The sequence below is a fragment of the Ambystoma mexicanum genome, chromosome 5p (genome assembly GCF_040938575.1).
Source record: "Ambystoma mexicanum isolate Mex_15411 chromosome 5p, UKY_AmexF1_1, whole genome shotgun sequence".
Taxonomy (NCBI): Eukaryota; Metazoa; Chordata; class Amphibia; order Caudata; family Ambystomatidae; genus Ambystoma; species Ambystoma mexicanum.
Window position 1 is genome coordinate 554212593 of NC_090930.1, and position 1153433 is coordinate 555366025.

The 1153433-nt window shown below is 45.5% G+C and overlaps 1 protein-coding gene across 1 annotated transcript; it reads right to left on the reverse strand.

Moving 5' to 3' along the window:
• Positions 1-360047: 360047 nt before the first annotated feature.
• Positions 360048-886883, reverse strand: TNMD (tenomodulin). The gene is made up of 7 exons (XM_069612982.1): positions 886689-886883; positions 886439-886573; positions 754586-754729; positions 629575-629676; positions 583543-583699; positions 514123-514262; positions 360048-360896 (listed from the first exon to the last, which is right to left on the reverse strand). Exons 1-7 carry the CDS (start codon positions 886734-886736, stop codon positions 360687-360689), a joined length of 936 nt encoding a protein of 311 aa, XP_069469083.1. The 5' UTR covers positions 886737-886883; the 3' UTR covers positions 360048-360686.
• Between the last annotated feature and the right edge of the window lie 266550 nt (positions 886884-1153433).

Here is a 1153433-nt window from a genome sequence, read left to right on the forward strand (position 1 = left end):
GCCTTTTAAAACCATTTTGCTTAAAGTTGTACATTGAGCCCAAACTATGCCAAAGAAAGACTTGCTATCAGAAGCCTAAGAGGTGGATACAATTTAAAACTATATTCTGAATAGGCTTGAAGTAAGAAATTGTTTGATGTAGGTGTTAAAAATGAGAATTATATTATAAGAAAAGACAATTTTTAGACATTGGGTTAAGAGTTAACTTTTCCCACACTGTGTTCAAACGAATTCCACACCTTCTCCCTGGACAAAAGAAACTTCCCCCTGCCCTTGGCTAAGAGATTGACAGGCTGGTGTCAAAAGGAACTGGGAGTGGCACCCTGGCCTGTTGCTCACGGTGCAGACAAAGGAATCCTTGGGCTGAATAGAAAATGCTAATTCGGTGTGACTGACAACAAACTGCTAGCAGAAAGGAGAGACATGTGATCTCTGAGTCAGCCCAGACCTTGGAGGCGGAGACAAACCATTTTGTGGATTCAGAAATCACAGCAAATATATGTTTTAGAAAAATGCTTATAACAAATTGCACTGAACTGACAAAAATGTGAAACTTTGAGATTGTTAAAATGAAAAATCTGCTCACAGTTTAAGACTAAGTTGGACTCTGTGCGATGTTCAGAGACCAAACCCCGGAATTATTCATTTTGTAGCCACTGTGTTTATGCTATGAATATAAAAAATTACAGAAATATGCCCAGATGGGGTGTGAATGCATGTCTAAAAATTGGTGGAGAAATAATATTGAGAAACCCACCAAAAGTGCAAAAAAGTTGTCATTTCTGAACCAAAGCTCGTGGGAAGATGAGAGTTAAACAGGAATGCACCTTAGTTAATCTGTCATGTGATTTATGTAGTATTAACAAGTTGTGTATATTATAAATATGTTTTATGAAAAATGAGATACTCTGTACAGAGGCAAAGGGGAGGTTTTTTCCCTAAACCATAAAGATGACACAGGATGACACGCTGATCCTTTCTCCAATCAGGGGACAGGAAATCCTCTGACCTATCACATCCTTAGAGGGTTGGGCATTGTAGAATCAGCCTCCCAACCCACTTTGGAAATACATAAATAGGGATTGCTGAGGACAGATAGGACACACACTTTTCCACTACTCAATTGATTTCTTGGCGAAGCACCCTGCAAGAAGATCTAGACTCCAGACAATATCCAGACCCCAGACAATATCCAGACCCAACTCTAGAACCAACTCTAGAACTCTGAAGCAGAGAGGCCTAACCCAAAAGCTGAACCCTTCTCAGCCGGCCTGCAGAAGCTAGCAACCTGATGCTAAACTTCCAAGGGGCTCTCACATTCAACAGCCGGGCTGGGCTGGTTTGCTATTCTAGCCAGGAACCCTGTGCTAGAACCAGGATCCAGACCCAGAAAGCAGAGCTGTATCCAGAACCCGTCAGATCCAGTCCAAGAGGCCGCGCAGACCTCAGTGCAGTGCTGAGAGCAGAACTGAGACCTGTCCGGTGGTGAGAGAGAATCCCAGCCAAAACTTTGACCAGATGTTTGACAGGGCCCACTCCATTCCCAAGCCATAGGAGTGAGTATCCAGTCTAAAACTGTACATAACCAATCTCTTAGTTTAAAGTAATACTATTCCATCCATTTCAATCTGTCCAGAACTGCATTACAGAACCTCTTTTGTCTATCCTAAAATCTCCTCTCCTCCACATAATTATTGATAAGTTGTAGCGATAATCATCTATGCGCTGATATTTTTCAACTGTCTTGACGCACAACAATCAGAGCGGAAGGCGCCCTGTTTCTTGTGGTTGTCCCGTTGGGTATCTTGTAGTTTCATAGCCCTTAGTATAACTCCATATTGATTTCTAATCTGTAAAGCTCAATCTGTCATTTTTGAAATCTTTACTTTGTTTCTGAAAAATCTACTTTGATTAAAACCTCTGTAACTTTTGAACCGTACGTCCTAGAGACAAAATGTAACTGTCATTTTGTTTTTCCGTAATCGCGTTTCACGCACGCGGAAAAATTGCCCGAATTGCAATTTAGCTCCATTTCACCACATGTCAAAATAGCTGTTTCTTGTTTTCAACTGCTGAAATTCGTTTTCAATCTGATAATCATTTATGAATCATTGCTAGTATTTTTGCCTGTTTTAAAATCATACCTGTTTTCTCTAAGTTTGCTGGGGGAACTGGGATTGAACTGCATTGTTGATTAATATTCCTGAAACCTGTGTGCCCTAATTTCCACCTCTTAATATTGCATATTGGGGGGAGTGAGTAATAACAGGGGAAAAAGTGATTATATTATCTTTTGATCGAAATCATCTCAAGTTTATTTCTGTGTTGCATTCTTTCCCATCATTGCATTTCCTGAACCATATAAAGTATTCTCTGCTCCCTTATCCTTCCTATTCCTACTCCTAAGTGATGAAAGAGATTGTTGATATTGTATTATTACCAATTGCTGCTCACTGTACATATGCATAAGTGGGCTATTCAGATATTATTTTATTCATAAACGTGTGATATATATATTGTGCAATTCTTCAAATAAACCATTTAATTTGTAAAACAAACCTACTTCTTGGCTCAGTGAGGTCGGGGAGATTCAAAGAGAGGGGCGTTATATAAGGGTTCATCATCCAGATTTTAAGAACTTTGACATAAAAATATATAAATAAGGGCTTCCATTGGCATCCCATACTAAGCATTGACTTAGTTGGAGTGCTGGATTGAAGTCACTTACACTGCAGGCAGGATTTTAGCCACAAACTAGGAGATAGGATTGCTGAGTGTTATGCCCTGCTTCCAGATCACCAGAGCGGGAAAAAGTTTCCAGGATCACCCGGACCAGGCTTGAGCACGCAGCAGTGGACCATAGGGGGGAAACCCTATGCTCTCTGGATCATTAGATAGAAGACAGTGCTGGGGGCACCCAGAAAACACGTATGACAGTGGGCACCCTGTTAGCCCGTGGTCACACGGGTTCCTTCATGGCCTGGGAGCACCCAGGCCACCATGGGACATGGCCGGAGTTGCCCAGCAGCAGCGCCGGCATCCTCTAGCAGAGTTGCCCGGCAGGGGCTCTGCTACGGCAGTACAACCTGGGTGATAGCATTGCTCACCAGGTGCGCCATCTCAGTATATGGCCTTTCAGGGTAGGCCATCTGCCTGCTATGCAGCGCCACACTCTGCAAGAATGACACAGCAGGCAGGAGTCAGTTGGTTCCACGACTGACGAGCGGGAAGCCTCTCATTCCTCTTATTGATTGAAAGTCTTGTGGTCACTGCCACGAAACATGAGCACAAGCCCTGGGAGATACCATGCTCCCAGGAGGGGTGACACACCACACTTCTCCTTTTCCATAAGGAACAAACAAAAGACAAGCATCAATGGACATCAAAAGAAATTAAATCACTAACAGCAACACTTGTGATTATGGGTGCAAACAACACTCACATACATTTATGCTCTGATAGGTACACACATAAAACATGCGTTTAGCATATACACATATTTGAGGATGACAGGGTTAGTGGCATGTTGGGGGTTTCACCACATTATCAATGAACCCTTTGTTAACCTGGTTGAGTGAAACTTAAAGCCACTGAAAGACACCAATGTTAGCTCCTGGCATTGTAAAAAGCGTACCAACAATGTGCAGGATCACAGCTGCACAATACATTTGAACTAGGACCTCTTTGAGCATATAAATGACATGCAGATGCATAGCATTACAAAGGCATGTTACTGAGTCCACTTTAAGCACTTGTGGAGTTGCAGGAAACCAGTTCATAGTTGCACAAGTATCAGTTCTGGACAGTCACTACCACAGTTCAGGGACCGGCAAAGCCGCACCTGAAGTCACCAAGGGCCACATTGGCCTTGTCCATAGATGGTGGGGTCAGACACTGGGTCATTTTGCTCTCCCAGGCAGGGGGCTTTTAGTCCTCCTTCTTTACAGCTGTATTCCTCCTCCTTTTCAGCAGCTCCAACCCCAGAGCACACATTCCTCCTTTTTTTCCCATCAAAGATAGCATAAATGAAATGTCAGGAGAGGCAAAACAGATGGCACTCAGTCAGCCCGAGTTGACGTTTGGTCGTTTCTGACAGCAGGACAAAAGGCACTTATTTATTTTATTTTAATCGTATTTGTATAGCGCACAGCAGCCCAAAGACATCATGGCACTTGTTACAGAAACATACGTAGTTGCAGAGTTATCACGTGGCATTATTTACATAGTGAAAGCAAATTTGGATACATATTTGTACATTTGTCAAGTGACTGTTGGATAGAAACAATTTACATAATTACACAGTGTTAAATTACATTTATAATACAATATACATTAGGAGGATGTGTGTTGCTTACTGAGTTAGTTCTAGAAAGTGGTCTTTAGACTTTTCCGGAAAGCATGATACATTTATAATACAATATACATTAGGAGGATCTGTGTTGCATACTGAGCTAGTTCTAGAAAGTGGTCTTTAGACTTTTCTGGAAAGCATGAATGGATGGTTCAGCTCTGAGGAGGGCAGGAAGTGAGTTCCATAGTTTGGGAGCAATGTTTGAGAAGCCTAGCCCTCCGGCATTAGCTCTCTGTACACGGGGGATGTGTAACTGGTTTGTGTACCGAGATCTGGTAGGGCGTGTTGAGGTGGGTCTTGATGTAGCTTCTGATAGGTATGAGGGGGCTGTGTTGTTGAGGCATCTATGCGCAATGGTGAGGACTACGAGTGTAATGCGGTCTTTGACCTGGAGCCACCACACAGCTTGTCTGGCTTGGGATATGTCGTCTCTCCTGTGAATGCTTAGGGCAGCTCGTAGGGCATTGTTTTGTATAATTTGTAGTCTGTGTACGTTTTTGGAGGATGTGCCAGCCAAGAGTGCATTGCAATAATCAAGTTTGGCGCCTATAGTTGCTCTGGCTATTGCAAGGCAGTTAGGTGCAGAAAGGTAGGGTTTAATGGCATTGATAAGTTTGGTTCTATATGCTGCCGCAGAGGCTATAGCGCTAACTTGTTTGTTCATGGATAGGTTAGCATCGATGTGGACACTTAGTGTCTTGACTGAGGAAGATACTGTGATGGCAGAATTATCGATGTTAAAGTTGCTGTATTGGGGACTAAGTTTAGCTATTGTGGCTTTCTGCCCGAGGATAAGGATTTCAGTCTTATCCCTGTTAAGACGCAAGCCATTAACAGCCATCCATGCTTGGATAGTGGGATAGATATCATGTAAGGCAGTGGCGTCTTGGTGGTAGGAGCTCGATAGTGGTAGGAGTACCTGAGTATCATCAGCATAGTTAGTATATGCTATACCCATGGAGTCAAGTAGGTCGAAGAGGGTTTTAGTGAAGAGGTTATAGAGTGTGGGGGATGTGCATGAACCTTGGGGGACTCCACAGTGTATGGTAGTGGGGTCAGCATTTGCTATGTTAGAGAATACCTTCATGGCTCTGCCTTCCAGGAATGACATAATCCACGAAGCTGCTTGTGTGGAAAAGTGGGCTGCCTGGGTGAGATGGGAGGTTAAGGTTTTATGGTCGACCAAATCAAATGCTGCCGAGAGATCGAGCAGGAGGAGTAGGGCAGGTTTACTTTTGTCAATGATCTGTGAGATTTGATTTTTTAGGTCTAGTAGGACGGTTTCTGTACCATGTCCTACGCGGAACCCAGATTGTCTTTTTCCCAATATAGAGTTGGATTCTATGTATATTTGGATCTGGTTGTGAGCTGCCTTGTCCGGGATTTTTAGAAGGAATGGGACTGTCGTTAGCGGTCTGTAGTTGTTGGGCTGAGCTGGGTCTAACATGTTTTTTTTTAGAAGGGGACGTACCCACGCTTCTTTCAGACTGTCAGGTACAGAGCCTGTTCTAAATGAAGCATTAATGAATGCAGTCACAAGAGGTGCTAAGTCCTTGGCACATTCCATAATAAATTTTGGGGGGCATATGTCTCCTTTGCAGAGTGATGGTTTGAAGTGTTTGATGAGATCAAGGACTTCAGATTTGGTGGTGTCTCTGAAGTTGAATTTGGAGTGGTGTGGGTCTCTCTGTTTAGCTTGTGTGCGGCGGTTGTTATTTTGGTTAGGGAGGGCTTTGCAATGGTTATGATTTTTTTTGTGGAGGAGATCAATTTTGTTGAGCATTGCAGATTGTATGCCTGTGCACCAGTTTTTGTCTTTGACTATCTCATCTGTGCTAACCAGAGGTGTGACCATTTCATTGAAGATTGTGAATATCTCTTTGACTTGCGAATTGGATTTGGAGATCCTGTCGTTAAAGGACTTAGCTTTAGCTGTGATAATTGCTTTTTGTATTGGAGAGCTATCTTTTTGAAGATGTTCCTGTTTAAGTCAGTTGGGTCTGCTTGCCAGTTTTTTTGTGCCTGCTGCTTTTGTGAGCGGAGTGCTTGGAGTTCATCTGAGAACCAAGAGTTGTGGTGGAAGGATTTTTTTTCTTTCTTATTCTCAAGACGGGCTATTAAGTTTATAGCGTTGGTAAGTGTGTCGTTAAAGATGTCTGCTAACACTTTAGGATCCTGAGAGCATGGGGGAGCTAGACATGGGTTGTTGAGGTAAGGTCGGAGGTTATCTGCGTTGAGTTTTTTTGAACTTCTAGTTAAGGCTGGTGGCACGTGGGTGAGAACTCTGGAGCTTGGGGTAGTGGGGATGTCAAATTCAATGCAGGTATGGTCTGTCCAAGGATAGGCGGTGTTTGAGGTAATGTTGGATGCACAGTTGTGATCCATGACCCAGTCAAGGGTGTAGCCTTTGGAGTGAGTTGGGGAGATTACTCCTTGAGAAAGCCTAGATCTAGTAGTTCTTTAGCTAGAGCTGAGGCAGGTTCATCTTTGGGGTCATTGTAGCTTAGGTTTAGGTCTCCTAGTAATAGAATTTTGGAAGATTTTTTAATGTTGTTACTGTGTCGGTGGGAGAGGTGGTCCTGGAAGTCTGTGTGGGGGTGTGGGGGCCTGGTCAGGATATGAATGTTGATTGTGTTGTTGGGTGAGAGCGTTAATTTAACTGATAGAATGTCAGCATTACCACACCAGGTGCTAGGGTCTGCTAGTCTAATGGAGAGTGAGTCTCAGTAGATAAGGGCAACTCCACCTCCAGTTCTGTCCAATCTATCCTGTCTCAGGATGGCGTAGCCTGGAGGTAGGGCTAGTGAGATTGCTGGGTAGGAGGCATCATTGAGCCACGTTTCAGTTACGATAAGTAGGTCAAGATTATGGGTGGATAATAGGTCATTTATCTCTAGGGCGTGTGCAGGGAGAGAGGGTACATTCAGTAGTGTGCATTTGAGAGGTGGATATTGTGGCATTTTGGTTATGTTCATTTTGGAGTGTGATGTGGGAGGTTAATGTATTACTGTGCAATACGTATGATATGCAGGATGAGGGTGTATCGGTGTGGGACCCAGAATTGTGGCGGCCATAGTAAATGTAACAAGGCGGAGTGCAGTATTGAGAGAAAGGGTCTGGGGACCTTTGTTGTGCACTGTATGTGGGATCTTAGGTAGCATGGGAGAACAGTGGCATCTAGGCGTGCATCTAATATGTGGCAGGAGTGTGGCACAAGAGCTGGTGGGTAGTTAGTGTGAGGAGAAAAGTGTTGTGCACATTAGGCTACAATCAATGTACACACATTAGGCTAGTGCAGTTATATAATCATGGTGAGCATGGAGGTTATATTGGCGAAAGCAATATATGCATAGCTGGCTGCTATCGGTAAACCCTTTGGATTAAGCAGTGGACTAAAGCACACCACAGGCACAGTAGGCTGAATTAGCTAGAAAAAGAAGAAATACAGGCATGGTAGGCTACAGTTACGGTTGTGTGCTTTAGGCTGGTGTCCAGAGTAGGCGACAGAGATTAAGAGCATGATAAACGCAGGAGGCTGGACGTTTAAGATATGCACTTATGCTACTGCCAAGGCTAAAAGTTACGAGGGCGCAGGCCGCTGCTTTAATTACAGTCTGGATAGTGGAGGTAGTACCGTGTGTGCATATTAGGCTAGTGCATATGATTGAAAACACGAAAGGCAAAGTAGGCAGCAATCAAGGTGAGCAGATTAGGCTAGGTACAAGATGGGCACATTAAGACAGTAAGGTTGAATTGTGCATTGGGTGTAACATGGCAAATCAATATGTTTAGCGCAAAGGCAGGTGTGATATAGCAAATTGGGGCAAGTATTATGGGAAAGTGAGGACCAGTATTAATGGCGGTAAGTAGACAGTGAGAGTGGCAGATATGCACGTAACAGATTGCACGGCACTCAGTATTGCAGCAGTATATTACACACAGAAATAAGAAGAGCACAAGAGTGATGTACAGAGTCAACAGATTGGTGCATACATTTGATCAAGACAGTTGCCACACTTAACGCAATATATGAGCGGTGTAGTGAAGAGTGTCATGAAGAGGTGGTCGATCAGGGCGGCTCGAATATAGTGCTGGCGCTTACAATAAGGGATTCAGCAAAGTTAGGGGTTGAGTTTGAGTAGTTCAGGAGGGTGCAGCAACGTTGGCGATGGGTGGCTAGAATTGGAGGGAGCGGATCACGGAAGTAAAGGGAGGGGAGGCGGGTGGACACTCGTATTGGCCTCAAGCTGCAATAAGACAGGGTGATCTTGAATAGATGGTGCTTACCGTGTGGGGGAAGTACTATGCACAGAGTGATCAGCAGGAAAGCGTTATGGGCCCTGGGCTCTGTTGGCTCCTGACAGGCTCATGACAGGGTCTGAGCCTTAGAAGGTGAGCCTTCATGGGTGGGCCGGCGCTCGCCTGCCGGCGAGGGATAGGCTCCTAAGTATGGCCACGAGCCAATCACGTCGAGTTGTGGCTGATTGAGGAAGTCGGGATCAGGCTGAGAGCACAAAGTGCCGAGCGGCCATTTTTAACTGCCCAAACCTCATGGCAGACAATGGAGGCATGCACAGTTATGGTGCTTTCTGCTAATTTCTCTGAGGCAGAGCTGTGGAAAAGGGCATCAGGCGCACATGGGGCAAATTGTAGAGGTCGTTTTTCTGATTTTCATTGGGGTCCACAGGGCGAGGGCTGGATTCAGGTGTGGCAGCAGTATTAGCACCACGGCCTACCTTTAGGCTGGAAGTTGGCCAGGGGTCTCTCCAGCGGCTACAGACACTGCTTCAGCAGTGATGGAGGGCTCCTGCTTCTCCTGGAGAAAGGGAAACAGTGCAGGCCAGGCTCATAACAGGGTCTGTCTTTGTTTGAGGGTGCAATGTAGACAAAATAGCAGACCTGCATGCTGGGAGGAGAGCAAGCTCTTATTCCATAAGAGTGCAAGATTGTAATCTGAGAAGTGTCTCTTTCTGTTGCAGCTTCCGATAAGCTGGTTCTTGCATTGCCTGCTTCACGGAGGGCGGACCATCCAATGCAGGGTCATACCGCTGTATGCCGGAGGGATCCACGTACGCGCTTTCATCTTTTTTTTCATTTCACTGCTGGGCGGCCCGAGATGTCATCTGTGCAGCCCGCCCTGCACGTTCGAATGCTCCGAAATTGAATGTTATTTTCGTTGCGGCAGAGGCCGCTCGGAACCTTCCTTTCCACACAAGCGTTTCATTTAATTTCACAAGTGGGTGGCCCGGGATCTTTCCTGGGGCTCCGGCCCAGCAGCAGCCTATGGGCTTGCACTAGTGCTGGCGGGCACCAGGACTGGGCCGCACACTCACCTCTCTTCAATCTCCGGTGGGAGATAACTTTATTTTTGCCACTGCCGCTGGCATCGCGCTCCCTCTTTACCGTGGCAGAGGCTGCTCACATCACTCTTCTGCGGCGGGTGACCGACAGCCTGCTGGGGTTCTTCCTCGTCAGGGGGGGCAACACCATGCAGACCGCTTGCAGCGCCCAGCTAAATTCGCTGGACAGCCACGGCAGTCGGGCGGCTCATCCCTCTTTTCTCGTGGCCAACATGCCACTCCACATTACGGGGCACAGGGGCCCTCACTCCTCGTCGCCAATGTTATGTCTCACTTCCGGGTCACAGAAGCAGGATGTAGTTGCCAGGATCACCCGGACCAGGCTGCGAGCACGCAGCAGAGCGGACCATAGGTGGGACACCCAATGCTAGCTGGATCATCAGATAGAAGATAGCGCTGGGGGCACCCAGCCAACACGTATGACAGGGGGCACGCTGTCAGCCCATGGTCACATGGGTTCCTTCACGACCTGGTGGCACTCAGGCCATCATGCGACACGGCCGGAGTTGCCCAGCAGGGGCACCGGCATCTTCTAGCAGAGTTGCTCTGCTACGGGAGTACAACCTGGGGTATAGCGTTGCCCAGCATGGGTGCCGTCCCAGTATATGGCCTTTCAGGGTAGGTCATCTGGCTGCTAGTCAGCGCCATGCGCTGCAAGAACGACACATCAGGCAAGAGTCAATTTGTTCCATGACTGACGAGTGGGAAGGCGCTCATTCCTCTTATTGATTGAAAGTCACATGGTTACTGCCACGAGACATGAGCACAAGCCCTGGGAGATACCATGCTCCCAGGAGGGGTGACACGCCACAGCTGAGCACAGTTTATCATGAAAAAACGATAGAGCACCAAACAGCGTAGAGACTACTGCTGACTGCTATTGCACACTTCCCACACTTCTCTGCACATGCTCTGTGCTGCATACAGGATTTTAGCCACAAACCAGGAGGTAGGATAGCCGAGCACAGATTCTCTAGGCAAACAAAGTAGAGCACCAAACAGCACTGAGGCGATGGCTGACTGCTATTGCACACTTCCCACACTTCTCCATAAACATATGTAGGTGCAGTTGTATCTATATTTATGAAGTGTTAAGTAGCATGTTAAGTAGGGGGAAGTGTAGATTTTGCGGTAAGTGTTAGGGGGAATGTTATGTAGGGTTAAAAGTTAAGTAGGGGTGGGAGATTAATTATTTATAAGAATGCTGAGCAGATAATGGGGTTAGCGGGGAGGTACCCTGGTGTGAGGTAGTGGGATAGAGTGCCGGCCTGCTTGAGGCGTGAGATGGGACCACCCACAGAGGCCATCCTTTGGCCTCACACTCCATGGGGGTGGTACCTGAGTGTAGGTAAGGGGTCTGTTGCATCAGACTCACCTTAAGAGTCCCCATGGAAGGTCGAGCAGACGTAGCAGGTCCCCATTTAGATGGAGCGCACACCAGGGGACTACTAGAGAAAAAAAGGTTTAACAGATAATGTTGGTTTTATAAATAAAGAGGGATTCCTGTTGGAATCCCTATAATAGTCACTCTGGTGTCTGTGTCCATTAGCGATCTAAGAAATCAGGATGTATCTCATCTCCTGTTATCAGCAATTTTATTTTGAGGTGCAGCTCTCCTCTCTACCCAGTGGGCCTTGGGGAAGGGTGGAGGTGGTGGTTCCCATGGGGTCTGTTCCCTGATCCTGGTTCGGGGTGAGAGATGCTCACCCTTGCTTAGACCAGGGTTGGGAAACAGGGTCTGCAACAAAAGCACCCAATAAAAGCCGATACCGGAGGGGGGGTTAGGGGAGCTGGGCATCTCCAAGTAAGGCTGAGGCCTGATAATATCTGAAGGTATAATAGAACCAGCATTCTTCAAGAAGGACATTGTAGGTTGGGTACTGGTGCAAAGGTTTTATCCTCAGGACATCCAAAATCTAAAAGAAATATAGGACAACAATCTGAAAGATTCCTTGGCTGTAGGATGCATTGAGAACTCCTTCCAAGACTTTGAACCTAAATTCGATTGAAATGGTGTGCACTCGATTCAAGAGAACTTTTAGGCAGGTTCATAAACCCAGCAACACGGATGAGCTAATCAATAGCATCAAAATGTTTTGGTTTGAAATACGTTCATGAAAGATTTGCTGCAGAACAATTGCCCATGTAAACAAAGTCTTGCCATTGGTCATTGAAAGAAATGGGGCAGCAACAAATATGTAATGTGCGTTTTTGTTTATCTTTGAGTTAATGTTCTATGGATTTGGTCATGATTTTTAGCCGGCAATGTTGATGAAACAAGACAAATATGTGTTCCTGTAACATCATACTGTAAGTCATTCCCACTTTGCAGCCATTTTGCAAGAAGGGGATGGTGCGGAGGGATGGTGCAAGGGTCTGTGGTGGGTGTTTAGTCATATACATTACACACAAATATATATAAATGTTATATATTTGTGTGCATACCTTACTATGGTTTGTGTACTATGCAAGCCATCTTTTATAAACGTAGAAATAGGTAACATATTTCTACGTTTATAAAAGATGGCTTGCAAAGTACACAAAGCATAGTAAGGTATGCACACAAATATATAACATTTATATATATTTGTGTGCATACCCTACGGTTTGCCTAGTTTTCAGGCCATCTTTTTTAAACATTTGAGGTTTATAAAAGATGGCTTTGAAAGTACACAATTCAAGCCATCTTTTATAAAGCTTTGACTACGGACAAAATTGTCCGTCGGCAAAGCTTTATAAAAGATGGCTTGAAATGTGTACTTTTCCAGCCATCTTTTATAAACCTCGAAATATGTTGAGGAATCCCCAGGTTCGCCGAGGGTTAAAGACACCTCGGCGACCTGGGGAAACAAAGGGACAGTAACTGCCTCTGGTGACCTCTCGCGCGAGGGGTCACCAGATGCAGTTACTATGACTGACGGAAGTGGCAGCCAGTCACAGCGTCGCTGTGGCTGGCTGCCACTTCTGTCAGCTTGCCTGACTTCATTGCAGGCGCATCTCCCGTCGCGGCTGCAGCCGCGGCTGCGACGGGATAATGCATCCCGCCAATGTTGCGGTAGGACGGGGGCCCCGGCAGGGCCCCGGCTCAGTCCCACTTTTTGGAGATTGCCTGGGCCCGGCCCCAGCAGGCCCCGGCAAACTTTAAGCACTGCACATACACCCTATTTTAGGTACATTACCTAATGTTTCCACATAACAGGGTTTTCTAGTTCCATGTATATCAGAGCATACATTGATTGATTGATTATTTATTATGCGTCTATAAACAAGTGTTTCAAGGCACAACAAGGCAAGGGAGGGGGAACAAAGGGAGGACAAGGAAACAATCTTACTAGGCCTTGTGTAATTGAGATTGTGCAATTGTGCAACAAGAAGTGCAGGGGGGGTGTAAAGGGAGAAGTGCACCCAGAGCAGCAGGGCCCTGATTTAAGTGCAAGGAAGGCTGGGACTACATGGGGAAATCCTAATCCGGTAGTTAAGATTAGCCACCTGAAAGTGCAAGTTGGGCCAGGCTGCAAGTGCAGGGGGACTGGTCAGGGAGGGGCTGGTTTCCTGTAATCCTGTAAGACTCAGAGGACGCAAAGCAGCCTGTCAGCAGACAAAGCCAGAGCAAGAAAAGGTTAGTAGGGGAGCAGGGGAGAGGGAGCAAGAAAGAGGGGGAGAAAAGGGAGGTCTTGAGGAGCTTCCAGAACTTAAGGAGATCCGGCTCAAGGTGGACAGAGACAGGGAGGCCATTCCAGAGGGAGGTACCTGCAGAGGAGAGAGATGTACCCCCCATTCTCTGCTTGGAGAAGCGACTTACCTGCAGAGAGTTAGAGGTAGAAGAGTGGAGGAAGGTGCTTAGGAAGAGAGAGTTGGCCCACGGCCCCAGAAAGCCTTGTGGACGATGCAGGGGGTCTTAAACTTTATCCTTGCAGCCACCAGGAGTCAGTGGAGGGATTTTGGTTCTGGAGAGATGTGGTCCCTGGGCTTGAGGACCAGGATAAGTCTTGCAGTACTGTTCTGGATGAGATGAAGAAGGCGAAGAGTACAGAAAGGCAGATTGAGGAAGAGGCTGTTGCAGTAGTCCAGCCTAGAGAGAACCAGGACTCTGGAGACAGAGTGCTTCTGGGAGAAGGTGAGAAAAGGGAGAATACCTCTGAGGTGGAACAGCTGGAAATGAGCCTTCTTGGCAAGGTCTGTGATGTGTGGAGAGAAGGAGAGAGTGAATTCGAAGATGACCCCAAGGTTTTTTGCCTCACACAAGGGTGGGGGCAGAATGCCCAAGGAGGTCGGCCAGAGAGGAAAAGTGGCAGCAAGGGTCCCAATGAGAAGGATCTCAGTCTTACTGGCATTAAGGCGGAGATCATTAGAGGCACAACAAGCCTGAATAGTGGATAGACAGTCAGGGAGGAGCGAGGACAAGGAGGCCAAGGGTAGCCTGAAAGAGTGCTGCATGTCATCCGCATAACACTGAAAGGTAGAGGAAAAGGAAGAGATCAGGAGGGCCAGAGGGGCCAGATAGACATTGAAGCGCCACAGGAATAGGATAGAGCCCTGGGGAACACCACATGTGGAGAGGGAGGTGGTGGAAAGAAAGGACCCAAGCTGAACCTGGGACGGTCGGTCCAGGAGGTAGGTGGTCAGCCACCCCAGAGCCTGATCCGTGGTACCAAGGGTCTCACGGAGAAGAGTAATCAGGATGTTGTGGTTGATTGTGTAAAATGCAGAGGAAAGGTCGAGGAGAATGAGTACAGAGGGAGGGAGAGCTAGAGTCAAGATTAGAAAGCAGATCTTCACTGGTGTTCTTGAGTGTAGGTTCTGTGCCTCTGGATGCTCTGAAGACAGACTGATAGATACTGCAGTAGGATTGGCCAGCTCCTTGCAGATTTTGAAAGGTTCGTCCATGTTGTTAGAGAATGCAAAGATGCAGGCTTGAACATTGACCCTCTTCTTAGAGAAGATGGAGAGTCTGTATTGCCTTTGGAGCAGGCGGCAGGCCAGTTTGTCAGAGGGTGTACCCGAAGCTCCCCACTTCTGTTCAGCTACTCTGCACTTGCATTTCAGAGCAGTGTGCCTAGGATGAACTGGTGGCAGCAGTTTACTTTGATAGTATTTTTACTTCTTTTTAACAAACCATATTGCGCTTATCGCGTTTGGCTCAAGACTGTGGACAGTGCCGAAAATGGCAGTGCCATGAAGTCTTTTGTTCTGTTCGTTGGCTCTTTTGGCCCTTTGCCTTCCACCAGGTCGAACCGACATGGGAATTCCTTATTTGGGCATGCAGCCTCACACGAAAACTGCATCTTTTGCGGGTTCCTGCATTTCACGTGTGCTAGTGCCCAAGAAGATGGTTGCGACTGTCTGGTCCCAATCCACACTACTGGTGCCAATATGTCTGGTATGCCTGAATGACTGGAACCACTGTAGGCCATGATTGGCCTCCCCCTGGCGTGAATTCAAGAGAGTAGATCTTCAATCGGTTATCCCAGATTTGAGCACAAAAAGAATCTCGGATAAGAGAAGGGACTCTACATCATTCCAGTTTGATCACCTGGAGTTCACACCGAACTACAGCAGGAGCCAAGTACTCTGAAACGCTAAAGCATCTATCATTGAAGGCCTGTAAGGGCGCTTTGACCCTTTGGAGTAGTGGGATCAACTAATCTCAGCATCTCTGGATAACCCTCCAATACAGTCTCTTCGGAAATGTTTCTGGGCCATCCAGGGAACTGACCGGCTCAAACCCTGGGTATCGCCTAGGAGTGCCGCGTCCTGAGTTGACACTCGAGACTTAAGAAATCACCTGCTAGTGGTACTGGGCCCTCACCCGCCATATTTTTTAGTCTTAGTGCCTCTGAGTCATGATTTAAGAGAGTCCGCAACACTGCAATCATTTGTGTTCCTGTGACACCCTGCTGTCGTGACGGTCATTGTAGAAGCCTTGCATATCTGTCCCCCGTGCCCTGAGACGTGCCGCACTGTCATCGAGAGCTGATCAAAGGCTACTGTTCCACCACGGACGATCGTCCCATCCCACAGCAGCTCAGAGCCAGAGCGACATGTAGCTGCAGGGGTTGAACCTATAAGCCACCTGGCCTAGACTGGCAAAGTTTGTCCTGGACTGTGTCGAGGGTCGGTGAGTACTTGCATCACTTACCAGTGGCCCCCTGGCACAGCCATTGTTCTTTACGCACGAGAATACCGTAAAAGATACTCACCTTAGCTGGGCTAGACCGCGCTCCCTAGCTATTCCCGAGACTCGAAAGTCACTCTGCCTGCAATGGTATACCCTCCTCGAATAGCAGGATACGGTTCTTCATCACCTCAAGCCCCTTCCTGAACTGCTACAGCTCCCTGAAGAGTGCTCGCTTTCTCTCATATGCACGGCTGCATGTTTTCAACGCACTACTGTACTTTTGGGTACAAGGCTACCCTCTTTGTAGGGCTAGAATGCTCAAGTTAGGGATCGACTCTAAAGAACTGCCTCAACCCTCCTGAGACTTCTGGCTTGTCCAGAAGGTTACCCTGTTCCACTAAACTAGGGTGGCCTCCTAAACTACTGCACACCAGGTCAAAGTTTATAAATCCATCTTAACAGGGGGTTCCACAGATGTGTGAGCAATTTAGAAATGATGAGACTGGTTGTATAGACTCAGTTGGCTGAGGTTCTTTATTTCTTCAATAATGTAACTGCAATATATGCAATGACAATGGGCACATACACAGGGCTTTAAGTGGGGTAAGAAATCAAGGGGGGGCCCTCATTTGGGGGCGTGGCTTGTGGGAGGGGCATGGCCTAAAAAGTACGCAAATCCTAGGGTGTACACACAAATATATATAAATGTTATATATTTGTGTGCATACCTTACTATGGTTTGTGTACTATGCAAGCCATCTTTTATAAAAGTAGAAATAGGTAACATATTTCTACGTTTATAAAAGATGGCTTGCAAAGTACACAAACCATAGTAAGGTACGCACACAAATATATAACATTTATATATATTTGTGTGCATACCCTACTGTTTGCCTAGTTTTCAGGCCATCTTTTTTAAACATTTGAGGTTTATAAAAGATGGCTTTGAAAGTACACAATTCAAGCCATCTTTTATAAAGCTTTGACTACGGACAAAATTGTCCATCGGCAAAGCTTTATAAAAGATGGCTTGAAATGTGTACTTTTCCAGCCATCTTTTATAAACCTCGAAATATGTTGAGGAATCCCCAGGTTCGCCGAGGGTTAAAGACACCTCGGCGACCTCGGGAAACAAAGGGACAGTAACTGCCTCTGGTGACCTCTCGCGCGAGGGGTCACCAGATGCAGTTACTATGACTGACGGAAGTGGCAGCCAGTCACAGCGTCGCTGTGGCTGGCTGCCACTTCTGTCAGCTTGCCTGACTTCATTGCAGGCGCATCTCCCGTCGCGGCTGCAGCCGCGGCTGCGACGGGATAATGCATCCCGCCAATGTTGCGGTAGGACGGGGGCCCCGGCAGGGCCCCGGCTCAGTCCCACTTTTTGGAGATTGCCGGGGCCCGGCCCCGGCAGGCCCCAGCAGGCCCCGGCAAACTTTAAGCACTGCACATACACCCTATTTTAGGTACATTACCTAATGTTTCCACATAACAGGGTTTTCTAGTTCCATGTATATCAGAGCATACATTGATTGATTGATTGATTATTTATTATGCTTCTATACACAAGTGTTTCAAGGCACAATAAGGCAAGGGAGGGGGAACAAAGGGAGGACAAGGAAACAATCTTACTAGGCCTTGTGTAATTGAGATTGTGCAATTGTGCAACAAGAAGTGCAGGGGGGGTGTAAAGGGAGAAGTGCAGCCAGAGCAGCAGGGCCCTGATTTAAGTGCAAGGAAGGCTGGGACTACATGGGGAAATCCTAATCCGGTAGTTAAGATTAGCCACCTGTTGCAAGTTGGGCCAGGCTGCAAGTGCAGGGGGACTGGTCAGGGAGGGGCTGGTTTCCTGTAATCCTGTAAAACTCAGAGGACGCAAAGCAGCCTGTCAGCAGACAAAGCCAGAGCAAGAAAAGGTTAGCAGGGGAGAGGGAGCAAGAAAGAGGAGGAGAAAAGGGAGGTCTTGAGGAGCTTCCAGAACTTAAGGAGATCCGGCTCAATGAGGCCCACATGTATCACAAGCACTCAATAAGCGCGTGGAGTTTTACATGCGATTTCGCTGGCCGAGCGGGGTACAAATATTCGGAGGGCTGGTGGGGAGTTTTACACGCAATTTCGCTGGCTGAGCGGGGTACGTGTATTCTGAGGTGTGCGCGGGGAGTTTAACACGCGATTTCGCTAGCACGAGATGGGTACCTGTATTCTGAGGAGTGTGCGGGGAGTTTTACATGTGAATCCGCTAGCTTGAGAGGGCTACGTGTATTCTGAGGGGTGCGCAGGGAGTTTTACACGTGATTCCACAAGCGCGAGAGGGGTACGTGTATTCGGAGGGGTGCACGGGGAGCTTTAAATGCGTTTTCGCTAAGTGAGCAGGGTACGTGCATTCCTGGGGTGCGCGGGGAGTAGCACACGCAAATTTGCAGTGTGGGTCCTCACAGGTGTGTCCTCTCCCCCCTCCCCAGGCCCTGCAGGCAGCCCGCAACACAGGGGACTAGCCTGCACCCCTGGCCATGCCCCGCAGGCAGCTCATCCACCCTGGCCATGGCCCGCAAGGCAGCCCACACCACAGGGGACTACCCTGCACCCCTGGCCATGCCCCGCAGGCAGCCCATACACCCTGGCCATGGCCCGCAGGCAGCCCACACCGCCGGGGACTACCCTGCACCCCCTGGCCATGCCCCGCAGGCAGCCTATATGCCCTGGGCATGCTCCGCATCCAGCACACATGGCACCATGCACTAGTGAGCCCTGACTCATGTCCCCCTGTCCCCCCACCCGTCCAGCATTGACGGGCACCTGCCAGCAGGCCCCGACTCATATTTTGACAGGCACCTGCCAGCAGGCCCCGACTCATGTCCCCCTGCACCCCCACCCCCCAGCATTGACGGGCACTGGCCAGCAGGCCCTGCCTCATGTACCCCTGCACCCCCACCCACCCAGCATTGACGGGCACCTGCCAGCATGCCCCGACTCATGTCCCCCTGCACCCCCACCCCCCCAGCATTGACGGGCACCTGCCAGCAGGCCCTGACTCATGTCCCCCTGCACCCCCAGCATTGACGGGCACCTGCCAGCAGCCCCCGACTCATGTCCCCCTGCACCCCCACCCCCAGCATTGACGGGCACCTGCCAGCCGGCCCTGACTCATGTCCCTCTGCACCTCCACCACCCCAGCATTGACGGGCACCTGCCAGCGGGCCCCAACTCATGTCCCCCCCAACACGTCATCACGATCCACATTCATGGGCCTTATGGCCACCCAAATCACACCCAACGCCACCCCTGTCCAAACACCCAACCAAGTATTCCATCCACCCCACATAGAAATGCACATTACATGATACAACCCAAATGGCAAGTATGCACATCAACACATGTCTGTCACACACACACACACAATGGGTGCAAGTGAATGAGAAAACCCACATCGTGACATGCATGAAACCAATGACAGAATACCACGCATTGAAGTATGAAAAAAAAATGTATTGAACACAAAAGCAAGGGGATTAAATCAAATCACACAATAATGGAAATAATAAAGAAAAAGCAGGATGTTCCAAAAAAACGAAATAAATAATATGAAAGCAGAATCAAAATAAATCCAAATGAAAATGGGTCCAAAGTGTCCATCCAGCAAACCAAATCCAAAGAAAAAGCCCAACTATTGAAAGGAAACCTAAAAAAAAACCCCTACCTAATAAAGAACTATCTACAAAAAGGTGGGGCACAGTCCAAGCGCCTCAAATGAAAGAAAAACATAAATGAAACATAACACTAATTAACTATATACAATGGCGGCGGGCAAGTCCTACGGCTCACTAGTTGATTTCCCGGGCCAGGGCATCATCGAACTCCTGTTCAACGTCCTGGAGGCGGACCTGTTCCCTGGCCCCGAGGTCTCGCAGGGATAACGCCATGTCCACCTCCAACTCCCTGCAAATTCCCTCGAGGCACTCAGCCCGCCTCAGCACCCTGCTCATGGAGTTCTCCGCCCTGACCATAGTGAGCCGTGCCTCCTCCGCCCGCTGCCGCTCCGCATCTATTCACTGGCCCAACCGCTGCCACATGGAAGACACTCCCATTCCAGGGTCCTCCTGCCCTCTGGCCGATGCCTGCCCCTCTGATGTTGATGGCCCCGAGCTATGATGCCTCCCATGTTGAGCCTGCCGCTGCCTCTGACGCAACTGCCTCTGCCAGCACGACAGCATCCAGGCTGATGGAATCCACCGGCACCATTGTGCACATGCCCTGCCCGATGATGCCGGCACATCCTCCATCTGCTGGGGTCCAGTTGCTGGGGTGCCCACCCCTGCTGGACCTCCGACTCCCGACTGTGGCAGGGATGGGATCTCCACCGAGCTGGCTGCATTGGTCGGGGCAGGTCCACAGGGGGCCCTGTTGGCATCTGGGCCGGAAGACGGCATGGAGAACGACTGGCGTATAGTCTCCACAGAGGAGGAGAGGGTCGCCAGAGTGCCCGACACATGTACGAAACTGCCGAACAAGGCCCCTCCCAACTGGGCCACGTTGGCACGCAGCTCTTCGTGATGACGTGCGTGCTCCCCCCAGGAAGCACGCACGTCATCATGAATGTCACACGTGCGCAACGCGACACCAATCAGGACGGTCTCCATACGGTCACGGGTCCCCTCGTCCGCAGGTAGAGGAGTGTCAGATGACGTGGACCTTCCCCCCTACCTGCGGACGGGCCTGGGATGGGGCATGCCTGCTGGTGCACGGTGGTGCAGTCACAGTGTCAGGGACAGTGACATGTACAGGCCCCTCCACGGCGACCTGTGCTGCCTCCTGCCCCTGGACTGCACCACTTGCACCAGTGGTACCAACCCCACCAGGCCCCATGTGCGGCTCAGTAGTGGCCTCCTCCTCCTCTGTGCAAACAACCAACCTGGATGGCTCCACACCGTCTTCCGCCATTGCAAGACCCTGTGGGGACTCACCCACCCCTTCCGCTGCAGCCGTAGTGGCAGACGCAACACCAGTCCCCTTGCTCCCGGATGATGGTAGTTCCTGGGAGGGTGACTGGGCCTTGCGTCGCCGGCTGGTGGAGGCATCCCCGCCGCTTTGCTCCACAGCGCCGTCTCCGCCCTCTTCTTCACTCGCCGCTGTGTAGAGGGAGACCTAGAACACAAGCATCAGGGTAGGGTACAATAGTCTCCTAGACAGGAAGCAATAGCACATGAGTGGCACTGTCAAACTTCCATCATGTACCTCCACAACATATGGGTAAGTGCAGGCAACGCACATGCAGAAACAGGCATGGCGCATGCGAAGAACATTATCATACATGTCCAAGATACTGTTGAAACATACGATGGTGGTTTGAAACTCACATGCATCATGGGTTATACTGATCACATGCACACACATCACAGTAGTTTCATCCATCTGGCCTCGTACACCCCAGACACAGTGGAGACAAGGATGACTAGGCTGCATCAGTGAATCAGAACGTTGTCACGGACATGTGTCATGCATCCATGGCATTTACAAGTCACACACACGCTACTCAGAAACATAGACATGTACACCATACATATCCTTGACAGCAGCACCCATCTCTCACACCCCATCCATGTCCAACAACAGAGACAGGCATGCATTCATGTGTGCATTCTGCATGTTGCTCCGCATGTTGCATTGTAACACATGCACCATCCATGTGGTTCACGCATGACTGGTCTCACATGCAGCACCATGATGTCCCTGCACACACCCATCCATACACGACCTATGTCACACATACAGGCAAGTAGCTGACTACCAGCACACTGCAACATGCCCTGTTTCACACAGCAATGCATGGCCACTTACCGCCTGACTCCAGACGGGCCTGCATTCTGAGGATCTGGTGGCGGAGCACTGGGCGAATGCGATCCAGGACCCTCATCTGCTGGTTGGTAAGCTGGCCCCGGCACCCCACTGCATCTTCTGCGTCTAAGAGGCGCCGGGCCTTCTTGAGGGTCCTGGACTTGTAGTCCTCCCAGCGCTTCTGGACATGTTTCATGTCGCGGGGAGACACCCCCTCCGCATTGATGGCACCCACTATGTCCGTCCAGATCCTCCTCCGTCCTTCCTTGTCGGCGCGCGATGGTGTGAAGAGGGCATCATACTGCTCCAGGACTTGCTCCACCAAGATGCCAACTTCTTTGGAAGTGAAGCTGGCAGCCCTCTGCCTCTCTGGCTGGGGTTGCCACTGGTGCCGGAAGGTGTTGTGTTGGACATGGCAACCCCCAAGGCAGGTGTGGGTGAGCAACTGGGTCCGGGGGCTGGGCTATGGAGTGATGGAACACCAGTCGGGAGTCTTCTGTTCCAGCAGGGGTGGTCACTGCAACTGGACCCCTGCAGATGGCAGATGTGCAGGCACCAAATGGCAGGGCACGGTGGCAGCAGGCAAGCAGGCAGCAGCAGATGGCTTATGGGAGGCAGGAAAATGGCCTTCTGGGCAGGAGCATGGTCTTCAGTGCGTTGTCGCGTGGCCAGCTTGATACGGAGTGATTTGGCACATGAAAGAACTGCACGTCAGCGTGTAATTCGAGGAAAGGCCCTTAGCGCGCAAGCGCGTCTGTGACGTTACACGTGCAGGCGTTTCCCTCATGATGGGTGCATAGTGAATCAGCACATGAAAAAAATGCACGTCCCCGTGTTAATGCGTGTAATCCGAGGAAAGGGCCTAAGCATGTAAGTGACGTGATGTGCGCGGGCGTTTCCCTCAGCACGGGTTAAAGGTGAGCGGGGCCAGCAGTTCGCTGTACGTGCCTTTCGTGGAGACCGACGTGTGTGTTGCTACTTCGTGTTGTTTGGCGCGCCATCACTACTTCACAGCGGATCAAGGACATATCTCTTCTTTTGGTGGGGTTATTGGCTACCCTTGTTTTTCATTATCATACTAGTCAGACAGTGAGTCGCGCACGCTATTTTTCCCACTGTGGGCCCCCTGTGTATCGCGCACCATTTTCGAGGTCATAGTACCCTGCGTGTCCCAAGCGTATGTGTTTTTCATGTCCCTGGGTGCCACCGCGTACTGCTGGAGGTTAATTCCACACACATGGGCTAGCGGGGGTTGCGTGCACGGTTTTACAGCAGTTTTGGGGTGTCTGAGCGTTGCGTGACCCATCACTTAATCACTGGGGTCACATACAGCCTTGCAGGTGCAGGGGTGCTGTTAACATCTTGTATCCCACCCCCTTCACCCCAATTGCTCAGGACAATTGGCGTGTACACCTCCCATTGGCACTACTACATCTGTGCCGGCACTGTTCCATCTGTGCCATGGGTGGGAGGCCACGAAAGGTGAGCGGCGTCTTAGCTGGGTGTACTCCCCATGGCGGGCATGGTCAGGGACGTGGGCAGGGTGACCAGGCAGTAGGGGGACTCCAGGGTGTCCAGTGTGGCTGCAGAGGGGGAAGAGGCAGGGGTGCGCCAGCTCGACACGATGTTGTGCCGCGTGTTGGTGCAGTCATGCCACCACCCCCTGCGGCTCTGGCAGATGCAGTTCTTGCATCTGGCACTGGCACCCATGTGACCCGGCAGTCCGTTTCATCGACTGCCACGGGCCCAAGGGTAGTGGTAACTGCAGGTGCACCTGTGGACAACACCACCCAGGCTCAGGGTCTGCCAGTGCAGGCTGTGTTGGCACTTGAAGAGTCCAGGGAAGATTTCCAGGAGGTCAGGCGGCACACCGTAGGTGCACGCAGCGCTGCCCTGACCGAGGCACGTGTCCCTGGGGCAGTAATGTCATCTGTTGCCCGACCAGCCGGGTGTTGGCAAATACAGGGGCAGATACAGCCGACACCACCCCGGTTGCAAGTCTACCAACCAGGACAGTCCTGGTCAATGACCCTGGCACAGCGGATGTTGCTGTGCAGGGTCCATTCCAGGGCACCCAGCAGCCACTGACGCAAGTCAGGGCTTCACTCCATGTTCCACAAGCCACTCCCTCGGCTCATTCCACCAGCGCCACTGCCCATACTGATCAGGGCGGCATTTTCCAGCCAGGGTCCGGACCAGCGTCCAACAGGAGGAAGGTTGCACCTGCAGTAGAGGCTGGGACCCCAGACACAGCTACGGCCTGCGGCACGTCGAGGAAGAAGCCTTTCTGCAAGCAGGAACTGGACTTCCTCGTGGACTACGTGCGGGAACACAACCGTGACATGCTAGTGGGGCCGAATTGTCAAACTATGGCTGCCCATCGTGATACCCACTGGAAGCAAGTTGCGGGTCATGTGAGTGCATTCGGACATGAGGTGTGCACAGTGCAAGAGTGCAAAAAGCATTGGAATTACCTCAAACGCAGCACTAAGGCGAAGCATGCTTCTAATTACATGACTCTGGTGACTGGCAGTGGGCCACCACCTGAGGAGGAAGAACTCACTCCGCACGAGTCACTCGTTGCGGAGTTCATACCAACAGGAATGGTCGAAGGAGTGGGAGAGATGCAGGACTTTGATGCCCCGTCCAGTGAGTGTTGTCGCCTGTTCGTCGAGGACATGTGTTTTCTGCTTGTGTGATGTGTTGTGCTTAACTGCACTGCATGTCATGTGTACATGGTTCCCATTTGCAAGTCATGCAATGCTTCACTGATGCGGGCCTGCTGTGCAGGATAGTGGACATGTAGAGCAGACGAGGACTGTCCTCACCACCACACTTGCACCCTACTCACATGCTAGTCACCCAGCTACCCCTACAGTCCATGTTCCAGCTCAAAGGCCCTTCTGCATGTAGTCTGGAGTGTGTTTCCTCTCAGCACTGAGACTATGTCATTCCATGACTGATGTGCATGTGTCCTCTGCATGCATGCGGGTACTCCACGTAGGCATGCTCCCTTGCCCACCACCACCCCTGCACCCCAATTTCAACATTGCACAGGTGTGCATCATGTTGGTGTACTGCAATGGCCCGTTCAAGACTCCTGTGTACATGCAAACTTCCACAAGCCAACCTGCCAGACACATTCAGTGGCGGTACATCCTCTGCACTTCATGCAGGGTGTCTCACTTGGACTGTGCAGATTGCAGATGCTCCGCAGGGACATGAGTTCCCATTCATGCTCCATGTGTATTCCATGCATGCCCCTATGTGTCCTTGACTGGATGATCATTTTAGTACGTGTCCAGGATGACCTACATTTCTTTGCATTTGATCATCCATCCCATGCCCACTCTGGCTCAGTCCTGCATCAGGCAACACGCATCTGTATTAAAGGCTACCAGCAGCCGACAAAAAGACCCAAGACAAGGTCCAGTTGATAAAACCAAACCCAAAGATTACTGTGGTGTGGACTCGAGTCTATTCGTAAACAATATATAGAACAAGGCTGTGGCAGAAGACAGAAGGATAGAGCGAAACAAGAGTACTATCTCTGTCTGCTGTGCACTCTCAGCTAGGTTGCAGTGTTACAACGCCTGTCTAATAGTGACAGAATAAGAATTAAATTACCAACTTCTATGGTGTGTAATACATTCAACCTTGTGAGTCCCAGACCACTCTCCTCCAGATTGACTTGAATCGGAAGAGACTACCAGTAAAAAAGGGAAGAAAAAGAAGCACACCCAGGAGGGTAAAGAGGATCAATTCTTCCTCTTTAGGGGCTCATGTGGCATCTAATGGGATAGACAATTCTTTAATAACCCATTGATTGTCACACTGACCCTTGGTTGCTCGGGTTAAAATGACACAGACAAGAGAAATAGGATGGATTCCTATTCCAACAACAGACAAAGACAATACAGTCACCACTTTCCATATGGAATCGATTTTTTACTAACGGAAAGTGGGACAATGTAAAATAGTTTCCTCAAGCTAAAATATAGGCAAATTGGTGCCTTTTTAGATGTAACAAACACTGTGAAGGTGGCACCAAAAAAAGGCACCAATTTGGCTATATTTTAGCTAGAGCAAACTATTTTACATTGTCCCACTTTCCGTTAGTAAAAAATTGATTCCATATGGAAAGTGGTGACTGTATTGTCTTTGTTGGAATAGGAATCCATCCTATTTCTCTTGTCTGTGTCATTTTAAGCCGAGCAACCTAGGGTCAGTGTGACAATCAATGGGTTATTAAAGAATTGTCTATCCCATTAGATGCCACATGAGCCCCTAAAGAGGAAGAATTGATCCTCTTTACCCTCCTGGGTGTGCTTCTTTTTCTTCCCTTTTTTACTGGTAGTCTCTTCCGATTCAAGTCAATCTGGAGGAGAGTGGTCTGGGACTCACAAGGTTGAAATGTATTACACACCTTAGAAGTTGGTAATTTCATTCTTATTCTGTCACTATTAAACAGGCGTTGTAACACCGCAACCTAGCTGAGAGTGCACAGTATGCAGGGATAGTACTTTTGTTTCGCTCTATCCTTCTGTCTTCTGCCACAGCTCTGTTCAATATATTTTTTATGAATAGACTCGAGTCCACACCACAATAATCTTTGGGTTTGGTTTTATCAACTGGACCTTGTCTTGGGTCTTTTTGTCGACTGCTAGTAGCCTTTAATACAGATGCGTCTTGCCTAATCTTTTTGTGTGAACTTCATCTACTAAGGGCAATACCCTGTCAACTTTGTAGAATCTACCCCATTGTTTGGTTATAATCAGTCCTGCATCACACACATGTTTAGGGTGTCACAGTCTGTGCAGGGCACAGGCCTCCCCCCGTTTCAGGCCCACTGACTCTGTTCAACTGGTGATGCGGCTTCTGCACACATGGCTGTACTACTGAGGGGTCATCATGTGTCCTGCTTTCTGTCCCATCATCATCTGCTGTGTTGTCAGTTGACTCAGATGATGCAATTGATGCTAGCCACCACTGTCTGCCAATATACAGGTCTCTGGTCGCCCTTTCGCTGCCATGCAATGCATCCCTGCATTTTCACTTAGGGGGGTTTGCTTGTGGCCATGCAACACATTGCATGCACATTGCACCTGATGCCTGAACTTGCCCTTGCACTGCCTTCAAGTTAATTGATACACATCATGATGTACTTGTTCATGTAGATAGTGGATAACGTATACATGTTCTGCACTGGATCAACCCACTTCAGAGCCATGTTACACCGTTCTACATGCCTACTCCCTGATGCTATGTCAAAGTGACCTGGCATGCATGCCAGGTTCACATTAGTGTGTGACATGTCTGCTTCATGTGTTGGCTGTCTGTGTGATGTTTATGAGTGTGTGTGTTATGTGCTTCTGACATGTGTACTAATGTACATTTTTCTCCACTTTCCAGATGATGATGCAATGGAGCCAGACGATGGTGTTGTCATGCCAGACACAGGTTTGCTATCACACCAGCAACCCGGCACAAGTGAGGGTTGTGAGGTGGTAGACCACGAGAACCCACATGTGTTACGGACCATCTTGTCTGTGGCTGGCAATGAGTCAAGCCCTGATGATCACTCTGACGACAATGTCGAATTGGATGTGCATCGGATCCATTCGTCAGGGGTGGCTGATTCTGAGGTGGATGCTCCTCTGTCCGCGACACCTGCACTGAGGGGCCAGACAGTGGTGGGACCTCCGCCTGTGGTGGATCGGGACTCAGGGTCACCCTCCACACCAGTTGCTGATGTGCCTGGGGCTTCATGTCAACGAGGGAATGTAGTCCTGCAGCCGCGGGCGGTGCCAACCCAACAAGGACGTTGGCACCTTGGGCCCCGCAGGTGTCAAGCCCAGCAACGCGGTGGCCGCGCGCCACTGGGGTATACTGAGTGGGAGAAAGCCATGGTTGCCAATTCAGATGACCAGGGGGCAGCAATTGATAACATCGCTGAGAGCATGGATCATGTGCCCAAATCCGTGCTACTCGCTGCTAGGTAGGTGGAACTCCAGTAGCGGGCGGCACAGTCCAAGGCACGCTCGCTCAGGCTGGGCATGGCAGCCTCAGACAGGGCACGCCGGGCTGAAATGGTGTCTTTGCATCAAGCAATTGCTGCTCATGCAGTGGCAAACATGGAGGCCCTGAGGGTTGAGTATGAATCCCTCAGATCCACTGTGGGTGTGCTCTTGATGTCCCAGAGGGAGTGGTCAGAGGAGAGGTTTGCGCAGCTTGAGCGTACCATCTCAGCTGAGCGACGTGCTTGCCGGGAGGTGCATTAGTTGTCCAGCCAGGCCACGCAGGAAGAACTCCATGTTACACGTGTTACCTTGCAAGAGGACACGCACGTATCACGGGAGGTTCTGAATGCTGACCTACGTGTCATCACCGCACAGAACCAGGCTCACCCATCCGGCAGACTTGCTGCCGACGAGGGGCAAGCTGTGCCTAGGCGTGGTCAGGCTCCTGTGCCACATCTACCTTTTCAGGAAGAGGCTGACTCGGACGACGAGATATCTCCCACACAGGTCGGGATGTGCAGGCGTTGAGCCCATGGAGGTTTTTTTTTCTCAACATCATCGCATGTGGGTGTTGAGGTGCACCCTGTACCTCCCTCCTCCTCGCTGCCCCCCCCGGGTCGTATGTGGCCATTTTTGATTTTTCATTTTAGTTTAGTTAAAATTGTTTTTGATAGTTAGTTTAATTAGGGGTAATGTAGGTTTTTTATAGTTAGTTTTATTAGTTAATATAGTTTAAAATTGCTTGTCTATTGTGCATTCATGTGACGGTGTGGTGCTTTGTGGCTTTTGAAAGCATCCACTGTCTGTTCCAGCTGGGCCATTCAAGCTTGTCTTGTGTATGTGTTTGCAGCTTGGGGTCCTGACTCACATAGGCCACTCCTGCTTCCCTTATCCATGGGCTCGCAAGGATGGTTTGGTGTTAGTCATTTACACAAGGGCTTTGGACTGTCATATCTGTGGCCTGTCTGCTGCTGTACTACTTGTGTTAACACCCCTAGTGGGGATTGTGGGGGTTTTATCCATGGCATGTCTGTATAAGATTTGGGTGGGTTCATGATTGATCTGTCCATTAATTGATATACATTGTGATGTATGTTTCTTTTCTTTGCTGTACATGTGCTTGATGCACTTCATGCTGTAGACAGTGGCCGGCACCCTTTGCCTGTCAAAGTCACACTGATGTTGGGAAGAATTCTGATGTAGGTCTCTGACATGGCCCAGTCACAACCAGCATCAAGAGACACACACGGGGAACTTTCCAGCGTTAATTATATGTTTGTGCCCTTTCTGCAGGAGAATGAGCCTCCAGACCACCTTTGCCAGCAGATATGGGGCATAGTACTACAGACAGCTGGCCACGTTTGGTGAGGCAGACATGTGCATATGTGCGCAAGCAGTGGCACAGGGCTTGTGCTCAGATGTCCAACAGAAGCAGACGTGTTCCCAGGAGATCCAAGCAAGGTGAGCAGCAAAAGGGGGCCACACCGCAGCCAACCTTCCACCAGGCCACTTGCACATGCATGCTAAGTAGCACCACTGATGGGGAGCTTGGACAGATATTGTTGTTGAAGCGCACAGTAGAGCTAAGATGCGTTGGGGGACAAATGGCAAGTTGCTTTCCAAGTTGTCAGGGGCACATGCAGGGGCTGTCGCACATATCCTCCGGTCCCCCTTGCTCCATAGAAGCAGAGTTATTAGCGCAGTAGCATTCCTAGCCAGATACTTATACAGCGCACAGGGACACCCAGCACGACACAGACTTGTGTGCAGTGCATATCATTGGCATGTGTAAATTGAAACGTGCACTACCTATTGAAGTCTGCAGATGCCAGAACACAACTTGTATTGAAGTCGCACCTCGCTATACGTGTCTAGCTGCTCACCCAGGGACCATTGTATGATGTGTGATTCTTGACGCATTGGGTCTTCCATTTCCCGCGTGCCCACGTGCGCCTGCCTTACTGCATTGACAGTGTATGAACCATCATGGGGGCAAGCTAATGTATGTGTACAAAGCAGCAGACAAGAGTGTTTGTTTGTGGAGGAGTCACTTACTTTGGGGCATGAAGGGTGTTGTGTGTGCGTGTTGTAAACACACACAAATTAGTAACTCACACTCTCTTTGCAGGATTGAACTGCTCCTGTTACCGGACCTGAGAGTGCGCAGGCAGGAGGCCAGCACTCACCCCAGAGATAGGTCTCTCTTTGGCTTGCATTTGACTCATTTGGTACAATAGGCATGATGAACATGTTTTGTCTGATTGAATATGTGTTATTGTCAATTAATGCCCCTCTTTATTGCCCCTCTTTCCGGTTATCCTGAATACCAATGCCTGTCCAGACAACATATCCCTGACCCTCCTTCCCCGTTAGGCCTGTGTAAGTTTGACCTTGCAGGCACCCAGACCACGGAGGAGGTGGTTAGTTTGTGCCACTCCTGCGCCTGGACACTGGAGCTGTGACACTACCCATCAGTTGTTGTATCATCATTGTATATTATGTACCTGTTGTAGCATTGTTGAACTGTGCTAGATTGGTTGTTCTATCATTGTGCTTGGACATGTGCTTGGACATTTTCTGCTACTTCAAGTCATCTACTGGAGACTTTTCCAGGGTTTTTTGGTGCCTACAGGTTTTTTCCCTGGTTTGTGGGTTTGGCTCCTTGGAGTTCTCTGCAATTTGGTATTTTTACCAGTAAAGGTGGCCTCTGAGGGGGCTGGACCCTATTTACATGCAGGGTGGAACATGGAGACCAAGGGGTAGGGTGATCCTGTAGCCAGGTAGACTTGAATGAAGTAGGCTTCATTCCCCAGACACAGTTGTTCAGTAGGTCATGGTGATGTGTAAATGAGGGAGGGCCTTTTGTTGTTGGAAAGTTGGCTTGGGCTACAGTGTTTTGGGGACTCTGACATTGTAATTGTGGGGTACTATGTACATGATGTGTTCTGCTGGTCAATGCCTGTTCCTGTGTTGTCTTTACTTTTCAGGTGTCAGGGGATTGGTGTGGTTTGAAATGCTGGGGTGTACAAATGGGCAATGTTCACATGTGATGTGTACAGGACACTGAGGGTCACTTGATTTCACATGCATGTATTGAGTGCATGTCCCTACTGACACACACAGTTGCCCAATGATCCACCACATGCGCAACCACCCTTCCATGGCCACAGGTGCACACAGTTTGCATTCTGGGGCCCGCTGTGCCCCTGCAGCACATGATCTATGACCATTTGGGGATCCTGTATATGCGTTAATTGGTTATTTATTTAATTATTCCTTTTCATGTGATGCTCAAGGTGTATATGCAACACAATGGCTGCCCACTGTGCTGTGTGCTGAGCAGTGTGTTGCAGGAGACACACACAGCACACGGGTTCTGGAGTAGGGATTTTGCCTTGCCCAATGTGCATGTGAACAGGCCTTCAGTGTTATGTTCATGCTACGACTGGTGGAAAGCATTTGTGTATGACTTGGTATGTGTGGGAGGTTGTTGGTCAGTCATTTCATCTGATTCCATGTCAGGCGTCATTGTCTCGAGCCACTTTCCATTTATCACATTTCACCTCGTATCTTATTGGTCATGTGTTGGGCTTTTGCTATTGCATGCCATGTCATGGTGTGGCAGACAAGGGTGATGTGGGTTGGGAGGGTTTGGGTGAAATACCAGGGATTGTTATGGCCTGTTTTGCGGAGGGGGTGATACACACCTTGCATGTGTTCCTTTTGGTCACACAGGATTGGTTAGGTTTAAGTAGCTAGGGATGCACACAATGTAGCACTTCCATGGCAACATTCTCAGGGTGGTAAGGTTGTGACAGTTGACTGTCTCTTTGTCATCATCGATTGTCACCTGGTATGTGCCAGGCCTATGTGCACTCCGCAGAGGTGGGAGTTTAGGTGAAAAATGTGGCCACAAGCTGGGTCCGGGCTGCCTCGCCACGTGCCCTATCCCCTCCCATGGACAGCGCCTGTGCCTGTGGTTGGGGTTATGGGGGCACCACCATGTCCACCGGTACACCCTGCCGTGTTGCAACATTATGCAGGACACATGCTGCCATAATGATCCTGCACACTACTGGGGGTGCATATAGTAGCTGCCCGCCAGAGCAGTCAAGGGAGCGGAAGCGTGACTTGAGCACTCTGAATGTGCGCTCCACTATGCCCCTGGTTGCAATATGGGAAGCATTGTATCTTACCTGGGGTGGTGTGGGTCCGGATTGGCGTCATCATGTGGTTCCTCAGAGAGTAGGCACTGTCCCCTGGGGAGGTGATAATGGTTGTGATTATTAGGGTTTTTGTATTTGTCTGTGTGTGACATGCATGCAGGTGCACAGGCATTTGTACTCACCTCGGAGCCATGTGTCGCCATGCTGCCCAGCTTCCAGGGCCCGGCTCAGGGTGGACATTCTGTATATAAAACTGTCATGGGTGGAGCCAGGGTAGTTTGCATAGACAGAGGTGATGATTCCCTTTGCATCACATACGACCTGCACGTTGATGGAATGCCAGTGCTTGCGGTTTTCGATAGATGTGCTCAGTGGCCCTAGGTGGATGTGGGGCCACATGGGTGCAATCTATGACACGAGCACTTTGGGGAAGTGTGCCACCCTGTAAAAATCCTGGACCAGGGCCTGCCTTTCTGCGGGTGTTCTGGGCATGTATATGTGCCTGCGGACTGAGGGGCGCACAGTCATGATTGCCGGCACCTGGTGTAGGCAGCGTGACTGCGTGGCCTGGTAGACCCCCCCACTATGGCAGTTGTTCGCTGAAATGACCCAGTGGCCAAAAAATGCAGGACATTGAGCACCTTCTCCAAGGGGCTCAATGCTTGGGAGCACAGGGTGGGGATGTAAGGTCATCTTCCTACTCCCTGACCAGGTCTAGGATGATACGAGGTGGAAACCTATACCTGCCATAGACCTAGTCGTCAGGCATCCCAAAAAGACTAGTCCGGGGGGAAAAAATGCGGGCCCTGGCTATTCTCCTCCTCCTGCGGTGTCCCACGATCAGTGCTGCGACAAATGGGGCATTCATCGTAGCTGTATATACCTGTTTGTTGTTTGCGTGCACTTTTATACTGTGCGCGGGACACTTCCGCCTGCCTTCCTGTGGCGGACGTGTTGACGCCTGTGTGCGTCTTTTAGCGTGCGTGGGTTTCCCGTATTCAATTCCATGAATATGTGTTGTTCGCGTGCGTGTGGGCGTTCCGTGTATTTCCCTGCAGTACTTCCCCTGTTACGCCTTCTTATTCACGTGTTGTTCCCATTCCGCGTGTTACGCCTCGTGTCCCTCCCCCTTTTTGGTGTGTGAGCCGACATTGTGCGCTTTCCCTGTGGGCATCGCGCACGTTGTTCGGGATGTTGCAATGACGTGTGTGCCCGTGTTCGCTACGCATGGATTTGGCGCACATCCAGGGGAAAACACGCGCAGGCCCTTCCTTGAATCCCACGTGTGCGCGTGCGCTTGCCTTTTCACGCTTGCGCAAAGATTTTCAGTGCACATTTGTTCCTTGAATCGGCCCCCAAATCTTATCAGGGCTGCCTTCAGCCAATCGATTTATAAGCCCTTCTCGTGTCCTTCACTGAAGACATGTTAAAAAGGCCAAACTAACCAGGGCTGGAAAAGCATCAGCTTTATGGAATGGATGTAATGTTGGCATGTATGCTGACTAGATGGAGGACGAATGCACAGTGGAAATCTTTTTTCTGCTCTGTGCCCCTCCTCAATATTGCCACTGCTTCAAAATGGGGCAGAGCAATAAATGGAGCTGTAAAATCATTACACATGTGTTTAACCATACATTCCAACATTATTCATTCCATTCGGGAGACAATAGTCCAAGTCCTGGTTTTAACTTTTAATTCTGGGACTTGTAGTTTATAATGGGGAAAGCTAGGACTACAAGCCACAGAATGCAAAGTTTAAACCAGGACTGCATTAAAGTCTCAGGAATGGATTGGAGAATTTTGACATGCATGTTTATTGCGTCGCCCGTATTTAAATTTAGGCAGTATGAGCTTTGAGCCAAGAGTCAAAAAGCGTTGGCAAAGCACTGGCATAAAAGACAGTAGCATATGTCCCTTCCTGCTCTACTATGTTTTAAAGTGGAGTTCTCTGTGATAGCATGTCGTTTTCTGGTGGAAGAGCCACTGTAACGCTGGTGACGAACACTTGTTTTCATGTCGCCCCTCCTTTTGTTATTGCACCAATAGTGACTGTTGTGGAGCACTGTACTTGTGTGCAGCGAGTCCTGAACTTTGGGTTGCTCCAGAGGAAATAGCTGTGTACAAGGCTTCCTTCCCATCATGCTTTTGATGCCCGGTTGTGGGGTTTAATGCAAAGCTAAAGCCCAGACATGGGAAACCCTAATAAAATGTATTTTTTTGTTCGCATTTTGCTGACATCTACACCATCCTGTTCCTGTATGCCCTAATTAGATACTGCAGGCGTTCGAGTTTTGGACATTCAGGTAAGTGTAGGATAGTCTGTGCTGCAGTATCAATTCTTGTATGCAGGACTTTTATACCTTTGGTGTTACTGTAATTTGTGAGCACCCATTTAAACATTGCCCCTTCCATTCAGTAGATGGTAAAGCAGACCTGGTTTTGTTTTTTTAATTCTGAGTGTTGTGGTTCTGGATATGGGGAAATCCGGGACTGCACGTCCTAGAATGCAAAGTGAAAAAAAGACTGGATTTGCATTTCCCAAATCTAAAATGGGATGGGGCATGTAGGATTGTGAGATTAACATCTAGCAATGTTCAGCCTATCTGTCTGGTGTGGTTGGTGGTCTACCTATTTGAGGAAACATCAAGGTACAGAAGAAACCCACCCTAGACCTCCTATGTTTCGTGTGTTGCACACCCTCATTTTGCATTCATTTCTGACTGCAAAAATGACCATAGATTTTACTGAAAAAAATGACCATTTACTTTAGTTGTATCAGCCAGCAAAAGAAAGAATTGTCCTCTGATATGCCTTTTTCATTGGTTATAGTGCCTCAGAGAATCGCCTACTGGGCAGAGAAAACCATATTGTCCTGGATTTGGCCTGATTATCAGATGTGATTGGATGTCCCTCAATATCAGGGACTTTTAAATTGACTCCTGTTCACTCCTGCAAAGCACCGATTGACTGAAGGCACCAAATCACAGTCATGGAGAACTCACAATACTGGTTACTTTGGTATCCTGTGTTTTTCAGAATATGTAAGCTGATTGCCTGCATTCCATTTGGCAGCTGCAATGGTGTCAGTGTCCAGACCCAGTTGTCGGGATGAAACGTGCTCATGCTGCTTTGCATCACCCGCAGCACAGAGGGTGCCATAGAGTTGGTTTATGACCCGATAGAATGCCTGGGGTTGAGAGTTTACGTATGATCAAAGCCGGATCTTACCTGATACATTTTTTCCCACAGTGTCCACCTGGACAAACTCAAGCAAATCTGTAGTATTGGCATAAATGTCAGCATTTCCCAATCTATTCAGGAAACAAATACCTGTTCTGTTTTTTACTTGCCATTATGTGGCTTTTGCAGCCCTGGATTTTCCGATTATAGATGCAGGTCTGCAAAGAATGCAAAGTGAAAATAGGACTGGATTAGCAACTCCCAAACTGCATGAACCAAGTGGACAAGTATGTACTGATTACCAACATCTATGTCCATCTGACACCATTTGCCAGACGTAGGCTTTATAGTCTAAACCACTGGTATTACATCCTTTTGTACAATTTGATCAGATGAACCAAAGCTAAAATTCCCAGGAAGTATTTGTTTAACAAATGTGAAGCCAATAACTAGATGTTTCGTGTCAGGGAGACCTGGAGTCATCTGGTCACCCTTTTCAAAACCATCACTGAAACTATTGGCAAACAGCTCATATGTCATGTTACATGTCATCTATAGAGCACGCAGAAGCCATTGGTAGGGCCTCAAGGTACTAGTCTGTGTATGTCTGTTTGCACAGTTCTGGGTTTCTGAAGGATTGTATGTAGTCTGCCATTGCACAATAAATATCATTCAGTAAGGCATAGTGATACATGTTTGACACTTTTATGTTTTGAAGATATGAACATTGCACTCATAATACTATTGCCTTTCAATAGATCTAGCTGGCTATCCCTTCTTGGTATCTTTCGCCATGCTAGTACTGATGTTGCTTTACGGTTTGCGGTGTGTGATTGACTATGTCAGCTGTTAGTGCCTGGCAGCATTTTATTGTGATTCTATGTAAGTCTGAGTAGCAAAGTGGTTAAAGTGTCAGAAGGTAGTCATAAAGCAGACCCTGGCAATTAATTACAGAATCTGGCCCAGAATACATGCCATGGCATAGTCACTTGAGAAAGCATTACATAGTGTAAAATAGTTTATCATGGTATAACAAGGCGCAGTAAGAAAAAGCACAGTGTGATAGATTGTTGACATCCATGCATGAGCAATGACATTGTTACAGCATAACTTTGCAAGCAGACTGGCATGATGCTTCAACAACAAAGTGGTCTGACCATTGTCAGTATCTCCTAGAATATCAATACCACTGTGCATGGTTGCAGCGTGATGTGTAATTCATAATATGCTAATCAGTGCCTGCCTTGTTGGTCTATATTACAACAAAGTTTTATTCGGCATAGACCTTAAAATCATCATTTACATAAAAACAATTTACAATTATATAAATACAATTCATCTTAATTAATCATAATAAAATACATCAGTAGCAGGGGATAACCCAGGAATCTCAATAAGATCAAATTACAGAGTAAACACAATCAACAAAATATCTGTATATAGGAAGAAAATGCTGTTCCAAGTGCCATTATATATATGTGATTCACTTACCAAATGGTAGCCCCAACTTAGTCTATGGATTTCCAAACCCCTCATGTAGTTGATAATCCTCAAGGAACAATTACTCTGTGCAAAGTGAGCAGAAGGTGCGATGCAAGTGCAGTTATAGTCATTTTTTAATTCAACATACAGATACCATAACTTACGCTACTGGTGTACCTCGGGCCTTGACCAAGCTGTCTCTATGCAGCCAGGCACGATGTATATATTTGCCCACCAGATTCACCCCCAGTATTTCTGTTTTGCTTTTACAGCATTGCAACGTGTCAGCAATACCAACGATGCCCCTTGCACTGAGAATAGGTTTAAAATATTGCACCCTGAAAAATTGCAATTGGTCACAGCAGCTCGAGTGTGTCCATTCTGAACTTTGGAAAGAAGGATCTCTCAAAGCCCCGGGTGATGACATCCAAATGCACCTCGTATCCAAAGTTACCCTTTGCTTTGAGGTAGCATGGTCCCACACTTAGCCCCTGACAGGAGTTCCCCATAGTCCTCCTAGATTCTTGTAGAATGGCCTCTTTGAGCCTTATCCTTGATGTTTTGGTCAAAAGATTTGCTTCGGTCCACATTCCCGGCAGTTGGAGACTCCCGAGGGTTACCTTCACATGTATAGCCTACGGAAGGACCGCCTGTCGTGACTTGCCGCGTAGTGAAGAGTAATGGGCCTCTGTCCACAAATCACCCACAGGGAAGAGGAAAGAAACTCCCTGTGCGAGCTTTGAGGCCACAGGTGGTTTGATGGTTCGCCGGATCTGATGACGCCAAGGACCCCAGAGGCTGTTAAAAGGAAGTTAAGATTAGCACAGGCAAACACAGTACTTTGGTATGGAGAAGTGTGCAATAATCTCTTACCTAAACCCAGCAGGGATGATACTGGGGTAACTTGGGTCTGGTGCGAGGGAGTGCCGTAGATCCGGACAGCCGTGTCCCAGATGGTAGGTACCGGCTGTACCTGTGGCCCTGCCGTGACTTGAAAGGCACTTGAAACTAAACACGTAGAGCCAATGGCCGAAGGTCGTAGAGTCAAAAAGGGGCAATCCGTAAACAATCCGTTAAGCAAAGGAAAGTGTCCAGAGTACCGATATCCGTGTAGTTCCGAGCGACAAGATCGAGGAGTAAGCAGGCCAGTCCTTGATTCATAAGCCAAAGTCCAAATCCGAAGTAACAAAGTAACGTGATTTCTGCAAGCGCCGAACAGAGTCGCGAAACAGCTGTGAAGCGGTGAGAAACTCGAACTTCCCGGCTTTTATGTGCGTCGACTCCCGATCACGTGAGCGGAACTCTGGACATGTGATCTGGAAGTCGTCGCGGAACCAGGAAGTAACCGCGATCGGGTGTTCCAGCCCGAACGCAGTCTCCATGGGAGTTGCCAATGGAAACAAGGCAACAAACCGGGCCAGCCTCTACGCACGACCCGCACTCGCTGGTGATGGCGACTCCCTCGCACCCTAGGTGAGGAAATGTCTCGGGAGGTGGAGGGCAACCCGGGGAAAGTAACAGTGTGTGCTGGGGTGTCAATCAAAGAGGTGCATTGTGGCGAGACTGGGGTGTTGTGCATGACATAGCCCCCCCTCAATGGCCCACGACCACGTGGGCAGGAAGGGAGATCCTGGTGGAAACGAGAAACAAGTCTCGGGGCATGGACATCCCCTGCAGGGACCCAACAACGCTCCTCGGGGCCAAAACCCACCCAGTCCACGAGATACTGGAGTCCACCCCTAATCACACGAGAACCCAATATAGCAGAAACCTCATACTCCACTGAGTCACCCACTGTAATAGGGCCAGGCGTAGACCGGAGACGAGTAGGGGCCGGACAAGGTTTCTACAAAGAGGTGTGGAAGACGGGGTGAATGTGCCAGGAGGCAGGGACTGAGAGGCGATAGGCTACAGGGTTGATCACGGCAGAAATCCTATATGGGCCCACAAAACGGGGAAGCAGCTTGCGACAACCAGGAAGCCTAAGGTGACGAGAAGAGAGCCAAACCCTGTCCCCCACGACATAGGAAGGTGCCACTGCCCTCCTTTGGTCCGCTGCAGCCTTCATTGATTCCCGGGCCTCCTGAAGATGCGTAAGTGTTTGGGCCTGAACGGCCGCCAAGTCGCGGGCACAGGCGACAGCAGCCGGGTTGTCAGAGGGTGCCAGGTCCGGGATAGGTAAGGTGCGGGGGTGTTGACCATACAAAACATAAAAGGGAGAAGAGCCAGTGGAGGAATGTGTGGAGTTGTTGTATGAAAACTCAGCGAGATGAAGCAAGCCCAGCCAGGATTGCTGGTGTTGCAAAATCAGACAACGCAAATACTGTTCCATGGCCTGGTTCACCCTCTCAGTCTGGCCGTCCGTCTCCGGGTGGTAAGCGGAGGAAAAGCGGGAATCGATACCCAGGAGAGCCGTGAGAGCACGCCAGAACCGAGAAGTGAATTGGGGCCCTCTATCCGAGACTATAATCGTGGGTAACCCAAAGAGACCAAAGACCGATTTAAAGAAGAGATCGGCCAAAGCTGGGGCAGAAGGGATACCAGAACAAGGTATGAAGCGAGCCATTTTGGAAAACGAGTCGACCACCACCCATATGGTGTCGAATCCCTTGGTCCGGGGTAGGTCTGTTACAAAATCCATGGAAACCGTGTGCCAGGGTCTGGGGGGTACAGGTAATGGAAGCAGGAGCCCCACCGGACGCCCTCTGCGGTGCTTACACTGGGCGCATATAGCACAGGTGTTAACATACCCTTCTACGTCGTGTTTCATGGAGGGCCACCAACACCAACGTCTGAGAATGTCCAACGTGCGTTTTTGTCCGGGATGGCCATTGATGGCGCTATCGTGGGACCATTCCAGGGCGAGATTGCGAGCGTCGGTCGTAGGTAACCACAATCTGTTTTGGATATACGGCAACCCTTCATGAAACACCGGATCCCACTCGGTGACCTGATCAGGATGGAGCGAAACCCATGTGCGGATCGAGTCTAACAGAGACAAAGGAGGGGTGCAGAGACAAATGACATGTTGGTTTAGTAGGTTTTCTGGGAAAACAGGTAAGGACACCCCACCCGGAGAGCGAGACAAGGCGTCCGCCTTCCCATGGGACAGCCCGGAACGATGTTTGATCTGGAAGTCAAAGGCCGCGAAGAATAAATGCCACCGCACCTGCCGACTGTTAATACACCTTAGCGAGGCCAGATCCTGGAGGTTGCGGTGGTCGGTGAACACCGTGACTGCGTGCCTTGCCCCCAACAAGTGATGCCGCCAGACTAAGAAAGCATCTTTGATGGCCAACAGTTCCTTCTCCGTGACGGTGTAATGCAGTTCCGTAGCAGAGAATTTCCGGGAATGAAACGCCACCGGATGCAACTGACCCGAATGAGGGCATCGTTGGGACAAGACCGCCCCAAGAGCGAAAGAGGAAGCATCAGCCTCCACAATGAACGGGAGTTCTGGGTCGGGATGTTTCAGGACAGGAGCAGTAGTAAATGCAGACTTCAGGGCGTTAAAAGCCACTTGGTGTTCTTCCAACCAGACAAAAGGTGATTTGGGGCTGGTTAGGGCAGTAAGGGGAGCTACCAGAGACGAGAAGTCCTGGATGAAGCGTCTGTAGAAATTCGAGAACCCAAGGAAAGACTGCAAGGACTTGATGTTGCTGGGTTTCGGCATGTTGCTGGGTTTCGGCCAGTCCAAAACCGCACAGACCTTGGACTGGTTCATGGCTAAACCCCCAGGGGTAATATGGAATCCCAGGAATTCAACGCTTTCAGTGTGGAACTGGCACTTCTCGGGTTTGGCGTAGAGCGAGTGTTGGCGGAGGCGGGACAGTACCTCGCGGACGTGCCCTATATGTTCTTTTATGTCCTGCGAGTATATCAGGATGTCGTCAAGGTATACTGCCACACATACGTCCAACAAATCGTGAAACACTTCGTTCATGAAATGTTGGAAGGTAGCAGGGGCGTTACAAAGCCCGAAGGGCATGACTACGTATTCAAATAATCCGTAGCGAGTACAGAAGGCTGTTTTCCACTCGTCTCCGGAGCGGATTCTGACCAGCTTATAGGCCCCGCGGAGATCGAGTTTTGTGAAGATGGTAGCGTGACTTAACCTGTCTAGTAATGGGGTAATCAACGGTATTGGGTATCGATTTTTTATGGTGATTGAATTTAGTCGGCGGTAGTCCACACAAGGACGCAGATCTCCCTCCTTTTTAGGGACAAAGAATATAGGGCTGGCAGCCGGAGAGGTGGAGGGACGTATATGACCGACCTTCAAGGCTACATGGATGTACTCCTTTAATGCCTGTTCCTCCGAAGGGGATAAGGAGTAGATGCGGCCTGAGGGAATCGCGGAATCAGGAACTAGGTCAATGGGGCAGTCGTAGGATCGGTTCGGTGGGAGCACCTCCGAGGAACCCTTGTCAAAGACCTCATGGAAATCACCGTATTCTGTAGGGAAACCAACGGCAACAGCCCCCACTACATGAGGCTCTAGAGCCATAGAGACATCCTCGTGCAGTGTGAGCTGCGCTATGGCCCCTAGGGCTCGTGGAGGTGATTCTGTGTCGTCAGGTGTGGTGAGACAAAAATTCTGACACGTCTCAGATTCAAAATGGACCTGCCCCGACTTCCAGTCAATCAAGGGATTGTGTTGATGCAACCAAGGAAGACCCAGGATGATTCCGAACTGTGGCATCGTAATCAGATCGAATGTGATGATTTCCTGATGCGTGTGTTGTATAGTGAGGGTGATCGGGGCGGTTTGTTGCTTGATAGGGCCTGATATCAATGCTGTACCATCCACCGCTTGTACTGGCTCCGGATGTTGCTTGGTGATCAGAGGTAGGTTTAATGATCCGGCCAAGGTTATGTCAATGTATTTGCTCGTGGCGCCTGAATCGATGTAAATCGAGACAACGTGGGCGGTATCGGGTGTAGGGTTAAGTGTGGCCTGTACCAACACTGGCCTGATCCTGCCAAAGGCGGGGTTCCTGTCCGGGGAAACGGAAGTACTGCTCGAGCCGGTCCCCGGGTCTAGGGTCGAGCACTCGGAAAAACCGGATTCTTGAGTTTAGGGCGTCTGGGACATGACTTTACAAAATGGCCATTTAGGCCGCAGTAGAAACAAGCATGGTCGGTTCTCCTGCGATCCCTTTCTAGTTGCGTGATGGGACTGCGAATGCCACCTATTTGCATGGGTTCGATGCCTGTACCAGAGGAAGAGGAAGGTGAAGTGGCAATGGGGATTCCTGTTTCAAACCGACGCTCGGAACGTCTTGCGTCGATTTGCAATGCGAGGTCCACTAACTCAGTGTGGGTCGTGGGCAAGGATGGGACAACGGCCATAGCATCTTTCATGGTGTTATTGAGCCCCCTATAGAAGATGACTGCCCTTTTTGGTTCAGGCCAGGATGTTTCAGCGGCTAGCTGGTTGAAACGGGCAATGTATTCTAGGAGAGAACCCTTCCCTTGAGTCAGGTCTAACAGCTTGAGGTCCCGAGATTGGGCTTTGTGACGTGTGTCGAACACACAGGACATTTCTGTGACTAGTAGCTCAAAGTCGTACAGGACAGGGTTGTCGTTTTCCAACAAGGGGTTGGCCCATTCCGCCGCGGTGCCGGCCAGATGGGACAAGGTGAATGCCGCTTTAGTGGTGGCGTCAGGAAAAGCCTGGGGTCTACAGATGAAATGTAATTTACACTGATTTATAAAGGTGCGAAACTTTCGGGGGTCACCGTGGAACCTCTCTGGGGCGGCCAAGGGAAAAGGCGTGGGCATGAGTACTGGTAACTGAGGTGCTGCAGGGGCAATAGGAGGCTGGGAAACAATCGGCTGAGCAGTTGGGGGTTGTGCTGCAGCAGCGGCCTCCCCGAACTCGGCATCAGCGGGCAAAGGATATCGTGTGCTTTGGATTAAGTCTAGCCTCTGGTGTATCGTAGCAGTAGCGGCAACCATATCCGCTCTTAGCAGTGTGAGTGCCTGTACCAAGGCAGCCACTGGGTCCTCAGCCGTAGGCTCCATACTCTCCACGACGCAACGGCTTCACAGTCTGTCGTGACTTGCCGCGTAGCGAAGAGTAATGGGCCTCTGTCCACAAATCACCCACAGGGAAGAGTAAAGAAACTCCCTGTGCGAGCTTTGAGGCCACAGGTGGTTTGATGGTTCGCCGGATCTGACGACGCCAAGGACCCCAGAGGCTGTTAAAAGGAAGTTAAGATTAGCACAGGCAAACACAGTACTTTGGTATGGAGAAGTGTGCAATAATCTCTTACCTAAACCCAGCAGGGATGATACTGGGGTAACTTGGGTCTGGTGCGAGGGAGTGCCATAGATCCGGACAGCCGTGTCCCAGATGGTAGGTACCGGCTGTACCTGTGGCCCTGCCGTGACTTGAAAGGCACTTGAAACTAAACACGTAGAGCCAATGGCCGAAGGTCGTAGAGTCAAAAAGGGGCAATCTGTAAACAATCCGTTAAGCAAACAAAGTGTCCAGAGTACCGATATCCGTGCAGTTCCGAGCGACAAGATCGAGGAGTAAGCAGGCCAGTCCTTGATTCATAAGCCAAAGTCCAAATCCGAAGTAACACAGTAACGCGATTTCTGCAAGCGCCGAACAGAGTCGTGAAACAGCTGTGAAGCGGTGAGAAACTCGAACTTCCCGGCTTTTATGTGCGTCGACTCCCGATCACGTGAGCGGAACTCTGGACACGTGATCGGGAAGTCGTCGCGGAACCAGGAAGTAACCGCGATCGGGTGTTCCAGCCCGAACGCAGTCTCCATGGGAGTTGCCAATGGAAACGAGGCAACAAACCGGGCCAGCCTCTACGCACGACCCGCACTCGCTGGTGATGGCGACTCCCTCGCACCCTAGGTGAGGAAATGTCTCGGGAGGTGGACGGCAACCCGGGGAAAGTAACAGTGTGTGCTGGGGTGTCAATCAAAGAGGTGCATTGTGGCGAGACTGGGGTGTTGTGCATGACACCGCCTCTGGGTCCAGCAGCTGGCTCATTGCGTCCCTGTAGCATTCCATGCCCTTTGTTGTCCACATCCTAAACCAGTACAATGCTGGTCTGGTCATGACCTGGTCGGCCATTGGGCGAAAATCTACTTCTAAATGGATAATAGGATTGGGTGAGCCCTCGGGTAGCCTCATTCACTTTTTCAGAAACACATTTTCTGCTACCACAAGTTTGGGAACTTTAACATGACCCCATACATCAGCCCCATATAACGCAGAGGGCATGGCCTGTTTCTTTTACAGCTCAAGGACTGGCAAAACTGCTCCCCCACCACAACGGTTATTAAACACCTTGGCCACACCACTACATTTTTCTAAGTTAACACAGCATTTGTTAGTTGTGCAGACCATAAAAAGTTTTATTCGAATTGCAGCACTAAATAATCAAAGCGTGCAACCTGCTCAAGCCTACGGCTATTTACAATCACATCCAAAAGGCATTTATTTGCTGTTCTTGGTTTAGAAAACGTCCTTTTTGTTTCATTCTGGTTCAGGGTTAGTCCCATTTCATCACATCTCCTCACAAATGATGCCATTGTGCTCTGTATGCCCATTGGCGATGTTGCCAGAAGGACAGCATTGGCAGCGTAGAATAGCACTGGTACCTTGTCCTTGCCTTTCCTTGGCGCATCTAGACATTTGATAAGTAGATCGCTAATGAGCTCAAGAATAAAGAGGGAGAACAACAGTGGGGCGAGGAGGCACCCCTGCCTGACACCATAGGTGATGCCAAAGGAATTTGTAACTTAACCTGCCAGCCCAAAACGTACTAACGCCTCATTTTCATGATACAGCGTTTTCAGTTTCAACTAAATGCTCGGGGTATTTGCCTTTTCCAAAGAACACTCCTTAATAGATCTCGTGGTACTCCATCGAAGGCCGTCTGGAGGTCCACACAGACCGCATAGAGTTTCATTCCCTTCAAGATCACGTACTTCTGGGTTAGGACAAATAATAGTAAACACTGATCGATGGTACTTTTATGTTTCTAAAACCCAGCTTGTAATGAGTATTATGCTGTGTTTTCAAGTCCTGGAGGTGGCCCAATATTGCAAATGTTTTCCCCATGTTGTCAAGCATGGAAATGGACCTATAATTTTCTGGGTCGCCCCTTGCACCCGTCTTATGAATCGGAATGATAATTGCCTTCCGTCACGATTTGGGGACCAGCCCTGTTTTAATGACTGCATTCAAGATTTTCATCAGGACTGGAGCCCATATACTCGCCTCATCTTTATACAAATCTATGGGGATCTTGTCAGGGCCTGCCGCTCCGCCCCCTTTTTGGTGGCAAATTGCTTCTAGCACATCATTTATTTCTAAAGAGAAAGTAGCTACATGGGCATGATGGTTCTCCTCCAGGTAGTTTCCCACATAATTCTCCAAAGAGCCTCTGCTGTGTACTTCTGAAAAGCGGGAACGCCATTCTTCCTGGCTAATCGCACACTGGAGTAAACCCTCCTCCGATGTGGTCCTGCCTGCAACCAACTACCAAAATGTTGTGGTGTCCCCTTTCTCGAATGCTGCCAATAGTTTATTCTATTTGGACCTCTCATGGGAATCTTTCTTGGCCTTCATCAGGCTTTTATAATACCCCCTACAGTTCCTTAGGTGTTTCTTGTCTACTTTTGGACTGCTTGCCAGACTATCCATAAACTTTTGTTTTGCCTCTTGGCACTCATCGTCGTATCATGTCTCCCACTTTAATGCGTACTTTCACACCGTGTTGATGATGTGTGACGTGGGGCAAAATACTCTCTACCATCTCCTTGAAATCGGTCACAAGCAGCCAGTTCAGTACTTCCAGCACTGCAGATATTTTCAATGTGGGGGGATGCAGGCCTCAAATATCTCTGGTTTTTTGTTTCCCTTCATTATTTTGGCCCATTTGAGTGTTTTACAGGCATTTCCCATCACCTCGATTCCCTGAGTCTGTTGTAATTTTTGGTTGGGTTCGGGTGCCCCAATCCCCAAACTGAAAGGTGGCTACCAGAGGTTTGTGATCACTATCTTGCCTATTCAGGACCTCAAAATGGGCGAGCAGACCCCAGTCCCTAGCCAGGATCAGGATATAATCTATGCGTGAGGAGGATTGATGGCCAAAATATGTGTTTCTAGCTGTCCGATTACATGCCCGTATTTCCAGATCCTAAATAGTGCGGGCTATGTCCAATGCAATGCCTGGTCGCTCTATAAGGTTGAGTTGAGATGGGATGTTGTAAGGGGGCCCCTGGCCAGTTGATTGCGAATTGCATGTTCAAAATTCACACTTGCAAATAACTTGTGCCTATATCGTAGCCTGACCTAGCAGAACGGTGCATCATATTACATCACACTGTGGAAAATCAAAATGCATCATATTGCATCGCTTGCACAACAAATTAATGCAATATAGGGCTGTGATGCACGTGGATTGCATGTTGTTTTTTTTATCAAGAAGGTAAAAAAAACTCTGTTCCTGTATAGATGGTTGCTTCATCAGGGTAACTCATTATTTTTGCCTGCTAGTTATCAAGACCACCTGTGACTCTTCCTCTGGCAGTAATGAGGTGACACTGGTTAGTAGAGCGTCATCTTATGAGGCAGGTGTAGAACACCTTTTCGGGAATAGTGAAAGTGACTAATAAGCAACATAGAAAGATACTGTGTCATTTTAGGTCTTTGTAACCCTCACCCATTGCTTATCAATTAACAGCTTTTCTCAGCTGGATAAAATGTAGCCAATGTTTACTTTTGGCTCTTGGTGGGTCTCAAGCGCCACCTTTAAGCTGAAACTATTGCATTAAGAGTACAGGTAGAATGGAGATCATATTTTAGGAGAGACACACAGCTTGTGGATTTTTGGTTATTTACCAACCCATTTACTGCCTATTAACGTGCTAATCCCTATGACCATTCCCAGCCAATCCATCCCACTGAGATCTCTGAGTTAGCTTTACGAAGAAGTAACAACACCCTTTGCCCTTCCTGTGCATTTCTAAGCAGTCTGTTGAGAGTTAATGGTTTAATTTTAGCTGTAAAGGTGCTGCTGGTGTAACGCCAAGTCCAAAATGTACTACTGGTGTAAATAATATCCTAACAAAGTGTACCTTCCGCCACTTCATTTATATCTGTTGCTTGCACTGAAGTCCTGGCCAAAACAAGCATAGATTAAGCCAACAGTTTTGGTTCTGTATAGGTACTGCTCTCCTTTGCCCAAGTAATCGCACCCTTTTCCAGCAGTTGCCATCTTATTTCCAGGTAGTAAGATGATGGTAGTGCTTTGCAAATGCCTATCCCGTGTCTTCACACAAAAAGCCCAAACGATTGGCTTTGCCAATGCTCGTTAATGGCTGTTGTATACAAGACGGTATTCCTCATTTTCTTTCTAATCTGGTCACATTACCAGGCATATGTGCATGGCACAGAAAAACGTAGGCAAACGCTGCACAAGAGACTAACTGCCTGATTCATGGAATTATTTGCGTGAAAAATGCAGAATTGCGCGCCTTTCTGCCCGAAAATCCTCATACTTCAAACAGGGATTTTCTGGCAGAAAGGCGTGCAAATCTGCGTTTTTCACGCAAATAATTCCATGAATTCAGGCAGTTAGGCTGAATGTGTTGTGGTTTCTCAAATGTATTCATGTGAACATTTCAGATAGAAGTGAATGGCAGAAGCGTTGTGATGGACGGGTAGCCCTAAATTTAGCATACTATTATAAACTGTCACTTCCCCATCTTCATTCCTGTCACACAGTAGCGTCACTTTTCTCCCACACTGCATTTGGAGTATCAATCCTGCCATTTGCTTTGACAACTTCTGGTGACGTGACACTCCCCTTCCACCTGAAGATTATTCACCCTTAACGTTACCGCTGCCAATAGTGTCCCAGTGGTCAGTTGACAAAAGAATATTTTGCCCACATTCAACGCCGAGTATCGCTAGTCTGCCAAAAGGCGGCTTTAACGCCCTTTAGAATGCTACCTTTACTGAAGCTTGTCAATTTTGCTCACGCCCGTCTACCCCTGCAGCATGATTTTTTCCGCCGTCCTTTCATTCTCAGTTTCTTCTGCAAAAAAAGGTGGGCGCAGGTTTTGCTTTATGTAACCGTTTCCGCGCGCCGAACGCTTCTGCCTTCCACACTAATTATGGTTTGCAGTTCCAGGAAGGTTTGCAGGCGGGGAGAGCTGGCGCTGAATATGAGAGAGAATAATTGAAGTTCCATCCCCATCGCGCTGTACTCCTCTCAGTCAATGGCATTAAAGGTGAGTGCTGCTGAAGCCCATATAATCTCTGAAAGATCGGGCCATGTTTCAGACACTGCTCAGGTTTTGCAAAAGAGCGTAAAATGTCCGCCAACAAGTGGCAGAAGGGGCATTGGAATGGATACGCTTAGTATTTAAGGAGAAAGAACTGCAAACCCGTGTTGGTTTGTGCAGACTGACATAACATTCCACACTGGGAGTTTTTTTTGAACATTTTTGGCTTTGGGATGTGCAATTAAAATGCATTGTGTCAATGTTACTATCCCTGCAGTGTTTTCTCTTTTGTGACGGTGAGAACTGTGACTTGGCAACAGGATGTAATAGAATCCCATTTAAATATATGCCACTGGATATTTCATTGAATCATAAAAAGCAATAGCTTTGCAGGGTGCATTATCAGTGTACAATGCATTGCATTAACGTGATCGAGAGAGGAATGGAGCAAGCGTGGCGGCTGTTGACGTTTTTAATTGGATGGGAATAAATATGCCAGAGAGACCAAGTGTAGTGAAGGAGCCGGGGGCATAAAACAACATTTGGGGGTGCCCCTGTGAGCTAAGCTCCTCAACAAAGCACGGGACGGGCCACACTCTGTGCTGACCTGACCTACCATGTGTGCCCGATGTCCATGATGCTTATGCCGCTGCAGGCGCACGTGCGCACTGTGCTAGGTGAAAGATGTCAGTACGTTTTTAATCAAAGCTTGAATCTTTCAACTAGTGTATAAACAAATTAGTGGTGCCTCGGCCCTGGCACAAAAATGTATTAAATCTTTTAATTGAGGGGCTTAAGTATTTACCACAAGTATGTGAGAGCGGCCAAGCATAGCAAGGGAGCTTGATCTAACGCCACAGGGCGCAGTGGCTTGGGTACTTCCACTGAGAAAATGTTTTGAATTATGGGTTTTGTGAAAAATGTATAAGAAAGACAGTTTGCAACAGGGTAGCTCATAGAAAAATCCAATACATGCAAGTCACCAGCAGTGCAGAGGAGCATTTCCCAACACATTTTCATAATGTTATGGGTCGACGTTCACCTCGTCCTGTGCGGAAAACCCGGCCACCTGCGTCCCTAGCGCTTCAGTTTCCCAGTGCAGCTACCAGGAAGGTCAGGAGGTTCGTGGCGCTCCCCAAAAGGATACGGCATAATGCTGCTCCATTCTATGCACGATGGCAGCTGCCGTGGAAGTTAGCAACTCGAAACGCAACTACACTTCCCAGATAACCTAGCTCCGTGCGGTAGTTCGGCTGTGGAGCCTCGCGTTGGCTTGCCCCGTCTCCCTCACTGATGTAGTCCGTGGTTGCAGCCAGGACGCCGCTTCTGTTTACAACTACTCCCGGCATTTGGAAGTTCCTCCTTCGAGTGCCAAACCCTTTGTCTCTTTACGGAATCGACTCGGATTGTTTACTGGACCCGCTATTGGAATTCCCTTGTTGACTTGTCTTCCTGTGTACCGAACCTCTGTTTTGCTTCCACGGACTCCGCTATAAAAGGTTTTGTCTTTGTTTTCGCCTGCACGTGTACCGGAACCCTGTTTTCTCCCGGACTTCTCTTCTACACGCTTTTGCCATAGTCGCTGTCCGCTAGTGTGCCAGACCTTGCCTGCCTTCAACTTACCTTACTTTAGAACTGCCATCCCGACTGGTTGTTACCTTCATTCGTGCCAGATCTTGCCTGCCTTCAACTTACCTTACTTTGGAACTGCCATCCCGACTGGTTGTTACCTTCATTCTTCAGTCACCAGTGGTAAGACTTTTCTGCCTTACGAACTGAACTTTTGGATTGAACTTTGTTTTTTCCTGTGCACTTAAGGACGCTCTGCAGCTGTGCACCATCCCCAATACAGTGCGACCCTCGTGCCGCCCGGGTATTAGTATCCTACTAACATTTCCCTTTTTCTTATTTTATCCCTGTCGTTGTGTTCTGAACTCCTCAAATCCTTCAGTCCTTGTTCAATGGTAAGATCCTGCCCACCTCCTGAATTGTGTCATAGCTTAAATCAGTTAGGTTCTAAGTCTTGTTATATTCCTAGGTGATTCCCGGTTTTGTGCCATACTTCCATACAACGGGGGGAACAAGCTCAGGTATTCCATCGATTAGTAAGACTTACAGGGGACAAGTGTTACCTTCGTATTACTTACTTGTTGTTCTTTCATTTACAGCCTGGTTCGTGGCGTTGCGTTCTCCCCGCCCTTCTGGGTGATCAGTCCACTTGCCTGGTTAATTACAGCAAGAGGTCATATCATTTTGAAGGTCTTATTCCCTCACAGAGAGGAGGCTTGGGTGGAGGGTCTACCCAAAGCTCTTCAAGCAACTTCCTGGTTTTTGGATCTACTCCCCGGTTTCACGCACTCATCTCACCGGTGAGTAACACATAAGGCCTTTGCCAACAATATATGTCAGCATAAAAACATTTTCACGCTGGCTGTGCCCATACTGCCAGTAATGATACTATATGAAAACATGTCCATGCAGGTTCTGCAAATATATGGCAGCATCCCCTCATAAGAATATACTCCAGGTGGCTTTGCCATTAAAAATGCAACGCCACAATATCAAAACATTTCCAAACTGGATGCCCAAAAATGCCAGTCTAGACACGTAATAACACATCATGCTTGCTTTATCATAAATGGGCAGTAAAATAGGTCTGCACCCCGGCCAAGCACAAATATATGTGCAGACAGATTCACTTACATTTACTCGGTCATTGACATGCAGCATTCACTTGCTCATTCACACGCGCACCCATACACTATGCACTCATTCATTCACATGCGCATCCATCATGATATGATATGATATGATATGGCATTTGTAACGCGCCTATACACAAGTGTTTCAAGGCGCGACGAGGCAGGGGGGGGGACAAGGGGAGACAGACAACGATCCTACTAGGCCAGGTGTCATTCAGATCGCGCAAGTGCAAGGGTAGGGGGACTGGGAAAAGTACAAGGGGAAGGGATGAGGGGAAGGGGAAGTGCAGTACATGGTTAGTAGAATACAAGATAAATAATAGGGCCAGCTGGTGGCAAATGCAAGGAAAGTGCCAGGAGAAGGGGCTGTAGGATACAGAGACAGTCCCGTAGTACACTCACTCGGTCATTACACATACACACAGAAAATTACACTTTAAATTAAATCTTACCTTCTGCTCTGGTGCTCCTCTCCCCACTCTGACAGGAACATGGAAGCCCATCAGCTCTGGAACAGCATGAGCAGCACTCGTTCCTGGTTCGAGCACATGCGTGCAGGAGCTGTAACGCTTATGATGCAGCATCCTGATCTGTTTGTATGTTCGGGGACGTACAAACAGGGGCGTCACTAGAAATAGGAAATGGGGGCATGGCAAAGCGGGGGCAAAAATACAACATGGTGGGGCAGGGTGGTGGCACACCAAATAAGGTTCAACAGGCCACACTGGTTTAAAAGTATACTTGTATTTTATCTGGTTAAAAAAAAAAAGTGTAATTAAGCATGTTCTCTCACCTCCAGGGTGTGGGGACCCATGAATCTGGGTGCGTCCCAAAGTCTAGAGAAATTGCAAAGGAGGACTTTATCTCCAGGTTATAAAGGTGGCTGCTTAAGTAAATCCTCTGGGCTGCTGACATTGCTTTCCTCGTCGGCATCAGGCTCCCCCTGGAGTCGTCGTATCTGGTGAGAGAATTCCTGACCGAATACATGTGCTGCAATTTCTGCCTCCTTTACTGCCCTAGTGGGAGGAGCCACAGGAAGTTGCATGCGCCGTCCTAGTACCACCTCGTGTGGGGTTAAATGATGGATGGACCCAGGCTTGTTGCGCAATGCGACCAGGGCTAGGGGCAGGCAATGCAAACAATTTCTATTGAGGCACTTTTTAGTTTTGGCTATGGCTTCTTTAAGCAGGCCATTGAGGCGTTCACACTTCCGTTCGCTTGTGGGTGATAAGCACAGGATAATTTGTGTTGGATGCCCAACAAGGTTGTAATATACTGAAACATCTCATTGGTGAAGTGAGACACCCCATCCTGGGAATACTTCCCATACCAGGAATTTCACCGCTCTAAGGGCGTCAGGATGAGAACAAGGACCCGCCTCGATCCAACCGGAAATGGACACAAAACCACTATCATGTAGTGGTACCCTTGGCAGACTTGGCTCATGGCGACATAGTCGACGTGGAGATGTTGTAATGCACCAACTGTACGAGGTATGGCTCCTCTCACTACTCTTAATGTCTGCCCTGCAGTAAACTGTTTACAGGATAAGCTGTTACTCATGAACTCAGCCACGCGTTCCGCCAAGTTAGGACAGAACCATGTTTCTCCAATATGGGCAGCAAGCACCTCCTTCCCTGTATGGGTTGGATAATGTAATTGCGTCAGTGCTGTGTGCTACAATACGAGTGGCATAACTACTTTCCCTGTGTTGTTTTGCCACCATAGGGCATCTGTTGGTGATATTGTACATCCCCTCCTAAGCCACAATTCCTTTTCCTCCCTGGGCGCAGCTCCCTGCGGCTCCATGATTTGTGTTGCTGCCAATATGTCATATCCCTCCTTGAGTATCATTGCTCTTGCATAATCACATGCATGTGACAGTGCCTCCAGTTCTAGAAGTTCCCCAAAATATGCGGCGCATTTTGCTTCCATTTCTGCTGCTTCATTTCTCCTTGAGATAGGGTCTTCCCCTTTTGTGTGTGCTTGGCATTACATAATTGCTAGTTGTTCTGGGAAATGTATGACACCCACTAATCTGCCCAATAGCAGCGCATGCTGTACCGGTGACCCATCAGCATGTCTGAAGCCCCTCGTCATTCACCGTGACAGCCCAGAATGCACTGTGGATGTCACATAGGCTGAATCTGAGTAAATCGTCACTTTCTTCCCCCTGCTGTGCTCCAATGCCAATATTAGGGCCACTCATTCTGCTGCTTTTGCTGAGTAATGTGATGGCAATCGTGCTCTGACGACCACCTCACTTGTCCTGTACTCCTTTAGTCTCACTACTGCTGTCCCAGTATGTCTTACACCATTTATCTGGTCAATTGTCGTAGACCCGTCAATATTGATCACGTGTCCCCCCTCAAGTGCGTCCTCCTGTACCCTGTGAGTGTTACTGAATTCTTTTAAGTTTGCTGTGCAGTCATGTGCGTAGTCACCCTCTTCTACAACGTCAGCGATAATGGTAGCTGGGTTGACAAGTCTGCATTTCACTACCTTGAGAGCTGGATTGGATAGTAACACCTGGTACCTTGATGCTCTTTGTGTTGTCAGTGTGCTCTTTGGTCTTTCCAATATTGCAAAGAGAGCATGCTCCATGTAGAGAGTGGTGCTGCATCCCATGGTAATACTCGCTGACTTGTCCACTGTGAATGCGGCTGCAGCCAAAGCTTGGTTACATGAATAATGTCCTCTCATTACTGGGTCTAACTTCCCACTGTAGTATGCCAGTGGCTTGTGTCCCTAGCTTGTCTTTTGTGTCGGTACTGCCATCATTGCTATTCCATCATAGTGTGAGAACAAACATAATTCCTTTTGATAGTCTGCGATCCCCAACACTGGAGCTGTGCATATCGCTTCCTTCAGCTCATTAAATGCCCCAGTCATCTCTGTTGTCCATCTTATTATATTTTCCCCTTTTTGTGCTTCCTTCAGTGCACTCAATAGAGGCCTGTTGTAGGTGCTGTAGTCAAAGACCCATGCCCTGCAGTAATTACATAACCCCAAGAATTGTTGCATTTCTCTGACCGTTGTGGGTTTTGCTGTCATACGTATTGTCTCTGCCCTCTCTGGCATCACCTGTCGGCCATTTTGGGAGATCATCTGCCCAATGTATAGCACCTTTGTCTGACAATATTGTAATTTGGCCTTGTCCACTTTGTATCCCTTTTCAGCTAACACTGTCAGCATGTGTACTGAGTCTTTTCTACACTGTTCTTCTGGCGTGCTGCAGATCAGTATGTCGTCTACGTACTGTATGACTGTGTTCCCCATCTGTACATGTCCTAGGTTCATCTGGTGGACCCTATTAATATGGAAGGTGATTCACAGTACCCTTGAGGAAGTCTTGTATGTTTCCACTTCTTATTTCTATATAGAAATGAAGTCAAGTCTTGTGATTCTGGTTGTAGTGGTATAGAGAAGAACGCATCCTTCAAATCTATGACTGTGAAGCAGTCGACTTCCATGGGAATGTTACACAAAATTGTCATTGGATCAGGATCTAAAGGATATTCTCCTTCTTCAATATGGTTAAGAGGGCACAAGTCCTTTATAAAATGTCACAACCACCCTGTCTCCTTTTTGACTGGGTACACAGCCGTGCTGCATGGTGATTCTGATGGCACTAGGATGCCTTGCTTCACTAGTGCTGCAATGGTTTTATAGATACCCTCGTCTGCCTCCCTGGAGAGTGGGTATTATTTGACTTGTGGTAAAATTGCTTCTGGCTTTAGCTTCAGCTTCACTGCTCCCATCCCTTTCAGAAGCCCCACATCATAGGGACTCGCAGTCCATAAAATGCTGGTTACCTTTGCCAGATCCTCCTCAAGAAAAGTCGACGGTGCCTTCAGCGCCATCGCCATTCTCTGTGGTATCTCTCTGTAATGTATTTTCACCCAATATGTGATGCTAATTTCGAAGACCATCTTATGGTCTGATCTGTTGTCTCTGAATAGTACTTCATCTGTGACTGTGATGAACCTGTACCCCTCAGCTGTGGCGATCACAGCTCACCATGGTTGCCCCGTGTCATCTGTCCCATGCACTGCTATCCACTCATCTCCCACGATCACTGCCTCTATTTCTAGCGGCACTGTCGTCCCTTCCACCTCGTCTAATGGTATCTCTGGCCTAAATAAGTACTCATTTGGAAGGCGCCACATTTTGCCCTGAATCTCTGGGAGCCATGCTATTACAACCCCAGTCCCATTTTGGAGCAGCTCCTCGTCCACTGGCAACCCCCTCTGTACCCTTTGTCCACAATATGCTTGAATGATTTCCCTCACATTAACAAGGTGTATCCGTGGTGTGGCGCACACTATCCCTTTGTCGGTGAATGAGATTGTCATGCTGAGTCTGCTCATAATGTCTCTCCCTCCCCAGTGTATTTACAGGTGTCTGTCGCGAGTAAAGTAGGGGCAAGGCTAAATCATGCTCCCCAATAGAAGTGCAATATCATCTGTAAAAGGGACCACTTCCGTCACCCCAGAGAATCCTTCAGCATTAGTGGCATCACCTGATATACTATATTTCCCCTCTCGGATGCAGGATTAGTCGCCCCTGTGTCTACAAGAAAGGAAAAGGTTATGTCACCCATCGTCACCCCTATGCATGGTTCCTCTGCAGGGTTGGGTGTAATCGAAAGGATGGAACACATCAAGTCTATCTATGGGCTGTCCTGTTGAGGGTATAGGGACATCACGTTGCCTAGGAATGGATTGGCCCTCACTACAGTGACCGCCCCAGGTTCCTAACGGGAGTCATTGTCATGGGGTCTGTGCTTGCCACTGCCCGTCGTTCTGTTGTGTGCCGTTCTGTATCCGCGGAGTGCTGTGTATGCATGCTATGTATTACCCTACATCTGTGGCATTTGTGGTGCCTGCGAGTACTGCTGCTCCATGGGCACCTGCATTTGTGGTGTCTGGGCCATGGGCTGGTGTGTCTGCAGGTATGTGATAATTGCCTGTCCCTGTGGCGGTGCCTGGTCCTGTGCGTAATTCTAGTCCTGTTCCCCTTGGTATGCTGGCTGATATTGCAATTCCCCACTCCCCCCATACTGTGGTATTCCCCTGCTTCTGCACACTCTCGAGATGTGTCCTACCTGTTCGCACACCCAGCATTGCGATGGCTCCCTCCCCTTGGAACCCCCCAGAAAATTCAACTGGGCCCTGCTCCGTTTGCTGTCCATATCCTCAAAAACCACTGGGAATCCTCCTTGGTTGTGATCTATCTGAGGACCATACCCGCGCCCTCTAGGTGGCCCCCCTTTTCATCAAAACCTGTGCTGCGCGTTCCCCCAATCCCCATGAATCCTCCCCTCATGGGTGGCGGTGCGTACTGCATCTGTGGTGGCCGTTGTCCTCCTGTGCTTGTCAATACTGCCCCTTCCATGGCGTATTTAGATAGCTTTCATCTGTACTACGTTTGCTTCCTCTTGCTTCCTTTCCTTGCACTTTTTCCTCTCTTTTTCTTGCAGTAGCCAACAATGGTGTTCTATCGTGAACTGTATTTTTGGCTTTGCCTCCATTCCCACTAACTTCTTGAGTTGCTTCTGTACCAGCTCTGGCAACCCATGGCATAATATATGGTAGAATAATGCTACTGTCTCATCCCACGGTTCTCGTGTTTCAAGGTGCCAAAGCTCTTGAATTGTCTGGATGCAGGGTAAGGGGCCTTCGTCTTCCCCCATTTTGCATGCCATAATCACACTAATGTCTGACGTGTCTGAGTATTGTGTCTTTAGAGCTTGCCAGGTGGCTGCTCGGCCATCTGCAAATGGTGAACCATCGTGTGCTGTGTCTTGGGTGGTCACTCCTGGGTACCCTACCCTTCTCCATACGTCATCATCGGCCTCCCCGAGCATCACCACTACTAGTCCTCTTATGTCCCCCACAGCTTATTTTTGTCCCACTGTCATCCTTTCCATTTCGTATATCAATTTCCCTGCACCTGCAGTTAACAAGGGTAGCCTACACCTAAAGTTTTCCTTGTCTATGTGTTTATATCGTATATATTGAGGTTGCCTCTTCCCTTTTCCAGAACGGGCAACTGTGTGAACCCGTTCTCCCCATTCGCTCCTCGTGTATATAGGATTTGCCTGTCTGATCCCCCAGTGTCTTTAGTGTCAGTGCACGTTATGACCGTCTCCCCCTTCCTCTGTTCTGGGAGATCCCTAAGTCTCTGCATGTATGAGAGCAAGTTGTCAAAACTGCGTGATGCGTCTCTGGTCCATGGCAATCGTTTGTCCCTGTCACCCTTACATCCCCCTGTTTCTTCTCCCGCTTCCCATGCTATGCTTTTCTCAGCGCTTTTCTCAGCACTGTTCCCCGTTGACCTGCACTTTGGTTGCACTCTTCCCTCGTCCCCACTTCCCTGTATGTCCTCTTCTGAGTCTGTGTCCATTTCACTGCAAAAATTGACCATGAAGCTCAGCCTCCTGGAGGTAATATCATCGCCGGGCTTCTTTGCTAAGTCAATCAAGTCCTGGCTACTCCTTCCCCCAGAGGACCCCATGTTTGTCGTGTCTGATAAAGTGGCGGTCCTGTCCTGTGTGGTTGTGCCACCTGGCTCCATTTGCCTACCTCTTCCCATTCTATCGTCTCTCATGCCTATTGCCCACTTTGTCCTTATGTCTCTAATTGTGAGCTCTTCCTCCTCCTTGTGGTTGTGCTCTCTCATGAGTTGCTCTAGCTGCCACTTTCTCTGTTCCCTCTTTACTAAAACTTGCTTTGCCTTCTCGTCCTCTTCTCTTCATCTTTCGATCTCTTCTAGCTCCCTCTTCCTCCTCTCTCACTGCTCCCCTTCTTTCTCTTCCTTCCTTTGCCTGTCCCTGCGCTCTCTTGTGTCTCTCTTCAGCTTCCTTTTCCCTTTTGTTTACTTCTTCCATTATCTCCGAATAGTCTCTCACCTCGCTGCTCCCCTTAAGGCCCTCCATTTCTTTGATCGCCCCCGCTGCTTGCCCCATTGTCTTCCCATCTAGCTTCAGGAGGATCTGCCCTCCTACTGATTCATTCGAGGCTATGCCCTCTAGCCCCTCCTTGGTGCTATTCTGCACCTTGCTGCGCACTCCTTTTTCGCTGTCTGTCTGCCCAACCCCTTCTGCCCCTCCTCCTTAGTATAGGGTGGAGGTTGGAATACTGGGTTTGTGTACCCCTCCACTGTTTTTAGCCCACGTAGAGGGTATAGCCCCTGCTCCACTTCTGTATCCTCTTCCGTTTCACTTGCAGGAGAAGGTGGGGGAGCCAAGGGCGGGGATGCTGGCCCCTGTGCCTACTGTTGGATTGGCATCCGTTGACACCTTGCTGCTTCGCCTATGTCCTCTGGGAACACTCTCCAAAGCTCGGATTTTGCTATACGGTTGGATAATTTCTTCCCCTTGAAAGTGTCCTATAAGTGTGTCTGTAGTGGTTGCTGTACATTTTTGGAGACATTTCTGCATTGTCGCCAGCACTTAGTCAATTTACCCTCTGTGCTTTTCGTCCACTCCGCGCAATATTTACAAATCTTGTCCTTATAGAGTGGAAGGGTCTTACATAAGTGCTGTAGGGGCGTGTCCCCCCACACTTCCCTTGGTACATTGCTCTTATACTTACTTGACCTCAAGTCGAGGCTTTTGATACTCTGCAGTTATACAAGCACAATTAAATAAAATATTTTTAACAATTATTTTCAAACCGCTCTGGCCCAAAAACAACCTGTCAGGCGGGCTCTGTGCACCGCCCTTCTGCAACTCTCCACCTCCTCAGGCACACCCACCAATCTCGCGCATGCGCCTTCCATGTCAATCTTCTGGACAACCTTCTCTGTCAATCTTAAGTTTCTCAACACTGTTTCTACAACATCTCGTGCTCTCCGAGTCCTATGCACAGACCTAATCGGGGACGTTACCAACTCACTAAACAAGGAAGTGCTAAACATCACTCACAGCATGCACAATGCTAAAATCCTGTTGCACAAACATATACACGACCCCAACATGAACCCACAGCTTTCTTCCTGCCTCCATACAGGGGATACCAATATTTCTCATGTTCAAGCTGTACCTACAGTGTTGCCTTGTAGATAAAACGTCTCAGCGAGACTTAACCAGGCAAACACCTTCCACAATCTAGGCTAGCACTCTTTGCTAAACCTTAAACGGGGGTGATATCATCATCTATGACCCGAGCTAAAACTCGGGTTTTAGCTCCATTCCCTACTATGCTGGACAATGCTCGACAATACTAGACAATTCTCGACAATATTCCAAGGATACTCAACAATACTCAGTACCACCCTCAGACCCCATTTACTTTCCCACTCCCATTAGTTGTTGTGTGGCTGATTCAATACTGTTGAGTGTGAATACCAGATATTTCACAGATTGCACGACTTCAAAGGACTCCACGTCCAGCTTCCAAACAAACATAGGAGGCTTACTTCTTTTTCCATTAAAACACAGAATATTCATTTTTGCAGGATTTGGCTTCAGCCTATTCAGTGTCGTATATTCAGAGAAAATTGTGTAAGAAGCCTCTGAAACACTATTGGCGGTTTTATCTATAAGCAAGACATTCTGCATAGCTCAACCAGAAACACTTCTCTACAAGTAACATTGGAGGGAGAAGGATGCTGATTCTAAAAATTTGCCTAAATCGGATAGACTTAAACTAAATAGGCTGGACCTGAGCACACAACCCTGCCTTAGCCCTCTTGCTGTTCGAAAGGGATCAGTTACCACGCCCTGTGAATTTAATCTCACTTTGACTTGTGTCTCGGTATGGATGTGGATCAAAATATCCAAAATATACTCCAGAAGTTGCCAACTTCTGAGCTTAGCCCACAATCGAGATCTATCGACCATATCAAAAGGGAGGCTTAAATCAATGCAGGCCACGTATAATGGGTCGGCATGCTTTCTACTCGCATGCTCAATTAGTGCATTTATCAGTAGGCCGTTTGCATTATTCTCGACCCCCCTCCTGAAACCTGTTTGGAATTTTGAGAGCCTGTTGTTTGATTAATCCACTTTTCAATTTCTTTCAATATACAAGCAGAAAAGATTTTGCTCTCCACATCCAGGAGGGTGATTGGATGATAACTAAGGGGATTGAAACAATTGCCCCTTTTATGTATTGGTAGAATAAAAGAGGTGTCCCAAGAGCAAGGCAGAGTTTTAGATTTCAAGATGTTTGTAAAATGAATGTATAAAATCAAAGCCCAGATTTTAGTAGCCGACTTCAAGACTAAATTACACAAACCATTCGGCCCCAGAGCATGTAAATTGGAGGCTAGAATAGCTACATTCATTTGTTCAATTGAAATCACATGGTTCGATGGTCCTTTGTAATTATATGCAAAAGAATTAATTACGCTGTCACTGTCAAATTCCCCTAAATGCTTCCCCCAATGGTACTCCGAAATCTGACTTGTTAATGTTACCAAATTCTGTGTTTCTATATTTTGAACAAGGGACCAAAAGTTTGTAGAGGAGGAGCCAAAAGCCTCTACCGGAAGTCCTGCCCCTAAATTGCCTATATGTTGGGAACCGGAATAGTGACAAGCAAGACACCTGTAATGATGCCAATAACACGAGCGAGAGGTGGACGAAAGAGCTGACTGGTGACATCACAGGACGTAAAGTGACACAATGAGAAGAAGATAACAGAAGAGAAAGTAGAGAGAACATATAGAATTTGGTTACAAAGTAAGAATCGAGTAAACGTTCACATGCAAAATGAAGATTACACGTGTGAAGAGCACGGAAGAAAATGCAAACCATTTTATAACTATACAGATGCTGGAAACGCAAGTAGACAAAGTAATCATAAAGTCTGGCTATACGTAGTGAATAGATTGCTGCGATGCGCCAAGGTATATATAGGTATATATATGCATAAGAAATCTGGATGTTTCATATCATGTTTTAGCAAACTCAGACCCCATGAGCAGAGAAGCCGAAAGTGTGGCGCAATTAATAAAAGTATGTGACGAGCAAGAAAGAATTGAAGAGGGCTTGGCTGGCCCAGTATCAAAAGGCCAGTGCAGTCAACAACTGGTTGTGGAGCTTCAAGAGATAAAATGAATTCAAGAGTATGGCTGAGCCCCTGCCAAGGTACAGCAAAAAGACAATCAGTGCCAAGTTTTATTCGTTTTAAAACCATTAAATAAAATACAGAGAAGAAGCTTGAAACGTGGTCTCCAGTCACATGACCTAGATGGAAATAGACTTGGGCAGACAATGTTGAGGCGAGAAGATGAGAGCATGCTCAAACTCCCTTTTTATTCCCAGGAGTTGGGAGGCTTGCAAGGCCATGTTCAAAGGCTAATTGGATGACAGAAAATAAGAGTGATGATAGATGTTGGGCTAATTGCGTGGGGAGGCATGGTCAAGCCCAACCCACTAACACCTGGGGTACCATCTTACGTGCTGCTAGCAAGTGGAATATTCCAGAATAAGTTAATCCGGTCCTCGTTCCCTGTGTTCAATGAACGTGACATCTCCAATGCTATTCAACACCTTAAATCCGCCTCTCCGACTGATCCTATTCCTCTCACCTTGCTTAAAGACATCTCGGGCAAGGTAATTTCCCATATTACAGTGGCTGTTAACATGTTGTTTTCTGAGGGCTTTATTCCTAGTTCTCTGAAACATGCACTGGTTATACCTCTGCTAAAGAAGCCCACTCTGGATCCTGGGATGCTTGAAAACGTTCGCCTAATTTCACTTCTCCCTGTGCTGATGAAGGTCATGGAGGCTTTTGTCTTCCCTCTTCTATCTTCCTTTCTGGAATCTTCCGGATGCTTCGACATCTTCCAATCAGGGTTTCGCCCGTGAAGGGGCACTGAGTCGGTACTCGATGACCTCATTCGCCTGGTTGACCAGGGTGGAGTGGGAGCAGTATTGTTGCTAGATTTATCTGCGACTTTCGACATGGTTGATCATACCATACTTATTTCCCGTTTGTCGGAATTCGGGATATCCGACCAGGTTCTTAACTGGTTTTCTGACTTTCTGGCTGATCGCTCTCAGTCCGTCTCCCTACCCCGCTTCTGTTCTGAACCGGCAGGGCTCAATTATGGGGTGGTTCCGCAAGGATCTGCACTTTCCCCTATACTTTTCAATATATATATCAGATGCCTCCTCTTTCTCATCCATTTCCATGGTTTCAGATTCTACTCCTATGCCGATGACACCCAGCTGTTGGTTCGTCTTGATCTCACTCGTCCCAACACTGCTGCGCGAGTTAGGAGCTGTCTGGAGGATTTGGGAGCATGGATGGCATTAATTTCACTTATGCTTAACAGGAACAAGACAGAGGTTTTGGTGGTGGGCACTAATAGTCCCCTTTCCTTCTGGACCTCAGACTTCTGGCCCTCTTCTCTTGGCCTGTTTCCCCTTCCATCCACCTCTGTGAAAAACCTCGGGTTTAAGCTCCCCTCCTCTCTTTCCATGGCTGATCAAGTTGCCACTGTCAATAAATCTGGCCATTTTAAACTTCGTGTAATGAGGAAAGTTCTCCCTTTTATCCCTGCCCAACTCCACACACTGTGGTTGCAGCCCTAGTTTTGAGCACAGTTGATTACTGCAACTCACTGTACCTGGGCCAACCTGCCTATTTTATAACTAGACTCCAGGGGGGCGTGGCTTGGTGGCCATGTGAGAGTGAGCGAGTCACTGAGAGCTCTCGGGTGATCCGCTAAACGATCCTTATAAACGGCTGAAAAATGGCAGGAGACCCTGAACAAATTGAAGGAACGGCACCCGGAGGGCCCAGGGCACACACGGCGAAAGCTTGAACAAAATCGGAGGTTGGAAAGACCAGAAACGAGGTGAAGCGGAGGCGCGGGGCCACCACACAAAATGACGGCCGCGGCCCACTGAGGACCCGCCTGCACTCCGAAAGGCAGTGGAAGCTGAGTACGCAGACGGCTGGGCACGGGGGCGCGGACAGCTACCCACCGGATACCCACACACCACCCACGGAAGATTGAGAGAGGCGCCAAACCCGACCGCCTAACAGGGATGTGGAACGAGGTGCATACCACCTTTCCACGTGGAGGGGGCGCAGGCAACCGATGATAGTGGCAGAGGAGAGCGGAGGGCTGAGACACAGGAAGAACACAGCGCCTGCTTCCCGAGGCACCGACAGGGCGCCCCCCAGCACACAGAAGCCCTACCGGAGTGCGCCCACACAGCGGCAGCCCGGAGGGGGAGACCCTGACCCTGTCCTGGCCCTCGACAGCAGAAGGCAAGCAGGCTACGGGCCCAGGGCCGCGGCGGCGCAGCGGGCAGCAGCAACCAGCGGAGATGCAACCGGAGCCCCCGGTAAGGACGAGACAGAGGAGGCAGGAAATCGTAACGGCCCCGGCGAGGCTGCAGCTGGATAGAGGGACTTTAGCTGCTGTGCGCCGGGCCCAGGGAGGCGCTGGGGAGTGGCAGGGCCCACGCAGGGAAGGGAGAACACCGACTACAAAGTGGAGGCCACCCAGGGGCACAACACCCCCATCCAAGCACAAACACAAAAGGCCACAAACATCAGCATGCCTGAGAAACAGAAAGGCAGCAGAGGGAGGCAAACAAGCATGGAGACGGCGGCGGCAGACACAGCCACATCATATGCTACGCAAGGGGAGCTCAAACAAGTGGAGGGCAGAATCCTAGAGGCCATAGACGGGCTAATGGCCTGAATAGAGGGCAAGCTGGATGCAGTGTTCGTGGACGTGGGGCTCCTCAAACAGGACACGAGGAACCTAGTAGAGAGAGTGACAACGGTGGAACAACAGGTGCAGAGCAATACACCAAACGTGACCACCTCTCAGTCACAAATGTCGGATGCACTGGAGCAGATTAAAACACTAGAACGCAGGGCCGAAGATGCGGAAGGCCGGGCCAGGTGCAACAATGTGCGCATTGTAGGGCTGCCGGAGGGGGTGAAAGGCAGAGACCCCACAGACTACGTAGAGAACTTACTGCTCCAGGAAGTAGGTGCAGGGACCCTGTCCCAGGGCTTTGTGGTGGAAAGGGCACACAGAGCACTAACGGGAAACCCCGCCCGGGCGCCCCACCGAGACCCATGATCGCGAAGATCTTGAACTTTAAAGACAGGAAGAAAATCCTGACATTCTCAAGGGAAGGCGGGGAGATAACGCGCAACTGAGCCAGGATAACCATCTACCCTGACTATACGGCACTTGTGCAAAGACAGCGGGCCCAGTTCTGGCTGACCAAAGAGCGCCTTCGGGCAGCGGGGGTCAAATTCTTGTTACTTTACCCGTCCAAGCTCAAAATCCTGCACAACGGGAGGACACAGATCTTTGAGACCACGGCAGACGCCCAGGAGTGGATGGACCAGCAGGGGATCCCACAACTAAGAGAGGGGGTCGAGAGGAATTGTGAGGCACCCCGGCGAGGAAGGGAATGAGGGTGTGGACAAAACACTGAGGACACCATGGCAAATCGAGATACGGCAAGAATGAGAACCGAAAGCATAAATTAATTGATCAACCCGGGAGCTCGAGGCCTCCGGCACTGGACCGCCAAGACCCACAGAGGGGACCCCAAATAGCGACAAGTTAGCAGTGTCAGTTTTTAAGCACTACGCCGCGAGGAGTGCACCCACGGATCGAGGGCGGCACCTGGAATGTGGCAGGGCCCGAGCAGGGGGAGGGAGGCTGGGCGTTGGTTTATAGTAGTTGTAGTAGTGTGGTTAAGTTTGTTAAGAGAAGGCACGAGAGGAGGCAATCATCATGAACGAGGAGGTCACGGACACGGCAAAGACAACGCAAGGGCGCAAGTGAGGTGGCACTCAAATGAGGGAATCCGGCGCGGAACACCAAAGAGTGGAGGTGGAGAGAAGCGGATACGGGTGGCAGGGCGGTCCGCCAGGACAGGGGAAGTAAAGAGGGAAGGCGGACCCGCAAGCTACTAGGGGAATAATTGGGAGAAGATGATGGACGGACCTCCCAGGCCAGCAGGCCAGAAAATAAAAACTAAACAGGCCGATGGGAGCGAGCGGGCCGCAGGAAACTGTAAGACACAGGAACCGAGATGAACTAAAAGTGGTGACTTGGAACATCAGGGGGCTAAACACCTACGTGAAGAGACTGAGGGTCTCCGCATGGCTAAACAAAGTGAAAGTCCAAATCGCAATGCTGCAGGAGACCCAGCTGACGGCAGAAAAACAAGCCAAGATGGCCAAGAAATGGGGCGCCCAGACATACAGCTCCACATACTCTAACTACGCGAGAGGGGTAGCGACTTGGATTGCCCCGGGTATCCCATTCCAACTCATCAAACAGGAGAAAGACGCCGAAGGCAGGGTCCTCATCGTACACGGAATGCTGGAGAACCGGGAAGTGTGTCTGGTGAACACCTACGCCCCAAACCACGTTGCAACAGATTTCTTTAAACCACTCACACCCCGTACAGGAACGCCACGACCATCTGGGCCGGAGATCTGAACTGCACACTGGATCCCAGGCTGGACCGGTCGGACGACAAACACAAAAGGGCCGCACCACCAGCGTGAGTGTTCCAGAAGACACTGGACCAGCTCGAGATAGAGGACGTCTGGAGGAAGATACATGGGGGTGAAAGGGGATACAGGCACTATAGCGCCCCACACGGGACATTTACCCGCATTGACTATTTATTCACGGGCAAAGAGACACTAAGCGAATTCACTGGGGCACACATTCACGCATGAACCCTATCTGACCACACCCCACTGGACATGGGCACATACATACAGGAAAGCCCCCATACCCACGTGGAGACTTAGGGCGGAAGCACTCCTAGAGGGGGATTTCCAAGACCATATCCAAACTTCAATAGATGACTACTTCAAGCACAACACGGGTAGGGTAGACAGTACGGGAACGACATGGGAGGCCTTTAAGGTGGTGATCAGGGGGGTGGCAATTGGGAAAACGGGAGGCCTTAGGAGAGAAACCCTGGCTGAACTGGATGAGATAGAAGGGAAGATAGAGAGGGCGGAAGCACAGGCAGCACGAGAGGGGGGGGAAACAGGTGACCTCACCACTCTGAGACAACAGTGTATGGCGGCCTGGGAGAGATTAGGGCAGTTAGACTATGGAAAGTATATACAAAGGCTGCAAGCAGAAGGGGATAAACCTGGTAGACTTCTCGCCTGGCTGACCAAACAGGAGACCAAGCGAGAACCGATAAATGTAATTCGAAATAGTCAGCGGGCGATTGAAAGGCCCCATGAGGGTATAAATACGGTGTTCTCGCAATTCTATGAGGAACTATATACCAGAGTACAGGAAGCAGAAGAGGGAGGCCTTGAGGACGCATTTGCGGAAATCAAACTCCCACGACTGTCAGAAGAGCAGGCCCAGATGTTGGACGCCCCCCTTACTGTGGAGGAACTGACAGAGGTTATTGCCCAGTTGCCGACAGGGAAGTCCCCGGGGCCCGACGGGTTGCCAGGGGAATTCTATAAAAGATACAAAGATAGCTTGGCTCCAAGATTACTAGAGACACTGGAGGAGGCGTACGAGTGCGGACGACTCCCGAGCAGTATGTCAGAATCTGTAATAGTCCCGATACTTAAAGCGGGGAAGCCGCCCCTCAAGTGCGGGTCCTATAGGTCATTCTCTGATAAATCAGGATTCCAAGATACTGACAGCGGCATTGGCCAATCGGCTAAAAAGGGTGATACCCACACTGGTACACACAGACCAGATGGGGTATGTACCAGAACGCAACACGGCATGGAATCTCCGGAGACTCCATCACGTCCTTGACAGGACGAACCAAGAAGAGGGAGAATACGCAGTGGCATCATTAGATGCAATTAAAGCGTTTGATTCAGTGAACTGGGACTGGCTACTGGGGGAGCTCGCCCACTTTGGGATAGGCGGGGGGTTCCTACGTTGGATAAGGGTGCTGTACAACGACCCGAGGGCCAGAGTTAAGACGGGGAGGCATGTCTCGGGGGAGTGGAGCATAGGGCGAGGTACAAAACAGGGGTGTCCGCTGTCCCCGATGCTATATATATTGGCGCTGGAACCGTTCGCGGCCTTCCTAAGGGCGGAGTACGGAGACACCGGCATAGTGATAGATGGGGAAACACACCAGATTTCAATATATGCAGATGACGTGCTGCTTTACGTCCAGGACCCACAAACCCATTTACCAGACCTATTGGAGGCACTGGGAGCGTTTGGCAGGCTATCGGGAATCACCATCAACAAGGGGAAGTCCTCACTGTTCCCCCTGGCGCGCCTGAGGGCGACGACATCAGACCAGCTGCCACATCTGGGCCTGACATGGACCCAAATCACCTTCAGATATTTAGGGGTGGACATATATCACGACACCGCGGAAACACACATGGCCAACACGCAGGCAGCCCTGGACAAAATAGAGAAGCCATGCATTTCTGGAAAACACTACCGCTGGGGATGGTAGGCCGGGTGGCCCTAATGAAGATGATAGTTTTACCCCGACTCCTATATTATTTCACCAATATCCCCTATAACATCCCCAAATCCTTTAACAGATGATTACACTCGATAACACGGACCGTTCTATGGGGGGGAGGGAGGAACAGGGTAGCACTGAGCATGTTACAAAGGGCCTACGAATGGGGAGGGATCAAGCTCCCGGACTGTGAGCGTTACTACTTGGCCGCACAACTTCAATTCGTGGTCTGATGGCTGGAGGAAGACACCTCCATAGATGCAATACTCATTCGACCATCGCTCCAGCGATACTATTTGAAAGAACTACTGTGGATAAACGAGACCCAAGCAAAAACCCTTCCCAGAATAGTCCAACTAGGCTGAGCACTGTGGAAGAGAGCATGGAAAGTGCAGAACATAAGAGACCCCTGTTCAAGGCACATTCCCCTGGCGGGACTGGTAGACACCCGTATAGCAAGAATAGCAACGTTCAGAACACAGTGGGAAGACAAAGGAGTGGCCCAAGTAGGTGACCTGTGGCAAGAAGGACATTGGGTAGACTTTCAGACCCTGGCGGAGGAGCAGGACATACACAGTAGCCAATTCATACTGTATAATAGCATGGTCCAAGGAATAAGGAAGATGTGAGAGACCCTGCCGGAAGAGGAAGACATGGATGGGCCGCTGGATGCCTGGTACAATGTATCGGAGGGGGGACACACCATGTCCAGACTTTACAAACAATTGCTGGGCACCATCAATTCTCGGACACTGAACATCCAGACAAAATGGGAGGAGGAACTGCAGTGACCCCTCAGGGACGAAGAATGGAACAGAGCCCTTCAATATGCGAAGAAAGTTGCCAGAAACGCAAGGTTCAGACAGCTGCAGTTCTACATAGTGCACAGGGCATATTTAATGCCTAAAAGAATGTCAAACATGGGGGACAGTCAAATACAGAGTTGTCCACGCTGCCAGGAAGAACAGGCAGATATGGTGCACATGTTTTGGACATGCCCGGGTGTGACAGCCTTCTGGAATACGATACAGGAAAGGGCGTTGAAGGCAGGAATCCATATGCGAGCTTGGTCACCGGCGTCCTACATACTGGGCCTGTTCCCGAGGGGCGACAAGCAAAGGATCCATATAGCTAAAATGATAGACCTGATGACAATTCTGGCGAAATGCCGCATCGCAATGGCATGGAAACCAAGCGCAGGACCATTGATAGAAGGCTGGTGGGCGGACCTACAAAAATGGGCACTAGCAGAAACTATGGTCTGGACCAGAACCTCGCAGAGGGGAGAAGAGAACAGTGGGGCCAGAATACTAGCGTGGAATACCTTGGTACAAGATTTATTTGGGAGATACAAGGAAGACAGCACAACTGACTCGAGTGAGCCGGGAGGAGAGGAGACTTGACCTGCCCGCACCTATGCGCAGCACGCAGACAGGAACAAGGACAACGCCACGGAGGAGGAGGGTGCCTAACCGTGACCCGAGTGGATAACGTACATTATGAACTTAAACCCGAATGTGCCCGAGCAAATGTTGAGAGTTGTCGTTTATTTGTTTTGTGTTTGTTTGTTGTTAAATGAAAATAAAGAGAATAGTTAAAAAAAAAAAAAACTAGACTCCAGCTGCTTCAAAATGCTGCCGCCAGAGCAGTTTCCCGTCCTCCCCCTCATACTCACATGTCACCTGTGCTCAGAGAACTTCACTGGCTCCCTGTGGAGAAGCGCATTCTGTTTAAATCACTACTAGAAGAGGACTTAGTTGCCCACCTGACAATAGAGACCCAGTCACAACCACACACCCCATAGAAAGAATATGTAGATGTTTCACATAGACCAACCACAATCCAGTTTAAGTTTTACAGTCTTCCACGTAGCGTGACGTCAGTGATGACAACGTTTTACTATAAAAGTGTGCTTTTTATGTAAATCGGAGAGAACTTGCTATGAGACCATTGATATCCATTGTACTCCCTGTTTTAGATATTTTTTAATAAAACAGCAGACCTTTTGACAACTTCCTGAGTCAATTTTTTATTGATGTTTGAGTAACTTCTGCATCCCCATCCATCCCATAAGAGCGCCACCTCGTCTTAGAGGGCCCATACGGGTTCAAGTTCTATCCATTGTGCTTCACCATCGCCCGCAACATGCACTCACCTTACTTTCGCGCTATTATGTATCTATGGGACTTCAACTGTTTTTCTTTTTAATCGTACAGATTTTTTAATTTCTGTCAATGTTCTTGTTCATATTAGGCTCTGTATATAAAAAACAGAGACTGAAATCTATTTTCTTGGTCAATGATAGCCAGCATAGTGCTGCCGTTATGTTTCCCCTATGTCCAACACTCAGTAAAAGATGAGCTGCTGAATTCTGGATTGCTCTTATTTGAATTACATTTAATAATAAACCCAACATTTTAATAATAAACCCTGGAAGAAACACATATGTTCACCATTTCGTCGTAAGGGATAAGTGAAAATCAGCAAAGAATGGTACCTTGTCACCTTACAGTGGAATTCCTTTCACCACTAAACTTTCCACAGGTTTATTACAAAAAGTTACGGAGGTCATGGAGGCCTCCCCATGCACAGGTAGCCAGAAATACAGAGAGGCAGGACAGCAGTCACGAAGTGGACAAAGAGTAGAGGCCATAGCATGCACAGAGGTGCCATGCGACAATACAGATGCAGAGAATGCATCTTAGGGGTTTAGTGGAAAAAAATAGCTCCTAGACATCCTGCTGATTAGTTTTAAACTTAGGTACATAACAGAGAATCTAAAACAGTGCCTAGATTTCTAACTTCGAGTGCATGTGTAGAGGAGGTCCCAAATAAAGCCTGCACTCCAGTCACCCATTTTGAAGTACCAGGAACGTTCACACAAAATATGTGACGTATGATGAGCAGATAAATCAGCAGAGAGCCGCAGTAGGGCTCTGCCCAGTACTATTAAGAGAGCAACACCTATTGAAGTATGGATACCAAGAAAACCATGGACAGTAAGGTATCCATTAAGGAAACCTTACCATCAAATGAGAGGAAATGAAGATTGCCAAAGTACATTCCCAGAAGAAACCAAAAAGGTCTTAATGGAAGACAAATGGTGACGTCACGAGGACCCGGACAGACTCACAGATAGAAGAAATGACGACCCGAGAATGACACACAGAGACGAAACGCCATGAGTAAGGATATTGTGAACCTAAGATAAAAGACGATGTCCAAATGTAAGAGAATGAAGCTGTAAACAGGATGAAGATATTCAACCAGCTAACACCAGTACATATGCTTGGAACCACAAGAAAGCTAAGAAAACAATGCGACTTGCAATGCTGAGTAGAAGAATAGTGCAGCAAGCGTCATTATACATAATCTACCTCAAAACGAGGCACAGTATTATAAGTGCAATTCCACTTTGCAAACAAAGCAGAATCAACCCAGGTTACTAAAGGCCAAATGAGCAGAGATTCATATTCTAGCAAAACGGAAAGAGACGGCTGAATCGAAACTCGGCAGATGCAACTCGGGCCAGGAGAAGCCAAGGTCATACCAATAGAAGGAACGAACAGTAGCTAGATATAATTGAAACTTAAGAACGGAATATCGTGTCTCTGAAAGATCAAGATAGGGAGGCATAGGCAGGTGGCAAACTGAATAAGAATCAAATTAAGAGAAACTAGACAAATTCACAGTGTGGGAAGCATGTGGCCATCCGAGCGAGGAGAAGCACAAGTTCACACCTACGCTTGGCATCCACCCAGGCAGAGATATCAGAACTTTCCCAGACAGAAGATGCAGTTTCGAAACCAACCACAGCAACATAATTGACACATAGTTGCTGAAGCGATGATTGATTGTAACCTCAATTGGAGAAAGGCCGGGTAACTAGGGAGCATCCTGCACCTGGCTGACCATTCTGCATGCTGCTAAGCAAAGTGGAAAAGTATGCATGGGGTTGGTGACAACCCAATCACAGTGGACCAAATAATCTAGGGTCCTATAGTGAGTAGAACCAATGAGACGTCATACTTTTAGTGACGTTTACAGTAGTCATCTTTGAAGGAAGGGCTTAGACGCCCACCTGATAGTGTTTACCCAATCCCTTCACTCGTTACCATATACAGCTATAGTACCTATAATAAAGTTACCTTTTCCTAACCAACAGAATTGCATGTTAACTTTTGAGTGTTATACGTCAATTATGACGAGTTTTCAGTATAAATGCTATGATTTTTATGAAGTTCATTGGAGTTCAAGCGAGAAGGACGATTGCATCACTGCTGATTTCCATGACTCCCTGTTTTTTGTACTTGACTCCCTTTGCCAAACCATTGAGTTGTCCTTATTGATTGGTGTTGGAGTAATGAACCTGCACCCCCATCCATCTCAAGGGTGCAGCTATCTCGTCTTAAAGTACTTTTGGAGCAAACCTCGGCTATACGGGCAAGCCGGGGGTCTCCAGAGTACACTTGGTAGCAGAGGATGGTTTATCGATTATCGATTAGTGATTAGAATAAGACACCCATTGACTGTCGACATAAAGTAACTCTAGATCTTTGGCAATATCACAAGACCTTTGCCATTCGGCCGAGTAGACCGTGAAGCTCCCCGTAGACAGTGGTAGTGTAAGAAAAACTGCAGACCAGGGCCTGAAGGGACCCGTGTTCCCCATGCTTTCCCTTCCCATTCCTATGGGCAGCTGAGCGGGTGAAAAGCCGAAGAAGGCGTTAACAAAGGCGGTGATCCCGGGGGTCCAGAGAGGAACCATGTGAACGGTGAGTGAAAAAGATTGAATGTTTTGGCAAAAATGCATGCCTTAGAACAAGTAAAGGGAAAAGGTAATGGAGGGAGGTGGGAGAAAAAACTAAATATAGTTAGAAGTAGAGAAGAATGTATATATCTAAGAGAATAATGATTCAAGAATAATTAAGTAAATAAAGGTTACCGGGGAGGACACCCGAGAAGAGAGAAGATACCGGGGAAGACACCCGAGAAGTGAGAGGATTCAAACTTGTTCCTAGGCTTTTAATATAAGCGTCTAAAAGAAACCTGTACCCAGAGTCCTAGCTAAAGGGGGAATGATTAGACTACCACAACGGTTAAAGACGTTGTGAAAGGGGTACATTTAGACTCCATGAAGGGGTAATAATTAGAGGCAGAGATATCTGTGACCAGCTGGTGTTCGTCTAGTCTGTTAAGCGCCTGTTTTACATGTTTTTTGTTGTGACATCATACATCGTAAAATTTCCTTGAGAAAACTGATTTAAATTTTGCACAATTGAATAGCTGAGATAATATCGCATATGAATTGATGTTTTTCGAGTAAATTAGAAGGTATCAAATTTTGCAAAAAATTTGGATTGGAGCTTGCAGTGTTTGGTGCTCGCTCATATTGTTGGACCTGTTCAAGCCACACAAAAGTGTTGACAATTGTTAAGAAGAGGAAAGGGAACAGATTTGAGCATGGAGGACATAACTCCATTGACACACTTATGCCAACAGTTGCCGAAACACGCACCCAAACTGAAGACATACAGTACAGAATTGGTTAAAGGAACTGCCCACAAGATGTTTATGCCATGGCCACTGGGTGGGTCCTTATCTAAAGCTGTCTTGCAGCACATGACGACATATTTGCATGCTACATACACGGGCAAAAAGTTAGACAAATGCCTCGCTGTTCTAGAACTTTGAAAAATGTATGAACAGGGAAAGGAAGAGGAACCGCCAATAGATTGGATACTTAATATATGCTCAGAAGGGGGTGAGACGCCTACCACGCCACCCGCCCCTTCCGAAACAAAGGGTGAAGAAAGTAAGGACGAGGGATTATACCCGCTGAGAGAGCTTAAAGCAGCCATGGGGTACAGCAATCCGGCATATGAGTCACCTACGCAAAGTAGTGACGAAAATCAAGAGAAAGATAAGGATAAGAATATTACCTTCATAGTCCCATGGGACAAGGGGAGACTCAATGATGAAAGAAGGGATCAAGCACAGACAAGCGCATCTCTCGACAAAGATAGAGAAGGGAAGAGATGGAAGGGAAACGAAGACAGAACTGATGAGACAGCATTCACAAAAAACAAATGGATGGGAGGAACATTTTTATTGAAACTTGATGGCAAAGGCATTGATGACGCGAAGCAAAAGGAGAGGTTAGATGATGTACAGAAAAAAGGGAAAGAGAAGGAGTTAAGAGACGAAAGAATAAGAGAGAAAGATAGACAAAGGCGAGAACAGCTATATCGCAAAGAGCAAGAAAGACAGCGTGATCGCAAACAAAGAGCAGCAACTGATCATGACAGACAGGCACAGCACAGTTCAGAGGAAGAGCAAAGAATACGAGAGAAAAGAATAAAGAGATGAAGAGATTAAGAGATGAGGAAATTCGAAGGGCAGATGAATGTAGAAATGAAAAGAAAAAGGAAGAAGAAAGAGTAAGAGAAGAGGCGAGGAAGCACAGAGAATTCGATGAAGACTTAGAAAGTAAGCAGAGACAGAGAGCACACATTCTAGAATATCTGGGGAGAGAGGTTAGAAAACCTGCTCCAGTAGTATACTGGGAAGACATTGAAGAATTCTTTCCTGAGTACGATTCAGTACCAGGCACGTCTAGGGCAAATATGGAAAATGACTTCGACACCAGAAGCATCGGTTAAACGATTGATAGAATATATGATGAAATGGGGTTAGAACAAACACCCCGAGGGGAGAGGAAAGACGACCGCCTGGAAAGCACCCAGCTCTATGACACTGAGGATGTCACCTGAAGTAGTGGGAATAGGGAACTATCCCTGGATAGATTAGAAATAAGTAGAAGATACAAGAAGTTGCACGAATTGGGGACAAACAATGTCCACTCAGAAAGGGAGGAGCGTGAAGAAAATGAGTTAGAGAAACGGAGCAAAAGACGACTCCCAAGCGAGAAAGGAATAAGATGGTTAGACACTAGCGAGCCTGCACCGAGGGCATCAGAGTCAGCCACGCAGTCTGACTGACAGGAATAAGAATCTCACGGTCAGAGGGGGGGTGTCTTCACTGCCCTATGTAGACAGGGTCAGGACATTGCCAAGCAGACAGCGATGCGGGAATATTACCCCTGCAATAGACAGGAGAACAATGAGAGAAGAGAGGGCTAAGCATCCCAATTTCCACTACTCGAGAAGGAAGGAGTAAGACCACAATATATTCCATGGCCACACATGGATCGAGAAAATTTGAAAAACAAGCTTCCAATGCTGACATCAGGAGCCAGAAAGTGGATACATGAGTTAGAAAAAATGACAGGAGGGAACACGTTAGCTATAGGGGCTATCAAAGGTCTCCTAATTGCCTTATTTGGTGAGAGCAGTCGATGTGTGGGCACAAGCAGGCTACCCTGGTCTAACCACAATTAATACCTCGCATGACGGAGCTCCTTGTAGAGCCGCAGTATGGAAAGCGATACGAGTTCTATACCCAGATACTTCCGATATGGGAGCTATAATGGCACGAAAAATGAAGGCGTCTGAGGATCCGTTCATTTATATACAGAATTTTCAAGACGCATGGGTACTCAAGACTCATGAATCTTGGACGAAATATATACCTGTGTTCTACCATATATTGTGCCAAGGGCTGCCAGAACCGGTACAGAACCAGCTAAGAAATTAGTAGGAATTGAGGCCAAGCCTTGGGCTGAAATACAGCTGACCATCGCGCACTATTGCAGATTGCTGCAAGAAAAGAATTGCAAAAAGGAAGCTGCACGTAAGGGTGAGGAATTAAATTGGTGCAGAGGAACTTGTCAAAACATGCTCTTGAGGGAGCCATGATAACTAGCACAGCTGAACCAAGCATGCAGCAGGCGACTAATCCACAGCAGAATAATCAGGGCAATGCAGGGTTTTACTCCAGGGGAAGAGGATTTAGGGGAAGGGGATGGCAGAGCAATAAGGGAGGTTTCCAAAATAATCAAGGAGGTTTTCAAAATATGCAAAATGGTAATCAGGATATGTCAAACAGGCAAATGATCCGACCACCGCCAGTATGTTGGTTGTGTGGAATGACAGGGCACTTAGCTTGCACATGCAGAAACCAAGGCATGATGCAGAACAGCCAAGGAACAGGAGCAGGCATGATGAATCCACCTGCAGTTTTACAGCAGGGTAGTGCACAGAATCACGCGGTGCAACACCAAGCACCAGGAGCACAACAAGGTGTGCAACCGCAGAGCATGGGGAATTTTCCACAAGGACAATCCTAACAGACCCCATTGCAACTATCACAGACGATGAGCACAGGGCAGACCACGAACCCTGGAATGGGAAGTAACAATGGGAATGGGGGAAATCCACCAGCACACAGAGGACCGACATTGTATATGGATTAGTACAGCTCACTGGGAACCCTGATGTGTTCTATCCTATCAGTGACACCAGACCCTCATAGGGAACCTAGGGTTGATGTCGTTATAGGGGATAAAGAATATTCCTTCCTAGTTGACACGGGTGCAATACACCTGTGCATACATAAAGGCAAGTTTTCCTTGTCCGGCGAAGCCATAAATACACAGAGTTTTACAGGAGTTACAAATCTTGTTCCGTTCATAAATGCAATTCCTGTCTCCAAAGGAGAATTTGAGATCAATGTGCCTTTACTTTATTCATGTCAGACCCCAATAAACATTTTAGGAAGAGATTTAATGACGAAGATAAACATGTCAATCTCATTCACGGAGGAGGGCATAATATGTTCAACTCCAGGAATGCACTATTCAAATGTATGCAAAATAATCAGAGCTTACGCAGGACACACAGCCATGAGGACTATACCATTAGAGCCAGAAATATTCGCATATAGTATGCGTGTGCTTATGGCAGGATTGCCAGGCCTTGCAGACAGAATCATGAGAACCCCTGATGAATTCCTATTCAGGCCAAGAATACCGATGTACGCGGAAAAGGGACAAGTATTTCCCTTGATGATACACACAGCTGCAATACGAGGGAGGGTGGCCTTGATTGACGGATATGACGATGAGGGTCGACAATGGTGGGCAGTGATTGCCATCGAAGGATATCGATTGACTGATGTCACCGATGATGATCTGTTTGAAGAACAAGCAGATATGGGAGAGACAATGGTGGAAGTGAGCCTCACCTTTTGGGTGAAAATGATCAAAAGAGAAGTACCTCAAAGAATGATGTTGGCACAAAACCGTCCTGAATATTTTGATGGTGACATGGCCCAGGTACCTGTCTCAGTGTGGAACACAGGCCCTTATGACGTAGGCCTACTGAAAGGGGTGGGAGAAGTAAAAATTAAACTGAAACCAGGAGCAGAGCACAACAATATCCCATGTCCAGAGAGGCAGCTGAAGGGATTTTTAAGACAATTTCAGCTATGACGGAGCAGGGCATCTTAGTGACGTCAGAGTCGTCATGCAATACTTCGGTTTATCCGATCAAGAAATCAAAGGGGTGTCTTGGAGGCTAATCCAGGATTTACACCCAATAAATGATATTGTTGAGGCTGAGTCCCCTTTAGTACCTAATCCGGCTACAATTCTATGTAATATACCTGTTGAGGCACAACATTTCATGGTGATTGACTTGAAAAATGCAATTTTCTCAATCCCATTGCACCATGACTCACAAGATCTGACGTCATTCACATTCAGACAGATGCATCTGAAAAGCATGAGACTACCGCTGGGGTATTGTGAATCTCCATCTATTTACAGATGGACTTCAGCAATATTGCACTAAAAAGTGTCGTCCTGCAATACGTAGATGACATCTTAATTTGCAGCACCACAGAAGAGCAATACAGGTACGATTCTGTTCAGCCATTGACTATACAATATTGTCAACAAGAAGTGCTTTACATAGGCCAGCTGATCTCACATGAAGGAGATAGAGTGACCCCAGAAAGGGCTCAAGCCATACTGAACATGGCCAAGCCCCACACGATAAAACAGATACAGAGCTTTCTAGGCCTTTGCAACTACGTTAGGGCATGGATCTTTGACTATAGCTCTTACACTAAGCCTTTACTTCAGGCCCCAAAGAAGGCCCAAGTGACGAAAGAAAAGATTGAATGGTCTGAACTCAAAAGAGCCATTTGCAAAGCACCAGTTCTAGGGATCCCCAATTGTGCAGAGGAATTTTACCTGTTTTCACACATGAATGGCAGCGTTATGACGGCAGTGCTCACACAGAGAACCGCGTTGGGGTACAAGTCCCTGGCACACTACAGTGGGAATTTGGACCCAGTAATGTGAAGTGAAGGGGACAATATACTTATGGGAGGATTAAAGTATGTTTATTTCTCATACTTTTATATATTACTATTAATAACTGTGAATAAGTAATATAGATATGAAAGGGGACATGGAACACAATGTCTCTTCTCTCCTTCTCCTTTCCAACCACCTTTCTTCCGTGTTCTCAGCTGGAATCTCTCTCTTGTCCACCTTGCTCTCGCTCCACGTGCATTCCTCATGTGCTGTGCTATTCACACGTTCTGTATAGTGTGGATTGAAGACACTACACATCCCCTTCCCTTATAGAACAAATATTAAACTTATTTAGTTCACATAGTCTGAAAGATGTCTCGGTCGTCTGTAGCTTCTCCCAGTTCTAGACTTCTTCCTGGCTCCTTCTGGATAATTATCTGAACAGTTTGCCAAGGAAGACACACCACAAGACAACCTGCTTCTCCTATTCTCTCCCCATACACCATCCTCTCTCTGCTTACCTCAATAACTTCATCATAAACATCCTCCAAGCATTCATCCCTTAAAGTCATCACCCACTTGTTGTTCCACACTCTGCCATCCTGGCTTTTTACAACGTGTGAATATACCTCTACCACTCTAACTGGTTTAGACCATTGACAACCCTCTTGTCTCAGGGTTACTGGAAGTTTTGTTCTCACCATACTGCCCACTTGAGGTTCAGGTTTTCTCCTGAAACACTTGTTATCCTGCAGTCTTTTATTATTCAATTGTCTGTGCTCAATATTATTTTTCACACCATCAAGATTTACTCCGTTCCCTGTTACAGCACTCATCCAGCCTGGAAACATTTTTGTATTAGCTTTTCTGGCCCTACTCAGTCAAAGGGAGAAACACCTGTGGTGCTGTGAGGGGTGAATCTGTGAGCTAACAGAGTTTCTTTAACAACTCCTTTCCACTCTCTCCCATTTGCCCATGCCAACTTTATACCGTATTTTATCACTCTGTTAAATCTCTCCACAATACCGTTGGTTTGTGGGTGGTAAATAGCACACAATTTATGATTAATAGACCTTTCACTCAGATATCTTTCCATTTCTTTGGATTTAAACTGTGAACCGTTGTCTGTTAACACTTCTTGGGGATACCCTTCTCTTTCACACAGCTCTTCCATGAATTCAATAACTTTACGTGTGGTAACCTGTGGCATGAAAGATATTTCAACCCATCTAGTTATCATGTCAATGACCACTAAACAAAATGTTGAACAACCATCACTCCTAATTGGGCCAATCACATCTATAGCAATTGTACTCCACGGACTTTCAGGAATATCTCTCATTACCATCGGATAACTGGCACCCATACACACTTTATCACTTTTGGAGCAAAGGATACGCTTTCTGATTTGGTCTTCAATCTGGCGATCACATCCGGGCCACCAATAGGTATTTCTAATCCTCCTCTTTGTCTTTACAATGCCCTGGTGACCTTCGTGACTCATCTGCATTATATTCTCCCTGAGTTTGGTAGGAGGTATCATCTTATCACCCTTCATGAGATATCCGCTTTGTAAGTATAACTATTCTCGTACATCCCAGAATGCTTTGACTTCTGTGCGAACCATCTCATTCTTCCTCCACCTTCCTTCCTTGACATTTTTCACTACATCCATTAATGTCTCATCCTTCTCCATCTCCTCATTCCACTCCCGTTCGGAAATGGACTGGTTTGATACCACACAAACAGACTCTTGTTCTTCAGGATCATCTTCAACATCATCCAGCCCAGTCAGACGCGATAGGCAGTCCGCCGTAATATTCTTTGATCCCGGAATGTGTACAACTTTGAAGCTAAATTCTTGTAATCTAGAGACCCATCTCCTGATTCTGCTAGACACCTTATCAAGACCTTTAGTGTTAAAGATTTCTACTAATGGCTTATGGTCTGTGTGAATACTGAATTGCACCCCCCACACAAAACTTCTGAACTTCTCTGTAGCCCATTTTATTGCTACAGCCTCCTTCTCAATAGTGGCATAGTTCTTTTCTGCTCCTTTTAGGAGTCTGGACGCAAATACAATCATCAATTCGTGCCCATTATGGTATTGTGATAATGATGCACTGAGTCCCACTTCACTCGCATCCGTCGATATTATAGTCTTCCTGCCTCTTACAAAGCTTTGAAGCGCCGGAGCTTTAGCTAAGGCTTCTTTAATGAAACAAAATTCTTTTTCACATCTCTTTTTCCACACAAACTTCTTATTCATTTTCAATAGTTTTCTCAGTTCCACTGTATGATCAGAATACTTTTCTATGAACTTGGCATAGTATTCCACCATACCAAGGAATGTTCTGAGCTGTTCTTTATTATTCGGTACGATCATTGACCTTATGGAGTCCGCTAAATCCTTCTTTGGTTTAATGCCTTCTCCAGATATTATGTGTCCTAAATATTCAATTTCTTTTGTGTCTATCTTAGATTTTTCTTTACTCAACACCATTCTCGCCTGGTGTAGCTTTTGTAATACTCCATTCAATCTCACATCATGTTCATTTTGATCATTCGCGTAAACTAATATATCGTCTTGAAAGACCACCACTCCTTCCATATCTCCTAGAATTCTTTGCATAACTCTCTGAAAAGCTGAGGCCGCAGAGATTAGACCGAAAGGCATTCTTTGAAATTGGTAAAGACCTTCCGGTGTAATGAAGGCCGTTAGACGTTTGCAGTCATCATGCAGTTTGACTTGGTGATACGCAGCCGTGAGATACAAAATAGAAAAAAACTTTCATAGGTCCTAGAGTAGATATTAGTTCCTGTATGTTGGGCAACGGATGCCTATCCGGAATCACGCACTTGTTCAACTCTCTCATATCAACACACAATCTTACTTTTCCTGTGGGCTTCCTTACTATGTCCATCGGTGAGACCCACTCTGCAGCATCGATCCTCTCAATGATGCCTTGCTTTTCCAATTTGTGTAATTCCTCTTTGACCTCAACCCTGACAGCCAATGGTACATTCCTGAGTTTTTGGGCTATGGGTCTCGAACCTGACTTGAGTAATATGCGATGTGAAAATTCTTTAAGACATCCAATCACATCCTCTTTGAATATTTCGTCTTTAATTTTCTGGGCATTCTCAATGTTAGTCCCACTGGCATTTGGGTCTAATCGCACTTTCAGCAATTTCTGATGGGACCAACTAAGCAAAGCTGTTTCCACTCTCTTTGAGACATAAATGCGACCATATGCCTCTCTGTCTTTAAATTCTAATTTGGCTGCAAACCATCCAATTAGATCAATCCTGGCTCTACCATAAGCTTTAGGCTTTACATCCACTTCATGTAGATATTCCGGTCCACATGTTCTCCACATTTCCTCTGGTATAAGTCTATATTTGGCTCCTGAGTCCACCATCATAACTACAGGCAAGCCATTCACAGTAATCTCTGTTCTGGGGCTTTCAATATGTGTGTCTTCATCGGAGACCATGAATACACATTCCTCTTCTCCATCATCATCTCCAATCCAGTTCGAGGTATTATCTTCATTCTGGCTGCTCCTACAACATTTGGCCATATGTCCTTTACCTCCACATCTCCTGCAAATAATCTTAATAGCTGGACACTCTTTGTTATTCGCCCAGTGATTAGGACTGCCACACCTGTAACATCCTCTTTGTCTGGTTCTCCCTCTTCCATTCTGAGAAACCCGTCCCTTGTTCTGACGCTCTCCTCTCAACATAGGCATTCTGGTCATCTCAAATCTATCAGCTCTTCGGATCCCTAGCTTATCAGATCTCTTCCCCATCATTTGGTTCCTGTACATTTCTGAATTCCCAGCATTCCTGTGCTGTGTATTGTTGGCATTTGATGTCAACCCACTGTGATATGGTGATAACTTCTTTTTTCTATTACCTCTTATCACTCCTATTTCTTCATCTTGGTCAGATTGCACAGAACCGATCGATGGCTTAACTGATATGTCTTTCACTCTGTTCTCCAAGGTCGATACACATGTTTCCGTGTGCTCTACTTCTTTGGCTAATCTCAGAACTGTATTCAGTGTGGGAACATCTTCGGACCATAGTCTTTCTCTGACTTTACTGCTCCTACATTCAAGCATAAATTGGTCCCTGATCCGCTCATCAAGCTGTTGATTGAATTTACAATTACGGGCCAATTTCCTTAAAGCAGTGACATATTGTTCTACGGTCTCATCCTTCTCTTGAATGCGTTTGCCAAACTTATATCTTTCAAGAATGGTGCTCATTTCTTATCATAATGTTTATTGGGTTTGGTGATAGCAATTTCATATTCAGTCATGTCCCATATCTCATCATCTACTAAGTCTGGAAGGTCTTCATACTTTTCCTGTCCGGCCGGACCTAAACAATGTAATAATAAAGATTTTTTTCTTTCTGTACTGTAAATTGCTCCACATACTACATGAGCATAATGTTCAAACGCCTTGAGCCAGCGTTTCCATGGCACAATAGGCTCTCCTATTTCAGGTAAAAACATGTGAGGAGGTTGAACCCCTTGCATTGCCATTTTCTTTAATTTAGGATGTGGTTGAATGAGATGAAAAATATTTTTCTCTAAATAATGACTGTGAAGAGGATGAGTGGTGAGAGTTATGAGGATTACCACTTCAGAACTCACGTAATAATGGTGTGATTTTTATTCCTAAATTGTTCATTGATGGCCGGTTATGAAGTGGTAAGTTTATCAATAAATCTAGTAGCGGATTGAACATGAAATAAACAGGATATATATCAATCCGTCCTGCAATTATGTTAAATTCACTGTTTACATCAATTTTATGTGATAATTGAATAGTTCTCCTTCCCATCGTATAATTGTCACATGGAGTGACTACATCCCTTTTTGAGTGTTCACTCAATGAAACTCCTCATAGCACTGACGGCTTGACGATCGACGTTTGATTGCGCTTTTCAACCTAAATTCAACTTCAATGTGAACATGTATCACGCCTCCGTGTTGTTTCTAGCACGTATATCCAATGATAAAGTGACGGCAGGCTATGCCTGCAATCTGTAATGAGAGCTACGTAGTACATGGCTGTAACGTGCCGGTCGCCCCTCTTCTGGTTCATGGAGTACAGAGCGAGAAATCACCCTAGATAATAGGCTACGCCTGCAACCTTTAATGGGAGTTTCGCCCCTCTTCTGATCTGACCCGTTTGATTGGGCAGTGAGCACGTCTTACGTTGTTGCAGCAGGAAGCTTTCCTAAAGTAAACAAAGGATATTATCCCTCGAACAGTTGCAGAGATGCCGGTCCCGAACAAGTGGTCAAACCGGCTGTACTCCGAAAGCCTCCAAAATATTCGTTCTGAGTAGGTGACGGGAGATTGTTGAACGTAACGGCTCCTACCTCGTTCGTGGCCGGAGATCCTTCTCAATGGCCACAATGGATTCAGATCCTCGTCGCCACTGAAGTGAAGAGGACAATATACTTATGGGAGGATTAAAGTATGTTTATTTCTCATACATTTATATATTACTATTAATAACTGTGAATAAGTAATATAGATATGTAAGGGGACATGGAACACAATGGGCCTCATTACGAGTTGGCCGGTAAAATCGGGGTAATTACCGGCATGCCAGTAAGAGCGGGTCCGTGCTCGTATGAACCTGCTAATAGCGGGTGATTATGAGTGCGCGAACATGCGCGAACCCCCATGCCAGTAATGGAAATACCGGCATGCCGCTAAAGGCCCTCCAACACCCCGATAGCGGCATCGCAGGACCCGCCGATACTGGCACCGCCTCAGAGCAACCCCTAAATACCGGCACGGTAATACCACCATGTAAATACCGTGTTCGCAAAAACGGGCCCGGAAATTACATCATCGCGCAGGAACGGGAAATGGGCCGGCGGCTATCTTTAAAAACACAATCCATTGCCATCTCCCCAACCAGCAATCCTTTTGTGTTGTGCTGCATCAGAAAACACTCAGGATGTCCAAGGCAACCAGGAAGATGACCCCCCGGAAGCAGAAACAGCGTTTCTCTGACGCTGAGCTCAATATGCTGGCAGACACTCTGGCCCAGCATGCAGACATCATCAGGTCAAACGACATGAAGCATGCTGCCCAGATGAAAAAGAAGCAAATCTGGCAGGAGGTTGCCCAGAGGCTGTCGGCTGTGGGGACCACCCCACATATAGTGCGCGACTGTCGCAAGCAGTGGGACGACCTCCGCCGTTAGGGTGAGGAACATCCTGGCAGTCAACAGGAGTGCGGTCATGGCGACAGGCAGGGGGCCACACTCACCAGCAAAGCTGATGCCATGGGAGGAGACTGCCAGCTCTTTCATTGATCCAGAGTCAATAGAGGGATTCTGAGAGATGGACATCATCCACAGAAGGAGGTGAGTGACCCAGCACATCCCTGTAGGGGAAACCATGACATGGCACAAGTGACGTGGAAGTGAAACTAGGCAAGGCAATGCATGTCCCAGACCCACATCTACACATCCAGTCAAGAATGCGTGCCACACCCTGCCACACACAAATGCATGCTGAGTGCCAATCCCAATATCAACACACGAGCAACATAACTCGACTGTGCCCATGTAACCCAACACACAGACACCATATCAATGGCATGCCACCTGCCATGCATTTATAGCCTACATGCCCCCTCAGAACACCAAATGCCACACCCCTGTAATAAATGGATGCATGAATGTATGGAGGTTTCACAGCGCAATAGAATGTCGCTGGCATGTGACACCATCACTGATGACCTGCATCTCTTCTATCCCCCAGGCACCAATTAGGAAGATGCCAGGCAGGACAGGGGTGGACGGGCATCAACATCACGGCAAGGGAGAAGGCCCACTGCCACCACCACCCCCAGCCTGAGAAACAGGCCAGACCAACAGGCACTGTACCAGACCGGGCTGAAACCCAGGAAAGTACACCTGCAGCCAGTGTGGGCCACACACATGGAGACCAGCAGCAGCCACCCACAACAGTGGGAGGTGTTCCCCTACCTGTACCGCCAACCACCGCGGACGTTGTGGATGCTAATGTGGACACCCAGGGTGTCACAGTCGTCTCCACTACACCCACCCCAAGCCCCATGAACACCTCCCCACCCCATTTGGAGGCCAACGGCAGTGATGAGACCTGCCTCCACAACTCCAACCTCAGAGATTACGACATGTGCCTCTTCGAGGAGGACAGCACCCTGGATGTGGGTCCCATACAAGCGCCATCAACCACCCCGGCTACCACCACCCCGGCTACCACCACCCCAGCCAACAGCACTCCCGCTACCAACGACACCTTTGAGGCTCACCTGTCGAGGGTGGAGGCATGACAGGAGTCGATGCTAGAACTAATGCAGCAGTATATTGCCGATGGGGAGGACTCCAGGAGGGACATCGCTAATGCCATTGGGGGGACCACAGCAGCCATCGCTGCAAACACTGCGGCCATTAACGCGTCCGCAACTCTCATGAGGGATTGTCTGGGGGCAGTGACGCAAGTCCTGACGTCCATCCTGCTCCAAATGCAGTGGCCACGACTTGGAGCAGGCGCGGGACCAGCCTCTGACACGTCCACTGCTACGACCCCTTCAACCTCTGCCCACTCAAGCCCCGTGGGGATGACATGCCACCCCCAGATGCCAAGAAGGCCAAGAAGTAGGGTGGCCAGACAATGGCCGTTGGACACATGGACGTTGGTGAAGGGAACATTCATCAGAGTTCATTTGGGGACATCTGGGGTTTGTAGGGTGGGTTAGGGAGTTCACTGGGGTTATTTGGGGTTTGTAGGGTGGGTTGGGGAGTTCACTGGGGTTATTTGGGGTTTGTAGGGTGGGTTGGGGAGTCCACTGGGGGTTGGGAGGAGTGTTCACATTGTTGCCTGTTTGAAACATACACCCGTTGTGTGCCAAAAATTAAATGGCCGGACATTCTTCATTTTGTGCATGTACTTTTAATGTGTGATGATGTTCAGTGGCCAACACCAAACAATACAAGTGTGCATGTACACATGGAGCCAGTGTGTCACTGACACATGTCTATCATAGTCCCTGTGTTTCAGAAGTATTCATGAATTAGTGCTTGGCGTACAGCATGGCCATCCCGTGCATCATGTACTGGCAGGGGGGCTACTTCACCTCCATCTCCATTCTCATCATCCTCACCTGGCCCATGCATGCCAATGTCAGGTGGCAGTGGTACATTTCTCCGGACGCACATGTTGTGCAGCATGACACAGGCCATGGTGATCTTTGCCACGTTCTCAGGCCTATATAGGAGTGCCACACCAGACCTGCTGAGGCAGCGGAACTGCGCCTTCACCAGGCCAAAGGTCTGCTCAATCACAACATGGGTACGGGTGTGCACACGATTGTACTCCTCTTCATGGCTGTTCTGCAGGTTCCGCACAGGGGTGAGTAGCCACGGCCTCAAGGGATATCCTCCATCACCTGCAAGCAGCTACAAATAGGTGTGTGTCACTCTGAACTGCCACCTTCAGGGAGCACAGTCATGGCGGCAGCTATTTGGTGTGGGCATGCACATGTCCCTGTACGCATGCAAAAATGTTACCTAGATGCAATCTATACTGTCATGAGGTGTGGTAGTCTGGATGGCGTTCAATAGATGATGCAGGGTGTAGTCATGCATGCTGAGGCAGATGTGCTGTGGTAGTGCAACAATGTTTAGCCTCCAATTCATGCTGTTCATCCCTCGCTATGCATGGTCACACTGGCCACATTGCCACAGTTGGCATCCTGTTCATTCATGCATTGCTTGCAATCAACATGGTGGCCTGGTTGTGCCTCTTACTTGTTGTCATTGATATGCATTGATTGTGATATGTGTCCCAGTGATGTGTCATGTTCCATTTGGCTGGATCAGGTCAGGAGTGTTTAGCTCTGCATGCATTTTCCAATCACCGGCTATTGGCACCCAGGTCCTGTATGCCCCCCCCCTTTCTCACACAGGTGCAGTATGCCCCCCTTTCCCACCCAGGTGCAGTATGCCCCCCCCCTTATGCATCCCCACACATCAGTACTCCAAAGCACTCCCATGGGACAGTTGTGCTACTCACCAAGCAGCCAAGCACGTGGTCCAGCATGTCGCTCTATGTGACGGGGTAGTGTGGAGTTACGTGGGTGTGAAAAGCCATGCAGCTGGCCCCACTGTGTGTTGGTAGGTGCCTGTGGCCAGGAAGTGTAGCACAGACACCACCTTTAGTAGCGGGGGGATGGCAGTGCGTATTTCTATGAGGCTGGCCATGTCGTTCTGTATCATGTCCACTATGGTGGTGATGGTGTCACGGTCCAACCAGTACAGGGTGTGGATCTGCTCAGGGGTTAGGTTAAAAGGGCTGGGTCTGGTGCGAGGGATTGGTGGTTGCCTACGAGGCACTGCTGCCCTCGCTGGTGGTAATTGCTGGGCCTGTCTCACCCTCCTTCTCCTGCTGCATCTCCTCTGTGCTGTAGTAGTTGTAGTTGTTGTTGCTGTTGTTGCTGTAGTTGTAGCACTATGGGCACGTCCTCCAGCGCCATGATTGCAACAGCTAGTGGTAGCATTTTGGTGTTGGAAGGGGTGTGGTGTGTGGGTGTGCTCAGTTTATACTGGCCCAGCCTCCATTGAATCTACCTGTGGGGATTGTGTGCACCTGTGGCAGCTGCCTTGTATCCTGATTGCTGTTTGCGGGTGGTCCGCGATGCCTGTATGGCTGGCATCGTGCAGCCCTTGATTACCGGCTTTGCGATGCCGGTATTTACATGTCCACGTGGGTTGTGATGTCCCCCTATTACCGGCATGCCGGTATTTGCTCCACAAAGGGGCGTGTGTACACGCCTATGCCGCTATTGGCGGCACCGTTGTTTAGGGTGTCGCTTATACCGGGTTTGCGGGTCGGAATACACTGGAGCGGTAATACCAGCATCATTTTTACCTTACCGCCAACCTTGTAATGAGGCCAAATGTCTCCTCCCTCCTTCTCCTTTCCAACCGCCTTTCTTCCGTGTTCTCAGCTGGAATCTCTCTCTTGTCCACCTCGCTCTCGCTCCATGTGCATTCCTCACGTGCTGTGCTATTCACACGTTCTGTATAGTGTGGATTGAAGACACTACATAATGAGAGGTCATTTCCTGTGCGAACAAAGTTTAGCTGCCGCAGCATTCGCCATAAAGAAGGCTACAACCGTTGTGATGGGATGCTTCATGACGTTGTACGTCGAGCACTCACTATTTTCCATTCTAGAGAAACCAAAGGGCACATTGACATCTCAGAGAGCTTCTGCTTATGAAGTGATCATATCAAATCCATCGATTAAGGTAGTCCGATGCAAGATAGTGAACCCAGCTATGTTTATTGCAGAGTCAGTCACTGAAGGAGAGCCAATACATGACTGTGCGAACTATGAAGAATTCTATGATGAAATCCCCAGGGTGAAAGAAAACACCTTGGCAGAAGGAGAGATCGTCTTCATTGACCGTCTTTGAGGATCGATCAAAGTGACGGACAAAGATATACTGGCATTGCTCTGGTGAAGCACACAGCAAATGGAGAATTTCGAGTGCTTATTAGTGAGTGAATACCATCTCATTATTCAGCACAGGCTGCCGAAATATTGGTGTTGCTACTCGCCATTGAGAATCACACAGACCAGGAAGTAACGGTGTACAGTGACTCCGCCTATGTGACATCAACAGTGCACACAGGCTTAGCACGCTGGAAAAGGAGAGGCCACCTCAGAGCGGACTGCACGCCAGTACAGCACGCAGCCTTATTGGACAGGCTGGTCAAGGCACTATAGCTCCCAGTGGGCATAGCGGTCATGAAATGCGCCGCCCACTTGAAGGGGACAGATTTTATCTCACGCGGAAATCAAGAAGCAGACACGGAAGCCAAGCGTATGGCATCCAAAAGTTAAACGATCATGGAAGTGGAAGTTATCCAAGCTAATGAGAGAATGATGTTTACACAAACTGCACCTGAAAGTTACACTAATTTTGGGCAAACACAGCTAATGAAACTCCAAGGGGAGGCACCACAGGAAGAGAAGAATATTTGGAGACATCGAGGGTGTTCTTTGAACCCCTCTGACAACTTGTGGCAACAAGAGAGCACTGGTAAAGCAGTAATGCCTGTAGCCCTATTAAAGATAGCGCTGGAACAGTTACATTATCCAGCACATGTGACAAAAGAGAATTTAGCAGCAATGCTTGCTGAAGACTGGTTCATACCGAATTTAGCTGAGCACGTTGCATTCTTCATAGTGAACTGTATAATCTGCCAGCAATTCACGGCTGGGCACACATTACATTTAATGAGAGGAGTCATCCCAAGGCCAAATAGGCCTTTTCAGCACTTGCATTTTGATTACATCGACATGATTCAAGTATGTAACGGGTACAGGTACTTAATTGTTGTGGTGTTCCATTCTCTAGATGGATTGAGGAAGGTCCATGTACACACCCAGACTCTACCTGTGCGGCCACATTTTTAGTGAGAGAGGTGTTCCCCAGGTGGGGGGTGTGTGAAGTCATGAGATCAGATAACAGAGCTCATTTTGTAAATGAGACATTTGAACAGATTAGCTTGCTGCTTGGCATAAAGCACAAGTTAACGTCGGCGTATCATCCACAAGGTAATGGAATCTGTGAGAAGCTCAACGGTTTGTTAAAGGAAAGGATAGCCAAGTTGAAGCTGACTCCAGGAAAGGGATGGTTGCACTGCCTTCCTTTGGCACTGTATGCACTTCAGAACCAACCCGGTTCTGACCATCATTTTACGTCACACGAGATAGCCACAGGAAGAAGAATGAGAACTCCCTTGACACCCCGAGATAGAGCTAGATGTGATGACCAGTCAACAGGAGAAATTTTAGGGTCTGAGATGCAAAACTATCTGAACTGCATGACATCTTGCCTTACTGTAATTTCAGACCAGCTGCAGCAACGACGAAAGGGGTTCAGGGCACAGCACGGAACACAGAAGGGGATACTAATACAGACACAGCTCAAGGACTTTGTGTACCATCCATCTTCCCTGGAGAGATCATCCTTGTGAGGAATCATACAAGGAAAAAGTGGGACGAGCCAAGATTTAACAGTCCCTTCACGGTGGAGGACTGCACCCCATCCGCAGTGAAACTACAAGCCAGGAGAGCTTGGAATTTTCTATGCAATATCAAACCCTACATCGCAGAAGGCTCCCTGCCTGCACCCCAATGAGAGGAGTCGACGAGCGATGGGGAAGAACCACAGCATGTGCAGACGAGATCCATGACGAGGAAGAAGGACACATGACCAGCCAAACCAAGACAAATAACTTTTTGCAAATTGTGGCTTAAATTGGACACTTTCTCTAAGCAAAAAAAGGGATAAGGACATAAAAACGGACACTCTGTGCATCCTAGTTGCAGGCTGAAGAAGAAAATTGCACGTATGAGCCACAACACAGTCTGTTGACTTTGAATTTTGGACTGAGGCACACTCAAGCCTTGATGAGAAAAGAATATGACACATTTTGACCGAGGACACTTACATTGGAAGCAACTACAATACCCTGACTCATTTCACACCGAGACCCTATTCGGAATCACTTATGGTATCCCGCAGTAGCGACATCGCCAAGGATGTGGTCACCTATTTTGATCTAGTGCTAAGATCATACCCGTCATTGGTAAGGAGGCTCACCAATGTCACCGACTTTCTTCAAGATCCAGAGAACAAAAAGACAATAAGAAGACTGCTTACTGTCATTACCAAACAATTTCCTGAGTACAGTGAGGAGAAACCAAATGTCCCAAACAGAGACGGAAATAAATGAGCTTATCAACACATTGTTCTTTCGCATAATCGAAGATTGTCCAACTCTTGTCGGAAGAACAACACATTCACTCACATTTCTTCGAGACCCAGCAAATACAGAACATTTAAGTCAACTCGTGATCCTAGTCGCATTCCACGTGACCGGACAGTGCAGACATTGTCTACATCAAGGAGAGAACATATAATCCTGAACCTCAGCAAGACAGGACAGATGTCCCTGTCACTAGAAGACAGCAGGTTGCCTCACGATGTCCTTTTTCGCCTATTCACTGACTTTCCAGAACTATTGGGGAGACCGATTGATGTTGACATCCTCACATTCATCAGAGATCCAGCTAATGTTGCACAGATAGGCATGCTCTTGCATGGAATTGTGCTCCAAGTAGAAATCTCTAACCATCAGCAGAATTATCCGAGGAGATTCTAAAAGCCTTCTGCTGAGGGACAGATCGAGGAAGCAGTGTAAAGGACTTTACTTATTGTATTTGTTGTATTTTTCCTTATTTCTTCATACTGATCAGCATATAATATGTCCTCAGGACTGAAGCAAATCCGAGGAGTGGACTGTGAGCTTACCTACTTTGAACATGCACAGTAAAAAGACTTACTGAAGTGTTATTTAATTTGTTTTTTTCAATAGTCTAGCAAAGGAACTGTATCCTGAGGCGGGACACTTGTGGAACACCTGAGACCCTTAACCACAGAGTCCTAAAGACAATATTGTGTAAAAAAATACAATAAAACATTGACCTTTGGTGAATGAACAAGATGGGGATCCAGAGCAGCAATCTGGTCCTACCACAGGAGGAGAGACAACCATGCTTCTCTGGAAGTAAATGCTGCCGCCTGACATACAGGGGCATAATGTATTTATGTACCATATTCATCGTTGGTTTACTATCAGAACTGCATTTTTTATTGGTGCACAAAGCGTTCCAATTCCAGTGCACCCACCTAATGATGCACGCACGAAACACACAAAAGCACCCAGACCTTACATAGTCATTTCAGTCCTAGAAGATCTGATGGTGGAGTGAATGAACTTGAAATGGATGTGATTAATAATGGTACACACACACTTGTGGTAGCAAACAAACAGAAAAGCTGGAGACAGGGTGGGCAAAGAATGAATGAAGAAAGGTTACTGACAACCACACGCATGCAAACACTGAATGCACACAAAACAGGCCTAGTGTCAATGACTACAGAACCACAAGCCAAAACAGTATAAAAGAAGAAAAGAAGAGACTGCTTGCCATAAGAAACTCCACAACAGACATTGTGGAAAGACAAGAGGAATCAGAAAAGAAACCAACAGAAATGATAATGATAAACAACACTGAAGGAGACAAAGACAAACTCAAAGAAGATCTCACAAGCACAGCTAATAGTAGACGCAGTATGGCTGTCGTTAGCTAGAGAAAGGACAAGACTAGAGGAACTGAAGAATAAAACGCCAGAGACAGTAGTCACAAACATATATGTTCCAACACAAGGGACAAGTACAAGTTCTACGACACAACCATACACCGGACCAGCTTCAGGCTGGTTAGAATGGGCATTTGTAACCAGCAGGAGACGGATGTATGAAGAGAGGGAAAGAGCTGCCAGATTCTTATCCACTCAAATGGCGCAGATGAGGAAGGCTGCACCATGGACCGGGATACCTGAAAATCCTCCAGCAAGAAAGAGCCATACAGAAGCATTCGGAGATGCAGTAATATCAAACTACATGAAAACACTAAAAATCAAGAGAAGCATGCATGGAGATGACAATGAACTAAACGACTACCTGGACAGCACAGCACATTTGGAAAACAACATTTGGTACCAGCATATGAAAGAAGTTGGAAGACGAAATTCAGAAGGGGAATGCTTTGTTTGTGCACTCCTACCATACAGCATGGGGAAATCTCAGCTCTTTGTAGATGTAGAAATCGATGTCCAGACAGCACATTGCCTGTCACATGTAGCACTGTGCAAAACCAGAGGCCAGTTCATGGGTAGTGATGCCTCATTAATATGGGCAACTGAAACAGCCTATCTCGACGAAGATGATTATGTTCAAGACATTAAGACAAGAAACAGAGCTCATACTAGGAATCATGTGATCAGGTACGAGAACCCTGGAGTTAAAGGAGCAGAATAAGATGGGAAGTGACCCCGAGACTAAATGTCCAAGGAAAAACTCCAGAGGAAGCTCGAAAGTAGAAGGATAGAGCCCAAATGCTGTTTTGGGTAACAGTGCTTTCACCCATGGGTAACAGTGTTTTCACCAGATGGGTGGCAAAAAGGAGTGGTGATTTGTAGAGCTTGGGTGATCACTGGTCTCTACAAAGAAACTGTTGACATCGTGTAGAATGGCTGCAAGCCATTATGGCCAAATCTTGCAAAACTATTGACATGGGTCGAAGACAGAGGAATACCCCTGCAGATAGTGCCACTAGAAAGCCCAAAATTCTGCTTTAGAAATAATGGCACTAGAAAGATGGGAGAGAATGAGAACTGTGGACGAGTTTTTGACGCTCCAGGAATGGTGCATGGAACTGCAGTAATTTTGGATCATTATTGGGCATGCAGATCCAAGGCATAAATCAGACTGCCAAGATACTGGGGAGGTATATGCACAATAGTGAATGTCCACGTTCCAGCAATAGTGGTCACGAAAAGTGACCTGAATATTGACAGTTTCCCAAAAGCAGATGCTCACCTGAGGAAGACGAGATCTGTGGAACTGATAACTCTAACTCGGATGAAGAGAGAGCATTATTTCTCTGCGAAATCAGAAGAAGCCTTTCATGCAATCCCGAATGAATACAGACTGTTCAGCCTCACCTCATCAGTGTTCACAACGATTTTTTTGCCCAAAAATCCAAATTGGACCAATGACAGTAAGGTATCCATTAAGTAAACCCTACCAGCAAACGAGACGAAATGAAGATTGCCTACATACAGTCCCGGAAGAAACCAAAAAGGTCTTAATGGAAGATGAATGGTGATGTCACAAGGACCTGGACAGACTCACAGATAGAAGAAAAGATGACCCGAGAATGACACACAGAGACGAAATGCCATGAATAAGGATATCGTGAACCTAAGATAAAAGACGATGTCCAAATATAAGAGAATGAAGCTGTAAACAGGATGAAGATATTGAACCAGCTAACACCTGTACATATGCTTGGAACCGCAAGAAAGCTAAGAAAACAATGCGACTTGCAATGCTAAGTAGAAGAATAGTGCGGCAAGTGCCATTATACATAATCTACCTCAAAACGAAACACAGTATTATAAGTGTAATTCCACTTTGCAAACAAAGCAGAATCAACCCAGGTTACTAAAGGCCAAATGAGTAGAGATTCATATTCTAGCAAAACGGAAAGAGACGGCTTAATCGAAACTCGGCAGATGCAACTCGGGCCAGGAGAAATTCACGGTGTGGGAAGCACATGACCCGCCGAGCGAGGAGAAGCATGAGTTCACATCTATGCTTGGCATCCGCCCAGGCAGAGATATCAGAACTTTCCCAGACAGAAGATGCAGTTTCGAGGCCAACCACAGTAACATAATTGTCACATAGTTGCTGAAGCGATGATTGATTGTAACCTCAATTGGAGAAAGGCCGGGTAAATAGGGAGCACCCTGCACCTGGCTCACCATTCTGCGTGCTGCTAAGCAAAGTGGAAATGTATGCATGGGGTTGGTGACAATCACAGTGGACCAAATAATCTAGGGTCCTATAATGAGTAGAACCAATGAGACATCGTACTTTTAGTGATGTCTACAGTAGTCATCTTTGAAGAAAGGGCTTAGATGCCCACCTGACAGTGTTTACCCAATCCCCTCACTCTGTTACCATATACAGATATAGTACCTATATTAAAGTTACCTTTTCCTAACCAATAGAATTGCATGTTAACTTTTGAGTGTTATACGTCAATTATGATGAGCTTTCAGTATAAATGCTATGATTTTTATGAAGTTCATTGGAGTTGAAGCGAGAAGGACAATCACATCACTGCTGATTTCCATGACTCCATGTTTTTTGTACTTGTCATTAAACGGGCTCCCTTTGCCAAACCATTGAGTTGTCCTTATTGATTGGTGTTGGAGTAATACATCTGCACCCCCATCCACCTCAAGGGTGCAGCTATCTCGTCTTAAAGTACTTTCGGAGCAAACCTCGGCTCTATGGGCCGGCTGAGGGTCTCCGGAGTACACATGTATGGGTTATAGCCAGGGGCAAAGATCCCACCTATGAAAGCTGGCACAACCCTTAGGAATATCCTTCACAGAAGAATTGAAGTTTGGAGCCCATCCATGAGCAAAACTCCACCATACAATTACTTCCCTCAGGGTCGGACTGGGACAAGAAATAGGCCCGGTCACCCAAAAAAAGGTCCACCCCTCGCCTCAAAAAAGTGGCCCACCCCTTGCCTCATGACCCTTGACCTCTGATGACATCACCGAAAGTGATGTCATTTTACCCCACCCCAAAGTGACTTCCCGGGAAGCGATGAAACATGACCTTTCACCCCTTGACAAAACAGGAAGTGTCATCAAATAGCATTGTTCCTAAGTACACAAAATTACTGTGAATCCAAGCAGACGTCCAAGGCCAAATTATAATATGTTATTGTATAGCACTTAGGCTTAAGCTCTTTTTTATAGAACAAATATGCATTCAATATCACCCAACCTGTGTTGGTACTCATTTATTGACGTAAGAAGGCTTTTTGAAGAAAAAATAATAATAAAAAAATAAATAAAAATAAATTATTTTTTTTCAAACCGGCCCAGGCATGGCCAGAAACTGGCCCCCAGACCCCAGGGACGATTTCGGCCCGACCACGGGCCAAAAGGCAGAGGGGTCAATCCGACCCTGACTTCACTCACATAATGGAAGAAGAACATAGACATCAGAGAGGACATTGATGGTTCCTGGGGCAGCCACAAAATACATGCATTAGCAAGGATTTAAAATGCACAAGAGCCACTGTTTGACACCTGGCCCGAAAGTAGCCTGTTGGATATTACATCCTGAATGCCTTACTTCTGCAGGTGGCTCAGCAGGATGGTATGGTCAATGGTCTTACAAGCAGGTGGAAGATCTATCAGAATCAGTGCTCTGACACCAGACAAATCTGTCATCCTTCTAATATCACGCAGGATGGAGATTACAATGGCTTTCTTCCCAAGTGTTATTTAGGGTCCTGAGTGAAAAGAGTCTGGGAGCCCCTATTCTCCTACGAACTGGAATTGTTGCTTAGTGGCCACCTTCAGGAGATTTCCTAGAAAAAGTTAGTGAGAAATGGTTCCAAAATGTGCCAGGTGTGATGGCATCCGCCATTACAATTTGCGTCACTGCTGCACCTTTCAGAGCTGCCAACTGACCCCCCGCAAAATAACTATTAATAATGGCCATATGCTCAAGGTCATCCTTGCCAATTTAAGCGTCTTGGGCACTGGTTCAAGTAATGAAAGTGAACATATGAGATATGCGAGGTCATGGGAGGAGGCCATATCATATGCTGCCTTCAGTTACCAAAGATAATGAGTTGAAATGCACTTGAATGATCAAACCATTTAGACTTTGCATTTGAAACGGTTTGATAGATTTTGAAACTCCATTTACCATCTTAACAATTTAAGGGTATTTATTTGGCTCAATCAGGCTTAAATGGAAAACTTAAAACAATGAGACTATATGTAAGTATGGAATTATTAAATATTACTGGTAAATGAATAGGTGTTAAAAGGCAAGGTTTTTTAGTGTGCAGTTTCACACAAAATCTATGGTTGGAAATCTGAAAATGTGAAGTTTTATTAATGTGCAAAATTTCATAAACGCATACAAGCATGGTTATCTTTTTTTTTTAAACATGTTATCGTTTATACAAACCTTTCATGAAAAAGAAACACATTCCCTCACTCCATTCCCACAACACATTCATTGTATAGTTGTACATTGACATGGGCAGTGCTTTCATGTAGAGAGTACTTTCATGTAATAAACCACAAAGCATGGCAGTAGGTTTATGACTTGTATTTTTTTAAAAAATGTATTGATTTAATTGCATAGCAATTTTTACAATGACCATGTTTAAAGTCTATGCTCAAGACCACTTGTCCCTCCATTTCTCCTGGTGTAGACAGTTGAATTGAGTTAAGATCTGTCCATCTCTCCCGATGGATCTTCAGTGTTCAAGTCTAAATATCTTAAAAACTGGGTGACAACAATCACACATCTGGCGTCCTCCCCGCTTGAGAGCAGTGCCCAAAGTTTGTTTTCGTCCGAAGTAGAGTAATTTGTTAAAGCTCTTGCTAGGTATTTTGACCTGGCCTCTTTTATGGAGGTGCATTCCAACAGCAAATGGCGGCTGGTTCCCACCCTGTCTTTCTTGGAACAGAATCGACAGGTTGCAGAGTCAGATTGTTTTTTCATGGCCTGAATTTCCCTTGTTCTCACCTGGTTGAGACGGAATCTTATGTATTGTCTACTCACTTGTTTGTCTGGACATTTCTTTAGGTAGCCTATTACCTCTTGAATGTTCATTGCTGGAGTCGAAATGGAAGAGGTCAGACGATACCTACTAGCAGATTCCAACGTGGAAATCCAGTCATTTTCGTACAGCTTCTTTGCGACTTTATTGGGGTTGTTTACCAGAAGATCTTTTGGACAATCCAAGTCTTGCAGAAGTCGTTGGTTTTCCACCTTCCATTTGTTTAACATTTTGTTGGAGTCGGAATCTAAGTCCTTCTTTATCAGGTCCAGAGCTTTTGGTTTAGAAGTGCACAACAATTTTCTGAAGAATAGTAACAAGGATCTTGCTTTTGTAGTTGCAAGCGATGGTAGACGGAACTCGCGCCTAATTAATGCCATTGATGTTGACTTTGATAGGCCTAATGTTGATCTCCAGAAGTAACTCTCCATCGTCAACCAGATTGCGTCCGGAAGACACGGAATTGCATCTACACCGTAAATTAGGGATGGTACCACCTTCATCTTGAAGAATTTCAACACAGGAACGTGCAAAAAGCGTCCATATTTGCGGTCCATTGTTTTTGCTTGTGCTGTCAGGGACCTCAGGTTTGTCCAGAGTAATTTTATCATAGCTGCTTATTTTTGGTGGTTAGACAGCATAACTCCAAGGTATTTATCTGACCCCCTGCAAAATAACGATTAATAATGGCTATATGCTCAAGGCCATCCCTGCCTATTTAACTGTCTTGGGCACTGGTTCAAGTAATGAAAGTGAACATGTGAGATATGCGAGGTCATGGGAGGAGGCCACATCATATGCTGCCTTCAGTTCCCAAAGATAATGAGTTGAAATGTACTTGAATGATCAAACCATTTAGACTTTGCATTTGAAACGGTTTGATAGATTTTGAAACTCCATTGACCATCTTAACAATTTAAGGGTATTTATTTGGCTCAATGAGGCTTAAATGGAAAACCGGGTATAGCTATTGAGCTGGAGAGACCACTTTTTTGATAGGGGCTTGTGGGATGGGGTCAGGACATCATAGACGAGAGAAGGATTTTCCCAAAGACAAGCTCCCTTTTGGTGTCACACTCTTGGACTCAAGGTCTAGATAAGGATGAGGCCCATGTAGAAAACTACATAGTCTTGTTATATAACCAATCTCACCAGATATGCACAAAAGCTAGTATTTTTACTGAACAAACATAATTTTATTTAACTACATAAAAAGATTGAACATAATAAGTTCAATTATTAAAAAACACCAAGAATGACAAAAATCACAATCCTTTTTGACAGAAAAAATTCATGAAAGAAGTAGTCGGGTGGGTCAACTTCATTCAGTCCAATCATATATCGAGCCTATTTTCTTTTTTTAAATAAAGGTGATGTTAGTAGTTGTATAAGTGACTTTCCAACATAGACATTGAATCATGAAAACATTTATAAAGGCCCCTATTGGTACAGTATATGGGCATAAGCCCATCTGTGAACAGTGTCGACAGGTTAGCTCTGTTTCCAGCCTTATAAGTCAAGACCAGTCTTTTGTAAATGACTGTCGTCCGTTAGATGAATGTAAGACCATATAAGACTTTCGTCAGGACACGTTAGGGCGGTGTTAGTGACCCCAGCATCAAAATCTTCACACTGGGTTTAGAATATCAAATGATGTATCTCTAAAAACAAACAAACACAATAGATTAAAAACTAGCTATGTTCAAAATGACATTCGTAAGCATGCCTCATCAATATTTCCATGACCTGCCCTGTCTTATTTTGATCGGTGTGCAACCAAAGAAAGAAGAACTGCGTGATTAATCACATCTGTCTCGATCAGAATTAGTTAAATAACATGTTTTTTTTAATAAAGTTATCTTGTCACTGATATAAAGAAATATTTTTTGTTTTCTTATTTATGCATTATTCAGAACGTATTGCTCATGTTATTTATATAAAACGATAATGTTTTTTGTAATACCTTGCAGTGGAACTGTGTTACACGTTTTCAATTGAGTGTTACAAGGTCCAAAAGTCCTTTGTACATTTTTTTTCCTTTTTTCCCAAGGGCAAAAAGTGCCGATCAATGGCCTTTAGTGGCTAAAATGAGAAAAGTTGAAAAAAGTGCATATAATGCACATCAGTGTTGTTACAATTGCCTCACAAGGTGTAAAAATACGTTATAGAGGAAATGTATGTAAGTGCTCATACCTTTCATCAACAGTAATGCTGTTGCCATCAGTACGATATTGGTCTGAAGATCAAAAAACGAGCTGCGGTGTTATTTTGATCCGTGTAGGCAGCGTCGGAAAAATGCGTCTCAAATATCACGTGTGTACCCGATCTCGTTCTACAAAGGCAAAACGAACAGAACAGGAAGCTGTAAAGAAGGGGAATTCTAATGCGCTTGGCGGATACGAAGAATCGCTGAGTGCGAAAGTCTTACTTGTGCGTGTGGAGCAGGACTGCGTGTTCTCTGTCCAGACGGTCGCGTACCGTGTAGGATACGTGTCGGTGATCATGTGATTAATCTGACGCCTCTTTACATAGTCACGCGTTCGCGTTGACGCGATGACGTGCTTTCTCAAGGCTAGCCTGATGCAATTCAAAACAAGAAAAGGACAGAAAAAGTCGGCCCTTTTTAAGTGGCTGCCCAAGATCTAAATGGATGGGTATTTGATGTTTGGCCATTCTGAAAAAAACGGCACAAAGCTTGATAGCAAATTGTTACATATATATCTGAGAATGTTTTTTATATATCTTTCAAAAAAAGCTACAAAAAGTATTTTATCGAACCATGTATTTGTGCTGTTAATGGAGAAAACCGCCACAATATACACAACTATGTTATTGCCCCATTGTTACTGTGTGTCTAGTATCCACGATCAAAACACAGCACGGTGGAAGCTATAAAATATAGGCAAAAAGATGCGTATGGTCCATAATTCCGACCAGCATGGATGTAAGCAGCTTGGTCCCAGATATAGAAAGACAATATTAATGGAGATGAACACAATGTCATTTGTGTATAAACAAATTCCATTCAATATATAAATTTAGGCCGCTTTTAACCGAGTCTTGCTTATGGATCCATTTTTGTTCTAGTTTGCGTAGATTGAGGTCCCTATCTCCCCCTCTGGGGTGTGGATCGAGAGTTTGCAAGACAAACCAAGTCAAATCATTAAAGGAGTGTTTCATTTTGTTGTAGTGATCTACTAATGGTTTGTCTATGGTGTTATTCTTGATACATGAACGATGTTCCCCTATTCTTGTTCTGATGGTACCTTTAGATTTTCCAATATACATCAGATTGCATGGACAAATGATGCAATAGATCACCCATTTCGTGGCACAATTGGAAAAAGATTTTAATGTCCAAATACCAGTCTTAAGCTGAATAGTTTTTACATTTCTGGTGAAATTACACATTAGGCATTTGCCACATTTATAGTGGCCTACAATTGGAGGAAGGCTCCATAATGTTGGTTGTGTAGACGGTATGATAGACTGTCTGGGATACGTGTGGACCAATCTATCCCCAATATTTTGTAACCGTTTGAAAGCAAAACGGGGAGGAGGAATAGAGAAGGCCTCTGTATTTATCATTTGCCAATGTTTGAGAATGGTTCTCCTCAAAGCATTGCTGATGGGAGTATAAGTTGTCACACAGGTGATTTTATCCAGTTGCGTACGATCTTGTTTTACTAGGCAGTCCGCTCTAGGGGTGTTTTTAGCCCTTTTATACGATCTTCTAATCGTATGGGGTGGGTAACCCCTTTCTTTCAGATTGTTCTTTAATTTTTCACTGTGGACTAAAAAATCTTGTTTCTCAAAACAATTCCGCCTGATCCTCAAAAACTGTCCGAACGGAAGATTTTCTTTCAGTGATTGAGGATGGAAGCTCTCAAAGTACAGAAGTGTGTTTTTTTGAGTTGGTTTCTTATAGAGACTATAGAGACTGGTTCCAATTCCATTATCAGATGTACGATATATGAGAAGATCTAAAAAAGGAATTTCTTTAATGTTAGCTTCCCACGTGAACTGCAGTGATAGCTCGCGTTGGTTCAGCCAGATGTTGAAACTGGTAAGTTCTTCCTTTGTACCACGCCAGATCATGAAAATATCATCGATATAACGATGCCATGTGTGGATATTTTTTCCAAAAGGGTTCGTGTCATGATATATATGGATGTTCTCAAAATGGTCCATATATAAATTAGCCAAATCCGGGGCGAAAGTAGCCCCCATGCTTGTGCCATTTAGCTGTTGATAAAACGAGTTCTTATGAATAAAGACATTTTTGGTAAGGGCAATGTGTATGCACTCGGCAATGAACGCCGAGGGAGGCTGTTTATCAGACCGTGTTTCCAAAAGTTTGAACATCACGTCAATACATTTTGTTTGAGGTATATTGGTATAAAGTGATGTGATGTCAAGAGTGACAAAGAGATCTTCTGGTTGTATAGTGATAGAATGCAAGATTTTTATCATTGCAGTAGAGTCTTGAATATAAGATCTCATTTTATTGACGAAGGGTCTCAGAAACACGTCTGCATACACTGACAGAGGTTCCAAAAGTGAACCAATGGCAGACACTATAGGCCGTCCCGGGGGACATGTCAAATGCTTGTGTATTTTGGGTAAACAATAGAAAGCCGGGGTGACTGGATTTTTGTTCACCAAAAAAAGTTTTTCGTCATCGTTTATCCACCCTTGGTCAGCTGCATGTGTCATGAGATTGACAATTTCTTCCATGATTTTAGTAGTAGGGTCTGATGGAATAGATTTATAAACCGAGGTGTCAGATAGTTGTTTGTCAACCTCTTCGTCGTAGAGATCCGATCCCCATAATACAATCCCTCCGTCTTTATCAGCCGGTTTTATTATGAATAAAGGATTGGATTCCAAATTCTTCAGTGCCAGTTGTTCTGCTTTTGTAAGATTGTGTATGTGTCTGTTTTTGTTAGTACACAGAAATTTCATATCTCTTAATATTCTGTTTTCAAAGGCCAGAATTTCTGGTGATACCATGGATTGTAAAGGGGTAAAATTAGATGGTGGTTTTTTCCCCGATTTATTATCACTCTCTGGAGCTGGTTGATTTTTATCATGGAAGAAAAAGCGCAATCTTACAGCCCGAAAACAATTTCTCATTTCAATTTCTGTTTGAAACAGGTCTGCTCGTGCTGCCGGAACACAAGATAGGCCTTTGGATAAAAGTTTTATTTCGTCCGGCAGTAATGTGTGTTTGCTTAGATTGACAATCGGGTTTACCATGTTGATGGGGGGATCCATTGACGGGTCCGCATCCCATGGTTGCCCCATTGTCTGTTTCTTCCCCGAGTACCCCTCCTTTGAAAAAACTGCTGTTGTCCTCTTTGAGGTTGAGTGACACCACTTGCGTTCGAAGCATTTGTGGAGCTGTCTGAGTCACTACTATTGGAGGAGTTAGAGAAAGTTACCCACTTTCTGTTTCTTTGAGATCTTGTTTGTGGCTGTCCACTCCAATTGGTCTGATTTGAATTGGGTTGTTGAAAAAAGCCGGGAACTAGATAAGGGTATGTAACTTCTTCTTTGTAATTAGCAATATCCTTCTTTAGTTTCCAGATCTTTTTATCTAGTGTCAGTGTTTGAAATTTCGACATTTCGATGTTCATTTTTTCTAAAGCAGATTTTGCCTCAGGGATACTTGAGTCAGCTATGATCTTTTTTTCTAGGATGTCAATGTCAGCTTGTTGTTTTTTACTCTCTTCTTCTGCTGTCTCAATGATCAAAATTACCCAGTCGCGAGAACATTTGTTGCCTACACCGCTAAATCCTTTCATAAATTTAGGATTATCTAGAAAAACTCTAGGAATGTTTTTTACCTGTAAGCACTCAGGAATGACTCCGGCCTTTAGGTACTCAATCATTAATTGTCCATGAGATTGAGTGCGTATCGATTTTTTTGTTTTTTGCGCAAGAAGGTCCAAATCGTTTGTATTATTTGGTGGGGCAACAGAAGGTCCCGCGACTGGGGTATCTAGAATAGATGGTAATCCAATACATTTTTGGAAGATATCTTCTGTGAATGAAAGGATATGTACAATTTCCATTTTTGTATTTGGAGAAATGCACAACCAACCAAACGGGTTGTCCTAAAACTGGGTATAGCTATTGAGCTGGAGAGACCACTTTTTTGATAGGGGCTTGTGGGATGAGGTCAGGACATCATAGACGAGAGAAGGATTTTCCCAAAGACAAGCTACCTATTGATGTCACACTCTTGGACTCAAGGTCTAGATAAGGATGAGGCCCATGTAGAAAACCACATAGTCTTGTTATAGAACCAATCTCACCAGATATGCACAAAAGCTAGTATTTTTACTGAAAAAACATAATTTTATTTAACTACATAAAAAGATTGAACATAATAAGTTCAATTATTAAAAAACACCAAGAATGACAAAAATCACAATCCTGTTTGACAGAAAAAATTCATGAAAGAAGTAGTCGGGTGGGTCAACTTCATTCAGTCCAATCATATATCGAGCCTATTTTCTTTTTTTAAATAAAGGTGATGTTAGTAGTTGTATAAGTGACTTTCCAACATAGACATTGAATCATGAAAACATTTATAAAGGCCCCTATTGGTACAGTATATGGGCATAAGCCCATCTGTGAACAGTGTCGACAGGTTAGCTCTGTTTCCAGCCTTATAAGTCAAGACCAGTCTTTTGTAAATGACTGTCGTCCGTTAGATGAATGTAAGGCCATATAAGACTTTCGTCAGGACACGTTAGGGCGGTGTTAGTGACCCCAGCATCAAAATCTTCACACTGGGTTTAGAATATCAAATGATGTATCTCTAAAAACAAACAAACACAATAGATTAAAAACTAGCTATGTTCAAAATGACATTCGTAAGCATGCCTCATCAATATTTCCATGACCTGCCCTGTCTTATTTTGATCGGTGTGCAACCAAAGAAAGAAGAACTGCGTGATTAATCACATCTGTCTCGATCAGAATTAGTTAAATAACATGTTTTTTTTAATAAAGTTATCTTGTTACTGATATAAAGAAATATTTTTTGTTTTCTTATTTATGCATTATTCAGAACGTATTGCTCATGTTATTTATATAAAACGATAATGTTTTTTGTAATACCTTGCAGTGGAACTGTGTTGCACGTTTTCAATTGAGTGTTACAAGGTCCAAAAGTCCTTTGTACATTTTTTTTCCTTTTTTCCCAAGGGCAAAAAGTGCCGATCAATGGCCTTTAGTGGCTAAAATGAGAAAAGTTGAAAAAAGTGCATATAATGCACATCAGTGTTGTTACAATTGCCTTACAAGGTGTAAAAATACGTTATAGAGGAAATGTATGTAAGTGCTCATACCTTTCATCAACAGTAATGCTGTTGCCATCAGTACGATATTGGTCTGAAGATCAAAAAACGAGCTGCGGTGTTATTTTGATCCGTGTAGGCAGCGTTGGAAAAATGCGTCTCAAATATCACGTGTGTACCCGATCTCGTTCTACAAAGGCAAAACGCACAGAACAGGAAGCTGTAAAGAAGGGGAATTCTAATGCGCTTGGCGGATACGAAGAATCGCTGAGTGCGAAAGTCTTACTTGTGCGTGTGGAGCAGGACTGCTTGTTCTCTGTCCAGACGGTCGCGTACCGTGTAGGATACGTGTCGGTGATCATGTGATTAATCTGATGCCTCTTTACATAGTCACGCGTTCGCGTTGACGCGATGACGTGCTTTCTCAAGGCTAGCCTGATGCAATTCAAAACAAGAAAAGGACAGAAAAAGTCGGCCCTTTTTAAGTGGCTGCCCAAGATCTAAATGGATGGGTATTTGATGTTTGGCCATTCTGAAAAAAACGGCACAAAGCTTGATAGCAAATTGTTACATATATATCTGAGAATGTTTTTTATATATCTCTCAAAAAAAGCTACAAAAAGTATTTTATCGAACCATGTATTTGTGCTGTTAATGGAGAAAACCGCCACAATATACACAACTATGTTATTGCCCCATTGTTACTGTGTGTCTAGTATCCACGATCAAAACACAGCACGGTGGAAGCTATAAAATATAGGCAAAAAGATGCGTATGGTCCATAATTCCGACCAGCATGGATGTAAGCAGCTTGGTCCCAGATATAGAAAGACAATATTAATGGAGATGAACACAATGTCATTTGTGTATAAACAAATTCCATTCAATATATAAATTTAGGCCGCTTTTAACCGAGTCTTGCTTATGGATCCATTTTTGTTCTAGTTTGCGTAGATTGAGGTCCCTATCTCCCCCTCTGGGGTGTGGATCGAGAGTTTGCAAGACAAACCAAGTCAAATCATTAAAGGAGTGTTTCATTTTGTTGTAGTGATCTACTAATGGTTTGTCTATGGTGTTATTCTTGATACATGAACGATGTTCCCCTATTCTTGTTCTGATGGTACCTTTAGATTTTCCAATATACATCAGATTGCATGGACAAATGATGCAATAGATCACCCATTTCGTGGCACAATTGGAAAAAGATTTTAATGTCCAAATACCAGTCTTAAGCTGAATAGTTTTTACATTTCTGGTGAAATTACACATTAGGCATTTGCCACATTTATAGTGGCCTACAATTGGAGGAAGGCTCCATAATGTTGGTTGTGTAGACGGTATGATAGACTGTCTGGGATACGTGTGGACCAATCTATCCCCAATATTTTGTAACCGTTTGAAAGCAAAACGGGGAGGAGGAATAGAGAAGGCCTCTGTATTTATCATTTGCCAATGTTTGAGAATGGTTCTCCTCAAAGCATTGCTGATGGGAGTATAAGTTGTCACACAGGTGATTTTATCCAGTTGCGTACGATCTTGTTTTACTAGGCAGTCCGCTCTAGGGGTGTTTTTAGCCCTTTTATACGATCTTCTAATCGTATGGGGTGGGTAACCCCTTTCTTTCAGATTGTTCTTTAATTTTTCACTGTGGACTAAAAAATCTTGTTTCTCAAAACAATTCCGCCTGATCCTCAAAAACTGTCCGAACGGAAGATTTTCTTTCAGTGATTGAGGATGGAAGCTCTCAAAGTACAGAAGTGTGTTTTTTTGAGTTGGTTTCTTATAGAGACTATAGAGACTGGTTCCAATTCCATTATCAGATGTACGATATATGAGAAGATCTAAAAAAGGAATTTCTTTAATGTTAGCTTCCCACGTGAACTGCAGTGATAGCTCGCGTTGGTTCAGCCAGATGTTGAAACTGGTAAGTTCTTCCTTTGTACCACGCCAGATCATGAAAAATATCATCGATATAACGATGCCATGTGTGGATATTTTTTCCAAAAGGGTTCGTGTCATGATATATATGGATGTTCTCAAAATGGTCCATATATAAATTAGCCAAATCCGGGGCGAAAGTAGCTCTGTTTCCAGCCTTATAAGTCAAGACCAGTCTTTTGTAAATGACTGTCGTCCGTTAGATGAATGTAAGGCCATATAAGACTTTCGTCAGGACACGTTAGGGCGGTGTTAGTGACCCCAGCATCAAAATCTTCACACTGGGTTTAGAATATCAAATGATGTATCTCTAAAAACAAACAAACACAATAGATTAAAAACTAGCTATGTTCAAAATGACATTCGTAAGCATGCCTCATCAATATTTCCATGACCTGCCCTGTCTTATTTTGATCGGTGTGCAACCAAAGAAAGAAGAACTGCGTGATTAATCACATCTGTCTCGATCAGAATTAGTTAAATAACATGTTTTTTTTAATAAAGTTATCTTGTTACTGATATAAAGAAATATTTTTTGTTTTCTTATTTATGCATTATTCAGAACGTATTGCTCATGTTATTTATATAAAACGATAATGTTTTTTGTAATACCTTGCAGTGGAACTGTGTTGCACGTTTTCAATTGAGTGTTACAAGGTCCAAAAGTCCTTTGTACATTTTTTTTCCTTTTTTCCCAAGGGCAAAAAGTGCCGATCAATGGCCTTTAGTGGCTAAAATGAGAAAAGTTGAAAAAAGTGCATATAATGCACATCAGTGTTGTTACAATTGCCTTACAAGGTGTAAAAATACGTTATAGAGGAAATGTATGTAAGTGCTCATACCTTTCATCAACAGTAATGCTGTTGCCATCAGTACGATATTGGTCTGAAGATCAAAAAACGAGCTGCGGTGTTATTTTGATCCGTGTAGGCAGCGTTGGAAAAATGCGTCTCAAATATCACGTGTGTACCCGATCTCGTTCTACAAAGGCAAAACGCACAGAACAGGAAGCTGTAAAGAAGGGGAATTCTAATGCGCTTGGCGGATACGAAGAATCGCTGAGTGCGAAAGTCTTACTTGTGCGTGTGGAGCAGGACTGCTTGTTCTCTGTCCAGACGGTCGCGTACCGTGTAGGATACGTGTCGGTGATCATGTGATTAATCTGATGCCTCTTTACATAGTCACGCGTTCGCGTTGACGCGATGACGTGCTTTCTCAAGGCTAGCCTGATGCAATTCAAAACAAGAAAAGGACAGAAAAAGTCGGCCCTTTTTAAGTGGCTGCCCAAGATCTAAATGGATGGGTATTTGATGTTTGGCCATTCTGAAAAAAACGGCACAAAGCTTGATAGCAAATTGTTACATATATATCTGAGAATGTTTTTTATATATCTCTCAAAAAAAGCTACAAAAAGTATTTTATCGAACCATGTATTTGTGCTGTTAATGGAGAAAACCGCCACAATATACACAACTATGTTATTGCCCCATTGTTACTGTGTGTCTAGTATCCACGATCAAAACACAGCACGGTGGAAGCTATAAAATATAGGCAAAAAGATGTGTATGGTCCATAATTCCGACCAGCATGGATGTAAGCAGCTTGGTCCCAGATATAGAAAGACAATATTTATGGAGATGAACACAATGTCATTTGTGTATAAACAAATTCCATTCAATATATAAATTTAGGCCGCTTTTAACCGAGTCTTGCTTATGGATCCATTTTTGTTCTAGTTTGCGTAGATTGAGGTCCCTATCTCCCCCTCTGGGGTGTGGATCGAGAGTTTGCAAGACAAACCAAGTCAAATCATTAAAGGAGTGTTTCATTTTGTTGTAGTGATCTACTAATGGTTTGTCTTTGGTGTTATTCTTGATACATGAACGATGTTCCCCTATTCTTGTTCTGATGGTACGTTTAGATTTTCCAATATATATCAGATTGCATGGACAAATGATGCAATAGATCACCCATTTCGTGGCACAATTGGAAAAAGATTTTAATGTCCAAATACCAGTCTTAAGCTCAATAGTTTTTACATTTCTGGTGAAATTACACATTAGGCATTTGCCACATTTATAGTGGCCTACAATTGGAGGAAGGCTCCATAATGTTGGTTGTGTAGACGGTATGATAGACTGTCTGGGATACGTGTGGACCAATCTATCCCCAATATTTTGTAACCGTTTGAAAGCAAAACTGGGAGGAGGAATAGAGAAGGCCTCTGTATGTATCATTTGCCAATGTTTGAGAATGGTTCTTCTCAAAGCATTGCTGATGGGAGTATAAGTTGTCACACAGGTGATTTTATCCAGTTGCGTACGATCTTGTTTTACTAGGCAGTCCGCTCTAGGGGTGTTTTTAGCCCTTTTATACGATCTTCTAATCGTATGGGTTGGGTAACCCCTTTCTTTCAGATTGTTCTTTAATTTTTCACTGTGGACTAAAAAATCTTGTTTCTCAAAACAATTCCGCCTGATCCTCAAAAACTGTCCGAACGGAAGATTTTCTTTCAGTGATTGAGGATGGAAGCTCTCAAAGTGCAGAAGTGTGTTTTTTTGAGTTGGTTTCTTATAGAGACTGGTTCCAATTCCATTATCAGATGTACGATATATGAGAAGATCTAAAAAAGGTATTTCTTTAATGTTAGCTTCCCACGTGAACTGCAGTGATAGCTCGCGTTGGTTCAGCCAGATGTTGAAACTGGTAAGTTCTTCCTTTGTACCACGCCAGATCATGAAAATATCATCGATATAACGATGCCATGTGTGGATGTTTTTTCCAAAAGGGTTCGTGTCATGATATATATGGATGTTCTCAAAATGGTCCATATATAAATTAGCCAAATCCGGGGCGAAAGTAGCCCCCATGCTTGTGCCATTTAGCTGTTGATAAAACGAGTTCTTATGAATAAAGACATTTTTGGTAAGGGCAATGTGTATGCACTGGGCAATGAACGCCGAGGGAGGCTGTTTATCAGACCGTGTTTCCAAAGGTTTGAACATCACGTCAATACATTTTGTTTGAGGTATATTGGTATAAAGTGATGTGATGTCAAGAGTGACAAAGAGATCTTCTGGTTGTATAGTGATAGAATGCAAGATTTTTATCATTGCAGTAGAGTCTTGAATATAAGATCTCATTTTATTGACGAAGGGTCTCAGAAACACGTCTGCGTACACTGACAGAGGTTCCAAAAGTGAACCAATGGCAGACACTATAGGCCGTCCCGGGGGACATGTCAAATGCTTGTGTATTTTGGGTAAACAATAGAAAGCCGGGGTGACTGGATTTTTGTTCACCAAAAAAAGTTTTTCGTCATTGTTTATCCACCCTTGGTCAGCTGCATGTGTCATGAGATTGACAATTTCTTCCATGATTTTAGTAGTAGGGTCTGATGGAATAGATTTATAAACCGAGGTGTCAGATAGTTGTTTGTCAACCTCTTCGTCGTAGAGATCCGATCCCCATAATACAATCCCTCCGCCTTTATCAGCCGGTTTTATTGTGAATAAAGGATTGGATTCCAAATTCTTCAGTGCCAGTTGTTCTGCTTTTGTAAGATTGTGTATGTGTCTGTTTTTGTTAGTACACAGAAATTTCATATCTCTTAATATTCTGTTTTCAAAGGCCAGAATTTCTGGTGATACCATGGATTGTAAAGGGGTAAAATTAGATGGTGGTTTTTTCCCCGATTTATTATCACTCTCTGGAGCTGGTTGATTTTTATCATGGAAGAAAAAGTGCAATCTTACAGCCCGAAAAAAATTTCTCATTTCAATTTCTGTTTGAAACAGGTCTGCTCGTGCTGCCGCATCCCATGGTTGCCCCATTGTCTGTTTCTTCCCCGAGTACCCCTCCTTTGAAAAAACTGCTGTTGTCCTCTTTGAGGTTGAGTGACACCACTTGCGTTCGAAGCATTTGTGGAGCTGTCTGAGTCACTACTATTGGAGGAGTTAGAGAAAGTTACCCACTTTCTGTTTCTTTGGTGTTTTTTAATAATTGAACTTATTATGTTCAATCTTTTTATGTAGTTAAATAAAATTATGTTTTTTCAGTAAAAATACTAGCTTTTGTGCATATCTGGTGAGATTGGTTCTATAACAAGACTATGTGGTTTTCTACATGGGCCTCATCCTTATCTAGACCTTGAGTTCAAGAGTGTGACACCAATAGGTAGCTTGTCTTTGGGAAAATCCTTCTCTGAGATGCGGACCCGTCAATGGATCCCCCCATCAACATGGTAAACCCGATTGTCAATCTAAGCAAACACACATTACTGCCGGACGAAATAAAACTTTTATCCAAAGGCCTATCTTTTGTTCCGCCAGCACGAGCAGACCTGTTTCAAACAGAAATTGAAATGAGAAATTTTTTTCGGGCTGTAAGATTGCGCTTTTTCTTCCATGATAAAAATCAACCAGCTCCAGAGAGTGATAATAAATCGGGGAAAAAACCACCATCTAATTTTACCCCTTTACAATCCATGGTATCACCAGAAATCCTGGCCTTTGAAAACAGAATATTAAGAGATATGAAATTTCTGTGTACTAACAAAAACAAACACATACACAATCTTACAAAAGCAGAACAACTGGCACTGAAGAATTTGGAATCCAATCCTTTATTCATAATAAAACCGGCTGATAAAGGCGGAGGGATTGTATTATGGGGATCGGATCTCTACGACGAAGAGGTTGACAAACAACTATCTGACACCTCGGTTTATAAATCTATTCCATCAGACCCTACTGCTAAAATCATGGAAGAAATTGTCAATCTCATGACACATGCAGCTGACCAAGGGTGGATAAACGATGACGAAAAACTTTTTTTGGTGAACAAAAATCCAGTCACCCCGGCTTTCTATTGTTTACCCAAAATACACAAGCATTTGACATGTCCCCCGGGACGGCCTATAGTGTCTGCCATTGGTTCGCTTTTGGAACCTCTGTCAGTGTATGCAGACGTGTTTCTGAGACCCTTCGTCAATAAAATGAGATCTTATATTCAAGACTCTACTGCAATGATAAAAATCTTGCATTCTATCACTATACAACCAGAAGATCTCTTTGTCACTCTTGACATCACATCACTTTATACCAATATACCTCAAACAAAATGTATTGACGTGATGTTCAAACTTTTGGAAACACGGTCTGATAAACAGCCTCCCTCGGCGTTCATTGCCGAGTGCATACACATTGCCCTTACCAAAAATTTCTTTATTCATAAGAACTCGTTTTATCAACAGCTAAATGGCACAAGCATGGGGGCTACTTTCGCCCCGGATTTGGCTAATTTATATATGGACCATTTTGAAAACATCCATATATATCATGACACGAACCCTTTTGGAAAAAACATCCACACATGGCATCGTTATATCGATGATATTTTCATGATCTGGCGTGGTACAAAGGAAGAACTTACCAGTTTCAACATCTGGCTGAACCAACGCGAGCTATCACTGCAGTTCACGTGGGAAGCTAACATTAAAGAAATACCTTTTTTAGATCTTCTCATATATCGTACATCTGATAATGGAATTGGAACCAGTCTCTATAAGAAACCAACTAAAAAAAACACACTTCTGCACTTTGAGAGCTTCCATCCTCAATCACTGAAAGAAAATCTTCCGTTCGGACAGTTTTTGAGGATCAGGCAGAATTGTTTTGAGAAACAAGATTTTTTAGTCCACAGTGAAAAATTAAAGAACAATCTGAAAGAAAGGGGTTACCCACCCCATACGATTAGAAGATCGTATAAAAGGGCTAAAAACACCCCTAGAGCAGACTGCCTAGTAAAACAAGATCGTACGCAACTGGATAAAATCACCTGTGTGACAACTTATACTCCCATCAGCAATGCTTTGAGGAGAACCATTCTCAAACATTGGCAAATGATAAATACAGAGGCCTTCTCTATTCCTCCTCCCCGTTTTGCTTTCAAACGGTTACAAAATATTGGGGATAGATTGGTCCACACGTATCCCAGACAGTCTATCATACCGTCTACACAACCAACATTATGGAGCCTTCCTCCAATTGTCGGCCACTATAAATGTGGCAAATGCCTAATGTGTAATTTCACCAGAAATGTAAAAACTATTGAGCTTAAGACTGGTATTTGGACATTAAAATCTTTTTCCAATTGTGCCACGAAATGGGTGATCTATTGCATCATTTGTCCATGCAATCTGATGTATATTGGAAAATCTAAACGTACCATCAGAACAAGAATAGGGGAACATCGTTCATGTATCAAGAATAACACCAAAGACAAACCATTAGTAGATCACTACAACAAAATGAAACACTCCTTTAATGATTTGACTTGGTTTGTCTTGCAAACTCTCGATCCACACCCCAGAGGGGGAGATAGGGACCTCAATCTACGCAAACTAGAACAAAAATGGATCCATAAGCAAGACTCGGTTAAAAGCGGCCTAAATTTATATATTGAATGGAATTTGTTTATACACAAATGACATTGTGTTCATCTCCATAAATATTGTCTTTCTATATCTGGGACCAAGCTGCTTACATCCATGCTGGTCGGAATTATGGACCATACACATCTTTTTGCCTATATTTTATAGCTTCCACCGTGCTGTGTTTTGATCGTGGATACTAGACACACAGTAACAATGGGGCAATAACATAGTTGTGTATATTGTGGCGGTTTTCTCCATTAACAGCACAAATACATGGTTCGATAAAATACTTTTTGTAGCTTTTTTTGAGAGATATATAAAAAACATTCTCAGATATATATGTAACAATTTGCTATCAAGCTTTGTGCCGTTTTTTTCAGAATGGCCAAACATCAAATACCCATCCATTTAGATCTTGGGCAGCCACTTAAAAAGGGCCGACTTTTTCTGTCCTTTTCTTGTTTTGAATTGCATCAGGCTAGCCTTGAGAAAGCACGTCATTGCGTCAACGCGAACGCGTGACTATGTAAAGAGGCGTCAGATTAATCACATGATCACCGACACGTATCCTACACGGTACGCGACCGTCTGGACAGAGAACAAGCAGTCCTGCTCCACACGCACAAGTAAGACTTTCGCACTCAGCGATTCTTCGTATCCGCCAAGCGCATTAGAATTCCCCTTCTTTACAGCTTCCTGTTCTGTGCGTTTTGCCTTTGTAGAACGAGATCGGGTACACACGTGATATTTGAGACGCCTTTTTCCGACGCTGCCTACACGGATCAAAATAACACCGCAGCTCGTTTTTTGATCTTCAGACCAATATCGTACTGATGGCAACAGCATTACTGTTGATGAAAGGTATGAGCACTTACATACATTTCCTCTATAACGTATTTTTACACCTTGTGAGGCAATTGTAACAACACTGATGTGCATTATATGCACTTTTTTCAACTTTTCTCATTTTAGCCACTAAAGGCCTTTGATCGGCACTTTTTGCCCTTGGGAAAAAAGGAAAAAAAATGTACAAAGGACTTTTGGACCTTGTAACACTCAATTGAAAACGTGTAACACAGTTCCACTGCAAGGTATTACAAAAAACATTATCGTTTTATATAAATAACATGAGCAATACGTTCTGAATAATGCATAAATAAGAAAACAAAAAATATTTCTTTATATCAGTAACAAGATAACTTTATTCAAAAAAACATGTTATTTAACTAATTCTGATCGAGACAGATGTGATTAATCACGCAGTTCTTCTTTCTTTGGTTGCACACCGATCAAAATAAGACAGGGCAGGTCATGGAAATATTGATGAGGCATGCTTACGAATGTCATTTTGAACATAGCTAGTTTTTAATCTATTGTGTTTGTTTGTTTTTAGAGATACATCATTTGATATTCTAAACCCAGTGTGAAGATTTTGATGCTGGGGTCACTAACACCGCCCTAACGTGTCCTGACGAAAGTCTTATATGGTCTTACATTCATCTAACGGACGACAGTCATTTACAAAAGACTGGTCTTGACTTATAAGGCTGGAAACAGAGCTAACCTGTCGACACTGTTCACAGATGGGCTTATGCCCATATACTGTACCAATAGGGGCCTTTATAAATGTTTTCATGATTCAATGTCTATGTTGGAAAGTCACTTATACAACTACTAACATCACCTTTATTTAAAAAAAGAAAATAGGCTCGATATATGATTGGACTGAATGAAGTTGACCCACCCGACTACTTCTTTCATGAATTTTTTCTGTCAAACAGGATTGTGATTTTTGTCATTCTTGGTGTATTTTAATAATTGAACTTATTATGTTCAATCTTTTTATGTAGTTAAATAAAATTATGTTTTTTCAGTAAAAATACTAGCTTTTGTGCATATCTGGTGAGATTGGTTCTATAACAAGACTATGTGGTTTTCTACATGGGCCTCATCCTTATCTAGTCCTTGAGTCCAAGAGTGTGACACCAATAGGTAGCTTGTCTTTGGGAAAATCCTTCTCTCGTCTATGATGTCCTGACCACATCCCACAAGCCCCTATCAAAAAAGTGGTCTCTCCAGCTCAATAGCTATACCCAGTTTTAGGACAACCCGTTTGGTTGGTTGAGCATTTCTCCAAATACAAAAATGGAAAATGTACATATCCTTTCATTCACAGAAGATATCTTCCAAAAATGTATTGGATTACCATCTATTCTAGATACCCCAGTCGCGGGACCTTCTGTTGCCCCACCAAATAATACAAACGATTTGGACCTTCTTGCGCAAAAAACAAAAAAATTGATACGCACTCAATCTCATGGACAATTAATGATTGAGTACCTAAAGGCCGGAGTCATTCCTGAGGGCTTACAGGTAAAAAACATTCCTAGAGTTTTTCTAGATAATCCTAAATTTATGAAAGGATTTAGCGGTGTAGGCAACAAATGTTCTCGCGACTGGGTAATTTTGATCATTGAGACAGCAGAAGAAGAGAGTAAAAAACAACAAGCTGACATTGACATCCTAGAAAAAAAGATCATAGCTGACTCAAGCATCCCTGAGGCAAAATCTGCTTTAGAAAAAATGAACATCGAAATGTCGAAATTTCAAACACTGACACTAGATAAAAAGATCTGGAAACTAAAGAAGGATATTGCTAATTACAAAGAAGAAGTTACATACCCTTATCTAGTTCCCGGCTTTTTTCAACAACCCAATTCAAATCAGACCAATTGGAGTGGACAGCCACAAACAAGATCTCAAAGAAACAGAAAGTGGGTAACTTTCTCTAACTCCTCCAATAGTAGTGACTCAGACAGCTCCACAAATGCTTCGAACGCAAGTGGTGTCACTCAACCTCAAAGAGGACAACAGCAGTTTTTTCAAAGGAGGGGTACTCGGGGAAGAAACAGACAATGGGGCAACCATGGGATGCGGACCCGTCAATGGATCCCCCTGTCATGAACTCTGCTTCCAAAAGGTCAGGGTTTTCCCAACTCCCTTGGAAGCAGATCCATAACCCAGGTTCCGAGGGCCAACCAGTCCCAATTGGGACCTTTTGGACCCAGTCCTGGCGCCAGTGGCACCAGGCTCATAAATATGCCCAGTCCCAGCGCTGGAAGCGCCGGGCTCATAATACTTGGGTGGACTTACCTGCAGCAGACCATGCTGCTTACTTGCCTGCCAGTTGAGCCTCTGATCCTCTTCTGTTTGGAACTACTTTTCCTGTTGGGTGGGGCAGGAGCCACTCCCTATGTTCAGAACACTGGAACTCTTCTGGAAAGCAGGAACTCTTTTCTTACCTAGGCGTGGCTGTGGAAGGAGACATCTAAGCACTACAGGAGGCTATTTAAACCACACCCGATGGATGAATCTTGCTTTGCGTTATTCTGCATCCTCTGCAGCAGAACGCTCATCGTGTCTTCTGCATCTGATCCTGGGCCTAAGGAAAAAGGCTTACCATCCTGAATCCAGTCTTCAGCAACACCTATAAAGACAAGAAAGAACAGGTTAGCATTACGGTCTTCAGTGACAGCGCTTCACTTACCTGGTCCATCGGCTGTCACCAACGCCTCGCGCTGCATTCCGTCATCTGAAAGACAAAGGCTTACCTACTCTTCGTGCGCTCCGGAGGTCTTTGCACTGCATTCCGGCATCTGAAAGACAAAAGCTTACCAACTCTTCGCACGCTCCGGAGGCCTTAGGCGCTGCATCCCGCATCTGAAAGACAAAACAAGGTGCGTTTAAAGACATTGGGGAACTTTAATACTCACGTGCCATTACTCCTTTCCACATCTAACCCAGTGGGTATTCCGGCACCCTGCAGCCGCTCCGAACTTGTACCTGCAAAATAAAAAGACAGTTAGAGCGCATCGTGAAGCAGGCAACAAGCGCTTACTTACGTGCTTCCAGGCGCTTCTATTCATCACACGGGCTCCATCTTCAACTCACTTCAGCCCGTCATCCGCCATCGCCGGAACCCTGCAATACAAGAGACATCATTACTAAAGACTTTTAAAGACATTAGAATTACTCGAAACTTACCGTTCGTGCAGTAAACAACGGACAGCAGTCCTCTGAAGTCAAGAGGCCTGCTCCCCTTATCCAGTGAAGAAACTGGTTACAGCACCCTGCCCCGAGGCAGATGGAGAGCACGGAGTTCACTTACCTAAGGTGAGAGCGTTAACCTTTGGGGTTCTACAGGAGTAGAGAAAGGGAAGAAGAGAGAGACATTCAATAACCCAGTTCATTAATCCCATATTTTCTATCTGCAGACATCTTACCCTTCGAGTCAGACATACAGTGCACAGAGGTCCAGCCCAAAGAGCCAGCCGTGTGTTACACATCACCTTTGAAGATACGGTATACGCCCAGTCAAGACCGGCGCCTCTACGGGAATCAGGTGAGCGTTACACCCCCCATCAACATGGTAAACCCGATTGTCAATCTAAGCAAACACACATTACTGCCGGACGAAATAAAACTTTTATCCAAAGGCCTATCTTTTGTTCCGGCAGCACGAGCAGACCTGTTTCAAACAGAAATTGAAATGAGAAATTTTTTTTCGGGCTGTAAGATTGCGCTTTTTCTTCCATGATAAAAATCAACCAGCTCCAGAGAGTGATAATAAATCGGGGAAAAAACCACCATCTAATTTTACCCCTTTACAATCCATGGTATCACCAGAAATTCTGGCCTTTGAAAACAGAATATGAAATTTCTGTGTACTAACAAAAACAGACACATACACAATCTTACAAAAGCAGAACAACTGGCACTGAAGAATTTGGAATCCAATCCTTTATTCATAATAAAACCGGCTGATAAAGGCGGAGGGATTGTATTATGGGGATCGGATCTCTACGACGAAGAGGTTGACAAACAACTATCTGACACCTCGGTTTATAAATCTATTCCATCAGACCCTACTACTAAAATCATGGAAGAAATTGTCAATCTCATGACACATGCAGCTGACCAAAGGTGGATAAACGATGACGAAAAACTTTTTTTGGTGAACAAAAATCCAGTCACCCCGGCTTTCTATTGTTTACCCAAAATACACAAGCATTTGACATGTCCCCCGGGACGGCCTATAGTGTCTGCCATTGGTTCACTTTTAGAACCTCTGTCAGTGTATGCAGACGTGTTTCTGAGACCCTTCGTCAATAAAATGAGATCTTATATTCAAGACTCTACTGCAATGATAAAAATCTTGCATTCTATCACTAGACAACCAGAAGATCTCTTTGTCACTCTTGACATCACATCACTTTATACCAATATACCTCAAACAAAATGTATTGACGTGATGTTCAAACTTTTGGAAACACGGTCTGATAAACAGCCTCCCTCGGCGTTCATTGCCGAGTGCATACACATTGCCCTTACCAAAAATTTCTTTATTCATAAGAACTCGTTTTATCAACAGCTAAATGGCACAAGCATGGGGGCTACTTTCGCCCCGGATTTGGCTAATTTATATATGGACCATTTTGAGAACATCCATATATATCATGACACGAACCCTTTTGGAAAAAACATCCACACATGGCATCGTTATATCGATGATATTTTCATGATCTGGCGTGATACAAAGGAAGAACTTACCAGTTTCAACATCTGGCTGAACCAACGCGAGCTATCACTGCAGTTCACGTGGGAAGCTAACATTAAAGAAATACCTTTTTTAGATCTTCTCATATATCGTACATCTGATAATGGAATTGGAACCAGTCTCTATAAGAAACCAACTCAAAAAAACACACTTCTGCACTTTGAGAGCTTCCATCCTCAATCACTGAAAGAAAATCTTCCGTTCGGACAGTTTTTGAGGATCAGGCGGAATTGTTTTGAGAAACAAGATTTTTTAGTCAATCTGAAAGAAAGGGGTTACCCACCCCATACGATTAGAAGATCGTATAAAAGCGCTAAAAACACCCCTAGAGCGGACTGCCTAGTAAAACAAGATCATACACAACTGGATAAAATCACCTGTGTGACAACTTATACTCCCATCAGCAATGCTTTGAGGAGAACCATTCTCAAACATTGGCAAATGATAAATACAGAGGCCTTCTCTATTCCTCCTCCCCGTTTTGCTTTCAAACGGTTACAAACTATTGGGGATAGATTGGTCCACACGTATCCCAGACAGTCTATCATACCGTCTACACAAACAACATTATGGAGCCTTCCTCCAATTGTAGGCCACTATAAATGTGGCAAATGCCTAATGTGTAAATTCACCAGAAATGTAAAAACTTTTGAGCTTAAGACTGGTATTTGGACATTAAAATCTTTTTCCAATTGTGCCACGAAATGGGTGATCTATTGCATCATTTGTCCATGCAATCTGATGTATATTGGAAAATCTAAACGTACCATCAGAACAAGAATAGGGGAACATCGTTCATGTATCAAGAATAACACCAAAGACAAACCATTAGTAGATCACTACAACAAAATGAAACACTCCTTTAATGATTTGACTTGGTTTGTCTTGCAAACTCTCGATCCACACCCCAGAGGGGGAGATAGGGACCTCAATCTACGCAAACTAGAACAAAAATGGATCCATAAGCAAGACTCGGTTAAAAGCGGCCTAAATTTATATATTGAATGGAATTTGTTTATACACAAATGACATTGTGTTCATCTCCATTAATATTGTCTTTCTATATCTGGGACCAAGCTGCTTACATCCATGCTGGTCGGAATTATGGACCATACACATCTTTTTGCCTATATTTTATAGCTTCCGCCGTGCTGTGTTTTGATCGTGGATACTAGACACACAGTAACAATGGGGCAATAACATAGTTGTGTATATTGTGGCGGTTTTCTCCATTAACAGCACAAATACATGGTTCGATAAAATACTTTTTGTAGCTTTTTTTGAGAGATATATAAAAAACATTCTCAGATATATATGTAACAATTTGCTATCAAGCTTTGTGACGTTTTTTTCAGAATGGCCAAACATCAAATACCAATCCATTTAGATCTTGGGCAGCCACTTAAAAAGGGCCGACTTTTTCTGTCCTTTTCTTGTTTTGAATTGCATCAGGCTAGCCTTGAGAAAGCACGTCATCGCGTCAACGCGAACGCGTGACTATGTAAAGAGGCGTCAGATTAATCACATGATCACCGACACGTATCCTACACGGTACGCGACCGTCTGGACAGAGAACAAGCAGTCCTGCTCCACACGCACAAGTAAGACTTTCGCACTCAGCGATTCTTCGTATCCGCCAAGCGCATTAGAATTCCCCTTCTTTACAGCTTCCTTTTCTGTGCGTTTTGCCTTTGTAGAACGAGATCGGGTACACACGTGATATTTGAGACGCATTTTTCCGACGCTGCCTACACGGATCAAAATAACACCGCAGCTCGTTTTTTGATCTTCAGACCAATATCGTACTGATGGCAGCAGCATTACTGTTGATGAAAGGTATGAGCACTTACATACATTTCCTCTATAACGTATTTTTACACCTTGTGAGGCAATTGTAACAACACTGATGTGCATTATATGCACTTTTTTCAACTTTTCTCATTTTAGCCACTAAAGGCCATTGATCGGCACTTTTTGCCCTTGGGAAAAAAGGAAAAAAAATGTACAAAGGACTTTTGGACCTTGTAACACTCAATTGAAAACGTGTAACACAGTTCCACTGCAAGGTATTGCAAAAAACTTTATCGTTTTATATAAATATCATGAGCAATACGTTCTGAATAATGCATAAATAAGAAAACAAAAAATATTTCTTTATATCAGTAACAAGATAACTTTATTAAAAAAAACATGTTATTTAACTAATTCTGATCGAGACAGATGTGATTAATCACGCAGTTCTTCTTCTTTGGTTGCACACCGATCAAAATAAGACAGGGCAGGTCATGGAAATATTGATGAGGCATGCTTACGAATGTCATTTTGAACATAGCTAGTTTTTAATCTATTGTGTTTGTTTGTTTTTAGAGATACATCATTTGATATTCTAAACCCAGTGTGAAGATTTTAATGCTGGGGTCACTAACACCGCCCTAACGTGTCCTGACGAAAGTCTTATATGGTCTTACATTTATCTAACGGACGACAGTCATTTACAAAAGACTGGTCTTGACTTATAAGGCTGGAAACAGAGCTAACCTGTCGACACTGTTCACAGATGGGCTTATGCCCATATACTGTACCAATAGGGACCTTTATAAATGTTTTCATGATTCAATGTCTATGTTGGAAAGTCACTTATACAACTACTAACATCACCTTTATTTAAAAAAAGAAAATAGGCTCGATATATGATTGGACTGAATGAAGTTGACCCACCCGACTACTTCTTTCATGAATTTTTTCTGTCAAACAGGATTGTGATTTTTGTCATTCTTGGTGTTTTTTAATAATTGAACTTATTATGTTCAATCTTTTTATGTAGTTAAATAAAATTATGTTTTTTCAGTAAAAATACTAGCTTTTGTGCATATCTGGTGAGATTGGTTCTATAACAAGACTATGTGGTTTTCTACATGGGCCTCATCCTTATCTAGACCTTGAGTCCAAGAGTGTGACACCAATAGGTAGCTTGTCTTTGGGAAAATCCTTCTCTCGTCTTAAATGGAAAACCTAAAACAATGAGACTATCTATATGTAAGTATGGAATTATTAAGTATTACTGGTAAATTAATAGGTGTTACAAGGCAGGGTTTTTTAGTGTGCAGTGTCACACAAAATCTACGGTTGGAAATCTGAAAATGTGAAGTTTTATTAATCTGCAAAATTACATAAACGCATACAAGCATGGTTAACTTTTTAAAACATGTTATGGTTTATACAAACCTTTCATGAAAAAGAAACACATTCCCTCACTCCATTTCCACAAAACATCCATCTTATAGTTGTACATTGACATGGGCAGTGCTTTCATGTAGACAGTACTTTCATGTAATAAACCACAAATCATGGCAGTAGGTTTATGACTTGTATTTGTTCTGAAACAAAACTATTGCATTCAATCACAGAAAGCATTGACATGTGAGTGCACAGTGTACTTTAAACACACATTGGTACATACGTTTAGCTGAAGCATGTTTCTGTACATGCTGCTTGAAAAAAGTCCAGAACGCACCAGAACGCCATATTCAAAGCATAGTCCAGGAACGATATTAAAATAACCTATTTTTTGGGCACAAACTGCTCTGCAACTTAACCTCTGATTGGTACAGCTTTGTTGTACTATTAAAGAACTCAGTCAATTTGGACATATAACACTGGATGTAAAGAAAGAAGTCTTTTGTTTCCACTGAGTCGATATAAACTTTGATGGCATGCCGACCTGGCTGGTAAAGGCCTGTGGAACAAGTTAAGGCCCGGACAAAGATGTTTAAAGTTCTTACGGAAGCTTACCCCAGTGTCTTTGGAGACGCCGCCATGGCCCTGCAGGAGCAGCGCCATTAGGGGTTGCCTTGTGGGCCATGGTGGGGGTCATTCTTTGTCCTACAGGGGACTTCCGGGGGGACGAGGGGATGCGGCCTGGTAGCACGGGGTAATCACCTTACCTGCATCCAGGGAGAGGGTCAGCATCCTTATAAGGCGGGTCCAGCCAGGAATCCTCCTCTTGCTTCCCCGACGCTGTGTTCCGCACACTCCTGGATTCTTGGGAAGAAGTTTTGTCCCGCTCACCCAGCCCTCTTACTAGGTATTCACAATTGTACCAGAAATGTGGTTATGTGTTTTATGTTGGATTTTATGAGCCCAGCGAGACCCTATGGACGGAGGCCTACACAACAGATGGTCAATGGAGTTTCAAAATCTATCAAACCGTTTCAAATGCGAAGTCTAAATTGTGTATAAATGGAGTATATAAATGTTCGACCATGACCAATATGTTGCAGTAAGAAGAAACATGAATTTGCTACAGAGGTTGTGGGTTGAGGTGTCCACTCATGTCCAATAGGCAAAGCAGGCGAGGATGGCGGGGGTGGCCTCGGGTTGCCCATTGGGTGGATTTTTGAGCCCAGGCTTGGGCCTTTGGACTGTCCGACTGGACTTTGGACTTCCTTCTTATAAGTAACCCTGGGCCAGCTTGCACAGCCAGTAAGCCAAACAGTCATCTGGCGGGTCGGCTGAGCGGCTAGGGATCAAGGTCATGGCAACTGATGAAGACAAGATGTAAATGAACTATTTGGTCCCCATCATAAGTGCTGTGGAAGTTTAATGAAATACGGCCTGTTTACTTCCAAAATGGTGTGGTATCTTATCCGTAATAAAAGTACTGTGTGTATGCTAACATCCGGAAGCCAGGGGTATACTAAGCGTGCACCCCTAAGGCTTATATACCATTCTGCACAGCGTTATGCTTCATGAGTGAAGTCTCTGTTGATACCAGGTTGTGATATTCCAACTGCTCACATTACAGGGGGCCATGACAGCGAAAGAACAGGTAGTGTGACATATTCAGAGGCTCGTGCTGCCCATAAAGCATAGTTATAATCTAATACATTTCATTACTCTGTGATTCTGGTATTTGCTGTTCATTTGTTACCGGAGCAATACTGAGGTCTGTATCTTTACTACCAGGGACGGCCCGTCATCAAATGTTTCAAATATTTCTTGTGGGTAGTGGTCTTAAACTAAGCTGGCAGAGGCGAATCTGCCCGGCGAATTAGCACACACAAAGTTTATTTATAAAACTGCATTTTCTTTTTCAAGTAATGCAGTGTGACTGGGTGGTGTGTATTCAATTGTTATGTTTGCCTTGTGCTATACTAACATTGCAATCCTAATTTGAGCGGACATTTTCTTTCAGGTCTGCTGATCAAGCCTTGCGATTGCTGCCGGTACTTTGACTGAAAGAGGTTGTTATATACATTTTATGATTGTAAACAATGGGCTGGTCACCTACGATACCTGCATACCATGGAATGAGCAACGCTGTTTGAAAAAAGAAAGGAAATGGGGGAGAGCTGGTGGTAGGACAGTCCCAACCTGCGGTAGCTGCCCTGGCTGTGGCAGCAGCTCTGAGGCCTGCCCGTGTGACAGCATCATTCATGTGATAGTTTGAACTGCAAGTGCAGTCTCCCGTTTCCCTCAGCATGGGTGAAGCACTTCTTCATCGGCGAGAGTGGATAAAGCCAAGACCAAGAACGGGGTGTCTCATGCCCTTTTACTGGGAGGATTTGCTTGTAATGAGTAGCTAATATTCCCCATTGGCTGAAGGGCGACGAGCCTGGAGATTTTGGTCCATTGGAGGGCAGCAGTAATGTGCAGGCTTTGAGTGGAGAAAACATCCATGATACTGTGACACCATTCCTCTGCGTTTCCTGAGTACCTTAAGCAATTAGCCCTGATCTAGGAGGCATTACCACTTTAGGTAATGCCCCGGGGCCCATAGTTACAGGCCTGAGTGTAGCCTGTCATCATTTCACAACTGAAAAGAAAAAGAAAAAAAAAAGATTGCCACCATGGAACAGGGAGAAGGGACTAGGTAGTCCCTTCTACATTTCCATGGCGGCCAATCAAAAAAAAAAGAAAAAAGAAAACACAAAAGATGGCCACCATGGAATGGGGATAAGGGATCACACGTAGTACCATCTCCCTTTCCATGGCGGCCATTAAAAATTAATAAAAAGTAATAAAACACCGAAAATGGCTGCCAGGGAACGGGGAGAAGGGACTGCACATAGTCCCTTATCCCTTTCCATTGCAGCCAGACGTGAAGATCAAGGGACGCAGAAAAAGTGCAGGTAAGGCTTTGATGGGCTAGTAACTACCCGGCGAAGACCAATGAGATGGCATGTAATCTCACTGTCCCTCGCCAGGTACTAATAGTTAATATGAATTAAAGATAGATCACTGAGGTTTCACAGGCAGATGAAGGACTGCAGTCCATAATGCTTCAGATAGACAATACAAGCAATGCATAAAAGTAATATAGAAAGAACATCTCAAGGCTGAGCCACAGGAGGTTCACCCATTTACTGACAAGTTCATTGCCAGAACTTTGCAATACATTAATTACAATCCATATTGCATGGGGATCACGATGTAGACCAAATATTTATACAAACGTTTGTTGAAAAGTAATTTGCTGATTTAACGTGGCACCCACCCAAACCAGTTTTATGTGTTTTTTCCTGCCACTTTAGCTTCCCACGTTTTTGGCCACTTTTCTCCTCAGCCACACCACTCGCCTGCTTTTCCTAGCAGGTTGCAGAGTGGCTGAGGGGACAAGACAGCTGTACTCACCAACCATAAAGACCGAGAAGTAGGGCTACCGTTTTTTCTGACTGGAGACAGATCATGACTACCCTACTTTAGGTTCAGAAGCTCATTATCAAGAGACTATGTGCATGAATGACCATCAGCAAAAAAGCTTCTTCATTTCATTTTTAAATGCTTGCACATTCTACAACAAAGGGTGATTCTGTTCAACCTGCAGAGATGACCAGGGTGCGGAATGTCCTCTCAAATATGAAAGGATGAATGCTACCCTTTTTTCTACGACTGGGTAACGCATTAAATGTAACTGCCAATGGTTAATGAAGATTAGAAATGTTTGGGGGTCCCCGAAATACCATCAAGGTAGGGTAATGGAATCTTAACATAAACTGTAGCTTGGAAGATGGACCACTGCTCACTCTGACTCAGACCTGATGGATGACCTCAGGTGGGGCAATTCCCAGGACAGGACTGGATACATACAAAGGGTTTCTAATGGGCAGCGGTTTCAATGGGGCTTATGGATGGCCCATTCATTGGCAGAAGGCATCCAGGGATGCTGCCAACTATAAGGGCAGGATCTGACTCTCTTGTTGACTGGCTCATACTTCAACTCTGCTAACATCTTGGTAGGAGCCTTTAAATATAAACCTGAAGGATCTATGTTGATTGATTGAAGAAGTATATGCAGTGATGCAAAACTGTCAAGATCCTACCTTATCATCACAGGAGCAACAGAAATCCTTCAACCGCCCACCTCCCCAGCAAGCTTACTGACACATCCCTTGTAACCAGTCCTGCTCATCAACTCACTGGGAGAAATTTGGTGTGGAAATGAAGATCTGCTGGTTTAAACTGTTGAAGAAGATGCCTAAGCTGCTTGTGTGGGAGGATGATACTTTCTCCTTGCTCTTCAAGATTCTTGGCTCTTGTTTAACAAGCTGCAATCCACCAAGTCAATCCTATTTGTACCCGAGATCCCTCTGTGCAGTATTCCCCGCCCAGCACCTGGGCACTATCATGTAACTGTTGTCTTGAGATTTGATTGGTATCTGTAGTTCCTTTTTCTTTGGCTAACATTTGATATGCTGCAGGCCTATTCTCAACTAAGGTGTGAGAAATGCCTGTGTTCAACTTCAAAGTTCCATATTAATTGCCTAACACAGTCTATCTTGTGACCGACCTGCTTAGGCTGGATGAGAGCACTTGGTTTTATCAATTGACATAGCTTGTTTCTGCATAACGAGGCTGTACTTGCACAATTGCTTTTGGTAACCAGTATTACATTACAGGAAAACATAAAGAGACAGTAAATGAAGGTAAAAATAACACATTTCAAAGATTAAGAGGGTAGAAAACAATGACAGGTTGAAAGAATAACGAAATGTAGGCAATAATATAGTATTGCAGGTTTGAAAAATAATAGCAAAAAAAGGTACAGTTTAAAAAAGAAAATGTATGAGGAATTAAGGGAGGATTCAGGGGTCAGTGAGAGAAGGGGGGGAGGGTAACCCCCCATAACAAGGTACTCTTTAGGTCAAGTGTCAGAAGAATGAATGTTGGGAAAGGTAAAAGAAAAAAAAAACGACAGTCAAAACATTTGAAAAAATGGATTTGCATTAAAGAAAATTCCACTAGATGACACTGTGAGACCATAGAAGGTCAACGTATTTAGAAAATAGGTGCGTTGTAATGTGACTTGGAATATTTATTACAACTTTATTAGCAGCTCGTTAAAAAGGCATCTCGTGATTTTCTCTGCGAGCAAATCACATATAACCTTGCTATTCTATGGCTCATTTTCCATGATCCCGTACAAAATGCACAAACCTCCCAACCTTATTTATTTATATGTTTATTTATTTATTTATAATGTGCTCACAGCCATCACTGGCTTTACATATACAGACATACTTTTACAAAAAACGTCATTTTATACTCTTCCTTCATCAATTTAAAATTTACATACAATTATACCATCAGATAACTCCTTTAAAATTATTAAAATGATCTCATAAAATGTCATCAAATGGAAAATCAAATTCATATCATTCCCTTCCATCAGTCTTTGCCATATTTTTTCTATATCCTCAGATAGACCTGAATTCATATATCTTAGGCAGTATTTAGCACGCAGTTTCCAAAGACTTTCACAGTGACATATCAAATGTTTGGCAGTTTCAATTTGTTCCATGCCACATAGTCTGCATAGCCTTAAGCTTTTCTCTATGCCCATTTTTGCACCTAAAATCTCCATAGTATCACATCTATTAAACTTGAACATCAGGTACAATCTTACTATTTACTGATTAGGAAAGGCATACTGGTATTTAGGTTTCACAGTTTCCGGGGTCCAATATTCTAAAAATAAGGCACTTGTAGATTTCGTGGCCAGAGCAATCATGTCACGTTCCTTAGCACAGCTGTATATCAAACCTTGTTATAGCTTTTTAATCTTTGCATGCGTAAAAAGTAACCAACTCTTGGCATTACCCTTGGCCCATTTCACATATTCCGTGTACTGCGCATTCAGTGTTTTAAAGTGCTTATTATGTTCTCCATTTTTCATCAGTTCCATCACAAATGTGCTTTTAGTCAGCGTGCTCAACTTCACGTATAACAATGCAGATTTATACTCTAATAAATCTTTAGCATATCTAAAATCGCATTCCAACAAAATGTAATCACAAGAAACTACCGTCGGTAATCTAAATAGCCATTTAAAACTTTTTCCTTCCAACTTACATATTTCATTTACAAACTTACTCGCCCATATCTCTGCTCCATAAAGTAGACTGGAAATTATTTTACTGGAATATAGCAACAGGATTGTGTTCACAGAAAATCCACCTTGTCTGCCAATAAATTGACTAATAGCACCTGTGTTTTTTAAACACTAACAGGCCGATTCATGGAATAATTAGCGCGGCGCAAGTGGGCAAAAACGTGCGAATCGCAGTGGAATAGCGAAAATCGCAGTGAAAGTGCGAAAATCGCACGAAAAGCAGCGCACGTCGATTCATGGAAGTCCGTGCGCGAGAAAACCAGCGGATGTGCGATAAAAAGTGCGCCGCGCACGTTGGCGTACAGGCCATCTAACAGCGTGCGCCAGGTCACAGCGAAAATCGCACAGGCCACAGCGAAATTCGCACATAGCGCGGCGCACGCAACAAAAGTAGGCGGAACACGGGCGTAACACTCGGAATGGGGAACAACTTGCAAAAACGTGGGCGTCACGGGGGAAGTACAGGGCACAAGTGCGCGGAACGCCCACACGCTCGCCTACAACACGTATTCATGGAATAGAATAGGGCAAAAAAGCGCACGCTCAAACCAGCGCACAGGCACAAACACGACCGCCACAAGAAAGCAGGCGGTAGCGTCTCTGCGGCTGTAAGAAATGTGCGCCAAAAAGTGCGCCAATAAATAGCACCCATATACTGCCATGATGAATGTCCTATACTGTGGCCCTCCTGGACAAATGACGTGCAAAGGGGTACCCACAAACACGGACACGCTGACAAAAAATACGTGTGCGTGTATACCGGGGTGCGCGGGAAGTCTCACACGCGATTTGGCCGGGTACGTGGATTTCAGGGGTGCGCGGGAAGTTCCACACGCGATTCCATCAGGGTAGGTGTATTTCAGGGGTGCGCAGGAAGTCCCACACGCGATTACAGCAGGGTACGTGTATTTCAGGGGTGCGCGGGAAGTTCCACACGCGAATAGCCTGGGCGCGTGTATTTCAGGGGTGCGCGGGAAGTTCCACACGCGAATAGCCTGGGCGCGTGTATTTCAGGGGTGCGCGGGAAGTCCCACACGCGATTACAGCAGGGTATGTGTATTTCAGGGGTGCGCGGGAAGTTCCACACGCGAATAGCCTGGGCGCGTGTATTTCAGGGGTGCGCGGGAATTATCACACGCGATTTGGCTTGGTACGTGTATTACAGGGGTGCGTGGCCACGGCCCCTGCAGGCAGCCCACAAAACAGGGAACTACCCTGCACACCTGCTCATGTCTCCCACCACCCCCACCCCCCACCATCCAGGGGCAGCCTCCACCAGGCCCCCACTCATGTCTCCCACCACCCCCACCCCCCACCATCCAGGGGCACCCTCCACCAGGCCCCCACCCATGTCTCCCACGACCCCCACCCCCCAGCATCCAGGGGCACCCTCCACCAGGCCCCCACCCATGTCCCCTATCACCCCCACCCCCCAGCAGTGCAGGGGCACCCTCCACCAGGCCCCCACTCATGTCTCCCACCACCCCCACCCCCCCAGTAACCAGGGGCAGCCTCCACCAGGCCCCCACCCATGTCTCCCACCACCCCCACCCCCCCGCCACCAGGGGCTCCCTCCACCAGGCCCCCACTCATGTCTCCTACCACCCCCACCCCCCACCATCCAGGGGCACCCTCCACCAGGCCCCCACCCATGTCTCCCACCACCCCCACCCCCCAGCATCCAGGGGCACCCTCCACCAGGCCCCCACCCATGTCCCCTATCACCCCCACCCCCCAGCAGTGCATGGGCACCCTCCGCCAGGCCCCCACTCATGTCTCCCACCACCACCACCCCCCCAGTAACCAGGGGCAGCCTCCACCAGGCCCCCACTCATGTCTCCCACCACCCCCACCTCCCCAGTAACCAGGGGCACCCTCCACCAGGCCCCCACTCATGTCTCCCACCACCCCCAACCCCCACCATCCAGGGGCACCCTCCACCAGGCCCCCACCCATGTCTCCCACCACCCCCACCCCCCAGCAGTGCAGGGGCACCCTCCACCAGGCCCCCACTCATGTCTCCCACCACCCCCACCCCCCCGCCACCAGGGGCACCCTCCACCAGGCCCCCACTCATGTCTCCCACCACCCCCACCCCCCCAGTCACCAGGGGCAGCCTCCACCAGGCCCCCACTCATGTCTCCCACCACCCCCACCCCCCAGCATCCAGGGGCACCCTCCACCAGGCACCCACCCATGTCTCCCACCACCCCCACCCCCCAGCATCCAGGGGCACCCTCCACCAGGCCCCCACCCATGTCCCCTATCACCCCCACCCCCCAGCAGTGCAGTGGCACCCTCCACCAGGCCCCCACTCATGTCTCCCACCACCCCCACCCCCCCAGTCACCAGGGGCAGCCTCCACCAGGCCCCCACTCATGTCTCCCACCACCCCCACCCCCCGCCACCAGGGGCACCCTCCACCAGGCCCCCACTCATGTCTCCCACCACCCCCACCCCCTCAGTCACCAGGGGCACCCTCCACCAGGCCCCCACCCATGTCTCCCACCACCCCCACCCCCCAGCATCCAGGGGCACCCTCCACCAGGCCCCCACTCATGTCTCCCACCACCCCCACCCCCCAGTAACCAGGGGCAGCCTCCACCAGGCCCCCACTCATGTCTCCCACCACCCCCACCCCCCCGCCACCAGGGGCACCCTCCACCAGGCCCCCACTCATGTCTCCCACCACCCCCACCCCCCCCAGTCACCAGGGGCACCCTCCACCAGGCACCCACACATGTCCCCCTGCCCCCAGGTCCTGACGATACTCAATCATGGCAGTAATGGGCAGCATACCCAGCACAAACACCCAGGCAAGGATTGCATCCACCCACATAGTGAATGCAATTACATGATACAACCCCAATGGCAAGTATGTAAATGAACACATGTCCGTCACACACACATACACAATGGGTGCAAGTGAATGTCAAAACCCATATCATGACATGTATGAAACCAATGAGAAAATACCACAAGTGAAAGTAAAAAAAAATTGTATTAAAGATGTGAAATAAGTAAACAAATCAAACACACAACAATGGGGATAACAAAAGAAAAGGTCCATGTCCGAGAACAAATGTAAAAAAAAATAAAAACAAAGTAATCCAAAAACAAATTTTGTCCAAAGCAAAATCATGTGGAAGTAAAATAATGAAAAACCATTTCCTCATGGTGAACACAATAATTAATAAAAAAAATGTTTCTTCAATAAGCAAACTATATACACGAAAATTCCAGGGTCCATGAGCCCAACACCATAAATGAAACCTACTACTACCTAATGAAAATAATATATACAAAGAAGTGGCCATTGTCCGAGCGGTCCAAAAATAAAAAAATTAATAAAGGAAACCTAACACTAACTAACTAAATAACTATATACAAAGGCAGCGGGCAAGTCCTGCGGCTCACTCGGTGATGTTGCTGGCCAGGGCATCATCGAACTCCATGTCGATGTCCTGGAGGCGGGACTCTGTCCTGGCCCCGAGGTCTCGCAGGGATAACCCCATGTCCAGCTCAAACTCCCTGCGAGCTTCCTCGAGGCACTCAGCCCGCCTCAACGCCCGACGCATGGAGAACTCCGCCCTGACCATGGTGAGCCGCTCCTCTTCCGCCCGCTGCCCCACACGGAAGACACCACCATCCCAGGGTTGCCCTGCCCTCCGGCCGATGCCTGCCCCTCTGATCTTGAAGGCCCCGGGCCATGATGCCTCCCACGTCGAGCCTGCTGCTGCCTCCGACGCCACTGCCTCTGCCAGCACGACGGCATCCAGGCTGATGGAAACCACCGACGCCGTCGTGTACGTGCCCTGCCCGATGATGCTGTCACATCTTCCATCTGCTGGGGTCCAGTTGCTGTGTTGTCCACCCCTGCTGGACCTCCGACTCCCAACTGTGGCAAGGATGGGATCCCCACCGAGCTGGCTGCATTGGTCGGGGCAGGTCCACAGGGGGCCCTGGTGGCATCTGGGCCGGAAGGCGGCAAGGAGAACGACTGGTGTATAGCCTGCACAGAGGAGGAGAGGGCCGCCAGATTGGACAACACATGCAGGAAACCCCCGAACATGGCCGATCCCAATTGGGGCACGTCGGCACGGTGCACTTCGTGATGACGTGCGTCCTCCTCCCGGGAAGCACGCACGGCATCACGAATCACAGCCGTGCGCATCGCGACCCCAATCAGGACCTTCTCCACACGGCCAGGGGTTCCCACGTCCGCAGGTGGAGTGGAGTCAGGTGACATGGACATCCCCTCTACCTGCGGACGGGCCTGGGACGGGGCATCCCTGCTGGTGCATGGTGGTGCACTCACAGGGTCAGGGACAGCGACATGCACAGGCCCCTCCACGGTAACCTGTGCTGCCTCCTGCCCCTGGCCCTGGACTGCACCACTTGCACCAGCAGGGATGCCCCCACCAGGCCCCATGTGTGCCCCAGTGGCGGCCTCCTCCTCCTCTGTGCAAACCACCAACCTGGATGGCTCCTCACCGTCTCCCACCGTAGCAGGCCCCTGTGGGGGCTCACCCACCCCTTCCGCTGCAGCCGTGGGGGCATCCCCGCCGCCTTGCTCCACAGCGCCGTCTCCGCCCTCTTCTTCACTAGCCGCTGCGTAGAGGGAGACAAAGAACACAAGCATCAGGGCACTGTACAATGGTCCCCTAGACAGGAAGCAATAGCAGATGAGCACCACTGTCAAAGTACACTTCCATCATGTCCCTCCACAACACATGGGTCAGTCCAGGCAAAACACACACAGTAACAGGCATGGTGCATGCCATGGACATTTCCATGCATGTCCAATGGACTCTTGAAACATTCAATGATATGTAACTCACATGCATCATGGCTCATGCCTATCACATGCACACACTTCACCTCAGTCACATCCATCTGGTCCCAAACACACCAAACACAGCGGATACAAGGGTAATTTGGCTGCTTCACTGAATCTGTGCATTGTCACACACATGTGTCATGCATCCATGGCATGCACAAGTCACAGACACGCAGGTCAGGCACACAGACATGGCTACCATATATGTACCTGGCATCAGCACCCATCCCTCACCCCCACCCATGTCCAGGTACAGAGACTGGCATGCTCTCATGTTCAAAATCTGCATAGGGCTCCCCATGCGGCATTTGAACACATGCAACAACCATGTGGGTCACACATCACTGGTCGCACATGCATTACCATGATGTCCCTGCACACATACATGCATACATGGCCTATGGCACACATACAGGCAAGTATCATAGAACCAGCACACCGCAACATGCCCTGTCTCACACAGTAATGCTTGGACACTTACCGCTCAACTCCAGACGGGCCTCCCTCTCAAGGATCTGGGCGTGGAGCGCTGGGCGTACGCGTTCCAGGACCCTCATCTGGATGGAACTCATGCGGCCCCGGCCCCCCTCCACGAGGCGCCGGCCCTTCACAAGGGTCCTGGACCTCAAGTCCTCTCAGCGCTTCTTGATCTTCAGGACGTTGCGGGTTGCCACCCCCTCTGCGTTGATGGCAACCACACAGTCGGCCCAGATCCTCTCCCGTCCTTCCTTGCTGGCGCGGGACGATCCAAAGAGGGCATCATACTGCCCCAGGACATGCTCCACCAGGACACCAACTTCGTTGTCAGTGAAGCTGGTGCCCCTCTGCCCCTCTGGCCTGGGGTTGCCACTGGTGCCAGATGTGGAAGTGCCCGACATGGCAACCCTAGAGGCAGGTGTGGGTGGGCAACTGGGTCCTGGGGCCGGACTGTGTAGCCGTGTCTGGGGCATCAGCCAGTGCCGGACGAGCACTCTTCCTCTTCCGCTTGGAAGGTGGTGGTGATCCTGAGTGTCCTGCGCCGCTCTGGACACTAGGGGCAGGAGTCCTGGTGGACTCTGTATCAGGAGTGTGGGATTGCACACTCAGCATGGGAGTTGGTGCAGGCATTAGCTCTAGTGTGATGGTGTCAGGGGGAATGTCAGCAGCATGGACTAGGACCGACACTGTCCTGGCTGGGTGTGTGAGGGCTGGGGTGGATGGAGCCGCAGCTGCCCCTGCAGCCTCTCCGCCCTGCCTCCTTGGTGCAGCAGATGACCTTGCTGGCCCAGATGGACGTGGCATGGTGACATCAACGTGCACCAGCGCACGTGTCATAGGCCTGCTGACCTGGAAGTCAGCCATGGAGTCAGCCAGATCTGGTGCCACAATGGGCTGGTCCAACAAGGGCTGAGCATGGATGGTGTCAGCCACATCAGCCTCAACGGGAGGGGGGGGATTATGGGTGCCCTTGACTGGTCCTCCACACATGGGGGGACAGGCTCACCCTGCAAGTAACGACCACGTCCCCTACCGGATCCACCACGGCCACTACTTGTGGCTCTTCCACCTTTGCCACCCTTACGGAATCCTCGCCTCCCAGCCATGGCACTGATGTAAATGTGCGTATGGGAGTGGCTGGAAACTATTGTCCTGGGCAATAGGGGGTCAAAGGGGTTGGGTACCAGATGGTAATTGTACCCTAGTGCTCTTGCAAGGCTGATTGTAACCCCTGGGGAAAGATGACGGGTCACGCTACGCACAGGAGCCCCAAAAAAGGGAGATGACGTGCACGCAACCCCTCCTAGACCACGTGTGCAGAAAGTAAAACCTGCACTACGCTGTGGCACCCAGTAACACAAGAATGAACGTATGCGTGTCACACGCAGCCTAGAATGACCTCTGGAGGGGTAGGCTACACACGGGGCAAGCACAGATGTTAGATACATGCGTGACTCACCGTCTGCCTGGTAAACGAGCGTGTAAAAGGAGCACGTTTGGTTGGCAACACCCCCGCCAAAAGAAGATTTGTACGCTGTCTGAGGAGACAGGACAACAGTAGAAGGGAACACTGTTTGAGGGAACAGGCCCAGGTAAACCAGTAAAAGCGAAAAAAGAGAAAAAGCTGTCAGAGGTAACAGGGAATACGAACTTGAAACGCCGTGAAGTAAATCGCGTGTGAAACGACAAGAAGTACAGAATTCACCCACTCGCTCTCCACGAAAAGCACGTACAAGGAAAACGTGTTCTACACATACCTTTTATACAGGGCCACACGTCCAGCGTCACTTACGCGGCGTGTACGCGCTAGGGCCATTTCCACCAATTACACGCTTTGTCACTTCTGCGTGTAGGGACATTTCCACCAATTACATGCTTTGTCACTTCTGCGTGTAGGGACATTTCCACCAATTACACGCTTTGTCACTTCTGCGTGTAGGGCCATTTCCACCAATTACACGCTTTGTCACTTCTGCGTGTAGGGCCATTACCACCAATCACACGCGATGAGACTCTGACGTGCAGTCTTTCCACGTGTGCTCTGTCATCACGTGCTGTGTGGGAAACACGCGTGCGGGTCACGTCACAGACGCGCTTACGCGCTGAGGGCCTTTGGTCCAATAGAATCGCGTATGCGTGCTGACGCGCTTACGCGCTAAGGGCCTTTCCTCGATTTTCACGCTGATGTGCAGGATTTTCACGTGCCAAATCACTCCGTACCAAGCTGGCCACGCGTAAGCACACGGAAGACCACGCTCCTGCCCAGAAGGCCGAACTACTGCCCCCCAGAGCCCCGAGCACGCCCCCACCTACCATCTGCTGCTGCCTGACTGCCTGCTGCCCACGTGCACTGCCATTTGCTGCCTGCACATCAGCCAGGGGTGCTGTTGCTGTGACCACCCCTGCTGGAACCGAAGACTCCCGACTGGGATTCCATCGCTCCACAGCCCAGCCCCAGGACCCAGTTGCCCACCCACTCCTGCCTCTGGGGTTGTCATGTCGGGGCAAACACCATCTGGGACCACTGACAACCCCCGGCCAGAGAGGCAGAGGGGCACCAGCTTCAGTGCCACCGAAGTTGGTGTCCTGGTGGAGCAAGTCCTGGGGCAGTATGATGCCCTCTTCGGAAGTTCCCGCGCCGACAAGGAAGGACGGACTCGGATCTGGACTGACATCGTGACTGCCATCAAGGCGGAGGGGGTGGCAGTCCGGGACTTACAACATGTCAGGAAGCGCTGGGAGGACTTCAGGTCCAGGACCCTGAACAAGGCCCGGCGCCTCTTGAAGGCAGCGGATGCCAAGGGGCGCCGGGGCCACTTGTCGGAAGAACAGATGGGGGTCCTGGAACGCATATCCCCAGCGCTCCACGTCCAGGTCCTGGAGAAGCAGACCCGTCTGGAGTCGAGCGGTGAGTGTACATGCATCCTGATTGTGAGCAGTGCGTGTGGTGATTATTCGGTATTGTGCAGGTTGCACATCTGTTTGTATGGGGTCGAGTATGGGTGGGGGTGTACATGGCCGTGGGGCTGACACATGCGAGGGCTGTAATGTGTGAGACATGGATGGTGCTTGTGTGTGTAGGCTTGCATGGAAAATGCAGTTGTGCGTGCACACATGTTTGTATGTATGTGTATGTAAGTAGACATGTCCGTGATGTCACGCATGTATGTTGTTTTGGGCTGCATGTATGAGCACTGTGTACATGTGCATGTGTGTGTATTTGACAAGGGTGCAACAGTGATGCAACATGGATGCATGTGACTGCGGTATGTGTAAGCCTGATTGGCAGATGTGACATGGATGCCCGTCTGAACAGTGCGACACTTGGCAGAGGTGTACACATGCATGCAAGTGTGGTGGTGTGTGTACACGTGTGGTGCACTTCCTGTGTTGCATGGGATGTCTGGGTCACCTTTGGCTGCTCATGCTGTTGTATGTGTATGGATGGTGGTGGCAGTTGCGATAAGGCTGTGGTATGGCTCATGTGTGCGAGTTGCAATGACATGTGTGTTGGGGATTGTGATGACATGTCTGAGGTTTGCCAATGCCACTCATGTGCAACTGTCATGTGTGTATGTGTCCATTGTACAGTGCCCTGATGCCTGTGTTTTGTTTCTCCCTGTCTGCAGCGTCAACTGATGAAGAGGGCGGAGAAGGTGCTGTGGAGCACAGCGGCGGGGATCCCACCGCCACCCGGAGACGCAAGGCCCGGCTCCCCTCCCGTGTTGTCATCTCGTCGGGGAGTGAGGAGTCCGGTGCCGCGTCCCAGGCCGCAGCTGCCGGGGGGAGGTCCAAGAGGCGGAGGTTGGAGTTGGACTCCTCGGCAGCAGAAGGGGCAGCTGGGACCCCAAAGGGCCCAACAGGGGAAGATGGCACGGAGTCATCCAGGTTGGTGTGGGGTCTGGTGGAGGAGGAGGCCGTGCAAGCACCAGAGACGGGGTCTGGAGGTGGGGATCCCACTGGTGCTAGTGGTGCAGTCCAGGACCAGGGACAGGAGGCAGCACAGGCCGCCGCGGAGGTGCCTGTGTGCAATCCTGTCCCTGATCCTGTCCCTGCATCATCTTGCACCAGCAGGGATGCCTACGTCCAGACCCGTTTCCAGGCAGGGGATGAGCTGACGTCAACTGGCCTTCCTCTGCCTGCGGACGTGGCTATCCAGGTCCGGGTTGAGCCTGTCCTGGCTGGTGTGGCGTTGCGTCAACGGGCCATGCGAGGTGACCTGCAGTCTTTTCATGGAGAGACTGCACGTCATCTCGAATGGCTCGTTGACCACGTCAGCCTGCTGGGACAGGTCACCCAGACCGGATTCCTCCGTCTGATGGGGCTTGTTCCGACCCCCTCCTCAACTGGACCCCCTACGCGCCAGTCGTCCTCTGTGCCATCTTCCCACCCATCAGTCACCTGGGTGCCCTGTGGAGCTGCCTCTGACAGTGCGGCCAGGCTGGTGGAGGAGGCATCCCTGCCACAGTCGGGAGTCGGACGTCCAGCAGGGGTGGCCACATCAACAACTGCACCCCAGCCGGCGGAGGATGTGCAGGCAGCAGGAGGCAGTGCACGGGCAGAGGCAGAGCAGCAGCAGCAACATGGTGGGAGCCATGAAGGCTCGGGGCCTTCGACATCGGAGGGGCAGGCATCGGCCGGAGGGCAGGAGGACCCAGGACAGAGAGTGTCTTCCGTGTGGCAGCGGTTGGGCCACGCCATAGGTGCGGAGCGCGGCGGGCGGAAGAGGCGCGGCTCACAATGGTCAGGGCGGAGAACTCCATGCGGAGGGCCCTGAGGCGGGCCGAGTGCCTCGAGGCAATCCGCAGGGGGTTGGAGGAGGACACAGCGTCGTCCCTGCGGACCCTCGGGGCCATGGAACTGGACCGCCTCCGGGACATCGAACAGGAGTTCGATGATGCCCTGGCCCGGAACACCACGGAGTGAGCCGCTGGACTTGCCCGCCGCCTTTGTATATAGTTCTTTAGTTTTAGGTTTCCTTTGTTTTTTCTTATGATTTGGAGTCGACGGACACTGCTCCACTTTTTGTATATAGTTGATATTTAGGTAGGTTTTTTAGGAGGTTTCCTTAGTTCAGTTGTGATGATGGACCCTTGTTATTTTTGTACATAGTTCTTTGTTGCATGGAGAGTTTTTACATTTCACTTTGGACAACATTTTTTGGATTTGATTTTCTACTTTTGTGTTTTTATGCGGACATGCAGCTTATTTTTTCACATTTACATTGTAGTTAGTTTTCTTTCTTTAGCATTCGTATTTTTGTCCAATACATTTTTTTTTCCATTGTTCACTGTGTGGTTTCATCTCATTGGTTTCATGCATGTCATGTTGTGTGTTTTCCCATTCAATTGGAAAATATGTGTGTGACGGACATGGGTTCATTTGCTTCATGAACATTGGGGGTGTAACATGTGTTTTCATTTCCATGTGGGTGAATGGGTTACTTGGTAGGGCTTTTTGCCTGTGGAGGCTGACCATTACGCACATGATTGGGGATTGTGAGGACCTGGTGGGGGCTGCACATGGTGGCAGGGGGGTGGGGGTGGTGGGAGACATGGGTGTGGGCCTGGTGGAGGCTGCCCCTGCACTGCTGGGGGGTGGGGGTGGTGGGAGACATGGATGGGGGCCTGGTGGAGGGTGCCCCTGGTGGCGGGGAGGTGGGGGTGATAGGGGACATGAGTGGGGGCCTGGTGGAGGCTGCCCCTGCACTGCTGGGGGGTGGGGGTGGTGGGAGACATGGGTGGGGGCCTGGTGGAGGGTGCCCCTGCACTGCTGGGGGGTGGGGGTGGTGGGCGACATGAGTGGGGGCCTGGTGGAGGCTGCCCCTGCACTGCTGGGGGGTGGGGGTGGTGGGAGACATGAGTGGGGGCCTGGTGGAGGGTGCCCCTGCACTGCTGGGGGGTGGTGGGAGACATGGATGGGGGCCAGGTGGAGGGTGCCCCTGGTGGCGGGGGGGTGGGGGTGATAGGGGACATGAGTGGGGGCCTGGTGGAGGCTGCCCCTGCACTGCTGGGGTGTGGGGGTGGTGGGAGACATGGGTGGGGGCCTGGTGGAGGCTGCCCCTGCACTGCTGGGGGGTGGGGGTGGTGGGAGACATGAGTGGGGGCCTGGTGGGGGCTACACATGGTGGCAGGGGGGTGGGGGTGGTGGGAGACATGAGTGGGGGCCTGGTGGAGGGTGACCCTGCACTGCTGGGGGGTGGGGGTGGTGGGAGACATGGGTTTGGGCCTGGTGGAGGGTGCCCCTGCACTGCTGGGGGGTGGTGGGAGACATGGGTGGGTGCCTGGCGGAGGGTGCCCCTGCACTGCTGGGGGGTGGGGGTGGTGGGAGACATGAGTGGGGGCCTGGTGGAGGCTGCCCCTGCACTGCTGGGGGGTGGGGGGGTGGGAGACATGCGTGGGGGCCTGGTGGAGGGTGCCCCTGCACTGCTGGGGGGTGGGGGTGGTGGGAGACATGGATGGGGGCCAGGTGGAGGGTGCCCCTGGTGGCGGGGGGGTGGGGGTGATAGGGGACATGAGTGGGGGCCTTGTGGAGGCTGCCCCTGCAATGCTGGGTGGTGGTGGGAGACATGGATGGGGGCCTGGTGGAGGCTGCCCCTGCACTGCTGGGGGGTGGGGGTGGTGGGAGACATGAGTGGGGGCCTGGTGGGGGCTGCACATGGTGGCAGGGGGGTGGGGGTGGTGGGAGACATGAGTGGGGGCCTGGTGGGGGCTGCCCATGGTGGCAGGGGGGTGGGGGTGGTGGGAGACATGAGTGGGGGCCTGGTGGAGGGTGACCCTGCACTGCTGGGGGGTGGGGGTGGTGGGAGACATGAGTGGGGGCCTGGTGGGGGCTGCCCATGGTGGCAGGGGGGTCGGGGTGGTGGGAGACATGAGTGGGGGCCTGGTGGAGGGTGCCCCTGGTGGCGGGTGGGTGGGGGTGATAGGGGACATGAGTGGGGGCCTGGTGGAGGCTGCCCCTGCACTGCTGGGGGGTGGGGGTGGTGGGAGACATGGGTGGGTGCCTGGTGGAGGGTGCCCCTGCACTGCTGGGGGGTGGGGGTGGTGGGAGACATGAGTGGGGGCCTGGTGGAGGCTGCCCCTGCACTGCTGGGGGGTGGGGGGGTGGGAGACATGAGTGGGGGCCTGGTGGAGGGTGCCCCTGGTGGCGGGGGGGTGGGGGTGATAGGGGACATGAGTGGGGCCTGGTGGAGGCTGCCCCTGCACTGATGGGGGGTGGGGGTGGTGGGAGACATGAGTGGGGGCCTGGTGGAGGGTGCCCCTGGTGGCGGGGGGGTGGGGGTGATAGGGGACATGAGTGGGGGCCTGGTGGAGGCTGCCCCTGCACTGCTGGGGGGTGGGGGTGGTGGGAGACATGGGTGGGGGCCTGGTGGAGGCTGCCCCTGCACTGCTGGGGGGTGGGGGTGGTGGGAGACATGGATGGGGGCCTGGTGGAGGGTGCCCCTGGTGGCGGGGGGGTGGGGGTGATAGGGGACATGAGTGGGGGCCTGGTGGAGGCTGCCCCTGCACTGCTGGGGGGTGGGGGTGGTGGGAGACATGGGTGGGGGCCTGGTGGAGGGTGCCCCTGCACTGCTGGGGGGTGGGGGTGGTGGGAGACATGGGTGGGTGCCTGGTGGAGGGTGCCCCTGCACTGCTGGGGGGTGGGGGTGGTGGGAGACATGAGTGGGGGCCTGGTGGAGGCTGCCCCTGCACTGCTGGGGGGTGGGGGTGGTGGGAGACATGAGTGGGGGCCTGGTGGAGGGTGCCCCTGCACTGCTGGGGGGTGGGGGTGGTGGGAGACATGGATGGGGGCCAGGTGGAGGGTGCGCCTGGTGGCGGGGGGTGGGGGTGATAGGGGACATGAGTGGGGGCCTGGTGGAGGCTGCCCCTGCACTGCTGGGGGGTGGGGGTGGTGGGAGACATGGGCGGGGGCCTGGTGGAGGCTGCCCCTGCACTGCTGGGGGTGGTGGGAGACATGAGTGGGGGCCTGGTGGGGGCTGCACATGGTGGCAGGGGGGTGGGGGTGGTGGGAGACATGAGTGGGGGCCTGGTGGAGGGTGACCCTGCACTGCTGGGGGGTGGGGGTGGTGGGAGACATGAGTGGGGGCCTGGTGGGGGCTGCCCATGGTGGCAGGGGGTGGGGGTGGTGGGAGACATGAGTGGGGGCCTGGTGGAGGCTGCCCCTGCACTGCTGGGGGTTGGGGGTGGTGGAGACATGGGTGGGGGCCTGGTGGAGGGTGCCCCTGCACTGCTGGGGGGTGGGGGTGGTGGGAGACATGGGTGGGTGCCTGGTGGAGGGTGCCCCTGCACTGCTGGGGTGTGGGGGTGGTGGGAGACATGAGTGGGGGCCTGGTGGAGGGTGCCCCTGCACTGCTGGGGTGTGGGGGTGGTGGGAGACATGAGTGGGGGCCTGGTGGAGGGTGCCCCTGCACTGCTGGGGTGTGGGGGTGGTGGGAGACATGGATGGGGGCCTGGTGGAGGGTGCCCCTGGTGGCGGGGGGGTGGGGGTGATAGGGGACATGAGTGGGGGCCTGGTGGAGGCTGCCCCTGCACTGCTGGGGGGTGGGGGTGGTGGGAGACATGAGTGGGGGCCTGGTGGGGGCTGCCCATGGTGGCAGGGGGGTGGGGGTGGTGGGAGACATGAGTGGGGGCCTGGTGGGGGCTGCCCATGGTGGCAGGGGGGTGGGGGTGGTGGGAGACATGAGTGGGGGCCTGGTGGAGGCTGCCCCTGCACTGCTGGGGGGTGGGGGTGCAGGGGGACATGAGCAGGTGTGCAGGGTAGTCCCCTGTTTTGTGGGCTGCCTGCAGGGGCCGTGGAGGGTGTACAGGGAACACCTGTGAGGACCCACCCAGCCTAATTGCGTGTGATAATTCCCGCACACCCCTGTAATACACGTACCTGGCCAAATCGCATGTGAGAATTCCCGCGCACCCCTGTAATACACGTACCCAGCCGAATCGCGTGTAGAACTTCCCGTGTACCCCTGTTATACACGTACCCAGCCAAATCGCGTGTGATAATTCCCACGTACCCCTGTAATACACGTACCCTGGCCAATCGCGTGTAGAACTTCCCACGCACCCCTGTAATACACGTACCAAGCCAAATCGCGTCTGATAATTCCCGCGCACCCCTGTAATACACGTACCTGGCCAAATCGCATGTGAGAATTCCCGCACACCCCTGTAATACACGTACCTGGCCAAATCGCATGTGAGAATTCCCGCGCACCCCTGTAATACACGTACCCAGCCGAATCGCGTGTAGAACTTCCCGTGTACCCCTGTTATACACGTACCCAGCCAAATCGCGTGTGATAATTCCCACGTACCCCTGTAATACACGTACCCTGGCCAATCGCGTGTAGAACTTCCCACGCACCCCTGTAATACACGTACCAAGCCAAATCGCGTCTGATAATTCCCGCGCACCCCTGTAATACACGTACCTGGCCAAATCGCATGTGAGAATTCCCGCGCACCCCTGTAATACACGTACCCAGCCGAATCGCGTGTAGAACTTCCCGTGTACCCCTGTAATACACCTACCCAGCCAAATCGCGTGTGATAATTCCCGCGCACCCCTGTAATACACGTACCCAGCCAAATCGCGTGTGATAATTCCTGCGTACCCCTGTGATACACGTGCCCTGGCTAATCGCGTGTAAAACTTCACGCGTACCCCTGTAATACACGTACCCTGGCTAATCGCGTGTATAACTTCACGCGTACCCCTGATATGCACGTTACCCACTTTGCGTTCCGTGTTTGGCAGCCCTGTGGACTGGTCCAGGGTTAGCGCTGCCCTTTGCGATGATTTAGCGATTTTGATGGCTTTTCCTTGCGCGAGGGCGTTCTTGGGGGCGTTACTGGCGCTGCTGCAGGTTCGCTGCGATACTCTGCGCCACGGCTAGTTTGGGAGCCTAAAATCCATGAATACGCTGTGCGCGGAAATCGGTTTTAGCGCACGTGCCTGGCGCAGACAATCGCACGCGGACACTCTGCGCCAGCTGCTTGCGACACTTTTCTGCGAAATTCTATGAATTACCCTGCAAAGCTTAATCGAACTCCACTGCAGTTTCCACGACAGCTTTGGATCGATTATAGCTCCTAGGTATCTATAGCATTCGACCTTTTCAATCACCTCTGAGTTCACCTTCCATTTAAATTTGTTAAACCGGGATTGTTTCGTGGTGCCTAAAAAGGCCATCACCTTTGTTTTTGCTATATTTATTACTAGCCCATCCTTTTCAGAGAATTGGATCAGACAATGTATATCTATAGCATTCGACCTTTTCAATCACCTCTGAGTTCACCTTCCATTTAAATTTGTTTAACCGGGATTGTTTCGTGGTGCCTAAAAAGGCCATCACCTTTGTTTTTGCTATATTTATTACTAGCCCATTCTTTTCAGAGAATTGGGTCAGACAATTTAGCCTGTTTTGTAGCCCTGTTGGCCTATAATCCAACAGGACCAAATCATCTGCATATCCTAGCCATGGGATATATATTTTGCCCATCTTCGCTGCATCATCCACACTCTTATCCATCTCATTCACGCAGTCGGCCAAATACAGATTAAATAATGTGGCTGCTAGACTACAGCCTTGTTTCACCCCAGATACTGTGGGAATTGCCACTGATAGTCATCCTTCTCCATCCAAACAAACTCTGACAAAGGTATCTGTGTATAACAATTGAATCATGTGTAGTAACTCTGGCGGTATCCCCCCAATTCATAAGTTTGCTCCATAGTTTCTCTCTTACCACAGTGTCAAACGCTGATGATTAATCAATAAGCGCTGCATACACTGGTACATTTCGAACCTCCAAGCTATACTCCACAGCTGACACTAGATTTATTATATCATGAATGGTCAATGATTTTGCACGAAACCCAGCTTGGTAAATTGACAAGATTTTATTCTCCTCTATCCATACATTCAGGTCTTCCAATAAGACTTTCGCAAATAATTTTGCTGGAATGTCCAGCATTGCCAGTATTCTATAATTTTTGGGATCTTTCCATTCACCCTTTTTATGAATTGGCAAAATGATGCTGTCGCGCCACGTTTCTGGGATCATCCCTTATTTCCCTATCCATGCGAATAAGATATTGAGGGCTTTTGGCCATGCTTCAGGTGCCAGACGTAGTAGAGCACTGCATTTCCCATGAGGGGCGGTGGCCCTGGAGGTGTGTAGTTTCTCAATCATGCTTTCTAAGGAGGTCTCGGAAAAGTTCCCTAGCCATTGGGCCTGACAGACTTTCAGTCCTTCCTTTTTGACTGCATCTGACCCCGGTGTGTTTTTTAGATGTGAAATCCAATCCTTTTCAGTCACACTATTAATCGGTAGAGTTCTTTTTTTTACCTCATGTATTGCCTTCCATATCCCCTGATGGTTATTGCTCCTGGCCTGTGCGGCAATATTTAACCATATTTCCCCAGTTTTAATTTTTTTGTGAGTTTGTAGCCACATCCTGTATTGTTTTTTTAACCATGTAATCTGTTTCATGGCATCATTCCTCTTGGAATTTACTATTTGCTTTCCTATGTGCACTTTTGGCTTTATTAATTTCCGCGTCATAGGAATTGTGCTTGCCGTGTGAAAGATTCCATCTTTCACCATTGCTGCAATACTTCTATTTCTGAGTGGAGGCTTCTTTGATCTTATTCACTACATTTTCATATTTCCCAATGATATCACAATAGGTTACATCTTGTCTATTATCAATCAGGGACCTGAACTTTTTTAGTTCTTTTACCGTGATTGCATTTACTTTTTCCAATTTAGTAGGATTCCAAGTAATCTGATTTGCGGCATTATTTACCTCTGTTACCGCCCATGTGATATGCGGCCTCCACTTGCGGGTATTCCAGCATCACATATAGTGTTAGATGGTCACTTTCCTCAAGACAGCCTATCGCCATGTCAATAATCAAACTATTGGCCTTTTCATTTACAATTATGTAGTCTATCGTTGTTAAACTACCCCCTACCACTCGTGTTACACCACGCTTAGCATCACCTTTGGTATAGCCATTTAGCATCGTCAGTTCATGACTCAGAATCAGCTTATCCCAATGTTTGCCATATTTGTTAGAAAATCCCTTTTCAGTTGGTCCAGAGCCTCTCTCCTCAAACATGTTGTCATCTGGGAGAACTATCTTCGCATTGAAGTCTCCAGCTATTATAATAGGGAGCTCTACATTACATTCTTCCAATATTTTAGCTATTCTCTCTACATTTACTTTGTTCTGAATTCCATTAGGGGGGTTAGATATATTTATTAACATTAGACTCGGGAATTGGGGTATGGTGGTTTTTACCGTCACCACTAACATCATCTCATTGGACCAGCTAGATTTAACACCAGTCCATGGATATTTAATAGCTGTTAATAGGCCACCTTTACGGCGTACTCTTGGTCCTTTAGACGCCAAGCTTTGTATACAGCACCATCCATCTATATCACATGATTCATATAACTAGGTCTCCTGCAATGTGACCATGCAGAAACTATCAATATTCGCTAGTAACCCCTCTTCTTTTTCATAGTGCAGATTACCATGGGTATTCCATGATATCATCATGTTTACATCATCAGGAACATTGTTCTGGTCTTGATTTGAATTCTATTGGTAGCCACTGCCAGTAGCTTACCTTCTTAGGTTCACTATTTATCTCAGCTTGCTGCCCAGTAATAGAGTTCTTCGGAATTTTCATTCTATTGTTAGCGGAACATTGTCCCGTGATCTCTCTTTCGCCACTTCTCTGTGATGGTAGTTCAATTTCTGTTTGCCTTCCGCCTGTGCTTACTGTTCTTTGATTATCATTCCTATTGAGCCCTATTGCTAACCTCTGATTCTTCACCTTTCGCATGGAGGTTTCTGTGCATGTGTATCCTAATTTGTTAAAGAGATCATGGCGACTTAATATAAACTCAAGAATTGTGTCGTCAATGCACCACACATTAGTGGTCACCAGTTTAGGGGTCACTAATTGATCAACAATCTTAAAATCACTCGATCTCACCATCCACAACGGGACCAGATTCACACATAACTGAACTATCCGTTGTCTATTTAGGACCTTAATTGTATCTGATTTATTCATCTCTTGAAACTGAAGTGCTCTAACAAAATTTAGCAAGTCTTTGTTATAGGTGGACTCATTATCCTCTTCTCTGGAGTTTTCTCTAAATCACACTGCTTTTATATCAAGTGACCCCTGCTTCTCGCCACCTATGGGCACTCTTGGCTCAATCAGGGGAACTTGCTCGTATTCATTCATGGAGCTCTCTTCATTAAATAGAGTCTTTATGACTTTTACCACCTTAGTCGTAATCCCTGCCATGTGTTTGTCCTATTTTCATTCTTCCCCTTTTTCTTAATACGTACTACCCACTCATCGAGGGTGTGGACTGCTTATTTATGTGGTAGGTCAATTGTCTTTGTCTCCTTTGGCCTTTTTGTCAACTTCTTTGGCTGAATTTTAGTTCTCAACTTTTCTACTGGGGTGTGGATTGCCACTATATGTGTTCCTGAGTAATTAGGTTCTTTAGTCATGTGGATTGATTTAGATCTAACAGTTTCTGCCCTTGCTTCTGTTACTCGCATGGGTACAGACGCTTCTACTATGTTAGACGCAGCATCTTCTCTTATTATACACCCATTTTTACTCTCTCCCCCAATTATCTCTTTAAGTAGTACTCTTTGAAACACTTTTTTGTTTCCCAGTTTCCTAGTCTTTTTCCCTTTTCTCTGCATTTTCCTATGTCTACATACTTCAGCTTCACTTTCAATTTTGTACCCTACTGCCTTATCATTTTGAGTGTAGTCTGTATTAACCGTTGGAAATTCTTGTTCTAAATCCACTGCATCAACCCCATATTGTGTCACTTCAGTATTAGTTCCTACTTTCCTGTAGATCTTATGTCCTTTATTTATGCTATTATGTAGCAGGACAGAATGAACGTCCAACTTTCATTCTATGGTTTCACATCTGTCCACTAACTCTGCTAGTGCTCTCTCCAATGCTTCCCATAGATCTTCATTTTTTAGGGGGGCAAAGCTCTCATTTTCCAACGACTGTGCACTGTTGATTGTGATATTAGTAATGTTCAATCTTGGGTTTAGCACAGACTATTGTGTATTCTTCTCCGCACTGACCTCATCTGTATAGATTATTATTATTATTATTTTTTTATTTTTTTTATTTGTGTGTAATCATTTTAGATTTTTACAAAATGAGTTTTCGTCGTTACGAAGTAGATGAACTCAAGAAAGTTATCACAAGAGCTTTGGTCGTCTAAACTTTGATCGTCTAGACTATGCAGGGAGATCTAGATCATCGTCTAACTCATGGATGCGATTTCACGTTGGCATCAGTGAGGGTTGATCTTTTCCATGGTGATGATTAGAAGTTTAGCCGTTGAAATTAGCCATCTAGTTCGAGCTCCTGTGATTAGACGGTTCCACCACGTATCTTCATCATCTACAAAAGAGTTTATGCGCAGAGGGCCAAAGAAGGCATCCCTTTCTTGTGCAATCGCCGGACAGGCCATCAGGAGGTGTCTTATAGTTTCTATTGTTTGCAGATTTTTGAGAGTCGACAAGTTTTGTCCTTAGTTGCTGCTCTGATAGCTAAGATTTCCTGGGTGGGTAGTAGATTGAGACGAGCTTTTAGTAGAGTTTTCATTAGCAGTTTACTTAGATACTTTATGCAGTACTCCATTGGCTCTCTAAGCTTGTTAGGAGCAGGTGGCAGATGGCTTAGCAGTTTGTTTGATACTGCTTTTTCATTTGTATTTATCCAATCAAGCCATTCCATTTTCGATTTGATTCTCAAGGGGTTTTGGAGTAGTTCTTCTTCTGAACAAGCTATCTCCTGCAATGTTTGTTGTTGAATTTTAACCCAGTGTTTTAGCATCTGGTTGTTTCCTTTGGTAATTTCTTCGTTGATCATGTGGTATATTTGGAGGCTCTCTGGGTGTCGAATCTTTCTAAATAGCTGAATTGTGCTTTGGGCCACTATTGCAGTCAAAGAGAGCAGGCCGAGTTCTCGTCTTATTGCTGCAGACGATGTGGATTTTGGAAGTCCAAGTACTGTTCGCCAGATAAAGCCTTCCAATTTAGTCCAGAGAGTGGACGGGATTGAAGGTGTTGCATCCATACCGTATACCAAGGACGGAATTACTTTTGCCTTGTAAAACTGGATTGCAGGTAACAGGCTAAATTTGCCATGTTTCCTATCAACTGCTCGGAGCTTAGGTGTTTGGTCTTTGTCCATAAAGATTGTTGCATGCTAGATGAGTTCTTAGAGCTGTCGATTTCGACCCCAAGGTATTTAAACGTTGAGATGACTTCGATTTTTGACTTGAAGAGGAACCACTGCAGGCTTTCTTTCTTCTTGTTTCCCTTTTTCTGCATAATCAAGATTTTAGTTTTTGATTTATTTATCTCCAAATTGTTGTCCTTGGTATACTGTGCGAGGTTGTCCAGTTGGCGCTGGAGTCTGACCTGTGTGTGGTCCAAGATTATCAGGTCATCGGCATATAGAAGTCGATTGACCCTTACGTTGCCGACTTTAGGTGGAAATGACCTGATCGTATCTTGAGAATATTTAAAGTCACCTAGGAAAGATATGAAAAGAGCGGGCGCCAGCGGGCAGCCCTGTTTCACTCCACGGTGAGAAGGCATATGATCGGATAGTAGACCTTGGTTGTTCAGACGGACAGACACGCTGGTGTTCGAGTGGAGGGCGATTATGGGAGCCAGGATTTCGTCGGGGCAGTTCCATGTCTTTAGTTTGTTCCATAGTTTAGGCCTGTCAACTCTGTCGAACGCCTGAGATAGGTCGACGAATGCGAGGAAAACTCTTGGTGCTCCTGACAAGAATTTTTCTTTAATGATACTCAGGATCATTATATTGGCTGCAGTGCTTGCGTTTTTCTGGAATCCAGTTTGCAGAGGGTCAGTAGAGGGAGAAAGCTGTGCCCATTTCTGAAAGTAGCTCAGGAGGATTGTGGCGAAGACCTTGCCTATGACATCCAGCAGGGCTATAGGTTGATAGTTGGAGGGGTCCTCTCTGACGCCCTTCTTGAAAATGGGGACGATAACTGCCTGGGTCCAGGAGTCGGGTAGTGTCCTTCGGTTTTTGCAGTCTTTGAAGATCAGACTCAATACTGCTGACCAGTCATCTGGGTGTTCTTTTAGATCAGAGTTTGCTAACCCGTCCGGTCCAGGGGCTCTTGATAGTTTCAGCCTTGTGATGACTTTTTTTATCTCGTCTTCGTCTGAGAGGTCCACCCAATTTCCCTCTAGCGATCTCGTTGGGGGGTCGATAGACATTGAAGGTGAGTCAAAGATTTCTGAGAAGTGTTTGACCCAGTTTTCTTCGGTGACAGAGTTAATCATTAGGGTTTTGGGATGACAGTTTGTTTGGTTGACCATAGACCAGAATTCCCGAGATTTTTTGGTGGCTAAAGCCTTGAGCATGCTCTCTGCATCTGATTGGTAAAGATCACATTTTACATTTCTCAGCCATTGTTTGTAGTTTCTCCTCTCAGTATGGTGGGATTCCCACAAGGTTGCTGTATTCGACACAGCTGCTTCTTTCTTTCATTTCCTTAAGGATCTAGGCTTGATTACCAGGGTAGCATTATACACATGGTTATGATTAGACCTTAGATCATTGGTGAGCTTCCGTGGTTTTTTAAAAGGAAGGAGCAGAGGAATGTAGCTGTCTCTGAAAATTGCATCTTTTGCTTCAATATCAGAAGTTAGGCTTTTGTAGTTATCAGTCAGAGTTTTGATGTCTTTGGAGGACATACACAAACGGGTAGCCTGGGAATTTGTCCTGATCGATGGTTTGTAAAATAGATGGTCGCGCACACTGGTGTTACATTTAAGGTTCAATAGTTTGTGGTCGCTAGCCTTTGTTCTAATTATTTCAAAGGAGGTTATGCGCTGGTAAACCTTTTCAGAGACAAAGATGTAATCGAGGGTGGCTGATGAGCTATCACGTTCCCACGTAGGTATCAGCATTTGGTCGTTCATGACATTGGCTGCGTTGTGGAGGTTCCTAGAGGTCATTAATGCTAGCCATAGTTTTCCCCTTGACTTCGCCAGAGTGTAGGGAGAAGCATTAGTCTTTGGCGCGGTTAGGGCTACACAGTTTGCGTTTAAGTCCCTACAGATGAAAATGTTTGGGGTTTGATATTTAATTCTGATTTCGTCAATGATATTGGCGGCTGCATCGCAGACATTTTCTGATGTTGTTTTTTGAGGGTTCCAATAGGCATTGATGATAGAAAGGGGCTCTCGAGAAGATTTTCTTTCCACTGCGATTTCGTCTGTCCATGTGGCAAGGACAGCCAAGAATCCATAGGTTGCTTCTATTTTCTTGATGACATGTATGCCTGAGCCTATACGGGTAGCTGTTAATAGGCCAGATGACGGCCGACCCAGTGGGCCTTTGTAGGCAGGAGAGATCTCTATGTTGTAACCATCCAATGCCGGTTTGTCCAACAACTAGGTTTCTTGGAGGCAAAGGATGTCGTGTACTCCCAAGTTGTAGCTGTCAAGTTCATTTAGATGCATATGGCCTCTGGTGTTCCATGAGGCTATGGAGTGAAACAAGTTTTCCTGAGCTTCTCGTTTTGGTTGCGGCGGGGGGGGGGGTCGATGAACTGGCGCCCCCTATTTACTGCTATCTTTTGATACCCGGTGTTAGGGCATCCCGTATCCATGACCAGCTGCCCTTTTTTGGCACGACGTCTGAGCTAGTAGTGGGAAGGTCTAATGTTTTTTTTCTACTTTCAACAGAGTGTTCCGGAGAGGATCGATGGTCTTGATGTCGAACTCTTGAGGAGTATCGGGGAGTTTGGTGTCTCCCTTTGTCGTTGTAGTTTTTGGGCTATCTTCTTGTTAGGGTTCTCCCATTTCTGGATGGACCATGTTTCGATTTATCTGGTGTGTTTGTTCGTTCCCAGGCTGATCTGGTATAATTTTGGGTGGTTTCTCTCGACTGAGATGAAGTTTTCCTCCTTCTCGAAGATCCGTATAAGTCCTCCGTTCGTGATTTGAATCTATATTTTTTAATATCTGAGGTCTTACAGCTCTCTTCGTGATTGCTACTTGTGTTCTGAATTGGGACCTTGTTGAGTATAAAGCCCAACTGTTCTAACTCCTTATAGACGCCCTGAGGAATTTCACAAAGTGCCGAGCTCCTGATATGAAGATATGCTTTTGCTTGCTTGGACCTGTGATACGGCTCGATTAAGGTGAAGTCGTTTGAATTCAAGGCCTGTAGCGTGTGTACTTGTTTTAGAATCTTGAGCACTGTTCTTCTGTTTAGAATCATGTAGTGTTCCTCCGTAATTTTTTGTTCTATTTTAAATAGACGGGTAGCTCTTGTTGTGGGAACTTTTGATCTTGAAAGGGTCTCTTTCTGGTTTGCTGACAACGATTTTCGTTGCTTAGAGTAGATCTGCTCGGGAGAAGTTGCCAGGCGACTTGTCATCTCTTTCTGTTGTGGTAAGACGGTTCCCGAGAGCTGCGATGTCGTCATTCTATCCTTGTTCTCAGATTTGTGATTTAAGGATGTTTCCTTGGTTTTGTCGTTCTTAGAACTAGGAGGAGCCTTTGGTGCTTCAGTCTTTGAATTGGTAACACTTTCAGCTTGTGATTCTGAGTTTTCTATTGTGTCCCAGTGCTGTGTTGTCAATCATGGAGCTTCGAATCAGGAAGTCCTCCGTAGTCCTGGGGGAGGGGGTATTGTGAGGCTCTGCGTTGTCATTGTTTTCACTCTGCTATAGAATATCTTGATTTTCCTTCGTCGTTTTTTGTTGTTTTTTTTTTTAGTAGTTTTTCTTGAAACCAGCACTAGATCAAGCGCTGACACTGTTTCCGAGTGGGAAGAGTCTTCTTGGACGCCTGAAGCAAGTTTCAGCACAGGATGATTTCTCGTGGCGGCCGCTGATTTTAGGGAAATGTCACTTAGTGGCATAGGTTTAGGTGCTTTAGTTGGCAAACAAGGATGTTTATCAGTTGTTTTTAAGAACACTGGAGCCAATTCTATAGGCGGAGGTGATGGCGTTGTCTGGGTTTCTTTATCAGCCATGCTTGGTTTGGCTAGAGTAGTAGATTTTAAGGAGTTTAGTTGTTCATCGAGCGAAGCAAGTTTCTGATCCCAAGTGTCTCTGTGTGTCCTGTTCCTTTGCTCCAGGGCTGTAATGAAGTCTTCGACGAAGATCAACTTGGTGTGCATCATTGCTGTGATTGTGATGTGATCTTTTAAAGAGTCACTGATGTTCTCGTAGAGTTTCCCAAAAGGTGCTAGTGCTATTGTTATACCCGACATAATAGTTGGTAGGTCGGGTTTTTTTGAAAATGGTTCCTTGGTGCTTGGTGTAGATATTTCACTTAACCTCCTATTTTTAGGTGGTGATCAATCTCTTGTTGTACAGGGCGATGATGGCACTGTAAATGCAAAGCTTTCGTCTGTCTGGATTGATCTGTTCAAGTGTTTTGGTTGGAGTAAAGGTTGGAGAGTTTCCAGTTGACTCTTCGATGGGCGGCCAGGAACGCTATACTGTCTAGAGAGTGGTGACAGTGCCGACTTTGTTTTAGTAGGTGAGTTTTCTTTTGGTGGGCTCTCAGTGGCTCGTGGTTGTGCGCGCCCGTTTATCTCTTGTTCTGTAGGTGGAATGGGTTTATTGATGTTCTCAACTTGTATTTGCGTTTCTGTTTGGTTTGAGTTTGTTTTGGACAGCCCTGCTGCAGTGATTTTAACTGGAGACTGATTTTTCGCTGTATCACCAGGCGGGTTTGCCGTGGGTAGATTTTGGTCGTCCACAGGGGGTGAGGCGCTATTGGGGTTAGCGCTTCTTTCCAGTGTAGATTTGCCATAAGTTGGTAGCCGGGATGTCTTTTTTGCATTTTCAGTCACTTTCCTTACTTTGGGCACTGGGGGTAGGTCTTGGATAGCCTCCAGAATTTCCGCGTCCGAGAGTTCTTGGTCCTGGTCCAGCTTTCTTTTACATTGTTTTTTGAAGAAGTCTTTAAGAGCGACTGATAGAAGCAGATGCGGAAGGAGTTTTTTTATTGCACCTTTTTTTTTGTGTTTTGACGTTTGAGAGTTTTGTAAGCAAAACCTAGATTCCTTCAACAATTTTTGGCGCAATGGTTTTGGGGCTTTGTCGAGAGGGGTCGGTCTTTTTGACTTTTGGTTTTCCTGTGTTTGGGTATTCTGTAATGTAGAGAGCTCTACTACTGTAGAGTCAAATAGGTCTTTTTCTGCATATTGTTGCTTAGAAGAGGGTGCAGAAGGATTGTTTGTAGTAACAGAGGAGTGGTCTGTGGGGGATTGCACACTTGGAACATTTGTTTCAGTGTTTCCTGGAAGGTCTAGCTCAAAGATTTGAGACTTCCCTATTGGTGGGTTGGAATTAGTTTTTTCTTTTACAGTCTGTCGACTGTCATTGTTCTGTTGTTGGGAGTCCGTGGCAGGGCTCATTGCTGCGTGGATTTGTGCCAGTACCAACGTGGTCACTGGAGTCGCGTTTATTGCATTCGAGGCAGACTCGCCATTACGACGATCTGGAGAGCTTGCTTTCTTGTCCTCTGCTGCTTGTAGCTGATGGGAGGGCTGGGTTCGGTCCCAACAGGGGAAGGGAGATCCTCCTTCCCCGGCGAAACCCACCCACCACGCCCCTCAGCTAGTTCAGGGGTCGGAACCAGTCCTCCGACCGGCGGGAGTCCACCTGCCGGCGAAATGTCTCCTTGCGCCTCCGCTGGCTCTGACAGCACAGGGGCGGGTGCCGGCCGTCCTCCGACAGTCACGGCCTCCGCTCCTCTCGCCAACCCGGGGGTCCGGTGGTGAGGCTGAATGGACGGCGCCGAACGGGGGGAGGAGGAGAAAATCGCCGCCACAGTATGCTGTCCCGGTGAACAAGGCGCAGGAGCTCCCGCGGGGGAGAGGCATTCCTCCAGCTCAACGATCCGCGGCACAGGTGAGACGGGCAAGTTGGGAGGCATAATCCGGTCCTTAGTTGACGATGGCGGTGCAAATGTAAATTTGTTGGTATCTTGAAAGTTAAAGTGGTTTGAGGAGATCCTAGTCTCCGTGAACTCCGCAGGTAGATTTGTTGGGTACAGAAAAGGCAAACGCCGAGTGAATGGGTTTTCGAAGTCAAATCGCGTTTTTGACGTTTTATTTGCAGAAGTGGTTGCGGTAAAGGGTGTGTTTATACTAGTCCTTGTCTCCTTTACTTTTTTGGTTGGAGGCTTCTGTAAATGAACTTCTGGAGCCTTCTAGTTACTTCTAAGCCTTTGCACTTCCAAAGCTGATTCCGACGGTGGTGGCGATTCCGATGGTGTTTGGGGGAGGGAAGGCGCCCCGATTGAGGTTCCGATGGCAGGCTCCATCCGCGAGCAGCTGCAGACTGCTCAAACCTCAGCTCAAAGCTCCGCTCACCGCTCCGCGGTGTCTGCTGAGTATAAGTGGGTCCTCCCACAAACAACACGGTAGAAAGACTGCCGCAGACTGCTCAAACCTCAGCTCAAAGCTCCGCTCACTGCTCCGCGGTGTCTGCTGAGTATAAGTGGGTCCTCCCACAAACAACACGGTAGAAAGACCGCTGCCGACTGCTCAAACCTCAGCTCAAAGCTCCGCTCAACGCTCCGTGGTGTCTGCTGAGCATAAGTGGGTCCTCCCACAAACAACACGGTAGAAAGACTGCCGCTGACTGCTCAAACCTCAGCTCAAAGCTCTGCTTAGATAGATTATTAACCCAGAGACCAGGTCAACTATGACCCTTTCATTAGTTGTGTTATCTGTTTTACTCTGCTGTTCTATGTTGTAGCTATAATCATATGCATCCACACCTTCATTATACGTGGTTTAACTTGCTATTTGAGGCTCTGTGGACTCTGTCTCATGCCAGTTTAACATTTTGCCTTCCTCCTCTGTGAATTTGCACCTTTTATTTATCCTATTGCTGTTAGCTACTATATAGGGATGGATTGCCTCTTTTCCTCTCCAGATAGCAATATCAGTGTGCTCATTATGTGTGTCTTTGGTACTGGTCATCTTTGACTCATTCCTCATATGAACACTACTTGGGACAGCAAACATCGTGGTGAGCAGTTTAGCACCAATACATGGTAATCTCATCATAAGATCTTCTACCAATTCAGATCTAATTTCCTTTGTTAAGCTATCTGACAGTGTTGCCTTGCTAGACTTTAGCGTATCAATTTTGTCCAAAAATTTCGTAATTTTGGCTAAATTAGGCTCTGGTAATAGACCTTGTTTACATATGATCTTGCGTTTACAATATCTATTAGGCCTCTGCGTTCTCTCAAACATCCTCTTCTCTACGTTTTATTTGACCTTAGTTCTTTAGCCTTTCACATCTTAACACAATCTGGTCGCACAACACGCTATGGTGAGCCAGCTCACCGTATCATTCACCCCAGTACTGCTCTAACAAACAGGCTATATTCCAGGCCGTAGCCTGAAATTCTTAGAATTTTGCCTTCCTCACCTTACGTGAGGATCTCTCCTCCCTTTTAGGCTGAAAACAGGTCTCGGAGCTCCCCGCCCGCGCACCGCAAACAGCAAACAGTACTTCCGAGTACTTTGCGGTGCACGCGCAGGGTGCACTGGGACCTGGGTAAATGTAGCTTTCCTCCTGGGCTCCTTGGGCGGGACCACACCCACGTGACCGCTCAGCAGGCCAACTATGGGAGAGACAAAAAATAGGGAAGAAACAAAAGGAGGACTTAAGTTCTCTTACTAAGTGGACACAACCCACAATCCACAATCAGGCGGACTCCTCAATCCATCCCACTGAGCTCTGTCAGATTTCAAATCCACTCGGATAAAATAAAACTTCCTGGAGAGCACATGTATATTTACATTTAAAGGGACATCCACCTCCTGGTGTCACTCCTCTGACTGGGATATTCAATCCATGTTAAGTTCTGAAAATCACAACGCTGATCACCGATCCGGCAGTGTGACAGCAAACAGTACTTCTGACTACTTTGCGGTGCTGCACAGGGTGCGCTGGGAACTGGGTAAATGTAGCTTTCCTCCTGGGCTCCGTGGGCGGGACCACACCCACATGACCGCTCAGCAGGCCAAATTTAAAGGGACATCCACCTCCTGGTGCCACTGCGAAAATGTTCCTCCAGCTGGGATATTCAATCCGTGTTAAGTCCTGAAAATCACACCACTGATCCGGCAGTGTCTCTTACCCTTTGTTTGGATGATGTCAGGTCCAGTCATAGTGATGGAAAATTGTGTGGGGGGCAATAAAAATTCAATATCTGGTTCCAGGAAGCAATTGCATCCTCTCTGAGTTCTCGGCGTGGATTAACTTGCTCTTGTTCCTTTTATTGTGCTTTTCATCCTGTGCCATTTGACGTGTGCTACTGCTCACTTGTGTTCATTTGATGTCCTGTGCTATGAGGTGTTTAGGCAACTTGTCACTGTGGTGTCCTTCTGGGCTTTGCATGTGCGGGCTGGTTTGCTAGTGGTGGAAACAATGAACCATCTTGCCTCTTGGACTTGCTTCAATTCTGCTATCTTTGAAACCGCATAAGGGCCATGACTGATCAATCTTCTAGTCCCTCAGCTCTCCTTGAGGCTCATCATCTGCCTCATCCTGCTCATACACTACTCGCAGGGAACGACTTCTCACATGTCCCAGGGTTTATTCTCAGGCGTAAACAAGTTGCAGTACTCTGCTTTGACTATAAGCTAAGTCACTCAACCATACCCTCAGTTTAAGGGCCATCCTCCACCAACCAGTTTAGACTTTCTACTAGCTGGCACCATTGCAACACGCCTGAATCTTGTGTTGAGCTTGTAAACTGTTTTAAACATCCACTCTGTGGGTAACTTTACTAAAGATGGATTTATGATCTTAGAAAACGCCCAATTAATCTCCACCAAAATCACTGTACTCCTGGGCTCCCCCATGACACATAAAAGGGTTCTACGTTATTTCGCCGAATGATTTTACATCGCAGGACTTTTCATCGCCACCCTTTCATCGCCAAAAACTCTTTTTTTTATTTATGGGGGGCTTCGCCCCTCAAAACCCCACTTACTTAAATAATCATACCCCAAACCGCACCAAACACCCCCCCATAAAAAAGTTAAAAAAAATAAGTTTTTGGCAATGAAAGTGTTGGCGATGAAAAGTCCCATGATGTAAAATCATTCGACGAAATGCGTGTATACCCATAAAAGAAGCCACCTGGCACTTATCACACCTAGGTTTGTGTCTGGAACTGACCTACCTATTTCATGCAATCTTGTAGGGGTGTAGTAATGTATATGTAGAATGTATAATGCATCAGACAGTTAAAGAAAGAGTGATATATTCCTGGACAATTTTGTTGCTTTAGTGCGTAAGGTATGGTTTTTTAGTAAATCATCTTAGAAATTCAAATACACATAGCGGAGCATCTGTACCAGCCTTTAGGGAGGAATTTAGCCTTGGTGGTACAATTTTCCCATTGTACTATCACCATTGCGCCAGCTAATCTGGAAGCCATTGTCTAGCATTAACGCCATACCACGGGCCCTACAGATGGGGAGCTCAGGAGCAAGGATCGTCGATTTGTTTCCAGAGCTCGTGTTCAACTGCATCCAGGCTGCTTGCAGACCTTCTGCTTTTGCACATCACAAGCATATTCAGCAAATTTTCCATTTCCACGCTCAGTGTTATTATCCTAGCACTACATCGCCATATTGGGAAATAAACTTGCCTTTATGCTGCATTTTTACATTTCCTGTACTGCCATGCCACACAGCCCAGGCATTCTGGTCGTCTTCCTTTTTTTGATCCGCACATCAGTTTAAAGTGCACAGATTTCCCATGGTGAACATTTCTCCTGGAAAAGCCTACAATAAGTATATAATTACAGGGAGTAGTACCATCTTCACAACTGCCTTCCTTCCAGCCATTGTCAGCTGGAGCTTTATTCACGTCTCTACTCTTCCCTCGAGCGGTTCCAAGTGCAACCACCTCATGGAATGCTTTCAATGAGGAGCACATCCTAAATCCTAGAAATCTCATCTTCATGGGGCACCACCTGAATCCAGGAAAATTCATAATACAACTTGAGGATGTGAGGAAGAGCACCTCAGATTGTTCCCGGTTTTCATTGAGGCCTGCTTATCCCAATAACCTCCTGCCCCAGGCATATGGATATCTGGTTCCTTAACATAAAATAGCATATCGTTTGCATACAGGAAAATAGTGTAGTGCCAGTGTCTGAGCTTTATTCCTCACTGCATATGTTGCTGCCAAGGCAGTACCGCTCATGTCTCAATGGCAAGGAGAAATAGGACTGTATCCATTGGAACCCCTGTCCTTAGATATGTTTCAATAAAATGTGTTGAGACAGACCCTATGTCTGAGCCTAATGTACAATAGAGTGACCCCTTTAAATATGCTATCACCCAAGCAAAACCTCAATGGTACCTCCCACATATATGTCTACTTGACAGTCAAATGGCTTTGTGCATAAATAAATGCAGTCACCAGGCTCAGCTCCAAGCACATCAAGGACATGACATTAAATAGCCTTCTCAGACTTAACTGTGTAGAACACTCAGAGACAAATCCGGACTGGTTTGGATAATCCAGGGTTGGAACATATTGTAGCACTCTTCTTGCTAGGTCGTGTGTTTGACAGGGTGTGACAAATCAACTTTCGGGACACCATTGGTCCAGGGATGAATATCGGTTTCTAAACCATCAATCAGCCCCACACCTCTAGTACACCAGAACGGATCTGAACAGATTGGAACACAAGTAAATTATAAACCTCCTGGTCCAATTTTTGGTAACATGGACGAACAGCAGGCTTATATCCGCAAGGCCATGGATCGTTGGTAAATTACAGCACAGCGAAAATACAATTATTACCCAATGATAAAAGGGACTGTTCAGTCAAGGTTGTATACAAATATCTACTTTACTTTTATTACAACAGACAGTTCTAGCACACTACAAAATACAACCCACCTTATAAAGGAACACAGAGGACAGACAGTTTCATGAAGGAAAGGGATGCACTCAGGATACTGACAGGAGGGTAGTCGGTAAAGCAATACATCTTAACTGTTCAAGTTTATTTGGTTTCAGCACCAAGGGAGCAAGGGGTCGTAAATGTCACTAGGTGCCTTCGGAGAAGGACCAGGGGGACAGAACCACAATGTACCTGGTGCTTGAGATGATCTTGAAGCAAGACAGTATTGAGTCAGTTGCAGAACGCTTTGCAGCTCCTGCGACAGAGTTCAAGATGGGAGACAGCTGCGGGTTTCTGGCAGCAGGCAGGTACACAAGCGAGGCTGAACAGACGACTGCAGGCTGGCCCACAAGGTGGCTCAGGTTCAAGAATCGTTATCTCTGTGCTGGTTGGCGGATCTGGACGCTGGTCGAGGCATCTCGGATGGCTGTAGTGACTGCATCGTGACAAAATGCCAGTGGCACAGCCGGTCGCGAATCGAGAGCTTGACTGTCTCAAAAATGTCTTTAAAAGATATACGCTGGTTGATGTTTGTTGTGGCTCTCCTCCTAGCTTCTTCGCAGGGCACGTGTCACCATTTAAGGTGGGCGGCCCAAAGCTGAGGATAGTGTTTGCAGGCAACATCCTTGTCCTTTGTTCACGGACTCTCTGGCACTTCCAACCTAAGAAGCTTGCTGGCAGAACCTAGCAGGGCATGCTGTGTGCTGGCTGGGTAACGGTTCTGGAGCTGCTGAACGGGTCCTCTGAGTCCAGTATCTTCCCTTGTTCCCTGGGAGATATTTAGGGGAGGGACCTTGCTTCCCTCTTGAAAATCCTGGCCTTCCTTCACTGGCGGAAGATGTAAGGCAGATTGTACCTTCAGCCAGGGTCCAAATGAGTCTCTCTTCTCACTCCTTTCAAAGTCATTGGATAATCACACTTGCGCAATCTGAATGACACAAGGCCTAGCAAGATTGTGATTTTGTTCTCCTTTTGTTTCCCCCTGCTTGTCTTGTCACGCCTAGAAACACTTGTGTACATGCCTGTTATAAAGGCCACACCATATCATATCATATCTGCTAAGTGGGGAGCTCTGCCCTCTTTTAAAGCAAAATGGGCCCTAGTGATTGGTGCAGATTAAGCCTACCTTGATTAACCAATCCCGGGCCCCTTACCAACAATCTTCTGTTATGTGTGAGGTCAGGACCAGAGTGCTTTGCAACAGGAAAGGTAAGAGGTGACAACATGTACTCCTAAGTGCCACCCATCTTCCTGTCTGTTGTAGATCAAAGTGCCTCTCTGGTTAACTGAGCCCTCTGTGGCTCTTGATCAAAGCGCAAGTGTCCCTTGAAGTTTGTGGTGAGAACAAACTTCTGTCTCCCACAAAATACATACTTCGTCCCTCTGAAAGGGGTCCGCTCTGCATCGGTTGTCTATGGTAAATAATGGACCCAGACATGCCATTCACTGTCCCTCATACAGAGGATTGGGAACTAGCTTCAAGTTGACACATATCCAAGAGGTGTGAGTCCTGCCTTCCTCTTGTCCATTCTGTGATTAAGCCTGATGCAGGCCTGTTCCAATTAACTCCTATTAGTATGCGCTGCCATCAGCAGTTTAGACAATACGAAGGCAGATCCTTGGAGCCCTTGATATTTTTATTTAGCTGCCCATAGCTGAAGAAAGGTGTCACCTTCCCCCTTCTTGAGATGCTGTGATATACCCGTAGCCGTCACATTCCACGCTGAACATGACAGGGGAGAACGGCGCCTGTAGGCTGTTCCCTCCCGGAGTACACTCAACTATGCGTTTGTTGTGTGGTGAGCAGGGAAAATGTATGCGGAATGGCCCCACACATTTTGAGACGCTGATCTCACATCATTCATTTTTATTTCAAAAATCAAAAAAGCCCAGGTGAGCGCACACTCCTTGTGTGGATGGTCGAATTCCTCAAACAGCATCATTAAGCTGATCATGTCAAGAGGGAATGGGGACCCCTCCCAGCCTGTGTGAGGAATCTGGCCATCGGCATGATGGGTGTGGGCTTGCCTGTTTTTTTTTTAAATGTTTCAGTAAATTAATGATGGTAGACCTGCCTCAGGAAAATGTGTGGGGCTAATTCACACACATTTTCCTATGCTCACATTACGTCAAACGCGTAGGCCTGGGTATAAATAAAGGGAACTTCAAACAGCCCTGCAGGGGGCCTGACTGTAGAGGATAACAAAGGAAACAGGAAACCCAAAAACACTTTTATATGTAACTGTGTCAACCTGAAGCCAGCGCCCACCTCTCAGTATCAATAACAGTGAACTAACATGTCTGAGCCTATTGTTTCAGTAGACAATCCCCGCGAGGGGGACTCCATTCATATAATACAATAATGTGGTTTGCAGAAGCCAGAGACTCTGGTCTCTCACATCTCCAAGGGAGATCTGCCATTTTAAAAAGGAACCACACAGGGAGAACCATTAACCAGAGGGACCGCAGGATTGGTTCACTAAGGTAGGTTGAGCCTACATCAATCACTGTGGGCCATTTTGTTTTAGGAGAGGAATGGAGACCCTCTTTTAGGCATACCATCTGAAGACTTCACTTGAAGCTTGAAGAAGAACTCACCCTTGAACCCTGGCTGAAAGTGCAGTCTTCCTTACAGCTTCTGCTAGTGAAGGAAGGCCAGGAGCATCCGAGGGGGGTGTCAGTTTAGAAAAAGTAGACAGCCCTCAATCAGAGGACAATGCACTTTGTTGGCCGAAGACCAACTGCCTTATGTGTTTAGTAGTAGAAATATATAGCCATAAGCTTGACTAAAGTATGGCCATTTTAAGGTGACTGAAATCGCCATTTTGTTTTCTCTAACGTTTGCCTTTTGCTTTCTGTTAAAACTGCTTTGCTGAAAACTTATTCTGCTCCACTAGTACATCATTGTTCATGTAAAGTGCAAGGTCGCGAGAGACTTGTTGAAACATAGCGCAGCAACCCAGACAGAAATGCCCGGTCCCCTCCCTCACAAATCATTGGAAGTAAGCAGCGAGGCATTCTAATCAGTACAGAGGTGCCAGCTAGTCTCATTAATACAGTAGAAATGTTAGAAGCGAACATTAAATGGCTTGAATTATGCTCGTCTTTGCGGCCCCCCTTTCCTGAGCCCTGTAGAGCCCTGGAGAGCAAGTTGACCCCCAGTACACAAATAGAAACTAGGAGATAGCAAGGCCTGGAATGTGTCTCTCCCCTGCACACAGCTTGCTGGCAAAAACAGAAGCATTGTGTTCTTTAAAACAAAGACTTGTGTCTGTAGGCTCGCAAAATTGCAAACTGTTGCTAAATTAATATTTGAAGGTGTCATACTCGTCACAATTGTCAATCATCGGACCCAGTTCAAAGGACATACAATATGGGCGGTGTTGGATGTGTCACTACTGATTGTAAGATGTTCATTTTGTATATATGTAACTGTTGTACGATTCTCTCTTTCTTGCGTCCCCCGGGGTCTGGAAAAACACATCGCGGGGCGTGGGACCCAGTTGGCCAACTGAGACTATTTGCTTTGCAATAAACCCTAGCTTTTGGGAATACAACCTCGTGTCTGGCGTATCAGTTTGTGTGTGGTGATTGTGCCTTGTTTCCATACGCGAGGGTCCCCTAGTGGCCCCTTCAAGATGGCGCCCGAGTAGGGACCCTCCCCCACTTGTTCTATCGTGTACGTTGTAAAATAAGGAAGGCGGAGAGAACGGCGAGGACGGGACGATCGAGCCGGGATCAAGAGGTGTTCGGGGCGCCCCTGTTAAAGTGATGAGAGACTCCTTTGTTGATCTGCACACAACTGATCCCTGATCGACGTGCACGGCCAGAGAACAAAGAGGCGAGTGTCCCGAAATGAGGCAGAGTGAGCCTTGATACGCAGACACAACGTCCTTGGTTGCCTCAGTATACGGACAAATGGCTGCTTGAGAGATGACTTGACTGATCAGCTGAGTCATGCCCCGATTCAAAGTAACCCTGATATTGTTTGAGAGTTGATTTTGCAAAATCAAACACCCAGCGTAAGGTTGATTAGCTGAGGGTAAGGTTAAAACATGCCTGGGGTATTGTCCACTTTAGCGGGATTTTTCTGCTGCGGTAGACAATCTTTGGAAACTGACCAGGTCACGCCACCCGTGGGGTCGCCGGCATATGAAATGTATGTGAAATATGGCGTGGGAGCGATAATTTTTTGTGAGACTTGGCATAGGCAAACCAGAAAAGAGGAAGATCTTCAGTGGCCGAAACATGGGAGTTTTCAGATTACGAGAATAGATAACTTGGAGAAGGTGTTGATGAAAAAGAAAACACGCCCTGCAGCATTTGATATCCTTAGGGACTGAAGAAGGAAGCTATGCTTCGTTGGAGAAGTAGAGAGAAACATGCGCAAATGCATAATTCGAAATCAGAGAGAATGAAAGAAAAGGAGGAGGAGGAGTGGAATGATAGTTTGAGAAAATCAAATAGACGTGATCAGTTGAGTATAGAAAAAATTTACCCACAATGAGAGTTGCATTCATCAGATGAATTGATAAATAAAATATTGACTGATACAAAGCGAGGCCCCAGGGGAGAGACTAAAAAGACTGCGTCAGTGACTATTGCTCAGCCCCCTCCAGTTGCTCAGCCCCTCACTACTGATCAAATCCCAGCACAGCCACAGACAACACAATCAGCGCTTCTCATTAGCCAGCCAGCGCCGCAACAGTCACTTCCCGTTCCCGTTGTCCCATCTGCACCTTCTTCCCAAGAGAGTGTTTCTGTCCCATCTGCCCCTCCTATAATTGAACTTGAACTCATTGAAACGAGAGAGGGGGCCGGACAAAGTGGATGCGCAAGAGTGACCCGTAGTGCGATCAGCAAGGAGAGAAAACGAGAGTTGCAAGAACAGGCAGAGATGTATATAAATGGGAATGATGGGACGTCAACGCTAGCTTCAATGTATGATTTCAGAAGGAGCAATGAAAGACAGGTATTGTTGGAATGCATGGGGGAATATTTAACAGCGAGATGGAAACAGTTAATTGGAAGGCTACCGCAGCAACAGTTGTTGGATTTGAATGCATTAGCACATTGTAGAGAGAGAGATGAAGAAATAAGGGAGCATGTAGACCGACTTTTTGAATTTAAGAATGAACTTGATGATGAATATGCTGAAATGTTTGCCACACCGGGGTATAGGAGTAAAGATATTAGGAGAGATAGGAAGGAAGCGGCGGTGCCATATATACAGCGGCGATTTTTGCCATTGTCAAGACAGACAAGTGATAAACTAAATGTATGTATACAAGAGGCGTTAAAATGGATTTCAGATCCTAGTATCCCCACGATGGAAATACATTAGATATTTGTTGAATACCCCTTGCCAATGAAAAGAAAAGCACTGCAGACAATGGTTGAATATTTGATAGACAAAGATATAGATGAGAAGAAAGCCAGCCCCCCTGAAATGATGGCAGTATACAAGAGAGCATTAGAATGTGGAACAGGAGAAACAGCCTTATCACTTGATTTGGGAATATTATTGCATATGAGAGAAGGGGGAGGAACAGTGAGTGCGGTATTTCCTATGAGAGAAGTCCCACCTACTTTTGTACCAAAGGTAGAGATTCCTGCAACAGGTACCACACCAGCACAGGTAACGGAAGCACATTATACAGCACAATATGTGCACGTCCCCTTCTCCAGACAAGAAGTAAATAGCATAAAAGAGACGATTCCCGATATAAGAAAGAATCCGGCGGGATTCTATAAGGAAATAGAGTCCTATTTGAGATCGTCCATGTTCACTATGGATGATATAGAATTAATATTCCCAGTAGTTCTGCCAGCAGACATATGGAAGCAAATAAGAAAAGTGGATGACGAAACGGCCTATGGCGCCACTTGGGCGAATTTAGTAGTGGAGGATAAGGAGCGAGAAGCGGGAGGAAAACCGGGGGCAAATATGGCAGCGTTACCAGCACGGATAATACAAAGATTGAAAGAAATGATTCCAGAAAAAATAATTCAATGGGACAAATTGACTGCATGCGTTCAGGGCAAGGATGAGTTAGCTACAGATTATTTTAATAGATCTGAGGAAGTATTTACAGATTTTAGTGGACAGGATGTAAGCACAGAAGCAGGAAAAAGACTATCTGTCTATAAGTATGTGAGAGGGTTAATACTTCCAATTCAAAACCTAATAATGACATCAGAAAGTGCATGGCAAGCGAAAACGTTGAGCGAAGTATTACATATGGCCCAATATTATGAGAACAGAGTGAACACGGAGAAAGAGAAAGAGGTGAAGGATAGGACGAATTTGAAAACAAGGGTGCTACTCCAGCAAGTGGCGGGACACAATAGAGGAAGAGGAAATGCATATGGCAGAGGTAATTCGAACATGCATGGAGGGCCTCTGGGACTAAATCAGTGTGCATACTGCAGAGAGGAAGGTCACTGGCGAGCGCAATGTCCACAATTACAAAATAGAAATGGGTATGGCCAGAGAAGACGGCATAGGGGGCATCCAGGAACAAATGGGCAAAATAGAAATAACATGCAGCAGCACCCAAATAGCCAAGGGAATGGTACCCAAAATCAGGACCAAGCTCAGAATCAAACCTCTTTTACCCAGAATCAGAGCCATCACAACACGCAAAATGGGAATAGAGGAAGGGGCGGGAACATTTTTGACACCCAATCAAATGCATACTATAATAACCGGAGCGATTACACATCGGATGATGTGTTGTTTCCTCAATAGGACAGCCCAAGACAGGGGTCGGAACCAGTGCCTATTCCTGTGAATCAAAAAGGACCCTATGTAGAAATGAAATCGGGAATAGAGAGCATAGCTTTCTCGTAGATACGGGGGCACAAAAGTGCTTGATAGATCATCACTTGGTTCCAGAAATACCACTGTCAGGGCAAAGAAATATTTCAGTAGGGTTTTCAGGTACCCCATTGATAATTCCAGTGTCCCAACCAGTAGCAGTGACGTTAGGTCCATTCACTGAATATTGTCCATTTCTCTTAACAGAAAATTGTGGGGAAAATCGTTTGGGATTAAATCTATTGAAAAAACTGAATGCAGTTATCCACTGTACACCAGATGGAGTGTTCTTGACAATTTCGCCACAAAATATACCGGTATCTGAATTTTTGGCCAAGCCTTTGCCAGGAGAATTGAGTGAAGTGCCAACTTGTATTTGGGCGATGAATGACAATGATGTGGGATGGTTGAAGATAGAGCCAGTAAAAATTGTTCTAAAAGAAGGAGTAACATTACCGCGTATTCCACAGTACAAAATTTCAGCAGAAGGAGAGAAAGGATTGAAAAGCATTGTTTCGGATTTGGTAAAATTGGGGGTGATTGAAGAGATTACAGGCAGTACATGTAACCGTCCCATTCTTCTGGTGTATAAGAAAGGAGGTAATGAGGTATCATATCGTTTCATAATTGATCTGCGTGCATTAAACAAAGTAGTAGATCCTCAATTCCCATTGGTTCCAGACGTCACCACAATTTTGAGAATGATTCCTGCCTCCGCAGAGTACTTTAGTGTGATTGATTTGAAAAATGCCTTCTTTAGCATTCCAGTACATAAGGAAAGTAGATATATGTTTGCCTTCACGTTAGGAGGACGATAATTTACATTCACACGCATTCCACAGGGCTACACAGAGAGTCCGAGTATTTACAGCAGAGCATTGAAAGAACAGCTAGATATGCTAGAATTACCGGCAGGTTGTGTATTCTTACAATATATAGATGACCTATTGATCACTGCAGATACAGAAGAGATTTGTAAAAATAGCACTTTTTTACTGTTAACACATTTAGCAGCACATGGCCATAAAGCAAGCTTAAAGAAATTCCAATATTGTTGTAAGGAGGTGGCTTACTTGGGCTACCTACTTTCGAGAGAAGGGAGAAGACTGACGCCAGAGAGGATAGAAAGTATTTCTGGTATGCCTATTCCAAAAACACAAAAAGGAGTCAGAGCTATAATAGGCATGGCTTCCTATTGCCGGCAGTGGATTGCAAACTTTGCATTGATTGTGAAGCCAATGGTGGTATTGACAAAAAAGGATGCTGTGATGCCTTTGCAGTGGAATGAAGAATTTCCGAGAGCATTTGATCTGCTCAAAACTGCATTGTGTTCTGCTCCAGTTTTGGGCACACCAAATTATGAGAACATTTTCAGATTGTTTGTACATGAGAATGAAGGCTGCGCATTGGCTGTTTTGCCACAGGAACAAGGTGGAAGAAATAGGCCATGCATCTATTTTTCTTCCGTGCTGGACCCTGTAGCGCATACCCTACCATGTTGTTTGCGAGCTGTTGCAGCGGCTGCTGCGTCAGTGAAACAAACCGAAGGGATGGTATTGGGGCACACCTTAATATTGATGGTGCCACATGCCATAGACGTTCTATTAAATAGAGCACAGATGCAACACCTCACCTCTGCTAGATTGACTAGATACAAAATTGTCCTTTTTGCGCCACACATCCAAATTATGAGGTGTAGCGCCTTGAATTCTGCTGAATTAATGCCACTGCCCATGGAAGAACTAGGTGAAAATGAATCACCTCCCCATGATTGTTTAATGGTTACTGAGGAAGAAACAAAAGGCACAATTGATTTGACAAATACCCCACAAAAAGAACCCGATGGAGAGTTGTTATGTGACGTCTCCTGTTTTAAACTACCTGATGGCACACCAACTGCTGCCTATGCTATCACCACGTTGAAGAGTATTGTAGAAAGTAAAAGAATCCCCTACAACTGTGCACAAGCAGCGGAGATAATAGCGTTGACTAGAGCCTATGAGATTTCTGAAAATCTGAGTGTAAACATATATACTGACAGCCAATACGCCTTTGGTGTGGTTCATAACTTTGGCCAACTCTGGGCTGAGATGGGTTTCTTGACATCACATGGAGCCAGAATTCAACATGGCCCTTTGATTGTACGATTGCTGTCTGCACTTACGTGACCGAAGCGCCTAGCAATAGTGAAATGAGAGGCGCATAAAACGGTAACATGTAAAGTGGGAGAGGGAAACGCATTTGCAGACAGGACTGCGAAGCAAACTGCCACTGATTTGAATACTAAAATGTTGACAGTCCAGTCCGAGGAAGTGCATGATAGAGAATGGAATTGCTACTGTCAAAGTGATGCAGGCAGAAGCCACTGCTGATGAAATACGAGGGTGGGCTGAGGGCTCTGCTGAATTAGATCTAGAAGGTTGCTGGGTGGACAAGAAGAGTACAAATTGGATGCTGCCCAACTCCTATGTAACTGCAATGGTCACGATGGCCCACAGCCCTACTCATATTTGTGCCAAGAAGATAGTTCAGCATCTAGCTACAGTATGGGAGAACACACACATAAAGAAAAATGCTGAGAGGATGGTCCAGAATTGTATCACGTGCCTACAGCGCAATGTGGGGAAGGGAACGGTGACTCTAACAGGCAGTTTTGGCCCTCCCTATATGCCAGTTGAGGTAATTCATTTTGATTTCATAGAAATGGAGAGATGCCAAAACTTGAAGCATGTCCTAGTGGTTATATGCACATTCAGTAAATGGGTGGAAGCATATCCATTAAAAGACTGTACCGCCATGAGCACAGCGAAAGTAATGTTGGAGTACTTCTCCCATTTTTGTCTGCCCCGTGTCATATGGTCAGATAATGGTCCGCATTTTGTGGGCACAGTGATATTACAGATTTGCGCAGGTCTTCAGATTGACAAGAGATTCCATTGTTCTAGGCACCCCATGAGTGCCGGTCTTATTGAACATCACAACGGCATTTTAAAAGCCAAAATAAGTAAAATTTGTGCAGGGAACAAGTTAAGCTGGGTAGACGCATTACCACTAGCTTTATTGTGCATGCGCACATCTGTGCAGGCAAGAACTGGGCTCTCCCCATATGAAATAGTGATGGGGAGACCGGCGAATGTTTGGAGTGCACCGCAGCCAAAGCGACTAAGGGAGCTTGAATACCCTTTGCTCAGCATTTATTGTAATCTGTTCATTCAAAAATTGCGTTTGATTCATCAGCAGGTGCAGGAGGCATTACCAATCAGATACACTGGTATCCGGGTCATGCACTGGAACCCGGCGAGTGGGTGCTGATCAAGAACTTTGAGAGGAAAGCATTGCTTGCACCAAGGTGGCGTGGACCCTATTTGATACATTTAACAACACAGATCGCCATCCGCGTGGATGGAAGAAAAGCGTGGATACATGCAACACATGCCAAAAATGTCCCGTCACCATCTAAAAAACCGCCTGAAAGACAGCGGTCCCAGAATCGAAAGAAACGGTTGCCAGTTCTTTGCCACAAAATCTGCCTGATCCTGAAACGGTGTATAGTCATTAAATCGAAAGCAATAATGTCGAAAGTCAAAATATAGAAAAAATAATGTGGAGAAAAAAAATCACATTTCTTTTTTATTACTTTTTTTTTTCGAAATGGGGGGGTTCCCCCCATACTCCCTTTTATAGTATTTTTTTTATTTTACCCCTTTTTTTTACTTCCTAAACCCAAAAAATATATATAAAAAAAAATAAAACATTTGACTTTTTTTTCCACATTTTTTTTTGGATATTTTTGACATACGACTTTATTGTTTCAACTTTTTGACTGCACACCTCCTGAAACGAAGCCTGAAAAGATTGCTGTAAAAGAGGAAGGGCAAAGAGTGCCCCAACGTTGTCCAGCAGAACCTGCATCACCGCTGGCTGACACAAAACGTGTACCACTTTGGCGCCCACCCTCTTACATTGCGCCACAGCCTGAAACTAAATCTACATCATCACTTTGGCACCCACCATCATCTTCCATTGCGTCACAGTCTGATTCCGAGCTTGAGTCTGGAAGTGCACCCGCACTATTCATTGATCACACGATACCAGGAGCAAGACGGTATAATTTGCGGAACCGGAAGAAGGAGTGATCAACTCTTCATTTCTTTTGATCTTTTGTTGCCTCTGTTTCCTATCACGGATGAAATAGGAACCGGAGCCCTAGAGGAGAGCGCTTGAGGGTTGTGCAAATCGGACAGCCCAAGAGCGAGGCTCCTCGGTGCTAAAAAAAATCCATGTGCAGATCACCCCTCCCAGACAAGAGGGGCTCACATGGTACGAAGGCAATTGATAACTGCTCTGGAGTTCTTTGAGCAATGTGCAGATGCACAGAGATCTTGCCCAACGTATAGCAAACCAGGCTGCTAAGAACTGGCAGAATAGACTGTTGACATTTACTGAACTTATTGACTTTCGAACAAGTGAAAGGAGGAGAGATATTCACAACGAACATTGTCGGAGATGAAGAAGAAAGCGAGAGAAAAATGCCGGAACAAGCTTTTGCCCCCTCCTGCACCACTGCTGATAATGAGTTAAACATAGAGATTGGAAGAATTGCCGAAAAAATTGTATGCTGATCTTAACAATAGTAATGTGCATAATGAGTATATTAGCCCCAATAATGACCGTATTGGTATTATCGTATTTGGAAGAAATACACCAATTAGAAGTGCTCTTGCCTGTAAGAAACATCTCCACTACTGAAAGCCCGGTCCATGTGATTACTTATACTTTGTCCCCAATAGAAGAAAGACACAGGGAAGGTTATGGGAATAACACATTACTGCTAATAATGAATATGACCCACTCCATATTAAGAAAAAATAATTGCTGGGTATGTGCCCACTGCCGCAGCATGGTGGTAAAGGAATTGGTTGGTATGTGCAGCCCCTGCCATTGAGTTCTGCATGTTACACATCACTGAGTGCATTATATGAAGGAAAATGGAATGAAAGTGAAACTGGTCGACTAGATAGAACAAATATGAATGAATTTGAAGAGATCATTATGAAACCTGTAGGTTGTTCTATATTTCACAATGCACGACCGATCACACCAGTAGTGATGCGACAAGACAGACTATTTGTGCCCTGTAAATCATCTGTAATCATGTTTCAAATTAACCCGGAAGGAAATACAGATACAGTGCCCCCCTCCTATCCAGTAAATTACAGTCCATGCTCTGTCCCCTTTTGCCTGAGAAAGAAGGGTTCCTATTTGGTGGGGACATTCACTAGATGTATGAATATAGCATTCCTTGATAAGGAGGTAGAGCCAGTTTATGTAGGAGATCCTGTTTATTTTAAATGTGGAGAAAAAGCGTATCCCTGGTTACCTAGAAACTGGGGAGGTACTTGTTAGTTAGGATTCCTGTTCCCTGGGGTATTCCTTTCAAAAACAGCAGACATAGCCAAATTGGCCAGGTCAAGACAACAGCAAAATGTGGAAGGAGGTTTAATCGCAGAGGACATAGCAAAATCATTCATACCATTTTGGGGCCAAGCAATAAACTCGTATAATATAAGACAACTGTCCAGGATTTTAGAGAAAATGATAAATGGGACAACAGATATATTATACAATATGACACTAGAGGAAAAAGGAATTAGATTAATTACACTCCAAAATAGAATTGCTCTTGATGTAATCCTGGTTGATCGTGGCGGAGTTTGCAAAATCGTGGGATCAGCGTGTTGCGTATTTGTAAGTGACTCCTCCCCTACGTTTTTCGAAGCGATAAGAAAGTTGCACATTTTAAGCTCTGACCTTCACCCCCCTGAAGGGAGCTGGGAATTAAACATAAGCTCCTGGTTCTGGGAAGTATTACGCTCATGGGGATGGAAATTATTTGCGATCCTAATAGAAGTGCTAGGAATATTCATGACATGTTGTTGTTGAATGCACTGCTTACCCATAATATGTACTGAAATAAGCGAGGAGTGTGTACAGATGGTAGAAAAAAGAGCACTACTAAATCAAGTACGGTAATGATGAATTAAAGACAGTAAAAGAATTAATGTCAATAAATATTGATGACAATAAGGAGGAGACCAGTAGTGTACAAGATTCAGAATTAGAATCAGAATCAGATACTTGGTTGGAAGAGGATGCAATGTACGGATGAGGCGTTTGGCATACGGCCAAAAGGAGGGTTTGTCAGTCCAGAAAAAGTAGACACCCCTCAATCAGAGGCAATGTACTTTGTTGGCCGAAGCCCAACCGCCTCATGTGTTTAGTAGTAAAAATATATAGCCATAGGCTTGACTGAAGTGCAGCCATTTTAAGGTGACTGAAATCGCCATTTTGTTTTCTCTAACGTTTGCCTTTTACTTTCTGTTAAAACTGCTTTGCTGAAAACTTATTCTGCTCCACTAGTACATCATTGTTCATATAAAGTGCAAGGTCGCGAGAGACTTGTTGAAACATAGCGCAGCAACCCAGACAGAAATGCCTGGTCTCCTCCCTCACAATCCTTGAAAGTAAGCAGCGAGGCATTCTAATCAGTACACAGGTGCCAGCTAGTCTCGTTAATACAGTAGAAATGTTAGAAGCGAACATTAAATGGCTTGAATTATGCCCTTCTTTGCGGCCTACCTTTCCTGAGCCGTGTAGAGCCCTGGAGAGCAAGTTGACCCCCAGTACACAAATAGAAACTAGGAGATAGCAAGGCCTGCAATGTGTCTCTCCCAGCACGGAGCTTGCTTGCAAAAACAGAAGCATTGTGTTCTTTAAAACAAAGACTTGTGTCTGTAGGCTTGCAAAATTGCAAACTGTTGCTAAATTAATGTTTGAAGGTGTCATACATGTCACAATTGTCAATCATCTGACCCAGTTCAAAGGACATACAATATGGGCGGTGTTGGATGTGTCACTACTGATTGTAAGATGCTCATTTTGTATATATGTAACTGTTGTACGATTCTCTCTCTCTTGCGTACCCCGGGGTCTGGAAAAACACGTCGTGGGGCATGGCACCCAGTTGGCCAACTGAGACTATTTGCTTTGCAATAAACCCTAGCTTTTGGAAATACAACCTCCTGTCTGGCGTATCAGTTCGTGTGTGGTGATTGTGCCTTGTTTCCATACGCAAGGGTCACCTAGGGGCCCCTTCAGGGGAAGCAAGATCCCTCCCCTTAGCAGGGAACAGAGGGAGAAAAAAACTTAGAAGACCCTCAAGCTGCTTCAGAATCAGTTCCCAGCCAACAAACAGTGTGTTATGCTAGGCTCTGCAGCAAGCTCCCTGGACATGGAGTGTCAGAAGGTCTCTGAACCCGAAACCAAGGACAAGACAGCTGCCTGCAGCACACTCCCTTGCCCTGGGTCATCTGCCTTAAAGAGCAATGCAAGTTCATTGAAGAGGTGGGGAAAAGTGGAAAGACAAGCACTTGCCGCTGTCTGCCTTAAAGAACATTCTCGAGCCAGTCGAGTTCCTCGATCCCTAACTGCCTGCAACGCTGACTGCCATCAAGCCTCGAGCTACCGCCGTCAAGCCCCAGTCACTGCATGAACGCGAGATGTCTTGACCAGCACTTCCGAACTGCTGATCAGCACTGAGATGATTCCTGACCCAGAGTTGCTGTGAAGGCCAGCCGGCAGCCATTCAGCAAGCTTTGCTCACCGACCCATCTTGCCGCCTAATACCCACCGCCGACTCCCATCTCGAACTCTGTAGCAGAAGCCTGAAAAAAGCCCTGAAGCCAACTCAACGCTGTAGAGCACCAAGAACAACTGCAGAAAGAGGTAGTTTGTTGTTCTGTCCTCCTGGCCCTTCGCAGAAGGCCCCTAGAGACATTTTAAGCCCCTTTCTCCCTTTTTTGCTGAAGCCAAGAAGCCTTGTAAAAAAACTATTATTAACCCTACCAACTTCCCTCCTGTTAGTATCCAGCGTGCATCCCTTTTCCTTCTTAGAAAGTGTAGGTTCTCTGCATTCCTTTGCAGGGTGGGTTGTATTTAGTAATGTTAATAGAGTGTCTGTTGTGATAATAATAAAGTATTTATTTTTATACAACCTTGACTGGACACTTCTTTTTATCTTTGTGTAATAATTGTATTTTTTTGCAGTGTTGCAAATAACCAATGATCCACGACCTTTAGAGGGGATAAGCCTGTCTTTCTTTCCACATTACCAAAATTAGACAAGGAGGTTTAGCATTTTATTTTATGGTTGTTTAATCCAATCTATTCGGATACATTCTGGTGTATACGGGATGTGGGAATGATTTATGGTTTAGAATCTGATATTTATCTCTGGACCATTGGTACCCCCAAATTTGATTTGTCACATTGGTGGCAGGCGGTGGGATCTAGTTGGAGCACACAGCTTAGTCACCCAATGGTAGAAGTACTGTTGCAGTCAATGTTTAGAACACTACCAGGCATTTTTTAATAATCATGGATCTTGACATAGAGACTGTGAAAGGCATGAGCAAAGATGTTCTGCGCATCCTTTGTCAATAAAGGGTACTTCCCCACAGCACCAGAATTAATAAACCTGAGATGCTGATCAGCTTCCAAGCTTGGGTAGAAGCTAGGGTGTTTGAAGTGGTGTTTAGGTAGGTTTTGAGGGTCAACTTCTTCGGTCTTGCGCCCTTTAAGTAAAAAGCAAATTGCTGGTGTTGCGTCGGTGTGAAAGTAAGGACGGTGGAACCACTACCTCCCCTACGAGGTTGTTAAATTACTTAGTGCTGAGTTTTCACACATTGACGGCGCCACATAAGTTCAATACTTTAATAATGCGCTGATTCAAAATAATGCTTGTGAGAAAGCATAACTCCTATAGGAGTGTCCTTTTATTGACACGCGTTTCGGCTCTCCTGAGCCTTCCTCAAAACAGTGCAATAATTATATACACAGAAATAATAGCAAGGTTATACAAAACTTAAGAGAACAAAAATGTACACAGTACTAAGGAGTAGCCTCAAAATTTCACAATAATGATATATATATTTTTTGGATATTTATCAAAGAAATATATAACTGTGATCCACGGGAACAACAATTCGTGCATTCACAGACAATGAGCAAGATCATGGATGGTAAGAACTTGCACCGAGCAGTACTTTACTTTATTAATGGCCCTTATTCCATTAAGCTGTATATATGAGGGAAGAACCAACAATTAGCGTTTCAATACGTAATGTGTCCACATGTATGCAATGGTGTGCATGTGCAGAGCAAAATTAAAATGTTCATGCCATCTAAGTTGTCCTATCCACAATAAGATAGTTACATGTGGCCCACAATATGTTGCCATTTGGTTTCCGGCTACTGCACCTTGTTTAATGCTAATTCCCAAACAAAAAACAGTATTCTATCATCTTCAGTGAAATGATTGTTATTATTTGTTGTTTGTAATTGATTCTGTGACACGTCAATTTACCTGTTTTTCCTTTTTCTTTTAATTTCTTGTTGTTTGTTATCATTTTTATCCTCCCCTTGATGTATTGACTGTCAATAGGTTATCTTTTGTGATTATCTCACCTCCCCAACAAAATCCTACCCATTACCCCTCCTTAATCTCTGTCCACCCACTTTGGTTAATGGACTGTGTACATTTTTGTTCTCTTAAGTTATGTATACGCTTGCTATTATTTCAGTGTATATAATTATTGCCTTGTTTTGAGGAAGGCTCAGGAGAGCCGAAACACATGTCAATAAAAGGGCACTCCTATGGGAGTTCTGCTTTCTCACAAGCCTTATTTCGAATCAGTGTCTTATTACAGTATTGAACGTATGTGGTGCCGTCAATGTGTGAAAACCCAGCTAGAAGCTAGGGTGGCTGGGAAAGAGACCCCAGGGAACGGGCTAGACCATGTGTACCCGAATGGAGAAGCCCTTTACAAGGGTAGTGTTTCTGAGTTTTTCTGAGTAGTGTTTCTCATCAACTACCCAACAGGGAGGCAAGTTTGGTTTCTCAACACTTCAGAGTGTCAGCAAGGTCAGGGGCTAGTGCGCCATCCCTCAAGTCCCAGGCTAGTAATGGCCAGTAATGGTTCCTGCTGTAAACGATGTAGCAGCAAGAAAACTCCTGTTGGAGGAGAGGAGACTAGCCCTGGAGGAGCAAGAACAGCGGGACAAGGTCACCAATGAGATGTGTAAGCTGGCACGCGAAAGAGAAGAATAAGGCCAAATGATTCATCTCTAGTGAGGCAGCATTAGAGGTTCAAACAAAGCTGCCCAGGACAAGCCCAGACGCCACATTCCCAAAGAATTAGTGCCAGTTTATGAAGTGAGGAATGACATTTTTGACTGGTTTGAAGAGCTCACGCTTGCTTTTTAGCTGCAGGAGGTAGAGGAAGCACTGTGGGGTGCAGGCCTTCTGAGATGCTTACCGACACAGCGGACTGATGAAATTCTTCAGTTAACTCCTGAAGACAGGCCCATTTATGAAAGCATGAAGGCGGCCCTTCTCAGGAAGTTCTGGAAAACCCCAGAACAGTATCTTAAGCGCTTCAGAGAGCTCTGAAAGAAATGTGGGCAGACATTCGATGCGTTCCCACACTTGTCATTGAAATATCTGAGCGAGGGGTGTCTGGTACAAAGTTGACACATTGAAAGGGATGTGCAATTTGATTGTGTGTGAGCATTTCCTGACGAATTGTGAGATCAGTTCACACCAGCATCTTGTGGACAAGACTATTAGAGACCTTAGGGAGCTTGCCAAAGCTGCCAAAAGGTTTGTCAGTACTTGAGTTCAGAAAAAGGCTCAGGCAAGCATACCGAAACCAGAATAGAAATCCTCTGACAAGAAAGTTGACAAGGATGGAAAGGATAAAGGTCCAACCCACTCATCTTCTAAGTCAGGTCCCCAAAAGCATGAAGGGAAACCCCACAACTTTAGTTCAGCCGTGTACCCAGAAAAGAAGAGCACAGCCACCCCTAGCACAGGGGCACTTGCGTTCTCACAACCCAAAGGTTGTTTCTTCTGTAAGGAGCTTGGCCATACGAAAGGGGATCCTGCTTGCAAGGTCTTACCCATGCAAGCCATAGTGAATGTTGGACTCATGGAGGAGGTCATCATTAGTGTGGGCATCCTAGAGGAGGACTTCCCACTAGATCAAGGAGTGGCTGAATGTGGATTGGTTGCACTGTGTGGGAACGGTACCAGATATCCAGTAGAGGACCCAGTTCCCAACAATACTCAACTGTTCTTTGAACAAATGTATATCAATGGACATAAAACTCCTGTGGTTAGAGACCCCACGGCTAGACCCCACGGCTAGCATAACTGCTGTCACACAACAGTGGGAACATCCAGGACAGTATGTTGCTGGGCCTAATTGTAGAGCCAATGGGTTTGATGGAAAGGGATTGTTAATTTCCCCAGTTACAAGCAAGAGGAACTGGGCAAGGGGAAATCCTCTGCACTCAAAAATGGAAGAGTCCAAAAATATGACACATCTCACTGTTGATTGAATACTTTCAAAAAGGGATAAAGTTATGGACAACGCATCATTTTCCAGTACTTTCTCATCGTTCTCAGGCTTGCCATGAACCTTTAAGGTGACATAATGCCACAAAATGATATGTTGCAAAAGCCTAAGTTAACATGGAATTGGTTAGTGAGGCAGGCTACATATAGAATGTATAATGGGTTAGTAACCTCATTAGCTAAACATTATCTGGTGAAATCTCCTGTGACAACCTCCTAAATGTTGCAACTACAGGCATGTCAGGTTAGCGCGCTGCCATTGTATCTTACAACAAAGTGTAAGCGTGGAAGGTGGGTAGGGATTGGTCAACAACGATTTTCTCAGCCTTAGCGCTTTGGGACATTACCAACCCATGAGCAACTACTCAAGGTGGTAGGAACAACCTCAGGGGGGCTATTTGTTCCCAACAAGTTACCATCTCCGATCCTATAGGCCTTGAGACAGAACAGTAAGCTTTCAACCTGGTATTACTTTTGTGTCATCTTGTCTTCAGTCAGATGGGAACAATGGTCTCTGTCTGACTCGAATGAATAGGCTTTGTCTTCCAGGTTCAAGTCATGTGTGTAGGGACCACAAACTTAATTTTCCTGCTTGCATTTATGAGGACCTTCGGCTTTACAAATGCAGGTGTCCTATCTCTTCTCCTAATATGAAACATTCTCTCCCTCTGCATCCTTGAAAAGGCTGTGCACAATAGCTGTACTGACAGCCTTGTCTGTCCTCTCTGCAAAATCAGCCTGTCAATCCTCTCTCTGTATTCTTGGGCCCTTTCAGTGCCATCCAATCATTTCAATGTGGCTGTGGCTTTCATCTTTATTTACATGGTCGCTCATGTTAGTTGCGTTCAGCATCAGTAAGCAAGCAGTTCATATGTATTCTTGTGAAACCTGCAGTTACTGCATAGCAAAGGTGTATCTGTCCTCTATCTAAGTGGGTCATAAGCATGCTCTTCATGTCTAAGAGCAATTTAATCTAAGTGTCTGCGCAGCTTCATGCATGAATGCATATGTGCTTCATGTATAACGCATCTATGTCATATAGTCTTAGTCGTGATGTCATCAGCCTTCTCCGTGGTTACAGTCTACTTGCGCCATCAACTGCAAACGTATCTCTTCAACAATATCATCAGGATAGGGTCTAAACGGCTGTCTGAGTGAATAACGTTTTTCCCATCTGCTGTACATCATTGATGGGGAGGAAGGGGCCAGGACCAATGTACACTTTTCGTTTCTGTGACATGGAGATGAGGGCGGAACCGGTGCAATGAGGGCAACATTCATGTCTCCCTTTTCAAATGAGCCGTGAAGGCCAGCCTGCAGCCGTTCGCCAAGCTTTGTTTACCTAACAGTCTTTCAGCCTGATACCCGCCGCCGACTCCCATCTCGAACTCTGTTGCAGAAGCCTGAAAAGAACCCTGGAGCCAACTCGATGCTGTCAAGCACCAAGAACAAATACATCTAGAGGTACATTCCTGTTCTGTGCCCCTGGTCCTTCCCAGAAGGCCCCTTGAGATACTTTAAGACCCTTTCTCCCTTTTTGTTGAAGCCAAGCAGCCTTGTAAAAAAACTCCTGTGGTTATTAACCATACTAACTTCCCTCCTGTCAGTATCCAGAGTGCATACATTTTCCTTCTCAGAAACTGTTCTCTGCATTCTTTTACAGGATGGGTTGTATTTAGTAGTGTTATTAGATTGTCTGTTGTGATAATAATAAAGTAGATATTTGTATACAATCTTGACTGGACACTCCTTTTATCATTGGGTAATTTTTTGTGGTTTTGCTGTGTTGCAAATAACCAATGATCCACCTTTAGAGGAGATAAGCCTGATGTTCTGTCCACGTTACCAAAATTGGACAAGGAAGTTTATGATTTTAATTGTATGATATGATATGATATGGCATTTATAACGCGCCTATACACAAGTGTTTCAAGGCGCGACGAGGCAAGGGAGGGGGAACAGAGGGAAGACAGACAACGATCCTACTAGGCCAGTGCAGTACATGGGATAATAGAATACATAACAATATGTAAAGTTAAAGGCCAGCAGGTGGCAAGTGCAGGGGTAAGTGCAGGCATCAGGTGTCAAGTGCTGGTAGTGGGACTGTAGGGATACAGAAAACAGTCCCCAAGTGCGGGGGTTGCCAGGAAAGCAGTGCAGGTGTGCGACTGGCGGGGAGGGGACCTGTGCCCGAGATCAGAGGGTAGCCAGGTAACCAGTGCAGTTTCAGCTTCAGCCAGGAAGTCATCAGGGGAGAGGAGGAGAAAAAGCAGAAGCAAAGAGAAAGGTTTTTAGGTGCTTCTGGAACAAGTTTCAGGGAGGCAGGGAGGCTGTTTCAGAGGGAGGCCCCAGCTGAAGAAAGATATCCACCACCAACTCGTTGCTTGGAGAAGCACCTCACTTTGAGGGTGATAAGGGAGATATTTAGGAAGAGAGAGTTGAAGGTATTGAGGCCCCAAACCCCAGAAGGCCTTGTGGACAATGCAGAGGGTTTTGTACTTAATCCTCGCAGCCACTGGGAGCCAGTGCAGAGATTTCAGTCCTGGAGAGATACGATCCCTGGGCTTGAGGCCAAGGACAAGTCTTGCAGTCCTGTTCTGGATGAGTTGCAGAGAGCTGAGAGTAGAAGCAGGCAGATTTAGAAAGAGACCATTGCAATAGTCCAGCCTAGAGAGAACCAGAGCTCTGGAGACAGTGAGCTTCTGGGGGAAGGAGAGGAAAGGAAGAATACCTCTGAGGAGTTGCAACTTGTTTAATCCAATCTGTTCAGATCCATTTGATGTATTAGGGATGTGAGGGTGATTGATGGTTTAGAAACCAATATATTTTCCCCTGGACCAATGGTACCCCTGAATTTGATTCCTCACAGAATGGGTTTGGAGGCCTACCAAAGTGGAAGCAAGAGCCAGTCCTACATCAGAGGGGAAGATGCCAGTTGCAAAGGCCCCAATCTGTGTCTATTTTAATAGTGCCAGAATGCTTGTATAGAGCACCACTGTCCATCACCCCATTACTGTCTTCCATAATGCTGGCCTGTTTACTTATGTTTTCCAGGAAACTACATGACCAGATGATCTGAAACTTCACAGAGTGACTGGGTACCCACAAACCCAAACAGGCAATGTCCTGAAGGGAGGCGGCTATGCAGTGCAGAGCCACTGAGAGCAATAGAGGCCAGCAGATATTGAAAGACCAAAGAAATATCGAGGCTTAGTACCACAAAATGAAATACGCCAATCACAGGTCGAAAGATAAAAGTATCTTTATTTCTGTACAGATTCAAAGCAAAACAGATAGCTATCTGGCTCCCAACACCTCACAGTGTTTACTAGCATACACAGTGATGGATGAGAGTGCTGGACATCTTAATGAGAGTTCTTTTATACGTTATTCCAATCATTGTCCAGCCCCTCGCCAAACTAATAATTTACATGCTAGGGTTCGTGCCCAGTTCATATGACAGATATAACAATATTGTTTAACATATTTAACAAGTTTGCTTGTCCAGGAAGATACAATGGCAGTGTTGGATCTCCGGCTCATAGTAAGCCTAGTTTCAAGAAAGAACACAATATATTACAACCAAAGCACACGGTTTGAGTTTGCTCTACATTTTTCTGTTGTTTAGATGAGGATGAGGCTTGTGAACGCAGACAACACTTGGATTGCAGTTCATACGAGTCAAAAGGTTTCTTTACACAGAACAGTCTGCTCTTGGTCAGCCTAAATGTTGACGTAACCCAAAGGTCGTTCGGCTCAGCTATAGCTGAAAACACAGTCCACCATTTTAGGACACAAAGCAAGAGTTAAAATCAAAATGGCGGATATTTCTTAAAATGGTGGCAAAGTTGATCAGAAATCGGACCATTTCAAACATGGTTTTCCATGCAGCGCGAATGGGTTTAGGCCAATATTCATAACAAGGCAGTATTATATAAATACAGTATAACAAACCCTCCGTTTGGCCTAAGACAAGAGCATTACTCAAACACTCGCTTTATTCAAAAACCCACGCCTCAATGTCCGTACATCCTGAATCACATTCTTCAGAAATATCAATCGCCATGAGTTCCTGGATAGTAATAGCCTTCATTACTAAAGCATTAGCCGTTTCCTTGGGCATATGTACCTTCAGTCCTAGTGTACCTATCACTTGTATACAACATCCTCCTAACATTGAACGTATGACAGGGAGACATTGTACACAACAACAACAAAACAATAGAACACCAAGAACTATCATTAGGACTGCAAAGAGTTTCTAACCCCATGATCGTAGTAAGTCCAAGAACCAAGCACTAGGATTCCAGTATCCCTCTGGGACATGTACTTCAGTACTCAAGGTATGTAGATTTTGTATTGCCTTGAATATAGTAAGGGAGGAGTCAGGTACAGAAACACAGCACGCGGATCCCACCAATTTGCATACCCCTCCACGCTCAGCTAGGATGACATCTAACACCATCTTATTTTGGAGGGCCACCAATCTAATTGCCTTTTGCTCCAGCGTCATGTTGCACAGAATATCAGTGGTCCTATTGATGTTCTTTTTCAGTACCCTTGCTAGTCTTCTGATATCCTCGGAATTCATTATCTGTCCCCAAACTGGCACAAAGAATTTTGCTACATCACCCTTGACTTGTGAAGGTGTGTCACCATTCTCATCCCGCCTTTGACGAGCTCTAGAGACTTCAGTCGTGGTAGCCACATATACCCCATGTAACAAGATACCCAAGTTACAAGTACCCTGCCAATCTCTGGGTAACCAAGGATACGCCACATTGCCACAAACAAAGTAAACAGGGTCTCCTACATACAAAGGTCTGTCCTCACTTGTTAGATTTGCAATGTTAGTACAACCCTCGAATGTACCCATTAGCTGATAACCTTCCCTTTGTATCCAGAAAGAAACAGAGTTGGGGCTATGATTAATAGTATAGGAAGGAGGCATGGCATCCCAGTTGCCTACGGGAGCCATCTTGAAGGAAATCAGTGATTGAAAAGGTCTAGAGAGTCTATCAGAAGGCCTAATAGAAGCAAAATTGAGTTTGCTTCTATTTGCAAAGAGAGAAAGTCCCAGGGGTGTTAAGACCCGCTTTTCAAATTCATTCAGATTAGTCCCATCGAAGTTCCCAGAAATACTCTCATTCCAACGACCAAAGAATAATGCCCTGAGTGAGGCATAGCATGCAGTAGTTAAAGGAAGAGGATGGAGGATGAATATACCAGCCCAGTCCCTTTTCCCCGTGTTGTGGCAAGTGTGAACGCACCCAGCAATTTGTTCTGTTCAGAAGCGCATGGGTCGTATTCATGATCATTAGGAGAGTGTTATTGGGATAACCCTGTCTATGTTGGGAGTCTCGAGGAGGAAGAGTGTGCAGATGCACGAAAGGTGGAGACAGAGTGGAGATTATTTCAGTGGGTAACAAAGTCTCAAGTGGACGCACCCTTTCTATGTACCAGAACCCAAGCATAAATATAACTATGAAACAGACCAGTACTATGATTAAAAAACAGTGGTTCCTCAAGGTCTATGATCTTCGATGAACATATTCTTTATCAGCCACAAGACCAATAGCTTGCTCTGCATGAGTGGATTTAGGAAAGGACAGTGCTTCTCAGAGTCTGTTTAGAAGCCTCGCCTTTAGGCTCTTTAAGTTCATCCGTCGGTGGCTCCTGAGCACGTGGCCTATCTTGCTTGAAGGCAAAGCAGCAGTCTCCCCAGACCGCACAGGCTCAGGGAGGATTTCTGTAGACAAAACAGGCTTGTGGTGAGCATCAAAGTGAACAATCTCCTTCTCTTCCCCTTTGTCGTGGGGCAGAGGAAAAGGAATCTTCTTAATGTGCATTGCGTGGATCCAGTGTCATTTCCCTTCCACTCGTGCAGCGGTCTGTGTGGCCAAGAGGACTTGGTGCGGTCCTCTCCAGCGAGGTGCGAGATAGGAGGCTCATTCAAATGATTTTATGAGCACCCAGTCCCCAGGTCGAAGTCGATGACCTGGACCCTCGTACTTTACTGGGAGGGCTTCTCGCACCTGTTGATAAATCAAATACAAGTTTTGAGTTAACTGGTCAAAGTTCTCAGAAAGGAGCAAAAGCTCTACATCTTTTAGCAGCTTGGGTTTAGGTACATTCTAAATATTGGCTGGTCTCCCCATGATTATCTCATAATGATATCGCCCTGTCTTTGATTGTGCGGTCGTCCGCATGGATAATAGAGCTATTGTTAAGGCATCTGGCCATTTCAAATGGCTATTTGCACAGACTTTGGCAATCTTATTCTTTAATATACCGTTGTGGTGTTCTACAAGTCCAGCACTCTGAGCGTGTCTGGTGGAATGGAACCGTTTATCGATCTGTAATCCCGCGTATACTTGCAGGATAACAGCAGCGATAAAATGTAGACCATTGTCCGACCAAATGACTTTCGGCAAACCAAACCTAGGAAAATATTCCTTCAGCATGGTTTTCACCGTCGTCATTGCTGTGGCATCCTTTAGAGGAAAAGCTTTGACCCAATTACTGAAAGGGCAAATAACTACTAGAACATACTTATAATTCTGACAACGCTCCATTTCGATAAAGTAAAAGTGTATAACCTCAAAAGGCATAGAGGGGGGACCAAAACTACCCCTCGGTGTAGATGTACCTTTCCCAACATTATGTTGTAAGCATACCATGCAATTTTGAACAAAACGCTCAGCAGTTTTTGAGATATTTACATTAACCGAGACAGGTTCTAACAATTTACAAATCGTTTTGGCACATATGTGAGTTGGACCATCAGCCATCGTAACCATAGCGGTGACATGAGCATCGGGCAGCATCCATTTTTGTTTTCCATTATCTACCCAACAACTATCATCGTCTAAACTTGCTGAACCCTCAGCCCACTGTTTAAGTTCGTCTGGAGTGGCATCAGCCTGAATGTCTTTTATGTAACCAATTCCCAAGTCTATCACACAAGTGTTCGTGACCTCTTTCGTTATATACATTTTGGAATGCAAATCAGTGGCAGTCTGTTTGGCTATTCTGTCAGAAAAAGTGTTTCCTCTCCCCACATCGTCTGTTACTTTCTGGTGTGCTGCGCACTTCATTATTGCTTACTGAGTAGGAAGCGCAAGTGTTAAAAGTAGCCGAACTATCAAAGTACCATGTTATATCTTATTTCCATGCGAGGTCAAGAAACCTTTCTCTGCCCATAATCGACTGAAGTTGAGAACCACCCCAAAGGCGTACTGACTGTGCATAATTATATTCACGCTAAGCCCTTAGGAAAGTTCACAAGCCCGAGTCAATGCAATAATCTCTGCGGCCTGCGCGGAGTTATGCAGAATTCTTTTGGTTTCCACAATAGTGCTTAATGTAGTGATTGCATAAGCAGCAGTGGATGTACCATCCGGAAGTTTGAAGCAGGAGCCATCACAAAACAGCTCCCCTTGTGGATCTTTTAACGGTGTACCACTTAGATCAATTCTGCCCTTAGTCTCTTGTTCTGTGGTACAGAAGCAGTCATGTTACATTTTGTCACTGCAATCAAGTTCTTGCGGAAGAGGCAATAGTTCCGCCGGATTTAATGAGCAACATCTCTTAATTTGGATATGCGGTGCAAATAGAATCAGCTCGTACCTTGTTTGTCGTGCTGATGTGAGATATTGCATCTGCGTTCTGTTTAATAGAACGTCTACAGTGTGAGGTACCATCACGGTTAAGGAGTGACCCAGAACCATACCCTCACTTTGTTTTAGAGATGCAGCGGCAGCAGCAACAGCTCTCAAACATCTTGGCAAAGCGCATGCAACAGGGTCAAACGTGGAGGAAAAATAACTGCACAGTCTATTCTTTCCCCATGTTCCTGCATTAACACAGCAAAAGAGCATCCATCACATTCATGCACATACAAAATAAAGGCCTTGTCGTAATGTGGAGTGCCCAAAACTGGTGCTGAACACAACACAGCTTTGAGCAGATTAAAAGCTTTCTGGCAATCCATGTTTCACGGTAAAGGCAAATAAATGCCCTTCTTTGTCAATGCCAACATTGGTTTTATCATTAATGAGAAGTTATGGATCCACTGTCTATAGTATGAATCCAACCACTTTCTGTGTATTTGGGACAGACATGCTAGAGATGCTTTGTATCCGCTCAGGTGTCAGTCTTCTCCCCTCCTTTGACAGGAGATAGCCTAAATAGGCGACCTCCTGTCGGCAATATTGAAACCTTTTTAATTAAGCCTTATGCCCATGTTCTGCTAGATGAATAAGCAGCAACGGGGTGCCTTCTCTGCAAGCAACTTCAGAATCTGCAGCTAAAAGAAGATCGTCAACATACTGCAACAACATACAGGTGGAGGGCAACTCAAGTGTATCAAGCTATTCCTTCAAAGCTCTACTATAAATGCTTGGACTCTCAGTGTATCCTTGTGGCACACGAGTAAATGTAAACTAGCGTTCCCCTAGGGTGAACGCGAACAAATATCTACTGCCAACATGTACAGGAATACTAAAGAAAACATTCTTTAGATCCACAACACTAAAATGAGTAGCTGAAGCTGTAATCATTGTCAATATAGTAGGCACATCTGGCACAATCGGAAATTGTTGAGCAACAATCTTATTGATAGCGTGCAAATCAATAATAAAATGAAAAGGAATGGCATTATGCCCTTTCTTATACACCAGTAGAATTTGGCTATTACACAAACTCCCTGCAATTTACTCCATCACTCCTCGATATACAAAATCAGAAACTATACTCTTTAAAGCTTGTTCACAGTTAACTGGAATCTTATACTGTGGAATACGTGGTAGTTTAACACCTGCTTTCAACACAATGCTCAATGTGCAAAATTCCAACGTCATTATCATCTACTGCCCATTAACATGCCGGAACCTTATCAAATTCAGTTGGTAAAGGCCTAATCAAGAATTGTGAAACAGAAGTTCATTGAGGTGAAATCGTTAAATGCACTCCATCTGGAGAACAGTAAATTACAGCATTCAATTCTTGCAACAGATTCAACCCCAACAAATGTTCACCACAATTTGTTGTCAAAAGAAATGGACATGAATTGGTGAATGGCCCCAGGGAAATCGCTACCGGCTGAGAAACTGGACTAACCACTGGCATACCGCAGAACCCAACAGAAATGTTGTTCTGCCCTGACAGTGGAATATCTGCAACCCGTGAATGATCAACGCAACACACACAACACTGTATCTATCAAAAATAGATGCTTCCTTTTCCCCACCTTCATCTCAATGTAGGCCCCTTTCTGATTGACAGGAGTAGGTACTGGTTCCAGACTCTGCTTCGGGCTGTCCTAACGGAACAGTACATCATCAAATGCAAGATCCTCAGAAAAATAAACAGTGGAAGGATTATCAAAAATGTTCCCATTATTAGCACTATGCTGCTGACTATCATGTGAAAATGGCTGTTGATTCTGAGTAAACTGACTTCTACCAGGACCCCCTATCCCAGGACGGCCTCTGGATCGTCTACCCATGGTACCATATGTGTTATTCGATCGCTGCTAAAGGATCGGGCATTGTGCTCGCCAATGACCTTCTTGTCTACAATAGGCACATTGGTTCATGTGCACAGGACCCATTTGCGCATTAATCTGTAGTACAAACTGACCTCTAAACTGTGTATTCCCACCTTTGTTTCTTATTATTATTTGTTGCAACAATGCTTTTGTCTTCAAGTCTCCCTTCTTCTTTTATATCTTCTCTTTTTCAGTATTAACCCTATTTTCATAATACTGAGCCATGTGGAATACTTCAGACTGTGATTTAGCTTACCAGGCACTTTCGGAAGTCATATTTTGTGATTGGATATCAGGCAACAATCCACTCACAAATTTGACTACAAACAGCCTTTTTCCTGACTCTGTACTTAAGTCCTGACCGCTGAAATCTGAAAACACTTGTTTGAACCGATAAAAAAATTCAGTAGCACCTTCAGATTTCTCCTGGATGCAAGCTGTAAGTTTGTCCCAAACTATTCTTCTCTCCGGAACCAACGTTTTAAATTTAGTTACTATTCTGTCTGGCAGTGTCAATATCACCTGTGTCGGTTTCTCACCAGCAGTCCTTTCTCCATCTATCCATACCAAGTTAACCCACGTGTCACCCAGTCCTGCCTGATCATCTAGAGTTCTAATCTGTTTCCATAAATCAGCAGGTAGAATCACAGGGAACATCAAATCTATATCACCCAGTGTGAAAACTGACAAATGTAAGACAGATTCAATTTCTTTATAAAATCCTGTTGGATTTTTCCTGATATCTGGAATCGTTTGCCTAATGGTATTCACTTCCTGTCTAGAAAATGTGACATGAACAAACTGTGAGACATAATGAGCTTCAATAGTAGTGGCTGGTGCGCCTGTTGCGGCATTAGCTGGAATTCCTACTTTAGGAATAAATGCCATAGGAACCTCCCTCATTGGCAATTGAGAAGCTGGCAATTCTGATCATTCATTAAGCAACAAAGCTAAATCGAGTGACAAAGTAGTCAAAGCAGTATCGGGCGAAAATGCTCTCTTATAAATGATCATCAAATCTGCGGGACAACAAACCTTTTTCTTCATAAGCTCATCCTGTAGGTACTCTACCATTACCTGTGACACTTTCCTTTGCATAGCCGAAGCATACTAAATAAACATGTTATATACTTCAATGGGAGAAATTGAAACATCCGAAATCCATCTAAGTGCGTCTCTTGTGCAAATACGCGTCTCTTCACTCATTGGTTTACATGACGGAAGAAATTGTTTCTGCACATATGAGGCTTCCAATCTATTGCCATCTATTTCATCATTCTGTAACTGATCCAACTCCCTCTTAAACTCAAATACCCTCTCAACATGCTCATGTACTTTCTCCGCATTGTCTCTTGAGCGAGCTAGGACATTCAAACCCCTCAACCCCTGTGGGACAATCATGTCTGTCAAATCACTCCAAACATCAGCCAAATACATTCCCATCCCCTCCATCAAAGTATTCTGTTCGGGAATACTTTCTTGGTCAGAAATCGCAGTTAAGACCGCTGATTTTTCACCTTCTTCTATACATTTCTTATCCATGCATACAATTCTCTTTTTCTAGCTATAGATACTGTACTATCAGTCACTATTCTTGAATCAGCACTCGCCCTTTCAATCGCTACAAGTGGAGCACAACCACTTGGAAAAGAGAGTTCAGACAAATCTTGTACATTAGGCAGTAGAGATACTACCGCTGGCGGCAAAGACGGAATTAAGGGAACAGCAACTGTCGGTAAGGGCAAGGATCCAGAAGGGGAAACAACAACAGGAAGAGGAGCAACAACTGGAGGAGGAGCAATAATGTAAGGAAAAGGAACAACAACAGGAGGAGGTGCAATAGCGGGAAGAAGTAAAACAACAGGGAGAGTCACATAAGGAGGTGGTGCAGTGGCAACAGTCCTACGCTCATTCAATACTTTATTGATAAACTTGTCGGAGGTATGAAAATACTGAGATGGATATATTTTCTGTACTCCAAGTTGAAAAGCCCTATCCATACTTTTAATAGATTCCACCTATTTCTGTTGATCACACAATAATGCTTTTTCAGTATTAGACATATGTCGACATGCGTGTTTCTCTTTACTCTTAAGTTGCTGCATAGCTTCCTTTCTCCAATCCTTAATTACATCAAATGTTGCAGGTCTTGTCTTTCTTGTCAACAATATCGACTCTAAATACTCAATACAGGCAATTTCAAAACTACCATGAACTGGCCACTGAAATTCAGAAGCATGTCTAGTTTGTGCCAAATATTGTTAAATACAATACTATTGAGGCCCTACTTACAGTACATTAAACAAGCCGATGAGCCAGCAGGTAGCGCCAGTTGGCCACGTCCCAAAGATTGTCTGTCTCTGCGGAATAAACCTCTGAAACAGGCAGACAATTTCCCATGCATGCCAGATTACTGGTGTTACCTGGCGTCGTTTGTACTCGTGAGTAAAGCTGCAACCAATATCAGGATTCTTAGGAATCGGGGCACGACTTACCTGATGTCAAAGTCTAAGGAGATCCGATCGGATTACAAAGGATCCTCATGGCTGTCAATTTCGGCAAAGAGCCCGCCTCGATATGAGGACCCTCATCAAGATGCCCTCTCAAACTGCTTGCTCACCGTCCAGGGATCGGATTGTGCAGTACTGGTGAGGTGTTGCATCTCATACAAAGGGGCCCCCTTTTCTCACTCTCCGATCCCGGTCCAATAGCTGCATCTTCTCTTCAGCGAGGTGACATCAATCTTGAGGGTCCCTATTCGTGTGCCATCTGAAAGACCAAAGAAATATCGAGGCGTAGTAATACAAAATGAAATACGCCAATCACGGGTCGAAAGATACAAGTATCTTTATTCCTGTACAGATTCAAAGCAAAACAGATAGCTATCTGGCTCCCAACACCTCGCATTGTGTACCAGCAGACACAGTGAATGGTGAGAGTGCTGGACATCTTAATGCGGGTTCTTTCATACGTTATTATTCCAATCATTGTTCAGCCCCTCTCCAAACTAATAATTTACATGCTAGGGTTCGTGCCCAGTTCATATGACAGATATAACAATATTGTTTAACATATTTGACAAGTTCGCTTGTCCATGAAGATACAATGGCAGTGTTGGGTCTCTGGCTCATAATAAGCCCAGTTTCAAGAAAGAACACAATATATTACAACCAAAGCACACAGTTCGAGTTTGCTCTACATTGTTCCATTGTTTAGATGAGGATGAGGCTTGTGAACGCAGACAACACTTGGATTGCAGTTCATACGAGTCACAGGGTTTCTTTACACAGAACAGTCTGCTCTCGGTCAGCCTAAATGTTGACGTAACCCAAAGGTCGTTCGGCTCTGCTGTAGTTGAAAACACAGTCCACCATTTTAGGACACAAAGCAAGAGTTAAAATCAAAATGGCGGATGGTTCTTAAAATGTCAGTGAAGTTGATCAGAAATCAGAGCATTTCAAATGCGGTTTTCCGTGCAACGTGAATGGGTTTAGGCCAATATTCACAACAAGGCGGTATTATATGAATACAGTTTAACAATATGCCAAAACTGCAATCTGCTTAATGACTTTATGCTTACCCGTCACAGAGCTGATACCTGCCATTGAGACTGCAAGTCTCTCTCACGAACTGGGACTTGAACTGCATTGCTCACAATGTGGGCTGTTATTGCTAAACCATGGTGAACACACACATGAGAAAGGGGTGGGGATTAGCAGCCCTTTTATGGCTTTTAATGATTGTACCAATGCCGGGCAGGGGAGAACAGGGAAAGATTGGTCTGGGGAATTTAGCCATTGGGGTTGTTTGGGTGAGGTCAGAGGAGGCAGAGGGAGACCAAGAAACCAGGTAGAAGAAGGACGGTGCAAAGGAACATGGAGGAGGATTATACAGGTGTTAGTTGGTGAAAGGAAGTTGATCTATGGGTGAATGAGGTTGTGTATGAGTGGAGTTGCAGGGAGAGTACAGAGTGAATGAGAAGCTGTCTGAAAGAGTGAAAGAGGTTGTGATTGAGTATGTATGTGTGTGGTGTAGTAGCAGTGTGGGGAGAGTAGTAGTGGTGTAAAGAGGGGAGAGTAGTAGTGGTGTGGAGGAGGGTGCAGTGTTAGTGTGGTGGAGGAAGCAGTCATAACTTGGAGAGAGGATTAGTAGTAAGGAGGGGGAGAGTAATAGTAATGTTAAGAGAGGTAGTAGTAGTGCAGAGGAGGGAGCAGGCAGTAGTAGTGTTAGTGTGGTGGAGGAAGTAGTAGTAGCGTGAAGAGGGGAGTAGTGTTAAGGAGGGGGAGGAGAGAGAGTAGCAAGGAGTAAGAATGGAGGTTGGGTGTAGACCATAGAGAGAGCAACCTTGGAGGGACAAAGGAGGAAATGCCAGGGAGAACTGATGGTACATGTAATAGATGGGTGGTGAGTAGGAAGCAGATGGGAGAGCGACAGAGAGATTTGGGGAGAGGTATGAAAGAGCACTGAATGACAGGCTATAGTGGGACCAGAGTTTTTGGAAGGCACGATCCTTGAATCCTACCATTGGAGTATCATTGAAAAGGAGCCCTTAGATTGTTCCCTGAGTCTAGATAGAGATGTTTGCCTTTATGCATCTAGCATTTAGATGGCAGGGGTTCTTGTCACTAGTACAGCATGGGGTTGCAGGACGCCTGGGCTAGGGCGGGGCTGCCCATCCCTAGGTTAAGTAAAGAGGGATGGCACTTAGAGCTCTTTTTTACAAATACAAAAATACAAATTCTCTGGGAGTTGGTATGTTCTCAAGGCCATTTGTGACATTTGCAGGTATCTAATTGTATTACTTTAGAACGCACAGCGGGCTGTACATTTCACACCTATCTGCTGGCATAACTATATTCCGTATTTTGAAAAACTCAGGCGATGGTAGTCCGGAGGATAAGGGCAACCTTTTGCACAGAAGCGTATTAATGCCAAATCGTTCATGAGGGCGCTCACAGCAGCGCCCCTGTTGCTGCGAGATGTGAAGTCACGTTGACGATGTCCCAGATATACATGATGCATTCTTCGTTCATCCGGTTAGGTTGTGCCAGTTGTTCTGCACTGATGCTGAACAGGTGATTATGGTTGATATGATATGATATGGCATTTATAAGGCGCCTGTACACAAGTTCTTTGTATTCTTTTTTTGAGGGAGACAGATTTTGTGCCCACCTGCACACCTTCCTAGTAACGTGGTGCTGCATGTATGAGTCGCCGCAAGGCATTCACGGCAAAAAAACCTCAACAATGCATTTTATGGTGGTTCTTCTATGTCCTGCAGGTTCAGTGACTGCTGCCAGGTGCTTGATAACACCTTCCTGATAATGTCTTGGTTGTTGGGAAAATAGTGCTGAATATGGTTTTTACAACACCTGCTTGCGATTTCAGCGGTTGCCTCGCCCATTTCCCCACCCCCATAGGGTGACATTCTAGCATGGCCCTTTGCTAATTGCGAAAGCAGCAGCTTTCTGACTAAGCAACACTTTCCAAAACGTTTGTGGTGTTGTGGAAGGTTGGCCTAGAGCAATTGCCAGTGGTTTAGATTCATTCGAAACCTTCCACCCATCACTTTTGTGGTCAGTTTGTTTCTCCTTGTGAGAAAGGGTATGCCCAGACGTGGGTCCCTTGCTCGCTGCGCCACAGGGAACCAGGCTGCACCTCACTGAGGAGGTCCAACAAGGCCGAAACATGTCTGGGGTTGCTTGGTTTTCTGTGCAGAGGGGACCTGGCCTAGCAGTTCGGGCTGGGCTGCTACCTTCGGTGGCGGCAGCTGCTGACTGATTTGCACATGGCTGGTCCCCTTTTGCAATGGCGCAGACGGGCTAAAAAACGGTGGTGTGGAAGGTTGCCCAGAGCAATTGCCAGTGGTTTAGATTCATTCGAAACCTTCCACCCATCACTGTTGTGGTCAGTTTGTTTCTCCTTGTGAGAAAGGGTATGCCCAGACGTGGGTCCCTTGCTCGCTGCGCCACAGGGAACCGGGCTGTACCTCACTGAGGAGGTCCAACAAGGCCGAAACATGTCTGGGGTTGCTTGGTTTTCTGTGCAGAGGGGACCTGGCCTAGCAGTTCGGGCTGGGCTGCTACCTTCGGTGGCGGCAGCTGCTGACTGATTTGCACATGGCTGGTCCCCTTTTGCAATGGCGCAGACGGGCTAAAAACGGTGGTGTGGAAGGTTGCCCAGAGCAATTGCCAGTGGTTTAGATTCATTCGAAACCTTCAACCCATCACTTTTGTGGTCAGTTTGTTTCTCCTTGTGAGAAAGGGTATGCCCAGACGTGGGTCCCTTGCTCGCTGCGCCACAGGGAACCAGGCTACACCTCACTGAGGAAATCCAACAAGGCCGAAACATGTCTGGGGTTGCTTGGTTTTCTGTGCAGAGGGGACCTGGCCTAGCAGTTTGGGCTGGGCTGCTACCTTCGGTGGCGGCAGCTGCTGACTGATTTGCACATGGCTGGTCCCCTTTTGCAATGGCGCAGACGGGCTAAAAAACGGTGGTGTGGAAGGTTGCCCAGAGCAATTGCCAGTGGTTTAGATTCATTCGAAACCTTCCACCCATCACTTTTGTGGTCAGTTTGTTTCTCCTTGTGAGAAAGGGTATGCCCAGACGTGGGTCCCTTGCTCGCTCCGCCACAGGGAACCAGGCTGCACCTCACTGAGGAGGTCCAACAAGGCCGAAACATGCCTGGGGTTGCTTGGTTTTCTGTGCAGAGGGGACCTGGCCTAGCAGTTCGGGCTGGGCTGCTACCTTCGGTGGCGGCAGCTGCTGACTGATTTGCACATGGCTGTTCCCCTTTTGCAATGGCGCAGACGGGCTAAAAAACGGTGGTGTGGAAGGTTGCCCAGAGCAATTGCCAGTGGTTTAGATTCATTCGAAACCTTCCACCCATCACTGTTGTGGTCAGTTTGTTTCTCCTTGTGAGAAAGGGTATGCCCAGACGTGGGTCCCTTGCTCGCTGCGCCACAGGGAACCGGGCTGTACCTCACTGAGGAGGTCCAACAAGGCCGAAACATGTCTGGGGTTGCTTGGTTTTCTGTGCAGAGGGGACCTGGCCTAGCAGTTCGGGCTGGGCTGCTACCTTCGGTGGCGGCAGCTGCTGACTTTAGACGGGCTAAAAAACGGTGGTGTGGAAGGTTGCCCAGAGCAATTGCCAGTGGTTTAGATTCATTCGAAACCTTCCACCCATCACTTTTGTGGTCAGACAATTCTGTAATATGGCACATGGTGAATTTTGCGGTTGAAACAGTAAGCATATCCCGGACACATTTACATCCCTTGCGCCATCACGAGATTCCGGGGGGAAATCGTGCACATTAAAAATGATCTGCATAATATAGTCCCGCCAGAACACTTTAAATGCACCTTGGCATAACAATGCTTGCACAAGCAAGAGCAGATGATATGATCCGACCACACGCAGTTTTCCTGCGTGCCGATTGACATGAAACATCTCTGAAATGTGCCATGCAATCGACCTGACAATCTCAAGTGCGTGAGTGAGCGCCAAATATGTTTCATAATGGCGAGTCTGCGCGGTCCGCAAGGTCAAACGGTATGCGGGAACCATTTACATGAAACAACTTTAACTAGATGGGGAGCTTTCTGAAGCCTAAAGCTAAACGCCCTTTAAGCACTTTTTCACATGGAAGCCCGTGTAATAGACGAGCGGCAGCCTTTACAGCCTGCCACCAGCAGGCCGGGCTTCCCTCCTTTGATCCTCCAGCCTTTAGTGGTCAGCAGAGAGGCATATAAAAGCAGCGCGGATATCCTTCACCTGCAGCGGCGAGCTTGTGCATGCATTCCTGCACTTGCTTAAGACTTTTACGGCCTTCTGTCACCTTTAATGGGAGCTGTGGTATTTGAAGCATTTGAAGCATATTGTTTTATATGCTCCCACTAATTCAAACCATGCCCGTGGCATTTGCTGCCTGACAGCAGGATCCACACCGCTGCACTCATTGAATGATCACCCTTTTATACTTCTGGGGTCATTTTGTCATTAACAATACCTCTGTGAAACGTCTCCTAATTGTCTCCTCTGCTGCCTTTCTAATTTATTCTGTAGGGCACCAGGCAGCTGGAGTAGATGGCCTCGCGTGCTATGTACTGTTTATGTATCTGTTTTGTGCTGCTCCTTCACAGGCCTTCGCTTAGCAAACCCCCCCATCCTGCACACCTTCCCCCTCCCATGTGAAAGAATTCTGATCGCACTGGATGCCATGGAGACTCTGCTGGTAAATCCACTAGCAAGGCCATGGCAACCTCGTAGTCAGAATTTATACATTAATTCTTTATTTTAATTTTAGTACTTAGAACAGGACTGAACAATAAATCACAAAGTATCATAACACAGCATAAAGGATATAAAATGTATACATTTGGCTCCGCTTTCTATCATTTTTCTAGGGATAAGATAAAGGTCAATTTTAACTTAAAGATCTTTGGCTACCTATGCAGTTTTTCGTTGAAGTGTGTCTACGCTGCCCTTCTTGGGGGTATTCTGGATCTCAGACTTTCTTAAACATCAGTCCTTCCTCACAAAGCCAGTCTTTGACCGTCTTGACGACCTGGGTGTCACCTACACCAATTACGCAGATGACACCCAGGTCCTCATACCTATCTCAGGAGACCAAGACACTGACACAGCCACCCTCAATGCCATATACCGATCTATCCAAGATTTAATGGCGCAGCACGGGCTATGTTTAAATGACAATAAGACCGAGCTGCTTATCATCTGCTCTCAACAGAGAATCGCCAAACTAAATCACCTCTTTAAGTCACTCATCATAGATGGACACACCATTAAAGTCAATAATGAGGTAAAAAACGCTTGGCTTCCACCTAGACTCCTCACTCAGTCTAAATAAACAAGTAAATGCCACCACCTCAGCCACTGCATACACGTGCAAACTCATTAGTGCTTACAGAAAATTCCTTTCACCAGACAGCTGTCTTACTCTAGCCAGAGCCTTAGTCCTTATGCGCCTTGACTACTGCAATGCATTGTATGACGGGACGAAAATCCCGAATATCCAGAAGTTACAGGTCCTACAAAATAATCCCCTCAGAGCTGCGCTCAACGCAGTGGTAAACTTTGCTGAAAATGTTGGGGGGGACATGACCTCTGAAGAAAAGGTGCCCTATTCAAATGAATGGGGACAAAATAGTGTGCCATGAAAGTTGGGGGGGGACAAACACCCCCGTCCCCCTAAAATTACGCCCATGGCTCAACGTCCCCAGATCTGCACACATCTCAGCCATTAGACACCAACAACACTGGCTCCTAGTACAGGAACGCATCATGTTCAAATCACTCACCTTAACCCATAAATATCTTCACCAGTTGACCCCCGCCGACCTGACCAACAGTATCACTTTGGCGCAACGCTCTAGACCTACCCGAGCAGTCTATCAGCACCGCCTAGCCACTCCCAGGTACAAGCTCCAAAAGACAGGTGGTAGCAGCTTCCCCACTTTTTCCAGCAAACTCTGGAACTCACTGCCGCTCCCACTCAGAGCTCAGGAATCTTTTTGGATCTTCCGGAAACAACTCAAAACGCACCTCTTCACCCAAAGCTTAAGTAACCAAGCATTCGCTTTCACCTAGATCATCACCACCCCCTCCTGTTCCTCCCTGAATCTGAAATCTCTGTATGTTATTATGTTCACGCCATCTATCTGGAATGTCATTATCTTTGCTTTGTCTGTTCTTTACTTGCTTGTGTAACAACTTCTACACTCTATAAGAAAGCGCCCAGATGCCTTTGGTCTTTGCACGCTACATAAGCCTCAAAATAAATAAATAATAAAGTGAAAAGGGATGCCACCTCGAATTGTAACAACAGGGCAGTTGCAGTAAAGCCCCATTAAGTGCACTAGGACCTATGGACACAGACACATTTTGACGAGCTGATCATTTTAGCTATGAATACTTTTATCAGAACTCCTGACATGTTGCCTCTTGGTTCTTGTAGATGGCAGGCATCTTGGTTCTTGTAGATGGCAGGATACAGTGGCTGCCAGTAATAGCCAAGAATGGGACGAGATTGTAAGTTAGTCATGGCTCTGGTGTAGATTTCGTTTGGTGGCAAAATCAACTACCAAGAGGAGTTTTGTGAATCTGATTGGCAGTCACTTTGAGGTCCTGGATGGCTCAGTGCTGCAGAGGGGAGGTTACCCAAAATAGTCATGACAGTAGCCAAATGCTCCTCTAAACATGGTAGTAATGAAGATCTTCAGAAACTTCTGTTATTTTGGTTGGGACTCGAGAAGCAAGTCATGGTTGTTGTAGAGACCTTGGAGTCTTGCACTTTGCTTATTTCCTTCGAGACTAGTAGGGAAGATTAGGATTTTATTCGTTCATCAGTTTTTGCAGCATCACATTTCACCTAATGGTCACCTCAACATCTAGTGAAGTTGATAAAAAAACCACATGTACAGACTTTTTAAGATCAGTCGAATGCAAGACGGGTTTAATTATCCATATTGATATTGGTATTGATATTTTATTTGTATAGCGCACGTACACAAGTGTTTCTTTGGTCATTGCCCTGGAGGTGCATGGCTAAAGTTATCAGGCTGCCTCGAGAGTATGGCTTTCAGTGTCTTCTTGAAGCATAATTTGACAGAATGCTATCTGGGTGAGGGCGGAATAATCCAAGCTTTTTTTGTTGCAGTGGATTCTGTCTCTGAAAGGGAGGTCTGCGACTCAGACCCTCTTTCATAAACACTCCATGCAAAAAATACAGTGCACTCATGTGCCTCTTCTGTAACCAGTGTCCGGACATCTAAAGCACCAGCTACTTGTTAGGTAAGATTTTGTAGAGTTCAACTGGTGTGGGATGTTACAGGACTTATCTGCTTGGTGTTAGTGACCCAACCTCTAACATAGGCCATTACTACACAAGTCGGTCGAGTGGCTGAACAGCCAGGCTTATCTTAGAAGGGGTACTGTGAGCCGTAGAGCAGTAGAATGAAATCAGTAGAGACTGATAGACAAGTAAACACTTACACACTTTAAAAGTTATATTACAATTTTTATTTATCTACACAAAGCAAAGGAATTACACTAGGTTATGCTAATAATGCTAATAGTAACATCAAGCAGAATTTCAGAATCATGTCCAGTAGCAATAATGCAGGTAAGTACATTCTTTTTGTACTAAAACATTTTCAGCACACAGAGTGACTGACATCAGTTAAGGTCAGTAGTAGCAACTATGGTTTACCATACAATATTGAGTTTGGAGGGAAAAGGTGTTAGCGTAGAATCGAACACTAGTCTTTTCTCCCAGAGGGATGTAGGTAGTCTTTTAGCCCAGCAATAATAGTGTAACCTTTAAGTGAAGAAGCACTGCCAAATCTAGTAGGGTTCAGAAGGGATGCCTTTAGGGAGCAGGGACAGCAAAGTCAATAGGACAATTCTAGTTCTGATGCAATCTTCTTCGAAAAAGTGAGCCTACCTGAGGTGCACAAGCTGTTAGGCCGGCACAAGTGAACTACAGTAATTAAAAAAGATAGAAAGGAGCACTCCCCAAGCTAGGAAGTGCTAGATTTGGCTAACAGTGGTTAAACCCAAAGCCCCACAGTACCATAGAATTGAAGCAGATGTTGCAGCTGGCTGCCTTCTTGATGTAAGGATGCAGACCCTTGTTCCTGGACCTTGGTCGTGGTGACGAAAGGAAGGACGTCTGGTGGGCTTCTGCAGCAGTACTCTTGAGAGGGAGTCTACAACAATGAATTCCACTCATTTCAGCTGCTCTTTGTGGTTGTGGTGCCTTTTTCTCAGTGCCAAAGAAGAACAAACAGCTCCGGCTAGAGTGTCCTTGGTCCCTTGGTTCTGGACTCTGGGGAGGGCACTCTGGGCAAAGAATTCCTGCTTCTGGAGGTTTATGAAGATGCCCACAAAGTGTTGGCCATATTTGTTCTTGGGAAGATGTTACACTCGTTGGTGGTCCAGGTACTCCGGGTATTGGAAAATTGCAGCCCAGAAAAGTCAAAGCGACTCAGGGGTTGGCCCAGAACAAAGCAGGTCTTAAGGCTAGTAGGTCCCACTATCCTAAGGGAGGAAGTCGTCCTTGGCGGAGCTTCCCTGTCAATGGGAAAATGGGGTCACCAGTGCTTTCACGGTCCTGGAAGGTGCTATTGGCAGCTCTCTGTGTCTTCTTCTTCGCAGCTGATCTTCCAGTGGTCGACTCTGCCTCTAGTCCCCAAAACCTTGCCTTATATGCAAAATCCCATTCATTCACAGCTCTAAGCTGTCAATCAAATGGGTGGGGGGACCTCCTCTCGGACAGCCACCAGCCCAGTTGGAGCTGGTTACAGCCAGGCATGCCTACAAACAAAGGTCAGTAAAGTTTAAGGCTCCTCCCTCACTTCCTGCCTTCCCAGACACACTGGAGCCTGGGCCGGGGCCAGGGCTGGAGACTGCCAACGGCAAAACACACAATGGACTCAAACCTGATCGAAACAACAGAGAAAAAGGCAAGCGGGAACTAATAAATGAGAAATGGTGAAAAAAAGAAGACAGGTGCCATTTTGGTAAAATTGTCACCTGTGGGTGCTTTACTGCAGCTGAGAAATCAGACTGCAGATACATGGTACAAAAGGTAGTAAAAAGAAACCACTGCCACCAGCCATTCAAATTAGTTAGTGTAACAAAAAGCTAAATGAGAAGTGGGATACGGAGTTACTATGTAACCCCCAGCACTCCACAGAAGGTGGTGTGTGCTGGACTCACAAAGGAAAATGGTAAGTTAGACACAAGTTGTCCTACTATTCTTGGGAACTGTAGTTCATGCAAGAAAATGTATTTAAACATGTAAAAGTGTTCAAGGGACACCTCAGTGGCACTGCACAAAGGGTGCTGTGTGTCAATGTATAAAAAGCAGATGCTATGGAGTTTGCCAGACTCAATAAAAACATAAGGAACACAATATCTTTGTCAGTGGGAAAAGGCACGAGTGAGTGGCAAAAAGGACCACTAACTCAGGAGTTTAAAAATCAAAAAGGTCCTAGATTCCTGCAAAGGGCTGGGGGTCTCTAAGGTTAAAGGGAATTGGCACAGAAACTGAACAATCTCCCTAAGACTCCTCAGTGGCACAGTGATGGCCCAAAGGTCACTTGTGCATTCCTGACAACTGCTGGGCCACATATTTCCAGCAGGAAGATGTGGCTTGTCAACTATCTGCACCTCTGAGCTGAATTATAATTATTTTAAAATCGAGTCAGTTTGGTGGCACGGAAATCTGTAAATATGAGGCATGCTTTGGTTGGCATGGTTTCTGCCAGATGTGCAATAGACACTTAGCAGCATGAACTTTAATAACACTAACAATGCACAAAACTAATTAAGTACAACATGGCCTATCCCTATAAAAGAAAAACAGACAAAGCAGAATTTGAGAGCAATGGGGGTACTCTAAGGCTGACCAAGGAGAACCACAGCAAATACCATTATCGCTTTTCTTGGCGGGTATGCAACATCATCGAGACAGGCTTCTTGCTGCTTAGAGGCACCAGGGCCGCTGTCAAAAAGGTCAAGATGCACTGCCCCAGTGGTGATTTAGCAACAAGGTGGCTTCAAGATGGGGCTCCCCGTGGGTCGATTTGGCATTCGATATTGATCTAATTGATGGCTCCCCACAGGTCGAGTCAGCTGTCGAGTTGGGTTGAAACAATGCTTCTACTGTGTCTAGTCAGTGTTCAAGATGGGTGAGTTGATGGCTTCTTGTGCATTGAGTTGGCTTCTTAGTCAGGGCTAGTTGATGCTTCTGTTGGGTCAACAGAAGCGCTAAGATGACTATCAAGATTTAGCAGCAATTTGGGGGCATGGCCAGCAGCCACGTGGTAAGCAGCAGTCCATCTGTGCTCCCACATGATCTTGTGTTGAGTCACCCTAAAACCGAAAGCAAGGTGTAACCCAGAGCGATATTCCTGTACCGGAACATAAGCTGAGCGAACTAAAGCTGGCGCAGCGGGATGAAAACCCCTGATTTGCATCAGAAACAGCTTGAGATTCGCCATGAGAAGATCCCCAAAATGGTGACTGCCATCTCACAGAGCACAAAGTGAAGCGATATCCTGAATAAGCACTCTCACATGGCACCAGTGAAGACCGGCGTGCTGGAGGGGGAGCTGTATGCTCAGGGGGACTAAACATGAGAAGGCTGGGGAACAGCCGGCACAACACTGGGCCCCGATGAAGTGACAGCTATGAGCTCCGAGGGGAACAGAGGCATAGAGCGGGCAGCGTGCGAGGTGGCTGCTGGAGACACAGTGGGTGCTGGAGCTGCACAGAGCCTCGAGAGTACAGCTGAAGCCTGCTCGGAGGCACAGAGGAGCCCAGGATGGCAGCCCACCCCTATCTAAGGAAACATCACGGACATCCGGCTGTGCTGTTGGTGATTCCCTCCATTGCCATGCACGATCATTCCCTTTAACTGAAGAGGTGCCTGGTTGCTTAGAAGAGCATAAGGCTGTTAGCTGGGAGGATCTGCACATGTGGAGGCAGCACAGGGGGCCCATGCCTGCTGGAGGAGGAGCGGCAGCATAGAAGGGAAGCAATACCCCAGCTGTGTGGTGAGGATAGGCCCAGCGAGTATGCCAGGCATTCCCCTGAGGCCCTGTGAGCCTGGGTAAACATTGATACTGGTGCCTGAATTGGGGCATTGCCGGGGGTCAGGGTTGCAGCACAGCCCCCAGGGGCTGCTGGAGTTAGGGTGAACCTCTCGCACTGGCAGTTGTGCCTAGAAAGTGGGATCTGCAGCAGGAGCCAACCCTAGAATGAGAGCACAGCGTCTAGCAGATGGTCTACACTACAAGGTCCTTGAGGTGGACCACATACAGCCTTCACATGAGGTGACAAATATGCTGTAAGAGGGTTGCCAACTGACACCATGAGGAATAGCCACTGATGGTTTGTTCAGCATCGCACTGTCCTATATCCTCATTGCTGGGGCAGGTGTACAAAGTCGCGGTCGCTACTCATGCTCCCCTTTGGAATCCAGAACTTCCCTTGAAGTGGACAGTGGCTCAGTGGGGGAGGACGCTGCCCGCTTGTCGCTGACGGTTAAATTACAGGCATGGACAGAACTCCTTGAGCACTGAACTCTTTGGGTACCACTCATAAATGCCGGACAAGCATGGCAATGGCAAAGCCAAACAGACTGTTACAGAGGCCTTCGTTCAGAAAGAGTCAGTAGGCACTGACCCTCCACCTCTGGCTCCAAGAAACAGGTCTACCTTGATATCCACGGGCCAGCAGGTAGAGGGCCAGATCCTCGCAGAGTTTGCAGCATTGGGAGTGCAACTCGAACACAAAATCGATGTGGTCATTGTAGATGTCAGTCTTCTCAGACAAGACGTGCGCTCGCTGGCAGATTGGCTGGGCACAAAGAAGGTGCAGGTACAGGTGAACAGTACTAACACTAGCAGGCATAAATTCGAAATAACTGCATTGACCGAGACGGTGTGAGCACTGAAATGTTGAGCTGAAGCTGCAGAAGTCAGGGCGAGGAGGAATAATGTGCAGATCCTTTGCTTGCCCGAGGGCGAGGAAGGCAGTGATTCCGCTTCATATGTAGAGAATTCGCTACTACAAGAGGTGGGCCCTGGCAAACTGATGCAGGGCCTCACCATGGAGCGTGCCCACAGATCTCTAGCTGAAAGACCACCACTTGGCACCCCTCCAAGCCTGCTAATTGCTTGGATTTTGAATTATAAAGACAGAGAGCAGATTTTGGCTTTCTCCAGGGAAGGATGTACAATCGAGTGAGTATCCTCGAAGCTGACAATATGCTCTGACTACTGTGAGAAACCAAAGGGTGTCTCACCGACCAGTCCCTTGGGATATGTTATCCAGATGGCTGGGGCACAGCCATCGATATTGGATCCAGACCCTGGGGGTGGAGCAGTGCGGGAGGATCACCTGGAGGGGGGGTCACTGGGGAGTGGGAGCAGGGCACCCAGAGTACAGATGCTGTATCCCCTTTCCCATTCCCCTATAAACCCTCCATGTTCCATGCACTATCTAGGAACTTTACTTCCCCCCTTTCCTACACACATTCTGCTGCACGGACAAAGAGCTTCAGGGAAAGACAGACTCACACACAGCCAGTTCGTTTTATATGTCCCAACATCAGGGTCAGGCAGAGTCAGGCACTTGATCCTGATGACTCACGCCTGTATCCTGTTACCTTTCCCCACTGGGAGAAAAGACAGAGCATGAGGGCACCCGGAGAGTAGGGCGAGCAGGGCAACCGAAGTGAACAAAACCAGCAGAACAGAAGAGCAGGAGTCTTTGACAAAATGTGAAACAAAGTATAAAGCTAACCTAAGGAATTATTAGCCATGTGATGCTAACTAAGAACTGCAGATACCAGACAGCCTTGGGAGAGGAGGCAGGTATAAACCTTTGAACAGTATCCAGTATTGTAGGCTGTGCATAGGATAGCTGGCCGTAAGAAAGAGAAATCTGATTGTTGAAATTAAACACACTTGTTACAATATAACAGTGACCCAATGAGACACGATTGCCTATTGGATGTCTCTGTATTGAACTGGCAAGTACTTTGAAGTGAAAGTGTGAAAGATTGCAAAGTAACAAGTGTGATGCTAGCGGTTTGAAGGCTAGTGCCCTATCGAGGGAAGCGAGAATCTCCTATGGAGTAAGGTCTGAGCCCGGAGCAGGGGGGCCTGAGTGAATTGGTGAAAGTGCACCAAATTATTTGTTTAAAAAGACATTAAGAGTTCATGAGTGTTATATGCTAGTAGAACTGGTAATGTTAACTGAATTGTGATTTGAAGGCTTCAGTGAACCCGACAGGGGGATGGCAAGTGAAAGCAAGGGAAAATGAAACCCGCATTTTGATAAAGTGACTGAACAGTGGTGTAAAGACAAAGATGAACCCAACAAAGGGGTATTGTGAGAAAGCCGGAGAAGAGAGGAAACCCCGCATGGTGAGAGCTTGGGAAATGTCTTGTGATGCCAAGCAAAAGTCATTGATTCGAGGGTTGTTGCCTTTTATGAAGAAACTGCTTCCTGATGCATATAGACTGAAGGGGTGCACACAGTCATGCCACTGTTCCATCTTGTCCCGTGATATAACGTGGGGAAGGGAGTGCACTAGTTCAGCAGTCCTGAACTACCAAAACCCTTTTGGACATTTCAGTTTGCACTACACTCTTTTGTTACACATATCATTATCCCACACCCTTTTGTTATATAGAGTAAGGATTTGGCAATAGGTGTATTAGTATAGGCCATTTTGTTTTGACACAACACCAGTAGGACAGTGTTTTCTTTACTTTGATGGTCATATCTTTCTCCCATCTTAGATTTAGGTTTAGATTAGGTTTTTTTTCTAACCCATACACTGTTCAATAATCACTCTTGGATTGTACTCTTTGTGTCTATCGGACTTCTGATAACCATGCCTTCCTTACACTACACGCAGCAGGTACAGAGGCTGGGAGCGGCATTTGGCCCTACCACGGAGCAGATATGCTGATCCACCCTCAGGCACATGCTAATTTATCTCGGTAGGCTCAAGGTGCTGCACAATAGAGGATTGCACTTCTTTGAAAACACTGCAGCCGCATGCTACTAGATGGACTTTATAAGGATTATACAGTTACAGGCTAGAAGTAACAATGAACCCTGACGGACGCAATTACATTGTAAGAATGTATTTGTTACTGGAACAAGCTTAGAGCTATCATTTTTCTGATTAGCAAACTGCGGGAACAGCAATGGACAGTACTTATGTTAGAGGCAGCAGCAGCCTGCTGCATTCGCTGCGGTTACAACACTGAAGAAATTGAACTTTTTGATGCCAGTTTCAAGACATCCGGCTGTTGTACACCACCTGGGAGGGCTGGAGGGTGGGCGTAGGAGGCAGTTGGACCTGAATACATAGTATGCTATTGGGCTAGGATTACACAGTTGAAGAGTATGTTATTGCCCCTTGGACTCTTTCTCTCTTTCTTCCTCAATTTTATTGCATACGTTCTGTTTGTTTCTTGGTCCTGCTCGTTGAATGGTCTCAATCCTCCAGCTGATTGGAAAATGAGGTAGTCACTGTGGCTGGCACTTTCAGCATTTGGTGGTCGCTCTCCTCCAGCGGGAGGGGTTGCGAACTGCAGATATATCACAGTCACCCTGGCCTACCATTGGGAACGGACCTGCACTGGAAGTTGGGAGGGATGTTGGGGATGGGGGGAGGTGGCGGGGGTCTGTACGGATGTGGGAGACCCAAAAAACATGGCTTGTGACGTGCAGGTGGTAACATGGAATGTAAGTGGTCTCAGTGGCTATAATAAGAGAATAAGAGTACATGTATTCCTGCGCAGAATAGGGTTTGGGATTGCATGAATGCGAGGGACTCACCTCATTGGAGACAAGCAAAATATGGTATCTAGGAGCTGGGGAGGGCAGTTGTAGGGGTCCCTTTTCTCAGCATATGCAAGGGGGTCATTGTGTGGGTGGCACCGACCGCACCCTTTAAATATGTGGAAATTAAAAGTGACGATGAAGGCAGGATGGTGCTAGTGCACAGGTTCCTGGAAGATAAGGAGGTGTGCTTCATAAATTCATATGCTCCCAATCACAATGCCACAACCTTTTTCACGGTGCTTTACCCGAGATTATCCTTTCATAGAAATGCCTTGTGGATATGGGGGGGGACTTCAATTGTGCGCAGGACCCAATTATAGACAGGTCTGACAGCAAAAATAGGAGGCTGGCACCCCGTGTTAAACCTTAAATGCACTGTTGTGGAACCTTGAGCTAGTACATATATAGAGGTTGACACAGGGAAAGGATCGCATCTACTCGTACTAATTGGTTCCACACAGGGTACACACCCATATTATTTACATCTTCATGGGGCGGGAGATGCTGGGTGAATTTACTGAAGCTGTTTATAATGCTAGTGTCTTCTCCGATCATGCCCCATTAATGGTTACATGGCAGAGGGGGAGATCATATATGCCCATGATTTCTACTTGGAAGTTGCGGGTCAAAGCATTGCTAGATGACACATTCAGAGAACATTTGGGGAAGTAATAGAAAGCTATTTTGACATTAATATGGGTAGTGTCGATGGATTTGATACCCTATGGGAAGCTTTTAAGACAGTGCTATGAGGGGAAGCTATTGGCAAGATGGGCGGCCTCTGGTGGGAGCTGGTAATCTCACTCGCCAGAACTGAGGCTCAGATTGAATCCGTTGAGCTCAGGAATGCAGAATTGGGGTGGGGGGCAGCAGCTTTGATAAAATTGCACAACAGTGCCTAGAGGACTGGGATAGGGAAGGTACATTCGATTTCTCTAAATACACGCATAAGTTGCATCTGAAGGGTGATAAACCAGGGAGGCTTCTGGCTTGGCTGTGTAGCAGAGAGGATAGGAGGGATTGGCACCAAACGCGATGCAGACGGGGACACCAGGCAAGTGCAAGGGGAGATTATTAAGGTTTTTACTAAATATTATGAGACCCTGTATAAGTCAGTGGTGACAGCTAGCAATTCTGACATAAGTAAAGCGCTATCTTGCATCACTCTACCTCACCTTGGCAAGGCACACAGAGGGAAATGCTGGATACACCTCTTTCTGTTGAAGAACTTCTGGTTCCCATACGTGCATTACCGGCTGGGAAAACCCCACGGGCTGACTGAATAGCAGGAGAATTCAACAAGAAGTATGCCGAGGTACGCACCCTTAGACTCCTGTAGGCACTAGAAGATTCCTATGAGATTGGAATGTTACCACACAGCTTATGGGAATCAATCGTTGTCCCAATACTAAAACCTTATAAATGACTGCTGGACTGCAGCTCTTATAGAACCCACTCAATGGTCAAACAGAACTGCAAGAACCTAACGGCTTTGCAGGGGGCCAGCGAAAAAAGGGGACTCTTGGCTATTCCCTGATCTCTCCAGCTAATACAGACTTTTAATAACAGATAATCAGGGTGATCCTGGTAAAGCCACAAGAACCCAAGAATTATTTAATGAAAATTCTTAAGTAGAGGAGCAAGTGAACGCCTCTGCAGGAAGCCCTGCCCCTATTCTGCCTATATGATGTAAACCAGAAATTGCTACATGTGCAATGCCAGTAATGGTACCTATACCACAAAGAGCCTTTTAGATAAAGAATCCACTGAGAAAACCCTACGTGATGTATCCCCGAAGAGATGATGTTCTCCTGAGGGAGATCCCTGAAGAAGTGTGAAGATGTGAAAAGGAAAGGTTGGTGACATCACAAGAAATGAGCGTGACTCACTGAGAAGGATGACCAAGGAAGAGAATGCATAGATGATATAGAATCTGATGGCAAAATAAAGAATCGAGAAGACTTTCATGTGCGGAATGCAGATTGCACATGTAAAGAGGCACTGAAGAAAATGCAAGTTGTTTTATAACTGTACAGAAGCCATAGCGCAAGTAGACTAAGTCATCATAAAGCTGGCTATACATAGTGAATAGACTGCAGGCGGTGCCGCCATTATATATATATATATGTATATATATATATATATATATATATATTTGTCATGATGCCTACCCCCAGGCATCTGGACCAAACCCATCAGCCCCGGGAGCAGGCATCTAGACATTTAGTAAAACCTCAGCAGCCCCGGCTAGGGGCTATCTGGGTTCAGTCCTGGCGCCTTAGGCGCCAGGCTCATAGTAGGACTATTTTTCTACAGGGACTATTTTTTACTCGGGTGTGGTTCTAGGTAGGGACTTCTTACCTGGGACTACATTTGAGGCTATTTAAACCACACCCGACCAGCAACAAACGCTTTGCGTTATTCTGCATCCAGCAGCGTAACACTCACCGTGCCTGCAGCCTGCATTCAGTCTTCTGCCACGCCCGCCTTGAACAAAGAGGAAAGAAAGGGACAAGTTTAGAAAACAAACTTATTTCTATTCCACACCTGATTCTGGATCCATCTTGTCTCCGGACCTGTAAAGAACATAATTTCTGCACGCGCCGCACCTCCAGCTGCAGCGCCGCCCCATACTCACCAGTCTTCACAGCATCCTTTGGGTCGGCGCTGCCTCCATCATTTCTTCCCCGAACTTCGGCACCTAGGAGACAAAAGAAAACCACCAGGTGAGCCGAGGTAACCAACAAATATAATTCTTACCACCATAGACTTACCTGATTTACCACCGGAGGCATCCTTTTGTGACTCTCCATATTTTCACGTGGCGCATCTGTAAAGAGAGACAAAACAACACGTTTTCCTTGTGCAACATTTACCGGACAGCGCCGGGTAATACAGACTCTTACCTCAGCGCCAAAGGCTGCCACAAGAGCATCTTTTCACGAGCCAGCTGCAAGACAAGAAAGGAAGGGGGGAACAAGAGTGAACATCGGTCATATTGAACTCTATGAACTTAATACTTACTGGTCCTCACCAGGAACCTCAGAGTCAATACTCTCTGGAACTCTCCCGAGCCTTCAAACCAGTGAAGTAACTGGAATCGACGCGCCCCTGCAAATCCACGCAGGATGGAGAACTCATCTTTCAAGAATATAAGATGAGATTGCTGTGAGGGCATTTCGGAGGTGATTAGTTGGGGAGGACTGTGGGGGTGCCATCCCTTGAATCCACAAGTGGCTAAATCCATCTCTCCACTTCCAGGAGAATATTTCTTCGGGTTAAGCAGACAAGATTAGGAGGGCAGATCCAGTCAGGCATCGCTGCACTACGCATCACGTGGGTGGAGACAGCAGCTGTCCGGGTCCGACCGACGCCCCTGTGGGAGCCAGGTGAGCGTAACAATATTGCCAAATGCTCGAAATGCAAAGCATGTGCCCATGCTACTGTCTGCAAATCGTTTATACATCCGGTCACCAAATGTAACCAGACTATTAAGTACTCTATTAATTGTGACACTGCTTTTGTTGTTTATGTCCTCTCGTGTCCCTGCATGAAGTGATACGTTGGGAGCACCACATGCAAGTTCAAAGTAAGGATCTTGCAGCATCTCTGGGCGATTAAGAATTCAAATCCCGCGTACCCTATGGCAAGCACTTCCGAAAGGAACATGAGAATGACCTGAATTTGCTTATGTTTTTTTTACTGTGGCACATATACCCATTCATCCTAGGGGTGGTGACCGTGTTTTAAATTTAAGACAATTGTAAAAAAGATTTATTTTGGACTTCAACACTAAGTTTCCCAATGGCCACAACCTGGATGAGGAGCTTTATACGTTTTTGGGCACCTAATTTTGATCTATATGCATATATGATATTTCCTTTTTTCTGATGCTTTTTGATCTCTTTGCTGGCTTGAAGTTTTCTTTTGCTATTGATTTCAGATTTTCTCCTCCTTGGTTTTTCTGTATTACTAGTCTTTCACCTTTATTCTATTGGTGATTATATCTTTTCTTTTTAGACTTATACTGGTCTAACCTTCGAGCTGCTGCAGTCACGATCCTGTGGGATATGACCCCAATATTTCTTCTGATTATGTCTTTGTAGTCTTTTGCCTTTTTTTATTTCAATTTTTGCTGCTATCTAGTCTTGTTATCCTTGTTTTACATGTTTTCACTGCCATTTCCCTTTATATTTGCATCTTCAATTTTTTTCCCCAGCTTGTGCTAGGATTATGATTATTGTCATTATGTACATGCATTTTTATGGCTAGAGATGTAGTCCGCATCTCTGCACACGTATATGCTGCTATTTCGGCTTTGCATTTTTGCACTTCTTCATGTTGCCATGCACTCTTTTAGCGAGAGTGCACTAGAGATGTATTTAGCATTTTTTCACATGTGTAGGCTGCTATTTTGGCCCTGCATCCTTTGCACTTTTTTTGAGGTAACTACGTACCTTTTTAGTGCGGATGGTATTTTGCAATTTTGCACATGTTGATGCTGTTATACTGGCCTTGCATATTTGCACATGTCGATGCTGCTATTTTGGCTTGCACTTGCACTTTATTCTATCTACTACCTGTGTCATGTTGTTGTACTAATGTCTTGCTATTAGTTACTTGCATGGATTGTTTTAATCTTAACATGGGGCTGGGAAATGGTGGTTGTATGCTCTTATTAATTGTCATTTATGTATTCTTATTCTTTCAATTATATGTGGAATTTCCACTTATTTGACTGTTTGTATATTATGACTATAGGTTCTTTCTTGAAACTGTAAAACTTAACTGAATTTCTCAATGGAACAGTGGGTATGCCTGGCGTGGACTATGCGGCCTAGATTATACAATTGTGGGATTTTCACCCAGTTTAATTAAATTAAATGTTCTCTTGCCCTCTATTTTGTGCACTTCGCACTGTATAGATACCCTTTCTAATCCCTTTCTCTTTTCATGGGATTCGCCTTGGTTTTTATGTTTGGCTATAGTTGCCCTCCATTTCAACATGGCCGCCACCTATTCCATCTCTCAGGCATTTACCTAGTTCCACTGACATAGTAAAAGGACTACTTCATTTAGCTATTAGTATGCTTTGGTCCTTCTTCCTTTCACGTGACCAAGCGCTCAGTTGAGCGTGAAACGCGTTGTGTGCGGGTCGTGCTTACGGGCGTCCTGCCTCTGTTTTTGATGCTGCTTTTATTTTTTTATGTCTTTTTGCAATTATCATTAAATTCCATGATTATTCTTTCTACTGTGAGCTGCGCTATTTTTATCTATTTTTGGTTTCCATTCGGTCCACGGAGAGTGCGGTTCCCTTTCTCCTCTTTGGTTTTCTCATATATATATATGTGTAAAATCTGGACATTCGATGCCACAATTTTATTAAGCGCGACCCGTGGAGAAAGGAGGAGTGATAGCTTTGTGTGTGGCAGCATAGAATAAGCCGAAGCTCAAAGATGAACCAAAGAAAGACTACTTGGCCTGGTGTCAAAGGCTAAGAGCAGCCAAAACTGGTTATCAGTCCTTGAAGAACAGTGAATGTGCAACACCAAGGCATCTCTCGTTAAGTTGCAAGAAGAGAACACCATGAGAGTCAAGTTTCTTAATTTAAGATAATTAGATGCTAGAATATAGGCCGATTCACGGTCTCTGATCACGTGAGTCCAAGATGAAAATAGATGTGGGCGTGCAAGCCTGAAACCTGATAAGAACATGCTCACACTCCCTTATTTTCCCAGAGATGAGAAGCTATTACAAGGCAAAGCCCAAAGACAATCTGAATGGCAGACGGTATTAGTGATGAGAGATGGTGGGCTAATTGTATGGGGAGGTACGGTCAAGTTCACCCACCAGCACCTGGGGTACCTGCTTACGTGCTGCTAGAGAATCAAATGTTCCAGAAGGGTAAAAGCGTGCCAACCAATTGTAGAAGGCCATATAATGAAGGGCCTTATAGTTTGGGAGTCAATGATGTATTGTGTTTCTAATCACTGTCAAAGATGATTTGCACCAAGGGAGGGTATGAGTTGCCCACCTGACTATAGAGACCCAATCACATTCCTATGCCACATAGAAAGTATACTTAGATGTTCATTTTAAGCCAACCAGAATCCCCTGTAGGTTTTTGTAGTTTGCCATGTAGTATGACATAAAGTATGACGAGTTTATGCTATAAAAGTGTAATTTTTTATGAAATGCATTGAGATCATGCTGTGCAACGTCCGTTGATGTCCGTTGTACTCCCTGTTTTAAATAATTGTTATTAAAACAGAAGTTTTGCCAACTTCCGGAGTGGCCGATATAGAATTCTTGCAAGAAAATCGAAACAGTTGGGACAGGTCCTTCTTTGACGAAATCCCTCCTGGTTTCCACAGGCGCTTTGCAGACACAAGGTCAAAGTGGTCATTGGAGGGGGAGCCGATACCAAACTGAGGGGATGGGATTGTGGTAGTTTAAAAAGTAACAGGGAAAAGTAACGGTACTTTAGAAGTAATGGCGAAAAGTAACATGTGATTTTTTATGAGTAATTGAGAGAGAAGGTCCGAGAGTCCTAACCCAAGGGGTTCAGAAGGAGTTATCATACACTTCAGTCAAAGTAATCTATGCTACGTATTGGACAGGTCCACATAAAATGATAACTCAAATCCTGTGATCAGGGTATTATTAGGGGCAGGAACAAGAGGAGTGATCATTGAGGATAAATGTGAAGAGTCGACTAGTATGTCTGTGTATTTGTTGTATATTAAGGTGTTGAAGAGCGACAATTGTGTAAGGAGAGTTGAAACAAGGTCAAGGATATATAGCGTCTGTCAGAGGTAGGCTGAGATTGTTGAAAAATAGCGGTTTTGAGCGGCGATTGTTGGAGCGCGCTTATATTTGTTGTTTTCATGAAGGTATTTTGTGTAAACGCTGGTAAGTATTGGCAGTCAATTGAGACTCATCACCATAGGAGATATTACACCTTAGATGCATTTATGTAAGACATTGCTGAAACATATGTCCAAGCTCAAACAGTACAGTGTGGAATGGGTGAAAGGCACGGTAGATAAGATGTTCATGCCATGGCCACAAGTGGGATCATTATCAAAAGCAGTATTGCAACACATGACCACATACTTGCACGCTGCGTACACAGGGAAGAACTTGGAGGAAAGGTTTGCTATTTTAGAGCTTTGGAAAATGTATCAGGAAGAGAGAGAGGACCCGATACCTGAGGATTGGATGCTTTATCAGTGTAAAGAGAAAGGTGTTGAGCCTTCTGCTCCCTGTGCCTCGCCTGAAGTAAAAAGCGATAGCACAGAAGACATAGGATTGTATCCGTTAAAGGAACTGAAGCGGTGACGGGTATAGTAATCCAATATACCAACTGCCTGCTTATAGTAGTGATGATAGTGCAAAGGAGACTAAGAGAAAGGAGGAGATCTTTAAGGTCTTACAAAATAGAGAAGAGAAAAGCGAGCGTTTGAATGAATCGACAGAGATAGAATGAGCGATGAAGAGATAGAAAGGAGAGTAGGATAAAGCTGACAAGGGAATGCTCGTACAGATCGAATGGACGTGAGGACAGATATTACTCAATCTAGATGGGAAGAGCATTGAGGAAGTTAGGCAAAGGGAAGATCAAGACGAACAGGATAGAAAAGACACAGAATGAGAGAGGAGATTGAAAGAAGATGAGCCTAAAAGGAAGAGTAGACAGCGACGAGAACAGATGTATCAGGAAGAGCAACAAAAGAAAGACAAAAGGGCAGAGGAGCAAAGGAAGTATGACAACAGACAGAGAGCAATAGAAGAATGGAATAAGCAAGCAAGAATGGAAGAGTGAAGAGGAAGTGCAGAAATTAAGAGATAAAAGAATACAAATACGAAGGGAAGAGGTAGAAAGAAGAGCGGGGCTACGGAGAGATGAGATGAGAAAGGAAGATGAAAGAGTTAAATGGGAAGCAAGTAAGCGAAGAGAAGTAGAATGAAAGAGGAGGCAGTGGGAACGTGATATTGATCGCATTCAAAAGGAATTAATGGAGCCAAGTCCAGTAATACAGTGGAGCAGTATAGAAGATCTCGCCCATCACAGGGAGCAACATCAGGGCCATCCAGAGTGAACATAGAAGAGAACTTCGACATAGAGAGCAACGTAGATAGAATTGATAAAGCATATCAGGACTTAATAGAATGTGCAAATCGGGAAGCCCGAGGAAAGGGAGAGCAAACCATGGTCTTCCAATCACAGAGCAAAGAGAATAATCCATTCAGTCTTGAACAAAGAGCCTTGCTTTTAGCAGGCTGACCTTAGATAAGGGTGAAGGAGACAAGATAGGTACTCCTTTGAGCGATAGTTACTTACACTCAGCTGTATTGATCACAATCAAATAGGTATAAAAAAACACATATTGTAATTAGTATACACATACTTTAAAAGGACTATATGTAATCAAAACACATTAATGGTCTAACTAAAATGGAAAAGACATTAGCGTTTCTTTGAATACATCAAAGTTCAAATCAAACACATTATTACATAAGTCACTGAAAAATAATTATAGCAACTTTCATATTTTAGACAGGTAGACATCTGGTTGTTTCTGTTCGAACAAATGTGATGTTAGTACCAAAGGTGAAAAATGGTCAGCATGAACTTATGTATATTTGTCATGGCACGTCTCCACAGATTCGTGTTTTGGGGGGTGGAAGAGCACTGGGACTGAATCAATCCTGGTGTTGAGTGTGTCGTCAACCCCCTTCTTCAGGATGCTATCAATCTTTAAACCAGGGGACAATTTAGCAGTTTGGACTAGACCATTTGTACTGCTAATTTTACCTACAAGTAAAACAATACAAACCTTGTTTAGAAGCAGTGATGCCCATTTGAAAATTGTGACCATAGTTATTTAAATGAACAGCAAAAAGGAGTAGCTACCCCACTAATCTGCTACTTTCGTAGTTTCTTTCTCATGTTGGAGTCAAATGAAATGATTCTGCCTCGTGTGTGGGCATCTGGATAAATCCCCAGCTGCAAGAAAACAAAGCGTGGAACGCACTATGTTAGTTCTTTCCTTTTTCATCTCTCATATACATCTTAGTGTGTACAGTACCCACATCCAAGAGGGACTAGTCAGACGAGGTCCTCCTATATGTTGGATATTTCGGATGACAGGGCACATTAGATGCGTATGCGGAAGGTATGTACAAAATGGCCAATTCTCAAGGAGGGGCTGCTTATCCTCCAGCATATAGCTCACAAGCTAGGGAAGGATTCACCCAAGATCAGACAGTGTATCAGGTACAAGCGCTGCATGTGCAACAGGCATAGCAGCCACAGCAATCACAGCAAGTGCCATTGAATCCACCACAAGGGCAGTCGCACAAGCCCATGCAGATACAGCAGAACACAAACACAGAAAAATTACTGACACCTAGAATAGGGGGTGTCACTGTGGTGGGAGAGAATCCTTTTACAGGTACAGGGGTATGTATGTATCCACAATAGGACAGCTCACAGGGCAACTTGATGTGTTCAGTACTATCCGTGAAACCAGACCCCCAAGAGGAAGCAAGGGTTAATGTGAAGATAGGAGGCAAATCTTTTTCGTTTTTAGTAGACACTGGTGCAACTCGTTCATGTATACAAGAGGGAAAATATCCAATGTCGGGAGTTCCTTTTACTGTCAAATTACCAGTCTCCATAGGAGAATGTGATATGTCTGTTCTATTGTGTATTCACAACAGATACCAGTTAATAATTTGGGAAGAGACTTAATGACAAAACTTAACATGATGATTTCTTTTATTGACGAATGTATAGTGTGCTCTGCTCCTGGGATACACTATATGAATGTGGGTGAGTTTATATTAGCATTTACAGGGCAGATGGCTCTACGAGGTGTGCCGATGGAACTTGAAGTTTTCTGTTATGGGGTGAGCATTCTTTTAACATGGCTACCTGGTTTAGTGGGAAGGACTATGAGGATACCTGATGCATTTTTGTTTAGACCACAGGTACCTATGAATGAAGAGATGGGACAGACCATCCTCCTTGGATTGGATGCTGCCATAGTACGAGGGGAAATGGCAATGCTCGAGGGGGACAGATGACAACGGCAGGCGATGGAGAACAGTGATTGACATTGGGGAAGAGTGTAGATTGACTGACGTCACTGATGATGGCTTGTTAAGAGATGATCCATCAGATGATGAAGTGGTGTTCTTTATGAGCATTATGTATTGGATCAGAATAGAGAAAAGGGAGATCCCACACTGCATGGCAACAATGCATCAAGGTCCAGAATTTTTTGAAGAAGACTTGTAGAAAGTGTTATGATGTCTTAAGGGAAGCAGGGAGCTTTCAATGCTCTCCCTATATGATGATGTCTTAACCCTGTGTGATGTCATGGAATGTTCTGGTTGCATCTTACAGATAATGTTCTAAGTGGGTGAGTTGGAGGAAAGTGCTGAAGGAGAGGAGCCTCTGATCGTTGGGGGTCTTCTTCCCTTATATGTAACCTAAATAAATACTGTTACATGTCTTACCTGACTGCGCCAGCCTCTTCATAACAATGGCGACGAGGATGGGATTTTGAGGTCCCGCAGACAGGTCAAAGGAGACCCCCAGCATCTGCCAACGTCGAGTCGCGGCCCGCAGCAGGCGATCGCATCGCCCCGACGTCTGCTCCACCCGTGTTTCCCCTAAGCAGCCGGGAGGACGGAGTTTGGAAATGCTCCGTGGGATAGAAGCTGCTGCCGGGAGGAGTGTCGGCGCCGCCAGAGAAGTAATCGACTGGCAGTGAGCTGCTCCGCCTCCTCTTTGCGTTGAGCGGCCCGCCACACACAACGACGGATGCTGAGGGCCCATTCCGGCGTCCCTGAAGAAACGACCGGAGCTGCCGAGGGAGAAGTTCAAGGAGGACTGCACCGCTTCCCAGCGGCGCGCCGAGCAGCTGTCGAGTGATCACGGCTTCAGGGAAGGTCCCTCCGCTTCCTAAGCGTCGAGCGACCACCGTGTCCCTGCAACGTCTGTGCAAGTAAGTGCCTTCAACTCCAGATAGTGCCCCTGCTGATCCCGGCCCACCCTCACACTCGCCAGCGTAGGGAAGACGCCGGACTTCGCTACCGTATGTCCCCAGTGGATGACAAAGAGAAAAAAGATCCCTTACTGCGTTGAGGTCCAAAGGTGAACTGTCACGGCGGATACGTGCCTTGTTGAACTGGTGCAACAAATCTTGCAAGGATCGAGCTAGGAGAAGTACATTTGCGTACAGAAGCATGGCGGCGTTACCTGGCATATCTGGCCCGCCCATCTTCATGGCCACTCCAGGTGCGGCGAAGATTGCTTGGCCCCAGCGGCGAAAAGGTTTTATGCACTATATGAGGGCAGCCGGCGGAACAGCATATTCTAGTGAAAGAAAAGTGGCTTTGCTGTTACACTTCTTAGGTTATGAGGGACAGAGGATTTTCGAGACACTTCCTCAGCTGGTAGGTGATGGAAGCGGAGATGACTTGAATGAATTTGAATCGGCACTGCTTAAATTAGATAAGCATTTCAACCCCAAAAGAAGTACAATTTTGGAGCGGTATAACTTCCGCATGCGGATTCAGGCTCACGGGGAATCTGTCGAAGACTATGTCACCGCTCTCCGTCACCTTGCACTGACGTGCAAATTTCAAGGAAGTTTTGATGAGCATATCCGCGATCAATTCATGATGCATTGCCACTCGAATAAAATACGTGAGGAACTTTGGCTGAAGGGCGAGCCAAATCTGGATGAGGTATTGGACTTGGCCAAGCGTGTGGAGCACTCGCTAGCATGTGTTGCCAAGCTCTCCAAGACTGAAGGAAGTGATTCAAAGGAAAACAGGCAGGAGGTGCTGAGTGTGGGTGAAGGAAAGAACAAAAGGAAAGGAAGAAACAAGCAGAAGGAGAGGAACAACGCAGAAGAGAAGAGAAACCAAGTGCCGGCACAGAGAAGCGAAAAGAGAGAGGAAAAAAGGGGCGAGAGATTGTGTTATCGATGTGCCAGTGCGACGCATTTTACATCCTCTGTAGTGTGCCCAGGGCAAAAGGCGATATGCAACAAATGCAAAAGAAGAGGACATATTTCCACGTGTTGCAAGAACTATCAATTTGGCCAGACGGGGCAAAGGAAGATCCTGTTTGTAGAGGATGAGGATGATGGAGGATCGTCAGAAGAAGACACTGCATTGGCATTGACAAATGTTATTGTGAACACAGTTAATGTTGTAGCCAGCGGTGGAAACACGGATGATTGTGAGCGGCCCTATGCCGTGGTGGCAGTGAATGGGTGTAAGGTATCAATGATGGCAGATTCAGGATCAAAAGTTACGCTAGTGTCTAGGAGTGTTTTTGAAGACGAGATGAAGGGGAAGGTGTCAACGTTGTCTGAACCTGACATAAATCCGGGAGGCTACAACCAAGATAAGATTGAATTACTAGGATATGTGTGGAGTAGATTTGAGTTTAAAGGTCGCAGTTGTGATGGGAAGGTGTATGTAACAAAGAAGGGACAATCCTTGTTGGGATGGAGAGAGCAGAAGAATGTAGGAATCAGACTAGACCCCAACCACCCCGAGCAAGTTTTGCAAGTGTCAGAGGCATCCACGATGTCCAGCAAATACGCGAGAGAGTTTGGTAGAGTGTTTGATGAAACTTTGGGAAGAATAAAGGGTTTTCAACATCAAATATTGCTAAAAAGCGGGAGTGTGCCCACCGTAGCCAAACTCAGACCGGTGCCCTTTGCCTTGCGGGATAGTGTTAAACAAGAATTGCAAAAATTGTTAAAGACAGGAGTGATCGAGAGAGCTGGGGGTGTTGAATGGGTTTCCCCAGTCGTAGTAGTGAAGAAAAGTTCAGGGGACATAAGATTGTGTGTGGATATGCGTGAGTTGAATAAGTGCGTGTTAGTGGACAGGCACCCGCTACCCAACATGGGTGAGTTGCTGACCATGGTCGGTGGGGGGAAGTATTTCTCCAAACTAGATATGACGTCGGCCTATTATCAGGTGGAGTTAGAGGAGACATGCAGAAAGGTCACAGCGTTTGTGATGCATGAGGGAGTGTTCCAGTTTAGGAGGATGCCATTTGGGTTGGCATCTGCCTCCTCTGTGTTTCAGAAAATAATGGATCGCCTTTTGAGAGGAGTGAAGGGCGTGTTCTGTTTTCAAGATGATGTATTGGTGAGTGGAGCGACTTTGGAGGAGCATGATGGGAGTCTGTACAAAGTGTTAAAGATATTGGGACATGAAGTATCGGGGGACGGGATTAGACCCAAAGAGGAGATGGTAAACGCCATAAGGAGAGTGGAGAGACTGTGTAATAAGAGTGAGTTGAGGTCTTTTCTCGGGATGACGGAATTTTATCAAAACATTTTGGTAAATTACGCTGACAAGGTGCAAGAGATGAGAAAAATTCTGAGGAAAGGTGTTGATTTTGAGTGGAATAGTCAATGTGATTTGGAATTTAATAGAATAAAGGAAGATATAAACTTAGCTCGTCCTTTAGGATGTTTTGACACAAGAAGACTATCTATCATTACAGTAGATGCCAGTGAGTATGGACTCGGGGCGGTGTTATCTCAGAAGCAGGATGATGGGTCTGAAGAGGTGATAGCACATGCATCGAGGGGTCTCAAGGGAGCAGAGAAGAGATATTCGGTTATTGAAAAGGAGGCATTGGCGTGCTTCTGGGCTGTAGAACGATTCAGGAATTTTGTGTGGGGAGTAGAATTTGTAATCCGCACAGATCACAAACCTCTAAAGGCTATATTCGAAAGCAAGGGCCTAGACAAAGTTTCCCGTAGAGTGGCAGGTTGGGTCACCAGGATGCAGACACATTGTTTTAGGATGGAGGTCATTCCAGGGAAGGATAACATATTCGCAGATAATTTGTCGAGGGTGAGAGTTGCAGATTCTGATGTTGTGGACTGTGAAGAAATGGATTTAGTATTCATCAACACCGACGGTATTGTGTCCAAACAGGAGTGGTTGGATGAGGTGAAGAAAGATGAGACCATGAGCAAGGTGATTCCTTATGTGGTGTCAACGGCATGGCCGACCAAAGTGAATCTGGCAGAGGGGGTGAAGCCGTTTTGGGAAGTGAAGGATGAGTTGTCTGTCATGGATGGGATTTTATTCAGGTGGGGAAGAGCGGTAGTCCCGATAGGGTTGAGGAAAAAGGTGATAGAGTTAGCGCATTGTGGTCACAAAGGCGTTACAAAAACCAAAGGGGTGTTGAGACAAGAATATTGGTGGCCTGGTTTTGATAGAGAGATAGAGAATTACTTAGCTAATTGTCAATTTTGCATTAAGAGTGGGAAGGGAGTTGTGGCCAAGAAGCAACCCTTAGTGGATGTGGGCCTCCCGTCAAGAATATGGAGTGAGATAGCTATGGATATCCTAGGTCCGGTGGAGTTAGGTTACGGTCGAGGAAAATTCATTGTTCTGGTCGTAGACCTGTTTTCTAAATGGGTGCATTTTAAGATCGTGAGAAATATCACTGGAGAGAGTATGATAAAGACGTTGCAGGAGATATTTGCCAATGAAGGCCTACCGGAAAGTGTATTGACGGACAATGGTCCCCAGTTCATATGTGGTAACTTTACCAGTTATTTAAGGAAGTGTGGAGTAGACCACAAAAGAACTTCATTGTACCATCCCGAATCCAACGGGGTAGTCGAAAGAATGAATAGGTGTGTGATGGAGAGCATTCGGATGGGTGAGGAGTGTGGTCAGGATAAGATAGCCATGATACAGAGTAGGATATGGGCTTTGAGGATGGCACCTCATGCGACGACCGGTCTGTGCCCATTCGAGCTTATGAGGGGCAGGAAGCCATATTCCGTGGCATGTCCGCCATGGCTTGGTAGGAGTAGAGAAACGGATCTGGTCGTTGATGAGGTGAGAAAGTCACTGGTGAAGAAGAAATCCGAATGGGTCATGCGCGAAAATCGCAAGAGAGGGAAGAAAGAATTGCGAGTGGAGTGTGGAGATTGGGTCAGGATAAGGAAGGGAGTTGTCAAGAGGAAAGGAGAATCCCTGTATTCGGATCCTGTCAGGGTCGTGGCAGTCATGAAAGGGGCTGTACGTGTGACCGGAGGGCAAGTGTGGAACAAGGATAGAATTGCCACTGTGAGGAGAGCCCATGTGTAGATGAGTGGAACGCCATGGGACTGTTTGCTGCTGTGTTGTTGTTAGTTTGTGTGTTTTGTTTGTTTGGGAATGGGTGCGTGCGTTTTTTTTTCAATTGAATTAAAGGTTTTAGCTCATGGGATAAGTTAAAAAAAAAAGGGGGAGATGTGTTATGATGTCTTAAGGGAAGCAGGGAGCTTTCAATGCTCTCCCTATATGATGATGTCTTAACCCTGTGTGATGTCATGGAATGTTCTGGTTGCATCTTACAGATAATGTTCTAAGTGGGTCAGTTGGAGGAAAGTGCTGAAGGAGAGGAGCCTCTGATCGTTGGGGGTCTTCTTCCCTAATATGTAACCTAAATAAATACTGTTACATGTCTTACCTGACTGCGCCAGCCTCTTCATAACAGAAAGCACCCAGTGTTTTATGTACTAAAGCCCTTAAGATGTAGGCCTACTAAAGGAAGTAGGGGATGTTAAAATAAAGCTGAAACCAGGAGCGATATTGGCTCAAGTGAAACAATACCCAATGTCTTGAGAGGCAGATGAGGGCATTTTTTAGACTAACTCAGCAATTATTAAGCAAGGTATTCTGGTACTGTCAGAGTCATTGTGCAATACCACAGTGTACCCTGTAAAGAAATTAAAGGGAGGGTCACGGAGATTTATACAAGACATGATTAACTAGATTGTAGAGGCAGAGTTTACTTTAGTTCCTATTCCAGCGACAATACTATGCAATATCCCAGTAGAAGGACGATATTTCACAGTGATTGACTTGAAAAATACTTTTTCTCGATCCCGTTGCAAAAAGATTCGCAAGATTTGACTTCGTTTTCATTTTGTCAAATCCACCTGAAGCACACGAGGCTGCCTCAAGGGTACTGTGAGTCCCCATCAATCTTTAATAGAGTCCTCCAGATGGACCTTGGTAATATTGATTTCAAAAGCCCAGTGATACAGTACGTGGATGACATTTTGATTTGTAGCCCAACAGAAGATGAGTGCAGGCTAGACTCGATTCAGTTAATGACTATTCTAGCAGACAAGGGATACAAAGTAAACAAAGAGAAGTTACAGTATTGTCAAGAAGAGGTGTTATACATAGGCCAGTTAATCTTGCATGAGGGAAAGAGGGCAACACCTGAAAGAGCTGAAGCGATCATGAAAACCGCAAAACCGCACACGGTGAAGCAGGTGCAATCGTTTTTGGAACTATGTAATTATGTTACAGCATGGGTGTTCGACTATAGTTTGTAAACACGCCTGTTGCATGCTTTAAAGAAAACACGGGTAGATAAGGAAACAATAGAATGGACTGAAGAAATGGAGGGAGGATTTCAAGAATTGAAGAAAGCAATTAGTAGAGCTCATGTTTTAGGCATTCCCAATTATGCTGAGGAGTTTTTCTTGTTTTCAAATACAAATGGGACTGTCATGACAGAAGTGCTTACACAGAGGACTACATTCGGATATAAACCTCTGGCATATTATGAAGGGATTCTGGATCCAGTTATGAAGGGACACTTTCCTTGTGAACAGTCATTGGCAGCAGCCACGTTCACAATTGAGAAATCTACAAGTATTGTGATGGGTTGTTCTATGACACTTTTTGTGGAGCATGCTTTGTTTGCCATTTTGGAGAAACCTAATGGTACATTGACATCTCACAGAGCTTCTGTATATGAGGTGATCATATCAAATCCAGTGATTAAACTGGTCAGGTGTAAAATAGTGAATCCTGTCACCTTTGAGGCTGAACCAGTGGCAGAGGGCAAGCATGTGCGGGACTACGCTAACTTTGAGGAGTTTTATGACGACATACCATGTGTTAATGAAAATGCACTGTCAGGAGGGGAGATTATCTTATTTTTTTTTACAACTTTATTTAACTTTGCACACAGATTAAGCAGTTACATTTGCGACATTCAATTTCGGTGACCATAATACATGTATTGGCCGATTTGACATTACATGTACGTCAACAGGGGCTGGTAGCTCTGCTAGATACTGTTTGTACCGTGCCCATATGTTCCTGGGTCTAGAGGGGGTCATTACTGAGTCTATATACAATTCTTCGGTGTCATTAGCCCACAACATGTCGCTGTTCCAGTCCTCTACTGTTGGCGGGCGAGCGTTTTTACACCTCATCAGTATGACCCTTTTTGCTAACAGCAGACTTAAATTGAGCAGTTTTCGCCAAGTTGGGTTCATTTTCCCAATTGCCCCCAATATGCACAACTGCGGTGTCCATTCGACCGGTTGGTCCGCCATCTTATCTAGAGCTCCACAGACCCCGGCCCAGTATTGACTTAGTTCTACACAGTCCCACAGCATATGGTATATTTTAGCATTTTCAGAGTTACATCTTGGGCAATTGCCAGAGAGAGTAGGGTATAGACGCTTGAGTTTCTCTGGCGTGTAGTGGTTCCTATGGATAATTTTATAGTGTATCAATTTGAATCTAGAGTTGCAGGATATCAGCTTAGTCAGTGCACAGATCTGGGACCAATCCTGTTCTTCTATCGGCTGGTCCAGATCCCGCTCCCAACCGGCCTTTGCAGTGTGGGGTGGTTTCGGGCGTGTTTGCTTTACAGTTTTGTAGAGAGTGGAGGCCGTGACCTTCTGAGTCCCCCCGTGAATATGTAACCAAGACCCATGTTTATTTCGGGTTTGTTCGGGAATGATGGGTAGATCCGTTGTGTGGTTGCTGCAATCTTGTCGAACTGCTGTCTGTGTGTGTTTGTGTTTCCTACCGTGTCTTTAATCTCATCCCACTTCAAAAAATGTTTATCCCGAAACATCTGTCCCCATTGTGTGATTCCTCTGGCAGTCCAGTGCATTGCCACCGCACTGTCTGTGGGATGTATTTACCCATGCATCCTAGCCCTACCTCAAAACTGTGCAGTACTGGCATTGAAAACATCATAATGGCCAGAGCTCCCCAGAAAATGCACAGGAAAATCCCATTTTGCCTATATTGTGAGTTCAGAGATGCAATGCTGATTGCCAAAAGCAAACCCATACTGTTGGGAATTCATTTTTCTTGAATGTCAAATATGGCAATATCATGGGCACAGAATTACTTTACTGCAGAAACACACCAATGCCATGTCCTGAACATGGACAATCTACTCCATATAATATCACTTGCTGAAAGGAATCAATCTAAAAGAAAAAATCCCAGGGATGGATGCAGTAACCACAAAATCCTGATGGTGGCGCTAGCGGTCTAAACTCTGACAGGAGAGCTGTCTTGCAAACTGCATGAGTGCAAAGAAAGGGGTCTTATTTCATCAAAGGTTCAAAGGGGTTGCCTGTCCTGAGAACTCTTGACACTTCAGAACTCAACACAAGAAGCCAGGAAATAACAGGGTTCTGTTAATTAAATGCAAAGTGGCCCCCTGGCCTCCTGATGTGAGCTTGCCAGACACCACACAAAGGACCCTTTCCTCTGAAAGGAATATGTTAATTCTGAATGTTTGCTGTCAACAAAGATCTGCCAGCCAGCAGAGATCTGTGACTGACCCACCCAAGTCTTGGAGGCGGACTTCAACACTCTGAGGACTGAATTGAAAGTAAAATATATATTTTACAAAAACACTGATAACTCTTTGTAATCAAATGACAGAAATGTATAACTTTGAGAGCTTTAATTTAAAAAATGTACCTTTAATTCAAGCCTAAACTCGAATCTGTGTGATGTTCTGGGGCAAAACCCCATTGTTTATTAATATTACAGACTCCCTGTTTCAGCTAGACAAACGAAAATGCATTGGTATGTGGGTAGATATGTGAGGAACAGTTGTATAAAATTTAATGAAGATCCAATGTTGTTTAGCACATGAAAAAGTGCTAGAAGTTGCCATTTCTGAATGCAAGCTCTTAGAAACAACAGATTTGGACAGAGACATGGCTAAATTCAGCCACACCATGTATATGTAATTTCAAGCAACTGTGTAACTGTGAAATATGTCTTTTATTATCAAATATAGAATGTGTGCAATCTGACAGAGGAGTGCCCTATCTGCAAGCCATAAAATGACATCCCTCTGACTCACAGTTCATTCCCCAATCAAATAAGAAATGGAAGTTTGACCAATTAGAAGCTGAGAGAGAGGTAGGGTCAGTGATGCTAGAACACACCCACATTCTAAACACATAAAAGCAGACAGACAGGACAGATAGGGACCTTCAAATTCCATCTGCAGCGGGACGCTCTGCCGGAAAAATCCATACTTTACCTCCATCAAACCTCCAGAGAGCCAAACTAGAGACTTCAATCTATCCAGAACTAAGAGACCAGAGGCGAGTCTAAAACCCTGACCAGATCCGTGATGAGGCCCATTTCACTCAAGAATATAGTGTGAGTACCTAGAAAACTGTGCAGAACCAATCTCCTAGTTAAAATAATATAATTCAATCCATTTTTAACCTAAGTAGAACTGCAGCTTAGCAATTGTGTTATCCTGCCATCATTTTTAAAGCTGAAAAAGTGTGCGTTTAAAATTTCAAATCTGAAAAACGACCTTTATTCAATCGTTCATATCTCCGCAACCGTTTGTGCTAGAGACTTGCAGTAACTTTCATTTTGAAGCTGAGATCCTAGGCTTTCCTAGGACCCCAAAACGATAGAGATAGTCCTTGTGGTTCCTCTGTAATAGCGCTCGGCGCATCCGCGAATTTTGCCGCGATTTGCAAATTTCTCCACATGTAAAATCAGCTGCTGCTTGCCTTCCATTTGCCAGAAATTCGTTTAACCTGGTAACTATCCCGGCCTCATTGCTAGTGTGAGCCTGGACTAATATTAACTGGATACCACTCACCCTGAACCTCTGAAAGGGAATTAAAAAGCATTTCCAGCATATTTCTCATCCATTGCTAGCACATATCAAAGCATTTGGGACTGTGTTTTCAAAACTCCTATCTGTGTTTTCAAACTTCTGTAGTCTAAGCTTGCTGGGGTGAACTGATTTACATTGATTGAATTTCTGAGAACTGTGTGTTTTCCTTCCATTTCCTTGCCTTGCATCAAGGGGGGGAGGGGATTGCCAGAGAAAAGTGATTACATTGTTTGGTTGAAATCATATTGAGTATTTTCTGTACTGCATTCATTGAATATTGCATCCACCTGAGCTTACATAAAGCATTTTGTACCACATTATACTTTTGTTCCTATTTACCAGTGTGCTACCTTATCCATTTCATGTCAACTCATTAGTGATTATAAGAAGTGTGCTAGTGCCAGATTCTCCGTTGTTGATCTTTATCATATCAGATTAAGTGTGCTATTCAATTATTAATTTATTATAAAGTGTGATATATATATTTTAATTTATCAAATAAACCTTTTAAACTTGCAAAACAGAACTACTTCTTGGCTCAGTGGGGTCAGGGGGATTCCAAGAGAGGGGTGTTATATAGGGGTAGTCATCCAGAATGCATGAACTGGACATAAAGATATATCAATAAGGGTTTTCATTCAGTATTATAGACTAGGCGTTGACTTAGCTGTAGTGTTGAATTGAATCCTCTTACAAATTGGGGGCTCGAGCCGAGACGTTGGGTTAGATTTACCACTTGTGCAGCTCAATACAGTGTGCTAACTGACGGGATACATACATCCGGTCGGATCACCACGCTGTGTTACGCTGTAAAGCATTCCTCAAAAGGGACACTCCAAGAAAAGTTCTGTTCTGCAAAAATAAAATACAAACTTCTCTTAGTCAGGACAGAGACCAATCTCTAGAATGACTACCTTAGTAGACATGAAAATAGCCAGAGAGCACCTCTTGCATAAGCTATTTGTGAGAGGTGAATGGACCGAACAGGGCCAGGATGTGTGGTTGCAGGCCATCACACAACAGGTCACTGAAACAGGGTCAGATATATATAGAGATCAGGGTCCCTTACATGTGGCCCTGAGTGAACTATATATGGCTCCTAAAGCCAAAGAGGAACACAATAAGATTGCCAGGATAGCAGCATACCTGTACCTATATATGGGAGACATGCAGGATAGATGTGCTGAAAGCCAAAATCTGGCAAATAGGCAACAGATGGCGTTAGAGAAGGTCCAATCTGACCTGGTCTCTTCTGAGCAGAGGCTGCAGAGGAGCCAGGAGTCAGAAGATGATAGTAGGCAGCACATCATTAAAATAAAGAAGGATATGGATGTGCTGCAACAGGAAAAGGTAGAACAGGATACCAGATTTCTGGCCTTGCAGAAGGAATACCAAGAAGGTTTGGACTCCCTACTGCAAAACCAGAAAAAGCTGGAGCAACAACTGGACTTCAATAGGGCATGTGCTGAGCAGGTAGTCACCCTGCAAAGCCACCTAGATAGAGAGAAGGCAGAGAGCAATAAACTGATTTTGAAAGACCTGAATACCCAGACAGAGTTTGACCGGGAGCGCCAGAAAGCCGGTACCTTCCAAAGGCAGAGGGACGACCTGGCGGCACAAATGCAGGCTCTTAGTCAGGAAAGAGACGCCATAGGCCAGGAAGTCTGCCACTTAAAAAAGGAAATTGAAGAAAATCACCTGGCCCTCCAGGGGCTGGGTGATCTCCAAAAAGAAAACCAGAACTTGGTAGAGCACACCAGAAGGGTGGAAGATGCTCTAGCAAGAAAGGAGCAGGCCAATAGGGACATTGCCCAGGAGGTAAACCTCCTACAGCAAAGACTGGCCCAGTTCTCCAGGACCAACCAGGAAGCACAGAGGGAGAATGAGGCCCTCTGTCAACACAATGATAGGCTCCAGCAACAGGTAGCGATGCAGGAGAAACTGATAGAGTCGAGTAAGGCCTTAACAGAGGAACTGAAGGCACAAATGCAGGCTCTTGCATTGCAACAGGGAGCAGGGGCGGATAGAGATGAGGTTCGCTGGGAAATGGAAACTCCGGAGCATAACCTCAGGAGCCCTAGTACCAGAGGCCCTCATACCTCTCAGTCCCTGGACTCTACCACCCCCATGTCCCCTGGCGCACATGAGCACAGGGCCACAGGGATGGCAGATTACTATCCAGCTAAGAGTATGGGGCTCATAGGCCAGTACCACTCAGGAATGGAGGGGTGGGCATCCGGGTATGGGCACCCAAGTACAGTACAGTTCAGTGGGGAACCCCAGGAGAGTAGGCCCATTAAGGGCATCCTGAAAACCTCTGCCCAGTTAGGTCAGTGGAGGGGGTACCCATCAAATCCTGGCAGCAAGGAGGAATCTGAAGACTCCTCTGAACTGCGCAGGACACAGGAGACCAGGTCCCCACATTCTGCCAGCCATTCCCAGGCTCGCAGAATCCGGGAAAACCTGGAAGAACAGACGGGAACCTCTGGGAGCAGTGCCTCTGAGTCCGAGGACGAATGGACAAGGGTTACCCGAACCAAAAAGGCCAATAAGGCAAAAAGGGCCTTGCTGAAGGACCCCTTAAAGCAGATTAAGGCGATCAGGAGCGTCATCACGCCTTACCATAAGAACGCTAAGTATTCTGTTTGGGAGCACTTAGAGTTGTTTGAACAAATGATGGAGACTTTCCATTTGAAGGACAGCCAAAGCTGTATTCAATATGTAAAGTGGACCTTCTCCCCGGAATACTCCAGTTTCTTTGCGGGGCTGGAGGACCAAAATCATTTAAGATGGTCCACCTATAAGGCGGCCATCTTGAAACATTTTTCTGTTCACAGAAATCCTCAAGAGGCTCGCAAGGCGGCCTACAATTTGCAATGTGGGGAGGATCAGGCCCCACAAGAATTTGTGCAGGAGTTAAAGCGGGCTTTTGCACAGACCACAAGAAGGGTGCGCACGGATAGCAGGGAATTTATTAATACGTTTTTCCATGCCTTGCCCAAATATATCATGACCCAGCTCGTGAGGGATTTTCACGAGAAAAGATCTTTAGACTGGGTCATTGAACAGGCTACCCGGATCTATGAGGTGCAGAAACCGATAGATAGCAAAAGTAATGCCCAGAAAAACCCCAAAGCCAACAGCACCCCTGCTGCTGCCAAGGTGGCAGAGGTAAAGGTCACCCCCGTTTTAGAGTTGGAGATGGGGGGCCTAAAAACCTACCTGCACCTAATAATGCTAGGCCCAGAAGGTCCTCGGGCCAGTCACAGACAGGGAGCCAGGGAGGCAGCCCCACAAATGGGGTCCCTCGCTCTCCTGATTATGTAAGTCCCCGTTACAAGGGAAACAGACCCATCCTGGGTTATGTGTGGACTCCTCCAGCCCAAGGGGGGGGATCCAGCCAAGCACCTAACCCAGGGAACTTCCCTCCTAACTTCCCACCGGAGGGCAGAAACTCTCCAAATCCTGGGCAGAACATTTTCCCCAGGTATCCACCCAACTTTCAGCCCCAAAACCATCCATCCTTCTTTCCCCTATTCCCTGAGCCCAGACCACTGAATCCGGGAGAGGGGAGGCCAAGGGTGGAGGGGTACCCAAATCTTCCCAACCCGGGGTATTACCAGAGGAGGGATAGCTACCCTTCCCGGGATCAGCCCAGGGGAGAAAACAGGGCCCCGTATCAGCCTGAGCGGGTTTCCCAGTTAGAGCGCCAGGTTCAAAACATGGCGCGGGATCTGGGTCACATACTGAGGGCTCAGCAGAACCCTCAGATGGGCGTGCCGGCGCAGAACGCACCCAACTCTGGACCTGGTGCTCCAGAACAATGACGGGGGCAGCACCCCGATAACTCACCGGTTCCCAGGGAGGAGGCACAAGGGGAAGGGGGGTGTAAAGCCTTGGAGGAAGCTTCCTTCCTCACTTGTAAACAGCCCCTGGAAACCCAGGAACCGGAAACAAAATCTCTTGCCTCTGAAAGTCTGCCTCCTAAGGAGCAGAGGGGGGGTAGGAGAAACAAAAGACCCAAACAGACTCAGTTTGAGGAGGAGGTACAGATCTTCCAATTTGAGGGAGAGGGATCCTCAGAGGATCCTGGGAAAAGGATCTTCTCCTTCAGAGAGGGGGGAACTCCTCCCAAAGAAAAATGGGTCCCTAGGGATGCAAATCCAGACTGGGGAGATGTGGAGACTGAGCTACCGCCGCCCACCATCTCATCCCAGAACCAACAGCAAGAAAATCCCCGGGTTCAAACCCATACTGGGGACTGCCTCCAAAAAGGGGGGGGCGGCCCAGAACTGGAACCAGGGGAACCCACAATGGCTCAGATCTCCAGTTGCCAAATTTTTCTTTCAGATTCCCAAGACTCTCCACAGAATTCTGCCCAAATCTCTTCGCTAGCAATGTCCAAAACCAGAAAGTTAGCCCACCAGTTGTCCAAAAATGTACATTACCTGTGCCCCCTTGAGGAGAAGGAGGGAAGATATTATGCCCCGGTACAAGTACAGGGGCAGGGTACAATCTCGGCACTGGTGGACACTGGATCTCAAGCTACCCTTCTGTCCAGAAGGGCCTTTGACGAACTGAATGCAGGAAGGGGAGAGAATTACCAAATTCCTCTCACCTCTCTTCCTGGACAACTGCAGAACTTTGACGGGAAGGAAATTCCCGTTGAGGGGACTGCAGACTTGGACATTAAAATTGGGCGACACAAGTTGAAACACCCGGTCATAGTTGTGACCCCAGAGGGCACCCCTTGTTTACTAGGGAATGACCTCCTGAGAAGGTTGTCACCCCTAATAGATTGCGTAAACAAGGTCCTCTGGACCCAGACTAGCCGACCAATAAAATTAAAACAGAGTGTCAACCATGTTAGTTTAAACGGCACCTGCCACATGGTTGAACAAAAATCTGACCAAGTAGAATTTCACTTCCAGAATAGCCAAATTCCAGACGTGACAGTAATAGCAGTAGGACAACAGACTGGTGATGGGGGGTCCTCTCTATTCCTGAAAATCAACCTTCCTTCCAGTCTAAAGTGGTACTCCACGCTGGAAGGAAACACCCTGAAATTCTTTACTAATCCACAATCAGAAACTCCCACTCCTACAGTCCAGAAAGATGTGAAATCAGCTCAGAGCCTGGCTGATATTCAGCAAATTGGAGAGCAGTTGTTCATCCCTGTTCAGTTAAATGATGGGAAGGACTCTGTTCTCGCTCGAGTATGTGTGAACAACGGTAAGAGCTTCATCAGCGAAGCCATGTTTCGCCAACTCCCAAAAGATCCAGCCATTCCCACCTTCAAACTGATAGACAAATGGGAAATGGACCTGGAAGCACCTAATTCCAAACATCTCCTGCCAAGCAGGTGTATGCTCAAAATCTCCATTGGCAACAAGAGCATAGTCCACAATTGTTGGGTAGTGCGAGACGTCCCTGCCGCCTTTTACTTAGGCAGTGACATTCTCAATCGCTTTGCCATTAGTTTGGACCTAATAAATTTCAAAGCTTGGTCCCGATTAGCGGATAATCCCATGGGCTTTGATGATCCAGAAAAAGCATTTAGGTCAGCTCAATTGCTACCTTATGCAGTTGAAATTCAGACTAAAGAGGAAGTCACCATCCCAGAAAGGACCCGACAATTCTCCCTGGAAGTGAAAGTTAAAAGGGGACAAGAGTTGAAAAACCCTGATGCTTACATACATCTAAATGCTTCTCTCCAACAGCAAGGGTTGGGGTTAAACCCAACACCATTAGTCAACATAGAACATGACACCATTCTAATAGAGGTGGATAACAGCGACTTAAAGAGTATTACTCTAGCCGCAGGCACCATTATTGGAATGGCGGTTGATGACCGACATTTTTCCATTGATTTAGGTAATGAACTGTTAGGACCAATCCCCAAGGACTGTTTTGACAGTGACAGTGATGACAATACAACACCAGACAGGATTTTTACCCGGCATGGGGGGAACTTCCTGGTGTACACTTCCTGCCCCTATGGTAAGGAAGATGTGACTTGTGACTTCAGGAGGGATGAGGTGATTTTCCAGGTCCATGAGGGCTGCCTTTCCCACCTGAAGCCTCCAGTCCAAATCAGCACTCTGACCAGGGACTTCTCCACCCAGCTGGAGGAGGCTGCTGAAATAGCCAAACCAGAAGTCTTTCCAGGCTTCAGGCAGATGGTGGAAGAGAGAGTCAACCTAGCTGATGCCTGTGTGACTCTGGAACAAAAGCAAAAGTTGAAACAAGTTTTCTTGGATTTCCAAGATCTCTTTGCGGTAGACTCATATGACTGTGGTCGCACCGACATCCACACCACAACAATCCCCACGGACCCTGGCATGACTCCTGTGTTTGTGAAGCAATATCGCTTGCCTCTCGCATCAATGGAGTCCCTTACTGAAATAATTAAGAACCTTGAGTCCCGGGGAATAATCCGTCCCGTCCACAGCACCTTCAATAATCCGGTGCTGGGAATATTGAAGCCAAACGGCCAGTGGAGACTCTGCGCCGACCTTAGGGAGCTCAACAAACGGGTCCATACTTCCCGATGGCCTCTGCCCTACATTGACCAAGGGCTGGCCCAGATTCAGGGGTCACAGGTATTCACTGCAATAGACCTGACCAATGGATACTGGACCGTGCCTGTCAGCAGGGAGGACCAATACAAACTGGCTTTTACCTTTGGGGGCCAGCAGTACACATGGACCCGGACTCCCTTCGGATACCTCTACTCCGGCAATGAATTCAACATTTTCCTACATAAGGCCATGCCCGACCTGGGTGCAAGGGGTAACCTGGCTTATGTAGATGATGTCCTCATCAAAAGCTCAACTGTTGAGGAACACATAGCGGAGATCCGTTATGTTCTGACACAGTTGAGGGCCGCCGGAGCAAAACTTTCCTTTCAGAAAGCACAGTGGTGTAAAACCCGTGTTAACTTCTTGGGGCATGAGATTACTCCTCAGTGTCTTTGTCCCCAGGAAAAGAAAGTGGAAGCACTTCAGAAACTGAAAGACCCCACAACTCTGCGGGAACTAAGGAGCCTCCTTGGACTGACTAATTACAGCAGAAAGTTCATTGAGGGCTACGCAGAGATCACCAGACCCCTGATTCATCTCCTGAAGGGGGGGGTCAAGTGGGAATGGGGTCCAGAACAAGCCGAGGCAGTAAAACAACTCAAAAGAAGCCTCTCACAAGCGCCTTGCCTAGCTTACCCGGTCAGAAACAAGGAGTTCTTCCTGGAGACCAGGTTCTCTAGTACGTGCTTGACGGCAGTATTATATCAAAAGCATGACAAGGTCAATAAAGTAATCTCCTATGCGAGCAAAACTTTATCCTCTGTGGAGGAAAAATTCAACGATTGTGAGAAGGCACTCCTGGCAACGGTGTGGGCATTGAAGAATTACCGCCCGTTTATCCAGGGGGAACACATTATAGTGGAGACTCCACACCAGCCTCTTCAATATCTCCAAAGTGACAGAATCCGGGCTGGAAATGTGAGTAATTCCCGAATTACTTCCTGGATTCTGTCAATGCAAGGCTTTCCTGTGGAGGTCAGATATGGCCAAAACAAGAAGAGTCCCCTCGCGCAAGGTCTGGCTGACTTGCATGATTGTGCCAGAGAAAACTGTCTCGAGGACGAAAGTCTAAAAATAAAGGACAACATGGAGGCATACCTTAATTCCCCCCACAAAGTCTTTGAAGAAGACAAGTGTGAGGGAATGCCCACTGTCTATGTGGATGGATGCTCTTACCATGTTGACAACAACGGGGAGAAAGAACTGGTGGCCGGCGTAGGGAATGCATGGGTGAATGAGTCCCCAGAACCCTCCGCTGGATACAAAATTGGTCCCCGAAGTAGTCAGGTGGCAGAATTGATGGCTGTGCATCAGGCCATCCTCACTGCTGTCCAGCATCAACTCCACGAACTGGTCATAAGCACAGATTCGGATTATGTACGGAACGGGTTCATGGAGCACCTGGTTAATTGGAAAACCAGAGGCATGTTATGTGCTAACAACAAACCCTTGAAACATGGGAAGTTGATCCAAAACATTGATGATCTGGTCACATCGAATGGGATGACCATCTACTGGAAAAAGATCAAGGGTCATTCCAAAGTAGAGGGACCAGACAAAACTGGAAATGACTTAGCTGATCAGCTGGCCAAAACCGGGGCCATCCAAGGGGATCTAATTGAGATTGAGTCCCTGTTGGGGGAAATCCAGGTCACTGCCATCACTAGGTCCCAGACAAATGCTCACAACGACCTTTCAATTGCACAATGGAGTAAGGAGACCCCTGATGCTGATTTGATTACCGCTCAGAAGGGGGATCCAATTATTGGTAAATTTTACCAGCACCTTGAGGACCCTGAGAACTTTCCCCTGACGGATACCGATTACATTGGGAAAGAGGACCTAAGAGTGTTGATGAAATGTCCAAAAATGTTCCGGATCCAAGACGGTTTGCTGGTAAGGAAATCCAAAGCTGGCCACGATCAGTGGGTGGTTCCTACCTCATTCCGAAGCCTGATGTTAAGTCACGCCCATGATGCGGCCACCGCCGGTCATAGGGGGTTTCACACAACACTGGAAATCTTAAGAGAGGTTGCATACTGGCCACACATGGGCCAGGACCTCAACCAATATTTGAAGGGTTGTCTTGTGTGTGCACAATTTCAGCCGACATCCCTCACACACCGGGCACCTTTACAAAAGCGGGGGATGACACTGCCATGGTCAGATTTACAAATCGACTTTGTAGGCCCTGTGATTCGCTCGGCTAGGGGGAATAAGTACATGTTGACTGTGACATGCTTGTTTACCAAGTGGGTGGAATGTCTCCCAGCCCCAAACTGCAAGGCAGAAACTGCAGCTGCCTTGATGATTAACCACATCTTTTCCCGTTTTGGTCTACCTCAAAGGATTGAGTCAGACAGAGGTAGCCACTTCACCAGTGAAGTAATGACAAAGATGTGGGAGATACTGGGGGTCAAAAGGAAGTTGCATATTGCTTATCGGCCAGCTTCTTCTGGGGCAGTAGAGAGATATAACCGAACCATTGTGAGCATATTAAAGAAGTTTGTGGCAGATTCTGGGCCAAGTTGGGATATCCGATTACCTCTGGTCCTAATGGCCATCAGATCTACTCCTTCATCTGCAACCAAAATGTCACCATTTGAGTTGATGACTGGGCGCAAGATGGTGTTTCCTCAGCATTTGCTCTACAGGACCCAAGAGCAGACACTGATAAATGCCTCCACTACTCATGAGTATGTGGAGAATTTAAGGAAACACCTCCAACATGCTTTTGCTTATGCTCAGCGGAATCTAGAAAGATCAGCTGATAGCATGAAGACCCATTATGACCTGAAAACTTCCAGGAAGGAATATCAGGTGGGGGACCGGGTCTATCTATACAACTTCCAAAGGAACCAGGCCAAGCAGCGCAAATTTTTGCCTACATGGAAGGGACCATTCGAGATCATAGACAAAATCTCCCCTGTGGCCTACAAAATCCACATCCCCAAAGGTCCTTTGGCAGAGGGAGAAGACAAGTGGGTCCACATAAACCAGTTGAAATGTTGCCATCCCAGGCACACTCTGCAACAACTGGAGGAATCCTCTGGAATCCTAGCGGGTACTGTATCAGACTAATTCAGTTCCAATCATAAACATACCACATCTAGTCTCTAAAATATTGTGATTTGCATGAAACTGTCTCTTAGTTATACTGTTTTTATCAAAATAAGAATGTAATGTTTCGTTATGATGAAATGCATATGCTGCCCCACTATCTCAACAGTGGTGGAAAAACGTCTATGAGTAGGTATTGCCGCTCTTCCTTTGTCGTCCTAGGAGAAAGAAGACCTTGAGACTGGCCAAGGAGGACGATCCGGAGACCGGGAACGAAGATCCAATGGGCCCAGTGGACCGCCCAATACTCCCATCAGGACCGGCGAGGAGAACCGATCGATCCGACCGGATGGAGGAAAAGATGCTGAACTGTGCCATTTATCGGAAGAAGAGGAGAACTACATCCCAGATCTTGCGGGTCCCATTAGTGAAGGATCAGATGGCCACCGCAAGAAGGGGGGCTTGTGGGATGTATTTACCCATGCATCCTAGCCCTACCTCAAAACTGTGCAGTACTGGCATTGAAAACATCATAATGGCCAGAGCTCCCCAGAAAATGCACAGGAAAATCCCGTTTTGCCTATATTGTGAGTTCAGAGATGCAATGCTGATTGCCAAAAGCAAACCCATACTGTTGGGAATTCATTTTTCTTGAATGTCAAATATGGCAAAATCATGGGCACAGAATTACTTTACTGCAGAAACACACCAATGCCATGTCCTGAACATGGACAATCTACTCCATATAATATCACTTGCTGAAAGGAATCAATCTAAAAGAAAAAATCCCAGGGATGGATGCAGTAACCACAAAATCCTGATGGTGGCGCTAGCGGTCTAAACTCTGACAGGAGAGCTGTCTTGCAAACTGCATGAGTGCAAAGAAAGGGGTCTTATTTCATCAAAGGTTCAAAGGGGTTGCCTGTCCTGAGAACTCTTGACACTTCAGAACTCAACACAAGAAGCCAGGAAATAACAGGGTTCTGTTAATTAAATGCAAAGTGGCCCCCTGGCCTCCTGATGTGAGCTTGCCAGACACCACACAAAGGACCCTTTCCTCTGAAAGGAATATGTTAATTCTGAATGTTTGCTGTCAACAAAGATCTGCCAGCCAGCAGAGATCTGTGACTGACCCACCCAAGTCTTGGAGGCGGACTTCAACACTCTGAGGACTGAATTGAAAGTAAAATATATATTTTACAAAAACACTGATAACTCTTTGTAATCAAATGACAGAAATGTATAACTTTGAGAGCTTTAATTTAAAAAATGTACCCTTAATTCAAGCCTAAACTCGAATCTGTGTGATGTTCTGGGGCAAAACCCCATTGTTTATTAATATTACAGACTCCCTGTTTCAGCTAGACAAACGAAAATGCATTGGTATGTGGGTAGATATGTGAGGAACAGTTGTATAAAATTTAATGAAGATCTAATGTTGTTTAGCACATGAAAAAGTGCTAGAAGTTGCCATTTCTGAATGCAAGCTCTTAGAAACAACAGATTTGGACAGAGACATGGCTAAATTCAGCCACACCATGTATATGTAATTTCAAGCAACTGTGTAACTGTGAAATATGTCTTTTATTATCAAATATAGAATGTGTGCAATCTGACAGAGGAGTGCCCTATCTGCAAGCCATAAAATGACATCCCTCTGACTCACAGTTCATTCCCCAATCAAATAAGAAATGGAAGTTTGACCAATTAGAAGCTGAGAGAGAGGTAGGGTCAGTGATGCTAGAACACACCCACATTCTAAACACATAAAAGCAGACAGACAGGACAGATAGGGACCTTCAAATTCCATCTGCAGCGGGACGCTCTGCCGGAAAAATCCATACTTTACCTCCATCAAACCTCCAGAGAGCCAAACTAGAGACTTCAATCTATCCAGAACTAAGAGACCAGAGGCGAGTCTAAAACCCTGACCAGATCCGTGATGAGGCCCATTTCACTCAAGAATATAGTGTGAGTACCTAGAAAACTGTGCAGAACCAATCTCCTAGTTAAAATAATATAATTCAATCCATTTTTAACCTAAGTAGAACTGCAGCTTAGCAATTGTGTTATCCTGCCATCATTTTTAAAGCTGAAAAAGTGTGCGTTTAAAATTTCAAATCTGAAAAACGACCTTTATTCAATCGTTCATATCTCCGCAACCGTTTGTGCTAGAGACTTGCAGTAACTTTCATTTTGAAGCTGAGATCCTAGGCTTTCCTAGGACCCCAAAACGATAGAGGTAGTCCTTGTGGTTCCTCTGTAATAGCGCTCGGCGCATCCGCGAATTTTGCCGCGATTTGCAAATTTCTCCACATGTAAAATCAGCTGCTGCTTGCCTTCCATTTGCCAGAAATTCGTTTAACCTGGTAACTATCCCGGCCTCATTGCTAGTGTGAGCCTGGACTAATATTAACTAGATACCACTCACCCTGAACCTCTGAAAGGGAATTAAAAAGCATTTCCAGCATATTTCTCATCCATTGCTAGCACATATCAAAGCATTTGGGCCTGTGTTTTCAAAACTCCTATCTGTGTTTTCAAACTTCTGTAGTCTAAGCTTGCTGGGGTGAACTGATTTACATTGATTGAATTTCTGAGAACTGTGTGTTTTCCTTCCATTTCCTTGCCTTGCATCAAGGGGGGGAGGGGATTGCCAGAGAAAAGTGATTACATTGTTTGGTTGAAATCATATTGAGTATTTTCTGTACTGCATTCATTGAATATTGCATCCACCTGAGCTTACATAAAGCATTTTGTACCACATTATACTTTTGTTCCTATTTACCAGTGTGCTACCTTATCCATTTCATGTCAACTCATTAGTGATTATAAGAAGTGTGCTAGTGCCAGATTCTCCGTTGTTGATCTTTATCATATCAGATTAAGTGTGCTATTCAATTATTAATTTATTATAAAGTGTGATATATATATTTTAATTTATCAAATAAACCTTTTAAACTTGCAAAACAGAACTACTTCTTGGCTCAGTGGGGTCAGGGGGATTCCAAGAGAGGGGTGTTATATAGGGGTAGTCATCCAGAACGCATGAACTGGACATAAAGATATATCAATAAGGGTTTTCATTCAGTATTATAGACTAGGCGTTGACTTAGCTGTAGTGTTGAATTGAATCCTCTTACATGTCTATGGGGAAGGGTGTGTGGGGGTCGCCCCATATTGGCATGCTCGGGTGGTATAGTTTGCCGGCTCCAAACACATCATTTATTTTGGCCCATGCAGTGATTGTGACATTGGATGGATGTATAGTGTTATATCGTTTAGGTGTGGGCCTAGTGATTTTCTGTAGGGCCAGTAGCGCCTCCTGTTCCCTCGCAGGAGGAGGTGGGGGGCCAGGGTTGAGGAAGCATGTAGCCCAGTCAGCAGCATATTGTGCCTGCGCAGCCAGGTAATACAATTCCACGTCGGGAGCCATTAGGCCGCCTCTGGGATAAATGTCTGTTAGCATCCTCCAGCTCAGCCTCGAGTGGCCTCTCCATACAAACGCTATGCATGCACTATTAATTCTGGAGAATAGTGTGCGACCCGGCCACACCGGTACTGTACTGAACAGATAGAAAAGCTTAGGCAGAATGATCATTTTAATTAATGCTATCCTACCCATCATTGATATTGGAAGGGCATTCCAACATTTTATTTTGGTGCAAAGTGCATCTGCCAGTGAGCTGTAGTTCAGTGTTCGGGAGAGTTGAGCGGGTCTGGCGACAGCCGCACCTAGGTAAACAATGTGTAATGGCTCCATATAAGGCCGTGGAGGTTTTGGGGCTGCATAGTGGCATCTGTGAGCGGGAATATCTCTGACTTATTGGGATTTAGGCAAAAGGCCTGAATATTCGCCGAACTCTTTCACTGCAGCCAGCACCTTGCCTAATGTGCGGTCTGCGTTTTTCAAGTATAACAAAATATCATCCGCATAAAGCGTTATAATATATGGTTTACCATCAAGCCATATCCCGAATGTGCTATAGCGGAATCTGAGTATGTCCGCAAGGGGTTCAATAACCAGGGCGAAGAGTAGCGGGGAGAGTGGGCCGCCCTGCCTGGTGCCCCCAGTAGTTCAAGTATGTCTGTGAAAGACCCATTCATTCTGATCTTAGCGTATGGTCGCGTGTAAAGAATTTGGATCCACCTTATGAAGTTTGGGCCAAATCCATAGTTTTGTAACACCCCGAACAGGAATGGCCATGAGACAGTGTCGAATGCTTTCCGCATATCTAAGGAGACCGCTATTCCTTGGGTTTCTGGGGTTATCGTGGCAATGATTTGGTGGCATCTCCTTATATTCGTTGCCGTAGATCTGCCTAATATAAACCCAGCCTGATCTTCGTGTATCATATATAGCATCAGTGGTGTAAGCCTAGTTGCTATTATTCTGGCCAGGATTTTGGCATCTGTGTTTATTAGGGATAAATGTCAGTATGACCCACAGTCCCCAGGGGGCTTCCCTGATTGCAGCAGGAGTGTAATTATAGCTTCCCTGGTGGTTTCGGGGAGTTCTCCTATGTCCATTGCACCCTTCTATACAGCGTGGAGCCTGGGAACCAGTTCACTACTAAACTCTTTATAGAACTCAGCACTTAGCCCGTCTGAACCCGGCGCTTTCCCGTTGGGGAGAGGTTTTATTGCATCAAGTATTTCAGGTTCGGTAATGGGTAGCTCAAGTGATTCCCTAGTGGTATCCGCTAAAAGGGTTGTGGGTATCTAGGCTAGGTAGCTCTCAATCTCGTCATCTGTTACAGTGCTTTGCGGGGAGTATAGGTCTTTGTAATAAGCATAGAAGGTCTCCTTCATTTTGTCTTGGTAGGTGGATACCGTGCCATCAGGCATCTGTATGCATGGTATGGTTGTGGGGCCATTCTCTACAAGTACTGTTCTTGCTAATAATTTCCCCGGGCGTTCCCCTTCCCCATATCTACGGGCTGCGGCTGGTTGATCAAAGTATCTGACCTCTTGTTCTGCGGTCTTGGTGTATTCGTCCAGTCTGGTCTTTAGTTCAGAGCTGATCTGGGGCGACGGGGAGGATGCGTACTGTGATTGCAGGGACGATATTTGAGATTCTAGCCTAATTAACCTATTCCTAATGTCTTTAAGGATTCCGCCCTCCACGGATATTGAGTGACCTCTGATGCAGACTTTGAACGCCTGCCATAGTATAGACTGGGTCGAAACAGAGTGTTCGTTGTTCTCGAAGTAGTCCTGTATATATTGTTTCATCGAGGTGTTATGAACCAGGTCTTTCAGGGCCGCAGGCTTGAATCTCCAAGGTGGTCTGGAGATGACCTGACCAGGGATTCCTAGTGTCAGCTGTATTGGTGAGTGGTCTGAGTACGTTCTTGGGTGTATATGGGAGTCTGTGACCCATGCCATGCTGTCTCCATTTATGAGCCATAAATCTATCCTGGAGTGCATGTCATGGACTGTGGAGTAATAGGTGTATTCCCTACTGATAGGATTCAATGTTCACCAGGCGTCTTTTAGTTGTAGATCAGCCATATGTAGGTGTATTGCTTGCGCAGCTTTAGTCAGTGTTCTAGCTTGCGTAGATGTGCGATCAAGATGTACATCTAATATTGTGTTAAAGTCCCCGCCACATATCACCCGGGCTGTCGGGTATCTTGCCAATTTTTCAAACACTGAGGCATAGAAGTCTGGCTGGTCAATGTTCAGACCGTACAAGTTCAGAAAGACAAATTCTTTATCATATAGGATGCCATGAAGCATGACATATCTCCCCCCCGGGTCACACTCAACATCAATACATTCAAAGGACAGTGTTTTGTGAATCAGAATTGCTACCCCTCTTTCCCGGCTGGAGTATGTCATGAAATACTGATGTGAGCCCCAATTCGGCATCAGCTGTCCTCCTTGTCGCGGACCAGAGTGTGTTTCCTGTAAGAAGATAACCCTGGCCGCATGTCTATTGAGGTAGGCCAGTATCTTCCTCCTCTTAATCCTAGATCCCAGGCCCCTTACATTCCAGCTAAGCATATTAATGTTGTCTTTGTCTAAGCTAGCCATTGTCTATGGGGCGTTCAAAGCCCTGTGGCCCCTTATAATCTGCCATAGTGATATGGAATGACGACATGTCTGACATCTGTGTGCTTTTTCTTTTATAACAAAACCCTGCAACTCCCGTGTAAGGCCCTCCCCCCACCCTCACAGTTCCCCAAACTTCAACTGTGCCATAGATATCCATCCCTCCCCACCCAACAACATTTCAAGCACCTGCTGCAGGGGGGGCTGCGGCATCTCCAGAGCCCAAGCCAGCTTCACTTATAGGTATCATGTCTGGTTTACGCACGTTCCTCTCGCACATCCTAATGACTTCTCGGACGTTGTTTCCATAGCAGATTAGACATGTACATTCTACTTTAGCATCCCAGATGCGGGCCTCCAGGATGGAGGCCTTTGGCGTTGCTCTTCCTTTTCACTTCAAGAACGGGATGAGAATATTTAGGTCTCAGTTCTTGTTCAAATAGCCCACACATTAAGTCTGTCCTATGTTTGGAGGAATATGCGTTTCTATAAAGGTCGCTGCTTCTTCGGGAAATGTGAAAAAATATGACTTGTTTTGATGCTGGATTTTGAGCCTGGCAGGGTAGAGCATTGCGTATTGACTTTGCCGTTCGCGTAGCATTTTCTTGACTCCCGTAAAGAGCTTCCTTTCCTGTTGGACTGCAAGGGTAAAGTCTGGAAAGATGCGGATAACATTTGCTTCCCATTTGAGCTCTTGTTTTTCTCTGGCGGTTTTAAGGATCAGGTCTCTATCCCTGTAGTTTCACATGCGTGCTATGATGGGCCTGGGGTGTGCCCCGGGTTTCGGTTTCGGGGCCAGTGATCTGTGCGCCCTCTCGACTATGAACATTGGTGACCATCCGGGATCCCCCAATAGTGTGCGGAGGAGGTCTTCCACTGCCTTCTCCATTGATCCTTTCATGGCCCCTTCTGGAATGCCAATAATGCGGATGTTGTTTCTCTGGGATCTTGCCTCCAAATCTGCACATTTGGACTTCACCGTACCAAGTTCGATAGCCATTGTGGATACTGTGGTTTTCAGGGCCTCTAAAGCGTCCTCAGTGCCAGATATCCTAGATTCCGCCTCTGTCATGCGAGTGGTTGTCAAGTCAAGTTGTGTCTTAATGTTGCTGACACTTGCCGTAATCCCATCTAACTTGTCCGTGAGTGTAGCGAAGCCCTGTTGCATCACCTGAAAAACGGCCTGGGGGTCCATCATTGTAGCCGGGGGTACCTGCTTCTCATGCACCAGCGTTTCCGGGTCTGTCTCGGGCTACGTTTCCCTCTGCATCGCGGTCGTGTATTTGTCGATGCCTTTCTTCGGGCCAAAATTCTTGGGCATCGTCTCCGGAATGGGAGATGCAGGTTATCCAGGCGCTCAATGGGAAGGCCGTGTTGGTTCCACCACGATTCGCTCTGCGCTATATCTGCCCGCGGTGGTGGAATCAGTGCCCCGTCGCAGCTTTATTAGAAGGGGCAGACGTTTCTCCCAGTTCTGTCATATATGGACGAATGGAGCGCTAGTTTCGGCGGACAGACGGTCATCAGCTCCTGGGGGATGGAGGCATATGCAGGCGGTGCGGGGAGGCCCTCCCGCAGCCCGCGGGCATGCGAAGCTCCAAGCTCTTAACAAGATGAGTTTATTAACCACCTGTCCCGCAGTCCCCCGAGCCCGCAGGGGGTAGCTGGGTGGCTCGCTGGTTGTGAGGCATGGGGGCCTACCTCTTCAAGTGCGGTCCGAACGCAAAGCAGGCCATCACCCATCCGGGCCTCTCAAGCGAAGAAGGTGGCAGGGGGGCCAGCGGGCGGTCCACGATATCCGGGGCAGCCACGGCTTTCTCTTGCTGGATGGATGGCAGGAGCGGCCCGATGCCGTCGCGCCCGCCGCCACGGGGTGGGGCCCCTCTCTCCTCCCGCCGGTTGCTGACCTCCGGGCCGCCCGCGGATCATCCAGGCCTCTATCTCTAGAATCCCTGCATCGATCAGCCTGAAATTTCGTGTGGGCTATCCGAAGATATTGTTACCCGTCCTCTGCAAAAATCGCAGATAACCGGTGCCTGCAAATGATCTTTTCTGGCTTTGCGGCCCTGGGTCTTGCCGGAGCTCACACGAGAGCCGCCATCTTCTCTCGTGCGCAACAGCGCCTCCCCAGGAGGGGAGATTATCTTTATTGATGGCTCTTCGAAAATTGATCAGACAAGTGGAGAAAGACATTCTGGTGCAGCTGTAGTGAGGCATAGGACAAACAATGAATTTGAGGGGTGGCAAGTGCAAGACTACGTCTGATTTTTCAGCAAAAGTGGCAGCATTGGTAGTGCTTATTGTTTCACTCGAGAAAAACGAAGGGCTGGAAGTGACGGTGTACAGTGACTCTGCCTGTGTGATGTCAACCGTATACGCAGGGCTACCACATTGGAAAAGAAGGGGCTACATCAGAGCGGACGGCACTCCAGTGCAGCATACATCCTTATTGAACAGGCTTATTAAGGCACTACAACTCCCAGTAGCCATAGCAATAGTTAAATGTGCAGTGCACACTAAGCAGACTGACTTTATGTCTTGCAGGAATAAAGCCACAGACGTAGAGGCCAAAAGGGTTGCGTATTCACCAGATATTTCAAGTTTTGATACTCCAGATGTTAAGGAGAAAGTAGTTACGATTATGGTAGTGAATGAAGGATTTAATCATTTACCAAGAGCCCAGTTAATGGAGATTCAAGGCAGTGCACCACACGAAGAGCAGGAACTATGGAAACGAAGGAGGTGTTTTTTTTATCCCCACAGAAGCATTGTGGCGGTAGGACAATACCGGAAAGCCAGTGATGCCAGTAGCATTGTTAAAGGTAGCGCTTGAAAAGCTGCACCACCCCATGCATGTAACTAGGGAGAGTCTTGCTGCAACAATTGCAGAAGACTGGTTCGTACCGAACCTGTTATAACATGTTGCATTTAATGTAGTAAATTGCATCGTATGTCAAAGGTTTACCACTGGGCATACACTGCAAATGATTAGAGGAGTAATTCCTCGACCGAATGGTTCTTTTCAGCATTTACATATTGATTATGTTGACATGCTGCAAGTATGTAATGTATACTATATCTGTTCGTGGTGCTGTATCCCTTCTCCAGCTGGATCAAAGCAGGTCCTTGTACACACCCTGATGCCACTTGTGCAACAAAGCCTTTAGTACGAGATGTCTTTTCAAGATGGGGAATATGAGAGGTACTGAGATCTGATAATGGGCCACATTTTGTTAATGAAGTATTTGAACAAATAGGATTATTGCTGAATATTAACCACACGTTTTCTTCTTCTCATCACCCGCAAGCAACTGGTGTATGTGAGAGACTAAACGGCCTTCTAAAGGAATGAATCGCCAAGGTTAAATTGACACTGAAAAAGGGATGGCTATATTGCCTACTCCTAGCTCTATATGCTCTAAGGAATCAGGAGTCTGATCACCACCTCTCACTCCACAAGTTAGTGACAGGAAGACAAATGAGAATGCCTTTGATTCCTCCATCGAGGAGTAGAAGTGATAACCAGAGAACTGCGAAAATGTTAGGAAATTAATTAAATGAATATTTGACATGTATGACTGCTTGTATCTCTGTCATTTCAGATCAACTTAAGCCTCAGGGTGGTCGGTCTCAGAACACAGATGAAAACCATTCAGCAACCAGACTTTCTGAATTATTATCAGCACCAAGACTGTTTGATGAAGACATGGTGCTGATCCAGAACTTTATTAGAAAGTGGCATGAGCCGCGATTTGTGGGACCCTATGTTGTGGAGGACATCACTCCCTCAGCAGTGAAAGCTCAAGACAGACGAGCTTGGATTCATCTCAACGATGTTAAGCTCTACATTGGTGAGACCATCGCACCCCCAAAGATTGATCCAGAAGCAAGGCAAGAAGAAGAATTTCAGTGCGTGAAGACTCGATCGATGACGAGGAAGAAGAGCGATAAACCAACAGATTGATTAATAAATGCAGATTATCATTTGGACTTTGCTTTCACTGGACACTCCTTAAAGATATTATAGCAGGTGTGCAAATTTGTTTCTTATGCCACAGAGTTCTTCATAAATGAACTTTAGAAAGTTGTTGACACATCGTGATTATGCCTGAGTTGGATTTTGAATTTGGCTTTGAACTCTGGAAGAGGGAACAGTACCCTGATTCGTTCCTTACTGAATACTTATTCGATTGAGTTTATGGTTATCCCGAGAGTAATGTGCCTCGAATTGTGCTTGCTATTTTTGTGTTTATTCTCCGAGCTTATCCTGCACTTGTTAGAAGAGATGTGGATATCTGCACGTTTATACAGGATCCTAAAAATTGCCCTATTATAAGGAGGCTGCTTATAGCAATCGTAGAGGAGTTACTGCAAATACCGAATATACTGCTGGACTAGTGTTTTTCCTTCCTGAAACGAGTACAGCAAAAATGAGGAATCTTGAAAATGGCACGATTTCAGAGAATTAGCAACCTGGAGAGATTCCAGAAAGCCATAAATGGTGTGGGCTAATATTCTGGTATATAATATATGCATATGCAGTGTATATCTTTGTCTTCCTGTTTCCTTTGGTTCACACTCTTTACTTGGTCCAAAACAGGCAGAAGTTTATTTGATTCTCCCCACTCGAGGAACTTATGTAGATTTGCCCATTATTGATGAGCTTAGGTCTCGAGTGCTTTATACTCAGAGCACAGCTGCTTTAAAGCTGTTTCCATGGGCTGCAACCATTATGTTGGGAAGACACAGGAGAAGTACAGAGGAAGATGATAATGGGGTTAACATATATTTAGACAGTACATCACACTTGGGTAATAACATGTGGTATCAGCACGTGAAAAATGTGGGAGAGAGAACCTTCAAGGAGAGTTGCTATGTCTGCGCTCTCATACCGAATGCTATGGGGACCTCCAAGATATTCATAGCTACAGTGCAAAAAAGCTCATTGCCTAACGCATCTCACACTCTGCCAGACACAAGGACAGTTCTAGGGCCAAACAGCATCCTTGATATGGGTGACTGAGAAGACATCTCCAAGAGAAGATAATTATGTGCAAGACTTAATACAAGAGAAAAGTCGGAAGCACGGAATCTAGTGATAAGATAAGAACAGCCTGGAATAAACAAAGCAGGAATTAGAAGAGAAGAAAACAAGATGCTTGACTGTCTTGGCAGGAATCAAGAAGAGATACGAAGGTGTAAGGAAAGAGGGCAATTTCAAATCAAAGGAATCGTGTTGACTCCAGAAGGATGGGCAGAAGGCCTGATTATGTTCCCAGCGCCAGCACTAACCTGACGACCTGAAGCAATTCTGTGGCATGCACAGAATGAATGTAGGCATCATTTGCCGAACATTGTGAAGTTGCTGAAATGGGTCGATGACAAAGGAGGACCATTGTAGATAGTACCTCTAGCAAATGCATCCCTGTGTTTCAGAAACAATGGTACGAGAAATGTTGGAGTAAATCTAATGGATCACTACTGGGCCTTGGGGTCCAGAGCCTACATGAAGCTGTCCAAAGATTGTGGAGGGATGTGTTCCCTAGTGCTTGTTCATGTTCCAGCTACAGTGATTCCCCATAGCGACCTGAACATTGGAGAGTTTCCAAAAGCAGATGTCCATTTGAGGAGGAGATATGACTTGAATGCCTCAATTGAACCAGAAGGGAGAATTATTTCTCTGCCAAGTCAAGAGAAGCCTTTCATGCCATTCCGTATGAGCATAGGCTATTCAGCAAGACTGCCTCGATCTTCATGACTATCTTAATGCCAGGGATCCAGACGATGGCCAATGCGAAATGGTTCCAGATTACCAGATGGGAGCTTCTGCAGATGATTAACACTTCCATAAAGGGATTAAATGTGATCAAGGAGGAATTGAGGGCCATATGGCTGATGCCCCTCCAGAACAGATACGTCCTTTATATGATCAGAGCAATGGATGGAGTGTTTGCGCCAAAATCGGAGAATCATGGTGCACGTTCATACCTTCTCATGATGACGAGAATGCGACCTTGACAGAGGCCATAAAGTTGCTAACAAAGTTGCACAACAATTTGGAAGATGAGACAGAAGATTTTGCAGATGACAGCTGGTTCACATCTATCTACTCATGGGTTCCACAATGGATGGCGAATATCTCAATTTCCAAGGGAGCAATATTGGTGATGGTGATGTTTGGATTCTGTGTGATCAGGGTAATAATATTACAGTGCAAGAAGACAGCAAAGAAGGCAGTAGAGATGAAGATCATTATTAATGTTGAATCAGGGTTTGGACCCAACGAATTGACAGATGAAGATATCAGAAAATATAAAGAGGCCAGCATCTTAGCACCAGAGGGAACAAAGTTCCTGCATCCAAGAAATCACAGGAAGTATGTGGGATGATGGATCAACTGTAATCCGAATGGACAATGCAGCCGTATGAACTGGAGCACTGACGAATATGTTAAATCAGCAGGATCACTGAAGGGAGTAGTGAAAATATGGACTCCAAAGAAGCAATTTTTCAAGATAGAATACCAAGATGTGGAGACTAGTGAAGGTGTGGTTGATAAATCAACCAGAGAGGGGAATGTAGAGGAGCAGCAGAACGCTTCTGCAGGAAGTCCCGCCCTATTCTGCCTATATGTTGGAAACCGGAAATCTCTATATGTGCAACGCCAGTAATGGTACCTACACCACGAAGAGCCTTTGAGATAAAGTATCCACTGAAAAAACCATACGTGATGTATCCCTGAAGAGATGATGGTCTCTTGAGGGAGAAGAAGTGTGAAGATGTGAAAAGGAAAGGTTAGTGACATCACAAGAAATGAGCATGACGCACTGAGAAGGATGACCAAGGAAGAGAATGCATAGACGATATAGTATCTGATGGCCAAGTAAAGAATTGAGAAGACTTTCATGTGCGGAATGAAGATTGCACTTGTAAAGAAGCACTGCAGAAAATGCCAGTTGTTTTATAACTGTACAGATGCCGTGACTCAAGTAGACTAAGCAATCATAAAGGCTGGCTATGCGCAGTAATTTATAAATATATGTAGAATCTGGACATTCGATGCCACGATTTTAGTAAGCTCGACCAGGATGGATCGATAGCTGAGTGTGTGTTGCAGCAAAGTATTAGATGGAGCTCGAAGATGGACCAAAGGAAGACTGCTTGGTCTGGTGTCAAAGGCTAAGAGCAGCACAAACTATGTATCAGTCCTTGAAGAACAGTGAATGTGAGAACCTGAGGCATCCCTTGTTAAGTTGCAAGAAGAGAACACCATGAGAGCCAAGTTTCTTCATTTAAGACAATTAGATGCTATAGAATAGGCTGATTCACGGTCTCTAATCACGTGATTCCAAGATGAAAATAGATGTGGGCATGCAAGCCTGAACCTTGATAAGAACGTGCTCACAATCCCTTATATTCCCAGAGATGAGAAGCGACTACAATGCCAAGTTCAAAGACAATCTGAATGGCAGGTGGCATGAGTAATGAGATGTGATGGGCTAATTGGGTGGGGAGGCATGGTCAAGTCTACCCACCAGCACCTGGGGTACCAGTTTACGTGCTGCTAGATAATTGAATGTTCCAGAAGGGTACAAGCATGCCAACCAATTGTAGAAGGCCATATAACGAAGGGCCTTATAGTTTGAGAGCCAATGATGTGTCCTGTTTCTAATAACTGTTGAAGATGACTTGCACTAAGGGAGAGCATGAGTTGGCCACCTGACTATAGAGACCCAATCATAATCTTATCCCACATAGAAAGTATACTTAGATGTTCCTCTTAAGCCAACCACAATCCCCCATAGTTTTTTGTAGTTTGCCACGTAGTCTGATGTCATGACGTCATGTATCACCAGTTTTTTGCTATAAAAGTGTAATATTTTATGAAATGCATTGAGATCATGCTCTGCGACGTCCATTGATGTCCGTTGTACTCCCTGTTTTAGATAACTGATATTAAAACAGAAGTTTTGTCAACTTCCTGAGTCAGTCTTCTTGTTAGGTGTGAGAGTTATTCTTCATCCCATCCATCGTACGATGTGTTACCTTAATTAAAAGGACCATAAGGGTTCACTAACATAGACAATACATGTTAGTGATTACGACAGGCAAGTGAACCCAAAACATTCCCAATATTAAACATACACTAAAGTTCATAATCAAAGTGACACTTAGTACATAGTCAGAGGATCAAGTATCTCGTCAGTACATCCTGTTGTGATTGAAAAAGGGAACTGTATTGGTATGGGATTTAACATTAAAATAAAATAATAAGTGCCGAGGGTGTGTGTCAGGCACCTTACAGTATAAAATGTCGACACAGCTGTTTTTCTGCCTTAAGCCTATTCTGTTGGCTGTAAGTAGGATGGACTTCATCAGGACAAGGAATTGCGGTGTGGGCTCAGATGAACTCTCCTATGTTGGAATTCTTTTTTTTTCATATACTTCCTTTATTAAAATTGTATAACATGCGAAATGCAAAAACAGTATCTTAAATTAATCGGTAAACATCAAATAGACAACATATACATATATTTATACAGTTATTACAAGAAGTATAAAAAGCAGAAAAGGCAAAGGAAAGATAGCGCATACAGAGAGAGAAAGAGATGAAAGAAAAAGAAGAAAGAAGAGAAATAAATGCAACGAATAAAATAGCAAAAGGGAATAGTCGTATATACAATTCATTAAAGGTATTCCATATAGCAACATATATGTCCGTTTTTTTCAACCTCTGATAGGTTACCTTCTCTCTACTTGAAAGAATGGCTAAATCCTGTAACCAAAAAGGGAAAAGGTGGACACCACTAAAATGAAAAGGTAATCAATATATAATATTCTGATAGTTCAAATTCCAAGGAGCCGACTGACAAAAGTCCAGTGACACCTCGACCCAATAACTGCCACACAGAGAAAACTGAGTGAAACACTCAGTTAATCAGTCGCTCACATGCTGTTCCCAAGTTGGGGTTACTGTAATCTTTACAAAAATCAAGAAGAAGTTCCAATATTTTCTGACTGCAGTATTCTTCAAAGTAGAGTCAGATACTTAAGTTTATTCAATCAAATAAGTTATTACATTTTTCAACAAAAGAGGAAAATATCTGAAGAGCTCCTGTGCCAGTGCATTTCAGCGTATTTTACCCCTTCGTCAGGGCTGAGCCCTCTAAATTGTAACAGTAAATCATAACAATGAATCCACAGACAGTGGTATATCAGGTCCATGTGGTAATAACATCACCAACATCCAATAATTAATGGAAATCCAATAATAACATGTACATACCCCAATGTGCAGCCAAATGTAAACGATTGTATGATGAAGGAAAAAGAAAAAAGAAAACAACAAAATCATGTAGCAATGTTCCACATTATACTGTCAAGGCTGTTCAATAAATGTCAAAAAAGTACCTCAATGTTGTGACCCGCCGGACGATGCTGGCAAAATTGTGTGTAAAGTGTTGTAAACTCTTATGTTCCAACATTCTAGAAGTAAAGCAGATACGTGTGTGTCAAAAACTCTATTGAAACATTATGAGTGAAGTATCTAAATGTATTTGCTTGACCCGAACGCTTACCTGCACAATCCGTGCTGGCGTTTCATATCAAACAGAATGGTGCACAGACTGTAACCAGCCATCATTGGAAGGCTTAGCATCACTCTTCCACCATTTCAAGATCTGTTTCTTAGATACCAGTAATGCGCTATAGCACCAAAAGAGCTGGCCAACAGAGAGCTGAATACCTGCCGGAAATAAACCTAGCACACATAACAGCGGAGTGCGAGGAGGTGATAGATCTAAGATAAGTTCCATACGCCACAGGACTTCATCCCAAAAACTAACAATTTTCCCACAGGACCAGAACATATGCAAACCAGTACCAATATCTGATTTGCAGTTCCAACATGTATCATCCTGCACAAGCTTGCAGCGCTTCGTTCACTAAATACCATGCACAACCCTCTGCTGCAATATTGGAGGGAAACTATGCAACGAAGCATTTAATGGTGCAAATATATTCTCAAAAACGTCACATAGGATATGATAACGGCAAAAGACATAAAGACAAATATAATCTGTTCAGTTTGGGTCTGTGCCTGGGATGCTAATTTTTGTGGTTAAAAAAAGTAGCTAGAAGAGTGTCCCCCAATGGGGAAACCTACTGTGCCTGAATTCTTATAGCACGCCAATTCAAAGGTAGTGCCGCGCCAGTGGCTGTGGCAATGGCGGTCCACTGAGGGTGTATGCGGATTAGGACAATTATTATCCTAAATCAAGATCTAAAAATGGAAAGACAGGCCATCACTCTAAGGTCCACATAGATTCAACACCCCTTCTCCAAAAACTATCAGAGGGATGGTGCAGAGCACTTACCCCACTCGTAAGTTGTTTGCCTTAAAATAAATCTTGTTCAGGCCCCATGTAGAACAGGCTCCTCCTCTGGTCGACATGCCTGATGTGGGGATAGGACAGTGGGTGAATCAGAGTTTGAGTACCACAAATAATAATTTAACAATTCCACCATGATTCTATACACGCTTTTAAAAAAAGCAAGCGTCATTGACTCTCTAGGCCCACCACACATTATGACATGGTCTAAAGTGCTGAACGCTCACACATACCGGTGTTCATGCAGTGCAAGTCAAACATCTCCCCCAGATGGTTATCTTGTCCGAACCATCACGATAATGGTAAAGTTCCGTTCAATGACACTGCCTTACCTCAGTGCATGAATTCTCTAAGCTGGGACGGTCGGTGAGTGCAGCGGGAGTCTTCTCTGTCTTGTACCCATGACTGGAATGTGCATGCCACCATATTGAAAACTGTGTATATTGGGCATCATGGTTCAGACAATATAACCATCCGGGCGAGGTCACCCACTTTGTATTGTATATGTTAGAATTTTCATTAAATTGTTCTTGGGTCCTTGTGGCTTCACCAGGCTCGCCTTGCCGGCGGACAGACTGAAGAAAGTGATCAGCACTTTGATACATACCGATCAGACAGGGAACGTCCCAGCTAGAAACACCTTATGGAACCTGAGGAGGCTGTACCACATCATAGGCAGCACCAGACGCCTAGTTCTGGACTGCACGGTTGCCTCCTTAGATGCTGTTAAAGTGTTTGACTCAGTCAGATGAGACCATGCAGCAATTTGGTATTTGGCAGGTTTTCTGTGATGGGTGTGGCTGGTATATACTAAACCAATGGCTACGTTGCGCAGGGGCAAACAGATTTCCATAGTGTGGAAACTAAAGAAAGGCACCAATGAGGGATGCCCACTGTCCCCTGTATTGTTTAATCTCGCTTTAGAGGCGCTGGCAGTTTTTCTAAGAACTGAATTCATGGAGGCTGGCATTTTGTGGAGTGCAGCACTTGATTTGTTTATATGCGGACGACATGCTCCTATATGTCACACATCCCGAAATACATTCTTTTTTTTTAATAACACATTTTATTGTATTTTCCAACTTAACATCATAAAACATACATTCTTCATATAAACATTCAACCTATATGACCAGTGGAACAGTCCCTGGTCAGGTGAAAAGAAAACAAGAAAGAAAAGAAGAGAGAAAAGAAAAGGAAAGAAAAGGGTCTTGCAGTGTCCGTTATTTCTCAAGCTATATGCCAGATTGGATTACTTTTGCACATTGCACATTGTGCCTTATCATCCATTGTTCAGGTTGGTGCAGTCAATGGGCTTTCTCCCATTTGTTCCATATTTTATCTGCTTTCCTCGGACATCCCCTGGCTTTATATACTCTCCTTTCCATTGCAATGCATATGTTGACGTCCGTCACCCATTGTTTGTACTGCGGCGTTGTTTCCGAACCCCATAGATGTGCAATGTTCCTTTTAATTATTGCAGAGGTCGTCGATAGAAGCAACTTCTCGTATTTAGATGCTTCTCCCTCCTCCTCTATCCCGAGCAGGAGTAGCTTTGGGTCTCTGTGTATCGTTCTCCCCAATACCCATGAGAGTTCATCACAACATTTTTTCCAGTACTGTTGTATATGGTTGCAGTCCCACAGTATGTGGAAGAAGGTTCCCTCCTCCCTCTTGCATCGAAGACAGTGTGGGTCAGATGTTTTCCCCCAGCGATATAATGCCACCCTTGGGTAGTAAATCCTATGCAGTATTCTAAGCTGGATAAGTCTAAGTCTGGCCGAAATGGCCCCCTCCCGAGGGTACATGAGGGCCCCCACCCAGTCCGCTGGTTGTATAAGTCCTATGTCTCTTTCCCATTTGCCCTTTAGGCTGGTTAGTTCAGTGGTGGCAAAGGAAGTGATTACATTATACATGGTGGACGTTACTTTAGTCTCTATGCTTGCCTCAACTATGTTTCTTTCGAGGGGAGTGCTTTCGGCCATGTCTTCATGTGCCGGGAGGTGGGTTTGTAGGGCATGCTGCATCTGCGCATATTGGAACCGTTCAGTGCCTGAGAGGTGAAATCTGGACTCTAGGGTTTCAAAGGACACCAATCTGCCCCCTTCTACGATATCGCCCACTGTACTGATATCATGTTGTGACCATGTACGCCATTTCGGAAGCTTGTTTACCTCAGGTAGATTCCTGTTGTTCCACAGAGGTTGTAGTGGGGTGATCTTCCCTTCCCATCCCAGGAACTTGTGTGCGTCTTTCCATACTCAGGAAATGTGTGATAGCATAGATTGTGGGGCTGAGTTACGAATCGCTTTGTAAAGGAGTTTAGTTTGAGGTCTAGAGCATTCTCTGGCACTCCCCAGTCTATTGTGTGGCAGCGTGGTGTCCCCATGCAACAAGTCGTTGACCACTGCCATTTGGCTAGCCCAGTAGTAGGACTGTAGGCGAAGGAGCCCTATCCCTCCTTCCCAAATGGAGCGCTGCAGAGTGCCCAGCGCAATACGTGAATGTCCGTTGTTCCAGAGGAGCTTCCTTAGTGTATTGTCTATCTTTTTAAATTCTTTCGCTGGGATGTGTAGTGGGGCATTTTGCAGTATGTATAAGAAGCGTGGAAGAGCCATCATTTTGAACAATGCTGCCCTTCCCAGTGGGGTCAATGGGAGAGAGACCCAGTGCCTGGCATCTTCTGTGAATCTGGTTGTTATCGGGTGGAGGTTATTGGCCACGTAACTGCTCAGGTCGTTAGTAATTTGTATGCCAAGGTATTTAAACTGCTCGGTTTCTAAGCAAAAGGGACAGATGGCTGGCGGTATAAAAGTTGTGGTACCTATTGGGAACAGTATTGATTTGGGCCAGTTTACTCTTAGCCCGCTGAAAGTACCGTAGCTGTCCAGTATGTCTACAATCGTGGAGCAGGCTTGGTGTGGGTCTTTTAAGTAAAGAAGCAAGTCATCTGCGTACAGGGAGACCCTATCCTCTCGCCCGTCTTCCCACTGAATACCACACCAGGCCGGTGACGTTCTCAATGCCTCTGCTAACGGTTCCACAGCCAGGGCAAATATCATGGCGGATAATAGACATCCCTGTCTGGTTCCCTTCCCAAGCTTAAAGGTTTGCGATGGCCACCCATTCACTCTCATTTGTGCCTCGGGGGATTCATATAAGAGTTGCACCCAGCTGAGAAACTGGGGACCGAACCCCATCCGGCCCATTATTTCCCAAATTGCCTCCCAGTACACCGAGTCGAAAGCCTTTTCAAAATCAGTCGCCAGTACAGCCAGGGGGCCTCGGGTGGTGGGTGCATTCTCTATTACAGTATGTAGCCTATGAATGTTCATGCGGGTCAACCGTTTCGGCATAAATCCGCACTGGTCGGGGTGAATTAGTGTTGTGATGACCTTTTGTAAGCAGTTGGCCAGTACTTTTGCTAGGATTTTGGTCTCACTATTAATAAGTGAGATTGGTTGATATGAACTACAGAGGTCTGGCGGTTTGTCTGCTTTGGGAATCACTATCAACGTGGCTTTCCGGAGGTCTGCCGGTAGGCGTCCTCTCTCCTTGGACTGTAGGAACATTTGCAGTAAGTGAGGGGCAATTTCATTTGTACCGAGTTTACGCCACATCTCAATCGGGAAGCCGTTTGGCCCCGGTGTCTTTCCCGTCTGGAGTTCCGACATGGCCGCTATCAGTTCCTCTTCTGTGATATCTTTCTCAAGTAGAGCCTGCTGTTCAGCGCTTAGAGTGGGGAGGGCTATGTCGTTTAGTACCGATCTATTGATAGGCGATGTGGGTGGCCTGTAGAGCTCTGTATAGTAAGCTGCCAAGCCCTCGGCTATGTCGCGGTCGGTCAGTAAGGGTTCAGTTCCTTCTGATCTTATCGCCCTGACCTGGCCGCTGCCTATTTCCCGTTTCTCTAACCATGCCAGCATTTTGCCAGCTTTATCACCGGTCTCATATATTCTATCTCTCATCGTTATATGTGCCTGCCTAGCGTTGTCTAGCGCAACGTTGTGTAAGCGTTTTTGGGCAAGTGTTAGTGCTCGATTTGTTTCTGGTTGGTCTAGTGCCAGGTGGTTTAGTTCAGCCTGGGTCACTTGTTCTTCGGCTTCTACCAATTTCTGTTGGTGTTTCTTTCGGTGTGCAGCAGACCATGACAAAATCTCACCCCTCAGCACCGGTTTGAGTGCCTCCCACAGGATCCCCGGATCATCTACCAATCCCGTGTTTAACTCAAAGTAAGTTTTTGTCGTTTGTTGTATTTGCTCCAGAAAATCTGGGAGGCCTAGGTAATAGTTATTTAAGCGCCAGGAGGAGGGCGGACGTTACTAGCCATATTAAGCTCGATCAGCAGGGGGGAGTGATCTGATATGCCGCGTGGCAGTAGAGTTGCCTTCGTGGCCCTGTGAGTCTCTGGCCCAGGCAGAAAGAAGTAATCTAATCGCGATAAAGAGGCGTGTACCCCTGAGTGGAAGGAGTATTCCCTCGTGTCTTGGTGTAGGTCACGCCACATGTCCCGCAGTCCCATAGCTATGGTGAACGCTGCTAATTTGGTTCGGACTGTGGGGTTTCTTCCTCTTAAGTGTGAGCGGTCCATCCCCACCTCCATGACTTCGTTGAAGTCACCCCCAATTATCAGTAGGTCTGAGTTATCTCTCGAGATCAGAGGTGTAATGTCCTGTAGCAGGGTGGTGAGCAGTGTCGGTGGCGAGTAGACCCCGAGTAGGGCTATCGTCTGGTTCAATAGTGTTCCTGTAATAAGTGTGTACTTGCCGCCAGTGTCTTGAGTCACCCGTGTCATGGTCAGGGACAACCGTTTGTGTATTAATATAAGCACCCCACGAGAGCCTGTGGTGAACCCAGCATGTATTTCAATTCTGTAGTTGGTGCGTTTGAATAAGGTACATGTAGTGCCTGCTAAGTGGGTCTCAGTTAGGAGGGCTATGTCTGGTGTGTGGCGATTTAGGAGTTGTTTGATAAGTTGTCTCTTGATTCCACCTCCCATCCCATAACATTCCAGGTTAGGAGTTGTAGGGTCCTGATATCAGTATTAGTGGAGGCCATTTGGTAAAGAGTGCGGGTTAATCACTGGCATATAGCACCATGTGCACATGTCGTTTGCTGATAGTGTTGTGGCAAAGCGTTCTAGATTTGAACTTTGGACCCTTTTCTGAACAAAACCATAGTTAAACAAACTTCCCATCCTCCACCCTATACTCCTTCTAACTCGAAGCATCTGTCGCCCGAACATTCAACAACAAACCTCAGCTAACCGTAGCTGAGTGAGCCCGCTAACAAATGAACAAATACACTATTCGGGTTGTGTCCCTGTTTGTAGGCTCTGGTCGTGCCCCAGTGCGGTGTCACACCAGGGGAAGGGGGGGGCTTCCGTCTGGGCTGGCCGCTTGGCTGTGTGTCTCTTCGTGACTAGTCTGTATACATGTTCAGTATAAGGTTGTTATACAGTACCTTAAGCCCCGCACGGTATGGTCTCAAGTGTTTCTGTTCGCATATATTTCAGGAGCCAGTGCTCTTATTCCTGCAGCTGTGCTGCGATTCCTGGTGCAGGCAGTTGTTGGTCTGGCGGTTCAGGACCCGACTGGGCTCGGGGTGTTCCGTTTCTGTTGACCCTCGTTGCCGTCCAGTCTCCCTCGATGTATTGTTCCGCCCATCTCCACGCCTCTCCGGGGTTGGTGAAGTGGACTGTTGTGCCTCCATGGTAAATTTTAAGTTGGGCAGGGAACATCAGGCCGTATTTTACCTTGAGGGATTGTAGTTGTTTTTTCAGATGGTCAAACAATTGTCTAGCCTTCTGCACTTCCCTGGTGTAGACTGGGAAGAATGCTATTTTGGATCCATTATAGGTGAGGGTGCCTTTCGCCCTTGCGAACTGGATCAGCGCATCACGATCACGATAGTTCAAAAGTTTGGCGATCACTGTATGAGGCGGGGTGCCCGGAATTGGACGACCCGTTGGCACACGGCGGGCTCGTTCAATGGAAAAGAAATTGGAGAACGTGTTTTCTTCAAACATGTCTGTAAGCCACTGTTCCAGAAATAGCTCCATATGTGGGCCCTCCGCTTTCTCCGGCAGTCCCAGGATCCTTACGTCATAACGCCTGGATCTTCCCTCGCTCTCATCCACTCGCTCCTCCATGGTTTTCAAACGTGTTGTGACTCTGGCCAGCTGCTGTTCTATGCTTCTTATTCCATCTTCCGCACCGGAAATGTGTTGTTCTGCCTCGCTGGTGCGCGATGTCAGCTTGTGGAGGTCATGTCGCAGGAGGGAAACGTCCATGCTGATGCCATCCATTTTCTGCTCCATGGAGGCGTGCGAGTCGGCTATGGCTGCCATGATGTCCTTTAGTGATATTGTGCCCTCCGTTCCCACCATGGCGTCTGCTTGGTCTTGTTCTTGTTCTGGCTGGCCGTTAGCTGTCGGCGTAGTAAATTGATCTATCCTGCTCTGGGAAATCAATCTTTTGGATTTGTCTTTGCCCATGTTGAATGCCAATGTGTATCGCAGTCCAGGCTGCTGTAGCGGGGTGGCGGTAATTCTTTTAATGTCACGAGTTCCCCTCACCGGTCTCGGCAACGGGGCAGTCCTCTGTGCTCCACCCAGCGGGCCGTTTCTTCTTGTTCGCCGCGGTGTGTGGTGGGCAACCAGCTCGCCTCGTCTCCCCAGCCAATTCACGGGCTCCTCTCCACCGACCCCGGCCTTGCTGTGTTATGTGGGGCATGTGGTAGGTTTCCCGCCCGCCTTGCCTCACCAGCCAAAGCCTCTCCACAGACCACACGGGGGCTGCCGCCCAACAGCTCCGTTGATTTATGCAGGTGTAGCGAACAGATCGTTTGCTGTGCGGACCGTGGGGGGATAGTCGCGATTCTCCCTCAATGTGTCTTCCCGCCATCCTCCTTCACTCCGGTGAGCACGGCCATTTTGATCGTGCGATGCCGCGGATGCGTCGCCTCCTTCTCACCGCTCGGAACTCGCTCAAAACGGTGTGTTTCGGCCTGGAATGTTCTCCATGTGCGTCAGGGGCACTTGACTTCAGGAGGGTATGTGTTTTGGGAAGATTTGCCACTCGTAGCAGACTATTTATTCAGGCTATTTGCTGTGGCCGTCGGAGCGCCAGGAGCTCACGTCCTCATCATCCCGTTGCTGGCCACGCCCCTGAAATACATTCTTGTTTGCTTGCTTGTTTGTTGGTTTTTTTATTCATTTGTAATGCGCGCCAGACCCAAGGGTATCAGGGCGCAGGAGCAACAAGGTTATTCTCATCTTGGTTACAGTGCTGTACAGTAATTTACAGGTCTGTACATGGGTCAGTACAGGTACAAGAACAAGGCAGAAATGTTAGAAAGCAATTTACAAAATGCACATATGGGGGCAAGCATGGGTGAGGTTACGTTCATTTTCCTTTATCCACTGAACGTAGTTGCGCCTAAAGTGAGGGTAGGTTTGAGGTGTCCTTAAGGTAGGTGGCAGAGAGTTACAATGTTGGGCTGCTTTCACCTGGAAACTATTACCAACAGTTTTGGTGCGTTTAAATCTGGGGACTGTAAGAAGGTTGGCGTTGGCAGTTCTGGTGGATTAGTTAGGGGTGTATCTCTTGACTCTGTTGACAAGGTAGCGAGGAGCTGCATTGTTGAGGCATGTGTGCGTCAGAGAGACTACCTTGAGCATAATTTTGTCGGTTTTGGTGAGCCAGTTATGAGCTCTCCTATGTCGGAGATGTGTTATTTTTTGGAAATACTCAGAGCTGCTCTGAGAGCATTGTTTTGCAAAATCTGGATTTTGTTTGTAACATATTTATTGGCTCCTACATATAAGGCGTTACAATAATCCAGTTTTGATAGGATTAAGGCTCTGGCTAAGGTATTGCAACTCTGGGTCGAAAGGAAAGGTTTGGCTGCTCTTATTAATTTACAGGTGTAAGCTGTAGAGGAGGCCATGGAACTAACCTGTTTACAGAAGGATAGGGTGGCGTCTAGATAGAACCCTAGTGTTTTGACTTCCATGGGAGGCCGTCCAAGCCTGGATGATGAGGTACACCCAGTTCACCAAGGCCAAATCCTTGTCGTAATCTTACGTCAGCAGGATGAGGATCTGGGTATCATCGGCATAGTTAGTGTAGGTGATACCCAGACCATCAAGATCATCGAACAGGGGCTTTGTGAACATGTTGTACAAAGTAGGGGAGACACATGACCCCTGGGGAACCCCGCAGGTGATGGGGATAGGGTCAGCGGAGGCTGAAGTAGAGATGACACGCATAGACCTGTTGTTGAGGAAAGATTCAATCCAGCCGATAGAATCTTGCGAGAAATGGGCTGCCGAGTCTAGGTGGTTGCAGAGAATTTTGTGGTCTACTAAATCAAATGCTGCTGGGAGGTCAAGTAGAAGTAGTAGCACAGTTTTACTGTTGTCTCTAAGGGTGTCAATTTGAGCTTTAAGGTCAATGAGTGCAGTCTCTGTCCCGTGTTGGGGTCTAAAGCCCGACTGACGGATTCCCAGGAGATGTTTTTTTTCTAGGTATTGTTGTATTTGCAGATATGCTGACTTATCTAATATTTTAAGCAGGAAGGGAATGGTGCTGATGGGTCTGTAGTTAGTTGGTATTAATGGGTCAAAGGAGTGTTTTATGAATAAGGGGCGGACCCAAGACTTTCTGAGATTGCTGGGGATGGTCCTTGAGGAGAAGGAGGCATTGATGAGCTTGGTAATGAAGGGTGAGAGGTCTCTGGCAGTGTCTTTGATGATTTGTGAGGGGCAAGGGTCACCCTGGCAGTTTGAGAGTTGGCGGCTACGAATGATTTTTTCAACCTCTAACGTGGAAACTTTGGAGGAGCTGAAGCGAGAGGGAGGTTTAGGTGTGGAGCTGTCGGTGGAGGAGGAGAGGTGTGTAGGTGAGGGATTCTTTCTTGTTATTGATTTTGATTTGTAGTTCTGTGACTTTATTAGAGAGGGCATTTTGGACACTGGTGCACCATTGTTTATCTTTCACGCAAGTGTCAAGGACTGGAATCGGTGTTTCCAGCTCTTTAATGATAGTGAACAATTCTTTTATGCTAGAGTTAGCATGTGATATTCTCAGATTGTAGGACTCTTGTTTGGTGATTAAAATTTCTTTTTTGTAAAGTGCCGTTATTTTAGCGAAGTTCGACTTGTTAATATCCAAGGGTGATTGTCTCCAAGCCTGTTCTTTTTTGCGTTTCTCGAGTCTGAGAGATTTCAGATAGGGGGAGAACCATGTGTTCAGATGTTTTTTGGGCTTGCTTTTTCTAAGTTTTAGTGGTGCGATGGAGTCTAGTGCTGATCCCATGATTTTGTTGTAGCCATAAACAAGGGTTGGAGATGGTTGATAGTGAATTCAGAGTCGGGAGAATGAGGGGGATGAGTTTTTCAGCTGTAATGTTTTTCTTATTTCTCGTCGGGATGGCTAAGGCTAGTGAGTTATTAGTGGAGGAGGTTGAGGCCTCGAGGGAGAAGGTAAAGAGTTGGTGGTCGGACCTTGGCTGGGGCGAGATGGCAGTGATGGAGGCCAAGCAATTGTAGTCTACAATCCAGTCAAGGGTTCGCCCCTTATTATGGGTGGGGAGGGTCACTCTTTGGGTAAATCCTATCTCAGATAAGGAGTTATCAATAAGGGTGGCCTGAAGGTTTTTGGGGTCTGTAAAGCCTAAGTTAAAGTTACCTAGGAGAAGGCTCCGGGATGTGTTCTTTAAGTTGTTAGTGAGGATGGTTATAAGGTCCTCCTCAAAAGTGCCTAGAGAGCCAGGGGGTCTGTAGAGTAGATGAATGGTGAGGGGTTGGGAGTTGGCAAGGGGTAATTTAGCTATTAGCGATTCGCAAGATGTGGGGTTGTCTGAGGCGGCAAGTCTCATGTTAAGATGAGTTTTGGCAATTATGGCGAGGCCACCGCCTCTGGATTCTGTTCTGTCTACTCTGAAGATAGTGTAGTCATGATTCAGTGATGGCTAAAAAGTCCAGTTTTTCTTCTAGTATGAGGTCTTCTATGTCTGTGGCGTGGGCTACTAAGGGGCGTGCATTTATTAAGGCACCTCTAATGGGAGGGGCAATGGTTTTAGTGGGAGTTGGTAAAGTGGCTATATTGTAAGACTTAAGCTGGTCAGCGGTGTTAATTGACTTCTGCGTAGGTCTGCTCATGGGTCGGATGGTAGGTGTGTCTATGGACTCAGGTGGAGTCCAGTTAGTCGGTTTAGAATGAGGGAGGTCCCTGGCACGAGGCTTGTATAGTTTGGGTAGCCTGACACGTAATCTGGAGTTTCTGGCAAGTCACTAAAGGGGATAGATAAGTGGGGGTAGTGTGGATGGGTAGGTGAGTGGTATCGGTGAGTGGGTGTAAGTCATGGTGTTGTGAGGTAGGGTGTCTGTGGAGACAGAGCTGAGGGTGTGGCTTAAGTGGTTAGAAGAGTAGATTAGGTGGAGAATTACTTTCAGCAGGGCTGAGTAAATGCCTGGTAAATACATTCTGTTAAAAATGATCAGCATGTCTGGTCATACAGGCCTAGCACTACAGCGCATCAGACAGGGCTGTTCAGTTGTAACACTTCAATGCAGTAATGGTCAAGGCAATCTAGTATAGGCAACGTAATCAGAAGAGTCAGAAGGCAGGTAGTTCAGTTGTGACGCATCAGTGCAATAGCAGTATAAGGCAGTTTCAGTTAAGAGCGCTTCAAAGCATTAGCAGTAAAGGCAATTCGATAATGGTGTCAAGTGTGGAAAATTATTGTTTGCACATGCCTACAAGTAAGGAGGCACAGTAGTCTAAATTCAGCAAAGGCACAGTGGATCAAAGATCATTGTGGGCACAGCAGGCTGGGTTCAACATAGGTCCGGTAGACTAAGTTCAACATGAGCACAGTAAGCAAAGTTCAATATGGGCGTATTAGGCTAGGTTCAACATTGTCACAGTAAGAAGGAGACTCAAATGCAACAGCTTTCAAGATGCAGTATTGGCGACATACAGCTGCAAATGTATTATGCTGACAGCCACACTAGACTAGACGTCTACAGTACAGTACACATGTTCTGTACATTACACTTCAGTACAGTACACGTGTTCCTTAATGGCAATATCAAATAGGCAATGTAGGCAACAGTATGCAGGTAATATATGATACATTTAGCTGGAAGTATGCTGAATGAGTAATTCAGTTATGCAGGGTAACAGCCGTATGTGAACAGTACGTTTGCATCTGGGACTGACTACCTGTAGAAGTAGAGTGATTATGACATAAGTTGAATAGCCAGTGTGGAGCCCGGGAAGCATTACAGGCAGGCCAATGACCATGCGTTTGGTGGGCAAGTTTATTCTTAGATAAGGAAGTTTCTGGCTGCAATGTAATAGGGGTTGAGCGGGAGTACTTACTCCAGAGTTGGCGCAAAGATGTGGTGGAATCTGGGCAAGGTCTCTGGCGAAGGCGAACTGGTCGCACTGAACATGCACGGGACAGGCGTTGTCCTCACTACGCGGTCCTCAGGCTGCGGTCCAGCTACGCCTACCGGCTCTTGGTTGGTCCAATAGTGGTGATGGCTGGCCAATTGGGTGTGCAGGGAGGGAGGGTGGGTCTCAGTGGTAATCCCTATGTTGTTATGCTTTCATGGCGACTATCTTGGGACGGAGAGTCCTTGTGCAGCGCTATGGCGGATGCCTGATGTTGCTTGCAGGCAACAAATGTATGAACTCTAATGTACACGCAAATAACGTGTAGCGGGTCAAACGAAGGTGATAGCACACATATGGTGCAATTTTCTGTGAGAAAAGGGAGGGCTGTGCAGCTGGGCTAATGAGCAGCCTGGTGGCTTACCTCTGCATCCTCGTCGCTCCGGGCCACACTGTGCTGCTCCGGCAGAGGTGAGGATCTCCAGCTCCACGGGCACACAGGCTGACTGGAGATGGAGGCACGGGGCGTTGTCCTCACTATGTGGTGCTGAGGCTGCGGTCCGCTGTACCTACCGGCTCTTGGTTGGTCCAGTTGTGGTGATGGCTGGCCAATCCGGTGTGCAAGGAGGGAGGGGGGGTCTCGCTGGTAATCCCTATGTTGTTATGCTTCCATGGCGGCCATCTTGTGACAGAGAGTCCCAAGATGGTATTCTTGAAGTGATAGATCGATTTGTAGACCTTTCGGGCATACACATTAACCACCACAAATCCTGTTTGTTCCCACTGGCTGGACAGACAGGCCTCCATCAGAGTCAATTACCCAATTTGGCCGACAAGGGTAACAGAAACTTTCAGATATCTCGGGGTAAATGTGTGGCATGACTCTTATGTCTCACACAAACATAACCCTCAGAGAGTTCTTGAAGGAGTCGTGAAGTCCATGGCATTCTGGAGGCAACTCCCCATGTCAATGACAGGAAGAGCTGCCTCCAGAAAATGATAGTACTCCCACGCCTGCTATACCATTTTGTTAATATACCTTTCAATATCCCTAAAAAGTTCTTCAGAAAGCTGGATTATATTGCCAGTGACTTCATATGGGGTGGGTAAGAGAAATAGCAATGCTCTGTGTACTCTGCAGAGGAACTATAAGGATGGAGGGTTCAGGTTACCCCATTTCAAACTGTACTATCCAGCAGGGCAGCTACAATTGTTAATGCGTTGGTTGGTGGATGTCAATAACCCTACCTTAGGCACTATTTTATTGCAACCTTCCATTGAACATTACTTCTAGAAGAAGGCGCTGTTGGTACATGAGTATTGGTTCTCTCATCTACCCCACCTTTTAGCACTGGGAAAGATCCTGTGGTGAAGAGTCTCACGATTAATGGAATTGCTGACCCTGACTCCCTCAACATCCCCCTGGTAGCGTTACTAGATAGTAAGCTCAACTATGCAAAAGTGATCTGGAGGTACTGGCACACCTGTGGGGTGGCAAAAGTGGGAGATTTTTCACAAGAGGAGAAAGTGATGGACTTTGAGTCCCTGGTACAGACCTCGGGCATCCATAGGAGCCATTTCTTTATTTTGTATTTTTTTTATTTTTGTATTCGTTTATTGCATATGTAGTAATGAGATGGTACAGAAACATAAATAAGTATTAACATTGCAGCATTGTATGTACAAAGCGTTCACTGCGGTGTAACACGTTCCAAGAACAAAACTTAAACAACTTAACTTTCCATACATAAACCTGGCCTGTATACATGAAAAGAGAAAAAAGTGGAGTCCGGCTGTTGACTTCACAAAGCGGAGCATTGACATCGGTGACACAAGGTAGGTGACCGGGGGAATCAACCTCTGTGCATAGTTAAGGATCTGAATAGTGGGGAACAGTGTTGAATTTTAGTTGGCGTTTCGGTAAGCAACCAGGGGGTTCATGGTGGTTTGTCGTCAGAGGGGTGGAACATAGTTGAGATCAGTGACTTCCAAACCTTTCGGAGACTTCCAGGACATGACTATCAGGCTTTTGGCGAGTATATACACTAGGACCATAAACTTGTTGACATGTTTCAATTTGCTCTGCTTAGCGTATTTGCCCAGCAGGGGTGTCCGGTCAAATGTCGAAAAAAAAGGATCGAATGACCTTTTGATCGAAAACAAAAGGACCAAAAAAAAGATTTATTTATTCATTTATTTATATATTTTTTTAGTTTAGCATGTATAAAAAACTTTTTTATAAAAAGAAAACGGGGGGCCAAGGGGGAACCCCCCGTAAAAAAAAAAAACTTTTGTTGTTTTACTGTCGAAAAAAAGGCATTCGAGCCTTTTGTTTTCAAAACTTTAACCTAGAACCCCCAGCAGGTATTCCTTTGAGGTCTAGTCGTATCTAGTAATCCCAGCTGACTTGCACCCTTGTTCAATTTGGTCCCAAGAGGCTTGTATTTTAACACACTTCCAGAACATATGAATAGGATCTGCTTTGTCTTGGTGGTACCAGGGACATGGAGGTGGTGTGTTTTTACAGAATTTGGCTATTCTGGCAGGGGTCATGTACGTGCAGTGGAGAACATTTATCTGTAGCAGTCTGGATCTGGCGTTTCGTGGTACATTTTTGGGAAAACAGCACACGGTCCCATTCAAAATCAGTGATTCCCTCAAACACATCTGTTTCCCATCTAAATATCAGTTTAGGGTTTCTGGTGCCAGAGCATCCCAGCAGGCAACCGTATAGTCTCGATACATGCCTCCAGCGATCTTCCAGCATTTAGGCCAGGGCCAGAAGTGGTGATTGCTCCGGTTCCTCGGGCCACACGTTCCATCTGCATCTAGCAACCCCCTCACCTTAGTGTATCTCAGAAATTGACCCTTGGGCAAGCCCGACAATTGGTTAAAGTTTTCATGGTCTCTAAAGCTCCCATTGTCGTACAGATCACCCCAGGTATATATGCAAGATTCCTCCCAACACCTAGCCCCGGATAGGTCATCTCTACTCATGCATACATCAGCCACTATTGGGGTGCTAGGGGATTAGGGGTGGGTCATCTTGAGTACCTTCAGAGCTCTGGACCAGATTTGCCTGCCAAGAACTACCAGCTGAGGCAGAGAGTTCATGCAACTAGCCGGAAGCCACAATCCTCCTTAAGTTTGACGGGCATCACCAGTTGCTGGAGCAGTGTCGTTTCAGTAGTGGGAGTGTCCAACAGCCACTTTGACACAAAACTCAATTGGGCGGCTATGTAGAAGAGTTTGAGTCTCGACAGCTGCGCCCCACCATCTTTATAGGGAAGGCTCAGCACGGCAAGGGATAGTTTGCAGTAACCTTGACGCCAGAGGAAGTCTCTAATTAGTGAGTCTAGTGAGGGGAAAAAAGCCACCCCTATATAGTGATGAATGTTAGTAAAACTGCAGAGGAACCTGGGAAGAACAATCATCTTGACAATGGGGATTCTGTCCATGAGTGGGAACGGCAGCCAAGACCAGAGGTTCATGGACCTCTTGAGGCCATCCACCACCCGAAGCGTGTTGCGTGTGTGTATTTTTCGGTGAGTGGGTGACTTGGATTCCCAGGTATCTAAAGGATTGTGTGTCCCAGGTAAGGCCCAGTTCAGGTAGATCTGCCATATTTTCCTCCCTGAGTCCGCCCAGAGGGAAGAGACAGGATTTCCTTTTGTTAAAGGAGACCCAGATAGTTCTGCAAACCTATCGAGTATGTCCAGGATCATAGGGAGGTTGTGTTGTGGCTCACACAAGTAGAGCAGGATGTCATCTGCATAAATTGATATCATGTGGTTGTGGCCCCCAATGTGAATGCCTGCTTCTAAGCATGCCTGGCACAGGAATGCTGCCAGGGGTTCCATGGATAATATAAATAGCATGGGCGAGAGAGCGCAACTTTGACGGGTGCCCCTGCCTATGTTCAAGGCTCCAGAAATCTGGCGACCTGACTTCACTCAGACTGTTGGTGAGGTGTATAGCAACACCGCCCATCTGATAAAGCCCTGCCTGAGTCCGAAGCGCTGTAGTGAGACGATCAGCCACTCCAAGTATACAGAATCAAATGCTTTAATGGCGTTGAGGGACGCCACTACATACTGTTCTTTACGTGCGCTTGTTTGGCCGATAATGTGATGTAGCCTGTGGAGGTTCAAAGGAGTGTTACGGCCTGGCACAAAGCCGGTTTGGTCTGCGTGAATCAAGGATGTGATAAATCTACGCAGACGAGCCACCAGAATCGTTGTGAGTATCTTGATATCATAATTTAGTAGGACAAGAGGGCAGTAGGAGTCACATCTCTCTGTTGGTTTCCCGGGCTTGGGGATAGGTATTAACAAGGTCTCCCTCATGCTAGCCAGTAGAATCCCATGTTCATAGGCCTCCTCATATACTTTTAGGAGCTAGGGTGGACCCATACGCTTCATAAAACTCTGGCGGAAGGCCATCGCTACCCGGCGACTTACCAGTGGAAAGGGAGGTGATCGCTACACTTATTTCTTCCACAGTGATTGGTTGGTCTAAGGAGGTTTGCTGGTCCGTTGCAAGCCTAGGTAGTCTGATCAGTGAAAAAGCCTCCCTTATTTCTGCTTGGTAAACTGGGACATTATGACTGTATAGCTGTGTTTAGTAAGTGATAAAGGTGTTGTTGACTGACGTTTGGGATTTCCAGGGGACTCCACATTCTTCTAGCAGCAATGTGGTCAAGGGCCTATGCTGTTCGCGTTTACAGAACCATGCCAGTATCCTCCCAGGTTTATCTCACTCCTTGTGGGCACGGGCTGTTCGTGTGACATAATCGAATTTGGATAGTCTATATCCCATGCGTTTTGGCACCTGGAGCGAGCCTCTGCCATTTCCCCTTCAGTTGCCTGGCCGTTGGGTTTCTAACATTCTGATTTTGTCCTCAGTGACATCCAGATCCTCTCACAATTGCCAACGAATACCCCAGCACTTGATATACCCTCCCCTCGGGTGACCACTTGTCGGTAAGGGCCTTGACTGCATGTGCCAAGTTGGGATATGGGATCCAGGGCCTTTAAAGTTCCACTCAGTCATCAGAGAGGAATGGCCCACCATCGAGCGACCCATGTATTCCACAATGCAAAGTTTGTGTAATTGCCCTGACTCGACAAAGAATTAGTCGATTCCGGGGTGTAATTTGTGGGGACAAGAGTAAAAGGAGTACCCCTGCATAGTGGGGTGTATCTCTCTACAGACATCGACCAGCTGTAAGTCTGTTAATCTGGCTTTCAGGGACATAGTTGTGGGGAAGGGCCATCCTAGGGGGCAGGGGGTAGATCTATCAAGTGCTGCATCACTAACACAGTTGAAGTCGCCACTCCATATAATGAAGCCCTCTCGCCTAGGCGTGACAAGGTTGCAGAGCATGCATATGTGGGGCGGGATAGTGTCATTCGGGAAGTATGAGTTGATAATGCAGATGTCTCTATGGTTAAGGTAACCGCATTGCATTAAGTATCTCCCCTCACTATCTTTCACAATCTCAAGCAGTCGTAAGGGTAGCGACCCATCTATTCTGAGTACGTGGTCCCGTAACCTATTCCGCCCCAGCAGTTCAGTAGTGCCTCTTGTTCTTCAGCTACTAGGTGGGTCTTCTGTAGTAAGGCTGTAGAAATTTTCCTTCGTTGTATGTAAGATTTTACCCTATTCTTTCAAAGATAAGAGTTAAGGTACTGTACATTCCAGATCAGTATTCTGATAGTAGCCATGTCATTGACATGTGGTGGGTGGGCATAAAGTGGCCTGGGGAGCCCCACTGGTGTACCCAGTTACTTTCTTGCCCAACCCTGCCCCTCATGGTATGGGTGAGCTACTGTGCTGAGTCGATGGGGGTGTGACAATATCCCGGGTTAGCATACTGAACCCCGGTAGCGCCTTTGTTCAGGCATACCGGTACTGCAGAGGCCTGGAGTGGCCGTAGTGTACCTGGCAAAGGGATCAGCAACAGGCTAGATCCTGTTAACTGTCATTAGTGGGTAGTTGAGTCCAACACGCCCCCACTGAACAAAGTAGGACATTAACAGTGGCAGATCTCCTATCTGGCAGTAGCAAAAACCTGTATGCGGGTGCTGGGAGTGGGGAGCCTGCCACACAAGCAGTGTTAGAGCCAGTGGTTTGGGCTAAGTGGTGGCCCCACAGTATGTGCGGAGGACCCCCACGTCAGTGTGGTAAGTTCACTTGCTACAAATAAGAGTTGGTGAATTGAAGTTTGTGGCCCCCTTCATTGCGTCAAGTGTCTGAGTCTTTGTTATTGGACAGGTTGTTGGGTTCCTTCCACATGGTAGTCGCTTCAGGACTGTCTAAGAAATACGATTTCCCATTGAAAAGGATCTTCAGCCTGGTGGGGTAGATAAGCATGTATTTGAGCCCTAGTTGCCCGAGCCTTGCCTTTGTAGGCACAAATGTATTTATAGCTCTTTGCACTGCAGGAGTATAGTCCGGGTACACGGCTATTCTTGAGTTGTCTTGTAGTATCTGCCCCCCCCTTCCCTGGAGTGTTGTAGGATTACCTCCCAGTCTCGAAAATTGAGGATCCTAGCGAACACCAGACGAGGGTGGGATCCCGGGGCGTCCTCTTCAGGAGGGACTGATGGTCTCTCTAAACTGCAAACCCCTGTGATAATTTTCCAGGGCCAATCTCTTGTAACAGTAGATTTTTGACGTACGAGGTCAGGCCCCTCTGAGCCCTCTGGTAGGCCAAGCACACATATGTTATTCCTGCGTGATCACCCCTCTGCGTCTTCAGCATGTATTTTCAGTTTGGCATTCCTTCTTTCCAGCTCCCTAACACTCCCCTCCAGGTCTTCAGCTACTAGGTGGGTCTTCTGTAGTAAGGCTGTAGAAATTGTCCTTCGCTGTATGTAAGATTTTACCCTATTCTTTCGAAGATAAGAGTTAAGGCACCGTACATTCCGGATCAGTATTCTGATAGTAGCCATGTCATTGACATGTAGTGGGTGGGCATAAAGTGGCGATGTCATTTTGTGTCAATTCTGCCGCAGTGACCCTCTCCGATAGTTGCCTGACATCCTGCCGTAGGAGCTGCACATGAACCTTGTCTATCCTGGTTTCTAATGAGGTACGTAGGGTGGTAATTGCAGCCAGGACTTGATTTTCCTGAGGGTCGAGGTTGGGAGTTTGAGGTGACGGTTGCTTGGCGCCTTATCTCTGGGGTGCACCAGTGTGTTTGTCCTGGGTAGTGAACAAGTCCATGATGGTGGCTTTCCCCTTGGTGGTGTTGTAGTTGACGTGGGGAATGTGCCACTGTTCCAGTAATGATCTTTGTGTTCACAGGGTCTGATAGTACTAACACTTCTGAAGTGGTGTCCCCTTACAGGTCAAGCTCCTATTAGTAGTACTGCTGGATTAGATGGGGTAATTCCAAAACATCCACTCAATTAGAGGAACCACACTGGTGTGCTGGGGGGCTTTCGTGTGTCAATAAGGCTCGATGGGAGGGAACCAATTTGCCTAATTTCCTGCCCTCCACCTCCATCAATCCAGACCCCCATGGGCCAGTTTGGAATCGTCTGGCATAGTAGCTGCTCATGTACGTCTCACAATCCAGGATGGGGAGACGTGTCTATGCTGCCCGGCTCAAGCACCTGGGCTGCCTGTGTAGTGTTGCTGCTGGGCCCAAGCGCAAGTAGTGAGGATGCAGCAATTACAAGTCCAAGCGGGCAGACTGGTGAAGGTACCTGTGGGGGCTGTGCTGTTGCTGAACAGTGCATCGTTTCAGCGGGAGAGCTTCTGTTTGTTCTGCATCCAGTGTTCCCTCATCAGCCGCCCCACCAGCAATGGGTGCTAGGCCCAGGTCCACCCAGTGGCAGCTCATCTCCCACTGCAGGAACTGGTTGTAGGGCATTCGGTGGGTGGCGGCACAGGTCCTCTTTAAGCACGTTCCAGCGGTGTCCAAAGGTGAACGTAGCTCGCGTGGGTTCCGCTATCCAGGAGGAGGGGATGTTTCTATGCAGCCCGGCTCAAGCTGGGCCCAAGAGCTAATAGTGAGGGTGCAGCAATTACAAGCCCCAGCAGGCGGACTGGTGAAGGTACCTGCGGAATCTGTGCTGTTACTGAGCAGTGCACTGTGGCAGCGGGAGAGCTTCTCCTTGTTATGCATCCAGAGTATTCTCAACAGCCCCCACGCCAGCATTGGGTGCTAGGGCCGGGTCTGCTCAGAGGCAGTTCGGTCCAGTGCACCAGGAACTGATGGTAAGGCGTTGGGTGGGTGGCAGGTGCAGGTCCTCTATAGGTGCGTTCCCTTGGAGTCCAGAGGTGAACACAGCTCATGTGGGCAGGCTTCCAGCTGCGGTATGTCCCATCACTGGCATCTGTCAGCGCAGAGTAAGCCTGCAGTCCATGGGGTTTTGGGGAGCGAGCGCAAATTTTTCTGTTTTACTGGCACCGATTTCTGTTAAAAATTGAACTCAGCAGGCAGACACATGTTTCCCCACACCAGGATGTCCTTTTATTGCATATTTGAACCATAAAGATAGCTGCTGGAAGGATCAAGACATGATCCCAGTGGGAGCTCCAAGCAGTCACAACCTAACTACATGAGTTCAGGCTACGCCCTAAGAGCCGATTTCTAATGCATGTGAGGTTGCATAAAGCGGTAAAAAAACAGATGGCCAGACTTTCAGGAGAGCATGAAGTGCAAACCAGTACTGGAAGCTATGTGTGACAGGTCAGAAGGGGGTCACATTGTCTCTAGAGCATATGACTTGCTTTTGGACAAATTGAATAAACCTTTCCTGAAGGTGAGCACGCAATGGGATGCTGACCCTGGGTAGGACCCTCACAGACACAGAATGGGCCAGAATCCTGATTTATACTAAAAAAGTCTCTAGGAATGCCTGATTCAATTTAGAGCAATTATACGTCACACACAGGGCATACACGACCCCCAAATACAATATCTCAGTTCCAGGGGGACGGGACAGCAGAATTGCCCTAGATGAGCTAATAATAAGGCAGATATAATGCATATGTTCTGGTCTTGCCCAGTAGTACGAGAGTTCTGGAAGGTGATTGCAGATACGGGGACATGGGGAGGAATCAAGATACATGCCTGGCCACCAGAGGCCTATTTACTGGTGATGTTCCCACAGGGAAGATACACATCACCCACTTCTCCAGGATGAAAGACCTGATTTGTGTGCTTGCAGAACTCAGGATTTCAATGGCTTGCAAGGCAAATCAAAATGTACCCAGCGTTGACGCTTGGTGGAGTGATTTGCAAAGATGGCTGATTGCTGTAACCTCTCTCTGGCTTAGAGCAGTGTACAGAGGTATGAAAGAGGTGGGCAATGATGTGAACGCATGGAACCCCTTCACGCTGGCAATGTTTGCTCCTTCGGGCGATATTCCTCCATAGACAGCTAATATTGAATGAGGTATGATTCTGGAATTTGTTTGGAAAACAAGGACACGACACAACCGGATGGATTAGGGTGGTTTTGGGCTGAAACTATACAAGCTGGTGTTATTGTTATTTTTTTTTTCTTTCTGGCTGTTGCTGCTATTGTTTGAAAAACCTCTGAGTACTGTATCTAACATTGTAACTGTGAGAAGCCAGTACACTGTAAGGTCAACAGTTGTGTTTGCTGCATATTGAAATAAAAACAGTATAAAAACATAGCAGCAATGTGTTTCACTGGGTCAAATTGGCATCTAGACAGCTCAAAGAAGCAGGAAAATGGTTAGAAATGTTTGAGTGCCAGAAACAGCACCACTGTTCCTGTAGCAGATCAAAGTGAGTTGAGAGTGGTTGAATTGGCTCACAAATCTTTCAAGGTGGTAAACAGGGGTCTGAGATGCTTCTGGGCTTCTGAGTTGCTGGGTGGCTCAGTCCAGGTTCTACCGGAACAATATCAGTCCAGTGTTTGGCACTTGCCTGGCACCTGCAGGGTTGCTTCACCTTCAGTGAGTAGGATTTTATTTCAAGTGCACAGGCAAATGCGAGGCCTCACTTCTCTGCAGTTTCACCCCATATTTGCTCTTAAGGTAGGTAGGGGAAGAGTGTTGCTCTTCCTTGGAGCCTTCAGCCTTCCCCCATGACAGAGGTATTTGCAGCCCTAACAGAGTCCCAGGTGAATCCTTCTTATCTTGAAGTCCAAAGATTAATCAAATAAGAGGGGTGATTTCCCCCACCTTATATAGGCAAAATGCTACCCAGACAGGAACACAGCAAGCCTGTTGTTGAGTGTGCAATCCTGGCTGCTGTAGTAAGTGCCCTTTGCCTGTTGATGCATAGCCATAGTGCCGTATCTGCAGGAAGTGTGGAGTGGGCAGGAAGTTTGGGGCAAGATGGCAGAGACCCTCTTTGGACTAAACCTTTCCTATGTGCTACTGCAGCTGCACCCTGTTCCTCTTTCTGCCTACTTCGAAAGGATTCCAGTAAGTAGCACCACAGTACTAGTGGGCGGTTGTCATATTGGGACTGTCTTTGAAGCACTGCTTCCCAGGGGGCCTCTGGGTGAGGGTTCTTGTTTCCTGGAGAAATGTGTCACCCTTCCTAACGGGAATCAAAGAAAAGCTTCCTGGGCAAGCTGACAATTGTTTGATCCCGGTAGCCACTATGTCAATTATGTGTAGAGTTTAACATACCACCAGGTGTCTGGGTACGCAGTTATTTGAACCAGAGGTTTAGATGTTTATACAACCAACTCTAACTTTTGGAACTTTGTGTTCCATCTGCTGTTCAGGAATGCACATGTGACTTTTGAACCTGCTCTGCTACCACAGTAGGACAGGCGCTGGCGCAGATGCCCGTAGACAGACATAGCTAGGTACAAGACACACTAAGTATTTTGGCATGGAACATTCATGAAAGTGAGTCTGATTAGCAGAGTTTGCTTTCAGAGAAAGAATTAACAGTATCATTTGATTGCTTAAGCATTGATATGGCCTCTACACCCTCACAGATGGCATTCTGTCACATCACTGGCATCAGTTTGATGGCGGATAGCATATTCTGCATTCTACTGTGTTAACAGTAAATTGATGCCCTTGAACATTATGTTAATTTGGGGGACTAATGAAAGCTTAGTGGCAAATAGGTTACTCTGATGTTTTTACTATACTTTTGACTACATTATGCGTTCAACATAACCAACCCTTTTGATACAGCTAAGTCATAATCCAATTAAAAAAATCGTTTTTGTAGCGCTTCATAACTTTGGTGTCATTTGACACACTTTCACAAACATTCCAACAAAATTATAGACCCGAAACAGTTCTTCTGGAAACTTTTGTGAAGTTCCATCAAGTGGAGGAAAACGTGTAGGCAGTTCCCAAAATCTTGCATTTTCATGTGTTTTCTCATCGTAGAACCTTAGTGTGGTAAGGAGATTTCCTGGCCTCCTCTGACTTCCACCCTTGCTCCATGTGTTCTATGGCCTCTCTTACTTCCTGATCCTCATTCACTCAATCTACCCATACATTTTTCGAAAAGACATTACCCACAGTACATTCAATCTGAGAAATCCACTCAGATATATCCTTTGCTGACACCTCGCCCTCCACGGGAGCTCTTGGTAGACAATCCGCTACAGGATTACATGCTCCAGGAACATATTCAACTGTGAAATTGTAACTTTGTAAAACAGCCAACCACCTGACGATTCTGCGGGTCACTAAACCGAACCCTTAGTTGTGAACACATGAGCCAAAGGTTTATCATCACTTCTAACCTAGTAAGATATTCCCCAAATGTATATCTTAAAATACAAGGAGTCCCAGTAACATGCAAGGGTTTCCCATGCAATTGTAGAATACCTGGACTCAGTGTCTGATAATGTTCTGGATGCAAATGCCACTGGCTCTTCTTTGCCATTCCTGATCTAACTTAAAACAGCACCAATCCTATAAATACATGCACCAACTGATACAATTGTTTCAGCTGCTGTGGATCAAATCTGTACAATGTGGGAGCATTTGCTATTTCTTCTTTAAGACTCCTAAATGCCCCCTCCTCTGCCTGGCCCCAACAAAACAGCTTCCTTTCCTTCAACAAGGCACACAAAGGTTGGCTTTTTATGGCAAGATTCTCCACAAACTTGGAATAGAATTCTATAAGTACTAAGAATTATTTTAACTCTTTCGCAATGGCATCAACCATTTTCAGCCGAGGTACCATACCCTCCTTTGTGCGCCTATGACCCAAATAGGATACCTGGTGTACTTTGAACTGGCACTTGGCTATTTTAACAGTTAATCCCACCCTTTCAAATCTCTGTAACACTTCATACACTCTGGCATTTGTGTTCAGACTCATTTTTGGCCCCAATCAGAATGTCATCCTGGAAGCATTTAACACCAGGAATGCCCCCCAACAAATCTTCCATTATTTTTTGGAATATGGCAGATGCTGATGCCAATGTGAATGGCATTCCTTTACACTGGTAGACTCCCAATGCAGTGATGAAAGTTGTTAAGGGGCGTGATAAGGAGTGCAAGTCTACTTGGTAATATGCTGATGATAGGTCCAGGGTGCTGTACGATTGAGCATCTTCCATAGTCATGAGCATCTCACTGATCTTGGGCAAAAGGTGTCTATTTACCCAATTGACCTATTGATATCCCTTAGATCGACACATAATCTAATCCGCCCATCAGGGCTTTGTGTGACAACAATGGGAGACAACGACTCACTGCTCTCTGTGTTCAATTATACCCCGTTCACATAAACCCTGTAATTCATCTCTTACCTTCTCTCTTACTCTCAAAGGAAGATTTTTTACTGAGGGTTTTTCTTGCAAAGACAATTGAATCTTATGGCAGTATCCCTTAAGTTTACCAATGCATTGTCTAAAGACATTTTTAAATCTGGTCCCCGCTTCCTTAGCAAATTTCTCTGACCTGCCCATCCCCACCGATCTGACTTTTAGATCTTTACCTGGATGTAGCTCTGGACCTAATTTACCTTGGTGGTGCCATCCCAAAAGACAATCCCCTTTCACAGCCACATACATTTTCGCTCTTATCATTTTGTTGCAGTATGCTTTGTCACTCCACACAAAACCCACAATGTCTATTTTCCCCCCACCATATTCTCTTGGCCTTATGTCAGTATTGTGTAACACGTGTTTCTTTAACCACCAAATTTCTTTGTATTTGTCTTAAAATATAATGGTATATGGAGACCCTGAGTCAGTTAATGCTTTGAAAGAACACCCTGCTACTGTGATCTCGACTTCCAGAGGAATACATTCCTTTTCCTCATCTTCCCCTATTTCACCAGCAATGTGTACAATCTTGTTACACCAATCTCCCTTCTTCTCCCCCACGAACGGCACACTTCTATCACCCCCCTACATCTTATTATTGAATTTGCACAACCTTTCAAAATGGACAATCTTGCCACACCTCCTACATTTAACTCTCTTAGCACTGCATTCCTTGGAATTCATGGTGTGTTTTTCAAACCTACACTTGGAACATTGCCCCCTTCGATTGTCATATACTGGAGTATTGTTCCCATTTGCTGGCAAAGCTCAACCACTTTCCCTGCTACCCCTACGGTTTGAAGTTCCTTTTTACAGCACAAACTGTTGTTTCTTCTCCCCACTTACATTTTTGCCTGCATTGTCTACTATGGCATGTACTAACTCTTTATTCAATTTGGAGTTGCTCTCCTTCTCCTTAACTAACATCCCCCCTGTCCCCTCCAGCTGCCCCCTCATCCACCACATCAGAAAGTGTTTTAATTATCCTCACAGCTTCTGCCCCCAAACATCACATTCACGTTGAACATTTCCTTTCGTCAGAATATCTTTCCACCTCAAATGCCACAAAAGTAAAATTTGAACAAATGGCTCCAATCCTCCCACGGGATTGGTGGTTTCCCTGCTGTGGCCAAAAACTTTAGTGGAGGCTCCAAATTCCGTATGTTGATACTACCGCCTCAGAAATATGTTCCTTTAACCAGCAATCTTCAGACCGGAGTTTTCCCACTGTCACTTCCAGATGGAGCTGGGATAGTTCCAGAGATTGTGTCACTTATAGGTAATTATTCTCCTCTATGCTGATGGATCAAGAACATTCCAATAGAACAGTCTTGCCGAAAAGTGCTCACACTAGAGTATGCTGTACCACTCTGTGGAGAAGGATGAAATTGTGTCAGAAGGAAAATCTTGTTCCAATATGCACACCCAGGTGTGTGCAATGCGTAGCAAAAGATATGCCAGCAATATCAACTTCCTTCACAGTGAGCTGACGTATCCCTTAAATGTTAAATACTGCTGATGGCTGTATCCCTTCCATTAAATGTTAAATAAACTGCCAATCGTTGTATCCCTTGGGCCATCACTGGTGGAGCAAGCAGGCAAAATCCCAGTATACTAGGGCCTCCTTGCAGTTTTCTGACTCAATTGCCTCGAGACTATGCTACGACACCAGAAGGTCTCACAGAGCTTTCGGCCTACAGTCACCATCTTGGATGAGCACCCAAGCACACATGGGATGAAGCCTTTGATAATCCACTTAATGGGCACACGGGTGGAGGAGTTTAACAGCACAAGTCTCCGTGCACTCCCCAAGGAGCCATTATGACGTGCACCCCTTCCTCTAAGACCAATGATGCTGCCAGCCTTAAAGATAATGGGCCGGGCCCCACGCAGTGCTGCAAACACAGTGAAAAGTGCCCCTTATTCAGGAGTGCCTCTCCTCCAGTACCTTAGTAGAGTTGGTTGCACGCTGTCCTCACCGACTGTGTGGATGGATTTCCTTGGCAAGTCCCTCCACCAGTGAGCTGTCCTCTGATGGGGTACCCACACCGCACAACGTGACCTAGTAATGATGGTGTCACACCTCAGTGCCTCTAATGATGATGACCAGTGAGGCTATTCTGACAGGACTTGATCCCCACTGCTGGGGTCTGCCACCACCACCTGCACCTTCATCACCAATGAAGTAAATAATGTCTTCAAAGACGAATTGAGCTGCTCCGAATGGGGTATAGCTCGCAAGGAGAGCATGGTACCCCCGGTTGCTGTATGGTGTGAGTTGATCAGGCATGCCCACAAAGGTCATTTGGAGAAAGGTTTAACAAAAAGGAGACTTGGGTCCATGGATACGATGGTCGATGATGAGGTGGGGCAATGCATTCCCTGTTCTGTTAGCGACAAATAACAGAAGGTGGAAACAGGTAGAGTGGAGATCCCTGAAAGAGCGTGGGAGAAGATTACCTTTGATTTCATGGGACCTATATCAACTCTTGGCTGTGAGAACAGGTTTGAAATAGTGGTAGGAGATTATACCTCGAGGTGGTTTAAAGTGGAGTTTTAGATTCGATATCTAGAGGTGTTGTAATTGATTATTTGGAAAAAAGTGTTTGCAAGAAAAGGCTATCCTAAGATTATTGTATCTAACAATGGGGTACAGTTAGTGTCCAAGGAAATGCAGAAGTATTTAGAACAACATGGCATGGAAAATCATCACACGGCATTATATATCTCAAGAGCTGATGGGTTGGTTGAACACACTAATTGTATAATCAAGGATTCTATTCAGTTGTCCAAAGTGAGTGGGTTGGATTGGAAAAAAGGTTTGCGTGAGATAATGATGGCGCATCGTGACACCCCACATGTTTTGACAGGTGTTACTCCTTTTCATGTAATGAGAGGAAGGCCCATGTGTTCTGACTCTTATCCAGATTGGGTGACAGATCAATATATGGGGATTCATCGCAAATATTTAAAAGGGCAGCATAGTGCAATGGTGGGTGACGTGGTGAGAATCAAAAAACCTTTCAGAGTATCTAAAGGGTGTCCACAATTCTATGACCCAATAAACGTTATAAAGGTGGGTGAGAACCCGTGATAACCAGTGATAACCAGTGAAGGTAAATGTTATCACGGGTAAATGTTGGAGCTTGAACCACGTGATGGTGTTAATAAATCAAGAAGTATGGGAAAGTGTTAAAGGAAGTATGTGGCACAGTAAGGAGGAGGACGCATACCAAAACCCTGGTATGGCTTATTATTGGCGATAACCCTACCACCTATCAGTTCATCATAATGTTTATTATTTTGGATCTGAGGAGCAGATTTAAATGTAACCTCTCTCTACGGTGACTTTGCAATCACAGAGTTTGCCAAACAGGACACCTGGGACCTTTAAACCTATTCTGTGTGACTGCAGTGCATGAACTGCAGATTAGGGAGACTGATGCAGCAGGGCACAGGTGCATACTATGATTTTGGCATGGAGTTTTCTGAAAGAGCGTCTGGTTTAGCAATGCATCCTTTTGGAGATGGATTACCTGCATTATTTCTTTGTTAATAAAAAATAAAAAAGGCCAGACCTTCCTTACCCCATCAACAGGCAATCCTTCATAGTAAGGTGTTCAATTCAGGAGACCAATACGTTTGTTAATACATTTGTATTCTTTTTTTATTACTGCTCTGTCGTATAAATTGCAATGTTGAGAATCATTGCCTCATTTTGATTTTAGTGTGATATCATCCTCTGCCTTAGTGTCTGTGAGCGTTCTAGTTACCATGAAGATTTGCCAGTTGGGGATCAGAAGGCAGTATTAAGCCCCATGCCGTTGTTCATTTTGCGGGCTTGGATGGCCTGACCAACCTCTATTGGTGATAGCAGTGATTTCAATTCTCACCTTGACCTGCTAAGATGGTCGGTGGAGTTGTAACCTCAAGGTATACCATTTACATAAAGCCACTGTTTAACATTTTCAAATTCACATTTTGAGCACTTGTCTGAAATAAAGGGTTGCCATTTTCCCTAACAACTTCCGTAAAGTAAGACTGATGAACCTTAGTTTTAAGCCTGTATATTAAACCACATACCATTTATTTTTTAGTTACAGTTCTACTTCGTTTGTTTCCAAGGTATTTATCAGGTCCTGGGTCTCTGACAACTGTTCCATAGTCATCAGTAAGTGTGTCTCTGGGGGTAATTCATAGAATTTCGCGCACAAGTGGCGCACGCGGCTGGCGCACAGAGTGCGCGTGCGAATGTCTGTGCCAGCTGCGTGCGCTAAAATCGATTTCCGCGCACAGCGTATTCATGGATTCTAGCCTCCAAAACCAGCCGTGGCGCAGAGTGGTGCAGCGACCCTGCAGCAGTGCCAGTTACGCCCCCAAGAACGCCCTCGCGCAAGGAAAAGCCATCAAAAATCCCCAATCCAGCGCAAAGGGCTGCGCTAACCCTGGACCAGTTTACAGGCTGCCAAACAGCAAACGCCAAGCGGGGAACGTGTATTACTGGGGTTCGCGTGAAGTTTCACACGCGATTGGAGCAGGGTACGTGTATTACGGGGTTCGCAGGAAGTTTCACATGCGAAAGGGCCTGTGCGAGTGGGGTACGTGTATAACTGGGGTTCGCGGGAAGTTTCACATGCGATTGGAGCAGGGTACGTGTATTACGGGGGTTCGTGGGAAGTCTCACACGCGATTGGATCCGGGTACGTGTATTTTGGGGGTGCGCGGGAAGTTTCACACGCGAAAGGGCCTATGCGAGTGGGGTATGTGTATAACTGGGGTTCGCGGGAAGTTTCACACGCGATAGGCCCTGTGCGAGCGGGGTACATGTATTACTGGGGTTCGCGGAAGTTTCACACGCGATTGGAGCAGGGTACGTGTATTACGGGGTTCGCGGGAAGTTTCACACGTGAAAGGGCCTGTGCGAGTGGGGTACATGTATAACTGGGGTTCGCGGGAAGTCTCACACGCGATTTCAGCAGGGTACGTGTATTACTGTATTACGAGGGTGTGTGTGAAGTTTCACACGCGAAAGGCCCTGTGCGAGTGGGGTACCTGTATTCCTGGGGTTTGCGTGAAGTTTTACACGCAAAAGGGCAACGCCCGTGCGCGATACGTCACAGACGCGCTTACGCGCTACGGGCCTTTGGTCTAATGAAATCGCGTACGTGTGCTCACCCGCTTACGTGCTAAGGGCCTTTCCTCGAATTACACGCTGACGTGTAATTTTTTTCACGTGTCAAATCACTCCGTATCAAGCAGGCCACGCACACACACACGGAAGACCATGCTCCTGCGCTGAAGGCCATTTTCCTGCCCCCTAGAGCCCCGAGCACGCTCCCACCTGCCATCTGCTGCTGCCTGACTGTCTGCTGCCCACGTGCCCTGCTATGTGGTGCCTGCACATCAGCCATCTGCAGGGGTCCAGTTGCTGTGTCCACCCCTGCTGGAACAGAAGACTTCCAACTGGGATACCATCGCTCCACAGCCCAGCCCCAAGACCCAGTTGCCCACCCACTCCTGCCTCTGGGGTTGCCATGTCGGGAACATCTCCATCTGGCAAAACTGGCAACCCCCAGCCAGAGAGGCAGAGGGCCACTAGCTTCACTGCCACCGAAGTTGGTGTCCTGGTGGAGCATGTCCTGGGGCATTATGATGCCCTCTTCGGAACATCACGTGCCAACAATGAAGGACGGGAGAGGATCTAGGATGACGTAGTGGTTGCCATCAACGCGGAGGGGGTGGCAACCCGCAACATCAAGCACGTCAAGAAGCGCTGGGAGGACTTTAGGTCCAGGACCCTCCACAAGGCCCGGCGCCACGCGGAGGGGGCCCGGGAACGCATGAGTAACATCCAGATGAGGGTCCTGGAACGCGTAGGCCCAGCGCTCCATGCCCAGATCCTTCGGAGGCAGACCCGTCTGGAGTTGAGCGGTAAGTGGGCAAGCATTGCTGTGTGAGACAGGGCATGTTGCAGTGTGCTGGTAGTCTGTTGCTTGCCTGTATGTGTGACATAGGCCAGGTATGGATGTGTGTGTGAAGGGACATCATGGTCATGCATGTGAGACCAGTTATGTGTGAACCACATGGTTGGTGCATGTGTCTCAATGCAACATGGGGAGTTCTATGCAGAATGCACACATGAAAGTATGGCTGTCTCTGTTCCTGGACATGAAGGGGGGGGGTGGGGAATGGGTGCTGATGTCATGCACATGTATGGTGCACATGTGTGTGTGTGTGCCTGAGAAGTGTGTGTGTGACTTTGAAACGCCATGGATGCATGTGACTTTGAAGGCAACATCTTGGTTTACAGGGGCCCTTCTACATGGATGTTGATGTTGATTGCAGGCGCCCGGACTGTTTCTGCATGTGTGTTGTGTGCATTCACCCATGTGTTGTGGAATGACAGGATGGAAGTGACATTTGACAGTGCCACTCATGTGTTATTGCTTCCTGTCTAGGGTATTTTGTACTGTACCCTGATGCTTGTGTTCTATGTCTCCCTCTATGCAGCGTCAAGTGAAGAAGAGGGCGGAGATGGCGCTGTGGAGCCAAGCGGCGGGGATGCCTCCACTGGGCGGCGATGCAAGGCCCAGCCACCCTCCCAGGAATTACCATCATCCGGGAGCGAGGAGGCTGGTGCTGCGTCTGCCACAACGGCTGTGGCGGAAGGGCCAGGTGAGCCCCCACAGGGGCTTCCAATGGCGGAAGACGGTGTGGAGACATCCAGGTTGGTGGTCTCCACAGAGGAGGAGGAGCCCGCTACTGAGCCGCACATGGGGCCTGGTGGAGGTAGTACCACTGGCGCAAGTGGTGCAGTCCAGGGCCAGGGTCAGGAGGCAGCACAGGTCACAGCGGAGGGGCCTGTGCATGTCGCTGTCCATGACCCTGTGACTGCACCACCATGCACCAGCAGGGAGACCCCGTCCCAGGCCTGTCCGCAGGTAGGGGAGAGTGCCATGTCATCTGCCTCTCCACTACCTGCGGACGAGGGGTCCCACGAACGTATGGGCTCTGTCCTGGGCGGAGAACGCACGCCATCATGGAGAGCAGCGTCGTGACGTGGCACTGCTGGGAGGGGCCCTGGTTGGTGGGTTCCTACATGTGTCGTGCACTCTGGCAGACCTCTCCTCCTCTGTGGAGACTATGCGCCAGTCGTTCTTCACACCGTCTTCCGGCCCAGATTCCACCAGAGCCCCCTGTGGACCTGGCCCGACCAACACCAGCTTGGTGGAGCTCACATCCCTGCCACAGTCGGGAGTCGGCGGCCCAGCAGGGGTGGACACCACAACTGGAGACCAGTTGATGGAGGATGTGCAGGAACCCTCAGACATGGCACATGGACAGCAGCAGCAGGAGCAGGGTCTAGGTGGGAGCAATGATGGCTCGGGGCCATCAACATCGGAGGGGCAGGCATCGGCCAGAGGGCAGTAGAACCCAGGAATGGGAGTATCTTCCGTGTGGCACCGGTTGGGCCAGCAGATAGGTGCAGAGCGGCGGCGGGCGGAAGAGGCGTGGCTCACCATGGTCAGGGCAGAGTTCTCCATGCGTCGGGCTTTGAGGCAGGCAGAGTGCCTCGAGGCAACTCGCAGGGAGTTGGAACAGGCCATGAGTGCCTCCCTGCGAGACCTCGGAGCCAGGACAGAGGCCCGCCTCCGGCAAATAGACATGGAGTTCGATGATGCCCTGGCCCGGGACACCACAGAGTGAGCCGTTGGACTTGCCCGCCGCCATTGTATATAGTTAGATAGTGCTAGGTTTCCTTTTGTTTTTTCTTTATTTTGGTTGCGCTTGGACAATGCACCACGTTTTTGTATATAGTTATTTATTAGGTAGTATTTTTGATAGGTTTCATTTCATCAGTTGGGCTCATGGACCCTGGATTGTTCATGTGTACATAGTTCACCATTGGATTATTCTCTTTTTTTTTTTTTCACCATGGAGCAATGGTTTTCACTTTCTTTTTTCCCCTGGATTTGCTTTGTTGGACTGTGACTTTGGACACCATTTCTTTTGGATTTCTTTGGATTATGATTTCTTGTTTTTTATTCTTTTACAGACATGCAGCTTTTCTTTTATTATTCCCATTGTTGTGTGTTGGATTTTGATTACATTCATGTTGTGTTTAATACATTTTTTTTCATACTTCGATGTGTGGTATTATCTCATTGGTTTCATGCATGTCATGATATGGGTTTTCACATTCACTTGCACCCAATTGTGTGTGTGACGGACATGTGTTCATTTACATACTTGCCATTGGGGTTGTATCATGTAATTGCCTTTTCTATGTGGGTGGATGCAATACTTGGTTGGGTCTTTGGGCTGGGGAGGCTGGCCATGAGGGCCATGATTGAGGATCGTCATGACCTGGGGGCAGGGGGACATGAGTGGGACATGAGTGGGGGCCTGCTGGCAGGTGCCCTGCACTGCTGGGGGGTGGGGGTGCAAAGGGACATGAGTGGGACATGAGTGGGGGCCTGCTGGCAGGTACCCTGCACTGCTGGGGGGTAGGGGTGCAGGGGGACATGAGTGGGACATGAGTGGGGGCCTGCTGGCAGGTGCCCTGCACTGCTGGGGGGTGGGAGTGCAGGGGACATGAGTGAGACATGAGTGGGGGCCTGCTGGCAGGTGCCCTGCACTGCTGGGGGGTGGGGGTGCAAAGGGACATGAGTGGGACATGTGTGGGGGCCTGCTGGCAGGTGCCCTGCACTGCTGCGGGGTGAGGGTGCAAGGGGACATGAGTGGGGGCCTGCTGGCAGGTGCCCTGCACTGCTGGGGGTGGGGGTGCAGGGGGACATGATGGGACATGAGTGGAGGCCTGCTGGCAGGTGCCCTGCACTGCAGGGGGGTGGGGGTGCAGGGGGACATGAGTGGGACATGAGTGGGGGCCTGCTGGCAGGTGCCCTGCACTGCTGGGGGGTGGGGGTGCAGGGGGACATGAGTGGGGGCCTGCTGGCAGGTGCTCTGCACTGCTGGGGGGTGGGGGTGCAGGGTGACATGAGTGGGGGCCTGCTGGCAGGTGCCCTGTACTGCTGGGGGGTGGGTGTACAGGGGGACATGAGTGGGACATGAGTGGGGGCCTGCTGGCAGGTGCCCTGCACTGTTGGGGGGTGGGGGTGCCAAGGGACATGAGTGGGACATGAGTGGGGGCCTGCTGGCAGGTGCCCTGCACTGCTGGGGGGTGGGAGTGCAGGGGGACATGAGTGGGACATGAGTGGGGGCCTGCTGGTAGGTGCCCTGCACTGCTGGGGGGTGGGGGTGCAAGGGGACATGAGTGGGGGCCTGCTGGGAGGTGCCCTGCACTGCTGGGGGGTGGGGCTGCAGGGGGTCATGAGTGGTACATGAGTGGGGGCCTGCTAGCAGGTGCCCTGCACTGCTGGGGGGTGGGGGTGCAAGGGGACATGAGTGGGGGCCTGCTGGCAGGTGCCCTGTACTGCTGGGGGGTGGGGGCACATGTGTCCTACATGTGAATTGGCAGTGTGGGTCCTCCCAGGTGTTCCCTCTACATCCTCCACGGCCCGTGCAGGCAGCCCACACCACAGGGGACTACCCTGCACCCCTGGTCATGTCCCGCAGGCAGCCCTTCCACCATGGGCATGCCACCCAGCCAAGCCACATGTCAGCTTGCACTACTGATCACCAGCGCATGACCCCCTGTACCCCCACCCCCCAGCAGTGCAGGGCACCTGCCAGCAGGCCCCCACTCATGTCCCCTTGCACCCCACCCCCCAGCAGTGCAGGGCAAGCTGACATGTGGCTTGGCTGGGTGGCATGCCCATGGTGGAAGGGCTGCCTGCGGGACATGACCAGGGGTGCAGGGTAGTCCCCTGTGGTGTGGGCTGCCTGCAGGGGCCATGGAGGGTGTAGAGGGAACACCTGGGAGGACCCACACTGCCAATTCACATGTAGGACTCCCCGCGCACCCCCGAAATACACGTACCCTGCTGAAATCGTGTGTGAGACTTCCCGCGAACACCAGGAATACACGTACCCCACTCGCACAGGCCCTTTCGCATGTGAAACTTCCCACGCACCCCCGAAATACACGTACCCTGCTGAAATTGTGTGTGAGACTTCCCGCGAACCCCAGTAATACACGTACCCCGCTCGCACAGGGCCCTTTCGCGTGTAAAACTTCACGCGAACCCCAGGAATATTGGCCCTGTGCGAGTGGGGTACGTGTATTACTGGGGTTCGCGTGAAGTTTTCCGCGCGAAAGGACCCTGTGCGAGCGGGGTACGTGTATTCCTAGGGTTTGCGTGAAGTTTTACACACGAAAGGGCCCTGTGCGAGCAGGGTACGTGTATTACTGGGGTTCACGTGAAGTTTTACACACGAAAGGGCCCTGTGCGAGCGGGGTACGTGTATTACTGGTATTCGTATGAAGTTTTACACGCGAAAGGGCCCTGTGCAAGCGGGGTACGTGTATTACTGGGGTTTGCGTGAAGTTTTACACGCGAAAGGGCCCTGTGCAAGCGGGGTACGTGTATTACTGGTGTTTGCGTGAAGTTTTACACGCAAAAGGGCCCTGTGCGAGTGGGGTACGTGTATTCCTGGGGTTCGCATGAAGTCTCACACGCGATTTCAGCAGAGTACGTGTATTTCGGGGGTGCGCGGGAAGTTTCACATGCAATTTTGCTGTCAGAGTGGTGTACTGAATTTCGGGGGTGCGCGGGGAGTCCTGCACGTGAATTGGCAGTGTGGGTCCTCCCAGGTGTTCCCTCTACACCCCCCACGGCCCCTGCAGGCAGCCCACACCACAGGGGACTATCCTGCACGCCTGGTCATGTCCCGCAGGCAGCCCATCTACCATGGGCATGCCCCCCAGCCAAGCCACATGTCAGCCTGCACTACTGATCACCCACTCATGTCCCTTAGCACCCTCACCCCCCCAGCAGTGCAGGGCACCTGCCAGCAGGCCCCCACTCATGTCCCACTCATGTCCCCTTGCACACCCACCCCCCAGCAGTGCAGGGCACCTACCAGCAGGCCCCCACTCATGTCCCTTTGCACCCCGACCCCCCAGCAGTGCAGGGCACCTGCCAGCAGGCCCCACTCATGTCCCACTCATGTCACTTTGCACCTCCACCCCCAGCAGTGCAGGGCACCTGCCAGCAGGCCCCCACTCATGTCCCACTCATGTCCCTTTGAACCCCCACCCCCCAGCAATGCAGGGCACCTGCCAGCAGGCCCCCACTCATGTCCCACTCATGTCCCCCCCCCTACACGAAATAAAGATGCACAGTCATGGCCCACTTCTACACCAAAAAATACCACATCACGCCACCCCATTCTTGAGACGCAATGATTTCCCAATCCACCTCACACTGACATGCCTATCTCAAGACACAAACCAAAACTCAACTATGTACATCAACACATGTCCATCACACACATACACTGGTTGGCATTGCCTGTGTAAACCCACAATTTCACATGCATCAACCCAATGAGCAAATCCCACACATGGAACTAAAATATGAAAATGTATTATGTACATAAATAAATAAATGAAATGAAAGCATGCCAAAATATCAAACATGAAATGAAAAGCATGTGAAAAAGATGAAAGAATGTAAATGATAAGCAATGCAAAAAAATTTGAAAGAAAAACAGTCCAAACGCTCCCTCCACCAACGCAAATCCAAAAAAAGGTAAAAAAAAGATATCCATTGTTTCATGTTCATAATGATTAATAAAAATGCGAAAGCAATCCATAGTCCAACTATTTACAATACATTGTCCTGAAAAAAAAAACATTACTCCATGTCCAAAATGAAACAAAAATCCAAATGAATCCATGATTTAACTATATACAATCCATTGTCCAAAATAAAAATCCATTAATCCATGTGCAAAAATCAAAAAAATAAATCAATCCATTGTCCAACGATGTAAAGGGTCCATGAGCCCAACTAAACAAATGAAACCTACTTAAGAAACTACCTAAAAATATAACTATATACAAATGTGTGTGGCATTGTCCATTGACCACAAATAAAAGGAAAACGAAAAGGAAACCTAACTCTAAAAACTATTTACAATGGCAGCGGGCTAGTCCGACGGCTCACTTTTGGATGTCCCGGGCCAGGGCATCATCGAACTCCTGCTCAATGTCCTGGAGGCGGGCCTCTGTCCTGGCCCCGAGGTCTCGCAGGGAGGCACTCATGGCCTGTTCCAACTCCCTGCGAGTTGCCTCGAGGCACTCTGCCCGCCTCAGGGCCCTCCGCATGGAGATCGTCGCCCTGACCATCATGAGCCGTGCCTCTTCTGCCCGCTGCCGCTCCGCATCTATAGCATGGCCTAACTGCTGCCAAACGGAAGACACTTCCAGTCCTGGGTCCTCCTGCCCTCTGGCCGATGCCTACCCCTTCGATGACGAAGGCCCAGAGCCATCATGGCTCCCACCTTGTTGCTGCTGCTGCTGTGCCTCTGCCTGTGCCCTGGCTCTTGCTGCCTGCACATCCGCCTCCGGCTGGGGTGCAGTTGTTGATGTGGCCACCCCTGCTGGACGTCCGACTCCCAACTGTGGCAGGGATGTGTCCTCCACCAGCCTGGCCGCAGGGTCAGAGACAGCTCCACAGGGTACCCAGGTTATACGTGGGTGGGAAGATGGCATGGAGTACGGCTGGCGCATAGGGGGTTCAGTTGAGGAGGGGGTCGGAACAGGTGCAGCAAACGGAGGAATCCGGCCCTGGTGAGCTGTCCCAGTAGGTCAACGCGGTCAACGAGCCATTCGAGAAGACGTGCAGTCTCCTCATTAAAAGACTGCAGGTCACCTCGCATGTTCCGTTGACGCAACGCCACCTCATCCAGGACAGGCTCAACCCGGTCCCGGATAGCCACGTCCACGGGGAGAGGAAGGCCAGTTGTTGTAAGCGGATCCCCTCCCTGAAAACGTCTCTGGACGTAGGCATCCCTGCTGGTGTGGGATGATGCAGTCACAGGATCGGGGACAGGATTACACACAGGCACCTCCGTGGTGGCCTGTGCTGCCTCCTGTCCCTGCCCCTGCACTGCACCACTAGCACCAGTGGAATCCCCACCTCCAGACCCCGTGTCTGTCCCTTGCACGGCCTCCTCCTCCACCAAACCCCCCCACCAACCTGGATGACTCCGTGCCATCTTCCTCCGTCGGACCCTGTGGGGTCTCAGCTGCCCCTTCTGCTGCCGAGGAGTCCAACTCCGACCTCCGCCTCTTGAACCTTCCCTCAGCAGCTGCGGCCTGGGACGCGGCACCGGACTCCTCACTCCCCGACAAGATGACAACCTGGGAGGGGAGCAGGGCCTTGCGTCTCCGGCTGGCGGGATGATCCCTGCCGCTGTGCTCCACAGCACCCTCTCCGCCCTCTTCTTCAGTTGACGCTGCAGACAAGGAGAGATAAAACACAGGCATCAGGGCACTGTACAATGGACTGATACACACATGACAGTTGCACATGAGTGGCATTGTTTAACTACAGACACGGCATCACACTCCACGACACATATGTCATTTTAACTCACACACATGAACATTTCAACAGCAATATTGCACCAGGCAGCACCATCCATACACATACAACAGCATGAACAGCCAAAGGTGAGCCTGACATCACATGAAACACAAGGAGTGCACTAGACATGCACACAAGCCACCACAATTACATGCATGTCTACATCTCCTCCAACTGTTGCAGTGATGAGATTGCCATACATGTCACATCTGCCATTCAACCTTCTACATATCAGTGTCACGTGCATCCATGTTGCATCACAGTTGCACACTTGTCAGATACACATACATGCACATGTACACAGTGCAGATACATGCATTATGAACCACCATCCATGCCACAACCATGCCAATGTACATACACAGAAATTCAAACATGTGTGCTCCCACACCTGCATTTGCCCAGCATGCTTACCAACACATACACCATCAATGTGTCTCACAACTGAGAGGACTCACATGTGGCAGCCTCACACCCATATTCATACACATCCCTACATGGCCCTACATAAACACATGTGCAACCTGCACACTACTGGCACACCACGACACGCACAGCGTACTATCAACATGCATGTACACTTACCGCTCGACTCCAGACCGGTCTGCCTCTCAAGGATCTGGATGTAGAGCACTGGGCATATGCGTTCCAGGACCCTCATTTGATGGTTCGACAGCTGGCCCCAGCGACCCTTGGCATCCGCTGCCTTAGCGAGGCGCCGGGCCTTGTTGAGGGTCCTGGACCTGAAGTCCTCCCAGCGCTTCTTGACATGATGTAAGTCGCGGACTGCCACCCCCTCCGTGTTGATGGCAGTCACGATGTCCATCCAGATCCTGGTCCGTCCTTCATTGTCGGCACGCAAACTTCAAAAGAGGGCATCATACTGCCCCAGGACTTGCTCCACCAGGTCACCAACTTCGGTGGCAGTGAAGCTGGTGGCCCTCTGCCTCTCTGGCTGGGAGGTGCCAGTGCTGCCAGATGGTGTTGTGCTGGACATGGCAACCCCAGAGGCAGGAGTGGGTGGGCAACTGGGTCCTGGCTGGGCTGTTGAGCGATGGAATCTCAGTCGGGAGTCTTCGGTTCCAGCAGGGGTGGTCACAGCAACTACACCCCTGGCTGACATGCAGGCAGCAAATGGCAGGGCACGTGGGCAGCAGGGAGTCAGGCAGGAGCAGATGGCAGGTGGGAGCATGCTCGGGACTCTGGGGGGCAGTAATTCGGCCTTCTGGGCCGGAGCGTGGTCTTCTGTGTGTTTTCGCGTGGCCAGCTTGATACTGAGTGATTTGGCACGTGAAAAAATTGCACGTCAGCATGTAATTCGAGGAAAGGGCCTTAGTGTGCAAGCGCGTCAGCACACGCACGCAATTTCATTGGACCAAAGGCCCTTAGCGCATAAGCGCGTAAGTTACATTACGCGCGCTGGCATTTCCCTCATAGCATGTGATGACAGAGCCACGTGGAAAAACTGCACGTCCGAGTGTCATCGCGTGTAATTGGAGGAAAGCACCCGCGTACATACGTATCTGACTTGTACGTGTGGGCCGGTTTAAAAGCTACGTGTAGGACGCCATTTCCTTGTACGTGCTTTTTGTGGAGAGCGAGTGGGTGAAATCTGTACTTCTTGTCGGTTCACATGGGATTACTTCACAGCGTTTGTAGTTCGTACTCCCTGTTACCTCTGACAGCTCTTTTCTGAATTTTTGTTGGGCCTGTTTCCTCAAACAGAGTTCACTTCTCCTTTTGTCCTGTCTCCTCAGACAGCGTACAATTCTTCTTTTGGCGGGGGTGTTGCCAACGCGCACACGCACATATTTTTCACATTCTTTTTCCAGGCAGACGGTGAGTTCCGCACATACTTAGCAACTGTGCTTGACCCGTGTGTCGTGTTCCCCTTCAGAGGTCATTGTAGGCTGCGTGTATTACGCGTACGCTTATTTTTGTGTTTCTGGGTGCCACAGCATAGTGCGGGTTAATTTTTTCACGCACGTGGTTTATGAGGGGTTGCGTGCATGTTAATTTTTGATTTTGGGCTGCCTGTGCATTGCGTGACCCGTCATCTTCCCCCAGGGGTCACAGACAGCCTTGTCAGAGCACTAGGGTACGAATTCCATCTAGTATCCTACCCCTTTGACCCCCAATTGCCCAGGACAATAGTTTACTGCAACTCCCATACGCACAACAACATCAGTGCCATGGTTGGGAGGCGACCAAGCGGTAAGGGAGGCAAAGGTGGCCGACCTTCAAAAGGTGGGCGTGGTGGGCGCGGTAGGGGACGTGGCCGGGATTTGCAGGGTGCCCCTATACCCCCATGTGTGGAGGAACAATCAGGGACACCCATGACCCCCCATTGTTGAGGGAAACGCGGCTGACACCATCCCAGCTCAGCCCCTGTTGGACCAGCCCATGGTGGCACCTGACCTGACACAGGATGACTCCCTGGCTGACTTCCAGGTCAGCAAGTCTAGGCCTGGTGTGGCGGTGCAAGTTGTTGTCACCAAGCCACGTGGATCTGCCAGCCAGGACAGTGTCAGTCCAGGTCCATCAAACTGACGTTCCCCCTGCCAACATTACCCACACTCCTACTACCCAGCCCACCGGTGATTCTGCCCCTACTGACCAGAGCAGCGTAAGCCACTCTGGCTCTGCTCCACCTTTAAAGAAGAGGAAGAAGGGTGCTCTGGCACGACAGGCTGAGACCCCAGACACGGCTACATACTCCGGTACCTCAAGGAAGCCTTGCTTTAATGAGGTGGAACTTGATGCACTTGTGTCCTATGTGTCGGCATATAGCCACAAAATGCTGGTGATTGCAGGGTCCAAGACCACAACTGGTCAACGTAAGGCACACTGGCAGATCATCGCCGACCGCATAAGTGCCCTTGGATTTGTGAGGCGCACAGCTGATGATTGCTACAAGTGGTGGAATGACCTGAAACGCAGAGCAAAGAACAAGCTGGCCTCAAATCATGCCGCTACTCTGGTGACTGGCGGTGGGTCTCCACAAGAGGACAACGAACTCACTGAACATGAGTCTGTTGCTGGGGCCTTCGTCACAGAGGAACAGATCCAACGTGTGGGAGAACTACCTGATTATGATGCATTGTCCGGTGAGTGCCCATGCATGTGTGTGTAATGCATATGTATGTTGTTTGGGTGACGGGTTTTGATTGAGTGCCAGGTGAGGGTGTGTGTGCCTGAGTGGTATGGGTCACCCATGTGCTTCATCCAAAACATTCAGTGGCCTTGGATTTGGGTGTGACAGTATCCCTTCTGCCCATAGTAGTAATTTAGCGCAATATTACGGCAGTTGCCCTTGAAGTGGCATCTTGCAACAACAATGTTTGTATTTTTCAGTGTTCGTTCAGGCTGATTGTTTCAATTCTCCCACTTTTGCTACGCATTCCTCAGCCCTATTGTCACATTTGTGACATGCTTCTGTCATTGATGAACCCCACATGTGTTACCTTGTTAGGTGAATGATTTGACCATTCAGGCTGATTGAATATTGCCCTGATCACATACATTTTTGGGGCCTGTTTGAATGTGGAACATGATAGTTGTTTCCTGTCATGTTTAAGTGCATAACCATTGATGTGTACATCGGCCTGCAATCACTGTATTTTTGTACACTGAATGTGTTGCAGTGTGTGGCACATGCCTATTTTGTCACACTATGTAGCATTTTTCATCTCATCATGTCCATCTCACATGGATGGCTGACAGTACTCATTCACTGACATATGGATGTACTTGTGGAATGTACCATGGCTATGGTACATGCCATCTGTGTGATGGCATGTGTCATGTATGTGTATTGGACATGCCACTCACAGGCCAATGTGTGATGGCAGTGCTACCCAGCATGCAGCAAATGTGTTGCTCTTCCATCTTGGTGTCATCAGTGTCTGCCTTTTGCCTCCCCTTCCAACTCAGTGACAGTGCATGCATGGGAGGGTTATAGTCATGTGGGACATGTGTAAATCATGTACTTGTCAGTCCTATTTGTTTGCTATGGTGCTAATGCCTGTTTCCATTTTTTGTCTCTCATGTTTTTGCAGGGGATGACGCACTTGATGCTGTTGAGGTTGAGTAGATGGTGCAGACCCAGGAGGGATCTCAGGCACGACCGGGCACCAGTGGGGGATGTGGTGTGGTGGTGGGTGAGAACCCAATCTTGCTGCAGACCATTCTGTCCAGGGGTGTCTCTGGGTGCACCTCCCCAGACCTCTATTCAGGTGCTGATTCGGATGATGAGACCTATGTGCCGTCGCAGTTAAGTGTTTCTGGCAGGGATTCTGTTCTGTCCAACCCACCTGCACCAGGGGTAGAACCCTCTATGGGGATGTCAGTGTTGCTAAGTCCGCCTTTGGCGGTTACGTATGCAGGATCACACTCCACAACATCTGATCCTGTTCCTGGGCCAGCAGATCAGAGGGGGAATGCAGTCCTGCAGCCTCAGGCAGTGCCGGCACAGCAAAGCGCAGATCGCCTTGCACCAAACAGGTGTGGTGCCCGCCGACGCGGTGGCCATACGCCACCAGGCTATACCGCATGGGAACAATCCATGTACGGTATGGCAACCCAACAGGCAGCATCAGTTGAGATGATGGCTCAAGCAATGGAGAGGGTGGCCACTTCCATTGTCCCCCTGAAAGGCAGTTTGAGCAACTACAGCAGGCAACAGACTCCACTTGCCAATCACACAGGGAGGACATGTTGGCGTCCAACAGGGACAGACGGGCGGCACTGGAGACTCTACGCCAATCGATATCAATAGAGTCTCAGGGCCACAGGGAAGCCCTGAGGGTAGAACTCCATCACCTCAGGGAGACTCTTGTTGACCTTGAGGCTTCCACTAACTTGAGGACAGAACAGCAGCTGGAGCGGCTCACACGTTCGCTCTCAGCTGAAATGCAGGCAACTCGGGAGGAGATCCGGGCATCACGTCAGGTGGTGCATGGGGATCTCCACACTATAATCCTCCAGAACGAGACCTTCCACACCCGCATGCTTGCTGCCATGGAGGACCATACCAGGGCTTTGCGTGGGCTGCCTCCCATAGCACCACCACCTCCTGTGGCAGCAGCAGAGGGTGATGAGAACGACAGCAGCAGTTCTCCCACATTGGCATAGCCATGCAGGCCATGAGCCCATGGAGGTGTTTTTTTTTTCCAACATCCACACGGGTGGCTGTTGGTGTGCACCCTGTCCTCGGACCTCCTGGGTGCCCCCCCCCCGGCCTCCACATGGCCATTTTTGAATTTTGAATTTTGATTTTTGATTTTTTTTTACAGTGTGTTGCCTTGTGTGGCTCCCGTGGGCATCCACTGTATTCCGGCTGGGCACATGCAGGCTTGTCCTGAGTTTGGGTTAGATGCTTGGGTTCGTGAGACACACACCCCTCCTGCTTCCCGTTTCCATGGGCTTGCAAAGGGTGTGCCCAAGTGACAGTGACTTACACAGTGACGTTGGACTCCCATGAGCTGTGTGGGCAGTCTGTAGTCAATACTGTGTATACATTCCTAGTGGATATTGTTGTTGTATTGTACACTGCATGGTGTATTGATATGTGCTTGTGCATCCATGTCTTCCTCCTAATTTGCAGGTTCATTCCTCATGTCTTCACAAGGCCGTCTACTTTGGAGATGGAGTTCATGTTGTAAGTAGTGCACTTACACATTTGCGTGGTAGCAACACTGTACAGTTGGAAGTGGTCGATGTGCTGGCATAATCAGGTTGTAATACTACCACTACTTTAACTTAGTACTGTCATGTTTTTGCTATGTTTGAGGTTGTGTAGCTGCATTGTATTGTTGGTAAGTATTTGGTCATGTGTGTTGTTAGTTCTACATTACTGGGAGCATATTGTGTGTGGCCAGTTTCCATTAGGGACACCGTACTTTGTGACACTTGTGTCAGGTTTTGGGGATTGCTTTGTTTGCTCTGACATAGCATGACATGCCATGGTGTGTTGTGTGGCGGTGCTGGGGAGGGGTTGGGTGACATGGCACTGTTGTCATGTTGTATTTTGCAAGGGGGTAATGAATTTAGCAGCATAGAAGTGTGTCTTTTGATGACACAGCATTGGTGGTGTTTGTGTAGGTAGGGATGCACACAATGTAACATTTCTAGGTGGACAATCTCAGGCTGGTATGGTTGTGACTGTTGACTGTCCCTTATGTCATCATCATTGATTGTCAGATGGTATGTGCCAGGGCAGTGTGCACTCCACAGGGGTGTGATTTTAGGTGAAGTAATTAGTCACCAGCTGCGTACGGGCTGCCTCACCCCGTGCCCTTTCCCCTCCCATGCACAGCGGCCATGAGCAGCGGCCGTGCATGTGGTTGTGGATGTGGGGGCACCACCATGTCCACGGGCAGGCCCCGGCGTGTTGCAACATTGTGCAGGACACATGCTGCCACTATGATCCTGCACACTACTGGGGGAGCGTATAACAGCTGCCCGCCAGAACAGTCAAGGGAGCGAAAGCGTTACTTGAGCACTCCGAATGTGCGCTCCACTATGCCCCGGGTTGCAATGTGGGCTGTGTTGTATCTTACCTCGGGTGGCGTGGTGGGGTTCCGAATTGGCGTCATCATGTGGGTGCTCAGAGGGTAGGCACTGTCCCCTGGGGAGGTGGTGATGGGTATCATAAGTGGGGTTGTGACATTACTCAGTATCTGACATGCATGCATGTGCTGTGGCATTTCTACTCACCGAGCAGCCATGTATCGCCATGCCGCCCAGCTTCTAGGTCCCGGTTTAGGGTTAACATTCTGTAAATAAAACTGTCGTGGGTGGACCCTGGATAGTTGGCATATACTGAGGTGATGATTCCCTTGGCATCACATACTACCTGGATGTTGATGGAATGCCAGTGCTTGCGGTTTCTATAGATGTGCTCTGATGCCCTGGGGGGACGTAGATCCACATGGGTGCAATCAATGGCACCTAGGACTTTGGGGAATTGTGCCACCCTGTAGAAATCCTGGACGGCAGCCTGCCTTTCTGCAGGTGTTCTGGGTAGGTATATGTGCCTGCGGACTGATGGGCGTGCAGTCATGATGGCCAAGACCTGGTGTAGGCAGTGTGACTGCGTGGCCTGTGACACCCCCCCCACTATAGCACTTGTCCGCTGAAATGATCCAGTGGCCAAGAAGTGCAGTACATTGAGGACCTTCTCCAGGGGGCTGAGTGCTTGGGAGCACAGGGTGGGTGATGTGAGGTCATCCTCCCACTCACTCACCAGGTCGAGTATTATGTGAGGTGGAAACCTGTACCTCCCATACACCTGGTCATCAGGCATCCCAAAAAGGTTGGTTCTGGGTGTGAAAATTCTGGGCCTCACTAACCTCCTCCTCCTCCTGCGGTATCCCACGACCACTGCTGCTAGGGACAGTATATTCATCCTGGCGTCTGAGCTTGTTTGTTATTTGCGCGCACTTTTATGCTGCACGGGTCCACGTACGCCTGCTTACTGCTGGCGTACGTGTTCCCGGATTGGCGCGTCTTTTTTGGCGCACGTGTTAGCCCCGATCGAATCCATGAATACATGTTTTGAACGTGCGTGTGGGCGTTCCGCGCATTTGCCTCCTTTAATTCCCCCGTGATGCCCACATTTTCACGCGTTGTTCCCCATTCCGCGTGTCACGCCCTCTGTTCCTCCTACTTTCGTTGTGTGCACCGCGCTAGGTGCGATTTCACTGTGCGCGTAGCGCACGCTGTTTGGAGATTTGTGCGCCATCGAATTTTGGCGCACATCCTGGGATTTACACGCGCACGGACTTCCATGAATTGCTGTACGCGGGTTTCGCTGAGATTTTTGCACTGGCACTGCGTTTCGCACGCTTTCGCACGCTTTCGCACGCTTTCGCACGCTTGCACTGAAAATTTCAGCGCACATTAATTCCATGAATCGGCCTGTGTTTCTCTCCAAGGTCTTTGAGTGTAGACAGAAACGTATTCTGTATATTTTCCTGTATTCTACATAGCTTTGCCCCTATGGAGATCAATTTTCCTCTTGCAATTGATTAAAGGCATCTCTCCTACAATGTTGAGTCTGAAATATTCCTATATTCCCTCTATTTGAAGCATGTAAACATTGCCACCCAGGCAGTGCCTATGCTTGGCTAATCACTGATTACTAGCAATACCAAAAATGCACATTATTCCCTTGTGATTCCCTATGGGAGGACAGAATAAAGTCCATCATTACATGTTGGGTGGTAAATTGGGTGGTACTGCCGTTAGACAGTCTTACCGTTACTGCCTTGGTCTCTGGCAGAATTACCACTATATTATAGGTCAACGGGAGCACGTACAAGCTATCAACGGTAACTATAATTCGGTCTGGAAGAATTACTGACGAAAATTTACTTCAAATAGTAAATATGCCAAATTTTGTCTGAATTACCATTACCGCCGGAAAAGTGGAGGAATTATCGAGTGGTAATTCTGATGGCGGAATTACTGCTGAGCAGAAATAGCACCATTTTGCAAACAGGAAGCTCAGCGGCGGCCATCTTTAAAAATGCGATCCATTGTCAGTCCACCATTTCACTTTGCCATCCAGCTACCAAACTTTGTGGAATCATGCCAGGAGACAAGGGCAAGATGATGGTGCCAGAATTGAGGGTCTGCAGACCCAAATTTAGTGAGCCAGAGCTGCAGGTATTAGCATATGAGGTGGTGGCTAATGCTGATGATCTGCTTGAGGCAAATCAGCACAAAACATCAGTCCACCGCAAGAGCACAATATGGGCTGACATAAGGGACAAGGTAGTGGCAGTGAACACTGTGCAGCGAGGCATGCAGGAAGAGTTGGAATGACCTTAAGGCATGTGTCCGTAGCCTCCTCGCCTCTCATTACCTTAACTCCTGGGAGGAGAGAGTGGCAAGCATCCTTCCCATGGAAGGGGTAGACGGAATTGGAGCAGCAGAGGCAGGAGCAGGAAGCCACCCAGAACCAGGTGAGTCAAAAAGCACATCATGTGGGCAGGGAAATGTGAAAGCAGTGCATGTGTCCCAGCCAGAATTCGGTTAACACCGTCAACAGTGCCACAGGAATACGGATGCCACAGGAATACAGATGATGACCCACTCCATGTGTACACCTAGAAGTTGCACCATGTGGTAAAGAATGAAAATAAATGTGATGACTGCAGACATCAACAGACTATTCACCTCATGCGCCCTTCACAGCCAGAAATCCACAATGTTATGACCAGCAACCTAGACATACCTATGGTCATGCCATAAGCAACATGGCAGATGATTGTTAGTGCTAGGCCCCCACATATGAGCCAAGGCATGCACCATACAGCATCAAAAAATGTATCCACCCCATGAGTCAGAGTACTATCACAAGCATGTCAGACAACATAGGGTTGGACAGACACCCATGGGACACATACTAGCCGTCATACCAGAACAATGACACACTTGCACCATTTATCAGTCATAGACCAGCTAAGTAATTTTGAAGGTGCATAGGTAACCCATGCCCCAGTGTACTGTGCACAGAACAGTCATGAGACCCATATACATAGATGGAATGATGCTCCTGACCATTCCCTGTATTCTGTGCATATACCTGCACAGTATACATGACAATCAATTGTAGGTCTTTCCTCTCATTACAGGCACACAAGGCACCCAGTGTGAAGGTACTAGTGGTGGTGATGTTGCGTCTCCACATGATTGTCCCATTAATGCAGCAGTACATCCTGCAACCCCAAGCAACTCTTTTACCATCCATGGACTTAAGACATCGGCAGTTGCCGCAGGACCCTATCCAAGAAAACTGGGTCAAAGGTGTACCCGGAAGCAGTTGCTACCTCTAGCGACATTGTGACCAGCGTACTAACCTCTGCACGGGCCACTACCACCACACTGCGTGCCCCCAGACCTGCTGCTGCATCCTTCAACACCTCAGATGCAAATACGGCAATTCCCTTGCTGGTTGTACCATCCCTCACCTGAAATGAGTTGAGGCGCTTTGGTGTAAGGCGTTATATAAAACCAAATAAAATACAAAATACAAATACAAATGCCAGCAGTGTGCCTGGCTCCAGTCAAGCAGGATTACCACTGGCGACCACTACCACCAGGCATCCTTTATCGGTCTCAAGCATCGTCTCTTGGTCACCCATCAGGGGTGAGGCTGGAGTTGACTAGTCTTCTTCCAGGTCACCCCTTCCAGGTCTTGGTTCTCCTGTAATCAGTCCTCCCCAATTCCCTGTTGCTGTTAACCTGCAGTCCCTCACACAGCCTGATGATGTTGATGATGCTTTAGAAGGTGGTGATGCAGCAATGTTTGAGAGTGATGTCACACCCAACACCTCACTTGTTTGCCCACCTGCTGCCCTGCCCAGTGATGCTTTATCTGCCATCTGGAGGAGGCACACAAGGATGGAGCAGTCGCAGGAGAGGATGGAAGAGCTCACAGAGCTTCATCTGCAACGTGCACAGGCAATCCAGGATGCTGTGCAAGGAGCCACAAGGAAAATAGCCAGGGAAATGGCACATCAGTGCCGACACCTATCTGAAGCTATAGTGGCGAATACTGTGATGGGCCCAGAGGGCGCAGGAGTTTACAGAGGCATCTGGCAAGGAGAATTTGCAGAGAGCACTTTTCATGATGCAATACATGTGTGATGTGGAGTCAGTCAGCTCTGCCTCCATTACCCCAGAGAAGGGTCACACACAGGGAGTCCATGAATGCCATTGTTGTGCACCACCAGACACACACACCAAAGGTGCCTCATGGCCAAGAGAAAGGCCACAACAAATATTTGTATTACTTCAGATGACAGTGGGGATTGAGGGACGTGGGAGGGCATGGGTTTTTGGGAAAGCGGGGGTTTGGGCGCATACGTTTCACAGACTTAATAAATGGAGTTTGCATCACAAGTAAAGTTCTGATGGTCTTTTGGGTCATGTCATAGATTTTACTACAGTGATTCATCTATTTACATTACGTAGTGTGGATATTCTATGTCAGAAAGAATTATCTATCAATTCTTGATTCTGCATGCGCCCATCCCTTCCTTCTGCATGGCCATCCTGTGCTGGTCTATCAGACCATGTCTTGTCACCCTGATCCTGTGAGGTTGTCTGTGCCACATCCTCCTGAGCAGGCAATGATGCTTTCCTCCTGATGCACATATTCTGCAGTATCACTCACACAAGGACTATCTTCTCAACCTTATTTGTACTGTACATAACTGCCCCTCCAGTCCAGTGGAGGCACTGGGTGTTTCTTTTCAAGCATCCAAATGTGTATTCTATGCATACCCTCGTCCTAGTGGGTGCCTCATTGTAGACAGTTTCATGTGGCTTCCCAGGGTTCCTTATTGGGGTCATGAGCCATGGTAGTTGTGGGTAGCCAGAGTCACTTGCAAGTGAAATTAAACTGTGTCACTTGCACAGTTAATTGTCGTACTACCCTGTCCTGACTAAATGGTTCCTGCTTTTCACTTCCATGCAGTTATTTGAGTACACTCTAGTGCCATCAGGGTGTGTTTCCCTTGCATTTGACAAGGCACAATGACTTGTGCCCATCCTGCTCTGTGGCATATGCATGTACCCAGTGATGAATCAAAGGTATTTGTCCCTTCTCCACAACAGGGAGTCTCCTCCTTTGAGGCTAGGGAGGTGAGCCAATCTACAAGACCCTACCTAGGGCTCTAGGCAAGTGGAACCCCAATGGGAGACACTCCCTCTTAGAGGACAAAGACTACTGTTTATATGAGGAACTCCCTAAACCACACAGCATAGTAGCATACATGGAACTATCCGGTTAGAATACTAATGTAACATCTGCATATTTGGCTGAAGGTAATGCTGGGACCAACCAGCCCGGAGTAGGAAAGGAGAATGTCTCTTTAAGAGGAAACCCATACTTAACTGAGACAAGTGGAGGAACATGGAGAAGCGGAGAGTGTCCTTTCCAGGGGAAGCCCCATTATGTGAGCACACCTTGGAGAGGTGGGTCTGAGATGAGTAACGCAGCCCGTGTTTTTCAAAGAGCTGCAGAACACCAGAGTGAGTCGCTGGAGGCCCGGCGTACCCCACAATGGAGGAGACGTTGTGAAACAAGAAAGCAGAGTCCTGTGTCAGGTGGCGAGACCACTTCCTATCATGGTGGGCAAGTTGCCAATGAAACACGCCGAAAACATCAAAGTGGGAGCACGAACAGCTTCCTATTGTTAAATACTGTATACAGCAGAAGGAAAGCCAAGAAGGGTTGAGTGACAGAAACGTGGAGCGAGAAGGGGAGCGGGAGTACAAACAGCTTCCTAACATCCAACCCCGGATCCAGCAGAAGGGAAGCCAAGAATGGGAGACCAATGAAAACACAGAATGAGAAGGCAATTGGGAAAGTGAACATCTTCACAGCATCAACCTCCGAACATGGCAGAAGGGAAGCCGAGAATGAGAGTGCAATGAAAACAAATGATCAACAGAAAGGAAGTATGGAAGAGGATCACCTGAGCGAACGCCATGGCCTGCAACTTTCCCGACACACAGAGGTAACAGGGAACGGGAGAATCAGGAAGATGCCGGGGCAGCAGAGTACGAGAAGAGAAACTCGTCCCAGTACTCACAGCAAGTTACTAAATACAAACCTGTGCAGCACAAGGAATAGAGACATTGATACAAAGAGACTGTTAGAAGATATGGTGGCACACCAGGGGAATCAAGCCAATCTCCTGGACTTATTTAAGTTAGTTATCTTAGTGGTAGGGTCAGGTAGAATTAGATTTGGACTGAGGACCTTTCTTTTTTTGGGACTACCTGACGACAGACAGACCTTTGGAAAGGAAGGAACTCCCTCTAGAAATAGGGAAAGATAGGCCTTTTTCTTTCATTTGAATAAAAGTGAATTAGAATGTCCTCAAAGAGTCCGACTCCTTCTTCCGACCCATTACAACCCCAACTGTGCCTACACACCCCAATGGTTACTTTGCGTTATGCGGCCTGTGCTGCCTTTTTTTTTGCTTTCCTTTCTGCTTCCATGGGTAGCTACCTGAGCCTGCCATCAAATCTGCTGGATTGGGGGGTGGTGGCTCTACAGCAAAAATGCATTTTCAGTTATGCTGTCCTGGGCATTCTGGGATGTATGGTCCCTTCAGCTCTACTACTTCAGTGTGGAGGGGGCATGGCGTTGAGTGTTTTTGCAAGGCCATGTGGATAATTCCCAGGATACTTTGTGCTACATGTTCATGGTGGATCTTTGCCCCCTCCACATTCACCTGTGTTTTCGAAACACATGCTCTGATACCTGGGACGCCACCAATACCACATGTATGTAGTCCAGCGCTGCTATTACATTTGGGAAGCGGGCAGTGGCAAAACATCTAGCATTTTTGGCATGTACGTCTGCAGGGGTGCTTGGCAGAGAGATGTGCTGGTACACATGTTTTTGTAGTACATACAACACTTAACCAAGCACTTTTGAAAATGTTGGTTGTGGCATGCTACCAGCTTCAGCAGCGGTGGTATGGCTATGTGTATATTTATGGTACTCTCAATGTCAGGCTGTATAAGTGTGAGGAGATCTGCAATGGTTTGGCGGTTGAGGCGATACAGTATTATCAGATGTGCATCTGTCCAGGGCGATGGTCTGACACTGGAAATAGATGCTCTCTTTCCCTTGCCTCTTCTATGTCTCCTTTATTGCTGCTGGTGTGCTATCCCCTGTAAATCAATATATAAGAGGAGTCCCTGAATCTCATATTTGGCAACTGCCATGGGCTGCATGGTGCTTGGAAGTGAGTTTTTGGAAGGTGTGTCCCTTACATACCCTCTTTGAGTCACTTGGGTGCAGCTGTGGATTCCTTTTCTTCACCTGGATGCATTTACCTCTACCTGTTTGGTGGAGGTAACTGAACCCATTTTTGGGCAGAATTACCACCCATTACAACCCATTTTTGGTGATATTTCAGTGGTATTTCCACTTGTAATGCAGAGGATCCATTTTTATTTCTGGTGCTAACTCCGCAGATGGAATTAGCGCTGGCAACATTTCTGCTGTGTTTTATTGGCAATTCTGGCGGTTTAATTAGCACCCATTTTCTGGAACATTTAACTTGTGACAGTGATGAAATTGCCAGTAGCACAATTACGGCCACTTTTTCACTTACCTCTCGACTCGTAATGAGGCTCTCTTCATAGGGGTTTACTCACTAAGGATGAAAGGCCATTCACCAAACCTAACACAGTCGGATGTAGCGTGTTGCCAGTACAGCAGACTGATACCACTACTGGAAAAAACATCCTCTTTCGATTAGTAGTGTGGGCTGGAATATATGAGGCAGGGAGAAGGAGGGGGTCTTGATAGAGCAGTGAAGGACGTGTAAAGGTGCCAGATGGCAGATAGGATAAATTGCAGAAGAAAAATGAGGGACAGTCAGAGTGGAAATCACAAGGTGGTGGGAGGATCAGGGCATGGGGGCAGCGTCCCATTATCTATTATTATTATTATTATTATTATTATTATTATTATTATTATTATTATTATTATTATTATTATTATTATTATTATTATTAATTATAATTACGTGCTGACCTAGCTTCGGTTAGCAAACTACTGTTTTACAAGTCATAGGGGGAAGTAAACGATTAGGGAAGCAGAGATACAAGTGAGCAGATTAGGTGGCCAGTAGAGGGAGAGTGTACCTAGGTGTTAGGGAGGAGCTATACCTTGAAGTGGAAGGACTAGAGCTCCTTCATGAAATGTAGAAGTGAGGGGGCAAGTCTGATATTTACTGGGAGGTAGTTCCAGAGACTGGGGGCGTAGGCGGACAAGGCCTTTCTTCTGGTTCTTTCCTTCCTGAACTGGTGTTGTTCTAGTTTCAAAATGCCCTTACTTCTGGTGGATTGTAGGCCTCCGGAGATGCTGAAATTCTCAGAGAGGTAGCTCTGGCATTTGAGGACAACCTCCTTCTAGATGCAACAGCAGTATTTGAAGATGTGTGCAAGAAGTTTGCGGTGTGTGCCAGTGCAGTTCGATGAGGGATGAGTGATGTGGTTGAATTTGTGGCGTCCTTTGGTGAGTTGTGCTACAGCATGTAGGACACATCTCAGGGTGCCATCATAGTTGCCAGAAGGTCTTCCAGAAGGGTATTGCCACCTCGCAGATGGGAAAGTATCAAAGCTTGGATAGCAGATCTGAATTTGTTTTCTGGGAAGAAGGGCTGAATTTTCCAGAAGAGGGAAGGTTGGCACCAAGCTGTTTGTCTGTCAATGTAAACCCAAGGGACTTGGCACATTCGGTTAGCTGGGGTGTGACTCCCTTGAGGTTCATAGCAGAGAGCCAGGCCTGGATGTCAGGGTGTTCAGTATTATTGATCAGCAGTAGGAATTCAATCTCGAAGGGGTTGAGCAACAGATAAGCACTGAACATCTGGGACTGGATCAAGGGGACGGAGGCCTGGAGTCTGTGGATGTGTTTGGTGAAGGATATCTTGAGGTATGGCTGCATGTCATCTGTGTATAGATTTACAAGGATGTTTTGTGGAGCTAGGAGGGTTTGGAACATTGGCAAGTAAAGGTTGAAGATAAGCGGGGAGAGGATGGATGCTTGCACGTAGAGTTGGTAATCTGGAGAAATCCAGTTTGATGATTTGGTGGCAGTTAGCAAGGTGGGATTTGAACCAGCAGTGGATTATCTTGCTGATACCCATGCAGTGATATAGAATGTTGGTGGTCGACTGTGTTGACAGCTGCTGAGAGGTCGGGGGGAACCAGGAGGCAGGAATGGCCATCATCAAGGATGTTAAGGGCATTGTTGATCACCTTTAAAGTAGCCATTACTGTGTCTGAACCCAGATTGGTAGGACTGAAGAAGGTTTTCGGTATCAATGTGTGGAATCACCCAAAAAGACCGATAGAAATTTCCTGAATGCGTGATTTGCCCCAATTTCAGCCGTTCGAAAATTCAGAACGGTCGAAAAGTTCGACCAAATCACGCATTCGGTGACCCCCACACCCTTGCTCACTATACTGTGAGCAGCGGTTGCGGGGTGTCCCCTGCAGCTGTCCCGAAAAATTTTAAAAAGGAAAGGACTATGTGGCGTTGGTTCCCGTTCACGGAAGTGAAAGAGAACAGGTGTTGCAGGGACCAGCGAGTCAGAGGCAAGGTAAGTAGGGAAGTGGGGGTGTCGTGGGGTTGTCGGTGGGGGTGTGGGCAGGGGTGTGGGTGGGGATGTGGGCAGGGGTTTGGCCAAGTCAGAAATGTTCAGGGGAGAAAAGACTGAAGGTTATTTCGAAAAAATAAGCTTTGGTCTTTTCTCCTTCAAACATTTGTAACTCGGTCTTTCAACCCCAATCCTCAATGTGTTGGAGGAGTTGCATGGCTATTGCTTTCTCAATGATCTTCCAAATGAAGGGGAAATAGGTGATGTGGTAGTATTTGTGGAGGTCATGTGTCCAGTGTTGATTTCTTCAGAAGCAGGGGAATTTGTCCAATTTTGAGAGTCAAACAGAATGTGCCTTGAGTGAGAGAGCTGTTCATGATTGTCAGGTTTGAGGAATTGAGTATGGAGGCAGGGGGGATGTCGTCTGTGTATGATGTGGCCTTGAAGGATTCTAGGATGGCAGTGAGGTCTTGCATGCTGAATGTATTGTAAGTTGTCCAGGGAGTGGAGTTTTTGTGAGAAGGGGTGTTTGGTATGCTGTTAGTTGTGGCGGTGGTGTCTATATGTTGGTTGATCATGGTGATCATTTGATGAAGAAAAAGTTAATGGTGGATTTTTCAACAGAGTGAAGGATGTGTGGGTTGGGCAGAGGGTTGATGCCATGCTGGATGGATTTGAAGAGGGCTTTGCTTTCATTGTTGACCTTTGTCATGGTGTGATGGTATTAGTTGTCCTTTGCAGTGATTAGTCATCTGTGTGTAGCTTTGAGCAGGGTGAGTATGAAAGTGCACGATTTTCATCCAGACTTTTCTTGTTGATTGATGGTTCTTTAGTTGTGGTTGAGTTTTGGAGTGTACCATGGTGCAGACATTTTAGGCTTGAGGGTGCTTTGTTTCACTTGGGCATGGTGGTTGATGTTGGTTGTGAGCGTGGTGTTGAGTTCTTGGATAAGCAATTCTCAATCCTGGTACATTGTAGGTAAATGGACCCATGTCAATTGTGAGACCCTCCACATTGTAGTCCTGGAATGATCAGAAGGCTTCTTTGCTGGGTTTCAAATGGATGTGCTTCACTAGGGTAGTGTGACTTAATTCAAAAGGGATTTCCAAATGGTCCTACCAGTCAAGCAGGATTGAAGAGCTGTGACAGAGGGCTGGCAGGGAGGTGATGATGAAGACAAGGATACTACCATTCCTGTGAGTTGGGTCTTTCATGTGTTGTTAGGTTCAGAGTGTTGAGAAGGCAGTGGACATTCTCCTTCATTGATTTGGTTGCTGAGTTATTAGGGATTTTGAAGTCTCTGATGAATATGTTGTTAGCGTGTGTGAGAGACATGGTGTTGACCAAGTCTGTGAAGCCTCGGGTGAAGGAGGTGTTGGACTTCGGTGATCTGTAGGTGAGGTAGAAGGTGACTGTGTCTGTTGGGGAGAGTGGGTAGTGGCAGGGAAGGTTTTTGAAAGAGATGATGGTGGCAACTTCAATTGTGTGCATGGCCATGATGCCTTATGAATGATGGCGAGGCCTCAGCCATCTTGTTTGGATGCTCTGTTTGTACAATGCTGTAGTCGTTGGAAATAGGGACCACTGGGAAGTAGGTGGTGGTGGATGTCATCCAGATCTCAGTAATGAAGATGGCGTCCAAGCCACGTGTGGTGATGAGGTCGGTGATGTCAACTAAGGGACACAATTTGAGACTAAATCAATGAGGGGGAATCTATGAGGTTGGCTGTTGGAGAGGTGTTAGGTATGTGGTAATCGAGGGGAGTGGTTTGACGGGAACAGAAATCTTGTTACTTGCTACCAAAACACATTATGGTTAGTTGAGGAAGCATGTCTACGATGTCATCTTGGTTTAATGTGCATATATGTTGTCCCCCAAACCCCATTGATCTCTTGGAAGACTCTGGAGGACACCTACCTTTTAACAGTGGAGTGAAGCAAACCCTCTTTGTTGTTGACCCCATCAAGAACATTTTATGTCAACGTGCAGCAAATATTGTTTGTGATTTTCAGTCAGATTCTGGGGGAAGCACATGCAAGACATAATACTATGGATGTTTTAAAACTGTTCCGAGCTCATCATCGACAGTCTCAGTTTGAACCTTTCCAGCATTTCAGCCAGTCATCTGTAACGTTTGTCCATGGGGTCAAGTGTGTGCCAGGAATTCCACCAATGTGCAATTTTACAGCTGTTTTTGTAAAGCTTTCAGTTCGTTTGTAGTCATAACATGAGTGTCTGCTTCATCACATAGGCATAGATTAGTTAATTCTGTCCAGCGCAACCACATTTGAATGAAAGAACAATGTCTCTGGCCATTGTTGGGATGCACGTGCAGCATCCCAGCCAGACAAAAAGGTTCAGGCTGAGAAAAGCCCATTGTGTGAGCAGGGTGAGTTTTGCGTGGCAGAAGGTGCACATATCAATTGTAATTAGTTTTGACATATATTAGATACCCACATATAGTAACACAAATGAAGTAACTAATATATTAATGTTGTAGTTGCAGAGGTTATGGATAGGGCAGTGTATAGGCCCTGTGTTTAGTAGTTGTATACAAAGTTATGTTCTTTAGTGAGGTGCGCGGAAAGAGCTGCAGCCGGTGAAAGATGGAGTACGAAAGGTACTGTGGTAGGAGCGAGGTCTGTGTGTTAACATAGCAGGAGTGCCGCCAAATTGGATTTCAAGGTCTAGTACAAAATGAACAGAATAGAACGCAGGCCGAGATGTGGAACTGCAGCTCCATTTAGCTCAGTCCCAAGACCAATAACTTTTTCGTCCCCCAGGAGAGAAGCCGAGTTCAGAGGCACCTGCGGTGCACAATAAACTCAAATTGTATCCAGCTGCAGGGCCCGAACATGGTGGGAATGGAATTTTAGCTGTGGTGAGAGCAGGTACGAATGTGCCCTTTGAAGGACAAATTCATGAGAATAGGGCATGAGATTTTGTGATGCCAAGAAACACTTGTGTATAGGCGCATTATAAATGCCATATCATATCATAAGAGGCCATGCAAAGATTTAGAACACTACTGCCCCCACCCAAGGAGCGGTCATCCCATTTGAATTACAAGTAGACGGAAAACCAAACCAAATAAATCCCTGAAATTCAGACTCAAGAGTGGTGCCCAGGTCACGTCATTACAGGGCACCTGAGGTATGAAGGAGATATGGGGAGCCGTGTCTGGAACGATATGTGATTTGGAATAGGAGATGGCAATAACTTCAGTACAAGGTCAGGGGTGCAGCTTGTTTGTGCTGTGGTATCTGTTATAATTGTCTTATTAAAGCAGAGTTAAACTCACCAGTTTGCTTTGAACGTGTCTGGATTAGAGGGGTGCACATCACGTGAGGGTCACGATGTATAAGTGTGTCAATATCTTCATTAAACAATCCCATACATGGGTTTAATAGTGACGGTGCAGTGGGCCACGTCTTTTAGATAAGGTGTGGCCAGTTGGGCCAGGGATTATAGAGGGTTATTAGCATGTTCTATAGGTGGTAGCCAATGAGGGAGGTGGGAGGACATTGTAACCTATGTATGCAGATTTTCAGTTTAGTATGGAGAGTGCCGTGACTGTTCGGTTATACGGGACTGTTTGAGACATATATGCATGCAATAAACCTTGTTTTCCCTTGCAAAACAGTGCAGTGATCATTTGGTCTGTTTGATTATTTTTACCATTTGGGTTTTGAGTTATTGTTGTCTTTACAATGATCTTTTTCTATGATTTGTTTTTTGTGTCATGTTAAAGACCCAAACGGGTACCTAAACTATAGGCTGCAACTAAACCGGAAAGCTAGGATACATCATTTGTGGTTTGGACTTTAAGTGGTGCCAAATTGACACTTGTAAGCCAACTTCATTGCACTGGAGTCCACTAGGAGGAGACAATGGTATCTGAGAAGGGACACAGCTTGTGGGTGTTGTTTGGTTATTTAACCACCCACTGACTGCCCATCGCCATGCTAAATTTTATGGCCATTCCCACACACTAATGGCGACTGCTTGCCCAAACTGTATCCTCTTAGGATCTCTTTGAGATACCCAGTGCTGGAAATGTAAAACATTTACTCTGGGAACCCACTCCTCCTTAGATGTGTGGGGGCTGAGCTAGGATCAGTGGGGCTGGCCGAGGGGGGGTGGCCCCAGGTTGGATCACGCAATACAGTGGGCCTCATTACGACCCTGGCGGAAAGTTACCGCCAGGGCCGTGACTTTACCGCCATGGTGCTAACTACGTTAACACCATGGCGGTAAGGGGATTTACCGCCCCATTCCGACCTTGGCGGGGCGGTAAATCCCCAATCCCCATTTACCCTTCCCCATTCCCATTTTTGCCCCATAGGGCATAATGGGAGTGGGGAAGGCGTTAATTACGCCACCGTAAATTACGGTGGCGTAATTAACACCAAGTTCCCTTACCGCCATGGATTTTTACACCCGCTAGAAGCAGGTGTAAAATCCGCCATGGCGGAAAGGGAACTCGTGATTGGCGGTAAGGGGTCGGCGCAGCTAACGATGGCGCTAACCCCTTACCGCCAGGGTCGTAATGAGGCCCAGTATCTTTACCTAGAATCCAAGCTTGGCGATTTGCATAAAAGCAAATAGCATTTTGAGAACATAAGAATGCCCACAATTTTATATTTGAAATAGGTATGTGGCAGTAAATCAGCAAGAAAGCCTTTTGAGCGAGTAATGGAAGTTGAACTCTGCACTTTTTATTGGTCACATAATCAATGTTTTTCCCTAAGTGCAGAAATGAGCACCTCATTTGTCGTGTGCACCCCTGACTAATGAGGTAAGCCACTTTTGTGAGCGTGCATATTTAGTTAAGAGAGTTAAGAAGATAATGTTGCCTTTCCCACCCACTGCCTCATACAACACTTTTCCCAAATATATAGGCTAAAAAACAATTTCATGTGATTATAAAGGGAGATCACTAACCAGTTCAAGACTTTCATACCTGCCAAAGTTCCTAACAAAAGTACTCATATGCAAAGAAAGGTACGTTTTTGCACAAAATAGTTTGTATGCTCAGAATAAAGAATAGGCTAAGGTGTGGCTATTCCATTTGTCAACACTGCTCAGAGACAATGCAGACCCTGTTTTATACCATTGGAAAAAACCACTCAAAGTGTATTACAGAAAATAAATATTGCTTATGACTGATGTCGGTGGCAAACAATTCAGACATGATGCATTATTTGCAGGTGGAATAATGAGAAAGGGGTGTGCCAGAAAACATGCCGGTAAAAGTGCTTGTGCCACTTTAATGAAGTAATTCAAGGACCAGGAGAACATGCCTCTCATCAATTGTGTCAGAATTATAATTGCATCAGAATAACTGCACCACAGAGAATGATAATCAGAATCCTGTGGCACTGCATATCATCAACATTACATTGTCCTGTGAACAGAGCAATGACAACACTTTCTCAAAAACAGCCTTGCAATAAAGAGGCACACACACCACTCATGTTTACAACCTTTAACAGGAAATTTTTAACCTTTAACAACCTGTTTTTGTCTAACAAAAAAAATAGGGAGTAAAAATAAGCTCATCCAAAAGTTGGATACAACGGAGACACATGAGCCTAGCCCCAGATTACTCCCACAAAGTTTGAGTGATATTTTTAAATCAACGACCAGCAGAGCAGTGGCATAGATAGGAGCTCTGATATTACTACAGCCTGATCTCAAGAGAACATGTAAAGGGAAAAGCATTTTTTAATAAGCATAAAACATCCCTAATAGCAGATCTAATTTCTTTTTTACTCCCTGGAAAAGCATTTGATTCCAAGTAGGGAGTCAAATCTTATGAGAGTCTGCTTGAAGCCCAGACATAGGAAATGAAATCACATAATACAGCCTATAGTTGTACTGCTCACCCTTCCTCACCACAGCGTAGAAGAAATTCAACAAGAGCCCTAATGTCTTGGCTTGTGTATAGGTATTAGGTAGACGTTTGGTAAACCCTGTTATTATAGCCCAGTTACTCGTACCCATTTCCAGATCTTACCATCTTATGGCCAGGTAGTACCATTATGGCACTGCCTGGCAAATGCTTACCCCATGCCTATACAAAAGGCATAACTGTTGGCTTTGCCAAAACCTGTTTAATTTTCCCTTGTACTTGCAGATGTATTCTGGCAGAGCCTTGCAATATTTAGTCACTATGTGACTGGAAGATATCATGTCAGCTCACATAGGCTTCAATCAGAGTATTGTAAGCAGGAATCCCTGAAGTATACACTGAAGCTCTTCTGAAACAGGAGAGTGCTTTGCTGTGAATAACTCTATGGGAAAAATACTGCACATATGGTTGATTTAAAACCAGTAAAAACTACTCAGAAACAGGGCAATATATGCTTGCCTCGGTGTACTGAAGACAATGCAAACAGTTTTGTTTTGTAAAATTTGGAGTGTCATCTTAAGTGAATGCTTTTTGCCAGCATCTCATACAAAGACTGTACCAGTTCCCCAGGCCCATTAAGCACCTCAAAACACATTTTCTAGGCAGGTTGGAAGTATCACACGGGTAATAGGGATTAAGAACCAGGCCAAGACAGAAATGCAGTTAACCTGAGTTTCTTTATTTTAGGAATATTATAATGTTTGGCCAAAACAACAAAAGGGTAGCACGGCATGAACCAGGAAATTAAATGCATCTTCCCATTACCTAGCACAACAGAACAATAGGCTTCAAGGGGTTGCTACCCCCTTCATGCCACTTTCCTCAAGGGAAACTCCTTGAAGTTTCAACTTGCGCATAAGAGTTTCCAGCACCCCTTTCCTATGTAATTCAGAGATCTTCTGCACTCCTGGAGTCTTAGGCCCTTATTCACAGAGCGTTTTCCAATGGGGTTTTGCCATTATAAAACACTTCTGTGAAATAGGCCCAAAATCTAGAGTTTAAGGGGTCCCAGCACCCTTCTTCTCTGTTCTTTTCTTAGCCTTTGTGCTTTGAGCCAAAGTCATGGGTTTAAAAAGCCTCTGCACCCTTCTTCTCTGATCTTCTTGGTGTCTTTTTCCTTGGTTCCTCCTGGTCTCATTCTGCTGTCTTTGACTTGGCTGCTGTGGTAACAGCCTGTGGTCTGCCTTGGGGGTGTCCAATGGTCAGACTTTGAGAGAACCTCTGCCATGTCCCTGACTTAGAGACCTGACTTTATCCTCTTTGCCATCTCTCTTCTTGTTTGCTGGGTCTTCCCCTCCTCAATCTGACACCGTTAGTTCTTCCTCCACTGTGGACTTGACAATTTATGATCAGGGTCTGATCCCTAATTTCTGCCTTTGGCCAAGCTTACCCTTTCAAACCTTCTTAATCTAATTGGTTAGGTTCTCTCCCTCATTTCCCTCTTCTTTCTCTTCTCTAACTAGCCTCTCTTTCTATCCCCTTTGCCCATAAATCCTGATGTTTAACTCTTTCCACTGCTTCTTGCTCTTCTCCTCCAACCAGCCTATGGCTCTCCTCCTTCCACCTTTTGATGTGCACATCCTTCCACCATCTCTTGGGTTTCTCCACCAACCACCTTCTTGTTCTCTCCACCATCCACCTTTTGATGTTCACCTCCTTCCACCACCTCTTGGGTCTCTCCTGCAATAGCCCAATGGTGTTCTTTCTCCCCCTCTAGTCTACCACCTTCTTTCCTCTCACCCCAGCATCTTCCACTCTCCAAGCTCCACTCTCCTCCCGGCTTCTCCATTTCCCTCCAACCACCTCAAAACTCATTTATTTCCCTCCAACCTGCTCCAAACTCCTACCTCTCGCCATAACCTCTTCTAATCTTTAAGCCTCATTCGCCTATAAACTCCTCCCACCAGCTCCTGATCCAATCACCTCTACATTTTGAAGCAAGGCTCATATAGCTAGGAACCAAGGCAGGACTTCGGGAGATGGTTGTAAGTTGTGGGCCAGGATCTATGAGATTTGTTCCATTTTTCTTTGCTGAATTACATTTAGCCTAATTTATTTTTACAGTTGTTGCCTCAAAAAGAAGTTGGGAACCCCTCATGCCCTCTCACCTTCACACTTTCTATATACTTGACCCAAATCCACCATCCACACTTTTACAGTCAAATAAGTGGTAAAAAATGCAGCAATGCAGTAAAAAATTTGACAAAATGGTTTTTCAGCAAAAGTGGGGAATACCGTGATCCATTATTGTCCCCTGCCCGGGATTGGCTACATCCTAATGGTGCCTTTATTTCAGGGCTGTGACTTCATACCTGGAGGTGAAACAATGGTTTGAACCCTGGGTCTGCCATTTTGATGTTAGCCCTTGTGTTCTCATTTTGATAGACGTGAGTGCCAGACTCTGCGAGCAGACCCAGACATCTAACTGTGTATGAGATGTCTCCCTTTGCTATCAAAAGTTTTGATGTTTTCTTGATTCCTTTTTTGTCTCCTCCTTTGGATGTATTGTTCGCTCCTTTTGGACATATTTTCCTTCTGGACCATTGTCCCAATATTTGCTCTGCGTGGGTGAAGCTATCATTTGTCGGTCCATTTCAGGGACCTGAGATATTTTAGTGTATATGTTTTGTATTACTTGTATGGTCTTTGCCCTTCTCCTGCAGGTAACTTTTCACTGCTGTAATGTTATGGCTGATCTTCAGCTTTTCCGATTGGACTCAGTTCAGTGTCAGGTTTGCTTGTACAGTGTTTGCACCTTCTTACTGTGAGCAAGGCACTTTCCCACTGACCTCTACTTGTGGATAGGTTGTCTAGCATGGGTTGGTCACAGGGACATTCTTTTACACTTTTACACTCTCTCCCAGGCTATTCAGTCTATTTGTGCCCCTCTTACCATATGTTCTACTGAGAAGGTGGACCTGTCCTGCAGATGGATAGATTATAGCTCAAATGCTTGTCTCATTAAGGGTTCTCTGTTAAGAGCTGTATTCCTGGCTCAGCTTCATCAAAGCTATTATCATAATACCATGTTATAGCTGTAATGTAACCTTCCCAAAGCATCTGTCCCCGATTGTAGTGCTTTGGAGTTGATGTTGATTGTCTGATTCATCCCTTCTTTAACCTTTAAGACGTCATTGATTTTATAATATTACCATTGTTGTTCTGCGTTTGTTTTATGGCTCTATGTGGGAGCACTCCTGTTCAAGTAGGTGCGAAAGGCACCCACCTTTGCTCCACACAATACAGAAGTAGAATGTCTCTCCACTAGTGTTACCACTTGCATCTCTACAAACTGAAATGTGAATGCAAATAGTCCTCCTCTTTGTGGATCATCTCAGCTTCTAATTTGACTGTCCACATTGGCCTCTATTGGTCCATAGGTACACTTGCACCTGGACCCCCTCAGCAACCTGTTTCACTGTGTTTTTAGTCACTAGTGGCCCTGCACTAACTTATTTTCTGTTTTTGTCACTAGTGGCCCTGTACTACCCGATTCACTGTGTTTTGGTTGCTAGTGGCCCTGCACTACCTGATGTACTGTGTTTTTGGTCGCTAGTGACCCTGCACAACCTTATTTTCTGGTTTTTGCCACACGTGACCCTGCACTACCTCATTTTCCGTTTTTTGTCATTAGTGGCCCTGTACTACATGATTTACTGTGCCTTTGATCGCTTGTAGCCATGCACTACCTTATTTTCTGTTTTTTGTCACAAGTGGCCCTGCACTACCTTATTACGTGACCCTGCACTACCTTATTTTCATTTTTCTCACTAGCGGCCCTGTACTACCTCATTTACTGTGCTTTTGATCGATCGCTAGTAGCCATGCACTACTTTATTTTCGGTGTTTTGTCACTAGTGGCCTTGTACTACCTAGTTTACTGCGCCTGCTAGAGGCGCTGCATTGGCTTATTTTCTATTTTTTGTCACTAGTGGCCCTGTACTACCTGATCTATTGTGTTTTTGATCGCTAGGGGCACTGCACTACCTGATTTACTGTGCTTTAGATTGCTAGTGGTGCTGTACTACCTGCACTACTGCACTTTTAATGCTAGTGGCCATTCACTACCTTAGTTTCTGGTTTTTGTCTCAAGTGGCCTTGTACTACCTGATTTACTGTGCTTTTGATTGCTAGTGTTGCTGCACTACCAGATTCACTGTGCTTTTGATAGTTACTGGTCCTGTTCTTTTTTTCATTTTAATAGTTTTATTGAAATTTATTAAACAGCAATAAAGTCATTGATTTAACACATAATGCAGTAATCCTTAGGTTAATCTGTTAAAAGAAGATAAGAGGAAAAAAGAAAATCTAAAGAACATGTAGCAAGATACACTATGAGCACATTTTTGCTTATATATCACTTTAACTATTATATACAATAAAAAAAGATGAGAAATATGGACTTATGTATTGTACACGCTTAGCGTAAAAGGATTCTGCATTAAAATTGATTCAATCGGGGTGAGACACACGTGAGACAAACACAGAACAAACAAGAGACAAGAGGAGGAGGGGGGATGAACTATGAGCTGGATGTAGAATACAGGGCACAATAGCATATAATAACAACATATTAATTATGGCATCAAGAATTATGTACAAATATTAATATATTAATATATGGCGGTAACACTTAAATGCGGCAGTAGCGCTATTACCGCCGCATTTAAGGGTCCGCCAGATCATGGCTTTGGCAGATTTCCCCCCAGCACTGAGCTGGGGGGAAATCCGCAGCAAAATTGCCGATTTTCAGCGAGATTACCGCCGGTGGATTTCCCGCCGGAGGTAATAGCATGAATTTTCGCCATTGGGCACAATGAGGAATGAGGAATTCCAGAATGGGCCAATGGGGAATGGGCAATAACCCTTCCGCCAAACCCATGATCCGGCGCTAATAGCGACGGGGGGTTTGGCGGTAGGGCTATTAGCGCTGGTGCTAATAGCACCGGCGTTACCGCCCAACTCGTGATGAGGCCCACTGTGAGGTCACATTCCATGCGTGGTAACATTAAAGTGATCTAAATAGCGAATTAAGAAAGACCATTTGGCAATATACTTGGGAATAGAATGCCGATTATTTGCCATGCCCAGTTCCATCCTTCGAATGTGACATATGTTATTCCACCAGCTTCTGATGCATAAGGAACAGGAATATTTCCAATTGGCAGTTATACTCTTCAAAGCCAAAATAATAAATAGATCATAAAGTTTGATAGCTCCAGATGGCAAGAGGGTGGTTATCGCAAGGCTTCCTAAGACAATGTTTATAAATGAGAGTGAAATGTTAGTGAAAAATATAGATTAAAGATAATTCCATACTTGTTGCCAGAATTTGAAAGTATAGGAACACTTAAAAAACATATGCTCATAAGAAGCAGGAGCAGTACCACATGTCCAACATTTGTCATTGTTACCAATCTTAGATAAACATAATTTGGCAGGTGTGATGAAATATCTATGTGTAAAGAAGAAAAAGTGTTGAGAGATATGTGCTGATGCAGAGATGTGTTTGGTTCTGGAGAAAAGGATAGTCCATGCGTTGTAAGTGATTTCAATCCGGCACACACCCAAGTCAACGCCTAGCGTGTAATGCACAACGGAAATCCTTATTTATTTTTGTCTAAAAGTTCTTTATTCCGAACGATATACCACTCATATCACGCCCCTCTCCTGGAACCGCCCCGGTCACACTGAAACAGGAATCAGGCTGGTCAGCAAATTTAAAATATTTATTTATGTATTTACAATTTAATCACACTATGTTTTAATGGGGCCACAATAATCACCAATGGGGTGATGTAACACATAATAATCTCTTTAATACACAAGGAGTAATAGTGAGCAAAACAATTCAGAACAGAAATTATACTTTTGTGTGTGTGTTCAGATCAGATGGCACTGTGGTTAAAAGATCCCCCTGCACACTCCTCAACCCCCAATAGGCAATGTAAAGAGATAGGAGGAGAGAACAGGTTTTCAGGAATGGCAAAATTCACACAGAATATCAATCCCACTTTCCCCCAGCAAACACAAGAGAAAACGGAATTGACTATCAAGCTGTCAGAATGGCTTTTAAAGTTATCTTAGAATGGACTGGGTAAAGACACCAAATATGGTGAAAATCGCTGAAATTGTTATAAATTCTTATGGGAGCCACTTTGGATAGCTACACACAAACACAAGCAATGATCTAATACCAAGAAACAATTTGAAATCCTAAAATTCAAGTCGGAAGCAATCAAAAGCGGTTTTACACGTGTAAGAATTTCCCAAAAACAAAATTTGTGGCAAGATTTTCACTGCGCTATAATCGCGATAACGGGAGAACCGCATGGATTCGGGATGTGGGTTTAAAGCTATGGACATTAGCTACAAGCAGAAGTTCTAATTGTGTTTCTAGCACAACAACTGAGGAAGTTATGGGCGTTTTAGTGGAGGTCGTTTTTTCGAGATAGGCACGAGAATGGAAAACAGGAATGTGCTTTTAAAATGATAAAAGGATTTCTTACACTAGAGCATGACTATGAACAAAACGAATGCCCCACGGGAACACAGCCACTTGATCAGAATGACTGACTGCTAAGGACTGGCCTTCTTCAGATGGGAAAAGATAAGCACAAAGATAGTTTTAGCAATACTATTACAGGAGGAAGATAGAATGGTTTGGAGAGAGTTCAGATAATTCAAAGGTACTCCTAACAATACAGGTTCTGAATAAAAGATAGGATGGGTTTAAGATAGGGATTAACTAAGAAAGGTACATATGCTAGTGAGACAGTTCTTTCGATAGATACTTACTAGATATGTTTTTAAATGGAACCGTCAGGATTCTGGTCCATCAAGATTCTGGTCAGGGAATGGGATATGGTTCTAGGACAGAAAGCTGGACACATCGGATTGGATCTGCAATCAGCAAGGTGCTCTGGTCATAGCACGGCACAGGACTGGACTGGATCTGCAATGGACTCTGGTCACAGCACGGCACAGGACTGGATTGGATCAGCCCTTCTTGGTTCTGATGATAATTCTTTCAGCAGGCAAGCATTACAGCGCAGCCCGCTGTATTTTTTTGGTTCCCCTTAGGCGTGTGGGGTTCTGGTTCTGGAATTTGAGGCCTAGCTGAAAATGGTTCAGCTATGCACTGGGCTTCTGCTTTGCCAAGTTTCTGGAGTCTGGAGCAAGGAAGATGTAGAGTTCCGCAGCAGGTTGCTCTGCCAGTATCGGGATGGTGAGTGAATCTGTCTCCCTTCTTGAGTGGTGAGCTGTCTCTATTTATGCTATGACAAAGGGGTGTGTGGGCTGGTTTATCCTAAGCTCGCCCCTTTGACAATTGATTGGGTCAGAGTCTCCTCTCTGCCTTGATAGGAGCAGAGCAACGGTGTGTCTCCTTTATGGTGTGATTTTATGAGGCAGAGAATCCACCCCTGGCCCCTTGTACATAAAATCTACTTTTGGCACATACATATTTACACATGTGCAACCTCTATAACAATCAAATATACAGATTACATATTTTATATAGCAGCTATCCCTCAAAACCCCATAGCTGTGGGATCTTGTCTCGGCTTTTCACAGAATTTTGCACTTTTCATCAGGAACACAATGTCCAAATTTCTACAAGTGTGCACCTTTAACATGGGCATAAGTGTATAAAGTTTTATACTTGTAGCAGAAATACATTTTGTGTAAAATCACATTTCTTGCACTTTCTCTCCAGTACATGTCACACGATTTTGCCGCCTCTTGAAACGTGCAGCCAAAATTTAGATTCACAAATCTGTTATTTTCATATTTTGTAAGATTTTCACTAGCAAATTATAAGTCTTTGAAGAAAATGTTCTTTGTGAAGGTTCAGCCACAGATGGTTGTTCGGGTCCGCCTCTTTCTGTCTCCCTGCAGTCCAGAAGCAGTCTCCTCCCTGTTTGCTCTTGGAAGAAGCCATTTATGACTGTCCTCACACCCCGAATTTCCTTAGTAGCAGCTGTTCATTTTTCCCTTTTGCCTCTGTAGACCAATTTCTTTCCTGGTGAGGGGAAAGGCCATCCTTCTGTGGAGAAACCTGATATTCCAGTTTGGTAGTTTTTAGCCAGGCTTGATTTAATTGTCAATTCTGTTGCATTTTTCCTTAGTTCAAAACAAACTTGTGATTTCAAAATAGCAGCTAGAATACTTATTCAAGATTTTAAACCATGGGATCAAAACAATTACAACATAGGTTACTCTCAGTAAAAGGCCGCTTAGATTGCAAACATTTGATTTCAGTTCATCCATGTTTAAAGTTTAATCAGGCAGGCTCCTGGCAGCTGACATTCCAGCAGCCCTCTGCTGCACAGAGATTTGTTTTGACATCCACAGACAGGCCACTTTTTCTGTGAAAATCCCTTTATGCTTTCAGCTTTTCAGGACCTTGCAAGTTCACAATGATTTCTTAGACTAAGTGAATTGTAGCACCCAGCAAGAATTTTGGATGTTTGAGGGTGTTTTGTACCGACATTCTGCAGTTTCAGCACCAAAGAAAAAAGGGATTTAAAGCAAGATTTGGGGTTTTCATTTAGCAACACTGCTTTATCCTTCTGTATTCCATTTTCACATGTTGTGGAGCCCAGTGACGTATTCCAGGAGTGAGATCTCTGTTCCACCACTGACAACATGTGTGGCAGATTGGGCAGCCATCTTTTTGTGCCTTGCAAAGCATGAGGTTTTGGCGCGCACAAGGGTTTTGCAACCATTTTGATGTTTTCTGGCACCATCATAACACAGTGATGCTGCATAGCAGAACAGAAGTGGGTTAAAACATCCCACAGAGCCCTCCTCACGACTTGAGTTTGACCGCCCGACGAGGGGAATTCAGGATATTGGGATGTTCTTTCTTTCTTTGGTACAGGTGGAGAAAGTCATCTGCTTCAGCCATCAATGTTGGATCAACATGCTCTCCTCGCTGGTTCTGGATGGAGCGATACTCCGGGCTCCTGGGGCTTTCCTCCCGGTTCCTGAGTTGTCCTGCTTGGTAATTAGAAATTCTTGGTTCCAATGCTATGAGACAGAACAGAGCATGGTTATGGAAATTTCCCCACTACTACTCATGTAGTAGGGCAGATGCATGCATTGAAATACAATTTACAACATTCCCCGCTTGTATTTACTAAGGGTTTTAACAGTTGGATTCTTTTAGGTTGCCGGAATGTCCCCCTCTGGGTTTCCGGTTGACTCCTCTATTTGCCGCAAAGTATGTCTAGGATGGCAACTCTTCAGCTGGTTTATGTGGACCCACTTATCTTCCCCTTCTGCCACACTGCCCTTGGGGATGCAGATTTTGTAGGCGACTGGTGAGATTCTGTCTACAATTTCAAAAGGACCCTGCCAAGTTGGGATGAATTTGCACCGTTTGGTTTGGTTCCTTTGGAAATTGTACAAGTAGACCCGGTCTCCTAATTGGTATTCTTTTTTAGTTGTCTTAAGGTCACAGTGGGTCTTCAATCTGTCTGCAGATCTTTCTAGATTCCGATAAGTAAAGGTAAACGCATGTTGAAGGTGTTTTCTCAGATTCTCAACATACTCATGAGTTGTGGAGGCATTTTTCAAGGTCTGCTCTTGGGTTCTGTAGAGCAGTTGCTGTGGAAGCACCATCCTTCATTCAGTCATCAGCTCAAATGGAGACATTTTTGTTGCAGAAGAAGGGGAAGATCTGATGGCCATCAGGACAAGGGGTAATCGAATGCCCCAACTTGGCCCAGAATCTGCCACAAACTTTTTAAATATGCTCACAATAGTTTTGCTGTATCTCTCAACTCCACCACTAGAGGCTGGCCGGTAGGCAATGTGTAGTTTCCTTTTGACCCCAAGTATCTCCCACATCGTTGTCATCACTTCGCTAGTGAAGTGGCTACCTCGGTATGACTCAATCCTTTGGAGTAGTCCAAAACGCGAGAAGATGTGATTGATCATCAGGGCAGCTGCTGTTTCTGCCTTGCAATTTGGGGCCGGCAGACATTCCACCCATTTAGTGAACAAGCATGTTACGGTCAACATGTACTTGTTCCCCCTAGAGGAGTGAATCACGGGCCCGATTAAATCAACTTGTATATCTGACCAAGGAAGTTTCATCCCTCTCTTTTGGAGGGGAGCATGGTGTGCGAGTGATGTTGGCTAAATTGTGCACACACAAGACACCCCTTCAAGTATTGGTTGAGGTCCTGCCCCATGTGTGGCCAGTATGCAACCTCTCGCAAGATTTCTAATGTCGTATGAAACCCCGGATGACCGGCTGTGGCCGCATCATGGGTGTGACTTAGAATCATCCTTCAGAATGAGATAGGGACCACCCACTGGTCATGGCCAGCTATGGATCTCCTCACCAACAAACCGTCTTCGATTTGGAACAATTTTGGACATCTCATCAACACTCTGAGGTCCTCTTTCCCAATGTAATCGGTATCCGTCAGGGGAAAGTTCTCAGGGTCCTCAATGTGTTGATAATACTTACCAATTATTGGATCCCCTTTTTGAGCCGTAATCAAATCAGCATCTGGGGTCTCCTTACTCCATTGTGCAGTTGAGAGTTCATTGTGAGCATTTGTCTGGCACCTAGTGATAGCAGTGACCTGGATTTCCTCCAACAGAGACTCAATCTCAAGTAGATCCCCTTAAATGGCTCCGGTTTTGGTCAGCTGACCAGCTAGGTCATTTCCAGTTTTGTCTGGTCCCTCCACTTTAGAATGACCCTTGATCCTTTTCCAGCAGATGGTCATCCCATTCGAGGTGACCAGATCATCAATATTTTGTATTAATTTTCCATGTTTTAAAGGTTTATTATTAGCACATAACATGCCTCTGGTTTTCCAGTTAACCAGGTGCTCCACGAACCCGTTCCGTACATAATCTGAATCAGTGATTATGACCAGTTCGTGGAATTGGTGTTGGACAGCAGTGAGGATGGCTTGATGCACAGCCATCAGCTCTGCCACTTCACTACTTCGGGGACCGATTTTGTACCCAGCGGAGGTTCTGGGGAATCATTCACCCATGCATTCCCTACGCCGGCCACAAGTTCCTTTTCCCCGTTGTTGTCAACATGGTAGGGGCATCCATCCACATAGACGGTGGGAATTCCCTCACACTGGTCTTCTTCATAGACTTTGTGTGGGGAATTAAGGTATGCCTTCATGTTGTCCTTGATTTTAAGACTTTCATCCTGGAGACATTTTTCTCTGGTACAATCATGCAAGTCAGCCAGACCTTGCGCGAGGGGACTCTTCTTGTTTTGTCCACATCTGACCTCCACAGGAAAGCCTTGCATTGACAGGATCCAGGAAGTAATTCGGGAATTACTCACATTTCCAGCCCGGATTCTGTCACTTTGAAGATATTGCAACGGTTGGTGTGGAGTCTCCACTATGATGTGTTCCCCCTGGATAAACGGGTGGTAATTCTTCAATGCCCACACCGTTGCCAGGAGTGCCTTCTCACAATCGTTGAATTTTTCCTCCACACAGGATAAAGTCTTACTCGCATAGGAGATTACTGTATTGACCTTGTCATGCTTTTGATATAATACTGCAGTCAAGTATGTATTTGAGAACCCTGTCTCCAAGAATAACTCCTTGTTTTTGACAGGGTAAGCTAGGCAAGGCGCTTGTGAGAGGCTTCTTTTGAGTTGTCTTAATGCCTCGGCTTGTTCTGGACCCCACTCCCACTTGACCCCCCCTTCAAAAGATGGATCAGGGGTCTTGTGATCCCTGCGTAGTCCTCAATGACTTTCTGCTGTAGTTAGTTTGTCCAAGGAGGCTCCTTAGCTCCCGCAGAGTTGTGGGGTCTTTTATTTTCTGGAGGGCTTCTACTTTCTTTTCCTGGGGACAGAGACTCTGAGGAGTTATCTCATGCCCCAAGAAATTGACATGGGTTCTGCACCACTGTGCCTTTTGAAAGGAGAGTTTTGCTTTGGCAGCCCTCAACTGTGTCAAAACATAACAGATCTCCTCTATGTGTTCCTCCACAGTTGAGCTTTTGACTAGAACATTGTCTACATAGGCCAGATTACCCCTTTCACTCAGGTCGGGCATGGCTTTATGTAGAAAGATGTTAAACTCATTGCCGGAGTTGAAGTATCCGAAGGGAGTCCGGGTCCAAGTGTACTGCTGCCCCCGAAGGTAAAGGCCAGCTTGTATTGGTCCTCCCTACTGACAGATACAGTCCAGTACCCATTGGTCAGGTCAATGGCAGTGAATACCTGTGACCCCTGGATCTGGGACGGCCCTTGGTCAATGTAGGGAAGAGGCCATCAGTAAGTATGGACCCGTTTGTTGAGCTCCCTTAGGTCAGCACAGAGTCTCCACTGGCCGTTAGGTTTCAAGATCCCCAGCACCGGATTATTGAAGGTGCTGTGGACTGGACGAATTATCCCACGGGACTCAAGGTGCTTAATTATTTCAGTAAGGGACTCCATTGATGCGAGAGGTAAGCAATATTGCTTCACAAACACTGGAGTCATGCCAGGGTCCGTGGGAATTGTTGTAGTGTGGATGTCAGTGCGACCACAGTCATATGAGTCCACCAAAAAGAGATCTTGAATATCTAAGAAAACTTCTTTCACTTTTTTGCTTTTGCTCCAGAGTCTCACAGGCATCAGCTAGGTTGACTCTCTCTTCAACCATCTGCCTGAAGCCTGGAAAGACTTCCGGTTTGGCCATCTCAGCGGCCACCCCCAGCTGGGTGGAGAAGTCCCTGGTCAAAGTGCTGATTTGGACTAATGACTTCATATGGGGAAGGCAGTCCTTGTGGACTTGAAAGATCACCTCATCCCTCCTGAAGTCACAGGTCACATCTTCTTTACCATAAGGGCAGGAAGAGTACACCAGGAAATTCCCCCCATGCTGGGTGAAGACCCTGTCTGGTGTTGTGTCATCGTCGCTATCACTGTCAAAACAGTCCTTGGGGATTGGTCCTAACAGTTTGTTACCTAAATCTATGGAAAAATGTCAGTCATCAACCGCCATTCCAATAATGGTGCCTGCGCCCAGAGTGATACTCTTTAGGTCGATGTTATCCACCTCTATTGGAATGGTGTTGTTTTCTATGTTGACTAGTGGTGTTGGGTTTACCCCCAACCCTTGCTGTTGGAAATGAGCATTAAGATGGACATAGCCGTCAGGATTTTTCAGTTTCTGTCCTCTTTTAATTTTTACTTCCGGTGAGAATTGTCGGGCCCATTCTGGGATTGTGACTTCCTCTCCAATCTGAATTTCAACTGCATATGGCAGCAGTTGAGCTGACCGAAATGCTTTCTCTGGGTCATCAAAGTCCATGGGATTACCTGCTAATCGGGACCAAGCTTTGAAGATTATTAGGTCCAACTAATAGCAAAGCGATTGAGAATGTCACTGCCTAAATAAAATGCAGCAGGGACATCTCGCACGACCCAACAATTATGGACTATGCTCTTGTTGCCTATGGAAATTTTGAGCATACAACTGCTAGGCAGGAGATGTTTGCAATTGGGTGTTTCCAGGTCCATTTCCCATTTGTCTAACAGTTTAAATGTGGGAATGGCTGGATCTTTTGGGAGTTTGCGGAACATGGCTTCGCTGATGAAGCTCTTACTGTTGCTCACACATATTCGGGCGAGAACAGAATCCTTCCCCTCATTTAACTGAATAGGGATGAACAATTGCTCTACAATTTTCTGAATATCAGTCAAGCTTTGAACTGATTTCTCATCTTTTTGGACTATAGGAATGGGATTTTCTGATTGTGAATTTCTATAGAATTTCATAGTGTTTCCTTCCAGTGTGGAATGCCACCTTAAACTGGAAGGAAGGTTGATTTTCAGAAATAGAGAGGACTCCCCATCACCAGTTTGTTGTCCTACTGCAATTACAGTCACGTCTGGGATTTGATTATTCTGGAAGTGAAATTCTATTTGGTCAGGTTTTTGTTCAAACATGTGGCATGTGCCATTTAAACTAACATGGTTGACACTCTGTTTCAATTTTATTGGTCGGTTAGTCTGGGTCCAGAGGACCTTGTTTACACAATCAATGAGGGAGACAATCTACGCAGGATGCCATTCCCTAGTAAACAAGGTGTGCCCTCTGGAGTCACAACTATGACCGGGTGCTTCGCCTTGTATCGCCCAATTTTAATGTCTAAATCCGCAGTCCCCTTGACAGGAATTTCCTTCGCGACGAAGTTCTGAAGTTGGCCAGGAAGAGGGCTGAGAGGAATTTGGTATTTCTCTCCCCTTCCCGATTTCAGCTGTTCAAAGGCCCTTTTTGACAGAAGGGTAGCTTGGGATCCAGTGTCCACCAGTGCCAAAATTGTACATTGCCCCTGTATTTGGACCGGGGCATAAAATCTTCCCTCCTTTTCCTCAGGGGGCAAAGATAATGCACATTGTTGGCCAACTGGTGGGTTAATTTCCTTGCTTTTGATACTGACAGAGAGGTGATTTATGGCAGGATTCTGTTTGGGATCTTGGGAACCTGTAAGAAAAAGGTGACAGCTAGATATGGGGGAAGTTTTGGGTTCCCCTGGTTCTGATTCTGGGCTGCCCCCCCTTTTTGGAGGCAGTCACCAGGATGGGTTTCAACCAGGGGATTTTCGTGCTGGTCATTCCGGGTACTGATGATGAGCAGTTTAAACTCGGTCCCCACATCTATTCAGTCTGGATTTGGAGTCTCCCCCATCCTTGAAGGAGAAGATCCTTTTCCCAGAATCCTCTGAGGATCCCTCTCCTTCAAACTGGAAGATTTGCACCTCTGCCTCAAAATGAGCCTTCTTAGGCTCTTTATTTCTCCTCCCCACCCTCTGATCCTTGGGTTGCAGACTTTCGGGGGCAGGAGATTCTGGTTCCGGTTCCTGGGTTCCAGGGGCTTTTCACAAGTGGGGAAGGAAGCTTCCTCTAAGGCTTTACACCCCCTTCCCCTTGTGCCTCCTCCCTGGGAACCGGTGGGTTGTCGGGGTTCTTCCCCTGTCATTGTTCTGGAGCACCAGACCCTGGATTTGAAGAATTCTGAGCCACCATGCTCATCTGAGGGTTGTGTTGAGCCATCAGCATGCGACCCAGATCCTGTGCCATGTTCTGGACCTGGCACTCTAGTTGGGACACCCGCTTTGGCTGGTACAGGGTCCTCAGGTCTACCCTGGGTTGATCCCGGGAAGGGTAACTATCCCTTCTTGCAAAATACCCCTGGTTAGGAAAGTTTGGGTACCCATCCACCCTTGGCCTCCCCTCTCCCGGATTGGGCTGTCTGGGCTCAGGAAAGTGGGGAAAGAAAGAAGCGTTGTTTTGGGGGTTGATGTTTGGCAGGTACCGGGGAAAGAAATTTGGTCCGGCATTTGGGGGATTACTGCCCTCTTGGGGAAAGTGAGGAGGGAAGTTTCCTGGGTTTCCAGGTGTCTGCTTGGACCCCCCCCCCGCTTGGGCTGGAGGAGTCCACACATAGCCCAGGATGGGTCTATTTCCCTTATAGCGTGGGCTGATGTAGTCATGGGAGTTAGGGGTCCCATTTATGGGGTTACCTCCCTGGCTCCCTGTTTGGGATTGGCCCAAGGACCTTCTGGGTTTGGGGTTGGTCGGATTCTGCGCAAGAAGGTTTTTAGGCCCCCCCCATCTCCAGATCTAAAATGGGGTAACCTTTACCTCCGCCACCTTAGCAGCAGCATGGTTGTTGGTCGGTTTGGGGCTTTTGGTAATATTTTTACTTTCCAACGGCTTCTGTACTTCATAGATTCACGTTGCTTGTTCAATGACCCAGTTTAGTGATCTTTTCTCATGAAAGTCCCTCACTAGCTGGTCATAATGTACTTAGGGAGAGCATGAAAGAAGGTGTTTACAAATTCCTTACTGCCAGTGCGCACCCTTCTAGTGGTCTGCGCAAAGGCACGTTTCAATTCCTGAACAAATTCTTGTGGGGCCTGGACTTCATCACAGTGTAAATTGTAGACTACCTTACGAGCCTCTTGAGGGTTCCTATGAATGGAAATTTTTTTCAGGATGGCCGCCCTATAGGTGGACCATCTGGAATGGTTCTTATCCTCCAGCCCTGCAAAGAAGCTGGAGTACTCAGGAGAAAACGTCCACTTTACATACTGAATACAGCTTTGGCTGTCCTTCAGATGGAAAGTCTCCATCATCTGCTCAAATAATTCAAGGTGCTCCCAAACCGAATATTTGGCATTTTTGTGGTATGGCGTGATGAAGCTTCTTATAGCTTTTATTTGCTTCAGGGGATTAAGTAAAGCCTTCTTAACTTTGTTAGCCTTTTTAGTTCTTGTCACCCTGGTCCACTCATCCTCTGACTCAGAGGCACTGCTACCAGAGGTGGCTGTCTGGTCTTCTAGACTTTCCTGGATTCTGCGAGCTTGGGAATGGCTGGCAGAATGTGGGGGCCTAGTCTCTTGGGACCTTAGGTGCTCAGAATAGACTTCTGACTCTTCCTTGCTCCCAGGATTGGTTGAGTATCCCCCCCACTGTTCTAGCTGGGAAGAGGTTTTTAGTATGCTCTTGGTGGGCCTAGTCTCATGGAATTCCCCACCAAATTTCACTGTCTGATCTCTTGTTAAGTTATATTTTTGAGGATCCATTTCTCTGATTCTCCCCTCACTGGAGTCTCCCTGATCAGAGAAGATGGCCCTAGCACTTGGGAACCTGTACAGTGATGCCCGCCCATCCATTTCTGGGAGGCGCTGACCTATTAGCCCTATATTTCCCATTGCGTTGAAGTATACCATCCCGTGGCCCTTGGTTCATGTGAGCCAGTGGACATGGGGCTTGCAGAGTCCCTGGAATTGAAGGGATTAATGTCTCTGGCGAGAACGGGGTTCCCGAGGTTATGCTCAGGGGTTTCCCTCTCCCATCTGACCTCATCTCTCTCAGCCCCTACTCCTTGTTGGCATGCAAGAATCTGACCCTTTTGTTCTTCTATTAAGGCCTTACTGGTCTCTATTAGTTGTTCCTGAATGCTATCGATCTATGGAGCCCGTCATTTTTTTCACAGAGAGCCTCATTGTCTCTCTGTGCTTCCTGTCTGCTTTGGGAGTATTTGGCCAATTTTTGCTGCAGGAGGCTCACCTCCTGAGTCTGATCCTTACTAGCCTGATTATTCTTTGCCAGAGCATCTTCCACCCTCCTAGTGTGCTCTAACAGCTTTTCATAGTCCATTTTGAGTTCACCCAGTCCCTGAAGGGCCAGGTGATTTTCTTCCACCTTGGTTTTTAAATGGCTGACTTCCTGTCCTAAGGCGTCCCTTTCCTGAATTAGAGTACCCCTCTGTGCAGCCAGGTTGTCCCTTTGTTTTCTAACGGCACATAATTCCTGGCGCTCCTCATCAAAATCTTTTTGAGTGTGAAGATCGTTCACTATTAATTTATTATTTTCCTCCTTCATTTCATCAATCTGATTTTCTAGAGCAACTATCTGCCCTGCGCAGACTCTATTATAACTTAATTGCTACTCCAGCTTTTGTTGGCTCTGTAGTAGAGAATCCAACCTTTCTTGGCACTCTTTTTGCAGTGTCAGTAATTTGTTATCCTGCTCTACCGTTTCTTGCTGCAGGAGATCCAGGCCTTCCTTTACTTTTGTCAGGTATGGTCTGGTTTCTCTCTCTGAATCTTGGCTCTTTTGTAGCCATTGTTCTGCAGAGTCTAGATCAGTTTGAGTTTTCTCTAGGGATTGTATTTGCCTCTTTGCCAGATCTAGGTTTTCAGCATATTTTTCCTGTATTACTCCAATGTGGAGGTATAGGTAAACCGCTATTTTGGCAATTTTACATTGCTCTTCTTTTACTTTTGTGGCCATATAGAATACACTAAGTGCCTGGAGTAATGGACCCTAGTCCTGCCATGTATCTAATTCTATGGCAGTGATTTGTTGTTTGATTTCCTGCAGCCAGACTGTAACGCTCACCTTGTTGGTCCACGGGGGCGCCTCTCGAATAGCTGGAATGCTCTCGGGAACCCTTCACATGTCCTGGGACCTGGGTAATCGAGGGACGACTCTGGAAGACAGGAGGTGGAGATAAGCTTTGGTCCTTTCCTTGCAACCCACCTCCAGGGATCCCCTCGCAATTCCCCAGGGAATGTCTCTCACCTGGTTCTCTATAAAGGTGCGCTCTCTGTCCTGCCGTACTGGGCAGGGGTGCACCGAAAGGTGGCACCATTCCGCCGAGTTTCTTCACTGGCGAGGGCCGGAGTTCAGACCGGATGCAACTCCTTCTTTCAGGTAAGTCTTTCTGGCGAAAGCAATGTCTTTTAGATGCAAGTAAGTCCTTAGTTGAATTTGCAATATTGTCTTTTTCGCTTCTTGTTGCAGGTGGCAAGCGCTGCGGTGGAAGTCGAAGTCCGGTTAGGACAGGTAAGAAGAATGCCAAGCGGCGCTGGAAGCGTCCTAGCAAGTGGCTAACCTGTGATTTTGGTTTTGTTCTGTAGGTCACGAGGACCTGGAAGAGGATGTTCCCCAAGAGTCCAACGAGATGAAGATGTCTTGAAGATGTTGGCCTTCCAGGCGACCAGTGGAGCTGGTAAGGATGGCGATGAATCTTGCCTCGGATGATATTGAACCCGATGAGTGCTGCTAAGCAGGTAAGGATGGTGATGACTCTGCCTTGGAAGAGTTCAAAACCGATGGATGCTGCAGAGCAGGTAAGGATGGTGAGGGTTATTGCCTTGGATAAGTTCTGAGCTGATGGAAGCTGCAGAGCAGGTAAGGATGGTGATGGTTCTTGCCTTGGAAGAGTTCGACACTGATGGATGCTGCAGAGCAGGTAAGTGCAGGATCAGCTGAGCGCCACGCTGCTAGGCAGAATAACGCAAAGCGCGTGCCCTTGATCGGGCGTGGTTTAAATAGCAAGGCAGTATCCCAGATGTCTTTGGGGTGGGCCACACCCTGGGGGTGGGCCCCATCCTAAAGGCTAAGGACGGGCCCCACCCTGAAGGCTAGACCGCAGAATGCAGTTCTCCAGTATTCCGCATGGGGGCGGCCATGCTTGTCCTCTGTTCATAGAAACTCCGTCCCAGCAAGCGTCTCCTATGCCACCAGCGCCAGGACTGGCTCCAAGGCATCCGAGGGGATCCGAATAAGGTCCTTAGGGCCCCGTGAGCCCTTGGTGGGGATAAGGTCATGACAGCACTCCTCCCTAAGGCCCCCCTCAAGGTGGTTCTCCGCCCGGGTCCTGGCTTGGAGGGAAACTTCCGATGGAAACGCTGGAGCAAGCGAGGGGCATGAATATACTCACTAGGTTCCCACGTCCTTTCCTGAGGTCCATATCCCTTCCAATCTACTAGGTAGTAGAGCCTCGATCTCACACGCTGATCCGCTGGCGTGCCTTAGCATGTCGTAGGTGCTCCTGAGCTTTCGCAAAGGCTTGAGTGATGGTGGTGTGTAGAGTCCCGACTGCTGGCATTTCTAGGGTTGTAGGGATGCTGAGTTCGGAAAGTGCGCGGATGTTGTCCATAGATCGTGAAAAATGGCGTTTGCCCTGTGCTGCTATGTAGAGAATTATTATACGCGTACTCGGCGATCCATAGAAGTTCCTTCCAGCCCCCTTCACCCTGGTGCAGCATGCAGCGTAAGACTTGTTCGAGAGTTTGATTTGTCCTCTCCATTTGGCCGTCGGTCTGGGGGTGATGGCTAGTGGACAGCCGGATGTCTATCTGGGCCAAAGAGCAGAATTTCCTCCAGAAGCTAGACACGAACTGGGACCTCCGATATGATATTAGGACCGACGGGAATGCGTGTAGGCATGCTATGTGTGCAAGGAAGACTTTGGCGAGGCCAGAAGCAGTCGGAAGACCCTTGAAGGGGAAGAAATGGGCCATCTTAGAAAATAAGTCCACAATCACCAGGATGGTATTGAAGCTCTGACACGGAGGGGGGTCAGTGATGAAATCGAGTGACAACGTGTGCCATGGGGCTGGGGGAATGTCCAACGGCTGGAGGAGCTCGGCAGGGCTCTGCTTGCTAGACTTGTTTTGGACACAGACACCACATGAAGACACAAACTCGGTTACATCCTTGTGCCAAGTTGGCCACCAGTAGTTCCGTTGTATCTTTGCTAAGGTTTTGGCAATTCCTGGATGGCCCTCCATGAGGGAGTCATGGTGCTCAGAAATGACCTGTCTTTGTAGTTCCTTCACGGGAACGAATAGCCGATTTCGGTAGTACGGCAGCTGATTCTTGACACTATAGTGCTCTCCCATAGAGGCCCACTCTTGTAGCTGCTCCTGGGTGAAGACCTGTTGAATTTCGTATAATAGTTCACTCTGGGTCATGGTGGTAGTAATACGTAGTACTCTATTCTCCGGTATGATGGCCACCGGGTCCGGTGGCGTGTGTACCATGTCATCTGTACCCATGCGGGAAAGAGCATCAGCCTTGCCGTTTTTGGCCCTGGGTCGGTACGTGATCACAAAGTCATATTCTGCGAAGAAAAGGGCCCAGCATAGCTGCCGAGATGATTGAGCCTTCGCTCCTTTCAGGTACTGGAGGTTCCTGTGGTCAGTTATTACAGTGACGGTATGCCTGGCCCCCAGCAGATAGTGTCGCCAGGCTTTAAAGGCTGCCTTAATGGCCAATAACTCCTTATCGGTGATGCCATAGTTGAGCTCTGCAGGCGTGAACTTCTGTTACCAAAAGGCCACCGGGTGCAATTGGCCTGTGAAAGGGTCTTTTTGGGACAAAACCGCTCCCACGGCCATGCTGAATGCATCGGTTTCCACAATGTAGGGAAGGTCTGGACGCGGATGTCGTAAAATGGGGGTAGAGGTGAACCTGGTCTTGAGTTCTTGAAAGGCCTTTTCCGCTTCTTTGGTCCAGTTAAAGGTCTTGTTGCATTTTCTGAGCAATGAAGCAATTGGGTGCACAATTTGGGAGAAGCCCGGGATGAAGCGGTGGTAGAAATTTGCAAACCCCAACATGCTTTGGACTCCCTTAATCGAAGTGGGGGTTGGCCAATTGAGGATTGCGTCCACCTTGTGAGTGTCCATTCCTATGCCTTGAGGGGAAAGAACAAAACCCAGGAATTCCACCTCAGTAACATGGAACAAGCATTTTTCGAGTTTCGCATACAGATGGTGTTTGCGAGGTTTAGCCAGCACCGCCCGCACGTGCTTAATGTGTTCTTGTTCAGACGTAGAGTACACCAGAATGTCGTCGATGTATACAAGAGCACAAACGTCGATAAGTTCTCAGAGGACGTCGTTCATAAAGTACTGGAACGCAGCAGGGGCGTTGCATAGGCCGAACGGCATTACTTGATACTCAAACAGGCCGTATTTGGTATGGAAGGCCATCTTCCACTCGTCCCCTTCTTTGATGCGCACCAGGTTGTACGCCCCTCTCAAGTCCAGTTTGGTGTAGATTTTGGCCTCCCTGACCTGGTCCAGTAACTCCGGAATCAAGGGTAGTGGATAGCGGTTTTTGATGGTCACATGGTTTAAAGCACGATAGTCTATGCACATTCTTAAATCGCCTTCTTTTTTCGGAATGAAGAATAACGGCGCCGAGGACTTGGACAGACAGATGAACCCATTGGCCAGGTACTGCTTCAGGTACGCCTTCAGGTGCTGATTTTCGGGTCTGTGAGCACGTAGATTTGTCCACATGGAATCTGGGCTCCAGGCAGCAGGTCGATTTCACAGTCGTAAGGTCTGTGGGGAGGCAACGTGTTTGCCTGCTCCTTCTGGAAAACGTCTTGGAAATCTTGGTAGTGGACTGGCAGGGTTGCTACCCCTCCGAGGGCATGGGCCAATCCCTCCCACACCGGGGAACTTGCAAACTTTGTTTTCCGCCCTTTCGGGAAACAAGTATGCATACAGCTGTGGGAAAAAAACAGCTCTGCATGCTCTCCAGTTGATTCGAGGGTTATGGCCAACCAGCCATGGCATTCCCAGGATCATCCGGAACTGGGGAGCTTTTATCAGGTCAAACACTATAGTTTTGCAATGCCCATCTTCGCACAGGAGGGTAAGTTCAGTGGTGCACTCTGACACAGGACCCGAAGCGATTTCGGTACCATCAACTGTGGTTACAGTTTCTGCGGTTGGCTTGGAGCACAGGACTAGGCCCATCTTTGCTGCAAGGTCTCGATTGATATAGTTCCCCACCGCTCCGCTGTCGAGGTAGGCTTCCAACTAATGCATATTCGACGACTGTTGGTGTGGAATTAAAATCACCGGTAGCGCAAAATGGGAGGTCTGAAGCTGGATTTCTTCGCTGGAACCCTACAATTGCCGGGCTCGGTCGTTTCCTGATTCCTCTTCGGGGTTTTCCTTGTCCGTGGCACCGACGGTTCATCTGAGGGGCTTGACCGGACATTCCTTTAAGAAATGGCCTGCTTTCCCACAATACAGGCAAAATTGCATCTCCCTCCTTTTGTCCCGTTCGGCTTTGGTTAACGGGGGCCTGACCCCTCCCATCTGCATGGGTTCACTGGTTCCGTCGGAGCCCCGCGGAGCGTGATCTTTGGGGTGCACGAATAGGGGGTGCAAGTCTAATTTTCCCCGGTCACTCTTCCTATCTTGTAGTCGACGATCCAACTGGACTACCAAACCAATGAACCCGGCACAATCCCGGGGTGGCCACTTGGGCTAAGACATCCTTTAACTCCCCACAAAGACCCCAGTGGAATAACGTAGTCCGTTTATCCTCAGGCCAATCTGCCTCAACCACCAGTCGATTGAACGTCGCTATGTAGGTCAGCAGATCCTGGTTCCCTTGACGAAGAGACAAGAGTTCGTTATCTAGGGCCTGCCCATGGTGGCGTTGGGCAAAATGTTTTTCCAGCTCCTGCTGAAATCCATCAAAGTCTTGAAGCAGAGGGTCATTCCAGCTAATGTATGGGACTGACCAGTCAGCTGCACTCCCGCTAAGGTAGGATAACTCAAAAGCCACACGTGCCTGATCCGTAGGGAAGGCCTCCGGCCTGCACAGAAAGTGGAGGCGACATTGGTTCATGAAGGTGGCGTATCGCCGGGGATCTCCCACAAACCGTTCCGAAGGAGCCAGTGGCACAGCCCCTGGGAGGTTAATCTGAACCGGATTGCTTGCGGTAGCCGGGGTGGACTGGCCAACTCCAGGCAACGGGGCTTGTCCTGCTTGTGACTGAAGAAGTTGCCTCCCGACATCCTCTGTCCTCTCCTTGGCAACAATCAACTCCCTTCATAACGCATTGGTTTCCTGCCACGCAGAATGAACCTCCACGCGCAACTGCCCCAGCAACGGGGCTAACTGGTCTGTTTCCGAAGTTTCCATGGTAGACGCCCAGGTGGATAATTTAGTTAGGGCTTCGCGTTCTGTAAAGCTCACCTTGTTGGTCCACGGGGGCATCTCTCGAATAGCTGGAATGCTCTCGGGAACCCTTCGCCTGTCCTGGGACCTGGATAATCGAGGGATGACTCTGGAAGACTGAGGGGGAGATAAGCTTCGGTCCTTTCCTTGCAACCCACCTCCCGGGATCCCCTTGCAAAATCCCAGGGAATGTCTCTCACCTGGTTCTCTATAAAGGTGAGCTCTCCGTACTGCCGCACTGGGCAGGGGCATGTCAAAAGGTGGCACCGCTCCACCGAGTTTCTTCACTGGCGAGGGCCAGAGTTCAGACCGGCTGCAACTCCTTCTTTCAGGTAAGTCTTTCTGGTGAAAGCAATGTCTTTTAGATGCAAGCAAGTCCTTAGTTGAATTAGCAATATTGTCTTTTTCGCTTCTTGTTGCAGGTAGCAAGCGCTGCGGTGGAAGTCGAAGTCCGGTTAGGACAGGTAAGAAGAACGCCAAGCGGCGCTGGAAGCGTCCTAGCAAGTGGCTAACCTATGATTTTGGTTTTGTTCTGTAGGTCACGAGGACCTGGAGGAGGATGTTCTCCAAGAGTCCAACGAGATGAAGATGTCTTTAAGATGTTGGCCTTCCAGGCAACCAGTGGAGCTGGTAAGGATGGCGATGAATCTTGCCTCGGATGATATTGAACCCGATGAGTGCTGCTAAGCAGGTAAGGATGGCGATGGCTCTGCCTTGGAAGAGTTCGAAACCGATGGATGCTGCAGAGCAGGTAAGGATGGTGATGGTTCTTGCCTTGGATAAGTTCTGAGCCGATGGAAGCTGCAGAGCAGGTAAGGATGGCAATGGTTCTTGCCTTGGAAGAGTTTGACACCGATGGATGCTGCAGAGCAGGTAAGGGCAGGATCAGATGAGCGTAACGATGCTAGGCAGAATAACGTGAAGCGCCTGACCTTGATCGGGCGTGGTTTAAATAGCAAGGCAGTATCCCAGGTGTCTTTGGGGCGGGCCCCACCCTGAAGGCTAGACCGCAGAATGCAGTTCTCCAGTATTCCACATGGGGGCGGCCATGCTTGTCCGCTGTTCATAGAAACTCCGTCCCAGCAAGCGTCTACTATGCCAACAGTACCAGGACTGGCTCCAAGGCATCCGAGGGGATCCGAATAAAGTCCTTACGGCCCCATGAGCCCTTGGTGGGGATAAGGTTGTGACACAGACATTCTCATCCTGCTCTACCCATTCACCCCTGACAAACAATTTGTGCAGTGTGTGTTCTTTTGGCATATTGATTTCCTCTAAGGTATGGGTGCACAACATACGGCCCGCAGGCCAAGTGCGGCTCGTGATGATGTTGGATGCTGCCTGGCAGGGTTGAAGACTTTCCTAATGGAAGGCGTCCCGCAAGCAGCAACGGTCGCCCTTCATTAAGAAAGTCTTTGTTTTCCTTGCCGGCCGTGAAAAAAAGACTGCCCCTCATTGGCTCAGTCAGCACACACTACGTGACTCCTGTGAGTCATGTAGTGTGTGTATGTTGCGCCAATGGGGGGCCAGCAGTGCGGCTGACGTGGCCAATAAGGCTTGATGCCGGAAGACATTTCAGCCTTGCCACGCCAGCCGCACAAGAAGTCATCCCCCCTGCCTGGCTGCACGCACGTCTTCTCTCTGCTCTGCAGCTCGCCCGCCCCCCTGGTGAGTTCATAAAAAAATGCTTTGTGAACGACAGCCAGGTGGGTTGGCAGCAGCATGGCAGGCTTTACCAAGCCCCCAGCTTCACCGAGGGAAGCTGGGGCTCGGTGACCTAATCTGCCCTGGCAGGGGCACCGAGTATGGAGGTCTGCGGGGGCCCGGGACCCCTGCAGAATGAACTCAGGGCTGAGCCCCCATCCCGGCAGCAGAGAGGAGACTCAGTATGGATGGCCCTTTGTGTCCATCCATAGTGTGTCTCTCTCTGGCGGCCCGGGTAAAAGCGGCGGAAAAACGATGTTTAGAAATTGTGGGACAGATGCAAAGCAGGAAGCTCTTGCCTTGCATCTGTCCCTCAATTTCTTAAAATCGTTTTGTTTTGGGTATACTTATACATCTGTCGGTGCACAAATGTAGAAGTATACCCAACCCAAAATGATTTTTAGAAATTGAGGGACAGATGCAAAACAAGTCTGTCCGTCAATTTCTAAAAATCGTTTTGGGTTGGGTGTATTTGTACATCTGTACACCCCTCTTGGCAAGAGGGGTGAACAGATGTAGAGGTACACCCAACCCAGAAGGACTTTTAGAAATGGAGGCACAGATGCAAAGCGAGGGAGGGAGCAGGGGCAGGGAGAGGGCAAATGAGACTGTTTGCATGTCTCTGAGTGTGCACGTGGTGAGGGTGAATGCTATGGGCGGGGAGCGGAGGCGTATGAGCCAGCACTTTCTAGTAGAGCTGCCATATTTGAAATGGGGCAATGCTGGTACTCCTCAGTTAGCTCACTATACTCTTGATAGGATAGTACTGCTGTAATTGGGCTACTACAATTGCTTGAGGGGTGGGTGGGTGAGGGGTCGGTGTCTTGGGGCATAGTGTTTGGTTGAGGGGTGGGTGTCTTGGGGCATAGTGTTTGGTTGAGGGGTGGGGGCTATGGGGCATAGTGTCGACTCCAAGAGTGAACCCAAAAATAAAGCTAAAACAGGCACAGTTAGGAGATGTACATCCTTTGCTTTTTGTGGAAACCTGACTCAACGAAGGCCATACTCCTCTTGGGCAATCCAAACAGCAAAGTATAGCAGTCCAAAATAATGGAATGTCCAATCAAGTGTCAATAAAATGTATATCATTTAATTAAACAGAGGATATTCAATAACTAAATAGAAATAAAATAACAATGGAAAATGTGTAGTACAAAATATAAGTTTGAAATACAAATAAAAATCATTACACCTCAAAAACATTCTTTTTCCGTGTGTTTTAATAAGAATTGGGGGTTGAAAAAGCCTCCTGCGACGCCACGCCCCACCGTGTCTACCGCCCTACCCACATTTACTTTTCAGCCCACTATAGCCATCATGTAAGGTACTTTCGGCCCTCTGTTAAAATCAGTTGTGCACCCCAGGTCTAAGGTCACCATTCCGGAAATATTAATTTCCTTCTAACTTATCCCAGGGTTATTTTACTTTTGCAATACAGGCCCAACTCCTTTGAGTATTTCTATTGAAGGGTGTTTTTACAGTGTAATACAGCATGGTAGCCCAACAAGGTGTATTTACCCCATCAGTTAGCACGCTGTGTTAGACTGTCACAAGTGGTATGTCTAATTCAGGATTTCGTGACGAGCCCCCAAGCTGTAAGTGATTTCAATCCGGCACACACCCAAGTCAACGCCTAGCATGTAATGCACAACTGAAATCCTTATTTATTTTTGTCTAAAAGTTCTTTATTCTGAACGATATACCACTCATATCATGCCCCTCTCCTGGAACCTCCCCCCCCACGCCCCCGGTCACACTGAACCAGGAATCAGGCTGGTTTGCAAAGTTAAAATATGTATTTATGTATTTACAATTTAATCAATGGGGTGATGTAACACAGAATAATCTCTTTAATACACAAGGGGCCTCATTACACGGTAGGCGGTGGACCAAGGTGCTAATAGCACCTTGGTCCATGCCGGTAAAATACCGGCACCGCCTTGGTGGAAAGGCGAATTACCGCCCTATTCCAAGGTTGGTGGGGTGGTAATTCCCCCTTCCCCCATTGCCCTTCCCCATTCCCATTTTTGCCCCATAGGGCATAATGGGAATGGGGAAGGTGCTAATTACGGTACCGCAAATTTGCGGTGCCGTAATTAGCACCAAGGTCCCATAGCGGGTTGGTTTTTAACACCTGCAAAAAGCAGGCGTTAAATTCTCCAACCCGCTAAGGGACCTCGTAGTAAGGTGGTAAGGGTTAACGGTCACCGGTACCATTACCGTTGACCGTTAACCCTTACCGCCTACCGTGTAATGAGGCTCAAGGAGTTAATAGTGAGCAGAACAATTCAGCACAGAAATGATACTTTTGTGTGTGTGTTCAGATCAGATGGCACTGTGGTTAAAGGTTTCCCCTGCACACCCCTCAACCCCCAATAAGCAATGTAAAGAGATAGGAGGAGAGAACAGGTTTTCAGGAATGGCAAAATTCACACAGAATATCAATCCCCCTTTCCCCCAGAAAACACCAGAGAAAAACGGAATTGACTATTAAGCTGTCAGAATGGCTTTTAAAGTTATCTTAGAATGGACTGGCCATAAACACCAAATATGGTCAAAATTGCAGAAATTGTTATGAATTCTTATGGGAGCCGCTTTGGATAGTTGCACACAAACACAAGCAATGAGTTAATATCAAGACACAATTTGAAATCTTAAAATTCAAGTCGGAAGCAATTAAAAGGAGTTTTACACATGTAAGAATTTCCCAAAAACGAAATTTGTGGCAAAGTTTTCACTGTGCTATAATCACAATAACGGGAGAACTGTATGGATTCGGGATGCGGTTTTAAAGTTGTGGATGTTAGCTACAAGCAGAAGTTGAAATTTTGTTTGTAGCACAAAAACTGAGGAAGTTATGGGCGTTTTAGTGGAGGTCGTTTTTTCGAGATAGGCGCGAGAATGGAAAACAGGAATGCGCTTTTAAAATGCCAAAAGGATTTCTTACACTAGAGGATGACTATGAACAAAACTAATGCCCCACAGGAACACAGCCACTTGATCAGAATGACTGTCTGCTAAGGACTCGCCTTCTTCAGATGGGAAAAGATCAGTGCAAAGATAGTTTTAGCAATACTATTCCAGGAGGAAGATAGAATGGTTTGGAGAGAGTTCAGATAATTCAAAAGTACTCCTAACAATACAGGTTCTGAATACAAGATAGGATGGGTTTAAGATAGGGATTAACTAAGCAAGGTACATATGCTAGTGACACAATTCTTTCTATAGATACTCACTAGATATGTTTTTAAACGGAACCATTCAGGATTCTGGTCCGTCAAGATACTGGTCAGGAAATGGGATCTGGTTCTAGGACAGACAGCTGGGCACATCAGATTGGATCTGCAATCAGCAAGGCACTCTGGTCACAGAACGGCATAGGAATGGACTGGATCTGTAATGTACTCTGGTCACAGCACGGCACAGGACTGGATTAGATCAGCCCGTCTTGGTTCTGATGATAATTCTTTCAGTAGGCAAGCAGTACAGCACAGCCCGGTTGTATTTTGATGCTTCCCCTTAGGTTTGTGGGGTTCTGGTTCTGGAATTTGAGGCCTAGCTGAAAATGGTTCAGCTATGCACTGGGTTTCTGCTTTGCCAAGTTTCTGGAGACTAGAGCAAGGAAGATGTAGAGTTCAGCAGCAGGGTGCTCTGCCAGTATCGGGATGGTGAGTGAATCTGTCTCCCTTCTTGAGTGGTGAGCTGTCTCTATTTATGCTATGATAAAGGGGTGGGTGGGCTGATTTATCCTAAGCTCACCCCTTTGACAATTGCTTGGGTCAGAGTCTCCTCTCTGCCTTGATAGGAGGAGAGCAACAGTGTGTCACCTTTATGGTGTGATTTTATGAGGCAGCCCCTATTCCTTGAACACAAAATCTACTTTTGGCACCATACATATTTACACATGTGCAACCTCTATATCAATCACATATACAGATTCCATATTTTATATAGCAACTCTCCCTCAAAACCCCGTAGCTGTGGTATCTTGTCTCGGCTTTTCACAGAATTTTGCCCTTTTTATCAGGAACACAATGTCCAATTTATAAGCAAATGTCTACAAGTGTGCGCGTTTAACATGGGCATAATTGTATAAAGTTTCATACTTCTAGCAGAAATCAATAGTACACCATGTAGGAATATCAGATAATATGGGACATGCAAACCAACATTTAGATTGTTTTAGAAAAAGAAAAACAGAGTGATATCATTTGAAATCTGGAACTTAACCCCTCCCTTCTCATAGGGCACTTTCAGTTTGATCAGTGCAATCCTTTTGCTTTTACCCTCCCCCCAAAGGAATTTTAATAGAATAAAGTAGATAGCCATGAAAAAGGAAGAAAACAGAGGCACACATAGAAGTTGCAGATGGTATAATATTATTGGTGACAGCATCATCTTGATCGTATCGAGTCGTCCCCACCATGAAAGATACAGGGGAGACCATCTGGAGGTTAATTCCTTGAATCTTTCTAATAATGATTGGCTGTTTAGTATTAAGGTGTCCTGGATAGTAGGGGCAAAACGCATTCCTAGATATTAAATGGAGGAGCTGCACCCCTTAAAACCAAAGGGGTCTATTTCATGTTTAAGACAGTAGTGGTTGAGGGGCATAATTTCAGATTTTTCTTTGTTTAGTTTGTAACTGGATACTAGGCTAAATTGAGATAATGCGTCGAGTAAATAAGGGAGGTGTGCTTTCAGATTTTTAATGAGAATAAGGATCTCATCTGCATATGCAGCTATTTTTACATGAGAAGTACCACCAAATATACCCAGAATATTTTTGTTAGATCTGATTAGTTCTAGAAGCGGTTCTAAAGAAAAGACGTATAAGATGGGTGAGAATGGGCAACCTTGCCTTGTACCTCTGCGGAGTGACAAAAAGTTAAACCATTAATACATATAGAAGATTTAGGGGAGGAGTAAAGTAAGTTAACAAGGGAGATGAACTTATCACCACAGCCGTGCCAATGTAGAGACTGAAACATAAAATCCTAATTGACTCGATCGAAGGCCTTTTCTGCATCTAATGCTATGGCAGCAGAACCCTTTTTATCTTTTTTTATATTTGGCCGATATGTGAATTGCATTCAAAAGTAGTCTGGCACTGGAAGAAATATTGCGTCCTTTTACATAACTGACTTGATCTGGTTTTATTAGGGCAGGGAGAGCGGATTCAATCCTATTGGCTAGAACTTTTGCGAAGATTCTGCTTTCGACATTAATAAGAGAAATGGGCCTATAATTTCCTGGAAGTGAAGGATCCATGTCTGGTTTAGGAAATAATATGAGTAGGGCTTCTGAAAAAGATGCTGAGGAGACTTTTTGTGAAGTGAAGTAAGAGAAAGGATTTTGAAGCTTTAGCATGAGGGATTGAGACAGGCAATCAAAGAATTCAGTGGAAAGACCATCTGGGTCAGGAGCCTTGACTTTACCTAAGCCTTTAATAGCTTTGGAGATTTCGAGAAGGATAATGTTGCTATCTAAGTGGGATAAATCTAATTGAAGGCATGAAGATCTTTTGATAGTATCAAAAAAAGATGTAATTTTGTCATAGGAATAGGGTTCTCAGGAGTGTAAAGATTAGTATAAAATATTTTGAAATAATTTCGAATATCGTTCGGATGATGATATACAGTGCTGGATGAGCCTTTGAGATGGGAAATGAGAGATTTCTCTTTTTTTGTTTTCAAGTAAGAAGCAAGTGCTTTTCCAGCTTTATTGGATGTTTGATATATTTTTGTTTTGTATTTAAGAATTGTTCCAGCTGCAAGATCAGTGATCTCATTATTGACTTGAAAACGTAAGACCAAGACCTGATGTAGTTTAGTGGGGTTGGAGTCGCGATAATACTGTTGTTCAGCTTGGGTGAGCTGAGAATAAATATCGTCCATGCGCTTTTTGCAAAGAGCTTTCTTTTTTCCTGAGTAAGCCATAATGTGGCCTCTTAGAGCTGCCTTGAACGCATCCAAATTGTTCACTGCCGATGTATCACAGACAAGGTTATCTGCATAAAACTGATGGATGTTGGATTTGATGGATGCAATAAATTGAGCATCTTGTAGAAGAAAGTTATTAAGTTTCCAATGAGAGGATGATTTATGCACATCTGAAAGAATAAAGGAGGTACATACTGGGGCATGATCAGATATAATGATATTTTCAATTCTAGCATCAATAATAGAATCTGTAAGGGTTTCGGTGGAGAAAATATAATCTAGACGTGATAGACAGGGGATGAGTGGAAAGTGTAGTCACATTGGGTGGGATGTGATAATCTCAATGTATCAATAAGGCCAGTTTCAGCCAAACAACCCAAGAAGGATTTATGTGATTTGTTATTTTTGAACTGGCAACTAGATTTTCTATCAAGAAAAGGATCAAGAACCTGATTTGTATCCCCGCACATAATTAAATTAGTAAAATTATTTTGAAGTATCCATTTTTTAATGGACACCCAAAAATTGGGGTCAGGATTAGTGGGACTGTAAATGTTCAGAATGGTAATATGTGTAGATTCTATCCGTAGTTTGACCCATACCCATCTGCCATTTGTATCTGCACCTTGGGCGAGAATTTTGAAAGGTAATTTTTTGCTAATCAATATAGCTACACCATTTTTCTTAGTGACCGCAGGACTGGAAATTATATCCTTAACCCAACAGGATTTCAGTTGCATTGCTTCTGTGTTTGGTAGATGTGTTTCCTGTATACATACTATAGAAGGGTTACATTTGTTAAGATGAGAAATGACCTTACATCTTTTGATGGGGTTGTTACAGCCTTTGATGTTCCTTGTAACACATTTGAAAATCATCTTGACATTTCACGATTTATGATAATATGACCAAATACCATGTAAATATGAGTACTTAGTGCCAAAGAGCCATATCTTGAGTAACGGATAGTTTGAAGGAGACACATAAGGAAGACTGTAACGCTCACCTGGTATCCACGGGGATGTCACTCAGCCTGTTCTGACCTCTTACGACCTCGAACCCTTCCCTGGAGACTATTCGACTGGAGACTGGGCCTGAAACACAGGATTGGTAGAATGTAACTCCCTATTGTCTCTGTGTGCTTGAACCCCTTCTTCCCCGGGGTCCAACCCTTCATGTGATCCACTGCTCACCTTGTTTTCTTCGATAGTGTGCTCTTCGTCCTGCTTTCAGCGCGGTGGTGCGTTGATTGATGCAGGCTCGTTGCTGCCTAGTTACTTCACTGGCAAGAGTCCGACTGGTAAGTATAATGAGTCTTTTGAACAGTTCTCTAACTTCGTTCCTTTCCTTTCTTAGATGATGGCTGGCGTCCGGGGATGGCGCATGCTGCTCAGATGAGTAGCCCTGAAGGTGAGTTTGAGCGCGATGTGCAATGCACCCCTTTCGTATTTGCATTGAACTGAGTTCTTTTTCTGTGTCTTTTAGGTGCTGCAACGTTTTCAGTGTGGATGCCGGTTATGAAGAACAAATGCGGTGGGTAAGCGCGGTATGCGGCACATTTAGATGTTTCCACGCTATCCTGGAGTGCGTTTTCCCTCTTGCAGATGGATGAGAAGTTCCAGAGACAGAGTTCCCCTAGAGCGGCTGGGATTCAGGTAAGCGTTTGAGGCTCGTACAGTATTTAAAAATAAGCAAAGATTTGCAGAATGCTTACTAATGCCTTTTTTCTTTTCTTTTCCCTTTTCCTAAGGAAGCGGCGTGCCGGGATGGGAATGACACCGCCGAAGATGCCCGCAGAACAGAAGGAGCGATGAATGATGGGCAGAAGCGCCGCAAGGTAAGGCTGTTCCTAACGGTGTTCTTGTTCTTGCAGGAGCTGAGCGCAAAAGAAAGATGCAGGCCTACTGGAGACCAATCCGAACACGGTGAGTGTTACACTGCAGGTGCAGAAAATGCAAAGCATGTTTCTCAGCCTGGGTGTGGCTTAAATAGTCTCTGGGTATCCCGGGTGTCTCTGGGCTGAACCACACCCAAAAGACTAGACCACACATGTAGTTCTGGGAATCGAAATATGTGGGACATCCATCTTGTCCCTATCAATGCACTACAAGTGTAATCCCCAATTTTATCCTATGGGAGTGAGTGAGTCTGGTGCCACAAGCGCCAAGTCTGACTCCAAGTAGGTCTTTGGAGGGATGGAGAGGCCCTTGAGGGCCATGTAGGTGATTGTGGCCTGGCTCCAGCCTAACATCTTGGAGGGCTGGGGACATGAGGGGCAGGAATCATGACAGCACTCCCCCCCAAGGCCCCTCTCAAGGTGGCTCTTCTGTCAGGTCCTAGTTTGGTTGGATGGTTTTGATGAAATCGTCTAAGCAAGCGAGGTGCATGGATGTACTCACAAGGCTCCCATGTCCTGTCTTGTGGACCATACCCCTTCCAGTCTACTAAGTAGTATCATTTGGATCTGACGTACTTTGAATCAAGGATGTCGTTGACTTTGAATTCTGGCTCCCCGGCGACTACTACTGGCTGTGGTGCGTTGCTACCCGGGTCCCAGGTTGAACAGGTTTAAGGAGAGACATGTGGAACACAGGATGAATCTGCATGTTTGACGGCAAAGCTAGTCTAACTGCCACAGGATTTATCACAGAGGTGATGGGGAATGGACCCAGGTATCTTGGACGGAAAGTTCGGGCTCCTTTAATGGACACGTGTTTAGACGCCAGCCAGACTTTGTCTCCCACTTGGTAGTTGGGGGCCTTTGCTCGGTGTTGATCAGCAAACTTCTTTTGGTGATTCTTAGCTTGAAGTAGGTGTTCAGCTGCCCTTTTAAAGGTTTGAGAAATGGTTGTGTGCAAGGTTTTGACTGCGGGCATTTCCAGGGTTGTAGGAACGTCCAACTCAGAAGTACGTGGGTGCCTGTCATACATGGTATAAAAGAGTGTCTGCCCAGTGCTGGTGTGTAGGGAATTATTATAAGCATATTCAGCTATCCATAATAGGTCGATCCAGCTTCCTTCAGCTTGGTGTAACATGCAACGCAGATACTGCTCGAGCGTCCGATTTGTCCTCTCAGTTTGACCATCCGTTTGGGGATGGTGACTGGTGGATAGCCGGATGTTGCTCTGGCCCATAGAGCAGCATTTTCTCCAGAAGTTAGATACAAGTTGAGTACCTCGGTCTGAGACCAAAACTGAAGGAAACCCATGAAGCCGTGCAATGCCTTCAAGAAATACCTTTGCCAGAGTGGAAACATTTGGGAGCCCTTTAAGAGGAATGAAATGTGCCATTTTTGAAAATAGCTCCACGACCACAAGAATAGTGTTAAACCCTTGACTGGGTGGTAAGTCAGTAATAAAATTGAGGGACAACGTGTGCCAGGGTGCTGGTGGGATTTCCAATGGTTGTAATAGCCCAGCCGGTTTCTACTTGGATGACTTGTTTTGAGCACACACTCCACAAGATAGGATGAATTGGATAATGTCTTTACACCACGTGGGCCACCAATAATTTCGTTTTACCTTGGCTAGGGTTTTAGCGATTCCGGGGTAGCCCTCAATCAAGGAATCATGATAATCGGACATGACTTGTTCTCGTAGTTCTTGGTTTGGTAAGAATAAACGATTCCTGAAGTAGGGCAACTGGTTTTTTATCATGTAATGTTCTCCTTGTGCACTCCACGCTTGTAATTGCTCCGGACTCATCAGGTTTTGGATTTCTTAACGTAATTCTTTCTGAGTTATGGTTGCTGTGATTTTTAGGAGCTTGTCACTCGGGATGATTGCTATTGGGTCAGGGGTCTGATACCCTTGCTCTTCCACCCCCATAGGGAAAGGGCATCGGCCTTCCCGTTTTTCATCCCCCGTCGAAATGTAATCACGTTGTCATATTCAGCAAAAAAAAGAGCCCAACCAAGTTGTTGAGAGGATTGGGCCTTTGCCGTTTTTAGGTACTGGAGGTTCCGTTGGTCAGTTATTACGGTGATTGTGTGTCTGGCGCCCAAGAGGTAGTGTCGCCATGCCTTAAAGGCTGACTTAATGGCCAGTAGTTCTTTGTCTGTGATAGGTAATTGAGTTCAGGGGGTGTGAATTGATGCGACCAGAAGGCAACAGGGTGTAACTGGCCCGTTTCGGGGTCCTTTTGTGAGAGGACGGCTCCCATAGCCATGCTTGAGGAGTCAGTTTCCACCAGGTATGGGAGATCAGGGCGAGGGTGGCGTAAGATTGGGGCAGATGTGAATCTTGCTTTGAGTTGCCTCATCGGCTTCTGTTGTCCACTGGAACTTTTTGTTGCTTTTCCTTAGTAATGACGTGATGGGATGCACGATTTGTGAAAATCCTGGGATGAACCAGCGGTAGAAGTATGCAAAACCCAGCATTATTTGAACCCCCTTGAATGAATTTGGGGATGGCCAGTTCAGGATAGCATCTACCTTGGTACATCCAATCGGATTCCATTCGGGCTGAGAATAAAGCCCAGGAATTCCACCTCGGAGATGTGGAATGAGCACTTTTCGAGCTTGGCATAGAGCTGGTGTGGACGGAGTTTCTCCAATACGGATCGGACATGTTTAACGTGGTCCTGCTTTGATGCGGAATATACTAGGATATCGTTGATGTACACTAGAGCACAGACATCAATCAATTCCCATAAGACATCGTTCATGAAGTATTGAAATGCAGCAGGCACGTTGCAAAGGCCAAAGGGCATTACTTGATATTCGTACAAGCAGTATTTGATTTGAAAAGCGGTTTTTCATTCATCCCCCTGTTTTACGCGAACAAGGTGATATGCCCCCCTCAGGTCTAGTTTTGTGTGGATTTGGGCATCTTTGACTTGATCAAGCAATTCAGGGATCAGTGGCAGGGGGTAGCGATTTTTTACGGTAATCTGGTTCAGTGCGCGATAGTCGATGCACGTTCTCAAGTCCCCCTCCTTTTTCGGTACGAAGAATAGAGGACTGGCTGCTGGAGACTTCGAGGGAAGGATGGACCCGTTGGCCAGGTATTGGTAAAGATAGGCCTTCAGGTGCTGGTTTTCTAGTTCTGTGAGTGCGTAAATTCACCCACAAGAGATTTGTTCCCCGTGTATCGGGTCGATTTGGCAATCGTATGGTCTATGCGGTGGCAGGGTATTAGCCTGTTCTTTCTGAAAGACATCTTGAAAGTCCTGGTATTCACTTGATAGGGTGCCGATTCCCACAGTCGCAAGCGTGGAGGTTCTGGTGTCTATTGGTTGTTTCTCTTGGCGATAACATGTGTGGGCACCCTGATTTGCATTGGTTCTCCTGAACCTTCCGTTGTTCGGGCAGTATTGTCCTTTGAACGCACATACATAGGGCGAGGGTCCAGTCTGGTTCGATCTGCTCTTCGGTCCTGCAACCTATGATCCAGTTGAACAACAAGGTCAATGAATTCTGATCAGTCTTTCGGGGGGTTCACTACTTGTACGAGAACATTTGAGCTCCCCCCGCATCCCCTGATGAAATAACATGGTTCTCTTCTCCACTGGCCATTCTGCTTCAACTAAGAGTCTATTGAACGTGGCTATATATGTTAATAGGTCTTGATTCCCTTGGCGTAGGGATAGAAGTTCGTTGTCTAATGCCTGCCCATGAGTACGACGGGCGAACAGCTTTTCCATCTCCTGCTGAAAGCCCCTGAAGTCATGCAGCAAAGGATCGTCTTGGGCCACAAAGGGTACAGACCAGTCTGCGGTGCTACCACTCAGGTAGGATAGCACAAAAGCGACCCGTGATTGGACATTCGGAAAGGCCCCTAGCCTACAAAGGAAGTGCAGGCGGCACTGGTTCATGAACGTTGCAAACCTCTTGGGATCCCCCGTAAATCATTTGGGCGGGGCCAAGGGAACTGCCCCAGGAGGGGTTATCTGAACGGTATTGGCTGATGGCGCTGGCATTGAGGGCACGCTTCCCGGCAATGGTGCATTCCCTGCTTGTGACTGGAGAAGTTGCCGGCTTAAATCATCAGTGTGTTCTTTGGCTACTATCAGCTCTCTACTCAGGGTGTTGGTCTCCTGCCTGGCTGCATGTACTTCGGAACGTAGCTCCCCCAACATGTGGGCTAACTGGTCGGTTTCTGACATTTCCATCACGCCCCGGTGGATTTTGATGTGAGGCTTTGCGTTCTGTAACGCTCACCTGGTATCCACGGGGACGTCACTCAGCCTGTTCTGACCTCTTACGACCTCGAACCCTTCCCTGGAGGCTATTCAACTGGAGACTGGGCCTGAAACACAGGATTGGTAGAGTTTAACTCCCTATTGTCTCTGTGTGCTTGAACCCCTTCTTCCCCGGGGCCAACCCTTCCCCTTGATCCACAGCTCACCTTGTTTTCTTGGATAGTGTGCTCTCCATCCTGCTTTCAGCGCAGAGGCACGTTGATTGATGCGGGCTCGTTACTGCCTAGTTACTTCACTGGCAAGAGTCCGACTGGTAAGTATAATGAGTCTTTTGAACAGTTCTCTAACTTCGTTCCTTTCCTTCCTTAGATGATGGCCGGCATCAGGGGATGGCAGCGTGCTGCTGAGATGAGTAGCGCTGAAGGTGAGTGAGAGCGCGATGCGCGGTGCGCAATGCACCTCTTTCTTATTTGCATTGAACTGAGTTCTTTTTCTGTGTCTTTTAGGTGCCGTGACGTTTTCAGCGTGGATGCCGGTTATGAAGAACAAATGCGGTGGGTAAGCGCGGTATGTGCCGCCTCTAGATGTTTCCACGCTAACCTGGAGTGTCTTTTCCCTCTTGCAGATGGATGAGAAGTTCTGGAGAGAGAGTTCCCCCAGAGCGGCTGGGATTCAGGTGAGCGTTTGAAGCTCATACAGTATTTAAAAATAAGCGAAGATTTGCAGAATGCTTACTAATGCCTTTTTTCTGTTCTTTTCCCTTTTCCTTAGGAAGCGGCATGCCGGGATGGGAATGACACCGCCGAAGATGCCCGCAGAACAGAAGGAACGATGAATGATGGGCAGAAGCGCCGCAAGGTAAGGCTGTTCCTAACGGTGTCCTTGTTCTTGCAGGAGCTGAGCGCCGAAGAAAGATGCAGGCCTACTGGAGACCGATCCGAACACGGTGAGTGTCACGCTGCAGGTGCAGAAAAAGCAAAGCATGTTTCTCAGCCTGGGTGTGGCTTAAATAGTCTCTGGGTATCCCAGGTGTCTCTGGGCTGAACCACACCCAAAAGACTAGTCCGCACATGCAGTTCTGGGAACCGAAATATGTGGGGGCATCCATCTTGTCCCCATCAATGCACTACAAGTCCAATCCCCAATGTTATCCTATGGGAGTGAGTGAGTGTGGTGCCACAAGTGCCAAGTCTCACTCCAAGTGGGTCTTTGGAGGGATGGAAAGGCCCTTGAGGGCCATGTAGGTGATCGTGGCCTGGCTCCAGCCTGACATCTTGGAGGGCTGGGGACATGAGGGGCAGGAATCATGACAAAGACACATCGAGTAAAGGGAGGGGGTGGGGGGTCCGATCATAATAAAGTAGACAGGGATCTAGATGTTGAAACTAAAATAAAGATTAGACGGGATACGGGAAATAATGGGAAGCGAAAATAGCAGGGATGGGTGACGCACGCTGAGTCACCAAAAAAAGGGACAAGAGCGGCTCAGGATAAGAGATGGACGTTGCAAGGCCACCTGTCCCACATTCTATCAAATAATGATAATCATGGTATTAAATAAGAAATAACAATGTAAAAGAAAAAGTAATGCTTTCATGTAGTAACAGAGGCAGATGTATTAGCAGGAGAGGATGTGTCCATGACTTCGGACTTGATGGAGCGTATAAAAGCTCTTGGGTCAGCAGGCTCTTCAAACATGGTGGTGCGACCTTCATATGTTACTTTAAATGAACATGGATGGTAAAGACCATATCGAATGTTTAGCTGTTTCAGAGCCGGCCGAAAGGACAAAAATATTTTCCTACATTGGGCCATGCTTTTAGCAACATCCTGTGAGATATATATCTTCTTGCCATTCCAAATGAGGGATTTGTGTTCCTTTGCTGCAGATAGGATTAGCTGAAGTTGGGAATATTCTAGAAGATAGAAAACCAGTGTTCTGGATGATGGTGGTGGAGAGGTGGATGTTGATAGTTGGCCAATTCTATGAGCACGTTGGATGTTAAGTGGCAAATCCGAAGATAGGTGAAGCAAGGCGGGTAGACATTTTTTCAAAAAGGCAATGGTGTCTGTTCCTTCTGAACCCTCGCGAAGGCTTGAGATTCAAAGATTGTTACGCCAACTTTGATTTTCTAAATCTTCATTGTGCCTCTGCAGATCCTTGATAGATTTCTCAAGTTGTGCTACTTTGGGGGTTACATCTTCTATTCGACCAACTCTTCTTTCTACCTCAGCCATTCTGTCCTCAAAACCCTTCCATCTATCGTCTAATTGTTGTCATTTCTGATTTGTAGTTTCAGTGAAGGGTTTGAGTGATTTAATTTCCGATAACAATCTGAGGTACCTAACGGAGGTGGTGAGTCACTTTTGGGTCTCTTGAGGTTCGAGGCAGAGATATTGGGTTCTTTAGTAGTGGATTTTTTTTTTTATTAGTAGCCCTGTTACCAACTGAGCTAGGTGAAATGTGAAGAATAGCAAAGTACTTGAGTAAGAATATTGATGTTGAAAAGCCCAAAGATTTTAACATGAACTGTGGTAAGAGCCAATGTTCATCAATAATGTAATGCGACCTTAGATGGAAGAAGTGAGGTTCGTCTCAACGAGGTCTAATGGTATTATCTTCCAAGCAATAAAGACTCAAGATCTGGTCAATAAGACGTTATATACTCCAGTTTACAATTATTATATCCATATTATATAAATAATGCATCTCCTTATTCAAGAGATAAAAAAGGAGCATTAGACAATAATAAGGAGTAAACATAGGAGTTAGTTACGGAATGCCCCCAGACTTGGAACATTGATAATACAACATACAGGAGTAATAGGTCAGTTATATAAAGTTCAGTATAGATTTATGAAGATCTTTGGTTCCAGAAGTACTCCACCCAGTTGAACAAATGGTTTGGGTATAGACAAGTGCAGCCAAGTCAATTACATATGCTCAATACAGGTCAGCAAATAACAGATATATATTGGGTTATAGCTATCAGTTAGCCTCGAATAGTAAATGTCTTCTGGAATGGCTCTGTATTTTTAGCTATGTTTCTTTAAGCTAACATTTAAAATAGTCTTGTAAATGTATACATTATGAGGAAGTAATGTTATAGTTAAGAAGTTATCCAGCCGACTTGAGGAGAGAAGCTGACCAGAAATTGTTGATAAATGAAAGTCCCCGTGTCGAAAACGCTATTAGCACTTGAGAAAGCTTCTGAATATAATAAAATTCATCTCCTGCTTTATTTCCTTCTCTTCTCCTATCGTGCGGTGCAACAGCATTCTGGCACCAGTGGCGGCGAAATCTGATGAGGAGGGCCAACCAGGCCGTGACCGGTACGTCACGCTGGGCGTGACGCCGGACTTTTACTTCAGGGAGGCGGATGTCCGCCGCAGTAGTCACCAGGGCTTAGACGCCGAGCAGCGGCACAGGAACGGAAAGAAAAGAAAAAAAAAACAAAAGCAGAACCACACCGCAGTGAACTCAGCCGCATAGGCAGATAATCCGGTCCCCAGTGCTGTAAAAATACAGGTAAGAGAGGTAGGAGAATATTGGAAAAATGCCAATTTATATGCCGTGTGAGACGGAGCAGCAGAGCTACAAGGCCATCTTCTTTTGGCGTCAAGCCACACCCCCTAGTGGTCCTGCTCTACTGTGCTTTTAATGCTAGTGGCCCTGAACTACCTTAGTTTCTAGTTTTTGTCTCAAGTGGCCTTGTACTTCCCGACTTACTGTGCTTTTGATTGCTAGTGGTCCTCCGGACCTACCTCCTCGCATGATTGGCCTCTCAGGCTTTGTACTGTGTGAGGACCTGCAGCTTCACCATGGGAGAATGCCATTACCAGCACGGCAACCACAGGTGAGCTGCAGGGCCCCTCTGCCCCACTCTTGCCACCTTGTGACCATGGTCATGCCCCTTGCGGCCCCAGACCCCCTCGTGTTCCTCGTTCCCCGGCTTCCTTCTTCCCCTCCCTCCGCCCACCTCCCAGACCTCCCTCCTCCTGTGATTGACCTCTTGGGCCTTGTACTTGTGATGTACTATGTGAGGGCCTGCAGCTTCACCTTGGGAGAACGCCATTACCAGCACGGCAACCCCAGGTGAGCTGCAGGGCCCCTCTGCCCCACTCTTGCCACCTTGTGACCATGGTCATGCCCCCTTGTGGCCCCAGACCCCCTTGCTTCCCTTGTTCCCCCAGCTTCCCTCTTCCCGTCCCTCCCCCTGCCTCCCAGACCTCCCTCCTCCCGTGATTGGCCTCTCGAGCCTTGTACTATGTGAGAGCCTGCAGCTCCACCGTGGGAGAATGCCATTACCAGCACAGCGACCCCAGGTGAGCTGCAGAGCCCATCTGCCCATCTCTTGTCACCTTGTGGCCATGGTCATGCCTCCTTGCGGCCCCAGACCCCCTTGCTTTCCTTGTTCCATGGCTTCCCTCTTCCCCTCCCTCCACCCGCCCCCCGGACCTCCCTCCTCCCTTGATTGACCTCTTGGGCCTTCTACTATGTGAGAACCTGCAGCTTCACTGTGGGAGAACGCCATTACCAGCACGGCAACCCCAGGTGAGCTGCAGGACCCCTCTGCCCCACTCTTGCCACCTTATGACCATGATCATGCCGCCTTGCGGCCCCAGACTCCCTCGTGTTCCTCGTTCCCTGTGCTCCCCGGCTTCCCTCTTCCCCTCCCTCCATCCACCTCCCGGACCCGTGATTGGCTGACTGTCTGGTCTTAAATGACCCAACCAAGACAGCCCTCTGCCTGGCAGCCCGGTGGCTAAGGGCCCCAATGAAAAGGGTGGCTCCTGCACTGACGGCTCCCTCATTGCATCTAGATAGAATATGAATGTTAGCATGTGCAGAACTTAGATGTCATCCTTAACTTTAGCCCTCATTGCATCTAGATAGAAATATTAATGTTAGCATGTGCCACACTTAGACGTCATCCTTAACTTTAGCTTCCGTGACATCTAGACAGGATTGTGAATGTTAGCATGTGCTACACTTGAATGAAACTGTGAGTGATGACAAGTGCCACACTTGGATGGAATAGTGAATGATAGCGGGCATCACACCTTGACACAATTGCAAGGACAGCAATGCCAACTAACCAACGCACTAACAACTTCAGCCCTCTGCATACACCTCTCAAACTCTAACCATACACAACCACAAGCCTAAATACATCAATCTGCACAAACTTCACTACATTGCAACAACAAAACAAACCACACATAGACTTGCACAACAGCACACGACGATTACCGACCGTAAAACACTCCAAGCCCAGCCAACTGACCCACCGGGCTGAGGCTGCCAACAGCACATCACTGCTCTATTGCACTTTTCCAGCTTATTCCCACTAACTAAGCCCCCTCTTTCTCCTTTATTTAGAGCCGCCAGAGCGCCAGGGGACCACTCTGGTGGTGATAGTGCGCAGTACAAATATCCTTTAACATTAACATTAATATTAACATTCACTACCTTATTTTCTGGTTTTTGCCACAAGTGGCCCTGCACTACCTTGTTTTTTGTTTTTGTCACTAGTGGCCCTGTACTACCTATTGTGCCTTTGATCTCTAGTAGCCATGCACTACCTTATATTCAGTGTCTTTTCATGAGTGGCCTTGTACCTGGTTTACTACACTTTCAAGAGGCCCTGCACTACCTTATTTTCAGTTTTTTTGTCACTAGTGGCCGTGTACTACCTATTGTGCTTTTGATCATGAGGGGCCCTGCACTACCTGATTTACTGCGCTTTAGATTGCTAGTGGACCTTTAGTACCTGAAATACTGGGCTCTTAATGCTAGTGGCCTTGCGCTACTTTACTTTAGTTTCTGTTTTTTGTCTCAAGTGTCCTTTTACTACCAGACTTACTGTGCTTTTGATTGCTAGTGGTCCTGTACTACCTGATTTACTGTGCTTTTGATCGCTAGTGGCCCTGCACTAACTCATTTGCTGGTTGTTGTCACTAGTGGCCTTGTACTACCTGGTTTACTATGCATTTCATTGCTAGTGGCCCTGCACTACATTATTTTCTGTTTTTTGTCACTAGTTGCCCTGTACTGCCTGATCTATTGTGCTTTTGATCGCTAGTGGTGCTGCACTACCAGATTTACTTTGCTTTTGATTGCTAGTGGTCCTGCTCTACCTGATCTACTGTGCTTTTAATGCTAGTGGCCCTGCACTACCTTAGTTTCTGGTTTTTGTTGCAAGTGGCTGTGTACTACCTGACTTACTGTGCTTTTGATAGCTAGTTGCCCTGCACTACCTTATTTTCTGGTTGTTGCTACAAGTGACCCGGCAGTACCTTATTTTCTGTTTTTTGTCACTAGTGGCCCTGTACTACCTGATTTACTGTGCTTTTGATCTCGAGTAGCCCTGCACTACCTTATTTACTGTTTTATTTCCCCACAAGTGGCCTTGCACTACCTTATTTTCTGTTTTTTGTCACTAGTGGCTTGTACTATCTGATTTACTGTGCTTTTGATCGCTAGTGGGCCTGCACTGCCTGATTTACTGTGCTTTTGGTCGCTAGTGGCCCTGCCCTACCCGATTTACTGTATTTCAGGTCACTGCCACTTCTAGCACCCTACCCCACCACACACTCCAGTTAGCCTGTACATGTCCACAGCTCCTAAATCCTCTCACAGTAAAGTACATCCCATCAGCCTAGATATGCACCTCTTCTTGTTCATCTTAACTTGTCCAGGATCACAGGCCCTTAGGGAACGTCATCGGACGTTTGGCAATGTACAGAAAATGCAGTCAGCTATGATGAGGCTGACCGGAGTGACTAATACTTCCCAAACAGTCAGAATTGCACTCACACACTCGCATATTTGCACACTCACACAGTTGCACTAGCACACACATTTGCACACATTGATGCCCTCTCAGATTAGCATCCTAGATTAACTGTTTCCCACTGCACGAATGTTTGCCCCTAGCTTTATTTTCGTCTCAGTGCATGTTGTTGATTTACTGTATGAATAGTTTGTCCTCAATTTACTGTTGCTCCACTGCATGCAGGGGAGGACTGGGAACTGAAAGAGGGCCTGGAAATAATTTTCAAAGTGGCCTCATATTACGAATTTTTCGCAAGCTCAACCCTTTTCCTACCGAAACATTTTGAAATACCACACAAAAGAGGCCCAGGGTGCAGAGGCCTACCTGGAAATCCCCTATAGGCCAGTCCAGTCCTGGGTATTTGCTCCTTTGTACTATATGAATTGTTTGTTCTAATTGAATGATTTGACATAGTGTAAATGTTGCCCTGCTATACGTTGTTCCTTACATTCCTAGATCTTGTCCATGCCATTAATTGTTCGTGCCAACACTAACACTCTCTTCCTAATGCTCACAGAGTAACACACCATACGCAGACCTACTGTGCCACCCGCGAGCAGCAATCTAAAATCACTCCACCTACAGACGTCAAACAACAGAACTCTACACCTCTCCAACCAACTTACATAAGCACCACCAGCAGACAAAGCTCACATCGGGACACAAATGCCTCTATGACCTCAAAATATCAATTTCTAGAAATCGACCGGCACAAAGTACCAGGGTACACAGAACTTCACAGAGCAACACAACCGCACACAGCGGTGCAACTAGACTAAAATCTCAGGGAGAGAGTTAATGTTAAAGGATATTTATACCACGCACTATCACCACCGGAGTGGTCCCCTGGCGCTCTGGCGGCTCTCAAAAAAAGGGAAGGGGGGGTTTGTTTTGTTGTTGCAGTGTAGTGAAGTATGTGCAGATTGTTGTGTTGTAGGCGTGTGGTTGTGTTCGGTTAGAGTTTGAGAGGTGTATGCAGAGGGGTGAGATTGTTAGTGGATTGGTTAATTGGCAATGCTATCTGGAAGCAAGGCGCTAAACTTCTGTATTCTCTCCAGGTTGGGTGCGTGAGCATCTCTGCGTCTCCGTCCAGATCTGGGGCCATCTGACACTCACAGTCCCTTTCATGCATGGCATCCACTCACATTCATAACCTTGCCCAAGTTTGGCCTCGGCCACCTACGTGACACCTGTCTGTATGCGGGGCAGGCAGGCGTTTGTGCGTCCTTCAAATCTGGCCCAGAGAGCATTCCCAATCCAGTCTGTGCACAGCATCGGTCAGCCAAGGTGGGAGACCTAACTCTTCAAATGTTGGGGGAGGGGTTACCTTGAGGTTGTGGCAGGAGGGACACACTTACTTGTGTGAACTAGTGTCAAGTTAGAGCAAATTATGCCATTTAAAGCACATGAGGCCACTCCCAATGTCACTAAACATTCTAAGATTGTAAGGACCACATGCACATTTCTATTGGTACTTGCCGGCATGGAAATGGTGTGATTGGGATGTGGTGTACGGTTGGCTTTGCCAGCTGCTAGTTCATGTGCAGGCCATGCTGCATTGCAGTGTAATCCTATTTAAGGTGGAGTCTTGCGAAAGTGAGAGCTTTCTTTTCATCTTAAAGTAGTAGACCCCATGAATATAAACTCTGATTTAAAAAATTGCTTTACTTTCTGAGTCACTTTCTTTCTGTGGGCATTCTTCACCAAATGTGGCCTTTAGGGCATCTAACTTCTTTACACATTCTAGTGAGACTGTCCCACTGAATCCTCACTGTTTAATGCAGGTAACTCCCCCCTTTCGTCTGAAGCAAGACACTTTTCAACTGCCTTGAGGAGAGGTATCCTGTCCGCTCTTATCCTTGCAAGCACTCCCCTGACATACAAGTGATAAAACCACAATACGATTTGAATTGCCTAAAATGGCAGGCATATTGCTAGCAATTAAATGCTTTAGAGAAGTAATTTTAGGGCCATTATTAACAGCTCAGTCCGTGTATCTTCTGTATCCTGGCATGTCTGCCAACGGCTCTGTAGGCGCAAGATCAAGTTAACGTGACCCTAGAATTTCTGGCCGATTATGGTCGGGCTAAAGCCCCATCTGCCCAATTGTCGTTGTGTAATTGGTTATTTATATCGTGCTTAAAACCCAGATGTTTCTAAGCGCGGACTCAGGGAACAAACCTGTGTTGCTCCGTGCGGACCCAGGGATCAAACCTGTGTTGCTCCGCGCGGACACAGGGATCAAACCTGTGTTGCTCACGTCGTCTTGCTTACAAGGCGAGCATGCTTCTCCTGAGCTATCCTCCCGCCTAACAGCACAACTATATTCCATTTTAGCCTCTCTCAACACTACTCTGAACACTCTGTTAGAAATGTCAGAGCACCTGGAGACCATGCAAAAGGCAGCAGTGTGTGAGGTCAATCTCATTACCATAACATAATACCTCCTTTAACATGAATGTCCAGTATCTTCCACCATTTCCTGCCTGAATGTGGCTTTACTGTCCACATGCCTCTGTGCAGCATCAATATGCCATTGTGTTTCTAAATCTTAGTTCCCCGTATCATTGCGCGGGGAGCGCTCTTTTGCAGAAACCCCCCAGTCACGCTGGACTTGTTGTAGGGTGTGCATTTTGTTTCACTAGGTTTCTTTTATTTCCTCAGGATGTCCCTGGCCTGTTTATTATTCGTGTACATAGGTGTTACACCAGAGTTACTTTTTTCACCTATACATAAATTCTAGGGTTCCTATGTTTCACCCTACCACTAGGGCCTTTGAGTGCCCCCTAGATTACAACACCTTGTTTTGCTGTAAGTTTTCAAACGTTCGCATCTTATTAGAAACAAGGTTAACAAGGAATACCCCTGGTAACCTACTCCATCGCAGAAAGCCTTTGAGTTCGTGGCCTGGTTGCAAGCACTGTGGGGCCTGTTTCGCGGAAGGGTTTTATAATGGCGCCACAATCCCATAAGTGAACGCTCCGTGAATCAGGCCCTATGTGCCTGGGAACATGATTTAGCATTAATGACCAATGTAAAATGGCGCTTCACGTGGCACACCGGCTGATGACAAGCAAAGAGGCTGTAAAATGGTTACTGAGACACAAAGTGCTCCTGGGAAGAGAGGGCATCATAACAGGAAAACTCTTTTTTCCTACGTGAGCCGAGTGCTAAATGATTTATACAGGCTACAGTGTAAGACGGAAGGGGCGGCTTATAAAAACATGACGCGCGGGTCGCGTCTGCTATTTCCATCTCGCACTGCACACTTGCCAGATGTGTTTTTCGGTGTTTTTCAAGGGACACATCCTATAGCGCCCTGATGTATAGACATAAGAAATGATCTGACACCACAGTGTGCTACTTACCTCTCGACTAGCACACATCCATCAGGCATTAATGAGAAGTACCATCATTTTCATCCTCTGTGCTGAACATATGGCCGGAAAATGGCTGCGCCGGGAATTCCCAGAAGCCTGCGCTCTTGACGTCGGCCATAACTCATCAACTGCGAAACTAAATCACAGGACGGGCCGTTTGTATCCCAAAGTGCACTTGCAGACAGAGGTATTGAATGATGGCTTCGGCGCTAGGGCGTGCGGGGAAGTTACACTCACCTCTTGCCGCATTTGGCATACATACAGCACGCTGGCAGCAGAAAGCTGTGGAGGGCAGTGTGCAGGACTACTGAAACGGTCTGCTGATCAAAGAAATGGACGACAGCAACTGAAGTGTAGAAAACACTTGTATTTATTAAAACGCGAGTATTCGGTTATTTTTCATCTATTACACAACAATGTATCGTGCATCTACTGTTTAAAAAACTGCTGTTCCTGAAAATTCTCACTGGCATATTTTTCCTCTGCCTCTTTTAGTCTTCTTTCTCTCTCTGACTTTCTCCACTGTTTCTATAACACCTCCATATCTTTTCCTTATCGCCCATCTCTCTCTTCCAAATCTTTATCGCTCGCTCACAGGCTCGTTCTATCTTCTTCTTGACGTTCACTCTCCCTGTCACTCTCACTGTCAATCTCAGTCTCACTGTCAATCTCAGTCTCACTGTCAATCACACTCTCACAGTCAAACTCACTCTCACTCTCACAGTCAATCTCACTCTCCCTGTCACTCTCACTTTCACTCTCACTCTCACAATCTCACTCTCACTCTCACAGTCAATCTCACTCTCCCTGTCACTCTCACTGTCAATCTCACTCTCACTGTCAATCTCACTCTCAGTCTCACTGTCAATCTCACTTTCACAGTCAAACTCACTCTCACTCTCACAGTCAATCTCACTCTCCCTGTCACTCTCACTGTCAATCTCACTCTCACAGTCAAACTCACTCTCACTCTCACAGTCAATCTCACTCTCCCTGTCACTCTCACTGTCAATCTCACTCTCACTGTCAATCTCACTCTCAGTCTCACTGTCAATCTCACTTTCACAGTCAAACTCACTCTCACTCTCACAGTCAATCTCACTCTCCCTGTCACTCTCACTGTCAATCTCACTCTCACAGTCAAACTCAATCTCACTCTCACTGTCAATCTCAGTCTCACTGTCAATCACACTCTCACAGTCAAACTCAATCTCACTCTCACAGTCAATCTCACTCTCCCTGTCACTCTCACTTTCACTCTCACAATCTCACTCTCACTCTCACAGTCAATCTCACTCTCCCTGTCACTCTCACTGTCAATCTCACTCTCACTGTCAATCTCACTCTCAGTCTCACTGTCAATCTCACTTTCACAGTCAAACTCACTCTCACTCTCACAGTCAATCTCACTCTCCCTGTCACTCACTGTCAATCTCACTCTCACAGTCAATCTCACTCTCACTGTCAATCTCACTCTCACAGTCAAACTCAGTCTCACAGTCAATCTCACTGTCAATCTCACTCTCACAGTCAATCTCACTCTCACTCTCACAGTCAATCTCACTCTCCCTGTCACTCACTGTCAATCTCACTCTCACAGTCAATCTCACTCTCACTCTCACTGTCAATCTCACTCTCACAGTCAAACTCAGTCTCACAGTCAATCTCACTGTCAATCTCACTCTCACTGTCAATCTCACTCTCACAGCCAATCTCACTTCCACTCTCACTGTCAATCTCACTCTCACTGTCAATCTCACTCTCACTGAAACCCATTATTGGTTCTCTCCGCTGATGCCCCAGCGTGCAGCTGAATGCAGCAAGGGGTGATGCCGGCGTCTCCTTGATAGCTCTGTATCCTTGGATATTTCTGAGCACTATACCTAACTATGCCCCATTAGGAGCGTGAAACACTATATCGAATTGTGATTAGACATTGAGGGGCCGGGGAGCTGGCTCTAACACGTTGTTATGCAATATTTGGCGGCGGGGCCTAAAATGTGTCTGGCACAGCTCAAATAAACCTTTAAAAGATGTGGGACATATGCAATGATATTCTACTTTCAAAAATATATTACACATGATTCATGTGCTATTAAAATATTGACCAAACTGAATATATTCAAACATGAAATTGCACATCAAATCAAAGTAGGTCAGCATACCATACAGCCGCACATTTCTTTTGAAAGAAATTAATGATTTTTATGGACTCAATAAAATCATTGTGTTGACAATACTTTAATACAATGTGTTGCAAAAATCAAACAATGCATTCTCTTATATTTTCACTTATATCTTTCAAACCAAACTCACTCCCAATGTCTTTAACTGATATTGTGATTTTAAACATTGCTGACAGTGGCAACGACTGGTGAAGATAATTATTGTCACTACTCTTTTTATTTCCATTGCTATGGTGAAATAATTCTGGTTGGGGAAGTCAGTTAGGGAGCCCAGCAGAGTCCTGGCTCAAGGGCAGTATCTGGAGACTGTCAAGGCTGAGCCCTGGCTAGCCCTGTCCCACTTAAAGCCCTGCCAAATCAGCTACATCATCTTACTATGCAAGTCCTGATGCTGTGGCTGTAAGAACTGGGCTATAAATGTCCTGCTTTATGAGTCTTATTGTCAGCCTTTTAATCCCCCAAAGTGTCATGTTCATGCTTGAAAGGAAATATATACATTTAAATCGAATTACTACAATATTTAGCAAAGACAACCCATTTGGATGTGAATAAATACATGATCCCTTGTAGAACAGGCCACACTCTAGACTGCCTTTCATATAATAGGATGATATAAAATAAAGTACACTTATACTGGGTTGGTATGAGACTCATTAATAGCAGACCGGGGCCGCACTACACCCTACCCAGCATACGTGCCACCCACCAATTGCAAGGCATAATTATTCTGCAGATGACGCGCCCTCCGCCATAGCAGTAGGGGTACGGATAGTAACCCAGTAAAGGTTCACAGACACGCTGGCAGTAGCGCTGCCCTCGCCGGCAGTGGGTGCAGCAGAATCCTCTGTGGTCGTACATGGGATCTAATTCCAGTCCAACTTCTCTCTGCAAGTGGCAAGAACATACACGGACAATTAGTATTGGCATGAAGGCTAAGAAAAATAGGTGCAATAAACATTCATGTTATCATTTTATTTAGCTTTTTGACTCTGCATCATAAATAATACCAGGGCGACATTATTATGAAGTTGGGATAATGTTATGTTGTTTTTTAATTCTTGTGGCGTGTCTAATTGCCAGATTGTGGCCTAGTGGCTCTTTAGAAAAAGTGACTGAAGCCTAACATGGACATCGAAGCCCTGATTTACAAATCGTTTTACAAAAGGATTGCACCATTGTAAAACACTTTTGCAAATCAGGGCCCAAGTGACTGCTTTGAGGTCTGATCAAACAAAAAGCTCCTTTACAGGAGTCTACTACTTATCCAAACCTGTTCCTCTTCTCAGTGGTTCACATACAAACTTCACACATTTTCCTTACTTCAGTACAAAAAAGGGGAACTTATTTTTTTTACTGTTTATTAATATCTAAATAAAAAATATGTTAAATAGTGCTCTGGGTTAGTAAACAGAGTGAGTGAATTCAATGAGTTCAATGATCATTTTTGAACGAATACTTTGTACTTTTGTACTCATTTGGATCACAGCTCCTTTAAGAATACCCTAACAATGCCCTTGTTCTCAGTCTAAATCACAAAGTAAACAATGGACAATGCTGACAGCAGACACAATGGGGCTGCTTTCTCCCTTCTAGACAACCCCTGTGAGAATCTCAAATGTTCAGGTCAACCAATCAATTACCCTTGTACAAATGTTATGTCGACGAATCTGAGTTTTCGGCCTTTGCTTATACACCCCAGACTGGTAAACCGACCTTGTTTTATTGGAAAAGTCGCAAAATCGTCAATCTCCCAAAATCGCCTATTCTGATAGCACAGGACCGGATCCCGCCCTGTGCAGTGTGAATGGGTGAGGTTGGTCAGATTTCACAATCACCAGGACACCCCAGACTGCTATGCCAACATTGGGGCACAATTTCAGCCCACCAACTGTTATGGGGCTGGAGCCAACCCCGAACATGCAAACACACTTTCACAAATATATAGTACATGGCTTGTGGTAGCAGCCATGTAGTTACGGTTAAGTTGCTAAACCCATAGGAAAAGCACTTTTGGGTGGCTTATAACTTCACTCTCCATAGACGAATCCTCACCAAACTTTGCAAAAAAAGCATATGGCCCACTCTAAATTTCTTTGCAAAGTTTGGAGAGGTCTGGTCAAGGGGCGGGGGGCAAAGTTATAGGGGGGTGGCAACATTTTTTTTCCCCATAGACTGAATGGAGAAAAAACTTTGCTCACGCCTACAGCCCAAACTGCTGGACGAATTTTCACCAAATTTGCAGCAGGAGTGGCGGCTTGGTCCCGAAAGCGTGCTTTTGTAAATTTGGTGGAAATCTGTCCAGTAGTTGTTATAAAAATGACAAAAAGTAGGTTGCAAAAAATTAGTGATAACTATGTCCGCTGTACGGACACACTTCCCTGTTCGCTCCGCGGACAGGACACCGATTGGCTTCAATTATATTTGTGATGTCATCTTTGATGTCATGGGTGTTATTCTTAGCAGTGCATGGTGGTGGCGCGAGTTATGGTTGCTTAGCTTACCGTAACTGGCGAATGTCAGGGGTTTTTCGGTTTTACTTGTAACCATAACGTCCCTTTAGCAAAGTTTTTTCATTGAATTTCATAGGTTTTTATTACTGCAACTTAACCATAACGTCCCCTTAACAAAGTTTTTTCATTGAATATAGATATGTATAGGCGGAGGCGAGAGGTACGTAACACTGTGCTTAGTTAGTAACAATCTATATAGAGAGCCCGGCCTGCTCTATCCTACGTTCTTCTGCTGCTTTCCAACTGACTCCCAGTCCCCACGTTCCTTCTCACAACCTTTTACGAAATGCTAGGCTTCACCTGGCGGTCCACAGTGTGAAGACAGCCACACTACAACTAGTGATCTGGAGGAAGTGTTGGCACCCATAATCAAACTTGAATGTAGGTGGGACTTCTAATGGCAAGGATCTCCCACTGCATTCTGGAAAGCATGCTACTTCCCTCAGTACAGACGCCCCACAGCGTTACATTTCCCAGAATTCAATCTGCTCTGCTCAGCACAGATGCTGCAATGGGAATACATGCACACCCTACTTTCTGAAAAAACCAGTCGAGTTTCCACAGGTGACTACAAATTTCAAATTTCACTGTGTCTCAATCCGGAAATGGGCCCTATATGACTACATTTTCCAGAATGTATTCTGCTTCCCCCAGTGCAGGAGTCCTTGTAGGACTACATATACCAGATTGCATTAGCTCATTCAGTAGAGTGCATGCTAAGGGACTACATGTTCCACAATGCACTTGCCTCACAAGGGAACACTGAACCACTGAACCATTACTAATGCTGTCACCTCTTTTCCACTCCCAACATTTCTCGTAAGGCAACACACCCAGATTCACATTAGTAGGGGGTTGGGTGCAGGTGTGGCCTGCAGGACAGGGCTTGAAAGGTCACAGACGAGCTGAATCACCCCAGAAAAGCCAATAAGAGGGTAGTTGGCCATTGGGAATGCCCAGGGTGGTCTAACTCTTCCTGCCATCCCACCCTACTACATAGAATCCTTCATGGAAGGAAGTATACACGACCAGAAATAAGATTAAAGAACCAATTCAAAGAAGTCCAACTCCTTTGGGCATCATGTGCCACGCCAGAGCAATTTTATGTGTCTGCTCCTTTTCAGTCTTGGCACATATGGAGGCGTTAGCGCCACCTATATGGGAACGCATTGTTAACACAAGAAAGAAGCGCATGTCTTCAGAGGCAGGATATCTGGTTGGCATAGCAACTGGAATTGCTCATACATGAATTTGCCGCATCTGAAAATGTTATTTTCCGTATCCCTGGGAAATGTGAACCAATGTGTGGGTGATCTACAAAGATTCTCCCGATTTGGAGGTTCACCGGACAGCACATACTGTCCTGGCGTAGTGATCATCCCTTTGCCTGCTCACCCCCGCCTGTCTGCGTATCAACTCCCTCCTATCGTGGCATTCAAAGCAGGTCTCCTCTCCTGCATGTTCCCACCTTCCCCAAACCCTGCAGGAGAGCCCTGGAGTAAAGCAGACTTTTTCATTATTCATTGTCCTGTCCCAGGCTCTGACTTTAATCTTTCTCTGCTCCCACCAGCACTCTGTATTCTTTCTGCTTCCCTGGAGTCCTACCCTGGAAGGAGACGGACACGTTTGCTGTATTGGCTTTGTGAGGGTTTTCAGGTGGTCCTTCCACTTCACGAGTGCTTGCACCGAAGCAACTAGTTGCTCCGCTGGGAAGCACTATTGTGTAAAGTTTCATTCTGTTGTATTATGCTATGCGAGAGCTATATTTTGCAGAAATATTGAACGTTCCTAAGAAGGGGGCCAGTGCTTTGCAGCTGCATGTCTGTAACCAGCATCTGATCAGCCAGCAGGCTGGGAGGCTGATTGTCACAAAGGGAAGTATCTTTTTCATTGCTGTGATTGGAATCTTGTTGTCATTGACCTGTTAAAATGCAGACTTATGTCATGTGATCATATGGAGGGTGTTCAAACTACCAGCGCTTGAGATCATACCAATGGTACATAAGGCGCTATATAAATGCAAAATAATATAACATAACATCACATATGCCAATTAATGAGCGACTGACCCGTGTCACAGACTCCACCTTTTTTCTCATTTTGGTGTCTGCAACAGGTGACAGCTGATGAAGCGAATGAAGAAATATACATTTCATAAAAGGTATGATGGACAACAACTATATCTTGTGATGGATAAGACTAAAACCATTATTATGACTTTTAACAACTTTAATGTATTGCGCTTGCAATCATTTAAAAATGTTCACAAATTACACAAACCATTTTTATATAATTTTCTAGAGATCTTGTTCGGAGATTTTTAGATAGATTGAAATGTACATGGTTTTCCCCATTGAAGATTATGTTTTAAATTGAATAAGTATTTCTTCCTAAGTTATTGCTTACCTGAAGTATACTGAAAACATTTGAATATCAAAATTAAGTACTATAACTTTGGTAAAGGTCTTCCAATGGCAACTGGCAGATGGGGCACCACATGGATGACAGGCGCTGCTTTTTCCATTATTATTAATTATTATTATTATTATTATTATTATTATTATTATTATTATTATTGTATTTGTTTAGCACAGACCTAGCTTTGAGAAGCAGGGGAGCGCTTTACAGAGGTATACAATAATACAGATACACAAATCGGCGCTTTACAGAGGTATAGAACAGTACAGATACATAACAGAGGGCTTTTGAGAGGTAACAACAGAACAGATATACAGCAGAGGGTAGGATACAGAGGGGCAGAGAGGAGGGGTACAGCTGTACAAGGTGGCAGGGAGGAAAGGGGTGGATGGCAACAATTCCAATGTCACTGCCAGGCATGTCAAACTGCTTCCCTCGGCCACCTTGGGACCACATCATCTTTTCCTGGATTCTACAAAAGCAGGTCTGCAACATTTGGCTTTGCAGATATTTTCGACTACAAATACCAAGTTACCTCACAGTTGTCTTTGCTGGGGAGGCCTGATGGGAGTGGTAGTCCAAAACATCTGGGGAGCCACAGGTTGTGCATGTTGCAATGGAAACGATGAGGATTTGACTTGTGTGACCCACAGTTGGCACATTTCAGCTGAATTTATAGTTCTTAAAACCCTCATCTTTTAACTACTAAGGAGACCAACCTGTAATTTGCCCCACCCATATGCAACTAAACCAATTCTTGACCATGTGAGGATAAAGTAATGAATGCAAAAACGTGTGTCCCCTACAAACTGGCAGTGTTGTGTCTTTGAGTTCTTGTTGGCCGAATTGTTGTCCAGCAAAGGTTTTTGGAAGTGTAGTTCCTTCTCCAATTCAGATCTAGGAGCGGGGCTACAAGTCCACTCAATGGTCTGTTTTGGGGTCCCCTCTCTGAATGGGATGAATATGAAGATGAGCCAGAGTCTCCATCCGCCTAGTCCAGGCTCTTCCATCTCAGTGGCAATGGCTAGGTGGACTTTGTTACAAATAGAAAAGGACCACAGATCCCATGCACTGTAATGGAAGTCATACAACTTGGATTTATCCTCCAAATTTTATTTTGGATTTCTCCATTAACAGTCAAATGCACATACACAATAACAACCATAAATTAGACAATTAAACAAGCTTATAATATTGATCATCCCCACTCCACATAATTACAATTAAAACAGATGATGTTAGTCGAATCAAGAACAGGTTAGTTGCTCATAACAGCTTAGGTCCTGTACTGTGCATGATGCGCAACCTCAGATTTACAGCTTTATTTATAAACTCGGCGAAATTATATAAAAACTGGGTGTCCTCAGAGTTAATTACTGCAGACATAGCTTCCTTGCTCAACCTAATATGATGGTCTCGGATGTATGGGTTTAACCATTCCTTCCACTCCTTTTGGTATTGCGGGAAGATCAGGAGAAAATGAGCGAGGACCTTGTCCAACTCCATGCCACACGGACATTTTTGTGGGGCCTTCAGTCAGCTCATCCTTGTGAGTAGGAGGAGTATGTTCAAATGAGCCATAATTAGAAGCCTCCTGCCCGCTGCTGGGTGCGAGTTGGCTTGTTCTTTGTTAAGTATAACTTCTCACATTTCGGTTGTGATGGTGACCGTTGATTCTTCAACTCTGTTGGTGAGCCTGTTTTTTGCCGGGTGTGCGGTTGAATCATCTGTGCCTTCGTCGAGGAGTTCTATTAAGTTACGCAATGGGTTTCTCTGTTCTGATTGGTTGTAGTGGGGTGTTTGGATGTCCTTGTGGTCCCTTTTCCAATCTATGGTTATGTTGTGGGTGTGTATGGTTAGGGAATCTAGCTCAGCTTGGGTTCTTATGGGTGTTTTTCTGAAGCTGTTTTTAACATTCCCTGGTTCTGTGTGTTGTGGGGGGTGGGTTGACCATCTGGTGGGGTCCATGCTAGTATTACTTGGGTACTTTGTTGTGGGTTGTTGGCTTTCCGGTGTACTAGGATTGTAGGTGGAAAGGTAGCGAGAGATCTATCATGTTTTTGCTCTTGTCTTTGTCCATATCTTTAGTTCGTTTAGAGGCGGCTGATGGTGTATTTGAGGTGTTGCAAATTCTGGTGGGTTGTTCCTGTTGTTCACAAGGGTGTGGTTTCATTCATCTTTCTTGTTCTGTTTTCCATTCTTGTTTCATTGTCCTTCTTGTACTGGGACATGCTTGTGGTTGTAGTGTTTTGTGACTGTTGGGGGCCAGTGTTCTACTGTGAATCTGATTGTGAGTTAAGCTGTTTTGGTAGTAGGTTCCCTAGTTGGGAGAGTCTTTGTTGTTGATAGTTCCTGTTGGTTTTGATCAGAGCGGGTATGCCATAGTGTTAGACAATTTCGGACTAAATAGATCGATGAGGGTCTAACCACAGTGGTGGGTGCTTCGGTGTGGTTATAGGTTTGTGGTGGCTTGCTTTGTCAGAGGTCTCGGATAAGTAATTTTTTCCAGTGCAAAAGCCCTCCTGCAGTGACTTCTTTCTTGGTCTCAGGAGTCGATCGAAGTGGGGCTGCACACAGTGGTAGGTGCCTCGCTGTGGTTATAGGCTTATGGTAGATTGCTTTATCAAAGAGGTCTCATATTAGTCATTTTCTCCTGGGTCAAAAGCCCTCCTGGGGTGCCTTGTTTTTTGGTCTGTGGAGTTCCCATGGGTTCGTGGTGATAGATGTCAGGCAGTTAGGTTAGCAGCAAGCAAGATTTGGTTTCGCAGGCAGAGTTTCTCTATTTGATTTGTTGTTTTGAGGTTGATGATCCTTATGGTAGGGAAATTCTTTGAGGTTCTTTGTGGTGATCTACTGTAATAACCAATATTTTGGGGTGCTTCTAGAGGCGGAAGCGACCATGTCGAGCTTGTGTCATCGTTGGAATATTTTCTTTGGTTGGAATCTTGACATTCCGGTGTGGGTGGTTTTGGTAGAAAGAATTCAGGTGGTTAGAGTTCAAAGTGGCAAAATTCAGAGTGGTTAGGTTCAAGAAAGTATCTGGGTCAGAGTATTTAGATTCGGGCTGGAGTACACAAAGCAGTGGGATCCAGGGGTTACAATTGCAAGAGAAGGTGTTCACAAGGACTTAGGTTCAAGATAGGAATAGCAAATGTCAGGGTTGGAAGTGGCAAAGATTAGATTGGAAGATTCTAGGTGGTTAAGTTGGAGAACGGTAGATTTCAGATTTTAGAAATTTAGAACGGCAATGCAGTGTTGGGTTAACAGAGTGTAGGAGTTCGAGGTAGCAAGCGTTCAATGAACAAAACATTGGGGGCAGTGGGGAACAAATCAGTACAGTTTGAAGTGGCTAACCTCAGAATATCTAGTTAGGTGATGGATCTGTAGCAATGGGGGTTGTCTGGGACACCCTTTTTGAATATTGGCACACTTATGCCACTTCTACAGCGCTTGGGACCCTAGCACACTCAATGATTGCCTCAAATAATTTACCCAGTGTGGGAGCCGACCAATTGAAAAATGCAACAAAAATATCCGATGTCAGCGCATCTGGATCTGCAGCTTTCCTGTGCTTCAGTTGTTTAATGGCTGTAGTAATCTCTCACCGAGAGAAAGTTATTTTGGTACTGTTATCAGTTGGCTGAGACCTTTCCCGATGCTCATCGAAGAAAAAAGGTGTGACATCCATGTGTTCTTGAAAGTCATTCCTCATGAGGGTTCCCGTCTCTTTCCCACACCTTAGTTACCAGTTTCCAGGATATGATCGTTGTTAAGTGCCAATAGAGATAAAAAATTCCACTGTTTCTCTATATGTTCATGTTTCTCGTTCTTTTGGAAACCTTTCTCTTTTCTGATGGTGTATTTGACCAGCCAACATGATCCTGCCCCTTACCGCATTATTTAAAATTCTCTTCTGTTCCCTACCGTAACCTGACTTTAAAAGTGTACTGAAATAGAAACAACACACTAAGTCACTGCATACTAACCTCACCATACTGATTGTTTGGACCAACCCACATAAGTTCTATATGAGTTACAATATGGAATCTGTAGGTGCACCAATTCTTTTGAAATAGTTGTGAATTTGGCCTGTTTTAAAGGTATTGTAACAATATTTTGTATTTTGATGATAAATAAATTCTTTTTTACTGATATGACTTAATGATCTGCTATTTAAAGACAGACCAATTTGTGGCCTGTCACATTGTGGTGCATTACACATACCTCAAAGTGTGAAAGGGAGGGGTAGCCTAGTTCTCTCCTATATATGCCCCACAGTAACCATCAAACCCAGGGGTATGAACATGTGTAAATGGGATATTCTTGAAATGCCACTCATGACCCTCACATGTTTTATTCCTGAGTCACTCAACCAAGAGTACACATTTTGCAACCAATGCTGCTGGTTGGAGCTGTATTTGGAGGAAAGGATAACGCACACCTGCTATATCTTCTGCGTGTAAACTTTTTTGATATGCCGTCTATTTGGATAACCAGTGTGGAAGGTATTCTCTATATCCTCTGATGGCATCAAGGGGCTGTATAGATCTACAAATAGAACTAGTGGTAGATGATCACGCTCAGGTCATTCTTCCACATGGAAATCTCTGAGCTATCTATAGAGGTGGCAGTCCATAATCATTTAATCTATGGTAGTGGACTAGATCCCCCTTCTAAATGTGTGTCTGGGGTGGAGTATCAACCAGAGGTCTACTGTTCAGCTCAACCAATGAAAACTCTGATAATAGGGTAGCTAGCTGTTTACCTCCATGATCTTAAGGACCCCACAAGGATCTTCCACTAACCTAGTTTCATTATACACTATGGGGAGCGACCCTAACTTTACATTCATATTGCCCATGATCAGTGATCTCTCAACCCGTCTGAAGTAGACTTGATCTCAGCTCCTCTTGAGCTGTTTTGTCGGTTTTGGGGGAAGAATGTGTGTTAACCACATGTGTCTTATTCTGGCCAAGGGAGCAATAGAATGATCATTGATCTAAGATTTCAGCAAAGCCTGCACCCCTCCTCGTTTTCGGATCATAGTGATCAGGCTTCCCTTATTTCAGCCCTTTGCACTTTTTTCCACATTCACTGAATAAAACTGATATCCCTGTATATAGAAATCATCTGTTAGCCAGGTTCCCTGTAACCACATGATATTAAATCGGGTTAAATAGTCAATCCCATCTGTGTTGTGCAATTTGTTTTTCACGCACTACTGACTGTACCTATAACCTCCCCTTTCCAAATTCGTGCAACCCTTAATACCCTCTGTTTTGTTTTGTGGAATATTCATAAGGCGCTATACAGCAAAAAGTGTTTCCAGGTGTCACAAGGCAAAAGGGGGGGCAGGGGAGATAAACAACCATAACGGTCCTACTAGGCCTTGTGACATTCAAATCGTGCAAGTGCAGTAACAAGAAGTGCAGGGGGGAGGGAATTGGTGGAGGGGGGCAGAGGGAGATAAGATCTGGGGGTGAGGGCATAAAAAAGGGGGGAGGGGAAGAAGGAAGAAGAGCCCAGAGGCTAGGTAAGTGATGGAGGGAGCACAGCGGGGGGAGGTGTAGTGTGCCAGAGGATGCTGGTGGTGGACCACCCTCTAAGTGGGAGGAATGGGGGGCTGGACCAGACTTGGGAGGGAGGCCCAACCCACGAGGCTAGTCAGGGAAAGGGGCCCAGAAGGGCAGTGCCGGTTTGGTTTGCTCTCAGTGAGTGACTAGCTAACGATGCTTTGGATTTTGTAGTGTAACTCAATCATGCACCCCATCAGCTGTGTGGCTGGACAAAGCATACTTTGCAGTCATATTATCCTCAACAGACTTTTGTCTAATTTGGCCTTGATGAGGTCGATAATGTTGGCCCCAAGATTAGCCGATAAAATAACACCCACTGGCCAGCCGCCATATTGTTTTTAGGTGGCCTCGTGGGGAGATGTTAGTGCTGAGATGATGAGATCAAACCATGTGTCGTGAATATGTGACTGTCTAGCTTTGACTTCTAAGAACAGCTGGATTCCTTTCCCAGGCTAAGCCCCTCTTCGTTGTATCAGGCAAGTACGGACATGCAAATTGTTGAAGCCAAAATGGACATTACAACCCCAGCAGAACATGCAGTCATTCAAACTCCGCACATGTGTGAAATATTTGAAGGCGACATTGGTGAAGCCCCCGGGACTGCTGGGACCAGGATCCGTTTATATCAGTTCTTGTTTCTAGGCCTGCGTTCCTTGAAGGTGAACATAGAATTTAGTCTCCTCCTGTCCCAGAGTGGGTCGCAGTCCTTCATGGTTGATGACTTGAAGCTCTTGTCCCATGTGGGGCCAGATGTACGTCAAAAAAATGTATCCCAAAAGATGGAATTACAAAACCACGGAGCCCACTTGCCTGTATTTTGTAATTTGATCTTTTGGGAATTCGTACGTTTGTCCCCCGCACTGCCTTTAATGTATGTGGGGGACACCTCACGCAGCCCATAATACCGAACTGGGGGGGTGTGGGTCACCCCCGCAACTCCCGCTGCCCTGTTCGGTATTATGTGCAAAAGATCTAATGCTGTCTTGTGGGCTTTTTGCCTGTGTCAATGTTGTGGCCCAATCTGCTTTAGTTGTCTGAGCTCCTCACCTTACCACCCTACTCGCAGGCGCTGCGGGAACTGCTGGAAGGACTCTCTCCCCGTCACTACCAGTATTGCGTTGAAATGGCGCCATAGCAGTCTTGGTATCCATGGTAGCATCCGCCTCTGTTGGTGCCTCTCTCAGGGATCCCTTTGGTGCCCTGTTGGCTTGGTTAGTGAGGTCTTGATTGCTGGTTCTCTGTCATTCAGTTGGACTGGTGGGCTTTTTTGGCAGATTGTCGCAAGACTCCCTTTTCCACAACACCTCTGTTGCTTGGCGACACAGAGGTAGGCTTGTTAGACTTGCTTGCCGTCTTGGGAAAACATTTTTCCATGGGAATTTTGTTGGGAATGAGACAAGCCAGCAGCTGCAGCGAGTTGCGGTTTCACTGCCTATCCAGGATGGTCTCCTCATCAGAGCATGTCATGATTGGTTAAGCTCTGCGGTTGCAGTTTCCATAGTTTCCATCCACAGCATGTATTGCCGCAGCTCGTCCTGCACCAGCCCCTCTATGTTATGTAAGGGCAGGTGAGTTGTTGCTTCATGTCCACCGATAATCTTTCCATGTGGCTTATTTCCAACTAGTTTACATGTGTTCAGTTGTTGCTAGGGTGATTGAGGCTACTCGTCTGTGAACAACTCGTGGTACCCTTGTGTGCAACATTCACGTTGCTCCAAGGGTCCAAGGTAATGTCCTCAAAGGCCAGGATCGTCGGAAACTCCTTACTGCCTTGCACCGGGGAACCGACTATAGAAGCCCTCCTTCCGCTGGTGGATATAGGATTAGTGCCAAGTGAACGAAGGCAATTTTCCTCATTTAGTCTGTCGTTTGACCTCTTGAGCGCCTCCAAGATTGATCATTCTGATACTTGTGGAGCCTCCAGACGCCGACTTGATATAGGTTCTAATGTAGGTTATGATGTCATTTCTGAGTTTACTTAGGGCTGCCGGTGGGAAGAGGGGATGCTCCAATACCGCTGTTTCGGGTCTGGGGTTTTGCTCTTAACAAATCGGCTGTTATCTGGTCACTGTGGAGGAATGCCAGCAACTGGAAGTTAGAGGCTGATCTGGTCGTACTTGGTTGAGTGCACTTCTCCATCCTTTCTCAGGCCGGGCCTACAAGGTCTTCTCCTGGAGAAAATGTTTCCTCTTCAGTTTCCTGATTCTTCTCTGGGTTCTTGGAAGCCTCCAGTTCCTGGTGCTTCCGGCTGAATGAAGCCCACCTCGTCGTTGGTTGACTAGGGTCCTTGGGCTGCTGGGCAGGCTGTTTCTTTGCCCCCCTGGAACCCCACTGGGCCCTGAGTCTTGGTTTGGACTTTGCTTTTACTCTGCCCAGGGCCTTATCACCCTGTCCCATCTTTAACACAGGAAGGTCCAGTAACAGGCGTTATCTAGGATTCATACAGCTGGTTGTACTGAGTGTGGGCAAATGCATAGAAGACTTAGTAATGACCAGCAGTTGTGCCGATCCTAACAGGCACAGGGGGCACGTGTTGCGTTCCCAGGCCTGGGAAAGTTCATCCATTTCTGAATAAAGAATGCACCTGTTCACGTGCGTTGGGAGTCTGGTGTAGGCTTTGCATGGATGGAAGCAGAAAGCCGAGTATGACGCATGCATGGGATGAGGATGGCTGTGTGCTCCATGGGTGAGAGATGCTAATGAGAGGATGCCGCAGGTGGATGCAATTGCTTATTTACCGATTTCGCCTGCAACTGGAGCTTAAAAGAATAAATACGCCTTTTTTTACAGGTGTAACTGCCCGTGGAACGCATTCTTTCTACATCAAAAGACAGATGCTTCTTGGATTTGGGCAGTTGCCAATCTGTTTTACAAAAGGAGTTGAAAATATAATCACAAAGGAGATTAACATGTCGGAGATGTGCAGTTTTCTTTCATCCAGAATTCATTAAATAATATTGTGAAGCAGCCCCTTAGGGCTGATGGAAGGGATGTGTCGAACCGTGGGGACAGTAATTAAGGACAGCCGGATATAATGAGCGTCAGTGTCTAAAGTATCTTGTTTCCTAAATTGTCCTGATTGGCTTGGCCATGTTTAAACGCTAAAGAGATTTGGCAACGCGATTACAATGTCTTTCTCCCTCATGTTTAAGCAGATGACCCGCAGGAGGAGCTCAGCGAATTAGCCGGGGCCTTTATTCAGAGACACTCACTGTGCGTCATCCAATGGTTATTTTTCCCTATTATGTAGTACATACGCAGCACCTACAACCCGAAACCATTGCATTGGAGTACACCTAGGACGGAGTGGGGAGAGACACGCAGTTTGCAGGAGTTTTTTGGGGTATTTACCCACCCATTCACTCCCAATGGCCATACTAATACCCGTGCCCATTCCCACACACTGCCTGTCATACCAGCCCAAAACACATAATCCTGGTATCTCTTTGAGCCTGCTCCTTCAAGCAGTAAAGTCAAACATGGGCATGCCAGTGTTATTTCTAAGCACTCTCCTTAGAGTTAATGGCTTAACTGCATTTGGAAATGTACAACTTGTGTAATAAAAATGCCTTAAGCATGACTTTGAGGAATTCAGTTATGTCTTTTCCTTGCAATGAAGTGTTAGGCAGAAACCTGTGCAGTTCCCTCTGGGACCACTGCAAAAGATTTAAGACTACAGGTGTTTGGCAGTAAACCCACTTGGTAGCAGTCTGTACCACACAGATTCACTTGGTAGCTTTGGCTGAGCAGTCAGACTTCCCTCAAGAAGAGTTAGGCAGTATACAGAGTATTCACAATAGGTCAAGAGCACACAATAGATCAAGTAAACACTGACCAGGGCTTGGTGTAAAAGAGATATACTTATTTATTTAAAACCACATCTAGAAAAACACACAGGCACTAATAGTAAGCAATTCAAAAACACGGTCACTAAAAGATATACACTCCCTTAAAAGAATATTAGACAAGTCTTAAGTAAAGCCCCACATATTTTCAGACAGCGGTGAGCGCTTAACGTAGATGGCTCTCTAATAGTTCGTTTTAAAAAGGGAGAGAAAAGCAGAGAACAAATTGAAACAGATCCCAACACTTTTACAAGAACATAACAAGAGAGGAAGGCAAAGTAAAACCGTGAATTCAGAGTCAGTAGGCCGGATCCGCTTTAAGAGGATCGAAACGAAATGTGTCCAAGGTCACACGGGTGCAGTGCACAAAAGTCTTGTAATGGTTCAAAAAGGAGTTGGATCAAAGAAAGGGACCAGCTAGAGGGTCAAGGCGGCCAGCCCAGTCCAGAAGGTTAAGGAGTTATTATTACCTTGTAGCAATCTTTAGAAAGGGAGGCCTGGCGGACATAGTACCTTAAAGTGGTGAGAACACTCCAGCGGGGGCAGTTGTTCCTGGCAGCGGATGCAAGTTGGTGCTTCGTCAGGGGGAAGAGAGGATCTCGTCGTGGAGGAATACAGGAGTCCGTTGCACTGCCAGGGAAGAAACCAGCCGCGGAGTTTCTCAGGTACAAGGAGCGGTCCGTTGATTCGCGGTTCAGTGGTGAGTGGCTATCCGGCCTCTGGGGTGCTTGGCACGGGCCGTTCGACCACAAACCGGACTGGGGTGCGAAGAAAGAAAGGTAAACTGGTTGTGCCCACCAGTCAGGGGAAGAAGCCTCTCCAGCCGGGAGATCTTCTCTGTCGTCGGGAAGTGGTGAGTCGGTTCCGCAGGGCTCCACCGGTGGTGTCGTCGTGGTAGGTCGGCTCAGCTTCTCCCTCGTCAGATTCTCAGGTCCTGTGGCGACTTCTGAAGTTCCAGTCCCCAAAGCCCTGCTTTTATGCAGCATACCCCCATTCACTCAGCCTGGCTGTCAATCAAACATGCTAAGTGGTGAGCCGGCCGGCTCACCACTTGGGCCAATCACACAAGAGTGCGACTTGAGTTACCAAGGTAACTCAGTCCAGGGTGCCTAAACCCCCTCCCACACTCCCTGTGGTACCCAGACAGAGTGGCACCACTTTTGGAGGCTTCTGTGGAGAAGCCCGGCAAAAAGTGGAACAAAGGGCGCGACTTGGGTTGGAGTCACAGAAGAGAACACAAACGCCATTTTAGAATCGAGTCTTGGCAAAAAATACCAACCGGAGAATTAATATTAATTAAATAAACCGGCGGTATGTTCGAGGCTATGAGAATTAAATAATTAAAGTTGGTAGCCTCGAACAATGGGAAAATCCCATAGGGAAATATTCGCGGTCGAATATAAAAAGTAATTTCCACTGCCACCAGCCAAAACTCGATCAGGGGGGACTGAGACGTGCCCCCTCGACTAACAGACCCCGGGGCAATCGAATTGCCCCGACCAGTACGTCCACAATATGATGGTTTGTACTGGTTTCTGTTAATAATTTGGGACTAGTAAAGCCAATGGTGACTTTACATGCCCTGGGAGACAGTAGTCAGTCCCAGGGTATGGAGTCTATGGTGGGGTGTCATTATGACACCCCTGTGTTACTGCACGGAGGGTGCTGTGTAACACACATAGTAAAAACACATGAGACCCTATGGAGTAAAGGACCCCATAGCCCATAAAACACATTACCAGTCAAAGGAATACCACAAATCATGTCCAAGAGTGGGAGAAAAAGAGTCTCACTCTTGGCAGGAGAAAAAAAACAAACTCCAGAAATCCAGCAAAGCTGCTGGGGGACTCACTAGGTTAGGAAATTCAGCCTAAAGAGAGAATTCTCCCTAACATGAAGTCCTGTTAAAAAAACAAGCATTGACAAAGCTAGCAGTTTTGGCTTGTGTATAGGTATTAGATAGGCATTTGCCATGTGCTGATATCATATGCCCAGGTAATCACACCATTTTCCAGCTGGTGCTATCTTAAGGCTAGGTGGTACCAAGATAGTTCAGCCGGTTGAGCGCTCGCTGCTGCAATCTGAGTGTGATCTGCAGGTCGCAGGTTCGAATCCTGGCAAGGCCAACTCAGCCTTTCATATTTCCGAGGTTGATAAATGAGTACCAATTTCGGTTGGGTGATATTGTATGTAAATATGTGCTCTGTAAAGCGCTTTGGATTAAGGCGCTATATATAAAAATAACACATCATTATCATTATCATTATGGCAGTGCCTGACAAATGCCTATCTCATGCCTACACAAAAGCCCAAACTCTTGGCTTTGTCAATGCTAGTTTGTAATGTAGTGCAATGTGTTTTGTTTTTGTGGCAAAAGTAGTATAAGTGAACAGAAAACAATCCATCAATAAAAGGTGTAATTGTAGGATTCATATTACACCTGCTGATGATACCAGGCGACTAATAGCATTATTGGCACATGTGAGGCTGCCTTGTTATATGTCGGCTGCACTGCGACCTGAGGGGCTAAACCTTCCATATGATGACTATACCAGACTTTAGATGGCATAACTGGGGCATTTAGACTGTGCTTTGTATATGACAGCAGCACCTCTGAGTCCATAGCTTACATAGGATGACTTTCCAGTGGTGGCTGCGCCTGTGGGGGTTTACCTTAACATACAGTGACTAGTCCAGGCATAGGATGGCAATATTTGCCCATTTTAGGCTGCACCTGACATGTGACAGCTAAACCTATTGGCTTTGCCAAAGCTTGTTCTAGATGAGTGGCGGCAAAAATAAAGTTTTTGCTGATCTTTTGCATTAATTGAAAGGAGTCTTCTCCCTACTTCAGAAGTTATTTTTTTCCTACAGTCTGACTTATCCAGAAAGGAATTCAGTGTCTCCGTTTGTGCTATTTGATGAGCTCTGTGAAATTCCATGCAAATAGGACAAGCATACTCGTCCCTAGAACTTAAGTGGTTAACAATGCATCGTCGGGCCCTGCCTCGCAGACATCTTCCTACACTGTAAAGAAAGCAAGACAGACCCTTCCGACGCTATGCATCCTGGTTGCTGCCCTTCCTTTCTCCACCCTCTGGCAGCACTTGGCATGATATGATATGATAAGTTATTTGTATCACGCTCGACAAAGCAAGGGAGGGGAACAGGGGAGAACAAAACAATCTTACTAGGCCCAGTGACATTGAGAACACAAGGGCATGGGACAGGGAAAGGAGAAAAGTGCATGGATGCGGAGAAGTGGAAGGTGCAGAGGAAAACAGATAAATAATAATAAATAAAAATAAATAATTAATAAAGGCAATAAACGATGGTAGTGCAGCCAGCCAGTGGCACGGTTTCAAGGAGCCACATGCGATGTAACAGAGTCCATCCGTGTCCAAACGTGGAGCTTATAGAGAAGAGCGTCTACCTTTAGGACTCCTCAAGGCTGTTTTGAACACCAGCTTCCCCTAAAAAGGAAATACAGCGTCTTCCGTTTCATACCCACATAATGCGAAGTGCAGAGACTTCCTGCCCATCCGCGCGTGCCCTTCATTGCTCTTCAGCGGGCTGCAGTGAGGGAAAGAGGAGTCACATTTCGGAGACATGTCCAAAAGAAGCCTTCTGCCATCCGGTTGCGTGAAAAACGAAATGCAAGCAACGTATGGACTACTAGCTCAAAAACAAAGACGGGGTAAAAATTGTTTTACAAAACCTCCCCAACCTTGTGAAAAGGAATCTGCAAGTATTGGTACACATTGTGCAATGCTTTATGTATTTGGGCAACCGCTGTTGCGGCCATTCTTATTTCAATCAGTATTTAGGCACACACTGTGAAAGGGTTTCTAGTTGTGTGTGTGCTTTTTAGCTTCACTTTAGAGCTACTTAAAGATGCAGTCATCATTCTGCTCCGCCAAAGCAGGTTACTATGGATATAAGAAGCCTGCACAATCAGTAAAACCTTGCCTCTTTGCCAAGACTGGATGTATACCGAAGGAACTCCCTCAACACGAGGAATTGGGCACGTTTTGCAAAATAAACTGTCTGATTGAGGGAAGTCCACGTCTTGTGGAACATTTCCCGCAATTAAACTGAAAACATGCTTTTAGTTTCGAAAAGTAATATGGATGTGCACGTTGATTTCTGAGCATTTCCAGATTTGGCAGAAAAGAGAGCTAATTCCCGGGTAGGTATCGTGGTGTGCCAAAGCTCACACAATTTGGTCAACTGGGAAAGCCGGGGATAAAACGTGGCTCTGATTGATTATTTACCTGCTATCAATCTCTGCTACACGAAGTCATATCAGGGGGCACGGGGGTGGAAGGGAGGAGGCAAACTGCTGATGCTTTATAGAAAATAATCTGGGTTTAGTTTTGAGCTGTCTCCAACTTTCCAGAAAAAAAAGACATGGCTTGCAGCAGTTTGAAATCGAAATTGGTCAGTTTTTTATTTGGTGTGCTTTTTTCAAAATGTAACTAGAATCTCTGTCCTGACACCAGCCGGATTCCAATGTTCTCAGCCACCTGAAGTCTGGTAATACATTTTTGAAACGCTCCTCAAGCGCATGGTACAATATTTTAGCTGGCTATTTACCTATGTTCCTTCCAGAAGGGGACCCCTGGGTGGGGAGGGGGGTAGGGGGGGGCACGTGCAAGCGTTTCCCCCTAGAGTGGTTTTGGGCACTGAACAGGTCAGTGAGCTGGCCTGGGATAGTGCTACCCTTTTCCTGGGATCTTAAAAGGGGACAGGCAAGGTTGGGGAGCAAGCAACGGTTGGAGGCGTTTCGTACGTCCAGTTGCTGCTCCCGTTCCTTCCCTGCTGTGTGGGCCTGGTTGGTGTTTTGGCAGTCTGGTATCGGCAAGCGAAGTTAGTCGGGGCTCCTGGGGCACAGGGGCTGTCAGTCAGTGGTGTGGTGGCCTCGGATGGTGCGGTGAGCAACGGGGAGCTTTGCTGGCTGCTCCGGTGCCTGTGGCAGGGAGTGCGGTGTGCTTTAGGGCCACCAGGGGGCAGGTCAGCGTGGTGCGCGGCTCACACGGTGGGAGTATCTGGCTGCCGTGCTTTAAGCAGCTGCAAAGGACGTGGTGGGGGCTTGGGGAATAAAATCAAAATTATAATATAATTAGACCTATGGGGAGAGTTCAGGTTTAGGTCAGAGGAGTCGGGGAGGGTCGGGCTGGTGAGCCTGCAAGAAGCTCCAGCATGAGTGACTGGAGACCGTGGTGTGCATTGCGCTCCACCAGGGGGCAGTGTGGTGCATGCCCCCCCCCCGGCCTACTGTGTCAGTGCAGCGGACAGAAGGAAGAATGGCAGGGGTGTGGTAGGTGAGGGTAGGGGTTTTTTATTTAAAAAAAATGTTTAGGCAGTGGAAACTATAGTACAAGGCCCTAGTTTGCCTACTACACTATCGTGCCAGGACCCCCAAATGGGACAGTGCAGCGGGGTGGGGGGATGCTCTCCCGGTGGTGTCTCTGCAAGGTGCGGAGGTGAATAAAATAAAAACCAAAAATAATAATTAGGTGAGTAGATACATAAGAAGGGATATATATAATATATATATATATATATATATATATATATTCAATGAAAAAAACTTTGTTAAAAGGGACGTTATGGTTAAGTTGCGCTATTAAAAACCTATCAAATTCAGTAAAAAACTTTGTTAAAGGGACGTTATGGTTCAAAGTAAAACCGAAAACCCCCTGAAATTCAGCAGTTATGGTAAGATAAGTAACCATAAGTCGCGCCACCGTGCACTGCTAACACTAACACCCAGGATATCAAAGATGACATCACAAGTGTCATCGATGACATCACTGATGACATCACATGTGCATTTACTTTTCATGAAAACTCTGTAGGAGAGATTCTTATAATGTTGACCAAAAAGTGTCAAGGATCATTTGAATAAACATCATGAGCTAATTAGTGCGTTAAGCAATGCATTGATATAAATAGCATTCTATTATGAAGTTCTATCCAGTATACTAAGCAACTCATGCAGAAACTTAGGCAGTGTGTGCAGTATACATGATGAAGGTGCAATATTCATAATCTTGCCATGTAGAATAATGAAATGATAACTGCTTTCTTATTAGAGTTTTGCGTACTGTGAAACATGTAATAAGTAGCTAATAAAACCCACTTAATACATAATTACATTATTACAGACAAAACGCAAAGAAACAACAAAACATACAAATATGAGTATATACAGGGACAGAGAAGTAAGCAAAAAATCAGAAGTAGTACCAGAAAGAGTACAATGTATACAAATATGAGCATATACAGGGAAGTTATAGTAATAAAAATAAAACTATGAGAAAGTGCTGATGACTCTAATGATTATCTTCATGCACAGAAAGGATTGCTCTCTTTCAAGCCTGTGTCTTCCGCTATATATATGTTTCATATGATATGATTTGACCCTAAGTCTACATATATAGTACCTTTTCAATTTTTACTTCCTGACTGTTACTGAAGAAAACTATGTGGCTTAGATATGTCAGTAAAGGAAAAAAAGGGAGAGCCAGCCATGTGATGTCATCAGTGATGTCATCAATGACATTTGTGATGTCATCTTTGATGTCATGGGTGTTAGTGTTAGCAGTGCACGGTGGCGCGAGTTATGGTTGCTTATCTTACCATAACTACCAAATTTGAGGGGTTTTTCGGTTTTACTTTACTTTGAACCATAACGTCCCTTTAACAAAGTTTTTTTACTGAATTTGATAGGTTTTTAGTAGCACAACTTAACCATAACGTCCTTTTTAACAAAGTTTTTTCATTGAATTTCATAGGTTTTTAGTAGCGCAACTTAACCATAACGTCCCTTTAACAAAGTTTTTTTTACTGAATTTCATATGTTTTTAGTAGCACAACTTAACCATAATATCCCTGACTTTATATACATGTAACATAGAACATACTGAACCCCTAGCTAGTGATTTCGATGTCCGCAGACTACCGCCATGTCCGCGGACATATCGAAAATCTGAGCATGGTGAATGTAAATTTAAATAGTGTGCCCCATTTCCCCTTTGAGGTTGGCTCTGAAAAGAGCCGTTTTCTTCGTTTTTTTTTGCAGATCCTTGACAGACACCTGTTATTTTGTATTTTTTTTTTTTACTCCAAAAATCTTCACATAACCTTCTCCAAAGCAACCCTTACATTCCAAAACAGAATGGCATTTCCCATAAGAGATAAGGAAATGCCATCTTCTTTAAAATAAACAGCATTACTGGAATCAATATTCTCATTATTACAGAAGAACATACCAGCTCTAAGCATGAAGGCACACATGCCTCGGTTGATTACACACCTAGCATTGTTTTGCTGAGGAAAAAAAACTGAACTATTGTCCCACATTGCCCTAGGTACTAATCCAGAAAAATTTACTTTGGCATTTGGAAGGATGTTCATTACTGATTGAACCAAGTGTTCCAAGTCTGCCAACAAAGTAGGGGCACTGACATAGCTCAAATGGAAAGCACCATAGTGCAAAACTACCACATGGGGACTGTTCATCCTGCCCATATCTTCACAAACTTGTACAATTCCCTGTACATTGCAATCAGGCACAGTGCTCCACACCACCTCCACTCCTTTAACATCAAAATTATTTGCCACATGCCTGCATTGAGCATACTGTTGTAAACCATGCACAAACATATCTCCAAGCACCAACACCCTGACTTTCTCCACTTCTGTCATCTTCACTACACACAGTCTCTTTGAACACAAATCCACAACCTCAATATCTGATTGGCTGATCCCTACAGTCTTCTTTCCATGCTGGATTTGCTGGAAAACCCAGATGTAGCCCTGTCCGTGGACCGCGTAACTCTTAGACAGCCCTTCTACCATTTCCACTTCATTCTCTATGTCATTCCCTCATTGGATACAGCTAAGCAGGCACACAATACAGAGAACATCCTCAGAACACCCCCATTTTGTTTTTTTCCGAACATTTCAGGACACAGAGAGTGTTCTTAGAACACATTCAACTTGCCAGCGAACAATACGGACAACGTCCTCAGAACACCCCCATTTTCTTTATGTACGAACATTTCAGGACACCGTGAGTGTTCTTAGAGCACTTTCAGCTTGACAACGAACAATACAGACAACGTCTTCAGGACACCCCCTGTGACCATTCCAGCACCCCACAAGTCTTCTTAGAACACTTTCAACTTGCCACTGAATCCATTCTCTTTATTTACGAACATTTCAGAACAGTCGTGTTGTCCGCAGAAAAATTGAACACAACAAAAGTGTCTAGCACATAAAAAAACAGAACATTGAACCTATCTCATACTCCCCCACCCTCCCCAAACACTCTCACACACCAACACACTCCACTAAATACAATTTTTAATCCAAGTTTCACCGCGCTGTCCGCGGTCTTCCGCGAATGCAAGATGGCGGGCGCCACAGAAAATCTGACGCGCTTCACCCACCACGCCGTCCAATCAGCGAACACGTCGCATGTCCGCGGACATCACGCAAGCCGCTCAGCCAATCAGGGCACTGTCCTCGGAGCGAACCGGGAAGTCCGCCCGCGGAGCGAACAGAGATAGCACTAATTTTTTTGCCTTACATTTTGGTCATTTAAAAAAAAACTACTGGACGGATTTACACCAAGCCCCCACTCCTGCCGCAAATTTGGTGTAAATCCGTCCAGCGGTTTGGGCTGTAGGCTTGCGCAAAGTTTTTTCCCATTATGTCTATGGGAAAAAACAAAAGTTTTGGGACCCCCCTTATAACTTTGCCCCCCCTGGACCAAACCTCTCCAAACTTTGCAAATTTAGAGTGGGCCATATACTTTTTTTGCAAAGTTTGGTGAGGATTCGTCCAGAGGGAGCGAAGTTATAAGCCACCCAAAAAATGCTCTTCCTATGGAAACACCAATTTAACCATAACTACATGGATGCTACCGCGTCCATGTAATATATATATATATATATATGTATATATATATATATATATATCTCTGTGGGAGCTGTGCAAAGTTTTATTTATGATCTTTCCGGTTTGAGTTTTTTTTCTGTGGCATTTCTGGGAGGGCTTTGGAGGGTGTGGGGATTATGTTGGATGTAGTGGATGCCCAGGCTTTGCGGAGACCTTGAGCATTATAAGCAGGGCATCAAAGGCACAGCCGGAAGGGGCAGTGCAGGAAGTCACAGGGTAGAAGGGACCCAGGGCTGGGAGGCCCCAGCGCAGAGCTGTTTCAGGCAGGGCCCTCGTAGCAGTGGGGGTTTGCAGCTTGTCGGCGAGGAAGGGGTGGCTTTGGAAAAGGGGGCTAGGAAAAGCAGGGTGGACATGCCTAGGAGGGCGGTGAAGATCGGGGAAAGGAAGGTAAGGGCTTGAGGTGCAGGCCTGGGACACCGGGTGTGGGGTGTGTGAGCACGGTGGTGGAGGAGGGCAGGGGGCATGCAAGTGGGGTCGGAAGGGGGGACGGTGGGAGTTGGGGTGGTGGTAAGGGGGGAGGGTAGGAAATGCCAGCAGAAGAGGAGGAGGACACTCCCCGGTAGATGGCAGTGACAGGAGAAGGCACGCGATGACCTCCCCACACGACGGGGAGGAGCACGCAGGGCCTGGCGTGGACCCCATCACAGCAGGTGAGGAGGAAGGAGGGGACTGCAGAACGGTCGCCCCAGCGAGAAGAAGGGTGCAGCCTAGAGGGTGCGGTACGGCTCCTAGCACAGCAGAACCCAGGGCAGAGGAGGGAACGCCTCGCCTGTGAAGAGAAGAGCAGCAGGAAGGGGATGGTGTGGCCCAGCCGAGAAGACAACACAGGAGCATTGAAGTGGATGCCCCATGCTGGCCCGAGGAAGATCTGCCTGGCCTGAGTGGGCTTGCGGAACATGATTGGTAAATAGATGGGGAAGAGGAGGGGGTGAGGAGGACTGGTTGGTGTGGGAGGAGATGAGCCAAGGGGAGTGGGTTGCAGGAGAAAGGGGATGACGTGGTGGGTGGTTTGGGGGGAGCAGGGGGTTGGGGTGGGGGAATGTGGGAAGAATGCAGGGAACAGGGGCTGGAGACACTGCTGATGTTTTTTGTCCCTGCAGTAGGTACCCGTTGAAGGAAATGAGGAGTAGCGGTATGGAGGCAATGATGAGGCAGCTGGGCAGAGACAGGGCGATGAGAAGTGAGCAGGGCAGGGAATGGTCTGCAGGATGGGTCCGGTTGGGGCACCTGGGGTGGGTTAAAAGGAGGGATTGGGGCACCAGGGGTGGGGTGAAGGACGGGAGTGGGATGGCAGGGGCCCTGGTAAGGGCAGAGGGGAGAGGGGTAGCCTTGGTGGAAGTACTTATGGATATGGTTTTGGATCCTGTAATGCAGGGGGTGGCGGAGGTGCATACTGAAGGCATGGGAGAGAGTGCAGAGAAGGCTATGAATCTACCATATATGGGAATTATGAAACCATTGGGCTTACATTTGATGGTCACTACAAAGGAGAAGATTTGGGCCAGAGAGTTTGTCGACATGTTCAAGCTGTTACACAGGGACGTGAGAGCCAAAGAAGGGTTGAAAGAGGAGGAGCAGGAACTGGCAAGGAGGCCACGGGTGCCAGTTACTGTCATAAATTGAATGTCAGCATTTATAATATACGCTAGCGTCTACCGTGAGAAGTACCCTGAGAGGTGTGTACCCTTGTTTAAGTACAAGGATGCAATTAGGGAAGCGTTTACAAGTTTCAGGGGTTTCGCTTGGGTGAGGTACGATGAGCAGTTCAGGGCAAGGATGGGTGAGGACAAGCAGGCGGTGTGGGGGTAGATTGATATGGACCTCTGGGTTTAGTGGATGGCGCCCATGTGCCAGGCCCCAACGTTTCATACGGCAAGCGGTTTACCTGTGCCTCACCCACCCTTTCTTATTCGCCCTGCCCTAAAGGGGGCAGCGGAAGGAGGCAGGGGGCAGCTTTCAGCAGCATGCTGGGCCTTTAATAAAGAGGGTTATTCTAAGCCGGTATGTAATTTCAGACACAAGTGCAGCAGGTGCGCAGGACGGCATCCCGTCACACAATGTTTTGTTATGGGAGACAGAGGGAGTGGCCAGGGTGAGGGGTTGTGGGGAAAGGCCTACACTCCAGTTAAGGTGGAGGTGCTGGATGAATGGCTCTGTTTTTTCCCGGATGCGGCAGTGGGCGTAAAACCTGAAATTGTCACAAGAGAAACCAGAGGTGGTATGGGCAAACCTGAAGAAGGAGGTGGCTGAGGAAAGGGTGGTTGGGATGTTTTAGGATTTTCCGGGTAATCTGGTGATGTCCCCCTTAGGGGTGGTGCCTAAAAAAGTAGCCGGTGAGTTCAGGTTGATTCGCCACTTGTCATGGCTAGAGGGCATTTACGTGAATGAATGTATTGCACCTGAGGATTGTGGGGTGTCCTATGCAAGTGTGGATCAGGTGGTGGGTCTGGTGAGGAAGAATGGGCAGTGTGCTTTTATGGCTAAATGCGACATCAATTTGGCTTTACGGGTGTTGTCGGTACATCCAGAAGATTTTTGGTTGTTGGGGATGCAGTTTGAGGATTACATTTACATGGACAAAGCATTGCTGATGGGCTGTGTAGTGTCATGTGCATTGTTTGAGCGTTTAAGCTCCTTTCTGCAGTGGGTTTTCACTTACAGTTTTGGTTTTGGTTTTTTTTACACTATTTGGATGATTGATTTCTTGTTCATCAGTGAGGCGAGTGACATCAAGCATGAAGAGTTACATAAAAACAAGATATTGTTAATATCCTAAGTATCAGACACTACAAAAGTAATACTTTACCCAACTTACTACTTTATTATACATGGAAAATTTAATAACTTTAGCAGAAATCGTATAACAAGGTGGGGGCAGAATGATTGAGGCCAGTGAGATCACATATGTTTGGGGCTTCCTACCTGAAAAATATTGACTCTAATATATGTTACTATGTGAACCAATTGCTCTCCCGCAGAGGGTATTTGCACAGAGAAATGTAAACAATGTTTGCATAAATTGTTAACTTTGCATAAATAAATAAAGGAATGAAGTGCCAGGTAGTGTCTTCATATTCCAGTTACTCCTACAGAAGTCGATGCATTGTTGTCATATGTCTGTTGTCACATGTTTTCTTTAAATGCATTCATTGCCATAATTTTCCATTTATTCCCACATGCATTCCAGTTCATATTATATTACAATAAAGGATGATTATATGTGAGACAGTATCTACATTGTTTGATTTATTTAAAGTGTAATGTTTTAATACTGTCCTATTGATCAAACCAGCATATTAAATATAAGTATAAGGACCATTTGCCTTTTTCCTCCTATCATGCATAATATGATGAGGCTCTTCTGTCAGCTAAATGCTGATACTACTCTGATCTTGTGTGTGCTCACTCTGCTCATCCTTTGCGTTTGTTTCAATCACTCTCTCGTCTTCTTCCTCCTCCGTCGCCTGATCATTCTCTTAATTCTACTTTAACTGCTTCTTATCTTGCATCTTATTTTTCTACAAAAGGGGCCACCCTCCGAGCTGCCATGTTCCCGTCTTCTTCTTCCTCTTCCTTTTCTACATCCTCTTCTTCTACCTCAACTATCTCATCGCTTTTGCCTATCACTAATTCTGATATTTCTTCTATTTTAGCTTGTGCCCATCCCACTCCCTCAATACTTATACCAAAAGTCTATCCCTCACTGGTTTCTTACCTTACTTCCTTTTTTAATATTTCTCTTCTCTTCTCACTTCAACTTTCCTTCTTTTTTTAAGCATGCCTCAATTCTTCCTATCTTGAAGAAACCTTCTTTAGATCCCTCTCTTCCTGTGAACTTTTGGTCAATTTCTCTCCTTCCTTTTCATTCTAAGATGCTTGAATGTCTTGTTTATGCTCAAGTTTCTGTTGCTGTTACTGAGAATTAAATTCTTCCTTGTTTCCAGTCCGGGTTTTTGCCCTCTTCATTCTACATAATCCGTTCTTCTTTCCGTTTGTAACCCATTCCTTTCTGCTCGTTACTCTAAACACACTCCTCTTCTCATTCTATTGGATCTGTCGGCTGTATTCGACATGGTGGATCATACTTTACTTTTGACTTCTTTCTCTTCTTTAGCGTTTTCTGGAACTGTCTGGTTTGAGATGGTACCTCCTTCAATGCTTTGCCTATTCTACATGATGTACTCCAAGGCTCTGTTCTTGGACCTTTTCTTTTTTCTCTTTACACATCTCCTCTAGCGGCTGTTATCTCATCTTTTGGTATCTCCCGTAACTTCAACATGGATGATAACCAACTCTTTCCGTCCTTTTCTTCTTTCATGTCTTCTATCCATGATAATCTTACTTTCTGTCTTTCCGCGATCAAAACTTGGATGTCTGACTATTTTCTTGTTTTGAATACAACTAAAACTGAAGTTCTTTATTTCCTGCTAATACCATTCCTCCTCCCTCTCCTCCCCCTTTTGTTTCCTTTTTGTATTCTTCTCTCCCTATTTCTAGCTCTGCTCGTAATCTTGGTCTGTATTTTGATACTTATTTATCTTTCTCTTATATTTCAACTATATCACATTCCTGTCGTTATCACCTTTTCAATATTCATAAAGTTCATCCCTATCTTACGTTTAATGCCACCAAACACTTGATTTCTTCATTTATTTTATCACGTCTATTTTATTGCTCTACTTTACTCTTTGATCTCCCTGTTTCTCGTCTGGCTCCTTTAAAGTCTGTTTTAATGCTTCCATTAGTTTGTTATATTTACTTTCTTCTCGTGATTCTATTCTCTGTCACTATCCTCTCATCCATGGTTACCTCTTCATTTTCGTGTCTCAAATTTAATTTTCTTGGTATTGTTTTTAAATCTCTTACTGGTCTTGCGCCTTCGTATCTTTCATCTCTTATTTATTTTGACGTTCCTTTTCGTGCTTTACGTTCTCAGTCTTAATTCGTATTATTAATTTCTCACCCCTACGTTTTTATGTGCATTTTGTGTAAAGAACTGTAATGATTGTTGTCACTTCAAAAATATGCAAACTTTATTGCTGTTCCTTAGTCATTGGATGAGGTTTAATCAGGTATTTGAAGCTGCACTTGCGGGTGGTAGTCTTTTAACATATGCTGGAAGGCATCAGCGGGCCATGCCACCCCTTCCCTCCATCTGTTACCCACAAACATTTCTATGCAGTCTGTTCTTCAATAGGCTCAACTCAGCCCTCAGGCTGGGCAGTCCCAGAATTAGCATTCTGGGGTTGGAGCTTTGTTCTAAGTTAATGTTCGGCACCACCAAATAAGCCACCAGATCTTTTAGGGAGGGGCGCCTGCTACCTTTTTTTGTACACCTTGAAACCCTCATGCATCCACAAAGTGACAGAGGACCTGATTATGACAAATGTTTTAACATTGGAAAGTCCCATTGAAAACATTTTTGCAAATCAGGCTATTACTATACTAATTTTCCTGTTCTCCAAATCTGCCTTTTAGCACAATGCAATCAGTCCTATTCACATAGGAATAAACCATAAATGGTATGATCCACATAAGAAGAATGACATGCCCCCATTCTATGACAAATGATTCTACAACCCCCTGCTTCACCTCTCCCTCCTTTTGTCTGTGGCACTTATCTGCTCTTTCCCATCCTATTATCTTTACCAAGCTCCTTTTCCTCTAACAGGCTACGGTCTGATTACCCCTGGAGATGGCAGACACCTAGGCCCTCTGATAACACCACAGTGCTGATTTGTTGCGGTAAAAAACTATTAACATGTAAGCACCAAAGCCTTTTGGCTTTATCAATGCTTGTTAAAAGGTTCTTCAACATTCCTAATTTTGACCATAGCAATTGAATGTTCCAGGCTGTGCCATTATACGTCCAGTTATTCCTACTATAAGTCAGGTATTACCATACATTTCCTCACTTCTCGAGTAATATGCCAGGGATTGGCAGCATATGCTAAGTCCACATCCTTGGACCTGGCAACCCCAACGAGCCAAACACGCATGATTATCGATTCTTTTCATCGGATGTAGCCAAACGTATATGTGACGGTTTGGTTTAGGGTAATCATTTATGTAGGAGTGTTAAGGAGGGCTGTGGGGGATCTCCCCTTGCATATATTTTCAGCAAAATCAACCTGTAAAAAAACATTTGATGAAATCTACTTCGATAAAATCTATTCGGCCAAATCGCATAGAACCAGTTTAGGTCAATCCTGACAAGGTCTGAACACCCACTCCTCCCATAGGACTGTGTCAGGTTTACCAGACACTTATACCTCGCTGCCTGAGTCTGACGATGTACAAGTGAAGTGAGAGTACATGTTTAAAGAGGCCCATGTTGGTGCATTCCTAGATGACAGAGGAACATATAGGAAGTATATACTTCTTATCACTGCTGAGAGGGACAATTGCATCCCACTACTAAGAACAACAAGGTGATTCGATTGCGACCAGGAAAACACTAAAAATAGTCAGAAAGGAAAATAACTGAGATTCAGTTTAAAAAATTCAAAAGGAACTACAGACAACATATAGGATTCTCTCCTGATGAGCCATGAAAAAGACCATGGGGAAACACGTGTAGAGAGAAGTAATTAAGTGTGCGAAATAAGAGAGAGAGAAATTAAGTGGGTGGAATACACAAAAAGTGTGAGAAGTAGAAAAAATAAAACAAGCAAGATCTTGCATCCTTGTGATTACTGTTGAAAATGCGATCTCCCTAAAAATTAACATAAAGCTGGCGCACAGAAAAGGATACCAAGAGAATACAGTATATACCTCTTATGATGCACAAGAAACAAACACCTTACATGATTTTGCAGGTTCACGGATATGTCCTTTCTTTTAACTTGTAAAGTAACTGTGTCAACTTTCACTGAGACAGTTAAAAGACACGAATCCTCACCTAATGGTGCTGGTTTTTGGTGCAACTCAATGAAGAATGTTTAAAGCTATGCAAACAATAGTGACGGGAGAATGCAGCACTTAAACCAGTCCATCCCATCAACTTCTCGAGTATGTTCTTTCTGACCATTTAAGCTAAACATGCATTGGCAAAGCCAACCATTTTCACTTCTTTATAGGGTTTGGATAAGCATTTTCCAGGCGCTGCAACCACGGGCACCGGTTGCCATCATTTGCCATGCTCTAGCCAGATAGTGCCACAGTTTGCCATGCATTCTCTTCTCATATTTGGAGGTGTGCAAGCCTGCGAGGCTTGAGGCTGGCTGAAAACCAAACGCCGGGCTGTTGCTTAGCTCTGTGTCACGTATGAGAGGAGAGACAAACCCTGTGCAGGCCAAGCAACAGGTTTCTGCACTCTGCTCTCCCAGTACCCAGGCCCTTTCATTAGAACAGCTGTGCCAATATATAATACAACTCTCTGTGAAGGCTGGCTAAGGTTTCTACACCATTCTTTAACTGTAAGAGGTAATGGGTTTCGTCTGAACATACTCATCAAGTGATCTTCATTAGTTGAAAGAATAACGTTTTCCTTGGGGGGAATCTGAACATATTTTTCAACTAATGTAAACATATGATATCGTTCACAGTAATGCATTTGTCACACTAGGTGCCGCTATAGCTAAAGACCCTCATATGAGCCAAAACTAAAATTGCAAGTGGAAAGCATGTCAATGCACTGGTTATTCTCCAGCTGACATCATCTAAGCAAAGTCCCGAGCTATCTGCTGAGCTATCCTCCCGTCCCGGGAGGATAGCTCAGCGGCGCGCCTTGGAAGCAAGACGACAGCAAGCAACACAGGTTCGATCCCCAGGTCCGCGCTTAGAAACAGCTGCGTCTTTAAGCACGTTATAAATAACGCAACTAAGACAAACGAAACAATTACGCTATAAAAAAAAAACAATTCCTGTAACATCGCCTCGATGCCCGTGTGCTGTGTGAGCGCTTTAAAAATGCTAAAAATAAAATAAATAAATAAAAGAAACCTCTGTGTGCACAGTGCAGGGCTCTGTGAAGTGCAGAGAGCACGTGCATAGCAGCCCTACTCACCTCTACTCAGGCTTTGTAGGATATCCCCATGATCTTGTTATACTAAATCCATAGTGCCGGATGATAACACGTTTTTGGGCACAAGTGGTAGGATGCATTAGCTCATCCCATTCATGTGCAACAATATTCACGAAGGGAATCTGTAGGTCTGCAGCAGAGACATACAGACATCATGTTCCAAACAGGCCCAGGCGAAAGCTTCTCTTTGCTGCTCATTTTAGATTGCATTCGATGTCTGAATACCAGATGTACTTTAAAATACATAGAACTGTGCAAATCTGCATGCCGATGCCCTTCTAAGGCACCTTCGGACCACTTAAAGACCTGGCCCTTACCATTCCCATAGTTTGACATGAATTAAACCACTCTGTGTGGGTCGCACAGGGTTTGAGTATTTGAGACAGCGATTGGCTGGTCTCTCTGGGCCCTTACTGGCGTGGTTCACTTATTTTCTGACTGATAAGGGCCAATTACTCTGCTTCCTTTTTCTTCACCCTCTTGCTCACTATCCTGTGGAGTTCTTCAGGGCACTGCCTTGTCTCCTATGCTTTTTAACATCTACATTAAGCCTCTTGTTTGTCTCATCCGCTCCTTTGGCCTCCACTGCTTTTCATGTGCCAATGACACCCAGATCCTGGTTTGTCTAGATCTTAACCAGACTGAGGTGTCGTTGTGCCTGTGTTGGTGCCGGATGACTGCGGTGGAGTTGATGGGTCTGGCCCACTGGCTACAACTGCTACAAAAGTTTGCTGCTCAAGTGGCTACTAATACCCCCTATGGCATTCACATCATCCCCGTTTTACGGTCCTTGCACTGGCTCCCAGTGGCCAGGCAAATTCAATTAAAATCTCTTGGTCTGTTTCACCGGGTTTACATTGGCCAGGGAGCTAACTGCCTCCAGGACAAATGTGTTCCGTATCTCCCTGGTCGGGCGCTCTGCTCTGGCTTGGCCTGTCTAGTTCTAGTTCGGAAATTTCAGCTGTCCAGGGTAGGGGGCCGGGCTTTCTCTGTGGCTGCTGGTATGTTGTGCTCTACCTCCGGCCCTTAGGTGCATCCAAAACCATCTGGAATTTAGACGCACTCTGAAAACATTTATCTTATAGGTCTGGGTGTCCTGGTAGTCTGTTTGTGTGTCTTCCTAGTGCCAAGATGCCCTCGGGTGGAAGTGCGCTCTACAAATTCAGCTGATAATTATGAATTAAGGCCCATAGAAACCTCGCCAACCCCCTACCTAATGACACTGTGCTCTGGGCAAAATAATTCTGGTAATTGAGGCACTAGCACACGAATTCATTATAGACCTGCATGATGAAGTAGATTTCTCTATAAATGGACGGGCACATTAATGTACTGGATGCTTGCATCCAAAGCCACACATACATCTTCATGCAACTAATCATTATTCGTCTGGCAGAGGCAGCCACATGTCCTGGTGCGCCACAGTGTGACCAAAAGGTTAGATATCATTTTTGTTTTCTTGCAATTTATGCTGGGTTACTTTGCAACTCATCCAGAACAGGACTGCGAGACTTGTCCTTGGCCTCAAGCCCAGAGACCATATCTCTCCAGGACTGAAATCACTACACTGCTCCCAGTGACTGCGAGGATCAAGTTCAAAACCCTTTGCATTGTCCACAAGGCCGTCTGGGGCCTTGGGCCAAAATACCTTCAACTCTCTCTTCCTAAATATCTTTCTTCTCGTGCTCTTCGCTCATCCGCCTCCAACTCCCTCAGGGTCAGCCGCTTCTCCAAACAACAAGTTGGGGGCAGATCTCTCTCCGCTGCAGGGGCCTCCCTCTGGAACAGCCTTCCTGCCTCCCTGAAACTTGAGGAGAACCACCTCCGGTTCCGGGAGCACCTCAAAACCTTCCTCTTTGCCTCCGCTTTCTCTCCCCCTTTCCCCTGCTAAAATGACTGAAACTGCACTGAATCTGCAACTGGGCCACTCACCGTTCTCGGTCCTTGGCCCAGCCACTCTCCCCTGCGCTGCCTCCCTGGCAACCCCTGCACTGCAGGACTGTGTCTGTATCCCTACAGCCCCCCTTCCCATCACTTGTCTGCACTTACCTCGCACTTGCCACCAGCTGGCCCTTGTTATTTATCCTGTATGCTATAACCCTGTACTGCACTTTTCCCTCTACCTTTCCCCCCCTGCACTTTTCCCTTCCCCTCTACCCTTGCACTTGCGCGATCTGAATGACACCTGTCCTAGTAGGATCGTTGTCTGTCTCACCTTGTCCCCCCCGCCTCGTCGCGCCTTGAAACACTTGTGTATAGGCGCGTTACAAATGCCATATCATATCATATCATATGTTTGCGGTAGTTTATAAACAATGTAATGATCACATTGCTGAGGGTTCATTTTTTAAAAACAAATATCAAGTCACCAACATCTTTTTGATTTCTGCCTCTTGTACCGTCTCAGAATATGTTTTGTGTTATTTTTTGTTACATATCTATAAAAGAAAAAAATATATATATTTGTAGGGCAATGCATTCAATTATAATAAAAATGATTAATTTCAGAATATTTTGCAATGACACATTTTGCCTTTAGGTGCAGCAAACCCCTCAATACCGTCTCCTAATTTGCATGGGTAATTGACAGCTTATTAATATCTCATTAAGGGCACGGGGAAGCATGCGGCAAAGGTGACTGCCGCTCTTCTCGCGAGTTGTGTTGGGACTATTAAAAGACTCTGCTGCATAGCAGAAACCAGCGGGATGGTGTGTAACTGTATTTGTGTTGTTTGCATACTGCTTAAACATGAAGGGCTGCAGCCGCATGTGTTTAGCGAGGTTTGTGTGGGTTTATTAGTTGAATGTGTTTATAGTGATCTCTTGACAATAGGTAGGATTTGTGTATCATGAATTGCTTGCGTCGTCTGCATACAGCGGTTCCAACTGTTTGGCAATGAGTATTTTGTCAGCTTGTTGCAATGAGGGCATGGACCGCATGGCCGAATTTTTTGTTTTTATCCATTGACCCTACAGGAGGCGATCACTGGTCAGGAAGTGGCGAGAGAGAGAGAAGGCTTACGCGCTATAAACAAAGTCTTAAGGCTGAAGCGCTATAAAAGAAGTCTTAAGTCTCAAGCGCTATAAAAGAAGTCTTAATGCCCTTTGATGCACCTATTCATAAAGTGAAGGATTCATCTCCCACTGCTTGGAAGTTTGGTGGGGCTGAAGATTTAGAAGATGACCGAGCCATCAAAAGTCCTGGCATTCCTGAAGTCTGATTTTGAAGAACACATCCTGGAAGGCCTATGGAGTGGCCGGGACCTTTATGATTCTTTGCTGTGCTCTTTGAAGGATAGACACGCCTCATTGGTCAACAGAAAAGCTAATGACAAGCCACATCCCATGGCACGAAATCTACATAAGAGAGGTCCACCTGCAAGGATGCTTGAAAACCAAGGCTACATTCAACAACACCATGCTGGCAAAGTAACCTGTAAAATGTTATGTTTGTTATGTTATCGACACTTTTAAAGCGCATTGGTCACCCAAAGGCATCATGGCGCTATACCCTAAGTAATGTATGCACTGAGTACCCACAAGAAACTAAAAAATAAATGTTTTCAAGGCCCGTTGAAAAGAGAAATAGACCTTAATATCAAGCAGGCGAAGGGTAAGAGCAAGATTATGTCTCAGGAAGGTGTAAAAGGCAACAATAACTTGGGAACAAATCTTCAGAAAGGTTGTGTGGTTGATCTGTCCGCTCAATAAAAAATGTTAAGAAGATGGTGACTCTGAATACTACAAGAAAAAGGTATATGGTACATTCGAAATTTAACGGGGACCGTTTCCACGACATATTGATAAATATTACAATGCCAAAAAAACGCAAGAGTGAAAGCTGCGACTGCACAGGTACTTTCAAATGAACCTTGAGGATACATTTGCATCTTTCCATATATGTCCTTATACCTGCCTCTTAGCCCATTCCTCACTAAACCTTTTGCTTGTTATTTATCCCCACCGCATTCTTTACATTTTAGTTGCTGTACTTGTGTTTTATTTTCTGTTGCACAATAGAATGTCACTGAAAACTCTGAATACAAAACTCTAACAAATGAAGGTGTGGTAGGGGGATAGTGTGCAAGAGCACGATTCATTGAAACCCAATTTAGACCCGGCAGAGAAATAAAGATGGCCAGACATTATCCTAAAATTCACAGCCATTCACCAAAACACAGGACAGAGTCAGGGCCATCTTAAACCCTTTTGGGGCCCGGGGCATGGACAGCTGTGGGGGCCCCCTCCACTGAACCAAAAGAATGAAAAGAACAAAAATATCTGGTTGTGACCCCCTCATCGTACGCACAACCCATAGCTTGATGTGCTGCTTTGCAGCGATCAACATAATCATGGGTACTCCCTTTCTGTCCCACTACCCTGTTCATTCTTGCTGTAATCTGAATGATAAACGAGTAGTATTTCAAGGCCAACATTAGAAGTCAGTTGTGTTCTAGCATAGGTAGAGCACACTTTTCATCAATACCAGGCATGAGGAAGGTAGAGAGGCCATAGTCTAAATGCAGAACACAGATCGTATGAAAAAGGTGCACATAATCCAGAATAGACAGATGACTCAAATTGGGTGCCTAAAAGAATGCAAACATGCTCACGCATGCATACGGGATACCAATTGAAAGCAAGGAGAAAGATACAGATACCATAGCATAGCTAGTGGATGAAGATTAGAAGCTATCAGGAACAAGTCCATATTCAGGCATACTGAGATTAGAAGAGGGGCATAGATATCAATACGTGTTACCATTAGAGAGCAAAGTAGCTCTGGTGTGCTATATACCAAAGTTCACTATTATTATAGCAAAAGCAACACTGGAGCCAGTGAAATCACGAGTGGGGCTTTTTTGAAGATGACACACTGAGAACAAAATCCCTCTGAAGACAGACAATTTCCAAAGTTTTAGGGACAGTTCATTTTGACAGGTTAGGCAATACGAGATTAAATGAGATGACCAGGATCACACATTGGTTAAGAGGAGACACTGGGATTTGCACCCACTCTGCAATGTCTGCACTTTACCATTTTCTGCAAAATGGGAATTATTCTAGCTTTATTTATTTTAATTGATGTGATCCTAATAGATTTGATCCAGGTTTCTATTTTGCATTTAAAAGCTTTGAACACACCCGAAACACAGGCTTGTAAAACTTATTTATAGACGCGCTGAAAAACCTTTGAATTGTACAAAAGGACAATCTGTTTTTGGTGAAGAAAAATGGTATCCCTACAAAATACCCCCAACAAAAATATCGCTGTACATATGGCCGTTTGTCTCGCCATAGGCGATATTTTTGGGGAGGATATTTTGTGGGAGAGGGGGTGTCCACCGCACATTTTAAAATAATGCGGGGGTTGTGGGTGTGTCCCCTGCAGGTTCCATGGGTCAATATCGCCGCAAAAATATGGCGATATTTTTGTATCACGATATTTTTGCGGCGATATTAACACATGGTACCAGAAAAATATACTTGCCAGAGGCCTGCGATGTATGGTCCAGTGGCTTCTCTGTAGAACCCGTTCCACTGCAGGAGGAATGCTACAGGAGTTGTGCTTCAGTGACTGCACAAACTATGAAGGCCACAGTGAACACAGAAAGCAGAGCAGAATGTACCTGTACACAACAAATACAAAATAGGCTTAGAGTCTCAACAGCAAGCCATAACAGGTGCATTTTACGTCTGGCGAACAATATAACTTACTTCTTTAGATACAGCAGCCTTGTGGGGCCCCCCTCCAAGGTGGGGGCCCGGGTCAAGTGCCCCCTTTGCACTCCCATAAATACGTCTCTGAGAGTAACTTGCTTGACGACTGTTAATCAGGACGTTGTTGACACCAGGAATCCGAAACCACCCTGTCTGCCATCTGCAAGTCGCTGCATGCTGCCAGGGAGAAGGGCCTTCGCCTCCTTCACCTGCCCGCCCACTAGGAAGCAGAGCTGCCTCCATGCATCTTCCAAGATTGGAATAGATGCACTGAGATGGTTCTTCTCCTTCCTGACCAAATGCCACCATCCTGTACCCGTATCTGACTCCATGTCCACGTTTACTAAGTAATCCCGTGCATGGCGATGAGTGGATAGACTATATCGCCTTTCCTCTTCAATTCACAAATGAGCCCACGTCATCGGCAGCGACCTCATTTACCCGGATGACACCCAGCTGCATCTGGTGCTGAAGGGGCTCTCCCGTGTTGTCCAGCAGCGCTTCATGCCAAGAGCTCGCGTTTGCAAAGTGCTATTGCCTTGCTTTGTTTCAAGAGCAAGCTCCTGCTCCAGAGATCTGTGGTGCGGCCCTGCTTCCAGTTCTCGTGGCCCACAGAGCCCATTGCAGGGGTTCACAACCTGGGGGTCGCTTTCCAGACGGGCATATTGTTCCTTCTTCAAATCAGCATGGTCACAGTTTAGGCCTTTTAACAGCTGCGCATCGTGCTATCAATTTTCCCACTTCTCTTACCGCCTCACGGGATTGCACTTGGACATGGGATAGTAGCAACTCGGTGGCTGCTGCAATCAGATCTATATGTGACTACAGGCCTAACGTTTTACAATGGCAGGCAGCCCAACATGAGCTGTCTGATTTATCCTGAAGCTTACATAATGGGACTGCTTCTGTTCGGCCATGATATGACTGCACATGCTGCTGGTGAACCGCGGAATAGAATTCAGGACTCTCTGGTTCATGAATCCTACTACAGCATTGCTCGCTATAACATCCAGGTCGGATATGATCACTGTTGGGGGCCTGCCTCGGATCACCGGGTAGGCCCCTACGTGTGTCAGGAGCACCCGACACAGACCTTCAGTGCGACACACACGCCGTGAACTAAGGAGTGAGGGTCACCCCACCCGCTCCGGATCACCGGAGCAACCCACGTGGCTGGGGGCACCCAGCACACTGCGGCCCCGGCTCTGGGGGCACCCATGCCGGATTTGCGCCGGCAACCATGCTCACATGGCCCGGCAGCAGAAGAGGGCGGCATTGCCCAGCAGGGGCGCCAACCTCGTGGAGGGCCCCGTCTCTGGGCCTACCCCACGCGGTGGTGCACCAGCCTGGTGCACATAAGGAACGATACCCGAGTCAGTTTCGGATTGACTCACGAGCCCGAAACAGCTCGTGCTTTTTATTAACTTGGTCACATGGTTCCCCATGTGACCAAGACAAACACACTGGGAGATACCATGTCTCCCAACAGGGGAGACATGCAAGAATCACTACCCACTGACCATTCTTTCAGTGGTGAGCTTGTATAGCCTGCTTGCTGCTCACCGGCTGTTGTACAAACTCCTTTGAGTAGATACCATCAGCACAGCTGCTTCTACTTGTTCCATTTCACCTGTAGATCTAAGACACCTGAACTATATTTCCTTGGTCACCTCTCATTTTCCTTCTGTCCATCCCCACTCTATGTGAGCGATCCGCAACAACTTGAGAAACCACACAAAACACCAAAAATATATGAATGAAGAAATAAATAATTGGTGTTTTTCCACCTATGGTTTTAAGTTAAAGGCGTTTTTGAGCTGTCACCAATTCCTTAAAATAAATGTGGCATTAGCATGTAAAAGCCACAGGAAAAATAAAATAGGGGTTTCACCCATACTAGCACTATCTTCAGAACGTTCGTATTGACTCAGCCAATCGGAAATGAGGATTTCCGAGGAATGCTGGGCACTAATAACCCATATCTGCCTAGAAATCCTGCTAACTAACCAGTGAGCCTATCAGAAGATCCTTGGTGCCTGCGCCCCTGCTCCTCCTTACCATCTCTCGCTGCTTCAGCTTCACTTTGCCACTCCCCCCCACACTCCCCCCCTTCGCTCTCCTCTCGTGTCAACGAGTTGCTCTGCCACATCTGTGCAGCTTCCGCCATGTGACAGCCCTACACATGCCGTTGCACGGCACGCACAGCCCTCTGGACACAGCATCTCGCAGCATGGCTATGTTTGCATGGCTATCCAGTGCAGGGCACGGCTACCCCCTAGCAACAATTGAGGGGTCACTGTGTCTTAGCTTGGCAGCCCCCACAGCCAAGAGATCCCCCCTCATCAACAATGGAGCTGCATTTTCTTTTTTTAACGAGACGCAGGGATGCCAGGGCAGGGCCCAGGACACCCCAGCAACAAATGCAGGTGTTGCTGGGTCTTGCCCTGCCCCCTCACAGCTGCATTTCTTTTTAAAGGAGACTGGGGCCGCTAGGGGTCTCCGGGTGTTGCCGTGGCGGTCCCCGCAGCTGCCTTTAAAAGAACAAATAGCTGGGGGGCTTGCAGGGAAAGGCCAGTAAACCTCCATAAAACAATTGCAAGGGTCGCCGGGTTTGTGCCTAGTTGACCTTTCACCTGTGTTTTTTTTTTTTTTAACGAGACAGTGGGCTCGTCATAACACGGGCGCTGCTGTTTGTAGTAATGTGGCTTACGGAGTAGCAGTGTCTGTGAGGTCATCTGTTGTGGAATGTTGTGGTGGAAGTGTTCTGCTGGGTGACGGTTGGTCAGAGAGAGAGAAAGCTGTGAGTAGAGAAGATGGGTGTGGGGGTGAGCCCGGTGTTTCCCTTGTCATCTTGTGTCCCCCACCATCCCGGTGTCTTGTGGAGGAGTACAGGACAAGGACAATAAAGACACTGAGAACTTACTTGGAGTACTGGCGGTCATCATTGTTACAGTGTTCCTGTGTACTTCATCTTTCACGGGATCCAGATCACAAAAATCCACCTCTCCAACCGTAGAAAACACAATTGAGGTTGATTAATAGGGGGGGCCTCTGGCTCCTCGCTGGGTTCCCTCCTTAGGCTCCTTTGGCTCCACTTCGGGTTGGTTTTCAATATTCCCATCTAAATCCTGCAATAACTCCTTTATCTCTAGTATCAAAGTATTCACCTCTTTTATAGGCTTAAACATCCTCAAGATTTTGCTTTGGGTAGGTCCCAGAGGTACGACCACCTCAGCTTTCCTTTTAACCATTGTAGCAGGTGGTATTAAGTCAGGTGTCAGCTGCTGTAACGCTCACCTGGCTCCCACGGAGGCGCTGGTCTGGTCTGGGTTGCTGTGGCCTCTTCAAGCGTGATGCGCAGAATTCGGACCACCGATTGAACAGGACCCCCAAATCTTGCTTGTCTGGCCCGTGGGAATATCCTTCTGCAGATGAGAAAGGGGATTAACTGTCTGCTGAATAGTGTGCTAGCTCCCCCTTTTCCCCCTTCGTTCTTCTCTGACTTCCTCCAAAACCCCCGGTTTAAGCTCACCTTATGGTTTGGAGGGATGAACTCTCCATCCTGCTTCTGGTGCAGAGGCGTGCGTTCGTCCAGTTACTTCACTGGTTTTCAGAAAGGCGCTGGCACATCCACTTGACTTTTCTGAGCGATACGCCGTAAGTATGAAGATGCAAAAGTTCAAGTGTGAGCCTCCTTTTATGTTGGTTTTTTCTGTCCTTTATTTCAGGTGCAGAACAAAGGCGATGCGTTGAGGGGTTAAATTGGCGGAGGTAAAATCAGGTGAGTTAGTGATGAGGGCGACCCCTCTAAATGTCTTTATATAATTCCCCAGTAATGTCTTTTGTCCTTTCCCCATAGGGGCCGGGGTGCGGTACCTGCCAAAGATGTGGCGCCGACCCGAGATGTGGAATGGTTCACCAAGAAAAGCTGGTAAGTAATATGGCTGAAAATTCGGCTTTCCTCTTGTGTTCCCTTGCTCACCTTTTGTCTCTTCTTCTCTCCCCTAGATGCAGAGATGTGGCGACCGGTGCTGAGAGCCGCGATGGAGTCAGGCGGCGTCTCGGGAACAGGTGAGTGAAGCGTGGCGCTGCAGCGAGCAACGCGGTGCTTTAAAATGGAAGTCTTCCTTCAGGAATGCTGGCGTGGAGATTCCGGATGCAGGTAAGAAGGTTGAATAAGTTCTTGGTTTTCACCTTTCTCCTCTCTTATTTCCTTACAGGTGTTCCAGGTTCGAGGCGGGCGTGGCTGGAGTCCAGGTGCAGGAGCAGACACGGTGAGCGTTAAGCTGCTGGGATGCAGAACAACGCGAAGCACGTGTGGCTGTCCGGGCGTGGCTTAAATAGCTTTGGAAGAAGTTCCAGGTGAGTATTCTTCCACAGCCCCACCCAAGTAACAAAATAGTTCCTTCAGAAAAATAGTCCCTCCTAAACCTCATTTGGCTTGGTTCTTCATGCAGCATGGTCTGAATCAGGTGAGTGTGCAGCATGGTCTGCTTCAGGTAAGTGCACCAAACACTTCCCCTCATGAGCCTGGCGCCTAAGGCGCCAGGACTGATGTCCAACATGAGCCTGGCGCCAACGGCACCAGGACAGAGTCCAAAGAGCCCCTATAAAGGGCCGCTGGGCTTTTACCTGGGGGCGTGATGCCTGCTCCCGGGGGTGCTGGGCCTGGCCTAGTGCTCCGGGAGTAGGCATCATGACAGCACTCCCCCCAAGGCCCCTCCCAAGGTCGTTTCCCCAGGAGGTTTCGTTTTTTTTTGGGAAATTCCGATGGAACCTTTTTACTACCGAGGTGCATGTACGTGGTCGCTGGCTTCCCAAGATCTTTCCTGAGGCCCGTACCCCTTCCAATCAATTAGATAGAAAAGTTTTGATTTTGAGATCTTAGAGTCCAAAATGTTCTTCACCTCGAATTCAGGCTCCCCATCTATCTGGATTGGTTCTGGTGGCTTTATTAATCTGGTTCCTGGTTGCACTGGTTTCAAAAGCGACACATGAAAAACGGGGTGAATCCGCATGTTAGCTGGTAGATCTAGCTTGACTGCCACTGGGTTAATTATAGCTTTGATCGAGTAAGGGCCTAAATACCTTGGATTAAAATTCCGAGGTCCCTTGAGCGGTAAGTGTTTGGTAGCCAACCATACTTGATCCCCTATTTGGTATGGAGGCGCCTCCTTTCGATGCAGATCCGCATTCTTTTTGTATTTCCCTTTCGCATGTTGTAAGTGTGCAGTAGCATCCTTGAAGGCTTGAGTAATCGTAGAATGCAAATGGTCCACTGCGGGCATTTCGAGGCTCAAAGGTGAGTCCAAGTCTGAAGTACGAGGGTGATGTACATATAGGGTATAAAAGGGGCTCTGACCAGTTCCAGAGTGTATCGAGTTATTGTATGCATATTCAGCCACCCATAAAATATCCTTCCAATTACCCTCCATTTGGTGCAACATACATTGTAGATATTGTTCAAGGGTCTGGTTCGTTCTCTCCGTCTGACCATCGGTCTGTGGGTGGTGGCTGGTTGAGAGTCTTACGTCGATTTGTGCCAGTTGACAACACTTTTTCCAAAAATGAGAAATAAACTGGCTTCCCCGATTGGAGATTAGTATGGACGGGAATCCATGCAGACGGATGATATTTTCGAGGAATTCCTTGGCAAGAACAAAAGCTGAAGGTAATCCTTTCAACGGAATAAAATGGGCCATCTTGGAAAATAAATCCACCACAACCAGAATAGTATTGTATCCATTACAAGAGGGCAGGCCCATGATGAAATCTAATGACAAGGTGTGCCAAGGTGCTGGTGGAATGTCTAAGGGTTGAAGAAGACCGGCGGGTTTTGTTTTTTGACCTTTGTTTTGGGCGCAAACTCCACAGGACATCACAAAAGATTTAATATCCTTTCGCCAGGACGGCCACCAGAATTGTCGTTTAATTTTTTCCTCTGTTTTGGCAATGCCAGGATGTCCTTCCATCAGAGTATCGTGATGACGGGAAATAACCAGTTCTTGCAATTCCTTATCTGGCAATCCTTGTATGGGATCCTTTTGATCCAATCCTGCAAGGCTGAAGAGTCCAGCAATAGTTTTACCCGTGCTTGAATGTCTTCAAGGGTTTGTAAAGTGGTTATCCCCAAGATTCTTTGTTCGGGAATTATCGGCACAGGTTCAGAGTTTGTGTCCATTTCTCCCATTCCAATTCGAGATAGCGCGTCCGCTTTGCCATTCTTACAGCTGGGACGGTAGGTGATTACAAAATCGAACTCAGCAAAGAATAAAGCCCATCGGAGCTGTCTGAAGACTGAGCCTTGGCAGTTTTTAAATATTGTAAATTTCAGTGATCAGTGATCACGGTGATGGTATGCCTGGCGCCAAGAAGATAATGCCGCCAAGCCTTAAAGGCGGACTTAATGGCTAATAATTCCTTATCAGTGATTGCATAATTTATCTCCGGCGGCGAGAACTTTCTGGACCAAAATGCTACGGGGTGCAGTTGGTTGGTTTCGGGGTCTCTCTGAGACAGGACAGCTCCCATGGCTAAGCTGGATGCGTCGGTTTCGACTATATATGGGAGATCAGGACGCGGGTGTTTCAAAATAGGTGCAGACGTAAATTTAGCTTTTAATTCCTGAAAGGCTTGTTCAACTTCCTCGGTCCATTCAAAACGTTTATTCTTCCGCAAGAGTGCAGTGATGGGTTGCACCACCCGTGAAAATTCCGGGATAAACCTGCGATAAAAATTGGCAAAACCAAGCATGCTTTGGACACCTTTCACCGAACTAGGTGATGGCCATTTGAGGATGGCATCCACTTTCCGTGAGTCCATTCGGACCCCTTTTGGTGTCAGGATGAATCCAAGAAACTCAACCTCGGTGGTATGGAAAACGCATTTTTCCAGCTTTGCAAACAGTTTGTGCTGGCGCAATTTCTCAAGGACGGCCCTGACATGTTTTCTGTGATCAGATTCCGAAGAGGAGTACACCAGAATGTCATCGATATACACAACAACACAGACATCGATGAGTTCCCGAAGGACATCGTTCATGAAGAATTGGAAGGCAGCAGGCGCGTTGCACAACCCGAACGGCATCACCTGGTATTCGAATAGTCCATATTTTGTACAGAAGGCCGTTTTCCATTCGTCGCCTTCTTTTACTCGTACCAGATGATAAGTCCCCCGGAGATCTAACTTGGTGTATATGCAAGCGTCCTTCACCTGGTCAAGGAGTTCAGGGATCAAAAGCAGAGGGTAACGATTTTTAACAGTTATCTGGTTCAATGCGCGATAATCGATACAAGTTCTAAGGTCGCCTTCTTTTTTTGGCACGAAGAACAAATCCGAAGATGCCGGAGACTTTGACGGGCGAATGAAACCATTGGCTAGGTATTGATCTAAATATTGTCTCAAATGCAGATTCTCCGGCTCAGTAAGGGCATAAATCCTGCTACAAGGGGGTTGTGCACTGGGCACCAGATCGATTTGGCAATCATACGATCTGTGAGGAGGTAACGTGTTGGCCTGTTCCTTTTGGAAGACGTCCTGAAAGTCTTGGTATTCCGGAGGTAGTTGAATGGAGACAGAGGTTGCTGATGCTAGACTGATCTTCAGATTTTCTGGGTAGCAGGTTCGTGCACACTCCGGAAAGATTATTCTCTTCGCTCGCCAATCAATTCGAGGATTATGTGTCTCTAACCAAGGGATTCTGAGAATAACCTGAAACTCTGGATCCTTGATTACATCAAACACAACTGCCTCCCGATGGCCGTCCGGACCTACAAGTGTCACCTCAGCTGTGGAATGTGTTACCGGTCCCGAGGCAATTTCGGTTCCATCAACTGTGGTGATGACATCTTTGCTGGTTTTAGGACGCAGGGGAAGGTTAATCCTGGAGACCAAATTACGATCCACGTAGTTTCCTATAGCCCCACTATCGATGTATGCCTTTATTGCATGCAACCGCTTAGGCTGTTCCGGATCTACGAGGACCATTGGCACAGTGAAATGCGAGGTCTGAGAGTTTGTTTTCAAGCTCGGCAAGCGGACCCCTACGCGTGTCGGGCAGGGTCGTTTCCCGATACAGAGGTTTCATGGATTTTATCAGCGGCTCCTACCACCTTCCTGGGCGGATTTGCCGGGCAATCTCGTAGAAAGTGTCCAGAGGATCCACAATAAAGACATAAGTGCATCTGCCGTCTTCTTTCATGTTCCTTTTGCGTTAAAGGTCCTTTAACTCCTCCGATTTGCATTGGCTCAGAGACTTCAGCCCCCTTGAGGTTAGCGTGGGTCTTTACTAACACCCGGGTCTCAAACTTGGACCGATCTGCTTTTCTGTTTTGCAGTCTGTGATCCAATTTGACCACTAAGTCTATATATTCTGAGCATTCTTGGGGCGGATTTACAACTTGGGCCAGGACATCTTTAAGTTCTCCACGTAGACCTCGATAAAATAACGTGATTCTTTTATCCTCTGGCCACCCAGTTTCCACAATTACTCTATTAAAGGTTGCAATGTAGGAAAGGAGGTCTTGATTGCCCTGTCGCAGAGATAGAAGTTCGTCATCTAAAGCCTGCCCCTGGGAGTGACGAGCAAACAACCTTTCCATGCTTGCTTGAAATCCTTGAAAATCACGAAGAATCGGGTCATCTTGAGTTACCAGTGGAACTGACCAATCGGCAGCACTGCCGCTGAGATATGACAATACAAAGGCTACCTTGGTCTGGTCATTAGGGAAGGCCCCAGGTCTGCACAGGAAATGCAAACGACACTGATTCATGAATACGGCGAATCGTTTGGGGTCCCCAGCAAAGCGTTCGGGTGGGGCCAGCGGCATGTTTCCAGGTAGATTCATCTGCACCGGGTTACTGGAAAGCACAGGAGCGGGGTTCCCTCCGGAACCGGGTAAAGGAGTTTGTCCAGCTTGACCTTGCAAAAGCTGTCTAGTCAAGTCATCAGCTCTTTCCTTTGTTACAATCACTTCCCTCCTGAGAGCATTAGTCTCTTGACGAGCGCCCTGTACTTCGGCCCGTAATTCCCCCAGTAGTTGGGCCAACTGGTCAGTCTCGGAAGTTTCCATAGCGCCTGGGTGGGAATTTGTAGGAAGTCTTCGCGTTCTGTAACGCTCACCTGGCTCCCACAGAGGCTCCGGTCTGGGTTGCTGTGGCCTCTTCAAGCGTGATGCGCAGAATTCGGACCACCGATTGAACAGGACCCCCAAATCTTGCTTGTCTGGCCCATAGGAATATCCTTCTGCAGATGAGAAAGGGGATTAACTGTCTGCTGAATAGTGTGCTAGCTCCCCCCTTTCCCCCTTCGTTCTTCTCTGACTTCCTCCAAAACCTCCGGTTCAAGCTCACCTTATGGTTTGGAGGGATGAACTCTCCATCCTGCTTTTGGTGCAGGGGCGCGCGTTCGTCCAGTTACTTCACTGGTTTTCAGAAAGGCGCTGGCACATCCACTTGACTTTTCTGAGCGCCACGCCGTAAGTATGAAGATGCAAAAGTTCAAGTGTGAGCCTCCTTTTATGTTGGTTTTTTCTGTCCTTTATTTCAGGTGCAGAACAAAGGCGATGCATTGAGGGGTTAAATTGTGGTGGTAAAATCAGGTGAGTTAGTGATGAGGGCGACCCCTCTAAATGTCTTTATAATTCCCCAGTAATGTCTTTTGTCCTTTCCCCATAGGGGCCGGGGTGCGGTACCTGCCAAAGATGCGGCGCCGACCCGAGATGTGGAATGGTTCACCAAGAAAAGCCGGTAAGTAATATGGCTGAAAATTCGGCTTTCCTCTTGTGTTCCCTTGCTCACCTTTTGTCTCTTCTTCTCTCCCCTAGATGCAGAGATGTGGCGACCGGTGCTGAGAGCCGCGATGGAGTCGGGCGGCGTCTCGGGAACAGGTAAGTGAAGCGTGGCGCTGGAGCGAGCAACGTGGTGCTTTAAAATGGAAGTCTTCCTTCAGGAATGCTGGCGTGAAGATTCCGGATGCAGGTAAGAAGGTTGAATAAGTTCTTGGTTTTCACCTTTCTCTTCTCTTATTCCCTTACAGGTGTTCCAGGTTCGAGGCGGGCGTGGTTGGAGTCCAGGTGCAGGAGCAGACACGGTGAGCGTTCAGCTGCTGGGATGCAGAACAACGCGAAGCACGTGTGGCTGTCCGGGCGTGGCTTAAATAGCTTTGGAAGAAGTTCCAGGTGAGTATTCTTCCACAGCCCCATCCAAGTAACAAAATAGTTCCTTCAGAAAAATAGTCCCTCCTAAGCCTCATTTGGCTTGGTTCTTCATGCAGCATGGTCTGCTTCAGGTAAGTGCTCCAAACACTTCCCCTTATGAGCCTGGCGCCTATGGCGCCAGGACTGATGTCCAACATGAGCCTGGCGCCAACGGCACCAGGACAGAGTCCAAAGAGCCCCTATAAAGGGCCGCTGGGCTTTTACCCGGGGGCGAGATGCCAGCTCCCGGGGGTGCTAAGCCTGGCCTGGTGCTCCGGGGGTAGGCATCATGACAGCCACTCCCCCAAACAAATAACAGAAGCTTAAAATACATATAAACCAAGGGTCAGGGGACTCTCCTAGCCAATTCAAGTGTCAACAGCAGATCACACCGCCCTACCTCGCTTCACTGTTGACAGTAGCAGAAGAGGGATAACTGCAGGAGTCCGAGTACCACTAGGAAATCCACAAAAACTTCACAGATACTCCAGATCAGGAACAGCTGGAGGGGGGGCGCTAAAGGCACCAACACCCCCATTCTCTGCCCACCACGGACAGCCCAGCACAGGCCAGAAGCACATCCACGTGGTAGCAGCAGCACCTTCTTTGCTTTTCCTTCACTTTCACAGCCTCCGCCAAACAACACACAGGCAGCAGGTGCCTAAACCAAAGGACTTCAGCTGCAGCTGTGCAGCTGCAGGGTGTCAGTTCCAAAGACTCCATATAGACAGCAAAGGTTATCAGACTGAGCACCGGAAAGCAAAGGGAAGAACCGTTGAAGAAACTCTGGAAGCAGCTGTAACGCTGTGACGTGAGCCCAGTGGAAACAGCAGAAACAACCTGCTCCGCTCTACTCCACTTGATGTTTTTTGAGAGCGAAGATGGGAATGGAGCTGGACTGGGCTGGGCTGGACTGGACCCCCGCCTCACTTACAATGCCGGTCTGCAGAAACAGCCTGGTACTGCTTGACCTTTCCTACGCCTTTGAAATGGTCAATCATGCCACACTTATAAATTGGCTCCGTGATATCCTTGGCATCATGGACCTGGCTCTGAATTGGTTGACCTTGTTCCTCTCTGACCATCCTTCCAAAGGCTCAACTGGGTCCTTTTCTCTCCTCCATCACACTCTCCACCTGTGGTGTCCCTCAGGGCCCTATCCTCTCGCCGTGGCTCTTTAAAATTTACCTTGCCCCTCTAGCCAATTTGATCTCCAACTTCTCTCCTAACTTACAGTGTTATGCAGACGACATGCATATTTCCTTCAAGCTTCCCTCCACTGCCTCCTCTTCTTTCTCTCTCATTCCTGACTGTCTGTCTGCTATTCAGGCATGGTGCACCGCTAACAATCTCTGCCTTAATGCCAGTAAGACTGAGATCCTTCTCATTGGGGCCCAGGCTACCGCCTTCCCTCCTACTCTCTGGCTTCTCTCCATGGGCCCTTTCCCCTCACCCTCCTGGGAGGCATAAAACCTTGGTGTCATCTTTGACTCCTCTCAGTCCTTCTCTCCTCACATCACAGACCTTGTCACGAAGGCCCACTTTCAGCTGCACCTCCTCAGAGGCATTCTCCCTTTCCTCACCTTCCCCCAGAACCTCAATGTCTCTAGAGCTCTGGTCCTCTCCAGGCTGGACTTCTGCAACAGCCTCTTCCTCAGTCTCCCTAATTCCTCCCTTCGCCCCCTTCAACTAATCTAGAATAGGACTGCAAGACTTATCCTTGGCCTTAAGTCCAGGGACTGCATCTCTCCAGCGTTTAAATCTCTCCACTTGCTCCTGGTTGCTGCAAGGATAAAGTTCAAGACCCTCTGCACAAGGCTTTATGGGGCCTGGGACCCTGCTAGATCCACCTCTCTCTCCCTAAAAACCCTCCTGCTAAAGGCCTTCAGTAGTCTAGCTCCAATTCTGAGCAGATCAGATGCTTTTCCAAACAGAGAGTAGGTGGTAGATCGATCCCTCTGGAATGGCCGTTGTGCCCCTCTCAGACTTCAGCCAGATCTCCATAAGTTCTGGAAGCTTCTCAAGAACCTCATTTTCTCTTATTTCTTCCCTCTCCCCTTTCCCTGCTAATGTTCCCTCTCTGCTGCATTATAACTGGCTGCCTGGTTCCTTCGGATTCTTACCAGGCCCTGCTCGCCCAGTCTACCCCAGCACTTTGTTCTCTCCTGCCCCCCCCACACTCCCCACCTGCACCTGCCCTCCCGGGCTCTCACCCCTGCCCTAGCCTGGCTGGACTTGCACCACCTTGAGCCCTTCAGCTTCTTCCTAGCACTTGCTTGTGGACCTTCACTCAAATGCAATTCTGCATTCCCTGGCACTTGTACACCTGGCCTCCCCTTAGAATTCGGCTGGCCCAGGGTCCCTCTTCCCCGTCCTCCTCTCTTGCCCAACACTTGCACGCTCTCTACTCCGATCTGCACTTCCTTTCCCTCCCTGCACTGGTGCTTTCCACTCTGACTGGCACTTCCTGTTCTGCACTTGCACAATCCGAATATCACAAGGCTTAGTAGGACCGTTTTTGTTTGTCGTCATCTGTTCCTCACCCCCTTCTGTCTTGTTGCACCTTGAAACACTATTTGCTGTTGTGGCGTATTATAAATACCCAATACATAACTAACTAACTAAATAAATAAATAAATATGGAACATGTGGTTTTGAGCTCAACATTTTCCAAAGTGTACAGCCACCACACTGTCACGTGTTCAGCAAGATGATCAACCTATTTAAACTAAGAGGTGCATTCTCTGGATGTGTTTGCCTGTTAAGAAAGCCAATGAAAACATTCAAAATGTGTGATGACAGGTATGGCACACTATGGCAATATTACACCTTATATACGCAGAAACATACAGAGAGTGGACGAAAACTAGAATTTTGAACGTTGCTGTAGGAAACCATGCTCCAAACGGATAAGTGCTAATCTGGGAGAATATCTGCAGATTAAAGGAGCCTTACCCAAGGGGAAGTCTGTAGCAGCATTTACCTGAGGCAGACCTGGTTTCCTAAAGGGAGAAATAGACCAAAACGTGCTTAGCTCCCTGGGAATTGTCTGGAAACTCTTAAGAGTATTTGCTGGCTGTGTGCCTTAAAGAATTATTCAAAAATGAATTTAAAATTTCCCCAATGTGATTAGATATATGCCCTCAAGAACTATTTCTCTGCTAATGCCCAGGAGTGGGTAGACTCGAATGTATTGCCATTAAGGGGAGCTCATTCCAAAATCGAACGCCTTAACATTTAAGTGTCAATTGCAACATTGTTTTCTCCCCATAAGTAAAGCCAAGTGAAATCTGAAATAGGATTTAGGGAACATCTAGGACCAATTCTGAATGGTCTGCCAGTAGCAATCCTTTATAAATTGTCAAAGACCTCTATGTCCAAGCAAATGCCCAGCATCGATCCATCCTCAGTTTACTATGGAACAAGCTAAGACTTTGGAACATACTGGAGAGCATCTTGAAAGTGTTGATGATTCTGCATGAAGATAACAGCCTGAAAATAAGATTGAACAGAGAAAGAGAGATCTCCGCCCATTTTTAAAACCACAAGAGGGCTTCGCCAAGGATGCGTCCTGGCACCAATATTGTTTAACCTACATCTTTTTCACTTAATTTAATCTAGAAGCATATTAGACACAATCCCATTAAAAAGGGTCCTTGTAGTTTAAATTGGTTAGTGTACAGAGACATTCTTACTTTTTTCGAGGCCACTGCAATGGGTTTACAGCATAGGATAGATGCATTCTCTAAATATGCACGTGAGAATGGCGTAATAATAATAAGTACTTGAAAGTCAAAAATTCTGATCTTTTCTAGAAGAGAAAAACTATTATACAACCGCTGGTCTGTTGGTAATCGGCCAATTTTTAGAATAGGTTTCCTCTTATCCAATTATTCCTCGGAAGAAAACATGTTAAACATCTTAACAAACAATACAAGGCACCCTTATTGGCTCAAATTAAAAGAATAAAGTCAAAATGTTGTAAATTTTCTTTGCTCCTGTTAATTAGATGTTATTTTATGAAAATAATTCTTAGCTTAATCTATGGACTAGAGGCAAAAATATACAAGAGTTGGAAGCTGTTTGCCCGATTAGAGGTTTTCATTTTGAAGTCAGCGATCTCATTCTCCTCTTCATTGCCTGTTGCTGTTCTTCGACATGAGTCCGAGCACACCTCTCTGAAAGGGAGAATTCTAAGGAGCAATCTGAGACTGTTTGTAAAGCTAATTGACCCTCCAAACAATTATACTTCATTGATCTAAATATGCGACTAGTGGGATAATTAGACCCATTCCTTGATGAATATGGCTATAAAATGGAAGGACTTCTTGCTGAATTGGAAACAACAGTAAAGGTGCTACATGAAAATCCCATGGCCATAAAATAATTGTTGGACTGGGACTGGATGGAAACTGCTGATAGGACCTCTCCTTGTATCCTCTTTAAAGAATATAAAACCTACAATAGAAAGGGGGACGTATTTCCTGATATATCATTAAATACCAATTCCCTAAGAGTAGAGAGATCTATCTGAGATTTAATTTGAATCTCACAACGACTCTGGAGGTAATTGGCCATCAGTACAATCTCCCAGTCAGATCCTACAGACTACGGAACTCTCTAATACCTGAAACAATGAAACACCAGTTGATGAACTTTAAGTAGACAGTCGATCTGAGAGTACTCTATGATTCTATACTCATTAAAAAAAGCACCTAATGGAGGGGGAAAATATCTCGTTGATTATTACCCTTACCAGATTTCTGGCTAAATTATATGAGCAATTTGAACCTAAGAGTTAGTAGAGGTCATGGTAAATATGGTTTGCATGAAATGTGTAAGGATTTAAAATGATAGGTAGTTGTTTATTCATGTATTTTAGGCGGTAGGAATTAATTTTGCTCTTTTCCCCTTTAACTGTTTTTTTAACTGTTTCTTTCTTTTTCTTTATTGTTTTCATTCTTTATATAATATTTTAATTTTTATGTGCCAGGTTTCCTTGAACTGTTAGTATATGTAAAACCATAACACAATTAAAAATATCTGATTTACTGTAGAACAGCATTTTCCTCTGCTTAGCTCACAGAAGCTGGTAAACTATCACTAACAGAATGGGAATTTAATGTAGCAGCTTGTTAGTGTGAAATACATCTTGCTTTCACTCTAAATAATCTGAACCCAGAACATTTCCTCAGGTAGAGTCAGCAACTGGGGCTATGAACAGATGCACAATGCACACTCTTAGCCTGACAAATAATGTATAAAATCAACACTTCCGAAAGCCATGGATATTTAAAAATCAGATTGGGATGAAAGGGAGTTAAATATCTCCATTGCCATAGAAAATATGCACTTCCAAATGAACAGTAACATTTCACCAATGACTTTAAGTTGAAGTGAGAGGAGCCCGATTTAAATACACCCAAATCTTCCATAGCCATTGCGGGTCATAGTTGTTGTCCTTTCAGAAAGTCAGACCATTTGGGTGATTACATACAGTAGATAAAATAAAATGTCGGTCTGTTCTAAATCGATAGCACAACTCAATAGATCTAGTATTTAATTTACATACATCAGCTAGAAACCCAACACATTACATTGCACATGGAAACTTATTGCTAGTGAGAGAGCTATGTAGCCAGGGAATCTTTCTGTCTGACATTTCACTGTTGCTGATATTTATTTTGAGATTGGAAAAAATAAATGTTAAGTGATAAATGTTAAGAGATTCAAGTAGAACATCTGTAGTGAAATTACAGGCCAATATAGGCCAATAAGAGGCATAAGGAAATGTGAATTACAGTGTATTATTCAGATGTAGAATTTCGAAAAAATAGCATTAATTGATCTATTGTGTGACTGCATGTGTGCACGGTTTCTTATTGAGATCTTTATAGACAGGTCAATTCTTATTTATTTAATTAGCTATTAGTGTATATATACATATATATATATATATATATATATATTTTTTTTTCTTTTTCTGTGGTGACTTCCCCAGAATGAATGAAGTTAGGGAACCACCTTTCAAGTGATTTTATTTGAATAAAATGAAATTTTGATTCCTAAAACACCATGTTTCTTGTACCAGAATTGTGGGGTGCGAGTATATAATAGTGGGTGCTGAATTGGAAATACCCACTTAGTGAAGAAAAATTAAAACAATTATAACACACAAAATATCAAACCATCTTAACATAATTTTTTTCACTACCAGATAGCACCTGTGAACATACTGCTTTGTTTAATGTGCAGTGGACTCATGAAAGGTACCCTTGGCATAACAAATCAACATTGGCCATAGTTGGTAGCATCCTAATTGTATTATTTAGCTACACTAGCACTAATAGCAACAGACACATAAAAAAGCAACATATAATAACAAAATATATAATGCAGTACAAAAGTGAAAATTATGTCAGAGGAAAGACATTAATATGCCAAGCACCTTCTTCACTTGCATAAAAAGAACTTGTCCTCGATGATGGCCACTCCTGCCTCCTGGGCCTACTTGACCTCTAAGACGCTTTTGACACAGTAGACCACCAGGCACTTACGGACATCCTGCATCGGCACATGGGGATCAGCAATCTTGTCCTATGCTGGTAAAGTCCTACCTCGCCTACGGCCAGCAGTTTGTTCAGATGGACTCCTCTAGATCTCCAATGCTACCCATCACCTGTGGAGTCCCGCAGGGTTCCATCCTCTCCCCAGTGATCTTCAATCTATACATGAAGCCGCTGAGGGCCCTCCTAGCCACACACAACATCCACACCCACCAATACACTGATTACAAACAGCTATAACTCAAGATCGACTCCATCAAGTACATCCATAGGCTCAAAACCTGCCTCTCGCTGATCAAGTCTTGGATGTCCAGTGCATACTTGAATCTAAACACCTTAAAGAGTGAATTCCTACTCTTCACCAACAACACTGAACATCCACACATACAGACCTGACTATCAACCATAAACTCTGATGGCTTCACACCCAAGCTCACCACCTGCGCCAAGTCCCTCAGGTTCCACATCGAGAACCACCTTTCCATCAAGACACACATAGCTAAGAAACGTCAGACAGCTTGGTATCAGCTCTACCTCCTGTGGAAAGTCAAGCTCTTCCTCCCTCTGGACAGCTTTAGAGCCACTGTTGTGGTCCTATCCCACCTGGATGGGGGCAATGCACTCCTCAAATGCCTCCCGTCGTCCTTCCTTGTGCCCCAGAGCAGTGTTCTACATGCGGCTGCATGCCTCATCAACGGTCTATGCTGATACAACCACATCCCCGAACCGTCATCGACCTTCATTGGCTCCCACTGCATGCACAAATCACCTTCAAGTCTTGCTGCATCATCTACAAGGCAGAATCTCTCCTCCTCAACACCTAGGTCATCACATTGCCTTTTGCACCACCAGACTCGCTAGATGCCGCCCGCCCCTCTTCTCCCCTCCACCTAGTACAGTTGTACCACTCCTGTGTGCCCCTCTGTATCCTACCCTCGCTGTATATCTGTTCTGTTTTTAACTCTGAAAAGCGCCCTGTTATGCATCTGTACTGTTGTATACCTCTGTAAAGCATTCCGTTGCTTCTCGGAGCTAGGTACACGCTCAATGAAGATCATAAAAATAAATAATAATAATAATTTGTGAGTTGGCCCCTTTGCACTTAATAAAGACCTGCTTCCAACCTATGTTTTTAAAATAACCAATTTGAAAAGGCATGCATTGTTAGGTTGTAGGTGCCAGCATTCATTTTCGTTAACAATTACCTCACCAACATTTCTTAGCAAGGCTGCCGTGGGCATAAGTGAACCTACCACTGTTATCCCAATTGGACATAATAGAATAAGACATTGCTATTCTAACTAGCGACGATCAAATCTGTTACTGATATGCTAACAATGATGAAAGTGCATGAGTATGGGAAGAAACAGTCCAAATTCCTTAGGTTTGTATGTCAATATTTGCCAGTCTCCGAACTTTTCTTAAAAAACGGGATATGGTGTGAGTACCTGGCATTTCTATGGCAATCCCTGGTACACAATACCAATATGGCAATAACACCTGAGCCAGCAAGCAGGGTCGGGTGGTAACGGCCTGGGGCCCAAGTTACAGTCCCGAGCGAAGTGAGGGCCTTAACGATAGGTCCTGGTGCTGATAAGACCCATCCAGCCCACCAGCGAGATTGTTATTGCTATCAGCGCCCCAGATTTTTAATCCTGGGTGCTGATAGAAATCAATGTGTTTGAATGAACGGGACGCATGCATGCTGCATCCCGTTCATTAAAACACCTACCTCAAATGGCCACCATGGAAATGGGAGGCTGGGATCCATGCAAAGCTCCTTTTCCATTTCCATTGCCGCCTAGGATTCAGGAGCGGTGGTTGTGCCAATGCCAGTGGAAACTGGTAAGTGGGGTGGGGAGGCGTTGGAGGTTGGAGTGGAGAGCGGAGGCAAGGGGAGTTGGGGCACGATTGCAGGCCGGGCGATCACACCTTGCTTGGAGCGGGGCAGCTTGCTTAGAACGTGGGCTTGGATCGTGGATTCAGCCTACGATCCGAGTAAGGTGATTGACTGTGGTACCCGCCCCTGGCACTAAGACACATTACATGATGGGTTGTTCTATGATGCCAATTCCTGAAAAATGACCATAAGATGCTTCTACATCATTCAATACTCTTGGCTTTAACAATGCTTGTTTCAGGCACCAACAAACTTGACTAGAGTCATTTAATTCATTCAATCATTCAATACTTGTATTAGTCCTTTAAAGAGCACATGTGCCCTCTGAATGGGGCATCTTGGTGCTAGCGCACGGGTAATATTTGATGGCACTACATAGTAAGCAGAACCTGGTCACGAAGACCTGAAATAAACCAAAGCATTGAGTTTACTCAGTGGTGTAACACAAGCTCTGGGGGCCCCCATACAAGCCATGCTGAGGGGCCCCCCCAACTGCTCAACAAATCACAAGTCACGCCACACTCTGGGCCGCCCTAGATTACCACGCTTGCGCAATACGCACAAACGTGTTGCTGAAGGGCTATGCCACACACTGCACTAGGAAAAAGATAGAAATATGTGTTTTAATGCAATATACAGCACACTTTCTGAGAAAATTTGACTAAAAAGCCACCGTTTTTGCTGTTGTTGTGTAGGGTAACAGCAATCCAAAACATGCAAGTCACCAACAGTGCACATGAACATTAATGCTTTGCTATTAAAAATGCCATGCCACAATGAAAACATGTCCAACTGGCTGCACAATGTAGACCAGTGTAGACACGTAATAACATTACAGTAAAATTAAGACAAACCTAGACTGGTTGCACCAAAATGCCAGTCGAAGCAATAAGACTCATCAAGAAGAGAGCACACATTCAAGCCTGCGTCTCTACGGCCTCTAACAACACAGCCAAACTCTTTTAAATCTGCAAGGAACTGGCCAATCCTGTTGCAGTTTCTACCTCTCCTGTTACCTCAACAGGACCTCTGTACGGCTTTGGCCCCTCGCTTCTCCGTTAAAACTCAGGACATCCTGTCCACTATCTCCTCTGCCTCTCCCTCTCCCTTTCTAAGCCCCCTTTGGCCATCTCTCCCTCTCCTCCTCCTTTCTCCTCTTTCTCTCTAACAACTGACAAGGTTTCTAGACAAGTAAAATCTATGGAAGTGTCATCGAAACAGGTGCTCGCCTGCTCCTCCAGAGCCATCAAGGACCACATTGACACAATCCAGCATTGGCCGATTTCTGTAATCACTCTTTTGCCACTGGAACTTCCCCCTCATTCTTTTGCCACTGGAACTTTCCCCTCTCCCAAATTCTTGGAAAAGCTGGCCAACTGCCAGTTTACACTCCACACGGATTCTGTTGGTTGTCTCCATGACCATCAGTCTGGTTTAAGAGCTGCCAGAGGCACGGAAACTGCTATCCTGAACACCTGTGCAGATCTGATCTCTAACCTTGATTCCAGCATTCCTTCTGTCTTCATCATCCTGGAATTGTCCTCTGCTTTCGACACGGTCAACCACGCATCCTGATCAATTGACTCTGTGAGAACCTGGGCATCATGGATCGGGCCCTGGAGTGGCTGACCTCCTTCCTCTTGGACCGCCCCTCCCAGGTCCAACTTTGTCCCTTTCACTCCGCCACCTCTCTCTACATGTGGCATTCTCCAGGGCTCTATCCTCTCACCCTGGTTTTTCAACCTCTACTTGACCCCTTTGACCCACCTGATCTCTGCCTTCTCCTCTAACTTAACAGTGTTATGCGGATGACACTCAGCTTTCCTTCAGGCTCCCCTCAGCCTACTCTCCTCTCTCGCTCATTCCTGGTGTCATCTTCAACGCCACTCTCTCTTTCTCTCCTCACATCTCGGATGTCGCCAAGAAATCCCACTACCAGCTGCACCTCCTCAAAGGGACTCTTCCATTTCTCACTTTCCCCCAGAAGCTCACTGTCTCCAGAGCGCTCGTTCTCTCTAGGCTGGACTACTGCAACAGCCACTTTCTCAATCTGCCTTCCTCTACTCTCCACCCTCTGCAACTAATCCAGAACAGGAATGCGAGACTTATCCCTGGCCTCAAGCCCAGGGACTGTATCTCTCCAGCCATGAAATCTCTCCACTGGCTCTCGGTGGCTGCAAGGACCAAGTTCAAGACCCTTTTCGTTGTCCACAAGGCTTTCAGGTGCTGGTATCTGCACTACATCCAACGCTATCTTCCAAAATACCTTCCTTCTCAAGCCCTAAGGGTTAGATACTTCCCCAGGCAGAGAGTGGGGGGGGGGGGTAGATCCTTCTCCCCTGCAGGTGGCTACCTCCGAAAATGGCACCCTGACCCTCCCAAACTTGAGCCGGACCACATGAAGTTCCGGAAGCAGCTCAAAACATTCCTCTTCTCCTCTGCTTTCTCTCTCTCCCTCCCCTGCTGACCTACCTGTCCGCTGTACCAACTGGTTGCTTGGCTACCCTCTGTCTCACTGAGTCTAGGCACTTTCTTGATCAGTTACCCTTGCACTGCCTCCAGGCCTACCATGCAGTTAGGGGCTGTAACTGTAACCCTACAGTACCTTGTTCTCCTTGCACTACCCAGAGACGCGCTGCCCTGGCGGCACTTACTCAGAGCATTGCTGCCCTGTTTTCCCCTCCCCTCTCCCTTGCACATCCACCCTCCCTTCCCCCTTGCACTTCTCATTCTCGCACTTGCACGATCTGAATGACACAAAGCTTAGTAAGATCATTTGTCTTGTCCTCCCTCCGTTTTCCTTCTCTTGTCTTGTTGTGCCTAAAAAACACTTGTGTACAGGTGTGTTATATATGACTTATCATATCATAACATATAATTTTATGACAGATGCCCAGAAAAATATACAGTGCGGCAGTAAGAAATGGCTAGACTGGCAGAACCCAAATGCCAATCTAGCCTCTAATACCACATATCATGCTTGCTTAGCATGGACCATTTTGATTTATTGCATAGTGCCTCACACACAAGTACTGCCTCATACACAAGTACTAGGATGAGGAAGAATAGGACTAGGTGTAAAGAAGAGTACCAATAATTAATCAAGGCATTAAACACAAGTAGTGGTGCAACACCATTGAGCTGACTGGGCTTCAGCACTCCGCCCCCTCCTCTCCCCACTGAAATTGTGGGCTATGTTGACTTGACCTGGCTGACCTTCAGAGCAGTTGCCGGACAGAAAAGGACACAGATGTTAAACAGCACCTGGGGTTTGCCATTAACAAGGGCCCGGACCAGCAATTACTACTGTACATCATTTCACTGTTAGTACCTGCATTCAAATGCCAATTTTTTTAAGCAATTGAAATTGTGATTTGGGTTTAGTACTTGCATGCCAGGGAGAGGTTGCAAGGGTAGAGCGGAAACAGGAGACCAGTCATTCTCACAGCAGCCCATAAGTGGGTGCTTTCAGTCCTAAAGGAGGGAGTTAACTGCTTGTAACATTGAAGCTGCACTAGAATAGTCTCATTAAAATGTGTAAAGAAGTTAGATGCCCCCACACAAATAAGTTTGCTCCTCCCCACCACACGTGAAGTTAGCACCTCTCCCAGCATTTTAAAGTTAGCCCCCCTGAAATGTAGGTTTTGTTGCACCCCTGAACACAAGCACACACACCATTCACCATATATACACACGCACACCCAGCCATCCATATATTTAAGTGTGCACCCTTTCACCATACAGGCACAGCCAGGCAGCCACCCATACATTTAAGTGTGCAACCTTTCACCACACAGGCACAAACACCCAGGCACCTACCCATACATTTAAGTGTGCATCCTTTCACCATACACGCACACCCAGCCACCCATACATTTGTGTGCACCCTTTCACCATACACTCACACAGGCTGTCACCTATACATTTAAGTGTGGACACTTTCACCATACAGGCACAACCAGGCAGCCACCTATACATTTCAGTGTACATCCTTTCACCGTACACGCACACACGCATACCCAGCCACCCATACATTTGTGTGCACTCTTTCACCATACACTCACACACGCACATGCCATGGGTTGAAGGGAGCCATAATACTTCAAAAATACATTGGACCTCATTAGGACCATGGCGGTGACGGTATGAATGGTGCCGCTAAGGCCCCGGCACTGTTCATATCGTCCCGCCGCATTACGAGTTCTGCTCGCCAGGTCTTACCTGGCGGGCTGTGCTGCACCCGTGAGCATAACTTGTAATTGCGCCGGCACCGTTATCAACGGTGCCGGCGCAACTATGCTCCCCACCCCCATTCTGCCCTATTGGGCAGAATGGGGATCGGGAGCCCGGCAATACCGCCACCCGCGAATGGGCAATTACCGGCCCATTCATCTTGTAATGGGCCGGTTATTGCCCAATCGCGGGAGGCGGTGCCGGTAGCGAGAATGGCGGTAGCCGTGCCTGCCATACAGGCACGGCTACCGCCATGCTCGTAATGAGGCCCATTGTTTCTTTTTGAAGTCATTCTGACTGCATAAAGAAATGATATCCGTTAAGGACTGCACCATAACGGAAATAATTTCTTTATGAAGGCAGAGTGACTTCAAAAATAAACTATTTTTCAAGTCATAGGGCTTCCCCCACCCCATGACATGGAGGCCTCCAGCCTAGGGTCTTCATGTCATGGGGTGGGGTAGCCCCCAGACTTTTTGTATTCACTCTGGCTTCCTAGAGAAATTATTTCTGTTACAGAAAGCATTTCTTTACAAATGCAGAGTGAGTTCAAAAAGAAAATGTAAAAAAAAACATTTTCTTTTTTACTTCCAGAACATGTGGTCGCGGGCCCGCCCGCACCGCGGGTGGTGCGGGGCCCCTGTTACGCCAGTGAGTTTACTGTGCGCACTAGGACACTCCACCGTGATCCGATGGCCAAATCGTAAGAGGGGATAGGAAGCTTGGGATAGGAAGCTGGGCTTGGGATGAGAACGCCATCCAATCTGCACACACGACCTGACGCACGCACGGCTGGGCCACGTCTATTTATGGTATATCTTTCCTTAGAACAGAGAGCGATTAAAGACGTGTAAATATGAAATGATTTGCCGCGTTGCTCTGATGCCTCCACCCTATTATAATGAGCTCTCTCTCTCACATGCAGCGCCAAGAGAGTAGTAGTGACGGCATGGCAGCTAGCAGGCTACCAGACACTTCATTTACTGTGAAAACCAAACCTGTGAACTGAATCGTCACCTAAAGCAGTATCTGTAACCCTTCCACTGCCCGTGGCATGTACACAAATCTGATATAGCGTGTGTTAACCCCAGACAACCCCCAGGGAGGAGCGGCCAAAACGGGCATTTTAGCCACAGCACTCTGGCCCGCGGAGGAGCACTCAAGGGGTTAACGGATTCTTGTGTGGTGTGAGGTCACCCTTTGCCAATAAGTAATGTGCCATCCCCATATTTGTGTCTTGAAAAGCACGAGCAGCGATCATTTATACAAACGACAACTGGTGGAAGAGAACATATTTTTCGGATCTGCATTGCAGGCCAACCTCCTCGCTGAAAGCAAAGCCGAGAATGCAGAATAATGGGGCTGCTTTCTTGATGCCTATGAATAAAGCAGAACTTTGATCTGGGACAATATATACATATCCTTGTACACTGTTGTGCTGTATGACATCTATAGGATGTGCATTGATTGTTTTATTATTGAATTTGTTGTATGGTTCATGCAATTAGTATTCTTAGTCCTTATTTCCTGCATTTGCTCTCTTTTTTCCTTTCTCTTTCCCCTTTTTTTTTTTTTCTTTTTTCTTTCCTCTTTTTCTTCTTCTTCAACCGGTTTTATTTTTAGTACATTGATGTGTATTTTTAAATTGGTTGTGATATGTTGATTATTTACATTGAATTGATTGGCTATGTGTTCATTGGATTATTCATGTTCATGTTTATTTATGTAAAATAAAAATTGTAATACCTAGAATAATAGGACGCCCCAGAAGTTGCAATGAAAAACCAAATGAAATATTACTATAAGCAATGTGAAGCGGCTGCAGTAAAAACTCTAAGAAGCGCTAAATTAGCCTACGTTACATGCAATTTTTTGTGGCTTTTTAATTCAAAGCAGCCCTTAACATTGAACGAAGGTAAGTTAACTAGAGTCGGTCACATTATAAAGGCACCGCGTCCAGTATTCACATGTTTATCTGTGGAAGTGAAATATGTGCCATAAATGGGCAAAGTTTGCACAAGAAATGTATAGTGTGCGCATGCGGAGAAAGAGAGCAACAACGGCGCAAAAAATGGAGCACGGAAGAGTGTGGACGTTTTGCAAAACAGCAACATGTGAATCGTGCATGCAAAATGTGCCATAGAAATGCAGAAAACACTCATCAGAATATGGAATGAAACGAAAAAAAGGCAACCGATTTTGCCATTGAACATTCACACAGCACTTGCTCCAAATCCAAACTGGATCACGTGTCCTAAACAAAAACAGCGAGGTATGTTGGCAGTCACATACATGCTGCACTCGCGCCCGAAGGCAAGCGCAGTACAAGAGAAGGAAACCCGTTATGTAATATGTCAAACTATCTATGGTTACAATTGTATATCCAAAACCAAAAAGTGGTAAGGAAAACAAACAAGATATCCTGCAACAACATCACAAATGCATCATCAAATTAAAAATAGGGGATGGACTAAAAGAAACCCATCACATTAGTGGGCAAAACAAATTGTAAACACCAAATATAAAACAAAAGAGGTGATGGCTGGAAGGATTAGAATTAATCCTCACCTCTGCCATTGCTCTGGACAACCCTCCAGACCTTGGTGGGACCAAGACTGATTTGCATATGGTCTTCTGCCTCTCTTTTTTATTGCTTTTTAAATGTATGTTATATGGTTATACAATAGCCTTTAGAACAAATGGTCTGTATCCTTTCCCTCGCTGGTATCTAGGGAGCAATGTTAAAGAACTACAGAAAGTTGATACCCATGGACAAAATACATTGTTAGTATTTCAATAGGGGCTCAAGGAATAACAATCTCATAAATCAGCGTGTTGTGCAAAGAAGCAATATAAATTGTGCAAATCCGCAAATCATATGCCACCAGTGTTCACATTAAGGCATGTAGAATATGCATCTGATTACAGTACACATCTCATAACACACTGAACAGAGCCACTGTTCATCTAACGTGCAAAGTGTTTTACTTTTTTCCAATAAAGAGATGGGGGTTGGGTAAGGGTATATATTAAGGTGGGGGAAATGAGGCGGTCAGATGGTCTCTCCCACATAAAAAAAAAGAAAAGCGAAAAGTAGATTTCTTTTTAGAAATTCGACTGAAACAAATTCGGTATTTTGGGCCTCGTTTTTTATTCGCTATTTTAATGTGGACCCCTCATAGTAGCCCCATCCGCGCTGTCAACAGATCAGTGTCTTGTCTGGCATGCACATTATCCCATATATGGCTGAGCGCCTGGGGACCAACTCTGTTGGTGACAGTGCGCTATACAAATGCCTTTAACATTAACATATGGTGTCTATCACCATCACAATGCCTTCCCTCGCTTGCACTGCCCCACTGATGGCATCCATGTAGAATTGCAGTGAGGATGCAGGATGTCAAGCACCTGTCTCATGTTTGCATTGTTGATTCCTTTTATTTCAGTCACATTGGGCGTGGGCATGCTTGCTGGCATGACCTCCTCTGCTCACGGAAGTATCAGTGCTGGGCTTGGAGGTCTCTGGTGCCACATGCGGTTCTGTTTTGCCTCACCAATTTTATCTTTAGTGCAGCATGTAATTTCGCACCCCCTTTCTTTGTTGACTTTTGGTGTGCGGTTGTAAACACTGAGAGCCCGATTCATGGAATTTTTTGCACGGTTCAAAGTGACTTTACACTGCTGAACAGTGACTTTGCACTGCCGATACAAACCCTGATTCATGGAACTGCGCAAAGTGTATTTTTGAAGTGCAAAGTTAGTGCAAAGTCAGTGCATAGTCATTTTTGCAGTACAAAATGACTTTGCAGCGACTTTGCACTACAACATACCCACAGGGTATTTATGCTCTGGTATAGCTCATGCCAGAGGGTGTTCCTCAGAGTGATGTTGTTTCCCATCCTCATTAAGTTGAAGAACCCATCCTCATGGAGTTCCATGGAAACCACCAGCATCTCAATTTCCCTCGCTGGATAGTTGGTTTTTCTTGTTGTCTTCTTCCTGTTTGCGTGTGCCATTTTAGCAGATACTGGAGCGCATTTGGTTGTTCAGGGGTTCCTCCCAAGAGCCCTTTCTGCGTTTATGCAGGACATCCTGACATGTCCACTTTATTTGCTCACCTGTTGTCGATGCTGTCTAAATAGATGCTTGTGGTCAAGTTGTGCATGCTTGTTGAACGACAAATTTACAATGCCATGATGTGTGCATGTTTTGATGCACACATATTAATGATGCGTAATTGGAGGCCTCAAGATTTGTAAAAACACACTTCAGATTGAGATGCGCATTCGCGCAGGTGCATCATCCTTCCTTGATTGCGCATCTCCTGAAGATGCACATATTTCTGCAAATCAGGCCCATCTTCTTCATCTGATGAAATAGCTCAGTACTAGCAATCTGTCTATAACGATTGAGAGAGAGTGCCATTGATGATGAGCAAGAGGAAATATGAGGGTGAAAGGTTCTGAGAGGAAGGATGAGAGGGTTTCGAGAGTGGTGGTGGATGGGTTGTAGACAGGGTGGGGTGGATGGGGGTCGAGCGAGTTGAGGTAGGGTGTGTAGGGGTATAGCTAGTGGGGGAGGTTAGGTAGAGGTACAGAGAGTGGGGGTAGGGTGGGTGGGGGTAGAGAGAGTGGGGTAGGGTGGGTGAGGATAGAGAGAATGGTGGTAGGGTGGGTGGATAGGGTAGAGAGAGCGGAGGTAAGGCGGGTGGATGGGTAGAGATAGTGGAAGTAGGATGGGTGTGTGAGGGTAGAGAGAGTAGGGGTAGGGTGGGTGGGGGTAGAGAGAAAGGGTGTAGGGTGGGTAGATGGGGGAGAGCAAGTGGAGGTATGGTGGGTAGGGGTAGAGAGAGTGGAGGTAGAGTGGGTGGGGTAGATAGAGTTGGGTAGGGTGGTTGTGTGGGAACAGGGCAACTGGCGAAGGGTGGCTAGGTGGGGGCAGAGAGACTAGGGGCATGGATAGAGAGAGTGGGAATTGGGGTGGAAAGAGTGGGAATAGAGTGGGTGGTTAGAGAGAGTGGGGGTAGGGTGGATACGTGGCAGTGGAGAGTGGGGGTATGGTTGGTGGGGTTAGAGAGAGTGGGGTTGGGTGGGGTAGAGAGACTGGGTTTAGGGAAGGTGGAGTAGAGAGAGTGGGGGTAGGGTGGGTGGGGCTAGAGAGAATGGATCTAAGGTATGGTCAGTGGGTTAGAGCGAGTGGGGGTAGGGTGGGTGGGTGTCAGTGGAGTGTTGGAGATAGGGTAGGTGGGAGTAGAGGGGGGGTAGGGTGGGTGGGTTGGGGTACAGAGCATGGGCATAGGGTTGGTGGTGGTAGAGAGAGTGGAGGTAGGGTGGGTGTGGTAGAGAGAGTGGTGTGTTGGTAGAAAGATTGAGGTTGGGTGGGTGGGGGTAAAGAGAGTGGGGTTGGGTGGGTGGGGGTAGAGAGAGTAGGGGTTTGGTGGTGGGTGAGGGTAGAGAGAGCAGGTTTTTGGGTACAGAGAGTAGGTGTTGGGTGGGGTACAGAGAGTGTGGGTAGGGTGGGTGGGGGTAGAGAGAGTAGAAGTTTGGTGGTGGGTGAGGGTAGAGAGAGCAGGCTTTTGGGTACAGAGAGTAGGTGTTGGGTGGGGTACAGAGAGTGTGGGTAGGGTGGGTGGGGGTAGAGATCCTGAGAGTCGGGTGGGGTAGAGAGGCAGAGGGTAGTATAGTTAGGGGTGAGTGAGTGGGGGTGATAGGGAGTGGGGGTGGAGTGGGTGGGTGATAGAAGCGGTTGAGGACAAAAATATGAAGAACAAAGCAGCTCACATAATGGGGTGGATGAGGGTGGCGAGAGTAGTCATTGGGTAGGTGGGTGTTTGTAGAAAGGTAGCCTAAGGATGACAAAAACGGCCTGGTCTCACAAATAGCTCAACCTAGCCCAATGCCTTTGAAAGGTAGCCCAAAATAGCCCAAAATAGCCCAAAATGAAATCACTGCACAGCTGAGAAATGACAAGCCAGGCACCCGAGTTGCTTCTTACAAAGCTGCTGATAGGCACAACCATTGTTAGGGAACTTCTCATTGGGTAGCACATCAGAGGAGTTTGGGAAAAGACATTTGAGTGATTTAGAAGTTTCATGCCATGGCATTGCCCATTGCTATTCCAACAAGATATTCTCAGCTTGGAACCCCCATTCCATCTCTCTCTGTTCTACAACAATGGTTTCAGTAACAAGTGGCACACAAATTCCCCAACATCATAAATAGGCCAATCAATGATCAAAATATTTTCCAGTAACTGGCAACAATGAAATTGTATTAAGTATAAAATGGTGAAAGTGCACAGAGTTGTAACATGTAAATGTCATCATTTCAATACAAAACGCATGTCTAGCACTGCGCAAGCAACACATCTCCAAAAGAACCAGGCAAATCTGTTTCATTTTGCAAACTCCACTTAAACTTCCAAAACAACCATCCCAGAGAAGACGCGAGATGCTCATCCCAAAAACAGTGTAGAGCAAAATCTTAGGAAAGGATGTAGGATATAATGATACGCGATATAAGGAAGTACGACGATTTGATGTAACGCATCTGATATGGTACATTAAACATGCAACGATTGTGGCTGTTTAGGATTACGCACACCCCGCATTCACTGCACTACTTCACTTTTACGCACTGCCGAAGGTCCCGTTTCAAAGCTGTAATTGTCGCACACAGTTTCCCAAACACAGTGGAGGCAAAGTCGGCAGAACTATTAGCTAACAGTCTAGGGGAGTCGGAGTTAGTGATGTTCACACTCTTGCAGATGCTGAGACAGCAGTTTCTTTGCTATGTCGTGGCAAAGCACACTATTGATCAATGCATGTATGTATCTGTTTCGATTGTATTGATTATGTATTTATTTCACTTGCCCGTGCTTTGCAAAGGCTTGCTTCATGGTGCAGTGGAAAGCTGGGGGGGGGGGGGGGGGGGAGTGGGGCGGTGAGAGTCAATGTCCAATGGGTTGGGTGTTTCAATGATGCCCTTCTCAGCGATTCCCGTTGGCTTCCAGGTGGTCTGTCTGGGGTGTTCAGTGACTTAGGGGGAGGTTAACACGGCTCTCGCTGGACGCTTCAGTTATGGGGGCTTTCCAGGGAGATGTGCCGGCTGGGATCCCCTTAGAGCAGCAGGTTGTACGCGAATCTCTTGAATCCTTGAAAGTGTCGCCTTACTTCATATGTCCCGTTCAGCCCTAAGCAGAGGAACCTTAACTGACAGAAGTCTGTGCCCACATAAAACATTTTCCGTCTCGACGGGTAGCATTTTTCATAAGGGGGAAGCAGTGAAATTTTGAGGGGGGTTCGTAGTGTCCAGTGAGTTTCCCAAAATAGTTACGCCAGTTTTCCAAGGCAATTTTGCGCATTAATCCGTGTTTTCAGTTGAATGCCTTGTTTGACAGGTAGCCACTGCAGTGAAGTCTTTAGTTCAGATATGAGTCTGGCCATCCTCTTTTAGTCCACTTCTACTTGGTTAATCGGATACATTAGAAGCACAACACTACAGGTTGCTATGGTGACGCCTGGGGGCTCATTCACAGCAGTGGTATGATGTTGCCATGTGTGATTGAAGGCGGGCGTTCTTGTTCAATGCATTGATTTGGAAGCAAAAGAGAAGTTTAGATGGAACTGGCCGCATGCGTTTCTGGCTTTAGGCGAGTGGAGTGCAGGGGTGATAGAATGGAATGCCACTGAGATGGTAGGTGTGATTGGGGTGGACCCGGTGTTGATGATTCCTGCGTTTCATTTCGCTGGAGCAAACTTTGTTGAATTGCATTCCATTGTGGCCACTGTCTGACTATGCATTATAAGAGTTGGCGTCTGGCTGATGGGTTGTCGAAAACGGTGAAACACAGTTGTGTGCCAAATAGAAGAGATATGGAAGCAATTAATGTAGCCAACAAGTATGATGGCCATAAGGTGCATGTGGGAGTTGGACAGCAATGGCGAGAGGGGGGGACCCCTGTGCAACCCAGCCCTGGCAGAGAGGCTTAGTTCTATGCTTTTCAAGTTGTATCTGTGTGGACGATGCATTGTATGACTTTTGATGTGACAAACGATGAAGTCCATCGATAAGAATGTGGTGGAAAACAATGTAATTGGAGGATATAACAGTTGAGTAGCGTAAAGACAGCTCGTAGGTTATGGCGCGTCATTCTGGCTTCTTTCTTGTATCATTGCTTCGAAGCTGTTCACATGCAGATTGTCGATTGTGGAAGACATTAAGGGCCTGATTTACAAAAAATGGTTTCAATGGGACTTTCCCGTGTTAAAACATTTTTGTAAATCAGACCATAAATGCTTCAATATGCTTCCGAAATTAGGTGCTAGGGAGCTTCTGCACTATTGGAGACTGCCCAAAAATGTGATGACTCTGCCAGGCGATCATGTGCCCTTTTCAGCTATGGTGCCACAATTATTTGTTTCAATGGACCTGGGACTATTTCTGCTTGGACGAATGGATTGCGGAGCTCAGAGATGCAAGGAACCCACAGATGAATTTGCTCTTTTATCAAAGATGCAGCAAATGGGTATTTTATATCTGTGCACTCGCATTCACACATTGGACACAACGCAGTCTCATAGTGTAGGGTGACCAGATTTAAAAAAAAACCGGGACAGGGCATAGACATAGAGGTAGGACTAAAGTAAACACAATTAAAACTGTAATCCTACTTCTATGTGGCTGGCCTGTTGCGGGCACACTCCTCTCATTGGGGGAGAGCGGTTGGGTAGGGGAAGGGGGGGTGAAAAGCATTCATGGCCCCATTCATGCGCAGGAAGAGTCATGCCGGGCCTGATTTCGGAATTTCGAAATCGGGTGCCGGCAAAAACCGGGTCTGTAGCCCCCCACTCTGCCAATCCTGGATGGGGTTCATAATATTAAAAAACTCCTGGGACGGAGGGCGATTTCCTGGGACTGTCCCGGGAAAACGGTACGTCTGGTCACCCTATCATAGTGGCTCAGTATATAAACCATCTTTCACAGCCTCTCATTCTCTAATGGCTCTTCCTTTGTCACAGTGTATAACATTCACCTGCCCCTTCACCTTCAGACCAATATGTACCTTCAGACTGTCATCCCCTCATTGGGAAAAAACAGCATAGGTCAGTCTTGTAAAGTTCACGACTTTGCATACAGAGTCTACTTTAAAACCTCAATGGGGATTTGTCGTTCCTTGTGCAATCAGACTGTTTTTGTGTAATTGACACAGCCTGTCATAGTCACAAAGATGTCATAACATAGAAGGTGAATAATAATATTGCATTTTTACAGGCTTTTATCACTGTATAGGTAAAGTGTCTGTTATTTATACCATCTAGCTGAAAAAGCTACTACAGTGTAAAATGCCCAACCTGATGGATACTTTAGTAGAATCAATTCATCAGCTGCCAACGAAATAGAGTAAACATTGAGAACAATGTGAATTGACCGGTATAAAAATTACAATGTGTGTTCTTATACAGGGCTTCATGCTGCATTCCTCCTGCTTCTAAACACCGTAATGACATGCGTTACTATTATGTGATGTAATGGTACACAAATAACAATCCCAATAGACAAAATGGCCGGGATAGTCCTTCAGCAGAATTCATGGTTGCAGAAGCTGGTCCCCTGTCAGAGGCGCATACTTAACTTGTAAGCTCTCTACCTCCCCTCAGTAACTCTCCTTGGGCAGTGCTGTATTAGCAGCATGGCAAACCGTATGTAGGTATGGTAATAAATCAAACAGCTCAATTGTTTCTGAATGTAGAGAGTGTTGCAAATCCTTCTAGATCATCCAGACTGGGGGAGTTGGGTTTCAATCAGATTACGACTTTATACAATCATTTTAGGTTTCTTAACGTGTATTGTTATAGATCCACCAGACTGGAGCAGTTGGGTTTCAATCAGATTACGATTTTGGACAGTCATGTTAGGGATGTTGCTGCATATTGTTCTAGATCCTCCAGATTGGAGCAGTTGGGTTTTAATCAGATTACAACTTTATATAATCATGTTAGGGTTGTGGCTGCATATCGTTCTAGATCCTCCAGACGGGAGCAGTTGGGTTGCGATCAGATTACAACTTTATATAATCATGTTAGGGTTGTGGCTGCATATCGTTCTAGATCCTCCAGACGGGAGCAGTTGGGTTGCGATCAGATTACCACTTCAGAGAATCATGTTAGGCTTGTGGCCACATATCGTTGTAGATCTTCTAGATTGAAGCAGTTGCGTTTTAATCTGATTACAACATTATACAATCATGTTAGAGTTGTGGCCGCATATCGTTCTAGATCCTCCAGATTGGAGCAGTTGGGTTTTAATCAGCTTTCGACTTTATACAATCCTGTTAGGGTTGTGGCTGCGTATCCTTCTTGATCCTCCAAACTGTAGCAGTTGGGTTGCGATCAGATTACGACTTTATACAATCATGTTAGGGTTGTGGCCGCGTATCCTTCTAGATCCACCAGACTGGAGCCATTGGGTTTTAATTAGATTATGATTTTAGACAATCATGTTAGGATTGTGGCTTTGGTGCAGGAGGTAGATAATACAAGACGTGCCGACAGTGTGTGCAAAAGCTCTCATCTCGTAGCAATAAGGGAACAAGCAATCCATAACTGAGACAATCAATTTTTAAGCAAATAAAGTTTTTAAAAATATTGCATGAAGCACGGCACCTTTTCTACTTTGGAAACAAGTGAGGGAAGTAACTAGAACACACTAAGGTGCAGACACAGGCATCTGGTTATTCAAGCACAGCCTCATTGATAGAGGCATAGCCGGGACTGTCCAACACTTGGGGCCTCAAACTAATGTAGTAAGACCCACCCCAAGGGTGGCCAGAAGGGGGTTTGTTCTGCACCCGGCCTAATATGCACAAGCAACTGAGCATTGCGAAGGAACCCAAACCAATCAAGAAGGTTGTTGGGGAGGGTTCTCCCACAAGACATTCTTTAAAATAATGGTTTAAAATGGTGCATTTTATAGTACTCCTACTGTGACAAATAAGGTATAAAGCCACATAGTTTACAATCGGTTTGTAGGGTAAGATGTGAAAAATAAACCATCGGGTGGCAAGTCATTTTCCAATACATTTTCATAATGCCTTTGCTTATTATATGCCAGTACTCTGCCAGTGTAAAACACGTTTTCATACTCATTGTGCCCATACATGTCCATGTTGGTACAGCAATGTATGCCAGTATCCCAGTGGAAGTACATACTCCTGTTGGCTTTGCCTTAATACAAGTAAAAAAAGCCATGTCACAGTAAGAAAACATGTCCTGGTTGGATATGCAAACCCCCTCTCGCATATAAGAGCACTCATAATGTTTTATTTTCCCCCAACGATAGTCATGCCACAGTAAGAAAACATTGCCTTGTGGACCACACAAAGCACATAACATGTGCACCACCACATAACAACACTCATCATGTTGGCTTTGCCTTTAATGCAAGTATAGAACTCCATGCCACAGTAGTAGTCAGCCAGCCCCCATTGTAATACCACCCCTCACCTCACCACAACCCCTACTTCATGTAATACCACTCAAGTTGGTTTTGCTTTCCCCAAATAATCCAGTAAAACATGCAATGCCCCTATCAAAAATGTTCATGCTCCAAATCCCTCCAGGGCCCCAGCCTTGCATACACAGACACAAACAGACACACAAAGACAGACACATTCATACACACATATATTCATAGTCATGCACTGATACGGCTTCTCTGTCATTCACACGAGCACCCAGAGCATTCACAGTACCGTCTCATGTACACTCTCACTTACAACCATGTATACCATTCACACTGCATTAATTCATACGTGTGCACTTACAGACACCACCTCACGTACTTACATACATATGCGCAGTTACACAACCTCTCGCAAGCATACACACACATACATTCATGCATACTTACAATCCCTGCACACAGCAGACACACAAACCGGTTTCCCTCTAGGCTCGACATGACGCCTCCTCCTCATGCATACATGCCAACCCTCCCGCTTCATGAGGGAGACTCACGATTTTTCAGTGAAGAATACTACTATTTTTCACGTTCTCCCACCTAAAATAATTATTTCCCCAATGCATTCCTATGGGGAAATTGTTGTCTCCTGATTTCTCTGTAGAAATCTCCCTCCCAGGGGCGTTGGAATGTTGGCATGTATGCCATGTGCTCCTCAGCTCTCCAGCTCTCGCACTCCATGCAGAAAGTAACCAGGAAGCAGGGATAGCTTACAGGGTCCTGACATGCAGAGATGAACTGGAGAGCGACCCCTGCTGCTCAGCATGCACAATGACATCTGTAAATGCCCAAATAGCGTTGCCTACCCTGTGCATGGCAATGCCCATTGCACAAAAGTAATTTTTTTTTTAAAAAAAGGACACCAAGAAAAAAGCAATCACTAGATGATTTGGGAAAGGAGCTAATGGCCAAATTCGCCTGGGAGAACCTGACCTCTGGCCAAACCACCTTTCATTCAAAGTCACATTCACCACTCAGGGCAGCTCCCAGAAATAGGTGGGAGGAGGAGTGCATGGGGAATTATGGGGCTGGGAGCTAAAAAGAGAGGTGTATGGAGCTATCTCTGATCATGACCATCCCGTGAGTTGCAGTAGACTGAGGGCAAGTGACCTTTTACCTGTTACCCAATTAACAGTTTATTCACTCTATAGCACGGCCATGTCATATTAAATAAATGCTGCACCCCTACCTTGTAGGATATGACTGATGGTACAAATATAATGCCAAGCAGTCAGGACACACACAACGTAGCAATAAATGGGACATTTATTTTTTTTAAACTGAAAAAAATTATCCACTTCTCGCTTTCACCATGAAAGAGGAATGTAGAAGTTGGCAGCATTTTACATTAGGTCACTGGACGTACACGTGCCTTGGATGATGTAGAACAGCAGCCATCATTGTGGCATTGACGTAAGAGCCATTGCCATGTGACGGCGTGTTGGCGTGGATCAGAGACTGATTGGTTGACAAGCGCACGGATGCTCATAAGAATGTGCAAGAATGACGTAAACCACTCTCCGAGGCACGGGTACACCTACAAACACAGCCAGCATTAGATCACGAAGGCAGGTTCAGACGCTTGAGAATTGGAATGACAACCACTTGATTGTTGAGTTTGTGGTTTTGGTACCATTAGGAATGATGGAAAACTCCTGAAAAGGAGGGAGTCTGTGCCACGTGGGTAGGCCAAGCAGCATTACATCGAGCTCAAATAGTCATGTAAATGAATGCCTCCAAGACGTACTATTATGAAGTTAATTGTTATTGTAATTAACTAAGGGCCTGATTCACAGAAGTGTTTTACAATAGTGCAATCACACAGGAAAATGCTCAGTGAATGAGGCCCTTTATGTATCATACTGACTTTTCTGTATGAGATCCGTTTTGTAAAAGTGTATACAAAATCTAAGGTTTATGTGATCGCGAGCCATATTTTTGAGACATAGATACTATGCTGGTGCCTGAGTTCCTGACTAATTTCTGTACAGAGGCATGCAAATAAACCTTGCCTGTGCTTTTGCCATTGGTTTCACTGTTGGACTTTTTGGTGAGGAGCAGCGGCAGATTTAACAGTCGCCAGGCAGACAAATGGCGAGCGGGCCCCTGTGCTCTGCCCCGCCACTTCCCTTCCCAGTCTCTCTCTGACTGACACACGTCACAGACCCCACATTCAGTTGGTGTACTTCAAACCAAAGCTGGAAGTTTAATATAAATAATTGGTACGCCGTGCATACCACTAGTATGTTTGCTTATTACAGTGCATAGTAGTACTCTGGCCATGTAAAGTCACACCTATTCGGATTTGCCACAGTGGTTTTCCCTAATATATGCATTTGAGCCATACAAACGTATTTTTCAGGAGGCACCAATAAATTTGAGGTGTCCTACATGCCAGACCTCCCCTTGGTGCTGCACAAAGACGTGAAGTACATTTTGAAGTGAAATGGTAAACAGCAGCAGGCAGTGTGCTTAGAATTGTGATGTGTTTGCGCTAAAAGTTAACCTTTGCAAACTTTGAATGGAGAGATTTCAAAAGCTTTTTACATGAATGCTAGGGAAAAAAACAGAGGTTAAGCATGAAAGTGAATTTCGCTTCATTCTGCATAATGAGTACAATGTGAGGCAAACGGGTCCACGCGTTTGATAGCCACGCCAGCTGACAAGGTTGAAACCACCGTCGGAGGGAGACTGGGGCGGTTATATATCTGACGGTGTGTTTTTGTGAGCCAAATGTGAATCCACGGTTTACTAAGTATGCTGTCGCTGCAATAAAACTAAAAAAAACACAACTTCAAAAAATGTATCATGTATCCCTAAAGTTCATCATTGTGCAACTCCGCCCACTCTAGACTCTGCCTCCATGACCCACCCACTTGGGGCCCTATGTCATTTTTGTCCACGCGGCCCTTTGCCTTAAATCTGCCACTAGCGCTGAGCTGCAGGTTAAAAAGGAGAATCTTGGGCTCTGAATTTCCGAGGGAAGCCTGTCTAGAGTCAAACAAGCAACGCGAGGTAACAACAGGCAGGGCTCTGGTTAGCCATGGACCTAGAGGCGGAAGCTATTGTTAGGCTGCTAGATTGGGTAAGCATACTCTTGGCTAATTGAGGGAGGTTGAGGTGGCAAGCAGGGGGAAAAGCGTGAAGGACAGGGTAAAGCAGCACAATGGAACGTAAGGGAGGCATAAAGATATAGAAAGAGTGCTTGGAATACTGATGCTATAGACAAATCAGAAGCCATTTAAGCTTTGACAAGCAGCCGATTGACAATAATGTACATCTACTATTCTTATACAATAGTTGTGGTAGAGACCTAAGACTCTCCCAAGGCAATCTGCTTAATTATCAGAATCATATCAGAATCAGGCACAATGGGGCTCAATACAAGTTGGCCGGTGCGATAATAACACGCCGATATTAACATATACTGGCACATTATTGCACCGGCCAACTATGAGTTGGCCGGTGAGGTGGTGAAATGACCTCCAGCTAAGAGGTGCCACCTTACCGGCAAAAATTGCTGGTATTGTAGGTGCCAGTAATACTGGCAAAACCCCCCATGGAGTCCAATGGGACTCCATAAAAAGGGAAGTTACATCGGCTACCACCACTCGTAATCTGGTGGACATTCCACTGGACTGAGTGGCGGTATTGGTAAATCCATTTGCCGGTATTCGGGCGGATTTACCGCCAGAATACGGCAAACGTGTAAGGAGCCCCAATGTTTTCATGGTGGTCTCCAAAGTGTACGTCACGCGTGTCAACATTTTAAAGTACTGAAAAACAGCAGGTTGGAATGTATTCCCTTTGGCTATATATTTGCAATCGGTACTAAAAGTTTCTTTAAGAAAACACTCCCTGTGCATAAAAACTTCAGATCAAGTTCAGGGGATATATCATCTGAATTGTTTTTTCATGAAATATCTGCCTACATTCTGATGCCCGATTAAAGACAGTTTTCACGTTGTCTTCACCTGGTTGCATTCTCATCGGCGCGGTTTCAGTGGTCACTTTTTGGAATAATAATAGGTCAGGCAGGCCAGAAAATGGTGCTTTATTACAACAGACATTGTGAAGGAAGGCTGACAAACGGAAGCTGATTTGCAGCGCTGTGACTGGAAAGTATTTCATTCTAGGGGCCTGCGCTACGAAGAGCAGCCGTCCGGTAAAGTGTAATTAAGAAAGAACCTGGCTGGAGCCGCGGTGTTTTATAACCGAGGTTTAGATTTAGAAATTGCCGTAAAAATAGACAGATATACCAGGTTGCATGGAGGAGCTCAGCTCTTTGCTAGGCCATTAAGCCTCGGCTTTGCTCATAAAAATTGACAAAAGCTAAAGCTGTTCACAGGCCATCGCAGAAATGGCCAGTCATCAATTCCTCAGACTAACCGGTGCCCGCGTTATGGTTTCTAACAGGAAAAATGCTATTCCTTTCAGGGATTCTCACAAACAGAGCTATAAAGCCCAATGCCCTGTCTGGCGCAGGGTCATTAGTGGTCCCTGGGCATGTTGCCTGAGGGGCTGGTGTTGCCCACGCTGTCCTGACGTGCTTACAAGTCACCCAACCCGCTCGCTGAGCACTGCATCGATTATTATTGCATATTGATAGGCCGGGAAGCGCGGGGCAGGTCGTAGACAGCCAGTCTACAGAGGCAGCAAGGACACAGGATGCAATAAAGCAAGGCAAATGCAAAATGGATGAAACATTAGCACTAGGCCATGAACTCTGGACGCGTGCGTGAGGCAGGCTGCCCTGGGCGCGGTGGGTAGAGGTGCCTGAGACAAACATATATAGAAAAGAGGAGCCAATTACTGTCAGTTCGTTGAACTAGCAGATCGCTAGATGACAGCAGCTTTGTTTCACAGCAGGCTTGGTGGCGCACGCAGGTGCTTCAATAGCAAAACACTATACATTGTTTTGGAATTGAATGAAAGACCTTATAGGCGTGCACCTAAATACCCAAATCAATGAATGCTACTGCGAGGAAGTCGACCATGCGCACGGGCAGTGTGCGCTTGCCTGGCCTTTTTGGATTTTTGAAATGAAAATGAATGATGGGAGATCAACCTCCGAAAATGTGTGGGGCCATTCCGCCCACGTTTTCCCTGTTTCACTGCACAACAAATACATAGTTGAGTGTACTCTGGGAGGACATAGCCTATAGGTGCGGTCCTCCCCTGTCATGTTCAGCTGGAATGTGACAGCCCCTGGTACATTAAAGTAGCTCAAGAAGGGGGAAGTCAACACCTTCCTTGGCCATCGGCAGCCTCATTAAAATAAAGGCTCCATGGACCTGCCTTCCTATTGTTGAAACTGCTGGTGGCAGCGCATACTAATATGAGTTAATTGTAACAGGCCTTCGTCAGGCTTCATCGCAGAATGGACAGGAGGCAGGCAGGACTAACACCTCTTAGATATGCAATGTGTCAACTTGAAGCTAATTCCCACTCCTCTGTATGAAGGACATTGAATGGCATGTCTGGCTCCACTATTTACTGTAGGCAACCCCTGCAGAGCGGACCCCTTTCAGGGGGACAACACATGTTATTTGAGGGAGACAGAAGTCTGTTCTCACCACAACTTCAAGGGAGACCTGTGCTTTCATCAAGAGCCACAGAGGGCTCAGTTAACCAGATACACTCTTTGATCTACAACAGACAGGAAGGTGGGTGGGACCTAGGAGTACATGTTGTCACCTCTTACCTTTCCTGTTGGAAATCACTCTGGTCCTGACCTCAAGCATAACAGAGATTGTTGCTAGGGACCGAGGGCTTGTTCATTAAGGTAGGCTTAGCCTGCACCAATCACTGGGGCTCATTTGGCTTTAAAAGAGGGCTGAGCCCCTCACTTAGCAAATCATCCGATGACTTTGAAAGGAGTAAGAAAAAGGACTAATTTGGACCCTGGCTGAAGGTACAGTCTGCCTTATATCTTCGGCCAGTGAGGGAAGGCCAGGATTTCCAAGAAAGAATCACAATACGCCCCCTAAACATCTCCGAGGGAACAGAGGGAGATACCAGGCTCAGAGGACCCATTCAGCAGCTCCAGAACCAGCACCGAGCCAGCACACAGCACACCCTGCTAGGTTCTGCCAGCAAGCTTCATAGGTGGGAAGTGCCAGAGAGTCCCTGAACAAAGGACATGGCCGTTGCGTGCAAACACTCTCCTCAGCTTTGGGCCATAAGCTTTAAAGCACGACACAAGCCCTGCGAAGAAGTTAGGAGGAGTGCTACAATAACCATCAACCAGCGTTCATCTTTTAAGGACATTTTCTCAGCAGTCGAATCCCTCGAACCGCGACCGACTGCACCACTGACTGTTGTCACGCTGCAGTCACTAAAGCCGTCCGAGACGCCTGGACCAGCGTTCCAGATCTGCCAACCAGCACAGAGAGAACGATTCCTGACCCTGAGCCGCCGTGTAGGCCAGCCTGCAGCTGTCCGTCCAGCCTCGCTTGCCGAACTGCCTGCCGCCTGACATCCGCAGCTGTCTCCCATCTTGAACTCTGTCACAGGTGCTGCAAAGCGTCCTGGAACCGATTTGACGCTTTCGAGCACCAATATCATCTCAAGCACCAGGTACATTGTGGTTCTGTCCCCATGGTCCATCTCCGTAGGCCTCTATTGACATTTACGACCCCTTGCTCCTTTGGTGCGGAATCCAAATAACCTTGAACAGTTAAGACTGATTGCTTTGCCGAGTATCCAGAGTGCATCCCTTTGCTTCATGAAACTGTCCGTCCTCTGTGTTCCTTTACAGTGTGGGTTGTATTTTGTAGTGTGCTAGAACTGTCTGTTGTAACAATAATAAAGTAGATATTTTTATACAACCTTGACTAGACAGTCCCTTTTATCATTGGTTAATAATTGTATTTTAACTGTGTTGCAACTATCATGTGTTATATGTTGGCAACTAACCAACGATACACAACCATGCAGAGATAAGCCTGCTGTTACGTCCACGTTACCAAAAATGGACAAGGAGGTCTATAATTTACTTGTGTTTCCTATCTGTTCAGATCCCTTCGGGTGTACTAGAGGTGTGGGGCTGATTGACGGTTTAGAACCCAATATTCATCCCTGGACCAGTGGTGCCCCGAAAGTTGATTCGTCACAGTTACACCCCAGTTGAGGAGCAGTTTAGTTCAATCACAAGCCCACAATTGCAAGTAAAGGAGTGTTCCTGCAAAGGAGGTACAGATGCAGGTAGTCATGGCACAGATTTATGAGTAACCAGCGCCTAGATGCCTCTGGGTTTTGCTTCCTGAAATAAATGCAATACATAGATGAATAAATATCTTCCATTCCTGGTGCTGGCACAGCTCCCTTGTCCAGGCCTTCTCCGGCAACTGCCTTTCATCTCTCACTCGCACTCCCCCTTAGCATTTGTGGATTTCACTTTCATGTACACTTCTCGCACCAACTTTATCCTACAGTTTTTGATGAACAAGGATCAGAATCACCATCGTGTAGGCAGGGGCAATTGGGCCCATTTGCAAATTGAGCTCATGGTGTAAAATTATCGGGAGGATTTCTACTTTTCCTGTCACACCCCTACGAAGCACCTTAGGGAAAATGCAGTGCAAGAAATACAATGTTTCAGGGACATAAATAGGGGAGTTTCTATGATTTCTGCACTGCATGTACTCTAAAGGCAAAACGCGCTTGGGGACTAGGCGATTTTAGGGGTGGATGCAATATATAAGGGGCAGGTGTGATGAAAACCAGTAGCTTCCATCTCTTCACTCCTGGGATCGAGGCAGAAGGATGGGCATTTATTTCTGTATTATTGGATGTGGTTAGTGAGGTTCTGCTGGAGCACACAGTTAGCGACCTTTAGGAGCCAACTGTATTGTAGCCATCTGATCTACATTGAGGAGTAATTTATGAACTACGCGTTTCAATTTGTGGCATCACTTATTTCGTTAATCAGGGGATCATTAAAGATAAAATGTAAAGAGAGTCACCACCTGCGTAAATTACTGACGAACCTCAGATTTTAGGAACTGTGATGGTAGTTTCTGCCAGTATTCCGCATTGAATGGCTCTAGGTGTTTGATTAGCTATGCCTCAAAGGGGATTTTTTCATAATAGCCGATGTGGGGCTGATCTTTGTCTCATTACGGATGAGCCAAGCCAGCCCAGGGAAAACACTGAGCGATCCCAATCTCAAGCGATGGTTTTCACTGTGCAGGGAAAGTGACTTCGTTATGACAGTTCTAGTCCTCCAGCAGGCATTTCCAATTTCATTGGCCATGAAAGGCCTGGGAGTGTTTTGCTTCTTCAGCCCTCCATGGCCCATTGAGGATATAGACTGTGGTATGGGGGTATGAATGCGCATAGGGCACTCCTTTATCTCCCTGCATATTCAATTGGCGTGGGGCGACGTAATGGAGGCGCTCCAGCGCCACTGCACATAAGGAGGTACCAAGAGGAGCTCCCTGGTTCCTGTTTGGTGCTGCACAGAAGCGGGACGGCTTTCATGGCAGCCAATTTGAGGATAAGCAAAGTCCAGAACGAGGCTGTAGGTAAGAAATCAAATATATGAATGTGTGTCAAATTGGCATCAGGCGAGGATGTGACAGCCCTGGCTGTTTGATCTTTATTAAATAAATAAAGTGATGCAAGTGATTCTGTTTCTGAAAGGGGAGTCTGCTAATTAAACCCCCCTTTCATAAAGCCCCATGCCATAGGAATAGTGCATGTATGTCCCCTATTAGCCCAGTCTCCTGACAACTACAGCACCTGCTTTTCAGTCGCACGGTTCAAAGGTCACATGCACATTTCTGACAGCTACTTTACCTTAAATTACTGCAGACAGGGGTTGCATTTTAACTTATGCACCACTGATTGAAAATGGGGAAAGAGCACAGTTAGGGTAGCCACAGAGGGATAACTGGACTTAACAAAAGGGTCCAACATTTGTCTTTTCTGTGGGGCTCTCTTTCCCTCTTGACCCCTCAATTTCCTAAGGAACAAAGTACTCTAGGTATGATGCAAGAATGCAAGGGTCACTTGTTACAGTGGCAGGGCTTGGACCCCTTACAGCAGGTTTCATTCTGTAGAATTCCCTATGACCTTTTACCTCAATAACGGAGGCATCTCCCACTCCATCCTTGATTCATCTTTGGTCTCCAGGAAAAAGAAGATGAACCGTTTAGACCTCTTTGGGGATGCAGTCCATTCCAGAGTCCTCTGACATAGAGGTGAAGGCAGAAGACATCAAATGAAGAGGAAAGCTCTGTCCCTTTACCAAACCTTGGAACCAGTGGGGGTTAACTGCGGTGGATTAAGGCCTCAACTACTGGCTGCACTGAAAACACCTTCACATCTCTGAGTTCAGTTGTCACTGATGCCAAAACTCCGCCATGTCCACATTCAAGGCCTGCCAAGTCTTTCAGCATCCTCAACTCAACACCCGACCCAGTCTCCAGCTTCATTGAGCATCAGCCAAACACTGCCGCAGAACCACAAAAATCCATGTTTAACCAGCTGAGCCACTCACACTTGAAGGCCACTCTCCACTTGCCGTTCCCAGGGCCACCAAGTCTTCCAGCGCGCCGCCAACACCACATCACCTGCTGCCTCCAGTGTTTTTGACCCGCAAGGCATTGCCACTGCTGAACATCACCACATCATGGCACCTAGCACTGCTTCTCTTTGATCCAACATCCACCTGGCTCTGAAAGTGCACAGACACTGGTTTGACACTGAGAAGCCACGCTCAATGTTGCTGAGCAATGATTAAACAAATAAGATAATGTGAAGAGGCCCCACCCCCGGTCCACTTTGAGGAACCTTTGAGGAACCTGAGGGCATCCTCACTTCTTCTGCCCCTTGGTCCTCCTCTCAGTCAGCCTGGGAAAGGCTATTACTTTCGGATCCTGACCCTGGCGGTGGAAATGCGAGGTAGGATCACCTGGATGGAGGGAAATTGGGGAGTGGGGAAAGGATGTCTTTTGGTGAGACATGCTATTGCCCTTTCCATTGTCAAAGTGAACCCTCTATTGGCCATGCCTTTGTAGGCTACTATCAGTATCTTTCTTCCACTCAAAATGTCCCACAGACACTTCACCTTAACACTTCCATTCATTCAAACCCCTCCAAACACCACTCTGGTACTGAGGCGAGGAAGAGGGCTTTGAAAGACTTTAGTTGTAGTGGCCAGGCATGTCCAGTTAATAGGTTTCACCATGGTCAGGCAATTCAAGTTACAGATTCACAACCTGCAGTCATTTACCAAGTCCCAGGTGTATAAGAATGGTGATCGCCCAGCACAGAGGGAGAGAAGGCCTGTAGAGAAGGATGCAGCTTTGAAAAGTGTAGTGGACTGGATAGCAACAGGCTGGAGAGAAGCCATATAAAGCCGGAGTGAGGGAGAGATGCTGTGGCCAAGGCAGACCATGAGCGAGTCGAAGATCCTGCTATCCTCCCGGTCCGGTGCCCACAGCAGGCGCTGTGGGGCACCAAAGCCTCCCGATTGCTGCGTGTCTCCAAGAGAGTGGGAGGTGCTCTCAGTAGCTTCCACTGGAGAAGAGCAGAGCTCCACGCTGCAGAGTTCCAGCACAGTAAGTGCTGCTCGCTGTGGCTCCTACGAAAGAAAGGCGGAGCGAATCAAAGCCGGGAAGTGAAGCAGGGAAGCTCGAAGGAGCTGCTGCATACCACCGGTGAGTGCAAAGAAGGTAACACTTGTACTGGGGCTCTCTGGAGATTGTGAACAAGCGTGTGTGAATGCCGAACAAACTGAGAACTGTTATAAATACTATGGAAGGCCAAAGCAAGTATATTTGAATACCTAACAAGCTGCAAGCTATTACAAGCACTTCGGAAAGTTGAAATAAGTAAGTTTGAATAATGATGTAAGTGACTGAGAGACATTGACAGAATATTTGAATACTGCATAGAACAAAAGCAAGTGATGAGTGCCTATGAATAAAATAAAAGCAAGGTGCATTAATGGGAAACACCACAGAATAAGATGTGTAAGCCACAAGTGGTGGCAGAGTCAAAAGATTGCAAAGAAATATATTAAACAAGAAACTAATTATTTGCCAAATATAAATGAACCCAAGGAACTACAGTTTAAGAGAAGAAACCTGCATTGGCACAAACTAGAAGAATACAGAAAGTATAACGCAGTACATATGGGTATCGGTTTCGTGACCTTTAATGGGTCGACCGTGCGGTCCGACAACTGCACCTAGACCGAGTGACCCCTACTTGGAAGAATCCAAGGAAAGCAAATGTAAAGGAACTTGTGAGTTATAAATGAAGGAACAGAGAAATCTATGTGAACTATTGAAAATCCTGGATGACCAAAGTTTTCAGCGGGTATGGTTTTGAAAGCTAGAAGATTTGTACTGATATTGGTTTTGAAAGCTGGAAGATTTGAACTCTTGGGAAAGGTAACCTCAAAAATGTGTGAACTGTGTTGATTTGTTGGGGAAGGGAACCCCGAGGCCTTTTCGGAACTGTTCTGAACTTGGGGAAGGGGAAGCTGAGTATAAGCCAAGAGCTGGAAGAAGCTCAGAACTTTATTTTTTAACACTATTTCTTTTGCTGAAGACATCCCTACACATTGTATACAGTTAGTTGTGAGGGCAAGTATGGGTTTTGGACACAGACAGATTTTTTTACTTGAACTTACTGACACAGACTATCCTTAGTTTTCTTTAGGTAGGGAAATCCCACCTTAGTATATGGCAAGTTAGACTTTAATCAAAGCTTTTGATTAGAAAGTTGGATCTGTTGTCTGTGTTTTACTTCATGATGCAGACCATAGGGACTTGTAAGCACCTTTTTACACCTTTTCTTGTAAAGGCATATCCTATAAAGGGAAGGGACATTGCTGCAAGTGCTTGCCTGATCACCCCTGCTCAAGTACCCTGAGTGTTATGCTATGCAAGTTGTACATTTTCTGTGTTCTTTCCACATGGGGGGGTTTCGTTGGTATTTTTCTAGTTAGTTATTTTCCTTCTTGATTGGTTAATTAAAGCACATATGTTTTTAATAGACTTTTATTTGGATTTTCTTTTATTTTGGAATCTTTATACTATTGGGGCTTAGAGTGCTACTGTTATCCCTTCACAACACTCCTGAGAATATAGTCTGCCCTTGGCTCACATTACATTACAACAAAAGGCGAAGGAGGAAAACCCATTGGGCTATGTTGGTTTTACCTTTATAATTGGGATCATTGCTGTTTTAGAAGTAGTGGGGGATTAAGTAGGAAGTTTAGCCACTTCTCAACCCTGTACACCTGCAAAGCAGTAAATACTTAGTCACAGAATGTGTGTGTGTGTATGGGTGTACGCATGGGTTTCTGTCTGTAAGTATGTATGTATGTGAATGAGGCTGTGTATGGTGTATGTGTGTAGATATGAAGGAGCGAGTCTATGCTACTTAGGTGTGCAGGTGAATGACAGAGTGTATATATGCTGTATGGGTGCTTGTGTGAATGAGGCAGAATATGTTCTATGGGTTCGCGGGTGACCTCGAGATTGCATGAGTGAGTGTGTACCGTATAGATGTGTGTGTTTTTGTTTGTGACTGGTCCGGGCCTCCTTTTTTGGCGACATTGTGTTTTGGCTGCAGCCAGTCTGGGTATATACATTCTTACTGTTGCATGGTAATTTTTTACTGGGCATCAATGGTAAAGCAAACATAAGTGCTATTACAAAGTTAGACTGGCCTACATTGGTGCAGTCAGCCTGGGCTGTTTTTCTGTGGCATGGCATTTTCTAATGTGTATCAAGAATAAAGCACACATGATGAATGTTATTACATGACTAGACTGGCCTATGTTGGTGCAGCCATTCTGAATGCATTTCTTTTACTATGGCATGGCCTTTTTATTTACTTGACCTCAAGAGTGAAGCAAATATGATAAGTATTCTTACATGACTAGTATGCCCTACATAGGTCCAACTAGTCTGGACAATTTTTCGTATTGTGGCATGGGATTTGTCACTGGATATCAATAGTTAAGCAAACATGATACATGTTATTAAATGGTTTGACTGTCCTATATTAGTGCTGTGAGTCTGGACATATTTTCTTACTGTGGCATGTCATTTTTTACTTGGCATCAAAGGTAAAGTAAACATAATAAGTGTTAATAAAAGACTAGACTGCCTACATTGGTGCAGCCAGTCTGGACATGTTTTCATAATCTGGCATAGTATTCCTTTTACTGGGCATCAAGGTTAAAGTGACCATGATAGGTGTTATTTGTGGATGGTTCGAGCATCCAACATTAATGCAGCCAGCATGGATATATTTTATGACTGTGTTAGGGAGGTGTTTACTCAGCATCAATGGTAAAACAAACTTAAGTGTTGTTACATTACTAGACTGGACTACATTGGCAACCGTAGACTCAATATTGTTTCTCACCATGGCATTGCATTTTCTACTGGGCATCAAGAATACAGCGAACATGATAAGTGTTATCACGTAGCTAAACTGTTCTACATTGATGCAGCCAGGCTAGAAACATTTTCTTACTGTGGCATAGCATTTCTTAACTGGAGTCAAGGGTAAGACAACCATATGTGTTATTATGTTTCTCAACTGGCCTGCAATGGTGCAACAAGTTTGGACATGTTTTCTTACTGTGGCATGGTATTTTCTATTGGGCATCAAGAGTAAAGCAAACATGATAAGTGTTATTACATGGCTGGACTGGCCTAGTTTGATGCAACCAGTCTGGACATGTTTTCTTTGTTGTGGTGTTTTTGTATTGGGCATCAAGAGTAAAGCAAACATGATAAGTGTTACTACTTGGCTAGACTGCCCTAAATTGGTGCAGTCAGTCTGGATACAGTTTCTTACTATTGGGTGTCATATTTTATTGGGAATTAGGTGTAAAGCACAGATGATAAGTGTAATTACTCTGCTGGCTATATCGGTTTATATTGGTGTAGCCAGTCAGGATATATTTTCTCACAGTGGCATCACATTTGTTACTGGGCATTAAGAGTAAATAGTCATGATCAGTGTTATTACATGGCTAGACTGGTCTACATTAGTACTACCCGTGTGGCTATATTTTCTTACTGTCGGATGGCATTTATTATGTAAATCAAGGGTAAGTATGTAATTGGATTGACTTTTGTTGCTACAGCCAGTCGGGATCTATTTTGTTTACTGGGGCATGCCATTGTTTGCTGGCATCAAGGTTAAAGCCTGCATGATTAGTGGTTTTACATGGCTAGACAGGACTATATTGCTGCATTCAGTCTGGACATGTTCTATTACTGTGCATGCTATTGTTTAAAGGGCATCAAAGGTAAAGCGAATATGATAATTGTCACTATGTGGCTAGAATGGCCAACATTGGTGCAGCCAGTTTGGATATATTTTCATACTGTGGGATGGAATTTTCTACTGAGCATCAATGGTAAAGTAAACTTTAATGGTATCACATGGATAGTCTGGCCTACATTGGTGCAGCCAGTACACATATTCTTTCCACTAGACACTGCATTTATTACTGGGAATCAAGAGTAAAGCAAAGACGATACGTATTATTACATGGCTAGAGTGGTCTACATTTATGCAGCCATTTTGGATATATTTTCTTATTGTGGTTTGGCATTTTTTGCTGGTAGGCAACGAGGGTGAATCAAACATAATAAGTGTTATTGTGTGGTGAAACTGGCCTACATTGGTACAGCCAGTCTGTATTTGTGTTAACTGGGGGATGAAATTGTTACTGGCATCAAAGGTAAAGCCAGCATGGTGAGGGTTTTTAAATGGCTGGATTGGCTGTTGTTGGTGCAACCAGCCTTGACATGGTTCCTTACTGTGTCATGGCATTTGTTACTGGGCATCAACGCATCAAAGGTTAAGCAAGCATGATAAGTGTTATTACGCTTATAGACTGGCCTACATTGTTGCAGCCAGTCTGGACATGCTTTCTTAAAGTGGCATGGCATTTTCTTACTGGGCATTAAAGGTACAACCAACATGATGACTATTGTTACGTGGGCAAATTGCCCTACATTGGTGCAGCCAGTCGGGGCATGCTTTTCTATTGTCCATACCATTGTTACTGGCAATGCCAACTGGATAGGGTAGGGTAGATATACTGGTATATACTGGGAGAGGCAGCAATAAGTGTGTTTGCTCAGGCTGCTGTCTATTCATGTACATCTGTTCTTTAAAAGGTCTTCAAAAAGGAGGGCAAAGTCCAATGCACAAATACTTTTACCCAGCCTCCAATCACAGTTACATATTAAGTAAACACTTCTAACTGATCTGTTCTACCTTTTCACTTGCCATTTCCTTGTTGATGGATTTCCTTTTTTTTTACCATTCAGCATTTCCATGTTTTGTCAATTAAAGTTCAACATCTTTGTAACTGATTTATCCAAATAACAATGTCCTAGCCTGATTTCCTAGGGTTTTAACCCAGACTGTCCATTTGAACCATCATAAAAGAGTTCTCCTTAATGATATTACAGGAGAAGTAAAAACGAGGATCAATATTAGAGATGTAAATATATAATTAAGAGAAACACAAACAGTAAAAAATAATCAAGCCAAAAAAGTCAGTTAAAATCACTAAACTAACTAACTTTGTTAATGTTAATGTTAATGTTAAAGGACATTTGTACCGCGCACTATCACCACCGTAGTGGTCCCTTGGCGCTCTGGCGGTTCTGAAAGAGGAGGGGAGGTTGAGTTAGTGGGAGGAAGCAGGAAAAGTGAAAGAGAGCAGTGATGTACTGTTGGTGGCCTCAGCCCGGTGGGTCCGTTGGCTGGGCCTGGGGTGTTTGCGGCCGGTAGTCGTTGTGTACTGTTGTGCAAGGCTATGTGTGTTTTTGTTTTGTTGTTGCAATGTAGTGAAGTTTGTGTGGTTTGTTGTGCTGTAGGTTTTGGTTGTGTTTGGTTTGGAGTTTTAGAGGTGTATGCAGAAAGGGAAATTGTTAGTAGGGTTGGTTAGTTTGCGTCTCTATCCTGAATTGAAGCGTAGTCTCCCCTGTTGCGGCTCTGTCCTGATCTGGGTCTGACTGGCATACAGGTTCCATACTCCTCTAGTCCCCGCCTCTAACATGCTCTCTGATAGCTCCCCTTATCCTCCATTTAGACTCTAGTGGCCATTGCATCTGCCAATGACATGCTAACATTCACAATTCCATCTAGATGCGACGCAGGCTAGTGTTCACACTTCTATCTAAGTGTGGACATGCGAGTATTGACGGTTCTATCTAAGTGCAGACATGCTAACTTCACAAATCTATCCAGCCGCGACGTAGGCTAATGTTCGCAGTTCTATCTAAGTGTGGACATGCTAGTATTCACAGTTCTATCTAAGTGTGGACATGCTAACATTCACAATTCCATCTAGATGCTACACAGGCTAATGTTCACAGTTCTAAGTGTGGACATGCTAACATTCACAGTTTAAAAAATAAACAAAATTGACAACAATAATGTAAAAGAATATGAAGAAACAGAAAGTAAGGTAATACATTAGTAGCAAAGCGACCAAATATAATACAGTGAGGGGAACCTCCTTTACACCAGGACATCCTTGTAGGGCCCACCTCAAACCACTCTACATAATTACCCTCACCCGAAAAAACAGATACATTAAAAGGCTGAAAACGGACACAAAACTAATGTTCATTGCATGAAGGGAGTGTAGGCTCCCTACATCGCCAAGCATCATTTTCATCACCGAAATATACTACTTTTTGCTAGAAACAAATAACCTATGTGGAAAACCCTAGTTCAAAACCACATACTCTGTATTATAAAAAGGACAACAATACCTTGTACACAGCTTCATTCCAAGCTTGAATTTTCAAAAAACAAGACTCAAAATTCGAAAAACTACTATTATAAATCCGGGCAATCTCCATCAGAATAACTTCTCCAAACGTATTATCCGTGATAGCATTTCAATGGAACCGGCACCCTCATGAACCTCACCTCAACCTTTTTAAAGCAACATACATTAATAGGCATCAGTCTTCTTGATGGTGGTTTGAAATATTTAATTTCTTTTCTTTTCTTCCTCAGTTAAATTTTTTAAATACACTGACTGTGTTTAAAATGCAAAACTATTAATATTTACATCTGCTTACTTTTTTCTAAAAAAAAACCATGCATTATTTGTGTGAATTCTATTTCCTAAATTTTACTAGGTATTTTCAAATGTTGTTTTTGTGTAATTTGTAGTGTGTTTTTTAAATCTGGGATGCAGTTACTATATATTCTGAAAAGCCAATCAGTGTTCAACAGCTAACGCCTGCATTGCAAACTTGTATCTTGCCTGGAATTAATTTGAGCGTATTTGAAAAAAAAAGAAACAAAAAAGGAGACTTCCGCAAAACTGAAAATGCATTTCGGGGTGAGAATCAAAATATCTTGAAATAAAATAGGCGAGGCAAAGGGGTAGAAATTAGTCAGAGGGGCATAAGAAGTGTGAGTCCATGGTGGCATGGGACCACCATGTTCACAAGGGGAACAGCTACTTAAAAATTGAAGAAATTCGTATTTTAGTTATTACAATGTTAATGTCAATGTTTAAGCGACCGCTGTCACCACCATTTGCTTACCTACAAATCACATAGATGCCATTTGTGTTTTCATCTGTATAAAATGTTTTGCATATTAAAAAATAAAAACACTTGCTTGATGGGCACTCATTACTGCAGTGCTACTTGTCAGCTGAGTGTCTTGGTTCTTACAGCGAAAGGATGGTTGTAGTGTGAACGCAACTGCAATTAACTGAAAATTAACAGCATTCATTGAATGTTATAGTTCAAAATCTCAATAGCCAAGTCTTTGTCTTGGTGTCTTGAACATATGCAAACAAACCGCATGGGAGATGCGCATGCAGTGCTAGTTTCTTTCTTCTTTGCGTTCTGGGACTTGTAGTTTTGCCTTTCCACATTGTACATCCAGGACTGAAAATCCAAGAATGTAAACAAAAAATAGGACTGGAGCTGGAGGACCCTCTCTCTAGTGATCTGGGCATGTATTTTGCACTTGCTGATGGCAGATATCTTCCCAATGGAGTAATATACTCAGGTCAATCAGGATGCCGCAGCCTGGATCTACCTTTCCTATAGATACAGGACTGAATTGGCACCAACTGATAGTCTGCATTAACAGATTCCTTTATATGTTAAAGGGATCATGGAGGAGCAAACGTTTAGGGGCCTCCAGTCGGTTACCATGCATATCACCACGACATCCTGCAAAATATTCATTGCATGTTGACGCTGGCCCACTGCTTTGGGGCGTGTGGGACCGTCAGGGAGAGGATAAAGTAGGGAAGGGAGGCTGCTTGCACCGCACTGGATAGTTGCCCAGCGGCAACTTCTGCTGCAAACATACGTTATAGTTGGCTGTAGGGGTTTCTGCAAGACTCGGCTGATGTATCTCACACCTACCCTGTTGCGTACACAGCATTTGTACTGGTAATGCTCTGTTGATGAAGCTTGGTCCTTCGATGCAGCCCCCTCTGCTATTTTAGTGCTGTACCTTCACAGTCACCCTAATCCTTCCCGGTCATCACAGTAAAACATGACCTGCCGTGTTCATAGGCGTTATCGCTAGCGTTCAGACACAATGATTACCAGAGATGGGTCAGTGTAATTCAAGACAGACCACGTGCAGTGGCAGGAAATATGTACATGCACGTTTTCTTGGAGTGATCCTAAGGGTTTCAGTTCACTCACCACATGTACTCTCGCTTCTTTTGATTTCAATTCACTAAATACATGTTCACTATTTCCCTTGCTCCCTACAACCATTTCAAGTGAGTGTCAAATTCATCTATGAGGGTCGATCATCTCCTCCTCCCAGAAAAAGGTTGAGTTGGAACCTTTAAGTTAATATTGTTTCAAAATAAATAGTTGTTTACAAAATTAGTTGATTTATTTTGTTCCAAAATGAATACAATGTTAAAACACATAGGGCCTCATTACAAGCACAGCAGCAACTCCGGTGCTGACTCCACCGTACGGAATTACTGCTACTGCCATGCTGTCCAGCCGAATTAGCACTAAGATATATTTTAACTGCAAAAAATAGACAGCGTTACATGGAAATTGCACATTCATAGAATGGTGCTGGTTCCTATTGTGAAACACATGCTCTGATGCCTAAGGTGCCACCAATGACCCATGCATGCAGTCCAAAGCTGCTATTACAGTGGGGGAGTGGGCACCGGCATATAATCTGACCTTTCTGGCATGCAGACCTACAAGGGTGCTGGCCAGAGAGAGGTGATGGTGCACATGTTTCAGTAGTGCAGCCAGTGCTTGTCCCAGCACGTTTGGCCTGCAACATGCCCTACAGCATGCTGGTGGTGTGCTGATATGTGCCTGTGACACAAATGTGCAGGACTGATACTAGCTTCGCCAGTGGTGGTATGGCTGTTTCTATATAGATAACGCTAGTGAGGAGGTCTGCTGTGGTCTGTTGGTTTAGGAGTTAAAGTATAATCACGTTTGCATCTGCCAGTGCCCAGGGAGATGGTCTGAGTCTGGGAATGAGCAGCCTCTTTGCAAAACATCTCCTCCTTTGTTGCTGCTGCTGTGCTATCCTCTGTAGGTCCATGCAGAATATGAGGCCCTGCCTGTCAAAGGTAGCGACTGTCAGCAACTGTATGGTGCCGGGAAGTGTGGATGGGGAAGGTGTGTCCCTTATGCATCCTGTTAGATGGCAATTGGGTGCGTGTAAACAACGGAGTGTACCCTTTCTGACAATAGTTTGGGCCAAAAAAGGTATTTGGGTAGACAGATGCAGAGTTTTAGGTCTGTCTGCTAAGTTTAAAGTGTGGTCTCCTAAATTAGAGATCCAGAGAATAAATCCAAAAGTAACAACCACTCACTGTATCAATGTACTGAGTGCTAGAAAGCAAAGCATGTGTTTATTCTATTCAGCAAAAGATAATATAGAATATCTGTGTAGACAATTGTGACATAAGTCATATCTGAACAAACAATAATGACAAGTTACAATAGCATCATAAAAAAAAACATCATAAAAAACAAGTAGCACAGCATTACATGGTGTACATAGTTATGTGCAGGTATCAATTATTGCTTCATTGACACAAAAGATAGGATAGGAATTTTGAAAGAAGAAAAGAAAATTGCCTTTTAATTCACACCATATTTTGAACAATTTTGGCTCAGCTGCAAGCTAATGGTGCGATGGATGCACTGCACTGTTGAGCCGAGGGGATTTCGAAGTTGCCCTTGGAAAAGTAAATATGATTTTAAATGAACAGTAAATGTTCCAGGGTCCTGGGGTAAAAGATATGGCATTGGGTGCGCCTTTGGGTTAATTTTCTTCAAATGGATGCATTTACCTCCTCCTGTTTGGTGGCAGTAACTTCACCCATTTTTTGGCACAGTTACTGCCTGTTTTTGGTGGCATTTTGGCAGTCTTTCGCCTTGTGATACTGCGGAATGAATGCTGGATTGGCTGTGGTAATTGCGCTAGAGAAATGAACGCTGGTGGAATTACCACAGGGTTTGGCTGCTAATTCGTATGGCGCTTATTCCGTCTGACCGAATTAACAGGTGACAGACCAACTGAGGGAATTAAAGCAGAAGGAATGGTTTCAGTTCGGTGGAGCAGTAAAAGTGGCAGGAATTCTTTTACCGCTACTTTTTACAGCTAAGGCCCAGCTTCCAATGAGGCCCTATAATGTCCAAATGTTTCTCTGCTTTGGAACCCTCTTGGGGAAATGTGTCAGGATAGCTGTATTTTTGTATGTGTTTAAGACTAGATTATGTTACATTTCACTCGAGGTCGGGGATCCCTTAATTTTGTTTGCTTGGGTGATGTGGGTGAATGGGGGACACAAATATGTCTATTGTTTGGGTCCAAAAACACTTAATAGTGCCCTGGAGTTAATCAGCTCTTGTGATTTACACAGTCATGTAGCATTGCTCTTCCTGTTGCCAGATGTGAGTTGCAAACCACACACAAAATCTGAAGGCTCGCCCAGCAGGTTTCTATGTTCGAGTACAACGCTGCATCTCAACGTGGTATAAAGGAAGCGCACACCTGACTTATGCGAATGGTGCTCCCAGATGGACGAATTACAGCAATAGCTGGGCAAATGATGCGCATACCTGGGCAAATGATGTGCATACCTGGGCAAATGATGCGCATACCTGGGCAAATTATGTGCATACCTGGGCAAATGATGTGCATACCTGGGCAAATGAAGGCAACACCTGGGCAAATGATGTGCATACCTGGGCAAATGATGTGCATACCTGGGCAAATGAAGGCAACACCTGGGCAAATGATGTGCATACCTGGGCAAATGATGCGCATACCTGGGCAAATGATGCGCATACCTGGGCAAATGATGCGCATACCTGGGCAAATGAAGGCAACACCTGGGAAATAGTATGAGTTCTTGGAATCTCAACAGGAACCCCAGGAATATATGTCTCCTTGCTGTGCTGTCCCTAGGTTCCCAAGCCACACCTTGCAGGGGACGCTCAGCTGTGCTGACGCATGACTGTGGTTGACTGTGGTCCCGTGCAGAAGGGACATGATCACCCCATGTTTAAATATGGCCTTTCGACTTATTTGTTGGAATACTAGGTTGGAATGATATGGAATTGAAGGAGGCCCAGTAAAATTGGCAGAGTGTATGATTAATTATATGCTTTCTATACATCACCCGCCGGTGTTGTATCTGGTGTCCGCACTGGAGCACGTGATGGCAGACCTTGGCATATGGAACGAGTTGGGGGTCATTTGATGACAAAACTGGGTACATGATGTGCGCATTCAGAATAATCAGCCATTTCCTGACAAATATTGAGACTGGATCGATACTAGCGAAGTAGGCAGATTAACAATAATAATAAGACGCAGTGTGTTGTATAGCGCTGCATGCCAGACTCTGCCCAGTTTCAGAACTCTTTGTAACAGGTGTTGCAATTAGCAGTGTTATTTTCTGCATTTGTGGTAAACAGTTTGCGACCAGGGAGGAGGGAGGGAGGAGTCGGCCCTGGCAGAGTTTCGAACCCTTCCCCTTGTAGCACTTCTCATCAAAGATGCCCAAACTACATGGAGAGCTATCTCCATCTCTCCAGCAGCACGCTGCCTCCGTTTCTTCCCCGCACTCTGCTTCTGCGGCCTTAAATATTCATCATTAACTAATCTGTATGTGTTATATTATTTGCATACCTAGTCATTATAATGACCCTAATAACGTTAACCTAATATAGATTTGAATACGCTAATTGCGACACGCCTGCGTTTCCTCCCATTTTCCTTAGAGACACATTGGAAAGAAGGCAGGCGTGTCACGAGTCACGAGTAACGCACACGGCAGCTGCTGAAAGTGTGAAGCCTGAAATTGGACTGAATCGACACCCAAATGCTAAAGGCAACAATACAATGGGCATCATTACACGGTAGGCGGTAAACCATGATGCTATTAGCACCATGGTTGCCGCCGGTACCATACCTGTACCACCACGGAGGAAAGGGGAATTACCACCCCATTCCAAGGTTGCTGGGGCGGTAATTCCCCCTTCCTCCATGGCCCTTCCCCATTCCCATTTTTGCCCCATAGGGCATAATGGGAATGGGGAAGGAGCTAATTACGGTACTGCAAATTGCGGTACCGTAATTAGCACCAAGGTCCCTTCGCGGGTCACAACTTTAACGGCTGGTCTGCACCAGCAGTTAAGGTCGGGTCCCACAAAGGGACCTCGTAATAAGGTGGTAAGGGTTTACCGGTACCGGTGCCCTTATCGGTACCGGTAAACCCTTACCATCTACCGTGTAATGAGGCCCAATGACATTTTTCGGGTAATGTTCAGTCTATTCATTAAACATGCCATTAATGAAACACAAACATATTGAGAAGTTTGTAATGGATATTTAATGCTACAGAAACAGAGTTCTGCAAAAATCAGGGCGACCACCAACTTAGTATACAAATATTGCCAATGCACACACAGACTCATCATCTGTTAATAGGACGGTTTGTTAATACATCATTTATTAATGAACCCATTGACATATAAGTATTGTTATCCCTGTCTCTCTAAGCAACATTCCTGTCAAAACAAAGATGATGGGCAAACAGCACTATAATACAACCCTCATTGGCAATGCCTGGCAAATGTTGTGAATGCCTGGCATGGGTAGAATAACCTGCAAAGAACAGCAATACATGCCATTTGATATCAATATTTAGCCACTGATTGTCCAGGAATTTGACTTGTGAAAGTGCCTCGGCATGCAGTAAACTTGGTAGCTCCTCTGCTTCTGAGTAAAGTCAAATCAGCTAGCCATGTCAACTCCGGGTTCACCGAACGTCTCCAGATCTTGTGCAATAGAAAAAGACAAGCCGAAGCCATATGGAAAAAAGCGCACTCAGCCACTTCCAAACCTGCATTCAACAGGATAGCTATAGAATAGAAGCAGGATATTCTTACTACAAAAGCAGACTCCTACAACAAAAGAATAGCTAATGCCAACTCTAACTCCCAGGAAATATTTTAAATCCTTAGGGAATTAGAATCACCTTCGACCCCAGACCTCCCACCTCTATCTCTATAGATCAGATATGGTGCTGTAAGATTTAGGATAGCATGCGTCTGAAAATCAGCACCCTCCAGCAGAAAATCGGGAAGAAACAAGCCCTAACCAAAGTGCTTCCCCATCACTCTATTCCAACCAAACTGCCCAAGCCAGCTCAGTTCCGCTTTAGAGATATCTCTGAACTAGAAACAGCCAAAATCCTCAAAAACCTCAAACCTTCCAGGTGCAAAAGGGACATCTGCCCAGCTAACATTATTAAGGATTTTGCAGAATCCCTAATACCATTCATTAGCAAATCATCAACGCTTCTTTCACAAGTAGCCAAGTCTCCACTAGCCTCGAAGAATCTTGGGTCCTCCCACTGCTAAAAAAACAACAACATTCAATCCGTCTATCCCAAACAACTACCATCCCATTACCACAGTACTATTCCTACTAAAAATCCCAGACAAGGTAGCATACATTCAAATGCAATCCTACCTAGAAGACAACTACATCCTAAGGATGCGCCAATCGGGTTTCAGACCTGGCGATATCACTGAATCAGCACTCATTTATTTAAAAAATCAGCTAGAGATGTTCAAAGACGAGGGGAATGCTCCGCCTCCTACTAGACATCTCAGCCGCCTTGGACCTGTTAAACCACAACACCATATGCCACCACCTCACAGATGCGACCAACTTTTCACCCAAAGCTACATCATGGGTAGCATATTTCCTGGAGGGAAGATCCACCAGAGTGTTCTATGACCTAGCTAGTGCACCACCCATACCTACCCACTGTGGCATTCCACAAGGTTGCTGCATCTTCTCTGACCTCTACACATTTTCACTAAGCCCCTCTTCGACCTCTTGGACGACATCAGCATATCCTATACGAACTATGCTAGTGACACCGAAATCCTCCTCTGCCTGTCAGGGAACTACAAGGAAGCCTCCCTCATCATTAACAGCATATAACGCAATGATTCAGGCGTGGTTGGCAGAAAACTAACTGTGCCTAAATGACGGGAAGACAGAGATCCTACTTGTGAGGTCTCCAGCCCTTGTTGCGCTCACCTGGCTCCCGCAGAGGCGTCCATCTGAACTGGACAGCTGCGGTCTCCACCAATGTGATGCGTAGGGCCGAGATGACGGACTGGACTGGCCCACCTAGCTTCGTTTGCTTGGCCCGTAGGAATATTCTTCTGCAAATGGAGAAAGGGAATAAACCACCCGTGGAGTTGAGCGTAAATCCCCCCACCCCCGCTGTTCTCCCCACAGATCACCTTTGATGTCCCCTCTTATAGTCTCACCTGATTGTTTGAAAAGATGAGCTCTCCATCCTGCATTGAGCACAGGGGCGCGTTGATAACCAGTTGCTTCACTGGCTCGAAGGAATTGGTGAGTTCCAGAACAATATTGACTCCGAAAAGTAAGTAGTTCGTAAGAGTTCACATGTCTGACTTTCACTCTTGTCCGATTCCTTGCAGTTTGCAGCTTGACCCCAGCGAAGAGTTCCTCATGGTAGCTGACGAAGTTCAGGTAAGGATTTGGCTTATCCTACACAGTTCAATAAAATAAGGCCAGAATGTAACCTGTTGCTTGCTCCCTTATTCAGGTGTGGAGAGAAAATATGAAGTTTGGGGAATAATGCCTCCGGCGGTAAAATTAGGTAAGTCTATTGCGGTGAGAAAAGTTCCCCTTGTTTGTCCCTTTGTCTCACCTTGTTGTCCTTTTGTTCCCCTTAGGGGGTGGGGTACGGCGAGGATGCAATGGAGACTGCGCCGACCCGTGAAGAGGAATAGTACCCCCGGCGGTAATCAGGTAAGTCTATGGGGTAGTTACTATTGCCTCTGTTTATTCCCTTGGCTCATCTTTGCTGTTCTTGTGTTGCCTTAGGTGCCAGAGTGCGGCGGAAGGTGCAGAAGGATGCAGTGGATCGTGAGGATGCTGCTAAGGCCGGTGAGTTCAGCGCGCCGCTGTAGCAGGCGAGGCGGCGCGTGTAAAATTCTTCTTTCTTCCAGCTCGAAGGCGCAGTGGATCCAGAATTCAGGTAAGGATCGAAGGTTTTGCTCTTATTCTAACTTTTTCTCCTTCTGTTCCCCCCCTTTTCTACGAGCTGCAGACTCGAGGCGGGTGTGGCAGAAGACTGGATGCAGGCTTGCAGACGCGGTGAGCGTTACGCTGCTGGATGCAGAATAACGCAAAGCGTGTGCTGCTCTTAGGGCGTGGTTTAAATAGCCTCCAAAGTAGTCCCAGGTAAGTATTCCTCCCCAGCCCCACCAGAGTAAAAAATAGTCCCTAGGTAAAATAGTCCCTTCCAAGCCTCATTTGGTTTGGAGCTCTGCAGCATGGTCTGCATCAGGTAGGCTTGCAGCATGGACTGCATCAGGTAAGTTCTACTCTATGAGCCTGGCGCCTATGGCGCCAGGACTGACTCTCCATATGAGCCTGGCGCCATGGGCGCCAGGACCGCACCCAAACAGCCCCTAGCAGGGGTTTTTGGGCTTGCTCAAAATAACTTGATGCCTGCTTCGTCGGTTGCTGGACCTGGTCTGGTTCCCCAGGGGTAGGCATCATGACAACCCTGCTCAAAACCTGGGCGTCCACCTAGATGCCGCTCTTTCCCTCACCAAACAAGTGAACGCAATTGCCTCGGCAGCAGCATACACAGCCAAACTTATCAATGCTGCCAGACACTTCCTGACACCATCCAGTTGCCTCACAATTGTCAGAGGAATCAATGGGGCCAGATTAGACTATTGTAATGCACTATTTGCAGGAACTTCCAACAGAACTTAAACAAACTACAGACTATCCAGAACAATGCCCTAAAAGCCACGCTCAACATCCCGAGAAGAGACCACATCTCTGCCATGAGGAATGAAGTGCACTGGCTACCAATTCGAGAAAGGATAATCTTTAAAATACTTTCAATCACACAGAAATGCATATCGAACACGACACTGCATTACTTATCGCAAAACATTGTGAGATTCATACCCAACAAACCTGTCCGAAGCATTCATGCCCAGCGTCTCTCTCTACCAAGAATATAAAGAGCTAGAGGAAGAGGATCCAGCTTCCCGACTGTGGCCACAATCAACTGGAATGCCCTCCCAACTGCGCTGAGAGCAGATACTGTCTATTGGCTTTTCTGCAAAGCCCTAAAAACCTGGCTGTTCGCCTGAGCCGTTACCTGTCGAGCAGAACCGGGACAAGACTGATCCTTAAACTGGCTAACTACACTCACTAGAATCGAGTCTAGCAACAGCGCCCTGATGCCTGTGGGCTGAGGAACTTCCAAAGTAATACATAAATAAATAAATAGAGTGACAAAAATGTTTAGATGGTGGGCAATGGATGGCACTATGTACACAAAAAGAGGGAATGCGGCAAATGGACCAAAAATCATCCTCGCATCTTCTGGAAACAAAGTATCTTTTGTTGGTGAATTGGAAAATTACATTCAAAAGCAGTGAAATGGTTAAGAGTTTCAGTGTAAGACGTTTGCCAAAAAGAAAGTAGCGTAAATGTGACTCTAGTGGAGAGTGGGGTAGGCTACAGGGGGCAAGTTGCAACACATGTTTCTAGGGGTTGTGCATGGGCCAGGGTTACAGCCAAGTGGGTGGAATGGCAAAGGGAGGTCCTCTATATGGTTTCTTTGTAAAATTTCTCTCAGTTGATTAGTCATTTGGAACATTTAAATATGGCCCTGTCAAATCAATGGCCTCTACTCACTGATCTTAACACTGCTAGAATCCATAATCAACATCTACATGAACAGCAACTTCTTCAACGGAGCCCTGCCTTTAGAAACATGTGTGCTGCCATGAATAGAATGTGGTACTTTCTTACAAATCCTGGATCCCAAGGCTGAAAATCTCCTCTGGAATGACAGGGTCTGAGGGATGAATAGTCTGTGGTCCTGAAGAAACCCACAGGAGTACATTACAGAAATCTAAGTAGTTAGTCACTAGGGCTCCAACTATAACTGCACACCTGTCCAGTGGCATGCAGGGGCAAACCCCATGCAGCTACCAAATGTTTAAATGAAATCCTGCACAAATGGCCTGGGTCTGTATCAGCTGTAACTTGACAAGTTTTCCAAAAATCAGGGGGAGATGGAGTGCTGCTTGAAATACTTACTCAGTGCTGGCAGAACCAGCTCTAGCTTCAGATAGTCAGGATGAAGCCAGAAAGAGTTCCTCCAGGCTAAGATGTCATTCTTAACTTCAAAAATAACCTTTCCTGAATAGTGGAAATGGTTGTAAAAAGTAGTGGAACTGTTTGCTAACAGTAAAAAATAAAAGCATTGGTACACCACTCATGATAGCTCCCGCTCACTTCAACTACTGAAGAGTTTAACAAAAATGTGTTATAGGTTGAAACCAAGAAAAGATAGTTTGAGCCCATCAGTTCTGTGTGTGTTGTTCAGCATAGGATGGCAATCACAGTTCATTCAATGTAACGACCTGGATTTATGATGCCCATACCTGGCATCACAAATACATGCTCTGTAAACAAAATATGAAATCATTGACCTTGTCAATGCCACCTTATTGCAGTAGTTTGTGCTCTAGTGGCTGAATTGCTGAACTGTAAATATGGCTGGACTGGTAAATATGTACACAGGGCTGGGGGGATAGCTCCGGGACAAGGTGTTTATCTTGGAAGCAAGACAAGGCACAGCAACACAAGTTTGAATCCCGGTCCTGTGCTTAGAGACTGGTCTCTGGTATTAAGCATTTTAAAAGATTGATTCATTTAATTAAATATGTATAACTTAAATATGGCATAACCCATTTTTGATGAATCAAGGGAATTCGGCCCCTTCCCCCAAGGGGTAAATACCTCTTTTGTTACTGCTGGGATGAGCCCACTAAGCTTAACACCCCCTTGGGGAAAGAGCAAGCAAGGGAGGGAGACCCCCCTTTGGGGGCAAGGAGCCCCCAGACAGGGTTTTTATTAATCCTCCCTTACATAAGAAGTCCCATTTATTTGTTGGTTATATGGGAATCAAAGAAGACAATTGTATGCAAGTTCCGTTAGATATGGCTGATAAGGTTTCTGACCCATTTATGTTCACAAAGGTGTCTGAAGTGCAGCAATGGGAGACTGTCCAATCTTGTGACAGCCGGGAGTTTAAAGGACTTGCGAAAGCAACCAGAGAGAGGAAGGAGTTTCTGCAGATGGGAAAGCAGTGGAAGACATCCTTCTGGAGAGTGAAGTGGAGAGGCTGTGCCATGCAACAGTGTGCAGAGCAAGGGAGCTCCAGGAGAGGGCCAAGGAGGAACCGCAGCCGCGTACCGCATCTAAAACTGAGAAAGCCTCCACAGAGGAAGAGCGCCGCAGCAACCAAGGTGGAGGGTGGAGAGAGAAAGAGCCTCAAGCCAGGGTGGGAGAAAAAGAGCCCCAGGTCGGGGCAAGAGAGAAAGAGTCCCAAGCTGGAGTGAGAGAGAAAGACCCACAAGCCGGGGGAACAGAAAAATTGTCCCAATCTGGGTGAGAAAGAGCACTCGACGCTGGGCTAAGGGAGAAAGAACGCCTAGATGGGGTGAGAATGAAAGAGCCCCAAGCTGGAGTGAGAGAGAGAGAGACTTCCACGCCGGGGAGGAAGAGAAAGTATGCCAAGCAGGGGTGAAAACCCAAGAGAGGGAGAGAGACAATTCCACACAGGAGGAGACAATACATACTATACCTCTAGTGGGGCTGAGAGCCAAACTAGTCTACAGTGAAGTACCGGAGAACAAACCTCGAGCAGTTGAAGGGAATATATTTCTGGATTGGGAGCTGTACCATCAAGCAGGTGGCTTGGGAGAAACCTGAGTAAAGCGCCAATTTCTCATATGGAACTTTGAACTTTAAAACTGCAAAGACACCAGAGGGACACTGTTTCTTGGTCAGAATCAGGCAAGAGCTTACAGGACTGAAACAAAGTCCCTTTCCAGATGAGTTCTGGGAGAACTTGTGCTATTCCTTTATGTTAGGGGTAGGGTCAGACCTATAGTCGACTAAGGTTGTGACAGAGGACTGATATTCACTGTAAAGACATCTTGAAAAGCAACTTTATTATTTTTCTTTGTTAGGCCAGGGAAAAGACCACTTTAGACTTAGGGGAAAATAGGCTTTTTTCCCCTTGATAATAAAAAAAAGTTACAAAACATGACCTCTTGTCCGCCTCCTGAGTCTGACTTACCACAAATTGTGAAGTGTCCCTCTGGTATTCTTCCAATTATAAAGCTTAATAACATAATAACACATAACATAACAAATGTGACTCTTCCCTGCTCCTCATCAGATACTTGTTCTGCAATTCTGTTTCAACCGGCACACTGTCCTATTCTATGCACAGCATCTCATGTCTGCCATGTTGCTGCTATCTGAACACCGTACAAGCTTTACTGTACTGTGCAATTGTGCTGTAATGGTTGTGTGAGGACCGGTCCACAGAAATGGACAACTATGTAGGTGCAGTAACCTTGAAAATGTGCCTACGCGTGATGCTTGAGCCCTGTGTGGATCGTTATTTGCTGTACATGGAACAAAAGTGTTGGGGATACACAGAGCCCAATGAGACCCCGAATAACCTGCTAACGGGTTTTCAGACGGCCACGCATTCTTGGATGTTCCTATCTCACACATTTGACTTGTTTCCAATGCTAATCCTATCGTACTGCATGTAAACGAGAGCTGGGACCAGATTACAGAAACGTGCGCCGGTGCAAGTGGGCCAAGTTCTCCCTAGTGCAAAACCATATACATTTATTGCATTTTTGGCCAGGGCACAAGTTTGCCCTAGTGTTGATATTGACCACTAAGGGCAACTTTGCTCTGATGCAAACATGTGTTTATTTTTGAATTAGGGAAAAATGTGCCCTAGTGCTAATAACGTGCAAAATTGCACTTTGACTGGTGCAAAGCTTCTATAATTGGGCCCCAGGTCTCTAGTAAGAAGGACTTCTTAGTCTGGGCAATTCTTGGGGCGAATGTAATAATCTTAAAGATGAGAAAGAGTAGAGGAAGACCTGGATAGGATAACTGGTGCCAGGATTGGGTTTGCTGGCATCCAGTGCATCATAAGAGGTACAATGCACACAATTGCAGAATGGGTCGAAAACAAAGCACTAAATGTGCCATCGATAGCCTACTGCCCCTTTCCCCACAGTTGCCCTTCCCTTCTCTCGTCTTGGCCCTCGTCCTAATCATTGCCCTGTACCTTGCAGTGATGTGTTTGCATATTGGTGTGTTACAAATGACCAGTAATTTAAAATAAAGAATGTAGCAGAATATACTCTCCAAGTTTATACTCAGACGTGTGAGGAATGTCCTTGTAAACCCTAGACAAGGCCTAGCTTCGCTGCACTGTTAGCGTGTCAAACATGCACGATCTTGCCACGGAATATGTGCCTACCATTGCACTTCCTACCCCTCCTTTGCTTCCCCAAGTCCTTTTTTATGTGATCCATATACTGGTAATTTGACACCACCACTGGAGAAGAGTGGGTGGTTTTCCCTTCGCAACTGATACTTCCCACCTAGAAACCTTAGGTCCTCAAATAAAGGTCTGCTCTGCACCCCCACATTCAAACAGTAACAGAGAAGAGGCGTCCCATTCACAGTGTACGCCCTTCAGCTTGCAGCAACCTTTCAAAGGACCTGAGGCTTAATGGAAACCATTGTCTCTTTAAGGAAAACCTGAAAGTCCAGCTCTTCCTGAAGGATTTGCCTAAGCTTTTTTACCGCATTGGCCCAATGACTCCCAGAATTAACACAACTTGCATGGGCTAACCTCCCCATTGATACCACTCCTGGCTGCTCCAGTGCCTTGGTTCTAGAAGGACTTTCATCGAGCGAATCACCTTCTCCTTGTGACCTCTCAGCTCCTTCAAAACTCTCCTGACAGCGCCCTTGCACTAAAAGGCCTTTGGGCTTGCAACTCTCAAGATTGCTTTCATTTCATTCATTTGGCTTAGGGGATAGCTCAGGGGCAACACACTCGCCTTGGAAGCAAGACGATGAAGAGCAACACAGGTTCGATCCTGGGTTTGCGCTTTTAAACCTCTGGTTATTAAGCGCGTTATAAATAACCAATCATAATCAAGTGATGCTCTCTACTTGCTTCTTTCCTTACTTTGCCTCCCTGCTAATGTTGGAAAGCGCAGTGTCGACTGGTACACTTTTTAATTGGATGAGTGTATGTGTTTACACTAAATATGTGGGAGCGAACACGTTTAGGGAAGGAGCCTGAACCAATCAAAGGGAGTTTGGGGGCTATTACCCCTATGAAAGAATGGGTAAAAAGCCACACTGTTTGCAATTGCTTTTGTGGGATAAATGTTGAAAAATTCCAATAGATGCAAGTCACAAAGAGTGCACCTGAGCATTTTTATTATGCCTTTTCGATCTATGTGCCAGTATAAAACATTCTCATGCTGGCTGTGCCCATTCATTAGCATGCTGGCTCTACCTATATTGCCAGCAATCCCATATCAGAACATACTAATGTTTGCTTTGCACATAATACCAGTAATGATACCATAAGAAAACATGCCCATGCTGGCTCTGCAATATATGCCAGTATCCCCATGTAAGACTATACTCCCACTGGCGTTGCCAGTGAAAAGGCCAGGCCATAATATGAAAAGACGTCAAGACTGAATGCACCAATATAGACCAGTCTCGCCACATAATAACACTCATCATAGTGGCTATACCCTTGATGCCAGTAAGAAAAATGCAATGCCATGTCAGAAAAAATATTCAGACTGGTTGTACCAAGGTAGGCCACATATGAACACTTATCATATTTGCTTTTTCTTGAGGCCCATTTAATCATGCCCTGCCACAGTAGAGAATATAGCATTGCTGGCCCCCCATTTTAGGACAACCTTGCCACGTAATAACATTTATCACGTCTGCTCTCCTCTTGATGCCCATTAAAACATGCTATGTCACCACAGTAAGAAAATATATCCAGAATGGCCCACCAACGTAGGCCAGTCTTGCCATGTAATCAGAAAATTGGTATCAGGACTAAAGTGGATATGAATCATGTTTGCTTTACTCTTGATGGCCTTTAAAAGATGCCTTGCCACAGTACAAATCATACACAGAATAACCCTCCGTTGTAAGCCAGTTTTGCCACATAATGACACTTATATCTGCTTTTCTCGTAATGCCAATTAAAACATGCCATACAATAAGAAAACAATGCTGACTTCCCCCCAACGTAGGCTAGTCTTGCCACATAAAATAAAAGGGCAACAAGAGGAAAGATAGCATGGTTCTCATTTGCTTTACTTTTGAGGCCCAATTATTATGCCATCCCACAGTAAACAATATATCCAGACCGGCCCACCAACATAGGCCAGTCTTTCTACGTATTGACACTTATCATGTTTGCTTTACTCTTCATGGCCATAAACCATGCAATTTCATGTCCTGGCATACTCAATGTGAAGTTGAGGGGGGTATTGCAGGACATGACATTGCTGCCTAACTCCCACTGCACTTGTCTCCGATCTCTTCCCTGCACACAATCAGAGATTGCCTGGTCCCCGGCACACATTCAAACATTCATACACATTCATTAATTTCTCTCATTCAAATATGCACACCTGCAACAGACACTCTCATTCACTCATGCACACTTACAGATACAATTGAACACTTGCATGCGCACATACACATATACATGCATACATGCACACATACATAGAGATTACAAATCTGATTTTCCTTACCTGCAGCCCCGGTCTGGAGGCCACCTTCCGCGAAGATCCCCGGCTCCCACCTAACATTAACAGGAACCAGGCAGTAGAGAGCTTCCTGGTTCCTGAGGGCATGGGGAGGGGAGCTAGAGGGCCTCCTAAACACTGCCAGGACGCCTAAATTGGCAGTCATGTGGGTGTACCGCCCAGCACATTCAGGCCTGCAGTCCCCTAGCCTGAATCCCCAATGGGCAGTTCGAGGCATGTTAAGCAAAACACACCCCAGCGTGCTGGGAACTTACTCTGTCAAAAGGGAAACCAGGCTTCCCTTCCACTTTTAAAGCAAGCCCAGGAGCACTTGGGAGCACTTTCCCTTTGCTGTCTTTGGTTCGTCCATAATGAGCGACGGGCGGGTCGACACCTCGTCGCCCAAGGTGGCGTAAGCGCCCCTCGGAAATGGTTCACTCTGTATTTCCTGGGTTGTATAAAAAGCCTGAATAAATAAAAAAAGAGTCTGTTCTATCTGACTACGAGTGTCATTTAATTGGGTACAAATAAGACCTAATAATACAGCACTTTGAAGGAATCTGAGTTGATATTATAGATGTTTTGGACTATACATCCCATCAGCCCTATCCAACATAGTTAAAGGGAAGGTATTATGGGAGTGGCTGTGCAAAACACATGGAGAGCCACGGGTTGCAGAATGCAAGCATACTTGTTGTCACGTGTGAACAATACGTGGAAGCATTACAATACTTAAATAATTAAATGTTCACATTTTCACAAGCATGTTTAAACTGAAGATTGGGTCATGGAAAATACTGTAGGTTTTTCTGTAAATTCAGTAAAGTCTAAATTATGTTAAGACGAGCTGTGCTCAGCCACTGCAATGTTAGCATGGGGTTGCCACGTCACAGCTGCAGAGACTATGCTCAAGATATTTTTTGCAACACCTCGCAGTTTTTTTTCCAGTGATATAGCTAGGTGCGCTTATGAATCCATTTGGCACGTGTGATATATTAAGACGTATTCAAGTGGGTTTGGAGAGACGCTAATAGCATGCAAATCTCCGAGCACTTTTCTCAGGAGGCGAAAGCTTTACACGATGAAACTGCTAGCGTGAAATTATTCCCATTCTCTGTCAAACGATTGCAGAAGAAAGTTCAATTAGTAAATACTCCTAATTTGCATATGACAGGAAGCTCAAATATAGTGAGGGTTCTGTTCTACAATTTGTCATCACGGGGCTATTTTTTGAGCAGTAAATGCATTGACATTTAACGGTAAGCATGTTTTGATTTGAAACCGTCTGTCTAGTTTGAACAAGATCAAATTTCGCTGGGCATACAGTAGTCTGTGCAGCAGTGAACAAGCACTGCCAAAGCCAGTAAGTCTGGCTTTTTCATAGCAAAATGATTCTTTATGTTCGATTTTTCTCACATGCGTATAGTTTTGTCAGACATTTTCGTATGTGAAAATAGGATTTTCCCACTCGCTTGTAGTCTTAGCAATAGCATCAATTAACTAGATTAGCCAATAGTTATTTCAGGGAGTTCCCAACATCTTGTACATGTGATCATTACAATATATTTTGAATTTCTATACATGTAATTTGGGTGCACTGCATTTTCTTAGAACCACTGATAGTGTTGTGCAGAAGCACCTGGAGCGTATCAAGTGCTAGACAGGATTACAGCCATAACCAATTTCAGGCACAAATAACTGGACAGATTCAAAGAATATGGAAAAACAATATTTTATTAGCAATTCAATAAAGTAGGGAAATCTGGCAAGTATAACAAATCGTATTTCACACACTCTCGAATACATTTCAGTTACACAAAGGCTTTATACCTCAATGTACGTCAGCTACAACATCATCCTATGTGGCAAATAGTAAAAATCTATTGCGCGGAGGAATAGATTAAAGAAACATATGTACCTATAGCTTATTTAGGTGTTAGTAACATCATTGGCTGCCCCTTATCAGGTAGGCACGCCTCAAACTACCTTTATGTACAATACAGATAATAGCACAATCAAAACACCAGATTGGCTTCTGCAACAATGTCTAGTCCATCATCGCATAGGCCATCCTGATTGGATGGCACTCTCTTCTAACCTTGGACATTCGGCTTGTTTGCAGCCCATAAGTAAAACGAAACACAGGTTAGGTAACAGCGTCAGACCATCTCTCAGACCATCTCTAATCAGTTAGGCCCTAAGCAAAAGTCTCTTCTTTGTATTTGACCTTGTTGACTGTTCTCGTCCTCTGAACTTTAAAGGGAGTGAAGGTACATTGCTACCTTTGCCTGGAGCGTTATGAACAGGCCTTGTTTTCTGGTCTTGCACCACATGTGTGGAGACCATGAGTTTGTCCATTTTATCCTTCTATTTAGTGCTATTTGATTCAATTATACTGGGTGCTATCGCTCTCCTTGTTCTCTGAAGACTTGGTTGTTCCGTCTTGCATATGCTTGCTGCATCTTTGATTGTCCAATACTTGGCACTCGCAAATGTTTAATCCTTTACTTAATCTAAGAGGAATATGTCCTACGTACATGGCTTATCCTCTTCGACTCCTTTTGTGCTTTCCAAACACATCTTGCTGCGGCATTCTTGATACTGAGCCAAATATTCTTTATTCTTGCACAAATGTGTATTTTAGTGCCTGTCAGATCTGCAGCCTTGATCTCTCTTATTGGGTTTTTTAGCTTGCTATTATACAAAACTGACGTCCATGTTCTCAACATAGCTGCCTTACCTACGTTATATTTCCTACATTTAGCAAGCTTCTATATGTCTCATCTACCTTGGATTTCTGCATATAATCATCTACTGCATCTCTTATCTTCTCAGTATATATGATTTCTTCACATTCGCATTTTCGGTTACTTCATTACTTAAGTCACATCTTCATTCTTTAAGTATTCACTTATCGTTTCAGTGCATCCTAGTCTCTTCTCATCATGATGTCACTTTGCACTGATCCGAATGTGCTTATAGTTCTTCTATGTCCAATGGTGTCTGCAGACTTCCTTCTACCACATCAGTTTGAGGGTACATTCGCTACAGTTGTCTGAGCGCATAACGTCTTTCGTATCTTCGATGCGGTATTGGGAATAATACCAGGTGTCACCCACAGAGCTTTCTTGCCGTTCTTTCAATATGACAAAGGTAAAGGGGTGGGCTCCATGAGTGATGTGTACATTTGCTTCTCTACGGTGTGGTTCTCTGTGGAAACCCTGTCTGACTATGTACTTTTTACAGATATGTATGATTAATGGTTTTTAATTATAAACACGCATATCTGATGCATACATGGGTTATTTTGTTTTTGCGTAGCAGTTTAAATCCTAAAATGATAATTAAGGATGTCAATAAGAGTTTTATTTGTATGTTTCTTTCTAGGGATTTTTCAAATATATTCATACAGAACTAGCTCTGATGAAGATGGTGGAAGGAGCTTCGCATTCTAACTAATACCCTTGACTTTTATGAATGCTGTCTCTTATTTGTGCTGTATCAAAACACGTGTAGGTTTGGTCTGTTTATTACATTATTTGTGTACTGTCTGGTGTTACATATATGAGCAATAGTATTGTAGGTGATTTGTACATTATTTCCAAATATTAATCACTTAGATATGTAATATATAATACATTATTTGAAAACTTTGGAACTCATTATGAATTTGGTGCTAATTTGATGATAAATCTGCAAATTACCACCACAATCATTTACTGTTTCCACCACTACGTCCTGTGGTCTTACCACAGGATTGTGAGTGGTGGTTAGGTGCTGTAAATCCCCATTTCTGGTGTCCGTAAGACTCCATGCGCATTTTGGTGGAATTACCACTGGCGTTAATTGTGCTCCAGTAATTTTGTTGATTTTTGGAGGCAAAGTGGAGGATTCACATTTTGCTAGAGGTGAATCCTCCACTTTACCTTCAAACTAGGGATTCAGAAATGTGGTAAGTCTCTTACCACCAAAAAGAAAGGTTTAACGGAACTGCCACCACTTCTTTACCGCACTGACAAACGTATTATGAAGCCCTTTTTCTCACGAAATAAGACAATGAGACATTCATGTTTAAGAAATAAAAACTTTAGGGTTCCCAGATTCCTGTTTGAAAATAGGAAAAATAATATTTAAACAGGACTCGGACAACCAAAACAACATTCTTTTTGATACTGTACAAAAAACATGTCAATGCTGGCTGTGCAAATATTAGTGGTCAGACTTGGTGGCCGCCGCAACGATCGCCGCTGCTCTTACCTTCGCATTGCAGGAACAGGACGCGGAAAGCGCAGCAATGCTTACAGGGCGTTGGACGCCCATGCCCGCGATGCGCTCTGGGAGTTCCGGGCAGACCTCAATATTGGTTGCCGTGGTTTCTGGGTGATTCCCGACGCTGCAGTAAACATTCAAACTCATGTTACCTTCCCGACGTGACAAGTGACATCACGCCGTATTGGGCCCTTTCTTCTTTTTGCCCGACTTTGCACACTTCCCTTCCAGGGCTTATAAAAGCTCACTTATTCAGGAGAACAGTGTCTCCCAACTGTGTTTTTTCATGTTGCCACAGACCTGTGTCTCCTGCTGTCTTCATTTATTTCCTTTATGATTATTAGGTATTTAGGGTTAGGGTTATCCATAGGTAAGGCATCCGGATTGTTCACTGGAGTTCCTAAGACACCAGGAGCCTATTGTAAAAGGGCAAGGACATTCTGTAAAGACTGTGTTGAAACTGTTGTTACCATATGTTTATATTTAGATTGTTCTATCTCGTTCTATAATGTCATCTCTGCATTTCCTGTGATCTTATTACCATTAGTTCCAGAGGGGTGGGTCCAGCAGCACTCCTGCCTGGCAGACCTGGTCACACAGACTGTATAAATAGTCTGCTGGACTAGTTCGTTTGGGGAGGGGGAGCACAGCATACAAGACTTACGAGGGCTCAGGTCATTGCCTCAGGAAACTGTGACAATAAGCCAGTATTCCCATGTAATGCACTGTAAGAAAACAAGCCCCTGCTGACTGCACCAATAAATGCTAGTATTCCCAAGTAAGAACACACTGGGCCTCATTACACGCTACGCGGTGGACCAAGGTGCTACTAGCACCTTGGTCCATGCCGGTAAAATACCGGCACCGCCTTGGTGTAAAGGGGAATTACCGCCCTATTCCAAGGTTGGCGGGGCGGTAATTCCCCCTTCCACCATTGCCCTTCCCCATTCCCATTTTTGCCCCATAGGGCATAATGGGAATGGGGAAGGTGCTAATTATGGTACCGCAAATTTGCGGTGCCGTAATTAGCACCAAGGTCCCTTAGCGGGTTGTTTTTTAACGCCTGCTAAAAGCAGGCGTTAAAGTACCAACCCGCTAAGGGACCTCGTAGTAAGGCGGTAAGGGTTAACGGTCACCGGTACCATTACCGGTGACCGTTAACCCTTACTGCCTACCGTGTAATGAGGCCCACTGATTTTTGCTTTTCCCATAATTCACTAATGCCAATGTAAGAGCATGATTCCATGCTGGCTGTGCCAATATATACCAGTACTCACATGTATGAACACACTCATTTTGGCTTTGTCCATAATAGACTAATGCCACTGTAAGAAAGCATGCTTTGCAGGCTGCACCAATACATGCCAGCATTCACATTTACCAGAAAACACGTGCTAGCTTTGCCCAGAAGGCACTTAGGCCACTTTAAGAAAACATCTGCATTCTGGCTTTGCCAATATATGCCAGTATTCACATGTAAGAACCTACAAATGTTGGCTTTGCACATAATGCACCAAGGCCACTAATAGAAAATATATCCATGCTGCATGTACCAATATATGCAAGTATGCCCACCTAAGTACGCACTCATGTTGGTTATTCCCATAATGAACCAATGTCACTGTAAGAACATATGTCGATGCTGACTCAGCCAATATATGCCAGTATACCCACTTAATTACACATTAGATTTAGCTTTGCCCATAATACACTAATGCCACTGTACAAAGGCATGTTCATGCTGTCCAAGTTTCATTGCCTGCACTGGCCTGAACTTCATTCGTTCCCATTGTTCCGTGCCATCCTCAGTAATCCCTAGCCATCAGCTCACAACTGCATGCACATACACATTGCAGCTATTGCTATACACACACATTCACAAGCATAGACACACAATGCGCACACTCACATACTGCATTCACTCACATGCACACACATTAACAGTCACTCTCTCACACACACACACACAATGTTTTTTACACTCGTCATGCCATCATTGGTGCTTGAACAGCTTTGGACTCCTGCACACATGCCACTGGCCTGGATGGCCTTCCCTGCACCTCAGCAATTCAGTCAGATCTGCTGGAACTCAGGGCCATTGTTGTTGCACTGTTTCCACGGAGGCAGTGAGAAGTAATGAGGCCAGACCTCTCATACCCTGTCAACCCCGTAATGGAAACATCTAAGCCGTCGACATGGAGCCCAGAGCACTCAATATAGAAAACAAAGGACATGTTTTTCGTGTTGGAGGGGCGAGCCCCTGCTCAGCATCATACCCTGCACATAGGCTGCCACAACATGATGGCATTCTGCCTATAGTGGGAGTAGTGAACAGTTGTATGGTGTGTGCACAGCACATTTAACAATGCCTTCCTAGGCAACTCTGAACTACACTGCAACAACCATTATATTTTCTCAAAATGTTCTGTATGCAGTGGGTATGACTGTGTCGAATGCTGAGTGAATGCACACCCTGCAAGCTTCCACAAAACCACCTATCCTATGCAAACGTAAATGAATGTAAAAAGCCCACTTAAGACATTTACAGAAATGCTGAATCAAAAAGATGTAATGGTTTGGGTAAATGACAATAACCAGACAAGACACATTCAGTGTGAGAAAATAATGGATCAAAGAGTTGTACCTGACAGCAATATGGCACAGGTGTTGCCATCTTTCCTCACACAGAAAATGTACAGTGCTGGTAGCAGAAAATGAAGCCTCAAATGGACACAAACAGGTCCAGCACTCCAGCAAGCATCATAAACAGCCAGCAGACAGGGGAAGTGAAAAGAAGAGATCAGTGGGAATGAAAAGGGGATAACTAAAGGGTGATTGAGTAATCAGGGGAGAACGGAACAGATCAATGGGGGAAAGCAGATATTTAATGGGGGAGACGGACGAGCTGATTAGGGGAAGAGGGGCAGATTAAGAGATAGGGGAGAGGCATCAGTGGGTCAGAGGAAAGGATGGGTCGCACCAGGAGGTAGACATCAATAGATCAAAAGACAGAAAAGAAGAGCTCAGTGGAGAAGAAGGAAGAAGTTGGGAATATCATGCAAGGAAATACAATGTCAGACAAGCGGAAGGAATAGATCACACAGAAGAAAATGGGATATAGAATGGAAAGCATACAGATGGAGAGGAAGGAGCAGACTGTGGTAATAGGAAGATCAGGGAAAGAGGGGGCAACATGTAAAGACTGGCAGAAGGAACAGATTGGAAGACTGGAGGGAACATATTGTGGGGGGGCATGACAGAAGAGACCTATGAAAGAGGTAGGAAACGGTCAGGGTGAGCAGAAAGAATGTTTAGACAAAAGGAAAAAGGACCAATATACAAGAGGAAGAGCAAATCAAGTAAGACATGGGAAAAGGGTAGAGAAGAAGAAAAAACATTTCTAGGCAAAGAATGAAACAGAACACATAGAGGGAGGATCAGACTACGGGTGATGAAGGTACAGTCTAGGAGAGTAGTAGAGCAGAGAACGAGTGAATAAGGAACATATCAGGAGAGAGGAAGGATCAGATCAGGATGAGGGCACTAGAAGGTTGGTGATTCCCCAATGCTACAGAAAGATTTTGGGTTTGGGTCACCAAATTCCTTTAGCGGGTCACTTGGGAGTGACTAAGACATCAGAATGATTGTCTGCACACTTTTACTGGCTGCAGGTCAGTGTAAAAGTAAGGAATTTGCCTGATCCTGCCCAACTTGTGAAGCTTCTGGCAAGTCAGGTGGTGCCACAAAGGCCACCTTAATTTCACTACTCTTGGTTGGGCAGCCATTCAAGGGAATAGGCATGGATATTGTGGGTCCTTTGGATCCTCAAGCCAGCTCAGAGAACAAATACATCTTGGTGGTGGTAGATCACACCATAAGGTACCCTGAGGCTGTCCCTCCGAGGAGCATAAAAGCCCCCTTGGTTGTAAAGGCTCTGATTGGGAAATTCTCCCATGTTGGATTCGCCAAGGAAGTCATTTCTGACAGGGGATCAAACTTCATGTCAGCGTATATGAAGGCTATGTGGGAAGAGTGTGGAGTTACCTACCGGTACTCTACATCCTTCCATCCACAAACAAACGGGCTTGTTGAGCAGTTCAACAGAACCCTGAAAAGCATAATGGGTGGCTTGGAAGAGCACCCGAGGAGAAAATGGGATATTCTCCTGCCATGCCTGGTGTTCGCCTACAGGAAGGTGCCACAGAACAGAGTAGGGTTCAGCCCCTTTGAACATCTGTTTGGAGACCCTGTACCAGGTTCCCTCAGTCTAGTGAAAGAGGGATGCGAGGGCAACCTCTCATCCCCTACACAAGATGTGATGGAATATGTACTTGGCCTCCGATCTAGAATGGCAAAGTATGTGGAGCAGTCAATGAAAAACCTAAAGGCCAGTCAGGAGCAGATGAAGCACTGGCATGACCAGAAGGTCACAGTGACAGTCTATTCTCCAGGCCATTGTGTGTGGATTTTGGAGCCTGTCAAACCCAGTGCCTTTTAGGACAAGTGGACTGGGCCTTACTGTGTGCTGGAAAAAGTCAGTGAGGTCAATTATCTCACTGATGTGAAAGGACCTCAACAGAAGTGCTGGGTCTTTCACGTCAACCGGCTAAAACCCCATTATAGCCAGGATGATATGGTCATGGCATTAGTGACAGATGGAGAGACTGGGGAGGAGATCGATCCCCTCCCAGACCTCCTTCATACTGAAGCCACAGATGGGTCAGTTAAAGGTGTCTACCTTGCAGCGGGCCTGTAAGAACAGCAACTGACAGACTGTCACCAGTTGCTGGGTACAGTTTTCTGGTCTGTTTTCATGGCCCAACGCCGCATACCAACCATAGAAGCAGGTAGGGACCTTCATTAAATACAATAAACAAAGATGAAAGTTCAATAAACAGGCATAAAATGAATACGTGTTTTGGTAATGTTTTATGACAGAGATACACCACAAAGGATGAATCCTTAGTCAGAATTCCAGTCAACATTTTGACGGACCGGATAATATTTCAGTAGGTGATTTTCCCTTTAATAATTAGAGTATTAAAACTCTAAGATACAATTTCCTAACAAGATTAATACTGATTTCAGTTCGTTATTTATTTATTTATTTGTTTATTTATTTATTTATTTCAATTTTAGACAGACTGAAGGTTGAAGCTAGAAAATTGAATCCTAATTATGTACTTTATGATTTCTTTTACTACATGTAATTGTTTGTACTTTATGAAAGCTTTGCTCCTGGGGAAGAGAGATTATATCTCGAAACGTGTCGAGCTCTTCTACCACATGAAACATGTTAAATGAGTAATTTCTCATATGCTAAGAATTGCTTGTTCATAAAATTGATATATAATGAGAAATATTGTTTCAACTGTTAACTGTAAATTGAATAACCACTATCCAACTATTGACTGACTATTACATCAGTGCAAGAGGTGTGCAGGGGACGGCAGCGTCCAACAATTAAGAACACATTATTGTTTCCTGTTTTCACTGACTCCAGGTCATGCAGAGTGGTGCATCCATGATGTGGTCATTGGAAACAGTAAGCCGCTGAAGAGCAGGATTCACTGGATGTCTGATAAGGTCAGGTACACCTTCAAGGAGAACGTTTCCAAGATGTTATGCCTAGGAAAGATAGAGCCATCCCACAACCCCTGTGCTAGCCCAGTGATACTGGTCACTAGAATGACCAGTGGTGGGAAGAGTGAAGTATGCTTTTGTGTACTACAGGGGCTCAATTCTGTCATGAAGTCAGATGCTCACCCCATTCCTCGGGTAGATGAGCTCATTGACAAGCGCAGCTTTGTCAAGTACATGCGTACCTTTGACCTCATAGCAGAGTACTAGCAGGTTAGCTTGACAGATGGAGTGAGAGAGGGGTCCGCATTCTCAACCCCAGAGGGGCATCATCAGTTCACTGTGATTCCCTTTAGATTGAAGAATGCCCCTGCCACTTTTCAGAGGATGGTTAAGCAGGTTTTGTCTGGACTGGAAAACGTCAATGTCGCCTATTTAGATGACATTACTGTGTTCAGCCAGACCTGGGAATATTACTTATCCCACCTCAAACAAGTGCTTCAGGAGCTGCAGAACGTAGGTCTGACTAGCAAGGCCACAAAGTGCCAGATAGAGCAGGGCACAGTGACTTTAAAAAAAAAAAACTTTTATTTAACAAGAGCACAGATTTTTCACATTATGTTACATACATTTGTGTTGCTTTGCTGTTACATTTATACAATGCGTGAGTGATACTTTCATATGTCACATCAACATTATGGCTCATTTTCGTGATTGTCTTCACTTGTCCTTTTATCAATCAAATACTATCTGAAATAACCACGAATATCTTTCGGGCGTCTTGTCAGCGGTAGGAGGCTAGAAAATACTTCCTCATTATCATTTGCCCAGGTCATAGCTCTCATCCATTCTTCCATCCCTGGTGGGTCCCTATCCTTCCAGCGTATTGATATTGCATGTTTTGATAAAAGCAGGCCTATATTTAACAATTGTGCCTGATGGGGTTTATCTTGCCTATGTAGCCCAGCACACATGATTCTGGGGTCAAATCTATAGAGTGACCAAGCATCTCTTCCAATGCCGTGCACACATCCGTCCAATATGCCACAAGCATTCTGCAGGACCACAACATGTGTAATATAGCTGTCTCTTCACTTCCACATCTGGGGCATTTCCCAGTTGTCGTGGCATACATATTTGTTAGTCGAGCCGGGTGAAGTGTACTCAGTTCACGATTTTTTAGTGTATTAGTCGGTACCTTGAATTGCAGGAGATATGTTTCGTTAATCTGCATATTTGTGTCCAATGTGTGTCTGTGATGACTATCCCCAGATCATCCTCCCACTCTTTTTTGATGTCCGGTGCCTTGACTTCTCCAGTGGGCAATGTGATTTTGTACAGTGTCGAGGCCGATTTCTTTGCTGCGGTAGGTGTGAGTACAAACCCAAGGCGTGGATGTGGTATAGGTTCCTCTGAAAGGTAATCCCATGTGGTTGCTATTGCTGAACGTAACCGCAGGTACTGCAGTTTCTGTAGCGGGGTATCACCCACCAGAGCCTTGATGTCATCCCAGTTTACACATTGCTGCTCATGAAATAAGTCTTTAAATTGTTGTATGCCCTTGTCACGCCAGTGTGTTACCAGAGTGACATCCTGTGTTGGGGGTAGGAAGGTTGCGCACCATGTGGGCATGTCCGGGTTGTACATCACGGTATAGTCTGGCCCATGCCATGCACGTAACCGTGGCAGGATGGATTTGGTTATCGCTTCTCATCTTCCCCTCTGCCAGGTTAAGTAGAAGTACTGCTTGCATTTCTAATGTTACGTGTGATGCTTTGGGCCCACCCTTAGTCCAGTACATCGCGTAATAAGCCTGCGCTGATGTAAAGTATAGTTCAAAGTCTGCCGCCAGCAGCCTGCCTTTCTCAAATGGCATTGTGAGTCGTTTCCAGCTCGCCTGTGCCTGTCCCTTCCATACAAATGTTGAGCAAGTCCCTTGAATCTTGGCAAAGTTGGATCTCCTGGGCCACACCGGAATTGTGCTAAACAAGTAGAACAGTTTAGGGAGGATAGTCATTTTGATCAGTGCTAACCTGTCCATAAGTGAAATTGGGAGTTGATTCCAGCGTTGGAGTTTAGAGCATAGTGCATCGACTAGGTCTCCATAATTGAGGGTGCACACAAGTTGTGCTGTTTGTGCTATCTCGACCCCCAAATATTTCACTTATTGAGGAGCCCATTTAAGTCTGTGTAATTCCTCAGGTCTTCCCGTTACCTCTGTCAATGGAAATATCTTGGATTTAGCAGTGTTTAGTCGGAGGCCTGAGTATTCCCCGAATTTTTGCACAGTTCTCAATACATTTTTTAAGCATCTGTCAGGGTCCTTTACATATAACATGATGTCATCTGCATGCAGGGTTATCAGTTCTGTTCTTCCCACTATCACTATCCCATCTTGGCTGTGCCGTGCCCTCAGTATATCATCTAGTGGTTCAATTGCAAGAGCAAATAGAAATGGGGACAGTGGGCAGCCTTGTATTGTACCGCCTGCCTTTTTGCATATCCAAGGCAATCACACCCCCTTTAGTGTCTCTTGGGATCTTTGCGATTATGTTATAGCACCTCCTTATGTTGGATGCCGTGGATCTGCCCTGTACAAAACTTGCTTGATCTTCATGTACCTTAGGTGGCATTAGGGGGTTAAGTCGGGTCGCCAGTATCTTCGCAAATATCTTCACGTCTGTATTTATTAGGGATAGCGGGCTGTATGAACCGCAGTCCTCAGGTGGTTTGCCTGGTTTGAGTAGCAAGGTTATGACTGCTTCTCGTGTGGTGTCTGGTAGCATACCAGACTCCAACCCCTCGGCCCAAACTGAAAGTAGCCGGGGGGGCCAATATTTCTATGAACTCTTTATAAAATTCTGCACCCAGCCCATCCGAGTCAGGAGCTTTCCCCCCCAGTAGGGCTTTTATGGCCTCCTTTATTTCATTCAATGTTAGAGGGACTTCTAGGGCCTCCCGTGTCATCCCAGACAGGAGAGTTGTGGGTATCTTCTCAAGGTAACCATCGATTTCACTGTCAGTGGCTTCGCTTTGGGGGGATTATAGCTTAGCGTAGAAGTCATAGAACACTTCGCTTATGCCTTTTTGATTCGTGACCACTACCCTGTCTCCTCTGGTTATACATGGAATGTTCGTGCTTCTCCTCTCTCCACGCACCATATTTGCTAGTAGTTTCCCCGGTATTTCTTGTTCCCCTATCTCCTTGTGGCTACTGGCCTGTCAAAATATCGTAACTCCCTTTCTGCCGCCGACCGGAAATCATCTAAATGTGTTTTAATATCTGCCGCTTCTGTGCCATTGGGGCGGCAGCATATTGCATCACTAGGTTAGCTTTAGTTTCCTCCCATCTCCTCTGCTCCATCCTTATGTCCCGGAGTACCCCGAGCTCTGTAGACATCGCGATGCCCCTGATATGAGCCTTGAATACCTGCCACAGTACTGCCTGTCTGGTGACAGACCCGTTGTTGTTTTCAAAGATATCAATAACAGGCTGGCACAGGCTTACTTTCAAAGACTGGGTCCACCTGTGCAGACGCTTTGAATCACCATGGAGTTGTTTGTGGGGTGCTTTCGGGGATATCTAGTGTAAGTGTCACTGGTGAGTGATTGGACAGGGTCCTGGGGAGTATCTTAGCCTTACTCACCCATCCTAGTACCCTCTGAGATACTAACCATAGGTCTATACTGGAGTGCATATCTTGTAACTGATGAGGAAAAAGTATAGGCCTGTTGTGTCCCATCTAGTGCGCGCCAGACTCACGTAAATCCAGATCAGTTGTGTGTGTGTATATCATGCGCGCTGCTCCAGACAGAGGCCTGAGGGTAGTTGATGTTCGATCCAAGTCGGCATCTAATATAGTATTGAAGTCCCCTCTACATACGACCTGAGCAGTCAGGTGTTTTGTGCATTTCTGAAAGACTTCTCAGTAGTATTCTGGGTCGTCAATGTTGGGACCATATATATTGATCATTAGTATTTCCATGCTCCCTAGTTTGCCATGTACAATCACATACCTGCCTTCTGGGTCACTCTCAGTCTCATAATGGGTGAATGGTAGTGATCTATGTATGAATATCATAACTCCCCGGGCTCTGGTAGAGTAGGATGTGTAATAACGATGGCCAACCCACGCTGGGACAATTTTACATGCTTGTTGCTCTAATAGATGTATTTCTTGAAGGTACAAGAAACATTCCCCCTGTATATTGGCATATGCCATCACTTTCCTGATCTTAATAGGCAAACCAAGACCTCTCACATTCCAACATAACAGTTTTATCTCCGTTCTCTTATTATCAGCCATCAACTTTCAAGCATATCCGTTCCGCTCCCACCCTCATGCTACTTTTATCATCATTGCAGTAACGTTTTCCTATATTTCTGTGCAACATTTTATCTTTAATCCCCGACTGTCTCCCTCTCCTCTCTCCCCCCCTCATAGTTCCCCGAACTTCAACTATGCATGACCGAACATTTCTCCCACCACCTCTACCCCTTACCCATTTCACTAAACTATGCACTCCCCTGGGGGGTGACCGCTGCAGTGGTGGCCAGGATCCTAGAGTTAGCGCATTCACTTATCACTTATAGCTTCTGATCATTAAGTAACATTATCAGTACACATAATGGAGTTCGCCGGTCAGCAATATCCAGTAGACTCTCATGAATTCGCAAGCATACTAGCGTTAGTGACCGACGGTTGTCTCATGCTGCCATTGTAGAGGTCAATTTCCAAGTGATATTACACATTCCTTTCATCTGGCTCAGGAGACTGCCTGTCCGGCAGTGGTATATTCGTTTCAACAAAGGAGGCTGCTTCATCTGGAAATGTGAAAAAGTATGTTTTATTGTTGTATTGCATTCGTAGCTTGGCAGGGTACAGCGTTGCGTAGGGTATCTTGCAATCTCTCAGCATCTTTTTAACACAGGTGAATGTCCTCCGTTCTTTCTGGACTGCCAGGATGTAGACCGGGAATATACCGATCACATTGGATCCTTTCTTCAATTCCTTTTTGTCCCTAGCGGCTCTCAGCACCAGATCCCTGTCCCTTTAGTTCATGAGTCTTGATATTATCGGCCTCGGGTAGGCACCTGGTTTTGGTTTTGCAGCCAATGATCTATGCGCTGGCTCGACCACAAACATTGCCGACCACCCTGGGTCACCCAGTAGTTCTTTTAACAGGTCTTCAACTGCCAGTTCCATTGGTCCTTTTAGTGTATCCTCTGGTACCCCAACAATTTGAATCTTATTTCGGTGTGATCTCGCCTCCAAGTCCTCACACTTCAGTTTAACTGTGCCCAGATCTTTAGCCATATTGACCACTGTGGCCTGTAATGATTCTAGTGTGTCTTCTGCTGTGCTTATTCTTGACTCTATTTCTGTGATACGCTTCGTGGTATTTTTAAGTTGACTACGGATCGTTGCGACAGTAGTTGTAATGCCATCCTGTTTGTCATTAATGGACACAAAACCCTATTGCATGGAGTTGAAGACAACTCGTAGATCCACGACTGTTGATGGCGTCAGTGTTTGAGATGTTTCTGAGTAGCTTGCACTTTTCCCGCCTGTCAAAGTTTCCTTGGGGTTTGACTTAGTAGTGTACTTATCCATTGCTTCACTTTTGGTAGGGTGGTGGTTTACATGTTGCGAGTGTGGGCATGTGAGGAATTCCACCAATCGCACACTGGGTGTGCGCTCACCTGGGCATTATTTGAATTTTTGTTTTAAATTGAATGATGGTAGTTCAACCTCTGAAAAATGTGTAGGGCTAATCCACACACATTTTCCTATGCTCACCGCACGACATACGCATAGACCTGTGTACTCTGGGTGGACACAGCCTACAGGCACAGTCCCCCGGTTATATTTAGTTGGGATATGACAGGAGGAGTACATGATGCATCTCCAGAAGGGTCATGGCCAACCTGATTAACTGACAAAGGCTCCATGGATCCACCTTGTCCTTTTGTTGGGCCCTGCACTGGTGGCAGTGATTAACATAATTAATATACTAATAGAGTGTACTTCAAACAGGTCTGGCTGTAGAGGACAACAAAGGAGACAGGAAACCCAACAACCTTTGAGATGCAACTGTATCAACCTGATGCCAGCTCCCAGCCTCAGTATCGATTGACAGTGAACTGTCATGTCTGGGACTGTGTGATTACAGTAGTGATCCCCACACCCCCTGCATGGGGAGCCCATTGATAAGGTATGAGAATGTGGTTTGCAGGAGCTAAAGAGTCTCGCCACAGCTTCAAGGGAGAGCTCCACTTTAATCAGGAACCACTGAGAGCTCCATTAACAAGAGAGACGCTTTGATCCACAACAGGCAGGAAGATGAGTGTGGCTTAGTATTATTTGTTTTCACCCCTTTACCTTTATTGCTACAAAGTTATGACCTCACACATAAAGGAGAGTGTTGGTGGGGACCCAGGATTGGTTCATTAAGGTAGGCTTAGCCAGCACCAATCAGTGTGGCCCATTTGGCTGTAAAAGAGGGCTGAACCACTCTTTTGGCAGATCATCTGAAGGCGTTCCCAGAAGCAGAAAGAAGAACTTGTCATTGGACTCTGACTGACGGTACAGTCTGCCTTACATCTTCCGTCATTGAAGGAAGCCCAGGACCTTAAAAGAGGGAAGCAAGATCCCTCCCCTAAACATCTTCCAAGGAACAGAGAGAGATGCCAAACCCAGAGGACCCTTCAGCAGCTCTAGAACTGGTACCCAGCCAGCACACAGAGTGCCCAGCTAGGCCCTGCTGCAAGCTACGTAGGTGGGAAGTGCCAGAGAGTCTCTGAACCGAAACCAAGGACAAGGCAGCTGCCTGCAAAACACTCCTCAGCTTTAGGATGTCCGCCTAGAAGGATGGCACAAGCCCAGTGAAGAAGCTAGTGGCTCGACAAGCATCTACCCATGCCCACCTTAAAGGACATTTTCGAGCCAGTCAAGTCCCTTGAGCTGCAATTGACTGCAATGCTGACTGTTGTTACTCCATTGTCGCTTAAAGCCATCAGGGATGTCATTTGGGGGTCTTGCTACCTCTGAGGTCTCCCTTGCGATCTCTAAAATTCAAATTAAAAAAAACTTTTTTTTTTGCAATGCAATGCAAGCTCCTGAGCTGTGGCCAGCACCATGTGGCTCTTTAATTCTGGAGTGGCTAGCTTAAAATAAGAACAGGAGTGCCACAAGTCTAACACTTTCAGCACTGACCCTAAATAAGAAAAAAATGTGTCTTTCTGAAATTCTATACAATAATTGCTAGACTCATTAAAGGTTTATTTCAAGCATACTTCAGGGGGTGAGTCACTGATTTAGTCTGTTCTTAAACTCCTCAACTCAGCCTTTCATCCTTCTGAGGTCGATTAATGGGTACCAACACAGGTTGGGTGATAGTGGGTGTATATTTCTTCTATGTAAAGCGCTTAAGGGTAAGTGCTATATAATAACACATCATTATCATTTGGTCATAGACGTCTGCTTGCATTCACAGTAATTTGGTAATATGGGCCTATACACACTGATCTTAACAATTCATATGGCGATCCATTCTTGTATGAAATGTACATCACATTATAGTGATATCGTAACCATATTTTTCATAGTCTACAATGCTGTGTGATGCCACTTCCTGTTTTGTCAACGGGTGAAAGGTCGTGTTCCATCGCTTCCTGCGATATCACTTCGGGGTGAAGTCAAATGATATCACTTCCTGTGATGTCATCAGGCGGTCAAGGGTTGTGTGATGTCACGTCCGCTACCCCTGGCATTTTGGTGAAATGATGTCCCTGAAAGCCATTTTGACCAGTGCTTCAGAACCAGCGAACAGCACTGTGTAGGCCACCCTGCAGTCATCCATCCAGCTTTGCTCGCCAAACTGTTTGCCGCCTGATACCCGCAGCTGTCTCCCATCTTGAACTCTGTCACAGAAGCTGCAAAGGGCCCTGAAACCGTCTCGACCCTGTTGAGCACTAAGGACATCTGCAACACCAGATACATTGTGGTTCTGTCCCCCTAGTCCTTCCCCAAAGGCCTCTGAAGAAATGCTAAGCCCCATTGCTATCTTTGTGCTTAAGCCAAGTATCCTTGAACTGTTGAAATTATTACTATACCGACCACCGTCCTGTCAGTATCCAGAGTGCACCCCTTTTCCTTCTATGAAACTCTCTGTCCCCTGCATTCCTTTACAGGGTGGTTTTTATTTCGTAGTGTTGCTAGAACTGTCTGTTGTGATAATAATAAAGTAGATATTTGTACACAGCCTTGACTGGACAGTCCCTTTTGTCATTGAGTAATAATAGTATTTTCGCTGCGTTGCAACTAACCAACTATCCATGACCTTTCGAGAGATAAGCTGTTCCATCCACGCTACCAAAATTGGACAAGGAGGTTTATAATTTACTTGTTATTCCAATCTGTTCGGATCCCTTCTGGTATCATCCATGGACCACTGGTGGCCCGGAAGTCGATTTGTCACAGAAGATGCGTGGTGGACCTGCTGTCTGTGCCCCCTGATTAAATATTGTGCACAGGGCCAGAGTGTGCGCTGGGAAAAAAAAATGCCCACAATGAGAATAGAGTGCCCTCATGCTCACAGTCGTGACTAGTTCCCTTATGGCGTGTGGTTTCTCAGGGTACGCAGTAACGCAACACTGGCTGAGACCCTACAACTGAAAGAGCTGTGTCTGACTCTGGGGCAGTAGCTGTGTAAGCTGTTCCACTTCAGTTTTCCATGGGGGGGGCGTAAGAGAAGTAACCCACTTTACCAGCCATGCCGGCATATGTACAGACAATTCAGAAGATAGTGATCTAAACAGAAAGAAAACCAACGCACAGGCCATGAACAAGGATTCAAGCCATCAGAGCTCCCTCGATGGAGTTTTAGATGAGCCGAAACGCAGAGAAGTCCTGACACTGACAGGTATCAAGAGACATCTGCAGCACTCTGGCTACTAAAAGAAATACAGGCAAGAGGGTATGTGTTAATGTAATTAAGCTGGTCTAATACATTCTCATTATTAAAAGACAACACACAACACACAATAGAGAAAATTGAGTCCTTTGGGCCAACGAGTGGCCTGTAGGAAAAATAGAACAAGAAAAGAAAATTCCTCATTTAATTTGTGAAGCGCACCCTTGGGGGCAGGTGAAAAGCAAATATTTTTGATTTTGAAACATTTGTACCTCACTCCAGACTTAACTGTATACGGGCGCTGATGGAAAAACAGCCTCCTAGGGAGCAACTAAGCAGCACGTGAACATATGCTAACCCTAAAACTGAGCAAATCCATTTAAACAAGTAGGTCTTAAGATCCTTTACTTAACCTGAACAATGACTGACAGGAACTCATTTCCACAGGGAGGCTATTCCAAAGTTTAGGTCCAAACACTACAAATCTCCTATCACCTCTGGAGACACATTTTGTCTGTGGAATATTTAACAGAAGCTTGTCTTCTGAGTGTAATGCTCTGATGGGGTGATATTGGTGACCTTTGGTACTGAGATACTCAGGAGCGAGTCCATTAATACATTTGTAAATTTGACAGGCCACTTTGAATTTTATTCAGTCCTCTACTGCCAACCAATGCAGAGATCTTTGATCCCTTTTTCCCAGCCCACCCCCAGTCTAACCACAGCATTTTGGGCCTTCTGCAATCTATATATCTGCTTGGCAGGTATGCCTTGCAGCAAACTTTTGCATTAGCCCAGGTTGGTATTTGTCACAGCCCCCACAACAACCGCATGATCTTCTCATGGTAGGAATGGTAAAATATGAACCCAGAGCCACTCATGGTTTGTGGGGACATAGAAAAAATGAAAGAAAACATGAAGACCACAAGTTCAAGTCACTCTTCCCAAATGCCACCCACGGCATGCTGGACTGCCAAGAAGAAAAAAGAAATAAAGGAAAGAGAAAAAGAGAAGAAGAAAAGAAAAATATGATGCACAACATCAATTCCACCTGTGGTTGTGGCCGTGTATCAGAGACAAACGTGTATTTCCATTAAGGAAACAAAAAGGAGTGAACATTTCTAGATGCCCCAAGCCACACACTGTCTGCGGCTCCTCAAAGATTCAAGAAATCTAAAGCACCATTTTGTTTCAGTCATCGGTCCATCGGGGAGGCCTGCATTTAGGATCTGCCTCATGAGAGCCTGCAAGCAACACTTTCAACAAAACCACCAGTGGCAGAGTGGATTAAAAGGTAGTATTGGCACAGACAACTGCGACAGAAGTAAGCCAATAGTCTTTTATTTCCTTCCTTTTGCCACCCAAAGATTTTATTTTATTTTTGACTGACTGCAGCTGCCATAGATTAATGTGAAAATGTAAGAACAGTGGGAGAGTACTCATTTTATGATTTTGAATTGACTGAGTGTTAAGAAATGACTTCTGTTCTGCAGGAGTACAAGGGTGAGTAGTGGATCAGCCGACAGAAAATGCAGAACCGTAATGTATATGCATTCAGTACACTATACAAGCAAGGAATAGAACAGTGTTGTTCAAAAGGTTACGTTGCGGTAGAAAAAGGTGAAAAAGAAATTTGACCAGCCTCTAGTGCCCCAAAAGGTGTGCTAAGGGGACAGGGTTGCTTGAAGGTAACTGATTTCTATGTAAGGGTGTTTGAAGAGTAGAACTCGGCTTTGAACCGTTGTGCTTGTGGGTCATACTGGGTTCAAGGGTGTTTAAGTTGCGTTAATCACAAGTGGCGGGTCAGCATAGATTTGGATTAAAGTGAATGCCCCATTTGGTACATAGGCGGAATTAAGCAATGCAGGATGATGGATCAGCAGGAGCGATTTGATGATTGAGCGTTGTTCAAAATGATGGGTACTGCTGGTTCAGGCCAACAATTGACATGATGGTCCAGCGGTTGGAGTCAAGCTTTGATGCAAAGTGTTGGCAGTTCGATAATTCGTTCGATGCACTTGGTCGAAATTGTCTGCTCTGTGCGCTGGTGCTTAAGTCGAAAGATGACAAGGCTCTACTGGGGTGAGGAGGCATCGAGCCAGTTCAATGATGTGAGCAGCTGTAGTCCATAGTTCAAGTAAGTTTCAAAGGCAAAATTCATCTGTGGATCCTGTTGGTTTCAAAGTGTTGAACATGGTTCAAATGTGGCACGAATCGGTTTGGACAGTGAAAATATGGATACTGGCTGTTCTGGCTCTCAAGATGCTGTGAGATCCACTACAGAGGGCTGTTGGACAAGGTGACTCCTTTTTAGCCCATGATATCTTAGCTTTGGGAGGTTTGCTAATGGAGCGGTAGGTCTTGTTCCTCGGCAAGAGTCACCCCCAATGTGCCCTGGTAGTGGGTTGGGAGCAGAGACTGCCACTGTCTTGGAGCACTCCTTCACCTCAATGGCTGAGGGTTTTGTAAAGATTAACTCTCACAAAAGGGGTCAAAATTAATTCTTTCTGAAGTCCTTGAAAGTCCAAATCGTTACCTCTGAACCATTGTCCCACTGTAGAGCAAGGGGTGCAGCTCAGGAACTTACTGCACGTCAACTTATTATTTAATATAAATCCCCAAAAGATAAGGATTTTACACCCTTGGCAGGTAGTATTCCTTCACACTGACATTATAGATTTCTCTTCAGTCAAGTTCAAGTATTAGTACCCAGCGAGGGCTCAATCAGAATGAAACAAGCATTCTGATTCGCCCTCGCCGGGGCATTAGCCGGCTGGGAATCCCTCGGCTGGGATTCAATGGTCATTGTTCCCGTCAGGCGGCGTGGCAGCCCCTCAGACAATGAGAAGGGTCGAAGTGGGGCTATCCCCGCTCCGAGCTTCCACACGGCTTCGCTCTGGGCTATAACTATGGGCCCGGGGCATTAACTGACTCGGTAATGCCCCCACCGCTCATGGAATATTGATTAATGAATGTGGGTGTGTTTGGGTTCTACTGGAGTGGATAATCCTGTTTGAAGACGTAATGTTTTATCTAAATGTTACATTTCTGTTTGCGGCCTTCAGTTGTTGTGTTTACATGAAAAAGACACATGATCAAGTTTTTTTTTTTAAACAATATGTTTCTACTTTTTTACTGTGACTGCAGCTACTTTGACCTCTGTTTTTGTAGGCTCCTGTAGGTCATATTAAATTCGTTTTTTTTTAAATGGTGTTACACTCCATGGCCCCACACCTCAACCCAACCCTCACCCACACCCACCTCAGAGACCCGCCATGCATACATACACATATGGGTTGCAGTTCAATAAACATTGTTGGCCAGCACCAAGCTACATTTTAAAACCAAACTGGACTTGTAGCGTGCCAAAGTGGATCGCACAATGAAGGTCCAGAATTAGCCATAAATGACTTTCTTAATATGCATTTGCATTATGCATGCATGTAAAAAGTAATGTAACATATGAGTTTGACTCTTTGAGGTTGAAAGGAAAACAAGATATTTACGGCAAAAAGGATAAAACAATCCCGAAAGACAATCTGAATACAAACAGAAACAACTGAATGTAAGGACTTAACTGGAATCGTCATGTGTTACGGAAGGCGTCCCAAGAACCATTCACAAGAAGAAGAAGGAAAAGAAGACGTTTGGTAAAATAAGGTAGATGCTTTGGTGTGCACTGGAACCCTAATGTGTCATTGGGTTCCATTTGTGAATGTGGGGCTCCCTGGCTTCTGTAGTTGTCAGTTGGGTTGGGGGTGTCTCTTTTATGCTTTCATATAATTGTTTTTTTTACAGAAGGCAGCTTTGTGCCCATTTCTTCGGAAGGCTGTGAACATTGAAGATGCAGCAGGTGGCAGTCATTGTTGCCTGTTTTAATATGCTCACAATATCGCAGGCTTGTCATTGTTCAGCCATCCACCATTGACAGCGGCGACTGCACCATAAGCGCCCTGGGCAAAGACCTGGGGAAATCCATCACCCAGTGCTAGTCTCTATACATGGGAATGGACGGATGGAGATGGAGTACTGCAAGGGAAACCTGAACATGCACAAGGCGAATGTTTCATATAATTAAGTGGAACTATACATGAAGGCAGAGGTGGTTTCTTTAGTGCACTTCTCTGAACGAACAAGGTAATGTGTGTGACTATGTCACTGTGGGGTTGCAACCCTCCCTGCTTGTTCTCTGATTGCTGTTGGCCCCAATTTAGTTAATGCTCTTGACCCTTGTCCAGCTCCCTGTGCCCTTATCATTCATACATGAAAGCTTGGACTCCTACTCACAACATAATTATGCAATGAAGCCTCAGCCCTTTATCCTCTTGAACAGCACTCTAGGACAGAAGAGCCATGAGCTTTTGGGATTGTTTCCATTCCTTTGGGGCTATCTGAGGAGCATGTTCAGATCAGGAGGAGAGCTCCACGTCAGTTCTCCAACCCACAGTCAACTCGTTGATGTTCCTGCCACTTGAGAACCAGAGTTCTTTCCCATGTGTAATCCGAAGTATTTTTCATGTGCATGTATATCCCTGAAACAGTACAGAATGTGGGGAAAATGGCCACTGGTACAACCTATGCCCACCTGATGCTTCCTGTGAAGATGCTTCAGGTGTCATTGCCCTGAAAGTCCTGGACTTATCGACTGCCTTGACACTGTCGATTCCCTGGGGTAGAGGATGCCGTATCAACTCAGATTTGATTTAGCCTTTATATGGCTGGTTTTAGGTTTCATATAGTTGCCTTTCTTTAGGTCACAAACCAATCTAGCTGCCTTGGGTCTACAGTGTTTAAAACCTTGGTGAGTTTTGTTTGGTTGGCAAGTTTAGCAAATGTTTAATAATGAATGTTGGATGTGTTAGTTGGCCTGCATAACTCGAGCTTCCAGACTCAGGCCATGATGGAAGGGTTTTTGAAACTATGCAGAGATGGTGATGTGCCTGTATTCCTTATACCACTATGATGTTTTGGAGTAAAGATGAAAGGGCTGTGCCAGATATGACTGCGAGGTTGTCTTTGCTGGGGGTTGTTTCAAATACTAATATGTGAAAGCAGCAGATGGTGTGAATATCGTCCTTGTGCTAGTAGTGACAATTTGGCATTGCCTCTCTTAATTTATAATTCAATGGGCCTCATTACGAATGTGGTGGAAAGGCAACAATGGCGCCGGTAGTGCTACTGGTGCCGTTGTTACCTCTCCGCCACATTACGAGTTCTGCTTGCTGGTGCCGTACTGCGTGCGTGTTCTGACCAGGCGTGCAGACCGGCACCCGCGAGCAGAACTCGTGATTGCACTGGCACCGTTATTAACCGGCACCCGCAAATGGGCAATTACTGGCCCATTCATCTCGTAATGGGCCAGTAATGGCCCGTTAGCTGGTGCCAGGGTCGGTAGCGAGTTTGGCGGTAGCCGTACACTTAAAAAGGGCACGGCTACTGCCAAATTTATAATGAGGCCCAATGCCTTGCATAACATTTAGAATTTGTGTTAGGCAGTACGTGGCAAATGGAGTGTTGTCTGGATTTTTCCAAATCTAAAAAAAAATGTGGTTTCATCCGTGTACATTTGGAAACTGTATAAATGACTTATGATCGTGTTGGGAGGCACCTCGGGTACACAGTGAGCGGCACAGGGACAAGAGACTTAAAAATCAGCTTTGCTATGTCTAGCTATACTTGCTGCGTGTCTTTGGTAAGGAATGACGTATTCCATTCTGTGGTGCGATGTGTGCTGTGTGTGCTGACCATTTGCATCTCAAGTTGATCAAGTAGGATCGAGAAGTCGATCTTGTAAGCTGCTGACAGATCTACTAGGAAGAGAATTACCTTATCATCCTGCAATTGAGTGTTTTAGGACCATATCCTCATAAGGGCTGTCTTGAGTTATCTGCACCTACGGGCTGAAGACTGGTGTGGGAGTCACCCAGTAGTAGGTTACGTTCTGAGAAGGTTTGAATTTGCTTGCGTCCTCTCTTTTAGCAACTTTTGCCCATTTATGTTAGAACTATGCAGCTGTTTGTCAGGGTGGTAGTGTTTGCTTATTGTTCCTTGTGTTAGCGGGTTAATTTTGGAGCATATTTCTGAAGTTTCTGGCGATTGCACAGAGGGATCTGCAAATCTGTGCACTTGCATGTGCATGCAATGCTCTCCATGCATTTTTGGACTGTTTGGTCCACGGTGCATACGTACCCCGGTTTCCCTGTTACATCTAGACACATTCAAAATGATTTTGAAAGGATTCCCGCCATGTATGTGCATGGCTGGTGGCCTTTACATGGAGTCCTATGGAATCTATATGTATAACAACAAGGAACGTTTTGGGATTGCCTACTGTGGGTTGCCAAATTAAATAGTCACACTTAGGAAACACATCATTTCTTTGTTAAAAAAGATGATTCGAGTGAGCACGTGTCTCTAGCTTGGCTTTCAAGCATATGTGAGTGCACTGTGTTGTGCTAAAAAACACATGTTGGGCCAGATAAAGGGCCTCATCACGAGTTGGGCTGTATTCCCGGCTGTAATACAGCCCTAACACCGACCAGTCCGGTGGTATTACCACCGGATCACGAGTTGGGCCTTAACGGTAAATCCCCATTCCTGATTGGGTCCATTGGATCCAATGGGGAATTTTCGGCGCTAATTATGCGGGCTAATACAGCCAGCTGTAATACAGCCGAAAACAGGGATTTTCACCTCCAGAAAAAAGCTGGAGGTAAAACAGTCGATTTTGAGCCCAACTCGTGATAGGGCCAGCCCTTAAATGCGGCTGTAATACCGTTACCACTGCATTTAAGGGCTACAGCCAAACTCGTGATGAGGCCCAAAGAGTGGTCCATGTGTCTGCTGCTTTCTAGATGAAAAGAACTGGAATCTTTAATGGGGTTTCTCTGTCAGGCAGGTGCAGAAGTGTTAAAAAAGAAGAAAAAAGGATATTCTTCGGTGAATCTTTCTCTCTCGATTCTTTCGTAAAGGTGGGACCCTCGGGGTTAATTGCTTTGGGGATCCATAGTCCAAATGCACTGACTCTGGGTGATCTTATTGTCCTATAGGTCAGGTCATTTCATAGCTGACCGGTTTCTGTGGTAAGGGGTAGTTAAACCACATTCATCAGGGCTTGAATTGTGGGCATGTGGGTGAGTGCACTCACATATGCTTGAAAGCCAAGCTAGAGACACGTGCTTACTCAAATCATCTTTTTTAACAAAGAAACTGTGTGTTTCCTAAGTGTGACTGTCCTATGGAATCTGCCAGCTTTTTTGTGGTGTAAACAGATGGCGGATTCGTTGGGAAGCTGGAGCATTGTCCCAAAAGAAAATGCTAATGGAGAGGCGCTTGATTTTGACAAGGTGAAGGGATGGAGGTGGCAGGATCATACATTTCGATCCCCTCCCCCTCTTCACATGTTATGTACATGAAAAAGGCCTTGAGTGGTAAAGGAGTTGTAAGAACCATGCATAACCTATACATGTTGCTGTGTTGTATTGTTCTACTGACTCATTTGAGTCTTGTTTCCTCTTTCCGAAGAGATATCTCGCTAAAATGATACTGAGCGTCTTCTCATAATGTTTATCTAACATCCAAATGCATTTCTCATACTCTGTCATTTTGGTTGATTCTTCCTCGGATAAGGCAGGCAGATTTTCAAATGGATTTTGGCCACAATTGCCAAGACAATAGACCTCATTATGAGCATGGCGGTAGTCGTGCCTGTATGGCAGGTACAGCTACCGCCATTCTCGCTACCGGCCCGGCCACCCACGATTGAGCAGTAACCGGCCCATTACAAGATGAATGGGCCGGTAATTGCCCATTCGCGGGTGGTGGTATTGCCGGGCTCCCGATCCCCATTCTGCCCCATAGAATGGGGGTGGGGAGCATGGTTGCACCGGCACCGTTGATAACGGTGCCGGTGCAATCACGAGTTCTGCTCGCGCGTGCTGCACAGCCTACCAGGTAAGACCTGGCGGGCTGTCAGGAACCTGCGAGCAGAACTCATAGGGCGGCGGGATGGTATGAACGGTGCCGGTGCCTTACTGGCACCGTTCATACCGTTCACACCACTATTATAATGAGGCCCAATGTATTAGCAAACACGTCTTCCTTTCACTGGAGAAATGTGGACAGTGCAATGCCTGCACGTAGTGGTGAAAGCGCTTCTTCCACCTCTTCCACAGTAGGAGTGGTTCCCCCTGTTCCTCAAGAAAGTAGCTGGGAGGCGGTACACCTCTCATTCTCCTCTCTACTTATTTATTTATTACGGTTATTCTTCACGGCCCCACTGGCATCTTCCTTTAACTGCTCACTTCATGGCCCTGCTTCCTTTCTCTTCTCATTCCATCCGATCAACGTTCCACGTTCTCATTCCACTAACTTGGAATGCAACACATGTTTTTAGATCTCGTTTACCACTACTGGTGATTGCTAAATCAGGCCCTAAGCATTTATTGATGCCTCCTCTCAGTGTGAAGGTGTCGGTTTTTGGGGAAATCGAATGCAATGGGGGTCATCACAAGTTGAGCGGTAACCCTTAAATGCAGCGGTAACGCTATATTACCACTGCATTTAAGGGTCTGCCAAATCACGGGTTTGGCAGGATTTACCCCAGCTCAGAGCTGGGGGGAAATCTGCTGGGATTTTGCCGATTTTTGGCGCTATTAGCGTGTGGTAATAGCGCCGATGGTAATCCTGCCGAAAATTACCCATTGGGTCAAATGGGGAATGGGGAATTCCCAAATGGGCCCAATGGGGAATGGGGAACAACTGTTCCACCAAACCCGTGATCCAGTGCTAATAGCGCCCGACCAGTTGGCAGTAGCGCTATTAGCGCGGGCGGTATCCCAGCGGAAATACCGGCGGGATACCGCCCAACTCGTGATGAGGGCCAATGTATTTTTTGCTTTTTTATAAAACATTTAAAAATGTGATTAAGGAAAGTAAAATTACTACAACTGCCATCCGAGTTTACCAACTCAGGATGTAAGACGTTCTGAAATGAGCCACATTTTAATGAGCCAGAAAACTGGATATGGGCCAAAGCCGCACATAGAGAGCTTTTAGTGAGCGGCTCCCAGATAACTCTGGTGGAGGACGCAGCACTGCACTGGTGTACCGTTCAATGTGACTTCTGCCTGGATGCTCTTCTATTAATACGTTTGCTGGCACAACTACAACCTAAACAGGAGCAGTATCTGAAAGTGTGATGCATTTTGATGCCCCATCTGCCATGGACTCCTGCCACCTGCAATACTGTACTGAGGGAAGCGGGAGGCGGTGCCTTTTGATGAACTGTGCCGCTTTTTATCAACATTTTTATTCTGCTCTGAGCTTGCGATGAAAAGGGACATAGACCTAGCTTCTGCCTACATGAAAAGGATTTTTTGGTGAAAAGTTAGTCTTTTTAAATATGAATCATGTGTACATGTATTCACTATTTACTGTTTATTTCTCAGCCCTATAAAATGCCTGGCTCTGCTCCTAATTATCTGAGTTTAAAAGCACAAGCCTTTCAGTAGTCTCCTATATGTGTAAAATCAAACGGTTGGTCTCTGATCTCTTCGGCACAACTTTTAAAAGCTAAACATTGATTTGGAGAAAGCGGCTGCTTCACGCAGCTGCTCCCAAAACATTTTGTCGGTTGAAAGTTCTGGATCAACTCATTTGGGTGTAATGAGGCACGTGTTTGTAGATTAAATCATCCCATGCATGGTTATTAAAAAAGGGGAACCTATCGAACAGGAAGTTGACGATTGCTGAAGCTGAGTTTAACACTAAAGACTGTGGTTCAATTTGACCCAGGCATTAATATGTGAGACGGCAGCTAGACCTTGTCGGTAATTGCCAGTCGCCTAAGATAACGGCTTGAGCGAAACAATGGTTGCTTAATGCTATCGGTGGTGCTATTACCATTATGGATCATTTATTTAGCACTCATGGACATTGGGCCTCATTACGACCCAGGCGGTAAGTTACCGCCTGGGTCGTACCTTTACCACCATGGCGTAAACTATGTTTACGCCATGGTGGTTGGAGGACTTACCGCCCCATTCCGAGGTTGGCGGGGCGGTAAGTCCCCAATCCCCATTTACCCTTCCCCATTCCCATTTTTGCCCCATAGGGCATAATGGGAGTGGGGAAGGCGTTAATTACGCCACCGTAAATTACGGTGGCGTAATTAACAACAAGGTCCCTTAGCGCCATGGATTTTAACACCTGCTAAAAGCAGGTGTTAAATCCTCCATGGCGCTAAGGGACCTCGGAATCAGGCAGTAAGGGTCGGCGCTGTTTACGCTGCCGTAAACCCCTTACCGCCTGGGTCGTAATGAGGCCCATTATGTTATGTCATGTTAATACATTTAGACCGTGCACCAAAACAGTCCGAAGGCATACGGGCACTACACTGTATAGTATATGGTACACACTACAAAAACATATAAAAACAAACAAATATAAATTAGCTACGAAGCAGCTGAGCAGAGAAAAGGCTCAAGGGTGCATTACCTGAACAGAGAGGTGTTTAGCCTCTTTTTAAACCTGTCCTGCGATTTCATCTCTCTAAGGTCAGGTGGGATTGCGTTCCATGGTTTAGGCATGACTGCAAAAAAGGCGCTTTTACTAACCAAGGTCAGTTTCGACCTTGGCACCACCAGTAAGTTGGCCTCATTGGATCTCACTCAACACTGGCTTTCTCCTCAATGTTTCTGCAAGGTACTCTAGACTGATCCCTGCCAGGCATGTGTGTGTTAGCATCAGCAGGCGGTAAAATATTCTGGCTTCAATGGGTAGGTAGGGCAGCTTTTTCTCACCTCAGAGATATGGTATCTTCTTTTGAGACCTTCTATTGCTCTCCCTGCGCTATTTTGGATTACTTGTAGTCTGGCGCAAGTCACCTTTACAAATACCACCAAGAGACTACTACAGTAGTCAACTTTCCTGCTAATAATAGCCCTGGCTACTGTCTCACCACTTCTTTTGTTAGATAAGGCTGCATCCGTAATAATAGTTTAACATAGTATGCCTATGCAGAGACAAAGCTGTTTACCTGGGCTCACATTTTCAGGTTTTCATCAAGGAATATACCCAATGTCTTCACCTTCTGTTTTCTGGCAGTCCTACGGCCTGCAACCTGAAAGTGTCAATACTCTGAACCCAGCTTCTGTACTCTAGTACCTGTGCCCACCCCATCAGCTCTATCATATCATCATTTAAGACTAAGCCTCTTTTTACCATCCAAGCCTGAAACATCCCATACACTTTATTAATGTTGCTTACATCCTCCTCGTACACTCCTGATAAGAGAATCACACATTATGTATCATCGGCGTAATTAGTTAAGCACACTCCCTTATCTTCAAGCATCTGAAAGAGTGGTACTGTAAACATGTTCATCAGTGACAAAGAGAGGCCTGCTCCCTGTGGGACTCCATATTGCAAATGAGCTGGAACTGCTTCAGCGCTATTGCCACATACCCTTCTAAGTCTGTTTTTCAGAAGATACTTCACCCATGCTGCTGCCCCGTCAGAAAAAACCCTACTTCCTTTAATCTATCGATCAACAAAGACTGGTCCAACAGATGGAACATGGCTGACAGGTCCTGCAGCATGAAGAGACTGTAGGCTCTTTGTCAATTACTTGTTGCATACTGGATTTAATATCCACTAAGGCTGGCTCGTTTCCATAGCCTGGCCTGAATCCAGACTGCCATTTTTTCAGGATATTATGGTTCATCCAATGCTCATCTGCTTATAGGACACTCGATGAAGTATTTTTAGCAAGAATGGCGTGTTGGTGATCGGTCAATAGTTGGATGGTGCCAGAGGATTGAAGCCTGTGTACTGTGTTCCATGCTTTCTTTGGTTCATCCTGCAGATGATATTCTTTAATGGATAAATGCACACATTTTGGCAAGGTCCATATCAGAGATGGAAGACAGGCATTAACTGTAATTGTAGGGAAGATGTCTCCCTTGCAACTCATAGGTTTGAGTTTTCTAATGATGTCAGACAGCTCTGTACCTGTCACAGTTCTAAAACTAGGGTGTCTGCATGAGTCTCCCTGCATGGCCTCACTTATCTCAGATGCAATACTTTCTACCCCTTCCCCTAGATCAGGTGTATTCCTCTTGATGTTTATGTTTTGATTAATCTTGTGGGGCTTGTCCAGCATTGCCTCTTGAACAGAAGTTCACCAAGCACCATCTTTTGTTGTGCCTTCCTGTTTGTTTGAGAAAGGGGTTTTCCAACTCTTTCAAACATGTAAATAGTTCATGTAAGTCATGCTCTGCGTTAGTTATGCTGGTATCCTACATTACATCTTTTGCTTCAATAATAGCTAATCTATATACACTAGCTGCTGTGCTATATGCTTCCTTTTCGTTACTCGCTCCTGTATGTTTCCAGGTATAAAAACATTTATCATTGCACACTTTAAGCCTCTGTAACTCAGGTATTTACTTTCTTGCATGGCAGCAACCTGGTTTGTAATGGTGCACTGGCATTTACTGCTCTAGAGATAGTCTTTTGGTATACCTTTGCTATATCATCTGCGGTGTCCAGTTTCACTACTTCCCTTGTCAATGGCATGATCCTTTCTTCCCTTGTACCAATCCAGTTTTGATCCGCCCTGATAGCAGACTTTCACTTTGTCTTTCAGGGGCCATTTACCCACTGTCCTCTCTGGGGCCCGAGTCAGGGATTAGAGGTCCTGCCCATAGTACGTGAGGTTCATCTACATTACTTTTCATTCAGACTATTGTGGAAGTTTGCTCTGCGGTGTTTGAGTGTGGCAAACTATCCTTTGTGGAGATCGTTCAGGGGTGAGTGCACTCTGATGCAGCTCAGTATAGTATTGGCGGAATGAGGGCCAGTAATCAAATGGGTGGCTGCTTGTTAGGAGAGTAGAGGTGTATCTGTTTTCCCTCTTCTCGCATGTGTTCATGGTTTCCAATCACCTTGCAAATGAGGGGGGCGTTTCTTTCCCCCAGGACCGAGCCACAAGATAGCTGGCAATGGCTGTAGCCATGCCTAGTAGTCTCTTTTCAGTGTGTGATTCTTCTGTAATCAGTGCCAGAAGCCACAGTTCACTGGGGTATGACCATGTTGTGGACAGCATTTCGGTCATTGCTACCTCTATCCTCTCCCAGTAGGGTCTGATACGTGGGCAAGTCCATGTTACGTGGTAAAAGTCTGCAGGCTCTGAGCCACAACTTTTACACGTGGGTAGTCTCTCGGGGAAGAATTTGCTCAGTTTGATGGGGGAGTAGTATGTTTGATGTATGAACTTATAATGGGTTAGTTTAAAGCGTGCATTCAGTGTTAAGGTACGAGTTTGCATACACACAGTTTTCCACTGTTCCTCGCTTAATGGTGTTCCTAGTACATCTTCCTAGGTTTCTTTATAGGGTCTTTCTCTCACCAATTTCCCCCCCAATCAACTTATAGATAGTCAATGCTAATTTGTTGTTAGACAACGGTTTAATCATGTATTGTTGTGCAGGGTGTGGTCTGGGGGCTGTGGGGAAGGCAAGCCATTTGGTTTTCAGCAGTCCCCTGAGCCTATAGTATAGGAGCAGTGTTACAACGTTGTGTTCCCCCTTTTCTTTTAAGTCGTCACAATTAATGAATTGGCCACCTTGCACCATATGACCCAGGGTCTGAACTCCCAGGCCCCAGAAGTCGTTTGGAACACCCTCTCATGTGTAAGAGGTATCCCTACTATTTTATATATCAGGAGTTCAGGGAGCTAACAGGTTTCCACCTCCAGAAGTTGGCCCATTCGTTCCCAGGATTTACACAACACGGTTGTAGGTTGTATTTCGGATTGTGTGGGTTTTTATCTATTTCCCCAGAACAACCCCAGCAGTTCATTTGGACTAGTGATCGCCCTGGCCAAGTGGGAATGGGAAGGGGTATCCGTGGTCGTTTTCCACCTGGCTACGTATTGAACTTGTGTCGCTATGTAGTATAAATACATTTCCGGGTATTCCAGTCCACCCCGTTCGTATGGTCTGGTGAGGCTGTCATAAACTATTCTGGGCTGACCACCCTCCCATACCAGTCTAGTCATGAGACTCTTAATGCAGGTGCAAAAGTTCATGATAGGCCATATAGGCACGTTATTGAAGATGTATAATAGTTTGGGTAGCATAACCATCTTGGATAGAGCGATACGGGCGGCTTGGGAGATTGGCTGTAGGATGCAGGATTCTACCTTGTGTAGCAGCGTGTCAAGCACTTTCATGTAATTGTCCTTGTATAGGTCATTCACACTTGTGGAAACCTTTATGCCCAAATAGTGTATCCCTTGAGGGTGCCAACGAAATTCATCACCCACGTCCGCCTGTTGTACCCCTGGTGTTAGAGGGAGTACCTCGTACATGGACAAGTTGATCTTCAGTCCTGAGAGTTCCCCAAATCTGGCAATTTCTTGGGTTAGAGGGAAAGGTTTTGCCTGGGGTGTTTGACATAGAGCAGGATGTTGTCTGCATATAGCGACCCTATGGAGAGGTGCGAGTTTGTTCGGATACCCCGTTGGGTGTGCATTTCGCGGAAATGACAGGACAGGGGTTCCATTGCAAGGGAAAATAGGATTGGCGAGAAGGGACATCCCTGTCACGTCCCTTGCGTGGGATATATATATACTCTGAGACCACCCCATTCGTACACACTGCCGCTCTGAATGCAGCACTTGTCTAGGAGGTTTTGCAGCTTCGTAACAGTGTTATATTCCTAAAAGTCATTCAATCCATTTCTTGGCTACCAGGAGACTATCTCCAGTAGACCAAATCAAATGGAAAGTTGTCCAGTTACTCTGTCACGAATCAGGATGAAACTGAGTCAACACCCTTTCGATGCGTGCAACACCTAAAGATCTCATTCACTCGGGTCAGTCTACCCACATTTTCATATCACCAGTCTTACATCACTGTTGGTAGCCTATAATAATCATTTAATGGATGCCAAACAGTAAGAACACTCCATTGAAAAATCAAACGCCATCAACACCTTCTTCATCAACAAAATCAGCAAGTTTTCCCAGCACATAGATGCCAGCTCTACATCCACAGACCCACCTCACATCCCTCCTCGCAAAATCTCCACACCCTGGACAACAGTCATGACAGTCTCAACAGAGGACCTGGTAGAAACACTGGCCGATGCCTCAAAGCCACATTGTTTACTGATGACATCCTCTGAGCGTCCATCCTCAAGGCCCTCCCAACAGAAGCTCTCCTTCCCTACCTAGAGATAATTAACAGCTGCGTAACTCAAGGCACCTTCCCATCGACCCTAAAACAGGACAAATCCTCCCTCTACTAAAGAAACCGACTCTGGATCCCGACAACCCAAATAACTATCACCCCATTACCCATCTTCCCTTCCTAGGTAAGTTCATAGAGAAAGCGTTAGCCGCACAACTGCAGCAACACATCAACATTAAACCTACAAATCTGTATTCAGACCTAGATGCAGCACGGAGACAGCAAACATACAGGTGGTTGACGAAACCCTCAACATCCTTGACGATGGCCACCCCTGCCTCCTGGTTCTACTTGACCTCTGGGCCGCTTTCATCAGAGTATACCACCAGGCGCTTACGGACACACTACATTGGCACATGGGGATCAGCAACCTTGTCCTGCGCTAGTTCAAGTCCTACCTCGCCAACCGCAAGCAGTTTGTTTAGATGGACTTCTCTAGGTCGCCAATGCTACCCTTAACCTGTGGAGTCCCACAGGATTCCATCCTCTCCCAGTGATCTTCAATCTGTACATGGAGCTGCTGGGAGCCCTCCTAGCCACACAGAATATCCACCAATACGCCAATGACACACAGCTATACCTCAAGATCGACTCCATCAGGACATTCACAGGCTCAAATCCTGCCTCTCGCTGATCCAGTCTTGGATGTCCAGTGCATACTTGAAGCTCAACCAACCCCTCCAAGACAGAATTTCTACTCCTCACCAACAACACCGAACACCCAGACATATAGACCTGGCTATCAACCATGAACTCTGAGGGCTTCACACCTGAGCTCGCCTCCTGTGCCAAGTCCCTCGGGTTCCACGTCGAGAAACACCTCTCTTTCAAAACACACATAGCTAAGAAAAGTCATACAGCTTGGTATCAGCTCTGCCTCCTGCGAAATGTTTAAGCCCTTTCCCTCTCGGGACAGCTTCAGATCCATCGGTCAAGCACTGGTCCTATCCACCTGAATGGGGGCAATGCACTCCTCAAAGGCCTGCCGTCATCCTCCCTTGTGGCCCTAAGAACTGTCCTACATGCAGCCACAGTACTTAGTAGAGTCAGCCTTCGAACAACAAATTGGCGAACACGGTTGTTTTGACTTTATTTAGATTTTTGTGTCTTATTTGTTTTTTTGTTTCAAAGAGCTTAGAGCATTTTTTGTAGAGCTGCTGCACTTGGGTTTGTGTTCTGAGGCTGATCAGAAGAGGAATCAGATTAAACAAATAGATGAACCTTTGTTAGTGCACGCTAGAATTTATCGTTATTAGTTTCTGCCTTTAAATTTCACAATCCTCTTTTGTTTGGTATGTACATTTAAAACAGAACTCCTTGTTTGGTTTTGAAAAAAGTTTTTGTTTTTATTAGTGGTCCAAATTCAAAAATATCTTGCCCTCTACACGTGTTTCACTGCCATTCCATTGTGTGGCAGATCCTCAGGAGGGATAAACCCACTTTGGGCTTTTGTTAAATTCAACTGAAATTTAAACAAACAGAAAGCACAGCTTGAGTATACAGTTATCTGTATTACACTTCAAATGGTTATTCAAAATCATTACAGATTGTAACAAATGATTAGATTTCAAATGCTAAAAAAGTCGAGGCGAACTGCTAATTGTATTCGATAGGCAGAAAACAAACTCATTGTTTTCAAGATGTTTTCACAAAATAAGCTTTTCTCTGTTTTTTACAAAATTCAGTCAATTGCACCCATAGTTAACTTTGTTGGTAGAACCATTTTGTTTGTTCATTTTCTAATTAGAACACATTTTAACTCACATGTATCTTTTGTTCTAATCTACTGTGATGGATTCAGCACTTTGCTTTGGTGCTCAACACTGTTGCGTCCTATTTTGTTTCACCATTTAGAGAAACTTTGGATCTCGCCAAAGTCCACCGGTTCCTGATACCTAAGCGGAATGAGTGAAGAAATGCTTTAATTCTTTCACTCCTAGCGGTTGTGCTCTATTTACAGATGGCATTTGTAAGCAAGCAATTGTTTGTCTATATATTTTTTGAAAAACATTTGGAGGCTGTTTACCTTACTTTGTAGGTCCGCGTGTTTATCATTTTTTTCCGGAGGAGCGGCATGCTAACCGACTTCTTCCTTGTTCGGAGTGTGTTTCCCAACTCCTCGATGGTGCCGCGATCACATGTTTAGCTTTTTCAAGTGATTGTGTCCACCATTTTGGAATGGGAAAGTGTGTGGTATTGAGCATTGTTGCTCGTAGGTGTGTGCTTCATGTCTGGATTTCTACTTGAGCTCATTTATAAGTCTATAAAAATAAAAACTTATGAGGCGAAAAAGAAAAAGGCTAGCTACACCATTTCTCTTAATTTCTAAGGAGTTTTTTGGAGATAGTCATAGGTTGGTTCATTCGTGGTCACGTGATCTTTTTGGTCACATTGTTCGAGCTTCGTTGTTGCCTGCTCAGTGCCTACGGGTGCTGAATGTTTATTTGAAGGTTAGTGAATTAGAATGAACACACTTGTTCACTTGAACACACCACCCAAAAAAAAAAAAAAGATTTAGTGCTTATTAGATTACTGCATGGTTGCTTTGGTGAGAAGTGAATTTAGTTTACTACAGTAAGTTAGCCATCTCTCCTTCAGAATGTAAACCTTGATGGCATAAGTTCAGAGTACATATCCAGTAGGCTTCCCTTATCCTACATGCAGCCACATCAAGGGTCTACTCAGATATCACCACATCACCCCGGTCCTCATGGACGTACAGTGGCGACCACTGTATGCACAAATCACCTTCAAACCACCTTCAAGTCTTGCTGCTCATCTAAAAGGCAGTTTCCCTCAGGTCACCCAGCTACCTCACTGAGAAACTCAGCAGCCCCAGCGGACAGCGCACCACCAGAAGCTAGGACATGTGCAGACTTGAAATCCAGCATTGCAAAAAGGAAAGGACCAAGAAAACAAGCCTTTCTCAGCCTAATACCCCAAGCCTATGGTACCTCCTCCCCGTCGGCATCAGACTCGCCCCCACACTCCTACAATTCAGAAAAGAACTCAAGACCCACCTGTTCCAGGAGTCTCTCCTCCTCAACATCTAGACTATCACGTCGCCCATTGTGCCACTTGACTCGCTAGACGCCGCCCCTCTCTTCCCTGCCAACCAGTACAGCTGTACCCTTCCACTGCATCCTACCCCCACTCAATATCTGTTCTTCTGTTACCACTGAAATGCGCTGTTATGCATCTGTAATATTGCACACCTCTGTAAAGCACTCCTTTATGTATATGTATTGGTGCATACTTCTGTAAAGTGCTCTGTTTCTTCTTGAAGCTAGGTATGTGCTCAAGAAATAATAATAATAATAATAATAATAATAATAATAATAATAATAATAATAATAATAATAATAATAACAACTCTGGCTTGAGGCTTGATGCCTATGTGCGGCATTGGGCAGCTGTGCTGAGTTGGGGCTGGTTCCATCTCTGTTGGGATGGTAGTGGCATTGCACAGTCGTGTTATTGGGCACCTGGTGAAGGTAGTTTCTCAGTAGGGTTGAGAAAGGAGAGGTGGAGGTCTGGTGCGGGCACCGCGATGGGCGAGTCTTAGATCACCAATGGAGGGTGTGCAGGCAAATACTATGGGAAGGGAGGCTTGCTTGATCTCAGGACGGTGAGGAGATGTCTGGATGAGAGTTGGGGTACAGGTGGCCAAGGCTGCCAGTGCACCTGGGGGGGGGGAGAAAAGCAGTACTTGAACTCAAACAGACTGTGAGTGGATTTATCTTTGCTCGTTGGTGAAAGCTAAGGGAAAGAGGGAAGGACTGACAGGCTATGATCCTCAGACCGCCAAATTTGCTTTTGTTATTTTGAGTGTCATACTTAGTATTTCTGTTGTTTAATAAAGACCCTTAAATCTCTGGCTTTGAGTTATTGGTTAATATCTGAGCCATGACCCCACTTAGGGCTACATCACGAGTTGGGCGGTATCCCAATGGTAATTGAGCCAGGATACCACCCAATGCTATTAGCATTACTGAAACTGGGCTGGTGCCAGATTTCGAGTTGCAGTGGCGCTGTTAGTCCCCATTTGTTATGAGTCCATAGGACTCTACTAGGCTTTTCGGAACTATTACCACCAGTGGTAATAGCACCGGAAGTAATAGTGCCAAAAATGGGCAGAAAGATGGAGATTGGGCGGAGCAGTAATCCGTCAGGAATAGCGTTATCGCCACATTTTTAGTGCTCCGCCCAACCCCTGATGAGGCCCACAGAATCATACCTGCACTCAGGACTCGGGTGCTTCAGCCTGCATTCACCAAAACCATAGGATTTCCACTTGCCTCTCCCTCTAACCAACTAAACACCCCAGACCTGCCTTTTTCCAGAAGCAGCACCCTAGGGCCATAAGAAAAGGGCAGATGTGTATTATACCAGACCACTTTATATTACATCACATACATGACATTCACATAGTCCATTTCAAGAATGAGACTGAGTTCTCAATACACTAAAAGAAAGCACATATCCTATCAATGGTCATGTTATGCAAAGGCTCCAACAGAATTTCCATGGCTACAATGCCTTTGTTTTGGTTTGGGAGCAATTTGATACTTGCTTTTACCACGAGCACACTTCTTTGTACAGTTATTAAAAGAATGATTAAGAAGATAATATACATGCACAAACACATTTGATGAAAAGGCGAGAACAAATCATTACTGCTGTGACAAGTGACATCTTATTTATGAGTTAAAATGCCATGATTATCAACCCATACCCATGGTGGCAAAACCTTCAAAGTGTGTTGTGACTGTGATGACAGCGTTGGCATGTGCTACAAGTTTGAGGCACATGAAGTCTTCTAGAATTTTTCATAAACATTTTTAGTGCTCCTAAATATATATATATTTTTTTAAACAAATTGTATACTATTTAACATTTTGAACACACGCAACCCAAATCTAATGAAAAAAACACCTTTAATTTTGATATAACAATTGATAATTAATAAATGTGATAAATAGAACAACCCCCAAAAAGAGAAAACATCCCATTTATGTCTCATTCATCAATCATTCATTCTAGCATTCTGAGATGATATGGCTGTATGTTTATTTTAAGTAAAATGTTTCTGAACTTTCTCATTTTTTTCACTATTTTGGGTATTTATTTTTTAAACGCGTTTTTCTTTTAAGTCAGCACTTCATGAGGCATCATGACAACAGTGGGCCTACACGTAGAAGCACATTTCAGCCTGTCACACTTTCCTGTTCAAGATATTGTCTATCGATAAAATATATTTGAAGACTAATTTTTCAGAAACAATGGGCCTCATTCCGAGTACGGCGCTAACCAATGGCGCTATTAACGCCTTGGTTGACGCCGTACCCGGACCGGCAGCGCCTTGGTGGTTGGCGGAATTACCGCCCCATTCCAAGGTTGGCGGGGCGGTAATTCCCCAATCCCCATTTACCCTTCCCCATTCCCATTCTCGCCCCATAGGGCATAATGGGAGTGGGGAAGGCGTCAATTACGCCACCGTAAATTACGGTGGCGTAATTAACATCAAGGTCCCTTAGCGCCATGGTATTTAACGCCTGCTAAAAGCAGGTGTTAAAAGCACCATGGCGCTAAGGGAACTCGGAGTATGGCGGTAAGGGATTACCGCCACCGCTCTCGTTAGCGGTGGCCGCTATCCCTTAACGCCATACTCGGAATGAGGCCCAATGTCTCAGTTCTATCTCAATTTGTGTGATCAGTAAAGATTTGCTAGGTACAAAAGGAAGGCAATTCGTTAGTAGCCCTGACCAAAATGATATAATTGTGAGAACTCAGCTTATTGGCAGTTTAATTAATAACTAAGTATAAGCCATGTATGGGTTTACCACGTTGGCCAAGGAGATTACACAGTTAAACAGACACAAGCAATTGATGTCATTTTATTGGCAGCTTGTTGTTAGTGACTCATACATGACAGGGTTTGGTGTGTAGTCAGTTGTATGGGCTGGGTTCACCCAACGCAACCTTTTTTGTCCCAACCAGAAATCCCACTCTTTCCCCCTGAAAAAGCGTGCCATCTACTCCTGAGCACAGGAACTCTTCCTGGGGGGTTAACTGGGACATTTTGCTTCAAAGGCACCCCTGGCCACACAATGGGCATTTCATAGAAGGGTGCTGATTACTGGAGTCCTTTTGTGTATGTAGTCATACGAAGGGGTCAAAGTCAGAATAGCCTAGGAGAGTGCTACTGTCCACAGAGGGATCCCACCATCTTGGAGTTTTCTAGGGCTCCCATACTTCCTGTTCCCCTCCCCACTTACAGTAGTCAGAGCACTCCAGGTATGATGTCAAAAGGCAAAGGACTTAGTGGTAAGAATTGTACCCTTTTAGAAGGCTAGAAGGGAACCAATCCACTGCAGTCTTTTCACCATAAAAGGGGAGATGCCGACCCTTAGCTATTTTCATTTTTTTAATCTGAAAGAAGTTGGATTCACCTGGAAATCTTTTGGCAGTACAGTCTGCACCAAAGTCCTCTGGCATAGAGGTGAAGACAGAGTGTTCCATGAAAGAGGCAAAATCTTCTCCTTCACCTTCCCAAGGGAATATTTTGGTTGATTGCTGGCTGGACAAGGCCTACTGCAACTGAGTCTACTGGTAGCTAGGACTTGTTCATTGAAGGCGGCAGAACCATGCCAGTGGTCCGTACAAACCTTCCTGGTTAGTAGGCGGAGGAGGAATGACTCATCTTGTCCATAGAGACCCTGGACTGGGTCTCGTAGTAACTTCAAAGCCCAGAAGCAGCCCAATGTCTCCCTCCCACCTTGAGATGCTTTTCAAGCCTGCTCGACTCACTTTGAGATGGTGCAAGACCTGCCGAGCTGCCTTTGGCACTGAAAGCAGTTCAATCAGTGTACCTGCTTTTAGAGCCATCTCAACACTGATGTGACCAGAGAAGGCAATCATCTCGCCTCGACTCGACTCCCGGCTCAGCTCTCTTGAAGTGTCGGACTAACCATGTCTCGACTAGCGACCCGATCCAGTGCAAGTCTTGTCTAGACCCATTTCGAATGCCGACTTAACCCATAGGATGAACTCACCTGGAATTGTCTTGACACTGACTTACCACTGAGAAGGTTGAAACCATCTCAAACTACAGCAAAAAAAATAGAAAACCGACTACTTGCTGTTTATGTCCAAAGACAAACATCAAAAGGTATTTGAAGTGGTAATGTTTCCCTGGCCCGCTTAAAGAGCCCTAGTGACATATAAGACCACACTCTGCTTTTTTAAAAAATCTCCAGTACTACTATGACATTTGCTCCTGAAACGAGTGCCTGTGCACCCCTGTCTTCATCCAAGATTACCTCCTTTATTCCAAAGCTGCATTCTGTGTGTTGTGTGTTTTCTTCCACAGTGCTTGGTTATAGTGTTGTTAATTAGTTGTGTGTACTTTGTTATTTTATTTTAAGTTTCTGATTGTTTTATATTGTGATTGGGGATTCTTTTACTTGGTAGCACAGTACTATTGTTGTTTGGTCTACTTCTGTACCAGCTCACACCCCTCCCGAAGAGTATAGCCTGCGCTACCCTAAAAGGTAAAGGAGGTATACATGTCAGGCTGCGCCTGTTCCATCTGTATGATTGGGGTCACTGATCGTTTAGTAGTATTGTGGGGCTGCGTAGGTGCTTTTTTCACTGCTCATTCCTTTACTCCAGCAGAGTAGTAGACAGTTCATCCCAGCCGGAGCAGTGCCACTCTTGGAAGCAGGACTGTGAGTGAGAAAGCCCTGGTGTTGAGCGTGATGTTGTGCCCTTGAAAAAAATGTTTTTGTTTTTAACTTATGTGACGTCATAGCAATAGAATACATCATTTGGAACTGTTTGTTGTTTATAACGGCCATCAATGTAAGGCATAGACAACAAAGAAGGTAACAGTCCTACTGAATGTGATAACGTACCTAAAGACCAACACTGCAAGCAGTGGCCAAGACCTCACAGTTTAAGAACAATTTTAGGGTGTGCCCCTCTATAAGAAGACATATTTCTAACACACTGAAATCCATGATCATAAAAAGATTATCTTTGATGTGACAACTAGAAGCTCCTTTTCCTCAATAACGTAAATGATGGTGGGGTCCTGGCACGTTTTCACTAAGGCGTAGCTCAATACCTGCTGGGCGTAGCCCAGTACCTGCCGCCAAACTTTCATAATTTGCATTCCTACACTGCCTTTTGCCCTAAACTTTTGTACTATGCCATCCAAAGTGAGTAAACGCCACTTGCCATGCTCTCATGGCAAGCAGCGCTCACAATTACAATTAAATGCTGCCTTTAATTTTACACATGGTAAGCTGCATTCACAGTTACAATGAAACGCTGACTGGCATGCAAGCAAATTGTAATTGTAAACGCTTCAGGCAACGTGTACAATGGATCCTATGGGATCTGCCTGCTTTATGCTGGTGTATAAAGCGGGTGGACCTCATAGCGATCTCCAGCATTTGCACAGGCATGAAAATCCATACTGGCATGAACACCCATGACTGCATAAATTCTGAATCGTTTGTATTGCGTAGAGGAAGGAAGGAGGTGGAAAAGCAAGTTCAGTTCCGACCCTCCTCTGACCTACAAATCCTGAAAAATGTGCAGAAACCTGCATGAATGGTGTAAAAGACTTTACCCATTCAATTACGGTACATGCTCATGGAAAATGAGCTCCCTAGTGTTTCCAGGTGTTAAAGCACCCAACGGGAGAGATACGAAGATGCTTCTTTCCTGCGGCCATGACGGACATTCTGTACATGGCAACCTCTGGTGATAAAAGAAAGGGCTGGTCAAGCAACCCACTTCGAGCTCGGTTCATCCATTTCATAATCTTTCAAGATCACACAAAGCGGCAATGTCAGGGAAGGCAAAGGAGGAGAGCAAACCATTGGATTCCAGCCGTTGCAGGTCCTTTACCCTGCTGCTATCAACAATGTCAACAATAAGCAGTCTACAAAATATGTGTGGGATCACACCTGAATATCATGCATTCAATCCGATTGACAGAAGGCGGGTGAAGGGCATGTGGGGAGCAAGCATGGAGCACCGTTTGGCATGCGCTATCTATGTGGGGTTGAGGATGCCTTGCCCTGTCACTCTGTAAGGCTGCGTGCGACGGGCGTGGCCGCAGACCTGTGCCGTAATTATGTGAATGAACGCGCCTTGCCGGGATTATGCAGCACCTGATAGTGTGTTGAATTCAGTCCTTGTGAAAGGGCTTCCTTAATTGAGTCCTCCTGGAAATGAATCCCTGTTCATCGGCGTTGTTTGAGCAGGGAAAACCGAGCGTTTGTGATACGAGGGAAAGAACAAGCCGCCCCTACCAAAGGCGCTATTAAAACGCGACTTCATTAAGCATCTTTAGAGATCCGCGAATTGGGCAACATCTGGTACAGTTTCAGTTATAACTTGTTTTACTACACGCTCGACGTCAGCACACGAAATCCTCATCACATGCGGGATGCAGCCATTGGTGAAATACGCTCAATGACCAACTCCAAGAATCGCCTGCATTCAACTGGCCGGTTCATAGTCACATTGCACAATGATGAGCTCTCCTATTAAGTAAAATGTAGGCGCCCCCATAGATTCGCAAATAAACCTGGGGCCAGCTTTAGCCACCACCACCACCGCGAGCATCCATAGAAAACATATAGGTCCTTCTAGAGCCTTGTTCAGCTGTTTGAAAGTCAAGAATGATTTCATTACCATCAGAGAACCATCCTGACATGAAATGTCGAGTGAATTATAGCGCTGTATTGCCACAGCGCCTCATAATTCAGCGCGAGCAACGCGACTGCATATTATTCCTGCAAGGGCAGATTTTACAATCTATGGCCAGTGGATCTTAAAGACCATGGAAAGCGTACATGTAACACAGGTGAGAGGCAGGGGGTGACCCAACTAGTCTGGCTGTTCTCTAAATATTAGCAGACAGTTTTAGAATAGGCAGAGGGGGCATTTGTCCCAGCCGTAGGGGCGTCATTTAGCCCTAGAGAGATTCTGCAACCTCCACTCTTCTAAATCACTGGGCGTAGCAAGGCATCTGGCTTCTCTCGTGCTCAGCTTGGTGAAGTGTTAGCATGCATCTTGCAAAATTAGCAAGTGCTGGTGCAGGAAGGACACATCCTCACCTCAGGTTTGATTGGGGGGGTGGGGACGGATTGTAGGGGACAGGCCAAATCTGTTTGCAGGTATGGGAGAAGGAGGGAATCTTAAAGGGAAATGCAGCTAAGACAGCTCAGCAAGTTAGATGACTGTTGTAGACACATTATATGTGTAGGCCTGCCTGTAATCTTGTGTCTTTTTTTCTCCAATTTCTGCTGCGAAATATGCTGTAAAATGTGTTGTTTCAACATCGAGGTGGTTACGGTTCCTTGTTTTGTTTAGTGTGAGAAAGTCTGTGTTCATAGCAAAATCAAGGATTGGTTCAGCCCCCGTAGCTAAAATCAAAGGTTGGCTCTGATGCATATCGCTGTGGAAAACCTGTAGAAGCTCTGCTGGCCATGATGTATCTATGGAATACACCTACATATTTGCAGGAGATAGTGGAGGAGGCAGCTTTTGGTGTCAGTGGGGCAGTAAATGTATGTGTCTAATATGCAGAAGTGACCAAGCGCAGCAAGGGAGTCCGAACCAAACAAGGATGGTATGGGGAGTGAAAATGTTTAAAATAATGGATTAAAATGGTGCATTTTACAGCATTTTCTGTGAAAAAGTGAGTAAAAAGAAACAGGGCCTCATTAGGAGTTTGGAGGTAACCATGGCGCTAATAGCTGCCTCCAAACCCTTACCGACTCCGCCCTGGTGACTGGAGCTATTACCGCCCCATTCCAAGGTTGGCGGGGGCGGTAATTCCCCATTCACCAGGGCCCTTCCCCATTTGAGCCCCCATAGGGCTCAATGGGAATGGGGAAGGCGCTAATAATGGTACCGCAAATTGCAGTACCGTTGTTAGCTCCAAAGTCCCTTTGCGGGTCCCGTCCTTAACGCCTGGAGAAAACAGGCATTAAGGGAGGACCCGAAAAGGGAACTCGTAGTAGGGCGGTAAGGAATTACCGGCACCAGTGCCCTTCCCGGTGCCGGTAATCCCTTACCGCCCACCTCGTAATGAGGCCCACAGGGTTTGCAATACATTTTTTGTGGTAGCGCATGAAAAGACCCACAACATATGCCAGTATATAAAACATTTTTTTTATTATTATGAAATGTATTTGGTTAACATTTAAACCTTTATACTGCGCTAGAAACAACACGTAGGACACATATCTAGTTGTGTTCAGATAAAAAACAGTGCGATGTATCCAGACACAAATTCTTAAAATAATAAGAGGAAATCTAGAAAAAAGAAATCACAGATCATTCTTCACGTTTCTCTAAAATAAATTTCCATAGCAGGTCTGCAGCACTTGCAATAACCCTGGGATTGGGCACCCACAATAATGGACCAAACTTGACCTGATTTATATCCTCAATATGATTTACAGCGGTACTGTAATGAATCAGCTACTGGTCACGTAAGAGCTTACATTGAGTAAGGAGATCCCTAATTGCCCCCAATGAGTCTTTACAAATGCAACACACACCACCCATCCTTTGGGATTCGTTTTCTGTCACCAAGCACCGTCACAGTTGGGAATGGGTTAAAACGCATATTCATAATAAAGCGCCTCAAGCCCTGATCGATGATATATTTTAAATAGTTTAAGGAAAGGAAAGGCTTGATAAGCATATTAATGTAACAAGGTCTTTCCACTCAAATAGTCAACAGACTTGGCTCTGTCCCAACAGTTGGTTTTTATCAATTAGCATTCTTCTAGCTACGGTGTAGTTCGATAGGACATTGTTCCATACCCAGGCAATTTTAGCATGTAAATCATCACGAGCGTTCCTCGTGTTTTCTGTAATATGCGAGACATGACAAGGAGAGGACTTCTGTTCTTGATGCCAACCGAGAATGGTCTTGCTCACATCTTGCAGTATTTTCAAATATAAGAGGGGTCTTTTTATATTAATTTGCATAGATAACGAGACTAATCCCAGCTCCATATGTAAAGCAGTCACTTCTAGTGACTGGGGGAGGCCTAGGTTTCAATGCCACAGCTTGCCCTGTAGAGAATCAAGCCAGCGCAATCAATGATCCGTGCAAGTCTCCAAGCTGTATAATATACCCAGGACCACACCCATTTTATAAACTGTGAGCACGCCTTCTATCGAGGACCCGCCCTTATGCTGAGTACACATTCTGGCAGCCCCAAATGTGGGCACGGCTTTAGGTGACACATAAAGCTGTAGTAATTTAGGAGATAAGGTGTCAATTCATAAGGCACCAAGATATGTGATTCAACTTCCTCTAGGCCCTGACCTCCTATCATCCACTAAACTTCTGCCATCTTCGCTTATTACCCACAGACATCATTTTGGCTTTAGGAGCATTTATCTTCAAATTGTTTTCCATGGTGTACACTTGCAATGCCCTCAGTGACAGTTGCAAGCCGATGGGAGTTTTATCAAACATGACAACATCATCGGTGTAAGCCAGCCATTAAATGGGTGTTAATATTAACCTACGGTGAAAATGATTCGTTTTCAAATGCTCTTGCCATATCAGAGTTGTACAAATTAAATAAAAGAGACAAGGAGATAAGGTGCCTCTCTCTCTATCAAGCCTCATCACAACTGATGTATCAGTATAGAATTGCTTTATAAATTCTACTAAAGGGTAACTAATTACCAGTTACTTTGTTTGCACCGCACTTTCACTCGATTAACCCTATCAAAAGCTGATGAATAATCAATGAATGCATGGGTAAGAATTTAGTCTCCTCAGCCCAAGTCGAAAGTTTATCCAAAATAAAGCAACAGAAGAGCTTCCCAGGAGCATCCAATTTGGCGAGTAAATGATAATTAGTGGGGTTGCTCCTGGGGCCCTTCTTGTGGACTGATATGAGAATAGATTTTCTCCAAGATGATGGAATTTGACCATCATCCAAAACCTTCTGAAACAGAAAGGTAAGGACTACAGCCCAAAGATACGGATCGCTTTTCAATATTACATTCAACATGCAGTCAGGACGGGGCCTGGAAAAGGCTTTAGTTTAGTAATTTTCCCAGGCACCTCTTTGGTAGTAATAGAAAAAGCTGGGTGGACTACAATGTCTGGGAGATGAGGATATAACACATTTTCATGCTGGCTGTGCCTATACATGTCCATGCATGCTGCACCAATATATGCTAGTATTACCATATATTGACCCCCAGCCAGTAAAAAATGCTGAGCCACAGAAAGAAAGTATATCCAGACTGGGTAGACCAAGATAGGTCAGTGTACCAAGTAATCACACTTATGTTTGCTTTTACCCTTTGATGCAAAGTACAAACATGCCATGACACACACATACAATTTGGCTAGACTAGAGCCAGCAGTGGAGGCCAGTCTAACCACATAATAACACTCATCATATTTTCTTTACCCTTAATGCCATGTAAAAAATGCCATGCCACTGTAAGAAAGTATATGCAGACTGACACTAGTAATGCCACTCTGCATATTCTTTCTTAATGTGGCATGGTATTTTTTACGTGCCATCAAGGGTAATGCAAACATGATAATTGTTATCACCTGCATTTGATGGCCTCACAATGTGACCATGCTGACTGACAGGAGAAGACTCGCTCCTCTCCTGTCAGGCAGCATGTCTACGCTGATAGCGCAATAATGGGAGGCAGCGAGGCCAGTGTTATGGTGCAAATAATGCACAGGGAGGACTGTGCTTCCTATTACTATGGCGAGAGGGCAGAACCCCTAAACCAAACTAGAGGGCCACCACTGGTGAAGCACATCATTATATTAATGTTGAGCATCCCCTCATCACGTTTTATCCCATGACCCTTTGTTTTAGAAACACATCATTGGAAAATGCTTCCTTCCTCTTCTGTGTTAATAAACTTGAGGCATTCTTCTGTATAACGAACCTTCATTTCTAGGCAGTGGAGGGATTCATGTTCTATGTTTGTAACATGATTCCTACAAGATGCACTATATCCACCATTGCTTTTTGTGTGTTTGTTGTTGTTACAGTTGTCTAAAGAAAGCTGTACAATGTCCACAGCTAAAAAATAGACAGAATTAAGGAAGATATTAGGAAATTAAAATATACTTAGAGAAAGAGATGCATGAGTTTTAACCATCACATTACATGCTGTCAGGTTATGTGGGGAGGTGGGGGGCAGATTGACTGAGGAGGAGTAGTGGGTTGAGGACATCTCTGGGGTTCAGTCCCCATATGAAGGTGTTTTCCATTGAAGTCAGGGTTCAACTACTTGGGCTTGGCAGACCCACTTGATCAGCTTGCCATTCAACCTGTAAGTGAATCACGTGAACACCATGTATTGTGATCGGTCCATAAGAGCTGCTGATCCTAACACAGTCATCAGCAGTCTAAACAGTCTAAAACCAACCCGGAAAGTAGGGTGGTAAGTAAAGTGAAGTAAAACGTTGAAAATGGTGGGGGAGGGGAGCAGGCAAAAGGTGAGTGCTCTCTGTTATGTTTCGGAATATAGTGGACGGTGGGCAGCGATTTTATCATTGAATATTCACAGCACCTTCTTTCAGTGCAGAATATTCAACGATGACATTCACTGAGCATTTAAATATTTAAAAAAAGATGGTTGATTTGGGAGATGGGATAATGTGCAGTGTGGTGCACCAGCTTTTTGCGGTGTGAAGTGCAGTAAAATAATTGTGGTAAAAAATCTGCTGTAAAAAATGGCCAGTACGAACAAATGGAACCGTGCTGGATAATGGGGCGGAGCATCAGAAGGGCAGTGTGGCACTGATGGGGCGCGGCTAGGGTGGCAGAGAGGGAGAGGAGATAATCACGAGGTTCATTTCCCTTGCAGTCTGCAAAAAAGCTGCTATTTGAACATGGGGCCAGATTCTTAGTTAGACATGGAGATGTTTTGTTTAACATAGGAAGAGTAAAGTATGAAGCGTTAGTTGAATGCGTTTATCACACATGATGAGATATTTCACATAGCCCCTATCATATGTTGACTCTTCTCTTACTGATATCTGACTGCACATTAAGAAATGGTTCCCCAGCTTCTGTTCTTCTAGTAGACATATACTCGTGTGTGAGACATCCACAATGCCTCATTAAACCAAGTGCAGCTTCCTACAGTCATCATTTAAATGGGAAGGCGCCGTGGCAGCAAATAACTGCCCCCCCCCCCGATTTTGCATAAATATGGTGTCAATGTAGAAACACATTCCGAATGCCAACACATTAAGGGCGAGAAAATGACTGATCAGTTCAGCTCATTGACTTACATAGTCATTTATTGGCAGGTCTTCCTCGGTGAGGCTGCGAGCCTGGCGCTTGACTCCTGACACTTGCTGCTCTTTGGTTTCTTTGGATGGAGTCTCGTCCCCTGCTTCAGCTCCTTCCTCAAAGTCCACAAATTCGGGTGCTAAAAGAAAACAATTGAAACAGACACAGATGTCTTCAACAGTTACCCGTGTAAGAAAGACAACTACACGTTTCTTTGATATCATAAAACATGGATCCGTATTTTATAAACCACTTCCCCATTGCATCCTGTTCAACATGCGTCCATTCATAGGGTTTAGTCTAAAACACCCATGATTCGACACCACGGACTATGCTGGCTGGGGCTAAAGAGAATTGAAGTCCAAAACACGTGGAGGTCCACACAATGAGTGCTATGAAAACGTGGTATGCATCAGTAACAGAAATAATGCATTTAAATTGGGGATGTTTTGAAGCAGTACATGCTGCCTTTGCGCTGTCAACCATCACCAACCAAAAAACCTTTAGCTAGTCACTTGTACCCTCATATGCAAATATACTGCAATATGCAGCAATAATATGTTTTGAAGCACCAGGTAGCACGTACAGCGCCCTATGTCCTGGTGAAGACATATACACTCAGGTAAAGATTCACTTGCTCAAGAACAGCCATCACATGCACAGACCTGGATTCCTATGTGCAGTTATTCAAGTACATGCACAGGTGCAGATATAATATGCCAGAAACAGCTATCATGTGGGACCTCGTGAGCCACTGTGATGTAGCCAGGTATATGACATACTGACATCCTCGTGTGTAAGGACAGATTAGGTATGCAATGTTTCCTATGCACGTGCACTCAAGCATTGCCCATTTGGCTCTGACCTGGAGGCGAACTTGCAGTGATGGCTACTGGATGGAGATGTGCTGTGTGTGATTTGGCTGGCATGGCTTTTTCTGCTTTCACATTTTTGGTGAACTTTTTTTTCTAGTCTTTTAAATCCACCGTAACTTTGGCAACACATTATCCAAGGAAACATAAAAACCCACCCTCAAACAAGATGCGCATAGTTAACTATTAGCTTTGAACGTCACTTTCCAGTGGCCAACCCTCAGTTTAATATCGCATGTAATAATTCCCCCTCGCACTTTGAGAATAGAAACAAACTAGTTTGCAATAACCATTTTACTTGATCAGATATTAGTACCTGGCGCGGGTGGTGGGAGTGGCTGCCTCCCAACCAATCAAGAGGCTCAGAATGGGGGCTTTCCCACACAGTAAAGCCCCCACTCAGTGCCTCCTTGGAAGCGGGAGGCACCATCTTCCACTCCGGGAATCGGGTAATTGCGCCCACACTCCCTTTCCCCTCCTTCCCCCCATACCCCACCCTCAATGTCCACATACCCCATGTGCCCCCACTTACCTTGCACTTCTCCATCCTGCGCCGACGCCCGGAACACTCAGTGTTCCCGGCGCATCTGCCATGAAAATGGAGAAGGGACTATGAGTAGTTCCCTTCTTCCTGATCCATGGTGGCCATCTTGGTTTGTAGTTTTTTTCCAAGTTGAGCAACGGGAAACATGCTGTTTCTCAACTAGGAATAAAAACTATCAGTATCCTAGTTTAATGTGCTGGTATACTAATAGCAATAAACTCCTTGCTGGGGGCGGGGGAGTTACTGACCCAGATGGCATCATAATAATGTGACAGGTGACCCCTTACTTGAATTACGAGGGGACTGCACCTGCACTTCAATCTAAATTAAGTGTAAAATATGCCTTTACTCTATATGTTAGCACACAACTTGACGGTGATGGTAATACAGAAAAAGAGATCAAATAATTTACAGTAGAGAATTGTGCTTTTAACCCACATCCACCCTAAAATCAAAAGCTGCAGAAGTTCTCAAAATCAAGTTTAAAACCAAACAATTTACTGTACTCATTTCTCAGAAAGTGATTCTCCATACTCGCACTGATTTATATCCAAAATGTTGGACACGACCTATGATAAACTACTGGCACCTAACATGGTCTTAGACACTACTTGACTACAAGCTTTGGTGATGGTGGATGTGTTGCAAGTAATTGTTAAGGCTTGTGTGCCTGAGGACTTCTGTTGTTTTGGAATGCTGGGACAGTTGGGCCTAACTTACTATTTTCAAAGAATCGTGTTCAAACTCACAACAACCCAGTGTCATGTGTGCAATAAAGAACAAATATCAATTACTGCTGCAAACAATAATCAAAGGACTTGTTATTCCACATTTCAGTGAGAGATCTCTATGGCTTCCAGAGATCCCACTTTGCAGGTGAAAAGCCGTGCTGTGCTAATGCTACCTGATGTTTTCATTTGAGCAATAACAACGCTTTCCTGTTTTCCGTTGACACTGATAAAGCCTGGAAGAAAACCACTAGGGAGAAAAGGTGTTTCTTCAGTTGCAAACGAAAAGCACTGCTTTTCCTCCGGTAGTGACTTAGCAGCAGCAACATTGTGAGAATCCTGGGGTATAACTATACGAGGGGCAGCTGTGTGGGGTCTGCCCTCACTAATTTGTGTTGTGGGAGCGAGATGAGGGGTCTCTCTACTTTCCCCATTCCCAGACTGCCCAGGAATACCAAACACACCCAGAAGCTGAGCAAGACCGCAAAGAACACTTATTAGTAGAAAGGGTGAGCACCTCCACACCCTTCTTCTCCTGGTCTTGACTATGTGCACAACCCCTTCTTCTCCAGGCCCAAACCCTGTGCACTGACAGAGCAAATACCATGTTACTTTTGTTTTGTGAGTATTTTTCAGACGTCAGGGGTATTGTTTGGAAATTGTAGCTGATTTAGAGCTGGTTTTGTGACCAAGAATTCATGTGGCTCCAAAAATACAAACACCTCAAAATTACCACAATTCCTGAAAATAGCACCTGAGCACTGACACATGCTATTTTAGCAAGTGCATTTTCAGTGACAATGATTGTTCAGACCATACAAACATGACGTAGATGGCCTATGGATACAAATACAGGCCCTCCAAAAAAGCAGCTAAACCATTGCTCAAGGGCTATTGTGAGGAATTATAGCCCATTTTAATCTGTTTCTAGTTTTGAAGTCAAGTGGATCTCTAGCCACAAGCAATGCTCAAAACTAGCCACAATTTCTCAAAATAACCTCTGACTTTCTTTGCAGAGTCTGCATTTGTGCCGCCAGTGAATCATTGCAATTTTTCCCATGTGTGTAGTGACTGATCTTGGCCATTGGAGATACCACAAAACAGTTACCTCATTGTGTTGCTAAACAGGTATTCAGCAGTGGTCCAGGGTTATTCTTTGGAATTATGGTTAATTAAGAGGTATTTTTGGGACCACTATTTCACTTGACTCCATATACAGAAACGGCTCAAATTGGCCACAATTCTCCGACAAAGCCCCTAAGCTCCTTACACATACTTTCTAGCAGTTTCCATGGTCACTCTGTTCTGGTTCTCCACGTGTGGATTTTCAGATTTTGTTTTGACTATAAAAGTGCATGGAACCCTGACAGCAATGGTCATGTTGGGATATGTGACTTCTGTACTGCCCTAATCACGTCAACAAAACAGGGTATTATTTTAGCTTATGGAAGTCAAACATTCACAAATAAGGGCACTTTGCAAATATGGGCACCTTACTGTAACACCAGAAATGGAAATCAATTTAATCAAGTGCAGACATTGCAGACTGAGCTCATTTTCCAACTTGAACTCTAACATAGGCATGTGATCAAGATCAGCCTGTCAAAATTGCCAGTCCCTCAATCTTTCAAAATTGTAAGTCCCAAAGAATAATTTAGTTCTCAGGGTACACTCTTCAAAAAAGCCTCACTATTAGTTTAACTGGCTATACTGTTGCTTCTTATACAATAATAATGACCATTGATATACTTCACACCACCAAGTCATTAGTTTCTTCGCTCATTAATGGCAACATCCTTGGAAAAGGACGGGCCACTTCTAATCTCAGTCTTCTTCCGGATGTGTGCATCTTCCTGGTAGCTCCTAATGCACATCCACTATCTATGCCATGGTACGTGCAGCTTCAATGTTACTTCTGTCTCCTGTATCCATGCTTGAGCCCTGGTACATTTTTTGAGGCTGCTAGTCTGAGTTCTTTGCCTAAAGTTTAGATCATATCTACCCTGATCATGGAAACAATTCCTGAAAATAGCACCTGAGCACTGACACATGCTATTTTAGCAAGTGCATTTTCAGTGACAATGATTGTTCAGACCATACAAACATGACGTAGATGGCCTATGGATACAAATACAGGCCCTCCAAAAAAGCAGCTAAACCATTGCTCAAGGGCTATTGTGAGGAATTATAGCCCATTTTAATCTGTTTCTAGTTTTGAAGTCAAGTGGATCTCTAGCCACAAGCAATGCTCAAAACTAGCCACAATTTCTCAAAATAACCTCTGACTTTCTTTGCAGAGTCTGCATTTGTGCCGCCAGTGAATCATTGCAATTTTTCCCATGTGTGTAGTGACTGATCTTGGCCATTGGAGATACCACAAAACAGTTACCTCATTGTGTTGCTAAACAGGTATTCAGCAGTGGTCCAGGGTTATTCTTTGGAATTATGGTTAATTAAGAGGTATTTTTGGGACCACTATTTCACATGACTCCATATACAGAAACGGCTCAAATTGGCCACAATTCTCCGACAAAGCCCCTAAGCTCCTTACACATACTTTCTAGCAGTTTCCATGGTCACTCTGTTCTGGTTCTCCACGTGTGGATTTTCAGATTTTGTTTTGACTTGAAAAGTGCATGGAACCCTGACAGCAATGGTCATGTTGGGATATGTGACTTCTGTACTGCCCTAATCACGTCAACAAAACAGGGTATTATTTTAGCTTATGGAAGTCAAACATTCACAAATAAGGGCACTTTGCAAATATGGGCACCTTACTGTAACACCAGAAATGGAAATCAATTTAATCAAGTGCAGACATTGCAGACTGAGCTCATTTTCCAACTTGAACTCTAACATAGGCATGTGATCAAGATCAGCCTGTCAAAATTGCCAGTCCCTCAATCTTTCAAAATTGTAAGTCCCAAAGAATAATTTAGTTCTCAGGGTACACTCTTCAAAAAAGCCTCACTATTAGTTTAACTGGCTATACTGTTGCTTCTTATACAATAATAATGACCATTGATATACTTCACACCACCAAGTCATTAGTTTCTTCGCTCATTAATGGCAACATCCTTGGAAAAGGACAGGCCACTTCTAATCTCAGTCTTCTTCCGGATGTGTGCATCTTCCTGGTAGCTCCTAATGCACATCCACTATCTATGCCATGGTACGTGCAGCTTCAATGTTACTTCTGTCTCCTGTATCCATGCTTGAGCCCTGGTACATTTTTTGAGGCTGCTAGTCTGAGTTCTTTGCCTAAAGTTTAGATCATATCTACCCTGATCATGGAAGGATGATGTGACACTTTAAATTCCATGTTCATTATTCCGATTCTAACACCCATCAAAGGGGCCAGGGGACTTCACGTGTTTGCCCATTCCTATTTTAATAACTACTTTGGGTTATGATCGTGGGGCGACAAGAGATTATTAATCACTTTGTGACAAATTGACATCTGCCCTGCAGGAGTACAAGGAGGAACAGAGGCTAAAGCGCCTACTCAGCCTAACACAATCATAATGTTGAAACAGGCACAATTAAGGATATACTTCCTTTGCCTTTTGTGGTAACGTGGGCCGAGGGAAGGCTATACTCTCAATAGGGGTGTGAATGTGGTTCCATAGCAACCCAAACAGCGAAATATAACAGTTCAAAATAAAGGAATGTCCAACCAGGGTTCAACAAAAATATATACTTTAATCAAACACAAATTGTACAATAATAACTAACTAGAACACACTGTAAAAGTCCATTCCTGTAGAAGGAACAAAGACTATGCAAAGATAGAATAGATGCAGCACTCTGGGTAATAGGTGGCAGGAGAAATGTCAATTAAAATACCTCAGTGTTCTAAAAGGATATTTCTTGCTGTTGCAAAAAGGGATTAAAATGACCTAGGCAGTTGTTAGGGTCCAAAGATGGACTGGGGGGAAAGGCGGGTGGGGGTTGGCGGGGGGTCAGATATAATTCAGTAATAACTTTGCAAACGCCTTGGAGGTTTGACGGTACTGAACCAGCCTTCTCTGCATCATCGTAGGTTCTTTTCAGTTTGAGGGTGCAGCAGTCACGGTGGACCACCGGCAAGCTGGCGTTTGATTCGTGGTCGAACCAGACTTTTCTGCAGCTTTGAAGCATCTACACGAGCTGTGTGGATTGGGTGGTCACTAGGTTCGATTCCACGGTTGAGGGTTGACGACGGCGAGCTGGAAACAGGATGTGCAGGCAAGTTGATTCGATGCAGAGGCTCGGAGGACACTGTTCGAGGGGGACACCAGGGTGGGGTTAATTGACTTACAGGAGCAGCGATGAAGAAGCTGGTGGTCTGAACAGTGCTTTGAGCAATTCAATGCAGTGGTAGTTTGAGCCAAGTCAATGACATGTTTCAGCTGGCGCAAACAGAGTCAAACAGGAAAACCACCGTTTGAGGAGCGATGAACACCACAGACAGAATCAAAGGTTTCTGGTGGGTCACTTGGCACTAAACATGATCGAATAATGCCTCACAGTGGATCAATGTTGAAAAAACACAGGCATCTTGGCTGTTCTGGCTTTCAGGACCAGTGGATCCTACTCCTGGGTCTCAAAGGTCATGATTAGTCCTTCTCTCGGGCTCCCAAACATCAGAAGGCTGGCACACACCTTCAGGGATCCTGCATCATGGTAACATCCTAGGCAACAGTGTGGCTGGCAGAGATGTAGAGCTTGATCCTGCAGTAGAGTTCACCCCCAATGGTCCATGGGCATGGTTCGGAGAGATATCTCACCTCTGTCTTGGAACACCTGCATTTACCTCACATTTGGAGTACTTAAGAAAGGACTGCTTTCCTAGCACGGTCCTACACAATCTTTGTCTATGTCGAGAGATGATTCAAAGAAGTGGTCAGGGACACTTTCATTTAAAGGAAAAGGCCCACAGGTGATTGAACTAAAGCTAGCCTGCACTAGTTGTCCAATCCCTGATCTTGAAATTAGTAGATTTTGCCCAAAGTGCTTTGCTCTAGAGTAAGTAAAGGGGACAGGAAGGAGAAAGAGAGAGGCAGAGAGAAACACGATGGTGGAAGTTTTCCCCCACTGTTACAGAGGTCTCCTGTCTACACTAGCCCCATCCTTTTCCTTCTACTAGGAACAAAGGCCTTTAGAAATGCAGCACCCTGGTTTGAAGCTACTCCCTCTGAATTGGTGTGCTCCTCTGATGCCTGTGTAACCCCTTCCCCCAATTGACCTTGTCCGGTGGGGGGTTATTGATATATGCATGGGGTTCATAAAACAGGAGCTAATAGGGAAAAGAAAAGACCAACACACTAGTGTTTTTACAAGTTCTTTATGTAATGTGTATGTGTTTAACTTTCAAGACGTACCCAAAGATATCAAGTTCCCCAAAAGGGGGGGGGGACACATGGAACCTTGAGGCCATGCACAATAGGAAGATCTCCGCTACCAATAGGGAATGAATGGACTTGGGAAGATTCTGAAAAGGAATCAAGAAAAAGACTTCTGGAAAGTGACAGTTGAAGGGGAAAGAAGACATAAGGAGACAAGTAAAGAGAGAAAATAAGAAGTAAGGAGAGAGAGAAGAAAAGAAATCAGCACTTACTGGCAGAGCTGTGGGGTCTCGAGCATCCCCCCAGTGCATCCTGAAGTGTTGAGCCAGGGCGCTTATGTTAACTGCAGCCCAGTGAGGTTTTGAAGCCCCAGGGCACATGTGGGGAGCGGCCTGGGTGAAATAACAACACCACCTGAGGCTGTGTGTGTGGGCTGACCCTACGATGGAAGTGTGGCCTGCAAGGCAACGGCCTGGCCCAGGCCAGACCAGAGGAGCTACGAGGAACAAGAAGCCTGGGCCGTGACATACCGGTTGTCCAGGGAAGTAACACCCCTGCTCAGGGCCACATGAGATGCATACCCCAACCAGGAGGTGGCCTGCAGGGATACGGACTGGGTGGACCTGAGAAGGCGAAAGTCCTGGGTCAAATGGCGCACAGCAGCCAGGGTTCAGATAGGGTCAGCCTGAGGGGGAACACCACCCGCCCCATGGCCAGACGGGGTAGGTGGTGAAGAATGAAGATACCAACTGCACCAGCAGATTGCGTGGGTGTCCAACTGACACTTTTCCCCACCTTTGGAAAGAAACAGGCAAGCAACACCATAGAGGACAGTGAAGTGCGTTCAAAGTCCCATTAATAAACACTGCCATGAAGGAAATTAGGACTTGGAGAGTCCAGCAATAATACACAACACTACCACGAAGGAAATTGGAGCTGTTTTAGTGCAATAAAGTCAACAGCGAAAGTGGGCTTCTCTAGCTCATATTGTCAATCTTCACACTGCCACAGAGGAAATGGGGTTGCTTTATCCACTAGTATTAGTAGGAGACACTCTGTAAAGGGGAAGGGAAATCCTCCCGTGGCAGCTACCTGTGACAGAGCGTGGAAAATACAAAGTGAAAAAGGACAAGGACAGACAGGAAGAAACAGGAAAAGAAGGTACTGTGTTTTGGGGACATTTAAACCTGACTGACAAGTGGATAAGTAACCATTTAGGGCAGACTGCAACTGCCAAAGCTCTTGAGGGGAATATATTGGAATGTGTAGTGGGAAAGGAGTTGGAGGTTGGGAATGAGGGTATCATGCCCAAAGAAGGTGTGCATAGAGATGGGTTTGTGCAAAGAGAATCTATTGCTCTGATTAATGTATCAACAAACAATGAAAGAGAATCTAAACTGGGGCATGTATGGAACAAAAGAAATGTTTTTATAGAAGAGCTTGTAAGGGTCAAAAACTTCACCTCTGGTGTACTTTACCCGAAGATGGTGGCCCATCTCCTGTACATCTCCTGTATCTGACACCTTTAAATTGTAGGTTGCTCAGCGCCTCTGGTGTGGGATGGTGGGGTGGTTCCATTGTGGCCCATTTCTGGCATGGGGTCATTTTAGTATTACACCCTCCCCTCCCCCCGGGCTTGGGCCAAAACACCAGGGGTTACACCTGGGCACAGCACAGCTGCCTGTAGTGCAAAGAGATCAAAGGCGGGGCATGGCCATTAAGGTTCCTGTCCTGTCAGCGCTCTGATGCCCATGGGTTTAAGCACTATACAATAAATAAATACATTTGGCAGGATCAGCATGTCTAGCCAGAATACACATCACCTTCCACAACTGAGCTGACTCATAGGAGCAGACACATGTGTGATATCATATTGGATGTCGCTGCAATAATCATGAGTAGTGCCATGCACCTTGCCTTAACCCAGGCATACCTTGTATATAGATTTCAACCAGCCACCATCATGGGCTGCTTATGATCATCATAGTTTTGGTACAGGGGTACATATCCTAAAGACGCAGCTGTCATTGGAGCGTTCAAATAGGTAACTGTGACCTCTGGACCTGCTCTGTGCCACTGGTAAAGCATGCGCTGCAAATCAGGATACTAAAGCAGCAGGGCACATATACACACTGTGCTTTTGGCATGGAATCTATAAAAAAGGGCAATCTGAGATTGAATCAAAAGCCACCTGCCCCATAGCACCAAAATGTGTCTCTTTCCCTGAGTGGGTAGAACACATCGCTGTCAGACATTCTAGGATAGGGCTGTTCGTAGAGTGAGCAGCTGAAGCACACTCATCACACTCCCTCAAAATTCTCAAAATTCACACTGTGAAAATAGGAACAGCTGCTAAACGTCCATCATGCATCGTGTAGCATTTATTTTCGTTTTGTTAAGCTAGCATATGTGCTGTGACTCTTGTATCCTCACATGCTGCACAGCGCACACTCAAACCTTCTAGCCAGGGCATGGTAAACAATGGACCCACATGACACAGCTTTACTGTGGCCTTTGCACTGATGTTGTTGTGCTCATTAACCTTTCCCCACCTCCCTGATGATTTGCCCATCCCCACACTAATACATCTATCCATAGAGGTGGATTTATTAATCCATTCATCTATATCACACTTATGCATTTATGCACCCATGCACCCTCACACTATCAAAGGTGTTTAATACCATCTTCAAAAATGGTTTTTCATCATTCGAGCACCATGCCCTTACCGATTCATTAATCCCCATAATCATTCATCCACACAATCTCCCTGACTCTCATTCATCCACCAGCCCACACATTTGTATTCATTCACAACTCATCTGCTTAAGTGTGTTTTAGGCAGAAACCTGTGCAGTTCCCTTAGGGACTTTAAGACTAAAGGTGTTGGCAGTGAACCCACTTGGTAGCAGTCTGTACCACCCAGATTTACCTGGTAGCTGTGGCTGAGCAGTCAGACTTCTCTCAAGAAGAGTTAGAAAGTATGCAAAGTATACACAATAGGCACTCAGATACACCAATACAAGCAAACACTTACCAGAGCTTTGGTATCAAAGTATATAATTATTTATTTAAAAACACACTGTTTGAAACACTCCAGCACTCTTATTGTAAAATATCCTAAACACAGTTACTATTGTAATATATACACCCCTTTTCCCTTATCAGATAACTCACAGTAAAACACCACTTATTTTCATACAGAGGTGAGCGCTTAACTAGCTGGCACTCAAATAAGGTTGTGAGAAAGGGAGGGAAAAAGACAGAATATGGAAAGATACACCACTCTAAGATTCAGGAACACTGTTAGCAAGGCAGAAGAGCAAAAAGTCACTGGTGAGCCAAAGTCCAAAGGCTGGGCCCACTCTTAGAGAGAGCAGAGCACAAATGCGCCCAAGATCACACAGTTACACTAGGCTTAGAAAGTCTTGCAGAGAGTTCCAAAAAGAGTTTAGAGAGGCTTAGGAAAGTTTAGCCAGGGTGTCCCAGGCTAACCCAGGTTTGAAAGCCGGGGGGTAAATCTACCCCGTACAGTCGGTAGCAAGGGAAACCAGGCAGGACACGGTACCTTATGTGGGAAGGATCCTCCAGCGGTGGCAGTTGTTCCCTGCAGTGGGTGCAAGTCACGTCGTCGTCCAGGGGATGAGAAGATCTCGACTTGGAGGAAAGATGAAGGTCGTTGCAGTGCCAGGGAAGAAACCAGCCGCAGAGTTTTCCGGTTAAAGGTGGTACCTTTGTTTCACGGTCGTGGTAAAACGTGGTATCCCGGTTGCCGGGGTGCTTGGCACAGGCAAGGCGGCCACGAGGTACTTCGGGAAGGTGAAAAGATGGTGAAACTGGTTATCCCCACCAGTCAAAGGAAGAAGACTCTCCGGCGGGAGATCTCTTCTGTCGTTGGGAAAAGTGGTGAGACGGTCCAGCAGGGCTCCACCGGTGGTGGTGTCGTGGCAGGTTGGCTCAGCTTCTCCCTCGTCGGATTCTTAGGTCCTGTGGCGACTTCTGAAGTTCCCATCCCCAAAGCCCTGCTTTTATGCAGAAAACCCCCATTCACTCAGCCTAGCTGTCACTCAAACATGCTAAGTGGTGAGCCGGCCGGTTCACCACTTGGGCCAATCAGGACGGAGTGCGACTTGAGTTGCCTAGGCAACTCAGTCCAGGGTGCCTAAATTCCCCTCCACCCCTCCTAAGTACCCCAGACAGAGTGGCACCACTTTGGAGGGCTTCTGTGGAGAAGCCCGCCAAAAAGTGGAACAAAGGGCTCGACTTGGGTTGGAGTCACAGGAGAGAACACAAACACCATTTTAGAATCAAGTTTTGGCAAAAAATACCAACTGGAGAATTAATATTAATTAAATAAACCGGCGGTATGTTCGAGGCTACCGTAAATAATTAAATACATAGTAGCCTAAAACAATGGGAAATCCCATAGGAAAATATTCGCGGTTGAATATAAAAAGTAGTATCCACTGCCACCAGCCAAAACTCGATCAGGGGGGACAGAGACGTGCCCCCTTGACTAACAGACCCCGGGGCAATTGAATTGCCCCAGCCAGTACGTCCACAATAGTAGTCAGTCCCAGGGTATGGAGTCTATACTGGGGGGTCACTATGACACCCCTGTGTTACTGCACTGAGGGTGCTGTGTAACACACATCACAAAAACACATGAAGCCCTAAGGAGTAAAAGACCCCATAGCCCATTAAACACATCTAGATTCAAAGAAACACACTCAAATCACGTCCAAGAGTGAGGGTAAAAGAGTCTCACTCTTGGCAGGAGAAGCAAAATAAGCCCCAAAAATCCAGCAAAGCTGCTGGGGGACTCACTAGGTTAGGAAATTCAGCCTAAACAGAGAATTCTCCCTAACACTCGCCCCCCCCAGACTAAGGGACAGGAGGATTTAATCCACTCCTGGATGAACCTCATACTTCTAGTCGATGACATACATCCTAGAGAGTCCATCAGCATTTTGATGGTGACACCTTGACCTATGTTCTATGGCCCAATCAAAGGTTTTCCTTTGTAAGCTATCCTTTGAGGAACATCAGTCTTTTTAAAGTTATAGGGGATCTGGTTGACCAGTCCCTCAGAAGTTAGTGCAACTTCTGAACCTGTGTTAGGCTTTTTCAAGGGGTCCTTATAAAGGATTCCCTTAGATCTAGAGGGGCCTCCAAGGTTCCTCACCACCTCTCTTGTGGGAGCAGTTTGGGTTTTAGGCCTCTTGGTTGGAGGGGTTGGGGTTAGGCAATGTACCTGCTTCCCCTTCCTCTTAGATCTAACCTTACCTACTTTAGGAGTTTCCCCCCTAATATTAGGATTTGGGTTGGAGTCTTCAGTAGAAGGTCCAACAGTCTGAAGGTTTTTGGCCTTAGACTTTTCTTTCCTGGTTTCCCACCAGCATTGAGAATTACCAGTTCTCTTAGGCCTCGGTAAGGGTCCAGTAGGTCTATCCTCCTCTTCCTCAGAAGCAGGGGGGGTCACAGAGTCTGAAACTGGGGAAACAATGATGGAGCTTGGTTGGGGCTCCCATTTCCCTAATGTACTAGCCTGAAATGTGCCTGGGTTAAAGGTCAACTTATTAACACCAGGGCTTGTAGTGGGGGTCTCAGTAGAGGTTCCCACAGGCTTAGAGTGGTCCCTTAAGGTGGCCTCTCTAGCCAATTTGGTTAGGTTCTGGTTCTCCATACTGGGAGGCCTGGGGGTATGTGACACTACTCCTAGAGTTCTCAGGTCATTCCCCAACAGGACTTTCCCAGGCACCTCAGTCTGCTCACTGACAGGGATCCTCACTGTCATGTTGTTACATTGAATGAGGGCTGGTAGAATAGGAACCATCTGGACAGGGCCTCCAGACATTTTAGTTGGACCTTTGGGTGCTCTAACCACAACCTCAGGTTGAAAGAAGCTTTCATCCACTACTGTTCTGCTGGCCCCAGTGTCTCTCCTGGCAGGAGTATCCTGGCCATTGACAAGAACACTGTCCACATAATACACCTTAGAGTTAGCAGGTAGGGAGTTATACACAACCCTATTTGGGGACTAACCAGACCCATAGACTCTAAGTTTACAGTTGCTTGAAGACCCAAGGGTTCTTCAGCAAAGAGTTCAAAGCGGGCACTAGCCATCTGTACTTCATCCTCAGGAGTGAAGGCTAAGGAGACTGTGCTGATCCCTGCAGGTTTACCCTTGCATCTGGGATCCCCTTTGATATGGTCAGTAGCCTTACAGATATAGCATTGTCCAAATGCTCTCTGAAAGGGTGGCTTGTTCTGAACTCCTTCTGGTTGTTGACAGAAGGTACACTAGCCTGATTCGGTTTACCCTGGGGCTTACCCTGGTTATTTTGTTGTTTGTGGCCCTCTTTGGTATGGGAGGTATTAGAATTCTCTGGATTCACTTTAGGTGACTGCTTTCCCTCATCCTTCTTCTGAGTGACCCCTGAATCCTTGTGAGTGGCCCTGTTGGCAACCCACAAGTCAGCAGCCTTAGCTAGTTTTCTGGAATCTAATTCCTTTGAATCAGCCAAGTGCTGTCTGAGCTCAGGAGAGCAGGCATCATAAATTGACTCCAACATAAAAAGATTCTTCATACCTTCATAAGTGTTCACCTTGTAACCCTTAATCCATCCCACTAAGTTTTTCAAACATTCACTCACCCAGGTAGCCCAAGGGGTACCATCATTCTTTTTGAGGGTCCAAAACCTCTTAAGATACTGGGAAGGGGTCTTCCCAAATCTAGCTATTAGAGCTAGTTTCACACATTCATACTCTTTCCTATCCTCCTCCCCCAACTCCGTTACCACATCAGTTGCAACAGGGGGAAGCCTAGAAAACAACCAGGTGAGTAAGTCATTTCCTGTGATGTTCTGGAGCCCATGATTATATTCAAACAGAGACAACCAATCCAACACATCCAACCTAGGCTCATACATGCTAACCAATTCTTTAGGAATCCGGGGTCTTTTAGGACTGGAACTTCTAGAGGAGCCAGAGAGAGAAGCATTTTCGACAGATAATTTCTTCATTTCTAGCTCATGCTTAAGCTCCATTTCCCTTAGCCTTAGTTCTTGATTCATTTCCTGATGTCTCTGTTCAGCCTGAGTATTCAGTCTCTTGAACTCTAGTTCAGGTTTCATTTTCTCTAATTCAAGATATTTAGGACTGAGTGTGGGACTTGGCAAAGGCCCAGTAGGTACAGCAGGTAGAGCAGATAGAGGCCTAGGGGGGACAGTCACAGCAGCCACACCCTCCTCTTCTGACTCCTCCTCAAGATTATCAACATTTGGATCAATATCAATTTCTATACTGTTATCTACATTTTCTGTCATGGTAGGTTCCTCTGAACCATCATCCAGACTTTGGTTAGCTAACAACCTTTCTATTAATTCCATTTTCTTGGCTTTAGTCAGGAGGTTCTTATGCTTACATAGTACTCTTAATCAGCAGTCTTTGTAGCAAAGGACTCTTGACTATAAGTTTCCATAGTTGACATGTTAGAACGATTACTTTTTCAGTGCTAAGCTTTGTGGTTAGTTGTACTAAGGTATCCTAAAGCACTCTAAAATGTATACTCAATACAAATCCCACCGCTGTACACCAGTGTTAGGCAGAAACCTGTGCAGTTCCCTTAGGGAACACTGCAAAAGATTTAAGACTACAGGTGTAGGCAGTAAACCCACTTGGTAGCAGTCTGTACCACCCAGATTTACCTGGTAGCTGTGGCTGAGCAGTCAGACTTCTCTCAAGAAGAGTTAGACAGTATGCAAAGTATACACAATAGGCACTCAGATACACCAATACAAGCAAACACTGACCAGAGCTTTGGTATCAAAGTATATAATTATTTATTTAAAAACACACTGCTTGAAACACTCCAGCACTCTTATTGTAAAATATTCTAAACACAGTTACTATTGTAATATATACACCCTTTTTCCCTTATCAGATAACTCACAGTAAAACACCACTTATTTTCATGCAGAGGTGAGCACTTAACTAGATGGCACTCCAATAAGGTTGTGAGAAAGGGAGGGAAAAAGACAGAATATTGAAAGGTACACCACTCTAAGATTCAGGAACACTGTTAGCAAGGCAGAAGAGCAAAAAGTCACTGGTGAGCCAAAGTCCAAAGGCTGGGCCCACCCTTAGAGAGAGCAGAGCACAAATGCGCCCAAGATCACACAGTTACACTAGGCTTAGAAAGTCTTGCAGAGAGTTCCAAAAAGAGTTTAGAGAGGCTTAGGAAAGTTTAGCCAGGGTGTCCCAGGCTAACCCAAGTTCGAAAGCCGGGGGCTAAATCTACCCCGTACAGTCGGTAGCAAGGGAAGCCAGGCGGGACACGGTACCTTAAGTGGGAAGGATCCTCCAGCGGTGGCAGTTGTTCCTGGCAGTGGGTGCAAGTCACGTCGTCATCCAGGGGAAGAGAAGATCTCGACTTGGAGGAAAGATGAAGGTCGTTGCACTGCCAGGGAAGAAACCAGCCGCGGAGTTTTCCGGTTAAAGGTGGTACCTTTGTTTCGCGGTCGTGGTAAAATGTGGTATCCCGGGTGCTTGGCACAGGCAAGGCGGCCACAAGGTACGTCGGGAAGGCGAAAAGACGGTGAAACTGATTATCCCCACCAGTCAAAGGAAGAAGACTCTCCGGCGGGAGATCTCTTCTGTCGTTGGGAAAAGTGGTGAGACGGTCCAGCAGGGCTCCACCGGTGGTGGTGTCGTGGCAGGTCGGCTCAGCTTCTCCCTCGTTGCATTCTTAGGTCCTGTGGCGACTTCTGAAGTTCCAGTCCCCAAAGCCCTGCTTTTATGCAGAAAACCCCCATTTACTCAGCCTAGCTGTCACTCAAACATGCTAAGTGGTGAGCCGGCCGGCTCACCACTTGGGCCAATCAGGATGGAGTGCGACTTGAGTTGCCTAGGCAACTCAGTCCAGGGTGCCTAAATTCCCCTCCACCCCTCCTAAGTACCCCAGACAGAGTGGCACCACTTTGGAGGGCTTCTGTGGAGAAGCCCGCCAAAAAGTGGAACAAAGGGCTCGATTTGGGTTGGAGTCACAGGAGAGAACACAAACGCCATTTTAGAATCAAGTTTTGGCAAAAAATACCAACCGGAGAATTAATATTAATTAAATAAACCGGCGGTATGTTCGAGGCTACCGTAAATAATTAAATAAAGATAGTAGCCTAAAACAATGGGAAATCCCATAGGAAAATATTCGCGATTGAATATAAAAAGTAGTATCCACTGCCACCAGCCAAAACTCGATCAGGGGGGGCAGAGACGTGCCCCCTCGACTAACAGACCCCGGGGCAATTGAATTGCCCCAGACAGTACGTCCACAATATGACGGTTTGTACTGGTTCTGTTCAGAATTTAAGACTAGTAAAGTCAATGGTGACTTTACATGCCCTGGGAGACAGTAGTCAGTCCCAGGGTATGGAGTCTAGACTGGGGGGTCACTATGACACCCCTGTGTTACTGCACTGAGGGTGCTGTGTAACACACATCACAAAAACACATGAAGCCCTATGGAGTAAAATACCCCATAGCCCATTAAACACATCTAGATCCAAAGAATCACACTCAAATCATGTCCAAGAGTGAGGGTAAAAGAGTCTCACTCTTGGCAGGAGAAGAAAAATAAGCCCCAAAAATCCAGCAAAGCTGCTGGGGGACTCACTAGGTTAGGACATTCAGCCTAAACAGAGAATTCTCCCTAACAGTGTGTCTGTGTGCATACATTTAGGAAATGTTTGCATCATATTGCAGTTAAACCTCTTGATTTTGGCAATGCCTGTTAAGGAATGGTATTACTTGTGAACAGTGGGAAATATATCTGAATGAAATCTGCTGGTGTCACTTCTGGTTCTATTTGATATTTCTGCATTTTGAAGGTGTGATGACTCATGTGGCGTCATCACGAAATCCCAGCCTTACGACCCCTCCCGTGTGGTCAGGGAAAGGCAGCGCTACCTGATCCTAACCCTTGGGGTGGTATCAGGAGGGAGGGTGACATGGGAGGAGACGGCTGTCAAGGGAAAGTGATGACATCATTAGGAGAGACGCAGTATTTATCCTCTTTCAAGGGTGAGATTTCCCTAACGCCTAAATATTTAAAAGGCAGAGGAAGTCCCGCAGAGTGAAGCAGGAGGTTAACCAGCGAGTCAGAAGGAGGCGCCAAGACAAACTGGAGAGCTGGCCCGAAACAGGTAACCGTGGGGTGCTCCGAGGGAGACTGCTAGGTAACAACTGTTTTTTTGAATATCGAACCATTGAAGAAATGCAAATTGGGTGCAACTCTCGTATTGAGGGATTCGGAATAGGGGAACAATGTAACCAGCATTGCCAAAGGCAAAAATATGTGAGAAAAAGGCAAATTGGGCGCAACTCTAGACTACAGAGACTACAAAACAACACACTTAGATGCGCCCTCAACCTCCCACGAAAGGCCCACATTTCCTCGGCCAGGAAGGAAGTCCACTGGCTACTTATCCGTGAGAGAATCAAACTACAAGCACTTGTTATCACCCACAAATGCCTCTACAGGACAGCCCCTCGATACCTATCTGACACATTCACCAGACAGAACTCTTCTAGACCAACTCGATCCCCATACCTAAACCAGCTTTGCGTCCCTAGGTTTAACTTGAAAACAGCTGGAGGGTACAGCTTCCCTGTGCTAGCAGCCAAATTGTGGAATGGCCTACCCATGACTATTAGAGCTGACACATCATTCTGGTTGTTCCGAGCTAAGGTTAAGGATTTACTCTCAACTCAGCATTAGATTCTCAACTACACTCAGCCAAATCTGGCGCATATGCCCTCTGTGATATAAAGAGGTAGCTCCAGTTCTGGCGACATAAACCTTTGTAACTAATACATACTTCTGCACGGACCATTCTGTAACCTGGTTCTTCATACTAACTATTGTACTACACCTCCCTATGTTATACCTTGTATGTATGTGCAAATTTCTGTAACACTGCTTCTCCTAAGAAAATGCGCCCAGTTACCTGAGGGTTCGGTTGCGCTTTACAAATAAACAAACTAAACTAAACTAAACTCTCCGACTGAGGGTTTCCGAATAGGGGAACAATATAACCCGCATTGCCAAATTCAAAGAGAAGTTATAAGAAAACAAAGTGGAAACAACTCTCTTAAGGAGGGGTTTTAAAGAGGAGGACATTGTAAACCATATGGCCAAATCCAGAGAAAGCTGATAAATAAATCCAATGAGCTCAACTTTCCAAATTAGGGATATCAACTTGGAGATTCTTATGACCAACATTGTAAAGTTAACATAAGAGTGGTTTAAAAGCCATTTGGATTTGGTGCTCATAGTACGAGATGTCCAAAGGAAGAAAGTTGTAATCCACATTATCAGCAGGCAAAAGGTTGCATATTTATTTATTTACTTATTTATTTATTTATTGCATTTGTTACATGCCCAGACCTTGAGGTATCACGGCGTAGTTACAGACATCTTTGGCATTTGACATTGGAGATAGTTACTTACATATTAGCAGATAGATAACGTTACCAAATAGACATTGAGGCATAGACTGTTGAAATACATAGCCAGAAATAACACAGCAATCATATTTATGTACAATGTTCAGCTTGCTCCACCACAGGGTGAGCGTTTTATTAGCCCGTGAGGGACAAATAAAGCCTAAGGCGGTTGATTTCGGTTAACTAGAATTGGTTGAATAACCAAGTTTTTAAGGCTTTTTTGAAGCCTGAGAAGGATTCCTCCTTTTTGATATCTAAATGGAGGGAGTGTTTGGGGGCAAGGACTTGGCAATGACTTGGAAACTACTGCCTCCTGCTCTGGAACATTTGTACCACAGGATCTCAAGGAGTGCGTTGTTATTGGATCTGAGAATCCTCCTGGCAGTTTTTTTCCTAATGGTGTTGTTTATGTAAATGGGGGCTTTGTTAGTGAGGCATTTATGTGTGACACATAATGTTTTGAAAATAATTCTGGCCTTGATAGGAAGCCAGTGATTCTCCCTCCTGATGCTGGCTATGTGGTCGGATTTATTTATTCCTAGTGCTGCCCATAATGCTTTATTCTGCATTAATTGTAGTTTACTAACGTTCGTGTTGGAAGTTCCTAATAATGGACCATTACAATAGTCCAGTTTTGATAGGATCAAAGCTCTGGCCGGGGTAATACAGTTTGTAGGTGTAAGGAATTTTCGGCTTAATGTGATTAATTTTGATGTGTATGATGTTGAAGATGCAAGTGTCGAAATACGTTTGACCATAGCGAGGTTGGCATTTAGTTATACAGCTAATGTTTTGACTTGTTTAAGTACTGGAATCAACGTGTCATCAATGTTGATTGCTGAGTAGTCTGGATGAAGGGTACCTATTTTGGATTGGGAGCCAATGATGAGAATCTCTGTCTTCTCATTATTAAGGCAGAGGCTATTCAGGGCCATCCAATTTTGGATAATGGCATAGACTTTATTGATGGTCAATGTGTCTTGGTCGTAGTTCCCAGAGATCGGGATGAGGATCGGGTTTCATCTGCAAAGTTAGTGTAGATGACACCCATATCGTCTAAAGCCGAGAAGAGGAGCTTCGTATAAGCATTATAAAGAGTTGGTGAAAGGCATGAGCCTTGAGGTACCCCAATGGGGACTGCTTTGGGGTCAGCAACCTCTTTGCCAATGGGGACTCTGGATGTGCGTTCAGCAAGAAAGGAATTTACCCAAAGGGTAGCATTTTTGGAGAAACTGAAGTCTTTGGCTAGGGTGGAGCATAGTTTATCATGCACTACAAGGTCAAAAGCTGCAGATAAGTTTAACAGCAGTAGTATACATAGTTTCCCTGAGTCTCTAATGGTGTCCATCTGAATTTTCAGATCAATGAGTGCCGTTTCTGTGCTGTGGTTTGGCCTAAATCCAGATTGTCGAACTCCGAAGAGATGATTTTGTTCAAAGTGGGTTTGAATTTGTGAGCATGCTATTTTATCTATGATTTTAAGTAGGAATGGTACTGTGGCTATTGGTCGGTAATTGGTGTGCACAGCCTGGTCAAGGGTAGGTTTTTTTAGAAGCGGAGTGACCCATGCTTCTTTGATGCTGGCTGGGACCAGGTTGGTGCTGAAGGAAGCATTGGCAGAATTGGTAATAATAGTGGTGAGGGTAGATGCACATGATTTAACTAAGTGTGCTGGGAAGTTATCCCCTTTGCCATTTGAGGCTTTCAACTTGGCTATAATATTGTTCACTAGTTCTTTGGACACTGGAGTAAAGTGGAATAATGGGATATTACAATCCTTGGAGTTAGTTGGATTGTTAGACGGTGTATTTTTTTCAGCGTAATTCTTTTATTTTGCAGCAGCTCAATTTCGGAAGCTAATGCATCTTGGATGGTAGTACACCATTCTTTTCTAGTGTTAACTGGGATGGATGCTGGGATAGGATTTTCCAACTCTCTAAGGATGGAAAATAGTTCTTTTGAGTCTGCAGAGGCATTGCTGATCCTAAAGTTATATGCTTCAGCTTTATGAGTAATAATTGTTGCTTTATACGATTTGTTTGCAGCGTTGAATGCGTTAGCAGAATCTGTAGTGGGAGATTTTTTTAGATATGTTCAAGTGAGCGTTTAGTTTGCCTTAACGATGCTAACTCTTCGTTGAACCAGAAGGATGTTTTTTCATCGGCACATCTTGTTTTGGTTGTGAGAGGTGCTAATGAGTCTATTGTAGTAGTAAGGCATTTATGGTAGGTGTCTGCCAAGAGGCATGGATTATCACTAGTGATCAGATTGTTTGTTAGGGCTTTACTTAAGATAGGGTTTAGGTTCTCAGCAGAGAGCTTACAAATGTTTCTCATTTCGTAAGTGTCCATTATTTTGGTCTTGGGCAGGCATAATTCATACATTTGATACATTTCATACATTTGAGGGTGAAATTCAGACTATAATGATCTGTCCAGACTAGTGGTATGATTGACTCAATAGCTAGGGTGGCGTTGAGTGAAAGTATCCAATCAAATGCCCTACCCTTAATATGGGAAGGTGCATTCACAAGTTGTGTGAAATGCATATCTTTAAGGGCACTATGGAGGGCTTCGGCTTTATGGTCTTGGCTATTGTTGAAGCCTAGATTGAGATCACCAAGAATAATACATTTAGTATTTGATTTGATGAATGGGTACAGTAAAAGGGGTATATCTACCTCTGGCTGGGAGTTGGAATTGGGCGATCAGTAAATCACCACTAGGTTGATAGTGGTTTTATGGTTGGTGGCGAATTTAGCTAGTAGTATTTCGTAGCCATCTGGGTTTTCAATTGGGCATGATCTTAGTGGAGGTTGGATTTAGCTATAATGGCTACACAACCTCCAATGGAATTAAATCTATCAGTCCCAAGGACAGTATAGTCGGGTGGGATAGCTATGGCGAGCAGAGGTCCAGACGCATAAGTAGGAAGCAAAGACTGTAGGAGCAAAGCCATCCTTGTAAAAAGGGTGAAGGGGAGAGAACTGTAACCGGCATTGCCTATGGCAAAGAGATCAACAAGAGAATCATTGTCCTTTTGTGAAGTGTATATTTTGAAGAAGATGAAAGCCACTTGTTTTAGAAGTTAAAAGACTGACGAGAGAAACAGTGCAAATCTCCTTTTTGATCATTTTAGTGTGGAGAGTATGGAACAAGCCTTACCACAGAGTAGAAGTTGTAGTAGTAGTAGAACTTTTGTCCTGACAGGTGAGTAAAGCAGGAAAGGGATCAATAGTGGTTAGTCCTGGCAGGCGAGTGGACCAGGATGATTTGAAGTACTGTGGTTGTGGTAAAAGGTTGTGGTGGAAAAGAAGTGTCAGTTTCACTGCCTTGCTTGGATGAACTGTTGCTTAACCTAAAGTGATTGTTGAAATATCCCGACTAAAGTGTTTCTATTGAAAGAGCTATCTTGACAAAAACATTTCCTCTAAAGAAGAAGCATGATGTGCTACAAGTTATTGGTCTGTGGAGAAAAGGACATTGGTATTTGATCACTGAACTGATGTTGAAAGAAAATACTTTTGATTTACCAAGCAGAAGATTGTGGAAATGTTATTAATTGGTTTTGAACTGTGAAGAAATGTTTGGAAGTGAAAAGGTTACTTTGCCCAGTGAAAGGATATAAATATTGAATGGAAAAGCCTTTATATCCCACATTAAGTAGAACTGTGTTACTGAATCAAACTTTCTTGAAATTGAAATGTATTACAAAGAATCCTGAATTTATCTAGGGGAAGGGAATCCATCCTGGTCACAAAAATTCATTGTTGTAACCTTTGAGTTTAAATGTTATTTTGATATTGTCAAGTAATTCCTATATTATTTTGTTGTGAATGTTAGTGTGAGGGTCAGATACTTTTGGACACTAGGTCATTTTTCATTAGCCTTAGTTTGTTAGGTAAGGGTATCCATGTTAGGTCAGGGGAAGATAGGCGTTTGCCTAACCCCTTTTAATTTGAATAAAATGGCAACATATGAGAAAACTGCACCTGTTTGTCCGTCTCGCATTTCTGGCCCCTCACAAAGGCCAGAAAAAAAAAAGACAGATTTTATTCAGCCAATTTTTTTGCAGTCTTCTAATGCGGAAGCATTACACTTCTGACGGGGGAGTTTCTTCCCCCTACTCCCTGGAAAACAAATGTCCAGCTCACTCCCACCCAATCCCTCTTCTGCACTAGTGGGAATTATTAGAAATCGGGTTATTTCAACCACCCCAAAACCCTTTTCCTGCCCACGCCACCTGCCTTCCCTGCCCACAGCATTCCTCCTAAACCTCAAACCACAGACACGATGACACAAGCACAGAACAGCCTCTGAGCAGTCTTTCTAAATTGATCTTTTTTCATTTTTGGGTAAGTGAAAAAGAAATGTTCACTCAATACCAACACTTCTTTAAGCGAGGTTAATCCAGGATGGCCGGTGGGCATATGGGGAAGTGTTCCTCTCACAAATGATGAACATTTATATGCCCAGGTTCTGCAATCTTATGGCCAGGTATATGCTCAAGTGTCAGGCATAGGTTCATATGTCTGTTATAACTGGTGCCCAGTCACTATGTCAATTTTTAAATTAAATTAATTTCGTTTTATAGAATGTATTGCTTTTGAAAATATCAATGTTACCCCATTATATATATATATATATATATATATATATATATATATATATATATATATATATATATATATATATATATATATATATATATATATTTATAAAAAACTGATCGAGCATAATGAAAAATGAGATGTAAAAGGGGAACCAGAATACTGCAAGCATATCCTTGGCTATCAGAGTCGTGCTGTGTGTATGCAAGCCATGCTCAGCGTCTATAGCCCTGCATCAATGCTCTTCTGAGCGTCTCGCCATCAAATTAATATGCACGATGCGACACAACGCACCCCCTCAAACACTCAGAAAGCATATGTAATCTTTCTTGATCTAAAACGCGCCCTGTGGTCCTTTCATCATCAATATTGAAGTACCATTAAACAGAACGCAAACGTCTAAAAACGGATTCATGCGGCGTGTAACAGCGAACAGGGTCACACATGACATAGCAGGAGTGGAGGGGCCACCTTCACAAACTTCCCTACCTTTTTACATGCATTGGGTGTGTTGAGAGCCGTACAAGTTAGCCGTACACGATTTTAGCATATAGTTAGATACTATGGCTGTTTTTTCCTTTTCATTCTTGTTATATACATACAGACATTCATTTAGATTGATCTGTGATTTGCAGTGTGCTCTGCATTTTTAAACGCGTATGGGCTTTACTATACCTTTATGTTAGAGGGCAGATAGGCTGTCTTCCCCTTTAACACGGTCCTCGTGTCACCCTGTCACATGACATTGTATTCGATCCCGTGACTTGGTTTGAAACCTATTTGTTCACCTTACGGCCGCAGGGGCTTTATATCCACTTGCTCTGGCGATCGCATGGCGGCGTTTTTTCACTCGTCCTGTCCCGATGTATGCAGTGGCAGCGTTCCATTGAATTGTTCAGGTCCTCACTTTGGAATCACCCCTGCGGCAACGATTTGTCTAACGGAGGTATGTACATGGACTCATTTTTATTTTTTGAGTCTGTCCTTGCCTATCGCGTATGCCGGTCCACGAGCTCCTACGTCATGCATTTCGATTGTTGGGTAGACGTGGATGCCGCGCACACACCGTGTGATGTCTACTTTTGTTTCAAAATGTAGTAGATTTGTTAGAGTGCCTTGTTGTAAGTTCAGTTGTGGGTATGTTACGGTATAACATTGCCTATGCCATGTGTGACGTCCTGAGTGTGCACTGGGCATGCGCGAGCCTCGCTTGGGCCCGCGCATACGCAATGTAATAAAGGAAGTCTGTGCGGCAGTTGCCGCCGGGTGATGCAACCGGCAACATCGCGTCTGGCTCCTCTGTGCATGACTGTGTGTGTGCATGTGTGAGTGGCTGCCAATACCCCGCTGGGCCACACAACTGGCGACGAGGCGGGATGCTGCACGAGCGCTCGTGAAACACACATGGCAAGTTGTAGCAGCGACGTCACGGCAGATGAGTCACGGACCCAGCGGGTGCATTCCGGCGATGTTCTAGAAGCAGGAGCACAGTGGTTGCGGCCTCAGAAGGTGCTTGTGCACCACTGGCTCCATTTCTACCAATTTTTGGAACTTCTGGCTATCCTCCACACACAGAGGATGGCCCATTGAAGACAGGCACCACATGAAGGGGACCTGAAAGCTGCAAAATGAAACAAGGAGGCCACCCCACGCAGTAAGAGAAGTGAAGGTACATGCAACACCCTCCAGAGTCAGGTTTGCGGCCTCCAGCCCAGCAGGAGGTGCCTGTGCAGCCTGTGAACATGGCAGACAGTGATGGAGAGGCAGAAACTGCAGCGGTGGCGGCGAGAGCACAACAGGGAGCCTTGTTACCCATGCAAGAATTTGATGTGTCAGGCCCCCCTTCGAAATTGAGCCCAAGATGGCGGCTTTGGATCAAAAAACTGGATATGTACTTTACAGCAACGGGGATTAATGATGACAATGCAAAGAGGGCCACCTTGTTATACTCGGCAGGCCTAGAGGTCTTACGCATTTACGAGTCCCCCAGCTTGCAGGTAGGCACATACGGCGAGGTGAAGAAGGCGCTGCAGAACTATTTCATACCGCTCTCGAATGTCGACTACGAGAGGTTCCTCTTCTGTGGGGAAAAGCAGAGAGAGGAGGAGTCGCTCAACCAGTTTTGTGCCCGGCTTCGAATGATGGCCACCTCTTGTCGATGGGACAATGATGAGTGCATGATACATAATCAGGTTCTACAGGGTTGCAGCTCCAGCAAACTGCGGAGACAAGTGTTAAGAGAACCAGGCTGGTCCCTGCAGCAGATATTGGACAGTGGCAGAACATTTGAGCTGGCCGAGTCCAGAGGTGCGAAAATGGACGCGGCGGTGCGTCCAGGAGCATCGGAGGAAGCATTCGCCATGGGGAGACGGTCGATGTCAAGAGACAAATGGGGGCATAGAAAGCAGGAAAGTCGCTCGACTGCGGGGTCTGATGGCATTTGCCAGCAGTGCGGCTATGATCTGCCCCACTCAGAGGAATGTCCTGCCAAGGATAGGTCATGTGGCAGATGCAATGGACCTGGCCATTATGCCCGAATGTGTCGTGCCCCCGCCCCGGTGTCAGTGCAGAGAGGCCCAGCCAGAGCACGTGGCGGTGGCTCAAGGAAAATGCAAAGCATCGCGGCGTTGGAGCAGGAAATACAGAGGCTTTAAATGGCAGAAGAGGAGGAGGAGGAAGAAGAAGAAGTATTCTTCATCTCGAACATTGCTTCAGGTGCCAAGAACAAGAGACAGCTTAAATGCGTAGTGGACAACCAGGGGGTGCAGACGCAAGTGCTCATCGACACAGGTGCATCAGTCTGTGTGCTGGCCGCAGACCACTATCGGCGGATTACGGGACCGCCGGCGCTAAGCACATCAACTGCCAAGATCTTTACGTTGGAGGGGATACCCCCCTTCCAATTGATGGCGTGTTTATAGCGCTCGTGTCCAAGGAAGGTAAGACCATAAAGGCACGTTTCTTCGTTACGGACGTGAGCCGCCACTCGTTACTCAGCTGCACAGCGTCCGAGGCCCTGAATTTGGTCCATTTCACAATGGCAGTTTATCAAATGGACATCGAGGTGCTGGTAAACAAATTTACAGGCATTTTTGAAGGGGTCGGAAAGTTAAAAGCACCACCGGTGCGGCTGCACATTGATAATACGATCAGGCCAACCGCCCTGAAGCACAGGCGGATTCCGTTCCACCTGAGAGAAAAGGTGGAAGAGGAGCTTTGCTCGCTGGTCGACAATGACATAATTGAAAGGGTGGAAGGGCCAACACCCTGGGTATCCCCCATAGTAGTGGCGCCAAAGCCGAAGCAGCCAGGGGCTGTGAGAATTTGTGTGGACATGCATCTCCCCAATGCCGCAATTAAGAGGGAGAGGCACCTTACGCCAACGCTGGACGATATTATAGGCGAACTACAGGGAGCGAAAGTATTTTCGAAATTAGACCTACGAGCGGGCTATCACCAGCTTGAGCTCCACCAAGACTCTAGGTTCATCACCGTCTTCACGACGCACGAGGGGCTTTACCAATTTAAACGTCTGAGTTTTGGCATCTCCTCAGCGGCAGAGGTTTTTCAGAACACTGTAAGAGGGGCACACGCAGGCCTAAAAGCGGTGTTGAACATAAGTGACGACATCTTGGTGTTTGCGGACACAGAAGCCGAGCACATGAGAAGGCTCCAGAGCACACTCAAGAGGTTGCACGACCTAGGCCTCACCTTGCACCGCCAGAAATGTGAGTTCCTCAAAGATCGGATTGGGTTTTTTGGGTTCATATTTCATGCAGCAGGAGTGTCACGGGACCCGGAGAAGATCAGGGACATTCGAGAGGCAGTGGCGCCAACATCCCCCACGGAGGTAAGAAGCTTCCTGGGGATGGTGAACTATTGCGGACGCTTTATCAAGGGCCTCGTCTCCTTATCAGAACCCCTCAGAGCATTGACCAGAAGCGATGCAGTGTGGAAGTGGGAAGGCAAGGAGCAGGAGGCGTTTCAGGCCCTCAAAAATGCCCTGTCGGATGGGGACACTATGGCCTACTTTAACCCCGCCGTAGAGTCGGAGATTGTCGTCAATGCCAGTCCGGTGGGAGTGGGGGCAGTACTTTTGCAGCCGGATGGAAGGGGAGACATGAGACCCATTGCGTACGCCAGCAAGGCCCTCTCTGACACTGAAATGCGATACTCGCAAATTGAGAGGGAGGCGCTTGCCGTTTTGTGGGGCTGCCACCATTTCCGCCTATATATTTTGGGAAAGCCTGTGATAGTGGTAACAGACCACAAGCCCCTACTACCAATACTGGCGGGTCTATCTTCGAAGCCGCCACCAAGTATAGAGAGGTGGATGCTGGCCTTGATGGAGTATGGGGTGCGACTAATATATAGGCCAGGCACCAACAATCCGGCGGACTACCTATCACGTCACCCCAACGCTGGAGGTACCAACAAAGGCGGAGAGGTGTCAGACTGCCAGGGACTACTCTGTCATGTGGTGGATGGGGCGCTCCCCGTAGCGTTGTCGAGATCAACATTGCCTCAGCGTCATCCAAGGATGAAGTTTTTGACATCACTAAGGAGGCCATTAGGAGTGGAGAATGGAGGGAGATGCTGCGCAACAACTCCCGGCACCAGCAGGAGGCCCAGAGAGATCTTCAGGCACTCTGGCGGGTGAAGGAGGAGCTCTCAATCTCAGATGATGGTCTACTACTGAGAGGGAGGCAAATTGTAATCCCGCAGACACTAAGGAGGCGGGTGCTTGAACTGGCACACATCGGACATCAAGGGGTGGTCAAAAAGAAAGCGAGACTACGACCAAAGGTGTGGTTTCGGGATCTAGAAGAAAAGGTCGAGGGCTTTGTGAAGAGGGGGACTGAGCTCAGGATACCAGTGGCCGACAGTAAGGGGTGGGAAGAGACCTGCTGCCAGGTCGCTCCAGTTAATGTTTTACTAAGTTAACTTCATGGTGTTGTTTGTTGTTAAAGATAAAAAGGGATGTGACGTCCCGAGTGTGCACTGGGCATGCGCGAGCCTCGCTTGGGCCCGCGCATGCGCAATGTAATAAAGGAAGTCCGTGCGGCAGTTGCTGCCGTGTGATGCAACCGGCAACATCGCGTCTGGCTCCTCTGTGCATGACTGTGTGTGTGCATGTGTGAGTGGCTGCCAATACCCCGCTGGGCCACACAACACCATGTAAGTCTTTCTTCTGCTGTCTACTAGTTTAATGGATTAAAACGTTCATCTTTTTTATGACCGTAGACTCTATTGGGATTCCAATTAGAGAGCCAGGTTATGCTATTAGAACTTACAGATTTCAGATAACACTAGCTATACTGTTCTATTTACCTGGCCATATTTGACCACCTAATTACATTCTCTGCCGCATTTCGTTTTGCTTTTTCCATTAGAGCGGGAACTTAACAAACGAATAAGATGCCTTGCACAGGTGTATGGGACCATTTTCAATTGTGAAATCGCAGTCCCTGAGTCCAGTGCTTTCTTTTCCCTTTTCTGGGTCGAAGAGGAGTCATTTTCCACAAATCATGAGGGTTTGGAATATAGCTACGTGCTTTTTGCTGGTTGGGTGCTCTGTCTATGCTCTTACTCTCCACAAGGGTAGTAGTGAGACCTTAATTGATTTAGGTTCTCCTTTCCCCTTTATATGTCTCCACAGATTGACTCATTTGAGTATCTGTGACCATTCCAATTTGGATGGAGGAGTGATTTTCACCTGCTACCCAATGGTGGACCTTACAAGGTGACTTTTTTGAGCATCTCGTTCTTTACTTGGATTTCTTTGGGAACCATATTGTGATAATTTGAACTGGGATACGGTGGGGTTGCTAGGCCAGGTCAAGGTTTTTTAACAATGAGTTTTAACATCTTCTTTATCATCTTTTATCCTTGATTGTTTGTGTGTTTTTAGTGAAGAATCAGACAAGGGTATAGAACATTACAAATGTTCACAGAAGAAGATTCATGAAATGGAAGAACAGATGGAAGAAAATTAAGATGTTCATCCACCAATATTATAACTAATGTTGATTTATTGATATATAACCGTTTCTTTCTAGTCCTGAGGAAGACGATTGTCAATTTGGCCCTCTCTTTTTAGAGAGGTACGGCTTACACAAATTTGAGATTGGCAAAACTACTGTTTAATACCTTTTAGTGATACCTTGCAATTTAGAAGAATGTTCGAGATTACACAAGGTACCGGAGGCTGGCAATCAAGTGTGAAATGGTGTGGAGCATTGCATGCAGCATTTTAACATCTGTTGCATTGCAAGCTTGATTGACAAAATTCATTGTCAATGAATTGATTATTCCATATTATTAGGCTGGATATGAGTTGAAATTTTGCACGCAGCACTTTTTGCATTTCCACTGTTGGTTGGTTATGTCCATTTATAACCTATTGAATGTCTCACGTATTCATTGATTCAATACTTCAACTGTGTATGCACTAATATGCCAGGATGATTATTGGCATTTAGTCAGGGACTTACCTTAGGTGCAGTCCCTCTCCTCTTTTTTGAACAGCAGTATACATTTATATTACGCTGTTCTTACCCCTAACTGCAGTGGAGTTACTGTGAGGCATGCACTCTGTTCCTTTGTACCTAATATGAGCTGTTAATTTATATGTGTTTTTACCATGTATTGTGTGCCATTTTCCATGCTTTTTGAAATGTGATTAATAAAATATGCTATTTTTATATCTTCCTTGACCTGGCTTATCCCCTCCTTGGTCCTTATAATTGAAGTGGAATTTATCCTTTTTGATTGATTAAGGTATCTGTTCCGTGTGACCCACCTCCTCGGTTCTGCTTACTTTGTGTGTGTTGAGAGCCTTCACAAGCACAGAAGGTGCAGTGGGAGGTCCTTTTTAAGCCTGCATATCTGTGGAAGATGAGGCAGGATGATTGCTAGTACTGCCACACTGTAAAAGACACATGCCGGAAAGAGCACAGAGGATAAGTTCAGTCTTAGACTATTGCTCTGCTGGAGAAAAAAAAACACACCTGTGGTATGTTGTTTTATGGAGTTGATTAAACACTTTCAGCAATTTGCACACTTCACAGCTGTGTCGATCAATGGTCTCTTGACCTCAATGGGATTACAATTCCACCCCATAACCTTTTTGCTTCATGACAGGCATTCCCTGCTAGTGAGGGCACTAGATTATGACCGGCTACGTCAGGATCCTGAGACGGGATACGCCATTATGCATTACCACAAGCCTTTGCTCGCAGTCAAGGGAACTCAGTACCAGCTTCCCTTGTTGCAGGCTGGCCACTGCTCATTACCCGTCTCACTTGAGCAGCGGGGCCAGCCTATGCCTCATCTCTAGTTCAGCATCCGACTGTGCCAGCAGGCCTCGTCTTTCTTCACAGATAAGCCAGTTCTCCATGCATAGTGGAAGTGGTCTTCCATGGATTGCTTCCGTGTCGTATATGGTTGCTGTCTTCACTGGGTAGAAAGTGCCCATTACTGGCAACAGATGCCTGAGCTATATAACCAAGCAAATGCCTAAAATTGAAAGCATATAGCATAACATATTATCAAAAAATATCACTTCCGTTCTCACTCAGACAAAAAAAACAGCCTGTTTACATAACAGATGACTTCATGAAACGACATTTTTGCTCATTGGAAGGAAAATGTATATCTGTAATCTTAATGTCACATTTCAGTGACCCTACAGTATTTTGGACAAGCTCGACGATGTGAATAGTTGATGTTTACTATGAAATTTACAAAGCACCAGCAATTATCTGGAGGTTGCAATATTTTATGTGTGCATGTTAATTGAGAAGTCTATCATAGTTCTATATACAGTGGTTATGACCTCACCCCCTTCTAATATATTCTGTGCTCAACAAAATTCCTATCGCAAAAGGAACAAAAATGCAGTTCCATGATGTCATCTGGTATGAGTGATGGTGAAAGTGTCATTTGTTTTAAAATATGACATGAAAAGCAATAATATACATGGTAGCAGCCGATAATGTGTCAAATAACGTCGGCCTATGAAGCTCTTTACTCAGAATCATGTCTCAGTGTCCCACACCAGCGGGTGATTTAGGGCCTCATTACGACCCAGGCGGTAAGGGGTTTACGGCGGCGTAAACAGCGCCGACCCTTACCGCCTGATTCCGAGGTCCCTTAGCGCCATGGAGGATTTAACACCTGCTTTTAGCAGGTGTTAAAATCCATGGCGCTAAGGGACCTTGTTGTTAATTACGCCACCGTAATTTACGGTGGCGTAATTAACGCCTTCCCCACTCCCATTATGCCCTATGGGGCAAAAATGGGAATGGGGAAGGGTAAATGGGGATTGGGGACTTACCGCCCCGCCAACCTCGGAATGGGGCGGTAAGTCCGCCAACCACCATGGCGTAAACGTAGTTTACGCCATGGTGGTAAAGGTACGACCCAGGCGGTAACTTACCGCCTGGGTCGTAATGAGGCCCTTAGTGTTCGGTAGCAGAAGAACAAGCCTCAGCATTCCATACGAACAGCAAGTTTCGGTGTGCCATACTGACAGCGGATTCAGTGTACCATGTCAGCAATGCAAGACACGTTTTATACCAGCAGGGGAAGCCTCATTGCTCCATACTAATATACCTCTGCTTTCCACACCTGCAGAGAACGCCTCGATGTTGTATACCAGCAATAGACCTCAGTGTTTATTTATTTATTTTATTGTTTAAACCGCAGACCTAGCTCAAGAGCAGCGTGTGGGTAGCCATCTTTTAACAGTAGCACTGAACTGTGAGTTATGGTCTGTGCGTCTCTCGGGATTATGAAGTGGTCAAGTGTTGTTGAAAAAAACACGTTTTGAGAAATTTGAAAAACTGGAGGATTTTGAGGCAATTATGAGCGGATACCGGGATCAAGTTCCAGAGGTGGGTGTGTGAGAAGAGAAGGACTGTTTGCGTTTCCTCTCTTTGGAGACAAGTTGTGATTTGATCTGATTAGTGAATTTGCTGCGCAATGAGCATTTGCCACCAGATATGTGGAGCTTAACAGCCACGTAGGCTGGTATGCTACTTGTGACTGCTCTGTAGGTGAAAGACACGCGGACCCCCGAGGATGATTCCAAGAAGGACATCCTTTAATTAAATAAGCTACTATACCAATCTTGGGGGAAAACAATCACAATATACCACAAAATAATAAGCAAGTAATCAGAAATTCTTTGGGTGCTTAAAGACTAATAATATGAAAATAGCCTGACTACTAATGTACTTTTCAACGAATGATACAAACACAGATAATGGAACACTCCAAATAAAAGGAATTGACGGATTTCATACTGATTATCAGCCTTGAAAAAGACCATTGGTCGAAACATGTGTTGGCTGTGAAAATTAAAATTCATCCTTTCAGACTTACTATTTGTAATCTATTATTGTTGGAGTATCATTTCTGAGAAGATAGAGGACTACATCACAATATATTTAATTTCACATGTAAATTTGGGTGTTATTGCATGAACCTGGATAATAGGTCATTTCGATACATTTAAATCCAAGGTGAGCGCAGATCATTGGTTTATTTTATATCCCTACTTTGGTGATGATACATGCAGTCTTGAACTGTATCCTGGCCTGAAGAGGAAGCCAATGTAGGTTGTGTAGGAAGGGGTTGATTTGCTTTTCCATACCAGCAGCAGATTACCAGCAGAGCAGGCACATTGCTGCATTGCTCCATGAAGTTAGGTTTACATTCAATATAGGCCCATTATACATAATAAAATACATGAAATTGCAGATGATAAAGTATTGTAACAACGTAACTTGGATAAGCCAGAGATGCTTTCACTTGTAGGGCTGCTTTAGTGGTGAAGTTCCTAAATTTGCCCACACAGAGAAATATGATTTGTTAACATTCTTAGGATATCCATCTCCCATTTTTTCCACAAAGATAAAAAAGTAAACACAGATGCTTCGCCCCCTCGGAAGCGTGCTCAGACAATCAGGTGGCTTGGTATGCGGATTCAATCTACCAGTGGCCATCAGGATTCTCCCACCAACCTCGCCCCTTCCCCTGGTGTCGCAATCTTTTTACTCCCCATCCCCCAGTAGAGGCCCCCCACCCTGCCCTACCCCACCGCCCCGCAGCACCCTGCCAAATCCCCACCACCCTCAGCATCACATCCCCACCAGACTTACCTGCCAACATCCTCCAGACCACTGTACTCACTCACTGTCCTTGCTACTGCCATGAAATACAAAAGAGACGTTGTTCCTCTTCTATTTCCTATGACAGCAGCCATCTTTGTTTTTTTCTTTGACAAGAGATTGGGCATGTGCAATATCACCAGCCTATCTCCTGTAAAATAAAAACATACTTTAAAACTATTTACAGCCTGAAATGTACAGCACCCCTGTATTTTAGAAGTGTATTGGACTGGTAACGGTTCAGGGCCCTTGCTGATGCTCTGACTTTGCTTGGGCCTACCTTTGGCTTAGGCCGGTGGGCTGACACCAACTCTGTATGTCCCTGAATGCAGGATGAATCCCTGAACTCAAGCCAGGTTCACCTTCCTTCGTGCACTGCAGCATTGTGAGTTATTATTACCCAGTGTAATGGTACTCAGTGCATCAACTTGGACAGAAGGAAGACCTGAGTCAGCCTTGACGGGATCTGAACTTGCGAGGTGCAGGAAGGCACAATTTCGGAGGGGAGCGCTTTTTTTTTTGGCAAGCCTCTTGGTCAAAGGTCCCTTTTATAAATCAATATCGTGCTTTTGATGATGACCCTTTCAATAATGTACCTAATTAACATGCCGCTGATTGCTTTACCTAAACTAATTAGCAAATTATGGGATCCGTTCCCAGAGTCTGGAAAATCATCTTTAGTGCAGAAGAAACAGCAGACTCCAAAACACCAGGGAGGAGTTAACTCTCCTAACTTCGGAAATTGCCATAGAAATGTTCATCTTGAAGCAGTAATCACTCAGGGTTAAACGTTTTGAAGTGGAGGAAAACGCCATGTGGTTAAAAAAAGATCTGTGGCCTCAAAATAATGCTCTTAAAATAATTATCTCCATGGAAGCATGGCGTCCCAGATTATGGTGATAGCGACGTAACATGCGGAAGCGATTGCAACCAAACGCCTTGGCTTCATGCCAGGCAGGTTTACAGCGTGAAGTAAATGATCGCTCTAGAAACAGGAAATCGCTAACAGCATGACTGCCCTCCGTGGGTACTGTGGCAGGTGTGCCCGGATTAGGATTTTGGGCACTTCAAACCTTAACACTGGACCCTCGGGAATGTGGTCGCTGGCCTGCTATGAATGATGCGCACTCCCACCCCCCACCCCTCTGTTGTTTCCCTTAGCCCTCCCTCCAATTATTCTTTAGCGCCCTGAAGCAGTAATCTTCTGCATTTGGCACTTTAGTAAATCGAACAAATAATGGACAAGTAATTCTCTAATTTTAAATCTAAATCCATCTGCCCTTAATGCTGGAAAATAGTATCAGCGCGTTGTAGACTATAACTACGGCTCCCGGTTTTATGGTATTTGGTTTTCCTTAATTTCCATCTGTATTTATCCATATTTATTTTTTGACTATTTTTTCTGTATTTATACACATTTATTATTTGTCACATAAAGACACATCCAACCAGCATATTTCTGAATTTATTCAGGTGAAAAAAATCTATTTATTAAAACACGCAGGCATACAGGACACAAATAGGACTGGGTTATTCCAAATCAATGTCTGCTCCATGTTTACCATTGCAAATGGCTGCTCTTGTCATTGCTTCTGGCCTAAAATGTATGTTGTCAGCAATATGAAGAACTATTTCTCAACCAATGTTTACACTCTCCATGCTGCCCATGGAGCAATGGAGCATGGAGCAATGCGCCAATGCGATTGGCCTGCAATGTATACTTTACAGTATTGGGGACTACGCATATAGAACGGCTTTTCTATTTTTCTCCATTTTTATAAATGAATCCAGACAGAAAGCAGATTGATTTCCGACTGTATTCATGTGTAAAAATCAGTAAAAGCAGAAAACAGGGAGCCCCAACTATAACGTGTGTGCCTTCATCTGCAATTACTACCCCTCCAGCAAGACCAGTCACCAATGAGAACAGGACTGCTAATTCTGATCCAGACGAATTATTATTCTGACCATTCTATTGTACCAACGACCTGTAAGGGCCCCGGAGCATTATGAGGTTATTCTGTTGCATGTGAACTTTTTTTAAGGAAAGTAGGGGGTTGCTCTGTGAAAATCGGGACTGGCTCTGTGAAGAGACTTGCCTTGGACAGAGTGTAACTCCTGTGCATACACGACCAAAGTTTGGTGACACGTCCTTGGTCAAACTGTAGAATATTCAGCTTTTAGTTAAAGAAAGTGGCAGCTACTTTAAAATTACATTTCCAATGTGAACATTTATTCTCAAGTGAATATTGTTCTAAATGAAATTCCCACGCGATCCACATATGTGTATTTTACTTTCGTATGCTATTTTTCCAGTCGACATTTTATCTAGAATTAGGCCAAAATACCTTTGTGTACAAAAAGACTCTAGGCCTCATTACAAGCCTGCCGGTCTGGAAATAACGGTACCGGTATGCTTGCCGGTGCTGTTGTTTCGGGACCGGCAAACTACGAGGTCTGCTTGCGGTGCCTTTCAGTCCGCTATGTCTGACTTGGCGGGCGGAACGGCACCTGCGACCGGACCATCCTGCATGCACCAGCACCATTCACGAATGGTGCCGGTGCATCTGGCCTCCCTATTCCATTTGAGCCTATAGGGCTCAAATGGGAATGGGGATTCATTTTTAGCGGCACCCGGGAATGGGCATTTACCAGGTCCGACAAGGCCGTAATGACCCAGTTATTGCACATTCCCGGGTGCCAGTAAAAAGACGACTCAGATGGCAGGCGTGCCGGTTTTACTGGCATGGCTACCACCGTAGTCGTAATGAGGCCCACTGACTTCACATGAAAACCAATGCTACTGTGCGGAATGTTAGTGTACAATGACTATTTTTGTCTGCAAGTTCAGCTTCCAATAATACCTGTGAAGGTTGAATGGACCGAGTAACGTTATAACGCACTTAATACTAAGAGGTTTCTAAGTGCAGACCCAGGGATCGAACCTGTGGTGCTCCGCATCGTCTTGCTTCCAAGAGAAGCGCGTTGCCCCGGATCTATCCTCCCAAGACTGAGTAGGTGCCGGCTTCAGATGGCACATTTGTCCGAGCATCATGCTTTTTCTTCCTGATGTTCATTTCTTGGCATATGGAAAGAGACACTTTTCGGGGTTATCCCCAGGAATCTAGCTAATGTTGGTCTAGCCCACCATGCTTATTGCTCTTGCCTGCATTATTAGACTAGCATACTATTATATTTTGCTTTGGCCTGCACTGTTTATTCCCCCACTTATGCTAAATGTTGGACTAGCCTACTACCCTAACCGCCTTAGCCTACTACGTCTACTGCCCCAGCTTGTACAACCTTTCTCAGGCCTGCCTAGTTGTTTCCTTCCTTTAATTACTGTATTAGGTATTAGTTGGCACACTATATTGGTACCACGACCCAAATGTGACCTATGCTGATGCCTGGCCTAATACTGTATTAGGCTCAAGTTCTGCTACCTTTACCCTAGAGTTGCCTTACTCCACTAATAATAACACTTATATTAGCCTATCTATTGGCCCATAGGCTCCAGCTTCCTAGAAAGCCACTTTTACCTAATATGAGCATGCCCATCATAGCCTCCAGCCTGACTGTCGGCATCACACTCCTCATACATTATGCTATATTTTACCTTATGACACCTCTTATACCAACCATTGGGATTAGGCCCACCATGACGCCAACTTATGTGGCCAACAATAGTACTTCCAATCCTCTCGCAGATACAAATGACTTTCAACACCCAATACCGAGTAACCCTTGCACTACCAAGGCCAGGAAAAATACTCGTCTCAGAGATAGGTTAGCTAAAATATTTGAGCCCCCTATCAGCTCACTCCTTTCCCCTACGGGAAACAGGACACCTAAAGTCATGCCTAGCCTTACGCATGCAAGCACTAACTCAGTTCAAAACTGCCCCACTAGGACAAAAAAAACACACAGCCCAGAACAATAAACCTAAATTCCACCAAGTTCCTCACCCGACCACTACTAAAGCCAGTAGCCCTCCTATTAAAGGAGCCCTAATAAACTCTAGATCTCTAATAGCACACACCACGGAAATTGCTGACCTGATCCAAATGGACAACCTAGACTTCCTCGCCATCACCGAGATCTGGTTACACACTGCAGCAGGTCCTATGCTTATGCTAGCAGTCCCTGACGGCTACACCATTCTGGGACAAGACAGACAAGGATCCAGAGGTGGAGGGATTGCCATTATCTGCAAATGTAGTCTTACCATGAGATTAACCACCCCAATTGACACTCAATCATGTGAAGTATTATCTGTAAAAGTACCTCTGACTAACGCCCAAACCCTTAATATCCATCTAATATATCGCCCTCCAGGTCCAACAGGGACATTTGAGGAAGATATTAACACCATTCTGTCTGGTAATCTTAAAAGTTCCACACAAGTACTCCTACTTGGAGACTTCAACCTGGGCTTCAATGACCCCGCGGACTAGCCTGCCCTAGCAACTGTGAATATCTTAATAGAACTTGCCATCTCCCAGAGAAGCCAAACAGCTACCCACAATAAGGGCAGAATACTAGACTGGGTGGAAGAATACAACTGCCATGCCAATGCTCTCCATTATACCGCTAGCTTGGACTGACCACTATTTACTCTCATTCTTGCTCTCTACCACCCGGCCCCCACCTTCTCTCAATCCCTGGGCTCCGCCCGCACTATCCAGAAACAAAAAGTGTATCACAGTGGATAGGCTTATCCCTGCCATACTCCCCACCCTTAACTCATTGCCAATAGCACTGACCCTGAGAGCCTGGTTAAGGAGTACAATAAGATTATGGCCACCTCCTTGGACCAGATTGCCCCCCTCAAACTCAGACCTAGTAAGCTGAAAACACACCTGAACAAATGGTTCACACTATTCCTAAAAAACTTAAGACAACAAAAAAGAAACTGCGAGGCTGCGTGGAGATTACTATCATCTGAAGCTAACAAACTCAAGTTGACCAAACTATCATCCCTTTACAAGAAAGAATAATGCCCAGCTAAACGAATATCCTACGATACTCGCATATCCCAAACCAAATCCAATATGAAGGAACTATTCACCATCCTTAAAGAAATACAGACCCCTATAGCATTACCAGACACCTGTTCCAAAGATAAAAAATGGTGCTCAGACATCCAACATGCACTAGCCAATAAAATCTCCACACTCCAAAATAAAATAGTTAACAAAAAAGCTTCTCTAAAGGACTCACCACCACCTGCAACAGTTGGGAACACTAATGAAATCCAACCCAACCGATTCAACTTCTCCAAAGTGTCTACTCTCGAGGTGGAAAGAATAATTCTGTCCCTCAAACCTTCCAACTGTCAGGGTGATCTTTGCCCTGCACAGCTTATCAAGGATGTAGCTCGTGACCTATCACCTTTTATAACTAAACTTATTAACGCGTCCTTTGCCAAAGGCGTCATCCCTGCTAACCTCAAACAATCTTGGGTACTCCCACTTCTAAAAAAACCTACCCTAGACCCATCGACACCCGCCAACTATAGGCTGATTACTACAGTGCCATTTCTCCTAAAAATTCTCGACAAGGTGACCTATATGCAAATACGAACATATTTGGAATTACACCACCTATTAGGAGCCAGGCAATCAGGCTTCCGCCCACAACATGGAATGGAGATGGCCCTCATAGGGTTCCATGTAATAATGTCGCCACATAGATCTCGCCATGCAAAAATATCGCCGAAAAATTGCCTTTTTTTGTGGCGACATTATTGCATGGTACATGTGGGGGATACCCCCGCAACCCCCAAACTTTATTTTTTTTAATTTAAAAATTATTTTTTTTACCCTGTCCCCATATATATGGTCACCCATATAATATCTCCACAACCTTTTCCCTGTGATCTTATTTACGGCGATCATATATATGGGGATAATATTACCTGATACCCCTCATAGATCTCAAGACTCAAGTTGATGAGCTTAGAGATAAAGGCAAATCAGCCCTGCTCCTCCTGTTAGACCTCTCAGTCGCGTTTCACCTGGTTGATCATACAATCCTTTGCAACCATCTCGACACAGCAGCACACTTTTCCAAGGATGCCATAACCTGGATTATATCCTTCCTAAGTGGCAGAACAATGAAGGCCTTCTCGCCCTCAGCAGCAGCAGACCCCATACCCATCACCTGCGGAGTGCCTCAGGGGTCGTGCGTCTCGCACACACTGTACAACATTTTTACCAAGCCCCTTTTCGATGATCTGGATCATCTCTGTATCACCTACACCAACTATACAGATGATACCCAGATCCTCCTCCCACTTTCAGGGGATTATGACAAGGATTCGGCCTTGGTGTACAGAGTGTAAATCATCATCCAGGCATGGCCGGCCTTGTACGGTCTATGCCTGAATGATGATAAAACAGAAGTCATCATCCTGGGCACCCCCACTAACTTAAAAAACTAGGACCTGACTATTCCTCATTCATAATCGACGGCAACTGTATTAAGGTAGAACAGTAGGTAAAAACGCTAGGCGTTAATCTCGACTCAACTTTCTCCTTCACCAAACAGGTTAATTCATTAGCATCTACCACGGCCTACACATATAAACTCATCAGAACGGGTAAGCCATTTCTCTCTAACAACAGTTGCATTATCCTGGCCAGAGCCCTAATCCTGTCACGCCTGGACTATTGCAACACCCTCTAGGCTCCTCCAAATCCACCATCAGAAAAATACAAATCTTACAAAACAATACCCTTAGAGTGGCATTAGGCATCTCCAGAAGAGAACACATTTCTGAGAGCAGGCGCCAGATTAACTGGCTCCGGACTAATGATAAAATCCTTCTAAAAACCCTGTCACTCATCCACAAATCCCTTAATAAAGCTTCCCCCATCTATCTTGCTGACAGATTCCACAAACAGACCTCCCTTAGACTAATCAGATCTGCAAATAGGGATCACCTATCCATCCCAAGATTCAAACTATCCACGATTGGGGGTAATAGTTTCCCCGTGAAAGCAGCCAAATTATGGAACTCCCTGCCCTCTAGACTGAGAATTGACCAACCATACCAAATCTTTAGAACTAACATTACTGCGTGGCTGAAATCCAATGACCATTAAGCGCATAGTATAGAATCCTGCACGGCAAAGCATGTAATTTTTGTAAATATTTATTCTTTCCTGCTTTATCTGTAAATATATGCATAATACTATGGGCCTGATCACGACTTTGGCGGTAACCCTTAAATCCGGCGGTAGCGCTATTACCGCTGGATTTAAGGGTCTGCCAAATCAGGACTTCGGCGGATTTCGCCCCAGCTCTGAGCTGGGGGGAAATCCGCCGAAAATTCACGCTATTACCGCCGGCGGGAAATCCGCCGGCGGTAAGAGCGCAAATTTTCCCCATTGAGCACAATGGGTAATGGGGCATTCCCGGATGGGCTCAATGGAGAATGGGGAATTACATTACCGCCGAACTCGTGATCCGGCGCTATTAGCGCCGGGGAGTTCGGCGGTAGGGCTAATACCGCTGGCAATAATACCGCCAGCGTTACCGCCAAAGTCGTGATCAGGCCCTATGTCTGTAAATAATATTTTTGCACGAAGGTACCTTTCTACCTGACGGATTCCTGTAACTAAGCTTTGCATATTCATGTACTGCTGCGCCCTGATACCCTTGGGTCTGACGCGCATTATAAATAATGAAACAAACAAATAAACAAACAATATCTCATTGATTGGTTATAACTTTTCTATAGTGGCTAATCAATTACTCCTTCATTATCCAAAGCAAATATTTCTTCCATGGGTTTCAATATTCAGGACAGAAGCTGAAAATATGGAAAAGGTTTTCTTGTTGACCTTGTTAACAAGCACAAGTGCCAGCATAACTGCGTCTCTTTTTCAGAGCTAGCTGAAGAGTATGCGTGAGCAGGAGTGTCATTATGTGTTCAACTTAATGTCCACCTTTCTTGGGCATGCTCCTTGAAGTTCAATTTCATCGGTCCTCCGGAGAATTTTGCAGCTTCTGTGGCTGTTACCCTTGTTTAACCCGAAGAGTTATCTGCAGCAGTACTTCACTTTACTTTATTTGTATCTGGACCCGGAGGCATGATGGCGCCAACATAAACCAGAAGACAGAAAACATATACAAAGGGTCAGAGAATGAAGGAAGTACCAGAGCTGTGCAGAAATTGGTAGAATTTAGTAAACAGCCAGGTTTTGATTTTTTATTTTAAATGGCTCGAGTTTCAGTTTGAGCCTAAGCTCCAGTGGGAGACCGTTCCCAGCAACCGGTGCTGCCGCTGAGAAGGCTCCCATTTCTGACTTTCTGGTATGTTGCGGCCAGCCCTCATCTATCAAATGCTCTTCAACATCTTTTAACATAGCTCTACCATCCTAGTCTTTAGTAAACCCTTAGAATAGATTTTTGCCTTAAAAACTAACCTAAAATCTTACTTTATATTCCCTATTTTTTTACTGGTATTATTATTGGTAGAGTATTGTAAAATGTTAATAATAGTTTTTTAGTGAACGCATTCTTATTATTTTTTAAATTCTCCTTGTCTGGACACTAAAAGAAAGAAAATGTGTTTTTCGATTGCTTGTTATGCCGCAGTCCAACCTCTAAGGGTGGAACCAGTTACTGAACCCATGCTGCTCTGCACTGTCTTACTTCCAAGATGAACGTGTTGTCCCTGAACTGTCCTAGGACCTTTCCTTATTATTTTCCATATTTCTTGCATTTTGCATGCTGTTTCTTTTAGTTACCATAATCTCTTAGAGGAAAAAGGAGAACCAAGGGCACCTGAGAGAGCTGGTCACTCATATCTGTTTCTGAATCTCAGGTTCAAAATATGATCTTTCGTCTTCCACCACTACTAGGCCAGTGACGGACCGACGAAAGCTCAGAGATGTGGAAGGAGAATTGGAGAAGGAGATATGCCTGTAAGTCGCTGGGGCAGAGACGGCGGATTACTCAGTTAAAGACATATGAGGGCATGTGCAAATTCCAAGCATTGAGCCTGACAGAGCCTAGGCCTGACTCATTTATTTGGACTCTCCCAGATCTTTATAAAATCGAAGACAGTGAGAAATAGCCCTGAAATGCTCCATGAAACTAGAATTTCAACTCAGGTCTCCTGGGTCCAAATCAAGGAGCCTAATGACTGACCCACATTTCCCTCCAGAAATGTAACCATGATAGTTATTCTTATTTACTGAGCAACCTTTTTCTATAGTCACATGCCTAAAATCACTTCACATTGCAGAGTTTGTTATATAGAATTTTACGTGGGCGACCATCAACTAAGGGGAACCATACCAATGAGGGTTTCAGAGTCACATCTGATAGACAACGAGAACTCAAAGGTGGAATACTTCCTCTTGGTAGATATTCACCCATGTACAATGTTTATGTTTTATCTGGGTGCTATGAGGCGAGTTGCCTTTTCAGAGATCATATAGGGTCCTTTGCTCTAAGACCTCCTGTTTCATCTTTGCCTGCATATGGGTGGGCTAGATGCGAGCTCCGGGCTGCTGTGAGGCATCAGAGAGAACTGCCTGATGTTTCTGGCATGGATAGTTCAATAGGAAGGGGTGTTCCTAGCAGGCAGAAGTATGTGATATGCACCTATGAGGCTACTATAGGAAGATGAATGTGGAGATGAGCGGTAGTGGGGTGAGCGTGCTTGGATTCCATCTAATAGATTACTTTACAGGGCTTCCGCCCAGGCAAATTGTCAATTACGCAAGGGTAGCAATGGGAAAATGGGCGCATTCTCTTTATTAAATGACTGAAGAATACTGTTGTTCCAGTCATTTGGTAAATTGCAGTGTTTTTTCAGGCAAAAACACCATGTAGCTGAACACATCTGGTGGTGATATCGCTGATGCAGCAAATTTCTGATGGAAGTTCAAGCCTATGGAGTCGATGACAGTTACTAAGGGAAATTGCTCAGGCTGGACAAACATTTCAATAGATATAGACTTTCATGTTTTTCTTGATAATATGTAACTGCACTCCTGCACATATATAAGAGTTCTGCTAACATATCAGCATGTTGTTCAGAAGCAAAGCTGATATCTGCAATTGAAAGAATTGTCTTGCTGTCACTGGATGGCAATTGGGGCCACCGTCTTACAGTGACTGTGTGTCCCACATCAAACGCCTATCATTCCCTTAACCACACTGTAGCAATAAATCCTCGTCACATGCCATCAGTCAGGGGGCAGGGTAATAAGGACCATGTTTAAGGTTGCTCGTCCCACCACGCATTATGGATAAGCCAATCCATCCCAGTGAAAACACTGCATGCTGCCTCAGCTGTAGCAAGCAGCTGACGGAGCGCTCTTGGGCTGGCTTATCTGTCACAGGGAAACGTGGTTTACTGTACCCCAGCTTGCATATCCAATGGGCCATGCAAGGATGGGGGTGTTTTCTTCCCCAGCTTTGCATGGCTCATTAGGGATGCAGGCTGGGGAACTGCATGAATTAATGTGCCCTGGGGGCGCTCTTGCGCAGCTCTGTATATTCAGGGCCATTGGGACAGTGGGTAACCCAGATCCACAGCACATGCCCTTCGGAACTATGAAACTCTCTCAGCTCCCATATTCCTCTAGCATGCTGTGCGACAGCCAGGCACAATCCGAACCAGGGCTGCAGTTATGGAAAATATGCATGCTTGTATGCATGTATGTAGTATGCATGCATGTGTGGGGTTGTATCCATAAGTGTGCATGCTTGAATGAGAAAGTGCATGTTTTTGGGTGTGTGTGTGTGAATGAGAGAGTGCATGTCGTTTGAGTGGTTGTTTGAATGAAAGAGTGCATGAATGCTGTATGGACGAGTGTGTGAGTGTGCATGCATGTGTTACAGGTGCATGTGTGAATGAGAGCGTGAATGTGTATGAATAAATACTGTGGGAATGACTTTGGTGTGTAAACCTCGTCAGGAGAGGACCTCTGATATGTGGAGGGGTGTTGTAGAGGGGTTTAGGAAATGTTTTATTTACAGCTGCATGGCATTATTTACTGGGCATAAAGGGTAAAGACAAAAGGATGAGTCTTATAACATTAATAGACTGGCCTTTATTTATGCAGGAAGTATGGATATACTTTCTAACTGTGGCGTTGCATTTTATACTGAGCTTCGATGGTAAAGCAAACATTGTAATTGTCCTACACTGGTGCAGTCAGTCTAGCTATGTTTTGTTTATTGTGATGTGCCATTTTTTTACTGGCATGATGGGTTACGCCAGAATGATGCATGGCGTAACATTGCTAGGATAGTTGTTATTGGTGTACCCAGTCTGGATATACTTTCTTACTGTGGTGTGGCATATTTTACTATTCATGAATGGTAAAGTAAACATGATAAGTGTTATTACATGGCACAACTGGCCTACATTGCTGAAGCCAGCCTAGTTATGTTTTCCTATTGTGTCATGACATTTGTTACTGGCATGAAGAGTACAATCCGCATGAAGCATGTTACAACATTGCTAGACTGCCCTTCATTGGTACAGCCAGTCTGGATATACTTTTTATTACTGTGGCATGGCTTTTTTTACTGAGCATCAATGGTTTAACAAATAGGATAAGTCTTAGTACATGGCTAGACTGGCCTACATTAAAACTGCCAGTCTGCACATGCTTTCTTACCTTGGCAGGGAATGTGTTACTGGTCAAGCCAACCAGAATAGTTATATGGTAATACTGCCATATATTGGTGCAGTATGCATGGACATGTTTGGACACAGCCAACATCAAATTTACTTTTATACTGGCATATGTTGTGGGCAAATGCATCATGAAAATGTGCTGGACAATGCTCCTGTGCACTGTGGTGACTTGCATCTGGTGGACGAGCGAGGGAGGATCACCTAGGTAGGGGAGCTCAGGGTTGTGCTCAGGGAAATGCACCAGGTGAGACGTGGTGTTATACCAAAGAAGAAGGTGAGGAGGATGGAGTCCCTGAGGCTTTTGTAGGCAGTACCACATCTGCCTCCCTTCCTCTAATCGCATCTCTCTTGCCCAAATCCAACAACTGCTCCATATATAACCAATCACCTAGGATCCCAACCCTGTTGCATTCGAAAACTACATCTCCCAGAATCCCTGTTTTCCTATGTCCTACCCAAAGACTCCAGTTCATTCTCCTTCTCATCCCTCTGATTATTATTTCCCGCACTGCCAATCTGCTCAGACAAAACGCTACCATTCTCACAATCCCCCCTGTTTATGTCATGATAATAATCACAGTCATTCCTGTTTGTTTCACAAAACCTACCAATCTCACCCTTCTGAATTGACCAACCCCCTTAGGACGAAGAATATAATTCCTCATGACAACCCCCCAAACCCCCTTTTCCGACACAAACACTTTCTCGCAGCGTGCAAGACAATGGACTAACCCTAGAGCCGTTTACCTGACATGTCCAGACACAAGGGTCAGGCAGAGTCAGACAATTGACCAAAAACACACACACCCGACGGCCCTTTCCCTTCCCCACAGGGATAAAAGGTGAAGCACGAGAGCACACAACAAGCAAACCCAGCAGTTCAAGAGTAGGAGAAAGGCAGCGATAACCGAAAGGGTGACAAGGAGAGACGCGACCTTGCCTTTTCTGACCCAGACCCACAAAGCCTCCCTAGAAGGAAACGTAGGACCGCAAACAATAGCCAGTTTGTGTTGCAGCAGATGTCAACATTACATGGAGCATGCATACGCTGATAAGCAGGATGGAGAGAGACGCCTGCTACCGTGGTACCATCCTTGACTCCAGATACAAGAAAAGCCAAGCAGTTCATCACAGCCAGTGAGTCGAGAGGAGAACCAATAAGAAACCGAACTGTGTTGAACGAAAGACGCAAAGTGGCAAAGCTAAAGGAAAGTTCAAAGAACTGTTAACATTAAGGGAAAACCAGCTGCAGAGGGGTCCGGCACCACTTGGGTGATCACTCAAGAGATTCTGGCCGATCCTGCATTTGTAGAAACTGCCAATGCCAGAAGGCCTTAAGAGAGCTACAAGGACACGGTCAAAGTGGCCATACAGGGGTCCAGCAAAATCCTCTGTACAGTCGAAAGTCTTTGACCGACAAACCATTGGAAAGCTAAGGAAAATTAATCCCGAAAAGTGAGAAAGCAAAAGGAACATTGTGTTGACAGGAGTGAACCCGACAGAGGAAGGTCCACAGTTAATTGTTTAAAAATACATTAAAACTTGTGAATGCAACAGTTGAGATCATTTGGAAAAAGCTGTATGTAACCCGACGGAGGGAGGCTAACATTCGAGAGCAGGGGTGTTGCTAGGTCTGGACAAGATCAGGGGCTAAGCTAATGTCTGGACTGGCAGGATTCAGGGCTAGCTATAGCCTTTTGCTTGTGGCCCCTGAGTTATATCTGGGGCTACAACCAAAAGACCAGGGGCTATAGCCCGCTTAGCCCCCCCCTTGCACCGCCTCTGTTTGAGAGGAGCCTGAGCCCGGAAGTGGGGGCTCCAGGGCTGAAAAGCCATCACCCAATGACATGTGAAAGCCGTAGTGAACCCGACAGAGGGAGGCAAACAGTCGAGAAGGGTCTGAGCCTGGAAGAGGAGTATGAAGGGGTGGAAAGCCATCAACCAACAACAAGCGAATGCCACAGTGAACTCGACAGAGGGAGGCAAACATATGAGAAGGGTTTGATCCCGGAAGAGGGGGACCCAGGAGTGAGGCATCACCCAAAGTACATTGGAAAGGAACTTTTTGTTTGTTAATTTTGAAACCATCAGGTCCTCGGAGGCAAGAGACTTTTTGTAGAAAAGAGACTTTCCCACCAAAGGTCCTGATACTTGAGAATGGAACTGTCATCTCGTGCTGGGAAAGCTCGAGCATGTGCTATCCTCTGGAGTTCTGCCTTGTCCTGTGCTCAAAACGTGTGGAAGGGAGATCCCCGGCTACCACATCCTGACTTATCATTTACAAACACTTCTTTCTTGTGAATCCTATCCCACACTCTTTTTGTATTTAGTTGTAAGTATTGGCAATCTTTTTTTCTAGTATAAGCCCTTTTATTGGACAAGACACCACTAGGAATGCCTTATTATTATTTGGTGGTCGTAGCTTGCTCCCATCATAGATTTAGGTTTAGATTAGGCGTTTTTCCAACCTGCATATACAGTTTAATAAACACCCTTGAACTGTGATCACTTGTGTCTGTCTTTACTGTTGCCACCATGAGTTTGTTACAGTTACCGTACAAAACTGACTGAATCCTGTGCAGTATTTTACCCAATGAAACCGATTTTTTAAATGTTCTCAGTAGGGAACCCCCTTTAATGCCTATGGGTTGGTTCGGGCTCCCTCGCTATGCTTGGCTGTTCCCAAATACGCAAGGTCAACTTTTACCGCCTCCAATTAAAAGAATCACCAGCTACCATTGATCAGAGTATTGCAGGGTTTGGTGATATCACCCTTTCACTGGCCTCTGTGAACACATTTACAAATAAATAGCCTATGGGGAAGATAGATACAACTAGATATCAGACTCTGTTACGGATCGCGGTCATGTTTCAACAGAACATTTTTCCACGGAGCATGACACTGCACACCCTGATTCCACTCCCCGCACATACCCATTATGGATTCCTGACCTCCTTCTCTCATCTGCCGGCCCTTTGCTGCCCCTTGCCCTTCACTGACTCCCTGCACCTTTTTGTGCCATGCACCGGAGCGTGTACCTTTTACGTGGCAGGTACAGGGGTCTGATTCCTTTTGTTACTCTTACTAGATGTCGATTAGGCTGCCCTCTGTGTCTCCGTCGCTTCTTTGTCTTATTTTTGTTGTGGAAACAAGGTCCACCAAATCATGGCTGCGAAATAATGACGGGGACCATTTGTGACTGCAATATCAGCATGACTCATTACAGTAATTTCCCTAAGGCATAATAACTCCATAATAAAGCCTTGGTTCTAAGTGGCAAGGCGCAGAAGTGAAGTTGCAGCATGTTTTTTAATTCACTCCGGCAAAACGTTATCATCGTTTATTCATGCTCAACTCATCTATTTCGTGGTGACAAGAGCAACTCCATATAATATCGAATCCTCAGACTTGTCCCAGCACCTCAGATTACTCTTTGGAATTTTCACGAATTGTTTTAAAAACCTTTTGAGATGTACATAAAACTATGTGTTCAGGTTGTTGTACACTTAGTTTCATTCTTCTGTTTTTTATTAGGTGAAACAATGATACATTATTTGTATTTAACGTTCTAATTTTAAAGAGCTCAGCAAGTACATTCTTTCTGAATTCCGTACACGTGAATGTGTATTATCACTTCTAATCTGTATCTCACCTATGCAGGAGGATTACAGTAGACACCATTGACTCAAGCCCCGTTTCTGCAAACAAAAAACAATCTGTTATACATGGACTGCTGCATATCCCCAGGATGAAGGTGAAGGCAAATATATGTGATGCTCGCAAGAAGCATCTATGCATATTATGCACATTTATTTTACACCTACGTTCATGACAGACATCCATGTGAAAATCTCAGGTGCAGTCACTGGCCCAACACTGGGGGGGTGGGCCAATTTTTCCTCTGGTAACGCTGACTATAACCCATGACCAATGGCTCCCTCTTAAAGTAAGGAGGTCTGTGATAAACATATTTGCAAGCAGCTATCATTGGCCCAGTAGGATAGCTAAGAGAGTTGAGTGCTCACCTCTGATATCTGTGTGCAATCTCTAGACACTGGTTTGGATCCGAGTAAGCACAACTCAGCCCTTCTGACTAAAGTTCTTTGAGGAGTATTAAACTGGGCACTATCATCTATTCTTACTGCTCCAAATACACCCTCGGGAAGTAAAGGATCATGAGACTGCACACTCTGAACCCATACCGAAGTTACATATCAGTGTGCTACATAATGTATCTCATGCATGACACAATCACGGCCACTGATTGCCGTCATATCCTGAATTAGAACCCTTTACATAAACCTCCACACATATGCAAACCACTGTCAGAGGCATGAGATGAGTGGAGCACTTATCTGAGATGCACACACATTAATCCTCCGTGCTTTTTTCAGGATGCAAAGTTCGGGACATAGTGTGCACACATTTAAAACATTTATAGTGCAAATCCAGTTTAAGGCAGACACATGACGGCAATTTGTTGCTGTGACATAGTCCTCTGCCTAACCTTGTGGATCAACAGTAGGGTAGTCCACAGGGCTAAGCCTCAGCCTGAGCTAGTGGATGCTGGGCAGTCGTATTAAGGCAGGGGGGAGTTACAGGAACACTCACATCCCAGGGCTTAAGTCGAGGGTACACGTGGGGGGACGGAGTCCACCCACTTTATTCAGACGGTGGACTCAGTCCCCCCCCCCAAGCTAAAATGAGAAACTTTGAATGTCCTCTTTGAATTTATGAATTAAAGCCGCCCTGGGGGATCCAACCGTCAGGTTTGTAGAACTGACACTTCACCATTGCACTATATAACGTGATGAAAAATAACAAACAACTAAAGGTGAAATGTACCATTTTGGTACTGCAAGTTCCAGGGATAACATTTTTATTGGTTCTTTAACATGCACACCTTTTAACGTTTTCAAACACCCTATTAGAATGAAATATCCTCTCTTGGTTTTGTGTGTGTGTTGATTTTATGAAAGGCAAATATTGTTCGTCCTGTGCAATTTGGGTGGTTATACAAACCCAATTTAATGAAATGTGCATATTTCACCTTGGTATGCTAATTTCTGGCGACGTTACATCTCAATGTGTGTGTTGATGAGTCCCCCCACTTTAATTTTTAGGACTTGGCCCCTGTCACAGCCTAAACCCCCACTGACACCACTGACCACCACAGCGGTAAGTAGAGTCCCAAACCCCTCTAACCGACTCCCGATAAAGCTCCTACTATCAGAGAACCATTCCAGCTCCCCCGCCAGACCCGAACATCCTCTGTAGGAAAGTAAGACTATTCCCCAAAGGGAATAATGTGACAATATTTCAAAGTTACTGACGAGCAAAGGAAGACATGATGCCGAAAGAAACATTTGGCATTCTGGATCATACTCGCACCACCTGCACAATTCGCTCAGATACATAATAGCACTTGAACAATAAATAATTGAATTGCATGGCCTCACTAGCATTGCAGGGATTAATAGTTGTACATTTCGTAACCCAGGTATTGTTAATATAACAAACAGTTTATCATGCTTCTCATGCTAACTGTAGGATTTTCTCACTCCTTATTCACACGCGGAAGGAACAGATGGACCTGGATGAATGCAGGTAATGGCAATAGGGATTGAAGGGAGAGTGAAAGAAACTTCACACATGCCAGTGGCCTACCAAAATCCAAGATGGCTACATGCCGTTGTGTAACCATAGGCCAGGTCACTTCCAGACAACATGAATTCCAACAAATGACCACTTCCGCAGTTGCCCAGACCTGAGTAAACACGTGTTCCCATCTCCTTAAGCAACACCCAAGTGGAGGAGAGACCCTACCATAAAAAGCTGACAGTTCAGTCTGAGAGGGTTGGAAGTTCGAGCAGGAGTCTGAGGAAGGCGTTTGGTGGGCAGTGGAGAGAGAGAAGTTCTGAGAGGAGAGGTGGGAAAGATAGGTGGAGATCAGAGGGAGAGTCTGGAGGATCTTGGAGGTAAATTTAGTACCTTATGAAGATGGAGTGAGTGGGTTGCTTGCAAGAGAGGATCCATCAGGAGCACCACAGACAAGAAGGGGGAAGGAAAACAAATCCCTTAACACTAGAGGAGAAAGAGAGAAAAGCTAGAAGGGGGGTGTACAGCTGATTTACTTGAGGAGATTGCAACAGCGGTGGGTAGCAAGGACCTGTCCTAGAGACCGGAACCTTACAAAAAGGAGGAGGTCATCAGGAAGAGGGAACCCGAGCCTGGGAGAGTGAGTCAGTTCTGGAAATACTCACCTATTGCCTCAACATCTGGGAAGAGACCTTCAAACATTTCCAAGCCAGGAATGTACCAGCTGCGGAGGCCTCTAAACATCATAATAAACTGATGAAGGTTCAGGAACCCCACAACTCCCAGCTCAAAGACAAAGACAAGTCAATTTGAGCATAGTTAGATGACTTTGTAAGAGGCATTCTCCTTTGAGTAGGAGACACACAGTAGGTTTTCTATGCCCTTGGCGTTGACTGAGGTTATTTTGTAGTCAGCATTCACAGGGAGTCCATAGGAGCACTGAGCTCTTACAAATGTAGCAAGTAAACACCTTTTGTCTTGACTTATCAAGGCTAAATGTTTCCTTTTCTTGTGCAGGTTGTTGGAATTTTTCTTAGCAAACTATTAGAAATTGCCTAAGATTTGACTAAAGTTGAATCATCTTTATTCTTTCTGGCTACAATCTGTTTAACAGCTGCAGCGTGCAACGCCTCTACCAAGCTCCTACAACACCTACATTCTACCACCTGCCTCATGACCATTGAACTGTCTATGCCCTTATTTTGGTTTTATAACAAAGTACACCTTCTTTCCTTCCCATGATCTGAAACTGACCCAAGTCAACGGTGAACTATGTGCAGACGTGACAGCCTACTACAACTCTACAAATCTACTTAATGCACCTCATAGGTGACCCAAATTGGAACCATATAACTGTGTTCAGGCTACTTTGCCGAACTTGGAACTATGTACAATTGCTTTGGGACTGACTTGATGAGAGCGTTGTACAGCACTGTCCATTACTCACACTCACTACCCTCTCCTTATTCCACATATCTCCAACTTGCAGCCTGACCGCATTCGAACCGGTTTCTTGTACTGCTCCCCTTCCTGAGAACATAGGCTCTCCGTTATTCAGCAGCCTACGTAATTTGATCTTCACTTCTACCCCTGGGTTAAAAGATTTCTTCTTGCAACTGCTCTTTTAACCATGCCACTTCCTCGCCACTTCCCCAATCTTTTGTATTCTTTCTTTGACCTTCGTTAAATTAGGCCTCATCATTTCTGATTTGCCCATAATTCCTCGACACAACTGGCTTTCTGCCTCTCAGTAGTAACTAAGAAGGTAGCACTCCTATTGTGCTGTGAAGTGTGATCCTGTACTGGAAACCTCTCACCATCATGCAACGGACCCAGTAATCACTTGCACAAACAGCCATTATTTTTTCATCCATAAATCATCCTATTAAATCTTTCCACACACACATTGCGCTTAGGATGCTATAACACTGTTGTAACATGCTTAATGCCATACCGATCTAGAAAATGTTAAAAATCTTAAGACATCAACGTTGTTCCATTGCCACTCAATCATTTCAGAGGGAACCTTTCCCTCCAGAACAATGATTCAAAAATACTTAATCAAACTTGCAGCAGAAGTGTCTCCCAATATAATACCTCTGGCCACTTAGATAACAAATCAGATACTACCAGCACATGTACTTCTCTAGCCGCCTTAAAGGTACGTGGTACCATCGGAGCCACTGCTATCACAATCCATGGAATGTTTGGAGTTGCTAATATGTCATCCTCATTGTATTTCACAATTTTTAATCTAATCCATTCAACACCTTATCCATAATTTTCTGAAACACACTGACAGCAGGCATCAACCCAAATGGAATTCTCACACATCTGACCAGTACCATATGTATTATAAATGTGGCGATTTCCAGATGGTATGCCAATTTTATATCCAAAAGCAAAAATACCTTTGTTCCCGAAATTTCCAGTAATAACACATCTATCTCATTTAGTGAAAACCTTCCTGTCACAATATTTTTTGTTGAGCTCTCTCTAATATATGCATAATTTTACAGCTCCAATGGACTTCCTCACTATCACAATGGAACTGACTTAGTACAAGGCATCAGCAGGCACTATAAGTCCTTCTTTTTGCAACTTCATTATCTCCTCTTCCACCTCTTTTCTTAAAGCTAAAAGTACTGTCCTTATTTTTGCCACTTGTGGTACAGTATTCTTCTTTACCCTGATATTATGTACATCGTTCCTGGCCTTATCATTCCGAGTAAAAGCAGCCAACCTTTTGAACTCACTGCCCATTGTATTGAGAACTGAACTCGATTTAAGAGTTTTCAGGAAAGCTTTAAAACCTTGCTGTTCAAGTAACTTATCTCTCCTTTAAAATTGCCTTCTGGAATCTATATTCGCCCTGTTATTGATGTTCATCTTTTTTTGTAAATGTCTCTGCGGCCGATGCCTGCAACCTTTCGGCGCATTACACATAAGTAGATAAATACAAAATATTTAGAAATCCTTTCAAACATCAATTTTACTTCTAAATACTTCTGGCATTCAATCTGCGATCTCACCTCCTTTGCATCCCGAACTGGTCTGACCCTCTTCTGCTATTGATCTGCACCTGTTGGGCAGCATTCCAACCCAATTTGATCCCTAGTTCGGCTTGATTATACCAAGACATTCAATTTCCGCCCTTACTGGTCACATATAATGTCCCTTTAGCGTTCCTATCTTGAAATTCTAATCAGACCTCCAATTCACCAATAATATTTATCAGTACCTGTAAAGAATGGAGGGGGTATCTATACTTCTGCCCGCTTTATGGTAGGGTAAAGGCACGGAAGAACCCCAGCAAGGCTCTCAATTTGGTAGCTATGGACAAACAGCCAGGCTTAAGCTTTCAGGAGATGATGCAGGCAGGTTCTTAAGTACAGTGTTTCCCCAAAGCCCTATTAAGGAATGTCAACACACTATGTTAGGTGATAACACAGCTTATTTATATACAATAAGGTTTGGTACTTATACCAACAGTATACACCTATAAATAATAACACTTTATATATGCAACAACTTATTCAGAGAATGGTAAATATATATACAATATGTGGTACCACACACTACTTAAACTCAGTAAGAACTGCATTAACTGAAAACAGTTTTAAATGGCAGGTGAATTCTTAAATAAGGTGTAACCAGCACAGAATAGGAAAGAAAGGCAGGTTAGTTATGAACAGTGGCAGAATGTTATCATTAGACTAGACAAGTAATTCTGACTGCGGATCCCCCCACCCGGGCAACCTGTAATAGAAAAGTTAGGGAGTAACTTATGTTGTCTTTTACAGCCCAGTCCAATATTGTTCAATAACATTTTAGCTTTCTTTTAAAAGGTTCTACCACCCCAAGGCACCTGAGAGGCCACAAGAGAACAGGATCCAAGATGAATTGGAGACCCCTGGATGACTCCTGAGGTTAGAAGATGCTCTTCCTCGTCACAGTACCTTTGGTGCCTTGGCAGGCGAAGTGGCAGAGTTACTTAGCTTTACTCGATGATTCCCTCCGAGGACAGACCTCCCTTGGAAGAAGGAGCTACTGGGATGCTGAGCCAAAAATACAAAGGAACCAAAGTCGTTCAGAATGGATGCAGTTTGGCTCTTAGCTGTGCTCTCATTTGGTCTATGATTTATCTGATTGTAGAAGCCCTGTGAAGAAACCCTGCGGAGACGAAACTTGCTGTGGTCTCCTTAAAGGCTTGGTGGATGAAAATAAGACCCCTGGGATCCCTCGATGACTTCTGGTGGCGATGGGTACATGGGTAAACTTTGGTTTCGGTTTTAAGAATATCATGGTTCTTTGGTGCTGCAGCCACAACATGGATGTCTGGATGGCTACTGCTGACCTGGACTCGACCACTGTAGTGGACCTCAGACTCTCACCAAGTCTGGACCCTAGGGACAACTTTGTTAGCTTCCGGTAGCTGCAAACCCACCGGCAGACCCTCCACGACACTCCATGACCATGGGCTTTCTCCGGTGGGATAAAGTGGTCAGTGGTGACTGCAAAGATGTCCTTAAAAATTCTATTAGGCAGTTTGGAACTTTCACAGCTATGGGTGTTTATCAGCACTATGCCAGGGTATCGCCTCTTCTGGGTGGCAGACAGCAACGGCTTCCAGCAGTCACGAAACACACCTCTGGACCCTGGGTGACACCAATGGACTTCTCTGGCTTGAAATGTCTGGCATTCCTCTTCTGGACTTCAAAGACCCCTTCCCTGGATGGCAGGCACACAGGACTGGCTGCCAGGATACTTCGATGAAGAGTAGCAGTTTTGCACGATGGTCCCTCATAGCTCAGGGAGAGGTCTCCTTTGCAGGTCCTCTCTGGATAAGTCCTTTAGAGACCCGACAGCTTTCGGATTGGTGAAGAAATGCAGCAGCAGACTTCTCTTCCAGCTGGAATGTGAGTTTGCTTAAGACTCCATTCACACAGGTCCCACCCCTATGGTGTACCCACAACACACAACACCTGGGAAGGCTCCAGTCAGTCTGACAGTTGGCAGCCCCAGAGCCATAAATGTTATTTCCACCCAACAGCCAGTCAGGAGAAAAAAGGGAACAACAACAGAGACATATATGGTGTTTCCACCCACCAGCCATTCAGGCGGAAGGGACAGAGTCAGGGCTTCCCAGGACTTTGGGAAACAAGGTAAAAGGCAATAGAATCCAAGAGGTCACAGGGGCCATCTTGTCTTCTGTCAGGAATCCCCTGATTCCTATGGCAGGGCCTGGGTATTCCAAAATGGAGGATACTCAGAACCACTGTCAAGTCAGCATGTAGCTGCCACCAGCCAATACCCTGCTCTGTGGGCCACACACAGGTGCCCAAAAACACACATAAGGGGTTCACGGGAAGCTCAGTGTCAGAAAACATAGAGAAAACATACACAGAGAAGTGGTAGGACCAGGACAGGAGGCCCTGTCCCTCCATAAGGCATTTCCAGCATCACAGTAGCTCACCATTTTCATTGGCCCCGACTCTAGACTCCTTCAGTGTACACCACTTAAGTACTGAGATCCATGTTTAACAACTTACTGATGTATAATACACACCACTTTAAACCAACATGTAAATCCGTATGCTGTTTACTTTGATGACTGTGTGGTTTCCCTTTTTTATACCACTAACTGCTTTAACCATGGTCATTTCTTCAACTCTGTCACTCGTGCTTTCACTATTATGTAAAGGGAGACATGAATGTGGCCCTCGTTGCACCTAGCCCACCCTCGTCTCGACAACAGAGAAATGAATGGTGTACATCATAACTGGCCTCATCTTCACCCTCATAGAGGTACCACAGATGTGAGAAACGCTCTTCACTTAGACAGCCATTTAGACCCTACCCGGATGACGTCACTGAAGAGATAAGTTTGCAGTTAATGGAGCAGGTAGACTGACAGCGACCATGCAATAGCTGATGACTTCATGACTGAGATTATGACATATATGCATTAGACATGAAGCACATATGCATCCCTATATTAAGCTATGCAGACAGATTTAATTGCTCGCAGACACAAAGAACATGTGTATGACCCACTTAGATAAAGGACAGACACACTCTTGCTAAACAGTAACAACAAGTTGCACAAGAACACATATAAACCGCTTGCCCACGATGAATGCAACTAACAAGATGGAAGCAACAGCTGCATTGAAATTTAATGGAAGGTACTGAAAGAGCTTCAGAATACAGAGAGAGACCTGACATGCTGATTTCACAGAGATGCACAGACCAGGCTGTCAGTGCAGCCAGCGTGAATATTCTTGCCAATGACACTGATGGAGAAACATTCATATTAGCAGAAGAGATAGGACACCTGCAAGTGTAAAAGCTGAAAATCCTCATAAATGCAGGCAGGAAAAACAAGTTTGTGGACCCTACACAAGTGATCTAAACTTGGAAGACAAAGCCTATTCATTCGAGCCAGATGGAGACCGTTGTTCCCATCCAATTGAAGACAAGATGATACAAAGGTAATACCAGATTCAAAGCCTAGAGGATCGGAGATGATAACTTGTTGGGTACATGCAGCACCTTTGGGGCTGTTCTCACCACCTTGAATAGTTGCACATAAGCTGATAGCTTTACAGAGTGCCATGGCTGAGAGGACCCTCTCTAACCAATCCTTGCTCACCTTCCATGCTAGCTCACACGTTGTTGCACGGCCCAATGAGAGAGCTCACTAACCCGACATACCTGTAGTTGCAACATTTAGGAGGTGTTCACAGGAGGAACCACCAGATATGGTTTAACAAGTATGGGTAATAGCCCAACATATGTTCCATCTGTAGCCTACCTCACTAACCAATCCCATTCCACCTTAGGTTTTTTGCAATGCATCATTAATTTGTAACGTCACCATGCCTTAAAACCCCATGATGAGCCTGTAAATGATGAGAAAGTCTCTGAGAATGCTGCGTTGTTCATAACTTGATCCCTGGTACGAAAGCTTTCAATAAAGAGTGCAATTTGTCACATTATTGGGCTCTTCCGTTTTTGAGTGCAGGGATTTCCTTAGCCCATTTCCTCTTGCTCCCATTTCCTCTTGCTCCCATTTCCTCTTGCTCCCATTTCCTCTTGCTTGTAATTAGGGAGATTAACAATCCCTCGCCTTACAACAATTATATTCTGCATTGCAGCTTTGTTCACCAATCCGCTGCAGCCTCTACCAGACCGATCAGCTAAATGTCCTGTTTTGCTCTGTGCATTCTAAGGGCACCGCCATGCCTTCCTTGCCCATGGCTTAGTCCTTTGTGCTCCCACACCTGTAGCACCTTTTGATATTATAATTTCTGATGTACTCCCTCCTATTTCAGGCATTACAACGAATCGTCAATCCTTGTTCCACCAACTTGCCTCCCTTCGCTGTCCAGAGTAATTATTCCTAGATCCCTTACCGCACATATGATTGTGTTGGTTTCAGCCTAATCATTCAGCTTGTCTTTTTCCAGCTCTTTAATGCAGGAATCAGTGTGTTCCACTTGTTTCACTATTTCAATGGCTCTGTCCAGTGTGGGGTCTCTTTCCTTCCACAGCGCTTCTCTGACTAGATCATCTATACATTTAATCATCAGCTGATCTCGAAGATGTGCCTCATCAAAAAGTCCAAATTCACATTTTAGAATTAATCCTCTCAGAGCTATCGAACATTCTTCTATCGACCTTGTGCCAAATTTATATCATGCCAATATTGTATTCTCCTTCACCTGGAAGTGTTTAGCTAACTTTGCGATGATTTGTTTCAAATGCATTCATGACATCCCCATCAGCAGTTTACCTAGGTTTTTGTTAGTCTTATATCTATACCTGTAACAGCAATTGTGGGTGATGAGTTTGCTGACGTTCCTTGTAATACTAAGGAGCTTCTAAGTGCCTACCCCACATCCCTTTTCATATGTTTGTATTCTTAGCATGCTCTACTTTTACATTCTGGGTTTTAGTGTACATGTGCCTTGGTTCCCGACTGCATGTTGTCTGACTCAAAGCTTTTCACTGGGTGATCTTGTGCACATTTCACTTGCCATATCCACTGCCTTTGCCCTCTCATGACACAGCCATTCTGACTGCAGCTGCTTCTTGCGACTCTAACATCCTCTCTTGGTAAAGTAGGACCGGCAGCTCGTCACCACTTGATAAGTTACTTGACTCCTGACTGAAGTTGCATCATCGTTTTTCAGGATGCAATCTGATAAGCAGCTGCAGGTTACTCCATCTGTAGCAAGCTCGTTTTCTCAACTGTCCTCCCTCCACACCACAGCACTCCGACATTTACATTCAAACACATGCCACATGAACATTTTGCACTCTAAACCCTCATTACGGGCTTAAAGCATAACACAAACACATCTAATTTTGTTAAAATAATATCATTGTGTCAGTCTCTTTGCGCCTCCCACCAACCTAACCGGTCACCGTGCGTACAAAAATTGAACCATATCAAAGGCATTTACATAGAAAATGCAGTGGTGTGGGTGTACACAATGGCACGGGCACCCATAGGGAACATACAACACATGCTACAATAAAGTAACACTTGCTCACTAAAAAGTGGAAAAGTCATTCATATTCAGATCAAAATGACCCATAATACTGATGATATATCATTTACATTGAAATGGCATTTGGTAGAGATGAAATGGGTTGGCTGTTCGGTATAATCAATGCACATCAATGCACATTTTGTAAATTGTGTATAATTCCTTGTTTCATGGCAGAGCAAGAAGTGTCAATCAATATTGACTTCTCCACTAGGAATCTGTGGCCATGAGTAAGTACATGCTGTTTCACAATGTGGTAGACCACATATTGAAAATGACCAAATATTACACAAATTGTATTTCCTTCTGGTTGATCTTTGCATAGCATACCAGCAAAATATAAGAATACTGTGCATGTCAACACGTTTGGAGACTCTTGTAAGACCACTTCAACTATGTGTTTTGTGACTTTTCTTTGACAAACCGTAATCCTGTGAGCTTGTTATGGATGAAGTGATGTGTGCGTCCCCACAGTCTTAGTTTACAGGGGTATTAAAAGTATTTGATGTGGTTCAGTCCTCTTGGCTTGCCTTAAAGGGCCCTAGTGACTAGTAAGACCCCACTCTCTATCTTTTTAAAAATACATCTTCAGCAAACTTGGCTTTGCTGCTGAAATGATTGCCTGTGCAACCCTGTATTTCAGATGCAGAGTTCCGCATTCATTGCAAAGTCTGCATATTCTGTGTCTTCTCTTATCAGGGTGGGTTACAGTGTCTTTGCCTAGCGTGCTTGTATTTTCAGTTTACTTAAAGTATAGTTGGACATTTATTTATTATGGTACCACATTACTGTTGTTGTTTGGACAGCTGCTGTGCTAACTCAAATCCCTCATGAAGAGAATAGCCTCCCCTCAGTCCAGGATACCGTAAAAGAGGTGAATGAGGTCTAGCTGTTCTGCTCTGCCTTTTGCACATTTATGATGGAATCGCTGTCAGAGTCGTAGTAGTGTGGAGCTGAGTACAGGTTTTACCCACTACTCTCCCTGGTCTCCAGCAGAACATTGGTCATTTTATCAGACTGGGAAGGGCCAGAAGCCCTTCTGCAGGAGAAGTGTGGGCGGCGTGCCGGGAGCTATACTCAAGGTGTTGGTGGGGGCTTTAAGACTGCAAGAGCTTCTCACAGAGTATTTCAACCTACTGATGTGAAACCTGGCAGGAGCTGTAGAACTGTAAAGCACCTAAGAGCCCATAATAGGCTCAAATCTAGGAGGGCTACCCTTGGCAGGTAGGTGAAAATACTGTCAGTCTGAAAACATCCTGAAGTGAGGTGCTAAACAGATTCTGACAGATACACCTTAATGCCAGGGGGAATCATTGGTCTGGCAGGCGGTGTGTACTGTGCCTTAATCTACATAGCCCAGGAGATCAACAAGCACAGGAGGAGCACATCTATGACATGAGAAACCATCAAGGTCAAGAAAGAAGCACGCTGGGGCACTGTAAGTAACTGTGACTGTAAGCGTATTGAAAGTAACTAAGTAATCCTAAACACTTGTGAATAACTGAACTTAGACCGGGTTACTCGGTCCTCCTGATATAGAACTCTCCACTTATTTGTGTTAATTCTCGATCCTCACATTGTGTGCCATAGGTCTTCCCTCTTGCATTTTAGATTCCTCCTGCATAGATTCTATGGGAGTTCCTCCAACCCATATCCATAAACCCCACAATGTTGTGTGAAGCTATGCCCTTAGTAGAGACATTGAGAGCCCTGACCAGAGGACTACTGAAGATATGGACACCTAAGAATCAATTTCCCACACTATTGTTTTGTTCATTGCTCTCCCGGTCTTGGTCGGTATAGTAGATCCAAGCAGACATTGCTTTTCTTCTGTATATCCCTTTCCTTCCCCTTAGGCCCTTTTTTTACTAAATATCCCCTCATTCAGATAAACTTGTTGAACCCCATTATTACAGCTTATTGAGTGCTCTGTTTCTTGCCTACCCTGACATGCCCAGTCCTCCAGTTCCAAATGCAAAGCTCAGCCATTCTCTCTGTTTGCTCCCCTCCCCTCTGACATCTGAGCCCTAGTCCTGCAGTGAAACAGTCCAGAGTTATGTGCTCTGCACCTTCCACATGCCCATGAAGTTCAATTTCGAACATGTGATATAATTGTTGAATAGAAGTTCAAGTTCATTTGAACAAGCTAATCTTATTTAAATGCTTTACAACCTCTATACTTAGCAAAGTTTCATGGCCAGAACTCAGTCTATCCCAAAAGGCCTCTGTATAGAGCCACTCACACCTTTATTTACAAACCGACCTAAAAATATCTTGAACGTTTCCCGAGCAGCTTGACAACTTTGGAAAAGGAGCAATCTAGGCTATAGGTACGCATTATGTCAATTGAGGCAGACCAATCCGCATACCAAATATATTTTTTTAACCTACACAGGATTCTCAAGTAGATCGTTCAGTGTCCGCTCACATTGGTTCAACACTGATTCTGCCGTATCCCTAAGTTTTGCAAGAGACAATACCTTACCGCTCAACATTGCCACTTTTATGTCCACATACAAAGACTGTTCCATGGGGGACATTATCTTCCCATACAATAGCAGAATCATCTAATCCAGCTAGGCTCTAAGTGAAGTGAGGCCAAGCTCAAAACGTAAGGAAGCCATTGGGAGGACTGGAGGGAGCTTGAGTACCTTCTTCTGGAGCCGCCCCTCCAGACAAACCCAATCTAATTCAGGAGCCTGGACTTCCATATCCATACTGTAAAGCGCAGCCGGAATCACCTTGGCTTTGTAAAAGTCGATAAGTGGTTTAGAAGAGAATCTGCAAAATTTGAACAGGATTTTACGCATTTGACAAGCAAACTGATCAATCTTACTCTGGAGATTAGTGAGAATTGTGAGCTGATTTGGTTGAGCAGTAATTTCAAATCCTAAATATGTGACCCTTATGTCAGGAATTACTTCTGCTGAATCTAGATACCACCTATAAGAATAACAATATTTCATTTTTTTTGTAAAGCAACTGATATGCAATTTTTTTGCATTCATGAAGAGGTCATTGGCAGTAGCATACATTGCCATGGCATTCAGAAGCCGCTGGAGGCCTATTTGTGTTACATCAATTAAAACAACATCGTCGGCATGGGCCAACCAGCAAACTTTCTGCCCTCCAACTTCCGGGCGACAAATGCTGCATTCCACAAAACATCTCCAGAATCAGCTAGATACCGAGTGAATAAGCAGGGTGCCAAGATACAACCCTGCCTAAGCCCTCTACTGGTGTTAATCGGGCCAGTCAGGTTGCCCTGCCCATCCAGTGTGATCTGTACTGTTGTCCTATCATGTATGTGCTTGATAATAGCTACCAAAGGCAAATCAACTTTTAAGCGTTTTATAACTATAAAGCCAGTGATACAGACAGTGATACAGAGTAGCAGAGTGGTCTGGCGAAAGAAAGTAGCCCACTCGAAAGTCTCCGCGAAATGTGAAATGTTTTGTTATAAAGTGTCAAAGTGAACGAACTCTGAAATGCGTAATGGTCCAGATTAACGCTGGAAAAAGGGGAAGTGACAAGGTGAATGCTTGAAGAGAAAGATTTCTTTGAACTTTTGTGCTTATGGTACTGAACTACCAAGACTAGGAGACACTAGGGCAAATAACATAAGAGTGTGAGCTGAAGAGAAAGTCGAAGTTTTCCTGCACAGGTCTATAGTTAGTGCTTCGCACCTTTGAAAGTCTTCGACATCAGAAAAAGGTCAGAGCCCGACTGAGGGAGACCGGAAGTGTGGGAAGGGAACCCTTGTAAGTGCTGTGATTGCGAGGTCCGAACCTGGCTGAGGGAGATCTGCATTGAATCAGGTACTTGTTGATTGAGAGGTCCAAGCCCGGCTGAGGGAGACCTACGTGAACTATTTAAGCTTTGAGAGGTCTGAGCCTGATGCAGGTAGACCTACGTGAACTTTTTGTTGAACTGTGAAAGAAATTTTGGAACGCTGGAATAAGTGACTTTAACGTGAAAGGCCAGGCGGGCCTCGATTCATGTTTTGAAATGCCTTTGTTTTGATAACCTGAGTGTTTCATCCTGTCTACAGGGGCTGCGTTACTCCATGCTGTCCAAAGTGGGGAGGAGAGCTGACTCAGCCACTTTGATTTTCCTTTGCATAGATATTCCCCTTAATTCTATAGCTATAGGGCAAAGTAGGAGTTTCTCTAAACCCCATGAATCTAATAAAAGTTTTGAAACTTGTGCCAGTGTCATACTTGTGATACCATGCATCCCTCACAATACTCTCTGCATCCCTCCTTTCCATCGTTAACAAATACTCTTGGCCAATGTCTAGTGTTTTTTCTTGGAAGATGTCAGAACCCAATTTATAAATTGCTTCAGCCTCTTCTAGCAGTAACTTCGCAACCAGTGGTGATTTAATACATAGTTCCACTAGATCAGTGCGATCATCATCTGAAAAGTAGAATAAGTCTACATCTCTTGAAGATAGCCGATGCAGAGAGGGTACCTCGTGAAAAAGTTGCAAGGCATTAAATCTGTTCCAGTCAACATGGATGTCAGATTTAGCCATAAGTGCCAGAAACACCTTAGTCGAAGGGTTTTTTATTAACTCTTAAGCCTGTTGCTAATAAAATATGCCTACCTATTGGTACAGACTGGGGGCCTCTAACAGTTTGAGGATCAGGGACAGCCTCCTCGAGAGGAGGACCTTCACTGACCAAACTCCCAGTCTGAGTTCTGGAGCTAGTAGAAGCAACGTTACTATTTGCAGCAACAAGACACTTTTTTCCCAGAGTTGAAGATGGGTTCCAGGCCCTTGGGTTTGGCCAGACGATGATTTGCTAGGCCCTGTCAGGTCCATAGTTACTTGCTGGGGCTGAGGCATGTTCTGAGTGGAAACCTCCTTTGGCATTAAGAACCTGGCGGGCATTGAGAGTAGAAGCTGGAAGGAGAATTACCTCTAGGGGAAGCTTCACGGGTGCCAACCCTAACCCCCACTCCTTCCTCCATAGTTGAATGCAAGTTACAGAGAAATGTCCTCGAATTCCTCATGATATTATTATACCGGTCATTTGGGGATTTTGTAGTAACTTTCCTTGACTTGTTGTTGGCCGGAGGTTCTTGAGGAATATGCACGCTATTATTAGCAGACCTTCCAGGCTGGAACATTGCTAAGGGAGGAATATCCTTGCCACCTTGATCACCCGGCAATTGAGGGTCTTTCTCCTTGTCTTACCGTATTTGTCTCAGAATCTGCAGCGTGATCTTTACTTCACTTAATTGTAAGGTGTGCACAAAGAGCTTTAACTTGATGTTTTCATATAAACTAACAAACAAGCATAACACTAGGTTCAAAGTGAAAATGAAGGGCACAGTTAACTTTACCCTATAATACAGATCATGCAGGATATGATGCAAGCCGTGCATAGAGCTTTGGTCGATTGAGGAGACTAAGCTGTTTATAGGAGAGACATGGTGATCTGTGATGAATGGGGGAAACTCCTCCTGACCCAACAGCTCACCACCACACACCCCCGCCCCAACACCCTGCGATTCAGGTCCATCACCAAAAAAAGCTTGATTTAGGCAGATGGCTTCACATGGGTTCAAATAAACTTCCAGAATTCCAGGACGCTGCCGTCGCTTATAAAATCTGATCCCTCTTGTACTCGAGGCTGGGCAAGGATTGCTCGCAGTTCAGTGCTCGAGTTAGCCAGGGAGGAATAAGTCAATCATCGTTTTGTTATTTTCTTTCACTTACAATTCGGCACATGCCTGCAGAGTAAGTTTTCAAACAGTGTGGTTGTTCCCCAAAAGCAAATACTTCATCCAAAGGCAACCCAGGAGATATCACTTGTTCAGTGCTAAAACCCGCACATTGTTCTGCCATTGAAACTTTCGCCCCCACCAGCCTGCTCCGATTTGAGCTGGCAGGTGAAACACTAACACTAGGAAATACATCTTCAGAGATAGGTTGAGCATTAACAGCTCAGACACTGTCCTCCATAGTATCTGTTTATGTTTATGTTTATGTTTATTGAGTTTATATAGCGCTTTAAGCCACAGCGCTTTACAGTATAACAACAGGTACAGTAATGAGAGAAGCATATTTATGTGGCAGACAGGATGTGGCCACAGGTTCGGCCTGAGGCAGTCTCTCAGTTGCGGGCAGCCATTTACCCTGGTCAGACTGAAGTAGATTTGCTGCACACTGGCAATTGTCCAACAGCGATTTACTGTGCACATCATACATGATCAAAAAGACAGGTGAATAGATGGCTGACTACAGAGGAATTCCAATACGAATAAATACTGGGAACTCATGGCTCATGTAAGGCTGCGACCCAGGCATCTATAATAAAGTAAGCATGATAAGTGTTATTACCTGTCTAGACTGGCCTTTGGGTGCAGCCAGTCCAGCCATTTCTTACTGTGTCATGGCATATTTTCTGGGCATCTATGACGTAAGTATCATAACCTGGCTACACTTGCATTTGGGTGCAGCGAGTCTAGCCTTTCCTTACTGTGGCATTGTATAGTTTCCTGGGGATCCATGATAAAGTAAGCATGATAAGTGTTGCTACGTGGTTAGATTGGCAATTGCATATATTACTGTGCAGTATCAAGGCTACAGCAAACATGATAAATGCAGATAGTTTTGATATGTTTGCTTATTGTGGCATTGCATTTTGAATAGCAAAGCGGTAAGACAGCTCAGAGGGTTGAGCGCTCACTGATGAAATCTATGTGTGATCTGCAGGGCGCAGGTTCGACTCCTGGCAAGGCAAGCTCAACTTTTATGCTTCTGAGGTTGATAAATGAGTATCAACTTCGGTTGGGATGATAATTATATGTAAATATGTGCTATTTACAGTGCTTTGGTGAAAGTGCTGTATAAATAATACATCATTATTATTAATTAAAGCAATGTTTCTGCCCACTGTTTGTGACTTGTATCTATTGGCTTTCTGGATACTGTATTATCACAGCAACCGGCAATGTAGGAGATCTACATGTCATATAATGAAAATACCTGACATGCAGCTATAATTGACATAATATGGAAGTAACTGGCCATACTAAGCTGACATGGCGTATCTATGGCAGTGCCTCACCATATGTTGATTCCATTGGGTCTAACCCTGTCGTAGAATGACCCCATCAATGGCATATGGAGGCAGCACCCTTGTTAAAATGTTCGTATTGAAAGGGTTCTTGTGTGCTTTAGTACATATTTGAATTTTAAAAATGGTATGTTTATGTTTTACACCCTCAAGCACTTTCTGGTGATGTCACTTCCTGTGATGTCATCAGGTGTGAGATGTCACTTCTGCTACCCTTGGCATTTTGCTGAATCAGTGTCCCTTCCTACGCTTGTAACTTTTTGCATTGTTGAGGGCCGGGAGTTCTCCAAGCTTGAGAAGAGAGTGCCGGTCCTCAATACATTGCCAGCTTTTTGTTGTGAAATATCAGAGAGCAGGGATGTACAGTTGCACCCCAGAGGCCTTGAGTCAACAAACCATACAAGAGAGATTAGTGGTTGATAGCCCATACGCAAGGGTGGCTGGAGAAGGCCTATTGTCCCTTAAGGGGTGGGAATGGGGTATGATAATAAATGGGAGGGGAGCATACGGTTGCATGTGTGAAATAAAGACTTAGAAGATAACATTACATTGCGTTGCATTTTCTTTCAGGGTGCATACCGTTTTGAAACTGATTTTCTTTCACGGTGCGAACAGTTTTTAAAAGTCCCCATAATCCTGTAGGCTTTTTCTGTGATCTTCTAGTCAGGATTGGTAAAATAAAGCTGTAATCATTATTTTTGATTGACATATTTCTTAAACTTTATATATGATTTCTGGTTGAAACCCAAACCTTAACAAATACTTATATTAACTATAGATGGGAAGAGGTGTGTCCAAGCGCTTAAATCACTGACTGGGCCAAAATCCTGGTTTCACCAAGTAAGCAACGTGTGTATTTAATGAGTCTACATGTTTTAGTAGAGCTCCTTTTAAACCTTTTTTTTAAATTGTGGGGGGGGCATACATCCTTTTAGCCCCCCTCCATCTTTCACTCTCCCACCCCCATTCCTCTAGTCCCCTAACCCCCACATACACCTATACATCATGTATATGTCTAGGTAATTGGTCAATTTCGACCAAAAATGCACCAAGAGCACATGCTTAAAGAGAGGACTATGAAAAAAATGTATTCTGAATATCTCACTGTGCCTTATCTGCCAAAATTGTGAGTCCATAGACGTGATTCAGCGTGTAGCTTTTGCTATGAAAAAAATAATTTCTCATGGTTTACTAAACTATAGAGTTGTTACACATTAATAAGAGCGAATGTTCATGTACTGCAAACCACAACGTTGTTTTATGGGTTACGCGTGGAAAATTATTTTAATGTCACTACCAAATGATGACCTAGGACAGGGGTCTGCAACATTTGGCGCTTCAGATGTTTTGGACTACACTTCCCATGAGATCTAGCCATTATAGTCAACAGTGAAGGATCATGTGAGTCGTAGTCCAAGACATCTTCCCAAGAATTTCAAAGAGTAACAACACTCCTTGCAATGCTATTTCCCAGGATGTCACTTCTGATGTTGTCAATACATATGCATATTAGGGCATCTGCATGTCTTTTACCGGAAAGAGTCTTGGAAATTCCAGCACGGGCCATGGCGAGAAATCTAATAAGCCAGTTCCCTATATGCATAACAGGTCTAAAGTGTTGTCATTTGTGCTGTATATGTGTACAAATGCCTTTGCCACCAATGGTGCCATGAAAATGTGTGGGGCAGCGGATAGGGCAAGAGGGTGCCAATGATGCCGTAAGAAAACGCGCCCTCCGCTAACTTCTTCTGATGCAGAACCATGTCTAAAGTGTCCTGCAAAACCTTTTTGAAATGATTGCTGCCCTATGCCAGGAGGAAATGAAATTATTTCCTGAAGTCGCAAGGAAAGCTGTGTCTGATATCCCCTGTCCCCTGACCCACATGCAGTGTCACTTCATGTCACAAATGACAAAATAAATGTCGCCTTCCAGCCACACCCTGCAGAACAAAATGAGGTGTAAACGTATGGGCCCCGCAATTACTTATAAATCCACATACAGACCTTTTTGTAATGCGCAAATGTTTAGGTGATTGGAACTGTGATGGGGCATTTCGAACTAAAAGTCCACACATAGCTCCAGTTACCCATCAAACATGTGGGGTGTGGGCAACTGATGAAAAGTTGTGGTACATATCTCACATGGCTACCCCAGTTGCAGGGACTACTGTATTAATGCACGTTGAGTGAGGCACCTGATGGAAACATGGACTGCATCCACACATCTGACACAGTGTGGTTATACCAACTTTAGGTGCAGTGAAAAGGATTGCCACTGCGTGGTGGACAGCAGATTCGCCAGACCCCAAAACGGCCTCCCAACTAGACAGGATTATTTGGTGAAAGAACACACTTTAAATCTAATCAGAAATCCCTACTGCAGCGAGCCAATCAGAAAGCAAAGCCAATATCCAATCAATCTGTCAGAAGCACGCTTTGCTTCACAGAGCAGCTGGTTGATGGCTTACTCCATGTAAAATATCCATTCAACAGGTCTGTGAGAGGGAAGCAATCGCTTACAAGACCTAACTTTGCCTTATCGCACCTGGAAACACCATTTTGTTATATAGGAGCCTAAAAAATGCTCAATAGATAAATGCTCAATTCATAAATCCTACTATTATTTGAATAGCTAAAGGAAGGTTGAGAAAATATAAAACATCTTTTGAAAACAATTGTGGGGCTTTGAATAACTGAGATGAGAGCAGTTGCATCGACTTGCAAAAGATGGATGACACCTTACCTGTAGGAAAAGCTGGGTGGATCCAATGCACTGGAACATTCTTACACACGTCAAATATTTTTGAATTTCTTAAAAACTCTTTGTCTTCTACGGGTTCATCTACAGGAACCCACACCATGGACTGTTCATGATAGGTTTCTGTAATTGTGTCCCCCTCCTGTAAATATATACAAATATTGAATGGTGTTTGGAGGAATACGAAATCTAATTATACAAATAACTGTAAACATGCATGAAAGTCATTAAAAACCAAAAATACTCCAGTCTGTCCAGATCAATTTAAAACGTTTCCTCTTATCTTGCTGGCCCCCTCCATGAACAGATTGGCACTTACATTCCAAAATCCAGACTCCCACTTGCTTTATGTTTGGAGCACATATGAATGGGGAAGCAGGTCTGTGTGGCAGGAGTTAGTGGGAAGTGTGGGAGGAGTTAGTGGGAAGCAGGCCTGTGTGGGAGGAGTTAGTGGAAAGCAGACCTGTGTGGGAGGAGTTAGTGGGAAGTGTGGGAGGAGTTAGTGGGAAGCAGGCCTGTGTGGGAGGAGTTAGTGGGAAGCAGGCCTGTGTGGGAGGAGTTAGTGGGATGGAGGTCTGTGTGGGAGGAGTTAGTGGGAAGCAGGCCTGTGTGGGAGGAGTTAGTGGGAAGCAGGCCTGTGTGGGAGGAGTTAGTGGGAAGGAGGCCTGTGTGGGAGGAGTTAGTGGGAAGGAGGTCTGTTGGAAAGCCCTATGCAATGGTGAGCATTTCACATCAAATACTGACTCTAGACTCTTGCTTACTGGTGTCTTTGGGCCTCATTACACGGATGGCGGTAAGGATTTACCGGTACTGGTAAAATACTGGTACCGGTAAATCCTTACCGCCTTACTATGAGGTCCCTTTGCGGGTTGGGGGATTTAACGCCTGCTTTTTGCAGGCGTTAAAAACCAACCCGCAAAGGGACCCAGGGAGATAATTACGGTACCGCAATTTGCGGTACCGTAATTAGCGCCTTCCCCATTCCCATTGAGCCCTATGGGGCAAAAATGGGACTGGGGAAGGGCAATGGTGGAAGGGGGAATTACCGCCCCACCAACCTTGGAATGGGGCGGTGATTCCCCTTTCTGCCAAGGCGGTGCCGGTATTTTACCAGCATGAACCATGGCGCTAATAGCGCCATGGTTCTCCGCCATCCGTGTAATGAGGCCCTTTATCTGTAATTGTCAATTTCTTTGCTGCCAGCTACAGATATTGGGACATTGTGATTAACTGCTATTTAGTATGCTCTGTTTGATGTATTTATTACACGTTAGAAGAGGTTGTTGGCTGGTAGATTTAATAATTGTGCATTTTTCAATTTCAAATTAAAGTAATTAAAAAAAGAAAAATATATGAATGTTCAGATGTCATTAGCCTTCCTGTTAGAGTTGCTGCCCCAAGGGAGGTCATTTATAAATTTGGTATATACCTTCTAAATATAATTCTTCAATCCCAAATGTATTATAGTCCAAGCTCAACAAAGTGTACATACTCTCCCACTAGGTAAAAAAACATCAACAGAAACTTCTCAGCAGCACCAGTGTCAACCAAGCACGGCTTTCTTCTTCCCGTTTCACAGAACCAGTTGTTTTCTTTCACAGTTTATCACCAGTTCCATAATTTATCAATGATTCTCATATGAGCATCAAGATGAGTCGACAAATTGCTCTCACATTTCACAGGAAGTGACCCAACCTGAACTCTTTCAACATAGCATTCTTCCTCCAGTATTGTCAACTTGCAGAAAAAGCCCCTTTGTCACGCACCATGTCTGCCTCCCAAGGCTTGGTCACATGATCTTCATTGGGTCCTCAGATACGAAGGGAAGTAGCGAGAGTCCACCTATTGATGCTCATTAGTAGAGTTAGAGTACAGTTAGAAGAATCCCCCTTTGCCGCCCTGAGTACTGATCTCAAATCCTTTTTAGAGAACCCAGTCAGTGTTTCACACTAGGCAGATAATCTAATATTCTGACTTGATTGGCAATAAGCATTAAAGGCAAACGTAGATGTGCACCCATAACCTCCACACTGGACACTCTGTCAGACAACCTACTCACAACCAACTGTGTCTTGTACACGGACTCCCAATGTGGCCAACGTGGTATACAGCTTGACGTGTCGAATTGAACATTGCCTCCTGTGTCTATAGGATTGTAAGAATCCCATTCTCTGGACGCACTATGGAATGCTCATGATATAATTTCCCAGCATGCAAAGAGGAGGGAATAATTGGTTAGGGGAAGTGAAACAGTCCCAAGAGAACCCAATTGTTGGGCTCCCTCTCATTTCAGACATCGGAATTAACACCCAAATCCTGCAATTGTGAAGCACAATTGCAGCCCTTGCTGCATCTGTTTTTTGGGGATTGCAGAGGTGCAACACCCTCCCCTGCCACTTCACTGATACCCTCCCATAGTGTCACCTGCACCATGGCACTTCCCAGACAACTATCATCCAGGCAGTATCTGTTATCTGGGTTGCATGGCACTGTACACACACACTGCCTCAGATCTCCTGTGTTAAGTCTACCACTCAATGTATGGCCACCAGGATCTGCTCAGAATCATGAAGCCACTGTCTTGACTGCCCTATAGTGAACAACTTTAAATGCATAGAGTATTGCACTGCTAAGCTAATCACGAAACAAACACTTTAGATGCTGGACCCAAAGATGGCGTCCACAGATCTCAACAGTGAGCTGGACTAATAGCTGTTATTCCAGCAGAACTCGGTGAAACTCATTACAACTACTTTAGGATTATGATTGAATCTGTCCTGCTGGTATTGGAAGTTGTGACATCCAGGCTACACAGAGTCTGCAGCAGGCAAAATGTTCACCAGGACGAGGTTGCACAAAAAATCAAGAAGATTTTAGACGTCAGCACGAGGATCTTTCCTATTTACAATGTGTTTTGATGAGTGGGAACTGAAGCGGATTCACAAAGCTCTGAGATCAAGGGCATGTGTGTAAAATGTCAGTGTGAAAAATATTTCTGTTTGATGTTAGAGGGGATGGCTGGCTTTTGTTGTGAACATTCAAGATCCAAGGACTGGGATATAACTTGGTACTACTCTTACATCCTGCCTACATCCTTTCCATTGTTTGGAGAATTCCTCATAACACTGAGAGCAGGAAATTGAGCATGAATAAGACAGTAAAGGTCTTAGAATGATACTCTATTCGCACCCAGGGAAGGGTCGCTCAGCCAATCAGGTGTCTGGAACAGAAGCCGAGAATACACAATCCCTGCCCGCTGTTCCAGCCACCCAGAGCCCTTCCCCGGGTGCTGCTTTTTTTCCTTTTTCTTTTTTTTTCTAATGCAGGGAGGCAACAGAGGGGCGTTCCCTGTTGGCTCCCCACGTTCGAAAAGCCCAATTCCCCTTCTCGTCACCCCACTTACCTGCGGGACCAGAGCCATGCACTCTGGTCTCCGATGCTCTTCCTGTCTAACAGCTGCCATTAAAAAAGAAAAGGGACTATGTCCTTTTTCAGACAATAGCGGTCTTAGGCCTATCAGGCCTGTTGAAAAGAAGGACGCAACGCTGGCAACTTTCTAAACAGCTTCTTTATTCTTGAACCACATACGTAATGACTTTTTCCCCATTCAGCTCCTCCCCTTCCTTTCTCCCCGTCACGTGAGCTGCATGTCCCTTAAAGAGACAGAGCCGAGTAACATCACCCCCGGACAAATGTTCAAACGTCCGGCTTAACACTCTTCTACACGGCGAGGTGGTCTCCTGATCCTTCATTGGGGTCGCCCACCTTTTTCGCTGAGTATGGCCACTCCTGACATCTCGACTGGCTCCGACACCCAGTGGCAGGCTTCTACGAGGGGAACCCACGAGTCATCCCTTGGCTCCCTGGGTTTGGGATCTGGTTCAGGGGGAGGTAGTTCACAGTCCTCTCTTTTTATGAGATGTTTCAATTGCAAAGTATTCCTTGTGACTTCACAATCTGCATTCTGAGCAGTCACCATGGTCCCTTTAATGGCAACAATATTAAGGGGCTTCTGCGCATACCTTGCATCAGTTTTCTTTGTCACTGCTTGTTGGACAAGAACCTCGTCACCCACATGGAAGTCTTTTGGCACTGCTCTTCTTCTCAGGTCTGTGTTGGCTTTTGCCCTTTCTTTCCTATCGGTGTCTCTTCTTATAAGCTCTGTGTCTCCTTCTTTATGGGAAACCGGATGTCTCACAATACTGGTTTGCACCTCATATCGTACCATTAGTTCTGCTGGCGGCTTAATGGTGGCTTCATGAGGTGTATACCGGTAGTCTGGTAGAAGTCTGCCTAGAGCTTGGTGGGGGTTGGTGCCTTCTATGCAGGCTCCCTGAATTGTCTTTTTGTTCGAGGCCATAAATCGTTTGGCCAGTCCATTGGCTTGTGGCCATCTGGGAGTAATCTTTTGATGGGCGAAGCCCATGTGTTTGGCAATGGCTGCAAACTCATGGCCGTTGAACGGGGGCCCATTGTCTGACTTGATAGTCCTAGGGATGCCCCACTCGCTGAGTACCTCATCAAATTTTGCTGCCACCTAGGCATATGCGGTAATCGCCATTTTCTTGACAGTGGGGAATCTCGAGTATTTATCGATGAACAGCAAGAGATATTCCCCCGAATCCATCGGCCCACAAAAATCGACTGCTACTCTGTCCCACGGTCAGTCCAGGATGTGCGTCGGCTGCAGTGGGATGGGGGCTTCTTCTCTCGCTGTGCACTGGCATGCTAAACAATTTTTGACCCAGCTGTCAACCAAAGAGTTCAGGAAGTGGAACCATACGTGGCAGCTGTCTTTTCGTGTTGTCGGCTTCTCTGTGTCCCTCATGTGCCATTTTGATCACTTCGGCTCTGAGTGTCACAGGGATGACTAGCCGACACCCCCTTAGCAGGATGACATGGTCTTTGACTGCATGTTCAGTGTGTTTCCTTGCTAGTGTGTCCAGTTCTTCTCTGCACACTCATGGGTGGTTTAGAACTGCGCGCCGGTAATCGTTCCACTTGTTATTGCACGTCAGACTGATGGCTAGGTCCATGGATGGGTCGGCAGCGGATGCGGTCGCGACCGTCTGGAGTGAGATTGCTGGTAGGAGTGCATGGTGGCGAAGTAGTTTATATATTCTGTGTCCCCCTTCCTGGTGACCGGCATACCTGTTGGATGCCGAGACAGAGAGTTGGCTCGATTTTGATCACCCCTAGGCCTGTGAACGATGTCGTAGTTGTATTCTTGCAGTCTGATGCTGCATCGCTCTATCCTGGGTGGCATCTTGGTGCGCGGATTGCCAAACAGGGACAACAGTGCATGGTGGTCCGTGATAAGTGTGAATCTTTTTCCGATTAATAAATTGTGGAAATGTTCACAGGCCTAGACTGCCACCAGGCTCTCTTTTTCGAATTGTGAGTACACGGAATCAGGGGCAGACAAGGCTCTGCTCACGTATGCAACAATGTGCCTGAGGTGTGTGTCCGACCCACTTGTCTGCCTTTACAGGGCTTCCGTCTACAATGATTTCTGTGTGCCAGTCGGGGTCAAAGTATGCTAGGTGTCGAGCTTCTGAAACGGCCTTTTTGATGAATTCGAATGCTGCTTGGCACTCTGCTCCCCATTGGAAGATTCTTGACTTCGTTTGGGCCAGCGTCGCCTTTTCGGGGATCTGCAGGGACTCTTGCTCGCCCATGATTTTGACGGTGGCTCCAGAATCGACCAGAAAACAAAACTACCTGTTTCCAATGTTCACCACTATCCTGGGCGCCACTCATGCTTCTCGGTCATCCAGGATAAGGTTGACATATTCATTCTGGTATGAGTGATCGTAGTCATCCCTTCCGTATGGGGTGCAAATTGGTGACATTCACTGTAGTCTTGATATCATTGCAGGGGTCCGTCGTATTCATCTTCGAGTTGTGGAAGTTGGTCATAGTATTCGTAGTTTTGGCTGTGGTCGCTGGGTGAGATTCTTCCACAGCTCTGACATATCGCTGTGGTCCTGGTTGAAAGGATCTGTTTTGGTATGTTGGGCCTTGAGGTGCTCGCCCATACATCCTGTTTTGTGGTTGCGGATTCATCGTCGGGGTAGGGAATGGTCTACCTTCCCTGCAGATGGACTGACAATGTCCCTCTCTTCTGCAGTTGGCGCATCTTTGTGAAAGGGTGGGGCAAGTCCCCGAGTGCGGAAGGCCATTCCGCAGCGATAGCACTGTCTTTGTGGTCTGGGTCCTGTTTGGTTGGCCCCTCTGTAGGGTGCGGCCCCTTTCTCTCCTGGTCACTGGGGTGCAACTTGAATCGCTGCAATGAGTTAAATTTTGTCTTGCTTTGTGCTGGGGGTGCCTCTCATGAAAGCTGCTTTTGCGTCCACCCTCTCGAAAATCCTCGCCAGCTCGCTCACTTCGTCGATTGAAAGAGGCTTCTTCAACAACTGTTTCTTGAGGGCAGGGATAAGGCATCCCTCTATCACACGTAGCCGTATCGCCTCATCCAGGGAGAATGCATGGAACTGGTAGTGCACGCCCTTTATCCTCAGACGGGTGATGAACTCATCAACAGTCTCTTCCACTCTCTGTTTGCACTGGTTGAACAAAACTTTACAAACTTTTTGTTTAGGACATTCATTAACGATGTGAAATCTGGCTGATTTTCTGGGGGAATTGTCTCGACAATGGTCTTGATTTCACTGCTGACCAGGTTGATGAACATGTCATATAAGTTGGGAGACTTTTCCTCCCATACGGCTTTCACGAAGTGGTTAAGTCTTCCATGCACTCGACCCACCTGAGGCCTTTGTCCACTTGCAGGGTCATGGTGAATGGGAGTGGCATGCACAACAGTGGCATACAAGTGGCATGGTAATTGGAGTATGGGCGCCCTTCTGCGCAGGTTCCCACTGGTGCGAGCGTTGGTTTTGCGCATATGCGACCCCAGCGTTGGATCCAGTGCAGGGGCTTATGTGGGCGGGTTGTTAGCAAGGTGCGCTGCCACTCTTCCTTTTTCCTTTATGTCCTGTTGGGGTGTCCCACTGCCCAGGACCCCTCGTGGGATAGTGTGAGAAAAGGAGTGGGAGGAGGATTGTGTCCTGTAATGAAATGCCTTGGCAGCGTGTGTATAACACATGCATAATCACTTTCCTTTCTGTAGTCCGTAGCACGTGTTCCAACGGATGTCGTTTGCCGGGCATTTGATGGGCTGGGCCGGCCCTATACGCAGCTGGATCGCTGGTAATCTTAAAGTGGAGAGAACAGCTGTTGGACACCAACCTGTGGGTGGTGTGTAGTGCGCATGTGCAGCGTCTTGTGGAGTTTGTGAGGACCACTGGTGGAGGTGCAGTGTGGTGGACACGGCTGGTGGCCGTGGATGGGGCACTTGGTGAACCTCTTATCAGTGGCCCGAACTGTACCGAATGATATTTTAGTTTTGTTGTCATTTTTTGAATATTATTTTTGTATATTTGCATGTGGGATGCTTGAGAATGACTCAAGGAAAGGAAATGAGAGGAAGAAGCGATTAATTTTATAAATCATTTGAATGATTTAATGAATATTTAAATTCATCCAAAGAGGATCATTTTGTATCAGTAATGCCCCTTAAGGCAAGAAGACATGTTGAAGGTAGTGTTGGATAGAAAAGGTTCTCAACATTGTTGTGGTGTCATTATGGTGTACTTGTAAAAATGTCCAGAGCCCCATCGATGGCAAAAATTGTGAGTTCAATTGTGACAAATTGCATTCTGCTCTGCGGGAGTACATGGATGAGTAGGCGTAAAATGGCCCACTAAGCCCTCACACCAGCTTGCCACTGGCCCCCCGAGAACCCTCCACCCCCCTAGCTTCCTCAAAAGCTTGGAGGCTTTTTAACAGTTAGGATTTCTTAACCATACTACCATGAGGGAGAACCTTCTCTCAATAGAGGTCGTGCAAGATGCTCGCTGTCAAGGTCTGCACCATGCTCATGTTGAGTTTCATGCACAATCTGTTTCAAATCCCTCTGCTCTGGCAGTTTGCGCTGTTACAGCAGCCAGAAAGAATATCTATATCCGGACTGGAAATCAGAGGCAAATTAGAGCATTGCACTTCATATGCCCTGTCAGGGGGCATTGTTTACAGAGTTGGACTCAATGGTGGATACATTTTATGAGGATCACACATATGTGCTACCCTTGGAGGGAAGGCCCGAGGAGGAGAAGGCCTTTTCCACGTTGTCACAAAATATAATTTCTTAAAGAAGCAGAGGATTCCTCAGGACAAAGTTGTGCTGGGTTCTGTGCCACCAAAATCCATTCAGGTCAAGCCGGGCAAGGCAAAACATGACCATGCAGACAGCCTTTTGGTGGGTAGAAGGCTGCAATTCTTTATGGATCCTGGAAATCAATTGTGCAGGATGTATGGGCCTTCAAGATAGTCACTGATAGATATTGGATAAAGTTAATTGGGATCACCATCCAAACTAACATGATGAAGACAAAGTACCACATGAAATGACACAAAAGCAACTGCTTCAGGAAATGATCACAGAAGTAATTCAGAAGAAGGCAATCAAGTCGTTACCAATGATCGAAAAAGGCCAGGGTTTTTATTCTCATGGTTTTCTGGTCCAGAAGAGGTCTGGTGGCTACTGACTGGTGTTTAACCTAAAAAATCTGAATATCTGGGTCCCAGAGTTTAATTTTGTTATGAAGAAAGTCCAACATATTCTTCCCTTGATCAGTTTACAGGTGTTTCTTACGTCCCTGTCTTTCCAAGATGCCTATCACCACATCTCACCAGAGGTGTCCTTGATTCACTGTGTCAGGGGTTCATTACCAATACACTGTGATAGGCCTTGGTACCACGTCAGCACCCAGTGATTACACACAATTCCTGGCTCCGATGATAGTTATATTCCAAAGTGAAGTAATACTGATACGCCCATATCACAATGACTGGTTAATCAACAACCAGTTAGACGAGGGGGCTCGGAATGAGAAATGGAGGGTGTGCCCTTGTTGAGCTAGCTGGAGTTCCCGGTGAACTACAGGAGTTCACAGCTGTCTCCAGTACAGCAACTCAAATTTATTTTTAACCACTGGTTCCACATGGTGTTGAGAAAGCCAGGCAAATCCTGCGGTTGTTTCTCTCAAACGTTTTGGCCAGGCATTGGCTTAGGATACAGTGTCAGATGGCATGAACAATGTTCCTGGTGCCCTGGGCCAGATTTCACCAGATGTATCTGGTCAACTACATAATGCCACCCGGGGAAAATCAGATTGAAAGAGAGGATTATCTCAGTTACTCCTGACCTATGATCCAAGCTGCAGTTGCGGCTGAATTCTTTGTAATTTTCCATAGGAATTCTGTAACTGTTGGACCCACCAGAAACACTCATCCTGGCAAACGATGCCAGTCACTTTGGGTGGGGTGCAACATTGGAGTGTCACACCCCGACTCTGGGGTCTAGAGAGGTGGCCTCTGACAAAAGGAGGTCAATCCTCTGACTGGAGAGAACTGTCAGCAGTACAGTAAGCACTTTGGGCCTTCCCCTTGGCTCTGTAAGGACCAACAGTGCTGTTAAGGACAGACAACCTGGTTACCATATCCGAAAGCACCACCAGGGGGAATCAGATTCTCCTTCTCATTCAACTGGCAATAGACAGAAGACATTTTCTCTTCGGCAAAGCAGAACATTCTTTATCTCCAGGCAATTCACATTGAAAAAGGATCCAGAAAGTGGGTGCAGACCTTATGTGTCAGAAGTTTCCATCTTCCCTGCAGCTGACTTTGTTTTATGGGGCATTCTCTTTGATTTGCAGGAACTTTGGTGTTCCAGAATTGGGTCTGTTTGCCATCAGGCAGAATTCAATTTTCCCTTTGTGCCTTTCCCAATATCTGGAAAAGGGTTGTGGGGTTGGGATGCTGTGCAGTTAACTTGGCCCAAAGGTCTTTCGTATGCCTTTCCACTGTCTCGCCTAACTCCAAGGGTGTTGAGGAAGATTGGATAGGAGGAGGCAGAGATTATTCTAGTGGTCCCTTTCTGGACAAGGCACCCCTTGCTTCCTTTCCTAATGGAGCTGCCAGTGACTCAGGCAGTGATCCTGTCCCTGAATCTTCCACCATTGGTATTCAGCACACTGACAGGTTCAACGAGGTACTTCCTCAGGAAGTCAGTCTGGAGGCTGAGTGGCTGGGGTTAGGACAGCTGAGGTTATCTACAAAGGCAGCAGTTTTGGTCCACGCTGCTAGGGGGACTTCCACTAACATGGCTTATTTACAACACTGGAGACCGGGACCAGGGTTTCTCCCGAAGATTTGTTCTAGTTTTTACCTTGATCAGGATGTCATGTCGCCAGAATTTGGGGATCTAGCAGGTTCTGAATCTGAGATACAATGGTCATTATTGGAAGCCGGAAGGTCTGTGTTCTTCTATATTGGCCAAACTAAGGAGTTCAGGTCATGTGAAAACCTGTTTGTCTCGTTTTTGGGGTACCGGAATGGCCCTAAGCTTGGAGATTCCACTTTAAAGTAGGTGGGCATGAGTGGTGATCACTAGGTGCAATAGAGGCGGTGGTGTGGTCTCCCTTTGTAGAGGTAAGATCCACAAGAGGGGTGACAGCATCATGCGCAGAAGCCCTTGGCAGTCCTACGATTGACACATGTAGAGTGGCATGAGGACGGCTCCAGCAACCTATGTGACTCACTACAAATTGTTAGTGCAGGTCTCTGATGAGGTTGCAAAAGCTGGAATGTTGTTGAAGGTAGTTTGTCGAGAATAATGCTGACTTTATTCTGTCACAATAAAAGGTGTTGCCTTTTCTGATGATTGTGGTGGTCATTAGGCATGCAATCTACTGTGATTTATCTTGGGTATGTCCTCATTGAGTTTAGAAAGGAACAAATAAGGGAGTTTCTAGGTAATGCCCAGTTTACATCCAGTACTCCACATTACTCCACATTACTGCAACTCCTCGCTCTCATCACCTTCCTTACGACCCATCCTTATGACCCATCCTCCCATCTCTGGGATGGATCTGGTTCACTTAGATCTTGGGGATATTTAGAAGGAGCTACCCCCGTCAGCCATACTATATCCTCCAGGATCAGTGGCTCTGAGAGCCATAGGGAGGAGCCTTAACATAAATATCTATATGGTAAGGTTCTGCTGGAGTAAAAGTATACTTAAGAGTAACAGAGGTGACGATGGTGGGGAGTTGTAGTAACCTGAATCACCAGATCTAATTTGGGCAAGATTTGGGCATTACTGGGATGGAATAACTGCTGCCCTGCAGGAGGACAGGGACGAGTAGTAAGTATAACTCCTACTCAGTCACACACTATTAAAACACAAGAGATCCCATTAATAAAAGTGAAACTGGCACAGGCTGACAGACATATCTCCTTCATCTCTTGGGCTAGTGCAGGCAAGCACAGGATATATATATATATATATATATATATATATACAGAAGGGTTTGCGGCACAGGCAAACCAAACAAAAACAGTGCTATGGTACTAAAATAAAAGAATGCCTAACCAAAGTTCTTTACTTAAACTAGAAAATGCACACAACTAATAGAAACACTAATAATCCATCCTTGTAAGGGAAAACACAGAGAATTTAGACTTTGGAATAAAGGGTGCACTCTGGGTTGGAGGAAAGTGTGTCATAGGCCATGATTTTACAGTGCACATGCAATGATTCCAGCAGCAATGTCAACATTACTGAAGATGCCTGTATATAAAAGATACATATTGGGAGTTCAAGTCACCAGGACCCTCTTAGGTAGGCCAGGGGGACAAAACCACTACAAAAACCTTTTAAATGCTTATTCTTGGGCTCAAGAGTATTGAAACAGGCTTCTAGGTGCTTTAAATGGGTCAAGTCAGTGATTCACACTGGATGAAGCACATTGAGATGGTCAAGTTGCCTCAAGATGGTCCAGTGATGAGTTGCTGTCCTGTAGCAGTGATCGGGTCAAATTTGAAGTGTGAAACCAGGCAATGATTGGTCAAGTCAGTGCCTGGTATCGGTTGCTGCGATCCAGTTCATTAAGAGCACAGGCAAGCATTGAGTCTAGTCAAAGACTTGAGAGCTTGACAGTAGACCTAAAAAGTAGAGATTTTCAAATGCAGCTTCAGGCGGTTGCCACTGTTTGAAAACCACCTCTAAGTGGTCGACCCGGCTCATAAAAAGATTGAAGCTGGAAAACAGTGTCCAAAGCTGTTTCTTCAATTTTGGCTGCTGGTGGAAGACCCTGTCCATGGTCTCCAAAGACAAGGTCAATCCTTCCTTCTGCTCTTCACAACAAGGAAGGAAGGTAGAGAACACTTGAAGGGTTTTTGTCACCACAGGTAAGCAGGTTCCTTTGAACCAGTGGTCTCAGCTGCAGGAGGTCCTGTCCAGCCAGCTGGTCACCCCAAACATTCACTTGGGAAGGTTAGGGTGAAAAGCACTTGCCTCTTCGTCGAGATCTTAACCTTCATATCTATGTCAGAGGAATGTGGCGAATACTGTACTCCGAGGCAGGTTCCAGATTAATCATTCTTCTTCATGTGTCCACAGATGAATCAACAAGATGGTGTCCTCACCCCCTTAAATAGGCGATCTTCTACAGCATAGTGGCACTTTCTAGTCTTCTAGCCTTCTAGCCAGGTGTCCAATCCTGACTTCAGTTTCTGAATCTTCTTCCAGGGGATGCCATACCCAGAGGGTTTTGTCTGAAGAAAGGGGGAAGGGGTACATCAAGGTTGGGAGCCATTGGATAATCCAAAAGCATGGGACCCTTCTTTGGACTGATATGTTTCTTGGCTACTCTTACTTTGTCTCCTTCTCCTGTTTGGTGTCGCCTACATCAAAGAGGCTTTGCTAATCACCACCCTGGTGTGATTTCATTTGGCCAGGCAGAGTCTGTCCTTTGAAGAACCAGGCCTCTGCCTGCTCCTGTGGGAACATACTGTCTTCCTGTATTGTGACAAACCTTTCCAAGGGAAGAATGAAAAAGGATTTTGTAAGGACAGAGCTCAGCTGTTCTGTTTCTAGTGAAAGTCAGTCCCAGACAGTGAATACACATGAGCCCTGAAAGAAAGGTCACTCAAAACCAAGGAATTGGCATAAAAAAATGTGGACAGTATAGTTGTGGATTTTCAGAGACTACCGTGTTATAACCAGACATGACTTCTATTTAGTTATAATCAGCTGCCACCAAGTAAAGGGAGCACAGAACTATATAATTTAATTTAAGATCAGGGTTGCCCCTGGTTAAAAGCAAATTGTGCTGTTTGAAGATTTGGGATCCACCAGCCTGTTGCCAGGAATGAACATGCCTATTTTCACTTCCATGCTGACAAACTATAAACCATCTGCTAAGAGGTGTGAGTAAGCATGCCCAGCAGACTTACATTACATGCTTGTCCTTTGCTTTTTAGCGTGGAGCATTATGAAAAGGGGGCCTGTTTAGCACACTTAACTGTCAGAGAAAGAGCTACCCATATCAAATCTAAAATGCTCAAGCTATTCCACCCTCAAAGATGGCATTCTGTCAACATTACATAATTCACTGCAGTTATGCTACAAAAAATAATAATACAACAGCCGCATAGTCCTGCTGCATTTTAACCTTCTTGCAACTAGGATTTGAATTGAAATTACTAGCACTTTAACAAGGCTTTATTGTTGATTCTCTTGAGTGCTGAAATATTATGGAATGCAGTGTAAATGGATTTACTTCTCATTAAAGGTTTATGATAAAAAATGACATTAAAAAGATATGACTGCTATTCTTAAAATGATTAATCGACATACAACTGTAAAAATGTAGGAGCAAGTGGCTAAATTGATAATTCCAACAACAACACAATTTACATAATGCTAGCAATGACACTGAGCAATGGTGTTTTGAGACAATGGCCCGCATTACGAGTGTGGGCCAGAATCAGTGGTAATTCCTCCTCAGCGGAATTACCACTAACGCTGTGTTGTGCAGCGGAATTACTTCTATATTACGGAAATTTCGCCGGCGGAAATTCATCATTGCATGAAAAGGAAGCACTGCAGCAGCCATTTTGGAAAACGCAATCCATTACAAATCCGGCCATAGGAGTGCCATCCGGACCCACAGACAAGTGCAAACATGTCAGGAGGGAAGGAAAAATCCACAGTGCCTGCTATGAGGATGAGAAAGCCTAAAATTACAGAGCAGGAGTTCACTGTACTGGCTCAGAAGGTGGCAGCCAAGTCTGAAAATGTGTATGGGGCGCATCACCGGAAAACCAGCATGGTAGTAAAAATGCAATCTTGTCTGAAAACACGGACAAGATGGTGGCCGTAGGACATGTCCACCGCGACGCAGAGGACATGAAAAAATAGTGGAATGATTTAAATTCCAGAGTATGCAACATGATTGCCAACCACTGCAGGGAGATGAATGCCACTGGTGGAGGAAGTGTAGAACCACTCCAGCTGACTGCCTGGGAGGAGGTAGTCAGTGGCATCCTTCACGTGGTGGGAATAGAGTGCGTGTGATCGGCAGAGATTGGAGCAAGCAGCCGGGGTGAATCTGGTGTGTACCTGAGTGATTGATGGTCCCATTGCTGAACAACCATGATGGCATACACACATACACATGCTGCCATGCATGCATGCAATGTCAAACACAAAAATGCATGACTCATCCATGTGAGACTGCAGGCCACCATAACAAGAGTCATTGAAGCTATGACATCCCTTACATGGCAAGCAGGCAGGATGGGGGAGGACATGACATAGCCAAGTCCAACCATTGCACTCCAAGTTAGCAGGACCAATGCACATCTGCAGCACACATCACAACCACCCCTTTCCCGCACACTGGTCATCCATCCACAGTCAATACAGCAATCATTTAATGAATCAAGTAGCCTATGTCCATCAACGAACACCAGTGGATGTGTGTGTCAGACGAACAACCACAGCAACTGAAACGTAGCACAAAGGCCCACATTGACATAATGTTGTCCAACATCATGTCACATGACTCTTACACAACTATCTATACACCCATCAGCCGACGGCACAACATGCAAACCATGCAGCAAACGTCCTGACGTACATTTGCACCGATGACCCTGTAGGACATTCAGGCACAGGACTGGATGCACAAAGCAAGCCAGGCTCCTCACGCCGATCATATGGTCGCCCTGAATCAATGCAGACGACTTCCATACTGTCAGTCACATGAGGCATATCCTCCTGGAGGCCTAACACACTGAGAACCCATAGTACAAGTGACAGTAAATGTTGACTTGCCAGGCACATCATCATTGATGTATTAAAACACATTGTAGTGTCCCCCAACAGGCATAGAAGATATCCAGTAACCATCTGATGCAGCCAGAACTTCCACGACACCAGCACCAACAGCCGTCACATAGCCCACTGGCCAAGACAGGTGCAGGAGTGGGAGCAGGCCACTGAAAATAAGGCCTCAGGGAACTGTGCCATCAACCGCCATGCCCACTGGTGCCAAGGACACAACCACAATGCCTACCCAGGACACAATTGTGCAAGCAGCTCCACCAGCAACAGGGGCACCCACCACCACTGATGGGTTAACTGCCGGGACACTCACCAGCCAGAGTGGGGACAAAAACCTGGCATGTGAGCAGCCTATATCACCCACTGCAGACATGCTGTCAGACTCATCTACCCCCACCTCCAGTGAACCACTATCACCATTCGGCAATTCTCTCCTGAATCCTCCCCCATGTAAAGCATCTCACCATTGCATTCATCTCCTTCTAACCTGTCATCCCGCTGTGCACTGCAATATCCACATAAGCCAACCTCCGATGAGCAGGCCGAGCCAGATCAACGTGCATCATATGACGTGGGTCTTGTATGTGGACAATCCTTACAGCCAGTGCCGGGCCCATGTTGCAGGCCATCTGGGATTGGCTTGACAAGATGTAACAAGGGCAGGCTGAAATTGCATGCAATAGCGCACGAACAATTGGGCCATTCCTAGGCAATGCGGGATGTTATCCAGGGAGCAGCAAGGCGGGTGTCCCGATCAATCAATCGACTGTGCAGGAACACTGTCCACACACAAGCAACAGCCTTGTGAGCCAGAGGGTGAGGGAGTTGGGGAAACAGTTATCGGCCTCACATGAGACCGTGGCAATTAATCTCATGTGTGAGATATGGCTGTGTGTGGGTCTGTGGTCCTGATGTGATATTGACCAATGTGCGCACATCATTGCATGTGGATTGTGCACCCTGATTACAATGTAGTGGATGAGACCTGTCCTACGTGGTACACTTGTCGTCATTCACAGCATATGGAACATCATTCATCATTTATTTGTCTATGCAATGTCATCACCAATTCAGTTTTCACTATTGATGTGGCTGTAGGTCATGTATGGCCCATGATGATGCTTTGTCAGGTTATGGGTTTGACGGGTGCCCTGATTGCATTCTTCTGCCTTGAATGCCAGGAGGTCCTGTGTAGTCACATGAGTTCAGTGTGTGTACCAGGGTAGGTCAGTCATGGTTTGTTGCCTGATCTGTGCTTTATTGTTGATGCATCCTGGCACTTGTAGTTGTGTCCCATTACTCCTCATTCCGTTCCCAGTGAAATGTCTTATTTGGATTGACTACTACTCACCCGCAAGCAAGACAAGCTGTCCGCTGTGTGTGTCCATGTACGCTGGTAGGATGCTGTTCCTCAGTATCATGAGGCCATGTGTGGCTCCAGGGTATCAGGTGCAGCGGTGGCTGATTGTGAGGTCCACGTCACATGTCATTTTGACATTCATGGAATGGTACTGTTTCCTGTTCCAGTATGCCTGCTCCATTACCTGTGGGGGGCACCAATGCTACATGTGTGCATTTCAATGCCGCTCTGGTGTTGGGGAAATGGGCAATGGTGTAGAAACGTGCCTTTGCTGCATGCACCTGGGTGATGGGCATGGAGATGTGCTGATGGGCACGCCTCATGAGTGTATCCAGGACTTGGTCCTGCACCTTTGAGAAAGTGGGCTGGGACATGGCATGCAGTGTCCCAATTGTGTTCTGGAATCCGTCTGTGGCACAGAAGTGTAGGACCGACAGAAGCTTCAGCAGGGGTGCTTGGGGAATGGCTGTTCTGTTTGTGATGGCACTCTGGAAATTGTTCTGGATCAGGGTGAGCAGGTCTGTGATGGTGGGACGGTCCAAATGATAGAGGGTCATTGGGCGGACATGTGGTGTGGATGCCCCCCGCAGCACATGCCTCCTGAGCCTTTGTGGTGTCTATCTCCTTCCCTGCTGTGGTCATGCATGCTGCTGTAGCTGGATGTATAACAACAGGCTGTGGAGCCCATAATTGATGTCTGTATGTTGCTTGGATGTGTGTTGGGGGCAGATTTGGCCCTATTCTGCTCCTCCGAAGTGGATCTGGTGCACCTGTGCCTTGATTTCAGTCACCTGTCTGAATTTACCTCCACCTTTTTGATGAAGGTAACTGCGCTGTGTTTTTGGATGAATTTCCTCCAATTTTTGGAGGTAATTCTGCTGATTTTTATCTTGTCATTAGGCAGAAATAGGTTTTATTTTTTTGGAGGTGATTACATTGGTTGAATTTGCCCCGGTGCAAATTCCGCCAATATTGGTAGAATTATCACTGGAGGTAATTCCACCTTAGATAATTCTGGCGGTAGAATTAACACCAGTATTTTGGAAGTCAGCATTTGACGTAGTGCTAAAGTTGGCAGTAACGGATTTACTGCCAATTTTACCACTTACCGCCATACCTGTAATGAATCCCAATACCTTTAACTTAGAAGCAAGAAAACACACCTCTTAGCAAGGGCATTTATTCTAAACAGTGTTTAGTACCCTCTGACTTTGATTATGATGAAATATCTCTTTATCGCTACTTTTAAGCCATCACAGCCCAAGACTGAACGTCACAGCTACAGAGAATATTTCACCAATGGATGAGCGAAAGAAGTGCTATGGAGAACACGCGGCCCTTGGTGAAATCAAAGTCTACAGTCCCAGGACCATCCCTCTTCGTATTGTGTCTGTACCTGTGCAGCAATATTTGGATCCGCCTGATTTGGGCACATGCGGCACACATGATTTCCAAAGAACAGATGCAACTTCGACCAGTGACTGATTTGACAGTGGTTTCCGAAGTAATTGCTAGAATTCCAGGCCTTTTGCCAGAAGCTCTCCAGGTTTTGCACTGTCTCGCTTGTAATTCATGAAGTGCAGAAAAGGCTCCTCTTGCAAATGATTTGCAGAGTCCCCCATTGGCCTGGTTCCTAGCATAATAAAACAGGCATTTGGTGCCAACGCTCGCGTTTTAATTTATGTTTTCAATTTGACTCCACATACTGTACACATTAAGTCCCCTGCCCCGCAAAGCAGATAATCACGGTGCTTTACACAGATCGTATGATGCAGACAGCTGTGAACGATCACGCCACACTTGTGGGCCTTGCTCTTGCCAGAAGTCGCCTGGCTCGCCATCTCCACTGGAAAGATACAGAAGCCTGAGCTGCTTGCAGTGATTAACTGCAGACTTGCCCTTCTCTTTTGGCGCACTCGGCGCTACTGTAAAGTCTGGAAAACATTCTTTGAGGAGTTTGGCGCCGGACAAAACGTGTTAGTCTGCGATCAGGCCTTGGGGAATGAAAATTAAAAGTCTACCGAGAATTTCTATTTTCGAAAATTGATCAACGTTAATTTAAGTGAAGGACCTTTCACCGGATTCAATTAGAGTTAGTATTGTGTTCAAAGAAAGCATGCACTAGTTAACTAAAGGGCTTATATGTTCTTCCTGAATTGCCATAAGGAATCCGTGTAGGCTCCACCCATTCCCACCGGTAGGAGATGAAAGCTTTATAATGCTCCCATCTCCATGCACAATTTCAAGCGCACCAAATTAAGTTTGAAAGCTAGCAACTAAAAATAGGAGTGGACCCAATGCAAGCATTCTCCTTGCAAGATCGCTCCTTGAAAACGAAAATGCTTTGCCATTTTGGTCTGCAATATATATTTTTGGGGTTGATCAGTCTTTGTTTTTCGTTTTCTGTCTTTTAAATTGACTTCATATAGCTGTCACGGTTTTGTATTCTTTAAATCTTGTCACCCTACTTATATTGGACGTAAGTGGGCTTGACAGGTAACAACCTAATATCCTCTCTGCAAGATCACACCTTGAACATGAAAATGCACTGTGAAATGCACTATGTTGACTACAGCTACCAAAGACAAAGGGCCTCATCACGAGTTGGACGGTAGCGCTGGCGGTATTACCGCTGGCGCTATTAGACATACCGCCAAACCCCACCGGTGCTATTAGCGTCGGATCACGGGTTTGGCGTAACGGTTAGTGCCCATTCCCCATTGGGCCCATTCAGGAATTCCTCATTCCCCATTGGGCCCAATGTGGAAAATTTGCGCTATTACCGCTGGCGGATTTCCCACCAGCAGTAACAGCGCCGAAAATCGGCAATTTTGCTGTGGATTTCCCTCCAGCTTAGAGCTGGGGGGAAATCCACCAAGGCCATGATCTGGCGGACCCTTAAATGCAGCGGTAATAGCGCTAGCGCCGCATTTAAGGGTTACCACCAAACTCGTGATGAGGCCCAAAGTGTTACAATTGTTTAGTATGAAGCTCTTCAGTATTCAGACATGAACGACGGGGAAGTGGGACGAGATCTAGTGAGGATGGTTGGCTGATTGGTGCTTATTTTGGCGAACATCATCTAATTAGATGGAAATCGTCGGCTCCGGGTTTCTGGAGTCACCCTAACGAGAAGAAGACATGAACGAGAGGGATACCTAGGGTCACAGGGCCATATTAGAACTTTGGAGCCCAAAATGAAGCGTTACTAGTGAGGGGGGTGCCCTTATGCTTGCAAAATCCATGTCCAGTAGAGTTGCGACTGGTGAATATTTGAATTAGAGGGGCGTAAATGCATGTATCTAATATGCATGAGCAACTGAGCGCAGTGAGGGACGCAAACCAAACAAGGGAGGTGCAGGGTATTACCCCGACAAATTAAACAATGTGCTAAAATAGTGCATTTTACAGCATTTAGTGTGAAAAATTGGGTAAAAAGTCACAGGGTTTGCAATCAATTTTGTATGATAGCACATGAAAAAATCCAATAGATGCAAGTTACCAACAGTGCACAAGACCATTTTCCAATGCATTCTCACGATGGCTTTGCCCACAGCATATGCGACTATATAAAACATGTTCATGCTGGCTGTGCCTGTACATGTCTTTCAATGCTGGACCAATATATGCCAGTATTACCATGTAAGGACTCCCAGCTTGTATTAAATGCCATGCCACAGAAGGAAAGTATATACTGACTGGCTTTACCAAGATAGGCAAGTTCACCAGTGGCCAGTGTTATTATGTTAGCTTGGCCTATGGTGTCAGTGTGCATTTAATTTCTTGCGCTGGCATGGCATGTATTACCCTTTACTAGAGATCAAGGGTAAAGCAAGCATGATGAACGTTTTACGTGACTGGACTGTCTTAAATTGGTGGATACAGTCTAGCCATATATTCTTTGTGTGTTACAGCATGTTTGTACTTTACATGAGGGGTAAAAGCAAAAATCAGTGTCATTACTTGGTACACCAGCCTATCTTGGTATAGCCAGTCTGCATATACTTTCTTGCTGTGGCATGTCATTTTCTACTGGCTGAGAGTCCTTATATGATACTAGTAGCATATGTTGGATCAGCATGCAAGTACATTTATAGGCAAGCCAGCATTAACATGGTTTTTATGCTGGCATATGTTGTGGGGAAAGGCAGCATGAAAAGTCATTGAAAAATTGTCCTTTGCAATGTTGGTAACTTGCATCTATTGGGATTTTTATGTGCTACCATACAAATTGATTGCAAACTCTGTGGTTTTTTTACCCAATTGTTCATGTTTGCTTTACCCTTGATGCACAGTAACTGTGGATTAAGGATAAAGCAAAACAAGACGTGAACATGCTGAGTGACACGGGGAGGATCACTCTCCTGTTAGTCAGAATATCTATGCAGGTAGCGCTGTAAAAGGAGGCCGCAAGGCCAGTCTTCCTATGTCTTGCTAGCTCCCATTATTGTACGCTATGCTTGTTGAAGAGTCAAAAGGGCTCTGCAAAGAACATGCATAGCGGGAGACGTGCCCCTGCTGAGAGGCAGGCAGCACAGCCCCCCCATGCAAATAAAGCACACGGAGGACTGTGCTGCCTGCCACTCAAACTAGGTGGTAGCCTGCCCCTCAGGCTAAGGGACGGTACCACTGGTTCAACTCTCATAAGTTGTTGTGAGCTTGGTATCATGTGAAAGATTGCTCAGCTGACCAGACTCAAGTCAGGGAGGACTCACTCTCTTCCAGTAAGGTCTGACATTTGTGTGCGTTTTGCTAGGATCCAGTACCTATTTATCCATCCTATTTATTTATTTTTTATTTGCAAGGTGGCCACTGCAAAAAAAAAGGAAAGGGTTGAGGCAGATAAATTATCACAGGATGTCAAAATAAAGTTACAGTGTAGATCATCTCGGAAGGGGAGGTCAACAGTTACAATATCTTGTCATTCAAAGTCTTTGAAGCATTCCAGATAAGAAAATAGTTCAGGCATGGTAGCGAGAAGTGCATGGGGGCCAAGGATGGCCTAACACATACAAGTAGTGAGAAAGATTGAAGTCTGTTGTTAATACAGTACTTGTAATTAAGATTTGTAATATCAGCCGGTCCGTGATGACCCTTTGACTATTGATAAGACCCATTGGGGGTCTTTACGAGGTTGAAGGTAAGGGATTACTGGCACCGGTAAGGACCCCGGTGCCGGTAATCCCTTATCACCCTATTGCGAGGTCCGTTAGCGAGTCCCTTCCTTAACACCTGGTTTTACCAGGCGTTATGGAAGGGACCCATTAAGGGACTTAAGAGCTAATAACGTTACCGCAAATTGCCCCTATGGGGGCTGAAATGGGAATGGGGAATGGTTCCCGGAATGGGGACTTACCGGGTCTTCCTAGGTTGGAATGACCCGGTAAGTCCCTATTTCGGGAACCTGGACCCAGAATGCGGTAACGGGGTAGCCATGGTGCTAATAGCACCATGGCTACCTCCAACCTCGTAATGACCCCCATTGTCTTGTTGATTGTCATTTGACAATTTTTTTTCTGCATTGTCGATGTACCTAAAGAGAAAGTGATTGCACTTCTCTGCTATCGCTGAGGTGTTGTACTAGACGGAAACAACAATGCATATGTGCAAGATTTTGGCCTAGGCAGGAACATGGTGCCATATAAAGGTGTATTTATCTTTATATTTGCATTAATGCACTTCACGCGTACAGTATTGGATTGTCACTTTGCTAGTCCATGGGCCTATGAGTGAAGGGAAGTTGGTATGGATGACACCATATCAAATTGGCCTTGTGTTTCTTTTTATTGTATTGTATTTTACTTGGCTGCTGTAGTTTCCTCATGGACAAATGGAACAAATGAAACAAAAGTATTCTGTAGGCAATATGGGTGTGGAGCTTATGTGTGCTTGGTGCTGGAGTCCTTTTGAATTCCCTCTTTACAAACAGTTACAGAGACTCTTCTGGAATGAGATGTATGAGGATGAGATTTCCGATATGCTGTCCCGGTCTGAGAGTGCTGCGGCATGATAACTCTGAGCAGCAGCATGCTGCACTATGCAGCAGCCACAAATCTGACTCAGCAGTTATCAACTTTTAATGTTGTATAGTACATTAATTGAAGTGACACTGTACAGAAAATACACTGCAATATGTAAGTGATCAATTTCTAATGTTGTTTTGTAAATGCATGGACATAAATGACTGTAGAGGGGCACCTCCTTTATAAATGATGAACCATACCTATTCCCTGTTATTCTGAATTACATGTCCTATTGCCTCCATCAGCCCACCACCTGACCACATGTGCCTGCTAAAAGCATCGGCTAAATGTCAATTAGAGAGTTGACTGGAAACCGTTGTCAACATTTGGCAACAACAGAAATTGTGATGTCTTTGGGAGCATGAGTCGTAATGAGGAGTATGAAGAGAAATGATACTAATGGTAATGATCGCATTCATGAGAGACAAAGGTAAAGGTATGTACCTGATTGCAGTTGGTTCCAGAGGGACGGGCTAAAGACTCTGTCACTTGGACCAAAATCATCCAATACTAGGCCTGCTAAAAGGACATGAATACAGTCCATTGCAGAGGGCAGATTACATTCAGGTGTCAAGAGGCAAGAGACAAAAGTGCCTGCAACCTTGTCAGCTCTGCTGTAATTAAGTACTTTAATAATGCACAATAATGTATGCTGAATGTTTTGCCAGTGGGTAGATGTGGTTGGTGTACTGTAACATGGAACCCTGTGCTGGGGAAAATTGTGCTGTTATTACTCATATTACAGGTACTGTTGTAGGTAAATTGGACTTGTCAGTAATATTCAACATATCAACATAGACATGGTGCTCCCTTTGCCGTGATACAAGCCCCTTTGCTTCTGCAATTGACTTTTAATTGGTTGCCAAGTGTAGTACATTTGGGTGAAAATCATGCTGCCCATGTGCATGGGTTTGCCTTACCCTAGTTTTTCTGTTGCAGATTATCATTGCTTAGATGAACATATTGTTGACGAGGGGAGAAAATTACAGACGGGCCCATTGGTCAGTACTCACCCTCGAAAACTAGTAATACAAGATAGCTGCATCATGCGAGGACAGAGTGCAGGATTCACATACTCCAGCAAGGTTCAATAATCAGGACTCAATAAATTGGCAAAGGGAAGTCAGTTTAATGATACATACATCAGCTTATGGAAATCAGCAGCATCACGAACACCTGCCTCACCCCGACTTCCTCGAACATTAGTCGAACAGCCTCTTTTCTGGGAAAAATCTGTCATCATTGACGTCTTATTCTACAAAAAAATCATCATGCAATACAATTGGTTGGGAAAGGTAACTTAAGTATAGGTGCTATATCTGTATATGGAAATAATGCAAGTGGATTGGATAACTCTTATCGGGTGGGCGTCTACGCCCTTCCCTCTACACCACACGTGAATGAGATCACTACAAGTACGACGTCTCATTGGTTACAGTGTCTATAGGACTCTAGATTACATGGTCCCTTGTGATTGGGCAAGTTATACCCCTAAACATAAATATCCATTTTAATTAGCAGCTTTAGAGTAGACGCCCAGGTGCCTAGTGTCCCAAGATTCACCCTTCCTCCCTTCCATCAATCAGTTTTTTAGGGCTGTGTGTCAATTAGTTGGCTGGGTATGGCCTCAGATCTGTAGTCTCTTATCAGGAAAAGTTATGGCACCCCCTGGTTCTGGATGACAGGCGGTGGTACATCGTCACGCCTGTCTGGTCACGTGTTGGTTCACCGTGAATCTGCTTCAGTTTCCAACCTTTTGTGCATTTAATTTGGTGTGCACTTGGCCACCTGCATGGGCCTCTCTTATCTTGACCTTCACGGGCGGGCTGGTATTCTCTGTAGTTGGAGTCTCGTGAGCTCATGCTCACCTCCCCTTCTCTGGTTGACCTCGATCTCCCTGGCATAAGCCTCTCTTAGTTGAGTTTCGATTCCGCTCCTTCTCTGGGCTATGCTGGGTTTCTAAACTCGGCCTGTCAGGCCTTTGGCCGCCTGGGTACATTTCTGCTTTCACAAAATGGAGTCGCACGTGTACATTGTGCAGTATTGAGGTAGATATATGGTTGGCGCTTGCCGCTCTACTCTTCTACTCGGCATTGCAAGCAATATCGATTTCTTAGCCTCTTGCATTTCAAGCTTATTTACACACATTCAGCAGGGCGGTTGCTTCCATCTTGTATTATGGCACCATTCTCTTACGTTTTAACAGTGTCTCTCCCCTGCATCCATTATCATTATCCTTGCAGTTACTAGTACTGGCATTCATGCTTTCAGTAGCCTAGTTTGTTTGTTCTTGGGGCTGCTTGGGCCCTCGGTTTATTTTCATTGGCCTTCCATTAAGGCTTTAGTGGTCTCCTCATGGACCGTGTGCAGGTATTCCACATTTCATATCAGTGGCTGGTATGGCTGTCTGTTAGGGTATCGTGCTGCCCAGGGTTGTCGCTTTATGGCTGCTTCAACCGGTATTGATCTCCTTACGTACAAGGGGCAGAGTCCCAGTGCGGCTCTCTGTTGGTTCATTTGCTCCTCATACACCACCTTACTGGCAACTCGCAATGGGGGGCAGGGGTGCAGGTCATATCTGGGACCTCCTCTACAATATCAGTGTGATGTATTTGCTTCTCATCTATGCTTCTGCAGGCTTTATCTTCATGGCATTGGTTGTGAAGTGGTGAGAATCTTCATCTCCATTGGCAAGAACCTACTCTGATGCCTTTTGTTATTTTTGGCGTTCTTAATATATTTTTGCGTTTTTATGCCTTCAAACAATAAAATACAAAAAAGTAATAACAATAAACAGAAAGATACTTATAAGTATGGTACAGAAAGGCAATGCAGAATGGGTTTGTATCTAATGTACTCTTGGAGCCGCAATTATCCTTGTGGCTTGATTGGCTTGGTTGGCTGAGTGGTTCTGTGAACTCACTTGCTAACTGGACATATATTCTTTCCATGTATCTAAGTGGACATTCTCAGATAGTATGTGGACATTCTCAGACAGTATGTCCATGTATCATAATGCATGCTTTTAACCTTCATGACAACAAAAAGGCTTGTGTTTGTAAAATAATATTAATATTAATCCCAAAACAAGTTGGGCAGTCTTTTCCAATGTGAATTTTGATTTGGTTATTCACAACAACGTCCCTGCAATTTACATTAAATGTTTGCATATTCTATTGGTGTCTTCTTATTCAAATGTGTGCTATACTTTCAGCCAGCTCATTTCTTTGCATACATTTCTTACAGTACTTGTGCATTTTGGTTTGTGTTTGGTGTCAGAGGAGGGCACACCACTCATATAGGAATCGCAACCACCTGCAGAGTTTTTGGTACCACCTCTGATCTCTTGCACTTCATACCTTGTACCTTTTCACATGGTCGATTTCTGTCGACCTAGGATCGAGAATGTATATAAGGGAGCATGCATCAGCTGAAAGGTGATTAAGAAGATGTACTGTATTGTGACTTTCAGGTTGTGTCAATCTATATACTGTAGATAAGATATAAAACAACAGGTAAAATGGTGTGATAGTGTTTGTGTGTTCTGGGACTCACCTGCCGTGCCATGGTGCCAAATAGTGTAGGTTTGAGGAGCCCAAAACCTTAGACTCTTTCAGATGTGAATGGCCAGAGGAGGGGAAGCGAGCGAGGGGAGGGACGCTTGAGTTGAATACCTATTTTGAACTAGGTGATGGATTAAGGGTTAATTGAGAAGCTTTCTGAAGAATGTTTCTTTGTGTTGAATTTAGTGCATACCAATACGTTCCATGCATGCAATATTTACTGGAAAAAAGAAGGGGATACATAAATAATTTTAAATGATAAACATGAAATCATAATCGCAGCACAAAATTGCTGACACTTATTTCCAGTGCTTTTTTCCAACACCCAAAAATACTAAATGGTGTGCAGTCATAAAATCGAATAAATAATGTGAATTACAAAAAAATCGAAACAATAATGTCGAAAAAAAAAGTTGAATGTTTTATTTTTTTATTAATATATTTTTATTGGGTTCCGCATGTAAAAAAAAAGGTCATAACCAAAAAATAAATAAAAAAGGGGGGTTGGGGGTGCCCCCCAATTTCGAATAAAAAACGTAATAAAAAAAATCAACATTATTGTATTGGATTTTATGACTATAAACCATACTAAATATATACCAGAAGTGAACATTTTTGTTTTACCGTATGCTTTAAAAGTAACAATGATGGAGCAGATTGAATCTTGGGACTCTGTTGAATTAGGGGGTCACCCAGATTTTGAGGAGTTCATCCAGTTGGTGAGGCTCACACCAAGTTCGTAGCCTCGTCTGCGATCTATCACAGGTGCACCAGAGAGGCTTCCAATATCCACAGCCATCATTGCTACAGTAAGCGATGGCCATCTGCATAACTATGGGCTTTGAAAGGATGCCTATATCACACACTCCACCCACTAACAGTGTGCCTGCAGCCAAGCCCAGCGCATTAAGGTGCGGTGGATTCCACCCCTGTTGAATGGCAAATAGACACGTAGGGCCTGATTCACAGAACGTTTTCCTATGGGATTGCGCCATTATAAAACGCTTCTGTGAATCCGGCCCTAAGTGATGAAATGACAATTTCTTGAAAGGCTGTATGCGACAAGTAAGACATATTCAGCCATACATTGTGCCAAGAAGTGCAGTCTCTGACCGATTCACTTGATGCAAAAAGTGAAATGTACATATGTTGCTGAATAGTACTGTAAATAGGGTTTCACTGCTTTTCTGAATCTGGGGTTTTGTCTTTTCTTCAAAGAGAGATCTGGAAGTTCATGAGGGTTGGCTGCTAGTGTTCTTTCTACTTGACATTCTTCTGAAAGAGGTCGTGAAATGTTTCGTCAGGCTAGCAAATCTGAGGTTCTTTAATGGAATGCATCTCTTAAGGTTTTGATTGAAGTATACAGGGCCTTTGCTCCAGTGGGCATGTATGCTCTTCTTATCTGCAATTACAGTTGAGTTATTCTATTTGATTGTCTTTTTGTCAGGCTTCCGTCACAGCATTTAGACCATCTTGTTTGTACCATACTGTCATGGCTGATAGGACACATAGTTATTCCCCAAAGTTTCATTCCTTACTTTCTTGCTGAAACGGTTCTGAACATAGATTGTGCTCTTGTAACATCACACAGCAATCTATTGATCCTCACATTCTTGAATATGTTCCTCTTATCTGATATTTGGGAATACAGATCAGTGCGTACTAATGTGCTCTGTTTTTCTTTCTTATGACATATGTCATGTTGTCTGCTTAACATTACATTAACAACACTTATTTACAGAATGAAATAAATGAATTCAAGGCGCTTGTTCATCCTGCCGAGGCTTAAAGCCGATCATGCTGTATCTGCACTGATTCTTTTCTATGTAACATTCATGACCAACCCTCCAATTTCTAGATACTCCTGCATGTGACAGATGATCGAACATTAGATTGGAGCTACAAAATGTTTTTGACCCTCATTCTATGCATGGCAGTCCGGAACTAAGGGTGCCGCTAGCAACGTATTGGCACCCTTTCTGGACTGCATACTACGACAATGCCGGTAGGGGCCACGGATCCCCCAGCAGACCTGAGCTGCTGGGTTTTCAGGCTCCTACCGGCATGTCTCTCACTGAAGCAGTGGCACTGTTAGCAACGGTGCCTGTGATTCAGTGATCCCATTTCCATGGAGGCCTATGGGTCTCCATGGAAATGGGGATTAACCCTTACCACCGCTGCTTGTGATATCCCGGTGGCACCTGGATATCAGGCGACAGTAAAGGTGTTACGGGGTTGCTGGTGCCACCTACCGGCAAATTTTACCAGAAGCCCTGTAATGAGCCCCTTTGTTTCTAAAATGTTTATTCGCCAGCAATATAATATCGTTACAATGAATGTCTGATATTGTTTCTCCTACATAACGCTGCAAGAACATTTTATGGACTGTAAATTACAATCTGATTGACAAGTTGTGAAAGGTTTAAGGAGTAGTCTTTACCAGTGTGTGGATATGATTTAGTATCAGATTTGATACAGTTGTTGCAAATGATACCACGTTTCTATTTCTTCACTGTTGGTCAAAGGTTGAAATCACATTGATATGATATGATAAGTCATTTATAATATACCTGTACACAGATGTTTCTAGGCACGACAAGACAAGGGAGAGAAGACAGAGGGAGGACAAGAAAAACGATCTTACTAGGCCCTGTGTCATTCAGATCATGCAAGTGTGAGAAAGAGAAGTGCCAGGGGAAAGGGAGGGTGGGAGTGCAAGGAAGAGGGGAGGTGAAAACAGGGCAGCAATGCTCTGAGTATGTGCAGCCAGGGCAGCGCGGCTCTGGGTAGGGCAAGGAGAACAAGGGACTGTCGGGTTACAGTTACAGCCCCTAAGTGCATGGCAGACCTGGACAAAGTGCATTGGATCTTTCAATTAGATTTCAGATGTTTGTGTTTAGAAGCTATTAGTGGAAGCTCTTAAATAAGTCTTCAGAGTCCGTATCAGTTCTTATGCAGGTTATACGTATAACTTTCTTAGCAATGGTCATGTAAAAACGCAAACATATGTATCTCCATCAGAGCTCTGAGTTTAGTTTGCAACAAAAGTAATATGTGAGCCTGCTTTTAGTGAGCATATAGATACCAGATTTAAAGTTTAACAACATGCTCAGATCAATTATTTTTGTTCATGGTGTACCAACGAACAATCCGTTTTGCAATGCTATTTTTGTATCAATGCTACATTTATATCCAGAAATTGTGCAAAAGATGCCCCCCGTGTCAAAGAAAATCCTATGCACACACGTATGCTATTGATAATCACTTTACATTGTTTTGAAGAGCCGTCTGCTCCTTGACAGATCATGAAAACAGAATTAGTACATCTGGTATAGATTAATATCTTTTTTTCTCATGTTGCATTATTCCATATATGCTGCGGTTTTAACCACTGCATGTTTGCAAATCTGGCAGCAAATCTAGATCCCAATGTTCTGTCAATAATATGTATTATCCAGTGGTCGAAGTGTACGAAAAGAAGTAGTGGAACTATGTTCCCTGCTCGTCTGCCCCTCTCCCCACGAACCCCATCCCTGTGCCCCCTCCCACACACAATACAAATCCCCAAACAAACATACCTGCTATTTATGGGAATGTGCAGTGCAGTGCACTGAAGTGCAAGCTTCAACTTCTTCCTACACTTTTAATTTAAAACTGCGCCATTCCAGAACGATTTCTTTTTAAAATAAAAGTATAGGAACAGTGAAACTTAAAAATAAAAAGTATAGGAGCGCCACTCCCAACTGCTCCCGTCCACTTCGACCTCTGGTATTATCGTAACTAAAATGATGTTTGTCAGAGCGAAAACCAGTCTTGAAATGAGAACTAATAGGATGAATTCGGAAAGATCTGCTCATGGGAGTGCATTTTGTACTGTTTGCAACCTTCTGAATGGTTAATGTTGGTGCAAAGAAGTTCAAAGTCAAACATTTTTTATAGTTCAATTTATGTTAAAACGTGTTTCGTAGCCCTCCGAAATGTACCGTTGTATTTAATGACTTATTTTAAAAAAAATCTATGTATTCACCTGTTGGTGCAAGTAACAAAGTATGTCTGACTATGATAGCTTTTCCAGGAGGCTCGAATATAGATTTACGTATTTCCATTTCTGGGAGACTGCAACAATGTCTTCATGTTTTTTTCAGGACATACACATTGGTAGATTGATTTATATAGCTCATGGTTCGTCTGGAACAACCAGGGAAAGAACATTCTGTAAACATTCTGGCTGCTATAGTTGGGACTGAATCAAGGGGAGACTAAGTGATGATATTTTGAAATTCATGTTCATTTCATTTGTTGTACACGTCAAAGTTCTCTTTTACAATGACACACCCCTTATTTTCAGGGTTTACTACGATATTGGGATCTCTATGCAGGCTCTTTTGACTTTCCCAGTCCCATCATATTGGTAGACCTATTTTGAATGATAGTTGTGCCTTAGAAATTTGAGGATTGTACTTTATTTGTGACCGCTTCTGTAAGCATATCCTAGGGCTGTTACTCACAGATGAAAATCTGTGCCTTCTTTCAAATCCTTCCTATCCTAGTGGTTCTTGATTAGTCATTTCCACATGGTGAAAAAGTACTGTACATGTAACTTTCGAAAGGATAAGCTCAAGTGGACTACAATTTCAAATTCATTATTGCGGACTACTGCTATATATAAGGCCTTTGTCAAAGACATTGCTTTATTCAGAGGTAAGTTGCCTGTGTGAAATGTCCACCACTGCATTGTCCGGGAAGGGGACCTAATTGTAATGTTTCCCAGTTTCCCGAATGTGTATCCTTGTCTGGTCTTCTGCCTAAAACCTTGTCTGTTGTTGTAGATGTAGATAATATGACCACTTCTTTCTGTGACGCCTGCATTCTTATTGCTATGCTAAGCTTGCAGCTGGTAGTTTCTCACGTGGCTAGACTGGGAATCTGGAGAGGATGGAGGGGAAGAATCCCCACTCATAGAATGAGATCCCATTTGTTTCTTAATATGGAAGTTTTAGGTGCCCCCATCTTGCCAAGTGTGTGCCCGGTTATGAATGTAGTCATACAGGGTCACGTTGCAATTTCCTGATTTTTGTTGTCATCTACGTTGTTATTGATAAATAGATCCAAATTCTCTTTTCTAATTTTCACCTATTCTTGTGTGTTACAAAATACTTCAGTGCTGTTATATCATCGCTGGTCTCTGCTTCTTGAATTTCCATGGATTTAGAGAACTTCTGAATTGTTAATTGCATCAGGTTCAGAGAACATTTCCTCCAGCCCAAATGGCACTTGTTGGTGAACTGTTTGTTGTAGTTCTAGCTGAGCAATAGTTATTCTTGGTCCTCAAGGTATCATTTTATTTGTATGGTAATCGCTCAGGGTGTCAACATGCAATGTGATGTTTGTTTGTTTTCATTACCAGATTTTCCAATTGTTTCACTGATGATGTTATTGTATAGTTAATGCTCAACAACATTGATAGAATCAGAACAAGGGTAATACAGACGTGGACCCCCTGCTCTCTCTGCCTATAATGACACATCACCAAAGCCATACTTTACTGATGACAAACAACCAATGAGCCAGAGTGCCAGGTCTTGCTGGTGCTACTCTTGTACAGTAGATGATTGCCAAGCTTTTTGATTCTGGGCCGTCCTTGTGGGCAGAAACAGACTAATATGCGAATGGCCCTGTCTCCTCAGTAAAAGGTACAGTGACTAAAAGATGGCTGTAAACCCTCCTGAGTGGGAACCATCCAAGAGAACAGGTTACATGGCCTTTTTCTTTCTCAATAGTGGAGGTCCTACAATTTTGGCAATCATTGAAATAATTGTTTTAAAAACATCTAAAACGATAAAATACTAAAATACAACATGACATTTCGAGACCCAGCATAGACTTTGAATGAACACGCAGAAATCACTAGGCTGTAATGAAGAAGAGGGTTATGCAACATTGGGATTTCTTAACGAACATGTAGTGCTATTTAAACCTCATAAAATAATATTCACAGTGAAACAATAGAAATGGCAGGTCAAAAAACAAACAATATCCCACACCACATGCTATCAAGACAAAGGGGATAATTACAGGTTGGCCGGGGCGGTATTAACGTGCCAGTAATTATGTACACCAGCACATAAACGCACCGGCCAACTACAAGTGGGCCCTTGGGGTGGAAGAATCACCTCCAGCTAAGAGCTAGAGGTAATTCCACCACCCCACTGGCATAAATCACCAGTATTACAGGCACTGGTATTACCAGCCCCTGCAATACCAGAAAATCCCCCATGGAGTCAAGTTGGATTCCATAAAAGGGGATTAACCCCATCAACCCGGAACTCGCAATCCAGAGGTAATACCGCAGGACTGAGTGCTGGTAACGGTATTAACATTTGCTGCTATCCTGGTGGATTAAACACCAGGATACCGACAAGGTCATAATGAGCCCCAACATCTTAATAAAGTACATAGATTCCAAAGGGGTTTGCTGAGTGTGCTTGATTTAACTAAACAATTCTGCATGCTCATTTTATATCTACACAGCTTAGGCTCCTTAGGGGTTCCTTCTGTGCAACAGCGGCTTGAAGTAATTAAGATTGCTCTGTTTAGAATATTACTAGACAGCTGTCACTCCCAGTATGGGTAATTTGCTTACAGCTCTGTAACTCTTATGCTGTCTACACTTCCATCTGGGACACAGTACAAGTCCACACCAAGCTCTGGAACTCTGGAATGGTTGTCAACCCTGTTTGGAAATGCAGGAAAACTCGCATCTCACAACCCCTTCTGAAAACTCAGCCTCACCCCCTCCTGCCCCTCTGTCTCTAGTAGATTGGCTCGGTAGACTTTCCCCTGTGAAACCACGTCCTGGTAATGACTTCCTCACAAACTCCATCTAGACCTACTAGTAGTCCCACCAGAATGCAGGCACCTATGAGTTAGTCAAACAGTGTTACATGCTTATTTTAAAATCTGGTACTGTTGAAAACTGATATTGGGAACCCTGGTTGCTGTCCCACCCCAATTCTAGCTAGGCCCCCTCTCAGGTACTGCTACTCATACTAAACACCACACTTCCTTGTTACCTCTCCACTGCCCCACAACCCGCCAGGGCCCATGTTATTGACATCATTTATTTACATTTTCTTTATGTGCAGATTGTGTTTGAACATTGTATACAGACATGATACATTATATATTGTTGTCACTACCAAGTGTTTTTGATTTATATTGTCTTATTTCTGAGCTCCTGGTCCTTCGTTTATACGTAGTTAGTTACAACTGCAAAACCCAGAAGTGAGTGATGTATCCCCAAAACTATGTAACCAGATGAACATCTCAGCAGAATTGGCTTAAAATATCTGCAGGCTCTCAGCATTCACTGTTGAGTATCACACGCAAATATCATTTTATACTGTGATGCCCCCTTATGTGTTCATGAGTGGATATGCAAATCCTTTTGGTATTGGCGCTGGATTTAATTCACTTCTTGTTAGTATAGATTGGTTTGAGACAGGTCATTACACCTTGAGTTTGTTTCAAATCTTGATTTATTGAGCACGTGAGTGCTAGTGGTTAGCTTGGCACGCTTAGTGCTGGTCACGTGAAAAAAGCCAACACGTGTTTCGACCAAAATCTTTATCAAGACAGGATCAGAGATAAGTGGTCGTTCTTGAATAAGGAGTCTGAAAAGTTATGGAGTGGCTATGATAACCGATCAAAAGATCGCCTGTACTGCATATTCTGCCGATCTGAGCCATTAGGCTCTCAAATGGCTATTTAGCCTCCCTACTGAAGGACCTGTTATCATAACCACCCTGTGGCTTTCCAGACTCCTTAATCAAGGACGACCACATATCTCTTATCCTGCCTTGATAAAGACTTTGGTCCAAACAAGTGTTGGCGTTTTTCACATGTGACCAGCACTAAGCGAGCCAAGCTAAACACTAGCACTCACATGCTCAAAAAATCAAGACTTTGAAACAAACTCAAGGTGCAATAACCTGTCTCAAACCAATCTATACTAACAAGACGTGAATGAAATCCAGCGCCAATACAAAAAGGGAGGAGTATTGCATTCGTATTTGTGGGTGCTACGCAAGCCGTTTGCTTTAGGTAACGCGTACCGCATGTTTTGGGTAGTGTTTGCCTCTGTGCATGGACTCTTTTACTATGGAGTCTCGGGGTGCCTCTGTGTATTGCTTACAGCATTTCATGCATTTCAGAAGCTTTCCGCTATCATTTGCACACTTTTGGAGTTTAGGGGTGCCCCTGCGTATTGCGTACCGTATTTTGGGACTTTGGGATACATTGAAGACTTTCTGGGCCACACATGTATGTTGCACATCACATAGACTGTTCCCTTCCTCATTTTGTCCAGAACAATATCTTGGTGTGCCATCCATTTATTCTTTACACTTGAAAGGCATGAGTGGAAAGGACCCAAGAGGGAAAGGGAGCAGACGGGGTCGGGGACATGTGAGAACACATCTGTCCCAGCACCAGGGGGTCAGTGACGTGGTCTGGAGACATATGCCTCAGCCCCAAGAGGTTGGGCACGTGGTGTGAAGACATCTGCCCCAGCCTCAGGGGTTTGGGATGTGGTGTGGAGACCTCTGCCCCAGGAGGATGTGGTGGGCACCAGTCCTAGGGCCCCTCGAGCAAAGAAGGGACATCCTGCAGAGCAGGACGAGGCTCCACCCCAAGACACGGCGTAGGAGACTAGTCCAGAGAGGAAGAGACACTTCACTGATGTGGAATCCAGATCCTCATCGACTACCGACTGATCACTATCGTGAGAACTGCCAGTATGCAGGGATCACACATGCACCTGCACAATGGATGGTGCATTGTCAGGGGGTTACGGATCAGATCGACACCTTAGATGTGGAGTAGTGCACTGCTGGACAAGTTGTGAAGCGTTGGAATGTTCACACAGGTAGGACCAAGCACAAGTTCAGTGTCAACCTGGCCTATGCACTGACTACTGGAGGCGGGCCACCAGAAGAGGAGCAGCTGACAATTCATCACCCTTGAGTAGCTGCAAGGTGTGGGAGGCATGGAGAACTATGAGGGCACATCTGGTGAGTGGCATTTATTGTGCATCGTATATTATGCCAATCATTCATGGCCCACCATATATGTGTAGTGGTACATCTGCCTGCAGTTGTAAAACATCCTTGGGGAGTGCATGTTTGCTGACGTTTAGACTCATGCCACATGGCTTTCATTCTGGGAGTATCCTGTGTGGTGGACATGTGTTGCACATGTCCGTGTGACAGTACACATCACCCACAGGGTACTCCTCTGTTTCATGGGCAAGAAATGACACACCTACAAGTACTGTTGTTTGTTATATTTTAGTGTCACTTTGCACTGCTCAACAGGTACATGTGATAGATGTTGACCAATCACATAATTTCATGCTGAGTTACATGTTTAATTGGTCACCTGCTCCTATGGGATGTCTTCTCATGATGCATATTAGAGCTGTCTGTTACCATGCCTTGTGGTGTGGCAAGAGGGATGGTGCATCAGTGCCCACAGGCCTCTGCCCCAAGTTGCAGGCATGATGTTGGTGCAAAAACACTTGTATGTTGTAAGGGGTTATGCCATTCACTACATGGTGAACAATAGCTGATGGTGGGTCGTCATGTAGAGGTTGCCATCCTTGGAATTTGAAAACGACATGTCCGTAGACGGCCCATGTAAAAAGTTACGGGCATCATGAATGGCAAGGAGTGTGCCTGTCTGCATACCATTTAATGTATGTGCATGGTAGTTCAAACATATCAACCAACTTCAAATAAGAAGCACCTGTCTGACGTTAAGGGCCTGTATGTGTCAGTCAGTTGATACTTGACACACATAAGCCTTGGTACTACCATCATTGTGCTGTACAGTTGCAGAGACTTTGGCCTGTTGGTGTACTCGATAATGGCATACTTGTGTAATCTGTTTGATAAGGTAAGACATGCCAGCTACATCATCCACTCAAATGTGGTGTGATGGCACTGTTGCTTCTTGCGTAAGTGATTAGTATTTGAGGTGGGGCAGGTTTGCAGTCCAAGCATGCACGGTTATGAACAAAGACCCATCATCGTTTGATGATGTTAATAGACAGGGACTGCTTCACAAACGAGAACACATATACTGGAGGCATCACTGTAGGGATTGAATGTTGCACCTACATGCTACTTCGGGACCTTGTTTGACCTTCATCACTATGTCCAACCAAGATGTCTCAGGATATGTTGTATGGGCTCCACATTTGCACATACACAGACTCCCCACCAGCATTGGTGGAGCGTGAGCAAAAGGACAGGGCCATGCTACTGTCATGCAGATGACACACAGGTCTCATCCAAGCCTCACTCCTCTGCCTCCTCCTCATCCTCTCTCATTTCTGACTACCAGTCTGCTATACAGGCATGGTGTAAGGCTAACAATCTCTGCCTCAATGCAAATAAGACAGAGAACCTTCTCATTGTGATCCCTGCTCCCTCTTTACCTCACACACTCTTGCTACACTCCATGGGCCCATTCCCCTCACCCTCTTGGGAGTCAGTAACCCTTGGTGTGATCTTCGAATCCTCTCTCCTTCTCTCTATGCATCACAGACCTTGCCCCGAAGGCCCACTTTCAGCTGCACCTCCTCAGAGGCATTTTCCCTTTTCTCACCTTCCCACAGAACCTGCATGTCTCCAGAGCTCTGTCCCTCTCTAGGCTGGGCTACTGCAACAGCCTCTTCCTCAATCTGCCAAATTCCCCCTTCGCCTCATTCAACAAATCCAGAACAGAACAGCAAGACTTTTCCTTGGCCTCAAGCGCAGGGACCACATCTCTCCAGCCCTAAAATCTATCCACTGGCTACAGGTTGGTGTGAGGATCCATTTCAAGACCCTCTGCATCAACTACAAGGCTTTATGGGGCTTGGGACCTCTCTACACCCAACTCTCTCTCCCTAAATACCTCCCTGCTAGAGCCCTTCTGTCATCTAGATGTGACTCTCTGCAGATCAGACGCCTTGTTAATCAGAGTGTGGGGGGTAGATATCCCTTCTCCGCAGGTGCCTCCCTCTTGAATGACCTCCCTACCCCTTTCAGACTCCTGCCGGATTCGATTACGATCCAGAAGCTTCCCAGGCCCTTCCTATTCTCTTCTTACTTTGCTCTCTCCCTCCCCTGCTAATGTCCCTGTCTGCCTCTTGACTGGCTGCCTGGTTCCTTACAGGGTACCAGGCACACAATATTCCAGTCTACCATTGCACTTGCCCCCCCTTCCCCTGCACTTGCCCATCTAGGGCCCTCCCTCCACACTGGCTTGACTGGGCCTGCACACTTGTGTACACTTCTTTTACTAAACTTGCTCAAGCCAAATGTCACAAGACCTAGTATGACTGGTTTCTTTGTCATCCTCCCTGTTCCCCCACCCTCATGTCTTGTTGTGGCTGGAAACACATTGAGTTTGGGCACATTGTGAATACCCAATAACAATCATGGAATACAGTGTTAGCATCTACGTCTCCACTCAGTGCTGGCCTGCAGCCAGTGAATGAAATGTTTTGGCAGGGTAGCAATAGTATTTGTTACAGTGGAGTAGTGTATTTGAGGAGGAATCCGTGATTGATGCATGCAATAGATAGTGTGTCCAGTATGCCACACTCATGGTAGATGCATATGACAAAAGTTCCCAGTCCACTTTTTGTGTCACCTTTGGCATAGTGATGGTGCAAGGGGGTAACAAGTTGTGGGGCCACACAGGACATGAACAAATATAGTGCTAAACATACACCCATGATTTGCAGTAGCAATTGGCATTGTTTGAGATGGCAGTGGCCGTTGCATGACAGTGTCATACATAATGACAGTCAATTACATTTGTGCACTCAGTCATGGCCAGTCTGTGAATGACACATCACATGACTATGTCATCACATACAACATCAATTTACAATGCATATTCCTGACGTCTGCTAGGCATACAGCAGGGGACTCACGCCAAGGTGGAGACCCACACAGGGTGCAGGGAAGCCTTGTGTCGTCATTGATGTGACACAGCAGACGGTAAAAGTCATGTGCGGTCAATTTTCTGACAGACACAGGGAGACCAACACTGAGAGGGTGTGATTCAGACAGTGCACACATCTATGCTGTACACATATCACATCGTTCAAGGAACACCAGGTGCACTCTCCACAACGACGCAATGGACCATGCTGTCCTGCTCAGGGGGCTGATTGCATTAAGGTGACATGTGGCAGTATTTTCCATGTTGAGTGGATGGGGTGGATGTCAGTGGTCATAGAAAGATTGTATGCTGTGTCTCAATGCATGTCACTGCCATCTCAGGTATGCAGCATCAGTAGGGATGGTGGGAAATAGTACTACAGTCTACATATGTGTATTGAATGGACATGGTTCTTCAGTTCTCTGTTCAAATTATGAATTGTGTGTTATGTGTTGACCGTGGTAGTATTTGATGATTTGGGTGGCTGACTGATGCCATGTGTTGTCCTTCTTACAATGACCCATGTGCAGTACTTGTCCCTGGCATGTGTGCTGGCATGACAGTTGCATGGCCATCAGTGAATGTGTATGCCACTTTTTTATGTCAATGTGTCCACTCACGGCATGGACAGGACAGGGAGGGAGGGCCCTGTCAGCAAAAGCCATATGTCTGTGGCTTACAGCTTATAGTGTGGGAATTCACAATGTCAGATGCTTGCGTGTCCTGCCATTTTGTGTCGGGGTGCACTTTGATGCACAAGTGCATTTGTGTCTGGAGACACATGACTCAAAATGTCTTTCTCTGTCCATGTGCAGGTGAGAATGCACAAGATACAGAGGAGGAGGAGGAAGATGCGTTAGTGGTACGTCAGACCACCAGTGGAGGCCGTGGTGTCATACACCATGAGAACCCACTGCTGCTCCAGACCATCATTAGTCGTGCTGCGGCCTCTTCGGACTCAGCTGATTTGGATGCTGCATCACACAATGGGCAGATCAGATGGGGCCATTGAGTATGCGGTGGTGCAGCTGGCTTCACAAAGCCAGGCCGCAGTGGCCCCCCGTCTGCAGTGCTTATGGATGCAAGGCCACCCTCCCATGATTTGACGTCAGGCTCTGGGGCTGATGTCCAAGGGAGAGTTGCAGATCTGAAGCCAATGGCACGGGCACCAAAGCAACAGGCATGGTCCCTTGCATCACGCGACCACGGGCCCTGCACACGTGGTGGACATGTGAAGCCTGGAAAGACAGTGTGGGAGCAGCAGATGCTGCATGCCACTATCCCACATGGCCATGTGTTTGAAAAAATGTCAGAGGGCATGGATAAGATGGCCAAGTCCATGACCCCACCTGCGGCCCGGGTACATTAACGGCTGCAGTTCCTGCAGTCCTCAAGCTGCAGCCACAGACTGTGCATGGAGGCCAACATCAAGGAACGACGGGCTGATCTGAGGTGTCTGCAGAAGTCCTGGCATGCAGATGCTCAGGCACACAGAGAGGCCCTGAGGCGTGGGATGGAGGTATCTCTTAGTTCGCATTGCCATGAGATGGAGAGTTTGAGGACTGCAGTGCATGATGAACTCTCATCCACAAGGACATTGTTCCATGAGGAGATGGATGCCTTGGGGCGGACACTGTCCCAGCAACTCGATGTATCACGAGTGAGTGCACATACAGACTCTGTGGCCATTTGTGATGAAGCATACCCCACCACGCTTGCTGTGCTGGTGCATGGAACCGTGTCTTGAATGGTCCTGGCCAATGAAGACCAAGAGTTGTCACTGGATGGTATGGATCCACCACCACACCCACCTGCAGACCAACCACAGGATGGTGGGCCCAGCAACAGCCACCATTGCCGTGGTGTCCATTTTGTTGCAGTGATCCTGAGTGATCCATTGACAGCACTCCCTGGGAGGTCCACCCTGCATCCTTTCACATCCCTAGTCCCCATGCCCTCTGCCAGGCACTGCCCCTCCTTTTACAAATTTGGAGATGCAGTTTCCGGCTGAGGTGATGAGGGAATCACATCATGCCAGCTCTGTCAGCAGGCAAGCATGTCTGTATTATTGGTCACCATGCATGCCACATATTTGCTAGCTCAGGGTGTAATCCTTGATTCACAGTAAATGTCAGTGTAGATTTGTGTCTGTCCACATGTATGTGTGCGTATGTGCAGTTACACTTCAATGCGTGTGCATTGTTTTGGTGGCTGCATTTTCACAATTGACGCGATAAATGGAACTGATTGTGCATCACTTGTCACACTTTAGCCATTAGCAGTATTTCCACCATTCTGGATGTACACAATAATTGATGGCATTCATTCTCTGTGCATCTGCACTCTGTGTATTTTGATTCTCCAACATTTGCCTCACTGACCATGATGATGTCTCCTTACTGCCACCCTCCTACTCCCCCTGTCACATGTTTCCTACAGGGCCCTGCAGGTGTACTCCCAGTCCACACTAATCTTTGACCAGTGCCACTAACCATTCCAGTGCCTCATCTGCTCACATGACCTGCCCTGCCACTATTCCACATGTAACACACATGCCCATTGTCCGCTTTATGGCGTAGCCTCTGGTGACACAGTTCTGGTCATTTGTGTACGTTGACTCCACAGGACAGGTTTTTCATACTAGATGCATGTAGGGTTGTACAGATATGCACATTTGTACCCCTAACAGACTGCTCTTGTGTTACCCAATCAGATCACTTGCTGTACGTTGTTTGTTTCTGTATGTTCTCTACACCAGGATGTATTGCATGATTTGCTGTTTACATTACGTGTTCATCTCATCCAGCACTGTGACTGCATGGTGTATGTGCACATTGTGGGCTCATGCATGTGTTACATCGTCCGCTCACCACAGTTTGTCATCATCTATTGTCCCTGTGGAAGTTGCCAGTCCACCCTGGGATCCATGCACACTTACTGGGACGGTCTCACACAGGGTGTGTGGTCTGTTGGAGGGTGAACAGCTGCATGTTGTCATTAGGTCAATTTACAGTGGTGTCCAACAGGAGGGGTTGTTGTTTGGTGTGGGGTATGGGCATGCGGTTATATGCACTTCTTTGCAGGGATGTTGCATACAGGGGTCTCTTTCTGCTTTGCATGCCATGATAGGTTATGCATGTTGTTTCTTTTATGTAGAGCTGCTGAATGACCTTTCACAGGTGGCCATTCTTCACCAGTCTGCCCTTCTCCATCACCCACTTGTGTCCTTAATCACCCAGTACATGTGGTACTTTTCCATCTGTGTGCCTTCCAGGCTGTCTGACCAGGCTGCTTCTTGCAAAAGTGTTCATTTCTCTGACTTTCTCTCCTGGCCAACTTCTCTCTGCCCTCGCCCACTGTGATGTCAGACATGCACATCCACATCTCCCACCTGCCCGTCTCCTCCTTGCACTGCTTTTCACCTATCCCTCTCTCTCTCTCTCTCTCTCTCTCTCTCTTTCTCTCTCTCTCTCTCTCTCTCTCTCTTTCTCTCTCTCTCTCTCTCTCTCTCTTTTTTTCCACACCACTGCTGGACAATCATCAATCTGTGTCCTTTCTCTGTCATTCTTCGACACTGGGTGGTCCATGCCTATTTCCTTGTTCCATACAAGAGTTGTCATGGCTGTCCAGTATCTTATGTTGAGGCAATACATGTCTTTGCATGTTCCAAATGTTTTTTCAGGTGGGATGCCGTGGATGCGAGCCAGGTGGGTACCCTGTGCGAGTAAGTGAAAGGCACTCAGGGTGGCACTTGCGTTGTCGTTGGTGGCAGGGACTCTGGCACTGTGTGGTGTTTATTTTCTTTTTCTTGTTTTATGGTGAGCCGTTCCAGCTTTGTGGGTGCATGTGACACATGCTGATGCTAGGCTGGTGTGTCTATGCATGCGGTTTTATCAAGACAATCACGGTGGCACTGTTGCGGGACGATTGTTTTGAGGGAAATTATGACTGTAGGGCACTGTTGGTGAGTTGTCATCATGGTGGCACATCTGGCTGTATGTGTGCTGGGACACATGGTGATGGGAGTGATGGGTAGCGTTTCCTTGCAGTTTCACATGTGTCTTGCCTGCCGCCTGGCATCCCATTCAATGAGTTTGTACTAGTCATGTCTACTTATGCAGTCTGTCCACTCTTGGACCTTCTTCCCCTTCTGGGCATGTTATCCCAAGAAAATTCCACACACAGCACAGCATTGCTGGCCATTTTGGGGATGACATGTTCACCACAGATACCAGGCATTGGCCAGGTGTTGTGTTTGCCATGGTGAACATGTACTGTGCATGGTACACTGGCAGATATTTTGCAGCCTGTTGACAGCTGCTCAGTGCATCTCAATGCTCCCTTCAGTTTCAAAAACATTGGTCCCCATTCAAACCAGTCTCTGTGACGTCTGCCTTCCCTTCCTCTTTCCTGTTGCCTGCTCTCTTTCGTGTGGCAGAGTCATTGGTCTCTGTTTCTCATTCCTTTCTGATGTCTGCTTGCCTCTTTCATGCCAGTTTCCTCAGTGCCCTGCCTTCTTGTATGAATGTTGCCTCAATGAACAGCTGCCTATTGTCGGATCATGTCAACTATGCAATTGGTGATATTTTTGCATCACATCGTCTTGGACTTCACATCATCGTCTCCCCTGCCAGTGTTTACTGCACTGTCCCGCTGCCACGTTAATCCGGGGATGCTATATATCGTGGCATTGGGAGTACTTCCAAGGTGATCCTGGGTTTCCAACCTCTCAGCGCTCTCTTTTTGGGAGTCCTCTCAGTGTCATAATGACTGCGATTGGATCAGAGTGTTCACAATGTCCCATGACACATGAGAAGGGGTAAGTGGTACCTGGTCCTTCACTGCACGGCACTCTTGGGGTAGACAGTGTAGGTGTTGTGGGTGGGTATGGTGTCACTGTGTGGGGGGTTCATGTTTCACTGGCGTGAGGTGGGTAGATTTGGGTGCAGGGACACATGGCGATGGGTGGCTGGTGAGGTCTTCTTTGCATTTGTTCTATGGCACTCAGGGGGGCACATATTGCTGTGTAATTGGGTGCATGGTGTGTTGCCTGCCCCGAACTTGTGTTGTTTTTCTCTACAGAGGCATTGTGCACGGAAAGATGGTTGATGCGATTGAAGGGGACGTTGCATTTGCATGCGTGTACAGACCAAAGCATCAGAGTTGGGTGTTTTACAGGCCTACAGAGGGGGACATCCATGGATTCCAGGGTCCGGCTGGTGCAGGCTCACAAGGGATAAAGTGTGAGGTGAGATGTGCATCTTTCTTGCAATACACTTGCATTTTACAAAATCTGCATGACCATATTGATGCGACTTTGTATTGTGAGCATAGTTGTTGTCAGGGAATTGGTTGGCCACTCGATCTGTATATTGTTGTAGAACACGCATTGGGGGGTCCAGGGCAGTCCTCACATGTGTTTGTTGATCATTTCCATTTTGTAGCATGCCTTCCTACTTGTGGTCTCATGTGTGTTGTTTGGTGTCTATGTGCTGAATAGTTGTTGGTGTCCATGTTATGGTGAACGGGGACTTTGTTGCTTGTGCTGTGTGCTTCTGGGTGTACTACATGAACAGTGTTGGTTCCAGTTGCTATGGCAGTGTTGGTGATTTGTGCACAGACATACATATTAGGGGTGTATCGACCACTTTTGCTCCCTTAAAAAATGGCAAATACTCACTGGAAATTAAAATATGGAGTACAAATACTCCCTATACACAATACGAAAATGACATGCAGAATCTTGCGCAACTGCTTTCACACTCACAGTGACATGGATAGGTTTGGCCCAGTAGTTCACGTAGTATCACAGGAAGGCAATATTATTTTGACTGCCTGATTGGACGAAGTATACATGTAGCTTTTGATGGCCATGGACAGCCAGGTGCTAAGCAATGAATGTTACCAAGTAAATGCAGTTTTTCAGTTACTACATTTTTTTACTTGCTTTTTTACTCTCATTTGGGAATTGGGCTTACATGTTTAATGCCTCCAAAATCATTTTACTCCCAACTTTGAAAAATAGAGAGTGCAATACTCCCACCTACAAATCTTATCTGGGGCACTGTTTGTGCATGTTGTTTTATGTGTAATGGACAAACACAATTTGTCTCTCCCAGATACACATTCTCAGGGCGTTGTTATGGGCACGGAGGAAACGCCTCAATTGATCATTGAATGGAACATGGGATGTGGGCTCACTGTGTGTGCTCCACAGGGGCAGGTTTTTAAGTGAAGTATGCTTGCACCAACCAAGGGCAAGGGTGGTGCATGCGGGTGCGGGCAGTGTCCCACCTGCATTTACACTGGTATGCCACGTGGTGTGGCGACATGGTGCAGTACACATGCTGCCATTATGATTTTACATACTACTGGTGGTGCATATGGCAAAATCCCATCAAGTGATGTGCACTCCACTATGGCCCTAGTGTCTACATGTGTGGTATAATATCTCACCTCAGCTGGTGTCGCAGGATTCCGGATTGGTGTCATCAAGAATAGTGACAGCAGGTAAGCAATGTCCCCTGAAAATGTGTACATGGTTGTTATTGGCATGTATTGTCAGCTTATGTTGACACATGCATGCATGTGCATGACAGTTCATACTCACTGATGAGCCATGCATTGCCATGTTTTCCAGATGCCAGGGCCTGGTGCAGTGGTGACTGGTGGAAGACGCAGCGATCATGTGTGCTGCCCAGAAATTTTGCATACACTTCCATGATAATTCCATTAGCATCACGCAACTACCTGCACATTAATAGAGTGCCAGTGCTTTCGACTCCAGTATATGTGCTCCGTCAATTGGGGGAGCCATAGCGCAACATGTGTGCAGTCAATTGCACCTACTACATGGGGGAGGTGTACTACTGCATAGAATTCCTGGAACACTGTCTGCCTTTCCACCAGCGTTGGGGGCATATATATGTGCCTACGCACCCATGCATGTCCTGTTATGCATGGCAATACCTGGTGCATACAGCAGGATTGTGTGGCCTGCGATATCCCATCACCTTTTGCTGTGGTTCGCTTGAAGGAACCAGTTGCAAAGAAATGGAGCCGGGGGACTTGTACCTAGCATATACCTGGTCATCCTGCATCCCAAACAGCCTGTTGCATTGTGTGAAGATCCAGGCCCTGGGCATCCTTCTCCTCCTGCAGTGTCCGTGCAGGATAGCTCCTGATATTGCTGGGTTCATCGTGGCTGTAGACGTTAGTTTGGTGTGCATTGCATACTTTATAAGTATTGGATCTTATGCGTGTTGAAGTTTACGCCTGCTGTCATGTGGCGGATGGATCACTCGCACAAGGCGCTCGACCGCTCACAGAGACGTGCCGCGTTTTAAGTTTTAAGTTTCGGAAAAGTCCTACATAGTCAATGGGGTTTTGCGTGCAGAATGGCGTGCAAAGTCCCAATTTTCCCTGCAATAAATTACATTAATCAGGTCCTTAATCAGGTGGGCTGAAAACACAGGAGGCAATACAGCTGCCACCTCTTTTTTAATTTACCTCCATGCTTCTAGAGAGGCCTGCAGTCTCTCTCTTGAATGTATACACTTATGGCCCGCTTCCTGAATATGGCATCCTCAACTTAGCTCACACATCCCATCCGAATATATGAACTGTTATGCCGTTGATGCAATAATATATGTGTACTCCCTGTAATGCTGTTGATTCATTTTCTGTGAACTTCCCCTCTGTAGTGTCGCCAAACACATTTATTCAGGGTCAGGCAGAAACTTAAAAGCAGACTTTGTGATGTTTCTATTATCATTTTATGTCCTACAAAACGGATGGATATACATGTAGTCCTCATACCTCAAGTTGCTCAGTCTCATCACTGGAGACTTCAGGGAGGTCTTTGCTCTGAGTTTTGATGAAACATTTCTGGAGTCCAACCAAGAAGATTCCAGTGAGCCCCTAAAGCAAACAGAAAGATAATTAACTGAAAACAGTGACATATGTAGCACCAGTTGACAGCAATCCCCCAATGGTCCTCTTTGCAAGCATGCAGCCATTGCTGATTTCGTTTACACAGAATCAATGACTAATTCGAAACTGATAAGAATATGTAACTTCATTAATCCAGGAGCTTAATTGCAGAAAAAGTTAATGCTGTGACTTAATTTGCAGCTACGGTCAAGGTTAAAAAGTCCACATTTGTTTTGCAATTGTTATCCTGTGATATGGAAATTCTAGGAAAGAAAACAGATGTATCTTAGATCAGCATGCTGCAGTATGTAGAATGTGTATTATTTTTAAAATATATTCCCACAGAATCTTTGTTCAAAACAGGTGACATTGGTCGACATGTGGCATACTACATGATAAAATAACAATTTACTCTTATTTACATGCAAACATACGTAAGACGAAAGGACATACTCTGATGTACAATAGGTGCTGTCAAATTAGTAATCTTGGCTGCTAGGAATATGGTATGTTGACCGATACTAGGGACCACCCTCCGACTCATTTTATGGCGAATTAATCCTCTCTGTGAGCCCTATGATAATTGGCTAAAATAAGTATTATTTCATTTCTTTGAAAGCCTTGCAGCTCTATTGTCTCGTAATTGGTCTTCTAACAATGTTGCTCTGTCTACTGCTACTTTGAATCACAGCAGTAAGCTAGTCTGATAATCTTCTATTTTGAGCCACCTAGTGAGTCATTTAACAAAACTATTTTTGTACTTTGAGGTACTTTAATTTATAGCTAGAGCCCATCATCAACCTTTCCAGTTTATTTCACGTAATGGCAAACCATGTCTCGCTCTCAGTTATTTACAAAACATGCCAATGTAAGAAGGCTTAATTTCCTTCCCCTTTCCATGGTATATTTTCCTGAGCGTCAGTGTTGTCTGCTTGTTCTGCCTACTCCTGGGCTCAATGATAAGGAAGGCAAGCATCCTCGAGTTGCTTTTACATGCCATTGGCTGGGTCCAGTCTCATGGGGATCAGATTTAGTTTAAGAGAAATAGAGCAATTAATTGAGGAGCCCAATAACTAGCGGTGTAAGTGAAGGGAATTGGAAAGAGGAGAGAAGCAGGTATGTGTACTATTAATGAGAAAGGACTCTCAGTGGCTAGTTCAGCTTTCATTTAGGGTGGTCTGTCTATGAACAGCTGTCTGTTCTGGTCTGCAGGGTAAGGCTGCAGGCAAAGGGCAATTGGTCTGTGAGTAGCCGCTTGCCCTAGTTTTCAGAAGGACCAATCCGTGCAATTGTATAATGGGCACCCTATTGGAGTTTGCGATATTGACCGGTCAAGTGCGTCATTAAGTTCAGACAGAGAAAGTGTGCTGAATATTTTTCAGATAGGTCAGTGTAGTTCACTCTTCATTTCAGATATACCAGTTTCCAGCAGGATTTATAATGGACCAATCTAGTGCAATATCAATTTCAGTGTTTGCCCTGGTCATAGCTATTTGCTCCTGGCACGATTGTCATTTTTATTAGTCTGATGTACTGCATGTGGTTTTAAAAAATAAATCAATGCTATTAGTGCCCCATCAGACTGGCCACTGCCCAATAACACAAACACGGAAGTGCATTAGTGAGAAATGAGGGATGCAATGGACCTCAGTTTATAATACATCACTGCAACAACGCTAGATGCCCCTCACCTCTAGATACCCAAATACTTATGGGTATCTCCTCAGCCCTTAATTATCTTAAAAAAACACCTCTAGCCCACTAAGTTCAGAGTGACATCTAATTCACCTATGCCTCCAAGACGTTAGTGGCCTACTAACCAAGCACCCATGGACTCCCATCAGTTCTTCATGCATCCCACCCTAGCTTCGACCACCGCCCTATAGTGCACCTCAGCTCTACATGGTCCTGCACCTGTGGATTGCCCCAGAAGCCCTGTATGTCCTCTCAGATTTGAATAGCCCTCGTCTCTGAATGGAACATTTGTTACAAATCCCTTGGATTATACTCCCCAGCCGTGGCTGTTCCCCCAGTTTTAGATACCCCAAAACTGGCTGGTCTCTTAAGGTTGGATAATAAAACACAAATAATAATAATAATTTGGCATTTATATAGCGCTACAAACCCGCAGGTATCTGAGGGCTGCTTATTATTACCCACGGTGTGTGGTCGGAAGGATGAAAGGCTGAGTTTGGCACCTCCGGGATTCGAACCTGCGTTTGCAGGCTCTGCACAGATGTCAAAGCGAGCACTCTACTCGCTGTACTATTTATTTTTAAATATGTTTATCATGAAAAATAATTCAGAAACAAATCTGCAAATTCAAGGATAACTTTTTATTTTATTATTTTATTTATTGTGCATTTAGTTCCATACAAAGAAACTTAAAGCACACATACAAAAAAACATCTAAAAGACATATAAGAAAAAAGAACAGTTACACAGTAATCAATACAACATGTTTTTATATAAAAACTGTTGCTAATCATTTCATACATTTATTTTTCTGATGTTTTCCATATTAATAATTGCCTTGCACTACATTTTGACCATCCAGTATTTATCTATCATACTACCGCACTTATTATTAGAACTTTTTAACCTTCGTCAATACTTCTTTCCATATGTGTTATGCTGCTGCCACCACAACCAATGATGTTGCACCGTACAAGTTAGTCCACAATTGGTCACCTGAGCAGTCATCTAAGTTGATAGTGAAGTTTGCATATCCATGTGTGTAATAAGATTCCACAGACTTACAACTTGTGAGAACATGACGACATGTTTCTACCTCAATGTGGCATATGCGACAGTCTTTCCATATAGGGAAGTTTAGGCCAAGACCCAATAAACTCCCTGGTAGGCAGCACATTCAAGCGCTTACACAGGGCAAAACGTTTGAGATCAGAAGGACAATGTTTGATTAAGTATGTAATGGATAACGGGCCACTAAAATGTTCAAGGATACAGCGAGTTATCTGTATAGGGTGTGACAGGGTCAGAGACATGACCTTGTCAAGACGGATGGGGACGCCTCTCAACCTGGGTCAGAGGCCTACCAAGGTGCTCACCAGAGCTAGACCTGCTTCTGAAATGAGGTATAGAAGTTGCCAGGACCTCAGTCCCTGTCCCATCTACCTGTTTATGCATGTTTGAAATGTGTATCACTGTCGATCACCCAATGCCTGTACTGCACAATGCTGGCCAGTGTCTTTCTTGTCCTGTAAGAATTCATGCACCAGCATGCTTAGTGGTGGGAGAGCCAGTGGGCAACCTCACTGAGAAAGAGACAGCGAGGAGCAGCTGGGACGCAGAGCAATCTGCTCCACAACCAAACAGAGAAAAAAGTGTGGACTCCAAATTAATGGGGACTAACACCGCCACCACCACTTGTAATCCGGCAGTAAATCCGCCAGACCAAGTGGCGATAACAGTAATTCCATTGGGCGATATTCCGGCAGATTTACTGCCGGAATACCAGCCAACTTGTAATGAGGGCCAATATACTTACCTGTGACGGGGCCGCAGAGCGGTCCCCTTTCCAAATCGGTATCCCAAACCTGCCAGAAAGCCTTCACATTAATTGGGATATTGAATTAGATTCAATATTCAGCGAGCCACCATTTCCTAGAGCTGGCAGACCCATGTATGATAACGGGGTATGCAAATTGACAAGGGGGGTTCTGGGAGTGTCTCTGCCAGACATTAGTCCTGGTTACGAGAGACTTACCCAGAGTGTTTAGCTCACTATCTTTCACAGAGAAGAAATATCCCAAACCTATCAGTCTTTGTCCTGCCCTGGGGCAGTCCAGCACTGAAATGCTAGGCAATTCTCCTCTGAACAAGAGTACCAACAGCATCCCCAGACACGTGTTTCGGTCTGGTTGGACCTCATCAGTAGGGAAGAGCTGTGCCTCTCTAAGAATAGTGAGCAAGGGGTCCACGTCTGGATTCCCCTAGTAACTTAGGGTGAGACCCAAAGTTACTTAAATATGCAAATTGACAAGGGGGGTCCTGTGAGTCTCTCTGCCAGACATTAGTCCTGGTTACTGAGAGACTTACCCAGAGTCTTTAGCTCACTATCTTTCACAGAGAAGAAGTATCCTAAACATATCAGTCTTTGTCCTGCCTTGGGGCAGTCCAGCACCGAAATGCTAGCCAATTCTCCTCTGAACAAGAATACCAACAGCATCCCCAGACACGTGTTTCGGTCTGGTTGGACCTCATCAGTAGGAAGGAGCTGTGCCTCTCTAAGAATAGTGAGCAAGGGGTCCACTTCTGCATTCCCCTAGTAACTTAGGGTGAGATCGAAAGTTACTTAAATATGCAAATTGACAAGGGGGGTTCTGGGAGTCTCTCTGCCAGACATTAGTCCTGGTTACGAGAGACTTACCCAGAGTCTTTAGCTCACTATCTTTCACAGAGAAGAAATATCCCAAACATATCAGTCTTTGTCCTGCCCTGGGGCAGTCCAGCACCGAAATGCTAGGCAATTCTCCTCTGAACAAGAGTACCAACAGCATCCCAAGACACGTGTTTCGGTCTGGTTGGACCTCATCAGTAGGGAGGAGCTGTGCCTCTCTAAGAATAGTGAGCAAGGGGTCCACGTCTGGATTCCCGTAGTAACTTAGGGTGAGACCCAAAGTTACTTAAATATGCAAATTGACAAGGGGGGGCCTGGGAGCTCTCTGCCAGACATTAGTCCTGGTTACGAGAGACTTACCCAGAGTCTTTAGCTCACTATCTTTCACAGAGAAGAAATATCCCAAACATATCAGTCTTTGTCCTGCCCTGGGGCAGTCCAGCACCGAAATGCTAGGCAATTCTCCTCTGAACAAGAGTACCAACAGCATCCCCAGACACATGTTTCGGTCTGGTTGGACCTCATCAGTAGGGAGGAGCTGTGCATCTCTAAGAATAGTGAGCAAGGGGTCCACTTCTGCATTCCCCTAGTAACTTAGGGTGAGACCCAAAGTTACTTAAATATGCAAATTGACAAGGGGGGTTCTGGGAGTCTCTCTGCCAGACATTAGTCCTGGTTACGAGAGACTTACCCAGAGTTTTTAGCTCACTATCTTTCACAGAGAAGAAATATCCCAAACATATCAGTCTTTGTCCTGCCCTGGGGCAGTCCAGCACCGAAATGCTAGGCAATTCTCCTCTGAACAAGAGTACCAACAGCATCCCCAGACACGTGTTTCGGTCTGGTCGGACCTCATCAGTAGGGAGGAGCTGTGCCTCTCTAAGAATAGTGAGCAAGGGGTCCACGTCTGGATTCCCGTAGTAACTTAGGGTGAGACCCAAAGTTACTTAAATATGCAAATTGACAAGGGGGGGTCCTGGGAGTCTCTCTGACAGACATTAGTCCTGGTTACTGAGAGACTTACCCAGAGTCGTTAGCTCACTAGCTTTCACAGAGAAGAAATATCCCAAACATATCAGTCTTTGTCCTGCCTTGGGGCAGTCCAGCACCGAAATGCTAGGCCATTTTCCTCTGAACAAGAGTACCAACAGCATCCCCAGACACGTGTTTCGGTCTGGTTGGACCTCATCAGTAGGGAGGAGCTGTGCCTCTCTAAGAATAGTGAGCAAGGGGTCCACGTCTTGATTCCCCTAGTAACTTAGTGTGAGACCCAAAGTTACTTAAATATGCAAATTGACAAGGGGGGTCCTGGGAGTCTCTCTGCCAGACATTAGTCCTGGTTACGAGAGACTTACCCAGAGTCTTTAGCTCACTATCTTTCACAGAAAAGAAATATCCCAAACATATCAGTCTTTGTCCTGCCCTGGGGTAGTCCAGCACCGAAATGCTAGGCAATTCTCCTCTGAACAAGAGTACCAACAGCATCCCCAGACACGTGTTTCGGTTTGGTTGGACCTCATCAGTAGGGAGGAGCTGTGCCTCTCTAAGAATAGTGAGCAAGGGGTCCACGTCTGGATATTTCTTCTCTGTGAAAGATAGTGAGCTAAAGACTCTGGGTAAGTCTCTCACAACCAGGACTAATGTCTGGCAGAGGGACTCTCAGGACCCCCCTTGTTAATTTGCATATGCAAGTAACTTTGGGTCTCACCCTAAGTTACTAGGGGAATCCAGACGTGGACCCCTTGCTCACTATTCTTAGAGAGGCACAGCTCCTCCCTACTGATGAGGTCCAACCAGACCGAAACACGTGTCTGGGGATGCTGTTGGTTCTCTTGTTCAGAGGAGAATTGCCTAGCATTTCAGTGCTGGACTGCCCCAGGGCAGGACAAATACTGATATGTTTAGGATATTTCTTCTCTGTGAAAGATAGTGAGCTAAAGACTCTGGGTAAGTCTCTCGCAACCAGGACTAATGTCTGGCAGAGGGACTCCCAGGACCCCCCTTGTCAATTTGATAACCGGGTATGGCTTAAGACCCCATTTGAATGTTTTCTCCTGTAACACCTCCCTTGTGGAAAGGAAAGCAGCAGTTGGCCCAGGAACTAGGTAAGGAAGACAGGCAATAAAAGGGAAGGGGTAGGATACAAATGGGAACAGGAAACAGGAAGGTGTGGATTAGTTATTCGAGGTCAAAGGAGGGGAAGAGGACCAAGAGACCAGGCAGAGGGAGGACGGTGCAGAAGATTGTGGCGAACTGCTCAAGGAGTGTGCACATTAAAGTATTTGTTGGTGGGAGAAAGTGCCATTGGGTTTGTATGCGAGTGCAAGGAGTAAGAGTGAGACGAGTAGAGCATCAGGTGAATTAGAACACGAGTGAGAGAGCTGTTGAAGAAGGTGTTGATGTAGGGCAGACTTTTAGTAGTGTAGAGAGGTAGAATAGTTGTAGTGTGGAGAGTAGCAGTAGTGTGGAGAGAGGAGAGCAGCAACAGTGTGAAGGATGGAGAGAAGGAGTAGTAGAGAGTAAGAACAGAGGCTGGAGGTAGGTAGTAGAGAGGAAGGAACATCAAAGGGAGAGAAGAGGAAGTGTGATGGAGAGAGAGGAAAGATAGTGGTTGGAGAAGTAGTGGGGAGAGTAGGAGGAGGACAGGAGACACAGATAGCCATAGGGAGAGGAGTACATAGGTTTGGAAGGTAAGGATCAAGTGGGACCAAAGTGTCTGAAAAACACATGTCTTTACGCTGCATTGCACTCTATCTGGGAACTTAGGTCATGGACCACCTACATTGTTTCCAGGGGGAGATAGAGCAAAAAGAAGGTTGCCTTTAGGCCATCACTACTAGGTAGAAAAACGCTTAAATACTAGTGGTTCCTGTTTGTTAGTGCCTATCCCCAGTTTGAGGGATGGCTGCCCTAGGGAGGGAATGGCTCGTCGGTAGAAGAGAGAGAGAGGGACTGCCCTTGTTAAGCCCCTTTCCTAATTTTGAAATAAAACCCCTTGAACTTTCTTCAAGAGTTTGTGTGTTCATGAGGCCATCTGAGACATGGGCAAGGTAGGGGTTTGTAGAGAGAGCCTGCATTGAGTCCTGAAAGAGTTAACAGTGATATTTTATGTACACCCTCTCCTTTGTACTCTTGCAAATGCTTTGTTTGATATTCCAGACACACATCTGTGCAAACCACTCTAAACATCTTAAAATCCTTCTCTGTAGAATTCTCATTACCAGCGAGGACCGATAAAAAAACACACACATACAATAAATAACAAAGCTTGGAGATTTCTGCATCAAACACACGCACAGTTATTTGCCATTTACTTGCAAAGCCTCACATGAATGACCCTCGAATGTATTTTCAGCTAAATTGCTCCATTCCTTTTTGTTGGGCAGCAGGTTATTTTGAAAACTCTTCACAGGAAAGTGTACATTGGTATCCAAGTGATAGAAATCATACAGAATTTTTGAATCACCGGTCACACTTTTCCTTATAGACGTGCTTCTGGTCAGTAGACTGATTCCATCCCAGGCTTTCCACCCCTGCCTGCAATGCGGAACACAGTATAAATCAACATGCTCAGCCTTTCACAATACTCCATCAACCACAATTCTTGCTATAGTTCCGTCCAACGAGACGCATAAAGGGAAACGTTACTTTTAAACAAAGCATCCAAATGAACCTGTCTAACATTCCATTGCAATAGCAATGCACTTTATTTTCTACTGTTTAATCAGGGGCATTTAGTAGAGAACTTCTAAATAGCTAAATGCTTCTTCAGTGTTTGGGGTACCCAATACATCCAAACCCCTGATGCCGCACCCCACACCCTCAGCCAGCACAGAATGGGGGTTGTTGCAAGATCAAAGACCTTGGCACTTTCCAAAGGGATTTCTGGTTTTAACGGACCCTGGCGACTCCTATTCTACATTAGAACACTGAGGCAGCAAAGACCCTGCACAAGACATGCACATCCAGACTTCACCCATAACTCAGAACACTCGTGAGATTCCTCCAAACAAAACACCCAATAGACAATCCCACTTTCCAGTCACACACACCACTCAAAGACACTGCGCACTACCGGACTACAAATGGGAATATACCATGAGGTTAACCACAACCAGCTGTGAGAAATCAGCTTCCTGAGTACCAGTGGTTCAGGGATGAATATCGGTTTCTAAACCATCAATCAGCCCCACACCTCTAGTACACCAGAAGGAACCCGAACAGATTGGAAACATAAGCAAATTATAAACCTCCTTGCCAAATTTTGGTAACGTAGATGGAATGGCAGGCTTATCTCCTTTCTTTTAAAGGTCGTGGATCGTTGGTCAGTTGCAACACGGTGAAAATACAATTATTACCCAATGATAAAAGGGAATGTCCAGTGAAGGTTGTATACAACTATCTACTTTATTATTATTACAACAGACAGTTCTAGCATACTACAAAATTCAACCCACCCTATAAAGGAATGCAGAGGACAGACAGTTTAAAAGAAGGAAATGGTATGCACTCTGGATACTGACAGGTGGGTAGTCGGTATAGTAATTCATCAGAATAGTTCAAGGATACTTGATTTCAAAACAAAGGGAGCAAGGGGTCGTAAAATGTCACTAGGGGCCTTCGTAGAAGGACCAGGGAGACAGATCCTTAATGTACATGGTGCTGTAGAATTTTTTGATGCTCAACAGGGTCGAGTCAGTTTCAGGGCATCTTGCAGCTTCTGTGACAGAGTTCAAGATGGGAGGCAGCTGTGGATATCAAGTAGCAGGCAGTTCGGCGAGCAAGGCTGGACGGACGGCTGCAGGCTGGCCTAAACAGTGGCTCAGGGTCAGGAATCATTGTCTCAGTACTGGTTGGCGGTTCTGAAGCACTGGTCGAGGTGTCCTCGACGGCTTTAGTGACTGCAGTGTGACAACAGGTAGCGGTGCAGTCAGTTGCAGCCCAAGGGGCTCAACTGGCTTGAAAATGTCCTTTAAGGCAGATGATGGTAGATGCTTGTCGATGCATCCCTCCTAACTTCTTCACTGGGCTCATGTCGTCCTTTAAGGCGGACCTCCCAATGCTGAGGAGAGTGTTGCAGGCAGCTGCCTTGTCCTTGGTTGGGTTCAGAGACTCTTTGGCACTTCCCACCTGGGAAGCTTGCTGCAGAGCCAGGCAGGGCACGCTGTGTGCTGGCTGTTTACCAGTTCTGGGGCTGCTGGAGGGTCCTCTGCATTCGTTTCACCCTCTGTTCCCTGGGAGATGTTTTGGGTGGGTATTTTGATTCCCTCTTGGAGTTCCTGGCCTTCCTTCACTGGTGGAAGATGTAAGGCAGACTACTTTCAGCCAACGTCCAGCACTGAATTCTTCTTTACTCCTTGTGAAGTCTTCAGATGATCTGGCCAATAGAGGGGCCCAACCCTCTTTTAAAGCCACATGGACTACAGGGATTGGTATAGGCTAAGCCTACCTTAATGAACCAATCCTGGGTCCCCACCAGCAATCTCCTGTATGCATGAGGTCATAACCAGAGTGCTTTGCAAGAAGAAAAGATGAAAGGGTGAAAACATGTAATAGTAAGTCCCACCCATCTTCCTATCTGTTGTGGATCAAAGAGTCTCGCTGGTCAAAGGAGCTCTCTGTGGTTCCTGATTAAAGCGGCAGGCCTCCCTTGAAGTTGCAGCACAACAGACTTTCTGGCACAGTCAATCCACATACTCATGCCTTCTGAATGGGGATGGCTACTGTAATATACACAGTCCAGACATGACATTTCACTGTCAAAGCAATACTGAGGACGGGAGCTGGCTTCAGGTTAACACAGTGCCTCTGAAAGTTTGTTGGGGGTCTTCTCTCCTTTGTAAACCCCTGCAGCCATGCCCCATGTGGGCCTGTTTCAAGTACACTCTAGTATCTTAATTATGGTAATTGCTGCCACCATCTACAGAGCTAAACAAAAGGACAGGGTGGATCCATGGATGCTTTCTTAGTTAATTAGGCTGTTCATGGCAGGAGGAAGTTTTTACCCCCCACCCCCATCTGAAATGTCATGGTGTACTCTGGGCTGTCATATACCAACTAAATATGACAAGGCGGACTGCTCTTGTAGGCTTTGTCCACCCAGAGTACACAGGACTATGTGCATGTTGTGCAGTGAGAATAGGAAAATGTGTGCAGATTAGCCCCACACCTTTTTTGGAGGTTGATCTACCATCATTCAATTATATTTAACATTTCAGAAAACCCCAGGTGAGCGCCCACCCACTGTGCGGATGGTCAAATCCCTCACACGAGCAGACTAAAAGTGTGCTTGCTACAGAATCCAAGACATCTTTCATCACTAGGAGACCACAAACTGCCAATCTTTCTCTCTTCTATTGCCAAGAACATCACTAATAATAATATGTTGATGTGAAATCTATGCAAATCACCTACTAACATTCTCACTCAAAACTATATAAGTAGCAGTGAAAATTGCATATGACTAGTTTGGTTTATGGGATTTAATAAACAAAACACTACACCTACACCTTCTCCATATATCTCATCTTTGGAGCGGATGCATTGCGATGAACCTTCTCCAATTAAAACTGTTTTTAATTGTAACACATGTTTGAGTGTTAACTCATCCCAGCATTCAGCAGCACAAAAAACACAAAAAAACAAATACAAAATCCTAAACTGAGATAAACACAGCTACACGGTTTGTCCACCAAACCCTCCTCTCTTTCAAACACGAACTGGCAGAAGTTACAATTTATTAATACAGCATAACCTAACATAACATAGCTTTGCATGAAGCCACATTGTCGAGACCTGCCAGAGTCAAATCCTCTAATGCCACTATTGATTCTCTGCTTGGTTTGTGAAAAGGTCACATTTTGAGGAAGGAATATTTAAAATCAAAGAATTTGTACCCTCCGCCCAAAAGGCTTTCAAACGAAACTGCTCAAAACAATTGATAAACAGTGATGTATCTGTACCACCCAGCTCCCACTACATCAAGCCATCCTCTATGACCACTCAATCTCCTCCCATCTGATCACCCATGTCTCTGCCAGCTCTTCCAGACCATTGACCAATGTTGACCTTCTCTTCTGCTAAGCATAGCTGTTCCCATACTTGCTCTCTTTCCTTTCCCAATTCAGCCTACCCTCGGGCCTATTATCTACCTAAGTAAGTCCTGCCTGCTGTTGACCCGAGGCCTATCCCCAATGCCACCCTGTCCACCAGTCGGCAAGGATGGCCTTTTCCCATGTTAATTTCCTGTTCAAAACCAAACTTCCAAGAACTCGAACTCATTTAACCTCCATCTAAAGACATATCAGGCAGCAACTACTCAAATGCAACAACAGACCCAATGCCTGATCTGCCCTTCACAATTTTCTGCAGATGTCTGCCCTTCGCCACACCAATAATTAAAACTAATTCCGTTAACACATTGCGGTGAATTGGTCTTGCTTTGTGATTGTCAGCCTGGCACTGTGCCAGCATGGTCCCGGCATGCAACACTTTATTTGTGAGCCCCAGCTAACTGGACAGGGCATGTTGGCATGCTTCATGTGATGGCCACTGCAACATTCGCTGTGTGGGAGGAGGCTTCCTTCCACTCCTTATGCACCAATTTGGGAACTAGGAGTGCAAACCCAAACACCCACACGCTTGTTTAATTGCTTAAAGCAATCGCATAGATCAGTTGTGTTATGGTATACTATTTTTCTAGGTCACTTTAGGACGTTTTGTTAAGCATTCCTGTGCTATTTTATGCTATCATGTTACGTTGTGCCATAAGATCTTCTGACATTTTGTGGAGTGCATTCCTGCAAAACCTGGCCTCTCAGCAGTAGCCCTTCAGGTGAACCTTTTCTAAATGTATTCAATAGGTAATGGGGGGAAACCCATGTTTTAGTCCCTTAACGTGGCCTGTGTATTTCAATTCTCTTTATTGTCTTTGGTTTAAAACAAACCTTTACAATTTTCCACAAATCTCAGTCTTTATAAATGCATCCAATCAGTTCATTCAATCACATCAAATCAACACCTATAATCGATAACATTTAACATTTTGAAACTCCTCTTTAACATATCTCAGACAATTAAAAAAATCGAATCACTGCAATTATTAGGGCAACAGACCTACCCCCCAGCCTTGTCAGCCACAAATCCTCCACATCTATCCAGGCCAGACTATGCACAAAGTTGCCAACAATGAACACACGATGCGACTTTAGGGCAGGACAGAAAAGTGATAGGTTTTTCAAGCCTTCCCTTAGTACCAGGTTCTGACAGAACCTACAAAGTGCTGTCCGCTTGGGAAGTTTCCTCCGTATACACACAATTTCCTTTGTGGTCAAAACAATTAATCTAAAACGCATATACATATTTCTTTAATCCCTATCCGATAATGTTAAACATAAAACTCTGATTGCCACACTCTTTTCTGTATCATTCCCAAATGGGTGTACATTCCCCAATGTTTCATTCGTTAGAATCCAAACCCTGTTTTAACCTTTTGAAGGTTTCCCATCAAGATTTATTCAGTCACAGCCACCCTATGTAGCTTTTATAAACAATAATCCACAGAAGCTCTTGTTGGAAGACCAGCCACTCTCAACATCTCCACGCCAATATGAGCATACAACGTATTAGAAGCACACACATTTACGATAAAGCCCCGGTTGTTTCCTTAGGAATCTACTCAGTAGAGATTGGAATCCCAATTCTCTACAAATAACCACTAGATGAACACACTTGGGAAGGGAAAAAAATACACTTCTCCAAATCATGGCTTCATAGTGGTCTAGCTCCTTCATCAGTCACACTGGCAGGGTTTCAAGGCCATACAACATCTTTGGCACAACTATCCCACTACAACAGTTTAAAACAGGTAAAATGTAAACTTCCCAAATTTGCTATTGATTTTTTTCAACTGGGCTGCTAACAAAATCGCTTTGTTGGTTAAAAGATCTCGATAATAGGTTTTGCAGGGATGGGCCAAAATTGGAATCCCTAAATACACAAGACACTCAGCGATTTCCAGTTGGTCCCCCTTAATAAGCCAATTGGACTGGCACTTCCTTTCCTTAGCACAAAAAGTAATCACCATAGTGATGACCGGACTAATTTTGAGTTTATTTCATTCCATCTAATTCTCAAAAGTCAATATCATCTTCTGCAGACCTATCAGTGTTTTGTCTAAAAAAATAAAATCATCTGCTTATGCTAGACACACACGATTAATCACCCCAACACTTGGGGTAATAAAAGCTGTCTTCTCCAAAATGTCTCCAATGTCAGCAACATACCGATTATAAAGGCATGGTGCTAAAATGTACCCTTGCCTCAACCAGAAGTTGTAATAATGGCCCTCATTAAGAGGTTGCCAATATATAGTGGTATTATTGTGAGGATACCGGTAACCTGCAACAATGTTACAAGCACTCAATCTGGTGGAATAACCGTCGGATTACGAGTGCCAGTAAGTGATGTTAATCCCCATTCACTGGAGTTCTATAGGACTCCATGGGCGATTTGCCAGTATTACCGGCACCAGTAATACCGGTGCCAGTTATAACACCTATTTTTTCTTGTAAGGTGGCAGAATTACCTCCAGCTCTTCATTCTGGCCACCCCATTGGCAACCTTGTACTTTGCTGGTGCAGTAACATGCTGGTAAATGGAATTAGCAGCACATTATTACCACACCAGCAAGGTTATGATGAGTATGAATATGTCTTGACAACATGCTTTCACTATTTAATCTCACCTGGATGGAGGTGTCCTTGTGTAGATATATCAAAATATTTACTAAACCAGAGGGCAATCCCCAGTCATATAGTTTCTTCCACAGAAGACTTTGATCTACCAGGTCAAAGGCAGTGGTGAGATCTAATGAAGCAGCATTTATAGGACGGACTTTTTTGGCCCAGGCTATATTTACAATACAGTTAATTTTCTCAAAGGTGATGAAGGGGTTCTCGAATTCCTCGAGCGCTACTCACAGCCCAATGAAATGTGGTGTCCCTCAAGGTTCCTGCATAGCCCCTACTCTCTACAACCTCTTCACCAGGCCCCTATTTCAAATCCTTGACGCCATGGGCATCTCATATACCAATTACGCAGATGACACCAAGGTGCTCATACCTCTGACCGGTGACTATCACTCTGATATGAACACCCTCAACCTCATCTACTCTACAATTCAGTCGTAGATGGCTGAAAATTGGCTTTGTCTCAACAGTGAAAAAACGGAACTCTTCCTAATTGGATCCACAATAACGCTGGGTAAATTGGACAAGCGGTACTGCTCATTCACTATAGACAAAATACCTATCCCTGTGTCACAAGTAATCAAAACTCTGGGTGTATACCTTGAACCCAGCCTGACCATGGAGAGGCAGGTTAATGCCATCGCGTCGTCAGCAGCCTATCACTCGAAACTAATCAATGCAGTCAGGCTATTCCTATCACAAGAAAACTGCCTCACTATTGCTCGGGCCATCATTGGCTCTAGGCTTGACTATTGCAATGCCCTTTTTGTTGGAACATCCCAAAAAGACCTGGCTAAACTTCAGCTGGCTCAAAATAACACACTAAGGGCCGCACCGGGTATCTCACATGGGGAACATATCTCTGGTGTCAGAAGACAAGTGCACTGGTTACCGGTCAAAGAAAGGATTGTCTTTAAAACACTGGTACTCACACATAAATGGCTGCATGGATTAGCTCCCCCCTATCTAGCCCAAAGGATCATCAGACAAACTTCTTCTAGACCGTCCAGGACTGCTTACGCCAATCGCATCATTGTCCCTACCACACTTTTCTTACAAACACACATCCACTGATCCCGGTCATCTACATTTTACCAAAAATACATAAGAATTTGACCGAACCACCAGGACGTCCAATAATTGACGCAAACAGTTTACTGGAACCCATTGCACAATATACAGATAAAATAATCGAACCTGTGGCTCAAAAATGTACAACATACATAAAGACATAAATCAATTTCTGAAGAAACTTGAAGAAGTAACTTTTGATGTAAACACAGGCATCCTATTTTCCATGGATGTAACAAGTCTGTATACTAATATTACACATCAAGCAGGCCTAGAAGCCGTTGAATGGATGCTATTGAATACAGAAGAAACAGTCATCTTTTTATCATGAAACTTTTGACCATGGTACTTATCAACAACTTCTTTTCATTTGAAGATAGATATTTTGTCCAAATATCAGGTACATCAATGGGGGCCATGATGGCCCCTAGTTATGCAAACATTTATATGTCATATTTGGAGGAGACACAAGTGATCAACAACCCAAGATGGAAAGATAGACTTAAATTCCTCACGAGATTCATTGACAATCTCTTCGGCACCTGGAAATGGGAAGAAAAAGAACTTCTAGAATGTTTTGACTTTATGAACAATTTAGCCCCACGGATCAAATTTACATACAAAATCAGCAGGACCACCATGGAGTTTCTAGATGTCTGAATATATCTGAAGGATAATAAATTGGAAACAACAATTTTCATGAAAGATACAGACAGGAACAGTCTGCTCCTAGTGACCAGCTTCCACCCAAGAAAAACAATATCCAGCATCCCACTAAGTCAGTTTCTGAGATACAGACGGATAATCTCGGAAGAGGGTGAATATGAATTGAAGGCAAGAGAACCTAAAGACAAATTCATTAAAAGAGGATATGATGATGAGACTTTAACTAAGCATGCAACAACAGTGAAGAACATTTCAAGAGCTGAGTCGCTTATGACTAAAGAGAAAACCACAAACACTGAATTGGTATATGTCACTACCTATTCTCAAGAAAGTAACTCAATAAAGAAAATAGTCAATAAGAATTAGGAAATATTGTCCCAAGATTCAACACTCTCAAAATTGTTTCCATCACCACCCTTGTTTGCATACAACAAAAGCAGATCATTGAAGGATCATTTGATCAAATCCGATTTCAGCCAGAGAAATAGCCAAATAAAAGAACAATTCAGGGGCACCATACCCTGCAACAATTGCAATTCCTGCCACAATGTTAGGAAAGGAAATTTCATCAACCACCCACACAGTGGACAAAAGATCTTCTTAAGGCACACCTCTACCTGCGACAGAAAGAATGTTATATGTGGTACTAAATGCCTGTGTGGCTTATACTATGTTGGACTGACAAGCAGGAAAGCAAAAACGCAATGGGGTGAACATAAATCAAATATTCAGAACCACACAACCAAATCTCCAGTAGCTCAACATTTTGATGCTGCAAAACACTCAATTGCACCAATTCAGTTTGTCATTCTTGAACATGTTAAACTACCAAGAAAGGAGGTAACATAACCAAATTATTACAACAGAGAGAAATATTTTGGATTGAGAATTTAGACACTTATATTATCACAAGTCAAGAGTTAGGTATTGTACCGTAATCAAGTGATTGTATTGGTGAATGTCCTACCCATGTACGAGCAAGTCTGAATTGACCTAATTGTCTTATTTATAACCATATAGAAGTGAGAAAAGCAACAAATGTAAAGTTAGACACCTTGGATGGATCCACATGCATATCTAGTACAATTGTGATAATATGGATATGCCACATTTGACACAGAAAAATTGCGTCAGAGGACGAGAGTAATTAACTTGTTGTTTTGTGTTGAGGATGGACCGAGTCATCAGAAATTTAGATAATCTTCGCCCTTGAGTAACACATACCCCACATATTTGATGATCACATAGGGATTAACTTATTCCAGGGAAATCACCATTAAATTCCATACGATCTGGTGTTTGATAAATCACATCCTGAATTCATATATCCTCCACATTAAAATCATTGTAGGTTTTTTCTGCGGTTTTCGCCCAGGTTGGCGTACAAACTAGTACACAGCAGATTTCATTAGTATTTCGTTCATTAGGGTTCTCCCAAGATGGCGCCCAAGTTAGCACACAACAGCTTCTTACTAGAGATATGAGTCATGATCCTGCCCGGTTGCTTAGCGACACGCTCCACAGCACTGCAGCAACTAGCAGCACAGACTGCAGCAGCACTCTCTGTATAGACAAGCAACTTCTAGACATCCTAAGGTAAGCACTTCAGTGGTTCGCCGCGATTGTACCATCTAAACAGTACAGTTTAGAGAGGACAGCGCTATATAACATCCTTTTCTTAAATTATAGAATTACAGAGATTGTGAGCTAGGAAATACCAGTGACAACGAGCACGCCATTAGCTTTGACTGCAAGAAGTGTCTATTCAGAATAGAAATTACGCTTGAGACAGCTACTGAAATATCAACAAGGTAGGAGCCTAACAATATTTTTACATATAAGATACGATGGAGTAAATAAATGAAGTCGCCTAGTATCTAAAGTCACTATCACATTTACTTTATAGGGGCATACCAATACCGGTGTACACATCACCAGATTTACCAGGCATTAAGTTTACACCAGGAATACTCGCTTATCAGTGAGTCGTACTTCCCTATACTCATTGACTTCAAAAGTATATTGTATAAATCTGGCGATGTGCAGGGGGACCCAGCGCTTTACATAGCGCCTGCTCCCTCTGCACATCACTGCTCACCCTTAAGAAGGGAACACATTAGTGACAATAGGTTTTGTTTTGTCATAATTTCACAGCATTCTAATTGAATTTCAGCCACAATGGCAGCAAGCCCCTTTTTTTCCGGGAGACCAACTCGAAGGTTAGTTCACTTGAATTGAGCCCCGTTAGGAATATCCTTTATTTACTTTAATACGAAGATAAAGAATTGAGACACAATATTTATGTCTTACAGATAATTTGAAGTCAAATCCAATGTTCTTAAACCTATACTATACGAGGCGACTTCATTTATTTATTCCATCGTACACCTGAAGAAGGGTGTATTAAGCCCAAAACGCGTAGTTTAATGATAGGAGATCATACTCTCTGTCCATTTTAGGAGAGCAGGAAGGAAAACCTATCAAGATTATTGGATCGCAACAACCAACTGATACAGTTTGGAACATATGAATATAATATGGGAATAGGATTTGTATTGTGAAATTATAAAATTTTTGTTTTTTTGAAAATGTGAAAATGTGTAATGTAAGTCCTATTATGAAATTGTTTTAACAAGCTTGATTTTGATATTTGTATTTGAACAAATTAAAAAAATACGGAAATTGAATTCTTTGTAATTTATTATAATAATAATAATTTGGCATTTATATAGTGCTACGAACCCTCAGGTATCTGAGCGCTGCTTATTATTACCCACGGTGTGTGGTGCTCATAGGATGAAAGGCTGAGTTTGGCCCCGCTGGGATTTGAACCTAGGTTAGCAGGTTCTGCACAATGTCAAAGCGAGGGTTCTACTCGCTGTGCCACTTGACCAGCTATTATATGCATCACTCCTACAAATTTAATTAATAACTTTGAAGATATCTTTTGAAGTTAAATCAGAAGCAAAGTTTTTTTGCCTAATGCTGTGCCCTAGTTTGTTCAACGTGATTTTGCGTTGCACCATTCATCTCCTCATTTGTTCAGTAGAGGTAGCACTCTACTAACTAGCAGCACCTTGAACTTAAACCTGACCTTAATTGAAGCTATACATAAATACATTGAACTTGCAAACGTAGAGTGCGCCTCCACTTATCTAGACCCTAACACACCGAGTCCGAGCTGACGGCTCCAGCTTCCCAACCATGGCAGCGACAACATACTGGAACACCCTCCCAGCCCAAATCAGATTGATTGAATCTCATGCAGCCTTCCGTAAGGCACTAAAAAACAGCCTCTTTGTATGACAGCCTGCCATTCTAACCTGTTTTGTGCTCCATGCCCTCTGTCACCTTCATACCATGTACTGTACTGTAACTAAGCAATTGTATCTAACTGGGGCCGCTCACCTGTAACCCTGAAGCAAGCCTACGTTCATCTTCTTACAGTGCCTCGTTGCCCAAGGGTTGTAGTGCGCTATACAAATCAAAAAATAAAAATAAAATTAAACAATTAAAAAACCATTACAATCAATGCCCATGTTTCTTCAAAAATCCAGTATGGGTTTATTTAAAATACCCTTTTCCTCTTTCCAATCCTCTAGTTTTTCTAAAATCATGGCTGAGAATATCTTACAGTCAGCATCAATAATTGTTGTTGGCTGATCATTTTTAGGCAATAACTTATTGCCTTTTTTGTATATAGGAATGACAGATGCATTCTTCTAGGAAACTGGTGTCTTTTGCTTTATAATAATATCTATAAACATCATTGCCCAAATTTCGAGAACTTGTTTAAAAATTACACTTGCCAATTTATGAGGACACCTCCAGCGCTCGATCCACTAGATTGCCTAATAATTCTCTCACTATCCTCAACGGTGAACAGCATATGCCAATCCAGCATCTTCACAATTATTGTTGAAAACAGTACTTCTCCTTTCTTACCATATAAAGCAGAGACGAAATTTACCCAAACCTTCTCCTAATTGGTGTCTGTCTGGACCTCCTGTTGCCTCACTTCTAGGCCATTAATAGTGGCCCAGAAATGAACATCATTCTTCCCTGCTATAATGGCCAGCATAACATCCCCATCATATTGTGCAATTTGATATCTGTAGGCTTTAGACCACTTTCTGCCTTGCTGTTTTTCTTTTCTAATTAAAATGATATATTGTACAGTACGTTTTAGTTCTCGTACAGTTTTCCCACTTTCCGGTTTCTTTTCCCTTATATTTTGGTCAAACCTGTGCAAATGATGTCTAGCCTCTGGGAATCTAATGGAGTGCTGTATCAAAGACACAACCAATTGCTGTATAGCATTACCAATATCGTTGACAGAGGATACATGTGGTATTAACAAATGTAAATTGTAAATTCTTATTAAAATGGTCTACATTTCTGTCACTCCATTTTATTCTATCGCTGTTACAATTCACCACTAACGCCTGTAACCCACATCTGAGCATTTTTCTTTGGGCTCTGCCATAAAAGTGGCAACAAGCATAGTCTGATCCCTTAGGGCCTCATTAGCAGATAGCCGGCAGGCCGCCAGTGCTACCGATGGCCTACCGGCAATCTCGGTTTATAATTTCTGCTACCCGTTATCTGGGTAATACCGGGATATTACTGGCGGCAAGATGGTAAGTTCCCATGGGAATGGGAACACTGAAGCACCGACACGTTATTAACAGTGCCGGTGCTTCAGTGAATTATCTGCCGTTAGAGGCCTGAACTATAGGTCCGGCTGCTCACTACCCCTACTGGCAGACTCAGAGTAAACCGGTCCGGTAACAATGCCGGAGCTGGAATTAAAATTCAGACAACTTCCCCAAAATGTCTTCAAGGTTATTTTCGAGCTGTTGCCAATAAATGTTAACAATCAGCAAATAGCCTACCCAACCCTTTACACCACTCTACACGTAAACTGCTAATACACCTTTCCCCACATCCTTCTGGTTTATAATCGTGAGGCCAAAGCCATTTTGAACTGCCACAATAAAACCATCCAATGGTCTTTCCCGTCCTTTAACTGCTGGTTGCAAAACCATCTGATACACGTGGCCTGTGTATACATACATTGTTTCAAATGGTGTCATGGCAGATCGACCTGGCTCCTGCTCCTAGTTAAATAACGTGGGTCTTCTTTAGGGCGTGGTAGATATGCAAGGGTTCATTATGAATACGATGTAAGACCAGGCAATGGTTTCTTGTTGGTGTTGCGCAGCTGTAGCACACTTTGCTCTGTACAGAAGCAGTCTTCATTTTGAATGAGCATGATTTTAGGAATGGGCCATTTTGTATGTGAATTATCAGAACTGGGATGTCCTATCTTAAGGTGAGGCCACCAATGTTGAACACCACACAAACATTCATGTTTAAGTGTTAATTTAATCAAAAACTTCCTATATTCATGATATTTCACTTGTTACAGTTGAAGTCATTTGTTTGAAGTACAGCTCGTGTTGATTTTCACAAAGCCATTGAACATTAATGTTTAACGCGTTTCGGCTGTTAGACCATCTTCAGAAGCATCACTAGACTAAAGCAAGAGGCTGGAAACAAGAAGATCCAAGAAGAATATGTTACAAGAGTAAACAGCAAATCAATGTTATTAGTGCGCCATCAGACTGGCAACCACCCAGTAACACAGACAGAGGGATGCATATGTGGCAAATGAGAGATGCGATGCCCTGCCTGGTCCGTAATACACAACGCTGCGACCATGCTGGATACACATCACCTCTAGATACCCAAATACTTATGTATATCTCCTCAGCCAGCACTTAATACGTTAAGAAAACACCTTTATCTCTGCTTTCCCACTAAGTTCAGGATGACATCGAACTTGAAAGTAATTGTGTACGTGGGCATGAGGGAAGGAGCACAACTACAAATGGCTCCCTGAATATCATTGGTCTTATGCTCAACCTCAGACAGCTGCAATTCCTTCCACACTCAACAGTAGGGCATATTCATCCCCAACCCAAAAAAACCATTACAAGATGCTATCAAAGTGCTGAATCTGCTTGCTGACCTACAGCTCATAGGAATCTAGCAGCCAACCCCTCGTGTCCCTTCTAGTAAACTGACTCTACATCCATGTGGCACTTAGGTTCAACAAATTGCATTTTTTCCATCCGAAGGTAAAATCGGTCTGAGTAGGGAAGGGTGAATAGGCTGGGGTATGAAGATAACCCCTATCAGAGGGATCGAGCCGTCCGCATCACTTTAGCTTTCTCCAAAAACACCTAGGTGGAGTTGAGAGCTACGGGCAGCAGTGCCCAGGGCATTTCTCCCAGAGGAGCCACATTTTAAGGCTAACCCTTATTTAAGAGGGCATGCATCTAGGTGCTGTTCAGGGCTTAGGGAGTGACTAGAAGGGAGTTTACTCACACCCAAAACACTGACACCCGGAAATAGTAGGTTGGCTCAAATCCAGACCACCACCAAGCTGAAAACATACCCACATAGTGTTGGGGATGTAGCACAGTTGTTCCCCCTTGGACATCTTCACTGATGGCACCCTCCCCATAGCAAAACAACCATTTGCATCTGTGACTGAAGTTGGTGCCCAAGCAGCCATGGAATTTATGAAAGTTTTCCTTTATGAATAACTCAGATTAGCCCCCGTCGAAGGTCAATGAGCTTGTAAAAAGCAAGCTCTTTGGCCCTTGCCGGTGCATTACCTGCCCAATAAGGCTCTGGTTTTGTCAGGTCCCAGAGATCTTTCTGTGAGTGGCCGCCATCGTAAGGGCGAAGGGACTATGTAGTCCCTTCACCCCTTTCGTGTTGGCCATTTTGTTGGTTTACTTCTTTTTTTAACATTTGTTTTAATGGACGCTGAAAGGATGATGCTCACTAGGTTCAGGTAAGAATACCCTTGCTTATTTATTTACAACCAACAGCAACCCCCAGCTCCATTAAGCTCTGCTCCAGGTCCCAACTGACCTCCGTTCCAACATAAACATTCCACACCCAAGTTCCAGAACCCTTAGCAACCTAAGGAAAGGCATGTACAGCACAGCATAAGAATACACAATACAACTGCTGCCATGGAAAGGGAGAAGGGACTGTAGTCCCTTCTCCCCAATCCCTGGCGGCCATTTTCTTTTTTTTTTCTCAAGTCGAGAAACGGTTGCAGTGCCTTTTCTCACCTCGAAAATAATTGCTATTAGTACCCCGGTATGATGTACTGGGGTAGTAATAGCAATATAACCATCGGAGGGAGGGCATTACCAGTTGGGTAATGCCCCCAGGGCTACATTAAAGCCCTTGTTTTGCTCAGGCTTTTAATTATGGCCCCAGTGGCATTACCCTACCAGCAATGCCCCCCAGCCTCGGAGTCTATTGCCTAAATATAAGGGTTGAAGATCACATTATTTTTTTTTTCGTAGTGCTGGGTGGGCGGAGCAGTACCTGAGAAAAGGGGGCTTTTTTCATCTGCTTCTCAAAGCGAAATACTCTTATGATGTATTCTGTAATGGCAATGTTCTCCTCAGTGCCTATTGCATTCCAGGGACAATTAAGGTACAATTGTAATTCAATGGGGGAAGTGTGTCTGTCACCAGCAATCGTGAATAAAAGAAAAGGAAATGACATGTCCTCTCGGTGTTGTTCTTGTACACCAAACTTTGGTGAAAAGTTGCCTCTCCTGTAGAAATTCCCACCTGGGTGCCTCACAGACTGACGAGCTTGAGTTAGTTCAATCGGCATGAGTTGATGGTCTTTCTGTTCTAACGCATGGGATGGACATTTCTTTCAAATTTCCATTTGTTGGATGCCATCACCTATCTCTACACCTCTACCTTCAGAAAAGTCATTTTGGCTTCCAATTTTAAAATGCAGTTCTCAGTAATCTGCCACTTTTGATGAGCGAGATCACTAATCCCTAATCGCCTGGGTCTCTCATCACAATCTGTTTCATCGTTTGCATTAGCATGTGTAGCCCCAGGCTAATTTCTTTTAAATGTTGTTTTCAATTTATTTTTTATTAGTGTATTTCGGTTAGAATTAAACCGTACACACCTTAAATACAAAACATCACGCACAGTAAAATATTTCATTTTCCATCCTCATACCATATACATAATTTAAAAATAAAACCATCACTGTTAATAAGAAACCTCCTAGTTAAGAGGATATAAATGTAACCACACAATACATGTCTTTTTGTGAATAACAATATGAGATTATGTGGCCATCCCATTCAATCTGTTCCAGATTATGAACCAGAATCCTGCTACAGCCAATGATAATGCCGTATGGTGCTGCCGTAGGCACCTTAAACAAAAAGAATCAATACATACTGGCCCTTAATTAGCAACACACTTTCTGAAGATCCTCATTCTGTCCTTGGACAGAGCAGAGTAACAAATATACAGATGTTTCAACGTTTCCATCTCTTCTAGTGATTTACATAGACGGCATTCCCTTTGAGCCTCTGGCTAAACCCGTTCGCGGTCCAATGACCTCTGAAGTCTCTGGTGCGTTATTTCTGAATTTTATGAAGTTGTGCTTAAGTGCTTTACTAGGGAACCATCTGAGGTGTCTTAGCCTATGGCCATCCCAAGTAGGGAACACATAATGATCTGTAATCCTCGCATTGGTTTGTAACTTTGGCCAATTGTTGTAACAATCCCATAATTTTGCCACACTTTGTCAGCTGCGGGCTGGTAGAGACTAGAGATAATGTTAATTCACCTTACTTCGTGGTATTGGGATGTGACATCAATGAGGCTTCATGGGTCAGACTGCCTCTCTCCCGTGAAGGGCCACGGTGGAATTGCGTACCAGGATTATGATGTAACTGATAGGATGTGCCCGTTAGAGCTGAGGCAATCCCTGTGAGCTGATTTGACGCTTGGAGCTTGAAGACAGCCAATGGTTTCTGGTAAAGGGAATCCGAATATGACCCGAGACTACAAATGTTTTCTTTTGAAATGTGTGGGGGTCCCCATTCCCTTCCCAGGGCAAGGGGCCCCATAAAGTAAAAACCACATATTTCTGGCATCTGAGTGTATTTGGCCCACTGCTTGACAGAGAACCTCTTGAGAGGGAGAATACCAGATAATTAGCATGTGTATAGCCCCTGGTGAGATTTAGAGTTTGTTGCCAGAAAGTTGAATGGAAAGTCTAACTGGAAAGAGGGCCGATTAGGAGAGTTGTATTCTTTTTTAAAGAGGTAAACGTAGTAGGATAGTCTGTGAGCACCTATGGCATCCTCTACTTGAGGTTTTGTTGCATGAATACCAGGCTACCACTCTGCACTCTCGAACTGCATTTAACTTGGTGGTTGCAGTAACGTTAACAGTGGGGGGGGGGTATAAAACTATTCCTTAGCTTTATGGTTTCTCTTCTTATTTGTACGGGCAATAAACATAGGCAAGACAGTAACTCTAACAGACATTAGTACCCGGCGAGGGTCAATGAGCTTGTTATAAGCAAGCTCATTGGCCCTCACCCGGGCCTTACCTCGCTTAGAAGGCTCTGAAGCCTCTGCTTCACTGCCATGGCTCCGGGGTTCCTTCCATGACTGGCCACCATGGAAAGGGAGAAGAGACTAGACATAGTCCCTTCTCCTGTTCCATGGCGGCCCTTTTTTAAAAACTTTTTTCTCCATTCGTCTGAATGGCAGCCATGGAAAGGGCGAAGGGACTACATGTAGTCCCTTCTCCCGAACCTCGGCAGACATTTTTTGTGTGCTTTTTTTCAAGAAAAATTGCAATTGGTATCCCGGTACGAGACGGGTATTAATCGCAATATGACCCTCGGAGGGGAGTGATTACCGGTCAGGTAATGCCCTTGGGCTCCGTGTAACTATGGTCCCAGGGGCATTACCTGACTGGTAATGGCCCCCCTCCTCGGGTCCTATTGTCTAATTATTATGAGGTCTCATCCACCAAGGGCTGCTGGCACGATGAAAGTGCTGATTTTGCTTGGGAGGTCTTGATGCCAAGAGGTGGTGCAGAGCGTACAACAACAATGGTAAAGTTTTGTGGGACCATATGCTGAAGGAAAAGTACAGGATGCCAATCGCTGGAGGCAGGTGGGAGATACCCAGAGGGTGAAGCGGGTGGGAGCGAGCGGTGCTCTTATACTTTTTATTATTAAGTTTCACTGTTCCTATGCTTTTATTTTAAAAATAAACCGTTCTTGAATGGTTTAGTTTCAAAATAAAAGTATAGGAAGAAGTTGAAGCTTGCACTTCAGTGCATTTCACAGAACATTTCCATAAAGAGCAGGTGTATTTGTTTGGGGGTTTGGATTGTGTGTCGGAGGGGGTGTGGCGATGGGGTTTGTGGGGAGCGGGGGAAGGCCCCAGCAGGGAACATAGTTCCACTACTTCTTTTTGACACTTCGACCACTCGAAATAGCCCTCTGTCACTGGGGAGATCAGAGGAAACAGCAGTATTGGTAGCCTCAGTCAAGGCCATATGTGCTCCTTGTGATAACAAATTCACTCATCAGCTCTTAAAACAGTATAAAAAAGATGGGATTTTAGGCATTGAAGTTACGTTGCTGTATGCTAGTTTAGAAGGGGGCATTCGGCTGTTTTTTGCATTGCATTATTACAAACTATCTGTGTTCTTTGGTCCGATTTCACAGTTATCATGTGAGCTCTGGTTTTCAGCACACCAGATTTACATTAATTCCCTTCCTGTCAGTAGTTTATTCATGTTTATGTCAATAAAAGAGCGCCTGAAAGGCTCTCAACTGAAGTGTTGTAGGGCAAACTAGGCACTATATCTATGTTGTTGACTGGGTGTTCCACAGGTGCTCGCGTGAAGAGTTATTTGGCAAACTAGGCCAGGCACTATATGTGTGGTGTTTCCTGAGTTCCCCACAGATGCTTTTAGGGTTACCTGGCAAATTAGCACCCAGGCGATTGGCACAAACTAATCTCGAGGCTAGGAATGCGCACTTATACTGCCGTTAGGAGCCCATTATCTTTTCCAGCCGCCTGCTGCACTACCCTGTTGCTGTCATTCTTGTTTCCTTCATTTCCCCATCTCCACTTTACTCCCTGTTTCTGCCCACTTCCGCCTACAGTAGCTGTCCACCCGAACCATCACAACCTTACCCTTTATCTGTCAAAATCCCTCATTTACCCCGTATCCGCCATCTCCCCGCTCCGCTACTGACTGGACCATCATGCCATTAGAAATAGTGAAAGGACTAACGTCCTTTTACTGTTACTAACAATGCTATTTTTGTACTTTTTAAAGGATATCGGCCATGCGCGTTATGCCCAAACGTAATTTACTTTAAAGAAACTACAATCTTTGCCCATCTGAAATGGACTATGGTGCAAATTCCATTAAGTACCTATTTTGAGGGTGGACACTGTTGGCAACAATCTTGAGCCCTTGCTCCTCTCAACCCTTTCCAGGCAGGCAGGTGGGCTGCTACCCCGAATCATGCCCTCCCCATAAAATAATTAACACTACATTAGTTACTATGCATGTGCTGTTACCTATGGGTCCCACAAGTGCACTCAGGTCTTAATGGTGTTTTCATCTAAGCTCTAGAATATGATCCATCATGTGACCAATTAAGCGTGCGTTAGTCACTGCATTTGCCGCCACCTTCACTCCCCCTCCGACCCCTGCTACTGACTCTCATACCAATTCAGCACTTGCTAAACTCCATATCTCCATCACCAACACTCTGGGCTTCCTTGCCCCTGCCATAAGGATCTGCATGAAACCTGCACCAAGTGCAACTTGTGGTATGACTCCGACTTGGCTGCTCTGAAACGCAAGTGCAGTGCTGCTGAGCGGAAGTGGCATCAAGCACATCCTCTGACAAACTGGCCTGCCGCTTGCTCCAAAGGCAATATTGACTTTCCATCCGCTCTAAGAAAAGGGCTCATGTCGAAGTGCAACTGGGCCCATTCCTCTCTGCCACCTCACTCTCCACCTGTGGGATCCCTCAGGACTCTATCCTATCGCTGTGGCTTTTCAATATCTGCCTTGCCCCTCTAGCCCACTTCATCTCCACCATCTCTCTTCACTTCCAGTATTATGCTGATGACACACAACTCTCCTTTAAGCTTCCCTCCTCTACCTTCTCTTCTTCCTCTCTAATACCTGACTGCCTGGCTGCCTGGCTGCTATTCATGCATGGTGCTCTTCCAATGATCTCTGCCTTAATGAAGTAAGACCAAGATCCTTCTCATTGGGATGCCTGCTCCCTGCTTCACTCCCACTCTCTGGCCACCTTCCTTGGACCCCCTCCCCTAACCCTCTTGTGAGTCGAGGCCGAAAACCTTGGAGTCCTCTTCGACTCCCCTCTCTCCTTTTCCCCTCACATCACAGACCTTGCCAAGAAGTCCAACTTTCAGCTACACCTCTTCATAGGCATTCTCCCTTTCCTTACCTTTCCCCAGAAGCTCAATGTCTCCAGAGCCCTAGTTCTTTTTAGGCTGGACTGCTGCAACAGCCTCTTCCTCAATCTGCCTCTTTCCTCTCTTTGCCCTCTTAAATTAATCCAGAATAGGGCTGTGAGACTTATCCTTGGCCTCAAGCTCAGGGACTGCACCTCTCCAGCCCTAAAATTTCTCCACTGGCTCCCGGTGGCTGCAAGGATCAAATTTAAGACCCTCTGCATCATCCACAAGGCTTTGTGGGGCATGTGACCCAGATACATCACACTTTCTCTCCCTAAATACTTCCCTGCCAGGATCCTTCAGTCCTCTAGCTCCAACTCGCTGCAGATCAGACATTCCTCCAAGCAGAGAGTGGGGGGTAGATCCCTTTCTTCAGTAGGAACTGCACTCTGAAACAGACTCCATACCCCTCTCAGACTTGAGCCAGATCTCCTTAACTTCCGGGAAACCTCTCAAGATTATCCTCTCCTCCTGCTCCTCCTCCCAAACCCCCTCACCATGCTAATGTCCCCTGCTGCTGCACCTGGTGCCTGGCCCCTTATGTGCCTCACATGGACCAGGTTCTCCTTGTCTCACTATCACGTTCTAGGACTCCAACTTCGAACTTTATTTTCATCCTTGGCTCATGTGACAGGAGACCATGATTTGGTCCATCCATTTTGCAGGTTTTAAATGTCTCAAATGAATGAAATTTGGCACTCTTGGTGTTCTTTCTTTGCACCTTAACAAGAGATGATTCATCCTTGCATGTTCACTCCTTTTCAGAATAGATAACCGACCTTGGCTGCTTCTGTCTTGACTTCAGGCCAAACAGCCTTGCTATGCAGCTCCACGATTCAACTTATTCTTGTTGCAACATAGTTTTTCTCTTCCCTCTCAATGGATCCTGGCTTACTAAAATTCATGATACCGATGCCCAGCTTCTATACAATGGCGGCTTTGCCTGCATTCTATTCTCTACATATAGCCAGCTTCTATGATGACTTAGTCTACTTGCGTTTCAGCATCTGTACAATTATTGAATTATTGAACGGTAGATTCTCTGCAGCACTTTGTGCACGTGTAATCTTTTTCATATTTAAAAGTTCTCTTGATTCTTTACTTCGTCATTCATTTCTGTAAGATCCATACATCCTCTTCAACCAGTATCCTGAGATGTTGTTCATACTCTCTTATGATGTCACAAGCTTCTTTCTTTGCTCTTTTCTCATATTCCTTCAGGGAGTTCCTCCCTCAAATTGTCTTCAGGGATACATTCTATAGGGTCGTCTCAATGGGTATCTTCTTTCAAACATATGTTGCAGTATTGGCTCAACTGCTAGTGTCAAACATGGCACGATCTCAGACTTCCAACATATGGGAGGTGGAGAGCAAGAATGCCATATTTATGCCCTGGCCTACCCCAGTCACCTCTTCATTGCCTCCACTTTTGGCAGCAGGGCTGGGGTGGTGGGCGGGCAGCGTGAAAACTGTAACACCGTGCTCCTCCGCCACCATTTGTGTAAAGGAGGAGGAGAGGAGAACAGTTTCCCTAAATTATCCATGCCCCACCCAGCTCCTCTCTCCACTGACAATGTAGAAGATGTTTTGTGATAGGGGAGCTCAAACAAAGCTGTGCTGTGCTACTGCCCCTGGCAGAAGCCACAGAGTAGTGTGGCAGACTTGCCTCCCGCCGCCCTTCACTGGTCGGCTTCTGGATTTTCACTGCAAGCCTCTGATAATTGATGCCAACACCTTGCATATAAAGTGGGTACCAAGCCTGCTGTGAGAAAACAGTCCAAGGACAGAGAGGTCTATTGGGCAATACTATGTTTCATTGAAGAATGTACAGAGCTCTTCACATAGACTGGGGGAGGGAAGGTAGAGAAGAGTGTTTGCCTGGGCAGAGGGTTAGCTAGGACTCTGGAGCAGTCTTTGGAAGTACCAAAGGCATCATAGACTTCACAATATTGCTCATTGGTATTTTTGATTAGTGTCTTAAAAGCTTTTAGGATGTTGATGAATGTGAGCTTGACAGAGCAAAGTAAGTAAGGTGTGAGGTCACGATTCTTTGGAAACACCATTTCCAGTACTTTGTGATGTGCATTGCGCCATTGTGGGTGCAGTGCACACTGGTGTCAGTGGTAATAAAAAGGAGCTATAGTGGCTATGATGGGAGGTGCACAACTGGTAACTGGTGATGCGTTCACTATCAGTAAGTAGGAGGGAGAGGTTATCATCTTTTATGTGAGCAGGGGCCAGTAATTATGAGTGCGGACAAAAACAGTGGTAAGGCAGTGGTAAGAGAGTTACCATTGCATTATTGCCGCATTATTGCAGCAAAGAAATATGGGTTTCGAGGTAAGGTGGAGAAAAAACGTTCAGCAAAATACTGGAGGCAATTCCGCCACCTTACCGTGAAAAAACAGCAATTTCAGCAGAATTACTGCCAGCGGTAATCCCGCCGAAATCCCGTGGGGTTCTATGGACTCGATAAATGGGGACTAACACCACCATACCGCCACTTGTAATCTGGCAGTAATTCCGCTGGACCAAATGGCAGGGACGCAATTCTGTTTGCTAGAATCTCTGCAGATTTACCACAGAGATACCACCAAACTCATAATGAGGCCCCATAATGCTTTATTAATGGGGCTTTCATGTTGTTTTTAAGGTATAAATGGGAAGTCTGGTCATCCCAGATGCTTAAGATGCTAAAGATGATAAACATGGAGTGTGGAACAAAATGATGAGTGAAGGCAATGGCAAAGGAGTAATTATATAGCAGGATGATATGCAAATTCTGGATGATATCAAAGCTGTCTATTTTAAATGAGATCAGGAATGCCAATAAATAAGCATATTTTAGGCGGTAATAGGAAAAAGAAAGCCAGTGTTGGCAGCCACGTATAGGTGTTTTGCGGTTGAAGGTAAGGCTACCCCTTTGGGTTGTGGAGTTTTTTTAGGAAGGATGTTAAGGTCATGCAGGAATTCACAGCCATCATTGTGTTGCAAGTGTCAGTGTGAGCCAAGACTCAGACATAGGGCATTGAAATGGTTGTTAGACAAAACATTTTTAATTTTGAGAACATGTCTGTGAGGCTCTATGTCTTAAACTGCACCTCTGGTGAGAGATTCTGTATTTTATTTGTTTTTCCTATCTGGTTTTCAGACCATGTTTCCCTGATGAATCTTGGTCTGGGGCCTCATTAAGGATAGGGCTGTGCTGTGCCTAGGACATCTGCTTGGTCTTTCAGGATCAGAAAATCAAAAATATACTCTAAACCCCATATGAGTCTCCATATGCAGCACACTGGCCTTCCCAAGTGGGCATAATCACCGTATCCCCACCAGGAAATGCAGGGGGACTCCACTCACACCCCACTGCAGGAGGGGAAGAAGTATTCCGAAAAAATGATTTTAAGGGCCCGGGGACCAGAGCTCAACACAAAACCTCAACTTTGCCTAGGCACTCAAGCACTGCCCAGGAAAACCTCATATTGAATGTTGTATGTTTTACAGCCCAATTGCCATCCTAAGAGTTGCTCTTGAATGCTCAAAAGCATTACCATTAGGTGAGCGAGAAAAGATTTTGTGGCGACCCCTTTTCCCTAGCTGTGGGCCATTCTCCCTGCCCACTGAACAAATGTAGGACAGAAACCTCCCTAAGAATGTTTGATTGCAAAATGAGCATTACAAATTACAGACTTGTGGGCTATAGGACAGAGCAATTGGTTTGGTGACTGCAGGGAAAGAATTGAGGCAAGATGAAAGCGAGGCAAGGCTTGGGAATCTGGTCAGTGGTGGGGATGTAGGCAAATTGTGATCAATGCTTGTACAGAGGGATGGAACAAATATAGGGAGAGTATGATTTTTGAGAAGGGAACAACAGGTCTGAGATATGAGGACATGAGGAGGACCAAAAGGGCCCACGGTGGAAATCAGAACACATACATGTAAAGTGATTGCAACAGGTGTCGGATTAAGGGGCTGGGCAGCAATAGGAGTGTTCCATAGGAATGTGGAGTTCTCAGATTGAGAGTCTAATACAATTGCTTGTTTGGATACATAACCAGGTGAGATTTCCCTTTTTATTTACTCAAAGATATTATTTGCAGTTAGATTGATTTGAAGAAATCTATCATGTGGAGCCTAACTGTTTGCATTAAAACCTGTTAGCTATGCCTTCACATTGGAAAGGTCGTTCTACCTCCAAAATGGGCTGCAACTGGGCTGAGAGCAACACAGAGTTCATTACAACAGCACAAGAGGCACTCATTCCATCGTCCTGAGCCTGTCTGGAGAGGTGGCCTGGCTCCCCCACCAGCTCTTGCTGCTAATATGAATGCAGCATACCCCATCTAGCCCTCTCTCCCCAGCCATGCACCATCATCAAGTAACAAACAGGGCGGCCGGGACAGGAATCCTTCTCCTGGCCTCCCCTACTCTGTGTTCCCGCCTCTCCTTCCCCCACTAGATACTCCTCACCACTTCCAGTTTTTGCCCCCCTGTTATAGGGCAACACTGCCCGGGTGACCCAGCAAAGGGCAAAGAGCTGAGGGCCAACCTCCAGCCTTTCCTCCAGCCTCTTTGCCTATTTGTCTTTGAGCCATTGCTTTGATGTGTCCTGCTACTTGCATGTGAGTACCAATTACATCTTTGCTCCGCCCCACCCTCACCATGCACTGCTCTTACTATGTTTTCCTTTCTCTTTTACTTCTTTCCGCATTCTCCTTTGCTCAAACCATTTCAACTCTCTTTCTATCCTTACCATCTCTTTTCCTCGGCACCACCCTTATTCTCGCTCACCTATTCTCTCTATTCACAAAACCTACAACCATAACATTCATCATACTTACTCTTCTTGCATCGACCCCCAGGACCCCTCTACATTGCAAACTCAACATCAGTATGCATTCACTTCTCTCTCTCTGTATATTGCTCTTTTGAATGCACAACCTGTCTGTAACAAGACTTCCTTTAGCTCCAACTTCCTTCTTTCCCATCCTCCCGCTCTTGGCCCAATTACCCTTACATAAAAATGGATTTCTCCCTTGCTGCCCTTCACAACCCTGCCTAAAACATCACCAGCTCTCCCCACCCAACTGGTAGGGGTGATGGTCTAGGAATGTTTGCATTTCCCAAACTTCCAATCTCTCCTTCTAACCCATCTCCCACTTTTTCTCCCTCTTTCAAATACACTATCTACACAATCATGGCTCCCTATGACACTCATATTGTATCTTTCTAGTGGCCACCTGGTCCCGCTGGTCAGTTCATTGACAACTTCTCCGAGCAAATTGTCTCCCTTCCTCCCTATCCTCACCTCATTGTGACTGGTGACTTTAACCTCCCCTGTCTCTCTACTCCTCTATTCACTGGCTTTATCTCTCTTTTCCTTAACCACTTACTCTCTTCTATCCACTCTCTGCCACCAATTAAATTGGTAACTCCCTTGACCTTATTCTCATCTCCTCTTAGCCCTCTGCCTCTTATATCTCCACTGCTTTGTCTCACTCTGATCCTTCCATCATCTTTTTATCAATCTCCATTCTTACTTACACCCCACTCTGTTCATCTACCACTTCCGTTACGAAGCACAATTTTGCCTCCCCCAAATTCCCAATCTACCTCGCTGACGTACACCACTCTCTCTACTCCTGTGCAAAATTCAGCATTGCATCCACTGATGAAGACTTCACTAACTTTAACGCTGCATTTAACGCTTCCTTCTCATGCCACATCCCTCTCACTCCATTCACTCCTACAACCCTCCCCTCCATTGCCTTGGATTACACCTACCATCCACACCCTAAAAACAAGAATGTGTAAAAGCCTTCACACTTGAAAAAGATCTAGCCAATACTATTTTTTCAACTCTTACTGAGTGTTCTTCATAACTACTCCTCGGACCTTGACTAGCCTTCTACAAAAATCTCTCAACTCAATTGTATCACCTCCTAAACCCTCCTTCATCTCCTGTACTTTTTCTGCTAATGATCTAGCACTCTACTTTGCTTAGAAAATGTTCAACATTCAAAACACCCTTGCAAATTAGTTTCTATCCCCCCAATGGCCCACTTTTCTCCACCACCTCTTCCATCTTCTCCTGAAATAATGTTTTCCTTTGTCCTCACTAATCCTGATGAGCTACTTGACCTTCTCCTCAAGGCTAACCCGGATAAAAGTATGTATCCCAAAAGATCGAATTACAAAATTACGGAGCCCACTTGCCCACATTTTTTAATTTGATCTTTTGGTATTTTGCCCGTTTGTCCCCGGCACTGCCTTTAATGTATGCAGGGGGCAACCCGTGCAGCCCATAATACCAAACTGAGGGAGCGGGGGACACCCCCACAAAGCCTGCTCCCCTGTTTAGTATTATGGGCTTTGATCTAATCTACAATGCCGAATGCACACTAAACGTGCATTCAGCATTTTAGATTCAATCTTTTTGTCCATTCCCAGCTAACGCGCCAAGTGCCCCCATCAATCCTCTAGCCCCACACATAGTGAAACCAATAACTCCCAGAGTGCTCCATATCTTACTTCTCTCTTCAACTCCTCTCATGCTCTACTGTCCTTGTCCCTGGATCGTGTTTCTACCTCCCCTGCATCATTTAGTCTTTTATCCACATCATCTCACCTATTGTTAAGGACACTGGTCCTCCACTCTGTAAGTCAACGTTAAAGTTTTTTTGTGCCAGAAATTAATTTTTTCCCTGCAATTTTCATAAAATAGATATTCTGCACACATCTGTGTATACTTGTACAGGACAGCATTGAGATATGGCATGCAAACTTAAATCGTCCCTCTTATTGTTGATTTGAAGGAATTTGGAGCTGGCACCTTTTTTATTTATATACTCTCCAAATAAATGCCCATGTTCAGAGATAACTGTGCCCGAATCATACCTTGTTGTTATACTCCTGGAACACTGACCCTATCTCCAGACTGATCCCACTGGGCATGGCCAGTGTTCTTGCATAGCAGCCACTGGGACCCTGCATGCTGTTCCTTCTGAACATAGCTTTTAACCATGGCCACAATTCCATACCAGCAGTGCCACTGGCCCTACCTACGGTGCCCACTTTGCATGTTGATTACAAATTATTCCAAAATATTATCAGATTGGTCTGTCTATACATTTTGGTCATCATGGATAAATAGTCCAAACTTAAAATAACTTCCCAAAAATCCTCAGTCACCCAGTGTTGGCTCTTCCTATAGTCCATTGCTCATACTGTAATTTTGTCCGGGGATTCAAACAAGTGCATATCTATTCCTTCTGGGTCTGCAGATGCACCACACTTTCGCTCTGTAAACTGGGCTGTCAAATGATGTTTTTCTTACTTGGAATGGGCACATCACAGCACTAAGTGCCATATCTTTACCCTTTGCGAGCTCAAGATATGCCCCAGCTATCTGCTCGTTCAGGGTTTTCTGCTGCTCAAAGACCTCAAACCTGGACTAAGTTCATGGACCTAAGATGGCTGCCACATGTACAATTTTCAACCTGGGTTCAGCCAATCACAATCCTGGATATTGACGACTATTGTGCTTGCAAATTGTTTCTCGACTAAATGGATGAAAATAGCTATGTTTTGGCACTCTTTTTTACATTTACAAATAATGTTGAATTCATTTTCACCAAACCAAGTGAACATTTCAAAGTTGGACCAGTCACTGTGAGAGTAAACATTTCGTAATGCAGTTTTGAGGGAATTTTTTAAGAGTACTGAACAAAAACAAACAAATTCAGAATTGGAAAGTACATCATTTTGGGAAAGTTGTAGTTTTATTGAATGATGCCAAACTTATTAACATCTCAAAATTGATTTTACTATATGGAATCCAAGTTAACCATTACCACAGACGTGTTATCACCATTAAAGTTAACATTTTTTTACAAAACCATAATAAAGCCACATTAGCTGAATGACAGAATCCAGGAGTAAAGTCAAGTGACTTTATCAGGTTATGTTTGAATCTCTCGGTTCACTCGGGGATTTTGGACTCAGTATCCCAGCAAGCAGTGTTCCAATCAGCTGTGTGCTCTTCCCGTTTTGCTAGATATTAGGCACTCAGAAAGCCAGGTTTTCGTGCTTCAATCAGGATTAGTCGTAGCAGTCTGATCTGGTGTTTTAGATATCAGTCTCACAGTTTGCAGTATCTTTGCAATAAAGACTGCTTTATGGTTGATGCCAGCCTTCAACGTCATGACAACAAGGGATTCTTCCAGTTCGCTCTGGGAGCTTGTGTTCAGTATCCCTGCATGCAGCATTTTTACAAGGGATTTTTTTAAGCTTGCTCCAAGAAAGTTGGACTCACTATCCCAGTATACAACGTTTTCATAAAAAGGAATTCTTCTAATTTTCGCTTTGAATTTAGACACAATCTCAGTCTCTCTTCTCTGAGATGCTTTAGTCCCTAACTCCCCACCCTGTTATGACGATTTACTCCTTTTCATTCTCATTCTTGCGTTCTGAGGTTGCACCCTTCTCTATGTTGTTTCAGGTGTATGCCTGTGGTCTCTCTCTCTCCCCCTTTTGCCTCTCATGTGTCCATCGTCGGGCCGAGGGTGCCCGCCTGAGACAATTTGTTTGGCCACAGAAGTCCGCTTTCCTCTCAGTGACCCTGCTCTCACTATCCTTCAGCATTTCTTGGGGTAACCACTTTCTCATTCTTGGTATCCACCAGGTCAGATCTGGACATCAGGCATCATCTGCCTTGGTTCAGCAGACAACAGACCAGCAGAACTCCACCACTTAAAAGCCAAACCTAACCTTCCATGGCCCGATAGAGAAGGTCTAAGCCAATCACTTCTAGAAAGCCCATTAGCAACCCAAGTGTAGAACTAAACAGCCCTCATTCAATAGGTATTTCACTCTTATTTCATGCATGCCCTTTTTTGACTCATTCACAGATGAATCGTATTACTGGGATGGACCAAAAGAGTCCCAAATCTTTTGGATTTGGGAACTGAAAGAACAATTTTAGGTAGCCTATCAGGAGAAATTACAAAGTTTAATACAAGTTGGCATTTGATCATGCACATAACAGCCCAGATCTATGACTTAAGAGACTTGGATATCTGCCATCCCATTTTCAAAGGGGGACATGCTACATTGAAGTCGTTAAAGATAGGTTCAAGCAAAATCTCACAGTCTCTTGTGAACCTTTTTTGCGCCTTGCCAATCCAAACCATGTTTTTCATTGTTTTAAAAGAATGAAGGTTTGCGACTCAGTGTGAGGAGTGCTTTTAACTCAATTTAGTTTTTAAATAACCTGTCATATTGTTGTGCACACAAACATGCTCCTTCTCATTTTATTTTTTTTATTTTTATGTTTGTATTTTCTTAACATGATAAAACTTTAACAATACAGAAGATAAAATCACAGCCCCAGCATGCATATATAAACGTTCAGTGGTCCAATAAACCCTATGCAGAATCTGCATTGATCTCTCACTTAAACTCAAAGAAGAGAGGGCAACATTTCTACAGATGTTTGCCCATTGTACATCAGACATCTCTTCGGCTAACCTCTGTGATCAAGCATCAAACAAGACTGAGTTATTCTGTTTGGTGGGGCAAAACGGTTGGAAATCTTAGAGTCCTGATGGCCCTCGTTATATGTTTTTAAAATAAGATCATCATTGTCATTACAGTCTATCTACCCCAGTGTGGAGACAATTCTTTTAAGAACACAGTTCTCATTATATGTACAGTTAGGCATATTTTCCCCTGTCTTAGTTGGTCAAATGTAAGCTAATCCCTATTTTGCATGAGGTCCCCAAACCACCTGACACCCCCTAAAAACTATTCTGGCCAAAACAGCACCTTATTCCCATCCTTAACGGCAGGGTTAAGCCAAATGGAGGAATTTAATTGGCAGTAGGGTTTACTTCCTAAAGAAACAGAGAGCTTTTTCCAGGTCAGTCTCGAGTATTCTGTCAATGGTGAGGAGACATTAATCCCAGTGGGTTTCGTTGACAGAATTGTTTTCAGCTTTAATGGTCCAATCTTGCTAGCCTCCTTGCAGGACCACTCATCTGGTTCATCCTTTAGAAATTGTACAATATGTCTGGCAGCATACGCTAGGTGATCCGATGGAAAGTCAGGCACGCCTAATCTTCCCTTGTCAGTTGGTATTTGTAGCTTCTAAAGCTTGCTGCTTGGAGGTGTATTGTCCCAGAGGAAGGCCTGTATGAGCCTGTCAATACTGCTCCATGCACTTTTTGCAGGAAACAAAGGAATCATACTGAGAAAATTGTTAATCTTAGGCGCATTGTTCATCTTCAAGGTGTTAACCTTTCCCCACAATGAAAGCTCAGCAGTTTCCATCTCTCCAGATCCGACCTCAAGTTTGCTATGACCATCTTCATGTTTTCTGTCATAATTGTGTCCCCAGCACAAGTTAGCCATATGCCCATATTTAATACTGTGCAGACAGCAACAGAAGCCAAAGGCGACCACATCCACCTTCTTGTAGAACTTAGATGCATCATAGCCTTGGATTTGGACCAGTTAATCTTATATCTGGACAGGTACCTAAGGTTTTCAATTTGATCCATCAACACCGGTAATTAACTCTCTAGATGTCTGAGGACCAACAGCAGGTCATCAGCATGCAGCCATATTTGTTGACAGACATACCCATACTTGACCCCAACAATTCTCTACTTTCTCCTGACAGCTGAAGTCAAAGGTTCTTTTGCCAATACAAATAATAAGGGCAATAAGGGGCAACCTTGTTGAGTTTCTTTCTCCAATCTAATACCTTCAGAGCAGAGGACATTAGTCAACACAGCTGCTGTAGGGTCTGTATACAGCAACTAGACCCAACATAAAAGGCTGTCTCCAAAAGCCATCATCGTCATGACTTTAAAAAAGCACACCCACTCAATACAGTCAAAAGCCTTCTCAGCATCTAGGGAGAGGTCCACTGCACCTTGTTCCAGGTTGTTTGCGTCTATAATCGCCTGTAGAAGTCTCTGCATGTTCATGGCAGCATGTCTATCCTTCATGAATCCTGACTGGTTCGGGAGAACCAGTCTCGGCAAGATACCTTCCAGCCGTCTCGCTAATGTTTTTGCTAAAATGTTATCATTAGTGTTGATCAGGCTAATAGGCCTATAACACTCTGGTGACATGGGGGTATTGTCCAAAAAGACTGTATCTAAACAGTCACATGAACAAAAAGTTCTACAAATGCTACCACCAAAGGTTCGAACACCAAAAAGGTAAATAAAAACATGGTTTTAAAAAAGGGGGCTCCAGGGGTGTCCCCGCAACACCCCGCTCACTATACTGTGTGGTATAGTGAGCGGGGTGTTGTGGGGGACACTCCCGCAGCACACCTGCAAAAAAAGGAACAAAAACAGGGGCTGCAAGCGTGTCCCCCGCAACACCCTGCTCAGTATACTTTACAGTATAGTGAGTGGGGGCTGCGGGGGAAACGCCTGCAGCCCCGTAAAAGAAAAAAATTAAGAATAAGACCCTGTGGCACCGGTTTCTGATCACGGAAGTGAAAGGGAACTGGCGCTGCAGGGACTCAGCGTGAAGAAAAAGGTAAGTAGGGTTTGTTTAATGTTGGGAGTGTGGGTGGGGGGTGTGTTGAGGGTGTGGGTGGGGGTGTGTCATGGGTGTGTTGTGGGTGGGGGTGTGGGTATGTATTTGTTTTCGCATGAGAAAGGTTCTAAGTTTTGGTGATTCGCATCTTTCTCATGCAAACTTTCTGGCCGCAGTAGATCACTCCTATCTTTGTTCAGAATGACAGAAATAATTGCATGATGATTGGACTGAGGGAGACTCCATGTTCTTTTGAGGCATTATACATATCACCCATGAGCTGAAACAGGGCGTCAGACATTAGCCTATAAAATTAATTTGGGAGACCATCTGAGCCAGGCTGTAAGCTGATTTCTTTAACCCCTATCCAGAGAATTCCTTGCCTGGATTTGCCTTATCCTGGTCAGTCAGCACAGGTAAATTCAAATGTTTCCATTCCTCCTCCATCAGACTCTGAAATTCTTCATTAATCTCCTTTTGGTCAAATGTTAGGCTTCCTGGAATGTTATCAATTGCAAAGATAACTCTATCCTTCTCTAATGTATGTAGCTGATGTGCTAGCAACCTGTCATATTTCACCCCTCCTTCATAGTATTTAACCCTGGTACAGAGCAAAGTGTACTCAGCCCTCTCTGAAAGCATTTGATTGAAATTATATTGAGCTTGCCTCAAAACTCTATTCTTATCCTCATCTGGTGACAACACGACTGAATTTTATGCTTTACTTGCTGCATCCTGGTCATTCTCGACTATGGCCAGTGAAAAATCCAATCAATATTTCAGTGAATGGATCAAAACAAGCATTGGCAAAGCCACCAGTCATGGCCTTTGAATAGTGTGTGCATTCATGGACATGCACATGCACAACACATATATAGCAACTGAAGCAGATAATGATGACACACACACACATAGCCATCCATGCATGCTCAGGCAACACATACACTGGCTGCTATGCACTTGTAAGCAATGCATGCCCAAAATCGGAACACATATTCAGGCAATAATGCACACCCAGGCAGAAGCAAAGAGCAAACCATGCAGAAGCATGATCATAGAGGGTAAGCCTGGCCCACATAACCCCCATTATCAGGTAGTATAGATAGGGCCCCAGTAGGAGACCTATGAGGTAATGCTTCCCTCATGAATTATATATACAGTTGCACTCAATTAGACAGTTTAGATCAAAAATGACCCCTGCCATGAACTGTATAGATACAGTGGTATTAGGCAGTATAACCATGTAAAAATTTGGTGTTGGAGGGCGTGATGGATAATTTCAGCACAGTCTAACAGGACTTCCCCTACCTTTGCCCTACCTACCAGGCAGTGCTACATTGCACCTGTAATTTGGGGCTCATGTGAGGTGGTGGTGGGAGTTGGCCCAGAAGTTATGGGTTACAGTACAGTGATTTATAGAACATCTTCCTGTTCCTGCATGTAGCCAAGTTTGCAGTGCTGATGGATTTTTAACATTAAATTACCAAGGCTAGAGGATCAGTGGGACTTCAAAGGCATGGCTGAGGGAATTCTGGAATGGCCCGCAGGAGTACTCATTTCCTTCGGTTCGGGGTCTAAACCCTGCAAACAAGATTGACAAGAAGATTGCCTTCCGCAAGGTCGGTCTTGTGCCTCTCTTCGTCTCTCCCCTGTCCATTTTGGAGGGGTACCCCCAGACACCTTCTTCCTCTTTGCGGTCCCAGATGGTCTCCATGCCGCTAACCGGAAAACCCAATGAACACTGCGGCACACAATGTGACGTGGAATTTAGTGTGTGGGGTTTCTGGAAAAACAGCCTAGAGACTACAATCGATTGCGGTCCATCAGTGCCATCTTAAAATCAGGCACTAGTGCAGTGCCCAGGCTTAAAATCAGTGCAGTGAGGATAAGGGACCACACTCCCCACACTAGGCAGAGTAGGCATGGCCCATATGTAAAAATGTTAACAGATTTCACCTTTAGCCATAGATAAGATAGTTAAGAAAGCTCAGAGAATTAAGTGTTTGCTTCATAGAGCTGTGAGCAACCTGCAATCACTGAGCAGGGTAGGCCGAGCCCTCTATCCTTCAAAGATTGATACATTCACTAATACTTGGTTCATTATCCTAACTCCCATGAGTAGAGAGCATAGAGTTTGGAGGATTTCATTTTTGTAAAGCAAGAGTTGTCAAATCCTACAGTTTAAGCTTCTCTATTGACAGACATGTTCACCATATTACTTTTAATATAACAACTTTGATATATGATTACAACATATCCCATTAAAATAAGTAGCATGTTATTATTAGTATTTACCTTTTCTGTACACAAAGGAAACAATAAGGCAAGCTCACAGAGCCGTTTGCTGGGATGTACATTGTTTATAAATCAAGAGCTGACCGACACCCTTGCTTAAGCAGTTTCTGCTGTACCAAGAGCAGCATGGCCTTCATGTCCTTGGATAGCCCTCTCTGTTGCCATGGATGTGGACAGTCGTGTCTTAATGGATGCTGGAACTGTGCTCACCGCAGTTTTCTTCAAGGCTTTGTAAAGCAGTTAATAGCTGTTATCAACCGGTTCCCTATTAGACAAATGCTGTTCACAGCCAATAGAATGCTGTTCTAAATCACCTCAATACGACAAAACTTTAGGTAACACAAGTAATATGCTACTGGTCCATACGAATCCCTACATAAATGCCAAATTGCAGGCATAAGTGCCAATCCTACATATTCTGACTGTACCCTTTGAGTTGTGGACTTTGGAAACTGAATTAAAGGCCTTGGTGCAGTGAGGGCATTTAACATGTTACATGGACCCAAACTGCCTGGTTCGGCTTTAGGTTGGGGTCTATAAACCTATAATAACCCGCGTCACTCGTGATGATCAATAGCATGTCCAATTATATAGTAATTAGTACTTACATCTGTGTGCGTGGTTGCCGGGAATTGCCTGTGGGCACGCTCTGTACTGCTGCAATGCAGTGTTCGGAACAATCTGCAGGACAAACTGGTTTGTACAACTTGAAAATTGTATAATGGCAATGCGCTTTGACCATTCCAAGGGCTATAATTAAGCCTTAGAGATCTGCTACAAGGGCAGTACAGGGTGTTATGGCCCCCGAAGAAAGAGTTAAGAGCCTGAGCACAGGTGTACAGGCCCATAACTCGAGTATGTTGCAAGGGTTGGGTCTATAAGGCTACTTTATCCTGCGTCGCTCTTGATAGTGTGTGGTAAATATAGTAAAAATAAGTATATAAATGTTTAGTACCAAAATCTGACTTGGCAGCAGTAGGAAATTGACTGCTAGTATGCACCATGCTGCCAGTAGCCTTGGAATGCATAGATGTGTTCTGAACAATCTGCAGACTTTATGAACCAATCTTTGACTTTACTGAGGTGATAGAAGCAGGAGTGGCAAGCTGTACCGTGTGGTAATGAACTGCAAATCCGAGCTAATGGCTGGAGCGTAAAAAGGCCATTACTGGTAGGTGGCAAGCTGTTTCTACAAGGTACACCCTGCCCATGGAGGGCATTGTCACAATTAGCACCTTTCGGGGCTGGCAAAACGGTGAGGGATATGTGGTGGAAGGCAAAAAACAAACTGGAAGAGGGCCTGCAGGCAAGACATGGGTGACGTCGCAGAGGGGCCATCATTGTGCACTATAGTGGGCAGGGAGGGGCGGGAAGCAAGCAGGTTGGAATGCAGAAAGTCGAGGGCTGGGCCTGAGGAGTAGGGTGCCAGTAGAAGAAGATTGCGAGAGGATGGTGCCTTGACGGACTCTACATGAGACTGGGAGTGGCTTAGAACTAAATCTGTTCAGCTGGTCGGCCTGGTGTATGCCTCAGAGATAGGAGGTACACCAATTTAGGACAGTGTTTGAGAATCCCATCTTGTCAGTGAGGAGGGAGAGGAGGATGTGGTGGACGATGTGTGTTGATGGCAGCCCAGAGGTCAAGGAAGCATGAATCACCCTTACCCATGTTTTGGGGGGCATCATCTACCAAGATAGTGGATTTGTTGATGCTACACTTGGGGCGGAACCCCCACTGATAATCATTTAGGAGGTGTTGTTCGATTCTGTTGAGTAGTTGTGTAGCGACTACATTTTCCAAGATTTTCCCAATAATCAGTGGTTCTCAATGGCCGCTAGTTGGCCCAGTCGTCTGGGTCCAGGATCCATTTTTTCAAAAAAGGTCATGTGAGACCATTCTTGAGGTTGTCTGGGAATTACCCTTCTCATAGGGATGCATTAATAATGCCGAGGCTGCATTGAGCACAGTGCCTGGCACTGGAGTAGTAACCAGCTTTGGCCTCAGTAATCAGAATTTGATCGTAGACACACATTCATTTGAGGTACATGAGATCTCTAGGGTTGCTGTTTTTGCAGCATGGTTACATACGCTATTTGAAACAAAGATATGCTAAGGGGACAATACAATGAGTACACACCTAATGTGGGGCCTGACACTTGCATTATGCGCCAAGCAGGAGTGTTGCTAGGTCTGGAAAGATCCGGGGCTACGCTAATATTGGGACTGTCGTGACTGGGGGCTATCTAGTCTTTTTGGTTGTAACCCCTGAGCTTCTATCCAGGGCTACAACCAAAAGACCCGGGGCTATAGCATCCTCTGCCCCCTGGCTCCCTAGCAACGCCTCTGGCGCCAAGTACGAATTGTCAAGGTTTAATGGCTAGAGCTGTACAGAACATGCCAGCACATATCGTGGAACACACATGTATTTTAAGCGCATATTTTACATATAAAAATATATCATCCAAAATTATTTGTTAAAGTAAATGTATTCTCGTGAAAACACACCGACATCTGCGAACGCAAGATATATATGTATTGTGTCCATCTCCAGAGCATTATGATGAAGTACATTTAACTGTCGCTATTAATGCCTTATGAAGGGATGTACTGTACGCAGTCGTGACTGACTGTCAAATGTCTTGACATTTTAAGCATCAAAGAGAGTGCAAACGAAAAAAAAACTGGTGGAAATTAGTTTAGAAAAGGAATGTCTATGTCTTAAAGTGAAGTCTTGATTAAACATAATCACGTTCTGAGAGCGCTGACTCGGATGATGTTTGCTTAATAGCAGAAGGAACATTACAGTTACAAGAAACCAGCCACATTAGAAACGTTTCTGTGATGTTACTGCTAAATATTCACTGCTGTGTGACAGAAAATGCAATCTGCATAAACATGTTTATCAGGGAAAGTGTTTCAAAAACCTCAGTAGTGATTAAACGGTAATATCTCTGCAGGAAGCCCTGCTCCAGCAGCAAGCACTCGTTCAGCGAGCAACCGCCCCGTGAGTCACGGCCCAACTTCCGTCGGCCTGGTGGCGCTGGGGAGGGAATGGGGGGGGCGGCTCCTTCCTGTCAGTTGTGCTCCAATTACAACAAGTGGAAGAGGTCTGAGCCGACGTGAGGATGCATGCACCATTGGAAGTAATGAAGTGGGTATATGCCCAATTGAAATGCTTGCTTGAAATAAAATGTTGTTTCCATTAGCCTGGTTGCATTATGGATACCTCTGTGCATTGTAGTGCAGGGGGGTTCAATTTGAATGAGCACCTAGATCCACTCAACTCACCCCGAGGTGAGATGGGGCCCACCTGGCCCCGCCTGTTTTCTCTCCTGGTTACTTGTAGCTCTCTTGCTGCCAAATGGCCCGCCCTCCAGTTCCCTTTGGTTCGCTACTGGCTCCATTGCATTGATCCTTCCCACACTGTGTACTTCCCCGGTGACTTGTAAGTGCGCCACTGTTTCCGAAAGCTAGGTCCACGCCCAATAAATATCATAATAACAACATGGGTGGAACATATCAGCGCTTGCTGGGTCAACTTCCACAGCCATGTGGGGGATATTGCGGTACAAGCTGAATAGTAAAATGTGCCTTCTACAAGGCCCTGCTAGCAGTGGCAATCTACAGAAAGACGATTGGGTGGGAGAAAGCTGCAGTAACGTTTCTGAGGACTTGCCATTCCGTGCCAACTACCAGTCTCCCTGAGAGTCTACAGTAGCGCATCCCTGACTAATCTAGGAATATTGATCACCTTTGTTCTTATGCAGCACTCTATGCCAGGTTCTCCCAGATTCTAAAGGCTGTATTAACAGGTGTTATTATTACTCCATGTAATGATGCTTAATGAATGTCGACCTCGTAATTATGAAAGGTTGCGTCTGCCCTGCAGCGTGAGTCGAAATTGCAAAGTGCAGGCAAGTCCTGTGTGAAAGGTGAGGACTTAACTCGTGATAACCAATTGTGTTAGTCAGCCACAGTTTGCATTTGGGAAGGTATGGATGGGGTACATTTTGTGAAGTTTGGCATGGGTTACATCTACATAGAATTGTGAAGATAATCATGTGTCACGTCTAGACAGAATTGTGAAGATAATCATGCGTCGCATCTAGAAAGATAGGTGAAGATAATCACGTGTCACGTCTAGACAGAATTGTGAAGATAATCATGCGTTGCATCTAGAAAGATAGGTGAAGATAATCATGTGTCATATCTAGACAGAATTGTGAAGATAATCGGGCGTCACATCTAGATAGAATTGTTTAGATTAGCCCTACATCACAACTAGACAGAATTGTAAACATTAGCATGCGTCACATCTAGATACAATTGTGAAGATTAGCCTTGCATCCCATGTAGACAGAATGTGATGCCACTAACCAACCGTACTAAAAAAACTCACCCCTCTGCATACACCTCCCAACTCCAAATAAACACAACCCCACCTCTAAAGCACAACAAACTGCACGCACTTCACTACAGCGCAACAGAAAAACAAACCACACATAGCCTCACTCAACAGCTCATTACAGCTACCAACTGAAAAGCACATCTAAGCTCAGCGAACGGTGTAAACCGAACTGAGGCTGCCAACAGCACATCAGAGCTCTCTTGCGCTCTTTCCATTCAGTCCTACAAACTCGCCCTGCCCTCTTGCCTTTCAGATGCATAAGAGCGCCAGGGGACCACTCTGGTGGTGATAGAGTGCGGTATAAATATCCTTTAACATAACTTAACATAGACAGTAGCCCTGTCCCCTCCACATCATTTACATACTTAAAGTATGATTTAAACCACAATTCCTAAATACCCTGGTTACCAACTTTATTACTTTTTGATCCATCTTTTTTTAGTGAAAGTAAGTAACCTAGCTTTTACAAATCAGCCCATCACTGTCCCAGCAGGAGCACACTGCGCCTAACGGGTTGCCTAGTGTGCTTGTGCGTGCTCGGCATAAGATATTGGACATTGCCAGACATCTTTCTGCCTAATTAGATTTTGATAGTGAGTTGTAGCGTGAGCCTTAAGCCACATTAGCACATCAAATGGGGGTCTGTCTCACCCAGTCAGAAAGTCCAGAACACAGGCCTGGTAGCGGGTAATATACACCCACGCGCCAGCTTTTTGAGCAGGCACCCCTCCTCTGACTCACCTCCATAGATTCCCTGTTTTAGTGAACCCATGAGAGCTTACCTAAGTAACCTACACGTCTCGCGCTTCCTTCTCTGGCCGCACCACCGCTATGCCTTGGTCCATTGCTGGCATCGTTTTATTTGGTAAACAGGTTTGCTTACCCCGCGCTAACCCCCTTACCAAAAAAGCAATCATTCTGAATCCAGATTATTTGCGTGGTGCTAATGATAGTAAAGAACTGGGGGTGGGTCATTCTAGCTGGTAAGTGGGCTGCTGCCCTCAGGATTGTTCTTCACTTTGCTCCAGACATTTGGGGCATCAGACCATAACCAGTCAGTACAGCTCGCACCACAGGTATTTTTGCCTTAGTGATTCAGATATCGACCTTTGGCAAGGTGGAGCATAATAGTGGTTCTGCAAAAGGTGTCCAAAGTGGGACAAACATAGTCCTTCCACAACTGACAAGGCCCTGCTTTGACTGGATAGAATTGTTATAGAGAGTCTTTAAGGATCCACAAAAATCTCCAATTGTGATCCCTGTGAATATGACTTCTTTTTCGCTTTCACATCACCCTTCCATTCTGCATCGAAGAACTGGAAGTCATGTACAAAACCGAAGACAGAAGGGCTAGAGGACGCAGCTGAGGAAGATGTAAATATTAGGTTTTCATCTCCTTTAACCTGCTGCATAAGTCATCAACAATCTATCCTTTAGGGGTGTTCAAAACTTAAGAAGAAAAAGGACATTGATTGACGTGAGGTTTAGGAATTTGTAGCGGGCCATGTTTTGCACTGTCAAATAACTAGCCTTATGTCTGAAGAAGCAGATTTTGTATTTTGGGATATAGAAGATAGTTTAAGTGGTCAAGTACAGTAGTATATACCGGGATATAAATGGGTATTGTTCAAAAGCAAATAAGGTGCTAGTAAGATGTCCAAAGGGTTGAGAAGTAAAGTGCTGCTCACAGTTTTTGCTCAGTGAGATGCGTTTTGGGGATTTCCCCCGCAAATGCAGAGAAGGCTGTTGGGGTGATGAAGGTGACAAGAAACATGCACATTTGAAAGTGGCCCCCAGTGTTTCTGGAAAAGAGTAGGTGAAGTGTAAATCTTTCAAGAGGGAATAAAATGGGGTAGGGAACATTTAAGTTAATTGCCCATTTTCATACTAAGGCTGTGCACTGTCATAGATTTAAGAACAGCAGTGAGGAAATAGGACCGTTGCTGTTGGTGATCAGGGGTCAAGAATGGAAAGGGTAAGAAGATATTGGGGTGATCATCAAATAAGTGGCGGAAATTCCCAGTTGGAGATGATGTCATCGAAGTCGTGGTTGATGGCGAGAATAGGTGGGGTCTCTGGGCATAGGTTTGGGTGATGGTGGCAGATGGAAATGTGGCCAAGAAGCTAGGGAAGCACCATGTCAAGCATTAGGGATCACCCGAGCGGTAGGAAGGGAGCATGGAGAGTGATTTGATGACTTGAGTAGTCATGATGCTCACAGGTGCTGTGATTGGCAATATTGAGGGTGGGAGCAGAAGAAAAGAGAATGAGTTTGCAAAGATGATTATTACAGTGAGCTGTGGGGCCAACGTTCAAGGCATGATTAAAATAGGTCAGACTGTGGTAATATTTAAAAGAAGCCCCACTAAAGACGAGTTGGCAACATTTGTTGCTGCAGATGTAATGCCTTAACCTCTAAAAGAAATAGTTGAAGAAGGAGATGGGGCAAATGAGGCTGTAGTTAGCAATGATTCTGGGGTAAAATGTGGGAATTTAAGTATGCAGTAGATGGTGGATCTTTAAACATGCAAGTTAAGCCTGGGGGGGCTAATAATAACAAGTGAGAAATGAGAGAACATAAGGGGTGAGAAGAGTGAGATGCTGGTAGGGGGTATGGAAAGCAAAGTCTTTGATGGTGAGCGCCGAATGTGTGATGTATTGGTGGTGGGGGCAAAAGAGATCTGAGGGCCCTTGATAGTTTTCAGTGAGACTTGAGAGGGAAGAGATGGATGCTTTGAAATGTGAGGCTTGGACTGGTTAACATGGTTGATGTGTCTACGTTTTGAATTCTTAGGGCATGTTTTGCAAGTTATATCCGGCTTTGAGGGAGTGAAGATATAGAAGTTGCAAGAAACATCAAAGTTAGAATAGGCAATGTCATTACCATTTAGTTTAAAAAGCCATCAAGGGATAGGTTGAGAGACATAGGGATCACCAAAATGGTCTATTCCATTCAAGGGAAAACTTGACACAGGAAGGGTGAAGAGGAGAGAAAGCAACTTTGAAGCGGAGGTGCCAAGTACAATTCATACTCCTACCACCTGTTTTGAAGTACCAGAAACATTCACGCCAAAATATGTGACTTATGATGAGCAAATAAACCAGCAGAGAGCCGCAGTTGGGCTCTGTCCAGTACCTATCAGAATAACAGCACCCATTGAAGTACTGACACCTAAGAAAACCTGCACAGTAAGGTACCCATTGAGGAAACCATATCGACAAGTGAGACAGCAGGACGATTGTCAGAATGTAATACCCGAAGAAGCTAAGAAGAAGCTGAAGGAAGACGAATGATGACGTCATAAGAACCCGTACTGACTCACATATAGATGATATAACGACCTGAGAATGATGAAAAGAGACAAAACACCATGGATAAGTGACATCCAGATCCTAAAGTGAAGAAATTGATGTCAAAATGTCAGAAACCTATGCCATAAGCACGATGAAGGTATTCAGTTAGTTTAAACGTGTACATATGCAAAGTAACTGCAAGAAGCACAGAAATCGTGAGACTTGGTTATGTGGGATGTATTTACCCATGCATCCTAGCCCTACCTCAAAACTGTGCAGTACTGACATGGAAAACATCATGATGGCCAGAGCTTCCCAGAAAATGCACAGGGAAATGAATGAAGAATAGGCTGCCACCCATTTTTGCCGATGTTATGGGCACAGAAGGACACTGCCTAAAACCACCATTGGACTACCCGCACAGTAGTCTGAAACCATTGGGAATGGCAATGCTGATTGCCAAATGCAACCTAGAATTGTTGGGAATTCATTTTCTTAAATCCCAAAAATGGGTGCAGTACCAGTGCTCACCACTATCCAAAAGCCGGCAGTTTAAAACCACCCTGTGTTTCTCTGAAGGCAAGCCAAAGTGCCTATTTCAAACATTGCAATATGTGCAAAATATTTACTGAACACCAGCAGACATTTGGCAGAATGGAGTGTTGTGTGCCTACAAAATCTGGGAAATGAAGAGCCCAAAACAATGCTTATAACAAAACTGCTATGGAGTCAGCAGTTTAAGTTGCACTGGATTTAAAGACACTAAAATCGAAAATGTTTAAATTGACTGAGTGACCTACTTTTGAGTATCACATAGGTTGCAATTGTTTAAATGTCATAGTTTTAAACTTAGAATCAGCCTTCTAGCTGCATATGTGAAAATGTTTAGTTTTATTTGAATGCAGGAACTGGGGAACAAAAAGTGACATTTTATCTGAAACCTGGCTTAAGGAACTGAATTCTGCCCGGCAACTACCCCCATCAGAAGGGAAACTTGAGTCACAGCTGTGTTCCCAGGCCAACCTTCCTTTTGCTGCCCACACTAAGGATATGCCATCTATCTGATAATTGAATTATCTGTGCTCTGTAGGAGAGTGAACAAAGCCCTCTTCACTCAGGCAAAGGTTTTTATTACGCAGTCGTAAAATGTAGCTTCCTCTTGGCAGGAGCTGGGAGGGGCACTGCCTGTGAGAGCAAGCTGGCTTGGCAGAACTGGAAAGACCAGTATTTCTACCTTGTGCTGAGAGGAAACCACACCCCTTTGTAGCCAGAATATTGTTTAGAAAAAGATGAATAACTCATAGTACGGACATGTGAAAATTTTATAAATGACACCATAATTCTTGTGATTTTTCTGCCCACATTTTAAGAGGTTTTTCGACCCGGTGGCGTGTTCAGGGGGGTTTTAGCGGAAAAGTGGATATTACTCTAAATGTATGCATGTTAAAAATCTGAAACTTCATCAGTTAATGTCCCTACTCCCTGCGCACATGTATGTAAAGTTGGGTCAATGTCAGAAATTGCAAAATCAGTTAAAAAGTGAAATATGTGCCATTTCTGAATGCAAGCTCTTAGAAACAGCAGATTTGGACAGAGACATGGCTAAATTCAGCCACACCATGTATATGTAATTTCAAACAACTGTGTAACTCTGAAATATGTCTTTTATTATCAAATATAGAATATGTGCAATCTGACAGAGGAGTGTCCTATCTGCAAGCCATAAAATGACATCCCTCTGACTCACAGTTCATTCCCCAATCAAATGATAAATGGAAGTTTGACCAATTAGAAGCTGAGAGAGAGGTAGGGTCAGTGATGCTAGAACACACCCACATTCTAAACACATAAAAGCAGACAGACAGGACAGATAGGGACCTTCAAAATCCATCTGCCGCTGGAAGCTCTGCCGGAAAAATCCATACTTTACCTCCATCAAACCTCCAGAGAGCCAAACTAGAGACTTCAATCCATCCAGAACTAGAGACCCAGACCAGCAGAGAGAGCTGACCCAGATCCCTGTGAAGTGCAGAGACCAGACCAGAGAAAGACCAGAGCCCAGTCTAAAACCCTGACCAGATCCGTGATGAGGCCCATTTAATTCAAGAATATAGTGTGAGTACCCAGCAGAACTGTGTAGAACCAATCTCTTAGTTTAAATTCATCTAATTCAATCTATTTAACCTAAGTAGAACTGCCTCCTAGCTGTCACCTGTCATTTCTAGTTGCAAGCTGCACTTGTCATTTTGAGCTTTTGAAATTTGCAAACCCAAAAACGACCTTTATTAAATCGCTCATATCTCCGCGACCGTTTGGGCTAGAGACTTGCAGTAACTTTCCTCTGATAGCTTAGAATCGTAGCTTTGAATCGCACCAAGAACCGCATTCCTACCCCTTATAGTTTTACCGCAATCGCGGAACACGCATCCGCGAATTTTACCGCGATTTGCAATTTCTTCACATGTAAAAACTGCTGCTGTTTGCTTTCCATTTGTCAGAAATTCGTTTAACCTGCTAACTATCCCTGCCTCATTGCTAGTGTGAGCCTGGACTAATATTAACTAGATACCACTCACCCTGAACCTCTGAAAAGGGAATTAAAAGCATTTTAGCATATTTTTCATCCATTGCTAGCACATATCAAAGCATTTGGGCCTGTGTTTTCAAAACTCCTATCTGTGTTTTCAAACTTCTGTAGTCTAAGCTTGCTGGGGTGAACTGAATCACATTTTATTGCATTTCTGAGAACTGTGTGTTTTCCTTCCATTTCCTTGCCTTGCATCAAGGGGGGGAGGGGATTGCCAGAGAAAAGTGATTACATTGTTTTGTTGAAATCATATTGAGTATCTCTATACTGCATTTCATTCATTCAACCTTGCATCCATTTGAACTCTATAAAGCATTTTGTACCACCTTCTTCTTTTGTTCCTATTCACCTGTGTGCTACCTTATCCATTTCATCTCAACTCCTTAGTAATTATAAAGAAGTGTGCTAGTGCCAGATTCTCTGTTGTTAATCTGTATCATATCAGATTAAGTGTGATATTCAATTATTAATTTATTATAAAGTGTCATATATATATCTATTGTTTAAAGTATCAAATAAACCCTTTTAACTTGCAAAACAGAACTACTTCTTGGCTCAGTGGGGTCAGGGGGATTCCAAGAGAGGGGTGTTATATAGGGGTAGTCATCCAGAACGCATGAACTGGACCTAAAGATATATCAATAAGGGTTTTCATTCAGTATTCTAGAATAGGCGTTAACTTAGCTGTAGTGCTGAATTGAATCCTCTTACAAATTGGGGGCTCGAGCCGAGACGTTGGGTTAGATTTACCACTTGTGCAGCTTAATACAGTGTGCTAACTGACGGGATACATACATCCAGTCGGATCACCACGCTGCATTACGCTGTGAAGCATTCCTCAAAAGGGACACTCCAAGAAAAGTTCTGTTCTGCAAAACTAAAATACTAACTTCTGTAAGTCAGGACAGAGACCAATCTCTAGAATGACGACCTTGGTAGATATGAAAATAGCCAGAGAGCACTTCTTACACAAACTATTTGTGAGAGGTGAATGGACTCACCAGGACCAAACAGTCTGGTTGCAGGCCATCACGCAACAGGTCACTGAAACAGGGTCAGATATATATAGAGATCAGGGTCCATTACACGTGGCCCTGAATGAACTATATATGGCTCCTAAGGCCAAAGATGAGCACGACAAGATTGTTAGGATAGCGGCATATTTATATTTATACATGGAAGCCATACAGAATAAATGTGCTGAAGGCCATGATCTGGCAAAAAGGCAACAGATGGCGTTAGAGAAGGCCCAATCTGATCTGGACTCTTCTGAGCAAAGGCTGCACAGAAGCCAGGAGTCAGAAAATGAGACCAGACAGTACATCACTAAAATAAAGGAGGATATGGATGTGCTGCAAAAGGAAAAGTCAGAACAGGATACCAGATTTCTGGCCTTGCAGAAGGAACACCAAGAAGGTTTGGACTCCCTACTGCAAAGCAAGAAAAAGCTGGAGCAACAGCTAGACTTCAATAGGGCATGTGCGGAGCAGGTAGTCACCCTGCAAGGCCACCTAGATAGAGTGAAGGAGGAGAGCAATAAACTGATTCTGAAAGACCTGGATACCCAGGCAGAGTTTGATCAGGAGCGCCAGAAAGCTGGTGCCTTCCAAAGGCAAAGGGACGACCTGGCGGCACAAATGCAGGCTCTTAGTCAGGAAAGAGACGCCTTAGGCCAGGAAGTCTGCCATTTAAAAAGAAAAATGGAAGAAAATCACCTGGCCCACCAGGGGCTGGGTGACCTCCAAAAAGAACACCAGAACTTGGTAGAGCACACCAGAAGGGTGGAAGATGCTCTAGCAAGAAAGGAGCAGGCCAATAGGGACACAGCTCAGGAGGTAACCCTCCTGCAGCAAAGACTGGCCCAGTTCTCCAGGACCAACCAGGAAGCACAGAGGGAAAATGAGGCCCTCTGTCAACACAATGATAGGCTCCAACAACAGGTAGCGATGCAGGAGAGACTGATAGAGTCGAGTAAGGCCTTAACAGAGGAACTGAAAGCACAAATGCAGGCTCTTGCATTGCAACAGGGAGCAGGGGCGGATAGAGATGAGGTCCGCTGGGAAAGAGAGACTCCTGACCATAACCGCAGGAGCCCTAACCCCAGGGGCCTTCATCTCCCCCAGTCCCTGGACTCTACCACCCCCATGTCCCCTGGCGCACATGAGCACAGGGCCGCAGGGATGGCAGATTACTATCCAGCTAAGAGTATGGGGCTCATAGGCCAGTACCACTCAGGAATGGAGGGGTGGGCATCCGGGTATGGGCACCCAAGTACAGTACAGTTCAATGGGGAACCCCAGGAGAGTAGGCCCATTAAGGGCATCCTGAAAACCTCTGTCCAGTTAGGTCAGTGGAGGGGGTACCCATCAAATCCTGGCAGCAAGGAGGAATCTGAAGACTCCTCTGAACTGCGCAGGACACAGGAGACCAGGTCCCCACATTCTGCCAGCCATTCCCAGGCTCGCAGAATCCGGGAAAACCTGGAAGAACAGACGGGAACCTCTGGGAGCAGTGCCTCTGAGTCCGAGGAAGAATGGACAAGGGTTACCCGAACCAAAAAGGCCAATAAGGCAAAAAGGGCCTTGCTTAAGGACCCCTTAAAGCAGATTAAGGCGATCAGGAGCGTCATCACGCCTTACCATAAAAACGCTAAGTATTCTGTTTGGGAGCACTTAGAGTTGTTTGAACAAATGATGGAGACTTTCCATTTGAAGGACAGCCAAAGCTGCATTCAATATGTAAAGTGGACCTTCTCCCCGGAATACTCCAGTTTCTTTGCGGGGCTGGAGGACCAAAATCATTTAAGATGGTCCACCTATAAGGCGGCCATCCTGAAACATGTTTCTGTTCACAGAAATCCTCAAGAGGCTCGCAAGGCAGCCTACAATTTGCAATGTGGGGAGGATCAGGCCCCACGAGAATTTGTGCAGGAGTTAAAGCGTGCTTTTGCGCAAACCACCAGAAGGGTGCGCACAGATAGTAGAGAGTTTATAAGTACGTTTTTCCATGCCTTGCCCAAATATATCATGACCCAGCTCGTGAGGGATTTTCATGAGAAAAGATCTTTAGACTGGGTCATTGAACAGGCTACCCGGATCTATGAGGTGCAGAAGCCCATAGAAAATAAAAGCAATGCCCAGAAAAACCCCAAAGCCAACAGCACCCCTGCTGCTGCCAAGGTGGCAGAGGTAAAGGTCACCCCCGTTTTGGATTTGGAGATGGGGGGGGCTAAAAACCTACCTGCACCTAATAATGCTAGGCCCAGAAGGTCCTCGGGCCAGTCGCAGACAGGGAGCCAGGGAGGCAGCCCCACAAATGGGGTCCCTCGCTCTCCTGATTATGTAAGTCCCCGTTACAAGGGAAATCGACCCATCCTGGGTTATGTGTGGACTCCTCCAGCCCAAGGGGGGGGATCCAGCCAAGCACCTAACCCAGGGAACTTCCCTCCAAACTTCCCACAGGAGGGCAGAAATTTACCAAACCCTGGGCAGAACTTTTTCCCCAGATATCCTCCCGACTTCCAACCCCAAAATCATCCATCCTTCTTTCCCCAATTCCCTGAGCCCAGACCACTGAATCCGGGAGAGGGGAGGCCAAGGGTGGAGGGGTACCCAAATCTTCCCAACCAGGGGTACTACCAAAGAACGGACAGCTACCCTTCCCGGGATCAGCCCAGGGGAGAAAACAGGGCCCCGTATCAGCCTGAGCGGGTTTCCCAGTTAGAGCGCCAGGTTCAAAACATGGCGCGGGATCTGGGTCACATACTGAGGGCTCAGCAGAACCCTCAGATGGGCGTGCCGGCGCAGAACGCACCCAACTCTGGACCTGGTGCTCCAGAACAATGACGGGGGCAGCACCCCGATAACACACCGGTTCCCAGGGAGGAGGCACAAAGGGAAGGGGGGTGTAAAGCCTTGGAGGAAGCTTCCTTCCTCACTTGTAAACAGCCCATGGAAACCCAGGAACCGGAAACAAAATCTCTTGCCCCTTAAAGTCTGCCTCCTAAGGAGCAGAGGGGGGGTAGGAGAAACAAAAGACCCAAACAGACTCAGTTTGAGGAGGAGGTACAGATCTTCCAATTTGAGGGAGAGGGATCCTCAGAGGATCCTGGGAAAAGGATCTTCTCCTTCAGAGAGGGGGGAACTCCTCCCAAAGAAAAATGGGTCCCTAGGGATGCAAATCCAGACTGGGGAGATGTGGAGACTGAGCTACCGCCGCCCACCATCTCATCCCAGAACCAACAGCAAGGAAATCCCCTGGTTCAAACCCATCCTGGGGACTGCCTCCAAAAAGGGGGGGGCAGCCCAGAACCGGAACCAGGGGAACCCACAATGGCTCTGATCTCCAGTTGCCAACTTTTTCTTTCAGATTCCCAAGACTCTCCACAGAATTCTGCCCAAATCTCTTCGCTATCGATGTCCAAAACCAGAAAATTTGCCCACCAGTTGTCCAAAAATGTACATTATCTGTGCCCCCTTGAGGAGAAGGAGGGAAGATATTATGCCCCGGTACAAGTACAGGGACAGGGTACAATTTTGGCACTGGTGGACACTGGATCTCAAGCTACCCTTCTGTCCAGAAGGGCCTTTGATGAACTGAATGCAGGAAGGGGAGAGAATTACCAAATTCCTCTCACCTCTCTTCCTGGACAACTGCAGAACTTTGACGGGAAGGAAATTCCCGTCGAGGGGACGGCAGACTTGGACATTAAGATCGGGCGACACAAGTTGAAACACACGGTCATAGTTGTGACCCCAGAGGGCACCCCTTGTTTACTAGGGAATGACCTCCTGAGAAGGTTGTCACCCCTAATAGATTGCGTAAACAAGGTCCTCTGGACCCAGACTAGCCGACCAATAAAATTAAAACAGAGTGTCAACCATGTTAGTTTAAACGGCACCTGCCACATGGTTGAACAAAAATCTGACCAAGTAGAATTTCACTTCCAGAACAACCAGATTCCAGACGTGACAGTAATAGCAGTAGGACAACAGACTAGTGATGGGGGGTCCTCTCTATTTCTGAAAATCAACCTTCCTTCCAGTCTAAAGTGGTACTCCACGCTGGAAGGAAATACTCTGAAATTCTATACCAATCCACAATCTGAAACTCCCACTCCTATAGTCCAGAAAGATGTGAAATCAGCTCAGAGCCTGGCTGATATTCAGCAAATTGGAGAGCAGTTGTTCATCCCTGTTCAGTTAAATGATGGGAAGGACTCTGTTCTCGCTCGAGTGTGTGTGAACAACGGTAAGAGCTTCATCAGCGAAGCCATGTTTCGCCAACTCCCAAAAGATCCAGCCATTCCCACCTTCAAACTGATAGACAAGTGGGAAATGGACCTGGAAGCACCTAATTCCAAACATCTCCTGCCAAGCAGGTGTATGCTCCAAATCTCCATTGGCAACAAGAGCATAGTCCACAATTGTTGGGTCGTGCGAGACGTCCCTGCCGCCTTTTACTTAGGCAGTGACATTCTCAATCGCTTTGCCATTAGTTTGGACCTAATAAACTTCAAAGCTTGGTCCCGATTAGCGGATAATCCCATGGGCTTTGTTGATCCAGAAAAAGCATTTAGGCCAGCTCAATTGCTACCTTATGAAGTTGAAATTCAGGTTAAAGAGGAAGTCACCATCCCAGAAAGGACCCGACAATTCTCCCTGGAAGTGAAAGTTAAAAGGGGACAAGAGTTGAAAAACCCTGATGCTTACATACATCTAAATGCTTCTCTCCAACAGCAAGGGTTGGGGGTAAACCCAACACCATTAGTCAACATAGAACATGACACCATTCCAATAGAGGTGGATAACAGCGACTTAAAGAGTATTACTCTAGCCGCAGGCACCATTATTGGAATGGCGGTTGATGACCGACATTTCTCCATTGATCTGGTAAATGAACTGTTAGGACCAATCCCCAAGGACTGTGTTGACAGTGACAGTGATGACAATACAACACCAGACAGGATTTTTACCCGGCATGGGGGGAACTTCCTGGTGTACACTTCCTGCCCCTATGGTAAGGAAGATGTGACTTGTGATTTCAGGAGGGATGAGGTGATTTTCCAGGTCCATGAGGACTGCCTTTCCCACCTGAAGCCTCCAGTCCAAATCAGCACTCTGACCAGGGACTTCTCCACCCAGCTGGAGGAGGCCGCTGAAATAGCTAAACCAGAAGTCTTTCCAGGCTTCAGGCAGATGGTGGAAGAGAGAGTCAACCTAGCTGATGCCTGTGTGACCCTGGAACAAAAGCAAAAGTTGAAACAAGTTTTCTTGGATTTCCAAGATCTCTTTGCGGTAGACTCATATGACTGTGGTCGCACTGACATCCACACAACAACAATCCCCACGGACCCTGGCATGACTCCTGTGTTTGTGAAGCAATATCGCTTGCCTCTCGCATCAATGGAGTCCCTTACTGAAATAATTAAGAACCTTGAGTCCCGGGGAATAATCCGTCCAGTCCACAGCACCTTCAATAATCCGGTGCTGGGGATATTGAAGCCAAACGGCCAGTGGAGACTCTGCGCCGACCTCAGGGAGCTCAACAAACGGGTCCATACTTCCCGATGGCCTCTGCCCTACATTGACCAAGGGCTGGCCCAGATCCAGGGGTCACAGGTATTCACTGCAATAGACCTGACCAATGGGTACTGGACCGTGCCTGTCAGTAGGGAGGACCAATACAAGCTGGCTTTTACCTTTGGGGGCCAGCAGTACACATGGACCCGGACTCCCTTCGGATACCTCAACTCCGGCAATGAATTCAACATTTTTCTACACAAGGCCATGCCCGACTTGGGTGCAAGGGGTAACCTGGCTTATGTAGATGATGTCCTCATCAAAAGCTCAACTGTTGAGGAACACATAGCGGAGATCCGTTATGTTCTGACACAGTTGAGGGCCGCCGGAGCAAAACTTTCCTTTCAGAAAGCACAGTGGTGTAGAACCCGTGTTAATTTCTTGGGGCATGAGATTACTCCTCAGGGTCTCTGTCCCCAGGAAAAGAAAGTGGAAGCACTTCAGAAACTGAAAGACCCCACAACTCTGCGGGAACTAAGGAGCCTCCTTGGACTGACTAATTACAGCAGAAAGTTCATTGAGGGCTACGCAGAGATCACCAGACCCCTGATTCATCTCCTGAAGGGGGGGGTCAAGTGGGAATGGGGTCCAGAACAATCCGAGGCAGTAAGACAACTCAAGAGAAGCCTCTCACAAGCGCCTTGCCTAGCTTACCCTGTCAGAAACAAGGAGTTCTTCCTGGAGACAGGGTTCTCTAATACGTGCTTGACGGCAGTATTATACCAAAAGCATGACAAGGTCAATAAAGTAATCTCCTATGCGAGCAAAACTTTATCCTCTGAGGAGGAAAAATTCAACGATTGTGAGAAGGCACTCCTGGCAACGGTGTGGGCATTGAAGAATTACCGCCCGTTTATCCAGGGGGAACACATCATAGTGGAGACTCCACACCAGCCTCTGCAATATCTCCAAAGTGACAGAATCCGGGCCGGAAATGTGAGTAATTCCCGAATTACTTCCTGGATTCTGTCAATGCAAGGCTTTCCTGTGGAGGTCAGATATGGCCAAAACAAGAAGAGTCCACTCGCGCAAGGTCTGGCTGACTTGCATGATTGTGCCAGAGAAAACTGTCTCGAGGACGAAAGTCTAAAAATCAAGGACAACATGGAGGCATACCTTAATTCCCCACACAAAGTCTTTGAAGAGGACAAGTGTGAGGGAATGCCCACTGTGTATGTGGATGGATGCTCTTACCATGTTGACAACAATGGGGAGAAAGAACTAGTGGCCGGCGTAGGGAATGCATGGGTGAATGAGTCCCCAGAACCCTCCGCCGGATACAACATTGGTCCCCGAAGTAGTCAGGTGGCAGAATTGATGGCTGTGCATCAAGCCATCCTCACTGCTGTCCAGCATCAACTCCACGAACTGGTCATAATCACAGATTCGGATTATGTACGGAACGGGTTCGTGGAGCACCTGGTTAATTGGAAAACCAGAGGCATGTTATGTGCTAACAACAAACCCTTGAAACATGGGAAGTTGATCCAAAACATTGATGATCTGGTCACATCGAATGAGATGACCATCTACTGGAAAAAGATCAAGGGTCATTCCAAAGTAGAGGGACCAGACAAAACTGGAAATGACTTAGCTGATCAGCTGGCCAAAACCGGGGCCATCCAAGGGGATCTAATTGAGATTGAGTCCCTATTGGGGGAAATCCAGGTCACTGCTATCACTAGGTCCCAGACAAATGCTCACAACGACCTTTCAATTGCACAATGGAGCAAGGAGACTCCTGATGCTGATTTGATTACAGCTCAGAAGGGGGATCCAATTATTGGTAAGTTTTACCAGCACCTTGAGGACTCTGAGAACTTTCCCCTGACGGATACCGATTACATTGGGAAAGAGGACCTAAGAGTGTTGATGAAATGTCCAAAAATGTTCCGAATCCAAGACGGTTTGTTGGTAAGGAAATCCAAAGCTGGCCACGATCAGTGGGTGGTTCCTACCTCATTCCGAAGCCTGATGTTAAGTCACGCCCATGATGCGGCCACCGCCGGTCATAGGGGGTTTCACACAACATTGGAAATCTTAAGAGAGGTTGCATACTGGCCACACATGGGCCAGGACCTCAACCAATACTTGAAGGGGTGTCTTGTGTGTGCACAATTTCAGCCATCATCCCTCACGCACCGTGCGCCTCTCCAAAAGAGGGGGATGACACTGCCATGGTCAGATTTACAAATCGACTTTGTAGGCCCTGTGATTCGCTCGGCTAGGGGGAATAAGTACATGTTGACCGTGACATGCTTGTTTACCAAGTGGGTGGAATGTCTCCCAGCCCCAAACTGCAAGGCAGAAACGGCAGCTGCCTTGATGATTAACCACATCTTTTCCCGTTTTGGTCTACCTCAAAGGATTGAGTCAGACAGGGGTAGCCACTTCACCAGTGAAGTAATGACAAAGATGTGGGAGATACTGGGGGTCAAGAGAAAGCTGCATATTGCTTATAGACCAGCTTCTTCTGGGGCAGTAGAGAGATATAACCGGACAATTGTGAGCATATTAAAGAAGTTTGTGGCAGATTCTGGGCCAAGTTGGGATATCCGATTACCTCTGGTCCTAATGGCTATCAGATCTACCCCTTCATCTGCAACCAAAATGTCACCATTTGAGTTGATGACTGGGCGCAAGATGGTGCTTCCGCAGCATTTGCTCTACAGGACCCAAGAGCAGACACTGATAAATGCCTCCACTACTCATGAGTATGTAGAGAATTTAAGGAAACACCTCCAACATGCTTTTGCTTATGCTCAGCGGAATCTAGAAAGATCAGCTGATAGCATGAAGACCCATTGTGACCTGAAAACTTCCAGGAAGGAATATCAGGTGGGAGACCGGGTCTATCTATACAACTTCCAAAGGAACCAGGCCAAGCAGCGCAAATTTTTGCCTACATGGAAGGGACCCTTTGAGATCATCGACAAAATCTCCCCTGTGGCCTACAAAATCCACATCCCCAAAGGCGGTTCGGCAGAGGGGGAAGACAAGTGGGTCCACATAAACCAGTTGAAATGTTGCCATCCCAGGCACACTCTGCAACAACTGGAGGAATCCTCTGGAATCCTAGCGGGTACTGTCTCAGACTAATTCAGTTCCAATCATAAAACATACCACATCTAGTCTCTAAAATATTGTGATTTGCATGAAACTGTCTCTTAGTTATACTGTTTTTATTAAAATAAGAATGTAATGTTTCGTTATGATAAAATGCATATGCTGCCCCACTATCTCAACAGTGGTGGAAAAAAAAAAAAAAAAAAAAATCGTCTATGAGTAGATATTGCCGCTTTTGCTTTATCATCCTAGGAGAGATGAAACCATGAAGAATGACCAAGAAGGACGATCCGGAGACCGGGAACGAAGATCCAATGGGCCCAGTGGACCGCCCAATACTCCCATCAGGACTGGCGAGGAGAACCGATCGATCAGTACCGGATGGAGAAGAAGATGATGAACTGTGCCATCTATTGGAAGAAGATGAGGAAACATCCCAGATCTTGCGAGTCCCATCAGTGAAACCGAATGGCCATCGCAAGAGGGGGGCTTGTGGGATGTATTTACCCATGCATCCTAGCCCTACCTCAAAACTGTGCAGTACTGACATGGAAAACATCATGATGGCCAGAGCTTCCCAGAAAATGCACAGGGAAATGCATGAAGAATAGGCTGCCACCCATTTTTGCCGATGTTATGGGCACAGAAGGACACTGCCTAAAACCACCATTGGACTACCCGCACAGTAGTCTGAAACCATTGGGAATGGCAATGCTGATTGCCAAATGCAACCTAGAATTGTTGGGAATTCATTTTCTTAAATCCCAAAAATGGGTGCAGTACCAGTGCTCACCACTATCCAAAAGCCGGCAGTTTAAAACCACCCTGTGTTTCTCTGAAGGCAAGCCAAAGTGCCTATTTCAAACATTGCAATATGTGCAAAATATTTACTGAACACCAGCAGACATTTGGCAGAATGGAGTGTTGTGTGCCTACAAAATCTGGGAAATGAAGAGCCCAAAACAATGCTTATAACAAAACTGCTATGGAGTCAGCAGTTTAAGTTGCACTGGATTTAAAGACACTAAAATCGAAAATGTTTAAATTGACTGAGTGACCTACTTTTGAGTATCACATAGGTTGCAATTGTTTAAATGTCATAGTTTTAAACTTAGAATCAGCCTTCTAGCTGCATATGTGAAAATGTTTAGTTTTATTTGAATGCAGGAACTGGGGAACAAAAAGTGACATTTTATCTGAAACCTGGCTTAAGGAACTGAATTCTGCCTGGCAACTACCCCCATCAGAAGGGAAACTTGAGTCACAGCTGTGTTCCCAGGCCAACCTTCCTTTTGCTGCCCACACTAAGGATATGCCATCTATCTGATAATTGAATTATCTGTGCTCTGTAGGAGAGTGAACAAAGCCCTCTTCACTCAGGCAAAGGTTTTTATTACGCAGTCGTAAAATGTAGCTTCCTCTTGGCAGGAGCTGGGAGGGGCACTGCCTGTGAGAGCAAGCTGGCTTGGCAGAACTGGAAAGACCAGTATTTCTACCTTGTGCTGAGAGGAAACCACACCCCTTTGTAGCCAGAATATTGTTTAGAAAAAGATGAATAACTCATAGTACGGACATGTGAAAATTTTATAAATCACACCATAATTCTTCTGATTTTTCTGCCCACATTTTAAGAGGTTTTTCGACCCGGTGGCGTGTTCAGGGGGGTTTTAGCGGAAAAGTGGATATTACTCTAAATGTATGCATGTTAAAAATCTGAAACTTCATCAGTTAATGTCCCTACTCCCTGCGCACATGTATGTAAAGTTGGGTCAATGTCAGAAATTGCAAAATCAGTTAAAAAGTGAAATATGTGCCATTTCTGAATGCAAGCTCTTAGAAACAGCAGATTTGGACAGAGACATGGCTAAATTCAGCCACACCATGTATATGTAATTTCAAACAACTGTGTAACTCTGAAATATGTCTTTTATTATCAAATATAGAATATGTGCAATCTGACAGAGGAGTGTCCTATCTGCAAGCCATAAAATGACATCCCTCTGACTCACAGTTCATTCCCCAATCAAATGATAAATGGAAGTTTGACCAATTAGAAGCTGAGAGAGAGGTAGGGTCAGTGATGCTAGAACACACCCACATTCTAAACACATAAAAGCAGACAGACAGGACAGATAGGGACCTTCAAAATCCATCTGCCGCTGGAAGCTCTGCCGGAAAAATCCATACTTTACCTCCATCAAACCTCCAGAGAGCCAAACTAGAGACTTCAATCCATCCAGAACTAGAGACCCAGACCAGCAGAGAGAGCTGACCCAGATCCCTGTGAAGTGCAGAGACCAGACCAGAGAGAGACCAGAGCCCAGTCTAAAACCCTGACCAGATCCGTGATGAGGCCCATTTAATTCAAGAATATAGTGTGAGTACCCAGCAGAACTGTGTAGAACCAATCTCTTAGTTTAAATTCATCTAATTCAATCTATTTAACCTAAGTAGAACTGCCTCCTAGCTGTCACCTGTCATTTCTAGTTGCAAGCTGCACTTGTCATTTTGAGCTTTTGAAATTTGCAAACCCAAAAACGACCTTTATTAAATCGCTCATATCTCCGCGACCGTTTGGGCTAGAGACTTGCAGTAACTTTCCTCTGATAGCTTAGAATCGTAGCTTTGAATCGCACCAAGAACCGCATTCCTACCCCTTATAGTTTTACCGCAATCGCGGAACACGCATCCGCGAATTTTACCGCGATTTGCAATTTCTTCACATGTAAAAACTGCTGCTGTTTGCTTTCCATTTGTCAGAAATTCGTTTAACCTGCTAACTATCCCTGCCTCATTGCTAGTGTGAGCCTGGACTAATATTAACTAGATACCACTCACCCTGAACCTCTGAAAAGGGAATTAAAAGCATTTTAGCATATTTTTCATCCATTGCTAGCACATATCAAAGCATTTGGGCCTGTGTTTTCAAAACTCCTATCTGTGTTTTCAAACTTCTGTAGTCTAAGCTTGCTGGGGTGAACTGAATCACATTTTATTGCATTTCTGAGAACTGTGTGTTTTCCTTCCATTTCCTTGCCTTGCATCAAGGGGGGGAGGGGATTGCCAGAGAAAAGTGATTACATTGTTTTGTTGAAATCATATTGAGTATCTCTATACTGCATTTCATTCATTCAACCTTGCATCCATTTGAACTCTATAAAGCATTTTGTACCACCTTCTTCTTTTGTTCCTATTCACCTGTGTGCTACCTTATCCATTTCATCTCAACTCCTTAGTAATTATAAAGAAGTGTGCTAGTGCCAGATTCTCTGTTGTTAATCTGTATCATATCAGATTAAGTGTGATATTCAATTATTAATTTATTATAAAGTGTCATATATATATCTATTGTTTAAAGTATCAAATAAACCCTTTTAACTTGCAAAACAGAACTACTTCTTGGCTCAGTGGGGTCAGGGGGATTCCAAGAGAGGGGTGTTATATAGGGGTAGTCATCCAGAACGCATGAACTGGACCTAAAGATATATCAATAAGGGTTTTCATTCAGTATTCTAGAATAGGCGTTAACTTAGCTGTAGTGCTGAATTGAATCCTCTTACAGTTATGCTTAGTAGTAAGATAGACTGCGGCAAGTGCCACCTATACATATCTACTTCAAAAGGAGCACTTTATATAAGTATACTTCCACTATGCACAAGAGCAGAATCAACCAAAGGTTATTAAAGGTCTCAAGAGGAGAGTTTCACAGCAAACAAATCGAGAATTAAAGATGGAGAGAAGCTCAGATGAGGGTAACCATGTCAAGAAGCCATGGTCGTATTGGCTGAAATAGGGCAACAGTGGATACAATTAATGAGAAGAAGAACAGAGTATCATGTTCAGAAAGGTCAAGATAAGCCACAGATGGCAGACGACTGGCAGAATTAAATCAAATACACAAAATTGCATGAAGGAAAGACTGATTTCACGGTGTCGGAATCACGTGACTGCGCTAGCAGAAGGGATGAGACTTTCACACCGATGCATGGACCCTTACCATGCCCAAACGCCTTAACTTTCCCAGACCAAGAAGCAGACTCAAGGCCAATCACAAAGAAATAAGTGACACATGACCACTAAGGTGATGATTGATTGTAACAATAATTGGAGGGAAGCTGGGGGTGCAGATGAACTCCCTGCACCTGGCCGGCTATTCTGCACATTGCTAAGCAAGTGGAAAAGTATGACGGGGGTAGATGCCAACCCAATCATAGTGGACCGTGTAATCTAGGGTCCAATAGTTAGTAGAAGCAATGAGACGTCGTACTTTTAGTGATGTCTTCAGTAGCCATTTTTAAGGAAGGGCTTAGATGCCCCACCTGACATTGTTTATCCAATCCCCTTTCCCCGTTACCATATACAGATATAGTACCTATATTAAAGTTACCTTCCTAGAACCAATCAAGTTGCATGCTAAGTTTTAAGAGTTACACATCAATGATGATGAGTTTTTGATATAAATGTTCTGTTTTTTCTGAAATTAATTGAAGTTGAAGCGAGAAGGATGATCGAGCGATTGCTGATATTCATGAACTCCCAGTTTTTTGTACTTGTCATTAAACCGACTCCCTTTGCCAAACTATTGAGTTGTCATTATTGATTTGATGCGAGAGTATTAATCTGCATCGCCATCCATCTCAAGGGTGTTGCTACTCATCTTAAAGTGCTGTTTGGAAACCCCCAGTACTATGGGCCAGCTGGGGTCCCTAATGCACAACTTTGTTAATAATGTGGATGCTGGAGGGGTTGGAGGATGAGTGGTCATTAGACAGAGCAAACAAGATGCAGTTGCAGAGAAAGATGAGGTTATCATGGATCCTACAGATGTGGGTGACGAGAGCTTCAACTATAGTAGAAACAAAATGTGAAATCAAGGCAGTGAGTTTGAACTCATAAAGGTGGTATTTGTTGTTGTTCTCTAGGTTACTTACTAGTCTACAAAATGCTCTCTCTGAGGTACAGAGACAGCAGAGGAAGGCAATGGTTAGGGTGGATAGCTCCACAGGAACATGCTCACCTTGGAAACAAGATGACACAAAGCAACACAGGTTCGATCTCCGGGTCCGCGCTTTGATACCTCTGGGTATTAAGCATGTTATAAATATGCAACTAAGATATATTCCAGTAACAGCGCCTCGATGCTCCTGGGCTCTGTGAGTGCTTTAAAAATGCAAATAAATAAAATAAATAAATAAATTAGGATGGTGGGAATTCCGAGGTAGATTGCAAGTGGGCAGTTAATCTTGCATTGAGCCTGGTGGGGTGGGGAAGTCTTTGAGAAAACCCTAACCCTGCCACGTTAGTAAGAGGTGCATTAGTAATTATATGAGGTACTTTCACCTGATTGGAGGTCCATTACTACTTTGGGATGGATCTAGAATTCAGTTAGGGCTCTGAAAGCTATTGATGAGAATGAAAGTCAAAGTCTTTGTGGATTAATATAGTCAGGTTATCCATAGCGATAGTGCTTGTGTTGAAAAGGCAAGTGTCTGTGAGATGGTCTAGTGCTCTCTAGCTCTTTTGGACTAAGACTCCCATACTCCATCTCCATTAACTATGCTGGTAAGGGCTGCTGGGAGTGGCTGTAAAAAACACCTGAAGAGCCCAAGGTGGCAGACCACTGTTCTGCAGAAATGGTTAGTGTTTAAACAGGGCACCAGTTTGGAGTATGATAATGTGTTGTGGAGTATGTGATTATGGAAGGGATCCAGTAGGGCCTACGGGAGCAGGGTGGGTAAAGCAATGTGGGAGGATCAGTGTGAGTGACGCTGGTGTGAGGCGAGTTGAGGGAATCACAACTTTCCCATAGACTGATCCTGAAGGACTCATGATGGGATTTTGGGCATTTGTGCAGTGGGTGGAGACGGTGTTAGTTGGGAGGTAGTGGTTGAATGGTGTCCAATCTCTCAATGTGCTTTGTGGGGATTTGGGTGGAGAGAGTGGAGATGCAGTTTGGCTATATGTAAGGGCAGTCATGGATGAGTAGTAGATGGTGACTAGTGGTCTGGGGTAACTGGTGACAGGGGTATCACTGTGAAGGCTTAGCTAAGGGGTAACTAATGTGTCAGCCTCTTAGAGTATAGGTTGGGGGTTGCAGGAAAAGGCAGTTTGGATGATGTGGAGACCTGGGGAAGTTGTGGAGGGGGGCAAAGGGCTACTGACTTTTCTCTTATGATTAGGAATGGCACATTGCACCTGATGCTAGCCACTATTAAAGGACAGCGCCTCATTACAATAGAGGTGGGTTCCAATTAGATAAGGTATGTTTGTAATAAAGACTTGCTTGTGATGACTGCCACCAACACAAACATTGTTTTGTACTGCGCCGTTTTTTCAAAATTGCAATAAGAGATAAGAACATGAAAGTGGTCAGCTTCATTGTGAAATGGGGCATGAGGACTCTAATCAACGCATGGAGGCTACTAGTGGAAGAGCAACACCATACACAGGCACACACACAGCTTTCTGGTTAGTGGCTCCACTTTTTGGCAGTGGTCGAAGTGGGCGGAGGCGGTTGGGAGCGGCGCTCCTCTACTCTTTCTTTTTAAGTTGTACTGTTCCTATACTTTTATTTGAAAAAGAAACAGTTCCGGAATGGTTTCGTTTTAAAATAAAAGTGTACGAAGAAGTTGAGACGTGCACTGCACTGAACATTCCCTTAAACAGCAGGTGTGTTTGGGGGTTTGGATTGCGCATGGGAGGGGGCGTGGCGATGGGGTTTGTGGGGAGCTGTGGCACGCTGCAGAGAACATAGTTCCACTACTTCTATTTGCACACTTTAACCACTGCTTTTTGGTAAACATATGAATTTCCATTGCTTACCCCCAGCACGATTTCTGTATTTTCGTTGTAAATTAATGCTGCGTTAAAATGAATGAATGATAAAATACATTGGAGTTATTGTTAAGGGAAACACCTTTGCACCGATGCAAGCCCAATTTTTCATGGCATTAGACCAAGGGCAAACTTTGGCATGATGCAAAAATGTACGAAAAGGAAATGGGCAAAAGTACAGAAACTTTGCACTGGTGCCACTGCCAATAACATAACAATGGAATACAATGCATTTTTGCACTGGGGCCATTTTGTTCTATTGCAGGCCTTTACCCTTCTGCAAAAACATATTGAAAGTACATTTTTTAAAACATATTTCTTTTTTCACTAGGGCAATTTCGGCGCTAATGCTACTACCGTGTACAATGGTACTTGCCCCAGTGGAAAGTTCCAGCAATCTGGCCGAGGACATTTTCCCTACACAGTGCCATACAATTCCTAGGCCCAATTTTGAGACCGTCGGCCTTCTAATAAAACTTTATTCGCGTTCTTCCATTTCTGGACACTGTGCCTTCCTTTGATCAATAAATGTGTATTTGAGTTGTGCTCACTTTTAATCATTAAAAGAACTGAAATCTCTTTAATTGAGTTGTAGCAAAGTTTGAAAATAAATCGTTCAGCAATTCTTGTTGAGAAACACTAAATTGTAAACGGGTGGCATCTGAAAACCGTTAATGACTAAAACAATGAAGGCGTTCTTTCTTGCTGCATTTGTTATTTTGTATGCAACAGTAACTCTGACCCATTTTTCAATTAAACAATTATCAACAGGTGCTTTGCATTTGTTGCACACACCGTAAACATATCCGGTCGCCTCTCAAGTATGGGGAAGCAATGCGCCCATTTGGCGATCCGTCAGAATTCCTGCGGCTCGGCACAGATTGAAAGGAATGCTCATTAGCAGTTTTATATGGCCCAGTGGTCCACTGTTTGCAGCAATTCTTTTGAGGCGACGACATTTGGTTCCTTTGTCAATTTGTTATGCACGTTCTATTTGTAACTTGATTTCAAGTATGTCACTCAGCAGTGCTGCACAAGATACTTTCATTGGAGACATGTTCATAGCCGTGGAATACGTCAATCATTTCTGTATCAGAAGGTGGGGCTATTGGTCGGAAGAGGCCATTTTATTTTCAGCTAGTTGGGCTCCATGTTCTTGGATGAACAGCCACTTTTGCAATTGGTTCTGACAGTCGGCACAAGGATGTCATTTCACCAAAATGCCAGGGATAGCGGAAGTGACATAGCATTACCCTTGACCGCTGATGAAATCACAGTAACTGATGTCATTTGACCCCTTCCCAAAGTGACATCACGGGAAGCAATGGAACACGACCGTTTTACCCCTTAACAAAACTGGAAGTGGCATCTCATGGCATTGTTTCTAAGTACACTAGGAAAAATATGCTTACAGTATCAACGTGACGTGATATACATTTCATACAAGAATGGATCACCGTAGGTATCAGCAGACAAAAACATGCTACAACTGCAACTCGCAAAAACCAAAACACATTGGCCCTCATTACGAGTTCGGCGGTAGCCATGCCGCTATTGGCGGCATGGCTGCTGCCAAAATCGCGTCCGTGTCCGGGTCCTCGGAATGAGGACTTACCAGGCCATTCCGAGTTCGGATGGCCCGGTAATTCCTCCCTCCAAGGACCTGGACACGGTCCTTCCCCATTCCCATTTCAGCCCCGAAAGGGTTGAATGGGAATGGGAGAGGGAGCAAACAACGGGCCATTACGAGATGGCCCGTTGTTTGCTCCCTCTTCCCCTTGCGGGACCCGGTAAGCACACCTGGTTTTCCCAGGCATGCTTACCGTGTCCCGCGAGGGGACCTCGTAATGTGGCGGAACTGGTTGAACGGCGCCGGCACCTTTTACGGCGACGTTTAACCTGTTCCGCCAGGGTCGTAATGAGGCCCATTGTCCGAAATGGATGCTTATTTTACTCTAAATGCTTTTTGGAGGATTTTGTCTGCATTGTGAATTTGAGGTTTTTAAGAACATACTAAACCAGTGACTCGCCCCCTGGAGTGTGCCTGAACTAAACCTTTAATGAATCTAGCAATTATTTTATAGAATTCCAGAAAAACAAATTATTTTTTCTGTCCTATTTTTTCTTATTTAGGGTCATTGCTCAAAATGTTACACTTGTGGAACCCCCTGTTTTTTTAAGAAGTCTGAACAAGAAAGCCAGCCACTCTGGAAATAAAGAGCCACATGGCATTGGCCACAACCCAGAAGCTTCAATTTGTTAAAAAAAACAAAAACAAAAACAAAAAAAATTTAAAAAACTTTTTTTAGGCATAGCAAGGTAGACCACAGGGGTAGCAAGGGAGAACCCTAAATGATGTCCCTGTTCTACTGAGATCTTCCCACTTAGAAACACATGTGTATGGGCAGGTTATAAATGACTTATCATATCATATCAAGATGCAGGTTGCTCTCATTTACATGTTGATCTATGGCTAGACCCACATTTCCAATAAGCTCTACCAGACACCTCGCCAGTAGATTTTCAACAACTGGATTAGAGTCTTTGGTCATGGGGAACATCATACGACACTGCTGCCTGTAGTGTTATTAAACCTCAATTTGCACTATTTGTATCTGATTTTGCAGAAGAGATGTGAACCATACGAAGACTTCCCCTGTGTTAGCGTGTTGAATAGGGACACGAGATCCACACTGTTAAGTGCCACAGACAAGTCGAGAAAGATAAAGTAGGCTTATCCCCTCTCTCATGCCCAGCATGTGACGGAAAACTTTCAGGGAAGTAGTTTCAGTCCAGCAGCTTGGTATGAAACCCAAATAGTAATTCCCCATGTAATTTCGTTTCTTTAATGTATTTGCTTAAATGTTTGACAGCACAGTTCTCTGCTGTTTTCTTCAGGATCTTGGGCTGCCATTGTCACGATTGGGTGGATTTGCAGTTGCTTTCTCCAGCAGTTGCATGGCCTGGATGATGTTGAGTTCCTCTGGGATAAACCTTCTTACAGCGATGCTTTGAGGGCCAGCATGATCCATATCCTTAACCAAGTTGTCTAGTACTGGGCCTCTATTCTAGCCACTATGGTTTAGAGTGTGCCCTGCCCGTTGAAGGTCTCCCGTTGACCGAATGGTACATTTCTGTCAGTGTGGGGTTTCACCCAGGGCAGTTGTGTAATGTTGTCAGGGGATGAGGAGATCTCTGGCCCAATCCTGTGGGTTTTTACTCAGAAGAGTCAGCAAGCTCCCGTCATTTGCTCAATGTGTGTGGGATTGCAAGAGAGGATAAATATAGTATAATCTCAAGCAGTGTGTTGTGCTTACTTTCGACCATATTCTCGGTCTTGAAGTAGGTGGTTTTGGCATTGCATTATTTGCCTGCAGTTCACAGCATGGCAAGCAGGATTTATGGGAGTGTCTGGAAGAATTTTACTTAACAATACTCATACATTTCCACTTTTGATATTTATTTCTGATAAGAGCCAGGGCAGATAAAGTTTTGATTGTATAACTTTACTGTAGGGAGAACCAGAGTGTGTATGGTATCAGTCATGGTTTTGTAGTAGCTTGTCAGGTGAGGGTTTATTGCCAGAAATGTCACCCTATGCATTTTGGGCACAAGGTGGGAAGTTCCAGAGAGTCTCTGTACCAAACCAAGCTGCCTGCCACCTTAAAGGACGACACAAGCACAGTGAGAAGCGCATTGACAAGCATCTTCCGAAGTCCGCCTTAATGGACATTTTCTAGCAAGTTGATCCCCTCGAGCTGCAACTGACTGCACTGCTGACTGTTGTTGTGCCACATTTTCTAACACCGTCCGAGATGCTTCAACCAGTGCTTCAGAACTGCCGACCAGCACTGATACAATGATTCCTGACCCCGAGCCGCCATTTTGGCCAGCCTGCAGCCATCTGTCCAGCCTCACTCGCCGAACTGCCTGCTGCCTGATACCTGCAGTTGTCTCCCATCTTAAATTCTGTGGAGAAGCTGCAAAGCACCCTGAAACCAACTCGACCCTGTTGAGCACCAAGATCATCTACTGCACAAGGTATATTGTGATTCTTTCCCCCTGTTCCTTCTCCGAAGGCCCCTAGAGACATATTAAGACCCATTGCTCCCTTTGTTCTGAAGCCAAGTAACCTTAACTGTTGTGGTTGTTAACCATACTGACTACCTTCCTGTCAGTACAGTATGCAGAGTGCATTACTTTTCCTTCTTTGAAACTGTCTGTCCTCTGCATTCCAGCACAGGGCAGGGTTGTATTTCGTAGTGTTGCTAGAACTGTCTGTTGTGATTTAAATAAAGTAGATATTTTTGATACAATCTTGACTGCACAGTCCCTTTTATCATTGGGTAATAATTGTATTTTCACAGTGTTGCAACTAATCAAAGATTCACAACCTTTCGGAGATAAGCCTGCCCTTCCGTCCACGTTACCAAAATTGGACAAGGAGGTTTAAAATTTGCTTGTGTTTCCAATCTGTTTGGATCCCTTCTGGTCTACTAGAGGTGTGGCGCTGATTGATGGTTTAGAAACCAGTATTCATCATGAACCACTGGTTGTTGATTTGTCACATTGGTGACAGATGGTCGGATCTAGTTGGAGCCTTGCGCACAGCTTAGTCACCCAACAATAAAAGTACTGTTCCAGGCAACGTTTTGAACACTCTTAGGTATTTGTAATAATCATAGACACTGTGAAAGGCATGATCAAGGATGTCCTGTATGTCCTATGTCAAGAGAGGGAACTTCCTGACACCAAGGTTAATAAACCTGAGATCAGCCTCCAAGCTTGGGTAGAAATGAGGGAGGTTGTGGAGAATACCCCTAGGAGACGGGTTAGACACAGTGTAACCGAATGAAGAAGACCTTCCAGAAGGGGTAGTCGAAGATGACGAGGAAGACACCATGAGCAGTGTTTCTCGCCAACCATCTGGTTAAGGGGCAAGCATGATTTCTCAGTTCTCTAGATTGTCAGTGAGGTCAGGGACTAGTGCAGCATCCGGCAGGTCCCAGGCTTCGGCAAGGTCTCTAAGTGGACCTGCAATTGTTCTGGCTGTTGACGAGGTAGCAGCTAGAAAGCTCCTGCTAGAGGAGAGGAGACTAGCGCTAGAGTACAAGAAACAGTGGGACAAGTTCACCATAGAGCTGCGCACGCTGGCGCTCGAAGAGAAGAAGGAGGCCAACAGATCCAAAGCTAGTGAAAGCAGCGGTAGTGGCTACAAACCAGGGTGCCCGGGATAAGCCCTGGTGGCACATCCACAAAGATGTAGTGCAGGCTTAGGAAGTGGAGAAGGATATTTTTGACTTGTTTGAAGCAGTTGAGCTTGCTTTTCAGCTACAGGAGGTGGATGGGATACTGTTGGGTGCAGCCCTGATGAGTCGCTTATCGACGCAACTGACAGATGCCATTCTTCAGTTAACTCCTGAGGAAAGGCCCGTTTATGAGAGCTTGAAGGCAGCCCTCCTCGTGAAGTTCTGCAAAACCCCCAAACAGTATCTCAAGAGCTTCAGAGAGCTCAGAAAGAAAAGTGGGCAGACATTTGAAGCGTTCACACACTTGTTGAAATATCTGAACGGGTGGGTGGCTGGTAACAAAGTTGACACATTTAAAGGGATGTACAATTTGATTGCATGTGAGCATGTATTGAGGAATTGAGAGGTTGACTTACACCAGCATCTTGTGGACAAGCCTATTACAGACCATAGGGAGCTTGCAAAGGCTTCCAACAGGTTCTTTAGTGCTCAAGTCCAGAAAAAGGCTCAGGTGAGCAGACCTAAACCAGAAGAGAAATCTTTGGATAAATAAGTTATCAAGGATGGGAAAGACAAAGGTCCAACCCCCTCCTCTTCAAAGTCAGGTCCCCACAAGAATGAATACTAAGTACAGTCTGGAACAGGAGGCTGCGGAGTACATGGAGTACGTTGGAAGAGGCTGTGTGTCTGTACTCAGTGCGGCTTGACGTGGCTTGAGGTTTCCTTAGGTTTTTTCATTTAGTCCAGAAGGAGGAAGTGGTGGAGCTTGTTACAGCCATAGTCCGCGGAGGAGGCTGGTGCACTGGAAGAGCAGTGAGCTGTAATTGTATTATAGCCAAGGCCGCTGGTGCCCCGGGTGCCATTGAGTTGCTGGGCATCGCCTGTTTTGGCTTGGGCATCAGTCGGCAAAGAGGATCTGCACAGTTGGTAATCGGCGCTGTAAGCTCATACTATCGATTAGAGGCAGTGTTTTCTGATAGGTCCCCTCCCAGCATTATCTGGATAGGGGCCTGGTTATTACCACCTTCTTTACTTGCTCCAATACTGAATAGCATAGCTCCAGCTCTAGCTCAGCTTAAGTTTAGTTTAGTTTAGTTTATTTATTTGTAGAGTGCACCTAGCCTGGAGTCATCTGGGCGCTTGGCTTACATGTTACATAGTTGCAGACACTTATCTTACAATTTACAATGTTATAAGGTATATAATACAAACATAGCCCGGAGGTATCTGGGCGCTTGGCTTGCATGTTACATATTTGCATATACTTAACTTACAATTTACAATGTTATGAAATAAATATTACATTTAGACAATAGCATAACAGGAGAACAGTAGCAAATTAGCAGATTTAATATTTGCAATGGATTAGCTATTTACAGTGCATATGGTAGAAACCGAGAATCAGAGTTCAGGGTAGGCAATGTCAAGATAAATTGCTACATTCTTGCTTCTGTAGCCATAACTTTAGGTTTTTTCTGAACACATGGTAGGCAGAGCGTTCCAACTTTTGGCGGCGAGGGCGGGGAAGCTACTCCCTCATGCTCTTTGTATAATAAATCTTGGGATTTTCAGGCAGTGTGTTGGAGCAGCTCTAGTGGGACAGGCTGGTATGTTATGTATGAGGCTATTGGTCTGGTATTTGCGAGCCAGAACAGCGAGACACTTATGAGTCAGAGACAGACTTTTGAGATCAATTCTTTGCTTGATGGGGAGCCAGTTGAATTTGCGTCCGATTCCCGAGATGTGTTGAGATCTCGGTATGTTTATGGATGATCTGATGGCATTGTTTTGAATGACTTGCATTTTATTTAGGTTCTGTTTAGAGGTTCCTAGATGCAGTGCATTGCAGTAGTCCAATTTTACCATGATTAAGGCGCTAGCTAATGTCACACAGTTTGTTCTAGTTATGAATGGTCTGCAGACTGTGATTAATTTACAAGAACAGGCGGAGGATAATGCAATTGCATTAGTTTGTCTTGTTAATGAGAGAGCAGAGTCTAAGTAAATGCCTAAGGTTTTTAAAACCTTTGAGATTTTGATTAAGTTTCCATCAATATTAAAGGCGGTAAATTGTTAAGCTAGTTTATTCAAGTTTGCTGGGGTCCTAGGAGGACCATCTCTCTTGTATCTTCGTTAAGACAGAGTCCATACTTAGCCATCCATGCTTGTATGATAAGGAAGTTGTCATTGAGAGTTTTACTGTCTGTAGCATAGTCGCCCGTGATCGGGAGGAGTATCTGGGTGTCATCAGCGTAACTGTTATAGGTGACACCCAGATAATCAAGGTCATCAAACAGTGGCTTTGTGAACAGATTATATAGTGTGGGGGACACACAAGATACTTGGGCAATGCAACAGGGATAGGTGTTGCTTCTGCAGAAGTTGAAGGTGCGAAGACCCTCATGGATCTATTATTGAGGAAGGACCAGATCCAAGCATTGACTTTATCTGAGAAATGCGCAGCAGACGTTAGATGATTGCAGAGAACTTTATGGTCCACAAGGTTGAATGTTGCCGACAGGTCTAATAGGATGAGAAGAGCCATTTTACCTTTATCTTTGTGGGCTTGCATTTGGGTCTTGAGGTCGATTAACGCTAAACCCAGATTGTCTAAAACCAAGGAGATTATGGGATTCAAGATAATGTTGAATCTGTAAAGGGCTGTGTTGGCATTGATTCTGGGTCTTGCAGTGTGTGTGCAATTTTTTTGGACAGTTGCTCCTGTGTTCTTTGGGATGGGTATGACAATAACAGTCCAAATGAGTCAGAGGCATGAGCATTATAGTTTTGTCTGGTAATCTTTTTGTTCTGTGCATCTTCTGTTGCAAGTTTTATTACCGTATTACTTGAGCCTTTTTTCTTCTCAATCTTTCAATCTTCATAACAATTTTGTCTCTAAAAAAAGATTATTGACTGGCTGCAAGCTGTTGGTTTTTCCAGTTGAGGGTAGCAGTAAATCATCCCCTTGGGCTTTCTTTTGGTTACTTAGCTGCAATATGGGATAATCTGTCATAGGAATGTTATCGAGCTGGAGCGTGGGGTAGTGGATTTGATTGAGGTAGGAGGCGGAATCGTTCTATTGAGTCAGAGAGTCTGCCTGGTTTTGTTGGTTTGAGCCTGACGCAGTCTAGTTTTTGCTTGGATTTGGGTTTGGATGTTCCCTTGTTAGGGATTGCAGGATTGGGGATTGACATCAAATCAGAGGGATGTTATTCTGTATTTCTAGGTGTGCAGCAGTTTTGGCTGTACATTTAGGGGTTACAGTGGGTTGATACCAATTGGTAAGATGTTGAGAAGGTATCATTTGGAGGGTGCTTTATGTTGGACATCTGTTGTCGGTGTTGGCAAGTCTTGAGGTTTTGTCAATCATGTGGAATGTGAAATGCTTGTCAAAGTTTCTATGTTCTCGTTGTTGGCTTGTAGTGAGTTGGTTTCATTTGTGTGCTTGTAGAAGGTTTGGCTGGGGCATTTTCTACTTTCATTCATACTGAGTTAGATGCCATGTAGGATGAAAAATGCGCAGGTTATTTAGAACAGATCTAGAAATGTTGACTTTCAGGTCTTTGTGTCTGTTGTGAAGAAGCATAGATCTGTGCTAGCTATAGCGTTGGCCATTGAATGCACATGCCCTATGAACAACATTTCCAAATGCTTCATTAAGATGCTGTGTTTGAAATTAATCATTGCAGCTTTTGACGTGATGTCAGCGGGTAGTTTATGTGGATGTTATAGTAGCATAGTTTGCTGGTGCGGTCCATACAGTAGGGCAGATTATAGTTGGTGATTGAACATGTTGGTGAGTGAGAAGGTGTAGTGGATGGTTATCTGAGAGTTTACTGTGGGATTTCAACACTCCGTGTCGGGCAGCCGACAGATGCTGGGACGGGCAACTTCTTATTAATGTAGTATTTTAGTCACTGAGAAGTGCGGGTCAAACTTGTGATAAACTGAAGCAAGATTCCAAATTTAAATGTTGGGCAGTGAAATGAGATCAGAACAATGTTAACAGTGATTCAAGTCTCTATCAGGAAATCGTGCTACTCTGTTAGTCTTCCCCCATTAGGCATTTTAAATTCTAATACTGTAGCCATTTCCAGGGTGAAAATTGTCTCCTTCAGAATCTCTAGCCATACCATATAGTGTTTATTCTTTGCAGTTTGTGATTTCCATCGTTTAGTTTTCCTGCAGTAAATAGTCTTTCTTTTCGTGTGTTTGGTCTTTCTTCATCACGTCTTTTTCGCTACAACTTTGATTCCTAATAGAAACAAGCATTGGTAATGCCAACAGTTTTGGCATTTAATTCTGTTCTTTGCATTTTGCATTTATAGGCGCCAGGGTGCAAAGAGGAGTGTGAAAAGTTTAAATTCGGATGTGATAAGGGGTGTAGAGAGTTTAGTAGAGATAGGGAGGTGGGGTGGCCGGGTGGGAGTAGAGAGAGGGAGGCAGGGTGGGTGGGAGTACAGAGAGCGGGGTGAGTGGGAGTAGAGCGAGGGGAGGCGGGGTAGGTGGGTGGGAGTAGAGAGTGGGGATGTGGGGTGGGTAGGTGAGAGTAGAGAGTGGGGAGGTGGGGTGGGTTGGACTAGAGCGAGGGGAGGTAGAGAGAGAGAGGGGTAGAGGGCATGTGCATTAATTCAGTCAGAAACAGTGGTGCACCTAGAGGGAACTGTCAAAAGAAATTGGCACACATCGAGAAGTAGCTGTAGCAGGAGGTGAGGCACTGCAGAGCAGCCACCAAGATGCTGGAGTCCGTGGTCGCTGACCTCCTGAACCTGTTTTTGGGGATTACGTGCAGAATCTGGATGGGGGTCTGGAGGGGAAAGAGGGGGAACCTAGGAACCATTGTGCGAGGGAGATACCAGGTTGCGGGCAGGAGGTTTGTGATGGTGGCGACCCATCACAGGAAGTGAGAGTTACCTGTCTTGAAAATTGTCTCAGACTGTGCAGGGTTTTAAATTGAGGCAAGATGGGAGCTATTTAGCTCCTTGTTGAGATCTAAAAGAGCCCTGTGCGTTTAATCTGCTTATGAGCTAGCACTGTGACTCTGTCCTAGCCTGCCGGTCACAACCCCCCAACGCCATCTTTGCTATGCAAGGCCACTGCACAGATCTACAAAGGCAGCACCCCGCTGCCCCCACAACACTCCCATCCCCACAAACACAAGCTACTCCATACACATGTCCTCTTTTGGTCAAAATATCACATGCACCAGCCTTGCCCTGAATAGCAATGGGGCGTGGTGGAATGTGATGGCATTCACACAGAATCCAATTAGGTGACATGGCACCACAAGAGCATATCAAGGTCAAAACTTAAAAAGCACCTAGGAGGTGAAGTTCAGAGTGGTCAGTTATACAGAGGGAAGAATATGTTAGTTCTTACACCTAAATAATCTAGGAGGTGATCGTTCTCTAATCTAACTCCAGTTGTAGCATTTTAGAGAAATTATTTTCTTTCATAGCACCAGGGGTAGTAGAACGCCATGAAGTCCCCAATCAGAGCTTAATAAAAAACACGGCTGAAATCGCAGAGTCCAATTCTAAGCTGAAGCATTTAGAAGGGCAATTCAAAAATATTTGTCCTCAGCAAGGGGGCAGGGGTGGGCGTTACAAGGATATAAACGTGCTACATGCCATGTCTGTTTCAGTAAATTCCAAAGATTACTGCCAATTATAGTCGAAAGAATGAGGAACAAGCTTACTGCCTCACAGAGCCTAGGGGTATTTCACGTTCGGGCTTTCATCCAGGGAGGACCAGAAGCTTGGAAGGCCCCTTAGACTGTCCCTTTTCTGTGTTATCTAGTGCCCGACTCATTGCCTCTCTCATTATCAGCCTCCCTTCCTCACTACTTTCACTACCTTCCCCTAAAGCAGGCATGTAGGTGTTCGTCCCTGATACCTCCCTCGCTATTTATAGTGTGTGCACGGCTGTAAATCTATTTTTTGTGGGACTGCTAGTAAAGTTTGTCAGTGAACTATAAAATAAAGAACCTCTGAAACTGCAAGCTATTCCTGACTGACACATGGATCTTGGCATGCGCTTGCAGCACCGTTACAGGTTCCACCGAACCAATATCGTGCAGACTTAAAATGGCTACCTTTGAACGGGGCATTAATCATCTGAAGGGACAACGAATGCACAAGGCTGCCATCTCAATGCTTTATCACATTTGCAGAGGGCTGGGGCGGTTCCAACTTGGATGAATGTAATGGGACAGCGTAGGAAGGGGCTCGGGAGAACACCCCTCAGGAGGGACGGTAGAATAAAATTGGGGATGAGTAAATATGACCTGGAGATCGAACCTATGTTGCTTTGCATCGTCTTGCTTCCAAGCTGAGCCTGTGGCCCCTGAGCTATCCTCCTGAGACGAGATATTAGCAGTTCTGGGGGGTGGTAGGGTACCTTACGCCCTGCGGAACTTCAGCACGGCTAGGATTAGTAATAACCCCTGCCGGATCGGCCGCATTTCTTCGATGACCTCCAGGTCAGAAATTGGTTCCAAACGCGCACTGCCGCCGGCACAAAACGAAAGTCCAGAGGGCCTCCAGGGACCGAAGTTGCCCGCTGGTCCTGCTGGCGAGGGAGCAACTGGCTTTGACTCAGAAGTGCTACTTCTGAAATGGCGCTGGGAACATGACATCACATGAAATCATTGTGGCGGTGGTGCCGGCAAACTGTTGAATTGTTACAGTTCTGCTGGCGCCACTTGCCCACTCTATCCCCATGCCCCATGAAAACAAGCACATTAAATCACATCACTAACTGTGCAGTCAATCAGGTGCTCCAAACACTTGACCAATGCCCCGCAAGTCACTAGATGTACATTTTCAGAGCCATATTAAACCAAAACATAACTATTACACTTCATGGTTTTTTTAAAATAAAAAATACTTTGAAATGTGTAACATAACTTGAAAGCTGTAGTAAATATATTTAAAAGCGTCAATAAAGTCAAATAACTTTTAAATACCATTAACAGATGGCGCACACCATTTTGGGAGTAAAAATCGCTGGCAAATTCCCCACACAATACAAATTCAGCCAAAAAGTGCAAAAAGAGGTGTGGTTGGAGGGAAAACAGGTGAGAATGGGAGGAAACTCTTATCGATTTCATTTAGCAATGGGCATTAAATTGATAGGACACATAGCCAAACTACATAAATCCATCCTCATATGTCATCTGCATTGAAAAGCATTACAAACCTATATTCAAAGCCCATAATTGAAGCTCTTATGTTAAAGCTCTTATTTTGATGACAATAGTTTGGGCATAAAAGGTACCGCTTTCAGCGCCACCTAATTGCCAAAACTAAAAAGCCTTTAAATTATTTAGCTCAGCCAGTTATGCAGTATAAATGCTTTAATTAATGCATACATTCATTTTTTTCAATGCCAAAATTCTATATGTACTGTAGGTGAAGTTGCTTCTAATGTTTCCACTGCATGGGCACAGCCCTTTGAACCATAAGCAACACATTTCCAATTTCTGTGCATATTGTTTAGTGTCAGAAGTGCAGGGGTTCAGTATACATTGAGTATGTCTATGTATGTCTGTATGTTTATGTATGTGTAAATATTTCAGGATTTATTTTGTCCAAATGCAGAACGGACCTATTGGGACCCCTTTGCAAACCGTTTTCAGAGATGCCATTTGGTCACAAGCTTAACATCATACTGGTGAGTATTTTATTGTGCCACCAATGTACCTACCACTGATGACATACACTGGCATATGGGAAAGAGTGCTGAATTAAATTTAGTCAGAATCTGTGTGAAATATCTGTTGGGTCCCATCAGACTGATTACAGTGACCAGCACAAATCTGCATAGTGAAGTGACTATATTTGTGAAGTTCATTTCTGCGATAAGGTTTGTATAGACCAGTAAATGTAGCTCCTATAAAGTATCAGACTCATATATCCTGCCACTGCTTCCCTGAGTTAAAATCACTTGTTCAATTTAGCTCGTTTTTAGCACAACTTTTAAGCCAAAACTAGTACATTGGAGTACAGATAGGTGGCAATGGCATATGAGAAGGGACATATTGCTTGTAGGTTGTTTGGTCATTTACCCACACATTTAATGCCCATGGCCATGCCAAACTCTGTGGTCAATCCCTCCCACTTCCAAGCATTACTCACTTAAAACACACCCTCCTGGGATCTCTTTGAGCTAGCTTAAGTAAACTTTAACTTCCAAGTTTGTCCTCAAAGTGCCTGCTAGTGTTTCTTCAAAGGAGTCTTCTTTGACTTAATGGTTTAATTGGAGATTTTAACGTTCTACTGATGTAATAAAAATGTCTTAGCCAGGTGTGCATTCAGTCTCTTGTTTTATAAGCAGTATGCGTGTCCTTCATTGAAGTCCTATTAAAAACAAGAATGAGCAAAGCCAACAGTTTTGGCATGTCTATAGGTATTAGTTAAACACTTGCCAGCACTGACCTTTTATCCGCAAGTATTTGCACCATTTTGCAGCTTCTAACATTAATGGGTAGCTAGTGCCATTATAGAAGTGCCTGGCAAAAGCCTTTCCCATGTCTACACCAAAAGCCAAAACTGTTGGCATTGCCAATATTTTTGCATGCACGCGCAATGTCTACACTGACAAGCTGGTTACTCGTCTGTACAATAGTTTGAAGTAAAGTAGCTATTGCTTTCAACTTGTGTGTAGTGTGTGTATAGGTTTGCAGCCAGCCTTCAATCCAGGACATTTATTTATTTATTTAATTTAGTTTTTGCATTTGTGTAGCTCGCGCTAGCCCTTAGGTATCAGGACAGGTTACATGAGGCCACTTAGGCCCAGAAGGCGGTAACATTGGTGCATTGGTTAAATTGATGCGTATAGTTATATAAAGTATAAACAGTACATACATATTGCTGCAAGGATCTGGAAATGGTGGGAGGCCAAAGACCTTCGAGTTAATTGAAGAGCCAGGTTTTGAGGCCTTTGCAAAAGGTCCAGTATGAGCCTTCCGATCTGAGATTGAGTGGGAGGGAGTTCCATTGATTGGCTGCAATGACAGGGAAGCTTGAGCCACCTGCTTTGGCATATTTGAAGTTGGATTCAACTAGCCTTTGTGCATAGGGGGTTCTGATGGGCCTGATTGATTGCGGTTTCAAAAATCTTTGAGACAGGTATGGTGGCGCTGACATGGAGATGCATCTATGGGTAATGGATAGGGTCTTGAAGAAAATTCTTTCCTGGATAGGGAGCCAGTGTACTTTCCTGAGGGCAGCTGATATGTGTTCGGTTTAGGGGCGGTGGAGGGCAGTTCTTAGGGCATTGTTTTGTATGACTTGCATTTTTTTTTAATTGTAGGATGAGGTGGCGGCAAATAGAGCAATAAAATAGACTAGTCTAGCGACCACCAAGGCATGAGCGATCGGCAGGCATCTATCTGGTGATAGGAAGGGTCTTGAGGCGTTAAAATGTTTTGTGGTGTATGCAGCTAAAGAGGTGATGCGTTGACAAGTCTGCTGAATGTAAGAGATGCATCTAGATATACTCCCAGGGTTTTTACTGAGGGTGAGACTGGGATACAGATGCCATCGATAATGTAGGTCGAGTATTCAGGGTTCAGTTTGATCAGAGCTGTTGGGTGTGCTATGATAAGAAGTTCTGTTTTGTCATCGTTCAAGCAGAGGCCATGGGAGTCCATCCATGCTTGAATGATGGTGAATGTTCAGTTTAGTGTGGCGGCATCTTCTGAGTAGGTTCCAGAGAGGGGGAGGAGAATTTGGGTATCATCTGCGTAATTTGTATATGCAATGTCGAGGGATCCAAGGAGGTTGAAGAGGGGCTCCATGAATATGTTGTAGAGTGTGGGGGAAACACATGAGCCTTGCAGACTCCACAGTTGATTGGTGAAGGTGTAGCACTAGCGTTCTCAGAGAAGACTTTCATTCTTCTACCTGCTAGGAAGGAAGCTATCCATTCTGTTGCTTTTGGTGAGAAGGAAGCTGCTTGGTTAAGGTATCTGCAGAGTATACTGCGGTCAACTAAATAAAATGCTGCTGACAGGTCTAGTAGCAGCAAAAGGGCAAGTTTAGCTTTGTCACTGATATCAACTATCTGATTTTTTAGATCAAGGAGGGCAGATTTGGTTCTGTGCCCAGGGCGGAAACCGGTTTGACGGATTCCGGATTTCTGGTTTGTCACTAGGTGTTGCTGTATTTGGACGTATGCTGCTGTGTTAAGTATTTTTAACAGGAAGGAACAGGAAGGGGACTCCTTCAAAGTCCCAAGCCCCTTCCCTGGGGGAAGAATATGGAGGGACTTCTAACCTATTACTTAAACTTCTCAATATGGGCAGGATATGACTATATCATTTGTGGGTAAGTGCTTACTTACCTTCTATCTTTTCTTCTCGCCCATTTTTTGAGATGGATTTCTCGTACATCTTCCATTTCCTCTACCTTTAGGGATTGGCAACTTCATTCCAAAAAATCACCCTTTGAGGGTTCCACTAGTGAATATGAATCAGATGACGCATAAGGGTTAGCAACTAGACTTTAGGTAAGCCCAATTAGTCAATCCATCATATTTTCCAGAGTATTATTGGTAAAAATATGGTTATTTACATATAGGCAAATAATGATGTAAACATTGGTTAAATTGGATTCATTGTTTGAGTGTGTTAGATGTATCGGATCTCTGTGGAAATGTCTAAAAATGTGGTCTCTATACCGAAAAATGTTGGCTCTTGAGCTGAAATATGTTGTCTCTTGAACTGATATATGATACTTTTTGAACAAACTGTACACAGTGTCTCATAAAAATGTACTAATGTGTATTATTTAAATATTTTTTTTCTAGATATTATTATTGAAAACTGTTCATTTGCCCCTGAAGAAGAATTACTCACGAAACGCATTGGGCCAAAAAATAAAACCTATCAAGATTGATAATAAAATCCTGGTGTATTAGTTCTTTGGATATACACTGAATTTCGCATAATTAATTGGTTCCCTGATGTCCTAAATTTAAGGTGGTTGTAAACAAGATAGTAAAATATAACACATTCTTTCTAATTACTAGGACTCATCTTTTGAGCGATGTATAGTGTGCAAAGTACGGGAGCTCCCACACTTGGGAACTTTATTCTTTGTAAGAATATGGATATACGCACATTATGGAAGAATATGCGTCTAACCCCTGCCAACATGAGGTCCTATCTGCTTAGCTTCCCCTTCCAGATTGTGGTGCAAAAGCCAAACTACTGAAAGACACATTTGTGTCACTCACAGTAACACCTCTTTTCAAGCCCGTGAACAGGATACAAAGGTGCCACATCTGACTTTCAATGATTGATGATTCACTGGTTAACCTCTTCACTGGGCTTCCCAAATTCCTGGTGACTTGGTGTCATCTGCTCCTGCTGAAACCCTTGTGAGTACTGCTTGGCTGAAGAAGATGAATTCAACCTTCCTTCTATCTGACCAATGACACTGCAAGACACCTTGAGGTTGCGTTGCAGTATTATTTTTAGAGGAAGCTTGGTAGCAGTCTTGTACTCATCGCCTTGTGTGCAAGTCAAGCATTTAGAAACAATGTTTACTTTCTAAGAGCTCTACCCGGAAGCTTCTGTCGCCCCTATGGAATTAATAGATCTCCATGCAGAAACCAGTTCCCATTGAAGGATGACGTGCTGATTTTAAAGTTATCCTCCTGCAGGTATCTTCACTGTTACTTGGGCAGATCATAGAAATGGATAGACCACTGATTGACATGGTTGCTGGCCTTAAAGTGGTCTACCTGCAGGAATGTCCAGTGCTATGTGGGAAAATGATAGAAATGACTCGACCATTGATTGCCAAAGTGCTGGTCTTACAATTGTTTACCTGAAGTCATCTCCAGTGCTTTTTGGACAGACCATAGAAATGACTAGACCAATGATGGCCAACCCTGTTGGCTTTTAAGATGTCTACCTGCAAGTTTCTCCAGTACTACTTGGGTAGATCACAGAAATGGCTAGACCACTGATTGCCGATATTGCTGGACATAATGTTGTTTACCTGCAGGCAACTCAAGTGCTTTTCGGGCAGATCATAGAAATGGCTAGACAACTGCATTGTTTGAGAATGGTGGGAAAGCTGACTGGCCAGAAATCAAGAGGATACTGTGGCGGGTCTGAAGAAGGACACATACTCCTAGCTACCATGATGCCAGTATTTTATTAAATTAACTTAAAAAGGCCTATCTATAATAATAACTCATTTTTATATAGCAAAACCACAGGTATCTAACAACTGCAATAACAGTTGTTATTATTATCCCACTGCGTGGTATTCAATTTATCGACCTCGGAGGATGACTTGGCCCAGCCGGGATTTGAACCTTCACCAGCAGGCTACACATGGATGTCAGAACGAGCGCTCACCAAGCTTCTGACCGGCTATATTTCTTTTTCACTTTGGGTGTTTCATGCCTATTTTACTAACTAGGGTGCCCTTTTCGTCAGTTGTGAATGTCCAAATGAACACGTCTGATGTCTAAAACGACCCTATCTGACCCTACAACTATGAAATCCAACTTAACTCAGGAAAATGGCACCCTCCTCCTGAGGGAACTCCTAATACCAATACAGGGTTTCTTTGTTAGTATTTAATTCACAAGTAGTCTCTTGTGACTTTGTGGATCAGTCTCTTTAATTCATCAACTGCATCATGAATTCTTCCTTTCTCTTTGAGAATCCCTTTTGGAACTTTTTCATAGTATTCACATCACACCTTGCTACTGTTAGTGCATCTTGTTAAAGTATTTTTGTTCTGGTGGGTTTCCCTCCCAGACAATTGTAAAGCTTGTTCACTTGGGCTACTTCCCTTGATATAGAGTCCAATTGTCTAGTTCTCTCAAACTCCGGTTCACACTTTCTGTTCTGTCTCTCACATTAGTCTCTTCTTGTATAAGGCATTTAGTTACTTTCTCCTTTTCCCAGGGTATTTCGCCCCACTGCTCTTCTCTTGCTTTGTTAGGCTTTTTAATGGTTATTTCTCTAATATCAACAGAATTTAAATTAATTTGTTTCCAATTGAAATCTGTTTCATATTTTCACTGAGACAAGTTGTTTGTGTGGTATAAGGATTCCCTGGAAGCCTGTAGTGCTTCCTGGCCTTCCCATTACCTTCATTCCGGACAGGGGATGTCCTCAGGAGCTTTCTTGGTCGGGCACCTCTCGTCGGATCACAGACCGCTGTTTGGTTTCTTTTGCTGGCTTCTCTCTTTCTGTCTTCTCTTGCTTCTTCGAAGTGTCCCGGTACTTCACTCTGTCAACGGACACCTCGTGGTTCATTTCGGGCTATGGTCTCGGGATAGTTAGTGGATAGACTATCCACCACAGCTTCTTATTCGTGGTCACGCCACCACCTTCTTGCAGGCTCCTGCCTTGCTGGTTTCTCTCAGTTCGCATTCGCAGTATCACGGGTGTCCCACACAGTGTTCTGCGGTGAGTTCAAAACTTGCGGCTTACATGTATCTGTCGTCCCCAGGTATGACATAACAACGTAGTTCCCCAGGGCCTATGTACGTGATTGTCTCCCTCTTCTTGTAGCCCTCTCACGGAAGACTCATTAATCAACCTCCTCATCGCAGTAGATTGCTCATATTTGATTTTAGCACATTTAAAAAGCATTGCCAACAGAAAAGAGTAAAACATGGGTTTTGGAAAGCAGGATATCTGGTTGGCATGGTAACTGGCAATGCTTTGGAATGGAGTAGAAAAATCACAGATTGCTATTTTCAGTATCCCTGTGCCATCTAAACCAATGGGCACGTCTTTAAGAATGATCTTGCCAATCCAAAGGCGTGTTTGAAAGCACGTGTTTTCATCTCATTTTTGGTCATGGAGTGAATCTTTGCTTTCACGTGTGTGTGTGTGTTCTGAGGGGCTCCTTTCCAGCCTCCTCTCAACATGGTCACTTTCCCCTCCTCTGCCTTACTGTTTTTTTTTTTTTGTGAAGTGCCACCAAGCAGGGATGTCTCCTCAGCCTCTCACTCAGTGGCAGCTAGATGTTGTGAAATTGAATGGGGTGGGCAGGCCATAGCCAGTTCTGTGTCGCATGTGTAGCATGAGGCCCTCTATGTCTTGGTCGGGAGTTAAAGGGTCACGGACAATGTTGCCATGGATGGGTGCTTGTGCCAAGGCTGAGAACGAAGTGACCTGACCACCAGTGCTGCTGCAGCAGTGAGCTTAGCTGGCCAAGAGACAGAGAGTCACCTTGGACACTACACAATAACATGGTTCTTGCAGCAGAGAGGGTCTCAACAGGTTTCTCTCAAAAAGTTCAGGTAAGCGAGGAGTGGTGGTGTCAGGCACAGTAGGGGCCGACCGTCGCTGGGTCCCTTGGAGGCTGGCCCAGTGCTCTCTTTAACTCATCCAGAACAGAACCGCGAGAAATAACTTTGGCCTCAAGCCCAGGGACTGCATCTCTCCAGCGCTGAAATCCCTTCACTGGCTCCCAGTGGCAGCAATGATAACATTCAAGACCCTTTGCATTGTTCAGAAGTCTTTCTGGGGCCTGGGATCTACTTACCTGCAACGCTGCCTACATAAATACTGTCCCTCTCGGGCCCTCCGCTCATCTGTCTCCAACCTTCTGTGAGTGAACCGGTTCTCCAAGAAGAGATTTGGAGGGAGATCCTTATGCTCAGCAGGTGTCCCCCTCTGGAATCGCCTCCCTGCCGCCCTCTGTCTTGAGCCGGTTCCCCTCAAATTCTGGAAACTCCTCAAGACGTTCCTCTTTTCATCTTCCTTCTATTTCCCTCTACCCTGCTAACCCACTTCTCTGTTGTTCCCTCTCTCCCTCCTCTTCCTACATTTTGCTGACAGGCCACTGGGTGTACCTCAGAGTCTCACTGGTCCCCAGCATCCCCACCAGTACTCTCTCGCACTTGCCTGAGGGCCCTACACCCCACCCACACTCAATGCACTTGAGAAATTAACCCAAGAGAGTGTCTCTCTCTGCACTTACGCCAGTCTCAATTGACCGGGTGCACTTGATCCCCCCCTCCCTGTGACCCAATGTGCACTTGCTCGAGACGTATGTACCGCGCTGAAGATCGTCCGTCTGTTCTCCCTTGTCTTCACCCCTTAATTCCACTGTTAAAACTGCAGAATCGCCATCAGGCCTAATTGCTGTCTCCCAAACTGTTAAATGTATATTTTACGTACTTACTGTGCCTGTGCAGACTATTATCGTCTCAGAATTTCAAGGGCTCTAAGCGACTGTTTGTTTTTTCCCATGTGCCCACCCTCCTTGAGCGCTTCGAAACAATTGCATGTGTATAGGCGCTATATATAAACAATACCATACCAAAGAACGGCAGTTAACGCCAAAGCTTTTGGCTTTGCCAATATGTGTTATTTAAAGAGATATGCTCCTTTCCCATCAGATAATGGCATCAGTGTTGTTTTTCTTCGACCATTCTTGATTTTTCATATTTTCTGGTGCTTCTGAGCATCCCATGCAAGCAACCATATGTCCAGCTTTAGGCAGTTCCTCATGGGAACAGGAGTCCCACTTGCCTCCACCCCTAGGGGGCATATTGCAGAGCAGGCTCTCCTCTCAAGCCTCATGGGAAGGGGCTCCCACTTGGAGAGAAAGGACAAATTCCCTCGATTTCATCACAGCACTCATACCCCTGAACTGCACCCAGTGAATCCGTGAGGAAACCTAAATCGCGGAACCTGTCTACATCTGCAAGAAAACAGAAGCTATCTTGACAAAGTCTTAGGACATCTTTATTTGATAAGGTAGTGCTGTGGACTGATTCTTCCTCATATTGCCTCCTGTATGGGATAATCCATTAAAGCATCCCAAACCAGAATGTTTCCTGTGATCTTAGAATGGGACATACAACCCTTTCCTGGCTAGGAATCTATAGACCTTCCAGCTGCATATCCCCATTGAGCTTCTGAAATCATTGTATGTTTAGATGTAGGCAAAACATTAACTCAGAAATCAAATATTTTATGGTTTATTTATCTTTGAAATTGACCAATCTGACACCAGGCAGTCCTAAACTCTGTGCTCCACAAACTGACTTTCAGCCACATTCCACTCAAAAAGTCCTACTTTCAGATGGTGTGAATGTTCTCAACCAAAGTCCGTCATAACTAAATTGCCCCTTGTTGTTTCTGGTCGCAAAAATATTAATCTATGGCTCATGTTTGTCTACAGAGATTTGGATTCATAAGATTTGCATTGCACTTTTGGCTGATCAAATAAAAAAACAATAGAGTGATTTAACAATTACCATAACTTGACAATTATAAAATATCAACAACTTTAAGATCAGAGACTAAAAATATGAATTCCATTATAAATATTTAAAACATTTTAGGTGCATTCAGATCTTCTTAGCCTATAGCAATAACAAGAAGACTGGTTTAATTGCAATCCTGCTGCTCCAGTGGAGAGATTGAAGTAATAAAGTGATATAATATCTCCATCACTCGCAGCCCCTGGGTTCTAGAAATTGCACTCATTTGTTTCCATGCCCTGTATATAAATCCAGCGGTTGACTTTGTAATGGTCTCCTCAAAGTTCCCTAAGAGTAGTGGAAGTACTACTTTCTCGTTAACAAAGAAACCTTCCTTCCTAGCTAGGGGAGGCATGGATCTTGACCTCAAGGGTTCATAGGCTGGGCAGACAAGGATAAAGTGGTATAGATTCTCCTTCCCTGGCCCACAGATGTTTCATTTGGCATGTGTTACTATATTCCATCTTTTCCTATTGCTTTCTTGTGGTAAAGCGCCTGCCCTAGTGAGAATGAAGAGGCATTTTATTTGGGGGTTGATAAGAGATTCCAGGGATGGTTGGGTCCTGCCATACAGCATATAAATGTCTAGCTACTTTGGATGGGATAGAACTGTCCGCTCTTTTTCATCTATTGATTTTGACTTTTCATATTGCTTTCTTTTAACTCATTCAGTATCGACCTATAGGGGACCAGTGGATAGGTTTCCATATCTAATACCTGCTCTAAGCCAAGAGATGTGTGATCTTGACAAAGCTGCGCCCAATAGTTCGAAACAAATGACTGGGAGAAGTGTTTGCCCCAGGATCTGTCTACCAAGCCTTGTGGTTTAGCAGATGCTATTTTCAAGGTATGCCTTGCTGGTGAGTTCCTCGCCAATCGTTGTTGGCTTTGGGAGGCCACCTCAGCATGGAGAATGGCAGTTGGGAAGCCTTGAGGTGAGTACATAAGATGTTTTTAGAATTGGCATTCACTTATGCCTACTCTGTTGACATTTCTGTCCGACTCCAGACCTCTGCGCCATAGGCGACTACTCCGCCAAAGACTGTTTCAATTTTCCCGGTATTTACGGGCTACATTTCTGATTGGCTTCCCTGCTGTTGCTGCTTTCCTAGTTGTAGTCTCTACTTGCACTTTCCAGGACAGATATGAGGCGATGGCGATCCCGAGGTAGTTGAAACAATCTACTACCTCTATTGCATCACCATCCATTTTAAAACCGTCATTTTATTTTCTTCTTTGGGAACTGTGAATAATCATGACTTTTGATTTGCATTTGTTTAAAATTAAATAGTTCACCTTGCAATAGGTTGCCAATGACCAATAGTTGGGCTCTCGGAGCATTAGGTGTCCTGGCCAAAAAGACGGAGTCATCCGCATATAATAGCATCTGTGCTGGCTTCCCACAAGTCATCTTTAGAGGATTCCTCCACAAATTGTGGCAGGTCATTAATATATAAGCAGAAGAGGACTGGTGTTTAACTCCTTTTTTCATGTGTATTTTTTCTATAAATTAACCCACATGGGCCTATCTGATCTGCACAATAGTTCTAGAACAGAAGGCCCTGATGATGTGCAGGTGTGTGCCATGTATTCCCACCTTCACAAGTTTGACCTATAGTCTCTCTGTAGCAACAAGATCAAAGGCAGAGCAGAATCCCAGAAAGGCTGCATAAATGGATGACTTCTTAGCTACAGCATATTTATTGGCAATATGCCAGAGAACAAACCCCTGGTCTTTAATCGATAGCCCTCTTCTAAAACCAACCTGTACTTGGTTTAAAATGCTTCTCCTCAATACACCTATTTAATGCTGACAGGATGACAGAAGATCTTACAGTCAACACCAATCAGACTGATCGGTCTATAGGACGAAAACCTCATGGACGAGGCCTTTCTTATATAAAGTAACATTGAGGGAGTTTGATCAGGATATGGGTAGGTCCCCTTTCTTACAAAAAAAGAGATCACTGCTGTTAATAGCTGAGTCCACCAATTGCTGGCGTATTTGAATATTTCCGCTGGTATCATGTTTGGACCTGGAGCATTGCCTCTTGCCATATTATTAATGGCTTTGCAGATATTGGGGCTCATTGCAGGTTTGGCGGTAGTTCAACAGAATTACTGCCAAAATACCGCCAAATCTTATTACCATTACCACCAATTGGTCCTGTGGGTTTACCACGGGATTACAAGTGGCAGTAAGTGGTGTAAATCCCTATTTTTATGAGTCCACATACGATAATTCTGCTGATTTTGGTGATTTTTCTGTGGTACGGTGGAGGATTTACCTCCAGTATGATGCTAGAGGTAAAGCCTCCCCTTCAAGGCCAAACTTGGGATTTGGCGGAGCAGTAAAAGTGACAGCAATTCTATTACCACCACTTTTTTATACTGCGCCAAACTCAAAATGATTCCATTATTTTCATTAGATAATGTCGACATGGCATAAGCATCTCTTGCTTCTGTTGAAGTTATTTCCCCCAATGTTTGGAGTGTGGACGATTCCTCAGACTGGACTGAGTTTTCACCCCTCCCTTCCACAAAAACCTTGGAGTGGTGAGACACCCATTTCTCCTCCGTGATATTAGCATCAATGCATTTTTATATTGGCCAAGCCTCTGGGCTATACCCTTCCAAAATACTTTTGAGTCTTTCTTGCTGATTTGGGAGGTGCTGCCATTTTACGACTCCAATGACCCTTCATCTCCTGAGCAATTCATGTTTCGTAATTTTTCTCAGCGTAGTAACCTCGATTGTCCCATCGCCTGACCCAACTGCTTGAGAGAGAACACGACCCATGCTCCACAACTCAATCTTCAAAGTAAGATTTTCTGTACTCTGTTAGATGTTCACATGTTGTTCCCGCTGGACCACTGAACATTGCTGAAGAGGATTAAGCATAACATTAAGCAACATGGTGTGGATTTTGTGAAGCTGGGATTGAATAGAAGTTTGGTCCTATCTCCAGAGTGTCAGATTTATGAGTACATAGGCTCGGAACCACGGAAACAATCACACTTGGGATTTTGAAGCCTCACAGGGGGATATTCGTGGTCTAAACTTTAGGTTTGAAGATATGTCGAAGAGCAACCCATTTTCTGCCATTCTCGGGAGGATAGCTCAGGGGTAACGTGCTCGTCTTGGAAGCAATATGACGTGGAGCAACACAAGTTCGATCCCCGGGTCTGCGCTTAGGAACCTTTGGCTATTAAGCGCGTTATAAATAACCAATTACAATTACAATTCAATAGCAGCAGTCATGGTCAACATTTTCTTCCTGAAATGGAGGCATTTGCTTTCACATGTCGACACAAGAGCGCAGACTGTATAATGAGCACACGGAAAACATTGCTGCTTTGTAGGAGCAAGCTATAGAGAGTGCACAGTGTAATCTGGCTTGTTTCTGATTACGGGAAATAACAGCAATACCGGTGGTTAGTATAAACATCAGTATAAATTGCAGGCCACTGACAAATGACAGTGAGAAGCACAGTTACAAGGAAGTTGGTTTGACAAAGCTTGCTGCGTGGCATATGTCAGATGCAAGCTCCATCTGGCGTTAGCATTGCTCATGGACGCAGAGAGATTCCAGCGCAAGCGATTTGCAGGGAATAGTTCCGCTCTCCCCCTTTGGGGGCCAAGCTTGCGTTCAGCGGTTTGATGCCATGGGGATCATTCGAGCAATCCGCAAATCACATCTGCAGGCGCCGGTCTTTAAAAACTCATTCATACTGTTCTCTGATGCTTTGAAGTGAGAGGATCTAGCGTGTCTGAAAGGCACTAATGGAGCTGAGCAGATGTACAATTGCAAATTGGCCAATGCGCTGAATTATGTGAATCAAAAAAGAATCTGCCAGCGCTAATGCCTCAATTCTTCTGGAGGAAAAACTCCCATCCAAGTGCTGGAGGCTTTTCTTCCAAATTCCAAGTACAATTGGAATACGGCAGTACAGTAAAAATGGCAGCAAATCCGTCAATGCCCCTAACTATTTCCATTAAACATGACCTGTTTGATAGCTCACGAATTGGTATTTGCAGGTTGCCTTTTAGACAGAGAAAAAAGATCCTACCGCAGGGTTCTTTATCTTATTTATTTATTATGGTTTATAGAGAACATACAGTGGTCTATTCATTCGCTGAAGAATGCTGAGGAAGATACAAAACCTAGGCAATTCTTGGGTTTCCATGGCCTACACCGCATCATGCAGCGAAGGTACTTGGATCACCACAGTTTGCCCAAGTGTGCATGGCAGTGATTACAAATGTCGGCAGCCATCATTACACAAGATCCCTATGGCCTCTGCCTGGTTGTTTGCAATGCAAACAAGCAGTGGCATTGCCAACAGTTTGGCTTTTGTGCAGGTGTCCGAAAGGCATTTGCCAGGCACTGCCATAGTGGTATTAACTGCCCATCAATGGTCGCAGCTGCAAAATGGTGTGTGTACATGTACACATAATAGCTGTACCTGGCAAATGCCTAATACTGATACACAAGACAAAACTGTTGGCTTTGCCATTGCTTGTTTTTAACAGGATTTCATTGAAGGATACCGATGGTGCTTATAAATAGAGTGGCTGAAGTCAGACCAGTAGCCTCTTACAGCTCCAATTCAGTCGATCACTTTCAGAAGACTGCTTTGAAAAAAAACACTGGCTGGTACTTGGAGCACACCGTTGGATGGTAAGGCTTCATAAAGTGAGGTCAAAGAGATCCATGGAGGATGTGTGTTTTGGTTGGGGAGGGACAGGAAGTGTGTGGGAATGGCCATATGAATTAGCATGGCCATTGGCAGTCAAGCGGTGGGTAAATCACCAAACAACACCTAAAAGGTTTGTGTCCCTCGTCATGTGCCATTTCTCCCTAGCAATAGTTTTGGCATATAGGAGCATCCCCTAATAGCCAAAACTAAAAAGCATGCAAAACCTTCAGGGATCCCAGCCTTCCACCAACATCAAAATATGTTACAGGAGGAGGAACTGGTTGTTTTCCTGTATCGAGTGGACCACCTGATTCCTACCCCATTTTATGCAGGGAGTCCACATATGCCCAGAGGTTCAGACACATGCAGGAAGGTTGTCTCTGTACACTTAACCACCTCTGAGTAGTTTTATATTCCCCATAATACCATGGACATCATTTAGGGGTTGCCAGGGGTCGCAGCTGCGACCACTGAGGTCTTCCTTGCTACCCCTGTGGTCTCCCTTGCTACCACTAAACAAATGCTAATTCTTTTTTTAAATTGCTTTTTTTTTTAAATTGACGCTCATGGGCTGTGGCTAGTAGAATGTGTATCTTTTTTTCTGCAGTGGCTGGCTTTCTGATAGCTATAGCCGGTAAGATAGCTCAGTGGGTTGAGCGCTGGCTGCTGCAATGTGTGTGTGATCTGCAAGTTGCAGGTTCCACTCCAAGCAAGGTCAACTCAGTCTTTCATCCTACTGAGGTTGAAAAATGAGTACCAACACAGGTTGGGTGATATTGTATGTATATTTGTTCTATATGAAGCACTTAAGCGTAAGTGCTATATATTAACACATCATTATCATTTGGCCTTGGACATCTGCTTGCATTGACAGTAATTTGGTAATATGGGCCTATACGCACCGATATTAATGATACACATGGTGATCCATTCTTGTATGACATGAATATCACTTTAAATTGATATCGTAACCATATTTTTGGCAGTGTACTCAGAAACAATGCTCTGTGATGCCACTTCCTGTTGTGTAATGGGGTGAAAGGTCGTGTTCCATCGCTTTCCATGATGTCACTTCGGGGTTGGGTCAAATGGCATCACTTCCTGTGATGTCATCAGAGGGCAAGGGTCATGTGATGTCACTTTCTCTACCACTGGCATTTTGGTGAAATGACGTCCCTGCATAATACTGAACCCTTTACTGACCAGGAAACTAAGGAAGCGGTCGATTTTGAAAATATTTGAAAGTGGGAGGTATGAGTGTGGTGAAATTGCTTCTACTCTGTAGGAGTACAGACATGTGTCGAGGCTAAACCACCTATCCATCCCCACAGTACTACTAAACAGTAATCCCAATCATAAAGGTGAAACAGGCAATGCCTGACAGGTATATCTCCATTGCCTTTTTTGGTAGCGCAGGCTGAGGACAGGCTATACCTTCAGGAGGAGTTTCAGCTGATAAACTTTCAACACAAACAACAATAGTGCAGTGTTACCAAAACAAATGAATTTCCAATACAATGTCTGTAAATATAGGGATATTAATCTAAACAACCGCAGTCAACTAATTAAAAAAACAAAGTCCCACCCCTGTCAGAGAAACACGCAGAATGCAGCCCTTTGATAAGGAAGGCCACTGTGGGTTGATAGACTGAGGTACTGAGGCAAAATGATTTCTATAGCAATGTGAATGTTCAAATATATGCCCTCGAAAGGCTTAACATTCACTATGGTCCAAAGGGTGGACCAGGAGGACATAGCATCTTCAAATACCTTTCTATCTTGTCTTTGGGTCTCAAAAACAATGAGCCAGGATTGTGGGCTCTTTGCTGCAATTGAGCTGGTGTTAATATGGATGAGTCGCGAGATCCCAATGGTGTGATGGCATTGAGTCGGTGCAAGTCAATGTTCCCCACTGTTCAGTTCTGAGGTCAAGTTGGTGCTGAAATGGTGCTTCTGTGGAGTCGAGTTAGCATTCAAAATGGCGAGCTAGAAGAATTCAGCAGGTCGAGTCAGCAATTTAGTCAATTTCTTCCACAGAGTGGAGCTGGTGATCAAGTTGATTCTACGTGGCCCACTGCAATGGGCCGAGCCTGTGTCTGGAGGGTTCAAAGAGAAGGTCATAGGTTTGGAGAGTGGAGTGCAAATAACATCAACACAGAGCCTGTAGCCGTTGAAGGTGAGTGTGGATGAACAGGCTCGAGAAAAGACTTCAGACAGTAAAACCTATCTTTGTCCTCAAGCAGAGAGGCCTTGATACACAACAGTGACAGCTATCTGTCTTTACCTCTCTGTTAGAGGACTTAGAAAATAGACTGTATTACCAACATAGTTTCAGTGAATATGTATTTTTCTTGTAAGAGTCCAAAGATTAATCATCTAATAAAATGGATTGTACTTCTTATAAAGGCAAAATGTTACAGGTGATTGGTCCAAAATAACGCTGCTATGAGGGTGTCATGATGCCTACCCCCAGGCATCCGGACGAAGCCCATCAGCCCCGGGAGCAGGCATCTAGACATTTAGTGAAACCTCAGCAGCCCCGGCTGGGGGCTATCTGGGTTCAGTCCTGGCGCCTTAGGCGCCAAACTCATAGTAGGAATCAGTCCTGGCGCCTAAGGCGCCAGGCTCATAGTCATTACTTACCTCAGGCAGACCATGCTGCAAATGACTCCAATCCAACATGAAGCCTGAAAGGGACTAGTTTTCTACATGGACTATTTTTTACTCAGGAGTGGTTCTAGGGACTTCTTACCTGGGACTACTTTTGAGGCTATTTAAACCACACCCGACCAGCAACACACGCATCGCGTTATTCTGCATCCAGCAGCGTAACACTCACCGTGCCTGCAGCCTGCATCCAGTCTTCTGCCACGCCCGCCTCGAATCCGGAGCTCCTAAAAAAAAGAGGAAAGAAAGGGAGAAGGTTAGAAAACAAACTTATTTCTATTCCACACCTGATTCTGGATCCATCTTGTCTCCAGACCTGTAAAGAACATCATTTCTGCACGCGCTGCACCTCCAGCTGCAGCGCCGCGCCATACTCACCAGTCTTCACAGCATCCTTCGGGTCGGCGCTGCCTCCATCATTTCTTCGCCAAACTTCAGCACCTAGGAGACAAAAGAAAACCACAAGGTGAGCCGAGGGAACCAACAAATATAATTCTTACCACCCTAGACTTACCTGATTTACCTCCGGACGCATCCTTTTGTGACTCTCCATATTTTCACGTGCCACATCTGTAAAGAGAGACAAAACAACAAGCTTTCCTCGTGCAACATTTACCAGACAGCGCCGGGTAATACAGACTCTTACCTGAGCGCCACCAGCTGCCACAAGAGCATCTTTTCACGAGCCAGCTGCAAGACAAGAAAGGAAGGGGGGAACAAGAGTGAACATCGGTCATATTGAACTCTATGAACTTAATACTTACTGGTCCTCACCAGGAACCTCAGAGTCAATACTCTCCGGAACTCTCCCGAGCCTTCAAACCAGTGAAGTAACTGGAATCGACGCGCCCCTACAAATCCACGCAGGATGGAGCGCTCATCTTTCAAGAATATAAGGTGAGATTGCTGTTAGGGCATTTCAGAGGTGATTAGTTGGGGAGGACTGTGGGGGTGCCATCACTTGAATCCACAAGTGGCTAAATCCATCCCTCCACTTGCAGTAGAATATTTCTACGGGTTAAGCAGACAAGATTAGGAGAGCAGATCCAGTCAGTCATCGCTGCACTACGCATCACGTGGGTGGAGACCGTGGCTGTCCGGGTCCGACCGACGCCCCTGTGGGAGCCAGGTGAGCATAACAGAGGCGTCCACTCCTGCCTGCTGTAATAAGTGTTCTTTGCTGTTGACATCATACCAAGAGTTGTTTGTCTGCAGGAAGATGGGAGAGACAGGAGGTTGTTCACAACCCTATGAGAAATCACAATTGATGAATCCCTCTCTCAGCCTACCTTTCTTTTCTGACTGCTCTTACTCTGTTCACTTCCCATGTCTGCTGACTTCAAAGAGACTGGGGTTGTAAGCTCTTTAGTGTCAGTGTGGTTTTGCTATGTTAGGACTTCCTTTGAAGCACCAGACCTCCCATTGAGAGTGCCTGTGTCCTTGGAGAAAGGTGTTGGCCTTTCTTTGGGGGATCAATGAAGCAGCTTCCTGGCCATTGACTCACATGGCTCTATGGGAGCCAGCCAGGTCAGACAGCTAACATTTATAAGCCCTGTCATGGCTAAGGCATTGCTTACAATGCTGACACAATATTATATTCAATTGCAATGCTGGAGGTGTCAAGAGACTTGTCTCAGCAAAGGCACATGAGTGCAAAATGTTTTTGGCATGGATCATTATGAAAAGGGGTTGAAATTTGCAGACTTTTCTTTCTGAAACATAATTACTGGCATCAATTTATTAATAAAAATCTAAAAAGCTTGGGTTATCCCACCCTCACCAGATGGCATTCTGTCACAACAAGGGACTTCAAAATGTGCAAGTAAATTGTGAAGGGGGATCAAAGATAACACTAAGGGTCTCATTATGAGGACCGCAGTGACCCACCGCTGCTACTGGCGGGTTGCCACCATCCCCGTAACACTGTATCCACCACCTGATATCCCGGTGCCACCAGGACATTACAAGTCCCGGCGGCTGATTCAGGAAGTCCCCATTCCTGTAGGACTCCACAGGAATGGGTTACGGAAGCACCAGCACAGTTTCTAACAGTGTTGGTGCTTTCGTGTCAACTCTGCTTTCCGGGGCCATTGCACCCAGCAGGTCAGATCTGCTGGGTGCACAGGCCCTGGAAAGCAGAGTTGTAGTCTGCTTGGCAAGAAAGGGTGCCAGTAGGTTGTAGCCAACACCCCTATTTCCGGACGAAAACCAAAGAGGAGAAGGGGGGGTGGAGGGATGCATTTATTAGAGTTTCTACAGTGTTTACTCTGCAGTGTATCTTAAACATTTAGAAAGTATGATGTAGTTACTAAAGCAGATAACAATATTTTAGATACTCACCACATTTTAACAAGGTGCTGCCTTCATATACCATGAATGGGGTCATGATATAAAAGGGTTAGACCCAGTAGAATCAACATAGACCGTGGTAATGCCAAAGATATGCCACTTCAGCATTGCATGGGCAGTTGCTTCCATATTCTGCCAATTATAGCTGCATGTCAGGTAATGTCATTATACGTGTTGTGATGTGTTTGGATATCGTGTATAGAATGTGTGAGGTCAGAGAGAATGTTGTGTGATGAGTATGTTGATGTATGAGGTAGGGAATGTTTGTGTGAGTTGGAGAGATGAAGCCTGTGAGGGAACCTCTTCACACAAGCATTCCCTCAGTCCGACATCAACATTCTCATCTTAATTCTGTATTAGCAACATGGTGGGGGATGCCAGCCAATAAGGTGGTTAGGAACGTGGGCTTAAACCGCTGGTGATTTCCCACCTTCCACGCCACCTGATGGCCACCCCCCGCCACCATCTTCCCCCCACCCTCTGGCCCGCTTTCTTTTTTATTACCCCCCCAGACCCACAACGGCACCATGAAAGGGAGGAAGGGCTCTGTACAGAGCCCCGCCTTCCCTTTCCATGGCGGCCAAACATGCTCGCCTTGGAACACAGGTTCGATCCCAGGGTCCGCGCTTAGAAACCTCTGGGATTAAGCGTGCTATAAAAAACCAATTACATTACATTACATCTTTGTAAAGGATTTTCCTCCTTACACTTGGATGCGCGTCCCGCTGTATGGAAGAAAACGCTTTTTTTTAGCACCCCGGGTTACCAGTTTGGCAACCCGGGCTGCAAATTGCTTTATGCCCCTGTTCCAAGGGCTGGAAAAGGGGTTAACAACTTCACTCAGGCCAATAACTTGGGCTGCCGGGCCATTAACCCCCAGTCCAGCCCTTGGTTAAGGCTTAACGCCATACTAAGCAACTTGATCAAACCTAATGTAACTACAATAATGGAACTTACAAGTAACTCACCTGAAGTGTCATGGAGTGTCTTTTATAACAATGTGATACATAGAGCCTCGGACATTGCCACTTTGTGCAATAATACATATACAAAAATCCAATAATTGCAGTCAACTAAAGTGCACAGGAGCATTAATGCTTTAATAATGATAATGATTTTTTATTTATATAGTGCTTTTGCCAAAGCGCTATACATAGCACATATTTACATACAACTATCATCCCAACTGAAGTTATTACTCATTAATCAAACTTGGAAGAATGAAAGACTGAGTTGGACTTGCTGGGATACAAACCTGTGATTTGCACATCAAACATACATTGCAGCAGTGAGTGCTCAACCCACTGAGCTTATCGCTTTGCTATAACAAATGCAATGACACAATAAGAAATCTGGCTGCAAATGTAGGCCAGACACGTAATAACACTTGTCATGTTTGCTGTAGCTTTGATGATGCACAGTAAAAAATGACATGCCTCAGTAAGACATGCCTAGACTGGCTGCTCCAAAATGGCAATCTAACCACGTAATAACACTTATCATGCTTACTTTATCATTGATGGCCAGAAAGATATACAATGTCGGTCTAGCCAGGTAATTACACTTATCGTGATTGCTTTATTAGAGGTGCCCAGTAAAAATGGCATTCCACTGTAAGAAATGACTATACTGGCTTTACTAAAATGCCAGTCTAGCCACTAATAACACATATCATGCCTGATTTATTATGGATGCCCATTACATTTTAGCACACCCCTCTGTGCCCCACCCTTGTCACACATCCCTTCTCCCTCCCACTCTCCTCCTCCTCCAAATCCCCAAATCAGCTCCTTGGACCAGCATTCCCACCACATCCCTCTTCCTCATCCTAGTTCTTACATATGAGGCAAGGTGCTTTATAGGCATGTACTGAGATGAGAAATTGTAGGACAAGGAGTAATGAAGATTACCAGTAAATAATCCAGGCATTAATCACAAGCAAACACATTCACAAACCGTTCACTTGCTCATTTACACAATCATCCATTCACCCACACACGCACACACATTACATACTACACATAGATACACATAGACACACACAAACACTTAAAGAATATGTGCCCTTACCTTTTCTTACCTTTTCTCTGTATCCGTTGCTCCGAGGAATTCCTCAGCAGGCAGGCCTCCAACTCCCATGCTCCACCACGCACAGAAGGTACCTTCTCTCTGGTCCCTGTCATGCTCACAATAGAGAACCCAGAGGCCTTCATGTCCTGCAACAAGGGTGTTTGATTTCAAAAGGAACTAATTCATTTTTGAAGTCATTCTGACTGATTTCAGAAAGAAATTATTCCCATTATGGAAAACCATGACCGAAATAATTTCTTTCTGAAGACAGACTGACTTCAAAAATACATTATTTATTTGTTAAGTCCAAGCCACCGTACATGTGCTTGCTGGCCATTGGGTGCAGCTGAATGTAAAGAGGGCTTTCATCTGAGCCCCTAAGTAGGGGTTGCAGAGGCATTTCCAGGGTTCACACGGGAGTTGCCAGAGGTTGCAATTACGAACCTCGGTGACTCCCAAATGACGTCCCTGGTGCAGAGCCGAGGGAAGATACCAAAGCTCAAAGTGTTAATAGGTTGTACGTTAAAATAACGTATCCCAAAAGAACGAATTACAAAATTGCGGAGCTCTCTTGCCTGCATTTTGTAATTCGATCCTTTGGGATTTTGCCTGTTTGTCCCCCGCACTGCCTTTAATTTACGCAGAGGACACCCTTGCAACCCCCCAGCCCATAATACTGAACTGTGGGTGCGGGGTACAGCCCCGCAACCTCAGCTCCCCTATTCAGTATTATGGGTTTTGATCTAATCTACCATGCAGCATGCATACTAAATGTGCATTCGGAATTTTAGATTTCATCTTTTCGTGCAATCCTGTGTTAATCCATCTGAACGGCAGCACTATGACCTTGCACATCCTTGGAGACACTGCCCCAGACTTCCCTTTTGCAGCTCTTTTGCAGACACACGGCTGCAACTCAAAAGGATGTTAAGAAGGTGGGTGCAGATATCAGGGCAGAAAGATCGTCAATGCAAAGCAGCTGACAAGCCCTACATATTGCATTGTTAATTCACCTGAACTGGGAGCAGGATGAACAGCGGGGAGGAGTGTGATTAGACAAAGCCACAGTATACAAGTGGATTCCAGTTGTGGATTAGTTTATGTGAAGGTAGTGAGAACATCCAGAATTTGATATCAGAAGCACAATTAAAAAGAGTAGGATGCAATGGGTCAGTGAAAGAGGAGACGTGGAGAATTGCCATCATAAAAGGGATGGTTTAGGCTAAAGAGAGAATAGTGATGGAAATTGTGTAAATAGAGAAAATAAGGGAAAACAATATAGTAAATGGAAGAGTCTGGCAGAATTCCAAAACACAGAGGAAGTGGAGTGAAGGTGTTTGCAGCTCACGTGAATGTCCAAAAAGAGAGGAGGAAGGCAAGGGAGGGCAGAGATACCCAGAGGAAAGTTATTTGAGAAAATAAGAGAGTTGTAAACAACATCATAAGCAGAGGAAACTGTGATTTAGAAGAGAAATAGACAATGTGGGTGAGTAGAAAGAGAGGTGAAGAAATTCTGACAATATGGATGTCTTGCAGTGAATCCAAATCATGGTGCATTATGGCTACCAAAAGATGCCAAAGGGACTCATGCTCTTGGCTTCAGTGTATGCTTTGCTCCTCGCCTGTTGATTGTTTGGCCGGCTGTAAAAATGGACTTCTGCTCTTCAGGAGTATAAGGATAAGTATGGCTAAACTAGCTACTCAGTCTCCACATCTAAACAAACCAACAGTGATCTCAATCATAAAGGTACAACAGATAAGGCTAAGAGATATGTTTCCTTTTTTTTTGTTGTAACGTGGGCCAAGGGAAGGTTATACTCTCAGAAGGCATGTGAATGTGATCCAGTAGAACCCCAAACCATACAAAATGAAAGAGATGTCAAATCCAGGTTATATATATATATATATATAATCACAGAAAAAGCTTTTTTAAAGGGACGGTATGGTTAAGTTGCACTAATAAAAACCTATGAAATTCAATGAAAAAACTTTGTTAAAGGGATGTTATGGTTACAAGTAAAGGCAAAAAACCTCACACATTCACCAGTTATGGTAAGCTAAGCAACCATGACTAACTCCACCACCATACACTGCTAAGACTAACACCCAGGACATCAAATATGACATCACAAATGTCATTGATGACATCACTGATGACATCACATATCGGGGCTACTTGTTTTTGTTCACTGGCATATTTAGGCCACATGATTTTGTTCACTATGAGTCAGAATTTTAAAATTCAAAAGGTGCTACATATATAGACGTTAGCCGTGTCGTATCTTCTTAAAATACTTTCCTTAGAGTTTGGTGTCCGCTCATGGTGCTCATACATGGGCCAATAAGCAGGCCTCAAACACACAATTCATTTCAATACATGAAGGTCAACTTTAATGTTATTAATATTTTCTGGTGATGCTGTTTCTATCTTCCTTACTTTGGTTTCCCTGCATGTTCCTCTGATTTGTATGCATTGTAGGTCTTCGTATGTATTGTTTGTACTAGCATAAGTGTGTAGTAAGTATTGAATTTTTAGCTATTTATTACATGTTTAACATTACTCAAAACTCTGATAAGGTAGCATTCATTATTTTACTATCCAAAATGACAAGCTTCAAAATATTTTGCTTTTATGGTGCATGCTGCAGCCATTGCCTGTGTTTATGTATGATTAGGTACCTGTAATAACAACAGCACTCCAATATTATGTTTTGTTGAAATGAGTATATTTTTTCATAGATTAAGTTGTTCATTATAGGTCTCGCAATCACCCCTGACATCATGTAACCAATATTATAAACACAACCCCTTATAGGGACTTTTCATCAAAATTAATTTCATATGTGATGTCATCAGTGATGCCATCAATGACATTTGTGATGTCCTAGGTATTAGTCTGAGCAGTGCACCGTGGTGGCGCGAGTTATGGTTGCTTAGCTTACCATAACTGGCGAATTTGTGAGGTTTTTCGGTTTTAATTGTAACCATAACGTTCCTTTAACAACGTTTTTTCATTGAATTTCAGAGGTTTTTATTAGTGCAGCTTAACCATAAGATCCCTTTAACAAAGTTTTTTCAGTGAATTTCATGGGTTTTCATCAGTGTATGATAATTCTCTACAACTTACAAATATTATACTTACTCCAATATAGCAACATTTGTGTCCAATTTACAAAGTTTCACCTTAAAACTCTGCCATTTTCCAAATTCTGTCATTATTTCTAACATTTCTATTAACTTTTTGCAACTTTTTCCACTATTTTTGTGTCTGTCAGACATTTGTCATTGCTGACTTTGCAGACAGTGTCGCGTGACCGTGCACACGCGCATGGCATGATGACGTGTTCGCGAACGCCTCCGCACTTTGCGATCGGGTCCGTGCTTGGCAGACAGTTCAGGTGTATACAAACGGGGTGTAGTCCTGTCCTCAGGAATTAGTTGCTGCAATAACTTCTTGCAGTGGTTATTTGAACCTTCCTAATCATCCAGAATAACAACTTACAAATATGTGTCACTGGGAGAGGAACCATCCAACTACTGAGATTGGTCTACAGCTGCCTTTTTATTATTTTGGATAGAAATGTAGCTTTCATTCATGTTTTATAAGAATGTTAGTTCAAGTTTGACTTTTTACAAAACAGAAAAATACTGTGACAATATGCGAACAGAAATCAGTGGGTAATCCATTCAGTCAACAACATAAAAATAATAGGCATAAACATATCAATTTAGTGTGCCTCAACGTATAACCCAAACATTGAAAAGGATCAGGCTAAATATTACTTCATATTAGTCTCATCCTATACATTAGTTACCAGTTTTGGAATACTGTTTGTATGATATCACATTTGTAGGTGCATCATTTTGTACAAATAAATAAACCATTGTGTGTGGACCCTGTGTCTAGTGCATACGTATGCACCTTCACGCTCCTGGTATATTACGTAGCTATGTCTCTTTCCGGGCACTCAAATCAAACAAAATGATGTTGGATATGTTGGGTGACCGGATTGCGCATAACAGGAGTCTGGTGTATTTGTCCTCTTGTATGTACAACTAAGACCTGTGAAATTAGGTCTACTTGCGCCTGGCGTTCGTGGGATGACCAAGAGAGACTGGTCGACGTCTTGGAAACAATAGAGAAAATTTGGTGTGGTCCTAGTTCGTGGTCCCGTTAGATGTGCCACATAGACCACTGATGTTTCGGCTTCAATGAGTCACAACCTTCTTCTGGGGCCAAGTGTGTGCAGGTCTCCCTAAAGAAAAAAGATATATGTGTGCTCAGTAACAAGTAAGTTGGTGGGGCATGACTGAGTGAGCAATGGGGAGGTTAAAAAAACCTTATAAATTGGGGTAAAAACAAGTGACGGGCTAGTGGCCCTGTGGCCCTAAGACTGACCTTCACATAAAGCAGTAGAAAAGTGTTGTTCTAAGTATTTTCTTTGTGGACAGCAAATGTAGCAATCAGAGTCTTGGCAACTGCTTATATCTTCTGAGGAAGCAGATAAGGCATCCTTCTAGGCTGAAGTTCCGATCAGGGCACGAACTTGTCTATGGTGGCTGCTCTGTAGTTTGGGAGCAGGAATGGGGAGCAAAAAGACAAAGGAAAACCGAAGTCAGAGAGTACCCTACGATGCGAACGTGGGATGTAGGGTGGAGGGGAGCCTTAAATTGGTTCCTAATGAGGTCGGGTTGACACTGACCTGAAACCAAATGCGAGCAGAAAACGAAGAGCAGTGGCACGGTCTGCCGTCAGTCTGAGATGCTGCGGAACAATTGAGCTGTGTGCAAGTTTTCACCAGTGCTCATTTGTATGAGCAAAGTGGCTCAGTGGCGCGCATGTGCAAACAGCGAGCATCACTGTAGTCATGGAGATCGCTGTACAGCGTTACTCGTATGTAGAAGTACGCTCGACCTGGGAGCAAGGAAAGAATGGTGAGGTCTGGAGAATGTGTATGTAGACAAATAAGTGCCATGCTGTAAGAGAAAAGGGCGAACTATGTATGTGTTGCACTTGTGACTACCTTAGTGCCTCGAATATTTGCCTGTGCATCGAGCGAGTCTCACTGATGGGCGTCATGTGTGTAGAAACCTCTGCTCATGTGGTGAGCAGAGGCAAGGGGAGGGCTTGTTGATTCTCTGATAAAGTGATCATCAACGAGCCACAATGATGGACCAATGGGCAGGCTGTGTGCGGAAGGCTATGAGGCCTGCCTGTGTGTACATACCTGGGTATAATAAGGTCTAAGGTCCAAATATAAATGAAGATTGTTTGAATGTCTGGACTCACTTAAAGGCAAAGATTCATATGCAAAAGGTGCTGGCAAATAAATAAGTCAAGCGGTGGGCATGGTGAGCATGCTGGGTCTGTTAGGCTCAAATTTTACCACCATGTGTTGGGACATCTGGCTAGAAGTCCAACGGACTCTTGGACAAAACCCGAAGAGCTGTATTCAGGATGAGAATATTAAAAATGGTAGTCTGCGGGGGCAGCTTCATTGAGGCCTCTGGTCATGCACTTTGCACTTTGCACTTTGCGATCAGGTCCGTACTTCACGGACAGTTCAGAACTGCACTTTCAGATGACCTAGGAACTTTCAAGCTCAAAATGTACCCTTGCACAGCTCCTACACCTAATCCTACTCATTATCCATTAACAATTTAGTGCACAGCACATACTTGGAAGGATATTAGCAAAACTGCTATTTATCTTAAATATGGCATCAGCTACTGCCATCCCTCCTCCCCAACAGCTACCACCACCACCACCACCTGGAGAACCTACACAAAAAAAACACAGTACTTCCAAAGACAATGAAGAGGACCAAGAAAATTGAGGTGGAGGAAGTGCCTACCTCTAGCACCCAGAGAGAATCATGGGTGTGGAAGTTTTTTACCACGGTTGGGAATGTACCAAAGACTATAGCTACCAAAGTGAAATGCACTGAGTACACTCAGTGATGGACTACGGGGACAGTACTCCTTTAGGACCAACTCCATGTATCGTCACACCTAATACAGCCACTTCAATGCTCTCAGAAAGGTTGTTACTTTCTTAGCAAGTAGTAGGCTGTCTTCCTCCACCTCATCCTCCTCAACCAATTCTGTAACCACAGAGCCTATTTCTGTGGGACACAAAATCCCAGCAGCTACCTTGCAAGTAATAAAAGAGGCAGTTGATCCATATCTTTCGAAGACAACAGTCCTCTGTATATACTGCAACACACCACTCTGCAGGGGGGGCAATTTCTAAGTGCTTTTGAAGCTGTAATCAAGGAGCCATGAGAAACACTGCCCCCTACCTTAGATGTTACACACGTGCAACTTACCCCGGTCCACCTGCCCTCTCCATTTTAGTGCTTGGTGCCTCTTCCCTCATTTCACTCTCCACGTTCTTTTCTAACCTCTGCTGCAAAACAAATAATCAAAAAGCAACACAAAATGGTTCCCCCAGGAACCACCTTTCACAGTTAAAATCGAACTAAAATACATAATCTTATAGAATCATCTACTTTACATTTCTCAGTAAAGTAGATAGACTTAATAAGATTCTCCAACATTTCCCTTAGCATTTTGTGTTATGCTAATGGGAATAATGTGGCAATCATCCTCCATTCCAGGGACTGGAACGGGAGATAACGGCCCAGTAGCCCAAGTTATCGGCCCAAGTGAAGCGAGGGTGGATAACGAGGGCTTTGGATCGTTATCCCCTGTTCCAGCTCCTGCAACGGGGGATGAAGGCCATTAGCACCCTGGTTTGCCAAAGCGGTAACACAGGTTGCTAAAAAAAAGAATTTTGCTTCCTACAGCGAGATGTGTGTGGAGTCCTTCTGTAGGAATGAAAATCCTTTTCCTCAATGGCTTGCATGGAAAGGGAAGGCAGGGCTGCGTACAGAGCCCCTCTGCCCTTTCCCTGGCAGCCTGCAGAAGACGAAGAGAGAACCGTATGACCATATTAAGCTTTTACACACCAACTACCACTAACAAACTTTACCAAATATTTTCAATCTACATTTCCCTGATCCAAAACAATTGTACACAATGCTCCTATAAATGCACATATGCATTGTGCAGTGACAGAAGTACATAAATAGACGGGGCAGTATGGATGGGCCTCTGTTCATGAGAACCCAGGAGGGAAATGCCAAGGTATGCCAAGGTGGGACGCCACTGGGTAACTACTGGAGCATGGCATAAGGCTCCACCATGATCCCAGCTGAACCAAACCACCCCTATTATTCACTGCACCTACCCTTCATCCTAGTTTTCTACTTACATTCTTATACTTTTGAAAAATTAAACACAAGCAATGTTTCCAAAAACATGCCTGCAGGTCCTTGCTAATGCTCGTCACGCAAGTTTGTTGTAAATAATTCCACCACATCAGGCTGTAACCACAAGCAGAATATATGTTCCTATTCAAACCTACCGCTTCGGTCATGTCGCATGCCCCAATAAGCAAATTACATACACATTTCTCCTTGCTGACGGCCAGGCCCATTTCCCAGACACCAAAGTTATTTCACTGTGTTGTGTACTTCCTATTTATACTTTAAAAGAAACACACAAGACATAGTTGCAAAACCATGCTTTCCAGTTCTTGATGACCCTCCTCGTGCATATTTGCTGCAATCCCATCTAGCACTTGAACCTGTACACATTTTCTTTCCCTTTGAAGCCTATCTCAATTTTGAAAACTTTACCACATACCCGGTCCCTAGTGGACATGGCCACTTTAACCCCATTGGTCGTCCCTCGTGGTCATGGTCAGTAGCCAGATTGTCCGGGTCATGCCCTTATGCCATGACCCGGACAATCTGGCCACTACCCATGCCCACCAACTATACCTCAGTCACCAAAGTTATATCACTATTTTCTGTACCTACATTATGACACTTGTCCAAAAAAAAGTGTCAATATGTAGCAGATACACTAGTCATATAACTTATTTCCCACTTGAAAAAATCCATTCAGACTTTGCACAACCATTCAAGGTTGGGTCTATAATCTATCTGAAACCTTTTGTCCACATTTGTCAAATGGCAACAAAGTTATAAGCCATCTAAGAATGTTGAGACCCCCCTCTAATTTTGACTCCTCTTGACAAAATCCCACCAAACTTTGCAAAAACACGTATATCTAGATCTTAAATCGTTTTTACAATCTTTTGTGCAAATTCGTCAAATGGCACCATATTTATAAGCCTTTGCAATATTTTGGGACGCCCCCTCTATTTTTGTTGCCTCTTGTCAAAACAGCTCCACACTTTGCATAACCATTCAGTCCAGGTCTAGAATCAAATTCCCAAATTACATGCTGTTTCATTGATTGGCGCCAAAGTTATAAGCCATCCAAAAACCTCACCAACCCTGTAATGCACAAATAAGTGTAGATGCCCCTGAACATCTGGGATGTCCGTGGACAGCACAAGACTGTCCCAGACTATTTGCGGCCATCGTGGAAGAAAATCGCCTGTTTTTTTGGCTTTTTAAGGCCATATACCATCACATCCTCATCACCCCTCACCTACACTAACATAGTTTCTTTAGTTTGACAAGTGCAATGTTGTGTTTTTTAGTATGTTTTTACCGCAATGTTCGTGGACAAGAGGCGATGTCCGTGAATCCAACATGGTGGGCATTTCCAAAAATCTGACACACCTCACACGTCCAATTTCCGTGGACATCACGTCACCCTCTGCACAATCGGAGGCCTGTCCGCGGAGTGACCAAGGAAGTGAATCCGCGGGCCAAACCCAAATATCACTCTTTTTTTTTACCTGCTTTTTGGCCGTTTTAAAAAAAAACCTACTGGACGGATTTACACCAAATTTATAAAATCATGCTTTCAGGACCAAGCCACCACTCCTGCTGCCAATTTTGTGAAAATCTGTCCAGCGGTTTGGACTGTAGGTGTGAGCAACATTTCTTTTCCATTGAGTCTATGGAAAAAATACACATTTTGGGACCCCCCTATAACTTTGCCCCCCCTAACGAAACCTCATCAAACTTCACAGAATCCATCTGACGGGACCATATACATTTTTGCAAACTTTTGTGAGGATTCGTTCAAGGGGTGAATGTATAAGCCACCCAAAAAGTTCTCTTGCTATGGGTTGAGCAACTTAACCATAACGCCAGGGCCGCTACCACAAGCCCTGTTATATATGTATATGTATATATATTTATGTAAAGCCCACCTCTTTAAAGTAAAGAAAGATAAATGCAGAATGTAATGGTGTGCCAGCCTGGGTTTTCAATAGGGAGGGAAAAACAGCCAATACAACATGGTATTTAAAAAGTAAATGTTCTTCTTGGCAAGGTACAAAAGGGTCTTTGCCAGACTCCAGAGCCCCAAAAGTTGGCCCAGGGGCACTGGGGCAGTTGAAAGTACCATAATCCAATGTTCGTTGGTCTTTGGTCTCCACACATAAGACAGCCCTCAGTGGCTGAGGATGTGGGTGTCCCAGTATTAAGCATACCCTCACTCTTCCTCTCTGTGGGAGTGGATGATATATGCGGCTGAAATTTACTGTCAGATGTTTGGGGACCTTTCATGGCAGGATGGCGTTCCCATTTGTATTTACCCTCCTTTGGTTTGCTTTTATTGTACACCTTGTCATACGGTTTAGATGTAGGTGCCTGGACCTTCATTTGGGCATGAGTGATCACATACCTGTCTGCTGCCTTTGCAAGATCATTAGGTCTGTGATAATATTGTCCCTTAGATGTAGGTGTAACTCATCAAACAATAGGGAGAACAGCCATTTGAGACATTTAGTAGGCTCCAGGGCAAGAGGGGGAAATACATCCCATCGGGTTACAAATGAACAGCCAAAGGGAAGGCCAGACAGGCGATGCTGTGAAAAGTGAGGGACAAAAAAATCATGTGACTGTTTTGCAACAGACAGTGATGGGAATTTAAATGGACTTGGGTAGCTGTAAGTAAATAGGTCATGTGAGATCCAGCCCTGTCTTCAACCATTCTTCCTGCCAATCCTCAGTGGAGTGAATGCCATATAGACATTTGTGTTGACTTTACATCACTCATTAGTCTCTTTATTATACCATCCTTCCTCTGTATGCTAATTTTCTCTTCCTGTTCTCTTTTCCGTCCCATGTGATAGTTCCTCTCCTTTGTGTCTCCCCTGATTGCTACTGTTTGATCAATGAATGCTCCCCTCAACCGCTGAGCTACATGTCTCCCCTTTCTTATATGTGGGTGACTCCTATGTGCAGCGTCTTTGCCCTTATATTTATTTATTTATTTATTTATTTATTTATTTATTTTATGCATTGTTGACTTATCAGAGCCAAATGCAAATTCAGGTTTCTTTGTGGTGTCAAAAAAGGATAGGGTGTGTGAAACAATAGACTAGGTGCAGACAAAGTGTTATGCTGTGAGGGGAGTGAATTAAAAAACAACAAAACAGGAACAGTGCGGCATGTATGTAGAGGAGGAGGTACCTGTCTTCTCCCTAATCCATGTTCCCTTGCCACCATCATATTGGGATGACAGAAAAAGAGCCATGATGGAGAACCCATGCCTGAATCCTTACAATAATCCTGCAACATGTCCAGTATATGAAAGACGAAATGCCCTCACACAACCCTTAAGAGTGTACCCGCAAGCAGACATAGTGGTGGAAAGTTACCAAGAAGGATGTACTTTGCCAAGCTGTTCAATATGCATCCATGAACAGAATGGATGTGTGTTAAAACAAAGTCTGACGACAGCAAAAGGATGACAAAAGAAGATATAAGAACCTATGCTGAAGCAATATGAAAATACTTAAGAATGACGATGTAACTGAAGCACTAAGAGAAACATGTACTTCACAATACAGTAATCATGAACAAAAAGAAGAATGAAGTGACTCATTGGTCAACAACTGCAAATACGCTGAAATGCAAGGTAGAACGAACATATAGAAGCTTGCTTATCACAGGTATATATTCAACGTTTAGGATGACTAGTAGAAGACTATAGACATCAGCGTATGTCAATCAACCCAGCTACCTCAAAATAGGAGCCCAGAATCTTAAAGTGAAACGATGATGAAGAAGTTGTTTTCCCTTGCAAAATAGAGGAGTACATTGGGTTGGAACCAAGGATGCTATTTTGAGAGATGGGCGAAAAGCACAAAGGGAGTCTAACAAGCAGACCATGTGCGAGGACATATTTCTCTTAGATTAGGGGGAACAAGAACATTTACGGATGCCAAATGTTGGACAATTAAAAGGGATGAAGTTTATATGGGATAGAGTGAGCAAGTCTCTAAAGGCCAAGAGAAGCAACTGCACCCAGCATAATTGAATCAAATGGTGTTAATTGCACTACCGACATGGACAATTTCATGGACTCTTGACACGTGATGGAGAGCTCGCAAAAAAAGGTCTATTAATTAAGTCTCAAGCTAAGATAATGGTGTGCCTACACCCCCTCAAATGTCCCGAGACAGTGCACACTGGCATGGTCAGCCTTCAAATAAAAGACATTGCATAAGGCCTACCGATGAGAGAGGATAGAATAATTAGGAAAATAAGGGGAGAGCTGACGTTTCTCCAAGCACCTGGGTTTCATTTCTATGTACGTGCTGCTAGCAAGCCCACTGTCCAAGGTTGGATATGGGTTGCCAATCAATCAGAAAAGCGTGCCATGCACTTTTTATGAAATGTTGAAAAGTATTATTCTGCTGTCATATTCTCTGCTATGACAAGTATATTACACCAAGTGTATTGAAGTAGCTCAGGGTGTGTCTCACAGAAAGGAGACCACCAATGAGGGATTAACATGCATACTATCTATATGTAGCTATGTTCCCCTAATCCAAGTCCACCCCTCAATAGGTTTTGCAGTTTGCCACATAGGATGACATCATAGACGATGCATCTAGCATTATATAAACTGGGTGTAATCAAAAACACATTGTGATCCTGCATGAATCGATTTGGTGAGTGTTTATTCACCCTGCTTTACTTCTTTGAGATTAAAGCAGTATTTTAGCATCTCCTTTGATTCGGTCCGTTTATTTAGTCTGAGATATTTTATTGGTAATTCCATCTAATGAACAGATGCTTCAAGGTGCTAGAGTACAGGTATGATATTAAATGCTTTCAAATACAACTCAGAAATAAAGGCAACAACCCCAGATGCCTAGCATGGCTCCAATCAGTGAAACTATTTAAAAAGTCATAGCTTGCAGTTGCGCTATGTGGGTGTTGATTAACCCACATAGGATGCTGCCACTTCTTTCTATACTTCCTTTCTTATCATGCTCTCCCTTTTAAGGTTATTCCCACGTGCAACCACATGAAAATGCCCTTAAAAGTGTCAGCTTTGTTACCTGTGACCCATCCACTCAGATATTTCAAGGGCTGATGTGCAATTGCCTGAAGGTTTGATCCCCGTTTTTGGTGAGCTGTCTATAGCTCCTGAGGTATTGTTCTGGGGTATTGCAGAACTTCCTATGAACTGCTGTGTTTGTTTTGGTATAAACAGGCCTCTCATTAGGAGTCAAATGAATAATCACATCAGTTCCAGCTGTCGGAAGGCAGCTTACAATGGTTGCTCCCCACAGCTCCTCTTCCATCTCTTGGAGGAGGAAATCTAACTCTGGTGTTTTTGAGCCATTCAAAACAAATATCCTTCCCGACCTCATAAGGTTGGACTAGGTAATTGGGGATGTGATACATTGGCTTTTCTTGGGACCCACCCCTGTAGACAATCCCCTCCCCAGTGGAATATTTGCTGGACTCCCTCTTGGCCTGAAGTTCTATCTATGGTAGCATCACAAAGTCCCTCTGCTTTGGCGCAACTAGGGCTTGTGCAGTCTTCTGCTTCCACTTGCTAGAGTAGGAGCATCTCTGTGCATTTTCTCAGCTGGGCCACCCTCCTTTCCTCTAGTAGGTACTTTTTATCAGCTAGGTCATCCCCAGTGAGACTCGCCCAGGACCTTATTGAAGCATGCGTCCTGGCAGAAGCATGGGATCTAACAAATGCTTGTGACTTGTGGGATGCTGGGAATCTTTGGGACACCACACTACCGCCTTCTGGGAGGAATACTGGGAAGCAATATCATTGTCATTCTCCCAATCTAGTTCCAAGCCTTCCCTGAGAAATAGGCAATTGGGTTGGGGGCACCAGCTCACTGATTGCCCCCTTGGAACCCTCCACCCCCTAGCTTCCTCAAAAGCTCAGAGGCTCTTGAGCAGTTTCACCTTCTTACCCTTACTACCATGGGGTTGTTTGCGCAAGATGCTTCCTTTCGCGGTCTGCACAACACGCACGCTGAGTTCCATGATAGCAAAGATTCCTGTTAGTGTATCTAATATTACCTGAACATTTGTTTTATTTCGCAAGACTAATCTGTGGGCATAGTCTGTCTCAAATTCCAACTGCTGCCACCATTGTGACAAACTTTCTTCTGCTCTCCAGGAGTATAAGGATGATTAGTGAATAAACCTCCTGCTCAGTCCCCAAACCTCTACAACCCAACAGCGATCACAATCATAACACAGGTAACACAGGCATAGCTAAGAGATATATCTCCTTCGCTTTCTGTGGTAAGGTGGGCCAAGGGAAGGTTCTTCTCTCAGGGGGAATGTGAATTTGATCCAGCGGCACCCCAAACAGCAAGGTACAACAGTCCAAAATAAATGGAAGGCCAATCAAGGCAATATAAAATATATACTTTATTTGAACACACCAATGTCTAAAGCACTTTTACATACTATAGAAATCCACTCTGATAAAGGAAAGACAGATACATTCAGAATGTAATGGTGCAACACTCTGGGTGTTCAGCAGGGAGGAGAAACATGCAAGAAACTTAACAAGGAATTTGAAAGAATGTGTTCTTCTTGGATGAAGGTACAAAGCAGAGCCAGTATCTCGACCCACAAAAGGTAGATCAAGTTCAGTTAAATGTACCATAATCCAGTGTTCCGCTGTTGGACATCATGGAACCAGGTTTCAAGCTGTTCTGTGATGCAGGTTGAACCAGGTGCCAGTGTGACAAGTCATGCTGGGTCAAGCTGCTATCTAGTTGGTTCAAAGCGGGAGTTCAGTGTGGTCGACTGCGATTTTCATGTCATACAGTTCAGATGGCTCATCAGGGTCGGTTCGAGAGTAGAGTCTGTTTGAAGCATTCATAACCGCTAGTTTGGATTGGTGAGTGGGCGATGCTCCAAAGTTTCGAGTCAAGGTCTGTCAGTTTCATTCAGCAACCTTGGTGATTCGATGCAGGGTTTGAAAAGGTGCTGGTTCGAGTTTGCCCAAAGCATTGAGCCCGTTTTTCTAGCTGAACAGGCAATGTGCATCGGCTGACACGATATGGAGGCAAGCTGGTCCAACGGGTGTAAAGCAATGGTTGTATGAAGTGTGTTGAACATGGTTCGAAATGCGGTTCAACCAGTTCAATGCAGTGCAGTAGAACAGGGATCCTGCCTGATCTGGAGCTCCTCTTTGGGACGGGGGGTCTGGTACAGGGTGGACCCTTTCGGGTTCTGCTATGTCACCCTAAGAAGGTTTGGTGTAGTGTGACAGGTCCTGGTCCTCAGCAAGAGTCCCCTCCCAATGTGCCCTGGGAGTGAGTAGGGAGCAGAGCCTCCCTCTGTCTTGGATCTTTTCTTCTTCATCTCAATGGCTCAGGGCTTTGGAAAGAACAAATCTCCTAAAAGAGGTCCAAATGGATTCTTCCTGAAATCCTGGATGGTCCAAAAGTGAATCAATGAAGGAGAGGGAGACTCCCTTCTTGTAAAGGAAAATTTCCACAGGCAATTGGGTTAGCCTACTTTAAGGGGTTCAATCCATGCCCTTGTGACAAGTGGTCCTTGCCTTCTTGCATCACACCCAAAATGCTTACAGAGACAAACAAGATGGTGAAACCCTTCCCCACTTGTGCTGAGCTCCCTCTGGCTTCTTTAACCATGACCCCTTCTCAGACCAACACATTACAGACCCTTTGGTATGCAACAACCTGGTGTGAGGCTATAAGTATTGTGTAGGGTGTGCCTGTTGACATCTGTTTCCAATGACAGCTCCTGCTGAGGGGTTGTCTTGCTAGATAGAGGGGTAACCTGACTTCAAAAAGGATCAAAAGCAGACAGTCTCTGCTGCCTATGGACCTTCTAGGTACAGAAGAGACAACCGGTCTGGGGACAATACACACAGGTTGTCTATGACTGGCTTGACTCACAGTGTTGACAAATGCATGATACAGAAGTAGGTATGGCTTAAATAAATATAGGAAATAGCAAGCCAAAGTTATGTATGGCTTATATTTAAAGAGTATAACTGCCACAAGCATGGTGATTTCTAATAATTATGTGGTTTGGGAACAGAGGTACATATTTTAAATTCAGCATCTTCAATGAACTGACTTGGCTGTCACTGCAACTATCATGATGCAACCTCTGACCTCTGAACCTGAACTGTGCCAATGGAGAGCAGATTCTGCAGATCAGGAAACTGATGCAGTAGAGGCAGGTGCACACTACGCTTTAGCCATGGAGTTTGCTGGAAGTAGTGGTCTGGTTAGCAGACCACCCTTTCTGAGACAGAATTAACTGCATCATTTATTATTAATAAAAATCAAAAAGGGCACACAGAAAGTGAACATGCAAGGACATTAAACAAGTCAGGTGAATAGTTCCTTTTTTGGTTCTTTGCTGGCTCTATCAGCTTTGCGATACTATAACAGTGTGTTGTGGAACAAGGTGGGCTGTGTGTGGGTTCATCCACACATAATTGATACTTCTGTTTTGGGGTTCACTCATTGAAGAGTTGGGATTGCCTTTACGACTCCAAGATAATTGTTTGACAGTCTAAGTGGAAGGATTGAGGTGGCAATGGTCATAAAGGTTGGGAGTTTGGAGGTATGAGAATTGTTAAGCAGGATTTCCCCAGGTATTAGGGTATGCAGATGTCAGACAGGGTAAAGTGCAGCCTAAAGAAAGAGGATCTGCATGTGGCAAGTAAATTATGATTTCAGTAGTCAAAAAGGGGGACTAAGAGCATATTGAGGGCGATATCAGTTTGGGGTAGGAAGAGCCAATCAGCCCATATGGCGTGTTGTGATTATTGGAGGCCATCGATGGGTTTAGAGTAATTAATGTTTTCATGACATTTTTCAGAATGGCTAGTTTTGTAAAGCATTCTGTCGAAAGTGCCATAAAAGTCAATATGTTTGCTTGATTCTTAATGAAGTAGCCTTTTAGAGAAGGGCTCATTGTTGACACTTGGTGACAACTAGCATAGCAAATAAGTAATGCTTTGAGTGTGAAGCAGGGAGGATGGTTTTTAAGGTGGTGAAATTGATTCCCGTGCTTTGACCATGAGTCCATCCCCTTCACACATTCCATGCGTGCATTAGTATTTCACATCAGAACAGGCCCTCTGCAGAATCTGCCAATGGGCCTTTCATGCTCTCACTGAAATCTTGCAAATTCAATCTACTTAATAAAGCTCTGCAGGTGAGGGTTCCCTGTTAAAATATATTGATGTGTGTCCAGTGGCTGGGCAGCAGATGTAGCCATTGCCATTTCTGATGGTTTCAAGGACTATAACGTATTGCCTGTGTTTAATTAAAACAAAACAGTTGCTGGCATATGGACTTTTGTAGATTTTATGAATCACTATGAAGGACATCCCATTTGAGATTGCATTGTATCAATTTAAATGTATATTAACTGGATATCATATATATATAATATATATTATATAACTGCCCAGGAGTCCTGTTATGCTTTGCTGTGTGTTTTTGCTTTTTGTATATTTTTATGCCACATATTAATCTCGCTCTGTCACGGATTCGTATTGTTGGGTGTCCTGACCCACGTTTAAGCTATCCTGCTACAACATTTGGTGCTGTGGGCTTAGGAAATTCAAGATGGCGGAAAACCCACATGTGCGCCGAAATCCAGGAAAGCTGCGCAGTTTGTGCGCCCACCAAAATGGTTGCCTCACTTGCCACCCACCAGTGCGAGAATGAAAGGCCGGGTTGCCATGAGGGAAATGGGTTGCCAAAGGAAAAACAGTAGCGCCGGTTAGCTTCAAAGCGCTTTAAAACCACCATTGGACTACCCGCACAGTAGTCTGAAACCATTGGGAATGGCAATGCTGATTGCCAAATGCAACCTAGAAGTGTGGGGAATTCATTTCTTAAATCCCAAAAATGAGTGCAGTACCAGTACTCACCACTATCCAAAAGCCGGCGTTTTAAAACCACTCTGTGTGTTTTTCTGAAGGCAAGCAAAATGCCTATTTCAAACCTTGCAACATGTGCAAAATATTCACTGAACACCAGCAGACATTTGGCAGAATGGAGTTTTGTGTGCCTACAAAATCTGGGAAATGAAGAGCCCAAAAACAATGCTTATAACAAAAATGCTATGGAGTCAGCAGCTTAAGCCTAACTGCAACTGGATTTAAAACCACCAAAATCGAAAATGTTAAATTAAATGAGTGACCTATGTTTGGTGTCACATGCCTTTGTAACTGTTGAAATGTCATAGTTTTGCACTTAGAATCAGCATTCTAGCTGCATGTGTAAAATTACAAGTTATTTTAAAAGCAACAAAAGTTAGCTGAAGGTCTGGCTTAAGGAACTTGATTTTGCCTAGCAACGGATCCCATCAGCAGTGAAACTTGAGTCACCACTGTGTTCCCAGGCCAACCTTCCTTTTGCTGCCCAGGCTAAGGATATGCCATCTATCTGATAATTGAATTATCTGTGCTCTGCAAGAGAGTGAACAAAGCCCTCTTCACTCAGGCAAAGGTTTTTATTACCGCAGTCGTAAATTGTAGCTTCCTCTTGGCAGGAGCTGGGAGGAGCACTGCCTGTGAGAGCAAGCTGGCTTGGCAGAACTGGAAAGAACCAGAAATTCAACCTTGTGCTGAGGGTAAACCACACCCCTTTGGAGCCAGAACATAACTTTAAAAAGATGAATAATTCATAGTGCGGACATGTGAAAATTTTATAAATGATACCATAATTCTTGTGATTTTTCTGCCCACAGTTTAAGACGTGGTAGGAACCGGTGGTATGTTCAGGGGGGTTGTGGCGGAAAAGTGGATATTACTCTAAATGTGTGCATGTTAAAAATCTGAAACTTCATCAGTTAATGTCCCTACCCCCTGCACACATGTATGTAAAGTTGGGTCCATGTCGGAAATTGAAAAAGCAGTTAAAAAGTCAATTATGTACACTCTTTGAATGCAAGCTCCGAGAATGAGCAGATTTGGACATAGACATGGCTAAATTCAGCCACACCATGTATATGTAATTTTAAACAAATGTGTACCTGTGCAAATATGTTTTTAGGTCAGATATAGATTGTGTGTAAAGTTGACAGGGGTGGGTTCTCTGTATCATAAACAGACCTCATCCTGATGACACTTCATTTCATTCCCCCAATCAAGTAAGAAATGGAAGTTTGACCAATTAGAAGCTGAGAGAGAGGTAGGGTCAGTGATGCTAGAACACACCCACATTCTAAACACATAAAAGCAGACAGACAGGACAGATAGGACCTTCAAAATCCATCTGCCGCTGGAAGCTCTGCCGGAAAAATCCATACTTTACCTCCATCAAACCTCCAGAGAGCCAAACTAGAGACTTCAATCTATCCAGAACTAGAGACCAGACCAGAGGGAGAAAGCAGTGCTGTACCCAGAGAGAAAGCAGTGCGGTGCCCAGAGAGAGACCCGAGCCCAGTCCAAAACCCTGACCAGATCCATGGCGAGGCCCATTTCACTCAAGAGTATAGTGTGAGTACCTAGAAAACTGTGCAGAACCAATCTCCTAGTTAAAATAATATAATTCAATCTAGCTTAATCTAAGTAGAACTGTCTCCTAACTGTCACCTGTCATTTGTAAAGCTGTCACTTGTCATTTCTAGTCGCAAGCTGCACTTGTCTTTTGGAACTTTAAAATTTCAAATCTGAAAAACGACCTTCACAAAATCGCTCATATCTCCGCAACCGTTTGTGCTAGAGACTTGCAATAACTTTTATTTGAAAGCTTAGAATCGTGGCTTTTCTATGAACCTAGAACCGCATTCCTACCCCTTATAGTTTTACCGCAATCGCGGAACACGCATTCGCGAATTTTGCCGCGATTTGCAAATTTCTTCACATGTAAAAACTGATGCTGCTTGCCTTCCATTTGCCAGAAATTCGTTTAACCTGCTAACTATCCCTGCATCATTGCTAGTGTGAGCCTGGACTAATATTAACTAGATACCACTCACCCTGAACCTCTGAAAGGGAATTAAAAAGCATTTCCAGCATATTTCTCATCCATTGCTAGCACATATCAAAGCATTTGGGCCTGTGTTTTCAAAACTCCTATCTGTGTTTTAAACTTCTGTTGTCTAAGCTTGGGGGGGATTGAACTGATTACATTGATTGCATTTCTGAGAACTGTGTGTTTTCCTCCCATTTCTTTGCATTGCATAAAGAGGGGGGGGAGTGAATAGCCAGAGAAGAGTGATTACATTGTTTGGTTGAAATCATATTGAGTATTTTCTGTACTGCATTCATTGAATATTGCATCCACCTGAGCTTACATAAAGCATCCTCTACCACATTATACTTTTGTTCCTAATTACCAGTGTGCTACCTTATCCATTTCATCTCAACTCCTTAGTAATTATAAAGAAGTGTGCTAGTGCCAGATTCTCTGTTGTCAATCTTTATCATATCAGATTAAGTGTGCTATTCAATTATTAATTTATTATAAAGTGTCATATATATATCTATTGTTTAAATCATCAAATAAACCCTTTTAACTTGCAAAACAGAACTACTTCTTGGCTCAGTGGGGTCAGGGGGATTCCAAGAGAGGGGTGTTATATAGGGGTAGTCATCCAGAACGCATGAACTGGACCTAAAGATATATCAATAAGGGTTTTCATTCAGTATTATAGACTAGGCGTTGACTTAGCTGTAGGGTTGAATTGAATCCTCTTACAGTATAAATGTGAGGTCTACAAATGTTGCGAATACCAATGTTAATGTTACAATCGCTCCGTCGAAAGGCAAAATGTATAGTCTTCAAGCGGCTGCAATGCCAATATCACTGTAAAGAAATCAGTCCAAATGAATGATATCCCAAATTATTACAATCACACTACTATTTAACCTTAACTCCCATTACAGCACTACTTGACAAGACTTACATTACCCACAGTAGGGTTGTGAGATACCTACTATTTAATGTGAATGTTATGAAGTGGTGGTGTAGTGTGAATTGAGGTTAGATCTGCAGGGTGATAGACTTGGTTTGAGCTAGGGAAACAGTTAATTAAGCCTCAGTGTTTGTAATTTAATATTGTCAATTTTACTATTTCTATACTTAAGATTTCCTTGTGTTTGGACTGAGTGTGTGTTACTTAAAGAAAATGTTATTTATTTCAAAGACTGTAGGCTTTACATTTTGTTCCTCTTGCACAAAGTGTTGTACCTTAACATTAGTACTCACCACATCTGTATACTGCAACATTTTATAGGTAGTTAACTTAAATATTTTGTTTAAATCCACTAATTTGCTTTTTTAAATTGTGTATGTCTGATGCTTATTGTATGTACATATTGTGCTTATGAACATATCATCCAAATTGCATGTGGATATGCGTACTGTGAGCGTATGGTACAAAGTTAACATGTGTCTATATTACAGCAATGCCACAAATATATATGCGTACACTTATCCATGCTTACACACATTCTGAATGTAATGTATGTGCATATTACTTTCAATATGCATGTGTGTGCATTATGTGTTATGCGCACATGCCTGTTCCGTGCATATTGTTTTGTGTTTTCATGCATTATGGATGTGATATTTGTTCATATGTATGTGTCTCTAGTTCATATGGATGTTACTTGTATATATTTTTTTTCTATTGTGTGCATGTGCAATGCGTATTCTGAGCATGCGTTCAGTGCTTGCGTGTTCTAACAGCGTAATGTTCGTGAACATTGTGAGTAGTCTTTGTGGATGTAATGTGTGTTGTATGTGTAGGCTGAGCTAACGTGTTTGTTTTGTGGAGTATAATGTATAATGTATAATGAGAGTGATGCTTGTGAAGATGATTTTATTTTTTTATTTTATTGGTTAACGCACAGACCTAGCTCGAGAGCAGTAGACCACTGTACAGAGTGTGGGTAGCATTTGCATTGGTGTCCTTTTAAATCAGCGCTGTACTGTGAGTTGAGGTCTGTGCATCGATATGAGCGTACAAGATGTGAGTAAGTGTCAGGGCTGTGTGTGTGTGACTATGTCTGCCTGGGGTTTAATGTGTGGGGGGGGTTTCTCTGTGTGGCATACAAATTGGTGTTGTGTATGAGTGCATACATCTATTCTGCATGCACTGTTTGTACTTGGTTAGTTTTTACTCTGCACCTATAGTGCAGATCCGATTGATGGATGCATTTTTCGATTTTAAAAAGTGAATATCTGGAGCTTGGCTTATTGAATTTTGGAAATGTTGTAGCAGCAACTGTACAAAACAAGGGCCAAGCGTGTGCTTAACATGGCAACACATGAAGCACACAATTTCGAGCATACAACCATGTTTTGCTGACATTTTATTTTTTAATATGAAAATGATTAGAGAAAATTCTCCAAATGTGGCATGAGCGTTGGATGTGGTCCTATCGGGTCCCTAACATGTTTGGTGACCCTTCATCAAAGTGAGATCAAAAGCAGAGATTACAGAAGAATGTTTTCTCTTTCTTCAAGGGATTACGTATGGCCACTATTGAGGCATTAGAATATTTGTGGGTTTCGAAAGAAAAGAGGGGAGATAAGGGAGAGAGAAGAACGAGGGGAAGAGGGCGTAAGGAGAGAGAGGGTCGATGTCTTAAACCCCTTATAATGTTACAACCGTATCCAGAAGTACACCCTTTTATGTGCTCTGTAAAGCGCTTTGGATAAAGGCGCTATATAAATAACACATCACATCATTAGATGTCAACTGGGCATTCCTAACATCAGCTACTCCCAGCTGGCATGGAACAGCTAGAGATATCCCGTCCCTACCACACACAGCCTCTAGTGTGTAAGTTAATTAGTTGGAGGCAGGGTCTCATGATGGGAATTACACTTGAATATTTGAAAATGTCTTCTACAGGGTCCATTTGCTGACACATGGATTTGTCCTGATCCACTCTATGATGGAAGTTTCAGTGGTGATGTTTGCCTCCCCAATGGCACCTGCGCCCCCTCCCACTCCCGGTCTGTACATCTTCAGTCGTCGCCCTGCCACCACAATGCTTACCCTCGCTCCTCACCCGTCTGACGATCGTTGCCGGGTCTTAAGATCGCTGCTGGCAGTCCCTCTTTCCAATGCCGATATGAAAGCCAAAGACTATTGCCTTTTCCAATACTTGAGTCAAATAAGTAAGCAAGCAAATAAATAAATAAATAAATACGCGAGTGTGCCCTTTCCGTGTCACTGCTCTGAATACCTGTAGTTGGCGTGGGATCTCCATTACTGACACATGTTGCTCTCTGAAATATTGCTTGTCTGTGGAGATCCAGGTCAATAACGGTCAAGAATTAATGCGACTATGTCAGCAAAAACTGGGAAAAAAACGTGAGTCCTTCTGCCATTTCCTGATTCTACTTACACAAAGGGGGTATTTCTCTTAAGCAACATTGCACAGGTTAACATGATAGTATATTTCAAGCAATAAACAATATTCTTCAAAAAACAATATTCTTCAAAAACAGTATGCTCACTCTCTTAAAGTCGTGTATCTCTACGACTTCGTCTGTGCCGTTAGATGTCCAAAATGTCTCCGTTTTGTTCAGAGAATCAATTTCCATCAGCACTGTGGCTGGCCTCTCGCCACGGCGGACGACCTTATATTCCACGTCATAAATCTGAAGGAAAGACGGTGAGAGTTTATATCATGCAGCCAGAGATGACAGGCACAAAGGAAACGTTAACAAACACACATATTCAGAAGCAGCTATCTGACTATCTCCTGGAATGTGCCTTTCCGTTTTGACACCAATTATCAGCATATCTGCCTATGGGCTTATATGGCGGGGCTTATCTTCATCCAGTCCTGGTTCTTTACCCAAATGCGCTATGCATGGTACATGTTCTGTTTCCTATTGTAAATATAGCATTACAAGTTGCTGTATTCAAAGTATTGGTTAATAAAACAGGGCTCAATGAACACCATCCTTGTGAAATTGGGATGGGGGAGGCGGGGGAGGGAGAGGAGGGGACTTGGCACCTAGAGTCATATTGGAAAGTTGGGCAGATCAGGTGATGAAATGTCCACGTCAGCTATTTCGACTGTGTTCAAATAGTCAACAGGCTGTTATCTCAGAACTGTTCTGTTCCGATTATCAGCTTGGTGGGTGTGCACGTGTGAGATGGATCTGTCTCGACACTGCGAATAGACACGGTACTGAATGCCTGCCCTGCCTCCTGTCTGCCTCACTGGCCGTCATTATCTTCCTCCACCCGGACCTGTGAAACAGTTAATATGAAAAGTAAATTTAGTACAGTAAGAGGATGAGGCAATCTGACAAAGGGGAGCCGTTGATATCACTGCGCATTGTCTGCCAGCGACTCTATGAATAGTAATGAAGTTGCACGCACATCCCGGCGTTTAGAATTGAGCAGGGGAACATTTGCATGGTAATTTAAACAGGCTGGCGAGAGAGCGATGTTGCTGGGAGGAAGCAAGGACGACCCCACAGCTCTTGAGCTGCATCTGATCTGCCATAGCACTGAATAACCTTAGCGCGTGCGCCCGCTGCTTGGGGCTATATATGCAATGCCTACATTCCGACAGAATGCCATTGCTGCGATGGCAGTTACGGAAGAAACAGACAACCTACAACATTGCCAAGCTGTGGTGGCTTCTATCTCCTAGTCTTGAGGTTTGCTGCCCCAATCATTTGCGGGGAAACTTCAATATACTTAGCTCCACTGTTTCCGGTTACCACTTTGATAGATGCCTGCTGACAGAAACCTTGCTGCCCAATCTACACCCTTTCCTTACTAAGCTGTAAGAAATGTCATCCCTCCTCCCAAACTCGTTCTGTTCTTCCAAGCCACGTGGACCGACACACGCTTGCCAAAGGCAGGGTGTGCTGACTTCCGTGAGGAAGAGGAGGAGTAGTGAGGTTTTCCTCTAACTAGATCAGCCATTACCTCAAGTTTGCCTGAAATATAGGGTAAATGGTATTTTACCTCCCAGTATTTTTGTCTTTAGCGTTGTTTGCCTTTGTTTGCATCCTCTAACGGTACACTGGCGTTCATCTAGTCGCTCCCAGTGGAGACACTATCCTCAATACACAAGCCAGAGTGCATCCCTCTTCTATACCGGCCATGGCCTGCTTTCCCCACTTTCCCTCACATAGGGTGGGAGCAGGATGCACATTCATGAGAGTGTAGATGTAACTGCACACTGGTGCCCAGAGGTGTTGCTAGACGGCTGGGGGGCTAAAGCCCCAGGTCTTTTGTTAGTAGCCCTGGATAGAAGCTCAGTGGCTACAACCAAAAGGCTAGCTATTCCCGAATCCTGGCAATCCTGACATTAAAGTAGTCCCGGATCTTTTCCAGACACAGCAAGACCCATGCTGATGCCTGCAGTGCATTACACAGCTGTGGATGCTGCAAGGATCTAGTGCTCCTTTTGACCTCCTCGCTGTCTCTCATTACATCAGAAGAGATTCCCGGCATCCAGTCAGAAAACCTCCCTCTGACTGCCACGTCTTGCTATTCACGGAGGAGAGGACACACTTCGATTCACCTTTGATCCAGCCCGACCTTATGCTTAGGTCTGTCACTGCTATGTGTTTACCTACTCCCCTATATAGTCATGCCTGACGAGCTGTGCCCTTGTAGATTTGGGGAGCCTACACCTCGCCTGATCCTGCAGATACTTTCTGGGAAATGCGGCTAGTGTTTTGGAGGAGGAATACCCCCCCCCCCCGAGGACCTTGCTTGCCATTCCCATTCAAAATAGAGGACACTAAGGAGGTTTCTCATTAAATCAGGGGCTCTTCTATCTGCACCCCTGAATAAACCAGTGGCATAAATGCAATAATAAGAGACAGTTTGGAAAAAGTCCCTGTCCGGTACTAGGACGAGGAAGAGGGATGTGGAGGTCATGAATGAGAGTGAAAGAAAATGTACCCTAGGAATAAATTAGGCTGCACGATATTGTATAATGGGGGGAGAAAGTACAAGTGAGAGTTTGAGCAGCATAGAGGTGAGGGGCTTATTCTTTTGGAGCTATGCCCCGCTGTTCTCTTGGACCGATGAAGGATTTATTTTTTTTCCTAAAACTTTTCCATTTTATTAAAGGATCTGATTGATTAACATGTATCAAATAAAGTGTGCAATTAAAACTAAATAGAGAAAAATAAATGGAATGGAAGTTAATAGTAAAAAAAAAGGACGACACTTCCTGTAAATCGTTAGACACAAAACAAAATCCTCTTTTTAGCCATTCGTCCTTCCGATGTTCCATTCAAAATAGAGAAGTAATAGCACCTTTTACTGCAGCACTTAAAAGCTGAAGGAGTCTGGCATGAAGCACCATACAAGAACACATTATTGTTATTAACTCATGCAAACATGATCTTTAAGGTAATTGTAGACTTTCTGGAGAGACATTCTGCTGTGAGGAGCCGTTGATGTCCAGGATGCTGGATAGAAAAAAGTATTCTGCAAACGCTTTCTGAAACCTTTGAATAATTCTTAAATGTTAATGGCAAGAAAGTAAAAGCAGTTTAATGAGTGCCAAGATAAGTGAGGCAGCACACTTCTATGGAGACTAAGCCTGCAGTTGTAACTAACATATAAGCATACCATAAAAGGTGTCCAATTGTGCTACAAACACAGCATGCCTCCCACGTGAACCCCATCATATTTTAACTCTATTTTATTAGTGATCAATAGTACGAAATTGCAAACACAACAGCACCTGAAAGTTCATGGATGTCTATTACTATCTTCATATTCAAGTTCAGATCGGTTCACATCAAGGATAGTACATGGAAGGCGGTGAGCCATGGCGCTATTAGCGCCATGGCTCATGCCGGTAAAATACCGGCACCGCCTTGGTTGAAAGGGGATTTACCGCCCCATTCCAAGGTTGGAGGGGCGGTAAATCCCCCTTCCGCCATTGCCCTTCCCCATTCCCATTTCTGCCCCATAGGGCTCTATGGGAATGGGGAAGGCGCTAATTACGGCACCGCAATTTTGCGGTGCCGTAATTAGCTCCGAGGTCCCTTAGCGGGTTGGATTTTAACACCTGCAAAAAGCAGGCGTTAAATCCCCCAACCTGCAAAGGGACCTCGTAGTAAGGCGGTAGGGATTTACCGGTACCGGTATTTTACCGGTACCGGTAAATCCCTAACGCCATCCGTGTAATGAGGCCCATAGTCTTTTGTAGCATTCGGCTTATGGGGGTGATATAAAACAGTTGGTTTGGCATGAGAAAGAAGGGGTGGTGCGACAGCTTATCCAGACGTGCCACGCCTCTTTCATCATTTCCACGCGCGGCCAAAGAGTTCTCAGCCAACTTAACAGATGGCTCCAAGACATCAAGGAAGCAGTTCCATAGTTCAGGGCCTTTATTGTCAAATGTCCCTACTTGGCTGAGATGGGCTGCACGAAGGCCAGGCTAATGGGAGTCCCTTGTCTAACCCCATTCCAATGAAGCCAGACGATAAGGTGTTCCAGATATGCCTTCTTTCTCTCTCCAAATCCCTCTCTCTCTCCCTGTCTCTGTCTCTCTTACTCTTACTGTCCCTCCTCTCTCCCAGCTGTGGTTCTTCCTTCTCTCTCGCTTATAGTTCACCTATTCCCCCCTTCTCTCTCCCTCTCCTCTCTCTCCTTCTATGTCCTGTTCTGTTCTTTCTCTCTCTGTGCCTCCTACTACTCCTGTATCTCTCTCTCCCTTTTTCTCCTCTATCTCCCCCCTTTCTTTCTCCCTCCTCCTATATGTCCATCACTCTCTCTCATGATTGCCACTCATTCTTACACTCACTCTTCCAAAAAACACTGCATTCTCTCACGGTTGGCATAATCCGCTCTCTCACATGCAATACCTTACCTGCACTCTTTGCCAACAACTCCCCAGCCTTCAACTTCTGCATTCCACACATGGTCTCCCTGTCCACCAACTCCCCTCCTGAGCTCACCTGAAAACCCTTCCTCCATGCCTGTGCTCGTGTTTACATACCTCGGCTTTCTTTCTCTATTGCCTTCTCCTGCTCCTCATTGGTCCCTTCTGCCACCTAACTGCTTTGGCTAATCTGCACTTTTATTTTCCCCCAGGGGCTGGGGTATATTGGCCCATGGTTTCAAAGGTCCCACATGGCACATCCCCTTTTCATTCGCCGGCTTCTGCATCACTTCTGTGGCATGGCCTTGTTGGCATCTGTGGTGCTCACTCTCCTTGCTGCTGCCCCGGTAAGGTAGTGTCCCTGTCAGTAGTTTGGATGTTATCGGCAGAGTTCAATCCGCATCTGGTCTTCCGGTTTCCGGTCGGGGAGCTTGCTGCTGCATATTAACAGAAATCTGGAACCATCAGTTCAGCAAGAAATAATAAATTACTCTGGCCAGACTAAAGGCTCGAAGGCATGGGTCCACCCAGCTCCCTCAGTCCACGTCTGGGGTTGGATCCGCTCTGGCAACAGTCCTGGTAGGGCGCCTACCCAAGGTAGGGAAGGGTTCCCCTTCCCTCCCTGATAGGGTCAAGTCCCGACCCTCTCATATGCCTCCAATCCTGCTTCTAAGCACCCCTCTTCTTCTTTCTTACTATTTGTGGATTTCTGGACAGGATGTCGACATTAACTTGTTTTCAAACTGCCCAATGCCCTATGTAAAAAGAATATGGTTGCAGACCCAGGAACTATCTGAGAATTCTAGGGTGCATGCTCCGCATCCAGTTTAAACTTATCACAGTCAGGTGGTATCTGTTGCTCTCCTGACGGTAATTACTTTGAAGTAATTTACTTTGAAGTAATTACTTTGAAAACACTTCAAATTAAATAGGGGGCTATGGGTTAAGAGGTTACATGGGTGGGGTAGGAGTACTAGTATAGTGGAATGGAGGGCTTGGGGGGATCCCCCACACATTTTTTAAGAACAATTCAAAGTAATTTTACAAAGTAATTACTTTGAAGTAAATGACTTCAAAGTAATTACCATTGGCAAAATGACATGGAACCAGTCAGTTAATACCACAGTCTGTGGTATTGCCCACCCGCCCAAACCCTTATTTGCCCTTTCCCACCCCCCCTAAAAAATTCGATGAGCACATACGATGTAATGTGCACGTTTAAAAGCCCGGCGATGAAACAGCAGGCGATGAAACAACGTCGTACCCATTGACCCCCAGGTCCAACATCTTCTCCATCTCCTCTTGTACAATTTCCTTCCTTACCTCTCGCAGGTGTTAGATGAATCAACCTTCCAAGTGGTGTTTTGAACTTCTGAAAGAATCCTTGTACCCTCCCAGGTTTTTCTTGGAAGACGTCGAGGTAGGGCTCTAAAATATTTGCCATATCTTTGTGGGTCTGCAGAGGTAGGCCTGGAGGAATAATTACCCCATGTACCTCCACAGGAAGTGGACTTTCCCTGGTGATGTTCTCACATAGGACCAGCAGGAATGGGCTGCGGTTCTAGTTCCAGTCTTTGAGTTCATTAATGTGATATAGTTGGGATGCCATCCTCCGGTTAGCTTGTTAGACTATATGTTAACTGTGAGACTATTTCATTTATGATGTACGGGCCATGCGTTCTAGCCAACGGCTTATTCTGGGCTGTTGGCAGCAGGATCATCATCTTGTAACCCACATTTAAACTTCTCAGCTTGGTGGTATACAGTTTATAGGACTTTTCTTACCTCACTTCTGCTGCTGGGAAATGTGATTTCACCAGAGCCCTAGTTTTCTCCGTATGTTCTCTTGTGTTTTGTATTAAGAAATGGTAACTTGTATTTCGCTTTTCCTTACATCTAAAATATATAGAAGTTTTGGCAATACGTCATCTTAATAATATAAGTTATGTATTTTCATATCAAGATTAGGTGCCTTTTAGAAAGATCACGCTAATCTCTGTGTCTGCCCCAATTGACATCAGTAACAGATCCACAGGTAAGCTGTATAATAGCGGGCATAACAGACAGCATCGCCTAGTGCCCTGTTGGAGGGAGAATGGGTGCATCTGTTAACCAGAACCTGTGCCCTAGAGTTTGCATATATTGTGCCCACAAAATCATTGAAAATGGGCTGGAAGCCATGGCTTGTTACGCATTCAGGCAGGAATTTACAGTTCAGCAATGAAAAGCTTTTTGGATACCTAAAGTTTAGCTCAGACTATTATAACATGCTATGAGTTCCCAGGAAGTTCCAATAAAACTGAGCTTCTCCTTGTGAAATCTGCATTGTTATGATATATATATATATATATATATATATATATATATATATATATATATATATATATATATATATATATATATATATATATGTATATATATATATGTGTCGGCATACGTCTACAACCCGATTTGACCCAATGTTAGTCAGTATTTTCTTGTCAGTATTTAATTCAGAGAAAGGTCTACAGTTTAATTAAGTCTTTCCCTCATTTTGCTAATAGTGAAATAACATCATGACACAGATTTCTCCTGTAGGACAATCTGACTTAGATGATATCGTAGTCTTCAGTCGTACATTACTAATTGCAGAGATTCCTTTTGGGGTTATTTTCTATGAATCTTCACTTTTCAGAGTATTGAGCTTGATATTATCATGATATTCATGCATTGACTCAGAGTGCATGCCACAGTCCTTCACATTTTTCACTCTAAAAGCTAACATCCTGACTGCTTCCTCTACATGCTCCCAGTAATATTATTCTTTCTTCACCAGGGCATTGTGAGGGGTCAGAAATGAGGGGCGGACACAAAGTTGTAACATTTTCAACATTAAACATTTTATTATTCTTTTTTTCAAACAATGATTCCACAGAAATAGTAGGAATGTCTTTCCCCACAACACTGTTTGAAGGATATCACAGGATGGCAAAATGTCTATTTTTAACTACTGCTTCAGTTGACAAAGTTTCTAATTCACACAACTGTTCCAAGGATGATTTCCTGGTATTCTCCCCTGCCAAGAACTATTCAATGGATTCTTTATATTTCCTGGTGTGTTGCCAGGTATCTTTCACTATTTCTCTTTATTTCATAATCATTGTGGATTTCCTGGTATACTCCCCTGCCAGGAATCCCCCTTCTAGATCTTGCAGATTCCCTGGTGTACTCTCCTGCCAGGTATCTTTCTCCAAAAAGAGTTCACTGCATGGTGTGTTTCTTTCACCAGGTCTTCCTACAATATTCACATTCCTTCCAAGCATAACACACTTTCACTCCTTCACTGTTTATACCTCATTGACTTCAGGTACTGCTTGTTCCATCTTCCCCCATTTTGTCATCCCATATATGGAGATTTGTTCAAGTTCTGTCTGTCAACTTCTTCATTAGTATTTTTAGGTTTTTGGCAATGTTTGTTCCAAATTTCCACAAATTGACATTTCATATAAGGAGATTTGTACCACTTTTGCCCTTCAACTTCTTTGGTAGTATCTCTTGGCATGCGGCAATGCTTGTTCCAAGTTTCCCCAAATTGACATTACATATAAGTAGATTTGTAAAACGTTTGTCTTTCAAATCTATTTGGTCAGTGTTCAAAATAGTTATTAAATTGTTCGTAAGTTTTCTGACACGTCCCAGCATCCCCAACCTTTATCTTTGGTCAGGCTTCCCCTGTCATGCAGATTCTCGTTCGGTTCCTGCATCGGTTTCACAACCACTCGCAGATGGAACCGAAGCAGCCCAACAGGACCATGTCTCCCACAGCCTCACTGTGGCTGTCTGCCTTCCAGCGGTCCCTCTGAGGCACCCGCTGCGCTTTTATAAGACTCCGGTTCCTCCAGTAAAGAATGCATCCATGTGGTTGCCTGCAAGTGTCTGGCTCTTCAAGCATGGCTTGTCTCTGTGTGTCTGCTTCTGCTGTTTGGTCGTCTTACCACTTCGCTTGCTCTGCAGCTCTCCTTTCCTCTCCTTTATTGCAGGTGTTCCTCAGGTTTAAAGGTCCCACGCAGCAGAATATTAGGATGACAACTAGTCTGCACATTTGATTTGATGTTACTTTCATTCCACATTGACTCCTTACTCCTCTTCCTCGTCTCAGTACTTGAGGCTTTATGGAAGTTGCAGTCCAAAGGAGTTTTAAACCATTTTAAGTTACATTGCTTTACATATTTGTTTAATTAACAACCATCATATATAAGAGAGCAAGTGTGACATCCTATCTTGCTTCCAGGTGGGCTTTTGTAAAAACATGGGCACTTCTCTGAACGGCACGTTTCTAAAACATCTACTGCAAAATACAAAGGGCAACGACAGCAGTATTATCTACATGGCATCACTGGACATGTCGGCAACATTTGACTGCATCGTCCGTGAACATTTATGCAGAGAATTGCTTAGATACAAGGTCCCTTTGAAATTAGTTCAGTTGATTGCACCCCTTTTATGAAATTCCACATTGAGAATTTGCTTAACTAGGCAAGATGCGGTTTCCAGAGCCATCCCTGTCAGCTTGGGTCTCAGACAGGGCTGTAATTTGGCTCCAACCATTTTTACCATCTACTTAAGCGACATAGATGATCTATAACACATTTACGATGTGATACCGTCAAGTTGGGCTTCCTGAAGATGCATTGGGTGGCCTTTGCAGATGATATTATATTGTTTGCTAGGATCCCTGTGGCCTCCAACAAAAACGTAACATATTTCATTCTTATGCCACCAGTAACAACTTGGTTGCCAATCGCGGTAGATCGATGGTGGGTTTTTCCAAACAGGATTTTGGAATGTGCTGCTTTGTTTTCAATTTGTGCTGTCTCCTTTCCTAATGAACTCAACAGCTTTACATCTAATTATGCTCAGGAATTGGTATGGTCGAGAATCATGTGGGGTGATAATATATCCTTAATCATTGCCTTGGTTCGATTCTTGAATGAAATTGATCTTATTCTGTAAATTGCACAAATTCTTGTTTGAGATTTAATTCTTCTTTTGTATATTGATATTTTCATTTCTGTTTTAATAATTTGTGTAAGGTGGTATGCAAACCAAATCACAATAAACATTTTTGTTTTAAAATAGGAGATGTTAAACATGTTTTATGGATGTTGTGTATATATGAAGAGTAAATGGTATTCTGTCTAGGATGTTTGACAAGAAGGGGTTTCAGGGTTTTACAACTGGAGGGCTTTGAATAATGATAACATGCCATCAGGAACTTTGGAATTATAGGGTCTTCTTCTTCGAAAAAGGGAAGAATTCCGCGCCTCTCTTGATGGAGTCACCACGTCTTCCTGACAGCCATCTCCTACCATGTGATACACCGTCATAATACCACCCCAGGGTCAGAATCAGTTAGCTGCTGCCTTCCCCTGGCCACATGGGAGGAGATTTTAGGCTAAGGTTCAGTGATGCCTCCATAGGAATTCATTACAGCATACTCCAGATTTTTGATCAGAAGAAGTTAATTTAGGTCTAATCTACCATAGTAAGTTTTTGAAGATCTTGTGCCTGGACCATTTTCACATTGACTTTTCATAATTTTGTAAGTATCACTTAAATTCCTTTATGTTTTATGGCTGTTCTCATTCTGGTAAATACCTCTTGGACAAAGGGTTTCATCCTAAACTGCATCGTGGTAATAGAAACAACATTTAATTTCCAAACAACTTCTGCATTAAATTAATTCCAATGCTGTCAACCAGGCATTTAGCCATCAACAGAACAATGTTTAATTTTCAGTAATTCTGAGATGTACGGTCATTCCCCAATAAGCTGATGTCGGTCATCACGGTTGCTTGATTAGCCAGTGTCACCGATTGCCATGATAATTCACAGCAGCTGGGAGACGGTTCAAGGATTTATTTTTCTTAACACAGGTGGGTAATGCAGATTATTCACACTGAATGTGAACAGATTTTTCAAATATGAGCTGACTGGTCGATAATAATGCAAGTAGTTTGTTCAGAGTTAGGTCAGGCAGATGGAACAGTAAAATCTCTCTCTCTCTCTCTCTCTCTCTCTCTCTCTCTCTCTCTCTCTCTCTCCCTCTCTCTCTCCCTCTCATCTACATGCACCAAACCCTCCCTAAGCCAGGTGTCCCTAGTACCCAGGTTGGTTAGTATAAACCGAAGATTTCTCCCTACTATCTAAGGTCTAACTTTCCTGCCAGTGAAGACCTAAATGCAATCACCTTCTCTAGCTAATCTCCCTCAGGGAATTTCTAGACTGTCTCTACTATACCACAAAGTTAGTTATATAGGTAATTGTATGGAGGTGCCATCAGGCACTCAAGCACACTCTGTTTCCTTATTCTTACACCCAGAAGTTCATTTCACTGTATCTTATCACTATTCTCCTGACCCTTCTCTCCTCTAATCCACCCACCTTCTGTCCTTCCCACCTCTCTCTCCTCTGTCGCTCCAATAAATCTCTCTCTTTCTACTGCCAACCTCAACCCTCCAAATGTTCTAATGTCTTTCCTTCCACTCTCTACTCTCCACACCGACACTTTTCTCATCTTTCCACACTACTACTACTCATTCCACATGACTGTGACTCTTCCCCCTCCACCCTATTAATACTGTCTCTACACTGCTAGTCTTCCCTCTCCGTACCACAGCCCTCTTCAAACCTCTCTACACCCATCTTCTCACCCCATACTCAGGGATATTGTGTCCTGTTTACCCTACCACGAATAGATTGTGCTGCTCACTATCCCAATCAACTCACTTTCACTGTTCTTGCACCAACCCCACTCTTCTCCTGCACCCTTCTCCTCTCACTCCACTCCTACAATCCTTTCAAGTCACCTTAATCTCACCCAACACCCACTCACCCTCACACTCTAGCTACTATCCTCACTACCCTACTCCTATCTCCCGCTCTATCTCTTTTTATCTTTCTCTCTCACCCACCATTTACATAGCCCTATGCCCCAGTCACACTTCACACAGAAATGGAACCACTCGCTCTCTGACAAACACCTCTCTTTCACTCTACTAAAATTCTACCACCACTGCTCTGTCTTTCCCCCTCCTGCTGCCTCGCTCCACCTTTACACCACCTCCATACCTCACCACTGCAAACCACACTTTGTCTCGCCACCTGTCTCTTTGCATACTGTGGTCCTGTTTGTTCTGACTCCCACTCCCCCATCTACTGGCTGCTGAACTCACCTGACTATACACTAATTGGTACCCGTCTTTTCTCCAAGAGCGTTGCTACACATGTGTGCGGATTTAACAAACTCTCTAAGGCCCTCCTCCTTTTCCAGCACAGTTTTGGAACCAGTCCCTAGTTTGCTGGCAGCCAGTGGCTCAAGGTACTCGTTCTGTCTGTGGATTTCGCAGGGGGCTGGTGAGATTTGTTGCCAATTCGATTTGACGAAGGTGTCCCATGCAGCCTTTTCTCACACCCAGTTTATTTTCTGTCCCCCCACCCCGCCACCCCCATATGCCTGGAGTCCAACTGATTTTGGCAGGTCCGGTGCTGGACATCTCATTTCTATTTGGCAGGGAAATTCGATGTCCATCTCCTGGCTGTTCTTGATTCTGTTCTCCTAGCCCTGGTTTGGGGGTTCTTCACTGTTCCTTGGTGCAGCGCGGGAGACAGAGCCATGCAACAGAAAAGAGTGAACGGTGACCACAAAATATTCTGGGAGGCTTTGGGAGAAAAAGAACAGTACTACTGGTGGCGTTCTCAGCACATGGGGAGTATTCGGGGACTGTGAACCCCCAACTCCCCTTCCCACATCTGTGACAGAGCTGGCTCCGGCTTGTGTACTATTGAGCCTCCTCCCCCCAGGCTGTGGTGGGTCCATGCGCCCTCTGCCCCTTGACGGGATCATGACTCTGACCCTGTTGCACTAGGCAGCTACTGTATTGCAATCTCAGCTGCCACCATGTGGGACACCCTGTCCCTAGACATCAGGATGAATTGTATTCTAGAGTGACTCGTACTTTTGAGAACATATATTCCATTTCCTTCGGGTAAAGCAATGTCCAGGCATCGCTCAAGTCACACTGGGAAGATTCGTACAATGCCTGTGATCTAAATGGCTACCATTGGGTGATCGCTAGTGCAGAATCTACAGTTATGGTCAAATCCCTTTTTAAGATGTTTTTTTGTGTGCATACAGATTTGAGTGTATTAGCCAGTGACTGTGAGAATATACTGTGTTGAATGTTAATGGCATCGATATATTGCCAAGCATCATCGGTGTAATATTTTAATGTTTTATCACATATTTCCCCTCTGTGCCTTTCATTGTCTTTAACTTAACATATTACATGTAAGGTTTATATTCTGTAGTGGAGACCCTGCTGGATTTTGTTTCATACATTTTTTATATGACATCCCCTTTTTTAAGTAGCCTTGAGTCTCTAATAGGTTTGTTTCTTGAAGTAAAACTGTATCTTGCTTTTTAAATGTATTACTCTTGTTGACTTGGCAGGAGTATTTAGGACTCTCACATTCCAAACCATTATTTTGACAGGTATTTCTATCCTGTATGGTTGTTTGTCTGTAAGCATTACACAATGTTGTCCTGCCAATGGGTATGCTTCTGTAAATTTCGATGCCTTCTGGACAATCTGTCTAATGCACATAACATAGGATACGATTTGACACAATAGGAAAGTCGGTCACTGAGTAGAAGTAAATGACAAAAATAATCTGGTCCATGGTGGCAACAGAATAACATTTTAGTTTTTACAACAATACTTGTCATGAACATGTGTATCCTCGGTCGAAACAAATGTACAATGTTTTCTGCTGTGATCAACCGCATATCAAATGCAGCACACTCACTCTCTTTGTTACCTCCTAAACTGCTCTGACAAAAACAGGGAAAACAATGGAACAGTCCATGCCACCTTTGAAGGGGGATTCGAGACACTGTTTTGTACAGTGTATGTCAAATTATGAACTATATCCATTCAGTAATTTCCCAGCTCTATGTGCTTTTATAACAATCTTTATATTTTTGGTTGCGGCAAGTTTGTGTGTTGCTTGCCACACAAAATTGACGAAACCACATTGACAGAACAAATAGACAGGGAAATGCGGTTATGAACGGAGAATATCCGGTTTGCATAGCATCCAGCAATGCCATGGCATGAAATGGCCAACTCACAAAAATGTATTTTACCAGACTCCTCCGCCATAATACCCAATGAGGAGTTCTGTAACAAGATTTGCTCCAATCAGTAGCTTTGCAAGAAGCAAGTCCATCCGGAACGTAGTTTGCCCAATTGAGCTATTTTGGGCTAGTTCATGTACACCAGGGCTATTTTTGGGCTACTTTCAGCAGCTTTTTTTAATTTCTCCCAAAGCTGCCTTTCTACTACCATCCACCCACCCCATGGCCACTCTCTCTACCCTCACCCAGCCCACTCCCACTCTCTCTACACCCACCAACTCTACCCTCATTACATGTGCTGGTTGGGTTATGTTTGTGCTATTTTGGGCTACTTTTGATGAGTCCTCCTAAGGGTGTTTTCTTGTTCATGTTTCCTCTAAGAGCCATGGAGATGAGATGTAAGTCTTCTGCAATATCTGTTAATTTTCCAGCAGTCATCGTCCCTCCTTCATGTCTAGTGTTACTAAAATGAACGTGTGCCCACACCATATGGCAAGTGCAAGGCACATGCCTTGGCTTTCTCTGCCGACTTCATTGTCTTCTCAACCGACAGCTTTTCTTAGGGATCACGCTTTAAAGCTGAGCCACGCACACCTAAGCAAAAAACATGATTACTGAAAGTCCGCACAGAAGGGAAGGTAAAAGGAGAGGGGTTGAAAAAATAATGTAAAATGAAAGGAATGGATAGAATTCTCACCGTGAGAGTAGCAGGCAGAAGATAATGTTGTCTCTCTCCATTGAATCCCCTTCATAGCAGATACTGAATGCATGTGTTTAGGCAGGGTGTCTTTAAAGCAAGCAGACACTGTGTGTCAGTGGGGGACATCTAAATGCTTCTATGGGCTGTATCCTTGAAGGGAAGCACTCATTTGCACACACGCCTTTCCTTATTACAGGAATCCTTTCCTTTGCCGTCTCTAGTTTCTTTCCCTTTCTGTCTGTAGGGCCCGTCAGAACATTGAGAGGCCTCCAGATTACATGGTCTAGCCTTGCCGATCTCTCATATGACTGATACAAAACTTCCTTTTCTAGGAAGGACTGGAAACGGGTTCTTCTATTGGGGTTATTTTGCATATAATTGGGCTATTTCTGAGCTACTTTAAGCAACAATCTTGTTTAATTTCTCCCGAGGCTCTACTAATACACACCCACCCCTTGCCCATTCTCTCTACACCCACCCAAACTACCCACCTCCGTCTCTACCACCACCCACCCTGCCCCCACTCTCTCGCTCCACGCATACCTCACTCACTCATACTACCCTCACTCGCTCTACCCCGCCCACCCTACCCCCCAAGCTCTCTACCCTGCCTACCTTACTGTCAGTCTCACACCCTAACCCCACTATCTCTACCCCCACTCTCTCTACCTGCACCAGCCCAACCTACCCATCTCTCTAGCCCCTTCCACCTGCCCTACTGTGTCTCTCTAACCCCACCCACCCTTGCCCCTCTATCTACCCCTACTCACCCTAGCACCAAGCTCTCTACCCCACCCATACTACCACCAGTCTCCCACCTTAGCCCCACTTGCTCTACCCCCAGTCTCTCAACCCCCACCCATCCACTCTACACCCACTCTCTCTAACCCCAGCCCACTACCCTACTCAAACTCTCTCTATCCCCATGCACCCACCCTACCCCAACTCTCCCTACCTCCACTCGCTCTACCCCTGCCCACGCACCTTACACCCACTCTCTCTACCTACACACACCCATCCAATCGACATTTTCATTACCCCATCCACCCAACCCCCACTCTTGTTACCCACACCCACCTCCAACCCCGACTCCCTTTACAAAATTCCCCACTGTCTCTACCACTCCCACCCACCCTACCTACACTCTTTCTATCCTCACCCAGCCTACCCTCAATCTCTCTAACCCCACCCATCCCCCTATCCCCCAACCCCCACTCTTGCTACCCCAACTATCCTATCCCCACCCACCCTACCCCCACTCTCTCTGCCCTCACCCATGCACCCTACCTCCACTCTCTCTATACCCACCCTCCCTACCCGATCCACCATACCCCACTCTCTTTAACCCTACTCACCATTCCTCCACTCCCTTGACCCCATCCACCATACCCCCACTATCTCTATACCCATGCACAAACCCTACCCCCACTCTCTCTATCCTCACCCACCAAACCGTCCCCCACTCTCTCTACCCCCACCCACACTCTGCCAACCTCCACCCACCCCTCCTAACCCCCTCTACCTACACCCACCCAACCCCATCTCTCCCTAACCCAACTACACTTCCCTATCCCCACCCACCCAAGCTCACTCTCCCTAACCACACACACACGCTACCCCTTCATCCTACGTCTCCCACCCAATGCCCAATCTCTCTAACTCAACCAACCATCCTACCTCCACTCTCCCTACTTCCAACCATGCACCCTACCCTCCATACCCTCACCCACCTACCCTATGGCACTCTCTCTACCCCCACCAACCCCCACTCTCTCTACCTCCACTCACCCTACAGCCACTCTTTCTACCCCCACCCACCCTACCCCCTATCTCTCTACCCCCGCTCACTCACCCTACCCCACTCTCTCTACCTCCTCCCACCCTCCCTACCCCCACTCGCTCTACCCACACCCACCAAACCTACCCCCACTCTCTCTAGCCGAACCCACCCACCCTAGTCCCACACAATCTACCCCATCCACCCACCCTAACCCCTCTCACTCTATCCCCACCCACTACCTCTCTCTACTGCCACCCATCCGACCCCCACTTTCTCTACTCAACCCTTCCCTCTCTCTCTTTACCTCACCACACACCCTACCTCCCTCTCTCAATAGCCCCAACCACTCTATTTCTGTTATTCACCCACTGACCCATCCAGCCCTACTCCCACCCCTATATATCACCACCCACCTTTCCCCCTCTATCTATCCCCTCTCATCCTTCCTCTCACAATCCTGCTTTATTCTTTGACCCCTCACAATTTCTCACTCATATTTCATCTTGCTCATCATCGATGGCACCCTCTGTCAATGGCTTTTCCCCTTGCTCTATTCCCCTTCTCATTATATTACACACCTGCACCCCTTATTGCATCCTCCTTTGAAACATTGCACTCTCCTCCTTGCTCCCAGGTGCCCAAAAATGCAAAACGCAAAGAACAGCAGTAAACACTCAAACTGTTGGCATTGCCATTGCTTGCTTTACTTGGTGTCGGATTTATTTTGGACTCAGCATCTGATTTCTTTTAAGTATCCAGAGTGTGTTAAAGTGTTAGCAAATGCTACGGTGTATATCTTGTTAGTTGATATGTGACTGGCTGTTTTATTCTCACTCGGTTTCTTTTGATTTGTGAATGGCCACAGGAATGTAAGATCAGAAGTCAGAAATTTATTTTCTTAATTTGGAACAGAATTCTGGAGTACTATTTTCTGTCAGAATGAAAGTAACATATGAGCAAGCCTCAACCTCCACCATGTGCTCCTACCCAGCCAAACACACATACCCTTGCATGCAACATGTGTGCTCTCCTACACCAAACCCTAACACGTACAGTTGTAGGTTTCCCTGTGAAAGTGTTGCCTTCCCCAGACTCTTAGGCGAGCATTCATATTTTATGTCAAGCAACTGTAAACACAAAGTAACATTGTTGACATATCTTCTATCAGCGCCTCAGCTGAGTAATATCTACCCCCTGTACGCCTGATTGCCTCAGTGCTATGACTGATTCTTTTGATACTCATGTGTAGCTCTCGCTTTCTGTTTTCCTAAAGTAGAAGGATACCATACATTGGCCTTTTCCCTAACACCATCTTCTAATTGCACCCTGCAAGCTGGTGCTGATCCAGTGCATTCAGGGCACTCCTGCATCCTTCCTCCCACAGGGCCCCATAGGGCAACGCAAAGTCTTGCAGGAGGCCAACATCCTTGACACACAGACCACATAGGTCACGAAATTACACAAAACTACATTAAATACAACTATGGTACTGAGGTGACAGAGTTAGAGCTCAAGATCCTGAAGGCTTGTTTTAATGAAATATAGCGAGGATCTCATTGCCGTGATTTCTACGTACTGTGAAGACACCAAGAGAAAGAGACAAGTCAAGAGAAACGTGCCACAGCCGGAGACCTTAGCAGAATGCTTACGTAGAAGTTGCGTCTTTTCAATGTGGAGGTCAGTAGGTAGTTGTATTTATTATTTATTTATAGAGTTCTTTACGTCAAAGCGCTGTACATGTCACGCCAAGCAGAATACAATAAAATCGTAACAATATAATTTAATAATTGCATAAGATGAGATTTGAGGGCAGAACGAAAAAGGGAATAGTTACATAAGGAGCCATGAGAAAGAGGAAATGCGTTTCAGTGTAACATAGCTAGAAGAGAAAAATAAGGAAAACGGGATTGAGCACATGGAGGATGAGGAACAACTAGTAAGTAAAGAGACTGAGATCGAAGTGATTAAGAGGGAATTTAAAAGGAGACCAAAGAGGAAAGATAAGGTGATATGATATGATAGTTTATTTATATAGCCCCTATACACAATGTGTTTCAAAGCGCTTCAAGGCAAGGGAGGGAACAAGGGAAAATGCAATGACACTCTTACAGGACATGAACAGTAAGGATTACTTGGCCTGATGACATTTCAGATAGTGCAAGAGCTAAGACATAGATAAGGAAGGGAGGGGGAGAGTGGGAAGGAAATGGAAACAGAAAGGCGACTACCGTACTAGGCCTGACGACATTTCTGCTAGAGCTGGAGAAAAACAAAAGGTGAGGGAGAGGGGTGCAGAAATGGAGGGGAGGAACAAAACAAGCGACTATCGTACTAGGCCTGACGACATTTCAGATAGTGCTGGAGGGGAACGGGGGGGGGGGGGGCAATTAAGGGGGGAGAGGACAGACGAGGTTGCTATCATACTAGGTCCAGGGACAAATCTGATAGAGAATGTGCATAGAAGAAAGTAAGGGGAGGAGGGGAGGAGATAGGACAAGGGTGAAAGGGAGAGGAGGAGAGAACAGAGAGTAAGCAGTCAAAAAGAGTGGAGAAGCAAGAGGGGAGAGCGAATACAATTGCAGAAATCAGTAGCAACAAATAATGTTGCAAGCCAGGATACAATATGAAGATGGGAACAGCATGATTCAGGGCCACCATGAGTGCAAGATGCAAAGGAAGTCCAGCATGAGAGTTGAGAAAGAGTGACGCATCGTGAATCAATGAAGTCCATATTGGAGCCAGATTATGAAGAGAGAAGAGATTTAAAAACCATACAAAGAAAGTTGAATTTCAAACAAGCATAAAAATAAGGCCAGCCAAGCGATGATAGTGAGGAAGAAATAAAATCACGTGACGAAAGAAGACAAAGAAGACAAACAGAAGAATTCGGAAGACCAAAGAGAGCGCATGAACAAAAGTTTAGTCGCATGGAAATTAAGGAACGGACAAGCCTTGTGGACATTGAAAAGATTAAACCAACAAGACCATGAAAGTAAAGAAAGGTGATGAACAAATGAGAGGCCAGAGACCAGATAGAGACCAAGGTTCTGAGCAGACGAAGGTAGTCGACTAGTGGGAAACGAAATAAAGGGTGGAGGAAGAGGAGTGGAGACAATATTAGCAGGAAAAAAAGAGATCTTCCATCTTAGTGCTATTGAGAGCAAGAGAGTGATCTGCCATGATTTCATAGCTAGCCACCAAGATGATAAGGTGTCATGGATGATGCACACATATTGGATGCCACCCCCTTTGGGTCCATTTAGCAATATGCCTTCCTATGAGTTTGCAGTGGTTGCAGCATGTCACAGTTATGCAAAATCGTTTGGTCATTGCAACTACCCGTGTATCTTGAGGAAAGTTGTCCAGCAACCCATTGCAGGACCTAGACAGTCTGCTACTGCCTAACATGGCAGGTCTCATGTGAGGCAGTAGCAGACCCAGATGTTTAAGGTCTCAACCCACTGAGCCTCAGCATTTGCCAATCCACTGACCTTTGCACATTCTAAGACAGATGATAGTCACTGTTCCTTGAAGGGTCCACGTTGCCATGTGACCACTCCTCCACCGATGCGGTCTTCATCCCAATATCCTAAGGGATTCTGTAGCACCTTCTTCATGGAACAAAGATTTATAATGTCTGCAAGTGATTTGAATATGTAGGTAACTGTAAAGTGAAGTAATCTAGGGAATGTAAGAAGGTCTAGAACTTACAGATTTTCCAAGAATACCTTGTTTGACTCCAAGGTAATCTAATATTTGGCCTCTTGAAAAGATGGAAGATACAATTCAAAGTGAAAACATATTAAAGGATGCACATTTACAGAACATCCGGATTAGTAGGATACTGTATGCCTGGTAAACTTTAGAGTAATAGTCATGCTTTTTTACTTTGGTTAGTACCAGTTATCTTCTGTGGTGCACACCTTCCAAGGAATTATTTGTCTTCCACTAATAAATATGTCTGTTGGGGTTAGAGAAAGTAGAGTATTGTTCACATCCATAGAATGGGGAACATGTGGGAGATTACTACATGCATATATGCACTAATGGCCCATATTTATAAGATGTGCTCTGCCCCCACATCTGCACATGTTCATAAACAATGACTTCAACAATGATAACTCCTCCCCACACCAAACAACAAGTTGAAATTACAAACATTACTGACTGTAGGTGATTGTAGTTGGAAGTGAAAGTTATATATATCTTCCCTAACGCTGAAGTGGGTTAAGTGGGTAATTGTGCCTTGTTGAAGGTGCCCTAGAAGTTCTGGACACAATCCTTACATTAGGAATGATTCTGATCTACTTCAGTGATTCGGCGTGTTGGTAGTGTCTGTCATGTTGCAGGCGGGCTAAAAGCAATGGATAGGATATTGACTGTAGAAATGTCCATTAATTCTAAACTTCTCATTGATCACTTTATGTTGTTCAAAGGCTAAAAGATCTTGCCATCTGGAGTGAAAATTCATGCGGTTGTGATTGCAGATTTTGGGGTTGGGTTTGAAGATGTTTGCTCTGCCCTGTTGCTCCCCCCTTATGCATTTGATCTGGTTGCTGTATAATACTGAAATGTCATGGCCGCAATTGTGACATTTGGTGGCATTTGTCTGTGATAACACCCACCCATTTGGATCGATGATGGAAAACGATACAGGTCACGCTTCATCTCCTGGTGTGTTTTTTGTTGCAAATGCTATGCTTATGTGAAAGAACATATGGTTAGACTTCAAAATGTATTGCATATGGGAAGGAAGGAGAAGACACATTTGGTATTGGTGATGCTATTTTGCTCATTTAAATGACATAGAAATCCACATCAAGACATGAAGCACCACATATGTGGATTACAATAAAGCAATAATGAAATTGGCAAATTGTGTTATACTTAGTGGCGATATCTGCTGTGCTGTTATGAAATGGCATAGACTGCTGTCTGAAGGATCATGAAGTCATGCTCGAAACCCAGACGACTTGCACAACATAGGGCGTTATCATGAGGATACCATTGAAGATCATTTTCACAACATACGTTCCAAACCTTTCTGTTGCTGAATGCGCAGTCCTTTGCCTTCAGAGTTACTTTCGGAGGGACCAGCGGGTTGTGTTTACAGTCCAGTGCCTCCAGACCACTGGGGTGCCATTTATGCTGTAAATGTTAGGATTCCTCTCTTGCTTCTAGGGTACAATGTGGGTTCTATTCCTGACTTAGGCAACCATGGCTATTTCAGATGTGTCGTGTGTGAGCAATCAGGCCTAGATCTCAGAAGTGGAGACTGGATCAAGATTTAAGGAAACACGTCATCACAGTGAATACACAGAATGTGCAGACAGAAGTTGATTTTTACATTTTCCATCTCTGTTAGGGGAGGTTAGGGTACCATCAAACAGTGAAAATTACTACATTCAGACAACCGTGAGTGACCAAACCAGTTTGGATCAAAAGCTAGGTCACAGCAGTAAAGAGTCTTTCACATGTACATGCGATCCCAGCGGTGTCCAACGCTCCCACTTTAGGATTTCCAGTGGGTCATTGCGACCTGGGTGCAAAGGGATACCGGGCACCGGTAATGACACCGGTGCCGGTAATCCCTTTGCGCCCTATTCCGAGGTCCCTTTGTGGGTCCTCCCTTAACGCCTGGTTTTACCAGGCGTTATGGACGGGACCCGCAAAGGGATACCGGGGTCAATAACGGTACCGCAATTTGCAGTACCGTTATTGCCGCCTTCCCATTGAGCCCTATGGGGGCTCAAAGGGGAATGGGGAATGGCTCTGGTGAATGGGGAATTACCGGTCCCGCCGACCTCGGACTGGACCGGTATTTACTCCCTTCACCAGACCGGAGTCGGACTGATTTTGGAGGCAGCCAAGGCCTCCAAAAAGAGGACATCTGTTTTAGATTGATTCAAGGGCAGACGTTAGAAGCCAGCCCAGCATCAACTGCAGGGAAGGAGGAAGAAAACTTTGATTTACGTTCAGAAATCAAATGGTGAGAGAGAAGACATTATGAGATTCTGCATAAGAACGTGAACAGAAGCCAAAGGAGGAAATGATATCGGGCAAAGGGATAGCGTAGAATAGAAAAGAAGTACCCCTACAAAGAACCCTGTGGGTTTTGATAGGAGCGAGATTGAGGGGAGGCTAGAAAATACATCCAGGTCCCTCAGATAGAAAGTGTAGAACAACAGGGTGTGAACAAGTGAAGAACAAAGCCAGCAACGCCCATTCTGCAGAAAAAGGGGGAGCGCTGTGAAATGCAACACATAGGTCTAAAAGAACTAGGGTGGTAAGTAATAGTTTATCATGATTAACTTGATGGAAGAATTTTGAAACTCTTAAGAGTTCAGTTTCCTTAAATGGCCAGACCAAAAGCCTAATTGAACGGAGATCTTTGGAGGATAGCTCAGCGGCAACATACTCGCCTTGGAAGCAAGACAACACAGAGCAACACGAGTTTGATCCCCGGGTCCACGCTTAGAAACTTCTGGGTATTAAGCACGATATAAATATCCTATCATATCATATCATAACGGTGGCTGGTGGTCAAGCGCTTCCAGTGGGCTTCTGCTCTGAGCTGGCATACACTCAACTTCATGGGTTAGGGGCTTTCATTGTCTAAGATACTGGTTTTGGGGCCAATGCTGCCTTTTGTCTTTGATGCTGGAGAAGGCCAAGGAAGTCTTTTTTGGCATGGAGGTTCTGACATGAGTCTGGTAAGAGGTTACAGAATGCAGTCAACGTTAATGGGGTTTAGCATAGATGTCCATCCCAGTGAAGACATAACTCAGGTAATGAGGGACAGCACCATGCAATGAAGACAAGATAAAAGGTTTTCTTGTAGACCATAGGAGGACTTGGACATGCAGGGTTTTGGCGCCGTTCACTGCAGACCATCTTTATGCACACATGTGTTATCCACTAGTAGTTATGTCAGAGTCATGAGCAGGGCTGGTGAGGAGAGGAAGTGGCAGTGATTGAGAACTTTTTCCCACTGGTGCTGCCGAGAAAATGGAGATGGACACTTATTCTTGTCTCACCTTGGAAGGAGGAAAGTCTGGTTCGTTAAGGTTCTACGCAGAGGTTCACCACCAGAACTCTTAGCACATCTTGCAGCTTGATATAAACGTTTCTTTCACTCCATATTTGGGTTGGCATCTTCTGCCATATAATGACAAATCAGTGGATTGAGCCATTCACATTAATGGAGGAATGCCATGAGGGATGTGGGCCTAAGGACCAGTCACTCAGCTACATCCTTTAAACCTCTCACTGGCCATCCAACAGGTGATGTTCTCCACCTGTAACCCTACAGTATGCAGATTCACTCCATCTGTCCCAGTCACATGGGGAGTTATGGTCTTGGCTTTTACTACCATCTAGAAATTCCAGGCAGTGATCCATGACCATGTACGTCCACCTTCATATTCCACACATTCCTTCCAGAAACCATTTTGACATACTTACAGGGTTATAATGGGAATATTTACAACAAGACCAAGGGGGACTGCATGGGTCAGATTATAAAGTGTTAGAGATCTTTATCCAATTGGGAGTTTGGGCTCCCCCAAGTTCACTAGTCTTCAAACAGTCTCATGGACATAGCACCCACCTGCTCCAAGGTGGTACTCACAGTCACAGGGACATAGCATCAAGCTGCTTTTTGGCTCAAATTCATAGTCTTAAAGTTGTAGGACCCTGCCATTTCTGTGCCGCTCATTGTCTTCATGGCATATAGCACCCAGCTATTGTCTTCATGGCATATAGCACCCAGCTCTTTCTTTGCAACCCTCCCAGGAAGAGAGTGCCTGGCCTACTTTTTCCTGATCCAAGGTTTAGTGCCTCAGGTCCTGTTAAGAGATATTGGGTCCTTCTAAGTGATGTACTGCTCTTCTCTGTCATAAGCAATATGGTTCCCTTCTCACTCTCAATAAGGGAAATGGGTCCTCATTACGAGTTTGGAGGTGCAGGAAAAAAGTGGTAGGAATGGAGTTACCGCCGATTCATAGTACTACCAAATGTGGACTTTTTTAGGTATGAGCAAAGAAAACCCTCTCAGTGCTTTCCGGGAGGTATTCGCTTCACTTACCCGCCAATAGTAGAGGAATTACTGCTGCCAGAATTACCATAATTCCATCAGGTTCTGGGGAAAACGGCACCCTGGAATTTTGATAATTTGCCTCCAGTTACAAGGAAGTATTATGATGGTAACAGTAAATGTGTTTGGCTAATTTACCACTGGCAAATCTGCCACAGCATGTGGTGCCCTTTTCAACCTTAAGTGATAACAGTGCTCTCAATACTAATAAGGATTATGTTATTTTATATATATATATAGTGTAATGCTAAGTTGATCTATACTGAGCACAGCTACCATTTTCATGTCTCCAGGCGCTCACGTGCCTATGTAAGGAAAAGTGGGTTGGATTGGTTAGTGAGGGAGAGAGGGATAGGATAGATGTTGCACCAATTTGTTGATGCATGTAGAACCAGTAGAAACTGGTGTCTGTGTACGTGAGGTTTCTAGGTGTGCTTTGTTTTGTGCATTGTGCTTGTTGTGTCCAGAAGGACGGTGAGAATGATGTGTGGTTTAGCTGTTTTTGTGGGTCGATTCACTAGCCCTCTGGGCATGTATTGTAGGTGGTAGGTGTGGGTTGTGTTGAAGAGAGAAGTAGTTAGTGAGTATTGTTTGATCTCTGGATACTTGTAGCTATGTTATCGTTGTTAATTATGTAGTTTGCCTTCTTTTTTCTTGTTCCGGTTTATGGTTTGTAGCAGCAGGCATTGTAGGAGTTGGCAGGTCTGCTCGTGAGGGTAGTTGCTATATAGTTCGTCTATGTCTGTCTCAGCAAGCTAAATAGCCAGGTTTTTAGTAATTTCCTGAAAGTTAGTAGAAGGTGTTTCCTCCCAATTTTCTTTTCTCCTATTGTCTTGTTTCTCTGTGGAGGTCAGTGCTAGATCTTAAGTCTCTTCTCATTGGTATCTGGTGATTTGTGCTTGGATGAATGTGGCTCCTTGTCCGTGTAATGATTTATGGGCAATCCATATGGTTTTGATGTTGATGTGCTTCTTTACTGGTAGCCAGTGTAGACTTCCTAGGGCAGGTGTGATGTGGTCTCTTCTATTTAGTATCGGGAGTAGTCTTGCTGCAGTATTTTGGATTTCTGGTAGGTTTTTGGTAAGGCTTTCGGGCATTCCCAGGTAGAGGCTATTTGGTAGGCCTATACTAGATAATACTAAGGAGATGGTAGCAAGGATTGTGTGAAATTGAGGTAGGGGAGGATCCCTCTTATTAATAACAGGGTGTAGAAACATTATTTTGCTATTGCATTGACTTGCGGCTCCAAGGTGAGACCGTTGTCCATAAAATTTCCCAGATTTGTTATCACTGTTGAGCACACCTGTCTGGTTCCCATGCTCAGGGTCGGTTGGAGGGATGTCTGTGTTGGACTGTTTTTCAGTTCTGATTGGGTTTAGTTTGAGGTTGTTGTTTGCCATTCAGGTGTTTATGTTGTTGAGGCATTTATTGAGGGTTTTGTCAGGGTTGCTGTTGTTAGTTATCGTTAAGATGAGTTGGGTGTTGTCTGCGTAGTTGTAGGCTGTTCGGCCATGAGTTTGAATGAGATTTATTAGGGGGGGTCATATAAATGTTGACGAGGAGTGGGGAAAGGCTCGATCCCTGTAGTACACAGCAGGTGATATTTTCTGTGTTTGATGTAAATGGTGGAATGTGGTCTGTTTCATTTTGGTCGTGAGGAAAGATTTCAGTCATTGTGTGGAGCTTTGAATACCGGATTCCTCCAGTCTCTTGATTATAATTGTATGTTTAATCATATGGAAGGCAGCTATGTTCAGTAGTATGAGGGGCAATTGGGTGTTGTCCTCCAATATGGAGAAGAGTGCTGATTCTGTTCCTCGTATTTGGTCAAAATATGAGTGTCCCAGTAAGGATAAGTCTATAGCAGTGCTTGGAGAAAGTGTTTAACAGGCAGGGAGCTTCTTGTTTCCCCTGCTTTGCACATATAAGAGATGTCTGTTATAACACTGGTAAGAATTTTGGCTGCACCCAAAATGATTTATTTAAGTCTGATACCCTGTTAGCTAAAGAGACATTCTGGGTATTGTCAGAAGAAAAGACTTTGTCTTAGACTAGTAATCTTGCTAGTGGAACCCACTATAGAAAAACAAAAATGTGTTTGGCGGGGAGTTGAAGGGAAGTTGTTCCAAATGAAACCATCGATTGGAATAGGGAAGGGCCAGGAGGATAGCTCAGGGGCAACGCGTTTGTCTTGGAAGCAAGACAGCGCAGAGCAACACAGTTTTGAATCTCGGTCCCATGCTTAGACACTGGTCTCTGGTATTAAGCATGTTATAAAAGATTAATTATTAGAAGCAAGATCATTTGGAGAACTGAAATGCTTGCACCTAACCTTCCACTCTGCACTTGTGTTAATGCTTCTGATATTGGAATTTATTTCTGCCGTTAGCAGGTGCATGCTCTTAGAGTAAGTCACAGTGCTCTGTCAGCCATCTAAGGATCATAGTGTCTCTCCTTTCAATGCAGTAACTCTAGGCAGGCATAATGCAGATCGACTGGTTGGATGAATCGCTATGAAATCGCCACATTATGTTTAGTGTGAAATGTATCAAAGCGTCCTATTAGAATACATTTACATGAACATTTATATCGACTATAATGCTCTGTGCCATTTAAGCTTATGTGATTTGTGACCTGGGTGTATGTCTCCAGCCAAGCTTGACATTCTGTAATGTCCATTTTTCACTTTGGATGCAAAAGAAATGCCATCAGATTCCATTGCATGAGTACAGAATGGCCTTACGTTTGGGAACTAAAACCCCAATTACTTAGCTATGGGACACATGCCGGGATGCAACGTAGAAGACATGGGCTTTTAACAATTCCAGAAGAGGCATCAAATTACAAGCGACCTCCCTTTGCAGTTTCTTTATTTATATATACATTCAAGGAAAAACTTTAGTTGCAGGGATGTTAAGGTGAGAACTTAATGCAACAAAACCCTGGACATTCAGCTAAAGCCATTTTAACTTTGTGCCCCCTGTTGCGCAAACTATGACCACATGATGACATCACAGATCGCATCACTGATGACAACACCAATTACATGTTGTATGGGAACACTGATGACATTACAAATCCAATCACTGAAGCCATCACCAGCGACAAAGCTAATTGTATTGTATATAACTGATTACATCAATAATTGAATTAGACATAACATCATGTATAAGTTAACTCAAGAAAACTTTGATGATCTTAATAACATTTTTGGCCATGGACTTAGCCATGACAAAGGCTGTGATCACTGGCCAGCACCAAAGGCCATAGCTAGTGGTCTGTTAGTGTTCATAAATACCAATGTGCATGATTAAAAGCCATGCTTAGGAGGCCGTCACTGTTTTAATATATACACTGGGCAACATTGAAAGCTGTAGTCAGTGGCCATGGCTAAAGGCCTTAGCTAGTGCCCATTAATATGTCATCATATACAGTCGGTACAGCCAAAGGCCATGGTCACTGGGTAGTATTGTGTTGAAATCCATGACTAGTGGAGGGTTAGTGTATATAGTATACAGTGGGCACGGTCAAAGGCCGTAGCTAGTGGCTGGTTAGTGTTGTGCAATACACAGTGGGCATGGACGAAGGCCATCGCTTATTGCATTTTATTATTTTGAACTTTACAGTGGACATGGCCAAAAGATGTACAAATTACTCAAGGTCAAAGGCCATGGCTAGTGGCCCATATTTATGTTAGAATATATAGTGGGCACAGTCAAAGATTGTGGCCAGTGGCCAGTAGTATGCTAAAATCCATGGCTAGTGCCTGTTCAGTGTATATATGGAAACTGTTGAAAGCTGCATCAACTGGTAAAGGCCAGAATCTATGTTTTGTAGCGTTTTAGTGTTTTAAAACATTCAGTGCACATGGGTGAAAGTTGTGACCACTGTCCATAACTGAAGGCCATGACTAGTACACATTAATTTGTTAAAATATATTTGGGCATGCATACTGACCATGGCTGAAGGCCATGCTTAATGCCAGTTACTGTTGTAATGTAATTGGTGATGTGATCTGTGATGTCATCATTGTGGTCATAGTCTGTGCAACAGTGGGTGCAAAGTTAAGGTGACTTTAGCTGAATTTCCAGGGTTTTGTTGCATTAAGTTCTCACCTTAACGTCCCTGTAACTAAAGTTTTTCCTTGAATTTCAAAGGTTTTGTTACAATGTATTGTTCACTTTCACGTCCTTACAACTAAAGTTTTTTTCTTGAATTTCAAAGTTTTTTTTTACAAAGTATTGCTCACCTTAACGTCCCTTCAACTAAAGGTTTTTCCTTGAATTTCAAGGGTTTTGCTATTCTATGGGGTTTTAGAACGCTTCCAGACCACTAGCATGGTCTTCGGCTGTGGTCAGTGGTCCACTGTCCATTTTAAAAGGCTACCAGATCATTAGCCATGGCCTTAGGATTACAGGCTTTGAGAACTCACAATGTTTTTTAAGGAATGCGCAGTGAGATTAAATTATTTGCCATGGAGCAGACACTTAACTTTGGTTAAGAAGAGTTCTCCAAGCGGTACACCCCTTTTCAGCGCCATCATTTTGTCGCGGCCCGATTTGGCATACCCATTATGCCACAGCACTCATTTCAGAGCACCCTTTTTCGCGTGAAAGCCATTCCAGCTCCTTTATTTGGCGCGAGGGATGTTTGGACGTGGCTGACATTGCAGCTAGGACTAAATGCCTCCTTCTAAATAAGATCACAGGACTGCACTGCAACAAACCTCGCCACCTCCCACTTGCGTTGCTTTTCTTTTAATGAAATTAAATTAGTTAAATAACGTACAGACTTGAACCCTGGTCTGCCAGAGTTCAAGACACGTTATTTAACCACTAGACCACAATGGCTTGGTGTTTCTTGTGCATACATTTCATACTTAGTCTTTGATATGTTCAATGATAAAAGGCTAGGTATGAAACATGTGTAAATCCAAACAATGACATCATTGTAGCATAGTAGTTAAGTGCTGTGTCTCTAACTCCTTAAGGCCAGGGTTTTCTGATAGCAGTGTTCAGCATAAATGTGATTTTTTTAAAATTCATTTTTTCAGTTTTAATGTTGCCCAGAGCCAGTGTAGTCCTCTTTTTGAATATATGTGCAGTGTAAGGGGGAATGTGTGGTGTGAGGGTGAGCACGTCATCTGAGAGGGTGTGCATGCAATGTGTATGTGTGTGTGTGTGTGTGTGTGTACATGCTGTGAAGTTGTTTGAGAGGGATAGTTGTAGGCAGTTTATAATGTTGCAGTAAATAAATGTGTTTCATGTTTAATATGTGTTCAATTCTGCAACGACAGTGTAATGTATGTCCCATCGTGTTTTATAATGTTTCAGTAAATACATCTTTTTCATGTTTAATCTATATTAGAAAATGCAAAGTGCCTGCAGGTTCATGCCGTTGCAATTGTGACCTCTCATGCCAAAACATCCTTGCACCGAGAGGTCCCTGCCCCAACTGGCTGCATCTAACTGGGCGTGCCCAAACAGAACCTGTGGCGAAAAGGTCACACCATAACGGCGTGCACCTAACTAGCCATGCCGAAATGTCCTGTCCCGTGCTGCGAGCCCCTTGTTTTATGGCCAGTCTCTCAGTGGCTGTTGTGATACATCGCACAACCCCAACTAACCACATTTAAGCTACACGGGAAAAGGAAAAAAATGACCGGCTGCAAGAATAACGTATGCCTGGGTACTTTCTGCACTCATAGCGAAAATGAAAAGCTGGCACCAATGAATATATGCACAGTACTGCTTAGCTTCAAAGTGAGGAACGGGTCAGCCCTCTCCGGCAATGTTTCTCTAAGTGTTCTTGTAATTTTGCCTCATTCATTACAGCCTCAGGGGGCAGGCCTTTTCCTCAGTTTGTAACTAAGCAGGGTCACTCCTGGTTACTGCATGGATGGGAGACATGGGTCACCAGTGATTTTTCACCCTCAATGTCACTGTAGCTATAAAGATATCATTTTTTTTATTATGTATAAAACATTGCAGGCTTTGAGAACTCCCAATGTTTTAGGTAATGCCCTGTGTGATTAATTATTTGCTGAGGATCACACATTTTGGTCAAGCAGCATGCTACAAGTCCCTTGTTTTATGGCCGGTCTCTCAGGGACTGTTGTGATACATCGCAAAACCCTAACTACCTGCATTTAAGCAGCACAGAAAAGGGTAAAGAATGATCAGCTGCAAGAATAACATATGCCCAGGTACTTTTGCCCGCATAGCGAAAAACAAAAGCTGGCACCCATGAATAGAGGCACAGTAAGTGGACACATATTTTAATGTGAAATATACAAATGTAGTTCTATTGACCTTCTCCTTGGAAGAAAATGTGCAAGACAAAATAGCATTGGATGTTTAAAAAAAGTAATGAATACCAGAAAAATAACCTGAGAGAGGAAACCTATCAATAAATATGCGGGCAAAGTATAAACGGTGCTCACCCTTCAAACCCAGCAATGTGTAGTGAAATATTCCATGGAAAACAAAATCTCAATATGAAACAAGTGCTTGGGGTCTTGTGGGTAAGCGTCTGCACTGGGAACATGACAACCTGAGTAAAATCCTGGTATCTAAATACTTGAGCAAGCTTACCAACCTCAAAAAAACCCAAGGGGTTGCATCCGCCCTCTGAAAAAAAGTTACGCTGTCCACCCACATGTGTCCTTTACTGGTGCCCTGAAAAGCAACCACAATCAGGGGAAAATAAGTACACTGGTGTGCTGGGTTTGCAAACTCTCTTGCCACATTGTGGGCAAATACTCATGACTTACTTGCCCTCTCATCATTTCCCCTACTCACCCCCATCTTTGTCTTTCAACAATACTCTATAAAGCTAACTTCAAAAGTACCCATACCATAGTGTCACTCAAATATATAAATCCATATAGAACTATGTTAGGCAAAAGTGTACAATTGTGCCATTATTCCCCCCATCTTGACTGTGAGACTAGAAATACCAGACTGCAATTCTGCAAAAGACAAACACTTGCAATTTCATACTTAGCCTATAATTTAATATGTTCAATGATAAAATGCAAGGTATGAAACTTCTGAAAATCCAAACAAAACCTACATTGTAGCATAGTGGTTAAGTGTTGCGTCTTGAAATTTTTTAAAATGTCATTGTTTCTGTTTTATAAAAATGCAGATGCCGTGTGTTATGAGATATTTAAAACTAAGAAAACACACTGCGTTCAGGACCGTGGACTGTCTGCCATCCATGCAGTAACCGGGGCAGGCCCAGCTTAGTTTCAAAGCGAGGAAGGATCCAGTCCCCTTCAGCCATATTTCTCTAAGTGTTATTCTAAGGGGAGGGCTCATATGTTAGGCAAAATGGCCTTAATGGGCTGACCCCTTTCTCACTTTGAAGCTAAGCACAGGTCATCCTATTTGCTGCAGGGATGGGAAACCCACTGGAGAGAGACACGGGGCATGAGCGGGGGTGAGGGGGAAGGGGAGAGACACACGGGGCATGTGCGGAGGGGTGGGGGGAACAGTAGGGAGACACGGGGCATGAGTGGGGGGCCAGGGGGGAAGGAGGGAGACACGGGACATGAGCGGGGGGAACGGGAAAGAGACGCGGGCCATGAGCGGGGGATGGGGGGAACAAGAGAGAGACATGAGGGCCTGTGCCTCACCGCCTTTTCGTCGCCGACGCAGCCCACATCTACACTGTACAGGCAGCACATCCCGCTCCGATAAACGAAGATGGCGGGCATCTCTGAAAATAGACGCACTGCACGCTTCACGGCAGCCAATAGAAAAGCATGTGAGATGTCTGCGGACATCACGCAAGCTGATTGCCCAATCACCGTCCTGTCCGCGGAGCAAACAGGAAAGTGTGTACGCGAAGCGAACACAGATATCACAAATTTATTCTGACCTACTTTTTGGTCATTTAAAAAAAAACTACTGGACGGATTTTCACATTTGCAAAAGCACGCTTTCGGGATAAACCGCTGCTCCTGGTCCAAATTTGGTGAAAATCGGTCCAGCAGTTTGGGCTGTAGGCGCGAGCAAAAACTTTTTCCCATTCAGTCTATGGGAAAAAAAAAAGTTTTGGGACCCCCCCTATAACTTTGCCCCCCTTGGACGAATCCTCACCAAACTTTGCAAAAAAAAATTCTGAGTGGGCCATATGCTTTTTTTGCAAAGTTTGGTGAGGATTCATCCAGGGGGAGCGAAGTTATAAGCCGCCCAAAAAGTGCTCTTCCTACGGAAACACCAACTTAACCATAACTACATGGCCACTACGGTGGCCATGTAATTATTCAAATGAGTAAACAATTGTCAACAGCTTGAACATTTTAATTGGGAATTAAAGACAACTAGGAGTGAGGGAGGGGTTGTCTTATGGGGGCCTGAAGTCTCTTGTCAGCAATAAATGACTGATCATTGTCACAAGTGAATAAATCTTTATTTTGTGGAAAAAAATACAACTTCCCTTGAAGGCCAGACACACTGCAGACTTCCCCGCAGTGTTAATCCCAGTGAAATAATACGAAAAGAATGCAGGGCTGGCTTTAGGTTCAGTGCTCCAGTGCCGTCTACATTCCTTTTTTTCCGACTGACTTCCCAGTGCAGTTGCCCTGCGGTTTAAATATTCAGTAATTGTGGCGGGTTTGGTGTGTCAAGAGCAAACACCACATCACTCACCGAGCTATAGAGAGGACGGCTGCTGCCAAGGCGGAGTTTAAGCGGGCAAAGCTTTTCCCATTTTGTTATTAAAAAGGGGAAAATTTAATTACAATGATGATGAGACGGCGGCAAAAATGGAAGCGCGCCTAAAGGTTTGCGCATCAGAAGGAGCCCTGATGAGCTCTCCAGCCGGCGAGAAAGAATGAGGCTAATAATCACAGGCTGCTGGAGAGCTGCCCACTTCCACGAAGGAAGCAGGGGCCGCATTTTCAATCACTCCCCGAAGAAATTCCAATTTCATTGTAGAAATATGTGTACATCACATGCTGAATGAATTAAGCACTACGGATGTTTCTCTCCTGACAGGGATTTTTTGCACTCCGACACATTTCTGCCAGTGAATAACTATATGCTTTCAAAGCAACTCAATCTCGTGTCAGAAAAAGGCTCATTCCTTCACAAATGATATTTTCGAACACAGCCTTTATGAACAGCTTGCGGTTCTGTGTCTCCATCCCTCCATTTAGAGACCAATTTCTATAGTTTGCAATATTATTTTTACAATCTGTTGCTTGATTCCTTGTTTTGATTTATTGATGTGACATTTAACTGCAGCTCTTTCGATTTCTGACTGCAAAGGGGACACCAGAGCACCGTGATTCCAACTTAATAACTTTGAACTAGACACAAAGGCGAGGCTTATAAAAAGCACACATTAAATATCAGGCAGGGAATACGGCGGCTGCATTTCATTCTTACAGCCACTCTCACCTTATTAAAAAGGACCGTCTTTGTCCAAGGTCACTGCCGGCTTCAGCGGGGCTTTTTCCTTCTATACACTTTTTGAAATGTAAAAAATGACTTTGAGTATTAAATAATAGGTGTGCCCTAAATCACACCTTCTGCATCACAAAGGTGGACCGCTTCCTGACCTGTGCAAGGATGTATGCCACCACAGGCGAAGCGCCATTCTTGTCTCATTAGAGAAACTTCCCACCGGTGCGAAGTGCAAGTTTGCACTGGGTTAAACATTGCCCTATTGCTCTTCCGAATGCATTTTTGCACCAGGGCAATGTTTGGCCTAACACACGGCCATTTTAGCAATGCTTAAAAGTCCGGCCACACAAAAGGCCCATTTCAGTCCTGTACACAGAGTAGATTGTCGGGGAACGTTCACCACATATATCTGGTTCCTCTCTACTTCCCCCTGATCACCTAGCTAGGCAACATTCAGCTCACTGCAGCAGTTTCAGAGGGGTGCTATATATATAGAGGTTACTCCTATAGGAGCCCAGCAACCGCTAAGAGGGGCCAAGTCTCCTGATTGTGAAATGGACCCCAGTGGTTTGCCAGCAGGCTGCTTCTCAGCATGCATTCTCAGCAAGGAACTGGCACTCACAAGGGCATGCTGACACGGACGTGTCTTCAGGGTCACCCATTCATCCCTACTGAGGCCATTCAGGGCTGAAGGACCCTCCAGGGATAGAGCTTTGGCTGACAGGTGTTTACATTACGGGCCTGCAGCATGGACATCTCCCTCTCAGCTCTTCGCCCTCAGCACCGTGAGCTGCCCCGAATGTGGCATAAGACACCATCATTGGCTAGTGGTGATAGTCAATTTAAATGTTGCAGTCATTTTAAATTGTAACTCATGGCTATGACTAGTTACACCTCCAAGGTAAATCGGGAGGATTTTACAATTTTCCGCAGTGTTAGTAGCAATGTAGATGGTTAATACCAAGTCTCTACATCACCCTATCCGTCTTTGCCCTCATTCTACCTGGTATTATTCGTGTATTTGATTCACCTAAATGTTACCCACTTACACATTTCACCCAAAAGGCTACACTTCAATCTAATAGGATGCAAGGCTTTGCCCCCGCCATCCTACGCATCTCCTCTTCCTTCAGTTCACATGCCCCTCCCACAGTATCTTCATAACTTGGCTGCTCTTGGGCTCCAGGCGCTGTAGTCTCAGTTTTACTATTCTGCAGTTTATTTGGACACAGAAAAGAATAGCCTTCCCTGCAACAAATGGGCTCCATGCTTTAAGGGGTTCGATTGAGTTGGGCTATTATGTATGGTGCAGAAAAATGCTTAAGAAACAAATGTATATGTTCTGATTTAACAGATAATATGGCTATTTCTTTTTGACAGCGCTGCATGGTTCGCTTAACCTTTGTGGACGTCTGTGTGCCATCCTAGGTAGATACATCCCACTTTGCAGGACTATCTTGTAGCCCCTCTCTTTGCTCTTCTATAATCCTTGGTTGCACTTCCCCCAGATCCTCCTAACTTGCACTTTACCTTTCTACAATTTCCAAGTCTGTCAAGGTTCAAACCCTCTCTCTCTTCTAGACCTCTTGGTTCCTCTGGTACCCACTCCTTGTGTGTAAAGCGTTTTGCTAAAGAGAGATTAGGACACCGTTCGCTTTCCTCAGCTGGATCCCACCTATGCAACACCTCTCCCTCCCTATGCATCCTGAGCAAGACCCTCTTAAGTTCCGAACGCACCTCAAGACTTTCCTCTTCTCCCCCTCCTTCCCTTCTTCCTTTCTCTGCTAACCTCACAGTTGCTGTGATTTGTGGCTTGGACCTATATGCATCTGTGGGGCCCCTGACCACTCACACCCAATCTCCCCAGCTTCTGTCTACCTCGGCACACCCTCCGCACTGGAGACTCGCACTTTCCACCCAGTGCTGCTCCTGGCCGCATAGCACTTATCATACCTTGCACTTCTTATGTGGCTCACCCTCAAACACGGACACACCTGCACCTACCCCGCTGCCCTCTTCCTTGCTGCACTTGCACGTTCTGAATACTCACAAGGCATAGTAGTTTCGGCCATCTCTCCCCCAACTGTATTTTTTCGTATATTTTAATTGTACTGAATTCCCTTGTTGCCATCTGGGTGCTTTGAAACAGAATTTACTTGCTGTTTAAGTGCCTAACAAGCAAACAATAAACTAAACTAAACTCTCTCTCTCAGAGTGTTATGAAGAAACGTTCTCAGTTGGCACAATACAAAACAACAATACATACTTGAAATACATGACACAGACACACAGTACAGTATTGTATACGTGTGTATCCAACTTTAAACTGCCTCCAAGTAAATACTCCTTGGTCCAACCAGCACCGTTGAGTTCATCGTCTAAATGCCCTGCTCTTCAGATCAGATCCATAAATCATGTTGGCTGGAGCAACATGCGCACATACTATCCAAAACACCACCCCACTCCCTTTAACCTGCCTCACCTCTGTCTGAATGCCTGTTTGTTTTATCTTCCCCTCTTTCCCTCTCCCCTAGACCTCTATCCCTTTTCCTCTTCTCTCTTTTCTCTCTGAGACTATGGTCTGGGTATCGTTGACGGACAATCAATATACCAACTTCCAGACAATCCTCAGTGGTCTGGGAACACAAGACTGGTGATTTGCTACAGTATACAAACACCATAAAATTACATGACATGACATAACTAGGGCTAACATTGCCCTAGTGTGTAAATGCACTGAAAGAATACCTGTTTTTCTGACTAGGGTTTGGTTTACCCTGTTAATGGTAATACTATGCACCATTGAATTGTAGCACTGAATTTATTTTTGTAATGGTTGCTATGGTGTTCTCTATAAGGCAGAAAGGTCAGATTAGCTGTTATATATTATCTCTCGGTTGTTTCCAGATCAGTACTGTGGAATCATTCCACAAGCAACATTCTACATGCAGTTCCCAGCTTTGGCTTCGGAAGCTCTTGCTTTTTCTTCTAACCTGAGTTTCTACTGGTGAGTTGATGCTGGGAGCTCAGAGGCGGAGGTGCTCTGGGGGCCCTTGCTACCGACTGCTCTGGACTAAATTATCTGCTTTCAGGACCATTGTGGTGCCCCAGTGGAACCTGCAGCTGGTAGTGCTCTACGTAGAAACCTAGTATTGCCTTACTACAGAAGCAGTCCTGACCATTGGATGTTTAGTCAGCAGTGTGGGTCACAAGGCTGGACTCCAGAAAAACAGCAAAGCATTGAGAACCCGTTGCACCTAGGATTTGAGTTGGAGGTCAGTGGAGATCATGGAATATTTCGGGCCTAAATGTAGTTTCACCTACAATTGACCTGGGCGACAAGCAGTATGAAGCAGCATGGCAATAGGAACTTCATGGATGCAGAGATTTGTGGAGAAGCACCAGAACTAATGAACGATGTGGTAACATTATGGCGAATGGCAATGTTGTTTAGCAGAAAAAGGTACACACACTGGTAAAGAAGAGGAAAGCCATCTGCAAAAGTTATGTTGGTGAGGTATATTGGCAGCGCTGCAGTTTTATAAGCCACAGTCGTGGTGAATAAATGATATAGGCATTTTGTTTACCTTTCAGATGCTCAAGAAGGAGTTAACTGATTGTTTAGCTACTTTAAAAATCTTCCTGCCTCAGTTAGGGTCTTTTGGGTAGTTTTCAGAAGAGAATGAGTTAAATCTTCAGGTTTAAAACAGACAAGCGGATGTGGAGGGGCATCTTAAGAGTAGGTATTACAAGCTTAGTGTGCAGAGGGCACGGAGCAATGAGGGCTTGGTGGACAAATGGAGGGATAGAATGAGGTGGGATTTGTCAGAGGAGCATTGCCAGAGGATTTGTAGGAATGTCTGTCTGTTGTCTGTGAGTTTGGAAGAGAGATTACATCACATAAAAATCCTGAACAGGGTTTACTGGACACCTAAGAGATTGCACAGACGTATTAGGTCTAATTTTGATCATTGTTGGGGTTGCGTCCATAGGGTAGGAATCCTTGAACATATTCTCTGGGAATGTGTCAAAGTGAGGAATCTCTGGGGGAAAGTCTGCATTATTTTTGACAGGATTTTGGGAAGCTATATGGACTTTGATTTTGCCACCCTAATCTTAGGGGACGATGAGTCTATAGACAATATTTGTTCTGCCCAGAAGAAATGGCTGTTCAGAGGCTCCCATGTTGCAAATAAAATTATTTTGAGAGTATTGAAACCTAAGGTGTCCCCGAAAGAGAGGAATTGGGCGGACGAAATGTATAAACTTGCTGCTATGGATAGAATCATATTCAACCGACTTAAGAAGGGAGCCTTATTTGAGAACATTTGAGGTAGATTCTTGGAATTGTACTAACACTGTGTTTGAATCTGTTTGTTGGGTTAACTTGTAAAGTTGTACATTTTATAAATTGTAAATAAAACAATTAAAAAACTCTTCCTGCCTCAGTTAGGGGCTTCAAATAATTTTGTTCCTTTGAGGTTTAGAAAATTGAGCTGGACTCTGGTTAGACTCAGATTTTCAAAACATGGAATGAAAGTCTTCTTCATTAGGTCTCAGTGTACTCTAAGGGAATCAACAAGCAAACAGAAGCAGGAACGAAGTGGGATGTGACTCCATCTTGAATACCAGTCAGTGTCGGCAACCAGCGTGCCCCCAGGAAAGCCATGTCAGCCAGAAATGAGTCATTGATGCAGTGACAGTGTAAAGCTCCTGCTGCATGCTTTAGGCTAGCTCTCAGGTATAAAAAGAGGAGAGGAATGTGGAAGAACAATGTGTAACTGTTGAATAAATCTCCATGACTACCAGAAAAAGATAAACCAAGCATTCTGCGGCTTACTACCTGGACTATAAGATCCAGAAAGCAGCAGTATAAAAATATCAACGAGGCATGCACTGGCCTATGGTGGTCACATGGTCACATAGTTGGCCTTTACCCCATCTCATTCAAAACCTAAAGAAAACAAAAAGGCTAATTCTGGAGCACTTCTGTCTGATGGTATTTCCTTTTGGAGGTTTGCAATGGCATTGCATGCTGATCTTGCAAGCACATTAATGTTGATTATGTTGATAATTAAACTTTATACACATGTAAAACAGTTTCATGGCTCATATGGGCAAAGTTAATGCCTTAAATGGAGTCAGATTCTAATATATTTTGGGACTTACCTGACTGGTGGAGCAATGTAATGTCACAGAAGGGCATTAACAAAAAGTAAAGTGTACCATTTGAGTACAAAATCCCAACTGTCATCTTTTATGTTATTTAATTTCAATAGATTCATTCTGCATTATCTTTTCATATACTTTTCTCTTTATGGCCACTGTATTGACTTGCCGTGGCCCCCTTCCACAGGCCCCTCTATATGATTTTTTTGCTATTTTAAATATTATTTTTCTTTTGAGAGGATTTATAGCATTTATTTGACCCTGTTGATGTGGAGGAAAGGAGAATGGCGTCTACGATCTGAAACAATGCTTCCACATCTTCTGTGGTCAGCTGTTCTCAAACAGAGATGAACCAATGACTTCCTAAAGTTTTCCTAGCTTTTCTTTTAGAAGCAGCTTGGCTGAGTTCAAGACTTACTCCTACAAGAGGTAATGGTGGTTGCAAGAACCCTCTTAAATAATCAAAAGCAAAATAGTTCAAGAGGTATGTGATGAATCTGTGGATGTCGTCCCTTCTCCCCGAGGGGGAGACCTTTCCCATGGAGCCATGGCAGTGCGTCCACAGTACAATAGTCCCTTGGGGGTGGTATACCGGGAGATGATCACATTGGAGAGGAAGCCACTTATGGGAATAGGGACAACCATACCCTGACAACGCAGTAATCTTGCCCATCACCTGACCCTTGAACCCCTTCCTACAACCCTAAAATCAACCCCTTCCCTAATAGGCTCATTAGTTGCTGTCACCCTAGCATTCCCTTAGAAGGTACTTGAACGAGGAAGAATGGGAATTAACCAACTGAAGATCCCTTTCCCAGTACTGTGATGATGAAGAAACCCAGTGACTCACAAAGGATTCATAAGATCAGTACTGTGATGAGGGAGAAGTGCAGAAGCAGGTGGATTACCTATAGGAACCACATTGAGCAGTCTAGTGTTTCGCCCAATCCTACTGGCTAGCGCCAGTAACAAAAGGAAGAGAGACTCAGGAAGTGCAATAGGAGCCCTCCCCGGGGAAACCATGTGGAAGGATTGAAGCCAGCCCAGAAAATCCAGAAAAGGGAAGACTAGGGCCCTTAGCGAGGTATTGGGGTCCCTAGCAACCCTGTGGAGGAGAGACTGGCAGCGCAGAAAAAGCTACAGCCACCTAGATGAACAGGAACGCTGGGGCTCACAGTCTGCTGAACTTGCACAGACCAAAGGAGAGAACAGTCCTTGAGCGAGGAAACTGGGCAGATGCCGACCCGGTGCACTGGCAACTTAAGCAAGAGGCGCCCTAAACGGACCGGGGTGGAGCTCGAAAGCAGGCAGAGGATAAGGAGCTCCTCTGTATGTTGCCCGTATGAACCTCCAGGCATCCCAAAGCCTCGGAAGCCGCCAGGAAGCAAAGCCCTTTCCCACAAAGGTAAAAGGGTCTGGCAGAGTGGCTGCCAACGAGATACTGAAGGGAAACTGATCAGCGGGGATACTGCCAACCAATGCTGCCGGAGCGTCAGACAGAAGCGCAGCTGCCAAGAAGACCTGCACTAGAGAAACAGGTATGCAGGCAGAGCTGAAGGTGCTAAAGATCCTGGAGGTGTTGGGGAGCAACTGGAACAAGTATGTGAGAGGGCCTGGGACCCAGAGAGAAGCTGCGAGAGCACCGAAGGGAGCATTTGCTAGGCATGAAGGCGAACCAAGCTATTGCAACACTATAATGCAAGTTTGGAACCCACACCCATATAAAGATTACAGTGTGAGAGTATCTGGGATCCTGAGACAAGCTGAGAGAGTGAGGAAGGGAGCTTTTGCTGGGCAGGAATGTGAAGCAAGCTATTGCATCCATACTGTGTCAGTCTAGGACATGCTCCCATATGGAAACAAGAGAGTGAGATGGTCTGGGACCCTGAGAGATGATGGGAAAGCGCATAACGGAGCATATGCTTGGCAGGAGTGTAAACCGAGCTGTTATAGCAGCACTTTGCAAGTCTGGGACTCACAGCCACGTAAGTTCAAGAGAGAAAAGGGGTCTGAGACCCTGCATAATGCAGCTACACTACAGCAAGGAGCACTGGCCTGGCAGGAGAGTATACAAAGTCATTGCAAGAGAACATTATCAGTCTGGGACCCACACCCATAAGAAAGTTGAATAAGAAGAGGGTCTGGGACCGCTAGAGATATAGAGACAGTCCATGAGAAGACATACACTTGGCAGGAGAGTGAACCAAGCTGGACATATACTTGGCAGGAGAGTGAACCATGCTATTATGTTCACTGTGAGTTTGGGACTTGCACCCGAAGAAGAGTTTGAGAACAAAAAACCCATGCTTGGAAGTGAAATACACCAAGCCTGTGTTATAAAGAATCACAAATCTGGGACTTACACCCTTATGAAGATATAAAATACATTGATATTTACCTGAGAAGACACAGGATCTTTAGGACCAAGAGAAATGGAGTAGAACCAGAAGGGATCCAAGGGAAAGGAGCAACCTGGAACCTTTACCCGGTAGAGTATTTATTTTGTCTTTTGGATCACCTAAGAGTTGGGGAACATTTCTGTTGGGAAGAGTTATCACAAACACTTTACTTTGGAAAAGACATTCCCCTCATAGTTGATTTAGGTTAATTGTGTTAGTGCCAGAAGTATGGTTTTGGACACAATGGTAACAAACCTTTTGTTTTTGCAATTTGACATATTCATTAGTTTCCTTTGAGGCAGGGAAACTCCTCTTAGCATTTAGGGCAAAAAAGGATTTTTTTCCACCATATTATACGTTATTAAAAGTGTATAGCCAATAATATGTCTGTCTTGAGTCCAAACCTTCCATATGCACCCTTACAGGTAACAAACATGGGGTTTGTCATGGTGGGGGATCAGCAGACAACTTGAAGCCACAGTCTCACGGTTTGAGGGTCTTTATGAAACAATATAATTCCTAAACGATGAGGTTGAAATGAAGTAACATTATAGGAAATGGAAGATTTCAATCAGATGAGATTTTGTTCTACCTCTAGAGAACAATAGTCCTTCAGTCTTTCCCTCTCTCCCTTCCTTACCTTTTCCAGCTGTAGCAGTTGGAGGGCCACTCACAGTCTTTTGGGGTTTAAGAACCTAAATATTTCTTTCTTGCCTTTTGAAGTTGGAGTGTTGGCTTTTGCAGAAGTTGTCAGGATGTTGCTTTTCTCTTGTTGTGGAACATAAACAACCACTCCAGGGCCTCAGATTCATCTTGAAATATGCCAGGTGTCAGCCTCTTAAAGATCGGGCTCTGGGGTTGTCAGACTTAACCTCACTGGTGCCGGTCACAGAACTCCACAGTCTCTCTGAGGACTTGAGTGTCAGCCACCCACGTAAATTATTGCACCTTTTAGCTGGTAGCTCCTCCACCTCTCCCTTCTTACAAATGCCTCTCCCTTTCACTGGTCCTTTCCCTACTGATGCCTCACCATGCCACGCTCTCCTCTTTTCCTCTGTCCACTTAGCTTTTTTCATCTTAGCTCTTGGCCTCTTAGTCTCAACAGTCCTTGTTAGCAGCACTGGCCCTCCTCATTCTTTTCGCTTTAAATGTCCTGCCACTATATCTTTTCTAATCTCTTTACCATCGGTTTTTGTTGTTATTGTAACATCTTTCCAACCACTCTTCTTTTCACCCTCTTCCAAATTCCTCTTAGTTGCACTCACCACCTCAGCCTTATAGCTCCACTCATCTTTCTCCCCCTCCTTCTACTTAGTTGTTCCCACCGTCTCATCTGTATAGCTCCTCCTACCCTACTCTTCCTCTTCCTGCTGCATAGTGGCTCTCACTGGCTCGTCCTTTTAGCTCTTTTCTCAATTTCTACACTCCTGTCTTCTCACCTCAGACGCCTCCACTTCCTACTCACTTTCTACCGTCTCCTCCTCATGCTCTGCCACCTTCTTATCATCCAACTTCTCTTTCTTGCTGTCTGTCACCTCCTTCTCTCTCTCCTGGCTTCCCCCTCTCCTCCTCTAACCTACTCCCCAAATCACTGCACACTATCCTGCTTGCCATGTATCCAACTCCTTTCTGCCACACTGAAGTCCTTTTCATTTACCAGTGGTTCCAGCTGCTGACATCTTAATTAGGTAAACACCTTCAGCAGGGTTCCATTTTATTCAAGCTCTGTGTTTGGGTAACTCGCTGCGGGGTTATTTCCTAAATAGAATCTAATATTAATCAAGGACAAAACATAACACCTCCACACAGATAAAAATAAGACAAAACATTGGTATATTGTAGTGGGGCAATTGTTGGCTAAAGAGCAGGTTTCCCCTGCCTTCCCCAGAAAAAATGGAATTACAAAATCAGAAAGAACACATTTGAAACTACACTTTAAAATCTCCTGGAAATGCAGCTGGCACAAAGAATCGTTAGTTTCTCTACACAGCTAGGGACAGACGAGGCATAAGCTTGTACAATTAGTGTGTCTTTTTTAAATAGAATAGACTAGGTGGCAGGTAAGCGTGCGTGTACCAAGGATGAGGGACTCACAACACTAGTAGAGCAGCATTTCTATAGGTAGGAATGAGGTTGCAGCAGGGCTCAAGTCGAGGGCACACGTGGGTGGACGGAGTCCACCCATCTTTTTCAGAGGGTAGACTCAGTCGCCCCTGGGTATTTTACAGGTTGTGTGTAAAATGAAAACATTTAACTGAATTCTTTGAATTTATGCCAACCTGAGGATTTGAACCGCAGTCGCCAGGGTCACTGGCCAGGCACTTCACCAATGCACCATATAACCTAACGAAAAGTACAATACAACTAAAATTGAAATTACATATTTTGGGACTGCATGTCACAGGGCCAACATTGGTATTGATTCTTGGAGTTAAAAAAAATGCACACCTTTTAACATTTTCAAATACAATTAGAAGAAAATATCCTCTCTTTGTTTTTGGTGGGTGTTGATTTCATGAACGGCAAATGCCATTAATTCTGTGCAATTTGTATGGTTATGGAAAGCCAATTGAATGAAGTGTGCATATGTCACCTTGATACAGGGGGGATATGCTCAGATGTCACACCCAACTGTGGATGTTAAAGAGTACCCCCAATATTATGTTTTTGACTTGACCTCTGGGTTGCAGAGTAGCCATATGTAGAAATTTTATGTGCCAGGCAATGCACCGGGACTCGGGAGAGAGCAAATAATTGCAGAGCAAATGGGTCCTGCAGAGGAACAGAAAACGTGACAAGCAGTTGCCATTTTTCCACCAGCAGAGAATTCAGCTTTGCAACTTTAAGAAATGCCCAGTTGAGCATGCTTGAACAAATCAGGGAAAATGCTGTAGCCGGCTAGGTGGTGACTACCCAAATGAATGTCAAGACCAAGCCTTTGCAGGCAGTGTACGTGGTGGAATAAGATATTATTGTGAGCGGTCAGCTGTCAGAGAAATAAAGTTGCAAAGACACTGCAAACTGTTTCAAGTTTATGGGACGAACTGGGCATCACAGGAAATCAGAAGGAGTTGGCAGATTAATGTATTCTGCAGTCGTCTAGGCGTGACGGGAAAACGCAAGAAGCGGCCAAAGAAAAAACAACTAAATGCAGCGACGAAATCGTAGCAGGGTAAGAGCAGGATGGCTCACTAAATAATTATTCATAAATCTGTCAAGAGCAGGATGGCGATTGCGGATTGCGAACACGGCCTTGAGCCTCAGCAACTTATGACATGGGAAGAAACATGGGCTATTTGATTGAATTAAAATAAGGCAATATGCTTGCTGCTCTCTCTTATCTAGATAAACATGTCATCATGCAGCCAGTTCATGGATAGTGTGACCGCATTGTACCCAATGAGCACATGTCTTTTTTCACTGCAGAAGAAATTTAGGGCCTACCAATTAATTTCCAGAGATGATGAGAATACACTGTTTTAGGGGAAGGATCATGGGTGGGTTCTTAGATAATGATTGTCCAATCTGTAGTTGTACACATATAGGATTCCATATGTAGCTTAGTAGAGGGAGCCAATGATTAGGAGCAATAGGATTTAATACCTCTGACATCACAATGACTCATTTGTATTATATAAACTCCTGTTTTCTGTTCAAACATTGGAGAATGTTGGAGTGAGAGCTTGGCTTTTATCTTGCTTTTTCCCCAGTCTATTGCAATAAACTGGTTACCTTGCATTTGGCATAGCACAATCACTCTGTGTTGATAAATACCAGTAAGAGGGCTATTTGGCTTTTGACCTATGGTTTCAATATTTTAGGAATTGAGTGCTATAACATGTAGTCTTATAGGGGTCCACAAAGGTATACACCAGTAGAAAACTGTTCCCCAAAATGATTAAGAGGAGGTAAGGAGTTTTCAAAATGAAAAAATGCATGCATGTGCTTGAGAGAATATAGCCAACATACAATGGAGGTTGGTCCTCTGGAAGAAAGTACCATTAGCTAACATGTACCAAACTCTCTTAATCTGAAGCAGGTCGAAGATGTTTTCTGATAAAATGTGTTGGGGAGGAAAGGTCTTTCTGTACCCCCTCCACATTCCCACGTAAAATGGATCTCATATTTACACAATGACAGGAGACGTCCCCGCGTTTGTTCGGATGTTTTTATAATTTGGACTTAGAGTTAACTACAGAAAAGGACGGTAAACACAGCCATTTGGTGAGACATGCAGACTCCATTTTGTGCCACCTTAAACGCCATCTTTTCCTAAGCTATGCAATGATCTCTAAAAAGCCATCTCTCCCCCGTCCAGTGCCGCTCCCAGACGAGCCCAGCTTCCCCCCTCCACCTCCTAGCAGCTCAGCACAAACCCATTTCTCATGGAAGCCCAGCCATGTATTGTTGCAAGTATTCAGTATCCTTTCTTCTTCCTATGAGTTCACTGCACCGTGTGTGACCGGAGCAAACCATGGCCTGTGTGCCCATCCATCTCCACAAACCTGCTAGTGCTCCCTCAAACCCCTCCTTAGAAGTTACAGCTTACAGAGCCCTTGCCTGCATTCCCCAGCACCTTGATGCAGATACACTTCTAACCCCTTTTTTAGTGACCAGACCAAGCACCCACCACAGTCCTAATCCTTTCACACCATACATTCACCGTAGAAACAACACATGTCAATTTATAACATGAGGCATCAAGCAGATCAAAAAACCCTCAAGATGGGCACCTGGCTCAGGATACTTGGTTTATGGGCCCTTGGGTGTAAATGGTAAAATGACCATATACTTGTCAAAATGAACTTTGCAGCATGCCAGTAAATGTCAATTGTTATGGTAGTCATTTGTCTCATGTCTTTAGTTCCTCTTGTGCTAAAATAGCTTAGTTACAAATGTTGCCTCTTGTGCACCTGACCTTCACCCTGCAGAGAGGAGCCCAGCTGACCCACGTGCTGCCGGCTGAATCTCCAAGCTACCAGCCAATCCCAAGGAGCCGACCCATATGTATCTATAATGTATGCCAATCCTGTTGTAATATGATGTACCTATAGGGAAACATCAATAGTGACATTTCTAGAACTTACAATGTAATGTTCATGTAATGTTTGGCAGAGCGCTCTCAGGGCAGCAGAGTTCTTTGCATGCACAACTTATCTTACCTAAAACTTTGTTTAATTTGTAATCCATCTCCTGGTCTCATTCCCTAATGGGGTAGGTCCTTTATTTGGCTTGTTTGGCATCGTGTTGGGAACAGGTTGCTTTCAAGTGGTGACCCCGACGTGATTGTTCCTTGATGTCCCCATACTCTGGCAAGATCCAGGGCTTCCCTGGGAGGGGCATAGCCACCTACAGCTCACCAGAATTCTACAAAAAGCGTACGCTCCTGAGCAGGTTCTGTGGGTCCCAGCTTTACAAATACCCAACTGCCCGCCAGAGCAGGGCCCACCACGGGGAGGCCCCCCCTTCTGGTTAGACCGCGAATGGAGGCTCTTGGAATACCACGGGCACGTGAGTATTGATTGCAAGAAGAATTAAAGGTGGAAGTTTGACAAGCATGGAGCAGATTTATAAGGGGACAGGGTTATGAGTTAGGCTGAATGCGAGTGAATAGAGTGACTGTTGAACGTAAAGAGGTTGTCTGATTTTTTTTATGGCCATTAGGTTTTACATATGGACAAGGTAATGAAATAAGATGAGATACAGGAACCTTGCCCCGAAAGGGGGTGGAAGGCTGCGCTGCATAGCAATGTCCCGACCAGTGCAGTAATATAAATGAGGAAAGTGAGAAACGTAGGAGCCTCGTTTAGTTAGTAGGCTTGGGAAAATAGTAGTGACTCTTTTTTATATTCATATATTTTTGAGGCAGGCCCAGATGGGGTGGAGGCGATGCAACTGTTGAGTGTGGGAGGGGAAAAGTACACGTTTAATTGAACAAGGACTTGAGGTATTAGGAACTGTTTTAAGGTTTTATGTTCTCTGTTTAATGTTGTGGATACATTTGTCGGTCTGTCATGTCCAACGTTAACTGCTCAAATGTTCTTTATGTTTTGTATGTCCATTAGTATAATGTATAAGTAATTGACTTAAGAATGGAATAAAAGGTGTGCGTAATACACCAAAGGTTAAGATCTAGCAGTGTCAGCACACAGTTACACACAATAAGGGAGAAGAAAGTTATATAGCAGCATTATGGGTGGGAAAACGCCACTCTTGCATATTTGTAAACACCTCCCTCTTTATAGTGACAAAAAAAAGAAGTACTATGGGCAGTGGGTGACAGACATTAAAGGGGAAGGGCCACCCCGGGTCTGGCCAAAGGAAGAGGTGTCTTTTGATAAGGTCGTTTTAGATCATGTGGAGACATAGTTGATGGCTAAGTACAAAGGGAAACAGCTCCAAAACAGTCGAGAAGTGTTAGATTTCTGGAGGATGTTTCAAGAAATGCCCCCAGTAAATAGCAAAGAGATGGAATTAGAAATACGGACAGCGTCAGATGGCAAGGCAGGAGAAAAGGATAAGGGAGGGTCAGAACCAAAGAAATTATACCCACTGCTTACAAGGCCCAGTGAGGGGTAGTATTGTGATCCACTATATTTACCACAACCAAATCAGTAGCTGCAACACCTCCCTCATATGTTTCAGCCAATCCCACGGTGCCCCTGATTTAGAAATATTGATGACAAATACACAGGCTGAGTTAGCACGATTGCGGACGTTATGCGAAGTAACATTGCCAACACAAGTGGGAGGACAACCGCAGTTGCCGCCCCCATTACAAAACTCCACTGTGTTACCAGAAGATGAATGAAAATCCGGGGATTTCTTGTTTTGGATAGACAGCTCACCAATTAAAACTGTACGGGTGGAGCGAGAAGGAGAAACAGTAAGCGTGGGATATGACGCGGTAGCATCAGATAGGGAAGAGGAATATTGGAGTGACTCTGATGAGTTAGAGGAGGGGGCAGCGGGAGGAACACAACAGATAAAGTGGACAACTCCACAAATGAAAGAAGCAGGAGAAGAAGGGTGGGAAGGAAGGCTCCACAATAGACCAGGGCGAATGGCGATAGAAAAAAAGAAAAGAGCAAAGGTAAGTAGAGGAAAAGTCAGATCAAAACTGCAAATGCCTCTCATCCACAAGGGAGCAGGACGCCACCATTATGTCCCTTTGGCATTGAAGGACAAAAGTAATTTATTTAAAGTGCTCCCTCCACTTTCAGGGGGGATGGGAAAATGGATATACACATTTGAGAAAAATACAGCAGGAGTGCCACTGGCCATAGGGGATAGGAAAGCCTCCTGGTATCAGCTGTGGGTGATCAGGCAAACTGAATGTTCCCAGTAGTAACAATGGGGAACGATCAGCGTGACGGGGGCATCTTTTAACAATGTAAGGGCACAAGTATGGGATGCACTGACGAGAATCTTCCCCGACACCCCAGATTTACATTCTGTCATGCAGTGCACTATGAAGGAGGCTCCACAGTTCATTCTTCAGATGCAGGATATGTGGCGGGCAGAGACGGGCATGGCGTGTGACCAATCCACCTCTCTGTTCTATTTCATTATCAAAAAATGGCCTCCCAAAGAAGGTACAGAAGGCCCTGGATAAAATTGCCAGGATAGAAGCCAAGGGTTGTCCAGAAATATAGAGCATCATAGTACACCACTGCAGGAGGATCAAAGAAAGGGAAAAAGAAATAACACAAAGAAGTTTAGCAGACGAAGAAAAGTTGGTACAGAGTAAGTACCTTCCCCTAACCCCTCCCCCCTCCTCCCGATGACCTTAAATTGGATACTGTAACCACCATAGTGCGTAGGAGGTCACCTGGGAACCCCCCCTTCCGCCTCCCTCCTTCCCGTCCCCCCTCTGAGTAAATTGTTCTAAATACTGTACCACTGGTTTGTTTCATGTTTGTAAATTATGCTTCATTCATTACTTTACCTGTTGTTATTCTGTAAAGCGCTTTGGTGTAAAGCACTATACAAACTCAATAAACATAAGCATAAGCGGTGAAGGTCGCGGTGTTAACAGTAGTATTGCAGGTTACAATGGCAGCTACATGGAAAAACAATGGGCAGGAGCAATGAGGTGGAGAGGAGCTTTACACAGGAACCCAGTGGCAAGGAAGGCCCACAAGAGGAAGAAGCGGGTACCGAGGGCAGCGCAGAGGAGGACATGGAGGGCAGGACTTAGAGGAGGGGGACACGGGGCATGTTAGTCATGTGGAAGATGGGGCCACTTTGCAAGGGAATGTCGTGTCCGCCCTACGTCTAACTACCAAAATGATCAGAGATACAGCAATGGACCCCACTATGGACACCCACACCCAGGCAGCCCCTATGGATTGCCTATTTGAGGTTATGTGCACGAGGAACAGCAGGGCAGCACACATCCACAAGGGCCAAACATACAGAGACAAAATATGCAGACACGTCTCAATTGTCAAAACCAGATGACACACACTCACAATAACCCCTTTGCTACAACTGCAAATGGCGCACCGGCTCTGTTTCAGGGGACGTGTGTGCTTGGCGACAACTTTTTCTCTTGCCCCAGAACAGACACTCATCTGGACTAGAACAGCCCACAGAGAGCCCTTGCGTGTCGAGCCCTATCGACGACCTTACGCCCAGACGAGGACCTATTGGTGGGGGCAGAGATAGGAAACAAACAGTTCATCTTTATGGTGGACTCGGGCGCTGAGAAATTATGTATATGTGAAGGCAATTTTCCGTTGTCAGGCAAAAATCTCGAGATGCAGGGCTTCTCTGGGGCTGTGGCCATGGTTCCTTACATGGAAAATTTGGATGTTAGAGTGGGGGGAAAAACAGTACAAGCACCCCTACTTTACCTCGAAAATTCACCTGTAAATGTATTAAGAAGAGACCTCCTAAGCAAGCTAAATATGACAATAGCATTTACAGATAGTGGTGTAATGTGCTCCACACCAGGCATGTGCACTCTCAGGGCCATGCTGTTCATACAGACATTGGCAAACGAATGAGTATTGTGAGGAATACCTATAAATGGGGATATGCTTATCTATGGGTCTGTGGCTTAGTGCACTAATGCATCCACTACTGGGACCTGTGTTTGACCTCATGGTCACAGGTTTGAATCTTGGTAGGTCCACTCAGCCCTTCATCCTTCTGAGGTCGATAAAATGAGTATGAATGGTGGACAGGGTTGTGTAAAGACCCAAATGTAGCATTGTGAGATTTGAGAGACGAGGAGTTGTTCACTGACAATGACACTGATGGAGAAATAATAATGGAAATATGCATGCCTTGTGATATAATGGTGCAAAATAGACAAGTAACAATCTCCCTCATGGCCATTGTCGGTGCACCACCATGCTTTTGCAATACAGATTTGCAGTGAGTACCAATAAACTTATGGACAACCAATCCACATGACGTTGGACTTTTAAAAGAAGTGACACCCGTAAAAATTAAATTGAAAAATGGAGCTGTGTTACCCCGAGTCAGACAATACCCCTTATCAAGGGAGGCAGAGGAAGGGATAAAAGACACAATACAGGTACTACTGATACAGGGCATCATTGTTCCCTCCACCTCCCGCTGCAATACTGCGATTTATCCGATTAAGAAAGCAAAAGGGGGGGGTCATGGAGGATGGTGCAGGACCTCCGCCCACTTAATGATGTTGTCCAAAGGGAGTTCCCTATTGCCCCCAAACCCAGCATCCATTTTGTGTAGCATCCCAAAAATGGCGACACACAAAAATTTTGCGATGCAAAAATATCACCATATTTTTGCGGTAAAATTCATACATGGACCCTGCGGGGGACACCCCTGCAACTCCTGCATCATTTTTTAATGTGCGGGGGACACCCGCGCAAACCCCGCTCCCACATAATATCCCCAACAAAAATATCACATATGGCGAACCAAACGGCTATATTGACAGCAATATTTTTGTTGCAGTATTATGTAGTGATACCACATTATGGTGGTTGATTTGCAAAATGCCTTCTTCTCAGTGCCCCTCGACCCAGACTCACAAAATCTGACAGCTTTCACCATAGGGGGAAAAAGGTATGAGCACTGTAGATTGCCCCAGGGATACTGTGAAAGCCCCCGCATCTTCAACAGAATATTGCACGAAGACCTCGGCAATATTGCTATCTAAAGTACGATCATCCAGTATGTTGATGATTTACTGATATGTAATGAAGGAGAAGAAATGTGACGAAAAGTTTCTGTTGAATTGCTCACTTTGTTAGCCCGCAATGGGTATAAAGTGGACAAAAATAAACTCCAATACTGTCTCACAGAAGTATTGTATCTGGGACAATGTGGACCCCTGAAATGCATACTGCCTTCAACACGTTAAAGGAAATGATTTGCACAGCGCCCGTCCTTGCAACACAAGATTATGAGCAGGAATTTTTCCTGTTGTCACACTGTAATGGACCATTAATGACAGCATTACTGGCACAGAAAACTTCTTTGGGACACAAGCCACTAACTTATTACAGCGGTACCCTGGACCCGGTGATGCAGGATCGGTTTGCGTGTAAACAAGCCCTTGCAGCTGCCGCTTTCACTATTGAGAAAAGCTCCACAATCGTGATGGGATGCTCCGTTACGTTGTTTGCTGAACACTCCTTGTTCGCCATCCTTCAACAATCCAAATCTACACTCACCACACAAAGAGCGACAGCTTACAAAATAATAATTTCAAGGCCAACCATCCACATAGTACGTTGCAAGACAGTAAACCCAGCCACGTTCCTCACAGAGCAATGTACAGTGGAGGACATACAGAACCATGATTGTGCCACTTATGAGGGTGAAGGAGACGACATTCCCAAAGCAAGTGAGAATGCACTAGATGAGAGAGAAGTGTTTTTCGTAGATTGATCAGCATCAATTTGCCCATGAATGGGGGAGAAACATGTGGTTGCAGCAGTGGTGAGAATGGAGGAGGGGGAAGTATGAGATTTTGGTCCAAAAAGGTTACTGATGCATTATTCAGCACAGGCTGCAGAACTACTAGCTCTAATTGAGGCTTTGCACACAGCAAAAGGCTGCACAGTGACAATATATTCAGATTCAGCTTATGTCACCACCACGGTGCATGCTGGACTGTCCCGCTGGAGAAGGAGGGGGTTCAGGAGGTCGGATGATAAGAAAGCTGCATACTTTACAAACACACTGCCTTTAGAATGTGTACAGAGATGTAGAGAAGAGGAAGAAAAGGAGGATGGGTACAATGCTTTGCCCATAACACAAATCTTAGAACTACAGAAGAAAGCTCCACCCACAGAACAGGACCTATGGTTAAAATGGGGTTCTACACAGTCACCAAAAGATCTCTTATGGAGGCAGGACACAACAGGGAAAGTAATAATGCCCTTAGAGCTGTTACAAATAGCATTCCAAAAATTGCATTTCCCCGCCCACACAACAAAACAGCACATAGCTGCAGACATCCAAGAGTACTGGTTTGTTCCAAACCTTCACGAACACCTCATTAAGATGACCATTGAATGTATCTTGTGCCAGGCATACAATTCAGGAATGACACTCTGAACATTACGAGGAACACTACCCCACCCCATCGGCCCTTTCCGTGAGCTGCACATTGATTACGCAGACATGGGGGGGGAGATGCAATGGAGCGAGGTACTTGATAGTGGTGGTCTGCTCTTTTTCACGGTGGGTGGAAGCAGGACCATGTGCACACCCAGACACTAAATGTGCTGCAACATTTTTTGTAAGAGAGGTGTTCCCACATTGGGGAATATATGATGTCATCCGTTCCGACACCGAAACACATTTTGTCAATTACCTGTTCAAAGAAGTGGCTACACTATTAGGAATAAAACATAAAATGTGTTCGATTTACCACCTGCAAACGAAAGGGGTTGTAAAAAAAATCAACAGCCTTCTCAAGAGCATACTGTCTAAATTGTGCCACACCCTTAAAAAGAATTGGGTCTATTACTTGCCTCTGGCCCTGTTCCAACTACGTATACAGTCTAGCAAGGACCACCACTTATCCCACATGAGATAGTGACAGGGAGATGCATGCAAACACCTCTGCCACCAGTAAGGAGGGTGTCCGATGCTCACAAAACTGCAATTATTTTAGGTGAAGAATTCAAACTGGATCTCACACAGCTCACACGAGCAGTAAGAAGCATTGTCAGACAAATTGCACCACCCTTCTCAAAGGATGATGAAACAGAGACAAAAATGGCCATGGGCGACAGCCCGGCAAAACTATTAATGCCAGGAGAACTAGTATATGTGCGTAGCTTTATAATAAGGTGGAACTCTCAGGATCCATCTTTCAGATGTCAGAAAAGCACATGACAGTGTAGCTCCAGAATCAGTATTACGAGGGGAACGTGAAGTAGCATTTCCTTAAGAATGACTAACTGAATAAGAACATAGCAGCTATTGAGGTACTGATATTAGAAAAAGACAGGGGTCAGGAAATGTATATAACAAAATGGAGACACACCTATATGGAATATATATATATATATATATATATATATATATATATATATATATATATATATATATATATATATATATATATATATATATATACACATATATATATACACATATATATATATATATATATATATATATATATATATATATATATATATGTATATCATTAAAGAAAGAGAAAAATCGAATAAAATGTATACGAGAATATATGATATGTCAATAAAAATCTCTCTCACTCTCTCTCTAATGCTCTATCTCTCTCTCTCTCTCACTTTCTGTGGTGGAGGTGAGGGGGGCTGGTGGGTGGTGTCAGGACTTGAGGGGGCTGACTGGGGTAGTGGCAGAGGTGAGGGGGCTGGTGGGTGGTGTCAGGACTTAAGGGGGCTGCCTGGGGTTAGTGACAGAGATTAGAGGGGGTTGGGGTGGGGGGTTCTGTCAGGGGGCTGACTGGGTTTGTGGCAGAGGTGAGTGGGCTGGTGGGTGGTGTCAGGACTTAAGGGGGCTGCCAGGGGGTAGTTCTGGAGGTCAGGGGATGTGGGGTAGGGAGTGTACTATCAGGGGGCTCACTGGTGATGTGGCAGAAGTGAGGGGGGATGATGGGTGATTGAGGACTTGAGGGGGCTGACTGGGGTAGTAGCAGAGGTGAAGGGGCCTGGTGGGTATTGTCAGGACTTAAGGTGACTGCCTGGAGGTAGTGGCAGAGGTCAGGGGTGTGTGGGGACGTGGTGTACTGTCAGTTTCCCACAGTGGGATTGCAAGCACAAATGCAAGTTGCACATAAGCAATTGCATTTGTGCAAGTACAACGCAAGGCAAAATCACTTGCTCTGGCACCAATTTAAATGCTCATGCAGAAACACAATTCACCCATTTTCAAAATGAATGTGTGCGTACTCAAATGTATCATAATCTTGCCCCAGATCGGTGATCCCAGAGGCTGAAACAGTAGGTATGGCTCTGGAATAAAGCAGAGCCAGGTATCTAACATTTATACAAGTGCTAAACAATTAGCACTTTGTGGAGTGTTGTTTGATTGAATGTAATGCTCGCCAATTAATAATGTCAGCTCAAAATGTTATCTAGTATTGAAATATGTTCTTACTGCTAAATATAACGAGACCAAATGATTTACTGAAAAACAGAATTAGCTAATGCAAAGGATCTGCTATATTTATTTTGTCATATTAAACTTTATAATTGTATTTTAGTATTCTGCAAGGAAATGATCGACAAAATGGTAACAGCAAATCACACAAGAGGTTTAGTATTTTTATGAACAGATCAGTCTACCATTTAACTGTTATAAAACAAAGATAAGGTAAATAGCAAAGTTCTGTTACATGGGACAGAATGTCTCATGTAGTTGTTATGCACTGTTGTTAGGAAAGATTTCATAATTGTAGGTAATTTTCCTTCCATGTGGCAACCCCTAAACTTTTTGCTGTTGTTTTTCACCTTGTTCTTGACTTTGCCAGAGAAGTGCAGCCTTCTGCCGCACTCCTCTGGGCTTTCGCTCCTTTCTTACGGGGAAACTGACATGCCCTTAAGACAGTCAGTACCGGGGAACGCTGTTTCCCGTAGTTTCTTCTATCATGTTGCGGCTTTAGTGCAACATGACACAAGAGGGCACTGTAAGCTAAGTTACAGCTCTCTTGGGTCTCTAGCCTTCTACAGGCCCTAGATACTCTTTTAGGATGGTATTTGATCGGTGCAAGTCATTCAGGGACTCGAATGGTGGCAGCGATCGTTTTGTTTATTTTGAGCTCCTTTTGGCGTTCTGAGCACGTTTTTCGCCCTGAACCCAAAATGGTGGCCTGGCTCCCAAAATGGCCAGACCACGAGGCTCCTTTGTCTTGTCCACTGACCGTCTTGCTCCCTTCACCTTCCCCAGGTCGAGCGACCCGGGGCCTTCCTTATTTGGGCATGTACTTTCCCGCGGAACGTGGTTGCTTTCGCGGGCTTCTACATGTCGTTTGTGTGCCTCCAGGGTGTGGGCTGGGATGTCTGGTCCCAATACACATCCTGGGTGCCAGAGAGTCTGGGTGGTGTGAATGCCTGGGACCACCGTGGTCCGTGATTGGTCCACGTATGGTATGTGTGTTGATGAGCGGATCTCCCATTGGCTCCCCTCCGTTTTGGCGCGAAGGGAACCGTGGATAAGAGGGAGCTGGAAACACCACTACCATGTCGATCTCCTGAGTTCTCACGAACGAAGGAATACAGGAGCCAAGTATCCTGCAACCAAGAGGCTGGACCGAGGAATCACTGATGACCCGCTGAAGGAATCCTCCTTTGCACTGCTGTCGTCCTGTGAAACCCTTTCCTCCTTGGATCGAACCAGAAGGCCTGTACTGGTGCTTCGACCTTTGGAATAGCAGGAACAGCTATTCCCGGCGACTTCATCAACTCCTGCCAAGTAAGCCTTCGGAAGTGTCTCTGGGCCATCCAGTTGACTGACCAGCTTACAAGGGAGTCCTGCTCTGTAACTGCCGCCAGGTTGTGTTGTATTCCGAGTCCTTGTCACTCTCCCACGCTTCGTACTCTTGGCGTTCCCAAGTCTGAAGGGAGGAGTGTACATTTGGCTTGAATACACACGGCCGCTCTGTTGTCCTGCTGCGGCAACAAACTGTGCTGGTTTCGTCGATTGGGACGTCTTTTTGCTCTACACGACTACGAGGCGTTCCCTGCTCTTCTGAACCTGCCAGCTGCTGAAACTAACGTGGAGAAGCCTGGGTCTGCTTGCTTCGGGGACCGGTGAGTAGTTTAGCTAGGATCTGGTCGCCCTCCTGCAGTATCCCATTGCTTTTCCCTGCTGTGTAAAAACAGCACCCGTTTGGCCGTACTCGCGCTCTGCTTCTGCCCGCTGTGGAGGCTGCGCTTGAGTTGCGGAACCTGTTCTCCTTCTGCTGTGCACTAACCCGAACTGCCTGACTTCCTCCGAAGAGCTTCCCCTTTTGCCCGTTGGCACCGGCGTGGCAGGTACTTTGAGCACAAGGCTCCACTCTTCGCAGGGCTCGGACTTCCATCTAGTTAGGTGCCTCTGAAGGCGAACTGAGTCTAAAGCGTTATCGCACTGCCTGTTTTCCTTTCCTTTCAGGTGGACTACATATTTCGTGCTTTAAACGCTTGCGACTGTGTATTTGTATATATATTGTGTTGATATGGTATGTGTTGGTTTAATATTGTGATATTGTGATTTTCTCGCTACGGTCATTGTTTTAAAGGCCTTAAAATAAATGTGTATCTATTTTTGATATAACAACTGTTTGGAGTAGTTTGTAAGCGCTCTTGCTTTGTGTGCTCATTGCGGGCTTTCAGTCACCCTCACCCCTCTTGAGACCTAGTCTTGACCGCCGCGATCGCTACCTTGATTGGTCTGGCTTGTCCAGAGGTTACCCTGTTCCAAGTAATTAGGTTGGCCTTCTGAACTTCTGCGCCACCAGGACAGAGTTCAGAAATCCGTCTTAACAAATTGGTGTACAGCGGTGGGATACGACTGAAGGTATCCAGTGTTGCGCTCGAACTAAGGCATTTCAGGTTATTCCAAACAGTACACGTAGTGAATTGTTGTAATATAACTTTAAAAAGGCCATAGTCCTATCAAACAGTATGGAAACAAATACCTTGTTAACTTTAAATGCTTCCAAATCAGAAACGCTGAAAAAGATGTGTGCGGAGAGAGGTGTTTCCTCTCAAGGCACAAAATTGGAAATGATCCAAAGAATCGTGGCGTGGCAAGAAGCGCAGCTTGACGCTATAACTTCTGAGGACAGTGCAGAAGGTGGTGGGGCTGCTCTCACTGGTAGAACCGACGGTTCTGCCGCTGCACTGATCCATCACGACCACGAGGACAGGGAGGATGTAATGTCTAATGTTTCCTCTGCCAGTGCTGATGGGGAGGCTATGCTTGAATTCAAGAAGCAAGAGCTGCGGTTTAGGCAGCAGGAGCTTGAATTCAGCATAGCCAAACTAAAAATCGAACAGGCAGAAAAACAAAAAGACAGGGATCACCAGTTGGAACTGGCCAAGCTTCAGGTTGCAAATGGGTCCAAGGGTCCTGGACATGGGTCTGGGGCTTCCTCTCATCCACGGTTTCCGAAAGATCTGCTCAGTGTGTATGAAGAAAGGAATGACATTATGGACTGGCTGAATGCGTTTGAGTATGCATGCGAGGTTCAAAAAGTTGACAGTGCTGATAAGATTGCGTGGTTGCTCAGCAGACTGCCCCATTCTGGCTGTAGTGCCATTATGGAAATGTCGAAGGCTGAGCGAGCTGATTTCGCAATGTTAAAGCAAACTCTCATTTTAAAGTTTGGGAAGACTCCGGCCCAATATTTAAAGCGTTTTCGAGAGTATAAGAAAAAGGAAGGTGGTACTTGGGTATCTTATGTCGCTGAATCTTTGAAAAACTTAACTGGCTGGGTTGAAGGTTATAAGGTTTCTACCTTCGAAGGCATGATAAATCTTGTCATGCTGGAACATATTTTTGCTTCTTCTTCCCCGGAGCTTAAGCAGCATTTGGCCGATTCGAAGGAGATAGATCCTAAGAAGCTGGCCATTGCAGCAGACTTATGGGTGTCACATCGAGTGTCCCATAAGGACAAAACTCATCCTGGTAAGCAGGAGGAAGGGAAAAAGTCCAAAGATATGGAGGGTGGGGAATCTGCTAAATCTTCTTCCCATAAGGGCCACAAAAAGAAAAACAAGGGTAAGACACAAGAGAACTCACAGGGCAGTGGAGGTCCGCCTCCGAAACAGAACTCTGGTTACAATAAGCCTCCTTACGTAAACAGACCCACTGGGGCTTGTTTTTCTTGTGGAGCAACTGACCATGTGAAGGGGGATCCCCGTTGTAAGGTTAGACCTTTGGGGGTCCACTCCGCTAATCTGGCCTTCTCCTCCTACGAGGAAGAAGAGATTACAGGAGCATCCTTCTCCTCAGACTCATTTCCCAGCGGGATAGAGGCTGAGGTAGTTTTAGTGTCCCTGGGTTCCTGGGAGCCTAAAGTCGCAGAGGATTATGCTAGGATTCCGGATAATACCAAGCACTACTTTAAAGACAGTGTGCTGATCAATGGAGTGGATACTCCAGCTCTTAGGGATAGTGGGTGCAGTCGCACTGTAGTGGATTCTACCTTGGTAGACTCAGAGGAAGTTGCCAGAGCTACTCTGATGCCCACTAAGTTGGCTGACGGCCCCCTCCGTATGTTTCCAGTAATACCTGTAAATCTTACTTTAAATGGTACAGCAGTCAGGATTCCAGTGAGCATTCAGAGAAACGTCCCGGGAAAGGTCTTGTTAGGTAATGATCTCAGAGCTTTAGGGCTCGTAGGAGACACTACCGAAAGACCCTACACACGGTCTCAAGCACGGGCAGCATTGGCCAAGTCCAATACGCCGCCCCAGCCAAAGGGGAAACCCAAGGCGAAAGGAGTCTACAAGTCAAGACGAGGGAAAGAGAATATTCCCCCGAGCTCGCCTACCACTGCGGTGGAGGAAGTTGGTCAATCGCCCGGGCCTGACGAGGAGGTGGCGATGCCTGAAGTATTCGACCCCAACGATCATCCTGAACTAAAAGACTTGTTAGTTGAAGGAGGTCCTGATAGGGACGAATTCAGTAAAGGCCAACGTGAGTGCCCATCTCTGGAAGGCCTAAGGAGATAGGCCTGCTCCCAGATTGAGGGTGAACCTCCTGGGATGCATAGGATTTACCAGGAAGGTGGACTCCTGTATAGTGAGCCCACAGAGTAAACAGAAGGAGACCATAGGAGGTTGGTGGTTCCCCTTGCTGTTAGGCCCTTCCTCCTGCAGTTGGCGCATGAAGTTCCCCTTGCTGGTCACCTCGGTATGAGGAAGACCAAGCAAAGGTTATCCATGCACTTCTACTGGCCCAAGATGGGGGAGCAAGTAGAAAGTCACTGCAGGAGTTGTGCCTCCTGCCAGTTGTCTGGTAAGGTTGGCGCGACAATCCAAGCTCCGTTGGTACCGCTCCCAGTTGTGGGGGTACCATTTGAAAGGGTAGGGATCGACATCGTTGGTCCCCTTGACCCGCAAACATCCTCGGGCAATAGGTTTATCCTGGTGCTGGTCGACCATGCAACCAGGTATCCTGAGGCCATCCCATTGAAAACTGTAACTGCCAAGTCAGTTGCAAAAGCTTTACTCGGCATATTTACTAGGGTTGGCTTCCCTAAAGAAGTTGTGTCAGATCGTGGCAGCAACTTTATGTCGAAGTATATGCAGGCTATGTGGAAAGAATGTGGGGTCACCTACAAGTTCTCTTCTGCATACCACCCCCAGACCAATGGTCTGGTAGAACGTTTCAACAGAACGTTAAAGAGCATGATTGGGGCTCTGGAGGAGCCTCAGAGAAGAAAATGGGATCTTCTTTTACCATGCTTGCTGTTTGCCTACCGAGAGGTACCACAGGAGGGTGTTGGCTTCAGCCCCTTCGAACTTCTGTTCGGTCATCCCGTACGGGGACCCTTAGCCATCGTCAAAGAGGGATGGGAGATGCCCACTCCCCCTGTTACTACCAATGTAGTTGATTATGTGCTAGGGCTCAGAAAACGGATGGTACTTCTGATGGGCTTGGCTAGTGATAAATTGAAGGCAGGGCAAGCGCTGGTGAAACATTGGTACGACCAGAAAGCTTCCCTCATCAACTTTACACCTGGTCAGCAAGTCCTGATCATGAATCCAATAAGGCCTCGAGCTTTACAGGACAAATGGTCAGGCCCTTACACAGTGGTGGAGCCCCTGGGTGAGGTGAACTATTTAGTGGACCTTGGAAGGCCTGGACAAGCTCCAAAAGTGTTCCACGTGAATAGGCTGAAGGCTTTCGTCCCAAGAGTCGAAATCGCAGCACTGCTACTGGCTTCAGATGTTGAGGAAGAGGAGTCAGAACCTCTCCCCGACCTGTTCCAGAGCGGTCCTTCAGATAGCTCCGTTGAGGGTGTCCGAGTGGCCCCTCACCTGACTTCTGATCAGCAGGCTGAGGTGAAAAGTTTGCTTAGGCAGTTTTCCCCCCTGTTTTCACAGTCCCCTGGTTTGACACCTTGGTGCAAACATAACATTGACACAGGAGACAGTGTACCTACCAAAAGTAGGGGATACAGGATGTCAGATAAAGTACGGTCTTATATTAAGACCGAGGTCAACAAGATGTTAGACCTTGGGGTGATTGAACCCTCTAGTAGTCCTTGGTCCAGTCCTGTGGTTTTGGTTCCAAAAGCAGGCACTTCTGAATTGAGGTTCTGCTTGGATTACAGGGCTCTGAATGCTGTCACCAAGAGAGATGCACACCCCTTGCCTCGAACAGATGAGCTGGTGGATACTTTGGGTGCCTCCAAGTACCTCAGCACGTTTGACCTCACTGCTGGCTATTGGCAAATAGCTTTAGCAGAACATGCCAAGGAGAAGACAGCATTTTCTACTCCAGACGGCCTTTACCAATTCCGGGTAATGCCGTTCGGGTTGAAGAATGCACCTGCCACTTTCCAGAGGCTTGTGAATCATGTGTTGAATGGGTTGGACGAATTCTGTCTTGCATATCTAGACGATATAGCAGTTTTCAGTGCCACCTGGGAAGACCATGTGAAACACCTCAGGATTGTGCTCCAGGCTCTTCAGAAAGCCCACTTGACCATAAAGGCTAGTAAATGCCAGATTGGACAAGGCTCTGTGGTTTACCTTGGACATGAAGTAGGTGGAGGGAGGATACAGCCTCTACCCAGTAAAGTACAAGCAGTACAAGACTGGCCTACCCCCACTACGCAAACCCAAGTGAGAGCCTTCTTAGGACTCACGGGGTATTACCGCACTTTTGTGGCAGACTATGGCACCATAGCTGCTCCTCTGACTGCCCTCACAACTCCGAAGAAACCCAAGAAGGTAACTTGGACCGACGAGTGTGAGAAGGCCTTCAATGGCTTAAAAGACTCCTCGTGCCAGGCCCCTGTCCTTAGGGCCCCTGATTATCAAAGACCTTTTATCGTGCAGACGGATGCCTCTGACACTGGGATAGGAGCTGTACTATCACAAGTAGATGAGAAGGGTAAGGAACACCCTATCGGTTTTATTAGTCGCCAGCTTAAGGACAGAGAGCTCAGATGGTCCACGGTAGAGAAAGAATGTTTCTCTGTTGTGTGGGCCCTAAGGAAGCTGAGGCCCTACCTCTATGGGACCCACTTCACTGTGCAGACTGACCATAAGCCGTTAAAGTGGCTAATGAACATGAAGGGGGAGAATCCAAAGTTGCTTAGGTGGTCCATAAGTCTACAAGGCTTCGACTTCACTATTGAGCATAGGCCAGGTGTCCAACATAGCAATGCTGATGGGTTGTCCAGAATGTTTAACCGACCTGAACAAGAGACTCATCCAGGGGTGGATTAGTTCCCCCTGTCCATAGTCTGGGAGGGGCGAGTGTTAGGAAAGATTTCATAATTGTAGGTAATTTTCCTTCCATGTGGCAACCCCTAAACTTTTTGCTGTTGTTTTTCACCTTGTTCTTGACTTTGCCAGAGAAGTGCAGCCTTCTGCCGCACTCCTCTGGGCTTTCGCTCCTTTCTTACGGGGAAACTGACATGCCCTTAAGACAGTCAGTACCGGGGAACGCTGTTTCCCGTAGTTTCTTCTATCATGTTGCGGCTTTAGTGCAACATGACACAAGAGGGCACTGTAAGCTAAGTTACAGCTCTCTTGGGTCTCTAGCCTTCTACAGGCCCTAGATACTCTTTTAGGATGGTATTTGATCGGTGCAAGTCATTCAGGGACTCGAATGGTGGCAGCGATCGTTTTGTTTATTTTGAGCTCCTTTTGGCGTTCTGAGCACGTTTTTCGCCCTGAACCCAAAATGGTGGCCTGGCTCCCAAAATGGCCAGACCACGAGGCTCCTTTGTCTTGTCCACTGACCGTCTTGCTCCCTTCACCTTCCCCAGGTCGAGCGACCCGGGGCCTTCCTTATTTGGGCATGTACTTTCCCGCGGAACGTGGTTGCTTTCGCGGGCTTCTACATGTCGTTTGTGTGCCTCCAGGGTGTGGGCTGGGATGTCTGGTCCCAATACACATCCTGGGTGCCAGAGAGTCTGGGGTGGTGTGAATGCCTGGGACCACCGTGGTCCGTGATTGGTCCACGTATGGTATGTGTGTTGATGAGCGGATCTCCCATTGGCTCCCCTCCGTTTTGGCGCGAAGGGAACCGTGGATAAGAGGGAGCTGGAAACACCACTACCATGTCGATCTCCTGAGTTCTCACGAACGAAGGAATACAGGAGCCAAGTATCCTGCAACCAAGAGGCTGGACCGAGGAATCGCTGGTGACCCGCTGAAGGAATCCTCCTTTGCACTGCTGTCGTCCTGTGAAACCCTTTCCTCCTTGGATCGAACCAGAAGGCCTGTACTGGTGCTTCGACCTTTGGAATAGCAGGAACAGCTATTCCCGGCGACTTCATCAACTCCTGCCAAGTAAGCCTTCGGAAGTGTCTCTGGGCCATCCAGTTGACTGACCAGCTTACAAGGGAGTCCTGCTCTGTAACTGCCGCCAGGTTGTGTTGTATTCCGAGTCCTTGTCACTCTCCCACGCTTCGTACACTTGGCGTTCCCAAGTCTGAAGGGAGGAGTGTACATTTGGCTTGAATACACACGGCCGCTCTGTTGTCCTGCTGCGGCAACAAACTGTGCTGGTTTCGTCGATTGGGACGTCTTTTTGCTCTACACGACTACGAGGCGTTCCCTGCTCTTCTGAACCTGCCAGCTGCTGAAACTAACGTGGAGAAGCCTGGGTCTGCTTGCTTCGGGGACCGGTGAGTAGTTTAGCTAGGATCTGGTCGCCCTCCTGCAGTATCCCATTGCTTTTCCCTGCTGTGTAAAAACAGCACCCGTTTGGCCGTACTCGCGCTCTGCTTCTGCCCGCTGTGGAGGCTGCGCTTGAGTTGCGGAACCTGTTCTCCTTCTGCTGTGCACTAACCCGAACTGCCTGACTTCCTCCGAAGAGCTTCCCCTTTTGCCCGTTGGCACCGGCGTGGCAGGTACTTTGAGCACAAGGCTCCACTCTTCGCAGGGCTCGGACTTCCATCTAGTTAGGTGCCTCTGAAGGCGAACTGAGTCTAAAGCGTTATCGCACTGCCTGTTTTCCTTTCCTTTCAGGTGGACTACATATTTCGTGCTTTAAACGCTTGCGACTGTGTATTTGTATATATATTGTGTTGATATGGTATGTGTTGGTTTAATATTGTGATATTGTGATTTTCTCGCTACGGTCATTGTTTTAAAGGCCTTAAAATAAATGTGTATCTATTTTTGATAGAACAACTGTTTGGAGTAGTTTGTAAGCGCTCTTGCTTTGTGTGCTCATTGCGGGCTTTCAGTCACCCTCACCCCTCTTGAGACCTAGTCTTGACCGCCGCGATCGCTACCTTGATTGGTCTGGCTTGTCCAGAGGTTACCCTGTTCCAAGTAATTAGGTTGGCCTTCTGAACTTCTGCGCCACCAGGACAGAGTTCAGAAATCCGTCTTAACAACTGTGAACCTAGGTTGAATCTTGGCTCACCCGAGGTGTATGTTTATGCAAATCTCAGCTTTCTGGAAAACATGCCCAGCCTTGTGACGAGGGCATTAAACAGGCAAATGTTTCTTCTGTGTTTACTTGCGACAAAGGCATGTATATTCATTAAAAAAAAGAAGCCAAAATAGATTCTTAACACAAGGTTTTCATGGCCTAATTTTTAATATTTATTGTTTGAAGGAAAAGCTCAGAGGCCTTATATATAATGCTGCAGAACAAGGAGCTGGGCATGTGACCACACTCCAATGTGTGCATGATGCAGTGCTGCTATCAAGAAACTCTAACGGCTTGCAAGCATAAAGTCATTCTTCTACCTATTACATGTCCTTATGAGGTACGCAGATTAATGCTGGGAAGTCAATGTACATGTCTTTGGGGCCAAAGCAAAGCAAGAAGACTATTAGTGCAAGTGGAACCCTGATGCAAAGGTGGCATCCTTCCCTTACTTGGGCATTTGACTTTCTAAAATAGGTAACTGGCATGAACACATGCACAACTTTAGCACGGGTGGTCAGAGTGTCTACAGTCATCCAGCAGATGTTCTGATTAGGCTGGGAGGATAGCTCAGGGATAACATGTTTGTCTTGGAAGCAAGTGAACAAAGGTTTCAATCCAGGTCCTGGCTCTGGTCTCTGGTTTGAAGTGCGTTATACAAGATGAATTAATTAATTAAGGTCTATGATTAAATAATTTTTGCAAATACCATTTATGGAGGTAACATCAGGGGCTACTCAAATTCCTTTCTGTTGCAGATAGCAGAGAAATGCTTTCCTTGGACAATATTGGGAACCCCAAAGTCAACCTCTCTTTACATCATACACAAAGCATTATGAATGATTTATTTGAAGGTTTGGGTTGCTTCAATATGCGCAACCTGTTTCACAGGATACATACATGCTGGATGCATCCCTAAAAAGTAATTGGTTGGTACATGCAAAAAATACATTTTATAACCTATGATTTACACTTCTGGCAAACTATTAGCCAATTTTAAAGAGAATGTTTCATTTTTTATGGAAAGTAGCATTGCAGATTTTGACTGTGCAAAGTTCTTGTATGCAAGCGTATCTAATACTTAAAGCAGAATATAGATTTGTTAAAGATGTTTCATTAAGCCTTCTAGACCAATGGAGGGGTCACGATTGCGGGATAGAGACCCGCCCGGAGTAACTGCCCAAGGAGAACGTGAGGGGGAAGTGCCATCATTCCAAGCGATCATAAGCCCTCCTCAAGTATATAAGTCTATCAGCACATGGAGGTCTGCAACTCAAAAGAAAAGTGAATGATTTTAGGCTGCGGCTCAAGACATACAAATGTTTGGAATGAAGACTATACCTGGATTTATAGTCTTCATTCCTAGCATTGTGATTGGATGAGAGGAGAGGAGGCCTACAATGGAATCCATGTGCTAACATACATTATGAATATTACACGGCCCGCGCTAGCGGGCGTGTAGTTATGGTTAAGTTGCTAAACTCATAGGAAGAGCACTTTTTCGGCGGCTTATAACTTCGCTCCCCATGGACGAATGTGCACCAAACTTTGCAAAAAAAGAAAATATATGGGCGGCTCCAAGTTTGGTGAGTTTTAGTGGGAGGAGGTAAGTTATAGGGGGGGTCCCAACATTTTTTTGTCCCTATGGAGTGAATGGGGAAAAAATTTGCGCACGGCTAGGCTACAGGTCGAACAGCTGGACAGATTTTCGCCAAATTTGCGGCAGGAGTGGGGGCTTGGGTCAGAAAACGTGCTTTTGTTTGTTTGATGGAAATCCGACCACTACCTTTTTTGGAAATTACTGAAATGTACATCCCAAAAAATGTGTGATATATGGGTCCATTTTCCTGTTTGTGCCATGGACCGCAGTGTCATTGGCCTGTGGTACGCCGTGATGTTGGCGAATGTTGGACACGGCCGGTGGTTGACTGGAGGGAAGCGTGCTGTGCGTCAAAGTTTATGGGAAATGCCACCATAGTGTATTGGAGGACAGTGCGGCAGCAGAAGGGTGTGGAAAATGGACAGTATGGAACGGGGTGAGGGAGTGAAAAGTGGGTAATGTGGAATATGAATGTACGTTGAAGAAGACAGAGGAGTGCCTTTAGTGTTCACGCATACTGTCTGAACTGGCGGGTACCTACACAGGCGAGTACTTTGTGTGGTGAGTGGAGGCAGGTGCTGCAATGGCCCATACATTGTGCTGCCACTTGTTTGCAGACACCTATTTCGGTGGAGAGTGGTGGCAGGTATATTTTAGAAGGAGAACATTTTGTAAATGACATAGGTTGGAAGGTAGCGCAGGTGGGTGTGCTATGAGGATGGAATGCGGTAGTTGCCCACATGGTGGTATGCATGGGTTATGGAACTTGCGCTGGGTTAGTGGAAGGATTACAATATTGGCTGCACGGAGTAAGGATGTAGACAGTAGGGCATGGAGTAAAGAGCATAGACTTTTACCATACCAACGCAAATGTGGGTGTCCATCCGGTGCAGGGTAATGCATTTCGGAATGTGCAGCAGTTACAGGCTGGTGATTGGATGGTGCCCTTATGTAGAAGTGAGACTGTTGAAGGGCTAGACTGTTGGGTGCATGGCTGAAGGCCGTAGGCCATGTACTCAAGAGGCTAGGATTTTAGAACACACACACAGCACTAATGCATTTCGGAATGTGCAGTAGTTACAAGCTGGTGAATGGATGGTGCCATTATGTACAAGTGAGCCTGTTGAAGGCCTATACTGATGAGTGCATGGGCGAAGGAGGTAGGCCGAAGGGCGTGCACTCCAGAGGCTACAACTTTAAAACAGAGATGGTACTAATGAATTTTCCAATGTGCAGTACCTAGAGTGTGGTGACCTGTTAAAAAAAGGGTGTGCAGCACATTTGAAACACAGTAGTTACAAGCTGGTGAATGGATGGTGCCATTACGTAGAAGTGAGACTGTTGAAGGGGTAGACTGTTGGGTGCATGGCCGAAAGCCGTAGGCTGTAGGCCATGCACCCAAGAGGCTAGAACTTCATGACAGATACGGAACTAATGCATTTTGCAATGTGAACTACGTAGAGGGTGGTGACCTGTAAAAAAAGGGTGTGCAGCACACTTGAAATGCAATAAAGCAGAGCAAGTGAGCTGCCATGGCTGCATGTTTGGTTTTGGTGCTGAGGACCCTGGAATGGAAAAGTATTTGATGTGTAGTTGGAGATGGTGATGTGAAAAGTGATGCAGTGTGGGAAGTGGGTGCTGGGTTTGCATACTGTTACTGTGGCAGAGGATATGGTACAAGTCTACTTTAATTGTGATTGGAAACTATGCTATGCAATGCTTTGTGGCACTAGGGCCAATGTTGTGCAACAGTGGTGGGTAGGTTGGCAGTGATAGCATACTTTGTGAATGGGTCTGGGTAGGGTTGGTGGAGGCTGTGGTATGTTTGTGTATTTTGCTTTAGTGAATGGGTGCAATGTAGAGGTTCTGTATGTGATTGATGGATGTGTGTGCAGGTCACCTGTTTGCGGCCACCTCTTTCTGTGGTACGTGGTGGTACGTGGTGGCAGGTACAGTGTAGAAGGGGAATGATTTGTACATGAAGTAGGTTGGGTGGGAGCGTGGGTGGTTGTGTTATGCGGATGTAATGCGGTACTTGGCCACATGGTGGCATGCATGGGTTAAGGAAGCTGCGTTGGGTTTGTGGAAGGATTATAATATTGTCTGTATGGACGAAGGCTGTAGGCCGTAGACCATAGGGCATGCAGTAAAGAGCATAGGCCTTTGCCATATGTAGTGCAGTAAAGCAAGCGTGGGTGTACATCTGGTGCAGGGTGGTGCTTGCATAGTGTGGTATGTGCACATTTATTGCAGTAGGCTAGTGTTGCGAATTGAATGTGGCTATGTTGGCAGTGACAATACAGTTTGGGAATGGAAGAGGGGATGCCCATAGTATTGGAACGAAAGTGCACATGGGTGTAGGAGAGAGTGTTTTCTTTCTACATTATGGTAAGTGGTGCAAATTGTAGCTGTATAGGTCTATGGCAGTGCACAGGTTGGGTAGTAGTGCTGGTGATACTGCTGTGTATGTGGATAGGCGAAGTTGATGAAATGGATGATGGTATTATGTAGCAGTGACAGTCTTGAAGGTGTAGACTGTTGGGTGCATGGCTGAAGGGCGTAGGCAATGCATTGACGGTAGTAAGGTATTTTAGAGTGTGCAGTAGGCAGAGAGTTGTGACCTGTAAAGAATGGGTGTGGAGCACATTTCAGATGTAATAGAGCAGGAGAAGTGAGCTTCCATGACAGCTTGTGTGATTTTGTTGGTGAGGACACTGTTACAACATGGTCAACTTTTTGTTGTGTACTTGGAGATGGTGCTGTGAAAAGTGATGCAGTGTGGGCACTGGGTGCTGGGTTTGCATACTGTCACTATGGAGTTGCGGTGCCTGTGTTAAAGGGGTAGCCTATTGGGTGTATGGTCGAAGGTGGTAGGCTATACTGCATGGAATGAAGAGCGTTGGACTTTGGGAGATCCCCGCCACTAATGCAATTTTGACTGTGCATCTGGTAGACGGCGATGACCTGTAAAGAATGGTTGTGCAGTACGTTGCAGATGACACAGAGCAGTAGAAATGAGCTGGCAGGTGTATATGATTGGTTCCGCAGGTGAGGTGGATGGTAGAATGTGGTAATGTTTTGGATGTGTGATTAGAGAGGTGCAATGAAAAGTCACGCAGTGTGCCCACTTGGTGCAGTGTGTGCATACTGGCAGTATGGCACAGGGTATGATTGAAGTGCAGCTTATTTGGGTTCTTTACTATGATGTGTGCAGAATTGTTGAGGTATGGCCAATGTTGTGACAATGTTGTGGTTAGGTTGCTAGTGAACTACTACTTTGTGATTGGTAGTGGGTAGGGGTGATCGAGGCTATGGTATGTTTGTGTATTGTGGTAATTGTGACCTGTTTTCATCAATGGGTGCTTTATGTAGTGAAGGAGTTGGGTTGAAGTGCCACTATGTATGCTACATTTGTGTACTATGTTAGCTGCCTAGGTGGTCGTATGCATGCATTCATAGTGTTGTGTGTGTGTGCACAAGGGTGGAGTGTTGTGTGCATGGCGAAAGGGGTGCTGGGTGCACCAGCAGATTCATGTGGATGGTGAAATAGAGCATTATGTAGGAAATGTTTATGGCGGAGGGGCTTTGGAAGCAAAGGGAACATGTTCTCAGAGTGTTAAAGGGGACATATGAATTTGTGTACAGAAATGAAAGTGTGCAATGCAGAGTTTCAGTATGTGGTTGGTGTTGGCGTTTTAGAAAATTGGATAGTCATTAATAGGCGCCAGTTAGGGACTGTTGGAGAAATCGAGTGCAAAGGGATGAAGTATTGTATGTGCTTTACTGGGCTGTGGCCCTAGCTGTAGCTGGGAAAGTTCATGTGCCACATCATGGCTTTATGAGCATGGAGCCTTAACAAATGGAAATGTGGAGATTATCCAATGAGGATTGGGAGGTGTGGTTTAACTGAAGGGGTGGTGACTTATTTACTGAAAGGTAGATGTACAGAGGTTAATGGACATGGAGGGATGGCGAGTGCTTATAGTTGGTGATAGCTTTGTGCACGATCTTCACAGTTATGCTGTGGAAAGAGGCTTTGATACTGATTTTCAGTTGGAAGGAGTGCAGGCTTTTTGGGCCACAGTTTATGAGTGGGGATTCGGCTACATGGATCTTCTTTGGAAATGTGTGGCCTCTGTTGATACTGTTGATGTGGCGGTCTTGCATTTTGGAGGACTACATTTTGGACAAATGTCATGTTTATTTTTGCTCATTTATTTAACGAGTTTGGTGACATGTGTGATGCAGATATATCCTACAGCAAAGGTGATATTCTCATCGATAACACCAAGACGAAAATGTGAGCATGCCGGTGTCAGTTGTCTAGAGCTAGAGGTTGAGAGACGTTGGGATAAATAGAAGCATGTGTGACTTTATGTCGAGTGTTTGGATGTTCTGCACAGACTATGACAGCATTAATAACCAGCAAGAGTTTCAGTGGTTCCAGGGAAATGGCATTTTTTTACTTCCATTGGCAATGCTGTTGTGTTTGCCACTGTGCACAAAGCTTTGAGAGAATCCTGTAGAAATGTTAGATAACGGTTCGTCTTCAGTGGGAAAAAATGTCAGGAGGGTAAGCAAACAAAAACTGAGCAAAAGACAGAAAAAGAAGAAAAAAAATGTATGAATGCACGTATATAATGAAAACACGACAAAAAGGAAAAAAATAAATACATGTTTTTACACACCATCCTAAACACACAATCTCCACCCCCTTATTTCATCCCCCCACCACTCCTAACACCTTCTCAACCAACACCATCCCCACCTCTAGTGTCTAGCAAGGTAATGCTGCGCAATGCGCAGTACTGTGAGAATTTGACATGGCACATCTGGTTGTTTTTAGGATGGCAGCTATAGCATTGGCACAGAGGAGGTAAAGCAATTGGGCAATTTGCTTACTGGTTGTGGTGTGTACACAAACAGTGTGAGAGAAGGTTTGGTTGTACAGATAAACGTAGGAGGCTATAGTGAACATGTGCAAGGTAAGGGGCATGCATCATGTTTGTATGCATGGACTGCACGCACTTGCATAACATAGTTACTATACATTCCCTGCTGCTTTTGTGGGATCACTATGAAAGGGGCCCCTAGGGGTCCCTTACGTCTATGGAAACAAGGCAAGTCACCACACACGATAGATATGCCAAACACGAGGTTGTATTCCCAAAACTAGGGTTTAATGCAAAGCAAATAGTCTCAGTTGGCCAACTCGGTCTCACGCCCCGCGACGTGTATCTCTAGACCTCGAGGGACGCAAGAGAGTGAATTACGTACATCAGTTACATATATACAAAATGCATATCATACAATCAGCTATGACATGTTTAACACCCCCCCTTTATTGGGTTTCTTTGAACTCGGTGTGATGATGGACACTTTCGACAAATATGACACCTTCAAATATCTATTCTAGTAACAATATGCAATTTGCAAGTGCGGAGGCATCTTTTAGTTGTTGAACCAACAAACAATGGTGGGAACCACCAAACCCGGCACCTAGAGGTAAAACAATACATATGAAACAGGTGGTGGTGCCGGAAACACGAGAGCAACTGAAGAACAAGGCAAAGGGTATTACATCAAAAATTCATTTTATTTTGTTATAGATTGTAAAAAAGTCTTTAATTAATTCATTTTGTAAAACACATCCTATATAACACACATTCATACATTCATTCATACTAATACAGCTCAATACAGCTCTAAAAATAGTGCATTTACATTTTTTTAAAGGGAAATGTGAAGAAAGTGCCACAACTGTTCCATTGTTAGGATAAAAAATACGCTTTCTGAAAAAACAATTAATGGGATCAAAAGCAAACAGATACAAATTCTGTGTAATGGAAATGTCAACAACACTTCCAGTGTTCAATGATAATGGTTCATTCCAGACAAAAGTGACTATTAGTGCCCAGACTGTGGATGCCAAGATAAATAAGTCTTCTTAGTCAAATAGGCTTCTTAATACATAGTTTCGACTTGAATAGTTATCTATGTCTTCATCAGGATAGGGATAAACCTAACAACATTTCTGAAAACCATACACCGGATGGTAAACTGGTCTTGTCTTGACCAGCTTCTCCTCTGTATTAGAGATGCTGGGTCAAATACAGATAGTCCTCGTTATAAAGCACACTCCAGGAAATTTGTAAACATCAAACATCCCTCAAAAAAGGGATAAATCTCCTTGACTTTGTATAGATGAAATGTCGGCACCGTCTGTCTCTTATCGAGGCCGACTTCGTAGAAATGAAAGAGGGATAGACAGAAAACTGTGACCGCCGTAACGTCCCCAAACTGAGACCTGTCTCCTCAGTCTGCTGGGACTCTCCGTGGGCGACGGTCACTCTGCGTGAGAAGCTGCGTCGCTTGCAGTGTAGGAACTGCGACACAGTGGGGACGTTACGGCGGTCACAGTTTTCTGTCTATCCCTCTTTCATTTCTACGAAGTCGGCCTTTCCTGGAGTGTGCTTTATAACGAGGACTACCTGTATTTGACCCAGCATCTCTAATACAGAGGAGAAGCCTATTTGACTAAGAAGACTTATTTATCTTGGCATCAACAGTCTGGGCACTAATAGTCACTTTTGTCTGGAATGAACCATTATCATTGAACACTGGAAGTGTTGTTGACATTTCCATTACACAGAATTTGTATCTGTTTGCTTTTGATCCCATTAATTGTTTTTTTTAGAAAGCGTATTTTTTATCCTAACAATGGAACAGTTGGTGCACTTGCTTCACATTTCCCTTTAAAAAAATGTAAATGCACTATTTTTAGAGCTGTATTGAGCTGTATTAGTATGAATGAATGTATGAATGTCTGTTATATAGGATGTGTTTTACAAAATGAATTCATTAAAGACTTTTTTACAATCTATAACAAAATAAAATGAATTTTTGATGTAAAACCCTTTGCCTTGTTCTTCAGTTGCTCTCGTGTTTCCGGCACCACCACCTGTTTCATATCTTTCAGTTGTTGAACAGAACACAGTGCTTCTGTTCTTGGAAGCGAGCTACATACGGGGGAAGAGTCACATTCCAGAGCTTGCTATCTATGAGGTGCTATTCGTGTCCTGGGAGCCGACACGCTCTACAGGGCTCAGTAAAGGGGGGCCGTAAGAAGAGCATAATTCAGGCTTTTAACTGCTTTATTCTAACATATTCTACCATATAACGAGACTGGCTGGCAGCTGCAAAATGATTAAATGCCCTGCAGCTCTGCTTCAAGGCTACATTCAGGAGGGAGCCGGGCATTCCTTCCTGGCGCTGCCTACGTTGTGTTTCAACGAACTCTTGTTAGCCTCGCGGCCCTGCGGCCTCGTCCTTTCAGGTTCAGACAACAATGTTTAACAGTCGAGCAGTGTAAGCAGAAAATGTGCTGCGAAGCAATAAGAACAGAAAGCAATGAGCAATTGTTAGATAACAAAATGGCGATCCTAGTTACATCAAAATGGTTGTTCATTGGCAAACTCGGAAACCTATATGTCTGTCATATCGTGCATGAGACGGTTGGCCCACTGCCACCAAAATACGTTTGCCGTCAATCATGAGAGGTATCTATTTTTCTAGACTGACAAACCCTCCTTTAGCCATATGCCAAATGTCTCATTCATTCATTGTATCCTCCTCTGATGACGATAAGTCGGAAATACTTATGTCTGAATTTTTCATGCTATTGTAAGCATCATCATCTTCATTAATATCCATAGCCATTAATTCTTTCACTGTTTTCATCTCATGTGTGTCTCGGTCAGCCCGACCATAAGTTTGTTTTCTTCTTGTCATCATATGCATACATCCCTACGTACATCCCTCAGTTACCTCAGTGCAAACTATCGGTAGGCAGTGTATGCAACAACAGCACGTTATGAATATTCCAAACACCACTACTAATATCGAGATCAACTTCCATCCCCAAGAACGCAATATTCCCCAATACCAGGACTCTATTCCCCAGCCTCCTTTTCCAGTAGGGAGTTCGGAGCTTAGGACATGCATTTTCTTTATCGCTTCAAAAATCGTAGGGGAATAGTCATCTACAAATACACAACACGCTGATCCCACTATCTTGCAAATTCCCCCACGATCAACCAGGATCACATCGAGAGCCATTCTATTTTGCAGCATCATTAACCTGATTCCTTTTTCTTCCAACGTCATGTTAAATAGTATATCTGTCGTTGTGTTTATGGTATTTTTTAGTATTCTGGACAGCTGCCTTATGTTATAGGAGTTCACTATTTGGAACACAAATGGAATGAATGTTTTTGCTACATCAGTCGCTTTCAGAACGCCTTCGCTACTCCTTCTGGCTCTAGATCTGGATAGTCTGGCCATGTCTGCTGTTTCTAAGAGGAACACTCCTGGGAACAGTAGACCTAGGTAACATGTACCTCCCCAGTTTCTGGGCAACCAAGGATATGCTTTCTCTCCACATATAAAATAAACTGGATCTCCCACATATACTGGTTCTATTTCCCATTTTAATACCACTGTATTCATGCATCCAATAAATGTTCCGACTGAATAGAAGCCTTTCTTTTTTAGACAAAAAGGGACAGTTCTTGGGTTATAATTCACCGTGTAAGAAGGGGGAACTGCATCTTTGTTCCCGTCTGTTCTTACACGAAACGTCATCACAGATGTTTTAACTGGTGGGGACAATCTATCTTGTCTATTTTGTCATGTTATTTTTTGCGTACTTTTCCTCGTAGGCTCTGGGGTCATCACTTGTGCTTTATGGAATATGGAACAACCCACAGGCCTCATAATATTTCCTCAAACTCATTCATGTTTGTTCTGTCTAATTGACCTGTACTACTCTTATTCCATTTCCCATAGAACATTGCACTTAAAGATGCACTACATGCAGAACTTAATGGCAATGGCTGTACATACCAACCTATTCCTTTCCCAGCATGCTGCGGTAAATGGGCACATACCCAGCAATTTGTTTTCTTTAGAATTGCATGTATCATATTCATAATCAATAACAACGTATTGTTCCCATACCCTTCCCTGTGTCTTTCTTCCATTGGGGACAAGGTATAAGTAATCACCTGTACCGGGCTTTCAGTAGTGGATATATTAACTATTGGTAAAAACATTCCCAATGGGTGTATCGATTCCACATACCATAATACTAGGGCTGTCGTTATTGGTGCTACCACACTCATAAATCACATAATTATTGTCAGTGCCAGCATATAATTCTTTTTACCATGCGTTTTTTCTTAAGCTTACAGTCTTTACAATTAACTCATTCTCAGCAGCGGTGCAGGAGGACGCTGAAACCGGTCCCGACATGTTTCTCATCGTCCTTCTTCTTTCTTATTAGAGTTCGTCGTGGATATCTCTCTTTGTTGCACTTGCTCCGATGTCAATAAGTTCAACGGAATTGTCACAGTTCAGTTCTGCCAGTCCTTTATAGCCTGGATTTGCTTACTTGTTTTTAGGCAAGATCACTTGTCCTTTCTCATGCTGCTCAGAGGACTTTTGATCAGTTATCTATTGCCTTAGTACCATGTGCGCCCAGCTTGTCAGCTCTGTTTCAGGACACATGTACTTTTCATGATCGCACCGAGGAGCCGCGAGTCTTGAATTGTCCGACTTGCACAATTCTCATTCTTCTCCCCTCTACACCTCTAGTTCCTTCTCCATCCATGAGCGGAACCAGAGGTTGACATAAACATCAAAGAACTGTGGATCACCTTGTCTTTCAAGGCCGCAAATCATATCGCCTCACTCCTGCTATTGTGTGATCCGTGAACAGTGCCGGTGCACTTCCAGATCCAGGCTCAAAGTCAGCCTGTGGTGCTACTGCAGGTGCTGGTGTGCGCCGCACCAGTGATGCAGATTCGGTCTTTGGCGCGCTGGCAAGTGTGGGTGTGCGCCAAAGGGGTACATGTTTAGTGTCTGCCGGTATTTGCAATGCAGATTTTGTGTCTGCCAACAGTGATGTAGATTCTGCTGGGCAACGTTGGGGCACTCTTTGCCCTTCCCCTTTTTTGGCAATCGTCTCAGGCTTTGTTTCGAGTTTCACTTCTCGCTCGGGCAGTTTTGGTGCCGGCTTACTGGCAACAGTTTCTTTCGTTTCTGGGACCGCTGCCTTTTTCCAGTCGTCTGGTTCAGGCGAGTCTTTCAGTGAAGTTGGAATCTTTTTTGCATGGGTGGCATGGATCCACGACTTCGGTCCGTCCATCCATATCGCCGTCTGCGTTGCCAAGAGTACTTCACAGGGGCCGCGCCACCTGGGTGCTAACGATGACTACCTTTCAAAAAATGTCAGCAGCACCCAGTCGCCTGGCTCCAGCGTGTGCCTCGGATCGGTGTGTCTCACTGGTAAAGCCTCCTGCACCTGCTGATGAATCAAACGTAATTTCTGCATTAAAAGGCCACAAAAAGTACTAAGCACAGGATGTTCTACCTCTCTAAGTCGTTTTGGCTGAGGTGCGCACCAAACATTTGCCGGACTTCCCATTACGATTTCGTACGGGGAGAGCCCAGTTTTACCCTGTACAGACGTACGCATGTATAATAGCGCTATTGGTAATGCATCCACCCAACTCAACTTGCTTCCTGCGCATATCTTTCTTATTTTTGACTTGAGAAACCGGTTGTGCGACTCCACAAGACCGGCCGAACTCGGATGCCTTGAACTATGGAATCTCTTATCAATCACATATCTGTAACACCACTGCGCCCACAAAATGTGGACCATTATCTGACCATAGGACACAGGGCAAGCCAAAATGGGAAAAATATTCTTTAAGCATTACTTTTGTCATGCTCATTGCTGTGCAGTCTTTTAAGGGATATGCCTACACCCACTTGCTGAATGCACAGATCACCACTAAGACATATTGAAAATTTTGGCATCTCTCCATCTCTATGAAATCAAAATGGATTTTCTCAAAAGGCATAGAGGGCGGGCCAAAACTGCCTATTGGAGTCACTGTTCCCTTTCCTGCATTGCGTTGTAAACACGTGATACAGTTCTGCACCATCCTCTCTGCATTCTTCTTTATGTTTACATTCTGCCATACTGTAGATAGGTGCTGTATTATCTTTTCACACAGATGTGAGTAGGGCTGTGGGCCATTGTGATCATTGCAGTCACATAAGAATTTGGCAACATCCAGTTTCTAGTTCCCTTGTCCACCCAATAACCCTCCAGATCTAACTCAGCAGAGCCCTCTGCCCACCCTTGTATTTCATCGGCCGTGGCTTCGGCCTGCATTTCTTTGACAGTGGTAATTCCATTTTCTATCATACAGGGTACTTCCTCAGTCTGAACCGTCATCATTTTAGTATTTAAATCAGTGGCAGTTTGTTTCGCAATTCTGTCTGTAAAAGCGTTTCCCTCTCCTACTTTGCATGTTACCTTTTTGTGTGCCTCGCATTTCACTATTGCTAGGCGTTTTAGAAACGTGAGTGCAGACAGCAATCGTACAAAGGGCCATGTTGAATTCTGGCACCATGTGATGTCAAAAACCCTCTTTGAGCCCAGAGTCGACCAAAGTTCTGAACCACCCCAAAAGCATACTGACTGTCAGTATATATATTCACATTCAAATTTTCAGAAATCTCGCAGGCTCTGGTCAATGCTATTATCTTTGCGGCTTGTGCCGAGTTGTAGGGGATTCTTTTGCTTTCTACAACGCTCTCTAGGGTAGTGATAGCGTAGGCGGCAGTTGTCTTGCCAGCAGGTAATTTAAAACAAGAGCCGTCACAAAATGACTCTCCATCTGGCTCTTTCTGTGGGGTATCACTTAAATCAACTCTCCCCTTGGTTTCTTCCTCAGTGACCATTAAGCAATCATGGGGGGGTGATTCGTTCTCACCAATTTCTTTTATGGGTAGTGGCATTAACTCTGCAGGATTCAAAGCGCTACACATCATAATTTGGATATGGGGTGCGAACAAGATAATCTCATATTTTGTCAATCTAGCAGAGGTGAGGTGTTGTGTCTGTGTTCTATTTAATAGAACGTCTATGGCATGTGGCACCATCAGAATTAAAGTATGCCCCAATACCATCCCTTCAGTTTGTTTCACTGACGCAGCAGCCGCCGCAACAGATCGCAAACATTGTGGTAGTGCGCGCGCTACAGGATCCAGCGCAGAAGAAAAATAGCCGCACGGGCTATTTCTTCCACCTTGTTCCTATGTCAAAACCGCCAATGTACATCCTTCACTTTCACGCACAGTCTAAAAACCTTTTCATAATTTGGTGTGCCCAAAACTGGAGCAGAACATAATGCAGTTTTCAATTGATCAAACGCTCTCTGACATTCCTCATCCCACTGTAGAGGCATAACCGCATCCTTTCTAGTCAAATTCACCATTGGTTTCACAATTAACGCAAAATTACCGATCCATTGTCGGCAATATGAACCCATGCCTATTATGGCTCTGACTCCTTTCTGTGTCTTTGGAATAGGCATACAAGAAATGCTTTCTATGCGTTCTGGCGTTAGCCTTCTCCCCTCTTTCGAAAGTAGGTAGCCCAAATAAGTTACCTCCTTTCGATTATATTGAAATTTCTTCAAACTAGCCTTATGGCCATGTGCCGCTAGGTGTGATAGTAGTAATACAGTGCTTTCTTTACAAATCTCCTCTGTGTCAGCAGCTAATAATAGATTGTCTTTGTATTGCAAGAGTACGCAACCCACTGGTAATTCTAGGATGTCTAGCTGCTCTTTCAATGCTCTACTGTAAATACTCGGACTTTCCATGTAACCTTGCGGAATCCGCGTGAATGTAAATGATCGTCCTCCTAATGTGAGCGCAAACAAATATCTGCTGTCCTCGTCCACCGGAATGCTAAAGAACGCATTTTTTAGATCATCTCACTAAAGTATTCTGCTGAGACAGGTATCATTGTCAATATTGTAGTGACATCTGGCACTAAAGGAAATTGTGGATCTACTACCTTGTTTAGCACGCACAAATCAATTATGAAACGGTATGGTACTTCATTGCCTCCTTTTTTATAAACTGGAAGAATCAGGCTGTTGCATGTACTGCCTGTAATTTCTTCAATCACCCCTAATTTCACCAAATCTGTAACAATACTCTTCAATCCTTTCTCACCTTCAGCCAAAATTCTGTATTGGGGAATTCGCGGTAGTGTAACACCCTCTTTCATAATGATCTTTACTGGCTCTATTTTCAAGCATCCTACATCGTTGTCATGCATTGCCCATATACAGGTTGGCACTTTACTTAGTTCTCCTGGTAAAGTTTCAGACATGAATTCTGACACAGGGGCATCTTGTGGCCAAATCGTTAGGAACACCCCGTCTGCCGTGCAATGTATAACAGAACCTAACTTTTTCAACAAATTTAATCCCAACAGGTTCTCCTCACAATTTTCTGTTAAAAGGAAAGGACAATGTTCAGTGAATGGTCCTATAGTAACTGGGACTGGTTGGGACACTGGGTTTATGACTGGTGTACCTGCGATCCCTACAGAAACATTATTTTGCCCTGACAGTGGTATATCCGGAACCAAGTGATGGTCTATTGAACACGTTTGCGCTCCTGTATCTACAAGGAAGCGGTGCTCCTCATTCCCGACTCTCATTTCTACGTAGGGTCCTCTCTGATTCATGGGAATAGACACTGGTTCCGACCCCTGTCCTGGGTTGTCCTATTGGGGAAATAACACATCATCCGATGTGTAATCATTACTATTAATGTAATACATGTTTGGCTGTGTATCGTAAACGTTCCCACTCTTCCCTCTATTTCCCCCACTCTGGTTTCCATACTGTTAGTTTTGCTGTCCCTGACTCTGGTTAGGGGCACTTTGGTTTTGGGCTTGGTTTTGATTACCTCCATTATTGTGGTGCTGCTGCATACTATTCCTATTTGGACCATTCGCTCCTTGGTGTCCTCATTGCTGTCTCCTCTGACCAGACCCATTTCTATTCTGCAGATGTGGACATTGCGCTCACCAGTGTCCTTCCTCCTTACAATACGCACACTGATTTGGTCCCACTGGTCCCCCATGCATATTCGAATTATTCCTTCCTTGTGCATTCCCTCTCCCTCTATTATGTCCTGCTACTTGCTGTAGTAGTACCCGTGTTTTCAGATTTACCCTATCCTTCTCCTCTTTTTCTTTCTCTGCAGTCACTCTGTTCTCATAATATTGGGCCATGTGTAATACTTCGCCCAGCGTTTTTGCTTGCCATGCACTCTCTGATGTCATTATTAGGTTCTGTATTGGAAGTTTTAACCCCCTCACATAATTGTCAACGAATAACCTCTTCCCCGCTTCTGAGCTCACATCCTACCCACTGAAGTCTGTAAATACTTCTTCAAACCTGTTAAAATAATCTGTAGCTAACTCATCCTTGCCTTGTACACATGCAGTCAATTTGTCCCATTGAATTCGTTTCTCTGGGACAATTGCTTTTGATTTCTGTACTATGCATGCTGGTAATGCTACCAGGTTCGGTCCCGCTGTTCCTACAACCGCTTTTTTCCTGTCTTCTATTATCAAGTCCGCCCATGTGGCGCCAAAGGTCGTTATGTCATCCACCTTTCTTATTTGCTTCCATATGTCTGTTGGCAGGATCACTGGGAATATTAGGTCTATGTCACCCATGGTAAGCACGGATGATTGTAGGCAGGACTCTACTTCCTTGTAAAACCCTGCAGGATTCTTTCTTATATCGGGAATCGTCTGCTTTATGTTGTTCACCTCCTGTCTGGAAAAGGGGACATGCACATATTGGGCGGTATAATGGGCTGGTGTTACCTGCGCTGCTACGTTGCCCACTGCGGGAACCTCTACTTTGGGCACAAAGGTAGGTGGGACCTCTCTCATAGGAAATGCCCCACTTACTCTCCCTTCCCCTTCTCTCATGTGCAACAATATTCCCGGATCAAGCGATAGGGCTGTTTCTCCTGTCCCTCGCTCTAGTGCTCTCTTATATACTGCCATTATTTCGGGTGGGCTGGCCTTTTTTATAGCTTTGTCTAGTAAATGTTCAGCCATCGACTGCAGTGCTTTTCTTTTCATGGGCATGGAATATTCATCAAATATCTCATGTATCTCCATTGTGGGGATACTGGGATCCGACATCCATCTAAACGCTTCTCGTATACATACTTTCAACTTGTCGCCCCTCTGCACTGACAACATTGAATGTCGTTGTTGTATATACGGCTCTACAGCTTCCTTCCTATGTCTCCCGATATCCTTACCTGTACCGAGGTGCAGTAAACATTTCGGCATAATCATTATCTAATTCATCTTTAAGTTCAAAAAGTCCATATACATGTTCTCTCACTTCTTCATCCCTCTCCCTACAGCGTGCTAATGCACTCAAATCCAACAATCGCTGCAGTGGTAATTTCCCAATTAACTGTTTCCATCTCTCCACCAAATATTCACCCATACATTCCAGCACTACCTGTCTTTCGTTGCTTCTTCGGAAGTCATATATCGAAGCCAATGTTGTCGTCCCATCATTTCGTCTATGTACATTTCTGCCTGTTGCTGCAATTCCACCTTCCTTTCTTTGCTGATCGCACTGCGAGTTACCCTCGTGCATCCACTTTGTTCAGTCCCGCCTCTCGCCCCGTGGTTTCAACTTCAACCCCGGGAGGGACGGACGGTACCGAGTCTGTATCTAAGGCGGGAGGTGCAGATGGGACAACAGAAAGGGGGAGTGTCTGCTGTGGGCCTAGTTGGCTAATAGGAAGTGTTACATGCGCGGTCTGTGGCTGTGGGATGGCTTGAGCTACAGGAGGGAGAGTTTGAGCTCCGGGCGGGGTTTGGGCACTAGTTACTGACATGTTTGGCCTCGCTTCTGATCTTGGGCCTTGTTTTGTATGGATCAATATGTTTTCTATCAATTCATCTGCTATGTGCAATTCTCGGTGTGGGTATATTTTTTCTATATTCAACTGGTCACGTCTACCTGACCTCCTAAGACTCTCAGTCCACTCCTCCTCTTCCTTTTCTTCCGCTACTTCACCTTTAGATTTATGCCTGTGCGCATGCTTCGCTCTACTTCTAAATTGGAGCATTGCTTCCCTTCTCCAGTCCTTAACGATATTAAATGCTGCAGGACGCACTTTCTTTCTTATCAACACCCTTTCCAAGTTATCTATTCTCACTATCTCAAAACTACCATTAATCGGCCACTGATGGTCTTGTTGCTTTCTGGTTTGCCTATGCCAAGTCTCACAGAATATTATTGCACCCACTCCATACTTCACATACATCTCATATGCCAGCGTTCCCCCAGGTGGTGCAATTTGGCCATCTTCCAAAGATTGTCTACCACAGTGGAAAAACCCTGCTAGGGTGGACAATACCCGAGGCATGTTTCAACCTTCCCCCTGGTTAATCAACCTTACCTAGGGAGTTTGATTTTGCAAAGTCAACTCTCAACCAATATCAGGATTACTTTGAATCGGGGAATGACTCACCTGATAAATCAATTTGTCCTTCCCGACACAAGTCGTCTGTATACTGACGCAACCGATGACGTTGTGTCTGCGTTTCTTGGCTTCTGCCTCGTTTCGGGACCCTCGCCTCTTTGTTCTCTAGCCGGGTACGTCGATCAGGGATCAGATGTGTGCAGATCTGCAAAGGAATCTCTCATCACTTCTACAGGGCGCCCCGAACACCTCTTGATCCCGGCCCGATGGTCCCGTCCTCGCCGTTCTCCGCCTTGACTCAATTACAATGTATGCGATGGAACAAGTGGGGGAGGGTCCCTATTCGGGCACCATCTTGAAAGGGGCCCCAAGGGGTCCCTTACGTCTACGGAAACAAAGCAAGTCACCACATACGATAGATACGCCAGACACAAGGTTGTATTCCCAAAGCTAGGGTTTATTGCAAAGCAAATAGTCTCAGTTGGCCAACTCGGTCTCACTTCCCGCGACGTGTATCTCTAGACCTCGAGGGACACAAGAGAGTGAATTACGTACATCAGTTACATATATACAAAATGCATATCATACAATCAGCTATGACATGTTTAACACCCCCCCTTTATTGGGTTTCTTTGAACTCGGTGTGATGATGGACACTTTCGACAATTATGAAACCTTCAAATATCTATTCTAGTAACAATATGCAATTTGCAAGTGCAGAGGCATCTTTCAGTTGTTGAACAGAACACAGTGCTTCTGTTCTTGGAAGCGAGCTACATACGGGGGAAGAGTCACATTCCAGATCTTGCTATCTATGAGGTGCTATTCGTGTCCTGGGAGCCAACACGCTCTACAGGGCTCAGTAAAGGGGGGCCGTAAGAAGAGCATAATTCAGGCTTTTAGCTGCTTTATTCTAACATATTCTACCATATAACGAGACTGGCTGGCAGCTGCAAAATGATTAAATGCCCTGCAGCTCTGCTTCAAGGCTACATTCGGGAGGGAGCCGGGCATTCCTTCCTGGCGCTGCCTACGTTGTGTTTCAACGAACTCTTGGTAGCCTCGCGGCCCTGCAGCCTTGTCCTTTCACGTTCAGACAACAATGTTTAACAGTCGAGCAGTGTAAGCAGAAAATGTGCTGCGAATCAATAAGAACAGAAAGCAATGAGCAATTGTTAGAAAACAAAATGGCGATCCTAGTTACATCAAAATGGTCGTTCATTTGCAAACTCGGAAACCTATATGTCTGTCATATCGTGCATGAGACGGTTGGCCCACGGCCACCAAAATACGTTTGCCGTCAATTATGAGAGGTATCTATTTTTCTGGACTGACAACTATTCTGACATTTGTAGTACATGCATTACATCGTGAAGCGTATAACCTACGTGGTAGCAATGATGTTGTTGTACATGCAGTGTGTGCATGACATCATATGATGTACTATGGTACTTTCTGCTATTTGTATTGCGCCTACATGCAAGTGTGTGAAGGAGTGCCGATGAAAAGGACGCAGATAAGGGCGTAGTGCAAAGAGGATAGTGGAAAGGGAAAAAGGGCTTGTTCGGATGCGGCTCTGACAGTACTTTACGAGGTGTACGTGCTATATTCTGTGTTTTTGAACATGCTGGCCAATGGAAATGCAATTGTTGGAATTCTCCAATGAGGCGGTTAGAGTGTGCGTCACAGGAAAAGGCAGCCATATTTTCTTTCATTCCTGTGTGTAGTGAGGCGGGCAGAGATGGCAAAACTCAAACTTTTACTGTGGGTGATCCTTTGTGCTCGATCTGCTCCAGTATGCCGTGGAAAGAGGCCTTAATAGCAATTTCAATTTGGACAAAGTGGAGACTTTGTGGTGCATTGTCCCTGTCTGTAGTTTCCACCATTTGGTTGAAGAATGTCGACGAGTGGCCACTTTCAATACTGTGGACGTAGTGATAGTGCATTATGGAGCACTGCTTTTGCGTTCAATAGCTTGTGCAAGTGCGTACCGTCAACTGAAAAAGATGATGAAAGAAGTGAAGAGCTTTTTTGCCACTGCCATGGTGCATTTCTCATGTATACCACCATGTCCAGTATATAACTATTCCAATGAATGTTGTCGGCAGCCAGAGATGGGAAGGCGTCTTATCAACAGAAGTATGTGCAACTTTTTAGATGCTGCTGGAATGCACTCCTGTACGAATGAGAACATTGGTAATCGATATGTCCACTTTCTCAATGGAAGTGGCATTTCATTGTCACATTATATTGTGAAGAAGTGTATTTGTGTATTTTTACAACTTGTGCCATTGTCCTACTATACAAATGGGATTCTATCTTTTCACAGCACAAGCATTTTTCGCCCACAAATAGCGTTCTTTTTCCTATTACTGCAATTTCCTTTTGTGCCCGCTGTACACTCATTGCTTTGGTGCCCTTTCTGGAAGTGTAGGAACAATGTTTGTGTTTGCTGTTGCGCACTTGCACCCTCAAAATGCACTGCAACTGTCAAATGAGAAATTATATTGTGCCTCCTATCGCAATAAATAAATGTATATTGGCCTACGCCAAGCTGCTTATAAGTCGCTTGCGAAGAAATCCATGTTGCAAGGCCCTGACCTTAAAATCAATGTAAGCCGCCATTTTAGGTCAATCCGCCATTTTAGGTTTGCTTTGTAAAGTCACCCTGTGAGTTAAAATGGTGGACGATGTCATTCCGAAATACAACATGGTTGTCTTGACCTCTGTATGTAGCTAATATGTAACTTGCCTGCAGGCCACTTGTTGAGGTCGTGAACTGAGACCTTGTCCTTCGTTGACCTGTGTGTAAAGGATTACTCATGCAATGAAACTAATCCACAAGCATATGTTAAGAACAATGTGTTCAAATACTGAACGTAGAACACTTGTTTTAACTACATTGTATTAATGTTTGAGAAGACCTGCATGGGAAATCCCAGAATACACAGTTGCCATATAGGCTTGTTGATATATGTATTAAAAGCAAACCAGTTGCATGTGGATGTGCGAAACTCGGCATGAACCCTAGATCGGTGATGTATTAGCGGAATATTAACCCGAAGTAGGGCTGGACATCGTGCTCACGAAGAGTATAAAAGACCAATGCATTCTAATGTACAGCGTCTCTCAATGAACACACTGAACCATGCTGGAGTTCGTGTGTTGCACTGGGGGCCGATAGCTATCTGATTTTGCTCTGTTCTTTGTAACTGGATTCAGTATAAAATAAAGTACTTAGTATGTTCCTTTGTAACCCGTGTTCAGTGTACTTTTGGGGTACCCAGCCTCGATATTTTTATTTTGTTTTCACAGTTGGCGCCCGAATAGGGACCCTCAAGATTGATGCCGGATTGTTGAAGGTTGACGCAGGCTATCGGACCGAGATCGGACGGTGTGACAAAAAGGGGCCCCACTGAACGAGATGCGACACCTCAGCAGCGCTGCATGACCCGATCCCTGGACAATTAGCTTGTGGTCCGAGACGGCATCTTGACGAGGGTCCACTTATCGAGGCGGGCAGATTTGCCGAAATCACCATACACGAGTTAAGATTAGTTAGGTAAGATTCTTTGAAATCCGATCGGACCTCCTTAGGTTTGTTCAGGTGAGTCGTGACTCGACTCTTAATTCAACCCAGATCTTTTGAATTTATCGCAATGTATCTGCAGACACAATTATTGACCAGGTAACACCTATAACTTGATATGCCTGGGAAATTGCCTACCTGCTTCAGGGCGTTGTTCCGCAGCGATAGACAATCTTTGAAATTTAGCCATCCCGCACCACAGGAGGGGTCGCTGACATGTACTATGTACTGTAAGCATGGCATTGGAAGTATAGTATTTAATGATATTTGGCACAGACAAACCAGACATGCCTCTGAACTTCAGTGGCCAATGAATGGTAGTTTTGAAATCCTTCGTATTGAGTATTTAGGGTCATTTCTATTAAAGAAAAAGGCTAGACCTGCAGCATTTGATGTTTTGCAGAATTGGAAAAAAGAAGCGTTGCAGCAGCTTAAAAGTAGAGAAAAACATGTGCGCTGTCATAAGACAAACTCCGAAAAAGCATTATTGTATGACCAAGATAAACATTCTGAATCGATTAGGAATATGGATAGGGCTTTCTCACTTGGAATTCAGATAATCTATCCTTCCAAAGACCTCCATGCTTCCGATGAATTCATAAACAAATTGTTAAATGAACGAAGGCCTAGTGCTTCTGCGCCACCTCTGTATTTTCCTCTTCCTGCTGCTTTGCCTCTTCCTCCTGCTATTCCTGCTCTACCTGCTGTTGTTCCCGTTGTTCCTGCTCTTCCTAATGTACCCCTTCCTCCACCTCTTCTTATCGCACCAGTTACATTACCTCCATTGAATTTGCCTGCTCCCACTCTTCCAAGTGGTTCTGTGCCGCTTGTAGCCGATCAGGGTGCGGGGTCGAAGGTTGTCACTCGCAATACTGTGCCACCAGAGAGGAAACGTGATTTGATTGCACGGGCTAAGCATTGAATGGAGAGGGATGTTCAAGCTAATGTTTTTGCCACACTTTGTAATATGGATAATTTGCCTGAGAAAAATGTTTTTATTGAAGGTTTAGGGATTCATTGATGTGTAATGTGGGGAAAATTAAATAATACAGATCTCCCGCAAGGGTTAAGGGATCTAAATACTTTAGCGTTTTCTAGAGACACTGTGGAGAAAGTAAATGAGCATGTCGAGAGGTTATTTGGGTATAGAAAGGAGTTAGAAAAGTTGCAGAATGAGGATGACGAGGGGGAAAGTATGTATGTGCTGAAACGGTTCCTTCCTTGTCATAAATCGATATCTGAGGAAGCACGAATTTGTACGAAGGACGCGCTTAAATGGATTTCAGATATGTCGATAACTCCAGTTGAAGTCTATGACAAATATAGTCAGTATATGCCAGAAATGCAGGTAATGATAGAGTACCTACAGGATGATTGTGTAAAAAGAAAGATTAGTTGTCCCACAGAGTTATTGAGTATATATATAAGAGAGCTTTTTCACTTGACACTTCTTCGACTGCTTTAGCGCTTGATTTAGCTCTGTTGCTTAGTAAACGTTCGGAGTCACCTACTTCTCAGTTGCCTATGAGAGAGGTTCCTCCGACATTTGTCCCAAAGGTTGAGATTGTGGCTGATCCTGCAACAAATGTAGTCGCTGTGAACATTCCTGCACATTATGTATCGCAGTTCGTTCACGTCCCGTTCTCAAGACAGGAAGTGAATACTATTAGGCAATCCATTCCTGATATTAGGAAAAATCCGACTGGATTCTATAAAGAAATAGAGTCCGTCTTGCAGTCCTCAGTGTTCACCTTAGGCGATATAGATTTGTTATTTCCTGTACTCCTTCCCGTAGATTTATGGAAACAAGTTAGAACTATAGACGACGTGCCAGGGTTGGGAGATACATGGGTGAATATAATTAGACTCGATGGAGAAAGGCCAGCTGGTGAAAGACCGCCTCAGGTGATACTAACTTCGCCTGATAGAATCATTGCAAAATTGAAAACTATAATTCCAGAGAAAAGAATTATTTGGGACAAACTTACAACTTGTGTCCAAAGGAAGTCTGAGGGTGCTACTGAGTTTTTTAATCAGTTCGAACAGGTATTCTCGAATTTCAGCGGACAAGACCTAGGCACAGAGTCTGGGAAAAGGTTATTTGTGGACAGGTTTGTGAGTGGATTGCTGCCTGACATCCCGTCACAAATGATGTCTTCTGAGAGCGCTTGGCAGGTGAAGTCCCAATCAGAAGTACTGCACACGGCTCAGTACTACAAGAACCTTGTCAATAATGAAAAAGATAGAGTTGAAAAACGGAAAGGTGATTTGAAGACTAAAGTGCTATTACAGCAAATTGTTAGTGGCCCCAGAGGGGGTAGTTCTCAGATTAGAGGTCAGTATGTCCCGCAAGGGAATGTGACCTTGGGACCTGTGAACATTAACCAGTGCGCCTATTGTCGTCAAGAGGGTCATTGGCGTGCACAATGCCCCGTCCTTCGACAAAGGTCGAATAACACATTTGGGAATATGGGTAGACGATCCAAAGGTCTCCTGGGTGTAGGGGGCCCTGGTAGAGGTCAGATGACACAGGATCCTCAGCAACCTTTTTCACAGGATAATCAGACTGTGAGTGTGGATACTAGGAACATATTTGATCATCCCTCTGCTGCATATTTATCTGAAGAGCTTCCTTTTGATGACATTTTGTTTCCTTAGGATTGCCCGAAGCAGGATTTGGAACCTACACCTATTCCCATCAATCAGAAAGGTCCCTACGTTGAAATGGTGGTGGGAAATAGGAAACATCAGTTTTTGATAGATACTGGAGCACAGAAGTGTTCCATTGATCATTCACGGGTTCCAAACATTCCACTGTCAGGGCAAACCAATGTTTCTGTAGGGTTTTCTGGCACTCCAGTTGTTTGTCCGGTTTCTTCACCGGGACCCATTTCTTTGGGTCCCTTTACGGACCACTGTCCATTTCTGTGACTTCGAATTGTGGAGAGAACTTGCTGGGGTTGAATCTGTTAAAAGAATTAAATGCAGTGATTTATTGTTCTTCTGATGAAGTGCGCTTGACGATTTCACCACAGCAATTTTCTGTCTCGCAATTCTTGACTAGAACTTTGCCGCCAGAATTCATTAATGTACCAGAGAGCTTATGGGCTGTTGACGACAATGATGTCGGTGTTTTACAGATTGAGCTTGTTAAGATAGTTTTGAAACACGGAATTGAGCTGCCACGCATTCCTCAGCATAAGATTTCAGCTGAGGGCGAGCGAGCTTTGAAATGCATTGTTTCCGATTTTGGGCATTTTGGGGTGATTGAAGAAATTTCAGGAAGTTTGTGCAATAGTCCGATTTTGCCCGTGTACAAGAAAGGCGATAATGCAATTCCATTCCATTTCATAATTGATTTACGTGCCATTAATAAGGTCGTCGCTCTGCAATTTCCAATTGTGCCTGATGTGACAACGATATTAACTATGATTCCAGCTACAGCTACTTACTTTAGTGTTGTTTATCTAAAGAATGCTTTCTTTAGTATTCCTACACAAGGATAGTAGATACTTGTTCGCGTTCACCTTAGGGGGATGCTCGTTCACATTTACTTGTGCACCTCAAAGGTACATAGAGAGTTCTAGCATCTATAGTAGGGCTTTGAAAGAACAGCTTCATACCCTTGAATTGCCCTCTACTTGTACATTGCTTCAGTATGTTGATGACTTGCTTTTAGCTGCTGACTCTGAGAGCACCTGTAAGGAGGGCACTGTGTTATTGCTTATCCATCTAGCTAAGCATGGTCACAAAGCTTTGCTTACAAAGTTTCAATATTGTTGCCAGGAGGTCGCCTATTTAGGGTATCTCCTGTCAAAGGAGGGAAGAAGATTGACACCTGAAAGAATAAAACACATTTCTGGCTTGTCTGTCCCAAATACACAGAAGGAAGTTAGAGCCTTGATAGGTATGGCTTCTTACTGTAGGTTGTGGATCCCAAATTTTTCACTAGTGATCAAACCGATGTTGGCTTTGACAAAGCAGGGCATTTCATCACCATTGCCGTGGAACGCGGAACACCAGCAATCGTTTGACTTGCTTAACACTGTATTATGCTCTGCACCAGTTTTGGGCACACCAAACTATGGAAAGTCCTTTGTGTTGTTTGTGCATGAATGTGATGGATGTGCTTTGGCTGTATTAACGCAGGAACATGGAGGGAAGAATAGGCCGTGCGGTTACTTTTCTTCCTCCCTTGATCCTGTAGCATGCGCTTTGCCAAGATGTTTGCGAGCTGTCGCTGCTGCGTCTGTAAAACAGAGTGAGGGAATGGTCCTAGGCCATGATCTAACCCTGATGGTGCCTCACTCTGTAGATATTCTACTGAACCGAACCCAAACGCAACACCTCACTTCTGCATGGTTGACAAGATATGAATTGATCTTGTTTGCTCCTCACATTCAAATTAAGAGGTGTTGTGTTCTTAATCCGGCTGAACTCCTACCTTTCCCGCAAGATACTACTTGCGGCGATGAAGAGTCACTTGATTGTTTGTACACTACCGAACAAGAAACAAAGGGTAGAATTGATTTGAAAGATACTCCTTTGGATAATACGCAAGGAGAGGTGTTCTGTTATGGCTCCTGCTTCAAACTTCCGGATGGTACATCCACAGCTGCTTATGCAATCACCACATTAAGCACGGTCGTGGAAACCAAGAGAATTACGCATAACTCTGCGCAGGCCGCAGAGATTATAGCATTGACCCGAGCTTGTGAACTTTCCAAAGGGCTTCCAGTAAACATATATACTGATAGTCAGTATGCCTTTGGGATGGTTCACAACTTTGGGAGACTTTGGTCAGAGAGAGGGTTCCCAACTTCACATGGCACTAAAATTCAACATGGCTCCCTAATAGTACAACTACTCTCAGCGCTTGAGCTCCCTACTCAGTTAGCTGTTTTGAAATGTGCAGCACATCGAAAGATTACAGATGACATAGGGAAAGGGAATGCTTTCGCTGATCAGATAGCTAGACAAACTGCTACCGATCCCTTTACGGAGATGTATGTTTCAAGGGAGACTGTAAATGCTTATGGAATGGATGGGGGTTTTGGGTCTGTACGGGCTATCCAAGCTGATGCCACGTTAGAAGAATCCAAGAGGTGGGCTGAAGGCTTGGGGAAACTTAATGAAGACGGGTGTTGGGTGGACATAGCTTAAGGGAAATGGCTACTCCCTGACGCGTATATAATGATGATGGTCATCATGGCCCATGGTCCTACGCATGTATGTGCCCAGAAGATGACAAAGATGTTAGAGGAAGTTTGGGCAAATGACAAAATTTTGAAAATTGCCCAGCGCTACGTCCAGGATTATATGATTTGCCTACAATACAATGTGGGAAAGGGGACAGCAACTCCAAGGGGAAGTTTTGGGCCACCCTCTGTCCCTTTTGAAGTTATCCACTTTGACTTTATTGAAATGGAACGATGTAACAATAAAAAATATGTGCTGGTGGTCATCTGTGCTTTTAGTAAATGGGTTGAGGCTTTCCCCGTCAAAGTAGCTGCAGCCATGACTACTGCGAAAACCATGTTAAAGGAGTACTGCCCGCGGTTCGGGCACCAAGAGTTATCTGGTCAGACAATGGTCCACATTTTGTCACTGCTGTAATTGTGCAGATATATGCGGCATTACAAATTGACAACCGGTTCCATTCGGCCAGACATGCTCAAAGTGCCGGACTAGTAGAAAGACACAACGATATCATCAAGAACAAGCTTGCTAAGACATGTGCCGGCACCAAACTAAAATGGCCAGATGCCTTACCGATCGTGTTATTATCCATGCGTACAACCCCTCAAACTAAGACTGGGATCTCTCCATTTGAGGTGGTAATGGGGAGACCTGCCAATATCTGGAACCTTCCTAAATGCAATTCATTGAGAAATGTTGAAAATGTATTACTTTCAGATTATTGCAGTCAGTTGACTAAAAACCTGTATTTGATTTATCACCAGGAACGAGAAGCTTTACCTGTGCGATACGAGGGCCCAGGCCACAGTATAAGGCCTGTAAGTTGGGTGCTCATCAAGGCATTTGAGCGCTCTTCCTGCCTTGTGCCTCGCTGGCGTGGCCCATTCCAGGTCCTGTTGGTCACCCAATCAGCGGTGCGGGTCTCTGGAAGAAAGAACTGGAACCATGTGTCCCATGTCAAGAAACTTCCTCGCCCAGTGCCACGCGTTACAGAAGAAACAGAACCCCTCGCTAATGCTGCAACCAACGATCCCAAAGCAGTAAATAGTGCTGAGAGTGTGTCAGAGAATCTTTCTGAGCCTGTGAGGCTTGGGGAAACAGCCATTTTGTCTCCACACTCTCCAAAAGATTTGCATCCGGAAACTGCTGTCCCAAATTCAGTATCTTCACTTGTCTCTGATACGTTGATTCCAACGGGAAGTGACAACACATTGTTTCCGGATCAATCAGTACCGGGAAATCAAGGTACAATCTGCGTCCAAGAAAATAGACTTATGGCACGGTTTTGCTGTGCATCTGATATCCTTACGGCACGGTTCGGCTGTGCATTCAAAGAAGGAAAGGATCATTGAGGGCTTGTTTTTGCCCAAATTCTGTTGGCTAGGGTTGTGGAAGGACTAAGAAGTCGGGCGGCCGGGAAGTCGCCAGCAACGAACATTGGGGTTTTCCGTTTGAAGACTACAATGCCCACCACCGCTACCGCTCGTATGGGACTTGTAAATGAAGGGGTGACCAACCGGGACAATGGACAATATGCCTGGGCCCCGAAAATGTATTGCTGTGTTTTTGTAATGATATTTGGGTTTTTAATAGTCACTGTCTTAGGATTGTGGTACCTTGAGGAAATGCATCCTTTAGAATCCTTGTTGCGCACTGAAAGTGTACCTACTGTTCCTACTCCCTTTGAACATTTGCATACTCTGTCCCCTAGGGACTCTCAGCATAGACAAAGGTATCACAATAATACTCAGCTACTTATCATGAATGCTACGCATGCCATTTTTAATAAGTCTAACTCTTGGGTCTGCTCACATTTACCGCAACACGGGGATAAGGGGCTAGGTTGGTATATTCATCCTTTACCTTTGACAACTGCTTGTTATGCTTCTCATAGAGCACTGTTCTTTGGCCGTTGGAATGACAGCATCTCAGAGAACTTTGACGGCACTAATTTGAATAGTTTTGAAAAACGTGTTTTGACTCCCCTGGAATGCTCGCTTTTCAAAAACAGGAGTAAACCTAACGTTGCTTCTATTAGGCCTTCTGATGGACTGTCTCGTCCTTTTCAATCTTTGATTTCCTTTATGATGGCTCCGATAGGCAATAAGGATGCCATGCCTGTGGGATGTTTTTATCCACGCATCCAAGCCCTACCTCAAAACTGTGCAGTACTGACATGGAAAACATCATGATGGCCAGAGCTTCCCAGAAAATGCACAGGGAAATGCATGAAGAATAGGCTGCCACTCATTTTGCCGATGTTATGGGCACAGAAGGACACTGCCTAAAACCACCATTGGACTACCCACACAGTAGTCTGAAACCATTGGGAATGGCAATGCTGATTGCCAAAAGGCAAACCCATAACTGTTGGGAATTCATTTTCTTAAATCCCAAAAAGGGGTGCAGTACCAGTACTCACCACTATCAAAAAGCCGGCGTTTTAAAACAACACCAGATTTTACTTTTTTGTGTAAAACTGAATAAATGAACCTAAAGCAGGCCAAAGAAAGACTTACTGAGAGGTGGATCCAATGTAAAGTTATATTCTGAAGTGACTTGAAGGTTTATAACAAGACTGGCTGAGCTGTGGATTTCAGCAGTTTAAGTAAATTTGGACTGAAAGACACTAAAAATCTAAATGTTTAAAAGAAATGAGTGACCTACTTTTGAGTGTCACATAGGTTGCAATTGTTTAAATGTCATAGTTTTAAACTTAGAATCAGCATCCTAGCTGCATATGTAAACATTGTCTTGACTTAAACTGGGTAACAAAAAGTGACATTTTATCTGAAACCTGGCTTAAGGAACTGAATTTTGCCTGGCAACTACCCCCCATCAGGAGTGAAACTTGAGTCACAGCTGTGTTCCCAGGCCTATCTGCCTTTTGCTGGCCACACTAAGGATATGCCATCTCTCTGATAATTGAATTAAGGGGAGCCCCCACAGAATACAGGAGCTCTGAACAAAGCCCTGTCCTGACTCAGGCAAATGTTTTATTGGCGGGAGTCGTAAATGGAGCTTCCTCCTGGAAGGACAGGGGAGGAGCACTGCCTGTGAGAGCAAGCTGGCTTGGCAGAACTGGAAAAACTAGAAATTCAACCTTGTGCTGGGGGGAAACCACACCCCTTTGGGGCCAGAACCTAACTCTAAAAAGATGGATCATTCATAGAGCGGACTTGTGAAAATTATTTAAATGATGCCATAATTCTTGTGATTTTTCTGCCCACATTTTAAGACGTGTTAGGACCCGGTGGTATGTTCAGGGGGGTTTTAGCGGAAAAGAGGATATTACTCAAAATGTGTGCATGTGAAAAATCTGACACTTCATCAACTAATGTCCATACTCCTTGCGCACATGTGTGTAAATTTGGGTTAATGTCCGACATTGCAAAATCAGTTAAAAAGTGAAATATGTGCCATTTCTGAATGCAAGCCCCCAGGAAGAGCAGAGTTTGAACAGGGGATACCTCCTGTGATATGTGAAGGGTGCATGTAATTTTAAACAAATGTGTACCTGTGCAAATATGTTTTTTGTTATCAAATATAGATTGTGTGCAATTTGACAGGGGAGTGTCCTCTCTGCAAGCCATAAAATGACATCGCTCTGACTCACAGTTCCTTCCCCAATCAAGTGAGAAATGGAAATTTGACCAATGGCAAGTGGAGAGGGGTAGGGTCTAGTGATGCTGCACACACACCCATTTTAAAAACAGATAAAAGCAGACAGACAGGACAGATAGGGACCTTCAAATCCATTTGCAGCTGGAAGCTCTGCCGGGAAAATCCATACTTTACCTCCATCAACCTCCAGAGAGCCAACATAGAGACTTCAATCTATCCACCTTCAGAGACCCAGACCAGACCAGCAGAGTAGAGCTGACCCAGATCCCTGTGAAGTGCAGAGACCAGAGTCCAGTCTAAAACCTGACCAGATCCGTGGTGAGGCCCATTTAATTCAAGAATATAGTGTGAGTACCTAGCAAGACTGTGCAGAACCAATCTCTTAGTTAAAATAATATAATTCAATCTATTTTATTCTAAGTAGAACTGCCTCCTAACTGTCACCTGTCATTTGTAAAGCTGTCACCTGTCATTTTCTAGTTGCAAGCTGCACTTGTCTTTTTGAACTTTAAAATTTCAAATCCGAAAAACAACCTTCACAAAATCGCTCATATCTCCGCGACCGTTTGTCGTAGAGACTTGCAGTAACTTTCCTCTGAAAGCTGGGAATCGTGGCTTTTCTACGAACCTAGAACCGCATTGCTACCCCCTATAGTTTTGCCACAATCGGGAAAAACGCACTCGCGAATTTGCCGCAATTTGCAAAATTTCTTCACGTGTAAAAATCTGCTGCTGCTTGCCTTCCGTTAAAGAAAAAATTTGTTTAGCCTGCCAATCATTCCTGAATCATTGCTAGGGTGAGCCTGGACTAATATTAACTAGATACCACTCACCCTGAACCTCTAGAGGGAATTAAAAGCATTTTAGCATATTTTTCACTTCATTGCCAGCACATATAAAAGCATTTTGGGCCTGTGTTTCCAACTTCTGTAGTCTAAGCTTGCTGGGGTGAACTGAATTACATTTGATTGCATTTCTGAGAACTGTGTGCTTTCCTTCCATTTCCTTGCATTGCATAAAGGGGGGAGGGGATTGCCAGAGAAAGGTGATTACATTGTTTTGTTGAAATCATATTGAGTATTTTCTGTATTGCATTTTCATTCAACATTACATCCATCTGAACTTATATAAAGTATTCTCTACCACCTTATTCTTCCGTTCCTATTCACAAGTGTGCTAGTGCCAGATTCTCCGTTGTTAATCTTTATCATATCAGATTAAGTGTGATATCCAATTATTAATTTATTATCAAAGTGTGATATATCTATACATTGTTTAATTTTTTTCAAATAAATCTTTTAAATTTGCAAAACAAACCTACTTCTTGGCTCAGTGGGGTCAGGGGGATTCTAAGAGAGGGGTGTTATATAGGGGTAGTCATCCAGAACGCATGAACTGGACATAAAGATATATCAATAAGGGTTTCCATTCAGTATCCCAGACTAGGAATTGACTTAGCTGTAGTGTTGAATTGAATCCTCTTACATGCCTCCTTCTTACACTGTTAACCATAGCCCCGATTCAGTTTCTTTTTGCATACAGAGGAATGGAACTCAGACAATGGGAGATTTTGACTGGGGAAAACAGACCTTTGTATGTAGGCGAACCTGTCTACTTTGTCTGCGGTAATTTAGCATTCCCATGGTTGCCCAGGGATTGGCAGGCAACCTGTTATTTAGGGATCCTGTTACCTGGGGTGTTTATAGCTAGTACAAAAGAAGTTTCAAAGGCTCGTCCACGGCGGGACGAGAATGGTGACACTCCAGCACAAATCTTGGGAGATATAGTAAAATCAGTTGTGCCATTCTGGGGGCAGATAGCGAATTCCGAAGATATCAGAAGACTAGCGAGAGTACTGGAGAGAACCATCAACCGGACCACGGACATACTCTATAATATGACATTAGAACAGAAGGCGATAAGACTAGTAGCACTTCAAAACCGGATGGCATTAGATGTCATTCTGGCTGAACGTGGTGGAGTGTGTAAATTAGTGGGGTCCATTTGCTGTGTTTTTGTGCCAGGTTCCTCCCCAACTATCTTTAAGGCAATACAGAATCTGCACGTCCTTAGTTCAGAAGTGCATGTTCCAGAGCGAAACTGGGATCTTAGCGCTTGGTTCTGGGACTTCTTGTGATCTTGGGGTTGGAAAGTACTTTCGGTCTTGCTGATTATTTTGGGAATCCTGTTGTTTCTTTGTTGCTGTATTCAGTGTCTACCTAGTATATGTTCGATGCTAGGGGGATGTTGCGCACAAGCGATAGGCACGATAGGACATAAAGTGTATGCCCCAGATAAAACTTCCAAAGAATATGTGTTGAAAGAAATTTTAGCGAATGACCTAATGGCAATAGATATTTCCAACAGCGATTCAGGGTGCATGGACGATGATGCATGGAGTAATTTGCAAGGAGATCCAAAGTAGTTTTAGCACTTGGCATAGGCCAAAAGAAGGGTTTGTCAAATGAGAAATTATATCGTGCCTCCTATCGCAATAAATAAATGTATATTGGCCTACCCCAAGCTGCTTATAAGTCGCTTGCGAAGAAATCCGTGTTGCAAGGTCCTGACTTTAAAATCAATGTAAGGTGCCATTTTAGGTCAATCCGCCATTTTAGGTTCGCTTTGTAAAGTCACCCTGTGAGTTAAAATGGTGGACGATGTCATTCCGAAATACAAAATGGCTGTCTTGACCTCTGTATGTAGCTAATATGTAACTTGCCTGCAGGCCACTTGTTGAGGTTGTGAACTGAGACCTTGTCCTTCGTTGACCTGTGTGTAAAGGATTACTCGTGCAATGAAACTAATCCACAAGCATATGTTAAGAACAATGTATTCAAATACTGAATGTAGAACACTTGTTTTAACTACATTGTATTAATGTTTGAGAAGACCTGCATGGGAAATCCCAGAATACACAGTTGCCGTATAGGCTTGTTGATATATGTGTTAAAAGCAAACCAGTTACATGTGGATGTGCGAAACTCGGCATGAACCCTAGATCGGTGATGTATTAGCGGAATATTAACCCGAAGTAGGGCTGGACATCGTGCTCATGAAGAGTATAAAAGACCAATGCATTCTAATGCACAGCGTCTCTCACTGAACACACTGAACCACGCTGGAGTTTGTTGTGTTGCACTGAGGGCCGATAGCTATCTGATTTTGCTCTTCTTCGTAACTGGATTCAGTATAAAATAAAGTACTTTGTATGTTCCTTTGTAACCCGTGTTCGGTGTATTTTCTTTTGGGGTACTCAGCCGCGATATTTTGATTTTGTTTTCACACAACATGCACAACTATTACTTTCATTAGGTACCTATTTCTACCTATTTGAACTGCAGTGCTTTCCACACTACCACCGTTCCTTCCATTAAGAAAACAATTGTGTGGCGGGTAAATGATGTGCGTCACACTTACTCCCTTTATTGCCACTTACTTTGTGACAATCTAAACAGAGCTTTCTGTGATAATCACATACAAAAACCATTCCTAAAGGAACGTTAAGATATAGGTGCGCTATTACAAACATAGCATCATTTCTAAATACAGTATGCTAAAGGAAAGTTAAGTTTACAGTGCCCTACTAAAAACCCATGCAATTCACTAACAAAAAAAACCTTGTTAAAGGGACATTATGGTTAAGTTGCACCACTACAAAACCCATGAAATACAATGGAAAAACATTGCTACAGGGACGTTATGGTACGCTACGCAATCATAACTAGCGCTACCACTGTGCACTGCAAGGACTAACACCCATGACATCAAAGATGACATCACAAATGTCATTGATGACATCACATGTATATGTAGTTTTCATGAGAAGCCTCCAGAAGGGATTGTCTTTGTTATGTTGCCATAAAACTATCAGAGATAATTGGGAGAACTATCATTACATAAGTAGGTAATTACACAAGGCATTGGTATAAACAGTATTGCATTACATATTTATTTCCATTACAAGACCAAACTCATGTGCAAACGTAAGCAGTGTGTGCAGCATGCATAATACAGGTGCAACATCCAAATGTTTCCCATGTTGCATAGTGAAATGATGCATGCTTTGTTGTTACACTTTTGGGGACTGTTAAACATGTGATAAGTCGCTACCAATCCAAACCAATCAAATGTACTACTGCACACAAAAATGAAAGGCAGCACAATGCATACTAATAGCATATACAAAGAAAGTAAAGTAAGCAAAAACATAGCAGTACTACCACAAAGTGTTCATACCCTTACTGATCATTTTAATGCACAGAAATAAGTGCTACATTTCAGGCTTCCTTCTTCCTGTATATATTTGTAGCATATGATGTCACTGAACCCTAAGGAAAGCAGTGTAAGAACATATAAGAACGGTGAGGTGTACAAAATAGTACCTTCTCACTTTGCATTTCCTCACTGCTAGTCAAGAAAATCACCTAGTGTACATATCTCCCTAAACTAAAAAAGAGGGTGCCAGACTTGTGATGTTATCAGTGATGTCATCAATGACATTTGTAACGTCATCTTTGATGCCATGGGTGTTAGTCCTTTCAGAGCACAGTGGTAGCACAAGTTATGGTTGCGTAGCGTACCATAACTTGCGAATTTCTGCGGTTTTAAGGTTTTACCTGTAACCATACCGTCCCTGTAGCAACGTTTTTCCATTGAATTTCATAGGTATTGTAGGGGTGCAACTTAACCATAACATCCCTTTAACAAGGTTTCTTTGTTAGTATATATATATATACACACAGGCAGGCCGTTAGTCATAAATGTTTTCCTGAATGTATTACCCCTCGCTAGAGTGACTGATAAATGTCTAGGAACACTGTCCAGAAGCTAATATGAAAGTGGGATTGTACCCCACTGGACACTCTCTTCCAAATTCTTTACTTTAGTCGTTTTTATAATCAATTAATTCAAAAGTGTATTGTAGCACTTTTAATACTTTGGATTTTCCACAATTTAGACCAGCCTTTTTGCACTTTGTTAAGTTGCAGGATCCTAGAATAGGTCTCACACTTCATGATTTCTTAGGTAATGTTATGCGTAGACAGTTCTTTGTAATGGCTACATTTGAAATGCATATTTCTCCATACGATTAACTACGTTAGTTCAAATTTTGTCAGTGTTTCACGAACGTGACACATTTTTACAGAGTATCTTAATATTTGTGTGTTTATGATTGTTTGGATTATTTGTATGTGCTATACAAGCGTCTGTGACAGTTAATTTGATAGATAGGTAATCAGTCGGCTCGGTAGATATTACACAGCAGCCAGCACAACCCTAACGTGATCAGTGTTTAGAGGGGTCGGTGAAGTGGCTGGTGATGGGCAGAGGATCAAAGCACGGGACGGACTGTGACCTGGCAGTACAACCACATAGTGAACAGTCAGCACAAATCGACACCCATCAGCCAGTCTACTGGGCACGGAATCAAAAGAGACTGTAAGAGAGGCTATCGGCTAAAGAGACGTGCTAGCAGGAGAGGGAGCCTGCTGAGGCTTCATGGGGCTGGCCAAGTGAGAGCAGAGCAGACTGTGGCGCAGACAGACCTTCCATCTGGCAATTGCCCAGAGAAAGGCTACCATTGAAAACACGCCTGGCTAACCCACTGCCATCCGGAAAGCAAGTGTTCATAAGTCAGGCGAAAAACCTGCACAACATTTGCGATGATCTTCTGAATAGAACGCATTGGCATGTGCCATTCGGTACACAAGTGGTACTTGGGTGGGTAGCTAACGAGTTAAGCTTTCTCCTTAGACATGGGGCCAGCACACATTTACATTTCACAAGTTCCGAGTTCCAGTACAGCCAACTCTGCCCGTCATTCTTTCAAGGGCGACACAATAAGTACCGTCACATTGGGTGAAATGAACGCCTGTTAGCAAAGTTCCCAGAACGATGAGGAAACGGACATAACGCACTACATGAGACCACACATTCGTTTTATATTTAAGAAAATAATTAGACTGTGTACTTGTCTGTCATTTCTCAACAACATTTTAAGATTGTTACCCGATGGCAAAGATAAAAAAAATAAAAAAAAACAGTTTTACAGTTCTAGCCTAGCATATGTTCCTACAGAAACTAATCAGCATAATCGAGGAAAGACTGAACTAACCTTTCACTGCATTGGTTCGTGTAATATCAATGCAAAGTTCAACACAAAATAGAGTTTTACTAAGATTTTTTTGTAATTGTGGCGTACCTTCCTAACTTTCAGTTGCCCACACTTTATCTGGCCCAAGTGTTTTAGGGCTCCAATCAATGAATAACCTTATTACATTACATGTGGCTGTCTAAAATCCTCTGCAAGGGCTGTTCCCACTTATAGAGTAAACACACATGCCATTGAAAACCCAAGGCCTCTCTACCCCACTCGCATGTCTGTGCTATAGGATAGGCTTAGCGACAGAGGATTGGGTGTGGGAGGGGAGTCAGATGGGGCCCCGGCGGAAAACCGTTATTGCATCCACATGTCCAACAGCACTTTGCTAGTCTGTGTACCTATAAACTATGGGAGCTGAATTAGTATCCCCGCTGCTTAAGATTGTCTAATGAGCAGTGGATTTAATTACACCAATCAGGAGATAATGGCATTTCAAATTATGTTGCCATACGGACGGTAATAGACATGCCAATTGCGTGTCAAAACGGTTTGAATACTATCTTGAGACCAACTTTCATTAAATAAAAGAATGTCTATGTGCATTAACTACTGCTCACCACTCGCCGGCTGCTGAGATCACCCATAGAGCGCAGAAGTGTAAGTGGAAGCCAAGTTCACTGCCCGTCTCATGAAATGCATAATGACATGCAGACTGCATGCTTGCAAACAGATGGAAAGCATTGAAGATTGCAGCGTCTTTGCTAATCTTCCTTAAGTTTCTTTAATTTATAAAGTGGCTCTTATCTTTTCCCATGCAGCTAAGGATACAGACCTTGCACGTTCATCAAATGGACCCATGAACACGCATGACTAATGTAAAGCCACGTGATATGCAATAGCCTATTACTCATCAAACCCCTTGCTTCGGCTCCAGGAAATAGTTGCACTATATGTAAAAACTGTTGTTGAAATGTGTGTAATAGTAACCTGTTACTGATTCTCTTATTATTTGAACTGGCCAATTACAATTAGAATGTTTTCTTTCTTTCTGTAACCTAGTGCTCACTGTTTTACTTCCAAAAGTTTCTTAAAAGTTTGCCTCTATATATTCATGTAAATATTGCAGTTTTTAAGCTTATGTTTGCATTTAATAATGTTCAAAATCTTTGTTAAATTGAAAAAAAGTTGATTTATTTCAGCTAAACTTTCAATAAAAAAAATTATAAAATAAATAGGTGCACTATTAGCAGCATCTCAATTAGAATGAAAAGCTACTAATGGGGATGGGGTGAGGGCTAGCACACAGGGAGGATGACTACCTGAATGATTGGCTACTTAACTTTGCATCTTGTGCTCCCACTTTTATATTTCCATCACCTCTCTCCTCCCATTACAATCTAGAAAGTCAAGCATTGGGGCAATATCAATGTTTTGCTATGATAAGAATATTTGCTTTAAGAGACAACAAAATTGAGGGCTTCTTGTTGCTAGAAACAGACTAAGCACGACCAGCACGCCAAAAGGTTCTAGCTGGGGAACCGACACGTGTTTGACCCCTTCCTAAAATCCAGTATCTACATGATGGGAGGACCCTCTTGGTCTTGGCATATATTCTCTGCTTTCTGATCTTGCGTAATTACTGTTGCGAACTAAGAATGAAAGGCCTGTCTGTGTCTGAGATGGAAAGTGGTAAAGTTTGGAAAGAGGTGTAATGCACAGTGACTTACATATCCCACCGCTGGCTGTCCATGGAGAGACTCGGAAGCTTGTGTGATTTGATTGCTTAGCCTCAAACCGAGGGGACACAGGCCCCACGTAGTTAATCGTATAGAAATAATATGTATTTCAAATGTAGCCATTACAAAGTTCTGTCTACGCATAGCATTACCTAAGAAATGATGAAGTGTGAGACCTATTCTAGGATCCTGTAACTGAATAAAGTGCAAAAAGGCTGTTCTATATTGTTGAAAATCCAAAGTATTGAAAGTGGAACAATACATTTCTGATTTATAAAAACGACTAAAGTAAATAATTTGTAGGAGAGTTTCCAGTTGGGGGGGAGGGGGAATACAATCAGACAAACCTTTATGACTAACGGCCTGGATGTATATAATTATAATGTATATTAGCACATGGATTCCATTGTAGGCCTCCTCTCCTCTCATCCAATCACAATGCTAGGAATGAAGACTATAAACTCAGGTATAGTTTTAATTCCAAACATTTGTATGTCTTGAGCCGCAGCCTAAAATCATTCACTTTTCTTTTGAGTTACAAACCTCCATGTGCTGATAGACTTATAGACCTGAGGAGTGCTTATGATAGCTTGGAATGATGACACTCTGCCCCTCCCCCAAACCCCCCACGTTCTCCTTGGGCAGAATCTGGAGCAGGATGAAGAGGTCAGCCAGGAGGCCTAAATAAATAGGGTTAGCATTACCACTTTAGAAATGTCTAGGGACTAGCATTCACCTCCTTTGGGAAGGTTAACAATGGGACAATTCTTCTTAGAATTGGCAAAAGAAAGAATCCTGATCAGGTGACTACCCTTATCTGTAGGACAAGTGATGGGTTCTCGTAAATCCAAACAGCAAAAAACATTACTATCGGAAGAGGGCTGGGACACAGTTCCATTGGCCGATTGATCAGCGCTAAGTAATAATTCACTTCTTGAAACGTTCAACATCAGCCACTTTCCTCCTTTACCTGTTCAATGACAAGTCGAGGGAAATTAACCTTTGCCCAGAAGAATACTGAAAACGGATACGGTTTTTACCAGTAGTTGCGCGCTATGCGCTGAATTTTAAAAGGGAGGGCCTAACTAGTTCAGCACGCCCATTAGAGGGATCATGGTGGTTACTGTAGTTCCGTTCAGCAGTAATAGCGCTACTAATACCTGAAAACTCGTATTGAAGCCCTAAAAAGTGTAAAGGTAAGAGTTTTTGGACAGGGTAAACTTAAACTCTTCACATGGAGATGGGGATACAGGTAAAGCCCTCAAGGGTGGCTTTTGACAGACACTTAGATATTGTTGTATGCTTGAGAGAACATTTTTCTAAGGGTATATGCAGACACATTTCAGTAAAAGAAAACTGAATTTGATGTCTTTGAAGATTTGGTTTCCTCTGCCTCCGATAGGATATTCGACCCAGTCCCAGGAGGAAGATTTGGTTACCATGACAGGACGATTTTTCAAGGTCCTAGGCATCCTGAGGGACGCGTTTGAATATTACTGTGTAGGAACTTTTAATTGCAGGATGGTTTCTTCTATAATTCTTACAGTTCCCTCAGGGTGCAATCTGGTGCTCTCTCTCTCTCTCTCTCTCTCTCACACACACACACTTTGGGATGCTGATCTGAAGTCACTAGGGACCTTAGGGTGTTTGGCTGTAGTTCAAGTCACTAAGGAATGTTGAGAGTGGACTCAGACTGTCCAGCAAACAAGGAATCAAGTGGTCGCAGATGCGATCATAGTCCTCTTCAGGTTGGTACTACTGCCAAGAGCTCATGTTTACAGGAGGTGATCTGCACAATTCAAGAGTCAGGATTTAGGCTGTAGTTGCCAGCTGGCGACCCCTATGCACCCCAAGTTGATGCACAGCTCCACTGTGGAAAACAAGATGGGTATTTTCCCTGCACAGCCCTGTAACAGATTGTAAGTGCAGCTCCTTGAAGATACGAGCATGTGCCGAGTCCTGATCTTGCACTCATAAGGAAGGTGTTGAGTGACATACTGTCGGCCTCAATATGAGTTTGGGGTATCAGCAATGCTTATACTGCCAAACTGAATTACTTTTACTTGGTGGTAACAGGTGAATACCAACCTAATTATAAATTTTTGTAACGTTCCTAACTGAAGTTGTATAGGACTTCATGGGCGAATGTTGGTATTACCACAGACGGTAATACTGCCATTGTTCTGTAGGTAATATTATCTTGTGTGTGGTGGAGGTAAAAGTGCTATATAAATAAATCAATCAATCAATCAATTACTTCCTTAAAGATTTGAAAAGCATCTGAACTGAAAAATCTTTTTGCAATACAGTTTCCACCTGCATTTCAGTTACTGCCTAATGGGCAATGACGCCTTATGATTCAAAAGGCTCCTGCCATCTGAAAGGTCATTGGGGTTCAGCCCTTAGATGCCCTTTACAGTCTACACGAGAAGGGGGATCAGTCCCTTTTTTTCTTCTCCCTCGTCCTGTGTGGACATTCTTGCACGCATTCAAGTGATGAGACTTTAAAATCTTTTTGCACTCACAAAGGTCGTTCTCTCGCTTATACAAGACTTATTGGAGCCAGAAAAGGTGGAAAGGTGGAAAGCGTAACTCGTTAGCTACCCACCCAATTAAATTTCCAGCAATGTCACGTGACATGCAGGGTAGTCTATTTTGTTCTTTTATTTTTGTATCTCACACGCTTGAAGGCGAGGAAAATAAGTAGTTGGTGGACTCAATCCCAGAGTGGGAGCTATCTTGCTGATAATCTGTTCAACCTTGCAGAGATTAATGATGAGATCTCATGCTAAGGTGTAACCAGTGTAAGGGTTTTTTACTAAAGTCCCCCTATTGTAGGACTATAGAAGATTCCCCTTTTAGTGTACAGGGCTCTAACTCTTAGTATAGGACTGAACTACCCAAAATGTTTGGTAGCAATGGCTGAGCAACCAAGGCTTAATCTAGGAGGGAGAAGGGCTGTAGTAGAGTACAAAGACCTTTGAGCACACACGCAATCAAGAAGACACTTACACACTTGGAGTTATATATACACATTGTTATTTTTTTTATATACTGGGCAATGTCCACTTTTTAGCTCAAATATTAGACACTTCAGACATATATGCAGTAGGACATTTGCAGTTATAGCTCAATTCAGTGGTAAACCTTAAGTTAGAATTAAGTTAGAATATAAATCTGTGAAAGAGTTTCTTCAGGTTAGCAAATGTGTTCATTCACCAACTATCACAGATGATAATAACGGTAGGTGTCATAACTTTGCATACACTTGTAGAATAGTTGGAAGCGATTCAAGGTATGTACAAGCACTTGACAATTAATGCTTGGAATCACTGTTGCAGGAAAGAATGAATGAATCAAGACCAACACAGGGCAGGTAAGACTTGCATTAATTTCACAGAGACCTGAGGCTTTAGTAGTACATCCCTATCTAGTTATGAGAGTCTCAGTGTCAGATTGAGGGGCAAAACAAGTAAGGCACAGGCTGTATAAAGTCAATAGTTCCAGAAGAAGACTTGTAGCAAGCAAGTACACTTCCTTGTTTGGAAAAAGGGTTCAGGGACTTCAGAGAAGACTGCCTGTAGGGCCACAGGCTTTAGGCCTGGGTGTATGTGTATGGACTAACTCCCAAACATACAAATCAGCACTCTAGCAACACAGAAGCAGCAAAACAACTCAAGGTAGGTTCTACCAAGACACTCACAGTACCTTAAACATAAAGAAGAGGATTCACCATGATGCCCCCGAAGCAGCAGCAGCAGACACAGTCACCGGATTCCTGGTCAGGCAGACTGAAGAAGGGACACTGGATGAATCTCACAGTAGCAGTCGAGTGGACAGCACCAGTGAAGAACAGCTACTGCCCGGTGGATTGAGTTTGCTTTCTTAGCCCAGCATTCTGGAGAGGGGACGTCAAGCAGTCCACCAAAGGTTTGGGAGGATTTGACCTTCGGAAGGCGATGTACTGCACAATGTCCACTGGTCCCAGGGTATTGCCGGTTTGCAGCCGGTGAAGGCCATAGCTCGTCGTGGTATGGCTCGAAATGCATTTTGTCTTTGGACTGGTTGTTCCCACCAGTCTAATGGAGGAAGTCATCCTGTCGAATTTGGGCTAGGGGCTATCTTTCAGGACAGCCAGCCTGCCGGTTAGGACTTGATCTCAGCAGGCACAATGGAGGACAAAGACCTGTGGAGTTTCAGAGTCCGACCAGTTTCCTTTCCTCCCAGACACACTGGCTCCTACAGGCGGGCATCACATCGGGATCCCGGCAAAGACAAAACACAAAGCAAGACCTTCCCCACCCTGCACAACAGATGAAGAACCAGCAAAGAACAAACCATTGTGAGTTGGCAAAAAAAGAAGACAGGAACCATTTTGGATCAATGGTAACCCATGTGTCTCTTACCACAGGTGCGAATGCAGCCTACGTTATAAGTTTCCCATAATTGGTAGAATAAGTCTCCACTGCCACCAGCCACTCAGACAGATTTGTTACTATAACTAGAAAGTTAAACGAGAAGTGAGAAAAGGATGTAAGGTATCCCCTCAGCACTCCAAATAGAGCGTAGTGTGCTGATCTCACAAGAAATGTGAAGGTATGATAAAAAGTACCCCCATATCCTTAGAAATAGTAGTTACCACAAGGAAATAAAATAAAGCCAAAGAGGGAAGCTCAAGGAGCTTCCAGCAGCACTACACATAAGGTGCTGTGTGCTGCATTAGGAAATTACGGATGCCATCGAAAGCGTTGGAGGAAAGTAGACTCCACCAAAAAGCGGTCCCCAGAGGACAAAACAAGAATGAATGAGGAGGAAAAAAGGTACCTACTCACTCAGGAGAGTCTGAAAAAAATCTAATAGTCCAGCAAAGAGTCCAGCGATTTTACCTAACAACCATCCATTGTGCTTCACCAATGCAGTTTTCAAAGTTGAAATGTGCAGTTGTGCCCCTTTGGAAAAACAGCTGAGATAGCAGCTCCTACCAAAAATGGATTTCACTATAGAAATGTCACCTTACAGTTACACTTTTGGGTAGAGCATCAGCAACCATATTTAATTCAACATTAAACCTTTCTATATATACTGTGTAACAAATTTTAGAGGAGATGGTTGAGCCAGTACACTTAAACATTTTCAATTTCCGCAAACAGGGGCTGCAGTACTAAGCATATGACAACTAGCTAAAATCTATGGAGCTCATTTTGCTCTGACACGTAAACTGCCCGGGAAGGACCCCTTATGCTTGCAATTAGGTACAAACAGGTTCCCTCCAAGCAATTTTCGCCATTTGCAATGCAGAGTACAAATGAGAAGTGTAAAGAGAAGTCACATTACACTGCTGTTTTGCTCACCGCAATGCATGCATGGCAGGCAGAGTTTACAATGATTTCCTTTGGAATTGGCCTCCTTTTTGCTGGTGTAAAAAGCAGGCAGATTTCATAGGAAATAATTGGTTTTACACCAGCGTGAACATATCATGCAGGCATAAAATCAAGTTGTTTTTGAAGGCAGAGGGCAATCAATTGTTGGGAAGGAGGGACGCTTACCCAAGGGCCCCCAGTAGAGGCCTGTGTCTGTGCAGTATGGGCTTGGGGAGCATAAAGGGGGAGGGGGGTCACTAGGTACCCCTATGCGGGAAGAGTAGTGTACTTTCCTAATCTGGTATACATGGGGAACCAAACACCATCTTCGATAGCATCAGCCATATTAAAATCGAGGCCTAGCGTTGCACTGCAGTTAGGACCGCAGGTCCCAAGGCACACATGGGGAAGTAGGTGATTGCATGCGAGAATGGGCACCAGTGAGAATGGCCAGAGCTGCAGAGATTCACAGACTTTCAATGGTCTCATGTTGCCAGTGTTCGTATCCCAGAAAGAATGTCCCCTGCAAGGTCACAGGGGGGTTGACAGCTCTCTGTAAAAAGCAATGCCATGGGAAGGAGGGCACGAGCCCCTGACCTTCCCTGTTTCAACTCGAAGTACTAGCATTCCAATGCCCCATCCAAAGACATCTGACATTCTAAGGTACCATGCATTCCTAGACCACCGATCATAAAACTGCTAGTCCCACAATGGATCAGAAAAGATCAGAAAGCAGGGAGCAATTGTCTGGACCATAGGTCACGCAATTTGTGCTGCGAGGTGCCGGGAGGAATAAAACAACATAGCTAAAATGAGGGTGGGAAGCTTTGGGAGGGCGCCAACATGTCTGAAATCGAGCTCTAGTTAGCTAGAAGCGATGGCCTCAAGGTCTCTTCTTAGCGCATGCCTGCAGTACCAGGTGCGCATTAGGTCAGAGATAGACAATGTATTGTTTGTTCCTGGCCTAACAAGCAATTAATTTTAACTACTTCTCTGCTGACGTGTGAAGAGGTGCCCACGTGGAAGAAGATGGACAGACAGGGCTGCGACCAATGGTCTGGCATCCCATACGGAGCAGGCAGTCTATGTATAGGGTCGCACCAACCAGCCAACCAACCATATGTAAATTACATCACTAATGATGCTGTGTGTCTTTATAAAATGTTGCTCGTACCAATTTTGGCTTAATGTTTGGTGGCAGCAGAGATTTTTACTGGCACATTTCTATTTTTGTACATATAAAACTTCTCCTTGAGAGAGGTGTGCTGGGCTTTTTCCCTAGTGGGTTGTATTATTTCTGGTGTGAGCGTTGAGGGGGTTTCTCTACTCAATAAAAATCCCCCTGAGTGTGAATGGATGTGTTAAAACAGGAATAACACAGTTTCTTAACACTAAATACAATGGCCCTCATTACAAGTCAGGCGGTGGACCATGATGCTATTAGCACCATGGTCCATGCCGGATTCCGCCATGGTGGATTGCCGAATTACCGCCCCATTCCAAGGTGAGTGGGGCGGTAATTCCCCATTCACCATTTGCCCTTCCCCATTCCCATTTTTGCCCCATAGGGCATAATGGGGATGGGGAAGGCGCTAATTACACCACCGTAAATTACGGTGCCGTAATTAGCACCAAGGTCGCTTAGCGCCTTGGACTTTAATGCCTGAAAAAGGCAGGCGTTAAAGTGTGAATCAGGCGTTAAGGGTTAACGGCGCCGACGGCGCCGTTAAGCCCTTAGCGCCTGACTTGTAATGAGGGCCAATATATATATCTCAACTAAATTGCGGTCATGTGAAGGACCAGGATATGGATAATCACAATGACACAACCACACTTGCTGCCCTTCATACTGACACCGCCATCTTCAACCATGATCCCACCATCACAGGCATTTGACTAACGGTCTACAGGGTTTGACTCAATTAAGAAAGCTTTATCTTACTATACTGACTTTCAAGCTCACTCCTTCAAATACACTATTACACAATACCTTGCTCCCACCCACTCACCATCCTCCTTCTCTGTACTTAACTTCTTCTGTCCTAAGCTGGACCTCCTTTTTAACCATGCCGCCTAAGGCCCATATTGTACTCTTAAGTGACTTTCCATTTATAAAATCTCCACCACGCATGAAGTTAATCTTGAATTCCTACTTTTGGACTGATTCCTGTCGCTCCATGACCAATCAATCTACCATAATGGCATCCCACTTGACTTCACATTCCTATCATCCTCATTCACCTCATCCATCACCAATGTTACTCTCTCTCTGTTGACTGCTAACTTGTGCACTGCCAATTATGTAAGTGTAAGTTTAAACATAATGCTTTAGCTCGTTACCTAGGCAAGGGCAGATCTTCTCTCTAAAGACCCTCTTGACCCAGACCACCTTTATAGAACATTACTTCCTCAACTTCACCTCAGCTTTTGACTCTATCTTTGAACTCTGCTACCACTCAGGCGCGTCTACACTTACTATCCTTCTCCCTCAGACCTGGTTATCGCATAGAGTTGAAGACTCAAAAATCCACCATGAGAGTCAGTCTATGATGTTGGTTAAAAGGCTGCTCCATTTCACCCCTGCCCTCCTACAAATTCACCCTCCATATTCTAGCTACCCCTTTGGATGATGCTGAGCCCAGCTATTTTATCAACCTCACATTCTCAGTATGTTCCCACCCCCCACAATCCCTCCTCTACCCTTCAATACATGCTGGCCCTGCTTCCATCTCCTCACCTCTTTCTGCTAACACCATCACTCTTTGCTTCTCATTCAAGATCTGTAACATGTGGGACACCCTGACTACCCTTCACTCTTTCACACCTCCGTCTTCCTTTTCTGTTCCCTCTTCCATCCCTACTCTTTTCTCTTTTGGCTCTTTCTTCCATGCATTACCTGCTCAACCAGCAGTTCTACAAAAAGCAAAGCTGTGGACATTTTGCTCTGCAAACAATCAAGGTCCTGCCACCCTTTACCTGACCCTATCTCTCTGTCATCTTTAAGCTTTCTTGTGAAACTAGAATTTTCCTCACTTACTTCTGAATTGCCACAGTACTACTGATCTTCAAAAAGCCCTCCATTGATCCTACCAACTTGGCCAACTTTCGTTATCCTGTTTCTCTTGCCCACCACTTCTCTAAAATGATAGATCAGATGGTCTTTAACGAAATCAGGAGCTACCTTGAAGAGAAAGATGTTAATGTTAATGTGGTCCCCTGGTGCTCTGGCAGATCTGAAACAAAATGGGAGAAGGTTAGGTTAGGTGTGTTAGTAGGACAAAGCTTGGAGAAGAGTAAGGTAGCTGTGAAGTACTGTTGGCAGCTTCAGTTCGGTTAACACTATTCGACGAGCACATTGGTGTGGTATTCAGTTCTGAGTCTGTTGTGTGCTGTTGTGTGGGGGTCTGTGTGGTGTGTTTATTGTTGTGGTGCAGTGAAGCGCGTGTGGGTTGCTACAGTTTTAAGAGGTGTGGTTATGTTTGGTTAGAGTGTGCGAGGTGTGTGAGGAGTGGTGATGATTTTTTTAGTTTTTTGGGGTTGTTAGTTGCCTTGTTGTTAGGAGTATTGCACATTTCGATTATGTTTCCTTCGCGATTTAGAGAAGGTTGTTTTCCTTTCGGTAATTAAGTTTCAGCATGATAAGGCTGTTTCATCTCTCTGTCATTATGCTAAATCAGCTATTCTTTGTGTTTCCATCTTTGTATTTGGCCACCCCTTTTATCCCAGTTTGTCGTTGCTGCACCCTAGTCCTTTTGGATTGAGTTACTTGCGGACTACGCCTGTACCTACGCCTTTTCAGAGTGGGTAAGGTTGTTGGTAGTGTTAGGCATGTTTGCTACTGTTCTGTCCTCATGTGGTTGTTGCTTGCGTTCTGTTCCACCTAGCATTGTCTCTCTAGTTCTTGTAAGAGTTTGCCTTAGTCATTACTAGGTGTTGTTTGTGCCATCATACATTCATAGGATCTCCGAGACCCCCTCCAATTCTTATCGAAACAGCATTGACCATGTCTTTAAGTTTCTCACCACTTTCTCTCACTCCAAACTCACATCTATCTTAATACTACTCCTCATTGAAGTGACAGTTGAAAGTTTTGACAACATCTCATCCTTATTACCTTCCTCCACCTTGACATTCATGATACTGGAATTGACTGGATTGCTTCTTGCATTTCGAACAAATTATTCAACATTTTCTGGAACATAAAATGATCAGAGCCAACCCAGCTCTAGTGGAGGTTCCTCAAGGTTGCATCTATGGCCCACTGCGTTTTATCCTCTACACCTCCTCTGTTGGTGCATTTATCCCCTCCTTTGCATTCTCCTAGCAGCTTTTTGCTTTCGATAGATCGTAATATCCTTTCCAACCCTTAGCCCTAGCTTGTGCTCTTATATCTCTGATTGCCCTTTGGCCATCTACCCTGGACAGCAAATCACTGTCATATTCTTTAGTTGAATACATTTTATTAAACAATAAAGAACATAATATACAAAACATCAGATCATGCTGACATTGATAAAGACTATGAATTGAAGAAATGATCAATGTTCATCAAATCCGTGAATACCAATGGTTAATACAGTCTTTTTCTGCAAACTTAAAATACGATCTAAATATATGGTAAGGTAAATGACACTGACAGGGTAGAAGGACAAGAGATACAGGACAGACAAGATACACGGAAGAGAAGGGGGAAATATGATAACTGTTATGTGATAGTGAGCAGGTGCAGGCATCCATCTTGAGAAAGAAAAACAATTTGAAAACATCCGCTGAAAGTTGATTAGAAGATAACATAGTACATTATATACATTGCTGGCTGATATAGTAGTGCAATTCATGAGCCATGAGTAGATATATTATGAAATGTTAAATAATTAGTAAAGCATGCCCATTTATCATCATATTTGGTCGTTAGATGAAGACAAATGGCCATACGACGTTCCAGTCCATGCACATGAGATATATTGTTCCACCAGCCATTGATATTCAAGTTTTGAAAACATTTCCAACTGGCCGTAATTAATTTCATTGCAATGGCTATAAACATATGTCACAGAAGAGAAAATTAGTTATTCAGATTATTCCCACAAGCTATGCTGGGCAATAAAACATTTGTGAGGGATAAGGGAATATCAGTTTTGAAAATCTTTTTTAAGAAACTCCAGATTTATTTTCAAAACTTGTAGACAAACGGACATTCAAAGAACATATGTGAATATGTCCCCTTATCCTTACCACAGGACCAACAACACTAATCAATGCTATGTGAGGAATTAAGCAAATTTCATTGCTGTTACAAACACCCTGTGCAAGAAAAAGAATATGTTTTGTGTGATATTAACTGATGGAAATATACTTTTAACTCTGGACCATAGCCTACCCCACGTAATGTCATTAAACGATATCTCCCAATCAATTTCCCATTGAAGTTCTGAGGACCACCTCATGTTATGTGATCTATAAAGGACCAGCATTCTGTAAAATTGTGATGCTTTAACAACAGAAGCCTTGATCAGAAATAGTATTCTTGTGGGAACAGGAATAAGTTCATAGTTTGAACATTTCTCCAATTTGTCTAGGCAAACATTCACCAATTTATTATAGAAATTATAGTCCGATAATGGTAGAGAAAAATCATTTTTCAGATGATGAAAAGATTTCCAATTGGAAGCACAATAAATTTGATGAATAAACCTGATACCTTTATCTAGCCAAAGCTTCTTGCTGAGTGGCCTGCCTTTAAAAGTGATATCATTATTGTGCCATAAAAATGGGGAAAACCACTTAGATGGAGTATTAACAGTGGGAAAGAGGAACAATTGTATGGCACGTGTGGAGGCTTTTATGGTGCTTGTACATTTTGAGAACATGGAGCCAAATATATAAACCAGATCACACATGTTAATAGGGAATACTGATTCTTTCTCAAAATGATACCAAGTGGGAACATCAGTATCAACCTCGGAAGTAAACCAAATGTGGGTCTGCTTACTTAAAAATGAATTGTGATATTGCTTAAAGTCAGGGAACTTGACCTAACCCTCCCCAAAGGGAGCTCTCGGCTTGCTGTTGGCAATTCATTTACTTTTGACTTTACCTTACAAGAAATTAATTAAAATAGAATTCACAAATTTAAAAGAAACATGGAAGGAAGGGGAACATTTGTACATAATAAAGCACAGTAGGTGATAATATCATTTTGATTTTTCAAGCCGACCCCACCAAGACATATACAAAGGGGACCAAAGGGAAGTTAATTCATTTAATCTATGTAAAAGGGCATTCATGTTAAGTTTTATGGTGGCATTAATCGAGGAGGAAAAAAGAAAGCCGAAGTATTTAATGGAACTGTCACACCATTTTTAAACCAAAGGAATCTATTTCATGGTTAAGACAGAATGAGTTTAACCAGAGGATTTTGGATTTATCCTTGTTAAGTTTGTAGCCTGAAGCCAAAGAAAAGGTATCCAACACTGAAAGTAAGTTGGGGAGATGATCTTTAGGATTGTTTAAAATAACAATAATAATGTCATCAGCATTAGCAGTAGTTTCGACCTCAAGTTTACCACAACGTATACCCGGGATGCGAGTATCCAATCTAATGCCTTCTAATAACGGTTCAAGGGATAGAACATGAAGAATAGGAGCTAGAGGACATCCTCATCTTGGACCTCTTTTAAGAGGAAAAAAAGCTGACGATAGGCCATTCATGAATATGGAGGATTTGGGATTGGAACATAATAATTTAACAAGGGAAACAAAGCCCTCACCGCCTCCATGCCACCGTAAAGCCTGAGAAAATGTAATCCCAGCTAACTCTATCGAAAGCTTTTTCAGCATCTAGGGCAATGGCCGCATATCCGTGTTTATCAGCTTTGTTTTTTTAAATACAATGGATAGCATTTAACAGAAGTCTTGCATTACAGGAATTATTTCTGTTTTGACATATCCAACTTGGTCAGATTTGATTAGTGTAAGAAGAAATGATTCAATTCTGTTAGCCAGTACTTTCGCAAAGATTTTGCATTCCGCATTAATTAATGAGATTGGTCGATATTTTTTTGGGAAGATCCAAGTCTTTTTGTGGTTTTGGGAAAAGGATCAAAATGCTTTGGCAAAAGATACAGATGAAAAAGGTCTGTCTGGAAAGCAAGTACACAGCGCTTCTAGTTTGGGAAACAGATAGCTGGAAAAATGATTAAAGAATTCAATGGACAAGCCATCCGGACCAGGAGCTTTACCCTTTTGAAAGTCAGAAATCCCACAGGTGATTTCTTGAATCATGATATGACCATCCATGCTGCTAAGGTCTAGTCCAGAATATGAATCTTGTTAAATATTTTCAAAAAAAGGGTCCAGGTTTGTTGAGGTAATATCGGACTGTGATGTGTATAATTTAGAATAGAATGTTTTAAAGACATTTAAGATGTCATTCGGATTGGTGACAGTGGCGCCATGAACATTTTTGATATGGGAGACAAATTTCTTCTCTTTATGGGCCTTGAGGTGGGAAGCTAGAGCTTAACCCACTTTGTTAGAAGTTTGATAAATCTTAGATTTAAACTTTAAAATGGTGCCAGATGCTTGTTCAGTTTATTTATTGTTAATTTGGTCGCAATGGGATATTACCTTACGGTGTCCCAATACAGAGGGGGGTAGATAATATTGCTTCTCAGCATAGTTAAGCTGTAAAAAAAGGCATCAAGGTCTTTTTTATATTCTTTCTTCCTTTTGCTCACAAATGCATTAAAATGACCTCTTAGAGCAGCTTTGAAAGTGTCCCAGTTATTAGGTATACAAGCATTCTCATCATTGTTATCTTGAAAAAACTGGTGTAGAAATATAGGAACGGACCGAGTAAACTGCTCATCGCATAATAGTATGTTATTAAAAATCCATTTGCTGGACTGTTTATGTGTATCCAAAAAATCTAATATGGTGATGACTGGGGCATGATCCAAGATAATAATATTAGCGATCCGGAATTAAGTTATTGTATAAAATAAGGTTTTAACAGCAACAATATAATCAAGTCGGGTGAAAGTATCATGAGGGGGAGAATGAAAGGTAAAATCAGTACTAGAGGGGTGAGAAAGCCTCCAAGTATCTAATAGACCCACTTCAGGTATGCAGTGAATAAATGGGTCATGGGATTTGGACCGTTTGAAGATACATTTAAGATCTCCTGTCCAGAAAGGGGTCTAATACGTTTTTAAAGTTGCCACAAAAAACGAGGTCAGTAATGTTCGACTGGAGAATTGTTTGTGAAATTAAATCCTAAAAGCTTGGATCAGGCTGTGTTGTGACGTAAATGTTCATAATAGATATAATGTTGGATCTGATTTGTAGTTTGGCCCAGACCCATCTTCCAACATCATCACTGCCAAAGGCTAATGTTTTGCCGGATACGTTTTTGTTTATGAGAATAGCAACACAATTTTCTTACCACTAGCAGGACTGGGTATGACTTCTTTAGCCCAAAATGCTTTAAGTTTCAAGGATTCATCTAAGGAGAGGTGAGTTTCTTGAATGCACGGGATAGAGGGGTTGAATTTTTTGAGATGTGAGATAAACTTATGTCTTTCAATAGGGTTGTTGATACCCTTAACATTCCATGAAACACAGCAAAGCACCATTATTACAGGTTAAGGGTAGTTATGAGGAGCATATGAGTACATCACTGGGAGACAAAAGGAAAAAATAAAAGGAAAACAAGCTTACTGTTACCAATAAATCATTAAGACTAGCAATTGTGGATGATGCACTGAAACATAGTAAGCAGGGAACATGACGTCACAACATAAAGGGATAAACAGATTAGTAAACAGTTGACATAGATATATAGGAACATAGAGAGAGTGAAAGAATGTATGGATCAGGGTAGAGAAGGAGATATAAGTTTAAAGAGATCTCATTTTTACACAAAGGAGAAGTTGAGAGATATTAGAGGACTGGGTGACACCAAAAAGGACCTACGATAGGTCCAGTAACGAGAAGGGTGACTGAATAGCGTCCCCACCCATTGACAGAGAAGATTATACATACAACCATGATGCGGGTCCAACAATTAAGCTAGAGTTTGCGAAATAATGTTTTAAAGAGTCATGTGCCAAGGGTAGCAGAGCAGAGATGAGACATAGTATCCATATTGTAATTTTTCATATTTCTGATTAATGCCTTTAGGTCAGGGGTGCACAACTGATTTTGACAGAGGGCCGAAAGTACCTTACATGAGGGCTATAGTGGGCCGAAAAGTAAATGTGGGCGGGGCGGTAGGCGGGGCATGGCAGGAGGCTTTTTAAACCCCCAATTTGTACTAAACACATGGAAAAAGAATGTTTTTGAGGGGTAACGATTTTTATTTGCATTTCAAACTTACATTTTGTACAACACATTTTCCATTGTTATAATTTATTTCTATTTAGTTATTGTATCTCGCCTGTTTAATTAACTTATATATATATATATATTTTATTGACCCTAGATACACTATGCCCCATACACTATGCCCCATGGCCCCCTCACCCCAACCAAACACTATGCCCCATGTCCCTCACCCCCAACCAAACACTATGCCCCGTGGCCCCCTCACCCCCAACCAAACACTATGCCCCATGGCCCCCTCACCCCCAACCAAACACTATGCCCCATGTCCCCTCACCCCCAACCAAACAATATGCCCCATGTCCCTCACCCCCAACCAAACACTATGCCCCATGGCCCCCTCACCCCCAACCAAACACTATGTCCCATGGCCCCCTCACCCCCAACCAAACACTATGCCCCATGGCCCCATCACCCCCAACCAAACACTATGCCCCATGCCCCCCTCACCCCCAACCAAACACTATGCCCCATGTCCCTCACCCCCAACCAAACACTATGCCCCATGGCCCCCTCACCCCCAAACAAACACTATGCCCCATGGCCTCCTCACCCCCAACCAAACACTATGCCCCATGGCCCCCTCACCCCCAACCAAACACTCTGCCCCATGTCCCTCACCCCCAACCAAACACTATGCCCCATGGCCCCCTCACCCCCAACCAAACACTATCCCCCATGGCCCCCTCACCCCCAACCAAACACTATGCCCCATGGCCCCCTCACCCCCAACCAAACACTATGCCCCATGGCCTCCTCACCCCCAACCAAACACTATGCCCCATGGCCCCCTCACCCCCAACCAAACACTATGCCCCATGGCCCCCTCACCCCCAACCAAACACTATGCCCCATGGCCCCCTCACCCCCAACCAAACACTATGCCCCATGTCCCTCACCCCCAACCAAACACTATGCCCCATGGCCCCCTCACCCCCAACCAAACACTATCCCCCATGGCCCCCTCACCCCCAACCAAACACTATGCCCCATGGCCCCCTCACCCCCAACCAAACACTATGCCCCATGGCCCCCTCACCCCCAACCAAACACTATGCCCAATGGCCCCCTCACCCCCAACCAAACACTATGCCCCATGTCCCTCACCCCCAACCAAACACTATGCCCCATGGCCCCCTCACCCCCAACCAAACACTATCCCCCATGGCCCCCCTCACCCCCAACCAAACACTATGCCCCATGGCCCCCTCACCCCAACCAAACACTATGCCCCATGGCCTCCTCACCCCCAACCAAACACTATGCCCCATGGCCCCCTCACCCCTAACCAAACACTATGCCCCATGGCCCCCTCACCCCCAACCAAACACTATGCCCCATGGCCCCCTCACCCCCAACCAAACACTATGCCCCATGGCCCCCTCACCCCCAACCAAACACTATGCCCCATGGCCCCCTCACCCCCAACCAAACACTATGCCCCATGTCCCTCACCCCCAACCAAACACTATGCCCCATGGCCCCCTCACCCCCAACCAAACACTATCCCCCATGGCCCCCTCACCCACAACCAAACACTATGCCCCATGGCCCCCTCACCCCCAACCAAACACTATGCCCCATGGCCTCCTCACCCCCAACCAAACACTATGCCCCATGGCCCCCTCACCCCCAACCAAACACTATGCCCCATGTCCCTCACCCCCAACCAAACACTATGCCCCATGGCCCCCTCACCCCCAACCAAACACTATCCCCCATGGCCCCCTCACCCCCAACCAAACACTATGCCCCATGGCCTCCTCACCCCCAACCAAACACTATGCCCCATGGCCCCCTCACCCCCAACCAGACCCCCCAACTCAGCACACACACAAACATGCACCAATACAGACCCGAACCCCCACCCCCCAACTCAGCACACACACAAACATACACCCATACAGACCCGAACCCCCCACCCCAGCACACAAACATGCACCCATACAGACCCGAACACCCCACCCCCCCAACTCAGCACACACACAAACATGCACCCATACAGACCCGAACCCCACCACCCCCCCAAATCAGCAAACTCTCAAACAAGCACCCATACAGACCCGAACCCCCACCCCAACTCAGCACACAAAAAACATTCAAATCAAAACATTCATACACATCCAACACCCCCCACCCCCGCATCTCAACATACACACAAAATACATTCAAATACAAACATTCACACACCCCCCCCACATCTCAACATACACACAAAATACATTCAAATACAAACATTCACACACACCCCACATCTCAACATACACACAAAATACATTCAAATACAAACATTCTCACACCCCCCACATCTCAACATACACACAAAATACATTCAAATACAAACATTCACACACCGCCCCACATCTCAACATACACACAAAATACATTCAAATACATTCATACACATCCAACACACCCCCACCCGCGCATCTCAACATACACACAAAATACATTCAAACACAAACATTCATACACATCCGACACACCCCCCCACCCCCGCATCTCAACATACACACAAAATACATTCAAATACAAACATTCATACACATCCGACACATCCCCCCACCCCCGCATCTCAACATACAAACAAAATACATTCAAACACAAACATTTATACACATCCGACACACCCCCCCACCTCCGCATCTCAACATACACACAAAATACATTCAAATACAAACATTCACACACCCCCCCACATCTCAACATACACACAAAATACATTCAAATACAAACATTCACACACCCCCCCACATCTCAACATACACACAAAATACATTCAAATACATTCATTCACATCCGACACGCCCCCCCACCCCCGCATCTCAACATACACACAAAATACATTCAAACACAAACATTCATACACATCCGACACACCCCCCATCTCAACATACACACAAAATACATTCAAACACAAACATTCATACACATCCGACACACCCCCCCACCCCCGCATCTCAACATACACACAAAATACATTCAAATACAAACATTCATACACATCCGACACACCCCCCCACCCCCGCATCTCAACATACACACAAAATACATTCAAACACAAACATTCATACACATCCGACACACACACCCCGCAACATACACACACAAACATAAAGCAAAACAAACCCGACACACAAACACAAACAGACCACTTACCGGAGACGTGCTGGAAAGCAGGTAAGCTGGAAGTCGCTGGAATCGTACTACGGCTGGCGTGGTCCAAGGCTGAAATGCCTTCCGGCATCAAGCCTTATGGACCACGCCAGCCGTAGTGCTGGCCCTCCATTAGTGCAGCACACACACATTACGTGGCTCGTAGGAGCGACGTGATGCGTGTGTGTGCTGAGCCAATGAGGGCCAGTGTTTTCACCGGCCCGGAAGACAACAAAGACTTTCCTAATGGAGGGCGGCCGCGGGCCGCCCTCCATTAGGAAAGTCTTTGTGCCTCGCGGGCCGGTCAAAAGGGCATGGCGGGCCGCAACTGGCCCGCGGGCCGTATGTTGTACACCCATGCTTTAGGTCCTCAGGATCTTCAAAAACAGATGTTTTTCCGTTTTGGTTACCTTTAGAGAACACAGATGATAGAGACCATATCATGCGTTGAGTTGTTATAGGGCTGGACGGTAGGCCAGAAATTCCTTTCTTCGATGAGCAGTTTTCTTTGCCACATCTTGAGAGATAAAAATCCTACTGCCTCGCCAGACAAGGGTATTCTTTTCTTTAGCCTTGGATATGATAAGCTGAAGTTGAGTATATTTTAGTACTAAGAAGATTAAAGTACATGGTATTGGCTGGGATGCTTGAGTATTTTTCATAGGCCCAATACGATGTGCTTGCTGAATATTAAGAATAATATCAGGCGGGAGATGGAGCATTGCTGGAAGCATTTTATGGAGAAACAAAAGTGCATAATTTCCTTCACATCCTTCAGGTATGCCTGAAATTAAAAGATTATTGCGCCTCCCTCTATTTTCTAATTCTTCATTGTGTTTTTGTAAATATTTAATAGATTTTTCCACCAGAAGAACTCTTGGTGAAATATCCTCTGCTATGCTGATTCTATTTTCCATCTCACTCAACCTGTTTTCAAATGCGCACCACCTGTCATCCAGTTGCAGTATTTCTTTATTCGTGGTCTCTCTGAATGCTTTAAGAGACCCTATTTCTTGTAATAATACCTCCATGTTAGCGTCTACAGCTGGGGGTGGAGGAGGAGAGTCACTTTATGGCCTTTTAAGCGTGGCTGATGGGTTTGCCGCTTGCTGCTTTTTATTAGCTGGAGATTTTTTTTTTGGCCATTTCTTGCTTAGGCCATGGTAGTGAGAGATACATGAAAAAATAATATCTATTAATACGATGTATGCTAGGTGTGAGTAAGGTGGGGTGGCATCCAAAATGTAGATCTTTCAATCAGCAGCAGATGATACAATGGCATAGAACAAGAATAAAGTGTTCATGTAGGACAAACGAGGAATAAAATAAGATACCTGTTTACCAAATAGACTACTAACAAGCAACACGTTTTTTGTCCATTAGGTGGTAAAGGAGGCTGATGTGATGCCTGGTTGCATCCAACACTCAGTGCTGCGTTACATGAAGACTTGGATGTTACCTCAGCAATGTCGGCTAGCGAAGGCAGCAGCAGCCGGTGAGAAGACCGAGGTCCCGGAACACCCAAAACACATGGCGAAATGGGCAAAAAGATATAGCGCTACCTGCCTACTTGCTGCAGCTCAAGTACAGGCGACAGGTATAATTAATTGCCAAATTGTTGAAGTGTCCGCATTATGGGAGTTATTCAGTGAAGAAACGGGTGTTGACGGATCGCTCAAGCGGCCATTCTCATTGGCACCAGACCACACCCCCCCACTGTCATACTCTGATCTCCTCTATGATTGAAATGATCTATGTACTAACACATCATGCTCTACCCCACCTTTATTTCCTTAATGCTTCCCCTTGACCTTCTCATTTCATCATTCCTACGGCTCATAATATTGGGTCCATTTTGACAGTGATCTCAAATTCCACTATTTTATTAACTCCATTACGACTGCTTCAAGACACAATATACTGAAAACCACCCCCTTTTCACAAACCACTGCACTAGAACTGTCATCTTCACCTTTGCACTCATTTGACTATTCTTAGTTGTGGGGAGACCTACTCAGATGATAGAAAGCATTCTATTTTGATGGCTTGCTAAGACATAGAGGGTTTGAGGACTTAAAAACATCCATCAGAATCCACGGGTGTGTCTGCAGAACCCAGATGGACATTTTGGCCAGAAAGGTAATGTGATGTTAGATCATTATGTTTTTCTCAAAGAGCTCAAGGGTGTGGTAAAATGTTGGACAGTTTTGGGGAAGTACTATTCTCAAAGTGCCAGTTCACAGTTGAGGAAAATTAATGTATATGGAACAAAAGTTCAAGAGACACTTGGGTTGGCCAGAAAGTCCTCATTGCAGCAAATGACACAAGGGGGGTTTGTCCTGACAGCTGTGTTTCTGGGGTCTACTTTTTAATTACAGTAAACCTAAAGTTGTTCTGTCATGTAACATACATGCAAAAACATTCTGTATGTAGTGATACTTATACAATTAATTAAGAGCGCAGACAAAAATAGAAAATAAATACAGCTTATATTTATTTAGCTGTTCATGCATTTCCTAGTCATGCATTTGGATTTTTTAATGATTTTTTTTTCTTTTTTGGGAAATCCAGTATATTAAGGGTAGTTTGTTCTTAACATTCAGAAAACCTTAACATAGCTAAATTGGTAAAATATTATAGTTGTACAAAGCTAAAACAAAGTAGTGCTTTGAAGTTCATGTGTAACCACCACCTATAGTGACCAGTGACAGTTCATATACAGGATACAACCAAACAGAAAGCAGTTAATGGTGTCACAATTGGTTGTAAATAGCCAGGCTAGAGGGTGACCTAACACATGGTCGACGTCTGGATGTAAATCAGGTAGTTGGAACAAGTTAGGAGGACCAAGCGGAGCAAAGTGAGGTGCTGGTCCTCAAATGTTTCGGCAAGGTGCCTTCATCTTGAGCCTGGAGTAGGTCTCCCTTGGGGGTAGTTGCGTTAGGTGGATCCTTAGATTGGTGGTCCATAGATGTACAGCAGGGTTTATTTACTCCATGCTTGTTAAGTGCAACATCAGGCTGCTTCCACAACGTGCTCGTAGTCAAGAGCAGCTGGAGGGTGCTGGTGGAAGTGAAGGTTGCGCCAGCTAGAGGCCTGAGGGATGAGTAGTAATGTGGGAGCTGTGTTCCCAGTGCTGGCAATAGAAGGACAATCTCCTCTGGTCATGGTCCAGGGCAGGAAGTGTGGCTCATTGCAGCAGACACTGATAATTGCCAATTGCCAAGGGGCACGGGAGGGGGGCTCACTTTCAGATGTGTTACACATGTGAACCTAAAAGAAGGAAGGTGTGGTGAGAGGACTATAAGTGTAGCTGTGGGCCTGGCTAATGGGCACGGCATAGAATCCAGCAATGAAATGGGGTTTGGTGCTGGAGATGAGAAGGGTAATTGGGGTACATTACTGATACTGGCTCTATAGCATACTACTGTTTTAGGACGTAGGGATGAATACATATGTGAGATGCATGGTTTGGGGAAAGCTGTATATTGGGCCCACTGCACAAGGTTGGCTTCTGATTGTTATCATGTGTTCTTTTATGGGTATGATTGTTTTCACTGACAGGGTAACTGAAGGGAGTGGGCATTTTGCATTTGTGAACTGAACACCAGGGCCATATGTGCAAGTGCACTGTGTGAATGAGGCTAGTGTTAGTTTATCCCAGGGGAGTGGGAATATGGTCTCCTGAGGTTCTTACTTCCGACATCAGTCAGAAGAAAGGAATCAAGCACATGCCAATTTTGAAATGAAATGTTGTGCCAGTTGCTCATTCGGTACGGTCAAGGGACCATTACTGTAAAGGAGAAACTGTGTCAAAAGTAGAAAAATGTCTCTGCAGATGGGATTGTCAAACTGAGGGCAGTGCTCGGTTAGACCCTGTAGCGGTTAACATGCGGTCTGACGTACACATTTGCATGGCATCGACCGGAAGGATTTAAACATTATGATTTGGGTTTTATTGCTAACATTTATGACATTTTGGTCATGATAGGGAAAGCCAGTTGGTTTTAAATACAAACCATATCTTCCACCTACCATTAGATAGTGTGACACACAATGTACCAGACCACTGTTGTGTTTTCTAACTCAGCTGGTGGTACAATCGAATGTATTCCATCTGAGCCAGTATGTTTCAGTGGCCATAGAGTCCCTTTTCGGGTTTTGGAATCTCAATGAGATGTCATGCTTTCAGGATGAACGTTTGATTCATGTGGTGTCAGAAATAGAGCATCATACATTACTCCATAAGGTTCTGAACACATTGGAGTCAATGGAAATGATGGTGAATGGAGGAAATGCCAGATCAAAGTTCACCAGTGTGTTTCCTGGAGCATTGTATTCATTGGACCGGCGTGAAGCCAAAACACGAGATGGTACTGTCTACGATGGATGCCAAGGAACTCACGAGTAGTGAGCAGTTGCATTCTTTTCTTAGCCTGCTGGATATGTATTGTAAATCTGTGCAACACTTTGCTGAGAAGATGGCCCCTTTCAGAGAGTTTCTTAGAGAATTAGTGATGTATTAGTGGTCTAATGAGTACATAAGAGCATTTTTCCACTTGAACATTGGTGCATTCCTGGGGCCAAAATTGTATTGCATTGAGAAGGGTATCAAGTTAGAGTGTGTGTATGGGGTTGGCACTGTCCTAAGCCTAAGATACTATGGCATTGAGGTTCACATTACATTTGCTTCCTTAATTTTATTTTAGCTGTCACCAAGATGAGATGATCAGTGATTAAAAGAGAGGTGTTGTGTGTTTATTATTTTAGGAAATGTGTTTGTGGATTGCCATAAATGCTGCGATCTAACCACAATTTTGGTCGAAATGGTGACAAGCGCTGCAGGTTGCACCTCCCATCAATTTTGCACTGCAAGCCTGTCCGTCAAATTGCATATATAATTGTTACCACTCCAGAATATGAGACTGGAGAGGTGTTGTGACTTTGCAATTTTTGCACTTTCTTTTATTCCTAATTAATGGAATAGTTGAGGCAAGACTGAGAATTGACTTTTGGACTGTGCATGCAGTTTGAGACTGGGGTTAGCATTAGGACCCTAACAAGGTATTCCTCTTTTTTCAATCTCTGTGCCTCCCCTTCTCCTGTCTCTTCCCCCGTCTTATTTGCTCTGATTTTCCTGTAAGACTGTTTCTTTCTTTCCACTTTGTGGGGGACAACTGCACTTCATACTTATCCTGCAATGCAGGGAGCTCAGTTGGCTGACATGCACTTTACCTGTACATATTCCATATTTATTGTCTGTTTTTATGCTGTTTTACCATGGATTCAGCACCATGTATCATGCGTAATGTGATTTAATATGTGAATAATAAAGCCTTTTTGATTTTATGCTATCCTTGACCTGGCCTATCCCCTCATTGTGCTCTCATGTTGATGGTAAGTTATCGAGCTTGATTCTTCTAGCATTTTTGCCCCGCATTACCCCCACTTCCTTGTTTACGCGATCTAACCACAAGCCGTTGATACCACACGAGGTTGGCCATGGGGAACCTTTGAAATGGCTAGAAGATGTACAGTTTAGAATGTATTCCAGGCAGAGGAAATATTGCGGGAGTTTTCCTTCACCTAGACCCGTGTTGTGTAAAAAGCGAGCAATTGACGGTAGTTTGGAATTATGGATGGCGGGCATCCATTCATGTATCCATCCAGGATAGTGCCTGGAGTGTCTTTAGTGAACAAGAGTGGGTAAACATATTGGAGTGGGAGGAATAGCTTACAAAGTTTGGAGTTTAAATGAGGGAAGTTTGGCGTGGTGGGTAGATTTGAGGAAGATGGATATGTGAGTGAGTACCACTTACCTTCTGTGATTGCTGAGGTATCCACATTGTTGGGCGTCAGAGTAAGTCTCAAGGTATGAGGTAACTGGGTTGAACACTGGGATTTTGAAGCAGTGAGGGAGGAGACAGAGACGGTGATAGCTGGTAAGATTATAATGGTCAGCAGAGGGTATTCTGTCCTCTATAACACCGGACCGAGGGCAGTGAGAGCTGAATTATCTGAGAGTGGGTTGGAGTGCGAGGAGGTACTCATGTGAGGTTAAAAGTCGTGCAAGGCCCAAGTGAAATTAGGTCATAAGAGGCATCTGGACATGAGCATTAGTAAGATTGGCTTGAGGCAGTGCTATTGGTGGCCAGCTTTGGATGCATAAGTAGAGGTGGTAGTTACAGAATGAGTTGCGTGTGCTTCAAGTAACATGATGTTGTCTCCTGAGTTAAAACACCTGTTGAAGTTCCAGAAAAGATATGATATTAATTAGTTTAGGATGTGATAGGCCAAGGATTGACTGTGTATTTGCCATTTCTATAGCAGACGAATCTATGTGGTTTCACCGCCAGCCAATTACATCATATCCCTTTTGACCAGAACCGATTTCAAGACTGCAGCGAACCACCTTGGAATTTCTGCTTCCCCCTCCACCCCGGGAGCCCCTGTTCCCTCTACCGCCCCCTCCCCAGGCCCAGTCGTCTACTTTGGCCCCCTGGCCACCCTGCACTCCTTTTTCCAGCTCATAAGGAGTGCAGGACCAGGGTGACAAGAGGGGGCGGGGGGAGGAGGGGCAGAGGAGATGACTGGGCCTGGGTTGACAGGGCCGTGGCGTGGGAGGGAAAGGTGAGTTCCACTCACACCCCTACGGCTCCGCCAAACCCCCCCTTTCAGCGCAGTTAGCCTCCTCTCCGCGCACTGCGCAGTGAACGCATGCACAGTTCCTGACAGGCTGCCTTTCGTTGAAAGCGGCCTGACGGGGAAATCCTTGCGCAGTGTTTGACTAGTTCGTAGTGGACTACATGTCTGGGTGGTTTCAGGTGGAGTTTATTGCAGAGTTGAATACACCCAGCATGCTACAAACCCTCCAAGATATTTTTAATAGGGATGTTTTTCCTGACAAAATTATCATTAATAATTGGGTGAAGTGAACCACTGTGTGGATTTTTGATTGATAGTAAAATTACTAGAGGGCCACTAGTGATTAACACAGTAATACAAAAGGTTGGTAACAACCAAATATCAAATTATAGGACAGTAGCAACCAGCAGAATTATGAAGGACAATGATGAGGGTGGATTTGGTAGGTGTGCTACTGGCACTAATAGACAGTAGTTGTGGGCTTGGTGGATGGGGTCATGGAAAGTGATAGAGTATCAGAGTGCTTGCTGGAAGTGGCAGCTATTTTCAAGCAGTGCGGGAGGGGGAGTCAGGGGAACTAGCTAAAATATGTCATCCTCTGCACCTGACCGCCTGACGGTCTGGACATCCAATGCCTCCCCCACCCCCCAGTTATTAGAGGCCCCAGGCACGTGTGGCGGATAACCTATCGCAGACGCCGTGGGCAGTAGTGGGATGGAAGTGCTCATGTGCTCTGGGTATTTGGACAGAGAAGGAGAATCACAGCTTCACAAGCAGAGCAGCCGAGGATTCCGGGGTGAGCTGGGTCTTAAGAGCAGTGGTGGGATCCGGGTGGGATCCGTGGCCCGTCGCCAAGCTTCTGTAGGCGGGCTCAGATGATGGGCAGCTACGATTATTCACAGGTTAGTGATAACAAAGACAAAAGGTGACGCAGAATATCCAAAGTAAACATTTTACTTACAAGGTGTAGCTACTGACAGCCTCGGTCTGCATTATATACGGAGAGAACCATGCTGTTATGTGGCGGGAGCAAGGAACCCCTCCCCCCATTGCCTTCTGAACTTCAGTGTAATGTGTGGCATTACTAACTTTGCCCTCCACATCTCCGCAAAGCAGTGTCTTTCCTGCTGGATGCTTTGCGGGTCGATATCCACCTTTCAAGGCAAAGCTAATGGCATCCAATGGGGTCAGAGAAGTCATTTGCATCCCTCACCTTGGCGGGGGACCATTGATCCCTATTGAGAGGCTCACCTGCAGTTGTTTTCCTTGGCGTTCCTTGGCGATGGGCTCTTGGATCAACCATGGGAGCCCCTCAAGTTCCTCACTGCGCTTTGCCAGCCACGGACAACTATCTGACGTGCAGCGGTTGCCAATGTATTGGCCGCTCAGGGGTGTGCCTTCTCCAGGGCAGGTTCCCTGATACGGCCCTGTCTTAGCGAAACGTGTGTTTCCTGGTTACATGGCACATGTCTCACACAAATAGGCACTTCATAATACAAAGAGGGACTTTCACTCAGGTCTTTCTGTAATAGTAAACGGTGCACCAGATACCACAAATGGCAACTTCCGCCTTGTGCAAGCAGAATGAGTATCCTACCACATCTGTTCAGGTATCATTACTAAATGTGTGCCGCTGCGCACATGGCATTTTGTCATGTTTGATCTGCATAGCGCAGGGGGTGCCCACTGCCATTACTGAAGAAGACTCAGTGCCCCATCAGAAATACCAGATGCTTGCCCGTAAAGTTTCAGTCTCGTGTTTAAATGGGTGTGTTGTCGCTCATTTGCACGCAGGCAAGTCCCATGCAACCGACAGAATTGCTACTGCCCATCTGCTTGCTTTCCATTGCCACAGCATCCACACAGATCACCTGGCCCCGTGCATGTGTGCACCCAGAAGTGGAGCCAATGCACGCCGCATCCCCACGGTACAGTTTGGAAGGGGAGAGTAGAGGCCTCCTGTTCCATCTCTGGGGTCTGGCAGAGGGTGGATCTTTACACTGCACACACCCGTGCACAATGTCTGCTCCGCTTGCAGCCGTGCGCTAGTGCACCCTTGATAACACGGGCCAGTGCCATCCACATTAGAAAATGCAGAGCAGGCGCAGATCATGTTATCGAATGACCCCAGTGACCCCTTCGACATGTAGACTATGCTCTAGCCTCCCTCGATGCCGCGAGAGTAGCTTTTTAATCTTGGTACTCTTGGCACTCGGTGCGAAACCCGGAGTGTGTCCGGCGAGTGGCGCATCTGCTGCGTCTGCTGCACGCTGCTGGGGGTGGCCAATCGGGTCGTCACGTGTGGTCATGTCCGGTAGGAAACGGCCTCACAGAAGTTGCAATACCGCACACATTCTGTAACATAGATCCGTGCATGCCATGCTGCAAATGGCACGGTGGACTTTTAGGATGGGCCCACTAGTTTAAAGAATTCGGCCCCTGAACAACACAGGAAAGGATACACATTGGCGAGAGACCATGGCTGAAGTCTTTCAAGCCTGGGAAAGCTGTGTTGTCACATATTAAGACTCGCCGAAGGACCATTTTCCATTTATACTGCCTCGATAAACCAGGTAAAACTGGTGCAGAACAAAACATGAACAAGGGATAAAAAGAAGGACTTTATCACCAACCCTCGTGCCCGAGAGAATGAAACACACCTGCACGAGGAGTAGTCATTAATGCTCAGTGTACACGTGTGGCGGAAACTGACCTCCCAGCGCTGATGCGCGGAAGGTATCATGCGTATTCCCAGTGCGTGTGGTAGCAGCTTGAGCCGCACCGCCCCTGTGCAGAGAGCTTCTTCCCCCACAGTGCCTTGGCATCCAGATGTTCCATTGTCGCGGACACCGCGGGCTAACTCCGCAGCTGTGCTGGGCTACTCCCCCTTATGGTTAGTCAATTTGCTTGAAAAGTCACTTTTCACATTATGGCATGAAATGGATGCTAGATTTTATTTAATCACACAAAATTACAGCGTGGACCTCACAGCACACTGCAGCTCCAAGCTTAAGAGGTGAGATCACCCCACACCACGAATAACTCTATGCACACGATTAAAAGCCGCAGAGCTTGCAAGCCTGCAACGCAATACTGCAGTTCTGAACTTGCCAAATTCAGTGGCTCACATAAAAAAAAATGAGTTTGACGATTCGGTTTCTTTACATTTTTTGGCACAACACAGTTTTTTCCATCAATATTGCGCTGCTGTCTTCCTAGAGAGTTAGGAGTATACTATACTGAATGACGCTACGACTGACAATATGCCGACCTTATTTAAATATAATGTGATTCAATATAACACACACACACTCAATTCAACGTGATCATTCATAATCTGCCAGACAACACTAGAAAGGTGAAGAGGTTAACATGCTAATTTCTTCTAGTAAGTGTGTACCTCATCTGCTTCCTAACAGGTTATTTTCATGTCACTGATGCCTCAGTTCTTTATCATCAGGCTAATTGTGTGCTTATGTCACACTATGGCCACAATTTCAGAGGAAACACTCAAGAACCTCATAGTATACAACGTCCCAGCCATGCTGAATAAAGGAACATCACACCAGCCATCATTACTTGAAAGGGTATTCTTTCTATCTATTCTTCCACCCATCCATCTATCCATCCACCCACCCAGCTACCCACGCATCCATCCATCCATCCATCTATCCACTCATCCACATACCCATCCACACATCCATCCAGCCAGCCACCCACCCATCCATGCATCCATCTATCCATCCACCCACCCACCCACCTATCCACGCATCCATCCATCCATCCATCCATCCATCCATCCACCCACTCATCCACGCACCAATCCACACATCCATTCAGCCATCCACCCATCCACGCATCCATACATCCATCGACGCACCCATCCACCCATCCATCCATCCACTCAAACCCACCCATTCCTCAATGCACCCATCTACACATCCATCCATCCATCCTCCCACCCATCCACCCACCCATCCACGCACCCATCCACACATCGATCCACACACCCATACACACACACCCATCCATCCATCCATCCATCCATCCACCCATATGCACGCATCCATCCACCCCTCCATCCATCCACCCACCCATCCATGCATCCATCCATCCACACACCCATCAATCCATCCATCCATTCACCCACCCATCCGCGCGTCCTCCCACCTATCCATTTACCTCTGAATATATGCCTATAAATGTACATACTTCTCTCAAACTCTAAACAGTCCATTTAATTAGTAAAGACGATATTAGTAAAGAGACCGTGGAATGTCTATTATGTCCGCATGGGCGACGTCCCATGCAGCCAGTTGAGAGATGTGCTTGGGCCCGAGAGAGTCATGCATTTCTGGCCATTCTCACCGTGCATACACTTAAGAACACCACATAAAACCGACCAAAATAAATCATCGCCGTGTCCTGCCTCCCCCTCCCCACTCCCTACGTGGCAGTCAATTATTTTTCCATGAGCTTCTGGCAAGATAGTTGAGAGGCTGGAAAAACGCTTGATGCCGCGTGCAATAAAATGTCATTCAGTGGGCAGTGGTAATCCGAACCGTCGAAGAAAAGGGAAAACATTCGTATGCTTTATATGAATAACACGAAATAGTATAGGAAAGGACAGGCTGGGTAGTCTATATATGCTTCGGAATATAGTCGCATGTGGACTTGCACATGTGTGTATACAAGCTGTGACCACAATACAGTCTAATGCTTTCACTGTACAGGCGGTATCTTTTAAGCGCAGAAGATATGGATTGACTTTGATAGTAGGTAATATTTACAGGTCATACCCCTTATATAAGCACATTATCATATATGCCACTGTTATACCAGTAGCAGTAGACACTCTGGCATTTCTCAAAGGTTGACTGGAACTTACTTTTTCTGGTGTCTGTTTCCAAAAGTGTTTGACACCCAAGCACAGAAGCAGAGACAGCGCCAGCACGAGGCAGACAGACAGCGATGCAATTGTGTATCTCCTCACGTTCTTCTTGATTATTTTCGAGGATTCGGCCTAAATGAAGCATCAAGAAAGAAACTCGAGTGAGTGCAAAGTGGCACGTGCCGCCACCCCGACCCACTGCCCACCCACCTGAGTTGCAGAGGGGCAGGAGAGCGTCGATACTCACGTCGGTAAAGAGGCTCTGCTCGTGGTCTGCTCGTGGAGCGCTCGCCATGATTGCGGGCCCAGTTGTCACTTGCAGGCAGTACGTGGGACGGAGGCGAGGAGCAGCCGGCGAGTCGCAGAGGCGCACTTCAGAGTGAGCTGGGATGCAGGCACTCTGAGAGGGAAGGGGAGTGCTCCAGCCTAGCCTCAGGGATCTCTCGTACCCAACTTTTTTTTTATGCTGTGGGAGTTGCTACAGAAATACCTCTTTTCAAGACTATGAAATCGCAGACAGATGTTTCTAGCAAACTCCTTTTAAGGGGCATTATTTAGGGGCATAGAAGAAGATTTTTCTCTAAGGTTAATTAGTTTGGATGATTCCTTATTTTTCAATTCAGTATCCAATATTTCAAATAAATGACCTGTGGCGTTAAAGAGAGTGGGTGCTTTAAATGCGTGCGTTTCCTCTGAGGTGTTTCACTTTTGGAAACTGCAGGATAAAGAATACATATTTTGAAAGCTCAAATCTAACGTAGACTTTGTTCAAAAATGTTTTGCTATAAATTCAAATGCGAGTGACGCAATTAATACCATCCAAACAACTGTCTGCTAAGCAAAGCATGTCAAATAATGCGGCCCCCACAATGCGGCAAAGATGGCACTACACCGTGGTCGTTTACCACTGCAGCTGTCACACACGCTCACTTTTTCTGGATGTCGGTGTATTCTTTGCATTCGAATGAAGTAAACATGCGAGGGCTTGCAGTGAAGGCAACAGCCATATGAAGTGCGCAACGTTTGTGACTAAATGGACTATGAGCCTCATTGCGAGTTATGATATGGCATTTATAAGGCGCTTAGACACAAGTGTTTCAAGGCGCGAGTTCAGCGATGCAGTACATTCTTTCACGTCTATTCTATTAACACCCAGATTTCCTGAGGGTTTGTGCGGACTTTACAAGTAAAATAAATAAATAAATAAATAAATTCCGTTTCTGCCACTTTTTTTGATGGTATAGGAATTTCAACCCATTTTACCGCTCCTCTGAGTTATGATTTTGACCTTGGAGTGGGGGATTTACCTCCTACAAGAGGCTGGAAGCACATCCTCTACTTCTGTGCCAAGAAAGGAACAGCTTTGCTGAGGTGGAATTACCTAACGGCCAGGGCGAATCTGCCAAATCACAAATGGACTCCTATGGACTTAAATATTGGGGATTGCATCCGCCATGCTGGCATTTGTGATTCGGCAGTAAGGCCGCCATACCGAGTGGTGTTAATGGTAACTAGCTTCGTGGTATTTCCACAGAAATGACGCAGCAATACTGCGACACTTGAAATGAGGCCACGTTACTGCCACTGAAGCTCACTGACCTAGCCATTCAGGTTACCATTATCCCCAGAAAGGCCGGTTTTTGAATAATATATATTGTATTCAGCAACATGTACAGGTTTCTATAGGGTAACCCAAAGTTTATCCTTTGACTGCCAACTTGCATACGGCTGAGATTGGGTTTTAAACACATTTTCTCTCAACTTTTAAGTATCCATTGTGCGTGCAATAACTGAGAAATGTGTCTCAGTACTAAAATCTGACATTCCTTCTGCTGCGCAATCGAATCCAGGTGTGAACTGATTTTCAAAGGAAGTCATGTAGTAAAACGTGCCAGCAATGTGAGAAGTCCTCAACCCTACACGAACACAAGCCCGACCCGCTTGACTCAAGGGCTGTTACCAACACAGGAGGGGCTCAAGCACGTTTAGCTCTCTGTGCTTCACCAGACGAGAATGGCCATTTGCATATGAGTCTGGTTACTACCATGGGGCCAATCCAGCCTGAAAGTCCAGGAACATCTACAGGAATATGTGGGCTAAGTCTACACTCAAAGTTCCTCATCGTGTTCCATTTGTGTTTTCCCAGATGGAAGTATATCGTCGCTATGTTAGAAAGCTTTATGAAACGTTCAGAGGTTGCATGGAATAATCTTCTGAAATTTTTCAGCTGCCGATCAGATGCCAAAGTTTTGTCTTTTATATTGGAATATGCCCGCGTGGGTGGAGAATGTTGCTATTACTCTGGAGTCCTCTTCCAATGCGAGTTAAGGATTTATTTATTTATTTTATTTGTTTTGTCATTTGTAGCGTGCTCAAAGCCCAGAGGCAACTAGGCGCTGATACATACTTAAGAAGATGGTTACAGTAGTTTGCAGCTTATCATCAGGTTACATGGTAAAGTTTTACAGTAGTTTGAGGCTTATCAACAGGTTACAACGTTAAGTTTTTGCAAGAAATACAATATACAATTATATACAAATTAAATGCATAGGGTGAACCCGTATTCAGCTAGTGCAGGAGGTCTGTCCTGAAGAATAATGCCTTCAGGTGTTTTCTAAAAGACCAGAAGGAAGTGTCTTTTCTGAGGTGAGTGGGAATGATACCCTTGGCTAAGGTCCACTATGAAGAATGTCACCGCTTTGGTTAGACGCATAATCATAGCTTCTAGGTTTGGCCCTGGGTGGCAATCTTTCTGCATGGCCACATTGGACACATTGGCTATGTGCATGTCAGTGCAGAGCCTGACCAGGATCACTGTCTTGATTACATTGAGCTTGTTCTATGTTCCTACATTAACCAGGGATCAACCCCCCAATATGGGAATAGGGATCACTCTCTGGATCACATTAAGTTTGCTCAGGGATCATCACACAACTGTATTTATAAATGTTGATCAATGAAATTAAAATGGATTCATGTGGACCAATGAACCTTGCTTGAGTGTCTACTCCTTTTTATCCCTTCACTACTTCTTTTACCACAATACTTCTCTATATTCTCACTCCTAGACGCCTTGGATCCTCTGCGCAAGTGGCCAGGGAAAGGCTATTACTATTGGATCCCGACCATGGGGGCGGAGAAGCAAGGGAGGATCACCTGTGTGGAGGGTCCTTGGAGACTGGGAGTCGGGGGCCCTTGGTTGAGACATGGTATCTCCCTTTTCTCATTAACAGTCAACCCAACCCTTCTCCAACCTTAATGGGCTTTTATAAGCCAGCTCCCCACATTTCTCTACAATTGACACTTAACAGTACTGGGATGTAGAAGAGGCTACTAAGAGCAATGAAGACTAAGCTCTTTTACCACTCTAATACTGGGACGAAGAAGATGCCTGCTAAGAGCAGTGAATGTCAGGCATGTCCCTTTAATTGTGGTCAGGCAAGGCTGATAATCATCCACACCTGCAGCCTGCCAAGGGGCTGCAGGTGTATAAATTGAGCCCACCCCAACTGCAAAGGGGAATGACAGGCGAAGGACCAGGCGGTCGGGCATGCAGCAGAAAACACTACAGGCTGGCGTGGGATTTGGGACTCCCTGGAGCAGATTGAAGAAGGTGAAGGGAGCCGTATGGGGTGCTCGTTCCCTGTGATGGAGGACCACCACAGGAGTGACTGAGGGGCAGGAACTGGAACCCCGACGCTAAAAGTAGAAGGCTGTGTGATCAGCGCTGCAGCACAAACTCTTAAAACAACCAGTGAGTTTCTGGTGAATGAGGAACCCGATGTGCGTGTGAGTGAACTCTTTATTTCCTGAATACTTTGTATTGGAGTGGTTGCGTGCTTCGGATTAGCACGTTTTTGAAAGTCTCTGATCCCTTCATTGTCAATTATCAAACAAATGGGAATACTTTTATCGGAGTGGTCCTATGTGACAAGAAACACATTTTCGAAGGTCTCCGAACATTGAACAATTCAATTAAAGTGAAACAGACAAATCTAAAACTACAGATTAAGTGAAAATGAACCATAAGCAAGATGTATAATTATTGAGTACCAAACTGAATTACAATTTATGGAACCAAAAAAGGGAAAAGAAACTTTACATCCAAGCAAACCATTATATGTTGAAAAGTTAAATTAATATTAGAAGAAAACCATTATATATTGAAATGTAAAAAAAAACACATTATGCTGAAATCTAATTTTAAACAATTAAAAGATACTGAAGCCTGATTAACAGTTAGATTTAACCTGGATGAAAGTTGCAAATTATCGGTACAAATATTTGAAAAGAACATTAACTGAACTATGGAGATAAGGCTATTGTGTGTTTCTATATCTTGAAACTTGGGGAAGAGAACCTTAGTCCGGACCAGGAACATTTAGTTTCAAGGTTGTTTGAATTGTGTGACTTGGAACTTGAGAAAGGGAACCCTGAGTCCTGATTTCATTTCAATTTTCTTTGAATTGTGTGACTTGGAACTTGGGGAAGGGAACCCTGAGTCCTGACCTGGAGGAAGGAGACCCCAAGACCCGAATACGACTCTTGCCTCCTCAATCCAAGAAAGGGAATTTTTAGACTTTTCTTTGTGGAACTGGTTTATACTTGGGGAAAGGAGCTGAAAGAAAGCTGCGAGCGGGAAGAAGCTCAGAACTTTATGCTGGATACTTTTTCTTTTGGTTGCTGACATCCCTACACATTGCATAGATTAGTTGTGAGGAAAGCATAGGCTTTGGACACAGACAGATTCAAAAATTGAACTCTTTGACTCAGCCTTTCCTTAGTTTTATTTAGGTTGGGAATCCCACCTTAGCATAGAGCAAATAAGGCCTTTTTCCATCCTGACATTTAAGTTAATACAATTAGGGCCCGATTCATGGAATTAATTGTGTGGAAAAACAGGGACTTGTGCGCAAAATCGCACGGAAGCAGGCGTTTGTCGATTCATGTAACACAATGCGCAGGGCTTATCCAGGGACTTGCGAGGAATCCGCGTGGGTCCAACAGGTCACTGCTACACCACGAGCGCCTTGCGCGAGACTCCCAGCAAAGGGGCGTACCGTCTTGTGCGTTCACTTAAAAATGGGGCAGAACACATGGAATGGGGAACAACAAGCGTAAATGTGGGTGTTACGTGGGAAGTACCACAGTAAAATACTTGCAACTCCCACACGCGCGCTAACCACAAGTATTCATGGAATCGAACAGGGCTCACCGGCACAAGGCAAAAGATGCACAAACCCGGAAACACGTCTGTCACGCAAACAGTGGCGTAAGTGTCATCATGCACGAAAAACAATGCATAAAAAGGGCGCGTGAAAAACCAACGCGCGTATACAGCTATGATGAATGTACCATTTTTCACAGCAGTGATCGTGGGACACCACAGGTGGAGGAGGATGCCAGGACCTGCATTTTTCTACCCAGGACCAGCCTTTTTGGGATGCCTGATGACCAGGTCTTTGCCAGGTATAGGTTTCCACCTCGTATCATATTGGACCTGGTCACAGAGTGGGAAGATGACCTCACATCACCGACCCTGTGCTCCCAAGCACTGAGCCCCTTGGAAAAGGTGCTCAATGTACTGGATTTTTTGGCCACTGGATCATTTCAGCGGACAACTGCCATAGTTGGGGGCATTTCATAGTCCAGACAGTCACGCTGCCTACACCAGGTGTTGGCAATCATGACTGCATGCCCCTCAGTCCGTAGGCACATCTACATGCCCAGAACACCCACAGAAAGGCAGGCCGTGGTGCAGTACTTTTACGAGGTGGCACACTTCCCTAAAGTGCTTGGTGCCATTGATTGCACCCATGTGGCCCTATGTCCACCTAGGGCCACAGAGCACATCTATCACAATCGCAAGCATTGGCCTTCCTTCAACATGCAGGTTGTATGTGATGTCAAGGGAATCATTACCCCTGTATATGCTAACTATCCAAGGTCCACCCATGATAGTTTCATATTCAGAATGTCAACCATACCCCAGGCCCTGGAAGCTGGGAGGCATGGCAACAAATGGCTCATTGGTGAGTACAAATGGCCCTGCAAATGCATGCATGTCTCACACAGACAAAACCACACCACTGACAAACCATCTCAACTCCAAGTGGACAGTGCCTACCCACTGAGCAACTACATGATGACGCCAAAACGGAACCCACCACACCACCACAGGTAAGATACAACGTAGCCCATATTGCAACTAGGGCCATAGTGGAGCGCACATTTGGAGTGCTAAAGTCACGCTTCCGGTCCCTTGACCACTCTGGTGGAGAGCTACTATATGCACCACCAGTAGTTTGCAGGATCATTGTGGCAGCATGTGTCCTGCAGAATGTTGCAACATGGCGTGGCGTACCAGTGGTCATGGTGGTGCCCCCACATCCCCAACCACATGCACAGCAGCTGCGCATGGGAGGAGAAAGGGCATGTGGTGAGGCTGCCCGTACCCATCTTGTGGCACAATGTTTCACCTAAAATTCAACCCCAGCGGAGTGCACAAAGGCTGGGCACATTCCAGGTGACAATCGATGATGACAAAGGGACAATCATCTGTCCCAACCTTACCACCCTGAGAATGTGTCCTTGGAAGTGCTACATTGTGTGCATCCCTTTCCAAAGTACACATCTAAATGCCGGTATGTCACCTAAACCCTCCCACACTTCATGTCACCTGGTTGCCACACCATGCCATGGCATGCAATGTTAAAAGTGACAAATAAATGGCCTACAAATAACACTACTGCCACAAAGCGCTCAAAGATAAATGGAACAAGTTCAGAAATAACTCACTCTGACACATCAAAATAAAAATGTACACAGGAACATCATTTGGCCAGTATAACATACCAGAAACACAGGACCCAACAGTGAATCTGTCGGAGAGTGACCAATCAGAATGGCACAAGTGCCTCAATGTGTCCTAACTTCCACATGGCACCCTTCTATTTTTTGTGTGGCTCTGCTAACTAAAGGCGGCAGGGAAATGCATACAGCAGGAAGGCAAACAATAATGGAGATAGGCAAGCTAATAAATGAAGATGGAACATGAACAAAGGATGGTTCTCAATGTCCAAACAAAAAGGGATGCTAAACATGCACTGGACAAACAATCATGAATCCCACAAGGGTTGTATACACAGGTTGGACGTGAGACTGGCCACAGATACAATGGAAGCCCAATGCCTCTGTGTAAGTTACTTTTACACACTGCACTCCTTGCAAGCCCATGGAAAGGGGGAGCAGGAGTGGCATATGTGTCTGGACCCTAAGGCACAAACAAGGAGTGTACCAAAATGAGACAAGCCTGTATGGGTCCAGCTGGAACCTACAGTGGATGCCCTCGGATGCCACACAAAACAACACACTGTCACATAAATGCACAATAGACAAAAACAAGTAAACAAAAATCAAAAATGCCCATGGCGGACTGGGGAGGGGGAGGCCCACGGCACACCCAGGAGGGTGGAGGGGCAAGGTGCACCCCAACACCCACATGTGTGGATGTTGAGAAGAAAAGAAAAAAACCCTCCATGGGTTCATGGTCCGCATGGCTAGCATGGATTAGGAGAGCTGTCACTGCTGTCACCACCCTCTGGTGTAGCATTAGAAGGTGGTAGTGGTAAGGGAGGTTCACCACGCATAGCCCTGGCCTGGTCCTCCATGGCAGTGGCCACACGGGACTGAGATGTTCACATCTGCAACATGATGGCTCGGAGGTCCTCATGCAACACCTCACGGGAAGTACGGAGTTCCGCTTGCAAAACCTCACAGGATGCACAGACTTCCTCTAGATGGTGTGAGTCAACTGTTGCATCTGCTGTTCAGACCATCTACTGCGGGCTGCCTCGAGTGCAGCCAATGTAGATCTGAGGGCCCTATACTCTTCTCTCAGGTCGTCCCTGTGGTCCTGACCATCTGCAACCAGGAATGCCTGCAGCGCCCTGAGTTCCGCCCGTCGGGTCCTATTGCTGGCCTCCGTGTGCAGCCTGTGGGACCGGCATGTGGACCGCAATGCCTGCAGCTGGTACTCCACCTGTCTTTCTGGGGGTATCATGGAATTGGCCACCCTATCCGTGCCATGAGCCAACATCTCATATGAAGCACCATGTTGTTGTGCAACACAATACATGGACTGCTCCCACACAGTATCGGCAGCTGCTACAGGGCCACTGCGTTGGCAGACCTGACGCCTGCCTGGCCCAAGGGAACCTGGCCCTTGATGTGATGGCGCTGTCTGTGGCTGCAGGACTGCATCCCTCCCTTGATTAGCTGTCCCAGGACCAGGCGGCAATACTGTGGAGTGTGACCCTGCAGCCGTAACCACCACAGACAGATGTACCAACACTGACTTGCCCTCTGAGGGTTTGTCCCCGACTGCAGATGTTTGGGACACAATAGCACCCACACCTGATGCACTCACCTGCGACAGCACAGAGGAATCCAAATCCGGTTGACCACCAGAGCCAAAGGTTTCATCAGAGGCAGACTCAGACTGAGTCAGTGCCAGGATGGCCTGTAGCACCAGTGGATCTTCATGGGCTACCGCACCACGTCCTCCACTGGTGGTTGGCTCTGGCTCAGTATCCTGTACCACCCCCACCTCCTCCTCTGCATTCAGTGGCTCATCACCTGTACATGTACAGAAAAATACATGAAGACCCATGTAAATAGCATAGCCCACACACATAGGTATCACAATGTTGTCATGCAACACATTAACCTGCCTTGTCACTCATGGCACAAACTCCTGCACGTATGCAGTGTCAATGGAAGGGAAGGGTAGCATGAAAGCAGCCATGCACGTGTGTGGAGGGGCTCAATACCACATGTACTGCATGGTGCATAGCACCTGCTTCACACACAAGCACCTGACTGGCATAGTTGAGTCACCAACATCACTGCTGCAAATACACAGATGCCACGTAGCATAGCCATGCCTGAACTGTCAAACAGCATGAGATGGAACTTGATGACTACTGTCCCAGAGCCATGTACAGAGGTTGTGACATGACATTACCTGTAAATCACGAATTCAAAGCACACAAGTGTCACAAGGTGCAACGATGCTAGGGTGGTGAAATAGAGTGAAGCCAGGCACATTGATTCCATGGGTCCAGGTCACATTGACATCACGCAAGTGAATAGGCATGTAGAAGGGGAGACCTGGGGTTGGAAGAGTGAGGGGGCAGTGCATTACATGGGAACGGGCTCAAATGAAAATATATCTACGTAACCAGTAATGTAAATGTTGCGGGCTGGTGGCAGTGGAAGGGTGCAACGCTCACCTGGCTCCCACGGAGGCGCTGGTCTGGTTTGGGTTGCTGTGTCCTCTTCAAGCGTGATGCGCAGAATTCGGACCACCGATTGAACAGGACCCCCAAATCTTGCTTGTCTGGCCCGTAGGAATATCCTTCTGCAGATGAGAAAGGGGATTAACTGTCTGCTGAATAATGTGCTTGCTCCCCCCTTTCCCCCTTCGTTCTTCTCTGACTTCCTCCAAAACCCCCGGTTTAAGCTCACCTTATGGTTTGGAAGGATGAACTCTCCATCCTGCTTCTGGTGCAGGGGCGCGCGTTCGTCCAGTTACTTCACTGGTTTTCAGAATGGCGCTGGCAAATCCACTTGACTTTACTGAGCGATACGCCGTAAGTATGAAGATGCAAAAGTTCAAGTGTGAGCCTCCTTTTATGTTGTCTTTTTCTGTCCTTTATTTTAGGTGCAGAACAAAGGCGATGCGTTGAGGGGTTAAATTGCCGGGGTAAAATCAGGTGAGTTAGTGATGAGGGCGACCCCTCTAAATGTCTTTATAATTCCCCAGTAATGTCTTTTGTCCTTTCCCCATAGGGGCCGGGGTGCGGTACCTGCCAGAGATGTGGCACCGACCCGAGATGTGGAATGGTTCACCAAGAATAGCCGGTAAGTAATATGGCTGAAAATTCGGCTTTCCTCTTGTGTTCCCTTGCTCACCTTTTGTCTCTTCTTCTCTCCCTTAGGTGCAGTGCAGAGATGTGGCGACCGGCACTGAGAGCCGCGATGGAGCCGGGCGGCGTCCCAGGAACAGGTGAGTGAAGCGCGGTGCTGCAGCGGGCAACGCAGTGCTTTTAAATGGAAGTCTTCCTTCAGGATTGCTGGCGTGCAGATTCTGGATGCAGGTAAGAAGGTTGAAATAATTCTTGGTTTTCACCTTTCTCTTCTCTTATTCCCTTACAGGTGTTCCAGGTTCGAGGCGGGCGTGTCTGGAGTCCAGGTGCAGGAGCAGACTCGGTGAGCGTTCAGCTGCTGGGATGCAGAACAACGCGAAGCACGTGTGGCTGTCTGGGCGTGGCTTAAATAGCCTTGGAAGAAGTTCCAGGTGAGTTTTCTTCCACAGCCCCACCCAAGTAACAAAATAGTTCCTTCAGAAAAATAGTCCCTCCTAAGCCTCATTTGGCTTGGTTCTTCATGCTGCATGGTCTGCATCAGGTGAGTGTGCAGTATGGTCTGCTTCAGGTAAGTGCACCAAACACTTCCCCTTATGAGCCTGGCGCCTATGGCGCCAGGCGCCAGGACAGAGTCCAAAGAGCCCCTATAAAGGGCTGCTGGGCTTTTACCCGGGGGCGTGATGCCTGCTCCCCATCATTTACTCGTACCAGATGATAAGCCCCCCGGAGATCTAACTTGGTATATATGCAAGCGTCCTTCACCTGGTCAAGGAGTTCAGGGATCAAAGGCAGAGGGTAACGATTTTTAACAGTTATCTGGTTCAATGCGCGGTAATCGATACAAGTTCTAAGGTCGCCTTCTTTTTTTGGCACGAAGAACAAAGCCGAGGATGCCGGGGACTTTGACGGGCGAATGAAACCATTGGCTAGGTATTGATCTAAATATTGTCTCAAATGCAGATTCTCCGGCTCAGTAAGGGCATCAATCCTGCTACAAGGGGGTTGTGCACCGGGCACCAGATCGATTTGGCAATCGTACGATCTGTGAGGAGGTAACGTGTTGGCCTGTTCCTTTTGGAAGACGTCCTGAAAGTCTTGGTATTCCGGAGGTAGTTGCATGGAGACGGAGGTTACTGATGCTAGACTGAACTTCAGATTTTCTGGGTAGCAGATTCGTGCACACTCTGGAAAGGTTATTCTCTTAGCTCGCAAATCAATTCGAGGATTATGTGTCTCTAACCAAGGGATTCCGAGTATAACCTGAAACTGTGGAGCCTTGATTACATCAAACACAACTGCCTCCCGATGGCCGTCCGGACCTACAAGTGTTACCTCAGCTGTGTAATGTGTTACCGGTCCCGAGGCAATTTCGGTTCCATCGACTGTGGTGATGACATCTTTGCTGGTTTTAGGACGCAGGGGGAGGTTAATCCTGGAGACCAATTCACGATCCACGTAGTTTCCTATAGCCCCACTATCGATGTATGCCTTTATTGCATGCAACCGCGTAGGCTGTTCCGGATCTACGAGGACCATTGGCACAGTGAAATGCGACGTCTGAGAGTTTGTTTTCAAGCTCGGCAAGCGGACCTCTACGCTTGTCGGGCGGGGTCGTTTCCCGATACAGAGGTTTCATGGATTTTTTCAGCGGCTCCTACCACCTTCCTGGGCGGCCTTGCCGGGCAATCTCGTAGAAAGTGTCCAGAGGATCCACAATAAAGACATAAGTGCATCTGCCGTCTTCTTTCACGTTCCTTTTGTGTTAAAGGTCCTTTAACTCCTCCGATTTGCATTGGCTCAGAGGCTTCAGCCCCCTTGAGGTTAGTGTGGGTCCTGACTAACACCCAGGTCTCAAACTTGGACCGATCTGCTTTTCTGTTTTGCAGTCTGTGATCCAATTGGACCACTAAGTCTATATATTCTGAGCACTCTTGGGGCGGATTTACAACTTGGGCCAGGACATCTTTAAGTTCTCCGGTAGACCTCGATAAAATAACGTGATTCTTTTATCCTCTGGCCACCCAGTTTCCACAATTAGTCTATTAAAGGTTGCAATGTAGGAAAGGAGGTCTTGATTGCCCTGTCGCAGAGATAGAAGTTCGTCATCTAGAGCCTGCCCCTGGGAGTGACGAGCAAATAACCTTTCCATGCTTGCTTGAAATCTTTGAAAATCACGAAGAATCGGGTCATCTTGAGTTACCAGTGGAACTGATCAATCGGCAGCACTGCCGCTGAGATATGACAATACAAAGGCTACCTTGGTCTGGTCATTAGGGAAGGCCCCAGGTCTGCACAGGAAATGCAAACGACACTGATTCATGAATACAGAGAATCGTTTGGGGTCCCCAGCAAAGCGTTCGGGTGGGGCCAGCGGCATGTTTCCAGGTAGATTAATCTGCACCGGGTTACTGGAAAGCACAGGAGTGGGGTTCCCTCCGGAACCGGGTAAAGGAGTTTGTCCAGCTTGACCTTGCAAAAGCTGTCTAGCCAGGTCATCAGGTCTTTCCTTTGTTACAATCACTTCCCTCCTGAGAGCATTAGTCTCTTGACGAGCGGCGTGTACTTCGGCCCGTAATTCCCCCAGTAGTTGGGCCAACTGGTCAGTCTCGGAAGTTTCCATAGCGCCTGGGTGGGAATTTGTAGGAAGGCTTCGCGTTCTGTAACGCTCACCTGGCTCCCACGGAGGCGCTGGTCTGGTCTGGGTTGCTGTGGCCTCTTCAAGCGTGATGCGCAGAATTCGGACCACCGATTGAACAGGACCCCCAAATCTTGCTTGTCTGGCCCGTAGGAATATCCTTCTGCAGATGAGAAAGGGGATTAACTGTCTGCTGAATAATGTGCTTGCTCCCCTCTTTCCCCCTTCGTTCTTCTCTGACTTCCTCCAAAACCCCCGGTTTAAGCTCACCTTATTGTTTGGAAGGATGAACTCTCCATCCTGCTTCTGGTGCAGGGGCGCGTGTTCGTCCATTTACTTCACTGGTTTTCAGAATGGCGCTGGCAAATCCACTTGACTTTACTGAGCGATACGCTGTAAGTATGAAGATGCAAAAGTTCAAGTGTGAGCCTCCTTTTATGGTGTCTTTTTCTGTCCTTTATTTCATGTGCAGAACAAAGGCGATGCGTTGAGGGGTTAAATTGCCGGGGTAAAATCAGGTGAGTTAGTGATGAGGGCGACCCCTCTAAATGTCTTTATAATTCCCCAGTAATGTCTTTTGTCCTTTCCCCATAGGGGCCGGGGTGCGGAACCTGCCAGAGATGTGGCACCGACCCAAGATGTGGAATGGTTCACCAAGAATAGCCGGTAAGTAATATGGCTGAAAATTCGGCTTTCCTCTTGTGTTCCCTTGCTCACCTTTTGTCTCTTCTTCTCTCCCTTAGGTGCAGTGCAGAGATGTGGCGACCGGCACTGAGAGCCGCGATGGAGCCGGGCGGCGTCCCGGGAACAGGTGAGTGAAGCGCGGTGCTGCAGCGGGCAACGCGGTGCTTTTAAATGGAAGTCTTCCTTCAGGAATGCTGGCGTGCAGATTCCGGATGCAGGTAAGAAGGTTGAAATAATTCTTGGTTTTCACCTTTCTCTTCTCTTATTCCCTTACAGGTGTTCCAGGTTCGAGGCGGGCGTGACTGGAGTCCAGGTGCAGGAGCAGACACGGTGAGCGTTCAGCTGCTGGGATGCAGAACAACGCGAAGCACGTGTGGCTGTCCGGGCGTGGCTTAAATAGCCTTGGAAGAAGTTCCAGGTGAGTATTCTTCCACAGCCCCACCCAAGTAACAGAATAAAATACAAGAAATGTTGTGGGATCGCTAACAGATTGCGTGCGCTCTTTTCCACTCTCAAATTTCAAAAAAATATATATATAATGAAAATGCGGGGGGGTCGGCAGCAAGTGATATCACTCCCTCAAACTTCCCACAAAGTTTGTACAAAGTAGACAAAGAAATCAAGGCTCGGGAGGATATCTCGCGCTCACACCAATGGCTAATTGAAAGACCTATTATCACTAGTGCTATAATTCTTCTGAATAAGTGCAAAAGTTCCTCAAGTTACATAACACTTGTCAGTTCAGTATAATTTATTAATTTGACTTCCAAAGTAAAGAACAGCCGACACGTGTTTCGACCTTGGTCGTTATCAAGGCTGTACAAATCATTACATTCGTTCAATATATCAAAGAAAAGAAAAAGAGAAAATTCAAAAAACCATACCATATAGTGCCAACATGTCAGATCAGGATATGGGAAAATTCACGCCATAAGCAAGATATAAAATGAAAATTCAAAGAAAAATAAACAGAAAACAATAATTTAGTTTTTCCAAAAAATAAATAAATAAATAAATATATATGTTCAACATAATATCCAGTTATCAACTGATTATACAATAATATTCATCCCCAATGTGTTAATTACACAGATTACCAGTTATCACCCTGTGATGCCATTCCAACATGACCAGATAATATATGGATACTCCAAATGCAACATAGAACAATAGAGTTACAACTTACCCACTCTATGTCAATGGATTAAATCTTCTGTCCCTATATTGTAGACCCTTTAGATTAAGATTAAATAGTATAAATTACATAAGCGTTTTATCTCATGTTATAATATAAATTAAAAATAAAATAAAATGTTCACCAACCTGAAAGTCTATGTTCCTAACATACCATATGTTACAGTGGTCTTAAGATTCCAAATTTTTTTCAGATTGGCTTTCTCCTACAAGGAATATACATATTTTGGTAATTGTGCTTCATGGGGTTATCCATAGATCCCCCTGATTTCATATGTTGTCATTTCAATATATTGTCTTGTATTCAGTTCCCATATGCACATCATGAATTACTAAAAAGACCTCCCTCTATCATACCAAAAAGATAGTTCGTTGTATCTTGTTTAAGATACAATTATATGTTTTCCTATCACTTACCTATACATGGGCTGTATCCCAGAACCTCAATGTGCTAAAGGGGTCCCATGAGTTTGTCCTTTCATTTAAATGTATTGCCACTCGCGGGATCGCGGGCCGCAACGCGGTGACGTCACGCGCACGTACGCGTAATGACGTCACGCATGCGCAGTGACGTCACGCGCATAATCGCGCGATGACGTCACGCGCACGCCCGCGCGACGGCACCATGTACACGCGCAATAAGCGTGCTCTCAATTAAGGTTATCCAATAATTCAATATGGATAAAGCTACTTTAACTCGAATTTGACTTGCTGTATTGATTAACACTGATGGTACACTAAAACCACAATTGGTTCTACAGTTACATCCACTAAAACAAATGAATATCATTACAAGCCTTAAATTATTTAGTATATTCTACACTTACACTAATAGGAATTCTTCTGCTTCTTACATGCAGCATATACAAATGCTTAAAAGCTTTCTCAAATTTACTTTGCAAAATAATGTATTCATTTTTAATGGACAGTATTATGCACAGGCCAAGGGAGTTGCCATGGGTGCTAAGTTTGCGCCATCCCTGGCGAATTTGTTTATGGCCCAATTTGAAGAAACGCACATTTACAATCAGGAGATCTTTCAAACGAATCTAATAGCTTGGAGAAGATATATCGATGATGTTTTAATTGTATGGAAAGGGTCTCCTGCTTTATATGATACTTTTGTGCTACATACTAACCATAACAAATTTGGCATTAGATTTACAGGTCTAGTGAGCTCACAAAGCATTGACTTTCTAGATTTGCATATTTTTGTGAACAATGGGCAAATTGAAACACACACATATCGTAAACCAACAGAAGTCAACTCCATATTGTATGCAAAAAGTAGTCATCAGAGATCTACAATAGATAATATCCCGGCTGGGGAATTTTATCGGGCCAGGCGAAATTGTAGTTTAGATTTGGATTATCAGAGGGAGTCTGATTTGCTCACGCAAAGATTCCAAAAGAGAGGATATAACCTGAAATGTATTAAGAAAGCAGCAGACAAGTACAAAGAATGTAGTCAATTGGAGCTTTTATGTGACCGTGTGAAAGAGAAACCTGAGAATGATTGCATTTCTATAATAACTCAATTTTCGCAAGACTCATCTTTACTGTACAAAATGGTGTCTAGACACTGGGATATTTTAAGACTTGATAAGGATTTGTTACCTTTTTTGACTGAGAAACCCAAATTTATTTTTACGAGAGCACATAGCATCAAACAGAAGTTGAGTCCCTCTTTTTTGGATGTTCAGACAAATAGTACTGAAGGTACTTGGCTTAAAGGGAAGAAGGGATTTTTTAAATGTGGTAATTGCAACCAGTGCAAATATGCGCATTCTAATTGTGACTCTTTTACAGATGATAATGCCATGACAATTAAGATCAAGCAGTTTATTAACTGTAAAACGTGCTTTGTCGTTTATGCCATTATATGTACATGTGGTAAGCTTTACATTGGTAGTACTATTCGGCAATTGAGAATAAGAGTAAGGGAACATTTGGCTAGTTTAAAGAGTAGTGATCCCAAGACACCAATGTCTATCCATTGGCAGCTGCAACATCAGTTGGATAGCCAGGAAGACATAAGATTCATTGGTCTTATGCAAGTGAAGATGGGTAAACGGGGTGGAAATCTTAGGCTCAAACTTAGGCAACAAGAGAGTAAACTAATCTGTTACTTTAGGAGCACTTTAGTTGGTCTCAATCAGGACCACGAAATGCATGTTTTTTTATAAAGTAACAATATGATTGACAATTTCTTTCCCTTTCCGATTTACAAATGAATGTAACCAGCCTAATTGGTAATGTTACCTATTGTAATTATCACTACTTGTGATGTTGTTCCAACCTTACCAGAATTCTGTAAATATGGGACTATAAATTATAGGATCCCATGTACTCATTGGTAAAAATGTAGATTATTTAAATAATTTAAGGGACGCAATGAAATTTATGTATTGGGTGGACATATGCACATCATGAGGATGTAAGTGTAGTACTAGGTGTGGTTGTATTATATTATTTCATACTAATTAACACGGTAAGCCAAATTCGAGTTCAAGTAGCTTTACTAACTTTAAGTATTGGGTAATTCTAATTTATAGATATTAGCCAATGAATATGATTTATTGGCAATTTAATGTGGGTTTTTTTCAATTTGGGAAATTGTGACAAATGCTTGGATCATTAAACACAGGATTCCGTGCACCTATTAGTGTAAGTGTAGAATATACTAAATAATTTAAGGCTTGTAATGATATTCATTTGTTTTAGTGGATGTAACTGTAGAACCAATTGTGGTTTTAGTGTACCATCAGTGTTAATCAATACAGCAAGTCAAATTCGAGTTAAAGTAGCTTTATCCATATTGAATTATTGGATAACCTTAATTGAGAGCACGCTTATTGCGCGTGTACATGGTGCCGTCGCGCGGGCGTGCGCGTGACGTCATCGCGCGATTATGCGCGTGACGTCACTGCGCATGCGTGACGTCATTACGCGTACGTGCGCGTGACGTCACCGCGTTGCGGCCCGCGATCCCGCGAGTGGCAATACATTTAAATGAAAGGACAAACTCATGGGACCCCTTTAGCACATTGAGGTTCTGGGATACAGCCCATGTATAGGTAAGTGATAGGAAAACATATAATTGTATCTTAAACAAGATACAACGAACTATCTTTTTGGTATGATAGAGGGAGGTCTTTTTAGTAATTCATGATGTGCATATGGGAACTGAATACAAGACAATATATTGAAATGACAACATATGAAATCAGGGGGATCTATGGATAACCCCATGAAGCACAATTACCAAAATATGTATATTCCTTGTAGGAGAAAGCCAATCTGAAAAAAATTTGGAATCTTAAGACCACTGTAACATATGGTATGTTAGGAACATAGACTTTCAGGTTGGTGAACATTTTATTTTATTTTTAATTTATATTATAACATGAGATAAAACGCTTATGTAATTTATACTATTTAATCTTAATCTAAAGGGTCTACAATATAGGGACAGAAGATTTAATCCATTGACATAGAGTGGGTAAGTTGTAACTCTATTGTTCTATGTTGCATTTGGAGTATCCATATATTATCTGGTCATGTTGGAATGGCATCACAGGGTGATAACTGGTAATCTGTGTAATTAACACATTGGGGATGAATATTATTGTATAATCAGTTGATAACTGGATATTATGTTGAACATATATATTTATTTATTTATTTATTTTTTGGAAAAACTAAATTATTGTTTTCTGTTTATTTTTCTTTGAATTTTCATTTTATATCTTGCTTATGGCGTGAATTTTCCCATATCCTGATCTGACATGTTGGCACTATATGGTATGGTTTTTTGAATTTTCTCTTTTTCTTTTCTTTGATATATTGAACGAATGTAATGATTTGTACAGCCTTGATAACGACCAAGGTCGAAACACGTGTCGGCTGTTCTTTACTTTGGAAGTCAAATTAATAAATTATACTGAACTGACAAGTGTTATGTAACTTGAGGAACTTTTGCACTTATTCAGAAGAATTATAGCACTAGTGATAATAGGTCTTTCAATTAGCCATTGGTGTGAGCGCGAGATATCCTCCCGAGCCTTGATTTCCAAGTAACAGAATAGTCTGCATCAGGTGAGTGCACCAAACACTTCCCCTTATGAGCCTGGCGCCTATGGCACCAGGACTGATGTCCAACATGAGCCTGGCGCCAACGGCGCCAGGACAGAGTCCAAAGAGCCCCTATAAAGGGCCGCTGGGCTTTTACCCGGGGGCGTGATGCCTGCTCCCGGGGGTGCTGGGCCTGGCCTGGTGCTCCGGGGGTAGGCATCATGACAAAGGGTAAGTGCAGACATGAGGTTTCAAGTGTTGGTAGTGGGTTGTTGGGATACAGGCAACAGTCCCCAATCGCAGGGGATGCCCCAGAAGCAATGGATGGGTTCAAATGGTGGCTCAGAGGACTGTGTCGGAGATCAGAGTGTTGCCAGGTGACTAGTGCATTCTCAGTCACCCTGGACTCCAGCAGGTGAGAGTAGGAAAGAAAGCACAACACATGAGGAAGCATCAGATGTGCTTACAGACCCGGAGACGGTTAATCTCCAGTACCATTGAGGCAGGGAGGCTGTACCAGAGGGAGGCCCCAGCCGAAGATAGACATTAACCACAAACTAATTGCTATGAGAAGCTACTGACCCTGAGGGAGTAGGAAAGGGATGATTAAAGACCATGAGAAGGAATGGCATTAGGAAGATGGGGTTGAAGGAATTGTGGCTCAAGTGCCCATAGGGTATTGTGGACAATGCACAGGGTTTTGAAATGAACAGTTCTAAGCACTGGGAGGCAGTGCCATCATCACAGTCCTGGGGAGATACCTGGCCCCAAGACAAAAGGACAATTCTCACAGTCCATTTCTGGGTGAGTTGCAGAGTCAAGAGAGTAGAAGCACAGAAATCTTGGTAGAGGCTATTGCAGTAGCCCACCATAGGAATGACCAGTCTTCTGGAGACAGGGAGCTGCTGGGGGAAGGAGAGGAAAGAAAGAATACCTCTGAGGAGGTGCATCTGGCAGGGTGACCTCTTAGATTCATCAGAGATGTGAGGAGAGAAGGGGAGTGTGGAGTGGAAGATTATCACAGGCTATCTGCCATCACAGGTTAGAGCAGGAAGATGTCCAAGAGAGGCTGGGCAGAGAGAGACATGGAAGGAGTGAGCAGGTGTGGTGATGAGGATTGTCATGGTGTGCAGCACATTGTTCATATGCAGTCTGCATGACAACAAGCACGTATCAGTCCACCATGACATGCTTCACCCATGGCAGTCATGTAAATGTAGGCAGAACTGCCAGACAATCATAATACTTCATCCAATTAACATACACATCTCCTGGATGCCCATGTATTAACACTCACCAGACATTCCCTCATACATTCGAAGGTCTCCCACACCTTGTATGTGCTCCACATAAATCATATCACTAATGATCTCTTTGTGTGGAGTGAGTTCATCATCCTCCTGCGGTGATTCACCTCCAGTCACCAGAGTAGAGGCATAGGCGGCACCCAGCTTATCTTTTGCTCGGCGTTGAAGGTCATTCAAATGCTTCACGATCTCAGGAACTGTGCACCTCTCATTGCTCAAGGCATTGATTCGATCCGTGACGCACTGCCAGTGGGCCATATGCTAAGCAGGTGTATCTGTGCTCCCTGCCCGCACAAGCATGTCACGTTCGTGTTCACGCATGTAGTCCATGAGGATGTTGAGTTCCTCATCATTGAAGCTCCTCTTCCTCGATGTGTGGATCTCCTGTGCCATGTCTTGGGTTTGAGCCTGTTCCGCTACTGCACACTTTGCCTTCTTGCAAGGTCGTGCAGACCCTGAGTGGCTGGGACCACTTGGGTCAGTAGGTGCTGCAGCACTGGTGGACTGGGCTATGGCATCAGCCACTGATGCTAGGACAGTAAGTTGCCTTGCAGGTATCCATACATGGGTGCTGGTTCCAGGACCGTGCACTGCACGTCTCTTGCCCTTAAAGACAAGGACATCTGCCCCTGGGTCTCTCTGGGCCTAGGCCAGGACCACTACAGGCCTCGTGGGGTGACCCTGAGCCTGGGTTGTGGTTGCTGCACCTGCCCCTGCAGCTAGCTGACCCTGGCTGGTGTGGACAGCAGATGACAATGCTGCTGCAGGACTTTGGGTGCTGGGGACATCAGCATCTGCTGCATTTCGTTGACCCTGTTAGGTGGGAGGCATGTATCTCCCTGCATGGCCCCGGGCACCTCGGACACCTCGGACACGTTGGCCACCTTGGCCACCTCCGCCACCTCTGCCACCTCTGCCACCTCATCCACCTTTGCCTCCCTTCCCACTTGTTGCCTTCCCAGTCATGGCACTGATGGATTAGTGCAATGAGAGGTGCAGCTATCAAATGTCCTGGGTAATTTGAGTGAGGGGGCAGGGTACGTGATGTAAAACATACCAGTGTGCTCCAGCAAGGCTCAATGTAACCCTTGGGGAAAAATAAACGGGCCGCGTAATGCACAGGCAGCCAAAAAATAAAAATACGTGTACGCAACCTCTCGGTAGCCGACGTGTAAAGGAAAAATGTTATGTAGTATGCTGTGGCACCCAGCAAAACAAAAAATGCATACGCGAAGGCCATGTAGGGAACTATGACCTCAAAAATGGGGATACGAACACACAGGGGCATCCACAGTATGCAAAATGCCTATGCAGCTCACTGTCAGCCTCACAAGAAAAGAAAAAATATACACACGTGTGCATAGAGGCAACTCCCCTGCCAAAACAAGAAGTAGGCACTGTCACAGTAGTGAACAAATAGAGTGGTACCCCAAAATACTCTGAAGTCCACACGTCCGTCCGCTACAAATTGCACGTACATTGTAATATTATCCAACGCACACCTTTATCCCGATCCTGAACGCCAATGCCCAATGCTCTGCGCATGTCACGTAACTTATGCGCTTAGGCCCTTTCCTCTGATTCCATGCGGAGTTACTCTGTTTCCGACTGCTCATGCGAGTAACACAGAAGAGCCACGCTCCTGCCTACCAGCCAATTTACCTGCCTCCAAGTGCCCTCTGAACTGTCTCCTACGAGCCATCTTCTGCTGTCTGCCCACTCTGTGTGCCTGCTGACAATGTGCCCTGCAATTTTGGTGCCTGCTGTACAGCCATTGCCAGTGCTCCTGTCGTCGGACCTGTGATCACCTCTGCTGATCCAGTACACTCCTGAAGTGCGAGATCACTGCTCCACAGCACCAGCCCCAGGACCACCTTACCCACCCACACCTGCCTCGGGGGTTGCCATGTCTGAACCAACATCATCGGAAGCAAGTGGTAACCTCCCATCAGCGAGGAAGAGAATTGTCAGCTTCAGTGACACCGAAGTTGACATCCTGGTGGAGCAAGTCCTGGGGCATTATGATGCCCTCTTCAACCCACCAACGCAAGTCAGCAAGGAGGGATGGAGGATGATTTGGGCCAAGATCATGGGTGCCATCAACGCAGAGGGGGTGGTACCCGGGGACTACATCCATGTGCACAAGCACTGGGAGGACTACAAAGCCAGGACCCGCAACAAGGCCCAGCGCTTCCTCAACGCTGCTGACAACAAAGGGGGGGTTGGCGGTGCCGCTTGAACACCAACAACATGCAGGTCCTGGACCGATTCTATCCAGGGCTGCATGCCCACGTCATGGATCTGCAGCTCTGTCTGGAGTCAACTGGTAAGTGTCCATGTGTTGGTGCCCTCAACAGTGCATGTGCATGTTGATGTGTGTTTGGAGTGTGCAACTTGACCTTATGGCAGGTATGCCTCTTGTACGGATGTCTGTGTGCATTTCCCAGACAGTGCTGCATGTGTGTCCATTGAGGCATGTGTGATATGAGCGGTGTTCCTGTTGCAATGCGTGATGTGATGCAGCATGTAACGATGTGCATGCGGTTGCTTATATGTGGCTGAGACGTGGCCATGTGAGGGCTTTGACACATGGGTGCTGTCGTCAACATCATGGACATGCATGGTGTACATGTGCATGTGTTTGAGAAGTGAGTGTGTGACTGCACAACACTCCTGGATAGATGTTACTAGAGCATTAGAATGTGTGTTCGACTCTTGCTGTACAATTGACATTGAGTGGACTCTGATGTGATCGCTCCATGCCCTGCTTCAGGGCTGTCAGGTGATGTGTGTGAATGTCATGTGTATGTCCAATGATGCATGCTAGGAGCATCATTTATAGATGCTGACTGTGCCATGTCCAAGGATGTGATTGTCTGTTGTGAAGGACAGACATGTAAGTACATGTATGTACATTGCATGTACCTGTGTGTTGTTGAGGGTGATGATGGTTGTGACCTTTGGCAGTGTACTTCATGTGCTATGTTTTGTGCAAAACACACATAGGTACAGTAACTTGATCTTTGTGTTCTATGTCTCCTTATCAACAGAGACATTCGAAGAACAGGGTGGAGAAGGAGCTGTGGAGAACGGCAGCAGGGATGCCTCCACCAGGCACAGATGTAAGGCCCAGTCACTCCCCCAGGTTATTTCATCTTCATTGAGCGAGGAGAGTGGTGCCGCATCAGACACATCGTCCGCTGCTGCTGAGGGGACGCCCAAGAGGGCGAAGGTGGTCGAGGGACAGATGAGCTTGCACAGGGGCAATCCACTGCGGAAGACAGTGGGGAGTCATCTAGGTTGGCGGGAGAGGAGGAGGAGGCCGCATTATCCCAGTCCATGGGGCCTGGCAGGGATGATGAGGTGGGTGTGACTGGTGCAGTCCAGACTCAGGGTCAGAAGGCAGTGCAGGTCGCTGTGGAGGTGCCTGCGCCAAATCCTGGCCCTGGGCCTATGACTGCACCAGTATGCACCTGCGGGCATGTCCCAGGCCGGACCCATCTGCAAGTGGCGGATGTTTCCACACAAACAAAAACACTAATACCTGCGTATGTCGCCATTCGAGACAGTGTGGAACCTTTGCTAGCCGGTCTCACTAGGCATAAAGCCACCATTCGTGATGATGTGCAGGCTTCCAATCGGGGGCTTGCACATCATCACAATGAGGTCTGGCATCTCATGAACTGGCTAACTACATTCCTGGTCTTGAATTGGGTGCGTGGGCTAGCCACGTATGTGACCCCCTCCTCGTCTTCCTCCTCTGTGTGCCAGTCGTCCTCCCTGCCGCCTTCTAGCCCAGATGAAACCAGGGGCCCCTGTGTACCTGTCCCAACCCCGGCAGCCAGTCTGGTGGAGATCACATCCCTACCAGAGTCGGGAGTCGAAGTTGGATCATCCGAGGTGGTCACCACACAGATCCAGATGACAACAGGAGCTGTAGCAATGGAGGGAGAGCAGGCAACTAGGAGCAGGGCACGTGCACGATGGCCCCAGGGGTTGTCCTCATCCCGGAGGCTATCCTTGAGGAGCAGGCACTGGGCAATTTGGCAGCAGCAGGCTCGGAGTAGGAGACTACAGTGCTCAGGGCATAACATCTCAGGGAGGAAGGTATCGGCATCAGACAGGAGGCAAACGTGGACCTTACCCAAAGGATGTCTTCCGTGTTGGAGCGTTTGGGCCAGCAGATCGGGGCAGAGCGGCAGCAGGCATGGGAGGCAAGACTTACCAGGACAGGATGGAGATTTCACGGCGTCGGGCAGAGAGGCGGGCTGAGGTCCGTGAGGAGACTTGTAGGGAGTGGGAGAGGAGCATGTTGGAGGCTCTGCAAGCCATAGAGGTGAGAGCGGAGGCCCGCCTAGGGCAATTGGACGCAGTGTTCAATGATGCCCTGGGCGAGACATTGAGGGAGCATGGTGAAGAGAAGGACTAGCCTGCTGCACTTGTAAAGAGTTCTTTAGTGACAAGTTTCCTTTCTTTTTTTATGATTTGGAGTTTTTGGACTACACTCCACTTTTTGTACATAGTTCTTTGTGTGTGATTTACCTTTTTTATGATTTGGAGTGCTAATTGGACTTTGCTCCATGTTTCTTTGTACATAGTTTACTGTAGTTTTATAGTTTTATTTTTTCAAATTGCCTGAATTCATTTTTTGAACATTTGGATAATTTTCTTATTTGACTTTTATGGACATGGACCTATTTTAAGACTTTTTTTAATTTACACATTTGGAAGTTTAGTTTAGACATTTGAACATTTTCATTTTTTTCAAATGTACATATTTTAAAGTATGTTTTGCAGTTTGTATTACATTAATACAACTGTATAATATATTTTGATTTTATTACTCACAGTTATAGTTTCTCTGAATTTTTTACAAACATTTACTGATTTGTTTCTTTGTTTGGTGTCCCAGGTAAGGACCATTGTTGGTCATGTGTGTGCTTACTTGCATGCATGTATCATGTTTGCTATCCATTTGTGTGTTGCTGTTACACATGTGCATGACCAGTCGATGTGTGTGAAGGGGGATTTTCGGTATGCACGGTGAAGTCTCATTTGCTTTCACATGTGCACCATTACTGTGTATTGACCCGCACTATGTTGGGGGGGGTTTGGGGGATGACTGATTGGAGTGTGAAATCTTCACATTATTTGACCAGGAATTGCTTGATTCAGTGTAACACAAATGGCGTGCCTTCACCTTCACCAGCATGTGTTTGTGCTGTTTTCATTGTCTGTGATGTTGTTGGGCATCTTGCACTGGCAGTCACTTTTGCCATTTCTCAATTTATACTTTTTTGGCAGAATAATGCCGCAGTCTTGCTGGGTAGCACCCTTTCAGATGGCCATGTAGTCATTCAGAACTTGAGTCACTCCTCTTTAATTGTGCTTTTGGTACTCCTCTGACCTGCTCAACTCCTGTCTGGATCTGCAATGGTCATGTGGCTGCCCTCTGAACTTGGGCAAAGGTCCCCTTGAATGCCACTTGCACACCCGCACTGCTTCCCTAGCATCCACCACACTTGGACTGTTTTTATGTATGGCAACAGCCACGTACCTGCACTTTTCACCTGCTGTATGCACTCAGGCTTGGATTTGACACCAGTTGTGCACAGTTTCTTTATTTCCTACTTTTTTCTATTTGTTAATGTGTCCTTCACATTTACTGCACTGCCCCCTCACCAAAACCCCTTTTCTCATTCCCCATTTCCCATGCACTGGCACCATCTCAATGTCACATGCCGTACCAAGCTCGCTGTCTCTGTCATCACTGTGTTCCACATCCCCAGACTCTTTGCAGCTTCTTATACTTGTGTATATGCACATTATGATTGACATGTAATTTGATGATATGTTATGTCATGTCCTTCACACATGGAAGGGACAGTGATGTGTTCATTAGGTTATCCTTCACGCATGGAAGGAACAGTGATGTGTTTATTAGGTTATCTGTTCTGGTGATGTCAGCTCACTGAGGTTCTGGCCATGACAAGCCTGGGCAGTGTAGGTTCATGTGACACACATTGAGGGTGATTAGGATTATGTCCCTGTGTGACTATTTAGACATGGGGATTGTTGACATTTGTTTGTGACATGGACTTCAGGGCCTCACTTTACCATTCACTTGTGTGATGTGTATGTTGGGAGATGGTTGCAGACAGAAAATGTGTTTGAGCAGCTGCCACACTGTTGGATGTGGCACAGGTGTATGCATTTGTTTCTGTTTGTAGAGTATTTTTTTTACAGGAGGTTCAGGGTGGTTTCACTACACGACAGTGAAGGTGCTCAACACGCCATCGATGGAGTGAACATGTGTCACACTTTCTACAACCAGCAGGTGATGTCCGGTCAGGAGGGGACTGCCTGCGGTGTGGGTGGTATCACGGATGATAGGGGTCCCTTGTGGTGTGGGCTGTGTGCAGGGTAGGTGGCATCACAGGTGATGGGGGCTGGCAGGGCCCTTGAGGTAGGGTGGTTGGCATCATGGGTGCTGGGGTCCCTTGTGGTGTGGGCTGCCAGCGGGGTAGTTGGCTTCACGGGTGATGGGTGCTGGGGGGTCCCTTGTGGTGTGGACTGCCTGCAGGATGGTGGCATCACTGGTGATAGGGCTGGGGCGTCCCTTTTGCTGTGGGCTGCTTGTGGGGTGGTTGGCGTCACGAGTGATAGGGCTGAGGGGTCCCTTGTGGTGTGGGATGCCTGTGGGTGGTTGGCATCACGGGTGATGGGGGCTGCAGGGTCCCTTGTGGTGTGGGGTGCCTGCAGGGTGGGTGGCATCACGGGTGATGGGAGCCGGGTGGCCCTTGTGGTGTGGGCTGCCTGCAGGGTGTTTGGTGTCACAGGTGATGGGGGCTCCCTTGTGGTTTGTGCTGCCGGCGGGGTGGGTGGAATCACAGGTGATGGGGGCTGGAGGGTCCCTTGTGGTGTAGGCTGCTGTGGGGTGGGTGGCATCATGGTTGATGGGGGTTTGGGGCGTCCCTTATGGTGTGGGCTGCCTGCGGTGTGGGTGGCATCATGGGTGATGGGGGTTGGGGTTTCTTGTGGTGTGTGCTGCCTGCGGGCTGGGCAGCATCATGGGTAATGGGGAGCCCTTGTGGTGTGGGCTGCCTGTGGGGTGGTTGGTGTCACGGGTGATGGGGGCCGGGGGGTCCCATGTGGAGGGGCATGCATGCAGGCTTTGGTGATGGGGGCTGGGGTGTGGGTGTCCCATCAGGAGGAGTCTGCTTTCAGTGGATTTGTGCGTGTATCGCGGGTTGTTTTGTGATGATTAGGGTGCATCCGGGGTATGCAATGAGTTTCCACGTGATTTGCCAGGGGTGCGTCCGGGGTACGCAATGAGATTCCATGTGATTAGGCTGGGATGCATCTGGGATATGCAATGAGTTTCCACGCGATTTGGCTGGGATGCGTTCGAGGTACTCAATGAGTTTCCACACAATTTGACAGGGGTGCGTCTGGGGTGCGCAATAAGTTTCCACATGATTTGGCTGGGATGCGTCCAGGGTACGCAATGAGTTTTCACACGATTTGGCTGGGGTGCGACCGGGGTACGCTGTGAATTTTCATGCAATTACGCTGGGATGCAGCGGGGGTACGTGGTGAGCTTTCACGTGATTATGCTGGGGTGCGGCCGGGGTACGCACTGAGCTTTCACGTGATTACACTGGGGTGCGGCCAGGGTACGTGCAGAGTTTTCACATGATTGTGCTAGGGTGCGACCGGGGTATGCGCTGAGTTTTCACGCAATTTGGCTGGGTTGTGGCCAGGGTACATGCTGAGTTTTCACATGATTTGGCTGGGGTGCAGCCGGGGTACATGCTGAGCTTTCACGCGATTTGGCTGAGGTGCGACCGGGGTACGCACTGAGCTTTCACGTGATTACGCTGGGGTACGGACGGGGTACGTGCAGAGTTTTCAAGTGATTTTGCTAGATGTGCTGTATGCTGGACCAGGGATGGCACGGGGGCTTGCGCCGTGTTAGGCATTTCACTTGCTTGTTACTGCATGTGGGCACGTGTTGGGACGTGTTGGGGGCATTACTGGTGCTGCTTGATGTTCTTTGTGCCACGGCTACTGATGCCTCTGGAAATCCATGAATACGTGTGCACCACGGCTGGCGCATGCTCCTTCTCAGCATGCAGTGCTTGCACCTTTTCTGCGCTGGATTCTATGAATCGGCCCCTTTGTTGTTTTGAACTTGGAATCTGTTGTGTTTGCCCTTCTTCATGATGCCTTCACAGAACACATGCAATGTGTATATTAATACACTGTTTTAATTTTATAAATATATTTTGTTGTATTTTATTATATTTTGTTCTTGTCAAATACACATATTTAAATCTAAGATTATCTGCTGAATTGGGATTTACACTACCAGCGGGTTGCCTCTGAACCTGTAAAAAATGACTGGCGCCTGACTTCCCGGTGCCACTGGGCTATTACAAGTCCGGCTGCCGGGAAGTCAGGCGCCAGTAATTTTGTTAATCCCTATTCCCATAGAGTCCAAAAGGACCCTATGGGAATGGGGACACAGAAGCATTAATGGAAGTCTTAGTGCCTTCCATGGGCCAGCATACAGCCACCCCAGCCAAATTGCGTGCCAACACCTCGCAATCCCCGGCTGCACACCAGTGTAATCACGTGAAAACACCCTGCGCTCCCCGGCTGCTTCCCAGCATAATTGCGCGAAAACACCCTGTGATCCCTGAACACACCCCAGCGTAATAACATGAAAACACCCTGCAATCCCCATCCGCATGCCAGCGTCATCACACGAAAACACCCTGTGATCCCTGCATGCACCCCAGCGTAATTGCATGAAAATAGCTCCCAATCCCCAGCCGCACCCCAGAGTAATCGCACAAAAACACCCTGCGATCCCCGTACGCACCCCAGTGTAATCACATGAAAACACCCCACGATTCCCGTACGCACCCCAGCGTAATCTGGCGAAGACAGCTCGCAAACCCTGGCCGCACCCCAGCGTAATTGGGTGAAAACATCCAGCGAACCCTGTGCGCCCCATAGAAAACGCATGCCCTCCCATGCAAGGCCTGGTCCACCACCAGCCAAATGGCGCCCCAACACCTTGCAATCTGCAGCATGCATCCCCCTCCATATGGGACACCCCCATCACCTGTGACCACACCCTGCAGGCAGCCCCCTTCACATGGGATACCCCAGTCCCCATCACCTGTGTCCCTACGCTGCAGGAAGCCCCCTCCACATGGGATATCCCCAACCCAGCCGCCATCACCTGTGACCCCACGCTGCATGCAGCCCCCTCCACATGGGAGAACCCAACTCCCATCACCCATGACCCCACCCTGCAGGCAGCCCCCTCCACATGGGATACCCCCACCCTTTCACCCGGGCCCCAAGCTGCAGGCAGCCCCCTCCATATGGTATACCCACAACCCAGCCCCCAACACCTGTGACCCCACCATGCAGGCAGCTCCCTCATAATGGGAGAACCCAACTCCCATCACCTGTGACCCCACACTGCAGGCAGCCCCCTCCACATGGGATACCCCAGCCCCTATCACCTGTGACCCAACCCTGCCGGTAGCCCCCTCCACATTGGATATCCCAGCCCCATCACTGTGACCCCACCCTGCAGGCAGCCCCCTCCACATGGGATACCACAGCCCCATCGGCAGCCCCCTCCACATAGGATACCCCAGCCACCACCACCCATGAGCCCACCCTGTAGGCAGCCCCCTCCACATGGGATACCCCAGCTCCCATCACCTGTGACCCCACCCTGCAAGCAGCACCCTCCACATCGGACATCACCTGCATGATGTACCCTGACATAGTGACACATCATCACTCCATCAATTGTGTGTTGTGCACCTTCACTGCCGTGTTGTGACATGAGCCAGAATATCCACTGCAACATGTATCCCTCAAACCAAAATAAATGCATTCACCAGGGACACATCCATGAGTGTGGCAGCTGGCCAAACAGAATTGCTGTCCGCAACCATTTCCCAACATACACATTAAGAAAGTTAATGTAAAAGTGAGGCCCTGCTGGACATGTGACAATGTCATGGCATCAATCCCCAAGGACAAATTGTTCACCAATGACAGAATCAAAACCACCCTCAATGTGTGCAACATGAACAAACACTGGCCAGGTGTCTCACAGCCTGAGCCTCATTGAGCTGCTATTCCAAGAAGAGAATCCCTAATAAACACATCACTGGTTTGCCCATGTGTGAAGGACATGGCAATTAACACCCGAGACAGCTGCATTGGGCAGCCAATGTGTAAATACAAAGAAATGCCAACAGTGTATCCCAGTGCAAAAGGTTGATCAATACCAAAGATGATGATAACTGTGCAAACACATGCTGGTGAAGGGGAAAGCACCATGTGTGTGTTACACAGCATCAAGCAAATCATGTGCAATTGTCCTGAACATGTAACACTCCCATAGTCACCCCACCCACCTCACTCACAAACACAGTGAGGGCAAATATATAGTGATGCTGCATATCTGAAAGGAAATGCTATTTGGCCGTGCACACACAAAATCCCACTTCACACACCACCACCGGTCCGCCCCATGTGTATACTCACCCCGCAAATAAATTACGAACATAACACATGCAAGTAAGCAACCACACAAATGACTAACAATGGGCAGGATATGGGCTACTAAATCGACTACCAAACAGGCACACTGCAAAGATAACTGTGACTGACAATGACTGTGAGAGTTAAAAATAAATATATTCAACAGTTGTATTTTCTGCAAACTTACTATAAATAAAATCATAAAAGATGTCCATGTAAAAATAGAAAAATAAAATGTACATGTGTATTAGAATATGTACACTAAACAATTACATATAATACAAATTAAACATGGTTGCCGGGAACCCTCAAACACACAAAAATCTATGTACAAGAAAACATGGAGGATAGTCCAGAGTTCACTCCAAATAAAAACATAAATTAAAGGAAACTTACACCTACAGAACTATGCACAAAAAAATGGAGTAATGCCCATGATCCAAACTCCAAATAATAAGGAAAAATGAAAGGAAACTAACATCTACAAAACTATGTACACAGGCAGCAGGCTAGTTCTCCTCATCACCAATGTCACTCAATGAACATTGCATCCAGTTCCCCCAGGCGAGCCTCTGTTCTCTCCTCGAGGGCTTGCAGGGACACCAGCATGGACCTCTCCATACCCTCCCACCCTTTGCAAGTATCCTTGAGGATGGCAGCCTGCCTCCTTGCCTGACACAGTGCAATCTCTGCCCTGGCCATGGTGACTCTTGCCTCCCGTGCCCACTGCCTCTCTGCCCTGATTTGCTGCCTGTATCACACGAACACGGAAGACATCCTCAATCTGAGCTCCACATTTGCGTCCTGCCTGATGCTGGATACCTGCCCCCTTGGTATGGTATGCCCTGAGTTCATAAGCCTCCTTCTCAGAGCCTGCTGCTGCCATAGCACCCAGTGCCTGCTTTGTATCGACAGCCTCCTGGCTGATGACATTACAGAGGAGTGTCTGACCCGTGCCATGCTCCTGGGTGCCTGCTCTTCCTCCATTACCATTGCTCTTGTCGTAGCCTGTAGCGGCATGGTGACCACTTCAGCAGATCCACTGTCGACTTCCAACTCATGCAGGGATGTTATCTCCACCAGACATGCCGACATGGGTGGGACTGGTGCACAGGGGGCCCTGTTGGTATCTGGGCCAGAAGGCACCCGGGAGTACGACTGGCGCACAAAGGAGCAAGACAAGGAGGGGGTCGCATTAGTGGCCAGCCCACGTAGCACATTCAAGACCAGGAATGCTACTAGACAGTTGAGGAGATACCAGACGTCATTGTGATGATGTGCAAGCACATGAGTGCAAGCATGCACATCATCACAAATGACGCTGGTAAACTTCCCGATACCGACTAGTAGGGGTACAACTCTGTCCCGAATGGCAACATCCGCAGGCATTGCAGTGTCGGTCTGGGCTGAAACAACCAACACCTGCGGATGGGTCCGGCCTGGGGCATGCCGGCAGGTGCATACTGCTGCAGGCACGGACCCAGGGACAGGATTTCGCACACATATCTCCATGGTGACCTGCACAGCCTCATGCCCCAGGGTCAGGACTGCAACAGTCACACCCACCTCACCACCCCCACCGGGCCCCATGGACTGGGCTAATACGGCCCAGCCCCCTCCTCCCCATCCTCCCCCGCCAACATGGATGCCTCCCGAGCGTATTCCGCAGTGGATGGCCTCTGTGTCTGCGCACCCGTCTGCCCTGCTGCTGAGGAGTCCACACCCACCTTCGCCCTCTTGGACCTCCCCTCGGTAGCTGTGGCCGATGGTTGAGACGCGGCACCAGCCTCCCCGCTCCCCGATGATGTTGTGTTCAGGGGGCGTGACTGGGCCTTGTTTCTCTGCCTAATGGAGGCATTCCTTCTGCCTTGCTCCACAGCACTTTCACCGCCCTCTTCTTCCAACGCAACTGAGGATAAGGAGACATAGAACCCAAACATCAGGGTGCTGCACCGATGTGTGTTTGATACCAAAAATATGCGCATGAAGTACACTGCTAAAGTGTACAACCATCATCACCCTACACAACACACAGTTACATGTAATTTACATCCATACACATACATGTCTGTCCTTTACAGCAGACAATCACATCCTGGGATATGGCACTGTCACAATGGATAAATCTGGCATGCTACATACACATGCCTCATGTGCTCATACACATGACATGCACACACATCACCGACAGTTCTCAAGCAGTGCACTGATCAATCATATCAGACACCCCTCAACAGCCATCATGCAACATGACTAGTTCACACATTGAAATGCACCTGTAACATCCATCCAAGAGTGATGGGCAGTCACACAGTCACATCCCAGACACATACACATGAACACCATGCATGCACATGAGGTTGACAACACCAACTCATCTGTCACGCTTCTCACCCTGGCACGTCTCAGAAACATGTAACAAACCACATGCAGATAGAGATATGCTGCAGTACAATACACAATGAAAATGTCAGACCATTGAAATCACACATGGTTCACTGAACATAAGTAGAGCACTGTCTGGGACATGCACACAGGCATCCGTACAAGAGGCATACTTGCTGTAAACCCAAGGTGCACACTCACACCATACATGAACATGCACATGCACTGAGGAGCCCAGCAACACTTGGACACTGACCTGACGACTCCAGACATTGCTGCAAATCATTGATCTGGGTATGCAGCACTGGGTAGAATTTTTCCAGGACCCGCATGTCAGTGGTGTTCATCTGGCCCCTTGCTGTGGGTCCTGGATTTGAGGTCCTCCCAGCGCTTGTGCACATGGTGGCAGTCACGGGATGCCACCCCCTCCGCATTGATGGCATCTACGATCCGGCCCCAGATCAGCTTCCATCCTTCCTTGCCGACTTGCTTTTGGGCGTTGAAGAGGGCATCATAATGCTCCAGGACATGCTCCACCAGGATGTCAACTTCCCTAGCTGTGAAGTTGCCAGCCCTCTGCCTCGCTGCCGTTGGGTTGCCATTCACCTCAAAAGATGCTGCTTGAGACATGGCAACCCCCGAGTCAGGTGTGGGTGGGCAAGGTGGTCCTGGGGCTGGGCTGTGGAGCGGTGGTGATGTTCTGGCACGTTGGAGTCTTCTGAATCAGCTAAGGTGGCCACAGGGCCAAGGACAGGAGCACTGGCAATGGCTGGACAGCAGGCACTCAAATTGCAGGGCAGGTGGGCAGCAGGCACACACAGTGGGCAGGCAGCAGCAGATGGCTCGTAGGAGGCAGCTCAGGGCAGTAGGAGGCAGGTAGGAAGGCTGATAGGCAGGAGCGTGGGTCTTCTGTTTCTCTCGCGTGGGCATCCGTAAACAGAGTGACGGTTACTATGCGTGTTCGAATTTAGTGCGTACACATGAAATCAGTGGAAAGGGCCTCATTGCGTAAGTTACGTAACACGCGCTGGGCATTGACATTCAGATTCGGGATAAAGGAGTGCGTATGACAAAATTAAAAGGCATGTGTGAATTGGAGCACACAGACGAGTGGACATCGGCCTGTTTCAACAGGAGATTGACATAATGCAGACATAAATCGGAGGGGAAGTAAAAGAGTTATGAGGGCTTTGAGGTCTGATAATTTTCTGTGCCTTTATTCACTCGATAGGATGTAATGAACAGAATGGCATTAAGCAAGAAGCGGCGATTGTAGCTATCAAGATATGGATTGGCTGCATGGATATTTTCTTTTTTCTTTTCTGCTGTTGCTCTTTTCTTTTGCTTCTTCTTTCTTTCTCTTCTACTTCTATTCTTATCTTGCTTTTCTTTCTTTTTATTACCTATCCTTTGTACTCTTTTTCTCTGTGCGGCATTCGTTTGCTTACATTTTTTATCTTGTATGCTCTTTTAATCAATTCAGCTTTTTCTTTTCTAAATGTTGATGAAATGAAATGAAATCTTAATATTATTATTTTTTTATAATAACTTTGAAATGTTGAATTACTGTTTTTGTAAAGGTCAGATTTGACCCAAACAAATAAAAAAATAAAAAAAAGATATTTGGGGTGCCATGCAATTGTTCACTACTGTGACAGTGGAAACTTCTTATTTTGGTGGTGGATTTGCCTGCGCGCACACGCGCGTGTCCTTTTATTTTTTCTGAGGCTAACAGTGAGTTGCATACGCATTATTCATACTCTGGGTGCCCCTGTGTATCACATAACCCCATTATTAACATAACAGTAGCTTTCCTGGGCTTTGCATATGTATTTTTTTTGTTGCTGGGTGCCACAGCGTACCGCGTTATGCATTTTCACAGGAGCTACGGAGGGGTCGTGTACACGCATATCTGATATTTGGAGTACCTGTCCGTTACGCGTCCCGTTAAGTTTTTCACCAGGAGTAATATTGAGCCTTGCTGGACTACACTAGTACGTTTTACATCACGTACCCTGGCCCCTCACTCCAAATTCCCATGACAATTGCTTGGTGTGCCTCTCATTATACAAATCCATCTGTAGCATGAGTGGGAAGGCCACAAGAGGGAAAGGTGGCAGAGGTGCCCGGGGCCGGGACGTGCAGAGAGAGCTGTGCCCCATCACCAACAGGGTCAGGGAGCTGCAGGTGATGCTGCTGTGCCCAGCACCCAGGGTCAGGGAACTGCAGGTGATACTGCTGTCCCCAGCACCCAGGGTCAGGAAGCTGCAGCGATAGCTGTAGTCATCACAGCCCAGGTACATGGACACGCAGGAGCAGATGCTGTCCATCAGTCAAAGGGGAAGGGATGTCCATGCAAAACACCTGTCCCCAGCAAACAGGGTCAGGGAGCTTCAGGGTCAGCTGCTCTCCCCACCAGCCAGGGTCAGGAGGCTGCAGGGGCAGCTGCTGTCCCCAACCCCCAGGGTCAGGGAGCTACAGCAGTAGCTGTTGTCCTCCCCCCCAGGTACACGTACATGCAGGGGCAGCTGATTTCCATGCGTCCAAGGTGAAGGGACGTGTGGTTAAAGGACCTGGCCCCAGCACCCAGGTACAGGCACCTGTAGGGGCAGATACTGACCCAAAAGCAGTGGGTGATGCCATGTCCCAGGCCACCAGTGGTCCAGCCCCTACTGCCCTGAGTGGTCCTAGCCTCACAGGGTCTGCAAAACATGCCAAGAAGCATAAGCGTGCAGAACAGGGAAAGGCTCAATCCCAAAGCACGGCACAGGACACTGCTACATCGATGAAGAGGAGCTTCAATGATGAAGAACTTCAGATCCTCGTGGACTATGTGTGCGAAAACCAATGTGACATGCTCATGCAGCCATCGAGCACATATACGCCTGCTCAGCGTATGGTCGAATGGCAGCGAGTCACAGATGGCATTAACGCCTTGGTGAAGGAGATGCGCACCGCTCGTGAGGTCATGAAGCAGTGGAATGACCTCCACCGTCGAGCCAAACGCAAGCTGCGTGCCAACTTCGTCTCTGCTCTGGTGACTGGAGGTGGGTCACCACAGCAGGAGGAGCTAACACCACATGAGGAGGCCATGAGCGAGTTGATTTATGAGGATCAGGCGCGAGGCATGGGATGCCTGCCAGATTATGTGGAAACGTCTGGTGAGTGATGAAGCATGTGCATCCTGAATATGTGTATGTAGATTGAATGAAGTGGTATGATTGTGTAGCACTTCTGCCTGCATTTGTATGACTGCCATGGGTGAACCATGTCATGGTCTACCGACTCGTGCTTAGTGTACTGCAGAGTGCATACACCACATGTGCTGCACATCTGTTGAACATGGCTTTAGGACAGTAGTCATCACCAACCGTCAGATACTAAAAGACATTTCTGGCATGCCAATACAACGTGGCATTTTCATCAGTGATGGTAGTGACTCTGCTATGCCAGTCAAGTGCTTGGGCCTCATTACGGCTTTGGCAGTAGCCATGCCGCTATTGGCGGCATGGCTGCCACCAAAACCGGGTCCGGGTTCCCTGAATGGGGAATTACTGGACCATTCCGAGTTTGGAGGGCCCGGTAATTCCTCCCTCAGGGAACCCGGGCCTGGACCTTCCCCATTCCCATTCTTGCCCCCATAGGGCTCAATGGGAATGGGTGCAGGGAGCTATCAACGGGCCGATTACGACTGACCGGTTGTTAGCTCCCTGGTCCCCTTGCGGGACCCGGTAATGACGCCTGGTTTTACCAGGGGTCCTTACCGGGTCCCGCGAGGGGATCTCGTAATCAGGCGGAATGGGTTTAACGGGTCCGCATCCATTAGCGGCACCCGTTAAACCATTCCGCCAAGATTGTAATGAGGCCCCTTGTGTCTGAAGCAGGTGCTGCACATCATGCACTGCATGTAGTAGAAAGTCCATCCACACATGTCTGTAGGTGGCTTCATGCTACCTTTACCTTCCATGAACACTGGCAGCGGGCGTGACATTGTGCCATGTGTGACATAGCATTTTACTACACTGTGCTAATCCCAGCCGCAGCTATGGCACTTGTAAAATATATGTCAGGAGTCATCCCTGTTGACCTGCCACACTCAACACACACTTCATGGGTCCATGGCCCTGTCCCTCTTGTGTGTCACTGTCCCCTCTTCCTATCTCTCAGCGCATGTCATTACTCTCTCCACATTAGACACCTGGGACTCCACACTCGGGGCATCTTCGCATTGTGTGCACTCCCTGTGCCAGTGGTACACTGGTGTTCGATGTAATTGTAGTGGACTTGGCTATGATTATGTGTGGACATGTTCTCATGTACCTTAAGGGCACATTGCATATCCACTTGATGATTCACAATTAGCATGTTTCACTCTATTGTTTGCTGTTCCATGGGACAGGATGTGCGTCCACAGATACATGTGTGTTGGCACTGTGTACAGTGCCTACATGGTCATGGACATGGGATTATTGGCAAGTCTGCATACGCCATGATCTGTGAGCATTTTGTACATAGTGTGTGTATGCAAATAATGGCAAGGTAACATGCATGGCAATGTGTCGCAGGACAGCATTGTGATACCTTTCTATGTAGAAAAAGAAGGTCAGGCGCGCACTCTAGTTCCCAATCATTTAATCCTGATGTGAGTAATAAGGGTTAAATCCCAACAAAATAACTTTCTGTGTAGTCGATGCAATTAACATGATTCTTCATGTCTTTATATGTCCATGTGCAGGTGATGAGCCACTAGATGCAGAGGAGGAGGTAGAGGAGGAACAGGAGCCTGAGCCGGAACAGAGCACCAGTGGAGGACTTGCTGTGGCAGCCCATGAAAATTCACTGGTGCTACAGGCCATCCGGGGTATGTCAGAATATGTTACCGGCTCCGATGAAACCAGTAGCTCTGCTGGTGAAGCAGATGTCCAATCCTCTATGCTGTCAGAGGTGAGTGCATCAAGTGTTGGAGCTGGTGTAGCCCATGCGTCTGAAGGGGGTCACGTCCCGTCACAGGGCCAGTCAGTGTTGTCACCTCCGTCTGTGGTGGTTACGGCTGCAAGATCCTTGTGATAGATTACCAAAGGAGGGATGCAGTCCTGAAGTCACAGACTGTGGCATCACATCAAGGGTCATGCTCCCTTGGGTCAGGCAGGCATGGGGCCTGCACACGTGGTGGATGTGTGGCAGCTGGGGACACAGTGTGGGAGCAGTCCAACAGCTTTGGGAGCAGTCCATGTATACTGTTGCACAACAACAGGGTGCTTCCTATGCGATATTGGATGAGGGCATGGACAGGGTGGCCAATTCCATGATCTGCCCAGAAACACAGGTAGAGCACCAGCTGCAGGCATTGCAGTCCACATGCCGCTCACACAGGCTGCACATGGAGGCCAGCAGCAGGAGCCGACGGGCCGAACTGAGTTCTCTGCAGGCATCCCTGCTTGCATAGGGTTGGGCACACAGGGAAGCCCTGAGGAAAGAGTTCCTGGCCCTTGGAGCTTCAATGGATGTGCTGGAGTCAGCCCGCCGTGCACAATACCAACAGGAGATGCAACTGTTGAGGCAGATCATCTCGGAGGAAATCCATGCATCCCGTGAGGTGTTGCATGAGGACCTACAAGGCTTCATGTTGCAGATGCATTCATCTGAGTCCTGCCTTGCTGCTGCCACTGGGGACCATGCTGGGGATATACGTGGTCAACCTCCCTTACCACTTCCACCTTCAGATTCTACACAGGAAGGTGGCCGCAGCAGTGACAGGCCTCCCAATCCGAGATAATCATGCCGTCCATGAGCCCATGGAGGGAATTGTTTTTTTCAACATCCACCCATGTGGGAGTTGACGTGCACCCTGCCCCCCCCTCCCCTGGTCCAAGATGGACATTTTTATTCTTGTATCTTTGTTTTTTTCAACCTCCTGGCCAGATGTTGGCATTTCAGATTTAGTTTTGCCATTTCCTGGTTGTGTTCTTTGTTCATTTCTGTATTCATTGCCATTGAGGTGTGCCATTAACTCCTCATGGTCTACATGTGAAGGCATGCGTTGTGTAGTAATCTGGCATGTTTGCTTGGGGCTGCACATGATGGCATGTGCAGGTAATTATAGGTTTGTTGTTCTGTAGCACGTGTGTGCTGTGTCAATGGTAATGCAGAATTGCTGTTTCAATATGTTCTCCCATGTCATTCCAGTAATCCGTTATGTGGTGGTGACTGCTTTCCCGGGTGAGATACCCTGCGCCATTCCGAGTCCACACTCCTCATGCCCTCCACCAGACACTGTCCTTCCTTTGTCGAATTAGGAAACACACTTACTGGTGAAGGTCATGTGGGGTTTACAACATACAGACGCAGTAATTTGGTAAGCTTTTGCACTGTCTTGCATGTTGGGTATGCTTCATTGTTGTGCATCTTTGCTGCATGTGTTGGTTGTCTTATCTCTCCTTTGCATGCTCACATGGCGGGATGGTAATTCGATTATAGCTCTTGTCACTGTATGACCTACCTATGCGGATACCTCAATGGGTGCACCGACTGTGCTGTGCAGCATGGCATTGTACATCTGGTAACCATGCCATGGACTCCTTTATCTGTCATTTCCTTGTTATTCACTCTCTGTGTAATCTCTCTCTCCCTCTATCTGCTGTAGTACACTGTACTCGTGTGCAAATCTATATCAATGACCATTCACTCTGTGTCACCCTGTGTTGCTCATGCACTCTGTGTGGTATGCATATTCTTGTCATGATGCCTACCCCTGGGCATCAGGACCAAGGCCCTCAGCTCCGGGAGCAGGCATCCAGACATTTGTTTAAACCTCAGCAGCCCCGGCTAGGGGCTGTCTGGGTTCAGTCCTGCCGCCTTAGGCGCCAGGCTCATCATAGAAATCAGTCCTGGCGCCATTGGCGCCAGGCTCATAGACTTTACTTACCTGATGCAGACAATGCTGCAAAAGAGTCCAAGCCTACATGAGTCCTGGATGGGACTATTTTGTTACAGGGACTATTTTTTACTCGGGCGTGGCTCTAGGGAACTTCTTACCTGGAACTACTTTGGAGGCTATTTAAACCACACCCGAACAGCAGCACATGCTTCGCGTTATTCTGCATCCAGCAGCGTGACGCTCACCATGCCTGCAGCCAGCATCCAGTCTTCTGCCACGCCCGTGTGCCTGCAGCCAGAATCCAGTCTTCTGCCACGCCTGCCTCGAATCCGGAGCTCCTAGAATAAAGAAGAAGAAAAGGACAAGGTTAGAAAACGAATTTATTTCAAATTCCTCACCTAATTCCGGAACCATTTCATCTCCGGACCTGGAAAGTACATCAGTCCTGCATGCGTCGCTTCGCCAGCTACAGCATGGCACCATACTCACCAGTTCTCACAGCATCTTTCGATCCGGCACTGTCTTCATCATTTCTTCACTGTAATCCGGCACCTAGGGGACACAAGAAAAAACAAGGCGAGCCAAGGGAATCAACAAATACAACCTTTTACCGCCATAGACTTACATGATTTACCACCAGCGGTATTATTCCATAACTCTCCACATTTTCATATGCCGCATCTGTAAAGAGGGAGAAAAACAACACGTTAACGCATTCAATAGTTACCGGACAGCGTTGGGTAACAAAGACTCTTACCTGAACGCCAGCAGCAGCTACGAGACCTTCTTCTCACGAACTCAGTTGCAACTTAAGGAAGGAAGGGGACAATAGTGAACATCGGGCACATTGAACTCTTTGAACTTGATACTTACCAATCCCGCCAGGGACTTCAGAGTCAATACTTACCGGAAATCTCCCAACGCCTTCAAACCAGTGAAGTAACTGATATCTACGCGCCCCTGCAAGACAAGCAGGAAGGAGAGCTCATCTTTTACGAACATAAGGTGAGGTTACTAAGGGGATATTGGAGATGATTAGTGGGGGAGAGCGAGACAGTTGGGAGGCCTTCACTAAAATCCACAGGTGGTTAATCCCTGTCTCCACTTGCAGGAAAATACTTCTTCGGGTCCAGCAGACAAGACTAGGCGAGCCAGTCCAGACAGTCATCTCTGCACTAAGCATCACGTTGAAGGAGACCGCAGCTGTCCGGGTTCAATCGACACCCCTGTGGGGTCCAGGTGAGCGTAACAATTCTCTTTCAGTGATCAATTATGATCATGTATGTTCATGTAGTTTGTGCTGTTACTCTGCATTGTATTCCATTTAGGTAAAGCGTCTCCTGATGGTGTGCATCATATGCAAGGCAGGTGAGTTCCATGTACAGGTGAGCGCATGTCCTCTGCTGACACTTTGGTGGTGTTTGCATGGGTGCAGGGCACTGTGTGTGTTCACTCTGGATTTACTTGCCTTTGCCTCAATCCCTATTGTTGGAGGTTGGCATTCATCACCTAGGGGTGCAATCTTACACGTGCTGTGGTATTCTCCAGGCTACAGTACTACTACTGCCTACTGCCCTCCATGCTTCCAATCAACACCCTGTGTAATTCATTCGGGACAAGACTGCAAGTATTATGCTTGATGTCAAGGCCAGGCACCACATCTGTCTGCCACTGATTGTCCTCCACTGGCTAGCCGTGGCAGACAGCGTCAAGTCATAGGAAGTATGCATTGTGCACTGTGATTTGTGAGGCCTGCATACTGCCTATCTGCTAATGTTCTTTCCTCATTGCTCTCCCTCCAGAGCCATTTCATCATGTTACTTCAACCTTCTTCAGGTGAGCCAGTTATTGATAGAGATTTTTTCAAGGGGATCTTTATCGTCAGCAGGGGCCAACCTCTGGGATACCCATCCTGCCACCCTCTGTTTGGGGACTCATTTCCTTAATTTCCATGTACCACCCATGTGTTTCATCTTCTACTCTTCCTTCTCTCTTCCTCTTTCCTGCTAAGCAATCCCTATGCTCTCTCACTCTCTCCATCCCTTTTGTTCTTGCTGCTTGGTGACTGTCTGCTTGATGTACCTCAAGGTCTCACGCACCTCTTCAACCCCAGCAATTTGTGGGGCTGGTGCCTCTGTGACCTGGACTGGCGTCATCACCACTGCCCTTGGGGAGTGACTAGAGAGAGCATCCACTGACTTGTTGCACTTGAAACACCCCTGAACATGTTACTACCCTCGGAATACCACACCCCTCTAAACATCTGTGCACTTTCTCCTTCTGATTGCACCATGCAGGTACAGTGTCTGTCTATTCCACCCTGTCCAAGGTCCCTGCATGATGGCACATTGAGGTACTGGTGAAAATAGATTCACTGTTAGATTCACTGTTAATAGTATAGTATGCAATTACTGTTCCTGTCCACAATATTATGGATATCTGTGAGCTGGTGTTATTTATATATTTGTTCCATACATTGTTCAGCGCTTTGCGACACTTGTATTATGTATTGGCCATTTATCTGGGCTGGTGCCCCCTGCCTCTCTCCCTCTACCATCGGGAGACCATGACTCCAAATACCATCGGAAAGAAGGTAATCCATGGGGCTTACAGAATTTCATTATTGCGCTCGAGCCCCACTTTCCAGAAATAACACCACATTTTTTCAAATAATGACTGTACTTTGTGTGGATTACCGGATATTCCATTGCCCTGGTTAAACTTTGCCTGCCTTGAAAAATTGCTGGCTTTCTTTGTTTAATTGCACTGCTTGCTGGTGCTTCCTTGGCCATTCCAAGATGGCCGCCCCTGCATGCACCGGAGTGCCTTGGCCTGTGTCTGTGGTTGTCTTGCCTGATTGGCTGGGGCTAGGTTCATTTTGGCCTATGGGAGAGCCGGCACGCTTGGCCGGCCCTCCCTCCAAGGCCCACTCCTGGCCCCTACCTTGATCCACATCGTGCTTTCCACTTCCCATTGAAGCTGCAGGGAGCTGGTGCCCTCTTCCTCTCTCCCTCTACCATCGGGAGACCATGACTCCAAACACCATCGGAAGGAAGGTAAGCCATGGGGCTTACAGAATTGCACTATTGCGCTCAAGCGTGAATTTCCAGAAATAAGGCTAAATTATTTCAAATAATGACAGTACTTTGTGTGGATTGGCGGATCTTCCATTGCCCTGGTTAAACTTTGCCTGCCTTGGAAAATTGCTGGCTTTCTTTGTTTAATTGCACTGCTTGCTGGTGCTTCCTTGGCCATTCCAAGATGACCACCCCCACGTGCACCGGAGTGCCTTGGCCTCTGTCTGTGGTTGTCTTGCCTGATTGACTGGGGCTAGGTTCCTTTTGGCCTATGGGAGATCCGGCAGGCTTGGCCAGCCGGCCCTCCCTCCAAGGCCCACTCCTGACCCCTGCCTCGATCCACATCATGCTTCCCACTTCCCCTTTGAAGCTGAAGGGAGCTGGTACCCCCTGCCTCTCTCCCTCTACCATCAGGAGACCATGACTCCAAACACCATTGGCAGGAAGGTAAGCCATGGAGCTTACAGAATTGCATTATTGCGCTAGAGCGTGACTTTCCAGAAATAACACTGCATTTTTTCAAATAATTACTGTACTTTGTGTGGGTTAGCAGATCTTCCATTGCCCTGGTTAAACCTTGCCTGCCTTGCAAAATTGCTGGCTTTCTTTGTTTAATTGCACTGCTTGCTGGTGCTTCCTTGGCCATTCCAAGAGGGCCACTCCAACGTGCACCGGAGTGCCTGGGCCTCTGTCTGTGGTTGTCTTGCCTGATTGGCTGGGGCTAGGTTCATTTTGGCCTTTGGGAGAGCCGGCAGGCTTAGCCGGCCCTCCCTCCAAGGCCCACTCCTGGCCCCTGCCTTGATCCACATCATGCTTCCCACTTCCCATTTGAAGCTGCAGGGAGCTGGTGCCCCCTGCCTCACTCCTTCTACCATCGGGAGACCATGACTCCAAACACCATCGGAAGGAAGGTAAGCCATGGGGCTTATAGAATTGCATTATTGCACTCGAGCGCCACTTTCCAGAAATAACACCGGATTTCTTCAAATGATGACTGTAATTTGTGTGGGTTAGCGGATCTTCCTTTGCCCTGGTTAAACCTTGCCTGCCTTGGAAAATTGCTGGCTTTCTTTGTTTAATTGCACTGCTTGCTGGTGCTTCCTTGGCCATTCCAAGAGGGCCACCCCCACATGCACCGGAGTGCCTGGGCATCTGTCTGTGGTTGTCTTGCCTGATTGGCTGGGGCTAGGTTCATTTTGGCCTATGGGAGAGCCGGCAGGCTTGGCCGGCCCTCCCTACAAGGCCCACTCCTAAAGCCCCTGTCAGATACCTGTCCACTACAGGTACGCCTTGGTCACCTGTGTGCCCCCAACCCCCCTATGGTCGCCTGTGTGCCCCCACCCCCCCTATGGTTGCCTTGTGCCCCCCAACCACCTCCTTGGTTGCCTATGTGCCCCCACCGACCCACTTGGTCGCCTGTGTATTGTGTATGCACCCCACCCCCCTATGGTCATGTGTGTGCCCCCCACTCCCCTATGGTCACCTGTGTGCACCCAACCCAACCCCTTCGTTGCCTGTGTACTCTCTGTGCCCCTCACCCCCCTATGGTCACCTGCTATGCGTTATGCCCCCACACCCCACCCACCATGTTTCTACCACCACCGAAATTAACCTTATGCATTTATTTGCTGCTGCCAAACTGCAACATGGGGTGGGCAGCATGTCTCTGCCACCTGAACTGACTTCATGCATTTGTATGCTGCCACCTTGCAACATGGGGTGGGCAGCATGTCTCAGCCACTTGATTTGACTTTAAGCATTTGTATGCTGCTGCCTTGCAACATGGGGTGAGCAGCATGTTTCTGCCACCTGACTTTGACCCTATCCATTTGTATACTACTGCCGCCCTGCAACATGGGCTAGGCAATCCATATGTCTTTGCAAGCACTTAAGAAACTAAGCTACCTGCTCTGCAACATGGGGTTAGGCAACATGTATGTATGTTTGTTTTTGCTAGCACTTATGTAACCAAGTAAGCTTTCTGTAACCGTGCCTCGATGCCTGAGGGCTGTTGTGTGCTTTATAAATTCAAATAAATAAAAAAAAAAATATATATCTTTCTCCTTTGCCATTACATACCATAGCAGAATCTGGTGATAATTTTACATGACGTATGGGACGGTTTATATGACACACAGGTGATTTGATGTGTAGTTTGGCATGGTGGCATACTCCATCTTCTATGTGTTTCTTTTGGAAACACCAAATTAAATTAGTTTTACTTCTAAGGGATGCACACAATGTTGCACTTCTAAGGACACATTCTCAGGGTGGCACCTGGAATGTGCCAGGGCTGTGTGCACTCCACAGCGGTTGGATTTTAAGTGAAAAAATCTGGGTACGGGCAGCCTCGCCACATGCCCTTTGACTTTCCATGCTCAAGTGGCATGCATGTGGTTGGGGATGTAGGGGCACCACCATATCCACAGTTACGGCACACTGTGCTGCCACAATGATCCTGCACACTAGTGGTGGTGCATATAGCAACTCACTGCCAGAGTGGTCAAGGGAGCGGAACCGTGACTTCAGCACTCCGAATGTGTGCTCCACTATGGCCCGAGATGCAATATGGGCTTTGTTGTATCTTACCTGGGGTGGTGTGGCAGGGTTCCATATTGGCGTCATCATGTAGGTGCTCAGTGGGTAGGCACTGTCCCCTGTAGAGGTGAAAATGTTTGTCATGTGCACGGGCATTTACACTCACCAATGTGCCATGTGTTGCCATGCCTACCAGCTTCCAGGGCCCGGTGAAGGGGTGACATTCTGAATATGAAACTATCATGCGTGGACCCTGAATAGTTTGCATGTACAGAAGTAATGATGCCCTTGGCATCACATACAACCTGCACGTTGATGGAATGCCAGTGCTTGCGATTGCGATAGATGTGCTCTGAGGCCCTAGGTGGACATAGGGCTACATGGGTGCAATCAATGGCACCAATCACTTTAGGGAAGTGCGCCACCCCATAAAACTCATGGACCACGGCCAGCCTTGTTGCAGGCGTTCTGAGCATGTAGATGTGCCTGCGGACTGAGGGGCGTGCAGTCATTATTGCCAACACCTGGTGCAGGAAGCGTGACTGCGTGGGCTGTGAAATGCCCCCAACTATGGCAGTTGTCCGCTAAAATTAACCAGTGGCCAAACATTGCAGTATATTGAGCACCTTTTCCAAGGGGCTCAGTGCTGCGGAGCACATGGTGGGTGATGTTAAGTCATCTTCCCACTCTGTGACCAGATCTAATATGATATGTGTTGGAAACCTATACCTGCCATAGACCTGGTCTTCAGGAATCCCAAAAAGGCGGGTCCTGGGTAGAAAAATCCGAGCCCTGGCCATCCTCCTCCTCCTGCGGTGTCCCACGATCACTGCTGCGAGAAATGGTACATTCATCTTAGCTGTATACGAGCATTTGTTGGTTGCGCAGGCTTTTTATGCATTTGTTTTAGTACGCATAAAACGCTTACGCCAGCTGTCACGTGGCGTACATGTTTCAGGATTTGCACGTCTTTTTCTGCATGCCAGTGAGCCCTGTTCAATTCCATGAATAGTTTTTTTTACTGCGCATATGGGTGTTGCAAGGATTTTACTGTGGGACTTCCCTAGTTATGCCCACATTTTCGCTTGTTGTTCCCCATTCCACGTGTTCCGCCCCCTTTTTAGGGGACTGCACAGACCCGAATGCCCTTTGCTAGGAGTCTTGCGCAATGCATTCTTAGTGTCACAGTCACGTGTTGGACCAGCGCGGATTCCTCGCAAGTCCCTGGTAAGCCCCGCGCATTGTGTTCCATGAATCAACAAACGGGCGATGGCGCGCGATTTCGAGCGCCAGCCCCCTATTTTCCGCACAAATATTTCCATGAATCGGGCCCTATGTTTCTACTCACACCTTGTTTACCTTCCTTAACATTTTCTGTAATATATTTGGTTCTGTTATATATGAATAATTACTTTAAATTGCAATAGACAAATGTAATACCAATTAGTTTAGAATGTATCCAATGGGAACACTTTCTTATGGATTACAATGCAGAGCCTGAGGCACCCTCCCTCCACGTAGGGGAATACTACAAGTGGTGAAACCCGTGGAGTCGTGCCATGAGCAGCTCAATAATGTAATATCATAACAGATTATCTAGTTTGTCAGATTCACGTTATTGAAGATGAAAACAATCCTCCATGGATTTTGAGGAGCTGGTGTGGTTGTTTTATTGATATGACATTTTATTAATGGATCTGTTCTTTTCCGTACCCCTTCAAACCTTTTCAGGAACAGGACTTAATAGTATCTTTCAAAAAATTATTGGTGATTTTGATTCGAGCCTTCCACATTCAGGGGAGCATGTGACATCCTCGGGCGTGTGGTAGTTGAGGGCTATCAGCCCTAGATTGGTAGCAGTGTGAAACCTGAGTAGGCAGCACCCTGGCAGGGAACTCTTAATTACATGTATAGTAGTTGTGATGGAATTTTTCCTGTGACACACTGAACACTATATTTTGCCTGTCCATGTTAGTGGGCGTATTTCTGCCCATTGATACATTCTTGAAGCGGAAGGCATGAGACCAAATAATCTCCTTATCAGTTATGATCTGATATGATCGTTTATTTATATAGCGCCTATACACAATGTGTTTCAAAGCGCTTCAAGGCAAGGGAGGGAACAAGGGAAAATACAACCACATTCTTACAGGCCATGAACAGTAAGGATGTGAAATTAACTATCATACTCGGCCTGACGACATTTCAGATAGTGCAAGAGCTAAGACATAGATAAGGAAGGGAGGGGGAGAGTGGGAAGGAAATGGAAACAGACAGGTGACTACCGTACTAGGCCTGACGACATTTCTGGTAGAGCCGGAGAAAAACAAAAGGTGAGGGAGAGGGGTGCCAAAAGGGAGGGGAGGAACAAAACAAGCAACTATCATACTAGGCTTGACGACATTTCAGATAGTGCTGAAGGGGTGGTGGGGAGGAAAAAAACAGTAATGGGAGGATGGAGGAAACAGAAGAGATTGCTATCATATTAGGCCCAGGGACAATTCTGATAGAGTAAGTGCATAGAAGAAAGTAAGGGGAGGAGATAGGAAAAGGGAGAAGGGAAAGGAGGAGACTTGCAAATTCGGCTGACTCATTATTTTAGCAGTGCCACCAGCGTCAATTTTGAATGATAGTACATGTAATCCTCAAGCTGCTCTTGGTGTCAAATGGTCCTCCATTTGGTAAACATATTTATTGGTGTGAGTCTTGGGCATCAGATAACCATCCTGTTTCTGTGGTTGTTCAGAGTGTAGGGGTTCCATAGCATGAATTAGTTGCTGTTGTGGAGATCTGCAGTGATGGTATCATAATACACTTTGTTAGCAATTGCATGGTTTAAATAATGTTTTTATGTGGTAATGTTTGGAAATATTTGCCACAACAGCAGTGGATAAACCATGTAGATTCTGCAAAGCTACGGACCAGCAGGAAACCGAAACATTTGGTAACAAACTGCGTAAGGTTTATGGCCCAAAGAACTAACTAACTGGACAAGATTATGATGACAAAGGAGTGATACTTCATGGAGGATTGATGGAGGACAATCCGTATGGGGGAAGACTTCAGACTAATCTGCGCAACATCAAACTTTAGGAAAGACGTCCTTCTCTCCAATCCAAATTCTATCAAATTGATCGAACATGGACATTGAAGGAATTAGCAATTGTATGGACTAAATTGTGTTCTCTTCTCCCCTTCTCTCTTCGTCTTGTCCTTGGCTTTATTTCAGATACCTGTCCACCTTTGCTCCTTTACTCCTTTACTCCCTCTTCCTTTTTTTCTTGTTGACCTTTCTTATTACTGTGAGACCGTTTTTATATGTAACTTTGATGATTAGCAAGGATAAAGATTTTTATTCTTGTAAAAACCATAAATCTTCATTTCCAAAAAGTTTTTGTACTTCTCTGCCTACCACATTTGTGAAAATGTCAATCATCTCAGAGGATTTTTCATCACCAAAATCCGAGAAATCATCCACCCATTCAACCCAATTTAGGCCACAATCCTGCTTGGGAAGTAATTCAGAGGATTTTGTTTTTCTCAGAAATTTAGCCCAGCCTGTAAATGTAGAAGGGGAATCGGCAAGGCTCACAGTCTCATTTTCTTCTTCCATTGTTTTCCTTATTGAATATCTACACAGGGCTGTTAAATACAAGCATATCTTCAGATCCTCCTTCTTATCATGGAGGTGTTCGCTTTCAGTTTTGTCTTTAAATGATGATACAATTGAGCATTCATTTTGGTTCTGGGTCCCTTCATCGCCAAGCTGATATAATATGCTATGTATTCGATACAGTATAATGAGCATCTGCTTGTGTCTCCCTTCTCGTCTCGACTGCCACACCCTTTCTTCCCCGCCCTGTTGCGTGAGTGCAGGTGCAGGTTCACATCATGTGCCTCCTCTTAAAGGGATGCAACAGGAGTGTAATAAAAATGCAATTGTTTAAATGTGAAATATGTTGAAGATAAAGGATCCCTTCCTATGTGGTGAGTGAAGTGTATGTAAGTTTACTACTTTCCATGTGATGAGTGTAGTGATTCTAAGTTGACTGAAAGAAAACATCTGTTGTATTGGAATTGCAGGACAAATTAGGCAATTGAGTAACTGACATAGTAATACATGTTGTTTATCTAATAATTTGTTTATATAATAATTTGTGCATGTGGACTAGCATACATGAGTATGACAACCAGAGCAGTGAACAAAAGGTTGATTAAGCATTGCTCCATGATTAAATGTATTTGGACTGCGCACCGTCACTAACAGAGTTGGTCCCCAGGTGCTCTGGCGGATCTGCAAACAAGAAGGCGGGATGGGTTAGTAGGGTGAAGAGGGAGTAGGATAGTGATAGGAGTGGGGTTCTATTGGCAGCTTCATCTCGGTATACCCTGTGCTCTGAGCTTTGGTGTGAGTATCGGGGCGATGTCAGACCTTGTGTGCTGTTGGTGCGGCTTATGTGTTGTTGCGGTGTGGTGAAGTGCATGCGGCTTGCGGTGCGAGAGATGGTTGTGTGAGTTTTTTTTGTGATTTAAGTACGCAGAAAGTTTGAGCTTTTGGTTAGTGGGTTATATGTTTTGCAGCTAATCTTCACAGTATGGCTGAGTGCCTAGATTTCGGGAATCCTGCATGGTGCGGCAACAGCTAGAATTGAGAGTCGTGCATGGTGGAACGAGAGGCCCATGCCTAACAGAAATTGAGTATAGTACCATAAACAGCTGGATTTGAGAAACAATTGAATAATTCAGTACAATCCTAAAACACAGCTAGATTTGAGAGTCCTGCATAGTGGGAGAGAGGCCTACTCCCTGTTGTATTCTAATGAACTATGTATAGTGTTGTATTTTAATGGACTATGTATAGTGCAGTTGGAGTGTCTATTCTCCTCCTTGCGTGTCGGAGCAGGAGTTGTGGTGTCCTCTTCCCTACTATCTATGTGAATTTGTCTGCTGGAATTTCGGGTGTGGTTGTCAAACTAGAAATTATATCGTGCCTCCTATTGCTATGAATATATGTATATTGGCCTACGCCAAGCTGCTAACAAGCTGCTTATAAACTACATGTGAATAAACTTGCATTGCAAGGTCCTGACCTTAGAAACCATGTAAACTGTCATTTTGGGTCAAGCCGCCATTTTAGGTTTTCTTGCTCTATAAAGTCACCATGTGAGCTAAAATGGTAGCCTATGTTATTCAGAACAGAACTCGATTGTCATGACCTCTGTACAGCTAATGTATAACTTGCCTGCAGGCCACTTGTTAGGGTCATGAGCTGAGATCTTGTCCTTCTGCTGACCTGTGTGCAATGGATTACCTGTATCACCGAAACTGATCTATAATTGAATGAGAACACCTGCTTAACTATATTGTATAAATTAAGTCCCGCATTGTAATGTTAGGCCTAGAGCATACATTATTACCATTTCTTCTTGTTAATGTATAAACCTAAGATGAACTAGATTTGACCTGGCAAGGGACCCTAGAGCAGTAACTTATTTATGGAATGGTTAACCTGAAGAAACGCTGGACAACAGGCTGGAGAAATGTATAAAAGCCTGACTGTTTCAATGAATATTTGCACTCACTGAGCACACCGAACCACGCCGGAGTTCGCTGTGTTGTACTGAGGGTCGATAGCTATCTGAATTTTGTTCTGTTCTTTTGTAACTGGATTCAGTATAAAATAAAGTACTTTGTATGTTCCTTTGTAACCTGTGTTTGGTGTGTTTCCTTTTTGGTTACCCTGCCTCATATTATTTACTTGTTTTCACATGGTAAAGTGCTTCCGTCTTGGTCTGTCTATGTGTTTAGTCTTAAGTGTCCTCCTTTAGTGGCTATCTCTCATTATGTCTTATTGCATGTCGTGGAGTACGTTCCTTGGATTCTATTCGTGTTTGGTTGTTTGTTGAGAACCAGGATCGGTATCTGAAATGAATCGGTCCAGCTGATAAAACATTTTATGGAAACTGAGCCTAATGACCTTAGTTGCGGGCCAAGGAACTCGGGCTCTCTGGTCCTCGCCATAGTGTGTTAACAAGACCCAAAGGGTCCTATTTTGCCCCTCTCGGGTACCTTGGAGCCAGTCCTGGCACCGTTGGCATCGGGCTCACAGGACTGGTGCGGTTGTCAATGGGCAATGGACAAACATGGCTGCCCCCAAAAGGACTAATGGGGACTGCAACTAGCAGTCTGGCATCCAGGGCGGGGCCCACCCTGAAGGCACCTGGGATACCTGCTGAAGGCACCTGGGATACCTGCTGGGTATTTAAACCACACCCGACTCGAAGCACGCGCTTCGCGTTATTCTGCTCTTGCAGCGTGACATTCACTGGGTCCTGCTCAGCATCTTGGCCTGCACGGGCGAGAGAAGACAAAGAACCACAGTCATCCTTACCTGCCCAGCTTCAGGCCCTCCTTCCAACCCGAGTCTTCTTGCACATCTTCATCTTCCTCCTGCAACATCCCTGGAATGAAGGGCGAGAATAAGACATCAAGTAAGCTTACCGACCCAGCACTCCTGGAAGACCATCACCACCCAAACATCATCCATCGGCGCCTGGTCCCGTTCGATCACTTCTTCCAGGATTCCCCCTGCGACCTGCAAGAAACAACAGCACAGGTTAGCCAACTTTCAAGGATGCTCTCAGCGCCGCATTCTGTGCATCCTTACCTTCTCGAGCTCTGTCTCCAGTATCAGCGTGTTTTCACCAGCATATGCAAGATAGGCGGAGCAGGTTATTGGAGCATCTACCAATACAGACATTATTCTTAATACAAAGAACTTACCTGAAAAGTAGAGTCGCAGCCGGTCTGGACTCCAGGCCCATGCCAGTGAAGTAACTCGGTGTAACGGTACCAACGACAAGGCGTCCCTGCCCAGCACGGCAGGCCGGTGAGCGCATCATTACGAAAATCAAGAACTGATCCCCGGTAGCACGAACCCTGGAGAAGGTGCAGTGTTCCCAGAAGCATCCCAGACCAGTCGAGAGGCGTCCCTGTGGATACAAGGTGAGCGTTACAGAACGCAAAGCCGTACTTAATAATCCACCCGGGCGCCTGGTATGAAAACTTCAGAAACAGAGCAGTTGTCCAAATTGTTGGGGCAGTTATGCGCAGAGGTCCACTCAGCAGAGCAGGAAACTAACGCCTTGCAGAGAGAACTAATTGTGGCCAAAGAAAGAACTGATGACCTTGGCAGGCAACTCCTTCAATAACAAGCCGGACAAGCCCCGTTGCCAGGAATCGGCCCTTCAGCACCAACTCCAGTCAGCAACCCGGACCAGATTAACCTACCTGGGACTGTACCATTAGCTCCTCCGGAGCGATTTTCGGGGGACCCCCGACGATATGCAACCTTCACGAACCAGTGTCGCCTCCATTTTCTCTGTAGGCCTGGGTAATTTCCCACTGACCAATCGTGTGTGGCCTTCGTTTTATCCTACCTGAGTGGAAGTGCAGCAGATTGGTCGGTGCCGGTTATCAGCCAGGATGATCCCCTGTTACAGGACTTTGGAGGGTTTCAACAGGAGGTGGAAAAGCTCTTCGCCTGACGCCACCATGGACAGGTTTTAGACAACAAACTCTTGTCCCTTCGTCAAGGGAACCAGCACCTGCTGGCGTACATCACCAGTTTCAAAAGACTGGTGGTCGAGGCAGATTGGCCAGAGGACAAACGGACTACCTTGTTCCACCGGGGTCTGCGAGCAGAGCTAAAGACCGTTTTGGCTCGAGTGGTCGACCCACCCCGGGATTGTGCCAAGTTCATTAGCTTGGTGGTGCAACTGGATCGGCGATAGGAAAAACGACCGTAGTAAGCTGGAGTCTCGTCCCTTATTCGTGCGACACAAAGATCAAGCCCCGCGAGGATCCGAAGGTGCCACTGAACCCATGCAAATAGGAGGAGTCAGGGCTCCTTTGACCAAAGCCGAACGAGAAAAGAGGAAAGATTTGCAGTTGTGCCTTTTCCTGTGGAAAAGCCGGCCACTTCCTTAAGGAATGTCCTGTCAAGCCGCCCAGAAGAACTGTCGAAGCTACAGATAAGGAGACCCCCGGTGAGGAGTCGGAAAACTGCCAAGCCCGGCAATTGCAGGGGTCCAATTGTCGAGCGAGGAGATTCAACTACAGACCTCCCATTTTGCTCTACCCGTGATCTTAATCACCCACCAGCAGCCATCTAACATGCGCTCATTGGAAGCTTCTATTGATAGCGGAGCGGTGGGGAATTATATAGATCAGGACCTCGCAGCAAAGATGGGGCTACCTCTCTGCCCTAAGTCAACCACTGAGACTGTCACCACCGTTGATGGCACCAAGATCGTCTCGGGTCCGGTGTCTGAATGTACCACAGAACTAACCCTCCTGTGCGAAGATGGTCACAGTGAAATCCTCACCTTTGATCTGATCAAGGCACCGCAGTTCCGGCTAATCTTGGGAATGCCATGGCTAGTTGCACATAACCCACGGATCAACTGGCGTGCTCGCGAATTGGTTTTCGCCCACGGCTGCATGCATACTTGCTACCCAAAGGGATGAAAGGGGAAGCATGCAAGTTCTTCTGTTCAAGAGGGTGTTGTAAGTGTCCTTGGAGGGGTCGCTACTCTGCCAACACACTACCAAGACTTCCAAGATTTTTCCAAAAGGAGCAAGCAAATACTTTGCCACCCCACAGGCCCTAGGATTGCCAGATTGATCTGCTATCTGGAGCACGGATTCCATGTGGGCGTATTTACGCACTCACTGAACCTGAAAACCAACACCTGATAACATATCTGAAACAATATCTAGCCAACGGTTTCATCCGCCTGTCCAAGTCATCGGCCGCAGCTCCATTATTCTTCGTACCGATCCCAGAGCTATTAGACCAGGTCAAGGAAGCCAAGATTTACCACAAGTTGGATCTTAGAGGTGCCGACCATCTAGTGCGTATTAAAGAAGGGGACGAGTGGAAAACGGCATTCCGTACCAAGTACGGCCTATACGAATATCAAGTGATGCCGTTCGGCCTGTGTAACACCCCAGCTGCATTCCAACACTTCATGAACGATGTGCTTAGAGAACTCATTGATGTCTGCGCTTTAGTGTACATCGATGACATCCTGGTGTATTCGAGATCCGAGCAAGAACATGTTAGGCATGTACGGGCAGTCCTGGCCAAGATCCAACAAAACCACCTCTACGCCAAGCTGGAGAAGTGTTTGTTCCATGTTACGGAAGTAGAGTTCCTGGGCTTCGTCCTTTCAGCTAAGGGTATACGAATGGACTCTCACAAGGTCGACGCCATCCTCAACTGGCCAGCGCCAAATTCAATCAAGGGAATCCAGAGTATGTTGGGCTTTGCAAACTTTTACTGCCGTTTTATTCCCAGGTTCTCTCAAATTGTACATCCGATTACTTCTTTATTAAGAAAATGCAACAAGACCTTTCGTTGGACAGAAGAAGCGGCGAAGGCCTTCCAGGAACTCAAGGCGAAGTTTACTACCGCTCCAATCTTGCGACATCCATGCCAAGACCTTCCTTATGTTGTGGAAACGGATGCGTCCAGTATGGCAATGGGTGCAGTTTTATCGCAAAGGAACTCACACACGGGCCATTTGCATCCAGTGGCCTTTTGGTAACGGAAGTTCTCGCTGCCGGAGCTCAATTACGCCATCAAGGCCAAAGAGTTACTGGCCATCAAGGCCACATTCAAGGCTTGCCGACACTACGGGCCTCATTACACGGTAGGCGGTAAGGGTTTACCGGTACCGGTAAGGGCACCGGTACCGGTAAACCCTTACCGCCTTACTACGAGGTCCCTTTGCGGGACCCGACCTTAACGGCTGGTGTAGACCAGCCGTTAAAGTTGGGACCCGCAAAGGGACCTTGGTGCTAATTATGGTACCACAATTTGCGGTACCGTAATTAGCTCCTTCCCCATTCCCATTGAGCCCTATGGGGCAAAAATGGGGGGAAGGGCCATGGAGAAAGGGGGAATTACCGCCCAGCCAACCTTGGAATGGGGTGGTAATTCCCCTTTTCTCCATGGTGGTACCGGTATGGTACCGGCGGCAACCATGGTGCCAGTAGCACCATGGTTTACCGCATAACGTGTAATGAGGCCCTACCTATTGGCAGCCCGACACACCATCACCATGATAACGGATCACAGAAATCTCCAATATTTAAAGGATGCAAAGGCTCAGTCATCTCTGCAGCTACGCTGGGCCCTTTTTATTTGTGGAGTATGATTACGTGATCACATATCGACCCGGGGTTAAGAATGGCAAGGCTGATGCCCTCTCTCGCATGGGCACCGATGAGGTGGCACACGTACCTCCGGATCCCGTGGCCATTATCCGAGGGGACAGAATCCTAGGCATCACAACCACCATGACTCAGGACGAGCTCCTATATGAAGTTCGGCAAGTTTTAACTCAGGAGCAACTACGAGAATGGGGTTCCAGAGGGGAACACTATTGTGTTAAGGACCAATTGCCTTATTGCAGAAACCGGCTGTTCGTGCCGGTGAAAGAACTGCAAGAACAAGTCATCTCGGAGTACCACGACTCCCTCATAGAAGGCCACCCGGGGATTACTAAGACCTTGGCTAAGGTGAAACGAAGATACTGGTGGCCAACTTGGTGAAAAGATGTAATTGAGTTCATTTCTTCTTGCGGTATCTGTGCCCAGAACTGTTAAACGTATCATATTGTACCTCTTTATTGTATATATTGGCCTAAGCCCAGTCGCTCTGCGAAGAAATCCGCGTTGCAAAGTTCCGATGTTAGATCGACTTAGCTGCCATTTTGGGTCCATCCGCCATTTTGATTTCCATTTCAAAGTCACTCTGTGTTCTAAAATGGTGGACAGTGTTTCCCACTTGTAACCTAGCCGTCCTGACCTTCGCACAAAAGTTAATGTCTAAACTGCCCGTAGGCCGAATGTTAGGGTCATGCAATGAGACCTTGTCCTAAGTTTGATCTGTAGATCGAGGATTACCTGCGTCAACAAGTCCGATCCGTGGACATACGTCAAATGCAGTGTTGTTTAAATACTAAACGTGAACACTTGTTGAACTATATTGTATAGGACGTGTACTAAGGCTTAATGTTAAATCCAAGGACACACTGTTACCGTTGTGACTTGTTGTTGTACAAACTGGAAATAATCCACATGCATATAGTTGGACAAACTAGAGGTGAACTCGGCACAAACCCTAGACCGAGAATTATTAACCTGCAGAGGGGCTGGACATTACGATTGGAAAATGTATAAAAGATGTAAATGTTTAGACGTCCAGTACCACTCACTTCTCACACCGAAAGGGCTGGTATTCGCTGTGATGTACTGATGGCCAGGTAGCTATCTGATACCTTGTTTCTTTGTAAACTGTACAGTTATTTGAATAAATATCTGTGAATCTTTATAAGCCCGTGTTTGTTGTATTTCCTTTTGGGGTACTCACCCTCGATATTTTTCTTTACTTTTACAGATGGTGCCCGAATAGGGACCCTCAAGATTGATGCCAGCTCGTTGAAGGTTGATGCGGCTATCGGACAGGGATCGGACGGTGTAAAAGGGGGTCCCTTTCTTGGATGAGACGCGACACCTCAGCAGCACTGCACGACCCGATCCCTGGACGGTGAGCACGCGGTCCGAGTCGGCATCTTGACGAGGGTCCATATATCGAGGCGGGCAGAATTGCCGAAATCACCAACCACGCGGGACCTTAGTTAGAACTTTGTTTACAGCACAATGTGGGAAAGGGCCCATCAACTCCTAGGGGTAGTTTTGGTCCACCTTCTTTCCCCTTTGAGTGATTCATTTTGACTTTATTGAAATGGAGCATTGTTATAATTTCAAATACGTATTAGTTGTCATTTGTGCCTTTAGCAAATGGGTTGAAGCTTTTCCCGTCAAAGATGCCACCGCTATGACCAGAGCAAAGACCATGCTGAAGGAATATTTTCAAAGATTTGGTTTGCCAAGAGTTATCTGGTCGGACAATGGTCCACATCTTAACGCTGCTGTAATTCTTCAGATATGCGCGGGATTACAGATCGATAAACGGTTCCATTCGGCCAGACATGCACAGAGTGCTGGACTAGTAGAGAGATACAACGGCATCATCAAGAACGAGCTCGCTAAGACGTGTGCCGGCACCAAACTAAAATGGCCGGACGCCTTACTGATCATATTATTGTCCATGAGGACGACCCCTCAAACTAAAACTGCGCTCTCTCCCTTTGAGGTGGTCATGGGTAGGCCAGCTAACATTTGGAATGTCCCAAAGCCCGTTCTTTACGAGATGTTGAAAATGTACTTCTTTCTGATTACTGTGGCCAGTTAACTAAAAATCTGTATTTGATTGATAACCAGGTGCAAGAGGCTTTACCTGTCAGATACGAGGGCCCCGGTCACAGCATACGGCCGGGAGACTGGGTCCTCACAAAAGCATTTGAGTGATCTTCTTTCCTCATTGGAGGGACCCCACCAGGTCCTCCTAGTCACACAGACGGCAGGGCTGGTAGCAGGCAAGAAGCACTGGATCCACACGTCCCACATCAAGAGAATTCCATACCCTTTGCCACATGCTGCAGAAGATACAGAACCCCTCATCAGTACTGCAATCATCAATCACGAAGCAGTAAACAGCATCTAGAGTGCGTCGGAGACTCTCCCTGAGCCCGTGGGGCCTGGGGAAACAGCCATTTAACCTCCATACTCTCCAACAGTTCCATCTTTAAAATTTGTTCCGGATCTTGCATCAGATCCTGTTTTGGATTCGTCGCTTCCAACGGGAAGCGACGACACGTTGTTCACAGATCACTCAGTACAAGGAGTCACAAGGTACGATCTGCATCTGCGGAAATAGACCTACTGCACGGTTCAGCTGTGCCACCAAAGAAAATCATTGAAGGGCTTGCCTTTTTGGCCCGATCATTTGTATATAAGGGGATTCTGTTGGCTAGGGTTTGTGCAAGGACTAAGAAGACGCTCGGCCTGGAGGTCGCCAGAAAATAAACTTTGGTGCAAATCATTTGAAGAACACAATGCCTGCAACCACTCTCGCCCGTACGGAACAGATAAGAGACTGTGTGACCAGTCACGAAAAAGAATGATTGAATGTGTGGGCCCCGAAAACGTATTGTTGTTAAGTGATAATGTTAACTGGTTTTATAATAGTCATTGACTTAGGATTCTGGTATCTGGAAGAAGTACATCCACTTGAAAATGTGTTACCCACTGAAAATGTACCCACTGTTTCACTCCTTTCATGCATCTGCACACTCTATCTACTAGAGACTCTCAGCACAGACAGAGTTACCACAACAACACTTTGCTACTCATTATGAATGCTACACATGCCATTTTTAACAAGTCCAATTTTTGGGTCTGTTCACATTTACTGCAACACAGGGATAAGGGGCTGGGTTGGTATATTCATCCTTTACCTTTGACAACTGCTTGCTATGCTTCTCTTAGAGCACTATTCTTTGGCCGATGGAATGATAGCATCTCAGGGAATTTTGATGGAACTAACATGAATGATTTTGAGAAACGTGTTCTAACGCCCCTGGGATGCTCACTCTTTGCAAATAGAAGTAAGCCTAATGTTGCTTCTATTCGGCCTTCTGACAGACTGTCCCGTCCTTTTCAATCCTTGATCTCTTTCAAGATGGCTCCTAAAGGCAATAGGAATGCCATGCCTCCTTCTTATACTGTCAAACACAGCTCTGATTCAGTTTTTTTCTGCATACAGAGGAATGGTACTGAGTCAATGGGTGATTTTAAGGGTTGCGCCAATGTTGCGAATTTGACTAGTGAGGACAGACCTTTGTATGTAGGCGAAACTGTCTACTTTGTTTGCGGTAATATAGCATTTCCATGGTTACCCAGGGATTGGCAGGGAACTTGTTATTTAGGAATTCTGTTCATTGCTAGCACCATAGAAGTTTCAAAGGCTCATCCACGGCGGGACGAGAATGGGGATACTTCAGCACAAATTCTGGGCGATGTAGCTAAATCTGTTGTGCCATTTTGGGGACAAATACTGAATTCAGAAGATATCAGGAGACTTGCGAGAGTACTGGAGAGGACCATCAACCGGACCACTGACATACTCTATAATATGACGTTAGAACAGAAAGCAATAAGGTTAGTGGCACTTCAGAACCAGATGGCATTAGGTGTCATTCTGGCTGAACGTGGTGGGGTATGTAAATTAGTGGGGTCCGCTTGCTGTGTTTTCGTGCCAGATTCCCCCCCAACTATCTTTAGGGCGATTCAAAATCTGAATGTTCTCAGTTATGAAGTGCATGTTTCCCGAGGGAAACTGGGATCTTAGTGCTTGGTTCTGGGACCTCCTACGATCTTGGGGATGGAAGCTATTTTCGGTCTTGCTGATTATTTTAGGAAAACAAAATTGAGGTGTGCCGGTGTGGTGAGGCGCTGGGTTAGAACTAAATTTGAGAAGACAAACTAAAGTCAGTGAGACCCTTACAAACCAAATAAGATTGGGTTGCTGCACGAAAGAGGGACCAGCAGTCACCTCATAAACTGCTAATAGATACAAACACTTGAAATTGTCACCTCTAAATGATTGCGCAGCCCTGAGCAAATGGTAAATGTCCTATTCAAATTGAGTGTGTAACTGGACAAAGATACGGTGAAACAAAGAGTCCAAAGCAAGTAGATTCTTCAGTCAAAATACGCTGTCGAAACAGATTTTATGAAATGATGCAAAAACAAGACTGCCGACACGTGTTTCGACCCAGAACAACGGGTCCTTTTCAAGGCAAGACTGTGGTGTTAGTATGATTCATATGCATTCAAATACAGCAATATATTATGTAATCATGCCATAAAGATAAGAACATTTGAAATTTAAACAAAATTAACCAGCAGAGGAAGAAGAGGAGGCCAGGGTTAAAGAAGAGAAATGCAAACAAGAAAGAAAAAAGCCCATATGTACATTACGTCATGTCAAAGAGCAAAGCAACCATTTCAATGTGAAACATATTCCAAGTAAATAAGGAGTAAATAAAAAACATTTGATTTATTACCATATATTGTCGAACCAAAAATCGCGGTCGAAGTGCCAATATGTGAATGTCCATATGATGAAAACAAAATAATATGTAAAAAAGAGAGAAAAAAAAAAAAAAAAAAAACCATAAGCCTGAATCCTAAATGAATAAACAACTGGTACATTTTTACAATTAGTTAATCCCATGTACACGCATAGTGCAAAGGTAACAAACTATTGTGCCAACGATCAAAATGCTCATCCCTCATGCGCCTCATGGTGGTAAAATGTATTGTTACATTGTCACCCGTGTGTGATATAAATGTTAGAATGAATAAATGTTTTACCGTATGTTATTCAAACTGCGTTGGAAAACCCAAAGCCCTCCTGGGGGGGCAGATATATGGGCCAATTCTAAAGTAGTTGTTTCTCTTCAAGAAAATAAGCGGCAAATAACTGAAAAATACATAAACAAAGAAGCCCAAGGCTTTTTTTTTTTTTCTCTCTTTTTTACATATTATTTTGTTTTCATCATATGGACATTCACATATTGGCACTTCGACCGCGATTTTTGGTTCGACAATATATGGTAATAAATCAAATGTTTTTTATTTACTCCTTATTTACTTGGAATATGTTTCACATTGAAATGGTTGCTTTGCTCTTTGACATGATGTATTGTACATATGGGCTTTTTTCTTTCTTGTTTGCATTTCTCTTCTTTAACCCTGGCCTCCTCTTCTTCCTCTGCTGGTTAATTTTGTTTAAATTTCAAATGTTCTTATCTTTATGGCATGATTACATAATATATTGCTGTATTTGAATGCATATGAATCATACTAACACCACAGTCTTGCCTTGAAAAGGACCCGTTGTTCTGGGTCGAAACACGTGTCGGCAGTCTTGTTTTTGCATCATTTCATAAAATCTGTTTCGACAGCGTATTTTGACTGAAGAATCTACTTGCTTTGGACTCTTTGTTTCACCGTATCTGTTGTCCAGTTACACACTCAATTTGAATAGGACATTTACCATTTGCTCAGGGCTGCGCAATCATTTAGCGGTGACAATTTCAAGTGTTTGTGATTATTTTAGGAATCCTGGTGTTTACAAGGTATATGCCCCAGAGAAAATATCTAACAAATTCGTGCTAAAGGAAATCTCAGTTTCTGACCTCATGGCAATTGATATCTCCGATAGTAATACAGGATGAATGGACATTGAGACGTGGAGTTGTTCGTAAAGTGACTAGAAGTAGTTTAGCGATTCGCTTAGGCCAAAAGGAGGGTTTGTTAAACGGGATATCATATTGTACCTCTTTATTGTATATATTGGCCTAAACCCAGTCGCTCTGCGAAGAAATCCGCATTGCAAAGTTCCGATCTTTGATCGATTTAGCTGCCATTTTAGGTCCATCTGCCATTTTGATTTCCATTTCAAAGTCACTCTGTGTTCTAAAATGGTGGACAGTGTTTCCCACTTGTAACCTAGCTGTCCTGACCTTCGCACAAAAGTTAATGTCTAAACTGCCCATAGGCCGAATGTTAGGGTCATGTAATGAGACCTTGTCTTACGTTTGACCTGTAGATCGAGGATTACCTGACCCAACAAGTCTGATCCGCGGACATACATCAAATACAATGTTGCTTAAATACTAAACGTGAACACTTGTTGAACTACATTGTATAGGACGTGTACTAAGGCTTAATGTTAAATCCAAAGACACACTGTTGCCATTGTGACTTCTTGTTGTACAAACTGGAAATAATCCACATGCATATAGTTGGACAAACTAGAGGTGAACTCAGCATGAACCCTAGACCGAGAATTATTAACCTGCAGAGGCGCTGGACATTACAATTGGAAAATTTATAAAAGATGTAAATGTTTAGACGTCCAGTACCTCTCACTTCTCACACCGAAAGGGCTGGTATTCGCTGTGATGTACTGAGGGCCAGATAGCTATCTGATACTTTGTTTCTTTGTAAACTGTACAGTTATATGAATAAAGATCTGTGAATCTTTATAAGCCCGTGTTTGGTGTATTTCCTTTTGGGCTACTCAGCCTCGATATTTTTCTTTGTTTTTACAGAACAAGTCCTCCAAGCAAAAACCCACTGGACTTCTACAACTCTTGGACATCCCAGCGGCCCCATGGCACACGCTATCACTAGACTTTATTACGGATCTCCCTTCTTGTCAAGGTTACAACACCATCCTGGTGATCGTGGACTTGTTTTCCAAAATGGCCCACTTCTTTCCGTTCAAGGGTCTGCCTAACACATCCAGTCTCGCCAGAATCTTCCTCGAGCACGAAGTGCACCTGCATGGATTCCCTTCAGTCTTAATGTCGGATCGGGGTACCCAATTTGTATCCAACTTCTGGAAAAAATGTTGCTCATTGGCCCAAATAGACATCCGACTGTCCACTAGCCATCACCCCCAAACAGATGGTCAAACCGAGAGAACGAATCAGACTCTCAAGCAGTACTTGCGCTGCATGTTCACCAGACGGAAGGAGATTGGAAGGATCTTTTATGGATCGCTGAGTATGCCTATAATAACTATTTGCATAGCAGCACTGGGCAAACGCCATTCTTTACGGTATATGAAAGACATCCGCGCACTTCTGAGCTAGACGTCCCTAGAGCCCTAGAAATGCCGGCCTTCACAACCCTCCACACGACCATCTCACAGGCTTTCACGAGAGCTCAAGAACACCTGCAGCAAGCTAAGACACGCCATAAAAGGTACGCGGACCAGCATCGCAACAAGGCACCTGACTACCAAGTGGGGAGTATGGTGTGGCTAGCCTCTAATAATATACCTCTAAAGGGGACTCGGACATTTCGCCCACGGTTCTTAGGACCATACCCTGTTGAATCCATAATCAATCCAGCTGCTGTAAAGCTGACACTGCCAGCCCACATGCGGATACACACAGTGTTCCACGTATCTCTTCTGAAACCTGTCAAGCCGGGAACCCGAATAACCACTCCACCAGGACCCATAATCATTCATGGGGAACCCAAATACACAGTAAAAGACATCCTGGACTCTAAGTATGTGAGAATGAAACTTTATTATTTAGTGGACTGGAAAGGATACGGACCACAGGACAGGACATGGGAGCCCAGCGAGTTCATCCATGCTCCACGTCTGCTTCAGCTCTTCCATCGTGAGCATCCCTCCAAGCCAGGGCCGGACAGGAGAACCACCTTGAGAGGGGCCTTAGGGGGGAGTGCTGTCACGACCTTAGTAGCGGGCCAAAGAACTCAGGCCCTCTGGTCCTCGCCACAGTGTGTTAACAAGATCCAAAGGGTCCTATTTTGCCCCTCTCGGGTCCTTTGGAGCCAGTCCTGGCGCCGTTGGCATCGGGCTCACAGGACTGGTGCGGTTGTCAATGGGAAATGGACAAACATGGCTGCCCCACAAGGACTAATGGGGAACTGCAACTAGCAGTCTAGCATCCAGGGTGGGGCCTGCCCTGAAGGCACCTGGGATACCTGCTGGGTATTTAAACCATGCCCGACTCGAGGCACGTGCTTCGCGTTATTCTGCTCTTGCAGCGTGACGTTCACCGGGTCCTGCTCAGCATCTTGGCCTGCACGGGCGAGAGAAGACAAAGAACCACAGTCATCCTTACCTGCCCAGCTTCAGCTCCTCCTTCCAACCAGAGTCTTCTTGGACATCTTCATCTTCCTCCTGCAACATCCCTGGAACAAGGGGCGAGAATAAGACATCAAGTAAGCTTACAGACCCAGCACTCCTGGAAGACCATCGCCACCCAAACATCGTCCATCAGCGCCTAGTCCCGTTCGATCACTTCTTCCAGGATTCCTCCCGCGACCTGCAAGAAAGAACAGCACAGGTTAGCCAACTTTCAAGGGCGCACTCAGCGCCGCATTCTGCGCATCCTGACCTTCTCAAGCTCTGTCTCCGATATCAGCGTGTTTCCACCAGCACCTGAAAGATAGGCAGAGAAGGTTATTGGAGCATCTACCAATACAGACATTCTTAATACGAAAGACTTACCTGAAAAGTGGAATCACAGCCGTCTGGACTCCAGGCCCACGCCAGTGAAGTAACTCAGCGGAACGGTGCCAACGACAGTGCGCCCCTGCCCAGCACGGCAGGACGGAGAGCGCATCATTGCGAAAATCAAGAACTGATCCCTGGTAGCACGAACCCCAGAGAAGATGCAGTGTTCCCAGAAGCATCCCAGACCAGTCGAGAGGCGTCCTTGTGGATACAAGGTGAGCGTTACATAATGAAAATGACCTACAATGGGCTAGTGCTTCAAACTGTGAGACCAGACAAAAGAGGTCTACCAACAGAAAGTAAATTGAAAAGGGTGGAGCAACTTCACATTCTGCGATATTATACACATACAATGGGTCTAAATTAACAACTGGAGTGGGGAGTGTTTTCCACTTAGAGAAATAGATTCTAAGTGATGAATAACTGTGGGATGCCTTACAAGTAGAATGGATACGAATCCCTTCAAGATGGCGTTGCATTAGAGATGTGTGCTGAACGTTGAGTGAGTCTGTATGTCAGTGAGCGAGAACTTGTCAGCTCAAACAAAAATCTGTTCCAAATTGGTGTTGTGTTTTCAGTAAATGTGACACCGAAGGAAAAGCGGGGACCGCAGTTTGTTGAGAATGGCCCTGTCGTGTAGATGCATGTAAGAAATGTAATGTATATGCAGGCTCTCCCACTGGAGATAGTCACATATTTAAAAACACGATATGCAGAAGAAAATGGATAACTGGAGCAACCCGTATTCCAAGTGTTTATTACAGATAGTGTCATATGGGAATGGCACTTTAATATAGTAGCCTCCATCGGAATAGAGAATGTGAATTACAACAGAAATGTCCAACGAGCTTACTCTGAGCATATGATGAGGAAATATTAAATATATCTGGGGACTGACATAATCTATGGAAAGAAAATTATTGGAAACGAGTTTAGATTGGCCCTTTATTTTTGTTGAATATAGATTGGTTAAATATGCAGAAATATACTTACACAAAGGAGGATGGTGGCAGTGAACCTTTTCTAAAATGTTGAATTGCATGATTAAAGTATGTGCAATAAAGTCCTGATTTATAAAGAAATATTGCTCTTTCTTTGGTAGTATATTGTATTAGTAATTGGAAGTCTCTACATGTATGCTAAGTTACTGGAAATCAGACTTTGTAGGGAACTATTTATTTATTTATTCACATTTGGAGAGCGCGCAAGCAGCCCAGAGGCATCGCGGCGCTTGTTATAGGCAGCATTCTTAGTTACAGGGTAAGAAAACAATTGCACTACCTTTTGTTCCAATAAATGACATTGTGAACAATGGAGTTATTTGACATAGGCCCTCATTCCGAGTTGGGCGCAAAGGGATACTGGGCACCATTAAGGACATCGGAACGGGGATCCTTTTGCGCTCTATTCCGAGGTCCCTTAGCGGGTCTCTTCCTTAATGCCTGGTTTTACCAGGTGTTATGGACGGACAGTTAAGGGACTTTAGAGCTAATAACGGTACCGCAATTTGCAGTTATTAGCGCCTTCCCCCTTCCCATTGAGCCCTATGGGGGCTGAAATGGGAATGGGGAATGGCTTTTTCAATGGGGACTTACCGGTCCCGCAAAGGTCGGATTAGACCGGTAAGTCCCCATTGAACCAGGGTGGACTCGGTACCGGTATTGGAGGTAGTCATGGCGCAAATAGCGCCATGATTACCTCCATACTCGGAATGAGGCCCATAGTGTTTCTAATTATCATTGATTTTTTTTTTTAAATAAAGGAGATGGGCTACATTGTCAGCATATGCCCTGATATGTAGATATGTTTAATTAGATTAAATGATCAAGTATGATATTTAATAATTTGTTTATATGCTATTTTACAAACAAGCCCAATATGAGAAAAATACTGGCTTGGAAAAGACTGGATAATTAGAATTATTAGAACAGAACAGCCAAAAGCTGATTGGCACTAGCACTTTAAGAAAATATTAGGTTGAAATGTTGTGTCACACATTCAAGATTGGACTAATGTGGTAATCCAGGAAAGAAGGATGCCTGTTGATCATATAGTGATGGAGTATGTTCAAATATCTGATAGTATTTTTTAATATGTTTTTAGTGGTATGGAATTAATTGTCATGTCCTATGTCTGCACATTTTTTTGTAAATATAAATTGTGTGGAGAACTTTTTATGAATTTGTTTTTTCATATTGAGCTTGATTGCATTTCTCTATAGATGTTCAATAAATGGTCAAAAGTATAGATTTGTTTTATTTAATTCAGACGGGGATGGAATGTTGGTAATTTGATGGACATCAATAACTTTGAATGATAATACATGTTAAGGTGAAGTTGACTAATCTTTTGGAACACGTTAATAGGGTATTCTTTGTGTATGTGGTACATACTAATAGAAGCACTCCCACAAAGCGGGCAGCCTGGGGGAAACATAGGGCCTGATAAAAGCAGCTTTTGGTGAATAGAGTTAGGGAAAGGTCGAGTGGCAGAGATAGTTGTTGGTGAATTGACGCAAAGGCATCAAGGCACCAGGAGGAGCTTGGAGTGTGAAGAACAGCAGAGATTGAGGTGGAAAATTACAATGAGGTTTGAGGGAGAAAGCAGAGTAGGGTGAGATGGAGCAGATAGAGAAACTCAGCAGGAAACACCAGGCACCAGGAGAGATTGGAGCACAAGAGGAGACTGGACAGCAATATTAGGAAGAGTTTTGAGAAGAGATTAGTGTGAGAAGAGGAGATTGTAGGAGAGAGTGGTGCAAGATTGAATGCTGGAAGTAACCAATTGGAGCAGAATGGAGATATAAACAAGAAAAGGGAATTTGGAAAGAAACACCAGGAGGAGGTTCAAAAAGGTCAGGAGTAGTGAGAATAACCTCTGAAGTGGTGGAATTTCTGGAGTAGGCCTGCCTGACCCCCTACAGGGAAGGTGAATGATGAGAGACAATCTAGAGAAGAGGGGAAAGTAGGTGCAGGAAGATTTCCCTTAGTCCTGAGAGCATAGAAACCCACTGAGGAGAAAAGTGAAGATGCAACAATGAGAGACAGGGTGGTCAGTCAAAATGTCGAAAATAAAATGTAGAATGACAATAATGTAGAAAAATAAATGTAGAAAAAAAATGTCGAATTCCCTTTTTTTTAATTATAGATTTATTTTGGGGTCCGGGAACAAAATAAATAGGTAAAACAAAAAAAAAAGAAAAAAAGGGGGGTTGGGGGGCCCCCCCATTTCGAATAAAAAACGTCATACAATAAAATTCGATATTTTTTTTTCTACATTTATTTTTCGACATTTTGACTTTCTACATTTTGTCTTTCTACATTATCACTATAAACCGAGAGACAGTGACAGGACCCTGGCACAGGGAATTGGCAAAATAATAAAAGAACAGTCTCTAGGCCCTTTAACACTACTCCGCCTGGCTGAAGTTTATGGGATTTTGTTCACATCTCCAAAAAAAAGGGGGGCTCCTGGGAGTCCCTCTGCCGGACATTAGTCCCAGTTACGAGAGTTTTACCAAGATTCTTAACTCACTATCTTTCGCTCAGGAAAAATATCCAAAACATATCAGTCTTTGTCCTGCCCTGGGGCAGTCCAGGACCGAAATGCTAGGAAATTCTTCTCTGAACAAGAATAGCAACAGTAACGCCAGACACGTGTTTTGGTTTGGTTGGACCTCATCAGTAGGCCCACCCCCCCTTGTTTTTTGCATTTCGTTCACTACTGCCACAATACCCACAACATCTGCCTTTGATCATTCACAACATGCATGAGCACATAGAGTCTAGAGACTCAGGAAAAGAGGACTGCCAGAAGAGAGAATGAGAAGCAGAGGACCAAAAAGGAGAAGCAATGAGACAAGACGGAAGTGCAAGAGATACAAACGTCAAGCCTCTGAGCGACTGTAAACTGATAATCAACCTCAGGGAGTGTGACCCCAGAGCGACATTTGCAAATTAAAATACTTCAAATGAATATTACAAGCAAGGCAAATTCAGCCTGCTGTTATGATTGAAGTTTGATGTTTCATTTTTCTTGGTTAGGTCTAAACTTGTAACCAGCTCAAATAAACCTTTGTCGAACTTGTCGTATCTGCCTTGTGTTGATGCAACTTACTTTGTGACAATTGTTAATCAACATGAGCACAAAGTGAGGGTTTGAGAAAGGTAGAATAAGAGAATGAATACCACAGAAAAAAGGGAAGCGAAAATGAGCAGGGAAACATAGGTACAAGCTTTTGAGTTCAATGTTATAATTACTGATATATTTAAGAAATGGAACAGTGCCTATGCATTAATTAATTCTGTACTTGGCATCTACATTTGAAATAGTAGCCGGCACATGTTGTGCCCTTTAGACCAATATGAGACCTGTTGCTTTGACCAGTGACGTTTGGTTAATTTACACATTTTCTTCCATCACCGAAAGGCCTAAAGAGAAACTAATGACACCTCTCCATTCTTTTCCCAGGGTAGATACTAGACAAAAACTGCACTATTCATGTGCAAGAATGATGCTGAGTGCATGGGGGTGTGTGAGGATATGTGGGCTTAATGTGCATGGTGTTGGAAGTGAAATGTCTACGACATAGGCCTTGGAATGAGGAGAATCCATGAGAGTTGGGTTCAAATGCAACAAAGTTTAACATCTTTTTGAATTAGTCTTTTTGTTTAATTCTGTTGCTTTTCTTTTACCCATTGACAAATGTAGCACAGACATAAATACTGCAGGCAATGTGGGCTCGAAGCTTATGTACTCTTGGACCAGGAACTTGCCTCATGGCTTGGTTGGCCAATGGGTTCTGTGTGCTCACTTGGGAGGGTGAGATTATCTTTGCATCAATCGAATTGTCCAGGATGGGTTCAAATAGCATAGTGTCAAAACTCCTTGATATCCAGCGTCACTTTTCAGTTTTCTGTCCATAAACGGTTGAGCTATTTAATTACAGAACTACAGAATTGAAAGAAAAATGTGCTATCCTTAATATTTTAATGATGCCATGGACAATACATTATGGGAATCTAGGCACACATTATACGTGCTTGGTAACTAGTAGTCAAAATTATTGATTGCAACGTGTGTCAGGGAGGGTAGAGGTGGTGCGCAACCAACCTCAAGAAATTAGACACAGTGTTATGGTATACCTATGACACAGACACGCAAGGTCTCATATTAAAAAATATATTTACCAAGAATAATCAAAAGCAAGTAGCCATCTAATCAGACTTCCAAACAATTCAAAGTTAGGTTAACCAAACGTGTAGTTGTTGGATGCTAAAGTTAAAGACATCCTTATCATAACTTTCAATGACCAGCCGACACATGTTTCGACCCTGCCCGGGTCCTTATCTAGGGGCTGATTCATTGAATTTCTCCCAGAAATCGTGCAGGGGCCACGCGCCGAGAAGGACACTGCGCAAGCCTGCATGCAGAAAGAAAAATGTGTGCCAAGCGTATTCATGCAATTGACAGTGCAAAGTAACTGTATTCGCAAGTCGCGGCCGGAACACCCCGAACATGCCCACACACAAAACAGATAACTGCCAGATCAGCTACCTTTGAGTGCTCCGTGGGCATGAATACACGCACCCTTTAAACAGTGCATGAGATCCACTGTAAACAGGCCTGCGACTCGGGGACTCTGTGCAGGGTCCCCCGTAACTGTATACAGCACCCCGATAACACACGTATAAAAAAACGTAACTCAGCAATAACTCAGGAAATCTGTGTGCGAACCCATGTAAAACGTTCCTGCACCCAACTACACTGCTTAGGCACACCTCTTAGTTACATCGGAAACCCGATTGCGTACACGCACCCCGAAATCTGAGATGCAAGCCCACCTGCGCGCTGATAAATCCTATGCACAAGTGTACTTAGGTCTGTCTTTGGATGGCGGATCGTATGAAGGACTTGCGCTGCCATTTTCCAGTCGAGATGTTGCATGATCGAATCCATTAATACGTCTCGTGCTGCGCAATTGTGGGTGTGTGAGGGACCGCCTGCAGGCCGTTCCTCGGAACACCCACTTTTTCACAAGTTCCTCCCCATTTTTTGGTGTTCTGCACCCTTCCCAGCCCTTTGCACAAGCCATGCACAGGCTCTGCTTGGAGTCTCGCGCAGGGCCTTTGACGGCTCGCACAGACGAGCTGAGCCAGCGCGACTCCATGCAAGACCAGAAACTGACCCGCATATTTGATTCCATGAATCGACAAGGGGGGATATGCGCGCAGTTGCACATGCAATTACCCTATTTTCTGTGCCGAAATACTCATGAATCGGCCCCCAAGGCTGTTAAGTTAAGGGAAAAACACCAACACACTAGATTGCATTGTATCAAATCACCCGAAAAGTGAGGGGCAAAGAAAGGTCACAGAAAGCAGAGTGTAACATTCGTAAATCAATATAACATTAAAAGGCAATCATAAGACATTCATTATAATTAATACGTATTAAGTAGTCACAGACATAATGTATATGGAGATGGGGGAGGAAGGGAGAGAGGAAAATAAATTAATTGTAACATTGAGTATCATTTGAGAATATGTACACTGAGTAAACAAAGCCAACATGTTCTCGGAATACATCCGCCCAGAGTCTCAGTCATCTTACCCAATAGCTTATTTGAGTTCCTTCTATAAGGTTTAATCTCCCAAATCACTGGTATGTGTTGTCCTTTAATAAGGCCAAAGAAAGGACGCACACACGGAGGGATTTGATGCTGCAACTTTATTCAACTCGATCTCAATGTTGTAACTTGAATGTCGTGCAGATATGTGAGACCTCCGTCCCCAAGTGCCGCACAGGGTGAATGATAAATTCACTCCCTATACAACCTTTGAGGCCACAGGTGGAGAAGAATCCGGGACCGCGAAGTACTGGAAGCCCCACGGAAGCTGTAAAGGAAAGCAGTGTTAAGTACCAAGCAAGCAGGGTAAAGCACGGGTAACCAATAAACAGGAAGGATCTTACCAGGAATTGATAGAAGAAGGGATTCCGGGGCTCAAGAAGGCAAAAGGTCCCAGGTAGGAGGCACTTACTGGTAGTCACACCAGACCCCACCTGGAGAAGACCTGCAAGCCGGACTGAACCAAATTGCAGGTAAGGGTGGTGATGAGTCGTAGTTCATACAATGTTCCAGATTCTTTGGAGAGGGGTAATCCACAAAAAGTCCGTGACAACAATCCAGGGTCTAGAGCCAAGTTTAGCAGTCCAAGCTGACGAAACAATGAAGAGCGGGATCCAAAGAGAAGTCCGTGACAACGATCCGAGGTCAAGAGTCAAGAGCCAAGAGTATCAGTCCAAGCCAAAAGCACAGATATAACGTGATCCAAAAGAGTTCCTAGAAGAGTTAGCCAGGTCCAAGATCAATCGTAACACAAGGTGACAAAATGCAGGCCAAACAGGGTCTCCGAGAAAACAGCTGTGAAGCGCGGTACTGAAGTACTCCACTGCTTAAGTACCGTTTGATTCCTGATCACGTGATCGCGAGTCCGGGTCACGTGATCGCGAGTTCCGGTCACGTGACAGCGAGTTTAGGTCACACGATCGGATAGAGCCAGCAGCACGATGCAAAGAAGCGAACCTGATCTTTTGATGGCTTAATCTCCACAGCAGCTGCCAATGAAGAAATGGTTGTAGTCGTGACTGTGGAGTGGTAGCGTGAAGCTGCTGCTGTAGCTGTGTGCGAGCCGGTCTGGACCGCCAAAGTGAGCCCCGTAGGGTAAGTGGGGGGTGAATCCGGGCCGAGGGGGAACTGGGATCACTGGTGGGTCGGATGGAGGGCATGACACTCAATCACTAACTGGCGCTTCTCGCGCCTAACCCAGAACTCCCCGTTCCCCCAACTTAACGTCATTAACTCTGCCTCGCCGCCGGCGGGGGCTACTTCCATTAACTGTTGAGTGGCCGGTAACACCACCCCCGGACAAATGTGTCCAAACCTCATATCAACATTCTTCAACAAGTCTCAGTGGTTTCCTGATGGTTCGGCGTGGCCTCCCATCTTGGGTTGCAGGCTCCAAAGTGTCCTGAGTTTCCATGTCCTGGTCTGACCCTTCAGGGTCCTCCGCCGGAGGAGTCCACAGGTCATCTTGCATACTTCTCGGTTCTGGGGTGATCGATCTCTGAGGCGTTTCAGTACCTTCTCTCTTGACATATGGTCTGAATTGTTGACAGTTCCTGGTGATGGCTCTATTCTGGACTTGTGCCGTCACCATCATACCTTTCACTGCGGTTACCCTCATGGGACTTGGGGCGAACTGCGGATCTGTCTTCTTGGGCGTTAGTTGTTGGACGATGAGTCTTTTGTCACCGCTCGATGCCTGACGTCAGTATCCCGTCTTGCTCTTTCTTTCACTTCTGCATCTCTCTGGAGAAGGTCTGCATCTGGCAGTACCTCACTTGCCGGGTTGCGAGGTATGCGTGTTCGCACCTCATAGCGAAGCATAAGTTCAGCTGGTGTCTTGTTTGTGGCAACGTGTGGAGTGTTCCGATAATCTCTCAGGAGGCGGCATAAGGCTTGGTGCGGATCAGCCGCTTCGACTCTGGCTCTCTGTATCGTCTTTTTAATCGATGCCATGAAACGTTCTGCCATTCCATTCACTTGCGGATGGCGGGGGGTTATTTTCATGTGTCTAAAACCCAAATGTTTTGCCAGAGTCCCGAACTCGTGTCCACAGAATGGTGGTCCGTTGTCAGATTTGATTATTTGAGGAATCCCCCACTCGCTTAATACTTCTTCCAGCACTGATGCTACTTGGGGGAACGCAGTGGGGGTAACCCTTTTGACTATTGGGAACCTTGAATGTTCGTCTATCAAAAGTAAGAGATAGTCACCCCCCTTCCGTGGGCCCGTAAAAGTCCACGGCTACTCACTCCCAGGGGCGATCGGGTATCTGCGTGTGTTGTAGTGGTGGCGGATTTTCAGCTGGTGCCGTGAACTGGCATGCATGACAGTTTTTGACCCATTTGTCAACTGTGGCACCCAGAAAGGGAAACCAAACGTGGCAACTCAGCTGTTTTTTTGTGTTTTCAGCCCCTCTGTGCCCTTCGTGGGCCGTGCTGACAACCTTGCTCCTTAGAGTGGCAGGGATGACGATCCTGCACCCCCGGAGAAGGATGTTGTTGTCTTTTACAGCCAGTTTGTTGTGCACTTGAGCCAGCCTCTCTATTTCCAGTCTGCTAACACCCGGGTGGGCTAGCATGGCTCTCTGGTGGTCTTTCCATTTGCTGGTCGTCCTGAGGCTGATGGCGAGAGCAGTCGTGGGGTCTGCGGCTGACGCGGCATCAACCATTTCAAGTGATAATGCCGGCGGTAACGAGTTCAATGCCACATACTGCACATAGGCAACATCTCCTTTCCGGGTTAGAGGGGCACCGACTGGGTGACGCGACAAGTAATCAGCGGGGTTGAGTTCACCTCCGGGACGGTGTATGATGTCATAGTTGTACTCCTGTAGGCGAATGCCCCACCGCTCGATCCTCGGGGGCATCTTGGTGTGCGGGTTTCCAAACAGGCAAAAGAGTGCCTGGTGGTCGGTGATCAGGGTGAACTTTTTTCCAATGAGGAAGTCGTGAAAGTGTTCACATGCCCAGACTGCGGCCAGGCTCTCCCTTTCTGCCTGGCAGTAGGCCAGGCAGAAAAGGAGTAGGCCAATTCCGGGGTTGACAGCACACTACTCGCGTAGGCGACCATGTGCCTGGGGTTGACGTCTGCACCGCTGGTTTGGGCTAGGATGGCTCAGAGTCCAACTGGGCTTGCATCTACCACCACCTGTGTGTGCCACAAGGGGTTAAAGTATGCGAGGCGGTGAGCTTCCGTGAGGGCCTGTTTGATACATTCAAACTGTGTCTCTTTTTGTAACAGTCTTCTAAGTAGCTCAGTGAGGGACGCGTAGTGGGGTATATACCTCGCACAATACCCCGCCATGCCTAGAAAAGACCTGACATCCGCAGCCTGTTGGGGTACGCTTAGGTTGGTAATTGTGTCGATTTTGTCAGGGTCTGGCAACATCCCCTCACTAGAGAAAATGTGACCAAAAAACTTGAGTTTGGTCTTGCTGAATCTGCATTTAGTGATGTTGAGCGTGAGGCCAGCCGCTTGGAGTGCTTCACAGGTGGCAAGCAACGCTCTTTCGTGGGATTCCTTGGATGACCCAAAGACAAGGATATCGTCACTGTAGTTCAGGGCACCCCGTATGGGTCTGATTATTTGGCGTATGGCCTCCTAAAAGATCTCGGCGGCCGACGAAATTTCGAAATTCAGCCTCCGGTATCTGAAAAGTCCATCGTGCGTTGCAAACGTTGTGATCGTCCTGGACTCCGATGTAGCTCCAGCTGATGATAGCCTTGTATCAGATCTAGTTTGGAGAACATTTGGGCATTATTTAGCTGCACAATCATGTCCTCAATGCATGGCCCTGGGTGCCTTTCGCGTTGGATGGCCGTGTTGGCTACCCTCATGTCCACGCACAGCCGTATCTTGCCTCCTTCTTTAGGCACAACCACAAGGGGAGACACCCATGGCATAGGTCCAGTCGCTGGTTCGATGATGCCATCGGAGAGCAGTTGTTGGAGGGCTTCTGACACCGCCACCTGGAGGTGGAAACCAACTCTTCTGGGGTGTTGTGGCCAGGTCTCACCAGGGGGTCAATGTGGAGTTTGATGGGTGGGGCCTTCAGTTTCCCCAATCCTGTACATACATTTGGGAATTTCCCTGCAATGCCCTCTTGTGAGAGGAGGTGCTGGGATTGATAGCATGCTATAGTGCAACCAGGGTCTTTTGGGTTCAGTTTGTTGGAGGTTGCAGTTATGGAGCCTCCCGCCTTCACATGGATTTCGATCAGCCCTAGGCGAGAAGCTGTATGATAGCTGAGTAGGTAGCAGCTCCTGGCAAGCGAGCGAATGACATGTATGGTTGTGTCTATATGCCGACCATTCAGGGAGAGGCGTTGGGCAAAGTGACCTACAGTCTGCAGAGGAATGTCGGCTCCCCACTGAAAAATACTCGAGTGTGATGGGTCGAACATCGGCGGGTTGGGTATTCTGGCGTAGTCCTGCTCGCCCATGATGTTTACGGTGGCGCCCGAGCCGACCATAAACTGGAATTGGCAGTTTCCCATCTTGATTGGAATTTTGGGAGCCTCTCGGGCTTCTTTTTTGTCAAGTATGAAATTGACAAACTCGTCGTGGTTGTACGGATCATAGGGTGCATTGTAAGCTGTCTGCGGATCGTCCTGGTAGAATTCCTCTGTCCTGTATTCTGCCGGCGGGATCTCATATTCGTCTGTGAGGTATCTGGACTGGTCCGCCTGGTCGGGTTGTGGCAGGTATCCTAGTTCTTGGTACTCATCAATGGCTCTCACGTATCGCAGCTGACCTTGTTGATTGTATCTTGGTTGTCTGTACTGTGGAGGCGAAGCGCGAAATAGGGTCCTGGTAGGCCCTTGTGGGCGCATCGGGGGGAATGGTATGCCTTCCCTACATACCGAATGAAAATGCCCCTCTCTTCCACAGTTTGTGCATCGTTGTGATAGAGCCGGGCAGGCCCCCGAATGGGGAAACAACATCCCACAGCGATAGCATTGTCTCTGTTGGCGAGGGACTTGTGGCACTTGTGTTCTGTACAGGTGTGACCCTCTGTCACCCTGGCGAGGTGGCTGTCTGGCGGCGATGAGTTTGTTGGGGTCTTGCTTGGGTTTCCCCACGGTTCCCATGGATGAGACTTGGGCGTCGACCCTCTCATGTATGCGAGCGAGCTCGCTGACTTCCGGGATGGTCAGGGTTTTTTTTTAAAGTTGTTTTTTTAGTGCGGGGGAGAGACAACCTTCGATGACCCTCACCCGTATTGCCTCATCGAGGGAAAATGCATCGAACTGGCAGTTTGCTCCTTTCACCCGTAAGCGGGTTATGAATTCGTCGACTGTCTCCTGTGGTAGTTGCGTGCATTGGTTGAATAAATATCTCTCATAGTCACAGTTGACTTCAATGATGAGGAGTTTGACAACGCTGCAATCAGGTTTTTTAAAGTGTTCTGTTCAGCTCTGGGGATTGTTTTCACTATTGTCTTTATTTCCCCCCTACCAGATTAAGGAAAATGTCTCTGATGTTGGGGGAGTCACCATCTCCAGACCCCCTTACAAAATGTTGAAAATCATCCATCCAATCAGTCCACGTGGGCCCTTTTGTGGCTTGGGGCGTCATTGTGAATGGTGGAGGCAGACACAGTTGTATAGATTTTGCAGTGCAAGCGGGCTGAGGGGACCCGGGGTTGGATCCAGGGTTGCTCATATTGTTGACTGGTTGGGATTTGTAGGCGTGCTATAAACACGCGGTTGTTGACTTCTGCTACAAGTCAAAACCCCTTGGCCTGAGTGGTGGCCACGTACTGCAACAAAATGGGTGTGGTTGTGTCCAGTGGTAATGAGCTGCAGTGGGGGGGAGCTGCTGTCCAACTGGCTGTTTGCGCCCTCTCACCTGCGTGCGTGGTGGCTGGGAACGAGGTACCTGATGGCTTGTGCAGTGCTTGGGGTAAATGTACATCCAGATACGAGCACGCACCCCAAGTGCCCTCTGCACGTGGGAGGAAGGAGAAGAATGCTGGCGTGCACCAACTGTCAATGTCGGTGTGGATCACGACTGCATGTGTTGGAGGAGGCCCGGCGGACTGCCTGGCTCAGACACGCTCTTCTGATGCTGGAGAATGGGGCAGCAGGAGGAGGGGTCTGCGCCCGCGGTGATCAGATAAAACAAGAAAAGAAAACAGCCTGGCGGCTGCCATGATCCCACGCGCTCATCAGGCGCGGATGTGTTCGAGGCAGCGGGAGGAGGAGGCTGCACACTCGGTGCAGGGAGGAGGCCCGGCGGACTGCCGAAGCCCCGTGCGCTCTGCCCAGCGCAGGTGCCGCGGTGTCTGGAGGAGGAGGAGATCGTACACCCTCTCAGCGTGTTGTAGGAGGAGGAGGCTCAGCGGGACAGTGGCCGCTCGAGCAGATGCATCGGATTGCCACTGGAGGACTCCGGTGTGCAGATGGAGTAGCCTCGTCGCCAGTGTTGTCCTTTAATAAGGCCAAAGAAAGGACGCACACACGGAGGGATTCGATGCTGCAACTTTATTCAACTCGATCTCAAACACTAACTGGCGCTTCTCGCGCCTTACGCAGAACCCCCGTTCCCCCAACCTAACGTCATTAACTCCGCCTCTCCGCCGGCGGGGGCTACTTCCATTAACTGTTGAGTGGCCGGTAACAGTATGCAGGCTAGTAGTGCCTCAACGAATCGGAGAGAAACGGCAAAGTACACCTATTGATTATGACAAAGACATCATGGTAAAATATAAGGGACTGTAAAGATGTGCCAAGTTTGGTCTGTCTGTGACAATTGAATTATGTCCACATTGGATCCGAAGTCAATTGAAAGGTTAGCCTAACTTTGAAATGCTTGGAAGTCTGATTAAATGGCTACTTGCTTTTGATAATTTTTTATTCTTGGAAGTCACATTTGTGAATATGAGACCTTACACGTCTGTGTCGTAGGTAGACTATACCACAATACATTATGGGGATTACGTACACTTGGAGCAGGAATAAGCCGTGCGGCTTGGTGGTCTGAGTGGATCTGTGCACGCCTTAGTTATCTGGAGATTGCCCTTCACTTTATCGAAATGCCCAGGGCATGTTCAAATATTCTCTCCAGTGGACAAAAGAGTACAGGTTCGGTTCTCTTTGACAACCAATGTCTTTTTTTGCAAAAAAACTAATAATTACGAACGATTTGTATTTACTTTTTTCATTTATTTCATTTGAATTGTGTGTTAGAACGTGGGTAGCAGGCCCAGCTCTCTCAACACTGTCATATTCTTTTGGTGTCTCTTTATTAAAATGTGTGATACGATTTGGGCTGTCTTTTTTATTTCTTATTTTTGAATTTTGGTTTTGGGTGGCTACCTCACTGATATGAAAATGTGAACCTCCTGCAGAGTGTTTGATACCACATCTGACCTCTTGCACAGTGATCACACTTTTTCACATGGGCGATTTCTGTCTGCCCGGGATTAATTACACTAATAGGCATTGATTGGTGTATTTAAGGCGGTGCTCTATGAAACAAACTGCAAACTTTTTTGCAACTGTGTACTCCTCCTCTTTCCATCGTATACCATCTAAAGGACCTAATTTTGAAGATAACTGTTCCATTATTCATTTTGCTTTGTAAGTGGGCAACTTCGCCTGTTGTACAGTAAATGCTGTATCTGCAATGCTTATTTGTTGGTAGCACTGTTAAATACACAAAATAGAAAACTGTGAATTAATGGGAAACACAGGAAATTCCCAGGGCAGCTTTTCATCCTATCAACTTTGAGCTCATCTGTGCCCTTACATAAGGGGATCAAGCATATGCACATCAGTATTGACCCTGGCCATAAAGGGCGTATCACAAACTGTCAGGTCATGCCCTTCCTGCAGAGGAACACGAGCAAGGATAGACAGAGGGGCAGATTCCTTCCAATTCTTTGGGCAACACCTCTTTCCCAGAGCCTCGGTTATGGGCTTTCTCTATGCAACTATAAGCCGGTCACAAGAGCTGTTAAGGATTTTAAAGATGCAGCACACTCAGGACTCTTTCTACTGGCCAGGGATGCATTGCACAATTAAAACGCTTTTAAGTTTGTTTCATTCAGATTCAATCTTTGAGAAGGCAGCCAACCCATCTCACACCCCCTTAACGTACACCTCGTGTCGCAATGGACCATGAACCAGGCCGGTGTGTAAAAATGAAATATTTATCTATTTAAATTTAGAATAAAAATCAAACACCTTCAATATAGGGCAGCAATCACCAGTGTGGTCATAATTACACTGTAAAATGATAAAATACACTTAGTTTAACCTTCTAGCATAAGATACACAATGCACAATTGAATGAAAGCAAGATTATTTTTCGGGATGTATTTTCAGATGGCAGCAGAGGTAGGCATTCCCCCTGCAACACTCCCCCAAAGCCCTGTTAACCAAATGTTTTGTGGGTGGAGGGATTTAGCAAGGCGTCAGGTATACTGAGCAAAAATCAGAATGAAAATCCAACCTACCACCCCTGAATAGGAGGCAAAACTCAGATTGAGCTCACTTGAAAACTGAGCAAAATGGTACTCAAAATTACGGAATGGTTATTTTACATGTGCGGTTGAATGGAGAAGGCAAGAATGCGGGTGGCTGTATCAAAGAAGCAAGACAACTCGCAAACTACAAGACAAGATATTAAAAAATGGGCATACAGTTTTGGAAATTGGTTTTGGAAGGGAAAAAATCACAGTGCAGCAAGAATGACGCGTGGCAAAATTGCAATTGCTTTGTTTCACGCGTTTAAAATAGCAAAACGGCTTGGAAAATGATCTAAAAGGAACATTTCTATCCAAATGCCAAGTACATGCGATATGGCTTTGTTCTCCTGGCATTCTTTCATAATTTCTATGAAAAATACTTTATCAAACATCCTACAAATAGATACATTTGAGCCTAACAGATTCAGGCATATTTGCATTTAACTTTCATAACAGTGTCATGGACGAGTTTCCCAGAAATTTCATTTTACTGGCGTTTGCGTCCTTGACATTCTAGGACGATCCACAATGTCTTATTTTCATGGCGCACAAATCACATTAAAGCTGTCAAAATTTTACATTACTGCTTCTTTAGATTACAAGGGGAAAATAAAGGGGTAGACCTGCGCTTTAACCCTGATCCTTCAGGTATAGTACAGAAATATCCAAGATTGGATCAGTGAGAAGAGATGACACTCTTTAGTACATATTCACATTTTATTAGCCAAATTTAGCATATGAAAAAAACATTTTCCACAGTATAAAAAATTCATAAAAACTTTTTCACATCAACATTCATAGCCACATACAAAGCTCATTCTTACATACACACACAATATATCAACACCCATGATATTTCATCTCTCATTGGGTTTTTCAATATACAACTTCATTGCCTAAATGCCCTAATAGACCCAGTCCCTAAAATTAGGTGTCGTGGTGTATCTAACGCCAGTTCTTTGGGTCAGGTATTTGTCACACAGAAACGTCGGAGACCTTCCTCAGGACGTGAGGCAAAGCAAAGTTCTTTGCCCTGATTCTTAATACGGGTGGGTCCGTGACCAATCTAAAAACAACCATAAAAACAGAGTATCATCCCATTTTATTTTGTAAGGTGACTATTAGTGTCACAATGTGTTACAGATATCTTGACACATTCGAACCCTACTCACCCCCAAGTTCCAAGTCGAGGGAAGATGAACGGGATATCGGAAATTAATCCTCCACTAGCCTCAGTGCAAATACTGAACCTGTGGAACCAATACAAACATATACTTTAAAACTATCCAAATGGGGGTATCTAATTTCACCACCAGATTGTGTCAATCATCGGCATCCACTAGAAGCCCCACTTACTTGTGCCCATGGTACAGCTTGAGACCAAAAGTCGGGGTGTTTCTACCGCGGCCTTCGGCATAGAAATTGCACGCTTGATGTCCCAATTACTGTATTTCTGCCAAAAAACAACATGAATGCCATATGAGTAAAAATTCCATACTCCGCTACCAATTGCATTCCTTATACGTTAGTTCATCATGCACCATCATACTACGGTGAAGATAGATACGACAGAACGTGCTTAGAGTCAGTATCAACAGACCCAGAAGACAATCTGGGAATAAAAAACCAAATACCAGTGCTGAGAGTGCCATCTCTTGTTAATTATTGAAACAGCGCAGGAGGAAACTAAAAAACAAGGGATAGAGTTGGAGATATTAGAAAAGGCTTTTCTGGAAAATACCACAATTAAAGATGCAAAAAAACAACTTGAAGCCTTAGAAGAAGAAATCAAAAAATTCAAAGGTTTGAATTTAGAAAGAAAAATCAATAAGCTAAAAAAAGATATTTCAAACTACAATGAAGAAAGAACGTACCCCTATCTAAGAAAAGGTTTCTTTACTGACCCCCCAGTGAGTGGATACAACTTTCGGAGAAATAATCGTTACTCTAATTTCTCTAACACTTCAGGATCATCGAGTGAATCAGATCCTGCCCCAAATGCGCCACCTAATCCTGTCACGAGTGGGAGAGGACAAAACCAAAAACAACGGGTTTTTTTCAGAGGGGGACAGCGAGGCAGGCCCAGACAGCAACAGCCCCAATATGGACAGGGAATGAGGACCAGACAATGGTACACCAATCAGTGACCCCTGAGGCTGGAGATCAGATGCCCATTTTCAATCTATCTCAACATCTTCTTAGCAAACCTGATCTGGACCTTCTGTCCAAAGGGCTCTCCTATGTCCCCACTATGAGAGCTGATACCTTCAATATGGAATTGGAACTCCATAGATTTTTTAGAAACATCAGGCTCAAGCATTTTTTTGAGGTATATCTTCCAGCTCATCCATATGAAAAGGGGTCCACCCGGGATAAAACACCCAACATCAGTGGTCTTAAATTGAAATCTGGCTTCACCCCACCCCCCTATACATGTCCACCCGAGATTATGGCATTCAAAAATATTGTTACACGAGAAATACTTGAGGCCATTAAGTCTAAGAACCACAAACCAGATAATTTGACTAAAATGGAGAGACTTAGCCTCACTAAACTATGTAATGATGATTCGATCACTATAAAACCTGCAGATAAGGGAGGTGGGATTGTAATTCAAGATACATCTACTTATGAAGCAGTGTGTAGAGGTCTTCTGGATGATACAAAATCATATAAAAAACTGGAGAGGGACCCCACAATACGTTTACAAGAAGAGATAAGAAGCCTGGTAGATCATACTTTGGGTGAAAGATGGATTAGTGATGAGGAGGGTGTTTTTCTGAATAAAGTGCAACCTAAGAGGGCAGCATTTTATACGCTCCCAAAAATTCATAAAAATCCAACTCATCCTCCTGGTAGACCTATTGTTTCAGCTATTGATTCACTGCTGGAACCTTTATCTGTGTATGCAGAGTTTTTTCTTAAACCATTTGTACTAATGATGCCATCATATGTAAGAGATTCAACTCATATGATTAACATCATTAGGGGTATCACAACGGAAGAAGGAGACATCCTTGTAACAATGGATGTCGAATCATTGTATACAGCAATTCCGCAGATGGAGTGCTTACATATTTTGGGCCTCTATCTGGACAAAAGGCCCAGAGCACATTTGCCTCCCACAGAATTTATTCAAGAATGTATCAGGTTGGCCATGACTGAGAACTTTTTCCTGTTTAAAAAACAAATCTACAAACAGGAGAAAGGGGTCAGTATGGGTGCGACCTTTGCCCCAGATATCGCCAATTTGTACATGGCTGCTTATGAGGATAAATTCATACTGGGACAAGATAATGAGCTAAAGAATCATCCAACTTTGAGTACACATTTGAAAATGTGGCATCGTTACATTGTTGATGTGTTTCTTGTATGGAGGGGGTCTATCGCATCACTGATGGAATTCCATGAATGGGTGAATCGCTGTGATGTGAACATAAAATTCACTATTGAACATAATCATCGTCAAGTCAGTTTCCTTGATCTCTTGTTCAAAAAGAATGGGAATCAACTAATCACGACTCTGTTTAAAAAACCTACTGATAAAAATACTTTGCTGCATTTTGACAGCTTTCATCCTGCGAGTTTGCGTCAAAACCTCCCCTATGGACCGTTCCTATGGATCAAGAGGAACTGCTCAGAGAGGGATGAGTTTAAAGTACATGCAGAACGACTGAAGGAAAGGTTGACCAACAGGGGGTACCCGAGAAGATTAGTAAAGGACCAATTGAAGAGGGCAGAAAATACAAACAGATAAATTTGTCTTACTAAACGGAGCAACCGAAATCGGAACGCTTGGTGTGTGTTACAACTTTCAACCCAGTGAGTGGGGATGTTAAGCGAATAATAGGAAAACATTGGCATCTAGTAAAACAACCTGGGTCTCTAAAAGAAAAACCCATGTTTGCATTTAAGCGCAAACAAAATCTTAGACAGAGACTAGTGCACACATACCGAGAGCCAACCAAAGAGCTTACCATCAATGATCAATGGGATTACCACCCATTATTGGCCACTATAAATTTGGCGGTTGTGTTGCATGCCCCTTGACCGAGACAAAACGAGAATTCCAATATGGGAAGAGAACCTGGAAGATGAATTGTCATGCCAATTGTCTTACAAAAAATGTAGTTTACATCATTACCAGCCCATGTCGTTTATTGTATGTAGGCAAAACAACTCGGGAAATCCGACAGCGTATATCTGAGCATAGAAGCTGTATACGGAACAAAGTAGCAGATAAACCGTTGGTTGAGCATTTTGTAAGAATGAAACATAAAGATACAGATATGAGATGGTTTATATTACAACATATCAAGCCTAATATGAGAGGAGGCGATACTGGTAAAATATTGCATCGTATTGAACAAAAATGGATCCATGCCCTCAATACAGTGGATAAAGGGTTAAATGTATCGGTCGAATGGAACAATTTGGTTATAAACAATTGATCCAATTTACAAAAAGTCCATACCTAACTTCTCTAAATATGGCAACTAGTAATGTGTTGTTGAGGCATTTAACTGGTGCCCATCATGTATAAAAAGGTCACGTGTCTATGCATGTTCACAATATTCTGAAGAGCTTGGCTATTAAGATCCATATAAATTTACGAATCGAAAGATATGGGTCAAATGAATTATTCTGGTAATTAAATAATTCTCTCTGGTGATTATGTACCATAGATAATGTAAAATTATTACATAGTAATCTGTGTTCATTGTTATAATATCGCGTTTTTTTGAAACAACAAAATATAAAATGATATGCTTACCGGTTGTTGTGAATGTTACGCCGATTAATTATTTTGCTGTAGGGACAATTGTAAAACAAATTTAAGAATGATTTGAGATACTTGACTATGTATATGCAAATGGACTCAGTGCCTTGAATTAGGGAGTTCGACAATATTAGGTCATTTTTTATTATCTGACATAAAATAATTTTTCCCACATGAAACGTGACGACGGCTTGTTTTGCTGTTTTTCGGTCTTTTTGCATCATTATTGGTATCATATTGGGCTCTATTTAAGTGAAGTCCCAACCGTAACAGGTGCTGTTGCTATGGCCTCTGTTCATCACCATTGTTCCTGTGTAAATGAGTTCAGTGTCTAGGAAGATAAGCACTATTAGTACTACAGTACTTTGTTTATTGGTTTTTTCAATCGCCATTTTCGAGTTAGATACGGTAGTTGTGATAACCCTGGGGTCGTGGTCCTTTTTTTAGTGCTGTTTTAGTGTTCAGGGACGTGAGTACCTCTTAAAAGAGGTAGTCCCTCACTTATGTTTAGCATCCAGCTATTTCGAAAGGGTTTGAAGTCAGACGTGGTTACCGTGCGGGTAAGTTCAGGAATACATGTTCCATGTTGAACACATGTTTAAGTATGCGAGTCTCTCTGAATATGAGCCGAGTCATCGGTGAGTGGATAACTGATACGTGATAATATGCGTGCCTTTAATCTTTGTTGCTGTTGCTTGGCACTCCTCTATGTTGGGGGTGTTTCTCACCTGCGGGTCCCGGACCGTTTGGTTAGGCATGCTCTCGTGGCGGGGTGGATCTTGTGGACGAGCGCGGAGCGCTGTTCTTTTCCTCCCTCACTGGTGTAAGTGGTGCATGGTTACTGGGAGAGGAGTTGCGCGATACAATCAGCGCGTTTTAGAATGTACCCTTCTGGTACATTTTCCATTTTCCGTTAGTTGATTTTGTCAGGACTCGCATTGTGCCTCCCCATTAGTCTGTCCAACGTGGGTTCGCACTTCTCGTCACTTCTCGTGGGGCGTCTCACATAGTCATCTGGTGTTACTTGAAAAGAGATGGCACTCTCAGCACTGGTATTTGGTTTTTTATTTCCAGATTGTCTTCTGGGTCTGTTGATACTGACTCTAAGCACGTTCTGTCGTATCTATCTTCACCGTAGTATGATGGTGCATGATGAACTAATGTATAAGAAATGCAATTGGTAGCGGAGTTACATATGGAATTTTTACTCATATGGCATTCATGTTGTTTTTTGGCAGAAATACAGTAATTGGGACATCAAGCATGCAATTTCTATGCCGAAGGCCGCGGTAGAAACACCCCGACTTTTGGTCTCAAGCTGTACCATGGGCACAAGTAAGTGGGGCTTCTAGTGGATGCCGATGATTGACACAATCTGGTGGTGAAATTAGATACCCCCATTTGGATAGTTTTAAAGTATATGTTTGTATTGGTTCCACAGGTTCAGTATTTGCACTGAGGCTAGTGGAGGATTAATTTCCGATATCCCGTTCATCTTCCCTCGACTTGGAACTTGGGGGTGAGTAGGGTTCGAATGTGTCAAGATATCTGTAACACATTGTGACACTTATAGTCACCTTACAAAATAAAATGGGATGACACTCTGTTTTTATGGTTGTTTTTAGATTGGTCACGGACCCACCCGTATTAAGAATCGGGGCGAAGAACTTTGCTTTGCCTCACGTCCTGAGGAAGGTCTCCAACAGAAACACGTGTCGACGTTTCTGTGTGACAAATACCTGACCCAAAGAACTGGCGTTAGATACACCACGACACCTCATTTTAGGGACTGGGTCTATTAGGGCATTTAGGCAATGAAGTTGTATATTGAAAAACCCAATGAGAGATGAAATATCATGGGTGTTGATATATTGTGTGTGTATGTAAGAATGAGCTTTGTATGTGGCTATGAATGTTGATATGAAAAAGTTTTTTTTAATTTTTTTATACTGTGGAAAATGTTTTTTTCATATGCTAAATTTGGCTAATAAAATGTGAATATGTACTAAAGAGTGTCATCTCTTCTCACTGATCCAATCTTGGATACTCCTTCTTTAGATTACATACATAATTATCTTCAAATAAAAGTCTTTTTAATCGAGTGGGTTGGCTTTGTTCCCAAAAGTGGGCAGTCTTTTCAATCCCCCAGCCAGATATCCTTCACTGGTCATCCTGGCACAGAGGTTGCCGTGGCTTTTCCTTTGAAGTCTTTCAGTTTGAATGCAGGACATTTCACACTTCTGAGGCAAACACATGGGAGGCTTCCTCCTTTGTTCATAGGATCATCCCTGCCATGTAGTCTGAGGCACCCTGTATTTACCACACTTGGCAGTCCACAGAACTGGGTCCCTGCCCCGGGCAATAGGAAATCACAGGGAAGTGCGAGATTTGGCCTGTGTGTCAAACTGGTCTAATAGGAATGCCAGGCTCAGCTAGGCTGTTGAAGTCTTTTGTTTTTTAAAGAAAATAAAATACAGAGAGTTACATATACTTATATCTTTGCAGCGTTTCTTCCCCAAATGTATAGTTGTGTTTCTGGGCATTTTGATAGTATTCTTCCCATCTAGCTTCAATCATGTCCTTTCATTTCTCTGCAAGGGAAAGTAACTCAGATTCATTTTATTTTTATCCATTTAGCAAAAAGCAGCTTTCCTCACCAATTTCCGTACACAGGGATATGTTCAAAACAAAAGGCTCTTTTAACTGACATTAGCAAAGGGAGAGAGAGAGAGAGCTTCTTGTGAAGAGTTTGTCTGTGTTATTTTGTTACAAAAGTAAAACGCTTGCCGTACAGCCTGGAGTGAATTTCTCTGCTATTTCACAGATTTTGCTTGCCACATAATGTCTTTCACGGAGGACTGGCCCTCCTTTGATGGTGTTCATCCTGAAGATAGATGGGCAAGGCTGTTTTTTAGTGGAACCAAAATGTGTAATGTTGAAAGATGAAAATAGCACCAGTATAAAGCCATTTTAAATGCAGAACATTTTCTCTTTCAACTGGAGGTTTTGAGCTGGCAGCATAGCAGCTCTGCTGTTGAATTCTTTTCTTTGGTGCACTTGAAGAAAATAAATGCAGCCATTCTCGGGGTGTTCTATGTTCCATCTCGCACCATGTGTGCTCAGCAGAGACAGTGCGGCCATTATTTCTGTAACGGCTGAGAAGGCAGTTTGGTGATGTTCTCAGTTGCAAAAGTGCTGAGATTGAAAGCGGACCTACTTATTTCATCTTATCTGGCACTGCGAGCTCTCTCCCAGACTCTTGCCAGCAACGACCATTGCAATGCGCTTCCTGGAGGAGGCGGGGCATCGTTTGGACACGTGATCTGATCACGTGATCTGGGGCAAACTCAAAGGACGGAGTATACCACCCTTGTGGCGTTAAGCCCGGCAGGAGACAAGCCCATTGGCTGTTTTGCGGCTGTTTGGCGGTCTGAGGCGTACCAAACAGGTAAATAAATGTTGTGTTTTGCGCGCATTAACACCATCAAACAATAACCGCTACACCCGTAATGAGACTGCGCAGCTCACCTCTTGAGGAAGATATGGATGCACAAGATGGGTCTTATCTAGAGGCAGGGTGCGGGTCAGGGAGGGGGGCTTCTATTGTCTCAGACTCAGACCCAGCAACCTCACAGGAGACTCTAACCCATATAGACGCACAACAAACTCCAGCGGGAACATTCCCCAATCTCAACATCCAAAAAATATGGAAAAGAGGGCTAGAGTATACTCTGACAACTGAAAAAATCCAGACAAGAATCAACGACCACTTCCCTAGGAAAAGGAACAAGAGTACCAACGACCTAGAGGACATGATAGACACTACCTGGCAACTATCAACACACAAACACAATACTCCGGCCAGAAATACACCTACAGAGGGGTCAGAAGTAAATACTACTTCAACAACCAAAACTCAAGGAATTATGGCAATCTCACCGAGCAACCGTAATCAACAAGAAGAGCCATTGGCCACCCCACCAGAAGGGCTTCCAATGGCATCCGAAAACACACTGGCAGCCCTGAGCTATGTTCTCAATTCTCTGGTTTCAGTGTTTGAACTTCTAAGAACAGAGGTGCAAACACAAGCAGGCCATCTATTGGAAATGTCACAGGAAATCGCTAAAAACGAATCAGCTATGGTTGCAGTAAATAATATCATGAATAGCATTCTGATTCCAATTCTAAAGGAAACACAAATAGAGGGCATTAAACAGGGGCTATACATCGCCCAAATTCAAAGCCTATTGAAAGAGGGGGCAAAAAGCAATATCACTACCCATGAACTTTTAAAGATAATACCCTCGGAAATTCAAAATTTGCAAAACCAGAACAAGACTCTAAATGAAGAAGGGCCAAAAGATTTTTTCGATGACAAACCACTCTCAGACTCAATCTTGGAAGAATTTCGAAGGCTGGCAAATGTTGAAGTCGACTATATAGAAGAAATCAACAACAGCCCTCAAAAAACCCAAGAGGAGGAAGAAAAAGAAAATTGGACCGACAGTTTAAGTCAGAATTTCGAGGTACCACAGAGATTGAGAAGGAAAAAGGGTCACAAAAGGAACAAAAGGGTCAAACAAATAGAGGCTACCGTTTTTCAATCATCAGGTAGAATGACGAAGAAACCCAAAAATCAGAAAAACAAGGCAAAAAAGAAAACAGGGACAAACACATTCCTGAAAAATCTGACTACTCCCACAGCTGAAAAGGCAGTTGATTCCATCGCTACTGCATCTCCAGCAATTAACTCTCCACAAACCTCAAAGGTACATGATGCCCTTGCAAGCAAGCGTGCCTCTGAGGAAAACCGGGGCAAAAAGACATGCTCAACGGGCAGGGAGAGTCCTAGTGAAATTATGGTCCAAACTTTAAACTTCGGCATGCAAACGGATCTTATATTCCCATTACCTGCAGCTTCTAACAACCAAAAAAGTAAACTGGCCCCTACAAATATTAAGATTGCCCCAATATTCTTAAAACAAAATCTACACAAAGAACCAAGAAAGGGACTTAGCACGGAGCCCAGGCAAGCCCCTATAAAAATGGCCCCCATTTTTCTAAAACCGTCAGGCAAAAAGGCTCCTGCACCACAAGAAAAAAATACATTTCCCGTGCCAGCCATCAAAGATGTGATATCACCAAGCCTCTTATTCAGTGAAGTAGACTGTTGGAATGGGACCGGGAAATTTAAAAACCTTGAAATGTGTCCTCAATATGGAGGAAGAGAGAAAAGTGAACAAAAACAACAAACCCCTACCGCAGGAAAAGAGGAAGTAGTGGCATTAAATTTCACAATCCCAAGATTGTGGCTTAGACTAGAGAAACAGAGCAAAAAGACATCACTCTGTAGATCTGTCTTATTGTCAGAAATCCAAAAGAACTACAATCTTTTTCTTTTCGCTTCAGAGGACAATGAGTACTTAGCCTTCCCACTCAGGGAGGATAAATTCTTTGTGGAGATATCTCTCACCTCAAGAAAGGCACAACAGGCACTCAGTATCAATAAAGACGATCTGGCCAAAGAAGGACTCCGGGTTTTACGAATCAGAGGAAGAAGGCAAGTCTGGAAATCGCTTGTGGCATAAACGGACAGGAGAGGAATCCGTACCCACCGCTGTGGGCACTGCCGGAACTGCTAGAGGGCTCCAAAGCAACGCAACAAGTGGTCTCAGATTAAAAGATGATTTGATAACTAAACTCCCAGAAATTATCTCGCAAGTCCTCCAGAATTTGGGTGAGGAGCAGAACAATCTTTAGTCGGAGGGGCCTTAGACTAGTCTCCTGGAACACCAGAGGCCCAAACTTCTTGAGGAAAAAACAACTCAAAAACAACCTCTTAGAGCGCAATGATATCCTATTGCTCCAGGAGACATGGTTAACCAACCCCATCGAGATAGAGGGTTTCACAGTGCAAAATCTCAAGGCCTCTCAAAAAGCTAAAGGAAGACCAGCAGGAGGTATGATAATAGCAACTAAAAACTCCGCCATTAAAAATCTTGTAACGCTCTGCAATAATCCAGTGGGTATCCAGGCCTGTAAAGCAGAGATAGGACAGAGCGACTGCCGGGCCATTCTCATTCTGGTAAATATCTATTGGAACCCAGCTAGCTCCAAACTCCGAGACTACATAGAAACTCTAAATGAACTACTCTCCACGGTTAAGATTAATCGCATAGGAGCACAGATTGTCATAGCAGGGGACCTGAACACAGATCTTATTAGTGTAGGAAATAGGGGAAATAACTTACCTAAAAACAGCACCACACAGAAAGGTAAACAATGGCGGGACTTCTTTCAATCATGGGATCTTGACATGATATCTGAAGAAGATAGCAGTACGGGCAATCCCGGACCAACATGGCGCCAGGGAAGGCTGCAATCAATAATAGACTACATCTTTGCCTCACCATCACTTACCCTGCACCCACCTTATCTCATCTTAGATTGGGAAGGGGGAAGTGATCATGCGAGGTTGGAACTCTACTTTCCTGAAACTCAGTGTTCTACAAACCCACGCATCAGACAGGACTTGGAGGGCTCAAAGGGGAAATTGAAAGTAGTCAAGTACAAACATGGGGGGGAAAACTTGAACGATCGTTTAGCAGTAGTTCATCCCTCAACATTGGCCGAAGAGTGCCATCCAGAAAGATTTGGAAAGTTTGTATGGTCCATTTGCCAACCAAGTGAAGTACAAATGGTGGGGAAACAGACACATCTCCATCACTTCGATGAGGAAACTTTCAAAAGGAAAAGAATCCTGCGACAAACATTGCGAAGTATAAGACAGACCAGAGCAGAAGATCCTCTAGGCTGTATCCAAAAGCTTAAAAAGACCAAACAAATTTACCGAAACTGGTCCAAGAACCACAAGCATTTAAAAATACAAGAGGATGGGGAGAGAATGCTTCTGCTTCTTAGTGCAAATAATTGCAGAAATTTTTGGGCAGTATTAAATCAACTCGAAACCGGCCAAAATAGTTCTCTCTGCAACTTAGTCCCGGAACACAAGTAGGTAGACTATCTGGCCAAGAACTTCGAAGCAACAGGCTCAAGAGACATTAGTTTTTGCAACATCACCTGGTCTCTGGAATTTACTGAAGAGGATATCGAAGAACTCATAACATCATCCTCTACCTCAAAAGCGGCAGGTCCGAACGGCCTCACATATCAGGTGTTAAAAAACCAGCCAAAACGATGGTCAAAATTGCTATTTCATCTCTATCAAGGAATCCTGAGGGAAAAAACTTTCCCACCGTCGTGGAAGAACGCAGTTATTATTCCATTCTTCAAGGGAGGTGATAGGCTAAGTCCAACATGCTATCGACCCATAGCCCTCTTGGATATAGACAGTAAAATATTCATGAGAATACTATTGAGGGAACCTTCTCTATGGGTGGACTCAAATGAGATTCTCCCCCCGCATCAAACAGGTTTCAGGAAGGGTCTCTCTACCAGCCTTAATGGACTTATACTGAACCTGCTGAGCGAAAGCTCAAATGAGAAAGAAGGCTCTCCACTGTTTGGGGCATGGGTAGATCTGTCCAAGGCATTTGACCTTGTGGACAGATCACTCCTTTGGCAGAAACTGAACAACTGGGGAATTCCAGCCCCCCTGCTGGCTATGCTCATTGAACTACACAAAAATACCACGATTAGAGTGAGGCTGGATGACGTCGGCAACCTTTCAGAAGCAATCCAGGTCCTTAAAGGGGTACGACAAGGATGCTTGGGTGCACCATTGTTTTTTAACCTATTTCTATCAGATATTGGAGACTTTCTGGCCTCGGCGTCGCTCATCTGTCCCAGGATTAACAGCAGAAGACTACACTGGCTGGCTTACGCGGACGATCTAGTTCTTTTGGATGGATCAGCATTAGGACTGCAACATCTTTTGTCCAAACTCAATGAATATGCCAAGTTAAACGGCCTAATAATCAACCCACTAAAATCCAAGGTCCTGATTTTCAAACATCCAAGAAAAAAGGTAACATCAAGGATCTGGGTGTTGGACAATAAGGCAATTCCCCGAGTGGATGAGCTCACATACCTGGGATATGAAGTCTTAGCCCATCCAACTGCAAATAAGGTGATTTCATCAATTCTCAGCAAGACCTCGAAAATCATCGCACAAATGAAAAACCTGAACGGAAAATTTTGTAAATTTTCATTGTCCCCACTCAAGAAATTCTACGTAGGCAAAGCAGTTCCTGTCCTCCTCTATGGATTAGAGGCAAAACCTCTGCTGTGGAACTAAGATTGGAACAAAATTGAGGGACTCATTTGGAAATCGCCCATTTCCCTACCAATGTGCACTTCGTCAGTCAGCCTGAGATTCGAACTAGGCCTGACCTCCTTGAGCTGCCGTGCAGTGTGGAAACTTCTGTCGCTTTATCGCAATATAATCATAGCCAGCAGGTCCACTCTTTTTTTCGATATAAACCAACATCTAAAGAAAGCAAAATCAAATCAACTATCGAGCTTAGAAGAAAAGATTGGACAGATTCTACACAGGCTTGATTTACCTACAGAAATCCTTCTGCAAAACCCCTTGAAAGTAAAAAAAAAATTAAAAGTGGCTGACTGGATCGAAACAATCACAGGAGTTAGAAACCTAAAAACACTAAACTCCTTCTTGACAGTAGATAGGAAACTTGGCACTATGCCACGTTACCTGGAAAAATTCCCAGATCGAGAGATAAGAAACAGTTTTCTCAGACTGAGATTGAACCTAGCCCATACAGGAGAAATATTGGCTCAAAGAAACCAGGGAGAGAAGGCAACAAAATTCTGTGAAATTTGCAAAACTTCGAATCTCCAAACATTGAAACATCTACTGCTGGAGTGCGAAGGCACATGGGCCATAAGAGTGTCCTTACTGAGGAGATTTGTAAACAGAGAAGTGAGCCTAAACCAAAATGCATTCTGGAACAGACTGATCTCTGCCCAGGAAATCACGCTCACTGCAGCGATAGTAAAAGTCTCAGAGAAACTTACCATAATAACAAAGTATCAAAAGACGACACGGTTTAGCGAGCCTCCTGGTTGACATTTTTTGGACCTTCCAGTTATTCCCTGGTTTCCGAGATCCCATTCCAATTTTATCAACAAACAAATAAATAAATAAATAAAATAGTTTGGTGATGTAGGGGAAGTTCTGCTGGGCTGGTAAATGTACTCCACAGATTCCCCCCTGCTTTCCAGAGACTTCTTGTTGAGGGAGAGTAGGGTAAAGTGGGTTTCACCTAATTAAGTTTTTTTTTTCATCTGGGAGTGGCACGCCAAGATCATCCTTCTGTCTTTCGTTGGAGAGGGCGGGGTGACACCCCCTTTCCTTCCTTGTGTCTTTCGTTGGAGAGTATGGAGCAACACCCACTTTCTTTCCTTCCCTTTCCAGGTCCCTGGGGGGGGTCTTCATCGGTCTAAGAGGGAATGGAATTAGTAATCTGATAGGAGATAGATAAAAGAACAGGTTTTAGAATCTTTCACTAACAGTCTTCCCAGAAGGTTGACATCAGTGGAACAAGACATATATTTACATTTATTAAAGTACTTGAACAATATCAGCAAACAAATCCCTTAACAATGCAAAGACAGGATTGAACATTTACACCATAGTCTCATTACATATTTTTGCAATAACACTGAAGAAAAGTACTCCCAGTTAGATAGATATACCTATGGATCTACCTATTCCCTTCTGCTTTCTCTTTTTCTTGCTTCTAATTCTCTATTGTCTCCTCTATTTGACTTTCCTTGGGCTCCTCTATCAGCTGCAAAGTGTGTCTGGGGTGACAACTTTTTAGCTGGATAATGTGGAACCATTTGTCTTCTGACAGCTCTCCTTTGGGGATGCGGATCTGGCAGGGCCAGGCCTGGGATGGCGACCTCCTCTACACTTTTGAACTTCAATTGCCTTTGGTAGCAATGGGACTGACCGGACGGCTACCTTTAGGATTGCCAGGGCCCTGGGTGTTGCCCTCCAGTCGGGACTGGGCTTGGCACTTACTGGGATCCAAATTAATTTTGAGTCGGTTGATGATGTTAATGCCTAAGTTAAAGGCAGAGGGAACACCTCGCATGACCCAACAATTATGCTCTATGCTTTTTCCAGGGATAGACATTTTAGCATACAACTGCTAAGCAGAAGATGTTTGGAACAGGGAATTTCCAGACCCCATACCCATTGATAAACTGACTTGGTAAAGCCTGTGCGAAGTCAAGGGCGGTCTTCATTCTAAACCTACTGTTTTGCTGTGCTGCGTGACACGAGTGTGCTGACCTCTTCATTTCACTCCAACTCATTGCGCTAGTACGAGGAGCCACTGTAACAGCTACAGCTACGAGACAGCGAGCGACACAGAAGCATGTCAGAACCTGACTAGAGGACTCAAAGTCCCATGAACCACCAGTTCTTTGTACTCCAGGTGCTTTCACTTTAAGAAAGCAAGGAAGCAAGGTCGGTTGGCTCCGCCTACAGGAAGCACTGAATAAATTGCTGAGACTGGCACACTTGCGGCATAAAGCCTGTGCGAAGTCAAGGGCGGTCTTCATTCTAAACCTATTGCTTTGCCGTGTGCCATGACCTGACTCCATAGTTGTAAGCTGAGGCACACTGAGCTGGAAGACGGAAAAATAATGAGCAGCTTATCTAGGACTTAAAGAGGACTTTCATCTCAACTGGAAACAGGTGGTGGACCAGGTCTGAACGCGAATAGAAAGCAAACGGCCGCCGGACAAGGTAAAGAACAATTCCTCCTTTTTTTTTTCATTAACCATAAAAACTTACGAAATTTTTGAAAAGAATGTCAAGGGTAGTCTTATCACCCTCCATTGAAATACTTAAAGAAACCTCAACACATGAAAATGTACTTCAAATTCACGGAGATGATATGGAAACGCAACATTTAACATTTTTATTGCCAAACTCTAATAACACGAAGGTTACTACAGTAACTGTCCTAAATAAGCAGTTGTCCCCGGAATTTACAGTTTCGGAAGACGAGGGAACCAAGATTTCTCAAACGTTGAGGAAAAAGGACAAGTGTCCCTGTCATTGTCAGATCGCTTACCATCAGCCGATGCACCCTTACCCACCCCCCACAAACCATACATTCAATGGGTTACGAAGGTGTAACACCAACACTCAAACCACTATCAGAGGTGGGGGGAGGGGCAGCTTAGTCTCCGCCTCTCCTTCTAGGGATTTATTTACGTTTGGGACTGACTCCTCGTTCACACAGAAATCTTCATGACACAATCCCACCGCTAAAGACTGGAACACCTTGGGCCTTACATCTACCCTAGGTTCTTACCCAGATATCTTCACTACCAGTCGAAGTTTTCCTAATACAAAGACAGTGGCCCAATGCAATGTCGGTGCCGTCTCAACTATGGACTCTTTACCACAGGGCCCTTCACAGACGGGACTGGTAAAGGCTATAGAGGCTCATTCCAACGTTAAGTAAAATCTTCTGCACCAAAGACTTGCGCCACAGAAATATGGCGGGTCTACTAATAGGCTCACACAAATTGAAGCCCGACAGGAGGCTCCTTTCCCAAGTAAAAGACAATGCTGCACTGCATCCTTGTCGGATGAAGACCTCTTTTTGGACTTAGCAGCGTCACAGGTCGAACAGCAGACACAAGTACGGCGCAAATTGACGCAAAGTTGATTTCAGCGTTTGCTATCACTATGTCTCCATTCATGAAACTAATCGAGACTCAGAACAATCAACTTCGAGACCAGACCACAGTACTCGCCATGATGCATTCGAAGTTAATTTTTGTAGAAGGGTTCATTTCAGCTCTTCAGTCCAGCTTGGACAACAACACAGACCAAATTACGCAAATCCTTAAGAGCATATTGGACCCCATTATTCTTCAAAGAGAAAAACGGCGAGCGGATAGGTTAAGTTGTTCATCAATGTCAACAAGTGGCCAAACAGAACACACACGCACTGAGTACCTTGTTACTCTTACTTTAAAAGACCTATCACCTTCAACTGCGTCTACAAGGGAGGTCCTTGCAGTTGCCATAACAAAAGACGCATTGACGGCTACCGACAAGTACTCGGTGACTACACCAAACTTGGAGAACATAGTCCCTGTTCTCAATACAGCAAACGCTTGCATTCAGTCTTCGCCTGGTAACAACAAGTCCGACAAAGTAAGAAAAATGGTGACTGGATCCCAAATCCCGCAAATTGAAATTTACGATATGTTCAAAGTTCAAAACAAAGGATTGAGGAAGGTGCATAGTCCGGACATGGTTCTCAACAAAAAGGGAACAAATACTTATTTGAAGAAACAACCATCTTCTTCTGAAATCCATAACGTGCAACCAAAAGCTTTGGAAAACAATGTAGCCCCAGACCAGGCTAAAAAGAGTGTTCGGGGGAAGTGCAAGCAAAACAAATTCTGCTTGCCAAGAAACATACAAATTCCAGGAAAAGCGTTAGCATCTTTGAGGACAATGTTCAAGATAAAAGGCCTTCCATCCCAAAGCGGGACAGACCTAGACACTGTCAGCGAAGAGGATTCTGAATACGCTTCGTCTGACAGTGACACTGACAAGGATCTGATGAATTTGTTCACTTACTTGGAAACCACAGGTACAACGGGACAGGAGTTAAACAAACACCAGCAGGAGGACACTAGTGGTCCACATCAAAGGGTTCATGGTACCCAAAGTCATACATCAAAGGCTTCCAACAGTGTCCAAGAGGAAAATGTGGGGGTGGATCCCAATGGACGTGGGGAATTAGGACCCCTTGACCTGAAAGAGAAAAAGGCTAAGATGACTCCAAAATGGAGGTCTAAGCTAAACAACAACGTGGAAATTTCCGACTATTCTTTGGACTCGGGTGAAGAAAGCTCTCAAATTGAACATGAAACACACTTTCTGACAATGGAGCAGAAAAGAACCATGGTAGCACAGAGGAATTCAACGGAGGTGGAGGAGAAACACCTAAGCAAGTTCTTCCAGGGGGATCCACCTGGGGACCAAAGATGTTCTGTGTCATGGGCTGAAACCAGCAAGATGGTTGGACCAGCCACGAAGGCCAAACAAGCCACAACGAAAGACACTAGAACCTCCACACAAACCAAGGTGTTTAAATGATCCTTGGCAAGAACTCTAGGATTCGTGGATAACCTTGTTATGAACAGAAACAACATAAAGAGTGTTCTGCGATGTGTATTGGTTTTGGACCCAGTCAACCCAAAGGACATCAATTTAATCGAATTTCCCAGTGAGTCAAGTTTTGACAATGTGATTCTCCATATAACATCACAATACCCTAAAAACCTACTCCTTAAAGAAGGGTTAAAACTGAATGCTCATGGCTTCATACTGAAGGAACTAGACAATCTAATCACAAGTACAAGTGAAATCCTTCACCAGCCTGAGGGAGATGGTGAAAAAGCCATCCACCAAGCAAAGTCCATGGTCCCGAAGCATACGTGAATCAGCTACAAAGAGGGAACTGACAAACTCAAAATTGGCTTCCATAAGGGCAGCAGGCATGTCACCATGAAGAAAATGATGGGGCAAAAGGTCGATAGTGAGGAAGATTGGAGCTGGTTGCCTGGAGCATTGGCAGGTTCACTATGACGCCAGAATAGGAACGACATCAACTCCCCTACGACCAAGAAAATAGTTAGTTGGAATACCAGGGGTTTTGCACACCTATTCGGCAGAAGTGAACTAAACTTAACAAAATACGATCTCATCTGTCTCCAGGAGACCTGGTTAAGGGAGACACCTGTCCTGGAAGGCTATGAAGTATACATAAATCCAGCAACAAAGGGGGAAAAAGGTCGTCCTATGGCCGGACTCCTAACAGCCACAAAAAATCGAGTGGTCTAACTGTAATCAATTCTACGAACATAAATTCCAAAATCCAAGTCACTGTGGCTCAAATTACTTCTCCATATTGGGTACCAAATAAACAGATGCTCCTAATTTGTAATATATACTAGAGAAGTAGCCTAGGGGTCAAGCAAAGTACTCAAAACACATTGCTAAGGGAAATCGACGAGATAAGGTCAATTTGGCCAAACTCAGCGTTAACTCTCTGTGGAGACCTCAACATGGAGTGTTTCGACAAAAAAGGTGTCAAAATAGAAGTGTTACCAATAGATGCAACTGAGAACATAAGAAGGGGTCTGGACTTGGAGGCAGAGCTAATTGAAAGAAACATCTACATGGTTAACGGCAATCTGCAGGGTGATAAACCAGCGGCAGCAACATGGAAGAGGGGGACACAAACAAGTACCATCGATTATATCTTTGCCACAGAAGACCTATTGGCAAAATTGATCTCATTGCAAGTGATACCTACAGACTCAAGCGATCACAACCTTCTTGAGCTTGAATGTACCGACTGGGCAGCCGGAAATCCCTTGAAACGGTACAGTCACAAAGATCATAATCTTGAGATCTCATCAGGAGGTAATCGTTTAAGGATAAATAAAATAAATTTATCCCTGGTAACAACATCCTTGTTGGCCCTGAACTCAGACCCATATTGCATTACGAGGGGCATACTTCAATACCCAGTCTTTTTACAGGCTTATAGAGAAAAGCCAGTAGCTTCCAAGAGGCTTGCATACTTACCTAAGAATGCCTATAACAAGCAGATCGCCAAAAAAAAAGCGGAAGGTAAATAGACTGGGGCGTCAAGTGAAAAAACGGAAAACTATTCACAATCTAACCTTGTTCAAAAAAGCTAAAATCAACTTTAAGAACTGGTTATGTCACAACAAACAACTAATCATCCAGCAAGAAGGTGAAAAAATGCTGCAGCTCGCCACTAATAAAAATACAGCAGGTGTGTGGAAGTTAATCAACAAATTAAATACCTCAGAGGGTTCAAGAACTACAAACTCAGTATCTGCGTAGGTATGGGAGGCACACTTTAAACTCTTGTATGCAGTTAAGGGGGGGGCGGAAAATCGAGTCACTACCACACACAGAAGCTCCATGGGATTTTAAATTCGACCACCAAGAAATATTTGACTTGATACAAAATTCAAGTTTGTCACGGGCGGCAGGCCCGGATGGCCTGACCAATGAGATCCTGAAGAAAGATCCTGATAGATGGGCAACGTTTATGTTAAAGTTAATTACAACTGTGGTAAGGGAGAAGAAAATACCACAATCCTGGACCCGTTCCATAGTCGTCCCCATCTTCAAGAAGGGTGATAGGTCCAGCCCCTGTAATTATAGGCCTATCACCCTTCTAGATGTGGTGGGTAAGATGTTTGCAGCAATCATTCTGAGACACCTTAATGAATGGAGTGCGAAATCCATCAATCAGGATCAGTGGCAGTCTGGTTTCCGGAAAGGGATAGGCATTAATCTAAATAATTTCATCATAAATATACTTAAGTGCCTGTTCCACCAGAAGAAGATATGGGAAATTTACATCGCCTCGATCGATCTGGAACAGGCTTTCAACTCAGTTCACCGCAGAATTTTGTGGGACAAATAGAAGAAATGGGGTTGTCCCCAAGCCCTGAGAGAACCTATGGAAGCACTACACAGGGACACTACTTTAAAAATCAGGCTGGACAGAAAGGGTTTATTGTCTGATGAAATTCCTTCAGAAAATGGGTTAAAACAGGGCTGTCGCTTGGCACCAGCAGTCTTCTGTCTTTTTATATCTGACATGGCAGAAGCGTTTACAAAAACTAGATCCTTTCCACCGAAAATAGCCGGCCACTCTGTGGGACGCTTACTATTCACGGATGATTTGCTGCTGCTCGATCAGACAGAAATTGGGCTGCAGAGACAATTGACGGACTTGTCTCACTACATTCACAAAAATACCCTAAAGATAAATGCTAGAAAATCCTAAATACTGATTCTGGGAGACAGTGGAAGGGTGAGGAAGCGGAGGAAATGGACCTGGACACTAAATGGAGAACAGATACCAGTAGTTGGTTCTATGGTGTATCTGGGGTCGTATCTAAATAACAGCTTGACCGACGCTCCAGGAATAGCACACTTGAGAAGCAAAGCCAAAAATTTGGCATCCCAAGCTTTACTCATCAAAAGACGCTACTGCAAATTCTCCATGGTACCTATTTTGGATTTCTATAAACTGAAAGTTGCGCCAATACTAACCTATGCTGCTGAAGCCAATCTATTCATGGACCCCAAAACCTGGAACCGCTTGGAAAGTCTTTTTTGGAAGAGGGTTATGGTATTGCCAAACTCAATACCTATTGAACGGGTTCGAAGGGAACTGGGTCTGACTTCTTTATACTCTCAGATGGAATGGAAATCCATATCTTTAATGAGGAAATGTCTCCAACCACCAGCAGTGAGTGGCTTCTCGATCATCAAGGAGGCTATGGAAGGGCAGCAGGTTGCAATTTTAAATTCCTGGTACGAGTCCTGCTCTTCCATAATGACTAACATTGCTCTTTCGGGAAAGAGACTCATCGAAAATCCAACGAGGGTGAAGTACAAACTATTGGTTTTGGATTGGATCCAGACTGAGCAGAAAGTGAAATCCTATAAATCGTTTGGTGACGAACCAGAGGAACACTACAGAAGAGGATATGTAATGTCCTACCTTGCCAGATTCCCCTCACAATTGGAAGGGCACAACTTCCGAAGACTCCATTTGAATCTCTATCCAACACGGGAGGTTACTGCAAGGAGAACAAAGGCCCAGGAAGATAGAATTTTAAACTGCCGAATCTGCAACAGAAGTAAGTAGACTCTGCAGCACCTAGTACTAGTATGTGAGCCCCTAAGCTCTATAAGAAATAATCTCCTGGGGAGATTTATTGAGGAATCAACACCGAAATCGCAGGAGGACTGGTCGGCTTCCATAAAATGGGGTGGTCGGCTTTCTCTGCCTTTAGCCGTACTACAGCTGGTTAGAAGAATCTTCACTGCTATGGAGAACACTAAAAGCCTAGCTGTGGGATGAAACCAGACTCAAACTTATTTTCCTTTTTCCTTTTTTTTTCCCTTGGTTGAAGAATGAGCCTTTGAGGAGGACAATGACTTTTATGTGTTTTATGTCTTTATGTTTTTGTACATGTTTGCATCTAAGGTTTAATTAAAACCAAGTGATGTGTAAATAAAATCATTTAACTGAATGGGGAGGAACAGCTGTTCGCCCTTCTTCTGAATCTCAGTCAGGCTTTGGACTGGTTTTTCATCACTTTTGACTACAGAATTTGGATTTTCAGATTGTGAATTGGTATAACATTTCAAAGTATTTCCTTCCAGTGTGGAATTCCACTTGAAACTGGAAGGAAGGTTGAGTTTCAGGAATGGAGAGGTGTTCCCATCACCAGTTTGTTGTCCTACAGCAATTACTGTAATGTCAGGTGTTTGATTATTTTGAAGATGAAACTCAATTTGATCCGATTTTTGTTCAACCATGTGGCATGTGCCATTTAAACTGACATATTTACTGCTTTGCTTGACATTTATTGTCCGGTTATCCTGTGTCCAGAAGACCTTGTTCACACAGTCTATTAGCGGAGACAACCTGCGAAGGATGTCATTCCCTAATAGACAGGGGGTCCCCTCTGGGGTCACGACTATAACCGGGTGCTTCACCTTATGTCGCCCATTTTAATTTCCAGATCCGCAGTCCCCTCGATGGGAATTTTTATTCCTGTCAAAGTTCTGGAGTTTTCCAGGAAGAGAGGTGAGAGGGATCTGGTGTCCCTCCCCCCTTTCTGAATTTAGCTGCTCAAAGGTCTTTTTCGAAAGAAGAGTGGCTTGTGATCCGGTGCCCACCAGTGCTAAAAATGCACATTGCCCTTGCACTCGGACGGGGGCATAGAATCTACCTGCTTTATCCTCCAATGGTCAGAGGTAAAGGGTATTCTGAGCCAGCTGTGCGGTTAACTTCTTTATTTTGGTCTCCAACACTGTGGGATTTTAGACATTATTCTGTGTCGGAGTTTGGGAATCTGAAAGCAAAATTTGGTATTCTGATATTTGGGGAGTTTCGGGCTCCCCTTTCACTCTGGATTCTGTGTCCCTCCCCCCCTTCTCAGAGACAGTCACCTGAATTAGTTTGGTCAGTTTGGGAATCCTCTTTTTCTGATTCTGGGCTTGCCCCCCCTTCTTGGAGGCAGTCACCAGAATTGGTTTGTGGGTTTGGGAAAATCCCCTTTTTCCTCTGATCCTGTCTGCCCCCACCTTCTTGGAGGCAGTCACCAGAATTGGTTTGTGAGGGGATCCCTCATTCAATATGTTATTCTCTGGATGACCATTCTGGGGTTCAGGGATGGGTGGTTCTGAATCAGTACCCATACCTACCCAGTCTAAGTTCTGGTCTCTTGGGACCCATTTTTCCTTGGAAGGAATTCCCCCATCCCTGAAGGAGAAGTTTTTCTTCCCAGAATCCTTCAAGGAATCTTCCCCTTCAAACTGGAGGACACTGACTTCCTCCACAAAATGTGTTTTTTTTATTTCTGGGTTTCTCCTACCCACCCTCTGTTCCCGGGGTTGCCGATTTTTGGGGGCAAGAGATTTTAGTTCCGGTTCTGGTGTGTCCTGGGGCTTTTCATGGGTAAGGAAGCAAGATTCCTCTAAAGCTTTGCACCCCCCTTCCTCCCATGCCTCCTCCTCTGGAGCTGGTGGGTTGCCGGGGTTCGCTCCCCGTCATTGCTCCGGGGTGCCAGACCCTTGGTTTGAGGGGTTCTGAACCACCATGTTCATCTGAGAGTTCTGCTGAGCCCTCAACATGCGACTCAGATCCTGAGTGAGGTTCTGGACCTGGCGCTCCAGTTGGGAAACCCGCTCCGACTGGTATGGGGGTCTTTGGTCAAACCTAGGTTGTTCACAGGAAGGGCAACTATCCCTTCTCCCAAAGTACTGTGGGTACTGGGGATTCCCTTGGTAAACCTCCACCCTTTGCCTCCTCTCTCCCAGATTGGGTAGTCTGGACTCCGGAAAACGGGAAGAGTCCGGAGGGTTGTCCCGCATGTTGTGGCTTGGAAGGTACCGGGGGAAAAAGCTTAACCCAGGATTTGGGGGATTAATGCCCTCCTGAGGGAGGTTAGGAGGGAAGTTTCCTGGGGCAATACTTACCTGGTTGGATACCCCCCTTGGGCCGGGGGAGTCCACACATGCCCCAAGATTGGTCTGTTGCCCTTATATCTAGGACTGATATCATTTGCAGAGTTAGAGGTTACATTGGTGGGGTTACTTACCTGACTACCCCTGTTGCTGATTGATCAGAAGGCCTTCTTTGTCTCTGATTTGGCTGGTTTTGAGAAGGTGTGTATTTAGGACTCCCCATTTCTAGGTTCAAAATGGGGGCAACCTTCACCTCTGCCACCTTAGCAACAGCGGGGGTGTTGGTTGGTTTGGAGTTTTTTGTTTGATTTTTACTTTCTACAGGTTTTTGGACCTCATAGATCCGGGTTGCCTGCCCCACTATCCAGTCCAGGGTCCTGTTGTCATGAAAATCCCTCACCAGCTTGGTCATTATATATTTTGGGAGTGCATGAAAATAGGTGGTTATGAATTCTCTACTATTCGTGTGCACCTGCCTGTAGTTTGAGCAAAGGCACGTTTTAGTTCCTGCACAAATTCTCTTGGGGTCTGATCCTCTCCGCACTGCAGATTGTAGGCCACTTTGCGAGCCTCCTGGGGGTTTCTGTGGGCGGAAAAGTTCTTCAAGATGGCCGCCTTATAGGTGGACCACTTGAATGGTTCTGGTCTTCCAGCCCTGCAAAGAAGCTGGAGTATTCCTGAGAGAACTTCCATTTGGCATAGTTTATGCAATGCTGGCTATTTTTGATGTTAAAAGAATCCATCATCTGTTCATATAGCTCCAGGTGCTCCCGGACAGAATAGTTTGCATTTTTATGATATATGGTCATGAAATTCCTAATAGCCTTAATCTGCCTAATGGTGTCTTTCACTAGAGCTATCTTTTGTTTATTGGCCTTCTTTTGCCGCTTCACCTGAGTCCATTCGCCCTCAGACTCACAGCTGCTACTGGTTGAGGTCCCCTCTTTATCTGCTAGGTGCTCCCTGATTCTTTGAGCTGGTAAGTAGCTCTCAGAATGGTGGGGCCTAGTTTCTTCTCCCCTGTGGAGCACAGGAGAGTAGACCTTTGACTCCTCTCTGCTTCGGGGATTAGTGGACGATACCCCCATTGTCCTGATTGGGTGCAGGTTTTTAGACTGCTCTTTTGGGACCTCAATTCTTGCTCTTTTTGTTCTGAAAGTGGACCAAATGGGTCCTTTGTAGATGATGCTTCTGCAGGTCTAACTCCCTGACTTTCTCCTCATAGGAGTCTTCCTGGTCAGATGTATTAGCCAGAATATTTTTGAATCTGTACAGGGATGCGCGTCCATCAATCTCTGATGGGCACTGACGTGTCAGCTCAGTCATGCTAGGCTTATTTAATTCTGACTGCCTGATGGTTTCTGGCTCATGTGAACCTGTAAACGTAAAGTGAGCCGTGTCTTGAGTATACCAGGGGGTCAATTGGTTTGAGGCCCTCGGTACAGAGGGCATCACACTGTGATCAGGGTAGGCCCTGTCCCTCTGTACTTTTTCGGGGTCCCTCAAGTATTGATTTAACCTATCACACTCTTTTTCTAGCCTCCCTAGTTTCTTCTTCTCAGACCCTACCTCTTGATAGTAGGCAAAGGTCTGGGCCTTTTGCTCCGCTATCAGGGCTTGAATGGCCCCTATTACCTGCTCTTGAGCTGCCATCTGCTTGTGGAGTCCATTGTTCTCCTCACAGAGGGTGTTGTTGGCTTTTTGTGCTGCCTGTATGGCCTGGGCACACTGAGACAATTTCTGTTTCAGGAGGTTAATCTCCTTTGTCTGCATATTTGGAGCCTCTACGGGCTGCTCTAAATCAAGTTCCCTTTGTCTCATAAATTTTACGTATTCTTCTTTTATGTCAGTCAATCCCTTAAGGTCTGACTCTCTTCTCTCCGGATCTGTTTTTAAGTTGCACACTTCCTGACATAGGGCATCTTTTTCTTGGTACAGAGAGCCCCTTTGTTCAGCCAGGTCATCTCGCTGTTGTTTGATTGTGCTTAATGTCTGGGCTTCTTGGTTAAATTCTGTCTGGAGGTGGAGTTCTTTACTGATTAATTTATTATTCTCCTCTTCCAATTTTTTTTATCTGATTTTGTAAAGTAACTATCTGCTCTGCGCAGACACTATTATATGTCACTTGTAGTTTCAATTTTAGTTGACTCTCTCCTAGGGAATCAACCTTTTCCTGACATTCTACTCTTAATGCATCTAATTGGGCCTCTTGGTCTGAATTATTTTGTTGTTGTATAGCCAAGTCCTCTTTTAACTGTGTGATGTAGTTTTCAACTTTGACCTCAGAATCTTGTCTCTTTTTCAATTTCTCTTCTACTAGTTTTAGCTCGGTCTGGATTTGAGTTAAGAGCTCAGATTGGTTTTGGGCAAGAGTTCTATTTTCCTCCTATTTTTCCACCATAGCCCCCATGTGGAGATATATGTAGGCTGTGAGTCAGACCATTTTAGTCTGTTCTTCTTTAATATTTGGAGTCATGTACAATTCGCTCAAGGCTTGATGTAATAGGCCGCTATCCTGCCACACATCCATGTTCTTGGAGGTGACCTGTGACATAATTTCTTCTAGTTAGGCCTCATCATCTCGCTCTGCCCATTCCCCTCTGACAAATAGTTTGTGCAGAAGGTTCTGCCTAGGTATTTATATCTCCACTGTGGTCATTATGGAGAGTGTACTTCCTTTATTAAATTATTTATATAAGGGTAAACCTGTATTGTGTTGCTTTTTGTCTAGTTCAGGGTTGATTTTACTTTATTTTTCACACACAGGCCTGCTACTTAGGGTCTACGTTTTGGGAAGGCGCTTTTACAGTGTAATACAGCTTTCTAACCACAAAAGTATCACTTCCTCTACGGTTAGCCTGCTGTGTTAAGCTGTCACAGGCAGAAACACTTATCTCAATCCCAGCAACGAGCCCCCACTGTGTTAAGGATTTCAAAGATGCGGCACACTCCAGACCAGGACTCTTTCTACTGACCAGGGATGCAGCGCACAATTAAAATGTTTTTAAGTTTGTTTCATTCAGATTAAATCTTCGAGAAGGCAGCCAACCCTTATCACACCCCCCTTAACGCACATCCCGTGTTGCAATAGACCATGAAGCAGGCCGGTGTGTAATAATTAAATTTTTATTTATTTTATTTTTGAATAGAAATCAAACACCTTTAATATAGGGCAGCAATCACTATAAAATGATAAAATACACTTAGTTTAACCTTCTAGCATAAGATACACAATACACAATTGAATGAAAGCAAGATTATTTTTTACTAGGCAAAAATCGGAATGAACATCCGGCCTACCACCCCAAGTAAGGAGGCAAAACTCACATTGAGCTCCCTTCAAAACTGAGCAAAATCGCACTCGGAATTACACAATGGTTATTTTACATGTGTGGTTGAATGGAGAAGGCAAGAATGTGTGTGGCTGTAGAAAGAAGCAAGAAAACTTGCAAGCTACAAGACAAGGTAATAAACAACAGGCATACAGTTTAGGAAAATGACTTTGGCAGAAAAAAACAGTGCAGCAAGAATCTCACGTGGCAAAATTGCAATTGCTTTGCTTCACGGTTTAAAATAGCAAAATGGCTTGGAAAATGAGCTAAACTGACATAATCGGAAATTGGTTTTAATGATAAGGTACAAAGGCACATAAAAGGTATGGTTTGATAGTGAAAGGATAACTCTGGATGGATGACATTATGGGATTCTTAAAGGGAAAGGAAAAATCGGCTTTTTAAAATGAAAGCTGTTTCGCAGGCAAACTCGGTTTTGTTAGCAAAGTGATTTGTTCTAATGCAACTATATTTTAGTGGCTAGATTGTTAAAGAAAGACACGGTACACAAGGAGGTTACTTGCAAGGTCAACCTAGCCACGCCGTGTTCATCGCTATATGGGAATTAATTAAATTATTCAAAATATGAAATGATTGACAAGAATCGCGCTAACACATAAAGACTAACTCAGATTTTTCTAAAGACAGGATACACAGAGGATTCTGGCAATTTAAGAATTTACCAGGGTATTTATAGGATTTCTTATAGGGTTTCTTATAGGGTTTGACAAATGACAAGGTAACTGGTTGCTGTGGAAGGGTGATACAACAAGCACTTGAATGGGGTAGTTTGGACAGCGAACTTGGTTTCTGAACAGCAAGGCAAGATCTGGTCCTGCACAGCAGTGTGCTCTCCTGGAGGGGGAGCTGGGCCAAGTCTGGTCACTGTGGACAGCGAGGTGCATCATCTGGGCCAAGCAGGTAGCGGGGCAAAGCCGGTTTTGGTCACTGGATAATCCCAAAAAGGGTTCCACAGCCTTTCTCCTGAATTATTGGGATATTAGCAGGGTTTAATTCTGGATGGTGATTCTGCCTGGATAGGAGGTACTGCCTGGCACTGGAATCTGGAATCTTGCAGGGTGAATGTGGGATGTCTGGATCTCTGGATGTGGATTTTTGAAAGAAGGATCCTTGAATGTTCTGAATTTTGAATGTCTCCTCCATATATAGGCCGGATGACATCAGAGGATTTTTACTGTGTGGGCACAACTAAGCTGGACATACCTCTAAGAAGGGACAGGTCAGTCTGTGTGCTTTCTGTCAATTCTACCACCAATATGGCCGTCCGATTGTGCTGTGTCTCCGGGTTTTAGCCTTGCAGTCATCAGCACAATCAACTTGTATTTACAGGAGCGGTTCTTACATGCGTGAGGCTCCTGTTTTCCCTCTACGTGCAGAAACGCCGGTAAGCGAAGTCTTTCGCGCAGACCCCTGCTCATCTACCAAGGGCAGGGGCCATACGCATGTGACTCTCTTTTACCTTTGCATGCATTATTTGAGGCCCGTTAAGCATCCGTAAAAAAACGGCTGTTTTTTGTTTTTGTCTCCCCTTGAATCTTGTGGTGCTCCCATGCTGACCCTCATACCTTGGACAATTATTATCCTTTGTCAGTGGTTTAATTGCAACTGCAACTATATAGGTATGTTTATGCATGTCTAAAATTATTTTATTTAACTTGTTTTACATTAGTTGCACGTGAAATACAGGTAACACATATCAATTTTATATTGCAGTGGAGCCGGTGAATGCACCCCATATATATTTTTCTTTTCTCTCACGTATCACTTTATAGGTAAGGCTAATCAGCTGGTTATTATTATGATATGTACATTATTTAGTTGAACTTTAATTCCCAAACTCGGAATGTGCCCAGTGGTTCACTGTGGCATGCTGATATTTTTTCTCTGTTTTTTACTAGTCTTCTGGTACAAGCTCTTACAAGGTAATTTTCTAACATTGGATGAGGCAAAATTGCTGTTTAATTACATAGCACAATAGGTGACCATGGTTGTGCTTACACGACTGCTCTTACTCCAATAAGTTGTTGATTAATTTTACCTTTTGTTTTCCCTCACTATGTGTGCTCATTGTCTTCTATGGATGGCTAACCATATTGCCAACATTTCATATCCTTTTCATGAATATCAATATGTGGTGTTTCTTTAACTATTGATTATTATTTTTTGTCAATGTATATTGATTTTTTGTGTTGGATTACTATTACTTCTTTCGACCATTGACCACCCCCACCCCCCCTTGCTGTTCGGGCCTGTTGGCTTTGTTATATTCCGTTGGATACATATGATGTTAAATATGTACATTTGCAAAAAATTATGGATTTGACTGTGCAGCCTGGAAAAAGAGTGTTGAAGCTCGAAACACGTGTCGGCTGTTTTTGATTTGTATTAAACAATGCTCAATGAGCTCTAATAACAGTGTTTGTGTGCACAATTCATGGTAGCAAACCCATTCTTAAACATCCTGAAAATAAATAGGCATGGCTGTGTTTTACTGAAACCAAACTGTGTAATGTTGAAAGATGAAAATAGCACCAGTATAAAGCCATTTTAAACACAGAACATTTTCTCTTTCAACTCAAAGTTTTGAGCTGGCAGCATAGCAGCACTGCTTTTAAATTATTTTCTTTGATGCACTTGAAGAAAATATATGCAGCCATTCTCGGGTGTTCTATGTTCTATCTCACACCATATGTGTTCAGCAGACACAGCGCAGCCATTATTTTGGAAACTGTTGAGAAGGCAGTTTGGTGATGTAGGGGAAGTTCTGCTGGGCTGGTAAATGTACCCCACATAGCACAGCGAGAAGAGCACTTCTTTGGCATCAGTGCAGAGTCTGCCCACGCAGGTTCGAATCCTGGCAGGGCCAAACTCAGCCTTTCATTCTTCCAAGGACGATAATTGAACACCACACACCGTGGGTATTAATAAGCAGCGCTCAGATGACCGAGGCTTTGTAGCACTATATAAATCCAAAATTATTATTATTATATGTGGATTGCTTATTACTTAAGATAACATACATGCAACATTGTTTGCATAAGCAATGATGATACATGTCACTTCTGGCTTACATAAGCCATGCGCTTGAATCAATGGTCTGCATGCTGTGCAGGCTGTCTGGATTCAATTCTGAATTCCAGTCAAATGACAGGGACTCGCAGGTGCTATTATCAGTGAGGACAAGGGTTCAATGTGAACAGCTCTGCAGCACTAGTTGAGGTTTACTGGGGACAGGGAGGGGGCGGGTCTCCTGAATTCAAGCTCTTCCAATTGTGCAGCCCCCATCAGTAATGACAGTAATATGAACAGCAGCAGTGCACATACGTACTATGCCACAATGGCCCGTAGAAGCCAGGCACTTAAGTGCCAAGAACCTGCAGCCTATCTTTTTTATGAAATGACAAAAGATTATGTTCAACTTGCAAATAGATACTTTCCTTAAATTGGAACACTGTTATTCAATGGAGTCGAGCATGTGGAACTTATAAACAACAACAAAACCTGCAGCGCTCTGGCTCATGACGTCAATGGCCCGGCTTAACTGGAATCAAGTGGAAATTATAACATCTCATTTGAGCACCAGGCTAATAAATCATAATGCAACATCCACAAATGAATTATCATCGACTGGCGAAAACAAGAACCCTCAACATCAAGGACCGGTAAACGCTCTGCCTACTAACGGGTCGCAAACAATGCCGAACGAGGTGACAAAGGAAGCAGAAGCCCATGAGGAAGGTACCCACTCCCGTAGGAATTCCTAAGCCGTGGCTGACAAGCTGCTCAGCCACAGAAATAACAAATAACTTCCAAAATGGGATTCAACAGAGTGGACAAGTTAGGGATCTTAACCCAAGGAGAAACCTCTGCTTGGGACAAGATCAGCATGAACAAAAGGTCACACAAGAGCAGGAGAGTTGATTCCATCTCTCCTCCAAGCATCAGTTGTTCCCAACTCAAACCAAGTGGGACCATCCGAATAAAAACAAGATTCCCTAATGCTGAAACGAATTCCCCAGAAAGAGCAGTCACACATCGAGGCCAACAATCAACTTCGGAAAAATCTTCATCTGACTTAGAGATTATCCATAAGTGAGAAGGTTAATCTTAGTCGGAAACTTGGTGTTACTGCGGAGGGTTTAAGCCCCAAAAAGATAATTCAGCAAGTCATACATGAGCTAAACACAAACATTATGTCAGTATTAACGATAGCCCTAGCACTATTTCTAAAGATATATGAACACCTCAATGAAAATTATAAAGACCAAAGCACCTTAACAGCAATGATGTATTCTAAACTCATCAACATTGAAACATCGATGCTCGCGCTCAAAACAAAAGCAGTTGATGACAAAGAGAGTACTGATTTAACGCAAAAATCAATTCTAGAACAATTGAAAATCAATGGCGAGGACAAAACATTACTGGCAGAGGTCGCCGTGAGGCACTATTGCTATTAAAAATGAACAAAGACACACACTGCAAAATCAATCTAAAAAGGATGTGAATCTGTGAGGACAGGGAAGGCAAAGCCTCTCAACTGTCAAAACAAAGACTAGTAAAATCGCCAACTATCTATTAACACTAGAACGCATCCTGTCAGTCAATGACAGACTGATACTGAACCACCAAAACGTGTTACAGCTGCTTCATCATGTACCTGCACTACGAGCAATCGATTCTGATGACATTTCAATCATAGAATTTTTTGAAGAGCCACAACACGATCGCGTGCGGCTGCACATCCACTCCAGGATAATTTGTGATTTAATGCTATATGCTGCTTCGTCGTTGCTACCTTTAGGTTACTGCCTTTAGGATTTGACATCATGGACATATTGACAAGAACTAAGTGTCAACAAAAGATCAGAAAATCCAAATAAATAACAAAGAAGGACAAACTAGCTAACATGAAAGTAGAAGAGCACAAAAAGCCTCTGATCTCAATTGCTATAAAAGCCTGAGTCCAATAACGAAGGCCGTAGCCAACTACTCACAGCGAATCGAGTAGTCAACACGACGAAACGTAACATCAGTGATCGGCATGAGGCACCATTGTTAATAACGTTCAAGTGCCCAACCATCGGCACTAAGAGGAAAGGCAACAACATAAATTTGGCAGATCCAGCTTCAAAGAATGAAACATGGACCTGGTTAGCCGAGCCTCTTTGCCCCTAAAACAACAGCTAATGCATAGAACCTTGTCAAGCTTCAACATATTTGTTTGGTTCTTGGAATACTTGTGGATTCACACACTTATTTTCCATCAACACAAGTAATCTGAAGCACTTTGATATCCTCTACCTGCAGGACACCAAGTTGTCTTCATTACCTATCTCTGACGGCTTTGACATAGTGATGAATCCAGCAATAAAAGGAAAGAAGGGTCGACCAAGGACAGGCCTCTTCACATTAATAAAAAAGACAACTGGGCTCTGCATCATCAAATCCAATAACCCAAGCCCTTACATCCAACTCACTGTGGTAGAAATAACCCAAAAAAGTAAAAGCATCAGACAACTTGATCGACATCATGAATCAGTATTGGTATCACAAGGCAACCAGCACTCACAGTTACATTGGCCAAATAACATCCTTGATCGACCGTTTGAAATCTTCAGCCTTGAACCCTATCATATTATTGTGTGGTTATCTGAACATCAACTGTTTAACATCAGGCAGTATTATAAAAAAATAAAAGCATTAACAAATCGGAGGCCAGAAGGAGCACGGCCATCACGTGGATGGAAGAAATGGAGGCAAGAGACATATCCATCCTGAACGACCACTTATAGGGTGACATACTGCTGCGGCCCACATGGAAAAGAGGAAGCCGGTTAATCCACAAGGGATTACTTTTGGTATCAGAAAGACTAACTCAGAGAGTTGTCTCTTTACAAGTCATTCCAATGCAGCACAGTGACCATAACCTGGTGGAATTAACGTGCCACTTACAGAAGCCATTGACGCAAAAACCTTGGAAAATATCAGTGACGGTTGAGCCAGGTAGAAACAGACTACGACTAAACACTGCAAAGGAGTGAAAAATTTGCATAGAATAGCAAAAAGGTCCTAGCAACGGAAACATCTAAGTAGACTACTGCTCGCTGTTGGACCAATATGTAGAAACACAGCAGGGATTGCAAAGAGGTGGCTTCCAAAAAAACCATGCATTTGACCCAGAAATTCTAGTAAAAAAAAGAGAATTGTGAAAATAAATCAGGACAACTGCAAAACTGCACAATCCAGATAAAACCATTATGAAGAAGAAATTCAGACAAAAATACAAAAATTGGCTAATTTCTCCAAACAACGAGACACGGAATGTATGATGAGAGCCCTTTCAAACAGAAATACAAGGAACTTCTGGAGACTCATTAATAACATTAACAATCCACAGCGAACAATTCAAAACAATATGGTATCTGAAGCTGGGTGGATCAATCATGATGATGCCCTATATAAAAAGAAAGGGTCATCTCAAAACCCTGATCTATGCAACGTGGGTAAGTGGGACTTTGCCTTTGATAAAGAGGACATCTTAGTAAAAATCAAACATGCAAGCTCAGCCAGAGCCTGCGGCCCAGATAGCATTACCAATCGGATGCTAAAAGAAAAACGCTAATGGATGGGCCGACTTCTGCATTTCGCTCTTCATACGAATAACAGATGAGGGAGAAATTCCATCTTCCTGGAGAAGTGCAACCGTGGTACCAGTTTTCAAAAAAGGAATAAGAACAGACCCGAAAAATGATCACCCGATTGCACTTCTGGATGTCGTGGGCAAAATATTTGCCTCTCTGTACCAAACAAAAATGACATTCTGGATCAAGTCCTCACAATACTGCGGCCATAGAAAAACAGGATTCGTACAGGGTGTGGTATGTTGTCTTAATATGCTTCTAATAAATCTATTAAAAATGAAAGCAATCAGACAAGGAGTCAAAATGTACTTCGCCTTCGTAGACCTAGCTCATGCTTTCGATAGCATTGACAAAGAGTTACTGTGGACGAAATTAAAAAGACTGAACTGCTCAATAAGCCTCCTCTTGGCGATAAAGAAGCTACATTCAGACACTGAAATAAAAATACGCCTAGATCAATCAGGCACTCTATCCAAACTGATTAAAATGCATAGAAGAGTCAAACAGGGTTGCCCTCTGGCATCACTACTTTTCAACCTTTTCACATCTGACATAAGTGAGGCACTGGGAAATGTCACCTAGTTTTCACCAAAAATCTACAGTGAACACCGGGGATGGATGGATGCTGTATGCTGATGACCTTGTGCTGTTGGATGGCCAACGGCCTGCATAGAAAATTGAACCTACTGGAAAACTACGTAGAGTAATGGCCTAAACATCAATGCCACCACATCAGAGATCCTAACACTACAAAATCTAAAAGGAACGAGAAAAAACAACAAAAAGACCTTCCATTGGCAGCTTGAAAAGGAAACACTGAACCGAGCGGACTCTATAAGAAACCTAGGGATGTGGATCAACTCAAGTATCAACGATTCCGCCTGGGTAAAGGCCACTAAGGCAAAAAACAAGCAACTAACAGTGCAAGGAGTCACCATCTATAAGAGATTCTGCAAATTTTCGTTACTACCAGCAACAGCTTTATACAAACAAAACGTTGTCCCTACATTTATCCAGAGAGCAGACTGTGCATTAGGGTGCCATTGGAACCTGTGGTCATCCTTAGAGAAAACATTCTGGTGATCAGTTCTGCATCTCCAAAATGTGCGCCCACAGCCTTATAAGATATGAACCGGGATTGATATCAATAAACTCTAGAGTGACAAGGAGCGTGCTGTCACTCTACATAAAAATTGCGACGTATGACAATACTCCACAGTTCAATATCTTGCCCTCCCAATATCCATGAAGGAACCTATACTTAAAGAATGGGCCGATCTATGTTGTAAAAGCAAGGAAATATCGAGGCTGAGTACCCCAAAAGGCAAATACACCAAACATGGGTGTATAAAGATTCACAGATCTTTATTCTATTACTGCGCAGTTACAAAGAAACAAAACAGATAGCTATCTGGCCCTCAGTACATCACAGCGAATATCAGCTGTTCAGTGTGAGAAGTGAGAGGTACTGGACATCCTAACAGTTGTGCATTTTATACATTTTCAGTAATAATGTCCAGCCCCTCTGCAAGTTAATAATCCATGGTCTATAGTTTGTGCCGAGTTCACTTATGGCTTGTGCGACAATATGCACACGGATTATCTTTGAGTTACATACAAACAGGTTACAATGGCAACTGTGTATTCTTGGATTTAACAGTAAGCCTTAGCACATGTCCCTTACAATGCAGTTCAGCCAGTGTCCACGTTCAATATTTGCTTAACATTGTGTTCGATGTATGTCCGTGGATCAGACTTATTGGTGCAGACAGCCCTAGGACCACAAGTCAGGCATGGGACAAGGTCTCTTTACTCAACCCAAACATTCGACCAACGGACAGTCTAAACATTAACTATAGTACAAGATTCAGGAAGGCTCGGTTACAAGCGGAAACACTGTCCACCATTTTAGAATACAAAGTTACATTTGAATGGAAATCAAAATGGCGGATGGACCTGAAATGGCGGCAAAGTCGATCTAGAATCGGAACTTTGCAACACGGTTTTCTTCGCAGAGCGACTGGGCTTAGGCCAATCTATACAAGAAAGGAGGCACACTATGATTTCCCATTTAAAAAACCCTCCTTTTGGCCTAAGCCAAGCGCTAAACTACTTCTAGTCACTTTACGGTTAACTTCACGTCCCAATATCCATACATCCTGAATCACTATCAGAGATATCGATCGCCATGAGGTCAGATACTGAGATTTCTTTTAACACAAATGTGTTGGTCATTTTCTCAGGGGTACATACCTTGTGTCCTAATGTGCCCATCGCCTGTGCACAATATCCTTCTAACATCAAACACATACCAGGAAGACATTCTATACAACAGCAGAAAAACAACAGAATCCCCGAAATGATCAGCAAGACTGAAAGTAGCTTCCATCCCCAAGATCGCAAGAAGCCCCAGAACCAAGCGCTAAGATCCCAGTTTCCCTCAGGAACATGCACTTCTGAACTAAGGACGTGCAGATTTTGTATTGCCTTAAAGATAGTTGGGGAGGAATCTGGCACGAAAACGCAACAAGTGGACCCCAATAATTTACATACCCCACCACGTTCAGCCAGGATGACGTCTAATGCCATCCGGTTTTGAAGTGCCACTAACCTTATCGCTTTTTGTTCTAAAGTCATGTTATAGAGTATGTCAGTGCTCCGGTTGATGGTCCTCTCCAGTACTCTCGCTAGTCTTCTGATATCTTCAGAGTTCAATATCTGCCCCCAAAATGGTACAAAGGATTTAGCTACGTCACCCAGAACTTGTGCTGAAGTATCGCCATTCTCGTCCCGCCTTGGACGAGCTTTTGAGATCTCTACAGTGCTCGCTATGAATACCCTGGGTAACAGAAACTCTTAATAACAGGTTCCCTGCATGTACCTAGGTAACCATGGAAAAGCTACATTACCGCAAACAAAGTAGACAGGTTCGCCTACATACAAAGGTCTGTCCTCACTGGTCAAATTCGCAACATTGGCGCAACCCTTGAAATCAGCCATTGACTGAGTACCATTCCTCTGTATGCAGAAAGAAACTGAATCGGGGCTGTGATTAACAGTATAGGAAGGTAGCGTGGCATCCCTATTGCCTATAGGAGTCATCTTGAAAGAGATCAAAGATTGAAAAGGACGAGACAGTCTTTCAGAAGGCCTAATGGAAGCAACATTAAGCTTGCTCCTATTCACAAAGAGTGAGCATCCCAGGGACGTTAGAACACGTTTCTCAAAATCATTCAAATTAGTTCGGTCAAAGTTCCCTGAGATACTATTGTTTCATCGGCCAAAGAATAGTGCCCTTAAAGAAGCATTGCATGCAGTAGTCAAAGGTAAGGATAAATATACCAGCCCAGCCCCTTATCCCCGTGTTGCAGCAAGTGCGAGCAGACCCAGCAATTGCATTTGTTAAAAATGACATGTGTGGCATTCATGATGAGTAATAGAGTATTGTTATGGTAACTCTGTCTATGCTGAGAGTCTCTAGGAGATAGAGTGTGCAGATGCACAGAAGGTATAGAAACAGTAGGTACATTTTCAGTGGGTAACAGAATTACAAGCAGATGTACTTCCCCCAAATACCAAAATCCTAAGGCAATTACTATTGTGAAACCAGTTAACATAATCACAAGACAACAATATGTTTTCGGGGCCCACGCGTTCGATTGTTCATTTTTACGGTCGGTCACACAGTTTCTTATCTGTTCCGTACGAGTGGGAAACGAACATGCCAAAGTTTGATTGCTGGCGATCTCCAGATTGCGCGTTTTCTTAGTCCTTTCCCAAACCCTAGCCAACAGAATTCCCTTACGTGCAAAAGAACGGGCCAAAAAGTCAAGCCCTCCGATGATTTTTTCTGATGGCACAGCCGAACCATGCAGTAAGTCTAACTCCTCGGACACAGATCGTACCTTGTGACTCCTGGCACTGCGTGATCTGCGAACAATATCTCGTTGCTTCCTGATGGAATTGGTGGATTTAAAAGAGGATTTAAAACAGGATTTAACAGTGGTGCAAAAGGATCTGTTGGAGAGTGTGGAGATAAAGCGGCTGTTTCCCCAGGCCCCACGGGCTCAGGGAGAGTCTCCGACGCACTCTCGATGCTGCTTGATGCTAAGTGATCATTGGGTGTAGCACTGGTAAGGGAATCTGTGTCTTCTGTATCGTGTGGCAAAGGGAAGGGAATCCTCTTGATGTGTGACGCGTGGATCCAGTGTTTCCGCCCCGCCACTCGCACGGCGGTCTGTGTGACCAAGAGAACTTGATGTCGGCCCCGCCAGCGAGGTGCGAGGCAGGATGCTCTTTCAAATGACTTAATGAGGACCCAGCTGCCAGACCGTATGTTGTGACCTGGGCCCTCGTACTTAACAGGAAGGGCACCTCGCACCTGTTGGTTAATTAAATACAGATTTTTAGTTAACTGGCCACAGTAATCGGAAAGAAGTACATGTTCATGTCACGCAAAGATCGGGGTTTGGGGAGGTTCCAAACGTTAGCTGGACTACCCATGACCACCTCAAATGGAGAGAGCCCAGTCTTAGTTTGAGGGGTATTTCTCATTGATAACAACACGATCGGTAAGGCGTCCGGCCATTTCAGTTTGGTGCTGGCACACGTCTTAGCGAGCTTGTTCCTTGACCAAATCAGCGCTCTGTGCATGTCTAGCCGAATGGAACTGTTTATCGATCTGTAATCCCGCGTATATCTGCAGAATTACAGCAGCGATAAAATATGGACCATTGTCCAACCAGATGACTCTTGGCAAACAAACCTAGGAAAATATTCCTTAAGCATGGTCTTCGCTGTTGTCATTGCGGTGGCATCTCTAACAGGAAAGGCTTCAACCCATTTACTAAAGGCGCAGATAACCACTAGCACATATTTGTAGTGGTCGCAACATTCCATTTCAATAAAGTCAAAATGTATCACCTCGAAGGGGACAGAAGGTGGACCAAAACTACCCCTAGGAGTCGATGTGCCCATTCCCATATTATGCTGCAAGCAAATCATACAACTCTGAACAAAACGTTCAGCTACTTTGGAGATTTTATCATTCACCCAGACATTTTGCAACATTTTGGTAACTTTCCATGCACAGATATGGGTGGGACCATGGGCCATAGCGACCATGATTGTAAGGTACGCGTCTGGCAGCAACCATTTCCCTTCTATCTTATCCACCCAACAACCATCATCATCCAATATTGCCAAACCCTCAGCCCATTGTTTAGATTCCTCTAATGTGGCATCTGCTAGAATATTTTTCACAGATTCGATACCCTCATCCAAAGTACAGACATTTGTGGGTTCCCTTGAAGTATACATTTCTGAATAGAGATCAGTGACAGTCTGTTTGGTTGTCTAATCAGAAAAAGCATTCCCTTTTCCCACATCATCTATGATCTTCTGATGTGCTGCGCATTTCATGATTGCTAACTGAGTAGGGAGTGCAAGCGCTGAGAGTAACCGTACTATCAAGGAGCCATACTGGATTTTAGTGCCATGTGAGGTCAAGAAACCTCGTTCTGCCCAAAGATTGCCAAAGTTGTAAACCACCCCAAAAGTATACTGACTGTCAGTATATATATTTACGGTAAGCCCTTTGGAAAGTTCACAAGCTCGAGTCAATGCTATAATCTCTGCGGCCTGCGCTGAGTTATGCGTGATTCTTTTGGTTTCCACAACCGTGCTCAATGTGGTGATTGCATAAGCAGCCGTGGAGATACCATCCTTGAGTTTGAAACAGGAGCCATCACAAAAACGCTCCCCTTGTGGATTGTTCAAAGGAGTATCTTTTAGATCGAATCTGCCTTTCGTATCTTGCTCTGTGGTGTAGAGGCAGTCATGTGACTCTTCGTCACTGTAAGCAGTACCTTGCAGGAAAGTTAAAAGTTCAGCCGGATTGAGAACGAAACATCTCTGAATTTGAATGTGCGGTGCAAACAAGATCAATTTGTATCTCGTTAATCATGCAGAGGTGAGATGTTGCATTTGTGTTCTGCTTAATAGAACATCTACAGAGTGAGGTACCATCAGGGTTAAAGCATGGCCTAGGACCATTCCCTCGCTCTGTTTTATGGACGCAGAAGTGGCAGTGACAGCTCTCAAACATCTTGGCAGAGCGCATGCAACAGGATCAAGGGCGGAAGAAAAGTAGCCGCACGGCCTATTCTTCCCTCCATGTTCCTTCGTTAATACAGCCAAAGCACATCCATCACGTTCATGCACATACAACACGAAGGCCTTTTCATAATTTGGTGTGCCCAAAACTGGTGCCGAACACAGTGCAGTCTTGAGCAGATCAAACGCTTGCTGGTGTTCCAAGTTCCACGGCAATGGCGAAGAAATGCCCTTCTTCGTTAAAGCCAACATTGGTTTAATCGTTAACTCTCGTTAACGATTAAACCAATGTTGGCTTTGACGACGAATCCACTGCCTACAGTAAGAAACCATTCCTATCAAGGCTCTGATTTCCTTCTGTGTATTTGGGACAGACATGCTAGAAATGATTTTTATCCACTCAGGCGTCAATCCTTCTTCCCTTTGACAGGAGATTGCCTAAATAGGCGACGTCATGTCGACAATACTGAAACTTTTTGAGTGAAGCTTTGTGTCCATGTTGTGCTAAGTGAATAAGCAACAACACAGTGCCCTCCTTACAGGTGCTCTCTGAGTCAGCAGCTAACAGTAGATCGTCCACATACTGGAGCAGTGTACAAGTGGTTGGAAACTCGAGTGTGTCGAGCTTTTCTTTCAAAGCCCTACTGTAGATGCTAGGACTTTCCGTGTAACCTTGCAGCGCATGGGTGAAGGTAAACAAGCGTCCTCCTAACGTGAACGCGAACAGATATCTACTATCTTGGTGTATAGGAATACTAAAGAAAGCGTTCTTAAGATCCACAATACTAAAGTGAGTAGCAGAAGCCAGAATCATAGTTAATATTGTCGTCACATCAGGCACAATGGGAAATTGTGGAGCAACAATCTTATTGATGGCACGCAAATCAATAATGAAATGAAAAGGAATTGCATTATCGCCTTTCTTGTACACGGGCAAAATCGGACTATTGCACAAAAAAACTACCTGCAATTTTCTCAATTACCCCACGATGCACAAAATCGGAGATGATGCATTTCAAAGCTTGCTCACCATCAACCGAGATCTTATATTGAGGAATATGTAGCAACTTTACTCCATGTTTCAAAATAATCTTAACGGGCTCGATTTGTAGAACACCAACATCATTATCATCAATTCCCACAAACACTCCGGAACATCACTAAATTCCAGCGGCAAAGGTCTGGTCAAGAACTGAGAGACAGAAAGTTGCGGTGGTGAAATCGTTAAATGCACTCCGTCTGAAGAACAAGGAATTACCGCATTTAATTCCTTCAACAGATTCAACCCCAACAAATTCTCTCCACAGTTCGTAGTCAAAAGAAATGGACAATTGTCCGCGAATAGACCTAGTGTAATCGGTACCGGTGAAGAAACCGGACAGACTACTGGTGTACCAGAAAACTCTACAGAAACATTGGTTTGCCCTGACAGTGGAATGTTTGGAACCCGTGAATGTCAATGGAACACTTCTGTGCCCCTGTATCTATCATGAATAGATGTTTCCTATTTCCCACTACCATCTTAATGTAGGGACCTTTCTGATTAACGGGAATAGTCGTCAGTTCCAAACCCTGCTTCGGGCAATCCTAACGAAACAGAATGTCATCGAAAGGAAGTTCTTCAGAGAGGTAGGCAGCAGAGGATGATCAAAAATGTTTCTATTATCCACACTCGGTGTCTGATTATCCTGTGAAAAAGGTTGCAAATTTTGCAAAAACTGACTTCTACCAGGACCCCCCGCCCCAGGGCGGCCTCTGGATCATCTACCCATGTTACCAAATGCATTATTTGACCTCTGCTGGAGGATCGGGCATTGTGCACGCCAATGACCCTCTTGTCTGCAATAAGCACACTGGTTCACGTTTACAGGACCCAATGGCGCAGTTCCCTGTGGAGCATACTGTCCCCTAAATTGTGAATTACCCCCTTTAGGGCCTCTAACAATTTGCTATAACAAAACTTGTGTTTTCAGGTCTCCCTTACTTTTTTCAATTCTTTACTTTTCATTATTGACACGGTTCTCATAGTACTGAGCCATATGCAACACTTCACACTGAGACTTAGCTTGCCAAGCACTCTCCGAAGACATAATTTGCGACTGGATGTCAGGCAGCAATCCACGCACAAATTTGTCCACAAATAGTCGTTTTCCAGACTATGTGCTCAAACTTGTCCACTGAAATCTGAAAACACCTGTTCGAACCGATTAAAGAATTTGGTAGCACCCTCAGATTTCCCTCGGACACAAGCAGTAAGTTTGTCCCAGATAATCCTTCTTTCAGGAACTATAGCTTTCAACTTCATGACTATCCTATCTGGCAAAGTCAGTATTACTGTGGTGGTCTCTCGCCAGCTGGCCTTTCTCTATCTAATCAAACTATATTTGCCCATGTGCCTCCTAACCCTGGTACACTATCTATGGTCGTAATTTGTTTCCACAAATCGACAGGAAGGAGCACAGGAAATAACAAATCAATATCGCTCAAGGTAAATACTAATGACTGCAAGACAGACTTGATATCTTTGTAGAACCCTGTCGGATTCTTCCTAATATCGGGAATGGATTGTTTAATGGTGTTCACTTCCTGTCTCGAGAACGGGACGTGAACAAACTGCGACACATAATGTGCAGGAATTTCTTGAGCAGGTGTACCTGCTGCGACATTAGCTGGAATCTCAACTTTTGAGAGAAATGTTGGCGGAACCTCTCTTATAGGCAACTGAGAAGTAGGCAACTCTGAACGGTTACTGAGCAACAGAGCTAAATCAAGCGCTAAAGCAGCTGAAGGAGTGTCGAACGAAAAAGCTCTCTTATAGATATTCAATAATTCTGCGGGACAACAATTTTTTTTTATATACATTCATCCTGCAGGTATTCTACCATTACCTGTATCACTTCCCTCTGCATTTCTGGCGTATACTGACTATACGTGTCATATACTTCTACAGGAGTTATCGACATGTCTGAAATCCACGTAATCGCATCTTTTGTGCAAATTCGTGTTTCCTCATTTATCGACTTACGACAAGGAAGGAACCGTTTCTGTACTAACATAGCATCCAAACTATCACCATCAATATCTTCATTCCGTAACCTTTCCAACTTCCTTCTATACTCAAAAACCCTCTCGACGTGCTCATACACTTTCTCCGCAGTATCTCTTGAATATGCTAAAACATTCAGATCCCTCAACCCTTGTGGGAGATCTATATCATCTAATCTGTTCCACATTATACGTAAATGAATTCCCAACCCTTCAATAAAAACGTTTTTCTCAGGAAAACTGTCTAAATTAGAGAGTGTGGCAAAAACATCAGCTTGTTCACCCTTCTCCATACAGTGTCTAGCCCATGCAGTGAATTCACGCTTCCTCTCTGGAGACACAGTATTATGAGTTACAATCCTTGATCCCGCTCCCTTTCTGACTACAATCAGTGCAGAACCACTTGGAAGAGGGAGAGTATACAAATCTTGCACATTCGTTAACAGAGGTGCTATCACTGGTGCAGCAGGCAAACCTACCAAACCTGTAAAAGCAGGCAAAAGTGGAGAAGTAGGTGGAGGAACAACAATAAGAGGAGGAACAACAGCCGGAGGAAGAGGGACAACACGAGGAGCAATAGGAGGAGCAGGAAGAACTACGGGAGGTAGAATAACAGCAGGAAGAGGCAAAACAGTAGGAATAGGAACATACGGAGGTGGCGCAGTGGCACCAGGCCTTCGTTCATTTAGAAGTTTGTCAATTAGTTCATAAGATACATGAAAGTCTTTAGAAGGATAAATGTTCTGGATACCCAGTGAAAAAGCCCTATCCATACTCCTAACTGACTCAGACTGTTTATTTTGATCATATAACAATGCTTTTTCGGTGTTGGTCATATGACGGTGCACATGTTTTTCCCTACTCTTAAATTGCTGCATAGTTTCTTTCTTCCAATTCTGTAATACATCAAATGCTGCAGGTCTAGCCTTTTTCTTTAATAATATGGATTCTAAGTATTCTATGGAGGAATTTCAAAACTACCATTGATTGGCCACTGAAGTTCAGAAGCATGTCTAGTTTGTCTGTGCCAAATATCAATAAACACTATACTACCAATGCCGTGCTTACAGTACATAGTACATGCCGGCGACCCCTCCATTGCCGCCGGTCGACCAAATTCCAAAGATTGTCTGTCACTGCGGAATAACGCTCTGAAGCAGGCAGACAATTTCCCAGGCATATCAGATTACTTTTGTTACCTGGTCAATAATTGTACTTGCGAGTGCAATGCGCCAAAACAAATTATCAGGATACTTAAGAATCGGGTCACGACTCACCTGATCAAAAATCTAAGGAGGTCCGATCGGATTTCTAAGGACTCAAAATACCCACGTGGTTGGTGATTTCGGCAAATCTGCCTACCTCGATATATGGACCCTCGTCAAGATGCCGTCTTGGACCACTGGCTCACCGTCCAGGGATCGGGTCATGCAGTACTGTCGAGGTATGGCGTCTCATCCAAGAAAGGGGCCCCCTTTTTCACCCTCCGATCCCGGTCCGATAGCCGCATCAACCTTCAATGAGATGGCATCAATCTTGAGGGTCCCTATTTGGGCACCATCTGTAAAAGCAAGGAAATATCGAGGCTGAGTACCCCAAAAGGAAATACACCAAACACAGGCTTATAAAGATTCACAGATCTATATTCTATCACTGCGCAGTTACAAAGAAACAAAACAGATAGCTATCTGGCCCTCAGTACATCACAGCGAATACCAGCCGTTCCGAGTGAGAAGTGAGAGGTACTGGACATCTAAACAGTTGTGCATTTTATACATTTTTGGTAATAATGTCCAGCCGCTCTGCAAGTTAATAATACATGGTCTAGAGTCCGTGCCGAGTTCACTTATGGCTTGTGCGACAATATGCACACGGATTATCTTTGAGTTACATACAAACAGGTTACAATGGCAACAGTGTATTCTTGGATTTAACAGTATGCCTTAGCACATGTCCCTCACAATGCATTTCAGCCAGTGTCCACATTCGATATTTGCTTAACATTGTGTTCAATGTATGTCCGTGGATCAGACTTATTGGTGCAGACAGCCCTAGGACCACAAGTCAGGCATGGGACAAGGTCTCTTTACTCAACCCAAACATTCGGCCAACGGACAGTCTAAACATTAACTATAGTTCTGGGTAACTATCGTTCAGGAAGGCTCGGTTACAAGCGAGAAACACTGTCCACCATTTTAGAATACAAAGTTACATTTGAATGGAAATCAAAATGGCGGATGGACCTAAAATGGTGGCAAAGTGAAAACTTTGGAACCGAGACTGGTCTGACAACACTGAACAAAGTTATAAAAACAAACTGTTCCAAAACATATGAAACAAATCAAAATCTATGAACGAATTGCCAAAATACCTAGAGAAATTCTCGAACCAACATCATGGGTACCTGTTCATGAAATTTCGACTCAATCTATTTCTCACGAAAGACATCCTGGAAAGCCAAAAAATAAATCCATTTAAAGACAACAAGTGCAGGTTCTGTAAAAGCCCAAGAGAAACATTAAAACACCTAACCTTGTTTTAGCCAGCAATTAGAAACCTAAGAACGAGGCATCTTGGAGACTTCATAGCAGAAAGACCACTACTAAGTGGAGCAGAATGGTGGCAAATAATATGAAATGGACTGAACACCAAATTAACGTATGCACTGACCACCTATTTGGACCAAATATCCAATCTATTATCATCTTTAACAGAGAGCATCCAAATGCAGATATAAGAACTAAATAGGAACAATCCATGTGGACCTCACGGGAGGACAAACCTTAAGAGACTTAAGGAACGCTAAAAGCTTGAGTTTAACGTGCACAATACTTAATTCCTTGTTTTGAAAAAAGTTTGTAACAAACTAATAAAAATAAATAAAACTTTTTTAAAAATGGGAGCCTTGTTATTGTTTTAATTTAAAGAATAGCCTGCACCCCATCATTGTCTTTGAGGGCATAAAAGGCACAGCCTTCGTCAAAGAACAGATTGTGTGTGAGGCACTGGTCCCACATGTGAATGAATATGGGGCCCAGCACGTAGTAGAAGATAGAATAATTCTGGGCGATGATCCCAAATATTCTTCTGCTGCAAGATTTATAGAGAGCCAGGGGATAGTTTGGGGTTTGGTCACCATCTGTGCCCCCAGACTTATATCCAAGTGACATTGTGTTGGCATACCTTTAGGGATATGTAAAGCATGTTCATAAACCCATGAACAAGGTTGAACTCATTGATGGCAGCTACAGGTTTTAGTATCAAGTACTTAAACATGACATTTGCTTTGGATAATTGGCCCTATTAAGAGAGTGCCACCTGTGGTGAGTCAAACGAATGGGGCAGCAACAGTCACACATATAGAGGTTGAAGCACGGGTGCAGCAGGTGCGCCGCTCGTTTAAACTTGATTACAAATGAAGTTGCAGATAGTTTCACATCAACACTGGAACAAGTATTAGTTTAAAAGTAATGCTCAAACAATCAGTGTTTTCCAAAGGTTGTCTTATTAGATCAGAGTGAATAACACAACATAAACCGAAGCTTAATGCCACAATGTACAAATGCACTTCCCACCATTGTGCACTTACACATTGACTTCTCTAGGTACGCGTGATGATCTCAGTTCGCTTGTTAACTCCTTCTGAAGTTCAAAACAAACATGATTTATCTCCTTGGCAAAACATGGTTGTTCTACTTAATCAGCCTTTACCTGTCAACACAACAGGTAATCATTTCAAACGTGGCAGTGGTTTATGGTAACACTGAATTCACTGTTGTTAGTGAAGCCCTCTGCGTCTTCGTCACGGAAATATGTGTGCTTTTGGGGATAAAGTGATGCCTCTCTCCTGAGGGCATATTTTATAGAGGGAATCACACATGAACAGTGCTGGATCATGCTTGTGCGGACATGTCAGACCCGGTTAATCTTGCACTAGATGGTTATACATTCAAATGATGTGCAAAAGAGGATCTGGCGCGTTTAGTGTAAGCATGCCGTCGGGTGAGCCAACGTTGCCACATGAACTGGCTCCAAGCCCCCCAGGTGTCCCCAGAAAGTGTACATAGCATATGCTCAAGTTACGTATATTTTAGTACCTGCACTATTAATGTGTTTCTTTGCCTACACCTTTGCTGAAGTTATTGGATCTCACTCTGGACATTGTTTCTCGGTTTGGCTGCCAGATCAGCATTCAGCATTCACTCACATTGCAGCAGCTAGGGGGCAGCAAAGGGGTGTGCATGCAGTGAGGGAGGGTAGCTCAAAAGTGATTTTGAAGACGTTGCTGGGGAGAGACACAATATATGTCAGCCATAAAGAGATGTGATATATTCATATTAGAAATGCAATGCTAGCCAGCACAGTGCCCCGGAAAAAGAAGCGAAAACATACATGAATTTCTCCTGCACACGTGCCGCAAATGGGCCCTGAATCCCAAACTGTTAGAAGAAAAGGGTTCATGAGATCTGGAAACAAAAGCAGAGTGCCCCAGAGGAAAAATGTGTATCTCTTAGGCAGGGGAACAGGTACCATTGATTTGACTAAAGCCAGTGATGGGAGAGCACGGTCAGCTCAACAGGGATTTTGAAGAGGCTGCTTGGGTGGGGGAGAGAAGTTGATTGGTTCAGTTAGGGAGTTCCATGATAGAGCACATTGTTGCAGTCATGCCAGTGCCCATCTGCCTCTGCTTTACACCTTGGCCTTGACCCCTAACTCAGCATTGCCTGTCTTTCATGTATTCAGCCCCATCCCCTCACAAATCAATGCCGGTCTTCTTCACACTATGCACCCCCTTATCAATGTGCACTCTTTTATTGATAGACTGCACTGTAGAGCAGTAATTCTGCACTGCATGATGCATTTCCAGGATGCGCCAAAATATTTACTGAAAATAAAACCTAAAACAAGATGTTAAAGAGTGCGTGTGTGTGTGTGTGTATGTCCCTGTTGTGTGTAGAACATACCAATACACTGCATGCATTCTTAGACATTCATGCCTCCAATGGTATAAACAGAAATACATCTGGTGTTATGAAAATATGTATTCCCTAACACCAACAAACAGAAATGCATCTGCAAACGCTTGTATGTTACAAAACCTAGAAAGAATAAACACTCATATTACAATTTGTGCTGGTATGTTACTGAAAGTACTTCCTATGCCAGACTTTCCAGGGATGGCATTGCAATCCTGTGCCTTTAAACAGGAGGCCTTGCATGTATCATTCTGGTGTAAACTGGTGGGGTGTGGCATGCGGGTGGAGTGAAGTCGGGCCAGATGCACCTTGGCAGCACTTGAGAGCAATCTGGCGCTAGGGGTATGTCGGTTCATCTAGTCTTGGAGCAAGCAAGACATGTGCACTCTGTGTAGGACATGCCAAGATGCCCAGTGCATACAGAAATGCATCTGCGAGACTCTGGGGCTGATTCACAAAGGGATTGTGTCACGGTAAAACACTTTTGCAAATCAGGCCCTCTATCTCATAAAACAAGACCATAACACTATTTGCTGTAAAAACGGGATGGGGGAAACACAGACAACAAATGCTAAGCAAGTAACGCTACATATTGGAGACACTCAGCAGCTCTCTTTGCAGCTGTGTATTTCTTGTACCCCCAATACTGCGAATATATAAAACACATGCAAAAAAAGCTCGGGATCAATCAAAACAATGGGTAACTGCCCCAGGAGTTAAATGTACCATTTACTGAATGGATTAAAAAAACAATGGTGGAGCCGATTGAAATCTGCAACCCTGTTGTTTTGGGCACCACACAGCTAATAAGGCTTTCACCCAGACGATGAGGCTCACACAAGGATCGAACCCTGGTCCCCCATCTATCACGGATGCACCAGGTAGGCGTTCATCACTGCATCCGCTGCTGTTACAGACTCCTCCGCCTCACAGTGTGCACGTGGCCAGGGCCAGTGCATGAAGATGTAGGTGCACCCACCCCGTGAACCACAGGGATCCACCTAGTGGCGACGAGCAAATGTTGCTCTTCAGTACTTCAGAATCAGTTGTGGTTATAATGCATGCATGCCCACACGTAAATACAATAAAAAAAAATCTGTCATACCTTATATTCACAGGCCAGACTGATGTAAAAGGGCTTTGGCTGGCAGGGAAACATGGACCTAAAAAGGTCGGCTATTGGAAAGATATGTAGTAAAAAGTCCTAACAGCACGAGGTGCCATGCATGGTAAGATAAAACACTCAGGGGCTCCTGGCTTGTAAGGCTGGGGAAGATAGGGAAAAGGTGAATTCCTTACTTAGCGTAAGAATGCCGGTAGCTCACTGTTAGCAGAGCCATCTGGTGGGGAGCCTGCTGTATACATGGAACCAGGTGTCATTAACCTAATTAGAGAGCCGGGGGAGGCAAAAAGGCAGGCACCTTGGAAAGATGTATGTAAACAGCTCTTGTAACTAAAGGAAAGGAAAGGTTGTCTGTGTTGCGAATGACAATAACGGTGGTTCAACTTGATATATGTTCCAACACAGCAGAGCATAATAAAGCTCCTCGTGATGCAGGGACATGTACTTGTGCATGTGAAGCTCTGTTAAAAGTGTGAGCCTGTGAAATTGGCCATAATTGGACAAGAAGGGGAGAATGGATGCCATCATGAAAAGGATTGTACGTTAACAGCTCTGGCGGAAAAAGGTGGCATCTATGGTCTGAGTTGAAATACCAGAGCAAAGTGGTATACTGCAGTAATAAAAGGTGGGCTGGCATTAGTTAAATGTTAGACAGAATTGGCCACTGTCTGTATTAGGACTTGCAGTAGCGGGCCCAGACACAACTCACTTGTAACATTTCTGGACGGTGGGGACATCTTTGGCTGCATCATCTAACGCTGAAGCAGGCAAGGGCCTGCCTGAGGGGTTCAGAAGGAGCTTTGTCTGGTACCTGTTGTCCGATCTGCAACTGGAAACGGAACAGCAATCTCTTCAATACTTAACCGGGCAAGCAATTAAAATAAAACAATTACGGGGGATCTGATATTACTGACACAAAGGATATAGTTCCTATGAAGACAGACGTGGCAACAAGTCTGCTCAATTAATGACATTCAGAAAATTATAGCAAATGATGTCCCCTTGAGAAAGCCACACCACATTGCGCAGTGAAACTTAAGGAACATTGAGAAAAAGTGTAAATTATTGAAAGGGTTGTTTGACGAAAAACAGAAATAACATTTAACAAAATTGAAAGAAGGATAAAACAACAAAGACATGGAACTTCGTGATTTTTAATCTGTGGTCACGCAATAAGCAATATTTTAAAAGTATAAGAATTAAGTTAGCTGTGATAATTCAATTGTGCATTGCTATTTTACCTGGTTTGGACATGTGGTATTTCATTTTTTACTGGAAGTTGTGGGTTGAGATGTAGGAGCTGCTTTCACCTCTCACACCTTTTCTGATAATGTCTTGGCCCACACTAAGACTAAGACAAGGGATATGACAGGGCTCTGCTGCTTTACCCATCATACAATTCTAAACCCGACAGGGGCAACTTATTGCAGCAAAAATTCGGATATGGTCTATGTGATTATCAACTGCAATATCATACATAGTTAATATCCCTTTGAATGTACATTTCCAGTAAATAAATGCAGTAACAATTAGTGTGTAAGCACAGAATCTCACATCGGTAGTTGCTAACCTACCCACACTCCCACACCACTCCCTACAGATGCTTCTCCTACCCACTACAACCCCCACACACTGCCCTCACCTGCCATGGTCCCACATACCCATATTGGACCAAACCCTACTTCTCCATTTCCTAACACAATGTGCTTGCTCCCTTGTGCCCCTCACCCTTCTCGCACACAGGTGTCGCCTGTATTGCTTGATTCTTCTTAGGCTGGAGGGACCTGCTTCCCCTCCGGTCCCTCCAGCCTACTTCTGCAGGAGTCTGTTCTGATACATTCTGGTTTCACCATCAACGTCTTGTGGCCAATGCTGGATTTGAATTTTATGGACTTCATTGATTAAGGGTGTGTCACCTTTTCTCAACTCTCATGCTGGACTTCCTGCATCTTGTACTCATGGTGGCTCTGAATCATGCTGTTACCATCTTCTTCTTGTATCCTGGTTTGCAACATTATGTGTTATTACTGACCTCTGTAATTGTATTTGCTCTCCCCTCTTGCTTCTCTACTCTTTTTGACTGCTTATTCTCTGTTCTCTCCTGCTCTCCCTTTCTCCCTTTTCCTATCTCCTCCCCTCCTACCTTTACTTTATTCTGTTCACTTACTCTATCAGAATTGTCCGTGGGCCTAGTATGATAGCAACCTCTGTCTGTCTCCTCCACCTGCCCTTACTTGTCCCCACCTGCAGCACTATCTGAAATGTCGTTAGGCCTGTTAGGGAGAATTCTCTTCTAAGGCTATTTTCCCTTACCTATAGAGTCCCCCAGTAGCTTTGCTGGATTTGAAGGGTTTATTTTTTGTCCTGGTAAGAGTGAGACTCTATTTCCCACTCTTAGACATATTGCTGATGTGTGTTTTAGGCTATGTTGTGTGCTTAGGTTTTTTCTCACCCTCATAGGTATCATCTTTTTACATGTGTGTTACACAGCACCCTCAGTGCAGTAACATAGGGGTGTCATAGTGACCCCAAACATAGACTCCATACCCTGGGACTGACCACTGTCTCCCAGGGCATGTGAAGTCCCCATTGACTTTACTAGTCAACAATTATGAACAAAACCAGTACAACCCATCTTACTATGGAAGTACTGGAAAGGGTTAATAGTTTTTCCCTGGTGTTCATTTTCGAGGGGGTACCGTCCAGTCCCTCTCGCCAAAGTTTCTGGCTGGTGGCAGTGGTTACTACTGTAAATATTCAACCGCAAATATTTTTCTATGAGATTTTCCCATTGTTCGAGGCTACCACTTTTACTGACAGCCTCTAACATGCCGCTGGTTTATTTTACTATTAACTTTACTCTGTTAGTTTTTTATTGCCAGATCTTTGATATTATTTCTTTCTCGTGTCTTTCTCTGAAATCCTAACCCAGGTCGGGGATCCTTTGTTCGTCCTTTTGGTAGGCCTCTGCACAGAAGCCCTCCTCTCAGCGCCACTGAGTCTGGGGTAGACAGGATGTGTGGGAGGGGGAATAGGCACCCTGGACAGGGTTAACTAGGCAACCCAAGTCACACTCTACCCTGATAGGCTGGGGGGTTATCCCTCCAGGATAGCCACCCCACTGTGTGAGTGACAGCTAGGCTGCATGAATGGGGGTTTTTCTGCATAAAAGCAGGGTCCTGAGGACTGGAGGACATGACGTTGCCACTGGAACTAAGAAACCTGAAGAGTAGAGAAGCTGAAGACATCTGCAATGACTGAACCACCGGTGAAGCCCTGCTGCAGATCCTCACCACTTTTCTCCAACGACTTGAGAAGATCTTCACCTGCAAGAGTCTTCTTACCTTGAGCTGGTGGGGCCCACCAGTTTGCCAATTGCCTTCCAGGACCTACCTTGGTCGAATCGCCAGTGCCCAGCACTAGGAGACCGGATAGCCAGGCACCCGTCCACCACGACCGCGATTTAAAGGAGCATATCTTTTATTTCGTTTTGGCATCACCATGGCTGTCTTCATCCCTGGGCAGTGCAGAAACTCGAACCTTCCTCCACGACGAGAGCCTCTCTTCCTCTGCTGGATCACCTGAACTGCAGGAACTGCCAGGAACTACCACCACCGCAAGACTCTCTTCCACTTTTCAAGGTACATTGTTCCGCCTAGCCTCCCGTTTCGTTGGGTACTGCTAGAGGTGTTTTAAATCCTTTACTTACCTTCTGGGTTGGCCGCCCCTGTTGTCTAACATTATCTTTTACCTCTGCAATCGCCTTTTCAAATCGTTAAACAAAGACTTGACTGCATCTACTAGAACTGGTTGATCCCGAGCACCTTGCCTCGTACCATTGACTCTGGCACAGGCCTATTGACTCTGGCTATTTCAGTTACAACTGCCTTCTCTAGATTGCTTTTCACTAAGAAATGTGTTGGTGAACCTACAACTCTTATAACCACCTTTCCTTCCCCTTTCTATTTTGCTGAAGTGCCATTTTGCTCGGTTTTCACCAAAGTATTGCTTATACTAAAGTATTGCCTTGCCTAACCTGTTCACAATCCAATTGGGAAGTGTCACTGGTGTGTTTAGAAGTCTAACCCTGTATGACTTGTCCTTTCCCTCCCTCTGAAGAAATTGTTAGAGTGCCATTTCTGCTTGGTTTACACTGTGCCATTTTGCTCAGTTTTCACTCTTGCTCAAACTTGTCTACAATTTAAATAGGGAGTTGTGTATACTTTTCTTGACTGTTTTAACTTGCTTTAATGATAGTGGTTTGTGTGTAACTTAAGAGTCTGTAAAATAAATGTATATTCTTTTTGATACAAAGCTTTGGTCAGTGTTTCCTTGTTCCATAGTACTGTAGTCCTAATGTGTAAACCCTGAATACTGCTATCTCCCTCTTGAGATAAGTCTGACTGCTCAGCCACAGCTACCAACTAAATATTTGTGGTACAGACTGATACCAAAGGGGATTTATTGCATATACCTGTAGTCTTAATCTTCTGTAATGCTCCCTAAGGGAACTGCATAGGATTCTGCCTAACAAGACCTAGTACGATAGTCACTTGTTTTGTTCCTCCCCTCCCTTTCTGCACCCCTCTCCATCACCTTTGTTTTTCTCCGGCTCCACCAGAAAAGTTGTCAGGCCCAGTACGGTAGTTGCCTCTCTGTTTTCATTTCCTTCCCACCCTCCCCCTCCCTTCCTTATCTATGTCTTAGCTCTTGCACTATCTGAAATGTCATCAGGCCAAGTATGATAGTTAATTTCACACGCGTACTGTCATTGCCTGTATGAATGTCATTGTAATTTCCCTTGTTCCCTCCCTTGCTTTGAAGCGCTTTGAGACACATTGTGTGTAGGCGCTATATCATTAAACTATCATATCATATCATATCATACACACTCTCACTGCTCCTGCCACCACACACACACACACAATCACACACACACACACACACACACACACACACACACACACACACACACACACACACACACACACACACACACACACGCACACACACTTCCCCAACACACACACAGATTGCCCAGACCACCACATACACACTTACCAAACAGTCCCACATATGCACACTGCCCTTGTCCCCACTAACAATTTGCCATCTTGCACTGCACTTGCCCCACACATTGACCCTGTACTCACACAAAATCCCTGCCTGGCCACCCACACTTCCCCTACCCCAAACACTTTTCCTGTTTCACATCACTCATGTCCCTTCACACACACACACGTATGCCCACACACTGCACACATGACCATTCCGCAAAAGGTTCCTGGGCACTTGGCACATCATGCCAACAGAGTGGGCATTCACAGGGCATTTCATGGTAGTACCTAGCAATAATGTGCATACCTGGACATTTGATCGTGATCCCAGATGATGATGCAAGTACTTAGATATATGGAAAGAGGTATAACTACTAGGGCATATGATAGTATTAAGGATTGGTGCGCCTCCAATGTACTCTGCCATAATGCCAGTAAAACAGAGATCCTTCTCATTGGGACCCCTCTCTCACTCTGGCCACCCGCCTTTGGCCCTCTTCCTTCGCCTTCCTGCGAGGCAAAGAATCTTGGTGTCATCTTCGACTTCACTCTCTCTTTCTCTCCTTACATCTTGGACGCCACCAAGAAGTCCCACTACCAGCTGCTTCTCCTCAAAGGGACTCTTCCCTTTCTAACTTTCCCCAAGAAGCTCACTGTCTGCAGAGCCCTTGTTCTCTCTAGGCTGGACTACTGCAACAGCCTCTTTCTCAATCCGTCTTCCTCTACTCTCCGCCCTCTGCAAACAATCCAGAACAGGACTGCAAGACTTATCTTTGGCCTTAAGCCCAGGGACCATATAGCAAATACCCTGAAATCTCTCCACTGCCTCCCGGTGGCTGCAAGGATCAAGTTCAAGACCCTTTGCGTTGTCCAGAAGGCTTTCTGGGACCGGGCCCGCTCTACATCCAACACTCTCTTCCAAAACACCTTCCTTCTCAAGCCCTTCCCTCAGCTACCTCCAACTCTCTAAGGGTTAGACATTTCTCCAGGCAGAGAATGGAGGTAGATCTCTCTCCTCTGCAGTAGCCTCCCTCTGGAATAGCCTCCCAGACCCTCTCAAATTTGAGCTGGACCAGCTGAAGTTCCGGAAGCAGCTCAAAACCTCTCCTCTGCTTTCTCTCTCTCCCTCCTCTGCTGACCTACCTGACCTACCTGTCTGCTGTACAGACTGGTTGCTTCGCTACCCTCAGAGTCTCACTGGGTGCTGGGCTCTTTCTTGATCAGTCACCCTTGCACTGCCTCCCGGCCTACCACGCACTTAGGAGCTGTAAATGTAACTCTACAGTCCCTTGTTCTCCTTGCACTACCCAGAGCCGCGCTGCCCTGGCTGCACTTACTCAGAGCATTGCTGCCCTGTTTTCCCCTACCTTGTTCCTTGCACTTCCCCTCCTCCCTTTCCCCTTGCACTTCTTGTTCTCACACTTGCACAATCTGAATCACACAAGGCCTAGTAAGATCATTTGTCTTGTCCTCCCTCTGTCTTCCCTCCCTTGTCTTGTCACACCGAGAAACATTTGTTTACAGGCGCGTTATAAATTACTTATCATATTATATCATAAGTGACGGATGCTTACACAATGCACACACAAAAGCAATAACTATTTATATTCTCACAGTGTCAGAAGCGGTTTCTATAACTCTGTTGCTGATCACTAAGGTGCAGTTTTACATGTTGCCTACCCTGTGTCCTGAGCTCAGAGTCTCTATCCTCAGATTGTTCAGCACAGAGCAGAAGAGAGAGACTGAGAGTGATCAGAACCGTGACCCGCTTGGCTTGAGTGCTGGGGTACCGCATGTGTGTGTGTCGACATTAATTCCTGCTGCACACTTCAGCAAACCATCAAAACAGCAAAACAGTCAGCTTTTACTCTTTGCTTCAACTGCCATGGCGAATACGAGCAAAACAGGAGGGTTTTACTGTTTTTCTGAATCAAGGAGGAGCCGTAACACATTAAGCACAGTGTTGTTGTTGTTTTTGGTTAGTTGCCTCTTCAATGTCAATATCTGGGGAACCTCACAGTAAGGAGTGCTGGTCACTTGGTAATCTGCCACCCCCACTTGATTGCTTGTTTTGTTTGTGATTGTGGTGAAGGAGTTCTATTTATTTTTAATACACCAAAAAAGGTCCCAGGGAAAATGTCATTACTAGTGTCTTGACACCCCCCTTAGAAGAGTTTGAACCAAATAATAGTTCTTCCAATTGGGATCTAATTCCTTACAAAATAAAAAATCACTTTATTATACAATTCAAAACACAAGGTTAGAGAAACATAATACACACCATACTTCGCAAAATTGCAATTATTAAAAATCCATGTGACGCGTTTACATCAATTCTTATAAAAAACTCAATTCATAAAAACAATTGATACACAAATTATCTACTTTCCCTCATTGATTTGTAAGTCAATATGACATGGTTCTACACAGCGTCAGTCACATCGACTCCTAACTCACGCTATGTTTCACGCATCCCAACTTATATATTTCTGTCCTGTGTGGCTAGAAATTTACGGACATTCCTCAGCGGCAAACCCATGTGTATCTCAATTTCAACTCTTGTGTAATCCTGAGGTTCCCTGAGTTGTATGGCTGTATATGCCTCTTGGGACCATACTGCAAACTTTTGTGTTGTTGTTGCTGACTTTCCTGTGTTAGGATGGATATCAGTTTGTACAATATCCATGGTAGAAATCTACCCTGGAACAAAATGATGCTGAGCACATGCTTCTCTGCCTCGCACAAAGAAACACTAGCAACTTTTGTGCTAAAATAAATGAAATGGAAAATCACCAGAATGCTAGTTTATATAACGTAATTAGTGAAGAAAAATAAAAAAAATAAAAGAGCTTTATAATTAAGGAAGATCTTGAAAGAACAGCAAGGGACATCATCATTACGAGAGAAGATATATATGACAACATTAAGAACTTGAGTGCATCACGAGCACCTGGACCAGACGGTCTGACTAATTGTATGTTAAAAAAAATCCAGAGGAATGGTCTGACTTCTGCCACAAACTTTTCAAAATGATAATATCGGAAGGAAGAATACCGAGTACATGGAAAAGGGCAGTAATTGTACCCATTTTCAAAAAAGGATCAAGATTGGTCCCGACAAACTACAGACCGATAGCACTACTTGACGTAGTGGGAAAAATCTTTGCCACCCAGCTCTTGACTCAACTAATAAGCAGGATCAAAGAAGCTGGAGTGGCAGACTTGAGACAAACAGGCTTCGTCAAGGGTGTTGGCTGTAGTTTAAATTTGTTCATTTTAAACATTCTGAAAATTGAAGCAATCAGGAAAAAGATGCCCATTTGCATAGCTTTCATCGATCTGGCTCATGTGTTCGATGGAGTCGATGGCGAGCTGGTATGGGCCATAATGGTGCAAAAGGGCTGTCCGACAAGTCTCATCACAGCTATAAAAGAACTGTACTCAGAAACGTCTATCCAAATACGCCTGGACCAAACTGGTCATCTAACATCGCCTATAAAACAACACGTGGGGTTAAGCAGGGCTGCCCCTTGGGTGCTACGCTGTTCAACTTTTTTTATCTCGGATGTAGGTGAGGCTCTAGAAGTCGTTCAGTCTTTTCCACCTAAGATTAATCAATATCATATTAATATGATTTTATATGCGGACGATATTGCATTCTTAGATACAACGCCTACAGGTCTGCAGAGGAAATTACAGAGGTGGAAAAATATATAGAAGAGAATGGTCTTGAGATCAATGTAGAGAAAACTGAGATTTTGAAACTCAAGAATCTAAAAGGATGTAACAGGCAAACAAGACACAACACATGTCAATGGAGGCTAGGAAAAAATATCCTGAAAGTCGTTACAGAAGTAAAATACCTAGGAATTACTATGAACTCAAGTATTAACGACCAGCCGATGGTAAAAAAGATTGCGGCCAAATGCAAACAACTGGCTGCCCAAGCTGACAAGGTGCACACAAAATATGGGAAATATTCCTTTATTCCAGTTGTGCGTTTCTATAGAAATAAAATTATCCCTGCCCTTACCTATGGTGCTGAGGCCCTGTTTGGATGTGAGTATGAAGTATGGACATGCTGTGAACATGTGATCTGGAAGAGGATTCTTCAACTCCCTAAAGGATATCCAACAGCATGTATGAGGTCTGAGATGAGCCTGACATCTATCAATGCAATTGTGCTCTGGAATACAATAACCCTATATAGGAAAATGATTGGCGTTGATAACATAGCACAATTTAAGATTCTGAACCAATCTGGAGTAGTAAAAATGGCAGACTTGCTGGGAAACTGGAGATCCTCTTGTGAAAGTATTTTAAATCAACTGAACACAGATGAGGTAGCGCTGAGGAATAATCGGAATGCAGTAAAAAAAATTTATTAGAGCAAGACTGTATCGAAACCTATGACAAAAGGATGCAACATAAAAGAATGAAGAACGCTCCAGCTGAGGCTACAAAACTTAACAAACTGCCTAAATATATGCTGAAATTCCCTTGCAAAAAGAGAAGATCAAGCTTCCTCCAAATCAGACTAAATGTTTGGTAAACGAAAGTAACAGCCATAATAAAAATGATAATCAAAAACAAGATCAAGCATGCAGACTATGTAATGCATCAGAAGAGGCCCTGAAACACCTGGTGCTAATGTGACCCATGACGAGAGATGAAGGACACGTTGCTTTTCTCCCTGCAGGTTACCATGGTCAACACTCCACATTTTAGTATCTCGAGCTTATTGACACCTATTGTCAATGTTCTTTTTATCTGTAAATGAGGGTCTTAAGGCAATTGCCTTATTATTTTAATCTCCCTCTTGGACTTCCTAAGCTCGACCTCCACTATCATTGATGACAGTTCTATAGTGGTTGTAAGTTCATGCTCTTCACACACTCAAGCCCCATTCTGTCTTCTTCCTCCCATGCCCTGGTGGTCTCAACCTCATCTCTCACTACTCTTCTACCCTTCTCCTAGTACTCCCTTCCTTAGAACTCCACCCTCCTTCTCTTGTAGTACTTCCTCCTTCTGACCCTCTGCTCTCTCTCTCTCTCTCTCTCTCTCTCTCTCTCTCTCTCTCTCTCTCTCTCTCTCTCTCCTTTCTCTCTCTCTCTCTCTCCCTTTGTCCCTCTCACTCTCTCTCGTTGTATGCTCACCCTCCACCTTCTGATGTTACTTTCACTTGCTCTGTACTGTCCTTCTCCTCCCTCTTCTCTACTGCAACTACACTCTCCTATCTATTCAACCACTACTGTCACCTATCCACAATACTACTACTCATGGCTCTGTAGTCCACCAATATGCTCCACTTTCCACCACATTACTACTTTCCCCTCTCCACTAAACTGGTACTCCATCCCTCTCCACTACCCAGTCTCCCCATTTCCCTCCTGCAATCCCCTTTTACTCACCCACCTTAAATGAAAACTGACAACACAGTACCACTTGCTCTAACCAACCAATAACTTACCTGTTCTCTAAAATGCCTCAACATTTAAGTCCACCACTCAGCCTCCTTCTGGTTTATTGGTCTACCATCTCCTCCTCCTCTGAACCCGCCCAAGCAACCCACACCTTCTTGTTCACTGTCCCACTTCTTAAGTTATAGATGTTTAACTTTCATCTACATGGTGTATTTCACATTGGCATTTGTTTGTTTATGTGCCTGTTACGGGAGGCTAGCCCTTTAAGGCAGCCCTTGCAAAGGGAAACGTCACTGAAGGAAGTGACGTGGGGGAAAAAGGAAGTGCCAGGGTTTTTGGCAGGTACTACATTGTATGCATTAAAGAAGGTACGAAATATCCACGCTGGTGTCTGTGTATTTATTTAGAGCGGTTCAGCTGCTAACATTTGGTGACGAGGTACGTCCCCACCAGCGGTCCTCCTTGCACACACCAGTGATCCCACTGCGCATCTGCCAATGTGGAGCCAGTGATCCCACTGGCCTGCGGTCATTCTTCCTCCAGCCGCCAGCGCCTGAGCGCCAGCGTCCTGCAGTGACGCATCCGGAACTCCTCCATCCAAAGACACGTGCGATCCCACCGGTCACAGCTGTTGCTGCAATCCAGAGTGCCTACCTTCAGGAGCACACACGCGCGATTCCACCGGGCCCGCCTGCACCAGTGAAAAAAAATATATATATATTTTTTCCTGTCCTCCATTTGCTCTTCTTCCCCACACAAACTCTTCAGCCTCACAAGAGAATAACTGAGGTCATCCCACCTCCAGCATCCACCAGACAGTGGCCCCAAAAGCCCAGGCCCAGACCAGCGGTGCATAACAGGTGCAAACCATTCCACGTGGCAGGGAATGATTATCCAGGTATCACCTACTTATCTACAAGTCTGCAGCTGGACCCAATCTACTACAACGCGATTGTGGGCAAAAGAGCTGTCCAAGTGCACTACAAAGCAGCGCCATGCCAGGCACCAGCCTATAAGCAATGAGCACATTGGCTGACCTTGTGAGCTCGAGTCACAACCAGCTCCAACAGTCACGAGATCCACAGCGACAGCATGGCGCATGCCTCCTCCTTTCTCCTTTCCCCACAAGCTGACAAAGGAGCGAGGTGGGTGGAATGGCTCCAGGACTTCAACAACTTCATAGATGCCGCAGGTGAAGAAACCTCTCCACGCCTGCGCAGCATGTTCATTAACACGGCGGGCTCCGAAATAAAGACACTAATCAAAACTATTCCGCCGGCAGAACTTGCAAGCCTAATGACAGCTTTAAACAAACATCTTGTCATTGCTTCCAACAGGGATTATGAAAGATACATCTTCAACCAGTGCACGCAGCGCAGCGATGAAACGGTGGAGTTCATCACAAGGCTCCTAGTCAAAGGTGCACATTGTCAATTTGATGCATTTTCGCTAGATGAAGCAATTTGCTTAAGTGTAATTGAAGGGTGTGTTTCACCAGCATTACAGAAACAGCTTCTCAAAAAACCCGTCACCATTGAAGAAGTGAGTGAGATTGCACGAATACTAGAGAGGGTGGAGAAACAAGCCACACATTAAAAAGACCATACAAAGGGCACGCACAGAAGGGACTGACCCGCATCAAGCACTATGCAGAATGCTGAGGGACTATCGAAATACACCTAGTGAGGCCACCAACAAAACCCCAGCAGAACTCATGGTGAAATACCAAGTCAGAACCAGACTGGTCAACAACCATCGCAACCTGAGGCAGACCAGGAAGTCATCAGAAGAGACGAGAAAAACAAGGGAACAGACAGACAAAAGGAGGAGGGTGCAAACAAAGGAGTTCCAAAAAGGAGATGAAGTGTGGTTACAATAGGGTGTAACAAAAAAGACAGACTCCCAGTTCTCACCCAAGCCACTACAGGTTGTTGCCGTGAAAGGGACCATGATAACGGCCGCAAATGAGAAAAGGAAGTAACCCGAAACAGCTCTCGGTTCAAACATGTCACGAGAGGAGCAGAAGAGAGGCCACCACCTGCTGATCTAGACCCGGACTATGTTGACATTCATGATGAAGCGTGGGTCCCCCTCGGACCACATGTTCAACATCAGCCAAACCCTGATGAAGACGCTGACGGCGGCTCACACCAGGAGCCGCGAGGACGACCCCAGAGGAGCATCAAGAGACCTCCAAGATTAGTGGAGGAATGTTGACAGTACATCAGACAGTTAAGTTAAAGATGTTGTAAGGACATTTGTCCAGGGGTGTTTTTAAGGGAGGCTAGCCCTTTAAGGCAGCCCTTGCAAAGGGAAACATCACTGAAGGAAGTGACATCGGGGAAAAAGGAAGTGCCAGGGTTTTCTGCAGGTACTACGTTGTATGCATTAAAGAAGGTACAAAATATCCACGCTGGTCTCCGTGTATTTATTTAGAACGGTTCAGCCCACTAACAGGGCGGACCCACAGTATGGTGATTGCCAAGACATTAGTAGCTAAATCCCCACCCCTGACCACTCATCCGTGCCCTAGCCATGCCCATTGGGATCTTATTTGCTTCACTGTCTGTGGCAAAAGTACAGGGGGTGGCAGCCATTTTCTGTCACAAGATGGCAACCATTTTACTGTTATGCTTTTTTGCAGATTTATAATAAAGCGGTTCATCTCCCATTCAACACTCAAAGTCTTCCCAAAAAGTATGTTAATCAACATTGCGTTTTTCACAGGCCTATTTCGTTTTTTTGTACTTGACTGATTTGTGTACATATTGTGATCACTGTTAACAACGCCGTCAGCTTGTTGGAGTGGGAAAGGCTGCTGCATTACAGCATAGTGTGCATCAGTGTACGTTGATAGGTCGGTGGATGCCCTTGACTCACCTAGACATGCTTCGGCTCTTCAGGCACTAGCGTTTTCAAAAGTGTGCGATTTACGAGCTGTCAGTGCCATCCAGCATTGAAGCCCTGAAAGCGAAATCCTCTACAGTCGACAAGCTGGGACAAGCAGGAGGGTTTTGACTGCATAGCCTTTCTTAAATATCCCTTGATTAAAAAGAGATGTGCCTGTGACCTGAATCACGCAAAAATGGTGCACATATTTTATCCTAAAATAGATGCAATATTTTTCAAATAAATTAGGAAGACCCAAAGATTTACACACATTTTAATACACCTGAATTACAAGTGGCTCCTGCACGGTCATCACATGTGCATTACCCTAACATGCCCCATAAAAACATCAAGAGGGGTAAACCAAGGGTGTCCTTTGGGCTCAACCCTCTTCAACCTGCTCATTTCAGATGTAGGTGAGACAATGGAAGAAGTGCCATCATATCCACCAAAAATAAATGGTAAGCAAATAAGCTGGATGATCTATGCAGATGATATTGTCCTCCTGGATAGGACTCAATAGGTCTCCAGCGAAAGCTAGCGACTCTGAAAATATACGTAGACAAAAACAGGCTAGCAATAAATGTTAAAAAAAACAGATCCTCCAGCTAAAAAACCTGAAAGGAGGCAAGAGAGAAACCAAGAATAAGTTCCAATGGAAACTCGGGAATAAAATACTAAATTGCTTAAACCACGTACCTTACCTAGGAGTGGAAATGAGTGCCAAAATTACAGACGAACCAATGGCCCAAAAAATCAAGACAAAGTGCAGAGCCATGGCAGTGCAGGGAGTGGTTCTGCACAAAAAGTTTGGGAAATTTTCCCTAAAGCCCGTTGTGGACTTTTACAAAGTAAACGTAATACCAGCATTAATCCACGGCGTGGAAGCCCTGTTCAGATGTCCACACGCTCTTTGGTCACAATGTGAAAATATATTCTGGAAGAGAATATTACAGCTCCCAAAAAGCGTTCCGGCAGCGTGTATACGTTACGAACTAGAGCTCGCCTCAATTAACTCGCGAGTGATGTGGAACACGCTAACATTATATAGAAATGCCATAGGAGCTGACAAGTTACCGCAATTTGAAATCCTAATTACAGAGGTTTCGAATAATCCAAATGAGGTTTACGAGGAATGGAAAAAAAACTGCGAAAAAATCCTCTCTCAATTAATGACTGAGATAAAGTCACTTTAGAAAAAAAATCCAAATGTTGTGAAGAAAAAACTTCTGAAGACTGATTGGATAGCAACATCACAGCAGAGAGCACAACACACATGCATGCAGGAACTTGCGATGGAGAGCAAAGTGCTTAATGAAATGCCGAAGTACTTAATGACATTCCCATGTAAAGCGAGAAGAAACATCTTCCTAAAATTTAGACTGAATCTGTTTGCCACAAGGGAGATAGAAAATATGAGAAAGAGGAAAGGTGAAGTGATTGACACCAGATGTCGCTTGTGCTATACAGAAGAGGAGACGCTAAAGCATTCGGTGATTTTCTGTTCTATATTAAGAGATGTGAGAACGAAAATAATGGGAAAAGAGCTAAAAAAATATGTAGCAATGAGCGGGGATGAGTGGTGGAAAAAAATGTTGTTTGGGGAAGGTAAGAAGCTGATCTTTGCCTTAACTTTTTTTCCTGGAAGAAGTGAATACCCTACTGAGTGAGAATCAGGACCAAAGACTTAATAGCGATAGCAACTGAAACAGCACCGAAATAAGAAGAAGCTCGAAAGCAATGGCAAAGGGAAAATAAAGATGGAGAGATCAATCCTCCTGTGTTTGGCAAAATCCGATTTCATGATTGACCGGTTGTATTTCTTAATATTGCCAAAAAAAACGTGCCATACGGAACTTGATTGAGATGCTGTTCAGAATGAACTCTTTTTTTCTCTTTTTTCCTTTTTTTCCTTTTCTTCTCAAACCACTGCTCGCTCCCCCTTTTTCTCCAACTAAATAGACACATCTCTGCCTTTTAATGCTTAGGGTGCCACTTGCTTGTTTTGAGTGAAAGTTTTATGTGGTCATATAACTGAGGATTTCTAAGGATTTTTAAAAGGTTTGTAATAAACTGAAATAAAATAAATACATTTAAAAAAAAGTATATTTAGGTTCTGCAATACACCTGTCAGAGGTTCACGTTGTAATCGTTAAGCTTTCCATGAAAGTGGTTGAAAAGCTTAAACAAAAAAAAGAGAGGCTGTGCCGTTTGTGCTGTGTGCTCCACAGCAATCTGAGCTGTATCTGGGAGGTGAAGGGTGCTGGTGATCACAAAGGGAAGGTAGCAGTTGATGGGGACACGTAAATGTTGACTGTTTTGCTAAGGTTTGCATTCTGGGTGTGTACCTTGCCTGGAGGATGGGTTTTCTAAGATGGAAATAGTTCAACTGCCTAATGCACCTAGGAAAGAGGGGAGTCTAGATTCAGGAGTATTGCTAGGCTTTATTATCTGTAAATAGTCATTGTAAAACACATGATGTGCCCCTCACCCCCTCACACACTGCTCCTCCCCCCACCCGCTGCCATTGCCCCAAACACAGACTGCCCCGGCCCCCGCACACATATGATGTACCTACATACTGTCCCACACACACAAAATTCCCCAGCCTCCTACATAGCACCTGCCCTCCCAGGAACACCCCCACACACATTGCCCCTACAACCCCATACATATATGGTTTGAGCCTTTCAAACACCCACTGACACATCCCAACACTCACACACCTCCCCAGACATATGCACACATGCACACACTGCCCCCACAAACACTGCCAAACATACAATCACATTGCCCTCACCACACACACATCGGGTCTATCCTCACCACATGCACAGGCTGCCCCTTTCGCCAAACACACTCCCACAGACACAATGCCAACCCTACCACTAACATGGCCCCCACAAATACCCCAAGCACCCCAGACATAGACACTGACCCATTTTCCCACACACACACTACTCTAATCCTACCCCACACAGACCCTTTCCCCAACACACACCCACCAACCTTCAGGGATGGCTCAAGGGTTTTAATTAAAGGTTTTACAAGGTGCTAAGAGCAGTCCCTTGCTCTCTCTCATCTAGATGAAGCAGTTTCCTCCCTATCTCAGGCATTCATACTCCTATCGTAGTAAAGAAAAATACATCTGAGAGGATTGGAAAGGAATGGTCAAATTGTGTCCCATTTATTTGACTTGCAAGCCAACAAACACACAGTATACCACTAAGCCTGATCACCTGAGCAAACCCAAACTACCCTCCAACTCACTTGCCCTTATAGTATCCCCATGGTCCAACCCCATCCTTAACATGCCACATCCAGTTAACCTTTCACGCCCTCTTTCTGAACAATAGGCACCTTTGTACCTAATCAGTGTCTTTCCTCTATTTCTGATTCCTTACCAGTGGTCACGTGATGTTCTCATTCTGGGTTTTTGGCCCTCCACCTGACGGATTCTGGTTTTCACCTCCTCAGGTGAGGGGCAATGAGTCATCTCGTGTGGGGGACTGGAATATTTGGAAGGAGAGTAATACACATCCCAACTCAAATGCCCTAAGAGAACTCTTGGACAACCATAGTTTAGAGGTCACTACCAGGGAACCCTCGCACAATAAGGGTCACTGCTTAGACCTACTAGCTATAAGAGGAGAAGTGGTACCATTTGTCAAGTCCATCCCACTCTTATGGTCAGACCATTGTGCACAATTATTTGGATTAGGGGGATCGGAATCACAGGAAGGAAGAGGTCGGGAAAATACACCAGTGTGGATCCGAAAGATGGAGGACTTGGAAAAGATCCCAGGAGAAGAAGTGGAGGTAAGACTGCGAAAGCTAGACCCCGAGCTCCACTGTGAGGAATTTTTTAGTAAGGGGTCAGAGATCTGAGAAGAGATTTGCGATAAGTATGCACCCCTAAAATTTAAGGTTACAAAAAAATCCAAATCATGGTTTGGACCAGCACTGGCCCTTATGCGTAAACAGCTAGGCCAGGCTAATAATGGATGCAGGCTATCAAAACAGGATAGAGATGCTGTAAAAGTGAAAGCCCTGTTAAAGGACTATAAACTAGCCCTCTTTACAGCAAAAAAAAGATTTCCTCCAAAGACAAATTAAACAGGCAGGAAACCAAGCTTGAGAATTATTTGCTATAGTAGCAAGGTTCAGGAATCCAGCATGTATGGCAGCCCCCACTACCGCAACCCAGGTACAAGCCAACAAATGTAACAATTTTTTTGAAGAAAAGATTTTAGATATCCAGAAAAGCATTGCCAAAGTGAAGACGAGTGAAAGATGGGAGGAGTATTCAGAAGAGATAGAGACAGGAGACCAAAAGGGAGAAGAGGATAGTTTCCATTTTAAAACCATTGAAAACAAGACTGCGTTAGCACAGTTACTCCAACTAAAGCCAACAAAGGACCTGGCTTTTCCAATGCCAGCTTGTACAGCTATCTGTCTGGCAGAAAATCTTGCACCATTTCTAACAAAGTTTATAAATAAATCCCTAATGGAGGGCTATGTCCATAGTACTCTGAAGGGAGCACTGGTAAAACCTTTATTGAAAAAGCCCAACTTAGACCCAACTGTACTCAAAGACTATCGGCCGGTAGCTAATTTATGCTGGCCCACTAAATTCTTGGAGAAAGTGGTCTGTGACCAATTTCAGGATTTTGTGGACAGCAAGAGGATCCTGGATGAATGTCAGTCGGGGTTTCGCCCAAATCACGCAACAGAGAGCGCCTTGCTGGCGGTCCAGGATGATCTGTTAGAAGTTGCAGATAGGGGAGGATCCACAATATTGCTGATTTTGGACCTCTCTGCGGCTTTTGATACGATCAACCACAAGATCATTCTCCAACGTATTGAGACACTTGGGAGAGCCTCGAAAGTAGTGGTAGATTGGTTTAGTTCCTTTTTGAAGGACAGGACACAGCGGGTAACTCTGGGAAGATTGCTATCGGAACTACTATGGCTAAAATGTGGAGTTCCACAGGGGTCGGCAGTGTCACCTTTGATCCTTAATCTATACATCCGACCATTATTCAACATTCTGAGGAGGTATGGATTAAGATTTCATTCTTATACTGATGACACTCAAATCTATTTTATTTGGAGCAGGGAGCAAGTTGAGGGCTGAAAAAGTACAATCCCACAGATCCTAGGGGAAGAGATTCAATTCTCAAGGAAAATAAAGAACCTTGGATGCACATGGCAGGAAAACCTAGGGAGTGTAGCCCAGGTAGGGGCCAAAGTGAAGGCCGTATATCACTCCCTATGTATTCTTAGGAATGTGCTCCCCTTTGTGGCAGCAGAAGACCACCCTGTTGTCGTAGGGGCGTTAACCAACTCTCATCTCGATTACTGTAACAGTTTAATGGCAGGGATTCCAGTCAAACAGATGATGAGACTGCAAAGGGCCCAGAATACAGCAGTTAGGTTAATTGCCCACTTAAGAAAAAGAGACCATGTGTCAGCTTCACGTAGAGCTCTCCACTGGTTGATGGTGGAGGACCGGGTGAAATTTAAGATAGCCTACCTTATGCATAAGTGCTTCTATGATCATGCACCAAAATATTTGAGTGCCAGGATCCATCATCTCCAACCAATAAGAAATCTCAGATCAGGAGATAAAATGTTGTTGACTATACCCTGGACTAAACGGATCTCAAAGGGAGATAGAAGGTTCTCGGTCTTTGGCCCAAAAGTATGGAACCAACTACCGTTGACTATCCGTGCTTGTCCATCACTGAAAAGCTTTAGAAAAGCACTAAAAACCTTTCTATTTAAGTGAACCTGGGTGATCTATATCACAGTCGCTACATGTTGATCAAGGTACAAACCATACTTATCATCTGCGCCCGAATGCAGTTTATTCTGCCTGGTGCGCGTAATAAATATTCAAAATCAAAATCAAATCATCGTCGCTTGCCATATTTTGACTGGAAAATAATGTTCCATTGTGACAACTGGTATGAACCGGACGGATCCAAAGATGGTAGCTAAGTAGCCATCACCCAGTGCACTTGAGAGTCGCTCAAAGTGCTGTTTCAGCAATCCTTATGTGCATGCCCACCGTAGGATCTCGAGTGCAAGTATTGTCTTCCGTCCATACATAGGGGTCACCCTTAACAAATGTCTTCTAAGATTCAAAATTAATAAATACTCTGGCTCATATGACACTAATCAGATTCACGTATCCAATGCCAGGGGCATTCAGACATAATAGATATCATTTTCCCTACAAGATTTTCCATTACCAACATATCAGAATTGCTTATCATATGTCCTCGAGGTACAAACTGTGTCAAAGATTCCATCCCCGGGGACTGCCAACGTCAATACTCCCCAGGTTACTATCTAGAGCTTATTGACACCTATTGTCTAAGTTATGTTTCTCTGTCAGTGAGGGCCTAACGCCAATCGCCTCATTTGTCTAATCTCCCTACTGGACTTCCTAGGGTTGACCTACAATATCATTGATGATAGTTCTAAAGTGGTTGTAGGGTTGTGACCCTCACACACACAAGCCCCTTTCGGCCTTCTTCCTCTAATGCCCTGATGTTCCTATCCTTATCTTTCACTGTTCTTCTACCTTTCTCCTATTACTCTCTTGCTTAGAACGTTACCCTCCTTCACTTGTAGTACTTCCTCCATTGACCCTCCGGTCTCACGCTCTCCCTCTCTCTCTCTCTCTCTCTCTCTCTCTCTCTCTCTGTCTCTCTCTCTCTCTCTCTCTCTCTCTCTCTCTCTATTTGTCCTTTTATGCTCAACCTCCACCCTCGGATGTTACTTTCCCTCGCTCTGTACTGTCCTGCTCCTCTTTCCACTCTATTACCACTACTCTCTCATATCTATTCCACCACCACTGCCCCCTCTCCACCATACTGCTACTCTCCCCTCGCCAGTCTACCACCACGCTCCCCTCGCCAAGTCCACTACTACTTTCCCCTCTCCACTACACTAGTACTCCACCACTATCCAGTCACCCCATGCCACTCCCTCAGTCACCTTTTACTCACCCACCTTACATGCACACCAACAATACAGTACCACTTGCTCTCAACAACCAATACGTCACCATTTTTTCAAAATGCCTTCACCCGTACATCCATCGTCCATCTTCCTTCTGGCTTCTTCGTCTGTCATCTCCTTCTCCTGTGACCTCACATAGGCAAACCACACCTTCCTGTTCCCTGTCCAATTTCTTATCCCCCCTCCTCATCCCATTGCACGTCTTTCCCTTGCCAATCTTGCCCTGACTTCCCTGGCCAGGAGGTGTCATAAGTTTCAAAATACGTAAAAAGGGGGCTAAGCCCCTCCACTTTATTCTGCATGCTTGGAAAATGGTGGCCCGCACTGGAGAGTGCTTCGATTCATGATAGGGGGTTACGTTGAAGTGAAATCCAAGATCACAGTGATCTTGGATTCTGTTAGGAAGCCAGTCCACAGCAGGTCCTTGGTGGTATGTCTTTGATTGAGGTGGGCGAAAATCCTGCAGTGAAACGGAATTGGCAAAATTCACCAGCAATTCCACTTTGCCTGCTGGGCCATTTTACGCCTTTTGTGCTGCACTTTTGACTTTTATTTTGGCAGTAGAAATGTCCTTTTGGTCCGAAACACACACAAAATGATATTTTGAGGACAGCTAAACATAAAGTGGCAAAACACCCATTTCCAACCCAAAATGTCATTCTTTAGGACATTTTGGAAAAATGAAATTCCGGGGTGCAGATAGGCTCCAAACGGCCCAATCTGCTCCATTGGCGAAATTGGCAGAATGGGGCCAAATTTGCCAGGAATCTGCCAATTCCCCCACAGAGTGAAATTAGCCATTTTTCTCTAACCCCTCGTTTTATTAAGGTACTCGACAGTTATCAGAGTGCACTGTAAGGCAGGTGTTGGGGAGCAGTGCACAGCATCTTTGGCGGCTGTGCAGACTTTCTGTCATTTAATTCAATGGTTCCCTCTATCCCCAGTGGCTGTGGCAGTCTGATGACTGGAGCCTGATGCAAGGTTCTGGTGGGTTGCTGTCTTGGGGGCGGTGTGCCCAGACTTTGAATGAATCTTGATTTTGTTTACATGGAAAAAATAAATAAACTTCCCAGCATTGTTGTATGGAGGTATTAGGTAGTCACCAGTGATACTACTGTGATACACACAGGCACTTAGAGAGGGGACATGAACTGAGGCTCTCCCAACTGCCACCTTCCCCCACTAGGGTAGGAATGGTTCAGGCTTCCACACTGGTAGGCCTTCCACCCCAGGCTAAGAGGAGAGGTCACCATCCCCTCTTGACAAGTTAAGATTACTGACCTTGCCCCCAATTAAAATACTTCTTTTTAGGTAACAGAGTGTATTCAGTGGCTTATTGTAGCCAGTCCAAATACTTGGGGCCTGCATAGAAAAGTCTTGGAATTGAAGATGGAATATGCCAGCATGTGTGGGCTGCTTGCTTACACGTGCAAGTGTGGCGGGCGGCATGTTGCAAGAGAATATTTTTCATCAGCTTCTGCAGCTGCCGCCTGCACCAAGGAAGCACAAAATATGCACAGAAAACTGAAACTATCAATGTTGCATTCAGCAGCACCTACTGCGCAAGAGATAGTATCACGTTGTGTTGCTGAGTCAGGTGATGAGGAGGTGGAGGAGGTTCATTCTGCTCCCCACGCACAGAAGGAAAAGTGCAGATAGCCACTACTGATGAGCCAGGACAATCTGAGTGCAGACAGCAGAAACACATGATTCTGGAAACCACTGATACAGTGGAGGAGGACAATGCCATAGGTACAGGGATGGAGGGAAGCGCAAGGCTACTCATCGACCATACATTAATGTTTAAGATATGGAAGTGTGTAGTAGCCATTCCAACAAATCTACCACTACATCCACCCCATACAATCACCACCACCACGGTTACAGTCAGATGTGTACAGGAGGACACGCCTTAGTCCACCAGGAACGTTTACAGTGTGAATTATTTTTTAACAGGGAAAAGATTAGCAACATCTTACTACCTGTACTCTGTGCAAGAAAACTCTTTTCTGGGGGTGGGTGGAAGCCTGAGACCAGCTTGGGTACCACATCTTTGATATTTCCACATTTTCCAGCACCCTGCACAGGAGTGGGGTGAACATCCATGAGCACAACTGCAGACCTCTCACCAGCAGCCAATCACAATTCCACCTCTAACCATACTGTCATCTCAGAAAACATTGCTGATGTGCTAGCATTGTGTCGGACACTGAGTCTCAGCTCTGCTTCTCACAGTGATTGCACAACTAAGTGCCAGGTCACTATGGAGGCATTTGAGCATGGACATACCTATCGCGGAACACATGGCCCGTACTCACTGCTAATCTGGTACTAATGTTGGCTGTTGACAGTGCGATTAATTATTTTGTTGACAGCCATGGTTCTGATCAGTTCATGAGTAAAGACTCTCACTGCTAGGAAGTTCAAGTCTATGTTAGTTTTTAAAAAGGGTGCAACGAAGTTGATTGTTGAGGTAATGTATGCAGTTGTTCGTGCACTAGATCTGTCTGAAGGCCAGAAGTTCCACTTCACCATAGATATGTTGACTAATGGACAAAACACTGGTTACTGGCTGTTGTCTTGACACTGGATGACTATTCTTCCTCTACCAACTAAGAAGTTCTAAGTAATCCTCCCGATCAGCACACATATGCAGTATGGCATCAGGCACTTTGTGTATGTAAGGATTTGCAGAAAGAGAACACAGGGGAGTTGACATCTGGAAGAAAGTGGAAGAGGTGGAAGCACAATAGCCAATATCATGACACCCGCACCTGAGCCATATTGCTGCTGACATTGGGTGAACATCTTCTGCTGCCCTACCAACTGGCAAAACTATGAATGTTCATTACTCTATACATGCCCTTCACCTTGGGGTGACATAAGTCATCAGCAATTGCCAGCCCGTGAAGGACATGCTAGCCATGGCCAAGAAGATCAGATCACACTTCAGACCAGCATACAATGCAAGATAAGTGCTGCACAATTTGCAGCCATGCCACAAGTTACCACAACACCACTTGGAGACTGCTATTGTCACCTGCTGGACTTTTACATTTCATATGTTTGACTGACTAAATGAACAGTGCAATGCCATTACTGATTATTATTGTAACAGTCACCGGTGAACTTTAGAAATGGTGTTTTTGTGCCAAGACATTGACAGGTGTGGTGTGATTTGTGTTGTGTGGTAGAGCCTTTTGAAGAGGCCACTGGGCATGTTAGCTGGCACAGTGCATCACTCAGTAAGGTACTGTCACTGGTGTTGCTACTACGCAACCTATCCAACATGAAAAGGGCACAAGATTAGGCTCACATGGTGGATGTTCTGCAGCTGGTGCGGGATATGTTTTCAAACTTGCATGCAGATCCATGCATTCCCTCAATGTAAGATAACACTAAATACTTCCTGGCCTGATTTCTTTACCCATGTTTCAAGAAAAAAGTGACTGTTTTTGAGAAAAAGTAGGACCCAAAAGAAGGAGGCACAGATCATATTTGCTCAGAGGCACTGATGCAATGGATTACAATTAATTTAATGAAATAAAGAGTAATGCAGAAAATGCAACAAACTCTGTTGTGCTCAACACACCACTTCGAAGATAACACGATAATTGTCTTCTTAATCATCAGCCAGGAGTATATTGTTTTTTTTACCTAAACCACAGTCATAGGGCCTCATCGCGAGTTGGGCTGTAGCCCTTAAATGCGGTGGTAACGGTATTACTGCCGCATTTAAGGGCTGGCCCTATCACGAGTTGGGCGCTAAATTGGCTGTTTTACCTCCAGGTTTTTTCTGGAGGTGAAAATCCCTGTTTTGGGCAGTATTGCAGTCGGCTGTATTAGCCCGCAGTATTAGCACTGAAAATTCCCCATTGGATCCAATGGACCCAATCAGGAATGGGGATTTACCGTTAAGGCCCAACCCGTGATCCGGTGGTAATACCATCGAGCCGGTCGGTGCTAGGGCTATTACAGTCGGCAGTATTACAGCCCGGGAATACAGCCCAACTCGTGATGAGGCCCATAGACTGAAGAGGAAGAGCCTGTAGGGTACACTTCTCATTCAATCAGGAATCCTAAATGTGTATGGCTCCATAAGAACATGCAGTGGACCTGCAGCAGCTCAGATGGTGGATTAATAGCTATTTGCCACATGACTAGGCATGTTTAGCCATTACAGTAAGTGGCGTACCTGGCCATCAACGCTTTTGAGAGATGACATGGAATGACAAAGCTGCCATCTGCTATTAGACGTTAGTTTCAAACTCTGCTTCTTACTATACTGCACCACTAGCAGAATTAACTACAACAAAGCGTGATGCACTAACTTAAACATCCTATTAGTCTAAGGATTAACAGAAAAGGCAAGTGATCAGTGCTTTCTGAAATTGAAGAATGTTGTCTAATTTGCTGATGTATTGTAGTAATGAATTCCACAATCTGGGAGCCGCAAACGCAACTCTTGGGAACCCTCTAGATGTAAATCTAGATGTAGGGACCATTAGTACATTTTTATCTTTTGAGCCTAAATATCTCTTAGGATTGTAGCAAGGGAGCTCAATTTGAAGACAAGCAGGCGCCATCCAGTGAAGGTATTTACACGTTAGAACCAGTTCCATACACTCAATCTGTTCCTTTCACAGAAGATTATTAAGAGATTTGTGGTAAATAGTAATGGAATCCTGTTGAGAAAGCTATGAAATGAGACAAGTAGCTGTGTTATGAACTTTTTGTATTCTTTCTGTTTGCTACGTTGGAATATTTTAATATAAGAAGTTTCAATAGTCAACCTTGGAGATTATCAAACACCCAATCATGACTGGTAAATTACATTTATGAAAATAAGGAAGTGTTCTGTGTAGAAGCACAGTTTGTTTAAAGATGACTTTACCAGATGATTAATTTGAGCTTCAAGGCTTAGATCTTGTTGCCAATAAAAACCTAAGTTTTAACTTTTGGTCTCATTGCTGGGCTACAGGAACTTCTCTATCCAATCCGCGCCACTGACAGGAAGAAGCCGGCCTGTGGAGGAAGGCCATGGATAAAGGCTTCTGTTTGCTGCTGTTAGCCGCGGATAGTGCCGGCCCCCTAACTAATTTGGGCAAGTTTCATTGTCTTCCTTATCACGCCTGCAACCTTTGTGAAATCCACCAGACTCTTGTGCTCCACATCCATAATATACTATACGTGGCCAGCAGTGTTTCACAGGAGCAGGAGTTCTTTTCCCCTTTGCTGCCAGAGTAGCCCACCACCAACTTCCTGCAGTCCAGCATCCCGTTTCCCACAGTTAGGCGGGATATCTTTTACTGCTACCGTGGGCAACCCCTTTACTCCTGATGCAAAGACACTGTGTTGCCTGCATTGCTGAATGCATGACTCCCCTCTGCCGCACAGCTGATCATTCTATTTCCGCTTTGTGTATACAAAGAGTACACAACGACAAGATGGCCACCGCCTGATTGCACCTCAGACTTGATGATCAGCGCTGTCCTAGTTGGTCCACCCGGCCAGCCTATCTACCCCATCTACCTTAGGGCACCTGAGCCGGACTTACGCCTGTTCGCCTAACTCTCTGGTAAGGAGTACTTGCCCATACCACGTACAGCTCCAGCACCACTTCCCCATCCTGCAGGCTCATTATTACACAATGAATAATGCTCACACTGCCTAAACATCAGACTCACATATACGCTGCACCATATGTATAACTGACCGCCCTGCGTGCCCTATGTTACCAGTGCTTAGTGACTCAGTAGTCTATTGCTTTATGCTATAAAATGTTTAGACTATAGCCGTCTAATCGCTATCATGCCCAGTTGCCTCTCATGCATTACCGTATTGGTGCTGTTTATATTGCTAACTGGTAACTGTAACCTTCAGTTCCCTCTCATGCATTACTGCATTGGTGCTGTTTATATTGCTAACTGCTAACTGTAATTTCCAGTTCCCTCTCATGCATTACCGCATTGGTGGTGTTTATACTGGTAACTGTAATTTCACCCAGATGCCCCACTAGTATTGCCCTATTCCTGCTGCTTGGCGGTGAACTGGCCTAGCGGCTTTCATTGTAATGCCCTATTTTGTTTACTACTGCTGTTCAATTGTGATCTGGCCCAAACACCCAGTTGCCCACCCGTACTTGTGTACTTGTGTTGCTTAATTTCTAAATGTTAATTGTAATCTCGCCCAGATACCTCATTGGCATTACCCTATTCCTGCTGCTCAACTGTGATCTTGCCCAGGTGCCTAGTTGCCTCACAGTCACTGCCGTATTCGTGCTGCTTAATTGCTACACTGCCTAGGTGCCTCTACGTGCATCGCCATACTCCTGCTACTCAACTGGGAAATATGTTAATTCTAACAATTCTGCTTTGCACAATGGCTGCCACCTTACATGCTGGTACTAGAAGCCAAGTATGCCTCACTAAGCTCCCTCTAGCACCTATCCTAGATCCCAGCCCACCCAAACTGACAAATACAGATTTGAATAATGTCACTCCCCTCCAACTCACACACAACAGTGCCTCAGGGACAGTAACCTATGCTTCTCTACCATGTGCCACGTCTAATAAAAACCTTAGACTCTGTACCAGATTAACTAAATTACATGAACCACTGAGAAGATCCCTACCTCCTATCAACTTGAAAGTTAATTATCGTTATAATTTGAAACCTAATCACACCAATTTGCCACTTCCACCTTCTATTTCCATCACAAAGCCCTCCCAAACTAATAATCAAAAGCGTAAGATATTTGATAATAATACAGCTAAACCTATCCAGGTCAAAGTTGTAATTGAGGCCACCCCTCTTAAAGGAGCACTTCTCAATGCGAGATTGCTCGTCACCCACTCCATTGACATTGCTGACCTAATCACAGAAGGAAATCTGGATTTCCTTGCGATTACTGAGACATGGCTACACAACGCGGCAGGACCGTCGCTTATGTTAGCCATCCCAGATGGCTACAAAATAGCCAGACAAGACCGAGAGGGCGCACAAGGAGGCAGCATCGCCATCATCTCTAAAATGTGTCTCTCCCTCAGACTAGCCCCCACCCAACTGACTCAATCTTGTGAAATTCTATCTGCTAAATAATTAACAATCACTCACCATTCATCTAATATACAGACCGCCTGGCCCTCTTGGCACCTTCGAGGAGGACCTGCACAACATACTCACTAACAACCTTAAACCATCCTCCCAATTACTCCTATTAGGGGACTTTAATATATGCTTCAACAACCTAATGGATAAAAACGCCACAGTTATAGCTAACACAATCAATGCACTAGGTTTGTCACAAAAGGTTAGTTAACAAACCTACCCACTTAAAGGGGAGAACATTGGATTGGATAGCGGATTATAATTGCACAGCTACTATCTCATCCATCATGCCTCTATCCTGGAAAGACCACTAACTGGTGTCCTTTCACTTATCCACCACCAGACCCACTCCCACGGCCCCTCCACTAGTGCCACCAGGTATAACCAGAAACAAAAAAAGCATCACAGTAGATAAAGTAATCCCTGCGATCCTTCCCACTCTAAATGCACTGCCAGAAAATCTTTATCCCAGTATCCTAGTCCATGAATTTAACAATATTATGCTCACTACATTGGATAAAATTGCCCCTCTTAAACTTAGATCTAGTAAAACAAAAGCCCATTTAAATAAATGGTTTACACCACAACTCAGAGATTTACGCCTCTTGAAAAGAAAAAGTGAAACAAGTTGGAGACTTTGCCCCTCCAATGATAACAAAGCCAAAATAACCTTGCTCTCCTTGCATTATAAGAATGAAGTCTGTCGGGCAAAACATAACTCTTACGATGAGCGCATTACCAAATCCAATTCTAGCATGAAGGAACTCTTCTCCATACTAAAAGAACTATAGTCACCAATAGCTATACCAGATATATGTACTAAAGCTATGTCTTGGTGCACAGACATCCAACATAACCTAGCTAACAAAATTAACATGCTCCAATATAAAATTCAGAAGAAAAAAGAAGCGCATTCGCCTAAAAACCATCTTCCCTGTGTTCCACTGACGGCACACAACAATATATTCCACTTCACCAAAATGTCCACCCTGGAAGTAGAAAGAATCATCCTTTCATTGAAGCCTTCCAATTCCAAAGGTGACATCTGCCCAGCACAACTAATAAAAGATGCTGCCAGAGAACTATCTCTGTTCATCGCCAAATTGATCAATGCCTCCTTTGCTTCAGGTACCATCCCTGCTAACCTAAAACAGTCTTGGGTGCTCCCTCTCCTCAAGAAACAGACATTAGATCCTCTCATCCCTACTAACTACCGTCCTATCACCATGGTACCATTTTTACTTAAAATACTGGATAAAGCTGCCTATAACCAAATTCAAAAACACCTAGAATTGCACAAACTCCTAGGAGACAGACAATCTGGTTTCCGCCCAGTACACGGTATGGAAACAGCCTTAATCGATTTAAAATCACGAATCGACAAGCTGAGAGACAAAGGGAAGATTGTACTGCTGCTCCTACTTGATCTCTCTGCTGCATTTGATCTAGTGGACCATATGGTCCTCTGTAGACACCTCGACTCTGCTGCTCACTTCTCCTCTGAGGCTATCAGATGGATTGAATCTTTCCTGAGCGAGAGAACCACGAGAGTTTTCTCTCCATCGGCAGCCACAGAACCCACCCCTACCCTGTGCGGTGTTCCTCAAGGTTCTTGTGTCTCTCCAACTCTATACAACATCTTCACCAAGCCCCTGTTTGATGATCTGGACCATCTGGGTATCATCTACACTAACTACGCAGATGATATATAGATTCTTCCCCTGCTTTCTGGGGATCATAGTAAAGATACGGAGTTGGTGAGCAGGGTATATCTTATCATCCAGGCATGGATGGCCACTCATGTCCTATGCTTGAACGATGATAAGACTGAGTTGATAATCATGGGCACACAGGCCAACATCAAAAAACAAGGCCAGGAATTTTCCTCATTCAATATCGACGGGAATAGCATCAAAGTCTCCAAGGAAGTAAAAACCCTTGGTTTCGACTTGGATTCTACACTATCCTTTGACAAACAGATACAATCCCTGGCCTCCACCACGGCCTACCCTTGAAAGATGATTAGAGCTGGCAAGCCATTCCTTTCCAATGACAGCTGCCTGATCTTGGCCAGAGCCTTAATACTCTCCAGAATCGACTATTATAATGCCCTGATATGATATGATATGATATGGCATTTGTAACGCGCCTATACACAAGTGTTTCAAGGTGCGAAATAGTGGTGCTATAGTGGTGCTAATAAAATCACCATCTGGAGGCTTCAAACATTACAAAACAATGCCTTGAGAGCAGCACTTGGCATAAATAAAAGAACTCATATCTCCTCCTTTAGATGCCAACATAAATGGCTGTCCACAGGTAACAAAATACAGCTAAAGACGCTATCACTGACCCACAAAGCCCTAAACAACGCTGCCCCTAGTTACCTTATAGATAAACTTCATAGAAGAATCTCTCTCAGACCAACTAGAGCTGGCAATTTTAACTGCCTGGCTATACCCAGATACAGGCTTACTACAATTGATGGTAATAGTTTCCCAGTGAAGGCTGCTAAATTATCGAACCTACTGCCTCAGGACCTGAGAGCTGACCAACCTTACCTACACTTCAGAAAAAAGGCTATTAAACATCTTATCTCTACTGACCCCTAGTCTCCCAACCTTTAGGCTGTTTCTGCAGTGGGATCAACCTATTCCTACTCACCAAATATGCTCATCTAACTCCGCCTCACTGCTCTCAAGTTCATGTGTAATCTAATCTATTCTTGAGAATCAGTGCTATACTCAGTGTAACACGTTGTAACTTGTATATGTGTACATTTTATATTGGTGTAACCACAAATGCTTTTATATTGTATATTTTGTATATTGTGTAACCATGTAAGCCTTGCATTTTCGTATTGCTGCGCCCTGTTACCTATGGGTCTGGTGCGCATAAAAAGTGAATAAACAAATAAACAAACAAACACACCTCAGAGGAGGGTCTAATAGCTTGGGAGACATTCATAACACGTCCATATATTGAATTTTAGGTTTGGGGGCAAACACAATCTCTTTCTTATGTGGATTTAATTGAATCGAATTGTCCAACATCCATGATTCCACCTCATTCAAACACATGGCCAGAGTTTTAGAGTAAATCCTTAGCTTTGATGTAAACGTGCTTGTCATCTACATAGGCATGATAACACACATTTTATTTGATAAAAATGCCATGTAGCCTAACATAAATATTGAACAGTAGTGGAGACAATATGTAACCCGGCGGAATCCTGCACATGTAATGTATTTTTGGTGAAAACAATGCACATTGAGTCCTGACTGATAGAAACAACTGGAACTATCTAGAATCCTGGGGTGATATATAGGCTTATATTTCAAGTCACTGAATGAGTATATTATAGTCAACTGTGTCAAAAAAAGCAAATAAATCCAACATTACAAGTAATATCATACCGCCTGTTTCTGCTTGTTCTAAAATATCTTTGCCTACTGTAAGCAACGCCATTTCTGTGCCATTTCCTGGATGAAACCCAATTGATTCAGATTAAGAAGTCAGTTTGATTCAACAGACTGTTATAATTGCAGTGAGACTGTCTGTTCTAGCACCTTTGTAGCCATTGGAGGCTGGCCACTGATCTATAGTTATTCAAAATTACAGGATATGTTTGGTTACTTTAGAAGAGGGGTTATAATGGATGCTTTTAGTTGCAAAGGGACAACACCTTAATCCAAGGATTTGTTGATAAATAGTGTAATGACTTTACCAATTGATTTTACAAATCCTTATTTATTGTATTTATTTATTTATATACAGGGATGAACAATGCTCTTTCGGTAGCAAAAGAACATACACTAGATGAGATATCAGATTTGAAGGGAGGCATTGAACTTCTTACAATGGGATGAGTATGAGTGACATGCTGACCAGTTTGTGGTGCACAGTAAAAGGAACCGTCACAAATGACAATACATAGATTAAGGATAATAAACATTAGACATTTCTTAATGCAGGTAGGCCATATGGCCAGCTCTGTTAGGGATGTGACCATGATGGATGAAGTGCTAGATTGGAGGCAAAGAATGTGAGCGAGAGAGGCAGGTTAGAGTCAAGAGAAAATGTAAGCTTGAAGGCAGATGAGAAGCAGGTTCCTCAGAGTCGAGGAGGTAGGGTTTGATTTTGGGTTTTAACAAATCAGTGCAGACTCTTTGTAAGATTTCTAGAGGAAGAGAATTGCATGTAGGTGGAGCAAGAAGAGAGAAAGAGCTGAAGCAAGAGGATGCACTTGGAGGATGAGGTGCCACAAGGGTAGTCGAGGAGGCAGAGCAGAGATTACAAGAAGGATTGTAGAGTTGGAGAGAGAAGGATAGAAACAGTGGCACCTTACCATGGATAGATTTATGAACCACGAGAAGAAATATAAGTCTGGCCATGATTTTCATCATTAGCCATCGAGCCTGAAGATGGTACGAGGTAAATAGTTGTAAAGTGAGGGAGCTCAAAGAGAGTCCTTGTAGAAAAATTAATGATCTTGTGAGAGGACACAAATCATAGTTGGGGTGACCAAAGAGTGTGCTGGCACAGCAGTCCAGTTTAGAGAAGACAAGAGTGGTTAAGCAATGTTTGGTGGTGTTGAAAGAAAGGAAGTGCCTGATTTTCCGGATCTGCGTGAAATGACGGAATGCAAAAGTCTGACTACCAAAAGTTTGACCTTTTTTTTTTTTAAAGCAAATATATATGTGGGGGTAGACCACCCACAGCCCCCCCACTTTACCCCTATACATTTTTATTAACTTTACCCCCCCACATATATATCTGCAGAAAAATGGGGGTCAGACTTTTGGGGGTCGGACTTTTTGCCCTATTGCGATTTTCCTAGTAGAGAAGGTATGAGAAGAGTCATAGATGACACAGAGGTTTCTAGCTATAGAGGAATGTGTCAGGTGGGAACTGGCTAGACAAAGGAGGAGATGGGAGAGTGTATTTGGCAGGAAAGAAGAGTGAGCACCTCTGCTTTGGAAGAGTTTAACATCAGAGAAGTGTTAAGCCATCCAATATTTAATAGCAGCGAGACAGATGGAACTTTGATAGAGAGATCAGAGGAGAGTTCAGAAAAAGAGAAGACGATTTGGGTGTCGCCTATAAAGAAGTGGTACGAGACCCAAAGGAGAAGATTAGTGACCCCAAGAGCAGAGGTGTAGAGTGTAAAGAAGGGAGGAGCCAAGGCAGAGCCTTCTGGAACACCAACAGTAAGAGGAGTAAGTTGTGAGGTTCGGCCTCTTTGATCTTGTCCCCCGGTGTTGCTGTGATGAGGCAATTATTAATGCTGGTAAGGAGTCCTCAGGAAGGATAGTTGGTTTCAGCTTTCTTAGGAGGTGAAGAATGCCCACAGAAAGCAAGTGACTCACAAAGTAAAGCAATTTTTTAAATCGGAGTTTATAATCATGGGGTCTACTACTTTAAGATGAAAAGAAAGCTCTCACTTTCGCAAGACTCCATCTTAAATAGGATTACACTGCAATGCAGCATGGCCTGCACATGGACTAGCAGCTGGCAAAGCCAACCGTTCACCACATCCCAATCACACCATTTCCATGCCGGCAAGTACCAATAGAAATGTGCATGTGCTCCTTACAATCTTAGAATGTTTAGTGACATTGGGAGTGGCCTCATGTGCTTTAAATGGCATAATTTGCTCTAACTTGACACTAGTTCACACAAGTAAGTGTGTCCCTCCTGCCACAACCTCAAGGTAGCCCCTCCTCCAGCATTTGAAGAGTTAGGTCTCCCACCTTGGCTGACCGATGCTGTGCACCGACTGGATTGGGAATGCTCTCTGGGCCAGATTTGGAGGACGCACAAACGCTTGCCTGCCCCGCATACAGACAGGTGTCACGTAGGTGGCCGAGGCCGAACTTGGGCAAGGTTATGAATGTGAGTGGATGCCATGCATGAAAGGGACTGTGAGTGTCAGATGGCACCAGATCTGGACGGAGACGCAGAGATGCTCACACACCCCACCTGGAGAGAATACGGAAGTTTAGCGCCTTGCTTCCAGACAGCATTGCCAATTAACCAATCCACTAACAATCTCACCCCTCTGCATACACCTCTCAAACTCTAACCGAACACAACCACATGCCTACAACACAACAATCTGCACATACTTCACTACACTGCAACAACAAAACAAACCCCCCCTTCCCTTTCTTTCAGAGCCGCCAGAGCGCTAGGGGCCCACTCCGGTGGTCATAGTGCGTGGTACAAATATCCTTTAACATTAACTCTCTCCCTGAGATTTTAGTATAGTTGCACCGCTGTGTGCGGTTGTGTTGCTCTGTGAAGTTCTGTGTACCCTGGTACTTTGTGCCGGTCGGTTTCTAGAAATTTATATTTTGAGGTCATAGAGGCATTTGTGTCCCGATGTGAGCTTTGTCTGCTGGTGGTGCTTATGTAAGTTGGTTGGAGAGGTGTAGAGTTCTGTTGTTTGACGTCTGTAGGTGGAGTGATTTTAGATTGCTGCTCGCGGGTGGCACAGTAGGTCTGCGTATGGTGTGTTACTCTGTGAGGATTAGGAAGAGAGTGTTAGTGTTGGCACGAACAATTAATGGCATGGACAAGATCTAGGAATGTAAGGAACAACGTATAGCAGGGCAACATTTACACTATGTCAAATCATTCAATTAGAACAAACAATTCATATAGTACAAAGGAGCAAATACCCAGGACTGGACTGGCCTATAGTGTGTAGTATTTCAAAATGTTTCGGTAGGAAAAGGGTTGAGCTTGCGAAAAATTCGTAATATGGGGCCACTTTGAAAATTATTTCCAGGCCCTCTTTCAGTTCCCAGTCCACCCCTGCATGCAGTGGAGCAACAGTAAATTGAGGACAAACTATTCATACAGTAAATCAACAACATGCACTGAGACGAAAATAAAGCTAGGGGCAAACATTCGTGCAGTGGGAAACAGTTAATCTAGGATGCTAATCTGAGAGGGCACCAATGTGTGCAAATGTGTGCTAGTGCAACTGTGTGAGTGTGCAAATATGCAAGTGTGTGAGTGCAATTCTGACTGTTTGTGAAGTATTAGTCACTCCGGTCAGCCTCATCATAGCTGACTACATTTTCTGTACATTGCCAAACGTCCGATGACGTTCCCTAAGGGCCTGTGATCCTGGACAAGTTAAGATGAACAAGAAGAGGTGCATATCTAGGCTGATGGGATGTACTTTACTGTGAGAGGATTTAGGAGCTGTGGACATGTACAGGCTAACTGGAGTGCGTGGTGGGGTAGGTTGCTAGAAGTGGCAGTGACCTGAAATACAGTAAATCGGTTAGGGCAAGGCCACTTGTGGGGAAAAAAACAGTAAATAACGTAGTGCAGGGCTACTATAGATCAAAAGCACAGTAAATCAGGTAATACAGGGCCACTAGTGACAAAAAACAGAACATAAGGTACTGCCGGGTCACTTGTAGCAACAACCAGAAAATAAGGTAGTGCAGGGCAACTAGCTATGAAAAGCACAGTAAGTCAGGTAGTACACAGCCACTTGCAACAAAAACCAGAAACTAAGGTAGTGCAGGGCCACTAGCATTAAAAGCACAGTAGATCAGGTAGAACAGGACCACTAGCAATCAAAAGTAAAGTAAATCTGGTTGTGCAGCACCACTAGCGATCAAAAGCACAATAGATCAGGTAGTACAGGGCAACTAGTGACAAAAAATAGAAAATAATGTAGTGCAGGGCCACTAGCAATCAAATGCACAGTAAACGAGGTAGTACAAGGCCACTAGTGACAAAAACCAGCAAATAAATTAGTGCAGGGCCACTAGCGATCAAAAGCACAGTAAATCAGGTAGTACAGGACCACTAGCAATCAAAAGCACAGTAAGTCTGGTAGTAAAAGGACACCTGAGACAAAAAACAGAAACTAAAGTAAAGTAGCGCAAGGCCACTAGCATTAAGAGCCCAGAATTTCAGGTACTAAAGGACCACTAGCAATCTAAAGCGCAGTAAATCAGGTAGTGCAGGGCCCCTCATGATCAAAAGCACAATGGGTAGTACAGGGCCACTAGTGACAAAAAAACTGAAAATAAGGTAGTGCAGGCCCTCTAGAAAGAGTAGTAAACCAGGTACAAGGCCACTCATGAAAAAACACTGAAAATAAGGTAGTGCATGGCTACTAGAGATCAAAAGCACAATAGGTAGTACAGGGCCTCTAGTGACAACAAACAAAAAACAAGGTATTGCAGGGCCATTTGTGGCAAAAACCAGAAAATAAGGTGGTGAATGTTAATATGAATGTTAATGTTAAAGGATATTTATACTGCACACTATCACCACCGGAGTGGTCCCCTGGCGCTCTGGCGGCTCTAAAAAAAGGAGAAAGAGGGGGGTTAGTTAGTGGGAATAAGCTGGAAAAGTGCAAGAGAGCAGTGATGTGCTGTTGGCAGCCTCAGCCCGGTGGGTCCATTGGCTGGGCTTGGAGTGTTTTACGGTCGGTAGTCATCGTGTGCTGTTGTGCAAGTCTATGTGTGGTTTGTTTTGTTGTTGCAATGTAGTGAAGTTTTTGCGGATTGATGTATTTAGGCTTGTGGTTGTGTTTGGTTAGAGCTTGGGAGCGTGCGTCACCCATCCCTGATATTTTCGCTTCCCATTATTTCCCGTATCCTGTCTAATCTTTATTTTAGTTTCAACATCTACATCCCTGTCTACTTTATTATGATCGGACGCCCTACCCCCTTCCCTTTACCCGATGTGTCCTTGTCATGATTCCTGCCCCTCATGTCCCCATCCCTCCAAGATGTCAGGCTGGAGCCAGGCCACGATCACCTACATGGCCCTCAAGGGCCTCTCCATCCCTCCAAAAACCCACTTGGAGTCAGACTTGGCACTTGTGGCACCAGACTCACTCACTGCCATAGGATAACATTGGGGATTGGACTTGTAGTGCATTGATGGGGACAGAATGGATGCCACCACATATTTCGGTTCCCAGAACTGCATGTGCGGTCTAGTCTTTTGGGTGTGGTTCAGCCCAGAGACACCTGGGATACCCAGAGACTATTTGAGCCACACCCAGGCTGAGAAACATGCTTTGCGTTTTCTGCACCTGCAGCGTGACACTCACCGTGTCGGATCGGTCTCCAGTAGGCCTGCATCTTTCTTCTGCGCTCAGCTCCTGCAAGAACAAGAACACCGTTAGGAACAGCCTTACCTTGCGGCGCTTCTGCCCATCATTCATCGCTCCTTCTGTTCTGCGGGCATCTTCGGCGGTTTGATTGCCATCCCGGCACGCTGCTTCCTAAGGAAAAGGGAAAAGAAAAGAAAAAAGGCATTAGTAAGCATTCTGCAAATCTTTGCTTATTTTTAAATACTGTATAAGCTTCAAACGCTTACCTGAATCCCAGCCGCTCTAGGGGAACTGTGTCTCCGGAACTTCTCATCCATCTGCAAGAGGGAAAAGACACTCCAGGTTAGCGTGGAAACATCTAGAATGTTCTAGAATCAAATGCGGTGGGTAAGCCACATACCGCGCTTACCCACCGCATTTGTTCTTCATAACTGGCATCCACACTGAAAGCATTGCGGCACCTGAAAGACACAGAAAAAGAACTCAGTTCAATGCAAATACGAAAGGGGTGCATTGCGCATCGCTCTCTCACTCACCTTCAGGGCTACTCTTCTCAGCAGCACGCCGCCATTCCTGGACGCCGGCCATCATCTAAGGAACGAAAGGAACGAAGTTAGAGAACTGTTCAAAAGACTCATTATACTTACCTGTTGGACTCTTGCCAGTGAAGTAACTAGGCAGCAACGAGCCTGCATCAATCAACGCACCACTGCGCTGAAAGCAGGATGGAGAGCACACTATCCAAGAAAACAAGGTGAGCTGTGGATCAAAGGATGGGTTGGACCCCGGGGAAGAAGGGGTTCAAGCACACACAGACAATAGGAAGTTAAACTCTACCAATCCTGTGTTTCAGGCCCAGTCTCCAGTCGAATAGCCTCCAGGGAAGGGTTTGAGGTCGTAAGAGGTCAGAACAGGCTGAGTGACATCCCCGTGGATACCAGGTGAGCGTTACAGTCTTCCTTATGTGTCTCCTTCAAACTATCCGTTACTCAAGATATGGCTCTTTGGCACTAAGTACTCATATTTACATGGTATTTGGTCATATTATCATAAATCGTGAAATGTCAAGATGATTTTCAAATGTGTTACAAGGAACATCAAAGGCTGTAACAACCCCATCAAACGATGTAAGGTCATTTCTCATCTTAACAAATGTAACCCTTCTATAGTATGTATACAGGAAACACATCTACCAAACACAGAAGCAATGCAACTGAAATCCTGTTGGGATAAGGATATAATTTCCAGTCCTGCGGTCGCTAAGAAAAATGGTGTAGCTATATTAATTAGCAAAAAATGACCTTTTAAAATTCTCGCCCAAGGTGCAGATACAAATGGTAGATGGTTATGGGTCAAACTACGGATAGAATCTACACATGTTACCATTCTAAACATTTACGGTCCCACTAATCCTGACCCCAATTTTTGGGTGTTCATTAAAAACTTGATACTTCAAAATAATTTTACTAATTTAATTATGTGCGGGGATACAAATCAGGTTCTTGATCCTTTTCTTGATAGAAAATCTAGTTGCCAGTTCAAAAATAACAAATCACATAAATCCGTCTTGGGCTGTTTGGCTGAAACTGGCCTTATTGATACATGGAGACTATCACATCCCACCCAATGTGACTACACTTTCCACTCATCCCCTGTCTATCCCGTCTAGATTATATTTTCTCCACAAAAACCCTTACAGATTCTATTATTGATGCTAGAATTGAAAATATCATTATATCTGATCATGCTCCAGTATGTACCTCCTTTATTCTTTCAGATGTGCATAAACCTTCCTCTCATTGGAAACTTAATAACTTTCTTCTACAAGATCCTCAATTTATTGCATCCATCAAATCCTTCAACCATCAGTTTTATGCAGATAACCTTGTCTGTGATACATCGGCAGTGAACAATTGGGATGCGTTCAAGGCAGCTCTAAGAGGCCACATTATGGCTTACTCAGGAAAAAAGAAAGCTCTTTGCAAAAAGCGCATGGACGATATTTACTCTCAGCTCACCCAAGCTGAACAACAGTATTATTGCGACTCCAACCCCACTAAACTACATCAGGTCTTGGCTTCTTCCTTGCTTCTTACTTGAAAACAAAAAAAGAGAAATCTCTCATTTCCCATATCAAAGGCTCATCCGGCACTGTATATCATCATCCGAACGATTCTAAATTGTTTCAAAACATTTTATTCTAATCTTTACACCCCTGAGAATCCTATTCCTATGACAAAATTACATCTTTTTTTGATACTATCAACAGATCCTCATACCTTCAATTAGATTTATCCTACTTAGATAGCAACATTACCCTTCTCGAAATCTCCAAAGCTATTAAAGGCTTAGGTAAAGTCAAGGCTCCTGGCCCAGATGGTCTTTCCACTAAATTCTTTGATTGCCTGTCTCAATCCCTCGTGCCCAAGCTTCAAAATCTTTTCTCTTACTTCACTTCACAAAAAGTCTCCTCATGATCTTTTTCAGAAGCCCTACTCATATTATTTCCTAAACCAGACAAGGATCCTTCACTTCCAGGAAATGATAGGCCCATTTCTCTTATTAATGTCGAAAGCAAAATCTTTGCAAAAGTTCTAGCCAATAGGATTGAATCCGCTCTCCCTGCCCTAATAAAACCAGATCAAGTCAGTTATGTAAAAGGACGCAATATTTCTTCCAATGCCAGACTACTTTTGAATGCAATTCACATATCGGCCAAATATAAAAAAAGATAAAAAGGGTTCTGCTGCCATAGCATTAGATGCAGAAAAGGCCTTCAATCGAGTTAATTGGGATTTTATGTTTCAGTCTCTACATTGGCACGGCTGTGGTGATAAGTTCATCTCCCTTGTTAACTTACTTTACTCCTCCCCTAAATCTTCTATATGTATTAATGGTTTAACTTCTCCATTTTTGTCACTCCGCAGAGGTACAAGGCAAGGTTGCCCATTCTCACCCATCGTATACGTCCTTCCTTTAGAACCGCTTCTAGAACTAATCAGATCTAACAAAAAACAATATTCTGGGTATATTTGGTGGTACTTCTCATGTGAAAATTGCTGCATATGCAAATGAGATCCTTATTCTCATTAAAAATCTGAAAGCACACCTCCCTTATTTACTCAACGCATTATCTCAATTTAGCCTAGTATCCACTTACAAACTAAACAAAGAAAAATCTGAAATCATGCCCCTCAACCCCTACTGTCTTAAACATGAAATAGACCCCTTTGGTTTTAAGTGGTGCAGCTCCTCCATTAAATATCTAGGAATGCGTTTTGCCCTTACTATCCAGGACACCTTAATACTAAACAGCCAATCTTTATTAGAAAGATTCAAGGTATTAACCTCCAGATGGTCTCCCATGTATCTTTCATGGTGGGGACGACTCGATACGATCAAGATGATGCTGTCACCAATAATATTATACCATCTGCAACTTCTATGTGTGCCTATGTTTTCTTCCTTTTTCATAGCTATCTACTTTATTCTATTAAAATTCCTTTGGGGGGAGGGTAAAAGCAAAAGGATTGCACTGATAAAACTGAAAGTGCCCTTTGAGAAGGGAGGGGTTAAGTTCCGGATTTCAAATTATATCACTCTGCTTTTCTCCTAAAACAATCTAAATGTTGGTTTGCATGTCCCATCTTATCTGATATTAATACATGGTGTACTATTGAGAAACAGTTGGTCCATCCTTTGGAAATAACGGACCGTATATATGTATTTAATCACTCCTCCTCTGCCATTTCAGACCCTATTAGAGCCACTTTATCAGCGCTTCAACTCTTTCTCTTTCCTCATACAAAATCTGCAGAAAAATGTCTCTCCCCTTTTCTACGACATAACAAAAAGATCTTGATCAATAATAGAGCCCTAAGCAGAAAATCCTGGCTGAAAAAGGGTATTAGATTTATACAACAAATCATAGATGGGCCCTCTATTCTATCATTTCAACAACTCAAACATCAATATTCTATTCCTAATACAAAATTACATTTCTACAACAAATTAATCAATTCTTGTTTTGATGCTCTTCACAGTTCCTCTAATGATATATTATCTCCTGACGCCTTCAGACTACTACAGTTAGCAATGCTCCCAGATAGGAAAGCCTCCAAATTCTACAACCTCCTTATAAAACCCCTTAAAGATGTGCACTGTATGCTTTAAATGGGAGGATGATTTTGGTCACATTTTAGATGATCACACTGTGGGATGTTTTAAACCACTTCTGCTCTGCTATGCGGCATCACTGTGTTATGATGGTGCCAGAAAACATCAAAATGGTGTAACTCTCACCTGATTCCCACGGAGGCGCAGGTCTGGCTTCGAGTGCTGATGCTTCTTCAATGGTGAAGCGCAGGACCCTGAAGATGGACAGGAAGGGCCCTCTACTCTGGCTTCTCCGGCTCGCAGGAATATTCCCCTGTGCGTGAAAAGGGAGTATTACCTACTGACTGAGTTATGCTCAAGCCTCCCACTTTCTTCCAACCCTCCACGATACCCTTCCACGATTCCCCGTGAAGTCTCACCTTAGGGACAGGAAGGAGGAGCTCTCCATCCTGCTTCTGATGCAGGGGCGCGTTGAAACCCAGTTACTTCACTGGATTGAGGATTGATGGGAGTTCAGGTAAGCTTGACTATTCAGGTAAGGCTCTGTAAAAGTTCTGTTGCAAGTTCAAAAGTCCAAGCTTAATAATAATGTTCTTTGTCTTTTGCAGCAAGTGCTAATGCTTATGTCTTTTTTCCCCTTAGGGGCCGGGGTTCGGAATGCCGGAGATATGGCACCGACCCGAAGTGAAACGTGCAGTTCCAGTTCCAGTAAATGGCAGGTTAGTTCTGGATGAGCGCTCGGGAACTGACTTTGCATACGCTCATTCAATGTCTTTGTCTTTTTTCCCCATAGGGGCCGGGGTCCGGAAAATGCCTGGAAGCGGCAAGACCCGAAATGAAATGGGAAAGACCCAACAGGTAAGTCTTATTCCCTTCCTTCTCTCACCTCTTATTCTTGTCTTTTTCTCTAGGCTCTGGGAAGTGGCTGTGTATCCGGATGATCACTGCTGAAGATGGAGGAACCCAGGAAAGGTGAGTGAAATGCAGCGCTGCAGCGATCGTAACGAAATGCTTTTAAAAATAATGTCTTCCCTTTCAGGATTGTCGGTGATGTCTCTGTGGTGCAGATTTAGCTGGTAAGGTCTCTTGTCTCCCTTTGCAGGTGACCCAGGATGCTGACAGGCGTGGCTGAAGTCCAGATGCAGGAGCTGACACGGTGAGCGTCCAGCTGCGAGGAGCAGAACAACGCGAAGCGTGAGTTGCTGATCGGGTGTGGTTTAAATAGCTTTGGAAGAAGTCCCAAGTGTGTATCCTTCCTCCGATCAGGTATGTATCCTTCCCCGACCACACCCGGGTGGAAAGTAGTCCCACAGGTAAAGTAGTTCCATTCAGGCCTCAAGAGGGCCTGGATGTAGCAGCATGGTCTGCATCAGGTAAGTGCACCTTAAACACTTGAACACATGTCTAGCTTTATGAGCCTGGCGCCTAAGGCGCCAGGACAGGGGTCCAACATGAGCCTAGCGCCTAAGGCACCAGGACTGTGTCCAAAGGGCCCCAGCTTGGGCCCGCTGGCACTTCCCTGGGGGAAATGATGCCTGCCTCTGGGGTTGCTGGGTCGGACCTGGCTCCTTGGAGGTAGGCATCATGGCAGTACCCCCCCTCAAGGCCCCTCCCAAGGTTCTTCCCTCCGGGGGTTTGGGCTTGTTCGGAAATCTCCGGTGAAACCTTTGTACTAATCGAGGTGCGTGGACATGGTCACTAGGCTCCCACGATCTCTCTTGAGGTCCATATCCCTTCCAGTCAACAAGATAGAAGAGTTTCGACTTTACAACCTTGGAGTCTAAAATGTCTTTAACTTCGAATTCTAATTCCCCTTCAATTTGAACTGGATCTGGAGGCTTGGACAATCGGGTTCCTGGTTGTACTGGCTTCAAAAGTGATGCATGAAAAACTGGATGAATATGCATGTTGGACGGTAGATCCAGTTTAAAGGCCACTGGGTTGATTATAGCTTTGATGGGATAAGGTCCTATGAATCTGAGATTGAAGGTTTGCGGGCCCTTGAGGGGTAAATGTTTAGTTGCTAGCCATACCTGGTCTCCTACTTGGTAAGGAGGAGTTTTACTTCGGTGCAAATCAGCGTTTTCTTTATACTTTTTCTTGGCTTGCTGTAAATGAGTTGCAGCTTCTTTGAAGGCTCGGGTTATTGTGGAATGCAGATGATTTACTGCGGGCATTTCCAGGGTCAGAGGTGGATCTAGGTCAGAGGTCCGAGGATGGTGACCATACAAAGTATAAAAGGGGGTTTGTCCGGTTCCAGAATGCACTGAATTGTTGTATGCATATTCTGCGATCCAAAGGATGTCTTTCCAATTTAACTCGGATTGGTGTAACATGCACCGAAGATATTGCTCGAGAGACTGATTGGTTCTCTCGGTTTGTCCGTCGGTCTGGGGGTGGTGGCTGGTGGATAACCACACATCTATTTGTGCTAGTTGGCAACACTTCTTCCAAAAATGTGAGATAAATTGACTTCCACGATCCAAGACTAATATGGAAGGGAAACCATGTATGCGAACTATATTCTCCAGGAATTCCTTGGCCAAGGTGGAAGCTGAAGGCAAACCCTTTAAAGGGATAAAGTGGGCCATTTTGGAGAATAGGTCCACAATTACAAGGATTGTGTTGTAACCAGCACAAGGAGGCAGATCTGTTATAAAGTCCATTGACAGGGTGTGCCATGGCGCCGGTGGAATATCCAAGGGTTGAAGTAGGCCGGCTGGCCTTTTCTTTTGAGCCTTGTTTTGGGCGCAAATTCCACAAGACAGTACAAAAGACTTTATGTCTTTTCTCCAAGAAGGCCACCAGAAGTGGCGTTTGATTTTTTCCTCCGTTTTAGCGATACCAGGGTGTCCTTCCATTAAAGATTCATGATGATGGGCAATAACAAGTTCTTGCAATTCTTTACTTGGCAGAAACAACCGCTCCTGGAAGTAGGGTAAATCATCCTTAACGGTGTAATGAGGACCCTTTTGACTCCATTCCAGTAAGGTTGAAGAGTCTAGAAGTTGTTTTACTTGCATTTGGATATCCTCAATAGTTTGCAATGAAGTTAAGCCTAAGATTCTTTGCTCAGGTATGATGGGCACAGGTTCTAAGCTCGAATTAGGTTCTTCCATGCCAATCCGGGATAAGGCGTCCGCTTTTCCATTCTTGCAGCTAGGGCAATAGGTAATTACAAAATCAAATTCCGCAAAGAATAGAGCCCATCGGAGTTGTCGTGAAGATTGAGCTTTGGCCGTTTTTAAATACTGTAAGTTTCTGTGGTCCGTAATTACGGTGATGGTGTGCCTTGCCCCGAGAAGGTAGTGACGCCAAGCCTTGAAAGCAGATTTGATGGCCAGTAACTCTTTATCGGTAATTGCATAGTTGATTTCAGGAGGAGAACATTTTCTGGACCAAAAGGCCACTGGGTGTAGTTGGTTAGTCTTTGGGTCTCTTTGCGACAGGACATCTCCCATGGCCGAACTGGATGCATCGGTTTCCACTATGTACGGGAGATCTGGGCGCGGGTGCTTCAATACAGGTGCAGAGGTGAATTTGGTTTTCAGGTCCTGGAAGGCTTGTTTGGCCTCAAGAGTCCATTCGAAGCGTTTGTTTTTCTTTAGGAGAGCGGTGATGGGTTGGACTGTTCGGGAAAATTCCGGGATGAATCTTCGATAGAAATTGGCAAAGCCGAGCATGCTCTGAACTCCCTTCGCTGAGCTTGGAGATGGCCATTTGAGGATGGCGTCCACCTTTCGCGAGTCCATTCGGACTCCTTGAGGTGTCAGGATGAACCCGAGAAACTCTACTTCTGTGGTATGAAAAACGCATTTTTCGAGTTTTGCAAATAATCTGTGCTGGCGCAGTTTCTCAAGAACTGCCCTAACATGTTTTCTGTGATCAGATTCTGAAGAAGAGTACACCAGGATGCTGTCAATGTAAACAATGACACAGACATCGATAAATTCCCGAAGAACATCATTCATAAAGTACTGAAAGGCGGCAGGTGCATTGCACAAACCGAAGGGCATCACCTGATATTCGAAGAGCCCAAACTTGGTGCGGAATGCAGTCTTCCATTCGTCACTTTCTTTTATGCGCATCAGGTGATAAGCTCCTCGGAGATCTAACTTGGTGTACACACTAGCGTCTTTCACTTGGTCGATAAGCTCAGGGATCAAGGGCAGAGGATAACGATTCTTAATCGTTATTTGATTTAGGGCGCGATAGTCTATACACGTTCTAAGGTCGCCTTCTTTTTTCGGCACGAAGAACAGAGCTGAAGAGACAGGAGACTTGGACGGGCGAATGAAACCATTGGCTAGGTACTGATCTAAATACTGACGCAAATGCAGGTTATCAGGTTCCGTAAGAGCATAAATCCTACTACAAGGTAGTTGAGCATTGGGTACCAGATCGATTTGGCAATCATAAGACCGATGGGGAGGTAACGTGTTAGCCTGTTCTTTCTGAAAAACGTCTTGAAATTCTTGGTACTCTGACGGTAGCTGTACAGGGGTGGAAGTTGCTGAGGCTAGACCCATAGCTGGATTTCTTGGATAACAAGTTGGTTCACAATCAGGAAAACTTATCTTCTTTGCTTGCCAGTCAATTCTGGGATTATGTGTTTCTAACCAAGGAATTTCAAGAATTACTTGAAATTGTGGGGCCTTGATCACATCAAACACATTTGCTTCCCGATGTCCATCCTGACCCACCAGTGTCACTTCAACAGTGGAATGCGTTACAGGCCCTGAGGCTATTTCGGTTCCATCTACTGTAGTAATGTCATCTTGGGTTCCTTTCGGGCGGAGAGGAAGCTTAATCCTGGAAGCCAATTCACAGTCTATGTAATTTCCAACAGCTCCACTGTCGATGTATGCTTTTATAGCATGCAACTGCTGAGGCTGTTTTGGGTCCACGAGCACCATTGGCATGACAAAATGCGAGGTCAAAGAGTTAGTTTTCAAGCTCGGCAAGCGGACCCCTACGCTTGCCGGGCTAGGTCGTTTCCCGAATCAGGTGTCACTAATTCGTTATCAGAAGCTCCAACCACCTTCTTAAGTGGTTTAACTGGACAATTTCGAAGAAAGTGACCGGAAGTCCCGCAATACAGACAAAGTTGCATTTGCCGCCTTCTCTCTCGTTCTTTCTGCGTTAATGGTCCTTTAACACCACAGATTTGCATAGGTTCAGATACATCGGTACTCTTGGAGTTAGTGTGGGTTTTGATCGGTGCTTGGTTTTCATACTTGAACCGATCTGCTTTTCTATTTTGAAGTCTGTGATCAAGTTGAACCACCAAGTCAATGTAGTCTGCGCAGACCTGGGGTGGGTTTACTATCTGAGCTAGAACATCCTTAAGCTCTCCGCGCAGGCCTCGATGAAACAATGTGATCCTTTTGCTTTCTGGCCATCCAGTTTCCACAACCAGTCTGTTAAAGGTGGCTATGTAGGACAGAAGATCCTGATTACCTTGTCGTAAGGATAGCAGTTCGTTATCAAGGGCCTGTCCTTGAGAGTGTCGAGCGAACAATCTTTCCATGCTGGCCTGGAAGCCCTGAAAATTCTGAAGAATGGAATCATCCTGATTTACCAATGGAATAGACCAATCGGCAGCACTGCCACTGAGGTAGGATAGTATAAAGGCTACCTTGGTCTGGTCGTTAGGGAAGGCTCCGGGTCTGCATAGAAAGTGTAAACGACATTGGTTCATAAAGACGGCATATTTCTTGGGATCCCCGCAAAACGTTCAGGCGGGGCCAAAGGCATGTGTCCAGGTAGATTAATTTGTACCTGGTTACTCAAACCCATTGATGTGGAAATGTCTCCGGAATTAGGTAAAGGAGTGTGCCCTGCCTGGGCCTGTAATAACCTTTTGGCTAGGTCATCTGTTCTTTCCTTGGATAAGATCAGTTCTCTTTTGAGAGCGTTAGTCTCCTGGCGGGCTGAGTGCACCTCTGCCCATAATCCCCCCAAAAGTTGGGCCAGCTGGTCAGTCTCGGAAGTCTCCATAGCGCCCGGGTGGGAAATTGTGGGTAGGCTTCGCGTTCTGTAACGCTCACCTGATTCCCACGGAGGCGCAGGTCTGGCTTCGAGTGCTGATGCTTCTTCAATGGTGAAGCGCAGGACCCTGAAGATGGACAGGAAGGCCCTCTACTCTGGCTTCTCCGGCTCGCAGGAATATTCCCCTGTGCGTGAAAAGGGAGTATTACCTACTGACTGAGTTATGCTCAAGCCTCCCACTCTCTTCCAACCCTCCACGATACCCTTCCACGATTCCCCGTGAAGTCTCACCTTAGGGACAGGAAGGATGAGCTCTCCATCCTGCTTCTGATGCAGGGGCGCGTTGAAACCCAGTTACTTCACTGGATTGAGGATTGATGGGAGTTCAGGTAAGCTTGACTATTCAGGTAAGGCTCTGTAAAAGTTCTGTTGCAAGTTCAAAAGTCCAAGCTTAATAATAATGTTCTTTGTCTTTTGCAGCAAGCGCTAATGCTTATGTCTTTTTTCCCCTTAGGGGCCGGGGTTCGGAATGCCGGAGATATGGCACCGACCCGAAGTGAAACGTGCAGTTCCAGTTCCAGTAAATGGCAGGTTAGTTCTGGATGAGCGCTCGGGAACTGACTTTGCATACGCTCATTCAATGTCTTTGTCTTTTTTCCCCATAGGGGCCGGGGTCCGGAAAATGCCTGGAAGCGGCAAGACCCGAAATGAAATGGGAAAGACCCAACAGGTAAGTCTTATTCCCTTCCTTCTCTCACCTCTTATTCTTGTCTTTTTCTCTAGGCTCTGGGAAGTGGCTGTGTATCCGGATGATCGCTGCTGAAGATGGAGGAACCCAGGAAAGGTGAGTGAAATGCAGCGCTGCAGCGATCGTAACGAAATGCTTTTAAAAATAATGTATTCCCTTTCAGGATCGTCGGTGATGTCTCTGTGGTGCAGATTTAGCTGGTAAGGTCTCTTGTCTCCCTTTGCAGGTGACCCAGGATGCTGACAGGCGTGGCTGAAGTCCAGATGCAGGAGCTGACACAGTGAGCGTCCAGCTGCGAGGAGCAGAACAACGCGAAGCGTAAGTTGCTGATCGGGTGTGGTTTAAATAGCTTTGGAAGAAGTCCCAAGTGTGTATCCTTCCTCCGATCAGGTATGTATCCTTCCCTGACCACACCCGGGTGGAAAGTAGTCCCACATGTAAAGTAGTTCCATTCAGGACTCAAGAGGGCCTGGATGTAGCAGCATGGTCTGCATCAGGTAAGTGCACCTTAAAACACTTGAACACATGTCTAGCTTTATGAGCCTGGCGCCTAAGGCGCCAGGACAGGGGTCCAACATGAGCCTGGCGCCTAAGGCGCCAGGACTGTGTCCAAAGGGCCCCAGCTTGGGCCCGCTGGCACTTCCCTGGGGGAAATGATGCCTGCCTCTGGGGTTGCTGGGTCGGACCTGGCTCCTTGGAGGTAGGCATCATGACAAATGGCTGCAAAAGCCTTGTGCGCACCAAAACCTCTGGAAATCGTGCTTTGCAACGCACAAAAAGATGGCTGCCCAATCTGCCACGCATGTTATCAGTGGTGGAACACAGATCTCACTCCTGGAATATGTCAGTGGGCTCCACAATATGTGAAAATGGAGTACAGAACGAAAAAGCAGTGTTGCTAAATGAAAACTTAAATCTTGCCTTAAATCCCCTTTTTCTTTGGTGCTGAAACTGCAGAATGCCGGTACAAAACACCCTCAAACATCCAAAATTCTTGCTGGGTGCTACAATTCACTTAGTCTAAGAAATCATTGTGAACTTGCAAGGTCCTGAAAAGCTGAAAGCAGAAAGGGATTTCCACAGCAAAAGTGGCCTGTCTGTGGATGTAAAAAAATTTTTAAAAAATAAATCTCGGTGCAGCAGTGGGCTGCTGGAATGTCAGCTGTCACGAGCCTGCCTGATTAAACTTTAAACATGGATAAACTGAAATCAAATATTTGCAATCTAAGAGGGCTTTTACTGAGAGTAACCTATTTTGTAATTATTTCGATCCCATGGTTTAAAATCTTGCAATAACTATTCTAGCTGCTATTTTTTAAGTTTGTTTTAAGCTAAGGAAAAATGCAACATAATTAACAATTAAATCAAGCCTGGCTAAAAGCTACCAAACTGGAATATCAGGTTTCTCCACAGAAGGATGGCCTTCCCCCCATCAGGAAATAACACCCAAGCGGTAATTGTAGGGTTTGGAAAGAACTTGGTCTACAGAGGCAAAAGGGAACAATGAACAGCTGCTACTAAGGAAATGCGGATGTGAGGACAGTCGTAAATGGCCTCTGCCAAGAGCAAACAGGGAGGAGACTACTTCTGGACTGCAGGGAGACAGAAAGAGGCAGACCCGAACAACCATCTGTGGCTGAAACTTCACAAAGAACATTTTCTTCAAAGACATATCATTTGCCAGTGCAAATTGTAAAAAATATGAAAATAACAGATTTGTGAATCTAAAATTTGGCTGCACGTTTCAAGAGAAGGCAAAATTGTGTGACATGTTCTGGAGAGAAAGGGCAAGAAATGTGATTTTACACAAAATGTATTTCTGCTAGAAGTATGAAACTTTATACAATTATGCCCAAGCTAAACACGCACACTTGTAGAAATTTGCTTATAAATTGGACATTGTGTTCCTGATAAAAAGGGCAAAATTCTGTGAAAAGCCGAGACAAGATACCACAGCTACGGGGTTTTGAGGGATAGCTGCTATATAAAATATGGAATCTGTATAGGTGATTGATATAGAGGTTTCACATGTGTAAAAATGTATGGTGCCAAAAGTAGATTTTGTGTTCAAGGGGCTAGGGGCTGCCTCATAAAATCACACCATAAAGGTAACACACTGTTGCTCTCCTCCTATCAAGGCAGAGAGGAGACTCTGACCCAAGCAATTGTCAAAGGGGTGAGCTTAGGATAAATCAGCCCACACACCCCTCAGCTCACCACTCAAGAAGGGAGACAGATTCACTCACCATCCCGATACTGGCAGAGCACCCTGCTGCTGAACTCTACATCTTCCTTGCTCCAGTCTCCAGAAACTTGGCAAAGCAGAAACCCAGTGCATAGCTGAACCATTTTCAGCTAGGCCTCAAATTCCAGAACCAGAACCCCACAAACCTAAGGGGAAGCATCAAAATACAGCCGGGCTGTGCTGTACTGATTGCCTACTGAAAGAATTATCATCAGAACCAAGATGGGCTGATCTAATCCAGTCCTGTGCCGTGCTGGGACCAGAGTGCATTGCAGATCCAGTCCATTCCTATGCCGTTCTGTGACCAGAGTGCCTTGCTGATTGCAGATCCAATCCGATGTGCCCAGCTGTCTGTCCTAGAACCAGATCCCATTTCCTGACCAGAATCTTGACGGACCAGAATCCTGAATGGTTCCCTTTAAAAATATATCTAGTGAGTATCTATAGAAATAATTGTGTCACTAGCATATGTACCTTGCTTAGTTAATCCTTATCTTAAACCCATCCTATCTTGTATTCAGAACCTGTATTGTTAGGAGTACTTTTGAATTATCTGAACTCTCTCCAAACCATTCTATCTTCCAACTGTAATAGTATTGCTAAAACTATCTTTGCACTGATCTTTTCCCATCTGAAGAAGGCGAGTCCTTAGCAGGCAGTCATTCTGATCAAGTGGCTGTGTTCCTGTGGGGCATTAGTGTTGTTCATAGTCATCCTCTAGTGTAAGAAATCCTTTTGGCATTTTAAAAGCGCATTCCTGTTTTCCATTCTCGCGCCTATCTCGAAAAAAACGACCTCCACTAAAACGCTCATAACTTCCTCAGTTTTTGTGCTACAAACAAAATGTCAACTTCTGCTTGTAGCTAACATCCACAGCTTTAAAACCACATCCCAAATCCATACAGTTCTCCCGTTATAGTGATTATAGCGCAGTGAAATGTTTGAAACGAATTTCGTTTTTGGGAAATTCTTACATGTGTAAAACTGCTTTTAATTGCTTCCGACTTGAATTTTAAGATTTCAAATTGTTTCTTGGTATTAACTCATTGCTTGTGTTTGTGTGCAACTATCCAAAGCGGCTTCCTTAAGAATTCATAACAATTTCAGCAATTTTGACCATATTTGGTGTTTATGCGCAGTTCATTCTAAGATAACTTTAAAAGCCATTCTGACAGCGTGATAGTCAATTCCGTTTTTCTCTGGTGTTTGCTGGGGGAAAGTGGGATTGATATTCTGTGTGAATTTTGCCATTCCTGAAAACCTGTTCTCTCCTCCGATCTCTTTACATTGCTTATTAGGGGTTGAGGGGTGTGCAGGGGAAACCTTTAACCTCAGTGCCATCTGATCTGAACACACACACAAAAGTATCATTTCTGTGCTGAATTGTTTTGCTCACTATTAACTCCTTGTGTATTAAAGAGATTATTCTGTGTTACATCACCCCATTGGTGATTATTGTGTACCCATTAAAACATAGTGTGATTGAATTGTAAATACATAAATAAATATTTTAACGTTGCAAACCAGCCTGATTCCTGGTTCAATGTGACCGGGGGGAAGGGGGTTCCAGGAGAGGGGCATGATATGAATGGTATATCGTTCAGAATAAAGAACTTTTAGACAAAAATAAATAAGGATTTCAGTTGTGCATTACACGCTAGGCGTTGACTTGGGTGTGTGCCGGATTGAAATCACTTACAGCTTGGGGGCTCGTCACGAGATCCTGAATTAGACATACCACTTGTGACAGTCTAACACAGCGTGCTAACTGATGGGGAACATACACCTTGTTGGGCTACCATGCTGTGTTACACTGTAAAAACACGCTTCAATAGAAATACTCAAAGGAGTTGGGCTTGTTTTGCAAAAGTAAAATAACCCTGGGATAAGTTAGAAGGAAATTAATATTTCCGGAATGGTGGCCTTAGAGGAAATAAATATGCCAAAAGAACACACACTGCACAAATTGTTTGTCAGGGGTGAATGGGTAGAGCAGGATGAGAATGTCTATGTCACGACCTTATCCCCACCAAGGGCTCATGGGGCCGTAAGGACCTTATTCGGATCCCCTCGAATGCCTTGGAGCCAGTCCTGGCACTGTTGCCATAGTAGACGCTTGCCGGGACGGAGTTTCTATGAACAGAGGACAAGCATGGCCCCCCCCCCATGCAGAATACTGGAGAACTGCATTCTGCGGTCTAGCCTTCAGGGTGGGGCGCCCGCCCCAAAGACACCCGGGATACTGCCTTGATATTTAAACCACGCCCGAACAAGGTCAAGCGATTCACGTTATTCTGCCTAGCAGCGTGACGCTCATCTGATCCTGCCCTTACCTGCTCTGCAGCATCCATCGGTGTCAAACTCTTCCAAGGCAAGAACCATTGCCATCTATACCTGCTCTGCAGCTTCCATCGGCTCAGAACTTATCCAAGGCAAGAACCATCACCATCCTTACCTGCTCTACAGCATCCATCGGTTTCGAACTCTTCCAAGGCAGAGCCATCGCCATCCTTACCTGCTTAGCAGCAATCATCGGGTTCAATATCATCTGAGGCAAGATTCATCGCCATCCTTACCAGCTCCACTGGTCGCCTGGAAGGCCAACATCTTCAAGACATCTTCATCTCGTTGGACTCTTGGAGAACATCCTCCTCCAGGTCCTCGCGACCTACAGAACAAAACCTAAATCACAGGGTGGCCACTTGCTAGGACGCTTCCAGCGCCGCTTGGCGTTCTTCTTACCTGTCCTAACCGGACTTCGACTTCCACCGCAGCGCTTGCCAACTGCAACAAGAAGCGAAAAAGACAATATTACAAATTCAACTAAGGACTTGCTTGCATCTAAAAGACATTGCTTTCGCCAGAAAGACTTACCTGAAAGAAGGAGTTGCAGCCGGTCTGAACTCCGGCCCTCGCCAGTGAAGAAACTCGGCAGAACGGTGCCACCTTTTGATGCACCCCGGCCCAGCGCGGCAGGACGGAGAGCGCACCTTTATAGAGAGCCAGGTGAGAGACATTCCCTGGGGAATTGCAAGGGGTTCCCGGGAGGTGGGTTGCAAGGAAAGGACCGAAGCTTATCTCCCCCTTCAGTCTTCCAGAGTCGTTCCTCTATTATCCAGGTCCCAGGACAGGCGAAGGGTTCCCGAGAGCATTCCAGCTATTCGAGAGGCGCCCCCGTGGACCAACAAGGTGAGCGTTACAGAACGCGAAGCCCTAACTAAATTATCCACCTGGGCGTCTACCATGGAAACTTCGGAAACAGACCAGTTAGCCCAGTTGCTGGGGCAGTTGCGCGTGGAGGTTCATTCTGCGTGGCAGGAAACCAATGCGTTACGAAGGGAGTTGATTGTTGCCAAGGAGAAGACGGAGTATCTCCGGAGGCAACTTCTTCAGTCACAAGCAGGACAAGCCCTGTTGCCTGGAGTTTACCAGTCCACCCCAGCTATCGCAAGCAATCCGGTTCAGATTAACCTCCCAGGGGCTGTGCCACTGGCTCCCACGGAACCGTTTGCGGGAGATCCCCGGCGATATGCCACCTTCATGAACCAATGTCGCCTCCACTTTCTGTGCAGGCCGGGGGCCTTCCCTATGGATCAGGCACCTTAGCGGGAGTGCAGCTGACTGGTCAGTCCCATTCATTAGCCAGAATGACCCTCTGCTTCAAGATTTTGATGGATTTCAGCGGGAGCTGGAAAAACGTTTTGCCCAATGCCACCATGGGCAGGCCCTAGATAACGAATTCTTGTCTCTTCGTCAAGGGAACCAGGATCTGCTGACCTACATAGGGACGTTCAATCGACTGGTGGTTGAGGCAGATTGGCCTGAGGATAAACGGACTACGTTATTCCACCGGGGTCTTCGTGGGGAGTTAAAGGACGTCTTAGCCCAAGTGGTGGACCCACCCCGGGATTGTGCCGAGTTCATTGGTTTGGTAGTCCAGTTGGATCGTTGACTACAAGATAGGAAGAGTGACCGGGGAAAATCGGACTCGCGCCCCCTATTTGTGCACCCCAAGGGTCACGCTCCGCGGGGCTCCGACGACAGAACTAGTGAACCCATGCAGATAGGAGGGGTCAGGCCCCCGTTAACCAAAGCCGAACGGGACAAAAGAAGGGAGATGAAATTGCACCTGTACTGTGGGAAAGCAGGCCATTTCTTAAAGGAATGTCAGGTCAAGCCCCCCAGATGAACCGTCAGTGCCACAGACAAGGGAAAACCCCGAAGAGGAATCGGGAAACGTCCGAGCCCGGCAATTGTAGGGGTCCAATTGTTGAGTGAATAAATCCAGTTTCAGACCTCCCATTTTGCGCTACCGATGATTTTAATTCCACATCAACAGTCGTCGAATATGCATTAGTTGGAAGCCTACCTCGACAGCGGAGCGCTGGGGAACTATATCGATCGAGACCTTGCAGCAAAGATGGGCCTAGTACTGTGATCCAAGCCAACCGCAGAAACTGTAACCACAGTTGATGGTACCGAAATCGCTTCGGGTCCTGTGTCAGAGTGCACCACTGAACTTACCCTCCTGTGCGAAGATGGCCATCGCGAAACTATAGTGTTTGACCTGATCAAAGCTCCCCAGTTCCGGCTGATCCTGGGAATGCCATGGCTGGTTGGCCATAACCCTCGAATCAACTGGCGAGTGCGCGGAGCTGGTTTTTGCCCACAGCTGTACGCATACTTGTTACCCGAAAGGGTGGAAAACAAAGCTCGCAAGATCCCCGGTGCGGGAGGGATTGGCCCATGCCCTCGCAGGGGTAGCAACCCTGCCAGTCCACTACCAAGATTTCCAAGACGTTTTCCAGAAGGAGCAGGCAAACACGTTGCCTCCCCACAGACCTTACAACTGTCAAATTGACCTGCCGCCTGGGGCCCAGATTCCATGTGGACGCATCTACGTGTTCACAGAGCCCGAATATCAGCATCTGAAGGCGTACCTGAAGAAGTACCTGGCCAATGGGTTCATCTGTCCGTCCAAGTCCTCGGCCGCGCTACCGTTATTCTTCGTTCTGAAAAAAGAAGGCGATTTAAGAACGTGCATAGACTATTGTGCTTTAAACCATGTGACCATCAAAAACCGCTATCCACTACCCTTGATTCCGGAGTTACTGGACCGGGTCAAGGAGGCCAAAATCTACACCAAACTGGACCTGAGAGGGGCGTACCACCTGGTGTGCATCAAAGAAGGGGACGAGTGGAAGATGGCCTTCCGTACCAAATACGGCCTGTTTGAGTATCAAGTAATGCTGATTGGCCTATGAAACGCCCCTGCTGCATTCCAGTACTTTATGAACGACGTCCTCCGAGAACTTATCGATGTTTGTGCTCTTGTATACATCGACGACATTCTGGTGTACTCTACGTCTGAACAAGAACACATTAAGCATGTGCGGGCAGTCCTGGCTAAACTTCGTGAACACCATCTGTACGCGAAACTCGAAAAATGCTTGTTCCATGTTACTGAGGTGGAATTCCTGGGATTTGTTCTTTACCCCCAAGGCATACGAATGGACGCTCACAAGGTGGACACAGTCCTCAATTGGCCAGCCCCCACTTGGATTAAGGGAGTCCAAAGCATGTTGGGGTTTGCAAATTTCTACCGCCGCTTCATCCCGGGCTTCTCCCAAATTGTGCACTCAATTACTTTGTTGCTCAGAAAATGTAACAAGGCCTTTAACTGGACCGAAGAAGCGGAAAAGGCCTTTCAAGAACTCAAGACCAGGTTCACCTCCGCCCCCATTTTGCGACATCCGCGTTTAGACCTTCCCTACATTGTGGAAAGCGATGCATCCAGCCTGGCAATGGGAGCGGTTTTGTCCCAAAAAGACCCTTTCACAGGCCAATTGCACCCGGTGACCTTCTGGTAACGGAGGTTCACGCCTGTGGAGCTCAACTATGCCATCACCGATAAGGAGTTATTGGCCATTAGGGCAGCCTTTAAAGCCTGGCGACACTATCTGCTGGGGGCCAGGCACACCGTCACTATAATAACTGACCACAGGAACCTCCAGTACCTGAAAGGAGCGAAGGCTCAATCATCTCGGCAGCTATGCTGGGCCCTTTTCTTCGCAGAATATTACTTTGTGATCACGTACCGTACCCGGTGCCCATCATACCGGAGAATAGAGTACTAGGTATTACTACCACCATGACCCAGAGTGAACTATTGTATGAAATTCAACAGGTCTTCAGTAGCAGCTACAAGAGTGGGCCTCTAGGGGAGAGCACTATAGTGTCAAGAATCAACTGCCGTACTACCGAAATCGGCTATTCGTTCCCGTGAAGGAACTACAAGGACAGGTCATCTCCGAGCACAATGACTCCCTCATGGAGGGCCATCCAGGAATTGCCAAAATCTTAGCAAAGATACAACAGAACTACTAGTGGCCAACTTGGCCCAAGGATGTAACCAAGTTTGTGTCTTCATGTGGTGTCTGTGTCCAAAACAAGTCTAGCAAGCAGAGCCCTGCGGGGCTCCTCCAGCCGTTGGACATTCCCCGAGCCCCATGGCTCACGTTATCACTCGATTTCATCACTGACCTCCCTCCGTGTCAGGGATTCAATACCATCCTGGTGATTGTGGACTTATTTTCTAAGATGGCCCCTTTCTTCCCCTTCAAGGGTCTTCCGACTGCTTCTGGCCTCGCCAAAGTCTTCCTGGAACACATAGCACACCTACACGGATTCCCGTTGGTCCTAATATCAGATCGGGGGTCCCAGTTCGTGTCTAGCTTCTGGAGGAAATGCTGCTCTTTGGCCCAGAAAGACATCCGCCTGTCCACTAGCCATCACCCCCAGACCGACGGCCAAATGCAGAGGACAAATCAAACTCTCGAACAATACTCACGCTGCACCAGGGTGAAGGGGACTGGAAGGAACTTCTATGGATCGCCGAGTACACGTATAATAATTCTCTACATAGCAGCACAGGGCAAACACCATTGTTCACGATCTATGGATGACATCCGCGCACTTTCCGAACTCAACATCCCTACAACCCTGGAAATGGCAGGAGTCGGGACTCTACACACCACTATCACTCAAGCCTTTGCGAAAGCTCAGGAGCACCTACGACATGCTAAGGCATGCCAGCGGATCAGCGTCGCTCCGAAGCCCCTACTTATCAGGTGGGAGATTTAGTGTGGCTTGCTTCCAAGCATGTACCAATCAAAGGAACACAAACATTTCGTCCCCGGTTCATAGGACCATACCCGGTGGAGGCCATCATTAATCCAGCAGCCGTGAAACTGACTCTTCCAGACCATATGAGGATACACCCAGTGTTCCATGTATCTCTCCTGAAACCATTTAGGCCGGGGACCCGTGTAACTGCTCCCCCTAAACCAGTTGTCATTTAGGAGGAACCAGAGTACGAGGTAAAGGACATTCTGAAATCCAAGTGGGTGAGATCGAGGCTCTACTACCTAGTAGATTGGAAGGGATATGGACCACAGGAAAGGAGATGGGAACCTAGTGAGTATATTCATGCCCCTCGCTTGCTCCAGTGTTTCCATCGGACGTTTCCCTCCAAGCCAGGACCCGGGCGGAGAATCACCTTGAGAGGGGTATTGGGGGGGAGTGCTGTCACGATCTTATCCCCACCAAGGGCTCACGGGGCCCTAAGGACCTTATTCGGATCCCCTCGGATGCCTTGGAGCCAGTCCTGGCGCTGTTGGCATAGGAGACGCTTGCTGGGATGGAGTTTCTATGAACAGAGGACAAGCATGGCCGCCCCATGCGGAATACTAGAGAACTGCATTCTGCGGTCTAGCCTTCAGGGTGTGGCCCGCCCCTAGCCTTCAGGGTGGGGCCCACCCCAAAGACACCTGGGATACCCACCCCAAAGACACCTGGGATATCCACCCCAAAGACACCTGCGATACTGCCTTGCTATTTAAACCACGCCCGATCAAGGGCACGCGCTTTGCGTTATTCTGCCTAGCAGCGTGACGCTCATCTGATCCTGCCCTTACCTGCTCTGCAGCATCCATCAGTGTCGAACTCTTCCAAGGCAAGAACCATCGCCATCCTTCCCTGCTCTGCAGCTTCCATCGGCTCACAACTTATCCAAGGAAAGAACCATCACCATCCTTACCTGCTCTGCAGCATCCATCCATTTCGAACTCTTCCAAGGCAGATTCATCGCCATCCTTACCAGCTCCACTGGTCGCCCGGAAGGCCAACATCTTCAAGACATCTTCATCTCGTTGGACTCTTGGGGAACATCCTCCTCCAGGTCCTCGCGACCTACAGAAGAAAACCAAAATCACAGGTTAGTCACTTGCTAGGACGCTTCCAGCGCCGCTTGGCATTCTTCTTACCTGTCCTAACCGGACTTCGACTTCCACCGCAGCGCTTGCCACCTGCAACAAGAAGCAAAAAAGACAATATTGCAAATTCAACTAAGGACTTGCTTGCATCTAAAAGACATTGCTTTCACCAGAAAGACTTACCTGAAAGAAGGAGTTGCAGCGGGTCTGAACTCCGGCCCTCGCCAGTGAAGAAACTCGGTGGAACGGTGCCACCTTTCGAGGTGCCCCTGCCCAGCGGGGCAGGACGGAGAGCACACCTTAATAGAGAACCAGGTGAGAGACATTCCCTGGGGAATTGCGAGGGGATCCCTGGAGGTGGGTTGCAAGGAATGGACCAAAGCTTATCTCCCCCTCCTGTCTTCCAGAGTCGTTCCTCGATTATCCAGGTCCCAGGACAGGTGAAGGGTTCCCGAGAGCATTCCAGCTATTCGAGAGGCGCCCCCGTGCACCAACAAGGTGAGCGTTACAGTCTGGCTGCAGGAAATCAAACAACAAATCACTGCCATAGAATTAGATACATGGCAGGACCAGGGTCCATTACACCAGGCACTTAGTGAATTCTATATGGCCACAAAAGTAAAAGAAGGGCAATGTAAAATTGCCAAAATAGCAATTTCCCTATATCTCCACATTGGAGTAATACAGGAAAAATATGCTGAAAACCTAGATCCGGCAAAGAGGCAAATACAATCCCTAGAGAAAACCCAAACTGATCTAGACTCTGCAGAGCAATGGCTACAAAAGAGCCAAGATTCCGAGAGAGAAACCAGACCGTACCTGACAAAAGTAAAGGAAGACCTGGATCTCCTGCAGCAAGAGACAGTAGAGCAGGATACCAAATTACTGACACTGCAAAAAGAGTGCCAAGAAAGGTTGGATTCTCTACTACAGAGCCAACAAAAGCTGGAGCAGCAATTAAGTTATAATAGAGTCTGCGCAGGGCAGATAGTTGCCCTAGAAAATCAGATTGATGAAATGAAGGAGGAAAATAATAAATTAATAGTGAAGGATCTCCACACTCAAAAAGATTTTGATGAGGAGCGCCAGGAATTATGTGCCGTTAGAAAACAAAGGCACAACCTGGCTGCACAGAGGGGTACTCTAATTCAGGAAAGGGATGCCTTAGGCAGGAAGTCAGCCAGTTAAAAACCAAGGTGGAAGAAAATCACCTGGCCCTTCAGGGACTGGGTGAACTCAAAATGGACTATGAAAAGCTGTTAGAGGACACTAGGAGGGTGGAAGATGCTCTGGCAAAGAATAATCAGGCTAGTAAGGATCACACTCAGGAGGTGAGCCTCCTGCAGCAAAAATTGGCCAAATACTCCCAAAGCAGACAGGAAGCACAGAGAGACAAGGAGGCTCTCTGTGAAAAAAATGATGGGCTCCATAGATCGATAGCATTCAGGAACAACTAATAGAGACCAGTAAGGCCTTAATAGAAGAAACAAAAGGGTCAGATTCTTGCATGCCAACAAGGAGTAGGGGCTGAGAGATAAGAGGTCAGATGGGAGAGGGAAACCCCTGAGCATAACCTCGGGAACCCCGTCCTCGCCAGAGACATTAATCCCTTCAATTCCAGGGACTCTGCAACCCCCATGTCCACTGGCTCACATGAACCAAGGGCCACGGGATGGTATACTTCAACCCAATGGGAAATATAGGGCTAATAGGTCAGCGCCTCCCAGAAATGGATGGGCGGGCATCACTGTGCAGGTTCCCAAGTGCTAGGGCCATCTTCTCTGATGACCAGTGAGGGGAGAATCAGGGAAATGGATCCTCAGAAATATAACTTAACAAGAGATCAGACAGTGAAATTTGGTGGAGAATTCCATGAGACTAGGCCCACCAAGAGCATACCAAAAACCTCTTCCCAGCTAGAACAGTGGGAGGGGGGGTACTCAACCAATCCTGGGAGCAAGGAAGAGTCAGAAGTATATTCTGAGTGCCTAAGGTCCCAAGAGACTAGGCCCCCACATTCTGCCAGCCATTCCCAAGCTCGCAGAATCCGGGAAAGTCTAGAAGACCAGACAGCCACCTCTGGTAGCAGTGCCTCTGAGTCAGAGGATGAGTGGATCAGGGTGACAAGAACTAAAAAGGCTAACAAAGTTAAGAGGGCTTTACTTAAGGATCCCCTGAAGCAAATAAAAGCTATTAGGAGCTTCATCACGCCCTACCACAAAAATGCCAAATATTCGGTTTGGGAGCACCTTGAATTATTTGAGCAGATGATGGAGACTTTCCATCTGAAGGACAGCCAAAGCTGTATTCAGTATGTAAAGTGGATGTTTTCTCCTGAGTACTCCAGCTTCTTTGCAGGGCTGGAGTATCAGAACCATTCCAGATGGTCCACCTATAGGGCTGTCATCCTGAAAAAATGTCCATTCATAGGAACCCTCAAGAGGCTCACAAGGCAGCCTACAACTTACAATGTGAGGAAGACCAGGCCCCACAAGAATTTGTTCAGGAATTGAAACGTGCCTTTGCGCAGACCACTAGAAGGGTGCGCACTGACAGTAAGGAATTTGTAAACACCTTCTTTCATGCTCTCCCTAAGTATATTATGACCCAGCTAGTGAGGGACTTTCATGAGAAAAGATCACTAGAGTGGGTCATTGAACAAGCAACGTGCATCTATGAAGTACAGAAGCCGTTGGAAAGTAAAAATATTACCAAAAGCCCCAAACCGACCAACACCCCTGCTGCTGCTAAGGTGGCGGAGGTAAAGGTTACCCCATTTTAGATTTGGAGATGGGGGGGCCTAAAAACCTTCTTGCGCAGAATCCGACCAACCCCAAACCCAGAAGGCCCTCGGGCCAATCCCAAACAGGGAGCCAGGGAGGTAACCCCACAAATGGGACCCCTAACTCCCCTGACTACATCAGCCCACGCTACAAGGGAAATAGACCCATCCTGGGCTATGTGTGGACTCCTCCAGCCCAGGCAGGGGGGGTTCAAGCAGACACCTGGAAACCCAGGAAACTTCCCTCCTCACTTTCCCCAGGAGGGCAGTAATCCCCCAAATGCCGGACCAAATTTCTTTCCCCGGTACCTGCCAAACTTCAACCCCCAAAACAACCCTTCTTTCTTTCCCCACTTTCCTGAGCGCAGACAGCCCAATCCGGGAGAGGGGAGGCCAAGGGTGGATGGGTACCCAAACTTCCCTAACCAGGGGTATTATGCAAGAAGGGATAGTTGCCCTTCCCGGGATCAACCCAGGGTAGAACTGAGGACCCTTTACCAGCCAAAGCGGGTGTCCCAACTAGAGTGCCAGGTCCAGAACATGGCACAGGATCTGGGTCGCATGCTGATGGCTCAACAGAACCCTCAGATGAGCATGGTGCCTCAGAATTCCTCAAATCCAGGGTCTGGTGCTCCAGAACAATGACGGGGGAAAACCCCGACAACCCACCGGTTCCCAGGGAGAAGGCACAAGGGCAAGGGGGGTGTAAAGCCTTAGAGGAAGCTTCCTTCCCCACTTGTGAAAAGCCCCTGGAAACCCAGGAACCGGAACCATAATCTCCTGCCCCTTAAAGTCTGCAACTCAAGGATCAGAGGGTGGGGAGGAGAAATAAAGAGCCTAAAAAGGCCCATTTTGAGGCGGAGGTGCAAATCTTCCAGTTTGAAGGAGAGGGATCCTCAGAGGATTCTGGGAAAAGGATCTTCTCCTCCAAGGATGGGGGAGACTCCAAATCCAGACTGAATAGATGTGGGGACCGAGTTTAATCTGCCCATCACCAGTACCCGGAATGACCAGCATGAAAATCCCCTGGTTGAAACCCATCCTGGTGACTGCCTCCAAAAAGGGGGGGCAGCCCAGGATCAGAACCAGGGGAACCCAAAACCTCCCCCATATCTAGCTGTCACCTTTTTCTTACAGGTTCCCAAGATCCCAAACAGAATCCTGCCATAAATCACCTCTCTGTCAGTATCCAAAGCAAGGCAATTAACCCACCAGTTGGCCAACAGGGTGCATTATCTTTGCCCCCTTGAGGAAAAGGAGGGAAGATTTTATGCCCCGTCCAAATACAGGGGCAATGTACAATTTTGGCACTGGTGGACACTGGATCCCAAGCGACCCTTCTGTCAAAAAGGGCCTTTGAACAGCTGAAATCGGGAAGGGGAGAGAAATACCAAATTCCTCTCAGCCCTCTTCCTGGACAACTTCAGAACTTCGATGGGAAGGAAATTCCTGTCAAGGGGACTGCGGATTTAGACATTAAAATTGGGTGACACAAGGCGAAGCACCTGGTCATAGTTGTGACTCCAGAGGGCACACCTTGTTTACTAGGGGATGACATCCTGTGTAGATTGTCTCCCTCATAGATTGTGTAAACAAGGTCTTCTGGACCCAGACTAACCGACCAATAAAATTGAAACAGAGTGTCAACCATGTTAGTTTAAATGGCACATGCCACATGTTTGAACAAAAACCTGACCAAATAGAATTTCACTTCCAGAATAATCAAATCCCAGACGTGACTGTAATTGCAGTAGGACAACAAACTGGTGATGGGGAGTCCTCTCTATTTCTGAAAATCAACCTTCCTTCCAGTTTAAGGTGGCATTCCACACTGGAAGGAAACACTATGAAATTCTATAGAAATTCACAATCAGAAAATCCCATTCCTATAGCCCAAAAAGATGAGAAATCAGTTGAAAGTTTGACTGATATTCAGAAAATTGTAGAGCAGTTGTTCATCCCTATTCAGTTAAAGGAGGGGAAGGACTCTGTTCTCACCCAAGTATGTGTGAGCAACAGTAAGAGCTTCATCATCGAAGCCATGTTCCGCAAACTCCCAAAAGATCCAGCCATTCCCACATTTAAACTATTAGACAAATGGGAAATGGACCTGGAAACACCCAATTGCAAACATCTCCTGCCTAGCAGGTGTATGCTCAAAATTTCCATAGGCAACAAGAGCATAGTCCATAATTGTTGGGTCGTGCGAGATGTCCCTGCTGCATTTTATTTAGGCAGTGATATTCTCAATTGCTTTGCCATTAGTTGGACCTAATAAACTTCAAAGCTTGGTCCCGATTAGCGGGTAATCCCATGGACTTTGATGACCCAGAGAAAGCATTTCGGTCAGCTCAACTGCTGCCATATGCAGTTGAAATTCAGATTGGAGAGGAAGTCACCATCCCAGAATGGGTCCGACAATTCTCACCGGAAGTAAAAATTAAAAGAGGACAGAAACTGAAAAATCCTGACGCCTATGTCCATCTTAATGCTCATTTCCAACTGCAAGGGTTGGGGGTAAACCCAACACCACTAGTCAACATAGAAAACGACACCATTCCAATGGAGTTGGGTAACAGCGACCTAAAGAGTATCACTCTGGGCACAGGCACCATTATTGGAATGGCGGTTGATGACCGACATTTTCCCATAGATTTAGGTAACAAACTGTTAGGACCAATCCTCAAGGACTGTTTTGACAGTGATAGCGACGATGACACAACACCAGACAGGGTCTTCACCCGGCATGGGGGGAATTTCCTGGTGTACTCTTCCTGCCCTTATGGTAAAGAAGATGTGACCTGTGACTTCAGGAGGGAAGAGGTGATCTTTCAAGTCCACAAGGACTGCCTTCCCCATCTGAAGCCATTAGTCCAAATCAGCACTTTGACCAGGGACTTCTCCACCCAGCTGGGGGAGGCCGCTGAGATAGCCAAACCGGAAGTCTTTCAGGCTTCAGGCAGATGGTTGAAGAGAGAGTCAACCTAGCTGATGCCTGTGAGACTCTGGAGCAAAAGCAAAAATTGAAAGAAGTTTTCTTAGATATTCAAGATCTCTTTTTGGTGGACTCAGATGACTGTGGTCGCACTGACATCCACACTACAACAATTCCCACAGACCCTGGCATGACTCCAGTGTTTGTGAAGCAATATTGCTTGCCTCTCGCATCAATGGAGTCCCTTACTGAAATAATTAAGAACCTTGAGTCCCGTGGGATAATTCGTCCAGTCAACAGCACCTTCAATAATCCGGTACTGGGGATCTTGAAACCTAACGGCCAGTGGATACTCTGTGCTGACCTAAGGGAGCTCAACAAACGGGTCCATACTTCCTGATGGCCTCTTCCCTACATTGACCAAGGGCCGGCGCAGATCCAGGGGTCACAGGTATTCACTGCCATTGACCTGACCAATGGGTACTGGACTGTACCTGTCAGTAGGGAGGATCAATACAAGCTGGCTATTACCTTCGGGGGGCACCAGTACACTTGGACCCGGACTCCCTTTGGATACATCAACTCCGGCAATGAGTTTAACATCTTTCTACATAAGGCCATGCCCGACCTGGGTGAAGGGGTAATCTGGCCTATGTAGACAATGTTCTAGTCAAAAGCTCAACTGTGGAGGAACACATAGAGGAGATCCGTTATGTTTTGACACAGTTGAGGGCTGCCGAAGCAAAACTCTCCTTTCAAAAGGCACAGTGGTGCAGAACCCGTGTCAATTTCTTGGGGCATGAGATAACTCCTCAGGGTCTATGTCTCCAGGAAAAGAAAGTAGAAGCCCTCCAGAAAATAAAAGACCCCACAACTCTGCGGGAACTAAGGAGCCTCCCTGGACTAACTAACTACAGCAGAAAGTCATTGAGGACTACGCAGGGATCACAAGACCCCTGATCCATCTTTGGAAGAGGGGGTCAAGCGGGAGTGGGGTCCATAACAAGCCGAGGCATTAAGAAAACTCAAAAGAAGCCTCTCACAAGCGCCTTGCCTAGCTTACCTTGTCAAAAACAAGGAGTTCTTCTTGGAGACAGGGTTCTCAAATACATACTTGACTGCAGTATTATATCAAAAGCATGACAAGGTCAATAAAGTAATCTCCTATGCGAGTAAGACTTTTTCCTGTGTGGAGGAAAAATTCAACGATTGTGAGAAGGCACTCCTGGCAACGGTGTGGGCATTGAAGAATTACCGCCCGTTTATCCAGGGGGAACACATCATAGTGGAGACTCCACACCAACCGTTGCAATATCTTCAAAGTGACAGAATCAGGGCTGGAAATGTCAGTAATTCCCAAATTACTTCCTGGATTCTGTCAATGCAAGGCTTTCCTGTGGAGGTCAGATGTGGCCAAAACAAGAAGAGTCCCCTCGCGCAAGGTCTGGTTGACTTGCATGATTGTACCAGAGAAAACTGTCTCGAGGACGAAAGTCTTAAAATCAAGGACAACATGGAGGCATAGCTAATTTCCCCATACAAAGTCTATGAAGAAGACCAGTGTGAGGGAATTCCCACCGTCTATGTGGATGGATGCCCTTACCATGTTGACAACAACAGGGAAAAGGAACTTGTGGCCGGCATAGGGAATGCATGGGTGAATGATGCCCCCAAACCCTTTGCTGGGTACAAAATTGGTCCCCGAAGTAGTCAAGTGGCGGAGCTGATGGCTGTGCATCAAGCCATCCTCACTGCTGTCCAACACCAACTCCAGGAACTGGTCATAATCACTGATTCAGATTATGTACGGAACGGGTTCGTGGAGCACCTGGTTAAATGGAAAACCAGAGGCATGTTATGTGCTAATAAAAAACCTTTAAAACATGGAAAATTAATACAAAATATTGATGATCTGGTCACCTGGAATGGGATGACCATCTACTGGAAAAGGATCAAGGGTCATTCTAAAGTGGAGGGACCAGACAAAACTGGAAATGACCTAGCTGATTAGCTGACCAAAACCGGAGCCATCTAAGGGGATCTACTTGAGATCGAGTCTCTGTTGGGGGAAATCCAGGTCACTGCTATCACTAGGTCCCAGACAAATGCTCACAATGAACTCTCAACTGCACAATGGAGTAAGGAGACCCCAGATGCTGATTTGATTACGGCTCAAAAAGTGGATCCAATAATTGGTAAGTATTATCAACACATTGAGAACTTTCCCCTGACGGATACCGATTACATTTGGAAAGAGGACCTCAGAGTGTTGATGAAATGTCCAAAAATGTTCCAAATCCAAGACGGTTTGTTGGTGAGGAGATCCATAGCTGGCCATGATCAGTGGGTGGTCCCTATCTCATTCTGAAGGATGATGCTAAGTCACGCCCATGATGTGGCCACAGCCGGTCATCCGGGGTTTCATACGACATTAGAAATCTTGCGAGAGGTTGCATACTGGCCACACATGGGGCAGGACCTCGACCAATACTTGAAGGGGTGTCTTGTGTGTGCACAATTCAGCCAACATCACTCACACACCGTGCTCCCCTCCAAAAGAGGGGGATGAAACTGCCTTGGTCAGATATTCAAGTTGATTTAATCGGGCCCGTGATTCGCTCCTCTAGGGGGAACAAGTACATGTTGACCGTAACATGCTTGTTCACTAAATGGGTGGAATGTCTCCCGGCCCCAAATTGCAAGGCAGAAACAGCAGCTGCCCTGATGATCAATCACATCTTCTCGCGTTTTTGGACTACGCCAAAGGATTGAGTCAGACCGAGGTAGCCACTTCACTAGCGAAGTGATGACAAAGATGTGGGATCAAAAGGAAACTACACATTGCCTACCAGCTAGCCTCTAGTGGTGGACATGAGAGATACAACAACACTATTGTGAGCATATTTAAAAAGTTTGTGGCAGATTCTGGGCCAAGTTGGGGCATTCGATTACCCCTTGTCCTGATGGCCATCAGATCTACCCCTTCTACTGCAACAAAAAAGTCTCCATTTGAGCTGATGACTGAACGAAGGATGGTGCTTCCACAGCATCTGCTCTACAGAACCCAAGAGCAGACCTTGCTAAATGCTTCCACAACTCATCAGAATGTTGAGAATCTGAGAAAACACCTTCAACATGCGTTTGCCTTCACTTATCGGAATCTAGAAAGATCTGCAGACAGATTGAAGACCCACTATGACCTTAAGACAACTAAAAAAGAATACCAAGTAGGAGACCGGGTCTTCTTGTACAATTTCCAAAGGAACCAAACCAAATGGCGCAAATTTCTCCCAAGTTGGCGGGGTCCTTTTGAAATTGTAGACAGAATCTCACCAGTCACCTACAAAATCTGCATCCCCAAGGGCAGTTTGGCAGAAGGGGAAGATAACTGGGTCCACATAAACCAGCTGAAGAGTTGCCACCCCAGGCATACTTTGTGACAAATAGAGGAGTCAACCGGAAACTCCGAGGGGCACATTCTGGCAGCCTAAAAGAATCCAACTGTTAAAACCATTAGTAAATACAGGCGGGGAATATTGCAAATTGTATTTCAATGTATGCATCTGCCCTACTACATGAGTAGTAGTGGGGAAATTTCCATAACCATGCTCTGTTCTGTCTCATAGCATTGGAACCAAGAATTTCTTATTACCAAGCAGGACCACTCAGGAACCGGGAGGAAAGCCCAAGGAGCCCGGAGTATTGCTCCATCCAGAACCAGCGAGGAGAGCATGTTGATCCAACATTGATGGGAAAAGCAGATGACTTTCTCCACCTGGACCAAAGAAAGAAAGAACATCCCAATGTCCCGACTTCCCCTTGTCGGGCAGTCAAACTCAAGTCATGAGGAGGGCTCTGTGGGATGTTTTAACCAACTTCTGCTCTGCTATGCAGCATCAATGTGTTATGATGGTGCCAGAAAACATCAAAATGGCTGCAAAACCCTTGTGCGCGCCAAAACCTCTGAAAATCATGCTTTGCATTCCACAAAAAGATGGCTGCCCAATCTGCCACGCATGTTGTCAGTGGTGGAACAGAGATCTCACTCCTGGAATATGTCACTGGGCTCCACAACATGTGAAAATGGAATACAGAAGGATAAAGCAGTGTTGCTAAATGAAAACCCAAAATCTTGCTTTAAATCCCTTTTTTCTTTGGTGCTGAAACTGCAGAATGCTGGTACAAAACAACCTCAAACATCCAGAATTCCTGCTGTGCGCTACAATTCACTTAGTCTAAGAAATCATTGTGAACTTACAAGGTCCTGAAAAGCTGAAAGCATAAAGGGATTTCCAAAGCAAACGTGGCCTGTCTGTGGATGTCAAAAACAGTCTCTCTGCAGCAGAGGGCTGCTGGAATGTCAGCTGTCAGGAGCCTGCCTGATTAAACTTTAAACATGGATGAACTGAAATCAAATGTTTGCAATCTAAGCAGCCTTTTACTGAGAGTAACCTATGTTGTAATTGTTTTGATCCCATGGTTTAAAATCTTGAATAAGTATTCTAGCTGCTATTTTGAAATCACAAGTTTGTTTTAAACTAAGGAAAAATGCCACAGAATTAACAATTAAATCAAGCCTGGCTAAAAGCTACCAAACTGGAATATCAGGTTTCTCCACAGAAGGATGGCCTTTCCCCCCACCAGGAAATCACACCCAAGCAGTAATTATAGGGTTTGGAAAGAACTTGGTCTACAGAGGGAAAAGGGAACAATGAACAGCTGCTACTAAGGAAATTCTCGGTGTGAGGACAGTCATAAATGGCTTCTGCCAAGAGCAAACATGGAGAAGACTGCTTCTGGACTGCAGGGAGACAGAAAGAGGCGGACCCAAACAACCATCTGTGGCTGAACCTTCACAAAGAACATTTTCTTCAAAGACTATTTTGGCTGCACGTTTCAAGAGGCAGCAAAATCGTGTGACATGTACTGGAGAGAAAGGGCAAGCAATGTGATTTTACACAAAATGTATTTCTGCTACAAGTATGAAACTTTATACACTTATCCCCATGTTAAAGGTGCACACTTGTAGAAATTTGCTTATAAATTGGACATTGTGTTCCTGAAGAAAAGTGCAAAATTCTGTGAAAAGCCGAGACAAGATCCCACAGCTATGGGGTTTTGAGGGATAGCTGCTATATAAAATATGTAATCTGTATATGTGATTGTTATAGAGGTTGCACATGTGTAAATATGTATGTGCCAAAAGTAGATTTTGTGTACAAAGGGCTAGGGGTGGATTCTCTGCCTCATAAAATCACACCATAAAGGTGACACACCGTTGCTCCGCTCCTATCAAGGCAGAGAGGAGACTCTGACCCAATCAATTGTCAAAGGGGCGAGCCCACACACCCCTTTGTCATAGCATAACTAGAGACAGCTCATCACTCAAGAAGGGAGACAGATTCACTCACCATCCCGATACTGGCAGAGCAACCTGCTGCTGAACTCTACATCTTAATCTTGCTCCAGACTCCAGCAACTTGGCAAAGCAGAAACCCAGTGCATAGCTGAACCATTTTCAGCTAGGCCTCAAATTCCAGAACCAGAACCCCACACGCCTAAGGGGAAACATCAAAATACAGCGGGCTGCGCTGTAATGCTTGCCTGCTGAAAGAATTATCATCAGAACCAAAAAGGTCTGATCCAATCCAGTCCTGTGCTGTTACCAGAGTGCATGCAGATCCAGTCCAGTCCTGTGCCGTGCTGTGACCAGAGTGCCTTGCTGATTGCAGATCCAATCCGATGTGCCCAGCTGTCTGTCCTTGAACCATATCCCATTCCCTGACCAGAATCTTGATGGACCAGAATCCTGACGGTTCTGTTTAAAAACATATCTAGCAAGTATCTATCGAAAGAACTGTCTCACTAGCATATGTACCTTGCTTAGTTAATCCCTATCTTAAACCCATCCTATCTTTTATATAGAACCTGTATTTTTAGGAGTACCTTTGAATTATCTGAACTCTCTCCAAACCATTCTATCTTCCTCCTGTAATAGTATTGCTAAACTATCTTTGCGCTGATCTTTTCCCATCTGAAGAAGGCCAGTCCTTAGCAGTTAGTCATTCTGATCAAGTGGCTGTGTTCCTGTGGGGCATTCGTTTTGTTCATAGTCATGCTCTAGTGTAAGAAATCCTTTTATCATTTTAAAAGCACATTCCTGTTTTCCATTCTCGTGCCTATCTCGAAAAAACAACCTCCACAAAGATGCCCATAACTTCCTCAGTTTTTGTGCTAGAAACAAAATTACAACTTCTGCTTGTAGCTAATGTCCACAGCTTTAAACCCACATCCCGAATCCATGCGGTTCTCCCGTTATCGCGATTATGGCGTAGTGAAAGTTTTGCCACACATTTTGTTTTTGGGAAATTCTTACATGTGTAAAACTGCTTTTGATTTCTCCCGACTTGAATTTTAGGATTTCAAATTGTTTCTTGGTATTAGATCATTGCTTGTGTTTGTGTGTAGCTATCCAAAGTGGCTCCCATAAGGATTTATAACAATTTCAGCGATTTTGACCACATTTTGTGTCTTTACCCTGTCCATTCTAAGATAACTTTAAAAGCCATTCTGACAGCTTGATAGTCAATTCCGTTTTTCTCTTGTGTTTGCTGGGGGAAAGTGGGATTGATATTCTGTGTGAATTTTGCCATTCCTGAAAACCTGTTCTCTCCTCCTATCTCTTTACATTGCCTATTGGGGGTTGAGGAGTGTGCAGGGGGAACCTTTAACCACAGTGCCATCTGATCTGAACACACACACAAAAGTATTATTTCTGTGCTGAATTGTTTTGCTCACTATTACTCCTTGTGTATTAAAGAGATTATTCTGTGTTACATAACCCCATCGGTGATTATTGTGTACCCATTAAAACATAGTGTGATTAAATTGTAAATACATAAATAAATATTTTAACTTTGCAGACCAGCCTGATTCCTGTTTCAGTGTGACCGAGGGGGTTCCAGGAGAGGGGTGTGATATGAGTGGTATATCGTTCAGAATAAAGAACTTTTAGGCAAAAATAAATAATGATTTCAGTTGTGCATTACACGCTAGGCATTGACTTGGGTGTGTGCCGGATTGAAATCACTTACAACGCATGGACTATCCTTTTCTCCTGAACTAAACACACCTCTGCATCAGCACATATCTCTAAACACTTTTTCTTCTTTACACATAGATATTTCATCACACCTGCCAAATTATGTTTATCTAAGATTGGTAAAAATGATAAATGTTGGACATGTGGTACTGCTCCTGCTTCTTATGAGCATATGTTTTTTAAGTGTTCCTATACTTTCAAATTCGGGCAACAAGTATGGAATTATCTTAAATCTATATTTTTCACTAACATTTCACTCTCATTTATAAACATTGTCTTAGGAAGCCTTGCGATAACCACCCTCTTGCCATCTGGAGCTATCAAACTTTATGATCTATTTATTATTTTGGCTTTGAAGAGTATAACTGCCAATTGGAAATATTCCTGTTCCTTATGCATCAGAAGCTGGTGGAATAACATATGTCACATTCGAAGGATGGAACTGGGCATGGCAAACAATTGCCAAATGGTCTTTCTTAATTCGCTATTTAGATCACTTTAATGTTACCACGCATGTAATGTGACCTCACAGTGGGCCTCATCATGAGTTGGGCGGTAACACCGGCGCTATTAGCACTGGGCCTAATAGCCCTACCGCCAAACCTCCCGGCGCTATTAGCGCCGGATCATGGGTTTGGCGGAAGGGTTATTGCCCATTCCCCATTGGGCCCATTCGGGAATTCCTCATTCCTCATTGTGCCCAATGGCGAAAATTTGTGCTATTACCTCCGGCGGGAAATCCGCTGGCGGTAATCGCGCCGAAAATCGGCAATTTTGCCTCAGATTTCCCTCCAGCTCAGTGCTGGGGGTAAATCCGCCAAAGCCATGATCAGGCGGACCGTTAAATGCAGTGGTAATAGTGCTACCGCCGCATTTAAGGGTTACCGCCAGACTCGTGATGAGGCAGAATGTCTCTTACACTCCTCAGATGTTCGTTGTATATTAATATTTGTACATAATTCTTTAGGCCATAATTAATATTTTGTAATTATATGCTATTGTGCCCTGTATTCTACATCCAGCTCATAGTTCATCCCCCTCCTTCTCTTGCCTGTTGTTTGTTCTGTGTTTGTCTCACATGTGTCTCACCCCGATTGAATCAATTTTAATCCTTTTACGCTAAGCGTGTACAATACATAAGTCCATATTTCTCATCTTTGTTTATTGTATATAATAGTTAAAGTGATATATAAGCAAAAATGTGCTCATAGTGTATCTTGCTACATGTTGTTTAGATTTTCTTTTTTCCTCTTATCTTCTTTTAACAGATTAACCTAAGGATTACTGCATTATGTGTTAAAACAATGACTTTAGTGCTGTTTAATATATTTCAATAAAACTATTAAAATGAAAAAAAGAACAGGAACACTAACAATCAAAAGCACAGTGAATCTGGTAGTGCAGCGACACTAGCAATCAAAAGCACAGTAAATCAGGTAGTACAAGGCCACTTGAGACAAACACCAGAAACTAAGGTAGTGCAAGGCCACTAGCATTAAAAGTGCAGTAGTGCAGGTAGTACAGCACCACTTGCAATCTAAAGCACAGTAAATCAGGTAGTGCAGTGCCCCCAGCGATCAAATGCACAATAGATCAGGTAGTACAGGGCAACTAGTGACAAAAAATAGAAAATAAGCCAATGCAGGGCCTCTAGCAAGCGCACTAAACTAGGTAGTACAAGGCCACTAGTGACAAAACACTGAAAGTAAAGTAGTGCGTGGCTACTAGCGATCGATCAAAAGCACAGTAAATGAGGTAGTAGAGGGCCACTAGTGAGAAAAATGAAAATAAGGTAGTACAAGGTCATGTAAGAAGGTAGTGCAGGGCCACTTGTGGCAAAAACCAGAAAATAAGGTAGTGCATGGCTACAAGCGATCAAAGGCACAGTAAATCATGTAGTACAGGGCCACAGGGCCACTAATGACAAAAAACAGAAAATGAGGTAGTGCAGGGTCACGTGTGGCAAAAACCAGAAAATAAGGTTGTGCAGGGTCACTAGCGACCAAAAACACAGTACATCAGGTAGTGCAAGGCCACTAGCAACCAAAACACAGTGAATCGGGTAGCACAGGGCCACTAGTGACAAAAACAGAAAATAAGTTAGTGCAGGGCCACTAGTGACTAAAAACACAGTGAACCAGGTTGCTGAAGGGTTTCAGGTACAAGTGTACCTATGGACCAATAGAGGCCAAGGTGGACAGTCAAATTAGAAGCTGAGCATGATCCATAAAGAGGAGGACTATTTGCACTCACATTTCAGTTTGTAGAGATGCAAGTGGTAGCACTAGTGGAGAGACATTCTACTTCTGTATTGTGTGGAGCAAAGGTGGGTGCCTTTCGCACCTACTTGAACAGGAGTGCTCCCCCATAGAGCCATAAAACAAATGCAGAACAACAATGGTAATATTATAAAATCAATGACGTCTTAAAGGTTAAAGAAGGGCTGAATCAGACAATCAACATCAACTCCAAAGCACTACAATCGGGGACAGATGCATTGGGAGGTTACATTACAGCTATAACATGATATTATGATAATAGCTTTGATGAAGCTGAGCCAGGAATACAGCTCTCAGAGAACCCTTAATGAGAAAAGCATTTGAACTATAATCTATCCATCTGCAGGACAGGTCCACCTTCTCAGTAGAAGATATGGTAAGAGGGGCACAAATAGACTGAATGGCCTGGGAGAGAGTGTAAAAGTGTAAAAGAATGTCCCTGTGGCCAACTCATGCTAGACAACCTATCCACAAGTAGAGGCCAGTGGGAAAGTGCCTTGCTCACAGTAAGAAGGCGCAAACACTGTACACGCAAAACTGACACTGAAATGAACTGAGTCCAATCGGAAAAGCTGAAGATCAACCATAACATTACAGCAGTGAAAAGTTAACTGCAGGAGAAGGGCAAAGACCATACAAGCAATACAAAACATATAAACTAAAATATCTCAGGTCCCTGAAATGGACCGACAAATGATAGCTTCACCCACGCAGAGCAAATATTGGGACAAAGGTCCAGAAGGAAAATATGTCCAAAAGGAGCGAAAAATACATCCAAAGGAGGAGACAAAAAGGCAATCAAGAAAACATCAAAACTTTTGATAGCAAAGGCAGACATCTCATACACAGTTAGATGTCTGGCTCTGCTCGCAGAGTCTGGCACTCACGTCTATCAAAATCAGAAGACAAGGGCTAACATCAAAATGGCAGACCCAGGGTTCAAACCATTGTTTCGCCACCAGGTATGAAGTCACAGCCCTTAAATAAAGGCACCATTAGGATGTAGCCAATCCCGGGCAGGGGACAATAATGGTTCACGGTATTCCCCACTTTTGCTGAAACACCATTTTGTCAAATTCTTTACTGCATTGCTGCATTTTTTACCACTTATTTGACTGTAAAAGTATGGATGGTGGATTTGGGTCAAGTATATAGAAAGTGTGAAGGTGAGATGGCATGAGGGGTTCCCACCTTCCTTTTGAGAAAACAACTGCAAGAATAAATCAGGCTAAATGTAATTCAGCAAAGAAAAATGGAACAAATCTCATAGATCCTGGCCCACAACTTACAACCATCTCCCGAAGTCCTGCCTTGGTTCCTAGCTATATGAGCCTTGCTTCAAAATGTAGAGGTGATTGGATCAGGAGCTGGTGGGAGGAGTTTATAGGAGAATGAGGCTTAAAGATTAGAAGAGGTTATGGAGAGAGGTAGGAGTTTGGAGCAGGTTGGAGGGAAAGAAATGAGTTTTGAGGTGGTTGAGGGGAAATGGAGAAGCCGGGAGGAGAGTGGAGCTTGGAGAGTGGAGGATGCTGCGGTGAGAGGAAAGAAGGTGGTAGACTAGAGGGGGAGAAAGAACACCATTGGGCTATTGCAGGAGAGACCCAAGAGATGGTGGAAGGAGGTGAACATCAAGAGGCGGATGGTGGAGAGAACAAGAAGGTGGTTGGTGGAGAAACCCAAGTGATGGTGGAAGGATGTGCACATCAAAAGGTGGAAGGAGGAGAGCCACAGGCTGGTTGGAGAAGAGAGCAAGAAGCAGTGGATAGAGTTTAACATCAGGATTTATGGGCAAAGGGGATAGAAAGGGAGGCTAGTTAGAGAAGAGAAAGAAGAGGGAAATGAGGGAGAGAACCTAACCAATTAGATTAAGAAGGTTTGAAAGGGTAAGCTTGGCCAAAGGCAGAAATTAGGGATCAGACCCTGATCATAAGGTGTCAAGTCCACAGTGGAGGAAGAACTAGAGGTGTCAGATTGAGGAGGGGAAGACCCAGCGAACAAGTAGAGAGATGGCAAAGAGGATAAAGTCAGGTCTCTAAGTCAGGGGCATGGCAGAGGTTCTCTCAAAGTCTGACCATTGGACACCCCCAAGGCAGACCACAGGCTGTTGCCACAGCAGCCAAGTCAAAGACAGCAGAATGAGACCAGGAAGAACCAAGGAAACAGACACCAAGAAGATCAGAGAAGAAGGGTGCAGAGGCTGTGGCTCAAAGCACAAAGGCTAAGAAAAGAATAGAGAAGAAGGGTGCTGGGACCCCTTAAACTCTAGATTTTGGGCCTATTTCACAGAAGTGTTTTATAATGGCAAAACCCCATTGGAAAACGCTCTGTGAATAAGGGCCTACGACGCCAGGAGTGTAGAAGATCTCTGAATTACATAGGAAAGGGGTGCTGGAAACTCCTATGCCCAAGTTGAAACTTCAGGAGTTTCCCTTGAGGAAAGTGGCATGAAGGGGGTAGCAACCCCTTGAAGCCTTTTGTTCTGTTGTGCTAGGTAATGGGAAGATGCATTTAATTTCCTGGTTCATGCTGTGCTACCCTTTTGTTGTTTTGGCCAAATATTATAATATTCCTAAAATAAAGAAACTCAGGTTACCTGCATTTCTGTCTTGGCCTGGTTCTTAATCCCTATTACCCGTGTGATACTTCCAACCTGCCTAGAAAATGTGTTTTGAGGTGCTTAATGGGCCTGGGGAACTGGTACAGGCTTTGTATGAGATGCTGGCAAAAAGCATTCACTTAAGATGACACTCCAAATTTTACAAAACAAAACTGTTTGCATTGTCTTCAGTACACCGAGTCAAGCATATATTGCCCTGTTTCTGAGTAGCTTTTACTGGTTTTAAATCAACCATATGTGCAGGATTTTTCCCATAGAGTTATTCACAGCAAAGCACTCTCCTGTTTCAGAAGAGCTTCAGTGTATACTTCAGGGATTCCTGCTTACAATACTCTGATTGAAGCCTATGTGAGCTGACATGATATCTTCCAGTCACATAGTGACTAAATATTGCAAGGCTCTGCCAGAATACATCTGCAAGTACAAGGGGAAATTAAACAGGTTTTGGCAAAGCCAACAGTTATGCCTTTTGTATAGGCATGGGGTAAGCATTTGCCAGGCAGTGCCATAATGGTACTACCTGGCCATAAAATGGTAAGATCTGGAAATGGGTACAAGTAACTGAGCTATAATAACAGGGCTTACCAAACTCCTACCTAATACCTATACACAAGCCAAGACATTAGGGCTCTTGTTGAATTTCTTCTACGCTGTGGTGAGGAAGGGTGAGCAGTACAACTATAGGCTGTATTATGTTATTTCACTTCCTATGTCTGGGCTGCAAGCAGAACTCCCATAAGATTTGACTCCCTACTTGGAATCAAATGCTTTTCCAGGGAGTAAAAAAGAAATTAGATTTGCTATTAGGGATGTTTCATGCTTATTAAAATATGCTTTTCCCCTTACATTTCCCCTTGAGATCAGGCTGTAGTAATATTAGAGCTCTAGCTATGCCACTGCTCTGCTGGTCGTTGATTTGAAAATATCACTCAAACTTTGTGGGAGTAATAGGGGGGCTAGGCTCCTGTGTCTCCCGTTGTATCCCACTTTTGGATGAGCTTATTTTTACTCCCTATTTTTTTTGCTAGACACATATTTCATGTTAAAGGTTGTAAACATGATTGGTGTGTGTGCCTCTTTATTGCAAGTCTGTTTTTGAGAAAGTGTTGTCATTGCTCTGTTCACAGGACAATGTAATGTTGATGATACACAGTGCCACAGGATTCTGATTATCATTCTCTGTGGTGCAGTTATTCTGATGAAATTATAATTCTGACACAATTTATGAAAGGCATGTTCTCCTGGTCCTTGAATTACTTCATTAAAGTGGCACAAGCACTTTTACCGGCATGTTTTCGGGCACACCCCTTTCTCATTATTCCACCTGCAAATAATGCATCATGTCTGAATTGTTTGCCACCGACATCAGTCATAAGCAATATTTATTTTCTGTAATACACTTTGAGTGTTTTTTTTCCAATGGTATAAAACAGGGTCTGGTTTGTCTCTGAGCAGTGTTGACAAATGGAATAGCCTCACCTTAGCCTATTCTTTATTCTGAGCACACAAACTATTTTGTGCATAAACGTATCTTTCTTTGCATATGAGTACTTTTGCTAGGAACTTTGGCAGGTATAAAAGTCTTGAACTGGTTAGTGATCTCCCTTTATAATCACATGAAATTGTTTTTTTGCCTCTATCTTTGGGAAAAGTGTTGTATGAGGCAGTGGATGGGAAAGGGAACTGAAGTATTCACGCGAGCCGGGGTGAGTACTTAAGGATTACTGTTTATTTATGATAACAACCGGCGCCCCGCACTGCGACCGTCTCTTACAATTCCCTTCATATAACTGACTAGAACTCTAGGTTGATCTCTAACTAAATATTCTAAGAGTCGTCGCAGCGCGAGGCCAAACAATCCAACTAAGAATATTACACCCCCCCCCATAAATATTGAATGGAAACATATGGCTTACATCGTAGTACAATTAACAAGACATAATGGCCATATGACTTACATCGTAGTACAATTAACAAGAAATAATGCTAGGAAACCAACATTTTTTTTTTAACCATTTTCCAATGCCCTTGAGTAACATTTGACGACCTACCTACTCATAAATATGAATGCGTAGCCTAGAGAACATTTTGAGAAAGTAAAATGATAAAGAAAACTAAACATAAAGTGTACATTTACTTAGGCATGACATAATCCCATCCTGGTCGCCAATGAAGTATTCACGCGAGGCCTGCGCTACGCGGTATCGCGCCAGGGCTCGGAGCAGCTGCTTTCGTTCTCCTGTGCTGTGTGGGTTCACCAGGGGCCGGTATTCTCGTTGCCAATTGAAGTATTCACGCGAGCCGGGGTGAGTACTTAAGGATTAATGTTTATTTATGATAACAACCGGCACCCCACACTGCGACCGCCTCTTACAATTCCCTTCATATAACTGACTAGAACCCTAGGTTCATTTCTAACTAAACATTCTAAGAGACGTCGCAGCGCGAGGCCAAACAATCCAACTAAGAATACTACAGGAACATTATCTTCTAAACTCTCTTAACTAAATACGCACGCTCACAAAGTGGCTTACCTCATTAGTCAGGGGTGCACACGACAAATGATGTGCTCAGGAAAGCCAAACATTTCCGCACTTAGGGAAAAACATTCATTATGTGACCAATAAAAAGTGCAGAGTTCAACTTCCATTACTCGCTCAAAAAGGTTTTCTTGCTGATTCACTGCCACAGACCTATTTCACATATAAAATTGTGGGCACTCTTATGTTCCCAGAATGCTATTTGCTTTTATGCAAATCACCAAGCTTAGATTCTAGGTAAAGATACTGTATTGCGTGATCCAACCTGGGGCCACTCCCCTCGGCCAGCCCCACTGATCCTAGCTCTGCCCCCCACACCTCCAAAGAGGAGTGGGTTCCCAGAGTAAATGTTTTACATTTCCAGCACTGGGTACCTCAAAAAGATCCTAAGAGGATACAGTTTGGGCAAGCAGTCGCCATTAGTGTGTGGGAATGGCCATAGGATTTAGCATGGCCATGGGCAGTCAGTGGGTGGTTAAATAACCAAACAACACCCACAAGCTGTGTCCCTTCTCAGATACCATTGTCCCCTCCTAGTGTACTCCAGTGCAATGAAGTTGGCCTACAAGTGTCAATTTGGCACCACTTAAAGTCCAAACTAAAAATGATGTATCCTGTGGCTGAATTTTCGATGTCCCAGATATGAAGGAAGGGACAGCTGTCCTGAACGATCATTATTGGGCTTGTGGGTCTAGAGCCTACTTGAAGCTGCCCTAGGACTGGGGAGAGATGTGTTCCTTGGTGCTCATCCATGTTCCAGCGTTAGTGAGTCCTCAGAGTGACCTGAACCTTGGTGAATTTCCAAAAGCAGATGTCCATCTAAGAAAGGAAGATCACTCGCATTTCACAATCGAACAAGGAGGGAGAATTGTTTCCCAACAATAGAAGCCTTTGATGCTAGCCCATATGAGCAGAGGTTGTTCAGTAAGACTGCCTCAATATTCACAGTTATCTTTATGCCTGTAATCCAGATGATGGCTAACGCCAAATGGTCACAGATTACCAGATGGGAACTTCTGCAAACCATCAACACCACCATAAACGGATTCAATGCTATCAGGGAAGAGCTGAGAGCCATACGACTAATAACCCTGCAGAACAAATATGTCCGATAGATGGAGGAGTTTGCGCCAAAATCGGGCCATCATGTTGCACGTTCATACCTTCTCATGATGATGAGAATGGGACCTTGACAGAGGCCATAACGTTGCTAACAAACCTGCACAGCAAGATGGAAGATGAGACAGAAGACATCACAGATGATGGATGGTTCGAGTCCATTTTCCCATGGGTTACACAGTGGATGGCGAACACCTTCAAGTTTCTTGGAGCAATATTGGTGATGGTGATGTTTGGATTCTGTGTGATCAGGATAATAATTGCACATTGCAAGAAGGCAGTAGGAATGAATATCATGATCGATGTCGAATCAGGGTTAAAACCCAAGGAGTTGAGAGATGAAGATATGAGAAGATACATAAAGGCCATCATCGTAGCACCTAAGGGAACCAAGTTCTTGTATCCGAAGAATCATAAGAAGTACCTGGGACAATGGGTCGATTATAATCCGAATGGGGAGTGCAGTTACATGACCTGGAGTGTGGATGAACATGTAAAATCAGCCGGATCCCTAAGGTGCAAAGAAAGAACACCATGAGTGCCAAGTTTATTAATTCAAGACAATTAAATACCATAAAATGGCCCAAATTGCAGTCCCCTGTCACGTGAGCCAAGGATGGGAATAGAGTTGGGCACGCAGTGCTAGAAATTTGATAAGCATGTGATCATACTTCCTTATATTCCCAGAGCCGAAAATACATTGCAAGGCCAAGTTCAAAAGACGAGCGTGCCAACCAATTGTAGAGGGCCATATAACGAAGAGCCATATAGTTTGAGAGCCTGGAGGACCGTGTTTCTAATCACTGTTGAATATGGATTGCACTAGAGGTGGGCATGAGTTGTCCACCTGACTGTAAAGACACAATCACAATCCTAGTCTCTATACCATCTCTACACCAGTCTTACGATCTGAGGCAGGTGAGTGTGTGTAGCCGCTGAGGAGCCCCCTGGGCCCTTATTTTCTATATTTGCAGGGTAGCCTTTGCGCCTGCAGCACCATTGTTGACCCCTCCACGCCACCCCTCTCACATCCATTTCCCTGATTCCTCCCAACCCCCAACCCTCCCACCTCCCCTAATTGGCTGATACCGCCAGTGCTTCCAGGCCTAGAGACCTGCTGCCCTCGCCGCATGCCTCGTACCATCTGAGGCAGGTGAGTGCGTGTAGCTACTGAGGAGACCCCTGGGCCCTTATTTTCGGTATTTGCAGGGTAGCCTTTGCGCCTGCAGCGCTGTTGTTGTCCCCTTTCACCCCACCCCTCTCGCATCCATTTCCCTGATTACTCCTGCCACCCGACCCTCCCACCTCCCCTGATTGGCTGATACAGCTGGTGCTTCCAGGCCTAGAGACCTGCTGCCTTCGCCACACGCCTCTTACCATCTAAGGCAGGTGAGTGCGTGTAGCCGCGGAGGAGCCCCGTGGGCCCTTATTTTCTATATATGCAGGGTAGCCTTTGCGCCTGCAGCACCGTTGTTGTCCCCTCCAAACCACCCCTCTCGCATCCATTTCCCTGATTCCTCCCACCTCCCGACCCTCACACCTCCCCTGATTGGCTGATACCGCCGGTGCTTCCAGGCCTAGAGACCTGCTGCCTTCGCCACACACCTCTTACCATCTAAGGCAGGTGAGTGCGTGTAGCCGCGGAGGAGCCCCGTGGGCCCTTATTTTCTATATATGCAGGGTAGCTTTTGCACCTGCAGCGCCGTTGTTGTCCCCCTCCACCCCACCCGTCTCGCATCCATTTCCCTGATTCCTCCCGCCTCCCGACCCTCCCACCTCCCCCGATTGGCTGACACCGCCGGTGCTTCCAGGCCTAGAGACCTGCTGCCCTTGCCACATGCCCCTAACCATATGAGGCAGGTGAGTGCGTGTAGCCGCTGAGGAGCCCCTTGGGCCCTTATTTTCTATATTTGCAGGGTAGCCTTTGCACCTGCAGCACCGTTGTTGATCCCTTCCATCCCACTTGATATTTCCTTATTCCCGCCTCCCTAGCCCTCGCCCTCCGGGCAAATATCTGCAGGCCTGAGGCCTTCTGCAACCCCCCAGCAGCCCGTTCCCACCCCGCACCCTCTTCCGGGTTTCCCTTCCCTCCTGCCCAGCACCGCTCTCATTGGTCTCCCCAGCCCCATCACTGGTCTCCCCAGGGCAGCCCTTCTGCCCGTGCAGCTCTGCGGCTAAGGACCGCAAGGCCAAGGGCGGCTCCAATAGAGGTGGCTCCAAGAAGTGTCAGCAAGTGTCCGCAGGGGAAGCAGGGGCCAGCTGTCAACCATCACCTCCAAGGACCAGTAACGTAGGAGTGGCCTGGGTCAGGACTAGAGCAACTACTCTACCCTAGATTCCGAGCCACTTACCAAACCCATAGTAAACAAGGTGATTACTCCAAACTGCATTGTACGATATTTAGACTGCATTGATAGGCCTCTCCCCCACTATACAGGTCTCTAAAATTGAGCAGGGGTTCTTCCCAAATTGCATTATATGATATTTAGATTGCACTGATAGGCCTCTCCCCCACTATACAGGTCTCTCAAATTAAGCAGGGGTTCTGTCTCCAAACTGCATTTTATGATATTTAGATTGCATTGATAGGCCTCTCTCCGACTATACAGGTCTCTCCAGTTTAGCAGGGGTTCTGTCCACATTCATTGTATGATATTTAGATTGCATTGGTAGGCCTCTCTTTCACTATACAGGTCTCTCAAATCTAGTTGGGTTTTCGTGTCCAGATTGCATTGTATGATATTTAGATTGCATTGATAGACCTCTCTCCCAATACACAGGTCTCTCAAATCTAGCAGGGCTTCTAAATTCACATTGCATTAAGTGATAGCTAGTATGCATCGATAGGCCTCTCTCCCACTACACAGGTCTCTCAAATTTAGCAGGGCTTCTATCTCCAAACTGCATTGTATGATATTTAGATTGCATTGATAGGCCTCTCTCCCAACATACAGGTCTCAAATTTAGCAGGGGTGCTTGATATTTAGATTTCATTGATAGGCCTCTCTCCCAACATACAGGTCTCAAATTTAGCAGGGGTGCTGTCTACAAACAACATTGTATGATATTTAGATTGCATTGATAGGCCTCTCTCCCACTATAGAGGTCTCTCCAGTTTACCAGGGGTTATGTCCCCAAATTGTATTGTATGATGTTTAGATTGCATTGATAGGCCTCTCTCCGACTATACAGGTCTCTCAAACCCAGTTGGGTTTTGTGGCCAGATCGCATTGTATGATACTTATATTGCATTGAGAGGCCCGTCTCTCAAATCTAGCAGGACTTCTGTGGCTGGATTGCATTAAGGGAGTAAGTCCTAGCTGCGCCCCTCAAACTCACTCCCCAACTAGTACATGTCCCCCCTGAACCTACATGGCTAGCTCACCGCGGTGAACCGCGTTCTGGGAGACGTCCACTGTGCAGGACTCCCAGATCTAGCTGTGTTTGGTAACATGCCCCACTGCTTCAACTGACCCTCAGATCTAGCTGTGTTTGGGATCAGACAGTGCTGCTTCAACTGACCCTCAAATCTAGCTGTGTTTAGTCTGATACCCTGCTGCCCTCCTAGGCGTGGGCATCTCTTCCACCATGCAGGACCCTCAAGTCTAGCTATGCTTGGTATCGTGCTCCACTGTTTCGGCTGACCCTCAAATCTAGCTGTGTTGGGTCCAGTACTCTGTCGCCTTCTCAGGCGTCGGCCTTCCCCCAATATACAGGGCCCCTAATCTAACTGTGGTTAGTTCAGTACTCTATTAATCCCGGAAACCCTTCACTACCTAGCTTAATTGAGTCCCATACCACCAGACCTTTAATGCCCATAACCCTCCCTGACAGTGCACCCCTAGGAAACACACCCTACCCACCGACAGAACGTCAGACTGAGCAGAAAACACCCTAGCCTATCCAAAGAAGGAAAAACCAAGATTACCGCGCCTGCACAACACAGACTAGAGGACCAACTAGCCTACTACATCTGCACCTTGAACTGAAAAATGGCCCGACCCAGAAAAGGAGACCGAGAAAGAGAGCAAGATCGTGCAACAGGGGACGCAAACACACAACACCAACAGAACCCAGAAGAAGCAGCCCCATCGGCAGGAAACAGGCCTAACACATTCATAACCGGAACAAACTATGTAAGATAAAAATCCTTATACCTCACACCCTACCTCGTGACAACCACGGAATACCGACACCTCAACACTGAAACCTCGAGACATGCAAAGAATTTCCCGAAACACCCGGAAAAAAGACGGGAGCACTCAACAAGAGAGTAGGATGACTCCAGCCCCATTACCTCTTGCATCACAAGAACAGAGGGGCACCATCAATTTCCACAACATCCCACACAATACGACGAAGCCCGGACAACCAGCAATGCTACCTCCAACCTAACAATCGGACTCAATGAAGAAGAAGCCATCGCTGATCTTCAACCGAGCATCATCACAGCAGAAGCACCACGATTGATCAGCCCTGTTATCAACCTATTGGACCGCTTCAATGAAGAAGCAGCTGTCGCCGTTCTTCATCCTACCAACATCAATGTGGAAACGCCACGACCAGACAACTACAAACCTGAACAATGAATAACCACAAAACAAAATCACACCCAGAAAATGCACTGTAACTTAATACATGCAAGATCAATGTCCAAACATTCAACCGAAATATACGACCTCCTATCAGAAGGAGGCACAGACATCCTATTTGTAACCAAAACATGGCTAGACGAAAACTACAAGATCACCCTCAACAACTGCCTGCCTGAAAATTTCAAATGCATCCAAGCGAATAGGAAATCCAAAAGAGGGGGAGACTAGCGATCATCCCCAAGGAGCAACTGGCCATCAAAATAGAAGATCCACTAAACATCGATAAATGTGAATCCTTAATACTACGGCTATCAGTAAACCCCAAAACAAACATGAAATTCATACTGATATACAGACCACCAACCTACAATGCAAATTTCATAGACGCCTTCACGGATGCAATCACCATCCTAGACATCAAGTACAATCATCTGATCATCCTCGGAGATTTCACCATCTGGTTCGACGAAGAAACCACAACCACTCAAAAACCCTTAACCGCCCAACTAACAGCCATGAACCTACAACAACTAGTCAAAGGAGCAACAAACTCAGCAGGGCACACACTTGATGCAATCTTCGCCAACAAGGATATCATCACCACGGCACCCCCAATTCAAATACTCTCGAGCAACCATCTCATCATTCCATTCATAATCACAACGGCTGCTCCAGCAAAGAAGCAACAAGAAAAACCACCGATCATGTTGAAAAGAAATTGGAGAACCATAAAAAACCCCAACCTAACCGAGCTCCTGGACCTCAGCAAACCACAAGCAACAACCATTGAAGAAGCTGACCTAGACAAAAAAGTTACCCTACTCCATACCTGGATCGCATCAACTCTAGATGACATCGCCAAAGAAAAGCCCTTCACCCCTTCATGTAAGAAAACAACAGCAAAATGGTTCACCCCACTACTCAGCACCATGAAAAGACAAAACCGAAAACTAGAATCTGAATGGAGGACCAACAACACCACTGCAAACAAATTGAAATTCCTGCAACAGATCCGCTCATATAAAAAGGAAATACAAAAAGCGAAGAGGAAACACTACGACAACCGAATCTTCAGAGCACCAAACGCCCAAAAAGAACTCTTCAAAATCATAAACGAATTAAAAAACCCACCGGGTTGCAACAACAAGCCAATTCCATCGATGAAACTTTGCGATGACCTAGGAGACCACTTCAAAAACAAAATAACTTCCATCCAACACACCAAACAAAACAGACCAAGCGATCACCCCTCAAACCCCATCGACACTGATGAGGAATATCCAAACAAGCTACATATACACATACAAAACAATTCTCAAACAAGGAACCCCCATGGAATACCACAGGAATCTCCTCAACCTCTCAATCTCAACAGGTAAAGTACCACAGGCCTTCAAATTGGCTTACATCAAGCCGCTACTCAAAGACACAACAGGAAACGTAGAGGACTAATCCAACTACAGGCCCATTTCCAACATACCCTACATAGCCAAACTGCTAGAAATGTACGTCTACAAAATAACCCAAGAATTCATAGAAGAGCACTGCCTACTAGACCAGGCACCAGTTGGTTTCAGACCAATGTGAGGAACAGAATCAGCTCTCCTCTCAATATGGGACGACCTAAAGACGAACGCAGACTCGGACAACAGTACCGCCCTGATTCTCCTTGATCTATCCGCAGCTTTTGACACTTTCAATCACGACATCCTCATAAAGAGATTAGAAGGACTAGGAATAACAGACACCGCCCTACTATGAATCAAATCCTTCCTAACAAACAGAACCGAAACCGTATGGATGAAACCTTTTAAATCCAACCCAAGTGCGGAGTACCACAAAGATCATCTTTCACCGCGCTTCTATTCAACATCTACATGTACCTATTAATCAAACTCATCAAAAAACACTGCCTCACATGCTACAACTACGCAGACGATACTCAAATAATCTTCAACATACAAGACACCCGAGAGGAAAACACTACACTAGAGAATTGCCTTTGTGATATATTCAACTGGATGAACATCAACCACCTCAAAATCAACCCAGCCAAAACAGAGATAATGATTGCTTCAAAAAAGGGAGGAGACATCAGCTAAATCCCCTGACCAAGCGAGCTTGGCACCACACCAGCGCCATCATCAACTGTAAAAAAACCTAGGGTTCCTGATGGATAACAACCTCACTCTAGAGCCACAAGTAAACGCTCTACTCAAGAAATGTTTCTTCCTCCTGCGAGCAGCAAAAAGGATCATCCTACCGTTCCTGTCGTTCGCCAACAAAACACTTACCATCATCGCTCTGATCATGTCCAGAGTAGATTACGCCAATAGCTTATACCTGGGCATGCCTGAACAACTTCTAAAAAAACTATGATGCATACAAAATGTGGCAGCCAGACTCCTCCTCAAGCTACCCAGAAGAGAACACATCACACCCGTGCTAAAAATACTACGCTGGCTACCATTAAAACAGCGAATAAAGTTCAAGTCCATGTGCCGCATGCACAGAGCAATGCACAAACAAGGCACAGAATTCCTAAGCGATAAACTACACCTACATCAACCAACAAGAACACTGAGATCAAACACTGACATCTGCCTGGAACCAAAACCCTATAACAGAAGAAAACTCAGAGGATCCTCTTTGTCTCACCAGGCACCGAAACCTGGAATGACCTACCTGAGAATATACGGAACACAACAAACCACCTAGCATTCAGGTAACGCCTCAAATCATGGCTCTTCACAGCGTAAATAAAACAGCGACGCACTAGAATGCCCACCCTGTTAAACAACGATGAAAATAACACCAACCTCGGTTGCTCCCAAAATGGACATGCACAGAACCCAAAGAACGGACCCCACGCCAGACCATAAGATATTATGGGAAATAGCCGCAAAGGGAGGTCCCCATAGCCTGATCACATACTCAGACCAAGACGACAACCCCTAAATGACTCAGCCACTGCTTCTCGACGACCAGAACACCAGCTCTAGCACCCAAGGAGGAGAATAGACACCCAAACGACACTAATCAATCCATCAGCATTAGAACTCCTACAGAGCTTGCTAGAATAGAACGGCGAGGAGCAATTAGAACACTTACAGAGTGCGTTCGAACAGCACAGGGAGTGCTTCACACAAACCTAAAACCCTGCCAGGCGTAACCCCTTCACCCACCCTGATGAGACTGGGAGGATTGGCGAGCGCCACACTCGGACAGAGCTCTGAATGTTAGCATGTTAAACTTCATATAACCCACTAACAAAAAACTCGGCATTTCTGCAGACTTAACTCACTCAAAAATCTCACACAACCATCTCTCGCACAACAACCCGCACGCACTTCACAACACCGCAACAACACATAAGCCGCACCAACAGCACAAGAGGACTGAGATCAATCTGATACTCGCACCAAAGCTCAGCACCCCGTGGATACCGAGTTGAAGCTGCCAACAGAACACCACTCCTCTCACTATCCTACTCCCGTTTCACCTACTAACCCATATCACCTTCTCGTTTGCAGATCCGCCAGAGCGCCTGGGGACCAACTCTGTTGGTGAGGGTGCGCGGTACAAATACCTTTAACATTTAACATTAACATTTAACATTTAACATAGAAAGTATGCTTAGATGTTCCTGTAACGCTCACCTGATTCTCGCAGAGGCGACTACCGTATCTTCAAAGGTGATGTGTAGCACCCGGTTGGCTCTTTGGGCTGGACCTCTGTGCACTGTATGCCTGAAGTGTAGAGTAAGATGTCTTAGGTAAGTGAATGCCGAGCTCTCCATCTGCCTCGGGGCAGGGTGCTGTAACCAGTTTCTTCACTGGATAGGTAGCGCAGGCCTCTTGACTTCAGGGGACTGCTGTCCGTCGTTTACTGCACGAACGGTAAGTTTCGAGTCATTCAAATGTCTTTAAAGTCTTTAGTAATGATGTCTCTTGTTTTGCAGGGTTCCGGCGATGGCGGATGACGGGCTGAAGTGAGTTGAAGATAGAGCCGTGTGATGAATAGAAGCGCCTGGAAGCACGTAAGTAAGCGCTTGTTGCCTGCTTCACTATGCGCTCTAACTGTCTTTTATTTTGCAGGTACGAGTGCAGAGCGACTGCAGGGTCCCGGAATACCCACTGGATTAGATGTGGAAAGGAGTAATGGCACGTGAGTATTAAAGTTCCCCAATGTCTTTAAACGCACCTTGTTTTGTCTTTCAGATGCGGGATGCAGCGCCGAAGGCCTCCGGAGCGTGCGAAGAGTTGGTAAACTTTTGTCTTTCAGATGCCGGAATGCAGTGTGAAGACCTCCGGAGCGCACGAAGAGTAGGTAAGCCTTTGCCTTTCAGATGCCGGAATGCTAACCTGTTCTTTCTTGTCTTTATAGGTGTTGCTGAAGACTGGATTCAGGATGGTAAGCCTTTGCCTTTCAGATGCCGGAATGCTAACCTGTTCTTTCTTGTCTTTATAGGTGTTGCTGAAGACTGGATTCAGGATGGTAAGCCTTTTTCCTTAGGCCCAGGACCGGATGCAGAAGACACGATGAGCGTTCTGCTGCAGAGGTTGCAGAATAACGCAAAGCAAGATTCATCCCCACCGGTTGTGGTTTAAATAGCCTCCTGTAGTGCTTAGGTGTCTCCTTCCACAGCCACGCCTAAGTAAGAAAAGAGTTCCTGGTAAGAAAAGAGTTCCTGCCTTCCAGAAGAGTTCCAGTGTTCTGAATCTAGGGAGTGGCTCCAGCCCCACCCAACAGGAAAAGTAGTTCCAAACAGAAGAGGATCAGAGGCTCAACTGGCAGGCAAGTAAGCAGCATGGTCTGCTGAAGGTAAGTCCACCCAAGCATTATGAGCCCGGCGCTTCCAGGGCTGGGACTGGGCATATTTATGAGTCTGGGTCCACTGGCGCCAGGACTGGGTCCAAAAGGTCCCAATTGGGACTGGTTGGCACTCGGAACCTGGGTTATGGATCTGCTTCCAAGGGAGTTGGGAAAACCCTGACCTTTTGGAAGCAGAGATCATGACAGTTCCCCTTCAGCCAACCACAATCCCTCATAGGTTTTCCTTATTTCCCACGTAGTATGACGTCACATGTGATGAGTTTCTGCTATAAAAATGTTGTTTTTATTAAGTACTTTCAGAGAACTAGTAAATGAGACCAGCCTTTTATCAGTCTACCAAGCAACCTTAGAGAGTTGGTGCTCTGATTGGTTCGCTGAACCACACTTCTAATCTCTCATGGGATTTAGGGTCTGATGTTGGCTCCCAGCAGTCCCTGCACAATCGCAAAGGAATGCTGAAGATCAGTTTGGAGGATATTCACCCACCCTTACTTGGCAGTTCAGTTTGCTGTGTTTCTTACTTCCAACATACAGTGGAACAAGGGGGTCTATTTGACTCATCCATCCAGCCAGATTTCATCATTACTGTCGACGAGTAGTTATTCTCTTATGGCAAATTATGGTCATAGTGACCGCACTTTGTGCATAATGTACAATCCTTTACACTGAGTGGACACCCTTTCCTACATTATCTGTGACATTTTCTTTGGGCTTTTCTTTTTCCCACCTTCAGCATACCATCTCCTCCTGTGGTCTATGTTTTGTTTCTCAAACATTTCCTGACTTTGGGCCTCATCCCTAGTTGGGCTGTACCCCGGCTGTAATACAGCCTGACTGTATTAGCCCTAACACCGACCGGTCCGGTGGTATAACTGCCGGATCATGGGTTGGGTGTTAACGGTAAATCCCCATTCCCCATTCGGTCCATTGATTTCAATGGGGCATTTTCAGTGCTAATTATGCAGGCTAATACAGCCGCCAGTAATACAGCCGAAAACAGGGGATTTTCACCTCCAGAGAAATACTGAAGGTAAAACAGCCCATTTAGCGCCCAACTCGTGATAGGGCCAGCCCTTAAATGCAGCGGTAATACCGTTACCACCGCATTTAAGGGCTACAGCCGAACTCGTGATGAGGCCCTTTGGGACTCATCACGAGTTGGGCGGTAGGGCCGGCGTTATTAGCGCCGGCGCTATTAGCCCTACCGCCAAACCACCCGGAGCTATTAGCGCCGGATCACGTGTTTGGCGGAACGGTTAGTGCCCATTCCCCATTGTGCCCATTCGGGAATTCCTCATTCCCCTTTGGGCCCAATGGGGAAATTGGCGCTATTACCGCCGGCGGATTTCCCTCCAGCGGTAATAGCGCCGAAAATCAGCAAATTTGCTGCAGCTGGGGGGAAATCCACCAAGGCCATGATCTGGCGGACCCTTAATTGCAGCAGTAATAGCGCTACCAACACATTTAAGGGTTACCACCAGACTCGTGTTGAGGCCCTTTGTCTGCTACTCTGGAGTTTTCGAAATTGCACACATTCTTTTTGGTTCTCATCGTTACCTCTCTCATGCTTCCTAGAGGTTGAGCTACATATTTTGCAAAAGAAATTGCTGTATCCATTGCAGGATATCCTCAGAGACACAGCACCTCCTTCACTTTACTCTCAGATGTTCACAAAGAAGTTGATTACCAACATCAAGAAAAGCACACAGATGCTCGTCAGTTTCCTCAGTGCTGTTGCAAAGTCATTAAGATTTTCAGCTGTGGATTGTAGGCATGCATAGCTAGGGTTCAGCTGTTCGCTTGAAAAGACGCTGGTGCCTGTTGCCCAGAGCAATGATGCCTCTCTTTACACCATGGAGTCCATCACATCCAGTGCCTCTAAGTAGTTGTCCAATGTTACTCTGCATTAGGGCCATCCTTCGTCAGCAATGCGAGATGGAAGACACCACCATCCAAGATGCTCTGGAGACTCACCTGTGTGGAAATCCCTTTAGTATCCCACACTTAATCGAGAAAGGGGAGAATGACAAGTATTACATATCGTTGTCGTATTAGAGGCATGTCTGGTGAAGCAAGGGATACCAACGGAAGGTGTTATGCCATGCACGGTGAACCGGATGCAGAATGGCTTTGCAGCATGCAATAGAAAGGCACACAAAGTTGTCCGCGGCTTGCAACTCGACCTACAGCTCAGATGGGGGACAAGGCTAGATTATTGACGGAGTCTATGGCAGCCAGAAGCAGGAGAAAGGCTACTGTGGTGCTGGAGCATGTGCTTTGTGAGAACAGTTCACAGACAGGGTGTGAGCCCAGGCCTTGCCGGCACTGTGGTGCTCCAACTTTCACAAGACACCAGAAGGAAAGAAGGTCCACACTGTTGCTGTAATGCTTTTCTTTATTCGTAATCACAGATTGCTGCACTTATGGCCCCTCATATTGCCATATCCTTCATTGCCTCCTTCTGCTATGGCCTTCTTGAGGTGGCATCATCCAGGCTCGCACTTGTGCCAATCATCTACGTCACAGGTTTCTCTTACATACTGAAGATGCTCTCCGCTGGGATCATTTCACGGAGGCCTGGAGGAGTGAGTCATGTGCTGGACAGGTTAGGGCTAAGGATGATACACTGTCCTACATAGAAGCAAGACCAGCAGGGCGACAGAGGTTCGAATCCCGGATCCTAGCTTAGAAACTGAACTCAGGTATGATATTAGGTGCGTTATAAAAAAAAAAGAAGACTGTATCACCTGCTTCTAAAAAGCATTGTGACACAAGAAGCTAGGCTACAAAATAAAATGCGAATAACATACATGGCAGCCCCCCTTTCCCGTTGGCACCTTTAGTAAATGCATGGCAGCGGCATTCTTTCACCCTTGACTATGCAAGTCAATTTGACAGCTGGTAATGCACCTAAGGAACTATTTTCTGATTAACATTACACTGCCGCTTGATCTATAGCAAGAAGGGAGAGCACAGATCCAATTACACCTGGACTGGTATCAAGAAAAAATGCAGAGCTCAGTAGAGTAGTGCACTTTGAATCCATGTGGCAAAGCAACCTTTCCTGTTCATCAGTAATCTCCCCCTCAATTGATTCCTGCACTGGTGGTGACAGAGCTGATTTGAGTCCACAAGTGCCAAGAGAGGAGACGTGACAGGCACTAATGTATGAATGAAAATGCAGTGCTTTCTGATAAATCATTCTATGCCTTTTGATTTGGTGTGTTCCTTTTGAGGTAGGGACGGCACATTTGTTCACAGTAGAGGACTGCCTATAACAATATTCAGTTGAAACAATTTTGGTAAAGCAGCAAAAACATTGTGCTGTACTGCCCAATGGGATCTGCACTATATACATACTTGCAATACATTGCTGATACAATACATCAAAACATGTGTTGCACGTATAATATGTGGTCAGTGAAGCAACGCAAAAGACGTACTATGTTGTTCACCAGAACATGTATCTGTAACGTGGATCACTGATCTAACGTGGCAAGAACCTTAACACTGGTCACAGCCCCTCATAAGTCACACCTAAAGTGAGATTCTATCATATTGCCAAACCATGGGGAAAACCTATGTTATGTTGTCTTATACCGCACAATGCTACCACCTTTACCACCCCACGGCCGGTCTCTGTGTGCTCACGTGGCTCTTCAAGAAAGAGGGCGGGGTGTGTTAGGTTAAAATGACAGGCTAGGTTCAGAACTGGGAGAAACTGGAATCTGTGTGTGTTGACTTGCGTGTGAGTTACTTGTGTGACCTGGTTTGTTGTATCTGTAAGGGTAAAACTCAATGCATCGGTTCTGTACTGGTGTTATGTTGGGTGTTTGTTTGTGTGTTGCATGTGCGGTTTGGCTAACAGTATACTCCAGCGTTGTGGTTGTTTGTGGTATGCAGGAGAATGTTATTTTGGTGTGTGCTTTAGTGCGTTTCATGTGTAGGTTGGCTGGTGTTTACAGTTGTCTGCTCTGGCTTGTCCTGTGCGTAATGGTAAGGTCCAGTGCCTAGGATGCTTGTTGTGTGCTGATGTTAGTTAAGTTTGGTGTGTGTTTGCATAGTTTGACTAGTCCGTAGGCGTCATGGTATTTGTGAGTTATTTGAGTTAAATGGTAGAATCGCATTTATTTTTTATCTGCATTACGTTTGCCCAGCAAAGGGGATTATTCATATGTTGGTATTGGTGTGGATGATGATGGGTGTATTGGCAGACAAAGATGCCTATGTGATAAACACAACAGTGGGAGTGGAAAGCACTGTATCCTGCATATACATTGTTAGCTTCTGAAAACTGATCACCAAACTCTCTCCCTTCGTATCACATGATCTATATCTTCATACTCAGTTTGATAAATGTCTCCTTTGAATGATCTAAAATCCGTGAGACATTTTCAAGAACTCGAGACATCCTTCACACCAGACCATGGCTGTGCAGAAGCAAACATTAGCACTTCATGTTTGGGTGCATCTTGTTGTGTGTTTAGGAGCTCTAGTTTTCCAACCACTATTAGCATCAAATGTTAGGAAAATGTGAGGAACAAAGATTCTCAACATACCAGCAGCAAAACAGCAAAGAAAATGAAAGTTAAAGTTTGAGTCAGGAAAAATTAGCCATTCGGGAATTCCTCATTCCCCATTGGGCCCAATGGGGAAAATTTGCGCTATTGCTGCCGGCGGATTTCAGCAATTTTGCTGCGGATTTCCACCAGCTCACAGCTGGGGGGAAATCCGCCAAAGCCATGATCTGGCGGATCCTTAAATGCGGTGGTAATAGTGCTACCGCCGCATTTAAGGGTTACCGCCAGACTCGTGATGAGGCCCATAGTCACGTGTACTCTGGGTGGATACAGCCTACATGCTCAGTCCCCTTGTCATGTTCAGCTGGAATGTGACAGCCACGGGTACATCAAAGCATCACAGGAAGGGGGGGAAGGCAACACCTTCCTCCTGCCATGGCCCGCCAAATTAAATTTCAAATGCCTAATGGATTACCTTTGCCTATGATCAAAGTTCTGCTGGTGGCAGTGCATACTCATGAGAGTTAAATGAAACAGGCCTGCGAGAGGCCCAATCACTGAAATGACAAAAGGGGACAGGAAACCAACACCTCTTTGATATGCAATGTGTCAATTTGAAGCTAGCTGTCACCCCTCTGTATGAAAGGCAGTGAATGTCATGTATGGGGCAACTGTTTACAGTAGTCAACCCCTGAAGGGGTCCCCCTTTCGGAGGAAAGAGGTATGTGATTTGATGGAGACAGAAAACCCTCTGTTCTCACCACAAACTTCAAGGCTCACCTGCACTTTGATCAGGAGCCACAGAGAGCTCAATTAACCAGAGAGACACTTTGATCCACAACAGACAGGATGATGGATGGGACTTAGTAGTCCATGTTGGCACCCTTTACCTTTCATGTTGCAAAACACTCTGGTTATGACCTCACGCATAACAGAGGAGTATTGGTTGGGACCCAGGATTGGTTCATTAAGGTAGGCTTAGCCTGCACCAATCACTGGGGCCCATTTGACTTTAAAAGAGGTTGGAGCCCCTCTTTTGGCAGATCATCTGACGACTTCAAAAGGAGTAAGAAGAAGGTCTCATTTGGACACTGGCTGAAGGCACAGTCTGCCTTACAGCTTCCACCACGAGCTGGGGGTAGATCTCTGTCTTCGGTTTGGGCCTCCCTCTGGAACAGCCTCCCTGCCACTCTAAAACTTGAGGAGAACCATCTCCGGTTCGGGAAGCACCTCAAGACCTTCCTCTTTTCTTCTGCCTTTGCTCTCCCTCTCCCCTGCTGATCTGTTCTATCTTGGCACCGTGCACCTGGCCACCTCTGTCCTTCGGGCTCAGGTACCTGCTCATCCTGCCACCCTCCCGCACTGCCTCTGGGCCACCCCTTGCACTGGGGTCTGTACTGTACCCATACAGCCCCCCCTTTTTCTTCCTGCACTTATCAGACCTACCCTGTCTGCTGCCTTAAACCCAGCACTTGTAAATTGCTGGCTGCATTACCACTGTTTGTTGCCTTTATTATTTATTTATTGTTATTTATCTGTTTCTCCTCTGCTTCACACTTTCCACTTCTCCCCCCTTCCATGCACTTTTCCCCTCCCCCTCTCCCATGCACTTGAGCGTTCTCAATGTCACTGGGCCTAGTTAGATCGCTGTTTTGTTCTCCCCTGTCCCCCTCCCTTGCCTTGTCGTGCTCTGAAACACTTGTGTATGAGCGTGATAGAAATAAAATATCAATCAATCAATTCCAGTGAAGGAAGGCCAGGATTTCCAAGAGGGAAGCAAGATCCCTCCTCTAAATATTTCCCAGGGAACAGAGGGAGTTACCGACCTCAGAGGACCTATCCAATCCAGCAGCTCCAGAACTGGTACCCAGCCAGCACACAGCGTGCCCTGCTATGTTCTGTCAACAAGCGTCCTAGGTGGGAAGTGCCAGAGAGTCTCTGACCAAAGGAAAAGGCAGTTGAATGTAAACACTCTCCTCAGCTTTGGGCCGTCTGCCTTAAAGGATGACACATGCCCAGCGAAGAAGAAGCTAGGAGGACTGCCACAACAAGCCTCAACCAGTGTCCATCTTTTAAGGACATTTTCGAGGCAGTCGAGCCCTCGAACCACGACCGGCTGCACCACTGACAGTTGTCACGCTGCAATCACTGAAGCCGTCCGAGACGCCTCGATCAGTATTCCAGATCCACCAACCAGCAGAGAGACAATGATTCTTGACCCTGAGCTGCCGTGTCGGCTAGCCTGCAACCGTCCATCCAGCCTCGCTTGCCGAACTACTTGCCACCTGATACATGCAATTGTGTCCAGTCTTGAACTCTGTCACAGGAGCTGCAAGTCATCCTGGAACTGACTCGACGCTGTTGAGCATCAAGATCATCTCAAGCACCAGGTATATTGTGGTTCTGTCCCCCTGGTTTTTCTCCAAAGGCCGCTAGTGGCATTTACGACCCCTTTCTGCTAAAACCAAATAACCTTGAACAGCTAAGACTTGCCAACTACTCTCCTGTCAGTAGCCACAGTGCTTCCCTTTCCTTTGTGAAACTGTCTGTCCTCTGTGTACCTTTACAGCGTGGGTTGTATTTTATAGTGTGCTAAAACTGTCTGTTGCAATAATAATAAAGTAGATATTTCTATACAACCTTGACTGGACAGTTCCGTTTATCATTACGTAATAATTGTATTTTCCCTGGTTGCAACTAACCAACGATCCAGGAACTTGCAGAGATAAGCCTACCGTTCCGTCCCGTTACCAAAATTGGACAAGGAGGTTTATAATTCACTTGTATTTCCAATCTGTTTGGATCCCTTCTGGTGTACTAGAGGTGTGGGGCTGATTGATTGTTTAGAAAATGATATTCATCCTGGACCACTGGTGCCCCGGAGGTTGATTCGTTACACCCCCTTGGAAGATTTTCACACCTTGGCAATGGGGGAAAAACTTGAGTAGGTTGGCAATGCTCTTCCTTAAAACATGATTGGCGTTTAAAAACACAATTGACTCCTGAGATGATGCAAATTGTAAGGATTAAAGATATGCAGGATGGTAGTGATGATCTGTTATAGGGCTCTGGGAAAAACACTTCAAATGTATTTTTTGTTTCCGATATTGAGCTCTTGGCCACACTGAGAAAACATAAAGGTTCAATATTCCTAAATCGGGATTTCAATGCCAAATAAGTTAATGGTTCCGGCGATGTGTGGTTTGATTTTAATGAGTATAGTTTGTTTGAAATACTAAACATAGACATGCTAGGTGCGTGGCTGGATTGTGAGGAATTAAGTTTCTATAGTATCGTATTAGGTCTAGGTTTGAGGTGTTCTAATTGACTCATTCCCCCTAATATCCTTGGAAAACAAACATTTTGCTGCTCTCCGGGAAGCTCTACTCTTGATTATATATGAGTCCCATTAAGATTTGCAGATGTGTAGATTTATTTATACTTGTGGATAGAATGGATAGCGACCACAGCGCCTTGTTGGCAAAACATTCTTTGCCTAGGAATTGGACCAAGAAATACAACCCATATCCACTGAAGAAGGGGTGGAGGGTGAATAACGTACGCCTGGTACAAGCAATATTTTGTGACCGCAGGGCACATTTAAGGAGGTGTTTTTTACTCCTGTCTGGGAATGAAAATCAAAATTTAGGATGCTTTAGGATCTTAATGACTGGTTGTAAGAAGGACACATTGGGCCTCATTACACGGATGGCGGAGAACCATGGCGCTTTTAGCGCCATGGTTCATGCCGGTAAAATACCGGCACCGCCTTGGCGGAAAGGGGAATTACCGCCCCATTCCAAGGTTGGCGGGGCGGTAATTCCCCCTTCCACCATTGCCCTTCCCCATTCCCATTTTTGGCCCATAGGGCTCAATGGGAATGGGGAAGGCGCTAATTACGGTACCGCAAATTGCGGTACCGTAATTAGCTTCCTGGGTCCCTTTGCGGGTTGGTTTTTAACGCCTGCAAAAAGCAGGCGTTAAATCCCCCAACCCGCAAAGGGACCTCGTAGTAAGGCGGTAAGGATTTACCGGTACCAGTATTTTACTGGTACCGGTAAATCCTTACCGCCATCCGTGTAATGAAGTCCTTTGTGTTAAGTGAAAAGAGTCCCCAAATTTTATAAAAATAAATGTTATGAAAAAGATTGACACATAGCGAAGGCTTAGGCTCATTGAGACAAGGGAGCAGAAGTTAGGGGAACTACAGTTAGCATGGAAACAATATAGGGCCTTCAATGAAGACTTTAAGAAGAAGCTGAGTGAAGTAGTTTAGGAGGAATTTGTGAAATCATCCAATAAACCCAATTACCACACAATCTGTGAGCTTGTGTACAATAGGCCTTACCCAGAGGGGCCTAGAGAGATTGAAACTATTGCCCTAGCCCCATCCAAATGGATTAAGCATTTCTCAAATGTATACAGTATGGGCATTGGACAGAGTGTAGACAACACACAATATTAAATGGTAGAGACAATGCTTGTCAGGGATGTAAATAATCCTATTGTTGAAGGTGAGAAGGTGATACTTCCCCTCCAAAGTAATAAATGTAAATGCCCCAGCCAGGATGGGGTGCATGGTGATCCTTTTAAAAAAGAACCTGAAGTCTGGCGTCCACTGTTGACAATAGTTTTTAATGGAATGATAAAGCTATATTCTTCTCTTGCCCCTTCGAAGGGACAGGTCTGTTAGAGTGAATGGGGGCAAGATAAGCAGCGGGAAGGCCAGAAAGGAGTGCGGAACAGTAGTAGAGGTGGGAGAAGCCAAGGGAAGAAATTAGCATCTTGGAAGCGGGAAAGGTGAGGCAATTGTGGGCCTTTCAGATGTTATACAGTTGGCAGCGCGAGAACATGAAATAGTGGAGATAGGAGTTGAGAATAAAGTGAGGAATCAAAGGCAGCACCTAGAGTACATGAAGTGCAGGAAAGGGACAAAGAAGACGTAGGAAACGACACAGAGAGAGGTGAAAGTGTGGAGGAATAGTATTAGCAGAAAAGAAGATAACCTCACTGTTAGAGTGGAGATAGCAAGAAGACATCATGCTTGTATTACAAGAAGACAGATGAAGACGAATATATAGAATTGCTGAAAGAGGAGAAAGACAGAAATATCTGACAATAGTCGACATGTAGGTGGTAGGAGAACCCAAAGGAAGAAATTAGAGGCCCAAGCGAAGAGGTGCAATGGTCTGTTTTAAGTAAAATGGTACAAAAACAAAGCCATAAAGGTAAAGAGTGGTGGTTGACAAGGGTGCCTGCTGACACTGTTAACTTTTTATTTATTTCCTAATGCCCTTTATGAGGAGTTAGTTAACATTTAGGGAATGCATTCCTATGTTGGTGTATGCCGATGACAAAGTACTGATGGCAAGAACCCTGCACGCCCTACAAAGACTGATTTCAGCAAACACACTCTTTAGGAAGAATCATGGGCTAAAAGATAAACCCAAGCAATCAGCAATAATGACATTTTGCATTTAACAGAGTTAAATCACACAATTATCTGGGAGTTACTTTTTCACATTGTATGACAGAGAAACATAATTTATTAAAACAGTCACTGTATTCCAAGCCCAACAGTTGGAGGCAATATTGAACGTCTAGAATGCCAGGGAGGCATGTCATGGAAATCTGGGGGTATATATATGATTTAAATTAGGATTTGGGCATCACATATCTTGAGTATAAAGCTTGATTCTATGTCAAGACCGGAGGCTCCCATTATGTTTCTCTTTCTTTTATTCGACACTAAAGAAAAAGCTCAGCAGCAAGATATTTGTGCACCAAAAGTGAATGTGCCATGAGTAATGTGCAGAAAACAGGTGCACCAAATATATATATATATATAAAAAGCATAGCAACAGTAATATAACAGTAACATCTTAACATAAAAGGTAAGAGTCTCTGAAGAAACTACATTTCCCAGGGAGCTTAGCTCCAGTTCATTTTTAGGCCTTCAACACGTGACCTAGTCCACCAATAGTAGTTCAGATCCCCTGCATAAACAGTCCTAAACATTATGACACTTCCTCTTTTTTTGCTGCTCACAGCAAGAGATAAGTACTTCATCTTTAGCACTGCTTACGTCATGATTTTATAATTTAAAGATAACGTTACAAAATGTCATAATGTATATTTACTGCATGGTTATAGACTTATACGAATTTTACTTTCAATATTTATTTAAAAAAATATATATAATAATTCGTACTTTTATGTTGAGCTCCGACGTCAGTCCTCTGACCTCGGAGACCGCTTAATGTGAAGCTATGCTTCACATGGTCACAGCAGATCAGCCGTTCTTTAATCCGCTCGTCGAGCGAATCCCTTGACGTGCTCGCGCCGGCTTCCCCGCAGCTTCGTTGCGCTCCTGAGGCACTGGGAGTCCGGCGCGGCCTAGTCAGAGCACACTGCACCGCCTGCAGGCCGCCAGAGGAGCTCCTGCTCTCCAGGTCCTTTACTCTATAATATAACGGTTTTTGCATCCCGAGCGCCGGAATCTTCCTCAGACAAGAGCCTTTTTTCACCGTGAATATATCAAAGAAATCTCCTATTCAGCATATTAAGAACAATTACAAAGCTGAACTGAAATAAGAATACTGGGCAGTGAAAGAAGGCGTTCAGAAGCCCAGAAAAGAAAAAAAAGAAAAAAAAAAAGTGAGTAAGGTGCATTTATTTTATAATGGCAGAACATTACTCGCCTCAATCAGATCAGGCTTGGTCTGAGGCTGAGGGAGATCACTGTTACATAGATAAAGTGGCAATGGCTATTAGTTTACAGAAGGTTCTGGGATCTTCTGTGGAGACCAGTGTTAAGAAAGCTGTAACTGATATGCTCATTCCCATACAAAATCGTCTGGAAACTATGGTGGAGCATTTCAGAGGGACCTCCCCTCCTGGGAGGAAGAGAACACAGAAAAGGAAGCACCTTACAGAAGGGGGATGTACACCGGCTCGCAAGAGTAAAAGCTGTACGACCCACCCGAGCCAGCCATCTAATGCCACAGCTGCTGTAACAGATGCCTTCTCAAGGCTGAAACAAGCCTTCATGAATAGGAAGATAACCCCTTCCCATCAACCCTCTTACCCCGAGGAGGAAATCAGGGGAAATAGACCCTTAAACCCGGAGGGATATGGACAGGGCTCGGAAGAAGAAGATCATAATAAGAACGTCTACGACGCTGATCTTTCTCACTCCTCTTCAGATGAGGAATTTAATTTTGAGGATTCAAAACCCTCTGCGTCAGGGATTGCGGCAGACCCAAACCCTAAAGACTCAACTGGGACCAAACCTTCTACTGAAGGTACATTTACCCCGGAAGACTTAATACGCCCCAGGTCCACTGACTGGGAACCATCTTCCAAGACATTGAGTTACATCCACCTTAGGCTGCGCAAGCCACTTGATAAAGAAGTTCGGGCCAGACTACGTGCTGAATGTCCACGACCAGACATTGCGGATAAAGTAGCTCTGACTCCAGAGCTTGATTCTAGAATGATTACCTTTCTGGGTAAAAACGTTAAAGACCCCAGGAAGGGTATTGATCGCGCCTGGAAGGCCTGCCAGGATAAAGTACTGGACATAGCAGGTCCACTAGCAAAAATCTCCGATCTTGCGAATGTAGCCATCACCTCATCGGACCCCATGGACCCAGTGATACTGTCCGGTTGGGTCAAGAGGGCGATTTGCCTCCTGGGCAACGCCATTTGCGCCATCTCAACAGAGCGACGGAAAGGCATCCTATACAAAATAGATGCCAAATTAACCGAACTGGCAGACACAGAATCCGGCCCAACTGCGCAAGGCCAGCTTTTCGGAGACCCTTTTATGGAGGAGATGACAAAATTCGTCGGGACATTCACGGCGTTGGACAAAGTACAGGCTTCAATAAAAAGAGTATTTGCAACCAAGGTTTTCTCCAGGGCCGGATGAGGAAGAGGTCGCTCTTCCGGCCGTTACTTCTTCGACAAGAGACCTCAACAATCCAGAGGTCAGCATAATTCCTGGCAAGAACGCCCTGACACTTTCTTCCCCTCGAGAGGTCATGGAAGAGGGCGTCCCTGGAGGAGAGCGGCTAGATACCCAGCCCAGCAACAACCCACAGGTCAGTGTACTGATAACTGGGCCAGCGGCACTAACACCTATAGGAGGGAGGTTAAGGATGTTTGCAAATGCTTGGGATACCTTATCGGGAGATGCCTGGGTAAGGGACACAGCTCGGGTCTCCACCTAGAGTTTTTTACACAGCCCATTCAGACATGTCGCCCCACTCCCATAGTAATGTCTCTATCAGACCAAACCGCCTTAGACAGCGAAATACTCAGTCTCCATCAGAAGCAAGCGATTCGCCCCTGCTCAAGTCAGGGAGGCTTCTTCAGTCCCATATTTCTTTTACGCAGTAAGCAAAAAGTGCGCCCAGTCATTAACCTCAGAGCGCTCAACGAATTCATCATTTACCGCCATTTCAAAATGGAAGGTATACACATGCTCAGAGATCTTCTCAGACTGAATGACTGGCTTATGCGCTTAGACTTAAAAGACGCTTACCTCGCAGTGCCGATTCATCAAGCACACATCAGTTACCTCAGATTCTCCTGGATAAATCTAGATTGGGAATTCACAAGTCTCCCCTTCGGACTCTCTTCGGCGCCTTGGGTCTTCACCAAACTCTTAAGACCTGTAGTAGCTCAACTAAGAGAGCAAGGTGTCCGTCTCATAATTTATCTAGACAACATTATTTTCATGGCCCACTCACAGGAGTTAGTTCAGAAACAAACCGAACTGGCAATAAACTTGCTACACAGCCTCTGTTTTCTTATAAACTGGGAGAAGTCAGTTCTACTTCCATCCAAAAATATGGAATTTCTGGGATTCATAGTGGATACACAGAATTTGCAGCTTCGACTCCCATCAGCCAAGATTCACTCTACCAAAAGAGAGATACGCAGACTTTTACAGAAGAACATGTTCTCTCTTCGAGAACTAGCAAGAGTGATAGGGCTACTTTCATCTTCCATTCAAGCAATATTTCCCGGCCCTCTTCACTATCGAGAGCTGCAAAGACTGAAAGGTCAACACTTAAGGAGAAGCCTTTCTTATTCTCAACTCCTGACACTGTCTCCTCAAGCGAGGACAGAGCTCAACTGGTGGCTCACTCACATGGAAGCCTGGAACGGCAGAGCCATCTTCGGCTCTGCTCTAGATATTATTATCGAGTCGGGTGCCAGTCGCTCCGGTTGGGGAGCGACATGCGGTTTTATAGCCACGGGAGGGACTTTGTCCCCTCAGGAGCTGGACCTGCATATTAATTGTCTAGAGCTTCATGCAGGTTCCTTTGCAGTGCGCTCTTTTGCCAAAGACAAAGCGAGTTGCTGTATTTTACTAAAGATGGACAACATCTCAGCGGTAAGATACATCAACCATCTGGGTGGCACCAAGTCGAGACCCCTAGCAGAATTAGCCAAGGACTTCTGAAATTTCTGTCTGGATCACCAGATTTCAGTTACAGCGGAGTACCTTTCCGGACTCTCAAATGCAGTAGCGGGCTGGTACTCCTGCCACTCGATGGATTACAGCGATTGGAGAATCAACAGAGAGGTTTTCCTCCACCTTCAGGAGATCTGGGGTCCAATGTCCATAGACCTGTTTGCTTCCAGACCCAACTCCCAACTGCCAACTTTCTACTGCTGAAGGCCGGACCCAGCAGCAGCTGTTACAGATGCATTCCTACAGTCATGGACCCAGGGAATACTGTATGCCTTTCCTCCTTTCACTATGATAGCTAGGACCCTGGCGAAGGCCCGTCAGGAGCATGCGAATATGATCTTTTTAGCGCTGGTCTGGACATCTCAGACCTGGTATCCAGTTCTTCTGGAACTTTCTTCGGATTCTCCAATCCTACTACCCCAGTTTCCGGATGTCCTATTAGATCCATCAGGTCAGCGTCATCCTCTCCTCCTCAGCAGATCTCTGACCTTAGTGGCCTGGAGGATTTCAGGTCAAGATGGAAAATCCCAGGCATGTCTCATAAAACGATCAACCTTATCGAAGAGAGCTGGGCTCCTAGTACCCGGAAGAGATACTCCAACTCTTGGAGCATCTGGAGCTCCTGGTATCGTGAGAAAGGATTACATCCAATTTCAGCACCTGTAGAAGAGATTTTGAATTTTCTAGTATCCCTAGCGGAAAAAGGGCTCGCCTACAGGTCTGTGAACGCCTACCGACAGCAATTTCCGCAGGTCATGACCTTATCCAAGGAGTACCAGCAGGAGAACACCACCTCGTCTGCAGGTTGCTCAAGGGTGTAAGGCTTACCGTCCCACCTCCAGCTCGCTATGACAAGCTTTGGGACGTTAATAAAGTACTGAACCTGTTTCTGGCTTGGCCTAATAACGAAGAACTATCACGTATACAGCCCTATCTGGCAAACTCACTACTCTACTCTGCTTGTTATCCTGTAGGAGAGTCTCAGACATCAGAGTTCTAGATCTAGCAGGCAGAGCCTTTTCTCCTGATGGCATTGTATTCCATATTCATAGAAGAACAAAGTACAATTCCAGGGTGATTTCCTATCCCGCCTTTAGAGATCAACCTAAGCTCTGCTTGGTTAAATGCTTAAAAGTCTACAAAGAAAAGACGGCTCCACTCAGAACCTCCCCTAACAGGTAGCTACTGATCGCTCTGCGTAAACCGCACAAAGCAGTATCAGCACCGACCTTAGCACGCTGGGTCCGGTGGACGCTGGCTCAAGCAGGGATAGACACCAAGCACTTCGGAGCCCACTCAGTTAGAGGAGCCATGGCCTCCAAAGCCTTCCAGCCAGGAGTTTGCCTAGAAGATATCATGATGATGGCAGACTGGGCAAAGTGAATCAGTATTCAAACAATTCTACCTAAAACCGGTAGATCAGCTGTTATCTATTGTGGTAAGTAAGCTTTAAACAAGCATAATGGGAGCCTCCGGTCTTGACATAGAATAAAGATTTTCCATAATAACTTACTAGAAAGTGTTAATTCTATTAAAGACTCGCAGGTGAGCATTATCCCACCCGGCGAGAAAATAACAGCATGTTACCTGATGTTAATTAAATATGTAATGAAAAGATTAATGTTCTCAAATTTACATGTACCCTATCGGAATAACTCCACGATTTTTTCCCACCCTGATAAGGGATCTAGGGTTGTCATATACAAAAGACTAATTTTTCCTTTTCTTTGACAGCGCCTACAGACAAGTCCGCCTGATCATGGCCCGACACAAGTTCTTCTTCTTCAAGTTAGCTACAGTTAGCTACAGTTATCTTCTACTATGGACAGCCAAGTTCGCAGCCCAGAAAGAGAAAGTGTCATAATGTTTAGGACTGTTTATGCAGGGGATCTGAACTACTATTGGTGGACTAGGTCATGTGTTGAAGGCCTCAAAATGAACTGGAGCTAAGCTCCCTGGGAAATTTAGTTTCTTCAGAGACTCTTATCTTTTATGTTATGATGTTACTGTTATATTACTGTTATATTGCTATGCTTATATATATATATATATATTTGGTGCACCTGTTTTCTGCACATTACTCATGGCACATTCACTTTTGGTGCACAAATATCTTGCTGCTGAGCTTTTTCTTTATTGTTGAATAAAAGAAAGAGAAGCATAATGCTCGCCTCCGAGTCTTTAATAGAATTAAGACTTTCTAGTAAGTTATTATGGAAAATCTTTATTAATGCTGATAGAATTATGGCTGAATGTATCATCGAATCAGAAAACTTTCCTGTCTCGTATGATTTTAGAAGACATCTGGTCTCATCCTCATGAATTGATCCGATGGGTCAAGTTGGTGGTCCCCAAGACAAAATTAACTTCGGTATAAGGAACCTGGGATTGGTAACCCTAGGTCTCCTGGGGGCAACCAGACGTGGTCTCCCTCTCACTGTGCTTAGAGAGGCATCAGCTTCACCTCACTGATGATCCCCAACAAGGGTGAAACACGTGTATGGGGTTGCTGGTGGTACTCTCGTTCAGATTGGAATTGCCATTGTATTTCGGTGCTGGACTGCCCCTGGGCAGGACAAAGACTCATATGCAAATGGATATTTCCCATCTGTGAAAGGCACAGTGAGTAAAAGCAGTGGCTGCGAACTCTCAAGTGGTTGATAACCACTGAACAGGTTATCATGTCTGTTCTTGCGAGAGAGGGGCGCCCGCTACCTTTGTAAAACAATTTTTAAGGAACCTGGGATTGGTAACCCTAGGTCTCCTGGGGGCAACCAGACGTGGTCTCCCTCTCACTGTGCTTAGAGAGGCATCAGCTTCACCTCACTGATGATCCCCAACAAGGGTGAAACACGTGTATGGGGTTGCTGGTGGTACTCTCGTTCAGATTGGAATTGCCATTGTATTTCGGTGCTGGACTGCCCCTGGGCAGGACAAAGACTGATATGCAAATGGATATTTCCCATCTGTGAAAGGCACAGTGAGTAAAAGCAGTGGCTGCGAACTCTCAAGTGGTTGATAACCACTGAACAGGTTATCATGTCTGTTCTTGCGAGAGAGGGGCGCCCGCTACCTTTGTAAAACAATAACTTCGGTATCATATTCATTGATACTTTTGAGCAATCTGGAAAAGAGACAGACTTAAATTGTTAAAAAAGAATAAGATATATATTTGGTGACTCACGCTTGCTACCAGCTAATAGAACTGTGTTTGGAATATTATCCCCTTGTAAGATTCAACCATGCTTAACATGGATTGAGCAAACTTTCTCCCTTTTCCTTTTTACTGCTTCACAGTATAATTGTTTGCCTATTAACAGTGCCAGAGGTACATGGAATGGTCAAGGAATAGGAGAAACCCTTTAACCCCTTGCCCTAATCATGCAGAATAAAACATACACTTTTTATTGTTTTGCACTTTATAAGGATATCTGAAAAAAGTACTTAATTCCGTAAATTGAAAATTGTAAAGTTTAAAAAAATCTAGGGTAGCGGTGGTGTATTTTTGATGGTATCATTGATTGATGTCATGTAGTCTATATTGTCACTCTTTAAGCAGCACTTTATTGAAAGAAATTTCATTAAAAAAAGTTATAATCCGAAGTTAAATGTTTTCACTTTATATATGTTTCTATCATATTTTTAAAAATTACGTGGTATATTAATGTATTCTTTGTCCTTTCTACATTAATATGGATTGCTAAGTATATTCAGGCCGATTCATGGAATTAATGTGCGCCGAAAATCTCCGTGCAAGTGTGCGGAAGCGTGCGAATCGCAGCGCAAGTGCGAAAATCACAGTGCAAGCGTGCGAAAGCCGCGCACATCGATTCATGGAAGTTCGTGCGTGCGTAAATTCTGGGATGTGCGCTAAAATCCTGCGTGGCGCACGCGGGAGCACACGTCATCAAACGGCGTGCGCTACGTGCACATCGAAAGCGCACATAGCGCGGCGCACACAACAAAAGTAGGTGGAACACGGGGCATAACACGCGGAATGGGGAACAACGCGTGAAAATGTGGGCGTTACGAGGGAAGTACAGGAGGCAAATGCGCGGAACGCTCACACGCGCGCCTACAACATGTATTCATGGAATCGAACAAGGCAAACGCATGCCGCAAAAAAGACGCGCTAATCCGGAAACACGTACGCCAGCCGGAAGCAGGCGTACGCGGACCCGTGCAGCATAAAAGTGCACGCAAACAACAAACAAGCTCAGACGCTACGATGAATATACCGTTCCTCGCAGCATTCATTGTGGGACACCGCAGGAGGTGGAGGATAGTCAGGGCCAGAATTTTTACACCCAGGACCAGCCTTTTTGGGATGCCTGATGACCAGGTGTATGGGAGGTACAGGTTTCCACCTCACATAATACTCGACCTGGTGAGTGAGTGGGAGGATGACCTCACATCACCCACCCTGTGCTCCCAAGCACTGAGCCCCTTGGAAAAGGTGCTCAATGTACTGCACTTCTTGGCCACTGGTTCATTTCAGCGGACAAGTGCCATAGTGGGGGGGGTGTCACAGGCCACGCAGTCACACTGCCTACACCAGGTGTTGGCCATCATGACTGCACGCCCATCAGTCCGCAGGCACATATACCTGCCCAGAACACCTGCAGCAAGGCAGGCTGCCGTCCAGGATTATTAAAGGGTGGCACACTTCCCCAAAGTGCTAGGTGCCATTGATTACACCTATGTGGCTCTACCTCCTCCCAGGGCAACTGAGCACATCTATAGAAACTGCAAGCACTGGCATTCCATCAACATGCAGGTAGTATGTGATGCCAAGGGAATCATCACCTAAGTATGTGCCAACTATCCAGGGTCCACCTATGACAGTTTAATTTTCAGAATGTCAACCCTAAACCGAGACCTAGAAGTTGGGCCGCATGGTGATACATGGCTGCTTGGTGAGTATAAATGCCTCTGCACATGCATGCATATCAGATACTGGGTAATGTCACAACCCCACTAATGATATCCATCATCACCTCCCCAGAGGACAGTGCCTACCCTCTGAGCACCCACATGATGACGCCAATTTGGAACCCCACCCCACCACCCGAGGTAAGATACAACACAGTCCATATTGCAACCCGGGGCATAGTGGAGCGCACATTCGGAGTGCTCAAGTCACATTTTCGCTCTCCCTTGACCGCTCTGGTGGGCAGCTGCTATACGCGCCCCCAGTAGTGTGCAGGATCATAGTGGCAGAATGTGTCCTGCACAACGTTGCAACACGCTGGGGCCTGCCGGTGGACATGGTGGTGCCCCCACATCCCCAACCACATGCACGGCTGCTGTGCATGGGAGGGGAAAGGGCACGTGGTGAGGCAGCCCGTACACAGCTGGTGGCAAATTACTTCACCTAAAATCACACCCCTGTGGAGTGCACACAGCCCTGGCACATTCCAGCTGACAATCAATGATGATGACATAAGGGACAGTCAACTGTCACAACCATACCAGCCTGAGATTGGTCACCTAGAAGTGTTACATTGTGTGCATCCCTACCTAATGAAATACAACCAATGCTGTGTCACAAAAAGACACACATTCATGCTGCATGAATGACTACCTCCTTGCAAAATACAACATGAAAATAGCGCCATGTCACCCAACCCCTCCCCATCTCCGCCACCCAACACACCATGGCATGTCATGCAATGTGAAAGCAAAGGAATGCACAACACATGGCACAAGTGTCACCAAGTGCACTGTCCCAAATGGAAACAGGCCACAGAAAATATGCTCCCAGTAATCAATAACAAACAGCACACATGACCAAATACTTACCAGCAACACAATACAGCAACACAACATGAAACATTGCCAAAATATGACAGTACAAACTCAAAGTAGTGCAAGATTTACAACCTGAATAAGCCAGCACATTGACCCCTTCCAACTGCAGAGTGTTGCTGTCAGGCAAATGTGTTAGTGTACTGCATACAACATGAACTGCATCTGCAAAGGAGACGGCCTTGTGAAGAAATGAAGAAGGTACCTGCGAATAAGGAGGACATGGATGCACAAGCACATATCAATACACCATGCAGTGTTCAATACAAAAACAATCCCCACTAGGGATGTCCACACAGTTATGACTAAAGACTGCCCACACAGCTCATGGGAGCCCAATGTCACTGTGTAAGTCACTGTCACTTGGTCACACCCTTTGCAAGCCCATGGAAATGGGAAGCAGGAGGGGTGTGTGTGTCAGGAACCCAAGCATCTAACCAAAACACAGGACAAGCCTGCATGTGCCCAGCCGGAATACACAGTGGATGCCCACTGGAGCCACACAAGGCAACACACTGTTAATTTTTTTTTTTTTTTAAATGGCCATGTGGGGGTCAGAGGGGCACCAGGAGGTTTGAGGACAGGGTGCATACCAACACCCACCTGAATGGATGTTGCGAAAATAAAATACCTCCATGGGCTCATGGCCTGCACGGCTACGCTACTGTGGGAGAACTGCTGCTGTCGCTCTCTTCACCCTCTGCTGCTGCATCAGGAGGTGGTGGTGCTATGGGAGGCAGCCCATGCAATGCCCTGGTATGGTCCTCCATGGCAGCAAGCATGCAGGTGTGGAAGGTCTCGTTCTGTAGGATGATAGTACGGAGATCGCCATGCAGCACCTGACGGGTAGCCTGCATTTCTGCACGCATGGCCTGGCGTGATGCCCGGATCTCCTCCCGAGTTGCCTGCAGCTCAGCTGAGAGCAAACATGTGAGCTGCTCCAGCTGCTGTTCTGACCTAAAATTTCAGGAAGCCTCAAGTTCACCCAGAGTCTCCCTGAGGTTATGGAGTTCTACCCTCAGGGCTTCCCTGTGGCCCTGTGACTCTATAGATATGGCTTTGTGCAGAGTCTCCAGTGCTGCCCGTCGGTCCCTGTTGGACGCCAACATGTCTTCCCTGTGTGATTGGCAAAGGGAATCTGTTGCCTGCTGTTGTTGCTCCATCTGCCTTTCAGGGGGGAGAATGGAAGTGGCCACCCTCTCCATTGCCTGAGCCATCATTTCAACCGATGCTCCCTGTTGGGCTGTTATACCATACATGGAGTTTTCCGATACAGCATTGCCTGGTGGCGTATGGCCACCGCGTCGGCGGGCACCTCACCTGTTCAGGGCAAGGCGATCTGCACCTTGCTGTGCTGGCACTGCCTGAGGCTGCAGGACTGCATTCCCCCTCTGATCTGCTGGCCCAGGAACAGGATCAGATGTTGTGGAGTGTGACCCTGCATCCGTAACCGCCAAAGGCGGACTTACCAACACTGACATCCCCATAGAGGGTTCTACCCCTGGTGCAGGTGGATTGGACAGAACAGAATCCCTGCCAGAAACACTCACCTGCGACAGCACATAAGTCTCATCATCCGATTCAGCACCTGAATAGAGGTCTGGGGAGGTGCACCCAGAGAGACCCCTGGACTGTATGGTTTGCAGTAAGATTGGGTTTTCACCCACCACCGCACCACGTCCTCCACTGGTGCCCGGTCGTGCCTGAGATTCCTCCTGGGTCTGTACCATCACCTCAACCTCAACAGCATCAAGTGCATCATCACCTGCAAAAACATGAAAGACAACAAATGGAAACAGGCATGAGCACCATAGCACACACATAGGCCTGACAAGCCAGAGATCCAGTACATGAATTACACATGTCCCACATGACTATAACCCTGGCATGCATGCACCGTCAATGAGTTGGAAGGGGAGGCAAAAAGCAGACATTGAGGACACCAAGATGGAAAATCAACACATTTGCTGCATGCTGGGTAGCACTGGCATCACACATTAGCCTATGAGTGGCATGTCCAATACACATACATGACACATGCCAGCACACAGATGGCATGTGGCATAGCCACGGTACATTTGACAAGTACAGCCATATGTCAGTGAATGAGTACTGTTACCCATCCATGTGAGATGGACATGATGAGATGAAAAATGTGCATGTGCCACACACTGCAACACATCCAGTGTACAATAATACAGTGATTGCAGGCAGATGTACACATCAATGGTTGGTCACTTCAACATGACAGGAAACAACTATCATGTTCCACATTCAAACAGGCCCCAAAAATTTATGTGAGCAGGCCAATACTCAATAAGCCTGAATGGTCTAATCATTCACTTAACAAGGTAACAAATGTGGGCCAATGTGGGGTGTAATCAATGACAGAAGCATGTCACATATGTGGCATGAGGGCTGAAAAATGTGTTGCAAAAATGGGAGAATTGAAACAATCAGCCTGAATGAACACTGAAAAATTCAGAACAATGTTGTTGCAAGATGACAGTTCAAGGGCAACTGCAGTAATGTGGTGCTAATTGGCTACTGTGGGCAGAAGGGATACTGTCATACCCAAATCCAAAGACGGTGAATGTTTTGGAGGAAGCACATGGGTGACCCATATCACTCAGGAGTACACACCCTCACCTGGCACTCAATCAGAACCCGTCACCCAAAAAACATACACATGGATTACAAACACATGCATGGGAACTCACCGGACAATGCGTCGTAATCTGGTTGGTCTCCCACGCCTTGGATCTGTTCCTCTGTGACGAAGGTTCCAGCAACAGACTCATGTTCAGTGAGTTGGTTGTCCTCTGGTGGAGACCCACCGCCAGTCACCAGAGTAGAGGCATGATTTGAGGCCAGCTTGTTCTTTGCTCTGCGTTTCAGGTCATTCCACCGCTTGTAGCAATCATCAGCTGGTCGCCTCACAAATCCAAGGACACTAATGTGGTCCGCGATGGTCTGCCAGTGTGCCCAACGTTGACCAGGTGTGGTCTTGCACCCTGCAGTCACCACCATTTTGCGGCTATGTGCTGACACATAGGCCACAAGTGCATCAAGTTCGGCGTCATTAAAGCTAGGCTTCCTTCACGTGCTGGAGTGTGTAGCTGTGTCTGGGGTCTCACCCTGTAGTGCCAGAGCACGCTTCTTCTTCTTTTTCAAAGGTGGTGCGGATCCTGAGTGGCTTACGCCGCTCTGGTCAGAAGGGGCAGAAGCGCAGGTGGACTGGGTACTAGAAGTGTGCGAATGCACAATGACCATAGGTCATGGTGCAGGCATTGGCTGCAGGGTGATGTTGGCAGGGCCAACTTCGGTTTGATGGACCTGGACCGACACTGTCTCGGCTGGGAGACTCAGAGCTGGGGTGGATAGAGCTGCAGCTTCCCCTGCAGCCTCCCCACCCTGCCTACTTGGGGCAGCAGATGACATTGCTGCCCCAGATCCATGTGGCCTGCTGACAGCAACTTGCACCGCCACACGTGGCTTAGACTTGCTGACCTGGAAGTCAGCCTGGGAGTCATCCTGTGCCGGTTCAGGTGCCAAAATGGGCTGGTCCAACAAGGGCTGAGCTGGGATGGTGTCAGCTACGTTTCCCACAACCATGGGGGGGAGAATGGGTGTCCCTGATTGGTCCTCCACACACGGGGGTCTAGGAGCACCCTGCAAATCCTGGCCACGTCCCCTAATGCGCCCACCACGCCCACCTTTTGGAGGTCGGCCACCTTTGCCTCCCTTACTGCTTGGTCGCCTCCTAACCATTGCACTGATGTTGTTGTGCGTATGGAAGTTCCAGTAAAGAATTGTCCTGGGCAATTGGGGTGAAAGAGGTAGGGTACTAGATGGAATTCGTACCCTAGTGCTCTAGCAAGGCTGTATGTGACCCCTGGGGGAAGATGACGGGTCATGCAATCCACAGGCACCCCAAAAACAAAAGCACACATCACGCAACCCCTGGTAGACAACGTGCATGGAAAAATAAACCCGCACTACGCTGTGGCACCCAGAAACACAAAAATAAGCGTACGCGTGTTACACACAGTCTACAATGACCTCTGACGGGGTACACGACACACGGAGGCAACCAGAGTTGGAAAATACATGCGCGACACACCGTCTGCCTTGACAAAGAACGTGAAAAAGACACACGTGTGCGCGTAGGCAACAACCCCGCCAAAAGAAGAAAAGAACGCAGTCTGAGGAAACAGGGAGTACGAACTGGAAACGTTGCGAAGTAACCGCGTGTGAACCGACAAGAAGTACAAGATACACCCGCTCGCTCTCCACAAAAGGCACGTACAAGAAAATAGCGTTATACTACATTTTAAGCCAGCCCACACGTGAAACATCACTTACGTGTTTACGTGCTAAGGCCCTTTCCTCCAATAGCACAGTGATGTGCAGTTTTCTCACGTGCTGATTCACTATGCATCCATGTTGTGGGCAACGCCCGCGCATGTAACGTCACTGACACGCTTACGCGCTAAGGGGAATTTCACGCTGACGTGCAATTTTTTCACGTGCCAAATCACTCCGTATCAAGCTGGCCACGCGAAAACACACGGAAGACCACGCTCCTGCCCAAAAGGCAATTTTCCTGCCCCCAAAAGCCCCAAGCACACTCCCACCTGCCATCTGCTGCTGCCTGCCTGCCTGCTGCCCACGTGCCCTCCTATTTGCTGCCTGCCCGTCAGCCAGGGGTGCAGTTGCTGTGACCACCCCTGCTGGAACCGAAGACTCCCGACTGGGATACCATCGCTCCACAGCTCAGCCTGAGGACCCAGTTGCCCACCCACACCTGCCTCTGGGGTTGCCATGTCGGGCACAACACCATCTGGCACCATTGGCAACCCCCAGCCATAGAGGCAGAGGGCCACCAGGTTCAGTGCCAGGGAAGTTGGTGTCCTGGTGGAGCAAGTCCTGGTGCAGTATGATGCCCTCTTTGGAAGTTTGCGCGCTGACAATGAAGGACGGACCAGGATCTGGACGGACATCGTGACTGCCATCAACGAGGAGGGGGTGGCAGTCCGCGACATCAAACATGTCCGGAAGCACTGGGAGGACTTCAGGTCCAGGACCCTCGACAAGGCCCAGCCCTCCTGAAGACAGCGGATGTCAAGGGGCGCTGGGGCCAGCTGTCAGACCACCAAATGAGGGTCCTGGAATGCATACGCCCAGAGCTCCACGTCCAGGTCCTTGAGAGGCAGACCCGTCTGGAGTCAAGCAGTAAGTTTACATGCATACTGATTGGACGCTGTGCGTGTTGTGGTGTGCCAGTAGTGTGCAGGTTGCACATGTGTTTTTGTAGGGCCATGTATGGATGTGAATGTACATATGTACAGGGGCGTGAGGCTGACACATGTGAGTCCTCAATGTGTGAGACACATCGATGGTGTATGTGTTGGTAAGCATGCTGGCCAAATGCATGTGTGGGAGCACACATGTTTGAATTTCTGTGTATGTATGTTGGCATGGTTGTGGTGTCACACATAGATGGTGGTTCCTGCTGCATGTATCTGCACTGTGTACATGTGCATGTGTGTGTATTTGACAAGTGTACAGCTGTGATGCAACATGGATGCATGTGACACTGACATGTAGAAGGCAGAATGCCAGATGTGACATGGATGGGGATGTCATCACTGCGACAGTTTGTGGAGATGTACACATGCATGTAGGTCTGGTGGCGTGTGTGCATGTGTTGTGCACTCCCCGTGTTTCATGTGACGTCAGGCTCACCTTCGGCTGCTCGTGCTGTCGTTTGTGAATGGATTGTGCTGCCTGGTACAATATTGCTGTTGAATTGCTCATGTGTGTGAGTTGAAATGACATGTGTTTTGGGGAGTGTGATGCCATGTCTGAAGTTTGACACTGCCACTCATGTACAACTTTCATGTGTGTATCAGTCCATTGTACAGTGCTCTGATGCCTGTGTTTTATCTCTCCCTGTCTGCAGCGTCAACTGATGAAGAGGGCAGAGAGGGTGCTGTGGAGCAAAGCGGCAGGGATCACACCACCAGCCGGAGACGCAAGGCCCGGCTCCCCTCCCAGATTGTCATATCGTCGGGGAGTGAGGACTCTGGTCCCACGTCCCAGGCCGCAGCTGCCGAGTATAGGTCCAAGAGGTGGAGGTCAGAGGTGGACTCCTCGGCAGCAGAAGGGGCAGCTGAGACCCCAAAGGGTCCGACGGAGGAAGATGGCATGGAGTCATCCAGGTTGGTGGGGGGTTTGGTGGAGGAGGAGGCCGTGGAAAGGACACACACGGGGTCTGGAGGTGGGGATTCCACTGGTGCTAGTGGTGCAGAGCAGGGGCAGGGACAGGAGGCAGCACAGGCCACCGCGGAGGTGTCTGTGTGTAATCCTGTCCCTGATCCTGTGACTGCATCATCCGGCACCAGCAGGGATGCCTACGTCCAGACCCGTTTTCAGGGAGGGGATGAGCGCATTACAACTGGCCTTCCTCTCCCTGCGGACGTGGCTATCCGGGACCGGGTTGAGCCTGTCCTGGCTGGGATAGCGTTGCGTCAATGGGGTATGCAAGGTGACCTGCAGTGTTTTCCTGACGACACTGCACGTCATCTCGGATGCCTCTTTGACCACGTTGACCTACTGGGATGGGTCACCAGTGCTGGATTCCTCCGTGTCCTGGACCTTCTTGTGACCCCCTCCTCACGTGAACCCCCTACGCGCCAGTCGTCCTCCATGCCATATTCCCACCCATGAATTACCTGGGTACCCTGTGGAGCTGCCTCTGACCCAGCGGCCAGGCTGGTGGAGGACACATCCCTGCCACAGTCGGGAGTCGGACGTCCAGCAGGGGTGGCCACCACGACAACTGCACCCCAGCCGGAGGAGGACATGCAGGCAGCAAGAGCCAGGGTGCAGGCACCGGCACAGCAGCAGCAGCAACTAGGTGGGAGCAATGATGGCTCGGGACCTTCAATATCGGAGGGGCAGGCATTGGCCAGAGGGCAGGAGGACACAGGTTTGGAAGTGTCTTCCGTGTGGCAGCGGTTGGGCCAGGCCATAGGTGCGGAGCGGCGGCGGGTGGAAGAGGCACGACTAACAATGGCCATGGCGGAGAACTCCATGCGGTGGGCACTGAGGCGTGCTGAGTGCCTCGAGGCTATTTGCTTGGAGTTGGAGTCTAACATGGCATCGTCCCTGTGAACCCTCGGGGCAATGGAAGAGGACCGCCTCCAGGACATTTTGACGGGGAGTTCGATGATGCCCTGGCCCGGGACATCGAAAAGTGAGCCCTTCGGACTAGCCCGCCGCCATTGTAAATAGTTTTTAGTGTTACGTTTCATTTTCGTTTTCCTTTGATTTGGGGTAATTGGACTATGCCCCACACATTTGTATATAGTTTTTTCTTAGGTAGTTTCTTAGGTAGGTTTCATTTCTTTCGTTGGGTTCATGGACCCTTGACAATGGATTGTACATAGTTGGACAATGGATTTATTTGAACTTTTTCTTTGAATTTCACCATGCATTAATGGATTTTTCTTTTTACATTTCCTTTGGATTTGTTTTGGTGGAGGGAGAGTTTGGACTATTTTTCTTTTGGATTTCTTTGGATTGGTTATACTTTTCATTTACTCATCTTTTGAACATGCTTTTCATTTCATGTTTGCTATTTTTTTATGCTTTCATTTCATTGCTTTATTTTTGTCCATAATACTTTTTGATATTTTACTTCCATGTGTGTAATTCGCTCATTGGGTTCATGCATGTGAAAATGTGTGTTTACACAATCAATGCCAACCAGTGTGTGTGTGTGACGGACATGTGTTGATGTACATAGTTGACGTTTGGTTTGTGTCTTGAGATAGGCATGTCAGTGTGGGGTGGATTGGGAAATCATTGCGTCTCAAGGCTGGGGTGGTGTGCTGTGGTATTTTCGTGTAGAAGTGTGCCATGATTGTGCATCTTTATGTCATGTAGGGGGGGACATGAGTGGGGGCCTGCTGGCAGGTGCCCCTCACTGCTGGGGGGTGGGGGTGCAGGGGGACATGAGTGGGGGCATGCTGACACGTGCCCCTCACTGCTGGGGGTAGGGTGGTACAGGGGGACATGAGTGGGACATGAGTGGGGGCCTGCTGGCAGGTGCCCCTCACTGCTGGGGGGTGGGGGTGCAGGGGGACATGAGTGGGGGCCTGCTGGCAGGTGCCCCTCACTGCTGGGGGGTGTGGGTGCAGGGGGCAGGAGTGGGGGCCTGCTGGCAGGTACCCTCACTGCTGGGGGGTGGGGGTGCAGGGGACATGAGTGGGACATGAGTGGGGGCCTGCTGGTAGGTGCCCCTCACTGCTGGGTGGTGGAGGTGCAGGGGGACATGAGTGGGACATGAGTGGGGGCCTGCTGGCAGGTGCCCCTCACTGCTGGGGGGTAGGGGTGCAGGGGGACATGAGTGGGACATGAGTGGGGGCCTGCTGGCAGGTGCCCCTCACTGCTCGGGAGTGGGGGTGCAGGGGTACATGAGTGGGACATGAGTGGGGGCCTGCAGGCAGGTGCCTATCACTCCTGGGGTTGGGGGTGCAGGGGGCCATGAGTGGGGGCCTGCTGGCAGGTGCCCCTCACTGCTGGGGGGTGAGGGTGCAGGGGGACATGAGTGGGACATGAGTGGGGGCCTGCTGGCAGGTGCCCCTCACTGCTGGGGGGCAGGGGTTCAGGGGGACATGAGTGGGTGATCACTAGTGCAAGGTGACATGTGGCCTGGCTGGGGGGCATGCCCATGGTGGATGGGCTGCCTGCGGGACATGACCAGGGGTGCAGGGTAGTCCCCTGTGGTGTGGGCTGCCTGCAGGGGCCGTGGAGGGGGTAGAGGGCACACCTGGGAGGATCCACACTGCCAATTCATGTGTGGGACTCCCCACGCACCCCACTGGATACACGTACCCCGCTCTGACAGTGAAATCGCGTGTGAAACTTCCTGCGCACCCCCGAAATACACGTACCCTGCCCGCACAGGGTCAATCGTGTGTGAAACATCCTGCGCACCCCCGAAATACACGTACCCCACTCGCACAGGGCCAATCGCATGTGAAACTTCCCGCGCAGCCCCGAAATACACGTACCCCGCTCGCACAGGGCCAATCGCGTGTGAAACTTCCTGCGCACCCCAGAAATACACGTACCCTGCTTGCACAAGGCCAATCGCGTGTGAAACTTCCCGCGCACCCCAGAAATACACGTACCCCGCTCGCACAGGGCCAATCGCGTGTGAAACTTCCCACGCACCCCCGAAATACACGTACCCCGCTCGCATAGGGCCAATCGCGTGTGAAACTTCCCACGCTCCCCCGAAATCCACGTACCACGCTCGCACAGGGCCTACCGTGTGTGAAACTCCCCGTGTACCCCCCAAATACACGTAGCCTGTTTGCACAGGCCCAATCACGTGTGAAACTCCCCGCGACCCCCAGTAATACACGTACCCCGCTCGCACAGGCTTGACCGTGTGTGAAACTCCACGCGAACCCCAGTAATACACGTACTCTGCTCGCACAAGGCCAATCACGTGTGAAACTTCCCGCGCACCCCTGAAATCCACGTACCACGCTCGCACAATGCCTACCGCGTGTGAAACTCCCTGCGAACCTCAGTAATACACGTACCCCGCTCGCACAGGCCCTACCCCGTGTGAAACTCCCCGCGAACCCCAGTAATACATGTACCTTGCTCGCACAGGTCCTACCGTGTGTGATAATTCCAGCGCACCCCAGGAATACACGTTCCACGCTCGGCGTTTGCTGTGTAGCGGCCCTGTAAGGTGGTCCAGGGATAGCACAGGCCTTTGCACTGGATTGGGGATTTTGATGGCTTTTCCTTGCGCGAGGGGCGTTCTTGGGGGCGTAACTGGTGCTGCGGGATGTTCTCTGCGCCAGGGCTCTTTTTGCCTTGGGAATTCCACGAATACGCGGTGCGCCCGAATGCTGTTTAGCGCACATGGCTGGCGCACGCTGGCGCACGATCCCTCTCTGCGCTGCCTCTGCACTGAAATCTATGAATTACCCCCATTATGTTTTGCATTTCATATTTCTATGATGTATACTTGTATGAGCTGAATAACCTCGAAATAAAGTTTGATTGATCGGTGTCCATATTTGTTTAATATAGCTATTAGTACAAAGAAAAATCATCTCATACAAACATTGTAATGTAATATTAAAGGCCTTAATCACGTGCTTAAAAGAAGAAAATCCTGAAGGGCATTTGACAAGAGAACAGTGACCTGTTTTTCTTACAACACTGTCAGGACAAATACGCGGAAATTACAGAGAGGAATTGTAGGGCAGTGATTCACAGTAGATTCTATTCTACAATTGAGGGTGGGAGGTGCTACAGTATTTTAAAACACTTCCATCTTTGATCTATAGAAGCATAAAGAGGTTAGATCCATTGTTACTATGGTGATGGTGGATGGGATAGACATACATCCTTGTAGTATCGGGGATGGTCAGAAGACAGCTGGATTCAGGTAAGGCACAGGAGACCAGTATATATAAAAGGAGTATGTTTATTTATGAGTTACAGAGTTACAGGGCTAGTTATATAGAAAGGGGCAGGGGTCTAAACAGATGACATCCTTTCAGTAAGGTTCTCCCATCCTGTGTTCCCAACTGTAGTTCCTGGAACCCTCAGGTCCCATCACATTCCATATGACATAGCTGTATTCTACTAGCAGCACTGTGTGCACCCAGTGCAAATAGATAGGTACAATACTACACATCTCCCTCTCTTCAATTGAACACCAAACAAAGCATCACAAACCAAGCATTAAAAGAGGCTCTCAAAATTACACACTCCTGCAAATCCGTAAAACCTATACAACATTCACAACCAAGAAAGCGTATCCACATTCACGTAACTAACAATCAAAACAATCAAATACACAAATCACCACCTGCCCGGGACTGCCACTCCCGGGCCTCACAACTGCCACTTGCGAGCACATACGTTCCTTGCCACACTCTCAACCATCAAAGCGTATCTCCTCCCACTCCACCTGCCACATGGAGACAAGGGTCTGCCACACCCAGCACAACCGCGTACTCACGCAACCATCAGGAACTATCTAACATTCATATGAACCTCTTATATTTTATCCTTATCAACATTACATTTGCCTCACAACCATAACTGCATAACTACATACACCACCATTCCTCTCCGAAACACCTGTGGTTTGCGCCATCACATATTCACATACACACCCTGCCATAAGAAACAATGAAAAGTGGGAAAATGCAGAAAAGAAAACTCACAAAACAAAGATCACATTAAAACAACGCAGCTGGAAAAGAACAGCACGAGAAGAGAATACACCGCGACAGAGACTGATCAGATCTGAGTCCAAGTGCAAAAGATCTTTTAAAACAAAATTGTTTTGAATGCAGCCAAAAAAAATGAAAGCATCCAAGGCTTAAAAAACATGTTAGGCCAAGGAATCTAAACCGGTAAAATATTCATATGCATGCCATAAGTAATATGCCCAAAAAATTGTATACATACCACGCAACATCTGTGTCACATTTAACCATAGGGCTCTCTCATTTAACATGAAAATCACTCATTATTTTCACTCATGTATTACATGACATCAGAACGATGCTGTGCCAAAATATTATACTATAACATGGCATCAGAACGATGCTGTGCCACTTATTTTATACTTATTCCAATCCACATCTTGGATAATATATTATTAATGAACATATTTCCCCTTGGAAATAACACATTTAAAATATCAATATGCATTGCAACATATATGAAATACAGCATTTGAAAACCTGAAAATCCTATAATATTGTTAAACACTACACGCAGGAAAAAACATTTTTTTTCTTTGTGTTTGTTGGTTAGGTTGTTGGTGTGATATAGTGTTATGCATAAACCCATACAACCACTCATCCTCATAAAGTAAATGCAATCACCTATTACACTATTCAGCCTTTTAGTCATTAGCACTTACCAATACATACATTCATGGCACAATCCATAATAATAATAATACATTGCATCAGATTTAAACATGCAATTAAAATTCCACATAAAAACTGAGAATAATATCATCAAAACTGAAAATTGTCCATGAATTGCTCGAAGACATATATCGGGAGTAAAAACAATATGTTCCTCAAAATTATCAGTTTCCAGCAAAATGAGGCAAAACATATTTAACTGGCATTCTCAATAAAATTGATAACGTGTATATATAGTCCATAATTTACACGTTGACTGTAACTGTATTCGAAACACAAGAGGAAAACAACAAAAGTACCTGTGCCTCGTGTTTACTCAGCATGAAAATCAGAAACGTTGTCAGTGCCATAAATTTCACGCAGAAAATATCTGTAGCAACACGAAAACACCCAGTGCCCTTAGTGCTCTCGTTGGCGTGAAAGGCATGCAAAAGCCCCCTTCAGTAAGCATCATAAATAAACTCTGTGCACCCAGTGCAAATAGATAGGTACAATACTACAATTCTATAGTATCTATGCACTTGGTGTTCCTTAAGAAGATACCCATGTATCATCAAAAGAGGTTCCCAAAGGATTAAGGATTAACAGCAACATATGGACACAATTTGCATACATTTCAATATATAAACAGGGGAAAAGCAAAGAGCCAGGGAAATAAAAATTGTAAATCTTTTAATTTAAAAATATTTATATATGTAGACAATGAAAACTCATAACATGGACATGGCTATTTAACAAGGAACAAATAAATGTAAAACAATGACAAACGTACAAAGTGAGAAATGCTTTCACCATCAATGGTACAACAAAATACAATTTCATCCTGTCAAGTTTTGAAACTTCATTTTCAAAAGCAAGTAGTCGAATAAACAGAACCAAGATGAGATGTTCCAATGTGTTAAAATGACTTTTGGCAGCTGCCTTCCATTTCTGTTTTCTTAATTTGTATAATTACCAAAAAATCTATCCACGTTTTACCCATGCATATATTTCATGACAAGTTGCAAGAACTAGTCTGTAACTAGCATTTGGATAACTGGGGGTGACTTTAACATGCGTATGGGTGAAGGACCGTGGTATTATATGTAGGACTCTGAGCCGGATTGCGTTTTTGGCATCGCTAAACCAGTCCTCGCAGATAATAGCACTGACCCTGATGGCTTACATCCAGTTTTTTTTTTTTTTTTTACTAATAGACCAAGGATTAAATGGGGTCAATGGACGAGTCACCTCTTATGAACCCGGGAAACAATCATTAGCTGGTCATCAGGCCAATAGCCTTATTGTTTACGTATGTATATAATTGAATAGTTGAACTAATGTAGCGGATTCATGTTTTGTGGATAGTCCTGAGAGTGTTTATATACCTCTCATGTTTATGCTTTAATTGGCAGTTACAATTGTGGAAACTTCCCCTATTTATAGGAATAACACAGCTGAGGGTAAAGTCAGCGTTAATAATCAAACGGTTCGTTGGAAACCACCAAATCAAGTTTTCATCAAGCCCTCTTTCAGAAAATCTTGAACAATCAGGAAATGGTAGGATATGTTTTGGGGTTAAATGATAGGTGTGTTGATGGGTTTATAGGCTATTCTAGGAATCAAAGCGCTGCCTATAAAAAGCGGTTGTTTGACCATTAATCAAGTACAGCTAAAACGAATGTATTAAAGACCTTCGAAATTAAACAAATCAAACCTAGGGTAATAGGTAAGGGGAGTAGCAAATACACGTTGGCCCTGAAGAACAGGACAAAGGAAAAGGTGGATACAACCGCGGATTCGTTGCTAGCTACCTCCCATGAGAAAGATGGGGAAACATTTGGAGAGATTGTAAATTCTGGCCTTATTATGGCACTGGTCAAGAAATCGTCTATGGGCGACGTCTGGGTGACCCATTACTGATGCATACATTGATAAGTGACAGTAGCAACTACTTAGGAAGGTTCTTTTATCTCAAGTGACGCTTCACCTCTGAATCTGTGCACTTCTGGCTATGATACAATAATGAATTTCTCTTGAGTGCTTGTATGGAAATATATTCACTCACAAAGCTCAGACAAAGGTTCTGGACCAGATAGAGTGCCAGTGGATTTATTCAAACACAATGGGCCTCATTACAACTCAGGCGTTAAGGGTTAACGCCACCGTTAACCCTTAACGCCTGATTCTGATTTTAACGCCTGCTTTTAGCAGGCGTTAAAATCCATGGCGCTAACCTGCCATGGTGCTAATTACGCTGCCGTAATTTACGGCGGCGTAATTAGCGCCTTCCCCACTCCCATTATGCCCTATGGGGCAAAAATGGGAATGGGGAAGGGAAAATGGGAAATGGGGATTTACCGCCCCACTCACCTTGGAATGGGGCGGTAAATCCGCCATCCACCATGGTGTAAACAGAGTTTACACCATGGTGGTAAAGTTGGTGCACTTAGCACCAAGGTTGTAATGAGGCCCAATGCCACTTTTTGGTCTGTTATTTTCTTTTATTTATATAATGCCATGCTTAAAAATAACTTCTTCCCAAGGTCGTGGAAGGATGCACTATGGTTTCCAATTTACAAAAAGGTAATAAAGCTCTCCCTATTTCATAGCAGAAAATATCCCTTCTTGATTCTGTGTTCAATATCTTTGCTTGGACTCTCTTGTTTATATAACCAATTGGGTCGACTCCTAGAAAATATTGTCTGACTCACAGTTGGATTTTTGGGAGGATCTACGTACAATGAATCAGGCGCTAAATCTTTATTCAATCCTTGCCTGCTTACTGTTCATCAAGGAACATCCACTGTATTTTGCCTTCATTGACCTGTTCACTGTCTTTGACTTGATTGATAGTGCTAGGTTTTTCCAGGCGCTACGTCTGCAGAGTATACTGGAACAATTGCTCAAACTGCATACGGGTAATAGGGCCACATTCAGAATGGGGCGATTTGGGGTATGTACATATTGTTTTGGCATTAATAGTGGTGTTAGTCAGGGATGTGTGTTAGCTCCCCTGCTTTTTTCATTAAATACAAATAATCTTGAAAATTACCAGCTAGAAGGACAGGTAGATGTTCCACATTTCGGTCCCCAAAAAACTCCTGTCTTGGCCTATGCTGAGGACATGGCATTATTTATTTATTTTTTATTTATTTAACATTTATAAAGCGCTCACACAGCCCTTCAGGCATCGAGGCGCTGTTACAGGAATTGTTTGTTTTTCTTAGTTGCGTAATTGTTTTTTTTGTCTTAATTACGTATTTATAACACGCTTAAACACCCAGAACCTGTTGTTGCTTCGTGTCGTCTTGCTTCCAAGACGCGCACGCTGCCGCTGAGCTATCCTCCCGGGACATTGATTACTAGAACACCACGATCACTACAAATATTGATTGATAGATATCTACTGTCGTCAGCTTTTCTCTTAAAAACAAATCAAGAAGGAGTTGTATTTCTATACTCTACCAGGCCGGTATCTGGGGTGACTTTTGCAAAGAACCTTCAGGACCATGGGCACTTGAGTACAGTGGCTAGAAAATTACCCCAAAGCGTTGTTAACAAATTCGGCCTAAGAAGACAGCCCACTGCAATGGATATTTATGAAACCAATGCAATACTGGTTCAAGATGTGGTGAAAATGGTTCAACGACAATTCGACTGATTTAGTGTGATGAAACACAGCGCCCTTGACTGTCTTGGCACTCAGGATGCTTCAAGTCCTTATCTGAATTCTCAGAGGTCAGTTCAAACCTTGTTTTCAGGCTCCCAGCAAAGGAGCCTGGTGCACACCTTCAGAGGTTCTTCACCAAGCAGAGGTCCTGGCAGCAGTGTGACTGAAAAAGATGCAGCTCTTGTTCCATGTTAAGATGGATTTCAAGAATCTAGAACTGGTAAAGGTTAGACAAAGCACAATCAAGGTAGTAATGGAGAGCAGTCAAGGCTACTCTCAGGAGAGTGTGAGTGGGGTCAAGTGTCGACAATGAGTCCACACAGTGAAGATCACAATAATTCAATTTAGACAGAAATGTATACAAATAATCTATTTATTCTAGGCCTCAAACACACACTAAAAAATGAAACATGCAGGTGATAATATTGTACAACACACAATAATATACATATATGCAGTCACCATGGGTTCTTAAATTGCATTCAATGACTTAAATCAATAAAGGGAGGTAAGGATGTGATGCAGTAAGATGGAACCAAGTCACAAGACAAATGCCCTAGCTTTAGAGGTTCAATCTCGAAAAATAGGGGGACCTTGTGCACATACATTCACAATGCTTCCCTCAAGAATGTATCTGATGCAGGTAAAATACTTGTGTTTTGTGGGTGTTCAAGAGAAGAGAGGCAACACAGCTACAGGTATGTAAAAATGTGTTCTTGTTTTTCAGGATTCACTGCTGATGTGCTCATGTGTGATGAATAAAAAGCAGTGGCGTGGATGGACATAAAGAGACTTGTCTCAATGTTATTTTATGGAGGTCTGGGGGAGACAAATGTTTTTGTTTACTTACCCCACAGACTCCAATTTTCCCAGAGGACTGGATCGGTCGACTGTGGGTTGCTGGAGGTTGGTTTTCCCACCATTGTTTCCGGTGAGAGGTGTCCAGGTGCCTGTGGGTGCAAAGAATTCTTTCCAGTCGGGTCCATGAGCAACACTCGGTGATGGAGAAACGCAGAAGGTACCAATGCAGAACTCTTCAAGACACTTCACAGGATGGGGGAAGGCGAGTTCCAGTGATGACCACCTCACACAGATGACGGCAGTTGCCCTTCCAGTTGCGTTTGTAGAAGTCCTTCTAGAGCCCTATTCATTGAGGCTGAAATTCAGCAGGAAGGTGACTCAAACCACTAGCTGGCGATCTCAGAAGTTCTGACTGCAAACACAGAACAGCAATGGCTCTAGCGAGGTAGCCCAATGGAGAGCTGGTCAGTGCACCAGGTGGTCAAGGGCCATTTCTGAAGGCTCAGGATGGCTGGATCCTCAAGAAAAAGTTGAGAATAGTTGTTCCCACCAGTCCATGGGTTGAAACACTGCATAGGGTCATAGCAGATCAGGTAGTCCAACAGGGCTTCACTGGGCCAGACGCAGGAAGGGATGCTGGGCCTCTTCAAGAGGCTTCTTCATATCTTTGGTTAGCTGTTCTTCTATGAAGGATTCTTGGCTCCAATGCTGATCTGAAGAAATGCTTTCAGGAGTCCTCTTCCTATCCAAAATCTAGCCTAGAAGCAAGTCCAAGCCCACCAATGGTAAGGATCTGCACTATTGAAACAACCAGTAGTTGTTCTATAAGGGAAAACTATTGGTTTCACTCATTCCACACACCTAAGCTCATTGGCTCCATGGACGTGGAGTGGGACAAGACAGACCCACCCACATCCTGAGCCATGCAGCTTTCCCGGACAAGTGCATGAACTTACATGGGATTTCCTGACCTGGCAAGGTAGAAAGAAGGCCAAAAACAATATGGCCAAAGAACAAGCGAAAGTCTTGTGGCGTGCCAACTTTAGGGTGCTAGCCAAGTTTAATAGCGATATGTGGTAAACGTGAATGTGCACACTAGAAATAACACACAAAATTGTAAATATATAATTGTGCCACCAGCTTGTCTTTAGGTGCATATAAAAGTAACCAAAAATCTCAGGTGTAAAAGACTAGTGAGATATGAAATATATCGATTGCACTGCATTGTAAGATGCTATGTAAAATGTTAAAAAAGTTACAAATGTGTAAATGTCAAGAAGGGAAAGATAGCAAAATCAGGAACAATGTTCTAAGGGTTAGACTCAATGGGGTCGATTCATGGAGCAAACGTGCGCCGAAAATCCCAGCGCAAGCAGGCGCAAGGTGGCGCAAGCGTGAGAAACCCAGCGCACGCGTGCGATTCAAGGAAGACGCTGCGCGTGTTTCCCGCTGTCCGTGCGCCAAATCCTGCCATGGCGCACGCGGGCACACACGGCGTGCGCTACGCGCACAGCAAAAGCGCACATAGCGCGGTGCACACAACCAAAGTGTGCGGAACAGTGGGCGTAACACGCGGAATGGGGAATAACGCGTGAAAAAGAAGGCGTAACTGGGGAAGTACTGCAGGGAACTACACGGAACACCCACACGCACGCGAACAACCCGTATTCATGGATTCGAATACGGTAAACTCGCGCACGGCAACAGACGCACACAGGCGTCAACGCGTCCGCCACACGAAGGCAGGCGGACGCGTCCCCGCGCACAGTATAAAAGTGCGTGCAAACAACAAACACGTATATACAGCTACGATGAATGCCCCATTTGTCGCAGCACTGATCGTGGGACATCGCAGGAGGAGGAGAATAGCCAAGGCATGCATTTTCGCACCATGGACAAGCCTTTTTGGGATGCCTGACGACCAGGTCTACGGCAGGTATAGGTTTCCACCCCATATCATCCTAGACCTGGTCAGGGAGTGGGAAGATGACCTTACATCCCCCACCCTTTGCTCCCAAGCATTGAGCCCCTTGGAGAAGGTGCTCAATGTCCTGCATTTTTTGGCCACTGGGTCATTTCAGCGGACTACTGCCATAGTGGGGGGGGGTCTCACAGGCCACGCAGTCACGCTGCCTACACCAGGTACTGGCAATCATGACAGTGCGCCCCTCAGTCCGCAGGCACATATACATGCCCAGAACACCCGCAGAAAGGCAGGCCGTTGTCCTGGATTTTTTCAGTGTGGCACACTTCCCCAAAGTGCTCGGTGCCATAGATTGCACCCATGTGGCCCTACGTCCATCTAAGGCCACTGAGCACATCTACCGAAACCGCAAGCACTGGCATTCCATCAATGTACATGTGGTATGCGATGCAAAGGGAATCATCACCTCTGTCTATGCAAACTACCCTGGCTCCACCTGGCTTCATATACAGAATGTCCGCCCTGAGCCGGGCCCTGGAAGCTGGGCAGCATGGCGACACATGGCTCCTAGGTGAGTACAAATGCCCTTGCACATGCATACATGTCACACACACACACAAATACACAAACCCCAATAATCACAACCATTTACACCTCCCCAGGGGACAGTGCCTACCCTCTGAGCAACTACATGATGACACCAATCCGGAACCCCACCACACCACCCCAGGTAAGATACAACGCCACCCATATTGCAACCAGGGCCATAGTGGAGCGCACATTCGGAGTGCTCAAGTCACGTTTCCGCTCCCTTGACCACTCTGGCGGGCAGCTACTCTATGCACCCCCAGTAGTGTGCAGGATCATCGTGGCAGCATGTGTCCTGCACAATGTTGCAACACGGCAGGGCGTACCGGTGGACATGGTGGTGCCCCCACATCCCCAACCACAGGCACAGGCGCTGCCCATGGGAGGGTACAGGACACGTGGCGAGGAAGCCCGGACCCAACTTGTGGCCACATTTTTCACCTAAACTCCCACCCCTGCGGAGTGCACACAGGCCTGGCACATACCAGGTGACAATCGATGATGACAAAGAGACAGTCAACTGTCACCACCCTACCACCCTGAGATAGTTGCCATGGAAGTGCCACATCGTCTGCATCCCTAGCTATTTAAACACAAGCTATCCTGTGTGACCAAAAGGCACACAGATGACATGACATGATATGGCATTTGTAATGTGCCTATACACAAGTATTTCAAGGTGCGATGAGGCAGGGAGGGGGGAACAAGGGAAGACAGACAACGATACTACTAGGCCAGGTGTCATTTAGATTGTGCAAGTGCAGGGGTAGGGGGAAGGGAAAAGTGCAAGGGGAAGGGGAGGGGGTAGTGCAGTACAGGGTAAGTAGACTAAAAAACAAATAAATAGGCCAGCTGGTGGCAACTGCAAAGGTAAGTGCAGACAAGTGCTGGGAAGGGGGGGCTGTAGGGATAGAGAGACAGTCCCGCAATGCAGGGGTTGCCAGGGAGGCAGTGCAAGTGGAGAGTGGCTGGGCCAGGGACCGAGGTCGGTGAGAGTGGCCCAGTTGCAGATCCAGTGCAGTTCCAGTGAAGAAATTTGCAAGGGAGAGGCAGAGAGAAAGCAGAAGCAAAGAGGAAGGTCTTGAGGTGCTTCCGGAACCGGAGATGGTTCTCCTCAAGTTCCAGTGAGGCAGGAAGGCTGTTCCAGAGGGAGGCCCCTTCCGCGGAGAGAGATCTACCACCAGCTAGTTGCTTTGAGAAGCGGATGACCCTGACATGCAAGGTGTGAATCATACACACCTGCAAAACAGGCCATGGCCATCACTGTTATGTCACTCAAACCCTCCCAAACCACAACATGACATGGCAAGCAATACCCATACACCAACACAGTACCAATAAGGTACACATTGCCATGTCAAAAATGTACAGTGGCATCAGACAATGATGCCTGACATGGAATCAGATGAAATGACTGACCTACAACTTCCCACCCAAAATAAGTAATTTCCAAATGCATTACAAGAGTTGTAGACGTAACATAACAATGAATGCCTGTCTACATGCACATTGTGCATTGCAAAATCAACACTGCAGCTTCTGTGTGCTGTGTCCAACTCCTGCAACACACTGCTCAGCGCACAGCACAGTGAACAGTAATTGTGTGTGATGCACACCCTGAGCATCACATCTAAGCGACAGACCACATAAAAAAGCAAATTAGGCATGTACAGGAGCCATAATTGGTCACAGAACATGTGCTGCAGGGACAAGTGGGCAGCAGAAGGCAAACAGTGTACACGTGGATATGCAAGGGTGGTTGTACATGTAGTGCATCATAGTGCAAGTGTGTGGGTCAGTAAGGACATGCACTCAACATATGCATGTGCAATCAAGTGACCATCAGTGTCCTCTACACATCACATGTGAACATTCACCATGTGTACACCCCAGCATGTCAAACCACAACTATCCCCTCACACCTGAAAGGTAAACACAACACATGAACAGGCATTGATCAGCAGAACACAACATGTACATAGGATACCACCATTACAATGTCAGGGTTCCCATCACACTGCAGGGCAAGGCAACTATCAACAACAACCCCCCCCTCCCTCACAAATGACCATGACCCACTGAACAACTGCACCTGGGTCATGGAGCCTTCAACCCTCAATTTCACCTGGCCACAGGATCAACCGTTCCCCTTTGTCACCATCTCCCACCTTGTGTGTAAAAAGGTGCCTGCACCCTCAGAGTCCACCTTCATTTGCAAAATCACAAAATCCAAGCCAGAAAAACGAACCAGAACACCCTCCAGTAGATGACTTGACGTAGCAGTACCTCACAAAGGCCAAGTACTACCACAATGATGTAACAACCAAGGTAGCACAGTAAAACAATGTCACAACAGGATGTGAACCATGTGTGATACATAACATAGAATGATGCACCATGAACGGATGTGTACTGTCACAGGTCCCGTGTACAGGCGCGGGAGTGTCACGAAACAATCACCCCCACCGTGTCCCGGGTGCCTGCAAGGTCAAACTCACACAGTCCTCTGAGACCCTGGTGGGGAAGGAGGGTCAGGGATATGCAGTCGGGACAGGTGTTGGCACACTTGATAACTGGAATGAGTGGCAGGAGAGGGGAGGAGGAATGACACATGAAAGTAGGGAATGCACAAAAATGTACTACCTGCATGAACACATACACAATCCGAACAAACTTGGACATCATTTTCATGGCCTTCTGTAGTCCAGGCTTAGGAGTGGCACGAACCAACCACCCCCTCTAGGGTTTTGGCACCTGCAAGTTTGGGGCTTACACAGGCATCCGCAACCCCAGCGGGGAAAGAGGGTTAGGGAACGTTGCTTGGATAGGTACGGGAAGCAGGAACACCGGGTAGAGGGTACAGGGTTTAAAATTGGATAGGACTCCGGGTGATTAGGGGAAAAAAAATACCAAATTGAATTACACATTCATCCATGCATTAGTGCAGCCCCCAGCAAGCCTATGCAGAGCAGTTTGAAAGAAAAACAACAAGACACTTAGCTCTGGTTTTGAGTGCTGGCCTCCTGCCTGCGCACTCTCAGGTCCGGTTACAGGAGCACTGCAATGCTGCAAAGAGAGCCACAGTCAATAATCTGTACGTGCCCATTACACAAAAACACACCACCAAACATGCCCCATAGCAACAAACTACTCTACAAACAGACAATCTGGTGTAGATGCTTCTTACCCATGTATAACATTACCCCTGTGATGGTTCATACAGTCAATGCAGTAAGTCAGCCACCGGTGGGTGCGTGGCAAATGGAACACCAATGTGTCACAATTCACACAACATGCAATGTTCCCTGGGTAAGCAGACAGACCCATATAGCAAGGCATGACTTCAGAACAAGTCATGTTCCACCATGACCGAAACAAAGTTGGCAGTGCATGTATCAAAATGTACATGGAAATGAAATGCACTGCACCCGAGTATGTCCTTGCTGTATGTCCCTGTGAGCTGCCCCTATCCATGTCTCGGAAGGCTATATGGTTGATATAAGTGCCTCAATGGACCTTGGTGTACCGGAGGGTATGTGCCACTGCCCCTGCAGGTGTCCCAGACAACCTTACAATCAACAGCCATCAGTCCACCAACACATCTGAGCTGCATTGTGTGCTTCAACACCAATATTCGTTCAAGCTCACCCTCAGTGCTGTGACTAAGCCTGCATGTGCAACTCGCCTGGTGCGAGCTTTGCTGTGTTGTGGCCCCCCTGTGCTGCTCACCTTGCCTGGAGTTCCTTGGAACACGTCAGCAGTTCTAGGATGTAGGTCTGCAATCCCTGTGCCTCTGCTTGTGCACACATGTGCATGTGGGCACCAACAAACGTGTCCAGAATTCAGACGTCCAATGGGCCATGTCTGCTGGCAAAGGTGCTCTGGAGGCTCATCCCCCTGCAGAAAGGGCATGAAACACATGATTAATGCTTTAAAGTCATCTGTGTGTGTCTCTTCAGGCATCTCATTACTGGACCATGTCAGAGACTTACATCAGAAATCACACGATCAGTCCGTCTTTCACATCAAAAGTGTGGAACACACTATCTACGGCATGAATTGCAACAAGCATGTGTACAGTAAAGATAAGAAACATACTACACAATGCATAGCAATGAATGTACACATTAATCATGAAACACCCCATCTAGCAAAAGCTGAACAGTGGACAATAACACCACAATCATCCCCACTAGGGGTCTCAACACAAGTCACACAGCACCAGACATGCCACAGATATGACAGTCCAAAGCCCTTGTGTAATAGGTTGTCACACCGAACCATCCTTGCGAGCCCATGGATAAGGGAGGCAGGAGTGGCATATGTGAGTCAAGGACCCCAAGCAGCAAACACATACACAAGACAAGCCTGAAGGGCCCAGCTGGAACAGACAGTGGATGCCTTCAAAAGCCACAAAGCACTGCACCGTCACATGAAAGCACAATAGACAAGCAATTTTAAACTATATTAACTAATTACACTAACTATGAAAAACCTACATTACCTAATTAAACTAACTATCAAACAGAAACTTAACTAACTAAACTAAAAGAAAAATCAAAAATGGCCACGCCTAGCCACAGCTTGCCCCTCGTCGACAGCAAGTCTGCCGGACGGGTGAGCCTGGTTCTGTGTGGCGATGTGACGTAGGCCTGCATGCAGAACCTCACGTGATACACGTGCTTTCTCTTGCAAGGTAGCACGTGTAACACAGAGTTCCTCCTGCAATGCCTGGCTGGACAACCGCTGCACCTCCCGGCAAGCCTGTAGCTCAACCGAGATGGTACGCTCAAGCTGTGCAAACCACTCCTCTGCCCGCTGCCTTTGGGACATCATAAGGACACCCAGAGTGGATTTGAGGGAAGCATACTCCTCCCTCAGGGCATCCATGTGCGCCTCTGCGTGAGCAGCAATTGCTTGACGCAGAGACGACATTTCAGCCTGGCGTGCCCTGTCTGAGGCCGCCATGCCCAGCCTGAGTGAGCGGGCCGTGGACCGTGCCGCCTGCTGCTGGAGAAGCACCTGCCTAGCAGGGGGGAGCACGGATCGGGCCACACGCTCCATACTCTCAGCGATGTTCTCCATTGCTGCCCCCTGCCGTTCTGAATTGGCAGTCATGTCTTGCTCCCACTCAGTATACTGCGGTTGCGCGCGGCGACCGCGTTGCCGGGCTTGACCCCTGCGGGACCCAAGGACCGGGTGTCCTCGCTGTGTTGGCACCGCCTGCGGCTGCATGACTACATGCCCCCGTCGACGTGATGTCCCAGGCACATCAGTGACTGGTGTGGAGGGTGACCCTGCGTACCGATCCACCACGGGCAGAGGAACCAAGACTGTCTGATCCCTCAGTGCAGGTGTCGCAGACAGAGGAGTGTCCACATCAGAATCACTCACCCCTGACACATGGACTTGATGCTCATCCAACTCAACATGGACGTCAGAGTCGTCATCAAGGCTGGACTCATAGGCAGCCAGAGACAAGATGGACTGTATCACTTGGGAGTTTTCATGGCCTACCACCCCACGACCCCCACTTGTGCCGGGTTGATGTAGTGGTAACAACCCTGTGTCTGGCATGACAACACCATCCTCCGCCTTCATTGCGTCATCACCTGAAAAATAGAGAGAAAAATGTCACTACACATGTCAGAAGCACACAACACACACACACACCGACAACAAACGCATCAGGCAGACATGTGACACACAACATATAACCTGGCATGCATGCTGGGTCAACTTTGAATTGCTTCTGTGATCAGACCATTTGAAAGGTGGCAGTTTCCATGGAAGTGGGTCTATGCAGTGCAGAAAATGTGTACGCCACTCACTACCTACATGTACAAGGACTCCATGGTGTGTGCCAGGAAATGTGAAGGCAGTGCAAGGTCAAATTCAGGCATCACGTGCATTGTGCATTCAATGTGTACCATATCTAGAAGCCAAGCACCCCTCCACCCCAGTACAAAAGCAGGGATGCCTAGCATGGTATCAAAAGGCTGACCATACACCTTTGTATTGACAGGCAGTGTTGACTGGCATCAACAGCTTAATGTGATTCAAGTGACAACACTGCAAATGATGATGGGACAGTAAGCAGGACACATGATGAAAACTCTGGAGTCCGCCCACGTGTGAGGAAGACACAACAACAGTTGGACAGAGTCATTGGCCATTGAACAGGCTGAGGCCTGTGAGCCACACAGATTGTCAGACCCTAAACATGTGTGCAACGCAGTACTGAGCCACAGTTGACATGGGAAGGCTGATGAGATGCCATGCAATGTATGTCCCCCAGGGCTTGTATTACAGTGATCATCCAGTCAAGGACACATAGGGGCATGCGTGCAATGCACATGGAGCATGAATGGGCACTCATGTCCCTGCGGGACATCTGACCTAAGCACAGTACAAGTGAGATACCCTGCATCAAGTACTAAGGCTGTACCACACGGCATATGTCTTGCAGATTGTACGCTGGAAGTTAGCATCTACACAGGACGCATGAACAGGAAAGTACACTTTGGCAAGATTGAAGCAGACCAGTGCAAAGGTGGAGCTGGGGTGCAGAGTGGCGGAGGAGGGGCAAGGGAGCATGCCTACATGGAGTCCCCGAATGCAGGCAGAGGAGACATGCATCACGGAAGCATTGCATTACTTACACATCAGAACCATGTACACGTCACATGTAGTGGCAATCATGCACAACACTTCCCACAAGTGAAACACACACGTCCTCAACAAACACGCATCAACACTCACTGGACTGGGCATCAAAGTCGAGCATCTCTCCCACTCCTTTGACCAATTCAGGTGGTATGAACTCCGCAACGAGTGCCTCATGCGGAGTGTGCTCTTCCTCCTCTGGTGCAGGCCCACCGCCAGTCACCAGACTCAAGTTGTAATTAGAGGCACGCTTAGCCTTAGTGCTGGGTTTGATGTCATTCCAATGCTTTTTGCACTCTTGCGCCGTGCGCACCTCATGGCCGAATGAACTGACATGTTCCGCAACATGCTTCCAGTGGGTGTCACGTTGGGCAGCCGTAGTCTGACTATTGGCACCCACTAGCATGTCACAGCTGTGGCCCCGCACGTAGCCCACGAGGAAGTCCAGTTCCTGCTTGCAGAAAGGCTTGTTCCTCGACGTGCAGGAGGTCGTGGCTGTGTGTGGGGTCCCAGCCTGCGCTGCAGGTGCAACCTTCCTCCTCTTGGATTTTGGCGCAGACCCTGGCTGGCTAATGCCGCCCTGACCAGTATGGCCACTGGGTTCGGTGGATTGAGCCAAGGGAGTGGCAGGTGGAGGGACGACCAAAGGCCTGACTTGTGTCAGTGGCAGCTGGGTGCCCTCTAATGGACCCTGCGCAGCAACATCAGCTGTGGCAGGGTCATTGACCACACCGGTCCTGGTTGGCAGACTCACAACCGGGGTGTTGTTGGGTGCATCTGCCCCTGCACTTGCCAACACCCGGCTGTTCGGAGCAGCAGATGACATAACTGCCCCAGGGACACGTGTCTTGGTCTGAGCAGCCCGGCCTGCCCCTATGGTTTCCCTCCTGGCCTGTTGGAAATCTACCAAGGGCTCCTCAAGTGCCAACGCAGCCTGCGCTGGCAGACCCTGAGCCTGGGTGGCAGTGTCCACAGCTGCACCTGCGGCTACCACTACCCTTGGGCCCGTGGCAGTCGATGGAACGGACTGCTGGGTCACACGGGCGCCAGTGCCAGATGCAGAAGCTGCATCCCCCGGAACCACAGGGGGTGGTGGCATGACTGCACCGACACATGGCACAACATTGTGCTCAAGTGGCGCACCCCTGCCTCTTCCCCCTCTGTGGCTGCCCTGGACACCCTGGAGTCCCCCTACTCCCTGGTAACCCACGGCCACGTCCCCGACCACGCCCGCCATGAGGAGTACACCCAGCTGAGGCGCCCCTCACCTTGGGTGTCCTCCCAACCATGACACAGATGTAGTAGTGCCGGCACAGATGGAGTAGTGCCAATGGGAGGTATACTCCACAATTGACCTGGGCAATTGGGGTGAAGGGGGTGGGAAGAAAGATGTTAACAGCCCCCCTGCAACTGCAAGGCTGTATGTGACCCCGGTGATGTAGTGACGGGTCACGCAATGCTCAGGCACCCCAAAACTGCAGTAAAACTGTGCATGCAACCCTGCAGCCTACATGCGTGGATTCAAACTCCCGCAGTACGCGGTGGCACCCAGTAACACGAATAACGCGTACGCGTGGGACACGCAGGCTACTATGACATCGAAAATGGGTGCGATACACAGGGGCACCCGCAGTGGGAAAAATAGCGTGTGCGACTCACCGTCTGACTAGCGCGATGCAGAAAAACATGCGTAGCCAATACCCCCGCCAAAAGAAGAGATACGTCCTTGATAGCTGTGAAGTTGTGATGGTGCGCGAAACAACAGGAAGCAGCAACACACGTCGGTCTCCACGAAAGGCACATACAGCGAACTGCTGGCCCCGCTCACCTTTAACCCATACTGAGGGAAACACCTGCGCGCGTCACATCACTTACGTGCATGGGCCCTTTCTTCGGATTACACGCGGACGTGCAGTTTTTCACGCGCCCTGAAACGCCCATGCACGCCTGCGCGCGTCACGTCACAGAGGCGCTTGCGCTTGAAGGGCCTTCTGTCCAATGAAATTGCGTATGCGTGCAGACGCGCTTACGCGCTAAGGGCCTTTCCTCGAATTACACGCTGACGTGCAGAATTTTCACGTGCCAAATCACTCTGTATAAAGCTGGCCACGCGTAAGCACAAGGAAGACCATGCTCCTGCCCAGAAGGCCGAATTACTGCCCCCCCAGAGCCCCGAGCACGCTCCCACCTGCCATCTGCTGCTGCCTGACTGCCTGCTGCCCACGTGGCCTGCCATTTGCTGCCTGCACATCAGCCAGGGGTGCTGTTGCTGTGACCACCCCTGCTGGAACCGAAGAATCCCGACTGGGATTCCATCGCCCCACAGCCCAGCCGCAGGACCCAGTCCCCACCCACTCCTGCCTCTGTGGTTGTCATGTCGGGCACTGCAACATCTGGCACCACTGACAACCCCCGGCCAGAGAGGCAGGGGGGCACCAGCTTCAGTGCCAGGGAAGTTGGTGTCCTGGTGGAGCAAGTCCTGGGGCAGTATGATGCCCTCTTCAGAAGTTCCCACGCCGACAAGGAAGGACGGACTCGGATCTGGACGGACATCGTGACTGCCATCAACGCGGAGGGGGTGGCAGTCCGCGACTTCCAACATGTCAAGAAGCGCTGGGAGGACTTCAGGTCCAGGACCCTGAACAAGGCCCGGCGCCTCTTGAAGGCAGCGGATGCTAAGGGGCGCCGGGGCCACTTGTCGGAAGATCAGATGAGGGTCTTGGAACGCATATCCCCAGCGCTCCACTTCCAGGTCCTTGAGAGGCAGACCCGTCTGGAGTCGAGCGGTAAGTGTACATGCATCCTGATTGTTAGCTGTGCGTGTGGTGATGTTTCAGTAGTGTGGAGGTTGCACATCTGTTTGTATGGGGCCGAGTATGGGTGGGGGTGTACAGGGCCGTGAGGCTAACACATGCAAGGGCTGTCATGTGTGAGACATGGATGGTGCTTGTGTGTGTAGGCTTGCATGCCAAATGCAGTTGTGTGGGCACACATATTTGGATGAATGTGTATGTAAGTAGGCATTTTCGTGATGTCACACATGTATGTTGTTTTCAGCTGCATGTATCAGCACTGTGTACATGTGCATGTGTGTGTATTTGAAAAGGGTGCAACAGTGATGCAACATGGATGCATGTGACAGCGGGAAGTGGAAGCCTGATTGGCAGATGTGACATGGATGCCCATCTGAACACCGCGACAGTTGGCAGTGGTGTACACATGCATGCAAGTGTGGTGGTGTGTGTACATGTGTAGTGCACTCCCTGTGTTGCATGTGATGTCTGGCTCACCTTTGCCTGCTCATGCTGTTGTATGTGTATAGATGGTGCTGGCAGTTGCGATATGGCTGTGGTATGGCTCATGTGTGAAAGTTGAAATGACATGTGTGTTGGGGATTGTGATGGCATGTCTGAGGTTTGCCAATGCCACTCATGTACAACTGTCATGTGTGTATGTGTCCATTGTACAGTGCCCTGATGCCTGTGTTTTATTTCTCCCTGTCTGCAGCGTCAACAGATGAAGAGGGCGGAGAAGGTGCTGTGGAGCACAGCGGCGGGGATCGCACCGCCAGCCGGAGACGCAAGGCCCGGCTCCCCTCCCAGGTTGTGATCTCGTCGGGGAGTGAGGAGTCCGGTGCCGTGTCCCAGGCCGCAGCTGCTGGAGGGAGGTCCAAGAGGCAGAGGTTGGAGTTGGACTCCTCGGCAGCAGAAGGGGCAGCTGGGACCCCACAGGGCCCAACAGGGCAAGATGGCACGGAGTCATCCAGGTTGGTGGGGGGTTTGGTGGAGGAGGAGGCCGTGCAAGCAACCGAGAGGGGGTCTGGAGTTGGGGATTCCACTGGTGCTAGTGGTGCAGTGCAGGACCAGGGACAGGAGGCAGCACAGGCGCCGCGGAGGTGCCTGTGTGCAATCCTGTCCCTGATCCTGTCACTGCAACATCTTGCACCAGCAGGGATGCCTACGTCCAGACCCGTTTTCAGGCAGGGGATGAGCTCACAACAACTGGCCTTCCTCTACCTGCGGACGTGGCTATCCGGGTCCGGGTTGAGCCTGTCCTGACTGGTGTGGCGTTGCGTCAACGGGCCATGCGAGGTGACCTGCAGTCTTTTCATGAGGAGACTGCATGTCATCTCGAATGGCTTGTTGACCGCGTCGGCCTGCTGGGACAGGTCACCCAGGCCGGATTCCTCCGTTTGATGGGGCTTGCTACGACCCCCTCCTCAACTGAACCCCCTATGCGCCAGTCGT

Coding starts and splice junctions, on each gene's coding strand:
- TNMD (XM_069612982.1), bottom strand. CDS start 886,736: ATGGCGAGCGCTCCACGAGCAGACCACGAGCAGAGCCTCTTTACCGAC. Junction 754,730..886,438: donor GGAAACAGACACCAGAAAAA/GTAAGTTCCAGT, acceptor TCTTTCCTTCAG/ATTTATGACGTGGAATATAA. Junction 514,263..583,542: donor CCACCCAGCTTTTCCTACAG/GTAAGGTGTCAT, acceptor GTTTTCTTTTAG/CACCCGAATTTGTGGACTTT.